At 45.5% G+C, this 1,153,433-nt stretch overlaps 2 protein-coding genes across 2 annotated transcripts; one reads left to right on the top strand and one right to left on the bottom strand.

Annotated features, from left to right (window-relative positions):
* Positions 1-473,864: 473,864 nt before the first annotated feature.
* On the bottom strand, positions 473,865-1,080,023 carry KIFBP (kinesin family binding protein). The gene is made up of 7 exons (XM_086922159.1): positions 1,079,564-1,080,023; positions 849,626-849,724; positions 849,056-849,135; positions 783,654-783,837; positions 657,957-658,050; positions 544,913-545,016; positions 473,865-475,055 (listed from the first exon to the last, which is right to left on the bottom strand). The coding sequence occupies exons 1-7, from the start codon at positions 1,079,942-1,079,944 to the stop codon at positions 474,183-474,185; spliced, it is 1,815 nt and encodes a 604-aa protein (XP_086778285.1). The 5' UTR covers positions 1,079,945-1,080,023; the 3' UTR covers positions 473,865-474,182.
* On the top strand, positions 536,594-537,820 carry LOC147711443 (uncharacterized). Its single transcript, XM_086923838.1, has one exon. The coding sequence runs from the start codon at positions 536,594-536,596 to the stop codon at positions 537,818-537,820; it is 1,227 nt and encodes a 408-aa protein (XP_086779964.1).
* Positions 1,080,024-1,153,433: the final 73,410 nt, after the last annotated feature.

The following is a 1,153,433-nucleotide window of genomic DNA, read 5'->3' as shown; positions in this document are numbered from 1 at the left end:
TATATAGTTCGGATTTTTTCTCTATGGAACTTTTGAAAATTCTATGCCTAATAACTTTGGCGTTTGTGGACGGAATTGGCTGAAATGTTCAGGAAAATGGCACATTTTGTTTCTGAGCAGCTCCTGGAAATTTGGGGGGGGTTCGTCAAGGGGGGGCCGAGAAAAAAGGGGGGTCCCAAAACGCGTTTTTCCCATGTTAATTTCCATAGGGCGGTTGGCCTCACTTTTAGCCCGAACGGCTGAATGGATTTCCACGAAACTTGGCAAAATTGTAGAGACTGTTAGCCCGATGTGCCTTTGCTAGGTCTCAATATATGTGCTTCAGTGGATTTTGAGAAATGAACGTTTAAAACAAGATATATATCTGTAACAGCGCTCCGGGCTGCGCTCCGGTTCGCGTACTTTTCGCGTATCGGAACTTTGCGAAGCGAAGCTGATTGGCTCTCCGGTGTCTGTCAACATTTTAAACAGTCCGGAGCGGCCGCCATCTTGTCTCTCGGTAGGATCGAGAGACAAGAGGAGACCAAAACAAAGGGGGAAATGAAGGAAAGAGGGCAAGGTAGACCCCTTCTGACCCCATAGGATTGATGAGGGGGATATTATAAAGCCACGCGGGGCCAAAAAAAAAAAAAAAAAATCCGATTTTTTCGCCGTAGAGACGCGTCTTGGTACGCGAACTGGGCAGCTAACCGGGCAGCTAACCGGGAAGCTAACCGGCAGTGTAACGGGAGTCTGAGGAGTAGCTGATTGGCTGTCAACATTGTAAACAGTCCGGAGCGGCCGCCATCTTGTCTCTCGGTAGGATCGAGAGACAAGAGGTGGAAAAAAAAAAGGTGTAAATGAATGAAAGGGGTAAGGCAGACCCCTCCTGAACCCCTAGGATTGATGAGGGGGCTATTAAAGTTCCCTGCGGGGCATAAGAAAAATAAAATTGCGATTTTCCGCGGTAAAGGTGCTTCCTGGTACGTTAACCGGGCAGCTAACCGGCAGCGTAACGGGAGTCCGACATATTGTGTTTTTTGAACGTTTGTGATATGTGCACGTGTGGATTTTGTCTAATTAAGGTTAAAAGAAAATATATATATCTTTAAGCGTGTTCTGGCGCGCTTACGTTTTGGGTTTGGTTTGCGCTGCAGAGACGATACGTCACGGTTATGCGATGCATCATGAGGCGTCTCACGGGCTACGTGATACGTCACTTAATAAAGAATATATTTTACAGCTATAGATATTAGCTTTTAAAAAACCAATGAAATTCACAGAAAAAACCATAGGTTATAGACCATATATAGTTAGGAATTTGCATTTACAAAACCTTGAAAATTCACTGAAAAAACCATAGGTTATAGACCATATATAGTTAGGGATTAGCATTTAAAAAACCTTATTTTATTTGCACAAAACCATTGAAATTCCATATATAGTTAGTTCTCCCTAGGCACTTCCTGGTATCTTCATGCGTGAGTATTTTGAACACAGGTTGTCCTTTTACTGGTGTCAGCTGCAGAAGATCTCAGAAAACAATGATGTGCTTGCCACCAAATAACACATCATACTCAGTTTTAAGAACTTCTTGCATTCTCAAATGCACAAAGGCAAGCATGACATTGGAAATGCTAAGAAGTTTCATTTTCCTCAAGACTCTTGAAACTTCACAACAAGCATCCCCAGATAACTTGTGGTATTGTAATTTGTTGTCATGCTCCACTGGCAGCATCAGTAGACGATGCAAAGTAATACCTTTAATGTTATGTGCTGCCAGTCCAGTAGGAGCGGTAACAACACAAGACAGCGATGACTCAGTCCTTTCCTGCAAATAACAAGAAATTGCTTTAATAAGGAAACTTTTTCCAGTTCCCGCTTCTCCACTCACGTACAGTCGGACAGGCTTCAATGACGTACATGTTTACAACAAGGGGTGGTGAGGGACAGAGTCTCTGAATTAAGCAGAAAGCTCTCACCCAGTCAAGAGATCAGGGCTAGATCCAACACCGTTTTTTAGCTCACTGCACCATCCCAGTTTCAGAACCTGGCTGTATGCAAATTAGTCTGTTCCTGTCCCAGTGCATGATGGGAACAGGGCAAACCAAACTACAAAAGCCAATTCTTACACTGGGAAGGAAACAAGCTCCCGGGGACCGGTTTCTGGCATTACAGCCGTCTTCGGCCCGGTTTGCTTGAATCCTGATGGTGCAATGAGCAAGGGTCTCACATCTGAGAATACCCTTCCACGCTTAGGGTGGACAAAAATATTTACAACAAGGGGTGGTGAGGGACAGAGTCTCTGAATTAAGCAGAAAGCTCTCACCCAGTCAAGAGATCAGGGCTAGATCCAACACCATTTTTTAGCTCACTGCACCATCCCAGTTTCAGAACCTGGCTGTATGCAAATTAGTCTGTTCCTGTCCCAGTGCATGATGGGAACAGGGCAAACCAAACTACAAAAGCCAATTCTTACACTGGGAAGGAAACAAGCTCCCGGGGACCGGTTTCTGGCATTACAGCCGTCTTCGGCCCGGTTTGCTTGAATCCTGATGGTGCAATGAGCAAGGGTCTCACATCTGAGAATACCCTTCCACGCTTAGGGTGGACAAAAATATTTACAACAAGGGGTGGTGAGGGACAGAGTCTCTGAATTAAGCAGAAAGCATTCACCCAGTCAAGAGATCAGGGCTAGATCCAACACCGTTTTTTAGCTCACTGCACCATCCCAGTTTCAGAACCTGGCTGTATGCAAATTAGTCTGTTCCTGTCCCAGTGCATGATGGGAACAGGGCAAACCAAACTACAAAAGCAAATTCTTACACTGGGAAGGAAACAAGCTCCCGTGGACCGGTTTCTGGCATTACAGCCGTCTTCGGCCCGGTTTGCTTGAATCCTGATGGTGCAATGAGCAAGGGTCTCACATCTGAGAATACCCTTCCACGCTTAGGGTGGACAAAAATATTTACAACAAGGGGTGGTGAGGGACAGAGTCTCTGAATTAAGCAGAAAGCTCTCACCCAGTCAAGAGATCAGGGCTAGATCCAACACCGTTTTTTAGCTCACTGCACCATCCCAGTTTCAGAACCTGGCTGTATGCAAATTAGTCTGTTCCTGTCCCAGTGCATGATGGGAACAGGGCAAACCAAACTACAAAAGCCAATTCTTACACTGGGAAGGAAACAAGCTCCCGGGGACCGGTTTCTGGCACTGGGCCAGGGACAGACTGATTTGCATATAGCCAGGTTCTGAGCTGGGATGGGGCAGTGAGATAAATAACGGTGATGGATCAAGCCCTGATCTTTGGACTGGGTAAGAGTGGTCTGTTTAACTCAGACACTCTGTTCATCACCACCCCCTTTTCTAAATCGTTTTGGCCACTATAGGTGTGGCAGGGTATACTCAGACATGAGTCCCTTTCTCACTGCTCCATCAGGATTCAAGCAAGCCGGGCCGAAGAAGGCTGAAATGCCAGAAACCGGTCCCCGGTAGCTTGTCTCCTTTCTGGTGAAGAATTGGCTTGGTAGTTTAGTCTGCCCTGTTCCCATGATGCACTGGGCCAGGGACAGACTGATTTGCATATAGCCAGGTTCTGAGCTGGGATGGGGCAGTGAGATAAATAACGGTGATGGATCAAGCTCTGATCTTTGAACTGGGTAAGAGTGGTCTGTTTAACTCAGACACTCTGTTCATCACCACCCCCTTTTCTAAATCGTTTTTGGCCACTATAGGTGTGGCAGGGTATACTCAGACATGAGTCCCTTTCTCACTGCTCCATCAGGATTCAAGCAAGCCGGGCCGAAGAAGGCTGAAATGCCAGAAACCGGTCCCCGGTAGCTTGTCTCCTTTCTGGTGAAGAATTGGCTTGGTAGTTTAGTCTGCCCTGTTCCCATGATGCACTGGGCCAGGGACAGACTGATTTGCATATAGCCAGGTTCTGAGCTGGGATGGGGCAGTGAGATAAATAACGGTGATGGATCAAGCCCTGATCTTTGGACTGGGTAAGAGTGGTCTGTTTAACTCAGACACTCTGTTCATCACCACCCCCTTTTCTAAATCGTTTTTGGCCACTATAGGTGTGGCAGGGTATACTCAGACATGAGTCCCTTTCTCACTGCTCCATCAGGATTCAAGCAAGCCGGGCCGAAGAAGGCTGAAATGCCAGAAACCGGTCCCCGGTAGCTTGTCTCCTTTCTGGTGAAGAATTGGCTTGGTAGTTTAGTCTGCCCTGTTCCCATGATGCACTGGGCCAGGGACAGACTGATTTGCATATAGCCAGGTTCTGAGCTGGGATGGGGCAGTGAGATAAATAACGGTGATGGATCAAGCCCTGATCTTTGGACTGGGTAAGAGTGGTCTGTTAAACTCAGACACTCTGTTCATCACCACCCCCTTTTCTAAATCGTTTTTGGCCACTATAGGTGTGGCAGGGTATACTCAGACATGAGTCCCTTTCTCACTGCTCCATCAGGATTCAAGCAAGCCGGGCCGAAGAAGGCTGAAATGCCAGAAACCGGTCCCCGGTAGCTTGTCTCCTTTCTGGTGAAGAATTGGCTTGGTAGTTTAGTCTGCCCTGTTCCCATGATGCACTGGGCCAGGGACAGACTGATTTGCATATAGCCAGGTTCTGAGCTGGGATGGGGCAGTGAGATAAATAACGGTGATGGATCAAGCCCTGATCTTTGGACTGGGTAAGAGTGGTCTGTTTAACTCAGACACTCTGTTCATCACCACCCCCTTTTCTAAATCGTCAATGACGTACATGAGCACTCTTTCTTCTCATGACTTAATCCATGATCAATTTGCTTGGTAACTTCATCATATATTTTCCTCTGCTCAACGTTGAGTTGTTTTTCCAAGTCTTCTAAGTTAACCGCATCCTCCTGAGCATGTGCCATGGCTCTTTCCACTTCATTCATAGCAGTGGCAGCTTCATTTTTGATAATAGGTCCTCCTAGTGGATCCTGACTCAATGAAACAGAACTCTGACTGTCCTGAGAACTGTCTCTGGCAATCTCGGCTGCAATCGTTGCTTCCTGCTCAATTTCCAAAGTCAACATTTCTTGATATTTGGGAAAAGCAGGACATTCTATGGTCTCCTTAGCAGCAGTGAAAGAGTCTTCGTAACAGAGGAAATCTCCAAGCAGTTCCTCTTCTGCACGCCAAGGCTTGAAAAGTTGCAATAGTGCTAAATAGAAAAACTCCTTTTTTTCTGGAGATTCGCCACTCAATTTTCGATGGTTTACTAATTGGCATTTTCTTTGCTTGACCAGACATCCCTCACTTCCAATTACAGCATACACTCCTTTCTCAATATCTTCTCTGATGTTCCTCTTGAATATATAATTTTGTAGAACCTGATATAGACAAACATTCTCAAGGTGACTGCTTCAATTTGGATAATATGTATCCAACATGTTGGTCTTCAAAATGTCGATACTGTTTGGTTCCTTTTCTGCCAAATACTCAATTTCCCGGACAGGTTTTAGAACTCGATTTCGCGTTGCAGCAAGACCAAGACTCGCCCAAACGATACTCCTGGATTTGGCATAGAGACTTGCTGAAGACAACCGGTCAGAACATTCGTAAGCTCCGATTTCTCGATGCGACAACATCTTCAGACTGAAACTGTACAGCTTCTTGCTGAGGCTCTTTTCATGGGAAATGTCCTCCCACATATCCTTCAATTCTGTCTTTTCTTTTTTGGTGATGTAAGATGTCACATACCGAGCCACAGCCATACAGTTGTCAGCCACAAACTGTATATCCATGTTAGCATTTGAGAATACGATAAATTAGGAACAGGTTGAATTATGGACTTAGACTGACATTAGACAACAGAAAATGTATCTTAACCAAAATTTGGGTACAAAAATATTCGTTCTTTATTAAATCATGATAAGTTTTAAAAAGAGTTACAATGATCTTTGGGTATATGTGAAGAACTTTCTACATATATTGCATACTGTAAATTCCAATTTATGGATTTTTAAAGTGCATTACAGTAAATATTTAAAACATGGCTATAGGTTACAGTGTACTGTACACTGTAACCTATAGCCATGTTTTAAATATTTACTGTAATGCAATATATGTAGAAAGTTCTTCACATATACCCAAAGATCATTGTAACTCTTTTTAAAACTTATCATGATTTAATAAAGAACGAATATTTTTGTACCCAAATTTTGGTTAAGATACATTTTCTGTTGTCTAATGTCAGTCTAAGTCCATAATTCAACCTGTTCCTAATTTATCGTATTCTCAATTGTTTGATTTATCCCGAATTAGGAACTCTAGTCGGGGATACCCTCTTTTTGTACACACATTATCCATGTTAGCATTCCACATGGACAAAATCACTGGGTTGTAGTCGTTGATGTACTTGGACTCTTCGTTCCTTTTCAAATTGTATGTATTTTTGGGTGATTTCCTCGTCACATTATGTCGCAGAGAAGACATCAAACTGTTCACTCTTCCTTTAGAAATCACCGGTCGTGGAAAGTTGAAACGACATTTGGAAAGGGGCGACCATTCGGTCCCCCCGAACGTATGGTGGAGTACCACGATCCCCCCGGGAAGCAGCCATCTTGGGCGGGAGGCGAGTCTCGGCTGGCATGCCCGAAGCGGCGTAGCCGGGGCGCGCCTTTTCCCGCCCTGGAGTGGGTTGTCCTAGACACCGACGCGGCTGGCCACGCCCTCGGAGGCAGGCGGGGGCGGGTTTACGCCCGCCCGAAGACGGATAAAAGGAGCAACAAGCCAAGAAAGCATCCTCTTGTTCCTGTGCTCTGAAGCTGCACCTCCCCGCTGCACGTGAGCTCGAGACGGAACGAAGAGCCAATTTTGAGCGTTGTAATTTTGTTCTTGTTCTTTCAGATATCTTCGTTGGAGAATGCCGGGCAAGAAGGTCGGAAAGCGGGTCGGGACCGATCAGATGCTCCGCATGCTCATAAAGGAGGTAGCCGATCTGAAGAAGCAGATGGCGGTAAAGAACGGGGAGGGAGGACCGAAGCGAATCGTCGGACCAGCATTGCCGGGAGTAGTCCCTAGCGGGAGAGGCAAGAGGTCCAAGAGGGGGGCACCTGGGGGGGAGGCCCCGGTTCCCGATACACCGATAGAGGAGCCAACCCCGGTTCCGAAGGAGGTCTCCCCCGTGAACGGGGAAGATATGCCTCCCGAGTTGGCGGCACAACTGGCAGCGTGGTTGGGAAAAGAGAGTGAGGGTACCACGGCTGACGACGCCAGGGCAGTAATGAGACAACTGCGGGAATCTAGAGAGGCCGCGAAGGCACCATCTTCTGTTCCCCCACAGGTTCAGGTGGGTGAGACCGCAGCGGGCACGAGTTCGGCAGCAATTACAGCACCGAGTTCAGGTAAGCGGCTACTGCCGATTGCGGGGGAGGGGTCTGTACCCTCACGAAGGGAGAAAGTGGCCCAGCATGTTCCACTTGAAATTAAGGAAAAGATTTGGGCCAATAAGTATGTGAATATATTTTCTTTGCTTACTGACCATTACGAGATGGAGCATGTGAAGGGCCAAATAGAGCTTATGCATCCGAGTGTTTGGCGCGCAAAAATGGCCGCCTTTAAGGTAGACGAAAACATAGGTACTTGGGGCAGAGCGTGGGGCATTTTTACCTCCATTATGGGTGAGCGAAGGCCTGAGTTGTTGACGGAGTTGCCTATTTACCAGGCACGTATCATGGAGTATTCTCTAGCGTACGAGGGCAATCAGTGGTTTTGTTATGACAATATTTTTCGGAAGGCTAAGGAGCACGACCCAGCGCTAACATGGGATTGTTATGACTCCATTTCTTGGCAAAAAATGGAGAATTCAGGCATGTTAAAAGTACCATTGTCAGGGAGTAACGGGGGTGAGTCTTCCCGCCAATCCTCTGGGACGCCCTTTCGGACGGGGGCAGGTAACGGGCACCACTCGAAGTCGAGTGGCAACACAGGTAAAAGGGGGATTTGTTGGAATTTTAACAGGGGAAAATGTACGAGGCCCCAGGGGTCATGCAAGTTTAGACATGAATGTGGGGGGTGTGGACAGTCTTCCCATCCTGAGACCATGTGCAGAGCCAAAACGGGTGATAACGGTGATGGGGGAAGCGCCAAACAGGTCTAAAATAGTCCGAGGGGCGCCTTTACCTACCCCGATTGATACCATGGCAATGATTCCTTGGCTCAACGAATACCCGGATCATGTCTCCGCTGGGGTGTTGCGAGACGGGTTTTCATATGGTTTCCGCATTCCAGTGGGGGACTTTCGGGGTGAAGCAAGTTGTAAGAACCAACTGTCGGTCCTGCAGCATACGACGGTGGTACAGGTAAAGATTGGGAAAGAGGTGACTCGAGGGCGTGTTGCCGGTCCATTCGATTTTCCACCGGTTGCTAACTTTGTTTGTTCCCCATTAGGGGTGGTCCCCAAGAAGGACCCGGGTGAGTTTAGGCTAATACATAACTTGTCAGCCCCACGAGGTCTTTCCGTGAATGATGCGATAGACCCGGAAGTGTGTTCGGTGCGGTACGCATCTTTCGATGAGGCCGTCGCCATGTTGAATCGCCTGGGGCCCGGGGCGCTGATGGCAAAATCAGACATCGAGTCAGCGTTCCGGTTGCTCCCGGTACACCCAGACAATCAGCGTCTTCTTGGTTTCATGTTTCAGGGTCGCTATTACATGGATAGATGTATGCCAATGGGTTGCTCTATATCTTGTGCTTATTTTGAGAAGTTCAGCTGTTTTCTACAATGGGTATTCACGAGAAAGACGGGTTTTCACCATGTTATGCATTATCTCGATGACTTTCTGGTCCTGGGGGCAGCCGGAGATCCGGAATGTGGACATGCTTTACAGGAATTTTGTGTTCTAATGAATCATTTTGGTGTGCCATTGGCACCAGGTAAGACTGTGGGTCCCTCGACTTCACTCGAGTTTCTGGGGATCGAGCTCGACTCGGTAGAAGGTTGTTTTCGGTTGCCCAAAGAAAAAGTGTTGAAATTCAGGGCATCACTTCAAACTTGTATTCGAGAGTCTAAGGTAAACCTGCATCAATTACAACAAACGGTGGGCCAGTTGAATTTTGCCCTCAGAGTAATACCAATGGCCCGCCCCTTTTCCCGCTCGATCGCACAAGCCATGGTCGGCCTTAAGGAGGGACATCACCGCACAAGGCTTTCGGCAGAGATTCGCCAGGACATGCGCATTTGGTTGGCGTTCCTGGCGGATTTCAATGGTCGAATTGTCTGGAACAAGCCGGCGGTGTCCTCCGAGGAGTTGGGGCTGTGGACAGATTCGGCGGGGAGTATAGGTTTTGGCGCCATATTCGGTACGCAATGGTCGGCTCAGATATGGCCGTCATGGTGGCACGAGTGCGGGCTGACGAGTAACATTGCCTTCCTCGAGCTCTTCCCTATTTTGGTGGCCCTGAAAACATGGCCTGAGGGGTTCCGAGATCACTCTGTGGTATTCTGGTCTGATAACATGACCGTGGTTGAGTGTATCAATAGTCAGGCAGCACGTTGTAAATGGATTCTGAGACTGCTTAAAGAAATTGTATTGTTGTGTATGCAGTTGAATGTGCTCTTTCGGGCGCGACATGTCCCGGGGGTGCTGAACCAAGCGGCTGATGCGCTTTCTCGTTTCCGTATGCAGGCCTTCTGGGGTTTTCTGCCCACAGCGGACCCGGTGGCGGCACCCTTTCCCGAAGCTCTCTGGTCTCTCGGTGCCCCGAACTACAAAACCTCGTGGGAGAGAGTTTAGCACCCAGGACAAGGAAGGCATATGAAGGGGCGTTTCGTTCCTATTTGTCCTTTTTGGGTTCAGCTAGGTGGGAGCTTTGGGGCCAGGAAGAACTTGTCGTAAAATTTTTGCTGTCTTTACATCGGGCAGGCAAATCAGTAGCTACGGCCCAGAGGCATCGGGCCGCCATTTCCTTTATGGCAAGGGCTCATGGGATCCAGGACCCGACAGCGTCTTTCGTAGTACAGAAAGCGCTACGTGGGTGGCAACGCCTGGAGGGTCGCAGAGTAGATGAGAGACACCCGATAGGTCTGGATAGATTGGCCCTGTTATTTTCTGTACTCCCTGCGACATGTTCATCCCAGCATGAAACAGTGTTATTTCGAGCCGCTTTTGCGCTAGCATTCCATGGGGCTATGCGGGTAAGCGAACTGGTGGCGAAGAACAAGCAGGATACGGTGGGGGGACTGTGCCGTGAGCACATCCAGGTTAAGGGGGAGACGATGACTGTCTCGTTTGTCAGTTCCAAGACCGATCAGGGTGCGATTCGGGACTGCATAGTCATACATAGGATTCCCGGGTCTCCCATGTGCCCTGTTGTTTGTGTAGAGGAATATTTGGCACAGAGGGTGGCATCATGGGGGGGGACCTTGTTGAGACACGCTGACGCCACCCCACTGACGAGGTTTCAGTTCCAGCGGGTGCTTGCGATGTCAATTTCTGCCGCAGGCTTGAATCCCGGCGAGTTCGGGACCCATTCCTTTCGGATAGGGGCTGCTACTGAGGCTACAGCCAGGGGTCTGAGTGTGGAAAAAGTAAAACGTTTGGGGCGTTGGTCCTCGAATTGTTACAAAAGGTATGTGCGGTTGCACATGTTGTGAAGCTGTAATGATGTACTCACGCTTCTTGTTTTTGTTTGGTTTACAGTTTCGCAAGCCTACGAGGCGGGGCAGACTGTGCAGTCGACCCGACACCGGGGAACCAGCGGTCAGACATCACCGGCTGCGGAAAGAGAGGTGTGGGTCGTGGGCCACTCATACGTGAGGCGTGCCGCGGACGTATTCAAAGCAGGTGACATGATTCACATGGCTGGGGAATACGGGTACAGGGTGACCTTCTACGGAAGGGGCGGGCTCTGTATTGACCAGTTTCATTCCTTTTTCGAGGGTTTGTTAGGGCGGACAAGGTCACCGCCGTCTATAATCATAGTCCATCTTGGGGGCAACGATTTGGTGGCCACTGGTAGACGACTTCTTCTCGAGGCAATACTTTCCACAGTAAGTTGGTTGGCGAGAAGAGTTCCAGGGTGCACAATTGCATGGTCCCATATGATTCCACGAAAAGTGTGGCGGGGGCTAATTCGGTTTCTGCTCTGAATCACTCAGTGAAGAAAGTAAATAATAAATTGGGTAGATTGTTTCGTTCAAGTACACTGCATTCTATTCCGCATGGTTGTATCAAGGGGGACAGTATGTACCTGGGAGATGGGGTCCACTTGTCCCGGGTGGGGAATGAGTTACTCATAGGAGACCTCATAGCTTGGCTAAAGAGTTTAATACATGACCTTTAGGCAGGAGTTGTGGGGGGTCCGGATAGCCGGTCAGCTATCCGGCCTGTGGCGGTAAGGTCATGATCGGTGAGCAGTAATCATGCTTGTAATAGTTATGATTGTTTTGTAATTTAGTAATTTAGGTAAATTGTCGTATTTATTTTGGTCGGGCGGTAAGGTCATGATCGGTGAGCAGTAATTGGAAGATCCCTATGGGGGGGCGTCACCCATTACGGATGGGAGCGCTCGGGGGAGGTGGCCATTGGCCCCTCAACGGGGAGGCGGTCCCTTCTAAGGATAGGCCGCCGGAAGGAAAGGAAAGGTGGTCAAGGCCCCTTCCTGGATAGGAGGGGCTACGGGCCCTCCTGGGGAATTTCCCGGGGCCAGGACATCTGCGACGGCAGATGGGGTAAGTTGTGTGGGGTTCGGGAGGGGGTTTACGCTACCTTTTAGACACCTCACACGAGTCCTCGGACGACCGTTAAATGGCGTCGAGTTCATTGGGGCCCCCGTCAAGTACAAGGGAAATTGGTAGATGCACTTGAGGTACGCCTCTGTGCGGTCGCTCCCCTCACAAGTGAGGGAGGTATTTCTGGTTTAGGGATCTGACACCGGTTACGACCTTGCCGTTGGCCCTTAACGTTAGGATGTACAATTTCAAGTCAAATGTTTTGTAGGATGTTAGTTCGGCTAGGAGAACCTTTGTATTAGAGATCTGTTAAGGTTAGCCAAACATCGTAATGTGGAAATGAAATTGTACATAATATGAAACTGTTATTTTAATGTTTTGATTTTGTTTCATATTTTAATAAATACGGCCGGGAGGGTCACTCCCTCCCGCCTTCCAAAAGTTCAGAACCATTTCCGGTTTCCCATCCTTGGGGATTGTGTTGAGAGGGGGTGGCGGGTATCTCAGCCATATGGAAAGGGGCGACCATTCGGTCCCCCCGAACGTATGGTGGAGTACCACGATCCCCCCGGGAAGCAGCCATCTTGGGCGGGAGGCGAGTCTCGGCTGGTATGCCCGAAGCGGCGTAGCCGGGGCGCGCCTTTTCCCGCCCTGGAGTGGGTTGTCCTAGACACTGACGCGGCTGGCCACGCCCTCGGAGGCAGGCGGGGGCGGGTTTACGCCCGCCCGAAGACGGATAAAAGGAGCAACAAGCCAAGAAAGCATCCTCTTGTTCCTGTGCTCTGAAGCTGCACCTCCCCGCTGCACGTGAGCTCGAGACGGAACGAAGAGCCAATTTTGACCCACCCACCAGCCCCTGAGGACAGCAAGTTGTTTTGAATAAAGTTTTGATGTGGTAACTCTATTTCTTACAGGTTGTGATGATTGTCGTGATATTTTGAGTATGCAATAAAGAATGATCATTTTCAGTATGTTTTTTCAAATAAAGTAATTCTGCACTAAGTGTTGAGCAGTAATCATGCTTGTAATAGTTATGATTGTTTTGTAATTTAGTAATTTAGGTAAATTGTCGTATTTATTTTGGTCGGGCGGTAAGGTCATGATCGGTGAGCAGTAATTGGAAGATCCCTATGGGGGGGCGTCACCCATTACGGATGGGAGCGCTCGGGGGAGGTGGCCATTGGCCCCTCAACGGGGAGGCGGTCCCTTCTAAGGATAGGCCGCCGGAAGGAAAGGAAAGGTGGTCAAGGCCCCTTCCTGGATAGGAGGGGCTACGGGCCCTCCTGGGGAATTTCCCGGGGCCAGGACATCTGCGACGGCAGATGGGGTAAGTTGTGTGGGGTTCGGGAGGGGGTTTACGCTACCTTTTAGACACCTCACACGAGTCCTCGGACGACCGTTAAATGGCGTCGAGTTCATTGGGGCCCCCGTCAAGTACAAGGGAAATTGGTAGATGCACTTGAGGTACGCCTCTGTGCGGTCGCTCCCCTCACAAGTGAGGGGGGGTATTTCTGGTTTAGGGATCTGACACCGGTTACGACCTTGCCATTGGCCCTTAACGTTAGGATGTACAATTTCAAGTCAAATGTTTTGTAGGATGTTAGTTCGGCTAGGAGAACCTTTGTATTAGAGATCTGTTAAGGTTAGCCAAACATCGTAATGTGGAAATGAAATTGTACATAATATGAAACTGTTATTTTAATGTTTTGATTTTGTTTCATATTTTAATAAATACGGCCGGGAGGGTCACTCCCTCCCGCCTTCTAAAAGTTTAGAACCGTTTCCGGTTTCCCATCCTTGGGGATTGTGTTGAGAGGGGGTGGCGGGTATCTCAGCCATATGGTGTAGAACTTGTCCTTGTTTCTGAATTTACGATGACAGTACTTTCCACAACGATGGCTTTGGAAACGTAGAACTTGTTCTCTTAGGCTTTTCTTCTCCGTTGCGTTTGGAACAGCACACTTAGAATACTGTTCTATGAAATTCATCACTAAGTCATCCGGATCTGTTCCAAATTTAGGTGCATCCTTGATCCACAGCAACATATGTATATGAGGAGCACCTCTTGCTTGGTACTCCTTTCTCCAGAAGAAATCCAACACCTCTCCAAGAGGTGGATTCTTCTTATTTGTGATGAAAGACATCATAGCTTCAAATCTATGATTGAAGTACCTGCATACATTCACTGGATCCAAAGAACACAGTTCTCCAGGTGTCTTGAATTCAATGTTTTCAATATTTCCATTTGCCTCTCGTAGAAATTCAAGTAAGTCTTCCCAGCCATACTCGGCACAGCTCAGAGTGAGGAACCATGTTGGAGTTCCTAAGTTCCTCAGCATACATTTTAAATCACCATGACGACGGTACCAGTACTCATTAGTACCACGCTGACACGCCATGAGATTAATTAGGTGAGAATCCAAAATACTGTCTTGGACATTGACTTTATGCATAAAGTCACTTGCCGAGATGTTTCGCATCTGTATACCACTTTTTAAGATGTGGTTCACTGCATATGACAGTCCAGACAGATCGCTTTCAAACAGGAGATGAAACAAATAGGGAATGCATTGACGAAACCTAGGATCTTCTGCATACAATCGTAAAGTCCGGTATTCAGACGCAGGAATTTGATGAGGTCGCTCATCATATCTTCCTCCTTGACCTGTTGGAAATAGCTGTGGGAAACACCGAGCTTCCAAACTTTCCTCCCAAACACTAATGGGACTCCCTTTGGCTTGTTTCATTTGAAACAACTCAATAGCATTCCCCATGACTTCCTTGGAATGCAAAGGATGAACACTATAATGTTCATATATTTCTTCACTTTTAGAGGCCTCTACTTTCTCAATTTGGCCAGCACACAAATCGCTATCCTCTTCATCACTTACTTCCTCTTCTGCAACATATACATTCTTATAGTACTTATTATTTTTCTTCAAATACAATGTTGCCTTTTTGACTTTCCTAACATCCACTAAATCTTGCCATATTTTCTTATTCTTTGTCAGAACCCCATTAACCAAGATAACGAGAGGTTCCTCTTCCACTTTTTCTACTCCAATTGTGTTAATGTTTTTGTTCAAATCTAGAGGCAAATAAACAACTCTTCCCTTTAATCCTCTGTAAATCTGATGGAGGCAACTTCCCTGTCTTTGGCTCCATTCTTACAATAGCCTGAAAGGGATGGATACTTTGAATCAAAATAGATTCATAAGTATTTAAATCCTTCAATTCAGAAGGAATCTCAACCAATTCCAGATTATTGTGAACCGCCCTAGCAGGCATCTGGTTTTGGTTTAATTTGTTACAACAATAAGTACACACACGTTGATCCGATCCCAAATCAAAATAATTTTCTACCATCAAGTATGTGGCAAAATCCTTCCATTCACTATTATTTTCCCTTTCATTTTTTGCATATAAATCCACTAACTTAATCTGATTCTTGTAATAAGTGCGTCGACAACACACACAAGTGAAATTAGGCCTCTCACTTGATTTCATCTGAAACGTGGCAATTTCCTTCTGAAATTTATCTGTACTGGAAACCTGTACATTATCTTCAACATTACCCTCTACTTCTGGGTCAATTTGAACATTCTCATCTTTACTTCCAAAGTAACAAAACTCAATTTCTTCACAAATATTCTTGACATCTATTTCAGAACCATGCAAAAGAGCAGCACATAATTGTTTAAGCTTAATTGCTGGACTCTTAGCATGATACAACATTCTCACTAATTTCCTCACTTTATTATGATGCACTGCTAGCATCCTGAAATGATGAAAAACACTCTGGCATACTCTCCTGGAAAGACAAGCCAGTGAATGACCACGCAAACCTGTCATTTGTCTCACTCTGCAAGGATCTAATTCTTGCAACAACTTCATTTTCTGCTTCAAACTTTTCTTATTAAATGTCCGTACAAAATCACAAAGCAAATTGATGGAATCCTGTCGCACACTGCAAATAGAACTACACTTCCAAATGTACACAGGACCCTTAGGACGTCTTCCTAAAACCTCATTACCTAACACCTCGTCTGTCTCTGTTGTCACAAGTTTTTCTTTTTCAACTGGACAACCATCCTTCACTTCATAAGCTCGACCACTGGTGTCAACTGCAAACACCAAATCATTATCCTGAAAATAACTCTCCTCATTAAAAAATGCCTCACAACTTGAACTATGCATCCATTCTCCGGAAAAAACTTCACAAAAGTTACTACGATTTACTACTCTCTTCCGTCTACTATTTGATTTGAAATCAGAAATTACCTTGTTTAGTTTCCTAATTCTATTGATTACCAAAATAAATAACTTTCGCTTAATTTCGAAAGCATGATCAATAATTTTCTCTACATTTTTCTTCTTCTTATAAAATGCCACTTTCTGTTGGCCTTTCTTAATATTTTTTAATAAATTAACTATTATCCTGTTGCGGAACATTCGTTTTTGAATGTCCCTCAACTGTTGTTTCCTTCTACCATCATGCACAGAGTTATCTCTTGCTCTAGCAGTAACATTTTTGATTGGTCTTTCCTTTCCATTTAAATTGCTTCTCTTTTTCTGGACTGAAACATTTTTTGTTGAAATACTTTTTTTACTACAAATATTTCTTATGAATGATTTCGTGCTCTTACCCGGAGCTTTCTTGGTGACTTCACAAGTTTTTTGGGGAGAGGACTGCTGCAATAATAGATGATCCTGATGTCTTTGACGTTTTCTAGCCTTTCTAATTCGATTCTTAGTTGGCATTTTTCAAATTTTGAAATGATCTGCAGTTGAATCTGTGGAAAAATATAATAAAAAATGTTATTAACCACTATTACCAAACAGTAAATGAATAACAGTCATCAAAAACTTAACACCCTACTTATTATTTAACATAGCAAATCTTTTGCACCACCACTGCGTCACAAAAGTGACGCACAGTGGTACAAAACAGGCATACACCTATCATAAATCTCTCCCTAACATTTTAAATGATTGATTCAGGATGACGATAAGGTGTGGCCTATCTAAAGGTTTGTTTGGGCCCAGATCTTTGGACTGGGGTGAATGTGTGTCATTGATCCACATTCGGTCCATCGCCTGTTTTGTTTGTTTGAGGTGAGGCCAACACACGGTTGCAGATGAGATTTTCACTTGTTGAAGAAAACAAAGGAGATAATACATGTGAAGGCCTACCAATGAAGTAAGTCATGTCCACTTCACTCTTGAACAAAGGGCAGACCTCTTTTGAATCTGTGGTCAGACCTAAACTTCATCTGCACAATGTCATTCATAAACTTAGGAAACACTAGTGATGTAATTGAAAAATGTGGAGTTTCTTTTCCTCATTTCAGAATTACATCACCTGTGTTTCCTCATTGACTTAAAATGGCCTTAATACACATGAAAGCGTTTTTTTGATTGCCCTTGCACCATTTGTGGGTCATTTTTAACATGGCTATGTAACTCCCATAATCAAAATCTAAATTTGCCAAGCACAGGTGGGAGCATATTTACAAGAAACTTGCCCCATGCAGAAAGCTCTTCAATTTAAATGAGAAAAATAACATCATAGACACTCAAATGCCTTATAAATATGCCCCAAACAACCTATGAAGCTCTAGCAGTACATATCAAGAAATGTAATTGATTTAAAAAAACGTTTTTAAACACAACATATAAATCAATTGTATACCTACATTCAAGAGGAAATGACTTAAAATGTCCTTGAGACACATGAAAGCGCTTTTTTGAATGCCCTTGCACCATTTTTGGGACATTTTTAACATGGCTATGTAACTCCCATAATCAAAATCTAAATTTGCCAAGCACAGGTGGGAGCGTATTTACAAGAAACTTGCCCCATGAAGAACGCTTTCCATTTAAAAAGGGAAAAATAACATCATAGACACTCAAATGCCTTATAAATATGGCCCAAACAACCTATGAAGCTCTAGCAGTACATATCCAGAAATGTAATTGATTTCAAAAAATCGTTTTTAAACACAACATATAAATCAATTGTATACCTACATTCAAGAGGAAATGACTAAAAATGTCCTTGAAACACATGAAAGCGTTTTTTTGAATGCCCTTGCACCATTTTTGGGACATTTTTAACATGGCTATGTAACTCCCATAATCAAAATCTAAATTTGCCAAGCACAGGTGGGAGCGTATTTACAAGAAACTTGCCCCATGAAGAACGCTTTCCATTTAAAAAGGGAAAAATAACATCATAGACACTCAAATGCCTTATAAATATGGCCCAAACAACCTATGAAGCTCTAGCAGTACATATCCAGAAACGTAATTGATTTCAAAAAATCGTTTTTAAACACAACATATAAATCAATTGTATACCTACATTCAAGATGAAATGACTGAAAATGTCCTTGAGACACATGAAAGCGTTTTTTTGCATGCCCTTGCACCATTTTTGGGACATTTTTAACATGGCTATGTAACTCCCATAATCAAAATCTAAATTTGCCAAGCACAGGTGGGAGCGTATTTACAAGAAACTTGCCCCATGAAGAACGCTTTCCATTTAAAAAGGGAAAAATAACATCATAGACACTCAAATGCCTTATAAATATGGCCCAAACAACCTATGAAGCTCTAGCAGTACATATCCAGAAAAGTAATTGATTTCAAAAAATGTTTTTGAACACAACATATAAATCAATTGTATACCTACATTCAAGATGAAATGACTGAAAATGTCCTTGAGACACATGAAAGCATTTTTTTGAATGCCCTTGCACCATTTTTGGGACATTTTTAGCATGCTTATGTAACTCCCATAATCAAAATCTAAATTTGCCAAGCACAGGTGGGAGCGTATTTACAAGAAACTTGCCCCATGAAGAACGCTTTCCATTTAAAAAGGGAAAAATAACATCATAGACACTCAAATGCCTTATAAATATGACCCAAACAACCTATGAAGCTCTAGCAGTACATATCCAGAAATGTAATTGATTTCAAAAAATCGTTTTTAAACACAGCATATAAATCAATTGTATACCTACATTCAAGAGGAAATGACTAAAAATGTCCTTAAGACACATGAAAGCGTTTTTTTGAATGCCCTTGCACGATTTTTGGGACATTTTTAACATGGCTATGTAACTCCCATAATCAAAATCTAAATTTACCAAGCACAGGTGGGAGCGTATTTACAAGAAACTAGCCCCATGAAGAAAGCTCTTCAATTAAAATGGGAACAATAACATCAGAGACACTCAAATGCCTTATAAATATGGCCCAAACAACCTATGAAACTCTAGCAGAACATATCCAGAAATGTAATTGTTTTCAAAAATCGTTTTTAAACACAACATATCTGTTTCAGCTTACATGAGAGACCATGGAATGGGCTCCATGTACAACAATAACTTGTGTTACTGCATGCCAGAATGCTGAACCGAATATGCAATTACAATTTCTCAAAGAAACAAAATCTATTTGTATATCACTTGAGACAAAGCCACATTTTAAAAACACAGCTTTCTTCATCATTTTCTCCTTAAATCATACTATTCTCTATCTAAATTAAATAAATCTTTTCTCACCTTAGCAAATACTTTTTGAGTTTCAAAACAGTCTCAGAAATACTCCAAATTGTCTTCAGCAGAACAAAGAGGATGCACTCCAGAGGCTGCAGCTATAGAAAGCACAGAAATGCTGATATTCATTACACATATCTCTCATATTAGCCAATCATAACTCTTCCCTCACTTTTTTCAAATCAAAACCCTTCCCCCCTCTGCCCTCTCTGCCTTTTTTGCTTAGCAACCACCTCCTGAAAGACCTCTCATGTTTGCAAGTTCACACAACAATGTTTCAATTGAACTCTGAACTCTCAGTGCACCTGCGTATCCAGTGCAATCTTTCATTAAATGTTTTTTCCTTGACCATTCAAATTACATCTTTCAAAGAACACATCCATGCACCCTAACTTTCTGTTTTCAGAAATGGAAATACACCAATCACTGCTAATGAATCATTAGCACTGGAAATCCACAGTTTTTTTTCTTCACAAACTCCTACTGTTTCAACTGCCCTTTCATTACCACACTTCATCTGACTGCAGCCCAACCTTCTCTCACCATGTTTAATGTCTGGATTGTTGGACATAGTTACATCTACTGGGCTCAAAGGTTTGCTGAGAACAGAAATTTACCTAACCTCAATTTACAAGATGTGGAAATTAAGTGGTTGGGCCAAAGAGGATTAAAATGTCACCAATTGATACCATTGGTGAAAACCTTTATGCATTTGCCAAAACCTGACCTGTTAATTGTGCACTGTGGAGGTAATGATTTAGGCACTTTGACTGGGGTAGGTCTGGAAATGCTTTTAAAGGACACCTTTGAGCAATTAATGGCACTTTTTCCTCCAACTGCCTTGGTATATTCCAATATATGCCAAAGACAGAAATGGAGGTGGTCCAACCAATTTTGTCCACAAATTGAGAAGTCGAGGAAGCATGTAAACAAATCTGTTTCAGCTTACATGAGAGACCATGGAATGGGCTCCATGTACAACAATAACTTGCGTTACTACATGCAAGATATCTACAGAGGAGATGGAGTTCACTTCTCAGATGAGGGCAACAGAATTTTCATTTTGAATTTAAGACTGTGCATTGGTACCTACTTATAAGTACCAAAATGTACCATAAACCCAAAATCTCTTCTCAGAGCTACCCTACATCTGATCACTCACAATTATTATTTTACTCTAACTTTTTTCTCTAAATTTCAACAAACTACGCTCCCCGGAGCGCTACCCGGTACGCGAACCGGAAGCTAACTGCGCAAAATTTCTAAAAAAAATGTTTTTTTCCCGCACATATGGGCCTCCTCAGCCACCCTCAGAAAACCTAGGGGGTCAAGATACTTGTACCGTGCCCCCTTCTACCCATTCTGAACATTATTTGCCCTCCATCTTGTATCTTAATTCGACCGAAACACAAAATGGTGGATTCCCGTAACGCTGCTGGTTCGCGAACCGGACCGCTTCCCGGGAAGCGGTCCAAAAAAAAAGGTGGGAAAGTAATTTACAAAAAAACGACTAGAGACACTCTCACCAAATATAGATTAGCTCATACTACATAACAATCCCTTTCATTTTCACAAATTTGATTGAAATTCCATTTAGCCATTAAGCCTGTAGACCTCTCTAAGTACCGTGAGGTAAATTACTTCACAAAACACATCTGAAGTGTTGGAATTGACAACCAATGAAAATGTTACTTTCATTTTCTACTTTTATTACCTGACATTTGATTGGTTATATACCTGAATATATATAAAGGAAGAGAAGAAAACACAGCCATTTTGACTGCTACTTCTTGTTGTACATTACATTTGAATAGTTACTAAACACTTCAACTTGTTTGTGAAGGTAAGTTGTTATTTTTAAAACTGAAGTATATTGTGCACTATAACTTAATATGGTAAACTTTTTCTGATAGTTATATACTATCCCTCTGTAGTAGTTATAGATTTAGATAGACTTCTCTGTTATAGTCATGGATGGAGTTAGGCTTCTCTTGGTTAAATCACATACACTTTTTTATAGTCCTACTTCCACTCTGATACTATACACTGCCAAAAGATAAATTCACTGATAAAAACTGCCTATCTAAAATTAATCCCAACAGTGCCCTATCTCTACTAATATATATTTTTTTAATCCAAATTTCAGGCAAAATGGAAGGCGAGCAGCAAGTTCAATTTAAAATTGTACTGCAAGAGAGCAGCCAAGGAAACATTGATGAAAATCAAAATGAATTTATGGATGAAAGTAGGGACCAGGAACTACTGCAATGTGTGGAAGCAGTGGATAACCTGCTTAAAAATGAGGACATTTTACACCCTCATAGACTACAAAATATATTCAATGACAATTATGAAATTTCTGACAATGAAATGTTAGAAAGTTTAATAAATTATGAAACACAATCAAAATAAAAAAAAATGCTTAAAAAATAAAGAAAATAAAAAAAAACAACAAACAATTAACATACAGTATTTGAAAAGTCTATCATTCTTTTTTCCTTATAGTACGCTGCCCAGAATGCTTTCCGGTTCGCGGACTGGGCGCTCACCACGCAAAAACTGGGCCCTTTTAAAACCTCCACATAAAACCTAGGGGGTCAATGAGGATCTACTATGCCCCCATATGGTAATTTCCCCCTTAGTTTTGGCCTCCTCTTGTCTCTCGATCCTACCGAGAGACAAGATGGCGGCCGCTCCGGACTGTTTAGAATGTTGACAGACACCAGAGAGCCAATCAGCTTCGCATCGCAAAGTTCCGTTACGCGAAAAGTACGCGAACCGGAGCGCTACCCGGAGCGCTGTTACAGATATATATCTTTTTTTGAACGTTAATTTCTCAAAATCCACTGGAGCACATATATTGAGACCTAGCAAAGGCACATCGGGCTAACAGTCCCTACAATTTTGCCAAGTTTCGTGCAAATCCATTCAGCCGTTCGGGCTAAAAGTGAGGCCAACCGCCCTATGGAAATTAACATGGGAAAACGCGTTTTGGGACCCCCCTTTTTTCTCGGCCCCCCCTTGACGAACCCCCCCCCAAAGTTTCAGGGGCTGCTCAGAAACAAGATGTGCCATTTTCCTGAAAATTTCAGCCGATTCCGTCCACAAACGCCAAAGTTATTAGACATAGAATTTTCAAAAGTCCCATAGAGCAAAAATCCTAACTATATATACCTACTGGCGACCGCCAGTAGGTAATATATATATGTATATATATATTCACTGAAAAAACCATAGGTTATAAACCATATATAGTTAGGGAATAGCATTTTCAAAACCTTATTTTACTCGCATAAAACCATTGAAATTCCATATATAGTTAGATGCGCTAACTATATATCGCGCACCCGCAATCCACTGCTGATGATGTCACATATTACATCATTCATGATATGGCCAGTGACATCACTGATGACATCACTGATGACATCATCCAGTGAATGTACGCTTCTGTAGAGTTTAAATATGTCTTACATATTGAAGAATGAGTGGATGTATAAGTGTCTGGATGAAGGATTTAGTAGGTGCATGACTGACTGTATGAGAGAGTGATTAAATGTGTCTCACTGAGAGCATGGGTTAGTGACTAAACTGTCCTAATTTGTGCATCATTATGTCTGTTGTTCTGTAAACTGCTGCATGTGTTGATCAGTAGCTATATGAGTAACTATATGGATTATTGATTGGTTGCCCAAGTATTTGTATGGGAGACTGAGTATGTGTGTGAGTGGCTAGGAGGTGTGTGACTCTGTGCATAGATGTGTGAACAGCTGATTCACTAGATGTATGGGTTCAAAACTGCATGTGGAAACAGCTGTATGGGTGGTTGACTGTGTGCATGAGTGTATTGGTGAGTGATTGGATATCTCAATGCTACATGTCAAAGTAAGTACATATGTAAAACACAGTACATGCGAGAGTTGATATATATAAATTACTGTGTTTAAGAGCCAGTGAATGTGTGAGTGGCTGCATGGATCATTGAAAACTTGTATCAGTGATTGTATAAGAGAGTAAATATGTGTTAGAATATGTTTCAATAAGTAAGGTGTGTATAACTGTATAGTTGAGGAATTGGAGGTGTGATTGATTCTTTGCATGACTGTCTAGGTGTATGAGTAACTCCATGGATGAGTGACAATCTGTGAGTGTCTGTTTTCACTGAGTGTATCTAAGGATATATCAGAGTCTGTAGAGGTTCATCGTATTAACACATAAATGATGTCATCTGTGATGTTGTCAGTGATGTCATTTGATTTGTCATCAGTGATGTCATCAGTGATGTCATTTGAGATGTCATCAGTGATGTCATTTGAGTTGTTATCAGTGATGTCATCAGTGATGTCACTGACCATGTCATGAAGGATGTAATATGTGACATCATCAGCAGTGGATTGCGGGTGCGCGATATATAGTTAGCGCATCTAACTATATATGGAATTTCAATGGTTTTATGCGAGTAAAATAAGGTTTTGAAAATGCTATTCCCTAACTATATATGGTTTATAACCTATGGTTTTTTCAGTGAATTTTTAAGGTTTTGTAAATGCTAATTCCTAACTATATATTCTCTATAACCTATGGTTTTTTCATTGAATTTCAATGGTTTTTTGAAAGCTAATATCTGTAGCTGTAAAATGTATTCTTTTTTAAATCTTAAAATATATTTTACATGTTTTTAATAAATTTTTTAAAAAAATATTTTTTTGTTCCGCTCCCAGTCCGCGAACCGGTAAACGTTCTTTTAGCGTAACTGTTACGTTAGAATGACGTTTTGCGTTGTCGCGTAATACGTCATCGGACGTGCCAAGTTAGCGGACCCGGAAGCGGACCGGAAAGCGGCGCAAAGCGCGAAACGTAAACACAGCAGGTCATGTGACTCGGTAATAACACTTTTCATTGGTTCATTTCACTTTTGGTTTCCTAATGATGTAATACTAGGTCATGTGATCTAAAATTAACACTTTTCATTGGTTTAGAACTTTGGCTTTTCCCAAATGATGAAAACCCCTCCTTCTTTCCTCAATCTGACTTTCATCTTGGTGAGAGAAAGACCTTTTTACATTCCAGAGAAATGGCTTCAGTTGTTGCTTCTGGTAGTGTTCCCCCACCACCACCTCCACCTCCTCATGGAAAGAAAGGACCACCTACTCAACCAATCTTTCAAGACGAGGAAGATCAGGAAGAGGAGGAAGAGCCTGAATATTTGCCAGAGGAGCCCAGGAGGTACAACAGGAAGGAAAATTTCATCTGGCAATTTTTTAAATTTCCACCAGGGCATAAGAAAGTGAACGCCAGATATGTCTTTTGCCGTATCTGTGATGATCGCCTTTCAAGGGGGACGGACAAAAAATATAGTTATGGGAATTTTACTATGCACAGGCACATGAGTAGGTGGCACCCAAATAATTATAGTGCTGCTCAGCTTCGGGACGAACAACAGAATTCCCCAGCAATAGCCAGAAGATCGGTCGTGCCAGAAGTTTCGGGACCAGAAGCAAGGGAGTTGATCCCGAATATTCAAATGGACATGGGGGACGTGAAACAAGTTTGTGTGAGGTGCAATCAAATATTATGCTACCGCGAAAGTAGCATAACTTTTATAATAAGAGCAATCAAAAATCATGTATGTCCAAAACGCCCCCAAAAATAAATTCTTCTTTTTTTTGTTGCTCCTGTTGAGCCCTCTTCGATGAATCATTTTTGTTTCCCCCCTCCCCCCAAAAAATAAAAAAAATACAAAATGTTCAGAAAAAAACAAAAAAATATAAAAAATGTTCAGAAAACTAATAAAAAAAATTTAAAACAACAAAAACAAAAAAAAAGTTCTTTTCAGAACTACCTCCCCATTATAAAAAAAAATTGGTAGAATTCTTTGAACTCTGCCAAGCTCTATTTCTTTTAGTTCGCTCCCAGTTCGCACTCCGGTACGCGAACCAGGAGCGAACCAAAAAATTTTTTTTTAAAAAAGAACAGTAAGTATAAGGAAAGGAAACAGACAGTTATGTTACAAAAAAGACAGCTATAGGGAGTAAAGAAAAGATACTGTTACCCGCAATTCACTTCTGATCATGTCATATATTACATAATTTTTGACATGGTCAGTGACATCATCAGCAGTGGATTGCGAGTAACAGTATCTTTTGTTTACTTCCTATACCTGTCTTTCTTGTAACATAAATGTCTTTTCCTATCCTTATACTTACTGTTCTTGTTTTAAAAATGTTTGGAGATCATTCAGAAACAGTAACATTAATAGAGACAGAATTAGTGAATAATAATGAAGAAGTATGAGAAGAGAGGGAGTGAGAAAAATACTGGAAGGAGTAGAATAATTAAGTAATAGAGAAAGGAATGAGAGAAGTAGCAAACACAGGAAAGTAAAGATTAAAGAAATGAAGCAGTAGAACTAATAGATGTTAAATGTGATAGATTAAATGATTGATTGAGGGTGACGATAAGGTGTGTCCTCTCTAAAAGTTTGTTAAAGGTGAACCGTACTCAGGGTTGCATATCAAATTCATGCTTGTTGAAGAATACAGAGGAGATAATAGATGTGAAGACCTACCATTGTAGTAAAACATGCCCACTTATTACATCATTCATAACATAGTCAGTGACATCATCAGCAGTGGAATGCGGGTTAAAAAAGTAGAAAACATTTACCTTATAATTCTTGTTAACTTTTAAAGAAAATTTTTCATACATTCAATCTGTAAAAGAGAGAACAAACATTTCCAAAAATATTAAAACATGTATTTAAAAATTAGAAAAAAGAAGGGAAAAGGTTCAAGAAGAAACAGTTTTTAAACAACTTTGACACTTACAGAAGCCTCTACTTCTCTACGACCCGTACACAATCCTAAAGATATTTATTTTAAACAAACAGTATCTTCATGCTGATGAAATGAGGCCTATTTTGAAACATGATGCTTCTTTTGCATTGCTTATGTCTCACAATAGTGATGCAATAGCAGCGCAAAAAAGAAGTAAAGCCATCATAAAATTGTGTCTAACATTTTAAATGATTGTTTCAGGATGCAAATAAGATGTGTGCTTTCAAGAGCTTTCTTTGAGGTGAGGCCTATTTCTTTTTTTAAAAAAAAAACAGTACCCAGAAGTACAGCATTGTAAGCATTAAAATTGACACTTACAGAAGACTCAGTTTCTCCATATCTACCTCACATTTCTAAATGTATATCATAAGTACAAAAAGCAGAACATTAATTATACATGTTAAATGGTTTATTTTTGCTGTTCTCAGAATGTATCAAATTTCACTTAAATCAGTGACTTGAAGGTATTCATCATGTAACAGCGGGGAAAAAAAAACACGATCAAAATGATTGTGTTTAAAAAACCCATACAACCTAAGAAATCTGAATTCAAAACTCCTTAAAATTAACTTACTTTCCATGACGTCGAAGGATCTCCTATGAACAGCGTCCACTCTGTTGTGCTATAAATATTTTCAGCCCGCCACTTTCTGAAAGAAAACCTCCATCATTTCGAAAAATATGTTACATACAAGAAAAGACTTCTCACATTCTATCACATGTTTCCACTAGGCCAAATCATGTTGCAGCGATTCGCAACTCTTGTAATTCTTCCAATCAAATCCCGTCATTTTCTATTTTCGCATCTTTCAAAAAGAAAACAGTTGAGATTATTTTCACAATCCTGGACTACTAATATCTTACTCTTCTTTGTCACTCATGTTCTCCTTTTCCACTGATACTGCTTACTATGAAGCAGACTTACTTGCATCAGGTTTATATAGTTGGATTTTTAAATTGACATTATAATTAAAAGTTTTGGACCAATAATCTAGACAGCATTGCAGACTTACATTCACTCTACTTGATGAACAATTTCCAATTCCTCACAGGAAATCCCAAAATTCTTTCTTTAAAATGTTGGTTTTAAAAACACCAGGTAAGAATTTTTAAGGTCAAACAGCAATTTTTTTTTGAAAGTTACAACGGAATCATTGCAGAATGACCAGCCGTTTCGAGACTTTAAATAAGCTGTATAATGTCCTGATGTTGTTGAAGGACCATCGTGATAGATAATTGCTACAGTTACAAAAGTCCTCCCTGATATTGACAGCTGAGAAGCCACAAAATTTTTTATTAAAGTTGACAATTTTGATCCATCAGGCCTACATCATTGGATCATTAAAATGACATACTGGCCATATCTACGTATAAATAATGTTGACATCATATCACATTTACATTGGCTACACTCCATGTTGTGATCCGCTGCATTTACTAGCTTATTAAAGGACACTGATTTACTGTCTGGCAAAGTTAAATATATAAATCTTTCTGAGTCTACACTAGTAGTACTTGATACCATACAGTTCTCGCAGTCATGCTGCCATTGATAAGAAAGCCCAAACAGGTGATCTACATCTACACCCTCATCTTGCAATACATCAAGCATATACATTAAAAACTCCTGACAATCTTGCTGATTATTTTCAGAGAAGTCTGTTTGACCTGAACATTCATCTAACAGATAACGAACTTCAGACACACTTTCTACTTTTGTTCGATCAGTGCTACATTTCTCGAAAACAGAATTCAACAAACAGCATAAAATTTGTTCTGAATTCAACAGAATCTGTTCTTTTAAACTCTCTAGTGAAAAGAGAACATTAACCACTACATTTGCATAGCAGTTGACACCAGAACTGTTTTCAAATTGAAAACCGACAACATCTTCAACAGAATCCACTTTATTTCTGCTAACAATTTTTGGTTCATTGACTTTTGGTCTTTTTGCTACAACCTCCCTACTATTACTGATATTTCTACGTTTCCGGCCTACCACACGTTTCTCAAACAAAGGATATTGAGGCAAATGTGGCGCATACTCTCTTCTTAACCTATTGTATTCCTTAACACAATCTAGATCCGCACAAATGTTTGTGACATCACAGTCAATCAAGTACAATCCCGATAAAGTTCTAACTCGTGACAATGCCACATATGCCATACCCTCCTTGAACACAGAACTGCCAATATTCACCAATGCACTGTCTACACTTAAACCTTGCGATTTATGGATTGTCACCGCATATGCCAAGCAAACAGGAAACTGTTTACGGCGAACATATAAGTCTTTAACAAGCAAAAACCTAGCAGAACAACGACCAATTAGCTGTACTTCCTCAATGCCATCAAATTTAATTTTTAAAAATTCTATTCCATCTCTATTTCTGTATTTCTCAAAATCAACAACATTACCCATTGATCCATTTACCAGACCTCTTTCAACATGTAAATTCCTTCTCAAAATGATTCGGCAATTTAAGCACACATTCAGAGTCTTTTCAAAACCCGCAGTTTTAGATATAGTCTTCTCTAATGAATCCAATTTTGATTTCAAATTCTCTGACAAAATAATTGTTGATCCCATATGCTCTATTTTGTCGATAGCTTCAAGTTTCACAATCTCTTGCTTTTCTAAATTCAACATTTTGTTGTTGAAGATGGCACATTCTGCAAGAGTTGGCATCAAACATATCCCGGATTTCTTCTCAGTAATTTTCTGAAAAATATTCTCAGGCACAATCTCTTGTTTGGGATATAAATTTGACAGTAATCGTGCATTTAAAGCTTCTTTCCCATGCTCGGTCACTTTTCCAATTCTAATATCTTGTAGAATATTCTTGTAATCTTCATCCTTTGCCTGACGCATATTTTCATGCAGTTCAGCATAATTGAAGTTTAACCATATATTGACGTTGCCAATGCTCCCTAGGCACTTCCTGGTATCTTCATGCGTGAGTATTTTGAACACAGGTTGACCTTTTACTGGTGTCAGCTGCAGAAGATCTCCGAAAACAATGATGTGTTTGCCACCAAATAACACATCATATTCAGTTTTAAGTACTTCTTGCATTCTCAAATGCACAAAGGCAAGCATGACATTGGAAACCATGCTTACTTCGTCAATGATAAGTAGTTTCATTTTCCTCAAGACTCTTGAAACTTCACAGCAAGCATCCCCAGATAACTTGTGGTATTGTAATTTGTTGTCATGCTCCACTGGCAGCATCAGTAGACGATGCAAAGTAATACCTTTAATGTTATGTGCTGCCAGTCCAGTAGGAGCGGTGACAACACAAGACAGCGATGACTCAGTCCTTTCCTGCAAATAACAAGAAATTGCTTTAATGAGGAAACTTTTTCCAGTTCCCGCTTCTCCACTCACGTACAGTCAGAGAGGCTTCAACGATGTACATGAGCACTCTTTCTTCTCATGACTTAATCCGTGCTCAATTTGCTTGGTAACTTCATCATATATTTTCCTCTGCTCAACGTTGAGTTGTTTTTCCAAGTCTTCTAAGTTAACTGAATCCTCCTGAGCATGTGCCATGGCTCTTTCCACTTCATTCATAGCAGTGGCAGCTTCATTTTCGATAATAGGTCCTCCAAGTGGATCTTGACTCAATGAAACAGAACTCTGACTGTCCTGAGAACTGTCTCTGGCAATCTCGGCTGCAATCGTTGCTTCCTGCTCAATTTCCAAAGTTAGCATTTCTTGATATTTGGGAAAAGCAGGACATTCTATGGTCTCCTTAGCAGCAGTGAAAGAGTCTTCGTAACAGAGGAAATCTCCAAGCAGTTCCTCTTCTGCACGCCAAGGCTTGAAAAGTTGCAAAAGTGCTAAATAGAAAAACTCCTTTTTTTCTGGAGATTCACCACTCAATTTTCGATGGTTTACTAATTGGCATTTTCTTTGCTTGACCAGGCATCCCTCACTTCCAATTACAGCATACACTCCTTTCTCAATATCTTCTTTGATGTTCCTCTTGAATATATAATTTTGGAGAACCTCATATAGACAAACATTCTCAAGGTGACTGCTTCGATTTGGATAATATGTATCCAACATGTTGGTCTTCAAAATGTCGGTACTGTTTGGTTCCTTTTCTGCCAAATACTCAATTTCCCGGACAGGTTTTAGAACTCGATTTCGCGTTGCAGCAAGACCAAGACTCGCCCAAACGATACTCCTGGATTTGGCATAGAGACTTGCTGAAGACAATCGATCAGAACATTCGTAAGCTCCGATTTCTCGATGCGACAACATCTTCAGACTGAAACTGTACAACTTCTTGCTGAGGCTCTTTTCATGGGAAATGTCCTCCCACATATCCTTCAGTTCTGTCTTTTCTTTTTTGGTGATGTAAGATGTCACATACCGAGCCACAGCCATACAGTTGTCAGCCACAAACTGTATATCCATGTTAGCATTCCACATGGACAAAATCACTGGGTTGTAGTCATTGATGTACTTGGACTCTTCGTTCCTTTTCAAATTGTATGTATTCTTGGGTGATTTCCTCGTCACATTATGTCGCAGCGAAGACATCAAACTGTTCACTCTACCTTTAGAAATCACCGGTCGTGGAAAGTTGAAACGACATTTGGTGTAGAACTTGTCCTTGTTTCTGAATTTACGACGACAGTACTTTCCACAACGATGGCTTTGGAAACGTAGAACTTGTTCTCTTAGGCTTTTCTTCTCCGTTGCGTTTGGAACAGCACACGTAGAATACTGTTCTATGAAATTCATCACTAAGTCATCCGGATCTGTTCCAAATTTAGGTGCATCCTTGATCCACAACAACATATGAATATGAGGAGCACCACTTGCTTGGTACTCCTTTCTCCAGAAGAAATCCAACACCTCTCCAAGAGGTGGATTCTTCTTATTTGTGATGAAAGACATCATAGCTTCAAATCTATGATTGAAGTACCTGCATACATTCACTGGATCCAAAGAACACAGTTCTCCAGGTGTCTTGAATTCAATGTTTTCAATATTTCCATTTGCCTCTCGTAGAAATTCAAGTAAGTCTTCCCAGCCATACTCGGCACAGCTCAGAGTGAGGAACCATGTCGGAGTTCCTAAGTTCCTCAGCATACATTTTAAATCACCATGACGACGGTACCAGTACTCATTAGTACCACGCTGACACGCCATGAGATTAATTAAGTGAGAATCCAAAATACTGTCTTGGACATTGATTTTATGCATAAAATCACTTGCCGAGATGTTTCGCATCTGTATATCACTTTTTAAAATGTGGTTCACTGCATATGACAGTCCAGACAGATCGCTTTCAAACAGGAGATGAAACAAATAGGGAATGCATTGACGAAACCTAGGATCTTCTGCATACAATCGTAAAGTCCGGTATTCAGACGCAGGAATTTGATGAGGTCGCTCATCATATCTTCCTCCTTGACCTGTGGGAAATAGCTGTGGGAAACACCGAGCTTCCAAACTTTCCTCCCAAACACTAATGGGACTCCCTTTGGCTTGTTTCATTTGAAACAACTCAATAGCATTCCCCATGACTTCCTTGGAATGCAAAGGATGAACACTATAATGTTCATATATTTCTTCACTATTAGACACCTCTACTTTCTCAATTTGGCCAGCACACAAAACGCTATCCTCTTCATCACTTACTTCCTCTTCTGCAACATATACATTCTTATAGTACTTATTATTTTTCTTCAAATACAAAGTTGCATTTTTCACTTTCCTAACATCCACTAAATCTTGCCATATTTTCTTATTCTTTGTGGGAACCCCATTAACCAAGAAAACCAGAGGTTCCTCTTCCACTTTCTCAACTCCAATTGTGTTAATGTTTTTGTTCAAATCTAGAGGCAAATAAACAACTCTTCCCTTTAATCCTCTCTGTAAATTATTTGGAGGCAACTTCCCTGTCTTTGGCTCCATTCTTACAATAGCCTGAAAGGGATGGATACTTTGAATCAAAATAGATTCATAAGTATTTAAATCCTTCAATTCTGAAGGAATCTCAACCAATTCCAGATTATTATGAACTGCCCTAGCAGACATCTGGTTTTGATTTAATTTATGGAGAAAATTACAAAAAACAATTTGATGGACAGAATGTAGATCAATGTCTTACATTCACCCCAGTACAAGGATCTGGGCCTAAATCCATCGTTTTTTGCACTCCACACCACCCTGGGTCAGATAATGGCTTTATGCAAATCAGCTCTGACCCTGTGCCCCATGGGAACAGTCCAGTCCGAACTACAACAGCCATATCTTTCCCAGACCGGAATCAAGCATCCGAGGACCGGACCGGTTTCGAGGTAACACCTCTCATCAGCCCGGCTAGCTTGACTCCAGTGGTGTTGAGGCTCTGGGACCCACGTCTGAGCTACCCCAGTACACTCGGGGAGAAAATTACAAAAAACAATTTGATGGACAGAATGTAGATCAATGTCTTACATTCACCCCAGTACAAGGATCTGGGCCTAAATCCATCGTTTTTTGCACTCCACACCACCCTGGGTCGATAATGGCTTTATGCAAATCAGCTCTGACCCTGTGCCCCATGGGAACAGTCCAGTCCGAACTACAACAGCCATATCTTTCCCAGACCGGAATCAAGCATCCGAGGACCGGACCGGTTTCGAGGTAACACCTCTCATCAGCCCTTCTAGCTTGACTCCAGTGGTGTGGAGGCTCTGGGACCCACGTCTGAGCTACCCCAGTACACTCAGGGAGAAAATTACAAAAAACAATTTGATGGACAGAATGTAGATCAATGTCTTACATTCACCCCAGTACAAGGATCTGGGCCTAAATCCATCGTTTTTTGCACTCCACACCACCCTGGGTCAGATAATGGCTTTATGCAAATCAGCTCTGACCCTGTGCCCCATGGGAACAGTCCAGTCCGAACTACAACAGCCATATCTTTCCCAGACCGGAATCAAGCATCCGAGGACCGGACCGGTTTCGAGGTAACACCTCTCATCAGCCCGGCTAGCTTGACTCCAGTGGTGTGGAGGCTCTGGGACCCACGTCTGAGCTACCCCAGTACACTCAGGGAGAAAATTACAAAAAACAATTTGATGGACAGAATGTAGATCAATGTCTTACATTCACCCCAGTACAAGGATCTGGGCCTAAATCCATCGTTTTTTGCACTCCACACCACCCTGGGTCAGATAATGGCTTTATGCAAATCAGCTCTGACCCTGTGCCCCATGGGAACAGTCCAGTCCGAACTACAACAGCCATATCTTTCCCAGACCGGAATCAAGCATCCGAGGACCGGACCGGTTTCGAGGTAACACCTCTCATCAGCCCGGCTAGCTTGACTCCAGTGGTGTGGAGGCTCTGGGACCCACGTCTGAGCTACCCCAGTACACTCAGGGAGAAAATTACAAAAAACAATTTGATGGACAGAATGTAGATCAATGTCTTACATTCACCCCAGTACAAGGATCTGGGCCTAAATCCATCGTTTTTTGCACTCCACACCACCCTGGGTCAGATAATGGCTTTATGCAAATCAGCTCTGACCCTGTGCCCCATGGGAACAGTCCAGTCCGAACTACAACAGCCATATCTTTCCCAGACCGGAATCAAGCATCCGAGGACCGGACCGGTTTCGAGGTAACACCTCTCATCAGCCCGGCTAGCTTGACTCCAGTGGTGTGGAGGCTCTGGGACCCACGTCTGAGCTACCCCAGTACACTCAGGGAGAAAATTACAAAAAACTATTTGATGGACAGAATGTAGATCAATGTCTTACATTCACCCCAGTACAAGGATCTGGGCCTAAATCCATCGTTTTTTGCACTCCACACCACCCTGGGTCAGATAATGGCTTTATGCAAATCAGCTCTGACCCTGTGCCCCATGGGAACAGTCCAGTCCGAACTACAACAGCCATATCTTTCCCAGACCGGAATCAAGCATCCGAGGACCGGACCGGTTTCGAGGTAACACCTCTCATCAGCCCGGCTAGCTTGACTCCAGTGGTGTGGAGGCTCTGGGACCCACGTCTGAGCTACCCCAGTACACTCAGGGAGAAAATTACAAAAAACAATTTGATGGACAGAATGTAGATCAATGTCTTACATTCACCCCAGTACAAGGATCTGGGCCTAAATCCATCGTTTTTTGCACTCCACACCACCCTGGGTCAGATAATGGCTTTATGCAAATCAGCTCTGACCCTGTGCCCCATGGGAACAGTCCAGTCCGAACTACAACAGCCATATCTTTCCCAGACCGGAATCAAGCATCCGAGGACCGGACCGGTTTCGAGGTAACACCTCTCATCAGCCCGGCTAGCTTGACTCCAGTGGTGTGGAGGCTCTGGGACCCACGTCTGAGCTACCCCAGTACACTCAGGGAGAAAATTACAAAAAACAATTTGATGGACAGAATGTAGATCAATGTCTTACATTCACCCCAGTACAAGGATCTGGGCCTAAATCCATCGTTTTTTGCACTCCACACCACCCTGGGTCAGATAATGGCTTTATGCAAATCAGCTCTGACCCTGTGCCCCATGGGAACAGTCCAGTCCAAACTACAACAGCCATATCTTTCCCAGACCGGAATCAAGCATCCGAGGACCGGACCGGTTTCGAGGTAACACCTCTCATCAGCCCGGCTAGCTTGACTCCAGTGGTGTGGAGGCTCTGGGACCCACGTCTGAGCTACCCCAGTACACTCAGGGAGAAAATTACAAAAAACAATTTGATGGACAGAATGTAGATCAATGTCTTACATTCACCCCAGTACAAGGATCTGGGCCTAAATCCATCGTTTTTTGCACTCCACACCACCCTGGGTCAGATAATGGCTTTATGCAAATCAGCTCTGACCCTGTGCCCCATGGGAACAGTCCAGTCCGAACTACAACAGCCATATCTTTCCCAGACCGGAATCAAGCATCCGAGGACCGGACCGGTTTCGAGGTAACACCTCTCATCAGCCCGGCTAGCTTGACTCCAGTGGTGTGGAGGCTCTGGGACCCACGTCTGAGCTACCCCAGTACACTCAGGGAGAAAATTACAAAAAACAATTTGATGGACAGAATGTAGATCAATGTCTTACATTCACCCCAGTACAAGGATCTGGGCCTAAATCCATCGTTTTTTGCACTCCACACCACCCTGGGTCAGATAATGGCTTTATGCAAATCAGCTCTGACCCTGTGCCCCATGGGAACAGTCCAGTCCGAACTACAACAGCCATATCTTTCCCAGACCGGAATCAAGCATCCGAGGACCGGACCGGTTTCGAGGTAACACCTCTCATCAGCCCGGCTAGCTTGACTCCAGTGGTGTGGAGGCTCTGGGACCCACGTCTGAGCTACCCCAGTACACTCAGGGAGAAAATTACAAAAAACAATTTGATGGACAGAATGTAGATCAATGTCTTACATTCACCCCAGTACAAGGATCTGGGCCTAAATCCATCGTTTTTTGCACTCCACAACACCCTGGGTCAGATAATGGCTTTATGCAAATCAGCTCTGACCCTGTGCCCCATGGGAACAGTCCAGTCCGAACTTTGATTTAATTTATTACAACAATAAGTACACACACGTTGGTCCACTCCCAAATCAAAACAATTTTCTACCATCAAGTATGTGGCAAAATCCTTCCATTCACTATTATTTTCCCTTTCAGTTTTTGCATATAAATCCACTAACTTAGTCTGATTCTTATAATAAGTGCGTCGACAACATACACAAGTGAAATTAGGCCTCTCACTTGATTTCATCAGAAACGTGGCAATTTCCTTCTGAAAATTATCTGAACTAGAAACCTGTATATTATCTTCAACATAACCCTCTACTTCTGGGTCAATTTGAACATTCTCATCTCTACTACCAAAGTAACAAAACTCAATTTCTTCACAAATATTCTTCACATCTATTTCAGAACCATGCAAAAGAGCAGCACATAATTGTTTAAGCATAATTGCTGGACTCTTAGCATAATACAACATTCTCACTAATTTTCTCACTTTATTATGATGCACTGCTAGCATCCTGAAATGATGAAAAACACTCTGGCATACTCTCCTAGAAAGACAAGCCAGTGAATGACCACGCAAACCTGTCATTTGTCTCACTCTGCAAGGATCTAAATCTTGCAACAACTTTATTTTCTGCTTCAAACTTTTCTTATTAAATGTCCGTATAAAATCACAAAGCAAATTGATGGAAACCTGTCGCACACTGCAAATAGAACTACACTTCCAAATGTACACAGGACCCTTAGGACGTCTTCCTAAAACCTCATCACTTAGCGTCTCTTCTGTCTCTGTTGTCACAAGTTGTTCTTTTTCAACTGGACAACCATCCTTCACTTCATAAGCTCGACCACTGGTGTCAACTGCAAACACCAAATCATTATCCTGAAAATAACTCTCCTCATTAAAAAATGCCTCACAACTTGAACTATGCATCCATTCTCCGGAAAAAACTTCACAAAAGTTAGTACGATTTACTACTCTCTTCCATCTACTTTTTGTTTTGAAATCAGAAATTACCTTGCTTAGTTTCCTAATTCTATTGATTACCAAAATAAACAACTTTCGCTTAATTTCAAAAGCATGATCAATAATTTTCTCTACATTTTTCTTCTTCTTATAAAATGCCGCTTTCTGTTGGCCTTTTTTTTAAATATTTTTCAATAAATTAACTATTATCCTGTTACGGAACATTCGATTTCGAATGTCCCTAAACTGTTGTTTCCTTCTACTATCATGCACAGAGTTATCTCTTCCTCTACCAGTAACATTTTTGATGGGTCTTTCCTTTCCATTTAAATTGCTTTTCTTTTTCTGGACTGAAACATTTTTTGTTGAAATACTTTTTTTACTAAAAATATTTCTTAAGAATGATTTTGTGCTCTTACCCGGACCTTTCTTGGTGTTTTGAAAAGTATTTGGGGAAGAGGACTGCTGCAATAAAACATCATCCTGCTGTCTTTGACGTTTTCTAGCCTTTCTAATACGATTTTTCGTTGGCATTTTTCAAATTAAAAAAAAGATCTGCAGTTGAATCTGTGGAAAAATATAATAAAAAATGTTATTAACCACTATTACCAAACAGTCATAACAGTCATCTAAAACTTAATGCCCTACTTATTATTTAACATAGCAAATCTTTTGCACCAGCACTGCATCACAAAAATGACACTCAATGGTACAAAACAGGCATAGAACAATCATAAATCACTCCCTAATATTTTAAATGATTAATTCAGGATGACGATAAGATGTGGCCTATCTAAAGGTTTGTTTAGGCCCAGATCTTTGGACTGGGGTGAATGTGTGTCATTGATCCACATTCGGTCCATCACCTGTTTTGTTTATTTGAGGTGAGGCCAACACATGGTTGCAGATAAGATTTTCACTGAAGAAAACAAAGGAGAAAATACATGTGAAGGCCTACCAATGAAGTAAGTCATTATTTGAAAACCATTACATTTCTGGATATGTACTGCTAGTGCTTCATAGGTTGTTTTGGGTCATATTTATAAGGCATTTGAGTGTCTATTATGCTATTTTACGTTCTTCATGGTGCAAATTTCTTGTAAATACGCTCCCACCTGCGGTTGGCAAATTTAGATTTTGATTATGGGAGTTACATAGGCATGTTAATAATTTCCCAAAAATGGTGTATGACCCCAAACAACCTATGAAGCTCTAGTAGTACATATTCAGAAATGTAATTGATTTCAAAATTCGTTTTTAAACACAGCATATAAATCAATTGTATACCTGCATTCATGAAGAAATGACTGAAAATGTCCTTGAGACACATGAAAGTGTTTTCTGGAATGCCCTAGCACCATTTTTGGGACATTATTAACATGGCTATGTAACTCCCATAATCAAAATCTAAATTTGCCAAGCGCAAGTGGGAGCGTATTTACAAGACACTTGCCCCATGAGGAACGCTTTCCATTTAAAAAGGAAAACATAACATCAAAGACACTAAAATGCCTTATAAATATGACCCCAAACAACCTATGAAGCTCTAACAGTACATATCCAGAAATGTAATTGATTTCAAAAATCGTTTTTAAACACAGCATATAAATCAATTGTATACCTGTATTCAAGAGGAAATAACTGAAAATGTCCTTGAGACACATGAAAGCGTTTTCTTGAATGCCCTAGCACCATTGTTTGGACATTATTAACATGGCTATATAACTCCCATAATCAAAATCTAAATTTGCCAAGCGCAAGTGGGAGCGTATTTACAAGACACTTGCAAACACAACAAGTGATGGACAGAATGTGGATCAATGTCACACACTCACCCCAGTCCAAGGATCTGGCCCTAAATCCATCGTTATTTTCCACTCCACACCACCCTGGGTCACATTCGGTCCATCACCTGTTTTGTTTACAAGACACTTGCCCCATGAGCAACACTTTCCATTTAAAAAGGGAAAAATAACATCAAAGACACTCAAATGCCTTATAAATATGACCCCAAACAACCTATGAAGCTCTAGTAGTACATATTCAGAAATGTAATTGATTTCAAAATTCGTTTTTAAACACAGCATATAAATCAATTGTATACCTGTATTCAAGAGGAAAGGACTGAAAATTTCCTAGAGACACAGGAAAGCGTTTTCTTGAATGCCCTACCACCATTGTTTGGACATTATTAACATGGCTATGTAACTCCCATAATCAAAATCTAAATTTGCAAAGCACAAGTGGGAGCGTATTTACAAGACACTTGCCCCATGAGGAACACTTTCCATTTAAAAAGGAAAACATAACATCAAAGACACTCAAATGCCTTATAAATATGGCCCAAAACAACCTATGAAGCTCTAGCAGTACATATCCAGAAATGTAATTGATTTCTAAAATCGTTTTTAAAAACAACATATCTGTTTCAGCTTACATAAGAGACCATGGAATGGGATCCATGTACCACAATAACTTGTGTTACTGCATGCCAGAATGCTACACCGAATATGCAATTACAATTTCTCAAATAAACTAATTCTATTTGTATATCACTAGAGACAAAACCACATTTTAAAAACACAGCTTTCTTCATCATTTTCTCCTTAAATCATACTATTCTCTATCTAAATTAAATAAATCTTTTCTCACCTTAGCAAATATTTTTTGAGTTTTGAAAACAGTCTCAGAAATACACCAAATTGTCTTCAGCAGAAGAAAAAGGATGCACTCCAGAGGCTGCAGCTATTGAAAGCACAGAAATACAGATATTCATTTCACATATCTCTCATATTAGCCAATCATAACTCTTCCCTCACTTTTTTCAAATCAAAACCCTTCCCCCCTCTGCCCTCTCTGCCTTTTTTCCATAGCAACCACCTCCTGGAAGACCTCTCATGTTTGCAAATTCACACAACAATGTTTCAATTGAACTCTGAACTCTCAGTGCACCTGCGTATCCAGTGCAATCTTTCATTAAATGTTTCTTCCTTGACCATTCAAATTACATCTTTCAAAGAACACATCCATGCACCCTAACTTTCTGTTTTCAGAAATGGAAATGCACCAATCACTGCTAATGATTCATTAGCATTGGAAAACCACAGTTTTTTTTCTTTACAAACTCCTACTGTTTCAACTGCCCTTTCATTACCACACTTCATCTGACTGCAGAACAACCTTCTCCCACCATGTTTAAGGTCTGGATTGTTGGACATAGTTACATCCACTGGGCTCAAAGGTATGCTGAGAACAGAAATTTACCTAACCTCAATTTACAGGATGTGGAAATTAAGTGGTTGGGCCAAAGAGGATTAAAATGTTACCAATTGATACCATTGGTGAAAACCTTTATGCATTTGCCAAAACCTGACCTGTTAATAGTGCACTGTGGAGGTAATGATTTGGGCACTTTGACAGGGGTAGGTCTGGAAATGCTTTTAAAGGACACCTTTGAGCAATTAATGGCACTTTTTCCTCAAACTACCTTGGTATATTCCAATATATGCCAAAGACAGAAATGGAGGTGGTCCAACCAATTTTCTCCACAAATTGAGAAAGCGAGGAAGCATGTAAACAAATCTGTTTCAGCTTTCATGAGAGACCATGGAATGGGCTCTCTGTACAACAATAACTTGCGTTACTACATGCAAGATATCTACAGAGGAGATGGAGTTCACTTCTCAGATGAGGGCAACAGAATTTTCATTCTGAATTTAAGACTGTGCATTGGTACCTACTTATAAGTACCTAAATGTACCATAAACCCAAAAGCTCTTCTCAGAGCTACCCTTCATCTGATCACACACTTTTATTATTTTTTTTCTAACTTTTTTCTGTAATTTTCAACAAACTACGCTCAAAGAGCGCTATCCGGTACGCGAACTGGAAGCTAACCGCGCAAAATTTAAAAAAAAAGTTTTTTCTTCGCACATATAGTCCTCCTCAGCCACCCTCAGAAAACGTAGGGGGGCAAAATACTTGTACCATGCCCCATTCTACCCATTCAGAACATTATTTACCCTCCATTTTATACCTTGATTCGACCGAAACACAAAATGGTGGACTCCCGTTACGCTCCTAGTTCGCGGACTGGACCGCTTTCCGGGAAGCGGTCCAAAAAAAAGGTGGGAAAGTAATTTACAGAAAAACGACTAGAGACACTCTCACCAAATATAGATTAGCTCATACTACATAACAATCCCTTTCATTCTCACAAATTTGATTGAAATTTCATTTAGCCATTTAGCCTGTAGACCTCTCCAAGTACCGTGAGGTAAATTACTTCACAAAACACATCTGAAGTGTTGGAATTGACAACCAATGAAAATGTTACTTTCATTTTCTACTTTTATTACCTGACATTTGATTGGTTATATACCTGAATATATATAAAGGAAGAGAAGAAAACACAGCCATTTTGACTACTACTTCTTGTTGTACATCACATTTCAATAGCTTCCAAAAACTTCAACTTCTTTGTGAAGGTAAGTTATAATTTTTAAAAATGAAATATATTGTGCACTATAACTTAATATAGTAGACTTTTTCTGCTAGATATACACTATCCCTCTGTAGTAGTAATGTATTTAGATAGACTTCTCTGTTATAGTTATGAATGGAGTTAGGCTTGTCTTGGTTAAATCACATACACTTTTTTATAGTCCTATTTCCACTCTGATACTATACACTGCCAAAAGATAAATTCACTGATAAAAACTGCCTATCTAAAATTAATCCCAACAGTGCCCTATCTCTACTAATATATATTTTTTTAATCCAAATTTCAGGCAAAATGGAATGCGAAAACCAAGTTTCTTTTGAAATGGACCTGCAAGAGAGCAGCCAAGAATTGATTGAACAAATTGACATGGAATTTATGGATGAAAGCTTGGATAATGAACTGCTGCAATGTGTCCAAGCAGTAGATGCCCTCCTTGAAAATGAGGACATTTTACAACCTCACAGATTGCAAACAATATTTCAAGAAAATAATGACATTTCAGACACTGAAATGTTAGAAAGTTTAATAAATTATGAAAAACAATCCAAATAAAAAAAAACTTTAAAAATAAAGAAAATAAAAAAAAAAAAAAAAAACAACAAACAATTAACATACAGTCTTTGAAAAGTGTATCATTCTATTATCCTTATAGTACGCTGCCCAGAACGCTTTCCGGTTCGCGTACTAGGCGCTCATTGCGCAAAAAAAAAAAAAAAAAATTTTTTTGACCCTGCTGGGCCCTTTAAAACCTCCACATAAAACCTAGGGGGTCAACGAGGATCTACTATGCCCCCTTATGGTAATTTCCCCCTTTGTTTTGGCCTCCTCTTGTCTCTCGATCCTACCGAAAGACAAGATGGCAGCCGCTCCGGACTGTTTAGAATGTTGACAGACACCGGAGAACCAATCAGCTTCGCATCGCAAAGTTCCGATACGCGATAAGTACGCGAACCAGATCGCTGCCCGGAGCGCTGTTACAGATATATATCTTACTTTGAACGTTAATTTCTCAAAATCCACTGAAGCACATATATTGAGACCTAGCAAAGGCACATCGGGCTAACAGTCCCTACAATTTTGCCAAGTTTCGTGTAAATCCATTCAGCCGTTCGAGCTAAAAGTGAGTCCAACCGCCCTATGGAAATTAACATGGGAAAAACGTGTTTTGGGACCCCCCTTTTATCTCAGCCCCCCCCCTTGCCGAACACCCCCCAAATTTTCAGGGGCTGCTCAGAAACAAAATGTGCCATTTTCCAGAAAATTTCAGCCGATTCCGTCCACAAACGCCAAAGTTATTAGACATAGAATTTTCAGAAATCCCATAGGGAAAAAATCCTAACTATATATACCTACTGGCGACCGCCAGTAGGTAATATATATATATATATATATATATATATATATATATATATTCACAGAAAAAACCATAGGTTATAGTCCATATATAGTTAGGAATTTGCATTTACAAAACCTTGAAAATTCAATGAAAAAACCATTGGTTTTAGGTCATATATAGTTAGGGATTTGCATTTAGAAAACCTTATTCTACTCGCATAAAACCATTGAAATTCCATATATAGTTAGATGCGCTAACTATATATCGCGCACCCGCAATCCACTGCTGATGATGTCACATATTACATCATTCATGACATGGTTAGTGACATCACTGATGACATCACTGATGACATCTCAAATGACATCACTGATGACATCACTGATTACAACATCCAGTGACTGTATGTTTCTGTAAAGTTAAAATATGTTTTACATATTGAAGAATGAGTGGATATATAAGTGTCTGGATGAAGGATTTACTAGGTGCATGACTGACTGATTGAGTGAGTGATTAAATGTGTCTCACTGAGTGCATGGGTTAGTGACTAAACTGTTTTAATTTGTGCATCATTATATCTGTTGTTCTACAAACTGCTGCATATGTTGATCAGTAGCTATATGAGTAACTGTATGGGTTATTGATTGGTTGTCCAAGTATTTGTATGGGAAACTGAGTGTGTGTGTATGGGTGGCTGGGAGGTATGTGACTCTGTACATAGATGTGTGAGTAGTTGATTCACTATATGTATAGATTCAAAAGTGCATGTGGAAACAACTGTATGGGCGGTTGACTGTGCATGAGTGTATTAGTGAGTAAATGGATATCTCAGTGCTACATGTCAAATTAAGTACATATGTAAAACACAGTACATGTGAGAGTTGACATCTATAAATAACTGTGCATAAGAGCCAGTGAATGTGTGAGTGGCTGTATGGATCATTGTGAACATGTATCAGAGATTGTATAAGAGAGTAAAGTAAATATGTGTTAGTATATGTTTGAATAAGTAAGGTGTGTATAACTGTATAGTTGAGAAAATGGAGGTGTGATTGATTTTTGGCATAACTGACTAGGTGTGTGAGTAACTCCATGGATGAGTGACTGTCTGTTTACACTGATTGTATCTAAGGTTATATTAGAGTCTGAAGAGGTTCATGGTATTATCACATGAATGATATCATCAGTGATGTGATCAGTCATGTCAAATGAGATGTTATCAGTGATGTCATCAGTGATGTCATCAGTGATGTCATTTGAGATGTCATCAGTGATGTCATCAGTGATGTCACTAACCATGTCATGAATGATGTAATATGTGACATCATCAGCAGTGGATTGCGGGTGCGCGATATATAGTTAGCGCATCTAACTATATATGGCATTTCAATGGTTTTATGCGAGTAAAATAAGGTTTTCTAAATGCAAATCCCTAACTATATATGACCTAAAACCAATGGTTTTTTCATTGAATTTTCAAGGTTTTGTAAATGCAAATTCCTAACTATATATGGACTATAACCTATGGTTTTTTCTGTGAATTTCAATGGTTTTTTAATAGCAAATATCAAAAGCTGTCAAATGTCAAGTACGTGATAGGTAAAAACGTTTTCGTGTTTATGCACGCTGATGTGCTTTGAACGCTGCCCCCCCCCACTCCCCTCTTTTCTCTTAGTAGTACTCTCTCTTTGCAGATAGTGAACGGTAGTTAACGCAGACCTTTACCCCTGTTGTAATCCGTCGTACCTGCTTGTCTCTCCATTTGATTGATTATTATCCAAGCATTTACTGTTTTACAATTGGTTCTCTTTGGATCATTATCTATTTACAAACAAGCACAAAGTCGCAATACTCTGTTTAGTCTTTGCAGATAGTGAAAAATCGTGAAAAAAAATAAAAGTAATCGAGCAAAATCAGTAGACCACTAATTCGATCTCTTTTTGACCTCGGTAAAATACAAACATTAGGAATAACCCTTCATGAGAAATACGAAAATAGTGAAATGAACTGAGCTCCACACCATGAGGGCTGCAAAACAGCTCGACTCCGCCACCCACACCGCCCAAAATAACGACAAACCCTATGCAAATATTATAAATATACACAACACACCAGCAAAGAAACAGAGTAAAACATTTTATTAAATAACTATTTACATAACTATTTTATACTTTTTATTGCCCGATCCGGCTAGCTCAATCGATCGAGCATGAAACTCATGCACTGATAACAAGCGTTGAGAGTTTGTAGAATGATGGCTTCAGATTTTCCACATACGGTGTAGTGGCGCGAACTGGCAGGGGGCGTTTGGATTCTACCCCTTCTCCAAATAAGATTTTCATACGTGAATGTTCGTTCATGCTTTTTGTCCCTGAGTTGCTTCCATGTCACTGCCTTACATAAATGGCATAAGTCCTGTTTGTTGAGTGCCATACTTCAGAGTTCTAAGAGGCTCTTGTAACACTGTTTAAACCTTATTTGCACCTGCTGCAGCTTCACTATTCAAAGTAAGTGGAGTCCATTTGTGGACCTGACTGCATTAGAAAACAATGTGATACGGTGCCTCCCTAAACCGCTTGACGGAGGCCCCCGAGGGGCGGTGAGATGGCGCGGACTGAGAGGGGGCGCTTGGCTCCTGCCCCCTCCCCAAGTCGTGTTGCCCTGGTGAGGCCTGAGATCGCCCCCGGCATAGGCGGCTGGCTCCCGGGGTCCGGCGGAATTTTTTCCCTTTTGAAGAATCTTCCATTCTGGACCTTGTCCCACAATCCGTTTGACCTGAAGACACGCTGTCGTGGGACGCCCCTTTACCGTTTTAGTTGCCATTCCGCCCGCTTTTGGTACTCTGTGCCTCTTCCGCCATTCAGCTGTTTACCGCCCGCTCTTGCGACTACAACGTCTCGCTCACCATGTAGTTGAGTTGCTCCCACTCTTAAGATTTAACCGAACTTTTTGGACTGCTGAAAGCGGTTGTATTCCGACCGCTGGTTGGTGGAGACATTTTGACTATATTCTGGACCTGCATTGTCGCGTAATGCGTCATATGACGCGACGCGTTAGCGCACCCGGAAGTGCTCCGCTGCGCAAGTTCAGCTTCCCGGAAACGATCCAGAGCGCGCCGCGCAGCGCGTAACGTAAGCATAACAGGTCATGTGACTTGTTAATAAAACTTTTCATTGGTTCATTTTACTTTTCTTTTCCTAATTATGTAAGACTAGGTCATGTGACCTAAAAATAACACTTTTCATTGGATTAAAACATTTTTTTTCCCAAACGATGAAAGCCCCACCTTGTTTCTGGATGTTTCAGACTGAAGCTGGCGTCACCATGAGAGCACCACCATCTCGTAGCTCCGTCGTGGCCATTCCGCAAGCAATCATGGCAGCCGCTCCCCACCGGAAGCCTGCGGGAGTCGATGGCCCCCAAAACTTTTGTACAATCTTCAAGGCTGAGGGGACGCTTTCGAGAATGGAACCCAAGCCCTGGCAGACAAGCGTCCGAGTTCCAAGGTGTCCCAGGGCCATTTTACTGGACCAGGCCCAAATCCGAAGAGCCGACCGCCATTTTAAGAGTCCTGTGGAAGCCGTTATCGCTGCACCGCAAGAGTGGGAGCAACTCAACTACATGGTGAGCGAGACGCTGTAGCCGTAAGAGCGGGCGCTAAACAGCTGAATGGCGGAAAAGGCACAGTGTAGCAAAAGCGGGCGGAATGGCGACTGAAACGATAAAGGGGCGCCCCACTACAGCAGACAAGCCTCCGCCATGTGCTTCAAAACTGCATATGTATCTCGTGATATCAAGGTTGGGCAACCAGTACACAACAAGCAGTTACGAGTCCCATTTACACCGGCGCCATTTTGGGCACAGCCGGGCAGGTCCAGGATCTACTGAAGCATAACAAATGAGGCTGACGTCTCTGAAGCAGTTGACGAACAGCAGGACATAGCAAATAAACATGAACTCTCTAAAGCTGTTAACTCACTGCAGAACAAAACAAGTGAACCTGAAACCTCTGGAATAATTGTCGCTGAAAAGAACAACACACAAAACTCTGTAGAGCCTGAAGAAAAAAAAACAGAAGGGCACTGTAGTTTCAGACACACTTAACACTAATGACTAAACAAAGATATCGTCTGTTTATGAAGCAGTTATCATCTTGACAGAATTGACAAAGAAGTGTACAGACACCAATGCTATTAAGAAACACAAGGAAATCCTAACGCATCAGCATTCTCTGAAGAGGTTGACACAGATAACATCTTAAGGAACAAAGAAAGACCTGTTTACTCTTGACACCCCAGGTGCTGTGTATGTTGCACTATAGTGCTGCATCGAGAAAACGGACAACCCTATTGATGTGGATTTTTCATTATTGCTTATTGTAAAGAAATGGCGACTCCCCCCTTTAGCAGATTAGCTAAATGTTTGCGTTATTTAGGCATAAAAGTTATATTATTGTTGTTGTTGTTATCGTTATAGTTCTGGTTAATTTCAAAAAATGGTTAAATATATTTACAGTTTTTGTTGCGTTCGTTATATTTAAATGTTAATAAAGTTTTAAAATCTAACTTTGTTGGAGTGCTATATATGTTTAAAAAATCGGGTGAATGGGGCCTTGAATCGGGTTATTGTCATGTGTGGGCTTTGCAAGTGTACTGCTACAAGATCGGACATTTCAAACTCAAATGCACGTTCTTTTTCTTACCTTTCCGAAGCATGGAGCGCAATAGCAGGCAGAGAAAGGGTGATGCACGTGTTGAACACTGCCTGGCCTGCAAATTGCTGGCAGTGCCCCCCCGCCCGCTCCTGAAAGAGGGCACGCACACACACCGCCGCCCCGAGTACTTCACAAATCTTTAAAAGACCATGCGCTTGTTCATGAGGCTTAAATGGTTTATCACCCCTTCTAGAACCCCTGCATCGACCCTCTGACGTTTCCTGGAAGAATTAGCACGTAACACAATACCAAGCCCTGTCAGCTGAAACCCCCGAGAAATCATGGGGCATATTATCAAGGGGGTTTATTTCCGCTTTTTTGGCTTTAAAAGCCAAAAAAAAAGAGATAAAATTATCTCCCTATTACCAAGCTGTCGCTAACACCAGTTAGTGACAGCTAAAAGGAGATAGCGACCATCTTGGGCCCCGCTTTGCATATCAGTGATATTTATCACTAATGACATGCAAAGTGGGCGTGCCAAGATTTTAGCGACTGGAAACAGTCCCTAACCATCGCTATCTCTTATTACCAACTTTTGGAGATATTCGCGCTAAGCGCGAATATCTCCAAAACCTAACACCTGCCCTGAGCAGTTTTAGCCATGTTATCCAATGGGAGGTGGATAACATGGCTAAAAGCATTTGCTGGATAATGCATGAATATCGCTGACTTTTCAACGATATTCATGCATTGCGGCCGTTTTTTATCGCATTTGCGATAAACCTTGCTAATAAAGGTTTATGTGCGATAAAATTCGCCGAAGTGCGGCGATAATTTTTGTCTCTAAACAAGTTAGAGACAAAAATTACCGCTAGTTGTTGGTAATATGCCCCCGGGTTTTTCCTTGCAGGAATCGGGAAGCGAAAGACTAGCACTGAAATCAGTAGTCTCACGCCTGAATCGGGAGGGTTGGCATGTCTGCATACTCTACAGCTGGAGCCATAAACTACATCCGCAGGGCTAGGTGATAGCCTAGGTCCGGCCTGGACAATCGGACACAGAGGAAGAGGAGTGTCAGAGGGTGCGGTAGTGAATAGGGTGAAAGGGAGGTGTCGGGCGGGAGCAGCGCAGATGGGGGGAAGTATATGTCCCATGCATGAGAGAGAGAGCGGGGGTGACCAGTGCGTGGGGGAGATGCTTGCGAGGGTGGGGAGCCATGCTGAGGATCGGCGGCGTGCAGAGAGTGGCCCTGGTCAAGGCATCTAAAATGGCTGCCGTGCACGACAAAATTGTGGCATTGGACAAAAACGCAAGATGGCGCAGACAATGTTTATCAATAAGGATTCATTTATAACAAAATATTTACTCGCAGTGACAAAATGGTGGTCAACACTTCCTGATTTCCATCGAATCGAACGTTAACAAACGTCACGCAGCAAAAAAAAAAAAAAAAAGCTCATGCACAGAGCAGTTTTTAGCCATGTTATCCAATGGAAGGTGGATAACATGGCTAAGAGCATTTGCTGGATAATGCATGAATATCGCTGACTTTTCAGCGATATTCATGCATTGTGGCCGATGTGCGGCGATAATTTTTGTCTCTAAACAATTATAACGAAGCACAAAATGGCGAATTCCCGTTTCGCTACCAGTTTGCGGCCCAGTTCGCGGCCCGTGAAGCGCTTCTACCGTGAAAAATCATTTTTTTTATTTTCCCCACGGGACCCTTTAATAATCCCAACAACATTCCTAGGGGGTCAAGAGGGGTATACCTTGCCCCCTTTCAATGAATTCCCCCTTCGTTTTTCACCTCTTCTTCTCTCTCGATCCTACCGAGAGATAAGATGGCGGCCGCTCCGGACTGTTTAGAATGTTGACAGACACCGGAGAGCCAATCAGCTTTCTGCGCGCAAAGTTCCGTTTCGCGAAAAGTAAGCGGACCGGATCGCTGCCCGGAGCGCTGTTACAGATATATATCTTGTTTTGAACGTTAATTTCTCAAAAACTACTGGAGCACATATATTGAGACCTAGCAAAGGCACATCGGGCTAACAGTCCCTACAATTTTGCCAAGTTTCGTGCAAATCCATTCAGCCGTTCGAGCTAAAAGTGAGTCCAACCGCCCTATGGAAAAATGAATGGGAAAAACGCGTTTTGGGACCCCCCTTTTTTCTCAGCCCCCCCTTGACGAAACCCCACCAAATTTTCAGGGGCTGCTCAGAAACAAAATGTGCCATTTTCCTGAAAGTTTCAGCCGATTCCGTCCTCAAACGCCAAAGTTATTAGACATAGAATTTTCAAAAGTTCCATAGAGAAAAAATCCTAACTATATATACCTACTGGCGACCGCCAGTAGGTAATATATATATATATATATATATATTCACTGAAAAAACCATAGGTTATAGACCATATATAGTTAGGAATTTGCATTTACAAAACCTTATTTTACTCGCATAAAACCATTGAAATTCCATATATAGTTAGTTGCGCTAACTATATATCGCGCACCCGCAATCCACTGCTGATGATGTCACATATTACATCATTCATGACATGGTCAGTGACATCACTGATGACATCACTGATGACATCTCAAATGACATCACTGATGACAACATCCAGTGACTGTATGTTTCTGTGAAGTTAAAATATGTCTTACATATTGAAGAATGAGTGGATGTATAAGTGTCTGGATGAAGGATTTAGTAGGTGCATGACTGACTGTATGAGTGAGTGATTAAATGTGTCTCACTGAGTGCATGGGTTAGTGACTAAACTGTCTTAATTTGTGCATCATTATGTCTGTTGTTCTGTAAACTGTTGCATGTGTTGATAAGTAGCTATATGAGTAACTATATGGGTTATTGATTGGTTACCTTAGTATTTGTATGGGAGACTGAGTGTGTGTGTGGGTGGCTGGGAGGTGTATGACTCTGTGCATAGATGTGTGAGCAGTTGATTCACTAGAGGTATGGTTTCAAAAGTGCATGTGGTAACAGCTGTATGGGCGGTTGACTGTGTGCATGAGTGTATTGGTGAGTGAATGGATATCTCAGTGCTACATGTCAAAGTAAGTACATATGTAAAACACAGTACATGTGAGAGTTGACATATATAAATAACTGTGCATAAGAGCCAGTGAATGTGTGAGTGGCTGTATGGATCATTGTGAACTTGTATCAGGGATTGTATAAGAGAGTAAATATGTGTTAGTATATGTTTGAATAAGTAAAGTTTGTATAACTGTATAGTTGAGGAAATGGAGGTGTGATTGATTCTTTGCATGACTGACTAGGTGTGTGAGTAACTCCATGGATGAGTGACAGTCTGTGAGTGTCTGTTTACACTGATTGTATCTAAGGTTATATTAGAGTCTGAAGAGGTTCATCGTATTATCACATGAATGATATCATCAGTGATGTGATCAGTAATGTCAAATGAGATGTCATCAGTGATGTCATCAGTGATGTCATTTGAGATGTCATCAGTGATGTCATTTGAGATGTCATCAGTGATGTCATCAGTGATGTCACTGACCATGTCATGAATGATGTAATATGTGACATCATCAGCAGTGGATTGCGGGTGCGCGATATATAGTTAGCGCAACTAACTATATATGGAATTTCAATGGTTTTATGCGAGTAAAATAAGGTTTTGTAAATGCAAATTCCTAACTATATATGGTCTATAACCTATGGTTTTTTCATTGAATATCAATGGTTTTTTAAATGCAAATTTCTAACTATATATGGTCTATAACCTATGGTTTTTTCAGTGAATTTCATTGGTTTTTTAAAAGCTAACATCTGTAGCTGTAAAATGTATTATTCTTTAAATCCCAAAATATATATAGATATTTATTGATAATTTTTTTTAAATATTTTTTTCTTCGCTTCTAGTTCGCGAACCGGGAAGCTTTCCGTTAGCTCATCTTGATGCTGCGATCTAGTACGCGAACCGGTCAACGTTACGTTAGCGGAACAGTGACGCGCCGCGGAAGCGCGATGTATCACGTTATCGCGTAATGCGTCTAATGACGCGTCGCGTTAGCGCTCCCGGAAGTGCTCCGGACAGCGAACCGGAAGCGATCTGGGACGCGGCGCGCGCCGCGTAACGTAAGCGGAACAGGTCATGTGACTTGTTTATCAAACTTCTCATTGGTTCATTTCACTTTTGGTTTCCAAATGATGTATGACTAGGTCATGTGACCTAAAAATAACACTTTTCATTGGCTCAGAACTTTTGTTTTCCCCAAATCAAGTAAACTCCTCCTTATTTCCTCACTCTGACTTTCATCTTGGTGAGAGAAAGACCATTATTCAGAAGTTCCACAATGGCTTCCATTCTTGCTGCAGCTGGTGCACCCCCACCACCACCTCCACCTCCCCATAAGAAGAGAGGACCACCCAGTCAAATTATGACTAACAGAGAGGAGGAAGATGAGGAAGAAGAAGAAGAGGAGAGAGAGGGACTACAATTTGTTGATGAGTTGCCCCGGGTTTCTAAACGAAAAACCAGTTTCATCTGGCAGTTTTTCACCATCCCTCCTGGAACCAAGAAAGTGAATGCAAAATATGCCACCTGCCTCATCTGTGACTACAGATTATCGAGAGGCACAGAAAAGAAGTACAGTATGGGGAACTATACAATGCATCGTCACATGAGCAGGTGGCATCCCTTGAACTACAGCCGGGCTGAGTTGAGGGATCTTGAAGACAATCCGACGGCAACTCCTGTGGCAAGATCTACATCCACATTGTCTTTGACGGGAAGAGAGGCACAAGAGACTGTGCCAAACATCCAACCTAACTTCCAGCACATGAAGTTGTCTTGTATTTACTGTGGTGCTATGCTGTCATATGGCAACATGAGTGTCAACCTCATGAACATTGCATATGAAAATCATAAGTGCCCTAATGCACCCAAAAAGTAATTTTCTTTTTTTTTGCTCCAGTTGAGCCGTTTTGAAAGCCTGTTTTTTGTTGTCTCCCCTCCATAAAAAACACAAAAAAAACATAAAACAGTTCTAAAAATACAAAAAAATCAAAAAATGTTCAAAAAATAAAAAAAAAATATAAAACAACAAAAACAAAAAAAAACAGTTCTTTTCAGAACTACCTCCCCTTTCAAACAAAATTGCTAGAATGTTTATCACTCTGGCAAGCTCTATTTCTTTTGGTTCGCTTCAAGTTCGCTGACCGGTTCGCGAACTTTAAGCGAACTAAAAAAATATTTTTTTAAAAAAAAGAAGAGTTAGTATAAGGGAAGTAAACAGAGAATAATGTAAAAAGAAAGACAGCTAGAGAGAGTAAATGAGAGATACTGTCAATGACATCATCAGCAGTGCATTGCGGGTAAAAAGAGTGGAAAACATTTACCTTATAATTCTTGTTACCTTTTTTAAATATTTTTTCATACTTTCAATCTGTAAAACAAAGAACAAACATTTCAAAAAATATTAAAACATGTATTTAAAAATTAGAAAAGACAAGGGAAAAGGTTCAAAAACAAACAGTTTTTCAACAACTTTGACATTTACAGAAGTCTCTGCTTCTCTACGTCCCCTACACAATCCTAAAGATTTATATTCGAAAGAAACTGTATCTTGATATTGCTGAACTGAGGCCTATTTTGGAACATGATGTTTTTCTTGCACTGCTAATGTCTCACAATAGTGATGCAATAGCAGCGCAAAAAAGATGTAAAGTCATAATAAAATTGTGTCTAACATTGTAAATGATTGTTTTAGGATGCAAATAAGATGTGTGCTTTCAAGAGCTTTCTTTGAGGTGAGGCCTCTTTTTTTTATAAAAAAAAAACACTACCCAGAAGTACAGCACTCTAAGCATTAAAATTGATATTTACAGAACTCACCTTACCCATATGTACCACACATTTCTAAATGTATATCATAAGGACAAAAAGCATAACATTAATTATACATGTTAAATGGTTTATTTTTGCTGTTCTCAGAATGTATCAAATTTCACTTAAATCAGTGACTTGAAGGTATTCATCATGTAACAGCGGGAAAAAAAAAACACAATCAAAATGACTGTGTTTAAAAAACCCATACAACCTAAGAAATCTGATTTCAAAACTTCTTAAAATTAACTTACTTTCAATGACGTCGAAGGATCTCCTATAAACAGCATCCACTCTGTTGTGCTTTAAATATTTTCAGCCCGCCACTTTCTGAAAGAAAACCTCCATCGATACGTGAAATATGTTACATAGAAAAAAAACTTCTCTCATTATATCACATGTTTCCACTAGGCCAAATCATGTTGCCGCGATTCGCAAATCTTGTAATTCTTCCAATCAAATCCCGACATTTTCTATTTTCGCAACTTTCAAAAATAAAATATTTGAGATTATTTTCACAATCCTGGACTACTAATATCTTACTCTTCTTTGTCAGTCATGTTCTCCTTTTCCTATGACACTGATACTGCTTACTATGAAGCAGACTTACTTGCATTAGGTTTATATAGTTGAATTTTTAATCGAGACAGCATTGCAGACTTACATTCCCTCTACTTAAAATTTTGGTTTTAAAAACACCAGGTAAGAATTTTTAAGGTCAAACGGCAATTTTTTTTTGAACGTTACAACAGAATCATTACAGAATGACCAGCCGTTTCCAGACTTTAAGTAAGCTGTATAATGTCCTGATGTTGTTGATGGACCATCGTGATAGATAATTGCTACAGTAACAAAAGTCCTCCCTGATATTGACAGCTGAGAAGCCACAAAATTTTTTATTAAAGTTGACAATTTTGTTCCATCAGGCCTACATCGTTGCATCATTAAAATGACATACTGGCCATATCTACGTATAAATAATGTTGACATCATATCACATTTACATTGGCTACACTCCATGTTGTGATCCGCTGCATTTACTAGCTTATTAAAGGAGACTGATTTACTGTCTGGCAAAGTTAAATATATAAATCTTTCTGAGTCTACACTAGTAGTACTTGATACCATACAGTTCTCGCAGTCATGCTGCCATTGATAAGAAAGCCCAAACAGGTGATCTACATCTACACCCTCAACTTGCAATATATCAAGCATATACATTAAAAACTCCTGACAATCTTGCTGATTATTTTCAGAGAAGTCTGTTTGACCTGAACATTCATCTAACAGATAACGAACTTCAGACACACTTTCTACTTTTGTTCGATCAGTGCTACATTTCTCGAAAACAGAATTCAACAAACAGCATAAAATTTGTTCAGAATTCAACAGAATCTGTTCTTTTAAACTCTCTAGTGAAAAGAGAACATTAACCACTACATTTGCATAGCAGTTGACACCAGAACTGTTTTCAAATTGAAAACCGACAACATCTTCAACAGAATCCACTTTCTTTCTGCTAACAATTTTCGGTTCATTGACTTTTAGTCTTTTTGCAACAACCTCCCTACTATTACTGCTATTTCTACGTTTGCGGCCTACCACACGTTTCTCAAACAAAGGATATTGAGGCAAATGTGGCGCATACTCTCTTCTTAACCTATTGTATTCCTTAACACAATCTAGATCCGCACAAATGTTTGTGACATCACAGTCAATCAAGTACAATCCCGATAAAGTTCTAACTCGTGACAATGCCACATATGCCATACCCTCCTTGAACACAGAACTGCCAATATTCACCAATGCACAGTCTACACTTAAACCTTGCGATTTATGGATTGTCACCGCATATGCCAAGCAAACAGGAAACTGTTTACGGCGAACATATAAATCTTTAACAAGCAAAAACCTAGCAGAACAACGACCAATTTGCTGTACTTCCTCAATGCCATCAAATTTAATTTTTAAAAATTCTATTCCATCTCTATTTCTGTATTTCTCAAAATCAACAACATTACCCATTGATCCATTTACCAGACCTCTTTCTACATGTAAATTCCTTCTCAAAATAATTCGGCAATTTAAACACACATTCAAAGTCTTTTCAAAACCCGCTGTTTTAGATATAGTCTTCTCTAATGAATCCAATTTTGATTTCAAATTGTCTGACAAAATAATTGTTGATCCCATATGCTCTAATTTGTCGATAGCTTCAAGTTTCACAATCTCTTGCTTTTCTAAATTCAACATTTTGTTGTTGAAGATGGCACATTCTGCAAGAGTTGGCATGAGACATATCCCGGATTTCTTCTCAGTAATTTTCTGAAAAATATTCTCAGGCACAATATCTTGTTTGGGATACAAATTTGACAGTAACCGTGCATTTAAAGCTTCTTTCCCATGCTCGGTCACTTTTCCAATTCTAATATCTTGTAGAATATTCTTGTAATCTTCATCCTTTGCCTGACGCATATTTTGATGCAGTTCTGCATAATTGAAGTTTAACCATATATTGACGTTGCCAATGCTCCCTAGGCACTTCCTGGTATCTTCATGCGTGAGTATTTTGAACACAGGTTGACCTTTTACTGGTGTCAGCTGTAGAAGATCTCCGAAAACAATAATGTGTTTCCCACCAAATAAGACATCATATTCAGTTTTAAGTACTTCTTGCATTCTCAAATGCACAAAGGCAAGCATGACATTGGAAACCATGCTTACTTCGTCAATGATAAGTAGTTTCATTTTCCTCAAAACTCTTGAAACTTCACAGCAAGCATCTCCAGATAACTTGTTGTATTGTAATTTGTTGTCATGCTCCACCGGCAGCATCAATAGACGATGCAAAGTAATACCTTTAATATTATGTGCTGCCAGTCCAGTAGGAGCGGTGACAACACAAGACAGCGATGACTCAGTCCTTTCCTGCAAATAACAAGAGATTGCTTTAATGAGGAAACTTTTTCCAGTTCCCGCTTCTCCACTCACGTACAGTCGGACAGGCTTCAACGACGTACACGAGCACTCTTTCTTCTCATGACTTAATCCGTGCTCAATTTCCTTGGTAACTTCATCATATATTTTCCTCTGCTCAACGTTGAGTTGTTTTTCCAAGTCTTGTAAGTTAACTGAATCCTCCTGAGCATGTGCCATGGCTCTTTCTACTTCATTCATAGCAGTGGCAGCTTCATTTTCGATAATAGGTCCTCCAAGTGGATCTTGACTCAATGAAACAGAACTCTGACTGTCCTGAGAACTGTCTCTGGCAATCTCGGCTGCAATCGTTGCTTCCTGCTCAATTTCCAAAGTTAGCATTTCTTGATATTTAGAAAAAGCAGGACATTCTATGGACTCCTTGGCTGCATTGAAAGAGTCTTCGTAACAGAGGAAATCTCCAAGCAGTTCCTCTTCTGCACGCCAAGGCTTGAAAAGTTGCAAAAGTGCTAAATAGAAAAACTCCTTTTTTTCTGGAGATTCGCCACTTAATTTTCGATGGTTTACTAATTGGCATTTTCTTTGCTTGACCAGGCATCCCTCACTTCCAATTACAGCATACACTCCTTTCTCAATATCTTCTTTGATGTTCCTCTTGAATATATAATTTTGGAGAACCTCATATAGACAAATATTCTCAAGGTGACTGCTTCGATTTGGATAATATGTATCCAACATGTTGGTCTTCAAAATGTCGGTACTGTTTGGTTCCTTTTCTGCCAAATACTCAATTTCCCGAACAGGTTTTAGAACTCGATTTCGCGTTGCAGCAAGACCAAGACTCGCCCAAACGAGACTCCTGGATTTGGCATAGAGACTTGCTGAAGACAATCGATCAGAACATTCGTAAGCTCCGATTTCTCGATGCGACAACATCTTCAGACTGAAACTGTACAACTTCTTGCTGAGGCTCTTTTCATGGGAAATGTCCTCCCACATATCCTTCAGTTCGGTCTTTTCTTTTTTGGTGATGTAAGATGTCACATACCGAGCCACAGCCATACAGTTGTCAGCCACAAACTGTATATCCATGTTGGCATTCCACATGGACAAAATCACTGGGTTGTAGTCATTGATGTACTTGGACTCTTCGTTCCTTTTCAAATTGTATGTATTCTTGGGTGATTTCCTCGTCACATTATGTCGCAGCGAAGACATCAAACTGTTCACTCTTCCTTTAGAAATCACCGGTCGTGGAAAGTTGAAACGACATTTGGTGTAGAACTTGTCCTTGTTTCTGAATTTACGACGACAGTACTTTCCACAACGATGGCTTTGGAAACGTAGAACTTGTTCTCTTAGACTTTTCTTCTCCGTTGCGTTTGGAACAGCACACGTAGAATACTGTTCGATGAAATTCATCACTAAGTCATCCGGATCTGTTCCAAATTTAGGTGCATCCTTGATCCACAGCAACATATGTATATGAGGGGCACCTCTTGCTTGGTACTCCTTTCTCCAGAAGAAATCCAACACCTCTCCAAGAGGTGGATTCTTTTTATTTGTGATGAAAGACATCATAGCTTCAAATCTATGATTGAAGTACCTGCATACATTCACAGGATCCAAAGAACACAGTTCTCCAGGTGTCTTGAATTCAATGTTTTCAATATTTCCATTTGCCTCTCGTAGAAATTCAAGTAAGTCATCCCAGCCATACTCGGCACAGCTCAGAGTGAGGAACCATGTCGGAGTTCCTAAGTTCCTCAGCATACATTTTAAGTCACCATGACGACGGTACCAGTACTCATTAGTACCACGCTGACACGCCATGAGATTAATTAAGTGAGAATCCAAAATACTGTCTTGGACATTGACTTTATGCATAAAGTCACTTGCCGAGATGTTTCGCATCTGTATACCACTTTTTAAGATGTGGTTCACTGCATATGACAGTCCAGACAGATCGCTTTCAAACAGGAGATGAAACAAATAGGGAATGCATTGCCGAAACCTAGGATCTTCTGCATACAATCGTAAAGTCCGGTATTCAGACGCAGGAATTTCACGAGGTCGCTCATCATATCTTCCTCCTTGACCTGTGGGAAATAGCTGTGGGAAACACCGAGCTTCCAAACTTTCCTCCCAAACACTAATGGGACTCCCTTTGGCTTGTTTCATTTGAAACAACTCAATAGCATTCCCCATCACTTCCTTGGAATGCAAAGGATGAACACTATAATGTTCATATATTTCTTCACTTTTAGAGGCCTCTACTTTCTCAATTTGGCCAGCACACAAATCGCTATCCTCTTCATCACTTACTTCCTCTTCTGCAACATATACATTCTTATAGTACTTATTATTTTTCTTCAAATACACTGTTGCCTTTTTGACTTTCCTAACATCCACTAAATCTTGCCATATTTTCTTATTCTTTGTCGGAACCCCATTAACCAAGATAACCAGAGGTTCCTCTTCCACTTTTTCTATTCCAATTGTGTTAATGTTTTTGTTCAAATCTAGAGGCAAATAAACAACTCTTCCCTTTAATCCTCTCTGTAAATCTGCTGGAGGCAATTTCCCTGTCTTTGGCTCCATTCTTACAATAGCCTGAAAGGGATGGATACTTTGAATCAAAATAGATTCATAAGTATTTAAATCCTTCAATTCAGAAGGAATCTCAACCAATTCCAGATTATTATGAACTGCCCTAGCAGGCATCTGGTTTTGGTTTAATTTATTACAACAATAAGTACACACACGTTGATCCGATCCCAAATCAAAATAATTTTCTACCATCAAGTATGTGGCTAAATCCTTCCATTCACTATTATTTTCCCTTTCACTTTTTGCATATAAATCCACTACCTTAGTCTGATTCTTATAATAAGTGCGTCGACAACATACACAAGTGAAATTAGGCCTCTCACTTGATTTCATCTGAAACGTGGCAATTTCCTTCTGAAAATTATCTGTACTGGAAACCTGTACATTATCTTCCACATTACCCTCTACTTCAGGGTCAATTTGAACATTCTCATCTTTACTACCAAAGTAACAAAACTCAATTTCTTCACAAAGATTCTTCACATCTATTTCAGAACCATGCAAAAGAGCAGCACATAACTGTTTAAGCATAATTGCTGGACTCTTAGCATAATACAACATTCTCACTAATTTTCTCACTTTATTATGATGCACTGCTAGCATCCTGAAATGATGAAAAACACTCTGGCATACTCTCCTGGAAAGACAAGCCAGTGAATGACCACGCAAACCTGTCATTTGTCTCACTCTGCAAGGATCTAAATCTTGCAACAACTTCATTTTCTGCTTCAAACTTTTCTTATTAAATGTCCGTATAAAATCACATAGCAAATTGATGGAAACCTGTCGCACACTGCAAATAGAACTACACTTCCAAATGTACACAGGACCCTTAGGACGTCTTCCTAAAACCTCATCACTTAGCGCCTCTTCTGTCTCTGTTGTCACAAGTTGTTCTTTTTCAACTGGACAACCATCCTTCACTTCATAAGCTCGACCACTGATGTCAACTGCATGCACCAAATCATTATCCTGAAAATAAGTCTCCTCATTAAAAAATGCCTCAGAACTTGAACTATGCATCCATTCTCCAGAAAAAACTTCACAAAAGTTAGTACGATTTACTACTCTCTTCCATCTACTTTTTGTTTTGAAATCAGAAATTACCTTGCTTAGTTTCCTAATTCTATTGATTACCAAAATAAACAACTTTCGCTTGATTTCAAAAGCATGATCAATAATTTTCTCTACATTTTTCTTCTTCCTATAAAATGCCGCTTTCTGTTGGCCTTTCTTTTTAATATTTTTCAATAAATTAACTAATATCCTATTACGGAACATTCGTTGTCGAATGTCCCTAAACTGTTGTTTCCTTCTACTATCATGCACAGAGTTATCTCTTCCTCTACCAGTAACATTTGTGATGGGTCTCTCCTTTCCATTTAAATTACTTCTCTTTTTGTTAAGAGACACATTTTTTTGAGCAAAATTTTTTTTACTACAAATATTTCTTAAGAATGATTTCGTGCTCTTACCCGGACCTTTCTTGGTGTTTTGACAAGTATTTGGGGAAGAGGACTGCTGCAATAAAACATCATCCTGCTGTCTTTGACGTTTTCTAGCCTTTCGTATTCGACTTCTGGAAGGCATTTTCCAAACTATGAAAGAATCTGCAGTTGAATCTGTGAAAAAATATAATATAAAATGTTATTAACCACTATTACCAAACAGTAAATAAATAACAGTCATCTAAAACTTAATGCTGTACTAATTATTTAACATAGCAAATATTTTCCACCAGCACTGCATCACAAAAATGACACTCAATGGTACAAAACAGGCATACAACACTCATAAATCACTCCCTAATATTTTAAATCATTAATTCAGGATGACGATAAGATGTAGCCTATCTAAAGGTTTGTTTAGGCCCAGATCTTTGGACTGGGGTGAATGTGTGTCATTGATCCACATTCAGTCCATCACCTGTTTTGTTTATTTGAGGTGAGGCCAACACATGGTTGCAGATAAGATTTTCACTGAAAAAAAACCAAGGTAAAAAAACATGTGAAGGCCTACCAATGAAGTAAATCATTAAATGAAAACCAATACATTTCTGGAAATATGCACTACTAGTGCTTCATAAGATGTTTTGGATCATATTTATAAGTTATTTGAGTATCTAGTATTCTATTTTACATTCTTCATGGTGCAAATTTATTGTAAATACGCTCCCACCTGCGGTTGGCAAATTTAGATTTTGATTATGGGAGTTAGATAGGCATGTTAATAATTTCCCAAAAATGGTATATAACCCCAAACAACCTTTGAAGCAAATGCTCTTAGCCATGTTATCCACCTCCCATTGGATAACATGGCTAAGAAGTGCTTGCAAATGTGATAAAAAAAGGCCTGCAATGCATGAATAACGCAGAAAAATCAGCGATATTCATGCATTTTCCAACAAATGCTCTTAGCCATGTTATCCACTTCCTATTAAATAACATGGCTAAGAACTGCTCAGGGCACCATGAGGAACGCTTTCCATTTAAAAAGGGAAAAATAACATCAAAGACACTAAAATGCCTTCTAAATATGAACCCAAACAACCTATGAAGCAATGTGAAAAAAAACTGCCGCAATGCATGAATATAGCAGAAAAATCAGCGATATTCATGCATTTTCCAGCAAATGCTCTTAGCCATGTTATCCACTTCCAATTAAATAACATGGCTAAGAACTGCTCAGGGCCCCATGAGGAACGCTTTCCATTTAAAAAGGGAAAAATAACATCAAAGACACTAAAATGCCTTCTAAATATGAACCCAAACAACCTATGAAGCAATGTGAAAAAAACGGCCACAATGCATGAATATAGCAGAAAAATCAGCGATATTCATGCATTTTCCAGCAAATGCTCTTAGCCATGTGATCCACTTCCTATTAAATAACATGGCTAAGAACTGCTCAGGGCCCCATGAGGAACGCTTTCCATTTAAAAAGGGAAAAATAACATCAAAGACACTAAAATGCCTTCTAAATATGAACCCAAACAACCTATGAAGCAATGTGAAAAAAAACGGCCACAATGCATGAATATAGCAGAAAAATCAGCGATATTCATGCATTTCCCAGCAAATGCTCTTAGCCATGTTATCCACTTCCTATTAAATAACATGGCTAAGAACTGCTCAGGGCCCCATGAGGAACGCTTTCCATTTAAAAAGGGAAAAATAACTTCAAAGACACTAAAATGCCTTCTAAATATGACCCCAAACAACCTATGAAGCTCTAACAGTACATATCCTGAAATTTAATTCATTTCAAAATTCGTTTTTAAACACAGCATATAAATCAATTGTATACCTGCATTCATGAAGAAATGACTAAAAATGTCCTTGAGACACATGAAAGTGTTTTCTGGAATGCCCTAGCACCATTTTTGGGACACTATTAACATGGCTAGGTAACTCCCATAATCAAAATCTAAATTTGCCAAGCACAAGTGGGAGCGTATTTACAAGACACTTGTCCCATGAGGAACACTTTACATTTTAAAAGGCGAACACAACATCTTAGACACTCAAATACCTTATAAATATGGCCCAAAACAACCTATGAAGCTCTAGCAGTACATATCTAGAAATGTAATTGATTTCTTAAATCGTTTTTAAAAGCAACATATCTGTTTCAGCTTACATAACAGACCATGAAATGGCCTCCATGTATTACAATATCTTGTGTAACTGCATGCCAGAATGTTACACCAAATATGCAATTATAATTTCTCTTTGAAACTAATTCTATTAGTATATCACTAGAGACAAAACCACATTTTAAAAACACAGCTTTCTTCATCATTTTCTCCTTAAATCATACTATTCTCTATCTAAATTAAATAAATCTTTTCTCACCTTAGCAAATATTTTTTGAGTTTTGAAAACAGTCTCAGAAATACACCAAATTGTCTTCAGCAGAAGAAAAAGGATGCACTCCAAAGGCTGCAGCTATTGAAAGCACAGAAATACAGATATTCTTTTCACATATCTCTCATATTAGCCAATCATACCTCTTCCCTCACTTTTTTCAAATCAAAACCCTTCCCCCCTCTGCCCTGTCTGCCTTGTTTCCATAGCAACCACCTCCTGGAAGACCTCTCATGTTTGCAAATTCACACAACAATGTTTCAATTGAACTCTGAACTCTCAGTGCACCTGCGTATCCAGTGCAATCTTTCATTAAATGTTTCTTCCTTGACCATTCAAATTACATCTTTCAAAGAACACATCCATGCACCCTAACTTTCTGTTTTCAGAAATGGAAATGCACCAATCACTGCTAATGAATCATTAGCATTGTAAATCCACAGTTTTTTTTCTTTAGAAACTCCTACTGTTTCAACTGCCCTTTCATTACCACACTTCATCTGACTGCAGAACAACCTTCTTCCACCATGTTTAACGTCTGGATTGTTGGACATAGTTACATCCACTGGGCTCAAAGGTATGCTGAGAGCAGAAATTTACACAACCTCAATTTACAAGATGTGGAAATTAAGTGGTTGGGCCAAAGAGGATTAAAATGTCACCAATTGATACCATTGGTGAAAACCTTTATGCATTTGCCAAAACCTGACCTGTTAATAGTGCACTGTGGAGGTAATGATTTGGGCACTTTGACAGGGGTAGGTCTGGAAATGCTTTTAAAGGACACCTTGGAGCAATTAATGGCACTTTTTCCTCAAACTGCCTTGGTATATTCCAATATATGCCAAAGACAGAAATGGAGGTGGTCCAACCAATTTTGTCCACAAATTGAGAAAGCGAGGAAGCATGTAAACAAATCTGTTTCAGCTTACATGAGAGACCATGGAATGGGCTCTCTGTACAACAATAACTTGCGTTACTACATGCAAGATATCTACAGAGGAGATGGAGTTCACTTCTCAGATGAGGGCAACAGAATTTTCATTCTGAATTTAAGACTGTGCATTGGTACCTACTTATAAGTACCTAAATGTACCATAAACCCAAAAGCTCTTCTCAGAGCTACCCTACATCTGATCACTCACAATTATTATTTTTCTCTAACTTTTTTCACTAATTTTCCACAAAATTCGCTCCCCGGAGCGCTACCCGGTTCGCTAACCGAAAGCTAACCTCGCGGAATTTTTAAAAAAAAAAAATTTTTTCCGCACATATAAGCCTCCTCAGCCACGCTCAGAAAACCTAGGGGGTCAAGATAAGTCTACCATAACCCCTTCTACCCATTCTAAACATTATTTGCCCTCCATCTTGTATCTTAATGCGAACGAAACACAAAATGGTGGACTCCCGTGACGCTTAAGGTTCGCTAACCGGGCAGCTTCCCGGAAAGCGGTCCTAAAAAAAGGCGGGAAAGTAATTTACAGAATAACGACTAGAAACACTCTCACCAAATATAGATTAGCTCATACTACATAACAATCCCTTCCATTCTCACAAATTTCATTGAAATTCCATTTAGCCATTTAGCCTGTAGACCTCTCCAAGTACCGTGAGGTAAATTACTTCACAAAACACATCTGAATTGTTGGAATTGACAACCAATGAAAATGTTACTTTCATTTTCTACTTTTATTACCTGACATTTAATTGGTTATATACCTGTATATATATAAAGGGAGAGAAGGAAACACAGCCATTTTGACTACTACTTCTTGTTGTACCTCCTATTTCAAAAGCTTCAAAAAACTTCAACTTCTTTGTGAAGGTAAGTTATAATTTAATATATTGTGCACTATGACTTAATATAGTAGACTTTTTCTGCTACATATACACTATCCCTCTGTAGTAGTAATGTATTTAGATAGACTTCTCTGTTATAGTTATCAATGGAGTAAGGCTTGTCTTGGTTAAATCACATACACTTTTTTTTAGTCCTATTTCCACTCTCATACTATACACTGCCAAAAGATAAATTCACTGATAAAAACTGCCTATCTAAAATTAATCCCAACAGTGCCCTATCTCTACTAATATATATTTTTTTAATCCAAATTTCAGGCAAAATGGAAGGCGAGCAGCAAGTTTCATTTTCGATTGAACTGAAGGAGAGCAGCCAAGACAAACTTGATGACTTTATGGATGACAGTAGAGACCACGAACTTCTACAATGTGTTGAAGCAGTAGACAACTTGCTTCAAAATGAAAAACAATTACACCCTATAATAAATTATGACATTTCTGACAATGAAATGTTAGAAAATTTAATAAAGTATGAAACACAATCATAATAAAAAAAATAAATAAATAAAGAAAACAAAAAAAAACAAGAAAAACAACAAACAATTAACATACAGTATTAGAAAAGTCTTTCATTCTTTTATCCATAAAGTTCGCTGCCCAGAAAGCTATCCGGTTCGCGAACTTGGCGCTTACCACGCAAAAAAAAATTTTTTTTTTTGGACCCTCCTAGGCCCTTTTAAAACCTCCACATAAAACCTAGGGGGTCAACGAGGATCTACTATGCCCCCTTATGGTAATTTCCCCCTTTGTTTTGGCCTCCTCTTGTCTCTCGATCCTACCGAGAGACAAGATGGCGGCCGCTCCGGACTGTTTAGAATGTTGACAGACACCGGAGGGCCAATCAGCTTCTCATCGCAAAGTTCCGTTACGCGAAAGGTTCGCTAACCGGATAGCTGCCCGGAGCGCTGTTACAGATATATATCTTGATTTAAACGTTAATTTCTCAAAATCCACTGAAGCACATATATTGAGACCTAGCAAAGGCACATCAGGCTAACAGTCCCTACAATTTTGCCAAGTTTCGTGAAAATCCATTCAGCCGTTCGGGCTAAAAGTGAGTCCAACCGCCCTATGGAAATTAACATGGGAAAAAGGCGTTTTGGGACCCCCCTTTTTTCTCGGCCCCCCCTCCACAAAACCCCCCCAAATTTTCAAGGTCTGCTCAGAAACAAAATGTGCCATTTTCCTGAAAATTTCAGCCAATTCCGTCCACGAACGCAAAAGTTATTAGGCATAGAATTTTCAGAAATCCCATAGGGAAAAAATCCTAACTATATATACCTACTGGCGACCGCCAGTAGGTAATATATATATATATATATATATATATATATATATATATATATTCAATGAAAAAACCATAGGTTATAGACCATATATAGTTAGGAATTTGCATTTACAAAACCTTATTTTACTCGCATAAAACCATTGAAATTCCATATATAGTTAGTTGCGCTAACTATATATCGCGCACCCGCAATCCACTGCTGATGATGTCACATATTACATCATTCATGACATGGTCAGTGACATCACTGATGACATCACTGATGACATCTCAAATGACATCACTGATGACAACATCCAGTGACTGTATGTTTCTGTGAAGTTAAAATATGTCTTACATATTGAAGAATGAGTGGATGTATAAGTGTCTGGATGAAGGATTTAGTAGGTGCATGACTGACTGTATGAGTGAGTGATTAAATGTGTCTCACTGAGTGCATGGGTTAGTGACTAAACTGTCTTAATTTGTGCATCATTATGTCTGTTGTTCTGTAAACTGTTGCATGTGTTGATAAGTAGCTATATGAGTAACTATATGGGTTATTGATTGGTTACCTTAGTATTTGTATGGGAGACTGAGTGTGTGTGTGGGTGGCTGGGAGGTGTATGACTCTGTGCATAGATGTGTGAGCAGTTGATTCACTAGAGGTATGGTTTCAAAAGTGCATGTGGTAACAGCTGTATGGGCGGTTGACTGTGTGCATGAGTGTATTGGTGAGTGAATGGATATCTCAGTGCTACATGTCAAAGTAAGTACATATGTAAAACACAGTACATGTGAGAGTTGACATATATAAATAACTGTGCATAAGAGCCAGTGAATGTGTGAGTGGCTGTATGGATCATTGTGAACTTGTATCAGGGATTGTATAAGAGAGTAAATATGTGTTAGTATATGTTTGAATAAGTAAAGTTTGTATAACTGTATAGTTGAGGAAATGGAGGTGTGATTGATTCTTTGCATGACTGACTAGGTGTGTGAGTAACTCCATGGATGAGTGACAGTCTGTGAGTGTCTGTTTACACTGATTGTATCTAAGGTTATATTAGAGTCTGAAGAGGTTCATCGTATTATCACATGAATGATATCATCAGTGATGTGATCAGTAATGTCAAATGAGATGTCATCAGTGATGTCATCAGTGATGTCATTTGAGATGTCATCAGTGATGTCATTTGAGATGTCATCAGTGATGTCATCAGTGATGTCACTGACCATGTCATGAATGATGTAATATGTGACATCATCAGCAGTGGATTGCGGGTGCGCGATATATAGTTAGCGCAACTAACTATATATGGAATTTCAATGGTTTTATGCGAGTAAAATAAGGTTTTGTAAATGCAAATTCCTAACTATATATGGTCTATAACCTATGGTTTTTTCATTGAATATCAATGGTTTTTTAAATGCAAATTTCTAACTATATATGGTCTATAACCTATGGTTTTTTCAGTGAATTTCATTGGTTTTTTAAAAGCTAACATCTGTAGCTGTAAAATGTATTATTCTTTAAATCCCAAAATATATATAGATATTTATTGATAATTTTTTTTAAATATTTTTTTCTTCGCTTCTAGTTCGCGAACCGGGAAGCTTTCCGTTAGCTCATCTTGATGCCGCGATCTAGTACGCGAACCGGTCAACGTTACGTTAGCGGAACAGTGACGCGCCGCGGAAGCGCGATGTATCACGTTATCGCGTAATGCGTCTAATGACGCGTCGCGTTAGCGCTCCCGGAAGTGCTCCGGACAGCGAACCGGAAGCGATCTGGGACGCGGCGCGCGCCGCGTAACGTAAGCGGAACAGGTCATGTGACTTGTTTATCAAACTTCTCATTGGTTCATTTCACTTTTGGTTTCCAAATGATGTATGACTAGGTCATGTGACCTAAAAATAACACTTTTCATTGGCTCAGAACTTTTGTTTTCCCCAAATCAAGTAAACTCCTCCTTATTTCCTCACTCTGACTTTCATCTTGGTGAGAGAAAGACCATTATTCAGAAGTTCCACAATGGCTTCCATTCTTGCTGCAGCTGGTGCACCCCCACCACCACCTCCACCTCCCCATAAGAAGAGAGGACCACCCAGTCAAATTATGACTAACAGAGAGGAGGAAGATGAGGAAGAAGAAGAAGAGGAGAGAGAGGGACAACAATTTGTTGATGAGTTGCCCCGGGTTTCTAAACGAAAAACCAGTTTCATCTGGCAGTTTTTCACCATCCCTCCTGGAACCAAGAAAGTGAATGCAAAATATGCCACCTGCCTCATCTGTGACTACAGATTATCGAGAGGCACAGAAAAGAAGTACAGTATGGGGAACTATACAATGCATCGTCACATGAGCAGGTGGCATCCCTTGAACTACAGCCGGGCTGAGTTGAGGGATCTTGAAGACAATCCGACGGCAACTCCTGTGGCAAGATCTACATCCACATTGTCTTTGACGGGAAGAGAGGCACAAGAGACTGTGCCAAACATCCAACCTAACTTCCAGCACATGAAGTTGTCTTGTATTTACTGTGGTGCTATGCTGTCATATGGCAACATGAGTGTCAACCTCATGAACATTGCATATGAAAATCATAAGTGCCCTAATGCACCCAAAAAGTAATTTTCTTTTTTTTTGCTCCAGTTGAGCCGTTTTGAAAGCCTGTTTTTTGTTGTCTCCCCTCCATAAAAAACACAAAAAAAACATAAAACAGTTCTAAAAATACAAAAAAATCAAAAAATGTTCAAAAAATAAAAAAAAAATATAAAACAACAAAAACAAAAAAAAACAGTTCTTTTCAGAACTACCTCCCCTTTCAAACAAAATTGCTAGAATGTTTATCACTCTGGCAAGCTCTATTTCTTTTGGTTCGCTTCAAGTTCGCTGACCGGTTCGCGAACTTTAAGCGAACTAAAAAAATATTTTTTTTTAAAAAAGAAGAGTTAGTATAAGGGAAGTAAACAGAGAATAATGTAAAAAGAAAGACAGCTAGAGAGAGTAAATGAGAGATACTGTCAATGACATCATCAGCAGTGCATTGCGGGTAAAAAGAGTGGAAAACATTTACCTTATAATTCTTGTTACCTTTTTTAAATATTTTTTCATACTTTCAATCTGTAAAACAAAGAACAAACATTTCAAAAAATATTAAAACATGTATTTAAAAATTAGAAAAGACAAGGGAAAAGGTTCAAAAACAAACAGTTTTTCAACAACTTTGACATTTACAGAAGTCTCTGCTTCTCTACGTCCCCTACACAATCCTAAAGATTTATATTCGAAAGAAACTGTATCTTGATATTGCTGAACTGAGGCCTATTTTGGAACATGATGTTTTTCTTGCACTGCTAATGTCTCACAATAGTGATGCAATAGCAGCGCAAAAAAGATGTAAAGTCATAATAAAATTGTGTCTAACATTGTAAATGATTGTTTTAGGATGCAAATAAGATGTGTGCTTTCAAGAGCTTTCTTTGAGGTGAGGCCTCTTTTTTTTATAAAAAAAAAACACTACCCAGAAGTACAGCACTCTAAGCATTAAAATTGATATTTACAGAACTCACCTTACCCATATGTACCACACATTTCTAAATGTATATCATAAGGACAAAAAGCATAACATTAATTATACATGTTAAATGGTTTATTTTTGCTGTTCTCAGAATGTATCAAATTTCACTTAAATCAGTGACTTGAAGGTATTCATCATGTAACAGCGGGAAAAAAAAAACACAATCAAAATGACTGTGTTTAAAAAACCCATACAACCTAAGAAATCTGATTTCAAAACTTCTTAAAATTAACTTACTTTCAATGACGTCGAAGGATCTCCTATAAACAGCATCCACTCTGTTGTGCTTTAAATATTTTCAGCCCGCCACTTTCTGAAAGAAAACCTCCATCGATACGTGAAATATGTTACATAGAAAAAAAACTTCTCTCATTATATCACATGTTTCCACTAGGCCAAATCATGTTGCCGCGATTCGCAAATCTTGTAATTCTTCCAATCAAATCCCGACATTTTCTATTTTCGCAACTTTCAAAAATAAAATATTTGAGATTATTTTCACAATCCTGGACTACTAATATCTTACTCTTCTTTGTCAGTCATGTTCTCCTTTTCCTATGACACTGATACTGCTTACTATGAAGCAGACTTACTTGCATTAGGTTTATATAGTTGAATTTTTAATCGAGACAGCATTGCAGACTTACATTCCCTCTACTTAAAATTTTGGTTTTAAAAACACCAGGTAAGAATTTTTAAGGTCAAACGGCAATTTTTTTTTGAACGTTACAACAGAATCATTACAGAATGACCAGCCGTTTCCAGACTTTAAGTAAGCTGTATAATGTCCTGATGTTGTTGATGGACCATCGTGATAGATAATTGCTACAGTAACAAAAGTCCTCCCTGATATTGACAGCTGAGAAGCCACAAAATTTTTTATTAAAGTTGACAATTTTGTTCCATCAGGCCTACATCGTTGCATCATTAAAATGACATACTGGCCATATCTACGTATAAATAATGTTGACATCATATCACATTTACATTGGCTACACTCCATGTTGTGATCCGCTGCATTTACTAGCTTATTAAAGGAGACTGATTTACTGTCTGGCAAAGTTAAATATATAAATCTTTCTGAGTCTACACTAGTAGTACTTGATACCATACAGTTCTCGCAGTCATGCTGCCATTGATAAGAAAGCCCAAACAGGTGATCTACATCTACACCCTCAACTTGCAATATATCAAGCATATACATTAAAAACTCCTGACAATCTTGCTGATTATTTTCAGAGAAGTCTGTTTGACCTGAACATTCATCTAACAGATAACGAACTTCAGACACACTTTCTACTTTTGTTCGATCAGTGCTACATTTCTCGAAAACAGAATTCAACAAACAGCATAAAATTTGTTCAGAATTCAACAGAATCTGTTCTTTTAAACTCTCTAGTGAAAAGAGAACATTAACCACTACATTTGCATAGCAGTTGACACCAGAACTGTTTTCAAATTGAAAACCGACAACATCTTCAACAGAATCCACTTTCTTTCTGCTAACAATTTTCGGTTCATTGACTTTTAGTCTTTTTGCAACAACCTCCCTACTATTACTGCTATTTCTACGTTTGCGGCCTACCACACGTTTCTCAAACAAAGGATATTGAGGCAAATGTGGCGCATACTCTCTTCTTAACCTATTGTATTCCTTAACACAATCTAGATCCGCACAAATGTTTGTGACATCACAGTCAATCAAGTACAATCCCGATAAAGTTCTAACTCGTGACAATGCCACATATGCCATACCCTCCTTGAACACAGAACTGCCAATATTCACCAATGCACAGTCTACACTTAAACCTTGCGATTTATGGATTGTCACCGCATATGCCAAGCAAACAGGAAACTGTTTACGGCGAACATATAAATCTTTAACAAGCAAAAACCTAGCAGAACAACGACCAATTTGCTGTACTTCCTCAATGCCATCAAATTTAATTTTTAAAAATTCTATTCCATCTCTATTTCTGTATTTCTCAAAATCAACAACATTACCCATTGATCCATTTACCAGACCTCTTTCTACATGTAAATTCCTTCTCAAAATAATTCGGCAATTTAAACACACATTCAAAGTCTTTTCAAAACCCGCTGTTTTAGATATAGTCTTCTCTAATGAATCCAATTTTGATTTCAAATTGTCTGACAAAATAATTGTTGATCCCATATGCTCTAATTTGTCGATAGCTTCAAGTTTCACAATCTCTTGCTTTTCTAAATTCAACATTTTGTTGTTGAAGATGGCACATTCTGCAAGAGTTGGCATGAGACATATCCCGGATTTCTTCTCAGTAATTTTCTGAAAAATATTCTCAGGCACAATATCTTGTTTGGGATACAAATTTGACAGTAACCGTGCATTTAAAGCTTCTTTCCCATGCTCGGTCACTTTTCCAATTCTAATATCTTGTAGAATATTCTTGTAATCTTCATCCTTTGCCTGACGCATATTTTGATGCAGTTCTGCATAATTGAAGTTTAACCATATATTGACGTTGCCAATGCTCCCTAGGCACTTCCTGGTATCTTCATGCGTGAGTATTTTGAACACAGGTTGACCTTTTACTGGTGTCAGCTGTAGAAGATCTCCGAAAACAATAATGTGTTTCCCACCAAATAAGACATCATATTCAGTTTTAAGTACTTCTTGCATTCTCAAATGCACAAAGGCAAGCATGACATTGGAAACCATGCTTACTTCGTCAATGATAAGTAGTTTCATTTTCCTCAAAACTCTTGAAACTTCACAGCAAGCATCTCCAGATAACTTGTTGTATTGTAATTTGTTGTCATGCTCCACCGGCAGCATCAATAGACGATGCAAAGTAATACCTTTAATATTATGTGCTGCCAGTCCAGTAGGAGCGGTGACAACACAAGACAGCGATGACTCAGTCCTTTCCTGCAAATAACAAGAGATTGCTTTAATGAGGAAACTTTTTCCAGTTCCCGCTTCTCCACTCACGTACAGTCGGACAGGCTTCAACGACGTACACGAGCACTCTTTCTTCTCATGACTTAATCCGTGCTCAATTTCCTTGGTAACTTCATCATATATTTTCCTCTGCTCAACGTTGAGTTGTTTTTCCAAGTCTTGTAAGTTAACTGAATCCTCCTGAGCATGTGCCATGGCTCTTTCTACTTCATTCATAGCAGTGGCAGCTTCATTTTCGATAATAGGTCCTCCAAGTGGATCTTGACTCAATGAAACAGAACTCTGACTGTCCTGAGAACTGTCTCTGGCAATCTCGGCTGCAATCGTTGCTTCCTGCTCAATTTCCAAAGTTAGCATTTCTTGATATTTAGAAAAAGCAGGACATTCTATGGACTCCTTGGCTGCATTGAAAGAGTCTTCGTAACAGAGGAAATCTCCAAGCAGTTCCTCTTCTGCACGCCAAGGCTTGAAAAGTTGCAAAAGTGCTAAATAGAAAAACTCCTTTTTTTCTGGAGATTCGCCACTTAATTTTCGATGGTTTACTAATTGGCATTTTCTTTGCTTGACCAGGCATCCCTCACTTCCAATTACAGCATACACTCCTTTCTCAATATCTTCTTTGATGTTCCTCTTGAATATATAATTTTGGAGAACCTCATATAGACAAATATTCTCAAGGTGACTGCTTCGATTTGGATAATATGTATCCAACATGTTGGTCTTCAAAATGTCGGTACTGTTTGGTTCCTTTTCTGCCAAATACTCAATTTCCCGAACAGGTTTTAGAACTCGATTTCGCGTTGCAGCAAGACCAAGACTCGCCCAAACGAGACTCCTGGATTTGGCATAGAGACTTGCTGAAGACAATCGATCAGAACATTCGTAAGCTCCGATTTCTCGATGCGACAACATCTTCAGACTGAAACTGTACAACTTCTTGCTGAGGCTCTTTTCATGGGAAATGTCCTCCCACATATCCTTCAGTTCGGTCTTTTCTTTTTTGGTGATGTAAGATGTCACATACCGAGCCACAGCCATACAGTTGTCAGCCACAAACTGTATATCCATGTTGGCATTCCACATGGACAAAATCACTGGGTTGTAGTCATTGATGTACTTGGACTCTTCGTTCCTTTTCAAATTGTATGTATTCTTGGGTGATTTCCTCGTCACATTATGTCGCAGCGAAGACATCAAACTGTTCACTCTTCCTTTAGAAATCACCGGTCGTGGAAAGTTGAAACGACATTTGGTGTAGAACTTGTCCTTGTTTCTGAATTTACGACGACAGTACTTTCCACAACGATGGCTTTGGAAACGTAGAACTTGTTCTCTTAGACTTTTCTTCTCCGTTGCGTTTGGAACAGCACACGTAGAATACTGTTCGATGAAATTCATCACTAAGTCATCCGGATCTGTTCCAAATTTAGGTGCATCCTTGATCCACAGCAACATATGTATATGAGGGGCACCTCTTGCTTGGTACTCCTTTCTCCAGAAGAAATCCAACACCTCTCCAAGAGGTGGATTCTTTTTATTTGTGATGAAAGACATCATAGCTTCAAATCTATGATTGAAGTACCTGCATACATTCACAGGATCCAAAGAACACAGTTCTCCAGGTGTCTTGAATTCAATGTTTTCAATATTTCCATTTGCCTCTCGTAGAAATTCAAGTAAGTCATCCCAGCCATACTCGGCACAGCTCAGAGTGAGGAACCATGTCGGAGTTCCTAAGTTCCTCAGCATACATTTTAAGTCACCATGACGACGGTACCAGTACTCATTAGTACCACGCTGACACGCCATGAGATTAATTAAGTGAGAATCCAAAATACTGTCTTGGACATTGACTTTATGCATAAAGTCACTTGCCGAGATGTTTCGCATCTGTATACCACTTTTTAAGATGTGGTTCACTGCATATGACAGTCCAGACAGATCGCTTTCAAACAGGAGATGAAACAAATAGGGAATGCATTGCCGAAACCTAGGATCTTCTGCATACAATCGTAAAGTCCGGTATTCAGACGCAGGAATTTCACGAGGTCGCTCATCATATCTTCCTCCTTGACCTGTGGGAAATAGCTGTGGGAAACACCGAGCTTCCAAACTTTCCTCCCAAACACTAATGGGACTCCCTTTGGCTTGTTTCATTTGAAACAACTCAATAGCATTCCCCATCACTTCCTTGGAATGCAAAGGATGAACACTATAATGTTCATATATTTCTTCACTTTTAGAGGCCTCTACTTTCTCAATTTGGCCAGCACACAAATCGCTATCCTCTTCATCACTTACTTCCTCTTCTGCAACATATACATTCTTATAGTACTTATTATTTTTCTTCAAATACACTGTTGCCTTTTTGACTTTCCTAACATCCACTAAATCTTGCCATATTTTCTTATTCTTTGTCGGAACCCCATTAACCAAGATAACCAGAGGTTCCTCTTCCACTTTTTCTATTCCAATTGTGTTAATGTTTTTGTTCAAATCTAGAGGCAAATAAACAACTCTTCCCTTTAATCCTCTCTGTAAATCTGCTGGAGGCAATTTCCCTGTCTTTGGCTCCATTCTTACAATAGCCTGAAAGGGATGGATACTTTGAATCAAAATAGATTCATAAGTATTTAAATCCTTCAATTCAGAAGGAATCTCAACCAATTCCAGATTATTATGAACTGCCCTAGCAGGCATCTGGTTTTGGTTTAATTTATTACAACAATAAGTACACACACGTTGATCCGATCCCAAATCAAAATAATTTTCTACCATCAAGTATGTGGCTAAATCCTTCCATTCACTATTATTTTCCCTTTCACTTTTTGCATATAAATCCACTACCTTAGTCTGATTCTTATAATAAGTGCGTCGACAACATACACAAGTGAAATTAGGCCTCTCACTTGATTTCATCTGAAACGTGGCAATTTCCTTCTGAAAATTATCTGTACTGGAAACCTGTACATTATCTTCCACATTACCCTCTACTTCAGGGTCAATTTGAACATTCTCATCTTTACTACCAAAGTAACAAAACTCAATTTCTTCACAAAGATTCTTCACATCTATTTCAGAACCATGCAAAAGAGCAGCACATAACTGTTTAAGCATAATTGCTGGACTCTTAGCATAATACAACATTCTCACTAATTTTCTCACTTTATTATGATGCACTGCTAGCATCCTGAAATGATGAAAAACACTCTGGCATACTCTCCTGGAAAGACAAGCCAGTGAATGACCACGCAAACCTGTCATTTGTCTCACTCTGCAAGGATCTAAATCTTGCAACAACTTCATTTTCTGCTTCAAACTTTTCTTATTAAATGTCCGTATAAAATCACATAGCAAATTGATGGAAACCTGTCGCACACTGCAAATAGAACTACACTTCCAAATGTACACAGGACCCTTAGGACGTCTTCCTAAAACCTCATCACTTAGCGCCTCTTCTGTCTCTGTTGTCACAAGTTGTTCTTTTTCAACTGGACAACCATCCTTCACTTCATAAGCTCGACCACTGATGTCAACTGCATGCACCAAATCATTATCCTGAAAATAAGTCTCCTCATTAAAAAATGCCTCAGAACTTGAACTATGCATCCATTCTCCAGAAAAAACTTCACAAAAGTTAGTACGATTTACTACTCTCTTCCATCTACTTTTTGTTTTGAAATCAGAAATTACCTTGCTTAGTTTCCTAATTCTATTGATTACCAAAATAAACAACTTTCGCTTGATTTCAAAAGCATGATCAATAATTTTCTCTACATTTTTCTTCTTCCTATAAAATGCCGCTTTCTGTTGGCCTTTCTTTTTAATATTTTTCAATAAATTAACTAATATCCTATTACGGAACATTCGTTGTCGAATGTCCCTAAACTGTTGTTTCCTTCTACTATCATGCACAGAGTTATCTCTTCCTCTACCAGTAACATTTGTGATGGGTCTCTCCTTTCCATTTAAATTACTTCTCTTTTTGTTAAGAGACACATTTTTTTGAGCAAAATTTTTTTTACTACAAATATTTCTTAAGAATGATTTCGTGCTCTTACCCGGACCTTTCTTGGTGTTTTGACAAGTATTTGGGGAAGAGGACTGCTGCAATAAAACATCATCCTGCTGTCTTTGACGTTTTCTAGCCTTTCGTATTCGACTTCTGGAAGGCATTTTCCAAACTATGAAAGAATCTGCAGTTGAATCTGTGAAAAAATATAATATAAAATGTTATTAACCACTATTACCAAACAGTAAATAAATAACAGTCATCTAAAACTTAATGCTGTACTAATTATTTAACATAGCAAATATTTTCCACCAGCACTGCATCACAAAAATGACACTCAATGGTACAAAACAGGCATACAACACTCATAAATCACTCCCTAATATTTTAAATCATTAATTCAGGATGACGATAAGATGTAGCCTATCTAAAGGTTTGTTTAGGCCCAGATCTTTGGACTGGGGTGAATGTGTGTCATTGATCCACATTCAGTCCATCACCTGTTTTGTTTATTTGAGGTGAGGCCAACACATGGTTGCAGATAAGATTTTCACTGAAAAAAAACCAAGGTAAAAAAACATGTGAAGGCCTACCAATGAAGTAAATCATTAAATGAAAACCAATACATTTCTGGAAATATGCACTACTAGTGCTTCATAAGATGTTTTGGATCATATTTATAAGTTATTTGAGTATCTAGTATGCTATTTTACATTCTTCATGGTGCAAATTTATTGTAAATACGCTCCCACCTGCGGTTGGCAAATTTAGATTTTGATTATGGGAGTTAGATAGGCATGTTAATAATTTCCCAAAAATGGTATATAACCCCAAACAACCTTTGAAGCAAATGCTCTTAGCCATGTTATCCACCTCCCATTGGATAACATGGCTAAGAAGTGCTTGCAAATGTGATAAAAAAAGGCCTGCAATGCATGAATAACGCAGAAAAATCAGCGATATTCATGCATTTTCCAACAAATGCTCTTAGCCATGTTATCCACTTCCTATTAAATAACATGGCTAAGAACTGCTCAGGGCACCATGAGGAACGCTTTCCATTTAAAAAGGGAAAAATAACATCAAAGACACTAAAATGCCTTCTAAATATGAACCCAAACAACCTATGAAGCAATGTGAAAAAAAACTGCCGCAATGCATGAATATAGCAGAAAAATCAGCGATATTCATGCATTTTCCAGCAAATGCTCTTAGCCATGTTATCCACTTCCAATTAAATAACATGGCTAAGAACTGCTCAGGGCCCCATGAGGAACGCTTTCCATTTAAAAAGGGAAAAATAACATCAAAGACACTAAAATGCCTTCTAAATATGAACCCAAACAACCTATGAAGCAATGTGAAAAAAACGGCCACAATGCATGAATATAGCAGAAAAATCAGCGATATTCATGCATTTTCCAGCAAATGCTCTTAGCCATGTGATCCACTTCCTATTAAATAACATGGCTAAGAACTGCTCAGGGCCCCATGAGGAACGCTTTCCATTTAAAAAGGGAAAAATAACATCAAAGACACTAAAATGCCTTCTAAATATGAACCCAAACAACCTATGAAGCAATGTGAAAAAAAACGGCCACAATGCATGAATATAGCAGAAAAATCAGCGATATTCATGCATTTCCCAGCAAATGCTCTTAGCCATGTTATCCACTTCCTATTAAATAACATGGCTAAGAACTGCTCAGGGCCCCATGAGGAACGCTTTCCATTTAAAAAGGGAAAAATAACTTCAAAGACACTAAAATGCCTTCTAAATATGACCCCAAACAACCTATGAAGCTCTAACAGTACATATCCTGAAATTTAATTCATTTCAAAATTCGTTTTTAAACACAGCATATAAATCAATTGTATACCTGCATTCATGAAGAAATGACTAAAAATGTCCTTGAGACACATGAAAGTGTTTTCTGGAATGCCCTAGCACCATTTTTGGGACACTATTAACATGGCTAGGTAACTCCCATAATCAAAATCTAAATTTGCCAAGCACAAGTGGGAGCGTATTTACAAGACACTTGTCCCATGAGGAACACTTTACATTTTAAAAGGCGAACACAACATCTTAGACACTCAAATACCTTATAAATATGGCCCAAAACAACCTATGAAGCTCTAGCAGTACATATCTAGAAATGTAATTGATTTCTTAAATCGTTTTTAAAAGCAACATATCTGTTTCAGCTTACATAACAGACCATGAAATGGCCTCCATGTATTACAATATCTTGTGTAACTGCATGCCAGAATGTTACACCAAATATGCAATTATAATTTCTCTTTGAAACTAATTCTATTAGTATATCACTAGAGACAAAACCACATTTTAAAAACACAGCTTTCTTCATCATTTTCTCCTTAAATCATACTATTCTCTATCTAAATTAAATAAATCTTTTCTCACCTTAGCAAATATTTTTTGAGTTTTGAAAACAGTCTCAGAAATACACCAAATTGTCTTCAGCAGAAGAAAAAGGATGCACTCCAAAGGCTGCAGCTATTGAAAGCACAGAAATACAGATATTCTTTTCACATATCTCTCATATTAGCCAATCATACCTCTTCCCTCACTTTTTTCAAATCAAAACCCTTCCCCCCTCTGCCCTGTCTGCCTTGTTTCCATAGCAACCACCTCCTGGAAGACCTCTCATGTTTGCAAATTCACACAACAATGTTTCAATTGAACTCTGAACTCTCAGTGCACCTGCGTATCCAGTGCAATCTTTCATTAAATGTTTCTTCCTTGACCATTCAAATTACATCTTTCAAAGAACACATCCATGCACCCTAACTTTCTGTTTTCAGAAATGGAAATGCACCAATCACTGCTAATGAATCATTAGCATTGTAAATCCACAGTTTTTTTTCTTTAGAAACTCCTACTGTTTCAACTGCCCTTTCATTACCACACTTCATCTGACTGCAGAACAACCTTCTTCCACCATGTTTAACGTCTGGATTGTTGGACATAGTTACATCCACTGGGCTCAAAGGTATGCTGAGAGCAGAAATTTACACAACCTCAATTTACAAGATGTGGAAATTAAGTGGTTGGGCCAAAGAGGATTAAAATGTCACCAATTGATACCATTGGTGAAAACCTTTATGCATTTGCCAAAACCTGACCTGTTAATAGTGCACTGTGGAGGTAATGATTTGGGCACTTTGACAGGGGTAGGTCTGGAAATGCTTTTAAAGGACACCTTGGAGCAATTAATGGCACTTTTTCCTCAAACTGCCTTGGTATATTCCAATATATGCCAAAGACAGAAATGGAGGTGGTCCAACCAATTTTGTCCACAAATTGAGAAAGCGAGGAAGCATGTAAACAAATCTGTTTCAGCTTACATGAGAGACCATGGAATGGGCTCTCTGTACAACAATAACTTGCGTTACTACATGCAAGATATCTACAGAGGAGATGGAGTTCACTTCTCAGATGAGGGCAACAGAATTTTCATTCTGAATTTAAGACTGTGCATTGGTACCTACTTATAAGTACCTAAATGTACCATAAACCCAAAAGCTCTTCTCAGAGCTACCCTACATCTGATCACTCACAATTATTATTTTTCTCTAACTTTTTTCACTAATTTTCCACAAAATTCGCTCCCCGGAGCGCTACCCGGTTCGCTAACCGAAAGCTAACCTCGCGGAATTTTTTTTAAAAAAAAATTTTTTCCGCACATATAAGCCTCCTCAGCCACGCTCAGAAAACCTAGGGGGTCAAGATAAGTCTACCATAACCCCTTCTACCCATTCTAAACATTATTTGCCCTCCATCTTGTATCTTAATGCGAACGAAACACAAAATGGTGGACTCCCGTGACGCTTAAGGTTCGCTAACCGGGCAGCTTCCCGGAAAGCGGTCCTAAAAAAAGGCGGGAAAGTAATTTACAGAATAACGACTAGAAACACTCTCACCAAATATAGATTAGCTCATACTACATAACAATCCCTTCCATTCTCACAAATTTCATTGAAATTCCATTTAGCCATTTAGCCTGTAGACCTCTCCAAGTACCGTGAGGTAAATTACTTCACAAAACACATCTGAATTGTTGGAATTGACAACCAATGAAAATGTTACTTTCATTTTCTACTTTTATTACCTGGCATTTAATTGGTTATATACCTGTATATATATAAAGGGAGAGAAGGAAACACAGCCATTTTGACTACTACTTCTTGTTGTACCTCCTATTTCAAAAGCTTCAAAAAACTTCAACTTCTTTGTGAAGGTAAGTTATAATTTAATATATTGTGCACTATGACTTAATATAGTAGACTTTTTCTGCTACATATACACTATCCCTCTGTAGTAGTAATGTATTTAGATAGACTTCTCTGTTATAGTTATCAATGGAGTAAGGCTTGTCTTGGTTAAATCACATACACTTTTTTTTAGTCCTATTTCCACTCTCATACTATACACTGCCAAAAGATAAATTCACTGATAAAAACTGCCTATCTAAAATTAATCCCAACAGTGCCCTATCTCTACTAATATATATTTTTTTAATCCAAATTTCAGGCAAAATTGAAGGCGAGCAGCAAGTTTCATTTTCGATTGAACTGAAGGAGAGCAGCCAAGACAAACTTGATGACTTTATGGATGACAGTAGAGACCACGAACTTCTACAATGTGTTGAAGCAGTAGACAACTTGCTTCAAAATGAAAAACAATTACACCCTATAATAAATTATGACATTTCTGACAATGAAATGTTAGAAAATTTAATAAAGTATGAAACACAATCATAATAAAAAAAATAAATAAATAAAGAAAACAAAAAAAAACAAGAAAAACAACAAACAATTAACATACAGTATTAGAAAAGTCTTTCATTCTTTTATCCATAAAGTTCGCTGCCCAGAAAGCTATCCGGTTCGCGAACTTGGCGCTTACCACGCAAAAAAAAATTTTTTTTTTTGGACCCTCCTAGGCCCTTTTAAAACCTCCACATAAAACCTAGGGGGTCAACGAGGATCTACTATGCCCCCTTATGGTAATTTCCCCCTTTGTTTTGGCCTCCTCTTGTCTCTCGATCCTACCGAGAGACAAGATGGCGGCCGCTCCGGACTGTTTAGAATGTTGACAGACACCGGAGGGCCAATCAGCTTCTCATCGCAAAGTTCCGTTACGCGAAAGGTTCGCTAACCGGATAGCTGCCCGGAGCGCTGTTACAGATATATATCTTGATTTAAACGTTAATTTCTCAAAATCCACTGAAGCACATATATTGAGACCTAGCAAAGGCACATCAGGCTAACAGTCCCTACAATTTTGCCAAGTTTCGTGAAAATCCATTCAGCCGTTCGGGCTAAAAGTGAGTCCAACCGCCCTATGGAAATTAACATGGGAAAAAGGCGTTTTGGGACCCCCCTTTTTTCTCGGCCCCCCCTCCACAAAACCCCCCCAAATTTTCAAGGTCTGCTCAGAAACAAAATGTGCCATTTTCCTGAAAATTTCAGCCAATTCCGTCCACGAACGCAAAAGTTATTAGGCATAGAATTTTCAGAAATCCCATAGGGAAAAAATCCTAACTATATATACCTACTGGCGACCGCCAGTAGGTAATATATATATATATATGTTATGTAGTATGAGCTAATCTATATTTGGTGAGAGTGTCTCTAGTCGTTTTTCTGTAAATTACTTTCCCGCCTTTTTTTAGGACCGCTTTCCGGGAAGTGGCCCGGTTAGCGAACCTTAAGCGTCACGGGAGTCCACCATTTTGTGTTTCGGTCGCATTAAGATACAAGATGGAGGGCAAATAATGTTTAGAATGGGTAGAAGGGGTCATGGTAGACTTATCTTGACCCCCTAGGTTTTCTGAGCGTGGCTGAGGAGGCTTATATGTGCGGGAAAAAAAACTTTTTTTAAAAAAATTCCGCGAGGTTAGCTTTCGGTTAGCGAACCGGGTAGCGCTCCGGGGAGCGAATTTTGTGGAAAATTAGTGAAAAAAGTTAGAGAAAAATAATAATTGTGAGTGATCAGATGTAGGGTAGCTCTGAGAAGAGCTTTTGGGTTTATGGTACATTTAGGTACTTATAAGTAGGTACCAATGCACAGTCTTAAATTCAGAATGAAAATTCTGTTGCCCTCATCTGAGAAGTGAACTCCATCTCCTCTGTAGATATCTTGCATGTAGTAACGCAAGTTATTGTTGTACAGAGAGCCCATTCCATGGTCTCTCATGTAAGCTGAAACAGATTTGTTTACATGCTTCCTCGCTTTCTCAATTTGTGGACAAAATTGGTTGGACCACCTCCATTTCTGTCTTTGGCATATATTGGAATATACCAAGGCAGTTTGAGGAAAAAGTGCCATTAATTGCTCAAAGGTGTCCTTTAAAAGCATTTCCAGACCTACCCCTGTCAAAGTGCCCAAATCATTACCTCCACAGTGCACTATTAACAGGTCAGGTTTTGGCAAATGCATAAAGGTTTTCACCAATGGTATCAATTGGTGACATTTTAATCCTCTTTGGCCCAACCACTTAATTTCCACATCTTGTAAATTGAGGTTGTGTAAATTTCTGCTCTCAGCATACCTTTGAGCCCAGTGGATGTAACTATGTCCAACAATCCAGACGTTAAACATGGTGGAAGAAGGTTGTTCTGCAGTCAGATGAAGTGTGGTAATGAAAGGGCAGTTGAAACAGTAGGAGTTTCTAAAGAAAAAAAACTGTGGATTTACAATGCTAATGATTCATTAGCAGTGATTGGTGCATTTCCATTTCTGAAAACAGAAAGTTAGGGTGCATGGATGTGTTCTTTGAAAGATGTAATTTGAATGGTCAAGGAAGAAACATTTAATGAAAGATTGCACTGGATACGCAGGTGCACTGAGAGTTCAGAGTTCAATTGAAACATTGTTGTGTGAATTTGCAAACATGAGAGGTCTTCCAGGAGGTGGTTGCTATGGAAACAAGGCAGACAGGGCAGAGGGGGGAAGGGTTTTGATTTGAAAAAAGTGAGGGAAGAGGTATGATTGGCTAATATGAGAGATATGTGAAAAGAATATCTGTATTTCTGTGCTTTCAATAGCTGCAGCCTTTGGAGTGCATCCTTTTTCTTCTGCTGAAGACAATTTGGTGTATTTCTTAGACTGTTTTCAAAACTCAAAAAATATTTGCTAAGGTGAGAAAAGATTTATTTAATTTAGATAGAGAATAGTATGATTTAAGGAGAAAATGATGAAGAAAGCTGTGTTTTTAAAATGTGGTTTTGTCTCTAGTGATATACTAATAGAATTAGTTTCATAGAGAAATTGTAATTGCATATTTGGTGTAACATTCTGGCATGCAGTAACACAAGTTATTGTGGTACATGGAGCCCATTTTATGGTCTGTTATGTAAGCTGAAACAGAGATGTTGCTTTTAAAAACGATTTAAGAAATCAATTTCATTTCTGGATATGTACTGCTAGAGCTTCATAGGTTGTTTTGAGCCATATTTATAAGGTATTTGAGTGTCTAAGATGTTATGTTTTCCTTTTAAAATGTAAAGTGTTCCTCATGGGGCAAGTGTCTTGTAAATACGCTCCCACTTGTGCTTGGCAAATTTAGATTTTGATTATGGGAGTTACCTAGCCATGTTAATAGTGTCCCAAAAATGGTGCTAGTGAATTGCAGAAAACACTTTCATGTGTCTCAAGGACATTTTTAGTCATTTCTTCATGAATGCAGGTATACAATTGATTTATATGCTGTGTTTAAAAACGAATTTTGAAATCAATTACATTTCAGGATATGTACTGTTAGAGCTTCATAGGTTGTTTGGGGTCATATTTAGAAGGCATTTTAGTGTCTTTGATGTTATTTTTCCCTTTTTAAATGGAAAGCGTTCCTCATGGGGCCCTGAGCAGTTCTTAGCCATGTTATTTAATAGGAAGTGGATAACATGGCTAAGAGCATTTGCTGGAAAGTGCATGAATATTGCTGACTTTTCTGCGATGTTATTTTTCCCTTTTTAAATGGAAAGTGTTCCTCATGGGGCAAGTGTCTTGTAAATACGCTCCCACTTGCGCTTGGCAAATTTAGATTTTGATTATGGGAGTTACGTAGCCATGTTAATAGTGTCCCAAAAATGGTGCTAGGGCATTCCAGAAAACACTTTCATGTGTCTCAAGGACATTTTTAGTCATTTCTCCATGAATGCAGGTATACAATTGATTTATATGCTGTGTTTAAAAACGAATTTTGAAATCAATTACATTTCAGGATATGTACTGTTAGAGCTTCATAGGTTGTTTGGGGTCATATTTAGAAGGCATTTTAGTGTCTTTGATGTTATTTTTCCCTTTTTAAATGGAAAGCGTTCCTCATGGGGCCCTGAGCAGTTCTTAGCCATGTTATTTAATAGAAAGTGGATAACATGGCTAAGAGCATTTGCTGGAAAGTGCATGAATATTGCTGACTTTTCTGCGATGTTATTTTTCCCTTTTTAAATGGAAAGTGTTCCTCTTGGGGCAAGTGTCTTGTAAATACGCTCCCACTTGCGCTTGGCAAATTTAGATTTTGATTATGGGAGTTACGTAGCCATGTTAATAGTGTCCCAAAAATGGTGCTAGGGCATTCCAGAAAACACTTTCATGTGTCTCAAGGACATTTTTAGTCATTTCTCCATGAATGCAGGTATACAATTGATTTATATGCTGTGTTTAAAAACGAATTTTGAAATCAATTACATTTCAGGATATGTACTGTTAGAGCTTCTTAGGTTGTTTGGGGTCATATTTAGAAGGCATTTTAGTGTCTTTGATGTTATTTTCCCTTTTTAAATGGAAAGCGTTCCTCATGGGGCCCTGAGCAGTTCTTAGCCATGTTATTTAATAGGAAGTGGATAACATGGCTAAGAGCATGTGCTGGAAAATGCATGAATATCGCTGACTTTTCTGCGATATTCATGCATTGCGGCCGTTTTTTTTCACATTTGCAAGCACTTCTTAGCCATGTTATCCAATGGGAGGTGGATAACATAGCTAAGAGCATTTGCTTCAAAGGTTGTTTGGGGTTATACACCATTTTTGGGAAATTAGTAACATGCCTATCTAACTCCCATAATCAAAATCTAAATTTGCCAACCGCAGGTGGGAGCATATTTACAATAAATTTGCACCAGGAAGAACGTAAAATAGCATACTAGATACTCAAATGCCTTATAAATATGACCCAAAACATCTTATGAAGCACTAGTAGTGCATATTTCCAGAAATGTATTGGTTTTCATTTAATGATTTACTTCATTGGTAGGCCTTCACATGTTTTTTTATTTTGATATTTTTCAGTGAAAATCTTATCTGCAACCATGTGTTGGCCTCACCTCAAATAAACAAAACAGGTGATGGACTGAATGTGGATCAATGACACACATTTACCCCAGTCTAAAGATCAGGGCCTAAACAAATCTTTAGATAGGCTACATCTTATCGTCATCCTGAATTAATGATTTAAAATATTAGGGAGTGATTTATGAGTGTTGTATGCCTTTTTTGTACCATTGAGTGTCATTTTTGTGATGCAGTGCTGGTGGAAAACATTTGCTATGTTAAATAATTAGTACGGCATTAAGTTTTAGATGACTGTTATTTATTTACTGTTTGGTAATAGTGGTTAATAACATTTTATATTATATTTTTCCACAGATTCAACTGCAGATTCTTTCATAGTTTGGAAAATGCCTTCCAAAAGTCGAATACGAAAGGCTAGAAAACGTCAAAGACAGCAGGATGATGTTTTATTGCAGCAGTCCTCTTCCCCAAATACTTGTCAAAACACCAAGAAAGGTCCGGGTAAGAGCACGAAATCATTCTTAAGAAATATTTGTAGTAAAAAAAGTTTTGCTCAAAAAAATGTTTCAGTTCACAAAAAGAAAAGTAATTTAAATGGAAAGGAGAGACCCATCACAAATGTTACTGGTAGAGGAAGAGATAACTCTGTGCATGATAGTAGAAGGAAACAACAGTTTAGGGACATTCGAAATCGAATGTTCCGTAATAGGATATTAGTTAATTTATTGAAAAGTATTAAAAAGAAAGGCCAACAGAAAGCGGCATTTTATAAGAAGAAGAAAAATGTAGAGAAAATTATTGATCATGCTTTTGAAATTAAGCGAAAGTTGTTTATTTTGGTAATCAATAGAATTAGGAAACTAAGCAAGGTAATTTCTGATTTCAAAACAAAAAGTAGATGGAAGAGAGTAGTAAATCGTACTAACTTTTGTGAAGTTTTTTCCGGAGAATGGATGCATAGTTCAAGTTCTGAGGCATTTTTTAATGAGGAGACTTATTTTCAGGATAATGATTTGGTGCATGCAGTTGACATCAGTGGTCGAGCTTATGAAGTGAAGGATGGTTGTCCAGTTGAAAAAGAACAACTTGTGACAACAGAGACAGAAGAGGCGCTAAGTGATGAGGTTTTAGGAAGACGTCCTAAGGGTCCTGTGTACATTTGGAAGTGTAGTTCTATTTGCAGTGTGCGACAGGTTTCCATCAATTTGCTTTGTGATTTTATACGGACATTTAATAAGAAAAGTTTGAAGCAGAAAATGAAGTTGTTGCAAGATTTAGATCCTTGCAGAGTGAGACAAATGACAGGTTTGCGTGGTCATTCACTGGCTTGTCTTTCCAGGAGAGTATGCCAGAGTGTTTTTCATCATTTCAGGATGCTAGCAGTGCATCATAATAAAGTGAGAAAATTAGTGAGAATGTTGTATTATGCTAAGAGTCCAGCAATTATGCTTAAACAATTATGTGCTGCTCTTTTGCATGGTTCTGAAATAGATGTGAAGAATATTTGTGAAGAAATTGAGTTTTGTTACTTTGGTAGTAAAGATGAGAATGTTCAAATTGACCCTGAAGTAGAGGGTAATGTGGAAGATAATGTACAGGTTTCCAGTACAGATAATTTTCAGAAGGAAATTGCCACGTTTCAGATGAAATCAAGTGAGAGGCCTAATTTCACTTGTGTATGTTGTCGACGCACTTATTATAAGAATCAGACTAAGGTAGTGGATTTATATGCAAAAAGTGAAAGGGAAAATAATAGTGAATGGAAGGATTTTGCCACATACTTGATGGTAGAAAATTATTTTGATTTGGGATCGGATCAACGTGTGTGTACTTATTGTTGTAATAAATTAAACCAAAACCAGATGCCTGCTAGGGCAGTTCATAATAATCTGGAATTGGTTGAGATTCCTTCTGAATTGAAGGATTTAAATACTTATGAATCTATTTTGATTCAAAGTATCCATCCCTTTCAGGCTATTGTAAGAATGGAGCCAAAGACAGGGAAGTTGCCTCCAGCAGATTTACAGAGAGGATTAAAGGGAAGAGTTGTTTATTTGCCTCTAGATTTGAAGAAAAACATTAACACAATTGGAATAGAAAAAGTGGAAGAGGAACCTCTGGTTATCTTGGTTAATGGGGTTCCGACAAAGAATAAGAAAATATGGCAAGATTTAGTGGATGTTAGGAAAGTCAAAAAGGCAACAGTGTATTTGAAGAAAAATAATAAGTACTATAAGAATGTATATGTTGCAGAAGAGGAAGTAAGTGATGAAGAGGATAGCGATTTGTGTGCTGGCCAAATTGAGAAAGTAGAGGCCTCTAAAAGTGAAGAAATATATGAACATTATAGTGTTCATCCTTTGCATTCCAAGGAAGTCATGGGGAATGCTATTGAGTTGTTTCAAATGAAACAAGCCAAAGGGAGTCCCATTAGTGTTTGGGAGGAAAGTTTGGAAGCTCGGTGTTTCCCACAGCTATTTCCCACAGGTCAAGGAGGAAGATATGATGAGCGACCTCATCAAATTCCTGCGTCTGAATACCGGACTTTACGATTGTATGCAGCAGATCCTAGGTTTCGGCAATGCATTCCCTATTTGTTTCATCTCCTGTTTGAAAGCGATCTGTCTGGACTGTCATATGCAGTGAACCACATCTTAAAAAGTGGTATACAGATGCGAAACATCTCGGCAAGTGACTTTATGCATAAAGTCAATGTCCAAGACAGTATTTTGGATTCTCACTTAATTAATCTCATGGCGTGTCAGCGTGGTACTAATGAGTACTGGTACCGTCGTCATGGTGATTTAAAATGTATGCTGAGGAACTTAGGAACTCCAACATGGTTCCTCACTCTGAGCTGTGCCGAGTATGGCTGGGAAGACTTACTTGAATTTCTACGAGAGGCAAATGGAAATATTGAAAACATTGAATTCAAGACACCTGGAGAACTGTGTTCTTTGGATCCAGTGAATGTATGCAGGTACTTCAATCATAGATTTGAAGCTATGATGTCTTTCATCACAAATAAAAAGAATCCACCTCTTGGAGAGGTGTTGGATTTCTTCTGGAGAAAGGAGTACCAAGCAAGAGGTGCTCCTCATATACATATGTTGTTGTGGATCAAGGATGCACCTAAATTTGGAACAGATCCGGATGACTTAGTGATGAATTTCATCGAACAGTATTCTACGTGTGCTGTTCCAAAAGCAACGGAGAAGAAAAGTCTAAGAGAACAAGTTCTACGTTTCCAAAGCCATCGTTGTGAAAAGTACTGTCGTCGTAAATTCAGAAACAAGGACAAGTTCTACACCAAATGTCGTTTCAACTTTCCACGACCGGTGATTTCTAAAGGAAGAGTGAACAGTTTGATGTCTTCGCTGCAACATAATGTGACGGGGAAATCACCCAAGAATACATACAATTTGAAAAGGAACGAAGAGTCCAAGTACATCAATGACTACAACCCAGTGATTTTGTCCATGTGGAATGCTAACATGGATATACAGTTTGTGGCTGACAACTGTATGGCTGTGGCTCGGTATGTGACATCTTACATCACCAAAAAAGAAAAGACCGAACTGAAGGATATGTGGGAGGACATTTCTCATGAAAAGAGCCTCAGCAAGAAGTTGTACAGTTTCAGTCTGAAGATGTTGTCGCATCGAGAAATCGGAGCTTACGAATGTTCTGACCGGTTGTCTTCAGCAAGTCTCTATGCCAAATCCAGGAGTCTCGTTTGGGCGAGTCTTGGTCTTGCTGCAACGCGAAATCGAGTTCTAAAACCTGTCCGGGAAATTGAGTATTTGGCAGAAAAGGAACCAAACAGTACCGACATTTTGAAGACCAACATGTTGGATACATATTATCCAAATCGAAGCAGTCACCTTGAGAATGTTTGTCTATATGAGGTTCTCCAAAATTATATATTCAAGAGGAACATCAAAGAAGATATTGAGAAAGGAGTGTATGCTGTAATTGGAAGTGAGGGATGCCTGGTCAAGCAAAGAAAATGCCAATTAGTAAACCATCGAAAATTGAGTGGTGAATCTCCAGAAAAAAAGGAGTTTTTTTATTTAGCACTTTTGCAACTTTTCAAGCCTTGGCGTGCAGAAGAGGAACTGCTTGGAGATTTCCTCTGTTACGAAGACTCTTTCAATGCAGCCAAGGAGTCCATAGAATGTCCTGCTTTTTCTAAATATCAAGAAATGCTAACTTTGGAAATTGAGCAGGAAGCAACGATTGCAGCCGAGATTGCCAGAGACAGTTCTCAGGACAGTCAGAGTTCTGTTTCATTGAGTCAAGATCCACTTGGAGGACCTATTATCGAAAATGAAGCTGCCACTGCTATGAATGAAGTGGAAAGAGCCATGGCACATGCTCAGGAGGATTCAGTTAACTTAGAAGACTTGGAAAAACAACTCAACGTTGAGCAGAGGAAAATATATGATGAAGTTACCACGGAAATTGAGCACGGATTAAGTCATGAGAAGAACAAGTGCTCATGTACATCGTTGAAGCCTGTCCGACTGTACGTGAGTGGAGAAGCGGGAACTGGAAAAAGTTTCCTCATTAAAGCAATCTCTTGTTATTTGCAGGAAAGGACTGAGTCATCGCTGTCTTGTGTTGTCACCGCTCCTACTGGACTGGCAGCACATAACATTAAAGGTATTACTTTGCATCGTCTACTGATGCTGCCGGTGGAGCATGACAACAAATTACAATACAACAAGTTATCTGGAGATGCTTGCTGTGAAGTTTCAAGAGTCTTGAGGAAAATGAAACTACTTATCATTGACGAAGTAAGCATGGTTTCCAATGTCATGCTTGCCTTTGTGCATTTGAGAATGCAAGAAGTACTTAAAACTGAATATGATGTGTTATTTGGTGGGAAACACATCATTGTTTTCGGAGATCTTCTGCAGCTGACACCAGTAAAAGGTCAACCTGTGTTCAAAATACTCACGCATGAAGATACCAGGAAGTGCCTAGGGAGCATTGGCAACGTCAATATATGGTTAAACTTCAATTATGCAGAACTGCATCAAAATATGCGTCAGGCAAAGGATGAAGATTACAAGAATATTCTACAAGATATTAGAATTGGAAAAGTGACCGAGCATGGGAAAGAAGCTTTAAATGCACGATTACTGTCAAATTTATATCCCAAACAAGAGATTGTGCCTGAGAATATTTTTCAGAAAATTACTGAGAAGAAATCCGGGATATGTCTCATGCCAACTCTTGCAGAATGTGCCATCTTCAACAACAAAATGTTGAATTTAGAAAAGCAAGAGATTGTGAAACTTGAAGCTATCGACAAATTAGAGCATATGGGATCAACAATTATTTTGTCAGACAATTTGAAATCAAAATTGGATTCATTAGAGAAGACTATATCTAAAACAGCGGGTTTTGAAAAGACTTTGAATGTGTGTTTAAATTGCCGAATTATTTTGAGAAGGAATTTACATGTAGAAAGAGGTCTGGTAAATGGATCAATGGGTAATGTTGTTGATTTTGAGAAATACAGAAATAGAGATGGAATAGAATTTTTAAGAATTAAATTTGATGGCATTGAGGAAGTACAGCAAATTGGTCGTTGTTCTGCTAGGTTTTTGCTTGTTAAAGATTTATATGTTCGTCGTAAACAGTTTCCTGTTTGCTTGGCATATGCGGTGACAATCCATAAATCGCAAGGTTTAAGTGTAGACTGTGCATTGGTGAATATTGGCAGTTCTGTGTTCAAGGAGGGTATGGCATATGTGGCATTGTCACGAGTTAGAACTTTATCGGGATTGTACTTGATTGACTGTGATGTCACAAACATTTGTGCGGATCTAGATTGTGTTAAGGAATACAATAGGTTAAGAAGAGAGTATGCGCCACATTTGCCTCAATATCCTTTGTTTGAGAAACGTGTGGTAGGCCGCAAACGTAGAAATAGCAGTAATAGTAGGGAGGTTGTTGCAAAAAGACTAAAAGTCAATGAACCGAAAATTGTTAGCAGAAAGAAAGTGGATTCTGTTGAAGATGTTGTTGGTTTTCAATTTGAAAACAGTTCTGGTGTCAACTGCTATGCAAATGTAGTGGTTAATGTTCTCTTTTCACTAGAGAGTTTAAAAGAACAGATTCTGTTGAATTCTGAACAAATTTTATGCTGTTTGTTGAATTCTGTTTTCGAGAAATGTAGCACTGATCGAACAAAAGTAGAAAGTGTGTCTGAAGTTCGTTATCTGTTAGATGAATGTTCAGGTCAAACAGACTTCTCTGAAAATAATCAGCAAGATTGTCAGGAGTTTTTAATGTATATGCTTGATATATTGCAAGTTGAGGGTGTAGATGTAGATTACCTGTTTGGGCTTTCTTATCAATGGCAGCATGACTGCGAGAACTGTATGGTATCAAGTACTACTAGTGTAGACTCAGAAAGATTTATATATTTAACTTTGCCAGACAGTAAATCAGTCTCCTTTAATAAGCTAGTAAATGCAGCGGATCACAACATGGAGTGTAGCCAATGTAAATGTGATATGATGTCAACATTATTTATACGTAGATATGGCCAGTATGTCATTTTAATGATCCAACGTTGTAGGCCTGATGGATCAAAATTGTCAACTTTAATAAAAAATTTTGTGGCTTCTCAGCTGTCAATATCAGGGAGGACTTTTGTTACTGTAGCAATTATCTATCACGATGGTCCATCAACAACATCAGGACATTATACAGCTTACTTAAAGTCTGGAAACGGCTGGTCATTCTGTAATGATTCCGTTGTAACGTTCAAAAAAAAATTGCCGTTTGACCTTAAAAATTCTTACCTGGTGTTTTTAAAACCAAAATTTTAAGTAGAGGGAATGTAAGTCTGCAATGCTGTCTAGATTAAAAATCCAACTATATAAACCTAATGCAAGTAAGTCTGCTTCATAGTAAGCAGTATCAGTGTCATAGGAAAAGGAGAACATGAGTGACAAAGAAGAGTAAGTTATTAGTAGTCCAGGATTGTGAAAATAATCTCAAATATTTTATTTTTGAAAGTTGCGAAAATAGAAAATGTCGGGATTTGATTGGAAGAATAACAAGACTTGCGAATCGCGGCAACATGATTTGGCCTAGTGGAAACATGTGATATAATGAGAGAAGTCTTTTTTTCTATGTAACATATTTTACGTATCGATGGAGGTTTTCTTTCAGAAAGTGGCGGGGTGAAAATATTTGTAGCACAACAGAGTGGATGCTGTTCATAGGAGATCGTTTGACGTCATTGAAAGTAAGTTAATTTTAAGGAGTTTTGAAATCAGATTTCGAAGGTTGTATGGGTTTTTTAAACACAGTCATTTTGATTGTGTTTTTTTTTCCCCGCTGTTACATGATGAATACCTTCAAGTCACTGATTTAAGTGAAATTTGATACATTCTGAGAACAGCAAAAAGAAACCATTTAACATGTATAATTAATGTTATGCTTTTTGTCCTTATGATATACATTTAGAAATGTGAGGTACATATGGGTAAGCTGAGTTCTGTAAATATCAATTTTAATGCTTTCAGTGCTGTACTTCTGGGTAGTGTTTTTTTTAAAAAAAGAAAAGAGGCCTCACCTCAAAGAAAGCTCTTGAAAGCACACATCTTATTTGCATCCTAAATCAAGCATTTACAATGTTAGACACAATTTTATGATGGCTTTACATCTTTTTTGCGCTGCTATTGCATCACTATTGTGAGACATTAGCAGTGCAAGAAAAACATCATGTTCCAAAATAGGCCTCAGTTCATCAACATCAAGATACAGTTTCTTTAGAATATATATCTTTAGGATTGTGTAGGGGACGTAGAGAAGCAGAGACTTCTGTAAATGTCAAAGTTGTTGAAAAACTGTTTGTTTTTGAACCTTTTCCCTTGTCTTTTCTAATTTTTAAATACATGTTTTAATATTTTTGGAAATGTTTGTTCTTTTTTTTACAGATTGAAAGTATGAAAAAATATTTAAAAAAAGGTAACAAGAATTATAAGGTAAATGTTTTCTACTCTTTTTACCCGCAATGCACTGCTGATGATGTCATTGACAGTATCTCTCATTTACTCTCTATAGCTGTCTTTCTTTTTACATTATTCTCTGTTTACTTCCCTTATACTAACTCTTCTTTTTTTTAAAAAAATATTTTTTTAGTTCGCTTAAAGTTCGCGAACCGGTCAGCGAACTTGAAGCGAACCAAAAGAAATAGAGCTTGCCAGAGTGATAAACATTCTAGCAATTTTGATTGAAAGGGGAGGTAGTTCTGAAAAGAACTGTTTTTTTTTGTTTTTGTTGTTTTATTTATTTATTTTTTTTTTTTGAACATTTTTTGATTTTTTTGTATTTTTAGAACTGTTTTATGTTTTTTTTGTGTTTTTTATGGAGGGGAGACAACAAAAAACAGGCATTGAAAACGGCTCAACTGGAGCAAAAAAAAAAATTACTTCTTGGGTGCATTAGGGCATTTATGATTTTCGTACGCCATGTTCATCAGGTTGACGCTCATGTTGCCATATGACAGCATAGCACCACAGTATATACAACTTAACTTCATATGCTGGAAGTTGGGTTGAATGTTTGGCACAGTTTCTTGTGCCTCTCTTCCCGTCAATGACATTGTGGAGGTCGATCTGGCCACAGGAGTTGACGTGGGATTGTCTTGAAGATCCCTTAACTCAGCCCGGCTGTAGTTTAAGGGATGCCACCTGCTCATGTGTCGATGCATCGTATAGTTGCCCATACTGTATTTCTTATCTGTGCCTCTCGACAATCTGTAATCACAGATGAGGCAGGTGGCATATTTAGCATTCACCTTCTTTGATCCAGGAGGGATGGAGAAAAACTGCCAGATGAAACTGGTTTTTCGCTTTGAAACCCGGGGCAACTCTTTGACAAATTGTTGTTCCTCTCTGTCCTCTTCTTCTTCTTCCTCCTCTTCCTCCTCTCTGTTACTGATGAATTGACTAGGTGGTCCTCTCTTCTTATGAGGAGGTGGAGGTGGTGGTGGGGTTCCACCAGCTGCAGCAAGTACAGAAGCCATTGTTCAGTTCTAGCAAAATGGTCTTTCTCTCACCAAGATGAAAGTCAGAGTGAGGAAATAAGGAGGGGTTTACATGATTTGGGGAAAGCAAAAGTTCTGAACCAATGAAAAGTGTTATTTTTAGGTCACATGACCTAGTCATACATCATTTGGAAACCAAAAGTGAAATGAACCAATGAAAAGTTTGATAAACAAGTCACATGACCTGTTCCGCTTACGTTACGCGGCGCGCGCCGCGTCCCAGATCGCTTCCGGTTCGCGGTCCCGAGCACTTCCGGGAGCGCTAACGCGGCGCGTCATTAGACGCATTACGCGATAACGTGATACGTCGCGCTTCCGCGACGCGTCACAGTTCCGCTAACGTAACGTTGACCGGTTCGCGGACTAGATCGCGGCATCAAGATGAGCTAACGGAAAGCTTCCCGGTTCGCGAACTAGAAGCGAAGAAAAAAAATATAAAAAAAAAAATTATCAATAAACATCTAAAATATATTTTGGGATTTAAAGAAGAATACATTTTACAGCTACAGATGTTAGCTTTTAAAAAACCAATGAAATTCACAGAAAAAACCATAGGTTATAGACCATATATAGTTAGAAATTTGCATTTAAAAAACCATTGAAATTCAATGAAAAAACCATAGGTTATAGACCATATATAGTTAGGGATTTGCATTTACAAAACCTTATTTTACTCGCATAAAACCATTGAAATTCCATATATAGTTAGTTGCGCTAACTATATATCGCGCACCCGCAATCCACTGCTGATGATGTCACATATTACATCATTCATGACATGGTCAGTGACATCACTGATGACATCACTGATGACAACTCAAATGACGTCACTGACGACATCACAGATGACATCATTCATGTGTTAATACGATGAACCTCTACAGACTCTGATATAACCTTAGATACACTCAGTGAAAACAGACACTCACAGATTGTCACTCATCCATGGAGTTACTCATACACCTAGACAGTCATGCAAAGAATCAATCACACCTCCAATTCCTCAACTATACAGTTATACACACCTTACTTATTCAAACATATACTAACACATATTTACTCTCTTATACAATCCCTGATACAAGTTCACAATGATCAATACAGCCACTCACACATTCACTGGCTCTTATGCACAGTTATTTATATATGTCAACTCTCACATGTACTGTGTTTTAAATATGTACTTACTTTGACATGTAGCACTGAGATATCCATTCACTCACCAATACACTCATTCACACAGTCAACCACCCATACAGCTGTTTCCACATGCACTTTTGAACCCATACATCTAGTGAATCAACTGCTCACACATCTATGCACAGAGTCACACACCTCCCAGCCACCCACACACACACACTCAGTCTCCCATACAAATACTTGGGCAACCAATCAATAACCCATATAGTTACTCATATAGCTACTGATCAACACATGCAGCAGTTTACAGAACAACAGATATAATGATGCAGAAATTAAGACAGTTTAGTCACTAACCCATGCACTCAGTGAGACACATTTAATCACTCTCTCATACAGTCAGTCATGCACCTACTAAATCCTTCATCCAGACACTAATACATCCACTCATTCTTCAATATGTAAGACATATTTTAACTTTACAGAAACATACAGTCACTGGATGATGTCATCAGTGATGTCATCAGTGATGTCACTGACCATGTCATGAATGATGTAATATGTGACATCATCAGCAGTGGATTGCGGGTGCGCGATATATAGTTAGCGCAACTAACTATATATGGAATTTCAATGGTTTTATGCGAGTAAAATAAGGTTTTGTAAATGCAAATCCCTAACTATATATGGTCTATAACCTATGGTTTTTTCATTGAATATATATATATATATATATTACCTACTGGCGGTCGCCAGTAGGTAGTTATAGTTAGGATTTTTTTCAATGTTAAATCTCAAAATTCTGTTTGGAATAACTTTGGCACCGGTTGACGAATCTGCCTGAAAATTTCATGAAAATGGCCTCGTCGAGCTCCAGTCCTTCCCGGAAAGTTTGGGGGGGATACAATAAGCGGGGGCCGAGATAAAAGGGGGGTCCCAAAATGCGTTTTCCCCATGTTAATTTCCATAGGGCGGTCGATTTCACTTTTAGCCCGAACGGCTGAATGGATTTACACCAAACTTGGCAAAATTGTAGGGACTGGTAGCCCGATGTGCCTTTGCTATGTCTCAAGATATGTGCTCCAGTGGATTTTGAGTAATTTAGGTTCAAAAAAATATATATATCTATAGCAGCGCACCGGTGCGCGCACCGGAGTGCGCTCCAGGCGCGACACGCGAGGTGCGCATGGAAAGCTGATTGGCTCTCGGGTGTCTGTAAACATTCCAAACAGTCCAGAGCGGTCGCCATCTTGTGTCTCGGTAAAATCGAGACATAAGAGGTGGCTAAAACAAAGTGGGAACTGACCATAAGGCGTCAGGGATAGACCCCTTTGACCCCCTAGGTTTGATGTGGGGGCTATAAAAGGGCCCCGCGGGGCATTTAAAATATATATTTTTTTTGTTTTGCGCGGGGGAAGCGCTCGGTGCGCGCACCAGGTAGCGCACCGGGGAGCGTAAAATGAGGGAAAAAGATGACAGAGTTTTAAAAAAATGAAGTTTTTATTTAGAAATTGGAGGTAGTTCTTAAAAGAACTTTTTTTTTCTTCTTTTTGTTGTTTTATATTTTTTTGTGTTTTTGGAACTTTTTGAACTTTTTTTGGCTTTTCAAAACAGTTTTATATTTTTTTTGTATTTTTTAGGGGGAGAAACAAAAAAAGGGAATTGAAACTGGCTCAACTGGAGCAAAAAAACAAAAAAAACAAAAAATTATTTCTTTTTGGGGCACTTGTTATTATCACCTGCAAGGACGATGAGCTTAATACTTTGTTCCCCATAGGAGATAAGCTTGCCACAAGCAGTACAAGTAATTTTAAAATCAGCAAATCTCGGCTGAATGCAAGGCATCACCTCAGATGTTTCTGGTTGCGAGGAAGTGGGTTGGTTTCTTTGGGAGGGGGTCCTTGATGACTGGGGAAGGTTACTGGCCAGTTCCCGGAACTCTGCACGAGAGTAGTTGTTTGGATGTTTTCTTGTCATGTGCCGAATCATGGTATAGTTACCAAAAGAATATTTCTTGTTTGGGTTGCCCCGTGAAAGTTCATCATTGCAGATGAGGCAAGTCACCTTGGGAGCATTCACCTTTTTTTTCCCCTCTGGAATTGAAAAAAACTGCCAAACAATGTGTGGTTTGGGTTTGTAAGGTGTATTTTCTTCTGGCAGCCATCTTCTTCTCCCCTCCTCCTCTTCCTCTTCCTCCTCCTCCTGTTCTTGACCACCAATATAATTTGGAGCTGGTCCTCTTGGTGGTGGTGGTGGTGGTGGTGGGGCAGATGCACCAGCTGATGCTACTACTGAAGCCATTATTTGGAGCAAAAAAGTAGAGAGAGCAACAAACAGGTCTTCCTCAGTCAAAGGACAAAGTCAGAATAAGGAAAAAAGGTGGGGTCTTTCATCATTTAGAAAAAAAAACTGTCCTGAACCAATGAGAAGTGTTATTTTCAGGTCACAAGACCAGGGGCTTCATCATTATGAAACTAAAACTGTTATGAACCAATGAAAAGTGTTATTTTCTGCTCACATGACCCGACGCGCTTACGCTACGCGCACGGGGGCGCGCAGCGTAAGCGCGTCGGAAGTTTACGTTTTGCGATCGTATTCGCTCGAGTACTTCCGGGTGCGCTTACGCCGTGCGTATCACGCGGTCGCGGCTACGCGATACGTCACGATCATGTTTTCGTTTGCGATATTGGCGCTCACGAGACGCTCCCCGGAGCGCGCCCGGGGGCGCTTTTCAGAAATACGCTTTTCGGGGCGCACTCCGGGGCGCGCTCTGGGAGCGCTCCCCCCAAAAATTAAAAAAAAAAAAATGGGATAATTGTAGAGACAGGTAGCCCTATTCTGAAGTGGTTTGTAAAAAAATTAACTTTATAAAAATATGTATTGTGCTACATTGGGCTTAATATATGTTAGAGCCAAAATGTAGCCCAAATGTAGCCCAAAGTAGCCCAATGTAGCCCAAAGATGGCCACCAGAGATCAAAAATTGTAAATGTAGCCCAAAATTCAACTAGATGTAGCCCAACTGTAGCCCAATGACAGAATGTACCAGAGTGTTAAAAAGAACAACTAGAGTGCTAACAGTCTTATTTATAAAGTGAAACTTATAGTAAGGAATTAGCATTAAAAAAACCTTTGAAATTCACTGAAAAAAACCATAGGTTTCACACCAGTTATAGTTAGGAATTAGCATGTAAAAAACCTATTAAATTCACTGAAAAAACCATAGGTTTCACACCAGTTATAGTTAGCTGGAAATTTTACTGATATAAAACCATTGAAATTCCCACGTTATAGTTAGTCGGACTCACTATAACTTGCGCGTGCAATGCACTGCTGATGACATCACATATTACATCACTCATGACATGGTCAGTGACATCACTCATGACATCACTGATGACACCATCCAGTGAATATGTGTCTTTCTGAAAAATAAATATTAGTGAGTTATGTTTAAATATTTAAATACATATATTAGTGTTTCACTTTGTGTATAAGTGGCTACATGTGTTGATAAGTAGCTACATGCGTATGTATATGGGTTATTTGATATTTTTAGTAGTATCAGTATGAGTGTCTATGTGGTTTGGTGGAGGTATTACTTAGCACATAGATGCATGAGTGACTGACTCTTTGTTTGTATGTGTTTTGAAGACAGCATATGTACAGGACTGTATGGGTGGATGAGTGTCTATATGTGTTTGTTAGTGAGTGAATGACTGTCTCACTAGTGTCTTTATCAGTAACTACATATGTTTTAATCTAGTATATATGAATATTGATGTATATAAGTGAGTATATGTGAGAGTAAGAGATTGTAAGATTTCCTGTTTAAATAAGTATGTGTTTCTATAAGTGATTGTTTAAGAGAATAAATATGTGTAATTTTCAGTAGAAGTAAGGTGGAAGTGTGTGTATAACTCTATATTCAAATAAATGGTTGTTCAATAGTTTATTTGCACGTGTGAATATGTGTGTGAGTAACTTTTGGATGAATGTCGGTGTGTAACAGGATGTATAGGTGTATCTCTTCATATGATGAGTGAGTATATGTATGAGTGACTATATAGAACTGTTGGTGAATGAGTGGATGTGTATATAGATAGTGGAAGTACAGAATTGCTTGTTGTAACTGATATAGGTATGTCCATTTTTTAAAAATTTCAGTTTCTATTTTTGAATATGTGTCTCAAGGGTTACTTTACACTGAGAGGAGGTCTGTGACTGTGTCACAAGGATGGTGTCATCAGTGATGTCATGAGTGATGTCACTGACCATGTCATGAGTGATGTAATATGTGATGTCATCAGCAGTGCATTGCACGCGCAAGTTATAGTGAGTCCGACTAACTATAATGTGGGAATTTCAATGGTTTTATATCAGTAACATTTCCAGCTAACTATAACTGGTGTGAAACCTATGGTTTTTTCAGTGAATTTAATAGGTTTTTTAAATGCTAATTCCTAACTATAACTGGTGTGAAACCTATGGTTTTTTTCAGTGAATATATATATATATATATATATTCACTGAAAAAACCATAGGTTATAGACCATATATAGTTAGGGATTTGCATTTACAAAACCTTATTTTACTCGCATAAAACCATTGAAATTCCATATATAGTTAGTTGCGCTAACTATATATCGCGCACCCGCAATCCACTGCTGATGATGTCACATATTACATCATTCATGACATGGTCAGTGACATCACTGATGACATCACTGATGACATCTCAAATGACATCACTGATGACATCACTGATGACATCTCAAATGACATCACTGATGACATCACTGATGACATCTCATTTGACATTACTGATCACATCACTGATGATATCATTCATATGATAATACGATGAACCTCTTCAGACTTTAATATAACCTTAGATACAATCAGTGTAAACAGACACTCACAGACTGTCACTCATCCATGGAGTTACTCACACACCTAGTCAGTCATGCAAAGAATCAATCGCACCTCCATTTCCTCAACTATACAGTTATACAAACTTTACTTATTCAAACATATACTAACACATATTTACTCTCTTATACAATCCCTGATACAAGTTTACAATGATCCATACAGCCACTCACACATTCACTGGCTCTTATGCACAGTTATTTATATATGTCAACTCTCACATGTACTGTGTTTTACATATGTACTTACTTTGACATGTAGCACTGAGATATCCATTCACTCACCAATACACTCATGCACACAGTCAACCGCCCATACAGCTGTTTCCACATGCACTTTTGAAACCATACACCTAGGGAATCAACTGCTCACACATCTATGCACAGAGTCATACACCTCCCAGCCACCCACACACACACTCAGTCTCCCATACAAATACCTGGGCTACCAATCAATAACCCATATAGTTACTCATATAGCTACTTATCAACACATGCAGCAGTTTACAGAACAACAGACATAATAATGCACAAATTAAGACAGTTTAGTCACTAACCCATGCACTCAGTGAGACATATTTAATCACTCACTCATACAGTCAGTCATGCACCTACTAAATCCTTCATCCAGACACTTATACATCCACTCATTCTTCAATATGTAAGACATATTTACACTTTACAGAAACATACAGTCACTGGATGTTGTCATCAGTGATGTCATCAGTGATGTCACTGACCATGTCATGAATGATGTAATATGTGACATCATCAGCAGTGGATTGCGGGTGCGCGATATATAGTTAGCGCAACTAACTATATATGGAATTTCAATGGTTTTATGCGAGTAAAATAAGGTTTTGTAAATGCAAATCCCTAACTATATATGGTCTATAACCTATGGTTTTTTCAGTGAATTTTCAAGGTTTTGTAAATGCAAATTCCTAACTATATATGGTCTATAACCTATGGTTTTTTCTGTGAATTTCATTGGTTTTTTAAAAGCTAACATCTGTAACTGTAAAATGTATTCTTCTTTAAATCTTAAAATATATTTTAGATGTTTATTAATAATTTTTTTTTAATATTTTTTTTCTTCGCTTCCAGTTCGCGAACCGGGAAGCTTTCCGTTAGCTCATCTTGATGCCGCGATCTAGTACGCGAACCGGTAAACGTTACGTTAGCGGAACTGTGATGCGTCGCGGAAGCGCAACGTATCACGTTGTCGCGTAATGCGTCTAATGACGCGCCGCGTTAGCGCTCCCGGAAGTGCTCCGGACCGCGAACCGGAAGCGATCCAAGACGCGGCGCGCATCGCGTAACGTAAGCGGAACAGGTCATGTGACTTGTTTATCAAAGTTTTCATTGGTTCATTTCACTTTTGGTTTCCAAATGATGTATGACTAGGTCATGTGACCTAAAAATAACACTTTTCATTGGTTCAGAACTTTTGCTTTTCCCAAATCATGTAAACCCCTCCTTCTTTCCTCACTCTGACTTTCATCTTGGTGAGAGAAAGACCATTTTCCTGGAGTTCAGCAATGGCTTCTATACTTGCTGCAGCTGGTGCACCCCCACCACCACCTCCACCTCCTCATAAGAAGAGAGGACCTCCAAGTCAATTTATCTCCAACAGAGAGGAGGAAGAGGAGGAAGAAGAAGAAGAGGATAGAGATCAACCAGAATTTATCCCGGAGTTGCCCCGTGTTTCTAAGAGGAAAACAAGTTTCATCTGGCAGTTTTTTTCCATCCCTCCAGGGGACAAGAAGGTCAATGCTAAATATGCCACCTGCCTCATCTGTAAATACAGATTGTCTAGAGGCACAGAGCAAAAATATAGTATGGACAACTATACTATGCATCGCCATATGGCCAGGTGGCATCCCTTAAACTACAGCCGGGCAGAGTTGAGGGACCTACAAGATAATCCCCCGACAACTCCTGTGCCCAGATCTACGTCAACAATGTCTTTGACAGGAAGAGAGGCACAGGAAACTGTGCCAAACATTCAGCCAAACTTTAAACATATGAAGTTTACCTGTATATATTGTGGTGCTATGCTCTCGTATGGGAACATGAGCGTGAACTTGATCAATATGGTGTTCGAAAACCATAAGTGCCCTAACGCACCCAAGCAGTAATTTTTTTTTTGCTCCTGTTGAGCCCTTTTCAATACCTGTTTTTTTGTTGTTTCCCCTCCATAAAAAATACAAAAAAAACATAAAACTGTTCTAAAAATACAAAAAAATCAAAAAATGTTCAGAAAAAAAAAATAAAATAAAACAACAAAAACAAAAAAAAAAGTTCTTTTCAGAACTACCTCCCCTTTCAAATAAAATTGCTAGAATGTTTATCACTCTGGCAAGCTCTATTTCTTTTGGTTCGCTTCAAGTTCGCTGACCGGTTCGCGAACTTGAAGCGAACCAAAAAAATATTTTTAAAAAAAAAAGAAGAGTTAGTATAAGGGAAGTAAACAGAGAATAATGTAAAAAGAAAGACAGCTATAGAGAGTAAATCAGAGATAGTGTCAGTGACATCATCAGCAGTGCATTGCGGGTAAAAAGAGTAGAAAACATTTACCTTATAATTCTTGTTACCTTTTTAAAATATTTTTTCATACTTTCAATCTGTAAAAGAGAGAACAAACATTTCCAAAAATATTAAAACATGTATTTAAAAATTAGAAAAGACAAGGGAAAAGGTTCAAGAACAAACAGTTTTTCAACAACTTTGACATTTACAGAAGCCTCTGCTTCTCTACGTCCCCTACACAATCCTAAACATATATATTTTAAACAAACTGTATCTTGATGTTGATGAACTGAGGCCTATTTTGGAACATGGTGCTTCTTTTGCACTGCTAATGTCTCACAATAGTGATGCAATAGCAGCGCAAAAAAGATGTAAAGCCATCATAAAATTGAGTCTAACATTTTAAATGATTGTTTCAGGATGCAAATAAGATGTGTGCTTTCAAGAGCTTTCTTTGAGGTGAGGCCTATTCATTTTTTTTAAAAAAAAACAGTACCCAGAAGTACAGCTCTGTAAGCATTAACATTGACACTTACAGAAGACTCAGTTTCTCCATATCTACCTCCATTTCTAAATGTATATCATAAGTACAAACAGAAGAACATTAATTATACATGTTATATGGTTTATTTTTGCTGTTCTCAGAATGTATCAAATTTCACTTAAATCAGTGACTTGAAGGTATTCATCATGTAACAGCGGGGAAAAAAAAACACAATCAAAATGATTGTGTTTAAAAAACCCATTCAACATAAGAAATCTGAATTCAAAACTCCTTAAAATTCACTTACTTTCAATGACGTCGAAGGATGTCCTATGAACAGCGTCCACTGTGTTGTGCTATAAATATTGTAAGCCCGCCACTTTCTGAAAGAAAACCTCCAACGATTCGAAAAATATGTTACATACAAGAAAAGACTTCTCACATTCTACCACATGTTTCCACTTGGCCAAATCATGTTGCAGCTATTCACAAGTCTTGTAATTCTTCCAATCAAATCCCGTCATTTTCTATTTTCGCAACTTTCAAAAAGAAAACATTTAAGATAATTTTCACAATCCTGGACTACTAATATCTTACCCTTCTTTGTCACTCATGTTCTCCTTTTCCTATGACACTGATGCTGCTTACTATGAAGCAGACTTACTTGCATCAGGTTTATATAGTCGGATTTTACAAAATGACATTATAATTAAAAGTTTTGGACCAATAATCTAGACAGCATTGCAGACTTACATTCCCTCAACTTCATGAACATTTTGCAATTCTTCACAGGAAATCCCGAGATTCTTTCTTTAAAATTTTGGTTTTAAAAACACCAGGTAAGAATTTTTAAGGTCAAACGGCAATTTTTTTTTTAAAGTTACAACGGAATCATTGCAGAATGACCAGCCGTTTCGAGACTTTAAATAAGCTGTATAATGTCCTGAAGTTGTTGAAGGACCATCGTGATAGATAATTGCTACAGTTACAAAAGTCCTTCCTGATATTGAAAGCTGAGAAGCCACAAATTTTTTTATTAAAGTTGACAATTTTGATCCATCAGGCCTACATCGTTGCATCATTAAAATGACATACTGTCCATATCTACGTATAAGTAATGTTGACATCATTTCAGATTTACATTGGCTACACTCCATGTTGTGATCCGCTGCATTTACTAGCTTATTAAAGGAGACTGATTTACTGTCTGGCAAAGTTAAATATATAAATCTTTCTGAGTCTACACTACTAGTACTTGATACCCTACAATTCTCACAGTCATGCTGCCATTGATAAGAAAGCCCAAACAGGTGATCTACATCTACACCCTCATCTTGCAATATATCAAGCATATACATTAAAAACTCCTGACAATCTTGCTGATTATTTTCAGAGAAGTCTGTTTGACCTGAACATTCATCTAACAGATAACGAACTTCAGACACACTTTCTACTTTTGTTCGATCAGTGCTACATTTTACGAAAACAGAATTCAACAAACAGCATAAAATTTGTTCTGAATTCAACAGAATCTGTTCTTTTAAACTCTCTAGTGAAAAGAGAACATTAACCACTACATTTGCATAGAAGTTGACACCAGAACTGTTTTCAAATTGAAAACCGACAACATCTTCAACAGAATCCACTTTCTTTCTGCTAACAATTTTCGGGTCATTGACTTTTAGTCTTTTTGCAACAACCTCCCTACTATTACTGCTATTTCTACGTTTCCGGCCTACCACACGTTTCTCAAACAAAGGATATTGAGGCAAATGTGGCGCATACTCTCTTCTTAACCTATTGTATTCCTTAACACAATCTAGATCCGCACAAATGTTTGTGACATCACAGTCAATCAAGTACAATCCCGATAAAGTTCTAACTCGTGACAATGCCACATATGCCATACCCTCCTTGAACACAGAACTGCCAATATTCACCAATGCACAATCTACACTTAAACCTTGCGATTTATGGATTGTCACCGCATATGCCAAGCAAACAGGAAACTGTTTACGGCGAACATATAAGTCTTTAACAAGCAAAAACCTAGCAGAACAACGACCAATTTGCTGTACTTCCTCAATGCCATCAAATTTAATTCTTAAAAATTCTACTCCATCTCTATTTCTGTATTTCTCAAAATCAACAACATTACCCATTGATCCATTTACCAGACCTCTTTCTACATGTAAATTCCTTCTCAAAATGATTCGGCAATTTAAACACACATTCAAAGTCTTTTCAAAACCCGCTGTTTTAGATATAGTCTTCTCTAATGAATCCAATTTTGATTTCAAATTGTCTGACAAAATAATTGTTGATCCCATATGCTCTAATTTGTCGATAGCTTCAAGTTTCACAATCTCTTGCTTTTCTAAATTCAACATTTTGTTGTTGAAGATGGCACATTCTGCAAGAGTTGGCATGAGACATATCCCGGATTTCTTCTCAGTAATTTTCTGAAAAATATTCTCAGGCACAATCTCTTGTTTGGGATATAAATTTGACAGTAATCGTGCATTTAAAGCTTCTTTCCCATGCTCGGTCACTTTTCCAATTCTAATATCTTGTAGAATATTCTTGTAATCTTCATCCTTTGCCTGACGCATATTTTGATGCAGTTCAGCATAATTGAAGTTTAACCATATATTGACGTTGCCAATGCTCCCTAGGCACTTCCTGGTATCTTCATGCGTGAGTATTTTGAACACAGGTTGACCTTTTACTGGTGTCAGCTGCAGAAGATCTCCGAAAACAATGATGTGTTTCCCACCAAATAACACATCATATTCAGTTTTAAGTACTTCTTGCATTCTCAAATGCACAAAGGCAAGCATGACATTGGAAACCATGCTTACTTCGTCAATGATAAGTAGTTTCATTTTCCTCAAGACTCTTGAAACTTCACAGCAAGCATCTCCAGATAACTTGTTGTATTGTAATTTGTTGTCATGCTCCACCGGCAGCATCAGTAGACGATGCAAAGTAATACCTTTAATGTTATGTGCTGCCAGTCCAGTAGGAGCGGTGACAACACAAGACAGCGATGACTCAGTCCTTTCCTGCAAATAACAAGAGATTGCTTTAATGAGGAAACTTTTTCCAGTTCCCGCTTCTCCACTCACGTACAGTCGGACAGGCTTCAACGATGTACATGAGCACTTGTTCTTCTCATGACTTAATCCGTGCTCAATTTCCTTGGTAACTTCATCATATATTTTCCTCTGCTCAACGTTGAGTTGTTTTTCCAAGTCTTCTAAGTTAACTGAATCCTCCTGAGCATGTGCCATGGCTCTTTCTACTTCATTCATAGCAGTGGCAGCTTCATTTTCGATAATAGGTCCTCCAAGTGGATCTTGACTCAATGAAACAGAACTCTGACTGTCCTGAGAACTGTCTCTGGCAATCTCGGCTGCAATCGTTGCTTCCTGCTCAATTTCCAAAGTTAGCATTTCTTGATATTTAGAAAAAGCAGGACATTCTATGGACTCCTTGGCTGCATTGAAAGAGTCTTCGTAACAGAGGAAATCTCCAAGCAGTTCCTCTTCTGCACGCCAAGGCTTGAAAAGTTGCAAAAGTGCTAAATAAAAAAACTCCTTTTTTTCTGGAGATTCACCACTCAATTTTCGATGGTTTACTAATTGGCATTTTCTTTGCTTGACCAGGCATCCCTCACTTCCAATTACAGCATACACTCCTTTCTCAATATCTTCTTTGATGTTCCTCTTGAATATATAATTTTGGAGAACCTCATATAGACAAACATTCTCAAGGTGACTGCTTCGATTTGGATAATATGTATCCAACATGTTGGTCTTCAAAATGTCGGTACTGTTTGGTTCCTTTTCTGCCAAATACTCAATTTCCCGGACAGGTTTTAGAACTCGATTTCGTGTTGCAGCAAGACCAAGACTCGCCCAAACGAGACTCCTGGATTTGTCATAGAGACTTGCTGAAGACAAACGATCAGAACATTCGTAAGCTCCGATTTCTCGATGCGACAACATCTTCAGACTGAAACTGTACAACTTCTTGCTGAGGCTCTTTTCATGGGAAATGTCCTCCCACATATCCTTTAGTTCGGTCTTTTCTTTTTTGGTGATGTAAGATGTCACATACCGAGCCACAGCCATACAGTTGTCAGCCACAAACTGTATATCCATGTTAGCATTCCACATGGACAAAATCACTGGGTTGTAGTCATTGATGTACTTGGACTCTTCGTTCCTTTTCAAATTGTATGTATTCTTGGGTGATTTCCTCGTCACATTATGTCGCAGCGAAGACATCAAACTGTTCACTCTTCCTTTAGAAATCACCGGTCGTGGAAAGTTGAAACGACATTTGGTGTAGAACTTGTCCTTGTTTCTGAATTTACGACGACAGTACTTTCCACAACGATGGCTTTGGAAACGTAGAACTTGTTCTCTTAGACTTTTTTTCTCCGTTGCGTTTGGAACAGCACACGTAGAATACTGTTCTATGAAATTCATCACTAAGTCATCCGGATCTGTTCCAAATTTAGGTGCATCCTTGATCCACAACAACATATGTATATGAGGGGCACCCCTTGCTTGGTACTCCTTTCTCCAGAAGAAATCCAACACCTCTCCAAGAGGTGGATTCTTTTTATTTGTGATGAAAGACATCATAGCTTCAAATCTATGATTGAAGTACCTGCATACATTCACTGGATCCAAAGAACACAGTTCTCCAGGTGTCTTGAATTCAATGTTTTCAATATTTCCATTTGCCTCTCGTAGAAATTCAAGTAAGTCTTCCCAGCCATACTCGGCACAGCTCAGAGTGAGGAACCATGTTGGAGTTCCTAAGTTCCGCAGCATACATTTTAAATCACCATGACGACGGTACCAGTACTCATTAGTACCACGCTGACACGCCATGAGATTAATTAAGTGAGAATCCAAAATACTGTCTTGGACATTGACTTTATGCATAAAGTCACTTGCCGAGATGTTTTGCATCTGTATACCACTTTTTAAAATGTGGTTCACTGCATATGACAGTCCTGACAGATCGCTTTCAAACAAGAGATGAAACAAATAGGGAATGCATTGCCGAAACCTAGGATCTTCTGCATACAATCGTAAAGTCCGGTATTCAGACGCAGGAATTTGATGAGGTCGCTCATCATATCTTCCTCCTTGACCTGTGGGAAATAGCTGTGGGAAACACCGAGCTTCCAAACTTTCCTCCCAAACACTAATGGGACTCCCTTTGGCTTGTTTCATTTGAAACAACTCAATAGCATTCCCCATGACTTCCTTGGAATGCAAAGGATGAACACTATAATGTTCATATATTTCTTCACTTTTAGAGGCCTCTACTTTCTCAATTTGGCCAGCACACAAATCGCTATCCTCTTCATCACTTACTTCCTCTTCTGCAACATATACATTCTTATAGTACTTATTATTTTTCTTCAAATACACTGTTGCCTTTTTGACTTTCCTAACATCCACTAAATCTTGCCATATTTTCTTATTCTTTGTCGGAACCCCATTAACCAAGATAACCAGAGGTTCCTCTTCCACTTTTTCTACTCCAATTGTGTTAATGTTTTTGTTCAAATCTAGAGGCAAATAAACAACTCTTCCCTTTAATCCTCTCTGTAAATCTGCTGGAGGCAACTTCCCTGTCTTTGGCTCCATTCTTACAATAGCCTGAAAGGGATGGATACTTTGAATCAAAATAGATTCATAAGTATTTAAATCCTTCAATTCTGAAGGAATCTCAACCAATTCCAGATTATTATGAACCGCCCTAGCAGGCATCTGGTTTTGGTTTAATTTGTTACAACAATAAGTACACACACGTTGGTCCACTCCCAAATCAAAACAATTTTCTACCATCAAGTATGTGGCAAAATCCTTCCATTCACTATTATTTTCCCTTTCACTTTTTGCATATAAATCCACTAACTTAGTCTGATTCTTATAATAAGTGCGTCGACAACATACACAAGTGAAATTAGGCCTCTCACTTGATTTCATCTGAAACGTGGCAATTTCCTTCTGAAAATAATCTGTACTGGAAACCTGTACATTATCTTCAACATTACCCTCTACTTCAAGGTCAATTTGAACATTCTCATCTTTACTACCAAAGTAACAAAACTCAATTTCTTCACAAATATTCTTCACATCTATTTCACAACCATGCAAAAGAGCAGCACATAATTGTTTAAGCATAATTGCTGGACTCTTAGCATAATACAACATTCTCACTAATTTTCTCACTTTATTATGATGCACTGCTAGCATCCTGAAATGATGAAAAACACTCTGGCATACTCTCCTGGAAAGACAAGCCAGTGAATGACCACGCAAACCTGTCATTTGTCTCACTCTGCAAGGATCTAAATCTTGCAACAACTTCATTTTCTGCTTCAAACTTTTCTTATTAAATGTCCGTATAAAATCACAAAGCAAATTGATGGAAACCTGTCGCACACTGCAAATAGAACTACACTTCCAAATGTACACAGGACCCTTAGGACGTCTTCCTAAAACCTCATCACTTAGCGCCTCTTCTGTCTCTGTTGTCACAAGTTGTTCTTTTTCAACTGGACAACCATCCTTCACTTCATAAGCTCGACCACTGGTGTCAACTGCAAAAACCAAATCATTATCCTGAAAATAACTCTCTTCATTAAAAAATGCCTCACAACTTGAACTATGCATCCATTCTCCGAAAAAAACTTCACAAAAGTTAGTACGATTTACTACTCTCTTCCATCTACTTTTTGTTTTGAAATCAGAAATTACCTTGCTTAGTTTCCTAATTCTATTGATTACCAAAATAAACAACTTTCGCTTAATTTCAAAAGCATGATCAATAATTTTCTCTACATTTTTCTTCTTCTTATAAAATGCCGCTTTCTGTTGGCCTTTCTTTTTAATATTTTTCAATAAATTAACTAATATCCTATTACGGAACATTCGATTTCGAATGTCCCTAAACTGTTGTTTCCTTCTACTATCATGCACAGAGTTATCTCTTCCTCTACCAGTAACATTTGTGATGGGTCTCTCCTTTCCATTTAAATTACTTTTCTTTTGGAAAGGGGCGACCACTCGGTCCCCCCGAACGTATGGCAGAGTGCCTCGATCCCCCCGGGAAGCCATTTTGGGCGGGAGGCGCGTCTCGGCTGGTATGCCCGAAGCGGCGTAGCCGGGGCGCGCTTTTTCCCGCCCTAGAGTGGGCTGGCCTAGACACCGACGCGGCCGGCCACGCCCTCGGGGCAGGCAGGGGCGGGTTTACGCCCGCCCTGAAGATGGATAAAAAGGGACGCAAGACCAGAAGACATCCTCTTGTTCCTGTGCTCTGAAGCTGCACCTCCTCGCCGCACGTGAGCTCGAGACGGAACGAAGAGCCAATTTTGAGCGTTTTAATCGTTCTTGTTTGTTTTGCAGTTACTTTGTTGGAGAATGCCGAAGAAGGTGGGAAAGCGCATGACTACCGACCAGATGCTGCGTGTTCTCATGAAGGAGATGTCCGAGCTAAAGAAGAGGGTGGACAAGAATGAGGAAAGGGGTCCAAAACGTCCTTTGGCGGGAGCAGCCCCGGGAGGGAAAAACAAGAGGCCCAGGAGGGGGGCAGCGGGTGAAGACATCCCGGGTCCCAGTGCCCCGCTCGAGGCTCCAACTCCCGTGCCGGAGGAGGGGAATCCGATTCCCGTTGTGGTCACCCCCGTGTCCGAGGATGATATGCCGCCCGAGCTGGCAGCACAGTTGACAGCGTGGTTGGGTAAAGGTAACGAGGGCGCCACGGCTGTCGATGCGCAGGCGCTGATAAAGCAATTGCGTGAGAAACGGGAAGCAGCCAAGGTGCCCGTGCCGGCTGCAGTAGGGGACAAGACACCAGGGACGATTGCGACCACAGAGGCAGCGTCAGGTGCAGGTAAGCGGCCATTGCCGATCGCGAGGGATGAGTCAACACCCTCTCGGAGAGAAAAGTTGGGGCAACATGTTCCTTTGGCAATTAAGGAAAAGATTTGGGCGGGGGAGTATGTGAACATTTTTTCATTGCTTGTCGATCATTATGAGGTAGAGCATGTAAAGAGTCAGAAGGATCTCATGCATCCGAGTGTTTGGCGCGCAAAAATGGCCGCCTTTAAAGTGAATGAGAATATCGGCAATTGGGGCAATGCTTGGGGAATCTTTACATCAATCTTGGGGGAACGTAGACCTGAGTTGCTTTCCGAGTTCCCAATCTATCAATCACGAATCATGGGGTACTCGACATCGCACCAGGGTAATCATTGGTTCTGTTACGATAATCTGTTCAGAAAGGAAAAGGAGCATAATAAAAGTTTAACCTGGGATTGTTATGATGCCTTGACTTGGGATAAGATGAGGGAGTCAGGAATGTTGAAAATGCCGTTGGTGGGAAGTAATGTTGGCGAATCCTCCCGGCAATATGCGGGGACGCCCTTTCGATCAGGTACGGGTGCCGACGATCACTCGAAACCTACCGGCAATACCGGAAAAAGGGGTTTCTGCTTTAATTACAACAGAGGTAAATGTACGAGACCCCAGGGATCGTGTAAATTCAAACATGAATGTAGTGGTTGTGGGTCGTCCCATCCTGAGGCCTCGTGCAGAGCCAGAACGGGTGATAACGGGGGGAGAGGAGGTGCCAAACAGGTCTAATATAGTCCGAGGGGCGCCTTTACCCACTCCGATTGATACCCTGGCGATGATTCCTTGGCTCAGTGACTACCCGGATCGTTCTTCTGCTGGGGTGCTGCGGAACGGTTTTTCGTATGGTTTCCGCATCCCGGTAGGGGACTTTCAGGGTGTGGATAAGTGTAAAAACCAACTTTCCGTCCTGCAGCATACGACCGTAGTACAGGATAAGATCCGGAAAGAGGTGACTCGAGGTCGGGTCGCCGGCCCGTTTAGTGTACCCCCGGTCCAGAATTTTGTTTGTTCTCCCTTAGGGGTAGTCCCCAAGAAAGACCCCGGTGAGTTCCGACTGATTCATAATTTATCAGCTCCACGAGGTCTTTCCGTAAATGAGGCAATCGATCCAGAAGTGTGTTCGGTGCGGTACGCATCCTTCGATGAGGCCGTAGCCATTTTGAATCGCCTGGGGCCCGGGGCGCTGATGGCGAAGTCAGATATCGAGTCAGCGTTCCGATTGCTCCCGGTACACCCAGACGACCAGCGTCTCCTAGGATTCATGTTTCAGGGTTGTTATTACATGGATAGGTGTATGCCAATGGGGTGCTCTATATCCTGTGCTTATTTCGAGAAATTCAGTAGTTTTCTACAATGGGTCTTCACAAAGAAAACGGGTTTCCAAGATGTAATGCACTACCTTGATGATTTTCTGTTTCTTGGGGCAGCCGGGGGTCTTGAATGTGGCCGGGCCTTGGCCGAATTTCGTGTGTTGATGAAACAGTTTGGTGTGCCATTGGCGCCGGGAAAAACAGTGGGTCCTACGACTTGCCTCGAGTTTCTGGGGATCGAGTTGGACTCCATTGAGGGGTGTTTCCGTTTGCCAGCTGAGAAAGTGTTGAAGTTCAGGGCTGCGCTGCAAATGTGTATAAATGCATCAAAAGTTACGCTGCAACAATTACAGCAGGTGGTGGGACAGTTGAATTTTGCCTTGAGGGTAATACCAATGGCCCGCCCCTTTTCCCGTTCAATTGCCCAAGCGATGGTCGGCCTTAAAGAGGGCCATCATCGCACGAGACTTTCGGCCGAGATCCGCCAGGACATGCGTATTTGGTTAGCATTTTTGGCGGATTTCAATGGTAGAATCGTCTGGAATGAACCAGCCGTGTCTTCTGAAGAGCTGGGGCTATGGACAGATTCGGCAGGAAGCATAGGTTTTGGCGCCATCTTCGGCACGAAATGGTCGGCACAAAGATGGCCGACATGGTGGCATGAGAATGGTCTGACGAGTAATATTGCTTTCCTGGAACTGTTTCCCATCTTGGTGGCCTTGAGAACATGGCCCGATGGGTTCAAAGATCACTCTGTCGTATTTTGGTCTGACAATATGACCGTGGTCGAGTGCATCAATAGTCAGGCAGCACGTTGTAAACTGATTTTAAGACTGCTTAAGGAAATTGTTTTACTGTGTATGCAATTGAACGTGCTATTCAGAGCAAAACATGTTCCAGGGGTGATGAATCAGGCGGCTGACGCACTGTCTCGTTTTCAAATGCAGGCTTTTTCGGGTTTCCTCCCCTCAGCGGACCCAGAGCCGGCACCCTTTCCCGAAGCTCTCTGGTCTCTCGGTGCCCCGAACTTCGTCACCTCGTGGGAGAGAGTCTAGCACCAAGGACGAGGAAGGCATACGAAGGGGCGTTTCGGGCCTATTTAGCCTTTTTGGGGAGTGATAGAGAGCGACTTTGGGGTCACGAGGAATGGGTAGTGAATTTCCTGATGTCCTTACGTAGGGCTGGGAAATCGGTGGCTACGGCCCAGAGGCATCGTGCTGCCATTTCCTTTGTTGCCAGAGCACACGCTATTCAGGACCCAACAGCGTCTTTCGTTGTACAGAAAGCGCTGCGTGGGTGGCAACGCCTTGAGGGTCGCAGAGTAGATGAAAGGCGCCCGATAGGTTTGGATAGATTGTCCCAGTTGTTGGCCACACTCCCGGCCACATGTTCATCTCAGTTTGAGGCGGTGCTGTTCCGAGCCGCTTTTACGCTAGCATTTCACGGAGCAATGCGGGTAAGCGAACTGGTTGCAAGGAACAAACTGGATGTGGCGGGGGGTTTGTGCCAAGAACACGTTCAGATCAGGGGAGAAACAATGACTGTCTCCTTTGTAAAGTCCAAGACTGACCAGGATGGGATGGGTGACTGCGTCATCATACGCAGGATTCCTGGGTCCTCCATATGTCCGGTAAAGTGTTTAGAGGATTACCTAGCACGAAGGGTGGCATCATGGGGGGGGACTTTGTTAAGACACGCTGACGCCACCCCACTGACGAAATTTCAGTTTCAGCGGGTGCTTGCGATGTCAATTGCCGCTGCGGGCTTGAACCCGGGCGAATTTGGGACCCAATCCTTTCGGATAGGGGCTGCTACGGAAGCTACAGCCAGGGGTCTTAATGTTGAGCAAGTAAAACGAGTGGGGCGTTGGTCCTCCAATTGTTATAAAAGATACGTGCGGTTGCACATGTTGTGAAGCTGTAATAATGTACTCACGCTTCTTGTTTTTGTTTGGTTTTCAGTTACGCAAGCCTACGAGGCGGGCGGACTATGCAGTCGACCCTACACCGGGCCAGCGGTCAGACATCACCGGCTGTGAAAAAGGAGGTGTGGGTCGTGGGCCACTCATACGTGAGGCGTGCCGCAGACGTATTCAAAGCAGGTGACATGATTCACGTAGCTGGGGAATACGGGTACAGGATGTCCTTCTACGGAAGGGGCGGTCTCTGTATTGACCAGTTTCAAACATTTTTTGAGGGTTTGTTAGGGCGGACAAGGTCACCGCCGTCTATAGTTATAGTACATGTTGGGGGCAATGATTTGGTCACCATCGGTAGACGACTACTCCTGGAGGCAATGCTTTCCACTGTAAGTTGGTTGGCGAGGAGAGTTCCGGGGTGCACGATTGCATGGTCCCATTTGATTCCACGAAAGGTGTGGCGAGGGGCTATCTCTATTCCTGCTTTGAACCATTCTGTTAGAAAGCTTAACAATAAAGTGAGTAGGTTGTTCCGTTCCAGGACATTGCATTCTATTTCTCATAGCTGTATTAATGATGACAGTATGTATTTGGGGGATGGTGTGCATTTGTCTTGGGTGGGGAATGAGTTACTCTTAGGAGACTTCTTAGCATGGTTAAAATCGTTGAAACATGACCTTTAGGTAGGAGTTTTGTGGGGGGTCCGGATAGCCGGTCAACTATCCGGCCCGTGGCGGTAAGGTCATGATCGGTGAGCACTAATTGGAAGATCCCTATGAGTGGGCGTCACCCAACACGGATGGGAGCGCTCGGGGGAGGTGGCCTTTGGCCCCTCAACGGGGAGGCGGTCCCTTCTAAGGATGGGTCGCCGAAAGAAGAGGAAAGGCGGTCAAGGCCCCTTCCTGTGTAGGAGGGGTTACAGCCCCCTCCTGGGGAATTTCCCGGGGCCAGTGACATCTGCGACGGCAGATGCGGTAAGTTGTGTGGGGTTGGGGGGAGGTCTACGATACCTTCTAGATACCTCACACGAGTCTTCGAACGACCTTTAACTGGCGTCGAGATGATAAGTGCCCCCGTCAAGTCAAGGGAAATTGGTAGTAGTTGCACTTGAGTACGCCTCAGTGCTGTCGCCCCTCCCAAGTGGGGGGGGTATGTCTGGTTAGGGATCTTGACACCGGTTACGACCTTGCCGTTGGCCCTTAAACGTTAGGATGTACAATTTCAATATTTCAAGTAAATGTTTTTGTAGGATGTTAGTTCGGCTAGGAGAACCTCTGTATTAGAGAATCTGTTAAGGTTAGCCAAACATCGCAATGTGGTATGAAATTGTACATTAATGTTTAAATGTTTTAATTTTTTGTTTTAATAAATACGGCCGGGAGGGTCACTCCCTCCCACTTCCAAAAACTTCAAGAACTGTTTCCGGTTTCCCTCCTTTGGGGATTGTGTTGAGAGGGGGTGGCGGGTATCTCAGCCATATGGAAAGGGGCGACCACTCGGTCCCCCCGAACGTATGGCAGAGTGCCTCGATCCCCCCGGGAAGCCATTTTGGGCGGGAGGCGCGTCTCGGCTGGTATGCCCGAAGCGGCGTAGCCGGGGCGCGCTTTTTCCCGCCCTAGAGTGGGCTGGCCTAGACACCGACGCGGCCGGCCACGCCCTCGGGGCAGGCAGGGGCGGGTTTACGCCCGCCCTGAAGATGGATAAAAAGGGACGCAAGACCAGAAGACATCCTCTTGTTCCTGTGCTCTGAAGCTGCACCTCCTCGCCGCACGTGAGCTCGAGACGGAACGAAGAGCCAATTTTGACCCACCCACCAGCCCCTGAGGACAGCCAGTTGTTTTAATAAAGTTGATCAATTTTTCTATTTCGTTGACAGGTTGTTTTAGTGTTATATTGATATTGAATGTGTAATAAGGATTGGTCTAATTTTACAAGTTTGTGATTAAAGAACTTCGGATTTAAGGTCCATTTATGAACAGGTTTTTTCGGTCATAGTGGCCAATGTAGTTTCGTTTGGTTAGCATTTGTCGTATTTATTTTGGTCGGGCGGTAAGGTCATGATCGGTGAGCACTAATTGGAAGATCCCTATGAGTGGGCGTCACCCAACACGGATGGGAGCGCTCGGGGGAGGTGGCCTTTGGCCCCTCAACGGGGAGGCGGTCCCTTCTAAGGATGGGTCGCCGAAAGAAGAGGAAAGGCGGTCAAGGCCCCTTCCTGTGTAGGAGGGGTTACAGCCCCCTCCTGGGGAATTTCCCGGGGCCAGTGACATCTGCGACGGCAGATGCGGTAAGTTGTGTGGGGTTGGGGGGAGGTCTACGATACCTTCTAGATACCCCACACGAGTCTTCGAACGACCTTTAACTGGCGTCGAGATGATAAGTGCCCCCGTCAAGTCAAGGGAAATTGGTAGTAGTTGCACTTGAGTACGCCTCAGTGCTGTCGCCCCTCCCAAGTGGGGGGGGTATGTCTGGTTAGGGATCTTGACACCGGTTACGACCTTGCCGTTGGCCCTTAAACGTTAGGATGTACAATTTCAATATTTCAAGTAAATGTTTTTGTAGGATGTTAGTTCGGCTAGGAGAACCTCTGTATTAGAGAATCTGTTAAGGTTAGCCAAACATCGCAATGTGGTATGAAATTGTACATTAATGTTTAAATGTTTTAATTTTTTGTTTTAATAAATACGGCCGGGAGGGTCACTCCCTCCCACTTCCAAAAACTTCAAGAACTGTTTCCGGTTTCCCTCCTTTGGGGATTGTGTTGAGAGGGGGTGGCGGGTATCTCAGCCATATTGTGGACTGAAACATTTTTTTGAGCAAAACTTTTTTTACTACAAATATTTCTTAAGAATGATTTCGTACTCTTACCCGGACCTTACTTGGTGTTTTGACAAGTATTTGGGGAAGAGGACTGCTGCAATAAAACATCATCCTGCTGTCTTTGACGTTTTCTAGCCTTTCTTATTCTACTTTTTGTAGGCATTTTCCAAACTATGAAAGAATCTCCAGTTGAATCTGTGGAAAAATATAATATAAAATGTTATTAACCACTATTACCAAACAGTAAATAAATAACAGTCATCTAAAACTTAATGCCCTACTAATTATTTAACATAGCAAATGTTTTCCACCAGCACTGCATCACAAAAATGACACTCAATGGTACAAAACAGGCATACAACAATCATAAATCACTCCCTAATATTTTAAATGATTAATTCAGGATGACGATAAGATGTAGCCTATCTAAAGATTTGTTTAGGCCCAGATCTTTAGACTGGGGTGAATGTGTGTCATTGATCCACATTCAGTCCATCACCTGTTTTGTTTATTTGAGGTGAGGCCAACACATGGTTGCAGATAAGATTTTCACTGTAAAAAACCAAGGTAAAAAAACATGTGAAGGCCTACCAATGAAGTAAATCATTAAATGAAAACCAATACATTTCTGGAAATATGCACTGCTAAAGCTTCATAAGATGTTTTGGGTCATATTTATAAGGCATTTGAGTGTCTATTATGCTATTTTACGTTCTTCATGGTGCAAATTTATTGTAAATACGCTCCCACCTGCGGTTGGCAAATTTAGATTTTGATTATGGGAGTTACATAGGCATGTTAATAATTTCCCAAAAATGGTGTATGACCCCAAACAACCTTTGAAGCAAATGCTCTTAGCCATGTTATCCACCTCCCATTGGATAACATGGCTAAGAAGTGCTTGCAAATGGGAAAAAAAACGGCCGCAATGCATGAATATCGCAGAAAAGTCAGCGATATTCATGCATTTTCCAGCAAATGCTCTTAGCCATGTTATCCACTTCCTATTAAATAACATGGCTAAGAACTGCTCAGGGCCCCATGAGGAACGCTTTCCATTTAAAAAGGGAAAAATAACATCAAAGACACTAAAATGCCTTCTAAATATGAACCCAAACAACCTATGAAGCTCTAACAGTACATATCCTGAAATTTAATTGATTTCAAAATTCGTTTTTAAACACAGCATATAAATCAATTGTATACCTGCATTCATGAAGAAATGACTAAAAATGTCCTTGAGACACATGAAAGTGTTTTCTGGAATGCCCTAGCACCATTTTTGGGACACTATTAACATGGCTAGGTAACTCCCATAATCAAAATCTAAATTTGCCAAGCGCAAGTGGGAGCGTATTTACAAGACACTTGCCCCAAGAGGAACGCTTTCCATTTAAAAAGGTAAACATAACATCAAAGACACTAAAATGCCTTCTAAATATGACCCCAAACAACTTATGAAGCTCTAAAAGTACATATCAAGAAATGTAATTGTTTATCACAAATGCGATTAAAAACGGCCGCAATGCATGAATATCGCTGAAAAGTCAACGATATTCATGCATTATCCAGCAAATGCTCTTAGCCATGTTATCCACCTCCCATTGGATAACATGGCTAAGAACTGCTCGCAAATGCGAAAAAAAACGGCCGCAATGCATGAATATCGCAGAAAAGTCAGCGATATTCATGCATTTTCCAGCAAATGCTCTTAGCCATGTTATCCACCTCCCATTGGATAACATGGCTAAGAACTGCTTGCAAATGCGAAAAAAAACGGCCGCAATGCATGAATATCGCAGAAAAGTCAGCGATATTCATGCATTTTCCAGCAAATGCTCTTAGCCATGTTATCCACTTCCTATTAAATAACATGGCTAAGAACTGCTCATGGCCCCATGAGGAACGCTTTCCATTTAAAAAGGGAAAAATAACATCAAAGACACTAAAATGCCTTCTAAATATGACCCCAAACAACCTATGAAGCTCTAACAGTACATATCCAGAAATTTAATTGATTTCAAAATTCGTTTTTAAACACAGCATATCAATCAATTGTATACCTGCATTCATGAAAAAATGACTAAAAATGTCCTTGAGACACATGAAAGTGTTTTCTGGAATGTCCTAGCACCATTTTTGGGACACTATTAACATGGCTAGGTAACTCCCATAATCAAAATCTAAATTTGCCAAGCGCAAGTGGGAGCGTATTTACAAGACACTTGCCCCATGAGGAACGCTTTCCATTTAAAAAGGTAAACATAACATCAAAGACACTGAAATGCCTTCTAAATATGACCCCAAACAACCTATGAAGCTCTAACAGTACATATCAAGAAATGTAATTGTTTATCACAAATGCGATTAAAAACGGCCGCAATGCATGAATATCACTGAAAAGTCAACGATATTCATGCATTATCCAGCAAATGCTCTTAGCCATGTAATCCACCTCCCATTGGATAACATGGCTAAGAACTGCTCGCAAATGCGAAAAAAAACGGCCGCAATGCATGAATATCGCAGAAAAGTCAGCGATATTCATGCATTTTCCAGCAAATGCTCTTAGCCATGTTATCCACTTCCCATTAAATAACATGGCTAAGAACTGCTCAGGGCCCCATGAGGAACACTTTCCATTTTAAAAGGAAAACATAACATCAAAGACACTCAAATGCCTTATAAATATGGCTCAAAACAACCTATGAAGCTCTAGCAGTACATATCCAGAAATGTAATTGATTTCTTAAATCGTTTTTAAAAACAACATATCTGTTTCAGCTTACATAACAGACCATGGAATGGGCTCCATGTACCACAATAACTTGTGTTACTGCATGCCAGAATGCTACACCGAATATGCAATTACAATTTCTCAAAGAAACTAATTCTATTAGTATATCACTAGAGACAAAACCACATTTTAAAAACACAGCTTTCTTCATCATTTTCTCCTTAAATCATACTATTCTCTATCTAAATTAAATAAATCTTTTCTCACCTTAGCAAATATTTTTTGAGTTTTGAAAACAGTCTCAGAAATACACCAAATTGTCTTCAGCAGAAGAAAAAGGATGCACTCCAAAGGCTGCAGCTATTGAAAGCACAGAAATACAGATATTCATTTCACATATCTCTCATATTAGCCAATCATACCTCTTCCCTCACTTTTTTCAAATCAAAACCCTTCCCCCCTCTGCCCTCTCTGCCTTGTTTCCATAGCAACCACCTCCTGGAAGACCTCTCATGTTTGCAAACTCACAACAACAATGTTTCAATTGAACTCTGAACTCTCAGTGCACCTGCGTATCCAGTGCAATCTTTCATTAAATGTTTCTTCCTTGACCATTCAAATTACATGTTTCAAAGAACACATCCATGCACCCTAACTTTCTGTTTTCAGAAATGGAAATGCACCAATCACTGCTAATGAATCATTAGCATTGGAAATCCACAGTTTTTTTTCTTTAGAAACTCCTACTGTTTCAACTGCCCTTTCATTACCACACTTCATCTGACTGCAGAACAACCTTCTCCCACCATGTTTAAGGTCTGGATTGTTGGACATAGTTACATCCACTGGGCTCAAAGGTATGCTGAGAACAGAAATTTACCTAACCTCAATTTACAAGATGTGGAAATTAAGTGGTTGGGCCAAAGAGGATTAAAATGTCACCAATTGATACCATTGGTGAAAACCTTTATGCATTTGCCAAAACCTGACCTGTTAATAGTGCACTGTGGAGGTAATGATTTGGGCACTTTGACAGGGGTAGGTCTGGAAATGCTTTTAAAGGACACCTTTGAGCAATTAATGGCACTTTTTCCTCAAACTGCCTTGGTATATTCCAATATATGCCAAAGACAGAAATGGAGGTGGTCCAACCAATTTTGTCCAAAAATTGAGAAAGCGAGGAAGCATGTAAACAAATCTGTTTCAGCTTACATGAGAGACCATGGAATGGGCTCTCTGTACAACAATAACTTGCGTTACTACATGCAAGATATCTACAGAGGAGATGGAGTTCACTTCTCAGATGAGGGCAACAGAATTTTCATTCTGAATTTAAGACTGTGCATTGGTACCTACTTATAAGTACCTAAATGTACCATAAACCCATATGGCTGAGATACCCGCCACCCCCTCTCAACACAATCCCCAAAGGAGGGAAACCGGAAACAGCTCTTAAAGTTTTTGGAAGAGGGAGGGAGTGACCCTCCCGTCCGTATTTATTAAAACAAAATTAAAACATTAAACAGTTCATATTAATGTACAATTTCATTACCACATTGCGATGTTTGGCTAACCTTAACAGATTCTCTAATACAGAGGTTCTCCTAGCCGAACTAACATCCTACAAAACATTTTTTTGAAATATTGAAATTGTACATCCTAACGTTTAAGGGCCAACGGCAAGGTCGTAACCGGTGTCAAGATCCCTAACCAGAAATACCCCCCCCACTTGGGAGGGGCGACAGCACTGAGGCGTACCTCAAGTGCAAACTACCAATTTCCCTTGACTTGACGGGGGCACCAATAAACTCGACGCCAGTTAAAGGTCGTTCGAGGACTCGTGTGAGGTTATCTAGAAGGTATCGTAGACCTCCCCCCAAACCCCACACAACTTACCACATCTGCCGTCGCAGACGTTACTGGCCCCGGGAAATTCCCCAGGAGGGGGCTGTAACCCCTCCTACACAGGAAGGGGCCTTGACCGCCTTTCCTTTTCTTTCGGCGACCCATCCTTAGAAGGGACCGCCTCCCCGTTGAGGGGCCAAAGGCCACCTCTCCCGAGCGCTCCCATCCGTGTTGGGTGACGCCCACTCATAGGGATCTTCCAATTAGTGCTCACCGATCATGACCTTACCGCCCGACCAAATTAAATACGACAATTCTAACTAAATTACTAAATGACTCAACTACTTGAAAGACAGTAACAACAACCACTTTATTAAAACATGCTTACTGATGAACACTAAAGCAGGATTACTTTATTTGTAAAACGTACCACAAATTGACCATTCTTTATTGCATATTCAACGTTATCACGATACTAATCACACCTGTAAACAAAGAATTAGAGTTACCACCTCAAACTTTATTCAAAACAACTTGCTGTCCTCAGGGGCTGGTGGGTGGGTCAAAATTGGCTCTTTGTTCCGTCTCGAGCTCTCGTACAGCGAGGAGGTGCAGCTTCAGAGCACAGGAACAAGAGGATGCCTTCAGGTCTTGCGTCCCTTTTTATCCGTCTTCAGGGCGGGCGTAAACCCGCCCCTGCCTGCCCCGAGGGCGTGGCCAGCCGCGTCAGTGTCTAGGCCAGCCCACTCTAGGGCGGGAAAAAGCGCGCCCCGGCTACGCCGCTTCGGGCATACCAGCCGAGACGCGCCTCCCGCCCAAAATGGCTTCCCGGGGGGATCGAGGTACTCTGCCATACGTTCGGGGGGACCGAGTGGTCGCCCCTTTCCATATGGCTGAGATACCCGCCACCCCCTCTCAACACAATCCCCAAAGGAGGGAAACCGGAAACAGCTCTTAAAGTTTTTGGAAGAGGGAGGGAGTGACCCTCCCGGCCGTATTTATTAAAACAAAATTAAAACATTAAACAGTTCATATTAATGTACAATTTCATTACCACATTGCGATGTTTGGCTAACCTTAACAGATTCTCTAATACAGAGGTTCTCCTAGCCGAACTAACATCCTACAAAACATTTTCTTGAAATATTGAAATTGTACATCCTAACGTTTAAGGGCCAACGGCAAGGTCGTAACCGGTGTCAAGATCCCTAACCAGAAATACCCCCCCCACTTGGGAGGGGCGACAGCACTGAGGCGTACCTCAAGTGCAAACTACCAATTTCCCTTGACTTGACGGGGGCACCAATAAACTCGACGCCAGTTAAAGGTCGTTCGAGGACTCGTGTGAGGTTATCTAGAAGGTATCGTAGACCTCCCCCCAAACCCCGCACAACTTACCACATCTGCCGTCGCAGACGTTACTGGCCCCGGGAAATTCCCCAGGAGGGGGCTGTAACCCCTCCTACACAGGAAGGGGCCTTGACCGCCTTTCCTTTTCTTTCGGCGACCCATCCTTAGAAGGGACCGCCTCCCCGTTGAGGGGCCAAAGGCCACCTCTCCCGAGCGCTCCCATCCGTGTTGGGTGACGCCCACTCATAGGGATCTTCCAATTAGTGCTCACCGATCATGACCTTACCGCCACAGGCCGGATAGTTGACCGGCTATCCGGACCCCCCCACCAAGCTCCTACCTAAAGGTCATGTTGTAACGTTTTTAACCATGCTAAGAAGTCTCCTATGAGTAACTCATTCCCCACCCGAGACAAATGCACACCATCCCCCAAATACATACTGTCATCATTAATACAGCCATGCGAAATAGAATGCAATGTCCTGGAACGGAACAACCTACTCACTTTGTTATTAAGTTTTCTAACAGAATGATTCAAAGCGGAAATAGAAATAGCCCCCCGCCACACCTTTCGTGGGATCATATGGGACCACGCAATTGTGCACCCCGGAACTCTCCTCGCCAACCAACTTACAGTGGAAAGCATTGCCTCCAGGAGAAGTCGTCTACCGGTGGTGACCAAATCATTGCCCCCTAAATGCACTATAACTATAGCCGGCGGTGACCTCGTCCGCCCTAACAGACCCTCGAAAAATGACTGAAACTGGTCAATACAGAGACCGCCTCTTCCGTGGAAGGACACCCTGTACCCGTATTCCCCAGCTACGTGAATCATATCACCTGCTTTGAATACGTCCGCGGCACGCCTCACGTATGAGTGGCCCACGACCCACACCTGCTTTTTCACAGCCGGTGATGTCTGACCGCTGGCCCGGTGTTGGGTCGACTGCATAGTCCGCCCCGCCTCGTAGGCTTGCGTAACAGAAAACCAAACAAACAAGAAGCGTGAGTACATTATTACAGCTTCACAACATGTGCAACCGCACGTATCTTTTATAACAATTGGAGGACCAACGCCCCACTCGTTTCACTTGTTCAACATTAAGACCCCTGGCTGTAGCTTCCGTAGCAGCCCCTATCCGAAAGGAATGGGTCCCAAATTCGCCCGGGTTCAAGCCTGCAGCGGCAATTGACATCGCAAGCACCCGCTGAAACTGAAATTTCGTCAGTGGGGTGGCGTCTGCGTGTCTTAACAAAGTCCCCCCCCATGATGCCACCCTTCGTGCTAGGTAATCTTCTAAACACTTTACCGGACACATGGAGGACCCGGGAATCCTGCGTATGATTACGCAGTCAACCATCCCATCTTGATCAGTCTTGGACCTTACAAAGGAGACTGTCATTGTTTCTCCCCTGATCTGAACGTGTTCCTGGCACAAACCCCCTGCCACATCCAGTTTGTTCCTTGCAACTAGTTCGCTTACCCGCATCGCCCCGTGAAATGCTAGCGAAAAAGCGGCTCGGAACAGCACCGCCTCAAACTGAGATGAACATGTGGCCGGGAGTGTGGCCAACAACTGGGACAATCTATCCAAACCTATCGGGCGCCTTTCATCTAATCTGCGACCCTCAAGGCGTTGCCACCCACGCAGCGCTTTCTGTACAACGAAAGACGCTGTCGGGTCCTGGATAGCGTGTGCTCTGGCAACAAAGGAAATGGCAGCACGATGCCTCTGGGCCGTAGCCACCGATTTCCCAGCCCTACGTAATGACATCAGAAAATTCACTACCCATTCCTCGTGACCCCAAAGCCGCTCTCTATCAGTCCCCAAAAAGGCTAAATAGGACCGAAACGCCCCTTCGTATGCCTTCCTCGTCCTTGGTGCTAGACTCTCTCCCACGAGGTGACGAAGTTCGGGGCACCGAGAGACCAGAGAGCTTCGGGAAAGGGTGCCGGCTCTGGGTCCGCTGAGGGAAGGAAACCCGAGAAAGCCTGCATTTGAAAACGAGACAGTGCATCAGCCGCCTGATTCATTACCCCTGGGACATGTTTTGCTCTGAATAGCACATTCAGTTGCATACACAGTAAAACAATTTCTTTGAGCAGTCTTAAAATCAGTTTACAACGTGCTGCCTGACTATTGATGCACTCAACCACGGTCATATTGTCAGACCAAAATATGACAGAGTGATCTTTGAACCCTTCGGGCCAGGTTCTCAAGGCCACCAAAATGGGAAAAAGTTCCAGGAAAGCAATATTAGTTGTCCGACCACTGTCATGCCACCATGTCGGCCATCTCTGTGCCGACCATTTTGTGCCAAAGATGGCACCAAAACCCATGCTTCCTGCTGAATCTGTCCACAGCCCCAGCTCGTCAGAGGACACGGCTGGTTTGTTCCAGACCACTCGACCATTAAAATCCGCCAGAAATGCTAACCAAATACGCATGTCCTGGCGGACCTCAGCCGATAGTCTCGTGTGATGATGGCCCTCCTTTAGGCCGCCCATAGCTTGGGAAATTGACCGGGAAAAGGGGCGGGCCATTGGTATCACCCTCAGGGCAAAATTCAACTGTCCCACCAACTGCTGTAGTTGATGCAGCGTCACTTTAGATGCATTTATACATACTTGCAGAGTTGCCCTGAACTTCCCAACTTTGTCAGCTGGCAATCGAAAACAACCCTCACTGGAATCTAACTCGATCCCCAGAAACTCAAGGCAAGTCGCAGGACCCACCGTCTTACCTGGTGCCAATGGCACACCAAACTGTTTCATTAACACACAAAATTCGGCCAAGGCCTGGCCACATTCGAGATCCCCGGCTGCCCCAAGGAACAAAAAATCATCAAGGTAATGCATTACATGTTGGAAACCCGTCTTCTGTGTGAAGACCCATTGTAGGAAACTACTAAATTTCTCGAAATAGGCACAAGATATAGAGCACCCCATCGGCATACACCTATCCATGTAATAACAACCCTGAAACATGAATCCAAGGAGACGCTGGTCGTCTGGGTGTACCGGGAGCAGTCGGAACGCTGATTCGATATCTGATTTCGCCATCAGCGCCCCGGGCCCCAGGCGATTCAAAATGGCTACGGCCCCATCGAAGGATGCGTACCGCACCGAACACACTTCTGGATCTATTGCATCGTTTACAGAAAGACCACGTGGAGCTGATAAATTATGAATCAGTCGGAACTCGCCTGGATCCTTCTTGGGGACCACCCCTAAAGGGGAACAAACAAAATTCTGGACCGGGGGTACACTAAACGGGCCGGCGACCCGACCTCGAGTCACCTCTTTCCGGATCTTATCCTGTACTACGGTCGTATGCTGCAGGACGGAAAGTTGATTTTTACACTTTTCCACACCCTGAAAGTCCCCTACCGGGATGCGGAAACCATAGGAAAAACCGTTCCGCAGCACCCCAGCAGAAGTACGATCCGGGTATTCACTGAGCCAGGGAATCATCGCCAAGGTATCAATCGGGGTAGGTAAAGGCGCCCCTCGGACTATATTAGACCTGTTTGGCGCCTCCTCTCCCCCCATTATCACCCGTTTTGGCTCTGCACGTGGACTCAGGATGGGACGACCCGCATCCACTACACTCATGTTTAAATTTACACGATCCCTGTGGCCTAGTACATTTACCTCTGTTGAAATTAAAGCAGAACCCCCTTTTTCCTGCATTGCCGGCAGGTCTCGAGTGATCTTCGGTACCCGTACCTGAACGAAAGGGCGTCCCCCCATAATGGCGGGAGGATTCGCCAACATTACTTCCTACCAATGGCATTTTCAACATACCCGTCTCCTTCATTTTATCCCATGTCAAAGAATCGTAACAATCCCAGGTTAAGCTTTTGTTATGCTCCTTCGCCTTTCTAAACAGATTATCGTAGCAGAACCAATGGTTACCCTGGTGTGATGTCGAGTACCCCATGATTCTCGACTGATAGGTTGGCAACTCGGAAAGCAACTCAGGCCTACGTTCCCCTAAGATCGACGTAAAAATTCCCCATGCCTTGCCCCAATTGCCAATATTCTCGTTCACTTTAAAGGCGGCCATTTTTGCGCGCCAAACACTCGGGTGCATGAGATCCTTCTGACCCTTAACATGCTCCACCTCATAATGATCAACAAGCAACGAGAAGATGTTCACATATTCCCCTGCCCAAATTTTTTCCTTAATCGTCAAAGGAACATGTTGACCCAATCTTTCTCTACGAGAGGGTGCTGACTCATCCCTCGCAATCGGCAATGGCCGCTTACCTGCACCGGACGCTGCCTCTGCGGTCGCACCCGTCCCTGGTGTCCTGTCCACTACTGCAGCCGGCACGGACACCTTGGCTGCCTCCCGTTTCTCCCGCAGTTGCTTCATCAGCGCCTGCGCGTCGACAGCCGTGGCGCCCTCGTTACCTTTACCCAACCACGCTGCCAATTGTGCTGCCAGCTCGGGCGGCATATCGTCCTCGGACACGGGGGTGACCACAACGGGTATCGGATTCCCCTCCTCCGGCACGGGAGTTGGTGCCTCGAGCGGGGCACTGGGACCCGGGATGTCTTCTCCCGCTGCTCCCCTCCTGGGCCTCTTGTTTTTCCCTCCCGGGGCTGCTCCCGCCAAAGGACGTTTTGGTCCCCCTTCCTCGTTCTTATCCACCCGCTTCTTTAGTTCGGACATCTCCTTCATGAGAACACGCAGCATCTGTTCAGTAGTCATGCGTTTTCCCGCCTTCTTCGGCATTCTCCAACAGAGTAACTGTAAAACAAACAAGAACGATTAAAACGCTCAAAATTGGCTCTTTGTTCCGTCTCGAGCTCTCGTACAGCGAGGAGGTGCAGCTTCAGAGCACAGGAACAAGAGGATGCCTTCAGGTCTTGCGTCCCTTTTTATCTGTCTTCAGGGCGGGCGTAAACCCGCTCCTGCCTGCCCCGAGGGCGTGGCCAGCCGCGTCAGTGTCTAGGCCAGCCCACTCTAGGGCGGGAAAAAGCGCGCCCCGGCTACGCCGCTTCGGGCATACCAGCCGAGACGCGCCTCCCGCCCAAAATGGCTTCCCGGGGGGATCGAGGTACTCTGCCATACGTTCGGGGGGACCGAGTGGTCGCCCCTTTCCAAAAGCTCTTCTCAGAGCTACCCTACATCTGATCACTCACAATTATTATTTTTCTCTAACTTTTTTCACTAATTTTCCACAAAATTCGCTCCCCGGAGCGCTACCCGGTTCGCTAACCGAAAGCTAACCTCGCGGATTTTTAAAAAAAATGTTTTTTTTCCGCACATATAAGCCTCCTCAGCCACGCTCAGAAAACCTAGGGGGTCAAGATAAGTCTACCATGACCCCTTCTACCCATTCTAAACATTATTTGCCCTCCATCTTGTATCTTAATGCGACCGAAACACAAAATGGTGGACTCCCGTGACGCTTAAGGTTCGCTAACCGGGCCGCTTTCCGGAAAGCGGTCCTAAAAAAAGGTGGGAAAGTAATTTACAGAAAAACGACTAGAGACACTCTCACCAAATATAGATTAGCTCATACTACATAACAATCCCTTTCATTTTCACAAATTTGATTGAAATTCCATTTAGCCATTAAGCCTGTAGACCTCTCTAAGTACCGTGAGGTAAATTACTTCACAAAACACATCTGAAGTGTTGGAATTGACAACCAATGAAAATGTTACTTTCATTTTCAATTTTTTTTTCCTGACATTTGATTGGTTATGTACCTGAATATATATAAAGGAAGAGAAGGAAACACAGCCATTTTGACTACTACTTCCTGAACTACATTTCAAGAGCCTTTTCACCTCCCTGAAAATTAAATTGATAATTTGTAAGTGGCACTTTAAATTAATTTGTAAAAACGTTTTTGATAATTATTTACTGTCCCCCTGCTATAGTTATAGATACAGATAGACTCCTCTGTTATATTTATTGATTGACTTACACTTCTCTGCTATAATTATGAATTAACTTACTTTAAGTTCACTGTTAAAAAAACAGAACTACCTGTCTGAACTTAAACCCAACAGTGCCCTAACTCTTCTAATTTAATTATTTTTTTTATGCAATTTAAAGCAAAAAAATGGAAGGGGAGCAAGAAAAAAGTAATGTTTCCTTCGAGATTACATCCGAAGACATTGTAAATGAAGAAAATGTGGATGAAGATTTTATGGATCAATCTTTTGACGAACAATTTATTCAAACCTTACAAGAGACAGAAACATCCATGTTCGACGAGATACCAGATGATATAATGCTGGAAGTTTTAATGAACTATGAAAATAATAAATAATTTTTTTTTTAAATCAAAATAAATAAATAAATAAAAAAACGAACAAAAACAACAAATAATTAACATACAGTATTACAAAAGTCTATCATTCTTTTATCCTTAAAGTTCGCTGCCCAGAGCGCTTTCCGGTTCGCGAACTTGGCGCTTACCACGCAAAAAAAATATTTTTTTTTTGGGACCCTCCTAGGCCCTTTTAAAACCTCCACATAAAACCTAGGGGGTCAACGAGGATCTACTATGCCCCCTTATGGTAATTTCCCCCTTTGTTTTGGCCTCCTCTTGTCTCTCGATCCTACCGAGAGACAAGATGGCGGCCGCTCCGGACTGTTTAGAATGTTGACAGACACCGAAGAGCCAATCAGCTTCGCATCGCAAAGTTCCGATACGCGAAAGGTTCGCTAAACGGATCGCTGCCCGGAGCGCTGTTACAGATATATATCTTGATTTAAACGTTAATTTCTCAAAATCCACTGAAGCACATATATTGAGACCTAGCAAAGGCACATCGGGCTAACAGTCCCTACAATTTTGCCAAGTTTCGTGCAAATCCATTCAGCCGTTCGGGCTAAAAGTGAGTCCAACCGCCCTATGGAAATTAACATGGAAAAAACGCGTTTTGGGACCCCCCTTTTTTCTCGGCCCCCCCTCCACAAAACCCCCCCAAATTTTCAAGTGCTGCACAGAAACAAAATGTGCCATTTTCCTGAAAATTTCAGCCAATTCCGTCCACAAACGCCAAAGTTATTAGGCATAGAATTTTCAGAAATCCCATAGGGAAAAAATCCTAACTATATATACCTACTGGCGACCGCCAGTAGGTAATATATATATATATATATATATATTACCTACTGGCGGTCGCCAGTAGGTAGTTATAGTTAGGATTTTTTTCAATGTTAAATCTCAAAATTCTATTTGGAATAACTTTGGCACCGGTTGACGAATCTGCCTGAAAATTTCCTGAAAATGGCCTCGTCGAGCTCGGGTCCTTCCTTGAAAGTTTGAGGGGGATACGTCAAGCGGGGGCCGAGATAAAAGGGGGGTCCCAAAACGCGTTTTCCCCATGTAAATTTCCATAGGGCGGTCGATTTCACTTTTAGCCCGAACGGCTGAATGGATTTCCAGCAAACTTGGCAAAATTGAAGGGACTGGTAGCCCGATGTGCCTTTGCTATGTCTCAAGATATGTGCTGCAGTGGATTTTGAGTAATTTAGGTTCAAAAAAATATATATATCTATAGGCGCTCTCCGGTGCGCGCACCGGAGTGCGCTCCAGGCGCGACACGCGACTTGCGCGCAGGAAGCTGATTGGCTCTTGGGTGTCTGTAAACATTCTAAACAGTCTGGAGCGGCCGCCATCTTGTGTCTCGGTAAAATCGAGACACAAGGGGTTTGAAAAAAAAAGGGGCAAATGACCATAAGGGGGAAGAGTAGACCCCCTCTGACCCCCTAGGTTTGATGTAGGGGCTAAAATAGGGTCCTGCAGGGCATTACATTTTTTATTTTTTTTTTCGTTTTGCGCGGGGGAAGCGCATGGTACGCGCACCGGCGAAGCACGGGGAAAATCCAGGACCATATTTATGAAGGCCTTGCGCTGCTAGTTTTGCGCCTCCTGTGCGTCAATTTTTGTGACGCACCAGCGGTGTAAAAAAATGCGCATTGTTATGCAATATTTAAAAAGTGACGCATCTATCTAGATGCGTCACTTTTTAAATATAGTGCAACGAGGCACATTTTTTAACACTGCTGTTGTGATGCGTCACTTTTCTGTGCGCACTCCTTATGACATTCCAGATGTGTCATATTTAATGTATGACGAATCATGTTGCAAGGAGTTACAGATACATCAGTATTTCTGACATATCTGTAAACATAAAAGTGATGCGAGGCAGGTGCAAGATTTTGACGCAACAGCATCCTAAAAGTGACGCAGAGAAATCTTATAGATTTCAGTACGTCGTTATTACCAAGCTTTTTGCGGGGGAATGCCCCCTTTGCATACATTATACCTGACGCAGATATAATGTGGCGCAGAGTTTTAAAAAGTGACCCATGTACCTAGATGCGTCACTTTTTAAAAATAGCGTCAGGTATAATGCATGCAGAGGGGGTGTTCTCCCGCAAAAAGCTTTGTAATAGCGATGCAGTGAAATCTTTGAGATTTCACTGCGTCACTTTTAGGATGCTGTTGCGTCAAAATCTTGTGCCTGCTTTACAGCAGGTGTTAGACTGACGCAAGCCCTTTCACATGGTGCTTTTTCCATGTGAAAGGACACATTACTGGAGTTGCGTCACTTTTGTGACGCACTCCAGCAATGCGTTACTTGGAATGTCATAAGGAGTGCGCACAGAAAAGTGACGCATCGCACCAGTGGTGTAAAAAAATGTGCCTCGTTGCGTTATATTTAAAAAGTGACGTATCTAGGTAGATGGGTCACTTTTTAAAATCAAGCGCCACATTATATCTGCGTGAGGTATAATGCATGCAGAGGGGGTGTTCCCCCGCAAAAAGCTTTGTAATAGCGACGCAGTGAAATGTTTGAGATTTCACTGCGTCACTTTTAGGATGCTGTTGCATCCTTTAAATATAGTGCAACGAGGCACATTTTATTACACTGCTGGTGTGATGCGTCACTTTTCTGTGCGCACTCCTTATGACATTCCAGATGTGTCATATTTAATGTATGACGAATCATGTTGCAAGGAGTTACAGATACGTCAGTATTTCTCACATATCTGTAAACATGAAAGTGACGCGAGGCAGGCGCAAGATTTTGACGCAACAGCATCCTAAAAGTGACGCAGAGAAATCTCATAGATTTCAGTACGTCGTTATTACCAAGCTTTTTGCGAGGGATTGCCCCCTCTGCATACATTATACCTGATGCAGATATAATGTGGCGCAGAGTTTTAAAAAGTGACCCATGTACCTAGATGCGTCACTTTTTAAAAATAGTGTCAGGTATAATGCATGCAGAGGGGGTGTTCCCCTGCAAAAAGCTTGGTAATAATGACGCAGTGCATCTTTTTTAGGATGCTGTTGCGCCAAAATCTTGCGCCTGCTTCACAGCAAACCTTTCACATGGTGCTTTTTCCATGTGAAAGGACACATTACTGGAGTTGCGTCACTTTTGTGACGCACTCCAGCAATGCGTTACTTTTGTGTTTACAGATATGTCAGAAATACTGACATATCTGTAACTCCTTGCGAATTGATTAGTCGTATATTAAATATGACATATCTGGAATGTCATAAGGAGTGCGTCCAGAAAAGTGACGCATCGCTGTTTTCACGTAGCGATGCGTCACTTTTCAGAAATGAGGCCTCCAGTTTATTCACTGTGTCATAACTTTCTTTTCTAACACTCACCTTCTTTCATTCCTCCTACTTCACTTCCTTTCACCTCTCATACCTTTCTGTTCTTTCTTACTCATTCTCCTTTCAATTATCAATGCACTATATTTCACTTACTCTTCATTTTTTTAAGAATATAGCTCTTTGATGAGAATTGGAGGTAGTTCTGAAAAGAACTTTTGGTTTTCTTCTTTTAACTGAACAGGAACAAAAACAGGGAATGGAAACTGCTCAACAGGAGCAAAAAGAAAAGAAAAAAATTAGGGGTGGGAAGGGCAGCGATGGTTCTCCAATGTTCGAACCATGAGCAGGACACTTTGTTCCCCATAGGTGAGGAGTTGATTGCAGTATCTGCATTTGACGACCCCATGGTTAAATGCAGGTTGTATGTTTGCCACCTGCTCCTGCGATTGTTCTCTCCCAGAAGAAGTTGCTCCTCCTGTTGATGTAGAGGCCCCATCTCTGGGAACCTCTTGTGCCAGAGCCCTGACACTTTCCCGGGCAAAATTCTGGGGGTGCCTCCTCTCCACATGGCGAATCATGGTGAAGTTGCCAAAAGAGTATTTTTTGGGGGGGTTACCCCGTGACAGGACCTGTTTGCAGATCCTGCACTCTACTTTTGGTGCATTCACCTTTTTCTGGTCTGCTGGAAACTTAAAAAATTTCCAGATGAAATGTTCTTTGACCTTCGGCTGAGGAGGCTCTTCATCAATGAAATCATTGGAGTCATCTTCACTGCTGGATGGTCTGGCAGCCATGATTAATCAAGAAATATGGAACAGCAAAAAAGGCAGGTCTTTCAGTCACAAAAGTGAAAGAAGAAGTGAAGGAAATGGGTGGGGATTTCATTCATTGTAAAAAAAAACTGTTAGGAACCAATGAAAAGTGTTATTTTAGGGTCACATGACCCGACGCGTTTACGCTGCGCGCTTCGGAGCACTTCCGGTGCGTTTACGCAGCGCGATCGTAGGCGCTTCCGGGGCGCAAACGTGGCGCGATCGTAGGCGCTTTTGCGTGCGTTTATGCGCCGCGAACGTAGGCGCTTCCGAGGGCACTTACGTTGCGCGCCGAAGTGACGTCATCAAACTTTTACAGAAATGCATAATCATTTTCCTTATTAAAAAAAACTAATTTTATTTGTATGGTACGAAATGTTTTGCATTATTATTAACTTTTCATTCATATTTTTTTTCACGAACGACAGTTGCGCTCTGGGTGCGCTTTCAGATGAGCTCACGGAAAAGCTTACCGGAGAGCTTAGCTGAAAGCTTCCCGGAGCGCGCACCCAGAGCGCAAAAGAAAAAAATTATATAAAAAAAACATGAATACTTTAAAAAAAACAGCAAATTGTAAAAAAAAAAAAAAAGGTTAGAAACTCGATATTCAAAGGAATTAGCATTTAAAAAACCTATGAAATTCACTGAAAAAACCATAGGTTTCACACCAGTTATAGTTAGGAATTAGCATTTAAAAAACCTATGAAATTCACTGAAAAAACCATAGGTTTCACACCAGTTATAGTTAGGAATTAGCATTTAAAAAACCTATTAAATTCACTGAAAAAACCATAGGTTTCACACCAGTTATAGTTAGCTGGAAATTTTACTGATATAAAACCATTGAAATTCCCACGTTATAGTTAGATGGACTCACTATAACTTGCGCGTGCAATGCACTGCTGATGATGTCTTAATATGCCAGTTAACCAATCAATTTTTAAAAACCATCCATTTAGACACTTATTTAAACATTTATTCTTCCATCAACTTTTACATATACATATATAAAATATATTTATTTTTCAGAAAGACACACATTCACTGGATGGTGTCATCAGTGATGTCATGAGTGATGTCACTGACCATGTCATGAGTGATGTAATATGTGACATCATCAGCAGTGCATTGCACGCGCAAGTTATAGTGAGTCCATCTAACTATAACGTGGGAATTTCAATGGTTTTATATCAGTAAAATTTCCAGCTAACTATAACTGGTGTGAAACCTATGGTTTTTTCAGTGAATTTAATAGGTTTTTTAAATGCTAATTCCTAACTATAACTGGTGTGAAACCTATGGTTTTTTCAGTGAATATATATATATATATTACCTACTGGCTATCGCCAGTAGGTATATATAGTTAGGATTTATTCCCTATGGGATTTTTGAAAATTCTATGTCTAATAACTTTGGCGTTTGTGGACGGAATCGGCTGAAATTTTCAGGAAAATGGCACATTTTGTTTCTGAGCAGCCCTTGAAAATTTGGGGGGGTTTCATCAAGGGGGGGCCGAGAAAAAAGGGGGGTCCCAAAACGCGTTTTTCCCATGTTAATTTCCATAGGGCGGTTGGACTCACTTTTAGCTCGAACGGCTGAATGGATTTGCACGAAACTTGGCAAAATTGTAGGGACTGTTAGCCCGATGTGCCTTTGCTAGGTCTCAATATATGTGCTCCAGTAGTTTTTGAGAAATTAACGTTCAAAACAAGATATATATCTGTAACAGCGCTCCAGGCTGCGCACCGGTTCGCTTACTTTTCGCGAAACGGAACTTTGCATGCAGAAAGCTGATTGGCTCTCCGGTGTCTGTCAACATTCTAAACAGTCCGGAGCGGCCGCCATCTTATCTCTCGGTAGGATCGAGAGAGAAGAAGAGGTGAAAAACGAAGGGGGAATTTAATGAAAGGGGGCAAGGTATACCCCTCTTGACCCCCTAGGAATGTTGTTGGGGTTATTAAAGGGTCCCGTGGGGAAAATAAAAAAAAAATGATTTTTCACGGTAGAAGCGCTTCACGGGCCGCGAACTGGGCCGCAAACTGGTAGCGAAACGGGAATTCGCCATTTTGTGCTTCGTTAATTAAATTACTAGGTATAAGGGGGTGCGGGAGACGTATCCTAATCCCCTATGTTTCCTGAGGGTGGCTGAGGGGGCTCATATATGTTGATACATCTCTTCCAGCGGCTGTGCGTGAGCTTTTTTTTTTTTTGCTGCGTGACAGTCCGGAGCGGCCGCCATCTTATCTCTCGGTAGGATCGAGAGAGAAGAAGAGGTGAAAAACGAAGGGGGAATTTAATGAAAGGGGGCAAGGTATACCCCTCTTGACCCCCTAGGAATGTTGTTGGGGTTATTAAAGGGTCCCGTGGGGAAAATAAAAAAAAAATGATTTTTCACGGTAGAAGCGCTTCACGGGCCGCGAACTGGGCCGCAAACTGGTAGAGAAACGGGAATTCGCCATTTTGTGCTTCGTTAATTAAATTACTAGGTATAAGGGGGTGCGGGAGACGTATCCTAATCCCCTATGTTTCCTGAGGGTGGCTGAGGAGGCTCATATATGTTGATACATCTCTTCCAGCGGCTGCGCCATCTTGCCTTTTTTCCAATGCCACAATTATGTCGTGCACGGCAGCCATTTTAGATGCCAGGCTGGTCCCAGGCTATCACCTACCCCTGCGGATGTAGTTTATGGCCCCAGCTGTAGAGAATCCAGACATGCCAACCCTCCCGATTCAGGCGTGAGACTACTGATTTTAGTGCTAGTCTCCCGCCTCCCGATTTCTGCAAGCAAAAACCCGGGGGCATATTACGAACAACTAGCGATAATTTTTGTCTCTAACTTGTTTAGAGACAAAAATTATCGCCGCACATCGGCGATTTTTATCGCAGATAAACCTTGCTATTATCGCAGAAAAGTCAGCGATATTCATGTATTATCGAGCAAATGCTCTTAGCCATGTTATCCACCTCCCATTGGATAACATGGCTAAGAACTGCTCAGGGCAGGTGTTAGCTTTTGGAGATATTCGCGCTTAGCGCGAATATCTCCAAAAGTTGGTAATAGGAGATAGCGATGTTAGGGACTGTTTCCAGTCGCTAACATCTTGGCACGCCCACTTTGCATGTCATTCGTGATAAGTATCACTGACATGCAAAGCGGGGCCCAAGATGGTCGCTATCTCCTTTTAGCTGTCACTAACTGGTGTTAGCGACAGCTTGGTAATAGGGAGATAATTTTATCTCCGCTTTCATGGCTTTTAAAGCCAAAAAAGCGGCGATAAACCCCCTTGATAATATGCCCCACGATTCCTCGGGGGTTTCAGCTGACAGGGCTTGGTATTGTGTTACGTGGTAATTTTTCCAGGAAACGTCAGAGGTTCGATGCAGGGGTTCTAGAAGAGGTGATAAACCATTTAAGCCTCATGAACAAGCGCATGGTCTTTTAAAGATTTGTGAAGTACTCGGGGCGGCGGTGTGTGTGTGCTCTCTTTCAGGAGCGGGCGGGGGGGCACTGCCAGCAACTTGCCAGGTCAGGTAGTGTTCAACACGTGCATCACCCTTTCTCTGCCTGCTATTGCGCTCCATGCTTCGGAAAGGTAAGAAAAAGAATGTGCATTTGAGTTTGAAATGTCCGATCCTGCAGCAGCACACTTCCAAAGCCCACACATGACAATAACCCGATTCAAGGCCCCATTCACCCGTTTTAAAAAAATATATATAACACTCCAACAAAGTAAGATTATAAAACTTTATTAACTTTTAAATATAATGAACGGAACAAAAACTGTAAAAACATTTAAACATTTTTCACCCAAAAAAGCAACAATGGTCAGAAGCTGTTTTTTGTGCGAATAGTCCCAAGGCAGCACAACGTGCTGAGTTCTGGACGGCACCCAGGTGATGTCGCCTGGGTGCCGCACTGGTTTTGGGATCCTACAATGCTGCTCCGAAAATTGGCGTGGGGCGTCCCGGGTGGTGCGGGGGGAGGCCTCGTCAGTAGCGGTCTGTTGTGCGAATAGTCCCAAGGCAGCAGAACGCGCTGAGATGTTGATGGCACCCAGGTGATGTCCAGTAAACTGCCGCACTGGTTTTGGTATCCTACAATGCTGCTCCGAAAATTGGCGTGGGGCGGCCCGGGGGGGGGGGCGTGGGGGAGGCGGCGTGAACGGGCCTCCCCAGGTGGCGGCCATCCAGCTGAGTTGCGCCCGCTCTTGCGGCTACAGCGTCTCGCTCACCATGTTGTTGAGTTGCTCCCACTCTTGCAGTGCAGCGATAGGCGGCTGCCACATGACTCTTAAAATGGCGGACGGCTCTTCGGTTTTGGGCCTGGTCCACTTAAATGGCCCTGGGACACCTTGGAACTCGGACGCTTGCCTGCTAGGGCTTGGGCTCCATTCTCGAAAAGCGTCCCCTCAGCCGTGAAGATTCTACAAAAGTCTTGGGGGCCCCCGACTCCCGCAGGCTTCCGGTGGGGAGCGGCTGCCATGATTGCTCGCGGAATGACCACGACGGAGCCACGAGATGGTGGTGCTCTCATGCTGACGCCAGCTTCAGTCTGAATGATCCAGAAACAAGGTGGGGCTTTCATCGTTTGGGAAAAAAAAATGTTCTAAAACAATGAAAAGTGTTATTTTTAGGTCATATGACCAAGCCTTCCATCTTTAGGAAACCAAAAGTAAAATGAACCAATGAAAAGTTTTATAAACAAGTCACATGACCTGTTATGCGGCATAGGGCTACAAAAAGCGTAGAAAATCCGTTGGCACGTGAGGCGGCGTCAGTAGCGGACCGATGTGCGAATAGGCCGAAGGCAGCACAACGCGTCGAGATCCGGATGGCACCGAGGTGGTGTCCAGCAAATTGCCGCACTGGTGTGGCCATCCTACAATGCTGCGCCAAAAGACGGCGTGTCCAGCTGAGTTGCGGTCACTCTTGCGGTACAGTGACTCGAACGCGCCGAGATCCGGATGGCACCGAGGTGGTGTCCAGCAAGTTGCCGCACTGGTGTGGCCATCCTACAATGCTGCGCCGAAAGACGGCGTGTCCAGCTGAGTTCCGGTCACTCTTGCGGTACAGTGAGTCGAACGCGCCGAGATCCGGATGGCACCGAGGTTGTGTCCAGCAAGTTGCCGCACTGGTGTGGCCATGCTACAATGCTGCGCCGAAAGTCGGCGTGGGGTGCCCCGTTGGCTTATGAGGTGATGTCAGTAGTGGACCGATGTGTGAATAGGTCGGAACCAGCACAAGGCGCCAAGATCCGAATGGCAAGTCCTGGATGTTGAGTGCCATAGTTGAGAGTTCTGAGCAGTGCTTGTAAGACTGTCTGAAGCTTATTTGCACCTGCTGCAGCTTCACTATTGCCCTGGTGTGGCCAAAGGTCGCACATAACATAGGCGGCCGGCTCCCGAGGTCCGGCGGAACTTTTTTCCTTTTCCTTTCTGCTTCTTTTCCTACAATCCGTTTCATCTGAAGACACGACCAGGTCCCTGAATGTGTGCAGGGGGACGCTATTGATTGAATGAAAATGGCGGCTTGACACAAAGCTGACTCAAGCGTTGCTGTTGATGCTATACAGACAAAAATTGGTTTTCAGTTTGTACATTCTTCAGGATTTTTTTTCCATCCAAGTCTGATTGAGAGTTTGTAGAAAAATGGCTTCAGATTTTCCACATACTACTCTTCAACATTCTTCCTAAATGTAACAATGTGAAACTCACTAGGAGAACGGCTGTTTCTGTTTCCTTTCAAAATGCTGCCAACAATATTTTCTGAATGGAAGACACCATCTTGTAGCATAAAGGGCCGAAAGGGGTTCTGGTCTGGCCGATGGTTGGTGGAGACATTTTGACTATATCTTGGACCTGCCCGGACTCGCCCAAAATGGCGCCGGTATAAATGGGACTCGTAACTCATTGTTGTGTACTAGTTGAACAACCTTGATATCATGAGATATGAATGCAGTTTTGATGCTCATGGCGGGCGGGGACGAGAATTGATTGAATATTTCGACATCCCTATTGATATTAAGTTCTGATGTGTTATTGATTACTGTACTATTGAAAGTTCGAATTAACGTCCCCCATGGTACTTGCACGCAAATGTATATCTAGATAACTTTTTTGTAAGTGGCCCTGTCGTATTTTAATTACAAAATGTACGTCCACCGATTCCGCAACTGTTAGACACCTTAGTTCTTGCAACCTAATGGCCCGCTCGTTACGTTCCTCTACAATGTAAATGTCTCCTCATCATATACGATTCCAGTTTGCTCCGTGGCCGGCCCACGTGGTTATAGGCCCGTATTTGTATACTGACATTTTCACAATAAAGGTTTTTAAAACAAAACATGGTAGTAGTATTTACATTGGTAAAGTTTTTACTTTTAGTCACTGTTTTCGAATCAGTAAAAGGCAAGTGAAATAAAGTAGTCCAATTACATGACGGATAAAAGGTATAATATGTAGGAACGCAGTAAAGATAAATGGTCAAGGGCAGTTGTGTTTTTCACTCCTGCAACATAAAGTGATCGATAAGAATCTGATATTCAGGCGTTTCAGCGACTAAGACAGCAGGCCGAGCCTCTTTTGCTTAACGGCTCCGTCATGGGACGAAGAAACGCCCTTTTTCTCGAAAAAGGAATATATTTTACTTGCAGGACAGTTGTAAATTTTCCGGGAAAGTACATTAGCCTGGAATATTATAACCTATATGTTTAAAAAAAATAATGTTCGAAAACAATAAAAAGCGTAATTTTTAGGTCATATGACCAAGCTTTTCATCATTAAAATAACAAAAGTAAAATGAACCAATGAAAAGTTTTATTAACAAGTCACATGACCTGTTATGCTTACGTTGCGCGCTGCGCGCCGCGCCCCGGATCACATCCCGGTGCGCTAACGTGGCGTGTCATATAACGCATTACGCGACAACGTACGTCAAGAATATAGTCAAAATGTCTCCACCAACCAGCGTTCGGAACACAACCCCTTTCAGCAGTCCAAAAAGTTCTGTTAAATGACAACAGAGGGGACAGGCAACAAGAACCATCAGTCAAAGAGGGGAGGGCAAGTTCTTCTCTTCCGGGTCATGTTGGGGCGCTACCGTAACTGATCGAATTGGTAGTCTACAGTGTTTCTGGATGTTTCAGACTAAAGCTGGCGTCAGCATGAGAGCACTACCATCTCGTAGCTCCGTCGTGGCCATTCCACGAGCAGACATGGCAGCCGCTCCCCACCAGAAGCCTGCGGGAGTCGGGGGCCCCCAAGACTTTTGTAGAATCTTCACGGCTGAGGGGACGCTTTCGAGAATGGGACCCAAGCCCTATCAGGGAAGCGTCCGAGTTCCAAGGTGTCCCAGGGCCATTTTAGTGGTCCAGGCCCAAAACCGAAGAGCCGGCCGCCATTTTGAGAGTACTGTGGCAGCCGCCTATCGCTGCACCGCAAGAGCGGGAGCAACTTAACTACATGGTGAGCGAGACGCTGTAGTAGCAAGAGCGGGCGGTAAACAGCTGAATGGCGGAAGATGCACAGTGTAGCAAAAGCGGGCGGAATGGCAACTAAAACGGTAAAGGGGCGCCCCACTACAGCGTGTCTTCAGGTGAAACGGATTGTGGGACAAAGTCCAGAATAGAAGAGTCATCAAAAGGCAAAAAGTTCCGCCGGACCCCGGGAGCCGGCCGCCTATGTCGGGGGCGATCTCAGGCTACACCAGTGCTATAAGACTTGGGGAGGGGGTCGGAGCCAAGCGTCTTCTCCCAGTCCGTGCCATCACACCGTCCCTCGGGGGCCTCCGTCAAGCGGTTTAGGGAGGTACCATATAACATTGTTTTCAAATGCAGTCAGGTCCACAAACGACCCTCACTTACTTTGAGAATAGTGAAGCTGCAGTAGGTGGAAATAAGCTTCAGACAGTCTTATAAGCACTGCTTTTGTAAACATTTTTTGTTTTTTTGGTATTTTTGCACAGTTTTATATATTTTTTTTGTTTTTGATGGAGGGGAAACAACAAAGCACAGGCATTGAAAAAGGCTCAAACTCAGAACTCTGAACTATGGCACCCAACATCCAGGACTTGCCATCCGGATCTTGGCGCCTTGTGCTGCTTTCGACCTATTCACACATCGGTCCACTACTGACATCATCTTATAAACCAACGTTATGTAAATAGTTATTTAATAAAATGTTTTACCCTGTTTCTTTGCTGGTGTGTTGTCTATATTTTTAATATTTGCATAGGGTTTGTCGTTATTTTGGGCGGGATGGGTGATGGAGCCGAGCTGTCTTGCAGCCCTCATGGTGTGGAGCTCAGTTCATCTCACTATTTTCGTATTTCTCATGAAGGGTTGTTTATAATATTTCTATTTTAGCGAGGTCAAAAAAAGATCCAATTAGTGGCGTACTGATTTTGCTCGATTACTTTTATTTTTTTACACGATTTTTCCCGATCTGCAAAGACTAAACAGAGTATTGCGACTTTGTGCTTGTTTGTAAATAGAGAATGAACCAAAGAGAATCAATTGTAAAACAGTAAATGCTTGGATAATAATCAATCAAATGGAGAGACAAGCAGGCAGGACGGATTACAACAGGGGTAAAGGCCTGCGTTAACTACTCTTCAGTATCTGCAAGGAGAGAGTACTACTAAGAGAAAAGAGGGGAGGGGGGCAGCGTTCAAAGCACATCAGCGTGCATAAACACGAAAAAGTTTTTATCTATCACGTACTTGACATTTTAAAGCTTTTCATATTTGCTATTAAAAAACCATTGAAATTCACTGAAAAAACCATAGGTTATAGTCGATATATAGTTAGGAATTTGCATTTACAAAACCTTGAAAATTCAATGAAAAAACCATTGGTTTTAGGCCATATATAGTTAGGGATTTGCATTTACAAAACCTTATTTTACTCGCATAAAACCATTGAAATTCCATATATAGTTAGATGCGCTAACTATATATCGCGCACCCGCAATCCACTGCTGATGATGTCACATATTACATCATTCATGACATGGTCAGTGACATCACTGATGACAACTCAAATGACATCACTGATGACATCTCATTTGACATCACTGATCACATCACTGATGACATCAGTCATGTGATAATACAATGAACCTCTTCAGACTCTAATATAATCTTACATACACTCAGTATAAACAGACACTCACAGACTGTCACTCATCCATGGAGTTACTCACACACCTAGTCAGTCATGGAAAGAATCAATCACACCTCCATTTCCTCAACTATACAGTTATACACACCTTACTTATTGAAACATATTCTAACACATATTTACTCTCTTATACAATCCCTGATACAAGCTCACAGTGATCCATACAGCCACTCACACATTCACTGGCTCTTATCCACAGTTATTTATATATGTCAACTCTCAGATGTATTGTGTTTTACATACGTATTTACTTGCACATGTAGCACTGAGATATCCATTCACTCACCAAGACACCCATGCACAGTCAACCGCCCATATAGCTGTTTCCACATGCACTCTTGAACTCATACACCTAGTGAATCAACTGCTTACACATCTATGCACAGATTGACACACCTCCCAGCCACCCACACACATACTCAGTCTCCCATACAAATACTTGAGCAACCAATCAATAACCCATATAGTTATTCATATAGCTACTGATCAACACATGCTGTAGCTTACACAACAACAGACATGCTGATACACAAATTAAGACAGTTTAGTCACTAACCCATGCACTCAGTGAGACACATTTAATCACTCTTTCATACAGTCAGTCATGCACCTACTAAATTCTTCATCCAGACACTTATACATCCACTCATTCTTCAATATGTGAAACATATTTAAACTTTACAGAAACATAGTCACTGGATGTTGTCATCAGTGATGTCATCAGTAATGTCACTGACCATGTCATGAATGATGTAATATGTGACATCATCAGCAGTGGATTGCGGGTGCGCGATATATAGTTAGCGCATCTAACTATATATGGAATTTCAATGGTTTTATGCGAGTAAAATAAGGTTTTGTAAATGCAAATCCCTAACTATATATGGCCTAAAACCAATGGTTTTTTCATTGATATATATATATATATATTCCCACGTTATAGTTAGATGGACTCACTATAACTTGCGTGTGCAATGCACTGCTGATGACGTCACATATTACATCACTCATGACATGGTCAGTGACATCACTCATGACATCACTGATGACACCATCCAGTGAATGTGTGTCTTTCTGAAAAATAAATATATTTTATATATGTATATGTAAAAGTTGATGGAAGAATAAATGTTTAAATAAGTGTCTAAATGGATGGTTTTTAAAAAAAAATTGATTGGTTAACTGGCTTATTAAGTGTATGTTAGTGAATACATATATTAGTGAGTAATGTTTAAATATTTAAATATATGTATTAGTGTTTCACTTTGTTTATAAGTGGCTGCATGGGTTGGTGAGTAGCTACATGTGTAGGTATATGGGTTATTAGATTTTTTTTAGTATCAGTATGAGTGTTTGTATGGTTTGGTGGGGGTATTACTTATCACATAGATGCATGAATGACTGACTCTCTCTTTGTATGTGTTTTGAAGACAGCATATGTGCAGGACTGTATGGGTGGATGAGTGTGTATATGTGTGTGTTACTGCGTGAATGACTGTCTCACTAGTGTCTTTATCAGTAACTACATATGTTTTAATCTAGTATATGTGAATATTGATGTATATAAGTGAGTATATGTGAGAGTAAGAGATTGTAAGAGTTCCTGTTTAAATAAGTATGTGTTTCTATAAGTGATTGTTTAAGAGAGTAAGTATGTGTAAGTTTCCTTAGAAGTAAGGTGGTAGTGTGTGTTTAGATGTATATGCAAATAAATGGATGTTCAATAGTTTACTTGCATGTGTGAGTATGTGTGAGAGTAACTTTTGGATGACTGTTGGTGTGTAACAGGATGTATAGGTGTATCACTACATATGATGAGTGAGTATATGTATGAGTGACTATATAGAACTGTTGGTGAATGAGTGGATGTGTATATAGATGGTGGAATTATTGAATTGGTTGTTGTAACTTTTATGTGTATCTCCATTTTTTGAAAATGTTAATTTCTATTTTTGAATATGTGTTTCATGGGTTACATTACACTGAAAGGAGGTCTGTCACTCTGTCTCAAGGATGATGTCATCAGTGATGTCATGAGTGATGTCACTGACCATGTCATGAGTGATGTAATATGTGACGTCATCAGCAGTGCATTGCAAGCGCAAGTTATAGTGAGTCCATCTAACTATAACGTGGGAATTTCAATGGTTTTATATCAGTAAAATTTCCAGCTAACTATAACTGGTGTTAAACCTATGGTTTTTTCAGTGAATTTGATAGGTTTTTTAAATGCTAATTCCTAACTATAACTGGTGTGAAACCTATGGTTTTTTCATTGAATTTCATAGGGTTTTAAAATGCTAATTCCTTTGTATATCGAGTTTCTAACCTTTTTTTTTTTTTACAATTTGCTGTTTTTTTTAAAGTATTCATTTTTTTTATATAATTTTTTTCTTTTGCGCTCTGGGTGCGCGCTCCGGGAAGCTTTCAGCTAAGCTCTCCGGTAAGCTTTTCCGTGAGCTCATCTGAAAGCGCACCCAGAGCGCTACTGTCGTTCGTGAAAAAAAATATGAATGAAAAGTTAATAATAATGCAAAACATTTCGTACCATACAAATAAAATTAGTTTTTTTTAATAAGGAAAATGATTATGCATTTCTGTAAAAGTTTGATGACGTCACTTCGGCGTGCAACGTAAGTGCCCTCGGAAGCGCCTACGTTCGCGGCGCGTAAACGCACGCAAAAGCGCCTACGATCGCGCCACGTTTGCGCCCCGGAAGCGCCTACGATCGCGCTGCGTAAACGCACCGGAAGTGCTCCGGAGCGTGCAGCGTAAACGCGTCGGGTCATGTGACCCTAAAATAACACTTTTCATTGGTTGCTAACAGTTTTTTTTTACAATGAATGAAATCCCCACCCATTTCCTTCACTTCTTCTTTCACTTTTGTGACTGAAAGACCTGCCTTTTTGCTCTTGCATATTTCTTGGATAATCATGGCTGCCAGACCATCCAGCAGTGAAGATGAGCCTGAATTCATTGATGAAGAGCCTCCTCAGCCGAAGGTCAAAGAGCATTTCATCTGGAAATTTTTTAAGTTTCCAGCAGACCAGAAAAAGGTGAATGCACCAAAAGTGGAGTGCAGGCTCTGCAAACAGGTCCTGTCACGGGGTAACCCCCCAAAAAAGTACTCTTTTGGCAACTTTACCATGATTCGACATGTGGAGAGGAGGCACCCCCAGAATTTTGCCCGGGAAAGTGTCAGGGCTCTGGCACAAGAGGTTCCCAGAGATGGGGCCTCTACATCAACCGGAGGAGCAACTTCTTCTGGGAGAGAGCAATCGCAGGAGCAGGTGCCAAACATACAACCTGCATTTAACCATGGGGTCGTGAAATGCAGATACTGCAATCAACTCCTCACCTATGGGGAGCAAAGTGTCCTGCTCATGGTTCGAGCATTGGAGAACCATCGCTGCCCTTCCCACCCCTAATTTTTTTCTTTTCTTTTTGCTCCTGTTGAGCAGTTTCCATTCCCTGTTTTTGTTCCTGTTCAGTTAAAAGAAGAAAACCAAAAGTTCTTTTCAGAACTACCTCCAATTCTCATCAAAGAGCTATATTCTTAAAAAAATGAAGAGTAAGTGAAATATAGTGCATTGATAATTGAAAGGAGAATGAGTAAGAAAGAACAGAAAGGTATGAGAGGTGAAAGGAAGTGAAGTAGGAGGAATGAAAGAAGGTGAGTGTTAGAAAAGAAAGTTATGACACAGTGAATAAACTGGAGGCCTCATTTCTGAAAAGTGACGCATCGCTACGTGAAAACAGCGATGCGTCACTTTTGTGGACGCACTCCTTATGACATTCCAGATATGTCATATTTAATATATGACTAATCAATTCGCAAGGAGTTACAGATATGTCAGTATTTCTGACGTATCTGTAAACACAAAAGTAACGCATTGCTGGAGTGCGTCACAAAAGTGACGCAACTCCAGTAATGTGTCCTTTCACATGGAAAAAGCACCATGTGAAAGGTTTGCTGTGAAGCAGGCGCAAGATTTTGACGCAACAGCATCCTAAAAGTGACGCACTGCATCATTATTACCAAGCTTTTTGCAGGGGAACACCCCCTCTGCATGCATTATACCCGACGCTATTTTTAAAAAGTGACGCATCTAGATACATGGGTCACTTTTTAAAACTCTGCGCCACATTATATCTGCATCAGGTATAATGTATGCAGAGGGGGCAATCCCTCGCAAAAAGCTTGGTAATAACGACGTACTGAAATCTATGAGATTTCTCTGCGTCACTTTTAGGATGCTGTTGCGTCTAAATCTTGCACCTGCCTCGCGTCACTTTCATGTTTACAGATATGTCAGAAATACTGACGTATCTGTAACTCCTTGCAACATGATTCGTCATACATTAAATATGACACATCTGGAATGTCATAAGGAGTGCGCACAGAAAAGTGACGCATCACACCAGCAGTGTAATAAAATGTGCCTCGTTGCACTATATTTAAAGGACGCAACAGCATCCTAAAAGTGACGCAGTGAAATCTCAAAGATTTCACTGCGTCGCTATTACAAAGCTTTTTGCGGGGGAACACCCCCTCTGCATGCATTATACCTCACGCAGATATAATGTGGCGCTTGATTTTAAAAAGTGACCCATCTACCTAGATACGTCACTTTTTAAATATAACGCAACGAGGCGCATTTCTTTACACCACTGGTGCAATGCGTCACTTTTCTGTGCGCACTCCTTATGACATTCCAAGTAACGCATTGCTGGAGTGCGTCACAAAAGTGACGCAACTCCAGTAATGTGTCCTTTCACATGGAAAAAGCACCATGTGAAAGGTCTTGCGTCAGTCTAACACCTGCTGTAAAGCAGGCGCAAGATTTTGACGCAACAGCATCCTAAAAGTGACGCGGTGAAATCTCAAAGATTTCACTGCGTCGCTATTACAAAGCTTTTTGCGGGAGAACACCCCCTCTGCATGCATTATACCAGACGCTATATTTAATAAGTGACGCATCTAGGTACATGGGTCACTTTTTAAAACTCTGCGCCACATTATATCTGCGTCAGGTATAATGTATGCAGAGGGGGCATTCCCCCGCAAAAAGCTTGGTAATAACGACGTACTGAAATCTATGAGATTTCTCTGCGTCACTTTTAGGATGCTGTTGCGTCAAAATCTTGCGCCTGCCTCGCGTCACTTTTATGTTTACAGATATGTCAGAAATACTGATGTATCTGTAACTCCTTGCAACATGATTCGTCATACATTAAATATGACACATCTGGAATGTCATAAGGAGTGCGCACAGAAAAGTGACGCATCGCACCAGCAGTGTAAAAAAATGTGCCTCGTTGCACTATATTTAAAAAGTGACGCATCTAGATAGATGCGTCACTTTTTAAATATTGCGTAACAATGCGCATTTTTTTACACCGCTGGTGCGTCACAAAAATTGACGCACAGGCGGCGCAAAACTGGCAGCGCAAGGCCTTCATAAATATGGTCCTGGATTTTCCCCGTGCTTCGCCGGTGCGCGTACCATGCACTTCCCCCGCGCAAAACGAAAAAAAAAAAAAAAAATGTAATGCCCCGCAGGACCCTATTTTAGCCCCCACATCAAACCTAGGGGGTCAGAGGGGGTCTACTCTTCCCCCTTATGGTCATTTGCCGCTTTTTTTTTCAAACCCCTTGTGTCTCGATTTTACCGAGACACAAGATGGCGGCCGCTCCAGACTGTTTAGAATGTTTACAGACACCCAAGAGCCAATCAGCTTCCTGCGCGCAAGTCGCGTGTCGCGCCTGGAGCCTATAGATATATATATTTTTTTGAACCTAAATTACTCAAAATCCACTGCAGCACATATCTTGAGACATAGCAAAGGCACATCGGGCTACCAGTCCCTTCAATTTTGCCAAGTTTGCTGGAAATCCATTCAGCCGTTCGGGCTAAAAGTGAAATCGACCGCCCTATGGAAATTTACATGGGGAAAACGCGTTTTGGGACCCCCTTTTATCTCGGCCCCCGCTTGACGTATCCCCCCCAAACTTTCAAGGAAGGACCGGAGCTCGACGAGGCCATTTTCAGGAAATTTTCAGGCAGATTCGTCAACCGGTGCCAAAGTTATTCCAAATAGAATTTTGAGATTTAACATTGAAAAAAATCCTAACTATAACTACCTACGGGCGACCGCCAGTAGGTAATATATATATATATATATATTCAATGAAAAAACCATAGGTTATAGACCATATATAGTTAGGGATTTGCATTTACAAAACCTTATTTTACTCGCATAAAACCATTGAAATTCCATATATAGTTAGTTGCGCTAACTATATATCGCGCACCCGCAATCCACTGCTGATGATGTCACATATTACATCATTCATGACATGGTCAGTGACATCACTGATGACATCACTGATGACATCTCAAATGACATCACTGTTGACAACTCAAATGGCATCACTGACAACATCACTGATGACATCATTCATGTGATAATACGATGAACCTCTTCAGACTCTAATATAACTTTAGGTGCACTCAGTGTAAACAGACACTCACAGACTGTCACTCATCCATGGAGTTACTCACACACCTAGTCAGTCAAGCAAAGAATCAATCACACCTCCATTTCCTCAACTATACAGTTATACACATCTTACTTATTCAAACATATACTAACACATATTTACTCTTTTATAAAATCCTTGATTGAAGTTCACAATGATCCATACAGCCACTCACACATTCACTGGCTCTTATGCACAGTTATTTATATATGTCAACTCTCACATGCACTGTGTTTTACATATGTACTTACTTTCACATGTAGCACTGAGATATCCATTCACTCACCAATACACTCATGCACACAGTCAACCGCCCATACAGCTGTTTCCACATGCACTTTTGAAACCATACATCTAGTGAATCAACTGCTCACACATCTATGCACAGAGTCATACACCTCCCAGCCACCCACACACACACTCAGTCTCCCATACAAATACCTGGGCTACCAATCAATAACCCATATAGTTACTCATATAGCTACTTATCAACACATGCAGCAGTTTACAGAACAACAGACATAATAATGCACAAATTAAGACAGTTTAGTCACTAACCCATGCACTCAGTGAGACATATTTAATCACTCACTCATACAGTCAGTCATGCACCTACTAAATCCTTCATCCAAACACTTATACATCCACTCATTCTTCAATATGTAAGACATATTTTAAGTTTACAGAAACATACAGTCACTGGATAATGTCATCAGTGATGTCATCAGTGATGTCACTGACCATGTCATGAATGATGTAATATGTGACATCATCAGCAGTGGATTGCGGGTGCGCGATATATAGTTAGCGCAACTAACTATATATGGAATTTCAATGGTTTTATGCGAGTAAAATAAGGTTTTGTAAATGCAAATCCCTAACTATATATGGTCTATAACCTATGGTTTTTTCATTGAATTTCAATGGTTTTTTAAAAGCTAACATCTGTAGCTGTAAAATGTATTCTTCTTTAAATCCCAAAATATATTTCAGATGTTTATTGATAATTATTTTTTTAATATTTTTTTTCTTCGCTTCTAGTTCGCGAACCGGGAAGCTTTCCGTTAGCTCATCTTGATGCCGCGATCTAGTCCGCGAACCGGTCAACGTTACGTTAGCGGAACTGTGACGCGTCGCGGAAGCGCGACGTATCACGTTATCGCGTAATGCGTCTAATGACGCGCCGCGTTAGCGCTCCCGGAAGTGCTCGGGACCGCGAACCGGAAGCGATCTGGGACGCGGCGCGCGCCGCGTAACGTAAGCGGAACAGGTCATGTGACTTGTTTATCAAACTTTTCATTGGTTCATTTCACTTTTGGTTTCCAAATGATGTATGACTAGGTCATGTGACCTAAAAATAACACTTTTCATTGGTTCAGAACTTTTGCTTTCCCCTAATCATGTAAACCCCTCCTTATTTCCTCACTCTGACTTTCATCTTGGTGAGAGAAAGACCATTTTGCTAGAACTGAACAATGGCTTCTGTACTTGCTGCAGCTGGTGGAACCCCACCACCACCTCCACCTCCTCATAAGAAGAGAGGACCACCTAGTCAATTCATCAGTAACAGAGAGGAGGAAGAGGAGGAAGAAGAAGAAGAGGACAGAGAGGAACAACAATTTGTCGAAGAGTTGCCCCGGGTTTCAAAGCGAAAAACCAGTTTCATCTGGCAGTTTTTCTCCATCCCTCCTGGATCAAAGAAGGTGAATGCTAAATATGCCACCTGCCTCATCTGTGATTACAGATTGTCGAGAGGCACAGATAAGAAATACAGTATGGGCAACTATACGATGCATCGACACATGAGCAGGTGGCATCCCTTAAACTACAGCCGGGCTGAGTTAAGGGATCTTCAAGACAATCCCACGTCAACTCCTGTGGCCAGATCGACCTCCACAATGTCATTGACGGGAAGAGAGGCACAAGAAACTGTGCCAAACATTCAACCCAACTTCCAGCATATGAAGTTAAGTTGTATATACTGTGGTGCTATGCTGTCATATGGCAACATGAGCGTCAACCTGATGAACATGGCGTACGAAAATCATAAATGCCCTAATGCACCCAAGAAATAAATTTTTTTTTTGCTCCAGTTGAGCCGTTTTCAATGCCTGTTTTTTGTTGTCTCCCCTCCATAAAAAACACAAAAAAAACATAAAACAGTTCTAAAAATACAAAAAAAATCAAAAAATGTTCAAAAAAAACAAAAAAAAAAAAAAACAACAAAAACAAAAAAAAACAGTTCTTTTCAGAACTACCTCCCCTTTCAATCAAAATTGCTAGAATGTTTATCACTCTGGCAAGCTCTATTTCTTTTGGTTCGCTTCAAGTTCGCTGACCGGTTCGCGAACTTTAAGCGAACTAAAAAAATATTTTTTTAAAAAAAAGAAGAGTTAGTATAAGGGAAGTAAACAGAGAATAATGTAAAAAGAAAGACAGCTATAGAGAGTAAATGAGAGATACTGTCAATGACATCATCAGCAGTGCATTGCGGGTAAAAAGAGTAGAAAGCATTTACCTTATAATTCTTGTTACCTTTTTTTAAATATTTTTTCATACTTTCAATCTGTAAAAAAAAGAACAAACATTTCCAAAAATATTAAAACATGTATTTAAAAATTAGAAAAGACAAGGGAAAAGGTTCAAAAACAAACAGTTTTTCAACAACTTTGACATTTACAGAAGTCTCTGCTTCTCTACGTCCCCTACACAATCCTAAAGATATATATTCTAAAGAAACTGTATCTTGATGTTGATGAACTGAGCCCTATTTTGGAACATGATGTTTTTCTTGCACTGCTAATGTCTCACAATAGTGATGCAATAGCAGCGCAAAAAAGATGTAAAGCCATCATAAAATTGTGTCTAACATTGTAAATGCTTGATTTAGGATGCAAATAAGATGTGTGCTTTCAAGAGCTTTCTTTGAGGTGAGGCCTCTTTTCTTTTTTTTAAAAAAACACTACCCAGAAGTACAGCACTGAAAGCATTAAAATTGATATTTACAGAACTCAGCTTACCCATATGTACCTCACATTTCTAAATGTATATCATAAGGACAAAAAGCATAACATTAATTATACATGTTAAATGGTTTCTTTTTGCTGTTCTCAGAATGTATCACATTTCACTTAAATCAGTGACTTGAAGGTATTCATCATGCAACAGCGGGGAAAAAAAAACACAATCAAAATGATTGTGTTTAAAAAACCCATACAACCTTCGAAATCTGATTTCAAAACTCCTTAAAATTAACTTACTTTCAATGACGTCGAACGATCTCCTATGAACAGCATCCACTCTGTTGTGCTACAAATATTTTCACCCCGCCACTTTCTGAAAGAAAACCTCCATCGATACGTAAAATATGTTACATAGAAAAAAAGACTTCTCTCATTATATCACATGTTTCCACTAGGCCAAATCATGTTGCCGCGATTCGCAAGTCTTGTTATTCTTCCAATCAAATCCCGACATTTTCTATTTTCGCAACTTTCAAAAATAAAATATTTGAGATTATTTTCACAATCCTGGACTACTAATAACTTACTCTTCTTTGTCACTCATGTTCTCCTTTTCCTATGACACTGATACTGCTTACTATGAAGCAGACTTACTTGCATTAGGTTTATATAGTTGGATTTTTAATCTAGACAGCATTGCAGACTTACATTCCCTCTACTTAAAATTTTGGTTTTAAAAACACCAGGTAAGAATTTTTAAGGTCAAACGGCAATTTTTTTTTGAACGTTACAACGGAATCATTACAGAATGACCAGCCGTTTCCAGACTTTAAGTAAGCTGTATAATGTCCTGATGTTGTTGATGGACCATCGTGATAGATAATTGCTACAGTAACAAAAGTCCTCCCTGATATTGACAGCTGAGAAGCCACAAAATTTTTTATTAAAGTTGACAATTTTGATCCATCAGGCCTACAACGTTGGATCATTAAAATGACATACTGGCCATATCTACGTATAAATAATGTTGACATCATATCACATTTACATTGGCTACACTCCATGTTGTGATCCGCTGCATTTACTAGCTTATTAAAGGAGACTGATTTACTGTCTGGCAAAGTTAAATATATAAATCTTTCTGAGTCTACACTAGTAGTACTTGATACCATACAGTTCTCGCAGTCATGCTGCCATTGATAAGAAAGCCCAAACAGGTAATCTACATCTACACCCTCAACTTGCAATATATCAAGCATATACATTAAAAACTCCTGACAATCTTGCTGATTATTTTCAGAGAAGTCTGTTTGACCTGAACATTCATCTAACAGATAACGAACTTCAGACACACTTTCTACTTTTGTTCGATCAGTGCTACATTTCTCGAAAACAGAATTCAACAAACAGCATAAAATTTGTTCAGAATTCAACAGAATCTGTTCTTTTAAACTCTCTAGTGAAAAGAGAACATTAACCACTACATTTGCATAGCAGTTGACACCAGAACTGTTTTCAAATTGAAAACCGACAACATCTTCAACAGAATCCACTTTCTTTCTGCTAACAATTTTCGGTTCATTGACTTTTAGTCTTTTTGCAACAACCTCCCTACTATTACTGCTATTTCTACGTTTGCGGCCTACCACACGTTTCTCAAACAAAGGATATTGAGGCAAATGTGGCGCATACTCTCTTCTTAACCTATTATATTCCTTAACACAATCTAGATCCGCACAAATGTTTGTGACATCACAGTCAATCAAGTACAATCCCGATAAAGTTCTAACTCGTGACAATGCCACATATGCCATACCCTCCTTGAACACAGAACTGCCAATATTCACCAATGCACAGTCTACACTTAAACCTTGCGATTTATGGATTGTCACCGCATATGCCAAGCAAACAGGAAACTGTTTACGGCGAACATATAAATCTTTAACAAGCAAAAACCTAGCAGAACAACGACCAATTTGCTGTACTTCCTCAATGCCATCAAATTTAATTCTTAAAAATTCTATTCCATCTCTATTTCTGTATTTCTCAAAATCAACAACATTACCCATTGATCCATTTACCAGACCTCTTTCTACATGTAAATTCCTTCTCAAAATAATTCGGCAATTTAAACACACATTCAAAGTCTTTTCAAAACCCGCTGTTTTAGATATAGTCTTCTCTAATGAATCCAATTTTGATTTCAAATTGTCTGACAAAATAATTGTTGATCCCATATGCTCTAATTTGTCGATAGCTTCAAGTTTCACAATCTCTTGCTTTTCTAAATTCAACATTTTGTTGTTGAAGATGGCACATTCTGCAAGAGTTGGCATGAGACATATCCCGGATTTCTTCTCAGTAATTTTCTGAAAAATATTCTCAGGCACAATCTCTTGTTTGGGATATAAATTTGACAGTAATCGTGCATTTAAAGCTTCTTTCCCATGCTCGGTCACTTTTCCAATTCTAATATCTTGTAGAATATTCTTGTAATCTTCATCCTTTGCCTGACGCATATTTTGATGCAGTTCTGCATAATTGAAGTTTAACCATATATTGACGTTGCCAATGCTCCCTAGGCACTTCCTGGTATCTTCATGCGTGAGTATTTTGAACACAGGTTGACCTTTTACTGGTGTCAGCTGCAGAAGATCTCCGAAAACAATGATGTGTTTCCCACCAAATAACACATCATATTCAGTTTTAAGTACTTCTTGCATTCTCAAATGCACAAAGGCAAGCATGACATTGGAAACCATGCTTACTTCGTCAATGATAAGTAGTTTCATTTTCCTCAAGACTCTTGAAACTTCACAGCAAGCATCTCCAGATAACTTGTTGTATTGTAATTTGTTGTCATGCTCCACCGGCAGCATCAGTAGACGATGCAAAGTAATACCTTTAATGTTATGTGCTGCCAGTCCAGTAGGAGCGGTGACAACACAAGACAGCGATGACTCAGTCCTTTCCTGCAAATAACAAGAGATTGCTTTAATGAGGAAACTTTTTCCAGTTCCCGCTTCTCCACTCACGTACAGTCGGACAGGCTTCAACGATGTACATGAGCACTTGTTCTTCTCATGACTTAATCCGTGCTCAATTTCCATGGTAACTTCATCATATATTTTCCTCTGCTCAACGTTGAGTTGTTTTTCCAAGTCTTCTAAGTTAACTGAATCCTCCTGAGCATGTGCCATGGCTCTTTCCACTTCATTCATAGCAGTGGCAGCTTCATTTTCGATAATAGGTCCTCCAAGTGGATCTTGACTCAATGAAACAGAACTCTGACTGTCCTGAGAACTGTCTCTGGCAATCTCGGCTGCAATCGTTGCTTCCTGCTCAATTTCCAAAGTTAGCATTTCTTGATATTTAGAAAAAGCAGGACATTCTATGGACTCCTTGGCTGCATTGAAAGAGTCTTCGTAACAGAGGAAATCTCCAAGCAGTTCCTCTTCTGCACGCCAAGGCTTGAAAAGTTGCAAAAGTGCTAAATAAAAAAACTCCTTTTTTTCTGGAGATTCACCACTCAATTTTCGATGGTTTACTAATTGGCATTTTCTTTGCTTGACCAGGCATCCCTCACTTCCAATTACAGTATACACTCCTTTCTCAATATCTTCTTTGATGTTCCTCTTGAATATATAATTTTGGAGAACCTCATATAGACAAACATTCTCAAGGTGACTGCTTCGATTTGGATAATATGTATCCAACATGTTGGTCTTCAAAATGTCGGTACTGTTTGGTTCCTTTTCTGCCAAATACTCAATTTCCCGGACAGGTTTTAGAACTCGATTTCGCGTTGCAGCAAGACCAAGACTCGCCCAAACGAGACTCCTGGATTTGGCATAGAGACTTGCTGAAGACAACCGGTCAGAACATTCGTAAGCTCCGATTTCTCGATGCGACAACATCTTCAGACTGAAACTGTACAACTTCTTGCTGAGGCTCTTTTCATGAGAAATGTCCTCCCACATATCCTTCAGTTCGGTCTTTTCTTTTTTGGTGATGTAAGATGTCACATACCGAGCCACAGCCATACAGTTGTCAGCCACAAACTGTATATCCATGTTAGCATTCCACATGGACAAAATCACTGGGTTGTAGTCATTGATGTACTTGGACTCTTAGTTCCTTTTCAAATTGTATGTATTCTTGGGTGATTTCCTCGTCACATTATGTCGCAGCGAAGACATCAAACTGTTCACTCTTCCTTTAGAAATCACCGGTCGTGGAAAGTTGAAACGACATTTGGTGTAGAACTTGTCCTTGTTTCTGAATTTACGACGACAGTACTTTCCACAACGATGGCTTTGGAAACGTAGAACTTGTTCTCTTAGACTTTTCTTCTCCGTTGCGTTTGGAACAGCACACGTAGAATACTGTTCGATGAAATTCATCACTAAGTCATCCGGATCTGTTCCAAATTTAGGTGCATCCTTGATCCACAACAACATATGTATATGAGGAGCACCTCTTGCTTGGTACTCCTTTCTCCAGAAGAAATCCAACACCTCTCCAAGAGGTGGATTCTTTTTATTTGTGATGAAAGACATCATAGCTTCAAATCTATGATTGAAGTACCTGCATACATTCACTGGATCCAAAGAACACAGTTCTCCAGGTGTCTTGAATTCAATGTTTTCAATATTTCCATTTGCCTCTCGTAGAAATTCAAGTAAGTCTTCCCAGCCATACTCGGCACAGCTCAGAGTGAGGAACCATGTTGGAGTTCCTAAGTTCCTCAGCATACATTTTAAATCACCATGACGACGGTACCAGTACTCATTAGTACCACGCTGACACGCCATGAGATTAATTAAGTGAGAATCCAAAATACTGTCTTGGACATTGACTTTATGCATAAAGTCACTTGCCGAGATGTTTCGCATCTGTATACCACTTTTTAAGATGTGGTTCACTGCATATGACAGTCCAGACAGATCGCTTTCAAACAGGAGATGAAACAAATAGGGAATGCATTGCCGAAACCTAGGATCTGCTGCATACAATCGTAAAGTCCGGTATTCAGACGCAGGAATTTGATGAGGTCGCTCATCATATCTTCCTCCTTGACCTGTGGGAAATAGCTGTGGGAAACACCGAGCTTCCAAACTTTCCTCCCAAACACTAATGGGACTCCCTTTGGCTTGTTTCATTTGAAACAACTCAATAGCATTCCCCATGACTTCCTTGGAATGCAAAGGATGAACACTATAATGTTCATATATTTCTTCACTTTTAGAGGCCTCTACTTTCTCAATTTGGCCAGCACACAAATCACTATCCTCTTCATCACTTACTTCCTCTTCTGCAACATATACATTCTTATAGTACTTATTATTTTTCTTCAAATACACTGTTGCCTTTTTGACTTTCCTAACATCCACTAAATCTTGCCATATTTTCTTATTCTTTGTCGGAACCCCATTAACCAAGATAACCAGAGGTTCCTCTTCCACTTTTTCTATTCCAATTGTGTTAATGTTTTTCTTCAAATCTAGAGGCAAATAAACAACTCTTCCCTTTAATCCTCTCTGTAAATCTGCTGGAGGCAACTTCCCTGTCTTTGGCTCCATTCTTACAATAGCCTGAAAGGGATGGATACTTTGAATCAAAATAGATTCATAAGTATTTAAATCCTTCAATTCAGAAGGAATCTCAACCAATTCCAGATTATTATGAACTGCCCTAGCAGGCATCTGGTTTTGGTTTAATTTATTACAACAATAAGTACACACACGTTGATCCGATCCCAAATCAAAATAATTTTCTACCATCAAGTATGTGGCAAAATCCTTCCATTCACTATTATTTTCCCTTTCACTTTTTGCATATAAATCCACTACCTTAGTCTGATTCTTATAATAAGTGCGTCTACAACATACACAAGTGAAATTAGGCCTCTCACTTGATTTCATCTGAAACGTGGCAATTTCCTTCTGAAAATTATCTGTACTGGAAACCTGTACATTATCTTCCACATTACCCTCTACTTCAGGGTCAATTTGAACATTCTCATCTTTACTACCAAAGTAACAAAACTCAATTTCTTCACAAATATTCTTCACATCTATTTCAGAACCATGCAAAAGAGCAGCACATAATTGTTTAAGCATAATTGCTGGAGTCTTAGCATAATACAACATTCTCACTAATTTTCTCACTTTATTATGATGCACTGCTAGCATCCTGAAATGATGAAAAACACTCTGGCATACTCTCCTGGAAAGACAAGCCAGTGAATGACCACGCAAACCTGTCATTTGTCTCACTCTGCAAGGATCTAAATCTTGCAACAACTTCATTTTCTGCTTCAAACTTTTCTTATTAAATGTCCGTATAAAATCACAAAGCAAATTGATGGAAACTTGTCGCACACTGCAAATAGAACTACACTTCCAAATGTACACAGGACCCTTAGGACGTCTTCCTAAAACCTCATCACTTAGCGCCTCTTCTGTCTCTGTTGTCACAAGTTGTTCTTTTTCAACTGGACAACCATCCTTCACTTCATAAGCTCGACCACTGATGTCAACTGCATGCACCAAATCATTATCCTGAAAATAAGTCTCCTCATTAAAAAATGCCTCAGAACTTGAACTATGCATCCATTCTCCGGAAAAAACTTCACAAAAGTTAGTACGATTTACTACTCTCTTCCATCTACTTTTTGTTTTGAAATCAGAAATTACCTTGCTTAGTTTCCTAATTCTATTGATTACCAAAATAAACAACTTTCGCTTAATTTCAAAAGCATGATCAATAATTTTCTCTACATTTTTCTTCTTCTTATAAAATGCCGCTTTCTGTTGGCCTTTCTTTTTAATACTTTTCAATAAATTAACTAATATCCTATTACGGAACATTCAATTTCGAATGTCCCTAAACTGTTGTTTCCTTCTACTATCATGCACAGAGTTATCTCTTCCTCTACCAGTAACATTTGTGATGGGTCTCTCCTTTCCATTTAAATTACTTTTCTTTTTGTGAACTGAAACATTTTTTTGAGCAAAACTTTTTTTACTACAAATATTTCTTAAGAATGATTTCGTGCTCTTACCCGGACCTTTCTTGGTGTTTTGACAAGTATTTGGGGAAGAGGACTGCTGCAATAAAACATCATCCTGCTGTCTTTGACGTTTTCTAGCCTTTCGTATTCGACTTTTGGAAGGCATTTTCCAAACTATGAAAGAATCTGCAGTTGAATCTGTGGAAAAATATAATATAAAATGTTATTAACCACTATTACCAAACAGTAAATAAATAACAGTCATCTAAAACTTAATGCCGTACTAATTATTTAACATAGCAAATGTTTTCCACCAGCACTGCATCACAAAAATGACACTCAATGGTACAAAAAAGGCATACAACACTCATAAATCACTCCCTAATATTTTAAATCATTAATTCAGGCTGACGATAAGATGTAGCCTATCTAAAGATTTGTTTAGGCCCTGATCTTTAGACTGGGGTAAATGTGTGTCATTGATCCACATTCAGTCCATCACCTGTTTTTTTTATTTGAGGTGAGGCCAACACATGGTTGCAGATAAGATTTTCACTGAAAAATATCAAAATAAAAAAACATGTGAAGGCCTACCAATGAAGTAAATCATTAAATGAAAACCAATACATTTCTGGAAATATGCACTACTAGTGCTTCATAAGATGTTTTGGGTCATATTAATAAGGCATTTGAGTATCTAGTATGCTATTTTACGTTCTTCCTGGTGCAAATTTATTGTAAATATGCTCCCACCTGCGGTTGGCAAATTTAGATTTTGATTATGGGAGTTAGATAGGCATGTTACTAATTTCCCAAAAATGGTGTATAACCCCAAACAACCTTTGAAGCAAATGCTCTTAGCCATGTTATCCACCTCCCATTGGATAACATGGCTAAGAAGTGCTTGCAAATGTGAAAAAAAACGGCCGCAATGCATGAATATCGCAGAAAAGTCAGCGATATTCATGCATTTTCCAGCACATGCTCTTAGCCATGTTATCCACTTCCTATTAAATAACATGGCTAAGAACTGCTCAGGGCCCCATGAGGAACGCTTTCCATTTAAAAAGGGAAAAATAACATCAAAGACACTAAAATGCCTTCTAAATATGACCCCAAACAACCTAAGAAGCTCTAACAGTACATATCCTGAAATGTAATTGATTTCAAAATTCGTTTTTAAACACAGCATATAAATCAATTGTATACCTGCATTCATGGAGAAATGACTAAAAATGTCCTTGAGACACATGAAAGTGTTTTCTGGAATGCCCTAGCACCATTTTTGGGACACTATTAACATGGCTACGTAACTCCCATAATCAAAATCTAAATTTGCCAAGCGCAAGTGGGAGCGTATTTACAAGACACTTGCCCCAAGAGGAACACTTTCCATTTAAAAAGGGAAAAATAACATCGCAGAAAAGTCAGCAATATTCATGCACTTTCCAGCAAATGCTCTTAGCCATGTTATCCACTTTCTATTAAATAACATGGCTAAGAACTGCTCAGGGCCCCATGAGGAACGCTTTCCATTTAAAAAGGGAAAAATAACATCAAAGACACTAAAATGCCTTCTAAATATGACCCCAAACAACCTATGAAGCTCTAACAGTGCATATCCTGAAATGTAATTGATTTCAAAATTCGTTTTTAAACACAGCATATAAATCAATTGTATACCTGCATTCATGGAGAAATGACTAAAAATGTCCTTGAGACACATGAAAGTGTTTTCTGGAATGCCCTAGCACCATTTTTGGGACACTATTAACATGGCTACGTAACTCCCATAATCAAAATCTAAATTTGCCAAGCGCAAGTGGGAGCGTATTTACAAGACACTTGCCCCATGAGGAACACTTTCCATTTAAAAAGGGAAAAATAACATCGCAGAAAAGTCAGCAATATTCATGCACTTTCCAGCAAATGCTCTTAGCCATGTTATCCACTTCCTATTAAATAACATGGCTAAGAACTGCTCAGGGCCCCATGAGGAACGCTTTCCATTTAAAAAGGGAAAAATAACATCAAAGACACTAAAATGCCTTCTAAATATGACCCCAAACAACCTATGAAGCTCTAACAGTACATATCCTGAAATGTAATTGATTTCAAAATTCGTTTTTAAACACAGCATATAAATCAATTGTATACCTGCATTCATGAAGAAATGACTAAAAATGTCCTTGAGACACATGAAAGTGTTTTCTGCAATTCACTAGCACCATTTTTGGGACACTATTAACATGGCTAGGTAACTCCCATAATCAAAATCTAAATTTGCCAAGCACAAGTGGGAGCGTATTTACAAGACACTTGCCCCATGAGGAACACTTTACATTTTAAAAGGAAAACATAACATCTTAGACACTCAAATACCTTATAAATATGGCTCAAAACAACCTATGAAGCTCTAGCAGTACATATCCAGAAATGAAATTGATTTCTTAAATCATTTTTAAAAGCAACATCTCTGTTTCAGCTTACATAACAGACCATAAAATGGGCTCCATGTACCACAATAACTTGTGTTACTGCATGCCAGAATGTTACACCAAATATGCAATTACAATTTCTCTATGAAACTAATTCTATTAGTATATCACTAGAGACAAAACCACATTTTAAAAACACAGCTTTCTTCATCATTTTCTCCTTAAATCATACTATTCTCTATCTAAATTAAATAAATCTTTTCTCACCTTAGCAAATATTTTTTGAGTTTTGAAAACAGTCTAAGAAATACACCAAATTGTCTTCAGCAGAAGAAAAAGGATGCACTCCAAAGGCTGCAGCTATTGAAAGCACAGAAATACAGATATTCTTTTCACATATCTCTCATATTAGCCAATCATACCTCTTCCCTCACTTTTTTCAAATCAAAACCCTTCCCCCCTCTGCCCTGTCTGCCTTGTTTCCATAGCAACCACCTCCTGGAAGACCTCTCATGTTTGCAAATTCACACAACAATGTTTCAATTGAACTCTGAACTCTCAGTGCACCTGCGTATCCAGTGCAATCTTTCATTAAATGTTTCTTCCTTGACCATTCAAATTACATCTTTCAAAGAACACATCCATGCACCCTAACTTTCTGTTTTCAGAAATGGAAATGCACCAATCACTGCTAATGAATCATTAGCATTGTAAATCCACAGTTTTTTTTCTTTAGAAACTCCTACTGTTTCAACTGCCCTTTCATTACCACACTTCATCTGACTGCAGAACAACCTTCTTCCACCATGTTTAACGTCTGGATTGTTGGACATAGTTACATCCACTGGGCTCAAAGGTATGCTGAGAGCAGAAATTTACACAACCTCAATTTACAAGATGTGGAAATTAAGTGGTTGGGCCAAAGAGGATTAAAATGTCACCAATTGATACCATTGGTGAAAACCTTTATGCATTTGCCAAAACCTGACCTGTTAATAGTGCACTGTGGAGGTAATGATTTGGGCACTTTGACAGGGGTAGGTCTGGAAATGCTTTTAAAGGACACCTTTGAGCAATTAATGGCACTTTTTCCTCAAACTGCCTTGGTATATTCCAATATATGCCAAAGACAGAAATGGAGGTGGTCCAACCAATTTTGTCCACAAATTGAGAAAGCGAGGAAGCATGTAAACAAATCTGTTTCAGCTTACATGAGAGACCATGGAATGGGCTCTCTGTACAACAATAACTTGCGTTACTACATGCAAGATATCTACAGAGGAGATGGAGTTCACTTCTCAGATGAGGGCAACAGAATTTTCATTCTGAATTTAAGACTGTGCATTGGTACCTACTTATAAGTACCTAAATGTACCATAAACCCAAAAGCTCTTCTCAGAGCTACCCTACATCTGATCACTCACAATTATTATTTTTCTCTAACTTTTTTCACTAATTTTCCACAAAATTCGCTCCCCGGAGCGCTACCCGGTTCGCTAACCGAAAGCTAACCTCGCGGAATTTTTTAAAAAAAAGTTTTTTTTCCCGCACATATAAGCCTCCTCAGCCACGCTCAGAAAACCTAGGGGGTCAAGATAAGTCTACCATGACCCCTTCTACCCATTCTAAACATTATTTGCCCTCCATCTTGTATCTTAATGCGACCGAAACACAAAATGGTGGACTCCCGTGACGCTTAAGGTTCGCTAACCGGGCCACTTCCCGGAAAGCGGTCCTAAAAAAAGGCGGGAAAGTAATTTACAGAAAAACGACTAGAGACACTCTCACCAAATATAGATTAGCTCATACTACATAACAATCCCTTCCATTCTCACAAATTTCATTGAAATTCCATTTAGCCATTTAGCCTGTAGACCTCTCCAAATACCGTGAGGTAAATTACTTCACAAAACACATCTGAATTGTTGGAATTGACAACCAATGAAAATGTTACTTTCCTTTTCTACTTTTATTACCTGACATTTGATTGGTTATATACCTGTATATATATAAAGGGAGAGAAGGAAACACAGCCATTTTGACTACTACTTGTTGTTGTATATATCATTTAGAATATCACTAATAACATCAACTTGTTTCTAAAGGTAAGTTGTTATTTTTAAAACTGAAGTATATTGTGCACTATAAGTAAATATGGTAAACTTTTTCAGATAGTTATATACTATCCCTCTGTAAGAGTTAGACATTGAGAAAGGCTTCTTTATTATAATTATGGACTGATTTAGGTTTCTGTGGTATAATTATGAATTTACTTAGGCTTCTTCACAGGCACTTTTTAATAGTACTACTTCACGCCTGAAACCATACAGTGCCCATAGATTACTTCTCTGTTATAAACTCACAAGTGCCTGTCTGAACTTAAACCCAACAGTGCCCTATCTCTACTGATATATTTATTTTTTATGCAAATTACAGCAATAAAATGGAAGGTGAGCAGAATGTTTCCTTCGAAATTGTTCTGGAGACCAACACAGAAAAAGTTATTGCGGACAATGATGACTCAGATTTCATGGATGAATCACGGGACCATGAATTAGTTCAATGTGTAGAATCAGTGGATCATTTACTTCATTATGATGACGGTCAAATGTTTGAACTTATGTTCACTGAACAAGAACACATATCAGACAGTGAAATGCTAGACGTTGTATTAAATTTCGAAAAACAATCCGAAAAATAAAATTGTATGTAATATTAAAAAATTGTTTGAGTCTTTAATCATTTTTATATGTAATTCATAAACTAGTTAAATGTTAGAAATGTTATTAAATTTTGAAACACAATCACAACAATAAAAAATTGCTTAAAAAATAAAAAAATTAAAAAATAATCAACAAAACCAACAAATAATTAACATACAGTATTAGAAAAGTCTTTCATTCTTTTATCCATAAAGTTCGCTGCCCAGAACGCTTTCCGGTTCGCGAACTTGGCGCTTACCACGCAAAAAAAAATTTTTTTTTTTTTTTTTGGACCCTCCTAGGCCCTTTTAAAACCTCCACATAAAACCTAGGGGGTCAACGAGGATCTACTATGCCCCCTTATGGTAATTTCCCCCTTTGTTTTGGCCTCCTCTTGTCTCTCGATCCTACCGAGAGACAAGATGGCGGCCGCTCCGGACTGTTTAGAATGTTGACAGACACCGGAGGGCCAATCAGCTTCGCATCGCAAAGTTCCGATACGCGAAAGGTTCGCTAACCGGATCGCTGCCCGGAGCGCTGTTACAGATATATATCTTGATTTAAACGTTAATTTCTCAAAATCCACTGAAGCACATATATTGAGACCTAGCAAAGGCACATCGGGCTAACAGTCCCTACAATTTTGCCAAGTTTCGTGAAAATCCATTCAGCCGTTCGGGCTAAAAGTGAGTCCAACCGCCCTATGGAAATTAACATGGGAAAAAGGCGTTTTGGGACCCCCCTTTTTTCTCGGCCCCCCCTCCACAAAACCCCCCCAAATTTTCAAGGGCTGCTCAGAAACAAAATGTGCCATTTTCCTGAAAATTTCAGCCAATTCCGTCCACAAACGCAAAAGTTATTAGGCATAGAATTTTCAGAAATCCCATAGGGAAAAAATCCTAACTATATATACCTACTGGCGACCGCCAGTAGGTAATATATATATATATATATTCATTGAAAAAACCATAGGTTATAGACCATATATAGTTAGGGATTAGCATTTACAAAACCTTATTTTACTCACATAAAACCATTGAAATTTCATATATAGTTAGTTGCGCTAACTATATATCGCGCACCCGCAATCCACTGCTGATGATGTCACATATTACATCATTCATTACATGGTCAGTGACATCACTGATGACATCACTGATGACATCTCAAATGACATCACTGATGACATCACTGATGACATCTCAAATGACATCACTGATGACATCTCAAATGACATCACTGATGACATCTCATTTGATATTACTGATCACATCACTGATGATATCATTCATGTGATAATACGATGAACCTGTTCAGACTCTAATATAACCTTAGATACAATCAGTGTAAACAGACACTCACAGACTGTCACTCATCCATGGAGTTACTCACACACCTAGTCAGTCATGCAAAGAATCAATCACACCTCCATTTCCTCAACTATACAGTTATACACACCTTACTTATTCAAACATATACTAACACACATTTACTCTCTTATACAATCCCTGATACAAGTTCACAATGATCCATACAGCCACTCACAAATTCACTGGCTCTAATGCACAGTTATTTATATATGTCAACTCTCACATGTAAAGTGTTTTACATATGTACTTACTTTGCACTGAGATATCCATTCACTCACCAATACACTCATGCACACAGTCAACCGCCCATACAGCTGTTTCCACATGCACTTTTGAACCTATACATCTAGTGAATCAACTGCTCACACATCTATGCACAGAGTCATACACCTCCCAGCCACACACACACACTCAGTCTCCCATACAAATACTTGGGCAACCAATCAATAACCCATATAGTTACTCATATAGCTACTGATCAACACATGCAGCAGTTTACAGAACAACAGATATAATGATGCAGAAATTAAGACAGTTTACTCACTAACCCATGCACTCAGTGAGACACATTTAATCACTCTCTCATACAGTCAGTCATGCACCTACTAAATCCTTCATCCAGACACTTATACATCCACTCATTCTTCAATATGTAAGACATATTTTAACTTTACAGAAACATACAGTCACTGGATGATGTCATCAGTGATGTCATCAGTGATGTCACTGACCATGTCATGAATGATGTAATATGTGACATCATCAGCAGTGGATTGCGGGTGCGCGATATATAGTTAGCGCAACTAACTATATATGAAATTTCAATGGTTTTATGCAAGTAAAATAAGGTTTTGTAAATGCTAATCCCTAACTATATATGGTCTATAACCTATGGTTTTTTCAATGAATTTTCAAGGTTTTGTAAATGCAAATTCCTAACTATATATGGTCTATAACCTATGGTTTTTTCTGTGAATTTCATTGGTTTTTTAAAAGCTAACATCTGTAGCTGTAAAATGTATTCTTCTTTAAATCCCAAAATATATTTTAGATGTTTATTGATAATTTTTTTTTAAATATTTTTTTTCTTCGCTTCCGGTAAGCGAACCGGGAAGCTTTCTGTTAGCTCATCTTGATGCCGCGACCTAGTCCGCGAACCGGTAAACGTTTCGTTAGCGCAACTGTGACGCGTCGCGGAAGCGCGACGTATCATTGTCGCGTAATGCGTCTTATGACGCGCCGCGTTAGCGCTCCCTTGAAGTGTTCCGGACCGCGAACCGGAAACGATCCGGGACGCGGCGCGCACCGCGTAACGTAAGCGGAACAGGTCATGTGACTTGTTTATCAAACTTTTCATTGGTTCATTTCACTTTTGGTTTCCAAATGATGTATGACTAGGTCATGTGACCTAAAAATAACACTTTTCATTGGTTCAGAACTTTTGCTTTTCCCAAATCATGAAAACCCCTCCTTCTTTCCTCACTCTGACTTTCATCTTGGTGAGAGAAAGACCATTTTCCAGTATTTCAGCAATGGCTTCTATCCTTGCTTCAGCTGGTGGACCCCCACCACCACCTCAACCTCCTCATGAGAAGAGAGGACCATCATCTCAATTCATCTCTAACAGAGAGGAGGAAGAGGAGGACCTAGAAGAAGAGGACACAGATGAACCACAGTTTATACAGGAGTTGCCCCGTGTTTCCCGAAGGAAAACAAGTTTCATATGGCAGTTTTTTTCAATCCCTAAAGGGGAGAAGAAGGTCAATGCGAAGTATGCCACCTGCCTCATTTGCAAATACAGATTATCTAGAGGCACTGATAAAAAGTATAGTATGGGCAACTATACTATGCATCGCCATATGGCCAGGTGGCATCCATTAAACTACAGCCGGGCAGAGTTAAGGGACCTGCAAGATAATCCCCCGACAACTCCTGTGGCCAGGTCAACGTCAACTATCTCTTTGACAGGAAGAGAGGCAAAGGAAACTGTGCCAAACATACAGCAAAACTTCAAACACATGAAGTTTACCTGCATATATTGTGGTGCTCTGCTCTCATGTGGGAACATGAGTGTGAAATTAATCAACATTGTGTACGAAAACCACAATTGCCCTAACCCACGCAAACAGTATTTTTTTTTTTGCTCCTGTTGAGCCCTTTTCAATGCCTGTTTTTTGTTGTTTCCCCTCCATGAAAAACATAAAAAAAACATAAAACTGTTCTAAAAATACAAAAAAAACAAAAAATGTTCAGAAAAAAAAATGAATAAATAAAACAACAAAAACATTAAAAAAAAGTTCTTTTCAGAACTACCTCCCCTTTCAAATAAAATTTCTAGAATGTTTAGCACTCTGGCAAGCTCTATTTCTTTTGGTTCGCTTTCCGGTTCGCTGCCCGGTTCGCGAACTTGAAGCGAACCAAAAAAATATTTTTTTAAAAAAAAGAAGAGTTAGTATAAGGGAAGTAAACAGAGAGTAATGTTAAAAGAAAGACAGCTATAGGGAGTAAACCAGAGATACTGTTTAATAGATCTATTTATTAATTCAGGATGACGATAAGGTGTGATCTCTCCTGAGGTTTGTTTAAGGTGAGACTTACTCAGGGTTACAGATCAATTTTACACTTGTTGAAGAATACAGAGCAGATAATGCATGTGAAGGCCTACCAATGAAGTAAGTCATGTCCTCTTATTACATCATTCATGACATGGTCAGTGACATCATCAGCAGTGCATTGCGGGTAAAAAGAGTAGAAAACATTTACCTTATAATTCTTGTTAACTTTTTAAAATATTTTTTCATACTTTCAATCTGCGGTTGGCAAATTTAGATTTTGATTATGCCCTTACACCATTTTTGGGACATTATTAACATGCCTATGTAACTCCCATAATCAAAATCTAAATTTGCCAACCGCAAGTTGGAGCGTATTTACAAGAAACTTGCACCATGAAGAACGCTTTCCATTTAAAAAGGAAAAATAACATCATAGACACTCATATGCCTTATAAATATGACCCAAAACAACCTATGAAGCTCTAGCAGTACATATCCAGAAATGTAATTGATTTCAAAAAATCGTTTTTAAACCCAGCATATAAATCAATTGTATACCTGCATTCAAGAGGAAATGACTGAAAATGTCCTTGAGACACATGAAAGCGTTTTCTGGAATGCCCTAGCACCATTTTTTGGACATTATTAACATGGCTATGTAACTCCCATAATCAAAATCTAAATTTGCCAAGCACAGGTGGGAGCGTATTTACAAGAAACTTGCACCATGAGGAACGCTTTCCATTTAAAAAGGAAAAATAACATCATAGACACTCATATGTCTTATAAATATGACCCAAAACAACCTATGAAGCTCTAGCAGTACATATCCAGAAATGTAATTGATTTCAAAAAATCGTTTTTAAACACAGCATATAAATCAATTGTATACCTGCATTCAAGAGGAAATGACTGAAAATGTCCTTGAGACACATGAAAGCGTTTTCTGGAATGCCCTAGCACCATTTTTTGGACATTATTAACATGGCTATGTAACTCCCATAATCAAAATCTAAATTTGCCAAGCACAGGTGGGAGCGTATTTACAAGACACTTGCCCCATGAGGAATGCTTTCCATTTAAAAAGGAAAAAATAACATCAAAGACACTCAAATGCCTTATAAATATGACCCAAAACAACCTATGAAGCTCTAGCAGTACATATCCAGAAATGTAATTGATTTCAAAAATCGTTTTTAAAAACAACATATCTGTTTCAGCTTACATAAGAGACCATGGAATGGGCTCCATGTACAACAATAACTTGTGTTACTGCATGCCAGAATGCTACACCGAATATGCAATTACAATTTCTCAAAGAAACAAAATCTATTTGTATATCACTAGAGACAAAGCCACATTTTAAAAACACAGCTTTCTTCATCATTTTCTCCTTAAATCACACTATTCTCTATCTAAATTAAATAAATCTTTTCTCACCTTAGCAAATACTTTTTGAGTTTTGAAAACAGTCTCAGAAATACACCAAATTGTCTTCAGCAGAAGAAAAAGGATGCACTCCAGAGGCTGCAGCTATTGAAAGCACAGAAATACAGATATTCATTTCACATATCTCTCATATTAGCCAATCAGAACTCTTCCCTCACTTTTTTCAAATCAAAACCCTTCCCCCCTCTGCCCTCTCTGCCTTTTTTCCATAGCAACCACCTCCTGGAAGACCTCTCATGTTTGCAAATTCACACAACAATGTTTCAATTGAACTCTGAACTCTCAGTGCACCTGCGTATCCAGTGCAATCTTTCATTAAATGTTTCTTCCTTGACCATTCAAATTACATCTTTCAAAGAACACATCCATGCACCCTAACTTTCTGTTTTCAGAAATGGAAATGCACCAATCACTGCTAATGAATCATTAGCATTGGAAATCCACAGTTTTTTTTCTTTACAAACTCCTACTTTTTCAACTGCCCTTTCATTACCACACTTCATCTGACTGCAGCACAACCTTCTCCCACCATGTTTAATGTCTGGATTGTTGGACATAGTTACATCCACTGGGCTCAAAGGTATGCTGAGAACAGAAATTTACCTAACCTCAATTTACAAGTTGTGGAAATTAAGTGGTTGGGCCAAAGAGGATTAAATTGTCACCAATTGATACCATTGGTGAAAACCTTTATGCATTTGCCAAAACCTGACCTGTTAATTGTGCACTGTGGAGGTAATGATTTGGGCACTTTGACTGGGGTAGGTCTGGAAATGCTTTTAAAGGACACCTTTGAGCAATTAATGGCACTTTTTCCTCAAACTGCCTTGGTATATTCCAATATATGCCAAAGACAGAAATGGAGGTGGTCCAACCAATTTTGTCCACAAATTGAGAAAGCGAGGAAGCATGTAAACAAATCTGTTTCAGCTTTCATGAGAGACCATAGAATGGGCTCCTTGTACAACAATAACTTGCGTTACTACATGCAAGATATCTACAGAGGAGATGGAGTTCACTTCTCAGATGAGGGCAACAGAATTTTCATTCTGAATTTAAGACTGTGCATTGGTACCTACTTATAAGTACCTAAATGTACCATAAACCCAAAAGCTCTTCTCAGAGCTACCCTTCATCTGATCACTCACAATTATTATTTTTTTCTAACTTTTTTCACTAATTTTCCACAAAATACGCTCCCCGGGGCGCTACCCGGTTCGCTAACCGAAAGCTAACCTCGCAGAATTTTTTTTAAAAATGTTTTTTTTCCGCACATATAAGCCTCCTCAGCCACCCTCAGTAAACCTAGGGGGTCAAGATAAGTCTACCATGACCCCTTCTACCCATTCTAAACATTATTTACCCTCCATCTTGTATCTTAATGCGACCGAAACACAAAATGGTGGACTCCTGTGACGCTTAAGGTTCGCTAACCGAGCCGCTTTCCGGGAAGCGGTCCTAAAAAAAGGTGGGAAAGTAATTTACAGAAAAACGACTAGAGACACTCTCACCAAATATAGATTAGCTCATACTACATAACAATCCCTTTCATTTTCACAAATTTGATTGAAATTTCATTTAGCCATTTAGCCTGTAGACCTCTCTAAGTACCGTGAGGTAAATTACTTCACAAAACACATCTGAAGTGTTGGAATTGACAACCAATGAAAATGTTACTTTCATTTTCTACTTTTATTACCTGACATTTGATTGGTTATATACCTGAATATATATAAAGGAAGAGAAGGAAACACAGCCATTTTGACTGCTACTTCGTGAAGTGCACAACAAAAAATCAACTGATAACTTCAACTAATATTTAAAAGGTAAGATATTATTTATAAAACTTAAGTATGTTCTGTACTCAAACCTAATTAGAAAAACATTTTCTGAGAATTATATTCTATCACTCTGTAATACTTCTAGAAAAAAATAGACTACTCTGTTTTAGTTATGGCAGAGCCATTCCAAGAATTTGCAAGACCATAGGCTAAAAAGGAACGTGCGCGAAGCCCCCTCCAATTGACATAAGTGGCCCCTTGCAAGGAGACCATTCACAGGCACTGAGGGGGCCCCATTGTCCAGCATTTTGACACCCCCACAGTTTTAACTTTAAATCCACACGCATATCTCACACCTTCATAGGTGTGAGAATTGATTGTGGTCTAAAAGTTAAAACTGTGGGGGCGCAAAAATGCTGGACAATGGGCCCCCAGTGCCTGTGAATGGTCTCCTTGCAATTGAGGGAGCGTCTCCTTCTCCCTCCCCTATACCTCCTGACACCATCCATGGGAGGCCCAAGGAGGGGGCCCCCTGCAATAGACCTTAATTGCAGGCGACACCTTTCTTTGTGAAAAAAACACTATATAAATAACCAAACTGCCAATCTGTACTGAAACCCAACAATGCCCTTTCTGTACTGATATATTTTTTAAAAATTCATTTTTCAGAATTGAAAATGGAAGAACAACAAAACAACATGAAAACTGAAACAGAAGAAAAAATTGAGACACAAGATTACATGGATTTCTACGACGACACAATAAATAATGAACTTGTGCAATGCGTAGATGCAGTTCATTTTCTACTAAAAAATGAAGAAACAAATGATCACGATTTTTTAGATTTTCTTTTAAATTTTGAAAAACAAAATGAAAAATAAATTTTAATTTCTTAATTCAAAAATTGTTTGACACATTATTTATTTTTATATGTTTATTGAATGTTAAAAATTTAATGAATTATGACAATCAAAATAAAAAATAAAAATTTAAAATAAAGAAAACAAAAAAAAACAACAAAAACAACAAATAATTAACATACAGTATTAGAAAAGTCTATCATTCTTTTATCCTTATAGTACGCTGCCCAGAACGCTTTCCAGTTCGCGAACTTGGCGCTTACCACGCAAAAAAAAAAAAAAAATTTATTTTTTGACCCTCCTGGGCCCTTTTAAAACCTCCACATAAAACCTAGGGGGTCAACGAGGATCTACTATGCCCCCTTATGGTAATTTCCCCCTTTGTTTTGGCCTCCTCTTGTCTCTCGATCCTACCAAGAGACAAGATGGCGGCCGCTCCGGACTGTTTAGAATGTTGACAGACACCGGAGAGCCAATCAGCTTCGCATCGCAAAGTTCCGATACGCGAAAAGTTCGCGAACCGGAGCGCAGCCCGGAGCGCTGTTACAGATATATATCTTGTTTTAAACTTTAATTTCTCAAAATCCACTGAAGCACATATATTGAGACCTAGCAAAGGCACATCAGACTAACAGTCCCTACAATTTTGCCAAGTTTGGTGGAAATCCATTCAGCCGTTCGGGCTAAAAGTGAGGCCAACCGCCCTATGGAAATTAACATGGGAAAAACGCGTTTTGGGACCCCCCTTTTATCTCAGCCCCCCCTTGCCGAACACCCCCCAAATTTCCAGGAGCTGCTGAGAAACAAAATGTGCCATTTTCCAGAAAATTTCAGCCAATTCCGTCCACAAACGCCAAAGTTATTAGACAAAGAATTTTCGGAAATCCCATAGGGAAAAAATCCTAACTATATATACCTACTGGCGACCGCCAGTAGGTAATATATATATTTATATATATTCACTGAAAAAACCATAGGTTATAGACCATATATAGTTAGGAATTAGCATTTACAAAACCATATTTTACTCACACAAAACCATTGAAATTTCATATATAGTTAGTTGCCCAAACTATATATCGCGCACCCGCAATCCACTGCTGATGATGTCACATATTACATCATTCATGACATGGTCAGTGACATCACTGATGACATCACTGATGACATCTCAAATGACATCACTGATGACATCATTCATGTGATAAAACGATGAACCTCTTCAGACTAATATAACCTTAGATACACTCAGTGTAAACAGACACTCACAGATTGTCACTCATCCATGGAGTTACTCATGCACCTACTCAGTCATGCAAAGAATCAATCACACCTCCATTTCCTCAACTATACAGTTATACACACCTTACTAATTCAAACATATTCTAACATATTTTTACTCTCTTATACAATCACTGATACAAGTTTTCAATGATCCATGCAGCCACTCACATATTCACTGGCTCTTCTACACAGTTATTTATATATGTCTACTCTCACATGTACTGTGTTTTACATATGTACTTACTTTGACATGTAGCAATGAGATATCCATTCACTCAGCAATACACTCATGCACACAGTCAACTGCCCATGCAGCTGTTTCCACATGCACTTTTGAACCCATACATATAGTGAATCAACTGCTCACACATCTATGCACAGAGTCATACACCTTCCATCAACTCACACACATACTCAGTCTCCCATACAAATACTTGGACAAACAATCAATAACCCATATAGTTACTCATATAGCTACTGATCAACACATGCAGCAGTATACAGAACAACAGATATAATGATGCACAAAATAAGACAGTTTAGTCACTAACCCATGCACTCAGTGACACACATTTAAGCACTCTCTCATACAGTCAGTTATGCACCTATTAAATCCTTCATCCAGACACTTAAACATCCACTCATTCTTCAATATGTAAGACAGATTTTTACTTTACTGCAACATACAGTCACTGGATGATGTCATCAGTGATGTCATCAGTGATGTCATTTGAGATGTCATCAGTGATGTCATCAGTGATGTCACTGACCATGTCATGAATGATGTAATATGTGACATCATCAGCAGTGGATTGCGGGTGCGCGATATATAGTTAGGGCAACTAACTATATATGAAATTTCAATGGTTTTGTGTGAGTAAAATATGGTTTTGTAAATGCTAATTCCTAACTATATATGGTCTATAACCTATGGTTTTTTCAGTGAATTTCAATGGTTTTTTAATAGCAAATATCAAAAGCTGTAAAATGTATTTTTATTCTAATTCAAAAATATATTTAAAATTTTTGTAATTTAATGTTTTTATTTATATATATTTTTAATTATTTATTTTTGTTTCGCTGCCGGTTCGCGAACCGGGAAGCTTTCCGTGAGCTCAATTTAATGCCGCGACCCGGTCCGCTAACCGGTAAACGTTCCGTTTGCGCAACTGCCGCATTAGAAATCAACATCGTGACGCAGCGCGACATATCACGTTGTCGCGTAATGCGTCTTATGACGCGCCGCGTTAGCGCTCCCGGAAGTGCTCCGGACCGCGAACCGGAAGCGATCCGGGGCGCGGCGCGCAGCGCGTAACATGAGCAGAACAGGTCATGTGACTTGTTCATAAAACTTTTCATTGGTTCATTTCACTTTTTGTTTCCTAATGATGTAAGACTAGGTCATGTGACCTAAAAATAACACTTTTCATTGGTTTAGAACTATTTTTTTCCCCAAATGATGAAAGCCCCCACCTTTTTTCTCACTCTGACTTTCAACTTTGAGAAAGGAAGACCTATTTTGCTCCGTGAAAAAAATGGCTTCAGTAGTAGCTTCAGCTGCTGGACCCCCACCACCACCACCACCACCTCCTCATAAGAAGAGTGGACCACCTCCACAGTTCCTTGGAAACCCAGAGGAGGAAGAGGATCCAGAAGAGGAAGAGGAAGAAGAGGCACCACGATTTTTGAAAGAGTTACCCCGGGTATCTCATTACAAAAATAGTTTTATCTGGCAATTTTTTCTATTCCAGCTGGAGAGAAAAAAGTTAATGCACGCTATGTTACGTGCCTTATATGCCAAGATGAATTATCCAGGGGCACTGAAAAAAAGTACAGTTATGGAAACCACACGATGCACCGACATATGCAGAGGTGGCATCCACTAAATTATAGCCGGGCAGAGATGCGTGACCTGCAAGAGAACCCACCAACTTCTGTGGCCAGGACACCTGCTGATATTTCTCTGACGGTTGCAGAGGCACGCAAAACAGTGCCAAATATTCAAAAAAATGTTGTTCATATGAAGCTTACTTGTTTATATTGTGGCACTTTAATTTCATGTGCTAATATGAGTGTGAAATTAATTAATTTAGCATTTGAGAAACACCGATGCTCTAAACGCCCCAAGCAATAATTTTTTTTTTTGCTCCTGTTGAGCCCTTTTCAATGCCTCTTTTTGTTCTTTCCCTTTCAAAAAAAACAAAAAAAACAAAATTGTTCAAAAAATACAAAAAAACAAATAATGTTCAAAAAAGAAAAAAAATATATAAAACAACAAAAACATTAAAAAAAGTTCTTTTCAGAACTACCTCCCCTTTATACAAAAATTGCTAGAAAGTGTAACACTCTGGCAAGCTGGTTATTTTTAGTTCGCTTTCCGGTTCGTTCGCCGGTACGCGAACCGGGAGCTAACCCCAAATGTTTTTAAAAAAAAATAAAGGAGTAAGTACAAGGGAAGTAAACAGAGAGTAATGTTAAAAGCAAGACAGCTATAGGGACTAAACCAGAGATGGTGTTTAATAGATTTATTTACCGAAGAAAAGATGGAAGAGGATATAATTGTGGAAAACAAAATAGATAAGGAAGTGAAAGAATCAAGCATTGAAAATGCAATAGGTCTCACAATAGAAGAGTTTGTTCTTTTGGTTTTGCAAATGGATGAGTGGCGTTGTGTGGATGAGTGGCATTGCGTGGATAATTGGCGTTGTGTGGATCATTGGTGTTGCGTGGATGAGTGGCGTTGCGTGGATTAGTGGCATTGCGTGGATGAGTGGCGTTGCGTGGATTAGTGGCATTGCGTGGATGAATTGCGTGTGTGAACGGCGTAGTGTGTGTGAGTGACGTTGTGTGTGTGAGTGGCGTTGTGTGTGTGAGTGGCGTTGTGTGTGTGAGTGGCGTTGCTTGTGTGAATGGCGTTGCGTGTGTAAGTGGCGTTGCGTGTGTGAGTGGCGTTACTGTGGGGGGGGAGGAGAAATGCACACGGCGGACAGGGGAGGGGACGGAGCGGGGACAGCAGAATGAGGATGTAAAGCAGCCGGGGCGTTTGTAGTGAAGCTAAACTTCACTTCAAAGGTGTGGGAGGAGTACGCCTGAGGAAACAGACGGCGATTTGGTAATGTGCACACGCATTTTAGGTCAATGCACTTGCGTATTGAACTAAAAGCCACGGGCACAGCTCCAAATTTGCACATTTAGTTAATCTTTGTTTAAAGCTCTATAGTCTGAAGCCCTTATAGTAGGTAAATGTGATAGAAATGTAACGAAAAGAGTAGAAAACATTTACCTTATAATTCTTGTTAACTTATTCAATTTTTTTTCATACTTTCAATCTGTGAAAGAGAGAACAAACATTTCAAAAATATTAAAACATGTATTTAAAAATTAGAAAAGACAAGGGAAAAGGTTCAAGAACAAACAGTTTTTCAACAACTTTGACATTTACAGAAGCCTCTGCTTCTCTACGTCCCCTACACAGTCCTAAAGATATATATTTTAAACTAACAGTATCTTGATGCTGATGAAGTGAGGCCTATTTTGGAACATGGTGCATCTTTTGCACTGCTGATGTCTCACAACAGTGATGCAATGGCAGCGCAAAAGAGATGTAAAGCCATCATAAAATTGTCTCTAACATTTTAAATGATTGTTTCAGGATGCAAATAAGATGTGTCCTTTCCAGAGGTTTGTTTGAGGTGAGGCCTATTCAGGTTTAAAAAAAAACAGTACCCAGAAGTGCAGCACTGTATGCATTAACTTTGACACTTACAGAAGCCTCAGTTTCTCCATGTCTACCTCACATTTCTAAATGTATATCATAAGTACAAAAAGTAGAGAATTAATTATACATGTTAAATGGTTTATTTTTGCTGTTCTCAGAATGTATCAAATTTCACTAAAATCAGTGACTTGAAGGTATTCATCATGTAACAGCGGGGAAAAAAAAACACAATCAAAATGATTGTGTTTAAAAAACCCATACAACATAAGAAATCAGAATTCAAAACTCCTTAAATTTTTAACTTACTTTCCATGACGTCGAAGGATGTCCTATGAACAGCTTACACTCTGTTGGGCTATTAATATTTTCAGCCCGCCACTTTCTGAAAGAAAACCTCCATCGTTTTGAAAAATATGTTACATACGATAAAACACTTCTCACATTCTACCACATGTTTCCACATGGCCAAATCATGTTAGAGCGATTTACAACTCTTGGAATTCTTGTAAGCAAATCCCGTCATTTTCTATTTTCGCAACTTTCAGAAAGAAAATATTTAAGATTACTTTCACAATCCTGGACTACTAATATCTTACCCTTCTTGCTCACTCATGTTCTACTTTTCCTATGACACTGATACTGCTTACTATGAAGCAGACTTACTTGCATCAGGTTTATATAGTTGGATTTTAAAAATGACATTATAATCAAAAGTTTTGACCAATAATCTAGACAGCATTGCAGACTTACATTCCCTCTACTCCATGAACCTCTTGAAATTCCTCAGAGCACATCCCGAGATTCTTTCCTTAAAATTTTGGTTTTAAAAACACCAGGTAAGAATTTTTAAGGTCATACGGCAATTTTTTTTTGAAAGTTATAACAGAATCGTTGCAGAATGACCAGCCGTTTCTAGACTTTAAATAAGCTGTGTAATGTCCTGATGTTGTTGAAGGACCGTCATGATAGATAATTGCTGCAGTTACAAAAGTCCTTCCTGATATTGACAACTGCGAAGCAACAACATTTTTTATTAAAGTTGTCAATTTTGTTCCATCAGGCCTACATCGTTGGAACATTAAAATGACATACTGGCCATATCTTCGTATAAATAATGTTGACATTATTTCAAATTTACATTGGCTACACTCCATGTTGTGATCAGCTGCTTTTACTAGCTTATTAAAGGAGACTGATTTACTGTCTGGCAAAGTTAAATATATAAATCTTTCTGAGTCTACACTAGTAGTACTTGATACCCTACAGTTCTCGCAGTCATGCTGCCATTGATAAGAAAGCCCAAACAGGTGATCTACATCTACACCCTCATCTTGCAATACATCAAGCATATACATTAAAAACTCCTGACAATCCTGCTGAATATTTTCAGAGAATTCTGTTTGACCTGAACATTCGTCTAACAGATAACGAACTTCAGACACACTTTCTACTTTTGTTCTATCAGTGCTACATTTCTCTAACACAGAATTCAACAAACAGCATAAACTTTGTTCCGAATTGATCACAATCTGTTCTTTTAAAGTCTCTAGTGAAAAGACAACATTAACAACTACATTAGCATAGCAGTTGACACCAGAACTGTTTTCAAATTTGTTAGACCTGACATCATTGGCTTGAGTCTCTCCTCCATTTTTCTGTTTGCCTCTACTGTGTTACGATGTTTTGCTGGTATATGCTTTGGGCGCCGTGTCACTGCTGATCAGTGCCATAGCGCAAGTGCTCCCTCTGTTAAAATGATGTATCTATTGTATCCATGTTTGGCTTATTTGGTTTACTGTCAGTCCCTAGTCTAGTGCACCAGGAGTGCCAGGGCTTGTAAATACAAATGCCGTCCGTGGGCTTGCAGCACGTGTTGTGCCACCCACAGGAGCGGCCTTGTAAAAGAATGTCTACGGGTCGGTCATTGCGAGACCCACGAGCAGTCCTGCACTGTCACGTGGGCTGCGCAGGTATACCTACTTGCCAGCCCCTCCAACCTTCCCTTAACTCCATGTTAGTCACCCCTATGGTAGGCCCATGGGCAGGGTGCATTGTAAGTATAAGGTAGGACAAGCCTGACCAAGTTGGCATGTCCTGATAGTGAAGTGCCGCCATCTTAGGGCTTCACTATTGCGAGGTAGCCTGCTCTCCGTTGGATAGAATGGGCCGCCGGGATTATTAACGCTATAATCCTAGCTGGCTCGGGGAGCATGGTGCAATGTCGAGTTTGGTATCCCTGAACTCGGGGTTTAATTACGCATCCGTTGGTGTGGATGGTTTTTGGACTCTGGGTTCGAAAATAGCACTTTTAGAAAGTGTCTATTTTCTTGTCTAACCATATCTGGTCTCTGCTGGTCTTACGTGTGTGTGACAGGAGCTGGGTGGCTCCAAGAGGTCTGGATGAGTCAGTGTGGGATGAGTGGGACATTACGTTGAGAGTAGGAGGAGAGTAGTTGTTGATAGCCTGCCTTGCCTGATACAATGCTGGCTCCACCTCCTGCCGAGCGACTGATGGCTCTGTACCTGCCATGGACGATCCTAGCCCCACCTCCTGCCAGGAGGGCGATAGCTCTGCTCCTGCCAGTGTCAATGCTGGCTCCACCTCCTGCGGGGCGTCTGAGGACCCGGCCCGGCTCAATGAATAGGCCAGGTGCTACTGCCTAGCTCCACCCACCACAGACCCAGGATGTTGGGAAATCCCCGGCATAGACAAAGGGATCAAAGACGAAAAGGGGTATAAGAGGAGGACCCCTGAACTAGGAAATCAGATCACTTCTGACAAGGAACCCTGTAACCAATGACAAGAAGCCTGCTGATCTAAAGGACTGCTTACCCCTTCTGCCAGTGTGCTGTTGTTGGGGAAATCCTGCAGTGCTTCTTTATTTTTGCCAAGGAACCAGGAGAGAGGAACTGTGTGTGTACTCTCACGCTTGCTAAGAAAATCTCCAAGGACTGGAAGAGTGCCAGTCTCCTGCCGAAGTCACAGGGCTAAAGGACTTCACCTGCTACAAAGTGCTATCTGCTGGAAGTGTGAATCCAGCATCTCTGAAAGAACCAGCAACCACGACGATCGGACACTGGGCCCAACCGACGCCAGCAGCAACGCCAGTGAGTAGGAGTACGGCTCTAACTCCAGAGGACCTCGTGTCTGCCCCGCTGCTGATCGCATCAACCGTGTGCCCTTCGACGCCGTGAGCGCTGCTCACTCTGTGCAACTGCATCATCGACAACGCCTGCTGAGGCCTGATCGACACCGGAGACGCGACGCCGGATTGCTCGACGCCGCTGATCATCGTGTGCGTCATTTTCCTAAGGTACTGTGTTGTTGGGGGTCCGTGTGACTCCAGGCCCGACGTAGCGCTCCTCGCGGGCGACGCCGAACCTGTGGATTATCTCTGCCCAGCGTTGTGTAGCTCCCGTGTGAGTTACCCTGTTGCTAAAGAACTGTGTTTCCAAGAAGATTTGCTTGATATAAAAGACTCTTATGCTAAAGAAGAAACTACCTTTGAACTATCCTTTTTCCTTCCTAAACGTATTTATTCCGATTGTGTACAGTTTTGCCGTTATTTTGGTCTTGTGCTAAGCCTTATATAAAAATACTTATTTTTATAATACTACGGTGTCGTGTCCATTTGTAGTGTATACACTGTATTACTGTATGTGGTCATAATTGCTTAACACACAGCCTCTGAGATAAGCCTGTTCTGCTCTGCCAAGCTACCAAGGGGGTGAGCAGGGGTTATCGAAGGGTGTGATCCCCTTGCCCTGACTAGAAAAGGAGTGTCCCTATTTGTCAGAAGTGTATACCTCTGCCAACTAGAGACAGCCGGTTCTAACATTGGATGCAGCGGTGAGGATTTGGACCTTGCATTTATGACCCATGTACAGTGATTAGTGTGCGCTACGTAGTGAAAGCAGACCATAACGCAGTCACAATCTGATTCGGAAGGATCCTATTTTTGTTCTCCGCTTTCCTGAAACTTGATTTTCTGAACACTGCCAGTTTAACCATGAGTGACAACGGAGTCACTGCCCCTGCTATCGTTGTTGTGGAAGAGTTCGAGAGGAGTAAGCTAAAGAAATACAAGAAAGATGAGCTGAAACACTTTTGCAACCAGTTTGAAGTTCCTACCACCGACCTCTCGAGAAAAGATGATTTTTATAAAGCATTGCAGGCCTGGTGGGAGTCCAGAAATCCCTCTGATGTGGTGGTGGTACCCACAGAGGAAGGGGATGAGGAGGTGCCAGTGAATGGACCTGTGCCCTCTCCCGGAAGCAGTGTTTCCTCCAAAGGTCTTTCCCCTGAAGAAAGAGAAGAAAGGGCGAAAGAGCGAGCTTACATGGAGATGGCAAGGCTAAAGATAAATGGGCAGTTGGAGTTAGAAAATGCAAGAGGTAGAAGGGAAGCTGATTTAGAGATCAAAAAGTTGGAGTTTGAACGAGAGAAGTTAGCTTTGGAGCGTGAAGCCAGGTTGAGGGAACTGGATATCCAAGCTAAAAAGTTAGAGTTGAATCCCTCTGGTGGCAGCATTCCATCCGAGCCTGCAGAAAGTAAGTTTTACTTCCCGAAAGATGTGATCAAAGATTACAATAAGAATGAAGATATTGGTCAATGGTTTAAAGCATATGAGTTAGCATTGTTGGCCCACCAGGTCCCTGAGAAGAATTGGGGAGCGGGGTTGTGGGGTCGCTTTGTGAATGAGGGAAGAGATACCCTGTTAGACATGCCTGTTGCGGATAGGATGTCGTATGCTCATATGAAAGATGCTTTAATGTTGCGATATGGTTTAACCCCCGAGCAGTACAGACAAGCTTTTAGAGAATGTAAGAAGTTGCCTGGTACGACGTGGGTTGAATATGTGTCTTATTTTTGCAGAGCCATGGATGGTTGGGTAAAGGGCAGCAAAGTGGAAAGTTATGAAGCTCTCTATGATTTGTTTGCGTGGGAGCACTTGTCTAATAACTCTTTTTCAGAGCTGCGCCAGCACCTGATTGATAGCAAGATATCTAACCCTAGAAAACTTGCTGAGGAGGCGGACCGCTGGGTCAGTACCAGGGTCCACAAGGGTCCAGTGGGAGACTCAGCCAAAGGTGGGCAGGGTCCCCAGCAGAAGAGTGGGGGGGACAAGGGTAAACAGAAGGAGTCTCAGAAAGGGCCCCAAAGTAATCCCCAAGGGAACCAAGGGAAGGGTTCCCAGCCTCCCCATGAGAAGAAGTCAGGGGCCCGACGGGTAAACCTGTTCATAGGGGCCCCCTAACCTGCTACGGTTGTGGGCAGGTGGGACACCGGTTTTATGACCCCCAGTGTCCCAAGAAGGATTCGAATGCACCGCCGCGTGCACCCCCTCGTCAGTTGGCAAGTGTAGCCTTGGGAGGGGAGGAGATGGTTGTCCATGGTGGGAGGGGTCCCGCAGAAATGTCCCTGGTCTCGCTAGGAGACATGCAAATGGTCCCTCCACCCCCTCTGCCTAGTAACACTAGTAAATATAGGCAGTGGGTGACCATTAATGGCCATAGAGTGGAAGCCCTCAGAGACACCGGAGCGAGTGTGACAGCTATCAAGTGTCACTTGGTGTCCAGAGAGCAGGTGGTTCCCCACGCATTCTACCCCGTGATAGCTGCCGATAGCTCCCAGAAAGAGTGTGAGGTGGCTCAGGTTTCCTTTGAATGGGGGGGAGTTTCAGGTACTCTTCAAGTTGCTGTGAGGCCCGCCATGCCTGTCGACTGTCTCCTGGGCAATGATTTGGAAGACTCCCCTTGGGCTAAGGTGGAGAGAGCGGCGCACTTGAAAATGTTGGGTGTGCCAGAGTGGGTGTGTGCAACCACTCGATCCATGACAGCAAGTAAGGGTGTTGATGGGGTCCCGGAGCCTGAAAGTACGGCCAAGGACCCAGCTGTGAAGAGAAGAGGCAGGAGGCGCGGGAAACCGGCCCCCGTTGTTCCCGTGGTCCAGAAGGAGGTAGACCCGGAGGGGGATGCCCTGGAGCCCACCGGGGAACAAATTGCCGAACTGGGAGATCTGCCCGAGCTGACCCACTGGCAGCAGGATGGTGGTCCCTCCAGGGAGGAATTCTGTGCGGAACAGAAAGAGTGCCCTTCTCTTGTGGGCATGAGGCAGCAGGCCTCAGCCCAATCCTCAGGTGATCAGTCAGGGTCACATTTTGTGTACTGGGAGAACGACCTCCTGTATAGCGAGCCTAAGGCTGCTGAGCCTGGGTCAGCCCGTGTGCTGGTGGTACCCCAGCGCTTCAGAGCCTTCCTACTGGGTTTGGCTCATGACGTACCGTTAGCTGGACATCTGGGGCAGGACAAGACCTATGACAGGCTTGTCACCCATTTTTATTGGCCTCAGATGCGTAGGGATGTAGACATCCATTGCAAGACTTGTCGCACTTGCCAGGCAAGTGGGAAAAGCAGAAGGAAGCAGAAGGCTCCCCTCCAACCTTTTCCGGTAGTCAGCACCCCCTTTGACCGGGTGGGTATTGACATTGTTGGGCCCCTGGACCCCAAGACAGCCCTGGGCAACAGGTTCATCCTGGTCTTGGTGGACCATGCCACAAGGTACCCGGAAGCCATCCCTCTCAGGACAGTGACGGCCCCCGTGGTGGGACGGGCACTGATGGTTGTTTTCTCCCGGATGGGGTTCCCCAGAGAGGTGGTGTCCGACCGAGGCACCAACTTCATTTTGAACTATATGAAGTCTCTGTGGAAGGAGTGTGGGGTAACCTACAAGTTCACCACTCCTTACCACCCTCAAGGAAATGGGCTGGTTGAGAGATTCAACCGGACCCTGAAAGGCATGATTATGGGTCTTGAAGAACCAATGAGGCGGAAATGGGACGTCCTCTTGCCATGCCTGTTGTTTGCTTACCGTGAGGTGCCGCAGAAGGCTCTAGGGTTCAGCCCCTTTGAGCTCTTATACGGTCACCCGGTAAGAGGACCTTTGAGTCTGGTCAAGGAAGGCTGGGAGCAATCTCCCAGGAAACCTCCCCAGGATGTATACAGCTACATGCTGGCCTTTCGGAACCAGACTAGGCGCTTCAGAGAACTTGCTCAGGCAAATCTGGAGGCCAGCCAGGAGGAGATGAAGCGATGGTACGACCGGAATGCCACTCTGGTAGAGCTTCAGCCTGGTCAGGAAGTGTGGGTCATGTCCCATGTGGAACCTTGTGCGCTCAAGGACAGGTGGACTGGACCGTTTAAGGTTGTGGAGAAGAAGAGCGATGTCACCTACTTGGTGGACTTGAAATCTCCCAGGAACCCCTTGCGGGTCCTGCATGTCAACCGTTTGAAGCCCCACTTAGAAAGGTCCGAAGTGGGCATGCTCTTAGCTACAGATGATGGAACGGAGGAGGAGAGTGAGCCTCTTCCTGACCTCCTGTATGCTAAAGAGCAAGACGGGTCAGTGGATGGTGTGGTCCTCTCTGACACACTGACCCTTGAGCAGAAACAGGATTGTCGCCACCTGTTGGGACAATTCCTGGATCTGTTTTCCTTGGTTCCGGGTGTCACGCATTGGTGTGTCCATGACGTTGACACCGGAGACAGCCCTCCTGTGAAGCACAAGGCTTACAGGGTGACTGACAAGGTCCGAGCGTACATTAAGGAGGAGGTCTCCAAAATGTTCGCGTTGGGGGTGATTGAGTCCTCTAGCAGTCCTTGGGCCAGCCCAGTGGTCTTGGTCCCGAAGGCTGCAGCGCCTGGTGCTTCACCAGAACTCCGGTTCTGCGTGGACTACCGAGGGCTCAATTCAGTCACGAAGACTGACGCTCACCCCATCCCCAGAGCTGATGAGCTCATCGATCGGTTGGGGGCTGCCCGGTACCTTAGTACGTTTGACTTAACGTCTGGGTACTGGCAGATCGCCTTGACTGATGGGGCAAAAGAGAGGTCAGCATTCTCCACACCAGATGGGCTATACCAGTTCCGGGTGATGCCCTTTGGGATGAAGAATGCCCCTGCCACCTTCCAGAGGTTGGTCAACCAGGTCTTGGCTGGACTGGAGGAATTCAGCGCCGCCTACCTGGACGACATCGCAGTGTTCAGTGCCAGCTGGGAGGAACACTTGCGCCACCTCCAGGAAGTGTTGTTGGCCCTGCGCGGAGCAGGCCTCACAATCAAGGCCAGTAAGTGCCAGATTGGGCAGGGTTCTGTGGTGTACTTGGGGCACCAAGTAGGGAGCGGTAAGGTGGCCCCCCTGCAACCCAAGATTGATACCATCCTGGCTTGGGCACCGCCCAAAACCCAAACACAGGTGAGAGCCTTCTTAGGACTCACGGGTTATTACAGGAGGTTTGTCAAGGATTACGGTAACATTGTGCACCCCTTGACTTCGCTGACTTCCAGGAAGCAGCCACGAAACGTGATCTGGACTGATGCCTGTCAAACGGCCTTTGACACCCTGAAAACTGCAATGTGCACAGCACCTATACTCCAAGCACCCGACTTTTCGAAAGAATTCATTGTTCAGACTGACGCTTCAGAGCATGGCGTGGGGGCTGTTCTAGCTCAGGTGAATGAAGAGGGCCGAGACTTGCCTGTAGCCTTCATCAGTAGGAGGTTACTTCCCAGGGAAACGAGGTGGAGTGCGATAGAGAGAGAAGCATTTGCTGTGGTCTGGGCGCTGAAGAAGCTAAGACCCTACCTGTTTGGGACTCACTTCCGGGTTCAGACAGACCACAGGCCCCTCAGATGGTTAATGCAAATGAGGGGTGAGAATCCAAAACTGTTGAGGTGGTCCATTGCTCTACAGGGGATGGACTTTACGGTGGAACACCGCCCTGGTACAGATCACGCCAATGCTGATGGTCTGTCCAGATTTTTCCGCCTTAGTGATGAGGACTCCCTAGGTTAAGGGTAGTTCTCCCCACATTTCAGCTGGAGGGGACACGTGTTAGACCTGACATCATTGGCTTGAGTCTCTCCTCCATTTTTCTGTTTGCCTCTACTGTGTTACAATGTTTTGCTGGTATATGCTTTGGGCGCCGTGTCACTGCTGATCAGTGCCATAGCGCAAGTGCTCCCTCTGTTAAAATGATGTATCTATTGTATCCATGTTTGGCTTATTTGGTTTACTGTCAGTCCCTAGTCTAGTGCACCAGGAGTGCCAGGGCTTGTAAATACAAATGCCGTTCGTGGGCTTGCAGCACGTGTTGTGCCACCCACAGGAGCGGCCTTGTAAAAGAATGTCTACGGGTCGGTCATTGCGAGACCCACGTGCAGTCCTGCACTGTCACGTGGGCTGCGCAGGTATACCTACTTGCCAGCCCCTCCATCCTTCCCTTAACTCCATGTTAGTCACCCCTATGGTAGGCCCATGGGCAGGGTGCATTGTAAGTATAAGGTAGGACAAGCCTGACCAAGTTGGCATGTCCTGATAGTGAAGTGCCGCCATCTTAGGGCTTCACTATTGCGAGGTAGCCTGCTCTCCGTTGGATAGAATGGGCCGCCGGGATTATTAACGCTATAATCCTAGCTGGCTCGGGGAGCATGGTGCAATGTCGAGTTTGGTATCCCTGAACTCGGGGTTTAATTACGCATCCGTTGGTGTGGATGGTTTTTGGACTCTGGGTTCGAAAATAGCACTTTTAGAAAGTGTCTATTTTCTTGTCTAACCATATCTGGTCTCTGCTGGTCTTACGTGTGTGTGACAGGAGCTGGGTGGCTCCAAGAGGTCTGGATGAGTCAGTGTGGGATGAGTGGGACATTACGTTGAGAGTAGGAGGAGAGTAGTTGTTGATAGCCTGCCTTGCCTGATACAATGCTGGCTCCACCTCCTGCCGAGCGACTGATGGCTCTGTACCTGCCATGGACGATCCTAGCCCCACCTCCTGCCAGGAGGGCGATAGCTCTGCTCCTGCCAGTGTCAATGCTGGCTCCACCTCCTGCGGGGCGTCTGAGGACCCGGCCCGGCTCAATGAATAGGCCAGGTGCTACTGCCTAGCTCCACCCACCACAGACCCAGGATGTTGGGAAATCCCCGGCATAGACAAAGGGATCAAAGACGAAAAGGGGTATAAGAGGAGGACCCCTGAACTAGGAAATCAGATCACTTCTGACAAGGAACCCTGTAACCAAGGACAAGAAGCCTGCTGATCTAAAGGACTGCTTACCCCTTCTGCCAGTGTGCTGTTGTTGGGGGAATCCTGCAGTGCTTCTTTATTTTTGCCAAGGAACCAGGAGAGAGGAACTGTGTGTGTACTCTCACGCTTGCTAAGAAAATCTCCAAGGACTGGAAGAGTGCCAGTCTCCTGCCGAAGTCACAGGGCTAAAGGACTTCACCTGCTACAAAGTGCTATCTGCTGGAAGTGTGAATCCAGCATCTCTGAAAGAACCAGCAACCACGACGATCGGACGCTGGGCCCAACCGACGCCAGCAGCAACGCCAGTGAGTAGGAGTACGGCTCTAACTCCAGAGGACCTCGTGTCTGCCCCGCTGCTGATCGCATCAACCGTGTGCCCTTCGACGCCGTGAGCGCTGCTCACTCTGTGCAACTGCATCATCGACAACGCCTGCTGAGGCCTGATCGACACCGGAGACGCGACGCCGGATTGCTCGACGCCGCTGATCATCGTGTGCGTCATTTTCCTAAGGTACTGTGTTGTTGGGGGTCCGTGTGACTCCAGGCCCGACGTAGCGCTCCTCGCGGGCGACGCCAAACCTGTGGATTATCTCTGCCCAGCGTTGTGTAGCTCCCGTGTGAGTTACCCTGTTGCTAAAGAACTGTGTTTCCAAGAAGAAGATTTGCTTGATATAAAAGACTCTTATGCTAAAGAAGAAACTACCTTTGAACTATCCTTTTTCCTTCCTAAACGTATTTATTCCGATTGTGTACAGTTTTGCCGTTATTTTGGTCTTGTGCTAAGCCTTATATAAAAATACTTATTTTTATAATACTACGGTGTCGTGTCCATTTGTAGTGTATTCACTGTATTACTGTATGTGGTCATAATTGCTTAACACACAGCCTCTGAGATAAGCCTGTTCTGCTCTGCCAAGCTACCAAGGGGGTGAGCAGGGGTTATCGAAGGGTGTGATCCCCTTGCCCTGACTAGAAAAGGAGTGTCCCTATTTGTCAGAAGTGTATACCTCTGCCAACTAGAGACAGCCGGTTCTAACAAAATTGAAAACCGACAACATCTTCAACAGAATCCATTTTCTTTCTGCTTACAATTTTCGGTTCATCGACTTTTGGGCTTTTTGCTACAACCTCCCTACTATTACTGATATTTCTTCGTTTCCGGCCTACCACACGTTTCTCAAACAAAGGATATTGAGGCAAATGTGGCGCATACTCTCTTCTTAACCTATTGTATTCCTTAACACAATCTAGATCCGCACAAATGTTTGTGACATCACAGTCAATCAAGTACAATCCCGATAAAGTTCTAACTCGTGACAATGCCACATATGCCATACCCTCCTTGAACACAGAACTGCCAATATTCACCAATGCACTATCTACACTTAAACCTTGCGATTTATGGATTGTCACCGCATATGCCAAGCAAACAGGAAACTGCTTACGGCGAAAATATAAGTCTTTAACAAGCAAAAACCTAGCAGAACAACGACCAATTAGCTGTACTTCCTCAATGCCATCAAATTTAATTTTTAAAAATTCAATTCCATCTCTACTTCTGTATTTCTCAAAATCAACAACATTACCCATTGATCCATTTACCAGACCTCTTTCAACATGTAAATTCCTTCTCAAAATGATTCGGCAATTTAAACACACATTCAAAGTCTTTTCAAAACCCGCAGTTTTAGATATAGTCTTCTCTAATGAATCCAATTTTGATTTCAAATTCTCAGACAAAATAATTGTTGATCCCATATGCTCTATTCTGTCAATAGCTTCCAGTTTCACAATCTCTTGCTTTTGTAAATGCAACATTTTGTTGTTGAAGATGGCACATTCTGCAAGAGTTGGCATCAAACATATTCCGGATTTCTTCTCAGTAATTTTCTGAAAAATATTCTCAGGCACAACGTCTTGTTCTGGATATAAATTTGACAGTAATCGTGCATGTAAAGCTTCTTTCCCATGCTCGGTCACTTTTCCAATTCTAACATCTTGATGAATATTCTTGTAATCATCATCCTTCGCCTGACGCATATTTTCATGCAGTTCAGCATAATTGAAGTTTAACCATATATTGACGTTGCCAATGCTCCCTAGGCACTTCCTGGTATCTTCATGCGTGAGCATTTTGAACACAGGTTGTCCTTTCACTGGTGTCAGCTGCAGAAGATCTCCGAAAACAATGATGTGTTTGCCACCAAATAACACATCATACTCAGTTTTAAGAACTTCTTGCATTCTCAAATGCACAAAGGCAAGCATGACATTGGAAACCATGCTTACTTCGTCAATGATAAGAAGTTTCATTTTCCTCAAGACTCTTGAAACTTCACAACAAGCATCTCCAGATAACTTGTGGTATTGTAATTTGTTGTCATGCTCCACTGGCAGCATCAGTAGACGATGCAAAGTAATACCTTTAATGTTATGTGCTGCCAGTCCAGTTGGAGCGGTAACAACACAAGACAGCGATGACTCAGTCCTTTCCTGCAAATAACAAGAAATTGCTTTAATGAGGAAACTTTTTCCAGTTCCCGCTTCTCCACTCACGTACAGTCGGACAGGCTTCAACGACGTACATGAGCACTCTTTCTTCTCATGACTTAATCCATGATCAATTTGCTTGGTAACTTCGTCATATATTTTCCTCTGCTCAACGTTGAGTTGTATTTCCAAATCTTCTAAGTTAACCGCATCCTCCTGAGCATGTGCCATGGCTCTTTCCACTTCATTCATAGCAGTGGCAGCTTCATTTTCGATAACAGGTCCTCCTAGTGGATCCTGACTCATTGAAACAGAACTCTGACTGTCCTGAGAACTGTCTCTGGCAATCTCGGCTGCAATCGTTGCTTCCTGCTCAATTTCCAAAGTCAACATTTCTTGATATTTGGGAAAAGCAGGACATTCTATGGTCTCCTTGGCGGCAGTGAAAGAGTCTTCGTAACAGAGGAAATCTCCAAGCAGTTCCTCTTCTGCACGCCAAGGCTTGAAAGTTGCAAAAGTGCTAAATAGAAAAACTCCTTTTTTTCTGGAGATTCGCCACTCAATTTTCGATGGTTTACCAAGTGCCATTTTCTTTGCTTCACCAGACATCCCTCACTTCCAATTACAGCATACACTCCTTTCTCAATATCTTCTTTGATGTTCCTCTTGAATATGTAATTTTGTAGAACCTCATACAAACAAACATTCTCAAGGTGACTGCTTCGATTTGGATAATATGTATCCAACATGTTGGTCTTCAAAATGTCGGTACTGTTTGGCTCCTTTTCCGCCAAATACTCGATTTCCCACACAGGTTTCAGAACTCGATTATGCGTTGCAGCAAGACCAAGACTCGCCCAAACGATACTCCTGGATTTGGCATAAAGACTTGCTGAAGACAACCGGTCAGAACATTCGTAAGCTCCGATTTCTCGATTCGACAACATCTTCAGACTGAAACTGTACAACTTCTTGCTGAGGCTCTTTTCATGGGAAATGTCCTCCCACATATCCTTCAATTCTGTCTTTTCTTTTTTGGTGATGTAAGATGTCACATACCGAGCCACAGCCATACAGTTGTCAGCCACAAACTGTATATCCATGTTAGCATTCCACATGGACAAAATCACTGGGTTGTAGTTGTTGATGTACTTGGACTCTTCGTTCCTTTTCAAATTGTATGTATTTTTGGGTGATTTCCTCGTCACATTATGTCGCAGAGAAGACATCAAACTGTTCACTCTTCCTTTAGAAATCACCGGTCGTGGAAAGTTGAAACGACATTTGGTGTAGAACTTGTCCTTGTTTCTGAATTTACGACGACAGTACTTTCCACAACGATGGCTTTGGAAACGTAGAACTTGTTCTCTTAGGCTTTTCTTCTCCGTTGCGTTTGGAACAGCACACGTAGAATACTGTTCTATGAAACTCATCACTAAGTCATCCGGATCTGTTCCAAATTTAGGTGCATCCTTGATCCACAGCAGCATATGTATATGAGGAGCACCTCTTGCTTGGTACTCCTTTCTCCAGAAGAAATCCAACACCTCTCCAAGAGGTGGATTCTTCTTATTCATGATGAAAGACATCATAGCTTCAAATCTATGATTGAAGTACCTACATACATTCACTGGATCCAAAGAACACAGTTCTCCGGGTGTCTTGAATTCAATGTTTTCAATGTTTCCATTTGCCTCTCTTAGAAATTCAAGTAAGTCTTCCCAGCCATACTCGGCACAGCTCAGAGTGAGGAACCATGTCGGAGTTCCTAAGTTCCTCAGCATACATTTTAAATCACCATGACGTCGGTGCCAGTACTCATTAGTACCACGCTGACACGCCATGAGATTAATTAGGTGAGAATCCAAAATACTGTCTTGGACATTGACTTTATGTATAAAGTCACTTGCCGAGATGTTTCGCATCTGTATACCACTTTTCAAGATGTGGTTCACTGCATATGACAGTCCAGACAGATCGCTTTCAAACAGGAGATGAAACAAATAGGGAATGCATTGACAAAACCTAGGATCTTCTGCATACAATCGTAAAGTCCGGTATTCAGAAGCAGGAATTTGATGAGGTCGTTCATCATATCTTCCTCCTTGACCTGTTGGCAATAGCTGTGGGAAACACCAAGCTTCCAAACTTTCCTCCCAAACACTAATGGGACTCCCTTTTGCTTGTTTCATTTGAAACAACTCAATAGCATTCCCCATGACTTCCTTGGAATGCAAAGGATGAACACTATAATGTTCATATATTTCTTCACTTTTAGAGGCTTCTACTTTCTCAATTTGGCCAGCACACAAATCGCTATCCTCTCCATCACTTACTTCCTCTTCTGCAACATATACATTCTTATAGTACTTATTATTTTTCTTCAAAAACAATGTTGCCTTTTTGACTTTCCTAACATCCACTAAATCTTGCCATATTTTCTTATTCTTTGTCGGAACCCCATTAACCAAGATAACCAGAGGTTCCTCTTCCACTTTTTCTACTCCAATTGTGTTAATGTTTTTGTTCAAATCTAGAGGCAAATAAACAACTCTTCCCTTTAATCCTCTCTGTAAATCTGATGGAGGCAACTTCCCTGTCTTTGGCTCCATTCTTACAATAGCCTGAAAGGGATGGATACTTTGAATCAAAATAGATTCATAAGTATTTAAATCCTTCAATTCAGAAGGAATCTCAACCTATTCCAGATTATTATGAACCGCCCTAGCAGGCATCTGGTTTTGGTTTAATTTGTTACAACAATAAGTACACACACGTTGATCCGATCCCAAATCAAAATAATTTTCTACCATCAAGTATGTGGCAAAATCCTTCCATTCACTATTATTTTCCCTTCCACTTTTTGCATATAAATCCACTAACTTAATCTGATTCTTGTAATAAGTGTGTCGACAACACACACAAGTGAAATTAGGCCTCTCACTTGATTTCATCTGAAACGTGGCAATTTCCTTCTGAAATTTATCTGTACTGGAAACTTGTACATTATCTTCAACATTACCCTCTACTTCTGGGTCAATTTGAACATTCTCATCTTTACTTCCAAAGTAACAAAACTCAATTTCTTCACAAATATTCTTGACATCTATTTCAGAACCATGCAAAAGAGCAGCACATAATTGTTTAAGCATAATTGCTGGACTCTTAGCATGATACATCATTCTCACTATTTTCCTCACTTTATTATGGTGCACTGCTAGCATCCTGAAATGATGAAAAACACTCTGGCATACTCTCCTGGAAAGACAAGCCAGTGAATGACCACGCACACCTGTCATTTGTCTCACTCTGCAAGGATCTAATTCTTGCAACAACTTCATTTTCTGCTTCAAACTTTTCTTATTAAATGTCCGTACAAAATCACAAAGCAAATTGATGGAATCCTGTCGCACACTGCAAATAGAACTACACTTCCAAATGTACACAGGACCCTTAGGACGTCTTCCTAAAACCTCATTACCTAACATCTCGTCTGTCTCTGTTGTCACAAGTTTTTCTTTTTCAACTGGACAACCATCCTTCACTTCATAAGCTCGACCACTGGTGTCAACTGCAAACACCAAATCATTATCCTGAAAATAACTCTCCTCATTAAAAAATGCCTCACAACTTGAACTATGCATCCATTCTCCGGAAAAAACTTCACAAAAGTTACTACGATTTACTACTCTCTTCCATCTACTATTTGATTTGAAATCAGAAATTACCTTGTTTAGTTTCCTAATTCTATTGATTACCAAAATAAATAACTTTCGCTTAATTTCGAAAGCATGATCAATAATTTTCTCTACATTTTTCTTCTTCTTATAAAATGCCACTTTCTGTTGGCCTTTCTTAATATTTTTTAATAAATTAACTATTATCCTGTTGCAGAACATTCGTTTTCGAATGTCCCTAAACTGTTGTTTCCTTCTACTATCATGCACAGAGTTATCTCTTGCTCTAGCAGTAACATTTTTGATTGGTCTTTCCTTTCCATTTAAATTGCTTCTCTTTTTCTGGACTGAAACACTTTTTGTTGAAATACTTTTTTTACTACAAATATTTCTTATGAATGATTTTGTGCTCTTACCCGGAGCTTTCTTGGTGATTTCACAAGTTTTTTGGGGAGAGGACTGCTGCATTAATAGATGATCCTGCTGTCTTTGACGTTTTCTAGCCTTTCTAATTCAATTCTTAGTTGGCATTTTTCAAATTTTGAAATGATCTGCAGTTGAATCTGTGGAAAAATATAATAAAAAATTTTATTAACCACTATTACCAAACAGTAAATGAATAACAGTCATCAAAAACTTAACACCCTACTTATTATTTAACATAGCAAATCTTTTTCACCACCACTGCGTCACAAAAGTGACGCACAGTGGTACAAAACAGGCATACACCTATCATAAATCTCTCCCTAACATTTTAAATGATTGATATAGGATGACGATAAGGTGTGGCCTATCTAGAGGTTTGTTTGGGCCCAGATCTTTGGACTGGGGTGAATGTGTGTCATTGATCCACATTCGGTCCATCACCTGTTCTGTTTGTTTGAGGTGAGACCAACACACGGTTGCAGATGAGATTTTCGCTTGTTGAAGAAAACAAAGGAGATAATACATGTGAAGGCCTACCAATGAAGTAAGTCATGTCCACTTCACTCTTGAACAAAGGGCAGACCTCTTTTGAATCTGTGGTCAGACCTAAACTTCATCTGCACAATGTCATTCATAAACTTAGGAAACACTAGTGATGTAATTGAAAAATGTGGAGTTTCTTTTCCTCATTTCAGAATTACATCACCTGTGTTTCCTCATTGACTTAAAATGTCCTTAATATACATGAAAGCGTTTTTTTGATTGCCCTTGCACCATTTTTGGGTCATTTTTAACATGGCTATGTAACTCCCATAATCAAAATCTAAATTTGCCATGCACAGGTGGGAGCATATTTACAAGAAACTTGCCCCATGCAGAAATCTCTTCAATTTAAATGGGAAAAATAACATCATAGACACTCAAATGCCTTTTAAATATGCTCCAAACAACCTATGAAGTTCTAGCAGTACATATCCAGAAATGTAATTGATTTCAAAAAAAGTTTTTGAACACAACATATAAATCAATTGTATACCTACATTCAAGATGAAATGACTGAAAATGTCCTTGAGACACATGAAAGCGTTTTTTTGAATGCCCTTGCACCATTTTTGGGACATTTTTAGCATGGCTATGTAACTCCCATAATCAAAATCTAAATTTGCCAAGCACAGGTGGGAGCGTATTTACAAGAAACTTGCCCCATGAAGAACGCTTTCCATTTAAAAAGGGAAAAATAACATCATAGACACTCAAATGCCTTATAAATATGGCCCAAACAACCTATGAAGCTCTAGCAGTACATATCCAGAAATGTAATTGATTTCAAAAAATCGTTTTTAAACACAACATATAAATCAATTGTATACCTACATTCAAGAGGAAATGACTAAAAATGTCCTTGAGACACATGAAAGCGTTTTTTTGAATGCCCTTGCACCATTTTTGGGACATTTTTAACATGGCTATGTAACTCCCATAATCAAAATCTAAATTTGCCAAGCACAGGTGGGAGCGTATTTACAAGAAACTTGCCCCATGAAGAACGCTTTCCATTTAAAAAGGGAAAAATAACATCATAGACACTCAAATGCCTTATAAATATGGCCCAAACAACCTATGAAGCTCTAGCAGTACATATCCAGAAATGTAATTGATTTCAAAAAATCGTTTTTAAACACAACATATAAATCAATTGTATACCTACATTCAAGATGAAATGACTGAAAATGTCCTTGAGACACATGAAAGCGTTTTTTTGAATGCCCTTGCACCATTTTTGGGACATTTTTAACATGGCTATGTAACTCCCATAATCAAAATCTAAATTTGCCAAGCACAGGTGGGAGCGTATTTACAAGAAACTTGCCCCATGAAGAACGCTTTCCATTTAAAAAGGGAAAAATAACATCATAGACACTCACATGCCTTATAAATATGGCCCAAACAACCTATGAAGCTCTAGCAGTACATATCCAGAAATGTAATTGATTTCAAAAAAGTTTTTGAACACAACATATAAATCAATTGTATACCTACATTCAAGATGAAATGACTGAAAATGTCCTTGAGACACATGAAAGCTTTTTTTTTAATGCCCTTGCACCATTTTTGGGAAATTTTTAACATGGCTATGTAACTCCCATAATCAAAATCTAAATTTGCCAAGCACAGGTGGGAGCGTATTTACAAGAAACTTGCCCCATGAAGAACGCTTTCCATTTAAAAAGGGAAAAATAACATCATAGACACTCAAATGCCTTATAAATATGGCCCAAACAACCTATGAAGCTCTAGCAGTACATATCCAGAAATGTAATTGATTTCAAAAAATCGTTTTTAAACGCAACATATAAATCAATTGTATACCTACATTCAGTTGGAAATGACTGTAAATGTCCTTAAGACACATGAAAGCGTTTTTTTGATTGCCCTTGCACCATTTTTGGGACATTTTTAACATGGCTATGTAACTCCCATAATCAAAATCTAAATTTGCCAAGCACAGGTGGGAGCGTATTTACAAGAAACTTGCCCCATGAAGAACGCTTTCCATTTAAAAAGGGAAAAATAACATCATAGACACTCAAATGCCTTATAAATATGACCCAAACAACCTATGAAGCTCTAGCAGTACATATCCAGAAATGTAATTGATTTCAAAAAATCGTTTTTAAACACAGCATATAAATCAATTGTATACCTACATTCAAGAGGAAATGACTAAAAATGTCCTTAAGACACATGAAAGCGTTTTTTTGAATGCCCTTGCACCATTTTTAGGACATTTTTAACATGGCTATGTAACTCCCATAATCAAAATCTAAATTTACCAAGCACAGGTGGGAGCGTATTTACAAGAAACTAGCCCCATGAAGAAAGCTCTTCAATTAAAATGGGAACAATAACATCAGAGACACTCAAATGCCTTATAAATATGGCCCAAACAACCTATGAAACTCCAGCAGAACATATCCAGAAATGTAATTGTTTTCAAAAATCGTTTTTAAACACAACATATCTGTTTCAGCTTACATGAGAGACCATGGAATGGGCTCCATGTACAACAATAACTTGTGTTACTGCATGCCAGAATGCTAAACCGAATATGCAATTACAATTTCTCAAAGAAACAAAATCTATTTGTATATCACTTGAGACAAAGCCACATTTTAAAAACACAGCTTTCTTCATCATTTTCTCCTTAAATCATACTATTCTCTATCTAAATTAAATAAATATTTTCTCACCTTAGCAAATACTTTTTGAGTTTCAAAACTGTCTCAGAAATACTCCAAATTGTCTTCAGCAGAACAAAGAGGATGCACTCCAGCGGCTGCAGCTATAGAAAGCACAGAAATGCTGATATTCATTACACATATCTCTCATATTAGCCAATCATAACTCTTCCCTCACTTTTTTCAAATCAAAACCCTTCCCCCCTCTGCCCTCTCTGCCTTTTTTGCTTAGCAACCACCTCCTGAAAGACCTCTCATGTTTGCAAGTTCACACAACAATGTTTCAATTGAACTCTGAACTCTCAGTGCACCTGCGTATCCAGTGCAATCTTTCATTAAATGTTTTTTCCTTGACCATTCAAATTACATCTTTCAAAGAACACATCCATGCACCCTAACTTTCTGTTTTCAGAAATGGAAATGCACCAATCACTGCTAATGAATCATTAGCACTGGAAATCCACAGTTTTTTTTCTTTACAAACTCCTACTGTTTCAACTGCCCTTTCATTACCACACTTCATCTGACTGCAGCCCAACCTTCTCTCACCATGTTTAATGTCTGGATTGTTGGACATAGTTACATCTACTGGGCTCAAAGGTATGCTGAGAACAGAAATTTACCTAACCTCAATTTACAAGATGTGGAAATGAAGTGGTTGGGCCAAAGAGGATTAAAATGTCACCAATTGATACCATTGGTGAAAACCTTTATGCATTTGCCAAAACCTGACCTGTTAATTGTGCACTGTGGAGGTAATGATTTAGGCACTTTGACTGGGGTAGGTCTGGAAATGCTTTTAAAGGACACCTTTGAGCAATTAATGGCACTTTTTCCTCAAACTGCCTTGGTATATTCCAATATATGCCAAAGACAGAAATGGAGGGGGTCCAACCAATTTTGTCCACAAATTGAGAAGTCGAGGAAGCATGTAAACAAATCTGTTTCAGCTTACATGAGAGACCATGGAATGGGCTCCATGTACAACAATAACGTGCGTTACTACATGCAAGATATCTACAGAGGAGATGGAGTTCACTTCTCAGATGAGGGCAACAGAATTTTCATTTTGAATTTAAGACTGTGCATTGGTACCTACTTATAAGTACCAAAATGTACCATAAACCCAAAAGCTCTTCTCAGAGCTACCCTACATCTGATCACTCACAATTATTATTTTACTGTAACTTTTTTCTCTAAATTTCAACAAACTACGCTCCCCGGAGCGCTACCCGGTACGCGAACCGGAAGCTAACTGCGCAAAATTTCTAAAAAAAATGTTTTTTTCCCGCACATATGGGCCTCCTCAGCCACCCTCAGAAAACCTAGGGGGTCAAGATACTTGTACCGTGCCCCCTTCTACCCATTCTGAACATTATTTGCCCTCCATCTTGTATCTTAATTCGACCGAAACACAAAATGGTGGATTCCCGTAACGCTGCTGGTTCGCGAACCGGACCGCTTCCCGGGAAGCGGTCCAAAAAAAAAGGTGGGAAAGTAATTTACAGAAAAACGACTAGAGACACTCTCACCAAATATAGATTAGCTCATACTACATAACAATCCCTTTCATTTTCACAAATTTGATTGAAATTCCATTTAGCCATTAAGCCTATAGACCTCTCTAAATACCGTGAGGTAAATTACTTCACAAAACACATCTGAAGTGTTGGAATTGACAACTAATGAAAATGTTACTTTCATTTTCTACTTTTATTACCTGACATTTGGTTAAATCACATACACTTTTTTATAGTCCTACTTCCACTCTGATACTATACACTGCCAAAAGATAAATTCACTGATAAAAACTGCCTATCTAAAATTAATCCCAACAGTGCCCTATCTCTACTAATATATATTTTTTTAATCCAAATTTCAGGCAAAATGGAAGACGAGCAGCAAGTTCAATTTAAAATTGTACTGCAAGAGAGCAGCCAAGGAAACATTGATGAAAATCAAAATGAATTTATGGATGAAAGTAGGGACCAGGAACTACTGCAATGTGTGGAAGCAGTGGATAACCTGCTTAAAAATGAGGACATTTTACACCCTCATAGACTACAAAATATATTCAATGACAATTATGAAATTTCTGACAATGAAATGTTAGAAAGTTTAATAAATTATGAAACACAATCAAAATAAAAAAAAATGCTTAAAAAATAAAGAAAATAAAAAAAAATCAACAAAAACAACAAACAATTAACATACAGTATTTGAAAAGTCTATCATTCTTTTTTCCTTATAGTACGCTGCCCAGAACGCTTTCCGGTTCGCGGACTGGGCACTCACCACGCAAAAAAAAAAAAACATTTTTTTTTTTGCCCTGCTGGGCCCTTTTAAAACCTCCACATAAAACCTAGTGGGTCAACGAGGATCTACTATGCCCCCTTATGGTAATTTCCCCTTTTGTTTTGGCCTCCTCTTGTCTCTCGATCCTACCGAGAGACAAGATGGCGGCCGCTCCGGACTGTTTAGAATGTTGACAGACACCAGAGAGCCAATCAGCTTCGCATCGCAAAGTTCCGTTACGCGAAAAGTACGTGAACCGGAGCGCTACCCGGAGTGCTGTTACAGATATATATCTTTTTTTGAACGTTAATTTCTCAAAATCCACTGGAGCACATATATTGAGACCTAGCAAAGGCACATCGGGCTAACAGTCCCTACAATTTTGCCAAGTTTCGTGCAAATCCATTCAGCCGTTCGGGCTAAAAGTGAGGCCAACCGCCCTATGGAAATTAACATGGGAAAAATGCGTTTTGGGACCCCCCTTTTTTCTCGGCCCCCCCTTCACGAACCCCCCCCCCCCCAAATTTTCAGGGGCTGCTCAGAAACATAATGTGCCATTTTCCTGAAAATTTCAGCCGATTCCGTCCACAAACGCCAAAGATATTAGACATAGAATTTTCAAAAGTCCCATAGAGAAAAAATCCTAACTATATATACCTACTGGCGACCGCCAGTAGGTAATATATATATATTACCTACTGGCTATCGCCAGTAGGTATATATAGTTAGGATTAATTCTCTATGGAACTTTTGAAAATTCTATGTCTAATAACTTTGGCGTTTGTGGACGGAATCGGCTGAAATTTTCAGGAAAATGGCACATTTTGTTTCTGAGCAGCCCTTGAAAATTTTGGGGGGTTTTGTCAAGGGGGGGCCGAGAAAAAAGGGGGGTCCCAAAACGCGTTTTTCCCTTGTTAATTTCCATAGGGCGGTTGGCCTCACTTTTAGCTCGAACGGCTGAATGGATTTGCACGAAACTTGGCAAAATTGTAGGGACTGTTAGCCCGATGTGCCTTTGCTAGGTCTCAATATATGTGCTCCAGTAGTTTTTGAGAAATTAACGTTCAAAACAAGATATATATCTGTAACAGCGCTCCGGGCTGCGCTCCGGTTCGCTTACTTTTCGCGAAACGGAACTTTGCGCGCAGAAAGCCGATTGGCTCTCCGGTGTCTGTCAACATTCTAAACAGTCCGGAGCGGCCGCCATCTTATCTCTCGGTAGGATCGAGAGAGAAGAAGAGGTGAAAAACGAAGGGGGAATTTAATGAAAGGGGGCAAGGTATACCTCTCTTGACCCTCTAGGAATGATGTTGGGGTTATTAAAGGGTCTCGTGGGGAAAATAAAAAAATATATATTTTTCACGGTAGAAGCGCTTCCCGGACCGCGAACTGGGCCGCAAACTGGTAGCGAAACCGGAATTCGCCATTTTGTGTTTCGTTTTAATTAAATTACTAGGTATAAGGGGGTGTGGGAGACGTATCCTGACCCCTTATGTTTTCTGAGGGTGGCTGAGGAGGCTCATATATGTAGATACATGTCTTCCAGCGGCTGTGCGTGAGCTTTTTTTTTTTTTGCTGCGTGACGTCTGTTAACGTTCGATTTGATGGAAATCAGGAAGTGTTGACCACCATTTTGTCACTGCGAGTAAATATTTTGTTATAAATGAATCCTTATTGATAAACATTGTCTGCGCCATCTTGCCTTTTTGTCCAATGCCACAATTTTGTCGTGCACGGCAGCCATTTTAGATGCCTTGACCAGACCCACTCTCTGCACGCCGTCGATTCTCAGCACGGCTCCCCACCCTCGCAAGCATCTCCCCCACGCACTGGTCACCCCCGCTCTCTCTCTCATGCATCGGCCATATACTTCCCCCCCATCTGCGCTGCTCTTCCCTGAGAATCACACTCTGTGCTCGCCCGACACCTCCCTTTCACCCTATTCACTACCGCACCCTCCGACACTCCTCTTCCTCTGTGTCCGATTGTCCAGGCCGGACCCAGGCTATCACCTAGCCCTGCGGATGTAGTTTATGGCCCCAGCTGTAGAGAATCCAGACATGCCAACCCTCCCGATTGAGGCGTGAGACTACTGATTTCAGTGCTAGTCTTCCGCCTCCCGATTCCTGCAAGGAAAAATCCGGGGGCATATTACCAACAACTAGCGATAATTTTTGTCTCTAACTTGTTTAGAGACAAAAATTATCGCCGCACATCGGCGAATTTTATCGCAGATAAACCTTGCTATTAGCAAGGTTTATCGCAAATGCGATAAAAAACGGCCGCAATGCATGAATATCGCTGAAAAGTCAGCGATATTCATGCATTATCCAGCAAATGCTCTTAGCCATGTTATCCACCTTCCATTGGATAACATGGCTAAAAACTGCTCAGGGCAGGTGTTAGCGATAATTTTTGTCTCTAACTTGTTTAGAGACAAGAATTATCGCCGCACATCGGCGAATTTTATCGCAGATAAACCTTGCTATTAGCAAGGTTTATCGCAAATGCGATAAAAAACGGCCGCAATGCATGAATATCGCTGAAAAGTCAGCGATATTCATGCATTATCCAGCAAATGCTCTTAGCCATGTTATCCACCTTCCATTGGATAACATAGCTAAAAACTGCTCAGGGCAGGTGTTAGCTTTTGGAGATATTCGCGCTTAGCGCGAATATCTCCAAAGTTGGTAATAGGAGATAGCGATGGTTAGGGACTGTTTCCAGTCGCTAACATCTTGGCACGCCCACTTTGCATGTCATTAGTGATAAATATCACTGACATGCAAAGCGGGGCCCAAGATGGTCGCTATCTCCTTTTAGCTGTCACTAACTGGTGTTAGCGACAGCTTGGTAATAGGGAGATAATTTTATCTCCTTTTTTTTGGCTTTTAAAGCCAAAAAAGCGGAAATAAACCCCCTTGATAATATGCCCCGCGATTCCTCGGGGGTTTCAGCTGACAGGGCTTGGTATTGTGTTACGTGCTAATTCTTCCAGGAAACGTCAGAGGGTCGATGCAGGGGTTCTAGAAGGGGTGATAAACCATTTAAGCCTCATGAACAAGCGCATGGTCTTTTAAAGATTTGTGAAGTGCTCGGGGCGGCGGTGTGTGTGTGCCCTCTTTCAGGAGCGGGCGGGGGGGCACTGCCAGCAACTTGCCAGGCCAGGTAGTGTTCAACACGTGCATCACCCTTTCTCTGCCTCCTATTGCGCTCCATGCTTCGGAAAGGTAAGAAAAAGAACGTGCATTTGAGTTTGAAATGTCCGATCCTGTAGCAGTACACTTGCAAAGCCCACACATGACAATAACCTGATTCAAGGCCCCATTCACCCGATTTTTTAAAAATATATAGCACTCCAACAAAGTAGGATTATAAAACGTTATTAACTTTTAAATATAACGAACGCAACAAAAACTGTAAATATATTTAAACATTTTTTTAAATTAACCAGAACTATAACGATAACAACAACAACAACAATAATATAACTTTTATGCCTAAATTACGCAAACATTTAGCTAATCTGCTAAAGGGGGGAGTCGCCATTTCTTTACAATAATCAATAATGAAAAATCAACATCAATAGGGTTGTCCGTATTCCCGATGCAGCACTATAGTGCAACATACACAGCACCTGGGGTGTCAAGAGTGAACAGGTCCTAGCTGCTTAACCAATGACTGACAAATGCGTTAGGGATTTCCTTGTGTTTCTTAATAGCATTGGTGTCTGCACACTTCTTTGTCAATTCTGTGAACATGATAACTGCTTCATAGACAGACGATATCTTTGTTAAGTCATTAGTGTTAAGTGTGTCTAAAACTACAGTGCCCTTCTGTTTTTCTTTCTTCAGGCTCTACAGAGTTTTGTGTGTTGTTCTTTTGAGCGACAATTATTCCAGAGACTTCATGTTTATTTGCTATGTCCTGCTGTTCGTCAACTGCTTCAGAGACGTCAGCCTCATTTGTTATGTTTGACTAGATCCTGGACCTGCCCGGCCGCGCCCAAAATGGCGCCGGTGTAAATGGGACTCGTAACTGCTTGTTGTGTACTGGTTGCCCAACCTTGATATCACGAGATACGTATGCAGTTTTGAAGCACATGGCGGAGGCTCGTCTGCTGTAGTGGGGCGCCCCTTATCGTTTCAGTCGCCATTCCGTCCGCTTTTGCTACACTGTGCCTTTTCCGCCATTCAGCTGTTTACCGCCCGCTCTTACGGCTACAGCGTCTCGCTCACGATGTAGTTGAGTTGCTCCCACTCTTGCGGTGCAGCGATAGGCGGCTGCCACAGGACTCTTAAAATGGCGGCCGGCTCTTCGGATTTGGGCCTGGTCCAGTAAAATGGCCCTGGGACACCTTGGAACTCGGACGCTTGTCTGCCAGGGCTTGGGTTCCATTCTCGAAAGCGTCCCCTCAGCCTTGAAGATTGTACAAAAGTCTTGGGGGCCCTCGACTCCCGCAGGCTTCCGGTGGGGAGCGGCTGCCATGATTGCTTGCGGAATGGCCACGACGGAGCTACGAGATGGTGGTGCTCTCATGGTGACGCCAGCTTCAGTCTGAAACATCCAGAAACAAGGTGGGGCTTTCATCGTTTGGGAAAAAAAATGTTTTAATCCAATGAAAAGTGTTATTTTTAGGTCACATGACCTAGTCTTACATCATTAGGAAATCAAAAGTAAAATGAACCAATGAAAAGTTTTATTAACAAGTCACATGACCTGTTATGCTTACGTTACGCGCTGCGCGGCGCGCTCTGGATCGTTTCCGGGAAGCTGCGCCTTGCGCACCGGAGCACTTCCGGGTGCGCTAACGCGGCGCGTCATATGACGCATTACGCGACAACGCAGGTCCAGAATATAGTCAAAATGTCACCACCAACCAGCGGTCGGAATACAACCGCTTTCAGCAGTCCAAAAAGTTCGGTTAAATCTTAAGAGCGGGAGCAACTCAACTACATGGTGAGCAAGACGCTGTAGTCGCAAGAGCGGGCGGTAAACAGCTGAATGGTGGAAGAGGCACAGAGTACCAAAAGCGGGCGGAATGGCAACTAAAACGGTAAAGGGGCGCCCCACTACAGCGTGTCTTCAGGTCAAACGGATTGTGGGACAAGGTCCAGAATGAAAGAGTCATCAAAAGGGAAAAAATTCCGCCGGACCCCGGGAGCCGGCCGCCTATGTCGGGGGCGATCTCAGGCCACATCAGGGCAACACGACTTGGGGAGGGGGCAGGAGCCAAGCGCCCCCTCTCAGTCCGCGCCATCTCACCTCCCCTCGGGGGCCTCCGTCAAGCGGTTTAGGGAGGCACCGTATCACATTGTTTTCCAATGCAGTCAGGTCCACAAACGGACCCTACTTACTTTGAATAGTGAAGCTGCAGCAGGTGCAAATAAGGTTTAAACAGTGTTACAAGCGCTGCTTAGAACTCTGAAGTATGGCACTCAACATCCAGGACTTATGCCATTTGTGTAAGGCAGTGACATCGAAGCAACTCAGGGACAAAAAGCATGAACGAACATTCACGTATGAAAATCTTATTTGGGGAAGGGGCAGGATCCAAACGCCCCCTCCCAGTTCGCGCCACTACACCGTATGTGGAAAATCTGAAGCCATCGTTCTACAAACTCTCAACGCTTGCTATCAGTGCATGAGTTTCATGCTCGATCGATTGAGCTAGCCGGATCGGGCAATAAAAAGTATAAAATAGTTATGTAAATAGTTATTTAATAAAATGTTTTACCCTGTTTCTTTGCTGGTGTGTTGTCTATATTTATAATATTTGCATAGGGTTTGTCGTTATTTTGGGCGGGGTGGGTGGCGGAGTCGAGCTGTCTTGCAGCCCTCATGGTGTGGAGCTCAGTTCATTTCACTATTTTCGTATTTCTCATGAAGGGTTGTTCCTAATGTTTGTATTTTATCGAGGTAAAAAAGAGATCGAATTAGTGGTCTACTGATTTTGCTCGATTACTTTTATTTTTTTACACGATTTTTCACTATCTGCAAAGACTAAACAGAGTATTGCGACTTTGTGCTTGTTTGTAAATAGAGAATGATCCAAAGAGAACCAATTTTAAAACAGTAAATGCTTGGATAACAATCAATCAAATGGAGAGACAAGCAGGTACGACGGATTACAACGGGGGTAAAGGTCTGCGTTAACTACCGTTCACTATCTGCAAAGAGAGAGTACTACTAAGAGAAAAGAGGAGAGGGGGGGGGGCAGCGTTCAAAGCACATCAGCGTGCATAAACACGAAAACGTTTTTACCTATCACGTACTTGACATTTGACAGCTTTTGATATTTGCTATTAAAAAACCATTGAAATTCACAGAAAAAAAACATAGGTTATAGTCCATATATAGTTAGGAATTTGCATTTACAAAACCTTGAAAATTCAATGAAAAAACCATTGGTTATAGAACATATATAGTTAGGAATTTGCATTTACAAAACCTTATTTTACTCGCATAAAACCATTGAAATTCCATATATAGTTAGATGCGCTAACTATATATCGCGCACACGCAATCCACTGCTGATGATGTCACATATTACATCATTCATGACATGGTCAGTGACATCACTGATGACATCACTGATAACAACTCAAATGACATCACTGATGACATCTCAAATGACATCACTGATGACATCACTGATGACAACTCAAATGACATCACTGACAACATCACAGATGACATCATTCATGTGTTAATACGATGAACCTCTACAGACTCTGATATATCTGTAGCATCCTCTCTGATTCACACTGTATGATGTCATGTATTCCATTTGGTTACCATAGCTACTAGAATGTATCTTTACAAGCTGTGGGCTGTTTTACTTTGAGCTTGGATGAGATTTGGATGTGTCTCCTTTATCTCCAATAAAACCTGAGCTTCTTCTCAATTCAATCCTGTGTCAGCTGCATCTTTATCAACAACCAGGATCTTACATCCATTTTTTGGACAACTAGCAATTTCATCACTCAAATCTCTTACCCATGTTGGTTCTAACAAAGTGCAAGGGGACCTACCCCTAAAAAGAACAAAGGGCGATTTGCCAGTTGAAGAGTGAGGAGTGAATCTATAATTTTCAACCCTTTTAAGAACTTGTTCTTTCCAATTGAGGCCCACCCCTTTAGCCCAGGAGATGGTTTCTTTGAGTACTTTGTTAAATCTCTCCACGACACCATTTGTTTCTGGGTGGTAAAGAGCACATTTTTTATGGACTATACCACATCTGAGTAAGAAAGACTCCATTTCCCTGGAAACTAATTGAACCCCATTATCAGTGAGTAACGAATGTGGGAATCCTTCCCTGGCAAAGAGAGATTCTAAGAATCTTATAACACTGCTAGTCTCAATGTTTGAAGTGAGGTGTATTTCAGGCCATCTGGAAAATAAATCCATTAATACAAAAATGAAAGTTTGCTGCCCATCAGTGTAAATGGGACCAAGGATATCAAATGAGACCTCTTTCCACGGCCCACACGGGAGATCTCTAATAATCATGGGTTGTACTCTTACAACTTTGGATTTATCACTCAAGTTACAAACCACACAATCCCTGATAATACGTTCAATGTGCAAGTTCATGCCTGGCCACCAGTAGGATGAGCGAACTCTTTCCTTAGTTTTTGTCATGCCAGAGTGTGACTCATGAGCCAGATCAATGATGTTTTTGCGTAATTCAGAGGGAGGAACCAATCTAGTCCCACGAACCAACAAATCATTACAAACAGCCAATTCGTCTTTCACCCCCCAGAATTTTGCACACTCAGCACATCCCTGTCTCTTGGAATGCCAACCCTTCTCTAAGAGAGACATCACCTCAGAGAGAACGGGATCAGATGATAATTTAGAACGCCACTCAGATTCATCAATGACTTCAACAGATACTGGGCAAACTTGATATTTATCTTCCTCACAGTCATCATCTAAAGGTACGTCCTTTGAAATGTCAACCAACCTTGACAAGGTATCAGCCACACAATTCTGAACACCTGGTATGTATTTTATAGTAAAATCAAATTCTTGAAGTGCAATAACCCATCTGGTTATTCTACTGGACACTAAATCAATGCCTTTTTTTGAGAAAATCTCGCACAGAGGCTTGTGATCAGTCTTGATTATGAACTTACTTCCCCACAAAAATTTCTTGAATTTTTTGACAGACCAATATACAGCCAGAGCCTCTCGTTCAATAACGGAATAACGAGTTTCAGGGTCCTTAAGACCACGTGAGGCAAACATAATGGTATCTAAGACTCCGTCATTCTCTTGTTGAAGAACAGAACCAAGTCCTTTGAGACTGGCATCGGTAGTAAGAATAGAAATCTTTTGAGGGTCAAAGCTTCGAAGGTTAGGAGCTTTCTCAAGACCCTTCTTTAACATCTGAAATTCAGACTCACAAGTGTCATCCCAAATGAATTCAGACCCCTTTTTTAACAAACTTCTCAGGCCTACACACTGACTGGCAAAATCTTTAACAAACTTATTGTAATATTCTACCATACCAAAGAACTTCATCAATTCTTCTCTGGAGGAAGGGGGGGCATCTTAACAATTGTATCCACTAAGTTGGCCTTAGGGGCAATACCATCTTTTGAAATTGTGTGACCTAAATAATGAATTGATGAGACACCAAAATGACACTTCTCAATCTTGATGGTGAGGTTGGCTCTTTCAAGTCTACTGAGTACATCAAACAGGACAGATTCATGCTCAACATCATTCCTGCCAAATACAAGAATGTCATCCTGGTAAACACATACTTTATCACAACCTTTGAGAACTTTCTCCATAATGCGCTGGAATACAGACGCCGCTGAAACAAGGCCAAAGGGCATTCTGACAAATCTAAAAGTCCCAAAGGGAGTGATAAAAGATGTAAGATTCCTTGAAGACTCTTCTAACTCAATCTGATGGTAAGCAGAGGCTAAATCTAAGGTGCTAAATACTTTTGCATTGTTCACTTTAGTCAAAAGATCAGAGATGTTAGGAAGAGGGTATCTGTCACTGATAACACACTTATTCAATTGCCTCAAATCAATGCATAGACGCAAAGAACCATTGGGTTTGCGTGCGGCCACCACGGGCGCAATCCAATCAGTCCCTGTAACTTCCTCAATGATCCCACCCAACTTTAATTTATCCAATTCACTAATCATCTCATCTCTGAGGGAAATGGGAACAGGTCTAGGCTTGCAAGCATAGGGTTGAGACCCAGGCCTTAATGGAATTTCAAGCTTGAAGTTTTTGAGGCACCCTAATTCATCTCTAAACACTTTAGGAAATTGCATCTTGATGCGTGACAATAACTCAACATTAGAATCAACTTGGACTGAGTTGACAAGCTCTTTAAGTATTATTGGATTGGGACCACTGGGATCCAACATTATGTGAAGATCACCCTGGTGGAACCAACTGATTATACTATCACCCTTCTGAGAAACATAGATTTTGCCAACAGTATAACGACTTTTATACTCAATACGTCCTGTAAAGCATCCCATAAGAGGAATAAGTTTACCTCCATAAAGCTAACGGACGAATGTCAGCTCTAGCTAATTGAGTCTTTTTGGATAACTTACCCAAATAAAAACTTCTAGAAATAATAGTTATTTTGGCACCAGAGTCAAAAAGAACATCCGTTGACTCACCCTCAATTTCAATGGTGTCAATAGGACAGTTTCTTTGATCAGCTGTGGATGTGACTTGAACAATAACTTGTCCACAGACAAAATCTTCTTCTAGACATTCATCTTCAACAAATTTTACAGAAGTGGAAGGGGTTTTACTTTTGCATAACATTGAAAAATGACCCTTCTTTTTGCATTTTGAACAAACAGCATTAAAAGCAGGACATATCGTGTCATTCGCATAATGACCAATTTTGTCGCACCTGAAACATTTGGGTACAAAAGGTTTCTTTTTAGAATTTGAAGGGATGGTAGACCCAGAAGGTTTTTGTGAGTCAGGTACAGTTTTCTTAATAACGTGAACAGAGGGTTGTTTGTCTTTATTCAAGGTGTCAACACACTTTAGAGAATGTTCAACTCTTTTGGCTAGTTGTAGAACCTCATCTAAAGATGGTTCATCTTTTAACCAAAGTTCATCTCGAACCTTTTCAATATTACAACCAACCATGAACTGATCTCTAATTTTTTCCTCAATTGAAGTGTCAAATTTACAAGAGGAAGCTAATTTTCTTAACTGCGTGACATACCCCTCAATAGTTTCCCCTTCATTTTGTAACCTTTTAGCAAATTGATATCTTTCCAAGATTGTACTAACCTTGGGTAAGTAGTGATTATCTAACTTCTTCATGCAAATTTCAAATTCGTTCAGATTTCTTTCCTCCTCAGCAGTAAGTTCAGCTAAATGGTCAAATACATCTTGGCCCTCTGACCCAAGACAATGAAGTAGGAGAGAAGTCTTGCGTTCAGCGCTCAGACTAACCTCACAAACTTTAGCATAACGTTCGAATACCTTTTTCCATTTTTGCCACTTAATAGGAGGGTCCCCAGGAGATGACAGAAAAAATGGGGCTGCAGTGACATTTTGCATGGTTATTAATTAGAAGAGGAATTAACCCAACTAAAGTGTTGGATGAGTAAAAGAGCCTAGAAAAACATTCACTTTTGTCTTACATGTAGATTAATAATGAAATAACAGGAAACAATCATATAGTTAACAATAAGTGACCAACTTGTGAGGTGTTGTCCAGGAAGATGTTCTACAACGTGCTTCTGAGAAGGAGGTATTCCGAAGAATGAGGAGTTGACAAAATAAAAAAAAAATATAAGAATTAGTAAAGAAATAATAACTTCAAACATCCACCAGGTGCTGCTGTTGCACAATAAATTCAAGATTAACTGCACACAAGCAGTGAAATACCAAGGGTAATTCTGACCCAAATAACTTTAAGCAACAGGACTCACACGACGATGTCTGAGGAAAAGTAGAAAGGCAGACTGAAGCTAAGATGGCTGTGCGGCGCTTCTACGTTACACGCAACGGGCTCACAGAAGGATCAAAAGACATTGAAAGAATGTTAAACAGCTTGAGGATTGTACTTCCGTCAGGGATTCCAAATGGTGACAAGCGGAACTTCAAGTGATGACAAGCAGGAAAGCACGTGAACTGAGAGAATGGTGAGTGATTGTTAACTCGCGCAAATGCTCACGAGCTATGTTTATTTTTAAAAACAGTAGCTGCAGACACTGTGCTTCCAGGCTCTCGTGTTGTTTACTTAAGATTTCTGACAGAAAACGTTACACAGAGCCACGAACTTGATCTGCAAGAGATGCTTATCTTGACAATAAAGAAGCACATCAGTTTCACGTCTTTTCAAAATGAAATTAGATGCAGACAGCCACTTTGCTTCGATAAAATCAGTGAGCTGCAGCCAATGAAAATATACTTGTTTCTACACTTGGCTAATGAACCCCTTTGAAACTTCAGCTTCAATTGAATGAAAATACAGTTCATTTGGCGTCAACACGAGTCAAAAATGAAGCACCTTTGCCACAATGTTTGATAGGAGTTAAAAAGGCCAAGTTAGTTTAGAAGCTTAACGAAAGTCACATTAAGAGGACAGTTCCAACACAGTAGGAAGAGTTTCAAACAGCTGCTGCGAAGGTCAGAGTGTCTTCTTCGTGAATTAAAGTCAAAATAAAAGATTGAGTAACTTATAAAAGCAGCGGTAGGTGCAATCAAAGTAGTGTAAAAAGTACAGTTTAAAGAATCACCCGCTGATGTGTTGTTATATGTCAAAAAGACACAAAGTTCAATTAAAAGGTTGATAAATTTATATTGAAAACAGCCGCTGGTGCAATCAAAGCACAATTAATATTAACAGCCGCTGAGGCAATCATAGGCACATAATAAAGAGGAAATGGTACCTTGAAATTGAAGAAAAGTATTTTGTTGAGATAGTTGAGTCTCCCTTTTCTTCAGCTGCCGACTACGCCAATGTAAGATCCTGGTTGTTGATAAAGATGCAGCTGACACAGGATTGAATTGAGAAGAAGCTCAGGTTTTATTGGAGATAAAGGAGACACATCCAAATCTCATCCAAGCTCAAAGTAAAACAGCCCACAGCTTGTAAAGATACATTCTAGTAGCTATGGTAACCAAATGGAATACATGACATCATACAGTGTGAATCAGAGAGGATGCTACACAATCCTTAGATACACTCAATGAAAACAGACACTCACAGATTGTCACTCATCCATGGAGTTACTCATACACCTAGACAGTCATGCAAAGAATCAATCACACCTCCAATTCCTCAACTATACAGTTATACACACCTTACTTATTGAAACATATTCTAACACATATTTACTCTCTTATATAATCCCTAATAAAAGTTCACAATGATCCATACAGCCACTCACACATTCACTGGCTCTAATGCACAGTTATTTATATATGTTAACTCTCACATGTACTGTGTTTTACATATGTACTTACTTTGACATGTAGCACTGAGATATCCATCCACTCACCAATACACTCATGCACACAGTCAACCGCCCATACAGCTGTTTCCACATGCACTTTTGAAACCATACATCTAGTGAATCAACTGCTCACACATCTATGCACAGAGTCACACACCTCCCAGCCACTCACACATATACTCAGTGTCCCATACAAATACTTGAGCAACCAATCAATAACCCATATAGTTATTCATATAGCTACTGATCAACACATGCAGCAGTTTACAGAACAACAGATATAATGATGCACAAACTAATATAGTTTATTCACTAACCCATGCACTCAGTGAGACACATTTAATCACTCCCTCATACAATCAGTCATGCACCTACTAAATCCTTCATCCAGACATTTATACATCCACTCATTCTTCAATATGTAAGACATATTTTAACTTTACAGAAACATACAGTCACTGGATGTTGTGATCAGTGATGTCATCAGTGATGTCACTGACCATGTCATGAATGATGTAATATGTGACATCATCAGCAGTGGATTGCGGGTGCGCGATATATAGTTAGCGCATCTAACTATATATGGAATTTCAATGGTTTTATGCGAGTAAAATAAGGTTTTGTAAATGCAAATTCCTAACTATATATGTTCTATAACCAATGGTTTTTTCATTGAATATATATATATATATATTACCTACTGGCGGTCGCCAGTAGGTATATATAGTTAGGATTTTTTCCCTATGGGATTTCTGAAAATTCTATGTCTAATAACTTTGGCGTTTGTGGATGGAATTGGCTGAAATTTTCTGGAAAATGGCACATTTTGTTTCTGAGCAGCTCCTGGAAATTTGGGGGGTGTTCGGCAAGGGGGGGCTGAGATAAAAGGGGGGTCCCAAAACGCGTTTTTCCCATGTTAATTTCCATAGGGTGGTTGGCCTCACTTTTAGCCCGAACGGCTGAATGGATTTCCACCAAACTTGGCAAAATTGTAGGGACTGTTAGCCTGATGTGCCTTTGCTAGGTCTCAATATATGTGCTTCAGTGGATTTTGAGAAATTAACGTTTAAAACAAGATATATATCTGTAACAGCGCTCCGGGCTGCGCTCCGGTTCGCGAACTTTTCGCGTATCGGAACTTTGCGAAGCGAAGCTGATTGGCTCTCCGGTGTCTGTCAACATTCTAAACAGTCCGGAGCGGCCGCCATCTTGTCTCTCGGTAGGATCGAGAGACAAGAGGAGGCCAAAACAAAGGGGGAAATTACCATAAGGGGGCATAGTAGATCCTCGTTGACCCCCTAGGTTTTATGTGGAGGTTTTAAAAGGGCCCAGGAGGGTCAAAAAAAAAATTTTTTTTTTTTTTGCGTGGTAAGCGCCAAGTTCGCGAACCGGAAAGCGTTCTGGGCAGCGTACTATAAGGATAAAAGAATGATAGACTTTTCTAATACTGTATGTTAATTATTTGTTGTTTTTGTTGTTTTTTTTTTGTTTTCTTTATTTCAAATTTTTTTTTTTTGATTGTGTGTCATAATTCATTAAACTTTTAACATTCAATAAACATATAAAAATAAATAATGTGTCAAACAATTTTTGAATTAAGAAATTAAAATTTATTTTTCATTTTGTTTTTCAAAATTTAAAAGAAAATCTAAAAAATCGTGATCATTTTTTTCTTCATTTTTTAGTAGAAAATCTACTGCATCTACGCATTGCACAAGTTCATTATTTATTGTGTCGTCGTAGAAATCCATGTCATCTTGTGTCTCAATTTTTTCTTCTGTTTCAGTTTTCATGTTGTTTTGTTGTTCTTCCATTTTCAATTCTGAAAAATGAATTTTTAAAAAATATATCAGTACAGAAAGGGCATTTTTGGGTTTCAGTACAGATTGGCAGTTTGGTTATTTATATAGTGTTTTTTTCACAAAGAAAGGTGTCGCCTGCAATTAAGGTGTATTGCAGGGGGCCCCCTCCTTGGGCCTCCCATGGATGGTGTCAGGAGGTATAGGGGAGGGAGAAGGAGACGCTCTCTTAATTGCAAGGAGACCATTCACAGGCACTGAGGGGGCCCGTTGTCCAGCATTTTTGCGCCCCCACAGTTTTAACTTTTAGACCACAATCAATTCTCACACCTATGAAGGTGTGAGATATGCGTGTGGATTTAAAGTTAAAACTGTGGGGGCGTCAAAATGCTGGACAATGGGGCCCCCTCAGTGCCTGTGAATGGTCTCCTTGCAAGGGGCCACTTATGTAAATTGGAGGGGGCTTCGCGCACGTTCCTTTTTAGCCTATGGTCTTGCAAATTCTTGGAATGGCTCTGCCATAACTAAAACAGAGTAGTCTATTTTTTTCTATAAGTATTACAGAGTGATAGAATATAATTCTCAGAAAATGTTTTTCTAATTAGGTTTCAGTACAGAACATACTTAAGTTTTATAAATAATATCTTACCTTTTAAATATAAGTTGAAGTTATCAGTTGATTTTTTGTTGTGCACTTCACGAAGTAGCAGTCAAAATGGCTGTGTTTCCTTCTCTTCCTTTATATATATTCAGGTATATAACCAATCAAATGTCAGGTAATAAAAGTAGAAAATGAAAGTAACATTTTCATTGGTTGTCAATTCCAACACTTCAGATGTGTTTTGTGAAGTAATTTACCTCACGGTACTTAGAGAGGTCTACAGGCTAAATGGCTAAATGAAATTTCAATCAAATTTGTGAAAATGAAAGGGATTGTTATGTAGTATGAGCTAATCTATATTTGGTGAGAGTGTATCTAGTCGTTTTTCTGTAAATTACTTTCCCACCTTTTTTTAGGACCGCTTCCCGGAAAGCGGCTCGGTTAGCGAACCTTAAGCGTCACGGGAGTCCACCATTTTGTGTTTCGGTCGCATTAAGATACAAGATGGAGGGCAAATAATGTTCAGAATGGGTAGAAAGGGTCATGGTAGACTTATCTTGACCCCCTAGGTTTTCTGAGGGTGGCTGAGGAGGCTTATATGTGCGGAAAAAAAACATTTTTAAAAAAAATTCCGCGAGGTTAGCTTTCGGTTAGCGAACCGGGTAGCGCTCCGGGAAGCGTATTTTGTGGAAAATTAGTGAAAAAAGTTAGAAAAAAATAATAATTGTGAGTGATCAGATGAAGGGTAGCTCTGAGAAGAGCTTTTGGGTTTATGGTACATTTAGGTACTTATAAGTAGGTACCAATGCACAGTCTTAAATTCAGAATGAAAATTCTGTTGCCCTCATCTGAGAAGTGAACTCCATCTCCTCTGTAGATATCTTGCATGCAGTAACGCAAATTATTGTTGTACATGGAGCCCATTCCATGGTCTCTCATGTAAGCTGAAACAGATTTGTTTACATGCTTCCTCGACTTCTCAATTTGTGGACAAAATTGGTTGGACCACCTCCATTTCTGTCTTTGGCATATATTGGAATATACCAAGGCAGTTTGAGGGAAAAGTGCCATTAAATGCTCAAAGGTGTCCTTTAAAAGCATTTCCAGACCTACCCCGGTCAAAGTGCCCAAATCATTACCTCCACAGTGCACAATTAACAGGTCAGGTTTTGGCAAATGCATAAAGGTTTTCACCAATGGTATCAATTGGTGACATTTTAATCCTCTTTGGCCCAACCAGGTTTTAAAGTCTTTATTTCGATTAAAAAAATCATAAAAGACAAATAATAACATACATTGATTGACGATGAGTTCATTAACAATAAGAATAAAAAAAAGCATTAAACAATGTGAAGATAGTCCTGAAGCAAGTAAGTTTTCCATAAAGGGAAAGAGGATTACAAATATATTCCAATCAATAAAATATGATAAAACGAAAGTATTCAGTAACAGGAGCGGATGGGCAAACTTACAAAAAAAAAAAGAGGATGCATGAACCATCAGTGTGTTAAAAGAATCCAAGTTGGACTATTGTTTTGCCCTGAGTATCCAGGCCCAGCCCAGGTATTTGGCCATGCACACTGTAATGATTTCTAGTGTGTTAGTTTTTAATACATGAATGGCCTCTTCAGATTTTCTAATGGGCAGGCGCTGAAACAATGGTTTTAGCCATTTAGCCCTAGGTGCATGGTATCTAGGACAAGCAAACAGAAAATGACCCACTGTTTCCTTATGTCCTGGACACCATTTACAATGATCCGTGGTACTTGATGGCCAATTTTTAGTAAACGTGTTCAGTGGCAGTGAGCCCACCCGGAACTGATGAAAGAGTTTCCTGTCTAAGGATTTGGAAATCGTATCCCAATATTGTTCGCGGGATGGGTCCACCTTAAAGGAAAGGAACCTACCCGTGAGGTTGGTAGAACTGGAGGCATTGATTCTAGTCAGACGGAGCGTAGACCAATACAATTTTTTTAGTGCCAATTTGGAAGGGAAGGTACTGGTGGCAGGGGATATCCATAGCTGATCTAAGCCCATATCCATTAGGATGGATTTTACCATTTGGAACCAGGGGATTTTCTCCGATCCCCTGATTGACCTAACTTCTGCTACCCCGTTTGCAAATAATGTAAGCTCGGGGGAGGTCCATAGGCGCCTCCAGAAGGCAACCAGTCTAAATCTGGCCATCTCATTAATCGGAGGGCATCCTAAGTCCAGACAGAGGGGAATGGAGGGGGACGACTGTGGCAAGCCTACCAGATTACGGAGGAATTTACACTGTATTTTAAACAGACCCGTAAGATCCATATGGCCCCACAGGTCTGCACCATATAGGATCGCAGGATTGATTTTTGCATCGTAGATTTTAAGAGCTGGGGTAACCCGCTTGGTGATAGATTTTCTTTGCTCACTAAGGAGGCAGCCAGTAAGTCGAGCAAGCTTAAGGTGTTGAGCATCAACTTGGGCTTTCCATTTCAGGCGACTATCTAGCGTGACCCCCAGATAAATCATGTTCTCCACTTGATCCAATTCGATTCCACCCATACTAACTGAGCTCCGGACAGGGCGGTTCTTAGTTAACACCATAAATTTGGATTTTCCCACGTTCACCTTAAGGTTGCTGATGGCACAGAACTCCTCAAAGCGGTCCAAGGCCCGCTGTAATCCGCTGCGTGTTCTGGAGAGGAGTAAGGTGTCATCAGCAAAGATGAGCATTGGGAAACGCTGTCCTGCCAACATAGGAGCATCTGTCGGGGTCGATTCAAAACATTTGACCACTTGGTCGATGAACAATAAGAAAAGGGTGAGTGCCAGTACATACCCCTGGCGAACACCTCGGGTGACAGGGAAAGGTTCTGTCACTTGGCCCTGTCCTCCCCATCTTACCCTCGCAAAATTCTCCTCATGCAATTTGACTATTAGATCGAGCAGTTCTACAGGCATTCCTAAATTCCTCAAGACTCCCCACAGTTTGTCCCTCGGGACTAGATCGAAGGCGGACTTCAGATCAATGAACGCTGCGAAGATGGTACCGCCGCCAAGCTGCACCACCTTCCAGTAGATCAGACAAAATCTGAACACCTGGTCGATGGTGCTAGTTCCTGATCTGAAGCCCGCCTGCATAGGAGATAGAATGTCCTCCATTTCGATCCAGCCTTGGACCCTGCCCAAGACCATGCGGGCGATGAGTTTTTGCATGGAGTCAATAAGACTAATCAGGCGGTAGTTTCCTGGGTCAGACCTATTGCCCTTTTTATAGATCGGTAAGATCTCCGCCCCCTTCCAAGATTTGGGTATTCTTGCACCTGCAGCTATGGAGTTTGCCACCTTGATAATATATGGTATCCACATGGCGGGGTTTGCTTTAAATAGATCGGCCGATACTTCTTGGACGACAGATCTTCTCACCATTGCCGGGGGATTTCGCTGTTCATCGCGAAGCTGGGCAGCACTATAATTGTTTGGGTGCCACCTACTCATATGCCTGTGCATCGTGTAATTTTCGAAGCTATATTTCTTGTCAGTCCCCCTTGAAAGTCGATCGTCGCAAATACGGCAAAAAACATATCTGGCATTGACTTTTTTTTGCCCTGCTGGAAATTAAAAAAAATTGCCAGATGTAATTTTCTTTTCTGTTGTACCTCCTGGGCTCCTCAGGCAAAAACTCAGGCTCTTCCTCCTCTTCCTCCTCTTCTTGATCTTCCTCTTCTTTAAAGATTGCTTGAGCAGGTGGTCCTCTCTTCCCATGAGGAGGTGGAGGTGGTGGTGGGGGAAAACTAGCTGAAGCAACTATTGAAGCCATTTCTCAACAATGTTGGTTGGTTCGCTCCTGGTTCGCGTACCGGAGTGCGAACTTGGAGCGAACTAAAAGAAATAGAGGTTGGCAGAGTTTCAAAAATTCTATCAATTTTTTTTATAATGGGGAGGTAGTTCTGAAAAGAACTTTTTTTTGGTTTTTGTTGTTTTAAATTTTTTTTATTATTTTTCTGAACATTTTTTATATGTTTTTTTTATATTTTTTTGTTTTTTCTGAACATTTTGTTTTTTCTGAACATTTTGTAATTTTTTTGTTTTTTGGGGGGGAGGGGGGAAACAAAAATGATTCATTGAAAAGGGCTCAACAGGAGCAACGAAAAAAAGAAGAATTTATTTTTTGGGGCGTTTCGGGCAAACATGATTATTGATAGCTTTCACTATAAGAGTAATGCTACTTTCTCGGTAGCATATTAATTGGTTGCACTGCACGCACACTTGCTTTACTTCCCCCATGTCCATTTGAATGTTCGGGACCACCTCCCTCGCCTCTGGTCCCGATACTTCTTGGACGACAGATCTTCTCACCATTGCCGGGGGATTTCGCTGTTCATCGCGAAGCTGGGCAGCACTATAATTGTTTGGGTGCCACCTACTCATATGCCTGTGCATCGTGTAATTTCCGAAGCTATATTTCTTGTCAGTCCCCCTTGAAAGTCGATCGTCGCAAATACGGCAAAAAACATATCTGGCATTGACTTTTTTTTGCCCTGCTGGAAATTAAAAAAAATTGCCAGATGTAATTTTCTTTTCTGTTGTACCTCCTGGGCTCCTCAGGCAAAAACTCAGGCTCTTCCTCCTCTTCCTCCTCTTCTTGATCTTCCTCTTCTTTAAAGATTGCTTGAGCAGGTGGTCCTCTCTTCCCATGAGGAGGTGGAGGTGGTGGTGGGGGAAAACTAGCTGAAGCAACTATTGAAGCCATTTCTCAACAATGTAAAAGGGTCTTTCTCTCACCAAGATGAAAGTCAGAGTGAGGAAAGAAGGAGGGGTTTTCATCATTTGGGAAAAGCAAAAGTTCTAAACCAATGAAAAGTGTTAATTTTAGATCACATGACCTAGTATTACATCATTAGGAAACCAAAAGTGAAATGAACCAATGAAAAGTGTTATTACCGAGTCACATGACCTGCTGTGTTTACGTTTCGCGCTTTGCTCCGCTTTCCGGTCCGCTTCCGGGTCCGCTAACTTGGCGCGTCCAATGACGTATTACGCGGCAACGCAAAACGTCATGCTAACGTAACAGTTACGCTAAAGGAACGTTTACCGGTTCGCGGACCGAGCCGCGGCTTTAAATTGAGCTAACGGGAAGCAGACCGGTTCGCGGACTGGGAGCGAAACATAAAAAAAATTTTTTTAAAAAATTGTTTAAAAAACATATGAAATATATTTTAAGATTTAAAAAAGAATACATTTTACAGCTACAGATATTAGCTTTTAAAAAACCATTAAAATTCAATGAAAAAACCATAGGTTAAAGACCATATATAGTTAGGAATTTGCATTTACAAAACCTTGAAAATTCACTGAAAAAACCATAGGTTATAGACCATATATAGTTAGGGATTAGCATTTACAAAACCTTATTTTATTCGCACAAAACCATTGAAATTCCATATATAGTTAGTTGCACTAACTATATATCGCGCACCCGCAATCCACTGCTGATGATGTCACATATTACATCATTCATGACATGGTCAGTGACATCACTGATGACATCACTGATGACATCTCAAATGACATCACTGATGACAACATCCAGTGACTGTATGTTTCTGTAAAGTTAAAATATGTCTTACATATTGAAGAATGAGTGGATGTATAAGTGTCTGGATGAAGGATTTAGTAGGTGCATGACTGACTGTATGAGTGAGTGATTAAATGTGTCTCACTGAGTGCATGGGTTAGTGACTAAACTATCTTAATTAGTGCATCATTATATCTGTTGTTCTATGAACTGCTGCATGTGTTGATCAGTAGCTATACGAGTAACTGTATGGGTTATTGATTGGTTGTCCAAGTATTTGTATGGGAGAGTGAGTGTGTGTGTGGGGGTGGCTGGGAGGTGTGTGACTCTGTGCATACATGTGTGAACAGTTTATTCACTAGATCTATGGGTTCAAAACTGCATGTGGAAACAGCTGTATGGGTGGTTGACTGTGTACGAGTGTATTGGTGAGTGAATGGATATCTCAGTGCTACATGTCAAAGTAAGTACATATGTAAAACACAGTACATGTGAGAGTTGACATATATAAATAACTGTGCATAAGAGCCAGTGAATGTGTGAGTGGCTGTATGGATCATTGTGAACTTGTATCAGGGATTGTATAAGAGAGTAAATATGTGTTAGTATATGTTTGAATAAGTAAGGTGTGTATAACTGTATAGTTGAGGAAATGGAGGTGTGATTGATTCTTTGCATGACTGACTAGGTGTGTGAGTAACTCCATGGATGAGTGACAGTCTGTGAGTGTCTGTTTACACTGAGTGTATCTAAGGTTATATTAGAGTCTGAAGAGGTTCATCGTATTATCACATAAATGATATCATCAGTGATGTGATCAGTAATGTCAAATGAGATGTCATCAGTGATGTCATCAGTGATGTCATTTGAGATGTCATCAGTGATATCATCAGTGATGTCACTGACCATGTCATGAATGATGACATCATCAGCAGTGGATTGCGGGTGCGCGATATATAGTTAGTGCAACTAACTATATATGGAATTTCAATGGTTTTGTGCGAATAAAATAAGGTTTTGTAAATGCTAATCCCTAACTATATATGGTCTATAACCTATGGTTTTTTCAGTGAATTTTCAAGGTTTTGTAAATGCAAATTCCTAACTATATATGGTCTTTAACCTATGGTTTTTTCATTGAATATATATATATATATATATATATATATTACTACTGGCGGTCGCCAGTAGGTATATATAGTTAGGATTTTTTCCCTATGGGATTTTTGAAAATTCTATGTCTAATAACTTTGGCGTTTGTGGACGGAATTGGCTGAAATTTTCAGGAAAATGGAACATTTTGTTTCTGAGCAGCCCCTGGAAATTTGGGGGGGGGGTCGTCAAGGGGGGTCCGAGAAAAAAGGGGGGTCCCAAAATGCGTTTTTTTCCATTCATTTTTCCATAGGGCGGTTGGCCTCACTTTTAGCTCGAACGGCTGAATGGATTTGCACGAAACTTGGCAAAATTGTAGGGACTGTTAGCCCGATGTGCCTTTGCTAGGTCTCAATATATGTGCTCCAGTGGATTTTGATAAATTAACGTTCAAAGTAAGATATATATATCTGTAACAGCGCTCCGGGTAGCGCTCCGGTTCGCGTACTTTTCGCGTAACGGAACTTTGCGATGCGAAGCTGATTGGCTCTCCTGTGTCTGTCAACATTCTAAACAGTCAGGAGCGGCCGCCATCTTGTCTCTCGGTAGGATCGAGAGACAAGAGGAGGCCAAAACAAAGGGGGAAATTACCATAAGGGGGCATAGTAGATCCTCGTTGACCCCCTAGGTTTTATGTGGAGGTTTTAAAAGGTCCCAGCAGGGCAAAAAAAAAATTTTTTTTTTTTTTTGCGTGGTGAGCGCCTAGTACGCGAACCGGAAAGCGTTCTGGGCAGCGTACTATAAGGATAAAAGAATGATAGACTTTTCTAATACTGTATGTTAATTGTTTGTTGTTTTTGTTGTTTTTTTTGTTTTCTTTATTTTTAAAGTATTTTTTATATTTTGATTGTGTTTCATAATTCATTAAACTTTCTAACATTTCATTGTCAGAAATTTCAAAATTAAATATAGGGTGTAACATGTCCTCATTTTTAAGCAGGTTATCCACTGCTTCAACACATTGTAGTAGTTCCTGGTCTCTACTTTGATCCATAAAATCATCAATTTTTCCTTGGCTGCTCTCTTCCAGTACAATTGTAAATTGAACTTGCTGCTCGCCTTCCATTTTGCCTGAAATTTGGATTAAAAATATATATATTAGTAGAGATAGGGCACTGTTGGGATTAATTTTAGATAGGCAGTTTTTATCAGTGAATTTATCTTTTGGCAGTGTATAGTATCAGAGTGGAAATAGGACTATAAAAAAGTGTATGTGATTTAATCAAGACAAGCCTAACTCCATTCATAACTATAACAGAGAAGTCTATCTAAATCCATAACTACTACAGAGGGATAGTATATATCTATCAGAAAAAGTCTACCATATTAAGTTATAGTGCACAATATACTTCAGTTTTAAAAATAACAACTTACCTTCACAAACAAGTTGAAGTGTTTGGTAGCTATTCAAATGTGATGTACAACAAGAAGTAGCAGTCAAAATGGCTGTGTTTTCTTCTCTTCCTTTATATATATTCAGGTATATAACAATCAAATGTCAGGTAATATAAGTAGAAAATGAAAGTAACATTTTCATTGGTTGTCAATTCCAACACTTCAGGTGTGTTTTGTGAATTAATTTACCTCACGGTATTTAGAGAGGTCTACAGGCTTAATGGCTAAATGGAATTTCAATCAAATTTGTGTAAATGAAAGGGATTGTTATGTAGTATGAGCTAATCTATATTTGGTGAGAGTGTCTCCAGTCGTTTTTCTGTGAATTACTTTCCCACCTTTTTTTTTGGACCGCTTCCTGGGAAGCGGTCCGGTCCGCGAACTAGGAGCGTAACGGGAGTCCACCATTTTGTGTTTCGGTCGAATTAAGATATAAAATGGAGGGCAAATAATGTTCAGAATGGGTAGAAGGGGGCACGGTACAAGTATTTTGACCCCTAGGTTTTCTGAGGGTGGCTGAGGAGGACCATATGTGCGGGGAAAAAACATTTTTTTTTTAAATTTTGCGCGGTTAGCTTCCAGTTCGCGTACCGGGTAGCGCTCTTTGAGCGTAGTTTGTTGAAAATTACAGAAAAAATTAGAGAAAAATAATAATTGTGAGTGATCAGATGTAGGGTAGCTCTGAGAAGAGCTTTTGGGTTTATGGTACAATTTGGTACTTATAAGTAGGTACCAATGCACAGTCTTAAATTCAAAATGAAAATTCTGTTGCCCTCATCTGAGAAGTGAACTCCATCTCCTCTGTAGATGTCTTGCATGTAGTAACGCAAGTTATTGTTGTACAAGGAGCCCATTCCATGGTCTCTCATGTAAGCTGAAACAGATTTGTTTACATGCTTCCTCGCTTTCTCAATTTGTGGACAAAATTGGTTGGACCACCTCCATTTCTGTCTTTGGCATATATTGGAATATACCAAGGCAGTTGGAGGAAAAAGTGCCATTAATTGCTCAAAGGTGTCCTTTAAAAGCATTTCCAGACCTACCCCAGTCAAAGTGCCCAAATCATTACCTCCACAGTGCACTATTAACAGGTCAGGTTTTGGTAAATGCATAAAGGTTTTCACCCATGGTATCAATTGGTGACATTTTAATCCTCTTTGGCCCAACCACTTAATTTCCACATCTTGTAAATTGAGGTTAGGTAAATTTCTGTTCTCAGCATACCTTTGAGCCCAGTAGATGTAACTATGTCCAACAATCCAGACATTAAACATGGTGAGAGAAGGTTGGGCTGCAGTCAGATGAAGTGTGGTAATGAAAGGGCAGTTGAAACAGTAGGAGTTTGTAAAGAAAAAAACTGTGGATTTCCAGTCCTAATGATTCATTAGCAGTGATTGGTGTATTTTCATTTCTGAAAACAGAAAGTTAGGGTGCATGGATGTGTTCTTTGAAAGATGTAATTTGAATGGTCAAGGAAGAAACATTTAATGAAAGATTGCACTGGATACGCAGGTGCACTGAGAGTTCAAAGTTCAATTGAAACATTGTTGTGTGAATTTGCAAACATGAGAGGTCTTTCAGGAGGTGGTTGCTAAGCAAAAAAGGCAGAGAGGGCAGAGGGGGGAAGGGTTTTGATTTGAAAAAAGTGAGGGAAGAGTTATGATTGGCTAATATGAGAGATATGTGTAATGAATATCTGTATTTCTGTGCTTTCAATAGCTGCAGCCTCTGGAGTGCATCCTCTTTGTTCTGCTGAAGACAATTTGGAGTATTTCTGAGACTGTTTTGAAACTCAAAAAGTATTTGCTAAGGTGAGAAAAGATTTATTTAATTTAGATAGAGAATAGTATGATTTAAGGAGAAAATGATGAAGAAAGCTGTGTTTTTAAAAAGTGGCTTTGTCTCAAGTGATATACAAATAGATTTTGTTTTTTTGGAGAAATTGTAATTGCATATTCGGTGTAGCATTCTGGCATGCAGTAACACAAGTTATTGTTGTACATGGAGCCCATTCCATGGTCTCTCATGTAAGCTGAAACTGATATGTTGTTTTTAAAAACGATTTTTGAAAACAATTACATTTCAGGATATGTACTGCTAGAGCTTCATAGGTTGTTTGGGTCATATTTATAAGGCATTTGAGTGTCTATGATGTTATTTTTCCCTTTTTAAATGGAAAGCGTTCTTCATGGGGCAAGTTTCTTGTAAATACGCTCCCACCTGTGCTTGGCAAATTTAGATTTTGATTATGGGAGTTACATAGCCATGTTAATAATGTCCCAAAAATGGTGCAAGGGCATTCAATAAAACGCTTTCATGTGTCTCAAGGACATTTTCAGTCATTTCCTCTTGAATGCAGGTATACAATTGATTTAAATGCTGTGTTTAAAAACGATTTTTTGAAATCAATTACATTTCTGGATATGTACTGCTAGAGCTTCATAGGTTGTTTTGGGTCATATTTATAAGGCATTTGAGTGTCTATGATGTTATTTTTCCCTTTTTAAATGGAAAGCGTTCCTCATGGGGCAAGTTTCTTGTAAATACGCCACCACCTGTGGTTGGCAAATTTGATTTTGATTATGGGAGTTACATAGCCATGTTAATAATGTCCCAAAAATGGTGCAAGGGCATTCAAAAAAACGCTTTCATGTGTCTCAAGGACATTTTCAGTCATTTCCTCTTGAATATAGGTATACAATTGATTTATTTGCTGAGTTTAAAAACGATTTTTTGAAATCAATTACATTTCTGGATATGTACTGCTAGAGCTTCATTGGTTGTTTTGGGTCATATTTATAAGGCATTTGAGTGTCTATGATGTTATTTTTCCCTTTTTAAATGGAAAGCGTTGTTCATGGGGCAAGTTTCTTGTAAATACGCTCCCACCTGTGCTTGGCAAATTTAGATTTTGATTATGGGAGTTACATAGTCACGTTAAAAATGTCCCAAAAATGGTTCCAGGGCATTCAAAAAAACGCTTTCATGTGTCTTAAGGACATTTACAGTCATTTCCAACTGAATGTAGGTATACAATTGATTTATATGTTGTGTTTAAAAACGATTTTTGAAATCAATTACATTTCTGGATATGTACTGCTAGAGCTTCATAGGTTGTTTGGGCCATATTTATAAGGCATTTGAGTGTCTATGATGTTATTTTTCCCTTTTTAAATGGAAAGCGTTCTTCATGGGGCAAGTTTCTTGTAAATACGCTCCCACCTGTGCTTGGCAAATTTAGATTTTGATTATGGGAGTAACATAGCCATGTTCAAAATGACCCAAAAATGGTGCAAGGGCAATCTAAAAAAACGCTTTCATGTGTCTTAAGGACATTTTAAGTCAATGAGGAAACACAGGTGATGTAATTCTGAAATGAGGAAAAGAAACTCCACATTTTTCAATTACATCACTAGTGTTTTCTAAGTTTATGAATGACATTGTGCAGATGAAGTTTAGGTGTGACCACAGATTCAAAAGAGATCTGCCCTTTGTTCAAGAGTGAAGTGGACATGACTTACTTCATTGGTAGGCCTTCACATGTATTATCTCTTTTGTTTTCTTCAACAAGTGAAAATCTCATCTGCAACCATGTGTTGGCCTCACCTCAAACAAACAAAACAGGTGATGGACCGAATGTGGATCAATGACACACATTCACCCCAGTCCAAAGATCTGGGCCCAAACAAACCTCTAGATAGGCCACACCTTATCGTTAACCTGAATCAATCATTTAAAATGTTAGGGAGAGATTTATGATTGTTGTATGCCTGTTTTGTACCACTGTGCGTCACTTTTGTGACGCAGTGCTGGTGCAAAAGATTTGCTATGTTAAATAATAAGTAGGGTGTTAAGTTTTTGATGACTGTTATTCATTTACTGTTTGGTAATAGTGGTTAATAACATTTTTTATTATATTTTTCCACAGATTCAACTGCAGATTATTATTTGAAAAATGCCAACTAAGAATCGAATTAGAAAGGCTAGAAAACGTCAAAGACAGCAAGATCATCTATTATTGCAGCAGTCCTCTCCCCAAAATACTTGTGAAATCCCCAAGAAAGCTCCGGGTAAGAGCACGAAATCATTCTTAAGAAATATTTGTAGTAAAAAAAGTATTTCTCCCAAAAATGTTTCAGTCCAGAAAAAGAAAAGCAATTTAAATGGAAAGGAAAGACCAATCAAAAATGTTACTGGTAGAGCAAGAGATAACTCTGTGCATGATAGTAGAAGGAAACAACGGTTTAGGGACATTCGAAAACGAATGTTCCGCAACAGGATAATAGCTAATTTATTAAAAAATATTAAGAAAGGCCAACAGAAAGTGGCATTTTATAAGAAGAAGAAAAATGTAGAGAAAATTATTGATCATGCTTTTGAAATTAAGCGAAAGTTGTTTATTTCGGTAATCAATAGAATTAGGACACTAAGCAAGGTAATTTCTGATTTCAAATCAAATAGTAGATGGAAGAGAGTAGTAAATCGTAGTAACTTTTGTGAAGTTTTTTCCGGAGAATGGATGCATAGTTCAAGTTGTGAGGCATTTTTTAATGAGGAGAGTTATTTTCAGGATAATGATTTGGTGTTTGCAGTTGACACCAGTGGTCGAGCTTATGAAGTGAAGGATGGTTGTCCAGTTGAAAAAGAAAAACTTGTGACAACAGAGACAGACAAGGTGTTAGGTAATGAGGTTTTAGGAAGACGTCCTAAGGGTCCTGTGTACATTTGGAAGTGTAGTTCTATTTGCAGTGTGCGACAGGTTTCCATCAATTTGCTTTGTGATTTTATACGGACATTTAATAAGAAAAGTTTGAAGCAGAAAATGAAGTTGTTGCAAGATTTAGATCCTTGCAGAGTGAGACAAATGACAGGTTTGCGTGGTCATTCACTGGCTTGTCTTTCCAGGAGAGTATGCCAGAGTGTTTTTCATCATTTCAGGATGCTAGCAGTGCATCATAATAAAGTGAGAAAATTAGTGAGAATGTTGTATTATGCTAAGAGTCCAGCAATTATGCTTAAACAATTATGTGCTGCTCTTTTGCATGGTTCTGAAATAGATGTCAAGAATATTTGTGAAGAAATTGAGTTTTGTTACTTTGGTAGTAAAGATGAGAATGTTCAAATTGACCCAGAAGTAGAAGGTAATGTTGAAGATAATGTACAGGTTTCTAGTACAGATAAATTTCAGAAGGAAATTGCCACGTTTCAGATGAAATCAAGTGAGAGGCCTAATTTCACTTGTGTGTGTTGTCGACGCACTTATTATAAGAATCAGACTAAGTTAGTGGATTTATATGCAAAAAGTGAAAGGGAAAATAATAGTGAATGGAAGGATTTCGCCACATACTTGATGGTAGAAAATTGTTTTGATTTGGGATCGGATCAACGTGTGTGTACTTATTGTTGTAACAAATTAAACCAAAACCAGATGCCTGCTAGGGCGGTTCATAATAATCTTGAATTGGTTGAGGTTCCTTCTGAATTGAAGGATTTAAATACTTATGAATCTATTTTGATTCAAAGTATCCATCCCTTTCAGGCTATTGTAAGAATGGAGCCAAAGACAGGGAAGTTGCCTCCAGCAGATTTACAGAGAGGATTAAAGGGAAGAGTTGTTTATTTGCCTCTAGATTTGAACAAAAACATTAACACAATTGGAGTAGAAAAAGTGGAGAGGAACCTCTGGTTATCTTGGTTAATGGGGTTCCGACAAAGAATAAGAAAATATGGCAAGATTTAGTGGATGTTAGGAAAGTCAAAAAGGCAACATTGTATTTGAAGAAAAATAATAAGTACTATATAAATGTATATGTTGCAGAAGAGGAAGTAAGTGATGAAGAGGATAGCGATTTGTGTGCTGGCCAAATTGAGAAAGTAGAGGCCTCTAAAAATGAAGAAATATATGAACATTATAGTGTTCATCCTTTGCATTCCAAGGAAGTCATGGGGAATGCAATTGAGTTGTTTCAAATGAAACAAGCCAAAGGGAGTCCCATTAGTGTTTGGGAGGAAAGTTTGGAAGCTCGGTGTTTCCCACAGCTATTTCCCACAGGTCGAGGAGGAAGATATGATGAGCGACCTCATCAAATTCCTGCGTCTGAATACCGGACTTTACGATTGTATGCAGAAGATCCTAGGTTTCGTCAATGTATTCCCTATTTGTTTCATCTCCTGTTTGAAAGCGATCTGTCTGGACTGTCATATGCAGTGAACCACATCTTAAAAAGTGGTATACAGATGCGAAACATCTCGGCAAGTGACTTTATGCATAAAGTCAATGTCCAAGACAGTATTTTGGATTCTCCCCTAATTAATCTCATGGCGTGTCAGCGTGGTACTAATGAGTACTGGTACCGTCGTCATGGTGATTTAAAATGTATGCTGAGGAACTTAGGAACTCCAACATGGTTCCTTACTCTGAGCTGTGCCGAGTATGGCTGGGAAGACTTACTTGAATTTCTACGAGAGGCAAATGGAAATATTGAAAACATTGAATTCAAGACACCTGGAGAACTGTGTTCTTTGGATCCAGTGAATGTATGCAGGTACTTCAATCATAGATTTGAAGCTATGATGTCTTTCATCACAAATAAGAAGAATCCACCTCTTGGAGAGGTGTTGGATTTCTTCTGGAGAAAGGAGTACCAAGCAAGAGGTGCTCCTCATATACATATGTTGTTGTGGATCAAGGATGCACCTAAATTTGGAACAGATCCGGATGACTTAGTGATGAATTTCATAGAACAGTATTCTACGTGTGCTGTTCCAAACGCAACGGAGAAGAAAAGCCTAAGAGAACAAGTTCTACGTTTCCAAAGCCATCGTTGTGGAAAGTACTGTCGTCGTAAATTCAGAAACAAGGACAAGTTCTACACCAAATGTCGTTTCAACTTTCCACGACCGGTGATTTCTAAAGGAAGAGTGAACAGTTTGATGTCTTCGCTGCGTCATAATGTGACGAGGAAATCACCCAAAAATACATACAATTTGAAAAGGAACGAAGAGTCCAAGTACATTAACGACTACAACCCAGTGATTTTGTCCATGTGGAATGCTAACATGGATATACAGTTTGTGGCTGACAACTGTATGGCTGTGGCTCGGTATGTGACATCTTACATCACCAAAAAAGAAAAGACAGAATTGAAGGATATGTGGGAGGACATTTCCCATGAAAAGAGCCTCAGCAAGAAGTTGTACAGTTTCAGTCTGAAGATGTTGTCGCATTGAGAAATCGGAGCTTATGAATGTTGTGACCGGTTGTCTTCAGCAAGTCTCTATGCCAAATCCAGGAGTATCGTTTGGGCGAGTCTTGGTCTTGCTGCAACGCGAAATCGAGTTCTAAAACCTGTCCGGGAAATTGAGTATTTGGCAGAAAAGGAACCAAACAGTACCGACATTTTGAAGACCAACATGTTGGATACATATTATCCAAATCAAAGCAGTCACCTTGAGAATGTTTGTCTATATGAGGTTCTACAACATTATATATTCAAGAGGAACATCAAAGAAGATATTGAGAAAGGAGTGTATGCTGTAATTGGAAGTGAGGGATGTCTGGTCAAGCAAAGAAAATGCCAATTAGTAAACCATCGAAAATTGAGTGGCGAATCTCCAGAAAAAAAGGAGTTTTTCTATTTAGCACTTTTGCAACGTTTCAAGCCTTGGCGTGCAGAAGAGGAACTGCTTGGAGATTTCATCTGTTACGAAGACTCTTTCACTGCTGCTAAGGAGACCATAGAATGTCCTGCTTTTCCCAAATATCAAGAAATGTTGACTTTGGAAATTGAGCAGGAAGCAACGATTGCAGCCGAGATTGCCAGAGACAGTTCTCAGGACAGTCAGAGTTCTGTTTCATTGAGTCAGGATCCACTAGGAGGACCTATTATCGAAAATGAAGCTGCCACTGCTATGAATGAAGTGGAAAGAGCCATGGCACATGCTCAGGAGGATGCAGTTAACTTAGAAGACTTGGAAAAACAACTGAACGTTGAGCAGAGGAAAATATATGATGAAGTTACCAAGCAAATTGAGCATGGATTAAGTCATGAGAAGAAAGACTGCTCATGTACATCGTTGAAGCCTGTCCGACTGTACGTGAGTGGAGAAGCGGGAACTGGAAAAAGTTTCCTCATTAAAGCAATTTCTTGTTATTTGCAGGAAAGGACTGAGACATTGTTGTCTTGTGTTGTTACCGCTCCTACTGGATTGGCAGCACATAACATTAAAGGTATTACTTTGCATCGTCTACTGATGCTGCCAGTGGAGCATGACAACAAATTACAATACCACAAGTTATCTGGGGATGCTTGTTGTGAAGTTTCAAGAGTCTTGAGGAAAATGAAACTTCTTATCATTGACAAAGTAAGCATGGTTTCCAATGTCATGCTTGCCTTTGTGCATTTGAGAATGCAAGAAGTTCTTAAATCTGAATATGATGTGTTATTTGGTGGCAAACACATCATTGTTTTTGGAGATCTTCTGCAGCTGACACCAGTAAAAGGACAACCTGTGTTCAAAATACTCACGCATGAAGATACCAGGAAGTGCCTAGGGAGCATTGGCAACATCAATATATGGTTAAATTTCAATTATGCTGAACTGCATGAAAATATGCGTCAGGCGAAGGATGAAGATTACAAGAATATTCTACAAGATATTAGAATTGGAAAAGTGACCGAGCATGGGAAAGAAGCTTTAAATGCACGATTACTGTCAAATTTATATCCCGAACAAGACATTGTGCCTGAGAATATTTTTCAGAAAATTACTGAGAAGAAATCCGGAATATGTTTGATGCCAACTCTTGCAGAATGTGCCATCTTCAACAACAAAATGTTGAATTTAGAAAAGCAAGAGATTGTGAAACTTGAAGCTATTGACAGAATAGAGCATATGGGATCAACAATTATTTTGTCTGAGAATTTGAAATCAAAATTGGATTCATTAGAGAAGACTATATCTAAAACAGCGGGTTTTGAAAAGACTTTGAATGTGTGTTTAAATTGCCGAATCATTTTGAGAAGGAATTTACATGTTGAAAGAGGTCTGGTAAATGGATCAATGGGTAATGTTGTTGATTTTGAGAAATACAGAAGTAGAGATGGTATTGAATTTTTAAAAATTAAATTTGATGGCATTGAGGAAGTACAGCTAATTGGTCGTTGTTCTGCTAGGTTTTTGCTTGTTAAAGATTTATATGTTCGCCGTAAACAGTTTCCTGTTTGCTTGGCCTATGCGGTAACAATCCATAAATCGCAAGGTTTAAGTGTAGATACTGCATTGGTGAATATTGGCAGTTCTGTGTTCAAGGAGGGTATGGCATATGTGGCATTGTCACGAGTTAGAACTTTATCGGGATTGTACCTGATTGACTGTGATGTCACAAACATTTGTGCGGATCTAGATTGTGTTAAGGAATACAATAGGTTAAGAAAAGAGTATGCGCCACATTTGCCTCAATATCCTTTGTTTGAGAAACGTGTGGTAGGCCGGAAACGAAGAAATATCAGTAATAGTAGGGAGGTTGTAGCAAAAAGCCCAAAAGTCGATGAACCGAAAATTGTAAGCAGAAAGAAAGTGGATTCTGTTGAAGATGTTGTCGGTTTTCAATTTGAAAACAGTTCTGGTGTCAACTGCTATGCAAATGTAGTGGTTAATGTTCTCTTTTCACTAGAGACTTTAAAAGAACAGATTGTGTTCAATTCGGAACAAAGTTTATGCTGCTTGTTGAATTCTGTGTTAGAGAAATGTAGCACTGATCGAACAAAAGTAGAAAGTGTGTCTGAAGTTCGTTATCTGTTAGATGAATGTTTAGGTCAAACAGACTTCTCTGAAAATAATCAGCAGGATTGTCAGGAGTTTTTAATGTATATGCTTGATGTATTGCAAGATGAGGGTGTAGATGTAGATCACCTGTTTGGGCTTTCTTATCAATGGCAGCATGACTGCGAGAACTGTATGGTATCAAGTACTACTAGTGTAGACTCAGAAAGATTTATATATTTAACTTTGCCAGACAGTAAATCAGTCTCCTTTAATAAGCTAGTAAATGCAGCGGATCACAACATGGTGTAGCCAATGTAAATCTGAAATGATGTCAACATTATTTATACGAAGATATGGCCAGTATGTCATTTTAATGATCTAACGATGTAGGCCTGATGGATCAAAATTGTCAACTTTAATAAAAAAATGTGTTGCTTCTCAGCTGTCAATATCAGGAAGGACTTTTGTAACTGTAGCAATTATCTATCACGATGGTCCTTCAACAACGTCAGGACATTACACAGCTTATTTAAAGTCTCGAAACGGCTGGTCATTCTGCAACGATTCTGTTGTAACTTTAAAAAAAAAATTGCCGTTTGACCTTAAAAATTCTTACCTGGTGTTTTTAAAACCAAAATTTTAAGGAAAGAATCTCGGGATTTCCTCTGAGGAATTGCAAAAGGTTCATGAAGTAGAGGGAATGTAAGTCTGCAATGCTATCTAGATTATTGGTCCAAAACTTTTAATTATAATGTCAATTTAAAAATCCAACTATATAAACCTGATGCAAGTAAGTCTGCTTCATAGTAAGCAGTATCAGTGTCATAGGAAAAGGAGAACATGAGTGAGAAAGAAGGGTAAGATATTAGTAGTCCAGGATTGTGAAAGTAATCTTAAATGTTTTCTTTTTGAAAGTTGCGAAAATAGAAAATGACGGGATTTCATTAGAAGAATTACAAGAGTTGAAAAACGCTGCAACATGATTTGGCCAAGTGGAAACATGTGGTAGAATGTGAGAAGTCTTTTATTGTATGTAACATATTTTTCAAAACGATGGAGGTTTTCTTTCAGAAAGTGGCGGGCTGAAAATATTTATAGCACAACAGAGTGGACGCTGTTCATAGGACATCCTTCGACGTTATGGAAAGTAAGTTAATTTTAAGGAGTTTTGAATTCAGATTTCTTAGGTTGTATGGGTTTTTTAAACACAATCATTTTGATTGTGTTTTTTTTCCCCGCTGTTACATGATGAATACCTTCAAGTCACTGATTTAAGTGAAATTTGATACATTCTGAGAACAGCAAAAATAAACCATTTAACATGTATAATTAATGTTCTGCTTTTTGTACTTATGATATACATTTAGAAATGTGAGGTAGATATGGAGAAACTGAGGCTTCTGTAAGTGTCAAAGTTAATGCTTACAGTGCTGCACTTCTGGGTACTGTTTTTTTTTAAAACTGAATAGGCCTCACCTTAAAGAAACCTCTTGAAACATCCTGAAACAATCATTTAAAATGTTAGACACAATTTTATGATGGCTTTACATCTTTTTTGCGCTGCTATTGCATCACTATTGTGAGACATCAGCAGTGCAAAAGATGCACCATGTTCCAAAATAGGCCTCACTTCATCAGCATCAAGATACTGTTTGTTTAAAATATATATCTTTAGGATTGTGTAGGGGACGTAGAGCAGCAGAGGCTTCTGTAAATGTCAAAGTTGTTGAAAAACTGTTTCTTCTTGAACCTTTTCCCTTGTCTTTTCACATTTTTAAATACATGTTTTAATATTTTTGAAATGTTTCTTCTCTTTTACAGATTGAAAGTATGAAAAAATATTTGAAAAAGTTAACAAGAATTATAAGGTAAATATTTTCTACTCTTTTTACCCGCAAATCCACTGCTGATGATGTCACTGACTATGTCATGAATGATGTAATAAGTGGACATGACTTACTTCATTGGTAGGCCTTCACATGTATTAATGCATACACTGCTGCACTTCTGCGTACTGTTTCATATGCTGGACTACATCTGCACTATGAGATACCTAAGCAAAGGCAACACAGGTGATGTGATTGTGAAATGAGCAAAAGAAACTCCACGTTTTTCAATTACATTACTTGTGTTTTCTAAGTTTACGAATGACATTGTGCAGATGAACTTTAGGTCTGTCTATGGACACAGAAGAGGTCTGGCCGTTGTTCAAGAGTGAAGTGGACATGTTTTACTTCAATGGTAGGCCTTCACATGTATTATCTCCTCTGTATTCTTCAACAAGCATAAATTTGATATGCAACCCTGAGTAGGCCTCTAAACAAACTTTTGGAGAGGACACACCTTATCGTCATCTTGAATCAATCATTTAATCTATCACATTTAACATCTATTAGTTCTACTGCTTCATTTCTTTAATCCTTACTTTCCTGCGTTTGCTACTTCCCTCATTCCTTTCTGTATTACTTAATTATTCTACTCCTTCCAGTATTTTTCTCAGTCCCTCTCTTCTCATACTTCTTCATTCTTATTCACTCATTCTGCCTCTATTAATGTTACTGTTTCTGAATGATCTCCCAAAAATTTTTAAAACAAGAACAGTAAGTATAAGGATAGAAAACAGACATTTATGTTACAAGAAAGACAGCTATAGGAAGTAAACAAAACATACTGTTACTCGCAATCCACTGCTGATGATGTCACTGACCATGTCAAAAATGATGTAATATGTGACATGATCAGAAGTGGATTGCGGGTAAAAGTATCTTTTCTTTACTCCCTATAGCTGTCTTTCTTCTAACATAACTGTCTGTTTCCTTCCCTTATACTTACTGTTCTTTTTTAAAAAAAAAATTTTGGGTTCGCTCCTGGTTCGCGTACCGGAGTGCGAACTGGGAGCGAACTAAAAGAAATAGAGGTTGGCAGAGTTTCAAAAATTCTATCAATTTTTTTTATAATGGGGAGGTAGTTCTGAAAAGAACTTTTTTTTTGGTTTTTGTTGTTTTAAATTTTTTTTATTATTTTTCTGAACATTTTTTATATTTTTTTTGTTTTTTCTGAACATTTTGTAATTTTTTTGTTTTTTGGGGGGAGGGGGTAAACAAAAATGATTAATTGAAAAGGGCTCAACAGGAGCAACGAAAAAAAGAAGAATTTTTTTTTTGGGGCGTTTCGGGCAAACATGATTATTGATAGCTTTCACTATAAGAGTAATGCTACTTTCTCGGTAGCATATTAATTGGTTGCACCGCACGCACACTTGCTTTACTTCCCCCATGTCCATTTGAATGTTCGGGACCACCTCCCTCGCCTCTGGTCCCGATACTTCTTGGACGACAGATCTTCTCACCATTGCCGGGGGATTTTGCTGTTCATCGCGAAGCTGGGCAGCACTATAATTGTTTGGGTGCCACCTACTCATATGCCTGTGCATCGTGTAATTTCCGAAGCTATATTTCTTGTCAGTCCCCCTTGAAAGTCGATCGTCGCAAATACGGCAAAAAACATATCTGGCATTGACTTTTTTTTGCCCTGCTGGAAATTTAAAAAATTGCCAGATGTAATTTTCTTTTCTGTTGTACCTCCTGGGCTCCTCAGGCAAAAACTCAGGCTCTTCCTCCTCTTCCTCCTCTTCTTGATCTTCCTCTTCTTGAAAGATTGCTTGAGCAGGTGGTCCTCTCTTCCCATGAGGAGGTGGAGGTGGTGGTGGGGGAACACTAGCTGAAGCAACTATTGAAGCCATTTCTCAACAATTTAAAAGGGTCTTTCTCTCACCAAGATGAAAGTCAGAGTGAGGAAAGAAGGAGGGGTTTTCATCATTTGGGAAAAGCAAAATTTCTAAACCAATGAAAAGTGTTAATTTTAGATCACATGACCTAGTATTACATCATTAGGAAACCAAAAGTGAAATGAACCAATGAAAAGTGTTATTACCGAGTCACATGACCTGCTGTGTTTACGTTTCGCGCTTTGCTCCGCTTTCCGGTCCGCTTCCGGGTCCGCTAACTTGGCGCGTCCAATGACGTATTACGCGACAACGCAAAACGTCATGCTAACGTAACAGTTACGCTAAAGGAACGTTTACCGGTTCGCGGACCGAGCCGCGGCTTTAAATTGAGCTAACGGGAAGCAGACCGGTTCGCGGACTGGGAGCGAAACATAAATTTTTTTTTTTTTTTTAAATTGTTTAAAAAACATATGAAATATATTTTGAGATTTAAAAAAGAATACATTTTACAGCTACAGATATTAGCTTTTAAAAAACCATTGAAATTCAATGAAAAAACCATAGGTTAAAGACCATATATAGTTAGGAATTTGCATTTACAAAACCTTGAAAATTCACTGAAAAAACCATAGGTTATAGACCATATATAGTTAGGGATTAGCATTTACAAAACCTTATTTTATTCGCACAAAACCATTGAAATTCCATATATAGTTAGTTGCACTAACTATATATCGCGCACCCGCAATCCACTGCTGATGATGTCACATATTACATCATTCATGACATGGTCAGTGACATCACTGATGACATCACTGATGACATCTCAAATGACATCACTGATGACATCACTGATGACAACATCCAGTGACTGTATGTTTCTGTAAAGTTAAAATATGTCTTACATATTGAAGAATGAGTGGATGTATAAGTGTCTGGATGAAGGATTTAGTAGGTGCATGACTGACTGTATGAGTGAGTGATTAAATGTGTCTCACTGAGTGCATGGGTTAGTGACTAAACTATCTTAATTAGTGCATCATTATATCTGTTGTTCTATGAACTGCTGCATGTGTTGATCAGTAGCTATATGAGTAACTGTATGGGTTATTGATTGGTTGTCCAAGTATTTGTATGGTAGAGTGAGTGTGTGTGTGGGGGTGGCTGGGAGGTGTGTGACTCTGTGCATACATGTGTGAACAGTTTATTCACTAGATCTATGGGTTCAAAACTGCATGTGGAAACAGCTGTATGGGTGGTTGACTGTGTACGAGTGTATTGGTGAGTGAATGGATATCTCAGTGCTACATGTCAAAGTAAGTACATATGTAAAACACAGAGCCAGTGAATGTGTGAGTGGCTGTATGGATCATTGTGAACTTGTATCAGGGATTGTATAAGAGAGTAAATATGTGTTAGTATATGTTTGAATAAGTAAGGTGTGTATAACTGTATAGTTGAGGAAATGGAGGTGTGATTGATTCTTTGCATGACTGACTAGGGGATTCGTCAAGCGGGGGCCGAGATAAAAGGGGGGTCCCAAAACGCGTTTTCCCCATGTTAATTTCCATAGGGCGGTCGATTTCACTTTTAGCCCGAACGGCCGAATGGATTTCCACAAAACTTGGCAAAATTGTAGGGACTGGTAGCCCGATGTGCCTTTGCTATGTCTCAAGATATGTGCTCCAGTGGATTTTGAGTAATTAAGGTTCAAAAAAATATATATATCTATAGCCGGGCTCCGGTACGTGCACCGGTACGCGCACCGGGCGCGTCATGCGAGGTGCGCACGGAAAGCTGATTGGCTCTCGGGTGTCTGTAAACATTCGAAACAGTCTGGAGCGGCCGCCATCTTGTGTCTCGGTAGGATCGAGACACGAGAGGTGGCCAAAACAAAGAGGGAAATTACCATAAGGGGGCAGAGTAGACCCCTCCCTTGACCCCCTAGGTTTGATGTGGGGGCTATAAAAGGGCCCCGCGGGGCATTTAAAATATTTTTTTTTTTCGTTTTGCGCGGGGGAAGCGCCCGGTACGCGCACCGGGGAGTGGCCCGGGGAGCGTACTATAAGGGAAAAAGATGACAGAGTTTATAAAAAAAGAAGCCTTTATTCAGAAATTGGAGGTAGTTCTAAAAAGAACTTTTTTTTTCTTCTTTTTGTTGTTTTATATTTTTTTGTGTTTTTTGAACATTTTGTACTTTTTTTGGCTTTTCAAAACAGTTTTATATTTTTTTTGTATTTTTTTAGGGGGAGAAACAAAAAAAGGGAATTGAAACTGGCTCAACTGGAGCAAAAAAACAAAAAACCCAAAAAATTACTTCTTTTTGGGGCACTTGTGATTATCACCTGCAAGGACGATGAGCTTTACGCTTTTTTCACCATAGGCGATAAGCTTGCCACATGCAGAACAAGTGATTTTAAAATCAGCAAATCTTGGCTGAATACAAGGCATCATCTCTGATGTTTCTGGTCCCGAAGAAGTGGGTTGGTTTCTTTGGGAGGTGGTCCTTGACGACTGGGGGAGGTTACTGGCCAGTTCCCTGAACTCTGCACGAGAGTAGTTGTTTGGGTGCTTTCGGGTCATATGACGAATCATGGTATAGTTACCAAATGAATATTTTTTGTTTGGGTTGCCCCGTGAAAGTTCTTCATTGCAGATTATGCAAGTTATCTTGGCCGCATTCACTTTTTTCTTGCCCTCTGGGATTGAAAAAAACTCCCATACAATGTGTGGCTTGGGTTTGTATGGGGTATTTTCTTCAGGCAGCCATCTTCTCCTCCCCTCCTCCTCTTCCTCTTCCTCCTCCTCCTCTTCTTGACCACCAATATAATCTGGAGCTGGTCCTGTTGGTGGTGGTGGTGGTGGTGGTGGTGGGGCAGATGCACCAGCTGCTGCTGCTACTGAAGCCATTATTAAGATCAAAAAGGTACAGAGATGTACAAACAGGTCTTCCTCAGTCAAAGGACAAAGTCAGAATAAGGAAAAAAGGTGGGGTCTTTCATCATTTGGAAAAAAAACTGTCCTGAACCAATGAGAAGTGTTATTTTCAGGTCACAAGACCAGGGGCTTCATCATTATGAAACTAAAACTGTTATGAACCAATGAAAAGTGTTATTTTCAGGTCACATGACCCAACGCGCTTACGCTACGCGCCCCCGGGCGCGCCCGGGGGTGCTCCGGGTCGCGTAGCGTAAGCGCGTCAGATGTTTACGTTGCGCGATCATATTCGCTCGAGTACTTCCGGGTGCGCTTACGCCGTGCGTATCACGCGGACGCGGCTACGCGATACGTCATGATCATGTTTTCGTTCGCGATATTGGCGCTTACGGGACGCTCCCCGGAGCGCGCCCGGGGGCGCTTTATAAAAGTACGCTTTTCGGGGCGCTCCCCGGGAAGCGCACCGGGAGCGCCCCAAAGCAAAAAATAAAAAAAAAGAATTGGGAAAAATTGTAGGGACTGGTAGCCCTATTCTTAAGTGGTTTTTACGAAAATTAACTTTGATAAAATATATATTGTGCTACATTGGGCTATATATATGCCAAAATGTAGCCCAAATGTAGCCCAATGTAGCCCAATGTAGCCCAAAGATGGCCACCAGAGACCAAAAAATCCAAATGTAGCCCAAATATCAGCTAGATGTAGCCCAACTGTAGCCCAATGACAGAATGTCCAGAGTGTTCTAAAGAACAACTAGAGTGCTAACAGTCTTACATATAAACTGAGACTTATAGTTAGGAATTAGCATTTAAAAAACCTATGAAATTCACTGAAAAAACCATAGGTTTCACACCAGTTATAGTTAGGAATTAGCATTTAAAAAACCTATTAAATTCACTAAAAAAACCATAGGTTTCACATCAGTTATAGTTAGCTGCAAATTTTACTGACATAAAACCAATGAAATTCCACGTTAGTTAGTTGGACTCACTATAACTTGCGCGCCTGCAATGCACTGCTGATGACGTCACATATTACATCACTCATGACATGGTCAGTGACATCACTCATGACATCACTGATGACACCATCCTTGTGACAGACTGATAGACCTCCTTTCAGTGTAATGTAACCATTGAAACACATATTCAAACAATAGAAACTAACATTTTCAAAAAAAATGGAGATACCCATACCAGTTACAAAAACCAATTCAGTAATTCCACCATCTATATACACATCCACTCATACACCAACAGTTTTATATAGTCACTCATACATATTCTCACTCATCATATATAGTGATACACATATACATCCTGTTACACACCGACAGTCTTACAAAAGTTACTCACACACATACTCACACATGCAAATAAACTATTGAACATCCATTTATTTGCATATACAGCTATACATACATTAGCACATTACTTCTAAGGAAACTTACACATACTTACTCTCTTAAACAATCACTTATAGAAACACATACTTATTTAAAAAGGAACTCTTTCAATCTCTCACTCTCACATATACTGACTTATATACATCAATGCTCATATATACAAGATTAAAACATATGTAGTTACTCATAAAGACACTAGTGAGACAGGCATTCACTCATTAACACACACATATACACACTCATCCACCCATACAGTCCTGCACATATGCTGTCTTCAAAACACATACAAACAGTGAGTCAGTCACCAACCCATGCAGCCACTTATACACAAAGTGAAACACTGATACATATATTTAAAAATATAAAAATTACTCGTTAATATATGTATTCATTAAGATACACTTAAAAAGGCAGTTAACCAATCAATTCTTTAAAAAAAAACATCCATTTACACACTTATTTAACCATTTATTCTTCCATCGTCCTTTACAAATACAAATATAAAACATATTTATTTTTCATAAAGACACACATTCACTGGATGGTGTCATGAGTGATGTCATGAGTGATGTCACTGACCATGTCATGAGTGATGTAATATGTGACGTCATCAGCAGTGCATTGCAGGCGCGCAAGTTATAGTGAGTCCAACTAACTATAACGTGGAATTTCATTGGTTTTATGTCAGTAAAATTTCCAGCTAACTATAACTGATGTGAAACCTATGTTTTTTTTAGTGAATTTAATAGGTTTTTTAAATGCTAATTCCTAACTATAACTGGTGTGAAACCTATGTTTTTTTCAGTGAATATATATATATATATATATATATATTCACTGAAAAAACCATAGGTTTCACACCAGTTATAGTTAGCTGGAAATTTTACTGATATAAAACCATTGAAATTCCCACGTTATAGTTAGATGGACTCACTATAACTTGCGCGTGCAATGCACTGCTGATGACGTCACATATTACATCACTCATGACAGGGTCAGTGACATCACTCATGACATCACTGATGACACCATCCAGTGAATGTGTGTCTTTCTGAAAAATAAATATATTTTATATATGTATATGTAAAAGTTGATGGAAGAATAAATGTTTAAATAAGTGTCTAAATGGATGGTTTTTAAAAATTGATTGGTTAACTGGCTTATTAAGACATCATCAGCAGTGCATTGCACGCGCAAGTTATAGTGAGTCCATCTAACTATAACGTGGGAATTTCAATGGTTTTATATCAGTAAAATTTCCAGCTAACTATAACTGGTGTGAAACCTATGGTTTTTTTAGTGAATTTAATAGGTTTTTTAAATGCTAATTCCTAACTATAACTGGTGTGAAACCTATGGTTTTTTCAAAGAATTTCATAGGTTTTTTAAATGCTAATTCCTTTGTATATCGAGTTTCTAACCTTTTTTTTTTTTTTACAATTTGCTGTTTTTTTTAAAGTATTCATTTTTTTTTATATAATTTTTTTCTTTTGCGCTCTGGGTGCGCGCTCCGGGAAGCTTTCAGATAAGCTCTCCGGTAAGCTTTTCCGTGAGCTCATCTGAAAGCGCACCCAGAGCGCAACTGTCGTTCGTGAAAAAAAATATGAATGAAAAGTTAATAATAATGCAAAACATTTCGTACCATACAAATAAAATTAGTTTTTTTTAATAAGGAAAATGATTATGCATTTCTGTAAAAGTTTGATGACGTCACTTCGGCGCGCAACGTAAGTGCCCTCGGAAGCGCCTACGTTCGCGGTGCATAAACGCACGCAAAAGCGCCTACGATCGCGCCACGTTTGCGCCCCGGAAGCGCCTACGATCGCGCTGCGTAAACGCACCGGAAGTGCTCCGGAGCGCGCAGCGTAAACGCGTCGGGTCATGTGACCCTAAAATAACACTTTTCATTGGTTGCTAACAGTTTTTTTTTACAATGAATGAAATCCCCACCCATTTCCTTCACTTCTTCTTTCACTTTTGTGACTGAAAGACCTGCCTTTTTGCTCTTGCATATTTCTTGGATAATCATGGCTGCCAGACCATCCAGCAGTGAAGATGAGCCTGAATTCATTGATGAAGAGCCTCCTCAGCCGAAGGTCAAAAAGCATTTCATCTGGAAATTTTTTAAGTTTCCAGCAGACCAGAAAAAGGTGAATGCACCAAAAGTAGAGTGCAGGATCTGCAAACAGGTCCTGTCATGGGGTAACCCCCCAAAAAAGTACTCTTTTGGCAACTTCACCATGATTCGCCATGTGGAGAGGAGGCACCCCCAGAATTTTGCCCGGGAAAGTGTCAGGGCTCTGGCACAAGAGGTTCCCAGAGATGGGGCCTCTACATCAACCGGAGGAGCAACTTCTTCTGGGAGAGAGCAATCGCAGGAGCAGGTGGCAAACATACAACCTGCATTTAACCATGGGGTCGTCAAATGCAGATACTGCAATCAACTCCTCACCTATGGGGAGCAAAGTGTCCTGCTCATGGTTCGAGCATTGGAGAACCATCGCTGCCCTTCCCACCCCTAATTTTTTTGTTTTCTTTTTGCTCCTGTTGAGCAGTTTCCATTCCCTGTTTTTGTTCCTGTTCAGTTAAAAGAAGAAAACCAAAAGTTCTTTTCAGAACTACCTCCAATTCTCATCAAAGAGCTATATTCTTAAAAAAATGAAGAGTAAGTGAAATATAGTGCATTGATAATTGAAAGGAGAATGAGTAAGAAAGAACAGAAAGGTATGAGAGGTGAAAGGAAGTGAAGTAGGAGGAATGAAAGAAGGTGAGTGTTAGAAAAGAAAGTTATGACACAGTGAATAAACTGGAGGCCTCATTTCTGAAAAGTGACGCATCGCTACGTGAAAACAGCAATGCGTCACTTTTGTGGACGCACTCCTTATGACATTCCAGATATGTCATATTTAATATATGACTAATCAATTCGCAAGGAGTTACAGATATGTCAGTATTTCTGACGTATCTGTAAACACAAAAGTAACGCATTGCTGGAGTGCGTCACAAAAGTGACGCAACTCCAGTAATGTGTCCTTTCACATGGAAAAAGCACCATGTGAAAGGTTTGCTGTGAAGCAGGCGCAAGATTTTGGCGCAACAGCATCCTAAAAGTGACGCACTGCGTCATTATTACCAAGCTTTTTGCAGGGGAACACCCCCTCTGCATGCATTATACCTGACACTATTTTTAAAAAGTGACGCATCTAGGTACATGGGTCACTTTTTAAAACTCTGCGCCACATTATATCTGCATCAGGTATAATGTATGCAGAGGGGGCATTCCCCCGCAAAAAGCTTGGTAATAACGACATACTGAAATCTATGAGATTTCTCTGCGTCACTTTTAGGATGCTGTTGCGTCAAAATCTTGCACCTGCCTCGCGTCACTTTCATGTTTACAGATATGTCAGAAATACTGACGTATCTGTAACTCCTTGCAACATGATTCGTCATACATTAAATATGACACATCTGGAATGTCATAAGGAGTGCACACAGAAAAGTGACGCATCACACCAGCAGTGTAATAAAATGTGCCTCGTTGCACTATATTTAAAGGACGCAACAGCATCCTAAAAGTGACGCAGTGAAATCTCAAACATTTCACTGCGTCGCTATTACAAAGCTTTTTGCGGGGGAACACCCCCTCTGCATGCATTATACCTCACGCAGATATAATGTGGCGCTTGATTTTAAAAAGTGACCCATCTACCTAGATACGTCACTTTTTAAATATAACGCAACGAGGCACATTTTTTTACACCACTGGTGCGATGCGTCACTTTTCTGTGCGCACTCCTTATGACATTCCAAGTAACGCATTGCTGGAGTGCGTCACAAAAGTGACGCAACTCCAGTAATGTGTCCTTTCACATGGAAAAAGCACCATGTGAAAGGTCTTGCGTCAGTCTAACACCTGCTGTAAAGCAGGCGCAAGATTTTGACACAACAGCATCCTAAAAGTGACGCAGTGAAATCTCAAAGATTTCACTGCGTCGCTATTACAAAGCTTTTTGCGGGAGAACACCCCCTCTGCATGCATTATACCTGACGCTATTTTTAAAAAGTGACGCATCTAGGTACATGGGTCACTTTTTAAAACTCTGCGCCACATTATATCTGCGTCAGGTATAATGTATGCAGAGGGGGCATTCCCCCGCAAAAAGCTTGGTAATAACGACGTACTGAAATCTATAAGATTTCTCTGCGTCACTTTTAGGATGCTGTTGCGTCAAAATCTTGCACCTGCCTCGCGTCACTTTTATGTTTACAGATATGTCAGAAATACTGATGTATCTGTAACTCCTTGCAACATGATTCGTCATACATTAAATATGACACATCTGGAATGTCATAAGGAGTGCGCACAGAAAAGTGACGCATCACACCAGCAGTGTAAAAAAAGTGCCTCGTTGCACTATATTTAAAAAGTGACGCATCTAGATAGATGCGTCACTTTTTAAATATTGCATAACAATGCGCATTTTTTTACACCGCTGGTGCGTCACAAAAATTGACGCACAGGAGGCGCAAAACTGGCAGCGCAAGGCCTTCATAAATATGGTCCTGGATTTTCCCCGTGCTTCGCCGGTGCGCGTACCATGCGCTTCCCCCGCGCAAAACGAAAAAAAAAATAAAAAATGTAATGCCCCGCAGGACCCTATTTTAGCCCCTACATCAAACCTAGGGGGTCAGAGGGGGTCTACTCTTCCCCCTTATGGTCATTTGCCCCTTTTTTTTTCAAACCCCTTGTGTCTCGATTTTACCGAGACACAAGATGGCGGCCGCTCCAGACTGTTTAGAATGTTTACAGACACCCAAGAGCCAATCAGCTTCCTGCGCGCAAGTCGCGTGTCGCACCTGGAGCGCACTCCGGTGCGCGCACCGGAGAGCGCCTATAGATATACATATTTTTTGGCACCTAAATTACTCAAAATCCACTGCAGCACATATCTTGAGACATAGCAAAGGCACATCGGGCTACCAGTCCCTTCAATTTTGCCAAGTTTGGTGGAAATCCATTCAGCCGTTCGGGCTAAAAGTAAAATCGACCGCCCTATGGAAATTTACATGGGGAAAACGCGTTTTGGGACCCCCCTTTTATCTCGGCCCCCGCTTGACGTATTCCTCCCAAACTTTCAAGGAAGGACCGGAGCTCGACGAGGCCATTTTCAGGAAATTTTCAGGCAGATTCGTCAACCGGTGCCAAAGTTATTCCAAATAGAATTTTGAGATTTAACATTGAAAAAAATCCTAACTATAACTACCTACTGGCGACCGCCAGTAGGTAATATATATATATATATATATATATTACCTACTGGCGGTCGCCAGTAGGTATATATAGTTAGGATTTTTTCCCTATGGGATTTCTGAAAATTCTATGCCTAATAACTTTGGCGTTTGTGGACGGAATTGGCTGACATTTTCAGGAAAATGGCACATTTTGTTTCTGAGCAGCCCTTGAAAATTTGGGGGGGTTTTGTGGAGGGGGGGCCGAGAAAAAAGGGGGTCCCAAAACGCGTTTTTTCCATGTTAATTTCCATAGGGCGGTTGGACTCACTTTTAGCCCGAACGGCTGAATGGATTTGCACGAAACTTGGCAAAATTGTAGGGACTGTTAGCCCGATGTGCCTTTGCTAGGTCTCAATATATGTGCTTCAGTGGATTTTGAGAAATTAACGTTTAAATCAAGATATATATCTGTAACAGCGCTCCGGGCAGCGATCCGGTTAGCGAACCTTTCGCGTATCGGAACTTTGCGATGCGAAGCTGATTGGCCCTCCGGTGTCTGTCAACATTCTAAACAGTCCGGAGCGGCCGCCATCTTGTCTCTCGGTAGGATCGAGAGACAAGAGGAGGCCAAAACAAAGGGGGAAATTACCATAAGGGGGCATAGTAGATCCTCGTTGACCCCCTAGGTTTTATGTGGAGGTTTTAAAAGGGCCTAGGAGGGTCCAAAAAAAAATATATTTTTTTTGCGTGGTAAGCGCCAAGTTCGCGAACCGGAAAGCGTTCTGGGCAGCGAACTTTAAGGATAAAAGAATGATAGACTTTTCTAATACTGTATGTTAATTATTTGTTGTTTTTGTTCGTTTTTTTATTTATTTATTTATTTTGATTTAAAAAAAAATTATTTATTATTTTCATAGTTCATTAAAACTTCCAGCATTATATCATCTGGTATCTCGTCAAACATGGATGTTTCTGTCTCTTGTAAGGTTTGAATAAATTGTTCGTCAAAAGATTGATCCATAAAATCTTCATCCACATTTTCTTCAGTTACAATGTCTTCGGATGTAATCTCGAAGGAAACATTAGTTTTTTCTTGCTCCCCTTCCATTTTTTTGCTGTAAATTGCATAAAAAAAATAATTAAATTAGAAGAGTTAGGGCACTGTTGGGTTTAAGTTCAGACAGGTAGTTCTGTTTTTTTAACAGTGAACTTAAAGTAAGTAAATTCATAATTATAGCAGAGAAGTGTAAGTCAATCAATAAATATAACAGAGGAGTCTATCTGTATCTATAACTATAGCAGGGGGACAGTAAATAATTATCAAAAACGTTTTTACAAATTAATTTAAAGTGCCACTTACAAATTATCAATTTAATTTTCAGGGAGGTGAAAAGGCTCTTGAAATGTAGTTCAGGAAGTAGTAGTCAAAATGGCTGTGTTTCCTTCTCTTCCTTTATATATATTCAGGTACATAACCAATCAAATGTCAGGAAAAAAAAATTGAAAATGAAAGTAACATTTTCATTGGTTGTCAATTCCAACACTTCCGATGTGTTTTGTGAAGTAATTTACCTCACGGTACTTAGAGAGGTCTACAGGCTTAATGGCTAAATGGAATTTCAATCAAATTTGTGAAAATGAAAGGGATTGTTATGTAGTATGAGCTAATCTATATTTGGTGAGAGTGTCTCTAGTCGTTTTTCTGTAAATTACTTTCCCACCTTTTTTTAGGACCGCTTTCCGGAAAGCGGCCCGGTTAGCGAACCTTAAGCGTCACGGGAGTCCACCATTTTGTGTTTCGGTCGCATTAAGATACAAGATGGAGGGCAAATAATGTTTAGAATGGGTAGAAGGGGTCATGGTAGACTTATCTTGACCCCCTAGGTTTTCTGAGGGTGGCTGAGGAGGCTTATATGTGCGGAAAAAAAACATTTTTTTAAAAAATCCGCGAGGTTAGCTTTCGGTTAGCGAACCGGGTAGCGCTCCGGGGAGCGTATTTTGTGGAAAATTAGTGAAAAAAGTTAGAGAAAAATAATAATTGTGAGTGATCAGATGTAGGGTAGCTCTGAGAAGAGCTTTTGGGTTTATGGTACATTTAGGTACTTATAGTATAAATTTGCAAAGCACAAGTGGGAGCGTATTTACAAGACACGTCATTGAAAGTAAGTTAATTTTAAGGAGTTTTGAATTCAGATTTCTTATGTTGAATGGGTTTTTTAAACACAATCATTTTGATTGTGTTTTTTTTCCCCGCTGTTACATGATGAATACCTTCAAGTCACTGATTTAAGTGAAATTTGATACATTCTGAGAACAGCAAAAATAAACCATTTAACATGTATAATTAATGTTCTGCTTTTTGTACTTATGATATACATTTAGAAATGTGAGGTAGATATGGAGAAACAGAGTCTTCTGTAAGTGTCAATGTTAATGCTTACAGAGCTGTACTTCTGGGTACTGTTTTGTTTTAAAAAAAATGAATAGGCCTCACCTCAAAGAAAGCTCTTGAAAGCACACATCTTATTTGCATCCTGAAACAATCATTTAAAATGTTAGACTCAATTTTATGATGGCTTTACATCTTTTTTGCGCTGCTATTGCATCACTATTGTGAGACATTAGCAGTGCAAAAGAAGCACCATGTTCCAAAATAGGCCTCAGTTCATCAACATCAAGATACAGTTTGTTTAAAATATATATGTTTAGGATTGTGTAGGGGACGTAGAGAAGCAGAGGCTTCTGTAAATGTCAAAGTTGTTGAAAAACTGTTTGTTCTTGAACCTTTTCCCTTGTCTTTTCTAATTTTTAAATACATGTTTTAATATTTTTGGAAATGTTTGTTCTCTCTTTTACAGATTGAAAGTATGAAAAAATATTTTAAAAAGGTAACAAGAATTATAAGGTAAATGTTTTCTACTCTTTTTACCCGCAATGCACTGCTGATGATGGCACTGACCATGTCATGAATGATGTAATAAGAGGACATGACTTACTTCATTGGTAGGCCTTCACATGCATTATCTGCTCTGTATTCTTCAACAAGTGTAAAATTGATCTGTAACCCTGAGTAGGTCTCACCTTAAACAAACCTCAGGACAGATCACACCTTATCGTCATCCTGAATTAATAAATAGATCTATTAAACAGTATCTCTGGTTTACTCCCTATAGCTGTCTTTCTTTTAACATTACTCTCTGTTTACTTCCCTTATACTAACTCTTCTTTTTTTTAAAAAAATATTTTTTTGGTTCGCTTCAAGTTCGCGAACCAGGCAGCGAACGGGAAAGCGAACCAAAAGAAATAGAGCTTGCCAGAGTGATAAACATTCTAGCAATTTTATTTGAAAGGGGAGGTAGTTCTGAAAAGAACTTTTTTTTTTGTTTTTGTTGTTTTATTTTATTTTATTTTTTTCTGAACATTTTTTGATTTTTTTGTATTTTTAGAACAGTTTTATGTTTTTTTTGTGTTTTTTATGGAGGGGAAACAACAAAAAAACAGGCATTGAAAAGGGCTCAACAGGAGCAAAAAAAAATTACTGCTTGGGTGCGTTAGGGCACTTATGGTTTTCGAACACCATATTGATCAAGTTCACGCTCATGTTCCCATACGAGAGCATAGCACCACAATATATACAGGTAAACTTCAGATGTTTAAAGTTTGGCTGAATGTTTGGCACAGTTTCCTGTGCCTCTCTTCCTGTCAAAGATATTGTTGACGTAGATCTGGCCACAGGAGTTGTCAGGGGATTATCTTGTAGGTCCCTTAACTCTGCCCGGCTGTAGTTTAAGGGATGCCACCTGGCCATATGGCGATGCATAGTATAGTTGCCTATACTATATTTTTTCTCTGTGCCTCTAGACAATCTGTATTTACAGATGAGGCAGGTGGCATATTTAGCATTGACCTTCTTGTCCCCTGGAGGGATGGAAAAAAACTGCCATATGAAACTTGTTTTCCTTTTAGAAACACGGGGCAACTCCGGGATAAATTCTGGTTGATCTCTATCCTCTTCTTCTTCTTCCTCCTCTTCCTCCTCTCTGTTGGAGATAAATTGACTTGGTGGTCCTCTCTTCTTATGAGGAGGTGGAGGTGGTGGTGGGGGTGCACCAGCTGCAGCAAGTATAGAAGCCATTGCTGAACTCCAGGAAAATGGTCTTTCTCTCACCAAGATGAAAGTCAGAGTGAGGAAAGAAGGAGGGGTTTACATGATTTGGGAAAAGCAAAAGTTCTGAACCAATGAAAAGTGTTATTTTTAGGTCACATGACCTAGTCATACATCATTTGGAAACCAAAAGTGAAATGAACCAATGAAAACTTTGATAAACAAGTCACATGACCTGTTCCGCTTACGTTACGCGGTGCGCGCCGCGCCTCGGATAGCTTCCGGTTCGCGGTCCGGAGCACTTCCGGGAGCGCTAACGCGGCGCGTCATTAGACGCATTACACGACAACGTGATACGTCGCGCTTCCGCGACGCGTCACAGTTCCGTAACGTTTACCGGTTCGCGGACTAGGTCGCGGCATCAAGATGAGCTAACGGAAAGCTTCCCGGTTCGCGAACTGGAAGCGAAGAAAAAAAATATTTAAAAAAAAATTATTAATAAACATCTAAAATATATTTTAAGATTTAAAGAAGAATACATTTTACAGTTACAGATGTTAGCTTTTAAAAAACCAATGAAATTCACAGAAAAAACCATAGGTTATAGACCATATATAGTTAGGAATTTGCATTTACAAAACCTTGAAAATTCACTGAAAAAACCATAGGTTATAGACCATATATAGTTAGGGATTTGCATTTACAAAAACTTATTTTACTCGCATAAAACCATTGAAATTCCATATATAGTTAGTTGCGCTAACTATATATCGCGCACCCGCAATCCACTGCTGATGATGTCACATATTACATCATTCATGACATGGTCAGTGACATCACTGATGACATCACTGATGACATCTCAAATGACATCACTGATGACATCTCAAATGACATCACTGATGACATCACTGATGACATCTCATTTGACATTACTGATCACATCACTGATGATATCATTCATGTGATAATACGATGAACCTCTTCAGACTCTAATATAACCTTAGATACAATCAGTGTAAACAGACACTCACAGACTGTCACTCATCCATGGAGTTACTCACACACCTAGTCAGTCATGCAAAGAATCAATCACACCTCCATTTTCTCAACTATACAGTTATACACACCTTACGTATTCAAACATATACTAACACATATTTACTCTCTTATACAATCCCTGATACAAGTTCACAATGATCCATACAGCCACTCACACATTCACTGGCTCTTATGCACAGTTATTTATATATGTCAACTCTCACTTGTACTGTGTTTTACATATGTACTTACTTTGACATGTAGCACTGAGATATCCATTCACTCACCAATACACTCATGCACACAGCCAACCGCCCATACAGCTGTTTCCACATGCACTTTTGAAACCATACATCTAGTGAATCAACTGCTCACACATCTATGCACAGAGTCATACACCTCCCAGCCACCCACACACACACTCAGTCTCCCATACAAATACCTGGGCTACCAATCAATAACCCATATAGTTACTCATATAGCTACTTATCAACACATGCAGCAGTTTACAGAACAACAGACATAATAATGCACAAATTAAGACAGTTTAGTCACTAACCCATGCACTCAGTGAGACATATTTAATCACTCACTCATACAGTCAGTCATGCACCTACTAAATCCTTCATCCAGACACTTATACATCCACTCATTCTTCAATATGTAAGACATATTTACACTTTACAGAAACATACAGTCACTGGATGTTGTCATCAGTGATGTCATCAGTGATGTCACTGACCATGTCATGAATGATGTAATATGTGACATCATCAGCAGTGGATTGCGGGTGCGCGATATATAGTTAGCGCAACTAACTATATATGGAATTTCAATGGTTTTATGCGAGTAAAATAAGGTTTTGTAAATGCAAATCCCTAACTATATATGGTCTATAACCTATGGTTTTTTCAGTGAATATATATATATATTACCTACTGGCGGTCGCCAGTAGGTATATATAGTTAGGATTTTTTCCCTATGGGATTTCTGAAAATTCTATGTCTAATAACTTTGGCGTTTGTGGATGGAATTGGCTGAAATGTTCTGGAAAATGGCACATTTTGTTTCTGAGCAGCTCCTGGAAATTTGGGGGGTGTTCGGCAAGGGGGGGCTGAGATAAAAGGGGGGTCCCAAAACGCGTTTTTCCCATGTTAATTTCCATAGGGCGGTTGGCCTCACTTTTAGCCCGAACGGCTGAATGGATTTCCACCAAACTTGGCAAAATTGTAGGGACTGTTAGCCTGATGTGCCTTTGCTAGGTCTCAATATATGTGCTTCAGTGGATTTTGAGAAATTAACGTTTAAAACAAGATATATATCTGTAACAGCGCTCCGGGCTGCGCTCCGGTTCGCGAACTTTTCGCGTATCGGAACTTTGCGAAGCGAAGCTGATTGGCTCTCCGGTGTCTGTCAACATTCTAAACAGTCCGGAGCGGCCGCCATCTTGTCTCTCGGTAGGATCGAGAGACAAGAGGAGGCCAAAACAAAGGGGGAAATTACCATAAGGGGGCATAGTAGATCCTCGTTGACCCCCTAGGTTTTATGTGGAGGTTTTAAAAGGGCCCAGGAGGGTAAAAAAAAAAATTTTTTTTTTTTTTTTGCGTGGTAAGCGCCAAGTTCGCGAACCGGAAAGCGTTCTGGGCAGCATACTATAAGGATAAAAGAATGATAGACTTTTCTAATACTGTATGTTAATTATTTGTTGTTTTTGTTGTTTTTTTTTGTTTTCTTTATTTTAAATTTTTATTTTTTATTTTGATTGTGTGTCATAATTCATTAAACTTTTAACATTCAATAAACATATAAAAATAAATAATGTGTCAAACAATTTTTGAATTAAGAAATTAAAATTTATTTTTCATTTTGTTTTTCAAAATTTAAAAGAAAATCTAAAAAATCGTGATCATTTTTTTCTTCATTTTTTAGTAGAAAATCTACTGCATCTACGCATTGCACAAGTTCATTATTTATTGTGTCGTCGTAGAAATCCATGTCATCTTGTGTCTCAATTTTTTCTTCTGTTTCAGTTTTCATGTTGTTTTGTTGTTCTTACATTTTCAATTCTGAAAAATGAATTTTTAAAAAATATATCAGTACAGAAAGGGCATTGTTGGGTTTCAGTACAGATTGGCAGTTTGGTTATTTATATAGTGTTTTTTTCACAAAGAAAGGTGTCGCCTGCAATTAAGGTCTATTGCAGGGGGCCCCCTCCTTGGGCCTCCCATGGATGGTGTCAGGAGGTATAGGGGAGGGAGAAGGAGACGCTCTCCCAATTGCAAGGAGACCATTCACAGGCACTGAGGGGGCCCATTGTCCAGCATTTTTGCGCCCCCCCAGTTTTAACTTTTAGACCACAATCAATTCTCACACCTATGAAGGTGTGAGATATGCGTGTGGATTTAAAGTTAAAACTGTGGGGGCGTCAAAATGCTAGACAATGGGGCCCCCTCAGTGCCTGTGAATGGTCTCCTTGCAAGGGGCCACTTATGTAAATTGGAGGGGGCTTCGCGCACGTTCCTTTTTAGCCTATGGTCTTGCAAATTCTTGGAATGGCTCTGCCATAACTAAAACAGAGTAGTCTATTTTTTTCTATAAGTATTACAGAGTGATAGAATATAATTCTCAGAAAATGTTTTTCTAATTAGGTTTCAGTACAGAACATACTTAAGTTTTATAAATAATATCTTACCTTTTAAATATAAGTTGAAGTTATCAGTTGATTTTTTGTTGTGCACTTCACGAAGTAGCAGTCAAAATGGCTGTGTTTCCTTCTCTTCCTTTATATATATTCAGGTATATAACCAATCAAATGTCAGGTAATAAAAGTAGAAAATGAAAGTAACATTTTCATTGGTTAGCAATTCCAACACTTCAGATGTGTTTTGTGAAGTAATTTACCTCACGGTACTTAGAGAGGTCTACAGGCTAAATGGCTAAATGAAATTTCAATCAAATTTGTGAAAATGAAAGGGATTGTTCTGTAGTATGAGCTAATCTATATTTGGTGAGAGTGTCTCTAGTCGTTTTTCTGTAAATTACTTTCCCACCTTTTTTCAGGACCGCTTCCCGGAAAGCGGCTCGGTTAGCGAACCTTAAGCGTCACGGGAGTCCACCATTTTGTGTTTCGGTCGCATTAAGATACGAGATGGAGGGCAAATAATGTTTAGAATGGGAAGAAAGGGTCATGGTAGACTTATCTTGACCCCCTAGGTTTTCTGAGGGTGGCTGAGGAGGCTTATATGTGCGGAAAAAAAACATTTTTAAAAAAAATTCCACGAGGTTAGCTTTCGGTTAGCGAACCGGGTAGCGCTCCGGGAAGCGTATTTTGTGGAAAATTAGTGAAAAAAGTTAGAAAAAAATTATAATTGTGAGTGATCAGATGAAGGGTAGCTCTGAGAAGAGCTTTTGGGTTTATGGTACATTTAGGTACTTATAAGTAGGTACCAATGCACAGTCTTAAATTCAGAATGAAAATTCTGTTGCCCTCATCTGAGAAGTGAACTCCATCTCCTCTGTAGATATCTTGCATGTAGTAACGCAAGTTATTGTTGTACAAGGAGCCCATTCCATGGTCTCTCATGAAAGCTGAAACAGATTTGTTTACATGCTTCCTCGCTTTCTCAATTTGTGGACAAAATTGGTTGGACCACCTCCATTTCTGTCTTTGGCATATATTGGAATATACCAAGGCAGTTTGAGGGAAAAGTGCCATTAATTGCTCAAAGGTGTCCTTTAAAAGCATTTCCAGACCTACCCCAGTCAAAGTGCCCAAATCATTACCTCCACAGTGCACAATTAACAGGTCAGGTTTTGGCAAATGCATAAAGGTTTTCACCAATGGTATCAATTGGTGACATTTTAATCCTCTTTGGCCCAACCACTTAATTTCCACATCTTGTAAATTGAGGTTAGGTAAATTTCTGTTCTCAGCATACCTTTGAGCCCAGTGGATGTAACTATGTCCAACAATCCAGACATTAAACATGGTGGGAGAAGGTTGTGCTGCAGTCAGATGAAGTGTGGTAATGAAAGGGCAGTTGAAACAGTAGGAGTTTGTAAAGAAAAAAAACTGTGGATTTCCAATGCTAATGATTCATTAGAAGTGATTGGTGCATTTCCATTTCTGAAAACAGAAAGTTAGGGTGCATGGATGTGTTCTTTGAAAGATGTAATTTGAATGGTCAAGGAAGAAACATTTAATGAAAGATTGCACTGGATACGCAGGTGCACTGAGAGTTCAGAGTTCAATTGAAACATTGTTGTGTGAATTTGCAAACATGAGAGGTCTTCCAGGAGGTGGTTGCTATGGAAAAAAGGCAGAGAGGGCAGAGGGGGGAAGGGTTTTGATTTGAAAAAAGTGAGGGAAGAGTTATGATTGGCTAATATGAGAGATATGTGAAATGAATATCTGTATTTCTGTGCTTTCAATAGCTGCAGCCTCTGGAGTGCATCCTTTTTCTTCTGCTGAAGACAATTTGGTGTATTTCTGAGACTGTTTTCAAAACTCAAAAAGTATTTGCTAAGGTGAGAAAAGATTTATTTAATTTAGATAGAGAATAGTATGATTTAAGGAGAAAATGATGAAGAAAGCTGTGTTTTTAAAATGTGGTTTTGTCTCTAGTGATATACAAATAGATTTTGTTTCTTTGAGAAATTGTAATTGCATATTCGGTGTAGCATTCTGGCATGCAGTAACACAAGTTATTGTTGTACATGGAGCCCATTCCATGGTCTCTTATGTAAGCTGAAACAGATATGTTGTTTTTAAAAACGATTTTTGAAATCAATTACATTTCTGGATATGTACTGCTAGAGCTTCATAGGTTGTTTTGGGTCATATTTATAAGGCATTTGAGTGTCTTTGATGTTATTTTTTCCTTTTTAAATGGAAAGCATTCCTCATGGAAAGGGGCGACCATTCGGTCCCCCCGAACGTATGGCAGAGTACCACGATCCCCCCGGGAAGCCATCTTGGGCGGGAGGAGAGTCTCGGCTGGTATGCCCGAAGCGGCGTAGCCGGGGCGCGCCTTTTCCCGCCCTAGAGTGGGTTGGCCTAGACACGGACGCGGCTGGCCACGCCCTTGGGCAGGCAGGGGCGGGTTTACGCCCGCCCTGAAGACGGATAAAAGGAGAAGTAAGACCAGAAGGCATCCTCTTGTTCCTGTGCTCTGAAGCTGCACCTCCTCGCTGCACGTGAGCTCGAGACGGAACGAAGAGCCAATTTTGAGCGTTGTAATCGTTCTTGTTTGTTTTTCAGATACTCTGTCGGAGAATGCCGAAGAAGGCGGGAAAGCGAATGACTACCGACCAGATGCTGCGTGTTCTCATGAAAGAGGTGACCGACCTGAAGAGGCGAATGGATAAAGACGAGGAAGGGGGGCCGAAACGTCCTTTGGCGGGAGCAGCCCCGGGATGAAAAGGCAAGAGGCCCAGGAGGGGAGCAGCTGGGGGAGACATCCCGGGTCCCAGTACCCCGCTCGAAGCACCCACTCCCGTGCCGGAAGAAGGGAACCCGATTCCCGTAGTGGTCACTCCCGTGTCCGGGGAAGATATGCCACCCGAACTGGCAGCACAATTAGCAGCGTGGTTGGGTAAAGGTAGCGAGGGCGCCACGGCTGCCGACGCGCAGGTCTTGATGAAGCAACTGCGTGAAACTCGGGAAGCAGCGAAGGTATCCACGCCGGCTGCGGCAGTAGAGAAGTCACAGGGGACTGGTTCAGTCGCAGAGACAGCGTCCGGTTCAGGTAAGCGGCCATTGCCGATTGCGAGGGATGAGTCAGCACCCTCTCGAAGGGAAAAGTTGGGTCAGCATGTCCCTGTAGCTATTAAAGAAAAGATATGGGCAGGGGAGTATGTAAACATCTTCTCGTTGCTTACTGATCATTATGAGATGGAGCATGTTAAGGGCCAGAAAGACCTCATGCATCCGGGTGTTTGGCGCGCAAAGATGGCCGCCTTTAAGGTAAATGAAAACATTGGCAATTGGGGCAAAGCGTGGGGGATATTTACATCGATCTTGGGGGAACGAAGGCCCGAATTGCTACCCGAATTGCCGATTTATCAGTCACGGATCATGGGGTACTCTGTATCACACGAGGGTAATCATTGGTTCTGCTATGATAATCTGTTCAGAAAGGCAAAAGAACACGATAAGAATTTAACTTGGGATTGTTATGATTCTGTGTCCTGGTCCAAAATGGAGGATACTGGTATGTTGAAATTGCCATTGGTAGGGAGTAGCGTTGGCGAACCCTCCCGCCAATATGCGGGGACGCCCTTTCAATCAGGTACGGGTACCGACAGTCACTCGAGGCCTACCGGCAATACAGGTAAAAGGGGGGTCTGTTGGAACTTTAACAGGGGTAAATGTACTAGGCCCCAGGGGTCGTGCAAATTTAGACACGAATGTAGTGGGTGTGGGCAATCATCCCATCCTGAGTCCACGTGCAGAGCCAAAACGGGTGATAACGGGGGTAGAGGAAGCGCCAAACAGGTCTAACATAGTCCGAGGGGCGCCTTTACCTACCCCGATTGATACCTTGGCAATTATTCCCTGGCTCAGCGAATACCCGGATCGTACTTCCGCTGGGGTGTTACGAAACGGTTTTTCATATGGTTTCCGCATCCCAGTGGGGGACTTTCAAGGAATAGAGAAATGTAAAAATCAGATATCGGTCTTGCAGCATACGACCGTGGTACAGGAAAAGATCCGGAAGGAGGTTACTCGAGGTAGAGTCGCCGGTCCGTTTAGTGTACCCCCGGTGGCTAACTTTGTTTGTTCTCCTTTAGGGGTGGTCCCCAAGAAGGACCCGGGGGAGTTTCGGCTGATACATAATTTATCAGCCCCACGTGGTGCTTCCGTAAACGAAGCGATAGACCCGGAAGTGTGTTCGGTGCGGTACGCATCCTTCGATGAGGCCGTAGCCATTTTGAATCGCCTGGGGCCCGGTGCGCTGATGGCAAAATCTGATATCGAGTCAGCGTTCCGGTTGCTCCCGGTACACCCAGACGATCAGCGTCTCCTAGGTTTCATGTTTCAGGGTCATTATTACATGGATAGGTGTATGCCGATGGGGTGCTCTATATCTTGTGCCTATTTCGAGAAATTCAGTAGTTTCCTACAATGGGTCTTCACAAAGAAGACGGGTTTCCAACATGTGATGCATTATCTTGATGATTTTTTGTTCCTGGGGGCAGCCGGGGATCCGGAATGTGCGCAGGCTTTGGCTGCATTTTGTGTCTTAATGAATCAGTTTGGCGTGCCATTGGCACCAGGTAAGACTGTTGGTCCTTCGACCTGCCTCGAGTTTCTGGGGATCGAGTTGGACTCCGGAGAAGGTTGTTTCTGTTTACCAGGTGACAAAGTGTTAAGGTTCAGGTCATCCCTGCAAATGTGTATAAGTGAATCTAAGGTTAAGCTGCATCAATTACAGCAGTTAGTGGGACAGTTGAATTTTGCCCTGAGAGTTATACCAATGGCCCGTCCCTTTTCCCGCTCGATCGCTCAAGCCATGGTCGGCCTGAAGGAGGGCCATCATCGCACAAGGCTCTCGGCAGAGGTCCGCCAGGACATGCGCATTTGGTTGGCATTTCTGGCGGATTTCAATGGTCGAGTCGTCTGGAGCAAACCGGCCGTGTCCTCTGAGGAGCTGGGGCTGTGGACAGATTCGGCAGGGAGCATAGGTTTTGGTGCCATTTTTGGCACTCGATGGTCTGCACAAAAATGGCCGGCATGGTGGCATGACAGTGGACTGACAAGTAACATTGCTTTCCTGGAACTTTTCCCCATTTTGGTGGCCCTGAGAACATGGCCCGAAGGGTTCAGAGATCACTCTGTGGTATTCTGGTCTGACAATATGACCGTGGTTGAGTGTATCAATAGCCAGGCAGCACGATGCAAATGGATTTTGAGGCTGCTCAAGGAAATCGTATTACTGTGTATGCAATTGAATGTGCTATTCAAGGCAAGACATGTCCCTGGGGTAATGAACCAGGCGGCTGATGCCCTTTCTCGTTTTCGTATGCAGGCTTTCTGGGGTTTTCTTCCCACAGCGGACCCGGAGCCGGCACCCTTTCCCGAAGCTCTCTGGTCTCTCGGTGCCCCGAACTTCGTAACCTCGTGGGAGAGAGTTTAGCACCCAGGACAAGGAAGGCATATGAAGGGGCGTTCCGGTCCTATTTTGCCTTCTTGGGGACTGCTAGAGAGGAGCTTTGGGGTCAGGAGGAATGGGTAGTGAACTTTCTGATGTCTTTACATCTGGCTGGGAAATCGGTGGCCACGGCCCAGAGGCATCGGGCTGCCATTTCCTTTGTTGCTAGGGCTCATGGGATCCAGGACCCGACAGCGTCTTTCGTTGTACAAAAAGCGCTACGTGGGTGGCAACGCCTTGAGGGTCGCAGAGTAGATGAAAGGCGCCCGATAGGTTTGGATAGGTTGGCCCAGTTATTATCCAGACTCCCTGCAACTTGTTCATCTCAGTTTGAGACAGTGTTATTCCGAGCCGCTTTTACGCTGGCATTTCATGGGGCTATGCGGGTAAGCGAATTAGTGGCAAGGAACAAGCAGGATGTGACGGGAGGGCTGTGCGCAGAGCACGTACAGATCAGAGGGGAGACAATGACTGTCTCGTTTGTGAGGTCCAAGACCGATCAGAGTGGGATGGGTGACTGCATAATCATACGCAGGATTCCCGGGTCCTCCATGTGCCCGGTGAAGTGTTTAGAGGATTATTTAACACGAAGGGTGGCATCATGGGGGGGGACCTTGTTGAGACACGCTGACGCCACCCCACTGACAAGGTTTCAGTTTCAGCGGGTGCTTGCGATGTCGATTACAGCTGCGGGCTTGAACCCGGGCGAGTTTGGGACCCATTCCTTTCGGATAGGGGCTGCTACAGAGGCTACAGCCAGGGGTCTGAATGTGGAACAAGTTAAACGGGTGGGGCGTTGGTCCTCCAATTGTTATAAGAGGTATGTGCGTTTGCACATGTTGTGAAGCTGTAATGATGTACTCACGCTTCTTGTTTGTTTGGTTTTCAGTTACGCAAGCCTACGAGGCGGGGCGGACTATGCAGTCGACCCAACACCGGGCCAGCGGTCAGACATCACCGGCTGTGAAAAGGGAGGTGTGGGTCGTGGGCCACTCATACGTGAGGCGTGCCGCGGACGTATTCAAGACAGGTGACATGATTCACGTGGCTGGGGAATACGGGTACAGTGTGTCCTTCTACGGAAGGGGCGGTCTCTGTATTGACCAGTTTCAATCGTTTTTCGAGGGTTTGCTAGGGCGGATGAGGTCACCGCCGTCTGTAGTCATAGTACATCTTGGGGGCAATGATTTGGTCACCACTGGTAGACGACTTCTCCTTGAGGCAATGCTTTCCACTGTAAGTTGGTTAGCAAGGAGAGTTCCAGGGTGCACGATTGCGTGGTCCCATATGATCCCACGAAAAGTGTGGCGGGGGGCTTTTTCTGTTTCAGCTTTGAATCATTCTGTAGGGAAAATTAATAACAAAGTGAGTAGGTTGTTCCGTTCCAGTACACTGCATTCTATTTCGCATGGTTGTATTAATGGGGACAGTATGTATTTGAGGGATGGTGTGCATTTGTCTCGGGTGGGGAATGAGTTACTCATAGGAGACATCATAGCTTGGCTAAAGACGTTAAAACATGACCTTTAGGTAGAAGTGTTGTGGGGGGTCCGGATAGCCGGTCAACTATCCGGTCCTGTGGCGGTAAGGTCATGATCGGTGAGCACTAATTGGAAGATCCCTATGAGTGGGCGTCACCCATTACGGATGGGAGCGCGCGGGGGAGGTGGCCATTGGCCCCTCAATGGGGAGGCGGTCCCTTCTAAGGATGGGTCGCCGAAAGGAAAGGAAAGGCGGTCAAGACCCCTTCCTGGGTAGGAGGGGTTACAGCCCCCTCCTGGGGAATTTCCCGGGGCCAGGACGTCTGCGACGGCAGATGTGGTAAGTTGTGTGGGGTTTGGGGGGGGGGTCTACGCTACCTTCTAGATACCTCACACGAGTCCTCGTACGACCTTTAAGTGGCGTCGAGTTTTATGGGGGCCCCCGTCAAGTCAAGGGAAATTGGTAAGTTGCACTTGAGGTACGCCTCTGTGCCGCCCCTCACAAGTGAGGGGGATATTTCTGGGTTAGGGATCTTGACACCGGTTACGACCTTGCCGTTGGCCCTTAAACGTTAGGATGTACAATTTCAAAATTTCAAGTAAATGTTTTGTAGGATGTTAGTTCGGCTAGGAGGACCTTTGTATTAGAGAATATGTTAAGGTTAGCCAAACATCGCAATGTGGTTATGAAATTGTACATAATATGAAACTGTTAATTTTGTTTTAATTTTGTTTCATATTTTAATAAATACGGCCGGGAGGGTCACTCCCTCCCGTCTTCCAAAACCTTCAGAATTGTTTCCGGTTTCCCATCCTTGGGGATTTGTGTTGAGAGGGGGTGGCGGGTATCTCAGCCATATGGAAAGGGGCGACCATTCGGTCCCCCCGAACGTATGGCAGAGTACCACGATCCCCCCGGGAAGCCATCTTGGGCGGGAGGCGAGTCTCGGCTGGTATGCCCGAAGCGGCGTAGCCGGGGCGCGCCTTTTCCCGCCCTAGAGTGGGTTGGCCTCGACACGGACGCGGCTGGCCACGCCCTTGGGCAGGCAGGGGCGGGTTTACGCCCGCCCTGAAGACGGATAAAAGGAGAAGTAAGACCAGAAGGCATCCTCTTGTTCCTGTGCTCTGAAGCTGCACCTCCTCGCTGCACGTGAGCTCGAGACGGAACGAAGAGCCAATTTTGACCCACCCACCAGCCCCTGAAGACAGCGATTGGTTTTGAATAAAGTTTGATGTTAATTCTGATTTTTTCGTTTGCAGGTTGTCGTATTATCGTGATGACTTTGAGTATGCAATAAAGAATGGTCGATTGGTGTTATGTTTCGCAAATAAAGTAATTCTGCTTTAGTGTCCCTGAGTAAGCATGCATTTAATAAAGTTGTTGTTGCTACTGTCTTTTAGAATTAGTCATTTGTAATTTAGTTAGCATTGTCGTATTTATTTTGGTCGGGCGGTAAGGTCATGATCGGTGAGCACTAATTGGAAGATCCCTATGAGTGGGCGTCACCCATTACGGATGGGAGCGCGCGGGGGAGGTGGCCATTGGCCCCTCAACGGGGAGGCGGTCCCTTCTAAGGATGGGTCGCCGAAAGGAAAGGAAAGGCGGTCAAGACCCCTTCCTGGGTAGGAGGGGTTACAGCCCCCTCCTGGGGAATTTCCCGGGGCCAGGACGTCTGCGACGGCAGATGTGGTAAGTTGTGTGGGGTTTGGGGGGGGGTCTACGCTACCTTCTAGATACCTCACACGAGTCCTCGTACGACCTTTAAGTGGCGTCGAGTTTTATGGGGGCCCCCGTCAAGTCAAGGGAAATTGGTAAGTTGCACTTGAGGTACGCCTCTGTGCCGCCCCTCACAAGTGAGGGGGATATTTCTGGGTTAGGGATCTTGACACCGGTTACGACCTTGCCGTTGGCCCTTAAACGTTAGGATGTACAATTTCAAAATTTCAAGTAAATGTTTTGTAGGATGTTAGTTCGGCTAGGAGGACCTTTGTATTAGAGAATATGTTAAGGTTAGCCAAACATCGCAATGTGGTTATGAAATTGTACATAATATGAAACTGTTAATTTTGTTTTAATTTTGTTTCATATTTTAATAAATAAGGCCGGGAGGGTCACTCCCTCCCGTCTTCCAAAAACTTCAGAATTGTTTCCGGTTTCCCATCCTTGGGGATTTGTGTTGAGAGGGGGTGGCGGGTATCTCAGCCATATGGGGCAAGTGTCTTGTAAATACGCTCCCACCTGTGCTTGGCAAATTTAGATTTTGATTATGGGAGTTACATAGCCATGTTAATAATGTCCAAAAAATGGTGTTAGGGCATTCCAGAAAACGCTTTCATGTGTCTCAAGGACATTTTCAGTCATTTCCTCTTGAATGCAGGTATACAATTGATTTATATGCTGTGTTTAAAAATGATTTTTTGAAATCAATTACATTTCTGGATATGTACTGCTAGAGCTTCATAGGTTGTTTTGGGTCATATTTATAAGACATATGAGTGTCTATGATGTTATTTTTCCTTTTTAAATGGAAAGCGTTCTTCATGGTGCAAGTTTCTTGTAAATACGCTCCCACCTGTGCTTGGCAAATTTAGATTTTGATTATGGGAGTTACATAGCCATGTTAATAATGTCCAAAAAATGGTGCTAGGGCATTCCAGAAAACGCTTTCATGTGTCTCAAGGACATTTTCAGTCATTTCCTCTTGAATGCAGGTATACAATTGATTTATATGCTGTGTTTAAAAACGATTTTTTGAAATCAATTACATTTCTGGATATGTACTGCTAGAGCTTCATAGGTTGTTTTGGGTCATATTTATAAGGCATATGAGTGTCTATGATGTTATTTTTCCTTTTTAAATGGAAAGCGTTCTTCATGGTGACAAGTCAAGTCAAGTCATAGGATTTGTATAGCGCACTACATACCCAGAGGGTTTCAAGGCGCTTAGGAAGGGGAGGATGATTACTTGTCAAATATCCTCGTTTTAAGTTGCTTTCTGAACGCTAGGTGGTTCTGGGTAAGGCGAAGGTAAGCGGGGAGTGAGTTCCATGTTTTAGCAGCCAGGTATGAAAAGGATCTGCCTCCCATGGTGGTCTTGTTGATGCGAGGTACAATGGCGAGGGCTTGGTTGGAAGAACGTAGTTGGCGGGAGGGGGTGTAGAAGGACAGTCGTGAGTTGAGGCAGTCTGGTCCGATGTCGTAGAGTGATTTGTGTGCGTGGGAAAGCAGTCGGAAAGTGATCCTCTTATTGACGGGTAGCCAGTGGAGGTCTTTAAGGTGACCAGAGATGTGTTCGTTGCGTGGGAGGTCTAATATGAGCCTGGCTGAGGCGTTTTGGATTCGTTGGAGTTTCTTCTGGAGTTTTGCGGTAGTACCCGCGTAGAGGGTGTTTCCGTAGTCCAGTCGGCTCGTGACCAGAGCGTGGGTGACTGTTTTCCTTGTATCGGAGGGGATCCAGCGAAATGTTTTTCTGAGCATGCGAAGAATGTTGAAGCAGGAAGAGGATACGGCGCTGACTTGTCTGTTCATTGAGAGTGAAGAATCCAGGATGACGCCTAGGTTCCGTGCGTGGTCTGTTGGGATGGGTGCTTTTCCGAGGGCTTCCGGCCACCAGGAGTCGTCCCATGCAGAGGGGGATGTACCTAAGATGAGGACTTCTGTTTTGTCTGAGTTCAGTTTCAGACGGCTTTGTTTCATCCATTCGGCAACTTCTTTCATTCCTTCGTGTAGGTTAGTTTTGGCGGTGCTGGGGTCATTGGTGAGAGAGAGGATCAGTTGAGTGTCGTCCGCGTAAGAGATGATGTTGAGGTTGTGTTGGCGTGCGATGGCCGCGAGGGGGCTCATATATACGTTGAAGAGGGTGGGACTGAGTGAGGATCCTTGTGGTACGCCGCAGATGACTTCAGAGGCCTCGGACTTGAATGGAGGAAGGCGGACTCTCTGGGTTCTTCCGGTGAGGAACGAGGTGATCCATTCAAGTGCTTTTCCTTGGATTCCGATGTTATAGAGGCGTTGTAGGAGGGTGCTGTGGCAGACTGTGTCAAAGGCTGCGGAGAGGTCGAGGAGGATGAGGGCGACTGTGTCTCCATTGTCTAGTAGCGTTCGAATGTCGTCTGTTGCTGCGATGAGGGCGGTCTCAGTGCTGTGTTTTGCTCGGAAGCCAGATTGTGAGGGGTCGAGGGATTTGTTGGCTTCGAGGAAGGTGGCGAGCTGGTTGTTGACAGCTTTCTCGATGACTTTGGCCGGGAATGGGAGAAGCGAGATGGGGCGGTAATTTTTGAGTTCGGTGGGGTCCGCTGTTGGTTTTTTCAGAAGGGCGGTGAGTTCAGCGTGTTTCCAGTCTTCCGGGAAGGTGGCGGAGTTGAAGGAGCAGTTGATGACGTCTCTGAGGTGCGGAGCTATGACGGAGTCTGCTTTGTTGAAGATGTGGTGAGGGCATGGGTCTGTGGGGGATCCTGAGTGGATTGAATTCATCAGGCGGATGGTGTCCTCAGTGGAGATTGGGTTCCAGTCGTTGAGAATGTTCACGGGGGGAATATGATCAGCAAATGGTAGGGTGGGTTGATTTCCGGGTTGGTTGTCAAAGCTGTTGTGGATGTCTGCAATCTTGTTGTGGAAAAATGATGCTAGGGAGTCGCAGAGGGTTTGAGAGGGGGTGATGTTGTTGGAGTTGGCCGAGGGATTGGAAAATTCCTTGACGATGTTGAAAAGTTCCTTGCTGTTGTGGGCGTTGTTGTCAAGTCGATCCTTGAATGCTGTTTTCTTGGCTTTTCGGATCAGTTGGTGGTGAGTGCGGGTGGCGTTTTTGAAGGCGACCTTGGTGCTGGTGGTTGGGTCTTTTTTCCAGGCCTTTTCAAGGGAGCGGCAGAGTTTCTTGGACTTCTTGAGATCATCGTTGAACCATGAGGCCTTCTTGCTGCCAGGTTTGCTTTGCCGTTTTTTCAGTGGTGCTAAGGTGTCGGCGGTGTTGGATAGCCATAGGGTGAGGTTAACGGCGGCTTCGTTGGCGTTAGAAGAGGGGGCTGGGGAGTTTTGAAGGAGCGATGCGGAGATTTGGTCCGTGGTGATTTTGTTCCAGTTTCTTTGCAGGGTAGGTTGGAGGTGGATGTTGGGTTTTGGTTTGTTGTAGGTGAAGTGAATGCAGCTGTGGTCAGTCCAGAGGAGGTCCGTGGTGTTTCTTGTAAATACGCTCCCACTTGCGGTTGGCAAATTTAGATTTTGATTATGGGAGTTACATAGCCATGTTAATAATGTCAAAAAAATTGTGTTAGGGCATTCCAAAAAACGCTTTCATGTGTCTCAAGGACATTTTCAGTCATTTCCTCTTGAATGTAGGTATACAATTGATTTATATGCTGTGTTTAAAAACGATTTTTTGAAATCAATTACATTTCTGGATATGTCCTGCTAGAGCTTCATAGGTTGTTTTGGGTCATATTTATAAGGCATTTGAGTGTCTATTATGTTATTTTACCCTTTTTAAATGGAAAGCGTACCTCATGGGGCAAGTTTCTTGTAAATACGCTCCCACTTGCGGTTGGCAAATTTAGATTTTGATTATGGGAGTTACATAGGCATGTTAATAATGTCCCAAAAATGGTGTAAGGGCATAATCAAAATCTAAATTTGCCAACCGCAGGTGGGAGCGTATTTACAAGAAACTTGCCCCATGAGGTACGCTTTCCATTTAAAAAGGGTAAAATAACATAATAGACACTCAAATGCCTTATAAATATGACCCAAAACAACCTATGAAGCTCTAGCAGTACATATCCAGAAATGTAATTGATTTCAAATAATCGTTTTTAAACACAGCATATAAATCAATTGTATACCTGCATTCAAGAGGAAATGACTGAAAATGTCCTTGAGACACATGAAAGCGTTTTTTGGAATGCCCTAACACCATTGTTTGGACATTATTAACATGGCTATGTAACTCCCATAATCAAAATCTAAATTTGCCAAACGCAAGTGGGAGCGTATTTACAAGAAACTTGCACCATGAAGAACGCTTTCCATTTAAAAAGGAAAAATAACATCATAGACACTCATATGCCTTACAAATATGACCCTAACAACCTATGAAGCTCTAGCAGTACATATCCAGAAATGTAATTGATTTCAAAAAATCGTTTTTAAACACAGCATATAAATCAATTGTATACCTGCATTCAAGAGGAAATGACTGAAAATGTCCTTGAGACACATGAAAGCGTTTTCTGGAATGCCCTAGCACCATTGTTTGGACATTATTAACATGGCTATGTAACTCCCATAATCAAAATCTAAATTTGCCAAGCGCAAGTGGGAGCGTATTTACAAGAAACTTGCACCATGAAGAACGCTTTCCATTTAAAAAGGAAAAATAACATCATAGACACTCATATGCCTTATAAATATGACCCAAAACAACCTATGAAGCTCTAGCAGTACATATCCAGAAATGTAATTGATTTCAAATAATGACTTACTTCATTGGTAGGCCTTCACATGTATTATCTCCTTTGTTTTCTTCAGTGAAAATCTTATCTGCAACCATGTGTTGGCCTCACCTCAAACAAACAAAACAGGTGATGGACCGAATGTGGATCAATGACACACATTCACCCCAGTCCAAAGATCTGGGCCTAAACAAACCTTTAGATAGGCCACACCTTATCGTCATCCTGAATTAATCATTTAAAATATTAGGGAGAGATTTATGATTGTTGTATGCCTGTTTTGTACCACTGTGTGTCATTTTTGTGATGCAGTGCTGGTGCAAAAGATTTGCTATGTTAAATAATAAGTAGGGCATTACGTTTTTGATGACTGTTATTCATTTACTGTTTGGTAATAGTGGTTAATAACATTTTTTATTATATTTTTCCACAGATTCAACTGCAGATCTTTTCTTAATTTGAAAAATGCCAACGAAAAATCGAATTAGAAAGGCTAGAAAACGTCAAAGACAGCAGGATGATCTTTTATTGCAGCAGTCCTCTTCCCCAAATACTTTTCAAAACACCAAGAAAGCTCCAGGTAAGAGCACAAAATCATTCTTAAGAAATATTTTTAGTAAAAAAAGTATTTATCCAAAAAATGTTTCAGTTCAGAAAAAGAAAAGCAATTTAAATGGAAAGGAAAGACCCATCAAAAATGTTACTGGTAGAGGAAGAGATAACTCTGTGCATGATAGTAGAAGGAAACAACAGTTTAGGGACATTCGAAAACGAATGTTCCGTAACAGGATAATAGTTAATTTATTAAAAAATATTAAGAAAGGTCAACAGAAAGTGGCATTTTATAAGAAGAAGAAAAATGTAGAGAAAATTATTGATCATGCTTTTGAAATTAAGCGAAAGTTGTTTATTTTGGTAATCAATAGAATTAGGAAACTAAGCAAGGTAATTTCTGATTTCAAAACAAAAAGTAGATGGAAGAGAGTAGTAAATCGTAGTAACTTTTGTGAAGTTTTTTCCGGAGAATGGATGCATAGTTCAAGTTGTGAGGCATTTTTTAATGAGGTGTCAGAATCCATGCACCTCGCCAAAGGCTATCTGTGAGGAAGAATCCATGCTGGAAAACATCTTTGCGCTTACTACTAAGGTCCTGCAGCGTCCCGCCATGTTGCAAGAGTAGCGCTCAGTTCCATCGAGTGAAACCTCCTTCAGCGGACTAGTTGCTGAGAGCAGTGGCGCGCATTGTCGCCAATGCGCATGCGCGAACCTCGCGCTGCGCACTTCAACCGACTTTTATCCCTGACAGGAGCTTCCTCGGCTCGCTGTCATCTTCCTGAGGAAATCTTTGACGTATTTCTTTTGAGAACTTTTCCCCTTGCCTCGTCACAGTAATTACGAGTCTCAAGGTTCTGTTGACACTCGGTTTGAGTGTTTCGTTGTCCATGTTCTTCGAGAAAGTTACCTGAATCCTGACAGAATAAAGACGCTACCACAGGGCGAGAGTAGCGGAGCTGAGTCTTCAGAGCGTCTTCTGTGAAGAGAAGACCTCGTATTCCAAGTAAGAGTGTGGTTCTTGCGCCTCAGTCTCCAGGCAATGACTGAGGTGATGTTATCTTCAAGCTAACTGTGTTTGGAGCAAGAGGATCCTTGAGCCTGAGAGATTAGCGCTTCAGAGTACAGAGAGTATTGTTTAAATTCAAGACTTCTGAGAGTGCTTATTAACAGACTGTGATTTTCCTGCAACCTTCTTCATGAAAGCATCAAGACTGAATATTTGCTACACACCTTGAACTATATTGGTGGTCAGTCCTTCTGCAGTTTTCCCAATTGGTCATCAGCCTGTTCTTGCAGTGAATCAGATATTCAGTACCTGTCAAACATTCATAGGGAGGAGCTAGCTTCTAATTAAACACTGGTAAGAATTAGTTTGGGTTTAGCAGAATAGATAATAAGATGTAACACTTCATGGTGAGTCAGAAATTTAATAAGTGCTTTACCTTACAGCGCAGACCAGACCAGACCAGGTTGGAAGCCAGTGTCCGAAGCGTGTCTCTCTTGTTTGTCATCCACTTCCCCTTTCCCCCACGGGGTTAATTCTGTGGACAGCGAGATTCTCAGTAGTCCCTGAGTTATCCCTGGGGTGGATTTGGGGTAAGAGCATCTGTTCCTGAGGGGGCCGAACCAGTGTATCCTTTGAACGTGACAGATTGAAGTGCCTGCCTCTTTATTGAGGAATCAGGCCCCCTCCTGAGCAGAAGATGGTGGAGAGCATAGACTTGAAAGCCTTAACGGCTGTTTTGAGCGGTATGCAGGAACAGTTGAATAATACAGTAGAAGAAAATAAAGCCCTGAGAGAGGAGATTAGGAGGTCGAGGCAGGAGTTCACCCAAACTAAGCAAAGGTTAGACGATTTAGAAGCGGCTGGGTCCTTATTTCAAGGTAGTCTCCCTACATCTCAACCCTCAACCTCAGCGGGTGTCTCCACCCAGGTGATTCACTCCATCTCCCCCGTAATTCCGTTAGCCTCTCCTGAGAGATATGGAGGTGACCCTTTGAAGGCGCAAATTTTTCTGACACAGTGTTCCTTACACTTTCTGTGTCGTCCGGTAATTTTTACAGACGACCAAGCTAAGGTGGCTTTCATTTTGTCGTACCTGACTGGAGATGCAGCCGCATGGTCCATGTCCTTGGTCACCAGGAAGGACCCTGTGTTGACTAATTATGACAACTTCAAGTTAGAATTTGAAAGAATATTTGACCGAAGGTCAGCATCACAAGCTACAGACAATGAGTTAATGGACCTTAAACAAGGAAGTAAAGACTTGGTAGGGTATTTGGCAAGCTTCAATAAGTTAGTGGTGGAAACTAATTGGCCAGAGGCGAAACGAGCAGCGATCTTTTACAGAGGCCTGCGAGATGAACTTAAAGATGCTTTGGCTCAAATCCCTCAAAGACCTACAGAAGTTTCTGAACTAATAGATCTGGTGTTGCAGTTAGACCATCGGCTGAGTGAGCGGAGGAATGAGAAGAAGAAAGACTTTCGTTTCGTGCCGCCATGATTTGATAGAGCTAAGGTTGAGTCTCCAAAAAATTCAGAAGCAGCCTCCTCAGAAGAACCTATGCAGATAGGCTCGGTGCGCGGACCACTTTCTAAAGAAGAAAAAGAGCGAAGAAGAAGTTCCCAGTTATGTCTATATTGTGGAAGCGCTGGTCATTTTGTTAAGGAATGTTCCAAGAGACCAAAGACCGCCTCGCCAGTAAAAGATCGGCTTCGCCTGTAGACAGAGTCGCACAGGTGGAAGCGTTTTCAAAGACGACTCCTGACAAACAACACATTATGAACACCTTACAGTCTGCAGCTCCTCACCTGACAGCTGTTTTTGTGGTCAAATTTCGTAATCATGAGTTACATGAAGTTTCCGTGATGATTGATTCCGGGGCCACAGGGAATTTTTGTGACCTAAAATATGCCAGGCAAAATGGAATCCGATCAGTCCAAAAACTTGTACCGGAAGCAGTTCGAGCAGTTGATGGAACCAACCTGTCATCAGGTCCGATAACTCATGAAACGGAAATGGTGTTGCTAACTGGTTTGAATGGGCACTCGGAGTGGATGTCGTTCAACTTAATCGACGCGCCCCAGTTCCAATTGATTCTTGGTTTACCTTGGTTAACAGAACACAACCCGAGAATAGATTGGAGTAAAAGGACCATTGAAATGAACTCTTCTTATTGTTGCGAAAATTGTTTCCAGGTTCCAGAATCTAAGGAAGAGCCCACTCCAGTTAAGCTTTTAGCCTTTGGTCATCCCACACAAATCTGTGCCTTGGAGGTTAAAGAAATTCCAGAGCAATATCAGGATTTGGCATTGGTATTTGATAAGAGAGGTGCGGATCAGTTACCCCCCCATCGCCCATATGATTGTAAAATTGAAATTGAGCCCGGAGCAATTCTACCTTGCAGTCGAATATACGCTCTCACAGAAAAAGAAAATCGGTATCTCAAGGAATATCTGGATAAGCATTTGACAAATGGATTTATTCGCCCATCTCAGTCCCCGGTGTCATCTCCTTTGTTTTTCATCCCAAAACGTGATGGGGATCTTCGGGCTTGCATCGACTATAGAGCAGTAAACCAAGTAACAGTGAAGAACGGCTATCCTCTTCCGTTAATCTCAGTGTTGCTTGATCAAGTAAAAGATGCCAAGATCTATACCAAGTTGGATCTCCGAGGGGCGTATCATTTAATTCGAGTGGCTCCTGGAGATGAATGGAAAACGGCGTTTAGAACACGATATGGGTTATTTGAGTATTGTGTAATGCCCTATGGACTCTGCAACGCTCCCGCTGCTTTTCAACATTTTGTAAATGACGTGTTAGGAGAATTTTTGGACAGGGTCGCAGTGGTCTACATAGACGATATACTCATTTTTTCAAAGAGTGAAGAAGAGCACATCCCTCATGTGAGAGCGATTTTAACGAAGTTATTGGAAAATCGTCTTTATGTGAAGCTGGAGAAATGTGCGTTTCATGTAACTCGTGTGGAGTTTTTGGGGTTTGTACTGTCTCCTGATGGTGTGAGTATGGATTCCACAAAAGTCAAGGCGGTACAGGAGTGGCCCTCTCCGAAGTCAGTCAAGGAGGTTCAGAGTTTTTTGGGATTTTCCAATTTTTATCGAAGATTTATCCCAGATTTCTCTCAAAAGGTGATTCCAATAACTCGTTTGCTGAAGAAGGGAGTCAAGTTCATTTGGAGCACCGAAGCTGAGCAAGCCTTCCAGTTCCTAAAAGATTCCTTCACAAGAGCACCAATTCTGTTGCATCCCAGAATGGAAGACCCCTTTTTTGTGGAAGCAGATGCTTCTGATGGAGCTATAGGAGGGATCTTGTCGCAAAGACATCCGACTTCAGGACAGCTGCATCCAGTGGCTTATTATTCCAGAAAATTAAGTCCTCCAGAGTGCAACTATTCAATTGCGGATAAGGAACTGCTCGCGGTCAAGAATGCTTTTGAGGAATGGCGTCATTATTTAATGGGAGCCAGGCACAAGATAACAGTCTTTACGGACCACAGAAACCTCCAGTTTTTAAAATCTGCTCGTACCCTCACGGCGCGGCAGTTACGTTGGTCCTTATTTTTTGCTGATTTTGATTTCATCATTACCTTCAGACCAGGAAAGAGTAACGCTAAAGCTGACGCACTATCTCGGATAGAGTCCGGATCTTCAGATGCAGAGAAAGAACCTCAAAATATCATTCCAGAAGAAAAAATCGTGTTGGCTGTAGATTCTTCAAAATTGGTTGTCCAGTTGCAGAAATCTATGACTGAGCAAGAGATGAAGAATTGGTCCGAGCAAGCGGAGGGCCGAGAAGTGAAGAATGGAGTTCCTTACCAAGATCATCGCATTTTCCTTCCAACACCTGCACTTCAAGAAAAGGCCATGGAATCGTGTCATGATAATCTGTTAGCAGGGCATAAAGGAATTCAGAAAACTACCGAATTGGTGGAAAGAAATTTTTGGTGGCCGGACATGAGATCTCAGGTACGACAATTTGTGACCACTTGTGAGAGGTGTCTGAGGGGGAAGTCCGAGAGAAGGCCTCCGCAGGGAAAGTTAAGACCCTTACCTGTTCCGCCTCATCCTTGGCACACTGTGTCCATGGATTTGATAGTGGAACTGCCTTTAAGTCAGGGGTATACCACAGTTTTAGTGTTTGTAGACGTTTTTTCCAAGATGGCACACTTTATTCCCTTGAAGAAAATTCCAGATGCTCCTCTTCTAGCTCAGCTTTTTGTCCAGCATGTAGTGCGCCTTCATGGCATCCCTAAAGTACTAATTTCGGATAGAGGAACCCAATTTGTTTCACATTTTTGGAGAGCCTTCTCAGCTAAGTTGGGAATTGACTCTCGCTTCTCCACAAGTTACCACCCAGAAACTGATGGCCAAACGGAAAGAGTGAACCAGGAGCTTGAGCAGTACCTGCGTTTATACCTTTTGGACCAAAAATTAGATTGGTCAGAATTGGTATGGGCAGCAGAGTTTGCTTATAACAATGCGGTTCACTCTTCCACTGGTTATTCACCCTTCTTTGTAAATTATGGTAGGCATCCTGCCTTCATTGTAGAAAAAGAGGAAAGCCCAGTTCCTGCAGTAGAACAGAAGGTTAGTGAGATGCAAAAATCTCTCATTCAAGTCAAAAAGAATTTAGAAAAGGCCAAAGAATCTTATAAAAGACATGCAGATAAAAAAAGAAGAGAGAACCCAGTGTTTCAGGCAGGGGATAGAGTGTGGCTATCCACTAAGAATTTGAGGCTAAAAATCAATCGAAAATTTCAGCCCCGATTTTTAGGCCCATTCAAAGTGGAAAAAATGCTTAATCCAGTCACAGTGAAAGTTCAGTTACCCTCATATCTCAAGGTTCATCCCGCTTTCCATGTGTCCCTGTTAAAGAAAAGTCCACCCAAGTTGAGAGAGCGTTTAGTACCAAAACCAATTCAGATAGACACACACGAAGAGTTTGAGGTACACAAAATCCTAGATTCCAAACTGAAGAGAGGTATCTTGTACTATCTGATTGACTGGAAGAATTTTGGCCCTGAGGAAAGATCGTGGGAGCCCTCTGACAACGTTCATGCTCCCAGACTTCTTCGAGAGTTTCACAAGGCCAATCCTTCCAAACCCAAAGGAGAAGGAGCATTCTTGGTGGGAGGTACTGTCAGAATCCATGCACCTCGCCAAAGGCTATCTGTGAGGAAGAATCCATGCTGGAAAACATCTTTGCGCTTACTACTAAGGTCCTGCAGCGTCCCGCCATGTTGCAAGAGTAGCGCTCAGTTCCATCGAGTGAAACCTCCTTCAGCGGACTAGTTGCTGAGAGCAGTGGCGCGCATTGTCGCCAATGCGCATGCGCGAACCTCGCGCTGCGCACTTCAACCGACTTTTATCCCTGACAGGAGCTTCCTCGGCTCGCTGTCATCTTCCTGAGGAAATCTTTGACGTATTTCTTTTGAGAACTTTTCCCCTTGCCTCGTCACAGTAATTACGAGTCTCAAGGTTCTGTTGACACTCGGTTTGAGTGTTTCGTTGTCCATGTTCTTCGAGAAAGTTACCTGAATCCTGACAGAATAAAGACGCTACCACAGGGCGAGAGTAGCGGAGCTGAGTCTTCAGAGCGTCTTCTGTGAAGAGAAGACCTCGTATTCCAAGTAAGAGTGTGGTTCTTGCGCCTCAGTCTCCAGGCAATGACTGAGGTGATGTTATCTTCAAGCTAACTGTGTTTGGAGCAAGAGGATCCTTGAGCCTGAGAGATTAGCGCTTCAGAGTACAGAGAGTATTGTTTAAATTCAAGACTTCTGAGAGTGCTTATTAACAGACTGTGATTTTCCTGCAACCTTCTTCATGAAAGCATCAAGACTGAATATTTGCTACACACCTTGAACTATATTGGTGGTCAGTCCTTCTGCAGTTTTCCCAATTGGTCATCAGCCTGTTCTTGCAGTGAATCAGATATTCAGTACCTGTCAAACATTCATAGGGAGGAGCTAGCTTCTAATTAAACACTGGTAAGAATTAGTTTGGGTTTAGCAGAATAGATAATAAGATGTAACACTTCATGGTGAGTCAGAAATTTAATAAGTGTTTTACCTTACAGCGCAGACCAGACCAGACCAGGTTGGAAGCCAGTGTCCGAAGCGTGTCTCTCTTGTTTGTCATCCACTTCCCCTTTCCCCCACGGGGTTAATTCTGTGGACAGCGAGATTCTCAGTAGTCCCTGAGTTATCCCTGGGGTGGATTTGGGGTAAGAGCATCTGTTCCTGAGGGGGCCGAACCAGTGTATCCTTTGAACGTGACATGAGGAGAGTTATTTTCAGGATAATGATTTGGTGTTTGCAGTTGACACCAGTGGTCGAGCTTATGAAGTGAAGGATGGTTGTCCAGTTGAAAAAGAAAAACTTGTGACAACAGAGACAGAAGAGGCGCTAAGTGATGAGGTTTTAGGAAGACGTCCTAAGGGTCCTGTGTACATTTGGAAGTGTAGTTCTATTTGCAGTGTGCGACAGGTTTCCATCAATTTGCTTTGTGATTTTATACGGACATTTAATAAGAAAAGTTTGAAGCAGAAAATGAAGTTGTTGCAAGATTTAGATCCTTGCAGAGTGAGACAAATGACAGGTTTGCGTGGTCATTCACTGGCTTGTCTTTCCAGTAGAGTATGCCAGAGTGTTTTTCATCATTTCAGGATGCTAGCAGTGCATCATAATAAAGTGAGAAAATTAGTGAGAATGTTGTATTATGCTAAGAGTCCAGCAATTATGCTTAAACAATTATGTGCTGCTCTTTTGCATGGTTCTGAAATAGATGTGAAGAATATTTGTGAAGAAATTGAGTTTTGTTACTTTGGTAGTAAAGATGAGAATGTTCAAATTGACCCAGAAGTAGAGGGTAATGTTGAAGATAATGTACATGTTTCCAGTACAGATAATTTTCAGAAGGAAATTGCCACGTTTCAGATGAAATCAAGTGAGAGGCCTAATTTCACTTGTGTATGTTGTCGACGCACTTATTATAAGAATCAGACTAAGTTAGTGGATTTATATGCAAAAAGTGAAAGGGAAAATAATAGTGAATGGAAGGATTTTGCCACATACTTGATGGTAGAAAATTATTTTGATTTGGGATCGGATCAACGTGTGTGTACTTATTGTTGTAATAAATTAAACCAAAACCAGATGCCTGCTAGGGCAGTTCATAATAATCTGGAATTGGTTGAGATTCCTTCTGAATTGAAGGATTTAAATACTTATGAATCTATTTTGATTCAAAGTATCCATCCCTTTCAGGCTATTGTAAGAATGGAGCCAAAGACAGGGAAGTTGCCTCCAGCAGATTTACAGAGAGGATTAAAGGGAAGAGTTGTTTATTTGCATCTAGATTTGAACAAAAACATTAACACAATTGGAGTAGAAAAAGTGGAAGAGGAACCTCTGGTTATCTTGGTTAATGGGGTTCCGACAAAGAATAAGAAAATATGTCAAGTCAAGTCAAGTCAAAGAATTTATATAGCGCACTACGTACCCGGAGGGTTTCAAGGCGCTTAGGAAGGGGGAGGAGGATTACTTGTCAAATATCCACGTTTTAAGTTGCTTTCTGAATGCTAGGTGGTTCTGGGTAAGGCGAAGGTTAGTGGGGAGTGAGTTCCATGTTTTAGCAGCCAGGTATGAAAAGGATCTGCCTCCCATGGTGGTCTTGTTGATGCGAGGTACAGTGGCGAGGGCTTGGCTGGAAGAACGTAGTTGGCGGGAGGGGGTGTAGAAGGACAGTCGTGAGTTGAGGCATTCTGGACCGATGTCGTAGAGTGATTTGTGTGCGTGGGTAAGCAGTCGGAAAGTGATCCTCTTATTGACGGGTAGCCAGTGGAGGTCTTTAAGGTGACCAGAGATGTGTTTGTTGCGTGGGATGTCTAATATGAGTCTTGCTGACGCGTTTTGGATTCGTTGGAGTTTCTTCTGGAGTTTTGCGGTGGTACCTGCGTAGAGGGTGTTTCCGTAGTCGAGTCGGCTCGTGACCAGAGCGTGGGTGACTGTTTTCCTAGTTTCGGTGGGGATCCAGCGAAATGTTTTTCTGAGCATGCGAAGAATGTTGAAGCAGGAGGAGGATACGGCGCTGACTTGTCTGTTCATTGAGAGTGAAGAATCCAGGATGACGCCTAGGTTCCGTGCGTGGTCTGTCGGGATGGGTGCTTTTCCGAGGGCTTCCGGCCACCAGGAGTCATCCCATGCAGAGGGGGATGTACCTAAGATGAGGACTTCTGTTTTGTCTGAGTTCAGTTTCAGACGGCTTTGTTTCATCCATTCGGCAACTTCTTTCATTTCTTCGTGTAGGTTAGTTTTGGCGGTGCTGGGGTCATTGGTGAGGGAAAGGATCAGTTGAGTGTCATCCGCGTACGAGATGATGTTGAGGTTGTGTTGGCGTGCTATGGCCGCGAGGGGGCTCATGTATACGTTGAAGAGGGTGGGACTGAGTGAGGATCCTTGTGGTACGCCGCAGATGACTTCAGAGGCCTCGGACTTGAATGGTGGAAGGCGGACTCTCTGGGTTCTTCCGGTGAGGAACGAGGTGATCCATTCAAGTGCTTTTCCTTGGATTCCGATGTTATTGAGGCGTTGTAAAAGGGTGCTGTGGCAGACTGTGTCGAATGCTGCAGAGAGGTCGAGGAGGATGAGGGCGACTGTGTCTCCGTTGTCCAGTAGAGTTCGAATGTCGTCCGTTGCTGCGATGAGGGCGGTCTCAGTGCTGTGTTCTGCTCGGAAGCCAGATTGTGAGGGGTCGAGGGATTTGTTGGTTTCGAGGAAGGCGGCGAGCTGGTTGTTGACAGCTTTTTCGTTGACTTTGGCCGTGAATGGAAGAAGCGAGATGGGGCGGTAATTTTTGAGTTCGGTGGGGTCCGCTGTGGGTTTTTTCAGAAGGGCGGTGAGTTCAGCGTGTTTCCAGTCTTCTGGGAAGGTGGCGGAGTTGAAGGAGCAGTTGATGACGTCTCGGAGGTGCGGTGCTATGACGGAGTCTGCTTTGTTGAAGATGTAGTGAGGACATGGGTCTGTGGGGGATCCTGAGTGGATGGAATTCATCAAGCGGATGGTGTCCTCAGTGGAGATTGGGTTCCAGTCGTTAAGGGTGTTCACGGGGGGAAGATGATCAGCAAGTGGTTGGGTGGGTTGGTTTCCGGGTTGGTTGTCAAAGCTGTTGTGGATGTCTGCAATCTTGTTGTGGAAAAATGAGGCTAGGGAGTCGCAGAGGGTTTGAGAGGGGGTGATGTCGTTGGAGTTGGCCGAGGGATTGGAAAATTCCTTGACGATGTTGAAAAGTTCCTTGCTGTTGTGAGCGTTGTCGTCAAGTCGATCCTTGAATGCTGTTTTCTTGGCTTTTCGGATTAGTTGGTGGTGAGTGCGGGTGGCGTTTTTGAAGGCGTCCTTGGTGCTGGTGGTTGGGTCTTTTTTCCAGGCCTTTTCAAGGGAGCGGCAGAGTTTCTTGGACTTCTTGAGATCATCGTTGAACCATGAGGCCTTCTTGCTGCCAGGTTTGTTTTGACGTTTTTTCAGTGGTGCCAAGGTGTCAGCGGTGTTGGATAGCCATAGGGTGAGGTTGGCGGCGGCTTCGTTAGCGTTAGAAGAGAGGGCTGGGGTGTTTAGAAGGAGCGATGCGGAGATTTGGTCCGTGGTGATTTTGTTCCAGTTCCTTTGCAGGGTGGGTTGGAGGTGGATGTTGGGTTTTGGTTTGTTGTAGGTGAAGTGAACGCAGCTGTGGTCAGTCCAGAGGAGGTCCGTGGTGTGGCTGAAGGAGACGTGGTTGCTGGAGGTGAAGATGGGGTCGAGTGTGTGACCTGCGATGTGGGTGGGGGAAGTGACTAGTTGTTTAAGTCCGAGGTTGGCGAGGTTGTCCACGAGGGTGGCGGTGTTGCGGTCGTTGATCTTTTCAAGGTGAAAGTTGAGGTCTCCCAGAAGGATGTAGTCTTTGGAGGGGAGCGCGTGTGGGGTGATGAAGTCCGTGATGTCTTCACTGAATTTTGCGCGGGGTCCTGGTGGTCTGTAGAGGAGGGTGCCTCTGAGTGTGGTTTTGGGGTCGATGTGGATCTGGAAGTGAAGGTGTTCGGAGTTGGCGAGGTTGGCGTCAGAGCTGGTTGAGATGCGGATTGATTTCTTATGGACGATAGCGATTCCTCCTCCTGTGTGGCTGGTACGGTCTTTGCGAGTGATCTTATAGTCTTCCGGGATGGCAATGGTGATGTCTGGTGCGGAGGAAGCATTCATCCATGTTTCCGTAAGGAAGGCGATGTCCGGAGAAGTGGTGTCTAGTAGATTCCATAGGTCAATGGCGTGCCTGTGGACTGATCGGGTGTTGAGAAGGATGCATTGTAGGTGGTTGGGGTCGGGAATCTTTGGTGTGGTCGTACCGGAGATGTTGTCGGTGCCGCTGAATTTGCAGGAGAAGCAGGAGAAAGGTCCATGGGTGCGACCAGGAGCGGCTTGGACGCAGTTGGGGGCGCGACCGGGGTTAAGGGCTAGGAGGGTGGCGGCATCGTAGGTAATGCGGGAGGGCTGGGCAGCGCGAGGGGCAGGGGGTCTGGCGCTGGGCGCGGTCCAGGCGCGGACGGGCGTAGACGGGCTTACCTTTGGCTCACCTTCGGCGTGTCCGTAGCGCGTGGACGCTGCGCGTGGAGGCATTGGCCATAAATGGATGGTGGAAGGGGCGGAGCGTGGGAGGGTCAGCAGTGAGGTGGGGTCTAGGTGCAGGGAGGGTCTGGGACGGGCCAAGGGGTCAGAGCAAAATGGCTGCAGGGTAAACAAATGTGCGTAGGTCAATTATCTCGAGCGCTGCAAACCTCGGTGTGCACCGCAGTGAAAGCGCTAGTGGTGAAAGTGAATGCCAAGTAGCGTTATCGAGCGCTGCCCCTAGAGTTACAGATTTCCAAAGTGAGTTGTTATTACACGAGCGCTGCACAGGCTTAACAGGACAACACAATGCTAATGATGTTACACGAGTGCTAAACAAAGCTAAGCATATACAGACAATGCTAATGATGTTACACGAGCGCTACACAAGGCAGATGAAATAAATTAAACAGTGCACGAGCGCTACACAAGGCAGATGAAATAAATTAAACAGTGCACGAGCGCTACACAAGGCAGATGAAATAAATTAAACAGTGCACGAGCGCTACACAAGGCAGATGAAAGAAATTAAACTGTGCGGCAGGTTAATTACCAACAGGAGAGGGAGGTGAGGGGAGCAGCCGTTTCTGCGCAGAGCAGGATGGCTACAGCTCTCCACGAGGGCAAGCGTAGGCTCTACCTCTGTGGGTGGGAGGGTCAGCAGTGAGGCGGGGTCTAGGTGCAGGGAGGGTCTGGGACGGGCCAAGGGGTCAGAGCAAAATGGCTGCAGGGTAAACAAATGTGCGTAGGTCAATTATCTCGAGCGCTGCAAACCTCGGTGTGCACCGCAGTGAAAGCGCTAGTGGTGAAAGTGAATGCCAAGTAGCGTTATCGAGCGCTGCCCCTAGAGTTACAGATTTCCAAAGTGAGTTGTTATTACACGAGCGCTGCACAGGCTTAACAGGACAACACAATGCTAATGATGTTACACGAGCGCTAAACAAAGCTAAGCATATACAGACAATGCTAATGATGTTACACGAGCGCTACACAAGGCAGATGAAATAAATTAAACAGTGCACGAGCGCTACACAAGGCAGATGAAATAAATTAAACAGTGCACGAGCGCTACACAAGGCAGATGAAATAAATTAAACAGTGCACGAGCGCTACACAAGGCAGATGAAAGAAATTAAACTGTGCGGCAGGTTAATTACCAACAGGAGAGGGAGGTGAGGGGAGCAGCCGTTTCTGCGCAGAGCAGGATGGCTACAGCTCTCCACGAGGGCAAGCGTAGGCTCTACCTCTGTGGGTGGGAGGGTCAGCAGTGAGGCGGGGTCTAGGTGCAGGGAGGGTCTGGGACGGGCCAAGGGGTCAGAGCAAAATGGCTGCAGGGTAAACAAATGTGCGTAGGTCAATTATCTCGAGCGCTGCAAACCTCGGTGTGCACCGCAGTGAAAGCGCTAGTGGTGAAAGTGAATGCCAAGTAGCGTTATCGAGCGCTGCCCCTAGAGTTACAGATTTCCAAAGTGAGTTGTTATTACACGAGCGCTGCACAGGCTTAACAGGACAACACAATGCTAATGATGTTACACGAGCGCTAAACAAAGCTAAGCATATACAGACAATGCTAATGATGTTACACGAGCGCTACACAAGGCAGATGAAATAAATTAAACAGTGCACGAGCGCTACACAAGGCAGATGAAATAAATTAAACAGTGCACGAGCGCTACACAAGGCAGATGAAATAAATTAAACAGTGCACGAGCGCTACACAAGGCAGATGAAAGAAATTAAACTGTGCGGCAGGTTAATTACCAACAGGAGAGGGAGGTGAGGGGAGCAGCCGTTTCTGCGCAGAGCAGGATGGCTACAGCTCTCCACGAGGGCAAGCGTAGGCTCTACCTCTGTGGGTGGGAGGGTCAGCAGTGAGGCGGGGTCTAGGTGCAGGGAGGGTCTGGGACGGGCCAAGGGGTCAGAGCAAAATGGCTGCAGGGTAAACAAATGTGCGTAGGTCAATTATCTCGAGCGCTGCAAACCTCGGTGTGCACCGCAGTGAAAGCGCTAGTGGTGAAAGTGAATGCCAAGTAGCGTTATCGAGCGCTGCCCCTAGAGTTACAGATTTCCAAAGTGAGTTGTTATTACACGAGCGCTGCACAGGCTTAACAGGACAACACAATGCTAATGATGTTACACGAGCGCTAAACAAAGCTAAGCATATACAGACAATGCTAATGATGTTACACGAGCGCTACACAAGGCAGATGAAATAAATTAAACAGTGCACGAGCGCTACACAAGGCAGATGAAATAAATTAAACAGTGCACGAGCGCTACACAAGGCAGATGAAATAAATTAAACAGTGCACGAGCGCTACACAAGGCAGATGAAAGAAATTAAACTGTGCGGCAGGTTAATTACCAACAGGAGAGGGAGGTGAGGGGAGCAGCCGTTTCTGCGCAGAGCAGGATGGCTACAGCTCTCCACGAGGGCAAGCGTAGGCTCTACCTCTGTGGGTGGGAGGGTCAGCAGTGAGGCGGGGTCTAGGTGCAGGGAGGGTCTGGGACGGGCCAAGGGGTCAGAGCAAAATGGCTGCAGGGTAAACAAATGTGCGTAGGTCAATTATCTCGAGCGCTGCAAACCTCGGTGTGCACCGCAGTGAAAGCGCTAGTGGTGAAAGTGAATGCCAAGTAGCGTTATCGAGCGCTGCCCCTAGAGTTACAGATTTCCAAAGTGAGTTGTTATTACACGAGCGCTGCACAGGCTTAACAGGACAACACAATGCTAATGATGTTACACGAGCGCTAAACAAAGCTAAGCATATACAGACAATGCTAATGATGTTACACGAGCGCTACACAAGGCAGATGAAATAAATTAAACAGTGCACGAGCGCTACACAAGGCAGATGAAATAAATTAAACAGTGCACGAGCGCTACACAAGGCAGATGAAATAAATTAAACAGTGCACGACCGCTACACAAGGCAGATGAAAGAAATTAATTTAGTGGATGTTAGGAAAGTCAAAAAGGCAACATTGTATTTGAAGAATAAGTACTATAAGAATGTATATGTTGCAGAAGAGGAAGTAAGTGATGAAGAGGATAGCGATTTGTGTGCTGGCCAAATTGAGAAAGTAGAGGCCTCTAAAAGTGAAGAAATATATGAACATTATAGTGTTCATCCTTTGCATTCCAAGGAAGTCATGGGGAATGCTATTGAGTTGTTTCAAATGAAACAAGCCAAAGGGAGTCCCATTAGTGTTTGGGAGGAAAGTTTGGAAGCTCGGTGTTTCCCACAGCTATTTCCCACAGGTCGAGGAGGAAGATATGATGAGCGACCTCATCAAATTCCTGCGTCTGAATACTGGACTTTACGATTGTATGCAGAAGATCCTAGGTTTCGTCAATGCATTCCCTATTTGTTTCATCTCCTGTTTGAAAGCGATCTGTCTGGACTGTCATATGCAGTGAACCACATCTTAAAAAGTGGTATACAGATGCGAAACATCTCGGCAAGTGATTTTATGCATAAAGTCAATGTCCAAGACAGTATTTTGGATTCTCACTTAATTAATCTCATGGCGTGTCAGCGTGGTACTAATGAGTACTGGTACCGTCGTCATGGTGATTTAAAATGTATGCTGAGGAACTTAGGAACTCCGACATGGTTCCTCACTCTGAGCTGTGCCGAGTATGGCTGGGAAGACTTACTTGAATTTCTACGAGAGGCAAATGGAAATATTGAAAGCATTGAATTCAAGACACCTGGAGAACTGTGTTCTTTGGATCCAGTGAATGTATGCAGGTACTTCAATCATAGATTTGAAGCTATGATGTCTTTCATCACAAATAAGAAGAATCCACCTCTTGGAGAGGTGTTGGATTTCTTCTGGAGAAAGGAGTACCAAGCAAGAGGTGCTCCTCATATACATATGTTGTTGTGGATCAAGGATGCACCTAAATTTGGAACAGATCCGGATGACTTAGTGATGAATTTTATAGAACAGTATTCTACGTGTGCTGTTCCAAACGCAACGGAGAAGAAAAGCCTAAGAGAACAAGTTCTACGTTTCCAAAGCCATCGTTGTGGAAAGTACTGTCGTCGTAAATTCAGAAACAAGGACAAGTTCTACACCAAATGTCGTTTCAACTTTCCACGACCGGTGATTTCTAAAGGAAGAGTGAACAGTTTGATGTCTTCACTGCGACATAATGTGACGAGGAAATCACCCAAAAATACATACAATTTGAAAAGGAACGAAGAGTCCAAGTACATCAACGACTACAACCCAGTGATTTTGTCCATGTGGAATGCTAACATGGATATACAGTTTGTGGCTGACAACTGTATGGCTGTGGCTCGGTATGTGACATCTTACATCACCAAAAAAGAAAAGACAGAACTGAAGGATATGTGGGAGGACATTTCCCATGAAAAGAGCCTCAGCAAGAAGTTGTACAGTTTCAGTCTGAAGATGTTGTCGCATCGAGAAATCGGAGCTTACGAATGTTCTGATCGATTGTCTTCAGCAAGTCTCTATGCCAAATCCAGGAGTATCGTTTGGGCGAGTCTTGGTCTTGCTGCAACGCGAAATCGAGTTCTAAAACCTGTCCGGAAAATTGAGTATTTGGCAGAAAAGGAACCAAACAGTACCGACATTTTGAAGACCAACATGTTGGATACATATTATCCAAATCGAAGCAGTCACCTTGAGAATGTTTGTCTATATGAGGTTCTACTAAATGATATATTCAAGAGGAACATCAAAGAAGATATTGAGAAAGGAGTGTATGCTGTAATTGGAAGTGAGGGATGCCTGGTCAAGCAAAGAAAATGCCAATTAGTAAACCATCGAAAATTGAGTGGCGAATCTCCAGAAAAAAAGGAGTTTTTCTATTTAGCACTTTTGCAACTTTTCAAGCCTTGGCGTGCAGAAGAGGAACTGCTTGGAGATTTCCTCTGTTACGAAGACTCTTTCGCTGCTGCTAAGGAGACCATAGAATGTCCTGCTTTTCCCAAATATGAAGAAATGCTAACTTTGGAAATTGAGCAGGAAGCAACGATTGCAGCCGAGATTGCCAGAGACAGTTCTCAGGACAGTCAGAATTCTGTTTCATTGAGTCAAGATCCACTTGGAGGACCTATTATCGAAAATGAAGCTGCCACTGCTATGAATGAAGTGGAAAGAGCCATGGCACATGCTCAGGAGGATTCAGTTAACTTAGAAGACTTGGAAAAACAACTCAACGTTGAGCAGAGGAAAATATATGATGAAGTTACCGAGCAAATTGAGCATGGATTAAGTAATGAGAAGAAAGAGTGCTCATGTACATCGTTGAAGCCTGTCCGACTGTACGTGAGTGGAGAAGCGGGAACTGGAAAAAGTTTCCTCATTAAAGCAATTTCTTGTTATTTGCAGGAAAGGACTGAGTCATCGCTGTCTTGTGTTGTCACCGCTCCTACTGGACTGGCAGCACATAACATTAAAGGTATTACTTTGCATCGTCTACTGATGCTGCCAGTGGAGCATGACAACAAATTACAATACCACAAGTTATCTGGGGATGCTTGCTGTGAAGTTTCAAGAGTCTTGAGGAAAATGAAACTACTTATCATTGACGAAGTAAGCATGGTTTCCAATGTCATGCTTGCCTTTGTGCATTTGAGAATGCAAGAAGTACTTAAAACTGAATTTGATGTGTTATTTGGTGGCAAACACATCATTGTTTTCGGAGATCTTCTGCAGCTGACACCAGTAAAAGATCAACCTGTGTTCAAAATACTCACGCATGAAGATACCAGGAAGTGCCTAGGGAGCATTGGCAACGTCAATATATGGTTAAACTTCAATTATGCTGAACTGCATGAAAATATGCGTCAGGCGAAGGATGAAGATTACAAGAATATTCTACAAGATATTAGAATTGGAAAAGTGACCGAGCATGGAAAAGAAGCTTTAAATGCACGATTACTTTCAAATTTATATCCCGAACAAGAGATTGTGCCTGAGAATATTTTTCAGAAAATTACTGAGAAGAAATCCGGAATATGTTTGATGCCAACTCTTGCAGAATGTGCCATCTTCAACAACAAAATGTTGAATTTAGAAAAGCAAGAGATTGTGAAACTTGGAGCTATTGACAAAATAGAGCATATGGGATCAACAATTATTTTGTCAGAGAATTTGAAATCAAAATTGGATTCATTAGAGAAGACTATATCTAAAACAGCGGGTTTTGAAAAGACTTTGAATGTGTGTTTAAATTGCCGAATCATTTTGAGAAGGAATTTACATGTTGAAAGAGGTCTGGTAAATGGATCAATGGGTAATGTTGTTGATTTTGAGAAATACAGAAATAGAGATGGAATAGAATTTTTAAAAATTAAATTTGATGGCATTGAGGAAGTACAGCTAATTGGTCGTTGTTCTGCTAGGTTTTTGCTTGTTAAAGACTTATGTGTTCGCCGTAAACAGTTTCCTGTTTGCTTGGCATATGCGGTGACAATCCATAAATCGCAAGGTTTAAGTGTAGACAGTGCATTGGTGAATATTGGCAGTTCTATGTTCAAGGAGGGTATGGCATATGTGGCATTGTCACGAGTTAGAACTTTATCGGGATTGTACTTGATTGACTGTGATGTCACAAACATTTGTGCGGATCTAGATTGTGTGAAGGAATACAATAGGTTAAGAAGAGAGTATGCGCCACATTTGCCTCAATATCCTTTGTTTGAGAAATGTGTGGTAGGCCGGAAACGTAGTAATAGTAGGGAGGTTGTAGCAAAAAGACCAAAAGTCAATGAACCGAAAATTGTTAGCAGAAAGAAAGTGGATTCTGTTGAAGATGTTGTCGGTTTTCAATTTGAAAACAGTTCTGGTGTCAACTGCTATGCAAATGTAGTGGTTAATGTTCTCTTTTCACTAGAGAGTTTAAAAGAACAGATTCTGTTGAATTCAGAACAAATTTTATGCTGTTTGTTGAATTCTGTTTTCGAGAAATGTAGCACTGATCGAATAAAAGTAGAAAGTGTGTCTGAAGTTCGTTATCTGTTAGATGAATGTTCAGGTCAAACAGACTTCTCTGAAAATAATCAGCAAGATTGTCAAGAGTTTTTAATGTATATGCTTGATGTATTGCAAGATGAGGGTGTAGATGTAGATCACCTGTTTGGGCTTTCTTATCAATGGCAGCATGACTGCGAGAACTGTATGGTATCAAGTACTACTAGTGTAGACTCAGAAAGATTTATATATTTAACTTTGCCAGACAGTAAATCAGTCTCCTTTAATAAGCTAGTAAATGCAGCGGATCACAACATGGAGTGTAGCCAATGTAAATCTGAAATGATGTCAACATTATTTATACGTAGATATGGCCAGTATGTCATTTTAATGATCCAACGATGTAGGCCTGATGGATCAAAATTGTCAACTTTAATAAAAAAATTTGTGGCTTCTCAGCTGTCAATATCAGGAAGGACTTTTGTAACTGTAGCAATTATCTATCACGATGGTCCTTCAACAACATCAGGACATTATACAGCTTATTTAAAGTCTCGAAACGGCTGGTCATTCTGCAAGGATTCCGTTGTAACTTTAAAAAAAAAAATTGCCGTTTGACCTTAAAAATTCTTATCTGGTGACCAAAATTTTAAAGAAAGAATCTCGGGATTTCCTGTGAGGAATTGCAAAAGGTTCATCAAGTAGAGGGAATGTAAGTCTGCAATGCTGTCTAGATTATTGGTCAAAAACTTTTAATTATAATGTCAATTTAAAAATCCAACTATATAAACCTGATGCAAGTAAGTCTGCTTCATAGTAAGCAGTATCAGTGTCATAGGAAAAGGAGAACATGAGTGACAAAGAAGGGTAAGATATTAGTAGTCCAGGATTGTGAAAATAATCTTAAATGTTTTCTTTTTGAAAGTTGCGAAAATAGAAAATGACTGGATTTGATTGGAAGAATTACAAGAGTTGTGAATCGCTGCAACATGATTTGGCCTAGTGGAAACATGTGGTAGAATGTGAGAAGTCTTTTCTTGTATGTAACATATTTTTCAAAACTATGGAGGTTTTCTTTCAGAAAGTGGCGGGCTGAAAATATTTATAGCACAACAGAGTGGACGCTGTTCATAGGACATCCTTCGACGTCATTGAAAGTAAGTTAATTTTAAGGAGTTTTGAATTCAGATTTCTTAGGTTGTATGGGTTTTTTAAACACAATCATTTTGATTATGTTTTTTTTTCCCCGCTGTTACATGATGAATACCTTCAAGTCACTGATTTAAGTGAAATTTGATACATTCTGAGAACAGCAAAAATAAACCATTTAACATGTATAATTAATGTTCTGCTTTTTGTACTTATGATATACATTTAGAAATGTGAGGTAGATATGGAGAAACTGAGTCTTCTGTAAGTGTCAATTTTAATGCTTACAGTGCTGTACTTCTGGGTACTGTTTTTTTTAAAAAAAGGAATAGGCCTCACCTCAAAGAAAGCTCTTGAAAGCACACATCTTATTTGCATCCTGAAACAATCATTTAAAATGTTAGACACAATTTTATGATGGCTTTACATCTTTTTGCGCTGCTATTGCATCACTATTGTGAGACATCAGCAGTGCAAAAGAAGCACCATGTTCCAAAATAGGCCTCAGTTCATCAGCATGAAGATACTGTTTGTTTAAAATATATATCTTTAGGATTGTGTAGGGGACGTAGAGAAGCAGAGGCTTCTGTAAATGTCAAAGTTGTTGAAAAACTGTTTCTTCTTGAACCTTTTCCCTTTCCTTTTCTAATTTTTAAATACATGTTTTAATATTTTTGGAAATGTTTGTTCTCTCTTTTACAGATTGAAAGTATGAAAAAATATTTTAAAAAGTTAAGAAGAATTATAAGGTAAATGTTTTCTACTCTTTTTACCCGCAATGCACTGCTGATGATGTCACTGACCATGTCATGAATGATGTAATAAGAGGACATGACTTACTTCATTGGTAGGCCTTCACATGCATTATCTGCTCTGTATTCTTCAACAAGTGTAAAATTGATCTGTAACCCTGAGTAAGTCTCACCTTAAACAAACCTCAGGAGAGATCACACCTTATCGTCATCCTGAATTAATAAATAGATCTATTAAACAGTATCTCTGGTTTACTCCCTATAGCTGTCTTTCTTTTAACATTACTCTCTGTTTACTTCCCTTATACTAACTCTTCTTTTTTTTTAAAAAATATTTTTTTGGTTCGCTTCAAGTTCGCGAACCGGGCAGCGAACCGGAAAGCGAACCAAAAGAAATAGAGCTTGCCAGAGTGCTAAACATTCTAGCAATTTTATTTGAAAGGGGAGGTAGTTCTGAAAGATCTTTTTTTTATGTTTTTGTTGTTTTATTTATTTATTTATTTTTTCTGAACATTTTTTGTTTTTTTTGTATTTTTAGAACAGTTTTATGTTTTTTTTGTGTTTTTCATGGAGGGGAAACAACAAAAAACAGGCATTGAAAAGGGCTCAACAGGAGCAAAAAAAAAATTACTGTTTGGGTGGGTTAGGGCAATTGTGGTTTTCGTACGCAATGTTGATTAATTTCACACTCATGTTCCCACATGAGAGCAGAGCACCACAATATATGCAGGTAAACTTCATGCGTTTGAAGTTTTGCTGTATGTTTGGCACAGTTTCCTGTGCCTCTCTTCCTGTCAAAGAGATAGGTGATGTTGACCTGGCCACAGGAGTTGTCGGGGGATTATCTTGCAGGTCCCTTAACTCTGCCCGGCTGTAGTTTAATGGATGCCACCTGGCCATATGGCGATGCATAGTATAGTTGCCCATACTATACTTTTTATCAGTGCCTCTAGATAATCTGTATTTGCAAATGAGGCAGGTGGCATACTTCGCATTGACCTTCTTCTCCCCTTTAGGGATTGAAAAAAATTGCCATATGAAACTTGTTTTCCTTCGGGAAACACGGGGCAACTCCTGTATAAACTGTGGTTCAGCTGTGTCCTCTTCTTCTAGGTCCTCCTCTTCCTCCTCTCTGTTGGAGATGAATTGAGATGATGGTCCTCTCTTCTCATGAGGAGGTTGAGGTGGTGGTGGGGGTCCACCAGCTGAAGCAAGGATAGAAGCCATTGCTGAAATACTGGAAAATGGTCTTTCTCTCACCAAGATGAAAGTCAGAGTGAGGAAAGAAGGAGGGGTTTTCATGATTTGGGAAAAGCAAAAGTTCTGAACCAATGAAAAGTGTTATTTTTAGGTCACATGACCTAGTCATACATCATTTGGAAACCAAAAGTGAAATGAACCAATGAAAAGTTTGATAAACAAGTCACATGACCTGTTCCGCTTACGTTACGCGGTGCGCGCCGCGTCCCGGATCGTTTCCGGTTCGCGGTCCGGAGCACTTCCGGGAGCGCTAACGCGGCGCGTCATAAGACGCATTACGCAACAATGATACGTCGCGCTTCCGCGACGCGTCACAGTTGCGCTAACGAAACGTTTACCGGTTCGCGGACTAGGTCGCGGCATCAAGATGAGCTAACGGAAAGCTTCCCGGTTCGCTTACCGGAAGCGAAGAAAAAAATATTAAAAAAAAAATTATCAATAAACATCTAAAATATATTTTGGGATTTAAAGAAGAATACATTTTACAGCTACAGATGTTAGCTTTTAAAAAACCAATGAAATTCACAGAAAAAACCATAGGTTATAGACCATATATAGTTAGGAATTTGCATTTACAAAACCTTGAAAATTCACTGAAAAAACCATAGGTTATAGACCATATATAGTTAGGGATTAGCATTTACAAAACCTTATTTTACTCGCATAAAACCATTGAAATTTCATATATAGTTAGTTGCGCTAACTATATATCGCGCACCCGCAATCCACTGCTGATGATGTCACATATTACATCATTCATGACATGGTCAGTGACATCACTGATGACATCACTGATGACATCTCAAATGACATCACTGATGACATCACTGATGACATTATCCAGTGACTGTATGTTTCTGTAAAGTTAAAATATGTCTTACATATTGAAGAATGAGTGGATGTATAAGTGTCTGGATGAAGGATTTAGTAGGTGCATGACTGACTGTATGAGTGAGTGATTAAATGTGTCTCACTGAGTGCATGAGTTAGTGACTAAACTGTCTTAATTTGTGCATCATTATGTCTGTTGTTCTGTAAACTGCTGCATGTGTTGATCAGTAGCTATATGAGTAACTATATGGGTTATTGATTGGTTGCCCAAGTATTTGTATGGGACACTGAGTGTGTGTGTGGGGGTGGCTGGGAGGTGTATGACTCTGTGCATAGATGTGTGAGCAGTGGATTCACTAGATGTATGGGTTCAAAAGAGCATGTGGAAACAGCTGTATGGGCGGTTGACTGTGTGCATGAGTCTATTGGTGAGTGAATGGATATCTTAGTGCTACATGTCAAAGTAAGTACATATGTAAAACACAGTACATGTGAGAGTTGACATATATAAATAACTGTGCATGAGAGCCAGTGAATGTGTGAGTGGCTGTATGGTTCATTGTGAACTTGTATCAAGGATTGTATAAGAGAGTAAATGTGTGTTAGTATATGTTTGAATAAGTAAGGTGTGTATAACTGTATAGTTGAGGAAATGGAGGTGTGATTGATTCTTTGCATGACTGACTAGGTGTGTGAGTAACTCCATGGATGAGTGACAGTCTGTGAGTGTCTGTTTACACTGATTGTATCTAAGGTTATATTAGAGTCTGAAGAGGTTCATCGTATTATCACATGAATGATATCATCAGTGATGTGATCAGTAATATCAAATGAGATGTCATCAGTGATGTCATTTGAGATGTCATCAGTGATGTCATTTGAGATGTCATCAGTGATGTCATCAGTGATGTCATTTGAGATGTCATCAGTGATGTCATCAGTGATGTCACTGACCATGTCATGAATGATGTAATATGTGACATCATCAGCAGTGGATTGCGGGTGCGCGATATATAGTTAGCGCAACTAACTATATATGAAATTTCAATGGTTTTATGCGAGTAAAATAAGGTTTTGTAAATGCTAATCCCTAACTATATATGGTCTATAACCTATGGTTTTTTCAGTGAATTATATATATATATTCACTGAAAAAACCATTGGTTATAGACCATATATAGTTAGGGATGAGCATTTACAAAACCTTAATTTACTCGCACAAAACCATTGAAATTCGCATATATAGTTAGTTGCACTAACTATATATCGCGCACCCGCAATCCACTGCTGATGATGTCACATATTACATCATTCATGACATGGTCAGTGACATCACTAAATCACTAAATCCTTCATCCAGACACTTATACATCCACTCATTCTTCAATATGTAAGACATATTTTAACTTTACAGAAACATACAGTCACTGGATGTTGTCATCAGTGATGTCATCAGTGATGTCATTTGAGATGTCATCAGTGATGTCATCAGTGATGTCACTGACCATGTCATGAATGATGTAATATGTGACATCATCAGCAGTGGATTGCGGGTGCGCGATATATAGTTATTGCAACTAACTATATATGCGAATTTCTATGGTTTTGTGCGAGTAAATTAAGGTTTTGTAAATGCTAATCCCTAACTATATATGGTCTATAACCAATGGTTTTTCAGTGAATTTTCAAGGTTTTGTAAATGCTAATTCCTAACTATATATGGTCTATAACCTATGGTTTTTTCAGTGAATTTCAATGGTTTTTTATTAGCAAATATCAAAAGCTGTAAAATGTCAAGTACGTGGTAGGTAAAAACATTTTCGTGTCTATGCACGCTGATGTGCTTTGAACGCTGCCCCCCCCCTTTTTTTCTTTTAGGAGTATTCTCTCTTTGCAGATAGTGAAGGGTAGGTAACGCAGGCCTTTGCCCCCGTTGTAATCCATCGTGCCTGCTTCTCTCTCCATTTGATTGATTGTTATCCAAGCATTTACTGTTTTAGAATTGGTTCTCTTTGGTTCATTCTCTAATAACAAACAAGCACAGAGTCGCAATACTCTGTTTAGTCTTTGTAGATAGTGAAAAATCGTTTAAAAAAACAAAAGGAATCGAGCAAAATCAGTAGGCCACTAATGGGATCTCTTTTTGACCTCGCTAAAATAGAAACATTATGAACAACCCCTCATGAGAAATACGAAACTAGTGGGATGAACTGTGCTCGACGCCATGATGGCTGCAAGACAACTCGGCTCCGCCACCCACCCCGTCCAAATTCGATCAGTTCCGGTGGAGCCCCAACGTGAACAGGTAGAGAAGAACTTGCCCTCCCCTCTTTGACTGAAGGTTCTTGTTGCCTGTCCCTTCTGTTGTCATTTAACAGAACTTTTTGGACTACTGAAAGGGGTTGTGTTCCGACCGCTGGTTGGTGGAGACATTTTGACTATATTCTGGACCTGCGTTGTCGCGTAATGCGTCATATGACGTGCCGCGTTAGCGCACCCGGAAGTACTCCGGTGCGCGAGGCGCAGCTTCCCGGAAGCGATCCAGAGCGCGGCGCGCAGCGCGTAACCTAAGCATAACAGGTCATGTGACTTGTTAATAAAACTTTTCATTGGTTCATTTTACTTTTGTTATTCTAATGATGAAAGGCTTGGTCATATGACCTAAAAATAACGCTTTTCATTGCTTTCGAACATTTTTTTTTCTTAAACATATATGTTATAATGTTCCAGGCTAATGTATTTTCCCGGAAAATTTACAACTGTCCTGCAAGTAAAATATATTCCTTTTTCGAGAAAAAGGGCGTTTCTTCGTCCCATGAGGGAGCCGTTGAGCAAAAGAGGCTCGGCCTGCTGTCTTAGTCGCTGATAGGCCTGAATATCAGATTCTTATCGATCACTTTATGTTGCAGGAGTAGAAAACACAACAGCCCTTGACCATTTATCTTTACTGCGTTCCTGCGTATTATACCTTTTATCCGTCATGTAATTGGACTGCTTTATTTCACTTGCCTTTTACTGATTCGAAAACAGTGGCTATTATTCAAAACTTTACCAATGTAAGTACTACTACCATGTTTTGTTTTAAAAACCTTTATTGTGAAAATGTCAGTATACAAATACGGGCCTATAACCACGTGGGCCGGCCACGGAGCAAACTGGAATCGTATATAATGAGGGGATATTTACACTGTAGAACAACGTAACGGGCGACCCATTAGGTTGCAAGAACTAAGGTGTCTAACATTTGAGGAATCGGTGGACGTACATTTTATAATTGAAGTACGATAGGGCCAGTTACAATAAAATTATCTAGATATACATTTGCGGGCAAATACCATGGGTGACGTTAATTCGAACTTTCAATGGTACAGTAATCAATAACACATCAGAACTTAATATTAATAGGGATGTCCAAATGTTCAATCAATTCTCGTCCCCGCCCGCCATGTGCTTCAAAACTGCATACTCGTGATATCAAGGTTGGGCAACCAGTACACAACAAGGAGGTACGAGTTCTATTTATACCGGCGCCATTTTGGGCGAGGCAGGGCAGGTCCAGGATATAGTCAAAATGTCTCCACCAACCAGCGGTCGGACCAGAACCCCTTTCGGCAGTCCAAAAAGGTTCCGTTAAATGACAACAGAAGAGATAGGCAACAAGAACAATCAGTCAAAAGAGGGGACGCTTTCGTGAATGGGGCCCATGCCCTAGCAGGCAAGCGCCCGAGTTCCAAGGTGTCCCAGAGCCATTTTAGTGGACCAGGCCCAAATCCAAAGAGCTGGCCGCCATTTTGAGAGTCTTGTTGCAGCCGGCTATCACTGCACCACAAGAATAGCCGCAATTCAGCTAGATGGCGGGTGAGTCACTGTACCGCAAAAGCGGGCGGAACTCAGCTGAAAGGCGAGTGAAACGCTAAGAAGCACCCCACTGCAGATGAGGTACCTCCACCTGGGGAGGAGGGAGAGGCCCGTTTGCGCTGCCTCCCCCCCCCAGCCCCCCCGGGTACCCCACGCCGTCTTTCGGTGCAGCATTGTAGGATGGCCACACCAGTGAAACTTGCTGGACACCACCTCGGTGCCATCCGGATCTCGGCGCGTTTGAGTCACTGTACCGCAAGAGCGGGCGCAACTCAGCTGGATGGCGGGCAGACGCTGTACCGCAAGAGCGGGCGGAACTCAGCTGGATGGCGGGTGAGTCACTGTACCGCAAGAGCGGGCGGAACTCAGCTGGAAGGCGAGTGAAACGCTACGAGGCGCCCCACTGCAGATGAGGTGCCTTCACCTGGGGAGGCGGAAGAGGTCAGTTTACGCCGCCTCTCCCCCCCCGGGCACCCCACGCCGTCTTTCGGCGCAGCATTGTAGGATGGCCACACCAGTGAAACTTGCTGGACACCACCTCGGTGCCATCCGGATCTCGGCGCGTTGTGCTGCCTTCGGCCTACTGTAGCAGAAAGAGTGACCGCAACTCAGCTGGACACGCCGTCTTTCGGCGCAGCATTGTAGGATGGCCATACCAGTGCAGCAACTTGCTGGACACCACCTCGGTGCCATCCGGATCTCGGCGCGTTGTGCTGCCTTCGGCCTACTGTAGCATCAAGAGTGACCGCAACTCAGCTGGACACGCCGTCTTTCGGCGCAGCATTGTAGGATGGCCATACCAGTGCAGCAACTTGCTGGACACCACCTCGATGCCATCCGGATCTCGGCGCGTTGTGCTGCCTTCGGCCTACTGTAGCAGCAAGTGCGGGCGCAACTCTGCTGGACGGCGTGTGAAACGCTAAGGGGCGCCGCACTGCAGATGAGGTGCCTCCACCTGGGGAGGCGGAAGAGGGCCGTTCGCGCCGCCTCCCCCGGGCACCCCACGCCGTCTTTCGGCGCAGCATTGTAGGATGGCCACACCAGTGCAACTTGCTGGACACCACCTCGTTGCCATCCGGATCTCGGCGCGTTGTGCTGCCTTCGGCCTATTCGCACATCGGTCCGTTACTGACGCCGCCTCATGGGTCAACGGATTTTGTACGCTTTTTATAGCCCTAAGCCGCATAACAGGTCATGTGACTTGTTTATAAAACTTTTCATTGGTTCATTTTACTTTTGGTTTCCTAATGATGGAAGGCTTGATCATATGACCTAAAAATAACACTTTTCATTGGATTAAAACATTTTTTTTTCACAAACGATGAAAGACCCACCTTTTTTTTTCTCACTCGGCAATCAAAAAAGGTTCCGTTAGATGACAACAGAGGGGACAGGCAACAAGAACCATCACTCAAAAAAGGGGAGGGCAAGTTCTTCCCTACCGGGTCACGTTGGGGCTCCACCGGAACTCATCGAATTGATAGTCTACAGTGTTTCTGGATGTTTCAGACTGAAGCTGGCGTCAGCATGAGAGCACCACCATCTCGTAGCTCCGTCGTGGCCATTCCGCAAGCAATCATGGCAGCCGCTCCCCACCGGAAGCCTGCGGGAGTCGGGGGCCCCCAAGACTTTTGTAGAATCTTCAAGGCTGAGGGGACGCTTTCGAGAATGGGGCCCAAGCCCTAGCAGGCAAATGTCCGAGTTCCAAGGTGTCCCAGGGCCATTTTAGTGGACCAGGCCCAAATCCGAAGAGCCGGCCGCCATTTTAAGAGTCCTGTAGCAGCCGCCTATCGCTGCACCGCAAGAGTGTGCGCAATTCAACTAGATGGTGAGCGAGACGCTGTAACCGCAAGAGTGGGCGATAAACAGCTGAATGGCGGATGAGGCACAGTGCAGCAAAAGCGGGTGGAAAACCGCTGAATAGCAAGTGGAACGGTAAAGGGGCGCCCCACTACAGCAGACGAGCCTCCACCTGGGGAGGCTCATTCACGCTGCCTCCCCCCTCTCCCCCCCCCCGGGGCGCCCCACGCCGTTTTTCGGAGCAGCATTGTAGGATGCCAAAACCAGTGCGGCAAGTGAAGGACATCACCTGGGTGCCGTCCAGATCTCAGCGCGTTGTGCTGCCTTCGGACTATTCGCACAACAGACCGCTACTGACGAGGCACAGTGCAGCAAAAGCGGGCGGAAAACCACTGAATGGCAAGTGAAACGCTAAAGGGGCGCCCCACTACAGCAAACGAGCCTCCACCTGGGGAGGCCCGTTCACGCCGCCTCCCCCCCCCCGCCCCCCGGGGCGCCCCACGCCGTTTTTCAGAGCAGCATTGTACGATGCCAAAACCAGTGCGGCAAGTGAAGGACATCACCTGGGTGCCAACCAGATCTCAGCGCGTTGTGCTGCCTTCGGACTATTCGCACAACAGACCGCTACTGACCATTGTTGCTTCTGTTTAAATTTATTTTTTTTACGTGTTTACTGTTTATGGTGCGTTGTATATATTTATAAGTTATTAAAGTGTTATAATCCTACTACTTTGTTGGAGTGCTATATATTTTTAATGTGACACATAATTGTGAAGACTTTGATGTACAAAAAGGCATCCCTGGAATCTTCCGCTTCAGGCTCGGTCCCACACACCCTTACAGTGAGAATCCCCTCCCCAATCACAATACAGGATCGTTATCAGATAGTAGGAACGCGTGTGGAGTGACGGATCACATCGGATGGGGGCCTTGATCTACTGTAACTCCTCTGAAGAGAGGTGATTCTTTACAGTTGGGGCCATAAACTACATCCGCACGGCTAGGTGACAGCCTGGGACTGGCCTGGACAATCAGACACAGAGGAAGAAGAGTGTCTGAGGGTGCGGTAGTGAATAGGGTGAAAGGGAGGTGTCGGGCGGGCACAGGGTGTGATTCTCAGGGAAGAGCAGCGCAGATGGGGGAGGTTTATGGTCAATGCATAAGACAGAAAGCGGGGGGGACCAGTGCATGGGGGAGATGCTTGCGAGGGTGGGGAGCCATGCTGAGGATCGGCAGCGTGCAGAGAGTGGGTCTGGTCAAGGCATCTAAAATGGCTGCCGCGCACGACAAAAGTGTGGCATTGGAAAAAAAGCAAGATGGCGCAGACAATGTTTATGAATACGAATTAATTTATAAGAATTATTTTTAACAATATATTTCCTCGCAGTATCAAAATGGCGGTCAACACTTCCTGATTTCCTTCGAATCGAACGTTAACAGACGCCACGATCGGCGGCGTGTAGAGAGTGGGTCTGGTCAAGGCATCTAAAATGGCTGCTGTGCACGACAAAAGTGTGCCATTGGAAAAAAAGCAAGATGGCGCAGACATTGTTTTTCAATACGGATTAATTTATAACAATTATTTTTAACAATATATTTACTCGCAGTGTCAAAATGGCGGTCAACACTTCCTGATTTCCTTCAAATCGAACGTTAACAGACGTCACGCAGCAAAAAAAAAAAAAAAAAACGCTCACGCGCAGCCGCTGGAAGACATGTATCAACATATATGAGCATCCTCAGCCACCCTCAGAAAACATAGGGGGTCAGGATACGTCTCCCGTACCCCCTTATACCCATTTCTTACATTGTTTTTGTTATGTTATGTTAATGTTAATGTTATGGTAATTTGTATAGCGCACGGCTGCCCCAGCCAAGGGGCGTCCCGGCGCTGCGAGCAGACAGTTTACAGAGAGATAAAGGCGCAGAAAGTGAAACAGTTATTGAAAGAGATGAGTTTTGACCGCCTTTCTAAAGGCTAAGAGGTCCTGTATCCCACGGATAGCTTCGGGCAGACTATTCCATAACTTGGCAGCCAGGAAGCTGAAGGAACGGCCGCCTACTCTGGCCAGTCTAGTGCGGGGGATGATCGCAAGATGTTGCCCCTCTGAGCGAAGCGATCTTCTAGGAATGTACTCTGACAAGAGCGGGCGCAACATTGGGGGAGAGGCAGTTTTAAGGATTTTGAAGGCTAAGCACAGTGCCTTAAACTGGATCCTTTTGCCCACCGGGAGCCAATGCAGTTTTTTCAAGGCTCCAGATACCGAGGAATGGCGAGGGAGACCTACCAGAGCCCTGGCTGCCGCATTCTGGACTCCATCTTGTAATTTAATTAAAACAAAACACAAAATGGCGAATTCCCGTTTCGCGTCCCGATTCGCTACCCGGTTCGCGAACCGGAAAGCGCTTCTACCGCAAAAAAATCCATTTTTTTTATTTGCCCCACCGGACCCTTTAATAACCCCAACATCATTCCTAGGGGGTCAAGAAGGGTCTACCTTGCCCCCTTTCATTAAATTCCCCCTTCGTTTTTCTCCTCTTCTTGTCTCTCGATCCTACCGAGAGACAAGATGGCGGCCGCTACGGACTGTTTAGAATGTTGACAGACACCGGAGAGCCAATCAGCTTCGCTTCGCAAAGCTCCGTTACGCGAAAAGTTCGCGAACCGGAGCGCTATCCGGGACGCTGTCACAGATATATCTGTTTTTTTAAACGTCAATTTCTCAAAATCCACTGGAGCACATATATTGAGACCCAGCAAAGGCACATCGGGCTAACAGTCCCTACAATTTTGCCAAGTTTCGTGCAAATCCATTCAGCCGTTCGAGCTAAAAGTGAGGCCAAACGCCCTATGGAAAACTCAATGTTAAAAACGTGTTTTGGGACCCCCCTTTTTTCTCGGCCCCCCCTTGACGGAACCCCCCCCCCCCAATTTTAAGGGGCTGCTCAGAAACAAAATGTGCCATTTTCCTGAAAATTTCAGCCGATTCCGTCCACAAACGCCAAAGTTATTAGACATAGAATTTCCAAAAGTTCCATAGAGAAAAAATCCTAACTATATATACCTACTGGCGACCGCCAGTAGGTAATATATATATATATATTCAATGAAAAAACCATTGGTTATAGAACATATATAGTTAGGAATTTGCATTTACAAAACCTTATTTTACTCGCATAAAACCATTGAAATTCCATATATAGTTAGATGCGCTAACTATATATCGCGCACCCGCAATCCACTGCTGATGATGTCACATATTACATCATTCATGACATGGTTAGTGACATCACTGATGACATCACTGATGACATCTCAAATGACATCACTGATGACATCACTGATGACAACATCCAGTGACTGTATGTTTCTGTAAAGTTAAAATGTCTTACATATTGAAGAATGAGTGGATGTATAAGTGTCTGGATGAAGGATTTAGTAGGTGCATGACTGACTGTATGAGTGAGTGATTAAATGTGTCTCACTGAGTGCATGGGTTAGTGACTAAACTGTTTTAATTTGTGCATCATTATATCTGTTGTTCTACAAACTGCTGCATATGTTGATCAGTAGCTATATGAGTAACTGTATGGGTTATTCATTGGTTGTCCAAGTATTTGTATGGGAAACTGAGTGTGTGTGTATGGGTGGCTGGGAGGTGTGTGACTCTGTACATAGATGTGTGAGTAGTTGATTCACTATATGTATGGATTCAAAAGTGTATGTGGAAACAGCTGTATGGGCGGTTGACTGTGCATGAGTGTATTAGTGAGTGAATGGATATCTCAGTGCTACATGTCAAAGTAAGTACATATGTAAAACACAGTACATGTGAGAGTTGACATCTATAAATAACTGTGCATAAGAGCCAGTGAATGTGTGAGTGGCTGTATGGATCATTGTGAACATGTATCAGGGATTGTATAAGAGAGTAAAGTAAATATGTGTTAGTATATGTTTGAATAAGTAAGGTGTGTATAACTGTATAGTTGAGAAAATGGAGGTGTGATTGATTTTTGGCATAACTGACTAGGTGTGTGAGTAACTCCATGGATGAGTGACAGTCTGTGACTGTCTGTTTACACTGATTGTATCTAAGGTTATATTAGAGTCTGAAGAGGTTCATGGTATTATCACATGAATGATATCATCAGTGATGTGATCAGTCATGTCAAATGAGATGTTATCAGTGATTTTATCAGTGATGTCATTTGAGATGTCATCAGTGATGTCATCAGTGATGTCACTAACCATGTCATGAATGATGTAATATGTGACATCATCAGCAGTGGATTGCGGGTGCGCGATATATAGTTAGCGCATCTAACTATATATGGAATTTCAATGGTTTTATGCGAGTAAAATAAGGTTTTGTAAATGCAAATTCCTAACTATATATGTTCTATAACCAATGGTTTTTTCATTGAATTTTCAAGGTTTTGTAAATGCAAATTCCTAACTATATATGGACTATAACCTATGTTTTTTTCTGTGAATTTCATTGTTTTTTTAAAAGCTAACATCTGTAGCTGTAAAATGTATTCTTCTTTAAAACCCAAAATATATTTTAGATGTTTATTGATAATTTTTTTTAAAATATTTTTTTTCTTCGCTTCCGGTAAGCGAACCGGGAAGCTTTCCGTTAGCTCATCTTGATGCCGCGATCTAGTACGCGAACCGGTAAACGTTTCGTTAGCGGAACTGTGACGCGTCGCGGAAGCGCAACGTATCACGTTGTCGCGTAATGCGTCTTATGATGCGCCGCGTTAGCGCTCCCGAAAGTGCTCCGGACCGCGAACCGGAAGCGATGGGGGACGCGGCGCGCACCGCGTAACGTAAGCGGAACAGGTCATGTGACTTGTTTATCAAACTTTTCATTGGTTCATTTCACTTTTGGTTTCCAAATGATGTATGACTAGGTCATGTGACCTAAAAATAACACTTTTCATTGGTTCAGAACTTTTGCTTTTCCCAAATCATGTAAACCCCTCCTTCTTTCCTCACTCTGACTTTCATCTTGGTGAGAGAAAGACCATTTTCCAATTTGATTGCAATGGCTTCTATCCTTGCTTCAGCTGGTGGACCCCCACCACCACCTCAACCTCCTCATGACAAGAGAGGACCACCATCACAATTCATTTCCAACATAGAGGAGGAAGAGGAGGACTTAGAAGAAGAGGACACTGATGAACCTGAATTTATTCAGGAGTTGCCCCGTGTTTCCCGAAGGAAAACAAGTTTTATATGGCAGTTTTTCTCAATTCCTCGAGGGGAGAAGAAGGTTAATGCCAAATATGCCACCTGCCTAATCTGCAAATACAGATTATCTCGAGGCACAGACAAAAAGTATAGTATGGGCAACTATACTATGCATCGCCATATGGTCAGGTGGCATCCATTAAATTACAGCCGGGCAGAGTTAAGGGACCTTCAAGATAATCCCCCGACAACTCCTGTGGCCGGATCAACATCAAGTATATCTTTGACTGCAAGAGAGGCACAGGAAACTGTGCCAAACATACAGCCAAACTTCAAGCACATGAAGTTTACGTGCATACATTGTGGTGCTATGCTCTCATGTGGCAACATGAGCGTGAACTTAATCAACTTGGTGTTTGAAAACCATAACTGCCCTAACCCACCCAAGCAGTAATTTTTTTTTTGCTCCTGTTGAGCCCTTTTCAATGCCTGTTTTTTTGTTGTTTCCCCTCCATGAAAAACACAAAAAAAACATAAAACTGTTCTAAAAATACAAAAAAACCAAAAAATGTTCAGAAAAAAAATAAATAAATAAAACAACAAAAACATTAAAAAAAAGTTCTTTTCAGAACTACCTCCCCTTTCAAATAAAATTGCTAGAATGTTTAGCACTCTGGCAAGCTCTATTTCTTTTGGTTCGCTTTCCAGTTCGCTGCCCGGTTCGCGAACTTGAAGCGAACCAAAAAAATATTTTTTTTTAAAAAAGAAGAGTTAGTATAAGGGAAGTAAACAGAGAGTAATGTAAAAAGAAAGACAGCTATAGGGAGTAAACCAGAGATACTGATAATAGATCTATTTATTAATTCAGGATGACGATAAGGTGTGATGTCTCCTGAGGTTTGTTTAAGGTGAGACCTACTCAGGGTTACAGATCAATTTTACACTTGTTGAAGAATACAGAGCAGATAAAGCATGTGAAGGCCTACCAATGAAGTAAGTCATGTCCTCTTATTACATCATTCATGACATGGTCAGTGACATCATCAGCAGTGCATAGCGGGTAAAAAGAGTAGAAAACATTTACCTTATAATTCTTGTTACCTTTTTTAAATATTTTTTCATACTTTCAATCTGTAAAAGAGAGAACAAACATTTCCAAAAATATTACAACATGTATTTAAAAATTAGAAAAGAAAAGGGAAAAGGTTCAAGAAGAAACAGTTTTTCAACAACTTTGACATTTACAGAAGCCTCTGCTTCTCTACGTCCCCTACACAATCCTAAAGATATATATTTTAAACAAACAGTATCTTCATGCTGATGAACTGAGACCTATTTTGGAACATGGTACTTCTTTTGCACTGCTGATGTCTCACAATAGTGATGCAATAGCAGCGCAAAAAAGATGTAAAGCCATCATAAAATTGTGTCTAATATTTTAAATGATTGTTTCAGGATGCAAATAAGATGTGTGCTTTCAAGAGCTTTCTTTGAGGTGAGGCCTATTCCTTTTTTTAAAAAAAACAGTACCCAGAAGTACAGCACTGTAAGCATTAAAATTGACACTTACAGAAGACTCAGTTTCTCCATATCTACCTCACATTTCTAAATGTATATCATAAGTACAAAAAGCAGAACATTAATTATACATGTTAAATGGTTTATTTTTGCTGTTCTCAGAATGTATCAAATTTCACTTAAATCAGTGACTTGAAGGTATTCATCATGTAACAGCGGGGAAAAAAAAAACACAATCAAAATGATTGTGTTTAAAAAACCCATACAACCTAAGAAATCTGAATTCAAAACTCCTTAAAATTAACTTACTTTCAATGACGTCGAAGGATCTCCTATGAACAGCGTCCACTCTGTTGTGCTATAAATATTTTCAGCCCGCCACTTTCTGAAAGAAAACCTCCATCGATTCGAAAAATATGTTACATACAAGAAAAGACTTCTCTCATTCTATCACATGTTTCCACTAGGCCAAATCATGTTGCCGCGATTCGCAACTCTTGTAATTCTTCCAATCAAATCCCGACATTTTCTATTTTCGCAACTTTCAAAAAGAATACATTTAAGATTATTTTCACAATCCTGGACTACTAATATCTTACCCTTCTTTGTCACTCATGTTCTCCTTTTCCTATGACACTGATACTGCTTACTATGAAGCAGACTTACTTGCATCAGGTTTATATAGTTGGATTTTTAAATTGACATTATAATTAAAAGTTTTGGACCAATAATCTAGACAGCATTGCAGACTTACATTCCCTCTACTTGATGAACCTTTTGCAATTCTTCACAGGAAATCCCGAGATTCTTTCTTTAAAATTTTGGTTTTAAAAACACCAGGTAAGAATTTTTAAGGTCAAACAGCAATTTTTTTTTGAAAGTTACAACGGAATCATTGCAGAATGACCAGCCGTTTCGAGACTTTAAATAAGCTGTATAATGTCCTGATGTTGTTGAAGGACCATCGTGATAGATAATTGCTACAGTTACAAAAGTCCTTCCTGATATTGACAGCTGAGAAGCCACAAATTTTTTTATTAAAGTTGACAATTTTGATCCATCAGGCCTACATCGTTGGATCATTAAAATGACATACTGGCCATATCTACGTATAAATAATGTTGACATCATATCAGATTTACATTGGCTACACTCCATGTTGTGATCCGCTGCATTTACTAGCTTATTAAAGGACACTGATTTACTATCTGGCAAAGTTAAATATATAAATCTTTCTGAGTCTACACTAGTAGTACTTGATACCATACAGTTCTCGCACTCATGCTGCCATTGATAAGAAAGCCCAAACAGGTGATCTACATCTACACCCTCATCTTGCAATACATCAAGCATATACATTAAAAACTCCTGACAATCTTGCTGATTATTTTCAGAGAAGTCTGTTTGACCTGAACATTCATCTAACAGATAACGAACTTCAGACACACTTTCTACTTTTGTTCGATCAGTGCTACATTTCTCGAAAACAGAATTCAATAAACAGCATAAAATTTGTTCTGAATTCAACAGAATCTGTTCTTTTAAACTCTCTAGTGAAAAGAGAACATTAACCATTACATTTGCATAGCAGTTGACACCAGAACTGTTTTCAAATTGAAAACCGACAACATCTTCAACAGAATCCACTTTCTTTCTGCTAACAATTTTCGGTTCATCGACTTTTGGTCTTTTTGCTACAACCTTCCTACTATTACTGATATTTCTACGTTTCCGGCCTACCACACATTTCTCAAACAAAGGATATTGAGGCAAATGTGGCGCATACTCTCTTCTTAACCTATTGTATTCCTTAACACAATCTAGATCCGCACAAATGTTTGTGACATCACAGTCAATCAAGTACAATCCCGATAAAGTTCTAACTTGTGACAATGCCACATATGCCATACCCTCCTTGAACACAGAACTGCCAATATTCACCAATGCACTGTCTACACTTAAACCTTGCGATTTATGGATTGTCACCGCATATGCCAAGCAAACAGGAAACTGTTTACGGCGAACATATAAGTCTTTAACAAGCAAAAACCTAGCAGAACAACGACCAATTAGCTGTACTTCCTCAATGCCATCAAATTTAATTTTTAAAAATTCAATTCCATCTCTATTTCTGTACTTCTCAAAATCAACAACATTACCCATTGATCCATTTACCAGACCTCTTTCAACATGTAAATTCCTTCTCAAAATGATTCGGCAATTTAAACACACATTCAAAGTCTTTTCAAAACCCGCTGTTTTAGATATAGTCTTCTCTAATGAATCCAATTTTGATTTCAAATTCTCTGACAAAATAATTGTTGATCCCATATGCTCTATTTTGTCAATAGCTTCAAGTTTCACAATCTCTTGCTTTTCTAAATTCAACATTTTGTTGTTGAAGATGGCACATTCTGCAAGAGTTGGCATCAAACATATTCCGGATTTCTTCTCAGTAATTTTCTGAAAAATATTCTCAGCCACAATCTCTTGTTCGGGATATAAATTTGAAAGTAATCGTGCATTTAAAGCTTCTTTTCCATGCTCGGTCACTTTTCCAATTCTAATATCTTGTAGAATATTCTTGTAATCTTCATCTTTTGCCTGACGCATATTTTCATGCAGTTCAGCATAATTGAAGTTTAACCATATATTGACGTTGCCAATGCTCCCTAGGCACTTCCTGGTATCTTCATGCGTGAGTATTTTGAACACAGGTTGTCCTTTTACTGGTGTCAGCTGCAGAAGATCTCCAAAAACAATGATGTGTTTGCCACCAAATAACACATCATATTCAGTTTTAAGTACTTCTTGCATTCTCAAATGCACAAAGGCAAGCATGACATTGGAAACCATGCTTACTTCGTCAATGATAAGTAGTTTCATTTTCCTCAAGACTCTTGAAACTTCACAGCAAGCATCCCCAGATAACTTGTGGTATTGTAATTTGTTGTCATGCTCCAACGGCAGCATCAGTAGACGATGCAAAGTAATACCTTTAATGTTATGTGCTGCAAGTCCAGTAGGAGTGTTGTAAATTAGCATAAATGGGTTAGCGTTAGCAGAAGCCATTTCGCATTTAGAAGTTATCTTACCCGTTTTTTAGAAGCCATTTTAGTTTCTGGAGGCCATCTTGGCTACCATGTGCTGCCATGTGCTCACTTTGTGCATTGTCCTACCTTCCTTTTAACTGCACTTGAAGTCTGCCTAGTAACAAGATATATTTAGCCTCCTCCACTTCCACGCATGCTCAGAAATGCCTGGTAGAGTTTGCATCTGTTACTGATTAAGTTTTACATAGGAATGTGTTCACTACGTTCTGAAACTGTTAGCTCCTCCCACTTGGTTCCACATGTCCTTATTAGGTATTCCTTGTGTGCTCACAGGAACACAAGACTGCCCCCTTTTGTGTATGCTTACTGTGTAAGTCTGAAATGTATATAAGGCATCAGCCTTCTGACTTCCTCAGACTGCCTCATTCATTTGCCATGGCCTTTGGACGACGCAGCCTCACTTCATGTAATAAACTGTCCTTTGATATTTCAGAGTTCTGTGCCAGCCTCTTATTGCTTTTAAAGGACTCCAAGGTTTTTGAATTCCACAATTGGCGACGCACGAAGGGACTCATCAGAGAGGTGACAATCTGGAGGAGTGATCAACTTGCCAGGAGGCAGAAAACTGCTGAGCAGCATGGGACTGGGTTCTGCAAGAAGGTAGCTGTGCACGGCGCGCCTCTGGTGATTCCTTGTGTCTGCAGCTCGTGTGTGTTTTCTGCCTCTCCTGATCTTTGGTCCCCCCAGGGATGTCACCCTCCTGACTGAGAACACTTTTGGCGTGAGTATTAAAATGTAACATAAAAAGATAGACTGTTAGATAAGACCTGGCAGTTAGAACTTGGACAGCTTATGTTTGGTAAAAGTAATTTTGCGGCGCCTGTTCTAAGTTTTGAATGCCTTTGTAACGCTTACTGTGGCATATTTTGAATTTGAGATAGACTTGTCTACTTTGGTTGTTTGATCTTCGAAGAATTTGATGTGATTTGATTTGATATGTATGTGTTGCAACTCATATAGGCAGGTAATGCGAGGATATTTCCTCCTTCTTTGATAGTAGTGTATACTCTGCACTATTTTTTGGCATGCCTGTTGTCCTTGGTTAAGCTCACATGTTAAAATGTGTTGCTTTTGTGAACGGTACCATAATGTGATTTGAAGTAAATGAGCCGGCTTCCCTTAGAAGGGATACCTACATAGGTTTAGGTGTGAAAACATATTTCTTCCTTGGTGATATTGTATCTTCAGGGAATTAAAATATGGCCATTATACATGTAAAGATCTTTTGTTCTGCGCACTTTTATAAATGGGGGAATGCAGAGCGATTTTTGGTGCTCTGCCAGTCAGAAAACTTGTGAATTGAAACATCATTGCCAAACATTCCTTGTAAATATGACGTACAACTAGCATTTACAAATTGGTTTGGTTTACGATTTGTTTGTGGCTTGTTTTTTGTTTCAGTCCTATGTATTGGTCTGTGGGTTCAATGTGTGTTTAAATGTGGGGTGTCTGTTCTTGTTAGTGTAATTTCTGCTTGTGAATAGCGTTGGCGCGAATTTATGAAAAAAACATGCTTTAAGCGCTGTATTGTGTGTCCTGCATGTTTGAAAATGTTTCTGTTTCTGTGTGAAATGAGCTCAATGTGTGATTGTGGATTTCTTGATGTTTTTCAGTCTGTTAAGAAAAATGTTGGATTAATTGATATTAGGTGAAAATTAAATAAGAATGCAGTAATTTGCCATGTTACCTGCAAAAATCGCTATATGTTGCTTTTTAAATTATAGACTAAACAAAGGCACATATGTGCAAACTGTTGAAATGCTTAAATTAGATAAAGTTAAAATTTACATTCACTAGGAACATGAAAAGGCCTCAAAAATTAAATTGTGTGTTCTGTAGGGAAAAACGAATTTGTAGCCCTCCTTTGCTTACATGCATTTTCATACATGTAAAATGTTAAAGTTTCAGCTAACAGTGAATTTTTGCTACGTTTAAATGTATTTCGTGTCACACACTTTTCTAAAAAAATGTCTGTTTCCTGAAAGCTCCAGGGTCAGCTCCGTGCCGGCCATTTCCTGCCTTCCTGCCTTGAGAACGGCAGATGGTGTTTTTTTACAGGCCATAAAACATTGGAATGTTGATTCAGCCAGAGATTAGAAGGTAGTTTAACACGGGCTGAATTTAGCAACTCAGAATAAGTGTTTTAAAGGGTTACAAAAGTAAGTTGCATTATTTTGTATTACAGGAAGGCATTTCAATTGGGGTTTTTGATCATTTCCTAAAACGAGTAAAATAAGTAAAAAGAAATAGGGGTATATTTCTGGGTTTGTGGCTCAAATGTTCTCTTTTAAATTCTGGCGCGAAAATATGTCTTGTTCTAACTTAGGCTTTTTGCACATAGGCTCATACATGATTACATCTACACTGTTAGGTAAAAGATGCAGTTTGGTTTTTAAATGCGGTTTTAGTAATTCAGAATGGGTTTGAAAAAAATAAACAATAAATAAATTATTAAACATGAAAAAATTATTTGAAAAAAAATATGTGTTTTTCAAAATCGTTTTTAGATATTTAGAAAGCTTAATACTCATACTATGACCTCCTAAAATTAAAACTTGATTAAATTATTGTGTGACTGACTAATTAGGATATTTGCATGTTAGGGTTTTACTTGACGCAGGCGTAAAGGCTCATTTTTCTAAGGCATTACATGCCTATGCCTCATGTTTGCTCCTTGCAACATGTAAAGCACATTCTAAGGATGATTAATATGTAATGCAAGTGTAGGATTTTCAATTTTAAGTGCCCCAAACTCAAAAGTCGAAAATAGGTTAAACTGGACCTTTTAAAAAGCATTCTAGTCATTTACCATAGCCTTGCAGTGTTTCTGGCTTTCAGAGAATGCATGTTTGTATCTATTACAAAACGTGTGGGTTGTTATTATTTGAGGTTGTTCTTCATAGCTCAGTGAGCTACTGTGCCCGGTGTAGAGGTTTATGTTTAATATCAGGATTGATAATTCAAATTTCGGCAGGGCCTACTCTGTCTTTTATCTTTGTGGAGCTGATAACTGAGTGTAATTGTATAGGCTAGTAGCAAACATTTAAGATAATGCTGGTATGCTATGTTGTTATGTTCTGCAAATTGTTCACAGTAAATGTTTTACTAAATGCATTTTATTCCTGAAAGAAGTCATTTATATAACATGTGTTTTTCAACAGGGTTGATCTTGTAGCTTAGAATGAGTGGGGAATGGTTTCTGGTCTTGTAAGTTGAAGGGAGGAAATAGGATATAGGGCCCACACGGTAGGCCTGGCAGAATATGGCCTTAAGGTCAGTGAGAAGGGGGTTTAGGAGTAAGTAAGTGAACAGATGGAGCAAGGACTGCTTGGTGAAAAAGCTTCTCTGATTAGCAGAATTTCAAGCTTGCACATTAGATGGGTTACATGAAGGTTTTTGTTTTTGAGTAGTGCATTCTTGACCAGCCCTAAAGAAAGACAAAAAAAGCAGGCCCTCAGGGGCTTTGGAGAGGGGGGACCATGTGGGGCTCGCAGGCTCCCAGGGCTGTGAAGGGGCGCAGGCTCCAAGGGCCATGAGGGGCCGCAGGCTCTCAGGGCCTTGAGGGCAGGGGGTCTGAAGGGGCCACATGGAAAGGCTGGTGCAAGGAATGCAGTGTGTCTGTGAAAAAGTTTTACAGTCCTTATGAAAGTGGGTTAGCATGTTTTAAAAGAGGGATGGTTGGTTAACAGTTGAGATTTACTCTGTTATGCGCTGTGTTAGTAGTATGTTGAAAAGAGATGGGTTTATTATGACTTCTTTGAAATGAAATGTTTGTGTGTTTTTTTCATGATTTTGCATTTTTCCCTTATGAATGGTTCTTGCTCATCCTATGGGTCACAAACAGCACTGTAAGTTGTATTTGCCAGTTTTGATAACCAGCAACTGGTGATAACCTGGCAAAAAGCGGGGTGTGAGTAAAATGAAAGCGTAATTTTGATGTAATTTTTGATTTTGACAAATTAAGCTGGCCTGGATTCTGGGTTTTGGGTTGCATGCATGCACGTGTTTCTGCTTGATTACAAGTACTATTGTGCTTTGTTTATGCTTTTTGTGCTTACTATATATGCATGTATATTTGATGATAGCGTAATGACATGTTGTTTTGTTTTATTAGCTGCTTTTTGATATTATTGCAAGTTTGCCTGTGTTGTGAAGAGACATGTATGACGGTATGTGTCGCTTTACACCACGTGGTTAATATTCTTGTTTATACTAAATTTCACAGATATGATATTTGCATACTGTGATCATAAAATACATTCGCCTCACCAGTGGATGTTAAAATTTGGACATAATAGTATTGAAGTAAAATAAAAGAGATATACAGGAAGCCACAATACAGATACTGCCCTTTCTCCCTTAAGGAACAGGCAGGCCTAGATTTATATATATATCCTTGATTGGACCTAAGGATGCAATTATAGATTTGTGGCTCTTGTTAAAAGGTGACCTAACTTTTTCATTTTTTCTACATTTTTCATTTTTTCCCTTGAAGGAGGAACAGGACCATTAACCGACATTACTGTCTATGGTGGAGCGCTTCTCCCCAGATGTTGCATTGTGTCCAGACTGCAGAGATGTAATATGAACAACAACATTATGCATAATTCCCTTTAGTATGACCTGACCAGACTGTTTCTTTCTCTTTAGACTTTTTCTTTAGGCCTATATTTTTGATGCTTTCCAGTCTGACTGTCAGCTTAGTGATAGACTGGTTAACTGATTTAATAATATAATAAGGAAAGTTTCTCATCTCAATAGAAGACACTGTATGTTCATTCTTGAATGTGGGAAAAATGTAATGCCCATTCTAATTAGGTTCTCAGTTCTTTTAGCTGCTGTTTTAATGTTTGATGGACCACATGTGTTCTAATAATGGAAACATTAGGAGTTTGTACTCTTGTTTTTCTCTGTTTTCGCTTTTTTGATAAAGTAGCCATTGTATGAATGCCCCTGATCATCTGTTATGTAAATTCGTTTTTGAAATGTTTTAGGTGAGGGATTTAGGAACACTCAGATTTTCTCATTTAGGAAAATGTTTACCCATTAGATGATGCCCCTATATGTAAGGACTTCCACTCAGATAAAATGTTTATGCAATTGCCTACCCCTAGATGATAGAAGACATGCTCTCATATGGAAACACAATTGAAGAGGCTAGAGTCATTGTTTTGCCTTCTATGAGAATGATAGTGTATTTTAGATTATGATAGTCTCATGGTGTATGACCCCTCTCTTGAACATTGTAGGGTAACTGATTGCAATCCCCTTGTTAAATATTGAATTGTTTTTTGTACAACAATTGAAGGAAACTAACAATTGTGTCATATCTTCTATATTGATAGGTTCTGCAGGATTCTCCAGAGTCAAAGGGAGAGTGACACCTGCAGAACGAATGACAAAGATGAATTCGAATTCCTATCCTTGACAGCCATAGATAAAAGCAGGAAGTTTTGGTTTATAGTCCCAGCACCCAGTAAGGAATTTGCACGCCATCAATGGTATACCCTAGTTCTTTGTTCACTCTACTGCCCAGCGTTCCACGACAGAAGAAAAGGAGTCCCTTTGGTTTTGCAACAGAATTTGAATTGAAAACAAAAGCAAAAAGGTACCTGTTATGTACTGGCAACCTCTGGCAGTGTACAGCCCCCTGAGTCCTTGGCCTAAGTTTTGGCCTGAGCCCCTTGAGCCCTTTTCTCCGAGTCTTTGCCTGAGTTTTGGCAACATCGTTCCCTTTTCCCCTTTTGCCTACCGGAAGAGCAGTGAAATGGAGAATTTGAGATTGGCGAGAGGCACTATCTTATGGTGCCCATGAACGAGCAGCTTGAGCGTCCTCTGACACCGAACAAGGAGTGTTGGAGTTTGAAAGTGCTGCTGATTTGTTGAAGGAGTTTTCTTGACAGTGCTTGGATCTGCACGAGATGCTTCGTGCCCTTGATCACGAAGAGCACGTCATTTGTAGTGTCTGCCGTAGTGTCTGCCGCAGATGAGAGACACTGGTGCACTGCCCTTTTGAACTTGAGACTTTTGATGAGTGTTTGCCAAAAAGGGCACTCCAACGGATGCTGAGATACATTTCTATGGAAGGCCTGAAAAGATGAGGCCCTTGCAGCGATGGATGAAGAGATTCGATGAGCAAAAAAAGTCTGCCAGAGAGACTTGGAATTGGACTCTGGGCATAAGTCGTGGTTATAGAAGTAATTCCTGAAAAGTAAAGACACTGGGTGTTGTGGAATAAATTTTTTATTGTTTTGCCTGCAGTATTTTAGAGTAGTATTCTTTTTAGCACAGGTAGAATAGAAGTTCATTCTCTGTGGAAAAGTGTTCTTATCCCATTTGAGAGCATTGAAGGATTGCATTGCCACCATTTTACATGAGTATATAGTGTTTTATGAAAGATTTTAGGATTTGCTATTGCTTAGGGTTGTGAAAATGCTAATTTTCTCTGTAATAGTGGTCATTATTTCTTCCTACTGTTTGTATGTATGCTTATGACCTAATGTCCCGTTCTTTAGTGTTCCTGGTCATCCCCTTGCTGAAATGTTTAGAATGGAAATGGTTATCTAGCAATGAATTAGAAAATTGACGAAATTATGTTCAAATTAATGAGCACCTGTTTTCCATGTTCCTACTGAGTAATACGAATGTCTTCAGCAAACGCTAAAAGGGCCATCTGTTGTAAATTAGCATAAATGGGTTAGCGTTAGCAGAAGCCATTTCGCATTTAGAAGTTATCTTACCCGTTTTTTAGAAGCCATTTTAGTTTCTGGAGGCCATCTTGGCTACCATGTGCTGCCATGTGCTCACTTTGTGCATTGTCCTACCTTCCTTTTAACTGCACTTGAAGTCTGCCTAGTAACAAGATATATTTAGCCTCCTCCACTTCCACGCATGCTCAGAAATGCCTGGTAGAGTTTGCATCTGTTACTGATTAAGTTTTACATAGGAATGTGTTCACTACGTTCTGAAACTGTTAGCTCCTCCCACTTGGTTCCACATGTCCTTATTAGGTATTCCTTGTGTGCTCACAGGAACACAAGACTGCCCCCTTTTGTGTATGCTTACTGTGTAAGTCTGAAATGTATATAAGGCATCAGCCTTCTGACTTCCTCAGACTGCCTCATTCATTTGCCATGGCCTTTGGACGACGCAGCCTCACTTCATGTAATAAACTGTCCTTTGATATTTCAGAGTTCTGTGCCAGCCTCTTATTGCTTTTAAAGGACTCCAAGGTTTTTGAATTCCACAGGAGCGGTGACAACACAAGACAGCGATGACTCAGTCCTTTCCTGCAGATAGCATGAAATTGCTTTAATGAGGAAACTTTTTCCAGTTCCCGCTTCTCCACTCACATACAGTCGGACAGGCTTCAACGATGTACATGAGCACTCTTTCTTCTCATGACTTACTCCATGCTCAATTTGCTTGGTAACTTCATCATATATTTTCCTCTGCTCAACGTTGAGTTGTTTTTCCAAGTCTTCTAAGTTAACTGAATCCTCCTGAGCATGTGCCATGGCTCTTTCCACTTCATTCATAGCAGTGGCAGCTTCATTTTCGATAATAGGTCCTCCAAGTGGATCTTGACTCAATGAAACAGAACTCTGACTGTCCTGAGAACTGTCTCTGGCAATCTCGGCTGCAATCGTTGCTTCCTGCTCAATTTCCAAAGTTAGCATTTATTGATATTTGGGAAAAGCAGGACATTCTATGGTCTCCTTAGCAGCAGTGAAAGAGTCTTCGTAACAGAGGAAATCTCCAAGCAGTTCCTCTTCTGCACGCCAAGGCTTGAAAAGTTGCAAAAGTGCTAAATAGAAAAACTCCTTTTTTTCTGGAGATTCGCCACTCAATTTTCGATGGTTTACTAATTGGAATTTTCTTTGCTTGACCAGGCATCCCTCACTTCCAATTACAGCATACACTCCTTTCTCAATATCTTCTTTGATGTTCCTCTTGAATATATAATTTTGTAGAACCTCATATAGACAAACATTCTCAAGGTGACTGCTTCGATTTGGATAATATGTATCCAACATGTTGGTCTTCAAAATATCGGTACTGTTTGGTTCCTTTTCTGCCAAATATTCAATTTCCCGGACAGGTTTTAGAACTCGATTTCGTGTTGCAGCAAGACCAAGACTCGCCCAAACAATACTCCTGGATTTGGCATAGAGACTTGCTGAAGACAATCGATCTGAACATTCGTAAGCTCCGATTTCTCGATGCGACAACATCTTCAGACTGAAACTGTACAACTTCTTGCTGAGGCTCTTTTCATGGGAAATGTCCTCCCACATATCCTTGAGTTCTGTCTTTTCTTTTTTGGTAATGTAAGATGTCACATACCGAGCCACAGCCACACAGTTGTCACCCACAAACTGTATATCCATGTTAGCATTCCACATGGACAAAATCACTGGGTTGTAGTCGTTGATGTACTTGGACTCTTCGTTCCTTTTCAAATTGTATGTATTTTTGGGTGATTTCCTCGTCACATTATGTCGCAGTGAAGACATCAAACTGTTCACTCTTCCTTTAGAAATCACCGGTCGTGGAAAGTTGAAACGACATTTGGTGTAGAACTTGTCCTTGTTTCTGAATTTACGACGACAGTACTTTCCACAACGATGGCTTTGGAAACGTAGAACTTGTTCTCTTAGGCTTTTCTTCTCCGTTGCATTTGGAACAGCACACGTAGAATACTGTTCTATGAAATTCATCACTAAGTCATCCGAATCTGTTCCAAATTTAGGTGCATCCTTGATCCACAACAACATATGTATATGAGGAGCACCTCTTGCTTGGTACTCCTTTCTCCAGAAGAAATCCAACACCTCTCCAAGAGGTGGATTCTTCTTATTTGTGATGAAAGGCATCATAGCTTCAAATCTATGATTGAAGTACCTGCATACATTCACAGGATCCAAAGAACACAGTTCTCCAGGTGTCTTGAATTCAATGTTTTCAATATTTCCATTTGCCTCTCGTAGAAATTGAAGTAAGTCTTCCCAGCCATACTCGGCACAGCTCAGAGTGAGGAACCATGTCGGAGTTCCTAAGTTCCTCAGCATACATTTTAAATCACCATGACGACAGTACCAGTACTCATTAGTACCACGCTGACACGCCATGAGATTAATTAAGTGAGAATCCAAAATACTGTCTTGGACATTGACTTTATGCATAAAGTCCCTTGCCGAAATATTTCGCATCTGTATACCACTTTTTAAGATGTGGTTCACTGCATATGACAGTCCAGACAGATCGCTTTCAAACAGAAGATGAAACAAATAGGGAATACATTGACGAAACCTAGGATCTTCTGCATACAATCGTAAAGTCCGGTATTCAGACGCAGGAATTTGATGAGATCGCTCATCATATCTTCCTCCTCGACCTGTGGGAAATAGCTGTGGGAAACACTGAGCTTCCAAACTTTCCTCCCAAACACTAATGGGACTCCCTTTGGCTTGTTTCATTTGAAACAACTCAATAGCATTCCCCATGACTTCCTTGGAATGCAAAGGATGAACACTATAATGTTCATATATTTCTTCACTTTTAGAGGCCTCTACTTTCTCAATTTGGCCAGCACACAAATCGCTATCCTCTTCATCACTTACTTCCTCTTCTGCAACATATACATTCTTATAGTACTTATTATTTTTCTTCAAATACAATGTTGCCTTTTTGACTTTCCTAACATCCACTAAATCTTGCCATATTTTCTTATTCTTTGTCGGAACACCATTAACCAAGATAACCAGAGGTTCCTCTTCCACTTTTTCTACTCCAATTGTGTTAATGTTTTTATTCAAATCTAGAGGCAAATAAACAACTCTTCCCTTTAATCCTCTCTGTAAATCTGCTGGAGGCAACTTCCCTGTCTTTGGCTCCATTCTTACAATAGCCTGAAAGGGATGGATACTTTGAATCAAAATAGATTCATAAGTATTTAAATCCTTCAATTCAGAAGGAATCTCAACCAATTCCAGATTATTATGAACTGCCCTAGCAGGCATCTGGTTTTGGTTTAATTTATTACAACAATAAGTACACACACGTTGATCCGATCCCAAATCAAAATAATTTTCTACCATCAAGTATGTGGCAAAATCCTTCCATTCACTATTATTTTCCCTTTCACTTTTTGCATATAAATCCACTACCTTAGTCTGATTCTTATAATAAGTGCGTCGACAACATACACAAGTGAAATTAGGCCTCTCACTTGATTTGATCTGAAACGTGGCAATTTCCTTCTGAAAATTATCTGTACTGGAAACCTGTACATTATCTTCAACATTACCCTCTACTTCAGGGTCAATTTGAACATTCTCATCTTTACTACTAAAGTAACAAAACTCAATTTCTTCACAAATATTCTTCACATCTATTTCAGAACCATGCAAAAGAGCAGCACATAATTGTTTAAGCATAATTGCTGGACTCTTAGCATAATACAACATTCTCACTAATTTTCTCACTTTATTTATCAAGCGATGCCCCTAACTAAAGCATACCCAATGACAAAGATAGGCCATGCAAGAGGAATTTTATATGCTATCCTGCGGTAAATGGTATGATCTTCGATAGTGACTTTGTACAATGTATTACTGAGCTGCTTTACTCATTTGATCGCATTTATTTTAGCAACATTAAGATTATGTGTAACAATGTAAAAAATCAAAACCGCCACTCTACTTTAAACTTTGAAGAAATCCTCACACGACACTCGAAGCTCAGCACATAAATAAAAGGATCAATCACTGACCTAATTATCACTAAGTAAAGTACAGTACACTCCACTGACCCATAACCAGCAGGCTTGTCTGACCATCGTCTTCTTACATTTCACCTCAACCTCCACTCTCCTCCTCTTGCCACGTGGCCCATGTATACCGAAAACTTACAAATACATCTAAACAATATCAACTCTGCAACCTTCAAAGAGATGCTAATCTCAACAGATGCTTCTAATGCAGATGCTAAATATCCTTCAAATTTAGCTCAAGAGCATAACCATAACACAATGGACATCCATTATCATATAGTACCACTTGGGAAAAAAAACAAAACCAGAAAGAAATACCCTCTTAGCACACCTGGCAGATTAACTCTCAAAGATTAATAGTCAAAATTAATACACATGGAGGAAACACAGCAATGAAACCAACCTTAAACTTTCAGAACTGCTATAAGCTCCTATAAAAAAGGATGCATTATACAGCTCAACAAACCTTTTACACTAGCAAACTGAATATCATCCTAAGGAACAGTAACTATCCTAAGGCAACAGTCCTCCCAGTCTGCCTATCAACCGGACATATCTGAGTGTGAGGAATCTGCTAGCATCGACCTAAATAAGATCACTAATCATAAGTAAGAAATCTAAACTCTCCTCTCCCACCACGGTCAAGCTAGCATAAACATTTGTCCCAAAAAAACGACACTCTTTATAACACGTCTCATAATTTTTGAAAAAATAATCTGAAACCACGTCATCACATACTACAGATGACCGCATTCTTGCTATCAAGGTCAAACACACTGACCCATTAATATGCTAAAAAAAAAACCAATACTTCCCACTAAACTAGCTAATTACCAGTGGCGGCTCATCTGCTATGGCGGAGCAACTTCGCCTCCCAACTTCCCTAGGCTATTTCTGCCCTCTCACCCACTGAGCTGTTTAACCTTTGAAGGCCTACACTTAAAAAACAGGAAATCAGAAATAAGATTTTAGTTTGCATTTCGGAAGTCTGCAGTGTGGCTCTAAAACAGTATACCATCAGCCATCCCTGGCTTTTCAGCCAACAGCATGTTTCATGTAATTAAACTCCTTTTATAAAGTGTACTGCTGTCTAAAATGTGTTCAGGCGCTCATGAAGCAGAGGTAAGCACAGACATTACTGCAAAGAGAGCCACTTTTTAAAGCTTTCCTGAAAGATGAAAGTTGATCAAAGGTTTTCTGCTGAATTGGCAGTAAATTGCAGAATTTGTCCACCACAACAGAAAAAAAGCATCCACCTAATCTAGTCCGACAGAACATAAAAACCACGGGGCGTGGCTTGGCGCCCAATGGATATGCCGGTTTGGTGCATTCTTGACATTCTAATTCAAAGCTGTGAGTCTGTTGCGGTCCCGGTCAAACGGTGGCCGCCCTTTTGTTTTCTTTAGAGCGCGGCAATGCTTTCCTCACCAAATACCTCTCTGCCTGATTTTTCACGTTTGGAGTGACTTTCTTATTTCATGAAACCCCTTTCTATGAAGGGCAGTATATTTTGTGGCATTATGGTGGCTTTTGGTGCCAAATTCACTTATTGCAGTCTTTTTATTGCCATCACATTTTAAAATAACGGCAGCCATTTCAGGAGCACAGCTTCACCTCAGAGGTTTCTTCCAAGAATAATACCATGGTACTACCTTAGTATTGCAGCATTTTGTCTATGGACTGTCAAAGACTGATTGCATTCATTTTTATCATTGTGTTGTATCACATCTGTCATTGCAATCTTGATTGTGTTACACAGTGAATATTTTTCTTTGCGTTTTTGGCTCTTCATTTTGGGACTTTCTTTGGGTTAACTGGCCTGCTTTACAGACGGCTTTTTCAAGTGACTTGCTTTTTCACAAGCTCATCTGCCACATTTATATTGAACTTTCTTTCACGAGCCCTTTCTCTCAAGGCTTTTATTGTATGCTATTTTTTCAACCTTACAACGCCTGACGCTCTGTAAATTTTATGGGCAGAATAAAATCATCTTTTCCCTCTCCTACTAAGCCAAAACGCTTTCTTATTAAAAATTCAAAGTTTTTTTCAGAATTTTCCAAACTTGAAAGTTCTCTCACTTTGTCATTGCAAAGCTTGGACACTATAATGGAATCCTCTCAAGCCACTTCTGGGAAATCTAACACCAAACGCTTAAAGAAGAACCCTCCTTCGCCTCCTAAATCATCGTCATTAGCCTCCATGGACCTTATACTAGAAGAGATTAGAGCCCTCAGACCTTTTATGGAGGAGACCAATGCCAAATTGCAAGTTTTAACTGACAATTGGTCCCAACTTGAGACTAGAGTTTCTTCCGTTGAGCAAAATGTTACCTCCTTTAAGGAAACTTACACCCAGGTCTCCACTCTTCATTCGCAAGCTGCAGTGCTCCAACAACAAGTCGAGGGTTTGGAAAACCGCAACAGACGGAATAATCTACGTATCTATGATTTGGCAGAGGGGAGTGAGGGGTCTGACCCGCTTATTTTCTTCAATTCATTTCTTCCAAAGATTCTTCATATGCCAGAAGGAACGATTCTTAAAATCCAACGAGCGCACAGGCTTGGCCGTCTACCTTTTCAAGCATCGTCATCACAAAGGCCCACAGGAGTCATATCGTATTTTTTAGAATACACAGTCTGTTTGAAGGTACTGGCGGCAGTCAGTAGTCAGTATAGCTTTATTCGATTTTGGTTTAAAAATCATAAAAGCGTACAGTTAAAATCAGTTATAGGTAAAAACATACATACAATAACACATAATATCTGCAAGTTAAAAACTTTTGCCCAACCTGTGGGGATAAATATCTTAATTATAGCGTACTTTTCACAGGTTAAGCTTAAATCAAACAGCAATTAATAGGGGTTCCAATACTTAGGACTATAAAACAATGATTCCTGTCGGGTATAGGTGGGAAAGCTACGGCCGCTCGATACATGGAGTTGTCTGCCTGTTAACATGTTGCACCCTACCTTTAGACTAGATGTGGGGATGCACGGCATTCTAGGGTAAAAATCATGCAAATCCCAGACGGAGATTGGGCCGTTTCCCACTTGGGGTGCACAGGTACGCAGATACGGGACAATGTGTCTCTGCCTAAATCTAACGAGTACTAGGTCACCAGCAATATCTTTTGGGAGGGAACCCAGCCAACCCACCCTTCTAACACTCATTATTGTACCCTCGAGGTTAGGGGGCAGGGGTCTGTTTTTTGTCAGCCAAAATTTAGCCTTGTTCAGCAGGTCATGTTGTCTCTCGGTTTTCCCAGGTGTAAGTGCTGGTACTCCCGCGAGGACACACACAAAAGGAGCTGCCTCCGGTGGGAGTTGGATAGGAGTAACTTTATTATACTGTGCTCTAGGAGCAGTAAGCTGCGGCAAAACAGGTTTAAAAGAAGTTTTGCGAGCTATTGGGGCTGGTGCGTTAGGGACTATTGATTGGGTTGGAGCACTTTTGTCTTGCGTAATTGGCTTGGGGTCTTTGGGAGTAGAAGGTGGGTGGGAACAATTAGGTGTTATAAAGCATTTATTGGCTAGCAAGTTAGACTTGATGGTTTCCTCCATTCCAGTCAGCCTGTCTCCTAGTGTGTTTATTTTTTCTATTAGTGGTGATATAATAGAGCTGACCAGTTGTTTAATAAGGTATAATAGATCCAGCTGTGTAGGAGATGCAAGAACGACTAATTTCTCGACAGCCTCAGGAGTCGTGGAAGAATTACTGACTGGAACTGTGGGGCTTAAGCACAATTTTTGGAGTTTTGATTGTTTCCCAATGTAATTAACCCCACTACGTTTCCTATTAGCAGATGAGAACTGGGGAAATGCAATCTTTTGGGTGTTTTCAATGTTGGCTTTTTTGGATGATGGGAGGGGTTGCAGGGGGCTATCAGTATTGGGTAATACACAGAAGCTTTCGGCAGGAAGCGGTGATTCCACTAAGACATGTTTAGTTTTACACAGGGTGTTTAAGTCATCTAACCACGAAAAAGCTTGCTCTGTGTCTACTGTTTGTGAGGGCAAATGCTTGGTCCGTCTACTATGTGTGGGCTGGGGAGAAACGCCTTTATCGACTTCTCTAGCAATGGACAATGTTGTACTATTTATATTATCCCACTTGCGAGTCATAGTGTGGTTTGGGTGTAACAGAATAGTTATCGACAAATCATAAAGTTCGGAAGAGAAAGGCAAAGTCAATAAGTGGAAAACCAAAAGGAAGCAAGTGTCTTTCTTTACCTCCTCTTAACAGAGATCCAAGGGGGGTAGCCCCGTCCCGTCCTCCTCGGGCCACAGAGGGCCCGCCCTTTGCCCGGGCTTAGCCCGCGCGCGGTCCCGCGACGCAGGGGGGTCAACTTTCTTTTATGCACCTCCGGGCGCAAAAGTATGTGGTGGTAGGCGGCGTCCCAAACCAGCAAGGGATTCTGGATGCTGTGGTTTCCCCTCTCCCTGCACGGCGGCCGCGATGACACCAGCGGCAGCGAGGGAGAGAAGTGAACAGAGAAAAGCGGCGTCTGCGGGACCCCTGTCAGGTGAGAAATATGCCCCCAAAAGTGCTGCAAGCCCCCCTGGCGGCAGTAAGATCCTCTCCAAAGATCACATGGTCAGGGGCAACCCTGTTTTTCGCTCAGGATTACGCCAAAGCTACTGCTAACCGATGAAAGGCCTTTTTAAATATGAGAGTGGATCTCAGCTTTTTAGGATCCAGATATGGTCTTTTTCATCCCTGCTTGTTCAAAATTACCTACAACAACAAAACTACTACATATGAAGATCCACTCCATCTGCAAAGTTTTATAAACTCATGCACAGTATCTACCATGGACTCTTCTAGATCTTCTTCCTCGTTTCAAGTTTGAACTTTGGATACTAGTATTTATCAAAATGTTGCTTACATTTCTTATTCTTTTTTTTCCTCTTTTCAACTGTTTGAAAGTTCACCTCCTTTAATGCATTATGGTTTGTATGATATGCTCACAGTTTTTGTTTTTCATAATTGGCGATTGTCATTTCTAGTTTTGTTCTATTTGTAGTTACCATTTGTTCTAGTTTAATTTCCTAACCTATTCTCACCTTCTTCGTCCTCACAGGTCTCTTATTCCATTCCTGTGATGTCTCCCTGGTCTCCGTCTAGACGGTCTCGGATGTGTTGTCTATCCTATGTGGTTCCACCCCTTCCCCGTCTCTTCATGTTTTCCTTCTCGTTTAGGTATGTCACTTTTGCATATTTCCTGTTTTTCATTTTTGAAGATATGTTCCCTTTACTCTTGTTTCCTCTTCCTTTACTGATGTTTTTCCTGTTTTCTTCTCCTGTACGTACTCTTTTTTCTTCCTCTTTGTGTGTCATTGACATCCTTTCTCTCTTTGTTTCTCTTCAATTTCTCACTGACATCATTATTTCTTCATTCTTAGTATTCATTCTCTTTTACTCTTATTATTATGCTTCTTTTCGTGCTCTGCTTTTTCCAGCAGTTTTTGTTATGTTCTTGATTTCCTTCACCTTTCATAACCTATGGTGTTGTTAAAGTTAGTTTCTTGGAATGTTAGAGGTCTCAATTCTCCCATAAAATGACAGAGTATTAACTCATTTGGCTAAATTAAATGCTGACATAGTATTCTTGAAAGGGACTCATCTCACAGAAGCAGAATCATAAAATTAAGGAAAGGTTGGGTAGGGAAATTATTTTCTTCCAGTGTAGATGGTAAACGTAATGGAGTTCTGATGTTGTGTCGTAAATCCCTTACTTTTTCGTTTATTTCACAGGACTCTGATACAGATGGTCGTTGGCTTAACGTTAAATTGATGTTTAAGGATGTTCCAGTCTCTTTTTTTTAATGTGTATGCTCCAACAGGCGGTGACGCCTCTTTTTGGCGCATAGTGGCCAAACAGATTACTCTTCATATGGAAGATAATTTTATTTTAGCAGGAGATTGTAACCAGGTCTTTGATCCTTTTATAGATCGGAACTCTAAAGTATAATTTATTCCTAATAAAACACATAAATCCTTTACTCACACGATCACACAACATAAACTTGTGGATGCCTGGAGATTATGCAACCCTTCTACGAGGGAATACACGTTTTATTCCCCGGTGCACCATTCTCAATTGCGACTTGATTATTATTATTTTTTTTTTGTTCAAATCTGTTTTTATTGTGAACACAGCGATAAGCCTACAACCTCATGCTGAGGCCGGCCGCGCATATACGAACTCGTGGGCTCATACCAACTGGGGCGGGTAAGAAGCGTTAACACAGCGCCTTGCCTACAACCCCTCGAGGGGGGCCGGCCGCGTGGCTTAAGGGTGGAGGACGCAGAGGTTGGCCTCGCGCGGGTGCTGTGTTGCTACGCGAGGGAGGCGCATAGTGAATAGCTGACTGTAATGTCACAGAAATTTAAGGCCCAACAGGGCACAACTGGCCCATAGTGAGGCGAGAGCCAGGGTGGCAAGTAGGAAAAGAGAAAGAATCAGAGAGTAGCTAGTCAGAGAGGAAAGGGGGGCAGGGAGAAGGTGCGGCAGCTTCGTGTGTCCGGTCAGGGGGCAGAGTGTGAGAGGACTTGCGTGGTTGCAACAGCGCCTGCGGCGAGAGCGGTAATCAGGGGCAAAGTCTGGCGGGATCCGCTGGGATGAGGGCATCTTCAAAAAGGTGTAGAGCACGGAGCCTGGGAGGCATGTGTCGCGCGTAACTGACTGAGCATAGGTGGCGCACAAGGGGTTCCCACACTGCTTTGAAGCGCGTGTCTCTCGCTTGTATCCGCGCCGTAAGCATTTCCATAGCCAGGACCTGCCAGAGGCGCACAAACCAGGAAGCTATCGGCGGTGCTTCAGCCCGCTTCCAGTACAAAGCGATGAGTTGCTTAGCTTCGCCTAGCATTTGGAGCGTGAGGATCCAGTCGCTGCGCGTGAGGGCCCTAAGCGCGGGGGTCGGACGCCAAGCAATAACGTGCACACCTCCTCAGGTAGGGGAAAGCCCAGCACCCTTTTGATGTGGCTTAGTACCTCCTTCCAGAAGACAGCTAGGTTAGGGCACGTCCACCATATATGCACAAAGTCACCAGTCGCAGTTCCACATCTCCAGCACAGCGGCGAGGTGTTAGGGAACATCTTGCTAAGTCGCAGCGGGGTATAGTACCATTGGGTGAGCAACTTGTAAGCATTTTCCCTCTGAGGGATGCTGCGGTAGATTTTGGGGATATCGTTCCACAGCTGTTCCATTGGGAGGGCTCTATGTCGACGCCTGCTGTCATCTGCCACTGCCTCTGGTAGGGATGTGTAGGCGGCGAGGTAGGGTGCTGCAGTATGCGATATATTTGAGAGATAAGCCTCTTCAGTCCCCCTAGGGAGCGTGCTAGTTTCTCAAAGGGTGTGTAGGCCCTGGTGGCCGCCTGGTACATGTCGTCACCCATAGTCCAGTGGTGCAGCTGGGCGTATTGTAGGCCGGCGGTCGAAGGTATTCCGAATTCTTCCCTGCAGTCCTTCCACGTTTTGGGCGAGCCTCCAATGAAGAGGTCTCCTATGACCCTACAGTCTCCGTGCGTCCAGCTCTCGAATGCTCGAGTCCGGGCGGCTGGAGGAAAGTGCGGGTTTCCAGCGATTGGGGTGTGTGGGGATGGGAACGTAGTTAGGCCTTTGGACACCGCTATCCTGTCCCAGATATCCAGGACCGTTTTTGTCGGGACCGCCATGTACGCACTCCTGGAGCGCACCACTCGCGGGAGCCAGGGTAGATCCCATATAGTACGCCCTGTGACCGCCCGGTCCATGTGGAACCAGTGCTTGTCGCTTTCACGTGCACCCCATTCCACCACGAACCGGAGGTGTGCCGCCCAGTAGTAGTGTAGTAAGTTCGGGCAGGCGAGGCCGCCTCTGTCTCTCGGCTCCATAAGGACCTTCTGGGAGAACCGGGGGCGTTTTCCACCCCAGATAAAAGACGTGAGGTCGCGTTGGAGACTCTTAATGCAGTGGAGTGGGCTCGGGGTGGGAAGACATTGAAAGACAAAGAATTCTGGGGAGAATCGACATTTTAACTGCATTAAGGCGCCCCAGCCACGAGACCATCAAGGGTTTCCACTTTCGCAGGTCTGCCAGGACCTCTTTGCGGCATTCCGTCCAGTTCACCGAGGACCAAGATTCTAAATGGGGCGTCAAATCAAGGCCCAAGTACTTGATGTGGTTCTCCGCCCATTGGTAGGGCACAGCCTCCTTTAGGAACGGGATCTCTTCCTCAGGTATGGTGAGGTTGAGCGCCCAGGATTTGGTGTGGTTTATTTTAAGGCCGGACGCCCTCTCGTACAGGCAAAGCACCTCGTGAACCGCTGGGAGGGAGTCGCGGGGGCGCGTAAGAGTGAGGATCAGGTCGTCTGCAAATAGCGCCACCTTGTCTCGTCCTCCATGGGGTATTCCGTGGATGTTAGGAGCACGCCTTATCAGCGCCGCCAGTGGCTTCACCGCGAGAGCGAACTAGAGTGGCGAGAGCGGGCACCCCTGCCTCGTGCCCCTGTGGATCGAGAGCGGCGGTGTAAGTTGGCCATTGACCCTGATTCTGGCTTGTGGCCCAAGATAAGGGGCCATGATCCTAGCGATCATTTTGGGACCGATACCGACTTTCTGGAGAACCTTCCTCAGGAAGGCCCAGTCAACCCGATCGAAGGCCTTCTCCTCGTCGAGCGAGAGAAGACAAGCCGGGATGTCCCAGTGCCGCACCTTGTCTACTAGATGTGCCAACCTGCGCACATTGTCAGCCCCCTGACGGTCCCGAATGAACCCCACCTGGTCCGGATTTACCAGTCCTGGCATATAGGGGTCGAGTCGTTTGGCCAGCATCTTGGTATATATCTTTGGGTCGGTATTCAGGAGGGCGATAGGGCGGTAGGAAGCACATAGGTTGGGGTCTTTCCCTGGCTTAGGTATCAAGGCGATTTCCGCCAGACCTATATCGGGAGACGGGCCAGAGGTGTCAGAGAAGGAGCGGTACAGCCTCAATAGGTACGGGCGAAGCTGGGTCAGGAATACGCGGTAGAAGGTCAGCGGTAGGCCATCCAGTCCAGGCGTTTTCCCGGTGGGGAGGTCTTTGACAGCCGCAGAGATCTCCTCCTCCTGTATGGGTTCTTCCAGCTCCGCAGCACAGGCCGGTGGCAGCGGGGTCCCTTCATAGTCAGCAAGGACGGCCGCTCGCGCCTCCGCCATTGTAGCGTCCTCCGCATATAGGGAGGAATAATAAGCAACAAAGGCCTCCTGCTTGGCTCTTTCAGTAGTGGCACAGGTGCCGTCCTGCCGTCGTACATTGGCTATATGAGCTCTAGCCGTTCGTGCCCGCAGTCTACCAGCTAGAAGGCGCCCTACCTTGTCCCCGCCCTCGTAATATTGTTGTTTAAGTGCCAGCAGGGAGCGCTCCGCCTTGTTGGTGCGCAGTGTTTGGAGTTGCCCCCTAAGGTTGGCGAGGGTTCTCCTAGATGCCTGCGAGGGACAGTCTCTGTCCTGGGTCTCCGCCTGTTTGATCTCGCTTGTTAAGTCATTCTCCAATTTAAACACCTCCCGTCTTCTTGCTACCGCCAGGGAGGTAATATGGCCTCTAATGGTGGCCTTAAAGGCATCCCAGACTGTCGGGAAGGGCGTGTCCGAGTTGTCATTAACGGCGAAGTACGAGTCTATGGCTTCCCGGATGCTGGCAACATCCTCCGGGTCTCGAAGGATGCTCGGAGGGAGGGTCCATCTCCGCTCCCGAGGGGCGCGGGCCAGCGGGTCTTGTAGCAGAAGTTCCACATGCGCATGATCCGACAGCGAGATATCTGAGATGGTGGCCTTCAGCGTATCTCGAGTCAGCTCAAGGGAAGTGAAGAGATAGTCAATACAGGAGTACGTCCTGTGAGAGTGTGAGTAAAAGGAATAATCCCGGGTTCCCGGGTTGTGGTAGCGCCACACATCCACAAATCCTAGGTCCGTGATCTGTGCCCTAAGAGCAGAGGACATCGCGCCCGCGCCATTAAACGCAGCCCCCGCACGGTAGGCATGAGCGGATTTTGCGGATTGGCAATCCGCGAATTTGCGGATTTGCAAACTCGCAATCCGCAAAATCCGCGAATTCCCGCGAATTTGCGGATTTTTTTTTTTTGTGTGTTCGCCCGTGTTTCTGCCAGTTCGCGAGGGTTTTTACAATTTCGCAATTTGCGAACTTACCTGTCGGGTCGCAAGTTTTGCGAACTTGTTGTTTCTACGTGTCCAACCTGTTTGGGACACTCTTCTTCATCACTGCCACTCTCTGTCACCACTGCCACTCTCTGACTACTCATGCCACCCTCTGGCCCACCCATGCCACCCTCTGTTTCATCACCACACCCTCTGGTTGTCCAGTGTACATTATTTTTGGCAAAGCAAAGCACACCTTCCCTGCCTCAAGTGACCTGAATTAATTTGGGGCTGATTAATGTGTCACAGAATATTTTTTTAGCTGGCACCTGCTTCCTTAGTGCACCCTGATTAGTGATCTTTTGCACTTGCTAAGTGCTTTCATTGTTGCAAAATTAGTTACAACACCTGCCCTGCCCCAACTGACAATAATGAATTAGGGGCTGATTAATGGATTTTAACTTCCAGCCTGGCTCCTGCTTGTCTCCCTTAGCTGTAATTCAGGACCTTTGTGGCATATGTGTAACTATTCTGAGGTTCAGAGCAGGGTCACATAATAGTTGCAACTGGCAACTGAACTCTGGAGGGGCCCCTCAGGAAGCACTACAGGAAATGGCTACTAATGATGTGCCTGAACTTTTGAACCTGGTAAGTAGTTACTTTCAGTTTTGCTTAGATCGTATTTCTGCAATTTCGCACTTATTCGCGGGGCGCGAACTCACGCGAACAGTGCGAGCAGTGCGAGCAAAATCCGCTGCTCGCGGATTTGCGGATTTTTCAGGAAATTCGCAAATCTCGCGGATTGCGGATTTCCCGAAAATCCGCAAAATCCGCGAGCGGAACGGATTTTCCGCCCATGCCTACCGCACGGTCCAGCTCTGGATTCCACACGAGATTGAAGTCCCCTCCCAGTATCGTATGCGGGTCGCCAGGTCTAAACTGGTCTCGCAGAAGCGCTTGGAGGTATTTATCCTGCGACTGGTTGGGTGCATATACACAACCCAGGGTGAACTGTGTGCCCCCCAGCTGTACCGTGGCCCGGAGGAAACGCCCGTCAGTACTCTTGTAGGGTTTAGTGGGTCCCCGCCTAAAGCCAGCTCTACATAAGATAGCCACCCCCGCCGTTTTAGTGTCAGATGACGCCCAGAATTGCGTGGGGTACCTAGGGTGCGCCATGCGCCTAGTGTCCCCCCGCATAAGGTGTGTCTCCTGGAGGAGGATGATGTCGGGGGAGTGGTGTAAAAGATAGCGCCATACCTGATTCCGCTTATTGGGGGAGTTAAGTCCTTTGACATTGAGCGACAGGATCTTTAGGGGAGCGGGAATAGTCGCCGTCATCGCACTAAGGGAGTCGAGGCCGCTCTATCACCCATTGCTCACCTCCCCCAGCAGACAGGGCAGTGCCCTCCTCGCTCCACCCCCATTGCGCCAGCATCCGTGGCGTCCGCCAGGCCACCACACTACATGAATGGAAAATTTGCCAGAAGAGAGGATAGCGCAGGCGAAAAGTAGGAAAAATAGAAAAAGTAGGAAAATGGAGAGTATGTGGAGAGAGTGTAACCACAACAGGCCAACAGGGCCACAATACAATGTCCCAGGTACCGGGCATCCTCTTCCCGAGGGTTCGGATGAACACAGGAATGTCACTTCCTATGGGACAAAGTGGAGGGGTGGTTGTCTGAAGGTTAGAGTCCTGATTGTCCTGCTGCCCGTCTGCCCCGCTGTCTCGAGCAAGTTCGGGGGCAGCTAGAACCGAAACCTTCTAAAGGTAGATGTGTCTTATCAAGAGGTTCAAATGGACAGCAAGACTCGATAGGGAGGGTCTGGGCACCGAAGAAGAGGGACGTCACAGTCTGCTCCCTCAGATCCACTAGGGGGGGGGAGGAGGCGCCCGCGAAGAACTATTGGGGTCTCCACCATCACTGGCGGCAGGGCAAGTCTATTTTTAGTGTCTGGATAGCCCCGGTCAACTGTAGGACAGTTCCAACCTCCGGAGCATGTGCCTTTCCTGCGTAGAGAGCGAGTGGAGTCAGAGGAGCCACCGGGGTACACAGATCAGTGCACTGCTTTGGATGGGGGGGGGGTCTGTTGCCGTGTGAGGTGGAGAGGACCGTTACCTAGAGGAGTGCCGGCCATGTCTTTGCCAATCAGTGGCCATCTGGAGTCGGGGGTCGGTCCTCTCCTTCAGTCTCAGAGGCGAGGGGCTGGGAGGCCTGCTCTTCGTGGTCGCCCTCAAGGGAGCGAATGTGCGCTATAATGTCCTGCTTGGCCTGAGAGGTGGAGCAGCTATCCACTGGGGGGGTTCGGCGATGACGGCGTACCGTGGACCAGTCCGGGCGGGGAGGGGCCTTCTCCTGGCGTTGAGAGCGGGAGGGGCTGTGCTCTGGTGACTCCGACATGCCAAGCAGTTGGGCCGCTTCGCGATAGGACCGGATGGCCCTGCGTTTATCCTCCCACCGAAAGATGAGGGCGAAGGGGTGTTCCCACTGGTAGGAAATGTTGAGGGCCCGCAGTTTCTCAGTGACCGGACGGAAGACTTTCCTCCTGTGGAGCGTGTTGGGGGCCAGATCTTGGAAGATCTGGATCTTGTGCCCTCCGTAGCGCAGGTCCGTTTTGTCCCTCGCCGCCTTCAGTATGGCCTCCTCCGTAAAGTAGTGCAGTCTGGTGACGATGTCAGGTAGGAGGCCCGTCTTGTTTCCAGACCCAAAGACTCGGTGGGCACGGTCCAGGAACGGTGGGGAGGCGTCGTCTTTGCCCCACACCTCGTGCAGGAGTTGGGCCACATAGGCCATGGCGTCAGTCCCCTCTTCTCCGAGTGGCACTCCCCGTATCCGGAGGTTATTGCGGCGTCCCCTATTTTCAAGGTCCTCCTGCTTGACCTGGAGCTCGATGTTCTGTTCCTCCAGGGCCGCCACTCTCTGCCATAGCTGCTCCAGGTCTTCCGTGCGGGTGTCAACTATTTTCTCGAGGCCATCGACCCGATCGCCCAGGTCAGTTACCTCCTTACGCAGCTCCTTGACACACGAGTGGACCTCCGATCGCAGGGATCCAATTTCGGATTTCAGTTCAGTCATGAAGGAGGACATAAAAGCCTGGGTCACCGGGGGGGAGTCGGCGGGCGGCCGCGGCGGTCCTCCAGATGAAGACGGTGTGCCCGCTTTGCCCCACATAGTGGCCACCGACGTGCCCTTGGTCATCGCCACCAGTGGGTCCGTCTTACCCCCTCTGCCACGGGTCATCGTCCGCTCCAGGTGCAGGGCACCGTCCCCTAGTGCGCCGCTCTCAACCGCGGGTGCGGGTCACTGCAGTCGCTACAGCAGCGTGGGATTGGGTGATCTGCCACCAGCGGCCTCCCGCCCACACCAGCAGTGTTTCTAGTGAGGGTCCCCTTAGTCCGGTGCGTGGGGTGCAGGCTGCGTCCCCTGGGGTCGTGAGGGTGCCTCAGCGCGAGTCCGTCGTGAGTGAAGGGCTCCTCTCCCAATCAGAGGCGCTATACTGGCCCCCCAGGCTTGAATTGAGGGCACCCCCGTGGGCGCGCAAGGGGCCCCCCAACCGCCAGTGGCCTGTGTCTCCCCAGCGGCGGGAAACCGTGCTCCAGCCCCCCGAGCAGTTAGTGGAGGTGGAGGGGTACTCACTCGCCGCCGGGCAGTCCCTCCGTCTGATTCCAGGGGGGGGGGAGAAGCACACAGTCCGTCTCTGTGGCCCCCAGGCGATGTCAACCACTGCAGGGCGAGGATCCAGCACAGGGCCGCAGGCGCGGGCGTCAGATGCATGTTGCAGGCAAGGGCAGGGCCAGCGCAGGTCCCTTCAGGCCGTAGCGCCCAGCTGTGGCAGCCCGTCCGAGTTCAGAGTCTCCCCACCAGGCAGCCGCCACTCCCCAGGACCCCAGCAGTCAGGTAGGTCAGGGCCCGGGGCCGATGGCGCCAAGCGGCCGGGTAGAAAATGGCGGGCAGAAGCAAGAATCCACACAGGCAAGGGGGAGGGTGCCCCAACCGGTCCCACCGCTTCTTGGCTGTCCACTCAGTTGCAGCGGGGGACAGCGTGGGCGGGCAAAGTCTCCTCCACCGCGTCCGGGTATGCTTCTGCGGGTGGCCGACGAGGGGGCAAGACGGCGGTCAGCACCGCCGTGAGGCCCACCCGCAGCAGGACATGGCTGTCTGCAGACGGGGGAGGGAGGCACAGGGAGGGCAGCTCACCAGAGTTGTCTCGTGGCGATCCGGGGATTCGAAGCTGGGCCTCGCAGAAGTAGGTCCGCCGGCAGCTTCACTAGGCTTGGCCGTCAGACTCCGCCGAAGCCGGGGCCTCTCCTGGTGGTAGCACCCGGGCGTCCTCAGCGCCTCCGTGCAGGGAAGTCTCCGCGCCGACAGCCGTGTTCTCTCCGCCCGGTGGACCCCCCGCCAGCAATCCGTCCCCGGGGGGGTCCGTGGCAGGCGGTTCACAGGCAACTTCTGCTACTTCTTCCGACGCGGGGATCGGCCTCGGGAGGAGCAGGGCCGGGCGTCTTGGCGGCAGACCCGTCAGCAAGATGGCGACCAGAAGTCGGCCGCGGAGGTCTCAGAGCTCCGGTCGCCCTCAGCGGGATCCCCCACGTCTAGGATTCTCTCCGGGGGTTTCGGTGCAGACAGGGCTTGCCTCGTATGGGGGGGCCCCCAGAAATAGCCCCCGAACTTCGCGTAGTCAGGCTTATGACACAGCGGGGCGACGGAGCTCGCTCAGGACGCGTCTGCTCACATCGCTGTCTCGGCCACGCCCCCTTGATTATTTTTTTATTTCACATAATATATCACAAGCACTCACACATGCGGAAATAGGTCCTATTTTATTGTCTGGCCATGCTCCTGTTGTGATCGATGTAGACATTTTACCCAAATCTGGTGCCCCCAGAAGGTGGCGTTTTAATAATGCATTACTTTCAGATCCAAAATTCTCTTCCTCTTTTAAAAATTTTTTTAATGAATACTTTCTCCCGAACTGTCTGACTCACTACCTTTTTTAACTATTTGGGATGCTTTTAAAACTTCTGCCAGTGATTTTATTACTTCTTATGTTTCAGGGAAACGTGCCATTGCTCGCAATCGCACCCGTTCTTTGATTCAAGAAATTAAGAGACTGGAGCATTCCTTTTATACATCTAACTGTAGTGATGTTCTGAACAATCTTATTAATGCAAAACTACAGTTTAATAAGGAATCAACAGATAACGCCTCATTATATTTATTGAAATCTAGTGCAAAATGTTATGGCGGTGGGAATAAAGCGGGGAAACTCTTAGCAAATTATTTAAAAACAAAATAGAACAAAGTGAATATTGATGCTATTTTGGATGATGATTCTACTTTGAAATTTAAGGACTTGGACATTTTAGATGAGTTTGCTTTGTTTTATAGAAAACTTTATTAGTCTGAAACAGATTCCACAGACTACTCACTTTCACAGTTCTTTTCATCCATTCACCTACCCCAACGACCTTTTGCTGATTTCTCACTTCTGGAATCCCCGTTAATGCAGCCAGAACTTTTAATTGCACTCCAGCATTTGAAAAAAGACAAAGCTCCTGGTCCAGATGGGTTTACTGTTGAGTTTTTTCTTCATTTTTCAAATGTATTAATGCCCACTTACACCTTTGACTTGAGTCTTTTTAGTCCTCGGGAAAGTCTGACGGTACTTTCTCTGATGCCCATATATGTGTGATCCCTAAGCATGGGAAAGATCCGAAGTACTGGAAGAATTTTAGACCCATCTCACTTGTTAACATCGACTATAAGATTTTTTCCAAATTATTAGCCCTGCGTTTAGATTCCTATCTTCCTAAGATATTAGGCAAGGAACAGTCTGGCTTTGTGAAAGGTTGTGTTATTCAAGACAATATCACACTTTTCTTTAATATCCTATCCAAGGCATCGCATTTTAAAAATCCCCTAGCGGCAATAGCACTCGATGCTGAAAAAGCATTTGATAGGGTAGAATGGCGTTATTTATTTTACACCCTTAAATGGTTTGGATTTAGTCCTAATTTCATTTCCTTAGTTTCTCTGCTGTATTCAAGCCGCGTGCTGCTGTCTGTGCTAATGTGTTAGTATCCTTCTTTGACCTTGGTAGAGGAGTCCGTCAGGGTTGCCCTTTATCCCCTTTTCTTTTTAATCTAGCCCTTGAACCCTTTCTCTCAAGAATTTGTCAAAATGCACACATCCAAGGTTTTCAAACCTCCACAACTAATGTCAAACTTGCAGCATATGCTGATGACATTTTGCTCTTTATTTCTAATCCCTCTGAGTCAAGAGACATACAGGACTCAGTAGCAGAAGTGGCCCGATGTAAGGCTAAAGTAAATTACCACTGGAGTAAGGAGGCGGCAAAAACTTATACCATTAAGCGCCAGTTCTTATATGAGTACGGGGAGGCAAGTGGCAGGTGCCTGGCCCAGAGAATGAGAACTAGGGAAGTTGTGCAACGGATTAAATGTATAAAAAACGTGGCTGGGCAAACAGTAGAAACCGAGATGGAAATCGTAGAAGTCTTTAGACAATTTTATACTCGGTTATACGCCAGAGAAGAGTATGATAGTAGTAAAGCCGCAGATCTACTAGGACAGTTCTCTGTGCAAAATCTGGACAGGGAGATAGTAGCTAAATTAGAGGCTCCAATAGTGATGTCTGAACTTGAAACAGCAATTAATGCACTTCCAGTAGGTAAGGCAGCGGGACCTGACAAGCTTCCGTTAGAGATTTATAAAACATTTTTTCCAATCTTGAAACATGATATGCTTGCCACATTTCGATCTGCGCAGGTAGGAAAGTACCCTAAAACGTGGGATGAGGCCAGCATAGTGGTCTTTAGAAAGAAGGGGAAACCCGTAGATCAACCATCCTCATACCGGCCTATCTCGCTGTTGAACACCGACGGGAAAATTTATTCGAAAATATTGGCGACAAGGCTTTCAGATGTGATATCTTCCTTGGTCTCTGAATATCAGCACGGGTTCATTCCCAAACGCGGCACAACCGACCATGTTAACCGAGTTATTTCCTTGATAGACCATGCAAACGGCTTGGGAGTTCCGTTGAGCCTTATATTGTTGGATGCAGAGAAGGCTTTCGACCAAGTGTCGTGGGCCTTCTTATGGGACCTGATGCAAGCTCGAGAGTTTGGACCAAAATACATAAAATCAATACAGACGCTATACCAACAACCTAGCGCGCGGATCTTTGTAATGGGGCTGCAATCTGCAATAGTCCCAATTCAAAGGGGAACAAGGCAAGGATGCCCATGTTCCCCGCTGTTATTCGCCCTTTACATAGATCCGTTCTTAAAAATGATGGAGCAGAGCCCTCGGATACCTCCAGTCAGGATACAACAACAACAGTATCGGACACTAGCGTATGCCGATGACGTGGCCGTGCTCTCTCCAAGGCCGGCTATGGCAATGCCCGAGATTGAACATCTGGCAGTGTTATATGGCTCAGTATCCGGGTATAAATTAAACACTGCTAAAACCCAGATATTATGTGTAAACATTAAGTCTTTTACAGATACCCGGGTTTTAACAGAGGTGACATATCTAGGGGTGCAGATCAAGGCCTCGCCTGCGGCCACGGTAGAATCTAATTGGCAGAAACTACTCAGTGGGATCCGTAAACAACTGGATCAATTTGAATGCCTTCACTTAACGCTCGTAGGCAGGTGCAACACTTTAAAAATGATGGTATTACCTAAGATTCTGTACTTCTATCAATGTATGCCATTAGAGATCCCCCTGGTACATATCACACAACTTCAGGCGATCTGTATGAAATTTTTATGGGCCCAGGGAAAGGAGCGCCGAGCAAAAAAAATATATGGTATTGCCAAGGGCTGTCGGAGGTTGGTCGGTGCCTGACTTTCTTTTATATTACTATGCCTGCATGCTTTCTCGTATGAATATCCTGCTTACAGGGACAGGACCTAAGGAGCGAGCACTGCAGCCATCAATATATGGCCTGTTAATGGGCTCGGAAGCTAGGAATCGTCTGTTTCTTAATACAGATTGGAACTATTACAAACACACTATTATAAACACACTAGATTTAAGGTGTTAGCCGCTGCCTTTAAAGTCTGGAAGGCAATAAAAAATGTCTATAAAATTGAAAAGATCTCCTTATATACTCCATTGACCGCCCCGATCCTTCATCCCAGTATATGCTGGGACAGGACAGTGGTGAGTTGGCGTACAAAAGGCTTAATCACAGTTGGGGATTTATATACAGGGGACAGCTTAAAGTCTTTTAGTCAGTTAAAGGAGCAATTTCAACTCCCAACCACACATTTTTTTAAATATTTGCAAATCCGTGAGTACCTAATGAAAACTAATATAAGCATGGTACTTAACCCTCTTATTGAGGCTAATAAGAAAGGTGCACGGATTGGAGTGCTCTATAATTTAATGATAGAGGCTATGCCTAACGACTTAGAGGCACAAGTGAGCAAATGGGAGAGCAGGTTGGGAAGTCAAGCAATTCCGTTTGAGAGGTCAATTGAACTAGCTGGACGAATACTTATGTCTGCTAACCTTGTAACGCAACATTATAAAACTTTGTTTTATCTGTATCGTACCCCAGACAAAATTTCAAAGTGGGGTGGAGATCCAGAAGGAAAATGTTTCAGATGCGGCGCCCATCAGGCGGATGTAATGCATATCTTTGGCACGTGTGTAAAACTAGGGGAGTTGTTTAGACATGTAAATAAGTTCCTATCCGAGATTTTGAGTACGCCTTTTCAGCTGTCATTAATGCAGATTCTGTTGGGTTTAGACACGGGGGGCCCGACCTAGGTCCACGGATAACACTGGCTATTTGATATTCATGGCAATGGTGGTTTTAAGACTCTGCATTGCCTCTTGTTGGTTACAAACTGACCCACCCTCATTTGAGGCATGGCGAACTCGATTTTTATTTACTTATAATATGGAATATAATTTGTTTGCTATTAAGGGAAAGCGGAAAAAGGCACTGGGGCAGCAAATATGGGGACCGGTCCGAGTATATATGCAGGCAGAAGACTGATAAAATCCCAACATTCTCTGTATCTTGCTTTGCACCCACAATTGTTTTACTCAGCGGACTGTTATTAAATGCTGGAGTACCTGCTCTACTTTATAAGAAACAAAACATCAGATTTATTGAAAGCCTGTTTTGCTGTCGATTAACGCCTAGACGTGGTTTATGTACATGCCTTTTTCTTCTTTTATCTTTACTGTTTCTTCTTTGTTCTTCCTTTTGAAAAGAATATTTAGTATACTGCTTTTGTAACTCCACAACAGTGTTATGAGCTATATGCTGTATTTGTATTTGTGATCTCTACCTTAAAATAAAAAAAAATAAACAATAAAAGACACAGTACTGTTGGGCTTAAACAATTGTATCCAAAAACGTACGGAGCTCACTAATAAATGGCATCCTCTTTATTTATATTGGTGGGGTCGCCTGGATACTATTAAGATGATACTCTCCCCCATAGTTTTATATACCATTTCCAACATTCCAGTTCCCATATCTACTAAATTATTTAAATCCATTAATTCAGTGTTATCCTCCTTTTTATGGAACAAGAAAAAATCACGTATGTCCCTCTCAAAGTTATCACGTCCTAAAAAAGAAGGTGGAGTTAATTTCCCGAATTTTATTGATTATCATAAAGCCTTTCTTTTGCGACAGGCTTCATATTGGTTGCTTGACTCTGTGGAGGACTGTCCTCTTTGGACGTCAGTGGAGCTTTCGTTCCTTTTCCCCTTCAAGAATACCTCTCCCTCTCCGCAAACCTAAAAAACTTTATACTCCATTAATAAAGTTTACCTCAAAAGTATTAAACCCTGTATTTCCTCTAATTTATGATACTCCAGAATCCTTTATGAATTCGCCCATATGGCACAATAAAAAGTTGTTAAAACGTAATATACCTTTTTATTGGAATTAATGGAGACAATGTGGCAGATTTTGGATACATCAGCTGTTTTCAAATAAAGAATTCCTCCCGTTTTCCTCGCGCAAACAGTTATATGCTTTACCCAACTCCTTCCTTTCCAAATAACAGCTTCTACGTAAAGCTGTTCTTGATGTTTACACATCATTACCCAATAACATTGTGGCCGATCCGTCTACTTATATACATAAAGACCTCTCTGACCTTTTACATACCCAACCCAAGGCATCTAAATTATACCTTTTCCTGCAAAATACCACCACTTTGAGACAGAAAACGAATATTGAACTGGCATGGGAAAAAGATTTCAATACAGAATGGTCTCTTATTTTTTGGAATAATTTATGGACTAAACTACGCAAATCCTCCAGATCAGCTAGTTTAACGCAAACACTATTTTATACATATAATAGATTCTTTTTATCTCCACAGTTTCTACACAAACGATTCCCTACTGCTTCAGATATATGCTGGACATGCTCTTCCCCAAATGCAGATCTATTTCATCTTTTATTCTCCTGTACCCCAGTATATAACTTTTGGAAGCAGATCTGGCTTAATTTCATTTTTGGCACGCACCTCCCGTTCTCTGTAACACACATCTTCTTAGACAGCCTTTCTTCAGTTTGGAATAACAATGCAACTCATTTTAAAATAATCGATTTATTAATAGCTTTTGCCTTCCAACAAATAACAAGGAATTGGAAAAACTTCACGTACATCTCATACAAAGCCTGGTGGTATGATGTTTGCCACAATCATAGACTGGACACATTATCCAATATACCTTCACTCATTGCTCTTAAAAGACTTCAGTTGTGGTCACCAGTTACGACATTTTTTGATCGCAGTGCCAGGAAACACTCTTTGCGGAAACCCTCTCAACAAAAAGTGCTCAAACCTCCGTAATTTCTCTGACCTCCTCCTCTTTTTTCTTTTTTACGATTCATTTATTATAATTTAATGTAGATATTATGACTCCTTGTTCTTATTTCAATGTGCTTGCTGGAATACAATTGTTTTGTTTTATCTGCTGCTTAATGTTGGATGCTTAATTGCTTTTACTGTTCAATGACACACCTGTATGTTTAAATACAATTCTTTTTGCACCTTTAGAACATAGGAATCACCAAAGGATATGTCAGAAGATCCCAAATAATGAGAACGGACAATATGGAAAACTTTTATCCGTTAAAAACCTCAAACCACAATTATGAAATTCATGAAAGACCTTGCAAAGGGTGTTAAAAGTAATTTTTTCGATACTGGCAATTTGTGATAGGTATTTAGGGCACGCGAGGCAGAGGAACCACAGAGCAACTGTAGAGCCAGCCTTGGAGCTGCAGTCCGGATTTGTAGTAGCTGGTTCATTATGCCCATGGACGATCATAGAAACAGAGTTGTAATAATCCAGTTGGTTCAGAATTGTGACTCCTGCGCAACGCAAATTCACTCTGCTGCCACTCCGGGGGCCTGCTCTTCAAGGGGGAAGTGCTGTCTGCTAGCCCCAACGTATCACCACCACCAGCCGCGGGACTGCTCCAGCGTGGAGGAGGGAGCCGCTGTGTTTGACACCGCCATCACTTGTATTGTTGGGGACTGCAAGTCCCAGAAAACCCTGCAGCCAATCTATGCCTTTTAAGGCGTGCAGCACTTTCGCTGTGCGGGACGCAAATTCACTCTGCTGCCACCCGGGGTGCCTGCTCTTCAAGGGCAAAGTGCTGTCTGCTCGCCCCAACGTATCACCACCACCAGCCGCAGGACTGCTACAGCGAGGAGGGAGCCACCGCGGGTAATACCGCCATCCCTTGTATCGTTGGGGACTGCAAGGCCCAGAAACCCAAGTGGCCAATCTCGCCTCCTGCAGGGCTCATGGCAGTAAGTGGTCTGAACCTTAGATGATGAAACTATTGCAGACTATGGAGATGTGCCTCTGAGCAGGTTTGGACAAGGATAGAAAATAGGCCCAAGGACCAAAATAAAAGTGGCCCCCATTAGCGACCAAGATAGCTAAAAAAAAATGCCCACATTTACAAATCAAGCCACTTTTAAACTTGTGAATACACGTTGGAATGGTATTTTGCAATGTATGAGAGTCTGCAGGCAATGCTTGCTGTAATATTAGGAATATCAACAGTAAAAACTACTGGCCCACCTGACTATAAAAGCAGCTCAGAAACTCCTAAAAAATGGTGCACATACTGATTTGTCTGACCAGCCCACTGGACACTGCCTGGATGCACTGTAGGCCAGTCCGATCGTGCCTCCGAGGTAAGGACTGGCTGTGCCGAAAGGAGCCCTTGCTCCCTCCTCTCCACCAATGCCACAGTGCAACCAAGATGGTAGAACTGGGCTATTGAACTCTAGACTGACATGTTGGATGAATAGGGAAGTGAAGTGCGAAGTACAACCAGAGCCACATCATGTCATTTTGAATACCCTTAGGGCAGGGTCACAGTAGGGAGTGAAGGAGGGTTGCAACAGACTGATAGCCAGAATGTTGGCATGAACCTGTAGAGCACAGCTTTCCAAACTTTTTATGTTGGTGACACACCTTTTAGACAATCACCATCTTGTGACACGGCAATGCGAGCGAGCAAAGCCCGAACCACCTAAGGAGGGCTCGCGAAAATTTTGACAAAAATTGTGGGCAAATGGTGCATTTTCAAGCAAATTTGAGAAAGCAGGAAGGTTAATAAAGCAATTGTGAATCTGTTTTAACAAAGACAGTGACTGGCAAAACTGGGTGTAAGCAAGGTTAGGTTTGTGCCTGAAACAAGAATATAATGATGCACACATTGACACATGCCCCAGTCATTTATGGCACAAAAAGGGCGGGTGCAAATTTCAAAATTCTCTTCTTTCACTTTGCTTTTCCAAATTGCTCTTTTGTCATGTTGTGATGTTGTTTATTAATTTATTACTCTACTTTTCTCATTCTTTTGGGGATTTTTATTGTGTTGCATTTTGATTTTATTCTTGTTTTGGTACTGCTTAATTACACTGCCCTAAATTAAACCTGTCTGCTCTGTGCCATTGAGGCAGGTTCATGTTTTGACTTTGAGGGTTCACCCTCACAAGAGTTATGATTATTCCTTGAGGTTGCTAGTCACTCACCCAAAATAATCAATTTTTTGCTATAGGTATATATGCACACATACATGCAAAATAAAATGTGAACATTTTAAGCCTATACATATATTTACATTTGAAGATTTATATGTGGCTCTAATGTGCAACCCCCTCCTAAAATTTATATCTAGAGACGCCTCTGATAAATACCGATAAAATGAGCATAAATAAATATGCGTAAACATGTGGGAATGTTGACAACCTCTCAACCAGGAGACCTATTTTAATACATTGCAGGCCTTTTGTCTGTGCCTGAGTCTTAGAGCCTTAAGATGCTGTTGTGTGCGGTTTGTTCAACTGCTTCAGAAGAAAACCCAATTTCGCTAAGTAAACAAACAAAGGTGCACTGCTTGCACCAGTGGACACTCAGCAGAACAGGCGCCTGTCCTGTGTTATACAACCCCAGCGTCACATTCTGGGGCCCCATGCTGGCATCCTATTTCCCAAGTGCTTCACTTTTACACGAGTCACCCTCCTTTAAGGGGCTGCATTCCTTGTTTGTGATCGTGTTTATCAGAAATGAAAACCTGCTTTCTTGCTCAGAGTCAGATCCATTGATCCGGTCGCACTGGCCCTTTTAAAGTACAGAAATGTGGTTTTGAGACAGTTTAGTGTTTACATTTAATAAGTAATACCATTAATAACCTGTTCTATGTGTCACTCGTTCCCTAAGTTGTACTCTTTCGTATTACCGTGAATACTAGCCTTTATGATTACTCATCTTATTGGTACTCGTATTAAATGTGCCTCAAAGGATGATGAGCGAAGTCAGCCCTGCTATCATTCGAACCCGTGATTTACCGGTCCATGCAGATTTCTGCAGCGGGCCCACTGAGTTGTCTCGCTGGCACCAAGACAAAGCCTAGCACATATCGGGAAGAAACAGATTTGAGGGTTACCTTCAGCTCAGACGCCTGCAATTAAAAGGCGCATAAATCAAGAGGAAAACAAACTACACCTGGGACATTGGCGCCATATTAGTTCAGGCCAGGATACAATTTAATGCCAACAGTTTTTAAATTTCGAAATTCTGGGAAGGGAAGGGGACAGCAGAGACGGCTCCTTGGACTGCAGATACGACGTTCAACGCGCGTCGCAAAGGGTAATGAGGCCACGCCCACCTAACACCTCTCCTTCCTCCACGTACTGCGCCACTGAATGCAAACTCCAAGAGGGCGTTCGTCCTAATCTGCCAGCGACGTAATCGTCGCGCGACACACCCACATTTGGGAGGCGACACAGTACCGTGTCGCCCCACAGAGTTTGGAAAGCTCTGCTGTAGAGGGTCTACATTTCCTGCACTGTGAAGGTTTTGCTACTGGGGTAAGAACAGAATCAAGAGCAGTGCTTCAGATCTGTGGTGTATTGAAAGACCTGGGACAGGGATGGATACATATTTCAAGTGCATGCTCAGGTTTCCTGGGAGACACTAATAATTTGGAGTCCTGGCTTTGCCCCGATGGACAACCATTATCTAAAGGTGAGTCTCTGAGCTTGTTAAACAAGGAGCACTCTGAGCTTGTTAAAGAAGGAGCTCACAAATCTTTAGTCTACAGATTGTGGCTAAAATAATGCAATCTAGGCAATGGAATGCGAGATTGAGGAATTATGGGGTATGTTGTTAGTGAAGCACAATATGCATAAGACGTGGAGTGAGAAGATACTCTGGAGCACTACACCAAAGTCTTCCATGGGAAGATGAGTTGATATCAAGAAGTGGAAAGGATGCACTTTGATAAGTACGCAATCACAACATAAGGCCCTTGCAAAGATAGAGCGGTCTACAAGTACATACAGTGTGCCTTCCTTCCTTCTGAAGACGATGCTGACAGTCCCTACTGGCATTATGTCTGTGAGAAGTTGGCCTGGCATATGCTGTCCACTATTCTAGAGGAAACCTTGCACCAGTCCAAACGACCCTTATTGATGGTAGGTTTAAAGACAACCTATATAGAAAGATATCCTAGTGGTAGCTGTGGAGAGCAGCCTTCAGGCTAAGTCTTGAAGGAATGTAAAGCAGCTTGTTTTACCAGTCTATAATCTCGTGAATGACCAAATGAAAGAAGAACCACACCAGGTATATATATAAAATATATGTATTTAATCTAAACACATCCCTCTAGTCTCTTTACAAGGCTAGAGGCAAAAGTACATACAGTTAACTTATTTAGCACACAGTAAATTAGCACAATATATGATTAGCCCTGGGGGCGTTACAAACTATATAATAAGAAAGTGGTATAAGAACCATGATGGACATAGAGACAAGGCCTAGGGCCTGTAGAACCGCTGGGGCAACCAGGAACCACCCAAGGTAGTGACCCAGGAGACCCACGGGGGAGGAACGGCAATAATCTATAAATCCAATATCAAGCTTTACATCAATGACTCCAATTTAGAACGCTGGGGTGAAATGTGTATTGTCTCCTTGACTAAAGGAAACCAAGAGTCATGGAAAGTGGCCCTCATTTATAGACCCCCAGGCGCCAAAACTCACTTTGTGGAGAAGCTCGTCGAATGTATGTAAATGTAAATGTATGTAAATGTATAGGCATTTATATAGCGCACTACTTACCCGGAGGGTCCCAAGGCGCTTCGACCGCTGCGAAACCCTTCCTGGCTTCCCTGAGAGATGGTCCCTTAATGGGTATCTCCAGGGTGAGACCAGGCATCCCCGGCGGTCTGGTGGGGCCGTTAGTGAAGATGAGGCAAGCTAATGCCCAGAGTTGCCGAGTGTGATCACTGATCAGAGTGGGCACCCAGGCGAGAGAATTATCGAGTCCGCTGACCCTGGTCCAGAAACCTGCCGCGCCGGGAATCGAACCCTGGTCCCGGGCCGTCCTCTGCTCTCGGGTCTGCCGCCTCTAACCAGTGAGCCACACTACTTCAGTCGAAGCTATAGCGCCCTACGCTCTAGCAACAGAGAATTTTCTACTACTAGGAGACATAAATTATCATCTGGACCAAACTCATGACCCCCGTACTGTTGATCTCACTACGAGTTTTGACACCCTACAGCTAAGCATACTCCCGACAGGCCCAACTCATATAGCAGGACATGCATTAGACCTTATATGCACGAATTCCCCTAAAGTCAAAATTATACAGATTTATTCAGTCCTGTGGACTGACCATTATGTTATAAAATTTAACTTCACGTGCCCTCAGTTCGAATCCCAGAAAACCACTCGAGTAAAACTGAGCAGACCATGGAACAAAATCACCTCAGAAACTTTTGCTGCGCATTTTTCCCCTCCAGCCATCACCGACAAAACTGACCCTAACACAGCTGCCAGGGAGCTGGAATCTGCAATAGTTCTGGCATTAGATTGCAGTGCCCCAGCTCGAGTGTCAAGACCTCCTAAGAAAAACTCACCTTGGTTTACGCCAGACCTGGAACAAATTAAACACGCAGTCAGAGTAGTTGAAAGGAAATGGCGCCAAACTAAAGATTTGAATGACAGGGATCAATATAAAACTGCACACAGACAATATATGAAAGGAATCGCTGAGGCGAAGAAGGCATATCTTGGTAATAGGATATCTCTGGCGTCGAACTCACAGAGAGAGCCATATAGTAGAGTGAAAAACTTCACCAACCCCCCGGCCAGCCAGCAGCCACTCAATGAATCTAAAGAATGGGTAGATTCTGTGACAGCATATTTCCACGATAAAATTAACGAAATCCATAAAAGTTTTCCTCAGTCACCTCCCACTTGTCAGGCAGTAGTCTCGCCCACCAACAAATGCAGGGACCCCAACAATTCTATTCCCACACTAAGGGAATTCCCATCATTCACTGAAGCACAGGTTGAGGCAATCTTACTCCAAATGAAGTCTGGGGCCCCTGGAGACCCTGCCTCTCCCCAAATCAAAAATAGCTCCTGCTCTGATCCCTGCCTTAACGAAAACTTTAAATCAGTCCCTACTTCACTCTTCTGTCCCATCACATTGGAAGGAGCCAGGACCAATTTTTTAAAAACCTTCTGCCGATCCTAAATTACTTCCTAATTATCGGCCCATTTCACTCCTTCCCCTGTTTGGGAAGATTATGGAATCCCTAATAAATAAACACCTCAAATCACATCTGGAGACAAACAAGCTCCTTGACCCTTCACAATCAGATTTTAGGGCATTCCATAGCACCGAAACTACCCTACTTGAAGTTGTGGACAACATAAGATTGACACTAGACTACAACCAGTCAGCCATACTGGTCTTGCTAACCTGTCTGCGGCCTTCGACACCATCTCGCATCTCATTCTTTTAGAATGTCTTGCTGAGATTGGTGTCGAAGGCTCCGCACAATGCTGGTTAAAAAGCTATCTGACAAACAGACGGTCCAAGGTCCAAGTTGGTGCCCATTCCTCCAACTTCTATGACAACGATAAGGGCGTCCCACAGGGGTCCATACGGAGCCCTACGCTCTTTAATCTGTATGTGTCCCCTCTCGCTAAGGTCATTTGAGCACGTGGTTTTGGGACCGTGTCCTACGCGGACGACACCCAAATATTGATCACAATTAATCAGAACCCGGACGTAACTAAACTGAGATTTAAAAACTGCATGGTAGACATTCATGACTGGATGACCAGGAACTTTTTAATGATGAACGCAGGAAAGACGGAGGTTCTGCTGTTTGGAAAGGCAGATAAAATCTGGTCCGATGACTGGTGGCCAGCCTCCCTTGGCCCATGCCCCACGCCCAAATCCTCAGTGAGGAATCTCGGGGTAATAATCGACAATAAACTGTCCATGTCTGAACATATTAGCAAAGTAGTAGGCACCGGCTATGGCCTCATGCGTAGTCTGACGAAAATCTTTAAATGGCTCCCCCTCTCAGCTCGTATGCCTTTAGTACAGGGACTTATTGTTAGTAGGATTGACTATGGGAACGCACTCTTGGCTTCAACAAATACCACCCTGTTGGCCCGCCTGCAGGTCTTACAAAATACCGCTGCCAGACTGGTGCTTGACCTTCCCTCCCGCACCCCTTCATTACCTTGCTTAAAAACCTTGCACTGGCTCCCAATACAAAAACGTATTAAATTCAAACTATGCTGCCTTGTCCATAAATGGGCATGGCCCGGCATACCTAGAACAAAAGCTTAAGGTCTACCACCCGGTGAGAACACTTAGATCATCCACCAAGTTTCTCCTCAATGTCCCCAGGGTACGTACTGCCAGAAACGGTGACAGGGCCTTAAGTAAAACAGCTCCCGAAGCCTGGAACTCCCTTACCCTCCAGATTAGGACGGAACCCGACTACCTGAGATTCCGCAGACAGCTAAAAACATGGCTCTTTTAGACCTGTCTCTGCCTTGCTTGGGTTTCTGATAGGAGTTTTCTGCAAGCGCTCTGAGACCTTCGGGTGATTTATACGCTATACAAATGAAATAAAGTAAAGATGCGTGCAGTGTCTAAACACAGCAGCGAATCACCATTGACTTCTATGGAGAAAGTTGCGATTAGAATTTTAAAGATTAGAGACACTTAGGAGTGAACTTGGAGCAAACCCCTTTAGAATTAGACAGTTTGAGAGTCAACATCCACGGGAGCACCAGAGTACTCGAGTTACCTCACCCAGGGAAGCCGGGTGTATAGGTGTCTTTTCGTGTCGGGTTTCGTGGTATTTTTCTATGGCGAGCTGAGGAAAAGTGCTGCAGACGTCCAAGTGGAAAGTGTCCGGATGGATCCAAGGGTGGATCAGAGATGTGAAGAACCTGAAAGCAGAGGGGACAGAATCTGGGTCACTAGCCAGTGACTAGGAAGGGGAAGAGCAGATGCCCTCCGATGTCGGGTGTTTTCAGGTGCAGAAGGTGAAGCTTGACTCTTCAGCCACGAGGACCAGGAGGCGTGGACGACAACCAGGAGCAGGATTCGAGCTGTCCCACGAAGGATGTAGAGTGCTGCGGTGTTGGTATCCAGATTGGACCCAACAAGCCTTGGCAACAGCAACCCACGCAGAAAGCAAAGATTGGCTTTGGAGCAGACCAGCAAGGTCTGAGGGACTCACCCTTTGGAGGGGAGTCAGGGCACATCTGGAGCAACTAGGAAAGCCCAAGAAACAGAAGAGTTTACTTTGTGGGGACCCACCAGCCGACGGACCAGAGATCACAAAGGGGCCTCGAAAAGAAATGCTAGAAGCGGGCTCACGGAACACTCGTGGAGTGAAGGCCCAAAATCTACGGTGCAGATTTTTCTCGGGGCTTGGACTACAACTAGCCCAATGCACAACTTCGGGAAAGCTCGGAAAGTCGATGCACTTGCAAATGTGCACGGTGTCCAGGGGTTCTGCGTCCAAGTCACTCATGAGGGCTGCGGGTCTCAGCTTTGCTGTGATCTCATGTCGGCCTCGGAGAAGTCTGGAAGTCTGGGTCATGTGTCGCAAATCCTTTGGGATCCGGTGGGAGCCTTGGAAATGCAGACCGGCAAGATGCTTCTTTGGTGCCTGTTTGAACAGGGGAGTCACTCCTTGACCCCAAGGGAGATTCTTCAGTTTTCTAGTTGAAATAGAATGTCGAAGTTCCAGGATATATGTTGCAGAGTTTCATCTAGGTATAATCTAAAGTCTTAAGGACTGGGTTCCGATAGTTATACTAAGTTTAGGGGTTGGACTTACTCTAGGGTCCCACCTATGGGAGGACCCAAGGTGGGGATGGTTATACCTCTTCCCCTTTGTCAAGTTTCACGCCAGAGCAGAGGCTGAGTGCCCCTGCAACCGGTTTGAACTGTGGTATGCACAGGGACACCAAGTGTGCTCCCAGCACTGTCTGAAAAGCATTCACTGAATGCACCCACCCAGCCCCAATACACTAAAGCCTGTCTGGGGAGGAGATTACACCTCCCTGTGACAGAAAACCTATTGTCCAGGCCTCCCCTGCTGGAGTTTCGTCCAGCAGCAGGAGGTCAGACTTGCGTCTGTGGATGCAGCATCTATTTTGTGATGCTGGAGCTCTTGTAAACTATTACCGGTCAGGTAAGTGGGTACATGTCTTCTCCCTCTAGAAGGGTGGAATTCTACCCCCGCCACCAGGATTGGCGGGGGGGGGGGGGGTGGTAGGATTCCAAAGTGTTTGACATCAAACACAACATGTTTTGATGCAGCCAGTCCAAAGTTAGCATTTACCGCGAGGTTATAATGCACATAAGAGTATATGTTAAGGCTGTATCACAGAACAGCCTCAGAGAATAGATTTTGAAAGCTGTAGAGGGGCCTGCTCATGGATGGGCACCCTCTCACACAAAACCAAGCACTCTGCCTTCAGGATTGTTAAGGCCTGTCATAGGAGTGAAATATAGGTTTATGTGTGTCTGTCATTAAAGGTAGATAAAGGTAACCTTTATCTTAGTAAGGGGTGCAAGCACCACCTTATCCAACCTGCAGTAGCAGACATGTGGTGCCATTTTGGAAGCCTTCCCAGGTGTGGCATAATACATGCTTCAGCCCCTCGTAGGCTGCTGGGGTACCTATAACCTTGGTACCTAAGGTACCATATACTAGGGACTCACAAGGGTAACCAATCTGGAGTGTACCTAAAGTACATACAATTTATTTGTATTTCTTTTTATTTTATTTTAAAGGTTTTATATAGCGCTGGCTGGACCCAAGAGTATCAGAGCGCTTTACAAGATACATATTAGATACATTTAAAAAATAGCAATTGAGTACTTGGAATAATAAAATGGACAATTTGCACATGTGGCGCAGAATTTGGAAGGTGCAAAATATGGAAGATCAAGGATTAAAACAGCAGATCGAAGATAGAAGAGAGGGAGTGATGGGATGGGTAGAACAGTATAAGGCGGAGAGGGAGTGGAAGATTAGTGTCAGAGTAAAATTAAGAGCCCCAGTATTTGTTAAGAAGGAGCAGCTTCAGCTCTTTCTCGAATCAGGGGTAGGAGGGGTTTCAGCGTAGCTCTTTAGGGAGAGCATGCCAGACGTAAATGTGTAAATGTGTTGTATTTGTATAGCGCGAACAGTAACCCGTAAGCATCCCGGCGCTTGTACTCCTACCACAAGGGAACCCCTCCTGGCTTTTCCTTGTGAGGTGTCCACTCCTGGGCATCCCATGGTGAAACCAGGCATCCCTTGTGTATCGGGGGCCGTTGTGGAGACTAAGCAAGCTATTGCCCAGAGTTGCAGCGTGGGGCCCATGCTTAGATTCGGCACTGAGGCGAGAATATCCGGTCAGAGGAATTTAAGCCCGATCTCACTGAAGCGGGAATCGAACCCTGGTCCCTGGCCAGCGCTCTGCATCAAGGTCTGCCGCTCTAACCATTGAGTGGATAAGAACAGTTCCCAACAGGTATTATGCAGAGACAGTTTTAAAGACGTATGCAATAAGCATTACAAAGAAAGGAAAAGCCAAGGAGTCAAAAAGTTTTTTCATAGAAAGTGGTATTATTTTCATAGGTAGTTGAGGGTCAATACAGTTAAAGCAGCACTGTACAGAGTGGATCGTGTGACAACCCGGTGACACTTGGTGCAGGTGCTATATACAATCAGTGACAAGTGAGTGTGCAAGTGTTTAAAAACAACAGCAGTGGTGACGCATTGAACAGGATTCACAACATCAAATAATGGCCCCGGTAGAGACAAGTAATCATTACTCGAAACAAAATTATTATGATGGGAGCACAAGACGTGAAATGCGTCGTGAAATTCCAGCTGTCTAGTCGACGGCGTTTCGATCCCAGTTGTTTGGGATCCTCATCAGGACGGGGTTGTCGATGAGAACAGTGCTGTGGGTATAAAGGGAAGTTTGAGCGCGTGGTCAGGGGAGGGAGAACGCGCAGGGAAAGGAGTGCACGAGTGTAAAGTTCGGTCTGATTTGCGAACTAAGACGTGTTTTGAAGTGGGGGGTGAGGGGCCGGATCGGGACAGAGGTTTAGTGACTTAGGGGGTGTCTAGGGAGTGGTAAACTACGGGGTTAACTATCCGTTTATCACTGGTTAAGCCATGGTCGCTGCAGGCGGATGGCTGTAAAACTTACATTCTAGCTTTCCTAGGATGGCATGGTCCAAATCCTGGTTAAAAACTCGATCGTTCAAGGTTACTAAGAGTTAAAATAATTAGGCAGAGTTTTAGAAAAAAGACTACCTACAATAGTAACGACCAGTAGCCCTGGTGGAAGTAATTACCTGGATGATTCTTCCGTCTGGGCAGCGAGCGGTGTTGGCGAGTCCTGTATGGGCCAAGGGTAGAAAGGGAGGGAATTAATTTAGCGTATTGCCCAAGGTGGCAACAATTAGTCAGTTAGACTTCTGGGTTTACGAGCGTGCTCAAGGTATGCTCCAGATTGTCCATTACCTGACTGAATCAGGGAGGTTGGCCGTAACCGGGGTCTGCTGTCACAGCGGGTTGCAGGCAGTGAATGCACTAGCTATCCGCGGTTGTAATCCTGCTTAAGAAGTCAGGAAGTGAGCGGCCAATGGGGTAGAGTCACGTGACTCCCAGGGGCGGGGCAGGGGAGTGTCCCGGCAGGACATTGGCTGTACCGGGGCCGAGTTCTTGGCAGGAGTGAAGGAGGACTCTGGGTAGTTTACTCGGTTACCTAGGTGATGCTCGAGCGGAATGAGTAAGCAGTTTCCTGGAGCGAGCGCGCACGATGCGGTGGGAGGGCCGGAACGGTCCAACCACGTTCAGGCATTTGACGTAGTTGGGACTGGTTCTCGCTGTGATCAATAAGGATGGTGCTTTGTGATACATTTGTGACAACATACAGTATATATACGTTTGTATTGAGCATCTAAGGATAAAGGTATCTCATCAAAATATTTCAACAAGTCATTTCAGCAGCACATATGTTGACATCGTTACGGAAGTACTTCAGAAGAGAGGAACGGACATACAGTTAGAGACAGAGGTAAGAGGGATTAGATGGAGATGGTATTTGTCCATTCATCAAGGGTATTTAGCCCTCGGTTTACTGAGTCCACTCTAGCTATCCATTTGCATTCCGCTCTGTTAAGAAGGATAGCCATGTTACCGCCACTGATAGGCAAAGTAGGTTTTTCAATGACTAACCATTTTAGGTCGGTGTCTGTATGTGACTTCTCCAGGAAGTGCTGGACCAAAGGAGCTGTAAGAACTTTACAGTTGATTCTACTTTTGTGTTGAATTATCCTTTGCTTGACCATTTGTGTGGTCTGGCCAATATAGATTAGTTCACAAGGGCAACGGATGGCATATATGACGTTTTGAGTCTTACAGTTCGAATGGTGAGTGAGTTGGTGGGTCTGTCCATTATATACAAATTCCTTAGTGTTATAGGTGAGTTCACAGACGCTGCATGATTGGCATTTGAAGTGTCCGATCACTGGTGGCATTCCCCAGGCTGCAGTAATGCTGTGTTTGTCCGTGGAGGTAGTGGGCCTTGTAATGGCACGGACCAGGTGGTTCGCGATGTTATTACCTCTCTGGTATGAGAATAGGGGTGGTTCATGGAATTGTTCATCAAACCTCAGTATTGTCCAATTTTTCTTGATTATCTTTGCAACTCTGTTGCTGTCCGGGCTGAAGACAGATACAAACGGGATTCTGTTCATGGGTTTGCGGTTTTGGTTTGGGACCAGTAGATTCTCGCGATGGTTGCACCATGCGCGTTTTTTGGCTTGGTTGATTAGGCGATGTGGATACCCCCTGTTGATGAGTTTAGTGGCCAAGATGTCTGCTTCTCTGAAGTAATCTTTGCGCCATTTACAATTGCGCCGGATTCGGAGGAATTGGCCAAACGGGAGACCATCTCTTAGGCCTCTTGGGTGGTTGCTCGAGTAATGTAGCAGGGTATTGCGTTCTGTAGGTTTTCGGAAGAGTGAGGTTCCCAGTTTTCCTTCTTCCGCGTGTATGAACACATCAAGAAATGGAAGGTCATTTGTTTTGGTCTCACTGGTGAATTTGAGGTGTTCTTGTGATGAATTCAGCCAGGTCATGAAAGGTTGCAAAGAGTCAGCAGTTCCATTCCAAATCAATAGAATGTCGTCAATGTAACGACGCCACAAATGGATTTGAGGTTGATATGGGTTAATGGGGTTTAGAATCAATGTTTTCTCTAGGTTGTGGACATACAGAATGGCAAAGTTCGGGGCAAAGCATGCGCCCATAGATACTCCCTTGATTTGGAGGTAGTATGTGTTCTTGTATAAGAAATAGTTATTTTGTAGTGCCACTCTCAACAGGTTCATGATGAATTCCGTAGGAATTTTAGCTGGTTGGGGTCTAGAGTTTAATAGATTCTTGATTACCTCTAGACCTTCCTCATGAGGAATATTCGTATAAAGGGACTCGATGTCCAGACTCGCCATGGTTTGGGCATCTAGTTCAAAGGGCTTGTCCTCTATGGTATTGATGAGGTCCATTGTGTCTCGTATGTAAGTGTCCGTAATCGGTACAAATTCCTTGATCACAGCATCCAGATACTTGCCAAGGGGTTCCAAGATAGAACCACAACCTGATACGATGGGGCGTCCAGGTGGGTTGTTGGCGTCCTTGTGGATCTTAGGGAGGACGTAAAGGACCGGTGTTCGAGGGTGGGGGTTGTTCAGGAATTCAAATTCCTTTTTGGTGATAATGTTCATATCTTTGGCTGAAGTGGTGATGTCAAGGATCTTTTGTCTGATATCTGCCAAAGGGTCTTTGGAGAGAGCCCGATAATGTTCACGGTTGGTAAGCTCTAACCATTGAGCCACACTTCTCCACAGACAGAGGCTGCATTTCCAGAGAATGAACAAGATTGTGTAGTTTTCTTTTTTAGTAGAGGGGGACAAGGTAAGAGTGTTAGTGCTTCGCAGTGGTCTGGTGCAGCCCGCTTTGTGGAGTTTATCGGAGAGGTAGGATGGGGAATTTTGATGGAGGGCTTTATGGGTAATGCAAGCAGTTTTATAGGTGGTTCTGCCTTCAATCGGGAGCCATTTGAGCTCCTTGAGAATGGAGGAGATGTGGTCAAATCGTTTGCAACCAGCGATAAGTCTGGCAGCAAGGTTGAGAACGGATTTGATGGGGGTAAGGTGTATTTTAGGGGTTCCTGCAAGAGTGGCATTACCATAGTCGATTTTAGATAGTACCAATGATTGCACTACCGTTTTAAAGTCATCGGTTGGGATGAAGGGTTTGATTTTTTTGAGGTGCTGCAGTATGAAGAGCGCACCTTTGGTTGAGTTTTTTATGTGGGGGGTGAGACTGAGGTTCTGATCAATGCTGATGCAGAGGAATTTGACAGAGTTAGAGACGGAGAGAGAGCAATTGAGGGCTTTGATGTCAGAGATCCAGTGAAGAATGGGGAGTGGGTTGCTTTTGGGAGAGAAAATAATGATTTCAGTTTTTTTAGGGTTAAGTTTGAGTTGGTTTTGATGGAACCATAGTTGGATCTTAGTCAGGGTATCATTGAGATGAAAGATGTCAGCATGGGATTTGATCCTATAGTAAAGTTGGGTGTCGTCGGCATAGAGGTGGTAACGATTTTCGATTGTTTGAGGATGAGGGTGGGGGTTCCATGAAGAGATTGAATAGGGTGGGAGAGATGGGTGCCCATGGTGACAGGAAAAGGTTTGGAGAGGCAATTGCTGATTTTAATTTGTTGAGTTCAATGTTGAAAGAAGGAAGTGAACCGATTAGGAACAGTTCCGTCAAAGCCAAAACGGTCTTTGAGTGTGTTGAGTAGGGCAGCATGGTTTACAGTATCAAAGGCAGCGGAGAGATCAAGAAGAATGCGAAGGGAGGCTTCACCTTTGTCTAGGGAACGATGGATGTCGTCAGTGATGTTGAGCATGGCTGTTTCAGTGCTACAGCCCTTTCGGAAACCTGATTGAGAGGCATCTAAGAGGTTGAATGTGTTGATGTGATTATCCAGCTGGCGAAGGGCGCATTTTTCCAGGGCCTTGGATAAAAATGGAATGTTAGAGATAGGGCGTAGGTTATTTAAGTCGTTAGGATCGGCTGATGCGTTTTTGATAATGGGGGTAATTTGACCTAGTTGGAGGAATGCAGGACCCGAACCGTCTGCTAGGGAGGAGTTGATGATGGAGGTCCAATATGGGGCAATGATGTGTTTTAGATCTTGAACAAGATGGGCTGGGATAGGATCTCTGGTATGAGATGAAAGTTTTAACTTGGAGATGATGCTAAGGATATCACTTTCAGAAATAAGACTGAAGTTAACCCAGGAAGCATTGTTCTTTGGCTGGGTGACAGTCCGGTGGGGTACCATTGGGATGACAGCGGTAGTGGGTTGAGCAGCATCCGTGGGGGAGGGTGGAATAGTAGGAGATGCGTGGAGAAAGTTAGGGAGCAGAGGAAGGTGATGTGGGGGGAGTGGGGCAGCGAAGGATAGGTCAATCTTGGTGATTTTGTCTAAGAAGAAGCTGGCTATTTCCCCACATCTTTCAACTGAGGCCGAAGATTGGGGGGGGGGGGGCTGAAGTAGTTTGGTTTTTAACAAAGTTAAATAGTTCTCCGGTCGATTTTTTGCCTGGTCAAGTTGAGAGCGGAAGAAGGTTGCTTTTTCGTTATAGATATGTTTTTTGTAGCTGGCCCTAGTGGCTCTGAGGAGGGTAAGATTAGCGGAGGAGGGCTGTTGCCTCCAAGTGCATTCGGACTGTCTGAGCGCTCGTCTTTCATTGTTACGGTCGGCGTTGAACCAGGATTTGGATGGTTCTCTTTTTTATAGTTTGAGTTTGGCTGGAGCGATTTGGTCCAGGACCTTTGTGATGGCATTGTTGTAATGTTCCGCAAGGTCATTAGTGCTGAGGGGGAGAGGAGTAAGTCGTAGGTGGGCTTTAATTTTATTCGCCAGCTCACCCGGGAGGATGAGGTGAAGGTTTCTGGTTAGTTTCATTTGTTTAGTTGTATTGGAAAGGGGGGGGACATGGAGTTGTTGATCGCGAAGAGGATGAGGTGGTGATCAGACCAGTCAATGGGGATAATGTTGGAGAGAACAGCCGGGTCTTTGCTGGTGATAACCGCATCAAGGGTGGCACCTTTGTTGTGTGTTGAGGAATTGCAAAGTTGCTTCAGGTTGCTGATATCAAGTAGGTCATTAATAAGGTTGAACGCGGGGTCATCAGTTTTATTCCAGTGGAGGTTGAAGTCCCCCAGGAAGAGGTAACAAGAGTTGGTGACAGCTGATTGGATAAGAAGATCGGATAATTCTTCAACAAACGAGAGAGCTTCACCAGGAGGGTGGTAAATATTATGCAATCGAACCGGTGGGGAGCCCTGAATAGTGAGATCAGCACTCAGATATTCAAAAGTAGATATGTCTGGGTGCGGGAGATGTGGGAGTAGAAATTCATCTTTATAAATTATGGCGAGGCCCCGCCAATTTTGGTAGGTCTATCTTTTCTGAGGATGGAGTAACCTGGGGCGCGAGAAGGTCTAGGATAGAGGTGGAGTGGTCATTGAGCCATGTTTCCGTCAGAAATGCGATGTCGATGCATTCACTGAGTAATGTCTCTGTGATTTCTGTAGCATGGCAGGAAGCTGAGCGGCAGTTAGCCAGCATGCAGTTGAGAGGTTTGGAGTCAGTCATTTTAATGGGAGAACAGGAGTGGATGGTGGTGAGTTGTTGAGGAGGTCTGGGCGAAGCAGGGGAAGGCAGGATCCTACTTGTTCCAAGGATCCCTGGGATAGACTAATGAGAGAGAGAGAATTAGTAGTCAGTGTGGAGATGCAGTGGTTAGAATTGAGGTCAGGAAGGACAGGGGGGGGAAGATGGTTCAGTAAAAGGGGTGGTGCGCTATGGCGTTTACGACAGGTTGATTCGGATGAGGAGTTTTTGAAAGGAGGGGTGGCCTCACATAAGAGGGGAGCAGGGTTCATTGGCATGAAGTCCTGGGGGTAGGTGTGGCAGGAGGGGTTTATTGAGGCAACATCAGTTACCTGGTGGGGAGTTTAACGGCAGTTGGTCAACATGCTGTTAAGGGGTTTGGGGTCAGTTGTTTTTGAGGGGGAACAGGGATGGATCGTGGTAAGTTGTTGCGGAGGTCTGGGCAAAGCATTGGAGGACGGGGTCTTGCTTGTTCCAAGGATCACAGGGATAAATGAATGAGTATGGAGAGACTTTGCGGTCAGCGTGGAGTCGAGGAGGTTAAACTTGGGGCCCGGAAGAACAGGGGAGGGGAGGTGGTTCGAGAAGAGAGGTGGTGTGCTAGAGCCATTACTGCTGGGCGGAACGGGAGAGGAGATTACAGTAGGGGGAGTAGCCCCATGAATGTGAGGTGCAGGGTTCAAAGGTACGGTGTCCTGAGGATAGGTGTGACTGGAGAGAATCTTTGTGGCGTGGGATATAAAATCATTTTTATAGGTGGAGAGTTCTGACACGAAGGTTGAGAGGTGGAGTTCAATATTTAGGAGAGATTGAGTAAGAAGAGTGATGGGGAGGGAGGAGAGGAGATTAAGTGGGGGTAGAGAATGGATCCGGTTGGTCAACAATGGAGGATTGGGATATGTGATCGGTGGGAAACCAGGTGGAGGGGAGAGAGGGGTCTTAAGGTTGCAAGGAGGAAGTGGTATGGAAGGGTGTGAGGCGGAAGTCCCAGGAGTCAATTGGGAGAAAAGAGAGGAGAGGGGGCGTGAGGGGGGTGTTGGGGTCTGTTAGCTAGCGAACCAGTGGATTGGGTGACGGAAGAAAGGATTGGGGTTATTACAGGAGAAGTTAATGGAGGTGTTGGGGGGTCATGGGAGTGAGTTAGATGACTAAGTGGGTGTGTTAAGGTGACAATGGGAGAAATAGAAGGACTGTTGAGAGGTACGGTGGAAGGGGTCAATTGTGCAGGTGTTTGGGAGTTATGGGGCAAGAGGGCCGGCTGAGGGAGTGTTTTGGAGGCCGGGGTGGTTGTAGGAAGAACAGGAGGTGGGGAGGAAGATTATGTGGCTGTGGGAGTAAATATCTGAGAGACAGGAGTTTCAGAGTCTATTATTGAGTCCGGGACTAGCTGGGTAGGGGTCAAGGAACGAGGGGTCACTTGCCATTGGGGGGAGAGAGGTTAGCCGACGAAGAAGATGGTAGGTTAAGGAATAATGAGCTGAAGTGGTGTTCAAAAATGGTGAGGTGGTTTTCAGAAGCTTGAATGAGGATATTTCCTGATTTGAAAATAGAGATGTTGATTTCACCAGGGAAAGAGGGTGAAGGAGTGGTGGAAAGTTTCAGACTATAAGGGATTTTCCAGGAGTTTGAGATTGGAAGGTGGCGGAGAAAGGTACTTTTCCATTTAGAGGGGCATTTGGTGTAGAAGATGTAGTTAGTTTTAATGATGGAGATTAGGCTAAGATAGTTGTACACAACTAGGGTTTCTTGATGGCAGATAAGAAGTTTGTGCTTGAATTTTTTGTTGCCATTTTTGGAAAGGTACGAGGGGTAAAAGATAGACCAAGAGTTGGATCCATGTTTAGTGATGGGGGAGTCCTGTGACAGGTGGCTAAGGTTGAGGGGTGGTATGATGAGACAGTGTAAGAGGGCAAGGGGTGAGGGGGGACTGTGGGGTGATGGATAGGGGCAGAGCTCAGTGAGAGTGGAGAGTATAGGAGAAGGGGGTATGAGGGACGTTAGAGTGGAGGTAATATTATCAGGGGGTGTTGTGGGCCGTGGGAAAGCCGGTGTAGAGTAAGTTTTATCGGGGGAGGAGTGGACCATAAAGAGTCGAGGGTCGTGTGGGAAGTGTTTTAAGGGAGGGAGGATGGGGAGATTAAAGGGGGAGAGGTGGTGGGCAGCTTTAGAGTCGTGATAGGTTGGAGAATGGGATAAGTACTAGGGGGGTGGTAGAGGTAGAAAGAGAACTGTGAGCAGTAGTGATAAACAAGTCAGAGAGGGGCATGGAGATGAAGACAAGGGTGCATCAGTGTGAGTTATTCAAAGGATAAGCAAGGAAACGTTGATAAAAATAAAATGTAAAGTTAGAATTGTAAACATTGGAGATAGATGAAGTGGGGGAGTCTGTAGATAGTACACATAGAGCACAAGATTAGTATCAAAATATGAGAACAGGACTAGGATTGAACCAATTCTGGTTACTCCAAGACCCAAAAATAAAATAGAATGAATAGCATTATTTACATAGCGTTTCGGGCAGCATAAACAATCCAGGGAGAAACCAGGAAAATTAAATTAAAATATAACATTTAAAAAGGTAGTTTATAATGAGTGCCAATATCAAAATACTAGAAACAGAGTGAGGTAAACCAATTAAGATTGCACCTAGATAAAGTAATAAATAAAATGAAAAAGTAACACAATTCCCATTACGTTTCGGGCAGCATTACCAGTCCTGGGATAGCGATGTTGTGATGGGGGGGAATGGTCTGAGCGTAATATAGCGTCACTCCAATTGGAGTGAGGATGGATCTGAGGATATAGCAGGAGAAGCAAAATGGAGTGATCCCTACTTATCAGCAGTAAGCTGGAGACGATTAGTGTGTCATTAGGTCATCTCCTTTGATGACATTTGAAAGACTTTGGTCCAGGTAGCCGTCTGATCCTTTAGAGATGATCATTTAGAGAGGAAGCAGCTAGACTGGGGTCCTGAGTAGCAGGGCCCCAGCCAGACTAAAGTCGAAAAACAGTGAAACACCAGTAAAAAGTGGGGGTAACCATAGTAAGTAGATCATATTCTACTACAATGTCTACCATACTGGATAGCCTTTTGGAAGGATCAACTAGTTGGGGAAGTAAGTGAATGGGTAGAGCCTTTGGCTGGCAACAAGGGCTCCAGAAACGGGTGGGTCTAATTTCATACCAGTGATGAAGTGTCGAGAGCTGAGTTTGTGTTGCAGTACCCCACACTATTTAGCCTGGTGTTTGGTCCAACTTTAAATTAGGTGTACTGGGTCCCTGCTATCGATGTTCCCAGTACCAGTGTTGTTCCCCTAAACCTTTACCACAATTGCACAACTTCAGCAACCCATGTATGTCCCTAGTAAAAGGTACCCATGGTACCTAGGGCATCGGGACTGAAGAGGCACCACTAGGGCTGCAGCACAAAGTGTGCCACCCAAGGGAACCCTCACCAAGACCATGTAAACGGCCATTGCAGGGTCAATGTCTGTTGTGTATCGTTTTAGATTATGAATGAATTTCCCAATTCATGCCCTTATATAGGTACAATTCGCGTTGTCCGTATATAGGCACTGAAATCCAGACCTTATTTAGGCATAGCCCATGCTACCCAAATACAGGCATGGCTACTTCCATCTGTTCATCAACGTCACAACGATTTCTTGGAAAACCAGACTCTTAAGCAGTTAGGGAAATTCTCCTGCTTGAATATTGATTTCTCTAAGAACTCATTTATTATGCATGAACAACTATTCCTTAGGGGTTCATTCATGACGTTCATATGCCTGACTTTACGTCAAAGCTGGCATTCCTAGACACCTTCAAGGTAAAAATATACCTTCACTTGCTATAGCCAAGAACGGTGCAGTTGATGTAACTGGCCTCCGGTTGATTCATATGGGACTCTCAGTGGATGGTCTTTGTAGGCGCGGATGTGGAGGACTGGCCACATTCATGCACACTCTCTGGGAATGCCACGCCATAGCCTCTTACTGGAGGCGTGTCCATGCGGTGATGAGGGAAGTGACTGGTGTGGATTTGCCGGCGGAGGCCCGGCGTTGTCTGCTGAATGTGTGGGGCCCCACGGATTACAATAACGCACAAACCCAATGGGTCACCCTGGGTAATATGGTGGTGAAGCGTGCCATCGCTCAGAAGTGGGGCGCCTCGTCGCCCCCCTCTGTGGAACTGTGGAAGACCAACATGGATTGGTGTATGGTTCGTGAGAAAACGGTGTACGTGGCCAGGGGCAAGCCCAAGAAGTGGAGTACGATCTGGGGGGCCTGGAATGAATATAGGGGTGATATCTGTCTACCTCCCGACACTGCCCCATTGGACATACGACTTTCCCCCTAGCCCTTATTTCTAACCTACTAGTCATTTTATTGCCATCCTGGTTTTCTTTCCCCCCGTTGTCATTCAACTTGTACTGCTTAGTTACACCTTGTGGGCGTACGGCCCTGCCCTCTCCTGCGTTGGGTATTGTCGCATTTATGTACTTCTTCCTTGCCTTTTCACACTTTGGTGTTTCTTTAGACTCGTTACCTCATAGGTTTATCGTTATCATAACATAAAACTAAACCTGATACGATTTTATAACATGTACTGTGTACACTACATATCCTTCTTCCAAGAATGCTGCCTAGCCTCCGGGATGTAAGGCTAAATAGCTGTGTGCCTTGATTTTTCAATGAAGGTTTTCCAAAAAAAACAACAACAAAAAAACGGTGCAGTTCGACTACTGACTTGCACGACGCAGCTCGCTACAGCAAGTGCCGAAGGAAGCCAACTCTCCAGCTAACGCACTGAAGAGAAGCGGTCATCCTCCAGACGAGATTCCAGCTCCAGTGTTTTGACTCCCCTTGCGGGGTGTTGGGAAATCGAGTCTCGTGAAAGAGATACCATCCTCTCTCATTCTGAGGTATGGAGCTGATTAGAACCTAGAGAAAACTTTGGCAATTCTTGGCAAAACTAAACTTAGCTATAGACAGCATCTACTTCTTCCCTCGTACTAGACCTAGGTTAGGTACACTGGGGTAGGCGTATGTTAGAAGCACCAGTTAAGTATTTTAGCCTGTGTTATTTATGTATGTAGTTTTATATGTCATAGCACACAGACAATGATATTACAGTATTATTTCATATTACTGTTTACGCTGTACGCATTATACTTTGCATTCTGTCTAATGATTATAGCAGCTCACCTCTCTTGCATGAGAAAGACTTCAATTTTTGCCCTTTCATTGAAAAAGCCATTCTCATTATTTCTCTGCATTTCTGTAGAAACGAAGCATGCACGACTGACTGAGTGAAATAGTTATCTATTGTTTCCACGACTCTGAAGATATTTGTTCCAGTCCGAGGGAAACAAAAGTTGTCATGTTTATGCGGTTGTCAGAAACAAATCCCTTTTTGTGTATTTGAGAAAGTTTCTAGTGACCTCTGAGTTAGTCGGCACACTTAATTAAGCTTAATATACTCGATAGAGACATGTCCTATGTCAAATCTATAGTGTACATTATTCCAATGCGCAGAGCCTATTGGGAATATAGGAACTACACTACATTGCGCCCAACGGTTTGGTTAGGCACTAATTTAACGCTAGATACAGGAGTAACTCAGTCGTGCTTTTCTCAGAGACCCCTTTTCCCGTAATACTCCAATAGACGTCTGGAGTGGGTGAAAAGATAATATCCGCCATAGCTGAGTAAGACAAAAAAACTATGTATTAGTTTTTGGTTCGTTAAACGTTGAAGGATAAAGTGTTCCAAAAATATTGTGCACCTTATCTTTGTTTCCATGAAACTTGCTCTGCAATTTTTTCATTAACCAAAAATGTCCCTAACCAGGGGATAACAACACAGGAAACGGTGGAGCTGTGGCTTTTGACTTTACAGGTTTCCAAGAAACAGACGAGGATGCTATAGCCATTCCTCTAAATTTAAGGAAAGCCATCACTATAAAACTTAAACAACATGGCCTAACATCAAGAGGTGGTAGGGGATTTTTTGTGATAGAGGCGCACGAATATCACCAGACAGGGGTATTATATTCATGGATAGTCTTCCCTGAAGCAAATCCAGTAACACGTGTTTCACTTCTACAAAGAAGATGAACCATCAACGGAATATATTCCTTTAGAGGATATTGAAATTCCACTCCCATACCAAGAGCATGAGTTCTGGTTTAATGGCCCCCTAAAACATTTAAATCACATTACCAGGCTCGGTCCACTAGGTAGACCAGGAGCAACATGGCTGGCTTTAGCCAGCTACACACCTGATCCTGACATTGAAGCAAAGTCATTCGAAGAATTACTTAATCAATTAAAACAATTAATAGAATTACACAGTTAAACCACAACTGTCTGAAAGTCCTGAAAAGGCCTTTACTAAAAGCACTCCTACTCCTTCTAAAAAGAAGTGGGAAAATAGCAAACAAACTTCGAAAGAGAAGCGTTCTCAGTCCCGAGGTAGGTCTCCTCAAAAGGAGCCCTCTGAAAGGAGGTACAACCTCAGGAACAGGGCTAATTTGAGAAAACCTGATAGATATCAAGACACTGATACACGTTCCTCTCGTACCTTTCAGACTTCATCACAGAAATCCGAAAGAAGAGGACGGTCAGAAAACAAGAACGAACGCGTGAAGTCCAAAGACGATCAACAAGTTCAGAAAAGTAAGAAACCTCAATATACCAAAAAGAAGGTAGCAGGTCTAAAGATCAGAGATGGATCTTGAAGACACAACTCAAGAACGGAGAATAAGTGCAGACAATGTTGGACAGTGCAGCAGAAATCACCACAGCTCGCCAGAACCTGAAGGGACTTCTGGAGACAGTGGACTTGAATGAGGATATTTAAGTTGAAACTGCTGACACCAGGGTTAGCTCTCCGCAAAGGTTATATGAAATAACACTCCGGATGGCGGGAGACATACCAAGAAAAGTGAAAGCACTCTTTTGGGAGCGACTTTCTAGGGGTTATGACATTCTTCTAGCTGAAAAAGACTGACCACCACAATTTGTCAGGGAGTGCCCACATGGCGAGGACATCATTATGCCAGCCTTCTCTAACCATATTCCAATTCATTTAAAATATACTTATGACAGGAAATGGGCAGTCGCCCAAGCTCCTGCATTATTCAAAAATTATGTAGGATGGGATGAGGATTCTCCTCACCATAAAATCCAGTTGAAAAGTCAACCAACTGCACAAAGGCAGTATCCTATTAAGCAAGAAGCTAAAAAACAGGCCAGGGAGATCTTAGATTAACTTAAATACCAAGGGGTGATTGAAACATGCACCTCCTAAATGAACAATCCTTTGTTTCCTGTCGCAAAACCAGACAATACATATCGTCTCGTTTTTGATTACAGAGATTTAAATTCTTGTTGCAAAATATTTGCAGTACAAAATGCACATAATACATCATTAATGAATAACATTGTACGTAAAAAGTACAAAACCACATTAGATATTTCTAATGGTTTCTTCTCTCAAAACATTGGACCAGAAAGCAGGTATCTGACCGCTTTCTCAATTATGGGGACACAGCATCACTTCTGTCATCTCCCTCAGGGATTCAAGAATAGTCCTGGGTTATTTTCAGCAAAGGTAACAGAGTTACTACAAACGTATGATGACGAAGCATTGTCATATGTCGATGACATCTATCTGACAGACGAGGACTTGGACAGGCACTTGACCAGGGTGAACATCATTATACTGGGCTTCACCTCTGAAGGGTACAAATTCAATTTTAAGAAATCGAGAATTGCCCATCTCAACGTCCTTTTTCTAGGAAATGAGTTATTAAGTGAAGGCAAAAGCCTGGCAGACAACGTTTTAGAAAAGTGTGCGCTGCTCCAACCTCCAAAAACGCTGAAAAACATACAATCAATTCTAGGTTTCCTGAACTTCAGAAGAAATTACATTCTAAATTACGCAGAAAGGGTTAAACCTCTCTACGAATTAATCAAACCTGATTTCAAAACAGTTAATTGGACACAAAAACACATAAATTTTGCATTCACTCCAAACAGACATGTTAGCAACTAAACATTTGCAAACGCGCGTAAATGTATGCAACTTAGCGATCCGAATCATTCCAGGACAAGGCGGATTCACGTACTTAACGTTTAATGAAGGTGAAAAAGTACCAATAGCTTACAAATCACATTTGTACACACAAGCAGAAATGAAATTCACATCTACAGAAAAAATTCTGACAGCTGTTCAAACTGCTGTAGCAAAAGAAAGCCATTGCACAGGTTAAACGCATTATGGTCGTTACACCTGTACCTGCCTTAGAGGCAGTGACAAAAGCGAGCATTCCGAATGCTAAAGCTATACATCCAAGATGGTTTAATTCTCTTGCTGCAACTGATGTTGAATACGTTTTTGATCCTTATTTGAAAACACAAGCATTTCTACAATACGAACAAGAATGTTCTCTGCCTACTGAAATTCTCCCTCTTGACCAGCATGAATGTATTATTTACACTGACGGATCTGCTCAACCCGCTACGGGGGGTAAGCAGGCTTATAGTGCGGCATGCGCGATCGTTATAGGTCGTATGCAAGATGAAAAATTCCGAGCAATGGTCACTAAAACTCAATCTCAAGGAGATTGTACAGCTCAGTGAGCTGAACTACAAGCATTCAAGATAGCGCTTGAAAATACGGACAGCGAATTCCCCACACTCATAGTGTGCGATTCGTATTATTGTGTTCAATCTTACAATGAATACTTGCAAAACTGGATTCAAAACGGTTACAAAGATGCCAAAGGTGGCACAATCAAGCATAAAGTGCTTTGGGAACAAGCAGTTCAGTTACGACAAGAACTACAAAATACTCATGTGATACATACGCTGAGTCACCAACGGCAGCTGTGAAAACGGCTTCCGTAGCTGCAATCACTTGTTCAAAAACGAAAATAAGCGCATAAGCACACATTTTAAGAGCGCATTGTAGTGAACACGGATTTGGTAACACAATGACTTTGCATGATCAGTAATTAGTCTACCAATACCGCAATCATCATGGTTTGGACACTTTTTGCATGCAACACGTTTGTGGAGAAAGAGAGAGTTGACACTGCCATTTACTAAGGGGCCTGTAAAGCATTGAAAAAACAAAATCTATTGCAGGGCTAGAGGGATATTTATAGACCAGCCTAAGTATTATCCCCCATAGGAATCAACAAACAACTACAAACTTAGGGGTCTTATTAGGGATTCAACCATAATCCTCTGCTCGTCAACACCTTATCAATAGTACAAGGGTATGAACAAAATGATATTAACAAACCAGATCACAAGATGTGAAGAACCAGTAACGTGAGTCACCCCTGGTGTAGGATTCCCATCAACAGTCTTGTAATGATCTGTCCGTCGGTATCTCAGGCCTTGACTGAGTCAGTCCCCCTGACTCAGTCAAGGCCTGAGATACCGACGGACAGAGCGGGGTCTCATATATCCTGAGCCAGGTCCAGGAAGAGGTGAGGTCCACTCCCCGGACACACTGGTACATATTCAACCAGGTGCCGAAGAGAGGAGTTGAAACAGTCGAAGGAACATTATATCCTTTACTGATTTTTCACTTGTGTGTTTTTTACATTTATTTTTCACACTTTAATCACAACCAATGCAGTAGTATTATCATAGAACAGAGACCCTGACGAAAGCCGAAGGAGTCATCCCTTAGTGGCTGAAACATGTTGGTCTCCTCGCAGCTATTTGCTTGGACTGCGATGACGATATTATACTGTTCTTGTTTTTAGTAAGGAAGGGGCCAGCAATTATTAAAGGTTTCTGGGTTGAGTTCCCTATCCTTTTTTAAGACTACCACTTATGTTTTATTTTTTACACTGCACTTCCCATCACATCAACATCATGTGGCAGTACCGAGTGATTGTGGGTCGCTACCCCGTATCTGGTTATCGGGCCATGCCGGTCTCAATGATCTAGAGACACAATACCCGATAAGGACTACCAAATGATAATATTGATCATTACAAGACTGTTGATGGGAATCCTACACCAGGGGTGACTCACGTTACTGGTTCTTCACATCTTGTGATCTGGTTTGTTAATATCATTTTGTTCATACCCTTGTACTATTGATAAGGTGTTGACGAGCAGAGGATTACGGTTGAATCCCTAATAAGACCCCTAAGTTTGTAGTTGTTTGCCTGTAAAGCATTGCCATTTTTTAAGTTGCCACAAAATCGATTTTGAAATAGTAGTCAAGTACTACTTTATGTGTCTCCCCTCACCTTAACCCATGTATGTCTTTCTGTCAATGTCTGTATTATTTTTTGCAGGTACATTGAGACCTGAAAGAGAAGAAACAGGTTGATAATTTCCCTTTTTCTCACACTTGTTTGCAATAATATTGTAGACTAGCACCACTCTCACATATCACGTTTGGTCTTGAAGAAAGCCCACAAGTCCGAATACCGGCAGATGGGGCTGAAACATGTCGGCCATTTTTTATTTCACTAATTGCTAGCGCGTTCTGAATTCTTAACATTTTCAAAGAACGCACTTCTTTAGCATTCCTCAAAAGGGGCTACCCGAATCCAGACCTAATAAAGTCAAGCATCTGGCTGTACGGGTATTTTAAACTGAACACTCTGGGGAGTGTTCAGTTTAAAATACCCGTACTGCCAGATGCCAGATGCTTCGGACCATTACCTGATCCCCTTCACTTGGACGGTCCTTAAATCTCCTCCACCTGCACAAGCCCATCCCGCTAAGCGTAGGAATTGGTCTAAACTGCCGTTGGAGGTCGACCCTGGTGAACACCAGACCTCCAGACCTCCTGACAATCTAGATCCTACCTCAGCCAATGAGGATTTCAACTGCTGGATCTCCAATTCCTTAGACATGGTACTTCCCCATAGCACCTTGGATCCTAAGCGAAGTGCCAAGTCGACCCCCTGGTACTCCCCTGCACTTCGTGAACTAAAAACCAAGTGCAAACGTCTTGAACGGAAATGGAGATTAGATTTCTCCCGTGTTAGCAAAAGCAACTACAGACTCATGCTGAGAGCGTATAAAAAGGAGATCAAAACGGCCCAATCGTCCTTCTTCGCTGAAAAAATGAACACAGCGGCATCTAAACCTAAAGAAATCTACAGGATAGCAAAAACCCTGCTAGAGCGCCCAGAGCAGTCTTTAGACTCGGGTACGGCACAGGGCCGTTGCAATGATTTAGCAGAGTTTGTTTCGGAAAAAATTCTAATAATTTATTCTGCCTTCCCGTCCCCTTCCCCCACTGTCCAACTCCCAACTACCTTGACCTCTGTCTCTCATCATACGGTCCCTCTACAAGCCTTCCCGCCACTCAATCCCAGCCTCTTAAACTCCATAATACCTCAGGTCAAATCAGGCTCGCCCAAGGACCCAGCTACCCCATGCTCATTGCAAAAGGTCAACAATATCATTTTCCCCCCAGTGCTTAACCTACTGAACTCCTTGCTAGGCTCAGGTGTGGTTCCATCACCCTGGAAACGTGCGATGGTTAGGGCCCTTTTAAAAAAAACAAATCTTGACCAGTCCGAGCTAAAAAACTATAGGCCCATCTTTTTGCTCCCTTGGATGAGCAAAGTATTGGAAAAATACGCTAATGCCACTTTGGTAGATTTCATCGAATCCAACCATCTTCTCTATGTTTCCCAAACTGGCTTTCGTCCCAGGCACGGAACAGAAACCGCGCTACTGGCAGTGACGGAGGAGGCACAAAATATCTTTGTAGGAGGGTGGACACCTGACTATGGGTACCCCAGATTTTTTGCCTTGTGTTTAGCTGGTTTTCGACTTAGTTGGCCAGGTTCCCTGCTAATCAGGGCCCCAGGCTATCTGCTCTCTCCTTAAAATGGACTCCATGCAACCTAGCTGCATAACCAATCTGGTACTGGACACCTTATCAGCCCCTGTACAGTGCACTATAGGTGCCCAGGGCATAGGTGCATCCAAGGCCTACCAGGAACTGCAGCATATCTTTTGCCAACCCTGGCTGGACCTTAAATTGACACAACTGGCTGATCACTCAGCTGGGGCAAGGTGGTGAAATCACCCCTTGCTTAGATATAGTATACCTATATCTAAACCTATATCTGGACACATATATACCTATAAATCACTCCTATGGCAGGCCTTATCAATCCTGGAGGCAGAGTGATTGGTTTTATGTGAGATGGTGCTCTAGCATGAGCTGAGCCTGTCTGCAGCGGTCGGGACCAACTCCCTTAGCTGTTCCGGGATAATGCCATACCATATACTCTTAAGTGCATTATAATCCATCGCAGTTATGTGCTAACTTTGGTTTGGCTTTATCAAAACATGTCGTGTAAGGTGTCATACGATTTGGAATACTACCCCCTCGCCAGTCCTGGCGACAGGGGTAGCATCCCACCCTTCTAGAGGGAAAAGACATGTTACTTTACTAAAACGCGGTTAATCCTAACCAGAGCCTCAGCATCACAAAATGGATGCTGCTGCCACCGACACGAGTCTGACCTCCCGCTGCTGACCGAAACTTGGCAGAGGAGGCCTGGACAAAGGGTTTCCTGTCGCAGGGAGGTGCTACACCTCCCCAGACAGGAGATAGTGTATTGGGGCAAGGAGGGCTGAAAGAAACTAGACACTGCCTGGGGAGCACAAGGCTTCCCCTTGCATAATCCGGTCAAACCGGTTCTGGGGCTCGCCAGCCCCAGTGCGACCCTGGACAAAGGGAAAGGGGTGTACCCACCCCCTTCCTGGGTCCCACCCATAGGAGGGACCTAGCAGGTAATCCAGCCCACTAGTTTGGAATAAATGTGGGAGCAGTGCCAGTGCACATCAGATTATCCTGACTGAAACTTATGAAACAAAACTCTGGACCCTTCGACATCCTACTCAACGTAGAAGACTGAAGAATCTCCCTTGTGGTCAAGGAGTGACCACCCTGTGCAAACAGGCACCATCCAGCGCCTCACCGTTTGATTTGTTGCAGTTCCCGCCGGAACTCGAGCGACAGAGATCGACAAGACCCAGCTATCCTGCCTTCCAACAGCCCGATACACAGTCCCAGCGAATATGAGACCCGTGGAGGCGACCTGAAGCGTGGGGCGGGCCATCTTGGAAAAACCACAAAGTGCTGACCGTGCAGCTCCAGAGGCTCCCTCGACGCTGTGCATTGGGTTTGAGAAGCCCCAGCCCTGAGCAGCTTTTGCATCAAAGCTACCCCCTCCACACTCTCCGAGTGCTGCGTGGGGCCCTTCTGCATTTTGCTGCTCAACGCGTTGGTCTGGTCGCTTGCCCGTTGGCTAGCGGCCCCAGTACAGACGAACCTTTGAATTTGCTCTGCCAGTCCGGTTGCTCTGGACTGGCCCTCGCTCCCCTGAAAGGGAGCACCCGCTCTGACCTTCCTGGTCCGAGTAAGAAGCGATCTTCGAATCCTGCGTGGGTTGCGCTTGCCAATGTTTGTTTGCTCCAATCCGGAAGCCGACACCGCCAACAGCGAGAGCCTTCATGGGACAGCTCGTGATCCACTCCTGGAGATTCTCGGTGCCCCAGAGTCCACGTGGCAGCGGAGACAAGCTTCTCGACAACCACCTGATTGCGCCCGCCATTGCCTGGTTCCTTCCTGGTTCCACCCTGGTCACTGCTGAGTGACCCAGACTCTGTCCCCTCTGCTTTCAGGTACCCTTCAGCTTCGATCCACCCTTGGATCACACCAGACACTTCTCTTCTGGCCGTCTGCAGCATCATCATCTCCAGGCTCCATAGATCCACGCGACGAAAGCAGACACGACTTTGCACCTGTGCACCCGCTTCCTGTGGGTGAGGTAACTCTTGAACGCCGGTGCTCCTGTAATGGTATACACCTCTAGTGTCTAGGTCTAAAGTTTTGTCCTTCTAGGTCAGTCGGAAGACTCTTAAAACAGTAACTCGATAACTTTTATGCACCATTGACTTTGCATTGGTGCATGTGTGTGCTTTCAGCGCTGCACCCGAATCCCGCGGGCTTTTCCCGACTTCCGCATTGCTAGTCCAGATTGCTCCCAGCAATTCCCCAGGCCCTAGGCCTGACCACTGTTCGATTAGTGATACTTATACCACTTTTTTAACATATGGTTTGAGTGGCCCCTGGGCCTCGTCCATAATTGTGCAACATTTGTATGTTTAACTGTGCTTTTGTTTAAACGCTTGTGCTTCTAGACTCATAAAGAGTACAGAGGATTATTCTAGTAATAAATACATATATTTTTATATTATATAACTTGTGTGGTGTCCTTTCATTTGATATTACAGGATTGTGATTGGTAAAACAGCTGGCTTCACATGCCCTCTTGAGTTAAGCCTTTAAGGCTGCTTAGCCCATGCTACCCTTAGGATAGCTTGTCTATAAGGTTGACTTACAACCATCACCATAAGGGATTGTTTGGACTGATACAAGGTGCCCCCAGAATTGGAGACATCATATATCAGGCCAACTTCTCACAATCTTAGACCAGGGAGGATCAGCGGCCATAATCCTCCTGGACCTCAGTGCCGCTTTCGACACTGTCAACCACAGCACACTCCTTTTACGGCTTTCTGATATCGGGATTGCGGGCACGGCCATTTCTTGGCTTGAATCGTTTCTCACGGACCGATCCTTTCAGGTGTTTGAGGGCTCTTCCATCTCCCCTAGCAAATCTCTTCCTTGCGGTGTCCCTCAGGGCTCATCTTTGAGCCCCACATTGTTTAATGTCTACATGGGGCCACTAGCTATGGTTGCTCGTCCATTTGGTATCAAAATCATAACATACGTGGACGACAACCAGCTGGTGGTCTCCCTCAACCAATTTGACACAAGCCCGGACAATCTTAGGACCTGCTTGGAAGAAGTCTCAAACTGGATAACACAATCACACCTGAAACTGAACGGTGACAAAACCGAGCTAATATTTTTAGGTAATCCCTCCCCATTGGCTCTTAGCTCGCTCTGGCCCCCTTCTTTGGGTGCGCCTCCCTTACCTAGGGAAAAAATCAAGAGTCTGGGCATATGGCTCTATGAAACTCTCAGCTTTAAGGCCCAAGTCACCAAACTTTCGGCAACCTGCTTCGGCCTTCTTAGGCTAATCCGGAAGATCCTTCCCCTACTACCCTTTGAAGCAAGGAAAATAATGGTTCAGGGTCTAATCCTATCCAGACGGGACTTTGGAAATGCCCTGTACCTAGGTGCCCCCCAACTCACCCTTAACATTCTCCAGGTAGCGCAGAGCGCCGCACCCGGGACTCTTCTTCAGATTCCCGGCGCTTTTCAACAAAGGCCGGTCTGCGTACTTTACACTGGCTACCAGTAAGGCGCAGAATCGAGTTCAAGGCCCTCTGCCTTTCCCACCAAGCCTACTGGAAAACTGGTACTCTTATAAACCATCCTCTGATTACCCCTCATAACCCGGCAAGACATCTCAGGTCATCTTTCTCTTCATTGGCCACAGTCCCCAGGATTAAAAAATCCAGAAGTGGAGGCCGTTCTTTTTCTTATAATGCCCCCAAACTTTGGAACACCTTCCCCTCAATCTACGTTCAGAATCCAATCTACTCCGTTTCCGTAAACAGTTAAAAACCTTACTATTCTCCCACCCTGACTAATCTTCCTTGCATTCAGCTTGCAGAGTCTGTAGCGCTGGGACGCCTTAGGGCAGAGGTCTTCAAACTTTTGGATGCCGAGACCCACCCAGTCAAAATTTTCAGGCGTAAGGACCCCCCCCCCACCCCCACCGGATAGGCAATTCTAAACCTATAGGCAGAGCTACTAGAATTATGAGGCAGGTGAGGACCAAATTAGGCGGCAGGTTCGACTAAATTGTATGGTAAGAAAAAATAAAATAATGCTATGTGATGCCCCATATTTTGGGATAGTATTGCTTCATTATTTTGAAATTTTTACACACAGTAACACTGAGGAAAGATTTTATCTCATCACTACCAGTTCATAATGAAAATACAACAATAAACAACAGAAAGATGTCTAGTCAACCTTTTTGAAGGGCCTTCCACTCCACAGGAATAAGTGCTGCCACATTAGAAGCTCACCTGGCACTGGCCGGGAGCAGCAATGGTCCATTAAAACCCTGGCAGCATTATGCAAAGTTAAGCAGTTTACCCATGCCACTTTCCTCTCACCCCCTCCCTTCCATCCCTCTCTCCTCTTCCAACCCTTGATCCCTCTCTCACTTTGCAAGCCATTTTCTTTCACCCCTTTTTACAACTTATGAACTCTCCCCATTCAACCTCTCACTTCATGTTTAATCACCTCTTGCCATTCGGTCTTTTCACTGCCTTCCTCTCAAATTTATCTCATGGCCTCTCTAGACACATCACCTCTCTCTACCCTCAGCACCTCCCATTCACCTCAAGTCTCTTCCTTCAAATTTCTGTCTATTTGTATCTTACACCTCTCCATTCCACCATTCATCTTTCACATCTCTTCTTTGTTCTTCCAAACCTTCTTGAACCAACGTCCCTCTCCTCTATTACCTCAGCACCCACCTCAGTACTCCCTCTCTTCCCTCATCCCTCACCCACGTCGTACCAAATTCTCTTTTTATGTCACAGGTCATCACTAAGCTATCTTCTCCCACCGTTTAACAGTATCCCTCCTCTGTGCAATCACCTTTCGCTAACACTCACTTCTCCTCTTGCGTTTCTGCACTTCTTCAGCACTTCACATTTCTACTCATCCCTGACCTTTTAAATCTAATTCTCTCGCTCCCATGCTGTCCTCTCTCATCCCATCTACTCTCACCCTCTCCTCTCTTCTCACTGGGCATACCTGTATGCTCCTCTCGGCCTGTGCCAATCTTCGTATTGTTCCATAATTCAGAAAAACATGAATAGTCGGCCTCACTGTTTTGGTGCAGCTGCACAGTTATAGAATTTTCACCCACCTTTGCTTCGCTCCACCATTAATCTGTTATCCTTTAGGAAGCTATAAAAAAAACCTGGCCCTATACCCTGTAGGTTACCCCATTTGGCTGGTTCTCCTTCCCCTTCTGTGTGTTTCTTATTTGCCAATTCAGCGATCAGATAGTTATTAGCCCCAGGACACCTTTTTGGAAATAATAATAATAGACAGAAGTGTGACCTGGAATTTGGGACCCACTTTCTATCACTCCACGACCCCCTGGGGGTCGGGCCCCACAGTTTGAAGACCCCTGCCTTAGGGTAACCATCGCACTTTATAAATCTTCATTTCATTCAACACTTTCCACATCACTGGGTCACTACTGTTTTTAACCATGGGTAAGATCCTCCTGGTGGAGGCTGCATACCGAAAATCAACCCTATGATTATGCACACACATGTATGAAACGCGGAGAATCAAGATATACCGCGACCACGAGTTCCCAACACATGCATGAGGGTTTTTTATTGGAGACACTTCGCTTACTTCTTGCATACCCTGGTTCATGCAGGACAAGTGATCCTTCCCCATTGATTAGTTGCATCGAATATAGGAAACTGAAGGATCAGTATTTCCTTCTCCCTCCTTTGATTAGTAGATGTTAAGCAGCGCACAGCTGTGGGAGTATAACAAGAGACAGATTCTATCGACAATCCATCTAGTATAGAATCCAGTGCCTTGGTAGGGACCAACCATGGCGGAAAACTTCGTATTAAGTTATACGACCGAAGAAATCGATGCAATACTGGCAAGACCCCTACGGTTTCTGGAGAGTGACCTCACTCAGACTCTAGCAAACACCACCGACTGGGACGAGCTCACTGAAATAAAAAAAGAACAAGTAAGAACTGCTGTTCATGGGATTGTCATGACAGAATATTTGAGAGTCAATGCGGCTCCCAGAGGCCTCTGGGTGACTAATGCCCCCCGCATTTTTCTCAAAGACTTGGCGTTCAGAAAGGATCGGTCTGCCATTTTGTGGAAGTGCACAAGGGACTACCTAGTCCTAATTATTAAGACTGCAACCAGACTTACAGATGAGCTCACTGTTAAAATTGAAATTCTAGAAACAAAACTTAATAACACAGTCAATGTTATGATTTACAAAAAGAGGCTGGAAGAAATAAATAAGGAAATGGACGATACCCAAGAATATCTCACGCAAACGAAGCTGCAGAAATTGGCGAAGGAACTTAAAATATTCTCTTTGGAATGGGTACACCCTTATAGTAATAAGGATTACAAATTCAACGACAATGCCTCAAAATATGGCTCAACCACTGTTAAAATCTAGTTTGCAGCGTCAACATTATCGGCGCCATCTTGTCCCTTTTTAGGCCCATTCGTGCGCGTAAGCGGCAGCCATATTGAATGCCATGGCCTCTCTGCCCACCGCCGATAGCCAACGCATCTCTCTCTCTCTCTCTCTCTCTCTCTCTCTCTCCTGACCTCGCAGGCATCCCCCGCGCGCTGACAGCCCCCGCTCTCACATGCTAGGGCCATAAACCCCTCTTCAGCGCAACCCTGCCTCGGAACCCTATCCTGTTCCCAGCTCACCACCTCCCTCCATTCCTTTCATGATCCTGTGTCCTTTGATAAAACCCCCCCTCCTTTTTCCTCTGTGCCCGATTGTCCTGCTCGTTCCCAGGCCGCCACCTGGCCCTGCGGATGCTGTTGATTGCCCCATACAGTAGGAAGCTTCCCCCATCAAAGGATCCCCGAGCTGATCAAAGCCCCCACCCCATGAGATCCGATCGACCACATGCATTCCGGGAATCGGCGGAATGCCCAGCTGCGCGACAATCGTCACCTGTTGTGACCGGGGTGGGGACTTCTACTGTAAATGTGTGTGGGAACGGGCTGGAAGCGGGGATTCCGAGGATGCCTTTCCGTACTTCAAAGTATTTACAAGAATGTGCCACATGCAATAAACTGTAATAAAGACCATAAACCTGTGTATAAGAGGCCAGGCCTCAGAGATGCGGTTAGAGCACCTCGAGAAGATACCCTGTTGTCTGAGTTGACGTGTTCTGCTCCGTCGGAATAAAACTTCTGTTTCCTGCCTTCCAGTCTCCAGCGCCTGCCTCTTTGTTTGATAACTTGAGTGGTATTAGAGGCGGTTAGCGCTGGGAAACTCTGAAAAAGGTGTTTGATCAACTTCGGCCCTACCTTTTTCCACAATTGGCGTACCAAACGTGGGGCCCATCAGGGACTCGTGGATCCAGTGGGAGAGGTCCTGACGACAGAGTGAACGACTGCAACGATCGGGAGAGCTCCTGTCCGATAGACCCTCGTCTGACAGCCGATCATCCGAACTTCACTGGTTCCGAACAGACCTCTCTCTACGGTCCTGACTGGGAACCATCAGGAGTGCCGCGACAGTCACGAAGAATAGAGGACGATCGGGCGCTGGATTCGAAAGACAAGAAACTGTCCATGCGGTCCGGGTAAGGTCGTGTAACACGACAAATTGCGAAATGATTGTTTGATTGTTTGAAAAATACTAGTATTACTCTTTGAATTGTTGGTTCTTTTTGGAGATTCGCTGTCTGCAAACGGAGAATAGATTCTCTCTTCCTTTGCAGGTAGTGAAGGGTAGGTAACGCAGACTTTTGTCCCCGTTGTAACCCGTCGTGCCTATCTTTCTCCCCCACTGATTGATTGTTTGCCCGAACATTGTTGTTCGCCGATTGGTTCTTTCTGGAGATTCTCTGTCTGCAAACAGGGAAGAACAGGTTCCCTCTTTGCAGGTAGTGAAAGAGTAGGTAACGCAGACTTTTGTCCCCGTTGTAACCCGTCGTGCCTACTTATTCTCCCCATTGATTGTTTGATTGACCGAACATTGACTGTTCGATATTGGTTCTTTTGAGGTATTCTCTGGCTGCAAATAACGAAGAATAGAAATATTCTGTCTAGTCTTTGCACGCAGTGATAAGATAGGTAGTGCAGACTTTTGTCCCCGTTGTAATCCGTCATGCCAATCTTCTCCCCACTGATTGATAGTTGGTTCAGCCCGGACCACTTATTAGAGATGAACCATCCGGCTCCACTGGAAGGCACCCCTAATAAGGACATGTTCATGAAGCATGGATTGATCGCCATAGCCTATAGCAAATTCTGTCTAGTCTTTGCACGCAGTGATAAGATAGGTAGTGCAGACTTTTGTCCCCGTTGTAATCCGTCATGCCAATCTTCTCCCCACTGATTGATAGTTGGTTCAGCCCGGACCACTTATTAGAGATGAACCATCCGGCTCCACTGGAAGGCACCCCTAATAAGGACATGTTCATGAAGCATGGATTGATCGCCATAGCCTATAGCAAATTATGGCATAAATATACAAAAAAGGATCAGAAAAGTCAGTGGCCACTGATAGGATCCTTCGATGAGGATAAAATAAGTGCACTGGAAACAGCCCTTGGGAACAATAAGACAACGCCCACTATGCTTGATAGTCTCAGCATGTGGCGCAAAGAAACAGGACAACGTTAAAAGAGAAATGAAATTAGGTTATAGAAAGAACTACGAAAGGCAGCCCACCTAGCTGCTAGGAAATTAGAAGAAGAGATTAAGGAGAGAGAAGAAGCCAAACGAAAGCAAGAGTCAGAGACATCAAGTCAGTGTCCGGTTAGAACACCCTCTACACTCTACCCTGAATTACCCTCGAAACAGCGAGCCAATGATGATCTTTTGTTAGGTCCTCCGATCATCTACATGCCCCCTCCATATGCCCCTTCCCAACCTTTAGCACAGTACCCACTACCCCCAAGCACAGGCGAAAGTAGTACCAGAGCTTCGGTCCCCATGGCCTCTGCGCCGGCCGAACCCCTTGTACTAGATACAGCACAGGCGACAATGCCAGATGATCCTGAGGCCCGAAAGACCGATTCTGCAAGAACGAACAGGTTAAGCAAAGATGAGCGAGCGGGGATTGACAAGATAGTAAGGACACTGGTAGAAAGAAAGGAGAGTGAGGCGCACATCACGGATATGTTCAACTCATATACTGGGAGCCACCGACGGCACTTTGTCGTGCGATTATGCTACCATGCCCTAAATGCTTATGAGGATCGATATCGAGACAAAGGTCCCGAGAGCCTAACGACTCTGTATAGAAAGGTTGATATCGGAGATGAGGGCGAGTGTGACGTGGCGGACCTCCTTATGCGCACGCTTGAGGTTTTCCGCCACCTCACCGAACAAGAGTCGGAAGCCAAACCTACGACAGCTGTAGCGACCGAACCACGAACTGAACAAGCTAGCACCATGATGCCAATAAGAGAGGCTGCCCCCTACTGGGTTCCCCCACGAGGTCTAGGAACACACGATGACGTCAACCACCAAGACGCAAGAGGGAGGGTAGTGTACAACTGGGTCTACCAGCCATGGGATCGGCAAGATATTCTGACGTTCCGGAAATCTCTGCCCAATTTACGTAAAAACCCCACTGCCTTCTACACTGAATTAGGTACAGCCCTAGGTTCAACGATTATGACCCTGGCTGACATCGATTTGTTTTTCGGGTTATGTCTGCCAGCTGATGTGTGGAAGCAAATCCGGAAAGCCGACCACCTTGAGCTGTTTGGACATACCTGGTCACAACTTGATGGCATAGATAGGCAACGAGAACCTGGACAGAAGCCTTTGAAATCCATTTTAGAACTCCCAGACAAAATTGTGCAGAAACTAAAAACCCTGATCCCAGAGAAGAAAGTGGACTGGTCGATAGTAACGGCCTGTCGTCAGAAACCCCAGGAAGACGTATCGGAATACGTCTCCCGGTTTGAAACGGTGTTCTCCGATTACAGCGGCCAGGACATGACCACTGCAACCGGACACCATCTGTTTGTCCAGAATTATGTAAAAGGTCTGTCGCAGGAGGTCTCTCAGAAACTGCAGGCCAGCGAGAGTAGTTGGGCAGCCTCCAAACCTGCGGCTATCCTCCAGATGGCCCAATATTACGAGCACCAGAAAAATGAAAACGATAGAGTGACAAAGAAAAAGAAGAAAGACTTAAAAGAGAGGGTGATGATTGCACAGTTACAAGGGGCGACTATAGGACGAGAACAATACAAAGGGAACTACCAGACAAATGCCCCTAGGAACGCACCCCCTAAGGACCGTACCCCGACACCCCATGTTAGACGTAGAGACATTAGCGAGGACCAGTGTGCATTCTGCAAGGGATTGGGCCATTGGAAATCCCAGTGTCCGGTTCTGTTGGAGATGAACAGGAATAGGGACCCCAAAGACGTAGCGGGTGGACCGAGAAATAGAGGACAGCAACGTGGGTCCACAAATGATACAAATAACGACAGACCAAGCAGACCGAATACATTTGACCGTCCCCGACAGAACCAGTACCAGCAGTCTGACTGCGACGATGCCCGTGACTTCGCATAGGACTGCCTAGGGCAAGGGAGGGATCCAGTCGAGCTCTATGTTGACCAGCAAGGTCCTTATGTCACCGCTAAGGTCCTAGGTACGAAGTCTCCATTTCTGGTAGACACTGGCGCGACACGTAGTGCGTTATCTAAACAACTGATTCCATGGGCACCCTTGTCTGGCTCGCTTGTAACATCCATAGGTTTCAATGGAACGCCCTCCACTAACCCTTTGTCCACACCAATCTCCTTTGACCTAGAGAACAACACCACTGACACAACGTTTTTGCTTTCCTCCAATATCCCTGCCGCCATTATGGGACTTGACTTGCTAAAACATTTCCAAGCCACCATTAGATGTTCACAAGACGGAGTTCGAGTCTTTCTGTATGACAACCCGGTTCTACTCCGACATTGCCCTTCCCGACGCATGTTTTCCATCACTGACACTGACTCATCCCTACTTGACGCTCTGCCTCCGTATCTGTGGGCCAAGACTGATTCGGACGTAGGACGCATGATGATTGACCCAGTGCACATAACTGTTCGACAGGACGCAATACTCCCGAAACTTCCACAATATCGGATATCGCCCGAGGGCGAGAAGGCATTGGCAAAGATTATTCAGTCCCTGATAGACGCAGGAGTGGTAGAGGAAGTGGTTAGCAATGTTTGCAACAGCCCTATCTTACCCATCATAAAGAAACAAGGAGAGGGAGATGAGAAAGCGTACCGATTCATCATCGACCTTCGAGAGGTCAACAAAGTAGTTGTACCCCAGTACCCCGTGGTCTCGGACATCACCACTATTCTGACTTTGATTCCTTCTACTGCCACCACCTTCACTGTCATTGACCTAAAAAATGCTTTCTTCTCTATCCCCATCCATCCAGACAGCCGATACCTCTTTGGCTTCACCCTAAAAGCCCGCTCATATAGATTCTGTCGAGCACCCCAAGGCTACACAGAAAGCCCCAGCATCTACAGTCAGGCCCTCAAGAGACAACTGGACGAAGTCCAGTTACCCGATGGAGTGGTATTGATACAATACGTCGATGACATCCTTTTGGCGGCCGATACCACTCCACTTGCAGTTACAGCCACCATCCAACTCCTGCACTTTCTTGCGGAAAATGGCCACAAGGTCTCCAAAAAGAAGCTGCAATTCTGCCAACCCCAGGTCACTTACCTAGGCCACCTTCTGTCCAAAGACGGAAGGAAACTTACTCCTGACCGAATCCAGACCATTCTGGAGACCCCTGTCCCTAAGACTCAGAAACAAGTCCGCTCCCTACTAGGCCTCACTTCCTTCTGCCGACAGTGGTTACCGAATTTCAGCCTCATCGTGAAACCGCTGCTTTCTCTGCTGGCTAAAGATGTTCCCTTCCCACTCCCTTGGCCCCCTGATTGCCAATCCTCCTTCATAGAACTACGGAATTCCCTTTGTTCAGCCCCTGTTCTAGGAACCCCCGATTACACGAAGCCCTTCTCCCTCTACACTCACGAAAGGGAGGGATGTGCTTTGTCTGTCTTGACCCAGTCCATTGGCCCAAAGCAACGACCATGCGCTTACTTCTCTGCCACTCTTGACCCCGTAGCCAGAGCCTTGCCTGCCTGCCTTCGAGCTGTAGCTGCTGCTGCTATCTCTATCCGACAGAGTGAGGGGATCGTGCTCTCGAATTCCCTCACGGTGTTAGTACCCCATGCGGTTGACACCCTCCTGAACCAGACTAAGACGCAACACCTGACGAGTGCACGACTGACTGGATACGAATTGACTCTGCTTGCACCCCACATCACCCTGAAAAGATGCACCACACTGAACCCAGCAACCATGTTGCCCCTGCCAGAGAACGATCCCAATGTGTCCCCCGTACATGACTGTGTGACCCTCACGGACGAACAGACCAGGAGTAGGGTTGACCTCAGAGACACGGCTTTTCCTGACCCTGACGTAGAGCTGTGGGTGGACGGCTCTTGCATCAAACTCCCCGATGGCACCACCTCAGCTGCTTATGCAGTCACCACAGCCCGAACTGTAGTAGAGACAGCCCGCATCACGCAAAGATCTGCACAGGCAGCAGAACTAATTGCCCTCACACGAGCATGTATCCTGGCAGCAGGAACCACAGCAAACATTTACACCGACAGCCAGTATGCCTTCGGGGTGGTTCACCATTTTGGGCTCCTTTGGAAGGAGAGGGGATTGTTGACCTCACATGGCACCCCCATCTTGCACGGAGATCTAGTCTCTGCTCTGACAGAAGCAGTCCTCCTCCCCAAGCGGTTAGCAGTGATAAAATGTCAGGCCCACAAGAAGATAACAGATCTCATTGGACAAGGAAACGCACTAGCTGACACCACTGCCCGAACCACAGCTGAGAATAGGACGACCACACACATGTACGTGACTAGGTCACAGACGGAGAAATGGAAGGACGCTAGAGAACACATTAGGGACATACAGATGGCCTGCTCTCCCCAAGAACTGACTGAGTGGGCACGAGTGGGACTGAGAGATGATGAAGGCTGCTGGCTGACGAAAGACACAAACAAATGGCTGTTACCCAACTCCTACTTGATCTCCATCCTGACTATGGCACACTCTCCCGCGCACATAGGTTCTGCTCCCATGATCGAGCTCATCACCCGAGTCTGGCATAATGACAAGATTCCCCACTCTGCTAGACGCCTGGTCCAGCAGTGTTTAATCTGTTTACAACACAACCCGGGGAAAGGAGCTGTTGTCCCTCGGGGAGGGTTCGGGGTCCGCGACCATCCCTTTGAAGTCCTACAAATGGACTACATTCAACTAGAACGTTGCCTGGGTTTGAAATACGTCCTTGTTGTCGTGTGCGCCTTCAGCAAATGGGTGGAAGCCTACCCCACACGCCACAACACTGCTATGACCACTGCCAAAGTACTGTTAAAAGAGTTTTTCCCTCGATATGGCCTTTGTTGGATTTTATGGAGCGACAACGGCCCCCACTTCATAGCTGAAGTCATCCAACTTATCCTAAGAGGGTTGGGTGTAAAACAGAAATTTCACGCAGTCTTCCACCCCCAATCTGCAGGTCTGGTCGAGCGGCACAACGCCACTCTCAAACTGAAAATCTCTAAGATTGTTGCCTCCACCGGACTGAAGTGGCCTGATGCCCTCCCACTGGCATTGCTATCAATGCGTTCCACCCCCACCAAGCACCACTTGACCCCCTACGAAGTTGTATTTGGGCGGCCCATGAGCATTTGGACCGCGCCTAGGCCAACTTCGTTCCATGACGTCCCAGACGTCCTAATGTCCGATTATCTGTACAACCTAACTAAAACCTTGACTGTCATTCATCAGCAGGTGCTGCAAGCCATCCCAGACGCTTCCAGGGGCCCAGGACACGACATCCACCCGGGGGATCACGTCTTGATCCGCAACTTTCAGCGTGCCAGAAGCTTGGAACCCCGGTGGACGGGCCCCTGGCAAGTCCTGATCACTACACGGACGGCCCTTCGAGTGGAGGGCAAGCGTCATTGGGTGCATGCGCACCATTGCAAACGAGTCCCACCAACCCTGACGACGGAAGAAGACATCGCAACACAAGAAGAGCTCCTGACAAAAGACAGACCATCCTTGAGCTGCTACACCGGCACAGAGACACTCGAACTAGCAAAGTTTCCCGATCCCACCGTGCCGTCCAGAGAAGGGTAAAACCTGCGTAAAAAGGGAGGAGCTTCGGCAAAGCAGACCACTGACTAAGTCAAATCTCAGAGCGGTAGCCTAACACACTCAAGGTTACCAGGAGAGAAGTCAGACGAAGTTGGTGGTTCTGTCCGCTACCGAGCACTCTGAAGATGATGGAAGCGCCCGATTCCCCAATGATGGAAGCCACCGGATATCCGAAGATCATCTACCGAAACCCAAAGACTGACAAGCTGCTCAGCTCAAAGACTATAGCCATTTTATTACCCTTCTCTTTTGCCTCCTCCTCATGACAACCTTCTGGATCATCGAAGAAAGCACACCCGCTCACAAAGCATTGCTCCCCACTGAGCAACCGACAACCACCAAAGAACACTTCCTGATCGCCCTTTCACCACAGCTCCGAGAAAGGCGCAGGGAGTTCTGGAACAATTCCTTCGTGCAACTGCTGCACCAACACAACCTTGCCACTAATGCCACTAACTGCTGGATCTGTGGGTTGCTACCCCACGCCACTGGACATTCAATACCCTTCATCCCTTCACCATTCTCAATTCACGGCTCCTGCCTTGCTTGGCTGATCCTCTTGCAAGAAAGCTATAGGGATAATGCCACCTCCAGCAAAACTATGACGCATTTCTTTCATGAGGTCTGGCAGAACAAAACGAAGACACACTTCTGCCCACAGACCTCCAACGACTCTATCCACATGGACATCCCTGTCAAAGAACGAATTGAAATGCAGGTGTTTAACAATCCGACCAGACCCACCTTCTCCTACCTCCGGAAACGAGCAGCTGCCACCCTGACTGTGGCCCTATCCGTCATCAACGTCACAGGCCTTATGTGCATTGAAGGGCTTGGGACACAGCTGGTAGGCCGCAGCGCCTGCCACATCACCAGAACTTTGGACTCCGCCGATCCACCCTCTTTTGTTTCCTCTCTGAATATGTACTTTGTTTGTGGCACGAAGGCCTACACCTGGTTCCCCAAAGGATGGGGGGGGGGGCACCTGTTTTATCTCCTTCATCCTTCCTCCGACTTATGTGGCTCCAACGAATCACCATAGACAAAAACGAGCCATGGACATTGAGCAAGCCGACTCCACCGGAGCACAGTTCCTCGATGCAATGAAGGGACTTGTTCCACTCTGGGGCCCGATGGCGAACAGCCGTGCCATCCGACATTTGACCCAGGCAGTCGAGACAACGATGAACATCACAGCTGGCATCCTTGCAAACAATACAGCCGAGCTTCAAGCGGTCCGCCTGGTGGCTCTCCAGAACCGCCTTGTTCTAGATGTGGTTCTAGCGGATCGTGGAGGAGCATGCCGCATCATTGGGTCCAGTTGCTGCACATATATACCGGACAATTCACCCTCAGTGTACAAAGCCATCGAACATCTCCACAGACTCTCCTCAGAAGTTCACCAGGAGCAGGAAGAATGGTCGCTCGGTGGATGGTTCTGGAGTACTGTTAAGAACTGGGGGTGGAGATTGTTTATGATTATCCTGATTCCTGTCGTTGTAATATGTGGGTTCTGCTTAGGAATCCAATGCCTGCCGCCTCTGTGTTCACTATGTGCAAATTGTATCTGCCCTAAGACTGTGGACTTTGAAAAAGAACGCATGAGAGCAATGTATGATGTTGAGGTTGGGAATCTGATGAAGATAGACATCGATTAGACAAGCTGGCTAGATATGTTGAAAAGGGAGGACTGTTAAAATCTAGTTTGCAGCGTCAACATTATCGGCGCCATCTTGTCCCTTTTTAGGCCCATTCGTGCGCGTAAGCGGCAGCCATATTGAATGCCATGGCCTCTCTGCCCACCGCCGATAGCCAGAGCGTCTCTCTCTCTCTCTCTCCTGACCTCGCAGGCATCCCCCGCGCGCTGACAGCCCCCGCTCACACATGCTAGGGCCATAAACCCCTCTTCAGCGCAACCCTGCCTCGGAACCCCATCCTGTTCCCAGCTCAACACCTCCCTCCATTCCTTTCATGATCCTGTGTCCTTTGATAAACCCCCCCCCTTTTTCCTCTGTGCCCGATTGTCCTGCTCGTTCCCAGGCCGCCACCTGTCCCTGCGGATGCTGTTTATTGCCCCCATACAGTAGGAAGCTTCCCCCATCAAAGGATCCCCGAGCTGATCAAAGCCCCCACCCCATGAGATCCGATCGACCACATGCATTCCGGGAATCGGCGGAATGCCCAGCTGCGCGACAATCGTCACCTGTTGTGACCGGGGTGGGGACTTCTACTGTAAATGTGTGTGGGAACGGTCTGGAAGCGGGGATTCCGAGGATGCCTTTCCGTACTTCAAAGTATTTACAAGAATGTGTTACATGCAATAAACTGCAATAAAGACCATAACCTGTGTATAAGAGGCCAGGCCTCAGAGATGCGGTTAGAGCACATCGAGAAGATATCCTGTTGTCTGAGTTGACGTGTTCTGCTCCGTCGGAATAAAACTTCTGTTTCCTGCCTTCCAGTCTCCAGCGCCTGCCTCTTTGTTTGATAACTTGAGTGGTATTAGAGGCGGTTAGCGCCGGGCAACTCTGAAAAAGGTATTTGATCAACTTCGGCCCTACCTTTTTCCACACCAGCGGATCCTCAGGAGATGGATCAGACCAAAGTGTGGATGAGTTCCCCAGTTACAACAGAGGAAAACCCCAGAATAGGAGAGGCAACCGCAGAGGACGGAACTCAAGGCGACCCCCATTCTTTCAGATGCATAACCCAGGGATGCCCTTCCAACCTTTTAATCCCCAATTTCAAGGCTGGATGAATCCGTTCTTCCAAGGCCCCCCACCAATGAGCCAACAAATGCCCCATCAACAGGGCCAAAACTTTCAACAAAGGGTTCCTTTTTTAGGGAATGGCCAAGCACAACAACGATCGAGGAAACAAGGAGTGACTTGGTCCGACCAAACCCGCAGGTTCAGACAAGGAGCGTAACAAAAGCCAAGACAGGACCAGGTACAACACCTTCATCGTGAACTTGACTGATAAGGTTTTGACTAGTGACTAGTGAACAAGAGAGCATCCTAAACAAGGGGCTAGGATATGTGCCGACCCCTAACACCGATATTTTCAAGACAAAATGTGAACTGGCAGAGTTCTGTCGAAAATTAAAGCTAAAAGCCTTCATCAAAGATCAACCAACTAATACTACTGATGGCGACACATCCCTGAGATACAAATCCACTTTTTGCCCGTTGAATTCTCAGATCCCAATTGAAATCGTTACCTTCGAGCAAGCCATCATGAGAGAAGTGGATGAACTTGCTCTGAACCCACATAGACCATTCCACAATGTGACAAGGGCTGAACAGACAGCACTAAATGAATTTAAAAATGATGGCTAAATCGTCATAAAGCCAGCCGATAAAGGCGGAGGAGTGGTCCTACTCTCAGCAGCTGGTTATGACAAACAATGTCTGGACCTATTGTCTGATAAAAAATTCTATAAAGTACTAACAACAGATCCAACAACCAGGTTACAAACAACCATAAGGATGATGATTGAAGAAGCAGAAGTTAACAACTGGATATCCAAAAAAAGAGGCAGAATTCTTGGAAACCAGAGCCCCAAGGATTCCCTATTTCTACTCTTTACCCAAGACTCATAAAGCGCAAATGCCACCCTCAGGACGACCAATAGTTTCTGGAATTGGATCAGTCCTCGAGCCTCTCTCCCAATTCGCGGATCACTATCTGAAACCATTGGTACAGCGAACACCAACGTACTTAAAAGACCCTAGGGACCTTTTGAACTTGCTAAAGGACGTGGAGTATTCACCAGATACCATGCTGCTGGTGGGGCTTGATGTGGAAAGCCTTTACACAAGCTTAGCCCAGCAAAAAACTTTGGATACCCTGGAGACCATTGTCTTCAACACAGACTGGCCACATAAGACACCCAGACATTTCCTATTGGAATGCTGTCATCTCGCCCTTACCGAAAATTAATTTCAGTACAATGAGACTCTGTACTTACAATGCCACAGAACATCGATGGGTAGTACCTTTGCCCCAAGTGTGGCAGGGCTATATGTGAGCACTTTTGAAGAGGCACACATCCACACTGAAGCCAACCCCTACTTTCGTCATATACAGCTTTGGAAGCGGTATATAGACTATATTCTGTTAATTTGGAGTAAGAATGAAGAAAGCCTAAAGGACTTCCATACTTGGATTAATACGAGGGACGACTGCCTGAAATTTACCTACAGTGCTGACAAACATAGCTTGGATTTCTTGGATATTACCATCTATGCAGAGACAGGATCCCTTCTTTTAAAAGCTTTCACCCCCGTCCTTTAAGGGAGAACTTCCCTTATAGCTGGTTCCTTAGGCTACGAAGGAACTGTAGCAAGACCACTGAATACAGAGCACAAGCTGAAGACCTTTGCCAAAAGCTGGAAGACCGTGATTACCCCAGACGAGTGATCAACAAGTGTAAAACATCTGATAAGACAGAACCAGAAGGATTGACGACGTGTGTCACAACTTACAGCCCAGTGACTGATAAAGTCAAGAAGATCGTCAATAAAAATTGGAGGATCCTGACGTCAGGGACACTCACATGGCCAAAGCCCAGGTTCGCTAACAAACGAAGCCGCAATCTAAAGGATATTCTTGTCCACACAAGACCACCACCCCCGATACAGCGAGAAAGAACAAACCTATGGGGAAACGCCCCCGTCACGGGCCACTATCCATGTGGTTCATGCTCGGTCTGCTGTCTGACCCAGCCAACAAAAGAGCTACAACTTCTCCCAAACTTCAAATGGAAGATATTGAAACATACAAACTGCAACACTAGTCATGTGGTGTACATGATAACTTTCTCCTGTCAGATGAGATACATCGGAATGACATGCAGAAAAGTAAAGCAAAGGATTGGAGAGCACCAAAGCAACGTAAAATGCAAGAGAAGCACCACGAAGATGGCCAATCATTATCTGGAGAAAGGCCACACAGTGGAAGAACTCAACTGGGTTGTTTTGGAAACTTTAGAGAACAAGGACAGAAATGCCGAAAAGATCCTTTTTGAAAAGGAACAACGCTGGATCCATCGTCTGGGCACTGATTCCAGAGGCCTAAACGATAACATTCCTTGGCTGAGCCTGTTAAAATAAAAACCTCCACCGTCTCAACGGTGCCAATACAATCATATGTACAACAGAGCTCTAGACCATCAACTCAGGCATCTGTATTATCCCAATTATCTAGCACTGCCCGGGCACCTAGTTTATCTTATAGCTGACATCAGAGCCCATTCAAAAATGACTATTATGGTCTTATCACCACTAACAGATGAGAGACAGTGTATAACGCTGGTCACTATTACATAGAGGATCTTCCAGCAACCTGTTTGACAGCATATAATGGATGTGTCTCTATATGAGACCCTACCGCTTATTACAAAGCAGGCTATTTAACATTTTATTTAACACGCTCGGTGCATTACACCAAATTAAACAACTTGGTAATGCTTATCAACTCACCACTTGAATTATGTTGCTAACAAGACACCTTTCAATGCATGATGAAATCGGGGTTCCGAAAATAGACTCCCATAATTTGGCCGAGTCAGTTTTTCACTATTTTTCTAGTGTTCACAAATTGTGCACATATACCAGAATACTGAACTCTACTATTAGAATTCTCCTTATTAAATCCTTTTAAATATTATCAATTCTGCCTGCAGACTAGCGCATAGCACGATAGCCTTTTTTCACTTTCCATCACAACAGAGTTGCAAAAGGAAACCCGGGAGCGCTTCTCAGCTACTTCCCGTCATTTGACCGAGTCTTTTTATCACTATTTTTCTAGTATTCACAAATTATGTGCATACATCAGAATACTAAACTCTACTGTGAGAATTCTTCTTATTAAAGCCTTTTAAATATTACCAATCCTGCCTGTAGACTACCACATAGCACGATAGTCTCTTTTTACTTTCCATCGCAACTGAGTTGCAAAAGGAAACCCGGTAGCGCTTCTCAGCTACTTCCGGGTTACAATCCGCAGCCTCAGCGTAATGTGAAGCCCGAGGAATGGAGCATAAGGTAGACAGGGGAGATCTTGACTGCATGACTAAACTGCAAGTATTTAAAAACCGATAACTAAAGTCTTTAACTCTTCCCTGGGTCTAGCCTCCTCGATGCCTTTGAAATACCCGAAGGAGGTGTGATTTTTACGCACTCCAGGTATGTGCAGATCCGAATACCAAACAGCGTGACTTGTGACCCACACCCTTAGTAGCAATGTATGATCTATGAGCACGCACGCTAAAGACGGCGTTTTTAAGGTTGTATGCGCATAAGCACACATTTTAAGAGCGCATTGTAGTGAACACGGATTTGGTAACACGATGACTTTGCATGATCAGTAATTAGTCTACCAGTACCCTAATCATCATGGTTTGGACCCTTTTTGCATGCAACACGTTTGTGGAGAAAGAGAGAGATGACACTGCCATTTACTAAGGGGCCTGTCTCAAGTATTGCCATTTTTTAAGTTGCCACAAAATCGATTTTGAAATTGTAGTCAAGTACTACTTTCTGTGTCTCCCCTCACCTTAACCCATGTATGTCTTTCTGTCAATGTCTGTATTATTTGTTGCAGGTACATTGAGACCTGAAAGAGAAGAAACAGGTTGATAATTTCCCTTTTTCTCAGACTTGTTTGCAATATTTATTTATTTATAATATTTATTATAGACTAGCACCACTCTCACATATCACGTTTGGTCCTGAAGAAAGCCCATAAGTCCGAATACCCGCAGATGGGGCTGAAACATGTCGGCCATTTTTTATTTCACTAATTGCTAGCGCGTTCTGAATTCTTAATATGTTCAAAGAATGCACTTCTTTAGCATTCCCCAAAAGGGGCTACCCGAATCCAGACCTAATAAAGTCAAGCATCTGGCTGTACGGGTATTTTAAACTGAACACTGTCCACATCACTGGGTCACTACTGTTTTTAACTATGGGTAAGAACCTCCTGGTGGAGGCTGCATACCGAAAATCAACCCTATGAATATGCACACACGTGTATGAAGCGCGGAGAATCAAGATATACCGCGACCACGACTTCCCAACACGTGCATGAGGGTTTTTTATTGGAGACACTTCGCTTACTTCTTGCATACCCTGGTTCATGCAGGACAAGTGATCCTTCCCCATTGATTAGTTGCAAAAACGAAAATAGACAGTGAAATAATGCTGGCGTCAACGCTTCAAGCAAAGATAGTGGTAAAACATTACCTAAAGGGTTTCCACTTAAATACTCATATGTAACTGATTCGAACCGTTTGTTCAAATCCCTGGAGTGGGGATAGATAATTACAAACATGGAACATAGATTAGGACTTATCCTAGCAGCACATGAAGGGTTAGCCTCTGCACATACAGGTGTTTCCGCCACAGTATCGTTATAAAAACAGAGATACTGGTGGCCACGCATGAGGAAACAAACCAGGAACTATGTTCTGGAATGTGAAATATGCCAAAAGATGAAAGTCTCTACTGTGAAACGTCCTGCGCAGATGCCCCTGTTAATTTCAGATAAACCATTAGCTTGCATTTACCTGGACTACTGCGGTCCCTTACAAAGGGATGGCAACTATAAATATATCATGGTAGCAGTGGATTCATGTTCTAGGTTCATTTGGATGTGGCCTCAGCGCTCGGCTGATGCTCGAACAATTATAAAAGATTTGCAAGTCTTTATTGGCACATACGCAGTTGGCTCGCTACGTTCTGACTAGGGTCCTGCATTTAGCTCTCGAGCTTACAAGGAGGCCATGGTCAGCTTGGGCGTTGCATTGCGGCATTCTGGTCCATTCCATCCTGAGTGAAATTCGGTTGTGGAGAGAAAAAAACGGGACATAAAGCAATCTATAACAGCAAGGGTATTAGGTTCGGGTGATGGTTGGGTCAAACATCTAATATGTGTCCAAATTAGTCTAAATAACTTGCCAAGAAGTTCTCTAGGGGGTATCACTTCATATGAAGTCCTTTTTGGAAGTAGAATGCTAGTCGCAGACCTGGATTGTCAGACATCAGTGGTGAACTCAAAAAGACTTTGATAACAAAGATCGTTTGGCTGTTTTACAGTACTTAAATGAATTAAGAACGAAACAAAGCAATGTGTTCCTGAAGCCAACCACCACTGAGGAAAAACCGATCGTCCCAGCAAGGCCTGTCTGGATACCAAAGCTTGGTGATCTAGTCAGAGAAAAGAACGCGGACAAGAAGGAATTTGGGCCTTCTTACAGACAACCAGCACCTGTCCTAGCAATCCACGGATCAAGAACAGTTTTACTACTGCCCCTTGCTGGAAAGAAGGAGAACAGGTTCGAGAGCATCGACCTGGTCAAACTACATTATGATGCTAAGAAGTAGGCCAAGTGGACTCTGCCAATGTAGCAGACACCCTGCTCTAGCTACAATCCAAGAGGTTCAAACTGAGAGACTCATAATCATTGAGGAAATTGCAGTGTGACAAAAGGACTAAGCAACAGTGCTATGGAACTTGTGCCTCTTGAAACCGAAATAACAGTTAGTGAAGAAACACCTGTCTACCAAGATGTAACAAGTGATCAAGTGGTTCCAGCGATTTCAACGGATCCTGATGCAATCCCAACAATTGACAGAACTGCCTCGGGCTATTTCATTAACTTTGATACGTTTTCTGAGGATCCCAGCGAACCGGAAACAACACCAGCAAAAAAGAACTTTCAAAGAACAAGCAACAGACCTTTTTCATCATCTGGAAAAGACTTATCTGGTTTCACCATGGATTGAACTTTGGATTGTGTTGGGTGTATTTTTTCTTCTACTTTGGTTGATTCTGGTGATAACTTTGGGAATGCTAATAAATGGAAGATATGTCAAAATGGACACAGCAAGTAGGAACATCAACTTACTCCTCAAGCCACACAAATCATCCCATCGTGAACAAAGAGACTTGTCAGCAGTAAACATCACAGCCGTTCCTATACCTGGGGGTATAGCTTGGGACAAAACGGCTTAGGACATCTTTGGCCCGTCTGAGCTGTTGAAGATTCCGCACTTAATCAAGATTTCATTAAGTGACTTTGTTTCATCTAGTACCCTTTTTGATGATTGGGACTTTGAGACTGTTAATAATATGTCAGACTTAGAAATGGCTGCAGTATTCACAAACCATGAATATTTAGAAGGTTCCTGAGACTATGAACAGATGTATTGTTATAATCATTATGGTCACAATTTCTTGCACAAATCAACAATGCCTAGAAATGTATTACTGAATAGCCAATGGGAACATTGTCATACGCCACCAAAGGGTAGCTCAAAAACATTTGCCATGAAACTTCCGTACTTTTCAGGATTCAATGTATCCAATCCAGAATTGTTTTAATTTAAACATGTAAACAAAACAGGAATGAAAAGTATGTTTACCAATACAAAACAGATTTATTCTGCAGCCTTTTATGCCCAACTGTCTAGACAGGGTTACGACTTTCGAAAAGACAACATTGAGACAAAAACTGTCTGGGGTACTAAAGAATGGCAAGTACATCGAATAGAAGCTTTATTTAGAGCCTGCATCATCCCTGAGCAAATTATGTTTTTGAATAACACTGTCCAACAGACTTCTTGGCTTGGTTTAGCCAAGATCAAAGACCTTAACAATTCGTCTATACCTACACCTACACCTGATAGCAAAAACACTTCAGAAGGGGAGGTCAACAGACATACTATTTTGCATCAAAACAATAGCAGCTCCAGATTGGAATAATCTGGCCCACAGACACAAACAGCTGTTAAGATAGGTTCCTGAACAAAACACAGAGTTTCAAATTCAATAGGCCAGACCCAAGATATGTTCAAAGACAGCATCCAGGAATTATAACAACATATAGTGTAGGGAAGCTTTGCCTTGATTGACTACAAAGATCTACACTTAAGGATGTAAAGCAACACTTATCTTTAATTAAAGATGGCGCTGATCTTAGAGAATTCTTGCTGGGATCAAGAACACCGCATCATAAACCTTTTATATATGCCGGTATATATGCTGCTTATAATGAAGTATGGAAGATTACGCAAGCAGAGACTGCAGAACAAATACGAGAAAGTGATCGTATTCATTTAGAGAAATCTCTCTGTAGTTGACAATGGGTTAACAACTGTCATCCAGGATATATTCACTCAGTCGCAATTCCGTTCTATCATGCTATTAGGCTGGACGTTGCAAAACCTTCGTTCAGGCTATGTGCTTTGGCGTTTAATCAATACTACGTCACGGTTTTCAGAATTTAATCTCACTGATACACAGATCAAATTGGCACAAAGGGGAGCAGACTATACAGTGCTGAGCATTGAAAAACTGGAAAGATTGCCATTTACGGTAGCAGAAAAGTCAGCTACTGAATGGGTTATACATGGAAAATCACTCTGCCGGTTACAATTTTACATTTTCAGTTTTGCCTAAAACACATAACAGCAGGCACATATGAAAGGTTGGGTAAAGAATACATCAAGACATCCTGGGAATTACTGTACATACATCGATATTGGAGTGGGGGGCTTGAAGTGTTTCTTAGCTGTAAAAACTGTGAAAACGCACTAAGCGGTTCTCTCTTTTGTCAGGGTATAGACTTACACGGGGCCTGCGATTGTTCCTCTAACAAGTTATCCTGCCACCTGCAAGGTTCACCAGCTGCAGTGATTGATCAAATTTTTGGACAACTCTCGAATGGGAGCTACCTCATGTTGAATGATCACAGCTGCTGTGGCATGTTGCCAGGTATACCATATCTAGTAACTGTGTCAGCCAGGGTCACTTGCTGTATGCAAGTATTGTTTCCTAAAACCAAGACAGACAGGGAGTCGCCTTTATGGCCTTCACTGGACTTCTCTTCTATACAAATTGATACTCTAACCAGAATGAAAGCCATTCTTTTGCAAAAAACTGTGCCACTGACCAGGGCCAAAGAAACCTATGATTTACAATCCGCAAGGTCTTCTGCTGAGGCACATGCCCTTTTACCAACAAATTGCCCTATACATTTCTCAGAAATGTTAAGTCGCATCTTAAACATGTCTGATACATGTCTGATACAAGCGGTACTGTACATGTATTTAAGAACATATTTTCTTGACTGTTAGCACCTTTTTTAGAAGTCCTAGGAATCATTCCAAACTTTGTGCACTCTGAGTTTGGCGGATTGCTTCTCATTTTGGGTCTCGCTGCAGGAATACTATTTTTGCTCCTACTGCTGCGATATGGTAAGCCAAATCACAAGCGACACCCAGTTCACCATGGAGAACACTCTACTGGCGATGAAGTGTTGTGAGTGCATCGTCCAAATTTTGGGACTACCTCATAAGACAATTAAATACCACATGGTTTCTGTCATTCAGACCAATATATCAAGATTGCATCTTACCTGTTCTGCGCTGCCTGCTATGCGTAGAAGAATGCGTGTTAGACACATGTCTCACACTCCCATCAGTCATGCCAACGGATGTTGATACTTTGCTTGAACCAGTAACGGCCCATGCACTGTAATGTCCCCAGCGGTTACCAATTCTGATGATGGCATTCATTGAGATCTCACAGTAGCAAATTGCACCTGCTGAGGTACGAAAAAACAGGCCCACAGGTACCATCCGATTCGAACATTGCTAATGCGACCAATGCTGACGGCGATGCTTCACATCTATGTGCGGTTGATCTTCTAAACAAGGTAATCCAACTTTCTCCTACAATGGTAGATGACTTTTTGTCTACAGATTTAGAAGTTATTTTGTTTTCTCCAAACCCTGACACTGACTTTTGAAAGTGGCACACAGAGTTCGGAGAGACTCTGAATTTGACCTTCATTTTTTTCAAACAACGAACTAACTTGGGAACTCTTTTTCCTACGATTATTTTTTTTTCCAATTTGTATTTTTTATGTTTTGGCACAAGTAATATGCTTAAAGTAGAACTATTCTTATAGAACAAGATTTCATTGAAAATCTTCCAGGGACAATATTTGTCCTTGTCCAAATACAAACAATTTTATGTAATCTACCATGAAATGGTTTCGGCCTTTTTTTCTTCTTTATTTACAAGCCATTTCATAAATGTATATTTTCATGATTTATTCAGTTGGCATTCAATGTGAACATATATGCTTAGAATGAAACATTGCTTTAAATGCATACAAGCACCAATGCTTGTTTGAGTACAACCAGTACCAATCAATTTTTATGTATTTTGGGTGAGTTTTAAACAATTTATGTATAGATATGTTTTAGATATGTGTACCATGTTTAGATTCTAGTAATGTCGTACATAAGAAAGTGCAGTTGGTGTTGTGTATCATTTTAGATCCGGGAAGAATTTCCCGATTCATGCCTTTATATAGGTACAATTTGCGTTTCCCTTATATAGGCATAGAAATCCAGACCTTATTTAGGCATAGCCCATGCTACCCAAACACAGGCATGGCTACTTCCATCCGTTCATCAATGTCACAACGATTTCTTGGAAAACCAGACTCTTAGGCCGTTAGGGAAATCCCCCTGCTTGAATAAGGATTTCTCCAAAAACTCATTTATTATGCATGAACAACTATTCCTTAGGGGTTCATTCATGCCTTTCATATGCCAGACTTTACGCAAAAGCTTGCATTCCTAAACACCTTCAAGGTAAAAATGTACCCTTCACTTGCTATAGCCAAGCACGGTGTGGTTCGTTGCAGTCCTACTACCGACTTGCAAAACGCAACTCGCTACAGCAAGTGCCGAAGGAAGCCAACCCTCCAGCTGACGCACTGAACAGAAGCTGTCATCCTCCAGACGAGATTCCACCTCCAGGGTTTCTGACTTCCCTTGGGAAATCGAGTCCCGTGAAAGAGATACAAAGCCCTCTCATTCTAAGGTATGGAGCAGATTAGAACCTAGAGAAAACTTTGGCAATTCTTGGCAAAACTAAACTTAGCTAAAGACTGTAAGAGAGTAGGGTCTGCTTTCTATGGTCACCCCCACTTTTTGCTGTGATACTCTGGTTTTTCAACTTTAGTGTGACTGTGGGCCTGCTAATCAGACCCACAGCCCAGCTGTTCTCTCTCTAAATTGATACCATGTACTTTAGGTACATACCTAATTTGGAACTGGGTCACCTTTGTGAGCCCCTGTATAGTGTACTATAGGTACCCAGGGCCTAGGTGCATCCAAGGTCTACCAGGGGCTGCAGCATGAATTATGCCACCCCTGGCTGGCCATCCAAACTGACACCACAGGCTGCTCACTCAGCTTGGGCAAGGTGGTGTAATCACCCCTTGCTTAGATATAGTATTCCTATATCTACCCTTATATATAGACACATATATACCTATAAGTCACTCCTATGGCAGGCCTTGACAATCCTGAAGGCAGAGTGCTTGGTTTTATGTGAGATGGTGCTCTAGCATGAGCTGTGCCCGTCTGCAGCTTTCGGAACCATGTCCTTATAGCTGTTCTATGATATAGCCATACCATATACTCTTAAGTGCATTATAATCCTCGTGGTTAATGCTAACTTTGGTTTGGCTTTATCAAAACATGTTGTGTAAGGTGTCAAACACTTTGGAATACTACCCCCCCCCCCGCCAGTCCTGGTGGCGGGGGTAGCATTCCACCCTTCTAGAGGGAGAAGATATGTAGTTACTGCTTTACCCGGTTAAAGTTAAACAGAGCCTCAGCATCACAAAATGGATGCTGCTGCCACAGACACAAGTCTGACCTCCTGCAGCTGGACGAAACTCCGGCAAGGGAGGCCTGGACAATTGGTTTCCTGTAGAGGGGAGTGCTGGCACCTCTCCAGACAGACTGTAGTGGATTGGGGGAGGGTGGGTTCAATGGAAAGATGCTTTTCCAGACACTGCCTGGGGCACACAAGGTGCTCCAAGCATAGCCCGGTTCAAACCAGTTGCTGGGGCACTCCTGCCCCAGCTCTGGCACGAAATTGGACAAGGAGAAAAGGGTGTAACCACCTCCTTCTCAGGTTCCACCCATAGGAGGGACCTAGCAGGTAATCCAGCCCCTTAGTTGCTGCGGCGTCAAGAAGGAGGTCGCACTCAGAGTGCTCCAGACCCCCTCCGTCATCCGCCGCCTAATAACCGCCAACAGCCCGTGATTCATCCCTCCCCCTGCGGACACTGTTCCCTGTGATGTCCGCGGCCCTCCGGTGTCCTTGAGGGGCCACATCGGCTCTTCCATCTCCTTCCAAAGCCCTTCATAGCCCACAGCCCGAGGCCGGGTCGTTCGTGCCCTGCGGCCCGGGGCTCTCCTCTCCTGTGGCTGTGACGGGGGACGGCAGGCAGGCGAGGCTGGTCTTTTGCCTCGGGAGCGCGAATTGCCTGCCGGAGCCGAGGGCCCGAAATGAGTGACAGCGCCGAGACCCCGGGTGCATTGAGCCGCGCACAAGGGGCTGCCGGACTGCAGCGCCGCCCGGAGCTGTTCCCAGAGTGGCTGGTGCTGGGACGGCGTTGACCGGTCCCGGCGGGACGCTGAAGGTGCGGAGCGAGAGCGACCATTCTTGTTTTGGTGTCGCGCCTTCGTGGGGGTGTTGGTCCACGGAGCGGACCAGACGGTGAGGAGCACCTGAAGGGGGAGGTGCGGCCGGGGCCCTGCTGTCAACCCTGAGGCCTGAGATTCGCCTGGATTGCCCCGCACGCCCCTCGTGGGAGAGGCCCCCCGAGCCCCTGGACCGCCCGGTAAGTCGTCATCTTACCCGCTAGACCTGGGGGTCCCACAGGGGTCATCGCTGAGTCCCACCCTTTTTAATCTTTATGTGAGACCGCTGGCTGCGGTCGTCAAAAGTGGGGCCTGACGATGGTATCTTATGCAGATGACACGCAGCTGGTGGTCACACTGAGTGGGGACTCAGATTTGGAGGCTCCCAGGTTCCGCAAGGGCTTACGGGCAGTGGCTAACTGGATGAACTCCAACTGTCTCCAGTTAAACACCAAGAAGACTGAGATTATGGTAGTCGGTAAACAGATGGCACTGTGGGCTGACAAGTGGTGGCCTTCTGAATTGGGTGTGACTCCTTCTCCAGCATCAGAGATAAAAAATTTGGGGGTCTGGCTTGATCCATCCCTCAGTTTCATCTGTCATACCAAGAAGGTGGCGGCTTCTTGCTATGGCATTATTAGAGGACTCAGATCCATCCTCAAATTCTTTGATGCGCCCACAAGACAACTGGTGGTTCAAGCATCAGTGTTGTCGCGGTTGGACTATGCCAGTTCACTACTGGTGGGGATTAATCAATCAGAACTTTCCCGGCTGCAGCGAGTCCAAAATGCTGCTGCTCGAGTGGTGACAGGTTTGCCTAGGCGGTGTTCGGTGTCTAAATCCTTGCGCTCCCTCCATTGGCTTCCGGTGCACCAGAGGATTAAATTCAAGGTCCTTTGCTTTGCATTTAAAATTCTCAAGGGCACAACCACACAAATCTTAGAGAATCTGTTGACACCTTATGTTCCCTCGCGTACTCTCAGATCTCTGGGTCTGAACTTAGCAGTGGTCCAGCGTTTTAAACTGAGCAGAGTTGGTGGCCGCTCTTTTCGAGTCCTGGCGGCAAGTTGGTGGAACTCCCTTCCTCTGCAAATCCGGGCCATTGATGAGCTCCTTCAGTTCAGACGGGCCATTAAGACCTTTTTATTTGTTTAGCCTCTATGCTGTGTTTCGTCTCCCTTCTGTTCCTCTTTAGTGCTGTGTTGTGTTTGCCTTATCAAAGCGCCAGGACGCCCCTTTGCTGGGGCAGCTGTGCGCGGTATAAAAATAAATAACATAAAATAACATAACATCTGGTATCGCCTTGGAAGAGGGGCTCGCCGAGAAGGGCTGTGGACTGCCAGGGGGCCCGCAGGCGCCGGCCCCCGAGAACTTCCTCCCCCCGAGCAGTGAGACCTGCCCCCCCCCCCGCTGGACTGGCAGAGCGGAGGCCCAGGGGCCGGTGTTTCCCCGGGGGGAGGGAGATGGGCCTGGTTCGCCCGGAGGTCCTGCGGCTGGACTGGAGTGCTGCGGGTCTGGTCTGGCGGCCTGCACCGCGGCGTGGCCTTCCCTTGAGACCCGCTGGTCTGGACGCCCATCATCCCCGTGTGGATCACCATGCAGCAGCCTAGCCGGGGGTAAGTCGGCCATCTTCTCAGGTGGGTTTCCTCCCCTCTCGCCCTCCCCCCTCCTGGAGCTGGGATTAGGGGTCCTTGGGGTTGACAGGTCTGAGCGTAGGTGCGAAACTCGGCCACTGTATCGGGTGGCGGGGACGCTGCCGGGAAGCCCTTCTATTTCTTCCCGAACACGTGCTGATTGAGCTGCCCGGGATTATGGGGAAGCCCCGCGCCCTCCCGGCCCCTCAAACCAAACGACGATGGATCAGTTCGCAAAGTCAGACCGGGGCCCCGGCGGTGGACGACCGGCCGGCTCTGGCCTAGCCGGGGGAGATCTCTCGGCTATCAGCTCATCCCAGGCATCTGTGGAGAACGAGATAGGAGAGGTGCGGGTAGACGTGGCCTTAATCCGCCAGGACCTTCGCAAGGCCACAGAACGCATCACAGAGGTGGAGTCTTGTGTGTCCACGGTGGAAGACTACGTAAACGCCCTCAAGTCTCAGGTGGCCCATCTCCAATCGCAGTCCTCGGAGCTACACTGCAAAGCCGAGGATGCCGAAAACAGGGCGCGTCGTAACAACCTGCGCCTCTTGGGCTTCCCCGAGGGAGTTGAGAAAGATCATGCGGCCACCTTTATGGAGACCTGGATCCGCTCCTGGATGCCTAAGGAGAAACTGTCCCTCTGGTTCGCGATCGAGCGGGCTCACCACTCACTTGCCCCCAAGCCGCCGCCGGGTGCCCCTGCTAGCCCTGTTATCCTTCGGGTCCTCAATTTTCATGACAGGGATGCCGTCCTGGGTGCGGCTAGGGATGTGGGGCCACTCCACTACCAAGACTCTAAAATATTGGTGTTTCCGGACTACTCCAGGGAGGTCCAGGCACAACGTCGCTCCTACGACTAAGTTAAACAAAAACTCAGAGTGATGGGTCTGCGCTATGGGCTCCTCTTCCGGGCCCGCCTCAAGGTGATCTTGCAAAATAAGACCTTTTTCTTCGATTCCCCCCAGGCAGCATGGACCTGGCTCACGGAGGAGCGGCCACTCATGTCGGGTGTCCCCCTCTCCCCTGCTCGGGTGGCCCCGGGACGAAAGAGTCTGCCCGCGCCAAAGCCCCGACGATGCCGGACTGGATCCCGGAGGAGAGGCGGTCGTCGAGGTGGGGGCTCCCGGTCGCTGGAGGCGCGGTCCCAACACTCGCCGACTCAGACCCGGGGGCAAGGACCCGATCCCCCACTGCTGGCTTCCTCCTCGATCGACACAGGGGACTTATGTGGCCCCGTCGGGACTGATTGAGGGAAACCCTGTGAACCTGCTGTGCACCTATGTCCCCCTAGCGCTCTTGGCTCCCACTCTTCGGCTGGCCGGTCTTTAGTGTTTTTAGCAGGGATCTGCACCAGCTCAGATGGTTTGAAAATGAATGGCAAACTTTATGACCTGTCGGTGACTAAGCATAACCAGCTTAATGAGTTTGTGGAGAGTCATTTCAACGATGCGGGTCGCCTGTCAAAAATTATATTTGGAAGAAAAAAAAGAAAGAAAAAAAAAAAACAATGCTTTCAGACTAAACATTTGTTAATAATTGCCGTTTTTCATATTTGGTTGGTCATTAGCAAGGTGCTGTACTGTAACAAAGGCTTTCTGTCCCGATTCAAAATGGTGGCCGCTTTTTAGCCTACACTGACGTCGTGTGATGGTGATCACGTGACGCAGCAGGATCACCTGACCGGCAATAAACTCACGGCCAGGAGACACCACAAACACGGAAGGAGACCGAGTGCTCCGTGAGGCCTCGACGGGTAAGGAGCCGGGGGGTTCCGTTTGTTGTTTGTTTGGTGTTCACGGTCACGTTGGGCACTGCATAGTCCCTCTGTGTCAAGATCGTACGACAGAACAGAAGGGATTGATACAGTAAAGGGGGGTACATCTGGGACAGGTAGTGCGAGGACGACATTGTTTTAGTTTTTTTATTTATTTTTATTTTTTAATCTTTATTTTTAATTTTGCATAAAGAACAAAGAGACAAAGGAAAAAAAAAAACAACAACACATCAGGTGTATACTGAAACTGTTCCCTGTCGAAGGAATACAATGCGCCAGCAATAAAATTGAGAAACATAAGGGGATACGCAGCATTGATATGACTGCACGATTCAAACTTGCGATCAAATATATGAGCAGAGTGATGTGACACGTAAGCTACAACCAAAGGACAATGACACATAAAATGTGTGAGATACATAGGACAATACACCAGTAGCAACTCCTAAAACACACACCCGCAGCCCAGGGGCCAGGTGGACGAATGACAAACCTCATTATGCAATGCAATGCGTGTGGATACCTGTGGCTATCCCACTCCGGAGGGAGTGATGCCGGAATGCAATGGTGAGTCACCTACGGACTTGCATCGCGATATGTACTCCCTGTACGGCCCCCAAATGTCAACTGGTCTGGACGCGGTGGGGAGTAAAGTGCTAAATTCTTCGCAATTCACATTTCAAAACGCCATTCTGTTTAACCAGGAGCGGAGCGTAGTAGCCCGTTTACTACCCCACACCAATGCTATCTCCCGTTTAGCCAGGAGGAAGCCTAACGCCGCTAGCCGGCGAACCTTCTTCGGGAAATTAAGCACGTAACCCAAAAGGGCAATCTCTGGTATAGGGGAAAGGGCCATGGATAGTATGTCTCCCAAAGTGGAGTGGACGTCCAGCCAATATTGGTGTATTTTAGGGCATGTCCAGGTTAAGTGTGCAAAATCAGCGAATGGGGCAAGACACTTAAGGCAGTGATGTGGCCTAGAGTTGTCAATGCGATGTGTGCGGGCCGGTGTGATATACAGCCGGCGAAGGAACTTGAAATGAAGCAGCTTGTGACGACTATTCAAGGAAATGTCAGTCGTGACGCTACAGCAGAAAGTCCACTGATCGTTGGAAATGGGTCCACCCAGGTCTCCCTCCCAGGCAGCTCGTAATCTGGAGTCATCTACGGGCTTGAGTGTGCTACATTGTTTATACAGCTTGGAAATTAAATGGGCGTTGTTGGGACTCTGTATCACCAGGGAGAGGGGAGCGAATTCCGTTGGTTCCAACGGAAAAGAGGAGAACTCTGCGCGCAAGGCCGAGCGTATTCGGGCCACGTTGAAGGCATCCATGAAAGAGTGGTAGCTGAACCGGACCTCATCTGTTGATGAGAAAACGTGTCCATCCGGAAACAAATCGCCTATGGTGTTTAAATTGAATTTCGCCAGGGTGCGCTGTATCACCGTTTCCCCGGTGATGGGGAAGAGTGCAGAATTGGGCATGGGCAAAGCTGGAGAGTATAAAATATCCACGCCCAACAGCCTACGTAATTTAACCCAGCCCAGCAGGTGGTAGAAACCGTTTGGATGTCCCGGGTATCACGTGGAAAGCCGGAAGGAAGGATCGTGAGAAGCTGTCTCGGGAGGACCAGGTCTGCTTCTGGTCTTAAATATGGAATGCGTGCATCCGGGTGGAACCAGGCATATGCGTAACAACACTGGGCGATTAAATAATATAAATACACTGGACCCACCTACAATTGACGGGGGCAGGCCATGGGGGTAGACTGTTGGTATGTTTTCTGATGTCTTGTTTATACTGACCATTTACTGTGTAAGTACCACTACCTCTTCGCTGCTACCAGGTGTGTCTTTTTGATGGAGCTGTTATGTTTCAATAAAAAGAATTAAAAAAAAATGTAATTTAAAAATAATATAAATACAGATCCGGAACGCCTAGCCCGCCCCTCTCGGGTGGCAGTGTCAGGACCCTCCAGCACACTCAAGGGGTTTTATTACCCCAGACCAAGCGAATCAGCGCTGAGCGAAGGCGGGTGAAAAGAGCTGTAGTTAAAGGGATGGGTATGTTATTAAAAAGATACAAAAATCGGGGTAGAACAACCATTTTGATAATTGCGATTCTGCCCGCCATGGATAGGGGCAAGCACAACCAACTGGAAACCTGTGTCTCAAGGGCATCAATTGCAGTGCCATAATTAAGACGAATGATCAGGGCAGGGTCAAGGTGAATATGCACCCCCAAGTACTTAACAGAGTCCGAGCACCATTCCAAAGCGAACTCAAAGGACCATTGTACGGTGCAGGTGGTGAGAGGAAATATTACTGACTTGTGCCAGTTAATATGCAGCCCCGAAAACCTACCGAACCTTATAATTTCACGAATCAGTGGAGATAAATTGTCCCGGGGAAGGCGAACATACAATCCCATGTCGTCCGCGTACATGGAGAGCAATAGCGGCCCAGTGCGAAACTGAAGGCCTTGTTGCAGATGGTTTTCTTGAAACTGGCGTGCTAAAGGGTCCATAGTCAAAATGAAAAGGAGAGGAGATAACGGACACCCCTGTCTTGTGCCTCGCGACAGGGGAAATGGGTTACATAGGGTACCATTAAGGCGCAACCGGGCCGTAGGTTTATTGTATAAAAGTGAAACCGTGTCAATGAAGCATTTAGGCATGCCCATCCGGCGCATCACGGAAAGAAAAAAAGGCCACTCAAGGGAGTCAAAGGCCTTCTCGGCATCCAGTAAAATGGCGGCCGCTGGCGTGGAGGGGTCAACGCGCTGCAGGACAGTGAACAACATGCGGAAATTAAGTGAGGTGGATCTATCCGGAACATAACCCGACTGCATCGGGGAGATTATGGACTCCATCAACAGGGAACGCCTAATAGCGATAACTTTGGCCAGGATCTTATAGTCTAAGTTTAACAGAGAAAGTGGGCGGTATGAGCCACACTGCATAGGGTCTTTCCCGGGTTTAGGCAATAGGCTTCTCGCAATGTCGGAGGGAGGTTCCCGGCCTCCACGGCCTCTGCATATACCTCTACCAACCGAGGAACTAGCAGGTCTTTATAAGTTTTATAGAAATCCGCCGAAAAGCCGTCAAGCCCTGGGGCGGAGGAGGCGCGGAGAGCATCAATCGCCTCAACTATACTGTCGGATGTAATAGGGGTTAAAAGGAATTCCTGCATGTAGCGTTCCAAATAGACCAATGCAACTTCCGATAAGTATTCCTTCCGGCCTCCGCCGTCCCCGGAAAGGTGAAAAGTGTACAGATCTTTGTAATAGGTAAGAAACTGATCACAGATTGCAAAGGTGGAATGGGCGGGGGAGTCGTCAGGTCCGGTCATAGTAATGATGTATGTGGGACTTCTGGGAGGGTGCAACGTGTTTGCCAACAAACGGCCTGGGCGTTCGCCCTCACCGTACTGTCGTGCCACACAATGTTTGTTTAGGAACAACAGTTCCCTCTCAGCCTCCTCGCGGAACTCAACACAGAGCTCCAATCGGTGGGTGGTAAGGGAGTCCGAAGGAGATGTAAGCAAGTCTCGGTCCGTCGCCGCGATCTCCCTCTCAATCCGGTTCAGGGTGGAGCGGAGATCACGCAGAACCCCCGTGTGTTTCAAGATACAAACCCCCTGATATATGCCTTGAAGCCCTCCCATAGTACTGCCTCGGTGTCGATGGATCCAGTGTTGAGGTCAAAATAGTCTTCTATGGCGCTCCTAACGTCTTCGGTGAAGACAGAGTCTAGTAAGGCCCGCACTGGGAAGCGCCACTGTCGTTCAAAAGGTCCCTCTCGGGGAACCAGTAGCGTAAGGATGACCGGAGAGTGATCGGAAAGAGTGCGTGGAAGGGTCTGGACTGTCCCCAACCAGCCCGCCACCTCCGGGGAGACCAGCCAGTAATCTATCCTGGTCCAGGTGTTGTGGAAACCCGAATAATGAGTGATGGTGGGGCATTGTGTATTTAAATGGGCTTCAACGTCCATCAGGGAATAGTGCGTACAGATCTCGGGAGTGAGGCTGGGCGTCAGGAGTGGAAGCAGTACTGTCTCTGTTGTGATTGAGTAGGAGATTAAAGTCACCGCCAAGAATCAATAACCCCGTGTCCACTGCAAGGAGTTGTGTGAGCAAATCGTGGAAGAATGAGGGAGAATCACTATTTGGACCATATATGCATTCAAAGGAGACCCTATGTCCCATTAGTGATCCCGTGACTATCAAAAAACGGCCCTCAGGGTCTCGGAGTGTGGAGTAGTGCGCAAACTGCGTCCTTTTGTGTATGAAAATAGAAACGCCTCTGGAATAGGAATTATAGGTGGAGAAAAACCTGTGCGGCCCCCAAGAGGCGGCCAACGTGGTGGCGGCGGGGCTGGCCAGGTGGGTCTCCTGCATGAACAGGACGTCAGCGTGGTGACGTGTAACGTAATTCAGGATCTGCCTACGTTTCCTGTTATTGTCCAACCCACGCACATTCCAAGTCATTAGCGAAAGCCCGGACGGGCCGGGCACATTTGGCTGTACCATCTAGATAATAATGACAAATGTATATCAGTGTAAACAAGCATCACATCAAACAAATAAAGTTTCATCTCTTGCAATCTGAACCACACTTCAGTGAAAAAAACAACCCCCCCCACAACCCCTCACCCACCCTCTCATGAACCAATAAGAGGAATATCCCAACTAGCAACCCCAAAAAGTAAACCATGGAGGTGTTCACCATGGGGCATGGCAACGCCATGCCAGACGGGCGGACCAGCAGAAAAAAAACTGGGTAAACAGTAATCGACCATGAATGTGAAGGTACCACAGATCAACAATTGGCACATCATTAGCAAATCAGGGGAGTCAACCATCCCCCGTGGGGGAAAAAAGATCCACACTGGATTGCGATGCCTGTTGCAAGGAAGAGTTGGAAGGAGAACCATGAGGCGACCCTCCAGGATTGTTTTTAAAGTCCCGGAAATATTCCTGAGCTGCATTCACCGTGTCAAAGATCCTAGGCCTGCCGTTGATGTCGACTCTGAGACGCGCCGGATTAAGCATGCCATAGCGGCGGCCCAAATTTCGTAGCATGGCCTTGACACTTTGATATTTGCGTAGAGCCTCCTGCACCACAGCCGTGAAATCAGGGAAGAATGAGAGTCTACTGCCCTGCCATTGGATTTCCCCGTTCTCACGAGCCGCCGGGAGGGCTGTGTCACGATCTCTAAAGTTCATAAGTCTGGCAATGATTGGTCGGGAAGGCAGGCCCGGTCTGGGCCTCGGTCCCAAGGATCGGTGTGCACGCTCCACTGTAAAGCCCTGGGTGAAGGATTCGCTGCCAAACAATTCTGAAAGGAGTTGCTCTACAAATGCGTCTAATCTGCCAGTGGCTGTCGTCTCTGGAATACTGAGAATGCGAATGTTGTTGCGGCTCCCCCTGGCTTCCAAATCCTCGTTCTTAATTGCCACCTCTTTAAGAATCTTTTAAGGGTGGTAGAGGCACCATCGTCAAGGTCAGACACCCTTGATTCCACCACATCCAATCTACGGTCGTGCCCTTGGACCTTTGCGTTCATGTCCGCAAGTTGTTTGTCCAGGGCGACAAATCTAGAGTCCAGAGCTTTAAAGCCAGCCCTCATTTCGGCGAGCATGGCGGCGGTGAGAGACTCCGAATCTGCCATGGTAGGTGGAGGTTCGGCGTCTGTCTCGGGGCAGGCCGCGGTATCGGAAGCGGCCCGAGAGGCTTTTTGAATTGGATCTTAGGCTGCCGGGGGTCCGTCTTGACCATTGTGGTGAGATAGTGATGTCCGTAATGAAGACGCTCAGCCTCCAGAGACTCCAATGAAACCCCCAGGAAGTCCCAGACCATAAGTGCCCGGAGGGCCACAAAGGAGAGGTCCCGGAAGGATGGCAACCCTCTAATGCTGTGCGGATCGTGTGCCACCGTCGGACAGTGGCGGCCTAACACCTCCAATTGGGCCGCAATGGCAGCAGGTAGGCCGTTGGTCTTCCCAAGTCGAGTTGGGGGCACCACCGCCAGGCTGGAATGGCGTAAGGACCGGACCACAAAAAATAGCAGCCCCCCACGCAGCTGGGCAGCACGGGTCCCAGGACTCAGGCGACTCCCAGAAGGGCCCCGACCAGGAGGGTATGGGGAAAAAAAGGTCCCCCAATAACCATTCGGCCCAGGAGCACCTCCCAGGTGCCAAGGTGCAGTGCTTCCCAACACCTACCGCCGCCAAACCCCTACCCATCCACACCTCCACCCCGACCCCGGAACTCAACCCCCGCGAACAGGCACCGAAGCCGGCCAATCCACCAACTTTAGGCCCCGGCTTTAGGTAGCTCAGTAGGCCCGAAGGCCGGAAAGTCCGCAACTGCTGCGGGGGCCGGGCAGGGGAGAAGCGGGCAACGAGCGGGCCACGGGAGTCGGACCCCGGGCAGATGGGAGTGGGGAAGGAGCGCAGGAAAGCGGCGGCAAGGGGCGCGAGCTCACCTTCTCTCCGGCAGCACCGGCGCGGCAGGTGCCAGGCCCGGGCCGGGCCCTGATGAGATCTGGCAGCTGCGGCGGCCAGGGACAGTTCGGGTCACAATGGAGGCATCAGCAGGGTCCAGCGGTCTGTGGGAGCTGGATTTTGACCTTGTGGGGGCCCTCACATCGCAGGATCAGGCTGGTATCGGCGCCCGGCCGGCGGAGCTCTACGCGTGTGCGGCCATCTTAGCCGCCTCCGTAGCCACGCCCCCGACATTGTTATAGTTGGTAACATGCAGCATTGAATGGGAACCAAGTTATTTCCTTTGTGTTCAAGGCGGTTGGTTTGTTGTGGCAGTCAATGAGGACAGTTCAAGCAAACTTTACAAGCTGGGTACCAACCAGGGCAGATTTTCACAGATTGACCCTGATTTGGAAAAAGTCGATATTTAAGTTGTTGGGTCACACGCATCAATATGTATTGTTTGACTGCACAACAATTTTTTGAATTTTTTGAATTTCTTGAATTTTCAGATTGATAAGACTACTGTTGGGTCTATCCCACAGAGGACTCACTTTGGGAGTTGTTTTAGAGACAAAACTGTGTACCCCTGCAGCTGGTATGAGAGACTTTTGCTGACAGAGGGTAACTACAAAGTTTTTAATGTGTTTAGAATGTCTGGAGCTGTAGAGGTGCAATACGGGTGCATCTAATGTGTTTTGGGGTGGTTTTCCTTTTTTACCCCCATTCTCTATTTGGCAGTAAAAAAAGAAAAGAAATAAGTGTCCAACAGAGGTGCTGTGACAGAGAGTCTGGCCCTGAAGAATTTTCCGCGAGTTCACAGGCAAAGAAACATTTTGACAGTGGATGTGGGTATGCGATATTAGCTACCTTTCTCCCCCTTTTTTAATTCGACATAACACATCTAGGATAAAAGAATAAAGGTTTGAGAGAAGTGTGTGTGTCGATTTTAATCACTTTCTGTTAGTAGTAAGTGAGGCTGTTGCTCACTACTCTGCACCTATTCACTTCTAATTTTGTGTTTTGGACACATTTTCTTTCTTTTGTAATTATGTTTTTGGGACGAAATGACAGCCGATGATGAGAAAAGGGGCCTAACCTGGTGAGTACCTACCAGTTACCCCGTTGGTGGTGCGCCCGTGAGGTGTTATTTCGTCTTACACACATTTTTCTATATATTAGTGATTTGACACGTGGATATTAGGAAGTATGTTTTTATATTCTTCTTCCTTTTTACTGCCAGTTGAGAATTGAGAGAGGCTTTGTAGCCGTTCTGGAGTGGGGTGGAACGTGAGCTTACGCATATTCTGGGGTGGGAGGTTCCCCACGACCCGAGGCACCTGCTGCTGGGGCTTAGATGGTTCTAGGGCTGATAAGCGCTTCCTGGGGACGGCCCTGGCGGTGGCGAAGTGGGACATAGCAGCCACGTGGTCCCAGGCTGCGGCCCCGACGCTGCGAAAATGGAGGAGGGGTGTGGACTGGTGTGGGGTGCAGAAGGAGTCCCTCTTCGAAGCCCGGGGACGCCCGGAAATGTTCAGCAGGGTGTGGGGTAAATGGTTCAGTCTGTTGACTTTATGAGGGTCCGAGCCCCATTATCCATGTACGTAATATGGAAGCTACTGTACCCACTCATGAGGGTATTACTATGTCAGTGTTGTCGCTGAGGTGGGAAGGGTTGTTTTTTCTTCTCAATACTATACGGTGATTTGCTACCAATGAACCTGTTTGTTTCAGAAATTTCAATAAAAATTGATTATCAAAAAAAAATCCAGCCCTATAGTTTAGTATAAAGATAGGAGCTGTGTCTAGAGACATTAGATTATCCTGGAAAGAAACTCTGAAACGAAACTCTTGGACCTTCGATGTTCCACATTGACTGGAAGACTGAAGACATCACACTTGTGGTCAAGGAGTGACCACCCTGTGCAAACAGGCCCCACCAGTAACTTGCCGGTTTGCTTTGTCGACGCTTTGGCCGGAACCCGAAGACTAAGCAACCAGGAACTGGACTTCCAGACTTCTCCGACTCCAAACCACAGCCAGAGCAAAACTGAGACCCGTGGCAGGCACAAGAGACGTGGGATCGGACATCCTGGACTACTTGCTTTTTGCTAGCCGTGCAGCTTCAGAGGTACCCTCGAAGTTGTGCATTGGGGTTTGAGAAGCCCCAGACCCGAGCAGCATTTGCACCGAAGCTCAGCCCTCCACACTCCACGAATGCCGCGTGGGGCCCGCTCCTGCATTTCAGCTCGACGCGTCTTCCCGGTTGCTAGCCTGTTGGCTAGTGACCCCAACAAAGATGAATCTTTGAAACAACAATGCTTGCCTGGTTGCTCCAGTCTTGTGCCAGATTCCCTGTGAAGGAGAAGCGCCCCAGACCTTGCTGGTCTGAACAAAAGCCCATCTTCACTTCCTGCGTGGGTTGCGGTTACCAAGGCTTGTTAGGTCCAATCCGGATAACAACACCATAGTCCCTTAGATCCTTTGTGGGACAGCTCGTATCCAGCACCTGGTCATCGTTGACGCCTCCTGGTCCACGTGGCTGCAGAGACAAGCTTCACCTCTTCACCCGATTGCATCTCGACATCGCCTGGTTCCTTCTTGGTTCTTCCTGGTCACTGGCTAGTGACCCAGACTCTGTCCCCTCTGCTTTCAGGTTGTTCTCGACTCCGATCCACCCGGACACTTTCCTCCTTGTCGCCTGCAGCACTTTCTTGCAGCTCTCCATAGGATTCAGCGACAAAACCCGACACGAAAGAACACCCATGCACCCAGCTTCCCTGGGTGAGGTAACTCGAGTACTCCGGTGCTCCCGTGGGTATTAACTATCCAAGTGTCCTAGTTTAACAGGGTTTTCCCGTAGTCCATCCGGAAGTGTCCGCAAACTACTACTTTGTAACTTTTACGTTCCCATTCTAACTCTATGGTAACTCGCATGTGTGTTTAGACACAGCACACGCATCCTGTGGGACTCCTACTTCCTAACCTTTAGTTTTCCAGTGTAGCCCCAGCGATTCCCTAGGCCCTAAGCCTATTCACCTTTCGTAAAGTGGTTCTTATACCACTTACTTAGTATATGGTTCGTGAGGCCCCTAGGGTAGAATTGTATTTGTGCAACTTATAGTATGCTTAATGAGTAACTTGTAACGTATATCAAACTCTGACCTCACAAAGAGTGCAGAGGGGTTGTGTTAGTAATAAATACATATATATTTGATATATACCTAGTGTGGTGTCCTTTCATTTGATATTTCAGGGATTATTATTGGTAAAACAGCTGGCTTCACATGCTCTCTGAAGTTTTAGCCTAAGACTGCTTTGTCCATGCTACCACTAGGATAGCTGGCCCGTAGCAGTAAGGAGAGAGAAGGACATTACAGTAAATTAAAAAGCCATGTCTTGAGCATCCTCCGGAATAGTGGTTCTGAGTTGGCCTTGCAGAGTTGCTCAGGCATGGAGTTCCGTAGGGTGGCGGTCAAAAACTAGAAGGAGAGGCAGCCAATCCTGGCTCTAGTGAAGCGTGAGATGGACAAGAATCCCTGGTTACTTGATCTCAATGTTCTGTGTTGGGTGTATTTGGGTAGACTTGTTTTAAGATAATTTGGGCCTGTATCATTTATAGCACTGAAGGCCAATACCAGGGCCTTAACTGGGTCCTTTTCCTAACCGGTAGCCAATGAAGGCTACGAAGGTGGGGGGAGATGTGGTGACGGAAGGGTACGTTTCTGATAAGCCTGGCTGCCCCATTCTGGATCACTTGCAACTTTCTCATGAGGTATTCGGGCAAACCCAGGTATAGTCGATTTGGGAGGTTATAAGTGCATGCACCACCGTTTTCCTGCATCCCATCGGAAGGAGATGAAGAAATCGCCTCAGAGTTTTCAATTTCCAGAAGCATGACGACGTAACCTGGCTTATCTGTGTCTTTCCTGACAGAGTGGAGTCAAATTTAACTCCTACGTTTTTTGCCATCTGAGCAGGTATAGGAGGAGGGTTAAGTTCAGAAGGCCACCAGAGGGCGGATGTCAGGGGTGAGGGCTGATTAAAAAACAAGACTTCCGTTTTTTCTGTATTTAATCGGAGACAGGTGTCTGTCATCCATAGCGTTATATTGACCATACATTGCCTGAAATTAGAGAAGGCCTCTTCTGACTGGTCCTTAAAGGAAAAAACAAGCGGAGTGTCGTCTGCATAAGACAGCGTCTTTATTTATTGGTTTTCAATGACAGCAGCAAGTGGGGTAAGGTAGATATTGAAAAGTGCTGGGCTGAGGGCCGAGCCCTGTGAAACTCAACAGTTGAGAGGACGTGCAGTAGAGGTATGGGGTCGAAGGCATATTTTCTGAGAGCGGCCATCTAAAAAGGAGCGGAACCAGGTAAGGACAGTATCTGTAATGCCTATTTGTACAAGCCTGTCAAGGAGAATCGAGTGCGAGACAGTATCAAAAGCCACGGAGAGGTCCAGCATCACCAGCATGGAGTCAGAGCCCTGATCTAGGGTCTCCCGAATAGTCTCCACGGCTTCCAATAATACTGTCTCAGTACTATAACCAGACCTAAATCCGGACTGGGGATCGTGTAATAGGTCATTAGATTCTAGATATACAGATAACTGCTTCTGTACTTCCTTCTCAAGTATCTTAGCCGGTGCCGGTAATAAGGAAATAGGTCTGTAGTTGTTTAGTATATTGGGATCTGCATCAGCTTTTTTCAAAATGGGCTGAACCAGTGCAGTTTTCCAGGCAGATGGATAGCTCCCTGTAGTTAGTGAGGGGTTCCAAATATAATTGAGTGGAAGATTCAAAAGAGGGGAGAGAAGAGCGAAGAACTTAGCAGGGCATGGGTCAATAGGAGATCCCGAGCTGACTTTCCTAAGTTTTTTTAAGGAATCTTCCTCACTTAGCGACATGGAGCACATTTCTACTGTTTACAGTAGAAATTTGCTCCATGTCGCTAAGTTTTAGGTTTTATGTGGGAGGGCAGGAGGGTCATCACAGGTATTTTTTTTTAAAGCTGTATATATTGCATGGATTTTATCCTGATAAAAACAAGAGAGTTATTCACACAGAGAGCCAGTGAGATAGTGACATCCTACCACTAGGATAGCTGGTCTATAAGGTTGACTTTACAACCATCACCATAAGGGTTGTTTGGACTGATACAGGGTGCAATATACTTTAAGTAGAACTACTCTTATAGAACAAGATTTCATTGAAAATCTTCCAGGGACAATATTTGTCCTTGTCCATATACAAACAATTTTATGTAATCTACCATGAAATGATTTCGGCCTTTTTTTCTTCTTTATTTACGAGCGATTTCATAAATGTATATTTTCATGATTCATTCAGTTAGCATTCAATGTGAACATATATGCTTAGAATGAAACATTGCTTTAAATGCATACAAGCACCAATGCTTGTTTGTGTACAGCCTGTACCAATCCATTTTTATGTATTTTGGGTGAGTTTTAAACACTTCATGTATAGATATGTTTTAGATATGTGTACCATGTTTAGATTCTAGTAATGTCGTACATAAGAAAGTGGAGTGGGTGTTGTGTATCATTTTAGATACCGAATGAATTTCCCGATTCATGCCTTTATATAGGTACAATTTGCGTTGCCCTTATATTGGCATTGCAATCCAGACCTTATTTAGGCATAGTCCATGCTACCCAAATACAGGCATGGCTACTTCCATTTCTTCAGCAACGTCACAACGATTTCTTGGAAAACCAGACTCTTAAGCCGTTAGGGAAATCCCCCTGCTTGAATATTGATTTCTCCAAGAACTCATTTATTATGCATGAACAACTATTCCTTAGGGGTTCATTCATGACGTTCATATGCCAGACTTTACGTCAAAGCTGGCATTCCTAAACACCTTTAAGGGAAAAATATACCTTCACTTGCTATAGCCAAGCACGGTGTGGTTCGTTGCAGTTCGACTACCTACTGGCACAACGTAGCTCGCTACAGCAAGTGCCAAAGGAAGCTAACCCTCCAGCTGACACTGAACAGAAGCTGTCATCCTCCAGACGAGATTCCACCTCCAGTGTTTCTGACTCCCCTTGCGGGGTGTTGGGAAATCGAGTCTCGTGAAAGAGATACCAACCCCTCTCATTCTAAGGTATGGAGCGGATTAGAACCTAGAGAAAACTTTGGCAATTCTTGGCAAAACTAAACTTAGCTAAAGACAGCACCTACTTCTTCCCTTGTACTAGACCTAGGTTAGGTACACTGGGGTAGGCATATTTTAGAAGCACCAGTTGAGTATTTTAGCCTGTGTTATTTATGTATGTAGTTTTATATGTCATATCACACAGACAATGTTATTACAGTATTATTTTATATTACTGTTTACGCTGTACGCCTTATACTTTGCATTCTGTCTAACGATTGTAGCAGTTCATATCTCTTGCATGAGAAATAAGACTGTTCGATAAACCCCTTTTTATTGAAAACGCCCATCTCACTATTTCTCTGCAACTCTGTAGAAACGAAGCATGCACGATTGACTGAGTGAAATAGTTATCTATTGTTTCCACGACTCTGAAGATATTTGTTCCAGTCCTAGGGAAACAAAAGTTGTCATGTTTATGCGGTTGTCAGAAACTAATCCCTTCTTGTATATTCGAGAAAGTTTCTAGTAACCTCTGAGTTAGTCAGCACACTTAATTAAGTTTAATATACTCGAAAGAGACATACTGACCTCAGTCCTATGTCAAATCTAGTGTATATTATTCCAATGCACAGAGCCTATTGGGAATATAGGAACTACACTACATGTCTTGGTGCAGAGAAAACAGAAGAGTCAACATAGTATGCATCACTGTGTGCCATGCCCAAAGACACTGCACGAGGCTCTCTCTTGTGGGAAAAGTTCTCAGGTAATTGCAGGGATAGACTCCTTACCTTGAATGAGACAGATGCTGAGTCTTATGACCTCATGGAGGGTACACTGATTGAGGGCTTTGGACTCCCCGCTGAATAATATAGAATCAAAATTAGGGAGCCTCGAAAAACCCAGACTCAGTCTTGAGCTGATTTTGTTGACTTTTCAGTGAAAACACTGGGTGGATGGTTAAATGCTAACAAGGCACATAACTGTGACGGGCTTTACAATTTGATCAAGAAAGAACATTTGTTAAGTAATTGTGTACCGGAGAAGTTGCATCAATACTTAGTGGACTTGGGGTCAGTCCCTCCCTCTTGGCCCATATGAAAGAATGGGATGGTATTCCTTGATTGTGAATCTTAATTTGCGATTCGCAATCAAGGAATATTAAGGAATCGCCAACATTTTTGCGATTCTTACCTACATTCAATTTTGCAAGTCCTTAATAGCGATTCGGTAAAAATCGCTATTAAGGACTCGCAAAATTGAATTTACCTACATCTGGCCCCTAATCGCTTAGCTCCAACAAGACAGGGCACGTTGCCAAGGACCCTTGTTGCCTTAAAAACAAAACCCCTAGTGTAACTCCAAGGGTTGCCAGTGCAGCCTTTGAGGGCGATACCTCAGATGAGGAAGTTCTCTTAGTCTATAACTGGAAGGTGGGTCCAAAAGGTGAGTTGCAGATTCCAGAGGGGAGTAGATAATTTCACCATATACTGGTGAATGGAATCCCAGCCACCGCCCTCGGAGAGGTCTGTGCCAGTCACACTGTTATGCATGACAGGCTGATCCTTTCAAACAAGTATGTCCCAGTTGAGACATAAAGAGTAAGGGTTATCTCAGGAGAGGTTAGTATTAGACCTGTGGCTATAGTACTTCTAGAAAAAGCTGGGTCCCTTATTTGGAGAAGAGTGGTAGTCAGTAAAGACCTCCCCCTTGACTGTGTCCTTGGAAATGACTAAGCCTAGGCGGAGTCTGCGGCGTTCTGCTATGTGGAACTCTGCAAAGTGCAAAAAAAACCTCTGCCGCACTACGCGGAGCTCCGCAGGCAGCGGAGTGTGTGGGATAAATGCTGTTCGCTGTGACTTTCATTGCCAGGTGCTTGTCTGCACTGTGCAATCATCACGAACGGCACCATGGACAGCGCATGCTGGCGCGGCTTCCTTTCTGTCGCTCAGGTAGCTTTTTACTCGAATGGCAGCTTTCTCAATGCGAGCGGACAGTTTCTCAACGAGAGCCATCGCGAGCATACGCAACCACTCGCAATGAGAAATCTGCCCGCCTGCGTTGAGAAATCTCGCCTGCTCGCCAACTTCATGTTGATGATCGCAAAAGTGAAAAAATCTCGCTGGGAGGTGAATTTCATCCCTCGTCAACTTGACGTTAACGATCGTGAGCGAGGGAAAAAACTCTGCATGCGCCACGTAATGGGGAGTGTGGAAATCTCTGCAAACTCTGCAAGCAGAGCAGAGTTCACCGTCCAGACTTCGAAATGACCACCCAGAAGTTGGTTGAGCCAAATTGAGGAACTGGCCCAGTGCCAGACCTCACCCAATGATTCTTGGAAGCGCGTGTGGGATGGGTGCTAAACTTGCAGCTGGTGCAACTGAGCCCCAAAAGAAAAAAAACAAGAAATATGGAGGGCACCTTTCAGACAAAGTTCTGGTGAGCAAAGGAGATTCTAACCTAGTAGAGGAAAATTCCAAAATTGAGACTGGTGAAGCGATACCTGACTCACAAAGAGTCTTGACTAGTAAAGCCGCTGTTGAGCTTGTGGCGATTGCTCCCCAGCTGACAGAAGAGGGTGGAAGAAGGGTGTTTACTACAGGAGTAGTAACCTCCCCCCACTCTAAAGCAACAGACAGGCAACCTGAACGCCAAAAGCCCTGTAAGTTAACTCCTTCACCTGTCAATGAAGAGCTAAAGGAAGATTCTGGGCACTAACAGCTGTAAGTGGCTTCTACTGGGTGTTAGCCTTTATAGCTGCACTGTTCTTGGCATGGCGGTCTGACCCTATGCCAAATAGTAAGTTAGGCCCCCTGACCCTGTTGGTCATGGTGGGGTTACTCAATCTGTGGGTAAACTCTTTGGGTAAGCTGGGTGTTGCCCTGGTTAAGTTACGAAAAGCAAGGGTAGACACCTCTGATCCCAAAACAAAATTAATGGGTGGGGACACTAAAGAAGTAGACAAAGGACATTTTAAATTAGTCCTGAAACTGTTCAGGTAGGTCAGCTCACCAGAGGGAATGACCTAGACCGGATGATGTAAGGCATAGGAGGCCCTTGAACAATCCAGCCGGCTTCCCTACTTTCCCTTGTCTGACAGACTAGGATGACTCTCCCAGGTTTTGTGGAGTCTCCTGGCCTGTGTGCTGGAGGGGGCTTGTGTGGAAAGCTGAGTTGGTGTTGCAGTACCCCTCCACACACACTTTTTGCTAGGTGTTTGGTGCACCTTTGATGTGTACTGGGTCCAAGCTAACTAGGTTCCCAGTGCCAGTGTTTGTTCCCTAAACCTGTATCACAATTGGCACAACTTCAGCATCCACCTGTAAGTGCCTAGTAAATGGTAGCCCTGGTACCAAGGGAATTGGGACTGAAGAGGGTCTAAGGTGGTAGCACACATTGTGACACACTAGGCACCGCTCACCAAAACCATGCAAATGTATAGTTTACCTGTCAGTGTAGTTTTGCAGCTTGAAGAATTTTCTTGGTTCACATGATGTGCATCATTCTGCTATCTAGTGGATGGACTCGGAAGTGTTGCAAAATGTGTCCTTTGTTTTCTTTCTGGTTGGTGAGGGTCAACGTACCTCCATTTGGTGTCCCCTTGTGGTGTTGCCATGCTTCATCTGGTAGCTCCCACCTATGGTCGCCATCTGCAGATTACTTTTTTCCCTCTTTCATCCTCATTGGTGAAGCTTGTAAAACAAGAAAATTCTTCAAGCTGCAAAACTACACCGACAGGTAAGAAACTATATGTTTTGCAGCATGAATCTTTTCTGGATTCACATGGTATACATTGATTTTGCAGTTGTTTGTTACTACAGTGGCGGCTGGATTGAAGATGAGCGTTGATTTGAGAATAGATGCTGTAGGACATTTTGTCCGACTGGAGCTTCCTTGTTCATTTGAATATTCACACCGTAGTGTTTTGTGAATGTGTGCACTGAAGACCATGTTACTGCCATGCAAATGTCTTGAAGTGGTGTGCTTGCTAGAAAGGCAATAGTTGCTCCTCTCTTCCTTGCAGAATGTGACCCTGGAGCCCTCTGTAATGTTTCTCCTTCATTTTTGTGGCAAAATTGTATTGTTTTTGCTATCCATCTTACAGTAGTGTTCTTAGTCACTGGCCTCCCTTGAAAACGGTTTGCAAATGATATAAAGAGCTGTTTTGTTTTCCTGTTCTCCTTTGTTCTTTCAATATAATGCATTACTGCCCTTCTGGAGTCTAGGTTGTGTAATGTTGTTTCACCAGGAGTCTTTGGTTTCTGGAAGAAACTCAGCATCTGTATAGTTTGATTTAAATGGAACTGTGAGATCACCTTGGCATAAATTATGGATCCATTCCTATGACAATTCTGTTTTATGTATTTGGAATAAGGTTCCTGTAACGTTTGTGCCTGCAACTAACTAACTCTGCATAGGGATGTTATATCAAGAAGGCTGTTTTTAGTGTGAACATTTGAAATATAGCCTTGTGTAATATTCAAATGGTGCCTTCATCAGTTGACAGCACCACATTTAAATTCCAAGTGGGTGCAGGTACCTTCTTTGTGGGTGTAATTCTTTTTGCTCCCTCCAGGAACTGTTTGACCACAGGTGAAGTGAAGAAGCTTCTTCCTTTGTGGCCCCTTGTATATGCTACTATTTCTGCTAGGTGAACTTAGACTGATGCATAGGTTAGCTTACAATCCAGTAAATGTGCTAAGTACCTTTCCACCGTTTTATTAGTTGTGTTCTTTTTGAGTAGCCCTTACTTAAGACACCCGAGTGAATATAGTTTCCATTTTGCCACATAACACTTCCTAGTCTTTGGCCTTCTTGCCTCTCTTAGCGTTTGGACACCTAAAGCTACTGAAAAACACAAGTCTTTAGGAGCCATGCTGCCAGGCTTAAGGACTCTGATTTTGGGTGAAGTACCCTTCCTTCCTGCATTGTTAACAAGTCTTGCCTTTTTTGGCAATTTGTGAATTCTCCCATGAGATAACTCCATTATTTCACAGAACCAGGTTTGTCTTGCTCATATTGGAGCAATTAGAAACAACTTCATGCTGCTGGTTTTACATTTGATGATCACCTTGTGAAGAAGTAGTATTGGGGTAAAAGCGTATGCAAATATCCATGGCCAGTTTATCCATAGCGAATTCCCTTTGGACTGACAAACCTTAGGAATTGTTTGTGTTTTGCATTCATGGGGATGTGCAAATAGGCGTCTTTAAGTCTGTTGTAGCCATGTCGTCTCCTTTCTGCAGTTGTGGCATTTCCTCTTGCGGGTTGTCATTTTGAACCTTTGAGTTTTGTTAATTTGTTCAGAAACCTTAGATCCAAGATAAGGCGTAGTTTCTCATCTATCTTTGGAATTAGGAAATATGTTGAGTAATTTCTTTTGTTTCTTTCCTCGTTTGGCACTAACTCTATTGCTTCTTTTGTCAACATTTCTTCTACCTCTGAGTAGATGTGTTTTTCTTCTGAATATGCCCTCTTCCTTGGACCTTTGTTTGGAGGGGTTTTAATTAATTCTAGGCATTATCTCGGCTGTGGTCTTCAAATGCTTGGGCACAGAGGCTCCTTTGGAGGACTTTGAGTCTGCTTTTCAAGACTTGTCTAGCTTCTTAGAGGATGACAGCTCTTACCTCTCTAGAAGACTTCTTTTCGACCTTCACTACTTAGACGTCAGTCTCGGTCTCTCCTTCTGGACCTTCTGTGACATTATTCTCTTTCTCTCTTGAGAGGTCAAGATCCTGTAGCGATGGTGCTGTATTTTGGCTGTGCATGCTGTAGCTGGCTCTTCACTGCTTCTCTCTTACCCTAAGAGTTTTTGGGGTAAACGCAATGCACGCGTTACAGTCCTCACTTTTGTGATCTATCATCAGGCAGAGGTTGCAGACTGGATGTTGGTCCTTTTGGGTGAACTTGTGATGCCATTTTTTGCAGCAGTTGAACAGTGTTTTTTACCGTCGCCATACACAGAGAGCCCCCTGCACGTGCATTGTTCTCTGGTCGTTGATGAGGTAGTTACTTCCCTTTTCGAAGCTCTTCAGTACCTCTATCTGATGTATGTTTGATTTTTTCCTGTTTTGCGATGGTTTTTTGCTGATTTTTTTCCTCCAAAACTTGGAGCTTCTTCCATATCGACCCAGACCTAACGGTGGAAAAAAGAAATAGAAGCTGGCAACCAAAGGTAGCAGTTTATGGAGGAAGCACAACAACATCTCAAGAGGACACAAAATGGAGGTACGCCGACACCCACCAAGAAATAAAAAAATGACAAGGTTTCAATTCCGGACCCAACCACTAGATATCGGAATAATGCACAGCATGTGAATCCAGAAAAGATTCATGCTGCAAAACGGTCCTTGCAGGCTGCATGTCTTGGTGCAGAGAAAACTTTGTCTCGACATGGCACACATCCCTGTGTGCCATACCCACAGACACTGCATGAGGTATAGGTAAGTCACACCTACTGCAGGCCTTATTGCCCTAAGGCAGGGTGCACTATACCATGTGAGGTCATATCTAATTGAGCAGATATGACCCTACAATATCGAAGTCCATTCCTGGATATTGCAAGTGTGCAGGGAGCCATAGAGAGTACATTGCGGTACAAAAGGGGGTGGTGATGGACGGAGCATCTGAACCAATCAAACACTCACACCCAGTCAACAGATCTGGGTTTAATCCATCACCGTTCTTTAGCCCACTCTGCCACCCCAGTTCAGACATGGCCATATGCAAATCAGTCTGACCCGGTGCCTCTTGGGAACAGTCCAGCCCGAACTGCCAAGCCATGCCTTCCCTGGACCGGAGACAAGCTTCCGAGGACCAGTTTCTGGCATTTCAGCCGTCTTCAGCCCGGCTTGCTTGAATCCAGCGGCAAAGCGAGCAAGGGACTCACGTCTGAGCATACCCTGCCAACTTATGGCGAACAAAGTACATGGGCTGGACACCTGTCATTAGGAGTACTCCAGCACCATGATGGCTTCACTGTACCCAGGGATGTTTGGTACCAAACATATCGTGATAATAAACATGTGGACTCACGTCTGAGCATATCCTGCCAACTTATGGCGAACAAAGCGGTACAAAAGGGGGTGGTGATGGACGGAGCATCTGAACCAATCAAACACTCACACCCAGTCAACAGATCTGGGTTTAATCCATCACCGTTCTTTAGCCCACTCTGCCACCCCAGTTCAGACATGGCCATATGCAAATCAGTCTGACCCTGTGGCTCATGGGAACAGTCCAACCCGAACTGCCAAGCCATGCCTTCCCTGGACCGGAAACAAGCTTCCGAGGACAGGTTTCTGGCATTTCAGCCGTCTTCAGCCCGGCTTGCTGGAATCCAGTGGCAAAGTGAGCATGGAGATGGGGATAGGCTCATGAGAAGGTTGGAAGTCCACTGGTGGATGAGAAACTCCACTGATAGTCTTAATAGTAACTAGCTGCCGTTTGTGGTTTTACAACGGCTTATTAAAGGAAAGTGAATAAAGATTATCTTTCTACCAGAATAAAAATGATCAACCTAATGTTTTCATCATGAACTGCAGCAAAGCAAAAGTACTTGAGGGTACGGGTGGTATCATCCTACTATATTTACGTCTTAACTGTTGTCTTCTTGGTCCTCTTTTTGGTGAGGCAAAAACATGTACATCTCTGCAAAACATAATACATGTTAATGAGACACTAGGACAAGCCAGTTTCTTCTTGGCCTCCCAAGCCATCAGCTCTTGGTCTACCACTGATGGGTCTATGGAAATAGGCACCTTGCCCTGGTCTAGTTCAGACAGGACTATAGTCCTGGAGATTTCCCTGCATTATAAAGGGCGAGTCTTTAAGAGCTGTATACTTGCGATCCAAGCCTTACGACAGATTTTGATCTAAATAAACTGTTACATCCTTCATTCACTTGTATATGTTTATTTCTGTACCTTTAAATTAAGTTGTATTTCTTTGTATGCTTTGAGTTCCATTTAGAACTCAAAGTAGCCGCTAGGCAATAGGGTCAGTGGCCTCTTCCTGCCTGCATAGTAGCTGCTTTCATCTGTTGCTGTGCCGCTTCTAATAAATCATCTGGATATCATCTAACTGTTCCAGTGTCCTTTCTAACAAAATTTGGCGACAAGGGAGAAGAACGAGTTAAGCGGCACAGGTGTGGAGTTTGTTTATTTTTTTAAATAATATTTCTACATTGCTGGGACCACAGCAAGCAGTAAAACGGACTGCAGCATTGTTTTCAAGAACATTGAAGACTCCGTGGACCGAAGTTCCCGTTAATTTTACTCCAACCAACAGTGAATGGCAAATTTTAATACATTTTGATGGAAACAGGATTGTGTTTACTTTCAAGTCATCCTCACCGGCAGCTGGAGCGAGATGAGTAGCGAGCGCATTCCTGTCTAAGCAGCTGTTCCAGCGTGACGAGTTGTGAGCGCATTCTTCACTGCCAGAAGTCGGAGCGAGCTTGGAGTTCTTTGGTGTATGACGTAGGAGCAAGGAGCAACGCGAGTTCTGGGCTACGCGAGACTTCATTAATCTCTGCATCATCACGTTGCGACTTAAGGTGACAGCCATTTTGTTTTGTTGATCCGGTTTCCATGGTTACAATTACCGATCGGAAGTGTTTATTTACATGTTGTTACGGGTTCGGGATAAATAGGCAACACGTGAATCTTAGTCTTCTCAGGTTTTATTTTTACATATAGGGAATCTGAACTCTTCTTTCTATTGTACACAGTTCCTCGCGGTGATCGACTCCTCGCCGCTTTCCTGATACCAGATCCTGCAGACTCCGCTCGGTGACCTCTATCGGGTTTCCGTCGGGGTAGGGGCTCGTCGCGTTCCGTCTTGTCACTCGGTGTAAACAGAAGGAGATAACAGTGTATGAGTTCGTTGTTCGTGTGGTCTAAGACCTTCAGGGAAAGGGAGTGAGGATCCAAACAACCCGTGAAACACAGCTATAACTAAATGCCGACGTGAGGGTTCAGTGCTCAGGGTAAGGGGTGGGGAAAAAGGATCAGGAGTTTACTCGGTTTGTTCACTAAACAGTCCCTTACGACTGACCCAGCCCTTGATTTTGTCCCGTACCTGTGTGAGCCATACACCTCCCTCGGGTGTATGGCTGGGCAGCTCGTGGTGTCGGAGGCCTCCTGCCTTCTCCTTAAACCCGTCTGATGCTCTGTCCGTCGGTCTCCTCTCCTCAAACTCCGCCAAACACTTCGCTGCTCCGCTTCCTCCTTCCTCTTCGCTCCGCTCTCTCGCTCGCTCCCTCCGCCGGGTGAATAAACAGACCACTGATTCGTCGTCTTTGGTATAAGACGTCTCTGCGTCTTGTGGTGACTCCTCCCATCCGTAGTTCCAGTCAGAATTAAAGGGCCATTGTCCTGATTGTATGTCCAAATCCGTCTCGATGTTCTGTGGAGGGTACAATGAACGAGAGGTAGTAGTAGACATCTGGTTATGAGAATCATGTCCACCTCCCTGTAATTGGGCAGGCCCCACGCCGTTACATACCTCCCCCTCCGGACACTCACGATCGGTGAGTGGGTGACGGGACAGAAAGTCAGCACCTACGTTATCAGTGCCTTTTCTATAATGAATAGAGAAGACATAAGGCTGCAACGACAGGAACCATCGTAGAACTCTAGCATTATTAGCCTTATTGCGGGCCATCCAAAGCAGTGGAGCATGATCAGTAAACAGGTCAAATCGACGTCCCTCGAGGTAATATGCCAATTTGTCAACAGCCCATTTATTTGTGAGGCATTCCTTTTCAATCGTGGCATATTTTAATTCGCGAGGGAACAACTTTCTGCTGACATACAAGATTGGATGATCATGACCATCGGAGCCCATTTGAGACAGAACGGCCCCAATGCCATAATCCGATGCATCAGTATGCAAAGAAAAAGGGCGAGAAAAATCGGGTGATGAGAGCACTGGAGTCGAGGTAATGATAGACTTCAGTATCCTAAAGGCCTCCTGCATTTGTACTGTAGGGCGTACAGGCGTAGAAGCTTTCCCTGTGACTCTCAGCGCATCTGTAAGGGGGGCGGCTATGTTGGCAAACTGCGGGATAAACCGACGATAATAGCCGACAAGTCCCAAAAAAGATCTCAATTCTTTCCGATTCGAGGGAAATGGCGTGTCGGCAATTGCCCTAACCTTTTCAATTTGAGGTTCAATCAACCCGTTTTCCAGAAAATAGCCAAGGTATTTAACCTTTTGAAACGCCATCTTACATTTCTTAGCGTTGACAGTAAGTCCTGCGTTTTGGAGGGCCAACAGCACCTTGCTCAGGTGCCCGAGATGCGTCTGCCAATCTGGACTGTAGATCACAATGTCGTCCAGATAGGCGGACGTGAAGTCGGACAACCCCGCTAAAACAGTGTTCATTAGACGTTGGAACGTCGCTGGCGCCCCATGAAGCCCAAACGGAAGGACTGTGAACTCAAAATGTCCCTCATCTGTTGAAAAGGCAGTTTTTTTGGCATCTTCGGGCCGCAGTGGCACTTGCCAATAACCCTTAGTCAAATCGAGGGTAGAGATGTATTTCGAGTTGCCCAGTTTCTCAATTAATTCATCCACTCTAGGGATGGGATAAGCATCAAAGAGCGAAATGTCATTTAAAGCACGAAAGTCCATACAAAACCTCCTGCTGCCGTCAGGTTTAGGTACCATGACAATGGGACTGGACCAATCACTTTTAGAAGGCCGTATAACCCCCAGGCGCAGCATCTCATCAACTTCCGTTTTGATAGCCGCTCTCCTGGCCTCAGGGACCCGGTACGGTCTAATCCTAACTTTCCTGTCAGGGGGAGTCACGATACAATGTTCCGCTAGGGACGTACGCCCTGGGCGATTGGAAAAAACGGCACCATAAGTTTTTAGAGTGTTTTTCAGTTCCAATTTTTGATGTCCAGTCAGTTCGTCGTTTTGTACAAGTTGTTCACAAGTAGATAAATCATTCTTGGAGACCTCAGTCATATGAATTTCAGCTGGGAGGGGACTCAACCACTTTTTCAAAAGGTTGATGTGGTAGGACTGTTGTTTATGTGGACTGATCTGTAATTTATAGCTAGTACTACCAATTACACCGACCACTTTATATGGACCCATCCATTCTGCCTTAAATTTATGAGAGGAGGAAGGCAGCAGAACCAAGGCCCAATCATTGACTTGTAGCCGCCTCCACTTCTTACCCCGGTCATAAGCAATTTTTTGCTTATGTTGGCTAGTCTCCAGGAGGGCCCATGCTAAATCCCTCAATTTTCCAATTTTGGATTTTATACTTCTAGCGTAGTCAAGGGTTGTCGATGTTTCTTCCGATGTCTCATTAACCCATGCATCCCTAGTCATTTCCAAGAGAGAGCGGGGTTGCTGCCCGTACAACAGTTCAAAGGCCAACACGCCCATGCTACTCTGTTTTTGAGCCCTTACTGCGTACAAGGCTAGTGGTAACATTTTGTCCCAATCGGCCCGCTAACCTCCATCATTTTGCGGAGAGTGGATTTCAATGTGCAGTTGTAACGCTCCACCAGACCGTCCGTCTGAGGATGATAAGGAATATGCTACTTACCAGTATGCATCTGTTCTTGGCATAGAGGGCTGTAGAGTGGTACATTATGAATAGATCGCCATCTGGTGTTGGGCTCGGATGATTGCACTTTGTTTTTCTCTTGGAGAGTCTTTTGTATCTTGGTGACTCCTCCCTTGGTTGGTAGTGCGCATGGGCCTCTGCTCCATCCTTAGATTGTTTTGCTATAGTAGGGTTAGATGGAGTAGTGTAGTAGAATACAGATAAGAGTGCCCATGTAAGTGTATCTAAATAAGATAATGTTGGAACAGACACAGGTTTCCGGGGAGGCTGGGAGGGCATGTACCACTCTGCAGCCCTCTATGCCAAGAACAGATGCATACTGGTAAGTAGCATATTCCGTTCGAGGCATATGGGCTGCAGATGGTACATTATGAATAGACTATACAGCAGTTCTCTCCCTAGCGGTGGTCGCCCGTGTCTGTTGCAACTGTCTGAAACAATGTTTTTAATACTGCTTGTCCCACTCTGGCTTGTTGTGTTGTGTGCACATCTACACAATAGTGTTTTGTGAAGGTGTGCGGTGTAACCCAGGTAGCTGCTTTGCATATGTCATCTAGTGGAATGTTTCCCAAAAATGCCATAGATGCTCCTAGTTTACGTGTAGAGTGAGCTCTAGGAGGAACAGTTAATGTTCTCTTTGCCTTTAAGTAGCATATTTGAATGCATTTTACAATCCATCTGGCAATGCCCGCTTTGGAGATGGGATTGCCTTTATGTGTAGGAGAAAACGCAACAAATAGCTGTTTTGTCTTTCTGAAAGTTTGTGTTCTTTCTATATAGTACAATATGGCCCTTCTAACATCCAATGTATGTAGGGCTCTTTCTGCTACTGTTTGTGGTTTTGGAAAGAAAACCGGTAATTCCACTGACTGATTGATGTGGAAGGCTGAAATAACCTTCGGTAAGAATTTTGGGTTTGTTCTAAGAACCACTTTATTTTGGTGTAGCTGCATAAATGGTTCTTGAATCGTAAAAGCCTGCAGTTCACTTACTCTTCTAAGTGACGTGATAGCTATGAGGAAGGCCACCTTCCATGTGAGGAATTGTATTTCACACCTATGCATAGGTTCAAAGGGTGGCCCCATTAGTCTGGTAAGCACTATGTTGAGATTCCAGACTGGGGAAGGTGGTCTTCTTGGTGGAATGACTCTTGAGTCCTTCCATGAAAGCTTTAATTGCTGGTACTTTAAACAGTGAAAGATGTTGTCTGTTTTGTAGGTACGCCGCTATGGCTGCGAGATGAACTCTGATAGAGGTATATGCTAGGTTACATTGCTGTAAGTGTAGTAAATAGCAAATGATTTGTTTAGTGGATGCGTCCAGAGGGTTGATGTGCTTACTGTTACAGTGTATAGCAAACCTCTTCCATTTTGCTGCATAGCATGCTCTGGTGGTAGGACGTCTTGCTTGTTTAATGATTTCCATGCATTCTGGTGGTAAATCTAAATACCCAAACTCTAGGACTTCAGGAGCCAGATCGCTAGGTTCAGTTGTTTGGGATCTGGGTGCATTATTTCTCCATGGTTCTGTGTAAGATGCATGGGTAATAATCTTAGCTTTTGATGTGGTACTTGTGAGAGTTGTAGCAGCGTGGTGAACCACGGCTGTCTTGCCCACGTGGGTGCCACTAGTATCATTGTCATTGAGTGTTGCTGCAGTTTCCGAACCAGTAACGGAATTAGTGGTAGAGGAGGGAATGCGTAAGCAAATTTGTTGGACCAATTTATCCACAGTGCATTGCCCTGGGACCGGTGGTGTGGGTACCTGGATGCGAAGTTTTTGCATTTTGCGTTCTGATGATTGGCAAACAGATCTATCTCTGGTTGCCCCCATTTTTGGAAGAATGGCTGCAGTATTTGGTCGTGCAGCTCCCATTCGTGTACTTGTTCTGACTGTCTGCTTAGGATGTCTGCTATCTGATTTTGAACTCCTGGTAGGTGTTCCGCTAACAGGTAGATCTTTTGAGGAATGGCCCATCTCCATATGTCCTGTGCTAGTCTGGACAGTTGGAGAGAGTGTGTCCCCCCCTGTTTTTGAATATAATACATTGCAGTCATGTTGTCTGTTCTGATCAGGACTGCTTTGCTTGTTATTTGCATTTGGAAAGCTTTTAGTGCTAGAAATATTGCTAATAGTTCTAGGTAGTTGATGTGCAGTTTCTTTTGTTGCACACTCCACTTCCCCTGCACTGTGTATCTGTCCATGTGCGCTCCCCATCCGGAGAGCGATGCGTCCGCTGTTATTATCACTTGTGGAATTGGCTCTAGGAACGACCGTCCCTTGGAAATGTTTTCTGTGTTCCACCACTTCAGAGAGCGATACGTCCGGTCGTTTACCAACACCAGATCTGTAATCTGACCTTGAGCCTGATTCCACTGTGTCGCTAGACACTCTTGTAGTGGGCGCATTTGTAGTCTGGCATGTGGTATTAGCAGTATGCAGGAGGACATCATGCCTAATAGTTGTATAAACACTCGTGCTGGTAGTGAGTGTTGTGGTTGAAATCTTTGTATTAACCCGACCATTGTCTGTACTCTGATTGGGTTGGGGTATGCTATTGCCTTTTCTGTGTCTACTGTAGCCCCCAGGTATTGCTGAATCTGGTTTGGTTGCAGGTGTGATTTTTTGTAGTTCACCGTGAACCCTAGGTGGTGCAGCAATTGAATTGTCTTCTGTGTGTTGTGAAGACATTCTTCTTTTGACTTGGCCTTTATTAGCCAGTCGTCCAAGTATGGGAAGACATGTATTTGTTGTCTTCTTAGGTGTGCTGCCACCACAGCTAGGCATTTTGTGAAAACTCTTGGTGCTGTTGTGACACCGAAGGGAAGGACTTTGAACTGATAGTGTTGTCCTTCTAACACAAACCTTAGGTATTTCCTGTGGGCTTTGTGAATTGGGATATGAAAGTAAGCGTCTTTTAGATCCAGTGTAGAAAGAAAGTCCCCTTTCTTCAGTAAAGGGAGTACTTGTTGGAGCGTGACCATGTGGAAATGCTCCGAATTTATGTAAGCATTGAGAGGTCTGAGGTCTAATATTGGTCTTATGGACCCGTCCTTTTTGGGGATCAGGAAGTATAGAGAGTATACTCCTGTTCCTTGTTGATCCTTTGGAACCTTCTCTATTGCATGCTTTTGTAGAAGTGCTAGAACTTCTTCTCTTAACAATGTCAGATGATCTTGACTCATTGGGCGCTGTTTGGGGGGGATGTTTGGTGGGGTAGCTGTGAGTTCTAGGCAATAACCATGTTGGATAATTTGTCTCACCCACTTGTCTGATGTGATGTTCTCCCAGACAGGTAGGAACTGTGATAGACGTCCCCCGACCGGTGTTATGTGGTCTGGGGGGAGTTCTATGAAGTCACTGTTTTGGTGTTGAGGCGTTGCGGTTGTTATTATTTCCGCGGCCTCTACCCTTATTGTTGTTACCTCTGTAACTGCCTCTTGAATTACCTCTGGGTGATGTTGGTGTGAAAGAGGTGGATTGCTGATTCGTTCCTGTATTCTTCGAGCCCCCTCTATAGGTGGATCTACGAAAGGAACCTCTGTGTGTTGGCTGTTGCAATGCTCCCATTGACTTAGCCGTTTCTGTATCTTTCTTCATTTTTTCTAAGGTCTCGTCTGTGCTTGAGCCAAACAGTGTCTTCTGATCAAATGGTTTGTTCAGTAGGGCTGTTTGTACTTCTTGTTTGAATCCTGAGATTCTAAGCCATGCATGCCTTCTTAGCATGACACTGGTGTTAATAGATCTTGCTGCAGTGTCTGCTGCGTCTAATGCACACTTAATGGAAGTATTGGTTATTATTTTACCTTCCTGTATTAATTGATCTGCCTTCTTCTGATGTTCTTTTGGGAGATGTGTGAGAAGTTTTTCTAACTCATCATAATGTGCCCTGTCGTAACGTGCGAGTAGTGCTTGTGTATTGGCTATACGCCAGCTATTCGCTGCCTGTGATGCTACTCTTTTGCCTGATGCATCTATTAACTTTGATTCTTTATCTGGTGGAGGAGCCTCTCCTGTAGATAATGAATTTGCTCTTTTACGAGCGTTTGAGACCACCAGCGAGTCTAGAGGTACATGCCCCTTAATAAATATTGGGTCCTTTGGAGCCGCTTTGTATTTTTTATCAATTCTTGGGTTTAACACCCTGGCTCTTACTGGGTTTTCGAATATTTCCTCTGTGTGACTAAGAAGACCCTTCAACATAGGAAGAGTACCTGATGTTCTCTGTGCATTAGGTAGAGTCTCTAACAAGAAATCCTCTATTTGAGGTTCTGTATGCATATCTAGTTTGTGATATTTTGCTGCCCTATTAATGAGCTGCACAAAACCTGTGTTATCATCAGGTGGTGAAGGCTTTGAGGGATATAGCTCTGGGTCGTTGTCCTCATCTGACCCTACATCATAATTTTCCCATGGGTCCTCCTCATCTGGGATAGTTTCGTCATCCTCTTGAGGTTCTCCCTCCCCTAGATCACTGTCTACATCTGACTGAGGTGTAGCTGGTCTTGGTGTGGAGGGTGTAGGAATATTTGGCCTATTGTGAGGAATAGGAGAAGAGGGTGTGACTCTAGGTCGAGGAGAAGCAGGAGGAGTTATATTTGTCCCCATTGTTCTCTTTTTTGAAGGAAGAGGTTTATCTTCTGACTGTTCACTCTTTCTCTTCTTCGTGACCACTTTCCCAGTTTGTGGATCAATAAACAAGATCTTTTGTTTGGGATCTTTCTGTTGCTCCTGAATCGGTACCGAAGATCCTGGTTCCGAGAGCTGTTTTTGTTTTCGATCGTCAGATCTTGTTGTTTTCGACACCGAATGTCTGCTCGATTCCGACTTTCTGGGTATCGAGTGTCTTTTGGGCGATAAATCATGTTTATGTTTCGACATGGAATGTTTCGATACCGAGCTTTCCCTTGTTTGTTGCCTCGGTGCCGAAGTCGATGTCGCCCTTTTCTCGGATCCGACATGGTGGGAGTCCGAGTGTTTCGGTTTCAGTTTCGGTTTCGTTGCCGGGCCCGAGGGCGGGGCGTCGGAAACTTTTTTCTGCGGTTTGACCGGGCCCGAGGGCGGGGTCGTTACCGCAAGGGGTCGGTTTTTCGGTAAGGGGACGTCGTCACTCACGGTTTGTTGCTCGATGAGTTCTTCGACCTCCGACTGGTCCCCTTCCGACCCCGACTGGTCCTCTTCTTCCTCGATTTGCTCGTCTCCGAACAGCTCCGGGATCGCCTCCGCCTGCATTCTGGAAACCTCGTGTGTTCGAGCTCGACGATTTCTAATCGTTAGCTTGGAGGAGAATGCTGCACAGGCTTCGCAGTCCCTGGATTCGTGTTCAGGCGATAGACAGAGGTTGCACACCTCGTGTAGGTCCTTGTGTGGGAACTTAGCACCACACGTTGGACATTTTTTGAATGGAGTCCTTTCCATGGACTCCGGGCTTGACTGCGTCGAGAAAGGCCTCCTGTTCTTCGACGTAGATCCAAGTTTTTCTCTTCGATTTTGAATTTGCAACGCGTCGGAATGGAAATGAACGCGTTCGATAACAATACCGTCGAATTGGAAAGGTAATACGCACCGATAAATCACTTTCTTCTGAAGTTGATCTGGAGCGTCTCGATCCTCATCCGAACCCGATGGCGGAAAAAAACAATCTAAGGATGGAGCCGAGGCCCATGCGCACTACCAACCAAGGGAGGAGTCACCAAGATACAAAAGACTCTCCAAGAGAAAAACAAAGTGCAATCATCCGAGCCCAACACCAGATGGCGATCTATTCATAATGTACCATCTGCAGCCCATATGCCTCGAACACAGAGGTACGGATCTGGTGGATGTCCAACGTGCTACATATCTCCTTCATTAATTTAGAAATGAATGGAGTACCTTGGTCCGTCAAAATTTCTTTAGGAAAACCAACCCTGCTGAAAAGTTCGATCATTCTGTCACCGATTTGTTTGGAATTGGCAGCAGATAAAGGAAATGCCTCCGGGAATCTCGTGGCATAGTCGACCATGACTAATATGTGTTGAAACCCTTCTTAGTTTTAGGTAACGGTCCAATAAGGTCCATGCCAACTCTCTCAAACGGCTTTCCAATAATGGGCAACGGCTGAAGAGGGACAGCCGAGGGTTTGACCATATTCATTTTCTGGCATATCTCGCACTTGCTACAGTACGATTCCGTGTCCTTATAAATCCCAGGCCCAAAAAAATGTCTGAGGATACCCTGAGTGGTTTTTTCGGCGCCGGCATGGCCGGCAACTAGATGGCTATGTCCAAAAAAAAGAACTTGCTCTCTAAAAGACACGGGGACCAGGAGTTGAGCAGGATCACCCTGTTTCCCCATTCTATATAGCAGTCCATCTTGAATCACGAACGCTGGATAAACCATGGCATCGTCATTTCTTTGTTGGGCCTGTTCCCATGCATTGAAGAGGGTGGAGTCACTGATTTGTGCAAATTTAAAGTTCCTATCAAGAACCCATGGATCAGGTGAAAGAACAGCGTGTACAGGCTTGCCTTGCAGGTCTGTGGACCCAAAACCTTTAGATCCCCGATCAGTGTCATCCAACTCATCCAATTCACACAATGCGGTTGAAGTTATACTCTCGCATATGAGTTGCGCCACTCGGTCTCCTTTCCGGACAAGAAATGAGTCAGACCCAAAATTAAACAATAGGAACACTATATTTCCTCTGTAGTCCTCATCAATAACACCGGCGCCAACATCTATGAAGTGTTTAGCAGCTAAGCCGGAACGGGGAGCAATCCTGCCATAACAACCCGGCGGGACTGCTATTTGAAGGTCTGTTTTGATCAACGCCTTTCCCTGACCCGGTATGACATACTCATATGCGCTGTATAGATCATATCCAGCTGCTTTGGCGGAACCCTTGGTGGGCGATGTAGCATGTTTTGTTAACTTTACAAAGTTAAGGCTGACTTCTCGCGGCTGTACATTTGACGCTCTACCCTCCATCTTTGCATGACTTTTTCCCACAAGTTCCTCCTTGTTACCAGGTTCTAGAGTCTTTTTAAACATATTCAAGAAGTCTGGGTTATCAGTTCCAATGATTAGGTCTTCAGGTAAGCGGACATTACTCCCACCCTTACCGTGTGTGAAGTTCCTACTGTGGGTTCGATCACAATGTTTGCTGTTGGGTAGGGTCTAATATCTCCGTGCACACATTTAATATTAACAGTACCCCCGGAAATATATTGTTTTGCAGTTACATATGGTGATTGTATCACAGACTGGCGACAGCCGGAATCTAATAAAGCCAGTAAGGAGTGCCCATTGACTTTTACACTTACTCGGAAGGAACCGCCCATTTCCGCGGAGTAGAGGACAGATTTGGGGAGGTACCCAAACTCCATGGGTTCCTCTTCGGGTCTTTTCTTTGGACACAAACGAGCAATGTGGCCCAATTGCCCACAATCAAAGCACTGTGGTCCGGACATTCCACTACTCTCCGTCCTCCAAGTACGGGGCCGTGCATGTTCTTTTCCTCTAGAAAAATTTCTTTCAGGTCGCATTATCATTTTCTTTTCTCTTTCTATATCAAATGGAGGGTTTTTCGGTTGTGCACGAGAAAATGAGGAGGCCATTTCAACTGCTTGAGCGGTTGTTAAATTATGATGCTGTCGAAACCATTTTTGTGTGGCATAGGGGAGTGCTTCAAGAAACTGCTCCGAGTATATGCGATCAAGTATCTCTTCTTTACTGCTAGTCGTTGGTGTCAGCCATTTGTCTGCAGCCATTTTTAATCTTACGAACAGGTTTTTGGGGCTTTCCCCAAGTGTGCCTCTCTCTTTGCGAAACCGTAATCGATAAGCCTCAGGATCCAGTCCCAAATGTTCTAGTATAATTCTTTTTATTTCGGCATACGTATTATCTCCGTTAGGATTTGCCACTTGATAGGCGGCCTGGGCTTCTCCTCCTAATAACGGGGCTAGAAAGAAAGGCCACTTGCTTACAGGCCAGCCACAGGCTCTGGCTGCCCTTTCGAAATTTAGCAAAAATGAATCAGGATCTTCTCCAGTCCTATATTTCTGTAGGGACACGGCTGGTGTCCCATGTGACATGGTTCTCTCAGTTGCTCCTCCCCTAGCAACGGGGTCAACCCATGGTTGTTCGGTTTTATCTTAAAATGCCTTCTTTATCACTTCTCTATCTGCCTGGGCGGACACCAAATGTTGCTCCAATACCCACTCGATTCGTTCCTGTCCTTTTACGAGTTGTTCTACAACAGTTTCCATCTTTTCTCCAAAGACAGTGCCTATGCCCGCATTCTCCCCCACTGTTACGGGTTCGGGATAAATAGGCAACACGTGAATCTTAGTATTCTTAGGTTTTATTTTTACATATAGGGAATCTGAACTCTTCTTTCTATTGTACACAGTTCCTCGCGGTGATCGACTCCTCGCCGCTTTCCTGATACCGGATTCTGCAGACTCCGTTCGGCGACCTCTATCGGGTTTCCGTCGGGGTAGGGGCTCGTCGGGTTCCGTCTTGTCACTCGGTGTAAACAGAAGGAGATAACAGTGTATGAGTTCGTTGTTCGTGTGGTCTAAGACCTTCAGGGAAAGGGAGTGAGGATCCAAACAACCCGTGACACACAGCTATAACTAAATGCCGACGTGAGGGTTCAGTGCACAGGGTAAGGGGTGGGGAAAAAGGATCAGGAGTTTACTCTGTTTGTTCACTAAACAGTCCCTTACGACTGACCCAGCCCTTGATTTTGTCCCGTACCTGTGTGAGCCATACACCTCCCTCGGGTGTATGGCTGGACGGCTCGTGGTATCGGTGGCCTCCTGGCTTCTCCTTAAACCCGTCTGATGCTCCGTCCGTCGGTCTTCTCTCCTCAAACTCCGCCAAACACTTTGCTGCTCCGCTTCCTCCTTCCTCTTTGCTCCGCTCTCTCGCTCGCTCCCTCCGGGTGAATAAACACACCGCTGATTCGTCGTCTTTGGTATAAGACGTCTCTGCGTCTTGTGGTGACTCCTCCCATCCGTAGTTCCAGTCAGAATTAAAGGGCCATTGTCCTGATTGTATGTCCAAATCCGTCTCGATGTTCTGTGGAGGGTACAATGAACGAGAGGTAGTAGTAGACATCTGGTTATGTGAATCATGTCCACCTCCCTGTAATTGGGCAGGCCCCACGCCGTTACACATGTGTATAAAAGAAAGAAGATTTAAGAAGAAATCTGCAGTATCGAGACAATTTTCATTTTTATTGTGGTGCATTTTTATTTTTGTTGTGGTGCAATACTTGAAGTGACATTCCGATTTTTGAGGAACAATATTTTAGCTTGGAATCGTTTTTTTTAATCTTGGTTGTTTGCTCCATTACATCGTTTTTTTTTATCATAATTGTTTCAGCAATATCCATTTTGGGAATGTTTTATTTTATCTTCAAATATTTTCATTAGTAGACATTACAGCAAGAAAAACAATCCACATTATCATACAGGAAGTTGCTAAAAGGAGACACTTGGATATTTGAGCACCACATTATATTTATTTATGACTTTACGTTGAACATCAGCTTTCCTTTTAGTATTTTGCTGTTTGTCAGCTTTTTGTCACGTTTAAGAAATGCAATTTGACTCACCAGAAAAATTCCTACAAAATAAAACCTACCAATTCCATGGACATGATGGAAGGAGGAATTCTTCAATTACATGAAGGCTATTGACGGTGAACGTATGGGTGCCGAGAGGAAGAAAAGTATCCTGTTACATTGCTTGGGGTCAGAGGGACAGATGGTTTTTAGGGCTTTACCACCTATTCCACCTGCGGAAGGTGAGGGTAAAGGTTCTAACGTTTATAAACAAGCTTTACTTAGAATAGAGAAGAGATTCAAACCTGTTTCCAACATTGCTTTAAACAGGTACAAGTTGGGGGCGTGGCCAAGATGGCGACCGGAGCAGACGCGAGTCAGTGAAGCTCCCGGCCCAGGCCCCGTTAGTGACCCACATCTAGCCTCAAATCCTCTCCCCTGTAGCTGAATCCCGCCGCCCGAAGCCCGAAGATAACGGTGCCTACCCCAATAGGGCTTGAGAACTGGCGACGGAGCCCAGGTACCACTGCCTCCCCAGAGCCCCTTACCTGAATTGGCGCCGACGGAGATCGGCCTCCACGCTTCCCCGAGGTGGGGACCAGACCTACGAAGACACAAGGACCGGTAGAGAGAGCACAGCGGGCACTGCAGTGGGCGACATCGGCAACCCAGCGACCCGGCAGCCAGAAGTGAGCGGTGGAGTGCGGCTCCGGCCGTGACAGAGGCAGACGCCGGGGACGTCAAAATCGAGGTTCCGGCTTCCGGGCCTACCTCCGGAGCAGAGCAGCCGGAGACGCGGCGGCGAAGCGCGGAGCCACGGTGAAGCCGGCGAAGGGCCTCCTGGACCGGGGGAGACAAGCGACCGCTCCGGCCTCCAGACGCTGGCTGACGCACGGAGCGGAATGAAGAGGTGAGAAGGGGGCCCTAGCGACATCCGCAGTCGAGACCTGGTGGCGGACCCCGCTAAAGAGGGCGTCAAATAAAGAGTGAGGTGAGGTGACCGTGGGCCTCCGGCACGGGCTGCTGAGCCAGCCCCGACACTCGGACACTGCCGGTACCCGCTGGGGGCCAAACACTGAGCCGGAGGCCAGCTGCGAAGCACTGGGGAGCTGCGTCGCCCAAGGATAGGTGACCGGGAGGGAAGAGGAAGCCCGAGAGCTTTAGCCCGCAGCTGCAAGGCCTACCTGGACCCCACCGGAGGTAGTTGGAGTGCACCCACGGGGACTCGGGAGCTGAGAGACGGAAGCCATCAGTGGACGGCAGCAGAGCAACGTGGTCCCAGGGGGGTCGGAAGAGCGGGAATTCTTGGTGATCCAGTCCCACACAGTGTGGGGGCCCACACTGTCCCCTGGAAGCGCGGACATACAGCCACTCCACTGAGCAAGACCGTGCGCTCACGCCATGGCGGGGAACAGGAGACAGGGCGGCCGCACTATACCGGAGATGTTAGCAAAGGGGCCCAGCAAAGGGGAGAAGAGTCCATCAGGAACAACGCTGGCCAAGGCCTCGATCGAGCGGGTAGGCGAGGGCGCCCCGATCACCAAGGCCTTTATGGAATCCCTCTTTCAATCACTGCGAGATTACATCCAGACCCTCCGGCAGGACATGGCAAGCGAGCATCGGGAACTGCGGAGCGACGTGGACGGCCTGGGAGAAAGAGTAGCGGCGGTCGAAGACGGGGAGCAGTCGCGAGGTGAGGAGGTGGAGCATCTACAACAGGAGGTGCTGCGACTGCAGGAGCAACAACTAGACTTGCAGGCCCACGCGGAGGACCTTGAAAACCGCTCTCGAAGGAATAATATAAGGGTCTGAGGCGTGCCATCTAAAGCGGAAGAGAACAATGTCACTGCCTACCTACAGGGCCTCTTTAGGGACATACTGGGAGAGAGCGCAGACTTTGCAGTTCGCATTGACAGAGCACATAGGGTGGGCCCTGTGCGCCGACAGACTGCTCCACCTCCAGATATACTAGCGTTCGTCCCCGACTTCCTGCTGAGGGAACGCATCATGCAGGAAGCATGCCGGAAACAACCGCTTCGCTACCAAGGGCACACAGTGGCGCTATTTCACGACCTTTCGACGATCACCTTGCAGAAACTAAGATCATTCAAGGTGGCTACAACCTTCTTGAAAGAAAAAGGAATCCAATACTCTTGGGGCCACCCCTTCCGCCTTGTCTTCAGGTGGAATGGAGTCCTACAACAACTACGCTCCCTGGAGGACACTTGCACACTCTTGGGAATTGACCTAGCGGACGATTCTGCAAGCAACTCGGGCGTAGACGACCCATCACAGAAGAGGCCCTCCCGATCAGCAGGAGAAGACTGGCAGCGCGTACACCGACGGAGGTCGCCTAAAGCTGCCCACAAGCCAGACCCAGCCTTGGTAGCACGAGAGCGGGAAGCTGCCATCCAGGAAGTCTCCAAGGATACTGCAGCCTCGGACCACAAATTCTCCCTGAACTAGATGCAAAGGGGGGGGGATTTTCCTTTCTTTAGCCTTCTTCTCTAGCAGGTCTGTGGGGGGCTGCAAAGGTCGCCAGTGCCACATTTCCCAATACTGAACTGACCTATGGGCCTCCACGTACTTGTGACCAGTCCAGGACAATATTGTTCTTTGCGGAATTGCTAGTTGGGGTTAGGGAGGGAACCGGGTGGGAGTTGGGGAGGGGTTGGGGGGGGAGTCCAGAGCTCAATTCTTGCACACGCACATTGGTCACACCTCGACACTGCACGGAACTTGCTGACTGGAGAGGATCCTTTTCACGCATTGCCATGGGTCGCTTACCAGATGTTATAACCTCATTCCACTACCTCACACACCAAGATGCCCAACACCTTTAAAGTAGTGACCCTAAGCGTGAGGGGGCTTAACAATCCGGTTAAAAGACGGGCAATCCTTTCCTCTCTGGAAAGTACACAGGCGGATATTTGCCTCCTCCAGGAGACGCACCTACTGGCCCGAGACTGTCACAGGCTCCGCTCGCGAGCATTCCCGGGACAATATTTCTCCTGCGGACCACCAAAACTGCCGGGGTAGCACTTCTAGTAGCGAGACACTTCAAGGGGGAAGTCCTCCACAAAATAGCAGAGCTACGGGGCAGGCTCCTGGCGTACAGCGTGGTCTTGGGGGGAGTGACCTTCACAATAGGCTCTTTGTATAGCCCCAACAAAGGCCAGGAGAAATTCCTACACAATGCTCTCACAGAAATAGCAGCGACTTCGGACAGACATATTATAATAGGCGGGGATTTGAATGTCGTGTTTGACGCAACCCTCGATCGGTCTTCTCCACGCACCTACCACGCTAGAAACCTCTCTACCGCATGCACTGACCGGCTACGGGACCTTGACTTACATGATCTTTGGCGGCAGCGACACCCCGGGGAAAGAGCATACTTACTACTCCGCGGCACACAAAACGTATGCACGCATAGATCACTTCCTAGTGACGAGTCCGGTGAGTTCTCTCACCTCATCGGTAGATATGGGAGTCATACCACTGTCAGATCACACCCCGCTGTCTCTCCCATCTCCTAGAGTGTGGCGACTCCATGACACGCTTTTGCACAGACGGGATGTGGCGAAACAGGTTCAAGAAGCCATACAGGACTTCCTACAGCACAATGTGAACTCGGACACCACGCTGGCAACCCAATAGGCCGCCTTGAAGGCAGTCCTCTGGGGGGTATTCATTGCAATCTGCTCGGCCGACAACCGAATGCGAAAAGAAAAAAGAGAGGAACTCACTATGAAGGTGCAGGAACTCGAACGCATGCACCAGCGGACGGGGGCCCGAGAGTCTGGAAACAGCTCAAGGTAGCACGGGGTCACCTTGCGGCTCTCGATACGGACCGGGCAGAATACGCGGCATTGATGTTGAAGCACGCCTATTACGCCGGCGGGGATCGTGTAGGCGGTTATTGGCTAATCGGCTCAGACTAGCCAGGCAACATCAGAAAGTGAAGGAAATCGTGCGCACTGACGGGTCTACCGTGTTTGAAGATGCGCAAATAGCAGAGACGTTCCGAAACTTTTATGCTGACCTCTACGAGGGCATGCCTCCATATGTCACTGCCGCAGCACAGTACCTGGACTCGGTTACCCTCCCATTTCTGGCACCGGAACAGTCGGAATGGCTAGAAAGGGACATCCGCATTGAGGAGGTGATCGCTGCCATCGCACGTCTCAAGGTGGGGAAGGCACCTGGGTCAGACGGCTGCTACTCCTCCTTTTACAAGACCTTCTGCACCACCCTAGTGCTGTTGCTCACCCGCCTATTTAATTTGTTCGCGGATCCAGGAGCTATCCCACTGGATCTCCTACGTGCCTCCATCTCGGTCATCCCAAAACCAGGGAAGGACAGAACCAAATGCGGGGCATATTGGCTAATCTCCCTCCTTAATGTTGACCTCAAACTATACACCAGCATACTCGTGACGCGTCTAGCTGCCCATCTGTCAGGCTTAGTAGACCCCGATCAAGCGGGCTTTGTCCCTGACCGACAGACAGTTGACAACACAAAGAGAGTAGTTCACCTGATTGAAAAAGCCTCCCGAATACCTGGGGAATACATGATACTGGCGGTCGACGCTGATAAAGCGTTTGACCATGTTCACTGGCCCTACCTGGAAATGGTACTGGCCAAGTTCGGGATAGGGGAGAAATGTTGAACCCTAATCTTCAACTGCTACAGTGCGCCCTCTGCAGTAGTGAGAGTTAATGGCTACACATCAACCGCGTTTCCCATCGAGAGAGGGACGAGGCAGGGGTGCCCATTGTCACCACTCCTCTTCGCCCTATACATGGAACCCCTCGCTTATCGGATCCGGCAACGTCAGGATGCTCTTGGTATCAAATTCGGTTAAGATCTCCATACCATTAGTCTCTATGCGGATGATGTCCTGCTTACCCTGGACCATCCCCGTTCGGCGCTGCCAGCGTGCGTTGATGAGCTTGAGGCGTTTGCTACAGTGTCCGGATTCAAGATGAACACTGACAAATCTATAGCATTAGACCTGTCCCTTACAGCCCCGACACAAGCTTATCTACAGACCCTTCTCCCCGTTCAATGGGCTACAGATACAGTTCCATACCTGGGAATTCAGCTCGCCCCGACCCTGACCAGTATGGTCACGGCCAACTACGCTACTCTGCGCACCCACATCCGAGGAGAGGTGGATCGGTGGAGACATCTTCCCCTATCTTGGCTAGGTCGCATTGCAGCAGTCAAGATGACCGTCCTGCCGCAAATCCTATACCTCTTTCGTGCCCTGCCCTGCCACTTCGGCCTCCAGCTGGTTGGATACGACAAACCCAATCGGACCTAGCCCAATTTATTTGGCAAGGTCGGAAGCCCAGGTTGAAGAGGACACTTGCCACCCTGGCTCCAGAGGAAGGAGGTTTGGGCGTTTCTGACCTGTATAAATACTACCAGGCAGCGCAGTTGCGCTATTTGGTGGAGTGGTGCAAGTGGGAGTCCGACAAACACTGGCTCTTTCAGGATCAGGCGGTAGCGAGGCGCCCGTTGCAGGAGGTACCCTTTCTACCACGAGCTTATAGGCCGACCAACCTCTATGCGTCCTCTGTAACTCGGGTTCCCTTAGAGGTCTGGGATGCGACTAACACGCTTTACGGCTTGACTACATTCCCCTCTCCACTCACGCCCCTGGTGGATAACCCAGACTTCACCCCAGGATTGGCTAAATGGGTTTTTGCACACTGGAGGCCGGCAGGTTGCCGCTTCCTGTATCACATATACAGCCGGGAGGGGGTGCTTCCTTTCCAGCTCTTCAGGCAGGAATATAACTTCCCCGAAACAGAGCGTATGAGATATTTGCAGGTGCGTCACTGGGCGTTGCAACCGCAAGTTTGAGAATCGGCTGATAGGAAATTCACTCCGTATGAACGTTGGCTTTTCTCACGCACATCCAACTCCAAACTCATTTCAGACCTTTATAAACTGATCCAGACGCCAACCACACACATCTACAATCCGGTCAGGGTACGATGGGAAAAAGAACTAGGTAGATCCCTGAGTCACAAGGAATGGGGAAACATTGTACATAGGGCTAGGCACTCAGCATACCACATGGGACTTACTGAGACGCTCACAAAAATATCTATGTACTGGTACTACACCCCCGAGAGGCTATCTGAAATGGATCCTTCAAAGGATAAGCGCTGCTGGAGGGGTTGTGGGCATATGGGAACCTTGGTACACATCTTGTGGGAATGCCCGCTCATCCAATCATACTGGACACACATCTTAGATAAAGTAGATGCACATTTCCAGACAGAGATACCTTGCTTCCCTGCTTATATTCTGCTGGGCCTTCCCAATGCATTAACCTACCCACTGCGCTCTCATAGGGGCCGTCAAATGGCCATAGCCCTTGGATCTGCCCTGCAGAACATCCTTACACACTGGCATACCGCCAGTGTCCCTACCACCACAGGCTGGCTCCACAGGATGTGGTATGTGTTAGGTATGGAGAAGCTATCTCTCACGGCAGCGGGGAAGGGGGACCAATTTGAGGAACTCTGGCAGCCTTTTAGAGCCATACTGCTGACCGAATTCACGGAGATAACCTCTCCTAGATATCTCAGATTGCAGCGCCTGACGGCACCCATAGCTGCAAACCCTTAGGGTACTCGAGGCGAGTAACGCTCAGAACTGGAACGAACGAGCTGTAGGGAGACCGTTGGGAGCTCTGGACTGGGTGGGGGGGGGGAGGAGGATTGGTTTGGAGGGGGGGGGTAGGGCTAAGGGCGAGGGGACGTTTTTCTTGGATTTTTCTAGTTCTGATATCTCCTTGGTTCGGTGCATTTTCACTCCCGACAGGTTGGACATTGCTGTTATTGCCAGTATTGCTTTGAACTTCATGCCTCTGCTGAGAATTAATACATGTACCTGGTATAACCATAATACTTATTGTACTGCATTGCACTGTCCTCCAATAATAAAAACATTTAAACCTAAACAGGTACAAGTTTTATACAGGTGCACACCATGACATGGAATCATTCAATGATTTTATTACCGCTTTAGGTCCTTATCTATACATTGCAATTTTGGAAGTATGTGTGATGAAATGTTGAGAGACCAAATCATTGTTCATGTTAAGAATAAGAAAACGCTGGAACGTTTGTGGGAGTTGGGGGATCCCAAATTGTCTGAAGCCATCGCCATAGCTAAATCATTAGAGCAATCTGAAAATGGATGCTAACAGTTAAGAAACATAATGAGCATAAATCTGACTCGGTTGATGAAGTCTGTTTGGTTAAACATACAGATGGTCAAGTTGCTGATAATTCAAATTTTTCTCAGAGTTCTTCTAGATTTAATAATTTGGGGCACTTTAAAAAATTTGACAAATCTATTATATGTTTTAAATATGGTAGTAGGGGACATGTGGCTTCATATGCTGGATGTCCTGCAATAAATAAAGAGTGCAGGATGTGTGGAAGATTAGGACATTTTTCTACAGTTTGTAGAGATGTCAGGAAATGTGTTAAAAATCCCAGAAGCAAAATAACTTATGTTACTGAAGAGACACCCAAGGTATGCAAATGTACTTGTGTTAGTGGAACTGTGTGTAATGAGGAAAAGAAAGGATTTGTTGTTTTTCTTAGTGAAGGTATTTCTAGCCTCAATGACTCTGTTGAAGATATTTCCATTAAAAAAACCCACATGTGAGATGTTTGTGTTGGGGCTTAAACTTGATCTCATGGCGGATTTGGGTTTGCCTTGGACAATAATTTCTAAAGATTATTTTGATGAGCGTCTAGGATCTGTTTTTGATTTGGTTGATATTTTACCATCTGATGTATGTCCTCTGAGTTTTAATGGTTCAAAAATTGACATGTTAGGATTTTTCCCGGTTGACCATACCTTCAGATCTAGGTGTGTTAAAGTAAAACCATATGTACCAGTTAAGGGTGTAAATGTCATAGGTTGGAAAGACCAGTGGAAATGTGGGATTATACTTAATCCTCATGCTAAAGATCCAGTTTTGTTAGATGAAACAGTTGTTTTTGAAAATATTTCTTCCATTATATCTGAAAAGAATACTGATCTTATCAAATCTGAATTCAAAGATGTTTTTTCAGATAAGTTGGGCAGGATTCAGAATTTTCCCCATAAAATAAAGCTAAAATTGGGCACTGTTCCAGTCAAACAGAAGTTAAGGGGGGGTACCGAATAACGTTAGAGAAGAACTCATAAATTATTTGGATGAGTTAGTTTTAGAGGGGATCATTGAACCCATAGATTCTGCCGAGTGGGTTTCTCCCATTGTTTTGGTGAGGAAACCGGATAAAAGTTTGAGAATGTGTGTCGACCTCAGGGCCTTAAATTCTGCCATTATTGTGGACTGTCACCCTCTTCCTAACATAAATGAAGTAGTTTCTATGTTGGAAGGAGCTAAAGTTTTTTCCACCCTCGAACTTAGAGCTGCCTATCACCAGATTCCCCTGACTGATGATTCTAAATGTCTCACAGCATTGATCACTCCTTAAGGCTTGTATAAATATACAAGAATACTGTTTGGTTTAGCATCAGCAGCCTCTGTTTTTCAAAGGGTGATGTTTAATATTTTCAGGGATGCTGACCAATTCGTCAAGTGTTTTCAGGATGACATTCTGATTTATTCATGTACCACTGAGGAACATCTATTACATTTGCGCTGTGTTTATGAGAAGTTGAGGAAAAGTGGTTTGACTTTAAAGTCAAATAAGTGTAAACTGTCGAAAGCACTACAGGATATGGAAGAGGTGGGCGGACTATCGTGGCTTGGAGTTGGATCCGCCACCTGAGGACAATGCTATCCAGTCCCCTTGACAGCTCAACAGCCAAGACTGTGATACAGACACTCTGGCGCATTTGGCAGGCGCTATACTTACCAAACAGGATACAGGCGGAGCAGGCAGCGGCTTGTGCGGGGGGAGGGGGGTTGTGGGTGGACGGGGGGGGGGGGGGCGGGGGTGGTACCTCAGTTTCACTGTTTTTCCTTCACTTGTATGATTGCCCTTGACAGAAACTGCATACATTTTGTGATTGATAACTTGATTCTGGTGATTGTCTCTGGATGTCAGAGCATTACATAATATGTTTACTATGCAATCAATAAAATCTGTTTTAAAAAAAAAAAAATAAGTGTAAACTGTTTCAAAACTCCGTTAAATACCTTGGTCACACATTATCCGGTGATGGTGTGGTACCAAAGAAGTCCAATGTAGAAGGTATTAGTGATGCTCCCCCTCCCTGCAATAAATAACAGTTACTTTCATTCGCAGGTATGTGAGAGTTTTATAGTAAATTTGTTAACAATTTTGCAGCCAAAATGGAACCTCTTAGGAAACGTCTCAGACACGGAAATTCTTTTGAATGGGGAAAAGAACAACAGTCTGCTTTTGAGCATATTAAATCAGAGATTTTACATGCTCTCATACTTAAGCCTTTCTATTTAAATAAGACATGTATCATTACTGTTGATGCAAGCATGTTTGGCATTGGTTCAGTTTTATCTCAGACATCTGGTCAAGAAGAATGGAATGTGTGCTTTGCATCACGAACTTTAAATGAAAGCGAACGCAGATATGCTGTTATAGGCAAAGAACTATTGGCCTGTGTTTGGGCGATTGAACATTTCAGAAACTACATTTGGGGCAGTAGATTTGTTTTGAGAACGGATCACAAACCGATAGTTAACATTCTTTCTCCAGGAGGGGGTTGGAATTCGACTGCACGTATTGCCAGACTGACGTCTAGATTACAGGAGTATTGTTTTACGCCTGAATTTGTCCCAGGAAAAAAACATGTTGTTGCTGATTTCATGTCTCGCCTTCCTTGTCAAACCTCTTTCAACAACATTTCCGATGATACTGATGTGGTCACTTGTTTACAAGATGTCTTATTAGGTACGTTTGAGGATATTTCTGAAGAGTCTTGGACTCTTGCAGATCTTTCTTTGCAGACCATTAAAAAATATATTTTGGAGAGTTGGCCTGACAAGAAGAATTTAACAGAAAACTTTATGCCTATGTTTAAGGTTTATAATGAATTGGAATTAGAAATTAATTTGATTTTCAAATCTGGAAAATGTGTACCACCGTTTGCTATGAAAAGTGTCATTTTGGAACTTGCTCATAAGACGCATCCGGGAATGTCTGCAATGAAGCACTTAATAAGGAATTATTTTTGGTGGCAGGATTAGATCGGATGGTTGATCGCAAAGTAAGAGAGTGTGAGGTTTGTATGGGTAGTGAGAAAATGTTAAAAGTGAATGTTCCTCCATTGAAGAATACACCCTGGCCCAGTGATCCCTGGAAAAAAATTGCATTCGATATTTCAGGTCCATTTATGTGTCTTCCCAATGATTTTCGTTATGCCTTTGTTCTTATTGATTACCATTCTAAATGGCCTGAGGTCAAATTTGTTTCTTTTGCTTCTACCAATATGGTTATTGAATTTTTTAAAGAAGTGTTTTCAAGAGAAGGTTGTCCTTCGACACTTGACACCGACAATTGGGTTCAGTTGACCTCATTACAAATGGAGGATTTTCTTAAACGACAAAACATTGTACATCATACTGTTTCTGTCTATGAACCCCCCAAAAATGGTTTAGTAGAACGCTTCAACAGGGTTTTGAAAGGGTTTGTATCTGATGTTGTCAAGTCTGTGTGCAACTGGAAGAATCTATTGCGAGAAAAGCTTTGGCTTTATCGCATAACCCCACACTCAACTTCTGAGGTTAGTCCCTTTCGCCTTCTTAAAGGGCGAAACCCTGCTTCTAATATCTGTCCTTGGTGGTTCAGGGACAAATGTACAAATAATTCCTTTTCAAAGGAGCTTGTTAAGGATGTTTCCCATAGAGTTAAATCTAAACAAGCTAAAACAAAAGAGTGGTATGATAATAGATGGAATGCTAAAGCTCCTAATTTGTCTGTGGGTGATTGGGTTAGGATTAGAAGGCCAGGTTTCCTAACCAAATGTTCAGATAAATTTGGTAAACCTATGAAACTTGTTAAAGTTTTTAGTAACAGTGTCATCACTCAAGATGGTAAGTTGTGGAGCATCAAAAGGGTTGCTAAATGTCCTGATGTTCATAATACCAGGCTTCCTGATCCACAACGACAAAGTATGGAATCTATTGCATCTAGGTTTAAGTCATTTTCCCGACCCAAATGTGCTCCCAGAAAATGTGCTATGTTTCATAACCATCTTTATTTCCACAGCATTTCATGCTTATGTATTGATATGTTCACTTTGTTTTTTTCTTGATGAAAGGAGATGTGTTACATCCTTCATTCACTTGTATATGTTTATTTCTGTACCTTTAAATTAAGTTGTATTTCTTTCTGTGCTTTGAGTTCCATTTAGAACTCAAATTAGCTGCTAGGCAATAGGGTCAGTTGCCTGTTCCTGCCTGCATAGTAGCTGCTTTCATCTGTTGCTGTGCCGCTTCTAATAAACCATCTGGATATCATCTAACTGTTCCAGTGTCCTTTCTAACATAAACCTATTCCAGGACAGGACCATTTTCTCCATAACGTACAGCTTCATGCCAAGGAAAAGTTAGCTGGCCTGAGGATGAGCTAATTGTTTGAAGAGGCCAATAGGCAGGTCAGAAAGTGTCAAGTTCAGATGTCGCAAAGTACTGGATACAAAACACACTGCAGAATCTTGCAGAATGAATATGTTTTATATTAATTACTATCTGAGGATTAATAACTCTGAACATTTCTATTTGCAGTGGGTCACTTCTGAGGTGGAGGAATTGGTATTGATGTTTGCGTGAAAGCGCTTCCTGAGGAGGTCAACACTGGGCCTTAAATTGCCATGCGGAGATTTAACAAAAGGCACCAAGGCACGAAGGTAGCATCACCTTGTATACTTCAGAAGAAAAATTTCATGTGTGATTTATAGCAGGGCTTCTGACAAGGTTTTGCCCTTATCACAAAGGATTTTAAAGGGGGCTTTCGTCATTATTTTCAATTCAACACAAATAGTCAATCCCTCCTGTGGTTTAAGAATGTCTTATCTAACAGATCAGCACAGGTTTTTCTTGAACCTTTTATCTAACAAGAAATCCGTATTGGCTGGGGATCCTCAAGGGTCAATGCTCTTATCATTACTGTATACCTTCTCTATGATCCCTCTTGCAATCCTTATTCAGTCCGTTGGCTTACCTGTACTAATGCATGCAGACGACATGCAGATTATTTCACAAAGGTGATATAGTTCCTGTGCAAAAGACAACTGTCATGCTCAATTGATTTGAAAACGTGAACACTTGGATGCATAGAAACAAATTCAAATTAAGCCACAGTAATAGGGAAATATTGTAATTTTTGAATTTGTAGAGCACACCTGTCTGAAATAACTCAAATACGAGTTTAGATTTCTAATATTTTATGGACGTGTGATCCACAACCTGGCAGCGTTCACCAAGAAAGCTCACTCCCCCTTCTAGCTTTCGGGAACCTTGGAACAATCACCTTTCCCAATACCGCCAATCTCAAAAATCTGCTGGGAGCATACCAATTGAAGGCAGCCCTAAGATAGTATGAGCGCTGCAGATGCAGAGCATACAATACCAGACCAGGCACAGGACTTTAAAAGTCACCCACTTCCTCACTGGCAGCCAGTTGAGAGTCCTCAAGCCCTCCCTTACTAAGATGTGTTTAGGTAGACCCAGGAACAACTGAGCAGCTGCATTTTGAATGAGCTAAAGTTTGTTCACAGAATACTGGTTGGCATTTAGATACAGGGCGTTACATTAGTCAAGGCGAGAAGTGATGAGAACAATGACCACTGATACCCTTAGCTCCCTAGGAAGAAGGGGAAGAAGTTTCCTAAATATCTTAATCCAAAAACAAGAGTTCACAGTTCTATTGACTTTGGAGACAAATATCAGCACATTGTCAAAGATCACCCCCACAGTTTTTGCAGTGGCCCCTGGGATGGAGAGCGTACAGCTGGTTAACAGCCACCAACGATCAGTCTGATCGAGTTTTTTGCCCCAAAAACCCCGATCCGTCTTTTCCCCACTCATCTCAGCCAATTCTCCCTCATCCAAATACTCACTTTGGCCATACAGACCTGAATCTGTCTGCCACCTCTTCCCAATCTTTGGAGATGATCATTTGGGTGTCATCTTCATTGGATGACACCTGGAACCGAAGGAACGTACCAGTTTCACCAGAGGGGTGACCTACAGGTTACATAAGGTAGGACTGAGGGAAGAACCCTGAAGAATTCCAAAGGGAAGATGAAAAGGTTTAGCCCCAAAATACCTGCAGCTGACTAGAAAGGACCTATTTGTAAGAAAAGACTCCGGCAGGTCTAAGGCAACATCCCTCAGCCCTGCCTGTTGCAGCCTTTGCACCAACAGAGATGGAGAAATGGTATCAAAGGCTGTGGACAGTTCGAACAGGCCTCACCACCCTGATCCACTTGATGGCAAATCGAATCAGACGCACTCAGTAGAGCAGATTAAAGTGCTTTGGTTCCTCCTAAACCCTTTTTGAGAAGGGTCCAGCAGTTTGAGGTCAATAAAGAACTGCACTAATTCCAGGTTGATTTTTGCTGGGGCAGGCAGCAGGGAAATCAGTTGAAGATTTTTTTAAATCTCCCGGATCTCGATTCAGCTTTTTCTCAAGGGGGATGACAATCGCCTACTTCCAGTACTGAGGGTACACTCCAGAACCGGAGATTAGACTTTCTCCAAGTATTCTGTAATTAAATCTGGTGCCAACTGACGTAATCTAGAGGGAGCAAAGGTCAACCGGCAATCCAGAGGTGGTTTGCCCGAAGAGGATTTTAATTTTAGTTAAAGGCAAGGGAGATAACCTGGCTAAGCAGCTATTGGGAAACTGTCAAGCGATACAGCATCAGGCCTATGCTTGGGCTCCTGAAAATCTTCATGATTTTGTCTCTCAAGCTTCCGGCCACTTTATTGCAAAACTCTTGGGAATTCTCCAAGGCCTGTTGGGTCAGGGGAGAAATGAGATTGCTAACCGTCTTCAACAATTCCTTAGGGGTATTAATAGCCAAACGTATATTCTGAGAAATAAAAAGACGATTTGGCTTAATTAATTGCGCTTGTATATTTTCGAATGAACTCCATGTTTGTTCTTCTCTTTCAAATTAGGAGGCACATCTGAAAACCACGGGGCTGAGGTTTTCCTTCTACCATTAGATTTAGTTCTAACAGTAGTAAGTTCCTCAATAGCTGACAATAACCAACTATTAAGTCTCTGCCAGAGATACCATGCTACCTGCATCACTTCCCTGAAAGGGCTTCAGCTAATTCCTTTCCTGAGATTTTCCACTCTCTGACCCAATGTAAATTGCCTTGTGTCTTCTTCTCCGCCATCTCCCAGTGCACTCTGAACTTCACCATGTGGTGATCAGACCAGCTTAAAGGAAGAATGTTTTCCACTGCCAGGGGATCTTGGTTGTTAAAGATCCCATCCAGCATGTGACCATCTACTGGGTGCTGGAATTAACCAGTTGAGAAAACCAAAGCTGTTCATAAGAACCAAGGATGCCATGATTTCCTTATCGCCTTTCTCTTCCAAATGGAGATTAAAATCTCCTAAAACAGTAAAATTATTACAGGAGATGAAGGGTTCGAGCACCTGGTTCCAGTTCAGGATGAACTGCCTTTTTTGGACCAGGAGGGCGATAGACCAGCAGCCCTGCCAGAGTTTGTCTGAGATTGGTTTTAATTTTGAAATTGCCCACCTCACATCCCTCAATTTCAGAGGTATGAACTTGCTCTAGGGAACAATTCAGCCGGTCTCTAAAAATTATGGCCAGTCTCCCACCTCTTCGGGAGCTCCTGTCTAGCCTTGCACTAGCATACCCCAGGGGAGTAGCTACCTCTAAGTCAGGACCTGCGTCTTCCTTTGCCCAGGTCTTTGTAATGAACAAACAATCTAAATGACCCGTGCCAAACAGCTCATTAATTGTTGTGGAGTGTTTTATCAAGGAGCAGGCATTAACCAAGATACAGTGAAATGTTCTCTTCCCAACCATGTCTCTTCTATTCTATTTTCCCCTTCTACTGGGAGTTGATTCAGTGGTAATCTCCAGGCTCCTCATAGACCAATTACAGTGAGAGCGCACCATGGCCCAGCACTCCTGAGTACCACCATATCACATCCTTCCCTTTAACTTCCTACTCACTATTTAGTAGAGCCAGCCTTGAATAGGTCAGACATTCTTTACCTGGGCCCAAACAGGTTGCATCCCTGGCCCCTGGAGCCGTCCAGACATGGACAGGTGCAGACGGGCTGGCCTTAGGCATGCCTTTGGCATCCCAGTGATGCATCCACACATCGGCACGCTTAAAGCCAGAGGCAATGCACATGTGACTACGCTACAGCAACTAACATGGCCACTAAACGGGAGGAAACCAGGGTCTCACAAATTCTTACAAGCTGTGCATCTTTTAAGGTTTATGTGATGTGGCATTTGTCTTTTTGGCCACTTAGTCTTGGAAATAAAACAACTTCTGTGCAACATGAAAACAATCTTGGTGTTAAGTTTGATGCCAATTTTACGTTAAAAACAGATGATTAGTTCTGCAGTAAGTCTGTTCATGTACTAATTACGTGCATGGAAACACACTTTTCACCTTTTCACATAAATATCAAATATTGAGAGATTTTATTCCAGCTAGACTGGACTACTGTAATACAATGTATAAAGATTCTCCTGACCAGATGCTGAACAAATTTGCTAAATATAGCAGCCAGGGTGGTCTTCAGTCCACTGGCTCCCAGTCAAGCAGAGAATTTTCTTCAAATCCAAGAGTGTTGCCCATAGGACCGTATTCATGCAGCAACTCAATCCATTATCTCATGAATTTGTGCTCCATATGCCCAGCTTGATCAGAAAATGCTTTTCTGGGATTGATGCCTGAGTTTCGGTGGCCCTCCATTAGGGGACAGCATTCTCAGTAACAGGTACTAAGAAATGGAATACACTATCACTATCAATTTGTTTACAAGATACCTTGATACTCTTTAGGGAATTCCTAAAAACAAGCCTTGTTTAGGTCTCGCCTACGCAGCGCGCATGCGCTGCATAGGAAAGAGACCTCTTGACATCGCTTCACCTTTCCAGGCAAAAACGTGCACGCATTGCATTGCTTTCAATGCAAGGTGTGCACGTTTTGGCGATTTCTTTGCGGGAGCGCACTGCACCATACGGTGGCGCCATATGGTTGCACGCTCCCGCAAGGGAATCGCGCAGGCCCCCTCCCCTGCTGCAGCGCGAGGCGGGCGCTTGTGCTGGTTTCTGCAATCCCTTTCCGGGCCTTTTGGCTTCTCTCTTTATAGAGAATCCCTATCACTTTTTTGTATTCTCCCATACGATTTACTCAGTTTTCACCTGTGCTAGCGTAACCACGCCCCCTTTGTCCATCAGATTTTTCGGCGAGTGGCTCTGTATTTAAACCTCGCCCCCGCCCCTGATTGCCCAACTGATCGGCACACGACCGGCCCGTATTACAGTGGTCTGCTGTCTGCAGATAGGTAAGCTTCTTGGAATCTCTGTAATTGTAACCTCCCTTTTCTTGATGCGGCACTCTTCCTTTATTTACTGCATCTCATTAAACTTTATCATTGACAGAACATCGTCCTCTCGACTTTACTTCTTGATACGGCCCTTCTACTGCTCGGAGGTTCGATCGATCCGGCATTGGACCGGCCTTCAACATATCGGTCCGTTTTTCCACAGGTGAGCCTTCTGACCTTAGGGATCTTAGTTATGTTTCCCCCGTGCTGCGCTGCTGCACCTTTACTGCTTACCACACGTGGAGGGAGAAGCTCTGATTTCACATATAACAAGAGCTCTTTTTTTTCTTATATTTTTACATGGACACTTCGTGACACTGGAGCTTTCTAGAGGTTTCACGTGCATCGTACCTAGTTCTCCAGTATCGCTGTTAATTGCTTCATTTTGTCATTCTTTTTACCCATCTAACATTACCTGCATATTGCGTTTAGACGGCATCTGCACGTATATTTAGGCTAATGGTCTCTGAAATAAACCCTTTCACAGTCTAGGTCGCTCCTTGTGACATTTATTACAAGTCGTTCTCTGCCCGTCTAGTTTGGATGAGTATCCTATTCCATTAAATATAGTGTGTAATATTGTAGGTACACGACCCTGTTCCCCAGAAATGATTCTACGTTGTTTTGACGTCACACAAACGTGTCACAGTGCGGGCAGTGGAAGTCATTTTGTATCTGAGAGAAATATTTATTTTTTATTCTGGTCACTAGTATGGAGCCGTCAATGCCAAGGTAAGTGCATCAGTTCTTATTACTTACCTTTGACATGTAAGCTGGCAGCATGCGTGTCGCATTGGGGGCAGTGGGAAGGGGCTGCAGTGACGAATCAACGTGAACTGGTTGGCGTATGATAAAATTCTTCTGAAAGGCAATTTACCTCCCCTGTGAAAGGCCCCCTTTCTTTCTTCACAGTGTTGCTCAAGGTTCGTCTTACTAAGAGTACAGTTAAGTCTCGGCGCGTTGGCTACAAAAGAACAGGAGTGTAGAATAGGTTGTTTAGCTTAAATTAAAAAGACGACTTGAGATGTTAGCATTTGTCTGTTGTCATTTGATTCTGAAAGGAGCCGTGGCACTTTGTGGATACCAACCAGGGTTACAATTTGCTTTCTCTGTAAAAGAATTATATCTGGAGCTTGGTTGCATGCATTCATTTCACCCTAGGACAGTGTAACTGATCGGACCAGCGAACAGAAATGAAGACATTTCGGCCCCCTCTGAGGCTACAGCAGTGAGTAGAAAGCTGTGTGCGAGGCAGTGGAGGGTCTCACAGGTAACAGGGGACCTGACAACAGAGTCTGAGCTCCACAGAAAGTTGATATGATAAAAGGGAACAACCTGCAGTTGCAAAGGGGAAATTTAAATGATTCAGAGCTACAATATTTAGGCATACATTTGAGTACATTGGGACTGATTCACAAACATTTGTGTATGAGTAAGTGCAGGGACATCTTAGGGATTTTTGGGACCCTGGGCCGAACGTATATTGGGGGACCCGGTTCGGAAAAAGGTTTCAATTTATGATACAGTTTCAACTCTTTCCTGACCTTTTTGACCAGGTCATTGACAGAGCACAGACACACATTTAAATTCTAAATTTGTTTACATCTAATATTAAGGGGTAGTGATGTGTGCTTTTCAATACTATAACACAGCAGCAGCTCATTAATATTGCTACAAATAATCTCTGTGACACCTTCCCATATCCAAGGTACTGTTTTGATCTGAAACTTTTTAAATGTATTTTGTTTGAAACAAATACAGCATTTCTCAGCAAAATGTCCGTAATAGACTCTCACATATCATCCGTATTACAAATAAATTAAAGAAGAATTCAAGGTTACCAGGGCAAGAGTCTCTGTAGAAAAGCCATAGCCCACATTGACCATGCCTTCAAACGTCTCTGCAAACTTACTTTCCAGAAGTAGTCCTGGCTTACTCATGGATTTTAGGAGTAAGACTGGGTTACTCCTAGCTTACTCCTAGAATTCAGACTTACTACTGGAGTACTTTACAACAAAATATTTGTGTCCACAAACATGAACACGGAGCAGAGATAAGGTAGAACAGTCAATGGAATGAAAATCACCCACCGATGTTGAGTGACGTTCCTTCCATGTGCTGGTAATCTCTGGTCCTCCTTGTCCAGTTCTCACATTTTCTGAAAACATCAAATGCACCACCACCGCGACAGGAGGTTGTAGAACTCTTTAGTTTTGTTAGGAATGAGGCTAACTAGCATATTTGAGGCATCATAGGGAATCATGTCACATGACTTTTGGCTACGATGACATCACATGAAGTGACAATGTGAAAGAAAAATATGCCCCAATACATTTACAAAGGAGTAAATAACATCACATTGTGTTGACGTGATAAGATAAGCAAAAAACACAGTTGATGGACAGAATGTAGAACAATGTCATACATTCACCCCAGTACAAGGATCTGGGCCTAAATCCATCGTTTTTCTGCACTCTACACCACCCTGAGTTAGACACTGGCTATATGCAAATCAGCTCTGACCCTGTGCCCCATGGGAACAGTCCAGTCCGAACTACCAAGCCATGTCTTTCCCAGACCGGAATCAAGCATCGAAGGACCGGTTTCTGGCTATCAGCCTTCATTCAGCCTGGATAGCTTGACTCCAGTGGTGTGGAGAGCCTGGGACTCACGAAAGACATGGCTTGGTAGTTCGGACTGGACTGTTCCCATGAGGCACAGGGTCAGAGCTGATTTGCATATAGCCAGTGTCTAACCCAGGGTGGTGTGGAGTGCAAAAAACACGATGGATTTAGGCCCAGATCTTTATACTGGGGTGAATGTATAACATTGTTCTACATTCTGTCCATCAACTGTGTTTTTTGCAATTTTCACGCCGAGTGTGCTGGGTATACTCAGACGTGAGTCCCAGGCTCTCCACACCACTGGAGTCAAGCTATCCAGGCTGAAGAAGGCTGATAGCCAGAAACCGGTCCTTGGATGCTTGATTCCGGTCTGGGGAAGACATGGCTTGGTAGTTCGGACTGGACTGTTCCCATGAGGCACAGGGTCAGAGCTGATTTGCATATAGCCAGTGTCTAACCCAGGGTGGTGTGGAGTGCAAAAAAACGATGGATTTAGGCCCAGATCTTTGTACTGGGGTGAATGTATAACATTGTTCTACATTCTGTCCATCAACTGTGTTTTTTGCAATTTTCACCCCGAGTGTGCTGGTATACTCAGACATGAGTCCCAGGCTCTCCACACCACTGGAGTCAAGCTATCCAGGCTGAAGAAGGCTGATAGCCAGAAACCAGTCCTTGGATGCTTGATTCCGGTCGGGGAAAGACATGGCTTGGTAGTTCGGACTGGACTGTTCCCATGAGGCACAGGGTCAGAGCTGATTTGCATATAGCCAGTGTCTAACCCAGGGTGGTGTGGAGTGCAAAAAAACGATGGATTTAGGCCCAGATCTTTGTACTGGGGTGAATGTATAACATTGTTCTACATTCTGTCCATCAACTGTGTTTTTTGCAATTTTCACCCCGAGTGTGCTGGGTATACTCAGACGTGAGTCCCAGGCTCTCCACACCACTGGAGTCAAGCTATCCAGGCTGAAGAAGGCTGATAGCCAGAAACCGGTCCTTGGATGCTTGATTCCGGTCTGAGAAAGACATGGCTTGGTAGTTCGGACTGGACTGTTCCCATGAGGCAAAGGGTCAGAGCTGATTTGCATATAGCCAGTGTCTAACCCAGGGTGGCGTGGAGTGCAAAAAAACGATAGATTTAGGCCCAGATCTTTGTACTGGGGTGAATGTATAACATTGTTCTACATTCTGTCCATCAACTGTGTTTTTTGCAATTTTCACCCCGAGTGTGCTGGGTATACTCAGACGTGAGTCCCAGGCTCTCCACACCACTGGAGTCAAGCTATCCAGGCTGAAGAAGGCTGATAGCCAGAAACCGGTCCTTGGATGCTTGATTCCGGTCTGAGAAAGACATGGCTTGGTAGTTCGGACTGGACTGTTCCCATGAGGCACAGGGTCAGAGCTGATTTGCATATAGCCAGTGTCTAACCCAGGGTGGTGTGGAGTGCAAAAAAACGATGGATTTAGGCCCAGATCTTTGTACTGGGGTGAATGTATAACATTGTTCTACATTCTGTCCATCAAGTGTGTTTTTTGCAATTTTCAGCCCGAGTGTGCTGGGTATACTCAGACGTGAGTCCCAGGCTCTCCACACCATTGGAGTCAAGCTATCCAGGCTGTAGAAGGCTGATAGCCAGAAACCGGTCCTTGGATGCTTGATTCCGGTCTGGGAAAGACATGGCTTGGTAGTTCGGACTGGACTGTTCCCATGAGGCACAGGGTCAGAGCTGATTTGCATATAGCCAGTGTCTAACCCAGGGTGGTGTGGAGTGCAAAAAAACGATGGATTTAGGCCCAGATCTTTGTACTGGGGTGAATGTATAACATTGTTCTACATTCTGTCCATCAACTGTGTTTTTTGCAATTTTCACCCGAGTGTGCTGGGTATACTCAGACGTGAGTCCCAGGCTCTCCACACCACTGGAGTCAAGCTATCCAGGCTGAAGAAGGCTGATAGCCAGAAACCGGTCCTTGGATGCTTGATTCCGGTCTGAGAAAGACATGGCTTGGTAGTTCGGACTGGACTGTTCCCATGAGGCACAGGGTCAGAACTGATTTGCATATAGCCAGTGTCTAACCCAGGGTGGTGTGGAGTGCAAAAAAACGATGGATTTAGGCCCAGATCTTTGTACTGGGGTGAATGTATAACATTGTTCTACATTCTGTCCATCAACTGTGTTTTTTGCAATTTTCAGCCCGAGTGTGCTGGGTATACTCAGACGTGAGTCCCAGGCTCTCCACACCATTGGAGTCAAGCTATCCAGGCTGTAGAAGGCTGATAGCCAGAAACCGGTCCTTGGATGCTTGATTCCGGTCTGGGAAAGACATGGCTTGGTAGTTCGGACTGGACTGTTCCCATGAGGCACAGGGTCAGAGCTGATTTGCATATAGCCAGTGTCTAACCCAGGGTAGTGTGGAGTGCAAAAAAACGATGGATTTAGGCCCAGATCTTTGTACTGGGGTGAATGTATAACATTGTTCTACATTCTGTCCATCAACTGTGTTTTTTGCAATTTTCACCCCGAGTGTGCTGGGTATACTCAGACGTGAGTCCCAGGCTCTCCACACCACTGGAGTCAAGCTATCCAGGCTGAAGAAGGCTGATAGCCAGAAACTGGTCCTTGGATGCTTGATTCCGGTCTGGGAAAGACATGGCTTGGTAGTTCGGACTGGACTGTTCCCATGAGGCACAGGGTCAGAGCTGATTTTCATATAGCCAGTGTCTAACCCAGGGTGGTGTGGAGTGCAAAAAAACTATGGATTTAGGCCCAGATCTTTGTACTGGGGTGAATGTATAACATTGTTCTACATTCTGTCCATCAACTGTGTTTTTGTGATAAGATAAGCAGCATTCCTGATGAAATATATAGCCTCCATATCTCAGGAGCAGAGTCATTCTTTAGACTTCTGCTAACACATGAAATGGTCTTCATTAGCCTCCCCACCATTGTAGCAAAAGAGATTTGTATGCATCACTGCCTGTCAGCAGCTGCACCACATACAGATGGATAAGAACAAAAGTTACTTATCTGTAAACTGTGGTTCTCCAGTATTGGTGTCTTTCATAGATTCACATGCTTGAATATTCCCCGTCGTCGAAGTGGGAGTCCCACGGTACATAAATAGCAGTAATATATATGCATGTATACATGAGAAATATCATAAATAAAATATACATACATATCATGCAATAGAAATGTAAACTTGAAAAAGTACCATAGAACAGAATAGGCCCATTGAAAAGCCCAAGGGAGAATTCACTTTAGTAACATATTAGAGTCATTATGTGTTGGTCCACATTCCAGCCAATCAGGCTGTAGCCTCCTCTAGAACCTTCTCCTCAGAAGCCCCAGTCCTCAGATTTTCGTAGCACAAGTAAGTACAAATGCTTGAGGAGAAGAGAGCCTCTGAGGGGAGGATGGGAGGGTCGCATGTGAATCTATGAAAGACACCAATACTGGAGAACCACAGTTTACAGGTAAGTAACTTTTGTTTTTCTCCAGTATTAGGGGTGTCTTTCATAGATTCACATGCTTGAATAAGAATAGAAAGCAGTAAATCATACATTAGTCATAAAGGAATATAACAATTAAGTCTTGGCAAAATATATCACTTAATAAGCAATTTTAAAACCAAAACATGACAACCTTTATGACTGGAGGCGGGTAGCAACAGAGGCTCACCTTTATCGTAAAAGATTCCGCAGCACCGCTTGACCTACTGCCGCATCCGCGGCATCTGTTGATTGCAGGCAGTAGTGCTTCGTAAAAGTATGGCTGCTAGACCAAGTAGCAGCTCTGCAGATGTGTCTCAGAGGTACCCCCGCAAAGAGGGCAGAAGTCGACACAGCTCTCGTGGAATGAGCTCGAGCCGGAGCAGGAAGGGGCTTGCCAGCCCGTTGATGACAGTAGGATATGGCAGACGATATCCATCTGGTGATAGTCTGTTTGGTTACAGATTGTCCTTTGCACACTGGGCCATATGCTACAAATAATTGATCAGTCTTTCTAAATGTAGCTGTGCGTTGAATGTAAAATTTGAGGCAGCGCTTCACATCCAGAGTGTGCAAAGAGCGTTCCGCTGCAGATTGAGGTGCAGGGAAGAAAGTCTTAAGGACAATTGGTTCATTGAGATGGAAGTCACTGGGAACCTTAGGAATAAAACTGGGATTTGTTCTCAAAGTAACAGCCTCGTTGGAGAACTGTAGAAACGGTGGCTGTATAGTAAAGGCTTGGATGTCGCTGACGCGCCTGGATGAGGTCAGAGCAAGCAAAAGAGCCACTTTCCAAGTGAGGAATTTTAGATTGGAAGAATGGATGGGCTCGAATGGAGGCAAAAGTAGTTGAGACAAAACTAAGTTCAGTCGCCAAGAAGGTGGGGGCCGACGGATTGGTGGGAACATCCGAAAAAGGCCCTTGAAGAATTGTCTGATTATCCTGGAAGAGTACAAAGATGTTACGCCATCATGGCGAAAACGAGAAATTGCAGCTAGAAAAACCTTTAGAGTGGAGTGTGATAGTCCTGATCTTGCTAGTGACAAAAAGAACGGCAAGATTTGTTCTGGCTGAGCACACATGGGATCCAGGGTTTTAGTGGAACACCAAGCACAGAAACGCTTCCACTTCAACTGGTAAGTTTTGATGGTAGATGGGGCGCGAGCACTTGCTAGCACCGCCCTACAATCCTTGTCGATATTCATGTGTGCAAATTCATTGTACTCAGGTTCCAAGCATGAAGTTGGAGATATGCTGGGTCCAGATGGCATATTTGACCTTGTTGCATCGTGAGAAGATGTGGCAGAGGATGCAATTGTATCGGATGTGTCAGAGAGAACAGAAGAAGATCTGAGAACCAAGGACATCTCGGCCATTTGGGTGCGATCAGGATTATTCGACACGGTTGGAATCTCATTCTGTGTAACAGACGAGGAATGAGCGGCAGTGGAGGGAATGCATAGATGAAGTCGTTCGACCAGTCTATTGAAAAGGCATTCCCGCTCGACTCCTTGTGTGGATGCCGGCTCGCAAACCTTTGACACTTCCTGTTGAGAACAGTTGCAAAGAGATCCAACTGTGGTCGGCCCCACTGTCGGAAGATGAAATCCAACGTTGGTTGGTTGAGTTCCCATTCGTGGTTGTCCGAGAGAGCTCTACTGAGCGAGTCCGCCAGCACATTGGCCACGCCTGGTACATGGACAGCTTGGAGATGTATTTGCTGTTGGATGGCCCAATCCCATATTTCCTGTGCCAGTTGTGACAGCACGAGAGACCTTGTGCCGCCCTGTTTGTTGATGTAGTGCATCCTGGTGGTGTTGTCCGTTTTCACCAGCAATGTTTGTCCCTGCACTACTCTCCGAAAGGACTTCAAGGCCAAGAAAATCGCCAGTAGTTTTAAGCGATTTATGTGACAAGTGCGCTGAAACGCCGCCCATTTTCCCTTCACGGACATGCCGTCGAGATGTGCCCCCCAACCTTCCAGGGAAGCGTCTGTCGTTAGTGTAAGTGTTGGTGGTTCGTCTTTGAATGAAAGACCTGTTGCTATGTTTGGAGGATGAGCCCACCACTCCAAAGCTTTTTGAATGCGGGGCGTTAGATGGATCTTGTCTTCGAACGACCCCGATACCTGCTTCCACTGGCTGTCTAGTTCTTCTTGTAGGACTCTCATGTGCAATCTGCAGTTGGGAATCAGTTGAATGCACGAAGAAGCCATGCCGAGGAATGATTTGTACATCCGGACAGAAACGTACTGTCTTGACTGCAGGAACTGTACTTTCTGTAACATTCGGCCCTGTCTCTCCTGTGAAACGAACACTTGCCCTAGCCGAGAATCGAGCGAGGCTCCTAGAAAATCTCGCTGTTGAGATGGTTGAAAGTGTGACTTTAGGCAATTGAGGGGAGAAGCCCAACGTTTCGAACAGGGATATGCAGACTTGTGTGTGCTGTTCCGTTAATTGAAAAGTCCTGGCCTTTATCAGGCAGTCGTCCAGATACGGATAGAACTGGATGCCCTGTAAACGCAGGTAGGCAGCCACCGGGGCTAGAATCTTGGTAAATACCCTCGGTGCTGATCGAAGGTCGAATGGTAGGACCTTGAATTGATAATGAAATTGGCCGACTGTAAAACGGAGATATTTCCTGTGCCTGGGATGAATAGGCACATGGAAATATGCATCTTGAAGGTCTATTGTTGAAAAGCACTCTCCTGGAATGAGGAAATTCAAGATTTGAAGTAGGGTTAGCATCTGAAAAGTCTTTGATGCAATGAACTTGTTTAGAGCTCTCAAATCTAGGATGGGGCGCCACTCTCCTGATTTTTTCTTCACTAGAAAGAAACGGGAGTAAAACCCCTTGCCACGTTGACCTTGTGGTACCAATTCTATGGCTCCTTTCCTGATCATAAGCTGCACCTGGGCCAACAGTTCCTTGAAATGGGGAGAAGGTGGACCTGAAGGTGGACGAGTGGGGGGAAATTCCGTAAATTCCAGGGTATGTCCTTTTAAAACAACGTCCAAGACCTATTGGTCGTTGGTACTGTGCGACCAATTGCAGAAGAACTTCGAGATTCGACCTCCAAGATGCACAGTTGTCTCACTGTTTTTTGTTGGTGTTCGCACCACCTCTGTAATTGGACTTATGCTGGTAAGGTCTGGAGGTGGATGAACGACCTTGGGACTGATAGGATCCCCTTTGTCTGTTATCATTGTAGTTGTATGCTCGATATTGGCCTGTTCCACGAAAAGTAGAGGTTCCTCCTCCTCTACCGCGTGCTCCACGAAATGGCCTTTTTCGATATTGAAGAGTTGTCAAGGACTTTGCTGTATCTGTGTCCTTCTTTATAAGTTCTGAAGCATCATCAACATGCTTACCAAATAAAGATTCACAGTCGTAAGGTAAATCTAACACTCTGGACTGGACCTCTGGACGGAAGGTGGTTGATTTCAGCCAGCCTTGACGGCGCAAGACTGCAGCACCCGCTAGTTGTCGGAAACCAGTGGAGGATATATCGACGGCACAGTCGATTATTTCTGCTGACATTTTTTCTCCTTCGAGAATGATGGCCTGCGCTTCATCCCGGATGGAGTCGGGCATTTGAGGGATCAGACCAGCGATCTCAGACCACATTTCACGGTCGTAGCGACCTAGAATGGCTAAGGCGTTGGATGCTCTCACAGTTGTCGCTGCCATAGTGGTAAATTTCTTTCCAATTGAGTCTAATTTACGGCCATCCTGATCAGGCGGAGATGTCAGGGGTATATCCGGATTCCGAGATCTTTTTTGTGCTACCTGAGTGATAACAGAATCTGCCTTAGGTTGTGAAACCAAACAGGCCGGAGAAGTAGGTGGCGCTTTATATTTTTTGTCCAATCTAGGTAGAACGGCTGGTATGGAATTAGGACGTTCCATCAACTTTAGACCTTCTTCCCATATGTGGTCTATGATAGGGATGGTATGCGTTTGCCGTTGAGGTAAGTCCTTAAAATCATACAAAAAACATTCCGTTTGTTGTGCCTCGATTGTTAAGTGGAACCTTTTCGCAGCACGAACCATAAGGTTATGGAAACTCGCGATATCCACTGGCGGCAAAGCTCTTGGTGATGCCGGTGGAGTAGAGGGTGTCTGTGCCCTATAATTGTCCCATTCCTGCATGTCATCATCAGTGTCATTATCCCCAGTGTTATAAGGAGTTTGATTCTCATTATCAGTATCAGGACAAGCACCCAAAGGAGACGTAGGCGCGACAGGCGCCGGAGCTTGAGGCCTAGGTGCTGGAGACTGAGGTCGAGGTGCTGGAGACGGAGGTCGAGGAGCTGGAGACTGAGACTGGTGTACTTGAGGTGCCGGAGAAGGAGGCACCGACGGTGGAAACATACGATTGTAGTCGTCCAGCATATGTTGCAGGTTTTGCACCAATGACAGAGGAATTTGCGTAACCTGTTCGTAAGTAGTTGGTTGTGATCTATCGTTTGGAAAAAGTACAGTCCCATCTTCGACGTTATTATCCACATCCTCATCCTCGTCACTGTAGTCTTGACATTTAATGTGTAATTCAGAAGGACTGGATGCTGGTTCATAAGTTTGATCCATTTCAGAATCATTTCCGGACTCCTCTTCTCCAGACTGAAACAATTTTTCCGGAGGCTGAGATCCACTCCTTACTGGACTTAACTGTATGAGTGGTACAGTCTTGAGAGATGAGGCAGTAACCACTTTGAAGGTGGTAGTAGTCTGTAGGGGTTGGTGCGCCATCAACGAGCCCGTCGACGAAATTTCCAAAGTCTTAGCACCCCCTGGTTGTTTTTGCGTCGTCGCCGCAGAAACTGGCGTAGGAATTAGCAGCTTACTCTTGGTCGACAAAGATTTTTTGGGTCGTCGACGAGGCCGTCGACGAGGTTGCATTCTTCGCCGTCGATGATGAGGCTTTCGACGATGAGATAGTAGCCGTCGATGGAACAGTCGTCGACGGGGTGGTCACCGTCGACGGAGACGTTATCGTCGACGGGGCAGTCGTCGACGAGGAAGATCCGGTCGTCGGAACAGGCGTCGACGACGATGGCTTGTTCTTCGTCGACGGAGGAACCGTCGACGGAAGGCGCGTCGACGATGATTTCTTCGTCGACGGTTTGATCGACGAGATCATAATAATAGACGAGATGGGTCTCACCTCTTGGCTGCTCGTCGACGAGATGGTCGTCGTCGTTGCAGAGCTGGTTGACAGGGAAGAAGTAGTCGTCGACGTTGAAACTGCCAAAACGGACTTTGTAGTCGCTGAAGACGTCGACGGACGCGTCGACGAGCTCGTCGACGAGCCAATGCCCATTTTTGAAGAGGAGGGCATAGTCTTGGGTCTAGACGCCAGAGAGCCAGGTCCCGTAGGCGCGCCCTGAAGCAAGTCTTGTGGGGAGACATCCTTGAAAGAACCCAACATTTTACTCTTTTTAAGAAAAGGAGAGGGAACTTCAGTCTCAGACCCACGCTTCTGAGAGGATTTTGAAAATCCAGATGACATACTCTCAGCATCGGAAACCACATTCTCAGATGTTTTCAACTTCTGTAGCCACAGAAGGAGATGGGCCTCTCTATCCCTCAATGTTTTAGGGGGAAAAGTGCGACAGAACTTGCAGGTAGAGGCAATGTGGTCCGGGTAAAGACAGTAAATACACTTACTGTGTGGGTCATCATGAAAAAGGCGCAATTTACCACAGGATGGACAAGCCTTTAACAAAGTTTTCTTAGTAGAAGACATTTCTGAAGAAAAACAGCTAGAAACTGGAAAAAACTGAGCAGAGCTCAGGGAGACTCCCTTCACACGGCGTGCGGTAGAAAATCTGAGGACTGGGGATTCTGAGGAGAAGGTTCTAGAGGAGGCTACAGCCTGATTGGCTGGAATGTGGACCAACACATAATGACTCTAATATGTTACTAAAGTGAATTCTCCCTTGGGCTTTTCAATGGGCCTATTCTGTTCTATGGTACTTTTTCAAGTTTACATTTCTATTGCATTATATGTATGTATATTTTATTTATGATATTTCTCATGTATACATGCATATATATTACTGCTATTTATGTACCGTGGGACTCCCACTTCGACGACGGGGAATATTCAAGCATGTGAATCTATGAAAGACACCCCTAATACTGGAGAATATCTACATACAGTTATATCTGGGTGTCAGGTTGGTACTCTCTTCGCTATGTGCGAGAATCAGCTTTCTGTGAAAGTTCAACACAACCCCGGATTGGTGTGATTCTCACACTAGCAGATGCATGACTTTTTTTATGTGTGCAGCCAACACTGCCTTCTCAATATGGATAGTTCTGGAAAGCCTACTTTCACCATGTCTGAAATTCTGTTTTGATCACTCCTTACCTGCTGGAGGTTCACTTCTCGGCTGATGGAAAGGACATTGCAGACTCGAAGGTTTTGCATCATAACAGTATAGTTGCATAGGTCCTTTCTGCCGATGTGCAAACTCCTCACGCTTTTGTTTTCTTCAAGTAAATTTTTGACCTTTTCTGAGGATGCCGACTTGTGTTCTCGGTGTTCACCATGTTGAAACTCCATTTAATTTTCCTTATCTGCCACAGATGATGTGCAAAACAGGGATGTTTAACGGAAGAATTGGAATAGTTGCAAGGCATTGATAAGATGAGAATTAAGGAAGCAATGAGAGCAATTTAAACAAGCAGTGGCATAGCCATAGCCAATATGTCTCGCCTTTGGGACCTTAGAAGTATTTAGATATGCAGCACAATATCCTTGGTGCAACAACATTAACTGTTGCATGGTTAAACACTTATAAGGAACGAAAGGCGAGACATATTGGCTATGCCAATGCTTGTTATTAAATGATTTGCCCTCAACTTGTTCAGTTGACTGTGGTCTATAGGAGGTCTATTGCCAAGACACAGTCAGGAGATTGCACTTTATAAATGTATAAAAAAATAAAGAGGCAGTCGAAGATTGTAGGCAATTTTCTCAACAGAGATGAAGAAACATGCAAAGATGACTGGCCTGAAATCCTATTTTTTTAAATTTCTTAGAACAAGGCTTGCTAGCCTCTGCTGCTTTGATTGAAGGAATGAAGGTCTGTCCCCAAGAAAGAGTAGCCTTAAATAAGCTTCTATAGTTAGAATCCCATAAGGGGCCGTTTGCAATTTGACCATCTATGATAATAACAGGTGAAGAATGACCCAGTATTGGATGCTCTGTAGATCTGTGTTGCTCTCCAGGATCGACAGCTTGAGTTCTGTATGAACTGTCAGAAATGCTATCACCAAAACATTTGGTATTTGTCAAAAAGGTGCAGGTCATTAGTGACGGCTGCAAAAAAGTAGAAAACCTGAAGAGTGTTCCGGTATTAACAGTGAAATCTTTGTGCTCACACTAGCCATCTCCATTACTGGAAAAAATATTTTTGGTTAGGGAAATAGGCAATTTTGATAGATTTGGCCTGATTATGCATCAGTACAGAGAGGGGAGTTATTCTCCATTTCGCAGTGCAATATTGTGCATGGCATGAAAAATGTATTTGAGGGAGGAAAAGTATGTTCTAGATATTAGAAAACAGAGTGGGAAATACGACCAATAAAATCATGCTATAATGGGATTGGTGAGGTCAAGAAGAACATTTTCAAACTCTACCACCAAGCTGAAAACAGAAAACTGGATGAAAGCAGGTAGTAATGCACCACTAAAGTGAAAGTCTGAGCATGCAAAAGATTTGTGCTTGCATAGGCCTGTCTACGATTATTAAAGAAAAGTGTTTTGAAAAGCAATCCCGGCCATGCTGTTATCAGCATATTTGCTCCATAAGGTGAGTAGGAGAAACAACAAGCAACAAAGACACAAATACTATAGTAAAGCAAGTAGATGAGCTTTCTTTACTGTACATCAGACTTCTCCAAAGAGTACCTTATGAGCTACTGGTAGCTCTCATCCCACCCATCAGTAGCTCTCCTGTGTCCATGGAACATTTTGCTATGTTGATTTAACTTATGTGTGACAAATTTGAGTATTCCAAGAAGAAAATGTGTATATTTTCATAACTCAGAAGCTAGCGGTTTTAGAAAAATTCTCGAATTTCCCAAATATATTTAAAACTGATTTTTGAGTCATAAATCATGTGGGGAACCTCATTACCAATATGATTACTTCTGTGCAAGGGGCACTGCAGCTGTGGATGGCATGTATTACCTACATATAGGCTTTTCAAATTAGCAAAGCCTTTTTAGGTCGAGCCTGGCGGCAGCGCACATGCACTGCTCACTCTGCGAGGCATGCTGTATTAGTGTATGTATTGAAGCGTCTCCCACTCTCCATGATTTGTCATTGGCTTTGTGTCGTCGTCCTTCGTAATGGTGGCTTCTGATTTGTAAATGGGCTTGTTAGTCCCGCCTTGGTACCTCTTGGTCTCCATTTGTTACGGTCCATAACGACTGGACCTTTAACTTGACTTGTTACATGGCCTGCTTTATCTAGGGGGTGAAAGTAGAGCTACATTGGTTCTGTCGGAGAGACAACAATTACATTGCTGATAAAGACTAATCTTATTGCGATTACTTTATAAACTTCTCTGCGTAACCAATATGTACACATGGTCTAAATCACAGCGAGCGACAACATGAATAATGGAAGACCACAATACAACAATAAACTCCAAATTGCTTGCAAAATAATTATTATTTGTTTTTTTCGAGTTTTCTCAAACCATTTCTAAAAACACATTTTTCAAGGGCTGTCAAAGTGAGGTGCAATTGCAAAGCGATCAGTGTTTTAAAGTGACAGCAACAAAGACAATATCTCCGGTTGTGGCAGAGTCGCTCAATGCTATACACCAAGAGATTTGTTAATGCTGAACCATGTGTTAGCGTCGACGTTTCGACCCTTATGATGCATTTGTATGGTATCAAACAAAAGGAGGGACTCAGGGGCAAGTTAACGAAGTCCAACGAACATGCCCCAACAAGGCTGTGTAAAACGAGAGTACGAAGTTCCTCTATGATTCAAGATAAAGCAGGAGAGATACTGTAGAGCAGAGTGAGTCACTTAAGACCACTTATGTGTGTGAGAAGTTGGCCTGGTATATGATGTACACTATTCTAGTGGGCACCCTGCACCAGTCCAAACGACCCTTATGGTGATGATTGTAAAGTCAACCTTATAGACCAGCTATCCTAGTGGTAGCATGGACAAAGCAGTCTTAGGCTAAAACTTCAGAGAGCATGTAGAGCCAGCTGTTTTACCAATTACAATCCCTTTAATACCAAATGAAAGGACACCACACAAGGCATATATAAAATATATATGTATTTATTACTAACACAACCCCTCTGAACTCTTTATGAGGTCAGAGATCGAGATACAGCACAAGTTACTCAATAAGCATACTTTAAGTTGCTCAAATACAATTCTGCCCTAGGGGACTCACGAACCATATACTAAGTAAGTGGTATAAGAACCACTTCAGGAAAGGTGAATAGGCCTAGGGTCTAGGGAATCGCTGGGGCTACACTGAACAACCAAGGGATTGGAAGTAGGAGGCCCACGGGGGACGTGTGCAGTGTCTAAACACACGCGAGTTACCATAGAGTTATAATGGGAACGTAAAAGTTACAAAGTAGTAGATTTTGAACACTTCTGGATGGACTTAGGTAAAACCTTTTTAAACTAGGACACTTGGATAGTTAACACCCACGGGAGCACCGGAGTACTCGAGTTACCTCACCCAGGAAAGCTGGGTGCATAGGTGTTCTTTCGTGTCGGGTTTCGTCGCTGTTTCCTATGGAGAGCTGCAAGAAAGTGTTGCAGGCGACCAGAAGAAAAGTGTCCGGGTGGATCCAAGGGAGGATCGGAGTCGTGAAGAACCTGAAAGCAGAGGGGACAGAGTCTGGGTCACTAGCCAGTGACCAAGAAGGAACCAGGCGATGTCGAGGTGCAAACAGGTGAAGAGGTGAAGCTTGTCTCTGCAACCACGAGGACCAGGAGGCGTCGACGACGACCAGGAGCTGGATTCGAGCTGCCCCACGAAGGATCTTGTTGACTGCGGTGTCGGTATCCGGATTGGACGCAACAAGCCTTGGCAAACCCAATCCACGCAGGATGGAAGATTGGCTTCAGGTCAGACCAGCAAGGTCTGGGGAGCTTCTCCTTCGCAGGGAAGCTGGAGCAAGCCCGGAGCAACCAGGCAAGCGGTGTAGTTTCACAAAGAAGTCTTCGGAGGGCTAGCCAACGGGCTAGCAACTGGGAAGACACGCCGAGCTGAAATGCAGGCGCAGGCCCCACGCGGCACTTGTGGAGTTCTGAGCTTCGGTGCATATGCTGCTCGGGTCTGGGGCTTCTCAAACCCCAATGCACAACTTCAAGGGTACCTCAGAAGCTGCACGGTTAGCAAAGAGCAGGTAGTCCAGGGTGTTCGGTTCCACGTCTCTCGTGTCCGCCACGGGTCTCAGCTTTGCTGTGGGTGTGGATCGGAATCAGAGAAGTCTGGAAGTCCAGTTCCTGAGTCACTGAGTCTTCGGGTTCCGGCTGGAGCGTTGACAAAGCAAACCAGCAAGTTACTGGTGGTGCCTGTTTGCACAGGGTGGTCACTCCTTGACCACAAGGGAGATGTCTTCAGTCTTCCAGTCGATATGGAACGTGGAACGTCCAAGAATTTCGTTTCAGAGTTTTTTTCCAGGATAATCTAATGTTTCTAGACACAGATCCTATCTTTATACTAAACTAAGGGGCTGAATTACCTGCTAGGTCCCTCCTATGGGTGGAACCTGGGAAGGGGGTGGTTACACCCCTTTCCCTTTATTCAGTTTCGCGCCAGAGCTGGGGCTGGAGTGCCCCAGCAACTGGTTCGAACCGGGCTATGCATGGAGCACCTTGTGTGCCCCAGGCAGTGTCTGGAAAAGCATCTTTCCATTGAATCCACCCTGCCCCAATACACTACAGGCTGTCTGGGGAGGTGCTAGCACCTCCCTCGACAGGAAACCTATTGTCCAGGCCTCCCTTGCCGGAGTTTCGTCCAGCGTCAGGAGGTCAGACTTGTGTCTGTGGCAGCAGCATCCATTTTGTGATGCTGAGGCTCAGTTTAACTTTAACCGGGTAAAGCAGTAACTACATGTCTTCTCCCTCTAGAAGGGTGGAATGCTACCCCCGCTGCCAGGACTGGGGGGTAGTATTCCAAAGTGTTTGACACCTTACACTTCATGTTTAGATAAAGCCAAACCAAAGTTAGCATTAACCGCTAGGATTATAATGCACTTAAGAGTATATGGTATTCCTATATCATAGAACAGCTATAAGGACATGGTTCCGAAAGCTGCATTAGGGCTCAGCTCATGCTAGAGCACCCTTTCACATAAAACCAAGCACTCTGCCTTCAGGATTGTCAAGGCCTGCCATAGGAATGACTTATAGGTATATATGTGTCTATATATAAGGTTAGATATAGGTATACTATATCTAAGCAAGGGGTGATTACACCACCTTGCCCAAGATGAGTGATCAGTCTGTGGTGTCAGGTTGGATGGTCAGCCAGGGGTTGCATAACACATGCTGCAGCCTCTGGTAGGCCTTGGATGCACCTATGCCCTGGGCACCTATGGTACACTATACAGGGGCAAGGCAAGATGGGGTGATGTGTCACCCCAACCGGACACACAGCATGAATTAAGCATGACTGATGCCAAAATGAACCCTTTTCATCATTTTTATTCACATTTCTTCCAATTTTATCGTTTTCATCATAAGTTCTTATTGTCACAAGAGAGACAACTTATGTTCTTTTAATCCTTATCAACTGCAGACATGCCAATCCTGGCCTTATGCTGTAGCGCGGTACATAAGTAATCCTCATTCATTGATCCACATAACCCAATGCATTTCGGGCCTATTCCTGGCCCTTCGTCAGGGGTACTCTACAATTAAAAAACATTGTTGTCAAAACGTGCATGTGAATTATTACAACGCACCAATCATTACATTGAGTTGTGCTGTTTTTACCTTGCATAAATTAACGTTTTTCCCACTAAACAGTAACACTAATGCTACCCCTAAGCTGATGCCCAAAACCAACTCTCAACTTCCCACATTGTAAACCCTTCATTTTAAGCCCTGAAACTTTCATCCCAGTAAATTAACGTGACGCCCCTTCACAAACGATTTATAGCCCAATAACTAAGTCACCCCGGACCTTTACCTTCTACATCAGCTTCCATGAACGCTTCACGATTGAAGATACAAGCCTCCACGTACTACAAACTTTCCTAAATCTGTGCTTTTAACACCTCGGTTCTGTATCTGCCCTCCTCCTTTTCGAAACCACCTCCATTAACTCTTTGTCTCCCTCTTCCATGCTGCGCTAGGCAGTCACCCTTCCTTTCATGTACTTCAAAACACATTAGTTATTCATTTAAAAAGACGAAGTCTTTTCTCACTGGTAACCTCCCCTTCATCTTACCCTGGTGACCTTGTTACGTTCTAAATAAGCCCACTCTTCTGAATACGACGTTCATGCTGTTTGCCAAAAAAACAAATCTACTACATGTCCCAAAAACCACTGCTTTCGTCAATGTAAATTGTGACACTGCTTTATCTACCGAGATGTATAAGTAACACTTCCTCCCTCACTACGCATCAAACCTGACTTCCCCGCCCACCCTAAGATGACCTTCAACGTTAATTATATACAGTCCAATATTTCATGTTTATGCCAGCAGTTATACAAATTCATTGCACGAGAACATGCTTAATATCGAACCCGTCATAAATTCAGACACATTCAGCCTTGTTTAACAACTGTCGCGTTTAAAAACTGCAAAGTTCAAAGGAACACTGTTTGAGAAAAAGTTCTTTTTCTGGTCTCTCGTGACAACATCAAGTCCATTTTCTTCTTCACTGTAAATCATGGGTGCAACTCGTCGCTGGGCAGATAGTAATACTTGCAAAAAAGAGGAGTTTGACAGCGTGCACACCTTTATTTTCTTTTTATCCTGAACTCTTGTTCCATCTTGAATTTGATTGCGTGTGAGCCCGGGAGACGTGGTCTGCCCTAATCCACGTAGATAATTAAACAAGTCAAGATGGGGTGATGTGTCACCCCAACCGGACGCACAGCATGAATTAAGCATGACTCTGGTGCAAAATGAACCCTTTTCATCATTTTTATTCACATTTCTTCCAATTTTATCGTTTTCATCATAAGTTCTTGTTTTCACAAGAGAGACAACTTATGTTCTTTTAATCCTTATCAACTGCAGACATGCCAATCCTGGCCTTATGCTGTAGCACGGTACATATGTAATCCTCATTCATTGATCCACATAACCCAATGCATTTCAGGCCTATTCCTGGCCCTTCGTCAGGGGTACTCTACAATTAAAGAACATTGTTGTCAAAACGTGCATGTGAATTATTACAACGCACTAATGATTACATTGAGTTGTGCTGTTTTTACCTTGCATAAATTAACGTTTTTCCCACTAAACAGTAACACTAATGCTACCCCTAAGCTGATGCCCAAAACCTCTTTATTGGGGACCTTTTGTTCCTACCGGTGGGTGCGGTGGGGGTAAGGGGACTAGTCTGTGTAGATGTGAGGGGTTGTGAATCTAAATTAGGTGAGTTAGTCCTAACAACTGACCTAGTTGACTAGTGACAATGTATCTATCGGCGGCAGGGTAGGTCGTACGCTAGACGCGTTTTTCGCTGGACCCAATCGGTGTCCTTTTCAACCGCTGACTACTGTTGCAAGTAGTTACTTGACGACAGTATAGGTTATTAACGAGAGAACGTGGTATGTAGAATTCACTTACCCTTTTGGTGTAGATAGCGTTACTTTGATCCTGAGGAAGTGCCCTGATCTAATTGACACTGATGGCACGAAACATGTTGATCACCCGAGAGCTGGGCACATACAACTAGATACATTGTCACTAGTCCTTTGCCCCTCTTGCTCTTTTAAATTAGGCAGTTTACCTTCTTAATAAACTGTTTGTTAAGACTAACTGACCTAATTTAGATTCACAACCCCTCACATCTACACACACTAGGCCCCTCACCCCCACCGCACCCACCGGCAAGAACAAAAGATCCCCGATAAAGAGCCTCGGTCTGGGTGCCCGTCGGGTATTGCAGCGCCGACCTGACCAGGGGCAGGCTCATATGATGAAGCATGACCCCTAGCTTGCTGGCTGTATGAGAGCCCTAGTTCCAACAAGGGGAATTCCCCCCTTTTTGCATACACATAAGTGGTCTTAAGTGACCCACTCTGCTCTACATATCTCCCCTGCTTTATCTTGAATCATAGAGTAACTTCCTACTCTCGCTGCACACAGTGTTTGTATGGTGCCACAGCGGGTCTTCTTCAGGATCAAAAGGACAGCCCAGCAAGTGGGAGGTATCCCAAGGCGTCCCTCGCTGAGTGGAGGCTGCCAGAAAGATCTGCACTTGTCAGGAAGGCTCAGGTAAGCCGAATCTCTTGAGATGAGGTTAAAAGAATAATTTGACTTAAAGTGACACAGCAATGTTTTACCCTATGTCGAGTATGTAGGGAATCGATGAAACTGGAGTTAATTCAAAGAACATCCAGGAAAAACGTCCGTGGGTGTCTGCGCTTCTCAGTCAGCAGTCCTGAAACCTTATCTAGGGGGCATGGCTACTTTTGTTATTGGTTGGCACTGATGGGGACAATGGGAGATACTTTTTGGGGAATGTGCATAATGATTGCAGCACCCGCTTTAGGGACACTGCGATCATTTTCAATGTTAATTTTCTTCATTTTTCATGTTGAGCGCGGTGTCCACTTCAGGGACACCATGCTCTGTTTATTAATTTTTTTTTACTTTAAAACGGAGCCCGGCACCGCTTTGAGGACAACGCGCTCGGTTTCTTTCTTTTTTAACTTTAACACTCAGCGCTCAGTGTTAAAGTAAAAAAAAATTAAAAGAAACCAAGCGCATTGTCCTTGAAGCGGCGCTGTGCTCAGTTTTAAAGTAAAACAAACCTTTGCAATGCAAAAGATCTCGCATTTACGCGAGTTTAAGCTATTGGCATTGTCATTTACAACTTGCGTAAATGTGAGACCTATTGCATTGCAAATGTTTGTTTACATTACTGTTGGCAACCCTCCTGATGCACTGAGGTGATAACTGCTGGTAATCTTGGATATGGTGGCTGTAGGAAAGTGCCCTTTTTGTATGGTCACCACCCACTTTTTCCTCCTATTCTGATGGTAATAACTCTGAAAGAGCACTTGTAGCCTGCTGCTCAGGCCCCAGTGCCAGTTGTCAGTGCTCTCTCCCTAAAATGAATACATGTGATTAGCAACCCCAATTGGCAAGGACTTTAACCCCCTTATACATCTTTAGTATATAGTACCAGTGCTTAACAGGGCATGGATTTTAAAGGGGTCACTAGGGCCTGAAGCACCATTTCTTCCGCCCTGAGTGATCCAAGTAAATAAATGACAGCAGTGCGGCAAAGTCAATGCACTATTTTTATTATATGCAAGTCACCCCTAAGGAAAGCCTCCTGAACACCAGGTGCATTATATTAAAGGTGTGGACATGAAAGTGCAAGCTTATATGTCCCTATAGTAGACTTTACCATTAAGCAATATTGTAAGTGATTAGTGATCCATAGGATAACATGGCCTGGCACCGGGAAACTTGAGGTCGCCAGCTCCATTATGTTACTGCCATAATATGTTATATTTGTTATCAAACAACACGTCTTACCACCTCGTGTTGAGGTCAATGTGACATGCACCCAGGTGGCTACATTAGAGGTTGCCCACCTGGTTGCTCCAGCCTTCCCTGTGCTCTGGTTCCCAGCCTGCAGCTGCTGCTGCCAAGACAGGAATCTGACCCCTCCCTGCCAGGAGGTGTGAGCTCCGAAAGTTAGAAAATATGGCCTGGGAAGGGAAAGAGGGAACTTCCCTCCCTGAAGGCATGGCTAGTGAAGTGGAACATGAAGGTGGTGACCTTCAAAGCCTACACCACCTGGGATATGCAACCAGGCTGCCTCCTAAAGGAGGAAACAGCCTTCCCTCTGCCCCTGGCACATTTACACCTGGGCAAGTGGGAAGTTAGGAATTCAGGAGGGTTGCATGACGGAACACATTTGCTGCAATGCATGCCTTTACAACACATGTTACAATGAAAATGCTTTTACCACGCATAACCTTTACCACGCATTTTTAGAACTAGTATGTCTTTACCATGCATGTCTTTACAACAAAGTTCATTGTAATGGCATGTATGTTAAAAGCCTAAGCGTGGTAAAGGTTTTCCTTGACCCCTGCCCTCAGCCCTCAAACTGGTCCATGCGCCCCCACACCTCCCCAAACCCTATCCCTTTTATCAAATACCCAACCCCTGCCCTTAGTCCTAAAACTAGACACTAGCGTGAACCCCCCCAGCCCCCAGTTGTTTTTAAATGTACCCGCCCCCGGCCTGGAGACCTAAAAGTAGAATACAGCACAACAACCCAAACCTCCTTGCCCAGCCCTTGTTAAATTAACCCGGCCCCTGCCCTGAGGCCTAAAACCGTACCCCAGGGCGACCTCCCCCAGGCCCTAAATAAGAACCCACCCCCTATCTAAAGTCCTAATCTGTCCTCACCCCTGCCCTGAAACCTAAAGGTAGACCCGCACCATTGCCCAGCCCTTGTTAAATGTACCCGACCCCTGCTCTAAAGCCGAACTCCTGTGCGACCTCCACCTGGCACGAATCTGTAAATAAACCCCCGTCTGAAGCCCTAATCCGTATCCCCCTTCCCTCCCCCTGCCCCGCCCCAAGCCCAATCCCCCTTACCTTAACTGGACGATAGGCAACTCTTCTGAGGCATGGCACAGGCCTTCAAGAGGAAGCAGAAGGGTTTCTCCGTATCCTCTAATGACGGCGATAGCCTTTAAGAATATCTGACTACCAGATTATCCAGATGAACCAAAAAGCACAAGCTACGGAGTGCCTCCCGGATGAACTTATAAAAGCAATTATGCAATCGTGATCCCTGCGTCTCATTTGCTTGTCAGATTAAGAATATGTGAGAGGACTTTTTATCGTTTCCCAAATTTTTATATTTTGAATCAGTGCATTTTATGCAATGGTCTTTATTTCTGAGCATATAATAAATGAACTTACTTAACCACACCGGCACCTTTACCACCCATATGACCTTACCACCAGTACCACTCATATATCTTTACCATGCATACCTTTACAATGTTTATTCTTTCTAAAGACTAACATGGTAAAGACATATGCGCTGTCAAAAATTGCGTAGTGAAGACTATTCGTTGTAAAGGTGCACGCGTGGTAAAGGCTAGGCGTGGGAACAGCCGCGTTGTAATGTCTGTTTTCCATTCAGGACGTATACACCCAGAGAAGGCTAGCCTTACCTCTTGGGTGGGCTGCCTTGGCTGTTCTGCTTAGAAAGGTTTGTGTCATTTTAAAACGGGGCAGAATAAAGGGTTCAGGGTAGAAAAGGTGACTCACAGGCCCAGATGTGGTCACCTCAGGGGTGGATTAACCGCTGGGGCTAGCAGTCCATTGGCCACTTGTACCCACACCCCTTAACGCCCATAAATATAGGATTTAAGGGCTACCCCTGGCACCAGAGCCGCAGTTCTGATCGGATTCGCAACAAAGGACACAGAAGAGACAGGAGTCTGCAACAACAGGAGCTGCACAAACCAAAGGCATGATACTCTGCTCTTGTGGAAACCTTCCTAAAGCTGCACGATGGCTCGCCCCTGACCGAAGAACGGTTCCCCCATGAAAAGTGACCACTTTGAGAGGCAAAGGCAAAAAGGCAACTCCAGACTCCTCTGGACTAGTGCCACCAGTCCCCTGCACACCGCAGGTAAAAACAACGTACCACAACCAAATAATTACTGGCCATCGGGCTCTTTGAGGGATCGCCCAAAATTAAATGGTCCAGTGGATTGTGGGGAACATAGTCCTGACTTGTAGCAAGTTTCAAGCAGCTACCTGTACACTTCAGATGTCGAAATAACCTTCTACTGAGCTTACGGTGGCCAGTCCACCAATCAACACCTTTACACGACCCTGTAACTCGAAGGGGAACACCGTAACACCTTCATCCGACCTCACCAGTGACTTTTTTCACCCATTTCCTCACTAGCACCATGTAAGTTGTAAAACCAGCTCCACTACAGCTCCCACTTCAGCACCAATGACAGCCAGGACTGACTGTCGGGACTTGGTACTGGGACCCAGCATCACTTTTACCCTCCTTGGGTTCCATGCAACTCGACTTGCATGTGACCAATTGTCACTAGTGCTTTTTCCCATTGACCGCAATTACAAAGATTTGCAGTATTGTGTCACACTGATTTAATGTTGCTTCTAAAATGTATAACTCCAGTTATACTTATCAGATTGACTTCGTTTTTGGTGTCTAAAGTTATATACAAATCCACTTTATTTTTATGAATTGGTGTTGTATTTCTCTCAAGTCATGTCAATTACTTATTGTCCATGTTGTTACTCTGAAATGCTTAACACATGTTCCTCTAGTAAAGCCTGACTGCTTTTTGCCACTCTACCAGGACTGAGTCAAGGATTTAGTATTGTGAATACAAGTACCATCTTTGGGGTATTGGGAGAGTATTGCATAGTGAAGCCTAGCCAGTATCAGTACATAATACTCCCCCTTCATACAGTGGTCACTAATGTAAACTTGCCTGATGTGGTTACTATTACAACACTAATAATATCAGTAGTACACAATGCTTTTCATTAAAAATAAGTAGTCCTTATTACACAAAAGGTTGGAGATCACTGCTCTACATAAATGTAACAACGCTAATTGAGGAATATACCTCCTTCAATTTAGAACAAAACGAACTAAAAACTTGCCTGTTTCCAAAGTAAATCGTCTTTGGCCGATGTCTCCCGTGGACTAGTGCCTTGACACCTTAGGCCTTAGGGTACCTGTTTGCGCTCAATAAATCCGTATACCATAAAAAACTGAAAAATGAGTCCTTCAATTATAACAAAAAGCGTGCAAAAAAGAAAACAAAGCTGATATACTTGATTAGGATTATTTTAGTCAAGAGCAGTTACCAAGAAGCACGCAGCTAGCATGATTACAATGACTGGACGATACCGAAATAAATAACAGATGGGGGCTAGTCATTTTGAAACAGCTACGTTACATTATAAATTAAAAAGGCTGTGTCCAACATTTTTAGTGAAGTTACACTGATTCAGACATATTGTGGCACGCAGCTCCCATCTTTTTAGAAGAAAAGAAAGCCAGACACAAATATGAATAGCACTTTTTAAGATAATCACTTTAATATTACTCATTGCTATTCATGATAAATATTGAAATGGTGAGATAAGTTAATGGAAAGATGCTATTTTTGCCCTCAATCGCTCCATTTGTGTCGGAAGGAGACCAGCCATTTCCTTACTAAGTTCTAATTCAGTTTCTACAACCTTGATAGCATCTTCGCTTTTCTCACAATAGTTTAGAAGAAATGAGTAATATTCCAACGAAGTCTGCATATTTTCAAGCTGCTTCTTCCCATCTGTGGTTATAAGCTTGCCATAAAGTCGTGCAATATGAAACTTTGCCACTAATGCTGGGCGTACAACATCTTCCTCAAGAATTTCAGGAAACTTCTTATCTGGACTCTTTAATGAGTCTAAAAACATTTCATAGTACTTAATTGCTGACAGTGCAAGTGTGTTAATTTTTTTGATTGTGTGACAATCAAGCTCATCCAGCCTGTTGCCAATAGCTATTTTCAAATCCATCATTTCATAATATGTATCAGCCAATTCAAACTGAAGTTGTCTGCAAATCAACAAGTAGTACTGCGGGTTTATCTCTTTACACAGAGGTTCCAGCATATCAATTCTACGCTTATGCATTTTACAACGCCTCTCATAATCCTCTTCAAAAAAAGCAAGTACCTTAAAAAGAGCACTATGGTCTTGAAGAATTTCGATATGGTCAGTTGCATGGCCATCCAACTGAAAATACTGTTTGGCTTCATTAACATTATACTGTCCCACCAAAAAAAGTACTCTTGCTTCTTCAAAATCCAATGGGTATCTACATGGCACTTTCTCTTCTATTGTCAAAACGGAGTCATACATTTCACTTGATTCAAACAACACTGCCTTTTTTCTTTCCCCTTCATCCTCTTCTTTTATCCTTCGTGCTTTCAGATCGCATTGTCTATCTGCATCAAGTTCACCAATGTTATCCTACAACGATAAAACATAATTGACTTTCAAATTTGTATCTTTACTTCGTTACCATAAACGTCTTTCAGATTGTACATCAAAGGAAAAAATTACTAATATTAGTGGAGTGCTTGTTTTATTTGTGTCACAAGGACAGAAATAAATTGCGTCATAAACAAACTATTCTTACGATGTAAAATTAGCAGGTAAAAGGTGTACATACATTAAATAAAAATTAACCTTGTAACTGATAATATGCTTAAGTGCATAAATGAGAACTATGCTGATGGATAAATAACATCTCCTACCATGTTGAGCTTATTAAAAAAAAGTTACTTACCTTCAGAAGGAGTATATTACTTACTCTGAAAGCATCTATTCCTAGGTGTAGTGCTTCAGATTCACATGCTGTGCACACTCCTTCCATCTAGTGTTGGGCCCAGACTTTGCACGTTGTTTTTTCCTCGAGAAAGTCTTTTACTGTTGACGTCACACGTTGTCTCTCCTCTTCCTCGAGGTAGTGTGCATGTTCAACGGCTCCTTTGTTAGATCATATTTTTTTCTCTGCCATGCGGGGAGAGAAGATATAGTATGCAGGTTAGTGTTTTCTGTTGAACATGCTTCAATTTTGTGTATAGTTCACACCATCTTTTACCTGCCGGGGAGGGTGCATGTGAATCTGCAGCACTACACACTACGATTAGATACAGAGTACGTAAAAGGCTCCATTCTCTTTGTAATTTTTCTGAACCCGACACCCGTATACACGCAGCGGGGTACACTTATTCCCAAATCTTTACATTGAAATGATGGGCTACATGAAGCCTTGTTGATGCTACCTGTTCATATAGATACAGCACTAACTTCAGATACACCACATGCCCTTTGCTGATTAAAATAATTTATCAAAACTGTCAACACAATAAACGACATCAGTTAAAGACTCTGCTTGAGCCCTGAAGAAGTCCTAAGAGGGATGTTTCATCTCTCTTAGGACTTCTTCAGGGCTCAAGCAGGTGAGCAATTTTGTCGTGTCTTTTAAGAACACACATTTTGGAATAAAACAGACCACGTTTTCTACAATCAAAAAAGCCATTGTTTTATCTTTTCATTGGGAAGCTATTTGTCTTATATTTTGTTCTGCCTTTGAAATATGATGCAACATTGCTGTTACAAGATAGATTGCTCGTGTTTCTCAGGTGCAGGGTCAATTTTGAGCCAATGCTCCATTCTTAGCATGTGTTGGCTACAGATACACATGCTATGCAAAGACTGTAAAGCAGTTGTCCTCTTGTAGTGGCTTAAGGTGTTAGTGGTGTATTTGATTGAAATAATGTGTGTAGAACTGTTTGTCCCGCTAGAGATTGTTGTCTGGCGTGCAGATCCACCCAGTAGTGTTTTGTGAACATGTGTGGTTTGTCCAGGTAGCCTCTTTAGAAATGTGTTTGCCAACTGGATATTTCCTAATAAGGACATTGATACTCCCTTTTTAGGTCGAGCCTGGAATTAGCATCCGAAGGATGCGTCCAGGTGGAGACTTATAGCTAGCTGACTTGGGGAATGAAGGACAAGAAAGTGCTACGCGCTTCTCTTCGGCTGGATAGTGCCACGCGCTTTTTCCTTCAGTTTCCTTCAGTATGTTTCTTTGTCTGTGTGAGCGTGCCTTCGGTTTCGTTCTCAGAGCGCGATCGCTTTCGCTCATTGCTTTCCCGCGCCGCGCCGTGCACATCCCTCCGATTTCTTCACGTTGCCACACATGCGCGCGCATATACAAACACAGCCAGACAGACACTCGCTCACACACACCCCCTCCCCCCCCACCACAGTCATCGGCCTCTTTTAAACACACGCATACACACACGCATACACACAGACTCCAAGACACACGCACGCACGCTCACACACATACACAGCCCCCCGCCGCCGCATGCGCGCACACACACGCCCCCCCGCCCTTGCAGCTAAGCAACAAGGCGAAGCCCCACTCACCGGCTTCCTTGGTGTGGCGGCTCTCCTCTAATCGGCAGCTGCAGGGCTCCTCTATGCCGGTTACCACGCTCCGGTGCTCAAAACAGCCGCGGCTCTTCCGTGGGAGGCGGGGTAGGCTCCCGCCCTCCTACTTCCGGTTTCCGGTTGTCCCGCCCGGCCTGCCTGACTTCCTGGTCGCAGGCCGGCGGCGATGTTCGGTTTGTCCAATTTCTTGTTTGTTAAGGACCTACCACTGTGCACCAACACATATTGCTGCGTTTTTAGTAACTTTTGGGCATTTACCCTACAAACCAAATGTTTTTGTTAAAATCTTCATATTATGCAGCATGTGATGGATTATGAAGATTATCAGAAATTGATCCAGGCTTGAGATAAATTCATACTAAAGGTACTGCTGGTATTTATATCACGGAGTACTATTTTTCAAAGAACACAGTCTCCATAATGCAGAGTATAGCAGTTTGCTACATAATGAGTTCCGTCCGCCCACGCTTCATTACCCCAGACTAGTACAGGAAAACGTTGTGTATTTTAACGATCCTTATTTTTCTGATGTTCTTTCCAGCGTTCTGGACCCGTCGTCATACGCCCGTCTGCCCCTCCCTCTGTGCACTAGCGCCGCTAAGGAAGGGGCGCGTTCGGTTCGCACCTGCCTTTGTGGGCGAATAATGCCCGCGCTCTGCTCGGTCAATTCGGCGCTCCGTTTGATAAATGCTTCCTGGCCTCGGCGCGGCTGACACCTCGGCTGGCCGTGTCCTTTTCCACTCATTCACGGCATGTGTGAGGTTTGCCCATGTGCGAGCCTCGTTTTCCTCAAAGGATTTGACGTTCACACCCAGTTTCGGTCTGTTCGAGTAAGTGGATTCCAGTATATATAAAAAAAAACAAATACAGTCCAGTGTTTAGAAAACAACACAATCTGCGCTAGTTTGTCGACCTCGTTTTTGGCCACGCACACTATTTGAACAATAACTGCCCCCGACAACACACAAAGAAACGTGTGGATAAGACTTCTCCGGAACAGCTCCACTCTTATGCTCTTCTTGCAATGTGATTGGGGGAAGCAGGCAAGAGTCTGAGCAGTTGGTAATCCATAGGAAGGTTATGTTTTTGCAGGAGCACGATTCAGTAGGTTGTGAGGATGGGAAAAGGTTAAGGCTTTCCAATGTGGAGGGTGTATGTCCCCTCTGGATAAACGACATGCAGGTTACAATTTATTTTCCATCAAAGCCAAGTGGTCTTTCATCCTTCCTATGTCGCTAATTTGAGTAGCTATGGTCTAGTGATTTTAACATATGTTCTTATCAGCACTTAGAAACAGTGACATGGTGTGCTACATAAAAGACAATTATTATTAGAGTTGGTATGCATGATTTATACTGTAACGCAATACAAAGTCAATAGGCCAGTCCTTGATAGTCCTACCTTTTTTTTTAAATCTATTTTTACAAACATATTCAATTGGCATTAAAAATGTAAAAGTAATAAAAAGTAAAAATACTACCATATAAAGGTGGCAAATATGTTTGCCGAAAAAGAAAGTCAGCTGTTTGGAATAATTTACCTACCGATCTGCGCAAAGAATCCAACTTGCTGCCTTTTCGGAAAAAATTGAAAACAGTGCTTTTTCAGCAAGCATGGGGTGTGCTGTAGTTTTTGACGATCGGCTGTAGAATTTGGTTGGTACATACCTGGAAAAGCGCTTAGAGACCCCGGGGTGATTACACGCTATATAAATCAAATAAATAAATAAATAAAAGTGAACTGTAGGAAGAAGGGATTTAAAAATTTGAAATAAAAGTAGAAATGGGCCCATCAACCCTGGAAAGAAGTGGACTACATTGTCCGCACATGTGCTAGAGCAAAATGCTGTCACAATGAAGAGAGCAAATGGCTGAAGTGGGCTGACACGTCACCATATGCGGTAGGTTGTGGTGGGCAGAAGCAAAATGTGATGGCACATGGACTGACCAATTAACAAATAGGGCTGGCCGAAAGTCGCTCTATGTATACATAAATGTTGTATTTTTTTCACATTTTTTTTTTAACCATGAGGAGCGCTAGACTGTTAATACTATTTCTAACTAGACCCAAAACAAACAAGCATTTGCAATGCAATAGGTCTCGCATTTACACAAGTTTCAGCTATTGGCATTGTAAATGACAATGCCTTTTATTTATGTTTTTAAAACGAAAACAAAAATAAAAGGCCTTGTTATTTCCAACGTAAATAGCTCAAACTCGCGTAAATGCAAGACCTATTGCATTGGAAATGCTTGTGTTTTTTTGGTTTTTGAGCTCTGTGCGGTCTGGCTCTGAACTATCTGCAATGTGTTTTGAAGCACTACTCTGTGATGCCTGTACTGAGGGTTGCTGCATAGTTCTGGTATATACACATCAAGTAGGTGAGGATTAGTGTGCAAGGGTTTTGGTTGTGCAGTTGTATTGATTTTATGTGTGTGTTGTCTTCAACACTTCGTCTTCACACCTCTTAGATCCTTTATTCTCTTCTGTCATAGCTCCTCACACACACTGCACCCTCACACACACTGCACACACTGCACCCTTGCACACACTGCACCCTTGCACACACTGCACCCTCACACACACTGCACCCACACACACTGCACCCACACACACACTGCCTACATTGCACCCTCACACACTGCACCCTCGCACACACTGCACCCTCACACACACTGCACCCTCACACACACTGCACACACTGCACCCTCACACACTGCACACACTGCACCATCACACACACTGCACCCTCACACACACTGCACCCTCACACACACTGCGCACCCTCACACACACTGCGCACCCTCACACACACTGCGCACTCACACACACTGCGCACTCACACACACTGCGCACCCTCACACACACTGCGCACCCTCACACACACTGCGCACCCTCACACACACTGCGCACCCTCACACACCCTCACACCCTGCGCACCCTCACACCCTGCGCACCCTCACACCCTGCGCACCCTCACACCCTGCGCACCCTCACACCCTGCGCACCCTCACACCCTGCGCACCCTCACACACTCTGCACCCTCACACACTCTGCACCCTCACACACTCTGCACCCTCACACACTCTGCACCCTCACACACTCTGCACCCTCACACACTCTGCAATGGAACATACACTCCAAATACCACTCAATGCCACATAACACTCTATATATCTGTCGCCCTCCCTCTATCTATCACCCTCACTCTATCTATCTATCGCATCACCATAGCATCACTCAGCTCCACCACAGCATCACTCAGGGGCACCACAACATCACTATGCGCTACCACAGCATCACTGAACGCCACAGCATCACTCGTCGCCACCACAATATCAGTCAGCGCCACCACAGCATCAATCTGTGCAACCATTCAACAACAACTGGTTCTTTTGTGTAGTGTTGTCCACTTTTGGGTCAAAAGCTTTGGAACCTCTCACATTCACACTTGATTATAAGTTTTTCACTTGTATAATATAACACACATGCAAGACACATACTTAGGTGCACTGAACAAGGTATTAGCTGCCGGATTCACAAGCTACATTTTGAGGGAGTTTACATTTTTTAATTAAGTTTACTACTTTTCAGTATTCACAAACTACACTTTTGCAGTAACTTACCCTTTTAGGTTGAGCCTAGCAGCAGCACGCATGCACTGCTTGTTATAGATTGCCTTTGTGTCTGATTTGGAAAGGGTAAAAAATGATGCAGTACACATCTGTGTATCCTCTTACATTAGTTGTACTTTCAGGTACCCTTTCCGGTGCACATGTTGCTAAAGATCTTTTAGCAGCACTACACCTAGAGAGTCAGAAAACTTTGGCCTACCCAGCAGTGGAGACATGTTAAGGCATGGGCAAAGAGCCTTTCAGGAGGCCTCCTTATAAAGCTTGCTCTATTCTGCAGCTGAGTATTGCCCTGATTAACTTGACTAATTCGTTTTTTAAACAGATTGTTTTAAATACTGTTTTTCCTTTTTAATGTGGGTGATATCTGAGAGTCTATAATGGACATTTTGGAGAGACATGCTGTTTTTATATTTCATGTAACTTCTATAAAAAAGTTTCTTTTAGACCAAAATGGTACCTCTCAAACATCACAGAGATTATTTGCATCAATATTACTATGCTGCTGCTGCGTTAAATGTTGGAAATATGAGTCATAATCCTTCAATATTAGATGTAAACACATTTAAAATTTGGACGAATGTTCCCTGATCACATCACTTGCCTTCCCTGAGGCCTGCACTACTGGGCATTCATTGTCCACAAAAAATGCATTTGCCAAAGGTTTGAAGCACTGGACTAATATCAGCTGGCTATTTAATATGAATTAGCCAAAGGCATGTGGTAGTCTGCAAATATCACAACTTGCCGCATATAATATACCAACCAAACAGAAGCCTGCACAAGTGGATATTTCTGGCTCGGGCATGTGACATTTGCAGACCTCTAGTATATGCACTGTAATGCTTAAGGCAAAAACATAAATAAAAGGCATTGCCATTTACAATGCCAATAGCTCTAACTTTAATAATGCGAGACCTATTGCATTGCAAATGCTTGTTCTTTCAGAGTGTGACCTTGGAGCAGTGGGCAAGACTATTTTTGCTTTTATTTGGCAAATTTGGATGTATTTAACAATCCACCTCGTGATTCCTGCTTATGAAATGGCATTACCCTTTCGCAACTCCTGCCTTCGAAATGGCATTACCCTTCCTTGAGCTACAAATAGTTGGGTTTTTCGAAAGGTTTTGGTTCTTTCCACATAGTACATGAAGGCCCTTTTAACAAAGTGTATGCAGTGCCTTTTCTGCTACCATCTCTAGTTTCAGGAAGAAAATCGGTAAATCTATATTTGAAAAGGTGAGATTACGTTTGGCAGAAACCTTGGGTTAGTGTGTAGTCGAACTTCGACTTGGAAAATCAGGAAGTAAGGCTACTCTATAGTTAGTGTATGAATTTCACTAACTCTCCTTAGCGATGTCATTTCACAAAAAAGAAAACAGCAGAAATGCCACTTTCCAGATGCACAGCTACCCCCTTCGTCTGTCGGAAATATTTCTCTGGAATTTGGTATGCTGTAGTGCTCTCCAAGCAATAAACCTCCCTCTGCCAGTAGGAGGCTAAATCAACTCTCAAGATGGAAAGACGTCCCACTTGAGGTTTATATACACGATAAACAAATGCAGAGGCACCAAAAGAAGTCCACATCTGTATAACTGGCTTGAGCCACCCAAATATGCAAAAAAGGAAGTCCATAAGACGGTCTCTATTTTCCTTTGTATGCCCTTTATTTCATATCTTCCAAGATTTCCATAACATCCGAAACAGGCAGCCAACACGTGTTTTGTCCAAAAGGACTTTCTCAAGGCTGCAAATAATATTAGAGCTACAAATAAAACAGTGGATAATATAGCAATATCCACAGTGGAGAAGTGTGGCTCACTGGTTAGAGGAGGCAGACCTGGAAGCAGAGGTCAGCCCGGGACCAGGGTTCAATTCCCGGCTCGGCGGGGTCTTGAGTCCCAAAAATGTCCATGGACTCGACAATTCTCGCTCCGGTGCCTACTCGTTTCACGGGTTCACACTCTGCGACTCTGGGCAATAGCTTGCTTAATCTCCACAACGGCCCCTCGCGGCGGGATGCCTGGCTTTCACCTTGCGGATACCCTGCCGGGGTTATCTCACAGGGGAATACCAGGACGGGTTCCCTAAGCAAGCGCTTAGAAACCGCTCGGTGATTTGCGCTATATAAATTCCTGTACATTTACATTTACATAAATACAACTTAAAAATAAAATAAAAAAGCAATATGTGACGTTGGTGACAGTACAAAAGTTAGACTTGCAACCATTTGCTCCCAAGAATGAAAGAAGAAGAAAAAACACCACAGGCTTGCGCCGTGAGGAAACCATTCAGAACCAAGAGGTATGTTGCAAAAACAGATAAAACAGGTACTAATACCCTTGTTCTAAATCTGTCCATATCCAAATAAAAAATACATACACAATATATCTACCCCAAGAGCTGGTGGTTCCCATTCTCACATTCGAAGAGCGGGAATGAAAAAACGTACAAGAATCATCATAATAGTAAGCCCTCCTCCAGTGACATGGCAAAAACTATTTTTGTGACACCACAAAATAGAGAAGATAGAATCCACCACCAAGATAGTGATTGGAATAGAGATCAAACTGGTATAACACCCAACTAACCGTATAAATGGGAACACATCTTACCTAATCAACAATAGTAGAACATTTTGTGCTTCAAAGTTCTCTAAACGTACAGCACCCGTATTGAGGGTGTGACACCTAATGAATATAAAGACCAAAAAAACAACTAGGTATCATGAAGAATAAGAAAGATAGTACTGGATATGATCTCCCCACAATATATACAGCCCCTGATCCTATAGGTCTGGCTGATGCGAACCACTGCAGCACAAAAAAACTAGCAAAAATAGGTATTCCTAGACTTATTTGTAAAATTACTTATCTCCTCTAAATGTTGGTATAAGTCGAACTTCGTCTTGGAAAATCAGGAAGTAACGTTCCTCTATAGTTAACGCATGAATTTCACTAACTCTCCTTAGCGATGTATTCCACTACTTCAGTGCCTGATGGACCCTGGGTGTAAGCAACACTAGATCCTCCACGTTGCACCCTGCTTGTGAACACTGGGATTCTAGACACTCCTGTAAAATCGTATATGTATACACGAAAAACTTAGGGGTCTAGAGGCTAAACCAGAAGAGTGTTTGCTAATGTAAAACCTATGTCTAATTAGTACTATAGGAATACAAAGAGTAACAGACCAAATCGCCAATAAATGAAACACCTGTAACCGTGAGTCACCCCAGTTGTTTTGGATTCCCATCAAAGTCTTACAAGATCAATATTATCATTTGGTAATCCCTGGCGGGTATTGTGTCTCCTGACCATTGAGATCACATGCATACCCTCTCGGATGGTTCGGGGTAGCGACCACAATCACACAGGTATCACAAATGCTGTTGATTCAGTGGGAAAAGTGCAGTGCAAAAAGAAAGAGTGGTGATTTAAAATAGGATAGGGAACTAACAGAAAAACCTTTAATAGGCGTTGGCCCCTTCCTGATTAAAAACAAGAACAGACTGGCAAAATTATCGCATTGATAACAAATATCTGCGAGGAGACACAATACCCGCCAGGGATTACCAAATGATAATATTGATCTTGTAAGACTTTGATGGGAATCCAAAACAACTGGGGTGACTCACGGTTACAGGTGTTTCATTTATTGGCGATTTGGTCTGTTACTCTTTGTATTCCTATAGTACTAATTAGACATAGGTTTTACATTAGCAAACACTCTTCTGGTTTAGCCTCTAGACCCCTAAGTTTTTCGTGTATAAGTTAGTCCTTTGGGGGACAATACTTAGGCATTGGTCTTTAAACGTCCCTCTAGCCCTCCCCTACTGTTTGTTTTGTCGAAATCGTATATGTAGCCTTACATGTGGAACTATTGCTATGCAATATGCCATCATTCCCAAGAGACCCATTACCATCCTAACTGGCAGGCAACAATGTGGCTGAAAAGGAACCAATTGGTTCTGGCGATTGAGAACCCTCTGCGGATTGGGGTAAGCCATTACTGTGACCAAATTGACTCTGGCTCCAGATAAGGCTGAATTTGGTGCGGCAGTAAAGGGAATTTTGTTGAATTTGTTGTGAATCTTAATTTGTGTAATTTCTTTTTTCAGTCAGTCATTAAGTCTTTATTGCAAGTCTTCATCATAAAAGACAGTGTATAACCAAATTGATATGAATTTCATCCAGATTAAAAAACACCATTTTCTAAACTCTAAAACTTATCACTATATTCCATCAATATCAATTAATATATAAATACATAACAATTTACATTTTAAAACCAATTCTAAAAAGGTTTAAATATGTAAACAAGCAAAGAGACTTAATACATGTATTAATTTTTTTTAAAAGGGTGAGTACGCTCCAAACATAGGGTAATTACCAACTCCAACCCCTACTTTCGGTAGCCGCAGCTTGAATCTTTACATAGCTACTTTGCCCCCCTTCTTTATTACGAAGAACCCACGCTCAGCTCAAAAACTTTGCTACTCCAATTACAACAGAGTTGGAGGTATCGAATTTCAGTATTCTCCTTGCGACTATTGCTGATCTAGTTCCCATAAGCAAGCATACTGGTTTCCGCCAGATACGCCTTGGTTGTTGATAAACAGGGCATACAAATAGAAAATGATCAATATTTTCAGTGTGATCTAAGCAAAATGCATACTTGTCACTACCAGCAGAGTTCCATTTACTAGTTAGCCATCGTAGGGGTAATGTACCTGCTCTAAACTGGTGGTAAAGTTAACGATCAAGTTGCTTCGTAATAAGGTCCCAGTAGCCTTCCAGGAGGGGTTCATCCTGGGTGTCAAGAAAGACCCTTGACAATGACCTGCTGATTTGGGAGGAGAATCTCTTAACTTTGATCAACTCCCAGTACGCAGCTCTATAGAATCTTTTTGATGGAAACTCCGCTGTGTCTGGATGATCCCAAAGATCCCTCATCCCCATATCAGTCAGCAGGGACTTCATTTCAGACAACCATGGGATCTTATATGATCAACTTAAGCCCCTCACTTCCAACAAGGCTTTGGCATACAGGAAGAGCTCTGGAGTAATCCAGAGACGCCTCCAGAATGCCAACGGTCTAAAGCGTGCAACATCTTCAAGAGCCTGGCAACCGAGATCTAGAAGCAGGGGAATTTGCGGAGATGATTGGGGCAAGCCTACTATTAAAATCATAAATTTATTCTGGGCTGCAGATAGTGGAGATAAGTTACTAAAGCCCCATATTTCAGCACTATACAAAATAGCAGGCAAGATTTTGGTTGTATATATTTCAACAATAGGGGCAATGGGCTTGGTTAAGGACAAGCTCCGCTCTTTAATCAGGGCACCGGCTAACTGGGCATGTTTCAGTGCTAGCATTTCAACTTGGGGCATCCAACACAATTTATCACTGAATGTTACCCACAAGTAGGTAAAAACATCTGTTTGCTCCAATGGATCACCATCCATATAAACACGTGCTTTAACTGGCTTCGACCCATGGAGCGTCATAAACTTGGTTTTCCCTACCTTGACCATCAGCTCATGTTCGCTACAAAACACCTCAAAACGAGACCGTGCCACCTGCTGTCCCTGTCTCGTTTTGGATATAAGCAGGGTGTCATCCGCGAACATGAGCAGGGGCACTTTCAAGCCAGCTAATATTGGTGTGTCAGTTGGGTAATTCACAAAGTCCTGGACCACCCCACTTATAAAGAAAGAAAACAGGGTGGGGGCCAGCACACACCCCTGTCTAACGCCGTTACACACCTCAAATCTTTCTGTAACCTCACCTGGTATGCCCCAAGGAACCTGTGCATAAGTATGTTTGTGGAGTTTAACCAAAATAGCAACCAACTCTTTGGGCATCCCCAATTCCAATAATACTTTCTACAATTTTGCCCTTGGCACAAGATCAAAAGCGGATTTTAAATCCACAAAAAGCATGCCCCCACCTAGAGTCACCTCCTTCCAGTACATTAGTACAAATCTGAAGGCCTGGTCCAGAGTTCCTATATGTGACCGAAACCCTGCCTGTAAAGGTGTGAAGATATCAGCTTCGGTCATCCATCCCTGTATCCTCCCTAGCACTAATCTCGCTACAATCTTCTGAACAGTATCAATTAGACTGATGGGTCTATAATTGGCTGGAGCAGAGCGATCTCCCTTCTTGTAAATCAGTAAAATCTCTGCTCCAAACCAGGATGCTGGGACTGGGGCTCCACTAGCTATGGCATTTGTTAATAGCTTTTTATATAGGACCCATAGATCTTGGTCATGCTTAAACAGATCTGCAGGGATGCAGTCTGGCCCCGATGCTCTGCCACTCGGGATTACTTTCAACACAAACTCCACCTCTATGTGTGAACTTCAGTGGGTCATCAAAAAGGATAGACGGGACAGCTTCAGCATTACTATGTGCTGCCTTGAACTGTGCTTCAAAAAATGACACCCATTGCTGGTGTTCACCATGATTGCTCGCGGTCTGGGATTGCAAGCAGTTCCCCCATGTTAGTAGGTGCCAGAATTGAGTCATATTTCTCCCATTACAGGCTTGTAACAAATCCTTCCATCGATCTTCATCCCAATCTTTCTTAGCTTGTCTCTGTGAGGCTTTATAATTAACCCTACACTGTTTATTGTGATCCTGGGACCTTGATTTAATAGCTTCCACCAAGGCTTTATGGGCCTGTCTACAGGTATTATTACACCACGAACTTGGCTTCAGCAGTTTGATCTTTTTGCAAGGGTTTTCTTTAATAAAAATCTTTTTTAGACCCTTGCAAAATTCGCTGTGGATACCTAATAGGTTGACATTGAGCGTCTCCTGTGACTCCCAAACACAAAGCTTCAACAACGAACTTGAAACCATATTCCTAATCTGTGCACAGTTCCTCTCGTTATTAACTACCCTAGGCCACTGTACCCTTCTTTTGTCATTGGTAATAGTTACCATATCCAGATCAATAACACCTTCCCTCTGAATGTTGCTACAAAAGCTACTATCAATAATTGTTAAAACCAGAGGGTTGTGGTTGCTTTCTGGCCTACTCTGAACCTCCATGTCTAAAACTGTCAGCCTCAGCTCCACATTAACAAGTATTTAGTCTATGTGACTATCAGATCTACCATTATGAAACGTCATTGCACCCTGCCTATCAAACTGCGTCCTACCGTTGACCACCCTCAAACCCATTTCCAGGCACAAACCCTTCAATTGGAGGGCGGCCTCAGACCATTTTCTTATGGGTTGCAGGTCCAGGTGAGGGACACACCACAATGCATTCACATCTTCACTGAGCCTACCATCTTCAAAGTCCAGGGGTTCGAACAAGTATTAAAATCACCAGCAATGATCTGGTTACTAGTTTTTACCTCTTGAGACAGGTGACTTTCCAGGATTGTGATAACTTTAGAACTCCTACCACCCGGTTGGCCCCTCGAGTATACGTTTTATATGATTACATCGAGGCCCTTTGGTGAGCTAACCCGGATGGCCATAATAACCGGGCGGTCAATGATACCTCGTCCACCTTTATCCCCTCGAGTTGCCGTACCCAACAAGTCAATCCGCCAACTAGTCTACCCCTCGGTCCCTTGGACGCTGCTTTAAAGAAGTTTAAATAACCCACATGAAAAGCTCCTTCTACAGACCATGTCTCTTGGAAAGCCCATACATCCATGCTCTCTATGTATGTTGACCAATCTGTGGACAATAGTTTTGATTCTAATCCAGCTATGTTCCAAGATGATAGAGCTATAGATGGTCTCATGTAGCTAGAGCCTACATTCACAATGCTGGTCACACACTCCTTTGTATTCACAACAGTTGTTAGGGGCTGACCTAAACTAATGGTTCTCAAAGGAGGGAGGACCTCTAAATCGGCAGGATTATCCCTCCGTTCAGAACCCCTATGGGTATTACCTGCACTGACAATCAATGTAACCCGTGGGAAAACACTCCCACTTCCCAACTTATTACAGGTGCAAGGTGTTTTGTTCCTGTCAACCATCTTTTTGACCCCTTGCCCTACATCCCACTGTATGGTGTCACACCCACTCAGTCAATCAATGTCTTCTAGCGTTGATAGTAACTCGAAACGGTTACTGGTCTGAATGGGGTAATCAACCAAGTTGTGAGCCATATGGGGAACCCCTGCTTCCTTATTTCTTGGCATCTTCCATCGGTTGTAAAAAAAACCCTAGTGGGAGTAGTCTAATTTCTTCAGCAGCAGGGGGATAATGGCCAGCCGTCTCTAAAATATATTGAACCAAAGAGGGTGACTGTGAGAAGTTGGCCTGATACATGATGTCTCCAATTCTGGGGGCACCTTGTATCAGTCCAAACAATCCCTTATGGTGATGGTTGTAAGTCAACCTTATAGACAAGCTATCCTAAGGGTAGCATGGACTAAGCAGCCTTAAAGGCTTAACTCAAGAGGTCGTGTTAAGCAAGCTGTTTTACCAATCACAATCCTGTAATATCAAATGAAAGGACACCACACAAGTTATATATTATAAAAATATATGTATTTATTACTAGAATAATCCTCTGTACTCTTTATGAGTGCAGAGGCACAAGCGTTTAAACAAAAGCACAGTTAAACATATAAAAGTTGCACAATTATGGATGAGGCCGGGGGGCCACGCAAACCATATATTAAGAAAGTGGTATAAGAGATACCATCGGACAGTGGTTAGGCCTAGGGCCTAGGGAATCGCTGGGAGCAGTCGGGACTAGCAATGCTGAAGTCTGGAAAAGCCCGCGGGATTCGGGTGCAGCGCTAAAAGCACACACATGCACCAATGCAATGTCAATGATGCGTAAAAGTTATAAAGTTACTGCAAAAGGAGACTTCCGCTTAACCTAGAAGGATGAAACTTTAGACACATATACTAGCGATGTGTACCAGTACAGGAGCACCGGCGTTGCTGAGTTACCTCACCCACAGGAAGCGGGTGCACAGGTGCGAAGTAGTGTCGGGTTTCGTCACGCAGGTTGATGGTGCCTGAGGATGAAGATGCTGCAGGCGTCGTGAAGAAAAGTGTCCGGTGTGATCCTAGGGTGGATCAAAGATATAGATGATCTGAAAGCAGAGGGGACAGAGTCAGGGCCACTCAGCAGTGACCAGGCTGGAACCAGGAAGGAACCAGGCAATGTCGGGCGCTTTCAGGTCGATGACGGGAAGCTTGTCTCCGCTGCCACGTAGACTCTGGGGCACCGAGGGTGTCCAGGAGTGGATCACGAGCTGTCCCACGAAGGCTCTCGCTGTCGGCGGTGTCGGCTTCCTGATTGGAGAAAACAACTCTTGGCAAACGCAACCCACGCAGGATTCGAAGATCGCTTAACATTCGGACCAGGAGGGTCAGAGCGGGTGCTCCTTTTCAGGGGAGCGAGGGCAAGTCTGGAGCAACCAGACTCACGAGTCAGATTTCAAAGTTCGTCGGTACAGGGGCCACAAGCCAACGGGCAAGTGACCGGACCAACGCGTTGAGCCAAAAGATGCAGAAGGGCCCCACGCAGCACTCGGTGAGTGTAGAGGGGTGAGCTTCGGTGCAAGAGAGGCTCAGGACTGGGGCTTCTCAAACCCCAATGCACAGCTTCGAGGGGGCCTCGGATGCTGCACGGTCAGAGCCTCGTGGTCTTTCCAAGATGGCGGGCCCCACGCTTCAGTTCGCCTCCACGGGTCTCAGCTCTGCAGGGACTGTGGATCGGGCTGTTAGAAGGCAGGCACGCTGGGTCTTGTCGATCTCTGTCGCTCGAGTTCCGGCGGGAACTGCAACAAAGCAAACGTCGAGGTGCTGGATGGTGCCTGTTTGCACAGGGTGGTCACTCCTTGACCACAAGGGAGATTCTTCAGTCTTCTACATCGAGTAGGATGTCGAAGGGTCCAGAGTTTCTTTTCATAAGTTTCAGTCAGGATAATCTGAGTGCGTTGGCACTGCTCCCATTCTTATACCAATCTAGGGGGCTGGATTACCTGCTAGGTCCCTCCTATAGGTGGGACCCAGGAAGGTGGTGGTTACACCCCTTTCCCTTTGTCCAGGGTCGCACTGGGACTGGGGCTGGTGTGCCCCAGAACCCGGTTTGACCGGATTATGCAAGGGGAAGCCTTGTGCGCCCCAGGCACTGTCTAGTTTCTTTCAGCTCTACCTGCCCCAATACACTATCTCCTGTCTGGGTTGGTGTAGCACCTCTGTAACCCTTTGTCCAGGGCTCCTCTGCCAAGTTTCGGTCAGCTGAGTTAACAAATTTAATTCAAACTTATTTATCACTTAGTAACAAAAAAGACTTGCTATGATTTAAACATGACAGTCTATGATCACGTTTGTTTCAAATTTATTTTCAAACGTTTTTTGAACTTTTTTTCTTATTTTCAAACAATGCTTTTTTGTGTGCATACCAGAAATATATACAAATTGTACAACAACATACACATTATATACATATATTTACAATACAAAAATTATTGACTCAACCGCACTCACCACTCTCATTCCTCATACATACCATTTATACAGAACAACTTTGACAAAAATAACATTACAAATAACAAATACCACTGAGGTAAAAGTCCGTGTCAAAATAATGTAAAACTGTGTTCTACATAACCAGAAATTCATGCAAGCATTACTCATCACAAAAACTTAATCAATGTTGGTGGAGATCTACTTTTTCTTATTTACAATTTTTTATATATATATGACACTGGACCATCAAGGTCGACGCGTTTCGAACCCCCTAAGTGTAGGTGTTCTCCTCAGGACCAAAGCACGATCTCTACAAAACAAAAACCGGTGAAACCAAATTAGCCTAACTGTGCTAAAGTAAAAACCACTATGGAGGAACCACTGGTAAATGAGCCACCACCTACCTTAGGTATCCTGCGTGTGGGAACAAAATCCAGTGTGAATCTAACTGTAAACAAACAAACAAATAGACAGGTATTACATATATGACAGTCGGTTAGTTTGTCCTGAACCTAGGCTAAGTACGGAGCCCGCTCACCTTATGTCTTTGTAAAAGGTTCTTAAGCCTAGAAGGAGAAAAACAACGAGAGTGGCTATCACTGATTTGTTAAACAGAAAAAACTTCTAGCTCAGAAGCAGGTCGACCGGAGAGCCGCTAACCTAATATTTCGTCTCGCTAGGCAATCGCGAGTTCAGGTCGAGTTTGTATCTGTTCACGACGCCGAAGTCTGTAATAAAATAAACGTCTTGGATGTAAACAGAGTCTTCGCGCTAATGAAAAATAGTAGCGTATCGGTCTGGAACAAAGTTCATAGTCCTGCTTACTTGTGTCTCTAGTTTTTTGCCGTGTAGTGCGTCATCACTGGGGCCATAATCTCGCTGCTAACGTTTCTATGCCGAGATGTCGATTATAAAGGCGGCGCTGCGGGTTCTTTAGAACACAATCACCTTGTCAACAAAACTCACTGGTGCGGGGGCAGGAATGTCTTAAAGCGGTATTTACTTGAAAATGAGTTGTAGAGCAAACCTGATTATATAATGGTTACAGAACTCATTGCACTGCATTGTGGTCACTGAAGTCTCTTCCAGTTAGCAAAATCGCTCCTGACCCTCTGCAAAGGGGGAAGAAGGTTTCGGCATACCTTGCTGCGGGGTCCAGAGAGATGAAAATTCCCAAATATTTGAACCCATCCGTATTGATTTGTATGGGACAGTCCCGAGGGGGGATCGGAGGGTCACCCTTCAACAAAAACAATAGGGACTCCCCCCATTAATGGAGAGTACCGAATTTCTGCCAAAAGATGCCAAGACATAAAAAACAACAATAAGGGACTTCCGGGGCGAGGTCAGATAAAGCAGAATATCATCTGCGTAAAAGGATATTTGATCCTCCCATTCCGAGGATTATCGCAAACCCTGAATAGATGGTTCTCATCGCAGCCAGGCCGCTAGCGGTTCCAGGGCCAGCGCAAAAAGGAGGGGGGACAGGGTGCATCCCTGCCGGGTGCCCCGACCGGGCAGAAATAGCGCCAAAACCCTGTTTACAACTATTTGGGCCATCGGTTTAGAGTACAGCAGACGCACCCAGCTAATAAATTTGGGGCCGAACCCGAACTTAGTTAGAACCGCCCACAAATAGGACCATTCGATGGTATCGAAGGCCATGGTTGCATCAAGTGAAGCAATTACGGCAGGTTCACTCAATGTATGGGCTGTAGCGATTACCCTATATAGCCTGCGCAAATTTAGGGCCATAATTCTGTGGGGCATAAAGCCCGACTGATCAGAGTGAATCAGGCTGCTCACCACTTTTACCAGTCTGTTCGACAAAAGCTTAGCCAAAATCTTCGGTTCGGCATTAAGTAAGGAAATAGGCCTGTATGAGGAACAATTAGTTTTGACATTACCCTCTTTATGAATAACCACCACCAACGCCATCCTTTGGTCCCAGGAAAGATCCCGCTATCCCGTGACTCAACATACATGTCTTTCAAGTAGGGAGCTATCTTATCCGGCCTGAGCTTGTAGAGTTCAATTGGGAGCCAGTTTGGGCCCTGCGCCTTCCCGGAATTCAGGGAACGAATTGCTTGGGCAATCTCTTCTGAGGTTAGAGCACTATCCATGAAGTCCCGAACCTCTGAGGACAGACACAAGAGCTGAATATCCCAGAGTAACAGATGAGAGTCATCCTCCGACCGAGCAGAGACCGCAGTATAAACTGTCTGAAAATGGGCTGCGAACCTGTCAACTATAGCCTGTGGGTGGGGGGCGCTAGAGGGCGCACGGCAAGATGGCCACACCAATGTGAGGCTCTGCTTGACCAGGCATTCATCTGCCAAATATCCGCTGCATCTGACATTGCAACGACCTGCCATCGACCGGCATCTGAAACGGACGACTTTGGGAACAATCGACGAGGTTGTGGTGCGCTGAAGTGTCCTCCTTCCTGCCCTATCCGGACTGTGTCCGACATTGCTTGGGCCGCATCGCATGGCGACTGCCGGAGCTTAACCTAACCTGCTGCCAGTTGTGGGGACATTAACCTACAACCTACCGGTATCCTGTGTGGGGAACCGGGATGTGACGCTGGCGGTGGAGAGACAGAACGCTGCGGAGCCTCCCTGTCAAGTGCTGGCAGCGGTCCCGGGCGCCCTGCTGGTGAGATTGCGGTGGCGGTAACCGCCCGGGGATCCTGGCTGGTGATACGGCCTCATCAAACCTGTGTGAGCGATTGTGGGACCTACATGGCATGGCGACTGCCGAATCGTGCAAAATCCTGCTGGCCCCTGCTGTGATATTGCTGCATTGAGCACTTCCTTTTCCTGTGCCGAGTGGCGGGCTGCAGCACCGGCGGCGGGGGATGGGCAGCTGCGGAGAGTCGCTGTCGGGCGCCCTGCTGGTTCAACCACTGCGCGCCTAGCGCTGGAGTGCGGCTCTGTGGACTTTCCGGGCGCCCTACCTGACTGACCTGGCCGTCAGAATGAGCAGAGGCTGCGGCTGCGGCTCTGGGTGATTGTCTGCACTGGTGCAGTGAGTGGGGATGGGGTCGGGTGCGGCCTATGGCCGTGGAGGCAGACTAGGCCTAGCTCCGGATCGCGCCCTGCGGGCTGTGGCGGGTGCGGGCGGGAACCCGGGGCTGGGCTGTGTGCCTGAGGCGATGGGGCCCTGTGGTGGTGTGGGGAGCAGGGGCGGTCATCTGTTTTGGGCCCTTGAGCGACAGGACACGGCGGTGGAGTAGAGGCGCCTGCTGGACTGAGCTGGGGTTTCTCCTGCCCTCTGAGGCGACATCGTGGCCCTGTTTCAGGACAAGTGAACGCTTGGCACTGGCTTGGAGTGGGGGGCCTTGGCGCATGCACTACATTGACGGGTCTAGACTGGGGGAGCCTAAGGGATCCTGACAGAAACATTACATATAGCCAGGAGCAGTAGTGTGGACAGTGGTGGCTGATCAGAGTGCCTAGTGCAGTTTTTGGCTCCTGCTTCTTGGCTTATAGTTACTTTGCAAATTACGTAGCCTCTCTCGAACTAGTGCAGGCCTCTGAACATGGGGAGGACAGACGGATCGCAGCCGCGATTGACATTTGAATCGCGTAAGCCAGCTAAGCCCGCGCAAACTGAGGCCACCGACTCTGAGGCTGACTCGCAGGCTGGCACACCCCCCACGCTAGAGTCCACATTGATGGCAATGCAGCGCACACTGCAATCGATTGAGGGTACAATGGAGGCGGTTAATGACTGCCTGGATCACATGTTGTCGCAGCTTGAGAGCCAGTCAGCGCACGTTGGAGAGGTGGAGCAGAGAGTTTCGGCTGCTGAGGACGGCCTAAGCACAGTGACAGACAAAACCCTCAATATGGAAAAGGTACTGGCCTTAATACAAGCCAAAAATGAGGATTTGGAGGCGCGCTCTAGGCGCAATACCCTCTACATCACAGGCCTGCCGGAATCTGCAAATGTTGGCAAGATGGAGGTGTATGTCGAACGCCTAATATCTGAAATCTTTGGGGTGGAGCAGCTGTCCAAAATGTTCATTGTGGAACGGGCGCATCGCTCCCTGGCTGCTAGACCTGTCCTGGGGGCTCCCCGGCGCCCAATAATTGCCCGTGTCTTAAATTACAGAGACAGGGATACCATCCTCCGCTTGCCCAGAGAAAAGGGCACCATAGTACACCAGGGTAACACGCTGGCCTTCTTCCCTGACTTTACGGTGGCAGTTCAGGCTGCCCGGCGGGAGTTTGGGGCAGTAAAGCAGTTCCTGAGAAATGAAAGAGTGCCTTATGCCATGCGATATCCGGCCCGGCTTCGGGTAGGGACGATTGAGGACAACAAAATCTTTTCATCGCCGAAGGCGGCCATGGTGTATGCAAAACAACAAACGGCGGCGGAGAGAATCTGAGGCCAATTTGGAGGAAGCAGACTGAAGGGGGCATGTAGTCAACTGGTACACCAGTTGGCAGTCCAACAATAGACAGATTGCTAGTAACTCACCTGTGCATTAGTATTTGTAAGGTTACTGTTTGAATACTGTATGCCCACCTAATGAGTGACTGTTCCATTCCTTAATGTGTAGGCTAAAGTGAACATGCTTTGGAGGTATGAGATGCGCTGACAGCCTCTTCCGTAGGAGGTGGCTGCGAAAAACTGATGCAGTTATCCAGGTAGTGGATATGATGAAGCGGTTTGTTGGCCTTTTCACATAGTTTTCATATGTTTGTTCTTTGCTAGCGCTGCTTGCTCGTGGATGACTGCCTGAGTGATGGTCTGCCTCTCTTATTGTCGGGATGGCTGTTCAAATGATTCATCTGAGGAGGTAGACAGCTATTTGAAATGTGGGGCACTGGTGGGGACGATCACTGCTGCTCGGGGCTCCCACTAGGGATGGGCATAGCTAATCAATCAGTCCATGTGCTTGGTTCGCTGATCCATCCCTGGGGTGTCTCCGTACTCTTTCTGGGCTGATGTCCGGAATCACTACGGATGGTGGTCACTCCTTGAAACGTTCCAGATGGCGATGACTGTATATTTTCTATGTGATGCATACTGAGATGCTTTGTTATTTATGCCTGGTCACCTCCTGCGTCTGCGGGAGTGTCTTGCCTCTACGCCCCGCATATGGGAGTACCCCATCAATGGTTCGTTCTTCAAGGGGGGAGTTGGGGGGGGGGGGGTTGGGGATCTGTGGAATCTTTGGCAAGTTCTGGGTGCTGAAGTGGGAGGGGGGATGGGAGAGTTGAGCTTGCTCTGTTTGAAGTTACGGGAATGGTGGGAGGGTGGGAAGATAGTTCCCTGGTTGTTTCCTGAATACAGCTGTGGACTATGTGTTTGCAGGTTTCGCCACTGGATTCTAAAGGTACAATATTGGAACATTGGTTACAGGCTTCTTGTGCATGAATTTAATGGGTGACAAAGGTACCATAACTTGGCTCACCTGGAATGTTAGGGGATTGAATAGCCCCAAAAAAACTAGACAGGTCCTGACATATTTGACTAGACATAATGTTCAGATTGCCTTCCTGCAGGAGACGCACCTTATGAGACACACCGCGGCTTCTGTGGCAAGGCACTGGGCAGGAGTACGCATAGCTGTAACTTACTCTTCCTATGCCAGGGGGGTCATGATACTGATAAGGAAAAATATCCCATTTTTGAGTACGCACGAGGAAATAGATAGCGAAGGCAGATACATTATATCGCAGGGGAAATTGTGTGGTACACTAGTCGGGATGCTAAATATATACGGACCAAATGTGGACGATCCTGAGTTTTATAAGGGTTTATGGACAAGATATATGCCCTCCCAGAGGCTGCCATTATATGTGGCGGGGACCTAAACGTAGTGTTGGACCGTGAAGTAGATAGGAAGACTCCAAGCTCCGGGCATATCAGGAGGGCGGCTCTGGCGGTGAGTGAAGGTATTGATGATTTGGGTTTGGTAGATGTGTGGCGAATGCGGCATCCTAGTGTACGGGAGGGAACGTGTTACACGTATGCTCTTGATACTTGGTCCCGCTTGGACTACTGGTTGGGGACGCGTGATGTGAATGCATGGGTGACTAAGGCCATACACCTGCCCCAAACACTGTCAGACCATGCACCAGTCTTGATGATCACGGCGCTGCCAGTTTATGCCCCTGCGCCATTTGCGTAGAAATTACAACCCTCAGCTCTATTAGATCTGGTCTTCCGTGAGGGTATACGAGAGGCCATAGAGAGTTATTTTGCGGTAAATGTTGGTTCGGTTGAGGACATGGGCACTGTCTGGGAGGCGTTTAAAGTGACTATCGGGGGGGCTTGTATAGGCCTCCAAGCAGGGGTGCTCAAGTCCCTACGGGACTCTATGAGCCGGCTGGAGCGCAGACTAACTGGGTTGGAGCGTCAGTATGAGGAAGCGTCGGTAGAGGCTCTCTTTGCAAATATAAGAACAAAAGTGAAATAATACAATGATTTGGCTGAACAGGAAGTGAAGCATTTGTCAAAACGCCGCAAGGCCAGATACTAGGGTGAGGGCGGACGGCCCGGGCGGGCACTGGCAGAACAACTTAGAGAACCCTGGGCTAAGTATTGTGGGGTGCAGGAGATTACAGAGGATGACAGGACTGTGACAGACACTGCAGGCATACTGGAGCACTTTGTACAATATTATAAAACGATGTATGGACATAAGCAGACGGCCAATGAGGAGGACATAGCGCAATACTTGGACGATGTGGCCTTAGTCTGGTTATCAAAGGGACAGCAGGATTTTTTAATGCACCACTTGACGGCAAATGAGATTAGGGAGGCAATCGCCGCACTGCCAAATGGGAAGGCCGCAGGTACCCCTGCTGAATTTTGTAAAGAGTACGCGGACCTGCTGCTGCCTCACCTGGCAGCTATGTACATGGAAGCCTTTGACCAGCAGAAGTTGCCTGCTACGTTACGCGAGGCGCTGATCGTTGTGCTACCGAAGCCGGGTAAGCAGCTAGATAAGTGCGAATCATACCGTCCGTTGTCCCTTATGAACACGGATGTTAAGATACTCGCTAAGGTGCTAGCCACGCGCTTGCGCCTGCTGCTGCAGGTTATGGTCCTACCGGACCAATCAGGGTTTATCCCTTCGCGCTCTACGGTCCACAATCTGAGAGCTTTATTTGCGACTCTACATTTGCTTAAACCTGAACTGCCGGCAGCGGCAGTCCTACTGGACGCTGCTAAAGCTTTCGACACGATTGCATGGAGATATATGTTTGCAGTGCTCCACCTTACGAGGGTACCATTTTTCTTTATGAACTGGATTAAACTACTCTACACGGACCCCGTGGCCCGAGTGCAGGTTAATGGAAATATTTCGGAGGCTTTTCCAGTCCAAAGTGTGTATACTGAGACAAAGACATGCACATTTGGCGCTTCGGTTTTTTTAACGACCATTGGCAGTATCGATGTACGCCGATGATATGGTCTTATATGTGCGAGAGCCGGAACGCTATTTGGAGGGTGTCATCAGGGAATATGTCCGGTTTGAGTGGTTCTCGGGGTTGGCAATTAACTGGGCCAAGTCAGTCATTCTACCCCTTACACAAAGCACTGCAACGTTTGTATTGAATTTTACCCTAGAGAGGGTAACAGACCCAGTCTGGTATCTCGGCATATGCGTACACAGGGACCCGCAGGAGGTCATTAGGGCAAAATATGGGGTTGCAGTGTCGAAACTTGAGGACCAGGTGTCTCGTGGATACGGCTGCCTCTCTCCTTTGCGGATAGAGTAGCACTGATCAAAATGGTGGTGCTGCCAAAGTTTTTATATCTCTGTCAACATTCCGATTCCTCTGACGAGCCATTTTTTTACCACGCTGAGTTCCTTATTCATCATGCTTGCATGGGGGGGGGGGGGTAAGAAGCCTCGCATTGGATGGGAAACTCTGACTAAACCGTATGCGCTGGGTGGCTTCTCAATACCGGATATGCGCCTATACTACTTGTGTGCGCAGGCACACTTCGCCTCGTATTGGCAGTCGGCGCCACCGTTCACACCGCATGTGGCGGTCGAGGAAGGCGCAGTGCACCCCTAACCCCTTAAAGCCATGGTAGTTAATCCCCATTCGGTGTATGAAAAAGGTGGGATGGACACAGTGCAGTGCACAGCCCGAGCGTGGGTGGAGTTGGGTAGGAGAGCGGAGCGGCTACCATTGTATGCTGCCGCAATGCCCTTGTTGCATCATGCTAGTATCTTGGTGACAAGCGAGGCTGGGGCACTTCAGGTTTTACACACCGCTGGGTTGCACAACATGGGAGAAGTCTTTATACACAATCACTTTCTTGCGTTGCAGGACTTCCTAAAGAACTCGGGGAATGTAGCCATGGCCACGTTCATTTATGCCAGACTCCGGGCAGCACTGTGGGATTTGTATCCGTCCTTTCCGGATGAGCCGCCCTCTTTGAGTGCCTTGCAGCTTCTGTACACAGCCACTAATAGAACTAAGCTAGTATCCAGGTTATATGAGGCCTCACAAATAGACGAGGGCATTGCAGAATCACGCTCCAGAGATAGGTGGGACAGTAGCCTTGCGCAGCAACTCACAGAGGATGAGTGGGAGGAAAGTTGTAAGATGACGGGGAGTTTTGCTATTAATGGCAATTTCAAGCTTATACATTATAAATATCTTCATCAAACTTACTACACCCCTGCACAGTTATACAGGTACGGGCTACGAGACTCTCAAAGCTGTGTGCGCTGTGGTTCAGATGAGGCTGACTTTATTCACCTGGCATGGGGCCACTACTCGTTGGGGGCATCTTGAAGGGGATCCTTACCTGCAGGGTCCCGTGGACATCTCCTGACCCACACGCTTTCCCCCGCCGCCGCAGCTGACATCGCGGCCGCCGAGGGGGGAGAGCGACCGGGACTACAAATCCCAGCGTCCCCTCACTGCCTACGGGGGCGCTGACCTGCCGCATCATACAGCTGCGCCCGGAGGCACATAAGAACCAGCCGCCCCTCCTGCCTCGCGGGACTCGCGCGGGCTGAGCCCGGGCAGAGGGCGGCCGTCTGTGGCCGTCCGGGGCAGGAAGAGGCAGGGCAGGGCCACACCTCTAACATCTGCTACTACAAATGGGTAAGAGAAAGAAAACATTGACTATGGAGGAGGGTGGAAAAAACACTAAAGTACCAAGACACTCTAACTCTATTATGACCTACCTCTCCTCTGCTGTGGGGGCCCTAACAAAGGAGATTGCTAATGCTGAGCATGAACTGGGCCTCATCTTCCTCCCCCCTTAATACTGTACCATCCCAACCCCTGGAGGACGATGCTTTAGGCTCGACTAACATACCCGCACTTCCCCTGGAACCTGTTGTGATCATAGTAAATCCCCCCCTTCCGGGCCAAATGAGTAAGGATATCACCCCTGCCTTGCCTTCAAACCCCTTAAGACTGAACCCCCAGATGGGACCTCAACCAGCTAGGCGGAAGAAGGGGAAAAGCGCCAACACGACGATCACCTCTAGTGAACAAGCGGACCTTTTAGGAGATAAACTTGAGGAACTCTTTGTGGCCAGGATTGAACCTCTACTCGTGGGAATTGCTAAAGACATTGTGGACACTTTAAACACCTGCCTGGAAGGCCTTTTAAAGAAATGCTCCCTCATAGATAGACTTGTTAACTCCTTACCCCCCAATATTGCTTTACCTAGTAAGGGCTCGATTGGGGATGGTGCAGGGAGCTTGGAATCAGCGGGACACATGATCATCCATGCAAGGAGGGTGGGCTGGATCGGTAAACAACCGAAAACTACGCACAGGGATTGCGTGGTAATAAACTTCTGCAGGGCCGACTTAGCCGATAGGCTGTTTTGGGACGGCTTGGTGATCTCTAGTAGGGACCACCTGAGACCCGTTCCCTTGGGTTTTTTCTATCAACCCCCAGCCCGCACCAAACACACAACCAACTACCAAGCAAGATGGCAGGGCTTTAGGGTATCATCAGGGTGGAGCAATGTTCAAGACAGCACAAAGACAATTCTTTATGGACCCTAGTGCCCCGCTGACAACCTGCCCCCAACCTCCACAGGGTTTAGTAGAGGGTGGCGGGTTGGCTATGAGTAACCATTATGCCCCCCTGTCCGGCTTGGACGACACAGATTGACTACTAAACACAGCAACAACATCGATTGAGGGGAGTAGCAAGCCAAATGGGGCTGCAGCATGTAAAATCCTCAGTTGGAATGTCGCAGGAATTAGATCTAAAATTAGCGACAATGATTGGGTTAGATTTGTCTCTGAACACAAAGTTATTGCCCTACAGTAAACCTGGGATACCTCATCCTGCTTTTGGTTGGATGGGTTTGCAGGTTTCGCTGTAGCCGCAACCCCCAGTAATGCAGGCAGAGCTAGGGGAGGCCTTCTGACTCTATTCTCACTGGACCTTAAAGGGCCTTTAAGGCAGATTGAATATGATTCCCCGAATTTTTTAATTGTCGAAAGGGAAATTAGTCCCTCTAAGAGTACCTTGTTTATACATTTTTATAATTCAGGTTACAGGGATTGTTGTGGTGATAACATTGTCGCCCTCAATTCCTTCTTAAATTCAGTCAGTCACAATACTCACACAAATTATGAATACGTGCTCATGGGCGATTTTAATATCCATCCTTGTGAATCTGGGTGTGGCTTAACTGATTCTAGGGTGACCACGGGACCGGAGGGGCCCCACTTTGAGCATACCAAATCAGGTGAAGAACTGGAAGAACTTTTGGCCAACTTTAACCTTTCTGAACCCACGAACACGGAAGGGGAGTCCAGAACACCTACCTTTAAGGGGTCAGTTCCAGGTACAATAATTGACTATATATTTGTGACCCCAGCTATCCTTAACCGGGCCATTTCTTACTGCACAGTCCCTTCTCTCCTTAGTGACCACAATCCCGTTCTCCTGGAGGTGGCGTGGGGGGATTCTATGGGCCCGACGCTGGGGCAAGCCATTACAGGGCCTGCTCTACGCACAATAGACCAGGGAAGAAGGCTTAAGTGGGCAAATGTGGTCCCTAACAATTTTTATGCTGACATTTGCCTGCAAATTGAGGACCAGGTCATGATCTGTCAGAACCCAGTTTCTCAATGAGATGAGATGGACGCCTTCGAAACCATATGTAGTAAAATCTCTTCTAACCGCACGGTTAAACTGAGGAAGGGGGGAAATAAACACTGCTGATGGTTTGATGCCCCATGTTCAAAAGCCCATAAATCTTTAAAAATGGCGCTTAAAGCTAACCCAAGGGTCAGGACAGACATCGCAATCCTAAGAAAAGAATACAAACGAGCCATCAAGGTCAGGCAGGATAAAATAAAAAATGAGGCTTGGGAGAACCTACTCTCTATTGATATCTTGCGGGACAGTAGGCAATTCTGGGCCGTAATTAACCAGCCTTTCTTCTCTGACTCGCCTAACCTAGACACGGACTGTGTCATCCCGGATGATAAGTGGTTGGCACATTTTAGTTCAGTCTATGGAGATAATGGAACGGCTACCCAGCCACTTAACATGACTGTCCCCGAGGCCATCCCCATGCGCTTTAACAGGGTTGAGGTTGAGAAAGCTATTCTGGCCACCACTAGGAACAAAGCCCCTGGGCCAGACGGGGTGCTGGCAGATTTTTACATACACTCTCCAGAGCTATGGGCAGGCATCCTATCTAATGTATTTACAGCTGCTAACAGCAACCCTCTTCCAACCACATGGGCAACTTCCACTATAGTTCCCATATTTAAGAAGGGGCAACGGGATGACCCAGGGTGGTACAGGCCTATATCCCTTTTGGATTCTGCAATCAAGATCCTAGGCAGAGTCCTTTTGGCCAGGTTAAGGGATAGTCTGGAGAGCTGTGGGGGTTTGGCCGATATCCAATACGGTTTCAGAGAGAAGAGAGGCAGGATTGAGCAGTGCTCTAATCTACACCTGCTGATCTCAAAGTACACGGTGGCCAAGGAGGGGTCTCTGTACCTAGCGTTCATGGACCTCTCCTCGGCTTTCGACCTGGTGAATAGGTCCACGCTCTGGGAGATTCTCCTGGGGATTGGGATTGATGAGGCACTGGTTAGGTTTATGGCTTCACTCCATCAAGAGCTTATTGCAGTGGTGCGGGTCACAAAAGAAGGTAGATGCACGTCCCGTTTTAACTCTATGCGAGGGGTCAGGCAGGGCTGCATACTGGCCCCCCCTGCTTTTTACAATCTATATCAACGGCCTAGGTACCCATCTAGATGGAGCGGCCAGAGACGTTCCGCGTGTAGGAGAAGTTAAGATCCACCGCTCTCCTATACGCGGACAACGCGGTGCTGATAGCTCGCACCGGCGGCGTCTGTCTCCAACAGCTCCTGGACGCATTTGGTACCCTTATGGACCAACTAGACTTGAAGGTCAACTTAAACAAGTCACACACCATGGTTGTTGGTCCCCAGAAGAAAAGGGCCCTGGTAAAAACCTTCAGATGTAAGGGAGAAGTTGTGTCTAGTGTTTCCGTTTTTCCCTACCTGGGGGTGCTTTTCGACAAGGGTACCTGGGGCCCGCAGGTAAGGGCCAAAAGCCTGGCGGTGACCAGGACATCAACGGCCCTTTTGGGCTTTGCTAAAAGGTTGGGTCATAGACCGATGGAAGCCCTCCTAAAGGTTTACAATAGCAAATGTTTTTCTGTGGCACTGTATGGCGCACCTTTATGGGGTTATGTATGCTTGGAAAATATCCAAAAGGCGGAAAATAGATTTTTATGCTCCCTCTTGTCCGTACCCCAGTCGACACCAACCTTTTCCATACACGCAGAAGTGGGCCTGGATTGTGTTTACGACAGGTTAAATTTGGCGCCCTTAATTTATTGGCTTAAGACATGGCTAAACACAGAATTAACTCTTAACCATTTGATAATGAAGGAAGTCATGTCTTTGGATCATAGCAGTAGAATCCCGTGGATGGCCTACCTGAAGAAGTCCTTTATAGATCTGGGCCGCCCGGAACTCTTTACAGACCCCTCTGGCATAACAAATCAAGATGTAGACATCATTAAAAAACAATTTATGCTAAGGGCAAGAATGTGCCGAGAGGAAAGGGAACTGCTAAAGCCTACAGTAAGACGACACTATTTGTTAGTAAACTCCATTGCACTAGAACCCGATTTATGTTTTGTCACCAAGCCATTTCACAGGTTCCTTTTAACCATATTTAGATTTAATCTTATTCATTTTTATTTGGGAAGTTTCAACACTTGGGTGAAACCAGAGTCAGCACCGCCCTGTACTTGTGATAATTTTTCTGTACAAGACACCATGCACTTTATTATGTTTTGTGATTTCTTTTCTGATCAGAGGAAAAAAATATTTGTTACCTGTTCTAAGGAAAGCTGGTTTCTCCCAGGTGAGACAGCCATGTTTTATCTTCAATCATTGAGTAACATTCGCATCACATTCTGTATGGCTAATTTTTTAGTGGCGGCGGCTATATCAAGATCACGCAAGACACTATAAAACTTCCCCGCATGAATTGTCTTTTATACTCTTTTTAATCTTGTTTTAACTGATATACTTCGCCACATGAATTCGATTGATATGAAATTGTTTAATTGTGTTTTACTTGTACATAAATGTTTTTTATGCTCTTGGTATGATTTTTAACTAAATCGAATAAAGATTCTTTGACTGACTGACTGACACCTGGCATGGGCCTGCAGCAGCGTACAGGCCTTCTGGATGGATGTGACGGAGGTACTGTCAGCCATGACTGGTGTTACAATTGTGTGTGATCCTAAGGTGTGTCTGTTGGGGATAGTTTCCAAAATCCCGGCGGGAGTGCGCAAATCGGTGGTGCTCTCTTTGCAGTTAGCCAAGCGTAGGGTGGCTACATAATGGGGTGGTCGACTGGCTCCAAAGTTGAAGCAATGGCTGCAGGAGCTGGCATATTGCCTTGATCGATTGGTTTGTTATTCTGAGGGGTTGCCTTCTGCTTCTCGCCCAAGGGACATCTGGGGGCCCTATACGGCATACATGCTGGCAAGGTCGGACACGGCCTAAATGCATGATGATAGATGAAGAACTCTTTGCATGCTGCATTGGATATCCAGCGATTGCCATGTAATATAATGTAACAACATTAATCCTGCTTGTATAGAATGAATTAGTATTGTGAAATTAACCCTACCTGCTATATGTACCTATGATGAAATCCGTGATTGTTTTATGTAACTGTACCTTCATGATTGACTAGTTTATTATCTGCGAATGGAATGTACGTACAAGTCCTAGCTGTACTGTACTTTGTTTTGTTTTTTTCTGTCAAAACGATAAATAAACAAACAAAAAAAAAAACTATAGCCTGTGGGTCTGTAAGCAAAGTTCCCTCCTCCGTGAGGAGTTCAGGGACAAGGCGGCTGGCCCAGTCCTTTTTGTCTAAACACGCAATGAGTTTCCCCGCTTTATCACCCAGGTCATAAAGCCTGCCCTGCTGTTCCCTGCTTAGAGTCTTGGCCCTATCTGTTGCCAGCGATTTGTAGTCATGCTGCTTAAGGCTCAGGAGATGCAGTAGGCCTATGTCACTCCTAGTTCCAATTCCCCTTCAAGTAAACCAATCTCAGTCTCCAGATCTACCAACACTGTGTTCCTTTCTTTCTTTGAGCCTGCTATGATGCGAGGGCCTGGCCCCTGATAACTGTCTTAAAGGCCTTCCACTGGGACACCGAGGAGGAGACCGACCCCTCATTTATGAGGAAGTAGTCGTCCAATGCTTTAATGAGGTCCTTACAAATGTTGGGGTTGCGCAAGTACCAAGGATTAATGGGGGCTACTTTGCCGGCCGTTCCCCGAGTAATAGTCATATGGACCCACAGCGGAGAAATGCCCCTAGCCAGGTGTGTGACCTCAGTTATGTAAGATGCTTGTGAGGCAGGGACTAAACAGTAATCGAGTCTGGAAAGGCTATTGTGTGCCCCCGAGTGAAATGTGTATTGCTTTTGATAAGGGTGTAGTAGTCTCCAGCTATTGACCAGTTCCAATTCCTCCATATAATCCGGCAACCACCGCATAGCTCCCCCCATGTTCCGCGAGGGATGTCTGTCAAGCACTCCAGAGACGACTGCATTAAAATCGCCCCCCAGTATCAGGAGGCCCTTCCGGGAGATTAAGCAAAAGCCGCCCCAAGTCTGCAAATGTGGTGCCCTGCAGCCCCGGTGGAACACAGACAGGAACACAGGAGGGTGATGTTATGTCCTTCCCATGTGCCCGTGACCCCAACATATCTACCCCTGTCACCCTCCCACACGGAAGCGATTACCAATGGGAACGCCCTGCGCATCAATATGCCCACTCCTCTGGAGCCTGATGTGAAACCTGAATGTGCCACTAGCTTATACCTCATTCTATGCAGACCTTTGCATGAGTTCCCCACAAGATGCGTTTCCTGGGGCATAGCCACGTCTGGCGATTGCCTCTTGAGGTACTGAAGGACCACCCCACGCTTAATCTTGTCCCCCAACCCATTTACGTTCCAGCTCAAAAGCTTAATTTCCCTACCCCCCATCATTTACATAGAAAATTCAACAATACTCTGTACGCTGCTAACAATCAAGTGCAATGTGCTGACAAGTTTAACAAACCACCTAACAGGGAATGTGTTGATGCCATTAACAAACTACCAAACAGGTGAAACTAACTGTCCTCCCCAACTCCCCCCCCACCCCGCTGCCCGGCCCACTAGGCTTAGAACTGCCCATTAAAAACTGCAGAGTGCCTGTAGCCCTAAACATTCAAAAGAAAGAATAAAAAAGGAACTTAGGGGGATAGAGTCCAGGATCCCGGGCCAGCACCCAAACGTTCATAGTATTTAGTCCGAAGAAACAACTATTATGCAGTTACCAAACCCCACACCCCACCGATCAAATCAAGGATATGTCACACTCCCTCCTCCCCACATACCACCCCCCCCCCACCTCCCCTTGCATTACCAACATCTTAACTGGCCGCTTATTCAGAAGGCTGAGCGTCCGCACCACCATCCTCTCCCCTGTCCGCCGAGGCCTGAGAACCCCGATATTCAGCCAATCCATCACCGCCTCTGGCTGATCAAAAAACCCGGCCCCAGCCTCAACTCTAAGATGGGCAGGAACAGCATCGAGTACTTCATGCCTCTCTCCCGTAGGTCTTGCTTTACCGAAAGAAAGGATTTCCTCTGCTTTTGTACTCTTTGCGTGAAGTCAGGGAAGAAAGAGATGGCCGCGTTCTCTAACCTGAGGGGGGCACTGGCCCTCGAGCTATGAAGTATAGCATCTCTGTCACGATAATTAAGGACTCGGGCCAACATGGGCCGCGGGGGAGCGCCCGGTCTAGGACGGCCGCCCGGGACCCTGTGCGCCCGTTCGATGACAAAAAACTTACTAAGGCCCTTCGGTTCCAGATGCATGAGGATAAGATCCTCCCCAAAGAGGTCAGAGGCTTGACCCTCTGTCTTCTCAGGCACACACAAAATGCGTAGATTATTACGGCAAATGCGGCCCTCATAATCATCCAGTTTGAGGCCGAAGGCCACATGGGAGTCACGCAACTCTCTGACTTCCGCTTGCAACTGAGAGACATCTTCCACCAAACTGAAAGCTGTGAGCTCAACGTGCTTCACCTTTTCGTTTAGTTTCCCTATGTCTGCACGGATCAAGTTTATGTCTATGGCCATGGAGTCCTTCTTGTGTTCCAGCCAAGTTTTAACCCCAGTGTTCGGGTCCATAACATCTTTCAGAGAGAGCTCAGGTCCCTCCCCAGGCAGAGCCCCTTTCATAGAGTCTTCATAAAGCCTTCCCTTTTGTGTGTCCTTAGTGACTGTGTATCTATCCAATTTATTGGCTTGGACTGATTTCGGACCCTTGGCCCCGGTGCCTTTCACACGCTCCATTTCACAAACAGCGATAGTCCGTTGGGGGCGAGCCGCCAGAGACAGCCGATCAAGACGTAAAACACTCAATTCAAATCACAGGCCCCCTGCACACTGCTGCACCAAGGGCAATCACCTCAATCAGTCAAAGATTCAGTCCTCCAAGAAGCACAATCCAGGTACCCCGGATCAGGGATATAGCAGCCCGCTGCAATTCGCCACTTCGGGGGGTCACCACTTACGTAGCCTCAACCGCCACCAGAGACTGCTCTGCTGCATCACCGCACCCTCTCACTGCTCCGAAGCCTGGACCCACCAGCTTCCGCATCCAAAGAAGCAACAGCGCACTCCAGTTGAATGTAACACCTGCTCACTGTGCCTACCTCCAGGACCAGAGAATGGAACGTTGTAAGGCTTGTGTGTTTCCGCCAAAGAAACACACAAAGTGGTATAGTCTTAGGGTTTCCAATGGACCAACCCTCGAGTGTGCAGATTACTTCAACCCGAAGAGGCCTCCCCCACACTGTGCAGGCAACAGCACCCTTCCTTCACACTCCACAGACCACCTATACTCTAGTTGGCAAGACTCACTCTCCGAGTCTATCAGAATCGCCGAGGGCCCAGCAGGGAGGGGCGGAAACACCACCAATGCAGCGGGCAGAGGCTCTCAGGGCCAGTGTTGTACCTTGTGTCCCCAATGGCAGACAAGACTTACTCGCAACACAGAGTGGGACCCGCACTGTGGGCTCCGCAGGCACTCCCGAAGGCAGGTAAGAGTTGGGGCTCCGCAAAGTAACCAGGTAGAGCCCCCAGGGGACAGGCTGTCCACCCAGCACACACACAGACGGGCGAGCCTCCGCCTCCGAATCTTCATCAGCCCACAAACCCTAAGCAACTTTCTCCTGGGGCCAGTAGGGGGGGACAGGGGGGAAGGAAGGAGACAGTTTGTCCGTGGGGCACCTGACGCCCTCCGGGCCCGGCAGCTGTTCAAATGTGCAGCGTCCGCTGCAGCTGCGACCGCCGCAGCAACACTGCCGCCGCCGCCCCTTTCACCGCCGGAACCCTTGTTACCTCGGAGCGATGCGCCACACCGTCCTGCAGCGGGATGAGCTCCGCAGCAAATCGGCCCCATCTGCGGCAGGGGCTCCTCCCTCCAGCCGACCGGAAGTCACTGCTCGCCGGCCGACACGGACACTGTGGGCCCCGGCTTCAAGGCCTAGGCGCAGCCCACCTCACGCCGCGGCCAAACCCACGTAAATTCAGCCTCAAAGACTCCGGGGCACGAGGTGCAGCCTCCGCCGCTCCACAGGCACCAGGGGCTGTGCTTCGGGGTTCAGGATGGTAATGCAGGATAGATGTTTGGGCTAAAGAAGACCGAAGCTCAGGCTCTAAGCGGCCATCCTGGAACGCCCCCCCCCCAATAAGCCTAATTGATTCAGTTCAAATGGTGGTAGCCCGCCTTGTCCTGCCAAAGGCTCAAGAGTGGATTGATGCTAAGGACATTTTAACCCCAATTCAGGCGTGTTTTTAAGCGCACATTAGTACCATAGACCAGGTCTTTCGATGTAATTTGTCAAAAATCTACTTGGCCAATGGACAAAATTTTACAGAAATCTACTTGTCCTGGGAAGATATCTGCTTGCCCCACTTATTCCATAAATCACTAAGGTGGGTCTGCACGGCGAGAACCTGCACTGTAATCAGTGTAACATACTGTGCAACATTATTTCAAGCGCAAGTCCAACTATGCAGTGCATGGTCATGCATCCTTAAATGCAACTGTTGTACAGTATGTGCGTGGATGTGTCAGTGTGCACTGCACCCAATTATCAACCAGTATGCATGTGGAAAAATTTCAATTGTAGAGAAAGAGTACCTAAAGACAGTCTATGCCAAAATACTTCAAGAAATGTAGTCAATTACTAGTCTGCGCTCTGTGTCGGAATATGAACCTGTAGGACAGACGGGTGTTCGCCATCCTAGGGCCAACTCATAGCTGTCCAGCTTTAAAAATCCTCACATGTGAACATGATCTGATAAATGTGTGGATGGGAATAACTGCACTTTTTGGCAGAGCTTATGAACGATTCATGGGGCAGCCAAAATTGCGTGGCAGAGGTGCTGTGGTTCACTGAGGCAGTATCCACAAGTACAAATACACAAGAGGCAGTAATGGTCAGTTAAACCAATCTCTCCATTTACATTCCTGGGCAGGTGAGGTGTGATTATATATACTATTGTGCACTCACTGCTAAATCTCCACATTCTTCTCCCACACAAGGAGCATTTGCAGCATAGGCAGTAACAACAGGGTTCTCTTGTGCACAGTAATGGCACCAGAAGAGTGAGCTCCCCAAACATGAATAGGTGCAGCTCCGCAATAGATGTGCAAGTTTGTCTCACTCAGATTTATGAAGTAGTCACTTTTTTCTTTAAAATCAGAGTTCTCTGCAACTTGTTTCTCTCCTTCCAATGTCCCCAACCCCCCACTGCCCACCCAGATTTGCAATGTTATCTTCCGGGAAAATCCTGCACTTCTGTTGCCGGATGCCGACATAGGAGTATTGGAAAGCCTGGTGAAAGATAAGGTTTTAACGTTGCAGCAACATGTGCAATCAGTGTGTTTTTTTCAGAAGCTGAGCGTTCTGAGGGTCTATGGTATGATAGGTGGATATTTCGAAATGGGCACATGCATAAAGAAGGCACAAAGTCAGGCACACAGGAAAAACCACTCCTGGTCAAATCATGTAGAGAAAGAAAAACAAGACTTTATGTCTACAAAGGACGAATGATCACAGGTGGCAGTGTCACTTTTCCTTGGATCTGGTATGGGCTCATTTTTACTGCTGATGTAACTGTGCTACAAAAATGCAGCAATACAGTGGTTGCATAAAATAAAGGTGGGAATTTTGTACAATTTCACGCAGCTGTCAAAACGTGATTGTGAGACCTATAAATGTACATTCTGATAATTTCTGCTTCAAATTGAATTCGGTTCTGTAATGTTTGCCATTTTTAATCGTTGCAAATGACTTGGTCCCCCACTGATGGCAGGACCTGTATACGTGCGTGATTTATAACAGCCATTCTAATAATGAGATTCTATAGAGGAGACGTTTTCCTCATGATTTGCCACATAATGATGCTGCCTAAACTGCATATTTTAACAAAAATGTTGATTCTAGCTCAACCAGATCAAAAGTTTCTAAAAAGAGGGTAACTCATACTGCCACACAGTGAAAAGCCCATCACAAGTAGTGACTGCTCATTTTTTCAATGCTATTGCTGTATTTGGGTGTTAATCTGAAAGTAATAAGGCAAAACATTTATACTGACAGGGTTAAAGTTTACTAATGTAACAAAAAATGAAGTAATACGATAAAGAAAAATGTGTTGCCTTCTGCTACATAATTCTAACTTTTTGTGGCCACATAATTTAGTCAACCCTGCTGTATAATTTAGACCTTCACTGCTGCTTCATTACAGCGCCTCTGCTTATTTAGCACAAACTGCCAGAGCACTTTGCAGGGTGAGGATGGTTTACAGTAGATACACGAGACGAGAAATGCAACCAAATAGAGGTACAGGCTAACAGGAATGAGCCCAAAATGTGGAGAATGACCGGCTTCTTGCCAGATTAAGCATGTAAAATTGACACTGATGTGAGGCTTTTCCTCTGCTGCAGTGGCAAGATTAGAACATTAAGTGGGGGCACTGATTACGCGAGAAGCAGTGGAGGGAAGGTGGAGGTAATAAGGAAAAGGCAAGAAAGTCTGTGGGGGATGGTATTAGGAACGGAGACCTCAGGCAAATATGTGGATATTATGAGGTTTCGGACGCCAAGAGTGGCCCACGTTTCAGTGTGCTGTGTGAATACTTTCTGCCTGCTTCATTATGTGCCGTTTCTTTTATTCAAATTTAGCTTTACTGTTTAACCCCAGGAAAAAGATGCAGTTTAAAAAATATTTCTATTTACAGCGCACGCATAAACTTGCAAAGCTGCCTTTTCTGTAAGACTGCCAGGTGTTAAAGTTTGCTTCGTGTCCCCGAATGCGGCCTCCTCCATTAAAACAGACTGACAAAGTAAAGGTCAATGTCTCTAAATAGAGACTCCATTAGTTGCGTTTTCACTCCTTAACAACGCTGCACTGGTGGCATTGTTACACTGCAATAGGCGCCTAATTGATCAGCCTATAGCAGTGGAGAAGTTCCCGCCTTACTGTAAATTAACATGCCACACATTTGTCCCTGCCCCCACGCCCTCTGATACTAGAACATTTCATGCAGCATCACAGCTAAGATACTTTTCCTAAGGCTCTGACCGCTGTAAAACCCATTATCATATTGACTCGCCTGTTGGTGAAGTTTTCACTGTGTCAGAGATGATAACTTGCCGCTCCCGATTCCAGGAAGTGCCCCGCAGCGCACCAAAGATGAGGACTTCCCTGGACGGATCCCAATGGACTGGGCGGTCGGGTGGTGCAGCAATCCGTGACAGAGAGATCACAAGGCCACCCGGGCCACAGCGCTGGGACCCAGACAGCCGCAAAAGTGTTTCCTGCCTCGGAGCCCGCCCTTGCTCTTCAGCAGCTGGGCTCCAAGAGCAGGTGGGCTGCACCAGTGATGAACTCACGCTAGAACACTGACGTCTAGCATAAAACTCCCCCAGCCAATCACTGGATAGATAGAGCCCAATCATGGGCTTCCAGCCAGTCAAAGGCCTCCAAAGGTTTTCCGACAGCTTTTCAATTGCACGTGAGCCCCAGAGTGCCGACAGCTAATTTCTTTTTTGTGATTTAATGTCTACTTGTCCGTCGGACAAAATAGACAATAAATCTTCTTGCCTTTCATATAATTCTAGTTGGTTCGGGCGTCGGGCGATACGATTCCCCCACCCCTTTATATTGGCAGACAGTAATTCTTGGCAAGGGCAGCATGTATGCTGCGTTTGTTGATCTCAAGTCTGCCTTCGACCTGGTCTCACGTAACAAACTTTGGGTGGTTCTACAGGAGCTGGGGATGCCTATGTATCTGCTTTCTCTCAATGCCCGTCTCCATGAGAAAAGGTTTGCACACAAACGATGGGATGCACAGAGAAAGATAACAGACCCATTTCCTGTAGAGATGGTAGTATGCCAAGAGTGCACAATGGCACCCACATTATTTTCCCTTTTTATTAATGGAGCTTCCAAATGTTTTACTATGATCCCTACTGACGCACCGGTTTTAGCAGGTATAAAGATCCCAATTTTAATGCTTGCCAACGACACGCTAATTATTGCAAAAACTCCTAGTGGTTTACAGCGTGCAATGACCCGTTTAGAAGATGCCTGTGCTTTACGAGGTATAAAAATCAATGCAGCAAAAACAAAGTTTATGACATTTAATCAGCATAGGATATTTAGGGGTAGAATTATTTTTGATGGGGCCCATTTACAACAGGGAGATGCCTTTACATACCTAGGTTTTATCCGGCAGAAGGAAACGAAATGGAAGCCATTGACATTATGACACTGAAACATCATCAATTAGCAGGTGTTTTAACTAATGAATTTAAAACATCTCTGCCCAAACCAGTCAATCCGGTGTTGCAGATTTATAATATGAAAGTAGTGAACTCGGTCTTCATGGGGCAGAACGATGGGGTTTTGAGAATCTCACACAGCTAGCCACCATGGAAAATAAATTCCTTCGAGCTATTACCAGCCTACCACAAAGTACCCCTATGTTGCCCGTGCTGAATGTTCTAGGTAGGAAAGCACTGGTAGACCTTGTAAGTCTAAGCCCCATTTTATTCTGACATAGAATCTGGTGCACCCTGGAACTGGCCAGCTGTGCCAATGGATTTAGGGACATTATTAAGGCGGATCATTTCCATAAAATCAGTTGGTTATGAGACTTCAGAGCGGCACTTGACAGTGTGGGTTTGTCAGGCCCGGACTGGCCGTTGAGGGCACCGGGCAATTCCCCGGTGCGCCGCATGGTTGGGGGCCGGTTTTGGGCTCCTGGGGCCGTTTTTGTTACAGGGCCGTTATGCTGCCAAAACGGCCCTGTAACAAAAACGGCCGAAAACCGGCCCTGTCACAGAGCGCGGTCGCACCTCTCCCCCTCCCCTCTCCTCCCGGAGGGGGTGAAGGGGGCCGGCCGAGCACTCTGCCAGGGCCGGTTCTGGTTCCCAGTCCGGCCCTGGGGTTTGTCGGATTTGTGTGAGTTCCCACAGAGCATCCAGTTTCCCTAAAAAAAAATTGGGAACTCGGTACACAAAATAACATTAGAAAAAGTAACTGGACAACACTAATGGGGAATTTCTATCTTGGCAGAGTCTCAAACAGTACTGGGATTTAATTTTAAAACCATTTGATTGTAAACTGTATTTTCAATTCAGAGTGGGCTGCCTTCCATTAACCCCTTCGATGCTGGTGACAAAGCCAGCTCGTCATGGGCGTTACCTGGGCTGCGCGCATGACGAGCTGGCTTTGTCACGTAACGCGGGTTTTTTTAATTGTCAGCGTGCAGCGGGAAAACCCGCAGCGCGCATGCGGTTAAAGTTTTTTACAGGTAAATGGGCCACATCAGGTGAAAACAAATGCCCTATCTGTATGGACCAGAAAGTAACATACTCCCATGCATTGTTTGCCCCGCCTATGCTGGCCCTCGCAAAGCATGGCTTGTTAACATTGTAGAAACTTGGGTACTAGACAAAGTAGTGTCGCCCTGAAATCCATCACCTCGGATGGCCAAGTTCTTGAGGTGGAAGTGGACTTTAAGATCTTTATTTTTGATCACGAACAACTGACCTTGGAACTTTGTATTAAAGAACTAAATGTGCTGGCTACTTACCTATAAATACCCATTCTGCTGTTTTTACCTTATGAGCTTGTTATATATTTTTTAATGTACTAGGTTAAACTGATGTTTCCAAAGATTATTAAATCATGTTTTTTAATTCATTGCTTCATTCTTTTTATTAGTATTTTATGGACCACGCTTTTATGACATGTTTTGTCGAATAAGGCTTATTTGTTGATTGATTGCCTGTCTACCCTCTGCAACTAAATCTTCCCCTTTCTTTTTATATTACTCAGAAAAATGATGTAAGAGTTCTCACATTGTTTCCCATCTAGCTCTGTTGCAATGCAGTAGGAGGCCCACCAAGTTTGCAATCCGCCAATGGCTGGCATGACCTGTAGCAACCCTTTTGCCTGCAACTTCAATGTGCGTACTTTCCTTATCAGGAGGTGGATCATCCCCAGTGCTTTTTGATGCAACTCTTTTGTGTGCTGTAGTAGCCACTAAGGAGCCGGCAGTAGGGTGACCTCTGATGTAGAGAGGATCTGAGGGTGAAGGTCTGTATTTCCTCTCGATTCTGGGTGTGAGTACCCTTGATTTTATTGGGTCTTTGAAATTTTCCTTTAAAACTTTAATCATTGAGCCTATCATTGTTAGGTCCTGCACTGTGCGCTCGGCCAGGAAATCTGTTCCCTCTTTTGTACTGTGCAGTGGTAACGTATGATACTCTTCTGCCCGCTGTATTACACTGTGATATGAAGAGGTGTCATCTGGTAGAGATGTCTTGGCTGGGATAGGTGGTTCTATATCCATGTCTGGAAGGACCACCTCATAGCAGTCATCCCATGGGTTTGGGTTTTGTGGTGTTTCTCCCTGTGAATCTGAGTAGTAAGTCTCATGGTCAGTGCTGTCTATACTTTCTCCGCTCTTTGAGGGGGCGATAGTGAGCTAGTGCATGGTGACACTGGGCAGCTTTGTAACACGGGGCTTGTGGCTCTATGTTGTGTTGCCACTCACTTTGGCAACAACTGTGTAATACCCAAGTTTTGGCTTTGTCGCTTGGACGTTTTTTCTTGCCTGCTGTCTTTAACTGCCTGACGGCGTTTCGACATGCAGTCTTGAAGGTCTTTAAAGACACTGCCTTCATCTGCTGGAACTATGGGCTTACGTGTTTTTTTTCACCTGTTTTTCAGTCACTGTTTATGCTGCAGAGAAAGGTGCCTTTATTTTTAGCATTCTAGGAGCAGAGGTTGTCTTCGGCGTCGAGGAGTGACCATGCTCTTTCCCCTTTGTCAAAGTTGAGGACTATTTCGGCTCCGTATGGCTCGACATTGGTCACCTGTGTGGCTCCAAATGTTTGTCCGGCGCCGAAGCGTTGCGTGGAGGTTTTGCTGGCGCCTAGTGCTTTATTTGTAAAAGCTTAAGTGCCAGGACCCTTCTAGGAGGGCCACAGCAGCCTGCCGCACCCATTCTCTGTCAGTGCTGCCAATGGCAGTACTAACATAACACTTAACCATTTCACTCCTACAAGTGTGACAATTCAGCCTATTTCAGGCCACACAAAGCTATAATATTGGCATGAGAGGCTGATATCACTCAGCTTTAATGTATATTGTCTCAATAAACACGGTTGTTGTGCTCATCCCAAAATTAAGAAGACAGTGCCATTATGTGGTGGACTGTTACTAGAGCTGGTGCGGACAATGAAGTGTTGGTGCTGAGCACTGGAAACCACCAGCATAAATTAAGCACTGCTGGCGCCTTTGTATGTGCCACGGTCGATGGTTGTTTCGGCATTGATATCGACCTAGTGTTGGCTCCATTCTTCTCCTTTTCCTAGATATCAGATTGGGATTGAGAATGTTCTCATCCTGTATCGGCTAGCTCTTGGTGTCGGCCAGAGGGTTGTGGCTTACCTTGGCATGTTGGTGGAGGATTATGTTATGTCTTTTTCGTGTGGGGTGGGTCAATTGTACTCAAGGCTTGCGGGTTGTCTTCATCCTGGGCCCCACACCTGACAATGGAGCCTCATGCATAGTGTACTGGACCTGCACATCAGACTCCTCTCCCTCACTGAACTCTGAGGCAATGTAGTGAGGGCTGACAATGATGTAGCCCTCTCCAGCTGTGACGGCTGTGTCTAGCTAGCCCTTAATGGTTTAGAGCTGGTGGGCTTCTTCTGGGCGAAAGCTCAACCTCCGCTGTCATCTCCAGGGTATGGGCCAATTTTTGGTCCTGTCTGCTTCTAAAGGAATATTTTATATTTGAATAGGGTGCGCACGGCGCAGTCTTGGTCTTTATGGTCCGCTCGGCAGACAGAGGTTGTCTCATCGTCTGTGTGGGAGTAAGCATATTTTGCTCTGCACCGTAGGGCACTTAAAAAAAAAAAGCCTGACCTTTTTACCCTCCAGTACACGGAAACAAACATTAAGGTCATGGTGTTGAAGTTGGGTGAAATCTTATGTTTAGTTACAATCTTGGATGGTTCAAACAGTGGAGGGAGCCGTGTGCATGTTGTTGAGTTGCGATTTGTGTTCATAAGCTGCAAGGGCTTTGAAGCAGCACAGAACTCGACGCTGTCCTTCTAAAACGATCGAACAAACGAGCCATTAGGGGGGACGTGGCCAGGGAGGCGACCATGATTGCCGCCTCTGCTTGAAGCTCCGCCGAACGGGCGGCCGTTTTCAGCGCTATTCATGTAAATCCACGGTGTTGAGGAGACCACAACACACCATCCTGCAGCTAATCCTGTCCCACGTCGGCGTGTGGAATTTCAGCTTCCACAGCCAAAGAAAACTGAAGATTAGGCGGAGGGGAACGCGGGCCCGGTGCTCTCGCTAAAGGCCTCCCTAACTGCGCCCGGCTGGTAAGTGGACGTCGTGCTGGCTGTGCGCCTGTCGCCTTCTGCCCCCATCGCCGCGGCGTTCGGCGCGCTCTGCCCTGTGCCCCTGGCCCGACCCCCGCCCTCTTTTGCCCGGCTCCGCGGCGTTGTCGATTCGGGTCCCGGGGACGTGCAGTCAGCCCTCGGGCCTTGGTCGGCGCGGCGGGCTGGGACCTTGAGTGACGGCTGATTCCGACAGTGCTCGGGCGCGGGGCTGGGCGGGCACTGCGCTACGGGGGTGGCCTGGGGGTGATTTTGAGCGCTGCGGCTGCCGGCGCTCCGCTGCCTGCGGGGCGGCCCCGCCTTGATGCCGGCCCGACCCTGACTGAGGCGACTGCGGCCCGTGACCCGGGGACGTGACGGCTTGCTACACTTCACATCCCAGCGCTGTGACCTCACCTAACACGGCCCCTGAGACATCGCATTCCGCCTGCTGTATTGTTTATCAGCGCCATTCTTGCGAACCTGGGCCTGCTTTCTTGTCCCACACGGCAGTTTGTGCTGGCTGCTCCCTCACGTCATAGGGGAGATTCAGACCGGGAATCCTACTTATCAACCCCGAGGAGGGAACCAGTGACCACCCTGTTGTCACCACATGGGGTCCGAGCTCCTTCACTGCTGCCTGTCACTATCTCCCATTGGCGGCGCTTGCCCTGACTGTGGGCGACGTGCCTCCGGTTTGCCTCTTCCCCCATTCGTGCTCCTGACTCACCTGTCTGCTACGGCTCGGCCTCGGTTCACCATTCACCTGCCAGCCGCCACCATGGGGAAAAGGGATCCTAACCAGCGCAAACTTAGTTTCGACAAGGCGTCTCTTCTCTCTGCAGACCCCCCCCCAGGACTCCTCGGGCGCGGCAGAGGTGACGGGTCGTGGCGACACTACCTCCCTGGTCACGGCCATGTTGACGGAAATGAGGGCGAGCTTCAAGGCACTGGACAGCCGTTTTGACAGCCTCGAGCAGAAAATGGCAGACATGGGCTCCAAGATACAGGCCCACGACCGGCGGTTAGATGTGGCGGAATCTAGGATCTCGGACGCCGAGGACGGCGGATCCAAGGCACTGAAGAGACTGGAACGAGTTGAAAAAAAATCCTCACGGAGGTGGCGGTGAAGAACGAAGACCTCGAGGCGCGTGGTCGATGAAACAACATACGTATTCTTGGCGTGGCGGAGACGACATCTACAGGACGGATAGATATATCCGTCGAAAAGCTACTGATCGGCATGTTCAGTAGGGAGGTGTTTATACAGGCGTTCGTGGTGGAGCGTGCTCATAGGTCCCTTGGCCCACGTCCCCGTCCCGGCCAGCCTCCTCGCCCCATTATCGCCCGCATCATAAACTCCAGAGACCGTGATTCTGCTCTCAGGGTGGCTCGTGAGAAGGGAACAGTGACCTGGCAGGGAAACAACTTGTCTTTCTTCCCGGACTTCACTTTTATGGTCCAAGAGGTGCGCAGGAAATATAACGGTGTGAAGGCAACACTTCGGAACTTGGGTCTAACATACAGTATGCTTTATCCAGCCCGCCTTAAAGTTGACATCAATGGCAGATTCTACATCTTTGAATCACCCACCGAGGCTCAGGAATTCTGCCAGCAGTACAAACGGGAGGGGACCGGCGCTGCTGCTGAAACTGCTTCTGGCTCCCGTTCTCCAACTCATGCAGCCTCACAAGACAGCATTGAGCTTTTCACAGAATCTGGCACTGGCTGACCTTCCATCAATGTGTGTTCTATGGGTCCTCTCTGATAGCTGCCGGATTATGCATCTTTTTTTAACTTCATGTGTCATATTTGACAATTTGCCCGTTCGGCGCGGCGTTGCTCCACCCCCATGGCGAATGCCGCTGTAGTTCTGTTCTGTGGGGTTCTTATGTTTATGCAATTTCTTAGTGCTACTGTGTTGCAACTGATTCCCATTGCCTGTACATGATTACAAAAACCTGGGGTTTGCTTCTACGGGGTTGCTACGAGGCTGGGTGGGGGGAGGAGGGGAGGGTTTTTTTTGGTCACTAGTCACACTACTGTTCACAGATCGCATTGTGCGTTTAGGTATCACACAGCCTGCTCTTTGACAATGGAAGGACATGGTTCCACAGATGGCCAGTTTAGGTCTCCAGAGTGGCCCTCGGGGCTGTCCTTGATGTCCTGGAACGTTAGGGGCCTTAACGATACCCTGAAGCACATACAGGTCTTCAACTATATCTCTAGGCATGGAGTGGATGTTGCATTCCTGCAGGAAACGCATTTATCCTCTTCGGACTCACAGTCTCTTGCAAGGAACTGGGGACCGCATCGGTATTTCTCGAATTACAGCAGGTACTCCAGAGGGGTTGCCATTGTTATTCACAAGAGAGTTCCATTTGCCTTGTCCTATTCTATTGTTGATGGTGAAGGCCGATTCGAAAACAAGTTACTTACCTGTAACTTTAGTTCCCCAGTATTGGTAACTTTCATAGATTCCCATGCTTTGTATCATTCCCCGTCGTCGGAATGGGAGTCTCGGTAACAAAAATACCATAGCTGTAGGTACAAAAGACAATGGAAAAAGGCTTAGGCCTCATTACCTTTTGTAGCATATCACCCTCTTTGTGTAAAAGAGACCAAACTTTGGCCTCAGCCAATCAGAAGTGCCTCACCACTTAGAACCTTCCTGAAGGAACCTCAGAGCCTCAGATTTTCGTAGCCGTTGTGTACTGAGACACCATCTGTGCTGTAGGCTGAGCTTTCCCCGGGGAGGTGGGTGGGCGCATGGGAATCTATGAAAGTTACCAATACTGGGGAACTAAAGTTACAGGTAAGTAACTTGTTTTCTTACCCCAGTATTGGAACTTTCATAGATTCCCATGCTTTGTATCAGAGTAGTAAGCAGTTAGCAAGATAATCACACTTTGTATTGTAAATAATAGCAATAGAGAATATGACATTAGATACAAAATGTGAAAAAATGGAAGGTGGGAAGAAAGGAAAGCTCACCACTAGTGGAAGAGGTTCCTCAGGACAGCCTGTCCTACTGCTGCATCCTCCTGTTGCAGAGATTCCAAGCAGTAGTGCTTGGTAAAGGTGTGGACGCTGCTCCAGGTTGCAGCTCTGCAGATATCCTTAATTTGCACCCCTGCGAAGAGTGCTGTGGAGGAAGCCACAGATCTTGTGGAATGCGCTCGTATCTTTCCAGTCAGAGGTTTACCAGCAGTCCTGTGACAATGTAATATAGCGCTTGTGATCCACCTTGAAACACCCTGTTTGGATAGTGGAAGGCCTTTACTCGGACCCCCGAAGGCCACAAACAGTTGAGTAGATTTTCGAAAAACCTTAGTACGCTGTAAGTAAAACTTCAAGCATCGTTGCACATCCAACAAATGCAATGCTTTTTCCGCTGGTGTGGAAGGCTGAGGAAAAAATGTTTTCAGAATGACCGGTTCATTCAAATGGAAATCCGAGGGAACCTTTGGCATGAACCTAGGGTTAGTCCTCATGAGGACAGTGTTCCTCTTGAATTGAAGGAAAGGTTCTTGAATGGTCAAGGCCTGTAACTCCCCTACACGCCGAGCCGACGTGAGAGCGAGGAGAAGAGCCAATTTCCACGAAAGGAATTTGATGTCAGAACGATGGACTGGTTCATAAGGGTCCTTCATGAGCTGAGAAAGGACCAGATTCAAATGCCATGTTTGAGGAGGCGGTCTCACCGGTGGATAGACCCTGAACAGGCCCTTAAGAAATTGTTTGATTATTCTCAAAGACCATAATGAAGGCCCAGATTCTGTTCTTCTGAATCGTGACAAAGCAGCCAAATGGACCTTAATTGATGAATGGGCTAGACCAGACTTGGCCAAGGACAGTAGGTAAGGGAGGACCTGATGAGGTTTGGAATTGAATGGATCAATGTGTTGCTGTCGACACCAACAACAGAATCTTTTCCACTTAAGGCGGTAAGTTTTGTTAGTTGAAGGGGCCCTTGCTTGGGACAAAACTTCTCTAACCTCGTTTGATAATGGCAGGTTCATAAATTCCCGCTGCTCAGGAGCCATGCAGTCAAGTGTAACGACTGAGGGTCTGGATGCAAAATCGGTCCTTCGGACATCGTGAGAAGATCCGGCAGAATTTGGAGAGGCAAAGGAGGAGCAATCGACAACAGATGGAGCTCCGTGAACCAGAACTGCCTCGGATAAGCCGGGGCTATCAGGATCATCCTGCACGGTTCCACCTTGAATTTCCTGATTAGTCGTGGTATCAGAGGAATGGGAGGAAAAGCGTAGACAAATGTCTTCTACCAGGGTATCGAAAGGGCATTTCCCAGAGAATTTGGATGAGGAAGCCTGCTTGCGTAAGACCGGCATTTCTTGTTGGTCGGGGTGGCGAACAGGTCGATGTCCGGCCTTCCCCACCGGCTGAAGATTTGTTCTAAGACGTCCTGATTCAACTCCCATTCGTGGCTGACCGAGGATGACCTGCTCAGTCTGTCGGCGTTTTCGTTGAGGACGCCCGGCAAGTGTTCTGCCATCAGGGACATTTTGTGTCGGATCGCCCATTCCCAAACCTGCTGGGCCTCTTGTGACAATGGGCGCGATCTGGTTCCTCCTTCCTTGTTCACATAGTGCATGGCCGTGGTGTTGTCCGTCCTGATAAGCACTTGTGAACCTGCCAGGCGAGGAAGAAACGCTTGCAGAGCCAGACGTATCGCCCTGAGTTCTAACAGGTTGATGTGGAGGCATTTTTCCTGGGGTGACCAATGACCACTGACATGAAGGTCCTGTAGTACTGCTCCCCAACCTTCCAACGACGCGTCCGTCGTTATCACTTGTGGAGACGGGTCGCTTGCGAAGGATAGGCCTTGGGACAAGTTGTCTAGGTCTGTCCACCATAGAGCCGCATTCTTCATCTCCGGAGTGATAACCACTCTGTCGTCGAAGGAACCGTGGATTTGCCGCCATTGATTGTCCAGTTGTTCCTGCAAGGGACGCATCCTCAGTCTGCAATGTGGGATCAGTGGAATACACGATGATATTACTCCCAGCAGAGACTTGTAGCGGCGAAGTGAAAGAGACTTTTTTGTTTGTAAGTCTTGGGCCATCGTCTGTAATTTGTGCCTCCTTTCCAGAGTAGGAAATGCTCGTGAAAGCCTTGAGTCCAAGATGGCTCCCAGAAACCGGGCTCTTCTGGACGGGATCTGGCAAGATTTCTCGTCGTTTAGAGTGAGACCCAGGTTTTGGAATAAATTGGTACATGCTTGAACCGCCTGTAGCGCTGCCTCTCTGGACGGAGCTTTCAATAACCAGTCGTCCAGATAGGGGAAGACTTGAAACTTGTGCCTCCGCAGGAAAGCTGCTACTGGAGCCAGCACCTTTGTGAATATTCTTGGGGCTGAGCGGAGTCCAAAGGGTAAAACCCTGAATTGGTAATGGCTCTTGGCTACTGTGAATCGCAGAAACCTTCTGTGTGCTGGGTGAATCGGAACATGAAAATAGGCATCTTCGAGATCAAGTGTGGCCATGTAATCCCCCGGGTTGATCAGCTTCAAGATGTCCTGGAGGGACACCATCCTGAAGGACAGAGAAATGAGATAGGTGTTTAGCCCCCTGAGGTCTAAAATGGGGCGCCACTTGTCGAGCGTTTTCTTCACCAGGAAGAACCTGGAATAAAATCCCTGGTTTCTTTGGTTCGATGGGACTGGCTCTATCGCCCCTTTTCGGAGCATTTGTTGAACTTCGAGCCGAAGAAGACGCTGGTGTTTTGAAGGAGTGGCTGCCGGGGGCTTGGGTGGCGGAACTTGAGTGAACTCTAAGGTATGCCCTTTCCGAATGATGTTGAGCACCCAACGGTCCGATGTTATTAGGGACCAGTTGTGAAGGTATTTGTTGACCCTGCCTCCAACTGATGACTTCCTGGAGGAGGGTCCAGTAGGAAGAGCCAGGAGGCCGCTATTGGCGCTTGGACGAATCTCGTCCTCGCGCACCTTGCTTTCCTTTACCGTAAGGCCTGGAGTAGTTGGTAGACTGGCCCTGCCGCTGTTGGTAAGATTGGCGGTGCTGCTGGGAACTGGATCCTGTGTTGGAATAACGCTGTTGCTGGAAGGATCCTCTATAAGTACCACCCCTGCCTCTGGAGCCCTTGAAGGGGGACTTCCTGAACTGAAGTGTTCCTAAAGACCTAGCGGTCTCTGTGTCTTTTTTAATATCTTGCAGGGTGTCGTCAATGAGTTTGCCGAACAGAGCTTCTCCATCAAAGGGGAGATCCAATACTTTATTCTGGACCTCTGGTCGGAACCAAGTAGCTTTAAGCCACCCTTGGCGACGGAGCACTGCTGCTCCAGCCAGTGAACGAAATGCCGTAGTCGCAATATCCATTGCACAATCGATGATTTCCATCGACGTCGCTTCTCCCTCCTGCAAAACTTTCTTTGCCTCCAACATAGATTCAGGAGGCAGCTGGTCAAGGTACGGGGAGACATCGCACCAGAGCTGACGTCGTACCTACCCAGGATGGCTAAGGCATTAGCTGCTCGCACCAGCAAACTTGCCATCGCTGAGAATCTTTTCCCCACGTTATCTAACCTCCGTCCTTCCTTGTCCGGAGGAGTTGTCAGCGGTGCTGAAGGGTTGCGCGTTTTCCTCTGTGCTGCCTGCGAGATCACAGAGTCTGGTCTTGGATGACCTGTCAAGGCCGCTGGGGCATCATCAGTCGCTTTGTACTTTTTTTCAAGACGCGGTAGCACCGGCACCACCGTCGCCGGGTGTGTCATGGTCTTTATGCCCTCTTTCCATAGGTGATCCACGATTGGAATAGACCTGGCAGTTTTTCGAAAGGGTTCCTTAAAGTCATATAAGAAACAATCTGTGGTGACTTTAGGCATTGCTAATTTAAATCTTGCCGCCGCTCTCTCCATTAGCTGATGGAAACCTCCAATATCCGCTGGCGGGGAGTCCGCCGGGTCCGGATTTGGTGATGCGGGATTGTCAATAACGTACTCATCATATTCCGTGTCGGGATTAGAGACGTGATCCGACTGCTGATCCTCATCCGAGGATTCATCAACATCATGTGATCTTGGTAACCCAGAGGAATCCTGAGGGACGGCTGCTTGAGGCTGCGGAGAGGTTGGAGCCGAGAGAGTAGGTGGCACCAATGACGCCTGAACCCTTGAAGGTGTAGCAGGCGTTGACGTATTTGGCAAAGGTCTACTGGCCTTAGACTTATAGTCCTGTAGCATCCTATGTAGATCCTGTAGGAAAGATGTTGGCACTGAAACCATTTCCTGGTCAGATTGCTGCTGTTGCTGTTGACTATGACCATGTTCCTCGTGGGTGTATTCTCCCTCTGAGTCAGTGTCCTGGCATTTGACAAATAGTTGCAAAGGACTATTGGCATAGCTATATGCATCTTGGTCATCTTCCTCTGATTGTCCCTCTTGCAGGAGCATTGTTGGTAGCAGAGGGGACACTGTCCTTGGAGAGGTCATCTCCGGTGTGATCCGCGTCACAGAAATGGTGATACGCTTTTCTGTGGACAAGATCGTGGGTTCCGTAGTCGACGGTTGTATATACGCCGTCGAGATAGGGGTCGTGGACGTCGTCGACGACGAAACTGTCGACACACCAGCCGTCGTCATAGTCACCGTAGTAGTCGTCGACGCCCTCGTCGACGAGACCGCCGTCGTCGACATCGTCGACATCACCGTCGACGGGACTCTCGTCGTCGACACCGTTGTCATCGTCGTCGACGGGGCTTTCGTCGTTGACGGGGCCTTCGTCGTCGACTGAGTCTTCGACGTCGACGGGGCCTTCGTCGTCGACTGGACTTTGGGCGTCGACGGGGCTTTCGCCGTCGACGGCTCCTTCGTCGACACCTGTGAAGCTGGTACCTTCGTCGTCGGCGCCTTTAGTTTCTCCGTCAACGGTGAGGACTCCGCCGTCGACGGTCTCGACGTCGACGAACCTCCAGTCGACGGTGCCTTCGATGTTCTAGTCGACGGGCCTCTCGCTGTCGACGTGTTCGTCGTCGAGGACCTAGAAGTCCTCTCAGAAGACTGGCCTGAAGGTGTTTTGAAGGCTGTGGAAGTCTTCGCACCTGTAGACTGCGTAGAAGGTCCATCTCTCCTTTACACTTCAGTGAGGAGATTTGTTGGGACCTGGGCTCTCAGACTCACTGGGGGTCTTTTTTGAGGCCTTAGAAGATCGTCCCACAGAAGAAGAAGGGGAACCCCTACCCCTTTTCACTGACCTTCTAGTAGAAGCCATCGATCCAGCATCTTCACTGTCACTGGAGACAGTATCCTTCCTTGATTTAAGCCTTTGCAGCCATGTCAGGAGCCTACCCTCACGGTCCCGGAGGGTCTTGGCAGAAAAAGAGCGACAGATTGCACAGGCAGCCACCTGGTGGTCAGGATAGAGGCAATAAATGCAGTCCTTATGCTTATCCTCCACAAAAAGCCTTTTCTTGCCACAGGAGGAACAAGGCTTGAAAAGTGCTTTTTTCGTCTCAATTTCCGACATCCTGTCAGGCAGCAACAATCCTGAAGAATATCTGAAAGATCCTGATGAAAATCCTGTAGAAAAAACCTGAAGAAATCCTTTAGAAGAGTAGAAGTTGAGCAGAGCTCAAAGGAGACTCCCTAGCACAACGTGCGGTAGAAAATCTGAGGCTCTGAGGTTCCTTCAGGAAGGTTCTAAGTGGTGAGGCACTTCTGATTGGCTGAGGCCAAAGTTTGGTCTCTTTTACACAAAGAGGGTGATATGCTACAAAAGGTAATGAGGCCTAAGCCTTTTTCCATTGTCTTTTGTACCTACAGCTATGGTATTTTTGTTACCGAGACTCCCATTCCGACGACGGGGGATGATACAAAGCATGGGAATCTATGAAAGTTCCAATACTGGGGTAACTGATTGTTTCGGGTTCCCTGAAGGGCCACAGGGTCACCTTCATGGGAATTTATGGTCCCAACGTCGACACCCCCTCCTTTTTTCAAGAACTCCAGTTGAAACTCCTAACCGTGGATCCTGGCCTGCTAATTATGGGTGGTGACTTTAACCTTTTATTGAACCCCCCTAGGGACAGTACCTCCTCTTCCCCTGACATGAAGGCTCAATCACGTCCCATTTTACTGGGTCTCTGCAAACATTTCTCCCTTATAGACATTGAGGCACGACTACACGCACATACCCCAGGGTATACACACCACTCCGGATTCCACTACACATGGACGAGAATCGACTACTGGCTCATTTCACCTGGGGTTGCGGGGTGGGTCAAGAGCCTCCTCACCCTTCCAAGCACACTCTCAGATCATTCTCCTATGATACTGCAACTGGGGATTCCTCGGTTGGGAGGTTATGAGAGACAGTGGCGGTTCCCCGGGAGGGCTTTGACTGACCTGGTGTTCACGGAAACGATCCGGCAGGCCGTAGAAGACTATTCCGATCTGAACGCGGGATCTGTTGAGACCTGGGCATCTTTATGGGAAGGGTTTAAGGCGACAATCTGCGGTGTCTGTATCGCGACGCATGTGGGGACTTTGAGGGACATCAGATCCACTCTTACCTGTATTGAAAATTACATTGTGACCTTGGATGCCTTATTGTTACATAATCCTTCCGCAAACAATGAGGCAAAGAGACTGTCACTGATGAATGAATTCCGTGAGGAAGCTGATAGGGAACTAAAATATCTTTCTAAACAGTACACGGCGAGGCAATACGGGTAGGGAGATAGACCCGGTAAATTGCTAGCGCAGCTGCTCAGACCCCCACACCAGTCACCATATATCACGGAAATCGCGGACCACAATGGGGACCTACTCCACGCCAGAGATATGAGACACGTTTCTGTCCTACTACAAAACCCTATACAAATCCACCTTGTCGGGGGTTTGGAGGAACAGGGCATGTACTTGAATGAGATTGCGATGGTATATCTCGAAAAGCATATGCAGGAATTCTTGGCAATGCCTATCACACCTGGCAGCATTAATGAGGCCATTGACGCATTGAGGGGCTCCTCAGCTCCTTGACTAGATGGCTTCTCGGCTGATTTCTATAAGGCTTATAAAGAAGAACTTGTTCCCCGATTGGTGGAGGTATATGCAGAGGCACTCGAACAGGGACATCTGCCCCCCACGCTCAGAGAAGCAGTCATTATTCTCCTCCCCAAACGGGAAAGGACCCCACCTCATGCAGTTTATATAGACCCTTGTCTCTGTTGAACCTTGACTACAAGATCTTGGCTAAACTTCTTGCTATCCGACTCTCTCTCCTAATGGAATATATAATATCACCGGCTCAGTCTGGGTTTGTCCCACATCGCTCCACATCCCTGAATTTAGGGACCCTGTTCTCGGTCCTGCACAGGGTTGATCCTGCCACCCCGGCGGCAGCTATTTTGCTGGATGCCGAGAAGGCCTTTGATTCATTGGAGTGGCCCTTTTTCCTATCCATCATGAGGCGCATGGGCATGTCGGAATGCTTTGTGTCCACAGTTGCTTTATTGTACACCCTCCCCCCACAGCTAGACTTCGACTGAATGGCACCATAACGGAACAATTCTCCTTATCACGCGACAGGGTTGCCCGTTGTCCCCGTTACTTTTCATACTGGCAATGGACCCTCTGGTCCGTCACTTCCAAGAAAAGCACTTGTTTCGTGGCCTGCAGTTTCGCACTGGCCCACTCCTGATGGCGTTGTACGCAGATGACACGATTCTCTATGTTAGGATGCCCCACGTCAATCTGGAGCCTCTCCTCTTAGAGATTACCCGATTTAGTGTTTTTTCAGGACTCCGCATCAACTGGCACAAGTTCCTCATTTTTCCTCTCACCCCTAGTACCACCAAATGGGACTGCCCGTTCCCACTGGAATGGTGCAGCGAATCGGTCAAATACCTGGGAATACATGTGCACCTCGACACTGTGGCCATCGTCAGGCTAAATTACGGCACAGCGTTGGATTTCCTCGAGGGTCAGATCGACCGCTGGATACGCCTTCCGTTATCCATGGCTGGTAGGATTGCCATTATCAAAATTATCGTGCTCCCCCGGTTTTGTACCTTTTTCTCAATATTCCGATCCCCCTTACTAAGATATTCTTCTCCCAGCTACGTTCCCTGCTCTTGCGGTTAGTTTGGGGAGACAAGAACCCACGTATTTCCTGGAAGGTGCTTACACTCCCATATGAAAAAGGTGGTCTTGGTGTTCCCGACTTCTATTTGTATTTTCTGGTAGCGCAGGGTTCCTTTGCGTACTCTTGGTTCCACCCTGACGGCCGTATACCATATTTAATACCTGAGGCCGACCTGACACTGCCGACTCCACTACCCACGGTCCTGCCCAAAGGGATTCTCCTGGGACCCCCAAGACATACAAACAGTCTCATCCACTTGCTGGGCGTGGGACACGATGTGGAGACTACTAGGACTAACAGTATTGTATTCCCCTTCTCTACCCCTCCCTAATGCGCACTGGCTCCCTATAACTGGGGAAACTGTGGTCAAACAGACACTATGCAAATTCAACATCGGCACTATTGGTGACCTCTTCCCTGATGGTCATGCCTTTTCCATGACGGATGATCTCCGCTTCACAGATCGCACCTTCATGGACTCCTTTGTACTGACCAGATTGTTATCCATGATGTGCGCTGCGTTTCCCACATTCCCCCTTGCCCCAGACGAGGCCCTTCTTCTATCCCGTATAATACAACACCCACAGGGCACGCATCTAGTGGCCAGGTTATACAGACTATGCAGCGCTGCCCTTCCTACACTGGATGTCGGGGTGCGCACAGCGTGGGAGGAGGATCTGGGTAAACCCATAGCAGACTACCAGTGGGCCTACTGCTGTAGAGCTACACGAGAAGTTTCGATAAATAGCAGACACAAACTCATTCATTTTAAATTCCTCCGCAGGTTGTATCACACTCCTGCATTGGCCCACAGGATTGACCCGGACCGATCGCACTGATGCCCTAGGTGCAAAGCCCCCCACGCTGACTTTGCCCACCTTGCTTGGACCTGCCCCTCGCTTGGCGAATACTGGTCTCAAATTCATCTCACATTCCGTCAAATACTCGGGGTCCGCCTGATTCCCCCACCCGAAATAGCACTATTGGGTTACGTTTTGAATTTCCCGCGTTCTATCCGTAAACTTGCTGCATTGGGTTTTCTGCTTGCTAAGAGAGAAATCGCTTTGCGTTGGTGTGCCAGGCGACGCCCTAGCCTGAACTCCTGCCTACGCAGTATGGCCTGCTGTAACATCAGTAGCGTGGAGTATTCGACTATGGTCCCTGCCCCTTCACGCCCTTAAGACATCTGGGGGCCTTATCGCACTTACATTGACAAGATCACAGCTGAGCGCCAGTCCCAACTGGAGAGTCAGGTGGTTCCAACGGGAGTGGGGTGAGTGATGTCCCATGCCTTCCCTGACTTATGGATGCTGTCATTCTGCTGTGGGACCTAGGGGCATCCCCCTTGATACTGTGTGATTGCATGGCTGGAATGTAAACTTGTTCGCCCCCATTTCTCCAGCTCCATTTGTGATCCGATTCAGTCTCTGCTCCTCCCTGACACCTGCCTGCTTCCTTGATATGCAGAGTTCCTTTTCTGCCATGTCACCTTGCGCTCCCCATGACTAAGAAGTCTTCTGATGGCTCTATACTGTGTGCCTTGTTAATTACATGCTGTACTGGAAATGTCTTGCTGTGTGACTCAGATTGCGAATGTGAATCATTACATGGTTTGCTTACTGTTATTTGGAAAATGACAAATAAAGTTTTCAAAAAACAAAAAAAACGAGCCATTGAACATGCGCATTACAAAGAGGAAGAGGAGACACAACACAACACAACGTCAACAGTAAAAGACCTCTTAGAGAAAAGTAACTTGCAAAGTCCAGGCCGAACACTAGATGGCAGGAGTGTGCATAGCATATGTATCTGCAGCCAACACATGCTACAAATACAATTTCTGGTGGATACATTCTCTTTTTCTAGATTTCTTGTCTTATTAAATTATACTCCATCCAGGTTTCAGATTGGTTCAGAAACAGTTTTGCACAGCAATGCAGTGGCACCCCACAGACCAGGCTATGGCTCCATTGCTGGGGGGATGTCGCCTGATTATATTACGCGGCAATCTATGTGAGGATTGTTAGAATCTGGGCCTCTAGTTGGCAGAGGTATGCACCCTCTCCAAGTAGGGACCACAATCCTAGCCAGGGGAAGCTAGATGCACACTAAAATATAACCTGGGCTCAGAGCAGTCAGGCTTATCTAAAGAGGCATTGTGGAAAGTATCTGTGCAACCCACACCCACACAAACAGTAACACAATGAAAACACCACAAAAACACCTACACAGTTTTAGAAAAAGAGAATCATTTTATGAGTAAATCAAGACCAAAATGAAAAAAATCCAAAAAGTAGAACTGGAGTTAGGAATTTTTAAAGAATACATCAAAAGGTAGTGCTTAGAAGTAAATAACGCTTAGGGATTACTTAAGGTTCTGCTGGACCAGGGCAAACCCAAAGTTTAGACCAACTGCCATTGAGGGCAGGTTGGCTACAGGACTCACGCAGGTCCCACTGAGAAAGTACCTTTGAGGGAGCAAAGCATCAACATCATAGTCTTGAAGCCTCCGTTCCGATCCGCGCAAGCGATGAAGAACCCCTTTACGATGCAGGCACTACATCATCATCGAGCCGCACTTGTCCGTTGCCACAGAGTCATGCACTCCGTCAGCATCGAAGGGCAATACGTCAGTTCCGATCAGAGCAGGTGATGAAGAACTCCCTTTAAGATGCAGACACTACATCGTCTTCGAGCCACCCTGGCCGTTGTCGTCAAGCTGTGCAGTCTGTCGAAGCGTTGTTGTCTATTGGCTCCTAGGTCAGAACCGAAGGGCAATGAGTAGGTTTTGCTTAGTGCAAAGTCATCACTGCATCAATTTTGATGATCCTGGGCAGCAGAAATCGCCTTTTAAGGGCCCAGGGCAGGATTGGCACCACTTGGCAGGGCAGGACTCACAGATGACAGAGTCCAGGTGCTGTTTGCAGAACTGAAGGAAGTCTTTAGTGGCCCCGACACTTCAGAACAGTGGGCTAGCCAGCAAGCCCTTGGAGTCACTCTGGCTTCAAGTGAGAAGGGTCCAGTCCTTGTCCTCAGCACGGCAGAGAACAGCAGGCAGCGGGGCAGCTCAGCAAAGTAGAAAGTGGTTCATTCAGAGAAGCAGGCAGGCATAGTGTCAATCTTTGGGGCACACGTAATTGCAGGAAAGGGTTTGGCCCTAGGCGACTGGAGAGGGCCATATAATTAACAAGAAAGGAGTTGTCCAAGCCATCACATTCAGATGTTGTTAAAGCATTTTAATTGAATTTATGATCTTTAGTCTGTTAAATTGCTTTAACACCATCTGAATAAGATGGCTTGGACAACTCCTTTTCTTGTTAATCTTTGGAATACATCAGTCTTTACTCTTGGCAGAGTTCTTCACAGGTCCAGTAGTCAACTGTCTTAGTAGGATCAGAGCCCCAGTACGTTTACCCAAATAGTTTTTTGAAGTGGGACTGACTTCAAAGCAGTCCCTTGAAGTGCAATAGCTCCCCTTCGAACCAAGCCCTGTCTGCCAGGGTATCTGTGGGTGGTAATCAGCCCTTTGTGTGGGGAACACAACACTGCCTATCCAGGTGTAAGCATCAGCTCCCCCCCTTCTTCCTGCCAGGAAAAGCTATCCGAATGTAGATGAATGCAGAGGAATTCTCTGTCACACCCACCCTTCCTGTGTTTTTGTCTGTCTAGAGCAAATACACAAAGTGTAGCTGTCACCTAGCCCAGACAGACATGTATTAGAAACAGGCTGCAGGCACACTGTGCAGTAAGAGCAGAGAAATGTCCACTTTCCAAAAATGGCATTTCCAAAATAGTAATGTTTAATCCTACTTTAGGAGTAAAGTAAAGGCACTGGCTCATCAGGGAAGCTGGAGAGCGATCAAGAATCGGCAAAAAGTTTGTATCAGCAAAAATATTGCTACCAAAGATAAGTAGCGTTTTCTTCTCAGAGTACATTTTCCACAGATTCCTCATCCTAAGAATTTGTCCCTTAGCAAAAATCAATAGGGCGGTAGGACCGAGTAGTGTAGATTACCAAGGAAATAATGCAACACAGCATGGGTAAAGTAAGCGTCACTGCTTGCCTAAAACCTTAGGCAATAATGTTTTGCCAAAGTATGCAAGGATGACGAAATAGCTGAACAATAAATGTGAGCAACAAAGACGCCTCTGAAATAGCCATAGAAACAAATAATCATCGGCTGAGTGGAATGGGCATGAATGTTCTACTTTCATGGCCAGGGCATAGCAGCTCCTGCTACAGAGGATGACCCAACGTGAAACAGAGCATTTGTCAAATTATTCACCCTTTTGTATCTACAAGACAAAGTACAAAAAAGCAGGTCATCAACCCTATCCTGTCACGTGTCGTACTACAACACCACTTCCCTGGGATCCAGGGTATGGAGATGTTCCTTTTCTTAGTTTGGATGCGGAGAAGGAAAGAAAGGTGGAAGAATGATAGACTTGGTCATGTGAAAGACCGAAACCACCTAGGCCAATAAGGCTGGGAAGATGCAAAGGACCCTATTATCCAAATTGAAAAGTGAAGTGAGGACAAACCTAAAGGGTCTGAAGTTCCTAAACTACTGCGAGCAAAGGAGAGAATATGGCCTAACGGCTAGGGCAGTCGACCTCAGAGCTGGGGAACCTTGTTCGAGTCTCAGCAGGGACGCTCAACATTTTGTGATTCTGGGCAAATCACTTAATCTCTTCGTGCATAACAAAAATGAATGTGTCCGTCTGTAAAGTAACGAGTGCTCATGTAAAGCTCTCTGAAACCTTCGGGTCTAGTTCACTCTATACAAACTCCCCCCGAACAAAATGTTTCTCAGTGCTAGCAACTGAATTGGGCAACTGAGCAAAGACTCCAGTGGCGAACAGAACATGATTCAAATCCAACTGGAGAATAATAAATAGAGTGCGAAGTAACAGGTAAAACAAACCTTTTCAGAAAATGCATCACTATTGGTGAATTAAACAGGGAAAGATGATCAGAAAGATCAAAATGCAGACAATACTGCCAGGCAACCCTTAACTGTAACCACCACCAGACACTATACTTGAAGAAAAATAGGCCCCCCGAAGTAGAAGGACGAGAAGCAAAAATCTGAAAATAAAAGGTTTGTGGGTCTACTTTCTCCTAGGGACACAAATGCACTGAAGAAGTGTGAAAAGATACCTAAATAAATACAATTATGTATTATTATACTTGAGATTTATGATAGAATATTTTTGAAGAAAACGTACATGTTTAGGGTAGTGCACTCTTTCTGGTAGATACTGAATTTAACTGCAGATTCCCTACCTTTTGCATATTCCCTATGAGCAAATTGGATTCAGAAAACATACAGCAGTGCTCCGACATGCTGGGAGGTGGTGCCAGCATGTATTGCACCACCCCTGGGGGATGACATCAGTATCTTATCTCCTTTCCTTTCCACACCTTCAGATGCTGTGTAGAGCAATTGATAGTCACCCTCAGGCTCTTTGGGGTTGCTTCTTGGGCAGGGCACTTTCCATTTAATCTTCACAATGTCCTCTTTTACAATACTTTAACCTTGAAAGCCTGACCCAGAGCTGATGTCTAACCAAAGGTCTTTTATGATAAATAAGTCAAAACTAAATGGTCCATTCGGGTCAAGACGATGGACTCTACTCCACTTTTGGGGGATGCAGTGGCACACAAAGAAAGCGGCAAAGTGATTGACTGGCCAACACTGAAGGGTGTCATAACTTTTGAAAGGAAGGAAGTCCTGGTTCTCAGGACCAACTTATTTGGAAAAAAGGGGGCATAAGGAGTATAGACTGACATCATCTGCAATTCGCTCAGGTGGTGCAATGACATAATGGCAATGAAGAACACCGTTTTTAGTGTTAAGAGTCTTGAACATTAACTGTGCTTACGGGAGAAGGATGTGCACATTGTAGGAAAGTACCTTTTGAATACTCACCCCCCCCCACACTTTTTGCTCCAATGTTGATGTTTATAACTCTGTTGCCCAGGCCCCAGTGCTCTCTCCCTAAAACTTCTGTGTAAATTGGTACCCCCAATTGACAAGGAATTTACACCCCCTTATGAGTCCCTAATATATGGTACCAGTGGTACCCAGGGCATGATTGGTAAAGGAATCCCTGGGGCTTGCAGAACTGTTTGTGCTACCCTGAATGACCTGAGTAAACTACTGACAGCGGGCCTGCTATTGTAGACTGCAGGTACAGTTTCAACTGCTCCATTTTGAATTTGCCCACACCATATGTGGCAAAATCTATGCACTGCTTTTAATATATGCCAGTCACCCCTAAGGAAGGTCTCCTAAAGCACAGAAAGCAGGGTCCTTTATACTAAAGGTGTGGACTTGTAAGTGCAGGCGTATATGTCCCTATAGTGGCCTTTACCATCCCGGGCAAACCCGAGGTTGGCAGCTCCATTATGGTACTACCTTAAATGATAAGGCTTCTCACCCCAGACACACATCTTGTGCCGAGGGTGATGCACATTCACCCAGGTGGCTGCCTTAGAGGTTGCCCACCTGGTTGCCTCAGCTTACCTGGCGTCTGGCTGGCAGCCCTTGCCTGACCTTTCCAAGACAGGATTGTGACCTCCTGCCAGGCAGTAAGATCCCTACCAGGAGTCCGGAACAAAGGCCTGAGGAGGAAGGAGGTCGCACCTCCTCCCTCACAGGAAGGCTAGTGAAGTGGCACATCAAGGCCGTGAGCGTTAACGGCTACACCTCATTTGGTCTGCATCAGAGCGGACTCCCAAAACAGGAAACAGCCCTCCTCCTGTCCCAGGCACATTTGCACCCGGGCAGGAAGGAAATTAGGTATGCAAAAGGTGTACTCCCTCAGAAAGCAACTCACACTTCTAGGGTGTGCTGCCTGGTCTGTACATCTAAGGAAGCTTTCTACCATTTTTAGAAATGGTAGAATAGTGGATTTCTGGGAAGAAAGGTGACCTACACCCCCATTTGTGGTCACCACTGGGTTAGATTAGCTGCACAGGCAAGCAGTCCATTGGCCACTTATACCCACATCCCTAATGTCCCTTAATCCAGGATTTGAGGACTACCCCTGACACCAAAACCTCAACAGGCCAGGCAAAATTAAACGGACGCTCTTTCAGCCTGCTCCCTGCCCGCACTGACTTTTTGCATGATAGCCAGGGTGGGACTTCGTCTCCCAGCAGCAAGGTGGCAATGTGATTATCATGAACAAAGAAGACTATATGAATGAAATTGCCCGGCAACTATCCGATTCCACTTGTTACACCAGACTTAGTTACAACCCCATAGAGGCTCTTACATCTCATATAAATATGAGACTTGTTGAATGGCGAGAGACAGGCTTGCTAAGTGTAGAGGAGTGTAAATACCTCACAGTAACGGCCCCATCTTTTCCTTGTATTTACATACTCCCTAAAATTCATAAGGGAGGCCCCTTTCCACCAGGCCGCCCCATTATCTCTGGGGTTAATTCGCCCACGGAAAAACTGTCAGAGTATGTGGATACCTTCATCCAGCCCATGGTACAAAATCTCCCGGCCTACTTGAGGGACACCAAAGATATACTTGGTAAACTGGAGGGTTTCACTTGGACAGACACACTTCATTTCGTTACCCTCGATGTAGTTGGGCTTTACACCTGTATAAAGAAGGAATTTGGGATAAGGGCCCTGGAAACCTTTTTGGAAAAAAGATCAGCAGACCATCTGTCACATAATGGTGTCCTTCTTGAAATGACGGAAATTATACTGTCAAAAAACTTTTTCTTGCACGACTCGACATGGTACCACCAAACGCAAGGTTCTGCGATGGGTTCCAAATTTGCTCCCGCTTACGCCGGCATCTTCATGGGCTGGTTTGAGCGGGAGCATGCATGGGGTCGCCACGCAGCCAAATGGATGAACAACATAATCTTCTGGGGTAGGTACATCGATGATGTGATAGTGATCTGGGATGGACCTACCCCGGATCTGTTGGATTATTTTGGTTACCTTAATGATAATCCGTTCAATGTCCGCTTCACGATGACACACAATCAGGGTGCCATTGACTTTCTCGATGTCAAACTCTTTATAGAGGATAACAAGATCCACAGCTGCACTCATCGCAAGGCGACTGCCTGCAATAGTATTTTACACTATGAGAGCGCACATCCCCGACATGTACTCGAGAACATCCCCTATGGGGAAATGATCCGGATGCGCCGCAATTGCAGCACGGAGGATACTTTCCTACACAATATTCAAGAAACGGAAAAACGGTTCCTGGAGAGGGGCTATCCCAGGAACACCTTGAAAAAGGCCAACAAAAAAGCCCTAAACATACCAAGACAAAGTACCCTAGCACCAAAAACTAGACTAACAGATACTAGCAGACCCCTTTCATTCAATACACAGTATTCTGATCAAAGTAGCAAAGTCTTTAACATCTTAAGAAAACATTGGCACTATATTGCAGACATACCGAGTCTACAGGATTCGATCACCAGGACACCCAAAATATGCTACAGGAGAGGAAAAAACCTCCGTAACATACTCTGCCCAAGCTATATAGAATCCAACAGACGGACCAACTGGCTCACACCCACCACTAAAGGTTTCTACACATGCAGTGACTGCAACATGTGTGCACTAGGGAGAAACAGAACCAAGGAATTCTGTTTCAATACCAAGAAAACCTATACAATAGATCACTTGATTAACTGCAACACCAAATATGTCATCTATATCTTGGGGTGTGATTGCAACAAAATTTATGTTGGCAGCACCAAGAGAGCCCTAAAGATCCGTATCCAGGAACATGTCCGTGCAAGACGGAATGGGGACATGAGACACCCTATGACCTTCCATATGCAGGAATGCCATAAAGACACACACAACATGTGGTTTATGGGCATTGACCATCAACCTATCCACCCAAGAGGAGGAGATAGGGAACTTGCACTAAGACAACGGGAGGCGGGTTGGATATGTAGACTACGATGCATAGAACTCGGTCACAATACGGAGGATGAGCTACATTATTTCCTTGATTAGCCCGCTGAATCAGATCCCTTTTTCTGCCCCCAAAATGTTTACTGTGCAGCCTAAGTCTCTACTCTCGTGTCAAGTAATGAAGGATGACTTCACAGGAAGGTTAGTCTGCAAAGTATTATGTACACATCACAATAAGTGTACAAGCTGACACCCCCTTGTTTCAGAATACCTGGTTAAATCATAATTTTACTATGGCATATTTATACCATGCCACCATTAAACATGTGCAGGCAACTGCTCTTGTCATATGTTGGCATACTACAACTTTGTTAATCTCTTCCTCCCTGTATAGTTCTCTTCATTCTTTCCCTCTTATGTTTATAATGATGCTTATAATAACGTCATGCACAAAGCAAACTTGTAAATAGCCCTTTCCCTTTGGAATGATGTGGCATCCTGTTCCCCTCTCATGCTCATCATGTTTGTTACTCCATAAGCCTGTAAATCATTTTTTTATATCCTCTTTTGGCTGCTTCTTAGCACATTATAACTTCATATTGATTGTCTCTCTGCACCTTGCTGTCCTTCTTTCCTTTCCTCTTCACCTGATATAGGCTCCAAATGATCTGGGTTGAATGGCAGCAAATAGGTATGTTATGGTTTACACCTGGGTATGTGAACAATTCTTGACATAATTTTATCCTTTTTCCATGCCTTCAGCCTCATGATCACAGGCTGAAGACACGGACTTGGGCAGACACCCACTTATCCGACCCACAGATACGCGTTCTTGACGATTCCTTGATTTGGCAACTCTAAAATACATTAGAAGGGCTTGACTCAATACACTTCATCTTTCCCATAGGGAACTACATCAACCTCGACACCTGTTTCCATAATAAATTCCCCACTTAACATTACATACAGGGACATAGGCTAAGATGGCCGCCGAACTCTCCCTGGTTTTCCATTTACCACATATTGTAAACCCTACCTTATTTCGACATGCCTCTCTTACTATTAAAACCCTTCAAGAGATATCTTTTACGTTTTCCTACTCAGTTCCATACAGCAGTACATTGTTACGGCTTCTAAGCTCTCGATCCCATTTCATCCCGGTTTTTTAACATGGATGCCGTTTTACTTCCATTGCCGTTCACAATTTCGCATGGCAGTTCATTTGGGATAACATGGGAATTTCGGGCGCCAGGAGCGGCGGGTATCCCCCAACACGGGTGCCAGGGGAAGAGGTTGTGCATGCAAGCCAGTGTCTTTGTAGACACTACAACATGGCCGCCGCCTCTCCCTATGTAGCAATCACGCATTACCTGCACTCAGCGCTTTCGATTTTTGGCGCATTATTGACAGGTGCAGGTTTTCGAACTTAATTAACTTTAGTATAAAAGGACAAGCCGTGTTCACAACGCTCGAACACATCGACTTTGCGGGTGTTTCGGCGGGACGAGGGCCTTGTGGATGGGCACCGGCGGTTTTAATACGAACGGTAAGAGTGGCTGCAAAATCCTGCACACTTGTGGGATCCATGTTCTTTCCCATTGACTCTGTTAGCATTCTCTAAAATAGTGGTCCCAGACCAATTGCCTTTTGCACCAATTTGACATTAGGTAATTTATCTCCCCTAGACCAAGGGAACTTCTGCTAAAATGTAATGTTCCTTTGGTTGGAGCCTTCTTCAAGTCGCTATTTGTTTTTATTATTACGCTATATATACCTCATCACCAGTGATTTTAAAACTGTTTACATTAATGGATAACGCTATGGGGCAGTCTATATATTTGTTGCCCCACATCCCTATAAATAGACAGAGGGGTCTTTATTGTGCTATTGCCTCTAAAACTGTACACAATTTTTAGATATATTTATGGAAATTTAACATTTAAATATTGATCCATGATCCTAACAATTCGTGCCACACTAATAGACAGCACCCTATCCATTTGCTTCCCACTTGGCAGGCCTACTGGAATACAGTGCCCACACCCTCCTCCCTGGGACAGATAGGACCACTTGTCCTCTGCAATTCCTACAAATAACTCAGGTAAACATCTTGATGAATAAGTTATTTCTCTCCTCACCCTCAGTTTAAGATATTCCACCCACCAATTACAAAGCCCTTATATAGGCGATTATCCTGTTTTCCTTTATATGTCTTTCAGAATATGAAATGAGTCATATACACATTAAGGTTGCGAGACCGACCCCTCTTATTGTATAGGAATCCTGCAAAGCTTTGTCCTCACCACTCAAAAATAATTTTACAGTAAGTAGATTGACGTCATTGGTCTTTAGTCTTAATTTTAGGGTACCCCCCCCCACCCGCCTTTTGTAATATTCCACCCCAAGTCAGAAAAGCACTGCTAGCTTCTCCGTCAACTTAACAGTTATAGAATCTGAGCCTGGTTTTTTTTTTTTTCTTTTCTTTTTCCTGCATTCCTGGAGGTTCAACCCTGACTGTTCCATACTGGAAGGAAATACATATTCCGGCTTGCACATTAGGACTACTGAGTCTGGGAAGGCGCCCTTTGGACTCTTTCCTTTACATTCGCTCAAAAAGCGACGTACCAAGACTATATAAGGTAACTTAATATTTGGTTCATGCAACAAAGGGATTCCAAGTTAGCGGCCCCCTCATCCATGGGCTCAGACAGATCCTATGTGTCCCACCCGCCCTCTCTTAATATGGCTAAGTCTGATCCAGACGCCAGAAATAATAAACCTTGAACATACCACTAGTCCATCCTCAATCCTGGTCTCTCTCGTGATGTGCTCCTACCTCCCTTCTCTTTTCCTTTTCTTTTTCTCGTACCTCTGTTTGCCTTGTAAATCTTTTGTACAAATATTGGCTTAGTAGATACTATATGTCTTTTGTACATGTTCACCAACTGCCCAAGGAATCTTTCCTTCCAACTGTAAATAGCCCAAGGAATCTTTCCTTTCAACTGTAAATAATGTATATATACCTGTACATATCCCTTCATATACATATAGGCCCCTGTCTATAGATTTTTTGTGGGCTTATACTCTTAATTATGTATGCACAAGCTCCATGTCTATCTTTTAGTGTTTTTAAACTGTTTGTAATTGTACATGATGTTCTAATATGTGTTGACTTTTGTATATATAAATTGATGGAATGCATATGTTTTTACCGACAGCCCTGAAGAAGTCCCAGCTTGGGACGAAACGCGTCGGCTGTATGTTTCACTGAAAATTGAAAATAAAGATTACCAGAAGATTACCAACATCTTTTTGAGAAATCATTCTTTCTTGTGCTAAATACCATTTGCACTTATTTTTTGTCCTTTGTGGTGCACCTTTGCGGTTGTTTTAAATGTGAGAAGTTGGCCTGGTATATGATGCTCACTAGTTCTAGTGATCACCTTGTACTATGCCAAGCAACCCTTATGATGATTGGTTGTACGTCAACCTTATAGACCAGCTATCCTAGTAGCGTGGACAAAGCAGTCTTAGGCTAAACTCTGTAAAGGTATGTGAAGCAAGCTGTTTTACCATACACAATCCCCTTGAATACCAAATGAAAGGACACCACACAGATATATATTGAAAATATATATATATGTATTTACTACAAATCCCCTATACTCTTTATGAGCACAGAAGCAAATGCGTTAAAACAAAACACAGTTTAAATACACAAAAGTTGCACAATATGGATGAGCCCTAGGGGCCACCTAAACCATATACTAAAATAGCGGTATAAGAACCACCTAGCTGAAAGGAAGTAGGCCTAGGGCCTTGGGAATCGCTGGAGCTGTTCCGGACTAACAGTGAAGAAGTCGGGTAAGGCCCGCGGGACTTGGGTGCAGCGCTTAAAGTGCACGCATACACCAATGCAATGTCAATGGTGCGTAAAAGTTACAAAGTTAGTGTTTAAGGAACCTTCCGAGTGACCTATAAGGATAAAACTTAAGACCTAGACACTAGAGGTGTATACGAGTGGAGGAACACCGGCGTTGCTGAGTTACCTCACCCACAGGAAGCGGGTGCACAGGTGAAAAGTAGTGTCGGGTTTCGTCACGCAGGTCGATGGTGCCTGAAGATGAAGATGCTGCAGGCGGGTCGTCGAGGAGAGTTCCGGTGGATCCAAGGGTGGATCTGAAGTGGTGAAGACCTGAAAGCAGAGGGGACAATGTTCAAAGTCACTAGCCAGTGACTACCATGGAACCAGGATGGAACCAGGCGATGTCGGGTGCAAACAGGCGATGAGGTGCAGCTTGACTCCTCAGCCACGTGGACACGAAGAGGTCGAGGACGTCCAGGAGTCGATCACGAGCTGTCCCACGAAGGCTCTAGCTGATGGCGGTGTCGGCAACTTGATTGGAGCAAACAGGCCTTGGCTAATGCAAGCCACGCAGGAAGTGAAGAAAGCTTATCACTCGGACCAGCAAGGTCAGAGCGGGTGCTCCTTTTTACAGGAGCGAGGGCAAGTCTGAAGCAACCAGACCCGCAGTGTTGATTTCGTCACCAAGATGGCCGCTAGCCACGTGGCAAGTGACCAGAATGGCACGTCGAGTGGCAAGATGCAAAAGGGCCCCACGCAGATCGTGGAGATGCTGGGGGGCTGATCTTCGGTGCAAATGCTGCTCGGTGGTGGGGCTTCTCAAACCCCAAAGCACAGCGTCGAAGGTGCCTCGGGTGCTGCGCAGTCAGCTTCTCGGGGGTCTTTTGAGATGTCCGGTCCCACGTCTCTCGGTGCCTCCCCGGATTTCCTCTTTGCAGGGACTGTGGATCGGGCTCTGAGATGTCTGGGAGCCTGGGTCTCGTCGGGCTCTGGGCTCGGGCTCCGGCAGGAGGTGGCGGCAAAGCAGACGTCGAGTTGCTGGATGGTGCCTGTGTTCACAGGGTGGCCACTCCTAGGCCACAAGGGAGATACTCTTCAGTCTTCTGTGCAGCAGAATGTCGAAGTCCAGTCTTCTTCTTTGTTTCAAGTTGATTTCAGGATGATCTGAGGTGCTATGGCACTGCTCCCACTCTTATTCCCAATCTGATGGGTGGATCACCTGCTAGGTCCCTCCTCTGGGTGGGACCAGGAAGGGGGGCGGTTACACCCCCTTTCCTTTGTCCAGCTCCGCACCAGGACTGGGGCTGGAAAGCCCCAGCACCGGTTTGGACTGGCTTATGCACGGGGACACCTTATGTGCCCCAGGCATGTCTCAATCTATTCAGCCCTGTCCTACCCAATACACAAAATCCTGTCTGGGGTGGTGCTCGCACCTCCCAAGGCAGGAAACCCTTTGTCCAAGCCTCCCTCGCTGGAAGGACTCCCAGCAGCAGGAGGTCAGACTTGTGTCTGTGGTGGCAGCATCCATTTTGTGATGCTGAGGCTCGAGTTTAACTTTAACCGGGGTTCAGGTTATGTACATGTCGTGTCCCTCTAGAAGGGTGGAATGCTATCCCCGTCGACAGGACTGTCGAGGGGATAGTATTCCAAATCGTATGACACCTTACTCGACATGTTTTGATAAAGCCAAACCAAAGTTAGCATATAACCGCGAGGATTATAATTCACTTAAGAGTATATGATATGGCAATATCCCGGAACAGCTAAGGGAGTTGTTCCCTACAGCTGCAGACGGGCTCAGCTCGTGCCAGAGCGTCATCTCACATGAAACCTGCCCCCAGGATTGCGGAGGCCTTCCATGGGAGTGGCTTATAGGTTAACATGTGTTCAGTTAGGGTTAGATATAGGGATACTATATCTAAGTAAGAGGTGATTACACCAACTTACCCCAGCTGAGTGATCAGCCAGTTGTGTCAAATATGGAGGCCAGGCCAGGGGTGGCACAATACATGCTGCAGCCCCTGGTAGGCCTTGGATACACCTATGCCCTGGGTACCTGGAGTACACTGTTACAGGGGCCTATAAGGTGAACCAGTTCCAATTGTGTATGCACCTAAGGTACATGGAGTCCATTTTAAGGAGAGAGCAATTAGCCTGGGGCCCTGAACAGTAGGATCCCAGGCCAACTATGTCAAAAACCAACTAAACACCAGGCAAAAAAGTTTGGGGGTAACCATAGTCAGATATCCACCTTCCTACAATGCCTTGGTGCTATACAGAGACTGTCCAGAGCTCCCCTGGCATCTTGTTCTCCAGCTGTAAACAAAAGCACAGCTCCAGATGGGTTGTATGATGGAACCACAAAACAACGCCAACCTACCCTACAGCGCACAAAACAACCCTCACCCACCCCGAAGCCCACCAAGCAACCTCGACACTCCACCAGCCCACAAAACAACCCGACCCAGCCCACCAAACAAATCTGACCCCCCCAGCCCGCAAAAGTACCCCGAACCAGCCCCACAATGCAGCCTGAAGCTACACTGCACCTTGCCTTAACCACGCACAAGCGTGGTTAAGGCATATGCTTGGTTAAGGGAAGCGCGGTTAAGCTTGCGGAGTCTGAACACCCTTGGTTTAGAATGCAGTGTTCTGATTGTTCCCTATCCCAATTGCATTCTAAGACTTTGATTCCAGTTCCAAACCCCAGAAGTTCAGGTCACATGTGAACTGCGTTGCCATCTTGGCCCTCCCCACTGCACGCCAGCTTGGTTAAGGGCAAGACTTTCAACCTTATCATATTACCCGGAAAGCACACACAGAATTTTAGACACAATGCTCTCTCTGCCATTGATTAGCAGCCTCCTTCCATCAACGTGGCCTCGAATTCAAAACTGCTGTGGTGCTCCAAAGATTGCTGGGATCTTAAGAGTTCAGTAAGCTCTGCCTCCAGAACGTATGCTTTTAATTAACACTGAGATGTACCTGTTCCTGTATTACTATATTTGCTGTTTAAAGACAAACAGATACATACATAAAGCCAGTAAGCGTACAAGTCAAACATGCATAAGTGCTCAACATTCAAACTGGGGAAAGTAGAATAGTATTTTTTTTAAATTCAGTAATATTTAGGAGAACATTCTTTATGAATCTGTACACCTAGAGATCAAAAAGGAACAGGGTCTACTGAAAAATTGGCCATCATAAAGTCATGTACGAATTACTATGCTTCTTAACTGTACAATCATAGTAATCAACTTCATGAAAGTGCTTTAACAGGTTTAATCCAATGAGTCATTACCTTATAAAAAAAAAGTAATAATAAATACCTCAAGCTTTTTCATAGCATCCTGTAAGAGATTCAAACAGTACTTAATCCAACATCGAGCGATTTCAGCTTTCCTTCGCCCAAGAATTTCCAGGTGTTTTTGTTCTGCATCAATCAAAAAAACAAAAACAAATGAAAGATTAAAACAATTATAAATGAAACCTCGATCACAAAAAGAATATTCTGCCAGTGCTCACCACCATGCTCTCTCTTATTTTAATTACATTTTTGAGATAGCCGAACGGGAAAACAAGTTCAAATTCTACAAACACTTCAAACACATAATTTTACTGTTAACAATTTGTATCTTATATTGAATACTTTCAAAAGATACACGGACTAAAAGTATGGGCAACCAAAGCAGGTATTCTAAAGAGAGTTTCATTGCACCAGATGATGAACACGTTGCTTACCTTAGGTAAGGAATATGCTACTTACCAGTATGCATCTGTTCTTGGCATAGAGGGCTGCAGAGTGGTACATTATGAATAGATCGCCATCTGGTGTTGGGCTCGGATGATTGCACTTGGAGGGTCTTTTGTAGATTGGTGACTCCTCCTTTGGTTGCTAGTGCGCATGGGCATCGGCTCCATCCTTAGATTGTTTTGCCATAGTAGGGTTAGATGGAGTAGTATGATAGTATACAGATAGAAATGCCCATGTAAGTGTATCTAAATAAGATATTGTTGGAACAGACACAGGTTTCCGGGGAGGCTGGGAGGCCATGTACCACTCTGCAGCCCTCTATGTGAAGGACTGGGTTCTTTAAGACCCAGCGGTGCCAGGGGACAACACCTGAAACCTTCGTGGGTAACCTGCTCCGGCGTACGAATGACAGAGACACGGGACACTTCCTTCGGCGTCAAAGATTCAAGGTTTATTTACTGCAGGGAAACACAGAGATCACGGAAGTACAACGAGTGTAGTTCAGGAAGACTGCTTCAATTTGGTTCTGTGGATCGCTCCTTTTATACACGATTTTCCCATAAGTTTACATAGCAGACAAAGGTTTACAACCCGGTTCCCACAATTATCCCCGAGAGGGGTCGCTTTGGTCACTTTGATACTCATCAGGTCCGGAACATAAGTGCGGAAACATTTGGCAGTTCCCAACTGTAAAAACCCATCTTCCCACCATTAGTACATTCCATTCAGCAGTAAAACAGATCGAAATAGGAACAGGGGCAGGTGTAGAGGAAGATGAAAAACAGTGGGGAGATTGGAAAGGGTGTAAAAGGGGAGGTATCGGGAAACACGAGCTACAGACATCAAAGGGACGTGCCTAATGAGATGCACGGCTGAGACAATAACCGGCACGGCGAGATGAGCCTCGAGCGGGGCCATCTGCCTTACAGTATCATCCCCCTCATCATAAAGACACTTACAAAGGACATGTGTCTTCCGCAAATATCTTGGGAGTCCCAGGTCGCGAAGCGGACAACGTCCGTTCGCTGGCTACTTGAGGGCAAGAGACAAAATGGATGCCGTATCTAAGATGGAACCCGTGGGTACAGATGAAAAACCCACGTAGCAAACGAACGGTTTAAGTTAGCACAGCGAAACTGCGCACACTTGCTAAACTCGTCATTTGCGGTTCGTAGATACCAGACTCGACCATATTCGTGCGAGTCGAAAACACCACTTACAATTGTCACGGAACCTCAGACGCTCCTTTTGCCCTCATGTAGGCAAGCACTAGTCGGAATCATACTCGATATTCATCAGACCATCTAGATGTTGCTGCAACATAGCTCTGTCCAACCGAGTTCCAGTAACAGGCGGCTGTCTCATACACGTTGTAGCGCAGAGGCCACATAAGGCAGGACCGCACTGCACACAAAGGCAACACGTGAACAGGAACGCCACAACGACTCCGATGATCATCAGAATCTTCCAACCCCAGGTCGACATCAGGCCCCAAAACCACCCAAGTAGCGTCCAATCCCCTACATCCACGTGTATGGATTCGGAGATCTTATGCAACTTCGAGATGGCTTGATAAACAGTCGGAGCGTTATCAGGAATGAAAATACAGCAGCTCGAATGGATCACCTTACATACCCCACCACGATCTGCTAAGATTACGTCTAAAACCATTCGGTTTTGTAACGTCATAAGTCTATCCGCCTGAAGTTCTGTGGTGATATTACCAAGGGCACTGGCAGTAATATTAGCTGTCGATTCTACCACTCGAGTCAACTGTCTCAGGTTCCTACTATTAACCATAGGTCCCCAAAACGGGAGGAAACCCTTGAAAAAGTCTCCTGCCTCTTGACCGGCAGTATCCTCTTCGCTAATTACGCCTCTCACAACTCTAGTCTTGTGATAATCTGCATCTACAGTGAACGTCGGAGGCAACAAGTTTGCGATAAAACATGAGCCCATGAAGTCAGAGGGCAACCATGCATACGCACGATCATGACAGATAAAGTATGTACCCTTGGCAGCCAGAAACACAGGGGACGAGACCATCGGCAGAATGTAATTTTCAGTGCAAGCACTCTCTCCAAGTCGGGCTTTCGATCTTCGGCCACGACCTATTAGACAAAAATTACCAATGTGGGGTACGACCCATATCGGAGGCGAGCTTTTAAGTTGCTTTTCACCAGTGAACACACTATACTCGCCTCTACTCAGGACCCTGTAGGCTTGTACCTCTTCTTCTGGAATAAGCGAGGGATCATAGATATCGCTATCTAAGTCTTCAATCGCTATAGACAAAGGTTTTTGATACGAGCTAGGACCAGAGTAGGGGGAGCGTGGTTCTCGAATGGGGTGGAAGCCTAGTGCGCTTCGAAACATTGTTTGAAATGCTCGAGCAGACCCTTGGGAACTATACGGTAACACCAGATATGGAATTCCCTTATCCGTAGTGTGTGGCATCAACCCACACACCCAACAATTAGTAGTGTTAACCACTAACTGATGCTGATGAAGGAGCTGAATAAAGGAATTATTGCGGAATTCTGCACGTCTAGCCTGCTCGTGTTCAGGTAAGATATGAAAAGAATGAGAAGCAGTGGAGGTGAGTTTAGGGTCAGGGTTAGGAGTAGGTATGGCAGAAGGTAAGAAGTAAGACATCGTGTAATACACCCCACCCGCCAATAATGCAGAAACAGTCAAAAGCAATACAAATATTTGGAACATAAAACATTTGGTACAACTAAGTTGTTGCAACTTGAACCTTTACGCCTGAGCTCCTTCCAAGTCCATCAGCTTCGAAAATGCCATCCCCTACGACCGTCCGCAACGTTTCTTGACGCACTTCGTTCTGTGTAGCAGTAGTCAATCCCTAGGAGTTCCCAGGAACCGACGGTCTTTAACCTAGTGTCAAGACCTACTAACCAGAAGGAAGTACACGCGCGCCCCTATGGCCTTTATTCACAATTATGTGTATGCAAAGTGTCTCTCAGCTGTGGAAGCAAAAATATGAGGAACGAAACTCAATATATATATACAAAAATAATTACAATGATACGAGTGTTCAAACTGATCGTGGAAAACGGGATAATGCAATTGTCAAGGGACAAAACAGGATCTTTTATTAGTCTTTGGTGCTGGATCGCAAAAAGTATCGGGTTTTCCCAGGACGTGTCTGCTCGTCGAACAAAGGATCCGTTGAAGAGACAGCGTTCTGTTGATCAGTTGAATGTTCTGGTCTTGAGTCTTTTGATGATAAATGTTTAACAGTGTCTTTCTGCTGCACTGAGGATTCTCCGACAGGTTGTGCGTCGCTGAAAGGTACAAACGCCGGCAATCCTTCGGTTTCAGTTGATGCAATGCCTCTCCTCACCCACGAGTCTGCCGGCAACGGAATAGGGACTTTTTTGGTATGGGTGGCATGCACCCAGTTTTTCCGCCCCTCTAGACGAACAGCAGTTCTCGTGGCAAGGAGGACCTGGTAGGGTCCAGTGTATCTTGGCTCCAAATTCTTCTTGCGCGAAAAATTGCGCGTCACCACCCAGTCTCCAGGCTGGAGCTGGTGGCCTGGACCCTCCTTCTGCGTCGGCAATGCTTCGTAAACCTGTTGGTGAATTAACCTCAGTTTAGCAGTCAAGTCATGAAGATAATCGATCAACATTGGATACTCAAGATCACAGAACACACCCGGTCTAGGGACCCCCCAAACATTTGCAGGACGACCGAACACTATTTCATAGGGACTGAGCCCTACTCGGGAGTGTACAGTTGCCCTTGTTGACAATAATGCTAAGGGTAAAGCGTCAGGCCACGAAAGACCAGTCGTAGCCTGAATCTTTGCTAACTTTAGTTTAAGGGTGCCGTTATACCCTTCAACCAAACCAGCTGACTGGGGATGATTGGCGCTATGGAACTTCTGATTAATTCCAAGGCCCTTACACACACTCTTCATCACACTCCCCACAAACTCACTTCCGTTATCGGACCACACAACTCTAGGCATTCCGTACCGAGGAAAGTATTCCTTCAGTAGGATTTTCGCAGTTGACAAAGCAGTGTTATCTTTGAGGGGATAGGCCTCGATCCATCGGGAGAATGCGCAAACCACAACTAAAACGTATTTCAGGTTATTACATCGCTCCATATGGATGAAGTCTAATTGGATCACCTCAAAGGGACATGAAGGGGGAGCAAAACTACCAGGAGGAGTTGGGGTTCCCTTACCATGATTGTACAACATACATACCATACAATTCTTAACCAAGCGTTCAGCACATTTCGTGATACCATCATTCTTCCACACAGGAGACAACAACTTACAAATACCTTTCGCGCTAATATGTGCTAACCCATGTGCCATTGTCACAACAGCCAGCACATATGCATCAGGCAACATCCATCTTTTCTGATCCGATAAGTCAATCCAACAACCATTCGCATCCAATTTTCCCGTACTTTCTTTCCACTTCGTCTTTTCAGTCTCGGTGGCCTCATTCTGAATTGCTTTCACACTCTCGATAGTGTCCTCACACATACTCGATTCTGTAGGCCACCTAACCGAACTCGTCACATACATTCGAGTACTAAGGTTCCGGGCAGTCTCCTTAGCAGTCTCATCCGCAAACGCATTACCACGACCAACATTGTCCGTCACCTTACGATGCGCACTACATTTAACAATCGCTACTTGCTTAGGCAACGTAAGTGCATCCAAAAGATCATTCACAAGCTGGCCATGCTGAATCTTCGTACCATGCGATGTCAGAAAACCTCTCTCTCTCCACAATCGTCCAAAACTATGTGCGACGCCAAAAGCATATTGGCTGTCGGTAAACACATTCACACGTTTCCCTTTCGCTAACACACACGCTCTAGTGAGAGCGATCAATTCTGCAGCTTGGGCAGAATTCTGATTTAATCTTGCAGTCTCAACAACAGTATTCAATGTTACAACGGCATATGCAGTAGTCACATCACCATTCGGCAATTTAAAACATGAACCATCCACATACAGCGTTCCATCTGGGTCTTCCAAAGGAGTGTTTTTAAGATCCACTCGACCTTTTGTTTCCTCTTCTGTTCTCAAATAACAGTTGTGTTCTGTTATTTCATCTGACTCTGAACTAATTGGTAACAAAGTCGCCGGATTCAGAACATTGCAACGTTTTATCTGAATGTGGCTTGCCAACAGCGTCAATTCGTACCCAGACAACCTTGCACTCGTCAAATGCTGAGTTTTCGTACGATTTAAAAGAGTGTCGACAGCATGCGGAACCATCACCGTAAGCATATTATCCATGACCAATCCTGCTGATTGTCGGATGGACACCGCAGCTGCCGCTGTTGCTCTCAAACAACTCGGCAATGCCCTAGCTACCGGGTCCAAGGTCGAGGAAAAATATGCACATGGACGTTGCTTACCACCAAAAGGTTGCGTTAAGACACTCAACGCACAACCTTCCCTCTCGTGAACATATAATGTGAACGGCTTGCTATAGTCAGGGGTACCTAACACAGGAGCCGAACACAACGAATCACGTAATTCAGAAAAACTTTTCTGACATTCTTCGGTCCATGGTAAAGGAGTTGAAACATCCTTGCACGTAAGAGCTACCAATGGTTTCGCTAGCAATGAAAAATTTGGAATCCATTGTCTGCAGTACGACGTGATACCTAGAAAGGCACGCACATCTCTTTGGGTTGTTGGCACAGCCATTCGCGCAATTGCTGCAATTCTCTCTGGGGTCAACCGCCTTCCCTCCTTTGACAATAAGTGACCTAGATAGGTTACTTCTTGACAACAATATTGGAGTTTAGAAGGTGACACCTTGTGATTTAACTCGCAGAGATGTTGCAGCAGCGATACCGTAGCAATTTTGCAAATGTCCTGAGTATCTGCAGCTACCAATAAGTCGTCGACATATTGGATTAAGTCCGCACCAGCCGGCAACCTAAACGCATCCAGTTGACCCTTCAAGGCTTGACTGTAAATCGATGGGCTTTCACAGTAGCCCTGAGCAGCGCGTTTGAAACGGAAGCTGCGTCCACCAAGAGAGAAACCTAAAAGGTCTCTGCTCTCTTCTGCAATGGGAATGCTGAAGAACGCATTCTTCAAATCAATCACCGAAAACCAAGATGCAGAAGCTGGAATCAGAGTCAGTAGTGCCGTGATGTCAGGCACAACGGGGAACTGAGGAATCACAATTTTATTCACCTCCCGTAAATCGATAACAAAACGATAAACAGGTGGTTTCGAAGGATCAGTACGTTTTAGAATGGGCAGTACAGGGCTGTTGCACACGTTTCCCCGTGTTTCCTCAATAACGTCTTTCTCGAACAAATCATAGATGATCGCTAACAATGCTCGTTCACCATCAAGAGAAATACGATACTGGGGAATACGTGGCAACCGCACATTAGATTTCAACTGAACAACATAAGGGGAGATGTCAAGCAGGCCCACGTCGTTGGGACCTGTTGCCCACAAAGATGCAGGAAGAGAACTCAATTCCGGTGGAAGCTTATCGAGAGACAAGTACATAGGAGAAACAACCCTCTCTCCCAACGTAAGCTTTACACCCGCAGGGGAACAATACAAAGTTGCATATAAACGTTTAAGCAAATCCAGACCCAAAAGATTTTCACCACAGCCCGTGGTCAAAATCAACGGAGCTTCTAGCTCACGAGGCCCAATTGTAAGGGGCAGAGGGCGCAAAACTGGGTTGCTAACGGGGGCGCCAGAGAATCCAACGGAAACATTTGTTAAGCCAGACAAAGGTGCGCCAGGGAGTTTCGAATGCTTTATGGAACTTTTCGCTGCACCAGTGTCCAACAGAAAAGGCTCGACGACGCCCGATGTAGCAACCGCGACGTAAGGCCCTCTCTGATCAACCGGAACTGATACCACTCCCTCTCCTTGTCTATGGCTGTCCTAGTAATTACTGTCGTCAGTTTCCTGATCGACGTAATAATCATCTACATTGTACTGCGCAGATCGTCCTTGCGATGATCCACGTTGATCAAAACAATTATCGGAATTCGATGAGTTATCTGAACGGTCATTCTGAGCACCACGACCTCTACCACGCGACGTTTGCTGTGAACCACCACGACCTCCTCTAGATGAATTACCACTATTACGGTCGTTTAGAACAGGACAATTGAATTTGATATGACCCTCCTGTCTACAATAGGCACATTGATTGTACCCCAATGAAGATCTTTGGGAAGAGGAGTCATTACGAGTTTGTGATCGGTTCGATTGCGGCTGCGATCTATTTTGTTGCGAAGCATTCTGATTCGAACGCTGAGGATAGGCCTGCTGTAACAACACTTTAGTTTTGAGTTCTTTCGTCTTTTTATCAGCACGGTCGTTCTCTTCTTTCTCTCTATTCTCATAATATTGTGCTGTGGCCAATATCTGAGCTGAGGTAGAAACGGCCCACGCACTCTCTGAATTTTTTAATTTATTGCTCAAATCAGGCAACAAATTAGAAACAAATTTGTCCACGAACAACCGCTGACCACCCTCAGTGCTCATATCCTGACCACTGTGATCGATGAATGCCTCCTCAAATCTCGTAAAGAAGTCGGAGACACTCTCGTCCTTCTTCTGTCTACAAGCTGACAATTTGTCCCAATTCACCCTCATAGCTGGCATAAGAGTTTTCATGAGCGTTATTATTCTTTGAGGAAGAGCAGCAATCAACTGCTCGGGTTTAGCACCACCAGTTTGCAAACCATCCGCCGCTACAATGGCAGCCCAATCACCACCTAATTCGTTTGGATGATTCTCCTGACGAATCTTAGCCCATACCGGTTGAGGTACAACATTGCCGAACAGCATGTCGATATCGGCAAGATTCATTATCGTAGCGTCTACGAGCTGCGATAATTCTTTATAATACCCTGCAGGATTTTTGCGAGGGTCAGGCAAAGATTGCTTCACCTGTAAAACTTCTGATCGTTTCCATGGGAGATGTATCCACACTCTCTGGAAGTATGGTAGAATAATGGGATTAGCAAACTTCTTATCCACGGCCTTGTACTCTCCCGTTTGGACTATGGCAATGCCCTATACCTAGGGGCCCCCAAAAAAGTTCTAGCTAAACTCCAAACGGCCCAGAATGCGGCAGCCCGCATTCTCACAGGTACCCATCGCCGCTGCTCTGCCAAACCATCTTTGCAGGCCCTCCATTGGCTCCCCATCCAAGAGAGAATTCAATTCAAGGCTCTCTGTACAACCCACAAGATTATGCACGGAAAGGCCCCTCCCATACTTCAAAATCTTATTTCACCCCATACCACCCCTAGAACTCTCCGCTCCTCCAACTGTAATCTAGCCTCAATCCCCAGGATCAGAAAGGCCCGCTCAGGCGGCCGACTGTTCTCCCTCAACACTGCCAAACTCTGGAACTCGCTCCCCCCTAACCTTAGAGCCCAACCTAACCTCCTCATATTCCGTAGAGCACTCAAAACATGGCTGTTCCCATAAAAAACATCTCTCACTTGGTTCTCGTCTGTTAGCGCTGGGACGCCTATGGGCAGCCATGCGCTCTACAAATCTGTAAAATAAAATAAATAAATAAATAAATAAATTGGGATCGCCTGGCATCCACACTGGTGGAACTTCCCGCATAGGAAATTGACCAGACTCATCTGGCTGTCTTTCAACATCCTCAACAAACAAGGCTTGAGGTATAGGAGTGGGACGAAAAGATAGCAACCGTTCAACCGCACGTCGAACGTTGGTATCCACTATCAGTCCATTCGAGAATTGAAGCTGCAAATCAGACAAAGCGGTCAGCACCTCGTCAGGTGCGTCGGCCGATATCTGATCACGAAGAACCTTACACATTTCTTCGAACACTAATCTTTGTGTTGGTATATTGAATTGACAAAACGTATCGAGTACAATACGTGGTGGATTTCTAAGGGGGTGCGTCATCCAACCCATCGCCATATTATATAGCGAAGCGCGTTCCCTGTTACCTGGAAGCTGACTACGTCTCTGAGGACCATCTGAACCAGCGGACCCAAGAACAGGTCCGAGAGAGTGAAAGAAACTAGTCGCAAGAGGAGAAGTACGGCTACGAGTAGAGGGAGAAGCATAGGACACAGGACTAACAAGTGAAGGAGTAGAGACAGAAGCAACAGCAGGAGTTAACAGAGCAGGAGCAGTAGCGGGAGCAGGAGTATGTGGAAGCGGAGGAGCAGTAGGGATAGCAATAGGCAAGGGAGCGGGAACAATCGGAAGAACGGATGCAGGTTGAGGAGCAGGTACAGGAACAGGCACAGGGGGAGCCACAGGAACTGTGGTACCCTGCACGTACGGAGGTGGGGACTTCATAAGATAAGACATTAAGGGATCCTCAACTGCGTCTTCCTTCTTTTCCGACTCAGTAGGCAAAGCAGGATAGCATTTATCTATAGTCATACGCTGTAATCTATCAAACACTTCCTTTTCCTTAACCTCCTTATCACGCTGAAATTGCTCTGCTTTCTTTACAATGGTAGCAACACCATCTCTCTGATTTCGTTTAGTCTGTCTGATCTCTTTCTGTCGGGCTTCTTTACGCCACAACCGAAAGGCATCAAACATGGCCGGCCTTGACTTTTTCTCAAACAATTTAGCCTCTAGGTTATCTAAGATCGGGGTCTCAAAGCTACCATGAGGTGGCCAACTAAGGACACCGTCCTTCTTGGTATAGCGAATCCAATAATCATTAAAAGTAATCGGGCCTAGCCCATGTTTACTGTACAGTTCATAAGTCGGAGTTCCAACCGGAGGTATCGGACACGAGTCCTCCAGTCGGGAATCCGCACCACAACGTCTGAAACAACTAAACAAAGTACTGCGACTAGGCATATTGCACACTAGCCGAGTTTCACAAACTTCAAGGGTTACGGGATTTACCAAGTCCCAGCAAAGAGCAAAAACCCTCGGTTTTTGGCGGCTGCAGTCGTCAAACAACACAACAAAGTACCAAGAACTACAAATGCAATGGAACCATGCAACCACTAAGCAACCACAACCAAGAACTCTGGGAGCGACCCACAAATACTTAACTCAAAGATCAATGGCGTCACCAGGAAGGCCCGTCAATCGTCTCGCTCTACCAAGGTCTACGCCAGGCGCCAAAACAGGTCTACAGTCAGGGCAGCAGTCCGTCGCAGCCGTCAGGAGGCGGGAATCTTCGCGGGAAAAGTCTTCGGGCCACTTGTTTCGACAACAGGATCGACGAAGCGGAGTGCACCTTCCCTCGGAGATTTCACACGAAGTTCCTCACGATCGTCGGGCTTGGACCGGTACCACTGATGCAGCCCCACGTTGGGCGCCAACTGAAGGACTGGGTTCTTTAAGACCCAGCGGTGCCAGGGGACAACACCTGAAACCTTCGTGGGTAACCTGCTCCGGCGTACGAATGACAGAGACACGGGGCACTTCCTTCGGCGTCAAAGATTCAAGGTTTATTTACTGCAGGGAAACACAGAGATCACGGAAGTACAACGAGTGTAGTTCAGGAAGACTGCTTCAATTTGGTTCTGTGGATCGCTCCTTTTATACACGATTTTCCCATAAGTTTACATAGCAGACAAAGGTTTACAACCCGGTTCCCACAATTATCCCCGAGAGGGGTCGCTTTGGTCACTTTGATACTCATCAGGTCCGGAACATAAGTGCGGAAACATTTGGCAGTTCCCAACTGTAAAAACCCATCTTCCCACCATTAGTACATTCCATTCAGCAGTAAAACAGATCGAAATAGGAACAGGGGCAGGTGTAGAGGAAGATGAAAAACAGTGGGGAGATTGGAAAGGGTGTAAAAGGGGAGGTATCGGGAAACACGAGCTACAGGCATCAAAGGGACGTGCCTAATGAGATGCACGGCTGAGACAATAACCGGCACGGCGAGATGAGCCTCGAGCGGGGCCATCTGCCTTACAGTATCATCCCCCTCATCATAAAGACACTTACAAAGGACATGTGTCTTCCGCAAATATCTTGGGAGTCCCAGGTCGCGAAGCGGACAACGTCCGTTCGCTGGCTACTTGAGGGCAAGAGACAAAATGGATGCTGTATCTAAGATGGAACCCGTGGGTACAGATGAAAAACCCACGTAGCAAACAAACGGTTTAAGTTAGCACAGCGAAACTGCGCACACTTGCTAAACTCGTCATTTGCGGTTCGTAGATACCAGACTCGACCATATTCGTGCGAGTCGAAAACACCACTTACAATTGTCACGGAACCTCATATGCCAAGAACAGATGCATACTGGTAAGTAGCATATTCCGTTCGAGGCATATGGGCTGCAGATGGTACATTATGAATAGACTATACAGCAGTTCTCTCCCTGGGTGGTTGCCCGTGTCTGTTACAACAGTCTGAAATAAAGTTTTTAATACAGCTTGTCCCACTCTAGCTTGTTGTGTTGTGTGCACATCTACACAATAGTGCTTTGTGAAGGTATGCGGTGTAACCCAGGTAGCTGCTTTGCATATGTCATCTAGTGGAATGTTTCTCAAGAATTCCATAGATGCTCCTAGCTTACGTGTAGAGTGAGCTCTAGGAGGAACAGTTAATGTCCTCTTTGCTTTTAAGTAGCATATTTGTATACATTTTACAATCCATCTGGCAATGCCTGCTTTTGAGATGGGATTGCCCTTATGCGTAGGAGAAAACACTACAAATAGCTGTTTTGTCTTTCTGAAAGTTTGTGTTCTTTCTATATAATACAATAATGCCCTTCTGACATCTAATGTATGTAGGGCCCTTTCCGCTACCGTCTGTGGTTTTGGAAAGAAGACCGGTAGTTCCACGGACTGATTGATGTGGAATGCTGAAATTACTTTAGGTAAGAATTTTGGGTTTGTTCTAAGAACCACCTTGTTTTGTTGTAACTGCATGAATGGTTCTTGAATTGTAAACGCTTGTAACTCACTTACTCTTCTGAGTGAAGTGATAGCTATGGGGAAGGCCACCTTCCATGTGAGGAATTGTATTTCACACCTGTGCATAGGTTCAAAGGGTGGTCCCATTAGTCTGGTAAGTACTATGTTGAGATTCCAGACTGGGGAAGGTGGCAGTCTTGGTGGAATGACTCTTTTGAGTCCTTCCATGAAAGCTTTAATTGCTGGTACTTTAAACAGGGAAAGATGTTGCCTGTTTTGTAGGTACGCCGCTATAGATGCGAGATGAAGTCTGATAGAGGTATGTGCTAAGTTACATTGCTGCAAGTGTAGTAAATAGCAAATAATCTGTTTAGTGGATGCGTCCAGAGGGTTGATGTGATTACTGTTACAGTGTACAGCAAACCTTTTCCATTTTGCTGCATAGCATGCTCTGGTGGTAGGACGTCTTGCTTGTTTAATGATTTCCATACATTCTGGAGGTAAATCTAAATATCCAAACTCTATGACCTCAGGAGCCAGATCGCGAGGTTCAATTGTTTGGGATCTGGGTGCATTATTTCTCCATGGTTCTGTGTAAGGTGCATGGGTAATAATCTTAGCTTATGATGTGGCACCTGTGAGAGTTGTAGTAGCGTGGTGTACCACGGCTGTCTTGCCCACATGGGTGCTACTAGTATCATTGTCATTGAGTGCTGTTGCAGTTTCCGAACCACTAACGGAATTAGTGGGAGAGGGGGAAAAGCGTAAGCAAATTTGTTGGACCAATTTATCCATAGTGCATTTCCCTGGGACTGGTGGTGTGGGTACCTGGATGCGAAGTTTTGGCATTTTGCGTTCTGATGATTGGCAAACAGATCTATCTCTGGTTGCCCCCATCTTTGGAAGAATGGCTGCAGTATTTGGTCGTGCAGCTCCCATTCGTGTACTTGTTCTGACTCTCTGCTTAGGATCTCTGCTATCTGATTTTGAACTCCTGGTAGGTGTTCTGCTAACAGATAGATCTTTTGAGGAATGGCCCATCTCCAAATGTCCTGTGCTAGTCTGGATAGTTGGAGAGAGTGTCCCCCCCCCTGTTTTTGAATATAATACATTGCAGTCATGTTGTCTGTTCTGATCAGGACTGCCTTGTTGGTTATTTGCATTTGGAAAGCTTTTAGTGCTAGAAATACTGCTAGTAGTTCTAAGTAGTTGATGTGCAGTTTCTTTTGCTGCACACTCCATTTCCCCTGCACTGTGTATTTGTCCACGTGCGCTCCCCATCCGAAGAGCGATGCGTCCGCTGTCAGTATCACTTGTGGAATCGGTTCTAGGAACGACCGTCCTTTGGAAATGTTTGTTGTGTTCCACCACTTCACAGAGCGATGCGTACGGTCGTCCACCAACACCAGATCTGTAATCTGACCTTGAGCCTGATTCCACTGTGTCGCTAGACACTCCTGTAGTGGACGCATTTGTAGTCTGGCAGTATGCAGGAGGACATCATGCCTAACAGTTGCATAAACACTCGTGCTGGTAGTGAGTGTTGTGGTTGAAATTTTTGGTTGAAATTTTTGTATCAACTTGACCATTGTCTGTATCCTGATTAGATTGGGGTATGCTTTGGCTCTTTCTGTGTCTATAGTAGCCCCCAGGTATTGTTGAATCTTGTTTGGTTGTAGGTGTGATTTTTTGTAGTTCACCGTAAACCCTAGGTGGTGCAGCAATTGAATGGTCTTCTGTGTGTTGTGAAGGCATTCTTCTTGTGACTTGGCCTTTATTAGCCAATCGTCCAAGTAAGGGAAGACATGTATTTGTTGTCTTCTTAGGTGTGCTGCCACCACAGCTAGGCATTTTGTGAACACTCTTGGTGCCGTTGTGACCCCGAACGGAAGGACTTTGAATTGATAATGTTGTCCTTCCACTATAAACCTTAGGTATTTCCTGTGGGCTTTGTGAATTGGGATGTGAAAGTAAGCGTCTTTTAGATCCAGTGTAGAAAGAAAGTCCCCTTTCTTCAGTAAAGGAAGTACTTGTTGGAGCGTGACCATGTGGAAATGTTCCGAATTTATGTATGCATTGAGAGGTCTGAGGTCCAAGATTGGTCTTAGAGACCCGTCTTTTTGGGGGATTAGGAATATATAGAGAGTATACTCCTGTCCCTTGTTGATATTTTGGAACCTTCTCTATGGCATGCTTTTGTAGCAGTGATAGTACTTCTTCTTTTAACAATGTCAGATGGTCTTGACTCATTGGACGCTGTTTGGGGGGGGATGTTTGGTGGGGTAGCTGTGAGTTCTATGCAATAACCATGTTGGATAATTTGTCTCACCCACTTGTCTGATGTGATGTTTTCCCAGACAGGTAGGAACTGTGCTAGACGTCCCCCGACCGGTGTTATGTGGTCTGGGGGAAGCTGTATTAAGTCACTGTTTTGGTGTTGGGGAGTTGCGGTTGTTATTATTTCCGCGACCTCTACCCTTGTTGTTACCTCTGTAACTGCCTCTTGAATTACCTCTGGGTGACGTTGGCGTAAAAGAGGTGGATTGCTGACTTGTTCCTGTACTTTTTGAGCCCCCTCTATAGGTGGATCTACGAAAGGAACCCCTTTGTGTTGGCTGTTGTAATGCTCCCATTGACTTAGCCGTTTCTGTGTCCTTTTTCATCTTTTCTAAGGTCTCGTCTGTGCTTGAGCCGAAAAGTGTGTTGTGATCAAAGGGTTGGTTCAATAAGGATGTTTGTACTTCTTGTTTGAACCCTGAGACCCTAAGCCATGCAGGTCTCCTTAACATGATACTGGTGTTGATGGATCTTGCTGCAGTGTCTGCCGCATCCAGGGCGCACTTAATGGAAGTGTTAGTTATTATCTTTCCTTCCTGTATTAGCTGATCTGCTCTCTTCCGATTTTCTTTAGGAAGAAGTGTGATGAGTTTTTCTAACTCATCATAATGTGCCCTGTCATAACGTGCAAGTAGCGCTTGTGTGTTGGCTATACGCCAGCTATTTGCCGCCTGTGATGCTACTCTCTTGCCTGATGCATCTATTAATTTTGACTCCTTATCAGGTGGAGGGGCTTCTCCCGTAGATAATGAGTTCGCTCTTTTGCGAGCGTTTGAAACTACAAGCGAGTCCAGAGGTACCTGCCCCTTGATAAATATTGGGTCCTTTGGAGCTGCCTTATATTTTTTATCAATTCTTGGGTTTAACACCCTAGCCCTCGCTGGGTCTTTGAATATGTCTGCTGCGTGACTGAGAAGACCCTTCAGCATAGGTAGAGTACCTGATGTTCTTTGTGCAGTAGGTAATGTCTATAATAGAAAATCCTCTACCTGAGGTTCTGTATGTAGATCTACCTTGTGATAGTTTGCTGCCCTATTAATGAGCTGTACAAACCCTGTGTTATCATCAGGTGGTGAAGGCTTTGAGGGATATAACTCTGGGTCGTTGTCATCATCTGACCCGGCGTCATAATTTTCCCATGGGTCATCCTCATCTGGGATAGTGTCATCGTCCCCATGAGGTTCTCCCTCCCCTGTATCACTGTCTACATCTGAATGAGGTGTAGATGGTCTTGGTGTAGAAGGTGGAGGAATATTTGGCATAGTGTGAGGAATAGGAGAAGAGGGTGTGACTTTGGGTCGAGGAGAAGTAGGAGGAGTTGTATTTGTCCCCATTGTTCTCTTCTTAGAAGGAAGAGGTTTGTCTTCAAACTGTTCATTCTTCCTCTTCTTCGTCACTACTTTGCCAGTTTGTGGATCGATAAACAAAATCTTTTGTTTCGGATCTGTTTGCTGCTCCTGTATCGGTACCGAAGCTTTTGGTTCCGAAAGGTGCCTTTGCTTTCGATCGTCAATGTTCGGTGTTTTCGGCACCGAGGATTTGTTCGATTCCGATTTTTTCGGTGTCGAGTGAGTCTTCGACGTTGAAGCATGTTTCGGTTTCGACATGGAATGCTTCGATGCCGAGCTTTCTCTTGCATGAAGCTTCGGTGTCGAAGTGGATGTCGACCGTTTCTCGGATCCGACATGGTGGGAGACCGAGTTTCGGTTTCAGTTTCGTTGCCGGGCCCGAAGGCGGGGCGTCGGAAACTTTTTTCTGCGGTTTGACTGGGCTCGAAGGCGGGGTCGTTACCCCACGGGGTCGTTTTTTTGGTAAGGGGACGTCGTCACTCACGGTTTGTTGCACGTCTAGTTCCTCGACATCCGACTCGCCCCCTTCCGACCCCGACTGTTCTTCATGATCCTCTTCTTCATCGAGGTGCTGGTCCTCGAACAGCTCCGGGATCGCCTCCGACTGCATTCTGGAAACCTCGTGTCTTCGAGCTCGACGATTTCTAATCGTCGACTTGGAGGAGAATACTGCGCAGGCCTCGCAGTCCCTGGATTCGTGTTCAGGCGATAGGCAGAGGTTGCACACCTCGTGTAGGTCCTTGTGTGGTAACTTTGCACCACACGTTGGACATTTCTTAAATGGAGTCCTTTCCATGGACTCCGGGCTTGACCACGTCGAAAAAGGCCTCCTGTTCGTCGACGTAGATCAAAGTTTTTCTTTGATGTTGGAGTCGAAACGCGTCGGAATGGAAATGAAATCGCGTTCGATAACAATACCGTCGAATTGGAAAGGGAATACGCGCCGAAAAATCACTTCTTTCCGAAGTCGATCTGGAGCGCTTCAATCCTCATCCGAACCCGATGGCGGAAAAAAACAATTTAAGGATGGAGCCGATGCCCATGCGCACTAGCAACCAAAGGAGGAGTCACCAATCTACAAAAGACTCTCCAAGAGAAAAACAAAGTGGAATCATCCGAGCCCAACACCAGATGGCGATCTATTCATAATGTACCATCTGCAGCCCATATGCCTCGAACATACATTTCTGGTGGATGCTCTATCTAGTACAGATTCCTCACCTTGTGAATAACCCCATGGTGTCAGACTGGATCTGTAAACTTTCAGAGCAGGCAGTTCTGCACATCTGGGTGGTGTTGAGCAGCTCTGCACTGACATAGTTGCTCTCAGACAGCCGCCTTGAAGGCAGTGGGAGATGCGGCAGGGTAGAAATCAATGGAATAACATTAACCTGCGGGACAATTTGTAGTACCCATTTGTCTGTTATGATGGCCTTCGAACCTTTGAGGAAATATCTTATTCTGCCTCCAAAAGAGTATCTGTCTGCCAACAAAGTCACAATAAAGAAGTTTTGCGGTTGTAGTTACTGGAGGGACGGGGGACGGAGCCACATGTTGTCCCTGCTGTCCTGGTGTCTTAGAGCCACAGTTTCTACTGGGAAAAATCTGTAAAAGCCTGTTGTGCTGGAGGAGCAATCTGGCGTTGACGGATGGGAAAACCTCTACTGCAGGAACGGAGGGGGTAAAACTGCCTCGGAGCAGAAAGACCCAAGGAACGTGCGGTGGCTCAGCTATCCTTAAAATTATCTAAGACAGAGTCTGCTTTGCCATAAAAAAGTGAGAATCATCAAAGCACAAATCCATTAAAGATTTCGGACATCCCCAGCGAAGCATGTAGACCTCATTCAGTCATGTGCTGGAGGGATACACTGGTACCCGTGGCCCAATTAGTCACGTCCAGTTTGGAGCGCAACACGACTTTGGCTGCATCGCGGCCGCCCTGAATCACCCGAGTAATGGACATCTAAACGTCGTGCGGAAGCAGCCTGTAAGACTTGAGGCACTGTATTCCAAAGGGCATGAAAGTGACGGCAAAGGAGACACGTAGCATGTACAGATCTCAGAGCAAGGGACAAGGGTCGTAGATGAGGGAATTCTCTTACCAAAAGTCTTTATCCTTTTAGACTCGCAATCAGAAAGAGTGGTAAGTAAAGAATTTGTGTTGACCCTGCTGGTTGACACCTGTACCACCAGTTTTTACGGGGTTGAATTTTGTTTTGGAAGGCAGGATCGCTAGGTGCAGGGCAATGGGAACAGGCAAACTGTACATTAACAGGCGGCCCTGACAGGACTTAGATCTGGTGTCCAAAAGGCTGTCGTCAGTAAGTGCCTCATTAAATGGTAAAAGCGGCTGAGTGGTGGCATGGTCAGGTTGTATAACTTGTCAATACATTTTTTTTCAGTTCCATGGTTGGAATTTGCAGATCTAGCATTTTAGTGATCCCATGCTTCACTATAACCAAAGAGGTGCTTTCATCTGTTGCAAGACCCAGGGATGACAAAAGCCAATATCAGGGGAAGTGTCAGGACCACAGGCATCCTGAAGCTCTTGATAGCAGTTGTCCCCATCATATTGGGATGTAACGATCCCTTTCATCATGGTAATTGCCAAAATCCGTGCCAAATGGATTATGTGAAGTTTGGCCCCTAGCACATGGTAAAAACAAGGACTCCTACTCAGAAGGGTTGCCAACAGGTTGCCTTCCAGTCAGTGCTGGAAATCTGTCGAGGTCATGGTAGATTCAGTTCAAAGTCTGATAACGCAATAGGCTCCTGTGAGAAGTTGGCCTGATATATGATGCCTCCAATTCTGGGTTCACCTTGTATCAGTCCAAACAATCACTTATGGTGATGGTTGTAAGTCAACCTTATAGACAAGCTATCCTAAGGGTAGCATGGACTAAGCAGCCTTAAAAGCTTAACTCAAGAGGTCGTGTTAAGCAAGCTGTTTTATCAATCACAATCCTGTAATATCAAATGAAAGGACACCACACAAGTTATATATTATAAAAATATATGTATTTATTACTAGAATAATCCTCTATACTCTTTATGAGTCTAGAAGCGCAAGCGTTTAAACAAAAGCACAGTTAAACATATAAAAGTTGCACAATTATGGATGAGGCCCAGGGGCCATTCAAACCATATATAAAAAAAGTGGTATAAGTATCACTAATCGAACAGTGGTCATGCCTAGGGCCTGGGGAATCGCTGGGAGCAATCGGGACTAGCAATGCTGAAGTCGGGAAAAACCCGCTGGATTCGGGTGCAGCGCTGAAAGCACACACATGCACCAATGCAAAGTCAATGGTGCGTAAAAGTTATCGAGTTACTGTTTTAAGAGTCTTCCGACTGACCTAGAAGGACAAAACTTTAGACTTCGACACTAGAGGTGTATACCATTACAGGAGCACCGGCGTTCAAGAGTTACCTCACCCACGGGAAGCGGGTGCACAGGTGCAAAGTTGTGTCGGCTTTCGTCGTGTAGATCTATGGAGCCTGTAGATGATGATGCTGCAGGCGGCCAGAAGAGAAGTGTCTGGTGCGATCCAAGGGTGGATCGAAGCTGAAGGGTACCTGAAAGCAGAGGGTACAGAGTCTGGGTCACTCAGCAGTGACCAGGGTGGAACCAGGAAGGAACCAGGCAATGTCGGGCGCAATCAGGTGGTTGTCGAGAAGCTTGTCTCTGCTGCCACGTGGACTCTGGGGAACCGGGGATGTCCAGGAGTGGTTCACGAGCTGTCCCACGAAGGCTCTTGCTGTCGGCGGTGTCGGCTTCCGGATTGGAGCAAACAAACCTTGGCAAGCGCAACCCACGCAGGATTCGAAGATCGCTTCTTACTCGGACCAGGAAGGTCAGAGCGGTTGCTCCTTTTCAAAGGAGCGAGGGCCAGTCCAGAGCAACCGGACTGGCAGAGCAAATTCAAAGGTTCGTCGGTACTGGGGCCGCTAGCCAATAGGCAAGCAACCGGACCAACGCGTTGAGCAGCAAAATGCAGAAGGGCCCCACGCAGCACTCGGAGAGTGTGGAAGGGGTAGCTTTGGTGCAAAAGCTGCTCAGGGCTGGGGCTTCTCAAACCCCAATGCACAGCGTCGAGGGAGCCTCGGGAGCTGCATGGTCAGCACTTCGTGGTTTTTCCAAGATGGCCGGCCTCACGCTTTAGGTCGCCTCCACAAGTCTCAGATTCGCTGGGACTGTGGATCGGGCTGTTGGAAGGCAGGATAGCTGGGTCTTGTCGATCTCGGTCGCTCGAGTTCCGGCGGAAACTGCAACAAAGCAAATGGTGAGGCGCTGGATGGTGCCTGTTTGCACAGGGTGGTCACTCCTTGACCACAAGGGAGATTCTTCAGTCTTCTACGTCGAGTAGGATGTCGAAGGGTCCAGAGTTTCGTTTCATAAGTTTCAGTCAGGATAATCCGATGTGCGCTGGCACTGCTTCCACATTTATTCCAAACTAGTGGGCTGGATTACCTGCTAGGTCCCTCCTATGGGTGGGACCCAGGAAGGGGGTGGTTACACCCCTTTCCCTTTGTCCAGGGTTGCGCTGGGACTGGGGCTGGCGAGCCCCAGAACCGGTTTGACCGGATTATGCAAGGGGAAGCCTTGTGCTCCCAGGCAGTGTCTAGTTTCTTTCAGCCCTCCTTGCCCCAATACACTATCTCCTGTCTGGGGAGGTGTAGCACCTCCCTGCGACAGGAAACCCTTTGTCCAGGCCTCCTCTGCCAAGTTTCGGTCAGCAGCAGGAGGTCAGACTCGTGTCGGTGGCAGCAGCATCCGTTTTGTGATGCTGAGGCTCTGGTTAGGATTAACCTCGTTTTAGTAAAGTAACATGTCAACTCCCTCTAGAAGGGTTGAATGCTACCCCGTCGCCAGGACTGGCGAGGGGGTAGTATTCCAAATCGTATGACACCTTACACGACATGTTTTGATAAAGCCAAACCAAAGTTAGCACATAACCGTAATGGATTATAATGCACTTAAGAGTATATGGTATGGCATTATCCCGGAACAGCTAAGGGAGTTGGTCCCAACAGCTGCAGACAGGCTCAGCTCATGCTAGAGCACCATCTCACATAAAACCAAGCACTCTGCCTCCAGGATTGTTAAGGCCTGCCATAGGAGTGACTTATAGGTATCTATGTGTCCAGATATAGGTTTAGATATAGGTATACTATATCTAAGCAAGGGGTGATTACACCACCTTGCCCCAGCTGAGTGATCAGCCAGTTGTGTCAATTTAAGGACCAGCCAGGGGTGGCAAAAGATATGCTGCAGCCCCTGGTAGGCCTTGGATGCACCTATGCCCTGGGCACCTATAGTGCACTGTACAGGGGCTGATAAGGTGTCCAGTACCAGATTGGTTATGTACCTATAGTACATGTCTGTGAATTTAGAGCGAGTACAGCAGGCTGTGGGTCTGATTAGCAGGCCCAAAGCCACATTAGGTCGAAAACCAGTGAAGCAAAAAGCAAAAATTGGGGTGACCATAGTATAGCAAACCCTACTCTCCTACAGCTCCATATCATGGCCTGATGTCTATGCGAGTGGGATTGGTGCCATAAATAGCGCAGGAGTCGAGGTAGGCACTAGAGTCAGTGTTAACCCTCTTACGGGTCAAAACAGCATATAGAGCGCTGAAGGGAGGCCCCAGAAGAACTCTGAGGCCCGAAGGTTCACTAGAAGGAACCGGTAAGATGCCAAAAATATGCAGCATGTCCTCCCAAAAAGCTCCCATTACCTGCAATGTTGCCAACAGCCCTGAAAACCTAGAGTGAGTTGAAAACAGACTCAGAATATGCTCCAATGGAGATCAGGAGCAAGATACCACAGGTAGTTCTTACCATATTAACTTTCCATAGCAAAATGGGGGGCACTGGCATAGTGGAAATTATTTCTGGTATTAGGGCACCCATCTTAAAATGCTAGTGCTGCCATATGGACGTTAATCCTTGACACCGGGAGCACCTGTGATAAAATGCTGGTGCTGCCACACTAGAGGCAAACCTTGGATTATGATAAATTCTTGGCAAGACACAGGCACTAGCATACTGGAGGCAATTGTTGGTGCTGGGGGTACAACAGTGTTATACTGGGGAACAGGGAGCGGCAGACAGCTGTTTCAAATTGGTGGCCCTGACATACTGTGGTTTTAGGGGGTGATGGTCGCCTTGCACACTGGATAACATCTGGTAAAAAAGTTTGGTCAAAGACTAGGGAGTAGCCCAGATACATGTCTGAAGTAGAGTAACCAACTGACGTGTGCAAATTCAGGGTGGTTAGTGTAGAAATTCAGGACAGACGGTCAAAATTCAGGACAGAGGGTAAAAATTCAGGACAAAAAATCAGGACAGGAAGTCAAAATTCAGGACAAAACTTCGGGACAAAGGGTATGTTTTACAGACACATCAGAGGAAGTTGTGCGATAGTTTAAAAATATGTAAATAGACATCCACTTAAGTACAAGTCAAAATACGTTTTATATTAGGTTGAGGCAATCGTTTTTCGGTATGCGTGCAGCTTGGAGCAAAGGTGCAGGTCTTTTTGTAGTATTTCATATGATAATAATCTATTTATATGGTTACTGCACTGGGTTGTCCAGTCTGATATTTTTCTTACAACTCATTTTCCTGAGCAGGCATGTTAGGTGAGAGAAGTGGCCAGGAAGACTATTAATAGCATCTCATATCTGAATTCCATTGTGAGATGTAAAGCAGAACGCATAGGGTAACTTAAAGCAGGATTGCTGTGATTAACCCACTACAGGGAACAGATTATGGTGTTTCAGCAAGTGGAACTTAAAATATGGAATCTGACTTTGCTTATGGGGACTTAGCAGAAAGTTGCACAAGCTGACGGAAGCCACAAAGGTGCTTTTCCCTGCAGCTTTCTTAGAGAAGGCACTGTTGATACACAAAGAACTCTGCAGTTAGTAGTTTTATCAGGAAAATGGCGTGCCAGTGGGAAATGTACAACCACTTTAAAGTAAAATCTACTGATTGCAAATGACAGTGTGCTACCACTTCATGCTTTAGTTATGTATTTATTAAAAGTGATAGGTTTTAAACCTGATTTAAACCTGATTTGAGAAACATGCCTGGCTTCACCCTGGTGAAAATGCTGTTAATGAACTAAGAGGAAAGTCGGGGGTCATCTGTATCCTATATGTGGCTAGATATATATTATACATGGAGCAAAGGTTTAGTCTATTAAATCAAACAAGAGAGTAGCAGACATTTTTAACTTGCATATTTGAAGGTGCTCTCATAAGAGATAATGAAGAAAATGACAGCTCAGTGAATTAAAATACTTGCCCAGGATCACATCATTTGAAACGAGTTTATGGGTCATGAGCATTACAATTAAGTTGAGGGAGGTATTTAAGTCACTAGACCTGCATGTGTAGTAACATTTTAATGATTTTTCGAGGTCTGAAAGATCATCAATATAATCATTTATAATGCAATATGTACAATTTACACGAGTGCAGGGAGTCACCACTATGCATCAAATGAAATCTTAAATTTTTACAGGCAGCTGAGCCAATTGCTCTAAATGCCCTGTTCAGTAGGTTACAGTCATATTGGGAGTTACATCCTAAGCCACGAGCAAGCCGAGGTTCTAAGAAATTTTGAAAAAGTTAGGAGCGAGCAAATGGCGCATTTTAAACATATTGTTCACATACATTTGCTCAGAAGTCACTGGGGTGCCAAATCAAAGCCTAGTGCAGGGAATGGACCAAATTATTTTTAAAACTGTGCACTGGGTGCCCTTGTATGTCAACAGTTACCGCCAAATGCTAGGCAGTATTTGTGCATGGCCGCATCCGATATTCTGCTGTGTTCACTTAGGCCGTGAACAATGGGTGACTGATATGTCAACAATTATCAACAGTATGGCAGGGCCAATGTTAGACCTTTTATCCTTAGGGTGGTCTTCCACCAAAGTTTTTGCCTGCTTATGTTCTCTTTTTGCGGATTCTTCTTGTTGGACTTAAGACTAAGCACTTTATCACTGCTGACCAGTGCTAAAGTGCAGGTGCTTCTCCCATAAACATGGTGACAATGGTGTATACCTCATTGGCATTTTTAGTTTACCTGTAAGTCCCTTGAACAGTGGAGTACCATATAACCAGGGCCTGTATATTCCATACTCCTAGTGGGCCTGCAGCACTGATCGTTCCACCTACACAAGTAGCCCCCAAGTCTAAGGCCTGTAACTGTAGAGCCGTTGAGTGCGGTTTTACTACCACTTTTACTTAGCATTCAAAACCCTTTTCCAATACTTCAACTGCCCTTTTATTACACACAAGTCACCCCTAACGTAGCCAGGAGGTAGGCCATAGGGCAGGGTGTTGTGTAAGCAAAAGGTAAGACTTGTACTTTTAGGTTTTGCATGTCCTGGTAGTGACAAACCGCTAAATTAATTTTTCACTGCTTTGAGGCCTACTCCTCTCATAGGTTAACATTTGCAATTCCTTAATACTCTTAAATTGTAATTCCAGATTAGAAAGGAGTATTTGTGTCATGTTTTATATCTTTTGAATGGTAATGATAAATCCTCTACTGGTAAAGTTGGATATAACATTGCTATGTTGGGAATGCAGATTTTGGAAAGAGTATATTTATTACATTATCAAATCACAGTTTCAACTCCATAACCCTATGAACCAGGGAAATTATATGCAAATAATTAACTGAGGTTCACTCAGGAGCACATCTAACTTATATAGTCATGCTATATAAATATATATTTATATATAAAACTGAAAATAAAAAACAAATTAAGATAAGCCTAACCAACGTGATAATGGTCCCTTAAACAATAATAAAACCAACACAAATAGTGATAATAAAATTGTTCATTCAATTCCACAAAACAGCAACTAAACAAATAAAAAATAATAATTAGAGTACAAGGCAAATAAACTATACTATAAAGAATAATAGGCTGTCAGTATTTAGCAAAAAAACTCTTAAGACTTGGTTCAAATACAGATTAGATTCTATATAGATACACAACCAAACAAACATTAGGCCTTTCACAGTAGTCCATATTATGTAAATACAAGTCGACGTTTCAGCCCAAAGCTAGACCTGGCCAGGGCTATCCTTAGGATAAAGTGTCAACCAAATTTTGGTGGGGAAACAATGAAAAAGCTATTTAAAAGTTGTCAGATGCACCGAAAGTTGTGAGTGAGAGGAGTCTTAAAACACCATCACCAAGTGCACAGGCTTATTTTGAGAAAAGAAGTAAATTAAATTAGTAAAAATAAATAAAAATTATAAAAATTAGTATAAACATGACGGCATGATCACTGTCCACAGCATGGTCCTGCACAGATGTGAATGCTTTTTCCATAAGTCACAAGCCAAACGAGGAGAAGATTCACCACGTAGCAAGCAGTCAATTAAGTCAGGATGGAAAACTTACAATGTACTAGCAAAACTGAAGGACAATCTCGACAATGAGTGATTATAACGGTACACCAAGGAACCAATCCAACTAAGTACCACCTGGTCAAAAACATAATCTGGATTAGAACGGATAATGGTTATTAAGTATTCGTGACTAAGTTTATATAAACGTATAATCCAACAGCAGCTGAGGACAGATACTTAAAGGGGACCGGAAGACTCGACCACATAAGTCTCTAAATCCGAGAAAGGGGAGAACCCCAAGCCTGCCAAGGATCACGCATCAGACGCGACTCTACCGCATTTCTGTGTGGTGTTCCCGCATCACTGCACTGAAATGCATTGTCACACATTTTTGCCACTGACCGTACTCTGCTGACAGCGCTGAAACTGGCTGCCCAGTACGCCAGGTGCTAGCTAACGCGCGCTGGCGCCACCTGTGTGCACCCTAGGCTGCAGTAGACTTTACTTGCCAGCAGCAGCAGCTCAACAGTTAAAGATCTGCTCTCAGACTGTAATGCTACAATGTTCCAATACCTGCCTTGCTGCCTGTGAAATCCCCGACCACTGCTGCGCCAGCTGTGCGGCTAGTGTCAGTCACATTGAGCCACTCTGACTGCAGCCCAATTAATACAGAGACCCAGCGAGGCCTGCCGGTTGTAGCGGCTGCAGTGGTAGTGAGCACTTCTGGCATCGCAGTAATCATATTTTTTTTAAATGTGATCAACGACATACACACGATTGGCAGTGAACCCGACCTAACCCCAAGCACAGGTACAGCACGGTGACTGCAAGATCCCAGAACAAACTCGGCCGCAGAATTTTCATGCCGCTGGAGTGGTTGTGGTCACGAGAAGGCCGGGCCCGTACCAGATTGCAGCCACTGAAGCTCACCTCTCAAAGTAAGTAGAACGAGCTATTCTCAATTCTAAAATATGGTTTCAAATATATTATCATGTGGGTTATCTTAGCTGTAATCGCAGGGCAAGCAGGCAAAGTCTTTGTGTGATTACTTCATTTTCAGCTGCAACATTTTCTGTACCATGCTGGTGGCTGCGGGGCTGGGCTGGTACTTGCGCGCCAACCGGGATGACTGCTGCGCTCTGGGGGAATGATTTAGGGTCGAGTCGTTTTTTAAATAAAGATTGACACGGCGTGCACCTTGGTTGTGACCTATGTATGTTTTGTGCATCAGCCTGAGGCTTCAATGCTCTGCTGCCCAGTTGGATAGTCAGCAGACTGTTGACTGTTTAATTTAAATTACTTCCGCACCTGACGCAGAAGATCCATGTTGTTGGGGCCTCAAATCCTGTTTTGACCAGATCCCACATGGGACAGAGTGACCTGCAGTGCACATATGCACTGCATCTGATAGATTGCCACGGCTGGCTAAAGCAGGGTCTGTTACTTGATTGTATGCCGGCAAGCTCTGCTTGGGCACACCTGTCCGGTCACGCTGTGACCGGGTGCCCGAATTGTCTTTAAAAGACAGCATTGCGCTACTGCATTCTGCTCTGCACCAGAGACCATGACGATTTAAGGCACAAGCACGACAAGAGTTATAAAAAAATGTCTTTGTAAAGTGTAAATATTTTATATTAACTTCCTGTCTTTACTTTATTTATGAGCCAGTTATCATTAACTTCGCAGCTCCATAACACTGCAAAGGGCTTATCGGATTTTTTTTAACGGCCAGGACAATAAAATACTGGTCATGCCAGTAAAAAAGAGCCTGGTGGTAACCCTGAAAGTAAGTGACTGGTACAGTAGGATCTACATGTGATCTGCTGCAGAAGAGAGCAATAGCGAAGACAGTAATCCTTGTTATTGGCACACTGAGCAGCATTTACTGCTGTTTTTGGGTCAGTCCAGGCCTGGTTGTATCTTTTTGTTATTATGGTGGGGAGAAGGGTTTACATTACTCAGGTGACATTTGTGTCAGAGAGTGGCTCTCTGTGTCACATGACACCAAGTACTATATATAATGTGACCTATCCATAGCTGCTTACTGTTGTGTGTTTCATGCAAATTTTAACACTGTGAATCCTGACTTGTTAATCTTAAATACTTTGAAATCTGAGATTAATATTTTTCTCCTTTTCTATAATAATGCATGGGCATACAAACCCCAGAATACAAAGAACACCTAGGTATAAAAAGCAGACGTTTTGTGATCAATAGGAAACTTTAATTTCAGGTGCTCTGCAGCAGTTTAAAGATCTTTTTAGAGTTTCTCACAACTCAAAAGAGTATAATTTCAATCAATCATATAATTTGTAAAGTGCACTACTCTCTAGTGAGGGTCTCAAGGTGCTGGGGTGGGGAATGTTGCTACTGTTCAAAAAGCCAGTCCTTGAGGAGTTTTCTGAAGGTCAGCAGGTCTTAGGTCTGCCGTAGGTGGATGGGGAGAGTGTTCCAGGCCTTGGGGGCGAGGTGGGAGAACTCTTCGGAAGCGGGGACTGTGGTGAGGTCGGCGGAGCGGGGCTGGCGGGTGGGGGTGTAGAAGCTGAGTCGACTGTTGAGGTACGTTGGTCTGGTATTGTGGAGTGCCTTGTGTGCGTGGGTGAGGAGCTTGAAGATTATCCTCTTGTTGACCGGGAGACAGTGCAGGTCTCTCAGGTGGGGTGTGATGGGCTGCAGCGAGGGATGTCGAGGATCAGGCGTGCAGAGGCGTTCTGGATGCGTTGGAGCCGTCTCAGGAGTTTGGCCGAGGCTTCTGCGGAGAGGGCGTTTCCGTAGTCCAACCTGCTGCTGACGAGGGCCTGGGTGACCGTTCTTCTAGTTTCTGGGGGGATCCACTTGTAGATCCTGCGGAGCATGCGGAGGGTTTTCAAGCAGGAGGAGGAGACGGCGTTGACCTGTTTAGTCATGGAGTGAGTGGAGTCGAGGATGACCCCTAGGTTGCGTGCATGGTCGGTGGGTGTTGGAGCGGTTCCCAGTGCGGTCGTCCACCAGGATCGTCCCAGGTCGAAGGGGTGGATCCGAGGATGAGGACCTCCGTCTTGTCCAAGTTCAGCTTCAGTCGGCTGTTCCTCATCCATTCAGCGATGGCCTTCATTCCTTCGTGAAGGTTGGTTTTGGCGGTCCTTGGTGAGGGAGAGGATCAGCTGGGTGTCATCGGCGTAGAAGATGATGTGGAAGTTGTGCCGACGGGCGACGTGGGCAAGCGGTGACATGTAGATGTTAAACAGAGTTGGGCTGAGGGATGAGCCCGGGGTACGCCGCAGATGATCTCGGTTGCTTTGGAGCGGAAGGGGGGAAGGCGGACGCTCGGTGTTCTGCTGGAGAGGAAGGAGGTGGTCCAATCCAGGGCCTTCTCTTGGATCCTGGCGTTGTGTCGGTGTGTTCGTAGTGTGTGGTGGCAGACCGTGTTTAAGGCGGCTGACAGGTCCAGGAGGATGAGGGCCGCTGCTTCTCCGCTCTCCAGCAGGGACTGAATGTTATCGGTGGCGGCGATGACGGCAGTCTTGGTGCTGTGGTTGCTGCGGGACCAGGACTGGGAAGGGTCCAGCATGTTGTTCTCCTCGAGGTAGCGGGTCAGTTGTTCGTTGACGGTCTTCTCGATGACTTTTGCCGGGAACGGGAGCAAGGAGATGGGCCGGACGTTCTTGAGGCCCTTGGTGTCAGCCTTGGGTTTCTTGAGTAAGGCATTGATCTCAGCGTGCTTCCAGCTCTCTGGGAAGGTGGCTGTCTTGAAGGAGGTGTTGATGACTTTCCGGAGATGGGGGGCGATGGATGTGCTGGCTTTGTTGAAGATGTGGTGTGGGCATGGGTCTGACAGAGATCCGGAGTGGATGGTGTTCATGATCTTGGTGGTGTCGTCGTCGTTGATGTTGGTCCAGGAGAGCAGGTGGTTGGTGTGGATGGTGGTCGTGGGGCGGAGGTCTGAGTGGTTGTCGGGACGGTCATGGCTTTGAAGCTGTCGTGGATGTCAGCGATCTTGCGGTGGAAGAAGGTGGCCAGCGAGTCGCACAGGTCTTGCGAGAATGGGACGTTGTTGGTGTTGGAGCTGGGGTTGAAGAGTCCCTTCACGATGTTTTAGAGCTCTTTGCTGTTGTGCGCGTTGTTGTCTAGGCGGTCTTTGAAGGAGGGCCTTTGGGTGGATCTGATGAGGTGATGGTGTCTGCGGGTGGCGTTTTTGTGGGCTGCGTGGCTATCTGGTGTTCGTTCACGGAGCCAGATATTCTCCAGCTTTCGGGGCAAGGGTGTTGGCGCAGTCATTTTTCCACTGTCTGAGGTTGCGGACGGCGGTGTCGGAGTCGGTGGGGTCGGCGGGTGGGCTGTGGGTGAAGGTGGTGGTTAACTAGTCTTCGGTGACTTTGCTCCAGCAACGGCGAGGCATCTGTTGGGTGAGGTGGTGGGTTTCTTGAAGGTGAAGTGTATGCAGCGATGGTCGGTCCAGTGGCGTTCGGTGGTGTTGTTGAAGGAGACGTGGGGGATTGCGAAGAAGATGGGGGTCAAGCGTGTGTCCGGCGGAGTGAGTGGGTGCTGTGATGAGTTGTCTGAGCCCGAGGTTGGCTAGATTGTCAATCAGGGTGGTGGAGTTGTTGTCGTTGTTGTTCTCGAGGTGGAAGTTCAGGTCCCTGAGGAGGATGTAGTCCATGGAGGCGAGGCGTGTGTGCTGACGAAGTCGGAGATGGAGTCCCTGAACTGTGGTCGGGGTCCGTGGGGTCTGTAGATGAGGGTTCCTCTGAGGGTGGTGTTGGGGTCGGTGTGGATCTAGAAGTGCAGGTGTTCGGCGGTGCTGAGGGTGTCGTTGGTGTTGGTCGAGACTCAGAGTGTTCCTGTGGACTATGGTGATTCCTCCTTCTGCTCCGTTGGTGCAATCCCTGCGGGTGATCTTGTAGCCTTCCAGGACGGCTATGGCTATGTTGGGTGCCGAGGTGGGGTTCAGCCAGGTCTCCGTCAGGAAGGCGACTTCTGGGGAGGTTGAGTCAAGTAGGTCCAGGAGTTCAACGGCGTGTTTGCGGGCGGAGCGCATGTTGAGAAGGATGTGGTTGGGTTCTTGCCTGGTCGGCGGCATGGTGGGGCAGATACTTGTGAAGCTGCAGTTCCGGCAGGTGAAAGCTCCGTGGGTGCGCTTCGGGGCGGCCAGGAAACGGATGTGTGATCGTCCGGTGTTGAGTGCGTGGAGGGTTCTGGCACGTAGCGGTGTCGGGCGTCGTGGCGTTCGCGGGGTCCAGGGGTCCTGGCACTGGGCGCGGACAGGCGCAGATGGGCTTGCCTTAGGCGCAGCCGATGCGCGGCCTCCATATGAGGGAATATGGGAGGGAGGAGCAGCTGGGAGGCGGGAGGAGTATGGGATTGCAGGGGCGGCGGGAAAAACGGGTGGGGGCCAAGGCAAGTCAAGTCAAGTCAAAATTTGTATAGCGCACTACTCACCCAGAGGGTCTCAAGGCGCTTGAGGGAGGGGGTTCGCTATTTATCAAACATCCATGTTTTGAGTTGTTTTTATGAAGGAGAGGTGGTTCTGTGTAAGGCGGAGGTGGGTGGGAAGAGAATTCCAGGTTTTGGCTGCTAAGTAGGAGAATGATCTTCCTCCCATGGTGGCTCTTCGGATTCGTGGGTTCGCGGCGAGGGCTTGATTGGATGATCGTAGATGGCGGGTGGGGGTGTAGAAGGTCAGGCGCGTGTTGAGGTAACTGGGTCCTAGATCGTAGAGGGCCTTGTGTGCGTGGGTGAGGAGATGGAACTTGATTCTCTTGTTGACGGGGAGCCAGTGAAGGTCTCTCAGGTGACCGGAAATGTGGTTGTGGCGTGGTATGTCTAGGATGAGTCGGGCGGAGGCGTTCTGAATGCGTTGGAGTTTTTTCTGTAGTTTGGCTGTGGTTCCGGCATAGAGGGTATTTCAGTAGTCCAGTCGGCTTGTGACAAGTGCGTGGGTGACCATCTTTCTTGTTTCGGTGGGGATCCATCGGAAGATCTTTCGGAGCATGCATAAGATGTTAAAACAGGAGGGCGAGACGGCGTTGACTTGTCTGGTCATTGAGAGGGAGGAGTCTAGTATGAATCCTAGGTTGCGAGCATGGTCCGTAGGTTTGGGCGCGCTGCCTAAGGCCGGAGGCCACCATGAGTCGTCCCATGAGGAAGGGGATGATCCAAGGATGAGGACTTCCGTCTTGTCTGAATTCAGTTTTAGGCGGCTGTTCTGCATACACTCGGCTACGTCTTTCATCCCTTCGTGTAGGTTGGTTTTGGCGGTGTTTGGGTCTTTGGTGAGGGAGAGGATCAGCTTTGTGTCGTCAATGTAGGAGATGATGTTAAGGTTGTGCTGGCGTGCAATGGATGCGAGGGGGCTCATGTAGACGTTGAAAAAGGTGGGCTGAGGGATGATCCTTGTGGTACTCCACAGATGACTTCGGAGGCCTCTGACCTGAAGGGGGGGAGGCGGGCTCTCTGGGTTCTTCCGGCGAGGAACGAGATGATCCAGTCCAATGCTTTTTCTTGTATCCCAACGTTGCGGAGCCGTTGCACGAGGGTGCTATGGCAGACCGTGTCAAACGCTGCTGAGAGGTCCAGGAGGATGAGGGCAGCTGTTTCCCCGTTGTCGAGTAGTGTTCGGATGTCGTCTGTGGCTGCGATGAGGGCGGTCTCGGTGCTGTGTTTTGCACAGAAGCCGGATTGTGTGGGGTCGAGGGAGCCGTTAGACTCGAGGAAGGCTGGTTGTTGACAGTCTTCTCTATGACTTTGGTTGGGAATGGGAGGAGCGAGATGGGGCGGTAGTTCTTAAGTTCGGTGGGGTCTGCTGTAGGTTTCTTCAGGAGGGCACTGAGTTCGGCATGTTTCCAGCTTTCTGGGAAGGTAGCAGTGTTGAAGGAGCAGTTGATGATGTCCCGGAGTTGGGGTGCGATGACGGAGACTGCCTTGTTGAAGATGTGGTGGGGGCATGGATCGGTTGGTGATCCGGAGTGGATGGAATTCATCAAGCGGATGGTGTCTTCGGTGCTAATTGGGGTCCAGGCGCAAAGGGTGGTGGTGGGGGGCATCAGTTCGGTGGTGAGGGGAGTGGATTGTTCGCCGAAGCTGTTATGTATGTCAACGATCTTGCTGTGGAAGAACGAGGCTAGAGAGTCGCAGAGTTCTTGAGAGGGGGTGATGTCGTTGGTGCCGGCGCTGGGGTTGGTAAGCTCTTTGACGATGCTGAAGAGTTCCTTGCTGTTGTGGGCGTTGTTGTCGAGTCAATCCTTGAATGCTGATTTCTTGGTGGATCAGATCAGCTGGTGGTGTTTGCGGGTGGCGTCCTTGAGGGGCGGTCATGTTGTCTGTGGTTGGGTTTTTTCGCCAGGCTTTCTCGAGGGTGCAGCAGTTTTTTTTGGAGTTTTTGAGGTCGTCATTGAACCAGGTGGCTTTTTTGTTTTCTGGCTTGTCGTGGTGGTTTTTCACGGGTGCTAATTCATCAGCGCAGCTGGTGATCCATTGTGCGAGATTGATAGCTGCATGGTTTGGATCCGATGATCTGGTGGGAGGGATTTCGTTTAGCGCTGTGGTGAGCTGGTCGGTGGTAATTTTGTTCCAGTTTCTGCGGGGGACTTGTTGTGGGTGGTGGTGTGTCGTGGTTTTTCTGAAGTTGAAGTGGACGCAGCCGTGGTCCGTCCAGTGGAGTCCTGTAGCGTGATTAAAAGAGATGTGCTTGCTGGAGGAGAAAATTGCGTAGAGCGTGTGTCCGGCGCAATGGGTGGAGGTGTTTACCAGTTGTTTGAGTCAGAGATTGGGGAGGTTGTCCAGTAGGGTGGTGGTGTTGCTATCGTTGTTCTTTTCCATTTGGAAGTTGAGGTCCCCTAGGAGAATGTAGTCCTCGGAGGAGAGGGCATGTGGGCTGATAAAGTCGCTGAATTGTGTGCGGGGTCCTGGGGTCTGTAGACGAGGGCGCCTCTAAGTGTAGTCTTGGGGTCGGTATGAATCTGGAAGTGGAGATGTTCGGCGGCTGTGAAGGTGTTGTCAGCGCTGGTCGTGATGCGGATGGAGTTCTTGTGGACGATGGCGATGCCTCCTCCTGTTTGGTTGATGCGGTCCCTTCGGATGATCTTGTAACCGTCCGGGATGGCTATGGCGATGTCGGGCGCTGATGAGGCGTTCATCCAGGTTTCCGTGAGAAAGGCGACGTCTTGAGTTGCGGTGTCAAGTAGGTTCCATAGTTCAATGGCGTGTCTGTGGACAGAGCGGGTGTTGAGCAGGATGCACTTCAGGTGGTTGTTGTTTGCGATCTGTTTGGCGTTATTGGTTGTAGTATGGGACCTGATGCAGCTGAACTTGCAGGATTGGCCAGGATGGGTGCGTCCTGGGGCGGCTTGATGGCAGTCTGGGAGTCGGCCGGTGTTGACTGCAGTGAGGGTTGCAGCGTCGTACGTAAGGCGGGTGGGGTGGTTTTTGCGGGGGCCAGGGGGTCTGGCTCTGGGCGCGGGCCAGGCGTGGACGGGCGTTGACGGGCTTACCTTTGGCGCGCCTTCGGCACGCATAGGGCGCGTCCGCTGCGCGTGGACGCTGCGCGCAGGTGCATCTGTCATAAGTGGAGAGTGGGAGGGGGCGGAGCGAGGGAGGAGCAGCTGGGAGGCGGGAGCGGGGTGGAGAGTGGGGAGGGGATCGATTCTAGGTGCTGTAGGGAGCGAGGGTGGGGCCGCGGGGAGCAGCGGCTGGGAGCGGGGAGGGGAGACGGCCTGGGACAACAAAATGGCACCAAACAACAACAAGGTGATGCAGGGCGAGATCGGGCCACAGAAACTAATTCAGGCAGCAAATGCGATCAGCAGCAAATACGCGCTGCACAGGCTGGCACACAGATCAATTTTAGCAGCAGATGCTATCAGCAGCAAATACGCGATGCACAGGCTGGCACACAAATTAATTTAGCAGCAAATACGATACCACTGGCGAGATCGGGGGCACAGTCAGGCACAGAGTGTGGAAGCGCTACAAGGATGGCCAGGAGCGGGTGGAGCGACCGCGGGAGAACTTGGCACAGGAAGGAAAAACTTTTTTAGGCAAGAAAACAAGTACAGGCACAGAGGAATAAAAACAAATCTGGAAAGAAAGCAAGTACGGGCACAGGGGAATAAAAACAAGTCTGGGCAAGAAAGCAAGTTAGGCACAGGGGAATAAAAACAAGTCTGGGCAAGAAAGCAAATACAGGCACAGGGGAATAAAAACAAGTCTGGGCAAGAAAGCAAGTTAGGGACAGGGAAAAAATACAAGATTAGGCAAAAAAAATGCAGGCAGAGCCTCGCAGCAGCGTGGGGAGCGACCTGCCTGCGAGCAAGTAATATTTATCCGTTCCCATGGACCTCAATGCTTGGTTTTGCTTGCGAGAAATGGTCACTCATAATCATTGAAGTGTCACCCTTAATTGCACTTAAATTAAAAAAAAATTGCACATAGTAGTCTGAAACCTTGGCAGCTATGGAATCCAATATGCTTTAACAGTGTCTAGAGCATGGGTACTCATACTTCCTTGGCGGCCCGCGGACCTTGCAGACATCGTACCTGTGTTAAAAGAGTGTCAGCAAACACTGCAGGTTACAGCAGCGCGGACTCTGAGAGACTCTGCTCTATGGGGGCCGGGCGAGTCCAGTGATTGTCAGAGTGGAGATGCAGGGCACTAAGAAGAAATTAAATACAATAAAGCTTTATTAGTATGTAAATGGTCTTTTAAAGACCTGTGAAGTACTCTGGTGCGCCTGTGTGTGTGCGCGCCAGGGAAGCTGTCTCAGCCCCGGCTGAAACACGCGGGGTGAGGTGACAGAGGGTGGCAGAAGGAGGGAGAGGGAGACAGAGGGAGCGGGAGGGAGGGAGAGACAGAGAGGAAGGGAGGGAGAGGGAGGAAGGCAGAGGGAGGGAGACAGGGAGGAAGACAGGTAGGGAGATACAGAGAGGGAGATGCAGGGAGGGAGATACAGGGAGGGAGGGAGAGAGGGAGGGAGGCAGAGAGGGAGGGAGACAGAGATGGAGGGAGACAGAGAGGGAGGGAGACAGAGAGGGAGGGAGACAGAGAGGGAGGGAGACAGAGAGGGAGGGAGACAGAGGGAGGGAGACAGAGGGACGGAAGAGAGAGGGACGGAAGAGAGAGGGACGGAAGAGAGAGGGACAGAAGAGGGAGTGTTGGAGACAAAGGGTCGGAGAGAGACGGAGGGAGACAGAGGGAGGGAGACAGAGGGAGGGAGACAGAGGGAGGGAGACAGAGGGAGGCAGACAGAGGGAGGGAGACAGAGGGAGGGAGACAGAGGGAGGGAGACAGAGGGAGACAGAGAGAGAGAGAGAGGGTGACAGAGGTAGGAGGGCGACAGAGGTAGGAGGGCGACAGAGGGAGGAGGGCGACAGAGGGAGGAGGGCAACAGAGGGAGGAGGGCAACAGAGGGAGGAGGGCAACAGAGGGAGGAGGGCGACAGAGGGACGGAAGAGAGAGGGACGGAGACAGAGGGACGGAGACAGAGGTACAGAGACAGAGGGACGGAAGAGGGAGTGTTGGAGACAGAGGGAGGGAGACGAAGGGAGACAGAGGGAGGGAGACAGAGAGAGGGAGACAGAGAGGGAGGAGGGAGACAGAGAGGGGAGGCAACAGAGGGAGGAGTGTGACAGAGGGAGGAGTGTGACAGAGGGAGGAGGGCGACAGAGGGAGGAGGGCGACAGAGGGAGGAGGGCGACAGAGGGAGGAGGGCGACAGAGGGAGGAGGGCGACAGAGGGAGGGAGACAGAGGGAGAGAGAGCGGGGAGAGAGACAGAGTTAGAGAGAGAGACAGACAGAGAGAGAGACAGAGGGAGGGGGAGAGAGGGAGGGGGAGAGCGAGAGAGAGGAGAGGGAAAGATGGAGCCAGAGTGAGTAAAACAGAGGGAGAGAGCGAGATAGAGAGAGAGAGAGATGTGGGTATGCCCGGTCTGGTGGCTCAGTGGAGACAGAGGGAGGGAGACAGAGGGAGGGAGAGAGAGGGAGTCAGAGGGAGGGAAACAGAGGGAGGGAGACAGAGGGAAATAGACCGAGGGAGACAGAGCATGGGAGAGAGACAGAGAGAGAGAGAGGGAGGGAGAGAGAGGGAGAGAGAGAGAGACAGACAGAGGGAGAGAGCGAGAAAGAGAGGGAAAGATGTGTGTATGTTGGGTCTGGTGGCTCAGTGGACGATGGCGTCTGCTGCAGAGACCTGTGTTCAACCTCATGGTCACAATTCTTTTTTGCTTTAGCCCTGCCCCCTCCCACTCTGACCCCGCCCCCACTGGTGCGGCCCTCGGCCACAAACCACACTGTAAATTTGGCCCGAGAGAAAGTTTGTGAGTACCCATGACTCTAGAACTTCCACTAAGCCACTTGCATCATGCAAAACATATGCATCCAATCTGAGCACAGTTTGAAATAAGAGGTTACTCCGGTCAGTAACCCTGTATAACAAAACAGCATAGAGAGACATAACTAGCATAAATGACATCAACCCGCAAGGGCCTTTACTTACTATTGAGGGCCAATGAGGACACCAATAACTGAAGGCAGTGGGAGATGGGGTCTGTTTAAACAGAAAAATCCTCCAAATTTGCTAAATAGCAGCGTGTCGAGAAACGAACACAGCACCTAAAAGGACCAGAGCTGGCACAAACTGGAACGGAAGACACTGAGTTCAATTGCCGCTATACTAGCGGACGTTAGTGACGTAAGAGGGTGGGGATAGTTTACCCAATTACACTAGCAGCAAGCTTGAACCTGAGGTACCGTGCATACAAACTGGAATGTGGCTACACTAATGGACATCCGATATAGTGATAGACTGTCCTTTCACGAAGCAGCAAACACGACAACCACGTTTGTGCAACAAGGTTAAGAATTATGGTAAATGCAGTCCTACTGCTGTGTGATTTTTTAATGACACAGCAAATGCTGGAACGAAACCTGCTTAGTTAAATGTATGAAATTACACCAAAGAAGTGCTGTAGATAATCAAAATATAAGCTGGATGCCAGGAACCAAAGCCCTTCATATATAGCTATGACATCTTGACCAGCTGCCGACTGAGAAGTTGGCCTGGTATTTGATGTCCACTATTCTAGTGGGCAGCTTGCACCAGTCCAAACGACCCTTATTGATGGTGGTTGTAAAGTCAAAATTATAGAAAGCTATCTTGGTGGTAGCTGTGGAGAGCAGCCTTCAGGCTAAGACTTAGAGGCAAGTTGAGCAAGTTGTTTTACCAGTCTATAATCTCTTGAATGATCAAATGAAAGTACACCACACAAGGAATATATCAAATATATATGTATTTATTCTAAACACAACCCCTCTGGTCTCTGTATGAGGCTAGAGGTAAAAGTACAACACAAGGAACTTAATTAGCATACGATAAGTTGCACAGTATACTTTTTGCCCTAGGGGCCTCACAAACCATATACTAAAATAGTGGTATAAGAACCACGTGAGGGATAGAAGCTAGGCCTAGGGCCTGTAGAACCGCTGGGGCAAACAGGAACCACCCAAGGTAGGGACGCAGGAGGCCAACGGGGATGCATGCAGTGTCTAAACACAGCCGCGGATCACCATTGACTTCTGATGGAAAACGAACAAGTTACAAATATACAGTTTAAGGACACTTAGAGGTGAGCTGCAAGGGAACCCTGTTAGACTTAGACCCTTAGAGAGTCAAGACCCAATGGAGGACCGGAGGACTTGTGTTACCTCACCCAGGGAAGCCGGGTGCATAGGTGGTTTTTGGTGTCTGGTTTCCTCGTCGATTCCTATGGAGAGCTGCAAAGAAGTGCTGCAGGCGACCAGAGGAAAAGTGTCCGGGTGGATCGGAGATCTGAAGAACCTGAAAGCAGAGCGGACAGCTTCTGGGTCACTAGCCAGTAACCAGGCTGGCAACAGAAAGATGCCAAGCGATGTCGGGTGCTTTAAGGTGAAAGAGGTGAAGCTTGACTCTCCAGCCACGAGGTCCAGGAGGCATCAACAATGACCAGGAGCTGGATTCAAGCTGTCCCACGAATAATGTCGAGCGCTGCAGCGTTGGAATTCGGATTGGACCCACTAAGCCTTGGCAACAGCAACCCAGACAAGGTGACAAGATTGGCTTCTGAGCAGACCAGCAAGGTCTGAGGGACTCCTCCTTTGGAGGGGAGTCAGAGCATGTCTGGAGAACCAGGAAAGCTCACAAAGTAAAGGATTGTCCTTCATGGGGACCCACTAGGGAACGGACTAGGGATCGCGAAGGAGCCTCGAGCTGAAATGCACCAAGCGGGCCCACGGGACACTCATGGAGTGTAGGCCTCTGATCTTCAGTGGAAAAGGTGCTCGGGCAGGGGCTTCAAGTACCCCAATGCACAACTTCGGGAAACTTTGGGAAGTAGGTGCAGTTGTAAAAATGCAGGATGTCCAGGAGTTCCAGTCCCCACGTCTCTCGTGCTGGCTACGGGTCTCAGCTTTGCTGGGAGCTCGGGTCAGCTTCAGAGATGTCTGGAAGTCCGTGTCCTGTGTCGCAGATTCTTCGGGATCCGGTGGGAGCCTCAAAAATGCAGACCGGCAAAGATGCTTTTGGTACCTGTTTGAACAGGGTGGTCACTCCTAGACCACAAGGGAGATTTATTCCGTTTTCCAGTCGATATGGAATGTCGAAGGTCCAAGAGTTCGGTTTCAGAGTTTCGTCCAGGGTAATCTAAAGTCCTAGTGACTGGGTTCCTAGTCTTATAGTAAGTTTAGGGGATGGACTAACTCTATGGCCCCAACTATGGGAGGGCCAGCAGAGGGGGTGGTTACACGCCTTCGTCCAGTTTCGCGCCAGAGCGGGGGCAGCCCACCCCTGCAACCGGTTTGGACTAGGGTATGCACAGGGACACCTTGTGTGCCCCAGGCACTGTCTGAAAAGCATTCACAGAATGCAACCCACCCTGCCCCAATACACTAAAGCCTGCCTGAGGAGGTGCTGGCACCTCCCTGGACAGGAAACCTATTGTCCTTGCCTCCCCTGCCGGAGTTTCGTCCAGCAGCAGGTCAGACTTGTGTCTGTGGCAGCAGCATCCATTTTGTGATGCTGAGGCTTGTTTAAACTGTAAACGGGTGCATCAGTGTGTACATGTCTTCTCCCTCTAGAAGGGTGGAATGCTACCCCCGCCGCCAGAACTGGCAGGGGGGGGGGGTAGTATTCCAACGTGTTTGACACCAAACACAACATGTTTTGATACAGCCAAACCAAAGACAGCATTGACCGCGAGGATTATAATGCACTTAAGAGTATATGGTATGGCTATATGACAGAACAGCCATAAGGAGTGGACTCCGAAACCTGCAGAGGGGCTCAGCTCATGCTAGGTGACCCTCTCACACAAAATCAAAGCACTCTGCCTTCAGGATTGTCAAGGCCTGCCATAGGAGAGACTTATAGGTTCATATGTGTCTGTTTGTTTTAAAGGGTAGATATAGGTATACTATAAGTAAGGGGTGCTTACACCACCTTACCCAGGCTGCAAGTGCAGACCTGTGGTGCAATTATGGAAGGCTTCCATGGGGTGGCATAATGCATGCTTCAGCCCCCTGGTAGTCCTCTGGGGTACCTATGCCCTTGTTACCTAAGGTACCATATACTAGAGACTCATAAGGATAGCCCAGTAACCAATTTGGTATGTACCTAAAGTACATGGTATCAATTTAGAGAGAGAACAGCTAGGCTAGGCCTCTGATCAGCAGGGCCCTAGCCAGACTAAAGTCGATAAACCAGTTAAACACAGCAAACAGTGGGGGTAACCATTGGAAGCAGATCCTAATCTCCTACACAACCCTCCCCCCACCCCCAACCGCAGGGGCATTAAACTATCCTTCACCAGTTGAGTCTTCATTTTCTAAGTGGAAATATCTGGAGAGTCCATCTGCATTGGCATGGTTACTCCCAGGTCTATGTTCCACTGTATAGTCCATCCCCTGTAGGGAAACGGACCACCTCAAATGTTTGGGGTTTTCACCCGTCATCTGTTTTAGCCATAAGAGGGGCTTATGGTCTGTCTGAACTGTGAAGTGAGTGCCAAACAAGTATGGCCTCAGCTTCTTCAGAGCCCAAACCACAGCAAAGGCCTCCCTCTCAATAGCTGACCAACATTTCTCTCTAGGGGTCAGCCTTCTGATAATAAAAGCTACTGGCTGGTCCTGACCTTCATCATTCAATTGTGACAGCATAGCCCCTATCCCCAACTCAAATGCATCTGTTCGGACAATGAATTCTTTGCACATGGCCTGCTTCAGGTCGTCAAATGCCTTTTGACAGCTGACTGTCCACTGAACTTTCTTAGGCATTCTTTTAGAAGTTATGTCATTCAGGGGTGTCACAATGGTACCATACCCCTTGACACATCTCCTATAGTACCCAGTCAGGCCCAAGAAAGCTCTGACCCGAGTCTGGGTGGTTGGAGCAACCCAGTCCATTATGGTTTGGATTTTGCTCTGCAATGATTGAACCTGGCCTCCACCTATATGGTGGCCCCGGTGCACAACCTGACTCTGCCCTATCCGGCGCTTAGTAGCCTTGATAGTTCGGCCTGCTTTCTGCAGGGACTAAAAAATATTTTTCAGGTGGATCAGGTGATCTTCCCAGGCGGAGCTAAAGACAGCAATATTATCAAGATAGGCTGCACAATAGTCTTCCAGGCCTGTGAGAACTTTATTCACCAACCTTTGAAATGTGGCAGGTGCATTTTTCAGACCAAAGGCCATTACCACAAACTGATAATGTCCACTAGGGGTTGAAAATACTGTTTTTGGCTTTGCATCATCAGCTAGTTTGATCTGCCTGCAGCCAGCTGTCAGATCAAATGTACTCAGAAACTTGGCTGAGGCCAAAGTATCTATGAGCTCATCTGCTCTGGGTATTGGATGGGCATCTGTCTTAGTGACAGCATTGAGACCTCTGTAGTCAACACAAAACCTCATCTCTCTCTTACCACCCTGGGTGTGAGGTTTGGGTACTAGGACTACTGGACTAGCCCAAGGGCTATCTGAAGGTTCAATCACTCCAAATTCCAACATTGTCTGGATTTCAGTCCTGATACAGTCCCTGACATGATTAGGTTGCCTGAAAATCTTATTTTCAACAGGCAGACTGTCCCCAGTGTCCACTTAGAGTGCACCAGGTAGTCTGACTTGGAGTCCGGGAAAACATATGTCTGTACTGTTGTAGAACTTGTCTACAATCAGTCTGCTGCTGATCAGTGAGGCTGCCTGCCAAGGCCACTCCATCTACGGATCCATCATCAGGGTTCTGAGAGAGCAGGTCTGGGAGAGGGTCACTCTCTTCCTCCTGTCCTTCATCAGTAGCCATGAGCAAGTCGATGTCTGCCCTGTCAACATATGGTTTCAGTCTGTTGACATGAAGCACCCTATGGGGGCTCCTAGGAGTTCCAAGATCTACTAAATAGTTAACCTCTCCCTTCTGTTCTACAATAGTGTGGGGTCCACTCTTGGAGAGCTGCTGGGACCAACACCCGACCTTTCTGTCCCGGCTAGTAAACAGTTACAGCCTTTTAGTCATGCCAGGCTTTCTGTAATTCCTGGCTAGCCTCAAGGTTTATAGTTGCCTTTTTCATGTACTCAGCCATCATGGAGCGGAGACCAAGTACATAGTCCACAATATCCTGTTTAGGGGGTTTGAGAGGTAACTCTCATCCCTCCTTCGCCAGACAAAGTGGTCCTCTGACAGGGTGCCCAAACAGAAGTTCAAATGGGCTATAGTCAACCCACTTCTGAGGAACCTCCCTCTATTCAAACAAAAGGCAGGGTAGCAGGATATCCCATCTCCGCCTGAGCTTTTCTGGGAGACCATTAATCATACCCTTTAAGATCTTGTTGAACCTTTCAAATAGACCATTGCATTGTGGGTGATAGGGTGTGGTGAACTTATAGTTCACTACACACTCCTTCCACATTGTAGTCAAGTAGCTAGACATGACGTTGGCACCTCTGTCTGATACTACCTCCTTAGGGAAGCCCACTCTTGATAAAACTCCCAGGAGAGCTCTTGCCTTGACAGGTGCTGTAGTGGTCGTATGGTGGTGGCATGATCCACTACCCCCAGGATAAACCTGTGCCCAGATGCTGTCTGAGGATCCATAAGTCCAACAATATCAATCCCCACTCTTTCAAAAGGAAGATCCACCACCAGTAGTGGTATCAGGGGGCCTTTGTAGTGCCACCTGCTTTGCCACTGGCTTGGCAGGTTACAAAGGAGCAACACAACTCATTGGTGTCTTTTGACATGTGAGGCCAGTGAAAGTGAGGGACAATTCTGTCCCAACTCTTGTTCTGGCCAAGATGTCCTGCTAAGGGAATATCGTGGGCTAGTGTCAATAGGAAGCCCCTGAATACCAAAGGTGTGACCAACCTCCTGGGAGCACAAGGCTTGGGGTCTGTACTCTCTGAATACAGGAGTCCATCATCCCAGTAGATCTTGTGGGTGTGAGAAGTTGGCCTGGCATATAATGTCCACTATTCTAGTGGGCACCTTGCACCAGTCCAAACAACCATTATGGTGATGGTTGTAAAGTCAACCTTATAGACCAGCTAACCTAGTGGTAGCATTGACAAAGCAGTCTTAGGCTAAAACTTCAGAGAGCATTTGAAGCCAGCTGTTTTACCAATAATAGTCCCTTGAATATCAAATGAAAGGACACCACACAAGGTATAAATCAAATATATATGTATTTATTACTAACACAACCCCTCTGCACTCTTTATGAGGTTAGAGTTCGAGATAAAGCACAAGTTACTCAATAAGTATACTATAAGTTGCACAAATACAATCTAGGGGCCTCACGAACCATATACTAAGTAAGTGGTATTAGAACCACTTCAGGAACGGTGAATAGTCCTAGGGCTACACTGGACAACCAAAGGTTAGGAAGTAGGAGTCCCACAGGATGCGTGTGCAGTGTCTAAACACACACGCGAGTTACCATAGAGTTTCAATGGGAACGTAAAAGTTACAAATTAGTAGATTTCGAACACTTCCGGGTGGACTACGGGAAAACTCTGTTAAACTAGGACACTTGGATAGTTATTACCCCTCCTGTGCTTGGAACTCTCAGCTGTAGTACGACAGGGGAATGGTCCGACAGTGTACGTGGGAGATAGTTCACTTCGCTGACCCATAGCACCACCCCTGCCGAAAGGCACCAGTAACCCAACTGAGTCCATGTGTTGTACGGTACAGAGTAGTGTGCGATATCTAACAGCGCCGTCATTGCCCTCAGCTTTGTATCTGCCGTGGTTGCAGTGCTGTCACGCATCGGATCTAGTAGTTGGTTAAAATCCCCACCCTGGCAGATTTGGTCTGCCCCCCATTTGCTCAATGTGCCAGGGGAATGGAACCAAAGAAATCAGGGTCATTGATATTTGGTGCTTAAATGTTTGCAAACAATATGGAGTGTTTGAGCAAACATCCCTTGACCAGTAGAGATCGCCCCCCAGTATCACGATACACCTCTACCTCCCTGAACAGCACCCGTCTATGTATCAATATCACCACACCCTTTGCATACGAGCTATATCCAGCAAAATACTTACCAATTAATTGCCAGTGGAGACTTCGCTGACTGCGCCAGGTGAGTTTCTTGTATAAATGCAATGTCCACCTGGTGGTGTTGCATATAGTCGGTTACTTGCTTACATTTGCGGGTATTATTAAGGCCCCTTACATTCCAAGACATCAACACAACATTAGCCAACGGGTGTACCTTGTTAACCATAACCTGTATCTTTGTTATTAAATGTGCCGGAATCGAAATAACTATTTCTGCACTGTACTTGAACAACTCGACTAAGCCATATTGCCAATTGTTGATTTAATCTCAACCCCCCCCCCCCCAACCAGCCCCCACCCACCCACCTCCCATACCAAACTTCAGGGAAAAGTCCCATCCCCCAACAGCTACATTTAAATGTAAATGAAAACAATCTTTTGCACTGCAATAGGTCTCACATTGCGAGATTTTGAGCTATTGGCTTTGTAAATGACAATGCCTTTTATTTTTGCTTTCGTTTTTAAAACATAAATAAAACACATTGTCATTAACAATGCCAATAGCATTAGCGAGAGTTTAAGCTACTGGCATTGTAAATGACAATGCCTTTTATTTATTTGTTTTGATAATGAACACATAAATAAAAGGTATCATTATTTACAATGGCAATAGCTGAACGCCTTGATCATTATTTGAATGTCCGTCAGAAACACAGAACAACCTCGACCCTCAATGTATTAGCCCTGCTCAGACCCAGGCTCACATGGCCCTATCAGATGCGCTGTACATTCTATTAATAACTTAAGACAGAGGGCTGGAGTGACAGACGGATGGAAGCTGCGTGCACGACGCGCATCACTGTTTTGTAACGCTTTCATTGCTAGACAAATTATGTTGTCATGTCATTATATGAATGTGTCCTTGTGTCATGAAACTGGTGCTCATGTAAAGCGCTCTGATACCCGATATCTCGGATCCAGCGGCGGCTGGGGACATTTGAATGTGGTGCGGCGTAAAATTATCGCGGCACTGCACTGCTCGCTCGCCTAAACAACCTAGGGGGGAGGGGTTTCTCCCCTGAGAATTTTTTGAAAAAATAGTGGATAAATAGAGCATTTTCAAGCAAATATGAGGAAGGTTAATAATGCAATACACCCAGCAATGCCCCAGCCTCCTCCTAATGACCCCTATTACCCTCCCATCTCTCTCCTTTGCTTCTCTCCACCTCTCTTAAGGACCGGAAGAGTAGCAGCACTTTGATCAGGTCCTCTGGAATTCTGCAAAAGGAAGTACCAAAATATGCAGCAGGGTTGACTACATTTCACAGTGTAATGCAGGGTAGTATTATTTCATTATTATGTCATTTTTTGCACATGTTAACACTATGTGAAGGGCCTTCCACTGTGCAGCAACATATTACTGCTTTTTTAGTAACATTTGATAAATTTTCTGATGGCTTTTGTTAAAATCTTCAATTTAGGCTGTAGATGATGGATTATATAGCTAAGGTACCAAATCCATAATTATGCCTAAAACGCAGCAGCATGAAATAAATCCTGTGGCCCTGGCTATAACACTGGTACCCCAAAGTGGGGGGAGGGTGTTCAATTAGGTTCCTACTATTTATATAAGAGTTCTGCCTTTTGCAAGTACCTCGGGAGAATGAGAGTAGGAAGAACACTGACAGCACGTGTTACCAGTGCTTGTCGTCCCATAATAGGCACTTGCACTGCTCCTTCATATTCTGTATCTGTGTTTTATTAGCGAAACTTGGCAAGTCTTTTTTACTCAAGAGTCAAAACTTTGCTATTGTCAGAATTACGTTGCTTAATATAGGGCCTTTATGCATGGCTGCAGACAGGCCTATGAACAGTCACAGCTGTGCATGGCTCCAGCAGAGAGGCTACGGAAAGCATGCGGGGCTGTGCAGGCAAGGTGTGGCGGTGGAAAAGGCTGTGCAGACTATAGAAGTGCATGGGCCGTGCAGGTGAGGCCACGGAGGGTGCACGGTGTAGTATGCAGACAGGTGTACGGAGGTCTACAGCCATGGATATGCAGTGTATGGGGTTGGATGGGGACGTGCAGACACAGTATGAAGGTGGGAGGGGCTCTGACTGTAGGAAAGTGCACAAGGCTGTGCAGGCACGGTATGATGGTGCAAGGGGATGTGTGCAGATAGAGTAAAGTATGAAGGTGCAGGGCTGTGCAGGCAGGGTCTGATGGCGCACAGGTTTATGCAAGCAGGGTATGAAGGTGCACAGCGCTTTGAAGGCAGTGTTGTGCAAGGTACACGAGGCTGTGCAGTTAGTATATGAAGGCGAAAGGGGTGTGAAAGCGGGGGTGCACCATGTATGAAGGTTCACGGAGCTGTGCAGGCATAGCTATGGACAGGGGGTTGCAGGGCTATGTACAGGGGGAGGGGATTGGATGCATTTCCGCAGAGTATTGAATCTTTTTTTTAAATCTGCTTTCTGCTCCGTCAGTCTTTAATGGAAGCAGTTGTAGCGTGCAATACAATGGCTGGGTTTTGAGTTGTGGGAAAGTATTAATGTCTGCACGTGTCAGGGATGAATGTTGTCTCCTCCTTAAGAGTGACTCTGCCATGTCTCAGATGAAATCCCACTGCAAAAACAGCAGCAAGGAGGGTCGGTTTCACACATAAATTGTCTCCTCTTAGTTAAGCGCTTGTCACCTCATTCTTTTTCATTTGGAATCCAAGGACAGAGATCGTGTTCCAAGATTCATCTGTGATCGAAACATCAAAATACTCGTCATTTTCCGCCTGCAGCACCCTCGAGTGATTATAAATCTGCTCTGACATACACCCACGCTATATGAAGGAAACTGAATTTAAAAAGTGCATAGCAGCAACCCTGTTTGAAATGGTAATATTTAACTAAGTAGTATCCATCATGGACTCTGATTAGACGTGTGCAAGTTAGCGAGGCGGACTGACTTGCAAAATTAGTTTCATTAAGCGCACAAGCTTGATAAAAGTAGTATCTTACAAGTTTAAAAAAAAATAAAAAGCTCAGTGCCGTTTGTATCAACCATAATGGTTTGCTGCTGCGCAAAGGACTGCACAAGGGAGGTGTCAGTCTTACAGGGCCGGACTTGGAACTTCAAGTAACCCTAGGCAAAAATAAAAATTAATCCCCCCTGGGATTCCTCCCCTCACAGCACTTCTCTAAATCCTACGAGTCCAACTCCAAGCATTCCATTTACATACAGTAATACTATTTCGGAAAATTTCTCAAATCATTAATATTTGGCTGTCATACAGCTGAATACTGCAATAGGCTACTGAAAGGTGACCAGTTAACCCTTCGGAAAGAGTCTACCATTGCACAGAGCCACCAGTGGTAATTCAATGTTTTAGAAACTTTGGATTCATTGCGGCTAGAAGCATTTTTCGAAATCGGTAAAATGTGCACCAGATAGATTATATGCAATTGTATTCCGATAGCACAATTATTTGCGTGCCTCCAGTTAATTACCAGTCTTTAACATTATTTAACCAAAATCTTCCCGGCTTTAAAATTCTTCAGTGTTGTCTTTCGTCACATTAGATGTTATCACGAGCGGCGTGCCACCTGCACTTTGAACGCCTTTCTATGAGACAAACCGCCCTATGTCACAGTGAAAAGTTACAATAATTCACAACCGAAGCGCTGCAACGGTCCTGATAACAGTTTTCCACCAAAAGAAAAACGAATGTTTGATTAGCACCGCTCCGATAAGCTCCTCTAGAAGAGAACATACTGAGGTAAGAATCAAATCTTAAACTCTACTATATAATGCAGATTGCAGAGACGTTGTTAAGGCATGGCAAAATGGGCTCAGGGCCAGGGCCCCAGCGTTAAGGGTGTCCCCAAGCATGTCAGGCAAGTGTCGCTGGAGAGGGCCTGGCTGTGTTTTGGAATTAATTAGAACAAGCATTTACAATGCATTTTGCCTTTGTCAAAGTTAGAGCTATTGGCATTGCTCTTGACATTATTTTTATTTATGTTTTTTTTAACATAAATAAATGGCATTGTCATTTACAATGCAGCTAGCTTTATCTCTCGCAAATGACACACACAAACACACAGAGCCCCCCCACACACACAGAGCCCCCCACACACACAGCCACACAAAGCCCCCCCCACACACAGCCACACAAAGCTTCCTACACACACAGCCACACAAAGCTTCCCACACACACAGCCACACAAAGCTTCCCACACACACAGCCACACAGAGCCCTCCACACACACCCACACAGCACAAGCAGGCAACAGAGGCACACGGAGGCACAAGCAGGCAACAGGGGCACACGGAGGCACAAGCAGGCAACTGGGGCACACGGAGGCACAAGGAGGCAACAGGGGCACACGGAGGCACAAGCAGGCAACAGGGGCACGAAAACGGAGGCACAAGCAGGCAACAGGGGCACATGGAGGCACAAGCAGGCAACAGGGGCACACAGAGACACAAGCAGGCAACAGGGGCACACAGAGGCACAAGCAGGCAACAGGGGCACACGGAGGCACAAGCAGGCAACAGGGGCACACGGAGGCACAAGCAGGCAACAGGGGCACACGGAGGTACAAGCAGGCAACAGGGGCACACGGAGGCACACGCAGGCAACAGGGGCACACGATTACTGGTGGCTGACATTATTTCATGAAGTCGACCCATCACTTGTTTTGCTTTCCTTAAACAGAACAGGGTAGGAATCGAGTTCCTGCACATTAAAATGCATATGGAGTATTCCAAGCTAGCAGAGAAATGGGGTGGACAGTGATATTATTCTGTGTCTTCTACCGTCAACAGAGGGGTGGCTATCTATTTGTTCTAGAAGTGATAAACATGGACCAGGAAGATTACTTCTGATAGAGGTTTCATAAGCAAGAGCCCTATGAAACGGACAAGCAATGGTAACTGTGTAATGACGGGTAAAATGGATATCCTCAATGAACAGGGACAGAGCACATATTTTCGAATGTAGTTGGCTGACTTGATGGATAGCGTAGATATGATGGATGACTGGAGAGAACTGCATTGCACTGAAAGGGCTTATTCCTTTACCCTCTCCACCTACCCCCTACCCCTTCCCATGGCTCAATAAAAGAAAAGAAACGAGAAAAAAAGCTAAACCTAGCATCTTCTTTCAGCCAGTGGGGCTCTCCTGCAACTCCGGCAGCCAAGGCAGCGGTAGGGGGGCGGGAACGGGAGCCGAGGCAGCGGTAGGGGGGCGGGAACGGGGCCGGGGAGACACAGAGAGCGAGGCAGCGGTAGGGGGGCGGGAACGGGAGCAGAGGCAGCGGTAGGGGGGCGGGAACGGGGCCGGGGAGACACAGAGAGCGAGGCAGCGGTAGGGGGGCGGGAACGGGAGCCGAGGCAGCGGTAGGGGGGCGGGAACGAAGCCGGGGAGACACGGAGAGCGAGGCAGCGGTAGGGGGGCGGGAACGGGAGCCGAGGCAGCGGTAGGGGGGCGGGAACGGGGCCGGGGAGACACAGAGAGCGAGGCAGCGGTAGGGGGGCGGGAACGGGAGCCGAGGCAGTGGTAGGGGGGCGGGAACGGGGCCGGGGAGACACGGAGAGCGAGGCAGCGGTAGGGGGGCGGGAACGGGGTCCGGAGACACGGAGAGCGGGAGAGGGGGTGGGAACGGGCAAAAAAAAAAAAAGCACAAAAAAAAAGCAAGCACTCACCTGGACTTCTTCCGGGTGCCTTCAATGCCGGACCAGATTCGGGGGCGTTCCCGAGAACAGGCTTTCGGCTGACGTAGCCAAAAGCCAAAAATTCTCGGGAACGCCCCCGAATCTGGTCCGAGATTGACGGACAGAGCCTTCTCCCAATGGCTAGCCTCCATTTATGGAGCTAGCCAATGGGAGACTGGGGCGGATACCCGACTGCACACACAACTCATAAGGTTTTTTGGAGCATGCGCACTACGTGCGCATCGCCAGTCAAAACCTAATAAATGAGAAGCAGGCCTCAGTTCGGGCCCGCCGTGGAAGCCTTGCCAGGGCCGGGCAGGAAGACGGGAGTGGAATGGTCTTAAGTGCCAAAGAACCAGCAGTGTCCAGTTACTCCTCCATCCCATCCTGCGCATTTTGTCATTTTTCTGTTTCTCTAAATGAAGGCCCGGTGTTGGCAATACATATTTTTGCAGGCAGTGGAAGGGGGGGGGGGCAGGGGGGGGGGGGGGCGCGGGGGAGGAAGGAGGGAGAAAAATTGTACCAGAGGAAAAAAATCATTCCACGTTCTCTGCCTCTAATGAGTTTGTCTCCTACCTGAGCCCGCCACCGCCTTAAACGGCGCGCAGCAAAACGAGCACGTTATAAAAAATTACGCGGCAAAGTCATAAAGCAGTTACATGAATAACATTTGCAGGTGCCTTAACATGATATGCAAGTATGCAACCAGTCGTGGCTCGTGGGGGGTGGGGCTCGGAGGAATTAAAATAAAATCAATCCTACCTACCAGTTCCGTGCCGCCTCAGGTCCGTTCTGGCGCGGTCACCTACACTGAAACAGCCCATCACTGATGGCAAGACCCCTCTCAGCCAATCCTGGAGCTGGAGCAGCGCCAGGATTGACTTGGAGCAGGGTTACGCTCCGCCCACGAGCCCAAGGTTTGACTCTTTGCTCAACCTTCGCTTTCCTAATGGGCATGCGCCAGCCTGAGCAGGCACCAGTGCGCATGACTGGGCACAGGACAACAATTCACCGACCTTGCCCACTCATGGGCACTTGTGCTGCTGCCCCTGGTCTGACAATCATGTCAATCAACATGAAGGGGGTGGGCGTTCCGACGCCATGCTGACTGACATGATTGTCATTTCTCCCTCTGTCTCTCTGAACTTAAGTAAACTAAGAGTTTACTTAAGTTCAGAGACACTGAGGGGGCTGTTGGCGGTGGGGCAACGCCCCAACGCCCCTAATGGACGCACCGCTACTGCTCGGGTCTGGTTCGCGCTATATAAAACTCTACAAAAAGAAAAAACTGAAAATAAACTGGGCATGCGCATTACAATAAAGATAGTAAATACAGAAGTATTTTAAACATTACAAAATGAGTGCACTCAGTATACAAGCTATAGTGTGTGTGCGACACCCACCTGCCCCGCACCCTGCCTTTGTCCCACCTCTCTGGAGCAGCACAGGGCGGAGCGCTGTGTCCCTCCCCGGAGCACGGGAGAGCAGCCGCAGCATACCCTGGAGAGCTGAACCAGGGGACGCCCGGGGGGGGGGGGGCTGGAGGCCAGGGTGCTGGGTGAGTGACAGGGGCTGGGGGGCATGTGCGGCATGGGGTGCAGATAATAGAGGGTCAATGCTAGGTGAGGGCTGTAGAAGAGTAGGGTCTGCTATCCTATGGTCACCCCAAATTTTTGCTTTTTGCTTCACTGGTTTATGACTTAATGTGGCTGTGGGCCTGCTAATCAGACCCACAGCCTGCTGTTCTCTCTCTAAATTGATGCCAATGCACTCTAGGTGCATTACGAATTGGAACTGGTTCACCTTATAGGCCCCTGTAACAGTGTACCCCAGGTACCCAGGGCATAGGTGTATCCAAGGCCTACCAGGGGCTGCAGCATGTATTGTGCCACCCCTGGCCTGGCCTCCATATTTGACACAACTGGCTGATCACTCAGCTGGGGTAAGTTGGCGTAATAACCTCTTACTTAGATATAGTATCCCTATATCTAACCCTAACTGGACACATGTTAACCTATAAGCCACTCCTATGGAAGGACTCTGCAATCCTGGAGGCGAAGTGCTTCGTTTCATGTGAGATGGTGCTCTAGCATGAGCTGAGCCTGTCTGCAGCTGTCAGGAACAACTTCCTTAGCTGTTCCGGGATATTGCCATACCATATACTCTTAAGTGCATTATAATCCTCGCGGTTATTTGCTAACTTTGGTTTGGCTTTATCAAAACATGTCGAGTAAGGTGTCATACGATTTGGAATACTATCCCCTCAACAGCTCTGTCGACGGGGATAGTATTCCACCCTTATAGAGAGACACGGCATGTACATAACCTGAACCCCGGTTAATGTTAAACTCGAGCCTCAGCATCACAAAATGGATGCTGCCACCACAGACACAAGTCTGACCTCCTGCTGCTGGGAGTCCTTCGAGCGAGGGAGGCTTGGACAAAGGGTTTCTTGCCTTTGGAGGTGCGAGCAGCACCCCAGACAGGATTTTGTGTATTGGGTAGGACAGGGCTGAATAGATTGAGACATGCCTGGGGCACACAAGGTGTCCCCGTGCATAAGCCAGTCCAAACCGGTGCTGGGGCTTTCCAGCCCCAGTCCTGGCATGGAGCTGGACAAAGGAAAGGGGGTGTAACTGCCCCCCTTCCTGGTCCCACCCAGAGGAGGGACCTAGCAGGTGATCCACCCCTAAGATTGGGAATAAGAGTGGGGGCAGTGCCATAGCACCTCAGATCATCCTGAAATCGACTTGAAACTAAGAAGACGCCTGGACTACGACATTCTGCTACACAGAAGACTGAAGAGCATCTCCCTTGTGGCCAAGGAGTGGCCACCCTGTGAACACAGGCACCATCCAGCAACTCGACGTCTGCTTTGCCGCCGCCTCCTGCCGGAGCCCGAGCCCAGAGCCCGACGAGACCCAGACTCCCAGACATCTCAGAGCCCGATCCACAGTCCCTGAAAAGAAGAGACCCGTGGAAGCACCGAGAGACGTGGGACCGGCCATCTTGAAAGGCCCCCGATAAGCTGACTGCGCAGCACCCGAGGCACCCTCGATGCTGTGCTTTGGGGTTTGAGAAGCCCCACCACCGAGCAGCATTTGCACCGAAGATCAGCCCCCCAGCATCTCCACGATCTGCGTGGGGCCCTTTTGCACTTTGCCACTCGACGCGCAATCCGGTCACTTGCCACGTGGCTAGTGGCCATCTTGGCGACAAAACCTACAATCAACACTGCGGGTCTGGTTTCTTCAGACTTGCCCTCGCTCCTGTAAAAAGGAGCACCCGCTCTGACCTTGCTGGTCCGAGTGATAAGCCTTTTTTGATTCCTGCGTGGCTTGCATTAGCCAAGGCCTGTTTGCTCTGATCAAGTTGCCGACACCGCCATCAGCTAGAGCCTTCGTGGGACAGCTCGTGACCGACGCCTGGACGTCCTCGACCTCTTCGTGTCCACGTGGCTGCAGAGAGAAGCTACACCTCATCACCTGTTTGCACCCGACATCGCCTGGTTCCATGGTAGTCACTGGCTAGTGACTTTGAACATTGTCCCCTCTGCTTTCAGGTCTTCACCACTTCATATCCATCCTTGGGTCCACTGGAACGCTTCACATTGAGCCGCCTGCAGCATCTTCAGCTCCAAGCACCATCGACCTGCATGACGAAACCCGACACTACTTCGCACATGTGCACCCGCTTCCTGTGGGTGAGGTAACTCAGCAACGCCGGTGTTCCCACACTGGTACACACCTCTAGTGTCTGTGTCTAAAGTGTCACTCCTCTAGGTCACTCGGAAGGTTCCTTAATAACTAACTTTGTAACTTTTATGCACCATTGACTTAACATTGGTATACGCGTGCACTTTCCGCACTGCACCCGAGTTCCGCGGGCCTTTCCCGACTTCACCACTGTTAGTCCCGAACAGCTCCAGCGATTCCCCAGGCCCTAGGCCTACTTCCTTTCAGCTAGGTGGTTCTTATACCACTATTTTAGTATATGGTTTAGGTGGCCCCTATGTGGAAAATTAATACGGTTTGGTGAACATTATCTGCGCCATCTTCCCTTTGCCCCGATGCCACACTCTTTGTCGCACACACCCACCACTTTAGCTGCCTTGATCAGAACCACCCTCTGCACACCCCTGACCCCCAGTACGGCTCTTCACCCTCACAAGCACCCCCACGCACTGATCACTCCCGCTCTCACATGCCTTGCGCGTAAGCGGCAGCCATTTTGAGCACCATGGCCCCTCTGCCCCTCGCTGTTAGCCAGCGCGTCTCTCACTCTCTCTTAGCCCCGCAGGCATCCCCCGCATGCTGACAACCCCCTCGCTCTCATATGCCTCGGGTCATAAACCCCTCTTCAGCGCAGCTCTGCCTCGGAATCCCATCCTGTTCCCAGCGCGACACCTCCTTCCATCCCTTTCATGGTCCCGGGTCCTTTGATACAAACCCCCTTTTCCTGTGTGCCCGTTTGTCTCCCTTGTTCCCAGGCCGCCACCTGGCCCTGCGGATACTGTTTATCACACCCCCGTACAGTAGGAAGCTTCCCCCATTAAAAGACCCTCGATCTGATCAAAGCTCCCACCCTATGAGATCCGATCAAACTCCACGCATTCCGTGAATCGGCGGAATGCCCAGCTGCGCGATAATCATCACCTGTTGTGACCGGGGCGGGGACTTCAACTGTAAATGTGTGGGAACGGGCTTGAAGCGGGGATTCCTAGGATGCCTTTCCGTACATCAAAGTACTGACAAGTATATGTTTCATGTAATAAAGCAATAAACCTGTGTATAAGAGGCCAGGCCTCAGAGATGCTGTTAGAGCACCTCGTGACGATACTTGCTGTCCGAATTGATGTGTTCTCCTCCGGAGAGAATAAACCCTCGTTTCCTGCCTTTCAGTCTCCAGCGCCTGCTTCTTCATTGATTAATATTTTGTGGGTAATAGAGGCGACACCGCCGGGCAACACAAAAGGGTCTTTGGTCACTGGTTGTCTAGCCACCCTTTTACAAATTGGCGCCCAACGTGGGGCCCATCAGCGACTCGTGGATCCAGTGGGAGAGGTCCTGACGACAGAGTGAACGACTGCAACGATCAGGAGGTACCCTGTCCGATAGACCCTCGTCTGACAGCCGATCATCCGAACTTCACTGGTTCCGAACAGACCTCTCTCGAGTGATCTACGGTCCTGACTGGGAACCATCAGGAGTGCCGCAAGAATTACGAAGAAAAGAGGACGATCGGGCGCTGGATTCGGAAGACAAGAAACTGTCCATGCGGTCCGGGTGAGGTCGTGTAGACACGACGAATTAAGAAATTGTTTGATTGATTGAAAAAAATACTAGTATTACTCTTTGTTGATTTCTTTGGAGTTTCGCTGTCGGCAAACGGAGAAACAACCGGCTCTCCCTTTGCAAACAGTGAAGGATAGGTAACGCACCCGTCGTACCTATCTTTCTCCCCCACTGATTAATTGCCCCCCCCCCATTGATTAACTGTTACGGATTATTTTCTGGAGATTCTCTGTCTGCAAACAGGAAATAATAGGTTCCCTCTTTGCAGATAGTGAAAGGGTAGGTGACGCAGACCTTTTTGCGGGCCTACTTATTCTCCCCATTGACCATTTTTGATTGATATTGGTTCTTGAGGTATTCACTGCCTGCAAACAACGTAGAATAGAAATATTCTGTCTAGTCTTTGCACACAGTGATAAGATAGGTAGTGCTGACTATTGTCCCCATTGTGACCCGTCATGCCTGTCTTCTCCCCACTGATTGGTAGCTGGTTCAGCCCGGACCGTTTATTAGAGGTGGACCATCTAGCTCCGCTGGAAGGCACCCCTAATAAAGAAATGTTCACAAAGTATGGATTCATAACCATAGCCTATAGTAAGCTATGGCACAAGTATACCAAAGCAAATCAAGAGAAACAGTGGCCACTGGTAGGATCCTTCGATCTTGACAAAATAGAAACGTTAGAAATAGCCCTTCGTAGTAGCAAGACAACGCCTATTATGCTCGACAGTCTCGGTATGTGGCGCAAAGAAGCAATGCAACGAAAGGAAAGAGACGAAGTCAGAGTAGGTAAAGAAACGCGACAGGCGACCTTCCAAGCGTCTGGTAGGCAAAAGGAAGGGGCGGCGACGACACAGTTCCAAGGATTAGACACAAAAAGGGAACAGTGTAAAGGGACGTACCGACAGGACAACCCCGAGACACAACGACCCGAAAGTAACCCCCCCACACTACGCGCAGGACGAACAGACTTAAGGCAAAACCAATGTGCTTTTTGTAAAAGACTCGGGCACTGGAAAGCCCAATGCCCGACTCTACGGAACATAGGTAAGAGCGGAGGGCCGACAGAAATAACAGGCCGGCAGAAAGGGAAAAGGCGCGAGACAAAGACGAATCAGACTAACACGGACAGGACGGATAGAACCACCACGTTTGATTATGCCCGATAGCACAGATTTCGTCAGACCGATTTCGACTACATGTTTGAGTTCTGGGACTGATTACTCTCTGCTGTTAAAAAGGGTTCCAAAGACAACCGGTAACCAAAGACCCTTTTATGTTGCCCGGCGGTATCGCCTCTATGACCCACCAATATTAATCAATGAAGAAGCAGGCGCTGGAGACTGGAAGGCGGGAAACGAGGATTTTATTCTCTCCGGAGGAGAACACATCAATTCAGACAGCAAGTATCGTCACGAGGTGCTCTAACCACATCTCTGAGGCCGGGCCTCTTATACTAGAGTTTACGACCTTCATTGCACATAACACATTCTCGTAATATTTTAATACTTGAAAGAACATCCTCGGAATCTCCCCTCCAGACCCGTTCCCACATACATTTACAGTTGGATTCCCCACCCCGGTCACAACAGGTGATGGTGGTCGCACAGCAGGGCATTCCGCCGATTCACGGAATGCGTGGGGTTGATCGGATCTCATGGAGTGGGGGCTTTGATCGGTTCGGGGGTCTTTTGATGGGGAGGGGAAGCTTCCTACTGTACGGGGTAATAAACAGTATCCGCAGGGTCAGGTGGCAGCCTGGGAACGAGGAAGACAAACGGGGACACAGGGAAAGGGGGTTTGCATCAAAAGGGTTTGAGGCCATGAAAGGAATGAAGGGAGGTGTCGCGCTGGGAACAGGATGGGGTTCCGTGGTGAAGCTGCGCTGGAGAGGGGTTTATGACCCAAGGCATGAGAGAGCGGGGGGGTTGTCAGCGTGTGGGGGAATGCTTGCGAGGTTAAGAGAGAGAGAGACGCGCTGGCTATTAGTGAGGGGCAGGGAGGCCATGGTGCTCAAAATGGCTGCCGCTTACGCGCACGAATGGGCCTGGAAAGGGGGCAAGATGGCGCCGATAATGTTGACGTTTTGCAGTCTAATCTTTAACAGTCCTCCCTTTTCAACATATCTTAGCCAACTTGCTTACTCAATGTCAATCTTCATCAAATTCCTAACCTCGGCATCATATATTGCTCTCATACGTTCGTTTTCAAAGTCCACAGTCTTAGGGCAAATACAATTTGCACATAATGAACACAGAGGTGGCAGACATTGAATTCCTAAGCATAGACCGCATATCACAACTACAGGAATCAGGATAATGGTGAACAGTCTCCAACCCCAATTCTTAGCGGTGTTCCAGAACCAACCACCAAGCGACCATTCTTCTTGTTCCTGGTGTACTTCTGAAGAGAGTCTGTGGAGATGTTCGATGGCTTTGTACACTGAGGGTGAGTTGTCCGGTATGTATGTACAGCAGCTGGACCCAATGATGCGGCATGCTCCACCACGGTCCGCAAGAACCACATCCAGGACAAGGCGGTTCTGGAGAGCCACCAAGCGGACCGCTTGAAGTTCAGCGGTGTTGTTAGCAAGGATACCAGCCGTGATGTTCATTGTTGTCTCAACTGCTTGAGTCAGATGTCGGATGGCACGGCTGTTTGCCATCGGGCCCCAGAGGGGGACCAGTCCTTTCATAGCATCGATGAATTGCGCTCCTGTTGAATCGGCTTGTTCGATGTCCTTGGCTCGTTTTTGTCTGTGATGATTTGCTGGTGCCACATATGTCGGAGGAAGAATGAAGGAAATGAAACAAGTGCCCCCCCAGCCTTTGGGGAGCCAGGTGTAAGCCTTTGTGCCGCAGACGAAATACGTGTTTGGAGATGCCACAAAGGAAGGCGGGTCGATGGAGTCCAGAGTTCTGGAAAACCGGCAGGCACTGTGGCCTACCAGCTGAGTCCCAAGCCCTTCCATGCACATGTGGCCAGTGACGTTGATGACTGACAGGGCCACAGTCAGAGTGGCAGCCGTTCGTTTTCGCAGGTAGGAGAAGGTGGTTCTGGTTGGATTATTGAACACTTGCATTTCAACTTGTTCTTTAGCAGGGATGTCCAAGTGGATGGTGTTGTTGTTGGTCTGCGGGCAGAAGTGTGTCTTTGTTCTGTTCCGCCAGACCCCGTGGTAGAAATGCGTTACCGTTTTGCTGGAGGTGGCATTGTCCTTAAAGCTTTCTTGCAGAAGCATCAGCCAGGCAAGACAGGAACCGTGAACTGAGAAAGGTGAAGGGATGAATGGTATCGAGTGTCCAGTGGCGTGGGGTAGCAACCCACAGATCCAACAGTTGGTAGCATTGGTGGCAAGGTTGTGCTGGTGAAGTAGTTGTACGAAGGAGTTATTCCAAAATTCCTTTCGCCTCTCTCTGAGTTGGGGAGAGAGCGAGATCAGATAATGTTCCTTCATGGTGGTAGGCTGGACAGTGGTCAGGAATGTTTCGTGAGCAGGTGCATTTTCTTCCACAATCCAGAGTGTGGTCATGAGGAGAAAGCAGAAGAGGATTGTGATGAAGAGCGCAATAGTCTTTGGGCTATGGAGTCTGTCTGCTTTTGGGTTCCTGCGGTGGGTATTTCCTGTTTCCTTCATCATCTTCTTATTTGGCGCTTCCATCATCTTCTTATCTGGCGCTTCCATCATCTTCAAGGGGCTCGGTAGCGGGCAGAACCACAGACTTTGCTTTGCTTCTCTCCGGGTAACCCTCGGTAGTGTTTAGGTCACCGTTCTGAGATTTAACTCAGTCTGTGGTCTACTTAGCCGTAACTCCCTCCTTTCGACGCAGGAAATACCCTTCTCTTGATGGCACTGTGGGATCAGAGAATTTTGAAAGTTCAAGTGTTTCGGTATCGGGATAGCAGGATAGTGACGGTCGGTCCTTGTTCAGGAGCTCTTCTTGACTGTTGATGGTTTCGGTCGAGGTCAGGGTCGAGGAGATCTTCTTGCAGTGGTGTGCATGCAGCCAGTTGCGTTTTCCCTCCACCCGGAGTGCTGTTCGGGTGGTGATGAGGACTTGCCAGGGGCCCGTCCACCGGGGTTCCAGACTCTTGGCACGCTGGAAGTTCCGGATCAGGACGAAGTCCCCAGGTTGGATGGTGTGTCCGGGACCCCTGGAAGCGTCAGGGATGGCATGCAGCACCTGTTGATGGATAACAGACAGTGTTTTAGTCAACTGGCATAAGTAATCAGACATTAGGACGTCCGGGACGTCATGAATGGAAGTTGGTTTCGGCGCAGACCAAACATTCATAGGCCGGCCGAACACAACCTCGTATGGTGTCAAGTGGTGTTTGGTGGGGGTGGAACGCATTGAGAGCAATGCCAGGGGGAGTGCGTCTGGCCATTTCAGTCCTGTGGTAGCTACTATTTTGGCCAATTTTAGTTTCAGTGTGGCGTTATGTCGTTCAACTAGTCCAGCAGATTGGGGGTGGAAGACTGCGTGGAACTTTTGTTTTACACCCAACCCCTTCAAAACGAGTTGGATAACTTCGGCTACGAAGTGGGGGCCATTGTCGCTCCACAAAATTCGACAAAGGCCGTAACGGGGGAAAAACTCCTTTAACAGTACCTTTGCTGTGGCCATAGCAGTGTTGTCACGGGTTGGATATGCTTCCACCCATTTGCTAAATGCGCATACCACCACAAGTACATATTTCAGGCCTTGACATCTGTCTAGTTGGATGTAGTCCATCTGCAGGACTTCAAACGGGTGATTTGGGACCCCAAACCCTCCCCGGGGTACTACAGTTCCTTTCCCGGGATTGTGTTGCAGGCATATCAAACACTGTTGGACCAAGCGTTTGGCGGACTCTGTGATCTTATCATTGTGCCAAACTCTGGAGACAAGTTCAATCATGGGGGCTGATCCTATGTGGGCAGGGGAGTGCGCCATAGTCAGTATGGGAATCAGATACGAGTCAGGTAGCAACCATTTGTCTGTGTCTTTTGTCCGCCAGCAGCCTTCGTCATCTTTTAATCCCACCCGTGTCCATTCAGTCAGTTCGTGTTGTGTGCTAGCCATTTGAATGTCTCTGATAGTGTCCCTAGCGTCAGTCCATTTTTCTGCTTGTGACCTGGTCACGTACATGCGTGTTGTCGTCCTATTTTCAGCTGTCGCTCGGGCAGTGAGGTCGGCTAGTGCATTTCCCTGTCCAATAATGTCTGTCACCTTTTTGTGTGCCTGGCATTTGATGACTGCAAGCTTTTCGGGGAGAAGGACGGCTTCGATCAAGGCGGAGACTAGGTCCCCGTGCAAGATGGGGGTGCCGTGTGAGGTCAAGAATCCCCTCTCCCTCCAAAGGAGCCCGAAATGGTGAACCACCCCGAAGGCATACTGGCTGTCGGTGTAAATGTTTGCTGTGGTACCTGCTGCTAGAATACAGGCTCGTGTCAGGGCAATCAGTTCCGCTGCCTGGGCAGATCGTTGCGTTATGCGGGCTATCTCGACTACAGTTCGAGCCGTGGTGACTGCATAGGCGGCCGAAGTGGTGCCATCGGGGAGCTTGATGCAAGAACCGTCCACCCACAGCTCTCCGTCGGGGTCGGGGAAAGCCGTGTCTCTGAGGTCAACCCTACTTCTGGTCTGTTCGTCTGTGAGGGTCACACAGTCGTGTACAGGGTGCGCATTGGGATCGTTTTCTGGTAAGGGCAGCAGGGTTGCTGGGTTCAGTGTGGTGCATCTCTTCAGTGTGATGTGGGGTGCGAGCAGAGTCAGTTCGTACCCTGTCAGTCGTGCACTTGTCAGGTGTTGCGTTTTGGTTTGGTTTAGGAGGGTGTCAACTGCATGGGGTACCAGTACTGTGAGGGAATTCGAGAGCACGATCCCCTCACTCTGTCGGATAGAGATCGCGGCAGCAGCTACGGCTCGAAGGCAAGCAGGCAGGGCTCTGGCTACGGGGTCAAGAGTGGCTGAGAAGTAAGCGCATGGTCGTTGCTTTGGGCCAATGGACTGGGTCAGGACAGATAAAGCGCACCCCTCCCTCTCATGGGTGTAAAGGGAGAAGGGTTTTGTGTAATCGGGGGTACCCAACACAGGGGCTGAGCAGAGGGCATCTCGTAGTTGCACGAAAGAAGCCTGACACTCAGGGGTCCAAGGGAGTGGGAGAGGGACGTCCTTTGCTAACAATGAAAGCAGTGGTTTTACTACGAGGCTAAAGTTGGGCAGCCACTGTCGGCAGAAGGAGGTGAGGCCTAGTAGGGAGCGGACCTGTTTCTGGGTCTTAGGGACGGGGGTGTCGAGAATGGTTTGGATCCGGTCAGGAGTCAGTTTCCTTCCGTCTTTGGACAAAAGGTGGCCTAGGTAAGTGACCTGGGGTTGGCAGAATTGCAACTTCTTCTTAGAGACCTTGTGGCCATTTCCTGCAAGGAAATGCAGGAGTTGAATGGTGGCTGTGACAGCTAGTGGAGTGGTGTCGGCTGCCAAGAGGATGTCGTCGACATATTGTACTAATACCACTCCATCGGGTAACTGGACTTGATCCAGTTGTCTCTTGAGGGCCTGGCTGTAGATGCTAGGGCTTTCTGTGTAGCCCTGGGGTGCTCGGCAGAACCTATATGAGCGGGCTTTTAGGGTGAAGCCGAAGAGATATCGGCTGTCTGGGTGGATGGGGATAGAAAAGAATGCATTTTTGAGGTCAATGACAGTGAAGGTGGTGGCAGTGGAGGGAATCAAAGTCAGGATGGTGGTAATGTCTGAGACCACAGGGTACTGGGGTACCACCACTTTGTTGATCTCTCGAAGGTCAATGATGAAGCGGTATGCTTTCTCATCTCCTTCTCCCTGTTTCTTAATGATGGGCAAGATTGGGCTGTTGCAAATGTTGCTAACTACTTCCTCTACCACTCCTGCGTCTATCAGTGATTGGATGATTTCTACCAATGCCTTCTCGCCCTCGGGTGATATTCGATATTGTGGAAGTTTTGGGAGTGTTGCATCTGGTCGAACAGTGATGTGTACTGGGTCGATCATCATGCGCCCTACATCCGAATCCGTTTTGGCCCACAGATACGGAGGCAGAGTGTCGAGCAGGGAAGTGTCGGCGTCGGTGATGGAAAACATGTGTCTGGGGGGGCACTGTCTAAGCAGAACAGGATTGTCGTAAAGAAAAACTCGGACTCCATCTTGAGAACATCTAATCGTTGCTCGGAAGTGTTTCAATAGGTCGAGTCCCATAATTGCGTCAGGGCTATTGGAGGAGAGTAAAAACGTGGTGTCAGTGGTGTTGTTTTCTAAGTCAAAGAGGATTGGGGCGGACAAAGGGTTAGTGGAGGGCGTCCCATCGAAACCTGTCGATGTTATTAGTAAGCCAGACAAGGGTGCCCTTGGAATCAGTCGTTTAGATAATGCACTACGTGTTGCGCCAGTGTCTACCAGGAATGGTGACTTTGTACCCAAGACCTTAGCAGTGACATAAGGGCCTTGCTGGTCAACATGGAGCTCGACTGGATCCCTCCCTTGCCCTAGGCAGTCCTATGCAAAGTCATGAACGTCATCGTAGTCAGATTGCTGGCATTGGTTTTGTCGGGGTCGATCAAATGTGTTCGGTCTACTGGATCTATCATTAGTTGCGTTGTTTGGGGGCCCTCGCTGTGGTCCCCTATTTCTTGGTTCGTTTGCTGAATCTCTAGGATCCCTATTTCTGGTAAGTTCCAGAAGAACCGGGCACTGTGATTTCCAGTGGCCCGATCCTTTACAGAAGGCACACTGGTCTTCCCTAATGTCTGTACGTCCAATGTGGGGAGTTGAAGCACGGTCTTTGGGAGGTGCCGTTTTAGGGACGTTCATCTGATGGTTTCCCCGGTATTGGTCTCGTCCCAGAGAAACCCCTTGCAGTTGTGCTATCATCACCCTCTCCTTTAATTCTTTCTTCTTTCTCTCTGTAGTTCTGTCGTTTTCGTTTTTCTGATGTTCATAATATTGGGCCATCTGAAGGATAGCCGTAGGTTTGGAGGCTGCCCAACTACTTTCACTGGCCTGCAGTTTCTGCGAGACCTCAGGTGATAAGCCCTTAACGTAATTCTGGACAAACAGATGGTGTCCGGTTGCAGTGGTCAGGTCCTGGCCGCTGTAATCGGAGAACACCGTTTCAAACCGGGAGAAGTATTCCGATACATCTTCCTGGGGTTTCTGGCGACAAGCCGTTACTATCGACCAGTCCACTTTCTTTTCTGGGATCATGGTTTTTAATTTCTGCACAATTTTATCCGGGAGGTCCAAAATGGCTTTTAAAGGCTTTTGTCCGGGTTCTCGTTGTCTATCTATGCCATCAAGTTGTGACCAGTTATGTCCGAACAGCTCAGTGTGGTCGACTTTCCGGATTTGCTTCCACACATCAGCTGGCAGACATAACCCGAAAAACAAGTCGATGTCGGCTAGAGTCATAATCGTCGATCCTAGGGCCGTACCCAACTCAGTATAGAAGGCGGTGGGGTTTTTACGTAGGTCTGGCAGAGATTTCCGGAAGGTCAGAATCTCTTGCCGGTCCCATGGTTGATAGACCCAATTGTACACTACCCTTCCCTTTGCGTCTTTGTTGTTTGCATCATCGTGAGTCCCTTCACCTCGTGGAGGAACCCAGTAAGGGGCAGCCTCTCGTATCGGCATCATAGTGTTAGGTCGTTCAGTTTGTGGGTTGATTGCTACGGAGGTAGTGGATTCGGTTTTTGGCTTTTGTTCAGTGAGGTGGCGGAAAACCTCAAGCGTACGCGTAAGGAGGTCCGTCACATCACTCTCACTCTCATCCCCGATATCAACCTTCCGGTACAGAGTCGTTAGGCTCTGTGGACCTTTTTCTTGATATCGGTCCTCGTATGCGTTTAAGACGTGGTAACACAGTTGTACAGTAAAGTGTCGTCTGTGACTCCCAGTATAAGAATTAAACACATCCATGACGGATTCTTCATCCTCCCTCTTCTCTACCAGTATCTTCGCTATCTTATCGACCCCTGCTCGTTCATGTTTGCTTAGTCTATATGCTCTAACAGGACCAACCCTTCGGGCTTCTGGGTCGCCCGGCGTTGTCGTTTGCGTAACATCTAATACGAGGAGTTCAGCCGGCACGGAGGCCATGGGGGCTGAAGCCGCGGGGCTGCTCTCGCTGGTACCTGGGGATAGTGGGTGTTGGGCTGAGGGTTGGGAAGGGGCATATGGAGGGGGCATGTGGATGATCGGAGGACCTAGCAGCAGATCATCGTTGGTTCGCTGTTTCGAGTGCAAATCAGGGTAGAGCGTGGAGGGAGTTCTAACCAGGCACTGGCTTGATGTTTCTATTTCTAGCTTCTGTTTGGTATCCTCTCTTTCTTTTATCTCTTTCTCTAATTTCTGGGCTGCTAGGTGGGCTGCTTTCCGCAGCTCTTTTCCCAACCTACTCTCAGTTCTCTTTTTGCGTTGTTCGGCTTCTTTTCGCCACATGCCGAAGCTGTCAAGCATAGTGGACGTCGTCTTGTTTTTACCAAGAGCTGTTTCTAGTGTGATTATTCTGTCGTCTTCGAAGGATCCTATCAGTGGCCACTGACTTTCTCGATCCTTTTTCGTGTATTTATGCCACAGTTGGCTATAGGCTATAGCGACTAATCCATGCTTTGTGAACATGTCCTTATTAGGGGTGCCTTCCAGCGGAGCCGGATGGTTCATCTCTAATAAGCGGTCCGGGTTAAACAGGCTACTGACCAGTGGGGAGAAGACAGGCATGACGGATCACAATGGGATAATAATCAGCACTACCTATCTTATCACTGCGCGCAAAGACTAGACAGAATATTTCTATTCTACGTTGTTTGCACGTAGTGAATACCTCATGAACCAATTCTGAGCAATCAATCAACGTTAGGTCAAAAATAAAAAATCAATATGGTCAATGGGGAGAATAAGTAGGCTCGCAAAGGTTCGCGTCACCTACCCTTTCACTATCTGTAAAGAGGGGACCTAATCTTCCCTGTTTTCAGACAGAGAATCTCCAGAAAACAATCTATAACAGTTAATCAATGGGGCGAAGGGGCAATTGTTCAGTGGGGGAGAAAAATAGGTCCGACGGGTGCGTACCTATCCTTCGCTGTTTATAAAGGGAGAGCCTGTTGTTTCTCCGTTTGTAGACAGTGAATCTCCAATAAATTAACAAAGAGTAATACTAGTATTTTCACAACAATTATCAATTTCTTTCAATTATCTATCACTTTCGCAATTCGTCGTGTTTACACGACCTTACCCGGACCGCATGGACAGTTTCTCGTCTTCCGAATCCAGCGCCCGATCGTCCTCTTCTCTTCGTACTTCTCGTGGCACTCCTGATGGTTCCCAGTCAGGACCGCAGATCACTCGAGAGAGGTCTGTTCGGAACCAGTGAAGTTCGGATGATCGGCTGTCAGACGAGGGTCTATCGGACAGGGTACCTTCCGATCGTTGCAGTCGTTCACTCTGTCGTCAGGACCTCTCCCACTGGATCCACGAGTCGCTGATGGGCCCCACGTTTGGGACGCCAATTGTTAAAAAGGGTTCCAAAGACAACCGGTAACCAAAGACCCTTTTATGTTGCCCGGCGGTATCGCCTCTATGACCCACCAATATTAATCAATGAAGAAGCAGGCGCTGGAGACTGGAAGGCGGGAAACGAGGATTTTATTCTCTCCGGAGGAGAACACATCAATTCAGACAGCAAGTATCGTCACGAGGTGCTCTAACCACATCTCTGAGGCCGGGCCTCTTATACTAGAGTTTACGACCTTTATTGCACATAACACATTCTCGTAATATTTTAATACTTGAAAGAACATCCTCGGAATCTCCCCTCCAGACCCGTTCCCACATACATTTACAGTTGGATTCCCCACCCCGGTCACAACAGGTGATGGTGGTCGCACAGCAGGGCATTCCGCCGATTCACGGAATGCGTGGGGTTGATCGGATCTCATGGAGTGGGGGCTTTGATCGGTTCGGGGGTCTTTTGATGGGGAGGGGAAGCTTCCTACTGTACGGGGTAATAAACAGTATCCGCAGGGTCAGGTGGCAGCCTGGGAACGAGGAAGACAAACGGGGACACAGGGAAAGGGGGTTTGCATCAAAAGGGTTTGAGGCCATGAAAGGAATGAAGGGAGGTGTCGCGCTGGGAACAGGATGGGGTTCCGTGGTGAAGCTGCGCTGGAGAGGGGTTTATGACCCAAGGCATGAGAGAGCGGGGGGGTTGTCAGCGTGTGGGGGAATGCTTGCGAGGTTAAGAGAGAGAGAGACGCGCTGGCTATTAGTGAGGGGCAGGGAGGCCATGGTGCTCAAAATGGCTGCCGCTTACGCGCACGAATGGGCCTGGAAAGGGGGCAAGATGGCGCCGATAATGTTGACGTTTTGCAGTCTAATCTTTAACACTGCCCCCCACCCCCCCACTCTGAAAAACAAAAGCAATTACAGGCCTGCGTAGACAATGCCCCGTTAGAAAAAGGACTCAAGGAAGCCAAGTCTCTGTTATATAATTTAAGATTTAATTACGGTAAAGATAACACACGACCAACGATAAATAGAAAAACTAGTAAAACATTCTTTAAAGTAAAACTGTACTAATAGGAGCAATACAAAACATATTACGCTCACTCCGGAAGTTCCCAAAATGTAACAGGTCAACGGTCCCGCCCATCCGGAAGGTGAAACACACAGCACGTGTGGGGCGGGGCCTGCCGACAGCCATAGACCAAAGAGGTCGCCGGTGAGAATGTACAGGAGGCTCCACGGGCCCGGCATGAAATGGTCTTCCCATCCTCTCCTTCCTGGGGCGGCGTCCCCCGGGCCACGAGTAGGGAGGGGACGGATGCAGATGACCCCCTCCCTCGTATCTCCTGGTCCGGCCATCGCAAATTCCTCCGCTGAACTGGTGCAGGGTGGGCTGGGAGGGAGAGGCGGCGCGAACGAGCCTCTCCCACCTCCACAGGTAGGAGGTTTCCCAGCCCCGGCCCGGCGCCGAAATCCTCCAGCCGGGCAACGGATATACCTGCGCAGCACAGAACATACAATGTCCGACGGGCATACTTGCACAGCACCGGACATACAATGGTCCTCCAGAGTACTCGCAGAGTCAGGGGTGTATGGTGGTCATCATGTACACCCCTGATTCGAAGGAACGGCGTGGGGTGCACTGGGCGAGGGAGGCGGCGCGAACGAGCCTCCCTCACCTCCCCAGGTAGAGGCGCCACAGCTGCATCCTAGCTCCCCGAGCCAATGTCCTGCTCCAACGGCACGGTGTTTCATTTTTTTCGCCCCAAAGAAGTCTCTACCACTCTTGAAGACACGACGAAGGGCGGCTGCTGCAGGGTCTCAAAATGGCGTCTGGGCGCCCTGGAAGGCGGGTCTAGGCCGCTGGAGTAACTTTGTCTGGTATTGCAACTCGGGCGCTTGCCTGCCTGGGCACGAGCCCCCACCTCCGACAACATCCCCACAGCTTTGAAGATTCTACCAGAGTCCTAGGAGCCCTCGGCCCCTACAGGCTTCCGGTGGGGAACAACTGCCTTGATCACTAATGAAATGACCACGACATAGCCACAAGATGGTGGTGCTCTCGTGTCAGCACCAGCTTCAGTCTGAATCATCCAAAAATATTGTGGGCTAACGAATTCGAGTAAGTTCCGGCTGAACCTCAACGTGACCCGGTAGGGAAGATTCTACCTCCCTCCCCTTTTGATGGACGGTCCACATTACCAGCCCCTCTGTTAGCACAGGTTTTTGAACTGCCGAAAGGGACTCTGGTGCAACCAACCCGGCATCGCCCAAAATGGCGCCGGTATCAATAGGAACTTACGAACACCGCGTGGTGTTCTTTAGCTAACAAGACTTGATGTCCTGAGATATGTATGTGAACCTTTGTACACTTGACGAAAAAGGGAGGAGGGTTCACTTGGCAAACATTTGAAAGGATCCCGTTAAAATGTTGATTTCAATGTACGATTTATTATGATATTTATTGTAACCGATACATAACGTAGCTTATGACGCACGCCCACGGTATACATCTAGGAAATGTGATTGCAATTAGTCTGACTGTGTTTCAAATTTATGAAATAAATACCCTCTGATCCCTCAATTATTAATAGACATTTTTTTCTTGCAAATAACTAAGTAGACGTTTTTCAATGTTTTTAAAATGCTGCAAAATAGCCCCCCTACTGTATGTGCTTCAGCCATCGCCGTGTCCGGCCAAATACGATTGCACTCACATATTTACTTACTGAACGATTATGCAAATAAAGGTTTTCCAGACTGTGAACAGGTATTGCATACTTTTGTAAATGTGGGAAATGGCGGGAGGGCTATTCTGTGCGCAACCGTTTTGCTCTCTTTTTAAGGTTATTAGAGAATGGTTGTTTGGCCCCGGATTGATGATCCAATCTAAGGTATGATACGCTGCCTCCAAATATGCGACTAGGCTCAGGAACTAACGCATGAAGAAGGACCTCGACTTCTGAGAACGGGTAAAGTGAAGCGGTGTGATAAAGGTATGATGCTCGAAGGTACTAAGGGACAGGGTTGGCCGAAGAACTGATATGCCTTAGAACATCACAGCGTTGGGAATGATTTAAGGATCCCGATAGCTAGATACATTTTTATTTATTTATTTTATTTGTTTACATTTGTAATGCGCACAGCTACCCAACAAAGGGTTTCCCGGCGCGGCAGATCCCAATAGCAATGCGGTTACAGAAAACTAGATGTTAAAGAGCCATGTTTTTAAGGCTTTTCTGAATTTGATGTAATTCGACTCAGACCGCAATGTATGTGGCATTGAATTCCAGAGCGAAGGTCCTAGGAATGAGAAGGACTTGCCACCCATGCGTGACAGCCTGGTCCTTGGAATTTCAAAATGATTTGCCGTGGAAGACCGAAGAGATCTGGAAGGACGGTAGGGGCGCACCAGGTTTTGCAGATATTTAGGAGCGGTGTTGGTGGAAATCCTGTGCATAAAACATAGAGATTTGAATTTAACTCGGTTTTCAATTTTTAGCCAGTGTAACTTCCTGATGTATTTAGTGGTTGGAGTAGAGATGGGAATTTTACAGAGTAGTCTGGCTGCTGCATTTTGCACTGATTGCAACCTGCGGACAGTAGCTTTGTTCGCCCCCAGGTACAAAACGTTGCCATAATCTAGCCTAGATGTTATTAGGGCATTGACAACTGTGTTCTTGGTGTTTTCAGGCAGCATCCAACAGATCTTTTTTAGCCATTTTAATATGGCAAAGCAGGTGGCTGAAGTCTTTACCGCTTGCTGATGTAAACTGAGTGAGTCGTCAATGATGACGCCCAGGTTGCGAGCATGAGTAACCGGGGTAGGGGGGGTGCCCATTTCAGTTGGCCAATGTTGGGGTCCCCAAAGTTCTTTATTTTTGCCCAACACGATTAACTCGGTTTTTTCGCCGTTAAGTTTTAGGAAGTTTTTTTGCATCCAGTCGGCGATTTTACAGAGTCCGAGTTGTAGGGTGGAGGAATTATCAGAATCTGCAGCTGATAAAGAAAAAAGCAGCTGGGAATCATCAGCGTAGGAAAACATTAAAAGCCCTGTTTCCTCCACTATTTTGGCCAGGGGGCTCATATACACGTTGAAAAGCAACGGGCTAAGAATACATCTACAAACCAGATACCTCGCGCTAGGCGCCTCTGATTTTTTTTTTTAGCGTTTCCCTACACACGATCTATAATGCCACCCTTGGACCCCCCCCCCCATGAACAACCTATCACACTGCCCGCCCCCCTTGACTTCAGAAACCAAGACCCTAGGGATTATATCCCGAGGAGATAAGACGAGTATGTGGTAAGTAAAGAACTTTCGCGCCCGTACATTTGATATGCTCGAATGTTGTTCCCCCTCCCTTTTCTTCCTTTTTCTCCCTCTACAGGTTACATTGGAATCACGACTAGGGTATAGTAATGATCTGGAGCCACGCCATGTCCGATACATGAAGCGGACCTACACTGCAAGATGGCACCTAAAGACACCCAACTCAATGCATGTCCTTATGTACCCGGCCTAATGCTCTTCTGTCCCAAACTGCATGCTTTCTACGTTCTAGCACAGACCCGAAATGTCTCATGTTGGGTAATGCACTGAATAGCCTAAATAGTACACGGCCACTCTCCATGACACACGTGTACTATTTAGCCTATTGTTGATCTCTCTCTCTCTCTCTATCTGTCTCTCTCTCTCTCTCTCCTCCACACTTTCACTCTTCCTAGCGACTGGCACCTAATTGGCGAACCACTACCCCTGGTGCACCACCTAATTGGCTCCAAATACCACAAGTATTTGCACAAATTTGTCTTAAATAAAAATTACATCGATACCACGTTACTACCTCTCCTTTTCTGCTAAATATTGATGAAACCTAGATTGGCCGAAAGGAAAGGGACAGGTAAAACGACTAAGGTTCCCTAATCTGACCCATTTTTAAGGGAACTACTTGTCAGTGGCATCCACGATAAAAAATGTTTCTGGTAAACGCGACCTTCCCCGTCCCGAAATTATTCCAATACCCAAACAGTAAAAGTGATCAAGACATCCCCGTTTTCCCAGAATGCCCCCAGTTTTGTATCAGCTGCCCTGGACGAGAGTTTGAAAAATATCCCTTGCCCCAGTTCGCTATATTCCTAGTTGTTTTCCATTAGACCTCGCTCACCCCAAGGATGAGTTGAATAGTCATCGCAAGCCCCGAGTTTTTTGATAAAGTAGCCAGGTTGTAAGAAACTATGTAGAATTTAGAATAATGTTTGCGAAGTTAGAATTAAGTCAAAAATGAAAGGACTTGTTGCAAGTAAACCCTGTTGAAAGTAAACTGTTTAGCCGAAAGATAGGATGCATTGATATAATGAAAAATCGTTTAGCCTATGTTCATTCCTCAGAAAGATACCTATCAGACCATGGTGAATAGCACGTTGCACTTTTTCGTAAAATACAAAGCCCTGAAGAACGGCATAAGCTTCGTAGGACTCGTACTAGGAAAGTGGGTCTCTGCCAGAAGAATTGACGTGACTGTGATAAAATGCAATGAATAAGTATCAGACTTCGTTCCACGACAATGAATGTAGTACCAACAAAAACGCCAAAGAAATAGTAACGAAGGAAAGCTGTAGGGAACCCAGCAAACCTATCATCAATTATTTATACGTTGGCTGCAAAACCTCAATGTAACGGATGCTTACCCAGTTGCTTAGTGTTGGGAGAGAAATAGATTTATGTGATTACCTTCCTCTGCAAAATCTCTAAAGACTGTCTTTTCAAACTCATTTAAGGGTACCACTGTCGGAGGAGAAAGAGACCGGATGTGGGAGCACGCGGCCTGACTGCAGATCGTGGAACATCAGCGACATTGGCCAAGGCGAGACCGCAGCAGTAAGGAGTCGCAGGACGAGGCACTGTTTCTGACAGAATGAAAGGAAAGGGCTGACCTGAGGCCCCTGCTTTATGATCGACATGTGCCGAAAAGTCCCCGCTCTCTGAACCTGGTTATGGACCCGCCTGTCTAAAATTTTCCGTCCCCCTGGTCTGTTCCCGATCTGGCCCTGCTCCATCCCCTCCTCCTCCGACCTACCATAAGGACTACTCACACACCCCCTCCCTCCACCTGAACTTTCAAAATCCTCTAAATCCTACTGTACCATCCAGAGAAGGGTATTTCCTGCGTCAAAAGGGAGGGAGCTCCGACTAAGTAGACCACGAACTGTGTTAAATCTCAGAACGGTGACCTAAACACCACCAAGGGTCGCCCCAAAGAGAAGCTAAACGAAGTCTGTGGTTCTGCCCGCTACCGAGCACCTTGAAGATGATGGAAGCAACAGGAAATACCCACTACAGAGACCCAAGGACAGACAGACTCCACAACTCAAAGACAATTGCACTCTTCATCACAATCCTTTTCTGTCTCCCTCTAATGACCACACTCTGGATTATGAAAGAAAATGCACCTGCTCCAAAACCGTAACGTATTTCTCCCACGAGGTCTGGCGAAACAAAACAAAGACACACTCCTGCCCGCAGACCTCCAACGGCTCAACCCACATGGACATTCCTACTAAAGAACGAATTGTAATGCAGGTGCTCAACAGTGCCAACAGAAGACGACAAAGAATGCTGAGAACTCACTAATAATGGTCCACGACCATAAGACACTGGAAACCCTGATTATCGTTTTTACTATGTCTCATTTCTCTCCCAACCACCATTGAATTGACTATGCTCCAACCGAGTACAAAAAGAACTTACTTACGTGGTAACCTATCAGTTCCTATTCCAAATGACTATAAGCATCTATGATCTGTACCCAACGCTCTCACTACATAATTTTTGTCTGATATTACATTACTATGACTTTCCTGCAACAAGCTTAACGATGAGCCCGCCCACTAAGATGAAAAGATTTTAAAAATGTGATGTTTATGTACAGTTCCTTCACCTGGGTTATCACTTCCTTACTTATGACCACCACAGTAGACATAGATAGGAAATAGGCCGGCAAGATGTCTTAGAAATGTTAAAGGGAGGACTGGGAAAATTAATACGGTATGGTGAACATTATCTGCGCCATCTTCCCTTTGCCCCGATGCCACACTCTTTGTCGCACACACCCACCACTTTAGCTGCCTTGATCAGAACCACCCTCTGCACACCCCTGACCCCCAGTACGGCTCTTCACCCTCACAAGCACCCCCACGCACTGATCACTCCCGCTCTCACATGCCTTGCGCGTAAGCGGCAGCCATTTTGAGCACCATGGCCCCTCTGCCCCTCGCTGTTAGCCAGCGCGTCTCTCACTCTCTCTTAGCCCCGCAGGCATCCCCCGCATGCTGACAACCCCCTCGCTCTCATATGCCTCGGCTCATAAACCCCTCTTCAGCGCAGCTCTGCCTCGGAATCCCATCCTGTTCCCAGCGCGACACCTCCTTCCATCCCTTTCATGGTCCCGGGTCCTTTGATACAAACCCCCTTTTCCTGTGTGCCCGTTTGTCTCCCTTGTTCCCAGGCCGCCACCTGGCCCTGCGGATACTGTTTATCACACCCCTGTACAGTAGGAAGCTTCCCCCATTAAAGGACCCTCGATCTGATCAAAGCTCCTACCCTATGAGATCCGATCAAACTCCACGCATTCCGTGAATCGGCGGAATGCCCAGCTGCGCGATAATCATCACCTGTTGTGACCGGGGCGGGGACTTCAATTGTAAATGTGTGGGAACGGGCTTGAAGCGGGGATTCCTAGGATGCCTTTCCGTACATCAAAGTACTGACAAGTATATGTTTCATGTAATAAAGCAATAAACCTGTGTATAAGAGGCCAGGCCTCAGAGATGCGGTTAGAGCACCTCGTGACGATACTTGCTGTCCGAATTGATGTGTTCTCCTCCGGAGAGAATAAACCCTCGTTTCCTGCCTTTCAGTCTCCAGCGCCTGCTTCTTCATTGATTAATATTTTGTGGGTAATAGAGGCGACACCGCCGGGCAACACAAAAGGGTCTTTGGTCACTGGTTGTCTAGCCACCCTTTTACACCTAGGGCTCATCCATATTGTGCAACTTTTGTGTATTTAAACTGTGTTTTGTTTTAACGCATTTGCTTCTGTGCTCATAAAGAGTATAGGGGATTTTGTAGTAAATAAATATATATATATTTTCAATATATATCTGTGTGGTGTCCTTTCATTTGGTATTCAAGGGGATTGTGTATGGTAAAACAGCTTGCTTCACATGCCTTTACAAAGTTTAGCCTAAGACTGCTTTGTCCACGCTACTAGGATAGCTGGTCTATAAGGTTGACTTACAACCAATCATCATAAGGGTTGCTTGGCATGGTACAAGGTGATCACTAGAATTAGTGAGCATCACATACCAGGCCAACTTCTCACAGTGACTTTGAACATTGTCCCCTCTGCTTTCAGGTCTTCCCCACTTCAGATCCACCCTTGGATGCACCGGAACTCTCCTTGACGACCCGCCTGCAGCATCTTCATCTTCAGGCACCATCGACCTGCGTGACGAAACCCGACACTACTTCGCTCCTGTGCACGCGCTTCCTGTAGGTGAGGTAACTCAGCAACGCCGGTGTTCCTACACTGGTACACACCTCTAGTGTCTAGGTATAAAGTTTTGTCCTTCTAGGTCACTCGGAAGGTTCCTTAAACAGTAACTTTATAACTTTTACGCACCATTGGCATTGCATTGGTGCATGCGTGTGCTTTAAGCGCTGCACCCGAGTACCGCGGGCCTTTCCCGACTTCTTCACTGTTAGTCCCGAACAGCTCCAGCGATTCCCCAGGCCCTAGGCCTACTTCCTTTCAGCTAAGTGGTTCTTATACCACTATTTTAGTATATGGTTTAGGTGGCCCCTAGGGCTCATCCATATTGTGCAGCTTTTGTATATTTAAACTGTGTTTTGTTTTAACGCATTTGCTTCTGTGCTCATAAAGAGTATAGGGGATATTTGTAGTAAATAAATATATATATATATATATATTTTCAATATATATCTGTGTGGTGTCCTTTCATTTGGTAGTCAAGGGGATTGTGTATGGTAAAACAGCTTGCTTCACATGCCTTTACAGAGTTTAGCCTAAGACTGCTTTGTCCACGCTACTAGGATAGCTGGTCTATAAGGTTGACTTACAACCAATCATCATAAGGGTTGCTTGGCATGGTACAAGGTGATCACTAGAACTAGTGAGCATCATATACCAGGTCAACTTCTCACAAGGGCAATGCAACAGGAGGGGGCTAGCAGGATGCAAGAGTACTGGAGCAATGCAAGGGTGTGCTGAGACCCTGACATTGAATGCAGGGGCAATAGGAGGGATGCACAGATGGGTGATGCAGGGACCCCCGGGCAATACCACGGGGCAGGGAGGGGGGGCTTGTCTTTTGCAGATGGACACTGGGGAGGTCCGGGCTGTGTGTAGGCTTCTAGGGCACTGCCGAAGAGGTAATAAAGGAGGTGTGGGAAATGCCATGGGACAATGCTGAGGAGTCGGGGCAACGGACATGACCTGGGTGGTACAGAGGAGCAGGCAGTGAAGAGTTTGAGGCAATGCACGGGGTCAGGGCACCCAGGGCCATAGGCTAAGCGCTATACAACGTGGCATTAGAGTGGGTTTGGGGTACTGCAGAAGCTCGTGCTAGTGACAATGTGACTGCTGCCCCCTCCCACGTGTCATTCTGTAAATACCACTGTTATATATATGTTATATATTTATATATATATATATATATATATATGTGTGTGTGTTTATACATGAAGTTGACGACCCCCTCCGCCCAGCCACCTACAGCTGAGGTAACTGGCTTGTCGTTGCATGCGTACTAACAAAACTGTTGTGCAGCAGCGCGCATCAAGGTGCTATGATTGATTGTAAGTAAACATACAGAAGTAGGGAGAGGGAGCGTGTACCAGTGCTGACTGTGTCTGAGTGAATATGATACAGGGTGTTTTGGGAATTCATTCAAGGTGATTGTTGGTGGGGCTGGGGAGCTACTGTAAGGGAGGTCCTCTTTGGGTCTCATGTACGGTCTAGGGGCGGTTATGCATGGTGTCCAACCGGGTCTGTAAGCGCCAGGGCATTTTGTTTGGATGCAGGGTATCTGGACTATTAACGCAGGGTGTCCGGACTATTAACGCAGGGTGTCTGGGAAAGGCCTTTGCGGGGGATTAAACAGCTCACACAAACCGTCTGAGGGCACCAGGATATGGTATCTGCTGTTGTCGGTGCAGGGAGCTGGACTGTTAATGGAAGGGGTCTGGGGAAGGCCTGTGCGGAGGAAGTGCCAGCTTTGCAGGGTGTATGGGGGCGCCAGGATATGTTATCTGCGGTTGTCAGTGCAGGGCGCCTGGTCTGTTAATGCAGGGCAAATGGGCTGTTATGCAGGGTTTCCGGACTGTTAATGCAGGGTGTCTGGGCTGTTAATGCAGGGTGTCTGGGCTGTTAATGCAGGGTGGCTGGGCTGTTAATGCAGGATGTCTGGACTATTATTACAGGTTGTCAGTCTGGACTATTAATACAGGGTGTCAGTCTGGACTGTTAATGCAGGGTGTCTCGTGGAGGCTCGTCCAAGGGGACGGGCTGTTTGGGGGGTCTGTGTCATGCTATGCTGGGCAAATTTTTTTTACTGTTGGTTCCCTGGTATTAAAACAAGCATTGCCTGCAGCAAGTTCAAACACATTCACTCTTCCATACCTTGCAAGGTCAGAAATGCCCAGCTTGTTAACTTGGGGCACCTTTTTTTTGCCATCTGATTGGCCAATTAGAAGCCCTTTTATTCTGGAGTGGGGCCTGTTTTCTGACCCTGGCCTGCAGCCCTTCATCCTTTTGGGACGGCAATCCGACAGGATCCTTTGCTTCACGGCTTGTTTAGATTAGAAACAGATGGCCCCTATAAAGATAAGGAATTGCTTCACAACAGCACGGCTTGTTTAGATTAGAAACAGATGGTCCCTGTAGGAAGGTGGCTACCTGACTATGGTTACCCCAGATTTTTTGCCTTGTGTTTAGCTGGTTTTCAACTTAGTTGGCCTGGCCTGGCTCCCTGCTAATCAGGGCCCCAGGCTATCTGCTCTCTCTGTAAAATGGATTCCATGTACACTAGGTGCATAACTAAATTGGCTTGGGTCACCTTACCAGCCCCTGTACAGTGCACTATAGGTGCCCAGGGCATAGGTGCATCCAAGGCCTACCAGGGGCTGCAGCATATCTCTTGCCACCCCTGGCTGGCTATCCAAAATTGACACAACTGGCTGATCACTCAGCTGGGGCAAGGTGGTGTAATCACCCCTTGCTTAGATATAGTATGCCTATATCTAAACCTATCTGGACACATATAAACCTATAAGTCACTTCTATGGCAGACCTTAACAATCCTGGAGGCAGAGTGCTTGGTTTTATGTGAGATGGTGCTCTAGCATGAGCTGAGCCTGTCTGCAGCTGTCGGGACCAATTCCCTAAGCTGTTCCGGGATAATGCCATACCATATACTATTAAGTGCATTATAATCCTTGCGGCTATATGTTAACTTTAGTTTGGCTTTATCAAAACATGTCTTGTAAGGTGTCATACGATTTGGAATACTAGCCCCTCGACAGTCCTGTCGACGTGGATAGCATTCCACCCCTCTAGAGGGAGACGACATGTTACTTTGCTAAAACACGGTTGATTTTAAAAGGAGCCTCAGCACCACAAAATGGATGCTTCTGCCACAGACACGGGTCTGATCTCCTGCTGCTGACTGAAACTCAGCCAAGGAGGCCTGGACAAAGGGTTTCCTGTCACAGGGAGGTGTCACACCACCCCAGACAGGAGATAGTGGATTGTAGCAGGGAGGTTTGAAAGAAACCAGACAGTGCCTGGGGAGCCCAAGGCTTCCCCTTGCATAATCTGGTCAAACCGGTTCTGGGGCACACCAGCCCCAGTCCCAGCGCGACCTGGACAAAGGGAAAGGGGTGTAACCAACCCCTTCCTGGGTCCCACCCATAAGAGGGGACCTAGCAGGTAATCCAGCCCCCTAGATTGGTATAAGAATGGGAGCAGTGCCAAAGCACTCAGATTATCCTGACTGAAACTTATGAAACGAAACTCTGGACCCTTCGACATCCTACTCGACGTAGAAGACTGAAGAATCTCCCTTGTGGTCAAGGAGTCTCCCTTGTGGTCAAGGAGTGACCACCCTGTGCAAAAAGGCACCATCCAGCACCTCGACGTTTGCTTTGTTGCAGTTCCCACCGGAACTCGAGCGACAGAGATCGACAAGACCAAGCGTGCCTGCCTTCTAACAGCCCGATCCACAGTCCCCGCAGAGCTGAGACCCGTGGAGGCGACCAGAAGCGTGGGGCCCGCCATCTTGGAAAGACCACAAGACGCTGACCGTGCAGCCCACAAGTGACCCTCGAAGCTGTGCATTGGGGTAAGATAAGCCCCAGCCCTGAGCCTCTCTTGCACCGAAGCTCACCCCTCTATACTCACCAAGTGCTGCATGGGGCCCTTCTGCTTCTTTTGGCTCAAGGCGTCGGCCCGGTCACTTGCCCGTTGGCTTGTGGCCCCTGTGCCGACGAACCTTGAAAACTGACTTGTGTATCTGGTTGCTCCAGACTTGCACTCGCTCCTCTGAAAAGGAGCACCCGCTCTGACCCTCCTGGCCCGAGTATTAAGCAATCTTTGAGTCCTGCGTGGGTTGCGCTTGCCAAGGGTTGTTTGCTCCAATCCGGAAGCCGACACCGCCGACAGCAAGAGCCTTCGTGGGACAGCTCGTGATCCACTCCTGGACATCCTCAGTACCCCAGAGTCCACGTGGCAGCGGAGAGAAGCTTCCCGACAGTGACCTGAAAGCGCCCGACATTGCCTGGTTCCATCTGGTTCCACCCTGGTCACTGCTGTGTGACCCAGACTCTGTCCCCTCTGCTTTCAGATCATCTTTATCTTCGATCCACCCTTGGATCACACCGGACACTTCTCGTCTCGACGCCTGCAGCATCTTCAGCTCCAGGACCCATCAACCAGCGTGACAAAACCCAACACTACTTCGCACCTGTGCACCTATTTCCTGTGGGTGAGGTAACTCAGCAACGCCGGTGTTCCTACACTGGTACACACCTCTAGTGTATGTGTCTAAAGTTTCATCCTGCTAGGTTAAGCGGAAGTCTCCTTTAACTGTAACTTTATAACTTTTACGCACCATTGACTTTACATTGGTGCATGCCTGTGCTTTAAGCGCTGCACCCGAATCCCGCGGGCTTTTCCCGACTTCAGCATTGCTAGTCCCGACTGCTCCCAGCGATTCCCTAGGCCCTAGGCCTAACCACTGTTTGATTGGTATCTCTTATACCACTTTTTTAATATATGGTTTGCGTGGCCCCTGGGCCTCATCCATAATTGTGCAACTTTGTATGTTTAACTGTGCTTTTGTTTAAACGCTTGTGCCTCTGCACTCATAAGGAGTACAAAGGAGTATTCTAGTAATAAATACATATATTTTTATAAGATATACTTGTGTGGTGTCCTTTCATTTGATATTACAGGATTGTGATTGGTAAAACAGCTTGCTTAACACGACCTCTAGAGTTAAGCCTTTAAGGCTGCTTAGTCCATGCTACCATTAGGATAGCTTGTCTATAAGGTTGACTTACAACCAGACACCATAAGGGATTGTTTGGACTGATACAAGGTGGTTCCAGAATTGGAAACATCATATATCAGGCCAACTTCTCACACCCGGTTAAAGGTAAACAGAGCCCCAGCATCACAAAATGGATGCTGCTGCCACAGACACAAGTCTGACCTCCTGCTGCTGGACGAAACTCCGGCAGGGGAGGCCTGGACAATAGGCTTCCTGTCAAGGCAAGTGCCAGCACCTCCCCAGACAGGCTGATGTGTATTGGGGCAGGGAGGGCTGCATCAGCAGATGCTTTTTGAGACACTGCCTGGGGCATATAAGGTGCTCCATGCATAGCCCGGTTCAAACCAGTTGCTGGGGCACTCCATCCCCAGCTCTGGTGCGAAATTGGACAAAGGGAAAGGGGTGTAACCACCCCCTTCCCAGGTCCACCCATAGGAGGACCTAGGCAGGTAATACAGCCCCGTAGCTTAGTATAAGTATAGGAGCTGTGTCCCCAGGACTTTAGATTATCCTGGAAAGAAACTTTGATACAAAACTCTTGGACCTTCGACATTCTATTCTGACTAGAAGAGGGAAGACATCTCCCTTGTGGTCAAGAAGTGACCACCCTGTGCAAACAGGCACCACCAGTAATTTGCCAGTCTGCTTTGTCGACTCTTCCGCCGGAACCCGATGACTCAGCGACACAGGAACTGGACTCTCAGACTTCTCTAACTCCGACCCACATCCACAGCAAAGCTGAGACCCGTGGCGGACACTAGAGACTTCGGACCGCACACCCTGGACATCCTGCATTTTGCTAACTGCTCGACTACCGAGGTACCCTCGCAGTTGTGCATTGGGGAACGAAAAGCCCCAGACCCGAGCACCATTTGCACCGAAGCTCATCCCTCCACACTCCACGAGTGCAGCGTGGGGCCTGCTCTTGCATTTCAGCTCGACGTGTCTTCCCTGTTCCTTGCCCGTTGGCTAGTGAGCCCCCTGAAGACTTTTCTTTTGAACTAAACTGCTTTCCTGGTTGCTCCAGGCTTGCTCCAGCTTCCGTTCAAAGGAGAAGCGTCACAGACCTTGCTGGTCTGCAACAGAGCCAATCTCGACATCCTGCGTGGGTTGCGGTTACCAAAGCTTGTTGGGTCCAATCCGATACCGACACCGCAGTCAACTAGATCCATCGTGGGACAGCTCGAATCCAGCGCCTGGTCATCGTCGATGCCTCCTGGACCTCGTGGCTGAAGAGACAAACTCACCTTCTTCACCTTCAAGCATGCAACATCGCCTGGTTCCTTCCTGGTCACTGGCTAGTGACCCAGACTCTGTCCCCTCTGCTTTCAGGTTCTTCAGATCTTCGATCCACCCTTAGATCCACCTGGACACTTTTCCTCTGGTTGCCTGCAGCACTTCTTCGCAAATCTCCGTAGAAAACGACAACGAAACCAGACACGAAAACCGACACGAAAAGACACCTATGCACCCGGCTTCCCTGAGTGAGGTAACACGAGTACTCCAGTGCTCCCGTGGGTCTTGACTCACGAAGTGTCCTAGTTTAAAAGGTTTCTATACTAGTCCATCCGGAAGTGTCCTTAAACAGTAACTTTGTAACTTCTTCGTTTCCCATTATAAGTCAATGGTAACTCGCGACTGTGTTTAGACACTGCACGCTTCTCCTGTGGGCTTCCTACTTCCTAACCTTTGGTTGTTTAGTGTAGTCCCAGCTATTCTACAGGACCTAGGCCTGCTGTCTAACTCTCAAATGGTTCTTATACCACTTCCATAGTATATGGTTTGTGAGGCCCCTAGGGCATAACTGTATTTGTGCAACTTATCCTATGCTAATTGAGTAACTTGTGATGTACTTTGACCTCTGATCTCATAAAGAGTGCAGAGGGGTTGTATTAGAAATAAATACATATATATTTGATATATACCTTGTGTGGTGTCCTTTCATTTGGTATTCAAGGGATTATAATTGTTAAAACAGCTTGCTTCACATGCTCCCTGAAGTCTGACTGCTGGTCCATGCTACCACTAGGATAGCTTGTCTGCAAGGTTGACTATACAACCACCATCAATAAGGGTTGATTAGACTGGTGCAAGTTGCCCACTAGAATGGTGGACATCATATGCCAGGCTAACTTCTCACATCTATCACACCTACATTTTTCACTTTGGAGACTGGGATTGGTGCTGTTCCCAGATCATCTGTTACCGAACGAAATCACCTCAGTTTTCCTGGAATTGAGCTGAAGATAGTGCAAGCTCATCCATGAGCGGACTGCTGTCATACACTCCCTAAATCTTTGTACTGGAGCTTGGGTATTTTTACTGATGGATACAACAATTTAGGTATCCTATGAGGCATATTTGGACGTCCCCTTGCCATGCCTTCTTTTTGCTTACTGTTAGGTGCCACAAAAGTCCCTAGGGTTCAGCCCCTTTGAACTGTTGTATGGATACCCGGTAAGAGGACCTTTGAGTCTGAAGGCCGGGAGCAATCTCCCAGGAAACCTCCCCAGGATGTATACAGTTACATGCTGTCCTTCAGGAACCAGGCTGTCCTTCAGGAATTCAGACATCTCGCTCAGGCAAATCTGGAAGCCAGCCAGAAGGATATCAAACAGTGGTACGATCAGAATGCCACCTTGATTGAACTTCAGCCTGGACAGAAAAATTTGGGTCATGGCCCCTATAGAGCCTTGTGCGCTCCAGGACAGGTGGACCGGACCATTTGAGGTGATGGAGCGCAAGAGTGATGTCACCTATTTGGTGAACTTGCGGTCTCAAAGGAACCCTTTGTGGGTCCTGCATGTTAACTGCCTGAAGCCCCACTTAGAAAGGTCCGAAGTAGGCATTCTCCTAGCGACAGATGATGGAATGGAGGAGGAGACAGAGCCTCTTCCTGACCTCCTGTCTGCAACAGAGCAAGATAGGTCAGTGGATGGTGTCAGCCTCTCTGCCATACTGACCTCTGAACAGCAGCAAGATTGTCGCCAACTGTTGGGGCAATTCTCTGATAAGTTTTCCTTGATTCCTGGTGTCACTGAGTGGTGCGTCCATGATGCAGACACTGCGGACAGTCCTCCTGTGAAGCACAAGGCTTACAGTGTGACTGACACGGTCAGAGCTTACATCAAGGAGGAAGTCTCTAAGATGTTTGCCTTAGGGGTGATTGAGTCCTCCAACAGTCCATGGGCCAGCCCAGTGGTCTCACGCTTCCGGTCGCCTCCACGGGTCTCAGCTCTGCAGGGACTGTGGATCGGGCTGTTGGAAGACAGGCACGCTTGGTCCTGTCGAACTCTGTTGCGGTGCTGGATGGTGCCTGTTTGCACAGGGTGGTCACTCCTTGACCACAAGGGAGATTCTTCAGTCTTCTACCTCGAGTAGTATGTCGAAGGGTCCAGAGTTTCGTCTCATAAGTTTCAGTCAGGATAATCAGAGTGTGTTGGCACTGCTCCCATTCTTATACTAATCTAGGGGGCTATATTACCTGCTAGGTCCCCTCTTATGGGTGGGACCCAGGAAAGGGGTGGTTACACCCCTTTCCCCTTGTCCAGGGTCGCGCTTGGACTGGGGCTGGTGTGCCCCAGAACCGGTTTGACCGGATTATGCAAGGGGAAGCCTTGTGCTCCCCAGGCAGTGTCTGGTTTCTTTCAAACCTCCCTGCTACAATCCACTATCTCCTGTCTGGGGTGGTGTGACACCTCCCCGCGACAGGAAAGCCTTTGTCCTGGCTTCCTCGGCTGAGTTTCGGTCAGCAGCAGGCGGTCAGACTTGTGTCTGTGGCAGAAGCGTCCATTTTGTGATGCTGAGGTTCTTTTAAAATCAACCGCGTTTTAGCAAAGTAACATGTCTTCTCCCTCTAAAGGGGTGGAATGCTATCCCCGTCGACAGGACTGTCGAGGGGATAGTATTCCAAATCGTATGACACCTTACACGACATGTTTTGATAAAGCCAAACCAAAGTTAACATATAACTGCGAGGATTATAATGCACTTAATAGTATATGGTATGGCAATATCCCGGAACAGCTTAGGGAGTTGTTCCCGACAGCTGCAGACAGGCTCAGCTCATGCTCGAGCACCATCTCACGTTAAACCACGCACTCTGCCGTCAGGATTGATAAGGCCTTCCATAGGAGTGACTCACAGGTTTATATGTGTCCAGATATAGGTTTAGATATAGGTATACTATATCTAAGCAAGAGGTGATTACACCAACTTGCCCCAGCTGAGTGATCAGCCAGTTGTGTCAATTTTGAATAGCCAGCCAGGGGTGGTAAAAGATATGCTGCAGCCCCTGGTAGGCCTTGGGTGCACCTACGCCCTGGGCACCTATAGTGCACCGAATGCCTCAACACACGTCTTTCCTTCTACACCCCCCCCTCGCCAGCTTCGATCTTCCAACCAAGCCCTTGCTACCATTCCTCGCATCAATAAATCCACCATGGGTGGTAGATCCTTCTCCTACCTCGCAGCTAAAACCTGGAACTCACTCCCCACCCACCTACGTCTCACACAGAACCACCTAGCATTCAGAAAGCAACTTAACACCTGGATATTCGACAAGTAACTCCCTTCCCCTCCTCAAGCGCCTTGAGACCCTCTGGGTATGTAGCGCGCTATATAAATCTCTCTGACTTGACTTGACTTGACAGGGGCTGATAAGGTGACCCAAGCCAATTCACTCATGCACCTAGGGTACATGGAATCCATTTTACAGAGAGAGCAGATAGCCTGGGGCCCTGATTAGCAGGGAGCCAGGCCAACTAAGTCGAAAACCAGCTAAACACAAGGCAAAAAATCCGGGGTAACCATAGTCAGGTATCACCTTCCTACACCGGGTAAAGCAGTAACATACATGTCTTTTCCCTCTAGAAGGGTGGAATGCTACCCCCACCGCCAGAATTGGCGGGGGTAGTATTCCAAAGTGTTTAACACCTTACATAACATGTTTTTATAAAGCCAAAGCAAAGTTAGAATTAACTGCGAGGATTATAATGCACTTAAGAGTATATGGTATGGCTATATCATAGAACAGCTATAGGAGATAGTTCCGAAAGCTGTAGAGGGGCTCAGCTCATGCTAGGGCACCCTCTCACATAAAACCAAGCACTCCGCCTACAGGATTGTCAAGGCCTGCCATAGGAGTGACTTATAGGTAAATATGTGTCTATATATATATATAAGGGTAGATATAGGTATACTATATCTAAGCAAGGGGTGATTACACCACCTTGCCCAAGCTGAGTGATCAGCCTGTGGTGTTAGTTTGGATGGCCAGCCAGGGGTGGCATAATACATGCTGCAGCCCCTGGTAGGCCTTGGATGCACCTATGCCCTGGGTACCTAGGGTACACTATACAGGGGCTCACAAAGGTGACCCAATTCCCAATTAGGTATGTACCTAAAGTACATGGTATCAATTTAGAGAGAGAACAGCTGGGCTGTGGGTCTGATTAGCAGGCCCACAGCCACACTAAAGTCGAAAAACCAGAAAATCACAGCAAAAAGTGGGGGTGACCATAGGAAGCAGACCCTACTCTCCTACAATAGACCAAAAACTGTACCTTGAAGCTCAAGTCAAGACAGTTACAACATCCAGTTTCTTCATCCTTAAAGCAATCAAGAAAATCCTAACTATGATTCCAACAGAAAGCAAGACATCTGTAGTCACATCCTTAATACTGTCCAAACTCGATTACTGTAATGGACTATATCTTGGTATAGTGTGAGAAAAGTTATACAATTGATATCACAACTAGGGAGAACAAACAGTATGTAAAGCACAACAAATAATTAAAAAGTACAAACTTGGTATACCCATAAACCAAGTAAGAAGGCCCCAGATGATCCAAAATGCGGCTGCAAGAATCCTCCTGGGGATTCCCAAATTTCAGTCTGTGGGCATACACCTCCAGAGTTTCCACTGGCTGCCAGTTCAAAGTTGTATCAAATTCAAAACCTTGTGCATTACATACAAGGCACTTCATGGGACCGGTCCTCAGTTCCTGAGGTGGTCCCTCCATTGGTACTCGCCAAACAGATGCCTCAGATCTCAAGGGGCAAAAGTGATCCGCACTCAAAGAGCCTTTAAATCAAACTGGGGGGAGGGAGCAGAAGCTTTGCAGTATAATTTTGGGGTGCTGCAAACAGATCTATGTGAGGGACAACCCAAGCTTGGAAGTCTGGGAGGAGAACTTGAGGGTGAAGTTGCCATTTGTGTATTTGATACCTCTGCCTGCTGAGGAGGTCCGCAATCACTCCTGGGAGGTGTTCCGCAAGGAGATAGATATTGTGGTGAAGGCCCACCTCCAGATGTTTTGGGCTAATTGTGACAGCTGGAGAGTGTGTGTCCCCCCCCCCCCCCCGTTTTTGTATGTAATACATAGCTGTCATGTTGTTGGTTGCGAACCAAGACAGCTTTGCCAGACCGGTGATCTTGAAATGCTTTGAGAGCTAGACAGATTGCCATCAGCTCTAAATGATTGATTTGGAACATCCATTGCTTTTGGCTCCACAGACCTTGCACTGTGTGTTGCTGAAGATGAGCTCCTCAGCCAGTAAGGGACGCGTCCGCTGTTAATACGGTCTGTGGAACCAGGTCTATGAAAGGCCGTCCTTTTGACAATTTTTGTGTGTTGATTGGCTTGAAACTGGAGAACTAATGCCTGAATGTTTTGAATTATTGCTGCATTGGAAAACGCCAGAGCCCTTTGAGTATCTAAAGTGGCTCCTAGGTAGTTCTGAGCTTTGGCTGGTTGAAGATGTGATTTTAACACAGTGACTGTAAAATCCAGTTGGTGAAGTAACCGAATGGTTGTGGAAGTAGGCTTGAGGGTAAACAACGTTTACCACGAAGTTTTTAGCACGCGGTACCTTTACCACGCGGCCGTTACAACGCAAGTCGTTACCACGCCTTGCGCTGGAGGGCGCTGTGGGATAAGGTATTTTATAAATTTATATTCCAACACCTTCCCTACTGTTACGGGGACTGGTGTTGGAATATAAAATTATAAAAACCCTAAATCCGCGCCCTCCAACGCAAGTCGTGGTAACGACTTGCATTGTAGCGGCCGGGTGGTAAAGGTACGCGTTGTTACAACCTGCGTTGTAACAACGTACATCCATGCTTGAGCCATTGTTGGTACGTGCTGGCTTTGATGAACCAGTCGTCTAGGTATGGGAAGACATGGATGTTTATCTTCATTAAATGATGAGCAGCTACTACCTCCAGACACTTTGTGAAGACTCTGGGGCAGTAGTGACTCCGAAAGGGAGTACCTTGCATTTGTAATGTTGACTTGCTACCAAAAACCTGAGAAATGTGCGGTGAGCTGAGTGGATTGGAATATGAAAGTAGGCGTCCTTTTAATCTAGAGTAGACAGAGAGTCGCTCTTTAGCAAAAGAGGTAGTACCTGTTGAAGTTTTACCATGTGAAAATGGTCTGACGGTCTGTAAAAATGTGGTTCTCTGAGATCTAATATCGGCCGGAGAGGGCCGTCCTTTTTGGGAATTAGGATGTAAAAGGAGTACACTCCCGACCCTTGATGTTGTGGTGGTACGGGCTCTATGGCTCCTTTTAGTAGAAGAGACTGTACCTCTTGTTTAAGGGGGGTGTAGGTGATCTGGTGAAAGTTTGTGTGACTTTGGGAGAATGTTTGGAGGAGTGCTGATGAAATCCAGGCACTAACCAGAACGGATAATCTGTAGAACTCACTTGTCTGTTATGGACTGCCACTTTGGTAGGAATTGTGACACTCTTCCCCAGACAGGTGTTAAGTGGTCGGGGAAAGTATGGACAAGTCACTGTTTTGTATTGGAGGAGGGGGAGTGCGTGCATTAGAACCTCTACCTCTGCCTTTGCTGTTGTTTCCTCTGTAACCCCCTCTGAAGTAATGCTTAGAGCCAGAGGGTTGATTATTGCTCTTATAGGTGAATGCAGTTTCCGAGGAAGTCTTTTTGGACCTTGCTCTATAGAAGGAGCGCTGAAAGGAACCACAGCCTTGTGTGGATTGAAGTGCTCATATTGATTTGGGCACTTCAGTGCCTTTCTTCATCTTTTCCAGTGAAGAATCTACCACTGGGCCAAAGAGGTGTTGTTTATGAAAGGGTGTGTTTAATATGGAGGTCTGAACCTCCGGTTTGAACCCAGATATACATACCCAGGCGTGTCACCTTAAAAGGACACTAGTGTTTACCACTCGGCAGATGTGTCAGCAGCATCTGGGGAACAACTGATTTGATTGTTGGAAATAAATTGTCCCCCACCTGTACCAAGTCTTGTGCTTTATAACTAGGGCTCCCGGTTTTATGGTATTTATTTTTTTGCCATTTCCGTCTGTATTTATCCATATTTATTTTTTGAGCATTTTTTCTGTATTTATCCACATTTATTTTTGCCACAAGCAAAAGACAACGCTACAGCTAGTATTTTTTTATTTAAATTGACAATGAACTCCTGCCCCCGGTTGTTATTGGTCAACACAATACATTCATCTGAAAAGTTTGCCATTGTAGTACAAGCACATGTGCATTTCAAGAGCAACTGCTTGTACACGGAGAGCAGAGGGAACAAATTAAAAATGGCAACACAACACACACTGATAACAAATTAAAAGGACACCACAAGCCCCCCCTCACACCAAGTGACATTAGCCCGGGAAGTACTTGTTGCAATGATTGAGAGACAACATCTTATGGTCACCAGCCACCCTGTGTTGTTTTCCCCTAGTGATGCAGCGCTGCTTCTGCCTCCCCCGTGTTGCTCCCCTGCCCTCCTGTTGTTTAATTCCCTCTGTAATTGCTTCCTCCCTGGACTCTTGCGCTACTTTTTCCCCTCCTTTGGTCCTGCGTTGGCATATGTGGCATGGTGCTACCGGACTGTGGGAGCCATGCTGTTGCATGGCAGAGGTGTCTGTAGAGAGCCTGCTATGGCAGCTTAGTAGAAGTGCGGGGGCTGTATAAAATGTGGAAGATTGTGCTGTGGAATTGTGCAGGTGTATGCACTGTGTATGTTTACTTTCTGTTACTCAGGCCTGCAGTGGAGGAGTTGAGTTGACCTGGCACGGTGCAGCCTTCGTGGTGGTCCTCTGCGGCGGGTCCAGGAATGCTGCCTGTGGGACCCGGCAATGCTGGATGCATGCCAAGCAAATCGTACAAAGGTTTAAGATCGAGACTTTAACTCATACCAACCCAGCGCCGGGGGCTCAGAGCAAGAGTGCTCTGAGAACTGACCGTTGGTTTTAGGAGCCATAAAGTCCTTGGCTGGAGCAATGCTGGCTCGCAGTAACTCCACAGGCAGGCTACAAACTGGTGCCAACACACAGGCAATCTAAAGGCTGAGATGGTAAAATAAACAGCGCAATGGACTAACGTGCCTGGTGCGGCCGCAAGCTCAAACACCTAAGGGGCAAGCTCGGCGTTTCATCTTGCAGAGGCCAATAAAACGAGTACCAGTCATGTTTTGAACAGTAGTTCTTTACCAGTTTGGTAACTCAAGGAATTATCTCGCTTCTAGAGACCGAGGCAACAGAAGCCTGGTAGGGAGAGTGCGTAGGAGTGTGTCTCGCATGCTGTTGTACCCGGGTCGGAGCATAAGGGTTTAATGAACTGAGCTGGCATTCCTCGCCTACCAAGACTCCTGGCTAAACTTTTAGCCCCCAAGATGAGGGGGGCGGAGGTTTGAGGAAGCGAGCAGCGGATCCGTAGCAGCCACGTAGGAAGTTCGCAACACTGACTGTCCCGCTTTATCACGGACCTCCTTCATCTAAATTAGATCGCCAAAGCAGATGAAATCAGCAGTCTTACAAACGCCTCTGTGCAACTTCATTACCCGCAACTAACAATTTCGTCGTAACACACTTGCCTGGCGAGTAGGAATGGCAGCGGCCTGAGCTAAAGCTGATGGTGGCACGCCCACACAGTGATGCTTGGACCAGACCAGGATTGGTTGAAGAGGACGGTTGTCACTGAAAGACCCTAAGCCCATAGGTCCACACGAGGGCACTAAAAGACCCTGATTGGAAGGAATTTCCTGGAAGTAGGGGTGTGGCAAGGAAACTCTGCACTGGAGCTCAGCAGCAGTAGCGGCAACATTTACTTGTATTTTGACGTTTATAAATATAAATACAGACAAAGGAAATATCGATTTCCGTCTGTATTTATATGTAAAAATCCGTAAATACGGAAAACCGGGAGCCCTATTTATAATTATGTTCTTAGGGCACGGTCGTATCTGGCTAATAGCGCTTGTGTATTAGATATGTGCCAGAAATTCGGTGCTTGTGAGGCCACTCTTTTCCCTGAAGCATTGAGAAGCTTTGATTCTTTATTGGGGGTGGAGCATCCCCTTTAGTTTGGGAGATTGCCCTTTTGTACGCATTTGAAAGTACCAATGAGTCTAAAGGGAACTGTCCTTATGTATACTGGGTCAGATGGTGCAGGCTTATACTTTTTATCCACCCCAGGGGTAAGGATACGTACCCTAACAGGATTGTTAAATATGTCATCATCTACATGCCTGATCATCCCTTCCAGCATGGGTACCGTATGTTTCGACCTTTGCGTACTATTGAGTGTTTCAAAAAGGAAAACCTCTTCAAGGGATTCTTTGTTGAGCTGCACCCCATGGTAATTGGCAGCCCTGCCTAGCAGTTCTATATAGCCTACACTGTCATCTGGCGGAGAGGGCTTGGTAGGGTATAAGGCAGAATCATTGTTTGTGGGCGAGTCAGTGTTATAGTAGTCCTTCTCATCTATAGGTCCTGGATGATTATCATCATTACAGTCCCCATCATCCTGATTGTCAGGTGAATGTGGTGGTGAGTGCTCAGGTGAAGTTGGCACATGTAGAGACTGAGGAGAAGGTGGTGCTGGAAGAGGAGGAGGATGGGAAGGGTTAGTTCTTAAAAGGAATGTGATATTCCTCTTCAGTATCAGTCCTTCTCTTTAGAGTAACTTTGATGGTAATATGTCCAGTTTTAGGATGGATATCAGTTTCTGTTTCGGGTCCGGTATATCGACCGGATCGTTGAAGCATTGTTTTTAGGTGATTTCGGTGCATCAGCCTGTTTCGGTGCCGAACTTTTCTGCACAGACGGCTTCAGGCCTAGTGTCTTAGGATTTGAAGTGATTTTCGGTGCCAAGTGATGAGGTTCGGAGCCGGGTTTGGACTTCGATCCCGTAGGCTTTGGGTCAGTGCCCGATTTGGAATGGGGCTTTTCGGTGCCAGAAGGCTTTTTGGTAAGCTTCGGTGCCAAGCCTGAAGGAGGGGTGGCGGAAGCTTGGTCTCAGTGCCGACAGTGGTTTGAGGGCGCAGGTTTGTCCGGAACCTTCTTTTTAGGTTGACATGGTAGTTGGGACGATATAGGGAATGTACTTACAGTACGTTGTCCATGCCAGTTGTCTTCATCCTGGTCGGAGCCGCTCCTCGGAAAGGGAGATCTGTTCCTGTTCCTCCTAGACTCCGATAGCGTCGCCGGGTTCATCAGATTCAGGTCCAAAGAGGTATGGAATGAAGCCTGTGCGTTGGCCATGCATGCCGCGTCGTCTAGCTTGACAGTCGCAAAGACTCTTCTTGGAGCGGAAAGCTTGGAACACATCGCAGTCCTGCTCAATGTGTTCTGGTGACAAGCACAGGTTGCACACTTCGTGTGAGCCGGTGTGCGGGTATTTTGCGTGGCACAGAGGACAGAATTTATAGGGAGTTTTTCCACCGACTGAGAGTCGAACAGGGGGCTAGGCCCGACGGCCCACCACGAGCTCTCCAATCGAAATAGGGTTTTTGTCAATAAACACAATATGCGGAGAATGGAATACGCGATCGGAAACAATACCGTCAAGGGTGAGTGTTCTACGCACAGAGGGAAACTGAAGGATTGGCGTCGAACCAGAGCGCATCCATTAACATCCAACCCGATGACGGAAAAAACAATCTGAAAATGGAGTCGATGACCATGCTCACTGGATCAACAACAGAATATCGAGGAGCAGAATATCGAGGAGCAAAATATCGACCTGGTAAAATATCGATGGCAAAATATAGAATGCCAGAATATCGAATTCCTGTCTACAAACAGGTAAGTACAAAAATATCGAATCCAAAATATAGTTGTAAATAATATAGTTTGTGAATATATCAAATGTTTTAAATGTCTTAAAAGTAATGTAAACTAATAAAATAATTAATATAATTAAGTAAAACATACTTAAAAATACTTAAATAGCCTTAAAATTAATAAATAATTAATGTAATAAAAAACATGCATTTTTATTTTTCTAATACATATATATTAACTTAATAATATTAAAAAACATTAAATAATTTTAGCGTAGGATAGCGAGAGGGTAAAATTTACTATTCCCACTCCAGTGAGTGCAACAGTAGGGTAAGCGTTGGATAGGGGGAGGGTCAACATGACTATTCCCAATCCAGAGTGTGCAACAGTAGGGAAAGTGTTGGATAGCTTAGGGGTAAAAAATACTATTCCCACTCCAGTGAGTGCAACAGTAGGGAAAGTGATTTATTTAAATACAAATAAAATTATCAATACCAATAAAAAAATAATTAAAACTAATTACCCACTACAAAATAATAATTAATTATAAATACCAATAAACAGTATTTATTAATAATTAATTACCTATTAATTAACAAATTTATTTTCAATACAAAAAACTAATAAGTATTAAAAAACAATGAAATAATTCACAGTAAATTGATTATCAATACACAAAAATAATTGCAATAATTCATAAATTACAAAAAAATAACTTCCCACCCTATTCCCCTATAAACCCACAACCCCTCCGAATATTTAATTAATACAATTAAAATAATTATCAATTAATCAATAAAAATTGATTGCCAATTAATACAAATCAATTACCAATTAATACAAAATAATCACAAATATTTAATTTACAATAAATTAATTAGCAATACCAATAAATAAAAATAAATAATTACTTAATTACAATTAAATTACTTCCCACCCTATTCCCCTATAAACCCACAACCCGCTACAGAACTAAAACACAAAATTAAATTAAAAATAATAAATAAGTCCTAAAAAATTATATTTAATTTACTATAAATAAATTACTTCCCACCCTATTACCCTATAAACAAACAACCCGCTACGGAATTAAATTACGCAAAAATGAAATAACAAAATTCACTACTTTAAAAAAATTCAAACATACATTACAAAAATATTACATACTTTTAACACATATACTAACACTTAAAACACTATAAAACAATTCGATATTTCTAACTATATTATGACTGTCGATATTATTAACTTTTATATTATGAAAATCATCGATATTTCTTACCTGAATTTTAATATTCTGTACCACTATATTTTTGCAAGTCGATATTCTGCCCATTCTATATAAAAAACTCAATATTCTCTCCAGTCAATATATTTTTTTCAATATTGTGTCAAGTCACCATGCTCACTATCACCAAAAGGAGGTGTCACCTACCTTGTGACTAGGAAGACTTCTTCGAAGAAAAACAAACTGCAAACATTCGGGCCCAACACTAGATGGCGATCTGTGCAGAGCATGTGATCTACAGCTCACATGCCTCGAGCATGAGAATTATGAACATGCTCTATCCTACGAATTAGGCATAAAGCTGGCATTTACAAACTTCATATTACGAGTGCAACACAAATGAGACAGAATTGTTATTTATCTCTATTTTTTACTTTTTCATTATTTTGATGTTCAGTGTATATCATATGATTGGGTAATCATCATGAGCATTAATTAACTTGGCTACAATCTAGAGTTACTTTCAAACTATACCAGATTATGGTATAATTGTCGAACTTCAAAATGGCCAGCACAGTATTTGCATACATGTAAGACATGCTTGTCTTTTGTTTATTTTAATGATTTCACGTGTTATAAGATATGGTTAAATACAAACAGCCACCCATTCATGAGCAAGGAATCCGGAACGACAAAACACATTAAGGGTTATCATCCATCGGCTGGACTTGTATAAGTTCTTCAAAGCAACAAACCGTTTATTGCACACTGCTGTGTGTGCGCTTTTGTTCTTTGCAATAAGTTGAATCAGAGGAGTGCTTTGGAGATATATATATTCAAGTCCAAGTTTTCAAGTTTCAAAGCTTTATACTCATTAAACATGAAGTGCTGTCGGAAACATATTTAAAATATACGATCGCATTAGAAATGAAAACCTGTTACAAAAAGTGAATAAAACATCATCTAAAAACATTCTGCTTTCTTTGGACACAATTCATTAAGATAAAGTGCGGGTGCGTATAATCCAAGCCCAGCCCAAATATTTGGCTAGTGCAATGGCGAGGCATGGGGAACAATTTGTTCTTAAGATTCTAAGGGCTTCTTGGTGTATTCTAGTCCCTAGATTTCTACATACAGGTTTTAACCATCTTTGCCTTGGAGCCACATAAAGGGGGCAGGCAAACAGAAAATGTGGAATGTCCTCAACAAGATCCTTGCAGTGAGCACAGGTGTTAACATTACCCGGAGACCATTTTGATGTAAATACATTGAGCGGTAGACAGTCCACCCTGAACTGAAAATACAACTTTCTGTCCAATGGTTTAGTGATCAAGTCCCAGTAATGTTCACAGGTTGGAACTAATTTATGTTCCAAATACTGATATGTTAACACCGAAGACTGGTTAGATGACAAAGTCGAGCTGTATATCATATCCCAGTACATTTTCTTTAACAAGTCCTTGGAAGGAAAAGCTGCAGGGTCAGTAATAGTCCATAAGTGATCAAGATGCAGCTTGTTTAATAGATTCCTGATTTCTTTTAACCACGTAATCTTATGGAACCGATCAGAGTTGACAATGTCCGTCAGTGCAGCAGCGTAGTGGCCCAGTTCAGGCGTAGTCCTTATGCGCCTCCAAAATAATAGTGGGCGCAGCCGGGCCTGGTCCTTGATTTTTTTCCTCCCTAAATCATAGAGGAGAGGAATGGATGGAGTGTTCTGTGGAACGCCAATCAGCCTACGTAGAAATTTATTCTCTGCAACTGTCAACTCATTGATGTTGGCGAACCCCCCATAGTTCTGCTCCATAAAGACATGCACCAAGAACTTTCATGCTATAAATCTCCATAACAGGTTGAATAGGTTTTGTCAATGAAGATTTATGCTTCAGAGCAATGGCCCCCGACAACTGATGGAACTTTAGGACCGTGGAAATAATATGCGATTTCCACTGCATGTTCCCCTGCAGGTTGATACCCACATATGTGAAGGCATCCACCTCTTCTAGAGCTGCCCCATTAAAGTACATAGCCCCCTTAAACGATTTAGCAGGGTTCATATTCATGAACTTGGTTTTTACAGTATTTATTTCCAAGCCCCGAATCCTACAAAAGTCCCCAAAGGCATTAATTGTCTTTTGTAGCCCACTAGGCGTTCGCGATATCAGCAGGGTATCATCCGCGAACATGAGTACCGGGACCCGCACCCCATCTAGGATAGGGGCATCGGTTGGTGATTTCCTAAGATGGTCCACTAGTCCATTAATATAAAGAGAGAATAAGGTGGGGGTCAGGACACATCCCTGTCTCACCCCACGCTCTACGGGGAAGGAATCAGTGACTTCGCCCTGTGTCCCCCATCTAATCTTGGCGTAGTTGCCCTCATGCAAACGCACTAGTAGTGACAACAGTTCAGGGATAATTCCAAGTTCACTTAGCACATTCCATAGTTTTTGCCTAGGAACTAAATCAAATGCCTGTTTTTAAGTCTACAAAGACAGCAAACAGTGGGCCATCTGCTAGGGTGACATTTTTCCAATACAGGGTTAGAAAGTGGAAAACCTGATCAATAGAGCTGGTTAGGGGGCGAAAACCAGCTTGGTATGGCGAGAGGACTCTATTTTCATCTATCCAGTCTTGCATTTTATTTTGAATCATTCTACCCATCAGTTTTTGCGCTGCGTCGATAAGGCTGATGGGTCTGTAATTAGATGGTAGGGCCTTATCTCCCTTTTTATAGACTGGAATGATCTCTGTGCCTTTCCACGAGGCCGGTATTGCTTCTCCTTGTGCTATAGAGTTTGCGAGCCAGGCAAAGTACAGGCACCAATTGTCCCGGTCCGATAAAAATACGTCGGCCGGTATGCCATCAATGCCCGGCGCCCTCCCTCTTGTCACCCCTCCAGTGCTACACTTACATCATTTTTTGTGAATACGTCCTCTTTATAAAATACTATGGGCGGCGTGGGTTGGCACTCCATGGGCATTGTACAGGAATATTGCGGCTTAAAGAAGTCAACCCAGCATACTTTTGCCACGTGGTTTTTTGGGCATTCAGCTGTTCCGCCCCTATCCCATTTTATGATTGCCCAAAATTCTTTTTGTTGTTTGGCTGCACAAGCATTCTTTAATTCCTGCCACTGGCTTTCATCCCATGATCGTTTTGCCCTAGTCTGGGCTTTTCTATACTCGTCCCTAGCCTTCAGGACTTCTCCTCTATTTTTGCTTCTTAGTACCACGCTTAGGTTCTGTCTCGTCTTTCTGCAGGCTTGGTCTTACCATCCTGCCGTTTTCAAAGGATACACACCCTTTTTCTGCTTGGCTTCCTTTAAGAAGAACCCCTGAATCTTTAAGAAGAATTTGGGATGTGCCTCTTCAATTAATTTATAGAAATCAGTATCTTTGCATCGGTCCTGCAGTCCACTGACTTCATTTGCCACCACCTCTTTTAAATCATGCAGTTTTTTAGGCCTATCTAGCAGTACAGCCCACTTTATATGGCGTAAGTTGTTAGTGGAGATTAGGTCTAGGGTCAGGAAACCCATCCCCAAGCCTGGCACTGTTATCCCATGATCTAGTTGGAAGAGCAAACACAACGGGTTATGGTCACTCTCCACTCTAGGGGTGACCCTCATGTCCCTAACCCTGTTCCAGGCTCTGACATCTACAAGGATGTAATCAATCCTGCTACTTGCCCTGAGGTTGTCAAAAGTAGGAGCACCATGTAGATCAGAAAGAGTGTGTCCATTTGCAGCCCTCAATCCCCTGGCTAAGCACATACTCTTCAATTGAACGGCTGCCTCAGACCACTTCTTTATCGGAGGTAAGTCTAGCTGCGGTTTTCCCCATTTGGCATCCTCTTCTCGGGATAGTTCACTATCTTCAGGACCCAAAGGTTCAAATGTGGTATTCACATCACCCCCCACCATGATTGTAATGTGCTGTGGCAGGGCTTCCATGTTGTTATCTAGTACTGTTACCACATCAGAACCTTTACCCCCAGGAACTCCCCTAGCATAAATATTAAAAAGGGCCATCTCATATCCATCCCCCCAAGTAATCACAATTGCCAGTATGTTGCAGTTATTCACGGGCCTTACTCTTATGGTGCATTGCAGAGTTTGCCGTACCCATATAATTAGGCCCCCTGAAGGGCGCCCCTTGGGGTTCTTTTTTGTGGGAATAAAGAAGTTTAGAAATCCTTGTCGATGAACAGGGAGCACTGCCCAGGTTTCCTGTAACATGATTATATCATGGAGCTGAATGAACTCCCCCCATTCTGGGGACTCTAATTTGCTCAAAATTCCCGCCAGGTTCCATGATAGAAGTTGGAGACCCTCATTAGCTAAGGCAACCCTCTCTTCTGATGAGAACAAATTTTGACTACAAAGAGGATTTTGTGAATTAAGTGGAGGACTACACGCCCTACGATCCTTGGAACCGCTGGCAGCAGAGGCTGGGTACCTAGCTGGGCCATGCACCACCATACCCCGAGAGTGTTTACTCCCTTCTGCTGATTTGGTGGCAAGTAGGGGGATAAATTTGGGTACTCTCCTCTCTGCAATGACAGTTTCTTCAGAAGGAATGTTGGCTGCGCGGTCCTTCAAGGCACTCTCCTTCTCATGCAGTCAATCACACTCGTTTAGGCCTGATAGAGCTGAGAATCTGTTCTCCAAGGGCATACCCCAGCTACTTTTGGCGTCAGAGGGCTTTCCTCTCCGTACCACCGTGTTCCATTTCGTTCTAAGCACAGAAGGATTAAGCTTATTCCCTGTCCTTGCATAAAAGAAGTCCAAAGTCAGTGGGACTATCTCTGTGGATGTACGCTGTGGGGGATATATATTAGCAAGGACATTTGGCAACACCTCTGGATCGGTGAAGTGCAAAATCACACAGTCCCCTCTAAATTTTTTGTTACTTCCCCCGATCCACTCTACTCTTCTAGCTTTTACCACCTCTTGGGCCAGTTGATCCATACCCCCCGGGGAAAAGGCCATATTACGCGAAAGCCAGTACAATGATTTATTAATCAGGGAAGATGAATTCTCTATGTGCCCAGGTTTCAAATGAGGGACATTGGCTAGGACCAGTACAAGTGGCGATGCCTCAACGATCAATTCTACTGGGCCCTTTTCTATATTACCCTCTTCGGATCTGTTCCTTCTCCCCAACCCTTCAGAAGCCCAGCTTTCACCCAGTCCTCCCGGGTCCCCCCCTCCAAGAGCATTACCCAGCGTAGAAGTGAGGGGGATGTTAACCAAGGGTTCTAGCCTGTGTGGTGTCTGAGTTTCTTTCGACTCAACTCTCAGGATCTCCTGTCTAGGAGGATTTTCCTTTTCCTGAGTAGCTTTTTCCAGGAGCCCCCCTAGTCTAGTTACCTCTTCGGTTAGATAGTCAATTTTAGTCTGGAGGGGTTTAGTTATATTCTTAATTTTGGTTTCTAGGGCGCTTACCAGACTCTTGAATTGATCCTCGTCCAGTGTTACCTTCCCTTCAATACTACCCCTTTCATCTTCACTACTCTTTTTACCTGGGGAGGTGTCAAGACGTTTTTTGCCTGAGCGGAGCCCACCCCTCTTTGGCAGATTGTTGTCTCCCCCCTTAGTGCCTCTAGGGGCTGGTACCGGTACTGGGGGCTCGTCTTCTAGTAGTATGATTTCTTCATCTGGTATAGCATCAGCATCTACCTCAGCTAGGACCGCGACTAGCTGTGTTAAAGAGCTATTCTCCTGGGATGGCTGGTGGAGTGCCTCACTACTAGTGTTAAGGTCAGGTGTAACAAGGGGCATAATTTCTAATGATGGTGTTTGGGGGCTTAAACTCAGACCCAGGGAAGATCTCCTATCGTGATTTATTTTTGCGACAACTTGGACGAGATAATTGTCAATAGTATTGACAGTTTGGGGTGTTATAGGTTTTGACATTTTCGACAGATGTGTCTCTATGTTACTTAAGTTATAACCCTTGAATGTATCAGTAAGGATGACTCTTTGTCCAATGTTAGACAGGTATTACGTGACAATGCTTAATAGAAATGGAAATGGAGACTCACAAGTGAAGAGTTGAGCAGAGTCCCTGGCCCAGTCCAGTGCCGGCCAGTCCCGGACTGTCACAGACTGTCCCGCCCTTGTCCCGGGCTTAGCCCGGGCGCTCCCGCGCGCGACTCGCGGGGCGAGAGGGCGGACTGTCCTTAAGTGGCGCCTCCGGGCGCTCTCTGCGCGTCACGAGCGCGCCGCCCCAGAGGCTGCTGGGGGATGTGGTCCTGCGGGGCTGGGAATCTCCCGGCGCTCCCGCTCTGCAATTGGTGAATGAAGCAGCCGCCGCCGTATGCCTCGCGGCTCCGCCGACCCCACAAGTTAGGTCAGGTTCAGGGCTAGGTCAGGGCTATGTCCTCCTGTATGGTGGCAGGCAAAGTAGAAAATGAGTTCTTCACACCCTAGACAAGTAGCTATATCAGATGTCCTTATGCCGATAGGAGCAACAAGAATGAATTAGTTGTTATAAGTTGCTGTTTCGCTAAACTTTTGAAGTTTTAGAGGTTTTAAATTTCTTGCTGCCTGCTTGTTGCTTAGAATGGATATATAGCAGCATATAACAGTTTACAGTTTATGATAATATATAGCAGCACCGAGAAACAGTCAGATAAAGAAATCAGCAGTAACAGCAAATCATTATTTGAGACTTATTGCAGCTACTTAATGCCACTAGAGAGGTCTGAACCGATATTCCATCCATATGACATCAATGCAAGAAGTAATAGCAGTCCTGCTCAAGTAGCAATACCGCCTGAGTCTTTATATCAATGTATCCCAGCTTCTCACTCTTGCCCTTCATTCAGCTGCTTCCATTTCTGCCGGCGAAAAGGCTCTCCGCACACCCCACTGCAGCCCTGCAGCTCTAAGAGGCAGATTCCAGCAAACCAGTGCCTTCAAACCAGCGTCTTCAGCGTTTCCAAACCTTCGCACACCTCCGCTCCCTCTGCCTTCTGCCTCCGCCTCCGCCTCTGCCGGTATGATATTCTCAGCGGCTTTCACTCTTGCCGCTCTCTACGGTTCCTGTGGTTTCCACCCCGCCTCTCACCAACACACCGCAGCTCTCCACGGCGGTCGCCAGGAAGTAGTTATAGTTAGGACCTATTTTCCATAGGAAATCCGCAACATTCAATCTGGAATAACTTTGGCGCCGGTTGGCCAATTTTCGCGAACTTTTCAAAACTAGTAGGGCGCTCCGGTCCGCTCCTATCCTGAAAGTCTCAGGGTGATTTGTGAAGCGGGGGCCGAGAAAAAAGGCGGGTCCCAAAAAGTGTTTTCCCTATGCAGTTTTCCTTAGGAACCGTTCCTCGCGGCTGCAGTCCGAACTGCTGAATGGAATTACACCAAATTTGGCAAAGAGGTAGTACTTGGTTCAGACTTGTGCCTTTTGCTTAAATGGTGTAAATCCGTTCAGTAGTTCCTAAGGAAAATACAATTAAAAGTACCTATATATCTATTGCCGTGCAGGATCCACGCACCCTACCGAGCACGAGCTGCATGCTAATTGGCTGTCAACACTCCAAATCAGGAAGTGTTGGCAGCCATCTTGTGCCTCGGTATAACCGAGGCATAAGAAACCTAATAAAAAAATGCGCAAAACGCAAAAAGGGGGCAGAGTATTAACACCCTGACCCCCTAGGCCTGCTCAAGTGGTCCCACAAGGTCCCCCAATGCCCAAAAAAGTATTTATTTTTTCAAAATCAGCAAAATCCGCGCAGGATGCGCGGATCCTGCCGATAAAAAAAAAAACGAAGCGCGGACTCCCGCTCTTCTTAGGTAATTTGCCCCCCCAGCCCCGGGGACCGCCACCCCAGGGCATTTTTTAATTATGTGCGGGGTTATCACAGGGCCCCCAAGCCCGGGGCACCGCCGCCCGGGGCTTTAAAAAAAGAATGGCGGGGTCACTGCCCTCCCGCAGCCCCAGGGACCGCCACCCCGGGGCTTTTTAAAAAAAATAATATTTTGGGGCTCAAGCCGCCCCCACGCCCCGGGGACCACCACCTCCCTGGGGCTCTAAATATGTAAATTGGGGGGGTCCGTGATGGACCCCCCCAGCCCGGGGACCAGCACCCCCCCGGGGCTTTGAAAAAGGTGGGAGGGGGCCCCGAGGGCCCTGGGGACCGCCACCCCCCAGGGCCGGCTCCTGCAGTATCCCGGGGAGCCCACCCCCGGGACACTGTACTTTGCTATGGCAGGGCGGGAGCCGCGAGGCTCCCGCCCTGCCATAGCAAACTTGGTTTGCATTTTGAAAGAGAGAGCAAGGAAACCTGCTCTCTCTTTCTAAATGCAAACCAAATTGTTTTTCCACATGGGGAGCAGCATGTTCGCTGCTCCCCATGTAGAAAAGCAATGCCGGGGATTATGGACCCCCCCACGGTCTCAAACAAGAGGCCAGGCCCCAGTGGATGGGGTCCCTGGGGCCATATGTGGCCAGGGAGGGGGGCAATGTAGCCCCCCTTCTCAAAGTAAAATTGTTTTATTTTTTATTAAAAAAAGGGCCGGCCCCGGGGGATGGGGTCCCCGGGCCGATTAAGGCCTTGGAATGGGGGGCCACGTGACACTCTTCCAAATTTATTTATTTTTTAAATTAAAAAAGGGGTCAGGCCCTGGGGGATGGGATACCCAGGGCCAAAAAATAGGAAAAGAAGGGGGGGGGGGGCACAGAGCCCCCCTTCTTAAAAAATTTGAAAAAAAAGAATTGCATCGCGCTTAGGCCCCCCCCTCGCTGCAGCACTATGCAGAGATGTCATTAGTGATGTCACTGACCATGTCATGAACGAATATGCTACTTACCAGTATGCATCTGTTCTTGGCATGTAAGGCGGCTGACATTCATATCTGTGCATAGATCGCCGCCTAGTGTTGGGTCCGGATGATTGCACATTGTTGTCCTGGAAGAGTCTTCGAAGTATCAAGAGATAGGTGGCTCCTCCCCTGGACTACAGTGCGCATGGGCATCCTCTCCATCCTCAGATTGTTTTTCGCCATTGTGGCAGAGATGGAGTGTAATACAGTGAGTGATGTCCATGCTGGATAATAATTCTGAATGCTACAGCTGCTACAGGCGCCGGGGAGGAGGGTGGGCGATATGAATGTCAGCAGCCCTACATGCCAAGAACAGATGCATACTGGTAAGTGGCATATTCGGTTCGAGGCATGTGGGCTGCTGAATTCATATCTGTGCATAGATTACATAGCAGTCCCTCCTGTTAGCGGCGGCTGCCCGTGCCAGCTGCAGCAGTCTGAAAAAGAGTTTTTAGAACAGCCTGTCCTACAGCTGCCTGCTGTTTAGAATGCACATCTATGCAGTAGTGTTTCGTAAATGTATGTGTGGTGGACCAAGTGGCTGCCTTACATATCTCTTCTAAAGAAATATTCCCCAGGAAAGCCATGGACGCTCCTAACTTATGTGTGGAGTGTGCTCGTGGAATGGTTAGTGTGCGTTTAGCCTTAGCATAGCAAATCTGTATACATTTAACGATCCACCGGGCTATCCCTGCTTTGGAAATGGGGTTGCCTTTGTGTTGTGGAGAAAAGGCAACAAAAAGCTGTTTTGTTTTTCTGAAATCCTTTGTTCTGTCTATATAGTACAAAAGAGTCCTTTTGACATCTAACGTGTGTAGGAATCTTCCTGCAACATTTTCCGGATTAGGAAAGAAAACTGGCAGTTCTATGGTCTGGTTCATGTGGAACTGCAAAATCACTTTAGGCATAAACTAGCAGCCCGCCCCAGCGTTGCCTGGGGGCAATGAGGCTTCAGGGCCAACCGCCCGCCCAGGCCCCCGCCCCCCCGACATTGTCCGTGCATGCCCATGCACGGACACGGACCAGGCCCTCCTCCCGCCCCGGCTTCCTCCCGCCCGACTCACTCCCGCCCCCTCCCGGCCCGACTCACTCCGGCCCCCCTCCTGCCCTGACTCACTCGCGCTCCGACATTTTCCTTTACTGCTGCCTCTTCCAGCTAATAGCACTGCGAAGGTCCTTCTTGCCTCCCCCTACATCACACAGTCTCGCACTGAACTTTCCCTTTCCTTACCTGTGCCGCCGCTCCTCACTGCACAGCCGCTCGTCACTGCACCGCCGCTCCTTCTTCGTCGTCATCACGCACGTCGCGTCGCGGCCAGCGCTAGGTCCCGGCCGGTGCTACTTTCAGGGGACTACTTTGTTTTCAAACTTAATTTTTTGTATTTACTTTTTTTTAAATTTATATAGCCTAAGTCCATCTACACACCCTGACATTTTCATAGATGTATCGGGTGTGTAGATTGGCGCTGTGGTTCCCGAGTTTACCTGGCCAAAAGGTGCAAGTTCTCTCTTTATAATAGTAGTATAGATGTAGGGTTGGTGCGTAATACCACCCTATTTGCGTGGACCTGGATGAATGGCTCTTGAATGGTTAGTTCCTGGAGTTCACTAACTCTCCTCAATGAGGTAATGGCCACTTGGAAAGCAACTTTCCAAGTCAGAAATTGAATCTCACAAGAGCGTAGAGGTTCAAAAGGTGGTCCCATCAATCTAGTGAGGACCACATTCAGGTTCAAGACTGGTGACATGGGAGTCTGGGAGGGATCACTCTTTTAAGTCCTTCCAGAAAAGCTTTAATGGCAGGCACTCTGAATAATGAGAGGTGCTGCCTGTTCTGAAGATAGGCTGCTATGGCGGATAAATGTATGCGAATGGAACTGTACGCTAGATTACATCTGTATAAATGCAACAAATAACAGATGATGTTTTGAATAAATGCATCCAGTGGGTTAATGTCATTGTTGGTACAATATATGACAAACCTTTTCCATTTAGCCGCATAGCATGCTCTGGTTGTGGGCCGCCTTGCCTCCTTGATGATATTCATACATTCTGGCGGCAAGTTGAGGTAGCCAAATTCTAGGACTTCAGGAGCCAGATCGCCAGGTTGAGCTGTTGCGGTTCCGGATGCTGAATGTCTCCATGGCTCTGCGTCAAAAGCCTGGGTGTGAGGCGCAGCCGTTGATACGGTACCACGGATAGTTCTAGAAACGTGGTGTACCATGGTTGGCGTGCCCACATTGGAGCAACCAGGATGAGGGTCATCGAGTGTTGCCGTAATTTGCGTGCCACCAGCGGTATCAAAGGTGCTGGGGGAAAAGCATACGCAAATTTGCCTGACCAGTTCATCCATATCGCATTGCCCTGCGACTGTGGGTGTGGAAACCTGCTTGCGAAGCTTTGGCATTTTGCGTTTTCCCTTGTGGCAAACAGGTCTATCTGTGGATGACCCCACTGCTGGAAGTACGGTTGGAGTACTGATGGATGTATCTCCCACTCGTGCATCTGGTGGCTGTGTCTGCGGAGCAGATCCGCCATCTGGTTGTCTTTGCCCGGGAGGTGTTCCGCCATGAGGAATATGTTCCTCTGAATGGCCCAGTTCCACATGCTCTGAGCCAGATGAGACAACTGTGGAGAGTGCTTTCCTCCCTGCTTCTGTATGTAGTACATGGCAGTCATGTTGTCCGTTCGGATCAACACGACCTTGTTGCACAAGTGTACCTTGAAAGTTTTCATCGCCATGAAGATTGCCATCCGTTCCAGAAGGTTGATGTGCATCTTCTTTTGCTGTGCTGTCCATAGTCCCTGCACTGTGTAGTGGAGTACATGAGCTCCCCATCCCTGGAGAGACGCGTCCGCCGTCAGTACAATTTGTGGAACAGGCTCTTGGAACGGTTGGCCCTTGCAAAGGTTTCGTGGGTTTCACCAATGCAGAGAGTTGAATGCCCGACCGCTCACCAACACTAGGTCCTTTAACTGTCCTTGAGCCTGATTCCACTGACGTGCTAAGCACTCCTGAAGCGGACGCATATGTAGTCTCGCGTGCAGGACTATGAAAATGCAGGAGGCCATCATGCCTATCAACTGCATGAACACTTTCGCTGGAAGCGGGCGTTGAGGTCTGAATTTCTGTATCAGCAATTGCATGCTGTTTATTCTCACTGAATTTGGCTGTGCTTTGGCTGCCAGAGTGTCTATTGTCGCACCCAGGTACTGTCGCACATGGGCGGGCTGAAGGTGTGACTTCGGGTAATTCAGTGAGAATCCCAGACTGTGAAGAAGATGAATGGTGTGGGACATGTGGCTGGCACACTGCTGGGCCGACTTTGCTTGAATAAGCCAGTCGTCCAGATAAGGGTAGACATGTATATGCTGTCTCCTGAGGTGTGCTGCTACTGTTGCCAGGCACTTTGTGAACACCCTGGGTGCTGTCGTTACTCCGAAAGGGAGGACTTTGAACTGATAATGTTGATGTTGAATAGTGAACCTGAGATACGGTCTGTGTGATGGGTGTATGGGTATATGGAAATACGCATCTTTTAGATCCAGCATTGCGAGGAAGTCTCCCTGACTGAGTAACGGCAGAACCTGTTGCAAGGTGAGAATATGAAAATGCTCTGACAGAATGTAACTGTATAGAGGCCTGAGGTCCAGTATAGGTCTGATCGACCCATCCTTTTTGGGTATTAGAAAGTAGAGAGAGTACACCCCTGACCCTTGGTCTTCTACAGGCACGAGCTCTATGGCCCCTTTTTGCAGCATGCTGACGACCTCCTGCTGCAATAAGTGTAAGTGCTCTGCGGACATAGGACGGTGTCTTGGTGGGGTGTTGGATGGAGTGGACGTTAATTCCAGACAATACCCGTACTGTACAATGTCTCTCACCCATCTGTCTGTGGTGATAGATTTCCAGACTGGCAGGAACTGTTGTAGTCCCCCCCCGACAGGTGTTATATGGTCGGGGGGCAGTGACAGGGTGTCACTGTTTGGTATTGGCAGAGGATCTGGAACTGTTGTTTCCTCTGCCTCTGCCCTTGATGTTGTTTCCCCGATATCCACCACGGTTGTTCTTACTGTAGGTGGATTGTGTACCTCCCTTATTGTATTGTGTTTGTTGCGTTGACTAGCCTCTTGAGGGGCCTCTAGTACTGGAGCGACGAAAGGAGCCACCCCGAAACTGCTGTGACTGCAGAGCCCCCATAGACTTTGCAGTCTATGTGTCCTTTTTAAGTTTCTCAAGGGTGGTGTCAACCTCAGGTCCGAATAAGAAGTCTGGGTTAACTGGCTGATTGAGGATAGAAGTTTGAATTTCAGGTTTGAATCCTGAAATCCTCAACCAGGCGTGTCGTCTTAGCATAACACTAGTGTTGATGGCCCTGGCTGCAGTGTCAGCTGCGTCTAGAGCGCACTTGATAGAAGCATTGGTTATGAGTTTCCCCTCCTGGATGAGTAGCTCAGCCCCTTCCTTGTACTGATCAGTAGATGTTGTAATAGTGTCTCAAGGGTATCATAATGTGCCCTGTCGTATCTGGCCAAGAGTGCCTGAGTGTTGGCAATGCGCCAGATGTTAGCCGCCTGCGCAGCTACTCTTTTCCCTGAAGTTTCCATAACCTTCGACTCTTTGTCAGGAGAAGGAGCATCACCTGTAGTCTGGGAGTTCGCTCTCTTACGTGCATTAGAAACAACCAATGAATCCAATGGCAACTGTCCCTTTATATAAGGAGGGTCCACAGGGGCCGGCCGATATTTCTTCTCAATCCTTGGGTTTAACACCCTGGCCCTAGTGGTATCTTTAAAAATGTCAGCAGCATGCTTGAGGACCCCTTTGAGCATGGGTAGGGTTTTGACTGCCCTTTCCGAAGTTGAAAAAGCGTCGACCAGAAAGTCTTCGTCCACAGGGTCAGCATGTAGCTCGACGTCATGATTACTGGCTGCCCTCTCAATAAGGGCGTTAAAAGCAGTTGTGTTCTCAGTAGGAGACGTTTTCACACAGTACACATGAGTGTCCGGGCCAGTTTGTGGATCCCTTGAATCGGCAGGGTCCGTCCATTGTTGGTCTTGATCATCAGGATCAGTGTCCACATGATAGAGGACATCCTCATTGTCATTATCCCCTGTCTCAACATCTGAGTATGTTGGGGAAAAATGTTGAGGTTCCTGTCCATAGTGATGGAGGGGTTCCACAAGAGCTGGAGAAGTTGTAGAAAGTCTCTTTTTCTTTAAGGGTATCTTATATGATTCCATGGGAGTTTCCAGCATTAACCTTCGTTTGTATATGGACAGTGTCCCAGTCGATGAATTGTCTCGGCTCTTGGTCTTCAGGCTCTTCCGTAGCCTCCATTTCCGTCAACACATGTGTTGCGGCCCGATAGATTTTTTCGGCTCGAACATCTTCGGACGCACCGAGGGTGGTAACCCAAACTTGATAGGTGTCGACGCGGTCTGAACTTGTCCGACCAGCTTCGGTGTCAGGGCCTTCTTCGGTCCGACCGATGTACCCTTCTCCTTGATGCGTTGGAGCGACTCCGACACTTCTTTGGCTATGAATGGACTGGGTCTCGTCGACTCGACAGGGTCCTTGGAGCCAGTCTTCGACTTGTCCGTAGGCCTCGACCGAGGATCGATCCCGTCTTTTGGTTCGGGCCTTTTGTGCAAATCAACACCCTTCGGCGTCGGCTTCGATGGCTCGACGGCCTTGACCTTGGTCTTCGGCGCCCCAACCATTGGCTCGACGACCTTATTGAGTTTTCCGGCATCGACGGCCATTTTACCTTTCTTCGGCCTCGAGGGGTTTGAGGCCTTGGAGCCGACGAGAGGCACAAGCACTTTCGGTTTCGGTTTCTGCAAAGATGCTGTCGGTTTCGATTTCTTTGTGTCGACCGATGGCCTTTTCGAAACCGCAGGCTCTTTAGAAATGTTCGAAGCAGGGCCTTTATGCGGGGCTGTAGAACGAGATTGTGGATCTTGGGTAAGGCCTAGTGGCGATCCCTCGACCTGAGCCTTATTGAGTGCGTCATCTTCGGCCTCTGTGTGGCCGGGTTGGCCTAGCTCTTTGCCCGAGCGATCTTCTACGGCCCCAAGGGCCTCCACGTCGTCTCCTACCTTATCAACGACGTTCTCGTCTTCGTCTTGTACCTCCTCACCTTCGGCGTCATACTCGGAGTCATGGCCCGAAGCCGGATCGGAGCAGTGTTCCTGATACTCCAGATCAACGACCTCCTCGTCTTCGGTCCGAAGATGTTCACGGGAACAGGCGCGGACTTCTTCGACTCCAGTCAAGCCGCGCGTCGAATCTTGAGGGTTTTCTTCGACCTGAACCGGGCACAGGCCATTGATGCATTATGTGACATCATCAGCAGTGGAATGCAGGCGCGCGAGTTATACTTAGTACAACTAACTATAACGGAGGAATTTCATTGGTTTTGTACGAGTGAAATATCCAGCTAACTAGAACACCCCTAAAACCTATGATTTTTTCAGTGAATTTCTAAGGTTTTTAAATGCTAATTCCTAACTATAACTTGCCTGAAACCTATGGTTGTTTCAGTGAATTTCAAAGGTTTTTTAAATGCTAATTCCTAACTATAACATGTCTGAAACCTATGTTTTTTTCAGTGACTTTCAAAGGTTTTGTAAATGCCAATTTTTAAATGTATTAATTGTTACTTTTATTTTTTTATACTGATTTTCTAATTTTTTTTAAACAATTTGTAGATATTTTATCTTTTAAATTACATTATAATTACATTATACATTACTAAATATACTTTCTCAGAATGAATTACTTTAGTTTAAATACTTTGCAAATAGGCAATAGAGTTTTAAGAACAGTAATTACAGTTGTTACAATGGGCAACACAATTTCAAACACAATGCAACATTGAGCTGAATGGGGATTTCTAGTTAAATGCAATTAGTTTCTTTATGGATTACTTTTCTAACCACAGGACTGGATCCTAGATTCAGTCCTGGGACATCTCCTGTAAACAGTTGATTAAAAGCGTTTTGGTAACAGTAGTGATTTTTAAGGCATATTATTGTATTTTAAAAGTTGACACAGAGAAACGTTTTCACATAGAATCACCAATGTTATCCTATGGGAGGAAATTCACTTAGCAAGTAAGTAGTGTGATCGTTACTTTTTCTTTCTCAGTGGTGGATCCTGGATCCAGCAGTGGTGCATCACCTGTAAACAGTTGAAAGAATGAGTTTAAGTCATACAGGCGATTTTTAAGGAATATTTGTAGTTTGTGAAAATAGACACTTAGAAACTTTTCTGGGGAAAACCAGACAATGGATTCCTATGGAAGGAAATACAAGTTACTTGTAAGTATGGTTAGAATTACTTTTCAGGGTCAGTGCTGGGCTAAAAGATGCAGCACTGAGTTATCTCCTGATAACAGGTGAGTAAATCGGAATTCGTTGTTCGAATGATTTTAAGTGAATATTTAAAAGTTCCAAAACTCCACACTTAGAAGAATTACCAAGTGAAACCAGTCAATGTTAGCCTATGGAAGGAAATTCAAGTTACTGGTAAGCATGGTTAGAATTACTTTTCAGGATCCGTACTGGGCTCAAAGATGCAGCACGGAGGTTTCTCCTGATAACAGGTGAGTAAATCGGAATTAGTTGTTCGGCTGATTTTAGGTGAATATTCTAAAGTTCCAAAACTCCACACTTCGATGAATTTCCAAGTGACACCACTCAATGTTACCCTATGGAAGGAAATTCACTTAGTAGGTAAGTAGTGTTATCGTTACTTTTTCTTACTCAGTGGGGTATCCTGGATCCAGCACTGGTGCATCTCCTGTAAACAGTTGAAAGAATGCGTTTAAGTCATACAGGCGATTTTTTAGGAATATTTGTAGTTTGTGAAAATTGACACTTCGGAACTTTTCTGCTGAAAACCAGAACATGGATTCCTATGGAAGGAAATACAAGTTACTGGTAAGTATGGTTAGAATTACTTTTCAGGGTTAGTGCTGGGCTAAAAGAAGCAGCACTGAGGTCACTACTGATAACAGGGGAGTAAATCGGAATTCATAGTTCGGCTGATTTTAGAGGAATATTTGTACGTTTTAAAAATCAACACTTAGAAACTTTTCTGCTGAAAACCACACAATGGATTCCTATGGAAGGAAATACAAGTTACTGTAAGTACGCTTAGAATTACTTTTCAGGGTCAGTGCTGGGCTAAAAGATGCCGCACTGGGTTCTCTCCTGATAACAGGTGAGTAAATAAGAATTCGTAGTTTCGCTGATTTTAGAGGAATATTTGTACAATGGTGAAGGAAGGGACGAGGCCTGAGGTGACGTGTGAAAACGCGCCCTGTGGCGCGTTTTAAGTTGCGTGAAGAAGTGCCCTTGAATCCTGAGGTCCCCTGGTGGCCAGCTAGCCCACCAGGTACCTCCAGTATGCGCCAGGAGGATGCGTTGCAGAGAGGTGTTCAGAGGCCACGCCCCTTTTTACCACACTCTGCAACGCAGCTCCGTGGCACTTACTGGAGGTAGCTGGTGGGCTAGTTGGCCCCCAGGGACCCTCAGTATTGACAAGGATTTTTTTCCCCAACTTAAACCGCGCCACAAGGCATGTTTGCACACATGTGAACTCAGGCCCCGCCCCCTCCCTTCACCACTGTGCAAACACGCCCCGTGGCGTGTATTAAGTTGGGGTATTAACTCTCCTTGAAGACTGAGGGTCCCTGGGGTGCAACTAGCACACCAGTTACCTCCAGTAAGCACCACAGAGCTGCGTTGCAGAAAGGTGTAAAAAGGGGCGTGGTCTCAGAACACCACTCTGCAACGCAGCTCCCTGGGCATACTGAAGGTACCTGGTGCACTAGTTGGCCCCTAGGGGACCTCTGGATTAAAGAGGAATTAATTCCCCAACTTAAAACGCCCCACAGAATGGGTTTGCACACATATCACCTTAGGCCCCGCCCCCTACCTTCACCACTGTGCAAACGGGCCCCGTGGCACGTTTTAAGTTGGGGGATTAAGTCCCCTTGAATCCTGAGGTCCCCTCGCAGCCAACTAGTCCACCAGGTACCTCCAGCAAGCGGCACAGAGCTGCGTTGCAGAGAGTTATAAAAAGGGCGTGGCCTCAGAAAACCTCTCTGCAACGGAGCTCCCTGAGGTATACTGGAGGTACCTGGTGGGCTAGTTGGCCCCCAGGGACCCCCAGTATTCAAGGGGAGTTTGTTCCCCCTCTGCAAACGCGCCACAGGGGCGTTTGCAGAGTGGTGCAAGGAGGGGGCAGGGCCTAGGGCCCATAGCATCTTCACCACTGTGCAAACGTGTCCCGTGGTGCATTTCAAGTTGGGGGATTAAGACCCCTTGAATCCTGAGGTCCCCTGGCGGCCAACTAGCCCACCAGGTACCTCCATTATGTGCCAGGGAGCAGCGTTGCAGAGAGGTGTTCTGAGGCCACGCCCCTTTTTACACCTCTCTGCAATGCAGCTCTGTGGCGCTAACTGGAGGTACCTGGTGGGCTAGTTGGCCGCCAGGGGACCTCAGGATTCAAGGTGACTTAATCCCCCAACTTGAATTGCGCCACGGGGCGCGTTTGCACAGTGGTGAAGGTAAGGGGTGGGGCCTGAGGTGATCTGTCTGCAAACACGCCCTGTGGCACGTATTGAGTTGGGGAATTAATTCATCTTCAATCCAGAGGTCCCCTGGGGGCCAACTAGCCCACCAGGTACCTCCAGTATGCGCCAGGGAGCTGCGTTGCAGAGAGGTGTTCAGAGGCCACGCCCCTTTTTACAACACTCTGCAACACAGCTCCTTGGCGCTTAGTGGAGGTACCTGGTGGGCTAGTTGGCCCCCAGGGGACCTCTGAATTCAAGAGGAATTAATTTCCCAACTTAAAATGCGCCACAGGGCTCAACACAAACCTGATTGGTACACATATGCACCTGATGGGGGGAAAATAAACAATTTAACAATAGAGTTGGTGCCCATGAGCATTGCCAACTATGGGACATCATGCAGGCTATCTCCACTGGTAAAGGAGTAGCTTTGAAGAAGGTTTGACTATAAGCGTCCCTTCCGCTACCTGAGCTCATAGGCCAAATTGTGGCCAAATACATATCTAAAAGAAACACTACTGATTGGGTATTATATTGGGTATATATTTATTACTACACATTAAGGATACTCACATGAGTCGTTCACCAATAGGAGTGGGACTAGGGATCATATGGTAGTCCTGACGAAAAGCCTTGGGGTAATGGCTTGAAACATGTAGACCTTTGAAATAGATACACATACAAGTATGTCTTTCAATTCCTCTTTTAACCAAACTAGCAAGAGGCCAGAAGAAATCCTATTTTCGTATTTAGCTAGGTTTTTTTATCTCTAGTTTTTCATTAGAAAGCTCCCACCTCTTCATAGTATATGATCAAAAGTGCTCCTGCGTATTGGCCGGTTGCAGCACGCCTGTCCAGCAGCGGGACAGGAAGAACCCTATGACAAAGCATGCCGCCAAGGGACATCTTGGTGGGTGATGGTTATTTAAAGAAAACTTTCTGTTGTCTATCTAAAAGAAAGAGTGACATGATAGTCCAAACAACATGGACGGACGGACTCTCTTTGATAGTCAGACTAAGGGTAGAGTCACTATACCTCGTGACTCAAATTACGTCTTCAAAGAAAACATTTTGCAAACGTCTGAACCCAACACTAGGTGGCAGGAGCATGCAGAGCCTGTGTATTTACCGTTACTTATGCTACAAACATTCAGTTAACATTTGCACCAAATAACACAATCGAATATGAAAGTAAGTTATGCGGGCTAAGATATTCTGAAAACTCCAAGTACTTAGAAAAGATAATTAGCAGTACCAGCCATTAGGACCAGTTATTAAAGAAACGTTGTTCTAGCGCAAATAGTGACAAGTATCTCAATTTTAAACCTCTTAATGAATCATCCATGGATGACCTGTGATAAAATACAAGTACCGGTTCAAAAAGGGTTCTGAAAAACCTGTTAAGTGTATCAGCATCTTTATCAAAATCATGTAAATCAAAGAGCCAAAGTATCTACAAAAAAAACTCCAAGCATCATTATTGCCTCAATAGTTCGAAAACATCTAAAAAATAACACTACTTATTTATTCGTTCCAAAATCAATACTTAACATCTCCCAAAGTGTTTGTTCCCAAATTATATTAAAACAAGGACAGCCTGAAAATGGTAAATAGTTTGGGCTCAATGATAGAGAGTGTAATGGTCAAAGGGGTGTGTATAGAGGCTAAGGATGCATATTAGGAGTTGGGGTTGATGAGAATTAAAGGTATTGCACTTCATGGTTAGAAGTTTAAGGTATATGGGTTAATAGTATGGGTTGGGACACCAAATTGCCTTAGATACACAACGTAAGAAGGTTCCTCATGCAAATGAACTGGAGGTGCAACAGAAATGAGGGTCAATTCACATTATTGGGAATACCCAGTGATGTAGATATCTCACTGGCTAACCTTATACTGCGCATGCTGGGTAGGATATTCACAAAAATAGATATAGTGAACGTATGGGAGTTCCAGAAGAGTGCACAAAAAACAGGAGTGGCAAGCTGGAATGGACCTAAATACTAACCAGTCGGCTTCCCCGCTCTTGAGTCTAATATCAGAATGTATTTGATGGGTGGAGAGCATTGAAGAGGTACTATTGGGGGCGGGAATTAAGGGTGGAAAACGTCCTAGGTACAGAGGAGTGTTCCCAGCCCCTTAGGCAATTCATTCCACCCCTTCTGGTATTAGGCACGACATCAAATGAGTGCAAAGGCTGGCTTAAAAGTACAAGTATAATGTACCTGTGCTACAAGATTAGCAATAGAGTACCCTACACATTTTAAACAGTTCAGTTCTGCTATAGTTTCACTTTCTTGTTATTTAGTTGAAAAAACGTACCTTCTTCCACAGATTCCGCAGGCACTCTATGGTCAGCCTGAAGTAAAACAACATTAGCAGCTGCTAAGCAATGTCTCGATTCCATGTACATTTGCTAGTAAAAAAAAAAGATTTTTTTTTCATTTATAAAATGCTGCCTACACAATCCAATGCAGATCAGAAGCACATCAACACAACATCTGAAAAACATGACAGTTGAAATATGCTAAAAAAACACAAGCAGAGCTAAAGGACGTTTTGAATTTAGGGAATGCGTTTCATAATAGTTGAGTAACTTTGTTGGTCTTCAGCTGCCCTACAGAGAAACTCCCCTAATTAAGTAATCTCATGGAGTACCAAAAAATGGAAGTTTGAGATAGTGTTCATTGGGCAAACAAGATAGCATTAGAAAAGTGAAGCAGGACCCTAAAAGAACTTTATTATGAACAGGAGTCAGAAAATGGTGTTTGTGTTTTAACAAAATAATTTGAAAGGCAAGCACAGCAAAAACAGTGTAGTAGATACATTTGATAGAGAGACAGACTTTTGGTCGTGTCCTTAAGGAAGCCCAAACATTGCTAATTTGTGAGCAATGAATCCATAAAGCTTACAGCATAGTATGACAGCAAAGTAAAACTAGAGAACAGGCAAGGGTGATTAATGAACTGTACTGGTCCTTATGACAGGCAAAAGTTTCCACACAAGCACACGCTTCCTAAACAGAAAACATCATAAACCATTAAAATAAAATGTCAATGGATCAACAGAGTAACCAGATCACAAACACTACATTGGTTTTCAAGTACAAGTGGTAGTCATTTCACTTACAGACTACCAACGGGAACAATAGATTACCAACCATTATAACCAGAATACAAATGGGACAATGTAACCATCCATGCAATAAAATCTGATCAACAATAGAGCCAAGAAATCGCAAACCAAGAAAAACACATGAAAATAAAAGGTTGATAGGAGCAGATTCAAAGGTCACTCTATCTATACTACACTGTACTTTTTTGTTTTAATTAACATCTCACATTTTGTATTTTATAACCATTTTAATTTCTAGCACAACTCAGACATAGAGACACAAACAGTTTGACTATTATCCCTGGCCCGATACAATCCCCAAATGCCACATGTTGGTCTTGGCTCTCTACAGATTCATCCCGAAAACTCTTGGACTTCACCCTTCCTATTTTAGGAATTTCATTTTGTTGACATTAGGACTCTATTCACATTACCACTGCTAACCAGTGCTTGTGCTCAATACTCTAAACATGGAACAATTGGCTAACACCCACTTATAAGTACCTAGTAAAGTGGTATAACATGTACCATGGACTGTAAAACAAATGCTACTAGTGGGCCTGCAACACTTATTGTGCCACCCACTCAAGTAGCCCCTTAAAACATGTCTCAGGCTAATGTTCAGGTTCTATGGATGGCTCCAGCACGCCCTAGCACTTGCAGCAGCAAATCCCTCTGGTACATACACCAGAGGGATTTCCTTTTTTTAATCCCTCAGCAACCCACCGCATTTTTAATTTTTTTAAATGATGATCAGCGCGTTTGGCTTGCTGACATCATTACAAGTGAAAGTGAAATGAGCTGATCCGCACAAATCAAACCAGGGTCAATGAGAGTTGCTCTGTGAAACTCCCACTGATCTTGGTTTAATGTGTGCCTGTCGTGGGCACTATGCCCAGCCACACATGTGGTGTAGGGTAGTAATTTTCATCTGGACAAGAGGAGGAATGCTGGGTGGTACAAATATAGATTCCTGATGATTCTGGAAATATACATCACAGAAATATAAGGAAAATGTGCAATTTTAGGAAATGTTTAAGGCTTCCATGTCACTGTGGGTAAAGAAAATCTTGTGAGATCTATGCCAGGCACATCACCACTGACCCCCTGATTGTTCAGTTTTCAGAAATGTCTGGGTTTAGTAGGTTTCTCTGGGTGGCCTTCGATTTTGACCCCAAAAAAAGAAAGTTGCTACCCCAACTGCCAAATCCGATACATTTTTTGACAGGAAATGTTGATGTTTGCACATTGTATTTAGGGGATTTTCCTGTTGTGGGCCCTGAGACAACCCACACAAGTGAGGTACCATTATTATTGGGAGACATGTGGGAATAAAGAATAGAATTTGAGCCTTCCAAATGTAACCCAGTGTGTAAGAAAGAAAACTTTTGAAAAAAGCCACCTGACTCACATGCTAGTATGGGTACCCACAAATTCAGAGATGTACAAATAACCACTGCTCCTAAACTCTGTTGCAAAGAGAAAACAACTGTGTCATCCAAAGATTTTGTCATTTGGTTCCTCCCAAGATTATCTTGGCGATGATTCAGTCCATGCAAAAGTGTTTCAAAATTACATTATTATGAACGTTATAGCAAACACGCATTTTGCCCTGTAAAGGCATGCAAGCCTAGGGCTTTTTCAAGGCTATATGAAACCAAAAAAACAAATGAAACCATTTTGACTTAAATATATTATTAAAGATGGAGGTGTGATGATACTAATGAAAGTGGGACCAGGGAAGGGGGTGGTTACACCCCTTTCCCTTTGTCCAGTTTCGCGCCAGAGCTGGGGCGCCCCAGCAACTGGTTTGAACCGGGCTGTGCATGGGACACCTTGTGTGCCCCAGGTGGTGTCTCATTTCATTCAGACCTCCCTACGCCAAAAATACACTATGGCCTGTCTGGGGTCGTGCTAGAACCTCCCAAAGACAGGAAACCTATTGTCCAAGCCTCCCTCGCTGGAAGGACTCCCAGCAGCAGGAGGTCAGACTTGTGTCTATGGCAGCAGCATCCATTTTGTGATGCTGAGGCTCTGGTTAACTTTAACCGGGATTAACCGGACAAACATGTCTTCTCCCTCTAGAAGGGTGGAATACTACTGCCGTCGCCAGAACTGGCGAGGGGTTAGTATTCCAAAGCGTATGACACCTTACACAACATGTTTTGATAAATCCAAACCAAAGTTAGCATTTAACCGCGAGGATTATAATGCACTTAAGAGTATATGGTATGGCTATATCATAGAACAGCTATAAGGACATGGTTCCGAAAGCTGCAGACAGGCTCATCTCATGCTAGAGCACCATCTCACATAAAACCAAGCGCACTGCCCTCAGGATTGTTAAGGCCTGCCATAGGAGTGACTCATAGGTGCATATGTGTCTATATATAAGGTTAGATATAGGAATACTATACCTAAGCAAGGGGTGATTACACGACCTTGCCCCAACTGAGTGATCAGCCAGTTGTGTCAATGTGGATAGTCAGCCAGGGGTTGCATAATACATGCTGCAACCCCTGGTAGGCCTTGGATGCAGAGAGAGCAGATACCCTGGGGCCCTGATTAGCAGGATCCCAGGCCAACTAAGTCGAAAACCAGCTAAACACTAAGCAAAAAGTTGGGGGTAACCATAATCAGGTATCCACCTTCCTACAAAAGGATCACTGTGTGACTGTCATTCAAAGGAATTTCTTATTCCAGCGTGAAAAAGGGATGTTGAAAAAAGACTTCATGAAAAAGGGGAAAAAGAACGCCCCATGCTTAGGATCAGAGAAAATGAAATTGCGGTTTTATAATAGATAAGGAATACTTGTGATATAAAGGAGCTGCCACTGTGTGTTTTTTAAACTGTACATTAATAGGCACTAGCAAAAAGTAAGTATTCTCAAAACTGATTTTTACCTGGGTTCCCCACAGATAGATAGAATGACAAGTAAGGTATCTGTAATCACAGTTTTCTTAAGTAAGGCTTCCTGAAAAAGAAAGAGGGGATGACAACTGTGAGGTCACAGTTGTATGTCCCAAATGGGAAAGAGCAATTAAGGCCACATTACTTTGCCTCCTATCTGGTTATTTTCTCTAAGAATAATTGAGATATTTCCAAAGTTCTGAGTTATGCCCAACATGATCTGTGCAGGTTTAAGATCAATTTGAGCATCATAAGCGCTGATTTTAGCTTAACGGCATTCTGGACATTTAAATGATGACGGTGTTTGTATCCAGAATGTATGCAATTGATTTGGTGCGTATTGAAAGCCCTAGTTCAAAATAGGTCATTAGTACCATATTGGAGCAACAGGACTTCCTGGTAATTGTGTATCGAGTGTATAGTGTATGTATATCACTGAAAAAAACATAGGCTTCAGGGACGTTATAGTTAGTTGGACATTTCGCACGTACAAAACCAGAGAAATTCGGTCGTTATAGCTAGTAGACCTAACCATAACTAGCGCCCCCGCAATGCACTGCTGATGACGTCACATATTGCATCATTCATGACATGTCAGTGACATCACTGATGACATCCCAAATGACATCACTGATGACATCTCAAATGACCTCACTGATGACATCATCCTCGTGAAAATCTGATGCACCTCCTCACCCCCAAATATAACCTTTGATACACCGACTCTAAAACCCAGAATACCATTTTCGAAACCAGAGACACACCAATACCAGTTAATACATACCCACTAACTGATTGCTAGGACTACACACACATCCACTCATTCACCCATACAGTCACTCATACTGTAGTGTAGTGCCAAAAAGTACCCTGTCATGCAGGACCTAGGACGATTATGTATAACACATACTGTGGATCTGGTGGCAGACTGACTCTGTGTACACCCCCGCCCCATATATTAGCCTATGGCTCGCATTAGCTAGCTCGCAGTGCCACTAGAATCTCCTGTTATCAGAGAGATTAGTTTGTGCAACTTTAGAACACAATAACCTCTGACTCGTGGAAACAATATATTACTTTTCACCCAGTCACTCATGCTTGCTTGTTTTTACTCTCAGAGAGATACAGAGAAGAAACAGTTGAACGTGTTTACAATAAGAATTTATTGTACAGTAGTTCTTCTCATGTAGAATAAGTGCTCTGTTACGACTGTAACACAGTAACAGAGATATAGAGCCAGTGAATACAAAGAAATAGTATTGTTGTGCCATTTTGCAATGGTCACGAACCTATACATGTAAATAGAATGCATTTATAAAATAAAGAGCGTACTCCTAAGATGCCTGTCCAGTCGTACCTAAGTGTACCTAGCATGTTAATAGGTGCGAAAGAGCTAATGAGCCTAATAGCCTAGAATCTAAGAGCCAAGAATCCCGCTAGGATTTAGTCTAACCCCCATACCTGAATAGTGAGAGTGTGGGACTCGGTCCTGGTCTCGCGTTGGACACCCCGCAAGGGATGGTTAGACAACTGTCAGCTGGAGTGATGTCATGCGGGAGCCGCAGTGTCTCTGGTCAGTGTGTCGGCCTTGAAGTCTCGGGTCCCTCCTGCTTACTGATAGCAAGAGGTGCTGTATTAATACAGTCTATGTGCATGTGTTACCCATTCTTCAGTATGGGGATGACATTTGGGAATTAAACCTTGTGCGTCGATGGGAGAGGTGAAGTGTACCTCCTGGAGAGTGTACTCATTAATTATTCATATGTGCTAAGGATGACGTTTTAGTATTGATCGGGCGGAACCCACCCTTGCCATGAACTAGGTGAAAGGTTATATATTTTAACATTTGTAAAGCGCGAAACGAAGGCCCGTGGGCATCTCGGCGCTAAGTAACTGCAATGTTTAGCCAACAAGGGGACTGGGAGATCATTGATTAAAAAGCCAGGTTTTGAGGTTTTTTCGGAAAGACCAGAGGGACGTGCTGGTCTTGATCGAATGAGGCAGTGTGTTCCATAATTTTGGAGCAGCCACAAGGAATCTTCTGTCACCCCAGTTGACAGATTTAGTTCGGGGGATCACCAGGTCCAGGGAGCTGGAAGAGCGCAGTGCTCTAGATGGACAGTAGGGGGTAAGGTTCTGAGTGAAGAACGCTGGGACAGCGTTGTGTAAAGCCTTGTATACCAGGCACAAGGTTTTGAACTTAATCCTCTTCCTCACCGGAAGCCAATGAAGTTGTTTCATGGTGGGTCAAACCGGATGGAATTTGGGGATTCGCCCTAGGAGCCTGGCGGCCGCGTTCTGTATGGACTGCATTTTTGTTAACACTCTCTCCTGGGCCCCTAGAAACAAAGCGTTACAATAGTCTAGGGTGGAGAGCACCAGGGAGCTTACCAGCGTTTTCGCCATGTTTTCAGGTAAAAAGGGCAGAATTTTTTTGATGAGCCTAAGTTTATGAAAGGCTGAAGAGGATATCTGATTGGCATGTGGTAGGAAGTTCAGACGGTTGTCAAACATGACTCCCAGGTTCCTCACTTTGTCAACCGGGACTGGGGGCTGGCCCATGGATGACGGCCACCAAAGGAGGGACCACTCCGGAGAGAGATTGCCGAAGATTACAACCTCCGATTTGTCGGAGTTTAGCTTCAGACAATTGTGTGACATCCAGTTCCCGATAGCCAACATGCCCTGGTTGAACATGTTGGCTTTCTGAAGCCCGTCGTTTTTGACAGCAAGGACCAGTTGAGTGTCATCACCATATGAAGTGAGGCTCATCCCGTGTGCCCTGATGACATTGGCAAGGTCCGACACATAAATGTTAAATAGTGTCGGACTAAGGGATGAGCCTTGGGGAACTCCACACGGTAGTGACAGAGGGGAGGATTCAAAAGGTCCCACAGTGACGACCTGGGTCCTGTTGGCCAGGAAGGAGGCAAGAAGATTTTTGGCGTTACCTTGGATGCCTATGCTCTCGACACGGTTGACCAAGGTGGAATGGTCGACCGTGTCAAAGGCCGCCGACAGGTCTAGTAATATCAGGACGGCGGTGCCTCCCGCATCCCGGATAGATCTAATGTCGTTCGCCGCTTTGACCAAGGCCGTCTCGGTTCCGTGGAAGCGACGGAAGCCAAACTGTGATTCATCTAGGCATTTGTTATCCTCGATGAAGGAGGAGAGTTGGGCATTCATAATTTTTTCCACTATTTTTGCTAATAGTGGGAGACTGGCGATGGGGCGGTAGCTTTTGAGTTCTTCGTTATTAAGGGTGGGTTTTTTGAGCAACGGTTTTATTAGGGTTTTCTTTAGTGTCTCGGGATAGATGCCAGTGCTAAACATGGAGTTGCAGATATTGGTTATAGAGGGTAAGACTGCATCCATGATAGGTCTCAAGACCTTCAAGGGACAAGGGTCGAGGGCCGATCCCGATTTGATGGTGGATATCGTTTTTAGCACCTGCGGACACGTGACCTCGCTGAACTGCGAGAGAATGGGTCCTTCAGGTTGAATTGATGGCCTGTGGAAGAGAGTAACGTTATTGGCGAAAACCCTGTAAATGTCATCAACTTTGCTGAAGAAGAACTTTGATAAAGCGTCGCAAAGGGTTTGGGACGGGGGAGGTGTGAGATCCACAGAGAAACCCGCCAATTGTTTGGTGGTCTCATATAGGCATTTATTGGAGTTTTGTGCGGTTTCAATTTTATTGCAATAATACTTTTTTTTTGCGTCCAAGATAAGATGTTTGTATTTTGCTACCGACTCTTTATATAGGAGTTTGGCTTCAGGTGTGTAGTCCTTCCGCCAGTGTCTCTCTCTATTTCGGCACTGTTGTTTTTGGGTACGCAGTTCCTCTGAGTACCACGGGGCCGAGGGGGTAGATCTACTGCGTGACCGTTGTTTAACTGGGACCAGATCTTTTGCTGCTGAGCTCACCCAGTTGTAAAATTGGGACGTGGCGTTATTAGGGTCCGGAGATAACGTAGGGAGGGTATCATTAAGCAAGGTTTCCAGCCTGCGTACATCTAAGTCATCCCATGCCAAGTAGGGGAGACAGGGATTAGGGTGGGGTTTGTCGACCAGGGGGTCGCCCACTGGAAGTGAAGCCAGGATGAGATGGTGATCCGACCAAATTAAAGGGAGTATTTCTGTAAGTTTGAGGCCCGAGGCATTAGAAAAAATGCCGTCTAGTGTGTGACCTCCTTCATGCGTAGGGGAATGAACCAAAGGGGATAGACCAAAAGTGGACATGTCAGCTAAAAGCGTGGCTGTGTCGGGATTGTCGGGCACATCAAAATGAAAATTAAAATCACCTAGAATGGTGAAGGAGTTCTCCAGCGCGGATGTTTCCAGAAAGGATCTGTGAGCCCCCAGGAAGTCACACCTTTATGGTTTAGTCCATAAAAGGCTGCAGACCTTATAAGGAGTTATGTCCATACAAGGCAGTCTTTCCTTATTTGGTGTTATATCCTTATAAGGCTTGTTCATATGAAATGACGGGAGCTGATGCACGGAAAGTGTACGATGTTCCCTGGACCTATATTAGGGTACCGATATCTAATATAACACCCACTCCACCTAATACTTAAGAATAATAATACACATTCTCGAAATGCACATTGAGAACAGTGTCAGTGCATAAAATTATCAAGCAGTCATTTAAAATGTTTAAAAACGTTAACATTTTCATTTAAAAACATTTTAAAAAACGAGGAAAAAGTTGCTTTGGTAGTGTTTGATATTGTGGCAAATCACAGTTTTAAATGAGTTCGATCATACAAGTTGAACTAATGTAAGCGTACTTAGAAGGCCATGCACTGAGATTCAAAGTGTCAATTTGGAAAAAAATTATTTCGAGAGTAAACAAAGGGAAAGGAAAAGTTCCATATTTGTTTCCAGCACATGGTGAGCCAGATTCAGATTAAATGTCCTGGCTGGGAGACATAACATTGTCACTGCCTGCTGTAGTAGGGGACAAACACTGTAGTACCTCGCATAGCACGTGAAGTGTACATAGATGTAACTCCTTGTTGCTGGCAGCTTGCATGTGGGCTTCTGCTGCTGAATTTGAAACCTCGGTGTCAATGTTGGAGCTGAAATTTATTTCAGTCGAAAAAGGCGCCTGCGGTTTCTCAAGGAAGGCATGCGTCAAGATGATAATATGCTGGGGACAGAGTCGAGCATGGGACTGCAGTGGTTCCAGCCTGGAGTCTAAGTCCGCTGGCGTCTCCATCAGAGGTGTCAGACAGATGTCCAACTTGCATTTGCTTCAGCAGAACAGGCATCGGAAAACAGGTATGACGCAGTCCTCAAAGACTGGTCTGATGGATAGGAATCAAGAAGCACGTAGTTCCCGTAGGCAAGGTGCACCCAGATGCTGTGGCCTTTGTTTTAGAAATTACTTCCAGCGTTTTTTTGCTTTAATAAGGATGGGTATGCGACCTGAGAGTATATTTAAATCCCTTTTATCACCCAGGGGATTGGTACTGACCTCCAACTTATTGCTTGCTGTTTGTTTCTAATTCTGGTATTTTGTTTCTTGACCTTGGTAACTACACATTATTTTTTCTTTACCTATAATCTTGTCTTTACTTGGGTGAGTGGGTCTGTTGGAAATGTGTCTCTGATGACTCTCCCTATGAGTCTTGGATAAATGGCGATCTTGTGCACCCTGTTGTTTCAGATGTGTTTTGTTTAAGCACTCTATTCCAGTTTTGATATTATGTATATAGCTGAATTGTTGTTTTCCTGGAGCCTATCAAGGAGCTTTTGTTGATTTGATCGAAATTCATTGTGTGTTAGTATGAATAATTACTCTGAAATGTGTGTTCCTTCCTTCCACATCTGCAGGTGCTTTGTCCCACCCCTTATTGTACATCTCCACCCTGATGAAGGTGTAGCCCCGGCTGGGGCAACACACTGAAACACGCGTTGGCGTTATTCGTGCGGGGGCAACTGGATTGTATCTACCCCTACCCCCCTGATGATTTGCTTTCTCTCTGTCATCTGACCATCTTGTGGCTGTTATGCACAATTTTTAATATTAATTTTGTTGTGAATTGTGTGAATGATGTGCGAGTCATTATGATGAATATTGGGAATGTATGATGGTATGAATGTGATGTATGAATTAGGTGTGTGGGACTGGAATTATTGATTTTTGTCTTATCAAACTATGATGTGTCTTGACAATGATTCTGTGTATTTATAAATTGATGAAATGTTTGTTTAAAAATAAATAAAACTATTATAAATTTTGTAAAATTTGATGTGATCATTCATCTTTGCCCTTGATCTTCTTCGGAGATAGTTGATTAATCTTAGGACCCTTTTCTAGGGCCTTACTTGAAAGTACGGAGCAGGTATCTTCTTGTTTTTGGTGTTCTTTATTTCCCCTGCATACCTACCTCTATTGTGTCAGGGGTCCCCCTTCGTATTAGTATTAGCACCGAGATGCTGTACCATGCGCTCACGGTAATATCTCTCCAGGAGAGCTTTTACAATCACGCTGGTGGATGGTCCGTCCATTGCGAAGCAGCTAAACGACAATCAGGATTCCAGCTACAGCGAGCAGGATCAGAGGTAGACCCCCGAAAATACTTCTAAACATGGACTGTTTGGACAGTGCTAAGGAATCCGGACCCTATGGTCTTAAATAGGTGTATTAGTGCCTGTATCTGTTGAGGTCCTTGCAATTTGCAGTTTAAAGGTTTCTCGAGCGGAGGCTAACGGCACGGTTTGCTGTAAAAACATGGCTTTCATTCTGCTCAAAGCATCAAACTACATCAACGAAACATTCAGCGAAGGCCATACTAGCGCCTCCCTGGCTGTATTTGCTGGATGAAACAATACCTGCATACAGCAAGTAACCCTGGTGTTCACAGTGACCAGATATGTAATGCCTGGAAGCATGCAATAACAACCTTGATCGCCCAGCTTCAAGTAACTCTCATTCAAAAGTAGCTCAAATGCTGGCGTGCCACCGGAATCAAGCTATCCTGGCTGAAGAGGGGTGAAACCCCGAAACCAGTCCTAGGATGCTTGTTTCCAGTCCAGGGAGGACCTGGCTTAGCAGTTCGGGCTGGACTGTTCCCATGAGGCACAGGATCAAGACTGATTTGCATATGGTCTAAGCTGGGGTGGCATGGTGAGCAAAAGAATTATGGATTTAACCCAGATGTCTTGACTGGGGGTGAATGTTTTGATTTGTTCTGCATTCCGTCAATCAATTGTGTGTCTTTGGCGTTATCACGGCAGCTGGCATTCCTTTCATATGGCAAGACAGATTCGAAACTGAACCATTGCAGGCTCCGTGTAAAACAATGTCTTGGCAGAAACACTTCTCGATCCCCACTCCGGCATCAAAATTAATATGGTAAATCCCAAGATTTCTTAAAGTAAAGCTAAGTGCTGTTTTACCACTGTAAGTGTTGAGGTTTCTAGCCAATATAGGCACAACTTCCCAACACTATAGGATGTCACTACTCCTGGATGTTCTCTCTGTACATATCGTGGGTCTGGCCTATGTAAACTAAGACCCTCGGTGATGTGCAGGAACAGTTTATGACGTGTTTGTGTCTAAGGGCCAAACCACCCACTCCTTCCAATTGGGGTCTGATCAATTGTATGTTAGTAGTAGATAACAGCACAAGTTGTCATAGTCTGAGGAACCCTCCAACATATCAGTATTAGAAAATGTAGCAGTTTTTTCCAGATCTGATAACATGTTATTAACTGTTTCAGTGTCCCAATCATCAGAAAATGTACTGGGAGTAATGAAATCACTTTATGAGATTTTAAATGCATGACTCATTTTTAAAAGTTCAGTCAGTCTCCCTATACCTTGCAGAATAGGCAGTTCCTGGTCCCGTCGGGGGTCTTTAAAAGGATATCCCAGTCAGCGCGTACCCTGCTCTGGGATGGGGAAATCCTCGGATAGTGCTACGTATGCTCACATAAGGGGTGTATGATGGGGGGTGGCACTCCCAGACTTGCAGCTCTATTATTGGACCTCCCAGTTGCAGGTGGTTAACGACTGGTTGTACTCAGACAGATCAGAGGGTTGACCGGCTGGTGATGCCGAGTGGGAGCTGAAAATCATTGTTATATGCCCGCAGGCTCCGAGCGGACTGGCCCTCGCACACCGGAGTGGTGGTGCACTGCTGGAGGGAGGTGAATACATTTCTGGGGTGGTCCGGATCCTTGACGGGTTGCACCCCCTATGGCATGGTTAGCAACTGGCAGAGTTGTCATGATCGGTGGAAACTAATAGGTATAGAATACCATTGAGGACGTGTGGAAGGGGGACGCCCCTCGCTCGTTCAAGTATCTAAAAAAAGAATTTGACATGCACGAGTCGCAGCGGTATCACTATTTGCGCCTCACGCATGCCCTGCGCTCACAGATTAAGAGAGGCAGTTCCATCTCAGAATATTCTCCCCTGGAGGATCGCCTACTTCACGATCCCATCCTGGAGAAGCCTACTTTGACGATATATCGAAAGCTCATAAACAACATGCCGGATCCTTTAGGGCCGCTGAGAACGCACTGGGAGCACGACTTGGGCGCATTAGCAGAAGAGGACTGGCAAGATGCATTGCAGAGCCCTCGGGATATTGCGATTCGAGTCCAGTTCTGTTTAGTGCAGCTCAAGATATTGTACCGCATGTATTACCCTCGCACCCACTTGTACTCATGGGGTAGGTGTCAGTCGGCCCTCTGCGCGAGGAGTTGCCAGGAAGAAGGCTCCTTTTTTCACATCTTGTGGGAGTGCCCAGAGATCGTGCCCTTCTGGACCAAGGTCACAGACACGATGGCCGAGGTAGTGGGCTCGCCAGTACCGAGGGAGCCCAGATAGTTGCTTCTAATTATCAAGGGGGCCACGGATTGGACCAAGTATTGGGAGCTCTGAATTGCGATGGCAGCTGGGGTCGCAAACAGAAATATTTCCAGTGCCTGGAGGGCGCGGGCTCCTCTGCAGTGGGAGCAGTGGGGCGGGATCTCGACTGGTGCCAGAGGGCGGAGGAAACCATCTACAAAAGCAGGAGGAGCAATAAAAAAATGGAAGAGGATCTGGGGGCCGTGGCGGAAATACAGAGACATGGATGGTGGGCCAGGGGGGGTTTTAATCGGAAGGTCTGGCCCGGGGTACATGCTGGCCTTGCTGTGTGTTGTATACTGATGATCTATTGTATGTTATTAGACCATTGCACTGTAAACTTGTCTGATATGAGCATGGTTAATAAAAAAGATTTTCACAAAAATGTTTGGTCAGTCTGAATATGTTAAAATCAACTTTGTCCCATCCTATACCAGGAGGTATAGGAACAGCTGTGATCTTCACTGGTGACAAGTCTCTTTGTTCATGATGTGACGATGTGTGTGGCTTCAGGAGGAAGTTGACCTTTCGGGCTGTGGAATCTTGTTGAAGATAATGTCCATTCATAAGCTTGCTAAAAGTCAATACTAAACGTAGCCATAAAAGAGAAACATTATCCCAGAATTTATCTAGAGTTCAATCGAAGGTGATACCAGGTATGTCTTTTGAAGAAAGAGAAGAAAGTTCTTGGATTCTTGCTTGAATGGTGTTTTGGCTGGTGTCGTTACCGGCTCGCTTGGATCCAGTGAAAACATATCAAAGTTAATGAAATAGCTAGCTGCTGTTCGATCAATTGTAGGAATTGCATCGGGATTGGTTGAAATTTTATTATCCTCTCGACGAGGCAAGTTGACGAAGACGTCTGCATTTGGTCAATTGCAACCTGTGAATAATTCTGATTTTCGTTTTGAATTTGAATGTTCGGTTCAAGTGGAACAAGTTCCATAGCATTGTTGCTCGTTCCTTCATTCCTTACAGGTGGCTCTTCAAACGTGATGAGTCTTTCTGTTTGAACTTCTTGGATTGTAGCTAGAAGAGGACGTCTGCTACATTGGAGTCCACTAGGCCTACTGCTTAGTATCGGCCACATAGTGTGTTTTGAGTAAGTCGATTGAGACTAATCTTTTCTCCTTTTTTCCGGCGAGAGGCAGGAGCAGCACAGTTCTGGTTTCATGTACTGCAAGGACTGGTACAGGTTTTCTGTAAGAAGGTCCAAATTCCTTTTTGTCCGCTATTTTCTCGCTGACCAGATCCCCGACTTTTGGGATCCAGACAGGTCTTGCCGTGACTACCTTGACCTCTTCAGTGCCGATCTGTTTTAGATGGACATTGCTTTGTTTTGTCCTAAATTCATTTAGATCCTGTAAAACAGTGAAACGATCATTGATATCAAATGGTTTTTCATCCGCCAATGCGCCTTCACAATCAAGATCAGCTACCCATATTTGTGTCACAAAGAGGACCTCATATGGAGTGACACCTCCTAGTGAGTTTCTTGGCTGGTTGTTTAATGCCAGCTGGACCCCATAAAGGTGTATGAACCAAGTACCACCCTTGCCTAAAACCCTAGCTGTTAACGACTACTTTAAGGCACATATTTTTTTCCCCACAACATAATTTCCCTCAGGATGATACAGAGATGAGAACTGCAATGCTACGCCCATTCCTTTCATGGCCTCTTTGTAAGCCCGAGAACTAAATGCAGGGCCGTGGTCAGAGTATAACGTGCAAATTGCGTATGTACCAATAAAGACTCGCAAATCTTTTATAACAGTTCGAGCGTCAGCAGAACGCTGAAGCCATAACAATAGGAATCTTGAGCAGGAATCCACTGTCACCATGCTATATCTATAAACCCTGTCCGGTTGTAAGGGGCAGCAGTGGTCCAAGTACACAAATGCGGGAGGTTTGTCTGACTTCAGTAATGGCATCTGTGCTCTGTGCCGGGCGTGCAACGGTGGAGCCATTCATCTGTTGCCTTTCAAGACTTAGGGCTAGGTGTAGGTAATTGTAAATTACCGATTCGAAAATACCGAATTTTACCAATTCTGTATTTTTGAATCGGTAATTGCAATGTAGATAATAATTCGGAAAAAAATACCGAATCTGTAAGATTCGGTATTTACCGAATCGGTATTTACCGATTCGGTATTTGCCATTCATTCCTATTGGCCTGGAGGCCCATAGGAATGAATGTCAATTACCAAATCGGTAATTACCGATTCAGTAAAATTGTGAAAAAGTCCAGGGTGGCAGGGTGTCACTTTGACACCCTGTTGCACCCCTGTTTAGTGCTTGTGTGTACATGTGACACACATAATATCTGTCACATGGCACAGGTGTAAATGCACATATTTGCATTTACATAGGAATTCGTTATTTATCACCAACTAATAGCTGGTGGTAAATAACGAATCCTTTAAGCACAGAAGCACTGTTTGAAGTGCTTCCTACATTTCATTTACTGATTCAGTAAATACCGAATCGGTAAATGATGATTCGGTAAATACCGATTAGTTCTTTACCGAATCGGTAAATATGCCCCCTACATAGGAAAAGTCTACCGACCGGTAATAGGCCACCTAGATCTGGCCCATAGTCTTTAGTGTGCTTAGATAACCCTGGCAACCAATAGCGCTGTTTCAGTAAATAAATAGTCGCTGTAAAGCCTGTGTGCACAGACCCCAAACTCTTGTGTGCAGCTAATATTAAACCTTGCCTACAATCCATATTTGGTATTACTCTATCCTCCACTCCAGGAATCTGAGCATATGGAATGTTTGGTGCATCTAACTTGGAGTATTTGAGTGGACATCTTTTAGGTACTGCTGTGCTGCCTTTGTGTGATGCGATGACAGCTATCATATTTCTGTCTATTCTAGTCTTTGAACGAGTCAGCGCAGACAAAGAAGCTGTGCAAACAGCCCCCTTTGGGGTTCATCAGCCAATTAATTCCCTTCAACATGCACAACATCACGCCATGACTCAGTGTGTGGATCACGTGGGTCCTCTGTAGCTCGGATTTCAATTCCGCTACCTTTCCCCATAGCATTTTATGCTTTATTTGTGCCACCTTTTGAATCTTTAAACCCGTTTTGCTCCCAATGTTGTAAGTACTCATTGTACGACTGTACACAGTAAAAGGAAACCCACACGATTAGTGTGGGTAATTCTCGATCCGTATTTACGAGTGCTAGTATCAGCGCTTTTAATTCTGCTAACTGAGCCGTGCCGTCTCCTAGAGATTGCGTCTTTGTGCAACTAGGATGGAACTTGCCATCATGCATGCGACCTTTTACGATTGCATACGCTGAAAAAATATTGTTGCTTACTCCCTTTGGCCGGTTGCACAGATCCGTCAGTGTATATTATATATGCATACTGTTGAAGAGTCAAGATTTCATTTGGTAGAGGATATTCTTGTCCATATTGCAGGAATGCCTGTGTTTTAAAACTGGAATCAAATATGTATTTAATGTCTGCTGCAGTTAGCCCATTGTATCCACCTGGGATGTAACACTTTCGCATTTGTGATGCTGGCTTTTGTAACAGCTTCTAAAGCTGGTACTGGAGTTACAGCAATAATGTGTTTCCCCTGAGCCAGTGCTCTTTCTCTTGCTACCGCAGTATGAACAGCTGTCAGAATTTTTTCTGGTGAAGTGAAATGCATTTCTGCTTTTGTGTATAGGTGTGATTTGCATAAGATTGGTACAGTTTCTCCTTCATTAAAAGTTAAATAAGAATACTCGCATTGACCCACAATTATGCGTATCACCAAGTGGTGTATGTTTATGCCTGTTTGGAAGCAATCATGTCTTCCTGGAGTAAACAAAGAATATTAGAATGTTCTTGTGTCCAATGTTTGACCGAAAAGTCAGGTTTTATTAATTCATAGAAAGGTTTTACCCTTTGTGCGTAATCTAAAATGTACGTCATGCCGAAATTTAGGAATCCCAATATTGATTGTAATTTTTTTTAAGATTTTAGAGGCTGGAACAGTGAACACTTTTCTAAAAAGTTAGCTGCCAAACTTTTGCCTTCACTTGACAGCTTATATCTTAAAAATAAGACATTGAGGTGGGCGATTTTTGACTTTTTAAAGTTGAACTTTAAACCCTCTGCGGCAAATCCCATAATAATGGTGCTTACCCTGGTCAAGTGCCTCTCTAATTCGTCGTCTGATATCCACATAGGACAACGCTTCATCAAATTTGTGAAGTAACTCTGTTACTCTTGCTGAAAATACACCTGGGATGTTTTTGTAACCTTGTGCCAAACTGCAAAATTATCGCTGGGACCCCAATGCACTGAAGGGTGGGGGTCAAATACCTGCTTTCAGATGCTATATTTTGGAAGAAAAATCCATTTGAGATATCAAGAGTGGTTTTGTATTTTTTGCGCACAATGTTATTCATTAATGCGGCAATATGTGTATTTTGGACAGCAAATGTCTTTGTGCATGAGTTTAGAAGTCTGTAATCTAAAACTAGACTATATGTATTGTCCGGTTTAGCAACAGGAAATAAAGGACTGTTCATTGGAGAGTTAAATTTTTCAATGACCCCCTGTTATTCAAGTTGATCTAAGATCTACCTGACCAGTTTTTTAGCTTCTTGCTTTATAGGATATTGCCTCTGAGCATTAGGTGAAACTTTTAACAGGATCACGTGGTAGGTTGAGTTCTCATCCCATACTGCATGATTTTTGTACAGTGCTGGAGCTTGGGCTACTGCCCACTCCTGCGCATAAGCATGTTTTAAGCTAACGGGAACATAGTTGGAAAATGCAGGAAAAACTATACGTTCTCCCCAGAGGCACTCCATAACGAATGCAGGCGGCTAATCTTGTTCTGCTAACAGGATGTCATAACCAATCTTGTTCTGCTAACAGGATGTCATAACCAGATGATAAGTTCGTCCAAAAAAGAGCTTTCACTTTCCTGGGCTTGTCCCCCTCCAGCCGGAGTGTTACTTCATATAACCTATGTTGGACGCTCACCCTGGTGTCTGGTGTTTCCACTGTGATGTAGTCATTCAACTCCGCTGTCACCAGAAATTCCTTCAGGTTCAGGCGAGCTATTGTTACTTCTGCCGCATTGTCTAGCATCGTCAGAGCCCAATTCTCGTTCACATGTTGTGTCCTCAGAATTCTGGGCATGTTTGATTTTCAGAACAGCAACTTTCTTTTTCTAAAATTGTGGTTTTGGATTTTCCTTAACTTCTTTTTTAGAAGTAAAGTCTTGAGCGCACTGCTTGTCTCTAGACAGTGTGCGCTCCTCTCTATTTTCTGACTGTCCTTCCCTTTTGGAGCTTTTCTTCGAGCCCTGAAAGGAACTAGAGGAACGTGTATCAGTATCCTGATACCCTAATATTATCCGTATTCCTGAGGTTATACCTCTTTTCAGATGGCTCCTGTAGAGGAGACCTACCTTGGGACTGAGATCTCTTGTCTTTAGAGTTTTCTTTTTTATTATCCCACTTCTTTTTAGAAGAAATAGGTGCTTGTTTAAAATTATCCTTCTCAGGACTGCTCTGTAGTTGAGGTTTCAAAGCTTTTCCCCCCAAACTATCCCTGCCTAATTCTGCATATGCAGTGTCAATTGTTTTGGGTAGTTCAGCCTACTGATCTACTGGTGAGAACTCCCTTAGGCGTTGGCAGATTGCCACTGATGATGCTTCCCCTTTAATATTAGCTAGTATTATGGCTGATACCTGGTTGTAGTTATTTAATAAATTCATCCCTAAGATTTGGGCAGTTTCTGCTCCATAGTCGTTTTGGATTTGTCTTAATACATCTGGTACTACTGCTAATGAAGGAATACCATGTGTTCTGGTACATATGACAGCAAAGACTGCACCCCAAGAGGTGCAATCCTCTAACTGTGGTGTAATCCCCATTTCTCCAGTATTAGGGGTGTCTTTCATAGATTCACATGCTTGAATATTCCCCGTCGTCGAAGTGGGAGTCCCACGGTAAATAAAATAGCAATAATGCTAATATATATATATATATGTAATATCATAATACATAATAAAACAGATAAAATATACACTGAAAAACCTCAACAATGGTTCCTACATAGGAAAGCATTAGAGAGAGAAAACTCATTTGCAACATATCAGTGTCATTATGTTAGTCCAAACTGCAGCCAATCAGGCTCAAGCACCCTCTAGAACCTTCTCCTCAGAAGCTCAAGCCCTCAGATTTTCTACCGCACGTCGTGTGAAGGGAGTCTCCCTGAGCTCTGCTCAGTTTTCTTCATATCTACTCTTCTACTCAGTGTTTTCTCAAGATGTCAAGTAAGAAGTCTTTATTTAGACCTTGCTCTTCCTGTGGGAAACTGCATTTATTTGAGAAGGACCCCCACCAAAAGTGTATTTACTGCTTATATCCAGAACACAAGGTGGCCGACTGTAAGTTCTGTAGAACTTTCCCTGCTAAAACCCTCAGAGACAGGGAGGGTCGTCTTTTGTTATGGCTGAAGCGCCTTCAGGATAAGGACGCAGTTTTGTCAGACGCAGAAATTTCCAGTCAGGTCCTTCTACTGTGGCCTCCAAGCGTGGCAGTGTTCAGGAGTTACCATCTCCTTTTCTAAAGAAGAAAAAGCTGGCCTTGACTGTAGCTCCAGTAAAACCTACTGCTACTATGACTGCTGTGTCTACGCCCACGAGACCTGGCTCTCAGGCGTCATTTCCAGCCTCTATAAGTGTTGTTACACTTATGACAGCGCGGTCGTCGACGGGCTCGTCGACGACCATTCCATCGACGAGATTGGCTGCTGTGGCTTCGTCGACGACTACTGTCACAACGACGTCGGCGTCGTCGACGAGGTTATCGTCGACGGCTTTCACGACTACGAAAGCTTCTACCTCTTCAGTCTCGTCGACGATTCCTATTATATCGTCGACGAAGAAGCCAACGTCGACGAAGAAGTCATCGTCGACGATTCCGTCGACGTCGAAGATCCAGTCGACTGCAAAGTTCCCGTCGACGTCGAAGACTCCGTCGACGTCGAAGACTCCGTCGACGGCGAAGACACCGTCGACGACGAAGACCCCATCGACGTCGAAGACCCCGTCGACCAGCTCGTTGACTACAGCTTCGTCGACGGCGAAGATATCATCCAAGGATTCGACGACGATCCCGTCGACGAAATCACCGTCGACGGTTGTATCAAAGCATTCGACGTCGACGAATTCATCCAAGACATCACCGTCTCCGACGACTGTTTCTAAATCATCGTCGTCGACGGCTGCTCCAGTTCAAATATCTACGTCAACGGCTGTGTCGACGACAGCTTTACCTTTACCGTCAGGGACACAGCAAGAGGACGCAGCATCCACTTCAGGATCACTGTACTTCGCCAATATGCCCTTAGTGCCTTTGGACATTTCAGCCCCTACAGTCATTACGAAGTCTTCTGTCAGCAATGTTGAGGATTCTGCTCTCCAATTGCCAACTCCTACTCTTCAGCCACCTTCTCCATTGTTCGTAACAGACCATGAAACGGAATCCGTTGCGGACGACACTGTTTATGGTGATGCTCAAAGTCCATCGGACTTGATTATCAAGTGTCAGGACACTAGTTCTGAAGAGGACGAGGATGAGGCTGTAGACCAACAAGAAGAACAATATGTGCAGGTTCCTATGGCGACTTTTCCAGTATCGCTATTTTCCAACCTCCAACATATGTTGGATGATTACAATAAGAGATTTCTTCCTACCCCCCAGGGTACTCCGGGACATGTTGCCTCTGAGACCACAATATCTTTTCAGCCTCAGCAAACTCCTCCTAGGCAGGCTACTCCATCAGAAGAGCCACGTCCAGCTATCCCCACTGATTCACAACGAGATGTGGATGATGAGTCGGAACCGGAAATAGAGGAAGGGGAAGTTAATCAAGATACAGATGATGAACAGGATCCAGATATGGCAGAATTCGATGACTATCGAATACAGACACCCTCGCAACAACAGGGCGATTCCAGTGATTCACCTCCGGTTGACATCGCTAGCTTCCATAAATTGATGGATAAAGCGACAGACCGCTTCAAATTACCTAGAGTGCAGCGAGAGGAAGACTGCTTTCTTTATGATTTTAAGAACCAGCCTTATAAGCAGGTCCATACCATACCAATTATCGCGTTTGTTTGGAAGGAGGGAATGAAGATCATGCAGGCTCCTAACTCCTTGCCTGCTCAAATACCTCGATTGGAAAAGAAATATAAGGCCCCAGCGGGCTCGCCTGCCTGTTTGCTCTCGCATCCTAAGCCAGATTCCGTAGTGACTCAGGCAGCGCAGCGTCGGGCGCGCAACCCGGCAGCTCCTATCACTTCCCCTCCTGATAGAGAGGGTCGACGTTTGGATGCAATTGGGAAAAAGTTTTCGTCCATGGCATCTACTTCAGCCCGTGCCGCTAATGCTTTGGCCATTTTAGGTCGTTTCGACCGACAAATGTGGTCAGACATTTCCGCGCTGATTGCGTTAATTCCGGAAACATCCAGAGCGGAAGCGCACCAGATCCTTCAAGATGGGCAAAGGGCTTCAGGGGAAATAATTGACTGTGCTGTGGACGTTGCGGGTATAGCCTTCCGTATCCTTGCCAGTGCTGCGGCGCTCCGACGCCAGGGTTGGCTGAAATGCACGTCGTTCCGACAAGAGGTCCAGTCAAAAATACTTGACATGCCGTATGACGGAGAGTCTTTGTTTGGTTCTCACATCAATGAGTCGTTGGAGTCCATAAAGAAAGATACCGACACGGCAAAGTCGCTTGGGTCCTTACAGTTCAAGAAGAAGCCTTTTCGCGGAGCGCGTGGACGGGGCACCTCGTCCAATTTTTCACGAGGAGGACAATCACAGTACCGCCAGTACAATCAGGGGAACCAGCGTTACTCAAACCAGCAATCTTCTCGTCAGCAACACTCCAAGCCCTATAGAGGAAAGTCTAACTATAGAGGATCCAACAACAATAACAAACGTCAATGACTTTCAAGTTCAGCAGAAAGTTGGAGGGCGAATCTCGCAGTTTTACTCCCAGTGGTCTCTGATAACATCAGACCAATGGGTTTTGGACATTGTGCGCAAGGGTCATGCCTTGGAGTTCACAGAGATTCCTCCACATTCTCCGCCTTCGGGCCCGCCACCTCCCCATCTAGAGGAACTGCAACATCAAGTTCTCCTTTTATTAACAAAGGGAGCAGTCGAAGTGGTTCCTGTCTCTCAGCGAGGGAAAGGTTTCTACTCAAGGTTTTTCCTCATTCTAAAAAGACGGGGGAGTGGCGATTCATTATGGACTTGAGAGCTCTCAATCTATTCCTCAAACAACAATCTTTCCGCATGTTGACGTTATCGGAAGTCTTACGACTTCTTTGCAGCGGAGATTTCTTAACGACAATAGACCTGCAAGACGCCTATTTTCATGTGCCAATTATCCATCAACATCGGCAATACTTGAGGTTCAAGGTGGGTCACGTTCACTATCAGTTCAGAGTCCTACCTTTTGGCCTCCGATCAGCTCCTCGTGTTTTCACGCAGGTTCTGGCTCCGGTCATGGCTCATCTGCGTCTTCAGGGGGTTCAGATATTTCCTTACCTGGACGATTGTCTTCTAAAGTCCCAATCCTCGCTACAGTTGGCTCACGACACACGTTTATGCCAGCACCTGTTCAAGTCTCTAGGGTTGACCATCAATGTGGAGAAGTCACACTTCACACCTCTACGGAAAAGGAACTTCCTCGGAGCAATCCTAGACACAGACTTGTCAAAAGCCTTCGTCTCCTGGCGCTGTTCGATGAAGATAGTTCATCTGGTCTCAATCATCAGGTCAAAGCAGTCAGTTTCTGTGTGAATGTTAAAATCGTTTCTGGGGATGGCATCATCTTGTATTGCACTGATCCCAAATTGCAGGTTACGTACCCGTCCTGTACAGGAGGAATTGGACCTGCAATGGCGGCAAGTGTCGGGGTTGTTCAACGATCAGGTGACGGTCACACCCCGCATGAGGACCAGTCTGCTCTGGTGGGAACAACCAGCCAATCTAGACGAAGGGATTTCTTTCCTTGCCCAGTCTCCGGATCCGACATTGACCACGGATGCGTCCATGGAAGGTTGGGGTGCTCATCTCCTGGACCTTTCCATCAAGGGCAAATGGACGACGATTCAGCGAACCTGGCACATCAATCGGCTGGAGTTGATGGCAATCTTCCTAGCGCTCAAAGCATTCTTGCCCGTAGTGCAGGGGGAGTCGGTGCTGGTTCAAACAGACAACACCACCAGCATGCACTACATGAATAAAGAGGGCGGCACAAGATCTCAGCCACTGTCTCGTCTAGCTCAAAGAATTTGGGAATGGGCACTTCGTCACCTTTCTTTGACGGCAGTCCATCTGCCGGGGGTATCCAACATACTGGCAGATTCCCTGAGCAGGTCCGCGTCATCCACTCACGAATGGGAGTTGCATCAACCAACTCTAGACCTGGTGTTCCGCCGATGGGGTCATCCCAGGATAGACCTCTTTGCAACCCCAGTGAATCGGAAGTGCCAATCTTTCGCAAGTTGGCATCCTCATCCAGAGTCCAGCGGAAATGCCCTACTCATGGATTGGAGCGGACTGTTTGCTTATCCATTTCCACCGATCCCGTTGGTGCCAAGAACGTTGTGGAAGATGCGCAGGCAACCCTGCCGCTTGATTCTGATCGCCCCACGTTGACCCAGACAGGCTTGGTTTTCGGAACTCCTTCTACTGTCACAATGCACGCCCATTCATCTGCATCCACGTTCGGACCTCCTGACGATGGACGACGGTCAAATTTGCCATCCAGACCCATCGACGCTTCAATTGTCGGCATGGAACCTGAGTACGTTGAATTTGCCTCCTTAAGTATGCCCCAAGAATGTAGAGACATTCTAGCGTCTGCTAGAGCTCCATCAACCATCAAAACATATAAGCTAAAGTGGAAGCGTTTCTGTCATTGGTGCGCTGCATCCAATGTTCATCCAATTGACTCCACTCCGGAGCAACTTTTGCCTTTCTTTCTGAGCCTCGCTCAGTCTGGTCTCTCTCATGCCACCTTGAGAGTTTTTCTGGCGGCTATCTCACGCTACCGCCATGATGGCTCAACGTCTCTCTGTTCTTCCAGAATCATCCGACAGTTCTTTAAAGGACTTTTCAGGAAGTTTCCTCCGATAAGGCGCCCTCCTCCGGCATGGCACCTCAACGTGGTATTGTCACAACTTATGAAGCCTCCATTTGAACCAATTCACCGAGCACACATTAAGTATCTTACCTGGAAGGTTGCTTTACTTTTGGCTTTAACATCGTCTCGTCGTGTAAGTGACCTTCACGCTTTCACGATCAAGCCTCCGTATTTACAGTTTAAGCCCGATGGAGTGTCACTTCGTACCAATCCTTCGTTTTTGCCGAAAGTACCTACTGACTTCCATTTGAACGAACCTGTCTTCTTAAAAACTTTTTTCCCGTATCCTAAATCTCCGGCAGAACAACGACTACATTCTTTAGACATCAAGCGTTGTCTAAAATTCTACATTTCAAGGACCACCCCTTTTCGTAAATCCGATCAGCTATTTATAGCATATGGACAGCTGCGGAAGGGGCATTCAGTGACTAAACAAACAGTTGCAAGATGGCTCTCTTCAGCCATATCCTTTTGTCACCAGCAGGCTGGCAGGCCTTTACAACGTCCAGTGAAGGCACATTCAACGAGAGCGATGGCGTCATCCACCACGTTGTTTGCGGGGGTGCCTCTACACCAGATTTGTCCGGCAGCGACATGGTCCAGCAGGCACACCTTTACCAGACATTATTGTTTGGAAGCTATCAACGAAGCGGATACCGCAGTGGGGCAAGCAGTGCTTCGTCATCTTTTCAAATAAGGTGAGCCTCTGTTCCCTCCTCCATTTCTTTTGAGATTGCTAATGCTTTTAAGCTATATGTTGTTCTTTTCAAGTGTTAAGAATATATTGCAATCTCAGCTTCTAAGGAGGTTACTGCTATCTATTCTATTCAAGCATGTGAATCTATGAAAGACACCCCTAATACTGGAGAAGAACAATTGTTACTTACCTGTAAAACAGGTGGTTCTCCAGTATTGGTGTCTTTCATAGATTCACATGCGACCCTCCCTCCTCCTCTCAGAGGCTCTTTTTTCTCCTCATACGCTTTTATTACTTGTGCTACGAAAATCTGAGGGCTTGAGCTTCTGAGGAGAAGTTTCTAGAGGGTGCTTGAGCCTGATTGGTTTCAGTTTGGACGAACATAATGACACTGATATGTTGCAAATGAGTTTTCTCTCTCTAATGCATTCCTATGTAGGAACCATTGTTGAGGTTTTTCAGTGTATATTTTATCTGTTTTATTATGTATTATGATATTACATATATATATATATATATATATTAGCATTATTGCTATTTTATTTACCGTGGGACTCCCACTTCGACGACGGGGAATATTCAAGCATGTGAATCTATGAAAGACACTAATACTGGAGAACCACCTGTTTACAGGTAAGTAACAATTGTTCATGCAAACATTGTTAACATTCTGTGTTTTTCAAATGGTGTTGTATTTGGAAATACTGCTTCTAAATGGGTTATCTTTTGAGCTACCCAGAAAGGAATTTGTTCACGTTTTGTGGGCACTTTGCCCATTACCGCGTGTAATGTTTGTGGAGCAATTTTAGTACCTGAGCTTTGTGTAGGAGCTGAAGTAGTTGTGATTACTGTAGGTTGGATCGCTAGTGTCCTTAAGACAAAATGTGTCATGTTTCTGTAGAGTTTTATCAACTCTTTGAGTTGAACAAATAGTTCTTCACCTGGCATTGTGTCAATGTCTGGATGTGGTGTATAGGTCGCTAATATCGGCCATGTTGCTCCTGGAATCCCTAAAGGACCCAGCCTTGCTCTTGTTTTTATGTGGGGTAGGGCGCCATAAAACCAGAAAATATGTTCCTGGAAAGTAAGTTGAATCTCAATCTCCTCAAAAGGAGTGTAGACCGCTTGAATGTCATCATGTATGTAATGATGAAAAGTTTTTGTTACAGAATCGGCTGCTGGGAATTTAACCCATGAGTTGCATACCTCGGTTTTGAAATCTTTGTGTGCTCTATCACGAATATTACTACACCTTCTCTGGGTTGTAACACATGTTTGAGTAGTTTGACTGTATGGGTTTGTCTTACTTTGGGTGCAATATGTATTGCATCTGTATCTATCTCACCAGACCTATTAAGTCCTTTGGCTAGATGGTTTAAACCTTCCTCTTGTTCAGCCATTGTGTTTTTAAAAAGCAGGCAAACTTTTCATTTTTTTATGAAGGGTTTTATGCACAATTTTGGGAATATTTCATTTCAAGCTTTATTAACCAACAGCCAATACATAGGATATCTCGCCTACTCAGCTGTGGCAGAGTTTTTTCCCACCTACTCCAGACGTCTCTGGGTTTTGTAAGTTGGGTGTCTGAGAATAAACACGATTGAGCTACGCAGATTCTACTGTGGAGTATGTGTGCCATGTATTTACCACGTTGGGCATACCATGTTTGACACGTTGTGTGCCATTAGACCACGTTGGGCGCCACGTAGTGTAGTTCCAAAAAGTACCCTGTCATGCAGGACCAACTACGTTTAAGGATAACATATACTGTGGGTCTGGTGGCAGACTGACTCTATGTACACCTGTTATGGCAGAGTTTTTGGCCTTATTTAGCAGTGATATAGATCATTAGTCTTGCTCGCATCTAGTATAGGTATTCTTAGCCTGTGTTGGCCCTTTTAAGCCCTTTTTTCCAGACCTAGAAGAGGATAGCTGCTTAATATGCCTTTATTCTTGACTTTAACCTGTCTATTGCCTATTGGCTTTGACATATTAGACACTTTGGTATGGTTTATGTAGGTATTCTGACAGAGCTGAGGAGCATTTCACCCCTTTCAGGCCTACAGGCCTAGAGCTAGAGGGACTCCAGCTTGATGAAGCTGAGAGGCTTTTTAGGGTAAAGGCAATGTTTATAGTTAAGGCTGTTGTGTGCTAGAGGAAATCCAGTTAGGACTGCTTCTTATCCGAGAAATGTGTTTTTCTCTTGGGCCCAGACGTAACATGCAGAGGCGCACTGCGGTTGCGTGGAAGCCTGGGAGCTGGCACAGGAATTCGGTAGGAGACAGCCCTCCGGTGGAAATTTCCATGAGGGGAGAGGAATCCATATTAGTGAGCTACAGGAGAGGAGGAGTGTTCAGTTCAGTTTGGAGGTCAGTCCAGCGTGGTGTGCAGTTCAGCGTGGTGCTCAGAACAGCTTGGAGCACAGAACTGCTGGGAGCTCAGAACAGCTTGGAGCTCAGAACAGCTTGCAGAGAGAGAGAGGATGTCTGCTGGAGCTGCAGAATAGAGTGCAGTTCTTGAATGGAGAAAGAAGGCAGACGATTGCTGAAGATGAGGAGAGAGAAAGCAGTGCAGAGAGCATCAAAGAAGGCTGTCAGCTGGAGCAACTGAACCAGAGGCGTGGTGATGTGGTGAAGGAGGGAGAGACAGAGAGAGCCCTAATCCCACCAGAGGCAGAGAGAGAGCCCTAATCCCACCAGAGGCAGAGAGAGAAATCTTCCTTCTAATAGGTGAGGTAGTCTGAATTAGTTACACTTACACTTTATGTCTAATCTTTTCCCTTTCAGCGGAGTGTTCCTGTTATGTTTAATCCTTCTCTTTCAAGCGGTGTGTTCTACCTATAGTCTTTGTCAGATCTGTGTAAAGGTTTATATTGTACTAATAATAAATGACCCCATTAATTAGTGAATTAGTGTGCATGAGTTCTTTTATGATAAAGTTATCCTGGCTTCAAGCCAGTTGCTGTTGAGCCACTGATGGATCAAAAAGGGGGGTAGGAGCGCTTAAATCAAGAAATAACTCAGTCACATAGTGTGTATATCTTTATCCCCATACAGTGAGGGTAATCACTCCTGGTAGTTATTACTGTTTGAACAGATGCTACCCCTGATCAGGTAAGTAATAGTGAGGGAGAGAGGAGACTTGCAACCAAGGGACTAAGTTAGTACACCATCCCATAATATTATTGTAGTAGCAGACCCTTAGTGAAGAGACTTCCCAATATATATATATATGTATAGGTGTTCATAGGAATGTGGTCGTCGTTGATATGCGGCGTTAGTGAGAGCACTGAGTATGAGATCAGTGTGTATACCCACTGGATTGTGGCTTGAATAAGTGAGAACACTAGGAGGTTGAACTAGTGTGTAGTTTCGCAGGATTGCGAACAGTTTGGAAAAGGGAGCATTGGGTTCTGCAGGCCCGTAGGTAGACGCACCGGATTGTGTGTCATATCTGCCCTAGGGTAGAACGGTCTGGGTCAGGGTGGCCGCGAGACCAACTGATGTGAATAAGTGTGGTGTAGGGTATGGATATCCCTAGTAATCAGTGAGTATTCTTAGTATCCCTATAGATTTAGTGGTGTTTTTAATAATATAAGCTTGTATATTGCGAGTTCCTCATCCTCAGGTAGGTACCAGGTGCCTGGATAGGTGGTCCTGAGGAGGGAAGGTGAGTACGTTCTGGCTGGGTTGGAGGGGCCCCTGGGGGCTGATCCCACCTACTCAGAAAATCCAGCCATTACAACACCCCTGCCGCATATATTAGCCTATGGTTCGCATTAGCTAGCTCTCAGTGCCACTAGAATCTCCTGTTACCAGAGAGATTAGTTTGTGCAACTTTAGAACACAATAACCTCATACTCAGGGAAACAATATATTACTTTTCACCCAGTCACTTGTGCTTGCTTGTTTTTACTCTCAGAAAGCTAGAGAGAAGAAACAGTTGAACGGGTTTACAATAAGAATTTATTGTACAGTAGTTCTTCTCATGTAGAATAAGTGCGCTGTTACGACTGTAACACAGTAACAGAGATATAGAGCCAGTAGTACAGTGAATAAGAAGAAATAGTATTGTTCTACCCTTTTGCAATGGTCATGAACCTATGCATGTTTATAGAATGCATTTATAAAATAAAGTGCGTACTCCTAAGATGCCTGTCTAGTCGTACCAAAGTGTACCTAGCATGTGAGTAGGTGAGAAAGAGCTAATGAGCCTAATAGCCTAGAATCTAAGAGCCAAGAATCCCGCTAGGATTTAGTCCAACCCACATACCTGAATAGTGAGAGTGTGGGACTCCGTCCTGGTCTAAAGTTGGCCATCCCACAAAGGATGGTTAGACCACTGTCAGCTGGAGCGATGTCATGCCGGAGCCGCAGCGTTTATGGTCAGTGTGTCGGCCATCAAGTCGCAGGACCCTCCTGCTTACTGATAGCAAGAGGTGCTGTTTTAATACAGTCTATGTGCGTGTGTTACCCCTTGTTCAGGATGAGGATGACGTTTGGGGATTAAACCTTGTTCGTCAATGGGAGAGGTGAAGTGTACCTCCTGGAGAGTGTACTCATTAATTATTCATATGTGCTATGGATGACATCTTAGCAGTATCGATCGGGCAGGACCCATCCTCGTCATGAACTAGGTGAAAGGTTTAGTCCATAAAAGGCTGCAGACCTTAGAAGGTGTTATGTCCATACAAGGCAGTCTTTCCTTATTTGGAGTTATGTCCTTTTAAGGCTCGTTCATATGAAATGACGGGAGCTGATGTAGGGAAAGTGTACGATGTTCCCTGGACCTATATTAGAGTACCAATATTGAATATAACAATACATGCAGTCACTCATCGGTACAACACCATCATATGCACTCATACACCTATAAAGACACTCACATACCACCAGTCACCCAGAGTTACTCACACACCTAGTCAGTCATGCAAAGAATCAAACAGACTTCCATTTACTCACCTATAAAGTTATACACACACCACCTCACTTATTCATACAGATACTAACACATATTTACTCATTTATACAATCACTGGTACAAGTACACACTCATCCATACAGCCACTCTCAAAATCATTTACTCTCACATATAGTCATTTATATACTCGAACTCTCAATTACAATGCCTTTTACATATGAAGTTACTTGGACATGTACCACTGAGACATCCATCCACTCACCATTACACCCATACACACACTCACCCACCCATACAGCTGTTTCCCCATGTACTCTTGAACCCATACACCCAGTGAATCAACCACTCACATATCTATGCACAAAGTCACACACCTCCCACCCATCCACACAGACACTCAGGCACCGATACAGATACTTAGATAACCAATCAATATATACATACTCATGTAGCTACTGACAGACCAATACTGACATTTACACAGTTTAGTCACTAACTCACTTCTACAGTCAGTCACACACCTACTAAATCATCTATTCAGGCACTTATACACCCAGTCATTCTTCAATACACCTTGGGGTGTGTGTGTGTGTGTGTGTGTGTGTGGGTGTGTGTGTGTGTGTGTGTGTATATATATATATATATATATATATATATATATATATATATATATATATATGCTGTAAAAAATCTAGAATGTCCCTACCACATGTATCTAATGGAAAGCTACTCTAGTTCAGAGGAATCTATACTTCCAAGTTTGAGATAGTATTAAACTATCTTCTTAAGGGTAACCAACCAACCACTAGTGTTATGAGCGCACTAAAATACAGGAAAAATGGAAATACCATATCTTACTATTTACTATCTTAGTTATCAAATTGTCACACAATGCACAAAACACAAGGTATACAGTTAGGCAGCAAGTTTTTCACTATGAGGAATTATTGAAGAAGAATTTTTAAAAAATTGTAAAAAAACATTTATATTTATTCGGCCTCACACAAATATATTTGTACACAATTAAAAATACATACATATATCAGTTTGTAAATACGTAGTAATACAAGATTTAAAAAACATTTTATACATCCATGTTTTAAAATTGTTCAAGAGAACAAGTGTCAACGCAGCGTTTAGGTGAAGATAATGAACACCTTCTTCAGGACTGTTTCTCTGTTTAAAGAGACACATAATTACTATACACAGCATGAGACAACCACAATTTTTTACAATGCATATTTTGATAAAGCCACACCAAAGTTAGCATTATCCACGAGGATTATAATGCACTTAAGAGTATATGGTATGGCAATATCATAGAACAGCTATAAGGACAAGGTTCCGAAAGCTGCAGACCGGCTCAGCTCCTGCTAGAGCACCATCTCACATAAAACTAAGCACTCTGCCTTCAGGATTGTCAAGGCCTGCCATAGGAGTGACTTATAGGTATATATGTGTCTATATATAAGGGTGTGAAGCCTTAGGCTATTTACACATTAGGAGTGAAGCCTTAGAATATTGCAGACTAGGGAACCTTAACCAACCATTGTGTGCAACTATAATTTAACTATTTTGTTGTCCTTTATAGGTATGGAGGATATTGATCAATACCTTCATTTTGTTGTCCAAAAATATGTTATTGACACTTCCATCCAGAAAGCTGAGCAATCGAGCAAAGAAGTCTTTAGGATACTTCAGTCCTTTTTCAAACCAAGAGTTATCGAGACAGAAGTTACCCCGTCAGTGGCACTTTGTGAAGATATCTCGGATTTCTTTGATAAGAAAATTAAAAAAGTGTATGACACCTTTTCAGACCCTGTGGCAACAGTTAGGTCGGACTCGGTTGAGGCCAGTGCGCTCGCTCAGTCCTTAGCACAGTTTCGTCCTATTTCACAAAAAGAGGCACTGGAAGAAATAAAAAAAAATGCAAATCAGGTGCCCCGGATGACCCTTCACCTCCCAAATTATGGAATGTGATGTCATGTTCTCTAGCAAAAACACTCTCACACATCTGGAACACTTCTATTTCTTCAGGGGTGTTTCCCGACTGCTGGAAACATGCCACACTACTCCCCTTGAAAAAAAAAACCTAACGGAGTCTCAGAGGACCTTAGTACTCTTAGGCCTATCTCTCTACTAGCAGCGCCAGGAAAAATGCTTGAGAAATTGGTATAACAGCAACTGAATTGTTTTGTCGAAAATTACGCCATTTTGCATGAAACTCAATCCGGTTTTAGATCGGGTTTCAGCACCGAGACCGCCCTCATTCAGGTGGTAGAGTCGATCCGATGGTCTTTAGATTCAGGGGCATCAGCAATGCTGGTGCTCCTGGATCTATCTGCTGCATTTGATACTGTCGACCATGTCAGACTTTTTTTTATTTTTTTAAACTTTAGTTTGCAAATTTTCAGAAAAACAAAGCAGAGCACATACACCAGTAAATGTATATAGCAGGTATATATCAATAATGGCGGTACTTTACATTCTCCGTCCGAGAAAACATAGCTGTTCATCCCGGGCATAACACAATGTGATAATCAAAAACATCTTGTACGTAGGGGTCATCCCCTTAAAGTGTTCAGATCACATGGATTATCCAGCATATGGATAATTGTCTGAATTAAATTGTTCCAAGCATGCAAGAATATGAGTACAAATGTACTATCCTACTCAGCCTATCCCCGCTGGCTCCATACCCTGGCTTCGTTGTGTAGCAGAAGATTGCTGCTGCGAGGCCAGATAATTACGGAGAGGCCCCCAAACATCTTTAGGTCTGGAGGATGTAGGACAGGTGGTAGCATATGTATCGCTGTGCGTTGTACAAGTTGTCATACTTCGTACCCATCCCATCGCCGTTGGCACTTTGATACCACCCCAGCATATCGCAACCTCTCGTTTGGCTAGTAGCAAAGCAATAGCAGCAAATCTGCGGACTTTCACCGGGATTTGCACTGTATACCCCAACAACGCAATTTCTGGGATCGGCTGAAACAGGGTTTGGATCATTACACTGAGGAGCTGGTGCACTTCTTCCCAGGACTCGTGGACAGCTCCATGCCAAATGTGCAAAGCTTGCCTGTGGTGCTTGGCAACGTCGACATGTGTGTGGTCTGGAGGGGTCTATCCTATGCGTTCTGGCGGGTGTAGCGTATAACCTACGGAGAAATTTAAATTTTAGGAGTCGATATTTACAGTTTAATGACACCATCCCTGTGACCCTGCAGCATGCCACCCACTGTTCATCTGTGATTGATATGCCTAAATCCGACTCCCATGCGGAGCATATTTTCGAGTCGTCTACTGGTATCTCCTCGGAGTAGGCCTTGTAAAGTTGTGATGTAAGGTGTAGCCCTTTGTCGCTGGTTATTACCAATGTTAGTGGGGGGAAGGAGGGCGGCTGCAACGGGTAGTCAGGGAACTTGGCACGGAGTGCTGCGCGTAACCTGGCCAATATAAACTTGTCCATGAACGAGGCCTCTGAAAGTGGGGGTGTTTCTTCCGGGACAAAGATATGACCATCAGGGAAGAGGTCTCCTATTGTATGGAAATTGAATTTTGCGCAGGTCTGTTGAACTATTCTCTCAGAAGTAATGGGTATGTAGGGGGGTTCAATATGGGAAATGAGGAGGAGTACAGAGCGCTCCCCTGTGCAAATTTATTTAGTTTCTGCCACGCCCAACTGGTAGTATAAACAGGTTGTATGAGTTTTGGATCACGGGGATTCCCGAGGGATCACCGAGGCCAATGCGCCAGGGAAAACAATGTCTGATTCGGGGCGGAGATAAGTAATTCTAGCATCTGGATGGTACCACGAGTGTGCGAAGCTGGCTTGCTTGGCAAAATAGTATAGACGGAGATCAGGTACAGCATACCCGCCCCTTTCGTATGGAAGAGTCATGACCTGCCACCGCACTCTGGGCGTCCTGTCACCCCAAACTAATTTCATCAGCAAGGACCGTAATGTGCAAATTAATTTAGCAGTTAGGGGGATTGGGATATTCTGAAATAGATACAATAATCTAGGAAGGACTATCATTTTTATTAGGGCTACGCGGTTTGCCATAGAGAGTGGAATTTTAAGCCAGGATGCAACGCGCGTCTCCAGTTGGGAGATCGCCACTCCGTAGTTCCGGCGCACAGTCTGTTCCACATCACGATGAACGTGGATTACCAAATATTTCACAGAATCGGTACACCAGTCCAATGGGAACTTCATGGTCCACTGATTCATTCCCTCAGTGAGCGGGAAGATAATTGATTTACCCCAATTAATTTTCAGGCCAGAAAAATTGCCAAATCTTAGGATCTCCCCGAGTAGTGGATCTAGGTTAGTCTGGGGTTCTTAGACATCAAAATTGTGTTGTCTGCATACAGGGAAACTAGTAAAGGGCCTGTCCCGAGCACCAATCCTCTTTAGAGGTGTTTGTCTTGGAAATGTCTAATCAACGGGTCCATTGCCAATATAAATAATAAAGGGGAGAGGGGGCAGCCCTGGCGCGTCCCGCGTGATAGAGCAAAGGGAGCAGACAGGGTCCCATTTAACCGCAGTCTGGCTGTGGGTCGTGTGTAGAGTAACGCTGTGGTGGCGATAAATCCCTGGGGCATACCCATACGCTGCATCACGGAGAAGAAAAAGGGCCATTCTAGGGGCATATGGTGGTCAAAGCATCTGGGCTAAGACTCTGCCAGGCCGCTCCCCCTCTCCATATACTCTGGCCTTATGGTATTTACCCAAATACAAAATCTCCCTGTCGGCCGTCTCCCTGTATTGCAGGAGGAGGGCTGCTCTCTTGGTTTCATACCCAGGGTCGGGCGTTGCCTGATGTGCAGTGTCCAATATGGTCAGGTCTGACTCCATTCGGGACAAGGAGATCCGTTGATCCCTAAGTGTCCCAGTGCTCTGTGAAATGCATATGCCTCTCAAGTATGCTTTGAAGCCCTCTCACAGCACTGCCTCCGAGTCTACTGACCCGGTGTTGATATCAAAATAAGTTTCAATGGCGATATGTAGTGCTTCTCTAAAGTGCTCGTCTGTTAGTGCTCGTGACGGAAATCTCCATTGTCTCTCGTACCCTTCAGGGCAGGGGACGCACAATCTTAACAGCACAGGAGAGTGGTTGGAGTAAGACCTGGGCAACTTGTGTATGTTATGAAACCAACTGGAGAATTCGGGAGTGGCCAGCCAGTAGTCGAGTTGGGTCCAGGTGTTACTAGCGCCTGTGTAGTGTGTATGTGTAACGTGGTTTGGATCTTGAGTGCACCCCATGTCCAGTAATGAGAGGCGGTCACACAGGGAGTGCAGGGCTTTGCGTGCTCTAGGCTTCGGATCAGGAGCCGTGGAGGTGCTGTCGAGGTGTAGGTCAAAGGTAACATTAAAATCCCCTCCAATCAACAGGGGGATGGGGCCCAATTACAGTAATTTTGCGTACAAGTCATGGAAAAAATCTGGGGAGTCAGTGTTGGGGCCATAGAGGCATCCTAATGCAATCTTGTAATAAAAAAGGGTGCCCACCACAATAACAAATCTACCGGAGTCGTCGTGTAGGACTGAGTGCCATTTGAAGGGCAGTCGCTTGTGAATTAAAATAGCTGTGCCTCTGGCTTTATTACTATAGTTAGTGAAATAGCAGTTTGGGACCCAGGCAGCCGCAAACCGAGAACGATCTCCCAGCGGGAGGTGGGTTTCTTGCAACAACGCTATGTCTACTGCATGTCGATTTAAATAATGTAGAACCTGTTTCCTCTTCCGAGTGTTGTTTAAGCCACTGACATTCCATGTGGCCAGGGTAAGAGGAGATGGACCAGTCGTGTGCCCTACGTTTGCCATGGCTGCGGGATAAACTCAATAATGAAGTGTCTAGGCTCGTACTCTGCTAACAAATCTATAATCATAACAATTCCGAATTGTGTGCAATGCAATTTAAACAGTTCCCATCCCACCACCCCCCACCCAGCCTTCCCGACTGTCCAGTGAGGCAACATCCTATTGCTCAAAACAGCCCACAGAACCCAATAACATACTATTGTTACATCAAATCTAAATTTTAGGGGTACAAACCATATAATAACCATAGTTCAACGGTGTACATCAATTAGGGGGGCATTTGCCATCCAGAGTGCAGTAACCAATAAGTATATAATGACAACATATTAAGAAATGCTATAGAGGACACATTCGGTGGCCAAATCAAAAAGGATATTATTTCATCCAGGGTCAGACGTGGAGAATAAGTCTGCACTAGCTTCAGATCCGCTCAGTAGGGGAGAGGAGGAGACACCGCCCGGAGAGCCCTTGTTGTTTTGCTTGTAGATGTGACAGAAGTCCTGCACCTCCGATGGGTTTTCAAATATTCGGGGGCGTCCATTAATGTCTACACGTAGTCTGGCGGGGTACAGCATCCCATATTTCAGTCCCAGGTTCCGTAGAGTGGCCTTGACACCCTGGAACTTTCTCCGGGCATCCTGCACCATAGTGGTGAAATCAGGGTATATGGACAGTTTAGAGCCTTGCCAGGTAAGTTCACCTTTCTCTCTGGCCATCCATAGCGTGGTGTCTCTGTCCCGGAAGTTCATTATCCGGGCGATGATGGGTCTGGGGGGAAGGCCAGGGTTAGGTCTCGGGCCTAGTGTCCTGTGGGCATGCTCCACCACAAAACCTAGGGTGAACGCCACCTTGCCAAAGAGATCCACCAGTATGGCCTCTACCAGGTTGTCCATGCGGCCAGACGCTGTAGATTCCGGCACGCCCACAAGGCAGATGTTATTGCGGCAGCTTCCGGCTTCTAAATCCTCGTTCTTTATTGCCACTTCTTTTAGGATCTTTTCCATTCTGTCTATTCTCTTTAGGGATTGCGCCATGCCGTCTTCTAGGTCCGATGTTCGCGATTCTACCACGTCCAGGTGGCGGTCATGGACCTGGTTCTTGGCCCCTAGATCAGCGATATGTTTGTCCAGAGCATCGAATCGGACATCCAATGCTTTAAATCCTGCCCGCATTTCCAGCAGTAAGGGCTCCAACTGTCCCGGTTCGTCCGCGGAGGTGGATTGGTGTTGGCCGCCTGTCGCCATAGTGTTGGGTGGGCCCTTGCACGTGTCGGTTGGTTTGTCGAAGGAGAGCTGGCTTTGCTTTAAATCTCTGCGGCCCATGCCGCAATAGCCTGCCAAATAAGGCGGGGGCTCAGGCTTTAGATGTACAAACTCCAGCCAGGTGTTTCCTCGGAATCACAAATCAAGGCGTCCACTCAGCTAATGATGCGCTCCACGTGTGAAAGTTCTAGCTAGTGTTCAGCGGAGGTTTGAGCAGGGCCCTTTCCGGTTAGTTTCGCCATGGGCCGGTTATATGCCATTACCGCATTGCGCCACCAGGTAGGAAGGGGGAGCCGCCCCGATCCGCTGTCCTTGAGCAATGGGGCCTATGCAGCGTATAAAGTACAGCTGAGGTAAATATGGCGTGGTGGGGCCAGAGCACCGCAGTACAGAAAAGAGATGGTGATTGGGAGGCCAGGGGTGGGGATTTCACAGTCCCCGTATAGTGCGGTGATATCTCTTGGTAATAGTTATAAGGTGTCTCTCACTTCCGCACCCCTCCAGCGGCAGTGTCAACAGGCCGCGATATGACCCGTGCGGCTGCTCTCTTTCGGCCGACAAGGGGAAACTCAGTCTGCCAGTGTATGGGCCTGTGTGCCAGCCCCGTCCCCACGCACACCGTGTCTGCAGTCAAAAAGGAGGGAGGGGGGGCCTCAGGGGCGGCAGCCGGAGCTGTTATATGGGACCGAGCTCCCTGGTCACCCCTCGTCTGCCCGCAATGCCGTCAGATCAGGGGGGGGCACTAAGAGGCCCGATAGCGTGATGCAGGATGGTGAGGGGGGGAAAGCATCCCCCGTCTGCGCTGCGTGGAACGTGGCAGGGACACCAGCAGGAAAGCTTGTCACTCACCGCACCAGGCTGCAGCTGTAACGCCGCCAGGTCCGTCGCCGGTCCGCTCGCGCCTCTGCTCCAGCCGCGCCGTCCGATTGGGAAGAACCCGGGGGGGCCCGCTCAACCGCCCGTCGCCCTCGGCCGCCGCAGGCTGTGGGGAAATCCGGCCCCAGCTGGCACCGCTCTATCCCTCCTGTCCGCCGCAAAGTCAGTGTTCAGTGGCGGCCGCCGGGAGTCATCGCCGGGCCGCCATCTTGGATCTTCCCGGCCGCTCCGCTCACCGGCTATTTCAGGAGTTCTCAGCGCAGGCGGAGGGAATCCTAGAAGCAGGGGGCTTTTCCACATATCCTGGTGGTCCGACCCCACGACGGATCAAATTGGGGCCACCAGTGTGTCCGACAGCATCGAATGGGTCACATTACCCTTGGGAGCTTCAGCGTAGCACGGCCATTTCGGTCGCCGGCTTATCCACGCCCCGACCATGTCAGACTTTTGCAGAGACTGGAGGGTGCTGGCCTGAAAGACAAAGCGATGGCCTGGCTACATTCTTACTTAGCGGCCGCTCCGAGAAAGTTGCCTTAGGCCCTTTCTACTCTAAACCCAAACGCCTCTGGTGTGGAGTCCCGCAGGGATCAGCGCTTAGTCCCTTACTTTTTAATGTCTATTTAGCTCCACTTCTTACTCTGATTGCCAAATGGGGGTGTGGGCTGGGCTTGTGGATCAGGGGTGATAGATATACCAGGTTGCGGGTCAGGAACGAGAGTGACACCGGGTCGTGGGGGCAAAGATGGTTTTATTGGTATCACACGTTTCGATTTTAACATCAAAGTTCTCCTGGTTCTAAATGTTAGTCTTTCCTTGGCAAACTGACTGGGATCCGTTTTGGCGTTCGGGTATTTTTCCTCTTGGCTTTCAGGTTGTAGTTTTTCACATCAGGGTCTGGTCATTAAGGCGACTCCCTTGGCTCCGGTTTCCCATGCAAAAGAAGACCAACAGAGAGGGTGCCGTTAGTTCCACTGTCTACTGGGAAAGTTGCACCTTGGGACCGGGTGTAGTGAGACTGGGGGGGAATCACCGGTGACAACGTATATCTAACTTAAGTCAGTGATGTGGGTCGAGTTTACAGACAGTGAGGGTTAAACGCGGGGTAACGGAAACGAGAGGTTGGGGAGACGAGGGAGAACAAACACTGGGCTTTTTACACTTTTTACACACGCTTGCTTCCCACCCAAGCCGCCATACGCCGCCGTACCTGGGATAGCCAGGCTCCTCCCCCGGGAGAGTGGCACGGCGGCTCACGGGGTCGTTGGCCTCCTGGCTCTCCGTGGGACTCTTCTCCGCCTCCTCTGGGATGTTCTTCGGGTTCTCCTCGTACTCCTTCGCTGCTGCAATCTCCAGCCGCCTGCTCTCCAACACCGCTCCTCGCCTTCTCCTCCGGGGTGATGTCACACGCCACGAACATCACTTCCTGGGGTTTATCCAATCCGGCATTGCTGACGCGTACAGAAGGAGTGTCCTCCTCCTCCGTGAACGCCCAATTAAAGGCGCCGTGTTCCTCCTCTTCGAGTCCGTCCCGACCTGAATCCCAGGAGTCCGTCTGCAATGAAGGAGGCATTACGGTGTCATTTCCGGGTGTCCACCACTCCTCGTATTCACTCAGCCTCACCCCGTTACAGGGGGGTCAAAGCGATTTCATACGCAGCCGACACTCAGTTTGTCTTTCCCTACTCTGAATTGTCTGTGGAAGCATTTAGCAAGTTTAAAGGTTGCCTTCGCGACATTGCTATATGGATGAATACCAACAAATTAAAATTGAACGCAGGCAAGACTGAGGTGGTCTTCTTTGGTAGAGGCCTTCGGCCCCCGCCGGATCTGTGGTGGCTGTCGGAAATGGGTCCTCCGCCTCTTCCCAGTAGTAGTGCTAAAAACCTGGGTGTGAGATGGGATGATAGCCTTTCTTTTTCTGCCCACGTCCAGCAGGTATCAGCGGGGTGCCTAAACAAAGTTAGGAATCTCCTAAATGTTCTTGATCTGCTGCCGGAAGACTGCCGCAAAGTTGTAGTCCATGCCACACGAACAGCCTATATCTTGGCTTACCAAAATATCTGATCCAGCGATTACAGACCGTGCAGAATGCGGCTGCGAGGCTGATCAAACATATTCCTTTCAGACATCATGTCTCTCCACATCTGCGCGGTCTGCACTGGTTGCAGGATCGAATTTAAGGCTCTGACCCTAGCTTTCAGGACGCTACAGGGTAGCTGTCCTAATTACCTCAAATTGAGACTTCCCCGATACCAGCAGGCAAGGTCTCTTCGCTCTAATTCATTGAACCTGTTACATGCTCCACGAGCCTTGAAGGCTCGACTCGGGGGTAGGACCTTTTCCGTTAGGACGGTAAAACTGTGGAATGATTTACCGCTCTCTATTCGATCTGCAACTTCAGAGACTTGTTTTAGAAAGCTACTAAAGACGTGGCTTTTTGCTCAAAAAATCTAAATCACTTTTTTCCCCCTCTTACATCTAGCTACTCAATTAGCGCCGGGACACCTCCATGTGAAGTAGCTGTTCGCGCTTTAGAAAATTCAGTATTATTATTATTATTATTAAAAGTCAAGCAATTAGGACAAGTGAAACATATTAAACCAATTTGAGCAATGAGGAACGATGAGTTACTATGAGTGATATGGGAAACAATGAATGAGGAACAATATTGTAGGAGGAACAATGAGTTACTATGAATTATAACGATGAGTTAAATGAGCAACTGCTGGAATTAGAATTACAATTAGCTGAAGAACAGATATCTTGTTGTGGGGTAGAGAGGGATCTCCCAATGGCTAGACTCTACGGTCTATTGTATTGAACAGTTGGAATTAACATAGAAATAATGCCTCCTGCATCTATAACCTGAGATATATGGTCCCCTTAGGTGCCATAAGGGCATAGCTCCTTCCAGGGGAGGACCCCATCAGATACTGGTCGCCTGCATGGAAATTATCTATGATGCTGTTTGTGACATACTGTTGATATACTGTACTTAGCTGTGATGCTGTCTGTAACATATTTTCGATTTACTGTTTTCATCACAAGTATAGTTGCTACTTTCGTGTAAAAATACTTCCTGCCAGGATTCTATATCCAATGAAGTATACATGTCTTGCAGGGAATCTATTCTTCACATAAAATGTTTCTACTTAGTAGAACAGAGACTGTTAATATAGAACAATGCCCTTGTCTATGAATAACCGGCAACTACTGTTACTGTATAACTTGCTGTCAAAATATTCAATTTAAAAAAGAACATTGTTTATTATAATAAATTCCTTTATTCGGTTTTTAGCAATGCAAAACCATAAAAGTCATCACAAAGTACATACATGTTCATATGTGGGATAAAAACAAATTATCAATTATAGGACATAAATATGACCAAAATCCTGTATTTTCTTAAAAAAGGAATAAATCGTTGCATTTCAATCAGGTTTTTTTAAAGATTATTCCTATATCTCATAATACACTTTAAAAAGTTAAGTATGTGATGGCAGGTACGTTCAGAGTCTAACATCTGCAGGGCTAACATGGCGGGCCGACACTGTCTGAAACCCCAGCATTTTAGTAACGGAAATAGCCAGATCTTTCTGTGAGTGTGGAAATATTTACAGAAGAGTATTGTGTGAATACATGACTGAGAGGACGTATCGTCACATGGGCAGAGGGCCAAGTTTGTGTCCCAAATGTTCTTTTCTGGAAAGGCCACAAGTCTATGAAAAAGATTCAATCTAAACCTTGTCAGGAGCATCTTGTTGTATGTGGTAAATTCTAATGTGAGGTAGAGCTGGATTTGCGGGGTATGCTGTATCATGTTTGCATGGATCACAGATTGTTTGGTCGATAGCAGGGTCAGCCTGAGAGACTCCAGATGGCTCAGCGCTATTTGTTTTAGGTCTTTCTTTGTAATTTCAGTTAGTTTTTCTGGGGTGAAATAGTACTTTTCTAGACCCAAGTCGGAAAAAAAGTGTCTGACGTAGGTGAGCCATGCTATTTTATGTACCCGATCCAGTGCCATGGAATCCTGTAAAATGTCTTTAGTCAGTGAGTTTTTATCCGACAGCCAGATACGTCTCCAGAGTAGCAGTGGTTGAATCTTTATCAAGTCTTCTATATATGGGATTCCCAGTTCCACATGACACGCGTAGATGGAAGAGCATTTTGGGGTGGATAAAAGGAATCTCATGAATGAATTCTCTGCTATTTGTAGTGAACCAGTGTCTGTGTGTCCCCATACCCCAGCCCCATAAAGAGCGATTGCTTGGCATTTTGCTGCATAGATTTTTAGGAGTTCAGCTGGTGGTCTCTTTCCGAGTCGCTGTGAGAAGTTCATCAATGCTACAATTGCTCTTTTGAACAGATGTCTCCTGGAATCAACGGCGGCCCTCCAGTTTAGTCTTTCATCGATCATAATGCCCAGATAAGGGTACTGGGGGGTCCTCTCGAGTTTTTGGTCATTTAGATAGATATTCTTTGTGGGTTTTCGGCCTCCGCCCGCTACCATGACGAATGCTTTTTTTACATTTATGTGTAGATCTAAGGCACTCATGAAGTCAGCATACTTGGATAGGGATTTCTGGAGCTCAATTGGGGTGCATGCTAAAATTACTGCGTCATCCGCATAGAGCAGTGCGGGGATCAGGCGATGTTTCAGTCTGGGGAGGTCCTGCCCCCCCCTCAGCATCATCTCCTCCAATCCGTTGGTATACAGGGAGAAGAGGAAGGGGGCTAGGACACATCCCTGCCTTACTCCTCGTTCTACTCTGAATGGCGCGGTGAGCTCTCCTTTTGTTCCATACCGCACTCTTGCAGAGGCTTCAGCGTATAGCTCTCTTAGGAGATCCAAGAGGGGGGGATCCACCCCTATGGTCCCTAAAAGGGTCCAAAGCTTCGCGTGAGATACGCAGTCAAACGCGGAGGACAAATCCACGTATACCATGTACATTGTCCCTGGCTTTGCGTGGATATATTTGGACACAATCATGCTTAAGTTGAGGGCCTGTTCAACAGTTCCGAAGCCTTCCCTAAATCCAAATTGCAGGTCCGATAGAATGTTTTTATCATCTGTCCATTGCTGTAGTTGTTCTAAAACTACTCTGCCGATTACTTTGCCCAGATGATCTAAAAGGGAAATGGGACGGTAACATTTTACGTCCTGGCGATCCCCTTTTTTGAAGATTGGTACCATGATAGAATTTGACCATGACTCCATTAGTCCCAGTTTTGCAGCTGCGGTACATACTCGTGTGAGTATGGGGGCCCAAAGATCGGGGAGATGTTTAAACAGATCTACTGGGACCCCATCGGGTCCGGGTGCTTTACCACCCTTACTCATTTGCAGTGCCTGTTCGATGTCTTGTAGGTCGAATTCTATTGATATTGGAAACACTACTGGGGGAAGAAGATGGTGGGATTCTTCTATTGGAGATGTTAGTTTAAAGATTTTAGAGAAATGATTTACCCAGGTTTCCTCGTCAATAGCGACATCGATCTGGGGTGTGTTGGAATCAGATAACAGGGGGGACTTCACTATTCGCCAAAAGGACTGACTATTTTTCGTGAGTGCACTTTTATGGAGATCGTTCCATAAAGCTAATTTCAACTCTTTTTTCCTCATCTTTCCGGCCTTGTTGTACTCTAGCCTGAGGTGTTGTATCTGTTGCTGATCTCTAATTGGTTTCCCAAGCGCCTTTCTTAGGTTGGTTTGCGCCTTGGTACAATCGTGGTTGAACCACCCTGTTAAACTCAAGTTATTTTGTTTAGGGGTTCTGGACAGCAATACTTTTACTTGGTCTAGTATTAGCTTAAAATTTTCCAGGACTGTACCATCGTCTACTGATGGATCTAGACATTTTATTATGTTGATGTAGACAGTCTTTACTAATGTGCTAGTCAGTTTGTTGGGATCCACTTTTTCCCATTTTAAAGTGTATCCGTTTCTTTTGCCCAGTTCAAGCCTATTTTGAGATAAAGTATTTGCTATTGTTGTTATATGGGATACTGAGTGATTCAACTGGAAGTCCAGCCTGAGAGCGGAATGATCGCTTAGGGTGTTTTCCATCAGTTTAAAATCCCTACTTAAGTGTCTCAGTCCGTCTGTCAAGAGAATATAAATCGACAGTGGTCTCAGGCCCCCTCCCTCGATATGTGGGTTCTAGTGAATTCTTAGTTGGGTCTATTGGATTTACTATTGTTAGTTTCAAGTCTGAAAGAAGGTTATTCATGGCTAACCCCGTTCGTAGATGGGGGAAATGTGTAAGAGGATTCTCATCTTCGTCCACTATTCCGCAGCTCTGGTTGCCCGATGACGGGCAGGGGTGTAGATTAAAATCCCCTCCCCATAGTATGTGGGCATTGCCCTTTTTTCCGTGCAGTTGTCTAAAATGTACAATTTTTTCTTGAATAGTTAGAAGAGTATTAAGAAAATGATCATCCTCTAAGTTGTTATAGAAGTTTATTAAGATAATGATATATTTTTTCCCTACCATAAGGCAAAGCAGTTGGAAGTTTGTAAGAGATTCTGCATCTAGTACCTTTAGATCTGTTATTGTATTAGTTATGTAAGTTACCAGGCCCCCTCTGGGTCTACCTGCGTTACTTGGGAGGGCTGGGGAAAAGTATGTTTTATAGCCCACGAGATGTAGGGCCTTCGTGGCCCATGTCTCTTGTAGACATATTATCTTGCCTTCTTCAAGAAAGTGGGCGGCAGAGCCGTCCTCTATTTTCAGTCGGAGGCCTGCAATGTTCCAGAAGATGACAGAGAGCCATAGTATATTTTTTTGTGGGTCTTCCGTCTTATTCCCTGGAGGGTCTGGGACTGAGACTGGCACAGTCTGTACGGGGGTTAGGATTTCGACTAATGGTCATTTCTAGGCTGCTGAACCGATTCATGGTCGGTATACCCGGCCAATTTTCCCAGTGTGGAGCCTCCCTGTAAGTAGATATGTATGGTCGATAACGAGACCCGCCCCAATGTTCCCAATCTCTGCCTCTATTCCGTGGTCCCACGGTCTGCCAAGGGCCCTCATAGTGTTGGTGATTTGGGTCTGCTGACCACCAAGAATTATCGTAATCGCTATATCGTTGGGGCATTTTAGGCCCGGCGAAGTCTAGTTCCCAAGGTTGTGGGACTGCTTTACGCCAGGTGTTATCAAATTCTTGGAAGTAGTTATTATGATATCTTTTTGGATAAAAGAAGGAAAGAGACTTTGTGTCAATCCCACCACTTATATTATGGTGTTCCCAAGAGCAAATATACTCGACTACACTTGGGTCCTCGAAGGTGATCACAATACAATCTCCCTGTATGGTTTTTTTCCTATGTCCTACCCAAGGGGTCCTACATACTGATGTTATCCTACTTGACCAGTTTGGGGGAATGGGTCGGTTTGTGTTCAACCAATGTTGAACCTTATTTTTTAAAGACCAATTCGGTTCTGCCCCCTCCCCCGTTAGTTCTGGTACCCCAGTCATCACTACCACGTATGGGCATGCCTCGGGTGGCATGTTTAGAGGGAACCTGCTGTCGATAGTCCCTCTCATGCCTCCTTTATTTGCTGGAGGGTTTGTTTTTTTGGGAGCAGGAGTTTTTGGGGCTGGTGTTTTTACAACTGGCGTGTTTAATGTAGGTATTTTTGGGGCCGTGTTAATCTGAGGTGTAGCAGTTGGGACTTTAGGGGGGGGTTTCGGTACTGTGGGAGCCTTTACTGCTGTGGGGGCCTTTGCTGCAATTTGTTGTTTAGGGGACGGGCCGACTAAAGTTGTAGATTTCTTTTGTGCAAGTGATGCGACCGGGTTGTTTATCCCCGTTTTTTGCGGGCCCTGGATAGTTTTTGGCTTTGGGTAACTAGCAATTTTAGTCAGTTGTGTCTCGATGTTAAGCAATCTGGTTTCTATCGGACGGAAGAAGGAATTTAGAAGGGAAGCTATTTTGTTTACCAACCCCGATGTATCCTGTTCTTTATCGGCTATCATAAAGACAGGAGATTCTGGGGTGATGGTGTCTGGGATATTCTGTGGTGGATGATGTATTGTCACAAGGTGGTTACCGGCATCAGCTATTTGGTGGGGTGGACCTACCGGATTTGAGGTTACGATTAAATCTGTTTGATCGACCACATCCTTGGTTACAGTTTTATCTACCTTTTCCTTCTCTTTCCTTTTCTTGATGGCTCCCTCCCTCTTGCTTGTCTTACTTCCTCAGGGGTGTGGTCAGGGAAGATTTCAGGCGTTTTTTCTAGCTCAGAGTCTTGGATTGTTACAGAGAGTTGGGAGGCTGAAAGGTCTACAACATTTGGGAGACTGAGCCTATTATTGCCTAGTGAAGATTGAGGTAGAGTACTCTGTGTTTCTGGGGTTCTTGCTACCGCTAGTGGACCCATTGACGATCGCCTTGCAATAGCAAGATCAGTAGAGACTCTACCCTCAATCAGGCTAATGCTTTGATCAATGAATGTGTTTGCTTTAGTAATAAAGTCATCCATTGGTCCTAGAAGCTGTTCTCCAACCCCGGCTTTTTTTAGTTTTTTTTAGTTTGCTACCCCTTGTGTTCATTTTCAGAGAATAAGGTATACTAGAGCTAAGTGTATTGTAGAAAAAAATAATCTGATTCGGGGCGGTGAGTTTGATGGGTACCTGCAATGATAGTCCGTTAATGCAGAGCTTAGAACAAGGGCCCGGTCCGGTCTCTCACGCTCTCGAACGGCCTCAAACGGCCCGCTCTTTGCCCGGTCTTCGCCCCGAGCTCCGCCCCGCGCGTGTCCCGCGTCGCGATGAGGGTTGTATCAATTAAATACGTGTAGGCAGTGGGTGTGTCCGTGGGCGTGGCCGCCGGGGGAAGAGGAACCAGCTGGGCTACGTGAGGAATGCTGGTCCTCGCAGTCCCCCGGTCGGTGCCCTCGCTGAAGATCTTGCCTCTAGCCTCGACCCTGGGGACTCAAGCTGGGAACGTTAGCAAGTCCTGCCGATTGCAGCACGCGCTCACACCAGCGAGTCCGCGTCGGTGGGGAGGCTGTGGCCAGAGGTGGACGAGTTGGCAAATAGCGGTACTTTTCTCCTTCAACTGACAAAGCAGCAAACTGCAGGTTAGGCTGTGTGAGCGGCACCCGCGAAGCGGGTGTCGCGAAAGGTTAAATCCAAGTAGGCAGTGGGCGTGTCCGTGGGCGTGGCCGCTGGGGGAAGAGGAACCAGCTGGGCTACGTGAGGAATGCTGGTCCTCGCAGTCCCCCGGTCGGTGCCCTCGCTGAAGATCTTGCCTCTAGCCTCGACCCTGGGGACTCAAGCTGGGAGCGTTAGCAAGTCCTGCCGATTGCAGGACGCGCTCACACCAGCGAGTCCGCGTCGGTGGGGAGGCTGTGGCCAGAGGTGGATGAGTTGGCAAATAGCGGTACTTTTCTCCTTCAACTGACAAAGCAGCAAACTGCAGGTTAGGCTGTGTGAGCGGCACCCGCGAAGCGGGTGTCGCGAAAGGTTAAATCCAAGTAGGCAGTGGGCGTGTCCGTGGGCGTGGCCGCCGGGGGAAGAGGAACCAGCTGGGCTACGTGAGGAATGCTGGTCCTCGCAGTCCCCCGGTCGGTGCCCTCGATGAAGATCTTGCCTCTAGCCTCGACCCTGGGGACTCAAGCTGGGAGCGTTAGCAAGTCCTGCCGATTGCAGGACGCGCTCACACCAGCGAGTCCGCGTCGGTGGGGAGGCTGTGGCCAGAGGTGGACGAGTTGGCAAATAGCGGTACTTTTCTCCTTCAACAGACAAAGCAGTAAACATTGTTTATTATCTATCTATCTATGCTTTAATTCAATATTATTTTAGCTTTGACCAACTTTGTGAATTTCTTCTGTAATCTATCTTTCTACCGAAGAAGGGGGTCTTTTCTGTAAGAGAGTTTAACACTGAGCTTCCATAGTTAAGCAGTGGTGGGAGGAGGCTGGAGACATCTTTCCATCAGTGTGCATGCGTTGAGTTTGTGCCTGCACCTTTATGGATAAGTGCATTCAATTGTAAGACTCAATCCTGTGGGTGGCTAGTCTGTACCCTAACAGGGATGGTCTGTGCCTCAGAGAAGTTTTATGCAGGTTAGGGTTGTAATTGGCTTTTACATTGGGGTACCCTTTGCTTCCGTTTGATAAGCTATGCCTAAAATGGGTAGTCTGACCTTTGAGGGTTTGTCTGGCCCAAGAGGGATAGTCAAGCCTGAGAGGGGGAGTCTGGACTAAGAAGGGTACTCTGGCCTAAAATGAGTAGTCTGGTCTAAGATGAGTAGTCTAGTCTAGTCTAGACAGGTAATATGACGTAAGAGCTGTTCTCAGGGGAATAATCTGCCTAAAAGAGGGGAGAGGATGTAGCCTTACGGCTAGAGCGGTCGACCTCAAAGCTGGGGAACCGCATTCTAGTCCCGGCAATGGCGCTCAACATCCTGTGATTCTGGGCAAATCATATAATCTCCCCGTGCCTAACCAAAAAAAAATGTAAACTGGTGCTCATGTAAAGCTCTTTGATACCAGATTCCTCGGGTCTAGTTTGCGCTATATGAAACTTCACAAAAAAGAAAAAACTAAAATAATAAAACACGTAGTCTGACCTAAGAGGGGAAGTCTGGCCTATGGTGGGTACTCTGGATTAAGACAGGTAGCCTAACCTAAGCTGGGTAGCCTGGCCTTAGAGACGAAGCCTCACTGCATCAGTGTTTTGCTCTCAGGAGTAGTGACTGTATATAAGTGTGATGTATTTCATCAGACGTCCTCGAAGGCCTGACAAAAACACCCCCATTGTACTTAGGGTTGGTGAAGATTAGTGAAGAGATCAGGAGTAGGAGAGTGACACTTGTGCAAAGCAATGAGGACGTTTCTAACTGAGTAGAGAGTAGTAAATAGTGACTGCTCTTCTGTGCTCACCTCCAGTGCTTTCTCCACTTTGCATAACAATTTTCTACAAGTGATACAAGTTCCACGCTGTGCTATACGACTCCTACATCAGTGTCAGTCATTGCCAGGCGCAGTCAAGAACATCGCTTACCCCTTTTTGGTAATGAAAGGAGATGCACTATGCAAAACTTTAAACACAAAAAGCACTCCACCATTTCCCCCAAACTGGGGTAGATCTATTTATGATGACCCTGTCTAAAGTTTGGAAGCAAACATACGCAGATGCCTGCCGGAGGCTGATATGTGGATAGGTAGACTGAAATAAGCAGAAACCGCAAACAAGCATTTGCAATGCGATAGGTCTCGCATTACTGAAAGTTTGAGCTATCAGCGTTGTATTATTATTTGCATCACCAAAAGGTCAAACTTTCAGTAATGCGATACCTATTGGATTGCAAATACTTGTTTACCGGGAGACGGAGAGGGGGAGGAGCAGCGACAGAGCACGGAGCCCCAAACGACGCTCGCCCAAAATAATTGCCACTTAAACAAGGGAGCAACAGTTGAAAGAAACATCAGCCAGGGCCCGCGAGGGAAGAGATGAAAAGGGGAGCCGAAAAGCCTGCATATGTGCTTAACCCCTAACCGAAACTGAAACCGAAACTGAAACCAGGCACGACTACACAACAAAGATACGCCACCATTTTAGAACTTAAACCCACGACCAGCGAGAGGAGCTGCGTCAGCTGCACCACACAGACGACGAGAGGAGACAGCTGCATAAAATGATCCGCATGGCGCCTAAGAGCCTCCAGACCCCTGCCAGAAGCGGCACTCCCAGGGACGATCACACGAGAACCGGGAGATGTAGAGAGACAGGAGTGGGGCGGGGAAAAAGCCCGGTGACACTAAGAACCAAAACAAAACTGGAAGCAGAACAACAGAGCGCCGCCATTTTAGAACTGCGATCAAACAAAACCGCGCACGGAGAAGGGAGAGGGCACTAGAACAGCACGCAGACTGTGCAGGCCCTCAGCTCCCTAGTACTAGAAGCACCACCTACATTGCCCCATTACCCCACGTCTGCAGCAGCCCCCGCAATTCTGGGCCAGTAAAGAGGGCCAGTGCGGAGGGCCCTCGGGGCACACACACCCCTCCGCCAACCAAAGCAGCGGTCCGTGAAAAAAACAAAAAACTGTTCCAGACAGCAGCCCTGCAGCTACATTCGAATGAAAGAAACTATGCCACAGACTCTCCTGGACTTCTTTACTTTTTCTTTTGTCCTGGCCGCCATTTCGCTGCTTCTCTCGGCCGCTTTAGTCTGGACCCCGACCCGCCATCTTGCCCATTCTCTAGTCCTTCAACCCTTTTCCCTCGTTTCCCCCCTTGATGATCCTCAAATGTTTCTTCCCTTTTGATTTGCCTTTTCTCCATACCTGTGTATCCCTCCCACCCTCCCTTGGTGCTGTGACTGCATCCCCCCTCTGACCCCACTTAATGGAACTCTGCTTTTCTGTATATAGAGATAACTCTAATCACTAGTATATGCAGTAGACCTTTGTACTCTCTACCATTCCTATGTGACTCTTAGTATATCCATTCGTATCCCTTCCCTCTGTATATAGAGATAACTCAAATCACTAGTATATGCAGTAGACCCTTGTACTGTTTTCCATTCCTATGTGACTATTAAAGTATATCCATTTATATCTCTTCCTTGAGTGACTTTACTATTTGTACATTTGCATTTTTTTTTCTGTTTGTATCTCGTTCTTGTGTGACTTTACATCTTGTACATTTTCAATTGTTTCTGTTTGTATCTTTTTTGTAACGCATGTAATCCTTAGTTCTCATGTTTTGCAACTGGTTCTTATGTAAAGCGCTCTGGCACCTTCGGATAAAATTTGCGCTATATAAAACTGCATTAAATAAATACCTGTAGGATCCCATTACGTTCTTCAGCAGGCCAGTTGCCTGTAGAAAAGGGCCTAAATGTTCCTCCTCCAGATAACAGCATGGTTATCTGGTATTGTTTAATTGTTTTCCGGTGCGCGCCGAAGTATTTTCAATTCAGGGAGGTGACTTCAGAAAAATACCTAAATGTTTCCCCTTTAGAAACAACGATGTGAATAATTCCATGCCTCTATGCCGACTCAATCAGGAGCTCTCCGGCCAAGAGCCCGAGCGTTTCACAGGTCGTTACAAGACCATTTAAATGTTAATTAGGCCTTGCAGTTGTTTCACCCCTTCTAAGAGCCCCTGCAGCCCCACGCTGCCTACTAATGAAAGGTTCAGCCCCCCCGAAACTTTTTCTTAGCCCCCGAAATGTGGCTCTAGTTGCGCCTCTGAGGCAAGGTAAGAATAACCTGACCCCCCAGATATACACAGATCCTCTATTAGGGCCTAGCCAAATGTGCAGAGCTGTCCTCAGGGTGGGAAACACCAATGACATCGATGGAAATAAATAGCACCGCGACGTTTACATCGCATTGTCGTTGCCATCGCAGCATTTTGCTGCGATGGCTACAACGGAATGATGGCATTAACATGGCATGCAATTACAACGCATGCGATGTTAAAATGCCATTACTCCGCATAATTCGGAACGTTTTAATGTAAACGGAAACGGAAGACTAAAGGTAAAATGGGAAATGACCTTCAGAAAAAGATTAAAGGTAAAATGGGAAATGACCCTCAGAATGGATACAACGGAAGCGGAAACGGAAACGAAAGATGACACGTAAAATGGGAAATGAACTTTAAAATGTAAAATGGGAACGGAAGATTAAACTTTAAATGGGAAATGACCTTCATAATGGATACAAAGGAAACGGAAGATGAAACGTAAAATGGGAAATGAACGTTATAATGTAAAATTGGAAATAAACTTTATAATGAATTAAGCTTTTGAAAATTAGAAAAAAAAATTATAAAGAATTAAGCTTTTGCAAAAATGCGGACAGAATAAATAAGATCTTTTACGAAAAAAGGACTAACAAATATAGCTTACAATGGCCGCCTCGACAGTGAGAGGGTGTGGCCTAGCGGGTAGGTGTGCCGACTTAGGTGTGGTCAACAAGGGTTCGAGCCTCCTATCAACTCGGCGAAATGAAATTGCCAGCGCTAAATTACATTCTTATTACTGTATTACTGGATGCATGCATGGAGGCCTGTAAGGATGGATGCATGGATGGATGGATGCATGCATGGCGGAAAGATGGAAACACGGGTTTATGCATGGGTGGATGGATGCATGGGTGGGTGTATGGATGGGTGCATGGATGGATGGATGTGCATGGGTGGGTGATGGGTGGATGGGTGGATGCATGGATCGGTGGATGGGTGGATGCATGGATCGGTGGATCGGTGGATGGATGGATGCGTGGGTGGATGGATGGATGCATGGATGGGTGGGTGGATGGATGGATGGGTGTGCATGGATGGGTGGATGGATGCATGGATGGGTGTATGGATGCGCAGCAAAATGCTGCAATGGCAACGACAATGCGATGTAAACGTCGCGGTGCAATAGCACCGCAATGTATTTCCATCGATGTCATTGGTGTTTCCCGTCTGCCACATCTCAAACCGCATCAATACATACATGGGGGCTAGTGTCAGCTTTCTTCAGCCATTCGTGTATTTTCTCTAGCCACCCATCCTCCACTGCCTCAGTGGAATGTTGATTACAATTGGTGTCAGTTCTCTGGGGCATTCCCAGGTCACCGGTCTGCTGTATTTTAGTGGCATGGGATGTATTATGTCATGTTGTTGGGGCCTGTTTTTGCCTTGTGACGCTTTGCTTGAGCTGTGTGCGAGCCATTCCATCACTCATTATTGGTGGACTCAGTACTGCATGCTGAAGAGATTCAAACAACATATATCTAGGCACACCAGGGAGATTCCCTTGCAAACAAGGGCAGCCATGTGAAATGTGCATCGACCCTGCTGGTTTACATGGGTGGGTCTTCTGCAGCTTATTTTTATGGCAGAATTTTTTTCCAGTGATGTCAGTTTTGAGTAGCAGCCCCATCACTCTTACAGGTAAAAAGGCTATTTTGGTGGATGTGCTTGAAATATCTCTTGCTTTATTTTAAGACCATTGATCTCGTTGCTCCAGGAGGGGGCGGCAAAGGCATAAGCATGAGCACATCCATGCTGTATGGGGAGCACTCAAACAGGGGAACTATAATTTTGCCTTCATTCTGTATTGGGGCTAGACAATCTCGCTCCAGAAAGTGGTGGGGGTTACAAAGCCAAAACCAGAGCTTTTTCTAGGGTTATTGCGGAGCAATCTAGCAGGGAAATGCTATTTTGCTTTAAGTGTTGAATATGTGCCTGCCCTTCACCAAGAATGCTTGGCCTGCTTAATGCAGCAGGGAGGTGCACAAATGCTGCAACGTAGATTTTTTCATGCTACTAAGCTAGAAACAATTCGAAGATGCCTTCTCAATGCATGAGACGCTTGTCTCCCTCGCTTGAGGGGGAGGGTTAGAAAGGGAGAAACATGGACGTTTTAAATATTGTATTGCAAATACTCTAACGGGGAAATGCTATTTTACTGGGAGTGCTTTTAAGTGTCTGTTGTTCATAAAAGATGCTTGGCAGCCTCGCTTTAGGAGGGAGGCTCATAAAGGCCAAGACCAAAAGAATAAAAAATGTTATGTAGCGTGGGGAGCACTCTGACAGTGGAAATGCATTTTTGCTAAGAGTGGTTGGAATTGTCACTGCAGTTCGTGTGAGATAACACTGAAGGACCATAAAGGCTGAAGCCTGGACTTTCCAGATTAAGCAGAGCCCGCTGACAGGATCATGGCTGGACTGCTCATTGATTCACTGGGCATTTCCCTTGTGGGCTGGGGGCACTGGAGGCTGGTTTTTAGAGCAGGAGGCCACTGCTGTAGCCTTCGTTACTTTTATCCAGCTTACTCTGGTATTTACAACAGGTACTTTAAGAGTAGGGGGATCTTAAGGCGAGAGCGAGGAAAGAAAGGAATTAAAAACAAGCATTTACAATGCAATGGTTTTGCCTTTGTTAAAGTTAGAGCTATTGGCATTGCTCTTGACATTATTTTTATTTATGTTTTTTTTAAACATAAATAAATGGCATTGTCATTTACAATAGCAGGGCAGGGCCCAGGGAAGGGGGGGCGAGGAGAAACGAAGGAGAGCTGCGGGCTCAGGGAAGGGGGGGCGAGGAGAGACGAAGGAGAGCTGCGGGCTCTTGTTGTAATGCTTGCATGGATGAGTTGGTGGATGCATGGATGGGTGGATGGATAGATGCATGAATGGGTGGATGGATAGATGCATATATACAGCCAATCCCTGTCAGTACACCTTCTTTAACTTAGACACAATGGGGTGTTAAAAGCAGGTTTTGTGTTGTTCATATAGGTCCAAAAGACAAAGAAAAAGATATCCCTCCGCCCCCTCCTTTTTGCATCGCAAGACCGCTTAAATTAAGGTATGGGCTGTTCTTAAAGCTACGGAAGAATTTCCGTAAGATCTTGTCAAATTTTTGAACTATGATTAGTAAATACGAAAACCTTTGATCTCAATCCCTAGATTGTTTTTGTGCAAAAGCGTTCCCAGATGAGACCCGCAGACAAGATTTGGGTCCATTGTTAGAAGCCAAGTAAGCTCAACCACGTAGGAAGATACAGGTACTTCCATCATTTTTATACAAACGGTATAGTTACAAATAAACAAAAATGAGGCAACTGGTTGTATTAAAACTTTGTTTTTCTACATCCCATTAGACAAATAACTGAGCCCTGATGATGGTTTGGACATTAATGGTCCGAACTTGAAACGCGTCGGCAACCCCTGCAAGAGCTAATCACAACATCCAGTTGGTTCTAGAATAAAATCGATATATGCGTGTTTCGCTCTTGTAATGAATTGGCTCTTTTCGTGACAATAATTTTGATTGTGAAATTAATTAATGTATCACAGATATTGTTATATTGTGATGTAGATCGTTTGTTGGATGTAATGTTGATGTTTCTTTTCGAATATTTTTGCAAAGTATTTTTGTGTCAAGTATTATTGAATAAGATTGTTAATTGTCTTTTGTATTGTGTATCCTCTTTTTGCCATTTTTTGAAAAGTTGTTTTGTATAAAGAAAAAAGTAAAAAGTATAAATAAATATACCGGACCAGATTTAATTAATTTGTTTATTTGGTCTACACCTAAAACTATTGAGAAAGGGGGCAATTTTCTTGGTGCTACGATAATCGTAAACCAGCACAGGCTGGTAAAGGCCACTGACGGTGGGGTGCAATCTTCGGGTGCTGGCCACTCGCTTGAAAAAATTCAACAAGTGTGGTGCCCCTCCAGTGTGCAGCAGCGGTAGGTGGGTGTGTGCACTTACTGGGGTTGGTGGGGGGCTTGTCCCCATTGGCCTCACTCTCCGCAGCCGTCTCCGGGAAGGTCTCCTCGCTGCCCGTCTGCTTGTCGGCTGGGCGAGAGCATGTGGCTGTAAAGGTGGTGCAGTCCCCGCGGCGGGCGCCTTGCAGCGGCTCGGGGTCAGGCGAACCCTCGGTGCTTCAGGGATCACGGACGGCTTCACATGGCCTCTGCGAGCGATGGGCCAATCCCAGCGCGGCCCTGAGGCGAGCCCCCGATGACGTCAGAGCTCCTTGACCAATCGGAGCGCGGCTCCCTCGTGCCAGCAGCCTATCAGAGCACGGCTCCTGCGTGCCAGCCACCAATCAGCTAGCTGCCCCTTCGGTTTGGTCTCCGTGGCTCTGGAGATGCAGGCGGCGATTTCTAGGGCAGTCTCAGGCTCCGGGCCGCGGCGGTGGAACACAGCAGGGTTACCTCACGGCAGGGACGCTCACAGCCAGGAGTTTTTAGGCCACAAAAGCGGGGGCTAAGGAGAACGATCTCGGCCTCGGTAACTCCTAAGCACTCACCTGGGCTTCTTTCGGGAGCCGTCAATGCCGGCCCAGATTCGGGGGCGTTCCAGAGAACAGGCTTTCGGCTGACGTAGCCAAAAGCGAAAAATTCTCGGGAACGCCCCCGAATCTGGTCCGGCATTGATGGACAGAGCCGTCTCCCAATGGCTAGCCTCCATTTATGGAGCTAGCCAATGGGAGCAGGGGGCGAGTCCCTGTTCCCCACTGTAAAACATAAGGTTTTTCCTAGCGCACTTGCTAGGCAAAACCTAAAAAACGAAAACAGTTACAAACCTTGGGCATTACACAAGGAACAAACATTGGGAACGGAAAAAGGACTCAAGTGGCAATGGAGCGATGTTAAGATGCCATTAAAATGCCAGCACACACACTTACTGATTTGAAGGTCTGTCCACGGGGGTCACGACACAGCCACAAATGGCTGCAGATGCGGTGGGAAATACAATATATACCCCCACCCATCACAAACCCATTGGCCGCAATTTCTTTTACTGTGTGGCCTCAAACGTCGCGTTGTCATGTCGCGCGATGTTAAATCGGCGATGTGACACGCGCTCCAATGAAATTACCGCATTTGCGGCGCAACTACTTGCGATGCCATAATGCCCGGTGAAACGGCCGATGCAATGTAATGCCCGCGATGTGAAGTGCCGCGAGGACATTAACATCGACGGATCGTCATACAACCCCTCAGGGTAAATATTCAGATCCCCTACCAGTGTGAAATTGGCAGATCTGAGAATGAGGGGCGAGCAGATCAAGGAGCGCCGTACACCAATTGCCAGTGTATCCCGGCGGAACGTCGATTATTGCACCAAAGAGTGTGAAGTTAGGTGCGAGTTCCAATGGGAAGGATAGTGCTTCACAAGCACGTATCAGCACATCTTGTATAATGCATTAATATGGATTTTTAAACACAATTGCGCCACCATGTAGGAGTCTCTCCCTTCTCACCATGGAATCGATTTGGGGTAACAAGGCAATTACATCTGGAATGGAAGCCTCATGAAGTCAGTTTTCCATTATGAATATGGTATCTGGTGAATAATCCACTAAGAAATTTGCAGAAAAAGTGTTGGTGTCTGGGTAAAGAGAATACAGTAATACTGTAAAAGTGAAACTTACTTTCATTCCTATTTAATAAAGTGGTAGCTGCACCGCCCCCGGTGGAAGCCGTGCTAATTGCTTTTCCATTGGCAGTTTGCTATGGGTTTTTATGTAAATGTCATGAAAAATTGCAGTGCGTGCAGGCATATAGGCTGTTGGACGGGTCAAGAGATGCTGGACACATCTCTGGGCAGGAGGGGCTCAGTACTCAGTTCGGATTAAAAAAAAGCAATGTGTTTGGCCCAGAACGGGCAGGGTTCCTGGCCCTTGGTCCTGTTTGGGCGCACCCACTGCGTGCATATGTACCATCCCTAAATAGGGGTGTGCAGCTTAAACACTAGATAATCAGATAGTGCGTGACACACCACAATGTCCGCTATGCAAATGATACGAGTAGACCTGGCCCCAAACTATCAGAGGGGATTATCATCCCTGTATGTGGGAACAGGGCACAGCCCATTCAGGTGTCAGTGTCCCCCCCCCCCCCCCCCACCCCCCTCCTGCCCAGAAATGCCAGCAGAATACAGGTGAATATTCAGATACACCACTTGACATCCCTATGTTTGTGGCTCTCTAGAGGTAATGCACAAGGTGCACAAGGTGTAGCTGTCTCCTACCCCAGACTTGTATTAGAGACAGGCTGCAGGCACACAGCAGTAGGAGCAGAGAAATGTCCACTTTCTAAAAGTGCATTTCTAAAACAGTAAAGTTAAATCGATCTTTACCAGTAAAGAGGATTTATCATTAGCATTCCAAAGATCTAAAACCTGATGCAGCTACTTCTTTCTAATCTGGAATTTCAGCTTGAAAGTGTATTACGGAATTTCCAATGTTAACCTATGAGAGAGGTAGGCCTCACAGTAGTGAAAAACTAATTTAGGTGTATTTTACTACCATGACATGCAACATGCAACATTTAAAAGCATGTCTTACCTTTTAGTTACACAGCACCCTGCCCTATTTATTTCCTAGGTTCCTACCTTAGGGGTGACTTATGTGCAATAAGGGAGGTTTAGGCCTGGGCAAACGTTTTTAAATGCCAAGTCGCAGTATACCGCACACATAGGCTCTGCTTTGGCAGGCCTGAGACCGGTTTAAAAAGTTACTTTTGTTGGTGGCACAATCAGTGCTGCAGGCCCAATAGTAGCATTCAATTAACAGGCCCTGGGCATATGGTATGCCACTCTAAAAGGGATTTACAAGTAAATTAAATGTACCAGTTGTGCATATAATAAAAACTCCTAGGCAATGTCAATAAAGCAAATATACACCGTAACTATAACATTAAGAAAACCAAGGAAGAAGATACTCTTTTCCGATGGCATCACTGACAGCCATCCTTAGCCTGGTCCTACCTGGATCCTCCTTTTATCAGATAAGTTCTTTCTGTAGTAGGGGATCTCTGTGTATAGTCATAATTAGTCCCGCCCATGTGCGAGGACCCCAGGGCAATCAAAAATAATTCTCTTGAGCTGTCTTCTGTGTAGTCCTGCATAGACACATGAGAAAATTAAAGACAAATAATGCAGCCAATACCTACAAGGCTACACTATCCAGTACTTCAACTATGTATGTATGTATGTGTCTTGTAAAGCGCACTGCTGCCCTGAGGCGTCGTGGCGCTGTAAACCGCTGGGGAACCCATCCTGGCTATCCCTGTGAGATGGTCCCTACTGGGTATCTCCAAGGTAAAACCAAGCATCCCCGGCGAATGTGGGGGGCCGCTGTAGAGATGAGGCAAGCTAATGCCCAGAGTTGCTGAGTGTGATCCCTGGTTAGAGTAGGCACCGAGGCGAGAATTATCGAGTCCGCTGACCCTGGTCCACGACCCTGCCGCATCGGGAATTGAACCCTGGTACCGGGCCATTCTCTGCTTCCGGGCCTGCCGCCTCGAACCAGTGAGCCACACCACTCCACTAGAAATGCAAAGGATATTCCACCAATATCACATTTAACCCAAACTGCTAAGTTTCACCCAAAGAGAAACTTCCCCTTCACAAACTCCTTGGAATGATAGAGAGGAAGGGATGGACAAACAAGCCACCATTGGCTGCCATTATGTGTCTGGAAAAGGGATACAGTGCCTTTAAGGAACTCTCCAGAGACCCTCTGGATCCCAGAATGCACAGCCAAAGTCCTTTTACTTTCAGTTCTTTTTTCCGGCTCCTGGACGAGGTCGAGGACTTCATCGACGACGAGACACCATCGACGTCGAGAAGAGTCCAAGAGGCACTGGCGCTCGCCGTCGAGGCAACACCGCCGTTCGTCGTCTAGGTCGACTCAACGTTCGACGTCGAGGAGAAGATGGTCGACGTCGAGGGACGTATCGACGTCGAGACGTTCAACGTCGAAAAAGAGATCGACGTCGAGGAAGGAGAAATCAACGTCGAGGGGGAGATCAAGGGCCAGGACTGTATCCCATGCCTCAGTGGTCAGCCTGTCTTCTGCATCCACTGGCCCACGGTCGAGGCAGCGCCGGCGCTAGTCTGAGAAGAGGTCGGCCTCGAGAACATCCTCGTCAAGGCCTGCGCAGAAGAAGAAGAGGAGAGTGGTTAGGTCTCCGGACTCTGCATATTCTCAGACCTATTCGCCTTCTAGGCCCAGGATGCCTACACCTCCTCCATTGCCGAAGGAGACTCCTCCTCGTCCTCCTCGTCCTCCTCGTCCTCCTCCTCCTCCTCCTCATCGTCCTCATCTTCCTCTACCGCGGCCTCCTCCACGTCTCTTTCTCTGCTGCGCTTTCCGTCGCCTCCTAAGGGGCTGCCACAGCCTAGGATTCCGGTTCTGCCTCCGCAGCTTCCGCCTCCTGTATGGCCAGTGGATCGCCCGAGGCCTAGGAGGTCTAGGTCACGGTCCAGTCGGAGACACCGATCAAGGAGTGACCGTCTATCTTCGACACGGTCCCGACATCGTCACCGGAGGGACAGTTCAAGGTCCCGTCGTACGGACTCTTCCAGTGCCTGGGGATATTCGCCCACCCTATCGGATTCCCACCATACGAGAGTGTCACCGGTGGAGGACATCGTATCGTTTCAGGAGGTGTTATTGAGAGGGACAGCGAAGCTGGGGATTACTCGAACGGTACCCACACCTTCTACATCAGTGATCTTCGAGACCTTGCACAAGCGGCAGTTGTCTCGACCCTTGTTGCCCTTGGTGCCAGGGCTGGAGGAACCGGCTATGGAGCTCTTCCTGACTCCGGCTTCAACGAAATCCGCTCCGTCCCGGCTGCAGAAAAAGTACAGGCCCCCAGACTCCGATCCAGCGTTCCTTAGATCAGACCCGGTGCCGGATTCAGTAATCGTCACTGCTGCCAGGAAGCAGCATGCTACTGCCCAGTCTTCTACGGTGCCTCCAGATAAGGAGAGCCGTCAGATGGATTCAGCGGGAAGAAAAGTCTGCGGTACGGCTGCTACTTCCATGAAAGCTGCTAGCGCTGCGGCTCTCTTGGGTCGGTACAACCGGTCTTTGTGGGAGTCCCTGCAGCAGTTTCTGAAGCACCTTCCTAGGAACAAGAGGGAGGACTTCCAGGAAATCATCAATGAGGGCATGATGGTATCCAATCAGGTGATCAGCTCGGCTGCAGATTCCTCTCTCTTGGCGGCTTATGGATACTGCCACGGGATTAACCTGAGGTGCCATGCCTGGTTGCGCCTGACATCGCTGAAACCAGAGGCGCAGCGGAGAGTCGCCAACTTGCCGTTCTCTGGGTCGACGCTCTTTGGAAAGCATGCGGATGAGGAGATGGCCCGCATGAAGGCAGAGGCAGAAACCCTGACGGCCGTCAGGTTAGAAAAGCCGAAAGAGCAGAGGAAGACCTTCCGTCTCTTCCAGAGACGTTTTGGTGCCCAGGTAAGAGGGCAAGTTCGTCAAGCTGGCCAGCAGCAACAACAGCAGCAGCAGTACCAGCGGTGGCCATTCCAGAAGCGCCAGAGGGGCAGAGGCGGCCAGCAGTCCTCATCGACGCCCAAGGGCCCGGTTGGGTCTAGGCCCTGAGGTGTTACTTCCTTCTCGTCTGTTACCCGCTCCGGTGGGGGGAAGCATACAACATTTCTTAGCAGAGTGGAGAAAAATTATTCAGGACAAGTGGGTAGTGAATATTGTTTGCAATGTATACAGATTTCGTTTCGTCAGCCCTCCTCCAGCGATTCCACCGGTTTGCTCGCAGTTCCAGCTGCTCGAGCTCCAAGCGACACTGTGCAATAGATCAGAGCAAGCCTAGACTCTTAAAACTTAAGGTAAGACACGTAACAGAATTAGTTTTTTGCTACCTTGTCTCTTTACACATCAGGAGTGAAGCTATATATATGGGTAGATATAGGAATACTATATCTAAGCAAGGGGTGATTACACCACCTAGCCCAAGTTGAGTGATCAGCCTTGCGTGTCAGTTTGGATGGCCAGCCACTATACCTTCCCACCCAGTCCGTGGATGTAAAGGTGTCATGCCTCATGCCTGCTGGAAGCCATTTGTATCTTTTGACATGCGGAATGCACAAGGTCCGCACCTGGTTCTGGATATAACCCAGCTCGCATAAGTCATGCTGGAGGAGGGCTCTAGCGGGTCTCCTCATGTCCCCCGCTTCCAGTACCTCACCTCCCACATGCCCGACTCTCTTGGGAACTCACTCAGGAAGTTATGCATTATAGTGTCCCAGTTAGCTGGAATAGGGATTTTGCAGAGGTAGAGAGTTTCCGTTCTATGTAGGGTAATACTTTCAGCCTTAGCACACATCAGGAGTGAGCATTTTCAGGCTAGTGAAGGAGGAGGTTCAGGAGACATCCACCACCTCGTGATTAAGCATTTAGGCACCAGTAAACCCAAGTCCAGGAAACCTGGTTGCCCTCAGTCACTTACTCCTAGGAAAAAGGTGTAATATGCTTTTCTCCCATGTGTGGGTCATGGTGATTCCAGTGACAGGGGCGTAATACAGGCCCCCCGCATCCACCGTGGTGCGGGGGGTCCCCGGCTGCAGGGTGCCCCCTCAGACCAGTACTCTGGCCTGAGAGCTCCAGATTAAATCCGGAGCAGGGGCCCCTCCGTGTACCTTGCCGGGGGGCCCCCTAAACTTTCGTTACGCCACTGGTCGTCCTGTGGCATATTTCTCTGCTACTTTGAATTCAGTAGTTGCAGCGTTGCCAGGTTGTTTAAAAAGCAGTGTCTGCTACTTGTGTGAGTCTGGAGCAGAGTGTATTGATTGTGATGTGACGTCCAGTGAGAGTGTATGTGCCACATTCTGTTGAAATTCTATTAACACGTATCAGGACCCAACATATGACAAGTAGTCGTTTGACTGGATAAGAAAGAGCGATCTTGGGGGCTGGAAATGTGACAGTAACACGATGTACAACATTGAACCAAGTGACATTGTTGCCAAGTTCAAGTTGTGAAGAAGTAAAAGACGAAGCAGATTATGACTGTTTGGATGTGACAGTGTTGTGCAAGAAACCAAGGCCTGAAATAAAAGATGTACCGTTGTCAGAATCAGATTGCGTTCGGTTTGTGGATGGTTCCTGTTTGAGAGACTAAAGAGGTGTTCTGCCTGCTGCATATGCTGTATGTATAGTGGAAATGGTTCTACATCTTCTATAAGACGGATAAATTCGGCTCAAGTTTCTGAATTGGGCGCTTTGACCAGGGCCTGTATGATTGGCAAAATCTTGAGAATAACCATATTTACAGATAGTCAATATGGTTTTGGGGTGGTGCATGATTTTGGCCAATTGTGGATACAACTGGGATTTCTGGCTTTTCAGGATCACTGATAAGAAATAGTAAATATGAAAAGGATTTGCTGAATGCACTACAATTGCCCAAAGAGATTGCAGTGGTCAAATGTCCAGCACATAAATCCGGAAATGATTATGTAACTATAACTGAAAAAGATATTCTGACCAAGTGGCTTGTTTCTGTGCACACAATTCAGTTTCAATTAACAAAGGATCAGAAAAGAAAAATACAGATTGCCATTTGATGTTCTCTTTAGTTGAAACATGGGGTGAAGTTAGACAGTTACAGGAAGAAGCCAGTGAAGAAGACAAAGAACTTTAGATCAAAACACGTTGCAAAAAGAGGCCTGAAGATGAAATATGGGTGTATACAGATGACAGAGTAGTGATGCCAGATTGTTTACTGTTGCAGATGGCTAGGGTTTACCATGGAATTACACATGTAGGGAGAGGTGCTATGATTAGACTTTTCAAACAGTCAAGGTATAACCCCAAATTTGGGATCATTGCAGAGAGTGCTAAAGATGTATAACATGCCAGCAGCAGAATCCATGGAGGAAAACAGTTGTTAGTTGGGGCAGAACTGGAAAGGCGTCTGGACCTTTCACGAGGTCGCATGCCGATTTTATTGAGCTCCCTCCTTGTAATGGACTAAAATATATGTTGGTTGTTGTTTGTGTTTTCGCGTTGGGTAAAAGCATATCCAACAAGAAGGAGCGATAGTTAAACAGTTGCTAAACTGCTTTTGAAAGAGATCATTCCTAGATTTAGATTTCCAGCCTCTTTAAAAACAGATAGAGGTACTCATTTTATTAATGAAATAATTTGGATGATTTGCGCAGCATTACAAATTGAGGAAAAGCTGCATTGTGGTCGAGCAAATTAATGGCACTATTAAATATAGACTGTCTAAGGGATGTGCATCCACAACACTGAAATGACCAGATGCTTTACCCCTGGTATTGATGAGTTTAAGAAGCATTCCTGATAAAAAAAGACTGGATTAACCCCACACCAAGTGATAATGAGGAAAGCAATGAGACAGCGGATTGTACCAGCAAATAAACTAATTAATATTACTGATGATCTAGTGCTTGATTATTGCAAAGGATTGGCTGATGTGGTGCGTTCTGTGTCTCATTAGGTTGGAGAGATTGCAACCACAACACAGCAGGAGCGAGCACATGATTTAAGTCCAGGTGAGTGGATCCTGGTGACAAAACTTGTGAGAAAGTAGTGTTTGGAACCTAGATGGCATGGGCCTGATCAGATCATACTGGTAACGACAACAGCAGTAAATTGTGGTGGCTTGCCGAATTGGATACATGCAAGTCATACGAGAAGAGTCCCAAGTCCACTTGAAAGATGAGAAGAAGCAGAACAGCGACTGGTGGCGAGACAAGATGAGCCAGAAGTTGTAGAATGTGAAGCCACAAAGTTGGAAGCTGCAGATTCTGAAAGTGTGGAACACGTGCTAGGACAGGACAAAAGTCAAATAAAGTGGGCACCAGTTACTGGGTCTCGTAAGACTGCTATTGAAAGTGACAATGGAGAAGTGTTGAATGGAAATCAAGCGCAAGTACGACAACAAGAAAAAAAACTGAGTAAGAGAACTTGAGATCTTTACAACGAAGCAGAAGAAGCGGTACAAGCTAAAAGAGCGAGAAAAGGAGAAGTGTGGCCAGAAGGAGCTAAAAGACTGAAATACATTCTGAAACAGAAATCACCTGAAACAATAACAGAAGTATCAGATCAGGTTGAACCAAGTGAATCAGAAGAAGAAACTGTTAGAAAGACAAGAACAATAAGGGTTCCACATAAAAAAATATACAGCTCCGTTATGGACATATATATAGTACTAGAAGTTGAAGATTCAGATCAGATCAAACAAGACATTGGTACAAAGCAAAGTGAAGGAGACCGTTTTGAACCACCTTAAAAGAACTGTAAATTAAGGTACAGAAAACAAAAAACTGAAAATTCATTGAAAAGAATCGTGGAAAATAATTGAACCAAGAAAACTGAAGTAGATCTAAAAAAAGAGAAAAAGAAGGGGTAGAGAAGAACGTCAAAGTGTGGAGTGGTACACTACCTTAGATATTTAGAAAAAAAGACATTTTTTGGGGATAAAATCGTTTTTTATTTTTCTTTTTTTTAGATTTATTATACATTTTTCATTAGCAATGGCAGAAAAAGCAGAGTCTGGAAATAAAAATCGTAGTTTTAAACGTAGATGTATTAGAGCTTGCCTTTTTAGTATTCTACTACTAATGGCGTTGTGGTTAATACTAATTGTTATCGTGCATGTCTTAATGTAACTAATCATCAGAATAATACTAACACTAATGGTGTGATGAGTGAAAAAGTAGATACTAAAAATCTTTAAGAAGTTACGTATACTAATATAGTGATGGAAGATGACAGTATCTATCATCATGATAAATCATTTAATATTTTTTTGCTAATTTGTTTTCCAAAATTATTTTATGAGTATGTGGATTGTTGTGTGCATGTAATTACCGTCGTCTGTTTCTGAGGGGGTGACTTACCATCACCTACCTTTACATATTGTCTGCCTTGTAGTGTACTAACTAGTCTCTTATGAGACAGGGAGATTGCAATATTTCTATTGGAATCCAGATTTAGTGTTTTCAGAAATTGCTATAAGAAAGAACATGGATAAGATAAATAGTGCTAGAAATGCAGAATACATAGGAGAATGTTTTCATACAACACAGACACTTGACACAGTATATGCCCATAGACACAATCTTACATGTAGCTTACGGTTTGAAGACAAAATGTATTAACATGGTAAAAGATAGAAGACAGGAGTTTCAAAGAAATGCTGCTGAGCAAAAGACTCATGTACCTCCATGGGCTTTCAGAGAGGGTGATTATAAGAAAGGCAAGACTCATGCTGCAATGTTTCTAGATTGGTGTCATAGAGGGAAGCTTTGCTGGCCTAGACAAAAAACTGATAACAATAATTATTTCATTGGTTCTAGTGAATGTGATCATACCTATCTAATCACAGGAGGATGGGGAATAAAAGGATGAACTGATCCTGTTTTTCAAGAATGTATTATGTGTGTGGTAAGAATGCCTATTATAGGTTGCCTGCACATTGGTATGGATGTTATCTTGGTATAGTCATTCCAAAAAATACCATGTTGATCAGAATCATAGAATCAATGAAGTAAAGAATGGACTAATATGCAATAAGAGCAAGTTTTTCAGAAATAGTAGGAGACATTTTTGGAGCACTGGTACCTTCAGTTGGAGTTATTCTGAATACACACATAATTAGAAAATTGTCCACAGTTGTTGATCATTTATCAACAGACACTGCTGGAGGATTATTAATGGTTGATACTTAAATGGTTGCAAATAGGTCTATGGTTTTGCAAAATAAGTCTTGCCCTTGATGTAATTTTGGCTAAAGAGGGTGGAGTCTGCAATATGTTGAAAATACAACAATGTTGAACTTATATACGTGACAAGAGTAAGAGTCTTGAAGGGTATATTAAGAATATTACAGATCTTCATCAAGTTTTGTCTGAATTGAAGGTTGATGGTGCTTGGGAGAAACTTGGTAAGAGTTTTTCCTCAGTGGGTAATTGGTTTTCTATCTTTGTAATAGTATTTTGGGAAGAATATTAATACCTATTGTTGCCGTGGCTACAATAATACTAATGATTTTTCTGATCTATAAATGTTGTAAAAGATACGTCAGATGATAAACATAGAACAAGGAAAATAAAGAGAGAAGAAATAGAATTAGAAGATATGAAAGAGAATTATTAAGAAGTCATGAAGGAATTAGATGGGATAGTGATTAAACGTGAGAGGACATCTGCCTTCTCAAGAATAACAGTCTGTATTGGTGGGTATTTTGGTGATGGCTTAAAATGCCATCAAAGGGGGGAGTGATAGAGAAGGGTTTTCGTGAAAATAAAGCCTGCTTGGATTGAACCCTCAGTAACATTTATTAACTGTGTGCAGTGAAAAATAAACGAGAGAAGCTTAACATGGGAAAAATGATTTTGCGCAAGCGCCAACTAAACTACTGAAGTAGGCCGCAAAAGTGCTTTTGATTAATGAAAACAAAGGACTAAGGCTGCTATAGTGCACATTATTAATAAAAGCTGTAATGTAAACATTAACATGAGTTGTGAGGAGATAAATACAGCATTTGGGATGGTGCGAAGAGCAATGCCTTTTAAAAATGAAAAATGTTTGTGTTTTGTTCATTGTAGAAACAAGCATGGGTTTCGTTCTGCATGACAGATAAAGGGTTAAAGTCAGCTGCGTTGAAAATCAATCCTAGAAAAAATGAAAATGTGAGCAAGAGGGAAAAAGAACCTGACTTTGTCCTTCGAATCCAAGGTGCTTGCCAAGATCCGAATGAAAAGAACAAAAGTTATGAACGTGGAGGGAAGCTTCCTCTGCAGAGAGGCGCTCAGCGGGAAAGTTATACAAAGTAATAGATAAATTCCTGAGAAGAGGAAACAAATGATAGAGACTTGAATTTTATTTCCTGGGGAGAAAAGTTGATGTCAGATGGATGACTAAAACAAATAAGTCTTTAAAACCTATGTGTGTGTAGAGAGTGGTGTGACAGTACAGCCCCTTCCTTAACCAATCAAATGTGAAGCGGGACCTAAGTTAGATACTTCTGTGGGTTGGTCTTTGGAGTTTTAGGGTATAATTGAGGTGCCCGGAGGGAGGGTTTTTTGACAGACATCGCTGCTGACTGTTTGGGTGAGATTGTTGCATATCATCGGTTTGCTGTTCTTTCTGCGTTTCCTGACTTAGTCTTCGACTCTTCAAATCTTCTTGAGGGGCCCTTGCTGCTTCCCTTGCCAGGGAATATGGTTTCCTAATTGGGTTAGTATAGCCCGATATGCAAATGGTTTTTTGTCTCTGAATCTTTTGTCTCTTTTCCTATTCACTCCTTAAAGCATTGCCTGTGATTATGAATTTGAAGTTTGCTCTACTGATGTTGTTTGGTTTGAGACAGTCTATGCTTTAGTGCTGTATTTTGGTACTTAACGAGCAATTGTGAGAAGTTGGCCTGATATGTGATGTTTCCAATTCTGGAACCACCTTGTATCAGTCCAAACAATCCCTTATGGTGTCTGGTTGTAAGTCAACCTTATTAGACAAGCTATCCTAGTGGTAGCATAGGTCGTGTTAAGCGAGCTGTTTTACCAATCACAATAATTCAATACCAAATGAAAGGACACCACACAAGTATATATTATAAAAATATATGTATTTATTACTAAAATAATCCCCAGTACTCTTTATGAGCAAAGGGGCACAAGCGTTAAAACAAAAGCACAGTTAAACACATAAAAGTTGCACAATTATGGATGAGGGCGGGTGGCCACTCAAACCATACATTAAGAAAGTGGTATAAGAGATACCAATCGAACAGTGGTTAGGCCTAGGGCCTAGGGAATCGCTGGGAGCTGTCGGGACTAGCAATGCTGAAGTCGGGAAAAGCCCGCGGATTCGGGTGCAGCGCTTAAAGAACACGCATGCACCAATGCAAAGTCAATGGTGCGTAAAAGATATAAAGTTACTGTTTAAGGAGACTTCCGCTTAACCTAGAAGGACGAAACTTAAGACACATACACTAGAGGTGTGTACCAGTGTGGGAACACCGGCGTTGTTGAGTTACCTCACCCACAGGAAGCGGATGCATAGGGTCGAAGTTGTGTCGGGTTTCGTCACGCAGGTTGTTGGTGCTTGAAGCTGAAGATGCTGCAGGCGATGTGAAGGAGAAGTGTCCGGTGTGATCCAAGGGTGGATCAGAGTCGTAAAGTACCTGAAAGCAGAGGGGACAGAGTCTGGGTCACTCAACAGTGACCAGGGTGGAACCAGGACAGAACCAGGCAATGTCGGGCGCAATCAGGTGGTTGTCGAGGAGCTTCTCTCCGCTGCATGTGGGCTCTAGGTCATCTGCGATGTCCAGGAGCGGGTCACGAGCTGTCCCACGAAGGCTCTCACCGTCGGCGCTGTCGGCTTCAAGATCGGAGCAAACAACACTTGGCAAGAGCAATCCACGCAGGACTGGAAGATTGCTTCTCAATCGGACCAGGAGGGTCAGAGCGGGTGCTCCTTTTCAGAGGAGCGGGTGCAAGTCTGGAGCAACCAGAATCACAAGTCGGATTTCAAGTTTCGTCGGCACAGGGGCCACAAGCCAACGGGCAAGTGACCGGGCCAACGCGTTGAGCCAAAAGAAGCAGAAGGGCCCCACGCAGCACTCGGTGAGTGTAGAGGGGTGAGCTTCGGTGCAAAAGTGGCTCAGGGCTGGGGCTTCTCAAACCCCGGTGTACAGCTTCGAGGGTCACTCGTGGGCTGCACGGTCAGCGTCTCGTGGTCTTTTCAAGATGACGGGCCCCACGCTTCCGGTCGCCTCCACGGGCCTCAGCTCTGCAGGGACTGTGGATCAGGCTGGTAGAAGGCAGGCAAGCTTGATCTTGTCGATCTCTGTCGCTCGAATTCCGGCGGGAACTGCAACAAAGCAGACGTCGAGGTGCTGGATGGTGCCTGTTTGAACAGGGTGGTCACTCCTTGACCACAAGGGAGATTCTTCAGTCTTCTATGTCGAGTAGGATGTCGAAGGGTCCAGAGTTTCGTTTCAAATGTTTCATCAGGATAATCTGAGTGCGTTGGCACTGCTCCCATTCTTATACCAATCTAGGGGGCTGGATTACCTGCTAGGTCCCCTCCTATGGGTGGGACCCAGGAAGGGGGTGGATACACCCCTTTCCCTTTGTCCAGGCCGCGGTGGGACTGGGGCTGGTGTGCCCCAGAACCGGTTTGGCCGGATTATGCAAGGGGAAGCCTTGTGCTCCCCAGGCAGTGTCTGGTTTCTTTCAAACCTCCCTGCTACAATCCACTATCTCCTGTCTGGGGTGGTGTGACACCTCCCTGTGACAGGAAATCCTTTGTCCAGGCCTCCTTGGCTGAGATTTGGTCAGCTGCAGGAGGTCAGACTTGTGTCTGTGGCAGAAGCATCCATTTTGTGGATCTGAGGCTCTTTTTAAAATCAACCGCGTTTTAGCAAAGTAACATGTTGTCTCCCTCTAGAGGGGTGGAATGCTACCCCCGTCGCCAGGACTGGCGAGGAGGTAGTATTCCAAATCGTATGACACCTTACACGATGTGAGAAGTTGGCCTGATATATGATGTTTCCAATTCTGGAACCACCTTGTATCAGTCCAAACAATCCCTTATGGTGTCTGGTTGAAAGTCAACCTTATAGACAAGCTATCCTAGGGGTAGCATGGATTAAGCAGCCTGTAAGGCTAAACTCAAGAGGTCGTGTTAAGCGAGCTGTTTTACCAATCACAATCCTGTAATATCAAATGAAAGGACACCACACAAGTATATATTATAAAAATATATGTGTTTATTACTAAAATAATCCCCAGTACTCTTTATGAGCAAAGGGGCACAAGCGTTAAATCAAAAGCACAGTATAACATATGAAAGTTGCACAATTATGGATGAGGGCGGGTGGCCACTCAAACCATATATTAAGAAAGTGGTATAAGAGATAACAATCGAACAGTGGTTAGGCCTAGCGAATCGCTGGGAGCAGTCCGAACAAGCAATGCTGAAGTCGGGAAAAGCCCGCGAGATTCGGGTGCAGCGCTTAAAGCACACGCATGCACCAATGCAAAGTCAATGGTGCGTAAAAGTTAGACAAATAGAGTTTAAGGATACTTCCGCTAAACCTAGAAGGACAAAACTTTAGACACAGACCCTAGAGGTGTGTACCAGTGTGGGAACACCGGCATTGCTGAGTTACCTCACCCACAGGAAGCGGGTGCACAGGGTCGAAGTGGCGTCGGGTTTCGTCACGCAGGTTGTAGTTGCTTGAAGCTGAAGATGCTGCAGGTGATGTGAAGGAGAAGTGTCCGGTGTGATCCAAGGGTGGGTCAGAGTAGTAAAGTACCTGAAAGCAGAGGGGACAGAGTCTGGGTCACTCAGCAGTGACCAGGGTGGAACCAGGAAGGAACCAGGCAATGTCGGGCGCAATCAGGTGGTTGTCGAGGAGCTTCTCTACGCTGCCACGTGGGCTCTGGGGCATCTGCGACGTCCAGGAGCGGGTCACGAGCTGTCCCACGCAGGCTCTCACCGTCGGCGCGGTCGGCTTCAAGATCAGAGCAAACAACACTTGGCAAGAGCAATTCACGCGGGATTGGAAGTTTGCTTCTCACTCGGACCAGGAGGGTCAGAGCGGGTGCTCCTTTTCAGAGGAGCAGGTGCAAGTCTGGAGCAACCAGAATCACAAGTCGTATTTAGGTTTTCGTCGGCACAGGGGCCACAAGCCAGCTGGCAAGTGACCGGGCCAACGCGTTGAGCCAAAGTAAGCAGAAGGGCCCCACGCAGCACTCGTCAAGTGTGGAGGGGTGAGCTTCGGTGCAAGAGTGGCTCAGGGTTGGGGCTTCTCAAACCCCGGTGTACAGCTTCGAGGGTCACTCGTGGGCTGCACAGTCAGCGTCTTGTGGTCTTTTCAAGATGGCGTGCCCCACGCTTCCGGTCGCCTCCACGGGTCTCAGCTCTGCAGGGACTGTGGATCGGGCTGTAAGAAGGCAGGAAAGCTTGATCTCGTCGATCTCTGTCGCTCGAGTTCCAGCGGGAACTGCAACAAAGCAGACGTCGAGGTGCTGGATGGTGCCTGTTTGCACAGGGTGGTCACTCCTTGACCACAAGGGAGATTCTTCAGTCTTCTACGTTGAGTAGGATGTCGAAGGGTCCAGAGTTTCGTTTCAAATGTTTCATCAGGATAATCTGAGTGCGTTGTCACTGCTCCCATTCTTATACCAATCTAGTGGGCTGGATTACCTGCTAGGTCCTCTCCTATGGGTGGGACCCAGGAAGGGGGTGGATACACCCCTCTCCCTTTGATCCAGGCCACGCTGGGACAGGGGCTGGTGTGCCCCAGAACCGGTTTGGCCGGATTATGCAATGGGCAGCCTTGTGCTCCCCAGGCAGTGTCTGGTTTCTTTCAAACCTCCCTGCTACAATCCACTATCTCCTGTCTGGGGTGGTGTGACACCTCCCTGCGACAGGAAAGCCTTTGTCCAGGCCTCCTCTGCTGAGTTTCAGTCAGCAGCAGGAGGTCAGACTTGTGTCTGTGGCAGAAGCATCCTTTTTGTGGATCTGAGGATCTTTTAAAAATCAACCGCGTTTCAGTAAAGTAACATGTCTTCTCCCTCTAGAGGGGTGGAATGCTATCCCCGTCGACAGAACTGTCGAGGGGATAGTATTCCAAATCGTATGACACCTTACACGACATGTTTTGATAAAGCCAAACCAAAGTTCCTATATAACCGCGAGGATTATAAGTAGGGCTCCCGGTTGTCCGTATTTACGGATTTTTACATATAAATACAGACGGAAACGTTTTTTTCCTTTTTCTGTATTTATATGTAAAAGCGGAAAAATACGAGTAAACGAGTACATTTTGCCGCGCTGCTGCCTTTGTTCGGAGTTCCCGTGTCCTGCTCAGACTGGGGATTCCTTCCAGTGACGTACTGTGGACCTATTGGCTCAGGGTCTTCAAGTGACCCTGAGCCAATCCCGGTTGTTTACAAACAAGCATCACAGTGTGGGCGCGCTAATACCTCCAGCCCTGCCCCGGTAACGTTTGTCCTATATTTTGGGAGCTCACCTGTGTGTTTTTCCTACTTCCTGCACTACGGACCACCAGGTTAGAAGATGCCTCCAGGGATCCAGGACTCCGCCGCCGTTAGCCTGTGCCAGCTCCTTCTTATGTATGTAGACAGATCGATACCCTTAAAAGCCGCTCCTGCCTCTCTCTGCCCCTCTGCAGCCTCAGGCTCCTGCCCTCCCGCTCCCACCCACGCAGCACCAGCTGTTCGCATCCCCGGTGTTCATTTTTGGTTTTTCTTGTGTTTACATTTTGAATCTTAAAAGAGAGGACCCCAGCTGACTTTGTTACTTTTTCTAAGATTCAAAATGCAATCACAAGAAAAACGAAAATGAACACCGGGGATGCAAACAACTGGTGCTGCGTACGTGGGGTGGGAGGGAGGGCAGGAGCCCGAGGCTGCAAAGGGACAGAGAGAGGCAATTAGAGAGGCCAGTGATTAAGCCCCCGATTTTGGTACAGTCACAGTAGCAGGCTTGTGCGCTTCACTTTCGCGACATCTAGTAAAGGCTTTTCTTTGTAGTTCCATCTATTGCCTTCCGAAGTGTCATTTCTAATGGTCATACAATTTGAGCACACCTTCATGTGGCAAAATGGTAGATTGGCAGATGTACATTGAACTAATTTCCACAGTAATCATGTCGGACTCGTTATTGTGGGCGAGGGAATACTACCAGCATACTGCTGCAATGTCGGTAACTGGGAATGAAGCTAAAAATTTAGCCGGAGCATGGTATGTTCGGGAGGTGGCGACAGCAGGCTGAAGCAACTGAGAGAGGAATACGTAACATGTGTGCTTGTTGAGTTGAAGTCGCTAAGTTTGGATGGGCATGAACTGTGGTCAGGTGTGTTAGCAGGGTGGGTAGGTGTGGGAGAGGGAGTGGGCCCCTCCAGGAGCTCTCACTGTAATCCAGCTCCTGGATTGCGGGAATTAGCGGGTCAAGCCAGGTTCACAGGTGGGGAGTTCTCACCTGCATGCCAGGCGATGTGCAAGTGGGCGGCCTGCATAGTTCATGAGGAGAGGTCATCGTTTCCTACCCCTTTGAGGAATTGCGTGAGAAGAGTAGCCCACTGGCTAGGAGTAAGTCACTTGTGTATGTGTCTGACCTCCTTATAGCAGAGGACCTCTTTATCTGCTCCCCCCCCCCCCACCTGTTCATCGCACAATTTCAAGCTGCTACTGGTGGAGCCGTCCGAGATTGCCATTAGAGTGTGAGCAAGTGTGTAGGTGCAGCAGAGCACCAGGGCCACAAGCTGGCACACACTTATGTTGTTTCCTCTACTTAAAGATACCCAAGGCACACCCTTACCATGTGTGGATGTCAGGTACTGCTTCTGGTAGAAGAGACAAGTTAAATTAAAACCGCGACAGGGACAGTTAATAAAGCGGATTAGTGTGAGACTAATTAGGAACACTGACACTGGAACCATCAAACTAAGTGATGTTAATGAGCTGGCGTGCATTGTCAATTTAAATAAATGCGGAAAAATACTAGCTGTAGTGGCGTCTTTTGCGTGTGGCAAAAATAAATGTGGATAAATACAGAAAAAATGTCCAAAAAATAAATATGGATAAATACAGACGGAAATGGTCAAAAAATAAATACCATAAAACCGGGAGCCCTAATCATAAGGCACTTAATAGTATATGGTATGGGATTATCCCGGATCAGCTTAGGGAGTTGTTCCCGACAGCTGCAGACAGGCTCAGCTCATGCCAGAGCACCATCTCACATTAAACCACGCACTCTGCCTCCAGGATTGATAAGGCCTTCCATAGGAGTGGCTCACAGGTTTATATGTGTCCAGATATAGGTTTAGATATAGGTATACTATATCTAAGCAAGGGGTGATTACACCCACTTGCCCTAGCTGAGTGATCAGCCAGTTGTGTCAATTTAAGAACCAGCTAGGGGTGGAAAAAGCTATGCTTCAGCCCCTGGTAGGCCTTGGTGGCACCTATGCCCTGAGCACCTATAGTGCATGGTACAGGGACTGACAAGGAGTCCATTTCCAATTGGGTTATGTACCTATAGTACATGTATGTGAATTTACAGAGAGAACAGCAGGCTGGGGGTCTGATTAGCATGCCCACAGCAAGACGAAAACCTGTGAAGCAAAAAGCAAAAATTGGGGTGACCATAGGATAGCAGACCCTACTCTCCTACACACAACATGTTTTGATAAAGCCAAACCATAGTTAACATATAACCGCGAGGATTATAATGCACTTAATAGTATATGGTATAGCATTATCCCGGAACAGCTTAGGGAATTGGTCCCGACAGCTGCAGACAGGCTCAGCTCGTGCTAGAGCACCATCTCACATAAAACCAAGCACTCTGCCTCCAGGATTCTTAAGGCCTGCCATAGGAGTGACTTATAGGTATATATGTGTCCAGTCAGGTTTAGATATAGGCATACTATATCTAAGCAAGGGGTGATTACACCCCCTTGCCCCAGCTGAGTGATCAGCCAGTTGTGTCAATTTTAGATAGCCAGCCAGGGGTGGCAAGAGATATGCTGCAGCCCCTGGTAGGCCTTGGATGCACCTATGCCCTGGGCACCTATAGTGCTCTGTACATGGGCTGATAAGGTGACCCAAGCCAATCTAGTTATGCACCTAGGGTACATGGAATGCATTTTACAGAGAGAGCAGATAGCCTGAGGTCCTGATTAGCAGGGAACCAGGCCAACTAAGTCGAAAACGAGCTAAACACTAGGCAAAAAATCTGGGGTAACCATAGTCAGGTAGCCACCTTCCTACACAACCCCCCCCCCCCCCAATGAAAGGAGATAAGGCTATCCTTGTCCAGGTAAGCCTATATTGCCTGAGTGGCCATATAAGGAAGTACCTGCACTAGCATGGGTACCCCCTGTCTCATGGTCCACTAAGCAGTCCCTCACCCTCGGGGTATTAGAGGGTCTCCATCATAGGGAATCACTACCTTGGGTGTGTTTATGCAAGGAAAAAGGCTTGTTTTGATATGGAGTATTGAAGTGAGGCTCCACTAATTTAGGGCTCAGCTTCCTCCAATTATCTTCCACCATGTGCGCCTTTCTTTCTTCAACTGAGTTGCACTGTGCTCTCAGGGTCAACCTCTGGCTACCTAAAGCTAGAGGCTGGGTCCCTTGTTTTGGCTTACTTAAGGGACAGTTCAGGTTTGGGCCCTTTGGGTCCCAGGTGTGGCTGTGCCCAACAGAATCCATCTGTGGGAGGTCCCTAACTACTTTTAAGGGGGCTCCCTCAGGAGTTTTTAAAGTTTTCACATTACTAGGGCTACTAGTTCCGGTGCCCCTAATCTGCTGATGGGGGTGCTTTATTTGACAGGGGGCCCTCTGGGTCTCAATATCCTTCTTGTCCACTGCAGCCCTGGGCTGACTAAGGTTACCTGCTCCAGACTGGGTCCCACCTGAGAAGGGTCCATTGCCATCAGAGGCTATGTCAGGCCAGGCCTAACAACCTCTGGGGCAGTTCCTTCATCAGTGGTAAGATCAGTTCCCTGAGGAGGCTGATCCTGTCCTAATGTCTGGTGAGGGGGAGATTTCTCTTCCTCCTCCATGCTCTCAGTTTGGGTGGAGTGATCCATCATTTCAGGCTTCACAACACACATATCTGTTTGAGTTTTGGGCCGTGGCCATCATAGCCCCACCAACCTTTTCAGGAGGAGACTCAGTTTGGGTATCTGCTGTTATCATAACAGCTTTGCTATTCTGTTTAGGAAGAGCTTCTGCTAAAGATGGGGCTGAGTCTTGCACAGCCCTACCAACCTTTTCAGGAAGGACATCTTGAATTGGGGGTGCAGCCATGACAGCCCCACTAACCTTTCCAGTGACATTTACCATTTTAGAATGGATTTCCTGTTCAACCTCAGCCCAGGCTGAGATTTCCAAATCATTTCCTAGTAGGCAATCTACAGGCAAGTTTGGTGACACTGCCACTCTATTTGGGCCAGTGACACCTCCCCAGCTGAGACTTACTACTGCCATGGGATGATTGGTTTGTATTCCATCAATGTTTGTCACCTGGTATGTGGCATCAGGTAAAAGTTGCTTAGAGGGGACTATGCAGTCAGCCACCATGGTGATGCTAGCCCCTGTGTCTCTAAAGGCTTCAACTTTCAAACCATTGATGATGGGTTCCTGTCTATATTTGCTCATAGTATTTGGGCAATCAGAGAAGTTGGCAAACCCCATGCCAGTATCATAGACAAGATCATTTGGTGATGGGGACCTGGATAGGCCAGGGTCCACCTGTGCTCCAAAAGTAATCCCACCCAGATTCCTGGGTGTGCTCCCACTTCCTGGGGGATTACTGCTGACAGTAACAGGACGTGCTGGAGCTGGCTTTGGAGGTATATTTTCTTTATTGCCATTCTTTGGACAACAGCTGTCTGATTTCCAATGGCCAGTCTGTTTACAGACATGACAGTATGGCTTTTTCTGGGTAGATGAAGTGTCTTGGGACCCACCCCCATCCTTGGAGTTTTGGGGCCCTGGGGAAGTCTTTTCTTTACTTTTATCCCCACCCTTATCTTGAGGCTTGGTAGACTCCTTCCTCTGGTTATTGTCCTGATTCTTAGGCCTAATCCTGGTTCTGACCCATTTATCTGCCCTCTTTCCCAATTCTTGGGGAGAGGTCAAATCTGAGTCCACCAGGTGCTGGTGTAAGAGCTGGTTCTGACAATTACTTAGGATCTGCTCCCTCATAATCAAATTCTACAATCCTGTGAAGTCATTTACTTTGCTGCCATGTAGCCAACCCTCCAGAGCCTTAGTAGCACGATCTACAAAATCAGTCCAGTCCTGTGTCTGTGTCTTCTGGGTGTCTCTGAACTTCAACCTGTACTGTTCAGTCGTTAAGCCAAACCCATCTATTAGAGAACTCTTCAGTACTTTGTAGTTTTTAGCATCCTCATGTCTGACAGTGAGGAGCTTATCCCTCCCTTTCTCAGAAAAGGAGTACCTTAAGATTGCCGCCCACTGTTCCTCAGGAACCTGCTGTACCATGCAGGCTCTCTCAAGAGCAGTTACCCACTTGTGGATGTCATCCCCTTCTGTGTAGGTGGGCACAATCTTTGTCAGGTTTTTAGTATTATAGGACCTGTGTTTCTCTCTAGGAATATTGTTGCTGCCACCAGTGGCATCTAAGCCACACATTTTCTGTTCCCTTGCTAAAGCAAGTTTAGCTTGGGCCAGGGCTAACTTCCCTCTCTATCTGGAGTTCTACAGCTCTCATCCTGGCCTTATGTTGTCTTCTCTGGGGGGAAGTCATTCCCCTTCGAGAGTTTCTTGAGACACTAGAAATGTGAGAATCCACTGAGGGAGATCTCACCCTTCTATTGCCTGGAACAGTTCTGCTTTGTACTCTGGGGAGGTGCTGGCCCTCTTCATTTCCAAGTAGGTCCAAGTTGGTTTGGCTAAGCCTCCCCACATGTACCTGGATATCCCCTTGATCTTGATCTGAATCTTCATCATTATCTGGTTCAGGGTCCACCTCACTCTCTGGGGTGCTATTCTCAATCTCTTGGGGTTTCACTCTCTAGGATGGCTATCAGGATAGGAATGGTAGGGTTGTGACCCTTTTTCAGCCCCCTTACAGTACACAAGGTACTCAGGTCTCTGTGGCTGAGGGTGTCATATCTGGAAGTTGCCTTGGTAAGGTCAACTGTCACAGGCTGAGAGCCAGAGGCTACACCTGTGTCAGACATGACTGCTAGTGAGGTACAAGTGGTGCACTTACCTACACTAAGTGTTTTCCTACTGTACCTTGCTAGTGAGTTGTAGGCAGGGTGTGCTACTCCCTTTAATCTACAACTACTAAGTTCAGTAGAACTTAAATATGCTAAGCTTTTGTTTTATATGTACCTAAGGTACTTGATGTGATCTTTCAATTTGATAAAAAGATTGCAATGGTAAAAACAACAGCAAGCTCAAATCGCACTGCTGCACACCAATGTGAGAAGTTGGCCTGATATGTGATGTTTCCAATTCTGGAACCACCTTGTATGAGTCCAAACAATCCTTATGGTGTCTGGTTGCAAGTCAACCTTATTAGACAAGCTATCCTAGTGGTAGCATGGACTAAGCAGCCTTAAAGGCTAAACTCAAGAGGTCGTGTTAAGCGAGCTGTTTTACCAATCACAATACTTCAATACCAAATGAAAGGACACCACACAAGTATATATTATAAAAATATATGTATTTATTACTAAAATAATCCCCAGTACTCTTTATAAGCAAAGGGGCACAAGCGTTAAAACAAAAGCACAGTTAAACACATAAAAGTTGCACAATTATGGATGAGGGCTGGTGGCCACTCAAACCATACATTAAGAAAGTGGTATAAGAGATACCAATCGAACAGTGGTTAGGCCTAGGGCCTAGGGAATCGCTGGGAGCAGTCGGGACTAGCAATGCTTTAGTCGGGAAAAGCCCGCGGGATTCGGGTGCAGCGCTTAAAGCACACGCATGCACCAATGCAAAGTCAATGGTGCGTAAAAGTTATAAAGTTACTGTTTAAGGAGACTTCCGCTTAACCTAGAAGGACGAAACTTAAGACACACACACTAGAGGTGTGTACCAGTGTGGGAACACCGGCGTTGTTGAGTTACCTCACCCACAGGAAGCGGGTGCATAGGGTTGAAGTTGTGTCGCGTTTCGTCACGCAAGTTGTTGGTGCTTGAAGCTGAAGATGCTGCAGGCGATGTGAAGGAGAAGTGTCCGGTGTGATCCAAGGGTGGATCAGAGTCGTAAAGTACCTGAAAGCAGAGGGGACAGAGTCTGGGTCACTCAACAGTGACCAGGGTGGAACCAGGCAATGTCGGGCGCAATCAGGTGGTTGTCGAGGAGCTTCTCTCCATTGCCACGTGGGCTCTAGAGCATCTGCGACGTCCAGGAGCGGGTCACGAGTTGTTCCACGAAGGCTCTCACCGTCGGCGCTGTCGGCTTCAAGATCGGAGCAAACAACACTTGGCAAGAGCAATCCACGCAGGACTGGAAGATTGCTTCTCACTCGGACCAGGAGGGTCAGAGCGGGTGCTCCTTTTCAGAGGAGCGGGTGCAAGTCTGGAGCAACCAGAATCACAAAAGAAGCAGAAGGGCCCCACGCAGCACTCGGTGAGTGTAGAGGGGTGAGCTTCGGTGCAAAAGTGGCTCAGGGCTGGGGCTTCTCAAACTCCGGTGTACAGCTTCGAGGGTCACTCGTGGGCTGCACGGTCAGCGTCTTGTGGTCTTTTCAAGATGGCGGGCCCCACGCTTACGGTCGCCTCCACGGGTCTCAGCTCTGCAGGGACTGTGGATCGGGCTGGTAGAAGGCAGGCAAGCTTGATCTTGTCGATCTCTGTCGCTCGAGTTCCGTGGCAACTGCAACAAAGCAGACATTGAGGTGCTGGATGGTGCCTGTTTGCACAGGGTGGTCACTCCTTGACCACAAGGGAGATTCTTCAGTCTTCTACGTCGAGTAGGATGTCAAAGGGTCCAGAGTTTCGTTTCAAATTTTTCATCAGGATAATCTGAGTGCGTTGGCACTGCTCCCATTCTTATACCAATCTAGGGGGCTGGATTACCTGCTAGGTCCCCTCCTATGGGTGGGACCCAGGTAGGGGGTGGATACACCCCTTTCCCTTTGTCCAGGCCGCGCTGGGACTGGGGCTGGTGTGCCCCAGAACCGGTTTGGCCAGATTATGCAAGGGGAAGCCTTGTGCTCCCCAGGCAGTGTCTGGTTTCTTTCAAACATCCCTGCTACAATCCACTATCTCCTGTCTGGGGTGGTGTGACACCTCCCTGTGACAGGAAATCCTTTGTCCAGGCCTCCTTGGCTGAGTTTCGGTCAGCTGCAGGAGGTCAGACTTGTGTCTGTGGCAGAAGCATCCATTTTGTGGATCTGAGGCTCTTTTTAAAATCAACCGCGTTTTAGCAAAGTAACATGTTGTCTCCCTCTAGAGGGGTGGAATGCTACCCCCATCGCCAGGACTGGCGAGGGGGTAGTATTCCAAATCGTATGACACCTTACACAACATGTTTTGATAAAGCCAAACCAAAGTTAACATATAACCGCGAGGATTATAATGCACTTAATAGTATATGGTATGGCATTATCCCGGAACAGCTTAGGGAATTGGTCCCGACAGCTGCAGACAGGCTCAGCTCGTGCTAGAGCACCAGCTCACATAAAACCAAGCACTCTGCCTCCAGGATTTTTAAGTCCTGCCATAGGAGTGACTTATAGGTATATATGTGTCCAGTCAAGTTTAGATATAGGCATACTATATCTAAGCAAGGGGTGATTACACCCCCTTGCCCCAGCTGAGTGATCAGCCAGTTGTGTCAATTTTAGATAGCCAGCCAGGGGTGGCAAAAGTTATGCTGCAGCCCTTGGTATGCCTTGGATGCACCTATGCCCTGGGCACCTATAGTGCTCTGTAAAGGGGCTGATAAGGTGCCCCAAGCCAATCTAGTTATGCACCTAGGGTACATGGAATCCATTTTACAGAGAGAGCAGATAGCCTGGGGCCCTGATTAGCAGGGAACCAGGCCAACTAAGTCGAAAACCAGCTAAACACTAGGCAAAAAATCTGGGGTAACCATAGTCAGGTAGACACCTTCCTACAGCAATACTTTACATTATTTAGATAAAAAATTATAAATATACAAATGAGTGTCTTTATTAGAGTAAGTTTCATTCATGAGTTTGATTTGACTACATGATTAACAATATAAAGTTTGCATCACCATATTTGGTAATTTAGGAAGAGCATAATAATGGAGATTGGTAAATTAGTATACTGTTTAGAATTACACTAATCCAAGTGCAAAAGAGCTTCTTGGGTAATGGAAATTGGGCCTTGACTTTGGGAAATTATATGTTCCTGAGTGCTGGATCAGTAGCCAAGTATTATCCGATTCCACTTCAACTCCGGTTGTGGTATTGAAAATTTCGGACTCGTATCATAAACATCGGCGTATCATGACGAATTTGGTACTAGCAGACTGGTATTGACTTAAATACTATGTATAAGCATTTTCGTCATGTTCGAGTGACGAAGTCACCCTGAAATCGAAGTTTTCGTCCTGAAACCTCGGGTTCCATTTTGTGAACAGCAGCCATTTTGTCGTTGCCCTCACATAGCCAAATAACTAAGGCCGTGTTTTGTCTCGTTCCAGTTGCCTCCCACCTACACGGCCGCGGCAGATTACCATAGGACAAGGAAAGTTAGAGGTGTCATCAGTAAAGAAGACACTACAGAGCAAGAATTCAGAGATTTTGTAAAGGGTTTTCTGCCGTTTTGGGGGCCTATGGTGAACAGCAGGAACATAAGGCAATTGACAAGGGTGGTTGAGTCCACGGTAATTGAAACTGCCGGTGCCCTTAGTAATTTGACTGCTGAGCTCCAGTCGGATCGCCTTATGACTCTTCAGAACAGGGTCGCGTTAGATGTCATACTTGCAGACCGAGGTGGGGTATGTAAGGTGATCCAATCGAGTTGCTGCATTTTCATCCCAGACAACGCTCCGACAGTATACCAGGCCATCTCCAAACTGCATAAGATCTCTGAATCCATTCACGTGGATGAAGGAGACTGGTCCTTGATGGGGTGGTTCTGGGAACTGATATCTGCCTGGGGATGGAAGATTCTGATAGTCATTGGGATGATCTTCGCCATTCTTTTCCTGTTCTTTCTGTGTGTACAGTGTGCTCCTGCAATATGTGGCCTCTGTGCCACATCATGTGTAAGGAAACCTGTATCAAGAAACAAACTGAATAAAAGGATGATGCTACAGCAACATCTCAATGACTTTATGAATATAGACCTGGACTCAGATTAGCGCGAGTATAGGTTATTGCCTATGTAAGGGCAAAAGGAGGGTCTGTGGTACTGAAAATGTTGGGCTCGTATCATAAACATTGACGTATCATGACGAATTTGGTACTAGCAGACCGTTAATGACTTAAATACTATGTATAAGCATTTTCGTCATGTTCGAGTGGCGAAGTCACCCTGAAATCGGAGTTTTCGTCCTGAAACCTCGGGTTCCATTTTGTGAACAGCAGCCATTTTGTTGTTGCCTCACATAGCCAAATAACTAAGGCCGAATTCGATCTGAAGGACACGTACACCTTTGCTGACTCCTCTGTGACCTGGGCAAGCTGACTTCACTGCCCGAAGCCAAAACCTGTTCGGCCAGCTCCTCTCCTTGTGGCCGAAAAAGATTAGTATCAGGGCGCAACATGTCGTAAACCCTTCATCGCACACAAACTATGCCTAATCTCACACACACCTGTCCCTGTTTCTTCTTTATGACCTGCTTTACGAGGAGTAGGTGCCCGTTTTTATTGGGGGTCCGTCGATATCTGATGGAAGTTCTGGGCCTTGCCGGGTAATTTATTATGGACTGGACAAACTGAAATGTGGGCTTGTCATCATGACTCTGCTTTTTCTTTGTAGTGAAAATATGTGTATGGTCAACTGTAAATTAAGGAATGTTTGCCTGAAGCATATTATTTTGTATAAAAAGAGAAGGCTGGCTTTGTAAATTTGAGCAGTCTCCTGAGAACATACATGCTGTTGTACTTCTAGGATACCTGTTACTGGCTGCAGCCAATAAATACGATCTTTGACTTCACCAAGAAGACTGTGTTTCTGTAGTCTGAAACAGGAAGGACTCGAAGTCTCTGGGTGTTCTCCCTGGCACCGCTGGGTTCTTAAAAACCCGGTACTTCAGTTGGCGCCCTCGTGGGGCGGTATCAGCGGTACCGGTCCAAGCCAGAGGTTCGTGAGGAGCTTCGTGTGAAAATTCTGGAGGAAGGCCAGCCACTTCATCAACCCCTGTATGTCGATGTGGTCCGAAAGTCTTTGCTGCGAGGTTCCCCGCGTCCCGACGGCTACGAAGGACTGCTGCCCTGACTATCGCCCTGTTTTGGACCCTTGATGATTGGTAGAGCGAAACGTTAGACGAGTCTTCTGGTGACGTCATCGATACCTCAGTTAAGTATGAGTGGAGCGTCTCTCAGTCCTTAGTTTGGTTCTTAGTTTGGTATCCCTTTGGGATCGCTTTGATTTGGAACTTGCAAGCGCCAAAGCAGAAGGACTCGTGTATTCACGAGGCTATCGTATTCGATAATCCTTTGAAGTTTGAAGCAAGACTAGAGAGCGAAGATGCCTGGTCTTAGCAGACTTGGAAATTTGTTTTGTCTTAGTTATAATAGGGACTCCCGGTTGGAGGACTCGTGTCCGGTTCCTCCGATTGGAACTCCAACATATGAGCTCTATGTGAAGCATGGCGTAGACCCTATCACATATAACGAAATATGGATCCGATACACCAGAAAGGATGGTGTTTCAAAATGGCCCCAATATGGTAGTTTTGACACAGAGATTTTGGATAATCTAGAGGTTAAACTTTTAAGAAGAAAGCCCGGCCGGCAATGTTTGACTCTTTCTGCTTATGGCGTAAGGAAGCCAAACAGAAGGAAATTAAATTAGCTAAGAAAAATAAGAGAGAAAGGGGTATCTCGATAATGCAAGCTGCTACCCAATTTAAGGATAATGAAGAAGAACAGGCAAGTGAGCAGTTGTACAGGCAACGTAAAATGGCGATTGATAAATGTTATCCAGTTTTGCCGCCTCTTCAGCAAGATGCAGCAAAAGAACTTGAAAAAGATCCTTTAATGTCACACTTGTTGAGCTCCCCACCCCCTTATGCACAAAATGCTACGGCACCCCCGCCATTAGTTGTGGCCATACAACCTCAGATTGTTGTGCCACCTGTGATTCCTCCACAACCAGCTCCTCTTCCATTGGTTGCCGTTCCTTTGGCGCAGCCTCCTCAGGGGCCGCCAACTTTGCCTTTGCCTGCTACTTTACGTCTGTTCTTAATGCTCCTCCTGCTCCGACTCTGGATTCTTCTCCGTCTTCCCTTATTCTTTCTTCTTCCCCTTCTACCAGACAGCGAATGACTGCTGCCTTTTCTGGTTTCTTTTCTCCTTGGTTGGGACAATTGGGTATGTCCCCTGCTACAGAACGTAGACAGTCACGCAGTCAATTTCCTGATTCTAGAGAGAAGGAGATATTGGATCGTTTGGCGCATAAATTGGTTACAGACCCGGTGCGATATGAGCTAGATTCTATTATGGATGTCTTCCATCAGTGGGAAGAATCGAAACAGAGATACGTTTTTGAGAAAATGTGTGTTTTCCTTTGCGAAGAATTGGAGGAAGAAAATTCGGAACGCAATATGTCTGAGTTGTATCGTGTACGGTTCGAGTTCGCAAAAGGCACAATTATAGGTTCTGATGTTAAGAAAGCAGTTGCGACATTATTATCGTTTAGGAGTGAGAGTATTTCTCAGTCGTTGTTTGAACCCGATTTTTCTGTTGAGAAGAAGGCAAGGCAATATCCAATGAGAGAAGTTCCTCCGGTGTGGAAAGAAGAGGTGCCTGCTGGTGCAGGTAATAATCCGCCACTTGTACAGGCTCATTTTCAGCGCGTCTGGGTGCATGTCCCATGGAAGCGCGCTGAAGTTTTAGCTATCAAGCAGTCTTTACCTGATCCACGCAAAAATCCAGCAGGGTACTATAAAGAACTGACTCAGACTGTGGGTTCGTGTATTATGAATTTGGCGGACATTGACATGTTGTTTGGTAATGTTGTTCCACAACGTATTTGGAGTAAGATTCGTCATACGGATCATGTGGCTGAATTGGGTGATACATGGGTTAATCTTAGAGACGCCGACAATAGACAAGTAGGAGGTGCTAAGCCTGAGGATCTGATTACTGAACTCCCTGATAAGATTATTACGTATATGAAGACTTTAAAGCCCGAACTGCGTGTTCATTGGGACAAGTTGTCTGCGTGCAAACAAAAGAAAGATGAGACTGTGTCTGACTTTTTCACGCGGTTTGAAGAGACCTTCGTCGATCATAGTGGTCAGGATATGTCTACGGAGGGTGGCCAGAGATTGTTTGTTGACAAATTTGTGCATAATTTGCTTCCTGAACTGTGTAATAAGTTGAAGGATTCAGAGAGTGCTTGGGCTGTTTCCACGTCAGCACAGATTTTAGCTACGGCCCAGTACTATGAAAATAGGCGCAAAGATGAGTTAGAGAAAGCGGATAAAAAGACTAAGGAATTAAAGACTAAAGTTCTTTAACAGCAAGCTTATCCACCATGTACTAATAATAAGAATGATTATTAGGGAGGAGGAGCTTCGCCGGCGACCAAGATGGCCGCGTGAGCTCGGAGCTCCGAAGACCTCCCGATCCTCCGCAATAATCCTGCTACCCATCCTGTCCCACGATTGTGGGAATCGACTGCTAAGCCGGTCCTGATGCGGCACCCGCTTTCGGAATGAAAATCTGACATTCCTGGACTCAGTTAGCTCGACGGACCCCGGAGGCTCCGCCCGCGTCATTGGCGACCGTAGAGGGGTACAGCGGTGTCTTCACATGGTGCCTTCCTGCCTGCGCTTCGTCCCCCCGATGAGTGCCTCTGATATTTGAGCGCCTTGCTGCACGGCCTCAACACCGGACCTTGGCAACACCATTGCGTGCATTGTGCGTATTACACGAGGCTTCTTCGCCCCTGTTGACCACCCGGCCCGTGAGTGCCAACATGGCGGGCAGAGGTGACCCGGACAAAGGCAAGTCTCAGCGGGTCAACAGAAAACCATCCCAGTCCCAATCCACCATTCCGGAGCGATTTTCCCAGTTTAAGGGATCACCGGGACTGTCGGGCCGCACTAAAGACTCGAGAAGGGATGAATCACCGGACGACTCTGAAATAACACCTCGGGACGTCATGGGTGCGATAACGGGGGTGAAGACGGAGATGCACACTCTCCGCGAGGAACTGTCCAGCAAGGTTGACTCCCTGAAGATTGAGTTAAACCTCATCAGGACCGACCTCGGGAAAACTAATGACCGGGTGAAATCGTTGGATCTCAAGACTTCTAGCCTGGTCACTGATGTGTCCGATATCCAGACAGAGGTGCGTGACCTGAGGATGGCGAATGGATTGCTGGCGCGCCGACTGGACGAGTTCGAAGGTCGCGCGCGGCGCCAAAACGTCCGCATCACCGGGGTACCGGAGAAGGCCGAAGAGGACTCGACTGAACTTTTTGTGGAGGACCTGGTGGTTAAGAACTTGGCGCCGGGGGGCCTGAGTAAGTTCTTTTCGGTGGAAAGGGCCCACAGGGTACCGGGTGGGCCGCCGAAGTCGGGCGCCTCCCCTCGCCCTATCATCGCAAGGCTCTTCAACTATAGGGACAGAGACGCTATCCTGCAGGCGTCGAGGACCGCGGGCCCTCTACGCTTCCAGAACTCTGATGTGAACTTCTTCCCGGATTTCACTCAGGCTGTCCAGAAAAAGCGCCAGAGCTTTGCGGGGGTGAAACGGAGACTGAGGGAGATGGGCCTGCGTTACTCCATGCTTTATCCTGCCAAACTCCGCATCGAGCGTGACCACCGGACCTTGTTTTTTGACTTCCCGGATGAGGTGGGACACTGGCTTGATACCCTGCCCCAGGAACGACATGAACCGGCTGACCAGACGGAGGAGACCACCGGAGGCGTGGAAGCACAGGAATAATTGTTTAGTCACTTGACTTTCTGAGAGCTGGGTTGCCGTAAGGGGCATCGACTTCAGACATTGCTGCTATTGGTTTGACTCGTTTTGTAAATAATATGGGGGATGACGGGGGGGATGGGATGCCTCCTTTCTCCTCTGTGGGCTTCTTGTAGATTAGTTAAGGGGCGACAGGCACACTGCTAGTTGGGGTGGCTTATAGTCTAATGCAGAGTCTAATGCAGGGGTGCAGGGTGGTGGGTAGTTGGGGTGTGTTTTTTCAACTTCTTTCCTTGTTTTACTCTTTGTTCTGGCTGAGGATCTATTGGACTGACATGTTATCGTTGTGGGCGCCATTGCGGGTGGGGGGGGAGGGGCGGAACGTCCTTGATGATGGGGGGTAAATCTCTTAACTTGTTGAGCTGGAATGTGAACGGGTTGGGGGACCGCATTAAAAGGGGTGTCGTGTTGCAGATGCTCAAGCGCTGTTCGCCGGATGTGGTTTTTCTGCAAGAGACCCATCTAGTGGGTCACGCCTGTAAAGCATTGAATAGACGTGGATTCAAAATGGTGGCACATTCGGGGTTATCCTCGGGATCCAGAGGGGTGGGTATCATGGTGCGCATGTCCCTCCCGTTGGAGGTGGAGTCTGTGCTTGCTGATGAGAGGGGCAGGTATGTGGCTGTGGTGGGCAAATGGGAGGGCCGCACGCTAGTTTTGGTTTCGGTTTATGTTCCCCCGGGGCTGCAGGAGACTACTTTCAGGGATCTGGGTGGCGCCATTTTAGGTCTCCCCGAGGGATTGTTGCTCGTGGGTGGTGACTTCAACTCCGTAGTCTCGGGAGACTTGGACCGCTTCCCATCCAGAGACCTGCCTCCTTCTCAGTCCTGGCTACCTGATTTTCTGAGTTCCATGGGGATGGTTGATTGCTGGCGATTGTTACACCCCACCCAGCGGCAGTACACTTTCCTCTCGGGTGCCCACGGTAGCCTTTCTAGAATAGATTACGTCCTCACCCCGGCTGCCCAGGCGCAGTCTGTGTCCACCGCGCGTCTCTTGGCTAGGGGCATTTCGGATCATTCCCCAGTTTGGGTCTCTTTTGACTTCCAGATACCCGCGTCCTCGCGGGTGGCTCCCATTAACCCATGGTACTTCCGCGACCCGAAGACCAGGGCGCTCCTGGCTATAGCTATGGATCGGTACTTTGCCGAGAATACTGGCTCTGTTGACTCCGCCGTCTCCCTTTGGGAGGCCTTTAAAACCGTGCTTCGTGGCGAGGCCTTCTCCCTGATTGCGGAGGCCCGCCGTCGGCGGGATGAGGATGTGGTGCGGCTGGAGTCTGATCTCGCTGACTTAAACTCCCGACTGGCGCTGGGCCCATCTCCCGAACTACTTCACGCTCTCTCCCTCAAACAGTCCGAACTCCGGGCGACTGCCACTGACGCGGCGAAAGCCTTGAGCAGGGAGCAACAGGGCAGGATATATGACTCGGGAGACAAGGCGGGCAAGCTCTTGGCGTGGCTGGATAGACGGGAGCTCGCGTCCCGGGTGGTCCCAGAGTTGGTGGGTGCGGACGGCCTGTCCCTGACGGACCCGGCGGCTATAGTTGGGTCCTTCGCAGAATATTTTGAAGGGGTCTATACCTCCGCGAATCCCCTCCCGGAGTCTGTTTCGGCTTCCCTTCTGGAAGACATTGAACTTCCCTGCCTCTCAGATCTCGAGCGAGACGACATGGATCGGGACCTGACCGTTGATGAGGTGGCCTTGCGATCCGGTCGTTGCGCTCTGGCAAAGCGCCGGGACCCAACGGCATCCCGGTTGAGCTTTATAAACTCAAGGCTGACACACTTGCCACACCCTTGTTGAATATGTTCCTTGAAGCCCGCGAGGCAGGAGAACTCCCCCTCGACCAACGACTCGCCACCATTGTGGTGATACACAAGGAGGGGAAACCGCGTGATCTATGCCGGTCCTACCGACCCATCTCACTTTTGAACGCCGAACCCAAGATTCTGGCCAAACTGTTGGCTAACCGGCTAGTGGGAGTGATCTCGGACCTGGTTCACCCGGACCAGTCTGGCTTCATACCGCACCGGAATACGGCGCTCAACTTGAGACGGCTTCACGCGGTCATGGCACGTGCTCATCTACTTAGTGAACCCGCAGTTCTCGCCTCACTTGACGCCACTATGGCCTTCGACTCGCTGGAGTGGAACTACCTATGGGCAGTCCTGGCCAAGTTGGGGTTTGGACCCGCTTACATCGGCTGGGTCCGGCTACTGTATTCTGCTCCGCTGGCTAATGTGGCTGTTAATGGTCGGTTGTCGGCCTCCTTTGCGTTGCACAGGGGCACTAGACAAGGTTGCCCGCTCTCGCCGCTCCTGTTCACCCTGGCGCTTGAGCCTCTGGCGGCTTGGATCAGGACGCACCCCGATGTCTCCGGGATAACGTGGTCCCCAGGTTTCGAGGACCGGGTGTCGCTTTACGCGGACGACATCCTTTTGTATCTTACCTCTCCCTGCCGCTCGCTCATTGTAGTTTTTGACCTGTTGGGGACCTTTGGGGCCCACTCGGGCCTGGTGATCAACTGGTCTAAGTCCTCTTTGTACACGTTGTGTGGAGACACTCCGCGCCTCCCCCGTGGGTGCTCAATACAGATAGCCCAGCAGGGCTTTCGGTACTTGGGCATTTACGTGTCGCGGGACTCCCGAGCCCGATATTTGTACAATCTACTTCCACCACTGGTGCGGTTGCGCCGGGACGTCGAGGGTTGGAAGAAGCTACTGATCTCCCTGATGGGCAGAGATGCGTTGTTCAAAATGATGGCGCTGCCTCGCTTCCTTTACGCTCTGCAGAATACCCAGGATCCCGTGCCAGCTAAATACTTCGGGGAGATCGAATCCTTGCAGCGAGCGTTGTTGTGGGATGGTAGACCACGAATCTCGTTGGTCAAGCTGACCATACCATGCTATGATGGGGGTATCGCCCTGCCTGATGTGCAACGCTACTACTGGGCGTCCCAGCTCGCGGCAATCAACCATGGCCTCTACGGCCCGGCGACCAACCCGGGCTACGCCATGGATCGGTGGCTCGTGGGAGACGGGAACTATTATAGAGCATTATACTCCAGGTCTCTGGATCGGAAGCTGACGGGCCCCACTAAGACGATGGTGCATATATGGCGCGCAGTCACTGACACCTTGGGCTGGAAAGATAGGGTTACCATGGCCACCCCACTGTATGACTCAGACATACTGGGAAAGCTGTGGCATACTAAGGGCTTCGACAGATGGGACACCATTGGGATATCTAAGGTTGGGGACATGGTGGCAAGGGGAAGGATCAAGTCGTTTGAGGTGCTACAGTCTGAGTTCCAACTGGCGGCGACGGAATATTTCCGACACGCCCAGCTTAGCCATGCCCTCTCCCCCCACATATCGGAAGGGGAGGCGATCCCCGAATCATCACCCCTGGAGGATCGGGTGCTGGACGGTCACATGCCGGACAGCGCTATCTCCCTAACGTACAAGAAGCTTATTAATGTGAGAGTTGATTTGCTTGAGCGATTGAGAGAGCACTGGGTGAATGATGGCATAGAGGTGGACGACGAGGAGTGGCAGTCGGCGGTCTCCTCCCCCAGAGAGGTGGCCATATCGGCACGGCTCCGCCTTGTTCAGTTGAAGATATTGCACAGGGTGTATGTCACCGGCCCCAGACTTATACATATGGGGCTCTCAACGGACGGTCTGTGCCGGCGGGGATGTGGTATGCTTGCGACCTTCATGCACATCGTATGGGAAGGTCCTGGAGTTGCCCGGTATTGGACACGTGTGCATGAGGTGATGAAAGATGTGACTGGTGTGGCCCTACCGGCTGAGGCCGGGCGATGCCTCCTCAATATTTGGGGCCCGAATGATTACAGCGTTGCCCAGACCCGCTGGGTCACCTTGGGCAACATGGTGGCCAAGAGAGACATCGCCCAGAAATGGGGTGCGCCTGCTCCTCCCTCGCTCAGCTTATGGGAAACCAATATGGACTGGTGCATGCTGCGTGAGAAGACGGTGTATGTGGCCAGGGGCAAACCTAGAATGTGGAGGTCTGTGTGGGGTGCTTGGAACTCCTATAGAGGCGATATTTGCGACCCCCCTGTGGAGATAGACTCCGATGTCCAGCTTTCCCCGTAGTGCCCCTTACCCGTGGTTCCAGATAGGATATCCTGGTGTGCTACTTCCCACATGCCTTACTGTTGTCATTATTATTGTGTGCTGTCTTGGGTGTGCGGCCCTCGACCCCCTCCCGCTACACAAGTCCGCTGTTTCTGTACCGTCCTCAGCCTACCTTCTTCCTCTTTAACTTCCTTTCGTGCTTAATGCACACTTCTTTCTCTTAGCCTTTGAGGCCTTCTTATTCCTTGGTTTATTTATTCCTAAGTTCAACATTATTTGAAAATTAAACCTGATTGCTTCTGCATATAGTATTGTACACAAACTTACCTGCTACCTCGATGCTGCCTGGCCTCCGGGATGTATGGCTGAATAGCGGTGTACTTTTTCTACAAATAAAGGTTTTCCAAAAAAAAAAAAAAAAAAAAAAAAGAATGATTATTAGCAACCTCATCAATATTTGAGAAACTCGCAAAGAAACGAGTCTTCTCAACAACGTTTACCGTATGGACCCAATCAGTGTGCATATTGCAAAGAGGCGGGTCATTTCAAGAGTAGTTGTCCGGTTTTGTTACAGCGTACGAATGGTGCTTCTGGTGCAAGAGGGCGAGGGGTTCAACAAGCTCCTAGAGGTAGGGGACGTGGAAATTTCCCCCAGAACGCTCGTTCCTTTCCGCCTCAGAATTAGATGAATAGTTTTGACCAGTAGAATAACGAGTTTGCCAAGACAGCTCAGTACTACGCTGATGACTACTATGCAGAAACTGAGAATATGGAAGGTGATGATTGCTAGGACAGCCATGGACAGAGAGAGGGAGTTGTTTCAGTTCCAGTAGATCAGAGTGGACCTTATGTTGAGGTGGTTACATCAGGTGTGTCAGAGCCTTTTCTGTTGGATACTGGTGCTACAAAGAGTTCTATTATGCACTCAAAACTCCCTGGCGCACCTTTGTCTGGCGAAATGAACGTTTCAGTAGGTTTTTCTGGCACCCCGGTTAGGAACCAGATTTCTAGTCCTATGTCCCTTTCTGTTGGACCTTGTGAATTCGAAGCACCCCTTATTCTTACAACAGGTTGTGGTGAAAACTTGTTGGGATTGGATCTATTGAAAAGATTATATGCAACTTTGTACTGTTCTCCTTCGGGAGTACAACTCACACTGGGTAAGAAAGTGGTTTCTCCAATGTATTTGTCGAAGGATAAAATCCTGACAGAATTGTCTTCTCTTCCGGATATTCTTTGGGCTACTGGTCCTAATGATGTGGGTCTCTTGGAAATAGCACCATATGGTGTAACATTGAAAGCCAATGTGAGAATACCACGTATTCCCCAATATAAGATCTCTAGTGAAGGTGAAAAGGCGTTGTTAGCGATCATTTACGATCTGATTGAAAAAGATGTAATTGAAGAGACAAGAGGCAACGTATATAATAGTCCTGTTCTGCCTGTTTTGAAGCGTACTGACCCTTCTCAGCCACCTGTTTACAGGTTTGTGATTGATCTTAGGGAGGTCAACAAAATAGTTGTGCCACAGTTTCCAGTTGTCCCTGATATCACTGCCCTATTGACCATGATTCCAGCTTCAGCCACTTGGTTCTCAGTGATTGACTTAAAGAATGCTTTCTTCAGCATTCCGATTGCCGAGGAGAGCAGAGATATTTTTGGCTTCAGTTTGGGAGGCCGAAGTTTCCGCTTCAAACGCGCTTCTCAGGGCTACTGTGAAAGTCCATCAATATACAGTCAAGCTTTAAAGATACAGCTTGATACGATTGTTTAACCTGACGGCGCTACCCTTGTTCAGTACGTTGATGATTTGCTAATCGCTGCAGATACTGAGGAGATTTGTAAAGAGGCCACATTGTCGTTGTTGCGTCATTTGTGTGATCTGCACCACAAAGTCTCTCTTTCAAAATTGCAATATTGCCGACAAGAAGTGACCTATTTAGGTCATCTCTTATCGAAGGAGGGAAGGAAACTGACCCCAGAAAGAATTCAGGCAATTGCAAAATTGAGTGTCAAAAAGGACACAGAGAGAAGTGCGTGCTTTCTTGGGCATTACATCATATTGCAGACAATGGATACCGAATTTTTCCTTATTGGCCAAACCTTTGGTGGCATTAACTTGTGAAGATACACCGAATCCCATTGCATGGTCTGAAGAGTGTCAGAAAAGTTTTTCCGAATTAAGTGATGCATTGTGTTCGGCTCCTGTGTTGGGTACCCCCGACTACAGTAAGCCCTTTACATTGTATGTCCATACGAAAGAAGGGTGTGCATTGTCAGTTCTGACACAGTCTTTTGGAGACAAACAGCGTCCATGCGCGTATTTTTCGGCGACTTTAGACCCGGTGGCTAAGGCGTTGCCGAGTTGCTTGAGAGCCACTGCGGCAGAAGCTGTTTCTATCCGACAGTCTGCTGGGTTGGTGATGAATAACATGTTAATTGTAATGGTCCCACATGCAGTAGATATTCTGTTAAACAGAACAAAGACACAGCACTTAACTAGTGCTCGATTGTCAGGCTATGAGCGGACACTGTTAGCGAGTCATGTGCACATAAAGAGGTGCACAGCGCTGAATCCAGCCACGTTATTGCCAATTTCAGTAGGGACAGATGAGGCCGAAGAGCATGATTGCTGTCTTAGGACAGAAGAAGAAACGAAAGGGAGAATTGATCTTAGGGACACCCCTCTTCCAGAATGTGATGGTACTTTGTGGGTTGATGGTTCGTGTTTCAAGTTACCGAATGATGATACGACTGCAGCATATGCTGTGACGACTTTGCATACGATTGTTGAAGCTGCACGTATCCCACACAATTCAGCGCAAGCAGCAGAGTTGATTGCACTTACAAGAGCGTGTGTGTTGGCGAAAGGAAAACGAGTGAATGTGTACACGGACAGCCAGTATGTATTTGGTGTGGCTCACAGTTTTGGACGATTGTGGAAAGAACGTGGGTTCCTGACTTCGCATGGTGCTAAGATCCAGCATGGTCAGTTGGTGAATGAGCTTCTCGAGTCGCTGACCTTGCCGTTACAAGTTGCGATTGTGAAATGCAGTGCGCACAAAAAGGTTACTGATGATGTTGGTCGCGGAAATGCGTTTGCGGATGAAGTTGCGAAAGAAACTGCAAGGAATGTAATGAGTCGAATGTATGTTGAAGGCCCTGCAAGATGGGTTGGTGACGTTGGTATGTGTGAAGATACGATTGAGAGCGTGAAATCCATTCAAGCTGAAGCCACAGAGAAAGAATTGAATGAATGGAGAGAAAGTAAGGGTAAATTGGATGCAAATGGTTGTTGGGTTGAATTGTCAGAGCATCAGCGATGGTTGTTACCCGATGCGTATGTGCTTGCAGTGGTGACAATGGCTCATGGAATGGCCCATATTAGTGTGAAAGGGATTTGTAAGTTGTTAGCTCCAGTATGGCAAAATACTGGAATTCCTAAGTGTGCAGAGAATGTGGTCAAGAATTGTATGGTGTGTCTGAAATACAATCCTGGTAGGGGAACCCCAACTCCAGCTGGTCATTTTGCGACTCCAACGTATCCGTTCGAGGTTTTGCAGCTAGATTTCATCCATATGGAAAGGTGCAACAATTTGAAATACGTACTCGTTGTTGTTTGTGCCTTTTCAAGATGGGTAGAGGCATATCCTTTAAAGGATAATACTGCCTTATCCACAACTAAAGCCCTTGTCAAAGAATTCTTCCCCAGATTTGGAATCCAAAGAATGGTTTGGAGTGATAATGGGAGTGAATTTGTGGGTCGAGTAATGAAGAAAGTGTGTGAAGGGCTAGGCATACAGCAAAAGTTCCACGCTGCAAATCACCCCCAATCAGCTGGACTAGTAGAGTGTTATAATGGCACCTTGAAGCTTAAACTGGCCAAGATTCAAGCGAGCACTGGTCTTAAATGGCCTGACGCCCTGCCCTTGGCACTCCTATCAACGAGAATGACTATTCACTCTAGAGTGGGACTTAGTCCTTATAAAATCGTGTTCGGCCGCCCGGCCAACATATGGGGAGTGCCAAGGCCAACTAGGTTTAGCGAGATTGAATACCCTGTACTGCTTCATTATCTGTATGAATTGACGGCTAAATTGCGTGCTTTACACCAACAGGTCCACAACACTCTACCTCAGGCCTCTGAAGCTCCAGGACATCCGATCGATCCTGGATCCTGGGTGCTGATTAAGAATTTTCAGCGAACAAAGAATGACCAGCCCCGGTGGACCGGCCCTCATCTAGTCCTTCTCTCAACAAGATCAGCTGTTCGAGTAGAAAGAAAGAAACACTGGATCCACCGCATTCATTGTAAGAGGGTCCCACTGCCTCTCCCGTACGACCGGTGGGTCCAGGAGGGGATCGCTGACTCTGAAACTGAGACTGTGCCTCGACTCCTACCTTTTAGTGATGCACGTGTAAAAGGAACAATTTCTGAACAGGAAAGCAATGATATTGTGCAAGAGGCCGTGCCCCCGTCAATACGATTAAACACTACCGAGCCTGAACTCTTGTTCCAAGACCACACAGCACCTGGAAGAGACCGTTACAATTTGAGGCCGAGACCTAGGACTATGGACAAATAAAATATTTCTTTTTACTTTTTGATTGTGCAGCTCTCTCGTCTAAGAAACTTGCTCATTGTTGTTTTTTCGAACCGCCATCCGGTTCTGCTGCTAGGGTCGCGGTTGCCCAAGTCTTTGGAGTGCAGCTGGAGACGATTAGGTCAACAGTTCTGGTTGGTTTAAGGGAGTTGCCCTGGACTGACAGAAGCACTCTTTAGCAGAAACACCCTACCACCACGGGCAGCAAATTAGAGAGGATGGAGTTTTCTAAGATGGAGAGACCTGCCAAACGAATGAACTTTAAAGACAAAATGTGTAAATTGTTGACGAAGAAAAGATCGTTGATATTTTGTATTTTCATGTTACTTGATGTGATGGCGTTTTTAGTAAGATATGTTTTATTCACTTTTCAAGTGACATTTGCACCCACTACACAGCCCATACCTCCTCCTACTGTTTCCTCGCACTCTTTTCACCCTCTGCCTGAGCATGAGTCCGCTAGAAGATTAGAGTTTATTAATAACTCTTTCATTCAGCTTTTACACCAACACCAATTAGTAGTAAATACGACTAAATGCTGGGTGTGTGGTCTTATGCCGCATACGACAGATAAGGGTATCCCATACTTGGTCTTACCATTTAGCTACAATGGTTCTTTGTGGGCGTTTCAGACGATGTTCATATTTGCCATCGAACCATATTCCCCACGTTCCACGAAAAGTAACTCAATCAACAAAGCATTGGTAGTAGGAATTGCAAATATGAGCAGAACAATTAACTCGTACAGAACGATTCCTAAAGATGAGTTGCAAGCTTATGTTAAATGGAATATAACAAAATATGGAGTTGCTTTGAGTGAGAACCAGCGAGCAAAGAGATAATCCTCGATTTGGATTGTACCCCATCAGGGTCACCTGTGTCTGCAAGGTAATGGCAAAAATCCCAGAGCTCAGTTGGGGAAGAGCGTCTGGACTGAAACTTATGTTTTTGCATCTCGAAATTCCCCTTCGTTCTTAGCAGCTAAGGCAGAGGTCTTCAAACTTTTTGATGCCGAGACCCCCTTGTAAAACCTTTTTAGGCGTAAGGTCCCCCTTCCGACAAAAGATTCTAGAAACTAGTACTCCTCATCATAAACGACTATCGACAACCATAAATGCGCCTGTTAGACCTCATCACATCCATCCATCCATCATTCATCCACCCACACTTCCACACATCCATCCATCCTTCATCCATCCACCCTTTCATCCTTCCATCCATACATCCATCCTTTACCTATCCACCCGCCCATCCACACACCCACCTTTTCACACATCCATCCATCCATCCATCATTCATCCATGCAACCTTTTATCCATCCATACATCCATCATCCATCCACCCTTTCATCCTTCCATCCATACATCCATCCTTTACCTATCCACCCGTCCATCCATCCATCATTCTTCCACCCACCTTTTCACACATCCATCCATCATTCATCCATGCACCCATACATCCATCCTTCATCCACCCACCCTTTCATCCTTCCATCCATACATCCATCCATCCTTCATCCATCCACCCTTTCATTATTCCATCCATATATCCATCCACCCTTTCATCCATACATCCATCCTTCATCCACCCACCCTTTCATCCATCCATCCACCCACCCATCCTTCATCCACCACCTTTTCACACATCCATCCATCCATCATTCATCCATGCAACCTTTTATCCATCCATACAGCCATCATCCATCCACCCTTTCATCCTTCCATCCATACATCCATCCTTTACCTATCCACCCGTCCATCCATCCACCCATCATTCTTCCACCCACCTTTTCACACATCCATCCATCATTCATCCATGCAACCTTTTATCCATCCATACATCCATCCTTCATCCATCCATCCATCCACACTTTCATCCTTCCATCCTTCCATCCATCCTTCATCCATCCATCCACCCTTACATCCATCCATTCACCCATCACTCATCCACCCACCTTTTCACAAATCCATCCATCATTCATCCATGCAACCTTTTATCCATCCATACATCCATCCCTCATCCATCTACCCTTTCATCCTTCCATCCACCCTTTCATCCATCCATCCTCCATCCACCCACCTTTTCACACATCCATCCATCCTTCATCCATCCATCCACCCTTTCTTCTTTACATCCATCCACTCATCATTCATCCACCCACCTTTTCACACATCCGTCCACCCTTTCATCCTTCCATCCGTCCATCCATACAGCCATCCACCCTTTCATCCATCCATCCATACATCCTTCATCCGTCCACCCTTTCATCCATCCATCCACCCATCATTCATTCACCCACCTTGTATGTGCCTCTCTCATGGGGGGTCAGTATCTCTCTGCTTCGTCTTCCTCTCTCATGGGAGGGCATCTCTGTGCCTCCCTGCTTAGGGGGGGGGGGGGGGGGGGGGGGAGGGCAGCCGGCTGTGAAAACATCTCACCATGAAGAACAGACTCTCAGCCACATTTCTCCTGCACAGGCGCCAGGTATGAGGGCTTGTGGGGCTTGAACCAATGATATGATTGTAATGTCCTTCTGCTGTCCTGCTGCTGTTTACTGTGTATTTGTAAAGCGCTCCGATACGTACGGGTTAAACTAGAGCTATATAAAACGTTAAAAGTAAAAATAAACCCACAGCTAAGTCCATCGAACTCAAAGGGCTACAGCCTCCTCCCCCCCCTCCCCCCCACCCCCCACCACCCCAGCTCGTGTATGTCAGCCTGGCTGAAACAGCTTGGACACACAGAAAGGCACACCAGAGTACTATCACAGGTCTTTAAAAGACCTTTACTTGTTAACGAGGCTTTGATGTTTGTCACACCTCGGTGTGAATTAGGCGGCCTCCGCCTTGAGCACCCTCGATCAGCCCGACGCCAGGAACTGCAATCTGGCAGAATCTGCGACCCCCTTCCCAGGACTCCACGACCCCCCTGGGGGTCGCGCCCCACAGATTGAAGACCTCTGAGCTAAGGGTACTTATTTCATCTGCCATGATAGGGCCTATACATGGTTGCCCCCTGACTTCTCGGGCACATGTTTTGTCTCGTTCCTGTTGCCTCCCACCTACACGGCCGCGGCAGATTACCATAGGACAAGGAAAGTTAGAGGTGTCATCAGTAAAGAAGACACAACAGGGCACGAATTTGGAGAATTTGTATAGGGTTTTCTGCCATTTTGGGGGCCTATGGTGAACAGCAGGAACATAAGGCAATTGACAAGGGTGGTTGAGTCCACGGTAATTGAAACTGCCGGTGCCCTTAGTAATTTGACTGCTGAGCTCCAGTCGGATCGCCTTATGACTCTTCAGAACAGGGTCGCGTTAGATGTCATACTTGCAGACCGAGGGGGGGTATGTAAGGTGATCCAATCGAGTTGCTGCATTTTCATCCCAGAAAATGCTCCGACAATATACCAGGCCATCTCCAAACTGCATAAGATCTCTGAATCCATGCACGTGGATGAAGGAGACTGGTCCTTGATGGGGTGGTTCTGGGAACTGATATCTGCCTGGGGATGGAAGATTCTGATAGTCATTGGGATGATCTTAGCCATTCTTTTCCTGTTCTGTCTGTGTGTACAGTGTGCTCCTGCAATATGTGGCCTCTGTGCCACATCATGTGTAAGGAAACCTGTATCAAGAAACGAACTAAGTAAAAGGATGATGCTACAGCAACATCTCAATGACTTTATGAATATAGACCTGGACTCAGATTAGCGTGAGTATAGGTTATTGGCTATGTAAGGGCAAAAGGAGGGTCTGTGGTACTGAAAATTTTGGGCTCGTATCATAAACATCGTCGTATCATGACGAATTTGGTACTAGCAGACCGTTAATGACTTAAATACTATGTATAAGCATTTTCGTCATGTTCGAGTGACGAAGTCACCCTGAAATCGAAGTTTTCGTCCTGAAACCTCGGGTTCCATTTTGTGAACAGCAGCCATTTTGTCGTTGCCCTCACATAGCCAAATAACTAAGGCCAATTCGATATGAAGGACACGTACACCTTTGCTGACTCCTCTGTGACCTGGGCAAGCTGACTTCACTGCCCGAAGCCAAAACCTGTTCGGCCAGCTCCTCTCCTTGTGGCCGAAGGAGATTAGTATCAGGGCGCAACATGTCGTAAACCCTTCATCGCACACAAACTATGCCTAATCTCACACACACCTGTCCCTGTTTCTTCTTTATGACCTGCTTTACGAGGAGGAGGTGCCCGTTTTTATTGGGGGTCCGTCGATATCTGATGGAAGTTCTGGGCCTTGCCGGGTAATTTATTATGGACTGGACAAACTGAAATGTGGGCTTGTCATCATGACTCTGCTTTTTCTTTGTAGTGAAAATATGTGTATGGTCAACTGTAAAATAAGGAATGTTTGCCTGAAGCATATTATTTTGTATAAAAAGAGAAGGCTGGCTTTGTAAATTTGAGCAGTCTCCTGAGAACATACATGCTGTTGTACTTCTAGGATACCTGTTACTGGCTGCAGCCAATAAATACGATCTTTGACTTCACCAAGAAGACTCTGTGTTTCTGTAGTCTGAAACAGGAAGGACTCGAAGTCTCTGGGTGTTCTCCCTGGCACCGCTGGGTTCTTAAAAACCCGGTACTTCACTGTGCCTCTGGCGTTACCGCAGTGGGATGGGGCAGAGCTCCGCCTGGCAAACGTAACTCATTTCTGAACAAAGCATGTCAGCTTCCTGGCAGCTCCAGCGCAGCTGGCTAGCTTCATGCGGAAAAATAGCCCTTTCATATCAGGGCATGGCAGCTGCAACCTTCTGCAAGGAAACCTAACCACACCTTACCTTGGGGCCAACTAAACTGACTAGGTCTCACTGCATTCCCCACCCTGAACAACCCATTTCACCAGCGAGTTCAAAGAGAGCGCAGTGCCCAGCTTTGCTCTTGTCCATCCCGAACAACCCCTTCCAAGAGCGTGTTGAAATAGATAACTGTCGCTCTCCCACCTAGCTGACAAGCATTTGCAATTCAATAAGTCTCAACTTACTAAAAGTTTCAGCTATTCCGTTGCAAATGATGTTTGTTAGATTCTGTTTTGTTAAAAAATATCCCAGCAGTAGCGTAAGTAATGAAAGAAAATCCACAAAGCAAGAAAAAGGTGAAGACCACAGGCTGTTACTAGGTGTCTTTGTGGAGTTTTAAAGGGACCTCTATTAGCCATAAAGGGTACTGCACCCTTACTTATTCCACTGCTGGGACATTTTTAAACAAAAAAGCAATCAGTCGCACATTAGTTTGAGTTAGAGCTATTGGCATTGTAAATAGCAATGTCTTTTGCCAATATGTTATGGGGTGTATGTATGTGTTGTGCAGTGGAATTATGTGGGTTGTATTGGATTAGGTAGTTGTGTAATTGTGTGGCATGGAAATGTGAGGTGTGGATAGGATTTGTGTTGTGGAATTATGTGGCATGGTGTACAGTGTTAGTATGTGGATAGCAAATATGTGGCATTTAGTGTAATGGAATCATGTGGAGTGGAATTCTGTGTTATGAGTGTAATTATGTGGAATGGTATTTTGTGTTGTGGAGTGGTATGTAGTGGAGTTTAATTGTGTGGTGAATTTTGTGGCATGGTGTGGAACTGTGTGGTAAGGATTGGATTTGTGTGGTGGACTGTATATATGTGGTGTGTGGTGCAACTGTGTTGAGTTGTAGTGGAATGGTGTTGTGGAGTGGAATAATGTGGTTTGGTGTTGAACTATGTGGTGTATGTTGGAAAAGTGTAGAGATGAATTGTGTGGTGTGGAACTATGTGGATAGTGTTGCATTTCTGTGATGAAAAAGACCAAATGGTTAGGAGCTAAGCTCCAGATCTGTGTGTTTGAGTATTAAAAATAAGAGTTAGATGTACTGTTTTTTTTTTTGTTTTTTTTTTGTCCTCATATTTGCCACCAGAATATATTTGCTCTAGATGGGTCTCACTGTTGCCTCTTATACTGTTGTTTTTCGAGTCCGCCATGGAGACAGTATCATAGCATACAGGGATGTCCCAGAGGTAGGCTGCTTTCCTTATCCTACTCCTCCAGGCCTATATTAGGCACCCTAGGCCTGGTGGAGGACAGGACCGACACAACCTCTGGCATAATCACAGGACCGTTCACCTATTAATCCAGACCACCAATTTAGACCAAACGTTCTCAGTGTTCTCTTTTCGGCCAGCCAAATCCATTTTACAGACTTCCATTATATACTTCAGGCATTCTGCAAAACTAGGAGGAGACACTGACTTCCACTCCATACAAATTTGTCTCCTAGCAATAATTATTATATAAAAAATAAACTGTGAGTCCAGACTATTGATATCATAATCTTTCGATAAACCAAAAAAAACAAGTCTACGGGAACAAATAATAGTTGTTGAGAGTACATCACCCAAAAAATCCATTACCGCTTTCCAGTAGTCTTGAATGACTGGACATTCTAAAAAGATATGAATATCGTCAGCTGCATTATGTTTACATCGGGGACAATAATAGTTGTTTCGTGTGATCTTATGTAGTTTGGCCGGAGTCCAATATACTCTATAAGTCGTAAATAGATGGTTACGTCTTAAATTTGCTGGTTTAATTAGCCTCAGTGACAAAAAAAAGGAATCTAGCCATACTTTATTAACTTCATCAGGGATGTCAGATATACAATGTCCCCATAAATTTATAACCTCTGAATTCGTTTTGCTCTCCTCTTCTTTGATCAACAGTTTGTACCAAAATGAAAGTTCTTTTACCCATTTCCCCCTCCTTCCAATAGAGTCAAGAATATCTGTGTCTTTCTCTTTTTGCATATTTTGACTGGACCACCAGGAAGATAGTTGATAAATTTGAACCTAGTCAACCTCCCATCAGTAAGTTGTGCTAAAAAGTTCCAGTTCACCAGGCCCGAATCCCCCCAGAGATCTCCCCATGTTTTTAACCCAGCAGTTCTCAAAGGTTGTGACAGTTGATCTTGGAGGCATAAAGGTGTACCAGGAGAGTCCCATATTGGGGTGTGTGTATGGTAATATGGGATATCAAATATCTTCCTGATGAACCCCCAATTTTTTAATGCGGTCAATAAGATTTTAAGGCAAATTTTTTAAAAAAATTTCTGGTCTCCGAATTTAAACAAAAAATAATCATGGTCATAAGGTAAGTCAATTAATAAGGCTTGAAACAAGCGGCCCTGTGATGATGCATCTAACTTATTTGCAAGAAGCCTAAAATTTCTAAAATGAAATGCATGACAATATGACAGAAGATCTGGGAGGGCTAGCCCTCCTATACTTAAACCCCTCCTCAGTTTCTTCCATGCAATTCTTGTAGATTTACATGCCCATATAAATGATCCAATTTTACCCTGTAAGGTATTAATGTCTTTCAGTGAGAATGATAAGGGGATACAAATGAATAGGAAAGTAAATTTTGGAAGAATAGTCATTTTAATGAGGTTGACTCGACCGTATATATTCAGGGGCAGGTTTCCCGATCTTATTAGTGTTTTATTAATATCTTTAACCACCATATTCCAACTGAGTGATGTAATATCTTTTAATGATTGGGTTAAGTAGATTCCCAGGTACCTCATTTTCTGTTTTGCGCCTGATATAAGTGTGTTGTTATTCCATCCCATGATCTCCGTTTTCTCCTTATTTATCTGGTAACCTGACAGTTTCCCAAATTCTTCCGATAAGTAAAATAACCTCGGTATTGCTACTGAGTGGTCAGAAGTATATAAAAGAAGATCATCCGCGTACAACGCCACCTTCAGGGGCAGGTTTCCGAGCAAAAAAGGTTGAATAATATTGTCCTCTCTAATCCCACAAACAAAAGGCTCCATATAAACATCAAACAAAAGAGGGGATAAGGGACAGCCCTGTCTAGTACCTCGGGATATATGGAACCACTCAGATAGAATTCCATTGACTAAAACCTTTGCCTTTGGGTTATAGTATAAAGATCTAACCGCCTTTATAAAGATTTGAGGGAACCCAAATGCCGCCATTGAGGCCCATAGGTACTTCCAATTGACCTGATCAAAGGCCTTAGCTGCATCTATGGCGACCAGGGCCAGTGGAAGATTTTTAACATTAGCGTAGTCTATAGCTCCTATTGCTTGAAATGTTAATTCATTTAACTGTCTCCCTGGGATAAAGCCTCTCTGATCAGGATGGATTATAGATTTAATAACCTTCGATAGTCTAGTGGCTAAGATACCAGAGTAAATCTTCATGTCTGTGTTCAGCAAAGAAATGGGTCTATAAGACTCTATTCTATTAACATCTTTATTTGGTTTTGGTATAAGCGTTATAATGGCTTCTCCCCATGAGGGAGGTGTTGAGAAACCTTGAATCAGTAAAAGGTTGAAAAGTTCCTTTAATGGAGATATTAATTGATCTTTGTTATCCAAATAGATCTCCACTGGCAACCCATCTGAGCCTGCTGCTTTCCCTCTTTTCATTTTCTTCAATTGACCCAGGATTTCCCCTTCTGTTATCTCCCTTTCCAGGTATACCTTATCCGTTTCGGGTATTTGCGGCAGATGTTTTGTTATCAGCCAGGATTCTAAATCCTCCCCCTTAGGATCTTTATCCTCAGTATAGAGACTTCTCATAAAAGACCTTGCTTCTTCTCTGATTTCTATGTCTGTTTCCAACAATTCTCCTGTCTGTCTTTGTAATAGAGTATTAAAGGGGGTTTTTACCCAGTTAAAGTTAAGGGGACCTGGGTGAATAGGCGTATAAAGCGAAGGGGTCCCAGTAACAGAGAGACATTAACCAAATAATTAGAAATAAATCAAATCAACAAAGCTTTGGTCCACATTGTTTTAATTCACAATGGGACATTATACTGAACATACACATATTACACAATAATCAAGCATTGGTTAAATACAGTGCCCCAGAGAGTAAAGGCGGGGAGGGGAATGTGATAGTGACGGGAGTCAGTGAGGAAAGAAGAAAAGATTCTTAGGTGACGGTACAATCAACACTAGAAGCTTGTTTCGCACAGTTACAAATTCTGTACCAAAAATAGGACCAATAGGTTCAAATATAGTATTTTAGACAAATATCATACTCCAAAAGTTCAGCGAATGACAACAATAGGGTTTGGAGTTGATAATGAAAGGCTGTCAGATGTCGACGTTTCGACCCTTGTGGGCGCAGATATTGTTATAATCTTGCAGTAGGGTCTTCATCAGGACTGGAGGGTTGGGGACACGTAATCACACACGATGGTTACACAGGACCCGATTGTGCGTGAGTTCAAGGTCGATTAGAATGAAGATATCAAAATGTAGCCCAAACAATGTTCAAAGTAATTCCACGGGTCTGAGGGGGTCCGTTAGGATCATCGACATTATCAGGGTGAAGCAGCGTAAACACGTCCGACAGAGATCGTGCTTCGAGCAGTTGGGCGGCAATGCTGCAAAAGCTGCGTCGTTCACGGAGCTAATCCGGCTCGGGTCTGGTCTCGCAGTCGCAATCTGCGACTGCGAGACCAGACCCGAGCCGGATTAGCTCCGTGAACGACGCAGCTTTTGCAGCATTGCCGCCCAACTGCTCGAAGCACGATCTCTGTCGGACGTGTTTACGCTGCTTCACCCTGATAATGTCGATGATCCTAACGGACCCCCTCAGACCCGTGGAATTACTTTGAACATTGTTTGGGCTACATTTTGATATCTTCATTCTAATCGACCTTGAACTCACGCACAATCGGGTCCTGTGTAACCATCGTGTGTGATTACGTGTCCCCAACCCTCCAGTCCTGATGAAGACCCTACTGCAAGATTATAACAATATCTGCGCCCACAAGGGTCGAAACGTCGACATCTGACAGCCTTTCATTATCAACTCCAAACCCTATTGTTGTCATTCGCTGAACTTTTGGAGTATGATATTTGTCTAAAATACTATATTTGAACCTATTGGTCCTATTTTTGGTACAGAATTTGTAACTGTGCGAAACAAGCTTCTAGTGTTGATTGTACCGTCACCTAAGAATCTTTTCTTCTTTCCTCACTGACTCCCGTCACTATCACATTCCCCTCCCCGCCTTTACTCTCTGGGGCACTGTATTTAACCAATGCTTGATTATTGTGTAATATGTGTATGTTCAGTATAATGTCCCATTGTGAATTAAAACAATGTGGACCAAAGCTTTGTTGATTTGATTTATTTCTAATTATTTGGTTAATGTCTCTCTGTTACTGGGACCCCTTCGCTTTATATGTCTTTGTAATAGGGCTTTGACGTTATTTCTAGTTCTCTCTTCTCTGGCTTTCCAAGCTAAGAGGGCTCCACATTTTTCTCCGTACTCAAATTTTTAAATTTTTTTTAGATGTACTGGTGTTGTAAATGTAAATATCTTACTTACTACATGTGGTGTGTAGTGGAATTATGTGGGTGAGATTAGAATGGTTAGTTGTGGCATTTTTGTGTGGCATGGATTTGTGTAGTGGAATTATGTGGCATGGTGTGCAGTTGTATTACGTGAATAGTAATTTGGTGTTTATTGTATTTGGAATGTTGTGGTTTATTATGTAGTGGAGTTTAATTATGTGGTGTGTGTGAGAAGTTGGCCTGGTATATGGTGTTCACTATTCTAGTGAGCACCTTGCACCAGTCCAAACAACCCTTATGGTGATGGTTGTAAAGTCAACCTTATAGACGAGCTATCCTAGGGGTAGCATGGACAAAGCAGTCTTAGGCTAAACTCAAGAGGGTATGTGAAGCCAGCTGTTTTACCATAAGCAATCCCTTTAATACCAAATGAAAGGACACCACATAGGATATATATTCAAAATATATATGTATTTATTTCTAAACAAACCCCTGAACTCTTTATGAGCACAGAAGCACAAGTGCAAAACAAGTAACTTAATAGAATAGACAAAAGTTGCACAATTTTGGATAGGGCGGGGTGGCCCGTCAAACAATATATTAAAAAAGTGGTATAAGTACCAGGTCACGAACAATGGTAAGGCCTAGGGCCTTGGGAATCGCTGGGGCTACACTGATCTAACAATGGTTAGGGAGCAGGAGGCCCACGGGATGTGTGTGCAGTGTCTAAAAGCACACGAGTGTACACATTGAAGTCAATGGGTGCGTAAAAATTATAAAGTTAAAGATTTAGGAACCTTCCGAATGGAATAGAACTTAACCACTTGAAACTAGGACACTAGGGATGTAAACCTCTACAGGAGCACAGTAGTACTCGCGTTACCTAACCCACAGGAAGAGGGTGCATAGGTCCAAAAGTGTGTCGGGTTTCGTCGTGGAGATCTATGGAGCCTTGGAGTAAAGATGCTGCAGGCGGCCAGAAGAGAAGAGTCCGGGTGGATCCAAGGGTGGATCGAAGATGTAGAGGACCTGAAAGCAGAGGGGGACAGAGTCTGGGTCACTAGCTAGTGACCAGGGCGGAACCAGGATGGAACCAGGCGATGTCGGGATGCAATCAGGTGCTGATGGGAAGCTTGTCTCTGCAGCCACGTGGTCCATGAGTCATCGACGACAACCAGGATGGAGTCACGAGCTGTCCCACGAAGGCTCTCGCTGTCGGCGGTGTCGGCTTCAAGATTGGAGGCAACAAGCCTTGGCAAAGGCAACCCACGCAGGATACGATGTCGGCTTCTTACTCGGACCAGTAAGGTCTGAGGGGCTGCTTCTTTTGAGGGAAGCAAGGGCCAGTCTGGAGCAACCAGACCAGCGGTGTAGTTTCAAAGAATCATCACCAAGATGGCCACTAGCCAACGGGCAAGTGACCGGGAAGGCGCGTCGAGCAGGAAAATGCAAAAGGGCCCCACGCAGAACTCGTGGAGTGTGCAGGGCTGATCTTCGGTGCAGATGCTGCTCGGGCTGGGGCTTCTCAATCCCCAATGCACAGCTTCGAGGGGGCCTCGTGGGCTGCGCAGTTAGCAGGTCATAGACTTTTCAAGATGGCCGGTCCCACTTCTCACATCGCCTCCACGGGTCTCAGCTTTGCAGGGACTGTGGATCGGGCTGTTGGATGTCTGGGAATCCGGTTCTTGTCAGGCTCTGGGCTCGGGCTCCAGCGGCGGCAAAGCAAGTCGTCGATCGCTGGATGGTGCCTGCTTGTGCAGGGTGGTCACTCCTTGACCACAAGGGAGATTCTTCTGTCGTCTTCTTCCAAAGTAGAGTGAAGTTTCAGTCAGGATATTCTGAAGTCGCTAGACTCAGCTCCTACCTATATACCAAATCCTAGGGGCTGGATTACCTGCTAGGTCCCTCCTATGGGTGGGACCAGGGAAGGGGGTGGTTACACCCCTCTCCCTTTGTCCAGTTTCGCGCCAGAGCTGGGGCAGGGAAGCCCCAGCACCGGTTTGAACTGGACTATGCATGGGACACCTTGTGTGCCCCAGGCAGTGTCTCAATCCTTTGAGCCCTCCCTGTCCCAATACACAAAGTCCTGTCTGGGGTGGTGCTAGCACCTCCCAAGGCAGGAAACCTATTGTCCAAGCCTCCCTCGCTGGAAGGACCCCCAGCACCAGGAGGTCAAACTTGTGTCTGTGGCAGCAGCATCCATTTTGTGATGTTGAGGCTCGGGTTAACTTTAACCGGGAATAGTAGGAACAACATGTCTTCTCCCTCTAGAAGGGTGGAATGCTACCCCCGTCGCCAGAACTGGCGAGGGGGTAGTATTCCGAATCGTATGACACCTTACTCGACATGTTTCAATAAAGCTAAACTAGAGTTAGCATTTAACCGCGAGGTACATAATGCACTGGAGTATATGGTATGGCAATATCCTAGAACAGCTATAAGGACATGGTTCCGAAAGCTACAGACAGGCTCAGCTCATGCGAGAGCATCATCTCACATAAAACCAAGCACTCTGCCTCCATGATTGTTAAGGCCTGCCATAGGAGTGACTTATAGGTGTATATGTGTCTAGATATAGGGTTAGATATACTATATCTAAAGCAAAGGGTGACTACACCACCTTGCCCCAGCTGAGTGATCAGCCAGTTGTGTCAATTTGGGCGGCCAGCCAGGGGTGGCATAATACATGCTGCAGCCCCTGGTAGGCCTTGGATGCACCTATGCCCTGGGTACCTATAGTACACTGTACAGGGGCTCATAGGTTACCCAGTATCCAATTGGAGATGTACCTATGGTACATGGAGTCCATTTTAAAGAGAGAGCAGATAGCCTGGGGCCCTGAATAGCAGGAACCCAGGCCAACTAAGTCGAAAACCAGCTAAACACTAGGCAAAAATCTGGAGTAACCATAGTCAGGTATCCACCTTCCTACAGTGTGCAGTTGAATTTTGTGGTATGATGAATTCTGTGTTCTAAATTCAATATATGTGGTGTGTAGTGGAATTGTGCTGTGGAGTGGAATAAAGTGGTTTAGTGTTGAATTATGTAGCTTGGAATGGATTTGTGTGGAGTTGAATAGCGTGGCATGGAATAAGGTGGTGTTGAGGGAAAATATGTTGAATGGAATTATGTGGCCTGGTGTGGAGTGTATTCATGTGGATCATTGTGTGTCAGAGTGGACATATGTGGGGTGTATTTATGTGGTATTGAGTAGCACGCAATTAGGTGGAGTTGAATTATGTGGTGTTAAGTGGTATTATGTGGATTGTAATTATGTTGTATGGTGTGGCATTGTTTTGATTTATGTGGCACTGAATGCTTGTTGTCTTTCTACAGCAGTGCTGAGTACATATAAAAAAGCCTTCCTTTAAAAACGGTCAAAAAAATCACACAAAAGCTTCAGAAAAACACTGTTAACATTCATACAATTTCTAGAAAGAAAGCTGTCCTGTGTTTAGTTCCGGAGTGAGCACAATTTTCTTTTCATTCCAGTAAAGGAGGAGTCCTTTTGTAGAAACTTGTGGGTTATAATTGTTTGCTTAAAGCAAATAGCTCAGATGTATTGGTTACATCTAATATGCCCTGTTTACAGGTCCTGAGTTCCCTTGGATTTTGAATTATATTTTAGACACTTTAGAAAATAAAAAGATTAAAAAAGGAAAAGTTTTACAAAAACAGAACACTATTCTATTTAAATAAAAAAAGAATTTAAAGTATCACAAATATTTTTTATGATAGGCTAGTAGTGTTGGGATTATTGTGTAATTGTTTCTTAAAAAAGAAAAAGAAAAGGATGATTTTGACAAATTTCATGATGTATCATATTATAGTAACAGAAAAGCAGCACATGTTTCTTGAAAACAGACATAGCCTTTGATTGCTGATCCTTATCTTATCAGGCTGTCTCCTTCCTGGAGCACCCATAAAAAAGCTTGTGAGTAGCATCGTGAGCAAAAATAACAAAAGACTGGCTTTCACAGAGCAGTGACATTGGCATTTTTTAAAGCTCTGTGTTCTAGCAACTGAAATGGGTGTTCCGTGGGCTGGTATTTTGTGATTCCTCTCGAGGTCCCTTCGTGATCCCTGGTCTGTCGACCTGTGGGTCTCTGTGAAGGTAACTTTGACTTTCCGTGGGCTTTCCTGGTTGCTCCAGACGTGCCAGACTTGCCATAGCTTGTGGAGTCCTCAGGACCTTGCTGGTCCTCACCGAAGCAACTTGTTCTTTCACTGCATGGGTTGCAGTTGCCAAGGCTTGTTGATCTCCAATCCGGACACCGAACTCCCCCCCCCCCCCCCCCCTTCCCCCCAGCACTCGACATCCTCCGTTGGACAGCTCACCTGCGGACTTTGGTCGTCGTCGTCTCCTGGTCCAAAGGGCTTCACCTCTTCGCATCTCTTCGCACCTGAAACACCCGACATCGGTGGGCATTTATCGACTGAGCCCCTGGTCACTGACACGTGACCCAGACTCTGTCCCCTCTGCTTTCAGGTTCTTCACAGCTCTTACCAGGCTTGGATCACACTGGGCACTTTTCCTCTTCACAGCAGCAGCACTTTTGCAGCATCACGGCATTGAAAACGACGAAGATTCCCGACACCATTTGACACCTATGCACCTGGCTTCCCTGGGTTAGGTAACACGAGTACTCTGGTGCTCACATGGGTGCTGGCCTTAGAACCTTCTAAGTTTGAAAGGGGTTGCTCAAAGTCCTCTCCTAAGTGTCCTTAAACTTTAAAATTCCAACCGCAACTTCCCCATAGGATTGTACGTAGCTCACGGCTGTGTTCTCACACTGCACGTGTCCCCCTTGGGACCCCTGTCTCACTACCTTGTGTGGTTCCTTGGGGTCACAGCGATTCTACGTGCTCTAGGCACTGTGTCTAGTCAAGTCGTGGTTGTTACACCACTTTCTTAGTATATGGTTCGGTCTCCCCCTGGAGCCCGCTGTGTATTGTGCTTTTTACTATTGTTCTACTACTGTATTATTGTGTGCCTTGTTCTCTAATCTCATGAAGAGGTTAGTAGAGAGTATTTAGTAATAAATACATATATTTTATATATACCTTGTGTGGTTCTCCTTTCATTTAGTCATTCAAGAGGTTATAATCTGGTAAACCAAGCTGGTTTACATTCCTTCAAGACTTAGCCTGAAGGCTGCTTTCCATAGCTACCACTAGGATAGCTTTCAATAAAGGTTGTCTTTAACCTAATCATCAATAAGGGTTGGACTTGTAAAAGGTGCCCACTATAACTAGTGGACAGCATATACCAGGCCAACTTCTCACAACTGTGGTGGCCCTCTTAGAAAGGGTCTTGTATGGTTTGATTGTGCTAATGGGCAAAAAACACAAGAGGATGTTGTTCCCTATACTGGTAAATGACCAGGCCTAGGTAAGTGTGAGCTGCGTGTGGTCCCTAATCCTGCAGTGCACCCCGTTAAGGAACACAGGTTGTAAATGTCAGTAATAATGTATATGGAAATGTTGGAATTCCTTCAGTGAGCCGACACTCATGACGTGCTGTCATTCATTAGACAGTGAAGATGTTGTTTTGGCCTGCTTAAAACTCTTATAAGATGTTTTCCCCTGCTTCCTCAAGCAGCGAGGAGAAGTCACCTGTGCGCTGATTTTGTCAAGGCTTGACTATGCCAATGCCCTGTATGCTGGTGTTCCTGGGTACCTGATGAAAAAATGCAAGTGGTTCCGAATTCAGCAGCCAGACTTCTTCTGGGCATTCCGGCTAGAAACAATGTCCGCCAACAGCGACCCTCTTTTCACTGGCTCCCCATGTTGGAGAGAGTTAAATTTAAATCCTTGACTTTGGCCCACCGTGCCCTACATGGCTGTGGCCCTCTTTACCTACAGAGGCGTTTCTCTTTTTATGTGGCCCACCGTGCCCTACATGGCTGTGGCCCTCTTTACCTACAGAGGCGTTTCTCTTTTTATGTTCCTGCACGTTCTCTGCAGTCCTAGACCCTTTGCTATGCTCAGATCCCTCGTTATAAGTTTCAGAGAATAGGGGGCAGCTCCTTCACGCTGTGAAGTGCAATCAGACAGAATTGTGCACATTCCCAAGAATGTAGGCAAGGAATTTAAAAAGATTGACGACAAAGGTGGTTTATGGGCTATGAGGCAGGTATACACATGAATGAGCTCCCTGAAAAGCATTGTGTGTGGGGGGGGGGGGGGGTGGGGGGGGGATGTGGCATAATTTCTAAGAAAAGGGGAGGCACACTGTTGGCTTTAGATAAGGGTTACAACCTCACCTATACTGACATGAAGGAGAGGCCCTTCTCACTAGGTATGTTCTCACTCCTGATGAATACCGGGATCAGTTTAGGTCTAGTAAGAAAAAGGATTTCCCAACATGGATGGAATGTGTGGATTCTTTCTGTAGTGCACTGGATGGTTTGGTAATGTAACAGATTTTCAGGGACTGTACAATTTTATTGTGTGGGATTACTTGTCTAGTCCATGTTTTGTAGAGCTGTGCCAGCACTCAACTGATAGTAAGCTGACTGACCCTAGGAAGCTTGCAATGGAGGCGAACCGCTGGGTGAGTACCAGGGTCCATAAGAAGATGTATGGGGGAAGACTTTGCCAAAGGTTGGCAGGGTCCCCAGCAGAAGAGTGGGGGGGGGGTTCAAGGATAAAGCACAGGAGTTCTCTAAAGGGCCCCAAACTAATACCCAGGGTAAAGGTTCCCATCCCCTAGGAGATAAGAAAAAAGGGTTCTCTTCCGGAAAGCCTGCAGAGATCGGCCCTCGCAAGTGCTATGCCTGTGAGCAGATGGGTCACTTGAAGGGGGAACCCAACTGTCACTAGAGGACAGTGAGATGGGCCCGGGAAACCAGGTGCCTGCTAACCCTAAGAAATACAGCGACTGGATGATCATCAATAGGAGAAAGGTAGAGGCTCTCAGAGTTACTGGAGCCAGTGTGACCTCAGTCCGGTGTCACCTGGTCTCTGAGGAGCAAGTGGTCCCGGGGCATTCCACCAAGTAATTGCTGTGAACAACTCAGAGCGCCAGTGTATGGTGGCGCAAGTTCCCTTTCAATGGGGGTGGGGCAAGGGGGTCTGAGGTTCCTTGAGGGTGGTTGTGAGCCCTACCATCCCTGTAGATTGTTTGCTAGGTAACGACCTGGAGTAGTCCTTGTGGAAGAATGTTGAGATCATGTCTCACTTGGAGATGCTTGGGTTGCCAGAATGGGCATGCGTGACCACTCGGTCATTGGCAGCCGGTAAGGGTGATCAGAAGGACCTGAAGCCTGAAACAGTGGCCTAGGTTCCCGTCAAGAGAAAAGGCAAGGGGCGTGGGAAGGTGGAAGGCGTGATCCTTTCCCATACTCTGACCACAGAGCAGAAGTGTGACGTCACCAATTGGTGGGGCAGTTCGCCACGCTGTTCACCCTAACCCCAGGTGTTACTCACTGGTGTGCCCATGACTTGGACACTGGTTACAGCACTCCTGTGAAACAATATTTACAGGTTGGCTGACTGGGTTAGAACCAGTTTCAAAGTTCAAAGAGGAGGTCTAAGAATTTGGCGTTAGGGGTGATCGAGCCCTCCAGCAGTCCTTGGGCCAGCCCAGGAGTCTTGGTCCCAAAAGCTGCTGCACCCGGTGCCACCCCAGAACTGCGTTTTTTGTGGACTACCGTGGGCTCAAAGAAGTCACCAGGATTGACGTGCACCTCATCCCCATAGCTGATGAGCTCATTGATCAGTTGGGAGCTGTTCCTCAGCATGTTAAATATGAAGTCTGGGTCCTGGCAGATTGCCTTAATCGAGGGGGCCAAAGAGAGGTAAACATTTTCAACCCCAGAGGGGAACTACCGGTTTCAGGTAATGCCCTTTGGGTTGAAGAATGCCCCTGCCACGTTTCAGAGGTTAGTCAACCAGGTGTTGGCTGGGCTGGAGGATTTCAGTGCCGCCTACCTGGACGACACTCCAGCTGGGAAGAGTACTTGCAGCACCCTCTGGGAAGTTATTTTTTTTTAAACTTTTTATTTTTGAACACTCTCATAGTATACAGCCACTACAATCAGTGAACAATGATCAGACAAGTAGTTAGCACCGTGGTTTTCAATCCCGTCAATACAGAAGGGCACTATCAGGATGACCAGTGGCCGAGTTACTCCTCTAGCCCCCCACCCTCCTCCCTGTACTTTCGCCACTGTCCCCAGATCTTTTTCCACTTCTTCAGGCATCCCCTGCTCTTATAGATGTTCTCCTCAGCCCGCTGGCACTAGTCCAGGTCTCTTCTCCAATGTTCCCATGACGGGGGTGTCTGAGATCCCCACCCCCTGGAACGATGAGGGCCTAGACCGGCCTGTAGTCTTCCTTAGAAGGAAACTACTCCCAAGGGAACAGAGGTGGAGTGCCATGGAAAGAGAAGCTTTTGGTGTGGTCTGGGAACCGAAGAAGCTTAGACCCTACCTGTTTGGGACTCACTTCCGAGTTCAGAAACACCACAGACTCTTCAGATGGCTGATGCAAAAAAGGGGTGAGAACCCAAAACTGTTGAGGTGGTCCATCTCCCTACAGGGCATGGACTTTACAGTGGAACACGGCCCTGGTACAGAACACGCAAACGCAGATGGTCTGTCCAGGTTCTTCTGCCTTAGTGAAGAGAACTTCAAGGAGGTTGGGTAGTTAAAGGTTCTTGTCAAAGGAAAATTCTTCCTGTTTACTGATTTAGAGGAGGCTCAAACTCTTCTCAACGAGATTTCGGCAAGGGCTTAGCTCTGAAGATGAGGGAGAAAAGTATGGGGAAATGGAAGGAAACAAAAATACAGAAGGAATCTGATTTACAACTGGAAAATTGCCACATTAGGTTTGAAAAAAAAGGGGGAAAAAAAGGGAAGGGAAGGAGAAAAAAAAAGAAAAAATAAATGAATGAAAAATAATAAAAAAGAGGAATAAGAGAGGTGGGCGCACTGGGTTACTGAGTCACACCAGGGTGTAAGAAGAAGACACCCGAAGAAGAAGCTGAGGGAGGGATGGGGGCAGCGTGCCTTGGAAGGGGGATCCCGCATCCTTGGGGGTGGTTAGGGTGGGGGGGGGCGAAAGCAGCAAAAAAATACAAGTACAGTAGGGTTGTTATTTTGATCTTCAATTTTGGCTGGTACAGATTATGTATAAATATCCTTAAACGTAGTGACGAGACTCGATTCATTTAAAATCCTGTCCATTAATGCGAATGGGTTACTTAATTAACAGAAATATGGCTCGCTGTTGAAATGGACAATAGCCCTAAATCCCCAGGTGGTCTTCCTACAGGAAACACACCTGAAGACCAATTCTCCAAAGCTGTTTCTGCCTAGATATTTCTCGTATGGGTTTTTTTCCTCAGCGGGGGTCGCCCAGAGGGGAGTTGCTATCTATCTCGCAAGGAGTCTTCCTTGGGAAGTTATGCAGGTGCGAAGCGACTCTAAAGGCAGATGGCTCTGGGTGGTAGTAAAACTGTTGGGGAAAGTATTACATTTTGTAAATTACTATGGTCCAATATTTGATGATATTTCGTCCCTGACGGAAATTAGTGAAATCTTGAGGGGCACTCCAGGACAAATTGTAATAGGAGGCGACTAATTATATCCAAGATTTAAAAAGGGACACCTCTAACAAGAATAAGAAGCAACTTAAACCAAAGACAAAAGGGGTCCTGGAAGCTCTTATGACAGAATACCAACTACGGGATTCCTGGCGCTCCCTAAATCCCAATACAGAGTCTTATACTTGTTATTCTAATAGATTTCACACTGCCCCTAGAATAGATTTCTTTTTAACTTCTAGGTCACTTCAAATTGTTAATGCATGGATAGGTTGCAACCCCATTTCAGACCATGGGAGGATTGAAGTTAAACTGATGATAGAAGGTACAAAAAGGGAACGCCCCAGGTGGCAGATGGATCGCACCCTTTTACAGAATTTGGAGTGGATGGAGGGTTTTAAAGAATGGATAAAACAATTGTTTTTAGTAAATAAAGATTCAGCGGAGCCTTTCCCTATATGGGGAGCATTTAAAGCAGCAGCCACGGGGCAAATGATAGCATTTTCCAGAAATAAGGCAAAAGTTTGTAAGGAACAAATAGCTGCCCTTCAGAGAGCTACTGAGAAAGAATATGCACTAAAGCTCAACCGAATGCCTAATAAATGGGAAGAAGCGAAAGCATCGCTTAGAGATTTCTTCACCCTTGAAGAGATAAATAGCTCGAAGGCCTTTCAGCAAAGGCTTTATGAGGAGAGCCAATTGATGGGAAAGCTCCTGGCTAATTCAATTAGAAAAAAACAAGAATCTTCCATCATTGTAAAAATGTTAGATCCTCGGGGTGGAATAGAGACTCGGAGCGAGGAAATTGCGAAAGTGTTCCTTGATCATTATGAGAGAATTTACTCCACAGATATTCAGGTGGAGGGAACACTGATCAAGGAATATTTCGAAAACTTAGATATTCCCAAAATTTCCGATTTTAGGAGGAATCAATTAAGCAGTGAAATAAGCATATTGGAAATACAAAATAGTATAAAAGCAACAGCAGGAGCTAAAGTATCAGGCATGGACGGGTTCCCGATTGAATTTTATAAGGTATTTTTAAAGGAACTGGTGGATCCATTGAAAAATGTATTTAACTATATCAGAATAGGCGGCAAGGTTCCCTCTGAGTTTAAAGAATCTACTATTATCAGCTTTGTTAAGAAAGACAAGAATCCAGAGGAGGTAAATTCTTATAGACCAATTAGTCTACTGAATTCGGACTATAAGGTTTTTATGAAGATTTGGGCCCTAAGATTTGTGTCTGCAGCACAGGAAGTAATCCATCAAGATCAGACAGGGTTTATAGCTGGTAGATCCATGGCAGCGAACACAGAATATTTGATACAAGCCTTAGATTTTTTTAATATTAATTCAACTTCTGCATGTATCTTAATGATTGATGCAGAAAAGGCATTTGATTTAGTTAACTGGTCAGCGTTATTTTTTTCTTTGGGTTGTTTTGGATTCCCGGCCCCGATTATTAGTATGCTACAGAACATTTATGAAGGGGCATCAGCTCAGGTTATAGTCAACACCAGGCAAGCAGGGAAGATTGAAATAAATCGAGGAACTAGGCAAGGTTGCCCTCTATCTCCCCTGCTTTTTACCGTTTTTATTGAACCATTGGTTATAAAAATAAGGAATAATGATGCAATAATAACCCCTATCGGCGGAATGTCAAAGTTAAAATTGTTTGCCGACGATATTGTTCTGTATTTAGCTTCTGAAAAAGAAAATATTTTACATCTTATGAAAGATTTTAAGGAATACGAGAAGATTGGGGGTTATAAGATCAATGAGAAAAAAACGGAAGTTCTTATTTTAAATTCTAATTTAGATTTTCTTCCACCACATCTTCAGTCTCAAGCAGAAAAACGGGATCCAATAAGATATTTAGGAATTTATGTGACTAGGGACTATCAAGATCTTTTTAGGTTGAATTATATTAAGATGAAAAACAAAATAAAGAACATGCTGGAACAATGGGATGCATTGCCCCTGACTTTGATTGGTAGAGTTGCACTGATAAAGATGAATATACTCCCCTTGGTTTTATTTCTTTTTAGTAATATTCCAATAAAAGTTAATATGGCCTTTTTTAATGAACTTGAATCTATAATGAGAAAATTTATCTGGAATAAAAAAGGCCTCAAGAGTTAAGCTCTCGGTGGTACAACTTTCTTTAAATCAAGGTGGGCTGGCTCTCCCCCATTTTAAAACATACTATGAAGCAGCTCTTTTCGCATCTAAAGTCAAAGAATCAAATGTACCAATGTCCTCCTACTGTCTTGTTCAATAAAAAAAAAATTAAAAAAAAAGGTTGGGTAGTTCTCCCAACTTTCAGCTGGAGGGAACATGTGTTAGACCTGGCACCTCTTGTAGTGGATCCCCTGTCTTTTTGCATTTGGACCTCCTGGTTTTGACACTGTTTTTGCTGGTTTAGTACCTCTGCGCACTTTCTCACTGCTGTTCAGTGTTAAAGTGCAAGTGCTCCTATTGTAAATTGCATTATGGATTAGTGTTTCCCCGATTGGCATATTTGATTTACTGGTAAGTCCCAAGTAAAGTGCACAGAGTGCCAGTGCCTGTAAATCAAATGCTGCTAGTGGGCCTGTAGCACTGATTGTGCCACTCACATGAGCAGCCATTCAAAGGGTTCTCAGACCTGCCACTACTGTGTCTGCGTGCAGTTTTTACTGCCATATTGACTTGGCAAGTGCACCCACTAGCCAAGCCCTAACCTTCCCTTTTATTACATGCAAGTCCCCCCTAATGTAGGCCCAAGGTAAGTTGTGCCACCCATATGAGCATCTATTCCAAGGGTTTTCAGACCTGCCACAGCAGTGTTTGTGCGCAGTTTTTACTGCCATGTCGACTTGGCATGTGCACCCACTAGTCACGCCCTAACCTTCCCTTTTATTACATGCGAGTCCCCCCTAAAGTAGGCCCAAGGTACCCCTATGGGCAGGGTGCAGTGTATGTGAAAGGTAGGACATGTCCTGGTGTGTGTCACATGTCCTGATAGTGAACTACAGGGTAATTCGTTTTTCACTGTTGAAAGGCTATCTGTCCCATAGGATAGAATGGAGAATACCTGGTAAGATTTCATGAGTATGTCTTCCCATTGGGACAAGATAGAGAAGGAAAATTGTACTTACTCAGTAAGCATATGTTCTTGGCATGTAGAGCTGTAGATCACATGTTTTGCATACTCCTGCCATCTAGTGTTGGGTCCGGATGTTTGCAAGTTGTTTTTATTCAAAGAAGTCTTTCCAGTCATGAGGTAAGGTGACGACTCCTTTCAGTGTTAGTGTGCATGGCCATTGACTCCATTGTTCGATTGTTTCCTGCAGAGGGTGAGAATGGAGTTTGCGAGTGTAGAATAGAGATGTTCATGTGTATGAATGTAAATCGAGAACTAAAACAATTACAGGAGACGGGGGAGGCGTGTGGGCGCATGTGAGTCTACAGCTCTACATGCCAAGAACAGATGCTTACTGGGTAAGTAACCTTTTCCGTTCAGCATGTGAGCTGTAGATCGCATGCTTGCATAGAGTATATAGCAGTATACTCTCAAAGCGGTGGTTAACCTATAGTGGTTGTAGTTGTTTGAAACAGTGTTGTAAGTATTGCTTGACCTACATTTGCTTGTTGTCTCGCAAACACATCTACACAAAAGTGTTTGGTGAATGTGAGCGGTGTTGACCATGTTGCTGCCTTACAGATGTAGGCTAGGGGAATATTCCACCACAGCCTTTGTACTGCGAGATGTTAGAGATGGGCATCCCAACCGGTTAAAGATGTGTCTGCTGTCAGTAGTCTGTGGAATCTGTTCTATGAAAGGCCCCCATTTTGATACGTTTTGAGGGTTCCACCACTGCAGAGAGCGATGGGTGAAGCGGTCTACCAACACTAGATCGGTTAATTGACCATGTGACTGATTACACTGACGTGCTAGACAAACCTGCAGAGGATGCATGTGCATCCTTGTGTGATGTACGATTACAATGCAGGATGCCATCATTCCCAGCAGTTGCATAAAAACTCTGGCTAGTAATGTTTGATTGGGTTGAAATTGCAGTATTATGGACTGAATATTGCGAATCAGGGCTAGATTGGGAGAGGCTAGAGCTTTGAGAGTGTAAAGGGAATCTCCTAGATAAGACTGCACTTGCGCAGGGCACAGATGAGATTTTTGTGCATGGATTGTGAAACCTAACTGATGAAGTAGTGTACTGTTGCCTGAGTGTGCACTATACAGTTCTGGTAAGTGCCCACTTTGATAAGCCAGTCGTCTAGATAGGGGAAGACATGGATACACAGTCTCCTGAGCTGAGCTGCTACTACTGCCAGACATTTGGCGAACATTCTGGGGGATGTAGTGACGCCAAATGGAAGTACCTTGAACTGGTAATGTTTACCTGCTATCACAAATCTGAGGTATTTGCGATGAGATGGATGAACTGTAATGTGAAAGTAGGCGTCTTTTAGATCTCGAGTAGATAAAGTTGCCTTGCTGTAAAAGAAGAAGTACCTGTTGAAGAACCACCATGTGAAAGTGCTCTGACAGTGTGTATTTGTTTAACTCTCTGAGATCTGGAATAGGTCTTAATGAGCCGTCCTTTTTGGGAATTAAAAAGTAAAGGGAATAAACCCTGACCCTTGGTACTGAAGTGAGACTGGTTCTATGGCCCCTTTGAGTAATAGAGATTGCACTTCTTGTTGAAGCAAGTTCTGGTGGTCGGTTGACAATCAGTGATATTGAAGTGGAATGTTTGGAGGGTTGTTGGTAAGCTCCAGGCAAAAACCATGTTGGATAATTCCAATCACCCATTTGTCAGATTGAAATAAATCGTGTGCTTTGGCCTTATTCACATTTGGGAGAAATTTTAGTAAATGCTCTATTTCGTCCCAGTGTGCCCTATCATATCTTGCTAGGAGACCTTGGGTGTTAGCAATATGCCAGTGATTAGATGCTTGCGCAACTACAGGTTTGCCAGAAGCATCAATCAGTTTTGACTCTCTTTATCTGGAGGAGGAGCCTCTCCAGACACTTGAGAATTGGCCCGCTTTCAAGCATTGGATACTACTACAGAGTGAAGACCCTTAGTAAAAATAGGGTCTGTTGGGGAAGGTGTGTATTTCTTATCTACTCTAGGAGTGAGGATCCTAGCACGTAAAGGATTGTTAAAGATGTTGTCTGTGTGCCTTAATATACCCTTAAGCATAGGCAGTGACTGACTGGACTTATGTGTTCCTAGGGTTTCAAGAAGAAAATCTTCATCTAAGGAATCTTTATGGAGCTCCACCCCATGCCACTGTGCAGCTCTAGCAATGAGCTCCTGATATGACAGATTGTCATCAGGTGGAGATGGTCTGGCAGGGTAAAGATCCGGGTCTGTATCCTGTGGAGGATCAATGGTATAATCAGTCAAAAAATCTATTGGCGTGTGTCATCATCATCATCATCATCATCAGTATCATCATCAGTATCATCTCCATCAGGCTGAGGTAGTGTAGACTGACAAGGTGTAATATGTAAAGGATCAAGTTGTGGTGGAGAGGGAGGAGGAAGAGAAGGAATTGTGTGGAAAGGACTAGTACCTGAATCTTTCTTATTCAATGGAATTTTATAAGAGCTGTCGTTATCCAGAGGCTTGAGTTTGGTTGGGGGTTTAGTGTGAATATGTCTAGTATCAGGATCAATATTGAGTTGTTTCTGTTTCTGATCCGATTTAGGTGGTACAACGTCCATGTTTGGATCCGGTTGTGGTACGGGCAGCTCTTTAATTTTCGTCGCCAAACTAGAATGTCTTTTCAGTGCTGAATACTTCAGCTCCAATACATTTTTTTAGGTTTTGGTGTCAAAGGTTTTGCCTCAGAGCCCATTTTTGGCTCAGGAGTGGGTTTTGGCAGACTCTGTCCCAAGCCGGAAGGTGGAGCATTCGAAACCTCTTCTCTGTGCCAACCTTGGGCTGAAGGCAGAGATGGTGCCGAAGCCTTAGATTTTCTAGGGAACGGTGGTGTGGGGGAAGGGGTCATCTGTCTTCGCGTCCCCTTGTCCCTGCAGCACATCCTCATCCTCAAGGACACTCTGTAACTCTGTTTCGGAGTCCGACGCTGCTAAAGCCTGTTGTTCTTCGGCCGCTGAGACCTCCTCTTGTTCGGAGTTTTCCCCGAAGAGATTCGGTGTGTCATCTGACTGCTGCCACAGCATCTATCGACGTCGAGACACACAATCACGGAGAGTTTTCTTCAATCTGAAAGATCGGCACGCTTCGCAGTCCAGTTATTTGTGCACTGGGACAAGCACAAGTTACACACCCGAAGCAAGTCCTTACGCGGATACTTCACGTGGCACAGGGGGCAGAATTGGAGTAGAGTCCATTCCATCGAAAAGGAGCTGTACCAACGTGGATAGGCCGGAAGGCCGCCTGCGAAATTCCAATTGAAATGGAGATTTCTTGATGGGCAAGTTGAACCGCGGAGAAAAGGAAACGCGTTCAAAAACAATACCAACGAGGGTAGAGTGGATTGTGCACCCAGGGGAACCCGAGGACCGATTCAGAAGCAGAGCGCAGCAATACACATCCAAACCGGATGGCGGAAAAAAACAACACAATGGAGTTGATGCCCATGCGCACTACCACCGAAAGGAAGACTTCTTCGAAGAAAAACAACTTGTAAATATCCGGACCTAACACTAGATGGCTGGAGTATGCAAAGCATGTGATCTACAGCTTTCATGCTTCGAACAGAGTTTAGTATGTCTGAACCTTAGAATGAAGAAATGCTTCTTTTAGTAAAGATGATTTTTTGTTCTGTGTTTGAAAATACCACTTTTAGGAAGTAGGTATTTTCTAGATTAGCCATCCTATGTGCCTCTGCTGGGTTGTGGATTGACGGTCTGGCTTTGGAGTGGCTGGGGATGTGCATTCTATTCATTCCAACCAGGGGTTGGGGGTTGTTCAAGGTGTGTCCTGCCTTTCCTAGATGAGTCAGGGCGGGGCTGAATAGAGCTGGGCTTCATTTAGTGTAGTGGGAGGAGATTTCCTTGCACCTGAATGAGTGTGATCTGCCTTGGACAATGCTGTCTCCACCTCCTGCTGGGAAGGTGAGCCATAGAGGACCAAACTAATTTGGACTAAACACAGACACTCTCTGCCCAAGAAAACAAAGAGAAATGCTGTATACATATTGGGTCCCAGAAGAAGAGCTGGAAGAACTGTCAGGAGGAGTACTGCCACTTTGCTGTGTTGTTGCTTGGCTGGGTAGGCCTGCAGTTGCCACTTCTGCCTTGAGCAGTGAAAGGACTAGACTAAACTTTCTTTAGTTGTTGCAGAGTATCTCCAAAGGCTTAAAATAGAGCTTGCCTCCGGTTCACAAAGTCTCAGGGACAGCCAAGATTTCACTTACCTCTGGGTACCGCCTCTGGAACCGTGGGATACAGTTGCCATAGAGGGGAAGCATTCGACACAGTCACCGACACCCCTGCGGACTACAGGTACTGAAGGCACTGCAGAGGGCATGCCACACTTTGAACAGCAATTATGGTCTCACCGAGGACCACCGCCACCGAGGCCCTGCTTGCACCGCGACCTGTGGGCACTGGACTCCACACCACCTCGCTTCATGCCACCGCCCTTGTCTCATCGATGATGTCGCTGCCCGCAGACCACAAAACTTGTGACTGCACAGTGGTTTGGGAGACCTGCTCATAAGTCACACGATGCACTGCCCACCCTACACAGCTGTCTTGGACGACCGACACCAGATTCCATCAAACTGGCACTGTTGCTTGCACCGAGACCTGTCAGCACAGCCATGAGCTCCGCCTCACTCCGCACCACAGCCCTGGTCTTACGGACGCCACTGGACGACCTTTACCGAGCCATTGCCTGCACGCGACTTAAGGGCACTGCACACCACATTGCTATGCTTTACATCGCAACCTCGACGGTTGCCACGACCGGCCCGCTCAGACGCAGTCATTCGGAACTAAAGGTACTGTTTACGAGTCTGTTGACACTAAACGCCGGTCCACACCAATGCAATCGGACAGTACTGGTGGATTCTGTTTTCAGCACCGCTGTAGCCCCGGATGGAGCCACCAACTTCAAGGAACTGCATTTTTAATTCATACTTGCAAAATTCCTATTTCTGATTACTGTATGTTGATTTTTTTATCGTTTTGGTCTTGTTTGCACAGATAAATATTGGTTATTTTTCTAAAACGGGTGTGGTGTCCTTTTGTAGTGTTTTCACTATATTGCTGTTGGTTATGTGCAAATGCTTTACACACTGCCTCCGAGATAAGCCTGACTGCTTGTGCCAAGCTACCAAGGAGGTGAGCAGGGGTTTATTTTAGGAGTGTATCCCCTTTATCCTGACTAGATGGAAGTGCCCCTATTTGGACAAAGATGCAAACCATTTCCAACTAGAGACCCCATTTCTAACACATGAAATGTAATTATATGTCCCTAGCACAGTGGTACTACAAGTACCCAGGGCCTATCAATTAAGTGCTACTAGTGGACCTACAGCACTTAATATGCTGCCCACTTAAGTAGCCCTTTACAATATGTCTTATGTCTGCCACTGCAGCTGTGAATGCAGGTTAAAACTACTAATTCTTCCTGGCAAAATAAACTTTTTGTCAGGCCCAAACGTCCCTTTTTAATAAATATAAATCACCCCTAAGTTAGGCCGTAAACATCCTATAGGGCGGAGTGCAATGTATTTAAAACGTTGGACATGTATTTTTACATGGCTTGGTAGTGGAAAACTCTCAAATTATTGTTTTCACTACTGTGAGGCCTACCTCTCTCATACAATAACATTGGGTTACCTTATTTGATTTAATAAGTGATAACGTTTGATTGGGAGCAGGTAGAAATATCATGTTTGGTCTAAAAAGACATGAAATTTAAAATCTTCCTAATGGGTAAAGTCGGATTCAAGTCACAATTCTGAAAATGACACGTTTCAAAAATTGGCATTTCTTGTCCTAAACATTTGATGGCTGAAGCCTGTGTCACATGCCTGATTAGCATGGCATTTGGCCTTTGCGGATTCCTCCCAGACAGTGAGGTAAAGGGGGGACTAGGTTTTGAGTGGATGGGCCATCCTGCTAGGACATGTGGCGCTGAGCTATTCCCTGTACCACATGTATTTCAAAGGAGCGGTCTACACACACAACTTAAACAACAGTCCTTGTTACCCTATATCTCTAAGAGCCTGGGCAGGTGAGAAAGAACCAGATGTGGGGGGGCCAGGGTGGGATGGAGGGATAATTCTAAAAGTTTCTCCCATTTCACTTGTGAAGGTGCCACTTTTGAAGTGCCCACTACTCCTCTGTCCTGTCCTTTGTCCAGGATGCAGTCTGTCATATCAGGAGTGACCCCAAACATGAAAACACCACACACAAGCCATGGGCGTGATTAGAGGATCACATCTGGATGCCTGCTTCACCGATATATGCCTATCAAAGGGTTACCAAGGCTCCCAGCCTATTCATTAAGATTCCCTTATTAGCACTCCATCTGGTTCCCGAAACGTGTCTAGGCCCACAAACCAGTGACCTTTTCAGAATCAAAGAACCCTTTTAAAGTGAAAGGCAAGAGCTTGGCTCGTCATTCCTACTCACAAATGCAGGCAGTCCACAGATATGTCTGGCATGGCTCCTCCACATACATTTTCCACAGCACTGGGCTTTCAATGTGGAACTTGCAGGCCTCCATGTACTGTCCTATAGACAGGCACTCGTACATTACAACACACACAATGACACACCTGCTGCATACCACTACATACTAAAATGATGTAGGGTTAGGAGAAGTTAGGTACACAGCAGCAGAAGTTTACACAAGTGGGCTGTTCACTTTACTGATCATGGTTACAAATATAAAATAACATGCTGCCAACACTGCACTCGTGCTACTGAACTATGGGTAAGAACAGTAGCCCTGTACCACTACCAGGTTAATGCTTTGCATGTACTTCCCACTCTAAAAAGACAGCAATCTGTGAGACAGGCCCAAGCCATGGTGCACATGAATGATTCTCGTTAGCTCATGAAGAAAATTGATACCAAGGTTCCAAGTATTGACACAGCTGGAGCACTCACAGCAAAGGTGCAATACCCTTACCATGTAGGAGACTTTCATGTCCCAACAGATAACATCCATATTCTGCTTAGCGGCACAGTGTTCAACTACAATGGTAGAAGAGTGAGAGGAAATTGTCATAGTGCATGTAGCTCCAAAAGCGTGTCCTGACCCAGACCAATTAAGCATCTCCGAGTAGAGGAGCTCTTGGGTCCAATACCAGGGACAGAAAAAGAAGAAAACTGCTGAAAATGGCAAAATCTGAAATACTGAGTTTTATCAGACATCTTCACCTTACAGTACACTACATTTGAATGTCTTTAAGGTAAGAAAAACAGAAAATATTTTCCTGCTCTGGTCCAACATCCCTGCATAACCTGGCATAACATTTTCAAGAGTGTGTATTTACTGGCATCATAAACCCAAAGCCTTTAAAGCACAATATCAGATAATATACACAAAGGGTTGTCGGCTGAATGGCTGTGTCATCTTGCCTAACATCTCTTAATTACCAACTTTTGCTGCCGGACCCTGTGGGTTGTAGGCTATGTGCTGTGTAAATGTGCAAACAAACTGTCTTGAGCAATAAAGGTCTTTAAAAATAAAAAATATTTTTTTTTTTTTAAAAAACAGATAATATACACAAAACTCAAGAGGGTAATTCTGACAGAACTGCAGGTTAACAGAAACTAGTAAACATAGCTAGATTTTCACCTTAGGAAGATAATACTGTGAAAGTGTCGCAGCATTGATTGCCCATTCCAGTGGATTATAGGTGGTGAATTCCAATTGGCGCTGAAGAGTGGTGTGACAGTACTGAGCTGACTTCTCGTTCAACTCCAAGTGTTTGTATACTTGGGCTAAATAATAAAGAGTATGGGTGTGGACCCGCTCAAACCTGCAAAGGAAGGATTTAAAATTTGCATTAGTATAACCAATAAGCATTGATCCGACAATCAAGCTTGATATATATGGTAACAGTTGATTACATTTGCTTTTGTATGATTCTGAATGGTAAAAGATGCTGTGCATTCGCTAGGGGATGACATTTGCTAATGACCTGAAGGTAACATTTTTTATCATTTTTACAAAAACAAAGCAATATCCAATGAAGTAGTGGCAGACTGGTCAGTAAATCATTTTTAGGTTTTGCCTAGCCAATGCGTACGAAGTACGCATGCGCTAGGAAAAACCTAATGAGTATAGTATGGGGCTTGGAATCCGCCCTGTCTTCCATTGGCTAGCTCCATAAATGGAGGCTAGCCATTGGAAGACACGTTTGTCCGTCAATGCAGGACCAGATTCGGGGGCGTTCCCGAGAATTTTTGGCTTTTGGCGACGTCAGCCGAAAGCCTGTTCTCGGGAACGCCCCCGAATCTGGTCCGGCATTGGAAACACCGGAAGAAGATGTTCGGCCCGCCACCTGGTTGTGGGCGGGGCCGGGAGGACGTGGTTTCCGCTTCCCCCTTCCTTGGGGAAGCCATTGCCTGCCTTGCCGGTCTCCCGTGTTGTGAGGGAGACCGGAGATGCTGCCCGCAGCGAGAAGCCGGCCCGAAGGAAGCAGCCGTGTGCCTCCAGCCAGGGCCGCGCTGGGATTGGCCCAGCCGGCCGAGCCTCCGCCACGTCATCCGGAGGAGGAGTGGAGAGCAGGAAGCAGCCTGCGTCTGTCCCGAGGCTCCCGAGCGAAGGAGGAGCCCCGGGGAAAGAGCAAGTCCCGCATTTTCCTAACATTGGACTGTCCTTTCAAAGGCTTACAGAAGAGCTTGTGTGGCTTGGAATGTCTTGTTCGGAGACCAGCCTCTTTCCCTCCCATCGGGCATCTTCTGATGGAATGTGCAAACCTGCATCTCTGTGTTCTTCTCTTGGGGAGTGGTGGGCATTCCTTTCTGCAGGGTTTCAACTCATACTTGGTTGCAGGAGATATTCAAACTCGTAACACCTTTTATGAAGAAGCCAATGATGGTCATGTCTTGTAGGAACAGATTTGTAAACTCTTCCCTTCATTCTGGGTATTACCAGACTCTCAATTCTTGCATATTTTACTTAGAATAGTTCTGATAGCACTTAGGTATTTGATCCGCGGAGTAATGGCTGTAGGCGAGGGACCGTTAAGCAGAAAGAGAAGCAGTCATGGTGGTGATCTGATCGAAACATTTCAGAATGATCTGTCCGACTTCAAGCAATGATGAGCTTTTCTGAAGACCTTAATGACGAGAAAATGTGTTAAAAGATGTGGAACTGATTCTGTCCTAACTCTGCTGACATTTGTTTCAACTAGTCGTTAAGCATGCATAGGCCACACCATTGTTTCTTAATGACACCCAGGTCGTAGCATGTATGGAACCTACATATATGCTTCTGGAGAGCCTATTTTCAGTGGTGGCATGATTGTTTTGTGATGTACCATTGGTAGAAGAGTAATGGGGTTCATGGATTTGTGAATAGAACATGAAAGCTCTGTGCCAGACAAAACGTTTTTGGGAAAAAAATTATGCTCAGGTCAATAAAGGCTTTACATGTTAAACCGTGTATGTCTTAAAGCTCTATTTTCTGGGTGGGAGAGTTGGGTGTGAGCTGGAAGACAGAAAAATGTACACAAAGCAGAGATGACATGACCTCTGTACCACAGAGGTGTTTGGAATCTGGATGCAGCGTTCAGCTCTTTCCACAACTGCATCATCTGTGACTACACAAATTGACATCCAACCGGGACAGCTTGATTATGGTTGAAGGCTGCCATAATGTGAGGTATGAGAACAGATTGCACAGCGTGAAAAGATTTTTTTTTTTAAACTGGACACAGCTGTTCACTACGGACTGTCAATGAGTCTTGACTAGTACTCAACCCTCTGGTCTTCACATGAGTTGTGCCAGGGGTCATTGCCCAAGAAAAGTCATTCCAAAGAAGGATTCTGGAAAATAGTTGGCTCTGCTGTGAGGCTCTCCCTTTCAGATAGATTGGATTTAAGGGATTCGATAACCATAAATGACCTACCGGCCATCATACAGGGTGAAACTTTTGCTGAGTTTGTAGAGGATGTAGGGGTGGATGGACACAAGACACAACAGCACTAAGAGTGACCGGTCCTCCTCAAATGTTTTAGAAGACAGACAGGCCTTGGATTTTGCCGTACTCTAGCAAACTGAAATGATACCCCATGGGTGGCATTGTACGCCGTGCTCTGCGCAACATCTGACTTAGGAGCATCGCACAGCGTCACCTTGCACCACAGACTTCTTGTTTCACCCTCTTATTCCCTTCTGTAACCACCTTCGCGGACTCCCAAGAGGAGCCTTGAGGCGGCTGGAGTGCCTTGCAAAATCATGAGTTCATGTGGTACCATAATGATGCATCTTTGTCTTTCCCCTCTATATTCTGCCTGTAAGCCCCCTTGTATGCGGGTGCCTACTGCGTCAGCCAACAAGGGCTGCCCATCGATTAACATGAGCGCATTTTGCCATTTGTTGAGAGGAAATTGCATATTTTGGATTTCTCTGTGCTTGTCTGGTATGGTGAGGGTTGCCTTACGGTTTCCAGCCTCCTTGCGCAATTTAATGAGCGCCAGTCAAGGGCTATTCTTTGGTGTGGAGGCGCAGGATGCCCCGGGGCCCCCTCCCCTAAACCTGGATGCAGCTGCTGAGAGGAAGGAGCCCAGACCAGCCATTCCAGGTTTAATGGCGTTTTTTTAAGCGGGGAAGTGAAGGTTAGCCGTCGCTGTGAGGCTATGTCCCTGAATTGAGGTGACTTGCTACATAATTGCTGGGATCCTGGCGGGGCCTCCGCTGCTGGTTATATGCCCTCAAAACTGCATAAAATGTCTGGTGGGGCGGGCCGCCTTACTGAACAGGAGGCAAGTGGGCGTAGCAAGTGCCCTCTCCTCCACGACGCCTATCATAATACGCATTTGTAAAGCGCACGTGCGTTTCTTGATACTGTATACAACTTTTTTTTCTTCAAACTCCGTGGTACCTTTTCCCGTTTTCCGACCTCCGGAAAATGAACAGGTAAGTGGGTCGTGGCATGAAACGAAAGCCTGTCCGTCGATGCATTAGGTCACTGAGCCATCAGACCTGTGTCACTCCAGGTGGCTCTTGGCAGGTTGGAGCAACTTATCCAATTGTGTATTTTCGCTTTCCTTCGCCCTAAATCAGAGAGGTCTTTCACCCGCAGGGCTGAGGAGGACGGAGCCGGTGTAAACTGCACTGCCTGCCGACTTTCTCCTTCAGTGTGGGCTTAGAGAAGAGCTGCGCTGCTCATAATGTCCTGCATTGCGGGAAATACCAGATCCATTTAAGACACGTGATAGCCGAGCAGAAGGAGTTATTGGTCGCCCTCTGGATAGTTGTTGTTTTAAAGTTGTTACTACGTCTGCATTTTTTTTACCCACTCTGCTTAACCTGCGGGTTTTGTTTGTCGACGAAGTACCAATGGATGGAAAAGTTACTTTGCATTTTGCAGCCGACGACACTTATAGGTGCTGCTCATTTTCATACGGCCCTTGGCACAGAGACTACATGGTCTGAAGTTTTACCCCGCCTCTGTCTCGGCCGCCCAGCGCCCGCGGTTCCGGCCCACATTGCTGTGCACTTCCTTTCGTGATTCCGGCCGCTTAACTCGCGTCTCTCTCCAAGGAATACTGTCTCTACACTTTGTTTTCTCTCCCTCTACCTTTATATTGCGACCACACAAACGTAACTTTAATTATAGATTGGACCATGAATACAGTTTTCTTCGCCCTTCCAAACCTTGGGTGCGCCATTTTGTGTAAAAGCCTTTGAATCCCTGCTTCACACCGCGTTCTCACTCCGCATTGCACGCGCACCCCACGCGCCTTTTAATTAGGAGGCATCTTGATTTTCAGGGCCGGTTACTCACCGCCTCGGAGCTCGTATGTCGGTGACTTGTGCTCATGTATCTGATTACTCACGCGCGAGTCAGCCTGTACTCACTTCCTGCCCTTATTGTCTTCAGAGTGTAATGAGCTTCAGGATCTTAATGCGGAGCCCCCAACACTGAAACAATAATATATACGCACAAAGGTAAAATATCTTCTTTGATGCCAGGCCAACGCTAACCCCCCCCTCCTCCCCCAGGCCCTCTATGCGTCCTGGGGAGGGAGAGAGAGAGAGAGAGAGAGAGAGAGAGGTCTCGCACTATAATGGTTACTTTTAACAAATTGTGTGTTTTCAGTGCTTGTGGACGCATAAAGGGGCATCTGTGTTCAGGTATCACAAAGGTGCCAGGTGCCATGTGATGAGTCTGCAATTTACCATTTTTTTACCTGATGGTGGTCTTTCCTTTACGTAATGGACAGGGTTAAAGTTGTATGGGATTTTATTTTATTTTTAGCTCTGGGTATTTGTAATACTTTTTTCTGTCTACATCTAAGTACTTGACCGGATAGGGGAGAGTGTAGAAGGTGTGTGTGGGTGTGTGTGTAGAGGGGTCATGAGGGGGGGAATATTTATTTACAGTGTGTGTTTTAATTATTAAAACATCCCAATCTATAGAAATGTAATTAAACACGTAAATGGGTTCCCAGTGTGAGGTGGAAAATAGATTAAATGGACTGTCTTACCGCTTTTGAAAAAGATTGTGACCCTGCCCTGTGGAACGGAACATACACATCTAAACCTTATAGGGAAACGTCATGAATAGCGGAATAAAGGTGTGGGACGGACTCCCAACAGCAGACTTTTAGCTGAGTAGGACGCAGCTTACGGTTAATGTCAGTCTCTCATTTATGGTTTGTGGGGTCAACAGGCTTTTCAGTGGCATCCCTTTGCTGGTCTTCATGTACCAGGAAGTGTCTGAGATGGGGTCGTGGCCTCACCTGCATTGTGTTCAGCTGAAGTGAAGCGGCTATTAGTGGCTCCTAAGTGCTTCGTAAAGGTGACTCACTCTAATGTCATACACACCTGCTCTCCTGACCCCGAGTTTGTACGATAAGTGGTGCGTGACGAGGACGTGCCTCAGTCAGTGACTCGGAACCCAGGGGCTGATGTACAGCGCCAACCTGGACCGAAAAGAGACTGAGCAGGACTGGGTTTAGAGGAAATATTAGTCCTCTGTGATAGACTGATTAGCGGCTTTTCAGTGACTTTCCAGCACCCGTTTTTTAGGTTTTGCCTAGCCAATGCGTACGAAGTACGCATGCGCTAGGAAAAACCTAATGAGTATAGTATGGGGCTTGGAATCCGCCCCCGTCTTCCATTGGCTAGCTCCATAAATGGAGGCTAGCCATTGGAAGACACGTTTGTCCGTCAATGCAGGACCAGATTCGGGGGCGTTCCCGAGAATTTTTGGCTTTTGGCGACGTCAGCCGAAAGCCTGTTCTCAGGAACGCCCCCGAATCTGGTCCGGCATTGGAAACACCGGAAGAAGATGTCCGGCCCGCCGCCTGGTTGTGGGCGGGGCCGGGAGGACGTGGTTTCCGCTTCCCCCTTCCTTGGGGAAGCCATTGCCTGCCTTGCCGGTCTCCCGCGTTGTGAGGGAGACCGGAGATGCTGCCCACAGCGAGAAGCCGGCCCGAAGGAAGCAGCCGTGTGCCTCCAGCCAGGGCCGCGCTGGGATTGGCCCAGCCGGCCGAGGCTCCGCCACGTCATCCGGAGGAGGAGTGGAGAGCAGGAAGCAGCCTGCGTCTGTCCCGAGGCTCCCGAGCGAAGGAGGAGCCCCGGGGAAAGAGCAAGTCCCGCCGCGGCCCCGGAGAGTCCCGAGGAGCGGAAGCTCTCCTTCTCCAGCAGCCGCCAGACCAGGTGAGTGGGGCAAACGTGCTCACTGTCGGCACTGTGCAGTACCGCCCTCAGAAGCGGAGGACGAGACGTGGTGCTGCTCACCACCTGCAAGCACGGCAAGGACTGGCAGCGCCACAAGAATGCGCGTTGCGACCGCGACAACGCAGAGTACGAGAAGTAAGTGGCCCCCTCAGGCTCTGGTGGGGAACCCATTGGGGGGTGACTGGGTTGAGCATCGCTTTGGTGCAGTGTGTTGGGATGGTTTTAACAGTGTGTTCATTTGCACTTTTACCTTTGCACACTTCACTGTTTTGATTTGCAAGAGACGGCCACGAAAGGGCCATTCTGCCTGCCTTCTCTTTTTGATCAGGGTGTCTTTCATACGAGAAGCTGAACTACACTTCATGGCTCAGGACCGTGATAGTGCTTGAGTTGTTTAAGATGCCAGCAAAAAGGGACAGATCTGCCTTTGTCTTGTGTACAATTAATATTTTTAGGTTGGAAAATCACTGTTTGAATTCACTGGGAAAGCGACATCTACCTATCTTGTATGTAAAGTTTCTTCTATTGGCTCAATAGGCTGGGGAAGTATTGTGTCCACGAAACATCACGTGCATTTTTTACTGCGATAGTGGGCTGCGCAGCTTTCTTTTGATGCATATGAACACTGCACCCTCCTTGCGTTCTCTAATAAAGTTTTGCCTGGGAGAATCGCCCATGTGTTTTTACGCGAGGCAGTGAACATAGCACCCACTCTTATTCTTGCCATACAGGCGACCATTCTAACTAGTGTGCTTCGGGATTTCACCTTCCCACGCGTGGAGGGCATCTAATCCTTCGCCCATGCATTCCGTGGTGGTAGTGCATGCTCACAGAACACCCTCTGTATTGTCCGTAGTACAAGAATTCTTTGACGGTGCATTTGTGGCTCATCTGTATTACATGGAGTTTCCTGACCTTGTGCTGTGGTGTCGTTTGTCAGCAGAACGCTTTCTGTCATAAGGCTTCTGCAGAGCTCAGTTTGCCACCCCTGTATTCTGTGGTGCAGCGTCACATGAGTAGATCACCCCCTGGAATATGCATTGACTATTCCTGTCGATCCAAGGGCAGGTTGTGTTTTTTTCCGAGGGCTGGCTCTGATTTGGGTGACAATGTGTCGTGCACACAGAGCAGCCCACCTTGTATCTTGTTTTTTAGTGCAATAGTTGATCAGATGCCCCTACCTCCCTTTCTCTGCCAGCTGGCATTGTATGTGGGTAGCACAGTCCTTCTATGTGGTGGTGCACTGAACACCCTCTGTGCTTTTGGCAGTGGTGCTCCTTTCAGGTTGTTGGCAGTGCAATAGCGAGTGCACCATTTTCACTTTCTTGGACCACAGGCTGTCTGTATTTTACTCGGTGTGTTACAACTATGTTAACTGGGGCATGCAGGTTCTCACCTTGCTTTATCAGAGTGGATCTCTGTTTCCTAAGAGTTTCAGTCTTGTAACTAGACTCGACCGCTTTCCATTTACGGATAATGCGTGGTGAGGGTGTCCCCATCGTTTGAGGGGTGGGGTTATACAAGGCTAGGACAGCCCTTTCTCTGCTTGGGCGGCTGGGCTGGCAGCAGACCGATCGGCTCATTGCCCAGTTCATTGGCTGTGCATGTTATGCAGCGGGGGTTGGTTACTGACACTGAAGGGCCCCCTCAGCTACACCGCAGCCCGTAGTTATTCAGTTGAGATTTGGGAGACATTTGTTATCGTCTCTGGGTTACAGCGGTAAAGCGCACCTCCTTCAGCTTTGAGAAGTTGTAGTGCAGTATGTGTAAATAGCAGTTCTCTCTTTCCATGCGCTGCCGCAGGTAGTCAAGCAGCCCCCCTTCGGTTGTTGGTGGTTGCACATTATGTGGGTAGGCAGCAGCCCCGCCCCCCGTCCGACCCCTCTGAAAGCAGTGGATCTTCTATAGCGAGTAAAGCTGCCCCCACCCCCTCAATGAGTGGTTGTGGTGCAGTGTGTGTCCAGCAGCAGGTCTCTGCACGGGGTATTGTTGCTGCAAGGAGTAAAGTAGCCATCGCCTGACCGTGGGTGATTGGGGTCCAGGTAGCAGGTCTCTCAGGATGGGGTGTTGCCGCTTCGGGTACGAAAGTAGCCCCACATACACTAGTGTTTGTGGTGTAGTATGTGTCCAGACAACACGTCTCTGTGCATGGGTTGTTGCAGCTTCAAGGAGTAAAGCCGTCCATGGCTGACTGTGTCAGAGCGCTTTACATAAGAACCAGTTGCCAAACCTAAGGACTTTGATTTACATGCGTTAAGTAAAAGATACAAACAGGAAAACAATTGAAATGTACTAGATGTAGTCACACAAAGAAGAGACTTGATTCTCGTTATATTTCTATATACATATGGAAGGGATATGAATAGATGTACTGCAAGAGTCACATAGGAATGTTAGAGTAGAAAGGTCTACTGCATATACTAGTGAATAAAGTAATCTCTATATACAGAAAAAATGAGTTATATTTTGAGGGGTCGGAGTGGGACACAGTGTGTGGATGGATGCATGATGGATGGATGGATGTATGCATGATGGATGGATGGATGTATGCATGATGCATGGATGTATGGGTGGATGCATGGATAGGTTGTTGGTTGGTGGATTGCATAAATTGTTGAGGAATTGGCTGTATATATGCATCTATCCATCCTCCCATCCATGCATCTATCCATACACCCATCCATGCATCCACCAACTCATCAATGCAAGCATTACAACAAGAGCCTGCAGCTCTCCTTCGTCTCTCCTCCCCCCCCCTTCCCTGAGCCCGCATCTCTCCTTCGTCTCTCCTCGCCCCCCTTCCCTGTGCCCTGCCCTGCTATTGTAAATGACAATGCCATTTATTTATGTTAAAAAAAACATAAATAAAAAAAATGTCAAGAGCAATGCCAATAGCTCTAACTTTAACAAAGGCAAAACCATTGCATTGTAAATGCTTGTTGAATTTCCCCCCTCCAGACTGGTATAAACAGGAGATGCTTTAAGAACTAGACCGACTGCTATGATCTAAATATTAAAGTGGTTTTGGACCCCTTCCACTGGCAGGCTTCTGGAAACTGAAATGCTTGCTCCAGTGACTTAATGCAGCACCATAGATTGCTTTTCCAGACCACAAGGTAAAACAGTGCTACAACACATGCACTTGTGCACTGGGATTTTCCAATGCAGGTTCTCTGTAGAGGAAACCTGGAGCACGAGGGCTGATATGCATCTGAGTGTAAAAGAATGTAAAAATGACAATGCACTATAAAGAAAGAAAATGGATACTGAGCAGCTAGTGCTCTTTATGGTAATTGGTGTATGCATCCACAGCCTGCAAAATGTATTGTAGCTGAGGCCCCGGAGCGTAAACAAGGAGAGAAGGGAGAGCGTAGAGGTATTGGTTCATAATATGCTACAAAAGATCTTCTAATGAAATGGGGCTTTACACGTCAAGACAATTTGTTTTCTAGCATGATAATGGTGCTATACCCAACTTCAATATAAAACCTGGCATGATGGTCCTTATGTACAATACAGCTCCAACTGTAATGGTGTTTTACATACCACAGAAGAACTTATTTACTTGTAACTAAACTTATCCAGTGTTGGAACCTTTCATATATTCACATGCTTGAATCATTCTCAGTCATCATGCTAGGAAATCCTGGTAATCTTAAATAGAAGTAAACAGTGATTAATTGGCCATATGTCTCAACAACATTGTTTAGTACAACATCCACCTCATTTGAAACAACTGGAACTTCAGCCAGTGACGTGGAAGGTGCCAGCTCTCCTACACCTCCTAAAGCACATCATGACTCAGAATTCATAGCACAAGTGTGAGAAGAGTGTATAATAAATAAGCCTCTTACTGCGGAGGAGGTATGGTTGCATGTGAATATATGAAAGATATGTAAACCTATTATGTGTAAAGGGGCTGAGGGAGGTTTATAGACCAGCCTAGGTTACAGACCCCAATACTAAAGTATACTACAGGAAAACGTAGGGGTCTTGGTTAGGAGGAAAGGATCAACCTCTTATTTGGGGGTAACGATATCTATCCAGTCTATCGAGTACCAAGTACCATTGCTATAAAGTTAAGCATTCAACCAATGAAAACAGACAAACAGTGATTCCTTTGTGATACAGGTATCCTCATATGGTAGTTTGTATTTTAGGTGGAAGACAGTTTTGGATTGACACAGTGAAAATTCCGGTCACATATATCCTTTTTGCATTATTTTATTATTATTCTTTGTAGGAAAATCACATCCCTCTTTACACATGCAGTAGCATTAATCAATTGAAGAACAGAGGCCCTGAAGAAAGCCTAGGGTCTTGCCCTGAAGGCTGAAACAGGTTGGCCCCTATGCAGTTATTTGTTTAAAACTGTCTTTAAATGCACTGTTCCTGTTTTTAATTAGGAAGAGGCCAATTCTTATTAAAGTTTCTCTTATTGTCCTCTATCCTATTTTAAATTCACCACTTTAACACTTTTTGGTTTGTTGCACTGCACTTGTTCCCATCATATATCATACATTAGTCTCTACATGGTCTCGGAGTGATAGTGGGTCCTAACCCAACTTCGACCGTGGGTATGGTAGAAACGTCTCAATGATCTAGAGACACACCATCCACGAGGGATGACCAAATGATAGTATTGATCACAACAAGACTTTGATGGGAATTCAATACGAATTTATCGGTTTCACCCACAATCACTGTTGGTCTGTGTTCATTGGTTGAATGCTTAACTTTATAGCAATGGTACTTGGTACTCGATAGACTGGATAGATATCGTTGCCCCCAAATAAGAGGTTGATCCTTTCCTCCAAACCAAGACCCCTAGGTTTTCTTGTAGTATAATATAATATATGAAAGATACCAACGCTGGAGAAAAGGAGTTAGTTAAGTAACTAACTGCTCCAGCTTTGGATCTTTCATATATTCACATGCATGATCAGATAGAAGTACATGGCAATTATAAATATAAGAAAGCGGGAAGCATGCTCACCCTTAATGAAACAGATTATTAAGGACAGCCTGCTGCACTGCGGAGTCTGCTTTTGCGTTCACATCAAGGCAGTAGTACTTAGTTAACATCAGTGCTTAATTTGTGCTGGTGCTTAGCACCGGCACTTAATTACCAGGGTCGGGTCTACGTGCATTGCAGCACGTCATTGACTTTCTTTGATAATAATTTACCTCACTTCTAGTACTGTACTTGGCTGAGTGTGTCACAGTGTTACTGTTATTTTATGGAACTCATCCGCAGTATCTGCTGCTCAGCTCGTCCGTCTCATTCTCATCAATCCACAGTCAGTCAGTGCAATCTCTATGTTCCGAGGCCGCGCTGCCCTTTTTTTCAGTGTTCCCGGCTGGTGAGGCGGGACACTGATTTGGACTGGATTTTGGGTTCTTCTGCGGGGTTGGGCGGCAGCAGGCAGCGTGAGCGTGCGCAGATTTCCGATTGTGCATTGCCACGCCCTACCATACCCGTGCACGGGCCAGTCGCACCCCACCACCGAGTCAACATGACTGGTCAAACTTCAATCAATGGCCGTTCAACTTCAACTTAAGGCCCCAGCAACTAGGTGCGACGACCGACAACAACGTTGGTTGAGGATCGCAGGCAGCATTAGTAGTGTGGCCATACTACAGCAACAGGCAACAGCTGCAGCACCAGGTGAGGCAGGCATTGCAGGCCCGCCTGGCCCAGTGAGCCCTAATTTTTCAGCTAACACACGCACCGCAGTGCACTGTCTGCACTCAGCAGTCCTTGCTGTCCACGTTCTTCTGGCTTTGTTGTATTTTCGAACACTGACTGACGAACCACCCGGCCCCCTCCCCTCTATCCCCGACGTTCCCTTGACCCATGATGACTGATGATAATCTTGAGCTGGACAAACCTCTCCAGCGCTCCAGTTATACTGAGCACTTAATTGTCTGTCTTGTTTTCCCTGCAATGTCACCTTAGGGCCAACAACATCACAGTGCTAATTTCCTCTCAGATAAAAAAAATAATAATTTGGTTTTAATATTTTCATGTAATCTTTTTGTCGATCCACTCAAAAGACATAATTGCAGTTTTCCCCATTGACAGAAAACACGAAGTGACATACAAACCTATTGTGGATAATGGCGTGATTATAATGAGAACCCGATTTTCAATCTAGAAGCCATTCAGCAAGACTGTTATTACCTTCTAAGTCACTGCTTAATATTGTGTTGCTTTTTTTTTTGTTTCTCGTGTCTTCCATGCCCCTGCTCTCGCTACCTCCTCTCCCCTTGCTGTGTCCTCCCCCACCACTAGCTGCTTTGAAAACACTTTTAAGATGGCCTTTTTTGAATGTACACTGTTTGTGTGTAGGCTGACCCATGGTCTATCAACTTAGGAACGGCTCTCTTGAGTTCGGCGGCTCCCAGATCCCAGCAGTGAGACGGAGAACACCGGTAGGTGTGGCTCATTCTTGCCTGCAGGCAGGGGCGGCTCTAGGCTCATGGCGGCCCTGGGCAGGGAGCGTAGGTAGGGGGACCCGGAAGAGGGGGTCCGGGGGGGGGGGGGGGGGGGGGGGTGGAGCGCGGAGGCCAGTGAAGGGGGGGGTGGAGGGGGGGGGGGCAGGGTGCTTGGAAGTGGATCAGAGCCAGAGGCCACCATATCCATGCCAGGGGCCGCCACGCAAATATATATCCATCCTGAGAGGATTATTATATTAAGGATATATATTGAACTGGCGGACCCTGGGGTTTGGTGGCCCTGTGCAGGTGCACAGCTTGCACATGCCTAAGGCCGCCCCTGCTGCAGGGGCCGTGCTGCCACTTGTGTATGACCGAGTTTGGACCAATGGTGAGCTGGTGGGGCTTGATGGGTTGGAGATCCCTGCCATATACGCAATTCAGAGGCCCTAACTCTGAGCAGCGCACAGGACCTTAACCCCTACATTGCGGTGGGGGAGAGACTTTGTCGACGTCCTGGGGTTATAGCTAGCTGTTCATGACACCAAGCCACTTGTCCGACACCCTGAGCAGAGTGGTCCGTAAAGGGAAAATGCGATACACTGGTCGAGCTGATTCTCACCTTATTGTGAACCGGGCATGAGCATAATGACAACGTCCAGGCCGAAGAAAGGCTCCTATCAAGGACCTCCTTGCTAAAGGTGCTACGAAGCGGTCTTGAGCGGCCTCGGGATCGGCCTCTGTGAGAAGTTGGCCTGGTATATGATGTTCACTATTCTAGTGAACACCTTGCACCAGTCCAAACAACCCTTATGGTGATGGTTGTAAAGTCAACCTTATAGACCAGCAATCCTAGAGGTAGCGTGGACAGAACAGTCGTAGGCTAAAAGACTCTTGAGGGCGTGTAAAGCCAGCTATTTTACCATATGTAACCCCTTGAATACCAGATGAAAGGACACCACACAGGATATATATAAAATATATATGTATTTATTTACTAACACACTCCTCTGAACTCTTTATGAGGTCAGAGGCAAAAGCACATAACAAGTTACACTTAGAAATACTTTAAATAGCACAATTTACAGTTAGGCCCTAGGGGCGCGTAAAACCATATACTAAGTAAGTGGTATAAGAACCACGACTTGGGAAAGGAAGAGGCCTAGGGCACCGCTGGGGCTACACTATCTGACCCTTAGGTTAGGAGTAGGAGGCCCACAGGTGGCGCGTGCAGAGTCCGTACTCTCACGCGAGAGTCAATAGAAAGTCAATAGGAACGTAAAAGGTAAGTATATGAAGATTTAGGACACTTCCGGTCTAGCTAGAAGGATACAACTAAAAACCTAGACACTTGGATAGTCAATACCCTTGAGAGCAACGAAGTACTCGCGTTATCTCACCCACAGGAAGCGGGTGCATAGGTGTGAAGATGTGTCGGGTTTCGCCGTTGCCGTCTATGGAGCCTGTGAAGAAAGATGCTGCAGGCGACCAGGAGGAAGATGTCTGGGTGGATCGGAGTTGAAGAAGTCCTGAAAGCAGAGGGGACAGAGTCTAGGTCACTAGCCAGTGACCGGGTGGAACCAGGAAGGAACCAGACATCGTCGAGGAGCAATCAGGTGCTGGGGTGAAGCTTGTAGTTGCAGCCACGTTGCGGACCAGGAGGCGTCGAGGACGACCAGGTGCTGGAGAGGAGCTGTCCCACGAAGGATCTCGCAGACGGAGGGGTCGGCTTCAAGATCAAAGCCAACAAGCCTAAGCAAAGGCAACCCACACAGGATACACAAGGAGCTTCTGGTGCAGACCAGGAGGGTCTGAGGTACTTCACCTTTGCAGGGAAGCAAGGGCCAGTCTGGAGCAACCAGACCAGTGATGGAGTCGTCGCCAGGGTCTACTAGCCAATGGGCCAGCAACCAGACAACGCGTGGAGCAGAACACCAGCAGAAGGGCCCCACGCAGATCTCGTGGAGTGTGGAGGGCTGGTCTTCGGTGCAGGTGGAGCTCGGTGTCTGGGTGTCTCAGTCCCCAGGGCACACCTTCGAGGAGGCCTCAGGAGCTGCGCTGTTAGCAAGTCGCAGACTTTCCAAGTTACCTGCTTCCACGGGTCCAGACGCCTTCCACGGGGCTCAGCTGTGCTGGAGTCGTGCAGTGGGGTCAGAGGGATCCAGGAGGAGAGGTCTTGTCAGGCTCTGTGCTCGGGTTCCGGCGGGAACGGGGACAAAGCAAGCCGTTGAGTTGCTGGATGGTGCCTGGTTTCCCAGGGTGGTCACTCCTTGGCCACAAGGGAGATTCTTCAGTCTTCAGCTTGGATGAATGTCGAAGGGTCCAGAGTTTCGTCTTCAGTCGATTCCAGGATTAATCTTATTTCTCCTGGGTCAGCTCCTACCTTTATACAACTAAAGGGGGCTGGTTTGCTCACTAGGTCTAAGGGTGGGACCAGGAAGGGGGGTGGTTACACCCTCTTTCCTTTGTCCAGTTTCGCGCCAGAGCTGGGGCTGGAGTGCCCCAGCAACCGGTTTGAACTGGGGTATGCATGAAGCACCTAGTGTGCCTCAGGCAGTGTCTCAATCTATTCAGCCCTCCCTGTCCCAATACACAGCCTCCTGTCTGGGGTGGTGCTCCCACCTCCCCAAGCAGGAAACCTATTGTCCAAACCTCAGTGACTGGAAGGACTCCCAGCAGCAGGAGGTCAGACTTGTGTCTGTGGCAGCAGCATCAATTTTGTGATGCTGGGGCTCTTTAACCGGGATAGTCAGAACTAACATGTCTTCTCCCTCTAGATGGGTGGAATGCTACCCCCGTCGCCAGAATTGGCGAGGGGGTAGTATTCCAAAGTGTATGACACCTTACACAACATGTTTTGATAAAGCCAAACCAAAGTTCGCATTTAACCGCGAGGTTCATAATGCACTTAAGAGTATATGGTATGGCAGTATCATAGAACAGCTATAAGGACATGGTTCCGAAAGCTGCAGACAGGCTCAGCTCATGCTAGAGCACCATCTCACACATAACCAAGCACTCTGCCTCCAGGATTGTTAAGGCCTGCCATAGGAGTGACTTATAGGTTATTATGTGTCTATATGTAAGTAGGTACAGGAATACTACACCTAAGCAAAGGGTGGTTACACGACCTTGCCCCAGCTGAGTGATCAGCCAGTTGTGTCTATTTGAGTGGCCAGCCAGGGGTGGCATAATACATGCTGCAGCCCCTGGTAGGCCTTGGTTACACCTATGCCCTGAGTACCTATGGAACACTTCTACAGGGGCTGACAAGGTGAACCAATTCCCAATTGTGAATGTACCTAGAGTACATTGTGAATTTAGAGAGAGTGCATCTGGGCTGTGGGTCTGATTAGCAGGCCCACAGCCACATCATAGTCGAAAACCATTAATGCAAAAGCAAAAAGTGGGGGTGACCATAGGAAGCAGACCCTACTCTCCTACAGCCTCTCCGAGCCACGCCGACCTTTTGGAGAAGAAGTCTGAAGGTGCACCTGTCACGCGTGGCTTTATGTAGGTCTTATTTAGCTCACTGCACGATGACATAGTGGCCCTGAAGACAGAGGTATCGAGGAAGGTGAAGGAGCTGCGCCACAACATGAGTGAGCTAGAACTAAGTGTGGACTCATTTGAGCGATCCGGGGATTCTCTTGAAGAAAAGCTGGAGGAATACTGTAGGGAGCTTCTAGAGCTCAAGGATCGGAACCCAGATCTCAATTACCAATTGGAAGACAATCTCATAAATCTCATAGATCTAACAGCTGCATTAAGGGCGTTCCATTGCAAGGGGACGCAGGCTGCCTGGAGGATTATGTCCTGCGACTGTTCTGTCAGATTGTCCCGGAGTTGGCATAAAAAGCCCTCCCGCTGGTTCGCACGCATCGAGCTGGCCACCCTTAGCGTCGCCTGGTTCTCCACAGGACATCCTTACAATGCTTTCACGACTACAGGTAAAAACCTCATAATGGCAACAACCAGGACCAGTCTCTCATCTCCTTTGAAGGTAAAATCCAGCTATTCCAGAACATATCCATTATCACCCTACAACGAAGGCGATCAATGATGTCCATTACAGATTTTTTTGGCAAGACCTGGGTGTGAGATACAAATGGGGACACCCCTTCTGGCTCTTTTTTGTTTGAAATGGACAGACTCACACGGTCTGCACTACTCCGAAGCAGCAGAGATACTGAGACTAGATATGAAGCAAGAGTACTCATAGCAACAGGCGGGTTCCTAGTCGGCATCGCAGGAGTCCGGTCGTAGACAGCAGTTCAGGAATAGGTCGCAAACACAAGTGAGCAAATCGACCAAATCGGAAAGCTTCAAGGAGCGGTCCGCAGTGCTACAACACATTAAGGATCATAGGCAGTCCCCAGAACGTACAAATGAATAATGGGCACGGAGTTGTGACTGTCAGCTAAGATATGGCACCCACAAATTGAAATTTTATGTGACCTCTTGACCATTTAATTTGGGAAAACAGTGCTGCCCCGCTGGCACTGTTGGGCGGGTACCGGGGTGCGTACCCCTGGGTCTGTGCTTTGACTATTTTATAAAAGCAGGCAGCGACGGATCCAACTCCCTCCCCCCTCCTTCCGTAACTCCGCAGACGACTGGAGAGGGTTGCCGATGACACGGACTCCTCTCACGGAACGAACTGCAAGTTTTGCACCTTTTGGTGCCGATATTTATTTTGTTTTTATGTTTGCATTGTTAATATATGTTACCATGCACACTTGTTTGCCACACTGTCAGGCCCCAATGCAGCAGTTAGGTAAGAAATTACCACCCGTCATAGCAGGGTCTCATTAGCAGCCACTGTTTTTGATATGGTATGGTGAAAATACTCACTCTGAATGTAAGGGGATTGAACTCACCCACTAAAAGACAAGCATTGCTATCTCAACTCAGGGTGGCGCCTGATATTTGCCTCTTGCAGGAAACCCACTTCCTTAAAACAATTGGGGTAGTATGTGATCCAAATGGTTCGATAGACCGTATTGGTCAGCCCGGACCAGGGAAGAAAGCAGGAGTTACTATATTAATAGCCACACACTTTCAAGCAAGGCTAGGTCTTTCAGACTCAATCTAAAATTACAGGCCCTATGCTCATTGCGTAGATCCTTTCACACCTATACATTCACTGTAGCTTGCCGTTAGGCCCCGAATGACCACCAGGAACCCTTTTTAACCCCTTGCATGCTGATGACGACCCCCAGCCGTCATGCAATACAGTGCTGGTGTGCTGATGACGGCTGGGGGGCAGTCATGACCACACCCGCGCTGAAATCTGCAGCACAGGAGCAGAATCGGCCCAGAATGGAAGGGGTTAAAGCAAGCCATTGGCACCATATTGACAACACCTGATGAAAGTATAGTGATAGGTGGCGATTTTAACCTGGTGTAAGATGCCACCTTGGATCGATCTCCTCAGCGGGCGGGGTTTACAGGGTCAACCTCCCCACAGGGCGCTCACTGGTTGTCAGTGCAGGTTTAGTGAACGTCTGCAGGAAAATGCACCCCACATAGTCATACTCCTTCTCTGCTAGACATCAGTCCTACGCTAGACTTTACCTTTTTCTGGTATCTGCATCATTAATTCCATGGGTGGCACAAGCAGAAATTGATGTGGCCTCCATCTCCGACCATGCCCCCATTCATCTTACACTGAATTTACCCTCGCACAATATGCGGGTTATAATGCGGTGCCTTAACCCGAAATTGCTATCCCACAAAATAGCTGTCAAGGAAGTAGAAAAAGTAATTATAGACTATTTGGAGGTGAATGACAATTCACATACAAAAATAGAGATAATTTGGGACGCTCTTAAAGCAGTGGTGCGTGGGGTATACCTTGCACTTGCTGCTTGTTTAATAAGGAGCGTAAGGTGAAGCGAGCAGAGATGGAGATGTCAGTAAGGGACTATGAGGCAGGACATAGGAGGACAGGCTCTCACCTTGTTGGGAGACAGCTTACTATAACTAGAAAGCAACTGAAGGCTTTGAATATGGATGTTGCAGAACATGCTCTGCTCCACACAAGACAGAAGTATTATGCTGGAGGTAATAAGGCTTGAAAACTGTTGGCCCATAGGTTGCGAGCTTAAACTAACTACCGCCACATACGTAGATTGATGGCCACGATTGGCAACTCAAAACACATGATGAGGATATAGCTGCTGAATATTGTCTTTATTTCGATCGATTATATGGGAGAGATCAACTCTCAAAGGAAGATGGCCTTGCCTATGTAAAACAGACACCGCTGACCACTCTCCTGGACCATATAGCAGCACCCCTAGAAGTCGATGTACAGAGCCTGAGGTCATGGAAACAATTGGGAGGCTCAAGTTGGAGAAAGCACCTGGGCAGGAAGGGTACATAGCAGCCTTTTACAAACGATATGTTGCTTTAGTATCCCCCATATTGGTTAGGCTTCACAACTCTTTCAGTGCCTCGGGAATGCTGGCAGAATCTATGCGCACTGCTATTATATTTGTCTTGCCGAAGTCGGGTAAATACCCCAGCTGTAAATGTAAATGTAAATTGATACTTGTATAGCGCACTACTCACCCGCAAGGGCCTCAAGGCGCTTGTACGAATACCGCTGTGGAACCCATCCTGGCTTTCCCTGTGAGGCGTCCACTCCTGGGCACCCCAAGGTGGAGGCCAGGCATCCTTAGCGTTGTGGGGGCCGTTGTGGAGATTAAGCAAGCTATTGTTCAGAGTTGCAGAGTAGGACTCCATGATTGGAATAGGCACCGAGGCGAGAATTATCAGGTCCGTGGAATTTTGAGCCCAAGACCCGCCGAGGCGGGGAATTGAACCCTGGTCCCGGGCCAGACCTCTGCATCAGGGTCTGCCACTCTAACCATTGAGCTACACTTCTCCATCTTACAGTCCCACTTCGCTACTTATTGTTGATACTAAGATCTTTACCGGCATACTGGCACACAGATTGGGACAGCATCTTCCTGGGTTGGTGGAACCAGATCAGTCCGGGTTCGTGCGGGGCCACCCATGTGGGGATAACACAAAGCGTCTCTTGCACTTGATTGACAAAACTCAGAGCTTAGACACCAACCCTACTTCTGTCAATAGACACAGAAAAGGCATTTGACAGAGTACACTGGCCAGTTCTGCAGGGGGTGCTAGAGGCTTTTGCCCTGGGTCTTCGCTTTAGGAGTTGGATCTGGGCCAGTTACGAGAATCCAATGGCACTGGCCTGCGTCAACAACTCTGTATCTCCCCACTAACCTATTCTCAGGGGAACGCAACAGAGGTGGGGAACATCCTTTACAAAGCAACTTTTACCACGCAGTGCTGTTACAACGCAGATTTTACTACGCATACCATTACAACGCATTACACTGGGGGCGCTCTAGGATAAGGAATACATTTAATTTACTATCCAACACCTTCCCTAGTGTCCACGGGGACTGGAGTTGGAATAGTAAATTAAACTATTCACTATCCAGCACCCCAAAGTGTAATGCGTTGTAATGGTATGCGTAGTAAAACCTGCGTTGTAACAGCATGCGTGGTAAAAGCATGCGTTGTAACGTCATACATCCACGTTTTCAGCGCTACTGTTCGCGCTATACATGGAACCGCTGTCAAAGCGTATCCGTAGGAATCCCGTCATTGAAGGAGTCTGGATGGGGGGGCAGTCCCACAAGGTGGTCTTGTATGCAGACAATGTATTGTTGACTATCACTAAACCTAGACAGTCTCTGCTTCCATTACTAGAGGAATTCACTGCATTTGGGGAAGTCTTGAGTTTCAAAGTAAACAATACCAAATCTCAAGCACTAAACATTACCATTCCACATAGCGAGCAGGAACAGCTAGCATCTCTTAAATACCCTTTACTTGGGCTACATGAGGGATTCCCTATCAGGGTATACAAATCCTGCCAACAATAGATACATCAATATCATATAATTACTCTTAATTCTGGAGATCTGTGCATTCACTTATTCAATCTTGGGATGAGGGAACCATCTCTTGGTTGGGGTGCAAGCAGCAGTACGATGACTCTCCGGCCCAAGATTTTATATCTCTTGAAGGTCACGCCATTACAAACACCCATTTCTGTGATTAAGAAATTACAATCTGCTATTGAGTTATTCATCTGGGGCGGTAAACGTGCCAGGATGGCTCAGGAGCGAGCCTACCTTCCAGTGGTCAAGAGAGGATTGGGTATACCTTATTTAACTAGATATTATCAAGCGGCACAGCTGCGTTTCCTGGTAAAGTGGCAACGCTCACTCACCGAGAAGCATTGGTGTTTCTTGGACCAGGTGGTGGCAGGAATACACATATGGAAAATACAGTGGCTCTCACATAGACTTCGCCCTCCGAGGGTATATATTTCCCCTGTTCCGAGTCACGATCTCCGCCTGGGATAAGACTTGCTCCTCCAAACAAATCTCCACTTCGGTTTCTCCTCTCACTCCAATCCTGGGTAACTGATTTCCCGCAGGCCCTAAACGACTGGGCATATGTTAGATGGCAAAAGGCCAATTGCAAACACATTGGCGACCTACTTGATGAGCACGGCTTGTTGGAGCTTCCAGAGATGCAACGGGATTTCGGTCTCCCAGGCTCTGAGCACTGGGATTATATAGCAGTACGACACTGGGTAACATCACCATCAGTAAGAAATGTGCCTTTTTAGGAGCATACCGGTGCAGGGGTCACCCTCATCTTTGTCCACAGGTCCTTCAGACCAACAAAATAGAGATTGACACTGAAGCTGAAATTCAAAATACCAAGTTTATTCACTCATGAGTGAGACCACGTCCATGCAACACCCTCAAGTGTTGCAGGAGGTAGTGACTTGAATACACAGACTATGGGCCTTTTATACTGAGTGTGTTGCTGAGTAAGCATGTAGACTCAAATAGAAGGTACAGGCATACACAGAAATAGTTACAGCCAGACATGGGCAGATGAGTAATCACTTAGTCAGCAAAGTGAGAGGGGGAACAGAACTGCTTATTGCAGCACTAAGAGATTGACAGTTGAGTCTGAGACCAGGTGTTCTGGCAGCTACAAACTCTTTAGCATGCATATTGCCTTTAGCTGAGTCAGGAAGTCAACTAAAATAGACAGCTCAGATAGGAAAAAAGATGAGCAGCAGAGGATGGAAGAATTACATTTCTGACAAAACGGATGCCACAAACAAGATTGTTTCGGCTAATTGTTAACAGATTGACTGCGATTTCCACAGACTGACCTTTTAGCATATGCTTTTGAGGGAGTACGGAAAACATTGTGCACATCTATCTGCATTAATTTAGTAATTTCCTGGTCCATTGCCAAGTGAGCATTAACTTTCTTAGCATTTTGTTTAGTCGGTATACATGAGGTACAGGTAGAAATACAAAGGGAACAAAACATCTGTATGGTCGACTACAGAGACTTCAATTGCACGTTTTCCCCTACTTCCAGTATAATGATTGAACAATTACAAATCTTGATGGTAGGTTGGGGGAGCTAAAAACACAGGTGGGCGAAGGATGACTATGTAACAGGTACCAGACCAGCCTGGACGTAGGAAGTAGTAAGCCTTAGTTCCACATAAATAAGTGGGACGTAATGCAAGGAAGCTATTTTAGCCTTTCGTAGACAGCTGCCACACTGCAGTACAGTTACTGTGGCCCACTGGCACATTGCCTGTTCTTTGTACACAAAGGGGCACAGTGGTCATGGCAACAGAGATAACAAGGGGTCCATTTCCTTTAGCCAACCTAGAATTTGAATACACATAGTTTGATGCTACACTTCTTTTACTATATTCTTTAATTTCTAAAGCAGTCCCCTTTGCTTGTGGGTCTCCATCTTCATTGGGGTAACAGATTTTGTTCATTAGAGGAATGTAGAAATTTGACCCAAGCTGGGCACGAGCCATTGTGAGAGAATGGCAACGGTGACAACGGGATTCCTTTTATGTTCTGATGAGGAAGAATCTTGCCACAAACCCAACAGTTAGTAGCATTGCTTAGCTGGTGTGTCCGATGCAACATTTGAAGACATTAATTATTACTCAGATTTTGCCGATATCCCCGTTCATGTTGCAGCAAATCAAAATGATGATGCTCTTTTGTAGCAAGTGATGTAATAGTAATGTTAGGTATGGAGGCTCCAGGCATTACTTCCTCCACTACCCACATTACAGTAGCGATGATGGCAACAGTCAAAGTTAGACCAAGAATGCAGATTGTACAGCTGTTTCATATTGTCGCAGCTTTCTCCTTATTCTTAGGGAAGCTCATTTTCATCGGCAAACAACAAAACAGATGGTGCCCTAAGGTCCTGGGCAGGCGTTGGTTTCTTCACTAACACGGAGACAAGTAGTCACTAAAAGGCTACCCCCCTTTGAAGTCAGTCTTTAACCACCCAGGACAGTGGCTCAAACAGTCTTTTTCAACGATGGAGTGTCTTTCTTCCTGGGTCGCAGCTGATATTGAGATGTACCAGGAATCGTGTGGTCCAGTAAGACTTTTTTTAAATACATTTTTTAAATAAATTTTACTAAACAACCGACAGCAGGGTACAAGTGATGCAGTCATAAGGTACATTAAATTACATTATCATTATTATTATTATTATTATTATTATTATTATTGCATTTATTGAGCGCACAGCTACCCGGAGGTTTCCCGGCGCTTGCCTTGGGAACCCGTCCTGGCTTTTCCCTGTGAGATAGCCCCTACAGGGCATCCCCAAGGTGAAAGCCAGGCATCCCGCCGCAGGGGGGCCGTTGTAGAGATTAAGCAAGCTTAATGCCCAGAGTTGCAGAGTGAGAACCCATGATTAGAGCAGGCACCGAAGCGAGAATTATCGAGTCCGTGGACATTTGAGCTCAAGACCCTGCCATTGTGCAAGGATGCATACGATTGAAGATTTACGACCCATGAAACGTAAGTCAACAATAGAGCTGCATAGTATATATTGGGCGTTCAATGACAATTGAGGAAACAGGGTACATTGCTCAGTAAATGTTGGCAAATGGAACAAGACAGGGCTGTGTCTCCCACCCCTGAAACCACAAGAATGGCAAGATTATCTCTGGACCACATGCCCCGCGCGCAGGTTTAGGAATCAACAGTGAGAGGATGCTCTAGCAAATAGGACTGTAGCGGTCCCCATATATCCCGGGGTCAGGAAGAGCAAGGTAATAAATCAGCATACGTGCAAAGTTGGTCCTGCCAGAGGATCATATATCCCAACCATTCCTTGAATTTTGGCGCGCGGCCACGGCCCCACCTGCAGCACAGACGCCGCGTCGCCAGAACCAGGCTGAAGGAAACAAACTGTCTGTATGTGGTAGGGATAAGCGCAGTGTAGCCCAGGAGGCCAGTGAGTGGAGATCTAGGGAGGAGTGCAGTAGTCATGGAATCAAGAGCATCAAATACCAGCTGAAAGTAGTCATATACCCCAGGGCACGCCCAGGCAAGGTGAAGGAAATCTGCCTGTCCCGCCTGGCACCTAGCACAGCTGTCAGAGTCGCGCAGCACGTACCTGTGTAGCCGCACAGGAGTGTGGTAATAGTGTTGAAGATAACGGTAATGGATAATGCGTAACCTGCTGTTCGATGAGATACCCTCCATCTGTTGACAGCAATATGTCCAGTGCTCATCAGTGAGCTCTTGACTCAGATCTATTCCCCACTTAGCGCGGGAAGTACAAGGCGAATAGTCATGATCGGTGTACAGGGAGTGGTTGAATACAGACACCAGGTGGCTAGCACTCTCCGCTTGAAGCACCCGATGCAGAGGCGACAGGGCGGGAGGTTCTGAGGGGAACGTGGCATGGCACGCTCGTATCCCATGCCTCAGGCGGGCATACAGAAACGTGTCCATTGTAGAGGGTGTAGGGTCATGACATAACTGCTGGAGAGTGCGAAATTTACCTTTATCAAAGAGATCACCCCAGGTGTGCATATTCTGTGCACGTGTCATGTTTTTAAAAATGCCTTCTTGCAGCAATGCCACATCAGGGGATAAGTCAAAGGAAGTAGAGGAGAGTAAAGGTAGGGTGCAGACGTAGGAGCTGGAATACGAGCCCAGGCTGCGTTTGTGCAGTCAATTGAGGTCGGCTCCTTCTCGCGAGGTACCACACTAGATAGTAGAACATCATTCAATGGGATGGGATCTGACAACCAATGCTCAGCGGCTACGTGAGAGGTGTAACAGGGGGGTGGAACCAATAATGAGCAAAATGTGCCAGTGCACTGACGTAATACAACTCAAAGTTTGGAATATCCAGGCCTCCCTGCTTGTATGGTCGTAAAACCGTGTCCCATTGGATACAGGGTTGTTTGCCCCCCCACATTAGTCTAGTCAGTTCCGACCGAAGGGAACAGAAGAAGTGGCGCCAAGGGTTATAAGGGATATTAACCCCTTCGATGCTCATGACGAGCTCAGCTCGTCATGAGGCACGGTTGAGCTGTGCTGATGACGAGCTGAGCTCGTCATGAATAAAGGGAATCATCAATAGTCAGCACAGGAGGGGAAAAACCATAGCAGCCAAGAGGTTAAGGAGTAGATAGAGGAATTTCGGTAATATAAGCATTTTAATAAGGGAAATACGACCCACCATAGTTAGGGGTAACGCTACCCAGCGGGTGATACGGCTAGCAATGTGTTCAATGGCGCATCCATAATTGAGGCGCATGAGTTCCTCGTGATTTGGCGTGATTTTGATCCCGAGATATTTGACCTTGTCTTCGCACCACACTATTGGGTAGTCCATCTCCAAAGGAACAGCAGAACTAGTCATGGGAAAATTTGCGATTTGGACCAATTTATGTTAACGCCTGAAAGGCCACCATATCATTCAAATTCACACAGAAGAGGATTCAAATTCTGGCTAGGGTCTTTTACATAAAGGGTGACATCATCTGCATATAGGGATATGAGGAGGGGGCGCAACAGGCAACGAAGAGCTACATGTTGGTAGTGCAGTCTAATTCTCTATGCCAGTGGCTCCATAATGAGGGTAAAAAGGAGGGGGGAGAGGGGACATCCCTGGCGGGTGCCGAAGGATAAGGTGAAAGATGGTGAAGCTTGCCCATTAATCAGTACTCTCGCTGTTGGCGATGTGTACAGCAGGCGAATCCAGGAGAGGAAACCAACGGGTAGTCCTATACATTGAAGCACAGCGAATAAATAATCCCATTCTACAGAATCAAAGGCCTTGGAGGCGTCCAAAAAAACTGCCACCTGTGCCAGCTTGGGATCAACTGTCTGCAAAATGGAAAAAAAGGTGCGGAGATTGTGTGACGTCGCCCTGCCTGGTATAAAACCAGACTGGTCGGGAATGACCAATTTGTCTAGCAGGAGACACAGTCGGTTCGCCAAAAGCTTATCAAGAATTTTGGTGTCAGTATTCAACAAAGATAGCGGTCTGTATGTCTCACACAGGTCAGGGGGTTTACCTGGCTTTAGCAATGAGGTGATTAGGGCTTCCCTCATGGAAGGATGTGGCTCTCTTGAGCTTCAAGGAAGTCTTCCTTCAACACAGGGAGTAGCTGTTCGATGAATAATTTATTAAAAATCTACAGGGAGGCCGTCAGAGCCCGGGGCTCTGCCCGACCTCATCTGCATAATAGCCTTTCTGAGCTAGTCATCCTCAAAAGGCGCGGCCAGAAACTCACGTTGTGTGCCCCTCAGCCATCCCAAATAAATGTCACCGATTAGAGGTGTGAAGTCTGGAGGGGAAGTACAGTGCGTTTTATATAAATCCTTGTAGAACGAGGTGAATGTGTGCAAAATGTCGCGGTTATCCCTATGCTGTACGCCGTCCTCGTCAACCACTTCCAGCACAAAGTTGGAGAAGCAGGCTATCTAATCTCTGTAGCTAAAGCCCAACCAGGTCGCACCCCCTCCCTGTATCGGCGAGCTGTGAAGTATTTGCCTTGGAATTTCACTTCTCGGTCCGCGATGGTAACATAGTCAGTCATTTTTTCTCAAAGCAGTGCTCTACAATTTCCAGATCCCTCCCTCCACATGTCAGACTTCAGCTGCCGTATCTTGACCTCAAGGTGATGCAAGTTACGTCTAATGTCCCCGAGGACACCGCAGCCCTTGGATATGCCTATGCCTCGGACGGTAACTTTAAAAGTCTACCATAGTGTGGATAGAAGGTCTACAGAGCCCTTATTCCTGTCAAAGAAATCCTTGATTTCTTCCCTAAGTTTAGCCTGGAAGACTGCATTTAAAAGGGACTCTGGGAGGAGACGCCAGAAGCGAGGGGTGGGCACAGCACGTGGGGTGGGGGCTATCTCACGGCACACTGGAGCGTGGTCAGAGTATGTACGGGCAAGGTGAGTCACAGATTGGATCCACGGCGCTGTAACCTGGGAGCAAAGCCAGTAGTCAAGGCGAGACAACGTGGTGTGACCAGAAGTGTAGTATGTGCCCTCCCTCCTAGCGGGATGTGTATACCTCCAGCCATCGACTAGCCAGTGCTCTTACAGTAGCCCTAAAAGCGTATCTATCCCGTGCCCTGGTGTAATGGTGAGGCTGAGGGTTGGAGCGGTCCGCAGCTGGGTGCAATGTCACATGTGTAGAACCTGTATCTAATATGCAGCCCCAGGAGGAGGAGAAATATTGTGGGTCGTCCTGGTTAGGGCCATAGCTACACACCAGGGCAACTGAGTGTGTGCATAGAGTATCCCACACTATACAACTGTGGCCAGAGTTGTCGCAGTATGTGCCTCCCAGTATAAGCGGTGTATTCTTTTTAATCAGAATGACAGTATCCCTAGAATAGGTAGAGTAGAAGGAGAAGGCGTGGACCGAGGCCCATCTGGAGCCAAAAATTGGGGCTGAACAGGGATCTACATGGGTCTCCTGAAGCAGTGCAATATACACCTGGTGCCGGTCTAAATATGCCAAAATCTGCCTCCGTTTACGGGGGTCATAAAGACCTCTAACATTCCATGTAAGCAATTTTATGCCTGGGGTCTTAGGGTGTGTCGCCCGTACCGAATTTGCCAACTTGCCATATCGACTGACTCTGGGACTGACTTTGGGATCCACCTGTTTGTACGCCATCTAGCCGCTGGAGTATCCTGCCTGCCTCCCGCCGCCCACTCGCTACTTACATCCTCCGAGTGTTGCCGCAGAGCAGAGAGCGGGACAGGGAACTGCAAATCCCATCAGCCCATGCGGGCTGCGACACAGGAAACCGCGCCAGGAGGCGCATAAAAACAGTGTCAGCCCCTTGCTGAGGGGGGAAATTTTGCCGTACCGAATTTGCCAACTTGCCATATCGAGTGACTCTGGGACTGACTTTGGGATCCACCTGTTTGTACGCCATCTAGGCCCCTGGAGTATCCTGCCTGCCTCCCGCCGCCCACTCGCTACTTACATCCTCCGAGTGTTGCCGCTGAGCGGAGAGCGGGACAGGGAACTGCAAATCCCATCAGCCCATGCGGGCTGCGACACAGGAAACCGCGCCAGGAGGCGCATAAAAACAGCGTCAGCCCCGCCTTGCGGGACGCGAGCGGGACGCCGGGCGAAGGGGGCCGGTCGAGGCTGGGCTGAGCCACCCCCTTTTGATTTATTGTCCCATTTGCTCCAACCTGTGGCCTGCATATTTGTAAATATTGCTTTTTTAATTATTATACATTCGTATATCGTATTATCTTTATTCTTATATTTTTGATGCAATCACTGTTACATGTATTTTTTAGTGTAATAATATAGTGAATATTACTCTCTGTGCTATCTTTCTAAATAAATTTAGATCTATTGTTAAAAGACATGGGGAAAAATACCCCCACACACACAATTGGGAAAACAAAAGCTGTTGCTAACCCCCTACCTACTTTGACAACAATAGATCGAATGCTGCAGCAGACGATTGGGGTGGTCGCCTCTGCTATTGAAAGCACAGAAAGACGCCTTTCTCTCACACCCGGTTTCCTTCCCCCTTTAGCTAATACAAATATGTCCATGTTAACTACTAACACCCAGGATTCCGTACTAGCCCCTTCATTTGTTGCTCTGCCTAGAAGAAATAGTATAACACCAATAAATGAGAGGTCTCTCAGGGATCACATGGATGTAACTGAATTAATGCCCCTAACTGCACGGTTATCTGTGACTCCCTCTGTATGTCCCAGCAATCAGATTAATGATCCCACTCCTCCAATTGAGGACGGCTCAGACAAAGAGGGACAAGATATCCTAGGGAGCCCAATTCCTATTTTAAATATTAGTGATAGCCCCTGTGTGAGAACTAGAGGGCAGAAGGCTAGATCTAAGCAAAAACATACTGCCAGAGAAAGGCAATCCAGCAAAACAAATAAAACTAGTAAAAGGAATACCAAATCTAAAGAGAACAAAGTCTCGGAAAATCGAAATGGGAGTAGAGGGAGCGAGGAGAATGATCAGTTAGAGACTGTCCCTCTCCCAATTACTAATAGGGACCTAAAAGATGATTCATATTGGGAAAGAATGGAAACCCTTTTAATGACTTTTTTAGAACTGATTACTTTAAAGGTCAAAAATATAGAATTAAGACTAACATCAAGGGTAAGCTTGACAAGCAGCTGACTTCAAGTGAGGCTAAGTCTTTACCTTACACTAGTGCTACATGTTCTAAAAACGGCTCATTAGCTTCTGCTAAAGTGTCAGTTCCACCCAAAGTGGCAGTTCCTGTTAAAACACCAGCTCCAACCAAAGCACCAGCTAAATCCAAACATTTTAATCCAAAGCTTACTGATCAGCCTGATCACAGTAGCCTAAGAGGAGACACTGTAACTCATGATAAGGGGTCCGTTGACTCACTTTCTGTAGCCCCGAATGTGCCCTCGTTTGTACCATCTCAACAAAATAGAACATCAGAGGATCAATTCAAGGAAGGAGTACCACCGAACCTCTTTAATTTAAATCTCCAGCCAGAAGCAACACCATATACTGTGGTCCTGGCAAATGTACCTCCACTTCCCCCTAATACTGTTGAAAATTGGTCAACCCTGAGAAATAAATCTCTCTACTTTTTGTCATCTGGGGTAGGACTTAAAAATCATCTTTTCTCGGAGTTTAAAATGGCTAGACGAGCAAGATGGGTAGGCACATCGACTAAAACGTTGAGGGGTGATTGTGTAGTTTTATCATTTCGGTCCCCTCAACTGGTCAATACAGTGATGGAAAGAGTGGCCATGGGGATTTATGATCCACATCTTGTTAACATTCTCCCCCTTGGCTACTTTTAATCTCCGTTAAACAAAGGAGAGAGTAAGGGAATTAATTCACAAAAGTGAACAGAGAGTACTCCTGGTCCCCTGGGTACCAGTAATAAACAAAACAAGAAAGGAGTACCATCAGAGATAGCTTGGATAAAGCGGTCTGAATGGAATGAATGAGACAAAGAAGAGAGTCCTTCCTTTTTTAAGAAGCCCCTCACTCACCGACCTAGTCGGTGACATGCTTCATCATCGGGGTCCACCCTGATAGCCGAGTGCCATCAAGGTGTGCTGCGACACCTGGACTAGTGTGTCCTGACCACCCATTTTCCTTCTGGTCCTGACGAAAACCCGGTACCTTCCATCCTACGGGTTGAAACATGTAGACCTCACACATAAGTGATACACACGGTCATAACACCTAAACGTATCCACACACTTAATTTTAATATTGTCCAGTTCCTTGAGAATACATTTTTCCACACAAGTATACCAGGACAATTTTTAACACTTTTTTTCACTTCACACACAAAATACCCGCTCCACTGTAGTCCAGGTGTCGCAGCACACCTTGATGGCACTCGGCTGTCAGGGTGGACCCCGATGATGAAGCATGTCACCGACTAGGTCGGTGAGTGAGGGGTTTCTTAAAAAAGGAAGGACTCTCTTCTTTTTCTCATTCATTCCATTCAGACCGCTTTATCCAAGCTATCTCTGATGGTACTCCTTTCTTGTTTTACTTTTAATCTCCTCCTCGACCAATTAGACTCATTGGCCCCGTCCGTTACCCGACCATGAACTCGGAAGAACCATGGGTCAGAAGATATGGAATTCCTACATTTAACTACTATGACACTCTTAGTGGTTTGGAAAATACTGACTGACTTAGGTTGACTACTAACCCCACTGCACCAGGTTTAGATAAAGTTTCTCATCTTGATTTTTGTATGAGGGAATATGTAGTTGCATCTAGGGAGAGAATACCACCAGCAGTGCGAACCATATGTGAGGATGTGGAGCTTGGGGGGGGGGAGGTGTTCTGACAGTAGAAGAGGACAAGGGGCGGGCGGCGACCAACTGGCCCCCTCCTCACACATTAACCTCACCCCGAAGTCACCTGCAGTCCTGTCTATCCCCCCGAAAAGTCCATCGGTCCTTAAAATGTCATCATGGAACATAGCTGGCATTAGATCCAAAATTGAAAACCCTATTTGGAGGGATTTTATTCAATCCCAAGACCTGCTTTGTTTTCAAGGATACATGGAGCCTTGAACCAGTGCACTTGAATAGCTATATAACTTTTTGTACTTCAGCTGTAGCCGTTCCTCATGGGAGACCTAAGGGTTGCTTGAGTATCTACTTATCAAACAAATTAGCTTAAGAAAATTACTGAACCTGTTAAAGATATCTACTTTCAAATTTTGGTTCTTGGTTTGGCTTGTGACACCCCAATTGCTATTGTCAATATATATATAATAATATTCCATGTGATGGTGTTACGAATGTCTTAAGGAAACTGACTAAAGCTTTGTTTATACAGGAAAAAAATTTTAAGCAGAAATTGATGCTAATCATATTGGGGGATTTCAATTGTAATTTGTGTGAACTAACTAAGGACAATAGGTGCGGCACAGCACAGGATGATGGTGAGGGACGTTTCCATTTTAAACATAAATCTCTAGGGGAATAATTTAATATCTTGCTAGCTAATTTCGATCTAGGGTTTGCAAATGAAATGTGTATCTCTGCCCCTACAGTAGCCCCAACATTTAATGGTAGAGGTTGCTCTACAACCATAAACTATATCACTATTTCTAATAACTGTGGGAACAGAATCCATTCTTTTAACGTTCCTGATATAGCGTTGAGCGACCACTTCCCGCTCTGCGTGTCTATCCTGCTGCCTACTGTATCAACATTAGTTAGCGATGGAGAATGTAACAGCTTAGACGCTGACTTAGCAATTGGTAAAACTAATGGATATACATTAAAATGGGCTATGATAAACGAGGCAGATAATTAAAACAGTGGTTGAAAAATGCTTTTTAGAAATAAATACGTGTCTAGAGATAGATTCACCACCCGAAATTTGTCTTGCATCCTTTTCTGTAATATCGAACGAAATTAAAAACTCCCTCACTAGGCAATTTAAGAACCGGAAAAAGGAGGGAGGCTGGTTTGAATCCAGATGTACTAAGGCCTATGCAGCCCTAAAAAAGGCATTGCATAACAAACCTAGATCTGCTGAGGAAATCCGCAGATCTAGGAAAGATTACAAGATGGCAATTAAAGATAGGAAAAATACTCTGAGGTCCGAAGCTTGGGAGGCTCTTCATTCAGCCTCCATAACAAATGATAGTGCAAGCTTCTGGAAAATTGTGAGAACTCCCTTTCTTAGTGAAGAGGCTAGTCTGAAAATAGACATTGCAATATGCGACTCAGATTGGGTCAGACACTTTTCAAGAGTTTATGAAGGAGAAGAACAAGTGGGGTCCTTGATCTCCACTTATGATCATCCTCCTAGCAGTAACTTGTATTTTACTCTCGTGGAGGTTGAAAAGGCCCTGAGTAGAAGCAAGGGCGCTAAGGCGCCTGGCCCAGAGGGGGTTCCCATAGATATATTTAAGAGCACTTCCTCTCTGTGGGCGCCCCTTCTGGTCCAGGTGCTTAACGCTAGCTGCGTTGCTGAATTCCTGCCCACTTGGGTGGAATCTGTTATCGTTCCGATTTATGAGAAGGGAAATAGACAGGACCCAGCCTGTTACAGGCCTATCTCCCTACTGGATTCCTTCACTAAGATAGCGGGCAGAGTTATTCTGGACCGGCTTCTGGAATGAGCAGAGGAAAAATCTGTTCTGTCTGATCTTCGGTACGGCTTTCGTTCCGGTCTGGGGACAGTAGAGCAGGGTTTGAATTTGGTTATGCTGGTCGGGAAATATACAAGGGCAAAACAGGGCAACTTGTTTTTAGCCTCTGTAGATCTCTCGGCCGCCTTTGATTGTGTGGTACATTCTAAACTGTGGTTTATATTCGAACAACTTGGAGTTGAATCTAACATTATTTATTATCTTAAAACGTTTTTATAGCAACACGTCGGCCCGCGTTCGTTTTGGCCTAAATGGAGAGTGCACAGACAAAATACCAATCAGGAGCGGGGTCAGGCAGGGTTGTGTCCTGGCCCCCTTCCTTTTTAATTTGTATATAAATGGATTGGAAGACGTCTTGTGCAAAGATAGCCTGGATCCCCCATTTGTAGGTGGCCGCCCAATACCAGAACTTTTGTACGCTGACGATGCTGTACTTATGTCACGTACTCAAGTGGGCTTACAGCGGGTGGTTGACAGCTTTTCCCGCTTTATGAATGAGTTGGGCCTGAAAGTCAATACATCAAAGACTTTCACTATGTATTGTGGTAGGCAAAATAAATCTAAGAGGCCAATCTTTATAGCGGGACAGAAGCTAGAATTTGCCAAGCATTTTTCGTATCTTGGGATACTTTTTGCCCAAAATGAGACGTGGTCCCAAGCTGTTTCTGTTAAAAAGCTTGAGCTTTTTAGATCGACCGCTGCTCTTAAAATTTTCTCAAGTAAATTAGGGACTAGACCCCTTGTAGAATTGATTCAAATCTATAAAGCCAAATGTGTAGCTGGTGCTACCTATGGTAGTGGGGTTTGGGGTTTTGCAAACCCCGCGCCTATACAGGTTCCTGAAAACTCCTTTTTAAAATATATTTTGGCACTCCCCAAAAGCTCTCTAATTTTAATTGTCACTCAGAATTAGGCCTTTGTTACATCACAGACCTGATTAAAATAGAGCCAGTGCTGTTATGGCACAGACTCTGGACCCAAGAAGCGAAACACTTAAACAGAGCTGTCCTGACAGACATTTTGAAATTTGGGGGTGCTACTAAAATACCATGGGTAAAGTATGTTTTTATTTTTTTAAAAGACATCGGGAGAGAAGAATATTTCAGAAATCTCACGAAAAGATTTGAAGGAGTGTCTAGCCCTTTTGGATTCCCATAGGACTGATGCGGAGGTCTTAAAACCTTCTGTTCAGCAGCATCAATTGGTTTTAGCAACTTTTAAGATTCAGCCCTACTTAATCTATGTAACTAATAATTATGAGCGCCTCCTACTTTCACGCTTTAGATTTAACATTTTCCACAGATTGGTTAGTTTCCCAATGATTAATAATTGGACGCACGATCTACCTCTTTGCCCTTGCGATAATATCTCACCCCAGAGTACCATCCATGTATTCCTATTTTGTAAACTGTATGATGAAATGAGGAAAAATGTTTTATTGCCTTTTTTAAGAGAATTAGGACTTTGTCATTGCCGTGCGGCGATGATTAGTATCCAAGCCCTAGACAGTCATGTATCTGTAGCAACAACAATTTTGTATTTAAAAAATGTGATGATCATTAGGAAACGTATGGTCATATAATCTGCACTTTATAATTGTAATTGTTTCTCCCCCTTGTATCTGTGTTATATGAATCCAATGAATTCCTGTATTTTTATATACTGTACCCTCTTTTTTAACATTGTAACTATGAAATTTTATCTGTACTTTTATGATTGCACCAAAACAGTCGACTAAAGATATTTTGAATTGAGTGTCGCCATAAGAAAGGGAGAAGTAAGGCACTGTCACATAGGCAATCATAAAGCAGTATGGTGTGTACCAGTGTATTGAACAGCCTAACAAGATACATGTAAAATATGCATGACAGTGCGGTGAACAAAAAAAAAACTCCCCATCAATCTCCATCCCCAAACCACCCCCACCCAGCCCACCCAACCGCAAAGAGCATCTGTGCAGGAGCAATGGAGAACAATCATCATCATTTGGAGCCCAACCCACCCAAGACACCACCCCAATCGTGCCGGTATACCACCTCCAACCCAAAGAAACCCAGAACAACAGAAAAATAACAGTGTCCCAAAAAAAAGGCGCAAGGCCATTGAATAGCAGTATAAAAAATCAAAAAGACAAACATGCAGTTGGGAGCTCCCATAAGGGGGGGGCCAGGTGGGCACGAACCACCTCCCATATCCAGCAGTGCTATGTCATACACCCAAAGAGGAAGAGGAGAACCAAGTCCTCTCACCAGAGGGGAGAATAGGGGCGTGGGGGGGGGGCGGTGAAATAGTAAGTGTACCTGTCCAATGTTCAGAGGTTTGGCAGCGACACATATACCAATGAACGTCACAACAATCAGATCCCCCCATAGCACTTATCTGAATAGGAACCATTGCCAAAATGCAGTAGATCGACAAGCATAACATGCGTGGTGGCCAGATGTAGGTGAACGAGAGTTCGACATGTGCCTCGTAGGATCAAAGCACAAGATTAGGGACGTCAGGTGGCTGGGAGACCTCCAGCCTGGAGGGAATTCAATTGCCGGTAGGCGAGGAAGGTCCAGAGCCCTGGTTGCGCCGAGGTGAACCTCGCATCAGCTTCTTCAAGAAGTCTTTAGCTTGCTGTGGAGTTGCACAAATAGTGTGTTTACCGTTGTGGAAGACCCAGAGTTTTGCAGGGTATAGGAGTGCATAGTCTATGTTAGCCTTCCGGAGTTTTTGCTTCGCAGGTAGAAATTTCCGACGCGCCTCCTGTACCGCGAGGGTGAAATCTGGATAAATTGAAAAGGCATTGCCGTCGAATTGCAGAGGTTTCGTTTCGCGAGCTTTCTGTATTGCCACATCACGGTCTCTAAAGTTCAATAGCCAAAGGTTGCCTGGGGGTGGGCGCGGTCCCAGGGATCGGTGGGTGCGCTCAAAAACCAGGTGGGGTGAAAAGGAGTGGCGCCAAAGCAGCATTTAAGGAGACGTTCAACATAGTCTTCTAGACGGCCTGTGTTGGTTGACTCGGGTATACCAACTAGGCGGATGTTATTGAGTCGTCCGTGCGCCTCGATGTCCTCGTTCTTGGCCGCGATAAGTTGCAGCAACGTATCCATGGTCATAACGCGGTCTCGAAGTTGAGACGTGGTGTCTTCTGTCTCAGAGATGCGACGCTCGGCCTCTTTAAGACTTTGTGAACAAGAAAATCAAGGCGAATATTCATTGAGTCCATTTTGCCAGACAAGTCTGTCAGGCTGTTCTGCACCGCTAGGAATAGTGTCTTGACTTCGTCGCCGGAGGATTGCGAGGCAGGCGGACCAGACTTAGAGAACTCTTGGGTAGAATATTTTTCCCAGATTTCTGGTAAAGAGGGTAAAACCGTTATAATCTCAAAAGAGCCATCATCATCGGATATCCCTACTCCCTTTGTGCCGATCGATAATCACTTCACTCATGATGAAGTTTTGATGGCCATAAATGAGAGCAAAGGTAGAAAGGCCCCGGGTCCTGATGGGACCCCAATAGACCTGTATAAATTTACGATGGATGTCTGGTCTCTATTGTTAACCCGAGTGCTCGCAGCTTGTTGTGCCGAGGGTTTTATCAAAACATGGTCGGAGTCCGTAAATATACCAATTTTTAAAAAAGGGGATGGGGAAAACCCCGCTTGTTACCGGCCTATATCCCTCCTAGACTCCTTCAAGAAAGTTGCAGGAAGGGCCATTCTCAATAGACTCCAACAGTGGGCCGAAGACAATAACATCCTAATGTCCGGTCCAATACGTTTTCAGGAAGGGTAGGGGAAAGGTTGAACAGGTTTCAAATTTTTCTTTAATATAGGGGAAATATACTCGAGCAAAGGAGGGGAAATTATTTGTGGTTTTTGTTGATCTTACCACAGCTTTCGATTGTGTTGTCCACAGCAGGTTAAGGCAAATTTTAGAGGGCCTGAAGGTTGAGTCCTCCCTGGTGTTATTCTTAAGGCGATTATATGCAAGAGCCACAGCCAGGGTGAGGTATGGTCTAAGGGGGGAATGTTCCAAGTCGTGCCGCGTGGAGAGGGGTGTTAGACAAGGTTGTGTACTGGTCCCGTTCCTCTTCTCATTATACACCAACGCTCTGGAGGAGGAACTGGTGGCCAGGCCGAGAGATTCTCCACAAGTCAATAACAGATTGTCTCCCTTCTCTACGCGGATGACGCGGTTTTGATGTCAAGAACCCAACTTGGCTTACAAAGGACCCTTACCAATTACATTGATTGTATGGTAACAGGAGTTTGAAGCTTAACGTTAAGAAGACCTTTGCAATATCCTGTGGGAAGGGAAGGAACAAACAGTGTAGTCTATTAGTAGAAAATGGTAACATTGAATCTACAAAAAATTTCTCCTGTCTGGGTATCCTGTTGGAGGACACAGGGTCTTGGAGATCTGCGTCCGCCTCCCCGTTCCGTTCCGAAGCCTCCGAGATTATCTGTGGCGTACCCCAAGGATCCTCCCTCAGCCCGACACTGTTCAACATTTACATGGCCCCGCTTGCACATGTTGCCCACCATCACGACCTCAACATAATCTCCTAAGCCGACGACACTCAACTGATACTCTCCCTCACCAAGGACCCCATCACTGCCAAAGCCAACCTCCATGAAGGAATGAAGGCCGTCGCCGACTGGATGAAGATCAACCGTCTGAAGCTGAACTCGGACAAGACGGAGGTCCTCATCCTTGGCTCCAACCCGTCAGCCTGGGACGACTCCTGGTGACCAACAACACTGGGGGCAGCCCCGACCCCCACCAACCATGCACGCAACCTGGGAATCATCCTCGACTCAACGCTCTTAATGACCAAGCAAGTCAACGCCGTTTCCTCCTGCTTCAACACCCTCCACAAGCTCCGCAAGACCTACTGATGGATCCCGACAGATACAAGAAAGACAGTCACCCAGGCCCTCGTCAGCAGCAGACTCGACTACGGAAACTCCCTCTACGCGGGAGCCCCGACCAAGCTCATTAATCGACTACAACGCATCCAAAACGCCTCAGCTCGACTTATCCTTGATGTACCACGACACGGCCACATCAACCCCCACCTGAGAAACCTGCACTGGCTCCCCGTCAACAAGAGGATATCCTTCAAGCTCCTCAACCACGCACACAAGGCACTCCACAAGACCGGCCCAGCCTACCTCAACAGGCAGCTCTCCTTCTACACCCCCAACCGTCAGCTACTGTAGTGTAGTTCCTATATTCCCAATAGGCTCTGCGCATTGGAATAATATATCCTGTAGCTTAGACGTAGGACTGAGGTCTACTAGGTCTCTACCGGTTATATTAGACTTAATTGTGAATGCCAGCTAGCTCAGAGGTCACTAGAAACTTTCTCGAATAAACAAGAAGGGATTCGTTTCTGACAACCACCTAAAACATGACAACTTTGTTTCCCAAGAATAAGAAACCAAATCTCTAGAGTCACGGAAACAATAGATAACTATTTCACTCAGTCAATCGTGCATGCTTAGTTTCACCAGAGGTGCAAGAGGAATAGAGAGACGGGCGTTTTCATTAAAAGGGTATTTATTGAACAGTCTTCTTTCTCAAGCATTGAAAATGAACTGCTACAGTAGTATAGCTTACTATGAAGTACAATGCATATAACACAAAACAGTATTATAAAGTAGTACTGTAAAAGGATGATGTGGTTTCTAAGCCATAAAGTGCATACAATGTATAAAATACATAAAATACATACAATGATAAAAGGATGACTAAAATACTCAACTGGTGCTTCTAAATATGCCTACCCCGGTGTACCTAACTTAGGTCTAGTACGAGGGAGGAAGTATAAGAGGAGTAGCTTAAGTTTTAGGAGTTCTCTGCCAGGAATCTGATTCCAATAATTCTCTAAGAGGTCTAATCAGCTCTGTACCTTTGGCTCTAGAATGAAGGTGGTCTTGTATCTCGTTCTTGGGACTCGATTTCCCAGATACCCGCAAGGGTAGCCTGGAAGCACTGGAGCTGGATTTCTCAGCAGGAAAAATGACAGTCTTGCAGTGCGTCTGCTGGAGGGTCGGCTTCCTTCGGCACTTGCTGCTGCAGGGCGTCGGGCAAGTAGATAAGTCGATCTGCTCCAAACCACTGTGTGTTTGTTTAGGCAAATCAAGGCATATTTATACTTTGAAGGTGCCGAGTTTGACGCATGTTTGGACTTAATAACGTCACTCAAAGGCTCATTTCTTGGAAAACGCCAGGAGTTCTAGGAGAACTTAATATTCAAGCAGGGGGAAGTCCCGAGCTGCTGAAGGCGGGTTTTTCCAAGAAAACGTTGTTAATTCTTGGAGCTTAGTGGAAGTATCCATGCCGTATTTGGGCTGTATGGTTTAGGCCAAATATGGTAATGATTTCTATGCCTATATAAGGAAATGATAAAATATACCTATATAAGGGCATGAATCGGGAAATTTATACTAGGGTCCGAGATTCATTTACAACACCCACTCCACGGATATTAAGTTCAATAAAGCTAACCTAGCAAGCACTGAACATATCTAAAGATAGTGTTTACAATCCCACCCCAATACAAAGAATGCATTTGAGCTGGGTATGCAGAAAAAATATTTTTAGCATTTTCTACAGTACACAATATACTTAAGGGAAAAATTTCTAAGCATACAGTCTTTAGTCTAATTTATGCAATTTGAAAAGAATCATGAGATTACATTTATGATAACGTCTCTTAAATACAGAAGAAAAGTCGAGATCATTTCATAACATAACATGTCATAGCAATCTTACTATTAATAGGGACGAGGCCAAATAGTTCTTTTAGTCAGTCTTCAAAAAATGACTTGTTCTCTAGGAATAGTTCTACTTTAAGCAGATTAGTCTGTGCCAAAAAGTTCAATGTTTTGGAAAGAGAGAAAAAATTCAATTGGTTGTGAAAATAGAGTTCCAAATGTTAGAAGTCATTGTTTTGAAAAACGAAGGCCGAATTTCAGAGTTCAGAGAACACTGTGGGCATGACTCAAAAGTTATTCTCGGTGTCAGGAGAAAACATCAAGTCGTCTAGGCTGGCAAAGAAATCGTCTACCACAGTAGGTGAAAGTGGAACCACTTGATCTAGCAGATCAAATGTGCATAGATGAGAAGCATTGCCGTCAGCGCATGTTCCCGCGTTAGCAATGGTCATATCAGATGGTACCTGTATTCCTGGTGTTTCTCGTACCTCACCCTCAGAGACTTACTGGTGAGATCTCAATGAATGCCGTCATCAGGATCTGTAGCCGTTGGGGGCAACACAATGCATGAGCCATTACAGGACCTAGCATGCGTCGACATGCGATGGCAGGACAAATGTCTAACAAGCATTCCTCTCCGCAAAGCAGGCATCGTAGAACAGGTAAGATGCAATCTTGCCAGATTGGTCTGAACAAGAGAAGCCATGTCGTATTCAAAACTCTTAAACGAGCCAAGCTGATAATTTGTTATTCTCTCATGATACCTCTGGGCACGGACCTTTTGCTCCATGAGGTTCTGGGTATCGCCGGTTACTGAACTTGCCATATCATATATTAAAATAGTATTCCTGCTAGGAGTCCCAAGGCGGGAGGCAGGCCGCTGACCACAGAGTGCACGAAATTTGGGAAAATGCCGAGGACTGCTTCAGTCCCGAAAAAATCGTCTTAAATACATGTGCGACGTCACTGGTATCAGACATGTTTAAGATTTGACTTAACATTTCTGTGAAATGTACAGGGCAGTTTGTTGATAATAATGCATGTATCTCTGCAGATGTCCTTGCAACTTGCAGATCATACGTTTCTTTTGATGATGTCAATGGCACAGATTTTTGCAAAAGAATAGACTTTAGACTGCTTAAAGTATCAATTCCTATAGAAGAGATATTCAGTGAAGGCCATATTGCCGTCTGACTGTCTGAGTTGCGAGTTGGATACAATACTTGCATACCACAAGTGACCATGGATGTGAGAAGTTGGCCTGATATATGATGTCTCCAATTCTGGGGGCACCTTGTATCAGTCCAAACAATGCCTTATGGTGTTTGGTTGTAAGTAAACGAATAGTTTCTTACCTGTCGGTGTAGTTCTGCAGCTTGAAGATCCTTCTGGAATCACTATGCTGTGCATTATTCCGCGGTCTAGTGGTTTGGTCCGGAATCGTAGTCTTTTCTTTGTTTTTTTTTTTTTTTTCGTAGCCCAGGTGGGCGTCGACGTCCCACCTTTTGGTGTCCGTCCTGTGACGTCGGCATGCTTCCTGCGGAAGCTCCCACCCTTGGGCGCCATCTTCAGATTCTTTTTGCCGCCGTTGGCTCTGGATCGTTCCCTTGTGGGCGTCGGCGTCACACCTCCTCGGGTGCATTTCCGGTGACGTCGGCATGCTTCCTGCGGAAGCTCCCACCCTTGGGCGCCATCTTCGGATTCTTTTTTCTTTCCCGTTTGTGTTCTGTTTCCGAATTGTATGGCAATGTTCTTTATCTTTTCTCTTTAGCGCTGTTTTCCTTGAAGTTCTATGACTTTTTTTTTTGTTTTTTTTTTATTACCACCTCTTTTCTCCAGCCTCAGCTTTCTGGCGGAGGTGGGTGGTTTCGCTAGTGAATCCAGAAAGATCTTCAAACTGCAAAACTACACCGACAGGTAAGAAACTATTCGTTTTGCAGTGTGAATCTTTCTGGATTCACTATGCTGTGCATAGACTTCGTAGCAGTTTGTTGTTATTGTGGCGGCTGGGTGGAAGATGAGCTTGTGTTCTTGAATATGTGCTGAAGCACTTTCTGTCCCACTTGTGCTTCCTTGTTCATTTATATGTCCACACAGTAGTGTTTTGTGAACGGGTGCACAGAGCCCATGTTGCCGCCAGGCATATGTCCTGAATGGGAGTGTTTGCCAAGAAGGCTATTGTAGCTCCCTTCTTTCTTGTTGAATGGACCCTTGGCCCCTCTAGTAGTTCTTGTCCAGCTTGTTTGTGGCAGAATTGTATAGTTTGCGTGATCCATCGTGCAATTGTTCCTTTAGTAACAGCTTTTCCCATGAAACTTTCAGCAAAGGAGACAAAAAACTGTTTTGTTTTCCTGTGATCTTTAGCTCTCTCTATGTAATGCATGACTGCACGTCTCGCATCCAGAGTGTGCAGTGCCCTTTCTGCTTTTGTTGTTGGTTTCTGAAAGAAACTTGGTATTTGAATCGTCTGGTTGATGTGAAACTTGGACACCACCTTTGGCATAAAGTGTGGGTCCGTTCTCATCACCACCCTGTCGTTGTGAATTTGTATGTAGGGTTCCTGTAGTGTTAACGCCTACAGCTCGCTTACTCTGCGTAGCGAGGTGATTGCCACTAGGAAAGCTGTTTTTAACGTTAGCATCTGTAGTGAGGCTTTATGCATCGGTTCAAAAGGTGCTTTCATGAGTTCTGTCAGTACTATATTGAGGTTCCATGCCGATGGTGGTAACCTTTTAGGAGGTGCTATTCTTTTTGCACCTTCCAGGAATCTTTTTACAATTATAGAAGTAAAGAAGCTTTTGCCTGTTTCCCCTCTAGTGTAGGCGACAATGGCTGCTAGGTGTACCCTTAGCGATGGTGAGCTCAGGTTAGTCTCGAGCAGGTGTGTGAGGTACTTAAGGACTGTAGAGTCTCTTGTCATCTTGATGTGCAGACCCTCCTTTTTGCACCATAATGTGAACCTCTTCCATTTGGCCACGTAGCACTTACGTGTGCTTGGTCTTCTTGCCTCTCGAAGTACCCTCAGGGTGCTCTCAGGTAGCTTTAGGTGTGCGAACTCTATGTCCTCAGGAGCCAGGCTGCTAGGCTGAGACTTTCTGGCTCTGGATGCAACACCTGTCGAACAGTCTCTTTGTTTCTTGTGCATTCAGCTCCCATTCGTGCGAGGCCGATGTCTGTCTGCTGAGCCAGTCTGCTTCCACGTTTTCTTTTCCTGGCAGATGTATCACCAGTAGATCTATTTTCAATGGTATTGCCCATTTCCATATTTGTTGCGCTAGCTCTGACAGCGTTGCAGATTGTGTTCCTTCCTGTTTGTTTATGTAGAACATCGCTGTTGTGTTGTCCGTCTGGATCAGCACTGTTTGATTGTACAACTTCGTCTGGAGAGCTTTCATAGCTAGGAGAACGGTCTTTAGTTCTAGGTAATTGATGTGTTTCACAGCATCTGCTTGTGTCCACAAGCCCCTCACGCATAGTTTTTCCATGTGTGCTCCCCATCCCTTTTGGGATGCGTCCGTGGTGATGGTCACTGTTGGTGTTGGTGGTGTTAGAAGTTTTCCTTTTGTTATGTTTTCTTGTTCCACCATGATATCTCCTCTTGCACTGCGTGCGTTACAACCACTAGTTCCTCCCAACACCCCGTCGCTTGTGACCATTGGTCCTGCAGCCACTCCGGGAGTGGTCTCATGTGTAGTCGGACATTTGGTATTATGTGGATGCATGAGACCATCATGCCCATCATCTTGCTCACCGCCCTCACTGTCAGAGCTTGCTCCTTCTGGTAGAGGCGCGCCTCCTTCAACAGTGCAGTCGTTCTCTTCTCGCTGGGGAACACCTTTCCCTGAATGGTGTTGATTTGTGCCCCCAGAAATATTTTGAGCTGTTGTGGGTTTATGGATGATTTCTTCCAGTGAATGGAGAAACCTAGGGCGATTAGTGTGTCTGTCACTCTCTGAGCGTGCTGTTTGCACATATTGTATGACTTTGCCTTTATGAGCCAATCGTCTAGGTAAGGGTATACGTGTATCCCCTGCCTCCTTAAGTGGGCTGCGACTGCTGCCAGACACTTTGTGAACACCCTTGGTGCTGATTTTAGTCCAAAGGCCAATGCTGTGAATTGGTAGTGGTCTGAGTGGATTGTAAATCGTAGCAGATGCTTGTGCGTCTGTTCATTGGGATGTGTAGGTAGGCATCCTTTAGGTCTATGGTGACCATGAAGTCACCTGTTTGAATCTGTGGGAGTACTTCTTGCAGGGATGTCATTTTGAATTTCTGTGTCTTTATGAATTTGTTGAGGAACCTTAGGTCCAGGATGGGTCTCATTGTTTCGTCTACTTTGGGTACTAGGAAGTACGTAGAGTACACCCCCTTGTTCCTTTTCCTGGGAGGTACAGGCTCGATAGCCTCCTTTCGTAGCAGATCCTCTGCTTCCTTCTGAAGAAGCTCTAGTTCCTTTTTTGCTAGTGCTCTTTTCTTTGGTCTTCTGCTTGGTGGTGTTTTTTCTAACTCTATGCAGTACCCGTACTGTATTGTGTTGATGATCCATTTGTCCTTTGTAATGTTTCTCCACTCCTGGAGGAAGAGTTTTAATCTTCCTCCCACTGGTGTTATGTGCTCGTGGTGTTTTGGTGCGTGAGACTCCAGTTTTTTGCTTTTGTGCTCCACCCTTGGAGTTTTTTGTAGGGTGTGCACTGTCAATGAGGCAGAGTCCCTTAGAGGTGGTTTGCTGTCCACCCCTCCTGATGTTTCCACGTCCGCCCGCTCTCCCGCGAAAGGACTAGCCCCTATGTTGGTATTGCCATTGCTGTTTTTGATGGCCATGTTGTGTATGGGTGTCGCTTTGGTGGGAATGTTGGAAGGACTGATGCGACGTTCCCGGCTGATTCCCACCTCTCCCGTGTGGTCTCCTTGACGGGGTCCCTCTCTTCGCTCCCCTGAATTGCAAGGCCCCCATGGATCTTGCGGTGTCATTATCCTTTTTGAGCTGTGAGAGCTTGTCGTCCACTATTGCACCGAACAGTGTCTCACCGTTGAACGGAGTGTTCAGGATGTTGTGTTGCACCTCCGGTTTAAAGCCTGATATTCTAGGCCAGGCTTGTCTTCTTTCTGTGATGCCCAGCATCATAAGCCTGCTGGCCGTGTCTGCCCCGTCCAGTGCTGTTTTTAGGCAAGAGTTTGCCAAGTTCTTGCCTTCCTCTACCAGGTGCGAAGCCCTTTGTTGGTGCTCCTGAGGTAGGTGTTTCACCAACTGGCCCAGTTCCTCCATGATCTGGTAATGGTGTCTGTTGAGTAGTGCATTGGAATTAGCCATGCGCCAGTGCATAGCGGCATTCCTTTCAATCTTCCTTCCTGTTAGGTCAATCCTTCTGCTCTCTTTATCAGGGGGTGGACCCGAAGTAGTTGGCACATTAGCCCTTCTTCTTGCTGTTGCCGTGATGATAGAGTCAGCAGCGACCGTGCCCTGTATGTAGGCTGGGTCCTTTGAGGAGTGCTTGTATTTTTTCTCCGTCCTTGGGGTGACGGGTTTACAAGTAGCAGGCTCCTTGAATGCCTCTCTTCCTTGCCCTTTGATGCTTTCAAGCATTGACAGGTACTGGCTCCTGGTGTGCATTGGAGGTAGTGTTTCTACTAGGAAATCCCCTTTCGGCACCTCCTCTTCGAGCTTGACCCTGAACGCTGTTGCAGCGTTCTTGATGCATTCATTATAGAGCCCAATGTCATCCGGTGGCGAGGGCCTTGCTGGATATGTGTCCACTCCCTCTTCTGGACTTTCGAAGTCGACGTCCTGCCACTCGGCCTCCTGTGTATCCGAGTATGTTGATTCTTGGTACACCGTCTGTTCGTCCTCTCTCTCCTCCTCGTAATAGGCATTATCATCTTCCTGAAATGCCAGATCTTCCAAGGTCTCCGACGCTTGTTCTACTTCGAAATCTTCCTCTTCATCCTCGACCACATGTACTTCTGGTGACTTTGGCCTCGAGGGAATTGTGTAAGATTTCATTTTCTCTTCGAAATCTTTTTTTCGCTGCAGGATGTTCTCCATCTCTGCTTCGAGTCTCCTCTTCTTTTTTTTCCATCTCCGCCGCCTGTTCGGCGTCGAGTGGTTGTGCCGGTCTCTTTGGCGCGCTAGCTGGCGCTGAGATGGATTTCGGCGTCGAGATTGTTTTCGGTGGCGACGCTGTTTTCGGCGTCGAGGCTGGTCTTGCGTCTTTCGCCGTCGACTTCGAAGATGTTTTCGTAGTCGGGCGCTCCTTTTCTTGGAGGCTTTTCGACGACTTTGGCTGGTCGCCCTCCTTCGGCGCCAGGGAGTCCTTCTGAGAGGATCCGCTGGGCCTGGATGCTGCTGCAGACGCCGAAGTTCTCGGCATCAGCACTTTCGGGGGCTTGGCCTCGTTTTTTCGAGAGTCTTGTGTGGACTGTCGAGAGTCTTTCGGGCCTTTTTGGGTCGTCGATTCTCCTACCTTATCAGTAGTCTTCTTATTATCGGTCTCTACAACCGTGTAGCCGATGTCTTCTTCGGCGACGTAATCCTCCTCGTCGGTCGAGAGTCCCAGGTCTCGAAGGGACGGAGGTTGGCTCTTGCCCTGCATGGTGAAGTTTGCGATCCTTTGCCTCTCTCTCACTCGAAGGGTCTTTGGGGTGAATGCGGAGCAGGCATTGCAATCTCTGCTTTCGTGGTCGACCGGCAGGCAGAGGTTACAGACTGGGTGTTGGTCCTTCTGCGCGTACTTATGATGGCAGTTTCGGCAGAATTTGAATGGTGTGTTGTCCATGTCCTGCGTTCTGGGTGTCCCCTGATTGCGCATTCTCCTCTGGACGTCGAGGAATCTCGAAAAATTTCGCCTTCTTCGTCGTCCTTTCGATGGTGTAGTCTTCCTTCGTCTTTTCCAACGTTTTTTCTCTCCAAACTCGAGTCTTGCTTCTTCTTTTCTCCAAATCTCTGGAGCCCTCTCGGGAACGATCCAGAGCCAACGGCGGTAAAAAGAATCTGAAGATGGCGCCCAAGGGTGGGAGCTTCCGCAGGAAACATGCTGACGTCACAGGACGGACACCAAAAGGTGGGACGTCGACGCCCACCTGGGCTACGAAAAAAAAAAAAAAAACAAAGAAAAGACTACGATTCCAGACCCAACCACTAGACCGTGGAATAATGCACAGCATAGTGAATCCAGAAAGATTCACGCTGCAAAACCATATAGACAAGCTATCCTAAGGGTTGCATGGACTAAGCAGCCTTAAAGGCTTAACTCAAGAGGTCGTGTTAAGCAAGCTGTTTTACCAATCACAATCCTGTAATATCAAATGAAAGGACACCACACAAGTTATATATTATAAAAATATATGTATTTATTACTAGAATAATCCTCTGTACTCTTTATGAGTGCAGAGGCACAAGCGTTTAAACAAAATCACAGTTAAACATATAAAAGTTGCACAATTATGGATGAGGCCGGGGGGCCACGCAAACCATATATTAAAAAAGTGGTATAAGTATCACTAATCGAACAGTGGTCAGGCCTAGGGCCTGGAGAATCCCTGGGAGCAGTCAGGACTAGCAATGCTGAAGTCGGGAAAAGCCCACGGGATTCGGGTGCAGCGCTTAAAGCACACACATGCACCAATGCAAAGTGAATGGTGCGTAAAAGTTTCGAGTTACTGTTTTAAGAGTCTTCCGACTGACCTAGAAGGACAAAACTTTAGACTTAGACACTAGAGGTGTATACCAGTACAGGAGCACCGGCGTTCATGAGTTAACTCACCCACAGGAAGCGGATGCACAGGTGCAAAGTAGTGTCTGCTTTCGTCGTGTAAATCTATGGAGCCTGGAGATGAAGATGCTGCAGGCGGTCAGAAGAGAAGTGTCCGGTGCGATCCAAGGGTGGATCGAAGATGTAGATGACCTGAAAGCAGAGGGGACAGAGTCAGGGTCACTCAGCAGTGACCAGGGTGGAACCAGGGAGGAACCAGGCAATGTCGGGCGCAATCAGGTCGATGTCGTGAAGCTTGTCTCCGCTGCCACGTGGACTCTGGGGCACCGAGGATGTCCAGGAGTGGATCACGAGCTGTCCCACGAAGGCTCTCGCTGTCGGCGGTGTCGGCTTCCGGATTGGAGCAAACAACCCTTGGCTAGCGCAACCCACGCAGGACTCGAAGATCGCTTCGGGTCAGAGCGGGTGCTCCTTTTCAGGGGAGAAAGGCAAGTCTGGAGCAACCAGACTCACGAGTCAGATTCAAAGGTTCGTCGGTACTGGGGTCGCTAGCCAACGGGCAAGCGATTGGACCAACGCGTTGAGACAAAAGATGCAGAAGGGCCCCACGCAGCACTCGGTGAGTGTAGAGGGGTGAGCTTCGGTGCAAAAGTGGCTCAGGGCTGGGGCTTCTCAACCCCCAATGCACAGCTTCGAGGGAGCCTCGGAAGCTGCACGGTCAGCGCCTCATGGTCTTTCCAAGATGGCCGGCCCCACGCTTCAGGTCGCCTCAACGGGTCTCAGCTCTGCAGGGACTGTGGATAGGGCTGTTAGAAGGCAGGCACGCTGGGTCTTGTCGATCTCTGTCCCTCGAGTTCCGGCGGGAACTGCAACAAAGCAAACGTCGAGCTGCTGGATGGTGCCTGTTTGCACAGGGTGGTCACTCCTTGACCACAAGGGAGATTCTTCAGTCTTCTACGTCGAGTAGGATGTCGAAGGGTCCAAAGTTTCGTTTCATAAGTTTCAGTTAGGATAATCTGATGTGCGTTGGCACGGCTCCCACTCTTATACCAATCTAGTGGGCTGGATTACCTGCTAGGTCCCTCCTATGGGTGGGACCCAGGAAGGGGGTGGTTACACCCCTTTCCCTTTGTCCAGGGTCGCGCTGGGACTGGGGCTGGTGTGCCCCAGAACCGGTTTGACCGGATTATGCAAGGGGAAGCCTTGTGCGCCCCAGGCAGTGTCTAGTTTCTTTCAGCCCTCCCTGCCCCAATACAATATCTCCTGTCTGGGGAGGTGTAGCACCTCTCTGCGACAGGAAACCCTTTGTCCAGGTTTCGGTCAGCAGCAGGAGGTCAGACTTGTGTCGGTGGCAGCAGCATCCATTTTGTGATGCTGAGGCTCTGGTTAGGATTAACCGCGTTTTAGTAAAGTAACATGTCTTCTCCCTCTAGAGGGGTGGAATGCTATCCCAGTCACCAGGACTGGCGAGGGGATAGTATTCCAAATCGTATGACACCTTACACGACATGGTTTGATAAAGCCAAACCTAAGTTAGCACATAACCGCGATGGATTATAATGCACTTAAGAGTATATGGTATGGCATTATCCCGGAACAGCTTAGGGAATTGGTCCCGACAGCTGCAGACAGACTCAGCTCATGCAAGGGCACCATCTCACATAAAACCATGCACTCTGCCTCCAGGATTGTTAAGGCCTGCCATAGGAGTGACTTATAAGCATATATGTGTCCAGATATAGGTTTAGATATAGGTATACTATATCTAAGCAAGGGGTGATTACACCACCTTGCCCCAGCTGAGTGATCAGCCAGTTGTGTCGATTTAAGTACCAGCCAGGGGTGGCAAAAGATATGCTGCAGCCCCTGGTATGCCTTGTTGGCACCTATGCCCTGAGCACCTATAGTGCATGGTACAGGGGCTGACAAGGTGTCCAGTTCCAATTGGGTTATGTACCTATAGTGCATGTATGTGAATTTAGAGAGAGAACAGCGCGCTGTGGGTCTGATTAGCAGGCCCACAGCCACATTAAGTTGAAAACCAGTGAAGCAAAAAGCAAAAATTTGTGGTGACCATAGGATAGCAGACCCTACTCTCCTACAATGGACAACACACTAACCAGATAAACTCTTCCTGATACCATTCCACAGCAGCTGTGATCATTCAACATAACGTAACTGCCATTGGATAGCTGTCTGAAAACGGGTTCTATCAGTGTGGAGGGAGTACCGTGCAGGTGGCATGAAAGGTTATTTGCAGAACCATCGCAGGCTCCGTGTAAATTAATACCCTGGCACAGAAGTGTACCACTTATTGAATTTTTACAATTTTTCCCACTAAGGAATACTTCTTTCCCCTTATTCCAACATTTGTGTGTATATGGTAAAGTCCATGTTGACTTAATGTATTCTTTACCCAACCTTTCATATAGGCTTTCTGGTATATGCTGTAGACAATACTGAAATTGGAAAATCGTCACTGGAATCATGATGGTGCCATGAATTATCCATTCTATTACAGGATTCTCAGAAACTGTCAATGGTAATCTTTCTAGTTTTTCAATGCTCAGCACCGTATAGTCTGTTCCTCTTTGTGCCAAAGAGATTTGTTTATCTGTAAGGTTAAACCCAGTAAACAATACCGTTGTATTGGTAAGCCTCCATGGCACGTAGCCTGAATGCAGATTTTGTAATGTTCAGCCTAGCTGCATTATAGAACGTAATTAAGACTGGCCATGTTGTAACATTAGCAAGTCTTGTTCCATTATGTCAATTGCAGAGGATACAATGCTGTTCAATGAATATATTCTGGAGGACAGAGTAGTTAACCCATTGTCCACTACAGAGAGAGCTTTCTCCAAGTTAATACAATCAATTTCTTGTATTCTTTCTGCAGTTTCCAATTGTGTTATTTTCCAAGCCTCGTTGTACGCAGCATATATACCGGTGTATATGAAACGTTTTTACCGTGGTTTGCGAGGTCCCAATAAGAAATCTTGCAAATCATTGCTTTCTTTAAGTAAAGTCAAGTGTTGTTTCATTTCTGGAAGTGTAGAAGTTTTCAGCCATTCAAGGCATAGTTTCCCTACACTATATGTTGTTACTATCCCTGGATGTTGTCTCTGGGAGTATCTTGGATCTGGGCTGTTAAGAATTAAACCCTATGCTTTGTTCAGGAACCTATCTTGACAGTTATTGGTGTCTGTGGGCAAGATTAACCATTTTTTCCAATCAGGACTAGTTCTGTTCAATTTGAAAACATATTGTACGTCTATCTCCCCTTCAGTCGTTTTGTTATTTTCAGGTATGGGCTTTGGTATAGACGGTTTATTTAAATCTTTTATTTTTGCTATGCCAAGACAAGAGGTTTGTTGCACAGTGTCATTTAAAAACATTATTTGTTCAGGTATAATGCAGGCTCTGAATAAAGCTTCCAAACCTTGCACCTGCCATTCTTTTGTGCCCCAGACAGTTGTTGTCTCAATGTTGTCTTTCCAGAAGTCGTAACCCAATGTGGACAACTTAGCATAAAAGTTTGCAGAATAAATTTGTTTGGCATTGGTCAACATTGTTTTCAATCCTGTCTTATTTACATTTTCGAAATAAAACGTTTCTGGATCTGTAACATTAAACCCTGAGAAGCAAGGAAACTTTTCATAAAATGTTTTAGAGCTGCCTTTTTTTGGTGTTGGACAATGTTGCCATTGATTATACATAAAAACATTTCTAGGGCTTGCAGATTTGTGCAAATAGTGATGACCAAAATGGTTAAAACAATACATTTGTTCATAGCCTGATGACCCTTCTAAATAGTCATGTTCAGTATATTTCGCAGACATTTCTAACTGATTATTAATTGTCTCAAAGTCCCAATCATCAGAAAATGTGCTGGGTATTACAAAGTCATTCAAAGAAACCTTGAACTGATGTGGAATCTTCAGCATCTCTACCGGGCCACAGATATCATAATCAGTTCTATCCCATGCTATACCGCCTGGTATAGGGATGGCTGTGATGTTTACTGATGACAGTTCTCTTTTTATAACATGGGATGATTTGTGCGGTTTTAGGACCAAGTTGATTTTCTGATTTGGTGTGTCCATTGTACTGTATTTTCCATCTATCATTTGTCCCAGGCTTAAAACCAATATTAGCCAGAGCAGGAGGAAAAATGCACCAAAACCAATCCAAAATTCAGTCCATGGTGAAACCAGATATATTTTTTCAAGTTCATGAAAAAGTTCTGTCGTTTTGTCTTTGAGAGTTTTCTTTGTTGTTGTATCTTCAGGTTCACTTGGATCCTCAGAAAAGGTATCAAAGTTGATGAAATATCCAGATGCAGTTCTGTCAATTGTTTGAATGGCATCTGAGTTTGTTGAAATCGCTGGAACGGATTTCTCCTTTGTCATGTTAGCTTATTCAGGTGCTACATCATTGTAGACTGGTGTTTCTGGTCAAACAGATATTTGAGTCTCAAGAGGCACGAGTTCCATTTCTTTATTGCATAGTCCTTCTTTTCTTACTGCCGGTTTATCAAAAGTGATAAGTCTTTCAGTTTGAACCTCTTGGATTGTAGCAAGATTTGTCTGTCTGCTACATCTTGGGAGTCCACTTGGCCTACTACTTATTATTGGCCACATGTTGTGGTTTTACCAGGTCGATGGACACGACTATGTTCTCCTTTTTACCAGCAAGGGGCGGTAGTACTACTGATCTCGTTCCTTGGATTGCTAAGACAGGTACTGCTTTTCTGTAAGAAGGCCCAAATTCCTTCTTCACCGCTATCTTTTCCCTGACTAGATCCCCAATTTTTGGAATCCAGACAAGTCTTGCTGGGACAGCTGGTTTATCTTTAGTGGCTGTTGGCTTTTGTGTTGTGTTACTCAGACTTCTTCTTGTTTCATTTAAGTCCTGTAAGACAGCCAAACGATCTTTGATATCAAAGGGTTTCTGTTTTACCACTGAAGTCTGACAATCGAGATCCTCGATCATCATTCTAGTACTAAATAGTAGCTTATAAAGAGTTATTCCCCCAGAGAATTTCTTGGCCGACTGTTAAGGCTACGTTGGACACTTATTAGATGTTTGACCCACCCATCACCTGAACCTAATACCTTTGCTGTTATGGATTGCTTTATGTCACTTTTTTCTTTCCACTACCGCTTTACCCTCAGGATGGAAGGGACTAGAATACCGCAATGCAACGCCCAAACTAACCATGGCCTCCTTGTAAGCTCGAGAGCTAAACGCAGGACCCTGATCAGAATGTAGCGTGCCTATTGCGTATGTGCAGCTAAAGACTCGGAAATCCTTTATAACACTTCTGGAGTCAGCCGAGCGCTGGGGCCATAGCCAAATAAATCTCGTGCAGGAATCCACTGCGACCATGATATATTTATAGTTGCCATCCTGTGTTAAGGGACCAGAGTGGTCCAGATAAACACACGCTAGTGGTTTATCTGAAATCAGAAGGGGCGTTTGTGCAGGACGTTGCACTGTAGAAACTTTCATTTTCTGGCAGATTTCACATTCCAGTACATAGTCTCTAGTTTGTTTCCTCATGCATGGCCACCAGTATCTCCGTTTAAATAATGATACTGTAGCAGAAACGTGGAAGGGTATACTCAGATGTGAGTCCCTTGCTCATTGCACCATCAGGATTCAAGCAAGCCGGGCCGAAGACGGCTGAAATGCCAGAAACCGGTCCCCGGTAGCTTGTTTCCTTCCCAGTGGAAGAATTGGCTTTTGTAGTTTGGTTTGCCCTGTTCCCATCATGCACTGGGACAGGAACAGACTAATTTGCATACAGCCAGGTTCTGAAACTGGGATGGTGCAGTGAGCTAAAAAACAGTGTTGGATCTAGCCCTGATCTCTTGACTGGGTGAGAGTATTCTGCTTAATTCAGAGACTCTGTCCCTCACCACCCCTTGTTGTAAATATTTTTGTCCACCCTAAGCGTGGAAGGGTATACTCAGATGTGAGTCCCTTGCTCATTGCACCATCAGGATTCAAGCAAGCCGGGCCGAAGACGGCTGAAATGCCAGAAACCGGTCCCCGGTAGCTTGTTTCCTTCCCAGTGTAAGAATTGGCTTTTGTAGTTTGGTTTGCCCTGTTCCCATCATGCACTAGGACAGGAACAGACTAATTTGCATACAGCCAGGTTCTGAAACTGGGATGGTGCAGTGAGCTAAAAAACGGTGTTGGATCTAGCCCTGATCTCTTGACTGGGTGAGAGTATTCTGCTTAATTCAGAGACTCTGTCCCTCACCACCCCTTGTTGTAAATATTTTTGTCCACCCTAAGCGTGGAAGGGTATACTCAGATGTGAGTCCCTTGCTCATTGCACCATCAGGATTCAAGCAAGCCGGGCCGAAGACGGCTGATATGCCAGAAACCGGTCCCCGGTAGCTTGTTTCCTTCCCAGTGTAAGAATTGGCTTTTGTAGTTTGGTTTGCCCTGTTCCCATCATGCACTGGGACAGGAACAGACTAATTTGCATACAGCCAGGTTCTGAAACTGGGATGGTGCAGTGAGCTAAAAAACGGTGTTGGATCTAGCCCTGATCTCTTGACTGGGTGAGAGTATTCTGCTTAATTCAGAGACTCTGTCCCTCACCACCCCTTGTTGTAAATATTTTTGTCCACCCTAAGCGTGGAAGGGTATACTCAGATGTGAGTCCCTTGCTCATTGCACCATCAGGATTCAAGCAAGCCGGGCCGAAGACGGCTGAAATGCCAGAAACCGGTCCCCGGTAGCTTGTTTCCTTCCCAGTGTAAGAATTGGCTTTTGTAGTTTGGTTTGCCCTGTTCCCATCATGCACTGGGACAGGAACAGACTAATTTGCATACAGCCAGGTTCTGAAACTGGGACGGTGCAGTGAGCTAAAAAACGGTGTTGGATCTAGCCCTGATCTCTTGACTGGGTGAGAGTATTCTGCTTAATTCAGAGACTCTGTCCCTCACCACCCCTTGTTGTAAATATGTAGGAGAAACACCAGCGTGTGCAGAAGCAAGCCCTTCATGTGCTGCAACGATTAGTCCTAACCTGTGTTCCATGTTTGGTATTGCCCTATCCCCCACTCCAGGGATTCGAGCAAAAGGAACATTGTTTGCATCAGTTATATATGAGTACTTTACTGGAAAGCCTTTCGGGAGTGTCTTACCACTCTCTTTGATTGAAGCAGTGACAGCTTGCATTATTTCGCTATCTATTTTTGTTTTTGACCGGGTGATAGCAGCTACAGAAGCCGTTTGCACAGCTGCCTTTGCGGCTTCATCAGCCAATGAATTCCCTGCAACGTGAACGCCATCACGCTGATGACTCGGTGTATGCATCAGTCTTTTGTAGTTCTTTCTGTAAAAGAACTACTTGTTCCCAAAGCAACTTATGCTTGATTGTGCAACCTTAAGCGTCTTTGAATCCGTTTTTAACCAAGTTCTGCAGATACTCATTGTAAGATTGGACGCAGTAATACGAATCGCACACTATAAGTGTGGGGAATTCGCGATCGGTATTTTCAAGCGCCATCTTGAAAGCCTGTAGTTCAGCTCGCTGAGCTGTACAGTCTCTGAGTGATTGAGTTTTTGTGACCATAGGTCTAAATTTGCCTTCGCGCCAGCGACCTTTAACAATCGCGCACGCAGCACTATAGGCTTGTTTACCCCCAATTGCGACATGTGCTGATCCATGTGTATATATTATATAGCCATAATGTTCAAGAGGAAGAATTTCGATCAGCAGAGGACATTCGTGTTCATATTGGAGAAATTCTTGTGTCTTTAGACTAGGGTAAAAAAAGTATTCAACGTCTGTTGCAGCAAGAGAGTTAACCCATTGTATCCATCTCGGATGTAGAGCTTTCGAATTAGGAATGCTTGCTCTTGAAACTGCCTCTAAGGCAGGTACAGGTGTAACGATCATTATGCGTTTACCCTGCGCGAGAGCTCTCTCTTTTGCTACAGCAGTTTGAACCGCTGTCAGAATTTTCTCTGTAGAAGTGAACTTCATTTCTGCTTGTGTGTTCAAGTGTGATTTGTAAGCTATTCGTAACGTTTCTCCTTCATTAAAGGTTAGGTACGTAAATTTGCATCTTCCTGGGATGATTCGGATTACAAGGTTGCGCACGTTTTCGCGTGTGTCTAGTTTAGTTTTTGCTAACATGTCTGTTTGGACTGAACGCAAAATTTCTGTGTGTGTTTGAGCCCAATGTGTTGGTTTAAAATCAGGTTTGATTAATCTGTAGAGAGGTTTAACCCTCTCTGCGTAATTCAGAATGTAAGTTCTTCCAAAATTCAGGAAACCTAGAATTGACTAAGTTTTTCAGCATCTTTGGAGGTTGGAGCAGCGCACATTTCGCTAGAAAGTTTGCTGCTAGGCTTTTGCCTTCACTTGACAACTTATATCCCAAGAATATGACATTCAAGTGGGAAATTCTTGATTTCTTAAAATTGAATTTATAACCTTCAGATGCAAACCAAAGTATTATAGGGTTCCCTCTTTTCAAGTGTATGTCCAAGTCGTCATCTGTAAGATAGAGGTCATCGACATAAAATAATGCCTCATCATCGTACGTTTGTAGTAACTCTGTTACCCTGGCTGAAAATAACCCTGGACTATTCTTGAATCCTGACCTGTTTTTTAGCTTCTTGCTTAACTGGATACTGCCTCTGTGCAGTGGGCTGGTTTTTTAACTGGATTTTATGGTGAGGAGAATCCTCATCCCATCCTGCATGACTTTTATATAATGCTGGAGCTTGGGCTACTGCCCATTTTCTGGCATATGTATATTTTTTATTAATTGGAATGTGATTAGAGAAGGCTGGCATAATTATCTCTTCGCCATGTGGGCACTCCCTGACAAATTCAGGTGGCCAGTCTTGTTCAGCTAGAAAAATGGCATAGCCCTTAGAGAGCTTCTCCCAAAAGAGTGATCTTATTTTTCTAGTTATGTCCCCCTCCATCCGGAGTGTTACTTCATATAACTTATGGGGTACACTAACCCTGGTGTCTGTAGTTTCAACCTGAATGCATTCATTCAAGTCCATTGTCTCCAGATGACCCTTCAAGATCTTGCGGACTATGGTTCCTTCTGCTGCGCTGTCTAGCATTGTCTGAGCCCACTCCCCGTTCTTGAGTTGTGTCCTCAAGATACTCGGCATGTCTGATTTTTATGCTTGCTACCTTCTTTTTGGACTGAGCTTTTTTACTTTGGTGAACGGGTTCCTTGTCTTTGGACTGGACGCGTTCTTCCTTGTGTTCTGACCATCCTCTTCTTTCCGATTTCTGCGAGGAAGTCTGAAAAGATCGAGAGGGACGTGTATCATTATCTTGATATCTATTAGGTTTTTTCAAATTATCCCTATTCCTAAGATTATATCTCTTTTCAGAGGGCTCCCTTTGGGGAGACTTGTCTCTCGGGTGGGGAGACCTTCCTCTGGGTTGAGAATATTTTTCTCTAGGAAGAGTTTGTTTATTACTATCCCACTTCTTCTTTGGAGTATTGAGATTATTCTTAATAAATATTTTTTCAGGATTTTCAGTTAGTTGGGGCTTCAATTGTTTTCCACCCAAACTATCTCTACCTAATTCTTCATATGATTTTTCAATAATTCTAGCAAGTTCATATGGTTGGTCTGCTATATCTGTTTCTTTTAACTTCTGGCGGATTGCCACGGATGCTGCTTCACCTCAAATGTTAGCTAATAATATAGCTGAGACCTGTTTGAAATCTTTCAGTAATTTTATACCTAGATTTAAGGCTTGTTCTGGGCCATATTCATTCTGAATTTGTCTCAGAATGTCTGGTATTACCGCCATGGACGGTACACCATGTGTTTTTGTGTAGATTGAAGCAAAGACTGTACCCCAAGTGTCACAGTCCTCCACATGCGGTGCAATCCCCATTGGTAAACAGATTGTCAGAATTCTGTGTTTTTCATGAGGTGTACTATCGGGAAATACTGCCTCTATTTGAGTAATTTTTTGTGCTAGCCAAAACGGAATTTGTTCCCTTTTGGTAGGTAACTTGCCAATGACTGACTGTATAGTCTGTGGTGTAATTTTGTTTGTGTTCCCCTGGTACGGGGTGTGTTGCGGAATTCTTATTGCTGGTTGGACTGTCAATTGTCAAATGAACCAATTGTCTATATGCTTTTGTTAATTGTTTTAGCTGAGCTAAAAGTTCTCTATCTGACATTTCTTCAATGTCAGGATGTGGTGTATAGCTGGCTAGAATTGGCCATGTAGCTCCTGGTCTACCTAGTGGACCGAGTCTGGTAATGGGATTTTAATGTTTTAGGGTGCCATTAAACCAGAGCTGATGCTCTTGGTAAGTTAGTGGAATTTCAACGCCCTCAAAAGGAACGTCTTCCGCTGGAGGTTCCTCTTCTTTGTAGTAGTGGAACTCCCATGTTACAGGATTTGCTTGTGGAAAAGTAATCCATGAAATAGAATTCCTCTGTCTGCCGATATTCATGAACCTCTATCACAAATATAACTTTACCACCTCTCGATGATACTCCATTTTCTATAAGTTTTATAGTTATGGTTTTCCTAACATTTGCCGGGATGTTTATAGCATCCAGGCTACTTTCATTAAACCCAGTAACGTCTATACCTGGTTGGTGCGCATTTACTGCAGCTCCACCGGTTGCGTTGTTTTCGCCGTTTTCCGACATTGTTTAATGAAAGTTTGCAGAACAAGTTTCATGGAAACAAAGATTAGGTGCACAATATTTTGGAACACTGTATCCTTCAACGTTGAATAAACCAAAAACTAATACATAGGATTCTCGTCCTACTAAGTTTTGGCGGATATTATGCCCCTTCACCCACTCCAGACGTCTATTGGAGTTTTTACGGGAAAGAGGGGTCTGTGTGAAAAGCACGACTGAGTTACTCTAGTATTTAGCGTTAAATTATCGCCTTACCAAACGTTGGGCGCCATGTAGTGTAGTTCCTATATTCCCAATAGGCTCTGCGCATTGGAATAATATATCCTGTAGCTTAGACGTAGGACTGAGGTCTACTAGGTCTCTACCGGTTATATTAGACTTAATTGTGAGTGCCAGCTAGCTCAGAGGTCACTAGAAACTTTCTCGAATAAACAAGAAGGGATTAGTTGCTGACAACCACCTAAAACATGACAACTTTGTTTCCCAAGAATAAGAAATCAAATCTCTAGAGTCGCGGAAACAATAGATAAATATTTCACTCAGTCAATCGTGCATGTTTAGTTTCACCAGAGGTACAAGAGGAATAGAGAGACTGGCGTTTTCAATAAAAGGGTATTTATTGAACAGTCTTCTTTCTCAAGCATTGAAAATGAACTGCTACAATAGTAAAGCTTACTATGAAGTACAATGCATATAATACGAACAGTATTATAAAGTAGTACTGTAAAAGCATGATATGGTTTCTAAGTCATAAAGTGCATAAAATTTATAAAATACATAAAATACATACAATGATAAAAGGATGACTAAAATACTCAACTTGTGCTTCTAAATACGCCTACCCCGGTGTACCTAACCTAGGTCTAGTACGACGGTGGAAGTATAAAAGGAGTAGCTTAAGTTTTAGGAGTTCTCTGCCAGGAATCGGATTCCAATAATTCTCTAAGAGGTCTAATCAGCTCTGTACCTTTGGCTCTAGAATGAAGGAGCTCTTGTATCTCGTTCTCGGGACTCGATTTCCCAGATACCCGCAAGGGTAGCCTGGAAACACTGGATCTGGATTTCTCGGCAGGAGAAATGACAGTCTCGCAGTGTGTCTGCTGGAGGGTCGGCTTCCTTCGGCACTTGCTGCTGCAGGTCGTCGGGCAAGTAGATAGTCGATCTACTCCAAACCATTGTGTGTTTGTTTAGGCAAATCAAGGCATATTTATACTTTGAAGGTGCCGAGTTTGACGCATGTTTGGACTTAATAACGTCACTCAAAGGCTCATTTCTTGGAATACGCCGGGAGTTCTAGGAGAACTTAATATTCAAGCAGGGGGAAGTCCCGAGCTGCTGAAGGCGGGTTTTTCCAAGAAAACGTTGTTAATTCTTGGAGCTTAGTGGAAGTATCCATGCCGTATTTGGGCTGTATGGTTTAGGCCAAATATGGTAATGATTTCTATGCCTATATAAGGAAATGATAAAATATACCTATATAAGGGCATGAATCTGGAAATTTATACTAGGGTCCGAGTTTCATTTACAACACTACGCTACGCCGACCTTTCACTTGCCACCGTCCCGCGCATCGGAAGAACAACCACCGGCGGGAGATCCTTCTCCCACCTCGCTGCCAAGACATGGAACACCCTCCCACTGAACCTACGACAGGCCCAAGACCTTCTGACCTTCAAGAGGACACTAAAGACCTGGTTGTTCGATCAGTAGTGGCCCCCACCTCCCCTCCCCCCCATCGCCTTGAGACCCTCGAGGGTATGTAGTGAACTTAACAAATGACTGATTGATTGATTGATTGCGATTAAGAATAGGACCCTCCTTTTTAAGAGATCGGCTGTGATGTTATTCGCGAAGAAAATGGGCAGAAGGCCCCCAAGGATCCTATTAAAATCTACCACGCTAAATGTTTAAGCATAGCTACTTGTGGGGCAGGAATCTGTGGGTTTAATGACGTTTCCTCTTTACAAGTAATAGAAAATGCTTTTTTAAGATTTATATTAGCTGTCCCTCAAAGCTCGTTGGTTTTTAATTGTCACAGCGAACTGGGGATATCCCATATTGCCGATGTGATTAAAATACAGTCCATGTTACTTTGCCATAGAGTATGGAAGTAGCCTTATTTAGGGTTAAATAGAGACATCAGAAAAGACTCCTTGGGATTAGAACATTCAGTAAAAAAATTCCTGGTTGAACTATATTGCGATCTAATGATCTAGGTAGATCTGATTTTTTTACTAACCCGCATTCAATGTGCTCATTATCTAGAAAAGTGCTTACAGCTCTTTGTCTAAATCACTTTGAGTCTCTAAGAATTGGGCTGGAATTTAACAAAGGTACAGTGCTTCGCCACCAAATGACATTGGCCTGTAGCTCTATTCAGCCATACATAGTGTGGTGCCTAGGTGGTTATGACAGATGCATCCTGACCAGGTTCAGGTTCCACTGTTTTCATCGCCTAGTATCTTTTCCAGCAGCAAATGGTTGGTCCAGGCAGCTCTGTCCATGTCCCTGCGATAATCTATCTCCTCAAACCACAATGCGTGTGATTCTTTTTTGTGAATGTTATGCTAATGAACGTGCAAGATGGATTATCCCTTTTTTAAAGCAAGGAGCATGGCACTGCAATCTGGGGCACAGGTAGGCTGCAACTCACAAGATGGAGGAGAATAATTTGGGGTGCACCCAGCAAGGCCTTAAGGGGCCTGGGCAGGTGTGAGTGGAGGACTCGGACTTGTCTGGTAGCTGAATAGCCAATGGTCTGTTGGCCTGGGATGGGGGCTGGGCAGCTGCTTCTCCTGTTAAGAATCTCCTAGGAGACAGACAGGCTCAATCCACATTTTGGACTTCAGCAGGTAAGGTCCTCACTAACTTGAAATCTAACAATACTGTTTGAATAAAACTTTACTCCCCCTGCTGGCCAAAAAACGAAGTGCACAGGCCCTAGTAAAACACAGTTTAAACAGCTCATAGAACCACCCTCTGATGTAGAAAAATCCTAGTTGCTGGGGGGGAGGGGGCTGGTTGGGGGAAGGCAGGGGGGATGGTTTCACTGGCTTTTGAAAACAAAGTGGTGGCTGGAAGTGGACTGTTTTAAGATACAGGTCTTAGCACAGAGCAAAGGGGAAATATGTAGGGAAAACAGAATTGTCACCAAGGAATGAGCGTGACAAACTACAGAGGTTGGACTGCAAATCCCACAATTCAACACAATAAATGGAGGCAATCATGGGCAGGGAAAACCACAAATTTAAAACACAACACAGGTGATAAAATATGCAATTACAGGCAGGCTAAAACTACAATTGTTTACTGTAACAACCACAGGCATAGACAGTAAACACAGAAAGTGAAAATCGTTTTTAAACAACTTGTGGCCTTGGGAAGAGACAGCACTAGTCGGTCTCCTTACCACTTCCTGGACTCTGCTCACTGCAATCTGGGGCACAGGTAGGCTGCAACTCACAAGATGGAGGAGAATGATTTGGGGTGCACCCAGCAAGGCCATAAGGGGCCTGGGCAGGTGTGAGAGGAGGGCTCAGACTTGCCTGGTAGCTGAATAGCCAATGGTCTGCTGGCCTTGGCGTGGGGGCTGGGCAGCTGCTTCTCCTGTTCAGAATCTCCTAGGAGACAGACCGGCTCAATCCACACTTTGGACTTCAGCAGGTAAGGGCCTCCCTAACTTGCAATCTAACAATACTGTTTGAATAAAACTTTACTCACCCTGCTGCTGGCCAAAAAACGAAGTGCACAGGCCCTAGTAAAACACAGTTTAAACAGCTCACAGAAGCACCCTCTGATGTAGAAAAAATCCCTGTTGCTGGGGGGAGGGGGAGGCAGGGGGGCTGGTTTCACTGGCTTGTGATCACAAAATGGTGGCTGGGAGTGCACTGTGTTAACATACAGGTCTTAGCACAGAGCAAAGGAGAAAGGAATGAGAGGGACAAACTACAGAGGTTGCACTGCAAATCCCACAACTCAACACATTAAATGGAGGCAATCATGGGCAGGGAAAACCACAAATCTAAAACACAACAGGTGATAAAATATGCAATTACAGGCAGGCTAAAACTACATTTTTTTACTGTAACAACCACAGGCATAGACAGTAAACACAAAGTGAATATCGTTTTATAAACAACTTTTTGTCTTGGATAGAGACAGCCCTAGTCTGTCTCCTTACCACTACATGGACTCTGCTCACTACAGTCTGGGGCACAGGTAGGCTGCATCTCACAAGATGGAGGAGAATGATTTGGGGTGCACCCAGCAAGGCCTTAAGGGGCCTGGGCAGGTGTGAGAGGAGGGCTCAGACTTGCCTGGTAGCTGAATAGCCAATGGTCTGCTGGCATGGTGGTGGGGGCTGGGCAGCTGCTTCTCCTGTTCAGAATCTCCTAGGAGACAGACAGGCTCAATCCACACTTTGGACTTCGACAGGTAAGGGCCTCACTAACTTGAAATCTAACAATGATGTTTGAATAAAACTTTACTCCCACTGCTGGCCAAAAAACGAAGTGCACAGGCCCTGGTAAAACACAGTTTAAACAGCTCCCAGAAGCACCCTCTGATGTAGAAAAAAATCCTGTTGCTGGGGGGGGGGGGGGGGGGGGGGGATGCTGGTTTCACTGGCTTGTGAACACAAAATGGTGCCTGGGAGTGCACTGTTAACATACAGGTCTTAGCACAGAGCAAAGGAGAAATTGGGAGGGAAAACAGAATTGTCGCCAAGGAATAAGAGGGACAAACTACAGAGGTTGGACTGCAAATCCCACAATTCAACACACTAAATGCACGCAATCATGGGCAGGGAAAACCACAAATTTAAAGCACAACACAGGTGATAAAATATGCATTTACAGGCAGGCTAAAACTACCATTTTTCACTGTAACAACCACATGCATAGACAGTAAACACAGAAAGTGAAAATCGTTTTTTAATTAAACAACTTTTTGTCTTGGGAAGAGACAGCACTAGTCTGTCTCCTTACCACTTTCTGGACTCTGCTCACTGCAATCTGGGGCACAGGTAGGCTGCAACTCACAAGATGGAGGAGAATGATTTGGGGTGCACCCAGCAAGGTCTTAAGGGGCCTGGGCAGGTGTGAGAGGAGGGCTCAGACTTGCCTGGTAGCTGAATAGCCAATGGTCTGCTGGCCTGGGATGGGGGCTGGGCAGTCTAGAAAAGTATGGTGTGTCCAAGGCCAGGCCCGGGCGGATCGAAACAGCTTGCAAATATCAGCGACCTACACTGGATGGCAGGATATGCTAAGCATATGTATCTACGGCCAACACATGCTATGAATATGTGGATTCTGGCATGGCATTGGTGCTTTACACATTGGGCAGTACAGATGCTGCCATGACCAATTCTTCAGATGTCCAGAAAATAGTTTGACAGGGCAGTGCTCTTTTACAAACAAAGCCAAAGTAGAAACTGCAATGACCATATTTGCTTTCAGAAGTTAGACACATCAAGGATGTGTGTAACCTTGTGGATAGCATGCACAGATGAGGCTTAGGCCTATATCACATGCAACCACCCTCAACAACATCTCTAATTCTGAGAAGTCAATTGGCACAGTGAGCAGTCCTTGACTGAATGAGCAGCATTAGCCTTTTTGAAAACACCACAATCTGAAGATTATGCATGGTTGTATATGAGCAGCTCTCCTGGTAGGCTTGTCTACTTACTAAGCATTATAAGCAGCACATACATGCTGTTGGACTCTTAGGTACGCCGTAAAAATAAATGGCCATTTTACCCTAGTACACAAATTAAAACTGTTTTTATTATTTTTGAATAAGATTCTATAAAACCGTTTACTCGGTGCGGATCACTGCATTAGATAGGCACTACATAAATGTGTGCCTTCGTCAATCTAGTTTTGTTTATCTGCTGCAAAATTTCTTTATAGGTATGTACTTTATTTTTGCTTTGGAGACATAACTTTTGTACGGGTAATACATTTGTTTCTCCTGAAGCCTGGGACCCATGGAGTGGCATTGAGGACAGGAAGTTTTAATGTTGCCTGTTCACAAGAGCAGCTCACATTCTTTTTGGCCTCCTGCAGCTACATTCAGCTGCTCAACACATAAATGAGACTAATTGGAAATCCTGACAATGCTATACCATATCTGACAAAATGTTGAAAAATAAAAAATAATAAAGACGTCAGGCTGGGGATATGCATTAAATATAAACTAATTTCTTTTGTCTGTTTTTGTTTCCGTGGCTATGGGTTTATTCCAGTGTGGAATAGTAATCATGCCAAATCCCTATAATCCATGGTGGAGAGAGGAATTGGGTTTCTGAGTTCAAACTTTTAAACCACCATGACATTTTCAATTATTGAAGTAAAGCAAGTATACAAGTCAGATTGCCTTCATTTTTGGTCAGGCACACACTGAGCCAACAATGGTTCTCAACCGCAACTTTTATTAAATGTAGGTATTTCTCAGCTGGATGAAGAGTTTTTCTTGAATAAATAAAGACCCTAGGTTTTCTCTGTACTGAACTTTGTTTTCTTTTTATTGACGCATACCTTTACATACTTGCAGTCTCCATCTCTAGGATATGGTACGCTAGATGTCTGTACAGATACCCTTCTATCGCCAAATAAAAGAAGGCATGAGACAGAAAAGAAAGAAAAAACTGGTGGCCAGTAGAATGAATAAATCTGGAAGTCTTCCCTTTTAACCCAGCACTGTTGCTAAAGGGCTACTTGAAAACCATGTTCCCTATCCTGTCTCCGGATTCGTTTTTAAACACTGATCACAAAGGGACCCCTCATAAAGGCATTTCCGGAGGGAAGAAACCAACTTCTGTATTCTCATCAGGAACATGCAGAAGTCTGGTACAAAAGCCAGGATTACATTTCATCCGGTTCATTCTCTGGCTGCATAAACACTTTCAGTAAGAGGAGCCCTAGCAGAAACCCATTCTTCCTGTGATCATCATGGGTCTTGGGACGAATTGCAGGTGCATCATCTCAACTGCTGGCCAGGTTGTACCTGAGTCACATTAGGTACACCTGACAAACGTGGTTGGAAGTCAACAATATTTAGAGGTGGCAATGATAAATGAGGTAGCAGAGTACAGGCTTTCACAAAAGTAGCTGAAGTACCGTTGTTTGTGTGAAATGAGAAGACTTTGGCACCTTTCTGCACTATACTTCTGACTACGTTCATACTCTCTGCGATTAGGGTCAGGGGCAGAGATGGGAACACTCGCAGCTGGTGAGTATGTGATTAGGTTACATGCAGAGGGATGGTACACACATAGTTAAAGGAGCAGTCAAATAGGGAGTCTTTGCGGACGGAATCACACAACGCACAACTGAGAAGCAAAAAGGGAGTCCACTAGGGGGTTATGCATTTTTTCTCTCCTATTCAAGGGCATCCTCAAGGGGAGCCATTAGAGTTCATGGTTCCGCAGTGGCCTTGGTTGGTAAACACAACTGATGCATGTGGTCATTTTTAATGACTTTGGGCCTTATTTTAGCGGATATCCAGTCTTCCTTATCTGAAGAGCTGAAAGCTATAATGCACTTGTAATATAGGGAACGGGCTATCTGTCATGTTTGTGATAGACTATCCCGTCCACAAACATCTACGAAATGCATTTCGTCACCACAATCCCTTTCTTCTCTAACAAATTAGCCCTGCTTTAGAAATCTAGAGCTGGCTCTAGCCCTACCTTAAAACAAAAAAAGGAAATCAGTGACAGAAAACCACCTTTTGAATCGTTCTTGTTCGGTAAATCGCTCTTCTTCTCCCATAAAGTGTTCATGCAGCTCTAGCGGAGGTCTTCCAATCTAAGTAAAATAAGCGAGAACACAATTTAAAAAATCTGCATGCACTTTCACAAAGTGAATATAGTCCGCTAATTGCACTTTAATCTAGAGCCTACGTTAAATAAGAATCTTCAGATAAAAGGATTCAAAGTTAATTTGTACTTAATTTGTACTTGAAATTAACACATTATGTTAATTAATATACAAACCACACACTATTTCCTTTAAAAACGCATAAAGAGGTATGGAATTATACTACAAATATTACACATGCGTATCAAGTTTTGCTTCATTTGAGGAGTAGATATTAGATAGGAAATAGACAACTTAACAACTTTAAAAAAGGCATACATTAAAATCATCATGTTTTCGGAAGAAGCAAACGAGTAAAAACTGTTCTAGACAGTTTTCACTACACTTAATTTGTGAAATGAGATGTAACAGAACTTGTTCTTAGGACAAAGACAATCTGAATTGCATAAAAATGGCAATGCAGTAAAACGATAAATACCTGTTTCATATATTTAATGTACAGGATCTCGGCAGATTCCAAGTAAGTTTGAGCAACTTGAATTTCGCCTCTTCCTGCCCATAAAATGCCTAGATTATTCTAAAATTAAAAGACAGAAGAGTTAGGAGGAAAAAACACTCGTGTTCACACAACACATAGATAGTTACTCAGCGGATCTAAGCTAGGTTAGAGAAAGGTAACGACGTTTTAAAACAGGCATAATAATGTTCACATACCTTACATGTGACAAATTTACTAGTTTCAGTTTCAGTTTGTAACGTCTTTATTTCGAAGTTTTTCTTCATAAAAGACAAGCATTATAAAATACATACGCACACAATAAATATATACAAATTTTATACAAACAGTTAATATCATCATAGATCTAATTTTAAAAAATCAATTAAATTGCATAGAAAGACGTTAATATCAGAATTATACAGGTATAAAAAGACATTGCAGCATATTTAACATTCAGCTATTGGCTCTTCATATACACCTTGCTCTGATTAACCAGGCCCATCCAAGAAATTTTGCCACTCCTATAGACAGCCATTCGGCTGTATTATATCTCAGTATTGACATTGCTTCACTGCTCACCCTGGTATTTAGTCTTTTACATATAGGTTTTAGCCATTTATGGCGCGGTTCACAGTAAGCTGGGCATACAAACAGGAAGTGCCCTAGGGATTCCTTTTGCTCATGACACCAAGGGCAGAACAAGGACTGTTGATTTTGCCATTTATTAGTGAATTCTCTTAGTGGCAAAGTTCCTACACGGAACTGATGATATAGTTTCCTATCGGAACTTTTAAGAATGGTGTCCCAATAGGTCTCTGTATATGGGACTACTTTATGGATCAAAAACATGCTAGTCAGGTTTGATTTCTCAGAAAGCGTAACATGTTCTTCTTTAACTAAGGACCAGAAAAGAAGTTTAAAGTCTTTTTTGACGGGAAGATGTGATTACCCGGCTCAGTCCAAAGCGAATGGAGACCCATTCTAAATAGGGTATTCTTAATAGATTTAAACCAGGGTATATCCCCCGCCCCTTGTTGCGCTCTTACATCCTGTATTTCATTGGCAAACATGATTAATTCTGGGGTAGACCAGATACGTCTCCATAACGCAACCATCCTATATTGGGCATGATGTTTAATAGTATGAAAGCCCATATCTAACATAAGTGGTAGAGATGGTGTCGATGGTGGGAGACTCACTAGACTGCGAAAAAATTTGTTCTGGATTTTATCCAAAGCAGCCAGATCCACATTCCCCCAGAGATCAGCCCCATAAAGTATGGCGGTACTAATTTTGGGGCTATAGATTTTAAGCGCTGGTAGAACTCTTTTAGTCAGAGAGCAACGTTGTTCTTTCACAAGGCACCCCGATAATCGTGCAAATTTTAGACTAAGGGCCTCAATTTGTTCTTTCCAGCGTAACCTATAATCAATAACAACTCCTAAATAGGTCATAACCTCTACTTGTTCTAAGCTAGTCCCATTCATCGTTACATGGCCCCTCAGGGGTTTATTCTTTGTCAGGACCATAAACTTAGTCTTAGAAACATTAATTTCGAGGTCGTTTTGGCTGCAAAAGTCCGCAAACTTATTTATAGCTAACTGAAGACCCATCTGTGTTTTTGCTAAAATTAGGGTGTCATCAGCAAAAATTAAAAGGGGGAATTTGGTCCCACCCAGTGTTGGTGCATCTGTCAGAGTTGCTAAGAGGAACTGAACCACCTGGTTGATAAAAAGTATGAATAGGGTGGGGGCCAGGACACAGCCCTGCCTCACTCCACGGGTCACAGGAATAAAATTGGTCACCTGTCCCTGGCGACCCCACCTTACTCTGGCGAAATTTTCCTCATGCAACCTGATTGTGAACTCAAGAAGGGCGATGGTACACCCATTCTCCTTAGGGCTGCCCACAACTTTACTCTGGGGACCAAATCAAACGCAGATTTGAGATCCACAAATGCTGCGTATATTGTACCTCCTCTTAGAAACACAGTCTTCCAGTAAATCATAGCAAATCTGAGTACTTGGTCAACTGTGCTTATATTAGCCCTGAAGCCAGCCTGCAGTGGGGACAGGATGTTTTCTTCTGTCATCCAAATCTGGATTCTACCCAACAGCATTCTGGCAATTACCTTCTGCAGGGCATCGATAAGACTGAGGGGGCGATAATTTCCCGCATCAGTCCTATCCCCTTTTTTATACACAGGTAGGATCTCCGCCCCTCTCCAAGAGTCAGGAATTCTGACACCTCTAGCTATAGCATTTGCTAAGTTGGCTATGTATGGGACCCAATTATCTTGATCAAACTTAAAAAGATCCGCTGGAACACAGTCCATTCCAGGAGCTTTCCCATTCTGAACTAGTTTTAAAGCTTTTACAGCCTCCAGTTCCGTGAAGACTATCTGATCATGTGAGGGGACTGCAGTCAGAGCACTGATAGTCTCTCCTAGATTACGGGCGATCAGATCTGTATTACTGAACTGCGCCGAGAAATGCTTAACCAATGTCTCGGCTGGGACATAATTAACTGGAGTTTGCTGGTCCCCTGTCCCTCCCCATTTCACTACTTCCCAGAATGTTTGCTGGTTGGTGGAAATACTGGCCTTATACAGATCTAGCCAACGTTGCTCGTCCCAGTTTATCTTCGCCTGCTTAAGCACCTTCTTATAGTTTGCCCTTTCTAGCTTAATGTCTATAGCTGACCTAGTTTTAATAGCAGCTACCAAGGAGCTATGGGCAAGACGACAAGTCTTACCATACCATTTGGCTCCTAATTGAACCGAGCCGGTTTTCCTTCTTTTAGCTGGTTTAATAAAAAAAGTTTTGATTTGGTTAAAAAGGGACTCATGAATCACCGCAATTTGATCCAGTGTACTAGCATCATCTAATATGGGCACCATCAATTTGGTTGCTTCTAATACCACTTGTGAAACCTTATCTATAATGGTTGGATCTTCCAGAAACCTGGCCCAACGCACCCTTCTACAATCGTTCGTAAGAACAGCCTCAGCAGTAATTAAGTTTGTTGCACTAGTTCTCTGTAAGTCACAGTATATTGATAAGTTTATTACTAGGGGATTATGATCACTTTCTGACCTTGTAACTATTTCCATATCCTCAAGTAAACTCCAGTACTCCATCCTAATTAAGAAGTTATCTATACGGCTCGAGTTATGGGCGTTATTGAAAGTAGCATTTCCCATCAGGTCAGATTTTGTCCTCCCATTCGCTGCTCGTAGATTCCATTCAAGACATAGACCTAGCCATTGCATAACGGCCTCTGTTACTTTTTTGACAGGTGGAATGGTTAGGTGGGGAATGTTCCAGATCTGATCGACTTCACCATAACACCCCTTATCCAGATTGGGGACAGGTTCAAATGAATAATTAAAGTCCCCAGCCACCAATACACATTCGTCCCTATCAATAGTATTCAGTAGGGAATCTAAATCCTCAGCCGTTTTTGAAGACTTCCCACCTGGTCGCCCCCTGGCATATATATTAATCAGGAAGAGATCTTGGCTAGTTTTACTACTCAATTTTAAAGCTAGAATATCATTGCTCGATATCGGTAGGTCAGAGATTTTAAAACCTAAAGATTGTCTGATCCAGATAACAAGTTCCCAGAGGGACGACCTTTTATACCTTTACTGGCTGGTTTAAAATAATTCAAATAACCAACCCGATAAATAGCATCAATAGACCAACTTTCTTGTAGTATGATTAATATCATGAAGTTCCACAAAAGACCCCCAGTCAGCTTCTGCCAGTTTCCCCTTCAACCCAGCAATATTCCAGGATAATATCTTACGGGTAGGTACAGTTGACTTATGCGGTATATCAACAGAAGTAACATTCCCCCCACTGGTCTCAAGTGTGAGAGTATGGCTTAATGTTTCCCCCCTTCCTATCCTTCCCTGGGGGAATTTTCCAAACTCTGTCTCGGACATATCCACTATAATTGCAGTATTAGTTAATGAACAGTTTCCTGTATCTCTAAACAACCTTGGGTCCAAGGGACCATTGTTAAGTCAGTCCACCCCATCCAATCCCGATAGTGGGGCAAACCGGTTCAAGAGATGGGGCTGAAACATTGGATAGATTGGTGTTTCATGGTGAGATCTATCTCTAGGTCTATACCATCGGAAGTGGGGGTGCGGTGTTTGGGCTCTGTGAGGATTTAGTGTGGGGTAGAAATAATACAGGGATAGAGTTTGAACATCCCCCAATCTACCATATCTAGGCTCCCTGCTGATGTAATCAGCTACCCAGGGCTCCCTGAAGCTGATTACTACAAAATCCCCCTCAAGATCTTTTTTACTGTATCCTACCCAGTCCACCCTCCTAACATTAAGGATCTCTATGTTTGAGTTAGGAGGGAGTGGGCGGTTTTTATTTAGCCAAAATATTACCTTATTATATAGATCTTTGTGTGTTTCACTCTTACTATCCTCTAAGGGGGCCACTCCTGTTAAAATGATGGTATAAGGAAGTGACTCAGGGGGGAGGTTCACACATTGTTTCCTGGGTACAGGTTTGATCCTGGACCGTATACTTTGGTCAAAATGGCTGGTAGGATTAGATGGTTTTCTAGATGGGGGCTGTGGATTTGAAACAGTGGCAACCGTTTGCTGAGATATACTCTCGGTTGTCTGTTTTTTCTTTATAACAGGAGCGGGTTTATGCTGAGGAACTTTTGTGGTGGGGGGTCCCGCTTTTGCTCTAGTACCCCCATCCCTGGAAATCACTGGGTTGTTCTTGGGAAGTGTCAAATCTGTACCTTTAGAAGCTAGAGATGTGTGGATTCTATTTGTTGCTGCTATGCTCTCTTTTACTAGTGTATCCAAAGAATCCATCTTGGTGTTTAATAGTCTAGTCCGTTCAAATAACGGTAAGAGTAAGGATTTAATCAGTAGCTCTATCTTGGCTAGGAGTATACTTTCTACAATATTTACTGTGACATTATGTTCCTCAGGAGGAACCACTGCTGTGGAGGTGGTTTTCTGTGTGGGGGATATGTAGGTAGCTCCCTGACCCTTGTTGTGTCCCTCTGTGTCGGTTGAATCTACCCTTTTCCGTTTACCAGGATTTTAAGTGGGCGAGCACTGAGAAGTAGTAGATAAATTTACCCGCTCGGTACTTTGGGTGAGATTAGGGGAATCTGAAAGACCGGTGTCATCACGGGATAAGTCATGGTAGATAGTGCTACTATCCACTATAGTGTCGTGGGCAGTAACAAGTACACTATCTGTACCAATCCCCTCTAGATCCAGAGTTTGGCTAGCAGATGCAGTGGCTACCGTTAAGTCCACATTAATATTATGAGTAACATTATTCAATTGGGAAAGTGGGACAGGGGAGACAGCCTCATTAATTTTTCCAAGTGAAGAACGCTTGCCCGTGATTATATCTAATGAAAGGCGTTTTTCAACAAGAGCTATTTCCTTCTCCAAAATACAGGTTGTACGTTTGAAAAACTGATCAATAGTACCTGTGAAGGTACCATTGGAGGTGGAAACCTGGACTTGCCTTTCCCTACCTGACCGAAGGGGCATTTTAAAACCAGGCACTTAGTAGCCTTCCAAGTCCCACAGAATACAAAACAATCAATGCGATGACCCAAAAAAGACAATGTTTTACCAGCAATATAGCAACATCAGTGACCTAGTAATACACTAATTCAACACAATCATAAGGGTACCAGATTATGGGGCAATAACGGTGTCAGGAGGGTGGCCCAACCCGACCCTTGCCGGCCCCGGACGGCCACAGACGGCCACAGACGGCCACAGACGGCCACAGACGGCCACAGACGGCCACAGACGGCCACAGACGGCCACAGACGGCCACAGACGGTCCCGTCCTTGTCCCGGGCTTCTCCCTGGCCGCTCCCGCGCAGCGGGACTAGTCCAATGTACTTATAGGAACTGAGTGAGGGGGAGGAGCCTGCAGGGAGAGCTGCCCAGGTGTGAACGATGAGGGCGGGCGGGCGCTCCTGGGACTGGAAGTCCTGCGCCTCCGATCGCTCGCAGCCCCGCAGGCCCAGATGACGTTAACCCCTCCGGTAATAAACAGCACACAAACAGCTGCCCACACGACGTGGGACCCGCAGAGCGGGTACCGCGAGTAGCTGGTGAAGGCAGAGGGAAGCCAAGAGAAATCAGCGACTGCCGAGAAGTTGCTGCCGGTGAGACGTGCCACAAGTGGCATTCTAATAAGCTACATGACTGCTCAAAAAAAGTGCTTGATGATCTTCAGCTTTAAGAAGGATAGGTACACAAATTTATCGAGATACTCTGGAAGCACATCAAGTTTAATATGAATACATGTGCATGTTCTTAAAACAGGTATTGCTAATAGTAATTCATAAATAGAAAGGTGCATGCCAGTCATTTAGGTCGGAGTTTACAAGAAGGAACATTGAAGACCACAAGGTAAGTTAGTTACTATTTGTTCATTACAAGACAGCTTAATATTCCACTTTTGAGCAGTGATATAAAAACAACAAGCATTGGTGTGGTCGCGTGGTTATACAGAACAGTGCGCCAGGAATAATTATATAGGGGTTTTAATGGCCAAATCAAAAGAAAGACGTGGAAGTGAAACAAAAGTCCAGCAAAGACAATAAATCAAATAAACTGGAGGACTCCTTGTCCTCCGTCTCAGTCTCTAGACTTCTGGGTCAGTCTCTCCCTCCCGTTCTCTTGATAGGAGACGTCCTCGTGTTCGGTTCTTCCAGCCCACTGGATGTAGGGAGAGGGGTCAGTAGACAGGGCCCTCGGAAGAAAAGACAGACAGGGATCACGTATGAAAGGGTTGAGGCAGTCAGTGTACCGTCACCTGGGGTCGGATGGTGTAGGGTTGAAAGGGGCTGTGTTGTACAAGGTTTCTGGGGAAATACGTGGAAGTGAATACGGACTTTGGTGAACATGAACATACAGCAGGGCACAAGTCCTAAAAAAAGAAGTGGGGGTATGCTGACGTCACAACAGGAAGTGACGTCACAAAAGGTGGTTTGCACTCAGTTGCAGTTGCACCCAGAAAGAGACTTCAGGTGTCCATGTTTTCTTCAGAATATAACAGTTGTAAAGCGAACAAGACATTGGGGCTAGCTTAGGCGCTAGAGGGGTTGTGGTAAATAAAACAGAGGCGAAACACTCTGCAAAATGAGTTGGTTTTGCAGAAGAAAAAAAACCCTTCTTACAAAAAGTTATTTTGTTCTTGAAAGAATTGCTTCAAACTTTGTAACTGTGCGAATCGGACGTTGTCACCTACTTGAATCTTTCTGGTTTGGTGAAGCCTTTCCTGAGGTGGGGTCTGATCTGAAATTGGGGGGGGGGGGGGGGGGGGGGGGGGGGGGGGGGGGGGGTTGAAACACAACAGACCGGACCCTGGGAGGTGACGTGGCACGGCCCGCGGTGTTATGGTTTTAGCCCTCGTGATCCGAGTGAACTGTGGCAAACAGCGTGTCACATGGTAAAGTACACACAGGTACACATAGACCGCAAGAGAGACAGGAACTCCTCACGGGTCTGCAAAAATAAACAGAATCAGACACGCGCGCGCCCGGGTATGCAGACACACAGAGCAGAATGAGACCTGCACACACAGAAACACACAAGGATGAATACACACACACAGGGCACAATTTTGTTTGGCAGAGGGGACGGCGTCCACCAGGTAAAATAAGTGGGGGGACGCCGTCCACCCGCGTGGTATCCCGACTCGAGCCCCGACATACAGGTGCCCTTCACTGCACCAACCTCCACCAGCCTGTGGAAAAATAAGTAAAGAAAGGCGCTTGCCTGTGGCCACGACCCTCCAGGGTCCTGGCAGAGGAAAGCCACACCGCCCTCCTCCTCTTCAGGCCAGCTTGACTCTGGGACCTTGCCTCTAGGCGGTTCTTCGGTAGGGCGTCTTCTTCCTGGATTCCTTTTACTAGCGCTTGTCTCTCTCTCCGCAGCTCCAGCTCTTCGGGCCTCTCCCTCTGGAGCACCAGCTCCTCTGGGTTCTCTCTGTGCAGCAGCAGCAGCGCACTGACCGGCTCTATGTCGTCCTCTTCTCCTCCCTCTCGCCCTTCCTCTTCTTGAGCCGGCGTTCCCCTGCATATCGGGGGTGGACCACCGACCTCCTTTTCCTAGTGCCAGATCACGGGTGCCATATTTGAATTCCCGGCCACAGGAGGCGCCGGATTACAAGTGGCATAGCCATTAGGTCTCGCCTTTGGGACCTTATAAGTGTTTAGGTAGAGCTATTGGCTCTGCCAATGTTTTAAAGCTACGTTGTAGAGCATTGTGACTGCTGTGCAGCATGTTGTAAAGTTACAATAAAAAAGTGTCATAGCATTTTGGTTCCTTATATATAACCAAGAAGACATTATGTACAATTGAATAACTATTGAAAAAAGAATTAACATTAAAGAAATGGTCTTCTAGTTTTTTGTCTTGCAATTGTGGCAGCTTCTTTCTGCCTGTTTTATAGCTTGTTTGTTATAGCTTTTTTGTTTGTTAGGGTGGAGGGGACAAAATACGGGAGGTTGGTGGTCAGGAAACAGTACCTGAATTTCAACAAGAGTAGTGGACAGACACTTGGGGAGAAACAGATGCCTGATCCTAAGGGCAGACTCAAGTGGTGCTCAGTGATGCAGATGTGGTGCTGTGCTGAGGTGGTGCTGAAGTAGTGCTGTGCTGAAGTGGTGCTGCGTTGGTGCTGAATTGCTGCTGAGATGGGGCTGTGTTGATGCTGAATTGGTGCTGCACTAGTGGTGATGCTATGCAGATACTGAGATGGTGCTGTGCTGAGGTGATGCTGAAGTAGTGCTGCGCTGAAGCTGAATTGGTGCTGCACTGGTAGTGATGTTGTGGAGCTGCTTAGATGGTGCTGAAGTAGTGCTGCGCTGATGCTGAATTGCTGCTGAGGTGGGGCTGTGTTGATAATGAATTGGTGCTGCACTGGTGGTGATGCTGTGCAGATGCTGAGATGGTGCTGTTCGGATTTTGAGGTGGTGCTGCACTGATGCTGAAGTGGTGTTGCACTGCCTACTTGTAGGATATATTGTTACTTAACCTCACATTACAAGCCACTTTTGGAGAGGTAACTCGTAATTAAAACTTTGTGGTTAAGGTCGTTTCCCATTTAAGGTTTAGACATTTGAGCTACTGAAAACAAAAAGGTTATAGGATGAAACCCATTAGAGAACCAAACAGTGGAATTTGAACCTTTCGAAGGGTGGACAGCTTTTTTTTTTTTTTTTTTTAAATATAGACAAATAATGCATTATGCAAATATACCTTGAAACATAATGAGCCCATTTTGGAAAATTAATCATAGGCAAAATTAGAGGATCTATAATTTTTCGAGGAAAAATCACTTCAGTGTCACGAGGCACTTATTGTGCTTTGCCCAGCAGTCTCCGGTTTCAGAAAACTAAGCATACGAGTGTTTTAATAAGACTGACTATGCAGGCAGTTACACACCTGGGAAGGCAGGCCTGTGTCTCCTCATACATTATCAGCAAGCAGGACAGACTGCTTACCTGAAAGGAGGGGGCAACGAAGAAGTGCGAGGAGGGGGCAACGAGGAAGTGCTAAAAGTGTGGGAGGGGCAGACTGTAGTAAGAAGAGGGGAGGGAGAGAAGCAAAGAAGGGCGAGCAACAGAGGCAAGGAGACATGAGGGAGAGAGACTGGTGGGTGGAGATAAGCAAGCAGAGAGAGTACCGAAACAAGAACAGATGAGCGATACGATATAATTAGGAAAAAAGGTTAAGCAAAAAGGTAGTGTGAGAGAGGAATACATAAAAGAAGAGGAATACCGGTTGGGAGGTAGAGAGAGAAATAGTCAGAGTATAGAAAGACCGGAAGAAAGAGTTACCCTTGGTTTGACAATGGATTGTTGCAGAGAGAGCGACGGGAGGAGAAGGGGTCAGCAGAGAATGGAGGAACGTCAGAGGTGGGTGGCACATAGAGGAAGCTATGAGGTAGGAGACCGGCACAGTGAGGGAGAGAGAGAGAGGGGACAGAGATTGGCAGTTTTCTGCAAGACCAAAGGAAATAAGAAGAGAGAAAGAAGACATTAAACCATTAAGCAGCAAGGCTGACAGGCTTACAGGAGAGGGGCTAGGTAAATATACAGAAAGGGGTGGCATGAAGGAAGATGCATGAGCAGATAGGCAGGGAGGAAGCCATGCAAACCTAGATTGAGAGAAAGCCTGGGAGGCAGGGGAGGAAAGGAAGGACAGATGGGGAGGTGGGCCACAACAGTCATAGGAAAGCAAGGCACAGATTAAAGGAGAGGCGTGAGGGACGCTCTCAAGCAGTTTCGGGGTAGGGGGTTAGATAAAGCGGGGTAGTAGGTTAGATAAAGCGAGAGAGTGAGCCAGCAGAGAAGAGGAGAAAGGGAAGGGCAGGTGTAGTGTGTTTCTTTTATTTCCGTTCCTTGTTATGCCCTTTCTAGCCTTCACAAGGAACGGGAAGAACGTTTAGAATGTATTTGGTTGAAATGTTATGCATGCGACTGTCAGTTTACAGTTAGGATTTGTTTAATGCATTGTATTGTTAATGACGGTTAGTGGACTTACTGGGGTCAGATTAAGCTTGGATCTACTCCTGAAGGCTGCTTCGTCTTCGTCTGGTCATCTTATGAATACATTTTTTAGGTCTCGCCTGCCATTGCGCTTGCGCATTCGAGCTGGCGAGAGATTTAGGGGCTTAACCAGAGTTTAACCAAGTTGCGATTTGATGCAGTGCACGTCAACACAAGCACGCGCATTCTCGCCACATACACTTTTTTCAAGCTGTTTCATTGGCTCTCCACTTAAAGTCCTCCCACCCTCTCCCTGTCTAGCTTGCGCTTCACTTTGATCACACCCCCTTTCACTTTTTTAACGTTCTTTCATTAACTTGTCATTTAAAGTCCTCCCACCCTCTGCCTTTCTATCTCGCGCCTCAAGCTGATCACACCCCATTGCTCTCCAGCACGCTATCACGCATCACACAGGCACCACACTCATTCTACAGCCTGTCTCCCATTGGCTCTCCACTTAGGGCACGCTCTTTTCAGCTGACTCGCACGCCTCACCCATCACACAGCCACTACTCATTGGCTCTCAACTTAAAGTCCTCCCACCCTCTCCCTGTCCAGCTCGCGCTTCACTTTGATCAAACCCTCTTGCATTTTTTTTACGCGCCTCAAGCTGGTCACACCCCCTTGCTCTCCAGCACGTCATCATGCATCCTACAGCCACCACAGTCATTCCACAGCCTCTCTCCCATTGGCTCTCCACTTAGTCCACGCTCTTTTCAAATGACTAGCGCGCCTCGCGGTGATCACTCCCCCTTTCTCTCCGGCACGCTATCATGCATCCCACAGCCACCCAACTCCTTCTCTCTAGCAGCCTCTCTCCCATTCGTTCTTTCTGCACGCTGCCCTCTCGCTCATACCGCCCCCTCCCTCACACAGACTATACTTTCATTGGGTGTTTACTTCGTGCACGCTGACAACATGAAGCTCGCATCCATGATGACTGGCACGCCTCGTGCTGATCACCCCCCTTGCACTCCAGCACACCATCATGCATCCTACAGCCACCACATGCATCCTACAGCCACCACATTCAATCCACAGTCTCTCTCCCATTGGCTCTCCACTTAGTCCAAGCTCTTTTCAAATGACTCGCGCACCTCGCGGTTATCACTCCCCCTTTCTCTCCAGCACGCTAATAACTTTTCTACTGAATTAAAATGACGGATTTTTTAAATTTTTCGTTGTACAAAAAACTTGCAGGTTAAATGTTTTAACTTGGATTTCCATCTTAAAAAAAAGTTAGATTTCAAAGTACACAAAACACACAGCCTCTCTAACAACCAACTGACTAATTCCTTCATCCCCTCATTTCTTCTCTACCGCGTGCCCCGCTCTGCTATTTCATTAACATAAACACTAAGGTCACAGACTTTAAGACTTTGGGGAAGGCAACTCTAAGAGAATAGTGAAGTGATTCAAGCACCGTCGTCAAGATTCTAATCTGATGTCGGACAGCATCTGTGAAATGCTAATTTGAACTGCAGGATGCGAAGCTCTTGTGAGCGGCTAAAAAAAAACAACATACGCATGCGCGTTTGTTCATCGCGCTCTAAAAAGGCGGACAACTGCAGAAATTCACTTGTCACAAAATAACATGCACTGCCAATGGTATTCGTTTTTTTTAGTAAATACAAATACATTTGTTGGGATATTTGACATTGTGCACACAGAGCTTCAACTCAACTTTAATTAGTTGCGTTTTCGTTGTGATGAATACTTTTATTTTACAAACACAAAGGCCACATCTAAGCTCCCATTCAACTTCCTAATCAGACCACTCCCTGGATCTCTAGCGTGCCTATAGCTCTCCATATGTTTATAAAATACAGAACCCACAGATTTGCATGTCACATGTGATAAAATATGTATTTCTTACAGAAACTACTATGTTGTAGAAAAAAATTATATGTGGGGAAATTTTTTTTTTTTTACACTTAGTGTACACATAACGCTGCCATTAAGCAAATGTTATCACCACTATACTTCTACAGCAAACAATGTGTCCCAAGAAAAAAAAAGAAGAAGTGCTTCTTCAACACATGCTTTTTCTTTTTATTTGCAATTACGGTTACGTTACGAAAAAAATATCGTTTTCGGCTACATAAAAAATGTTTTTCTTATACTACGAGGTCTACTCACACCCACCCTTCCCTCTCCAAAACACACACGTTTATGTTAAAAAATGCACTTTCAGCATACAGACTTTACATTAACATTACAGGACATTCTTTACATGGTTAAAATAATGACAAAATACATTACACCCCTCACTCCTTTTCTACTGCGCACCCCGCTCTACAATTCCATTAACATAAACACTCAGGACGCAGACTTTAAGACTTTGTGAAACTAAACTCAAACAGGATACTGGAGTGCTTTAGGCACCGTTGTAAAGATTCTTATCTGTTGTCGAGCAGCATCTGTGAAATGCTAATTTAAACAGCAGGATGCAAAGCTCTTGTGATCTCTACAAAAAAAAAAAACCTCCAAAATAAAACTGCCCGACAACACAAATTACACTGTCACAAAATAACATCCACTGCAAAATGTTTTTTAAAAACTTGAGCAAATACAAAATCATTTCTTTCAAAACTTGACACTCTGCACCCAGATCTTCACATTAAATGTAATTACTTCGCTTTTGTTCAGATGAATAAGTTTTATTTTATACCAACACAAAGGGCACATCTTATCTCACATTCCGCTGGGTAATGAGACCACCCCATCTCTATGTAGCGCGCGCATACCTCTCCATACGTTTTTAATTTATAACACTCAGCCCCCAGAATTGCATGTCAAATGCTAACAATATTTTTTCGGTACTAACATTACTATTTTACACGGAAACATTATATGTTACTAAGAAGAAAAAATTAAGCATTGGCTTACACATCACATTCTCATAAAGTCAAAACTTCAAACACTATACATCAACAGCAAAGAATATGCCTAAATACAAACTGTGCATAATAAAGGGCCAGGAAGACACAGCCACAGACATTTGTGCACACATTTACAACTGCCACACAATACATGCTGTTCCTGCACATTTACATACTAGGTGTCGTAATTGGCATGGCCGCGTTAGCGATTAGCTGAAACTACACATTGTCCTCTTTAACTTGGCTGAATACGAGAACGCCATTTTGAATACTGCAGCGGCCATCTTAGATCATAAGCGGCCTCGTGGCCGGCGTGCCCTTTAGTCCATTGTCCGTTTCACTGACCACTTCAGTCTGCCCAGCAACAGGCTATTTTTAGTACTGGTCAAGCTTGCACATGCGCAGTCCCAATTGACCAGTAAGCCTTTAGGAATGTGCGCCAAACTGACCAGCGGAGTTGTGCCCCCTCCAATGAGCTGGTGGTGTTCCAAAACATGACCATATATGTCTCTAAAATGTGTTCTCACTTGTGCCGCCTATCTTTTATTGCCCCAAACTGTATATAAATCGGGGTCACACCGGTGTTCGGTGTGATACCTCTTGCATTACCGAAGGGTGCTGTTTGAGTGTACCACCACCCCATGGGGTCTTAATAAACTTGTTCTTTGCCTTTTACAGTTTCCGTGCCAACAGTTCTTGAGTGTAAGTGGGTTATCTTCGGAGCATGTAGGCCTTGGGAACCCTGATTACTTCAAATTGGCGACAACGAAGGGACTCATCGGCGACTCGGATGCCCGAAGGAGAGGTCGTGACGAAGGCTTGGAAACTCGCCATGGATGCGCGCTGCCACGAGTGACCCGAGTCTTGGCTGCCACGGTGTTTCTTCCTTTCCTTCCGATCTGACCTTCCAGGTGGCGCCGGTCTACGACTGAGTTTTCGAGTGTCTGCGTTGCTGAGAAAGTGCAGTTTGGCTGATTTGGCTTACAAGACCTTGGCAGTTGGAATCTGGACATTTGAGAATTTGGGTAAGATTTGTGTTCGGTAAGGTAGTCTTTGGACGCTTACTGAAGTTCTATGATTTGTGATCGGTAAGGTAGTCTTCGGACGCTTGCCGAAGTCCTACGATCTACGTTTTGATTTGAGTTAGCTAACATTGTGATTTTGTGATCTTTGAACTTATATGTGTAGTGCACTTCACATAGGCAGGCATGTAGAGATGTTTCTCTAACTTTGTTTTTTCCTCTGAGCGGCACAGTTTTGTGAAGTACTGTAAGTGCCATTTTGTACGGTGTCACGCTTTCGTGATACTTTTTGAACATGCCTGTTTTCAGCACACTCCGAGGGATGTGCTGTCTTGGAGAGGGTACCACAATTAGGTTAGCGGAAGCACAGCCGGCTCCCCCAGAGGGAACACCAAATCGTGAGATGTATATCAAACTAGGCCTTCCCCCTATTATGTACAGCAAATTATGGCATAAGTATACAAAGGCCGATCCCGAATTACAATGGCCTCTACATGGGTCGTTCGATTTACGAAAAGTACAGTTTGTGGAACAATGTTTGTTCCAACGCAGGTCTAGACAAAACATGTTTGACTGTGTGCGAATGTGGGAGAAAGCGGTGCGCGAGCGAATGAAGCGTGAAGTTGCCTTGGCGGACAAAGAGCAGCGCAAGGCTGCTCGGGATAAGGCTTTACAGCTTGAGGAAAAGGAGGCTCAGGAGAAGAGAGAGAGGGAGGAACGGGGAACGTAAATTGCAAACGACTGGTCAATTTCCTATTCGCCGACCGCTTTATCCTGTCCTTAATAATGAAATTGATGATTTTTCATTGCTAGATCGGTCACCGCCTCCGTACGTTTCGCCGACGGCACCAGCTGCAGATTCGGAGGACGATGGACAGGATAAGTCGGAACAGAAGGGGGTATCTGCTCTCAGGTTTACTGCGGAGAGGTCCGCACATTTACGTAGTTGGGCTCGTAAAGTGAATAAGAAGTGCGTCTCTCAGGACCAGTTGCTTGCGGAGAAAAGGGCGTGGTCGGATCTTGAATTAATGTATTTTTTATCTAGTTTGGCAGATGAAGTTGTTGCTGCGTATCGTGAACTTTCTGTCACGTTAGAACCTAAATCGTTGTCAGTGTATCGTGAGAATTTGCTTCAAGGTGTATTTGATCTTGCAGATGTTGACGACCTATTCACGCAACTGATCCAGCTGCGAGACGAAACGACGAAATTGCGGGAGGAGCGGAAAAGGAGGCAAAAGGAGTCCGAATTGGAGAATAACGGGCAGGCTAAGGAGTGTTCTCTCCGTGGTTCAGATAAGAGTTCTGTGTTGCATGTTATGCCTATGCGTGAAGCTGCGCCCTTGTATGTTCCACCTAAAGGGGAAGGTACAGATGATGATAAATTATCAAAAGATGCGAAAGGGTATTTTGTATATAACTGGGTATACACGCCTTGGAATAGAGCAGATGTTATGGCATTGAAAAATTCTTTACCTGATCTTCGGAAAAATCCGGCGGCATTTTATGAAGGGGTGGAAGGGGCTATTTCGTCTTGTGTGATGACTCTTGGGGATATAGATTTGTTCTTTGGGCTAATTTTACCACCTGATATGTGGAGGCAAATTCGTAAAAATAATGATGAAACAATATTGGGGGGCACATGGAAGGAAATAAATGCTGCTGATTTAGATAGGGAACCGGCATGTAAGCCTTGTCAGTTAATTCTAGATCTTCCGGCGGCTATCCTGAATAAATTAAAGACGCTTGTCCCCTCTAAAAAGATTGATTGGACCATGCTAACGTCGTGCAAGCAAAAATCAGATGAAACGGTCTCAGATTTCTTTACACGTTTTGAGGAGGCGTTCCATGATTACAGTGGTCAATCTTTAACAGATGATACGGGTCGGCATCTGTTTGTAGATAAGTATGTGGCTAATCTCCTACCGGAGATTGCAAAACGATTGAAGTCGAGTGAAAGTTCCTGGGCCACGGCGACCCCTGCGTCCTTGTTAACTATGGCTCAGTATTATGAGCGGCAGGAATTGGAGGCTAAAGAAAGTGTTGAGAAAAAGGCGAAGGAATTGAAAACGAAGGTGATGTTGGCGCAGGTTCGGGGAACACAGGGTAGAGGGAATGATAGAGGTAGACGGGGTGGAGGAAATACGTTGTATGGTCGTACGGACATTGCGGAGGATCAGTGCGCCTATTGTAAGGAGTTTGGGCATTGGGCCGAAGATTGTCCGGTACTTCGTGAGCAGCGTAGTCAGCGTGGTCGAGGAGGTGGAAGGTCGAGAGGAGGTTATACGGGAGCAAGAGGTAGCGGAAGTGATCGTGGAAGGGTTGAGGAGAGGGGCCGTGGCCAGGATGAACGAAATACGTTTGATAGGCGGAATCAATATCAGATTTCGGAGGGAGAGAATGTGGAACACCAGGATTATGTGCATGCATAGGACTGCGTAGGATGGGGTAAGGAATCAGTTGAAGTGCCAGTAGATCAGCAGGGTCCATATGTAACAGCGGGTATTCTGGGTTCTACTGATCAATTTCTTGTCGACACAGGGCCTACACGTAGCGCTTTGTCGAAAAACTTGGTTCCGAGGGCTCCCCTGTCTGGCGAAATGATTACATGTGTAGGGTTTGATGGCACACCCTCCCCCAGCCCATTGTCCAAGCCCCTTGCACTATGTCTTGACAAATACTTTAGCTTTGGTCAATTCTTGTTATCACCCCATACACCAGACAATATCCTGGGTATTGACTTGCTTAAATATTTTCGAGCAACGATACGTTGTGCCCCTGAGGGAGTGCGGGTTATCCTGAATGACAATTATCCTGACCCCGATAGGTTTTACGCCATCCTAGATGTTCCAGCTTTGGCCTCTCCACCGCATACGTTATGGGCGACCTCAGATACGGATGTGGGAGAGATGCGTATTCCACCGATACACATTACTGTTAAGGAGGGGGCCCCTCTACCACGAGTGCCACAATATAAGATCTCGAGAGAAGGTGAAATTGCATTGACACGTATTGTTCAGGATTTGATTTCTGCAGGGGTTGTGGAGGAGGTCCGTTATAATGTTTGCAACAGTCCTATTCTTCCGATCCTTAAGAGAGACACTGACGGCAAAATCTATCGCTTTATTATTGATCTGCGAGAGATCAACAAAATTGTCATTCCCCAATACCCGGTGGTGTCCGATATTACGACCTTGCTTACCTTGGTTCCACCAACGGCCACCACGTTTAGCGTCATTGATTTAAAGAATGCGTTCTTTTCCATCCCTGTTCATCCTGATAGCAGATACCTGTTTGGCTTTACGCTAAATAATAAATCGTATAGATTTTGTCGTGTTCCCCAAGGTTATACTGAAAGCCCTAGCATCTACAGCCAGGCTTTGAAAAGGCAGCTGGATTCTTTTAAATTGCAGTCTGGCGTTGCTCTCATCCAGTACGTGGATGACCTTCTGCTTGCTGCTGACTCTTATGCACAATGTGAACAAAGTACACTTGCGTTGCTTTCCTTTTTGGCACAGAACAATCATAAGGTCTCGAAGAAAAAGCTTCAATATTGTAGACCCCAGGTGACCTACCTCGGTCATCTGTTGTCTAAGGAGGGGCGTGCATTAACATCTGATCGAATTCAAGCAATTTTAGACACACCAGTTCCCCGCACGCAGAGAGATGTACGTGCCTTCATAGGGTTGACGTCTTTTTGTAGACAATGGATCATGGGGTTTTCACATATCATAAAACCTTTGTTAGCGCTACTGTCCAAAGCTACACCAATGCCTCTTGAGTGGACAGATGAATGTCAGAAGGCTTTTGAACAGTTGAGGCAGGCCCTTTGTTCCGCACCCGTGTTAGGCACACCAGACTACACGAAACTTTTCACATTGTACGTGCACGAGAATGATGGGTGCGCGTTGTCAGTGTTGGTGCAATTACACGGGGATAAGCAGAGACCATGTGCATGCTTCTCTGACATTCTGGATCCTGTAGCACGAGGGTTGCCTGGGTGTTTTCGAGCGGTAGCAGCAACAGCAGTGGCCATACGACAGAGTGAGGGAATAGTGTTATCCCACAAACTGTTGGTGTTAGTTCCTCACGCAGTAGATGCCCTGCTAAACCAAACAAAGACCCAATACCTTACGAGTGCACGGCTAACGGGATATGAGCTGACACTTTTGGCGCCACATATTACACTGAAAAGATGTGCTACTTTGAACCCTGCTACTTTATTGCCCTATCCGGCCGAGGAGGGTCAGGAAGAAAAACATCATGATTGTGTTTTCCTGACCGAGGAACAGACAAAGGGTCGTGTCGATTTACAGGATGTCCCACTTCCAGATGTGGATGGGGAACTGTGGGTTGATGGATCGTGTGTAAGGCTGCCAGATGGTACGACTTCCGCAGCCTATGCGATCACGACACTTAAGACAGTGGTAGAGACAGCTAGGATACCACAAAAATCGGCTCAGGCAGCAGAGCTGATAGCCTTAACAAGAGCCTGCGAATTGAGTACTGGTCTATGTGTGAACATATACACGGACAGCCGGTATGCCTTCGGAGTGGCACATGACTTCGGGCTACTCTGGAGAGAACGTGGGTTTTTGACATCACATGGAGAGCACATTATGCACGGAGAGCTAGTGCGTGATCTCCTAAATGCGCTGCTTGGCCCAAAGAAAGTAGCGATAGTGAAGTGCAGTGCCCACAAAAAGATCACGGATAAAGTGGGCCAAGGAAATGCCTTTGCAGACAGCATAGCAAGACAAACGGCTATGTCCCGAACTAGCTCCCCCATGTACGTGATACAATCGCAGGCTGAGCGATGGAGTGATGCTAGAGCAGAAATATTGGATATTCAAAAGTCAGCCACTGAATCTGAACTTGCGGCATGGGCAGCAGATGGGGTACTAGATGATGAGGGTTGTTGGAGAAGCAAAGACATGGAGAAGTGGAAATTGCCTGCGGCCTACTTGCAGGCGATGGTCCAGATGACACATGGACTGGCGCATGTCGGAGCTCTTGCAATCACTCGGCTCTTAACACGAGTTTGGGAACATCCTGAGATTGCTAACACTGCGAAGAGCGTAGTGCAGACCTGCCTGGTTTGCTTACAGCACAATCCTGGAAAGGGGACCCATACTCCGAAAGGAGGGTTCGTTCCACCTTCTGCACCATTTGAGGTACTCCAAATGGATTACATCCAACTCGAGCGCTGCAACAACCTGAAGTACGTCTTAGTGGTGGTATGTGCTTTTAGCAAATGGGTTGAGGCCTTCCCCACGAAACATAATACGGCTTTGACAACAGCTAAGGTGTTGCTTAAGGAATTCTTTCCTCGCTTTGGAGTTTGTAAATTTCTGTGGAGCGATAATGGGCCTCATTTTGTTGGAAAGATTGTGGAATATGTACTGAAGGGGTTAGGGATTCAGCAGAAGTTCCACGCTGTATTCCACCCTCAGTCAGCAGGTCTGGTCGAGCGGTACAATGCCACGTTGAAGCTTAAACTGGCCAAAATTGTGGCGTCTACATCGTTGAAGTGGCCAGATGCTTTGCCGCTAGCACTACTCTCTCTTAGATCAGTACCCCATTCACGAACTGGCCTTACGCCCTATGAGGTGGTGTTTGGGCGCCGCATGAATATCTGGGGGGTGCCTAAGCCGCGACTAATACATGATGTGCCTTGTGTTATGATGAACGACTATTTGGCACGATTAACAAGTGATTTACTCTCTATTCATCAACAGGTTCGAGAAGCGCTCCCTGACAACTCTACTGGAGAGGGCCATGATCTCCGCCCTGGTGACCACGTGATGATTCGGTCGTTTGAGAGAGCAAGCAGTCTGGAGCCCAGGTGGAAGGGCCCCAAGCAGGTCCTCCTTGCAACCCGAACCGCTGTACGAGTGACCAACAGGAAGCGGTGGGTGCATTCGACACACTCATGCATGTCTCTCCGGATCTGGTGACTCCTGCTGTGCTGACCGACTACAAAGAGATCTTGGATGGGGGGCGTGGCTAGCAGCCGATGATGGCGGCAGCAACCTAGAGAGGCTCCCGTAGCAAGGCGGCTTCCCGCAACAATCCGCATGCCAATCCGCGCACTACTCAGTCCGAAGAGGGTGTACCGGGTGCGGTGACCGAGCGGCACCGGCGCAGAAAATTTGGGAGTGCCTGGACCCCGATTTCGGGGCGAAACTTCATCTCCGTCCCTTGGGCGAGACGGGCCTGGTGACACGAGGCGAGCATCGGTGTCAAGTGAATCCTGAGGCCGGGCGGAAGTTCATCCTCCCCGGCGCAACCATCCGGAAGTAGCCGACGACGCCATCGCCCGACACCTTTGGCTGGCGATCCTTCCCAACCGGCTGCTCTACCCCTCCCGTGGAATACACGGTGACGCTGGGCATCTGTGCCCCTTGGCTGCGCTCAACGCGGACCGGAGGTCCTGCACGGCACCTGACGCCATTTTGCTGAACTGGCCGAGGCCGCCAAAGCTCCGCGGCGGCCGGCGACACTTGCATAGTACCAGCGGACGTTGGCACCCCACCAGTACTGAACCCCCCCCTGCATTCCTTTTTTCCCCCCCGTGGACAGCGACGGACCTCCGGCCCGTTCCAGCTTGGACTTCGTCTCACTGGACAGCAATGGCGGGGAAGGGACAGCGGCAGAATGCTGCTCAAGCGAAGCTCGGGAAATATGCCTATGAGGGCCAGTCGGCCACGCAATCTGAGCAGCGCAAATCATTGGGGAAGGGTTCTGACAATGACGGCGCAAAAAAGGCCACGCTGGACGACGTGCTACGGACACTGGAGCAGGTGCAGGCCACGGTGGGTTCGACCGCGGCGGAGGTTACCCTGATCAGAGCCGACCTCCAGAAAATGAGCGAAAGGGTGAAGCAGGTGGAGGTAGTGACCAAATCTTTGATAGAAGACGTTTCGGACCTGCAGGTGGCAATGGAGAGGCTGCAGGCGGACAATAAACTTTTGAAAAGTAAGCTGGACGACCAGGAGGGGCTTTCCAGACGCAACAACGTCCGTATTTTGGGGGTCCCGGAGTCTGAAACAAAGGGGGCCATAGACTTATATGTTGAAGACCTTATAAAGACCAAACTGGCCCCGAAGGGACTATCAAACTTCTTCACAGTGGAACGGGCCCATCGGGTCCCGGGCGGGACGCCCACCCCGGGTGCAGCTCCGCGCCCCATCCTGGCGAGACTCTTCAACTTTCGAGACCGCGATGCAGTCCTCCAGGCCGCTAGGGTGGCACCGCCCATCCAAATCCAGAATTCGAGGATTTCATTTTTCCCCGACTACACGGCGGAGGTCACCCGCAAGAGGAGGACTTTCCTCGAAGTTAAAAAGTCGCTTCGCGACCAAGAACTGCCGTACTCCATGCTGTTTCCGGCCCGGCTACGAGTGGTAGCGGATAAGAAGGTCTGGTTTTTCGATTCAGCAGAGAATGCCAGGGAATGGCTGGATGGCTGGCACACAGTGGACCGCACCTCTAACCGTCGACGCAACAGATCGGGGGGGACGAGCCGGCGGGGCTCCCGCTCCCCATCCAGGAACAGCGAGAATGGATCACCACCACAAGACCAATTGGGAGCGGCTGGCGGCAAATGAAGATACCACAAGGGACTATCGAGTTACTCCTGAACTCTACTCCCGCTGATTCTCTACTGAGCCGTTAATGGACACTGGCCCAGACGCCCGAGGGCTGCAAAGGGACCGCCTGCTTTGGGGGACACTCTCCCCCGACGTGCAAGTACTCTGTTTCAGCTATGGGTTAAGCGCTCTGCTAAGTTGGGGTGGCGGGCAGTTTTGAGTCCGTTTGGCAGGGAGGCAGGGTGGGGGGTGTTGGGGGGGGGACTTGTTTGGTTTTATGGGAAATTCATGCTATCGTCTGAACAATGTAGATTGTACTGTGCTGTTTACTGGAACGATGTTGGGAGGGTGGGCCATGTGCTGCGGGTTCAGGCCCCTGAGTTTCGAGGGTGGTGGGTGAGCGGCGTAACGTGATGCAGGCGGGTGAGACACGACTGGGCGGCTCCTCCCTCAAGCTTCTGGCATGGAACGTGCGTGGATTGGGTGATAAAGTGAAGCGAGGCCTTGTTCTGTCCGAGGTCAAGCGACATAAACCTGACCTCATACTCCTTCAAGAGACCCATCTAATGGGTACTGCCACCAAGGCCCTGGACAGGCGGGGGTACTCAATGTTGGCCCACTCCGAATTCTCCACTGGGTCCCGGGGCACGGGTATCCTGCTTAGAAAATCCTCAACTTTTATCACCATTTGCACAAAAACCGACTCACAGGGCTGTTTTGCGGCAGTGAGTGGTCAATGGGAGGGGCGCCCCCTGACAATAGTATCAGTGTACATCCCGCCGTCCTTACACTCTGTGATGCTGCCTGCCCTGCGCGATTTCCTACTGTCCCTCCCCGAGGGTGACACCTTGTTGGGCGGGGACTTTAATTCCCCTGCCGACCCACTACTCGACAGGTTCCCCGCACCCGCTCTCCCCGGAGGTCCCTCCAGATTCCAAAGGTTCCTTGAGGCGTTGGGGCTGGTGGACATATGGCGGCACGTCCACCCTACATTACGACAGTACACCTTCCATTCCACCGTCCACAATAGCCTGTCCCGCATTGACTACTTTCTGGCGCTTGGGGATGGTTTGCAGCGCGTAGAGGAGGTGCTCATTCACCCAAGGGGCATTTCGGATCACTCCCCACTGACTCTCACCATTACTTCACAAACACGCTCACGCCACCGCGTCTTCCCGATGCATGCCTCATATCTTAAGGTGCCGAAGGTCCGGAAAGCACTGCAGACCGCCACAACACATTACTTTGTGGAGAACGAGCCTACCGCAGCCTCGGCTGAGGTGCTATGGGAGGCCTATAAGACTGTCCTGAGGGGGCAAGCCATTAGCTCCATAACCTCGTATAGGCGAGAACAGGCGGCGGACCACTCGGCGCTCGAGATACGACTGCGCGACGCAACCGCAGCCCATGAAACGGACCCCACTGACGACACACTGCATGCGCTCACGCTGGCCCAGCGTCTCTATACAGACCATGCTCGACACATTGCCCAAGGTCACATCACTGACACACAAAACCGAGTGTATGATTTGGGGGACAAAGCAGGGAAAATGCTGGCCTGGCTAGACAAAAGAGGCGGGAGTGCCAAGGGGATCCAACAGGTCAGGGATGTCCTGGGGAACATTCACACGGACCCAGCTCGGATAGTAGAAGAGCTGGCTGCCCACTTCGAGAAAGTCTACACCCCGGAGCGGGACGTCACGGCCATTGCGGCCCAAAGCGCACTGTATGATCTACCCATCCCGGCGCTGTTGCCCGAGGCGGCGGCTGAGCTTGAGACGCCTTTCACTGCTGACGAACTGCGGATCGCCATTGGGGCCCTGCATACGGGCAAGGCGCTCGGACCAAACGGCATTCCAATTGAATGGTTCCAAGACCGCACTGCTGTTATTAGCCCATACCTGCTTCGAATGTATGAGGAGTGCCGTACGGCGGGGGTACTCCCGTTAGACCAACGTACGGCCACGATAGTGGCTATCCCTAAGCCTGGCAAACCTCCGGAGGACTGCTCCTCATACCGCCCTATATCCTTACTCAACGCAGAAAGTAAAATCCTGGCGAAACTGCTGGCAAATCGTCTCCTGCCCCACCTCTCTGATCTAATTCACCCAGACCAGTCCGGGTTCATGCCCCACAGGAACACCTCACTCAATCTACGACGGGTGCATGGGGTGTTGGCCAAAACGGATGAACTCGACGAACCAGCGGCCATCTTGGCCCTAGATGCCAAGATGGCCTTTGACATGGTTGAATGGGCTTATCTCTTCGAGGTTCTCCAGTACATGGGTTTCGGCCCGGTTTTCATATCCTGGATTAAACTGCTGTACACTATGCCGGTAGCGCATGTGGTGGCGAATGGCCACATTTCGCGCTCCTTTCCGCTCAAACGCGGCACTCGGCAGGGCTGCCCTCTTTCCCCCCTATTATTTGCACTGTCGCTAGAGCCCTTGGCAATCCGCATTAGGACCACCCCCTTGCTCAAGGGGATTCAATGGAGGGAGGGCTGGGAGGACCGCATTTCGCTCTACGCGGACGATATGCTTGTATACCTGACGGACCCTGACCATGGCATCCCGGCTCTTTTAAGTATCTGCAATGCCCATGGGGAGGTGTCGGGCTACACAATTAATTGGACTAAATCTGAATTATACACCCTGGCGGGCGGCCCACCCGCGGTTGGCTCTGACTGCCCCTTGCGATTGGCCGGCACGTCCTTTAAATATCTTGGTGTTCATGTTACGAGTGACCCGACGGAGTTTGAAAAGTTGAACTTGGAGCCACCGCTGGACCGCCTCAGGCGAGATGCGAGCTTCTGGGCAGGATTACCGCTAACGATGCTGGGAAAAGCAGCCCTCTTTAAGATGAAATCCCTGCCCCGCTTTCTGTATATTCTGGACAACACCCCCTTTGCAGTGCCCCCCAGGTACTTCAAAAGGGTGGCGGCAGTGGTCACTAGTCTACTATGGCACAATCGCCCGGCACGGATAGCTCACGCCAAGCTCTGTAAAGGTTGGTACGAGGGTGGCATCGCACTCCCTAACCTTCAACTTTATTATTGGGCGGCTCAGCTTAGACCGATTAATCAATGGCTGCATGCATCACAATCGGACCCTGCATTCCAGGCGGATCGGGCCCAGCTAGGGGCGGGTACCCTGCTGGCCCCGCTCTATGACAAGCGTAAACTCAGGTTGTTGAGGGGGCCCACTAAGATCACAGTTTCCGTCTGGCACGCAGCCACCGCTGCGCTAGGCTGGAAAGATACTATCACTAAGCTCACCCCGCTTTGGGATTCACGTGCTCTGGGCAACCTTCGGACCAGCAAGGGGTTCTCCCGCTGGGATGACATAGGCATCTCAACAGTGGGAGACATGTGGGACCATGGGGCTGTCATCACGTTCGACCGCCTGAGGGAACTCTACGAAATGGGACCACATGAAACCTATCGGTATGTTCAAGTGCGTCATGCTCTGCTGGCGGTTATTCCGGTGGGGTCAACTCTCCCAGAGTCGTCCCCGCTAGAGGATCGCCTCCTAACTGACTATATGGTGGAGAAGGCCACCTCCCTTACCTACCGGAAACTCCTGAATAATTCCCCAGACCCGCTAGTGCCTCTCAAGGGAAAATGGGAGCAGGACGTGGGGGAGATGGATGAACACGAATGGAACGAGGCACTGGCATCCCCTAAAGAGGCGGGCATATCCTCTAGAATGAGACTCATCCAACTCAAGGTTCTGCACAGGACATACTACACCAGGACATTGCTTCATCACATACAGCGAGCCCCTGACCCCTTCTGCTTGCGCGGCTGCGGGGAGGAGGGCACACTACTCCATACACTCTGGGACTGCTCCCTCATACAAACATATTGGTGTCAGGTCATGCGCACCGTCTCACAAGTCCTAGAGGTCTCCGTGCTTCCAGAACCACGTCGCTGTCTTCTTAATGTGTGGGAACCAACTGACCTGTCCCGACATGGTCGCCTCTGGGTGACGATTGGTATGATGATGGCGAAGAGGGACATCGCGCAGCGCTGGGGGGTGGCAGATCTGCCGAAGGCCTCCCAATGGTGTGTGAATATGGATAGGACCATGGTCACGGAGCGGGCGGTGTATTTATCCAGGGGGTGCCCGGCCAAGTGGAACAAAGTTTGGTCCCCGTGGAATGTTTACCGGGGTGAGATTTGTGAGCCACTCCCTGAAGGGGACACACTGGAGTCGGATGAGGACGAGTGAATGAGAGGGGAGGGCATGATGGTGGGAGGAGGGGCTGCACTGGGTGGGGGCGATATAACGAAATGGGGCAATTGGTACGGTATTTACCAAAATGTGAAAAGCGCAATTTGAATGGACTCAGAGGCACATTTCCACCTGAATGGCATTCAGTTTCCTGTGTCGATGGCAACGTGATTTCCCGAAGTTTGAATGTTTTTCTTTTTTAGGTATTAAACAAAAAACGAAAACCTCATAATTTGGCAAGGACCATTCGCAACTCCTTCTTCACAATTTCCTTTTTGGTGCTTTATCCTCAAGTCCTCACGACAGCATGTACTGTGTTACTGCATATTTATTGCTTATACGCTATGTTAGCGGCCGGCCCGGTTGGGTTGTAGGCGACGTGCTGTGTACTAATCTGTGAAGACTCAATAAAGGTTTTCAAAAAAAAAAAAAAAAAAAAAAAGAGATCTTGGATAAAGAAAAGAGCCCAGCTGTGACGTCGGCCGAAGTAGAGGGAGCCTTCCCGGACCACGCTGTTGCCGGACGAGAGCACTACAACTTGCGCCCTCGATAAGAAGATTTTTGTTTTTATGACTGGTTGGTTACCGCTCCAAGTTTGTGAAACGGAAACCGGGAATTCCAAGGGGGGGGGATCAGTTCTGCCAGTGTAGCGACACCCGTCTTGGCCCGGAGAAGAAAACAACGGCTACCTCGGAGTTCAGCACCGTATTTTTCTTTTTTAGGTATACACGCACGTGTATCTGAGACTTTGTGAACAATTTGTGCTATTTGAGATTTTGCACGAACATTTCTGAACTATGGCATCAACAACATCACGAGATAAAAAAGTATTGGGTGCCTTTCTTTTTGTCCTAACTATTGTGGTGATAGCTGTTATAGCCTGGGTAGTTGAACTTGTGGTGCCTGTACGTGAACATTTGCTGCCGACTACCCCGGCTCCGTCTGAACATTTTCATTTTACATTACCCTTTCATGAAGAACGTCATAGGCAAACGTATCTAAATAACAGCTTTATTCAGATTCTTCACCACACACATAACATGACCAATACCTCAAACTGTTGGGTGTGTGGGATGTTGCCAGGGCACCAAAAGAGAGGGGGCACCCCACTTATTCCACTCCCGTTTTCACATAATGGATCATGCAACGCCTGGTACACCCTCCTCTTTACTTTGAGATGGCCCACCAAAGGGGGGGTGCTTTTCCGTTTGAATAAAGTATGTTCCCATGACAAGGATGGGTTTCCACGGGCTGAGGGTACCCGATTTGAATGGGAAGAGTACAGGCCCGATAACGTGTCTGCCCCACGTGTGTACAGCAACCAGAGGAATATTAATGTATCCAGTGCACATGTCATTAATGTCATTGCCACAAAAGCCGATTTATGTATCAGAAATAAGGGTTCGATTGCAGTGGGGAAAAGCGAATGTAATACTACTCTCACTTTTGATAGCCCGAATGGCATCTCATTTGTTGCATCACGGAATACGTATTTTATTTGTGGAACGAAGGGTTACCATCAGCTTCCATTGGGGTGGTTGGGCACATGCTATGTATCGTTTGTACTACCTCCTGTATTCATTGCCCCACCAATGTATCACAATGATTACACGTTATACCATGATTTCGTCTTGAATAGGGTTAAGCGAACTGTTGTTCTGGATGACATCGACCAGACCGACACTGCTTTGCAACAGTATGTGGACTTTAATTTGGGACTATTCTCCTTTGTGGGGGCTGCACTGAACAGCCGGAAAATAAGACGACTGACACGTGTTGTTGAGGCTGTAGCGAATGACACTGCCATTGCCCTGGGAAACATTACCGAGGAACTACAGATTTCTAGGATTGTTACGCTTCAAAACAGGATGGTGTTGGACATAGTTTTGGCTGATCGTGGGGGGGCATGTAGAATTATCGGAAGCAGCTGTTGTGTACATATTCCAGACAATTCTCCATCTGTTTATGATGCGATATCTAAGCTCCATAAGATCGCAGCTGAGATACATCCGGACAATGGAACTTGGACACTTTCAGGATGGTTCTGGTCCATGCTTGCTACTTGGGGCTGGAAACTGTTGACAATTCTATGTATAATTGTGGGAGCAATGTTTTTTATGTGCCTATGTATTCAATGTGGCCCAGCCTTATGTTCTATGTGCCTATCAGTTTGCATACCATCACGACGAGCTCTTGCCCATGACAAAGTGATGCTTCATAAAGAGGTAACTCAAATAATGTTAATTGACATCGAGGACGAACATCCTGATTATGTTCATTATGAGGTAGATTCAGCTAAACGCTAAAAGGGTCGTCTGTCGTAATTGGCATGGCCGCGTTAGCGATTAGCTGAAACTACACATTGTCCTCTTTAACTTGGCTGAATACGAGAACGCCATTTTGAATACTGCAGCGGCCATCTTAGATCATAAGCGGCCTCGTGGCCGGCGTGCCCTTTAGTCCATTGTCCGTTTCACTGACCACTTCAGTCTGCCCAGCAACAGGCTATTTTTAGTACTGGTCAAGCTTGCACATGCGCAGTCCCAATTGACCAGTAAGCCTTTAGGAATGTGCGCCAAACTGACCAGCGGAGTTGTGCCCCCTCCAATGAGCTGGCGGTGTTCCAAAACATGACCATATATGTCTCTAAAATGTGTTCTCACTTGTGCCGCCTATCTTTTATTGCCCCAAACTGTATATAAATCGGGGTCACACCGGTGTTCGGTGTGATACCTCTTGCATTACCGAAGGGTGCTGTTTGAGTGTACCACCACCCCATGGGGTCTTAATAAACTTGTTCTTTGCCTTTTACAGTTTCCGTGCCAACAGTTCTTGAGTGTAAGTGGGTTATCTTCGGAGCATGTAGGCCTTGGGAACCCTGATTACTTCATAGGCACACACAACACCAGCTGCTATTACATGCTTCCAGAAGGCACACACCAACAGCCGTTACTGCATAACTCCAACACCTACACACACAGCAGCAACACCCATTGCATGCTTTTACACTAGACACACACACAAGGACATAATTGCACGCATCCGCAATTATGACGAATAAAAAAGTAACATCTCATTTACATTAGCCATACACACATCATTCAACAGTGCATCATTTTGGCCCAGGGAGACACAGCCACAGACATTTGTGCACACATTTACAACAGCCACACATAATACATGCTGTTCCTGCACATTTACACACCAGGCACACACAACAACAGCTGTTACTGCTGTGGAGAAGTGTGGCTCAGGGGTTAGAGGCGGCAGACCCGGAATCTGAGATCGGCCCTGGACCAGGGTTCAATTCCCCGCCTCAGCGGGTCTTGGGCTCAAAAAATTCCACGGACTCGATAATTCTCGCTCCGGTGCCTTCTCGACTCACGGGTTCACACTCTGCGACTCTGGGCAATAGCTTGCTTAATCTCCACAACGGCCCCTCGCGGTGGGATGCCTGGCTTTTACCTTGTGGATACCCTGCCGGGGTTATCTCACAGGGGAATACCAGGACGGGTTCTCTAAGCAAGCGCCGGGAAACCCACTGCGGGTAGCTGTGCGCTATATAAGCTCAAATACATTTACATTTACATTTACTACATCCTTCCAAAAGGCACACACCAACAGCCGTTACTGCATAACTCCAACACGTACACACACAGCAGCACAGCACACCCATTGCATGCTTTTACACTAGACACAAACACAACAAGGACATCATTGCACGCAACCGCATCTGCGTGCAATTTTCAGAAAGGATTCGACTTTTTGCAGGAATCTAAAAACAGTTCTAAAATAATGATGAAGATTGTTATTACATTAAACAGAATATTTTGCTGTGTAAGCTGGAAGACACATTTCAAGAAATTACTTTAACACAGAAAAAAAGGCTCTACTTTTTCCTTTTCAATTTTTTTTTCTAAGCGAACTCCTAGGTGCAATTAAGGGAGTTGGCCAGGAAAGTCTACAGTCGCGCCACTGCCGAACTCCATCTACATACACATTCAAATTTTCACACTTGGAAGTCAGACACATTCTCTTGGGGGACTAATCCTTCGGGCAAGGGAATGAGATTCACCTTTCATCCTTTGTTCACTATTAAACACCTTGCATGTCTTTTTTTCAACGTTTGCCACTATTTAAGCAGGGAGAAGACTCACTTTAAAACATAGTGCTTTTTTGGTGCGGGGAGACAACATTAAGCTACGGAACGACGCTGTATTAACTGCTACCAACAACAAGATCCTGCAAGACTACGCTACACATTGTTAAAAAGTAAGTGCATGTCAGTTTCATCCTATAAGATTTAGTTACTTCATAGACTTTTCAGGAATTATTTAATTCTAAATTCAATCACCATTACGACTTTTAAAAATTGGAGGGTGGATTGCTCTTTTGCAATCTCTTAAAAAACATTGAAAAGCACAACGTTGTTTTGGACTGTGTAGAATTTTACGTTAAAAGTCAGTGAAATGTACTTATTATAATTGCAATTTTTTTTATAGGATCATCGTACACATTCTGTATTTGAATTAAGGGAAACTCCTATTCGCCGCACAAGAATATATCATGTAAGTACATGCTAAAGCTCAAATTGGAATTATTAATATAAAGTGTACTTTGCGGGGGGGACAAACATTTGTCTCTTGCTAGACAGTCTCTAGTTACTCAGCCAATGCTTAATGATAAGTCACACGCAGCTCGCATCACTTGCAAAAAATTCACTGACCCTTTTGCAGCCAATTTCACGCTTTATTTAACAATGCTACACTGCCTCTCAGTCACCCAAACCTGTTACGAACTAACACACACACAGCTAACAAAACGTTACATATCACCCGTTACTGTAGATCATTACACATTCTCACGCTGATACACAGTTTTTATTTTCGTCTCAAATTATCACTTATAACGCACACTCATATCATACCACTACGCCACTCCTCACTGGCCATTTCTATCCAAAAATTAAAACAGAAACCGCGTTTTACACACACAGCGTTTCGTACGTCCTCTGTTATTAATTTTTCACGCACACACATCTACCTCCATATAGTACAGTTAACGCGAAAAACATTCATACACACCTAAAGGGACAGATCAGTAAACACGATTTGCCTGCTCAACAGTGCACACAGGCTCAGCTTACACTGAAAACACTAATTACACAGACACTATACCATTCGGCAGCATACTAACACAAACACCTCTCCAGCACGCGCGCCTAGCTCTAAAATTCCATGAACATAAACACATAGCACACAGACTTTTCATATCTTCAAACGCACACTCCGCTCATACCAGTACGCCACACCTGTATGAACATTTCATTCACAACTTCAAAACACAACCTGCCTTTGCGACACACAGCCTCAGCTTACACTTAATAGACGATTTACACAGCCTCACTCCAATTCCAAAGCATACTTTTTGTCACTTTCGGGTTACTACACAGGGTCACGATCAAACAAAAATAGTACGTCATAACACACACACACACAGCTAACCACAACTCACATAGCACCCTTTAATTTATCTCATTACATATTGACACCCTGCTGCACAGTTTCTATTTTCAACTCAGATGATCCCTTCTAACGCACACTCAGATTACAGAACTTCAACACACCTGCCATTCACAATATCTGCCTTTGACAAACACAGCCTTCCGTATGTCTTCTAGTATTATTTAAAACGCACACACATCATACTCCCCACACTAACATTTCCGCAGAAAGCATTAATTGCCAACTTCGCAGCAGATCAGTAAACACGATTCGGCTGCTCCACAGTGCCCACACCCTCACCTTACACTTACACCATTCACACAATCTCCCAGTAGCTCATTACACATTCTCACGCAGATCCACAGTTTTTATTTTCGTCTCAAATTATCACTTATAACGCACACTCATATCATACCACTACGCCACACCTCACTGACCAATTCGATCAAACATTTAAAACAGAAACAGTGTTTTACACACACTGCCTTTCGTACGTCCTCTGTTATTAATTTTTCACACACATACATCTACCTACACATAGTACAGTTAACGCAAAACACATGAGTTCACACCTACGGGACGGATCAGTAAACACTCCCTTACTCACACACTCTCTTACTCACACACTCTCTTATTCACACACTCCCTTACTCCCTTACTCTCACACTCCCTTACTCTCACACTCCCTTACTCTCACACTCCCTTACTCTCACACTCCCTTACTCACACACTCCCTTACTCACACACTCCCTTACTCACACACTCCCTTACTCACACACTCCCTTACTCACACACTCCCTTACTCACACTCTCTTACTCAAACTCTTTCTTACACACAATCTCTCTCACACATACACACACACACACACTCTCTTCCACAAAAACACTCACTTCCACACACACACTATTCAACAGAAACACTTTAACACACAAACACACTGCCTTTCAAACACACTCTGACACACTCTAACTCAGAACATCACACTGTACTTACACAACAAAAACTACAATTCAAATTACTAATGATTTGATTTTGTTTTTTCTTAAAAAAGGTAACAGCACCACCAGAGGAAACAATCGACGTTGAAATTTATGGAGTAGAAAAGACCAAAGGAGAAACAAGTATTATAACAATAAGAGTTACAAACACAGACATTTACCAGTCGATGGGCATAGAAAATAACATACTCATTCAATTGTTTATGTTGAATGAAGAGGAAGATAACATTGGAAATGCACTTCTACATTTATGCCTCAAACTTGTGAAGTTGTTTTTTGTAATGGAAAAATAATTAAAATTGTAAAAGAGAAAGCCGAAGAAGACATATGTTCTGACTAAGACTTTACTGTTCACATGCTAAAACATTTTGTACAAAGTTAAATAAAAAAAATTATCGTGTGTAAAAAATAATAAATGTGTGAAATAAAAAAAAAACTTGTATAGTGACTTTGTTTTGTGTGAGAGGAAATACAAGTACAACAAAACTCAACAAATACATTTAAGTCACACCACTCAACAGCACAACATTATCAATAAACACTACATTACATACACTAAGCACCAACACACCATCACTCTGAACAATTCCAGTGTCACTCAACAACACCACAACATCACTCTGCAACACCACAAACAACACTCTGCACCAATACAACGCCACTCAGTACCACACCAACAATGATCGACACACAGCCATCACTCAACACAACACCAACATCAACAAGCACCAACACACACCACAACATTACGCTGCACCACCACATTATCACTCAGCAACAACACATTTACACTATGCACCAACACAACAAAACTATGAACAAAAACAGTAACAAATAGCACAACAGCGTACAACAGCACCACTACAAAAGTATGTGCAACAAAACACTGCTAATTTGTCCTGCTGTGCTGCTGAGTGATGCTGCTCTGCTGCTAAATGATGCTGTGGTGATGATCAATGATGTTGTTGTGGTGCAAACTGTTCCTGTTGTACTGCTGAATGATGCTGTAGTGATGCTAATTAATCCTATGATGTTACTGAGTGATGCTAGTGTGTTGATGAGTGTTGCTCTGGTGCCAGTGAGTGATGCTAGATATGTTGCTGAGTAATGCTAGTGTTGCGCTAAGTGATGCTGTTGTTGCACTAGTACTGTGGTGGGCCTAGGAACACCACCACAGTACTAGTGCTAGTAGAGTACAACAGCACAGCATCACTAAACATCACCATAGCACCACTCAGCACCACAACAGCAACACTCAGCACCAACACAGCAACACTCCTCAGCACAACATAATCACTAAACAACACCACATTATCAATAAGCACCAACACACCATCACTCTGCGCCATTCCGGTAGCAGTCAACAACACAACATCAATCTGCAACACCACAAACAACACTCTGCACTAATACAACACCACTCAGTAGCACCACAGCACTACCACACCAACAATGATCGACACACAGCCATCACTCAACACAACACCAACATCAACAAGCACCAACACACACCACAACAACATTTCTCTGCACCACCACATTATCACTCAGCACCAACACATTTACACTTTGCACCAACACAACTAAAGTATGAACAATCGCAGGAACAAACAGCACGACTGATTCAAACATGCACCACTACAAAAATAAGTGCAAGAAAACAATGCTAAGTTGTACTATTGTGATGCTGCTCTGCTGCTAAATAATGCTGTAGTGATGTTCAATGATGGTGTTGTAGTGCTGAATGATGCTATGGTGATGCTACGTGATCCTATAGTGTTAGTGAGTGATGTTAGTGTGTTGATGAGAGTTGCTCTGGTGGCGGTGAGTGATGCTACATATGTTGCTGACTAATGCTAGTGCTGTGCGGAGTAATGCTGTTGTTGCACTTATGCTGTGGTGTGGCAAAGTACACCACCACAGTCACAAGGTACAAAAGAACAGCATCACTCACCATCAACATAGCACCACTCAGCAACACAACAGCAGGACTCAGCATCACTCATCAACACAACATTATCACTAAACAACACCACAGTATTACTAACCACCAACACACCATCACTCTGAACCATTCCAGTATCACTCAACACCACAACATCACTCTGCAACACCACAAACAACACTCTGCACAAATACAACACCACTCAGTACCAACACAGCACTAACACACCAACAATTTTTAACACAACAGCATCCCTCAACCCCACACCAGCATCAACAAGCACCACCACACTCCACTACAACATTACTCTGCACCACCACATTAGCACTCAGCACCAACATATTAACACTATGCACCAACACAATATAAAATTCTACAATCACAGTAACAAACAGCACAACAGCGTCAAACAGCACCACTACAAAAGTATGTACAACAAAACAATGCTACGTTGTGCTGCTGAGTGATGCTGCTCAGCTGCTAAATGATCCTGTAGTGATGGTGTTGTGTTGATAAGTGTTCCTGTTGTAGTACAGAATAATGCTGTGGTGATGCTAAATGATCCTATGGTGTTAGTAAGTGATGCTACTGTGTTGATTAAAGTTGCTCTGTTGCCAGTGAGTGATGCTAGATATGTTGGTAAGTAATGCTAGAGTTGTGCTGAGTGATGCTAGTGTTGCAATGGTGCTGTAGTGGGGCTCCCTTACTCACACTCCCTTACTCACACTCCCTTACTCGCACTACCTAACACACGTTCCCTTACACACGCTCCCTAACACACACTCCCTTACTCAACACTTCTTTACTCAACGCTCCTTTACTCAACGCTCCTTTACTCACGCTCCCTTACTCACACTCCCTTACTCACACTCCCTTACTCACACTCCCTTACTCACACTCCCTTACTCACACTCCCTTACTCACACTCCCTTACTCACACTCCCTTACTCACACTCCCTAACACCCAATCCCTTACTCACACTCCTTTACTCACACTAACTTACTCACACTAACTTACTCACACTAACTTACTCACACTAACTTACTCACACGAAATTACCCACACTCCCTTGCTGTAGTGGGGCTAAGTACACCACCACAGTACCAGGGTACAACAGCTCAGCATCACCATAGCAACACTCAGCACCGCAACTGCAGCACTCTGAACCAACACAGCACCACTCTTCAGCACAACATTATCACTAAACAACACCACATTATCACTAAACAACACACCATCACTCTGCAACATTACAGTATCGAAGTTGTGTTGTTGTGCTGCACTGACAGAATAACCCTACAAAAAAAAAATATGCAACACCACTGCAATAACAAAAACCAACATCTAATAACTAGAAAACATATACTGTTTCTGACAATAAATTATTAAATAAACATTCGGAAATAAGAAATTAAGAAAGACACTGAATAAATAAATACAGTACAATAAACACATTTTCATTCACATTAATGTCGAAACTATCAAAACATGTAGGGAAAACATCACATAGAATAAATACATTGCTTTATATTAATTCAAAGCTACTTTGATACATCTAATAAATTAAATACATTAGATTCCAAAAGTACATTACAATATATTTCATCAAAAACGCTTTAATACATAACAGAAAATATTTAACAAAGATGCAAATAAAAAAAATTCAGTGCATAAGCTAAATCGAAGAGCGACACCATTGATCAAAGGTACATCCCAAACAATACTAAAAATATTTGCAAAATACTCATAATGTGTAAATTTAAACATTGCACATTTAATATAAAGAAAATATAAACATCAAGACACTAAGTACACATACTATAACCTAAGAACATAGGCGAAAGAAAATACAGTCTCAATACACACATGTATGGAAAACAGAATCAATAATCCATAAAGAATTAAAGTACAATAATTGGAATATTTACATCTACAACTACGTAAAAACTAAACACCGTTCGCTCGCAAATATTCGCCAACATCGCGACAATTACACGTAAACGCACATCGAACACAACGCTACGTCACTAAACCGAACGATCTCTTTGCCGAAAAATTAGGTCACAAAGTAAAGTAAACAAAAGTTAGTAAACAATTTATATACATTGATACTTTTATATATAGTACATCCAATCTATACAAAATTAATCAAATACATAAGTACCCGAAAAATAAACATGTCGCTACTTTATAACGTAACCAACCATTAAGAAACTGATAATAAATTTACATTAAATAAAAAGACTATCAATAACCCATTCAAGAAATGTAGTAAATACATTTAAAAGTTACAACTACCTGTCAAACGACGCTGCAACAAGACCGGAATAACAACACGCCTTTCCCACGCGAAGAATAGCGAAGATCTGGAAATTACCTGCTGACGCACGTCAAACACAACGCTACGTTACTAAACGTAGCGCTGCCATTGGCTAGAAATTACGTCACGCCCTAAACAGATTGAAAGTTACGGAAAAAAACTAGAACGCTAACCATAAAAACGTCACAAACTTAAAAGGAAAACATAGCGTCCAAAATGTTTCGAACACAAACAATACATACGCAGAATACATAAAAATAGAAATTATATCATACACTTCAATAAAAACAATAACAACAAACATACACACGTGTAGAGGCAACGTGTACAATGCAGATTTAAGATTCAAAGATTGTACATAAATTAAAAAAGATGACAAAAGTGAAAAATCTCAAAGACAGATGGCGTAGTGTTCAAAATGCTTTTATTCCGATTTTGAACCAATACACACTCCAACGTGTACATTGTAAGAAAAAACAATATTACCCTTTTTAACACTACGACATCTCTCTTACAAAATAATCACTCTTGCCATCTACTGTTAATTTATGTACTGCATTTGAAACTTACATCAGCATAGTACACGTTACCTCTCAACATATGTGTAACACACCAATAATAAACATCACAACAGCTACACACACCAAGAACAGAACATGACTCAGCACAATATACACATTCTGCACCACTCATCACCACCCAAAAAATAATAAACAACACCACACCAGCACTCTGCACCACCACGCAACACCACAGCATTACTCACAAAACAACAAAACATAAGTTAACACAACAAGGTAAATAGTAGCCAACACACCGGCAACACTCAAATCCAACACTGCATCAATCATCGCAACATCATAATCACTACACCCAACACCAGCTTCACTGTGGTACACACCAGCATTAATGAGAGCAGCATCACCATCACTTACAACCACTCTAAACCAACACAGCAACACCAAAGCATCAGACAAAAAAACACCAACGTCACTACGCACCACTCCAACATCACTCATAGGCAACACAGCAACACTCAACAACACTACACCATCTCTCAGCAAAAACGACAAAATTTAATGAAAAAAAAACATTTCAAACAGTAGAGGAATAAACAAATAAAATTTATACTGAAATAAAACAATTCTGAAATAAGTAATATCACAAACATTACATATTAACACAAAATAAGGGCCAATTTACAAGCACTAGAATAATAGGATTACACCACATTTAAATAAATAATAAACAAAACAATGTATTCATGTAATGATGGACTAAATAACACGCCAAAAATAACACCTACACAATAAGATCTTACTAACAAATAAAAAACTCTTGTAAATTATAATTAAAAGACCATTCCTGTACATACGCCAAAAAACCAAATCAATTTACACCAAAAAAATACACTTGGAAAAAGGGACTGAAGTAATACATTCATGTTATGAAAAATACAAGACCAATACTGTACATACGATACCTGAAATAATAACCCAACACCTACTAAATACATACCGATTCTATTGAAGCATGACAATACTTTAATACATTACATTATTCATAATTAACAACTCGGAAACAAAGGAAAATACTATTTGCAAAAACAAAAAAAGTACACAAAATCAATAAATGCATACAATACACACATTGACTATACCTTAAAATCAATATATTGCTATACATTGCATAAAATTACATTAAAACATTTCCCATTCACAATTTAGAAAGTTCAATAGATATTTAATAATAAACTAAGTACATACGATAACGTAAAAAAAGTTGCGATACACAAAAGTCTAAAATTAATATTAAACAGTAAAAATTATTCAAATAAATCTCTACATAATCAATAATACATTCACATAATACATTAAATAGTAGTAAAAAAAAAAATTACCTGTCAAACGACACCGGAAGAAGACAGGAACAACAACACGCCTTTCCCCCACGAAAGTTCCCGAACATCTGGGAATTTCCCAATTAACGCATGTCAACCGCAACGCTACGTCACCAAACGTAGCGCTGCAATTGGCTAAGGATTACGTCATACATCAAACACATTCAGAATACACAAAAAGACTAGAACGCTAAACACTTCACGTAAAAGAAACACATAGCGGCCGCCATTTTTATTTCAATAAAACCTTCTACACAACGTTAAAACACAAAACATTAAACACATAACACATACTTAAAAATAAATACATACAAGGACGTTAGAATAAAAAACATACATGTAACACACTAACACTCACACATCAAATCTGACAATTACTATAAAACATCAAACACAAAGCATAACGCCACAACATATAATACACTACATAACAAACATATATACAAAACCATTAATACACACCATCACAAGAACACAACAACTCAACTATGCAAAACTCAAACAACACTCAGCACCAACACATCAACATGTCAGCAACAGGACAGCACCACTCACAAATAATCCAGCATTACTCCCCATCAAAAACACATAATGTCAGCACAACGACACCAACACTCAGTTACAACACAAAAAGACTCAGCAAAAAACATGCATCATTTAACAAAACACCAACATCACTGTACAACACCACAGCAACCCTCAGCACCAGCCCAGCATCAATCTGCAACATACCAGCATTACTTAGCGCAACACCAGCAACACTCAGCACCAACACAACATCATTCAGTACCATATGACAGAAAAAAAAATGGGAAACGCAAAACACCCGAAACAATCAACAAAACGACATTAACTATATCAATCACAACATTTACAATACAAAATAAAAGGAAACACCTCAACATGACCACAACATCAGTCAGAAAAAAAAAAATTAAATTAAAAAAAAAAACTTACTAGAACTCAAACTCATTCTTCTACTATACCACCCTCACTGTACAGACATCAATCTACCACTCAACCACGCTCACTCTTCTGCTTGCACGCCCTCACTCTACCTCAATTCACTCAATTGCCCTCACTGTATCTAACATCACTCTACAACTCAACAGCTCTTCCTATAACACTCTATCACCCTCACTCTACCACAATAACTCTAACACTATAACGCTCACACTGTACAACCCTCACGCTAAAAATAAACCTCCCTTACGTCCTCAATATACTACACTCACTGTACCTCCAACACTCTACCAAACTCACTTTAACACTCTACCTCCCGCACGCAATCACTCTACAACACACACTATACATCTCTACCACCCTCACGCAATCACTCTAATACTAACACTCCACCACTCTAACGCACTCACTCTACCACCCTCATGCCCTTCACTCTACCATCCTCACTATAACACTCTACCTCACACACTCTACCACTATGCCACCCTCAATCTAGCACTCTACCACCCGCACTCTACCAATCTACTACTATCTCTCTATCACCCTCACTCTACCACTCTACCACCCTCACCCTAACACTACAACACTGTTAAAGATTAGACTGCAAACGTCAACATTATCGGCGCCATCTTGCCCCCTTTTCAAGCCCATTCGTGCGCGTAAGCGGCAGCCATTTTGAGCACCATGGCCTCCCTGTCCCTCGCTGATAGCCAGCGCGTCTCTCTCTCTCTTAACCTCGCAAGCATCCCCCCCCCCGCACACTGGCAACCCCCGCTCTCTCATGCCTTGGGTCATAAACCCCTCTTCAGCGCAGCTTCACCACGGAATCCCATCCTGTTCCCAGCGCGACACCTCCCCTCATTCCTTTCATGGCCTCAAAATCCTTTTGATGCAAACCCCCTTTTCCTGTGTCCCCGTTTGTCCTCCTTGTTCCCAGGCCGCCACCTGACCCTGCGGATGCTGTTTATTACCCCATACAGTAGGAAGCTTCCCTTCCCCATCAAGAGACCCTCGAGCCGATCAAAGCCCCCACCCTATGAGATCCGATCAAACTCATGCATTCCGTGAATCGGCGGAATGCCCCGCTGTGCGACAACCATCACCTGTTGTGACCGGGGTGGGGAATCCAACTGTAAATGTATGTGGGAACGAGTCCGAAGGGGAGATTCCGAGGATGTTCTTTCAAGTACCAAAGTGTTACGAGAATGTGTTATGTGCAATAAAGATCATAAACCCTAGTATAAGAGGCCAGGCCTCAGAGATGTGGTTAGAGCACCTCGTGACGATACTTGCTGTCTGAATTGATGTGTTCTCCTCCGGAGAGAATAAAATCCTCGTTTCCTGCCTTCCAGTCTCCAGCGCCTGCTTCTTCATTGATTAACATTGGTGGGTCATAGAGGCGATACCGCCGGGCAACAAAAAGGGTCTTTGGTTACTGGTTGTCTTTGGAACCCCTTTTTAACAATTGGCGTCCCAAACGTGGGGCCCATCAGCGACTCGTGGATCCAGTGGGAGAGGTCCTAACGACAGAGTGAACGACTGCAACGATCGGAAGGTACCCTGTCCGATAGACCCTCGTCTGACAGCCGATCATCCGAACTTCACTGGTTCCGAACAGACCTCTCCCGAGTGATCTGCGGTCCTGACTGGGAACCATCAGGAGTGCCACGAGAAGTACGAAGAGAAGAGGACGATCGGGCGCTGGATTCGGAAGACAAGAAACTGTCCATGCGGTCCGGGTAAGGTCGTGTAAACACGACAAATTGCGAAAGTGATTGATAATTGAAAGTGATTGATAATTGATGAGAAAATACTAGTATTACTTTTTGTTAATTTATTTGGAGATTCACTGTCTGCAAACGGAGAAACAACAGGCTCTCCCTTTTTAAACAGCGAAGGATAGGTACGCACCCGTCGGACCTATCTTTCTCCCCCATTGAACAATTGCCCCCTCCCCCCATTGATTAACTGTTATAGATTGTTTTCTGGAGATTCTCTGTCTGCAAACAGGGAAGAATAGGTCCCCTCTTTGCAGATAGTGAAAGGGTAGGTGACGCGAACCTTTGCGAGCCTACTTATTCTCCCCATTGACCATATTGATTTTTTATTTTTGACCTAACATTGATTGCTCAAGATTGGTTCATGAGGTATTCACTACGTGCAAACAACGTAGAATAGAAATATTCTGTCTAGTCTTTGCGCGCAGTGATAAGATAGGTAGTGCTGACTATTATCCCCATTGTGATCCGTCATGCCTGTCTTCTCCCCACTGGTTAGTAGCCTGTTTAACCCGGACCGCTTATTAGAGATGAACCATCCGGCTCCGCTGGAGGGCACCCCTAATAAGGACATGTTCACGAAGCATGGATTAGTCGCTATAGCCTATAGCCAGCTGTGGCATAAATATACGAAAAAGGATCGAGAAAGTCAGTGGCCACTGATAGGATCCTTCGAAAACGATAGAATAATCGCACTAGAAACAGCCCTTGGTAAAAACAAGACGACGCCCACTATGCTTGACAGCTTCGGCATGTGGCGAAAAGAAGCCGAACAACGCAAAAAGAGAACTGAGAGTAGGTTGGGAAAAGAGCTGCGGAAAGCAGCCCACCTAGCGGCCCAGAAACTAGAGAAAGAGATAAAAGAAAGAGAGGATACCAAACAGAAGCTAGAAATAGAAACATCAAGCCAGTGTCTGGTTAGAACACCCTCCACGCTCTACCCTGAATTACACTCGAAACAGCGAACCAACGATGATCTGCTGCTAGGTCCTCCGATCATCCACATGCCCCCTCCATATGCCCCTTCCCAACCCTTAGCACAGCACCCACTATCCCCAGGTACAAGCGAGAGTAGCACCACGGCTTCAGCCCCCATGGCCTCCGTGCCGGCTGAACTCCTTGTATCGGATGCTACACAAACTACAACGCTGGGCGACCCAGAAGCCCGAAGGGTTGGTCCTGCTAGAACATATAGACTAAGCAAACATGAACGAGCAGGGGTCGACAAGATAGCAAAGATACTGGTAGAGAAGAGGGAAGATGAAGAGTCCATCACGGATGTGTTTAATTCTTATACAGGGAGTCACAGACGACACTTTACTGTACAACTGTGTTACCACGTCTTAAACGCATACGAGGACCGATATCAAGAAAAAGGTCCCCAGAGCCTAACGACTCTGTACCGGAAGGTCGATATCGGGGATGAGAGTGAGAGTGACGTGACGGACCTCCTTGCGCGTACGCTTGAGGTTTTCCGCCACCTCACTGAACAAAAGCCAAAAATCGAATCCACTACATCCGTAGCAACCGACCCACAAACTGAACGACCTAACACCATGATGCCGATACGAGAGGCTGCCCCTTACTGGGTTCCTCCACGAGGTGAAGGGACTCACGATGACGCAAACAACAAAGATGCAAAGGGAAGGGTAGTGTACAATTGGGTCTACCAACCATGGGACCGGCAAGAGATTCTGACCTTCCGGAAATCTCTGCCTGACCTACGTAAAAACCCCACTGCCTTCTATACTGAGTTGGGTACGGCCCTAGGATCGACGATTATGACTCTAGCTGACATCGACTTGTTTTTCGGGTTATGTCTACCAGCTGATGTGTGGAAGCAAATCCGGAAAGTCGACCACTCTGAGCTGTTTGGACATAACTGGTCACAACTTGATGGCATAGACAGACAACGAGAACCCGGACAAAAGCCTTTGAAAGCCATTTTAGACCTCCCGGATAAAATCGTGCAGAAATTAAAAACCCTGATCCCAGAAAAGAAAGTGGACTGGTCGATAGTAACGGCTTGTCGCCAGAAACCTCAGGAGGATGTATCGGAATACTTCTCCCGGTTTGAAACGGTGTTCTCCGATTACAGTGGCCAGGACCTGACCACTGCAACCGGACACCATCTGTTCGTCCAGAATTACGTTAAGGGCTTATCACCGGAGGTCTCGCAGAAACTACAGGCCAGCGAAAGTAGTTGGGCAGCCTCCAAACCCACGGCTATCCTCCAGATGGCCCAATATTATGAACATCAGAAAAACGAAAACGATAGAACAACAGAGAGAAAGAAGAAAGAATTAAAGGAGAGGGTGATGATGGCTCAACTGCAAGGGGTGACTCTGGGACGAGACCAATACCGGGGAAACCATCAGATGAACGTCCCTAAAGCGGCACCTCCCAAAGACCGTACTTCAACTCCCCACATTGGACGTACAGACATTAGAGAGGACCAGTGTGCCTTCTGTAAAGGATCGGGCCACTGGAAATCTCAGTGCCCAGTTCTTTTGGAACTCACCAGAAATAGAGATCCTAGAGATTCAGCAAACGAACCAAGAAATAGGGGACCACAGCGAGGGCCCCCAAACAACGCGACTAATGATAGATCAAGTAGGCCAAACACATTTGATCGACCCCGACAGAACCAATGCCAGCAATCTGACTACGATGATGTTCATGACTTTGCATAGGACTGCCTAGGGCAAGGGAGGGATCCAGTCGAGCTCCATGTTGACCAGCAAGGCCCTTATGTCACTGCTAAGGTCTTGGGTACAAAGTCACCATTCCTGGTAGACACTGGCGCAACACGTAGTGCATTATCTAAACGACTGATTCCAAGGGCACCCTTGTCTGGCTCACTAATAACATCGACAGGTTTCGATGGGACGCCCTCCACTAACCCTTTGTCCGCCCCAATCCTCTTTGACTTAGAAAACAACACCACTGACACTACGTTTTTGCTTTCCTCCAATAGCCCTGATGCAATTATGGGACTCGACTTATTGAAACACTTCCGAGCAACGATTAGATGTTCCCAAGATGGAGTCCGAGTTTTCCTTTACGACAATCCTGTTCTGCTTAGACATTGCCCCCCCAGACACATGTTTTCCATCACCGACGCTGACACTTCCCTGCTTGACACTCTGCCTCCGTATCTGTGGGCCAAAACGGATTCGGATGTAGGGCGCATGATGATTGACCCAGTGCACATCACTGTTCGACCAGATGCAACACTCCCAAAACTTCCACAATATCGGATATCGCCCGAGGGCGAGAAGGCATTGGTAGAAATCATCCAATCACTGATAGACGCAGGAGTGGTAGAGGAAGTAGTTAGCAACGTTTGCAACAGCCCAATCTTGCCCATCATTAAGAAACAGGGAGAAGGAGACGAGAAAGCATACCGCTTCATCATTGACCTTCGAGAGATCAACAAAGTGGTGGTACCCCAGTACCCTGTGGTCTCGGACATTACCACCATCCTGACTTTGATTCCCTCCACTGCCACCACCTTCACTGTCATTGACCTCAAAAACGCATTCTTTTCCATCCCCATCCACCCAGACAGCCGATATCTCTTCGGTTTCACCCTAAAAGCCCGCTCATATAGGTTCTGCCGAGCACCCCAGGGCTACACAGAAAGCCCTAGCATCTACAGCCAGGCCCTCAAGAGACAACTGGATCAAGTCCAGTTACCCGATGGAGTGGTGTTAGTACAATATGTCGATGACATCCTCTTGGCAGCCGACACCACTCCACTAGCTGTCACAGCCACCATTCAACTCCTGCATTTCCTTGCAGAAAATGGCCACAAGGTCTCTAAGAAGAAGTTGCAATTCTGCCAACCCCAGGTCACTTACCTAGGCCACCTTTTGTCCAAAGACGGAAGGAAATTGACTCCTGACCGGATCCAAACCATTCTCGACACCCCCGTCCCTAAGACCCAGAAACAGGTCCGCTCTCTACTAGGCCTCACCTCCTTCTGCCGACAGTGGTTACCCAACTTTAGCCTTGTAGTAAAACCACTGCTTTCATTGTTAGCAAAGGACATCCCTCTCCCACTCCCTTGGACCCCTGAGTGTCAGGCTTCTTTCATGCAACTACGAGATGCCCTCTGCTCGGCCCCTGTGTTGGGTACCCCCGATTACACAAAGCCCTTCTCCCTTTACACCCATGAAAGGGAAGGGTGTGCTTTATCTGTCCTGACCCAGTCCATCGGCTCAAAGCAACGACCATGCGCTTACTTCTCAGCCACTCTTGACCCTGTAGCCAGAGCCCTGCCTGCTTGCCTTCGAGCCGTAGCTGCTGCTGCGATCTCTATCCGACAGAGTGAGGGGATCGTGCTCTCGAATTCCCTCACAGTACTGGTACCCCATGCAGTTGACACCCTCCTAAACCAAACCAAAACGCAACACCTGACGAGTGCACGACTGACAGGATACGAACTGACTCTGCTCGCACCCCACATCACTCTGAAGAGATGCACCACACTGAACCCAGCAACCCTGCTGCCCTTACCAGAAAACGATCCCAATGCGCACCCTGTACACGACTGTGTGACCCTCACAGACGAACAGACCAGAAGTAGGGTTGACCTCAGAGACACGGCCTTTCCCAACCCCGACGGAGAGCTGTGGGTGGACGGTTCTTGCATCAAACTCCCCGATGGCACCACTTCAGCTGCCTATGCAGTCACCACGGCTCGAACTGTAGTCGAGACAGCCCGCATAACGCAACGATCTGCCCAGGCAGCGGAACTGATTGCCCTGACACGAGCCTGTATTCTAGCAGCAGGAACCACAGCAAACATTTACACCGACAGCCAGTATGCCTTTGGGGTGGTTCACCATTTTGGGCTCCTTTGGAGGGAGAGGGGATTCTTGACCTCACACGGCACCCCCATTTTGCACGGGGATCTAGTCTCCGCCTTGATCGAAGCCGTCCTTCTCCCCAAAAAGCTTGCAGTCATCAAATGTCAGGCACACAAAAAGGTGACAGACATTATTGGACAGGGGAATGCACTAGCCGACATCACTGCCCGAACGACAGCTGAAAATAGGACGACAACACGCATGTACGTGACCAGGTCACAAGCAGAAAAATGGTCTGACGCTAGGGACACTATTAGAGACATTCAAATGGCTAGCACACAACACGAACTGACTGAATGGACACGGGTGGGATTGAAAGATGAAGAAGGCTGCTGGCGGACAAAAGACACAAACAAATGGTTGTTACCTGACTCATATCTGATTCCCATACTGACTATGGCACATTCCCCTGCCCACATAGGATCAGCCCCCATGATTGAACTTGTCTCCAGAGTTTGGCACAATGATAAGATCACAGAGTCCGCCAAACGCCTGGTCCAACAATGTTTGATATGCCTGCAACACAATCCCGGGAAAGGAACTGTAGTACCCCGGGGAGGGTTTGGGGTCCCGAATCACCCGTTTGAAGTCCTGCAGATGGACTACATCCAACTAGACAGATGTCAAGGCCTGAAATATGTACTTGTGGTGGTATGCGCATTTAGCAAATGGGTGGAAGCATACCCAACCCGTGACAACACTGCTATGGCCACAGCAAAAGTACTGTTAAAGGAGTTTTTCCCCCGTTACGGCCTTTGTCGAATTTTGTGGAGCGACAATGGCCCCCACTTCGTAGCCGAAGTTATCCAACTCATTTTGAAGGGGTTGGGTGTAAAACAAAAGTTCCACGCAGTCTTCCACCCCCAATCTGCTGGACTAGTTGAACGACATAACGCTACACTGAAACTAAAATTGGCCAAAATAGTAGCTACCACAGGACTGAAATGGCCAGACGCACTCCCCCTGGCATTGCTTTCAATGCGTTCCACCCCCACCAAACACCACTTGACACCATACGAGGTTGTATTCGGCCGGCCTATGAATGTCTGGTCGGCACCGAAACCAACTTCCATTCATGACGTCCCGGACGTCCTAATGTCTGATTACTTATGTCAGTTGACTAAAACACTGTCTGTTATCCATCAACAGGTGCTGCATGCCATCCCTGACACTTCCCGGGGTCCCGGACACACCATCCAGCCTGGGGATTTCGTCCTGATCCGGAACTTCCAGCGTGCCAAGAGTCTGGAACCCCGGTGGACGGGCCCCTGGCAAGTCCTCATCACCACCCGAACAGCACTTCGGGTGGAGGGAAAACGCAACTGGCTGCATGCACACCACTGCAAGAAGATCTCCTCGACCTTGACCTCGACCGAAAACATCGACAATCAAGAAGAGCTCCTGAACAAGGACCGACCGTCACTATCCTGCTATCCTGATACCGAAACACTTGAACTTTCAAAATTCTCTGATCCCACAGTGCCATCGAAAGAAGGGTATTTCCTGCGTCGAAAGGAGGGAGCCTCGGCTAAGTAGACCACGGACTGAGTTAAATCTCAGAACGGCGACCTAAACACTACCAAGGGTTACCCGGAGAGAAGCGAAACAAAGTCTGTGGTTCTGCCCGCTACCGAGCACCTTGAAGATGATGGAAGCGCCAGATAAGAAGATGATGGAAGCGCCAAATAAGAAGATGATGAAGGCAACAGGAAATACCCACCGCAGAAACCCAAAAGCAGACAGACTCCATAGCCCAAAGACTATTGCACTCTTCATCACAATCCTTTTCTGCTTTCTCCTCATGACCACACTCTGGATTGTGGAAGAAAATGCACCTGCTCACGAAACATTCCTGACCACTGTCCAGCCTACCACCATGAAGGAACATTATCTGATTTCGCTCTCTCCCCAACTCAGAGAGAGGCGAAAGGAATTTTGGAATAACTCCTTCGTACAACTACTTCACCAGCACAACCTTGCCACAAATGCCACCAACTGTTGGATCTGTGGGTTGCTACCCCACGCCACTGGACACTCGATACCATTCATCCCTTCACCTTTCTCAGTTCACGGCTCCTGTCTTGCTTGGCTGATGCTTCTGCAAGAAAGCTTTAAGGACAATGCCACCTCCAGCAAAATCGTAACGCATTTCTACCACGGGGTCTGGCGGAACAGAACAAAGACACACTTCTGCCCGCAGACCACCGACAACACAATCCACTTGGACATTCCTGCTAAAGAACAAGTTGAAATGCAAGTGTTCAATAATCCAACCAGAACCACCTTCTCCTACCTGCGAAAACGAACGGCTGCCACTCTGACTGTGGCCCTGTCAGTCATCAACGTCACCGGCCACATGTGCTTGGAAGGGCTTGGGACTCAACTGGTAGGCCACAGTGCTTGCCGATTTTCCAGAACTCTGGACTCCACCGACCCTCCTTCCTTTGTGGCATCTCCAAACACGTATTTCGTCTGCGGCACGAAGGCTTACACCTGGCTCCCCAAAGGCTGGGGAGGCACTTGTTTCATTTCCTTCATCCTTCCTCCGACTTATGTGGCACCGGCAAATCACCACAGACAAAAACGAGCCAAGGACATTGAACAAGCCGACTCAACAGGAGCACAGTTCATCGATGCCATGAAAGGACTTGTCCCCCTCTGGGGCCCGATGGCAAACAGCCGTGCCATCCGACATCTGACTCAAGCAGTTGAGACAACAATGAACATCACGGCTGGTATCCTTGCTAACAACACCGCTGAACTTCAAGCGGTCCGCTTGGTGGCCCTCCAGAACCGCCTTGTCCTAGATGTGGTTCTTGCGGATCGTGGTGGGGCATGCCGCATTATTGGGTCCAGCTGCTGTACGTACATACCGGACAACTCACCCTCAGTGTACAAGGCCATCGAACATCTTCATAGACTCTCTTCAGAAGTCCACCAAGAACAAGAAGAATGGTCGCTGGGTGGGTGGTTCTGGAGCACCGTTAAGAACTGGGGCTGGAGACTATTCACCATTATCCTGATTCCTGTGGTTGTAATATGCGGTTTATGCTTAGGAATTCAATGTCTACCACCTCTGTGTTCATTATGCGTAAATTGTATTTGCCCTAAGACCGTGGACTTTGGAAACGAGCATATGAGAGCAATATATGATGCCGAGGTTAGGAATTTGATGAAGATTGACATTGAGTAAGCAAGCTGGCTAAGATATGTTGAAAAGGGAGGACTGTTAAAGATTAGACTGCAAACGTCAACATTATCGGCGCCATCTTGCCCCCTTTTCAAGCCCATTCGTGCGCGTAAGCGGCAGCCATTTTGAGCACCATGGCCTCCCTGTCCCTCGCTGATAGCCAGCGCGTCTCTCTCTCTCTTAACCTCGCAAGCATCCCCCCCCCCCCGCACACTGGCAACCCCCGCTCTCTCATGCCTTGGGTCATAAACCCCTCTTCAGCGCAGCTTCACCACGGAATCCCATCCTGTTCCCAGCGCGACACCTCCCCTCATTCCTTTCATGGCCTCAAAATCCTTTTGATGCAAACCCCCTTTTCCTGTGTCCCCGTTTGTCCTCCTTGTTCCCAGGCCGCCACCTGACCCTGCGGATGCTGTTTATTACCCCATACAGTAGGAAGCTTCCCCTCCCCATCAAGAGACCCTCGAGCCGATCAAAGCCCCCACCCTATGAGATCCGATCAAACTCATGCATTCCGTGAATCGGCGGAATGCCCCGCTGTGCGACAACCATCACCTGTTGTGACCGGGGTGGGGAATCCAACTGTAAATGTATGTGGGAACAAGTCCGAAGGGGAGATTCCGAGGATGTTCTTTCAAGTACCAAAGTGTTACGAGAATGTGTTATGTGCAATAAAGATCATAAACCCTAGTATAAGAGGCCAGGCCTCAGAGATGTGGTTAGAGCACCTCGTGACGATACTTGCTGTCTGAATTGATGTGTTCTCCTCCGGAGAGAATAAAATCCTCGTTTCCTGCCTTCCAGTCTCCAGCGCCTGCTTCTTCATTGATTAACATTGGTGGGTCATAGAGGCGATACCGCCGGGCAACAAAAAGGGTCTTTGGTTACTGGTTGTCTTTGGAACCCCTTTTTAACAACACCCTCACTCTCACACACTCAATCAACAACTCTACCAACCTCACACTAACACTCAACCCCCCTCACTCAACAACCCACAATAAACTACCCTAACTCAACAACAATCACTCTATCCCCCTCATTCTAGCACAGTCACTCTAACACCCTCACTAACTCTAATGCAATCACTCACTATAACGCCCTCTCTCACTCTACAACTCTCACTCACTCTACCAACATCAATCACTCAATCTCAATGACTCACTCGATCGCCCTCCCTCACTCAATCGATCTTCATCACTCTACCACCCTACATCACTCTACCATCCTCAAACACTCTATCGCCCTTCCATCACTAACACCCTCCCTCACTATATCGCCCTGTCTCACTCTATCGCCCTCAAACAATCTGTCGCACAACATTACTCTAACAACATCCATCACTCTACCACCCTCCCTCACTCAATCGCCCTCTCTCTATCACCCTCCCTCTATCGCTCTCCCTCTAACGTCCTCCCTCTAACGTCCTCCCTCTATCTAATATACTACCTATATCTATCTAGCAAACTCACTCTAAGTAGTGCCACAACATAGCATCACTCAGGGGCACCACACATCACTATGCGCAACAACTTTGATCTTCACTGCGCAATTTCTGTAATTTCATTGGCGAACAATGCCGGAGTTACCGTTGTGCAATGCGTGTTCCGCAATCTTCACTGCGCAGTTGTTTGTCATTTTCTGTGGCAAACATTACCGGAGTCTATACGTTTGCCTCACAGTTAACCTCCGATGCTCCTTGCAATTAGCCAAACCTCCAGTTAACTCATTGGTGGTGAGTTCCATTCTACTCTCTCGACAGAAAGGTGAGACTTTGCCTTTTGAACTAAACTCTTTGCTGATTCACACAGCATTATTGTGTGTGTGACTCTACCTTTTATTGAGTTCACTTTTCTCAAATTACCAGCTCTTTTTAGTTATTTTAAATAACATATTTGTCATTTTAAAATAATTTTATTTTATTATTCCACAGTAATTATTATACATACTTGTTATTATTTCATTAATTACATTGTTTTGTTAATAATTACCAAACCTATGTAAAAGTATTTCAGAATTCCATTATGTCTGTCCCGCTTACTAACATTACAGTAAATTAACCAAACAAGTTTTTATGTATTCCTGGTGTTCCGCCTGTTTCCTGGATACAATGGAAGGAATATTTTATTAATTACCTTTTTACTATTGACCATGCCAACAAATTGTCTAATGAAAGAAAAAAGGTTTATTGATACATAGTTTAGGTCCGGAAGGGTTAAGAACAAATTAAACAAGGACTCTGCTGGTGGTGATGATAATGTGTTTAATCAAGCTATTAAGCATTTAGATAATTATTTTTCTCCCAAAGTATGTATTGGTGTCACACGTTTTACATTTTTTCAGAGGAAACAACTTAAAAGTGAGTCTACCGATGATTAAGCCATGGCCCTTCAAAAACTTGCCATTTATTGTAGATTTGGTGTAATTGAAGAAGAATTAATAAGGGAGCAAATTGTGATGCATTCTTATGATTTGTCTATTCAAGATAGATTTTGGGTAAATGGTGATAATCTCCTTAAGGATGTTCTTGCAGTTTGATAAATGCGCAGATGGAGACGCTGCTCTGTCACATGGAACTCCTTGCTTACAGATGTTGTCTTGTACCGTGGAGTGACATACTGAGTCCACCGACCTGTGTACTTTTGTCTACTAGTGATGCTTATGTGGGGGGAGGGGGGCTTTGTGTTTTGTATTTTCTGAAAATATGAAAAATAAAGGTTTTTAAAAAAAAAGATTTTTTTTAAAAGATGTTCTTGCAGTAGCACGTAAAGGTGAACTGTCTGGAAGGTGTGCTAAGGCACTCAAAAGTCCTGAAGTTTCACAACAAGAAAAACTTGGAAGAGAAACTGTGGCCCGAGTATTATCTAACAAACCCAAAATTAATCCTGCTAATAGAGTTAGAAGAAAAAAATAGAGTAATTCTAATAAAAGAGTTACGTTGTTACAGATGCGACAGTAAAAACTATCTTGCAAATGACAAAAAGTGTCCTGCAGTTAAGATTTGTTGTACATTTTGTGGAAAAGTAGGTCATTTCAACAGGTTATGTCATGAAAGGAAAGCAAGTAGGGTAAAATGTATTGAAGAAAGGGAGTTACATTCTAATAATGAAGATAGTGATGATGAGGCGTACGATGTTTCACAATCTGTAAAGTTGTTCTCAATATTTCCAGCAATAAGCAATCAAACAATCCTATGTTCTCAATGTTTATGTGTGGCGTTATTATTCATATTGCTGCAGATTGAGGGTCTCCCTTTACAATTATTAATGAGTCTGTATGGATTGAAAAATATATCAAAAAGATTGGTTCAGATTTGTTACTTCCCGATATCTCTACTGAGAGTTTTAATGGAGATCATATTGAGTTATTGGGTTTTAGAAAGCTTTTGTTCAGGTTCAAGCACAGAAGCACACTTTGTAAAATGTATGTATCAAAAAAGGGTCCATCAGTTCTTGTTTGGAAGGACAAATAGAAACGTAACATCATTTTAGACCCCAATGGTATTGAACAAGTTCTGATTTTGGATGAAGGTGATTCTTTAGGAAAACATTTATGAAAAGATTTTCCAAATGTCTTTTCAGGCGCATTAGGCAAACTAGATGGGTTTGAACATTGCATCCGTTTGAAACCAGATGCAGTTCCCAAAATTCACAAATTGAGAAATATTCCTTTTGCAGTTAAGGATGAAGTTGCAAACGAGTTAAACAGATTATCCAATGATGGTGTTATTGAGCCAATTGAGAGTTCTCAATAGATTTCTCCATTGGTCGCAGCTAGGAAGGCCAGTGGAAAAATAAGGCTTTGCACTGATTTGCGCCATTTAAATGCAAATATATTAATTGATCAGTTTCCGCTCCCTAAAATCAACGAGATGATTTCTAAAACTAAAGGTATGCAAGTTTTTTCAACCATAGACTTATCTCAAGCGTATCACCAAATTCCTCTGTCAGACACGAGCAAAGATGGATTAGTTCCATACTCTAAGAGCTGAATAATGCTGTAAGGACTCCCCTATATATTATAAAAAATTCATTAAAAACAGGGAAAAACAGACAGCAAAGTATGTTGCAAAATATGTTTGAAAACTGTTTTAATGCTTAGCACTTGGCACAATCCCTCAGAGAGAACTGAAAGCATTGACAGCTCACATGCTGCATTTTAGAACCTTAGCATAGAAAAGCTGAAAAGCGAACCCTTAGCAACATAGAAATAAACTGGCAACGTGCCTTTAAGGTAGCCATGACCCCTAGCTTCCCATTATGCCTCAGGGGTAACAGTTAGGTCAGTTTTTCTTTGCGGTGACTCAAAAGCCAGGGTACAAAGAGTTGACACTTTAAACTTTCCTTTTGCCTGAGGACACGGGAGGGTTGCTTATGACGATGAGGATACCCCTGGAAGAGAGCTAGGATTACAGGTAAGTAACTAATACTTCTCTTCCAGGGGATCCTCATCAATAGTCATAAGCACTAGAATAGAAAAGCAAGCCTCATCCCCTCCACCTGCGGGTGAAAAGGTAAAAAGAACTATCCATCAAGCTCAGATAACCAAACTTGAAAACACAGATATTTTATCATCTGAACAGATTTCTCAAGGAGGCTTGGCCTACTTGAGTATCCGCTCTGGGGTCGGATTCGAGACAATAATGCCTCGTGAAAGTGTGCACCGATCTACAGGTTGCTGCCTTGCAAATTTCCGCCATCGGCACGTCATGCAAGAAAGCTACTGTAGCCGCTTTCCCCCTAGTGTAATGTGCTTTAGGCGACAACAATAGAGGTTTGTTTGCCAACTGGTAGGCCAATCTAATACAGGACATTATCCATCATAAAAAGGACCGTTTGGAAGCTGGAAAGCCCATCCTCATGGCACCATAATTTAAAAACAATTGGTCTGATTTCCTTATAGCCTTTGTTCCCTCCAAATAGAACTTGAGCACTCTCTTAAGGTTTAGGGAGTGCAGTCACCTTTCTGCAGGAGTAGCAGGATTGGGAAAGAAGGAAGGGAGTGAAATTGTTTGGTTAACATGGAAATCAGACACAACCTTTGGCAAAAAGGAAGGATGAGTCCTTAACACCACCCTGTTGTGGTGAAACACAGTATATGGTTCCTTGGCACATAGCTCTTGAATCTCACTCACTCTGCGCGCTGCTGTTATTGCCACTAGAAAAGCAGTCTTCCATGTTAAGTGCTGCAGCGTGGCCTTATGAATGGGCTCAAAAGGAGGACCCATCAATTTAGAAAGAACTAGATTCAACTCCCAAGGAGGAAAAGGAGGTCGAACAGGGGGATACACCGTCTTCAAACCCTGTAGGAAATCCTTGACCAGTTGAAAAAAGGAAGGTTGGGGGACCGTCTGTAGGCCGTGATGGCAGGCTAGTGCAACCTGATCGATGAGTACTTCAAACCTGCCTTGGCTAAGTAAAGGAGGTAAGGCAGAATTACCTCTTCCTGCCACGTTGTAGGATTAAAATGATTATGTGCACACCACAAGTAGAATCTCTACCACTTAAAGGCGTACAACGCACTCGTGGATGGTCTCTTTGCCTCTTTCAGGATGTGCATACAGTCCTGAGGTAGGTTCAGGTGTCCATATTGCAGGACCTCAGGAGCCATAATGCCAAGTTCAGAGAGGGAAGGCTGGGATGGACAATTTTACCCGTCCATCTTGGTCAGAAGGTCCAATCAGTAAGGCAGCCTCTTGTGGGGGAGTACTGACATCTGTAGAAGGTCTGGATACCACCACTGGCGAGGCCAGTCCAGAGCTATCAAGATCATCGTCATGTTGGATCGGATGAGCTTGGACACCACCTTCGGGATGAGAGGCAGGGGAGGAAAGGCGTAAGCAAATGTTCATGACCAGTCCATCAAATGCGCATTCCCCTTTGTCCCTGGACTGTAGAACCTGGACGCGAAGGTGAGGCATTTTTTGTTTTGGTCGTCTGCAAACAAATCTATTGAAGGTCGACCCCACTGATGGAAAATGTCCGCCACCACCTCATCGTTTAGCACCCAGTCTTGCTGAACTTCGAAGTGCCGACTGAGTGCGTCAGCTCACAAGTTTTGCTCCCCTGGAAGGTGCACTGCTGTGATGGAGAGATCTCGGGCTAGAAGCCAGTGCCAAATCGCTTGTGCTTCCTGGGAGAGGGGGCGAGAGGGTGTACCACCCTGTTTGTTGAAATAATACATGGTGGTCGTATGGTCTGTTTGATTCAGAACTGATTTGGATTCGATCGAAGGCTGTATAGCTTTTAGAGCCAGGTGGACTGCTCGCAGCTCTAACATGTTTATATGATTGTCCTTGCTCCTTGTCGGACCACCGGTCCTGCATCTGTAGGCAATACATGTGTGCCCCCCATCCTTGTAGGGATGCATCCGTGATCAAAGATTGTGCCGGAACTGGTTGATGGAAGGGGACTCCCACCAAGAGGTTCTTCGGTCGAGTCAACCAAAGAATGGACGACTTTGCAGCTGGGAGCACAATCCGGTCTTCCCAGTTACCTGATGCTTGATCCCACTTGTCCTCCAGATCCTGTTGTAAAGGTCTCATTCTCAGCCTGGCGTTGGGAATGAGAAAGATGCAAGAAGCCATCGACCCTAGTAGAGATGCTACTTGCCGGACCGTTGGCTAAGCAGCCTGGAGGAGTGCATCGCATTTCTACTTCATTGATAAAAGTCTCTCCTCTGAAGGAAACGCTCTTCCTATGTTTGAATTCAGAGTGGAGCCCAAGTAATGGATCACCTGAGTAGGCCGGTGAACTAATTTGTCCATGTTCACATGAAGACATAACCAGTAAAGCAGCCTCAGACAAACTTGAAAGTTGTTCCTTACCGCTTGAGGAGATGGTCCTTTCAATAGCCAATCAATAAATCAATCAATCATATCATTTGTAAAGCGCACTACTCACCCGTGAGGGTCTCAAGGCGCTGGGGTGGGGAATGCTTCTACTGCTCCAAAAGCCAGGTCTCAAGGAGTTTTCTGAAGGTCAGCAGGTCTTGGGTCTTGGCGGTGAGGTGGGAGAATGATCTGCCGCCGGAGGTCGCTCTTCGGAAGCGGGGGACTGTGGCGAGAGTGAGGTCAGTGGAGCAGAGCGTACGAGTGGGGGTGTAGAAGCTGAGTCGTCTGTTGAGGTACGTTGGTCTGGTGTTGTTGAGTGCCTTGTGTGCGTGGGTGAGGAGCTTGATGGTTATCCTCTTGTTGACCGGGAGCCAGTGCAGGTCTCTCAAGTGGGGTGTGATGTGGCTGCGGCGAGGGATATCGAGGATCAGGCATGCAGAGGCGTTCTGGATGCGTTGGAGAAGTCTTAGGAGTTTGGCCGAGGCTCCTGCGTAGAGGGCGTTTCCGTAGTCCAACCTGCTGCTGACGAGGGCCTGGGTGACGGTCTTCTCGTTTCAGTGGGGATCCACTTGTAGATCCTGCGGAGCATGCAGAGGATGTTGAAGCAAGAGGAGGAGACAGCGTTGACCTGTTTAGTCATGGAGAGGGTAGAGTCTAGGATGACCCCTAGGTTGTGCGCGTGGTCGGTGGGTGTTGGAGCGGTTCCCAGTGCGGTCGGCCACCAGGAGTCGTCCCAGGCCGAAGGGGTGGATCCGAGGATGAGGACCTCCGTCTTGTCCGAGTTCAGCTTCAGTCGGCTGTTCCTCATCCATTCAGCGACGGCCTTCATTCCTTCATGAAGGTTGGTTTTGGCAGTGTGAGGGTCCTTGGTGAGGGAGAGGATCAGCTGGGTGTCATCGGCGTAGGAGATGATGTTGGGGTCGTGCCAACGGACGACGTTGGCGAGCGGTGCTATGTTGATCTTAAACAGAGTTGGGCCAAGGGATGAGCCCTGAGTTACACCGCAGATGATCTCGATGGCTTCGGAGCGGAGGCGGGGAAGGCAGATGCTCTGTGTTCTGCTGGAGAGGAAGGAGGTGGCCAGTCCAGGGCCTTCTCTTGGATCTCGGCGTTGTGGAGTCATGTTCGTAGTGTGTGGTAGCAGACTGTGTCGAAGGCGGCAGACAGGTCCAGGAGGATGAGGGCCACCATTTCTCCGTTGGCCAACAGGGACTTGATGTCATCGGTGGTGGCGATGAGGGCAGTCTGGGAGCTGTGGTTGCTGCGTAACCCGGACTGGGAAGGGTCCAGGATCTTGTTCTCCTCGAGGCAGCGGGTCAGTTGTTCGTTGACAGTCTTCTCGATGATCTCTGCCGGGAAAGAGAGCGGGGAGATGGGCCGCAAGTTCTTGAGGTCCTTGGGGTCCGCCTTGGGTTTCTTGAGTAAGGCATTGATCTCGGCGTGCTTCCAGCTCTCCGGGAAGGTTGCTGTCTCGAAGGAGGTGTTGATGACTTTCCGGAGATGGGGTGCAATGGCTGTGCTGGCTTTGTTGAAGATGTGGTGTGGGCATGGGTCTGACGGAGATCCGGAGTGGATGGTGCTATTGATCTTGATGGTGTCGTTTTTGATGTTGGTCCAGGAGAGCAGGTAGTTGGTGCAGATGGTGGTCGTGGGGGCGGAGGTCTCTGTGGTTGTCAGGGCGGTCATGGCGTTGAAGCTGTTGTGGATGTCTGCGATCTTGCGGTGGATGAAGGTGGCACAGGTCTGGCAAGGGTGTGACTTCGGTGTTGGAGCTGGGGTTGGAGGGTTCCATCACTATTTTGAAGAGTTCTTGCTGTTGGGCGCGTTGTTGTCCAGGCGATCTTTAAAGGAGGCTCTTCTGGCGGATTTGATGAGGTAATGGTGTCTGCGGGTGGCGTTCTTGTGGGCTGCGTGACTGTCCGGTGTCAGTTTACTGAGCCAGATCTTCTCCAGCTTTCAGCAGGTTTGCTTGGAGGCCCGGTGGTCTTCAGTAAACCAGCTGGCTTTCTTGTTGGTGTCACTATTGGAGGGTTTCTTGATCGGGGCGAGGGTGTTGGCGCAGTCGTTGATCCACTGTCTGAGGCTGAGGTTGCGGGTGGCGGTGTCTGGGTCAGAGGGGTCGACGGGTGGGCTCTGGGCGGGGGTGGTGGTTAGTCGGTCTTCTGTGACTTTGCTCCAGCAGCGGCGAGGCATCTCTGTTGGGTCCGGTGGTGTGTGGTGGGTTTCTTGAAGGTGAAGTGGATGCAGCGATGGTCCGTCCAGTGGACTTCGGTGGTGTGGTTGAAGGAGACATGGCGGCTTGCCAATCGTCTCAGTATGGGTAAACAAACAGACCCTTTCGATGCAGCGCTGCCGCTACCTCTGCCATGCACTTGGTTAAGACTCGTGGGGCGGTTTCAGCCCGAAGGGCAAGACTCTGAACTGGTAATGCTTGCTTCCGACCACAAAACGTAGGTACTTGCCACGAGGTGGAACGATTGGTATGTGGAAGTACGCATCTTGGAGATCCATCGAACACATCTAATCTCCTTTTCGTAGATGAGGACATATTTGATGAAGCGCCAACATGTGAAACCTCTCCTTCAAGATGACTTTGTTCAGCGATCGAAGGTCCAGACTAAGTCTGAATTTGTTCTCTTGATCTCTTTTCGGCACAAGGAAGTACCTGGAATATACTTCCTTCCCTCACTGAGCAGGAGGTACCTCTTCTATGGCCTTTTTTCGCAGAAGGGTTGCCACTTCCGGACGAAGCAAGTTTAGTTGGTGAGGATGAGATCTTTTTGGAGGAATGTCCTTTGGAGGCACACGTAAACGTGGTGCGTATCCATTGCGCAGTATACTGAGCACCCAGCGATATTTTGTTAAGTTGCACCACTCGCTCAGATGATTTAAAACACTTCCTCCTACTGGAGTGGGCAACGGTGCTAGAGGAATTTCTTGTTCATTGCTTCCCTGCTGATCTGGCTGTGTTGGAGGATTGCTGCTGGTGACCTCCTCTACCCCGGTTTGATTTTTGGCCTTGGAACTGTGATCTGCCTTTTTTCTTGCTTGGGACCACTGAGGGATTTGAACCCTCTGTTGGTAGCCCTTGCGCTGGTTGGGTCTGTATCAGCGTTTGAACTCTTTTTTCGTTTCCAATCCCACAGCCTTGAGAGTGTCGACCTCGGCTTTTATCCTTGCCACCTCCTCATCCATGTGGGAGCCAAACAGAGGAGCCAGAAAAAGGCAGATTAAGGATCCGCTGTTGTGCATCCGGTTTCAGCGCCGTTAACCTCAACCAGGTAGATCTTCTAGCACAAATCCCATGTGCATAGGAATGTGCACACAGCGTAGCACCATCCGCTGCTGTGCTAATCACTTGATTGGCTACGAGGGATCCTTCTTTGATAACTTCCTCCAAATCTTTGGTCCTCTTTTGGAAGCTTTTCTTTTAAGTGGGCCAAGGAGTCCCATAAGGCCCTGTCATAGCGGCCTAATAAAGCTGCTGCGCTAGACACCTTCAGAGATGATGCTGCAGATCTGCAATCCTCTCGTCCCCAGGAATCTGGGATCTATTTTCCTTGTTTGGTGGGACTGACGAAGATGCAGTCACTGCATGCGCTTTTCTTGCAGCCGCAATTATCACAGAGTCCGCAGGCGTATCTGATTTCAAGAAACGGGGGTCTTTCTCTGCTGGCTTGTATTTCTTTTGGATTCTAGCCGGCGTAGCTTTAGTTGAAGATGGAGTAAGAAAAATGTCGATCACCGGTTCCAAAAGACCAGAAACTAGAGGGAGCAAAGGTCGAGACGCTGATCTCTGATGGAGTGTCTCAAAAATAACCGTTGTAGCGACTTGAGGAGTCAACATCTCGATGTGTAGCTTTTGCGCTCCCCTCTGAAGAACATCATAATAAGTATTGATATCGTCGATCGGAGAGAACACTGATTAAGTGCTATCCGATAGAGTGGGAGAGTAGTTCCTCTTCAAGAACGAGTAGAGGAGAAAGACCATGTAGGGGATCTTCTCCTCTTGTGTCGAGAACCAGAAGGTTTGCGCTCCCGCGACCTGCCTGCGCGGTCCCTATGTCTAGCCGATGGAGACTTATCCACCTCTTGTACCAATCTTTGTAGAGGTGATCTGTGGAGCGGACTGGGATACTCCTCCTCTCGCCTTGCTGCTCCTGTAGGGTTTTTACTCCAGTGATGGACTGGAAGAAACCATCTCAGAGACAAATGAACAGAAGGGGAAGCACCCCTGCTTTGCGAAGGAAACCTTTGTTGCAACATGTCCGAATGGCGATCCGGAGATGTAGATAGTGAATGCTCTGGTGAATGATGCCTCGAGTGAGAGGACGAGTGCTGTGATGCCGACTGTCACCAACTCTACAGAGCCATTTCCAGACCTCACTGATGCATGCCTCGATGTTGAGCGCATGAAGTGCTCCAACGGAGCATCCCTTGACACCGAATGTGATCTCCTTCTCGACGTCTACCTACGGTCAGCTGCTAGATTTGATCTCGACGTCGGTTGATTCAGGGTCATCGACGTTGATCCTCTATTCTTTGGCGTTGATCGCCTTGCTGACGACGTCGAAGTCCCTCTGCGCCTCGACACCGTTCATGGCCGACGGATTCTTTCTCTGTCTTTCAAAGTTCTTTTTGATAAAGATTACCAATGAGGGCAAGTCTTGGGGACATGATCCTTAGGGAGACAAAGTATACAGACTGCATGAGAGTCTGATCTGGCCTCCTTTTTTCCCCAAGAAGGGCAGGGGTCAAAAAGAGATGCAATTTTTGAGTGGAAAAAAGGCTAAAGTCTGTCAAAAAAAGACAGCACCTTACTTCAACGTCTAACATCTTTAGAAGTAAGAAGAGATTTTCCAAAAAACTGGAGATTATTTCTGTCAAAAAAGTCAGAAAAGGCAGAGCTGTGTAACCAGGGTCCTGACTGAAGGAGCCGGAAAGAACAACTGACCTAATTGTCACCCCTGAGGCATGATGGGAACCGAAGGATCATGGCTGCCTTAAAGGCACTGTGCCAGTTTATTTCTATGTTGCTAAGGGTTATCTTTTCAGCTATTCTATGCTATGTTTCTACAATGCAGCCTGTGAGCTGTCAATGCTTTCAGTCCTCTCTGAGGGACTGTGCTAAGTGCTAAGCATTAAAACAGTTTTCAAACATACTTTGCTGTCTGTTTTTCCCTGTTTTTAAGAAATTGTTTATAATATACAGGGGAGCTCTTACAGCATCATTCAGCTCTTAGTGTATGGAAGGATGCATTTGGGCGGGAATATTCTAGTGCTTATGACTATTGATGAGGATCCCCTGGAAGAGAACTCACTGCATTTGTATCTCATATTGGTTGTTTTAGATACACTAGGATGCCATTTGGCCTGGCTTCAGCAGCCGCTGTATTCCAGCTCCTTTTGCACAACATCTGTGGTCATTTGGATTACGTCCTTATATTTCAGGATGATATTCTGGTTATGGGGAAGGACAACTCTGATCACAAAGCTAAACTGGTCCAAGTACTTTCTTTGTTAAACAAATTTGGGTTAACTGTAGAGTTTTCTAAGTGTAAATTTGCTGCTACTATTCTGAATTATTTGGGACACGAAATTAGCGCAGTGGGCATTCGACCCAAGGCCAAGTTAGTTTTGTCTATAACAGATGCTCCAAACCCAAAAAGCAAAGATGATGTAAAATCTATTCTAAAAACAACAGGTGATGGACCGAATGTGGATCAATGTCACACATTCAACCCAGTCCAAAGATCTGGGCCAAAATCCATCGTTTTTTTGCACTCCACACCACCCTGGGAACAGTCCAGTCCGAACTACAAAAGCCATGTCCTTCCCAGAACGGAATCAAGCATCCGAGGACCGGACCGGTTTCGAGGTAACACCTCTCATCAGCCCGGCTAGCTTGACTCCAAGTGGTGTGGAGTGCCTGGGACCCACGTCTGGGCATCCCCAGCGCACTTATGGGTGCGCTGGGTCCGGTCCTCGGATGCTTGATTCCGTTCTGGGAAGGACATGGCTTTTGTAGTTCGGACTGGACTGTTCCCATGGGGCACAGGGTCAGAGCTGATTTGCATATCGCCATTGTCTAACCCAGGGTGGTGTGGAGTGCAAAAAAACGATGGATTTGGGCCCAGATCTTTGGACTGGGTTGAATGTGTGACATTGATCCACATTCGGTCCATCACCTGTTTTGTTTGTAAAATCTATTCTAGGCATGGTAGAGTTCTTTTCTAAATTCATAAAAAACATCTCAAGTAGAACGTTTCATATCAGACAACTCCTTAAAGTGAAAGTAGAATATTTGTGGTCCAGTTCTTGCTAAAAATAGTTTGATGACATAAAAAATGCTATTGCATTCGCTCCTGCTCTCCAAGGTTTTGATCCTTGCGGGAAAAATATCATAACTATGGATGCCAGTGCCACCGGCATTGGTGCCGTCCTTTTACAATTGGATGAGAATGGACAAGAGTACATTGTAGCTTATGCATCAAGGTCTTTGTCCCCTGCTGAATGCAGATATGCAGTTATTGAACGTGAAGCACTTGCCTGTGCCTGGTCTTTAGAACGTTTGTGTGGGGTTAAGGAAATGATTATCAAGTGTGATCATAAATCTCTTGTAAAAGTATTATCCAATGTTGGTATGATTAATGTTACAGCTAGGTTAGCGAAAATTTCAATGAGACTTTTAGACTATATTTACAAAGTGGTTTACATTCCTGGTAAGGACAATGCATTCGCTGATTTTCTGTCAAGGTTTTCTTCACAGTTGGTTGAAAATCAGGATGACTTTATGGAGGATGTTCAGGTTGCATGGTTATGGGACCGTGGTGTAGAATCTATTCAAAAATTAGAATGGACAGAGGCTTTAGATAAAGATGATCATTTAAAGAAAGTTTTGGAATTTGTTAATTCAGGTTGACCACGTAAAATAGAGCTTTTTGGAAATTGGGAACAAATTAGCTTATATTGATGGTTATCTTATTAGAGGAGATAGGTTAGTTGGACCGTTTAGCCTCAGAAGTAAGATCATAGCTTTGTGTCACGATGGTCATCTTGGAATTTATAAAACTAAATCCATCATAAAGAGCAGATTCTGGTGGCGTGGATTGGACATCGAGGTGGAGAGAGCTGTAAGAGATTGTGGCTTGTGTGCTTCAGCTGATAACTCTCTTAAAACCTTAAGGCCACCTATGAGTGATTTTATGTGTCCTGAGTTTCCTTGGGAGAATGTTGCAGTAGACATTATGGATCCTGTAGGTAGTTCTGGTAAATATGTTGTTTCCATGATGGATGTGTTTTCAAAGGGGCCTATAAATAAAATCATCAAAGAGCTTAGATACTAACACTATTATAAAAAAATGTGATGAAGTGTTTCTCAGTGACGGTACTCCTTTATTCATTAGTGATAATGGAGTACAGTTTACTTCTGAAACCATGACTCATTATTTGTTTAAATGTGTTATTACTCATAAAACCACCTCATTATACAATCCGAGTGGAAATGGATTAATTGAAAGATACAAGAGAGTTTTGAAAGGATCTATTCAATTAGCTTTTAAAAACAATGTTCCCTGGGAGACCAAAGTATTCAAAACCCTCTGGTCTTATAGGGTTTCTGTTTCAGATTCTACAATATTTTCTCCTTTTGAACTTATGAGGGGAAGGAAACCTAGAGCTAAATGGTTTCAAGGTTGGATTAAAGGTTTTGGAGATGTTAGTTGTTCCTCTGCTGAGGTCATGGAAAATGTGTATGCTAAGCATGAGGAATACAAAAAATTGAATGATAAAAAACAATACTCATGATGTAGGTTTGTCCATTGGGCAATGGGTTAGGATTAAAAAACCTGAATTCATTTCCAAAAATAAAAGCACATTTTATGATCCACAACGTATTGTTCAACTTAAAAAAAATGCTGTCATTTTGGACGATGGAAAATGCTGGAATCTTAAAAGAGTAGCAGGGTGTAAACAACCTATTAGTAATGCTCCTGGTAACTCTGTTCTAGCTGATTCTCAACTAGGTATGGAGTTTTCTATGAAGGATTCCCAAAAGAAAGTTATCTATGATTCTCAACAGAGTTCAGATGGCACCAATGAAGTCATCAGCGATACGAATACTCTTGGAAAAAGGGTCATCAAGCCTCCACTTGCTTTGAAGGACTATATTTGTAATTAATTGTATTTTTATTTTGTTTTTACGAAAGGGGGGAATGTGTAGTGTGTTTCTTTTATTTCCGTTCCTCGTGAAGCCCTTCCTAGCCTTCACGAGGAATGGGAAGAATGTTTACAATGTATTTGGTTGAAGTGTTATTCATGCGACTGTCAGTTTACAGCTAGGATTTGTTTAATGCATTGTATTGTGAATGACGGTTAGTGGACTTAGTGGGGTCAGATTAAGCTTGGATCTACTCCTGAAGGCTGCTTCGTCTTCGTCTGGTCATCTTATGAATAAATCTTAATTTTTCTTCAACTTAACGTGTCAGTCTTCACTACACATTTGTCTTCACTACAGCAGGCTCGTGGGAGGCAGACTGAGAACACCAATAGGCATAGATGCAATAGACAGGGACAGAGCGAAGTGCGCACAGAAAGTGAGAGGGTTTGGTTAAAGGCATTTTATACAAGGGCAGAGAGAAACAGTTAAAGTTAAAGAGGCACATGCTGATAGCGAGGGGTCTATAGACAGGCAGAGTGCGAACAGGCAAGAACAGACAGGAACAGAGGGAAAGAGATACAGACATATAGAATGGCAGTAAATTGAGAGAGGTTTTGATGGGGAGACGGCGCAGAAGAGGGACGCTTGTGGACAGAAGTCTGCTGTTTAAGCCATCCACCTAATCACTGTTAGAACTACTGAAATATGTTCACTGCACATAAACAGCCAACAAAAAACATTAAAATCTCAGAATTAAGATCACTGTGTTAACATTATAGTTGCTAAAAATGGGAATTAGGATGATACGTCCCAAAAAATGGTTTGTGGACACATCCACTGCCTCTTTAATCACATAGTGTTTTCCCACTGTTAGAACTCCCAATCACTTTAAAAATAGCACATGCATGTGCACAAAACAAATACAGAACTATATCAAAGTAGGAAAAACGAAAAATAATCAACCAATAAAAGTGTCATATACATCCATTCAGACGTGAACTTTCACTTTGTATAATGATAAAACCTCATACAGATATTTAAACATTGCCCTACTCCCCACTGTCCAAGTTAGACAGTATCTAAAGAACACCTTTAGTCTTTCTTCAAGGGACTGGTAAGGGTGTGCAGTGTTGGCCAAGGCCTTATGGAGGATGGTGTAGAGGTTAAGTTTACTTTATGTGGCCTAGCATCCTTACAGAATTCCCTAGTATAGTCTCAAGCTTATGGAACATCCCAGTGTGTTTCTTGAGAGAATTCCAATTTTAATTGAATCAAATGTCAAAGGAAGAAAATAAAACAATATCTTCCTAATAGTGGTCTGACTCAATAGTTATCCACAGACCACAGTCCAATCCAAAGTCCCAAACCGTTGGATCGACGGTAGCTGGTTAATAATACACTCATAATTTATAATGGATTTATAAGAGTTGGCTTGACGAAGCGCACTGGTGACTTCATCCTGTGAGAAACACGTGTTGGTATATAACGCTCAGACTAAGGGTACTGTGTACTCTGCTTTGGATTGGATGACATTATATTAACAATAAAAAAACATAGGTAATAACAAATCTGATCGTATTCTGTATCTATTAATTTGGAATTATAGATAATGAAAACAATTAAATACTCCAAACGTGGAATTGGTGTACAAGAACATCCATCTTAAAGGTGTGCTGTGCTAATTTCCAAGAGACCGGATTTGTGAACTACCACCTCAGTACAGAAAGCATTTGCAATTATTATACACTTTACACAGCAGAACTACTCTGCTCTTATGATGCATTTGTAAAACGTGCCACACTTCACGAAACAGAAATTCATTTACAACGCGTTTAAAGACAGGACTTTAAAGCACTGTGTTAGGAATTCAAGTGGCAATACTATTATGAAGAAATGGGTTGTTTACTCACATAATCCTAAAAGGAAAGATGCCTGGTTGCAGAACTCAGGAACTAAACAGTTGTGAATTACCGCCTACATGATTAGTAATTGCAGAGAGAATGCAAGAGGCAGTGTGCTTCAGTCGCTTGCAGTTGGGCTGCTTGGTGGTCTCTTTATAAACCCGGGAGTTATGGAGCAAGGTTTCATACGCAAGAAACTTACTTGAATTCAATCCTCTCGAAATAACATGTAATAAGTTAACCAACATGTTTTGTGATTACTAATAATTGCACCACACAACATTTCTGTATCTAGGGGAAGCTTTTAAATGTGCTTTACTAGCGCGGGAACTCTTCTGCGAATGCGTCTACTGCATCTACATAGTATGACGTTCTTTGCTTTTATTGGGAATTATTTGCAGCTGCGCAGTAGTGCCTAAAATGGCCGCTTTGAACCTCACATGCTAATGCATATGACTCTGCTTGAACTAAACCTTGAGTGTTTTGCTAATCTACTAATGCAATTGTTAAAATAAAGTAAGGGGAATAGAGTAGAATTAAGTGGTATACAGTGCATTCATTTATTTTCGTATTCTAATATGTCCTTCTTTGATTTTGCTATTAGCTGGTATTTAGGCCTGAAGGGCGACTGGTATCGGCATCTTGAAATCTGAATACGCATGTGCTGGGAACACTGCAGGACCTCAAAGAATGAAATTGAAGGGCTGCCAATTCCCATCTTACCAGCAGTGTGCCAGAGAACTTTACCTCTTGACCTGAAGAGAGGAAGAGGATTAAAATAAAATTTTATACATTGCACATTAAATAATGTGAATGTTGCTGGGAGGAATAAAAGCTTGCGAAAATAAACTTAAGGGTGGGAACTTAGAAATTAAACTAAAAGATGACTTAATATTAGTATGGGGTGATGACCTCTCCCCGTCCCACTGATCAAACGAATTCAGGGAATACACGAATATTGAAACATTGGGGGTGGTACATACCCTGGAAAATGGTATAAATATGGTAGGTTTTGTCAGTTAGATTGTCCAACTTGTCACAGGCCTGTCACTGACCCAACGTATGCTGAAGGAGATTGTAGATGTCGCGGAGCTCAGAGGGCTGGTCAAGCACTCTAAAAGAAGATTCAGGAGATTGCTGAAGGAGAAGACTCTGTCCATCTAAAAAGGGAATGAGAGTAGCACCAGAGAGGGGTGTAACGCTGGTCTTGCACTTAGACGAGGTTACCTGTCTTGTCCTGCACTGGCCCTGACCTGTTGGCTCCTGTCTGGCAGGAAGCCCTTTCTTCCAGCCCTTGTTCAGGGGTTGGTCCTCGCACCATTCTAGGTAAATATAACTCTGTGTGGCATGTCTTTGTACCGTTTCCCTTTCTCACCCTTCCCAGGGACCAATGTCTAGAAATTTCACTAAGTCTCTAAAGATTCGTATTTTGATAATTATTTTTCTCCTTGAGAAGTTGGTGACTGATGTATGTTGGTATTTGACTCACAAAATATTGCATTGAAAAAGTTTTGAAAACGCTCCGAGTCTGCGGTCATTTACAAGTAACAAGATAAATGTTATTTTATGCCTAATATTCTAACCACCTGATTCATCGACCAGAGGAAATATAGATAGTTAGAGAAAAGGGTGTACAGGTAAAGTATATTTTCAAGGGACACTAAGTCCGGAATATCAGAGGTGGTAGTTACCAGCTTATTGTATGAATATTTATGGGGCCAGGTGAGTATAGTGTATAGAAATAAAACGAGCTGGTAAACTCATGCCATCAGTATTAGTTCTTGGTAGCAGAATGATGGTTAGGGTTTAGTTAAGATAGGTAGCTAATTAGTCATGGTTTTATATTGATTTATGTTTTAACCAAAACCTGTTTTTATTGTTTCATATTGTCCAGAATTCCCAGAGGATATTGAATAGCAATACATTTTTTTTTAACCCAAACTGCGTCTCACAAGATGAACAAAGGGATGGCCTAGTAATTAATTTAGATACAGCGTATCACCGTAGTTCCTCCCAGGCTGTTAGTGAGGTTAAAGACGCTCTAACAAAGGGTATATTCTCAAAAGCACGAGGTCCGGACGGGGTGCCCCTGGACTTATTTAAAAGCAACCACAAACTATGGGCTCCATTATTGGTTAATGTTTTTAAAGCTGTAATAGTGGGACAGATCCCCTCATCATGGAAAGAGGCTGTAGTGGTGCCGATCTACAAAAAAGGTAATAGAAACTATTCAGCATGCTACAGGCCCATATCCCTAACTGATGAGACTTGTAAAGTCTTGGGGAGGGTAATTCTAGCATGCTTGGAAACGTGGGCTAATAACTCTGGTGTCTCATATTCAACACTCAATATGGTTTCAGAATGGGCATGGGAACAAACGAACAGTGCCTTTACCTGTCCCTGATCATGGGTAAGTACATGAAGGCGAGGAGAGGGTCAATCCACCTTGCCTTTATGGACTTATCCAGCGCATTTGATACAGTGAATAGGGGGAAGTTATGAAATTTAATGGAAAAATTGGGCTGCGAGGAGCCCCTTATAACCCTGCTGCGGAGGGTGCATGCCTCTGCTACTGTTTCTATCCGTTATGCTCCCACGGTGAGAACACCAGTTTAATTGTTTAAACGGAGGGGGTTCGTCAAGGGTGCATCTTGGCTCCTTTTGTATTCCTTTTATATACAAATGGTCTGTAGGCTTTTCTTTTGGAGCAACAACAAGATTTTCCCAGCATAGGAGGTAAATCAGTACCCCTGCTGTCATAAGCAGACAGCACTGTCCTGATGGCCTTGACGGCCAATAGCCTTCAAAAAGCCTTGAATGCCTTTACTAACTTTATGTTGGCACTAGACTTGAAAGTAAATTTGAGTAAATCTTTTATTAAGGTGTGTGGTCCTAAACAAACGAAAACAAAGACATTTGTGGTGAAGGACAAGATAATAGACAAGGTGCCCAGTTTTACTTATTTAGGGAATGTTTTTAATGACAAATTAAATTGGGAGCAACTGATTGCGGCCAGAGTCCAACAGACTAGCAGAACAGTGGAGGGACTGTTCCGCTTTGCTTGTAAGCTAAGACATAAGCCAGTAGCGGAGATGATAACCCTAAACAAATCTTAATGCTTATCAGTAGCCACTTTCGAAGCAGGTGTATGGGGACATCTCAAAAGCAATCAGCTACAAATCCTGGAAAATACATTTTTAAAAAGATTACTAATGATCCCTGTTAGTTCCTCCAATGTTATTAGTCACCTATAAGTGGGGTTGGACTTTGTAGGGGAGAGAATAAATATTGCACCGTTGATCCTCTGTGGAAAAGTGTGGACATCAGAGGACTTATCATTTTCAAGGGGTGTTTTCAGAGACTGCATGTCCCTCGAAAAAGCCCTAGCCATTCCCAGGCTCAGATATGTCAAAGAAAGTCTTTACAAGATGGGGTTAGGGCATTACTATAATAATCCCGACTGCATTCAACCTAATATGAAATTGATGATAAAAAATGCCTACTAAGCTGAATTAAGTATGTCTAGTCGGGATTGCGAAACTTAACTGTGTAGGTGGACGCCCAAACCATCTGCAATTTTATCTGTCCATCACTCTCCAAGTTCATCCACCTTTCCTTATGACCAGATTTCAACTCTGCACATTGCACTTTCTTGTGGCTTTCCCCAAACAGTTGAGTTGGTATGAGAGACTAACTCCCTGTCCGTGCAACAATTTAGCCCAACAAAGCACGATCACTTTGTATTGTTCTGCAATCTCTACAAAGATACAAGGACACGTTTCATCAAACCTGATTTGCGTGATATTAGACCCTGTTGCTATCAGGAGAGTTTTAATTTCTTACGCTCTTGATCTATTGCTACTATCTTTATTACCATGCTTAACTTTACTCAAACAGCCTTATCAATTAGGAAACGGTATGAATCGTAATATGAAATTAAGTTTTTAAATGATTTTATAGCATTATCTATTTAATATTCATGTGTGGAACACTAGAATGATGAATTAATTTTTATTAATGATGACACTTATACAGAGGGAGTTAGAATGATGTTGGAGGATGATATATGTGTTGAAATCTTACATTTTTAAAGCTTGATTATGTATTTTGTGACAGTCTTTTTCTAAAGGTTTTCTTTTAGGAACTATACTATGTATACATGTAAACTTTTATGATTCTTAAGAATCGAATAAAGTTATTTTGACTGACTGAATAGTGGGTGGTAAATGGAAGCCACACAGCAGTGAAGTTACAGGCCTGGATGAAGTGTGGAAAGTTAGGTTCAGCTTGAAGCAATAGGTAGGGATACATTTTCTCGTGTAAAAGTGAGAGTGATTGATAGCAAAGGAGTTCGCTGGTGAAACTTTGGTCTTATATCACCTAGAAAGGGTAAGTCTAAAGAAGTAACAGGTTCTTTTATGCTTGCGTGAAGAGTAAGCGGAAGAGGCTTTACTCAGTGTGTGAAGGGTAAACTGAAAGGTTTTACTCGGAGTGAAAAGAATGACTTTTCTTTGAATTTAGTCAATCAGGCACAGTAGCGAATGTTTTTATGTTGTTAATTAATGAAATGTGTAATTAAAATTGAAAGAAATTGAGTTGTCGTATTACCTTGCAAAGGAGGGGCCTGTCGAGGGTGCTGCACTCACGTCACTGAGAGCCATGCTGGGATTGGTTAAGACAGCGGGTGTGTAGCTGAGGTAATTTGGTAAAGGAGGGGGTGAGTACAGAGAGTGAAAAAATTACATCACAGGGAAGCCGCGCAAGCATTAGATAAAGTGGTCTTGTAAAATAAATGTAGATTCGATCATTAAAATAAGAGACACACCAGTATTGGAAAAATATTTCAGAGAGGTAAACAATTGATTAAATTGCAAAAATAGAACTTTCAGTGCTAATAGATAGTGGTGATTATATGTGGAACTTCGATCCAACTATAATAGGGTCCTGTCCAGATAGAAGATTTATAGGTTTTGCTCACGAGCAGTAATTTAGAGGGAAACCAAACATCATGTACGGAGAAAAGAGAAAAATGTCATTTATGCAGAAAATTAAGAATTATTTCAAAAAGGATAAACCCATTAAGAAGGAGAGGGAATTATTATTCCTCTCCTGAAAACACCTACATCATATATGAGGATAGAAAGAGGCTACCACACTTGTGTATGGTTAGAAAATTGGATAGAGTGTACAAAAGATGATGGAATATTAGCATTCCCAAAGTACGGAACATTTAATGGTAGAATTTTGCATAATTTGCTAACTTGCATGAATGAATTAGAACCTAGACCTAGATTAAAACAGTATGAAGGTTTAGAAGAGTGGAAAACAGAGGCTTTTTACCGAGACAGATCTCGGTGTGGTAGGAACTTAAGTAAATTTTATTCAAGATTCCCCCGAGAAACCAGAGATAAGCAGATGAAACAATGGAGACAGTCTATGATAGTGGAAGGATTATATCCTGTATTTACCACAGATGAACCGACAGGAAGTAAATGTACAGAGAAAATGAAACATTTAGGGACTGGAAATGGGGATTTTGAAGACTATTCTCTTGAAGACCTTTTAATGGAAAATCTGCCAACTTATCAGGAAGAGACAAACATGTTGTAATTGAATCTAGGACCCTAGTGTAATTTTCCCGATTCATGCCCTTATATAGGTATACTTTATCATATCCTTATATAGGCATAGAAATCATACAGCCCAAATACGGCATGGCTACTTCCACTAAGTTCCGAGAATCAACAACAATTTCTTGGAAAAACCTGCCTTCAGCAGCTAGGGACTTCCCCCTGCTTGAATATCAAGTTCTCCAAGAACTCCTGGCGTTTTCCAAGAATTTAGACTTTGAGTGACGTTATTAAGTCCAAACATGCGTCAAACTCAGCACCTTCAAAGTATAAATATGCCTAGGTTTGCCCAGACAAACACACGGTGGTTTGAAGCAGATCGACTATCTACTTGCCTGACGCCTTGCAGCAGGAAGTGCCGAAGGAAGACGACCCTCCAACTGACGCACTGAGAGAGACGCTGTCTTTTCTCTTGCCGAGAAATCCATCTCCAGTGTTTCCGGCTTACCCTTGCAGGTAACTGGGAAATCGAGTCCTGAGAGAGACATACAAGACCTCCTTTATTCTAAAACCAAGGAACGGAGCGGATTAGACCTCTTAGAGAATTCTTGGAATAAATTCCTGGCAGAGAACTACTAAACTTAGGCTACTCCTCACTTACTTCTTCCCTCGTACTAGACTTAGGTTAGGTACACTGGGGTAGGCATATTTTAGAAGCACCAGTTGAGTACTTTTTGTCATTATTTATTAGTGTATGTATTTTATACATTTTATGCACTTTATGGCTTAGAAACCATATCATGCTTTTACAGTACTACTTTATAATACTGTTTGTATTATATGCCTTGTACTTTATAACCTGTATAACGATTGTAGCAGTTCATTTCTAATGATTGAGAAAGAAGACTCTTCAATAAATACTTTTATTGAAAACGCCCGTCTCTCTATTTCTCTGCATCTCTGGTGAAACGAAGCAGGCACGATTGACTGAGTAAAATAGTTATCTATTGTTTCCGCGACTCTAGAGATTTGATTTCTTATTCTTGGGAAACAAAGTTGTCATGTTTATGCGGTTGTCAGAAACTAATCCCTTCTTGTTTATTCGAGAAAGTTTCTAGTGACCTCTGAGCTAGCTGGCACTCACTATTAAGTTTAATATATTCGGTAGAGACCTAGTCGACCTCAGTCCTACGTCTAACCTACAGTATAGATTATTCCAATGCGCAGAGCCTATTGGGAATATAGGAACTACACTACATGGCGCCCAACGTTTGTAAGGCGATCATTTAACGCTAGATACTAGAGTAACTCAGTCGTGCTTTTCACACAGAGCCCTTTTTCCCGTAAAATACTCCAATAGACGTCTGGAGTGGGTAAAAGGATAATATCCGCCAGAACTGAGTAGGACAAAAAATGCTATGTACTATTTTTTGGTTTATTCAATGTTGAAGGATAGTGTTCCAAAATATTGTGCACCTAATCTTTGTTTCCTTGAAACTTTTTATTTCTGCAAAAACTTTGTCGACAAAATGTCAGAGAGTGACGACGAAAGGGAGAGAGCTAGAATAGCAGCTCAAGCAGTCTTAGAAGACACAAATCTCCAACAAAATGACGCAGATGCAACAATCATCTCGGTAAATGTAAGAAAAACCATAACTATAAACCCTATAGAAAATGGGGTATCATCAAGAGGTGGTAAAGTAATCTTTGTTATAGAGGCACAAGAATATCGGCAGACAGAGGTATTTTATTAATGGATTCTATTTCCTGCAGCAAATGCAGTAACACACGAGTTCCACTACTACAAATTAGAGGAACCTCCAGCGGAATATATTCCTTTTGAGGACGTTGAAATTCCATTAACTTACCAGGAGCATCAGCTCTGGTTTAAAGGCGCCCTACAACATCAAAATCACATTACCAGGCTCGGTCCACTAGGTAGACAGGAGCAACATGGCCGATACTAGCCAGCTACAAACCACATCCTGACATTAACGGAATGACAGGTCCAGAACTGTTAGCTCAGCTGAAACAGTTAATTAAAATACACAGACAATTGGTACAATATGTCATGCGGACTTTAACGGTCCAACCAGCTATAAAAATTCCTCAGCACACCCCTCACCAGGGGAACACAAATAAAATAACACCACAGACTATTTAATCAGTCATTGGTAAATTACCCGCAAAGAGGGAACACATTCCGTTCTGGTTAGCTCAAAAAATTACTCAGATAGAGGCAGTATTTCCTGATAGTACACCTCATGAGAAACACAGAATTCTGACAATCTGTTTACCAATGGGTATAGCGCCACATGTGGAGGACTGTGACACTTGGGGTACAGTCTTTGCTTCGATCTACACAAAAACACATGGTGTACCGTCTATGGCGGTAATACCAGACGTTCTGAGGCAGATTCAGAATGAATACGGTCCAGAACCGGCCTTCAATCTAGGTATGAAATTACTGAAAGATTTCAAACAGGTCTCAGCTATATTATTAGCTAACATTAAAGGTGAAGCAGCATCCGTGGCAATCCGCCAAAAGTTAAAAGAAACAGATATAACAGATCAACCATATGAACTTGCTAGAATTATTGAAAAATCTTATGAAGAATTAGGAAGAGATAGTTTGGGTGGGAAACCAGTAAAACCTGAATTAACAGAAAATCCTGAAAAGGTGTTTATTAAAAATATTCTCACTACTCTTAAAAAGAAGTGGGAAAAGACTAAACAGACTCTTCCTAGAGAGAAACGTTCTCAGTCCAGAGGAAGATCTCCCCAAAGGGGAGGTAGGTCTCCCCCAACGGGAGCCCTCTGAAAAAGGTATAACCTTAGGAATAAGGATAATTTGAAAAAACCTGGAAGATATCTAGATAATGATACACGTCCCTCTCGATCTTTTCAGACTTCCTTGCAGAAATCGGAAAGAAGAGGACGGTCAGAACACATGGAAGAATGCGTCAAGTCCAAAGACAAAGAACCCGTTCACCAAAGTAAAGTAAAAAAACTCAATTTTCTATAAAGAAGGTAGCAAGCATAAAAATCAGATATGCCGAGGATCTTGAGGACACAACTCAAGAACAGGGAGTGGGCTCAAACAATGCTAGACAGCGCAGCAGAAGCCACCATAGTTCGCAGGATCCTGAAGGATCATCTGGAGACAGTGGACTTGAATGAATGCATTCAGGTTGAAACTGCCGACACCAGGGTTAGTGTACCCCACAAGTTATATGAAGTAACACTCTGGATGGAGGGGGACATAACTAGAAAAATATGAGCACTCTTTTGGGAGAAGCTCCCTAAGGGTTATGACATTCTTCTAGCTGAACAAGACTGGCCACCTGAATTTGTCAGGGCGTGGCCCATGGCGAAGAGATAATGATGCCAGCCTACTCAAATCATATTGCAATTCACATAAAATACACATATGCCAGAAAGTGGGCTGAGGCCGAAGCTCCAGCATTATATAAAAATCATGTAGGATGGGAGGAGTATTCTCCTCACCATAAAATCCAGTTAAAAAAATCAACCTGCTGCACAAAGGCAGTACCCAGTTAAGCAAGAAGCTAAAAACAAGTCAGGGAGATTTTAAATTAACATGAATACCAAGGGGTGATTGCAACATGCACCTCGTCAATGAACAATCCTTTGTTTCCTGTGTCCAAAACGGACAATTCATATTGTCTAGTATTGGATTACAGACACTTAAACTCCTGTAGCAAAACATTTGCAGTACAAAATGCACATAGTGCAGCACTGATGAATATTGTGCGCAAAAAATATAAAACCACATTAGATATTTCAAATGGGTTTTTCTGTCAAAACATTGCACCTGAAAGCAGGCACCTGACCGCTTTGTCAATTATAGGGACACAGCAACAATTTTCCCGTCTACCCCAAGGATTCAAGAATAGTCCAGGGTTATTTTCAGCCAGGGTAACAGAGTTACTACAAACGTACGATGATGAGGCATTATCTTATGTCGATGACATCTATCTTACAGATGACGACTTGGACATACACTTGAAAAGAGGGAACCCTATAATACTTTGGTTTGCATCTGAAGGGTATAAATTCAATTTTAAGAAATCACAAATTGCCCACCTCAACGTCCAATTTCTAGGATACGAGTTATCAAGTGAAGGCAAAAGCCTGGCAAAACACTTTCTAGAGAAATGTGTGCTGCTCCATGCTCCAAAAACGCTGAAAACCTTGCAGTCCATTCTAGGTTTCCTGAATTTTGGAAGAACTTACGTTTCTAAATTACGCAGAAAGGGTTAAACCTCTCTACGAACTGATCAAACCTGATTTCAAACCAACTAATTGGACTCAAACACACACAGAAATTCTGCATTCAGTCTGTAGTGTAGTTCCTAGTTTCCCACTAGGCCCTGCGCATTGGAATAACATAAACAGTAGTATCGACGTGGAACTGCTTATATTCCAGGCCTCCACTGACTATGCTAAACTTAATTGGGTTGTGTTACCAACTAGCTCAGAGGTCACTGGAAACTTTCTTCTCTGCATAGGAAGTGATCAGCTTCCTTGGCACAGACAAGAAGGGATTCAGTTTTCCAACAACCGTGCAACATGACAACTTTGCTCCTCAGATCAAGAGTCGATCTCTAGGGTCGTGTGAAACAATAGACATGTATTTCACTCAGTCAGTCTAGTGCAGTTTACTTTCACGAGATGTAGAGAATAGAGAGACGGGCGTTTGTCAATAAAGGGTTAACATTTATTGAACAGTCTTTCTTCTCGTACAAGAGAAATGTATTGCCACAATTGCAATAATTATTATAAAAAGTACGTACAGTAAGATAAGTATTGCGAAATAGAACTGTAAAAGCATTGATATGGTTTCTTAGCCATACAATGGTTTAAAAGTAATAAAACATATATACAGTCATATATACATTAGGCTAACATACTCAACTGGTGCTTCTAACTAAGCCTACCCCAGTGTGCCTGACCTAAGCCTAACACGTGAAAGGGGAGTAAGTAAGTAGCTTTAAGTTAAGTTGGTTTTGCCAAGGTTTGTTTCAAGAATTCTCGTCTAAGGGTTTAGTCAACACCATACCTCTGAATAGAATGATGGAGGATTGGTATCTCCTTCAGGGGTCTCTCTCGATATCCCAGTCACCCGCGAGGGTAAACCGGAAGCGCCGGGACTGGATTTCTCTGCACGAGAAATGCAGCGGCTTCTCTTCAGCGCGTCGAGGAAGGAGGGGGGACAGCGTCCGCGGGCAGCTGGAATCTGCTGGATGTCTTCGCAGAGGACGGCTGTTCAGCTCCTTAAGCGTACTGCACCATAGTTCGCGCTGTAGCGGCGATAATGGTAATCAGCAGCTTCACCACCACAGGATAGCAGGCTGCAGCGACAGAGTGCTAGATTTACCAACACGGGGTCATGCAGGCAGCCAGCATCAGCAACAGTAGCTTGCAGCTCACATTGCTTAAGGCAACGTTGGTAATATTTATACCTGACAGGTGCCGGGTTTGACGCAAGTTTGCTGGACATAAGATGTCAATTAAAGATGTCACTAGGAAGTGACAGTTATCAGTTGCTCATTAGAGTTCCATTACTAATCAAAACATAGCAAGCGGGGATTTCCAGGTTTGCTAAGTTTTTATCTTGTTGAAGAACTCAGAGTGTTATCTAGGAATATCAGATAGTGACTGCTGCTCTGTCATTGCACTAATTGGTCGCAAAGGAAGTAGCAGAGAGTCATGCTGGAATGTGGCTCTGTTCGTGTGAGGCCAGAGATGACTTTTCAGAAAATCGTACTTGAACGGTTATGCCAATATAGGGAATAAATGGATTTATAGCCGAATAGGGGCATAAGGTCACAGTATCGATCAGGAACCTAGATAAGCACGCAACACCCACTCCACGTTTTCATGTCCATCAAAATTACTAAAACTAAGCAATAAGATGCATGTGTAACATTGCCCACCCCAAAATACATAAATGCATTCGAAATAGGCGTACTTGTAATACATGGAATTTAGGTACTGTACGTTTTTTAAAAGCATATTAATCATTCAAAAAATTATTGCATATGAAGTCAATGAACGATTATGCAAAAGGAATTACACATGAAGTATCTCTGACAGAAGAAAGGCGAGATAAATCATCACATAAAAATGCATTGTAATAACATGTGTGCTAGAGGCTGGTGTTATGTTGTTATGTCTCTAGATGTGTTTAGAAATAGAAGTGTGAAGCTTCTGTTCTCTAAGAATAGTTTTTACGTTAAGCAAAGAATTGTTCGTGCCAAAAAAGGGTCAATATTAAAAAAAATGTCCAATTCAAAGAAAATAGATTTCCAAAGCTCCTGGCAGTTTTTGTTGATCAAAACTGAAGGCCGAATTCAGAGTTCATGGGAACGCTGTGTGTCGGAAAGCTTCTCAAAAGTTATTGTTTCTCTGTGGGTGAGAACATCGTATCAGACAGGCTCTCAAAGAATTGGTCTACAAATTCAGGTGATAGTTCAACCAAATTAGATAGCGCTGTAACTTGGCAGGTGTGAGAATGATTGCTGTCATCGAAGGCAGGACCAGCAATGCTCACAGAACGTTGTACCTGGATGATGTTGCTTTTGTCACTCGCTCCACTGTTACCACTTGGCTGTAGTACAGGAGTCTCCACGAATGCAGTCATCAGGATTGGTAGCTGCTGGGGACAACACAATGCGTGAGCCGTTATTGGACTGAGCAAAGTATCGACGTCCATTGGTACTGCTGATGGAAGTGAAAGACAGATGTCCAACACGCATTCATCGCCGCAAAGCATACACCGTAGCACAGGTAAAATGCAATTTTGCCATATCGGTCTGAATGAAAGGAACCAGGTCATGTTTAGATCTCTCAGCCTGGCCAATCCGAGGACGTTAGTTATCCTGTCCCTGTAGCGCATTGCTAGGATTGTTTCTTCCATTCCCATGGGAGCTATGTCTGAGCCGAGGCTTGCCATAACGTAGCAGGAGGGTCAATAATAGAATCCCTGCGACGAGTCCCAAAAATAGTGGTATGCCGCCAAAAATGGAGTGTACAAAATTAGGAAAGATTCCCAAAATTGCCTGGAAGGGTGTTAGCAGTCCCGTAAAGACTGTCTTAAATATGCCTGGGATGCTTGTTGCACTAGACATGTTAAGGAGTTGGCTGAACATTTCTACGAAATGCACGGGGCAATTTGTTGATAAAAGGTCATGGACTTCAGTAGCCGTCCTTGCGACTAGAAGATCATACGTCTCTTTAGATGACGTTATAGGCACTGTTGTCTGTAAAAGTACAGATTTCATTTTGCTTAATGTATCAATTTGTATAGAATAGAGATTCAGACGAGGCCAGAGGGGAGTCACTATGTCTGGAGGCCCACTCGGAAACAATGCTTGCATACAGCATTTGACCATGGATGTTACTTCTACTCGATAACTTTTCCCTGGCACGAGGCCACATCTGTGATCCGTTCTAAGAATGTAACTCTTGTTCGAAAGTTGCATAAAGAAGGGCTCTATCTGAGTTGCAGGTGTGACTAGCTGGTGGCATGAAAGGTTGTTTGAATTTCCATCACATGCTCCGTGTAAATTAATACCCTGACACAAAAGTATACCGCTTAGTGAATGTTTACAATTTTCACCACTAAGAAATACATTTTTGTCACTGTCACTATAGCAAGAATGAGTGTATGGTAATTTCCATTCGGATTTTACATATCCTTTACCCAATTGTTCATACTGGCCAGCAGGTATGTACTCAAGGCACTTTTTAAATCGGAAAGTTGTTATCGGAATTGTGATAATTCCGTGTATTATCCATTCAATGACAGGACTCTCTGACATTGTCAATGGTAATCTCTCGAGTTTTTCGATGCTCAGGATTGTATAGTCTGCTCCTTTCTGTGCCAAACTGATCTGTTTATCAGTAAGGTTAAAACTGGAAAATAATGACGTTGTGTTGATTAAACGCCAAGGCACATAGCCTGAACGAAGATTTTGCAGCGTCCAACCTAATTCTATAATAGAGCGTAATTGAGACTGGCCATGTTGTAACATTAGCAAATCTCTGTCTATCACATCAAAGGCAGAGGATACAATATTGTCCAAAGAATATATTCTGGAAGACAGAGTCGTTAACCCATTGTCTACTACAGAAAGTGATTTCTCCAAATTAATACGATCAATTTCTCGTATTTTTTCAGCAGTTTCAATTTGCTTTACTTTCCAAGCCTCGTTATAAGCAGCATAGATACTGGTCGCTATGAAACGCTTTTGACGCTGTTTGCGTGGTCCAAGAATGAAATCGCGCAAATCAGCAGCATCTTTTAGCAAATCAGCAGCATCTTTTAGTCAGCCAGTGTGGACGAGGTTAGCCATTCAAGGCAGAGTTTCCCTACACTGTATGTTGTTATAATCCCTGGATGTTGTCTCTGGGAATATCTAGGGTCTAATCTGGTCATTTTTAACCCCTGTGTTTTATTCAGGAATCTATCTTGACAGCTATTTGTGTCTGTAGGCCAGATTAACCACTTTTTCCAATCAGGATGTGTTCTGTTGAAATGTAAAATTTGTGACACGTCTAACTCAATATCTGTGGCTGTATTCTCAGGTATTGGCTTCGAAATAGACGGTGTTTTAAGGTCTTTGATCTTAGCTAGGCCAAGACAGGATGTTTGGTGTACAGTGTCATTTAAAAATAACATTTGTTCTGGTATCATGCAGGTTCTAAATAGTGCTTCTATGCCTTGCACCTGCCAATCTTTTGTACCCCAAATTGTTTTCGTTTCAATATTATTTTTCCAATAATCAAAACCAAATGTCATCATTTTGTCATAAAATGCTTCTGAATATATCAATTTAGAATTTGTCAGCATTGTTTTCATACCTGTTTTATCTAACAGTCTGTAATAAAACGTTTCTGCATCACTGGTGTTAAACCCTGAGAAGTATTTGAATTTCTCAAAAAATGCTTTAGAACTGCTTTTAGGTGGTGTAGCACAATGTTCCCATTGATTATACATAAAAACATTTCTAGGCTGTGCAGATTTATGCAAGTAATGATCCCCATAGTGGGTGTAACAGAATAACTGCTCATAACTAGATGAACCTTGTAAATAATCATGATCTGTGAATCTAGCTGACATTACTAAATCAGACATCATGTCATTAATACTGTTAAAGTCCCAATCATCAGAGAATGTACTAGGTGTCACAAAGTCACTTAAGGAAACCTTTAGTTGATGAGGATACTTCAGGATTTCGACCGGACCATATATCTCATAGTCTGTTTTCTCCCATACTACCCCACCAGGTATTGGAATTGCTGTGACATTTACTGTTGACAGTTCTCTTTTCTTCACGTGGGATGATCTGTGTGGTTTCAGGACTAGGTTGATGTTCTGACTTGCTGTGTCCATTGTAATATATTTTCCTTCAATGAATTTTCCCAAACACAGTACCATGATGAGCCAAAGCAGGAGGAAAAATACACCTAGACCAAACCAGAACTCTAGCCAAGGGGAAACAAGGTAGATTTCCTTCAGTTGATGAAAGAGTTCCGTTGCTTTTTCTTTAAAAGACTTTTTTGTTTCTGGCATCACTTCGGGGTCATTTAAATCTTCAGAGAAGTTGTCGAAGTTGATGAAATAACCAGAGGCAGTTCTGTCAATTGATGGGATTGTTCTTTCAATCTGTCTCTCGGTAGCACTTTCTGATGCCACATCATTGTAGACTGGTGTTGTTTCTTGACGAACTGTTTCAATCTGTGTTTCAAGAGGCACGAGTTCCATGGCATTATTGCATAGTCCTTCATTGTGCACTGCAGGCTGATCGAATGTGATGAGTCTTTCAGTTTGAACCTCTTGGATTGTTGCAAGTTTGGGTATTCTGTTGTTTCTTGGGAGTCCACTGGGCCTACTGTTGATTATAGGCCACATGCTTGTGGTTTTACCAGATCGATAGACACGACTCTGTTCTCCTTTTTACCAGCAAGGGGCGGTAGCACAACTGATCTTGTTCCGGTGACTTCTAAGACAGGTACTGCTTTTCTGTAAGAAGGCCCAAATTCCTTCTTAACCGCGATCTTTTCTCTGACTAGATCCCCAATCTTTGGAATCCAGACAGGCCTTGCTGGGGCTGTTGCGGGTGGTGCCTCGTCAGTGGTACTTGGCTGTTGCTTTAACTTTATGTTGCTTAATGATTTTCTTGTTTCATTCAGTTCCTGTAAAACAGCCAAACGGTCTTTTACATCAAACTGCGTTGTTTCTTCTTGTACCACTGACATCTGACTATCGAGGTCCTGAACGCTCATTCTAATTCCGAACAATAGTTCGTATGGGCTGAAACCTTTTAGAGAATTTCTTGGCATGTTGTTAAGACTAGTCTGGACACTTATTAAATGTTTGACCCACCCAGCGCCTGAACCTAATACCTTCGCTGTTATAGATTGCTTTATGTCACAGTTTTTTCTTTCTACCACACTATTCCCTTCGGGGTGCGACGGACAAGAATACCGCAACCCAATTCCCATGCTGGCCATGGCCTCCCTATAAGCTCGAGAGCTGAAAGCAGGACCCTGGTCAGAATGGAACGTGGTAATTGCGTATGTGCCGATAAAGACTCGCAAATCTTTTATAACCGTTCTAGCGTCAGCCGAGCGCTGGGGACCTCATTTTTTAAGTGCTTTTCGTCTTAACTGTTAATAGGACGCAGGATGGGGTGTAGGCAGCGTTACGCTCTTTCTGATGGGTAGCCGGTAGCAAGGTTCGCTACTGCGATCCCTATTGCAGTTTTCACAGTTGTTTGCATATATTTGGTGTTCTACACTCATTCCCGGCCACCAGAATACTGATTGTAATTCAGTCAGTGATTCCTTGATCTCTCTGTGCCTTAGACCCAAACCCATGTGTGCGTCTGCTATTAAAAATATTCTCCTGTTCGTGTTTGGAATTACTCTGTCCCCCACTCCAGGGATTCGAGCAAAAGGAACGGAGTTTGCATCGATTATGTATGCATAATTGAGTGGATAGTTTACGGGTAGTGCTGCACAGTCGCCTTTTACGGTCGTTTTTACTGCCAGCATGGTTTCCCCGTCTATGTATTTATCTGTACGCTTTTTTGTGGCTACGGAAGCCGGGTTAGTTGCTTCCGCTTTGGCTGTATTAGCCAATGAATTCCCTGCAACGTGAACGCCATCACGCTGAAGACTCTGTGCGTGAATCACGTGAGTCTTTTGTAGTTCTTTGTGTAAAAGAGCTACCTCGTTCCAGAGCTTTTTATGCTTTATTGTGGCACCTGTGTCATCTTTGTAGTCGTTTTCGATCCAACTCTGCAGTTTATTGTTGTAAGAGTTGACGCAAAAATGAGAATCGCACACTATAAGTGTGGGGAATTCGCGTTCTGCATTTTCGAGCGCCATCTTTAAAGATCTGATTTCAGTTCTTTGAGCCGAACAGTACTTTACTGATTCAGTTTTTGTTATTTTCGGTTTGATTTTACCGCACAGCCAACAACATTTAATAATCGCACATGCTGCATCGTAGGATTTTCTCTCTACGTTGAAATGCTGTACAAAGCTATCTGTATAGATTATACAGGCATATTGTGGGAGAGGCAGAATTTCGATTGGCAGAGGATATTCTTCTTCATATTCTAAATCATTCAGTTCTTCAAATTGCGGGGCAAAATAGTATTTCACATCTTCCGCTCCTAGAGAATCTATGTACTGTATCCATTTCGGATCCAGTGACACTGTAGGCAGGTTTACCAGGCTGAATAGCGCCTCGAAGGCGGATTCCGCTGTAAGGATATTAATCCATTTGCCGTGTGCTAGTTCTCTTTCATTTGCTAATGCGATTTGCACTGCGTTCACAGTTCTTTCTGTGTGACTGAATGTTTTTTCTGCTTGTGTGTACAAGTGAGATTTAATTGAAATTGGTACCTTTTCTCCCTCATTAGAGGTTAGGTACGTGAATCCGCATCTTCCTGGGATGACTCGGATTACAAGATCGATCGTTTTGTCACGTGTATCTAATTTTGTTTTTGCTAACATGTCTGTTTGCAGTGATCTCAAAATTTCTGTGTGTTTTTGAGTCCAATTGATTTGTTTTAAATCTGGTTTTATTAGTTCGTAGAGAGGTTTAACCCTTTCTGGGTAATTTAGTATGTAAGTTCTTCCGAAGTTCAGAAAACCTAGCATTGATTGTAAATTCTTCAGCGTTTTTGGAGCTTGGAGTACAGCGCACTTCTCTAAGAAGTTGTCCGCTAGGCTTTTCCCTTCACTTGATAATTCGTACCCTAAAAATAGTACTGTCAGATGGGCAATTCGGGACTTTTTAAAGTTGAATTTGTAACCCTCTGCTGCGAACCCAAGTATAATGGTGTTCACTCTTTTCAAGTGAGTATCCAAGTCGTCGTCTGTGAGATAAATATCATCTACGTAAGATAATGCTTCATCATCATAGATTTGAAGTAACTCTGTTACCCTAGCTGAGAATAGTCCTGGGCTGTTCTTGAACCCCTGTGGGAGACGACAGAATTTTTCTGCGACCCAAATGCGGAGAAAGCGGTCAAATATCTGCTTTCTGGTGCAATGTTTTGACAAAAGAAGCCATTAGAAATGTCTAATGTCGTTTTATATTTTTTCCTAACTATGTTATTCATTAGGGCTGCACTATGCGAGTTTTGTACTGCAAAAGTTTTGCAACACGTATTAAGATGTCTGTAGTCCAAAACTAGACGATATGAATTGTCTGGCTTGGAGACAGGAAACAAAGGATTGTTCATTTGAGAGGTGCATGTTTCAATCACCCCCTGGTACTCAAGTTGATCTAAGATCTCCCTGACTTGTTTTTTAGCTTCTTGCTTTATGGGATACTGCCGTTGGGCAGTTGGTTCACTTTTTAATTGGATTTTGTGAGGCGGTGAATCCTCATCCCATCCTACATGATTTTTATATAATGCAGGTGCCTGGGCTACTGCCCATTTCCTTGCATATGTATATTTTTGGTGAATCGGAATGTGATTCGAGAAGGCAGGCATAATCACTTCTTCGCCACGAGGGCACTCCCTGACAAACTCTGGGGGCCAATCTTTTTCAGCTAACAGAATATCATAGCCTTTTGAGAGCTTATTCCAAAATAGACCCTTAATTTTCCTAGTCTTACCACCCTCTATACGCAATGTTATTTCGTATATTTTATGGGGCTCGCTAAGTCTGGCGTCGGCAGTTTCAACTTGAATGTATTCATTCGTGTCCACTGTCTCCAGATGACTCATCAAGATCTTGTGCGCTATACTGATTTCTGCTGCACTGTCCAACATTGTCAATGCCCACTCCCCGTTTTTCAACTGTGTCCTCAGTATTCTCGGCATGGTTGATTACTCTAATACTGGCTACCTTCTTTTTCTGAAATTGAGATTTCTTATTTTGAGCAGGTTCCTTGTCTTTGGACTTGGTGTGCTCTCCTGGGTCTGACCGTCCTCTTCTTTCCGAATTCTGTGGAAGAGATCGAGAGGGACGTGTATCAATACTTTGATATCTATCAGTTTTTTTCAGATTATCCCTATTTCTAAGGTTATATCTTTTCTTAGAGGGCTCCCTCTGGGGAGACTGGCGTTCTCGAGTCGGAGTTCTTTCCCTCCGTCGAGGAGACCTTCCTCTGGACTGGAAAACTTTTTCCTTGGGAGTGGATTGTTTATTTCCATCCCAGCTCTTTTTAGGAGTGTTTAAATTATTTTTAATAAATAATTTTTCAGGATTTTCGAGCAGTTGGGGCTTAACTGGTTTTCCACCCAAGCTGTCTCTACCTAATTCTTCATAGCACTTTTCTATGATTTTTGCAAGCTCAACAGGATCTTTTATATCTGTTTCCCTCAACTTCTGGCGGATCGCCACAGATGCTGCTTCTCCCTTTACGTTGGCTAATAATATAGCCGTGACCTGCTTGAAGTCTTTCAGTAATTTCATACCTAGATTTAAAGCGGGCTCTGGACCGAATTCATTTTGAATCTGTTTTAGCGCTTCTGGTATTACCGCCATAGACGGAACACCGTGTGTTTTTGTGTAAATGGAAGCAAAGACTGTACCCCAAGTGTCGCAGTCCTCCACGTGTGGTGCGATTCCCATAGGAAGGCAGATGGTCAAGATTCTGTGTTTCTCAATAGGGGTAGTATCAGGAAATACTGCCTCTATTTGAGTGATTTTCTGGGCTAACCAGAAAGGAATTTGTTCCCGTTTTGCGGGTGTTTTACCAAGACATGACTGTATGTTCTGTGGTGTAATTTTATTTGTGTTCCCCTGGTGAGGGGTCAGCTGGTGTGAATTAACAGCTGGCTGGACTGTTGCAGTCCGCATTACATATTGGACTAATTGCCTATGTATTTTTATTAATGTGTTTAGCTGTGCTAGCAGCTCTTCTCTAGACATTCTTGCAATGTCAGGATGTGGTGTGTAGCTGGCTAAAACCGGCCACGTGGCTCCTGGTCTACCTAGTGGACCGAGCCTAGTTATTTGATCAGTGTGTTTTAGGGCGCCATTAAACCAGAGCAGGTGCTCTTGAAATTTAAGTGGGATTTCAATCTCCTCGAAAGGAGCGTACTCTCCCGGAGGTTCCTCTATTTTGTAATAGTGAAACTCTTTTGTTCTAGCGTTTACCGCTGGAAAGTTTATCCATGAATAGAATACCTCTGTCTGCCGATACTCGTGAGCCTCTATCACGAAAATTACTGTACCACCTTGTGGTGTCAGTCCGTTCTCTATAAGTTTTAAAGTTATAGATCTTCTTAAGTGGACCGGGATGATAATAGCATCCGGGTCTGTGTATTCAGGACCTTGCTGAGTCGCATCTGCTGCGCCCCCAGTGGTTCCGTTATTTTCTACTGACATTGTATAAATGCAGGTTTTGCAGAGTAGGTCTCCAAGGAGACAAAGATTAGGTGCACAATATTTTGGAACACTGTATCCTTCAACGTTGAATAAACCAGAGCTTTACATAGGAATCTCTTCCTACTAAGGTCGGGCGGATTTTAACCTTTCACCCACTCCAGACGTCTATTGGAGTATTTACGGGAGAAAGGGGTGTGAAATATGCACGACTGAGTTACTCTACAAGTCTTGCGTTAGTTTATCGCCTTACCAAACGTTTGGGCGCCATGTAGTGTAGTTCCTAGTTTCCCACTAGGCCCTGCGCATTGGAATAACATAAACAGTAGTATCGACGTGGAACTGCTTATATTCCAGGCCTCCACTGACTATGCTAAACTTAATTGGGTTGTGTTACCAACTAGCTCAGAGGTCACTGGAAACTTTCTTCTCTGCATAGGAAGTGATCAGCTTCCTTGACACAGACAAGAAGGGATTCAGTTTTCCAACAACCGTGCAACATGACAACTTTGCTCCTCAGATCAAGAGTCGATCTCTAGGGTCGTGTGAAACAATAGACATGTATTTCACTCAGTCAGTCTAGTGCAGTTTACTTTCACGAGATGTAGAGAATAGAGAGACGGGCGTTTGTCAATAAAGGGTTAACATTTATTGAACAGTCTTTCTTCTCGTACAAGAGAAATGTATTGCCACAATTGCAATAATTGTTATTATAAAAAGTACGTACAGTAAGATAAGTATTGCGAAATAGAACTGTAAAAGCATTGATATGGTTTCTTAGCCATACAATGGTTTAAAAGTAATAAAACATATATACAGTCATATATACATTAGGCTAACATACTCAACTGGTGCTTCTAACTAAGCCTACCCCAGTGTGCCTGACCTAAGCCTAACACGTGAAAGGGGAGTAAGTAAGTAGCTTTAAGTTAAGTTGGTTTTGCCAAGGTTTGTTTCAAGAATTCTCGTCTAAGGGTTTAGTCAACACCATACCTCTGAATAGAATGATGGAGGATTGGTATCTCCTTCAGGGGTCTCTCTCGATATCCCAGTCACCCGCGAGGGTAAACCGGAAGCGCCGGGACTGGATTTCTCTGCACGAGAAATGCAGCGGCTTCTCTTCAGCGCGTCGAGGAAGGAGGGGGGACAGCGTCCGCGGGCAGCTGGAATCTGCTGGATGTCTTCGCAGAGGACGGCTGTTCAGCTCCTTAAGCGTACTGCACCATAGTTCGCGCTGTAGCGGCGATAATGGTAATCAGCAGCTTCACCACCACAGGATAGCAGGCTGCAGCGACAGAGTGCTAGATTTACCAACACGGGGTCATGCAGGCAGCCAGCATCAGCAACAGTAGCTTGCAGCTCACATTGCTTAAGGCAACGTTGGTAATATTTATACCTGACAGGTGCCGGGTTTGACGCAAGTTTGCTGGACATAAGACGTCAATTAAAGATGTCACTAGGAAGTGACAGTTATCAGTTGCTCATTAGAGTTCCATTACTAATCAAAACATAGCAAGCGGGGATTTCCAGGTTTGCTAAGTTTTTATCTTGTTGAAGAACTCGGAGTGTTATCTAGGAATATCAGATAGTGACTGCTGCTCTGTCATTGCACTAATTGGTCGCAAAGGAAGTAGCAGAGAGTCATGCTGGAATGTGGCTCTGTTCGTGTGAGGCCAGAGATGACTTTTCAGAAAATCGTACTTGAACGGTTATGCCAATATAGGGAATAAATGGATTTATAGCCGAATAGGGGCATAAGGTCACAGTATCGATCAGGAACCTAGATAAGCACGCAACAAGTCCAAACAGACATGTTAGCAAAAATACAGTTACAGACACGCGAAAACGTGCGCAATCTTGTGATCCGAATCATCACAGGGAGATGCGGATTCACGTACCTGACCTTTAATGAAGGAGAAACTGTACCAATAGCATACAAATCACACTTGTACACACAAGCTGAAATGAAGTTCACTTCTACTGAGAAAATTCTGACAGCGGTTCAAACTGCAGTAGCAAAAGAGAGAGCTCTCGCGCAGGGTAAACGCATAATGATCGTTACACCTGTACCTGACTTAGAGGCAGTGACAAAAGCAAGCATTCCAAATGCAAAAAAATTATATCCAAGATGGATACAATGGGTTAACTCACTTGCTGCAACAGACGTTGAATACGCTTTGAATACGCTTTTGACCCCAGCTTGAAAACACAAGAATTTCTCCAATACGAACACGAATGTCCTCTGCCGACCGAAATTCTGCCTCTTGAACATTATGACTGTATAATATATACAGACGGATCAGCACAGCCCGCAATTATGGGTAAACAAGCCTATAGTGCTGCGTGCGCGATTGTTAAAGGTCGCTGGCGCGAAGGCAAATTCAGACCTATGGTCACTAAAACTCAATCACTTGGAGACTGCACAGCTCAGCAAGCTGAACTACAGGCTTTCAAGATGGCGCTTGAAAATACCGATCGCAAATTCCCCACACTAATAGTGTGCGATTCGTATTTCTGCGTTGAATCTTACAACGAAAATTTGCAGAACTGGGTTAAAAACGGGTTCAAAAATTCAAAAGGTGGCACGATTAAGCATAAAACGCTTTGGGAACATGTAGTTTTTTTACAAAAAGAACTACAAAGACTCACGTGATACATACACCGAGTCATCAGCGTGATGGCGTTCAGGTTGCAGGGAATTCATTGGCTGATGAAGCCGCGAAGGCAGTTGTGCATACGGCTTCCGTAGCTACAATCGCTCGCTCAAAAAGAGTAATAGATGGTGAAACGCTATTAGCAGTAAAAGCCTCAATGGATGGCAATCATGCAGCGTTACCTCTAAACTATCCACTCACTTATACATACATAATTGATGCAAACTCCGTTCCTTTTGCTCGAATCCCTGGAGTGGGGGATAGAGTAATTCCAAACAGGAAGCGGAGAGCTTACTTGGTTCAAGAAGGCGAAGCACATATGGGAGAGGGTCTGACACATCAAGGGATCTTGAAATCTCTTAAAGTTAGAAGAGATGTACTGGTGGCCAGGAATGAGCATTCAAGTGTACGAATTTGGAATCAACTGTGATACCTGTTACAGATATCATAGCTTTGACAACTACCAGGTACCTGACTACAGTGTAGCCAGCCCAGTTCAGATGCCTTTGTTAGACAGCATTCGGCTATCTACACGCAGACGTCCCTACAGACAGATGCGATCCCACAACTACTAGGACAAGATTTATTTGGTTATGGCCCCAGCGCTCAGCTGACGCCAGAACTGTTATAAAGGATTTGCGAGTCATTATCGGAACATACGCAATAGGTACGCTACATTCTGACCAGGGTCCTGCGTTTAGCTCTCGAGCTTACAAGGAGGCTATGGTTAGCTTGGGCGTTGCATTGCGGTATTCTAGTCCCTTCCATCCTGAGGGTAACAGCTCAAGTATTAGGTTCGGGTGATGGGTGGGTCAAACATTTAATAAGTGTCCAACGTAGTCTTAACAATCTGCCAAGAAATTCTCTGGGGGGAATCACTCCTTATGAATTACTGTTTGGTACTAGAATGATAATCGAAGACCTTGATTGTCAAACTTCAGTGGTGGAACAAAAACCCTTTGATGTCAAAGATCGTTTGGCTGTTTTACAGGACTTAAATGAAACAAGAAGAAGTCTGAGTAACACAACACAAAAGCCAACAGCCACTGAAGAAAAACCACTTGTCCCAACAAGACCTGTCTGGATTCCAAAGATTGGGGATCTAGTCAGGGAAAAGACAGCGGTGAAGAAGGAATTTGGGCCTTCCTACGGAAAAGCAGTACCTGTCTTAGCAATCCAAGGAACAAGATCAGTAGTACTACCGCCCCTTGCTGGTAAAAAGGAGAACCGAATCGTGTCCATCAACCTGGTCAAACCACAACATGTGGCCAATAATAAGTAGTAGGCCCAGTGGACTCCCAAGATGTAGCAGAAGACCAACTCTTGCTACTATCCAAGAGGTTCGGACTGAAAGACTTATCGCGTTTGATAAACCTGCAGTAAGTAAATGTAAATGTAAATGTACAGGAATTTATATAGCGCAAATCACTGAGCGGTTTCTAAGCGCTTGCTTAGGGAACCCGTCCTGGTATTCCCCTGTGAGATAACCCCGGCAGGGTATCCGCAAGGTGAAAGCCAGGCATCCCGCCGCGAGGGGCCGTTGTGGAGATTAAGCAAGCTATTGCCCAGAGTCGCAGAGTGTGAACCCGTGAATCGAGTAGGCACCGGAGTGAGAATTGTCGAGTCCATGGACATTTTTAGGACTCAAGACCCCGCCGAGCCGGGAATTGAACCCTGGTCCCGGGCTGACCTCTGCTTCCAGGTCTGCCTCCTCTAACCAGTGAGCCACACTTCTCCACTAAGTAAGAAAAGAAGGACTATGCAACAAAGCCATGGAACTCATGCCACTTGAGACCCAAATAACAGTTGGTCATGAAACACCTGTCTACAATGATGTAGCCTCTGACTATACCACTATGACAAAGGAAAAAGCAACTCCAAAGATTATTAAAATTCCTGATGCAATTCCAACAATTCACAGAACTGCCTCTGGCTATTTCATCAATTTTGATACATTTTCTGAGGATCCTAGTGAACCCGAAGAAACGCCAGCAAATAAAACTCTCAAAGAAAAAACAACAGAACTCTTTCATCAACTTGAGAAAATATATCTGGTTTCACCATGGATTGAATTTTGGATTGGTTTAGGTGTATTTTTTCTCCTGCTATGGCTGATTTTAGTTTTAAGCTTGGGGCAAACGATAGATGGAAAATACAGTACAATGGACACAGCAAGTCAGAAAATCAACTTGGTCCTAAAACCTCACAAATCATCCCATCGTGAAAAGAGACACCTGTCATCAGTAAACATCGCAGCCGTTCCTATACCTGGTGGTATAGCATGGGATAGAAGGGATTATGACATCTATGGCCCGGTGAAGCTGCTGAAGATTCCACACCAGTTTAAGGTTTCTTTAAGTGACTTTGTATCACCCAGCACATTTTCTAATGATTGGGACTTTGAGACTATTAATAATGTGATGTCAGATTTAAAAATGTCTGCAAAATTTACTGAACATGACTATTTAGAAGGGTCATCAGATTATGAACAAATGTATTGTTTTAATCATTATGGTCACCATTATTTGCACAAATCTGCAAGTCCTAGGAATGTTTTTACATATAATCAAAGGGATCATTGTCCCACGCCACCAAAAGGCAGCTCAAAAACATTTCATGAAAAGTTTTCATACTTCTCAGGGTTTAATGTTACAAATCCAGAAACGTTTTATTTAAAAAATGTAAATAAGACAGGAATGAAAACAATGTTGACCAACACTAAACAAATCTATTCTGCAAGCTTTTATGCTCAGCTGTCTACGTTAGGTTTCGACTTTTGGAAAGACAACATTGAGACAAAAACTATCTGGGGCACGAAAGACTGGCAGGTACAAGGTTTAGAAGCCTTGTTCAGAGCCTGCATTATACCAGAACAAATAATGTTTTTAAATGACACTGTTCAACAGACTTCTTGTCTTGGCCTGGCTAAGATAAAAGATTTAAATAAACCGTCTATACCTAAACCCACTTCTGAGAGTAATGACACTACAGAAAAGGAGGTAGACATACCATATATTTTAACACAAAACAGAACTAATCCGGATTGGATAAAATTGTTAATCTGGCCCACAGACGCCAATAATTGTCATGATAGATTTCTGAACAAAACACAGGGGTTAAAACTGAACAGGCCAGTTCCAAGATACTCCCAGAGACAACATCCAGGGATAGTAACAACATACAGTGTAGGAAAACTATGCCTTGAGTGGCTAAAGACATACACACTTCCGGAAATCAAACAACACTTATCTTTACTTAAATAAAGCGATGATTTGCGAGATTTCTTAATAGGGCCTCGCAAACCACGGCAAAAATGTTTCATACACGCCGGTATATACGCTGCGTACAAAGAAGCTTGGAAAATAACGCAAATGGAAACTGCAGAAAGAATACGAGAAATTGATCGTATTAATTTAGAGAAAGCTCTCTCTGTAGTGGACAATGGGTTAACGACTCTGTCCTCCAGGATATATTCATTGGACAGCATTGTATCCTCTGCAATTGATATAATGGAACAGGACTTGCTAATGTTACAACATGGCCAGTCTCAATTACGTTCTATAATGCAGTTAGGGTGGACGTTGCAAAATCTTCGTTCAGGCTACGTGCCATGGCGTCTAATCAACACAGCGTCATTGTTTGCTGTATTTAACCTTACAGATTAACAAATCTCTTTGGCACAAAGAGGAGCAGACTATACGGCGCTGAACATTGAAAAACTGGAAAGATTGCCATTGACAGTTTCTGAGAAACCTGTCATTGAATGGATAAATCATGGCACCATCATCATACCAGTGACGATTTTCCAATTTCAGTATTGTGTACAGCGTATGCCAGCAGGCCTGTATGAAAGGTTGGGTAAAGAATACATTAAGTCAACATGGACTTTACCTTACACACACAAATGTTGGAACAAGGGAAAAGAGGTATTCCTTAGTGGTAAAAATTGTAAGAACTCACTAAGTGGTACACTTTTGTGCAAAGGTATTAATTTACACTGAACCTGCAACGGTTCTGCAAATAACCTCTCTTGCCACCTGCACGGTACTCCCTCCACTGTGATAGAACCCATTTTCAGGCAGCTATCCAATGGCAGTTACGTTATGTTGAATGATCACTGCTGCTGTGGCATAATTCCAGGAAAACTTTATCTTGTTAGTGTGTCGTCCATGGTCACTTGTTGTATGCAAGTATTGTATCCAACACGCAAGACAGACAGTGGGACGGCATTATGGCCTTCACTGAATATCTCTTCTATACGAATTAATACTTTAAGCAGAATAACACCCTTTCATTGGCAAAAATCTGTGCCACTGACCTCGTCTAGAGAAACGTATGATCTACAAGTTGCGAGGACATCTGCAGAGATACATGCATTATTATCAACAAACTGCCCAGTACATTTCGCAGAAATGTTAAGTCAAATCTTAAACATTTCTGATACCAGTGGCATTGCACATGTATTTAAGACGATTTTTTCGGGACTGTTAACAACACCATTTGAAGCAGTCCTCAGCATTTTTCCAAATTTCGTGCACTCTGTGTTCGGTGGTCTGCCTCTCATCTTGGGACTCGTAGCAGGAATTCTATTTTTATTCCTTCTGCTCCGACATGGCAAGTCCGGCAACCAACGATACCCAGACCAACATGGAAGGGGCCCTCCTTGCCATGAGGTATCGTGAGAGGATTACACAGATTCTTGGCTTGGCTCGTTTAAGAGATCTGAACACAACCTGGTTTCTATCGTTCAGACCAATCTGGCAAGATTGCATCTTACCTGTTCTACGATGCCTGCTTTGCGGAGAAGAATGCGTGTTGGACATTTGTCTTACACTTCCATCAGTCCTGCCATCGGATGTCGACGCCTTGCTAGGTCTGGTAACGACTCATGCATTGTGTTGCCCCCAACGGCTACCAATCCTGATGACGGCATTCATTGAGGTCTCACCAATAAGTCTAACTGAGAGTGAGATACGAGGATCAACAGGCACACAGGTACTATCTGATATGAACACTGCTAATGCGGCACCTGGCGCTGACGGCAATGCTTCTCATCTGTGCACATTTGATCTGCTTGATCAAGTAGTTCCACTTTCACCTACTGTGGTAGACGATTTCTTTGTCAGCCTAGACGATTTGATGTTTTCTCCTGACACCGAGAATAACTTTTGATTAATGCACACAGCGTTCCCAGAACTCTGAATTTCGGCCTTCAAATTTTGAAAACAAAGACTTCTAACTTTGGAAGTCTATTTTTTTTTCCACAACTAAGTGAATTTTTCTCTTGAAATCATTTGAACTTTTGGCACAGACTAATCTGCTTAAAGTAGAACTATTTTTAGAGAACAAGAATTTTTTTTCCTTTTTGAACACTGCTTAGAGTAAATATTTGGCCTTGTCCTCATATAACAATTGCCATAAAATGTTATGTTATGAAATGGTCTCGACCTTTCTTTCTGTATTTAAGAGCCATTTTCATAAATATAAATTCATGATTTATTTGGTTTGCATATTTAGATACCATACTATATACTTAGAATGTCATCACTTCCTTAAAATGCGTACTGTGGAAATGCTGAATATTTTTTTTTCCCTCATGTACAACCATTTCAAGTGCATTTTATGTATTTTGGGGTGGGATTGTAAACACTAGCTTTAGATATGTTCAGTGCTTATTAGGTTAGCTTTATTGAACTTAAGATCGTGGAGTGGGTGTTGTAAATGAATCTAGGACCCTAGTGTAATTTTCCCGATTCATGCCCTTATATAGGTATAGTTAATCATATCCTTATATAGGCATAGAAATCACTACCATATTTGGCCTAAGCCATACAGCCCCAATAAGGCATGGCTACTTCCAATAAGTTCTGAGAATCAACAACAATTTCTTGGAAAACCCTGCCTTCAGCAGCAAGGGACTTCCCCCTGCTTGAATATTAAGTTCTCCAAGAACTCCTGGCGTTTTACAAGAATTTAGCCTTTGAGTGACAATATTAAGTCCAAACATGCGTCAAACTCCGCACCTTCAAAGTATAAATATCGCTAGGTTTGCTCAGACAAACACATGGTGGTTTGGAGCAGATCGACTATCTACTTGCCCGACGCCCTGCAGCAGCAAGTGCTGAAGGAAGCCGACCCTCCAACTGACGCACAGAGAGATGCTGTCTTTTCTCTTGCCAAGAAATTAAGCTCCAGTGTTTCAGGCTTACCCTTGCGGGTATCTGGGAAATCGAGTCCTGAGAGAAATATACAAGACTTCTTTCACTCTAAAACCAAGGTACGGAGCTGTTACCTCTTAGAGAATTATTGAAATAGATTCCTGGCAGAGAACTACTAAACTTAGGCTACTCCTCACTGACTTCTTCCCTCGTACTAGACTTAGGTTAGGTACACCGGGGTAGGCGTATTTTATAAGCACCAGTTGAGTACTTTTAGTCATTATTTATTACTGTATGTATTTTATACATTTTATGCACTTTATGGCTTAGAAACCATATCATGCTTTTACAGTACTACTTTATAATACTGTTTGTATTATATGCCTTGTACTTTATAACCTGTATAACGATTGTAGCAGTTCATTTCTAATGATTGAGAAAGAAGACTGTTCAATAAATACTTTTATTGAAAACGCCTGTCTCTCTATTTCTCTGCATCTCTGGTGAAACGAAGCATGCACGATTGACTGAGTAAAATAGTTATCTATTGTTTCCACGACTCTAGATATTTGATTTCTTATTCTTGGGAAACAAAGTTGTCATGTTTATGCGGTTGTCAGAAACGAATCTCTTCTTGTTTATTCGAGAAAGTTTCTAGTAACCTCTGAGCTAGCTGGCACTCACTATTAAGTTTAATATATTCGGTAGAGACCTAGTCGACCTCAGTCCTACGTCTAAACTACAGTATATATTATTCCAATGCGTAGAGCCTTTTGGGAATATAGGAACTACACTACAACCCCTAGTGCCCAGTTTTTAAATACTCCCTTGGTTCTGCAGATTGTACATGAAGCCACTATAGAAAAGGTGTTACAGGAAAAAGAAAGAGAAGCAATAAATAAAAATAGAAGCGAATTAATTCATAGAATAACCCAATTAAATACAAGTCCTGAAGCACTAACGATCCCAGTGACTATAGGTCCTGTTGTTCCCTTGCATGTAGATAAGCAAACCAGTCCTAAAACTCCCGTTCTGACTACACCAATCAATCAACCCAGAAAAGAAAAAAATAATAATAGATGATCAAGCGAGTGTGAGTCAGTAATTTCCCTAATGGATTTGCCTATTAGATAGTTAATAAATGATTCATTCAGAAAAGTTACCCTTGGATGCTCAAGAGAGGTACAGATTGAAATATCCACAGGGACAAAGAGTGCCACTGTAGTAACCCCAGAAGAAATTCAAAGGTGGACACGAGAAATAGAGAAGTCAAAATCACAGCCAAAGGTGTTAGACATCTTTAAATTAAGGGTAGAATTGGAAGAAATGATAGCTGGGAATGTAGGGCTAGAGAGATTAAATTCCTTCAGCGAAGAGGTGTTGTTATTCATATGCAGAAGCATCACTTGAAATACAAAAACATTCCATGAAAAATTAATGAATTTGGCCTCAGAAACGGGATTTGACATAGGTAAATCTTAAGTGTTGCAGAAACCATATAGGGCAGAATTTTCAGACAAAGATTTAGAGAACATGAATGTGTGAGGAAGAAAATTGCAGATAAAAGAATTATTGGCATTGTTTCAAAAAATGAGGAGACTTCAATAGATGGAAACTTAGATGGACAAAGCAAAAGGAAGAAGCACAGGCGAATCGAACAACATCTAAATATGTAGTGAAAGAAACAGAAAAGTTTGAAAGGTTGTGTCCAATGAGAGAAGTTCCAGGAGGAGCTTATGTACACGTCCCATGGTCCCGACAGGCAATATTATCATTTACAAATAATTTCCCAAAGCTTAGAGAAAAAACAGTAGAATTGTATAGGCAAGTTGAAAGGTTTGTGAAGGTTTCAAAAGTGCTGCTAAAAGGTCTAGATGGTTTGTTTGACATAGTTGTTCCTGCTGACTTATGGACAGAATGTAAAATGTCAGTAGATTGGCCTAACAATGAGTATCCAAGAGATGCAAAAACAGGAGCCCGTCAGACGAGGTAATGAAAAAATATGATCAGGTAATAACTTATTTGAAGGGAAAGGTTGCCCCAAAAGAAACAGATTGGATAAAAATAGACAGACCAACCCAAGAAAAGGATGAATCTGTACATGCATATTATGAGCGCCTTTTGCAGGTATTCAAACAGTACAGTGGGTTGTAAAACATTGATAATAAATACATGACACACTTTGTATATCGCTTTGTGACTGGATGAAGGACAGATATAACCCAAATGATTAAAGAACATAAGTTGTGTTGGCAATCAAAGCCTATTGATGAAATCCTCAAGTATGCAAAATACTGTGGGGATAAAAAATTGATAATAGACTAAAGAAATTGGAAGAGAAAGTAATGTGGGCCCAAGTAAAATTAGCAGAACAACAAGAACTCCAGCTAAGTAATCAGGCAAATAATCAAGGAAAAGGAGAAGGACAAGGTGAATGAAGTTAGTGGGGGCAAAGAAAAAGTTTCCCTGTCACGGGTGCGGGAAATTGGGGCATTGGAAACACGAGTATAAACGTATATGGAATAAAAATGTCCAAAATAAAATTTTTAATCCACAGATGCAGAATTAGGTGTTAATGAGGCAACAGGTAATACAGAGTCAATTGCCACCTGCCCCTATGCCAGATTTTGTGAGTCAAGCCAAGTACAGTGTGGACATCGGATTCCGGGACAGAAGTGGTAAGAAACATTCTGTAACCCAACAGTTTCTTTTACAGGACAAATTTTTTGCCGAATAGACTTAATGCGCGTGCCCGGGGGGGGGGGGAGAGGAATGCTTACTTGGCGCATCCTTGCCGGTAAACCAGTCAGGCCCGTACATAGAAGGTAAAGTTGAGGGAAATTACATCACCTTTTTATTTGACAGTGGTGCTACCCGTTCTACTGTGAGAACAGCAGACCTCCCAAACCAACCCATCTCGGGAGAAGCGATCCAAGTAGTGGGTGTTTCTAATAAATAGATTAGGACCCCTATCACAGAACCAATGGAGGTATGTATTGACAACTTTAAAGAAATGCACAAGTTCGTAGTCTGACTCGAGCCCTGTGAACCGGTTAGGAAGGGAATTTTTGTGCAAAATGAACTGCACAATATATTGCTCACAGGAGGGTGTTGGAAATCAGATTTCTGATGAAGACGGAGTTTACAAAATCATGTTAGCCAGACAGGGAGCTATAGTTAAAAAGATGACACCAGATGAGTTACCAGAAGAGGTCCAAATTACAATAAATCCTGATGTGTGGGATTTTACTGGAAAATAAGTAGGATTAATGGCAAATGTAGACCCAGTAAAAGTGACTGTAAAAGAAGGTGCAGTTTACCCAAATACCTGACAATACAAGATGAGCCCAGAATTAAAAGCAGGTGATGCAGTCGAAATTGAATGTTTGGTCAAACAATGCATATTGAAAGAAGTCATGAGTTGTCTCTGTAATTCACCTATTATTGGCATAAAGAAACCAAAGGGAAAATATAGAGTGGTTCAAGATTTGCGCAAAATAAATAAAATAGTTGTACCATGTTGCCCAATAGTACCGATTCCAGAAGTGATCCTATATCAGATACCATGGAGTGCAGGATAGTTCACTCTAATTGATCTATGTCATGCCTTTTTCTCCATTCCTTTGCATCCAGTTTTTATTTTCGTTCAAATTTGACGAGCATGTTTACGTTTGGAATCGTGTTCCACAAAAGGTACACAGAAAGTCCATCAATCTTTAATCAGATTTTTTAAAAGTGTCTCGAATCTTTGGTGTTGCCCAGACAGTCCAGTCCATCTTGGTGCATGCAGTACATTGACGACTTGCTAGTTGCTTCAAAAATCCGAGATGATTGTGTCATTGATTCAATTGCACTGCTGAATCACCTGGCTGAAGGTGGACATTAGGTGTCACCTGAGAAATTACAATTCTGTACCACGTCGGTCAAATATTTGGGACACCAAATAGAAAGAGGAGTCAGAAAAGTGACTTCAGAAAGAATCAAAATAATCAGAAATATGAAATTACCCCAAACCCAGAAAGAAATCAGGATGTTTCTCGGATTTATAGGGTATTGCAGGCAGTGGATTGCAGGATTTGCAGTACTTGCTAAACCATTGATACAAATGACAAAGAAAAGAGCAAAAGATGCAGTAGATTGGGATGATGAAAGCATGTCAGCCTTTTGTGAAATTACGCAACTGTCTGTGCGAAGCACCTGCGTTAGGAATGCCAAATTACGGGGCGTGGTTTGGACACCGAGAGGAATGGCGGCTCTTTGATTTCCTCCTACCGTGGTGCGTTTTTAATCACGGATTTGGAACACATATGAACATTCCGATGCCACAACAAATGCAAGCACTGGTGATCGGAAGGTGAAGAGACTGCAAGGTGTGATTGTTCATGTTCGTAGGAGGCAGAGAGAAGAAGTTACGGCTAAATTTCCCCAAATGTTCCAGTGCCTGAGAAACGAGAGTGCGACCAAAATGGCTGCCCTGGCCGCATACTGACGGCGCTGTGACTGATCTACCCGTGCGCTGAGCTAGCGCGATCTGTATCCCGTGGTCGATAGTCGGAAAAGCGTGAACTACTGTGGCTGCTTGTGAGTACTACCTGCCCTTAATAGCGCCAGTAGAGCTAGAACGGGCTGAGCTCGGGTTCAACTCAGCGACCACCATTATGGCGAGCGTATTATCTCCTGTTCAGATCTCGGCTCCATAAGCTGTTCGCAACCTTAACCTGGACGATATTATGTGATGCAGATACTACACTGCACATTCATTCATCGTTCATCGGCCAGCTAAGCCAAATAGAGGCGAGAATAGATGCGTAAGCCTGTATGCACAGTGCTTCCATCGGATATTGTCCTACTCAACATGGCGGACTGATTTCTACCTTGCCGTGAACGGCCCGTGTAATCCCGTATAATCCCCGCAGATTCGAGGCAACACTGCGACACTGAGTCCTATCCACAACAAATGCGGCGGAATTGCTGATTGATGTAATTAGCTGCGGTGTGACTCTAGCTTCATCACTCATCACTAGGGCCTGTATAATACCGGTCGTAGGTCGCTGATTACAAGCATCCTACACCAACATGGCGACGCCGCTTTTCCGAGCTGAGTTACCGCAGCGCGATACACGTGGCTGAGCGAAGGTCTGGATGGCGTGAGGAGTGACTCTGAACGTTTCAATGAGGGCCCTATGTCTTTATGAAAAAAGAGGTGGAACACACATGAGTATTGATGAGAGGGCTCTGTAACATATGATGATACTCGGCACTCAGCCCTCTGCAGCAGAATGTTATGTAGTACCATGTCTATGTACTAGTTGTGGTTGCCCGTGTTAAAAGTCACACTGCTACCAGAACTGGAGCTGTTGTCTACTGGGTGCTCGAGCGTGTGACACGATCGATCCACTGGGGTGGCGCACCATATGCAGACTACTCCAACGAGCAGGAGATAAGGTCCACGATTGTCTCACTCTGTCCTTCATTCTCTGCAATACTGTGAGGTGCTGGTCTATAATCTGTGATCTTGCGACTGATTCAATACATCCCGCTTGGTTCTACTCAGTGCCTGGGGTTGGCGCGCTCAGGATACAATGACCATGGACAGCAAGGAGATAGCTAAGAACCTGAAAAGGCTCAAATCAGATCACTCAAATCCAAACTCGCCTGTCAAAGGGAAAAAAGACAACGCTGATGCGATGGAAATTATACTAAACAGGCTCGACGAGGTTAGGGACCTGGCTAAATCAACTAAGGAAGAGGTGGTGGCAATCAGACAAGACATTTGTGACACCAATGCAAGGTTGGACGAAACGGAGTCTAGAATCAGCAGATTGGAAGATGCGGAAGTCAAGACTTGTAGTGCTCTCAAGCGCCTGACCATAGCTTCGGACCAAGTCACAAGAAAGCAGACTGAATTGGAAGACCGAAATAGAAGGGGGAACCTTCGCATCTTTGGTATTCCGGAGGAATCCGAAGAGTCGCTGGGTTCCTGTGTGCTGTTTCTGGAGTCATGGTTCACCCAAGCTACCAGCATGACCTTCCATCAACCTTTGGAATTTGACAGGGCGCATAGAGTGCCCGCGAGGATCTCCAAAAACCAGAAAGGCCCTAGGCCTATTGTTTGCAAGCCACTACGCTATCAGCACGTGGAACAAATCCTTAATTTTGTCCGGATGCATAACCACATTCTATGGAAGAATGCCAAAATATATATATCGCAGGATTACTGCAAGGAAACTGTGGATGTACGGAAGGCATTCCTGGCGCTTCGCCCTCAACTGAAGTCCATGGGCTACCAGTATGGCTTTGTAGGTCCGGCGAAATATAGAGTGGTCATCCAAGGCTATACACACATCTTCTCGGACCCTATGAAACTCAAAAGAATGCTGGATGGACCCGAAGATCTGGTCATGGACACTCACAACTCGGACAGCATGACGGCCTCGTCATCCGGCATCAAATGAGTATCCTTTTCTTTCATACCAGCTGTATGGCTTTCTCTCTATGTCAGATGGCTGAGCTATATACCGGGTCCTATGGTCACTGTGTAGCTCCCGGATTTTGACTGACCAATTGTAGGTACGAGTTCGCCTCCCTCTGTCAAGTTGACATTCCAAATAGGCTACCAAGACTTATCCATGTTGTTCCTATGCTCGTCACATGGTCCGATGGCTCCATTATGCCACGCTGGTCTGTTATAGTGTTGCACTAACCGCTTGAGTTGTTGCTTCTGTTGATGTTTGGTGCTGTTACCACAACTAGAGTAGACTAATTGCCTATCCAGGGCTGTGTTATGTTCTAGAGTCGAATTCTTAGTTGTCACCCATACCAAGACCTACGTCTCAATCATACTGCTATCTGTCATTAGTAGTAGTAACAGTTGGGTTTTTGATATATAGATCAGGCTAATATAGATTATCCTTGCCTGCATTGGGGGATAACCCTACATGGATATGCAATTGTCTAATTTACGAATCTCAGTATTCATAAATTGTTAGACTCAGCAATAGTCTGTTAGTTCGCTGAAATAGTTCAAACTTTTTCACTAAAGTTGTGATCCACGGAGAGGATTTGTTGCGGTTTCGCTCCAGTCACCATGTCTACTATTCACTGGTGAGGAGGGGTGGGTGGGGGGATGAGGGGTTTGGGGGTGGGTATGTGTGTTATTTGTATTATGTTCCCTTTCACTTCATTTTGTATTTCATGTGCTTGTACGGATAATAATGTACAGTTATACCTCGACTCGACCATCACTGGTGTTGCCTACCGTCTAGGTTGGTCTGTCACGGTACTTAGCAAGATATTTAGACCTATGTAATGGCACAGAACAAATTTACTATACCATTGAGTGTGGCCTCTATAGATAAACTGAAAATGTTGTCCCTGAATGTAAAAGGCCTTAACCAACCTGTTAAGAGACAAAAGATACTAGATTATGTGCACAGACAACGGGGGGATATTGTCCTGTTACAGGAGACCAAAATAGATGCCAAACAGTTTTACCATCTAAGGAATAAATTTTACACTGAGGTAGTGGGAGCTGAAGCGACGGGGAAAAAGAATGGTGTATTGTTAATAGCGAAAAAAATCGAAGGTTGAAATCTTATCATCAGAGGCAGATGTAATTGGCAGGTGGGTCACAGCCAAACTAAGCAGAGACAACACGGAATTCTACATCACCAATATATACGCCCCTAACACCACAGACCTTAAATTCTGGGAAGGCCTAAGTAAACAATTTGAGTCCATTCCTGACTCGGCCTCACACATACTGGCCGGGGATTTCAATCTTCCCATGGATGCCACCCTAGACAGGGATTCACGTTGCCCCTTCAGACCGAATAAATCACACAAAGCATTGCTCAATCTTTGTAAACGCTTTAATCTTGTAGACGCATGGAGACTACAAAACCCCACGGAAAGGGACTATACATTTTATTCCGCTCCACATGACTCTTACTCCCGAAATTGATTACATTCTTATATCACAGAATGGGGTAACAAGGATAGACGACACATCTATAGAGCCGAGAGTTATGTCTGATCACTCATGCATTTCTCTATCCATCACCAACGTAAAGCCCTCGTCTCGTCAAACGTCGTGGCGTCTGAATGACGAAATACTGGACAAAGAGCAACATAGGTCTACTATTGACTCCGCTATTTGCTCATACTTACAACACAACAAGAGGGGTGACACTTCTGACCTAGTAAGGTGGGAGGCCCTGAAGAGTACCGTTAGGAGGGTTTGTATTAAAATTCGTTCAGCAATGAATAAAGACCATAATCGTAAATTGGAAGACTTAGAGAGTGAAATAGTGGCCCTATGAAAGCAAACACCAGAGAGATAGGGACGATACGACCATGAACACACTGGCCAATAAAAAATATGAATACAACACAATAGTGAGTGAGAGGGCAGGGGTATGGCTAGATAAGAGGAAGAAGTTCAAACTCTGTGAATCTAATAAAGCGGGAAAGAGCTTGGCCTCTTACTTAAAATTCAAGGTTCAGAGAAATACCATTAATGTCATCAAAGATGTCTCAGGGGTCCCTCACTCAGAACCGGACAAAATAGCGGAGGTTTTTAAGGACTTTTACGAAACCCTATACGCCAAAAATAAATCAGTGGAAGAAGACAAGATACAGAATTATTTAAATGAATGCGATCTACCAAGACTATCAACAGATGAACAGCTAAGCCTTAATGCTCCAATCACGGCCATAGAAATAGAACAGGCAATTAAGTCACTAAAGAGCGGGAAAGCCCCAGGCCCTGATGGGTTTACAGCTAAATTTTATAAATCCTTCCCATCTCTACTAGTGGAACCCCTACTGAACCTATTCCGGGAAATAAACGAGTCAGGCAAAGTTAAGGGCACCCTGTCTGAGGCTATAATTGCAGTACTCCCTAAGGAGGGAAAAGATCCCTCTCTCCTGAAAAATTACAGGCCCATTTCCCTCATTAATCTTGACTGCAAGATTTTGGCAGTGATCCTCTCGGTTCGCCTTCAGAGAGTACTTCCCCAATTGATCCACCCCTCTCAAGCTGGATTCCTGAAGAACAGATTGTCTAGCGACAACACCAGAATACTAGTGCACGTCCTGGAGAAGGCAAAACTCCTAGATACGCCCACGGCAGCAATAACATTAGATGCCGAAAAAGCTTTCGACAAGGTCGATTGGTCCTTCCTGAAGGCGGTCCTACACAAATTCAACTTGGGTGAAACATTTACAAAGCTAATGATGTCCCTATATTTCTGTCCCTCTGCAAAAGTAAGGGCGGGTGGCTCCTTTTCCTCCTCTTTAAATCTTCAACAGGGAACAAGACAAGGATGCCCCCTATCGCCCTCTTTGTTTCTTCTGGCCATAGAACCATTCCTGTGCCACATAAGAAACAATGACGCGATCGCTGGTATTCCTTTTGAGGGCTGTACAGTTAAACTCACTGCGTATGCAGATGATGTACTGATTGTGTCAGAAAAAGCTGGGGATGCCATCCCTGCACTCATGGCTACCATTGCCGAGTTCTCCCGTGTTTCAGGATACAAGTTGAACAAGGATAAGACGGAGGTAAAACTCCTAAATAATACAGGCAGTAGAGATATTCTTGGGGATTCTGGCCTAACCTGGCAACCACACTGTTTTAAATACTTGGGTCTAGACTTTGATAAGGATTTGATTTCCACTCTGAGAGTAAATGAAGACATAACCTTGAAAAAGATCTCCGCTTTACTTGATGGGTGGTCACCCAAGTTCCTCTCTTGGTGGGGCAGGGCAGAAACCCTTAAAATTATGTCTACTCCGCTAGTGAATTATCTGGCCAGTATGCTCCCCATGACATTCTCGGATGACTTTATCACTAAAGTAGATAAGCTGTTTGGTGGGTTCCTGTGGCGGGGTAAGAAAGCCAGAATATCACTGAAAAAGCTACAACTAGCAAAAGACAAAGGCGGCCTGGGTCTTCCCTCGTTCAGGAACTACCAAACAGCATTCCTCTGCAAACAAGGAGCACAGTGGTTAACAAACTCTCCAACCTATGTTCCTCTGTGGGTACAAATTGAGAAATCACTTATTGGCCACGCACCTCTACCAGCCCTGCTTACCATGGACCTGTCCCATCTCCCTCACTCTAAATATATTATGCTCAATACCAGGAGGGCCCTGTTAAGACTCGACCAGACACATAGAACTGACCTGGTAATTAAAAAATCTACTTTTATGGCCTTATGGAGAAACCCCTACTTTAAGTACGATGGCAAAACCCTCTACTGGGACTCGTGGTCCAGGAAAGGCATTAATTTAGTGGGAGACCTCTATGACGGCACACTACCAATCCCGTTCTCGAACTTACAGGCAACATACGACCTCTACAATTTTTCGAAATTGAAGACCATCATATCAGCTTGTAGCTTCACACCTCACGTGCCTTGGTTAGCGACCCATTTGCCACGCCTCTTGTCCGCAGGACACTTCGTCTCTAGAGTATATAAGATGCTACTCCCATTGCCCAAGAAAACACACAGGCGGGTTGAATTCAAGTGGGAAGCTGAACCCAACTCCACTGGGATAGAGTTTGACTGGGATGTGATACATAGAACTGCTCTATCTAATAAGGTGTCGCCCATTCTCTTTCAAACTAAATATATGTTATTAAATAGGGCGTTCTGGCCTCCAGATAGACTTTTTAAGTGTCACCTGAGGGATACGCCCATGTGTTGGATTTGCCAATCAGGTACTGGCGACCTCGCCCATATGCTCTTCCACTGCCCTTCTTTGCAAACCTACTGGGGAAAAATCTTCAGTTGCATCCAATATACGTTCAACCTGAAGCCCGCCAGGGATTTTGTATATATTATACTGGGAGTCCTTGATCCAAACTTGTCAAGTACACATGATCGCCAGCTACTAGACCTGATGTTAACACTTGCCTGTAAGGTAATCTAGTGCAATTAGAGAAATACGTCCGAGGTGAATTTCAAAATTTGGCAGGAATGGCTTTCATTCGTGAGAGGGGATGACAATTCGGCTTTACAATCGGCTATGTGGCGCCCTTCCAATAAGAAACGCTGGAATTCGCTTGACATGTCTTTTTTCCACTTTGATCCACCATGATGTGTTTACTATACTGTCTACCCTGGTTACTGCGCAGTCCGATGCCGGACCTTATGGATGGTAGATTGACTTGTAGTGTAACTGTATATTTCATTGATTACGTGTATATGGTTCCTTTTTGTGTGATATTCATGATGTAGCTCTGTCTGCAGACGACAATTGCAAGCACTGTATGATTTGATTTTCTTTTAGGTTTAAGTATTGTACTCAAGCAACACAATTGCTCTCATTTGTATACTGGAGGACTTCTGTTTGTCATGTCTTCTTTTCTCATTAATAAAAACGATTTGAAATAAAAAAAAGGAATGCCAAATTACTCCAAAGAGTTTGCATTATTCTGTGATGCCAGAGACAATTGTGCTCTCTCAGTCCTAACACAGCCACATGGCCTAATGCGATGTCCTGTGGCTTATTTCTCTGCCACTTTGGACCCAGTGGCATCTGCATTACCTGGGAGCCTAGAATCTGTAGCTACACCTTGCATGAGTTTGGAACAAAGTGAATCCATTGTAATGGGACACCCCGTAACAGTGTATGTCCCACATGCAGTTGTGATTCTGTTAACACGGACTCATACCCAATATCTTACTCCCAGTCGACTGACTAAGTGTGAGCGAGTTATACTAGGTGCAGAAAATGTAACAAGAGCCAGATGTACTATTTTAAACCCAGCAACCCTGTTGCCTGATTCGCCCTCTGAAGGAGTAAAAGATGAGGTTTAACATGAATGCCTTGATGTTACTGAGCTAAGTACCAAACCACGCCCAGATATACAGGAAGAACCTTTAAAGGATGCAGAACATGAGCGGTTTGTAGATGGCTCCTGCATGCGTCATGAGGAAGGAGGATTGAGTGCTGCTTATACTGTGTGCACATTGGCTGGAATAGTCGAAGCATCCTATTTACCAGGAGTCAAGTCTGCACAAATAGCCGAATTGGTAGCTTTAATTAAAGCTTGCAAAATTGAGAAAAATTGGAATGTAACCATTTACACTGACAGCCAGTTTGGTTACGGGTTGTGCACAACTTTGGCTAGCTCTGGATGCAAAGGGATTTCATCATGACTTCTTCAGGAACCCCTATTAAAAATTGGCATTTTGTAAAAGAATTGATTGAAGCAAATCAATTGCCAAAAGAAGTGGACGTGGTCAAGTGTGCTGCTCACCAATCTGGAAAAGATAAAGTGACAGCTGGTAATCGTTATGTTGACCAAGTGGCCCAACATTGTGCAAAGTTCAAAATAGCAGTAAACCAGAAAATTGATGGATGTGGAATCAGCTGCCAACTTATGCTACTTGGGGGCATAGGAACAGGGGCGGAAGTAAGAGAATTACAAAATGAAGCAGAAACAAAAGAGAAAGAGGAGTGGGAGTGGGAGAAAATAGGTTGTCAGAGAAGAACTGATGATGGTGTAATAATTTACTTAGGTGAGAGACCTGTGTTACCAGACTGTATGCTTGCACCAATGGCTAGAATGTATCATAGAGATACGCACATAGACAGAGATGCAATGATTCGACTTTTCTAACAAGATTGGTTCAATGTAAGGTTTGGGAATATCGCAAAGAGGCTTTGCCAGAGATGCTTAATTTGTCACCAAATGAACCTAGATAGAAAAACTGTAGTTTGTCCAGGAAAAAATTGAGAAAGCTGTGGGTCCATTCATAAGACTTCAAATTTATTTCATTCAGTTACCTGTTTGTTGAGGCTTAAAATATGTCATTGTCATTGTTTATTTTCCAAGTGGGTGGAGGCATACCCGACCAGAAGAAATGACAGTTTAACTGTGGCTAAACTCTTATTGAGAGAACTCATTCCTAGATACGGTTTTCCAGTAACAATTGAGTCAGACCGAGGGTCTCATTTTAATAATGAAATAATTAGATTTATTTGTGAAGCATTTAAAATTGAGCAAAAGTTGCACTGTGCATACCACCCAAAGGCTTCTGGAGTGGTAGAACAATTGAATGGCACAATCAAGTCAAGACTGGGAAAGGTGTGTGCATCCATCCCACTGGAGGGGCCTGATGCTTTGTGATGGGAGTCAGAAGCATTCCAGACAAAAATACAGGCTGGAGTCCCCATGAGATACTCATGGGAAGGGCAATGAGGCAAGCATGTATACAAGTACATAAGCTGTTGAATATAACTGATGATTTGGTATTGGAATGTTGCAAAGAGTTGGCTGACCAAGTGCGTTCTATCTCTCACCAGGTTGGGGAAGACGCAGTTACCAGGCAGCCAAACCATGCACATGATCTGAACCCAGGTGATTGGGTAGTAGTGAAAGAGCACACTCGAGAATCTTGCATAGCAAGATAGCCACATCAGATTATATAGGTTACGACAACAGCTGTAAAATGTGCAGGATTGTCTAATTGGATACATGCCAGCCACACAAAGAGGATACCAGCACCTGATGAAAATGAATCACAACAAGTGAAGGGGCTGACAGTTGTATAGCTGAAGAACCACAGGCAATACATTCTGATGTAGCTGATTAAGAACAACCTAGCACTAGTCAGGATGACTGGATCGCAGTAGTGGATATACCTGAAATCGTCGTAAGAACCAGAAGTCAAACTCATTTAGAAAGTCAGAGTGATAGTGAAGATGAGACAGGAATAGAAGAAGACACTCAGATCACAGAAATTAAAGCAAACAGCAAACCTGAGCATCGACCAGAATCTCAACCTCATCCCCCACATTAATAATGCTGCCAAAAGTGCTCTTTTCACCCTTCTCCACCTCAAAAAAATCAAACCTTTCATTCCAGCTGATGATTTCAAAATCGTTGTCCAATCCCTAGTCCTCTCCAGGATTGACTATGCTAACGCCACCATTGCCGGCACGCCTAAAACCCATCTTGCACCGATTAAATCTGTCCTCAATCTAGCTGCCTGACTTATCTCTGACTGTAAAAGATTTGACCACATATCGCCTGTCCTCAAAAATCTTAATTGGCTCCCAATTGAAGGAAGATCCTCTTACAAGACTGCCTGTATCACCCACAAAGCTCTTCATCAAAACACCCCGCCTACCTTGCAACCAAATTAAAAAAAGTAGGCTGCACCAGGTCCCTGAGAAGCACCGACTCCCTTCTCCTGATCCCACCCAGACTTAATTGTCAAAAAACTCAATCCCGTGCATTCTCTGGTAATGCTCCTACCATTTGGAACTCACTCCCCAAAAACCTTCGCTGCAACCCCTCCTACTCTCTTTTAAAAAAAGAACTCAAACTACTTCTCCACAACAAATATTGGGGTACCTAGCATGTCCACTCTCTCTACTCTTATACCCTCCCCCCACCTTGTCTGAATTCAACATCTTCTCCCTTGTTAACTGTTTCGCCTATTTTTAATTTGTACCTGTCTATATATACTTTTTGCAATACTGTATCCCGTTGCTAAGTCCGCATATATTGCTATTTTATCTTATTGTGTCTAACTCTGTTGTAAAGCGCTCTGATACTCCAGGGTCCAGCAGTGCTATATAAAACCCTTGAAATAAATAAATAAATAAAATAATAAATTTGTGAGTCTGAGGAAGAACAAATAGGAACTAGAGAAAACGCCCAGGCAAAAAACAATCAAGAAATTAGAAAACCTGAGCAGGACCAGTTAGGTAAAGAGAAACAAGTTCAGGAAGAAGGGAAACAAAGTCAAATCAAAAGAACTCCTGAACAGGGTCAGAGTAGTGTAGTAGACCGCATCCAGGCAGAAACGGCAAAGTTAATAAGCCCTGGTCAAGGTCAGATAGAGAGGAATTCTGAAGACGGAAATAACCAATTTTGTGCCACAAATCAACGAAAACAAAAGAGCATTTGAGAAAGTGAAAGCGCAGTGCGAGCTAAAAGACTCAGAAAAGGTGATACTTGGCCTAGTATTATTAAAAGACTGAAATATCCATTAAAACAATAAATGAAGAACCAGATCAAGTAGATGAAATAACAAGTCAATCTGGACCGTCCATAGAAAAACCTAAAAGAAGAAGTCCACGTTTGAAAAGGCGGACATATGTAATTCTTGAAGACTTTGAGAATCTAGAAATAAGTGGAGACAGTGATGATGAATTGAATGCTGATCGAATTGACGAAGAAGTGAGACCAATTTGAAATAATTGAAATGTTATAGTTTGTATTCTGTACAAAAGTTACAAAGAGGGGAATACGTCTCCTTAGTCAGAAATGGCTGATAATAGAGCTAATGGAAAACCGAAATAAAATTGTATAAAGACATGTTGTAGAATATGCATATGTAGTATACTCATAGTGCTTATAGCATGGCTAGGACTGACAATAGCCATGCCTTATCTAATGACTGCAAAGAAACAGAATGACACTGGTACACATGAAAAGGTAGCTAACCTTAAGCAAGATAGAGTAGAATTAGAAGCACCAGATGAGACAGATTTACATCACAGTATAAATAGAAATGAGACAGATCTAAATGTTTTTGCTAATCTGTTAGTACATTATGTAGTAACCATGGAAGTTAGTGATTGTTATGTTTTTATGAAATTACCGACATCAGTAGCAGAAGGAGTGACATATCATTTACCATTGACATATGGTATTTAATGTAGTATACTAGCTAGTTTATTTAATAGAACTGGAAAGTTACAATACTATTATTCTAACATAGGTGTGATTTTTTTGAAATTCCACTCCATTGAAATATGAATCCTTTCCTTAGCAGTAGAGATTCACAATTCATGGGTGAATATTTTCTAACAATGAAAACTATAGATATAGGTGAAGCACACAAAGATAATCTAACATGGAAGTTACACAAAGAAGAAAATATATTTTTGAATTTAGTAGAGAATAGGAGACAGGATTCCCATAGAAGGGACACTGAACCGAAAACCTCAGATACCTAAATGGGCTGAGAGGGAAGATTTTAATGCAACTGGCAAGACTCATGCTACTATGTCCTTGGACCTTGAAAAGAAAGGGAAAATCTGTCTCCATAGATTAAAAACAGAGTATAACAATGTATTCATTAATTCCAGTGAATGTGATACACAACTTCCTAATAATTGGGGGTTGGGGACTAAAAAGGGGGAACTGATCCAGTATATCCTGAAGTTTATTATATTTGTGGAAATAATGCTTATTTTAAGCTGCCTGATCAATGATATCGGAGTTGCTATTTCGGAATAGTATTCCCAAAGGTATATTATGTAAAAAGAATCACTGGAAACAATTAAGAAAATAATGGACTAACACGAAAGAAAAAAGCTAGTTTTTCTGAAATCGTAGGAGATATATTTAGTGCATTGATACCTTCAGTGAGAGTAATTCTGAATACACAAAGAATTAGTAAACTATCTACAGTGGTTGAGCGCTTATCGACTGATACTACTGGAGATTTCTTATTGATCAATACCGAATTAGTAGCGATAAGATCTATGGTTTTGCAAAATCGACTTGCTCTTGACATATTATTGGCAAAAGAGGGCGGAGTCTGTAAAATGTTGAAGGTGCAACATTGTTGCACCTAAATACCTGATAAAAGTATTAAAATTGGGAAATATGTCAGGAATATTACGAATTTGGAAGAAGAATTGAAACCACAGGAGGTAGATCGTGCTTGGGAGAGGCTAATGGACGGTCTCTCTTCTGTAGGTAGTTGGTTTTCTAGTGTTGGAAGGAATATTTTAGGTTGAATACTGTTGCCAATAATGGGAATAACACTATTAGTATTAGTGATAATGATTTAGTGCAAATGCTGCAGGAATAGAAAATGGTATGCAGTGAATGAAAACGTAAGGAACAGAAATTTGTTGAAATTCAACTTGAAGAACTGAAAGGGGAAATTTGTAAAAGAATGAAAGGTTTCCCAAAAAAGGGAATAGGGAAATACTAAAATAATAGAAGAAATTGAATTCGGAAACTGCTAAAGTTGGCATCTGGTTTAGTAATTAGTGATGGCATAAAATGTCATCAAAGAGAGGACTGATGGAGCACGGTTTCATACATAAAGAAACTTGCTTGAATTCAATCCTCTCTAAATAACATATAATAAGTTAACCAACATGTTTTGTGATTACTAATAATTGGACCACACATCATTTCTGTATCTAGGCGAAGCTTTTAATGTGCTTTAATAATGAGTAATCGGAGTGTATTAAAATGGTTGCTGAAAGCGCAGGAACTCTTCTGAGCATGAGTCTACTGCATCTACGTAGTATGACGTTATATGCGTTTGGTGGGAATTCTTTGCAGCTGCGCAGTAGTGCCTAAAATGCCCGCTTTGAACCTCACATGCTAATGCATATGCCTCTGCTTGAACTAAACCTTGAGTGTTTTGCTAATCTGCTAATGCAATAGTTAAAATAAAGTAATGGGAATAGAGTAGAAATAAGTGGTATACAGTGCATTCATTTATTTTCATATTCTAATATGTCCTTCTTTGATTTTGCTATAAGCTCGTATTTGGGCCTGAAGGGTGACTTGTATCTCCATCTTGAAATCTGAATGTGCATGTGCTGGGAACACTGCAGGACCTCAAACAATGACATTGAAGGGCTGCCAATTCCCATCGTACCAGCAGTGTGCCTGAGAACTTTACCTCTTGACCCGAAGAGAGCAAGAAGATTGAAATAAAATGTTATACATTGTATATTAAATAATGTGAATGTTGCTGGGAGGAATAAAAGTATGAGAAAATAAATTTACGGGTGGGAACTTAGAAATGAAACTAAAAGAGGACTTCATATTAGTATGGTGTGATGACCTCTCCCGGTCCCACTGAACAATCAAATGCAGGCAATACACGGATATTGACAACATTGGGGAGTGGTACATACCCTGGAAAATGGTATAAATAAGGTAGGTTTAGTCAGTAAGATTGTCCGACTTGTCACAGACCTGCCACTGACCCAACGTATGCTGAAGGAGATTGTGGATGTCGCGGAGCTCAGAGGGCTGGCCGAGCACTCTGAATGAAGATTCGGGAGATTGCTGAAGGAGAAGCCTCTGTCCATCTAAAAAGGGAATGAGAGTAGCACCAGAGAGGGGTGTAACGCAGGTGTTGCACTTAGAAGAGGTTCCCTGTTCTGTCCTGACCCGTTGGCTTCTGTCTAGTCTGGAGCCTTTTCTTTCCAGCCCTTGCCCAGGGGTTGGTCCTTACACTATTCTAGGTAAATAGAACTCTGTGTGGTATCTCTTTGTACGGTTTCCCTTCCTCACCCTTCCCAGGTACCAATGTCTAGAAATTTCACTAAGTCTCTAAAGATTCTTATTTTCATCATTATTTTTCTCCTTGAGAAGTTGGTGACTGATGTATGTTGGTATTTGACTGACAAAATATTGCATAGATAAAGTTTTGAAAACGCTCCAGAGACTGTGGTCATTTAGAGTAACAAGATAAATGTTATTTATTTATATATATTTTTTAATTCAAAAAAACCTTTATTGAAAAAGATCAAAGCAGACACAGTACATCGTGCAATAGTGCAGTGCAATACACAAAATAAAAAAGCAGGGCAGGCGTTCAATTAGACATTGATATCATTTGTCAACACAGTGAATGAACAAGGGGAGAATATCACAGCTCCATCACAACAAGGTCCCTCCCAATGGATAAATACAAGGCGAGCCTCATCAGCAATAAAGGGCTAGGGAGAAAGGGGCGGAGGAGCACACTGCAGGGGGGGGAGGCAGTCACTGACCAGCACCGGCGGCCGCCGCGGACTCAGGGCCCGCGGGGAGCGCGGGAGAGGCAGCGCCACCAGGGGGAAAGCGAGAAAGGAGATAGGCAATCAGGGGGCCCCAAATGTCAGCAGGTCGGGACCTAGCAGGCATCAAATCCCAAAACTCCGAAAGGAGAGTCTGACACCGGGAGGCATCCTCCAGGCAACTCTCGACCTTGGGGGCCGGCTTACGCTCCCAACGCATGGCTACCCTACGCCTAGCAAGGACCAGCAGCATCGCGATCAGGCGACGGGAAGCGTCAGACAGAACCTAACAAACCCTAGGAGGCACAAAGGGGGTTCGGGTTGCACTGTCGCGCCGGTAATGTCAGAGATAGCAGAGCACACAGACTTCCAAAACTCCGAAACGTAGGGCAGAGCCAAGACAGATGAGCAAAATTAACCGCAGGGACGGCGCAACGCACACAATAATCTCCGGGAGTGAGCCCAAGCCTGTGAAGTTGCACCGGGGTACGGTAAAGCCTATGCAGATACTTAAAATGGATCAGACGAAGCCGGTAATTTGGTGACAGCTTCTTCGTCTGAATACAACAGTATAGCCAGTCAGCTGGCGAGATGTTGGCGCCAAGATCAGCGCCCCACGCCTCTTGAGCACGGTCAGGGGAGATGGGGATGGGCACCAGAGTGAGGGCATATAGTTTACTGACTAATTTGTGCGGGTACGAGGAAGTATAAATGAGATCCAGAGCAGGCATATTGGGTGGGGGTTGAGGAAAAGTGGAATGCAGCTTCCGGCACGTGGCACGCAGCTGGTAGAACAGGAGCGTGTCCTGTGGCCCCGATGCGTCAGGGAGCGAAAAAAAAGGCATTCCCCGGATAAGGGTCTGCCACCGTCGTCAGACCTAAGCGCGCCGCACTTCTGGACATGCTGGAGGCCTGAAGGGAAGGACAATCTGGGTGGTTAACTATGGGCACAGAGTTGGCGGAGAGCAAGGGGATGTCAGACAGCCGACGCAGGCCAGACCAGGCCCATCGCAGCATCCCGACCGTGTCGACCTCAGCCCGGGGACGCACCGCAGGCGCAAACAGAGCTGTGGAAAGAGGCTACGGAGAAGCTATGTCAGTATCAACGGCGACGTGAGGCTGATAGGGAGAGGGGTGGATCCAAAAATGCAGTAAACTGGCCTGAGCGCACAGGGCATACAGCTTGAAGTCAGGCGCACCCATTCCGCCAGCAGACATGGGTAAAATGAGAATATCGTAAGCTACTCTTGGTTGTTTACCAACCCAGACTAGAGAGATAATTACTGAGCGTAGTTTGCGGAAAAAATTAGCGGTGAGGGGTATGGGAATGTTCAAAAACAATTAGAGGAATTTTGGAAGTACCACCATTTTGGCGAGGCGATGAGACCGGCCAAAGACAGCGGGAGCCGACTCCATGATGGGATCTTGGACTCCAGCCAATCCACCGCGCAACCGAAGTTTGATCTAGATAAATGTTATTTTATGCCTATTATTCTAATCACTTGATTTATCAACCAGTGGAATTATAGATAGTAACAGAAAAGGGTGTACAGGTAAGGAAAATGCTACTTACCAGTATGCATCTGTTCTTGGCCTGTAGGGCTGCAGAACCACACACTATTGCATAGATCACCATCTATTGGTGGGCCCGGATGATTACACTTTGTTTTTGTCTTGGAAGAGTCCTTGTCTGTTGGATGACTCCTCCTGTAGATCGTAGTGCGCATGGGCATCGACTCCATCTTCAGATTGTTTTCGCCATTGGGCAAATGATGGAGTTGTACGAGTATAGATAAGGATGTCCATGTATTGTGTATCTAATTAAGATATTACTGAAACAGATATAGGTAGCCGGGGAGGCGGGTTGGCGTGTGTGGTTCTGCAGCCCTACATGCCAAGAACAGATGCATACTGGTAAGTAGCATTTTCCGTCCGAGGCATATGGGCTGCAGACCACACACTATTCCATAGATTGCACAGCAGTTTTCTCCCTTAGTGGCGATCACCCGTATCTGTTGCAGTAGTTTGAAATAATGTTTTGAGTACAGCCTGGCCCACATTAGCTTGTTGTTTTGTCTGCACATCTGCACAATAGTGTTTTGTAAATGTGTGTGGTGTAGACCATGTAGCTGCTTTACATATATCATCTAATGATATATTTCCTAGAAATGCCATAGATGCCCCTAACTTACGGGTAGAATGAGCCCTAAGGGGAATGGATAGAGTGAGTTTTGCTTTCTGGTAACAGATTTGAATACACTTAACAATCCACCTTGCAATGACTGATTTTGAGATAGGATTGCCTGTGTGAGGAGGAGAAAAAGACACAAACAGTTGTTTTGTTTTACGAAACGGGTTTGTCCTATCAATGAAGTAGAGGAGTGCTCTTTTTACATCTAATGTGTGTAGAGCTCTTTCTGCAACTGTCTGTGGTTGGTAAAAGAATACTGGCAACTCAATAGATTGGTTGAGGTGGAATGGTGAAATGACTTTTGGCAGAAATTTCGGGTTTGTCTTAAGAACCACTTTGTTGTGACGTAGTTGTATAAATGGTTCTTGAATTGTTAATGCTTGAATCTCACTTACTCCTCTGAGTGAGTAATAGCAACTAGAAATGCAACTTTCCATGTAAGGAACTGTAACTCACACTTATGTAATGGTTCAAACGGAGGACCTATAAGTCTAGTGAGAACAATATTTAAATTCCATACCGGAGAGGGTGGTATTCTGGGAGGAATTATTCTTTTTAATCCTTCCATAAACGCTTTGATAGCAGGTACTCTAAACAATGACAAATGTTGTCTGTTTTGAAGATAAGCTGCTATAGCAGCAAGATGTAACCTGATTGAGGAGTACGCTAAATTACATCTTTGTAGATGGAGTAGGTAGCATATGATGTTTTGTATAGAAACATCTAATGGGTTAATGCTGTTACTTGTGCAATACACAACAAACCTTTTCCACTTGGCTGCGTAGCATGCTCTAGTGGTGGGGCGCCTTGCTTCTTTTATAACATTCATGCAATCAGGAGGAAGATTGAGGTATACGAATTCTAAGACCTCAGGAGCCAAATCGCTAGATTGAGCTGCATTGGGTCTGGATGCATGATCTCTCCATGGTTCTGTGTTAGTAGATGTGGAGAGAGTTTTAATTTTTGATGTGGTACTACTGATAGCTCTAGTAGTGTGGTGTACCACGGTTGTCTTGCCCACGTTGGTGCTATGAGAATCAATGTGAGGGAATGTTGCTATAGCTTGCGTACCACTAATGGAATTATCGGGAGAGGTGGAAAAGCGTACGCAAATTTGTTTGACTAGCTCATCCATACTGCATTGCCTTAGGACAATGGGTGTGGGTATCTGGCGGCGAAGCTTGGGCATTTGGTGTTGCGGTGTGTGGCAAACAGATCTATCTCTGGCTGTCCCCACTTGTGAAAGAATGGTTGAAGAACCTGCGGATGAAGTTCCCAGTCGTGTATCTGTTGTTCTTAACAGATCTGCAACTTGATTGTGAACTCCTGGTAGATGTTCTGCTAACAGAAAAATATTTTGAGGAATGGCCCACCTCCATATGCTCTGCGCCAGCCGGGAGAGCTGTACGGAGTGTGTTCCTCCTTGTTTTTGGATGTAATACATAGCCGTCATAATGTCTGTACGGACTAGTACAGTCTTTGTTGATAGGTACTTTTGAAATGATTTTAGGGCTAGGAAAATCGCTAACAACTCCAGATGATTTATGTGGAGTAACTTTTGTTGCGGTGTCCATGTACCTTGTACTGTGTGTTTGTCTAAATGCGCTCCCCATCCCGTGAGAGATGTGTCTGTGGTTAGCACCACCTGCGGAACAGGCTCTATGAACGGCAGGCCCTTTGAAAGGTTTTTGGTGTTCCACCATTGCAGAGAGCGATATGTCCTGTCGTCTACCATTACCAGATCTGTTATTTGTTGTTGGGCCTGATTCCACTGACTTGCCAAGCGCTCTTGTATGGGGCGCATTTGTAGTCTTGCGTATGCTACTATGAAAATGCAAGATGCCATCATTCCTATTAATTGCATGAACACTCGAGCTGGTAGTGAGTGTTGTGGCTGGAATTTTTGTATAAGAGCTTGCATACTTTGTATCCTTGTGCCATTGGGGTATGCAATTGCTTTGGAGGTATCTATTGTGGCACCTAGATACTGTTGAGATAGGGATGGTTGGAGGTGTGACTTCTTCTGATTTACTGTGAACCCCAGCTTGTGCAACAGACATATAGTCTGATGCGTGTGCTGTACACATTGGTGGTATGACTTGGATTTTATTAACCAGTCGTCTAGGTATGGGAAGACATGAATGTTGCCCCTTCTCAAGTGTGCTGCTACTACTGCTAGACACTTTGTAAACACTCAAGGTGCCGTAGTTACTCCGAAAGGGAGTACTTTGAATTGGTAGTATTGACCTTCTAGTACAAATTGAAGGTACTTTCTGTGAGACTGATGGACAGGAATGGGAAAGTAAGCGTACTTGAGATCTAATGTGGCAAGGAAGTCGCCTTGTTTTAGCAACTGTATAACTTGTTGTAATGTGACCATATGGAAATGGTCGGATTGTATAAACAGGTTCAGGGGTCTTAGATCTAGTATAGGTCTGAGGGACCCATCCTTTTTGGGTATGAGAAAGTATAGGGAGTAAACTCCTGTGTTTTGATGGTGTTTTGGGACAGGTTCTATTGTATTCTTTTGTAAAAGAGATGCCACCTCTTGTCTTAGAAGTATGAGATGTTCCACAGACATGGGACGTTCTCTGGGTGGTATTCTTGGAGGAGTGGAAGTGAACTCTAAGCAATAACCTGACTGAATTATTTGTGTTACCCACGTGTCTGTGGTGATGGAGTTCCAGACAGGTAGGAACTGTTGTAATCTCCCCCTGACAGGAGTCGGATGGTCTGGGGGATGGAAGGGAAGTCACTGTTTGGGAGTAGAGGCATTGCGGTTGTTGTTGTTGCCTCTGCCTCTACCCTTACTGTTGTTACCTCTATATACTCCTCTGTAATAACCTCTTCTGGGTGAGGTTTGGGTGGGCGCTTTATAAGAAGAGGAGGGGTTGTCAGTTTGAAAACCCATGGAGGCGCCTCTATATGAGGAGCGACGAAAGGACTCTCTGTGGCTTTGCATTTGTAAAGCTCCCATGGATTTTGCTGTATCTGTATCTTTTTTCATCTTCTCTAGTGCGCTATCAACTGTTGGACCAAAGAGATGTTGCTGGTCAAAGGGTTGATTTAAAGTACTGGCTTTTACTTCTGGTTTAAACCCAGAGATGCATAGGCATGCACGTCTACGCAACAGTAGTCCCATATTTATTGCTCTAGAGGCTGTGTCTGCAGTGTCTAATGCACAGCGTATTCAGGTGTTTGTAATAACCTTGCCTTCTTGTATTAGATCAGAAGCTCTGGTTTTGTATTGCTCTGGTAAATGTTGTATGAGTGATTCTAACTCATCATAATAAACTATCACATCTCGCTAACAAGGCTTGAGTGTAAGCAATCCTCCAGACATTGGCTGCTTGTGAGATAGTGCGTTTCCCTGAAGCATCTAAAAGCTTAGACTCTTTATCAGGGGTGGAGCATCCCCTGTTGTCTGCGAGTTAGCTCCCTTTCTCGCATTTGATACTACCAATGAGTCTAATGGCAGCTGACCTTTAATGTATGCTGGGTCAGTTGGAGCCGCTTTATATTTCTTTTCCAGTCTGGGGTGAATTACCCTGGGTCTTTGAAAACCTCTAGTGCATGTCTCACCACTCCACTAAGTATTGGTAATGTGGTCGGGGTTTTATGTGACAATAGTAGTGAATCCATTAGGAAATCTTCTTCCACTGGATCTGTGTGTAAGTCTATCCCATGAAATGTAGCTGCTCTATGAATGAGCTGTGTGAACCCAATAGTATCATCTGGGGAAGATGGTCTAGAAGGATATATGTCATCTTGTGGCAGATCTGGTGCATCCGGTGCATTATAATCTCCCCATGGATCATCTGATGGCTCAAGAATATTGTCTGGGTCATCTGTGTCATCTACATGATGCTCACTTTCTACCTCCTGTGAATAATTGTCAGCATCATCATCCTGTGGTATAATGCTATGTGTGCTGGATGGTGAGTGTACTGGAGAAATATCTGCTGGTATTTCTATTAATGGTGAAAAAATTCTTATGGGGGAAGTTTGAGCATGCTTTTTGAGAGGAATTGGAGGTGGTTTAGGATATTCCATGTTCCTCTTTTCATGCACTGTAATACCATGTCCAGTCTTTGGGTAAATACGCAGAGTCTTTTGCTTTGGGTCTGGTTGGAAAAGCTCTTCTGGTGAAGAAATCTTTTTCAGTGCCGATTTATCTTGTTTGGGACCGAAATTCTTAAGTTTTACAATGTCTATTGTCTTTGGAGCGGATTTTTGTTTCGGTTCCGAAGACTTTGTCTTTGTCGGATCTGCGCTCTTTGGATCCGAAATCTTTGCTCCCGAAATACGTTTAGAATGATCGATCTTCGGAGTCGAAGTACGTTTCGATGCCCGAGTGGTCTTCGGTTTGGCAGACTTGGGAACGTCTTTCGGTGCAGAGCTTGTTTTCGGCTCGACCGGTTTCGGCGCCGATGGCTTCGGTGCCTAGGTTAATTTTGGTTTGAGGACCTTTTGCTTGTCGGGACCGACAGACTGACTCAATCCCGAGTCACCTGGAGGCTTTTTTGGATTCTTCGTTGCCGAACCAGAAGGCGGGGCGTTGGAAGGTTTTGTTCGGTGTGCACCTGGACCCGGATGTGGAGGAAGAGGTGGAACCGAAGCCTGTTCCGGTATGGGGAGGTGAACAGGGTCGACGCTCGTACTCACGACCTGTTGACCAGCTGGAAGAAGATCGTCGTCTTACGATCAGTCCTCGGCTCCGGAAGCTGAATCCTCTGCTTCGGAAACAATGTCGTCCTGGTGCTGTTTTTCGGACTCTACTTCGATCGGAGCCCCGTCTATGATGAGGTCTGGTGTCGATGAAGATGACTGCGCCATGACTCTTCGAGCTCGACGGTCCCTGATGGTCTTCTTGGACCAGAACGAAGCGCAGGCCTCACAGTCTTGACTCTTGTGCTCTGGAGACAAGCAGAGATTGCAAACCTCATGAAGATCAGTGTGAGGGAATTTGTATCCACACTGAGGGCACTTCTTGAAGGTTGTTCTTTCCATGAGCCAAAAGCCCAATGGCGCAGTTGGGCCCGACGGCCCCGACGAACGCTATAATCAAGAAGTGCAAGCCTTTCCTCGACGCGGGTAACCAGAATTGCTGTAGAAGACAATACCGATGGTATGATGAAGTTCTGGAAGTCGAAAGGAGATTGGGAACGGGACCGAACGATAAACACATCCAAGCCCGATGGCGGAAAAAAACAATCTGAAGATTCAGTCGATGCACATGTGCACTACGATCTACAGGAGGAGTCATCCAACAGACAAAGACTCTTCCAAGACAAAAACAAATTGTAATCATCCAGCCCACCGTGTGTATATCATAGCATAATTAATTTAAACAAAAGGGAAGGGTAACTGCATAAAGGAACCACGAATACAATTAAGTACAAAAAAACTATTTCATTTAATAAATGTTCATATTAAAACAAATTATACATCAATGTCATTATTACATAATATTCAATAAAAAAACTCAATGAGAAACAAGAATTAACAAATTATACAAAAAATAACAAGAAATTAATCATATATTAAAAGGACCATAGAGTGGCAATGCTTTCCGACACGCGTTTCGGCGTTTCAGAGACACCTTCTTCAGGAGCCACAAATTCTATCTGAAATATACAGTTAAAACATAATCAATTTCATAAATTAAAATCATTTTTTATCAACAAGGACTGCATATTATAAGCGATATAATTATAATAATTATATACACAACATCACTAATTTAGGACGATTAAAAACACCATTAATCAACCAATACAAAATTGATTCCTAAATCGTACACCTTCCCTATTTGCTATGGCAATATAATTATTGCCAAACAAAGTACAGATCTAATATATATATATTTGAGCAGTTGTATGCTAACTAAGCTACGGTCACCTGGAGAACCATTTGGGAACTCATTAACCCCAAGCCAGTGGCATCTTTTCATATATAACCAGGATTGGAAATAGAGATAACCAACTATTGATTAATAGTCTCAATAATATAGCCTAGAATTTCCTTGTTACTTACCAACAACATTGTGTTTTAATGATTTAGATAACTGCCCCCGCATTGTATTGCAGTATTGCACTCCAACAAGGGTGTTTGATATAGAATGTTTATCCGTTTTTCTACAGTCAATAAAAGACACATTCCTTGCATCTTTGAAGTAAGGACTGATTAAGAAACCCGAGGGAACATGAGTTTGCTATAAGACATTGTTGCGTGCTTATCTAGGTTCCTGATCGATACTGTGACCTTATGCCCCTATTCGGCTATAAATCCATTTATTCCCTATATTGGCATAACCGTTCAAGTGCGATTTTCTGAAAAGTCATCTCTGGCCTCACACGAACAGAGCCACATTCCAGCATGACTCTCTGCTACTTCCTTTGCGACCAATTAGTGCAATGACAGAGCAGCAGTCACTATCTGATATTCCTAGATAACACTCCGAGTTCTTCAACAAGATAAAAACTTAGCAAACCTGGAAATCCCTGCTTGCTATGTTTTGATTAGTAATGGAACTCTAATGAGCAACTGATAACTGTCACTTCCTAGTGACATCTTTAATTGACGTCTTATGTCCAGCAAACTTGCGTCAAACCCGGCACCTGTCAGGTATAAATATTACCAACGTTGCCTTAAGCAATGAGAGAGATACGAGCTGCGAGTTCGTTGCCTGTTGCTGATGCCAGCTGCCTGCATGACCCTGTGTTGGTAAAAACTAGCACTCTGTCGCTGCAGCCTGCTATCCTGTGGTGGTGAAGCTGCTGATTACCATTATCGCCGCTAAAGCGCGACCTATGGTGCAGTACGCTTAAGGAGCTGAACAGCCGTCCTCTGCGAAGACATCCAGCCGATTCCAGCTGCCCGCGGACGCTGTCACCCCTCCTTCCTCGACGCGCTGAGAGAAGCCGCTGCATTTCTCGTGCAGAGAAATCCAGTCCCGGCGCTTCCGGTTTACCCTCGCGGGTGACTGGGATATCGAGAGAGACCCCTGAAGGAGATACCAATCCTCCATCATTCTATTCAGAGGTATGGTGTTGACTAAACCCTTAGATGAGAATTCTTGAAACAAACCTTGGCAAAACCAACTTAACTTAAGCTACTTACTTACTCCCCCTTTCACGTGTTAGGCTTAGGTCAGGCACACTGGGGTAGGCTTAGTTAGAAGCACCAGTCGAGTATGTTAGCCTAATGTATATATGACTGTATATATGTTTTATTACTTTTAAACCATTGTATGGCTAAGAAACCATATCAATGCTTTTACAGTTCTATTTCACAATATTTATCTTACTGTACGTACTTTTTATAATAACAGTTATTGCAATTGTGGCAATACATTTCTCTTGTATGAGAAGAAAGACTGTTCAATAAATATCAACCCTTTATTGACAAACGCCCGTCTCTCTATTCTCTACATACTGTGAAAGTAAACTGCACTAGACTGACTGAGTGAAATCTGTGTCTATTGTTTCACACGACCCTAGAGATCGACTCTTGATCTGAGGAGCAAAGTTGTCATGTTGCACGGTTGTTGGAAAACTGAATCCCTTCTTGTCTGTGCCAAGGAAGCTGATCACTTCCTATGCAGAGAAGAAAGTTTCCAGTGACCTCTGAGCTAGTTGGTAACACAACCCAATTAAGTTTAGCATAGTCAGTGGAGGCCTGGAATATAAGCAGTTCCACGTCGATACTACTGTTTATGTTATTCCAATGCGCAGGGCCTAGTGGGAAACTAGGAACTACACTACATGGCGGCCAACGTTTGGTAAGGCGATAAACTAACGCAAGACTTATAGAGTAACTCAGTCGTGCATATTTCACACCCCTTTCTCCCGTAAATACTCCAATAGACGTCTGGAGTGGGTGAAAGGTTAAAATCCGCCCGACCTTAGTAGGAAGAGATTCCTATGTAAAGCTCTGGTTTATTCAACGTTGAAGGATACAGTGTTCCAAAATATTGTGCACCTAATCTTTGTCTCCTTGGAGACCTACTCTGCAAAAACTGCATTTATACAATGTCAGTAGAAAATAACGGAACCAATGGGGCCGCAGTAGATGCGACTCAGCAAGGTCCCGAATACACAGACCCGGGTGCTATTATCATCCCGGTCCAGTTAAGAAGATCTATAACTTTAAAACTCATAGAACACGGACTGACACCTCAAGGTGGTACAGTGATTTTCGTGATAGAGGCTCACGAGTATCGGCAGACAGAGGTATTCTGTTCATGGATAAACTTTCCAGCGGTAAACGCTATAACACAGGAGTTTCACTATTACAAAATAGAGGAACCTCCGGGAGAGTACGCTCCTTTCGAGGAGATTGAAATCCCACTTAAATTTCAAGAGCACCTGCTCTGGTTTAATGGCGCCCTAAAACACACTGATCAAATAACTAGGCTCGGTCCACTAGGTAGACCAGGAGCCACGTGGCCGGTTCTAGCCAGCTACACACCACATCCTGACATTGCAAGAATGTCTAGAGAAGAGCTGTTAGCACAGCTAAACACATTAATAAAAATACATAGGCAATTAGTCCAATATGTAATGCGGACTGCAACAGTCCAGCCAGCTGTTAATACACCACAGCTGACCCCTCATCAGGGGAACACAAATAAAATTACACCACAGAACATACAGTCATGTCTTGGTAAAACACCCGTAAAACGGGAACAAATTCCTTTCTGGTTAGCCCAGAAAATCACTCAAATAGAGGCAGTATTTCCTGATACTACCCCTATTGAGAAACACAGAATCTTGACCATCTGCCTTCCTATGGGAATCGCACCACACGTGGAGGACTGTGACACTTGGGGTACAGTCTTTGCTTCCATTTACACAAAAACACACGGTGTTCCGTCTATGGCGGTAATACCAGAAGTGCTAAAACAGATTCAAAATGAATTCGGTCCAGAGCCCGCTTTAAATCTAGGTATGAAATTACTGAAAGACTTCAAGCAGGTCACGGCTATATTATTAGCCAACGTAAAGGGAGAAGCAGCATCTTTGGCGATCCGCCAGAAGTTGAGGGAAACAGATATAAAAGATCCTGTTGAGCTTGCAAAAATCATAGAAAAGTGCTATGAAGAATTAGGTAGAGACAGCTTGGGTGGGAAACCAGTTAAGCCCCAACTGCTCGAAAATCCAGAAAAATTATTTATTAAAAATAATTTAAACACTCCTAAAAAGAGCTGGGATGGAAATAAACAATCCACTCCCAAGGAAAAAGTTTTCCAGTCCAGAGGAAGGTCTCCTCGACGGAGGGAAAGAACTCCGACTCGAGAACGCCAGTCTCCCCAACGGGAGCCCTCTGAGAAAAGATATAACCTTAGAAATAGGGATAATCTGAAAAAACCTGATAGATATCAAAGTATTGATACACGTCCCTCTCGATCTCTTCCACAGAATTCGGAAAGAAGAGGACGGTCAGACCCAGGAGAGCACACCAAGTCCAAAGACAAGGAACCTGCTCAAAATAAGAAATCTCAATTTCAGAAAAAGAAGGTAGCCAGTATTAGAGTAATCAACCATGCCGAGAATACTGAGGACACAGTTGAAAAACGGGGAGTGGGCATTGACAATGTTGGACAGTGCAGCAGAAATCAGTATAGCGCGCAAGATCTTGATGAGTCATCTGGAGACAGTGGACACGAATGAATACATTCAGGTTGAAACTGCCGACGCCAGACTTAGCGAGCCCCATAAAATATACGAAATAACATTGCGTATAGAGGGTGATAAGACTAGGAAAATTAAGGGTCTATTTTGGGATAAGCTCTCAAAAGGCTATGATATTCTGTTAGCTGAAAAAGATTGGCCCCCAGAGTTTGTCAGGGAGTGCCCTCGTGGCGAAGAAGTGATTATGCCTGCCTTCTCGAATAACATACCGATTCACAAAAAATACACATATGCAAGGAAATGGGCAGTAGCCCAGGCACCTGCATTGTATAAAAATCATGTAGGATGGGATGAGGATTCACCGCCTCACAAAATCCAATTAAAAAGTGAACCAACTGCCCAACGGCAGTATCCCATAAAGCAAGAAGCTAAAAAACAAGTCAGGGAGATCTTAGATCAACTTGAGTACCAGGGGGTGATTGAAACATGCACCTCTCAAATGAACAATCCTTTGTTTCCTGTCTCCAAGCCAGACAATTCATATCGTCTAGTTTTGGACTACAGACACCTTAATACGTGTTGCAAAACTTTTGCAGTACAAAACTCGCATAGTGCAGCCCTAATGAATAACATAGTTAGGAAAAAATACAAAACAACATTAGACATTTCTAATGGTTTCTTTTGTCAAAACATTGCACCAGAAAGCAGATACTTGACCGCTTTCTCCGCATTTGGATCGCAGAAAAAATTCTGTCGACTCCCACAGGGGTTCAAGAACAGCCCAGGACTATTCTCAGCTAGGGTAACAGAGTTACTACAAATCTATGATGATGAAGCATTGTCTTGCGTAGATGATATTTATCTCACAGACGACGACTTGGATACTCACTTGAAAAGAGTGAACACCATTATACTTGGGTTCGCAGCAGAGGGTTACAAATTCAACTTTAAAAAGTCCCGAATTGCCCATCTGACAGTACTGTTCTTAGGGTACGACTTATCAAGTGAAGGGAAAAGCCTAGCGGACAACTTCTTAGAGAAGTGCGCTGTACTCCAAGCTCCAAAAACGCTGAAGAATTTACAATCAATACTAGGTTTTCTGACTTTCGGAAGAACTTACATACTAAATTACGCAGAGAGGGTTGAAACCTCTCTACGAACTAATAAAACCTGATTTAAAACAAATCAATTGGACTCAAAAACACACAGAAATTTTGAGATCACTGCAAACAGACATGTTAGCAAAAACAAAATTAGATACACGTGACAACACACGTGATCTTGTAATCCGAGTCATCCCAGGAAGATGCGGATTCACATACCTAACCTCTAATGAGGGAGAAAAGGTACCAATTTCAATTAAATCTCACTTGTACACACAAGCAGAAAAAACATTCAGTCACACAGAAAGAACTGTGAACGCAGTGCAAATCGCATTAGCAAATGAACGAGAACTAGCACACGGCAAACGGATTAATATCCTTACAGCAGAATCCGCCTTCGAAGCGCTATTCAGCCCAGTAAACCTGCCAACAGTGTCACTGGATCCGAAATGGATACAGTGTATAGATTCTCTAGGAGCGGAAGACGTGAAATACTATTTTGCTCCGCAATTTGAAGAACTGAATGATTTAGAATATGAAGAAGAATATCCTCTGCCAATCGAAATCCTGCCTCTCCCACAATATGCCTGTATAATCTATACAGATAGCTTTGTACAGCATTTCAACGTAGAGAGAAAATCCTACGATGCAGCATGTGCGATCATTAAATGTCGTTGGCTGTGCGGTAAAATCAAACCGAAAATAACAAAAACTGAATCAGTAAAGTACTGTTCGGCTCAAAGAACTGAAATCAGATGTTTAAAGATGGCGCTCGAAAATGCAGAACGCGAATTCCCCACACTTATCGTGTGCGATTCTCATTTTTGCGTCAACTCTTACAACAATAAACTGCAGAGTTGGATCGAAAACGACTACAAAGATGACACAGCTGCCACAATAAAGCATAAATTGCTCTGGAACGAGGTAGCTCTTTTACACAAAGAACTACAAAAGACTCACGTGATTCACGCACAGAGTCTTCAACGTGATGGCGTTCACGCTGCAGGGAATTCATTGGCTAATACAGCCACCGCGGAAGCAACTAACCCGGCTTCCGTAGCCACAAAAAAGCGTACAGATAAATACATAGACGGGGAAACCATGCTGGCAGTAAAAACGACCGTAAAAGGCGACTGTGCAGCACTACCCGTAAACTATCCACTCAATTATGCATACATAATCGATGCAAACTCCGTTCCTTTTGCTCGAATCCCTGGAGTGGGGGACAGAGTAATTCCAAACAGGAGCCGGAGGGGCTTCCTATTACTGGAAGCGCACATGGGGTTGGGTCTGAGACACCAAACAATCAAAGCCTCTCTGAAAGAATTGCAATCAGAGTACTGGTGGCCAGGAATGAGTATAGATATTCAATGTTTTGCTCAAAATTGTGAAAACTGCAACAGAGATCGCAGAAATGAACAGGCCAGGGTAGTTTCAGGATCCCTTCTAGACAGCATAAGGCGGTCTATCTGCGCAATCAAAGAAGAGAAGCGCGTCCCAGTGTACACCGTTAAGACGAAAAGCACTTAAAAAATGAGGTCCCCAGCGCTCGGCTGACGCTAGAACGGTTATAAAAGATTTGCGAGTCTTTATCGGCACATACGCAATTACCACGTTCCATTCTGACCAGGGTCCTGCTTTCAGCTCTCGAGCCTATAAGGAGGCCATGGCCAGCATGGGAATTGGGTTGCGGTATTCTTGTCCGTCGCACCCCGAAGGGAATAGTGTGGTAGAAAGAAAAAACCGTGACATAAAGCAATCTATAACAGCGAAGGTATTAGGTTCAGGCGCTGGGTGGGCCAAACATTTAATAAGTGTCCAGACTAGTCTTAACAACATGCCAAGAAATTCTCTAAAAGGTTTCAGCCCATACGAACTATTGTTCGGAATTAGAATGAACGTTCAGGACCTCGATAGTCAGATGTCAGTGGTACAAGAAGAAAAAACGCAGTTTGATGTAAAAGACCGTTTGGCTGTTTTACAGGAACTGAATGAAACAAGAAAATCATTAAGCAACATAAAGTTAAAGCAACAGCCAAGTACCACTGACGAGGCACCACCCGCAACAGCCCCAGCAAGGCCTGTCTGGATTCCAAAGATTGGGGATCTAGTCAGAGAAAAGATCGCGGTTAAGAAGGAATTTGGGCCTTCTTACAGAAAAGCAGTACCTGTCTTGGCAGTCAACGGAACAAGATCAGTTGTGCTACCGCCCCTTGCTGGTAAAAAGGAGAACAGAATCGTGTCCATCGATCTGGTAAAACCACAAGCATGTGGCCTATAATCAACAGTAGGCCCAGTGGACTCCCAAGAAACAACAGAATACCCAAACTTGCAACAATCCAAGAGGTTCAAACTGAAAGACTAATCATATTCGATCAGCCTGCAGTGCACAATGAAGGACTATGCAATAATGCCATGGAACTCGTGCCTCTTGAAACACAGATTGAAATAGTTCGTCAAGAAACAACACCAGTCTACAATGATGTGGCATCAGAAAGTGCTACCGAGAGACCGATTGAAAGAACAATCCCATCAATTGACAGAACTGCCTCTGGTTATTTCATCAACTTCGACAACTTCTCTGAAGATTTAAACGACCCCGAAGTGGATGCCAGAAACAAAAAAGTATTCTAAAGAAAATACAACAGGACTCCTTCAACAAATTAAAGAACTATATCTGGATTCACCGTTGATTGAGCATTGGATTATCTCAGGGGTATTCATACTCCTACTATGCCTAATTTTAGTTTTAATTTTAGGGAAGTTCATTACAATTGAATGGACACAGCAAGTCAGAACATCAACCTAGTCCTGAAACCACACAGATCATCCCACGTGAAGAAAAGAGAACTGTCAACAGTAAATGTCACAGCAATTCCAATACCTGGTGGGGTAGTATGGGAGAAAACAGACTATGAGATCTATGGTCCGGTCGAAATCCTGAAGTATCCTCATCAACTAAAGGTTTCCTTAAGTGACTTTGTGACACCAAGTACATTCTCTGATGATTGGGACTTTAACAGTATTAATGACATGATGTCTGATTTAGTAATGTCAGCTAGATTCACAGATCATGATTATTTACAAGGTTCATCTAGTTATGAGCAGTTATTCTGTTATACCCACTATGGGGATCATTACTTGCATAAATCTGCACAGCCTAGAAATGTTTTTATGTATAATCAATTGGAACATTGTGCTACACCACCTAAAAGCAGTTCTAAAGCATTTTTTGAGAAATTCAAATACTTCTCAGGGTTTAACACAAGTAATGCAGAAACGTTTTATTACAAACTGTTAGATAAAACAGGAATGAAAACAATGCTGACAAATTCTAAATTGATATATTCAGAAGCATTTTATGACAAAATTATGACATTTGGTTTTGATTATTGGAAAAATAATATTGAAACGAAAACAATTTGGGGTACAAAAGATTGGCAGGTGCAAGGCATAGAAGCACTATTTAGAACCTGCATGATACCAGAACAAATGTTATTTTTAAATGACACTGTACACCAAACATCTTGTCTTGGCCTAGCCAAGAACAAAGAAATGAAAACACCGTCTATACCAAAGCCAATACCTGAAAATGCAACAGCTGATATTGAGTTAGACGTGTCACAAATTTTACATTTCAACAGAACACATCCTGATTGGAAAAAGTGGTTAATCTGGCCTACAGACACAAATAGCTGTCAAGATAGATTCCTGAATAAAACACAGGGTTTAAAAATGACCAGATTAGACTCAAGATATTCCCAGAGACAACATCCAGGGATTATAACAACATACAGTGTAGGGAAACTCTGCCTAGAATGGCTAACTACATCCACACTGGCTGAAATTAAGCAACACTTGTCTTTATTAAAAGATGGTGCTGATTTGCGCGATTTCATTCTTGGACCACGCAAACAGCGTCAAAAGCGTTTCATAGCGACCAGTATCTATGCTGCTTACAACGAGGCTTGGAAAGTAAAGCAAATTGAAACTGCTGAAAAAATACGAGAAATTGATCGTATTAATTTGGAGAAATCACTTTCTGTAGTAGACAATGGGTTAATGACTCTGTCTTCCAGAATATATTCGTTGGACAATATTGTAACCTCTGCCTTTGATGTGATAGACAGAGATTTGCTAATGTTACAACATGGCCAGTCTCAATTGCGCTCTATTATAGAATTAGGCTGGATGCTGCAAAATCTTCGTTCAGGCTATGTGCCTTGGCGTTTAATCAACACAACGTCATTGTTTTCCAGTTTTAACCTTACTGATAAACAGATCAGTTTGGCACAGAAAGGAGCAGACTATACAATCCTGAGCATCGAAAAACTCGAGAGATTACCATTGACAATGTCAGAGAGTCCTGTCATTGAATGGATAATACACGGAATTATCACAATTCCGATAACAACTTTCCGATTTCATAAATGCCTTGAGTACATACCTGCTGGCCAGTATGAACAATTGGGTAAGGGATATGTAAAATCCGAATGGAAATTACCATACACTCATTCTTGCTATAGTGACAGCGACAAAAATGTATTTCTTAGTGGTAATAACTGTAAACATTCACTAAGCGGTATACTTTTGTGTCAGGGTATTAATTTACACGGAGCATGTGATGGAAATTCAAACAACCTTTCATGCCACCAGCTAGTCACACCTGCAACTCAGATAGAGCCCTTCTTTATGCAACTCGCAAACGGGAGTTACATTCTTAGAACGGATCACAGGTGTTGTGGCCTCGCGCCCGGAATAAGTTATCTAGTACAAGTAACGTCCATGGTCAAATGTTGTATGCAAGCATTGTTTCCGAGCGGGCCTCCAGACATAGTGACTCCCCTCTGGCCTCGTCTGAATCTCTATTCTATACGAATTGATACATTAAGCAAAATGAAATCTGTGCTTTTACAGACAACAGTGCCTATAATGTCATCTAAAGAGACGTATGATCTTCTAGTCGCAAGGACGGCTACTGAAGTCCATGACCTTTTATCAACAAATTGCCCCATGCATTTCGTAGAAATGTTCAGCCAACTCCTTAACATGTCTAGTGCAACAAGCATCCCAGGCATATTTAAGACAGTCTTTACGGGACTGCTAACACCCTTCCAGGCAATTTTGGGAATCTTTCCTAATTTTGTGCACTCCATTTTTGGCGGCATTCCACTATTTTTGGGACTCGTTGCAGGGATTCTATTTTTGACCCTTCTGCTACGTTATGGCAAGCCTCGGCTCAGACATAGCTCCCATGGGAATGGAAGAGACAATCCTAGCAATGCGCTACAGGGACAGGATAACTAACGTCCTCGGATTGGCCAGGCTGAGAGATCTAAACATGACCTGGTTCCTTTCATTCAGACCGATATGGCAAAATTGCATTTTACCTGTGCTACGGTGTATGCTTTGCGGCGATGAATGCGTGTTGGACATCTGTCTTTCACTTCCATCAGCAGTACCAATGGACGTCGATACTTTGCTCAGTCCAATAACGGCTCACGCATTGTGTTGTCCCCAGCGGCTACCAATCCTGATGACGGCATTTGTGGAGACTCCTGTACTACAGCCAAGTGGTAACAGTGGAGCGAGTGACAAAAGCAACATCATCCAGGTACAACGTTCTGTGAGCATTGCTGGTCCTGCCTTCGATGACAGCAATCATTCTCACACCTGCCAAGTTACAGCGCTATCTAATTTGGTTGAACTATCACCTGATTTTGTAGACCAATTCTTTGCGAGCCTGTCTGATACGATGTTCTCACCCACAGAGAAACAATAACTTTTGAGAAGCTTTCCGACACACAGCGTTCCCATGAACTCTGAATTCGGCCTTCAGTTTTGATCAACAAAAACTGCCAGGAGCTTTGGAAAATCTATTTTCTTTGAATTGGACAATTTTTTAATATTGACCCTTTTTGGCACGAACAATTCTTTGCTTAACGTAAAAACTATTCTTAGAGAACAGAAGCTTCACACTTCTATTTCTAAACACATCTAGAGACATAACAACATAACACCAGCCTCTAGCACACATGTTATTACAATGCATTTTTATGTGATGATTTATCTCGCCTTTCTTCTGTCAGAGATACTTCATGTGTAATTCCTTTTGCATAATCGTTCATTGACTTCATATGCAATAATTTTTTGAATGATTACTATGCTTTAAAAAAACGTACAGTACCTAAATTCCATGTATTACAAGTACGCCTATTTCGAATACATTTATGTATTTTGGGGTGGGCAATGTTACACATACATCTAATTGCTTTAGTTTTAGTAATTTTGATGGACATGAAAACGTGGAGTGGGTGTTGCGTGCTTATCTAGGTTCCTGATCGATACTGTGACCTTATGCCCCTATTCGGCTATAAATCCATTTATTCCCTATATTGGCATAACCGTTCAAGTGCGATTTTCTGAAAAGTCATCTCTGGCCTCACACGAACAGAGCCACATTCCAGCATGACTCTCTGCTACTTCCTTTGCGACCAATTAGTGCAATGACAGAGCAGCAGTCACTATCTGATATTCCTAGATAACACTCCGAGTTCTTCAACAAGATAAAAACTTAGCAAACCTGGAAATCCCCGCTTGCTATGTTTTGATTAGTAATGGAACTCTAATGAGCAACTGATAACTGTCACTTCCTAGTGACATCTTTAATTGACGTCTTATGTCCAGCAAACTTGCGTCAAACCCGGCACCTGTCAGGTATAAATATTACCAACGTTGCCTTAAGCAATGAGAGAGATACGAGCTGCGAGTTCGTTGCCTGTTGCTGATGCCAGCTGCCTGCATGACCCTGTGTTGGTAAAAACTAGCACTCTGTCGCTGCAGCCTGCTATCCTGTGGTGGTGAAGCTGCTGATTACCATTATCGCCGCTAAAGCGCGACCTATGGTGCAGTACGCTTAAGGAGCTGAACAGCCGTCCTCTGCGAAGACATCCAGCCGATTCCAGCTGCCCGCGGACGCTGTCACCCCTCCTTCCTCGACGCGCTGAGAGAAGCCGCTGCATTTCTCGTGCAGAGAAATCCAGTCCCGGCGCTTCCGGTTTACCCTCGCGGGTGACTGGGATATCGAGAGAGACCCCTGAAGGAGATACCAATCCTCCATCATTCTATTCAGAGGTATGGTGTTGACTAAACCCTTAGACGAGAATTCTTGAAACAAACCTTGGCAAAACCAACTTAACTTAAGCTACTTACTTACTCCCCCTTTCACGTGTTAGGCTTAGGTCAGGCACACTGGGGTAGGCTTAGTTAGAAGCACCAGTCGAGTATGTTAGCCTAATGTATATATGACTGTATATATGTTTTATTACTTTTAAACCATTGTATGGCTAAGAAACCATATCAATGCTTTTACAGTTCTATTTCACAATACTTATCTTACTGTACGTACTTTTTATAATAACAGTTATTGCAATTGTGGCAATACATTTCTCTTGTATGAGAAGAAAGACTGTTCAATAAATATCAACCCTTTATTGACAAACGCCCGTCTCTCTATTCTCTACATACTGTGAAAGTAAACTGCACTAGACTGACTGAGTGAAATCTGTGTCTATTGTTTCACACGACCCTAGAGATCGACTCTTGATCTGAGGAGCAAAGTTGTCATGTTGCACGGTTGTTGGAAAACTGAATCCCTTCTTGTCTGTGCCAAGGAAGCTGATCACTTCCTATGCAGAGAAGAAAGTTTCCAGTGACCTCTGAGCTAGTTGGTAACACAACCCAATTAAGTTTAGCATAGTCAGTGGAGGCCTGGAATATAAGCAGTTCCACGTTGATACTACTGTTTATGTTATTCCAATGCGCAGGGCCTAGTGGGAAACTAGGAACTACACTACAACATGTTTTAGAAATTCCTATAGTAAGTACAATCAGTTTACATTATACTACTATTGATACATTTTGAATTATTTAGACCATATCCATGACTTTTAATTTGAGCTATCAGTAATCATTAACTGATCAGTTGGTTGTCCCATGATTATTTCACCGCTGGCTTGGGGTTAATGAGTTCCCAAATGGGTCTCCAGGTGACCGTAGCTTAGTTAGCTTACAGTTATCTGTATCTGTAATCTTAGTTATCTGTGTAATGGTGTTTTTAATCGTCCTAAATTAGTGATGTTGTGTATATAATAATTATAATTATATCGCTTAAAATATGCAGTCCTTGTTGATAAAAAATTATTTTAATTTATGAAATTGATTATGTTTTAAATGTATATTTCAGATAGAATTTGTGGCTCCTGAAGAAGGCGTCTCTGAAACGCTAAAACGCTCGTCGGATCTCGGCCTTACTTTCATTCCCTACTTTGAGACACGTGGTCTCAGCCACAATTCTGGCTAGGCTGGACTACGGGAACTCCCTATACATAGGTTTGCCCCAGCGGCTGCTGGACAAACTGCAGGGGGTTATGAATGATGCAGCTAGGCTGATCTATAAAAAACCCAGGACTGCTCATTCTTCTCCCCTGATGCAGGAGTTACATTGGCTCCCAATTCGTCAGAGGATTGTCTTTAAAGGACTGTGTATCGTCCACAAGGCTCTGTATGGCAAAGCACCAAAATATTTGAAATCCCGACTATCCCCCTATACACCGGGTAGGACTTTGCGCTCGTCGGACGCTACTCCTTTGTCCCAATCCCGCTTCAAATTGACCACGGTGGGGGGTCGTGCGTTCTCCAACACGCTCCCAGCCTTATGGAACAAACTGTCTCCAGAACTCAGGAAGGAAAGTAATTTACTATCCTTCAGAAAAAAACTAAAAACTGTATTGTTTAAACAAGCTAGGAGCAGACCCTAGGTGCACAGGTGGGATCAAGTGAATGCAATACCTCACTATGTAAATCTGGACAAATAGCGCTTAGAGACCCCAGTGGTTATACCGCGCCATATAATTTAAATAAATAAATGCATTGCCACTCTATGGTCCTTTTAATATATGATTAATTTCTTGTTATTTTTTTAATAATTTGTTAATTCTTGTTTCTCATTGAGTTTTTTTATTGAATTTTATGTAATAATGACATTGATGTATAATTTGTTTTAATATGAACATTTATTAAATGAAATAGTTTTTTTGTACTTAATTGTATTCGTGGTTCCTTTATGCAGTTACCCTTCCCTTTTGTTTCAATTAATTATGCTATGATATACACACAGTTTATTTCCCTGTCTTAAGTTATCACTACCTCTGAACAGGGGGTCCTTGTTATTTACATTATAAATCATCCAGCCCACCACCAGATGGTGATCTATGCAATAGTGTGTGGTCTGCAGCCCATATGCCTCGAATAGTATATTTTCAAGGTACACTAAGTCCGGAATATCAGTAGTGGTAGAGTTACCAGCTTATTGTAAGACTGTTTATGGGCCCAGTTGAGTATGGTGTATAGAAGCAAAATGAGCTGGTAAACTCATGCCATCAGGCGGACACCGAAGGACCGGGAAGCCAACATGGCTAAGTAATCACGCGTCCGCCTTCCTATCACCGGTGGCTGCACTACTGAGGCTATAGTGTTTACCATCCAACTTAAATAAAACATCCTCAATCTGAACTTCAATACTGCTTCCTACTTCATTGCATAATGCCTCTAGCCACGTTCGTCCAGGGTGGCAACCGGATGAATGTGTAAGCTGCAGGCGAGGCAGATGTATAAAACAACTAACACACGACTTCAGGAAAAAGGAAGAAAAAAAGCGCACAACCTTCACAAAATGAGACAAAACAAGATAAGGATAGGCTTTACAACATTCAGCTGGGAGCAGGTGCGTTATGTGTGCAAAGTCTAACGAGATGTGGCAAATGAAAAAGAATAGTACCCTGAAACATACATATGCAAAAACAACAGTTGATGGACAGAATGCAGAACAATGTCATACATTCACCCCAGTACAGAGATCTGGGCCTAAATCCATCATTTTTTTGCTCACCATGCCATTCCAGTTTGAACCCAGCCATATGCAAATCAGTCTTGACCTGTGCCTCATGGGAACAGTCCTGCCCGAACTGCCAAGCCAGGTCCTCCATGGACTGGAAACAAGCATCCTAGGACCGGTTTCGGGGTTTCACCCCTCTTCAGCCAGGATAGCTTGATTCCAGTGGCATGGAGAAGCCGGGACCCATGTCTGGGCATACCCGTCCCACTCGGGGTGACAAATGCAAAAATAACAGTTGATGGACAGAATGCAGAACAATGTCATACACTTACTCCAGTAGAGCGATCTGGGCCTAAATCCATTGTTTGTTTGCTCACCATGCCATTCCAGTTTGAACCCAGCCATATGCAAATCAGTCTTGACCCTGTGCGTCATGGGAACAGTCCAGGGTCAGACTGATTTGCATACGGCCATGTCTGAACAGGGGTGGCAGAGTGAGCTAACGAATGATGATGGATTAAACCCAGATCAGTTGACTGGGGTGAGTGCTTGCAATGTTCAACACTCCGTCCATCATCCCCTTTGGTTTTGCTTTGTTCGCCCTAAGTTGGCAGGGTATGCCCAGACTTGGGTACCTTGCTCACTTTGCCACTGGATTCAAGCTAGCCTGGCTGATGACGGCTGATTAGTCAGAAACCGGTCCCAAGAAGACATTGCTTGGCAGTTCGGGTTGGACTGTTCCTATGAGGCACAGGGTCAGACTAATTTGCATATGGCCATGTCTGAATTGGGGTGGCGGAGTGAGCTAAAGAATGATGATGGATTATAACCAGATCAGTTGACTGGGGGTGAGTGCTTGCATTGTTCAACACTCCGTCCATCATCCCCTTTGGTTTTGCTCTGAAACATACATATGCAAAAACCACAGTTGATGGACAGAATGCAGAACAATGTCATACATTCACCCCAGTACAGAGATCTGGGCCTAAATCCATCGTTTTTTTGCACTCCACACCACCCCAGTTCAGACATGGCCATATGCAAATCAGTCTGACCCTGTGCCTCATGGGAACAGTCTAGCCCGAACTGCCAAGCCATGCCTTCCCTGGACCGGAAACAAGCTTCCGAGGACCGGTTTCTGGCATTGCAAAAAAACAATGAATTTGTTGGAATACATTTTGACTTGGGGCATGTGCCACTGTCAACAGCAGCTCCTTGGGTAATGTCCAGTTCTCTAAGTATCGTATCAATGTCATATCCATGTTCCTCACTGATAGATAAAAGACAGCATTTGCTAACAGATATCCCAGGCTTGAAGGATAGTTTGAACACTAGGCCTTCTATTACATACAGAAGGGGTATAACGTTGCAGAGCCAGTTATGTCCAAGCTATGTAAAAGCTTCACAGAATAGGGGGACTTGGATGCCATTACCAAAAGGATTCCTTACATGCGGGACCTGTAATGTGTGCCCAATGGGTAAGAATAAAATTAAGTCCTTCAGTTACAACAATGGGAGTAGGCATTTTATCAACCAATTTAACAATTGCAACACCACACATGTAGTGTATGTCCTGGGCTGCCAATGTGATAATATCTATGTTGGCAGCACCATCCGCCCCTTAAATTGCGTATTCAGGAGCATCGTAGGGCCATTATCGGCAGGGATTCCAGGTACCCCATTACAGAACATTTTAATGAGGTACACCCTAATGATGATCGCTTTCCGGTTCCATGCAATAGAAAATGTACAACCCAACAAACGGGGTGGGAACAGAGAACTATCACTGAGAAGATCAGAAGCAAAATGGATATGCCGTTTACAATCTTTACAATTTGGACACAATACAGACAGTGAGATGCACTATTTCTTATGAGATTTTGAGTGTTGAAACATATGCACATCAAACTGTTTAGATGGAAATGTGCTGCTAAACATACACTCAGTCAAAAAATCAGAAAAAGACAAAAAAGGTCTTAGTGTTCTAGATGAGCTATTTTGATTTGGGTTGTATATTGTTGCTGAGGATCAATAATAGGGTTAGGACAATTTGTTGATTTTTTTGTTGTAACTCATTGGTAAACATACTGGATCAGATGCTGAGGAATGTGGGAGTGATGCCTGTGAATTCATATTCCCCCAGTACTGCATTTGTCACAATTTTGGATGATGTTGAGCACTAATGGGCTCTTGCTCAAACCTATGACATGTTGGGATTGTAATTAATAAGCCACAATAGGACGCTTGACGCTTATGGTATAGGATTCCCAGATCAAACAGAGATGTTTATAAATACACCTACATATATATCTTTTATTCTTTAGATTTATTTTTACTTTTACTTCTTTTTTGGTGGTCTATATTTCTCCTTTAATTCTTCTTCTTCTATTAGCTTTTTCTACTTTATCTTTTTATTACAATTAATTTATTTATATCGTTTTAGATGGATTAAGGATACATTAGAGTATTATGGCTTTCTTAATATAAAGAAAACACACTCCTTGTTATATGGTTTCTTACCATCTGTACAATAACTAGTGGCCTTTGCTCTGAAGGAGACATGACTGATTTTGACATGCTAGAATTCATTTATATGCATATCTAAATCCATACCAACATGGCAGGCGCACCGTTATATGATTTAATACAAGGATAGCGCTATCATCCTATACCTCCCCTTGTTTTATAATAGATTTAGGTTGGGGAACGGTCTAGTGTAACTTTGATCACTTCTACTATGAACCCATTTATAATTCAGTGGATGGCGTCACAAAGACTATTGGATTGTTCAACTTGCGAGAATATTCGATATCATATACTCGCTTTTTAAAACTATTGGCGTCCGACTCAAATTCATTGCGGTTTATTTATGATTTATATTTAACTGTGGTTAAAGATCCTCTGGATATTAAATCGGGCGTCTATAATATATTTATTGGCGTCCATTGGGCTTTTTGTACCTTCTAAGATGGCACCCACCGTGGCGAAAGCTCCATTAGCCTAGCATTCCTTGATTTTTGGTGAGTGCGGGCGCGCCTGTGACGTCTTTGTTATGTGCTTTAAAAACTGACCGGGAACAGTAGCACTTCTGCCGGGTTCCACGATATATGGTCCATGATGCGGTGATTCTGCGTGCTGAAGGGGTAAGTTATATGGTTTTGGGCGAAGGGATTACAAGCCGCATCCTCTTAACGGTATTCGTTTTTAGGCACATGGGTCTTTTGGTCTTGGTTTTGCAATTTGGGAACCTTCGTGACGCTGTTTTTCTTGTTTGGGTCGTTTTAATTTTAATTTAACTGACCCTTACTACTCTTATAGAATATAGATCTTAACATGTAAGGTTTTACTTATAGGGAATAATTCACCCCCCCCCCTTCCCCTTCGTTTCCCCGGTCCCACGTTATTTATTGGAATGTGTGGCTCTTTTTCTTTAAATGTATGTGAGTTTTCTTGCTCTACAAATGATTATCTGTCTAATTATGTAGCTTCCCGGTTCGTTGTTGTGTATAATAACATGGGGATCGTTTCCTTTGCCTTACATACACACATTTGTATAAAACGCCCAAATATCTTGACACAAGTTATCGTCTGTTATTTATTCTTTCTACTGTTTGTGTTTATCCTTTTATATATCGTTTCTTGTTTTTCCTAAATTTGTCATATGGTTATATATTTTCTAGAAATTGTTACTGATTTGGATTTACTATGATCGTCTCCACCTACTGATATAAGGACCCACAGCCTATTTCCCTCTGTGAGTATGTAGGTTTGGACTGTTATCATACCAACTTGGACATAACCATTACCCAATAATTAATGGAAGGGCTGGGTTTTCACATTGCCTTTTAGGCGAGAGTGTCCCATTCATGGATACTCTATTCATAATAAATAATTTACGTAGTGTATTCGATGTTTATTTTGACTGGATATTTGTGATAACAATGTTTTCGCTATTCAGATAATTTTACACTGGATACTTGACCCGAAATATATATTTCCACTTTCTAGGTGGTGCACTTTATCATAAATTACTTTAAATTTGCATGAAAAAATTTGTGTTTCTTGAAGTCCGCTGTGATCGGCTCCAAACCCGGGTTAGAGGAGACACATCTACAGGACTGTGGAAAGAATTTAGGTATTAGTTTGTTAGTTGTTCTATTAATATTTTGCATGGGCGCAACTGGCCAAAAAAATAATATCGTTTCTGTATATTTACTGATTTATTTAAATGATTTAACCTTGTGAATATCTTGTCTTTGACCTATTTCGTTCAACTCTCATTGCATCTCTTATTTGGTCTATATGGCCTCCCCCCTTTTCCTTCAATATTGGAATACAGGCCCTCCTAGATTGGTGTCTCATTGAAATTGAAATTGAAAGGTTCTTGTATAGCGCATGGCTACTCGAAAGCATCCCAGCGCTTGATGTTGAACAGAAGGGATAAACAAGGATCTGAGATGTGGAGGCTAACTCAGCTGTATCTTGGGAAACAGTGCTGTTTTAAGTTGTTTTCGAAATGCCAGCAGGCTGGGTTCTAGGCGAAGTGAAAGCGGGAGAGCATTCCACAGCCTTGCTGCATTTCGCGAGAAAAGACGGTCCCCAGATCGGGCTCTGTTGGTCCTGGGTATTGTAAGGAGATTTTGCTGTTTAGAACGGAGAGCCCTAGATGGACTGTATGGTCTGACCATATCATTCAGAATGGGGGGGCCATTCCCATAGAGAGTTTTATGGACCAGACAGAGGGTTTTGAAATGAATCCTCTCTTTTATTGGGAGCCAATGCAGGGTCCTTAGTGAGGGTGCTGCTGAGGTACGATGGCTGGTACCAGTGAGTAGCCTTGCTGCGGAGTTTTGGGCCATCTGAAGTTGTCGGATGACTGAAGTGGGGGCTCCTAGGTAAAGTGCATTCCCATAGTCCAGCCTTGATAAAATAAGGGACTGGACTATGGTTTTCTTAGCAGTTTCGGGTAGCTGGGGGAGGATTTTGCGGATGGTTTTCATTAAACCGAAGCAAGTAGCCACTGTCTTTCTTGCTTGGGTTTTGAAGGACAGCTCCGTGTCGAGCCAGAACCCGAGGCTTTTTATCTCAGCTTTTGGGGTAGGCCCGGGTCCCATGCACGGAGGCCACATAGAGAGGGTGTTAAAGGTGGCCTTCCTTCCGAGCAGCATCAGCTCGGTTTTTCCTCCGTTTAATTTCAGATGGGATGCATCCATCCACTCTGCGACCGCACCCAGGCAGTTGCAAAGATTGTTCGGGGGGAGTCTGCCTGGTTAAGGGAAACTACTAGCTGGGTGTCATCAGCGTAGCTTACCAGTTGGATTCCGAAAGGGGCCACTATCTCTGCCAAAGGTGCCATGTACACATTAAACAGTGTGGGGCTAAGGGAGAAGCCCTGTGGTACCCCACACTGTAATGGCACTGGAAGGGAGCAGTTCGTGTCTGAGAAGACCTTAAAGAATCTATTGCTAAGAAAGGATTCAAGCCACTCAAGGGCCTTACCTGTGACTCCAATTCTCTCTAGACGGGCTAGGAGGACGCGGTGGTTAACCGCGTCAAAGGCGGCGCTGAGGTCCAGGAGGATAATGGCCGCGCTGCCACCTGCGTCCAGAATCCTGGATACCTCGACCACCCTCAACAAAGCTGTTTCAGTTCCCTGTCCCTTTCGGAAGCCTGTTTGGGTGGGGTGTAGCAGGTTATAGGACTCCAAATAGGATGCCAGTTGTTTATTCACCCACTTTTCAGCAAGCTTACTAATTCCAGGGAGAAGGGAGATGGGGCGGTAGTTGGAAAAGTCTTCAGGGTTGAGATTTGGCTTTTTCAACAGGGCCTTTACCATTGCTAGCTTCCAGTCTTGGGGCACTGTGCCAGACTCCAGGGAAGTGTTGACAAGGTCAATGATATTTTTGCTAACATGGGGGAGGGCTAATTTCAGGATGGACATGGGGACGGGATCAAGGGGAGAACCGCTTTTTATGGAGTTGAAAAGGGAAGGGAAAAGGTCGTCACTGAGCGGATGGAAGGATGCAAGGTGAGGTAAGGTAGAATTAATGTCATCCTTCGGAGGAGGGTTGGATTCAGCTGCTGGGAGTGGAGGGAGAGAAAGAAGAATCTTTTCAATTTTCGTGGCAAAGAAGTTTGCTAGTTCGTTGCAACGAGCACCAGATTCTTCAGATGAAAGCTCGGCTGAGGGGGGGGTCGGGGCCTTTGTCAAGGTTTTTACTATTCTGAACATTTCTCTGGGAGCGTTAGTGGATTTTTCGATTTTTTCGCCATAAAAGGTGGATTTGGCTACATTAAGTGCAGTTTTATATTTCTTGATTGTAAGTTTGTATTTAATTTTCTTCTCCTCGTCGAAATGTTTTCGCCATTGTCTTTCCTCTCGTTTGCATTCCTGTTTAAGGGACCTTAGGTCTGAGTTGAACCAAGGCTGTTTATTCGGACTTTTTTTTCTTTGAGATAAATTTTTTGGGGAGCACACTGTCTAGTGATTGTTCTATCCACTGGTTATAACCCATCTGCATATTGCAGGGTCTGAAAGGTATGATGGCTCATCTTATAGGCACAGTTTACAAGGATTACTGCTCTCTGATAAAGGGGCTGATATGGACATAGGGGAATAGGTCAGGAATGACATTTACTATTTTGCAGTTCATTTTGTGACAAGTTATGTCTTAAATGCATTTTACAGAGTTACATATATCACTTTTATCCCTTATACATAGGATATATATAGTTATTCTATTGTACAGAATTATACCTGGTCTTCTGATCGACAGTTATTACATCGTTGTTGTCATATCTATTCTCTAACTCTACACAGCCTTTTTTTGAAACGCTTGTTTGGGTACAAGTTTCTAAGACTATCATACGAACAAATTGGGACTAATATGTCCATGTCAAACACTCTGGGACAAGTCTAGGAACCCATTTAATGATCGTTTTTTGGTGAGAGAACATTGTTATCCTAATTTTTCTGGTTTATGATGTTGCTTTTGAGGAGTCCCTTACTTTATTCTCTATTTTTCTCTTTTTTCTTTTTTCTGCGTTTTTGTTTACCCCGGGGCTCCTCACAATTATTGTTCAAATGGTATACCTTTTTGAGTGGTTCTGTTTCTTCTTTTCCATCTCCCATTTTCTTTTCTTTTGTTTTTGCACTGAGGATAATTGGTTGTTATGCATCATGAGGCAATAGGATTTTTTGCCATCATACCTTTCAGACCCTGCAATATGCAGATGGGTTATATGCTCCCTAAAGAAATCGCTAACAGTAACCCTATGGGAACATCTTCTAAAAACAATGCTTTTAGGATGACTATAGGTTAGGTACCAGTGCCATTTCCTGTTTATATAAAGAATATCTATATTTGTCTGATACATATGTATTTTTTACATGTTGTACTTTTTATATATAGGTTTGTTATAATGTTTATATATATGTATATATATGTCACAACAAGTTATTTCCAAGTTATCACCAACAAGGAAAACTCCGCACACCACCTCAATGTTGGTAAGTTCAATTTATTTTCCTGTAGGCTCTCTCCCACCTACGCGTTTCGGACTCTACAAGTCCCTGGTCGCGGTGTACAAACAATTGTCCTTTCTTTGTTTTGCACATTTATACTGACATCCTCACTTGGCATGTTACGGTGCATTGTGGGGGCAGCAGGCAAATGCAGTTTCATGATGTTTTACAGCTTTGTCGCTGTGTTGCTGGATTGCGAGCATCTCACTATGCATTATATTAATTACGGGTTGGAGTATTTGGTTACCACGTATATGTAAGGCTTGATTGGCACATTGAGTATGTGTTTAGAAGTTATTAATTTGTCATTCACATTTAGTAATGGAATAAGCGATCTGCCCACATATTGATGACTGATAGTCATGGATTTCTGTGATGGCTGAGTGCCATATGTTAATTTAATGCATCCATGTGGTGCTTGCATGTCAGCAACTCTTTGACAAAATTAACAAAATTAATCTGCTATCACTTTACACTGTTTTTTTAAAATGTAATTCGAATGTTAAATATTACATTTGCTCTCTTTAAATTTTACATTATTTCACTTGATTTCCATTGCCCAGCTTGTCATAAGTTCGATTGTTCTCTCCTCTATTTTGTACAATTCATATTCATAGGTGTACATACATCTCATCGTCCCCATTAAGGCCTTTAGGGTGTCTCGTATTAAATCTAATGATCAGCTTTGATTCAAGGCGTCGCAATTTCATAGTTCGATCACCACCTCGTTCACTCTCATTGATCACTGCTATGCCTGCATATCTGATGTTCTTCCACGATTTGTCGGGATGTGTCTTTAAGTGTTTAGCTATGTCATAACTATAGTCATCGTTGGTGATTGATCGAATATGTTCGAGAATTCTCTTTTTCAAAGCACAGGTTGTTGAGCCAATGTATTTTTTGCCACAGAAGCACTGTAATTGATAGACGACAAATTGTGACTCACAGGTGATTCGATTTTTAATCTCAAATTTCCGTCCTTTGGGATCAGTCAAGTTTTTCATGTTTTGTCAAAAAAAAAAAATATGTATATATATGTAGTTATTTATATGTTGTCTTATGTTACAGCCCTGAGGAAGTTCCTTGCGTTGGCTGTTGTCAAGCTTTTACACTAAGAAGAATAAAGATTTTGTTTCACAAAAAGTGACCAAGTTGTGACTTCATCCCAGGTGCTGTCTCCACGTTTTCGTTGCATTAAGATCTTTCACGGCAGTTCTTATGCATGCACTACACTGGTTAAAGTGGGTACAGTAGATAATGCTTTGGGTGCCTGAAATTGTGGTCTGAAGGGTACATTTTTCCACATGTGGTGGAGCTGCTCAGTGCTCCAACATTACTTGGAGAGGGTGCTATCTTGCCATAATAATGTTGTGGTGAGTGATTTTTGTCTGTCAGCTAAGTGGTGCCTTCTGAATGTCTTGGCTGAAGCTGACCTCAATCGTATGGACCGTCTTTGGCTCACATTGGGACTGAAGGTGGCCAAGCAAAATGTAGTTGCATGTTTAGCTCTGAATTAAACCCCAGTTTGAGGGACTAGAAGAGAGACATGGATTGGTGCATGTTGGCTGAGAGGGTGGTCTATGTGGGGAGGGGTTATCCAAATAAATGAACTAAATATGGGGGAAATGGAAAGCCTATAGTGGGGAGCTGTGTGAAACTCTGGTGGATACTAATTATGAGGTCTTGAAATGCTGAAGGTAGAGATGTTACTATTGCTCTGTGTATTGTTGGTGCAATGATCCAATGTCACTCTGTCACTATCATGATGGGACTTTGTCGGTGGATGAGGCTGTTTTTATATTTCAATCAGAGATGTTTGCTGTCACCGCAGTTTTCTTTGCTTCATCTTTTAATAAAAAGAATGAACACAAAAAAAAGTATTCTTGTAGAATGAAAGATCCCCTCCACTCTCAAGCACCTTAGCCACATCCAGTACTTGCCATCTCATATCGTTGGACATGTGTTGCCCATCAGTGTAGTGTGATACCAGGGGGAGCAGTGGTTACTCCACAACAATTCCTGCTTTGATGTTGTCCAATTTGTGTAGGGACGCCTCGGACTGGTGCTTTACGGAAACAACAACCTGCCTTTTTGCTAGAGTCGGCAAATTCGTTCATCAAACAAGAATCGCTCTTGACCCCCTGCTACCGGTCGCAGATCCTGGGGCGTCCACTTCCCAGTAACTAAATCAGCTGGCGCTCTAGGCCTGGTGGAAGTCATCTAACTTAGGTTGCCACAGTGTGGTTAAATAGACTATAAATGAAAGCGGGTCTACGTAGGTGGCTTAACTACATTTGGCAACAATGACTGATGAATTCTATGTAAAAAGGGATTTCTACAGGACAAGGTAATAAATTGGTATGTTCAGGAGGGTCTTCATAATTTTCACCTATTGTAACATAGTCTCTCCCAGGAGTATACTGCTCAAAACTGCGCCCATGCAGGTATGGTGCACTCTATTTTATTTAATGTTTTTACTGTAAAGATTTTTTTTGTCCTCATCCCACCAATAAGCTTCTGCAGATCTTAATAAGTTGTCTTTCTCCAACTGGGCGCCCTACGACTTACTGCACTTGCTTAGGTCAACCTGGCCGGCCTCGTTTGATGAAGGCTTGGTGTAATCATAAGAGGATGGGGAAAACCAGCAAAGAGTTATATTAATCTCAAGTCACGCCCCCCCCCTCATAAGGGGCTGCCAGACGTTTATAGAACTATCCCCAGTCCTATCCGGTTCTAGGCAGGCCATAGCAAATGAGGCTTTAAGCCAATCTTTTCTTTTCGGGAGTTGGGGGATCTTTCCACTTCAAACATATTTCTCTCCAAGCGAGCAACACCAAGTATAACAACAACCTGCTAAGAATCTGTGATAGGTTTGAGGTAGATAATCCATCATTCCCAAAAAACACTAATGAGGAGTTAACCTCGATGTTTACTTTGAAAATGTCACAGAGAGAACCTCCCAACCCCTTCCTGAAAGATCTTAGTTCGAGACACTCGTGAAAAATATGTATGTCGTTGGTAGTCATACATCTGGGGCATTTGGGAATAAGCACTGGGGCAAACTTGGCTATCTTAGCAGGGAATTGGTGACGAAAAAGTGTGTCTTTTTTAAACCGGCTGGTTTGATGAATTTATAAAGTAATTTCAGAGAGGGCTCAAGTAGGTCTACAATGTTCAGCTCAAAGGGGGATTGGTTCCAGACTGCAATTTGTGGTGTAAGTACAATGTCTTCTGCATCTATGAACTTCTTATACCAAGTTGAGATTTCTTTCTTATTTGGCTGTACTGATTGAAAAAGAATCTCTATGTCCCAATCTCCACTTAAGTCCCTGTTTTCTGCTTTGAACCAAGATTTAAGTTGTAAATACTTAAACTTAGAAAAAGCAGGGCCTATCTTAGCTCTTAATAGCTCCTAAGGGTGAATTCCTTGAGCATTTTCCAAATCAGACCAGATGGTTATGCCAGCTCTCCTGATTGGTACCACCAAACCATCTTAAAGACAGAGTGGAGTCCCAGGAGAGTCCCATATAGGGGCAAATTCTGAGTAATATCCGATTCCCCAGCAACTTCTCACTTTATACCAGGTTTCCAGGGAAGCCCTGAGAACCTTCAGACGCACTCGTTTAAAGTACCTCGGGCCCCGAACTTATATAGAAAACCTTCTCCGCCTCCTCCCCTCTCCATCGTAGCCATCTTGCTCAATAACCTTCCCCATGATGTCTCCGCTGGTAAGGAGAGTAGCATCCGAACACCTTTGAGTTGGAATGCAACAGAATACCATCTGATGTCTGGGAGAGACAACCCCCCCTTAGTAAGCCTACACCTCAACTTTTTCCATGATAGCCTTACTCCTTTTTCTCCGCAAATAAAGCTCCCTATCTTGCTTTGGACCTTACAGATACCCATATTGGGGAAAACCAAGGGAACTGCATTAAACAGATAAGGCAGCTTGGGGAGGATAACCATCTTTACCAGGTTAACCTTCCTTTAGATAGTCAGGGGAAGATTCCGCCATCTGGTGAAGAGGTGATCAATTTCCTTAAGGATTTTATTCAAATTATTCTGGAGGATTTTATCGAGTTTGACAATATATATACCCAGGTATTTTAACTGTCTACTAGTGGGGCCCTCCCATTGATTGATGTTCCAGCACATCACAAATCAGTTTTCGAAGAATTTGCTAAATAGCCATAGGTAATTCCAAATTCCTCCAAAAGGGCTTCAACCCCCAGAATAGTCTCCCCGGGATTACTGGTGTATAATATTATGTCATCTAGTTTACAATGATAATGCTGAGATTTAAAGGGGTAAATTAAGTCATCCAGTCTAATGGCCAGTGGCTCTATATAGATATTAAACAACAGGGGTGAAAATAGGACAGCCCTGTCTTGATCCCCTCTGAATGTTAAAACTGGAGGTAAGCATAACATTCAGTAGGATCTTTGCAGAGGCTCCCTGATAACATTTCCTCAAAGTCAGAATAAAGATGAGACCAAAGCCCATTGCCCTTAAAACCTCCCAAAGATACACCCAGCAGACCCTATCAAATGCCTTGGCCGCGTCTAAGGCAACTACTGCCAAAGGATCTGATCTTACTACGGCCAAGTCACAGTTGCCTATCAACAATTGTGTAAGCTCCTGACTATATCTCCTGGTTACAAAGCCCTTCTGATCGATATTAACCAGGTTGGGGACCAGTTTGGCAAATCTCTCTGCCAGAATACCCATAAAGATCTTATAATAGGCATTCAGCAGGGAGATCGGACGATAAGAGACCGCTTTAAGGGGATCCTTTCTGGGTTTTAATATCAGTACGATGGTTTCTTCCTTCCATGAACAGGGGACCTGACCCGTAGAGCTGTATACTGAATTTAACAAGGTACCCAGTACCGGAGTTAAATCCTCAGATAGGAGTTTGTAGACTTAATTTGGCAGTGCATCAATCCCTGATGCTTTATTGTTTTTAGAAGTCTTTATTTGATTTTTTATCTCTTCTAAAGTTATAGGGGCGTCAAAGTGGTCACGACTGGCTTCAGTTAATGTTGACAACGATTTACCCCTCAACCAAGTTTGTATTTGATCTGGGGAGGGGGCTAAATTCTCATTATAGAGGTCCGAAAAAAGGGAGAGGAGGCAGGTCTGCATGTCCTCTACCCTACTAGATTTTTCCCCATTGTTATTTATTATAAGCTCATTGATGTTATTTTTGGAGGGGCCGGCTCTTGCCTTTCAGGCCAATAGAGCACCAGCTTACTCTCCGTACTCAAAATTTTGCATGCTCTTAATGAGCCATTGTGCACTGCACTTCTGGTCCAGATTACCCCTGTATTCCTGCCTCACTCCCTCTAGATCTCCCTTAACTTGTACCAACCTTCTTGGGCTCCCATGGCTAAGTTGGTTCCTCTCCGCTTCTAATTGCGCGATTCTACCCTCGATGATATGTAGCTCCCGGACCTCAGTCTGATTCTTGGAGGATATAAGGCCATGGAGTCTCCCCCTCAGGTTGGCCTTAAAAGCGTCCATGGTCGCAGAGCCAATGTTAAATAAAAAATATTCTTGGGAGGATGATTTAACAGCTCGAATAATTTTGGGGTCTAGCACCAATGCTCTGTTAAGCTTCCATCTAGTTTGTAATGTATTGCTCTTCCCAAGCATGGTCTGGCATGCATGCCTGGAGCATGTTACGAGAGATGACTTGGTAATACAGAGACCCCAGTCAGAGTATCTAGGACATGCCTATTGGTTAAAATATAATCCAGGATTAATGGTGATTTTTATTTACTATAAAACGTGATTCCCTCCAAATATCTACCAGGTCCAAGTCATGTATTAGATTTTCCATTGCTTGTCGGATTCGAGGGGCCCCTTTATAATGGCTCTTGTTTGACCTATCTTTTGAGGGTCTAGGAGGACATTAAAATCTCCACCTATGATCAAGGGGGGAATTACCACAATTAGTTTAGATTGCAACTTGCAAATATAGGTTGGATCTTCAACATTAGGTCCATAGAAGGATGCGCAAGCTAATTCAGTCCCTCCAAGATCGAGAGGAGCCACTATCCATCTGCCTGTCTGACCGGTCTGCACAAGAAATAGAACAAGAAACCCCTTGTTTAATCAAAATCGCGACAACCTTACTACTAATCTTTTATTGAGAGGAGCAATGGCTTTTAATCCAGGGAATTCTAGAGAAGATCAGGTGGCATTCTGCAGAGCTCAAATGTGTCTCTTGCAAGAGACAAACCTGAGCTGGGAAAAGCTCTAAGTACTTCAGAATCAACCTTTGTCTACGTGGGGATCTTATCTCGTTTACGTTCCGGGAGACAAAGTTGACCTTAGTATCTCTTGTAGAAATTCCTGCCATCAGCTTGCAAATCCTTGGCCCTGGCTAAACAGATATTTCCTAAAATTCAGATGAAACAAGGTATATATATATTTTTTTATCTACTGCTCCCCACCCTGTGCACCCCACCCTCCCTCCCCCCCCCACCCTGTCACCCCTTCCCCCATTAGGAACCCTCCCTTCCAATAGGCTAAGCCTATTCGATCACTGCTCCCTCGGGTTTCTTAAAAATACCAAAATACATATTAATGAGTGATTCTGGGACCTGATGCAGAGAAGCATCCATAAGTTCAACACCCTCTACCCTCCTTCTCCATCTTGACTTTAACAATAAAGGCATCAACCTCCTCACCCGTACGGAACTGGTGCATGTGATTGTTCCACATGACACGCAATGACGCAGGGAACCTCACTGAGCCTTGGCTCCCAAACTTTTTAACTCCTCGAGTCTCTTCCCCAACTCCCATTACCTTGTTGCCGTGATATGTGAAATATCAGATCTTCTAGAAAAGGAGAAGGGGGTTTGACCCATAGATGTAGAGGTAATGGTGCCTTCCTTGAAAGCAGAAGATAAAATGTGCTCCTTAAAGGCGTACGACAAAAAGTTAACTTTGCCTGCCAGGGTTCCTCTTAAAAGGATCGCGATGTACCCTTTGAATCTCGCACACTAGATCTATTCTGGGAGAGTTTTTTAAGACTGTTCCTTGTAATAAAGTAATCACAAACCCCTTCATATCTGACCCCTCAAGATCTTAAGGGATGTTCAGGAGCCTTAAATTATTCTTCCTTGAACGGTTTTCTAAACGGTCAAGGTCGTCTTTCAATTCCTTATTTTGGGCTGATAACTTTGCCAAATCCATGGAAGTGGTAAGTATGGATTCCTTAAGTTTAGGGATCTCCGTCTCTATTGCATCTGTCCTCATAGTGACTTCTTCTAGTTTGAGCCAGTACTTCACAGGACGATTGAATAGCAGCATGGTTTGCTTCCGACACAGGAAATCTACTGGCCACCTCAGCCTGGTTTGCCTCGGACACTGTAAACCTGCGTGTCATCTCGTCTTTCATGGCAAGTAGTATATCTGCCAAAGAGAGTGATGTGGAATTGGAGGCCACATAGTGGTCAGTTGTAGAATTGCTTATATCGATATGGCTGTTAACGACTTCCCGCTAATCTTCCTGGGTGTCTGGTAATTCCATGGGGGAGTATCTGTTAGAAAGACACACAGCAGGGTGAACAGCAGTTGCAATTGCAGATGCAGTTATTACAAGTGCCCGTGGGGTATCGGAACTCACAACTGAATTACTGAGAGGAAAGAATAAATGTAACCCCTCCGAATTGCTCTGTGGGATGGTAGATATGTTTCCTGAAGCTAGGCTAATTTTGTCTAGAGGGTTACTTATGCCACCTTCTTGGAGACCTTTTAAACTATGCGCCACCTCTGCGGGCTATCCTGCACAACATTCTTTGTAGGCTCACTGGCAGTTGCGGTGGAGGTAGACTTTACTTTACGGTAAGATTTCAGAGATTTCGTTATTTTCACTTTTAATAATGACGGTTTGTTACCCATGCTTTTTCCCTTCCCCTCTCCTGCCTCTCTTACCTTGATATTTACAACAAGGGGTGGTGAGGGACAGAGTCTCTGAATTAAGCAGAAAGCTCTCACCCAGTCAAGAGATCAGGGCTAGATCCAACACCGTTTTTTAGCTCACTGCACCATCCCAGTTTCAGAACCTGGCTGTATGCAAATTAGTCTGTTCCTGTCCCAGTGCATGATGGGAACAGGGCAAACCAAACTACAAAAGCCAATTCTTACACTGGGAAGGAAACAAGCTCCCGGGGACCGGTTTCTGGCATTACAGCCGTCTTCGGCCCGGTTTGCTTGAATCCTGATGGTGCAATGAGCAAGGGTCTCACATCTGAGAATACCCTTCCACGCTTAGGGTGGACAAAAATATTTACAACAAGGGGTGGTGAGGGACAGAGTCTCTGAATTAAGCAGAAAGCTCTCACCCAGTCAAGAGATCAGGGCTAGATCCAACACCGTTTTTTAGCTCACTGCACCATCCCAGTTTCAGAACCTGGCTGTATGCAAATTAGTCTGTTCCTGTCCCAGTGCATGATGGGAACAGGGCAAACCAAACTACAAAAGCCAATTCTTACACTGGGAAGGAAACAAGCTCCCGGGGACCGGTTTCTGGCATTACAGCCGTCTTCGGCCCGGTTTGCTTGAATCCTGATGGTGCAATGAGCAAGGGTCTCACATCTGAGAATACCCTTCCACGCTTAGGGTGGACAAAAATATTTACAACAAGGGGTGGTGAGGGACAGAGTCTCTGAATTAAGCAGAAAGCTCTCACCCAGTCAAGAGATCAGGGCTAGATCCAACACCGTTTTTTAGCTCACTGCACCATCCCAGTTTCAGAACCTGGCTGTATGCAAATTAGTCTGTTCCTGTCCCAGTGCATGATGGGAACAGGGCAAACCAAACTACAAAAGCCAATTCTTACACTGGGAAGGAAACAAGCTCCCGGGGACCGGTTTCTGGCATTACAGCCGTCTTCGGCCCGGTTTGCTTGAATTGATGGATCAAGCCCTGATCTTTGGACTGGGTAAAAGTGGTCTGCTCAATTCAGACACTCTGTTCATCACCACCCCCTTTTCTGAATCGTTTTTGGCCACTATAGGTGTGGCAGGGTATACTCAGACATGAGTCCCTTTCTCACTGCTCCATCAGGATTCAAGCAAGCCGGGCCGAAGACGGCTGAAATGCCAGAAACCGGTCCCCGGTAGCTTGTCTCCTTTCTGGTGAAGAATTGGCTTGGTAGTTTAGTCTGCCCTGTTCCCATGATGCACTGGGCCAGGGACAGACTGATTTGCATATAGCCAGGTTCTGAGCTGGGATGGGGCAGTGAGATAAATAACGGTGATGGATCAAGCCCTGATCTTTGGACTGGGTAAGAGTGGTCTGCTCAATTCAGACACTCTGTTCATCACCACCCCCTTTTCTGAATCTCTTACCTTGATGACAATTCCGGGATCCGATGTGTCTTCTTTCAGTTAACGCTGTTTAACTGGCGGCATAACTTTAGAGATAGAGAGGGAGACTCGGGGGGGGGAATAGGTTGAGTGATATCAATGTTGAGTGAAGAGTGGGCTGCTCTAGCTCGCAGTGTGTATCTGCCGATTATATGCGGTGTAATGCCCACTTTTGTTGCGTCACGAGTTTCCATACAGTAAGGGAGTGCCTCCTCCACCCCTGAGTGCCTAATAGCCACAAATGCAATGCCCTCCTATAATAAGAGGAAGAAATGCTGCCAGTAGAGCTATCGATGGAACACTCCGGGAGTAAAAGAGGCCCCTTCTCCCCTTTACAGTACCTGACCTTGGCCTTAAAACCTTCGTTGGAGGGAGTTGTTGCAAGGATCCTTCTCATACACAGAACAGTGCACAGAGACCTAGGACATCAGTGAATTGTGGTGTACCAGAAACTCACCTCAGTACCTAAAAAAACCCCAACCAGCTAGCATCAGTGTCGCTTTAGCTCTTTGTCCAATAGCAAAGTAACCAATGATTAGACAACCTAGAAAATGCGACTTAGGACCATCTCAGGAATGGTGGGAAGTGAGAACACTCTTTTGTTATACTCTCATAGCAGTCCACAACAGGAGTAAATTAGAGACACGGGTAAGGTTAAAATATTTATTTTAACAACGTAATTGCATGTGCAGTATCTTAACCAACATAAGCAGACATATGATCAAAAATAATATGGTCAGCATTGCTACAATTCCATAAAATACAAAAGGAGAAATCATATTACAATGATGGTGAAAACAGGTCTTATAGCGCCTAGTTTTAACACCCTCCCAATATAGGAACTATGTATTATAAACTAAAGAAGATCTCTTAGGTTTGTTTGGGGGACCCCATTACCTTTTCGCTCAGTTAGAGTAAATTACATCTGGATCAGCATAAACTCTCTGCACCCCGGAAACGGAAATCTTCCAAGTGTGTGAAATCATGGCAAGTGTGGAATAATAAAGGTGCCAGAATCTTACTTGGCTCACAGCTGCCAAAATATTGTGTCTAGAAAGTGTTACTCGAACATGTCGAAAAACAGCTAACAAGTTTTGATAACCTTGACTGCTTCAGCACTCACTGTTCAGACTAGGGGCACGATGTAAGTCTAGAGATGTCGAAAACAAATCTTTTCTCATGTGTAGACCTTTGTGAAGGCTAACTTACAAAAACAGCTATGCAGTGTCGTGTGCAAAGGCAGCAAAAGGTAAAATGGCGTTTAAACTTCTAATAAGCCATGCTAACCTAACATGCACGCAAAGCGGGCCTTAGGCCATACTACACCCTCCCTTGTCGGGGAACGCACAATAAAGGGGGCAAGATTGATACAATTCAGAGTTCAAGTTCAAATGAGACAGAACCAAGTTCAGGAATTTCGCCCAACTTGAGAATTGGGAGTAGAAATCCCAATTAAAAAGTAACCAAGACAGTGAAAACAATCACGGTGGCCATGTTGTGAAAAAAATACCTCAAAAATTAAGAAAAACATTAAGGTATTAGAGGGAAAAAAAAGAAATTCCGAGTTCAGTACGTGTCTATGAAGCAGAAAAATTCAAACTTCAATCCAACAGCGTATAAGCACCATACATTGCAACGGTCTCCAATAGGAAGTCGTTGTCATCATCCATAAACTTTTCAGCCATTCAATTAAGTAACGGAAATGAACATACATGTTCTTCCATTGCTGGAGCCTCTAGCACCATCAGAGGACAACTCTGGCTTACTTCAAGATAACTGCACGCCAGAAAGTCATTGGCCGCAGTCCATATGTTCCAATTGCCTAGAACCCCATGATCCGCTGCACAGGCCATAATCCCGAAACTAGAACAATCTATTTCATGAGCAACCAAGGGACTCATTAGTAGATTAAAATCCAGGTCAGGAGACGTGTTGCAGAGACACAAATCCAGGGCCCATTCAAATTCACAATCCAGGCAATGGAAAACAGGCTGCACGCAAGTGAAGAATGAGAACCGGAAGGTTAAACCATACGCCAGAGGCAGTGATCCATAGTATTCTAGCATCTGGTTACGAAGCTGGAGCAGCTTGGGCAGATCGTCGTGGGGCGTAGACTGTGCATCCATTTTGGAGTAAACAAATTAACAGCAGTATGCCCGCTTCCAAAGCGCGAATTAACAGGAAACCGCCAAAGACACTCGAAAAAATTGAATGAAAAAATGCAGGAATCACACCAAATATAGTTTGGAATTAGGTCACAAGGCCAGAACTTCCTACTTTAAAAAAGTGTGCTTGGCCCGTGGTCGACGAGGCATTAAAGATTGTGTGAATCAAAGCACAGAAATGCTGGGGCATATCTGTATTTAATAAGGCATTCACCTCATTACGAGTATTTGCAACGTGAAGGACGAATGTCTCACACGCAGATATAAGGGGGACTTCCTTCTGAGACAAAAGAGCTCTTATTCGACTCATCTTGTGGAACTCTGCTTTCAAGGTCGGGATAGAAGACCAGATGGAAACATCGAGCCTCCCATGTGGAGGAGGAAACAAGACATTCTTACAGCAAACTACACACTGGGAAACTGTAACGATATAAGGAATACCGGCAAGCATACCACAGCAATCTTCATTATTCAATAACAAATAACTACCGTGTGCAATCAACGTGAAAGTCGGTGTAATAGCCGGGGTGGGAGTGCCGTTCAAAACACAGGCAAGGTTCAGTGCAAGTACATTACAAGAACCGTGCAATTGCAGATTTCTACAGACTAAAGAATGATCTGGTGTGGTTGTGCAATCTTCACCTTTCAAATAAACTTTCTTTCCGTCCCTCAAGCACCTATGTGTAAATGGGAGATTCCAAACTTCATGAAGATAAGCACTACCTAAAGGTTCAAATCTACCTATGGCATAGTGTTTTATGCATGACTCCAATTTAAACAGGGGGGGAAGGTAGAGTTATTAACCCATGGATGAGCCAAACTGCTGAATTCGACTTGGCCACTGAAAATGGTAACGGTTCCAGTTTTTCAATATGCAACAGGGAAAACGCGGCATCCTTCCTGGACATAAATTGTTGTTTAACAGTCAAATTAAAAGGTAAAAATAACAAAATTGTGTTCATGTAATCCGAAGGCACCTTTCCATTTTTCAACGTTTGAAGAGTCCAAGCAAACTGCGTAACAGAACACAATTGATTCTGCCCATGGTACAGTACTGTAACGTATTCTTGCACAATATCAACCACAGATGAAACAATATTGTCTAATGTGTAAATACTGGAAGAAAGGGTGTTAATGCTATTATCTACATCAGCAAGCACTTTTTCGGTCGAGGACCGGAAATGCTGGCTTGCCAGCTTCCGGGAGGAGATCGTATGTTTGTTAGTAGGGATTTGGAACCCTCCTCCCTCGCCCGTCTCTCCTCCATTGGCTGGCTTCCTAAATGGAGGCCAGCCATTGGAGGAGAGAGCTGCCCCTCCGAATAGGCTCCGTCTTTTTCGGATTCGGGGCGTGATTTTTTGCATTCTTTAGCCCTGTGACGTTGTCTGTCACTCAGGGCGCAAAAAACACGCCCCCGAATCTGAAAATGGCGGCGCTTTTCTTTAGGTCATTTCTCAACAACAGCCGCCCCAAGAAGTCACAGCCTCCTCCACCTGGCAGTCTCTGTGTGCACATTTTCGAGAGAGAATCGAATCGGCATTTCTAAACACTGCTTTCTACGCATGACCGTATTTTCTCAGGTGGCCTCCACTTACCGGAGCTTTGTTCGTCACAACCACGGGGCCGCCCTGCTACCCTAGCATTCACCACTGGGTGGCTAGAAATTCAGAGCTACTACCTGGCCGGTATTTGCAAAGTAACGAGAATACTTTCGATTTGACGCGCCTTTTCACTCAGCCATTCCAGAATAGCAAATGCTACCTACAAACCGTGCCAATGGTAGGGGGGGGGGGTGCTTTGTGCTGCTATAGATGTCTGGCCATATACTGTCTTCCTGGCACTGGACGCTGTGATGTCCTATTCTACCACCGTACCATGCCCCTGTGCGTGCTATCAGAGCTGTTTGGGAAAGATGTGCCAATGCAACTTCTCCCTTGTGGGGTGCTTAGATTATTCCTATCTCAAGACAGTGTTTACCTTTATTGTTTACATTTGTGAGTGGGGTTGGTCTTAAAATGGCACGCATTTGGTGTGAACTATTGTCTTCCTTAGATAAGCAACCTTACTCTGTGTTATTTATATTATGCAATCCCAGCTATAAATCAGCGGAACGCTCTATAACAGAAAGGTCACAAAGGGAGGGCTCACGAGACATGCTTTCAATGCAGATGAGCAACACATTCTACCGATTGCTTTCATAGGCCTAATAAAAATGCCCTGGCTGCTTGAAGTAGTTGCTCTCTGTCGGCACACGCAGTTTCTACAGAATCCACCAGGGGGAGCAAATGCACAGCAATCCGAGCTGTGGGGACTGACTGCAGGTCACTGGGAGCCAGGACAGCGCCTGGCTTTCGTCTTCTAGCAGGTATGCCGCACCGCAGGATATACCCACCGCCCGAACTCATCATTTCAGCTCCTGTACTGATTTACAAACATAGCTCGCGAGATGTGGCCAAAAATGAAACTGCTGCAACCTGCTGGCGCTTCGGCTTGTTTAGTATCAAATGAACGGCCACGTGTTACGAGTCAACGGGAACATGAAGCAGGCTTCCCATAAATCTCCACTCGCCTTGCCGAGCGGCCACAGTGAAACCGCCTCGTTCGAGTGCTGGGCTGGGTTTAACATTGGGCACACATGGTGACAGTGCACATTGCGCTCTTCTCCGGATGTTGTGCGCACGCACTTTTCATATCCAAATGTCAGTTGTGAGCTCAAGTAAACCGCAGAGCGTCCATTGAAGCATACCAAAAAAGCCCAACTGCCATTAATTTCACACAGAAATGATTTTCTAATCCTATCAGTGACTCCTATAAGATACTCTCAATGTAACACTGTGTAACCCAGTGGTCGAAGTGCATTAATGCAAAGCACCTGGACAGCGCGGTGGGTGAATGCACCTGCTCAGTAACTGTGAAGGTCCAAATCCCAGCACTTAAGTGCATGTGTCTGGAGGAGAGGTACCTGTTCTACGAGTTGATGGTGCAACAACCCTCCTCTTTCGCCTTTTCTTCGTGGGGGGGGGGGGGGGGGGTTGCCTGAGAGCACACCAGGGAGTCAGTCAGCACAGAGGCTCATTAGTGCAACAGGTTAATTATACAGTCCCCAGCTGCACCAACGGACTTCGGGAACCACACCTCCCACACAGTTCCGGTACTGGTTCACTACCTCCTAAGTGTCAGTTGTTGCTCGACACCACTGCTGAGCAGAGATGCATAAACATAAGCCACTGGGTGGTGCACCCACGAAAGATCTAATATTCCTTTTGTATGTTAGTTATTTACTTTATTGCAAGTATTAGATTTTCTTCAATCACAGCACAGGTTGCAGCCAACGCGTTTCGCTCAGTTAAACTGAACTTTCTCCTTTTCTCGCAGTTTTGTAAACTATAGGGAAAACTGGTGATTTTAAATAAATAAAGTCGCTTCGCCGTGCGGGCTTGCGAGGTGGGAGGGGTCTGACAGTGCAGTTGATGTTAAATTAATAAAGGTGCTTCGACGTACTGTGTTGGGAGACGGGAAAGATCTGAAATTGCTGGTTATGATACATCAATAAAGGCGCTTCACCATGCTTTCGGGAGCCAGGAAGGGTCTGAAAGCGCTGTGTCATTAAATAAATAAAGGCGCATTGCCGTATTGTGTTGGGAGGCGGGAGGGTCTAAAAACGCTGGTGATACTCATTAACTAAAGGGGCTTTAACGTGCTGTGTTGGGAGTGGTCTGAAATCACCAGTGATGTTAAATAAATAAAGGCGCATTGCCGTATTGTGTTGGGAGGCGGGAGGGGTCTAAAAACGCTGGTGATATTCATTAACTAAAGGGGCTTTAATGTGCTGTGTTGGGAGTGGTCTGAAATCACCAGTGATGTTAAATAAATAAAGGTGCTTTGACATGCTGAGTTTGGAGGTGGGAGGGGTATGAAAGCGCTGGTGATAATAATTAAATAAAGGCGCTTCGCCATGCTGAGTTGGGAGGGGTCCGAAAGCGCTATAATAGTATCTTCAAGAGATGCGTCAGGTGAGAAGGGCATGAAGGGTACAATGAGGATGGGAAAGGAGTAAGTAGAGGGTGAGAGACATTGGGCACCGAATCACTCACCACGTAGGCGGCTCCGCCCTCCCAGTTATGGGTCTTGGACTCTTGGACTCTGGGATGGAGAAGTGCATGTCCCCTGTTCTGCTGCTTTCCAGGCACGGCACGCACACCCTGTAATTGCACAGCATATGGCACGGGGAGAGTGTTGTGCATGCGGGTATTGTGGCTTAATAGCTAGGCACCCTTAAATCCAGGATGGAGACAGCACTCACAGCATAACCAGGGGCACGACCTTCTGTTTAAAAGCAAAACGAGCATGGGTGCTAGTGTTAAAAGTGCGCGCCCGTTATGAAAACTGAAAGCCTGCATTTGAAAAGCAGGAGGCAGAAGTCAATTTACAAATTCCCCGTCCTTTGTTCCCCAAAAAACAGGTTTTAGAAGACATCTGTCGAGTTTTCTTATAATTTTGCCTGATTGAAATGGCAAGTTTCCTCACGTGCTAGTGCTTTCTTGAGGTTTCTTACAGGGTGATTTCCACAGGACTGTGGGGTCTTTACTCACGCTGACCTCAGTAGGGACTCTCTCCACACACTGTCAGCCAGGGGGCTCCCCACTAAAACACAGTGTGAGCGGACAAAGTGTGGTCAGGACATGGCTTAATACTATGCACTAATGGTGGGTGTGCTTCAAAAGTGCACTCACTCACCCCTCACATACACTCTGTTACCAACACACAGTCAGCAAGGGGGCTTCAGAAGTGCACTCACTCGTTGCTTGTGTGCGTGAGCTCCTCAACCCCTCCCCCCTCGTTGCTTGTGTGTGCGTGAGCCCCTCCCCCCTTTTGTGCATGAGCTCCTCACCCCCCTCCCCTCCTCGTTGCTTGTGTGCATGAGCTCCTCACCCCCTCCCCCCTCGTTGCTTGTGTGCGTAAGCTCCTCACCGCCCTCCGCCCTCGTGGCTTCTGCGTGCGTGAGCTCCTCACCCCCCTCGTGGCTTCTGCGTGCGTGAGCTCCTACACCCCCCCTCGTTGCTTGTGTGTGCGTGAGCTCCTCACCCCCCCCCCCTCATTGCCTTTTCCTTTTGATAAGGTGGTGTAATGATAGTTAGTGCTTGTGCTGCGTTACCACCCCTGGCTGTGCTTGCTCCCCTGCCCCTGGCTGTGCTTGCTCCCCTGCCCCCTGGCTGTGCTTGCTCCCCTGCCCCCTGGCTGTGCTTGCTCCCCTGGCTGTGCTTGCTCCCCTGCCCCCTGGCTGTGCTTGCTCCCTTGCCCCCTGGCTGTGCTTGCTCCCCTGCCCCCTGGCTGTGCTTGCTCCCCTGCCCCCTGGCTGTGCTTGCACCCCTGCCCCCTGGCTGTGCTTGCTCCCTTGCCCCCTGGCTGTGCTTGCTCCCCTGCCCCCTGGCTGTGCTTGCTCCCCTGCCCCCTGGCTGTGCTTCCTCTCCTGTGTGTGTTTGGGGCTCTGGGTGTGTATGTGGGGCTCTGGGTGTGTGTGGGGGGCTCTGGGTGTGTGTGTGGGGCTCTGGGTGTGTGTGTGGGGCTCTGGGTGTGTGTGTGGGGCTCTGGGTGTGGGTGTGGGGCTCTGGGTGTGGGGCTCTGGGTGTGGGGCTCTGGGTGTGTGTGGCTGTGTGTGTGCGTCTGTGGCTCTGTGTGTGTGGCTCTGTGTGTGTGTGTGTGTGTGTGTGTGTGGCTCTGTGTGGATAGCTTTTTTTGTAGGTGGCTCTATGTGTGGGTGGCTCTGTCTGTGTGAGGGTAGCTCTGTGTAGGGGGCTCTATGTGAATGGCTGTGAGTGGCTCTGTGTGGGTGGCTCTGTATGTGTGTGTGGGTCGCTTTGTGTGTGTGGCTCTGTGTGGGTGTAAATGCAATAGGTCATGCATTTGCGAGCGATTAAGCTATTGGCATTGTAAATGACAATGCCATTTATTTAACGATTAAGCTATTGGCAATGTAAATGACAATGCCACATATTTATGATTTAAAAAAAATGTCATGAGCAATGCCAATAGCTCTACCTTTAATGATGCCGAGACCATTGCATTGTAAATGCTTGTTTAAAATTGGCCTGATCTATAGCTCTGAGCCTAGAAGCAGCTTCAATCTGGGACAGTTTCCAAAACCTCGTTGTAAGCAGCATATATCCATCTTTTTGATCTGCTTGCTTCAGGACCTTTAACACAATCATTTAAGTCAACGGCGTCAGTGATTTTGGATAAATGCAGCTTAACAGATGCCAAGGTTGAATGTCACAGCCAACTCTGGCACAATTTGCCGACAGAATAGGTGGTGACTGAATGTTGAGTCTGAAAACCGGGATCTACTCTAACCTCTGTATAGCCAGGGGTTAGACCCGGAAAACGGTGCTAGCAGGAATTTGCACTTTTTTGCCATAGCAACCAACCTTCGGGATTAATGCCAGAAACATTAAGAGGAATTTCTCAACAGGGCTTGTAAATCACGTAGGGAAGTATTGGTGTAATTATTCCAATGGGGAAATTCACCCAAATCAGGAAATGAAGGAGCATTTAATGTTTTAGAAGTAGCCAATCCAAAGCAGGTGGTTTGTTAAATAGTAGCATTCAGAAACAACATATGGTTCGGGATGAGACATGCATGATGCAAAGCCTAAGTGCCTTGCACTTGCCAATTTTTAAAACCCCAAACAGATTTAAGATCAATAGTATCTTTCCACAGTTCATAGCCCCCAACAGCCACTGTTCAATAAAAAAATTTGAATACAACAATTTTGTGTGAGTAAGTCTAACCTTGGAGGAGGACTTCTCATTCATCTTAAAATAAAATGCATTAGGGTTTGATTGATTAAAATCAGTAAAATAAGAACTTTTTCAAAAGCGTTTTTGAGCTGCCTTCCACAGGTGCAGAACAGTGTTCCCATTGTGTGTAGTTAACCACATTTCTAAATAAATTTGTTTTATGCAGAAAGAGATGGTAACGGTACAAATCACCATAGTTTGCAGAGTCTAAATATAATTCTTCAGCATCGAAGGCAGCATAATATTTCAAATCATAAAATAAAGCCTCTACGGCCTTGACGTCTCAATCATCAGAGCGAATATTTTGTTTAACCACATGCCCCATAGAAACACTGAGTACATTGGGAACATTAATAACCTCTGTGGGCCCATGAATCTGGAACTTTACAGAATCCCATACAATCCCATCTAAAACGGACCAAGCAGTTATATTCTCAAATGTCTGGCCCCTCTTCATTCTGGGTGAAGAGGAGTGGGGACCCAAAGTTCCATCAATTAGTCTAATTGAAGTTCTTTTTTTTGAACGTAGTGTCCATTTATAAAATGAAAAAAATACACCAGAAATCCGATGGACATGAATAAAACAATTGAAAAAAGCACCAGCCAAATGTAAGTCCAAGGAGGAATCAAAAAAAATGTTTGTTAAACAAGGTAGCAAAAATCGAAACTTTTGAAGGGGAATTTGATGTGGTAGAGCCAGTGTCAAATGAAAAACGTGATTGATTAGCCACACGGGTCTCGAAATCAGGCATAGACATGTCAGTGGGGTAAGTATATTCAGTATCATCAAGAGGATCACCAGCAGGTAGATTCAATAAAGGATTCACAACTGCTTGATCTCATTGGCAACATCAGACCCGATGGCAGGATCTTGGACTAAAACAGAGTGTCGCACCATTGCGGGACAAGAAACCGCAGGTGTCATACTATAAAGAATCGGCCACCCTGTGTAGTTTGACATGGTCATCGGAGATGTACCTGTTCCCCTTTCGCCCAGGAAGAGGAGGCAAAATGACTGTTCTTGTACCCTGCACGCCAAGCACAGGAACTGGAGCTCGATAGGAGGGACCAAATTCCTTCTTGTTCTCAATCTTCTCTCAGACCAGGTCTCCAACTCGGGGTAGCCAGCCGACTTCCGAAATCTGCAACACAGCATCATATGTGGAGGGCAAGTGTTCCTTTGCAAGACTGCCTCTAGTCTTATGTAGGTTCTGTAAAACATTAGAATGTTCATCTACGTCAAAGGATGCGGCCGCCGCTGCCATATCTAGACCATTAAGGTCCGGGACAAACATTTTGATGCCAAAGAACATTTCGTATGGGGTCTGCACACCCAGAGACCTTCTAGGGAGAGTATTTAGTGCACGCTGTACGCTATTGAGGTGGGTAAGCCAGTCTCGGCCAGTACCCATTACCTTCGCTGTCAAGGATTGCTTTAAGTCACGGTTCATTCGCTCCACAACACTATTACCCTCAGGCCTCTATGGAGACTAAAATTTGACTTGGACTCCCAATGAACGCATGGCATCCTTGTATGCCTTAGAGGTAAAAGCAAGACCCTGGTCAGAATGGAAGGTACCACACGCAAAAATTCCCACAAAGACACGCAAATCCCTTACGACAGTTCTGGAATCAGCACTCATTTGAGGCCACAACCACACAAAGCGTGTGCAAGAGTTAACTGCTACCAAGATGTACTTATACGCAGTATCAAAGCAGAAGTGATCGCAGTGATCTAAATAAACGCACGCAAGTGGCTTGTTAGATATGTAGAACTGAGTTTGGGGCGGACGTGCAGCAGTAGAAGGTTTAATTTGCTGACAAATGCCACATTGAAGGACACAATCACACGTTTGTTTGTACAAATCCCGCCACCAATACCGTTGCTGGAGAAGAGATACAGTAGCTGACACGCTGGCATGCGATGAGGCTATCCCAGCGTGGGCTGCTGTAATCAAAGTCTGCCTGCGGTCCACGTTGGGTATCAACCTGTCACCAATGTCGTTAATTCTCACATAAGGAACTTTATCAGGACTTAAATGATAAGAGAATTTAGAAGGGAAACCTCTAGGGTAATTACCTCCCTTCTCTGTTGTGGCAATAGCTGCCAAGATCTCCTCATAAATCTTACATTTGGAACGTGTAACCGCTGCTACTGCATATGTCGCAACTAATGTTTTAGCGGCTTCATCCGCGAGACAATTGCCAACAGCGTGAACTCCGACACGCGGTTGACCCAGAGTATGAATTACAATCACGAGTGGTAGCCGTTCTTTAAGCTCAGCCACTTGAACCCAGATCATTTTATGTTTTATTGTGAGACCTTTGGAGTCCAAAAGGGTAGATTGTCATTGTAAGATTGAACACAGTAGTAAGAGTCACTTACAATAAGAGTAGTCACACTGGGATCGGCGTACTCCAATGCAAGCATCAGAGCACGAAGTTCTGCCAATTGGGCGGTACAGTCCCCTAATGTCTGTGTATGCACGACATCGGACTTGAATTCACCATCCACCATAGTACCAACCACAATTGCACAGGCCGAAGAATATGCATGCGGAAATCCTCAAGTGGGCGCATAGTCAGAGGAGCAGGATGAACAAATTCATACTGCAAGAACTCCTGAGTCTGCAGAGAGGAATCAAAAACGAATGTGACATCTGGGGATGTCAAGGACATGGCCCATTGTATCCACCGCTGGTGGGAAGCTTTTGAATTTGGTACAGTGGCTTTCGTCACTGCCTCCAAGGCAGGATACGGAGAAACAACCAAAATGCGTTTTCCCTGTGACAGTGCCCGTTCCTTAGGAATCGCCATCTGCACTGCTGTCAAAACTTTTTCCAGAGTGGAAAACCGCAACTCAGCCGAAGTGTACGAGTGTGACTTGCAAGCGATAGGACTGTGTTACCCTCATTAAAAGTGAGGTACGTGAAACCCACCGCCCCTGGTACGATTCTTATCACCAGGTTGGTGTGGTTATCACGAGTCTACAAGAATTTAGATTCTAGAAGATCAGCCTGCAAAGATTGCAAGATGGCTGAATGTGCAGGCAGCCAGCATGATTTGGATAAAGAAGGTTGTATCAAGGCATAAAGAGGCTTGATACGCTGGGCATATTCGGGAATGTAGGTACGCCCAAAATTTAAAAAGCCCAGTAAAGATTGTAGTTTCTTCAGTGTTGTGGGAGCTTGCAAAAGAGCGCATTTCTCCAAGAAGTGAGGAGCTAATCCTCGACCTTCATTGTTAAGCTCATAACCCAGGAACAACACTGTGTACTCTGCAATATGTGACTTCGCAAAGTTAAATTTATAGCCAAAATCCGCAAAACTGCAAATTATGCGGTCTACACGGCACAGATGCGGCCATAATTTGTCGTCTGTGAGATAGATGTTATCCACATACGAACATGCATCTGCGTCGAGTCCCTCAGGAGAGAGACCATGCGGGCGGCAAAGACGCCTGGACTGTTCTTATAGCCCATAGCCAAACGGCAAAATTGGCGTTGTTTGCCACCACTGGTAAAAGCTGTCCATTGACTACTTAGAGGGGACAGATTATGGGCAAATCGAACCTTTTACGTGAACTGTGAGTATTCTGCACCGCACAAGTCCGACAATGGGAGTTTAAGTGATGGTAATCCAATACCAAATGGTATGAACCATCCGGATTGGTCACAGTAAAGAGAGGGTTATTCATCGGAGACACAGACGGTTCATTCACACCTTGAAATTCCAATTGTTCAAGGATTTCCGCAACGAAAGCTTTCGCTTCTCGCCGCATGGGGTATTAGGGTTGAGGCTGTGGCATAGACCGCAATGGAATCTCATGTCGAGGGGAAAATGTATCCCACCCACAGTGAGTAAGGCACAACGCCGGCGCAAGCGCCTTAGCCCAATCTTCTGCAAAATGCAGAGCCTGCTCCTTCAGCACTGCGTGTGCGAAAGCAGGGAGATCACCTCCTCCCCATGCGGAGTAGCTAAAACAAAGGGTGGGGGCAGTCGACCTCTGCCAACAAAATATCATAGGCAGTAGTAGATTTTTCAAAAATACCCCTTTTTATTGTACGTGCTCGGTCACCTTCAATTAGAAGGACAATTTCATAAAGTCTTTCAGGGAGAGCCACCCTAGAGTCAGCCATCTCTACTACAACAAAGGTGTCAGTCGCGGTCACCTTCAGTAGTGGACCCAGCGCCTCTCGAAATATGGTAATCTCCGCCGCGCAGTTCAGTAATGTCAGCGCCCATGTCAGATTCCGAAGCAGCGTACTCACTATCTGTGGCATATCTCGCTGAAACTGGGGCCTTTGACGCGGTGACTCGTCCTGCTTGCCTTTTCCGTCAGCCTTGCGAGGCTGTTCACAGCTTTGTTGGGCACCACGTCTTCTGCCGCCGCCTCCTCCACTGATGGGTGAAACCGATGCTTCCTGCAAAGAGCGAGGAGAACGTTGTTCAGGAACCTGAAATCCATCAGGTGATTTAATCGTAGCGCGGTCGGGCAACTCATATGTAGGCTCAGCAGAGGCAGGTGAAGCAGGACGGGACCCCTGTTTCTGCTGCTCTTTCCCCTGTTTTTTGTTCTTACTCCAATTCTGTTTTGGAACTTTCTGGCGGTCATCTTTATCAGATGACGCCTGCTGAGTTTGCTGCTGCGTATGTTTCTTAGCAAAAGTCATAATACCCAAACTATTACGGCAAACGGTCTTATAAGCCTCCGTAATAATTCTCGGTAACTGACAAGGTTTCTCGGTTTCGGGAATATCGCGCAAAGCATTATACACCTGGAAACTTACCGCATCTCCCTTGACATTAGCAAGGACGAGATCGCGAACCAAGTCAAACGCTCCCACGAGTCGCATTCCCAAATCCACAGCCGCCTCCGGTCCATGTTGATCCTGAACAAGCTTAATGACGGAGGGTAATACAGTCATCAACGGGGTGCCAAAGCACCTTGTATAGACTGCTGCAAAAATCACACCCCTAGTGGTACAGTCATTTACGTCCAGCACTAAGTCTTTCTGCAAACTAATGGTCAGGATCCTGGGTTTCTCCACAGGAGTGTTATTCAGGAATACTGCCTCCATTTGGCCAAATTTTTCGGCAAGCCAAAAAGGCATTTCATCCTTATCTTGGGGACGCTTGCCCATAACCGCATTAACCATAACAGGACTAAGCTTAAGTCCGTTAGGCCCAACTGGCTAGGCTGCACCACCCGGGTCCCCACCCGGGAGGTTGCGGGCAATGTATTGAACCAGACCCCTTATTACTGACACTGCAGAGGCATAAGGGGTCTTAACTCAGGAGATGTCAACCGTCATCAGTGAATTGTGGTGTACCAATAACTCACCCCAGTACCTAGAAAACCCCCAACCAGCTAGCATCAGTGTCACATTAGCTCTTCGTCCTATAGCAAAGTAACCAATGATTAGACAACCTAGAACATGCGACTTAGGACCATCTCAGGAATTGTGGGAAGTGAGAACACTCTTTTGTTATACTCTCATACCAGTCCACAACAGGAGTAAATTAGAGACACAGGTAAGGTTAAAATATTTATTTTAACGACGTGATCTCATGTGCAGTATCTTAGCCAACATAAGCAGACATACGATTTAAAATAATATGGTCAGCAGTGTTACAATTCCATAAAATTCAAAAGGAGAAATCATATTACAATGATGGTGAAAGCAGGTCTTATAGCACCTAGTTTTAACACCCTCTCTGTATAGGACTGTGTTATAAACTAAAGAAGGTCTCTTAGGCCTGCGTGGGGGACCCCATTACCTTTTCGCTCAGTAAGAGTAAATTACATCTGGATCAGCATAAGCTCTCTGCATCCCTAGAAACGTAAATCTTCCAAGTGTGTGAAATCATGGCAAGTGTGGAATAATAAAGGCGCCAGAATCTTACTTGGCTCACAGCTGCCAAAATGTTGTGTCTAGAAAGCATTACTCAAACATGTCGAAAACAGCTAACATGTTTTGATAACCTTGGCAGCTTCAGCACTCACTGTTCAGACTAGGGGCACGATGTAAGTCTAGAGATGTCGAAAACAAACCTTTTCTCATGTGTAGACCGTCGTGAAGGCTAACTTACAAAAACACCTATGCATTGTAGTTTGCAAAGGCAGCAAAAGGTAAAATGGTGTTTAAACTTCTAATAGGCCATGCTAACATAACATACTACAGAGTAAGAGCCCAACACCCCACCTGTGAGCCTACAACCGGGTGGGCTGCCAACTGCAGCCCTAAATCACCCCTGTGGTCGACTCTAATACGGGAGCTCGAGTAGGTGCCAGCGCAAACGCTGGTGCTGTCTCTGCCTCCTGCAAACAGGAGCAGGAAGCGGGCGTAACGACGTCTCCTCTCCCATGCAGCCTTTCTCCACCCCAGTGCCAAATTCCAACCCCCGCTGGGCCACTGCGAAGATCCGGAGCCGCAGGCGCTCACTCTCCGGAGTCAGCCAGGGAAATCTCGCAGCACAACACCATAAGTAAGGGGGAAAGGGTATTTTTTTAAACTTTGAAGATATCAGGCCTCCGACATCAGGCCCAAACAAAGAAACCGAGGGAGCGTGACTGCTGCCGTTTAGCTAGAGGCCGCCATGTTCCACCTCTGACCCCGACAAAGATTTTAAGTAATCATACGGTTAATAAAGAATTCATACATTCAATTTGTGCCTTTACCTGCTGGGTTGTTTGTCAAATATAGATCGGAGGGCAGGGACACCATGTACAATAGACCACGTTAGCAGTATTACAATTCGAAAACCTTTTAAGTTCCTAAGTGATAGCGTCATGGTAAACAAGCATTTGCAATGCAATAGGTCTCGCATTTGAGAGAGTTTAAGGTATTGGCATTGTAAATGACAATGCCTTTCATTTAGGTTTTAAAAACCAACACATAATTAAAAGGCATTGCCATTTACAACTCCAATAGCTCAAACTCTCACAACTGCAAGACCTATTGCATTGCTACATATTTCTCCGTAACAGAGTTCAGGCTTGAGTATGTTATTTTATATTCTTTGCATTCTTGGACTTGTGGATCTTTATTTCCAATGATGGTTGCCAGCCTAAAAATCCCTGAATGCAAAAAGATAAATGGTCAAGGTGAACTAATCCTGTTTGACACTTGAGGCTCATGAGATCTCTAGGGAGTAGTTTGAAGAACAGTCAAACGGGCTAATAGATCAAATCTGATCATAGGTAGGGAGGTGGGTGAGTAGACATTGAAAGAAAGGCTGGAGTGTATTCCTGTTCTAGATGAAAGGATGTTTTGAGAATAGAGTAGGACAAAATGCAAGAAAGAAATCAACATATGGGCGAGATAACCCAAAATGTGTGTGGTAAGATGTGGGTTAGCCAGTAAGTGCAAGAAAGGAATTTGGCAAACTGGCCACTGTCTGAACTGTTAAATACAATATTCAGGGTTTAGTGGCCTCTGGGCCCCGGTGCCACTGCACCGGCTGCACCAATGGAAGCCTCTTACCTGTGCAAGGAAGGAATTGGGCAAACATGCCTCTGTCTGAACTGTAAAATACAACAATAATCAGAGCTTCGGGGCCTCTGGAGCCCGGTGCCACTGTCTAGTTTGAGAAAGGTCTATAACTAGTATACATAACATAGAAACAAATAGTGCTATTAGAACCCACTATATATAAATGATCATGGACCACTTTTGTTGTACTTTTATTCAAAATGTATTATCTTTGTTTGATTTTGTAAAGGGTATATACTTTTTGTTTAAAAATTGAGTTATTTATATATATAAAGGGTAACTGATCAAAAATAGTTTATCATTAAAGGTGCAAAACATACATATGACAAGACATAAAATTAAACATAAGGAAGATGAATGAACATGATGTAGGCAAAGCGGTAGATACACTGTGCCTGCTGCACCAATGGAAGTTCTCCCCTGTGCAAGGAAGGAATTGGACCCACTGGCTGCTGTTTGAACTGTGAAATACAGCAATAATCAGAGTTCAGGGGTCTCTAGGCCCTGGTGCCACTGCACCTGGTGCACCATTACAAGCAACGCCAGTGGATACGAAAGCTAAAAAGTATGGGAGAAAGCAAAAGCCAAATACGAAGTTTGTGAAATGGAAGAGCCAGGAGAGGTTACTTGGGTGATCGGCTCATGCTGCAGGGAAAGAAGGATGCAGCACAGCAGAAGGGCACAGCCTGCGGTTTTCGCGGTCTGAGGTCAGGGTTAATTTGAAGTATTTAAACGTTCAAGAACTGGTGCCCCTGTAGCATACTGAATAACCATTTGGAGATGGCCCTGAACAAAAGAGACTTTCCAAGATACTGAGTGCAATTATAAATCAGAAGCTCTTTATGACCTTATGGAAACATCGCGATAGGCAAAAAATATATAATGACAAATTACTGATTCCTGGTTATGACGTCAGTGCAGGCCAGCTGAGTGCCTGCTCCCGCTCCTGAAGGCCTCATCTCTGTGAAAGAACCTGCTGCAAAGGAGTGCATGGACATCAGAACAAACGTGCATGAAACGTACCTTCACCACGTCCTCGTTGATCCGCTTGGGATCCCTGTCCACCAGGTCGATCTCCTTGGTGTGCAGGACCCGGATGATCTTCTCCTCATAGAAGCTCTGCACTTCCGACACGTCTCCTCCTCGTCCAGGCCCAAGGTGCGGGTAAGGCTGGCGGCGGGTCCCGGGCAGGTGGCGCACGAGGTGGACGGGCGGTGAGTGTGCACGAGGTGGATAGGCGGTGAGTGTGCACGAGGTGGATGTGCGGTGAGTGCACACCAGGTGGATGGCTGGTGAGTGCCCCCGAGCTGGACGGGCGGTGGGTGCACGCTCGGGGTCCCGGGACGGTGTGAGCTGCTCTCCGGCTGCCGACCCCACCCTGCGTGACACACAACAGCTGCCTCACATACCTTCACCAGGGCCCGCTGTCAGAGCTGTCTGCGTCCCACTCCCGAGCTAAAAACAATGGTTGTGACCGCGAGCCTTAGGAGACGTGCTGTGAAAGTGAAAGTGTGGGAGATCGCGAGAAGAGACGTGCGCGTTCACATCGCGTGTCTCCTAAAGCGCGCACGTTCATAGCCATTGACTGCAATGGGTTTATTAAGCTCGTGCACCTCTCCTGCCCCACTTCGCTACCTACATGGCGACAATAAGTCTCGCTGGCGACAATAAGTCTCGCTGGCGACAATAAGTCTCGCTGGCGACAGCGCTTCGACGCCAGCGAGACCTAAAAATTGCTGATCGCACTGTTGATGGAAGACCGAAAAGAAACGGTCTAAAAACATGCTGTAGAATATGCACATGTAGTATAGTGATAGTACTCATAGTATGGTTAGGACTGACATTAGCTATTCCCTATCTGATGAGTAGAAATATGCAGAATGACAATAACATAGATGAGAAGATAAATACACCTGAAAAGTTAAAAATACATACAAGAGGAGTTAGTCCTAAACAGCAAAAGGTAGATTTAGAAGCATCAGATGAGGAAGGATTATACTATAGTAGAGTTAAGAACAGGACTCATTTAAACGTGTTTGCTAACCTGTTAGTACACTATGTAGAAGCAATGGAAATAAGTGATTGTTATGTTTGTATGAAATTATCTACATCTGTAGCCGAGGGTGTTACTTACCACCATTTACCACTGACTTATGGTATTTCATGTAGTATTTTAGCTAGTTTATTCTATAAGAAAGGACCTTTACACTATTACTATTCTAACTCAGATGTGATATTTTCTGAACTTCCTATACGTAGTAACCTGAATCCTGTACTGTGAGAAGTTGGCCTGATATATGATGTCTCCAATTCTGGGGGCACCTTGTATCAGTCCAATCAACCCTTATGGTGTCTGGTTGTAAGTCAACCTTATAGACAAGCTATCCTAATGGTAGCATGGACTAAGCAGCCTTAAAGGCTTAACTCAAGAGGTCGTGTTAAGCGAGCTGTTTTACCAATCACAATCCTGTAATACCAAATGAAAGGAAACCACCCAAGTTATATATTATACAAATATATGTATTTATTACTAGAATAATCCTCTGTATTCTTTATGAGTGCAGAGGCACAAGCGTTAAAACAAAAGCACACTTAAACATATGAAAGTTGCACAATTATGGATGAGGCCCAGGGGCCACGCAAACCATATATTAAAAAAGTGGTATAAGAGATACCAATCAAACAGTGGTTAGGCCTAGGGCCTAGGGAATCGCTGGGAGCAGTCAGGACTAGCAATGCTGAAGTCGGGAAAAGCCCGCAGGATTCGGGTGCAGCGCTTAAAGCACACACATGCACCAATGCAATGTCAATGGTGCGTAAAAGTTATAAAGTTGCAGTTAAAGGAGACTTCCCTTAACCTAGCAGGATGAAACTTTAGACACATACACTAGAGGTGTGTACCAGTGTAGGAACACCGGCGTTGCTGAGTGTAACGGGGTGTACCTGAGGAACTCGGTATGTGACATGTCCTCACAGCGTGAATGTACACTACACCCGCGAGACGATCGGCAGACTGGGGGGGAAGAATGACATGACACTTTTACCACCCCCTTCTCTCTCTTCCTTCACCGCAGGACGTTGGAGCAAGCGATACAGATCAGGAAGACGTGGAATGGCCCTTTAAATCGTGGGAAGAAGCGGAGTGGGAGGAGCCGACCTATTACGGATTCCCGTCAAAAGGTGAGCCATCAGAAACCCTGGTGTGCTTGTTCACCCGGAGGTCGGAGGAGAGGAGTGTGCGGTGTGCGGAGTTTCGAGAGGCGAAGACGGAGCCAGGACGGACGGAGGACGAGAGGAGTGGAACATCGGAGGAAGGATCGAGGAGTATCGCAGGAGGAGCAGAGAGCGGAAGGAGGGGGAACATCGGAGGAAGGGCCGCGCAGAAGTGTAGGAGAAGGAGGTCGGCGAGTGTCATCGGACGCCATTGGAGCCGGTGAGACGAGGCACCTGACAGAAGCAGAGTCGGCACCTGCAACGGACGGAGGAAAGCCAGGAGGCCACCGTTCCTGTGAGCCGCCCAGCCACTCACCCAGGGGAGGTGCGTGGCTCAGTCAGGTGCGTGACCGGTTACGGGGCTGGGTAGGGGGTAGAAGTACACTAGGTACACCCACACGGGACGTCTGATCTCCCGGTACCCTTTCCCTGTGCACGTATACCCCCCCCCCCCCCTCACGATAGTGCACTGTTGTTAGAAGAGCACCGGTGAAACTTCCCTCACTCCCTTCCCTTTACTGGCATATGGGGACAGAAGTCTCACACTATCCTTCTTTTCTCTTTGCTTTGCTGGAGAGCTACTCTCTATGCCGTGACGGACTCCGAAGAGGAGGAACCACCCCCCAGAGGTCCGGAAGGGTTCCGTAAGAAAGAGAGGGTCCGCCATAGGAGGAGAAGCCGAAGCCGGTCCCCCCGGAGGCCCCCACATGCAAGAAAGAGTTGTACTGACCAGTTATTAGCTGCAATAAAACCTCACTTAACTCGAGCACGGTTGTTGCCTATAACTACTGCGCCGCTACCCGCCCAAAGCGTAACACTGAGTTACCTCACCCACAGGAAGCGGGTGCACAGGTGCGAAGTAGTGTCGGGTTTTGCCACGCTGGTTAATGGTGCTTGGAGCTGAAGATGCTGCAGGCGTCGAGACGAGAAGTGTCCGGTGTGATCCAAGGGTGGATCGAAGATAAAGATGATCTGAAAGCAGAGGGGACAGAGTCTGGGTCACTCAGCAGTGACCAGGGTGGAACCAGGAAGGAACAAGGCAATGTAGGGCGCTTTCAAGTCGCTGTCATGAAGCTTCTCTCCGCTGCCACGTGGACTCTGGGGCACCGAGGATGTCCAGGAGTGGATCACGAGCTGTCCCACGAAGGCTCTCGCTGTCGGCGGTGTCAGCTTCCGGATTGGAGCAAACAACCCTTGGCAAGCGCAACCCATGCAGGACTCGAAGATGGCTTAATACTCGGACCAGGAGTCAGAGCGGGTGCTCCTTTTCAGAGGAGCGAGTGCAAGTCTGGAGCAACCAGATTCACAAGTTAGGTTTCAAGGTTCGTCAGCACAGGGGCCACTAGCCAACGGGCAAGTGACCGGGCCAACGCGTTGAGCCAAAAGATGCAGAAGGGCCCCACGCAGCACTCGGTGAGTGTAGAGGGGTGAGCTTCTGTGCAAGAGAGGCTCAGGGCTGGGGCTTCTCAAACCCCAATGCACAGCTTCGAGGGTCACTCGTGGGCTGCACGGTCAGCGTCTCGTGGTCTTTCCAAGATGGCGGGCCCCACGCTTCCGGTCACCTCCACGGGTCTCAGCTCTGCAGGGACTGTGGATTGGGCTGTTAGAAGGCAGGCACGCTTGGTCTTGTCGAACTCTGCCGCTCGAGTTCCGGCAGGAACTGCAACAAAGCAAACGTCAAGGTGCTGGATGGTGGCTGTCTGCACAGGGTGGTCACTCCTTGACCACAAGGGAGATTCTTCAGTCTTCTACATCGAGTAGGATGTCGAAGGGTCCAGAGTTTCGTTTCATAAGTTTCAGTCAGGATAATCTGAGTGCGTTGGCACTGCTCCCATTCTTATACCAATCTAGGGGGCTGGATTACCTGCTAGGTCCCTCCTATGGGTGGGACCCAGGAAGGGGGTGGTTACAACCCTTTACCTTTGTCCAGGGTCGCGCTGGGACTGGGGCTGGTGTGCCCCAGAACCAGTTTGACCGGATTATGCAAGAGGAAGCCTTGTGCTCCCCAGGCACTGTCTGGTTTCTTTCAAACCTCCCTGCTACAATCCACTATCTCCTGTCTGGGGTGGTGTGACACCTCCCCGCGACAGGAAAGCCTTTGTCCAGGCCTCCTCTGCTGAGTTTCGGTCAGCAGCAGGAGGTCAGACTCGTGTCTGTGGAAGAAGCGTCCATTTTGTGATGCTGAGGCTCTTTTAAAAATCAACAGCGTTTCAGTAAAGTAACATGTCTTTTCCCTCTAGAGGGGTGGGATGCTATCCCCGTTGACAGGACTGTCGAGGGGATAGTATTCCAAATCGTATGACACCTTACACAACATGTTTTGATAAAGCCAAACCAAAGTTAACATATAACCGCGATGGATTATAATGCACTTAATAGTATATGGTATGGCATTATCCCAGAACAGCTTAGGGAGTTGTTCCCGACAGCTGCAGACAGGCTCAGCTCATGCTAGAGCACCATCTCACATAAAACCAAGCACTCTGCCTCCAGGATTGTTAAGGCCTGCCATAGGAGTGACTTATAGGTACATATGTGTCCAGATATAGGTTTAGATATAGGTATACTATATCCAAGCAAGAGGTGATTACAACAACTTGCCCCAGCTGAGTGATCAGCGAGTTGTGTCAATTTAAGAACCAGCCAGGGGTGGCAAATGAAATGAAATGAAAAGCAACTTTAATGCGCAACTAAAACCCGAAGGCATCAAGGCGCCTAACAGACAAAAAGTCATCAAAAAAGGCAGAGACAAAAACTACAAGTAGGCTTTGACAAAAAGACGAGTCTTCAGAGCTTTTCTAAAGGCTTGCAGAGTGGGCAGAGACTTAATTTCCTCCGGTAGGGTGTTCCACCATTTAGGCGCAAGACTCGAAAAAGCTCTGCCACCCCACTTAGCTCTCCGAAAGCGGGGAGCACATAGCAGAGATTTCTTGGCAGAGCGTAAATTTCTAGAAGGGCTATAAGGGACCAAAAGGTCAGCATTCCTCCCGACCTATTTCTCGCCAAGGCTCCATATGTCAAGCAGAGAATTGTAAAAAGATTCCTATCCTCCATCGGAAGCCAATGAAGGAGTTTCCTGGCAGCAGTGGCTGATGAACGTCTGGGCAAGTCTAACACAAACCTCGCAGCGGCGTTCTGAACCATTTGTAACCGCTGCAGCAGGCCCTTATTGATCCCTGCATACAGCGCATTACAATAGTCCAATCTCGACCCTATCAGGGCTACCACGACTTGTTTTCTCGCTTGCGGGGACAGGTAATGTTTGATCTTCCTTAGAATGTGAATAACAGCCCAGCAGGTGGCAATTGTTCTGTTAACCAGCTGCCACATACTCAGCAAAGGGTCAATCAGGACTCCCAAATTCTTACCTAGGCCCGTGGGTGCTGGGCAGGCTCCCAACGAGGTGGGCCACCATTCCGCCGACCATATCTCCTCCTTTCCTCCGAACACCAGAATCTCCGTCTTCTCGCAGTTAAGCCTCAATGAGTTGTTAATCATCCATTGGGCGTCTGCCTCCATACATGATCTAAAATTGGAGGCAGTCAGAGTGACAGACTGGGCGAGAGACACCAGAATCTGCGTGTCGTCGGCATAGGAGAATACCTCCATTCTAAAAGATCTAATAAGCCTGGCCAGTGGGGTTACATAGATGTTAAATAGGGTCGGACTTAATGCCGACCCCTGAGGAACCCCACAGTGCACAGGAAGGGATGGAGATAGAAACTCTCCCAGCTTAACTCTCTGTTCTCTCCGATCAAGAAAGGAGGTCAGTAGGCTAAGTGCAGACCCCTCCACCCCTATCTCCCTCAGTCGAGATGTTAATACCGAGGGAGAGAGGGTGTCAAACGCAGCTGTGAGATCCAGGAGGACCAGCAAGGTAGTCTGACCCCTATCCACCCTAGTGGGAATGTTGTCAAGCACAATGGTGAAGGCAGACTCCGTACTGTGCCCCCTCCTGAAACCATGCTGCGAATGATCAAAAAGATCGGAGTTTTCCAGGAAGGCTGAAAGATGCTGGTTCAGATGTATTTCCAGCATCTTCGCAGGGGCTGGGAGCAGGGAAATGGGGCGGAAATTTTTTAGTACCCCAGTGTGCAGCGTAGGTTTTTTCAGCAGTGGTTTCACTACTGCCCTCTTCCACTGCGATGGAAAGATACCGTCCCTCAAGGCCTTGTTCATGATCTCCAAAAGTGGCGGCAGCAGAGTCTCCTTACACTGCTTTAGGAGCTTAAGGGGGCAGGGGTCTAACGGGGAGCCCGACTTGATCCTGCTGAGCAGACCCTCTAAGTCAGATAGGGAAAGGGGAGGAAAACTACACAGACTAGCATGTGGAGAAACCTCAGCCACCAATGCGGGGGGAGAGAAGGAAGGGGGAGAGATGGATAATGAGGTCTTCTGCAGCTCTAACGCAGTGTGGATGTCACCGATTTTTTATTGAAAAAATTGGGCAATGTCGTTGCAGAGCTGTTGGGATCCAATGACGGGGTCAGGCATCTGCAGGGAGGTGAGAGAATCCATGATTTTAAAAAGCTCTTTCGGGGAGGACAGGGAGGTGGTACGAATTGTAAAATACTCCTGCTTGGTTCTGATAACCTCAGCCTTGTACCTCCTCAATATTGTTTTATGAGCTACTTTATCCTTAAGGTCCCAGGAAGCCCGCCAGAGGCGTTCCTGTCTCCTGACTCCCTGCCTAAGAAGCCTTAACGGCTCGGAGAACCATGGGGCCGACGGCCTTTTCCTAGCGCAATAATGCAGGGAGGCCGGGGCCAGCTCTTCTATTGCTATTATGGCAGCGGTATCAAGTTGTTGTACTGCTGTGCCTACATCTTCCTCCCTTTAAGTGGCGTCACTAGGGATCCTCAGGGCAAGTGAATCATTAGAAATATTTTTAAAATTTCTCAGAGAAACCATTGTACTCCCAACCTTTGCCTTACTATTCATGGAAGTAAAGGCCAGTTCTATCGGGACCGCAAAATGATCGGACCACGAGAGAGGAAGAGGGTCATTGACAGTCAACCTCCCGTCATTCGAAAAGATCCCATCAAGCGTATGACCCGCCTGGTGAGTAGCCCCCTTTACTCGCTGTTGTAACCCACAAGCAGATAAGGCCTCCAGGAGGTAGAGGGTTTCCGTGGACTCCAGATTCTCCAAATGGAAGTTCAGATCCCCCAGAATCGTTAGGTGCTGACAGCCAAACTAGGGTTCTAAAATGCCGAGCAGATTTTGTCCAAAGTCTTTTCTGGACCCCGGAGGTCTATAGATGAGGATGCCCGTAAATTGAATCACATAGGGACCATTTAAAGAGAAATGAAGGGCCTGAAAGGCATCCTGAGGGTCAGTTATAGTGGTGGTGTGACATACAAGACCCTCCTTAAACAAAATGCCTAACCCTCCCCCTATCTGTCCTACTCTATCCTGCCTAACCAGTGTATAACCTTCTGGGACAGCTTCCACCAGATCAGGGCCCGAGGAATCTTTGGCCCAGGTTTCGGTAACAAAAACCAAAGAGGGTTTTCTATCTAGGACAAAATCCTTAAAAGCAATATTATGTTTTATGATTGATTGTGCGTTTAAAAGCTATGCTGCAGCCCCTGGTAGGCCTTGGATGCACCTATGCCCTTGGCACCTATAGTGCACTATATAGGGGCTGACAAGGTGTCCAGTACCAATTAGGTTATGCACCTAGGGTGCATGGAGTCCATTTTACGGAGAGAGCAGATAGCCTGGGGCCCTGATTAGCAGGGAACCAGGCCAACTAAGTCGAAAACCAGCTAAACACAAGGCAAAAAATCTGGGTTAACCATAGTCAGGAGTCCACCTTCCTACATGTACATACTAAGAGTGACATTACACGTTATATGGGTGAATATTTTCTAGCAATGGGTACAATAGATATAGCTGAAGCACACAAGAATAATCTAACATGCATATTACATGAAAAGGAGAAAATATTTTTAAATTTAGTTGAGAAAAGGAGAGAGGATTTAAAAAGAGAGGCCAAAGAACAGAAAAATAAAGTTCCTAAATGGGCTGAAAATATAGGGTTTACCTTAAATGGCAAGACTCACGCTGCTACATCGCTGGATTTTGAAAAGAAAGGGAAACTCTGTCTCCATAAGGAAAGAACAAGTTATTATAACAATATATTCATTGGTTCCAGTGAATGTGATCACAATTATAAGGTAATTGGGGGTTGGGGTTTCAAAGATGGAACTGAACCTGTATTTCCTGGAATTTATTATATATGTGGAAACAGGGCATATTACAAACTGCCAGATCATTGGTATGGGAGTTGCTATTTTGGTATAGTATTCCCAAAGGTATATCATGTAAACAAAATCACTGGAAGCAATGAAGAAAATGGACTAATACGTAATAAAAGAGCTAGTTTTTCTGAAATAGTAGGTGATCTATTTATTGCATTGATACCTTCAGTGGGAGTGGTTCTGAATACTCAAAGAATTTGCAAATTATCAACAGTGGTGGATCGCTTATTGACTGACACTGCTGGAGGATTTTTGATGATCAATACCGAATTGGTTGCCATCAGATGGATGGATTTACAAAATAGACTTGCTCTTGATACATTATTAGCAAAATAGAGCAGAGTCTGTAGAATGTTGAGGGTGCAACATTGTTGCACTTACATACCTGACAAAAGTGTTGAAATCAAAAGGTTTGTAAAGAATATTACACATTTGAAAAGAGAACTCAAACCACTGGAGGTTGACAGTGCATGGAAGAGACTAACAGATGGTCTCTCCTCTATCGGTAGTTTGATTTCTAATGTAGGAAAAATTATTGTAGGTACAATACTGATGCCAATATCGGGAGTTGTTTTACTGATTTTAGCAATAATAATTTGGTGTAAATGCTGCAGAAACAAAAAGACATACAGTAAATAAGAAAGGAAAGAAAAGACATTTTGAAGAAACAGAACTTGAAGAGTTGAATGGAAAGGTGTACAAGAAAGTGAAAAACTTTCACATGAATAATGAAAAGAAACCAAAGTTGTTTTTTTTTAAAACCATTTTTATTTGCATTTTTTCATAACTAAACATTACAGTCATGTCAGTAGTAAAGCCCACATTTTTCCCCCCTACTCCCGCCTCCCCCGTGTCATTTCCCAATTTGATGTAGATAATTTCCGAATTAAAAGAACCACAAGGCTAACACTCCTCTGTGTCATCAACAGTCTAATTGTCATACAATCCCTCTGTAGCCCACTGTGTGCCACCCGCCTTGCTCCATTACAGCACCACATCCAGGCCGTGGTAATTTCTCCATTTCCCCCAGACTTTGCGGAACTTCCTAGGGCATCCCCGTGCTTTATATGTGACTCTCTCAGCCGCCATATATAAGTCTAGTCCTCTCCTCCACTCTTCTAGCGACGGTATCTCCGGTGCCCCCCAGTGTTTCGCTATGTCCCTTTTGGCCACTACCAAGGCCAGCACCAGAAAGGCAAACAGAGGACGTGTCAAATCTACATCATTCGTCATGCCTAGTAGGGCCAGCTTAGGGTCAATTTGAATTTGGCTCTCCAAGACCGCAGTTAGTTCCGTAAAAATGTCTGACCAGTATCCCGGTATTTTAGTGCATGACCACAGAACATGGAAGAAGTCCCCCCTGGGGTCCTGGCATCTTAAGCACCTTGCATCATCTACCTTCCCCATTTTCTGGAGCCGCACCGTATCAAAATAGGTTCTATGCAGAACATTAAATTGGATTAGGCGGAGTCGGGATTTAACGGCCACCTCTCTAGGATGTGTTAACACTAGTTCCCAGTAAATGTCCTCCATGTCACCCACGTCCGTCTCCCACTGCTGCCTAAGCTTGGCCAAATCACCTAACATGTTATTCGTGAGGGTTTTATACGTTAGAGAGACCACCTTCTGCTGAATGTGCTCCTGCAGGAGCCTGCCTTCGAGTGGGGCAAAGTCTACCAGCTCTGCGGTGTTGATATTTTGGGCACCCCAGGCATGTTTGAGTCTGGTGAACTTGTATCTCTGTGTGGGGTGTAGTCCGAATTCTGAGGTCAGTGTTGCAAACGACTTCAGTTGTCCTTTGGCAACTATATCTCTTAGGGTAGAAATTCCTATGTCATCCCATCGTCTATATCCTGTTAGTTTGTGTAGTTCCGTCAGCCACGTGCAGTGCCAGATTGGCGTCTGTCTCGAGGGCTTCCTATCCCATGCCGTGCGTTTCATTGCAGCGTTCCAAGCATTTAAGGTAATTTCGGTTGCCGGTAGGAGACGTCTCCGGCCAGTCCCCCCATACAGGTAAGAAAGTATGTGTCTGGGTGCCAACTTGTGGCGCTTTAACGCATAGGAGGGATGGTCGGCCTGTGTATGCAATCAGTCATTGATCGGGGCCAAGTGTTCCGCCCAGTAATAAGCCTCTAAATTCGGGAGCGAGATCCCCCCGCTGTATTGGTGTCTTTGTAGCGTGGTCAGTGCCACTCTAGGCCGTTTGCCCAGCCATATGAAGGCCCGTAGGTCCGCATGTATTTTGGAAAAGACTTTTGGGGGGAGCGGATAGTACTCATTTTGTAAGGCGTACAAGTACTTGGGGAGGATAATCATCTTGTACATTGCCGCGCGGCCCAGAAGAGTGAGCGGGAGCAGTCGCCAGCGGTCCATATCTACTATGGAGTTCACCATGATGCGTTCTATGTTTCGTTGATACGCAATGTTTCTATCGAGGGTGAGATATACCCCGAGGTATTGAAAGCCCTCTGTTGTCGTCAATAACCTTCTTGGAAGGTCCGGCCATGCTTCCCGCCCGAGGGGTCGTACAGAACCGACTTGTGCCAATTTATTCGGTATCCAGCAGAACCACCGTATTGCTCTAGTTCATGGAACAGCTCTGGGATCGACGTCTCCGGCGATGTGACATACAGAAGAACGTCATCCGCGTAAAGCGAAATTTTTTCCTCAGTCATGTCTCCCTCACTCATTCTAAATCCCCTAATGCCTGTGTTTTGGCGAATCCTAGTTGCCAGGATCTCAATAGTTAGGGCAAATAAAAGTGGGGATAGCGGGCATCCTTGCCTGGTTCCTCTTCGCACCCGGAACTCACGTGACAAGACACCATTCACCCTCACCCTGGCACTCGGCTCGGTGTACAGCAGCCGCACCCACTGCTGGAACTTCGGCCCGAAACCGAATTTCTGTAGGACTCCTTCAAGGAACGGCCAATGAACTGCATCAAAGGCTTTTTCCGCATCGAGGGACAGGAACCAGTGTGGGTCCTCTCTGTCCCAGACCTCTTGCAGCCAGTTGTGAGTGCGCCGGAGGTTCATTTTGGTGGCCCTGTCCAGTATGAATCCCGTCTGGTCGAGATGTATCAGCTGCGATATCACCGAGCGGAGCCGCATCGCCAGGATAGTGGCCAGTAGTTTAGTTTCCGTATTCAATAACGAGATGGGGCGGTAGGACGCACAGTCCTCCTGTGGTTTACCCTCCTTATGGATTGGGATAATGGTCGCCAGGGCCAGGTCAGGAGAGAGCCTCCCTTCCTGCAGGGCACCCTCATACAGCCCCTTCAGGTGTTTCGCCAATAGGTCCGCTGTACGTTTAAAGAATTCCGCTGGGAAGCCGTTGGGTCACGGCGTTTTTTCCGGTCGTAGTCTGGCCAGGGCCTCAGAGATGTCCTCTAGGGTAATATCAGAGTCCATAGTTTTAGCGTCATCAGCGGACAGGGTCGGGAGTTCGATTTGGTCTATATAGCGTACTGCCTCTTCACATGTCCCTAAATTCCTAGCTTCATAAAAACTTTCATAGTGGTCTGCAAACGCCTCTGCTATGCGTGCATCCGATCTGAGAACCGCTCCCCAAGGATCCCTAATCTACTCCACCCACCTCTCCGCTCGCTCCTTTTTGCTAAGCCATGCCAATGGCTTACCTGATTTGTCCCCTACATCATACAGGCGATGTAGGGTGGCTAAGGCTTGGATTTTCGCCTCTCCCGTCACTAGTTCCCGATACTGCGACTGCCTATCCGTGAGTCTCCTAAGTGCTACTGGGTCTCTCGAGGTCTGGTATTCCCTTTCCAAGGTTAGTATGTCCTGTTCTATTAGTTTAGCGTCAGAGTGGAGCTTTCTTCGTTCCTCCGCCAGTCTACTTTTCGCCCTATCTCTCATAACTGCCTTTAATGCCTCCCAAAATATCACTTTCGAGGCCACCGAGTCCTCGTTTTCGGCAATATAAACTTTTACATCCGCTCTCAGGCCCCGCAGGACGGTTGGGTTCTGCAGATCCCAGGCAGTCAGTCGCAACAGTTGTGTTTCACCTTGGCGTTTCACCACCTGTCTGATCAGCAATGGTGAGTGGTCCGATACGCCTCTTGCTTTATATTCTGCTACGTCCTGTACTGTCAGGTGTTGTCTGGACATAAAAATATAATCCAGTCTCGAGAAGACCTTATGGGCGCCCGAGAAGTACAAATAAACCCTCGTTTCCGGATGTAGCCACCTCCAGACGTCAGTAGGACCCAGGTTGACCGACCACTGGGACAAGGGGGTCTGGGTCCCTTCTCTCTGTGGCGCGCCTGTTCTGTCCTGCGTGACATTCAAAACGTCATTAAAGTCTCCCCTGACAATCTGTATAGTGTCAGCCGTTTCTAACAGTATATCCGCTACCTTTTTTAATGTGGGTGCTTGGAGTTTCGGGGGAGCATAGACCGAAATTATGGTGTAGGCATGTCTGTTCCACATCCCCTTGATACCCACATATGTTCCCTGGGGGTCTGTCCACGTCTGGGTTATAGTAAAAGGAGTGGCCTTTTTTAGAATGATGGCAACTCCTCTAGAGTCTGTCGTGTATCCCGCATGCGCTAGGAGCTTAAAGCGGCCTCTGGCTAGGAAGGCTCATTTGGTACCTTTAAGATGAGTTTCTTGTAACAATGTGATGTACGGGCCTACACGTTTCAGGTAGGAGTTGACCAGCCCTCTCTTGATCCTGCTACCCAGGCCATTGACATTCCAGGACAGGACGCTAAGCCCTCTCCCGCCTTCCCCATGTGTCTCGAGGTCACCTAACATGGTTTGGGTCTTGTGTAGTCAGGTAGGCAGTCCCCAGGTATGAGGCAGCCCGTGGAGTCATATATTGTGTACTGCTGCATTCTTGGGCAAATCTAGAGTTGTGAGGATGATTTCTAGTGCGAAGGTGTGGCATGAAGCACCGAAATACATAACTGCATTCAACCAACTTTTCCCCCCTCCCCCCCAACCAAAATCCCCCCAACAAAACAGTTTCAACATTCCCCTCTCCTCCCTCCCCCTCCCCACCTTCCCTCGTCCATCTCATCTGTGCAACCATTGACCAATAGGACTTTCAGGTGTTAAAGGTCTGTCGCCCACCCACTGAATCCCAAGTTAAACTACTTCCAGGGTTCGAACGTGAGCCCCTGTAAGGTTGATCCTTTTGTGAGTGCCCTGTATACTGTGGCCCGTCGTGCCGGTGTCGTGCAGGGCAGTAGGATCACCAACAAAACCCCATTAACATTGATATGAGTCAGTAAAAAAGGAAAAGTGTTTGTAACTTGCGCGTCTCCAGCAGCGGTGTGCTGCTGTCACGGATGGCAGTTCCAATCTTCCTCATGAGTGGGAGTCTTGTGTTTCAGTATCATGTTCGTCTGTTCCGCCAGTAGCCCCCTGTTCCATCTCTCGGATTACCTCGACCAGGGGGTGTGGCGAGCGATCTGTAGAGTCTTCCACATCTGACATATGTTCATTTTCCAAGTTTTCCGCCTCGGCTCCATGAAGGTGGGCCAGACAGCCGAATCTGGACCCCTGGTCCGACAGATCATTTGTAGGCGCATCTCGGCCTCCTGTCTCCCGGTCCGCCGCGTGATGATCCGGATAGGGTGATGAGTGCGAGCCTCGTCTCATTCTCGGGATTTGGGACCTTTGTGTCTTAGGTGAATTCCTCCGGAAGGTTGCCGCCGCCATTTCTGTTCAGATTCTTCAGCTTTCCTCCTCGGCCTCTCGGAGCAGGGGGCGCTCCTCTAGCCACTGCCAGGCCTCCTCTGGTCGTTAAAGAAGTGGGACTTGCCTTTGAACATTACTTTCAGTTTCGCCGGGAAGAGCAGCATGTACGATATATGTAGGTCTCGAAGTTTCGCTTTGACCGAGTCGTAGGATCGCCTCTGCTTCTGGACATCCTGGCTGTAGTCCGGGAAAATCATGATGGTTGTGTTCTCCATTCTAAGTTCTCCTTTTCTTCTGGCTTCCCGGAGGATAAGGTCTCTGTCCGCATAGTTAAGGAAGCACGCGATTATAGGCCGTGGTCGTGCTCCTTCCGGCGGTTTCACCAACAGGGCCCTGTGCGCTCTTTCAATAACGAAACAATTTGAGAACTGGGCCTGCGGGAAAGCCGTTCTTAGCCAGTTCTGCAGGAAGGCCGCTACATCAGTCTTTTCAATGCCCTCCCTAAAGCCTACGAAGCAGAGGTTGTTGCGCCTCGCCCTGTTTTCGGCATTGTCCACCTTCCACAACAGTTGTCTGTGGGATGCCTGCAGCTCCGCCATTTCCTTACGGAGGGTGGTAATAGAGTCCTCCGTTTCACCAATTCTGGTCTCCGCCATCGTCACCCTCTCATTCAGATTCCGGAAGTCTTGGCGCAATAAAAGGACCTCAGAACCCACCTCACCTATTTTAGTCTCTAGCGCCGCTCTAGAGTCCTGTATATCTGTCCTGGAGGCCTGGATCGCCTCCAGAAGCATGGCTGTGTGTGTTCCCGGCAGTCCCTGGGTCGTCTCCCTATGTGCCCTCGTCGTGGTGTAGCTCTCAATGGTTTCCTGCCTAGCCGGCCTCGCAGACGGGTCTCTCTTCCCCATTTTGTTTCTTGGTCTTGGCCAAAGTCTCTTGGGGTTGCCAAACACGCCGGGGGGGGGGGGGGGAGGGTGGGGGGTCGCCTCGTCCACTCCTATCCCGGCAACCCCGTGGGCGATAAGCTGGCCAAGCGGCGGGGACAGGCACGGTCTCCGCTGTCAACCACTGTTCTCCGTCGCACTTATATTACATCTGCCCCCTCAGTCTGTGGCTCCCGTGTGCAATGGGCCACCTCTTCTTCGGTTAATGGTGTCGGGCGGCCCCCAGTAGGTTCAGTGGAGTGAGTTCGGGGAGCGTGATCCCCATGCAGTATTGGTGGGTCTCCAGGAGAGCCGGGAGGGGCACTGCACGGACAATCGTGTATGTCCCGCAACTCGGGCCCCCCTAGCAATGGCGCAGTGTGTCTTTTTCCAGGGTCCCCGCACAGTGGGCAGCGCCGCAGGCCAGATCCCTCCGGGGCGACGGTCCGGAGCACCTCGAGTGATGGGGCCGCCCACACTGCGCAGCACGGCCCCCCTGTCCACTCATATACTGCCTGCAGGTCTTTTCCAGCGGGGCCCCCAGCCCCCAGCCAATTCTGCACTCGTTGGAGGGGGGGGGGGGGTGGGGGGGCGATGGAAGGGCAGGCGCTCACTAACCGGCGGCCACCTTTCAGCCGGGACCCCCTCTTCAGGATAGTGTGCAGCAGCGCGGGTAGGCCAGGCACTCGGCTCAGTGGGGGATCCTCCTCAGAATCTCCCGGGCCATTGCGCCTCTTATCTTCCCTGGGATCGGGGGGTTTCGCACCCTGCTCCGCAGTGGCTCCTCCCGCAGACCATACGCTGCCGCCTCAGGCCCCTCACCCAGCGTCAGGCCCGCCGGGCGTCTCCTCCGGACGCCGCGAGCACCAGCCCCCGCCGCCCCTCAGACAGGTGCTCACCGGGGACAGGGGTGCGGCGCAGGGCATCCGATTCCTCCTTAACCGGCTGCACCTCCCCTCCGGTCCCGATGTCGGAGGAGCACCGCAGGCAACAGTCCTCGAGGCCGGGGCGGAGTCAGAGCCGGGCCGATGAAGTTCGCCCGGTCGCCATCTTGGGGAAGCTATCTCGCTCCGGCGTTCTTCCCTCCTCGGCCGATTACCGCCTGTAATCGCTCGAAAATGTTCAGAGTGGCGGCAGCAGAGGAGTCGGAGCTAGCCCAGACTACAATTTTGAGTTATTTAAGAAGATTTGGCAGGATACGATCGTCTGATTAATACAGCACACCGGGAGCCGAGCCGAGGCACGTCCTACTCCTCCATGCTGCTGGCCACGCCCCCACCAAACAGAAAGTTTGAAGAAATTGAGTTGGGAGAGTTGTGAAAGTTGGCATCTGTTTCAATAAATTGTGATGATATAAAATATAATCAAAGAGGATATTGATGGAGCAAGGATTCGCACGTAAAGCGACTTGTTCGTATTCAGCCCTCTCGAAATAACGTATATCTACTAAGTAACATGTTTCGTCTTATTAATATAGCACCACACAACATTTCTAGTATCTAGGGGAAGCTCGCCTATGTTCTTTTACTAATCATAATTCGCTTGCACTAAAATGGCCGCTACTACACAGGATTTTGCATTGCGCATGCGTCTGTCACCCTCACCTGACAGGACTTATTTCTCGGGTTGGAGGGAAACTTTTGCTTATGCGCACTAGAACTAAGATGGCTGCTCTGTGTCTTAACGTGCAAGAAGCTTGCATCGCTGCTTCTGCTAAGCTGTTCGTTCTGCCTAATCCCTAATGCAATAGTTAAAATAATTTAACGGGAATAGAGTAGAGATAAGTGGTATACAGTGCATTCATTTATTTCTGTGTTCAAAAACTGTTTCTCTTCTATTTTGCATGTATCATATTTTGGGCTTGGGATGTGCTGTGAACTCCATTTCGAAACCCACACCGCGCATGAGTAAAGACTCCAAGAACGCTCAAGTCATTGTCATTGAATCCAAGCCAAGTTCTGACTTGCTAGAAGATGTGCCTGTGAACTCGACCTGATGACCCTGCAAGAGGAAACTGGACTGTACAATTTAGAATGCATTGTATTTTTTATTGATACATTCACTGCTGGGTGGAATAAAGATGCATGGGAAAATAATTTGATGGGAGGAAACATAATTTTGAATAATGAATCAAGTTACCTAATAATTGGTATGGTGTGATGACCTCTCCTCGTCTTTTGCCCAATCAAATTGCGGGAATACACGAATTCGCAACATTGGGAGGTGGTACACTGCCCTGGAAAATGGTATAACTAAGGTAGGCTCAGTTAGTTAGATTGTCCGACTTGTCCGAATAGCTGACCTGTCACTGACCCAACACACTCAATAGGTGATCGAGAGCAGAGGTGCTGGCGGAGAACTCTGTCAGAAGATTCGATAACCCAATCGGGGTATAAAGGGAGAAGAATTTCGCTAACCCAGTCGGGGTCCAACTGTTAGCCGCAGGCAGAGAGGGAGAAAAGTGAGACGCTGGTGTTACACTAAGCTGAGGGTACCTGGTTCAGTCTGCATCCATCGCAATTTGGCTTTCACCTGTCCTGATCTGCATCTGAGCTGTCTACTGACACCTGAACCAATCGGGAGTCCTGTTCTTTATCCAAGCCCGTGGCCAGGGTTGGTCGTCATACAATTCTAGGTAACTATACTTACATGTGGGTTTGTCATTGTATGTTTTTCCTTTTTCTACCCTTCCTATGTTTTCAAATGCTTAATGACAGTTCTTCTCAAAATATTGCACATTTCGCTTAATCATTGTTTTCCTAACTGAACAAGCTATTGCTAAGTGATATGGATTCTGACATTTAATAATTTTCATTGATAAAAGGCTAAAACTTTTTCAGAGTCTATGGTCATTTGTATATAGGAAATGTTAATCGCTATATATTATTCTAACACCTTTGATCCCTTAGTGTGAGAAAGTGGCTCTATATATGCTGAACTATAATGAAGTACAGTGTGTATAGAGTCCACAAACCCCAAAGGTATAACCGAGGTTAAAGTCAGGACTGACCTTACTCTCAAAAGTGGTAGCTTGGCCGAGCAGTAAGGCAGTACCAGAGGGCAGTGCAAAGCATTTGTTGTACACACTCAGTCAGCAAAGGATTTCACAAACTCAAAGAATGAACTCCAGGCCAATTGTTTTTATATCAAAAGATATAGTTGTTTTATTTTTAGAACCAACAGGCATAAAAATATACTTTGCTAGATATGAGTACTCATGTAATTACTTTTCAAGGAAGCAATAAAGTTTGTGAACACAATAGATAGAGGGGTTGCAGTAGGCAACACCAGTCTAAACACACTTTAGCATTGAGCTCAATGGATTGTCATCATAAAAGTACAGTTGATTATAGTACAGATTACTTTAGTAGTTTCAGGACTAGATCCTAGATTCAGTCCTGGGGTCTAAGCTGAAACCAGATTAGCAAAAACGTTTTAGTTACTGTAGTGAATTTTCATGAATATAAAGCTGTTTTAAAAGTTCACACTTAGAATCTTTTCAATGAAAATCTGACAATGTCATTCAATGGGAGAAAATTCAGGTTGCAGGTAAAGTACGATCGCGTTACTTTTGTAATCCAGTACTGGGCTCCTAGGGCCAGCACTGGGGTCTTAACTTAAAACAGGTAGGTAATTGCCTTTCAGTATTTCGTATGATTTTTAAAGAATATTTCAAGTTTTCAAAAGTAGACACAGAAGAAATTTCATAGAAAAGCAGACAATGGGTTCCTATGGAGAAATTACAGATTACTAGTCAACTCAGAAAGGAACAGTACTGGCTTCTCCCCTGCTCAACAGGCGAGTACTTCGGAATTCGGCTGATTTTATATGAATATTTTCAGTTTCCAAAACTTCACATTTAGAACATTTTCGAGTCAAAATAGGTCAATGTTGTCCAATGGCAGGTAAGTGAGTTACCGGTTTCCGGGTGAGTACTTGGCTGGTGAAGTTAAGGTTCTGGGCATAGACTCAGGGGTCCCCCAGGGTCAGGTAAGTACAGTTGGTTCAGCCCCAGCAGCACAGGGGCGGCCGGGTGCAGAGATAGTTAGGCCCAATGATATCCAATGAGGGAAAAGGGGCCTTTGGTGGTGACTGCTGGCTAGTAGGCCACGCGGCTGTGGGAGCTGGGCTCCTGGTTCCTTGCTCAGGGAAAAGAGGGAAGTAGGATAGGACAACGGTGGCACAGCCAGAAGCACTCGGGCGGCTGGGTGCAGGTTGCTTTTGAGCCGTCGGGCGCTCAGTGTTATCCAATGGGAAAGGTCAAAAAGGAACACAGGCTGCAGGCTCGGGGATGGAGACTCTCCAGGGGCGACCAACACCTCAAGAGGTAAGTTGGGATCTTGGAGCACAGGTGGGTACCCCAAAGGGAGGCGCAGAGGGCTGTAGGGCGCCAGGTGCAAGGGTGTCTTTGGGTGTCGGAAAAGCTTACCCTCAGCGGGTCGCGGTTGGGGTGGCCCCTGGTTCGGAGTCTGCAGGCGTCGTCTGGTTCATCGAGGAGGGTCTTTGAGCACTGGACTTTGGGTCCCAGTTGCCGGGGAGACGTCCACGTGGTCTTGGTTCGGTTGGGTTCGGCGGGTGCAGAGTGGGTTGGTCCGGAGCTTCCTGGCTGGCACCAGGGGGGTTGTTGCAGCAGAGCCTCTGCTGATGGGAGTCCCAAGCTTTAGGAATGTCCAGGCAGGTAGGTCCTCTGGGTGTCCCAAGATTGCTGTCCGCAGGAATCGCCGGGACTAGGCAGGAGCAGGTTTCAGGTCGACAGGCCCGTAGGGCTGGGGAGAAGTCAGTTATTGTCGTCCTGTTAGCAGCTGCACGGCGGGTCTTCTTCCTCTTAATCTTCTTTCTTCTTTTTTCTTTCGGGATCTAAGGAAGGAAGGTTCAGGGAGCCCCTAAATACTGAATTAAGGGGCGTTACAGGTAGGGCAAGGACAGGGACCGATGGCTCCCTGTCCTGGATTGAGTACACCCCCTAGCCTGCTCCTCTCCTGTGGGAGGGGGCAGGAGCTTAGCTGTGATTGGGCAGAGCTCCCCATATTCAAGATGGCCGGAGCCCGGGGTCGTGCTTCACCTCTCCTCCCCCACCTGAGGGGTGGGGTTGGCACAGGCTGGCACACCCCCCTTCCTGACGTAGGTTTTCCCGCCAGTCTTCCTGCCAGAGTGGGGGTTAGAACTGGTTGGGGCCAGTTGCTGGGTACAGCAAATGGTTTGGAGAAGCTCACAGAGGCGGCATGCCTTTGAAGCTTTCCCCTGCCCATTCTGGGGGAGGAGACCTAGCACCTCGCCCAGGATGTGCATTGCTGCTGGCCCAGGAGAGCGGGGGCTCTCCACCCAGGGGTCCAGCAACATGTCTGCTGTGTGGCAGCCTCTGCAGCCACTCAGCCCAGACGTGGATTGTAGGTTAGGTTTTCAGGGGGCATCTCCAAGATGCCCTCTGGTGCATTTTACATTAAATCTCACACTGGCATCAGTGCGGGTTTAATGTGCTGAGAAGTTTGTTACCAAACTTGTCAGTCTTCAGTGTAGCCATTATGGTGCTGTGGTTTTCGTAATCGATTTACAAAAGGGGGTGGTGATGAACAGAGTGTCTGAATTGAGCAGACCACTCTTACCCAGTCCAAAGATCAGGGCTTGATCCATCACCGTTATTTATCTCACTGCCCCATCCCAGCTCAGAACCTGGCTATATGCAAATCAGTCTGTCCCTGGCCCAGTGCATCATGGGAACAGGGCAGACTAAACTACCAAGCCAATTCTTTACCAGAAAGGAGACAAGCTACCGGGGACCGGTTTCTGGCATTTCAGCCTCTTCGGCCCGGCTTGCTTGAATCCTGATGGAGCAGTGAGAAAGGGACTCATGTCTGAGTATACCCTGCCACACCTATAGTGGCCAAAATCGATTTACAAAAGGGGGTGGTGATGAACAGAGTGTCTGAATTGAGCAGACCACTCTTACCCAGTCCAAAGATCAGGGCTTGATCCATCACCGTTATTTATCTCACTGCCCCATCCCAGCTCAGAACCTGGCTATATGCAAATCAGTCTGTCCCTGGCCCAGTGCATCATGGGAACAGGGCAGACTAAACTACCAAGCCAATTCTTTACCAGAAAGGAGACAAGCTACCGGGGACCGGTTTCTGGCATTTCAGCCTCTTCGGCCCGGCTTGCTTGAATCCTGATGGAGCAGTGAGAAAGGGACTCATGTCTGAGTATACCCTGCCACACCTATAGTGGCCAAAATCGATTTACAAAAGGGGGTGGTGATGAACAGAGTGTCTGAATTGAGCAGACCACTCTTACCCAGTCCAAAGATCAGGGCTTGATCCATCACCGTTATTTATCTCACTGCCCCATCCCAGCTCAGAACCTGGCTATATGCAAATCAGTCTGTCCCTGGCCCAGTGCATCATGGGAACAGGGCAGACTAAACTACCAAGCCAATTCTTTACCAGAAAGGAGACAAGCTACCGGGGACCGGTTTCTGGCATTTCAGCCTCTTCGGCCCGGCTTGCTTGAATCCTGATGGAGCAGTGAGAAAGGGATTCATGTCTGAGTATACCCTGCCACACCTATAGTGGCCAAAATCGATTTACAAAAGGGGGTGGTGATGAACAGAGTGTTTGAATTGAGCAGACCACTCTTACCCAGTCCAAAGATCAGGGCTTGATCCATCACCGTTATTTATCTCACTGCCCCATCCCAGCTCAGAACCTGGCTATATGCAAATCAGTCTGTCCCTGGCCCAGTGCATCATGGGAACAGGGCAGACTAAACTACCAAGCCAATTCTTTACCAGAAAGGAGACAAGCTACCGGGGACCGGTTTCTGGCATTTCAGCCTCTTCGGCCCGGCTTGCTTGAATCCTGATGGAGCAGTGAGAAAGGGACTCATGTCTGAGTATACCCTGCCACACCTATAGTGGCCAAAATCGATTTACAAAAGGGGGTGGTGATGAACAGAGTGTCTGAATTGAGCAGACCACTCTTACCCAGTCCAAAGATCAGGGCTTGATCCATCACCGTTATTTATCTCACTGCCCCATCCCAGCTCAGAACCTGGCTATATGCAAATCAGTCTGTCCCTGGCCCAGTGCATCATGGGAACAGGGCAGACTAAACTACCAAGCCAATTCTTTACCAGAAAGGAGACAAGCTACCGGGGACCGGTTTCTGGCATTTCAGCCTCTTCGGCCCGGCTTGCTTGAATCCTGATGGAGCAGTGAGAAAGGGACTCATGTCTGAGTATACCCTGCCACACCTATAGTGGCCAAAATCGATTTACAAAAGGGGGTGGTGATGAACAGAGTGTCTGAATTGAGCAGACCACTCTTACCCAGTCCAAAGATCAGGGCTTGATCCATCACCGTTATTTATCTCACTGCCCCATCCCAGCTCAGAACCTGGCTATATGCAAATCAGTCTGTCCCTGGCCCAGTGCATCATGGGAACAGGGCAGACTAAACTACCAAGCCAATTCTTTACCAGAAAGGAGACAAGCTACCGGGGACCGGTTTCTGGCATTTCAGCCTCTTCGGCCCGGCTTGCTTGAATCCTGATGGAGCAGTGAGAAAGGGACTCATGTCTGAGTATACCCTGCCACACCTATAGTGGCCAAAATCGATTTACAAAAGGGGGTGGTGATGAACAGAGTGTCTGAATTGAGCAGACCACTCTTACCCAGTCCAAAGATCAGGGCTTGATCCATCACCGTTATTTATCTCACTGCCCCATCCCAGCTCAGAACCTGGCTATATGCAAATCAGTCTGTCCCTGGCCCAGTGCATCATGGGAACAGGGCAGACTAAACTACCAAGCCAATTCTTTACCAGAAAGGAGACAAGCTACCGGGGACCGGTTTCTGGCATTTCAGCCTCTTCGGCCCGGCTTGCTTGAATCCTGATGGAGCAGTGAGAAAGGGACTCATGTCTGAGTATACCCTGCCACACCTATAGTGGCCAAAATCGATTTACAAAAGGGGGTGGTGATGAACAGAGTGTCTGAATTGAGCAGACCACTCTTACCCAGTCCAAAGATCAGGGCTTGATCCATCACCGTTATTTATCTCACTGCCCCATCCCAGCTCAGAACCTGGCTATATGCAAATCAGTCTGTCCCTGGCCCAGTGCATCATGGGAACAGGGCAGACTAAACTACCAAGCCAATTCTTTACCAGAAAGGAGACAAGCTACCGGGGACCGGTTTCTGGCATTTCAGCCTCTTCGGCCCGGCTTGCTTGAATCCTGATGGAGCAGTGAGAAAGGGACTCATGTCTGAGTATACCCTGCCACACCTATAGTGGCCAAAATCGATTTACAAAAGGGGGTGGTGATGAACAGAGTGTCTGAATTGAGCAGACCACTCTTACCCAGTCCAAAGATCAGGGCTTGATCCATCACCGTTATTTATCTCACTGCCCCATCCCAGCTCAGAACCTGGCTATATGCAAATCAGTCTGTCCCTGGCCCAGTGCATCATGGGAACAGGGCAGACTAAACTACCAAGCCAATTCTTTACCAGAAAGGAGACAAGCTACCGGGGACCGGTTTCTGGCATTTCAGCCTCTTCGGCCCGGCTTGCTTGAATCCTGATGGAGCAGTGAGAAAGGGACTCATGTCTGAGTATACCCTGCCACACCTATAGTGGCCAAAATCGATTTACAAAAGGGGGTGGTGATGAACAGAGTGTCTGAATTGAGCAGACCACTCTTACCCAGTCCAAAGATCAGGGCTTGATCCATCACCGTTATTTATCTCACTGCCCCATCCCAGCTCAGAACCTGGCTATATGCAGTATTCTGTTTAATTCAGAGACTCTGTCCCTCACCACCCCTTGTTGTAAATATTTTTGTCCACCCTAAGCGTGGAAGGGTATACTCAGATGTGAGTCCCTTGCTCATTGCACCATCAGGATTCAAGCAAGCCGGGCCGAAGACGGCTGAAATGCCAGAAACCGGTCCCCGGTAGCTTGTTTCCTTCCCAGTGTAAGAATTGGCTTTTGTAGTTTGGTCTGCCCTGTTCCCATCATGCACTGGGACAGGAACAGACTAATTTGCATACAGCCAGGTTCTGAAACTGGGATGGTGCAGTGAGCTAAAAAACGGTGTTGGATCTAGCCCTGATCTTTTGACTGGGTGAGAGTATTCTGTTTAATTCAGAGACTCTGTCCCTCACCACCCCTTGTTGTAAATATTTTTGTCCACCCTAAGCGTGGAAGGGTATACTCAGATGTGAGTCCCTTGCTCATTGCACCATCAGGATTCAAGCAAGCCGGGCCGAAGACGGCTGAAATGCCAGAAACCGGTCCCCGGTAGCTTGTTTCCTTCCCAGTGTAAGAATTGGCTTTTGTAGTTTGGTCTGCCCTGTTCCCATCATGCACTGGGACAGGAACAGACTAATTTGCATACAGCCAGGTTCTGAAACTGGGATGGTGCAGTGAGCTAAAAAACGGTGTTGGATCTAGCCCTGATCTTTTGACTGGGTGAGAGTATTCTGTTTAATTCAGAGACTCTGTCCCTCACCACCCCTTGTTGTAAATATTTTTGTCCACCCTAAGCGTGGAAGGGTATACTCAGATGTGAGTCCCTTGCTCATTGCACCATCAGGATTCAAGCAAGCCGGGCCGAAGACGGCTGAAATGCCAGAAACCGGTCCCCGGTAGCTTGTTTCCTTCCCAGTGTAAGAATTGGCTTTTGTAGTTTGGTCTGCCCTGTTCCCATCATGCACTGGGACAGGAACAGACTAATTTGCATACAGCCAGGTTCTGAAACTGGGATGGTGCAGTGAGCTAAAAAACGGTGTTGGATCTAGCCCTGATCTTTTGACTGGGTGAGAGTATTCTGTTTAATTCAGAGACTCTGTCCCTCACCACCCCTTGTTGTAAATATTTTTGTCCACCCTAAGCGTGGAAGGGTATACTCAGATGTGAGTCCCTTGCTCATTGCACCATCAGGATTCAAGCAAGCCGGGCCAAAGACGGCTGAAATGCCAGAAACCGGTCCCCGGTAGCTTGTTTCCTTCCCAGTGTAAGAATTGGCTTTTGTAGTTTGGTCTGCCCTGTTCCCATCATGCACTGGGACAGGAACAGACTAATTTGCATACAGCCAGGTTCTGAAACTGGGATGGTGCAGTGAGCTAAAAAACGGTGTTGGATCTAGCCCTGATCTTTTGACTGGGTGAGAGTATTCTGTTTAATTCAGAGACTCTGTCCCTCACCACCCCTTGTTGTAAATATTTTTGTCCACCCTAAGCGTGGAAGGGTATACTCAGATGTGAGTCCCTTGCTCATTGCACCATCAGGATTCAAGCAAGCCGGGCCGAAGACGGCTGAAATGCCAGAAACCGGTCCCCGGTAGCTTGTTTCCTTCCCAGTGTAAGAATTGGCTTTTGTAGTTTGGTCTGCCCTGTTCCCATCATGCACTGGGACAGGAACAGACTAATTTGCATACAGCCAGGTTCTGAAACTGGGATGGTGCAGTGAGCTAAAAAACGGTGTTGGATCTAGCCCTGATCTTTTGACTGGGTGAGAGTATTCTGTTTAATTCAGAGACTCTGTCCCTCACCACCCCTTGTTGTAAATATTTTTGTCCACCCTAAGCGTGGAAGGGTATACTCAGATGTGAGTCCCTTGCTCATTGCACCATCAGGATTCAAGCAAGCCGGGCCGAAGACGGCTGAAATGCCAGAAACCGGTCCCCGGTAGCTTGTTTCCTTCCCAGTGTAAGAATTGGCTTTTGTAGTTTGGTCTGCCCTGTTCCCATCATGCACTGGGACAGGAACAGACTAATTTGCATACAGCCAGGTTCTGAAACTGGGATGGTGCAGTGAGCTAAAAAACGGTGTTGGATCTAGCCCTGATCTTTTGACTGGGTGAGAGTATTCTGTTTAATTCAGAGACTCTGTCCCTCACCACCCCTTGTTGTAAATATTTTTGTCCACCCTAAGCGTGGAAGGGTATACTCAGATGTGAGTCCCTTGCTCATTGCACCATCAGGATTCAAGCAAGCCGGGCCGAAGACGGCTGAAATGCCAGAAACCGGTCCCCGGTAGCTTGTTTCCTTCCCAGTGTAAGAATTGGCTTTTGTAGTTTGGTCTGCCCTGTTCCCATCATGCACTGGGACAGGAACAGACTAATTTGCATACAGCCAGGTTCTGAAACTGGGATGGTGCAGTGAGCTAAAAAACGGTGTTGGATCTAGCCCTGATCTTTTGACTGGGTGAGAGTATTCTGTTTAATTCAGAGACTCTGTCCCTCACCACCCCTTGTTGTAAATATTTTTGTCCACCCTAAGCGTGGAAGGGTATACTCAGATGTGAGTCCCTTGCTCATTGCACCATCAGGATTCAAGCAAGCCGGGCCGAAGACGGCTGAAATGCCAGAAACCGGTCCCCGGTAGCTTGTTTCCTTCCCAGTGTAAGAATTGGCTTTTGTAGTTTGGTCTGCCCTGTTCCCATCATGCACTGGGACAGGAACAGACTAATTTGCATACAGCCAGGTTCTGAAACTGGGATGGTGCAGTGAGCTAAAAAACGGTGTTGGATCTAGCCCTGATCTTTTGACTGGGTGAGAGTATTCTGTTTAATTCAGAGACTCTGTCCCTCACCACCCCTTGTTGTAAATATTTTTGTCCACCCTAAGCGTGGAAGGGTATACTCAGATGTGAGTCCCTTGCTCATTGCACCATCAGGATTCAAGCAAGCCGGGCCGAAGACGGCTGAAATGCCAGAAACCGGTCCCCGGTAGCTTGTTTCCTTCCCAGTGTAAGAATTGGCTTTTGTAGTTTGGTCTGCCCTGTTCCCATCATGCACTGGGACAGGAACAGACTAATTTGCATACAGCCAGGTTCTGAAACTGGGATGGTGCAGTGAGCTAAAAAACGGTGTTGGATCTAGCCCTGATCTTTTGACTGGGTGAGAGTATTCTGTTTAATTCAGAGACTCTGTCCCTCACCACCCCTTGTTGTAAATATTTTTGTCCACCCTAAGCGTGGAAGGGTATACTCAGATGTGAGTCCCTTGCTCATTGCACCATCAGGATTCAAGCAAGCCGGGCCGAAGACGGCTGAAATGCCAGAAACCGGTCCCCGGTAGCTTGTTTCCTTCCCAGTGTAAGAATTGGCTTTTGTAGTTTGGTCTGCCCTGTTCCCATCATGCACTGGGACAGGAACAGACTAATTTGCATACAGCCAGGTTCTGAAACTGGGATGGTGCAGTGAGCTAAAAAACGGTGTTGGATCTAGCCCTGATCTTTTGACTGGGTGAGAGTATTCTGTTTAATTCAGAGACTCTGTCCCTCACCACCCCTTGTTGTAAATATTTTTGTCCACCCTAAGCGTGGAAGGGTATACTCAGATGTGAGTCCCTTGCTCATTGCACCATCAGGATTCAAGCAAGCCGGGCCAAAGACGGCTGAAATGCCAGAAACCGGTCCCCGGTAGCTTGTTTCCTTCCCAGTGTAAGAATTGGCTTTTGTAGTTTGGTCTGCCCTGTTCCCATCATGCACTGGGACAGGAACAGACTAATTTGCATACAGCCAGGTTCTGAAACTGGGATGGTGCAGTGAGCTAAAAAACGGTGTTGGATCTAGCCCTGATCTTTTGACTGGGTGAGAGTATTCTGTTTAATTCAGAGACTCTGTCCCTCACCACCCCTTGTTGTAAATATTTTTGTCCACCCTAAGCGTGGAAGGGTATACTCAGATGTGAGTCCCTTGCTCATTGCACCATCAGGATTCAAGCAAGCCGGGCCGAAGACGGCTGAAATGCCAGAAACCGGTCCCCGGTAGCTTGTTTCCTTCCCAGTGTAAGAATTGGCTTTTGTAGTTTGGTCTGCCCTGTTCCCATCATGCACTGGGACAGGAACAGACTAATTTGCATACAGCCAGGTTCTGAAACTGGGATGGTGCAGTGAGCTAAAAAACGGTGTTGGATCTAGCCCTGATCTTTTGACTGGGTGAGAGTATTCTGTTTAATTCAGAGACTCTGTCCCTCACCACCCCTTGTTGTAAATATTTTTGTCCACCCTAAGCGTGGAAGGGTATACTCAGATGTGAGTCCCTTGCTCATTGCACCATCAGGATTCAAGCAAGCCGGGCCGAAGACGGCTGAAATGCCAGAAACCGGTCCCCGGTAGCTTGTTTCCTTCCCAGTGTAAGAATTGGCTTTTGTAGTTTGGTCTGCCCTGTTCCCATCATGCACTGGGACAGGAACAGACTAATTTGCATACAGCCAGGTTCTGAAACTGGGATGGTGCAGTGAGCTAAAAAACGGTGTTGGATCTAGCCCTGATCTTTTGACTGGGTGAGAGTATTCTGTTTAATTCAGAGACTCTGTCCCTCACCACCCCTTGTTGTAAATATTTTTGTCCACCCTAAGCGTGGAAGGGTATACTCAGATGTGAGTCCCTTGCTCATTGCACCATCAGGATTCAAGCAAGCCGGGCCGAAGACGGCTGAAATGCCAGAAACCGGTCCCCGGTAGCTTGTTTCCTTCCCAGTGTAAGAATTGGCTTTTGTAGTTTGGTCTGCCCTGTTCCCATCATGCACTGGGACAGGAACAGACTAATTTGCATACAGCCAGGTTCTGAAACTGGGATGGTGCAGTGAGCTAAAAAACGGTGTTGGATCTAGCCCTGATCTTTTGACTGGGTGAGAGTATTCTGTTTAATTCAGAGACTCTGTCCCTCACCACCCCTTGTTGTAAATATTTTTGTCCACCCTAAGCGTGGAAGGGTATACTCAGATGTGAGTCCCTTGCTCATTGCACCATCAGGATTCAAGCAAGCCGGGCCGAAGACGGCTGAAATGCCAGAAACCGGTCCCCGGTAGCTTGTTTCCTTCCCAGTGTAAGAATTGGCTTTTGTAGTTTGGTCTGCCCTGTTCCCATCATGCACTGGGACAGGAACAGACTAATTTGCATACAGCCAGGTTCTGAAACTGGGATGGTGCAGTGAGCTAAAAAACGGTGTTGGATCTAGCCCTGATCTTTTGACTGGGTGAGAGTATTCTGTTTAATTCAGAGACTCTGTCCCTCACCACCCCTTGTTGTAAATATTTTTGTCCACCCTAAGCGTGGAAGGGTATACTCAGATGTGAGTCCCTTGCTCATTGCACCATCAGGATTCAAGCAAGCCGGGCCGAAGACGGCTGAAATGCCAGAAACCGGTCCCCGGTAGCTTGTTTCCTTCCCAGTGTAAGAATTGGCTTTTGTAGTTTGGTCTGCCCTGTTCCCATCATGCACTGGGACAGGAACAGACTAATTTGCATACAGCCAGGTTCTGAAACTGGGATGGTGCAGTGAGCTAAAAAACGGTGTTGGATCTAGCCCTGATCTTTTGACTGGGTGAGAGTATTCTGTTTAATTCAGAGACTCTGTCCCTCACCACCCCTTGTTGTAAATATTTTTGTCCACCCTAAGCGTGGAAGGGTATACTCAGATGTGAGTCCCTTGCTCATTGCACCATCAGGATTCAAGCAAGCCGGGCCGAAGACGGCTGAAATGCCAGAAACCGGTCCCCGGTAGCTTGTTTCCTTCCCAGTGTAAGAATTGGCTTTTGTAGTTTGGTCTGCCCTGTTCCCATCATGCACTGGGACAGGAACAGACTAATTTGCATACAGCCAGGTTCTGAAACTGGGATGGTGCAGTGAGCTAAAAAACGGTGTTGGATCTAGCCCTGATCTTTTGACTGGGTGAGAGTATTCTGTTTAATTCAGAGACTCTGTCCCTCACCACCCCTTGTTGTAAATATTTTTGTCCACCCTAAGCGTGGAAGGGTATACTCAGATGTGAGTCCCTTGCTCATTGCACCATCAGGATTCAAGCAAGCCGGGCCGAAGACGGCTGAAATGCCAGAAACCGGTCCCCGGTAGCTTGTTTCCTTCCCAGTGTAAGAATTGGCTTTTGTAGTTTGGTCTGCCCTGTTCCCATCATGCACTGGGACAGGAACAGACTAATTTGCATACAGCCAGGTTCTGAAACTGGGATGGTGCAGTGAGCTAAAAAACGGTGTTGGATCTAGCCCTGATCTTTTGACTGGGTGAGAGTATTCTGTTTAATTCAGAGACTCTGTCCCTCACCACCCCTTGTTGTAAATATTTTTGTCCACCCTAAGCGTGGAAGGGTATACTCAGATGTGAGTCCCTTGCTCATTGCACCATCAGGATTCAAGCAAGCCGGGCCGAAGACGGCTGAAATGCCAGAAACCGGTCCCCGGTAGCTTGTTTCCTTCCCAGTGTAAGAATTGGCTTTTGTAGTTTGGTCTGCCCTGTTCCCATCATGCACTGGGACAGGAACAGACTAATTTGCATACAGCCAGGTTCTGAAACTGGGATGGTGCAGTGAGCTAAAAAACGGTGTTGGATCTAGCCCTGATCTTTTGACTGGGTGAGAGTATTCTGTTTAATTCAGAGACTCTGTCCCTCACCACCCCTGGTTGTAAATATTTTTGTCCACCCTAAGCGTGGAAGGGTATACTCAGATGTGAGTCCCTTGCTCATTGCACCATCAGGATTCAAGCAAGCCGGGCCGAAGACGGCTGAAATGCCAGAAACCGGTCCCCGGTAGCTTGTTTCCTTCCCAGTGTAAGAATTGGCTTTTGTAGTTTGGTCTGCCCTGTTCCCATCATGCACTGGGACAGGAACAGACTAATTTGCATACAGCCAGGTTCTGAAACTGGGATGGTGCAGTGAGCTAAAAAACGGTGTTGGATCTAGCCCTGATCTTTTGACTGGGTGAGAGTATTTTGTTTAATTCAGAGACTCTGTCCCTCACCACCCCTTGTTGTAAATATTTTTGTCCACCCTAAGCGTGGAAGGGTATACTCAGATGTGAGTCCCTTGCTCATTGCACCATCAGGATTCAAGCAAGCCGGGCCGAAGACGGCTGAAATGCCAGAAACCGGTCCCCGGTAGCTTGTTTCCTTCCCAGTGTAAGAATTGGCTTTTGTAGTTTGGTCTGCCCTGTTCCCATCATGCACTGGGACAGGAACAGACTAATTTGCATACAGCCAGGTTCTGAAACTGGGATGGTGCAGTGAGCTAAAAAACGGTGTTGGATCTAGCCCTGATCTTTTGACTGGGTGAGAGTATTCTGTTTAATTCAGAGACTCTGTCCCTCACCACCCCTTGTTGTAAATATTTTTGTCCACCCTAAGCGTGGAAGGGTATACTCAGATGTGAGTCCCTTGCTCATTGCACCATCAGGATTCAAGCAAGCCGGGCCGAAGACGGCTGAAATGCCAGAAACCGGTCCCCGGTAGCTTGTTTCCTTCCCAGTGTAAGAATTGGCTTTTGTAGTTTGGTCTGCCCTGTTCCCATCATGCACTGGGACAGGAACAGACTAATTTGCATACAGCCAGGTTCTGAAACTGGGATGGTGCAGTGAGCTAAAAAACGGTGTTGGATCTAGCCCTGATCTTTTGACTGGGTGAGAGTATTCTGTTTAATTCAGAGACTCTGTCCCTCACCACCCCTTGTTGTAAATATTTTTGTCCACCCTAAGCGTGGAAGGGTATACTCAGATGTGAGTCCCTTGCTCATTGCACCATCAGGATTCAAGCAAGCCGGGCCGAAGACGGCTGAAATGCCAGAAACCGGTCCCCGGTAGCTTGTTTCCTTCCCAGTGTAAGAATTGGCTTTTGTAGTTTGGTCTGCCCTGTTCCCATCATGCACTGGGACAGGAACAGACTAATTTGCATACAGCCAGGTTCTGAAACTGGGATGGTGCAGTGAGCTAAAAAACGGTGTTGGATCTAGCCCTGATCTTTTGACTGGGTGAGAGTATTCTGTTTAATTCAGAGACTCTGTCCCTCACCACCCCTTGTTGTAAATATTTTTGTCCACCCTAAGCGTGGAAGGGTATACTCAGATGTGAGTCCCTTGCTCATTGCACCATCAGGATTCAAGCAAGCCGGGCCGAAGACGGCTGAAATGCCAGAAACCGGTCCCCGGTAGCTTGTTTCCTTCCCAGTGTAAGAATTGGCTTTTGTAGTTTGGTCTGCCCTGTTCCCATCATGCACTGGGACAGGAACAGACTAATTTGCATACAGCCAGGTTCTGAAACTGGGATGGTGCAGTGAGCTAAAAAACGGTGTTGGATCTAGCCCTGATCTTTTGACTGGGTGAGAGTATTCTGTTTAATTCAGAGACTCTGTCCCTCACCACCCCTTGTTGTAAATATTTTTGTCCACCCTAAGCGTGGAAGGGTATACTCAGATGTGAGTCCCTTGCTCATTGCACCATCAGGATTCAAGCAAGCCGGGCCGAAGACGGCTGAAATGCCAGAAACCGGTCCCCGGTAGCTTGTTTCCTTCCCAGTGTAAGAATTGGCTTTTGTAGTTTGGTCTGCCCTGTTCCCATCATGCACTGGGACAGGAACAGACTAATTTGCATACAGCCAGGTTCTGAAACTGGGATGGTGCAGTGAGCTAAAAAACGGTGTTGGATCTAGCCCTGATCTTTTGACTGGGTGAGAGTATTCTGTTTAATTCAGAGACTCTGTCCCTCACCACCCCTTGTTGTAAATATTTTTGTCCACCCTAAGCGTGGAAGGGTATACTCAGATGTGAGTCCCTTGCTCATTGCACCATCAGGATTCAAGCAAGCCGGGCCGAAGACGGCTGAAATGCCAGAAACCGGTCCCCGGTAGCTTGTTTCCTTCCCAGTGTAAGAATTGGCTTTTGTAGTTTGGTCTGCCCTGTTCCCATCATGCACTGGGACAGGAACAGACTAATTTGCATACAGCCAGGTTCTGAAACTGGGATGGTGCAGTGAGCTAAAAAACGGTGTTGGATCTAGCCCTGATCTTTTGACTGGGTGAGAGTATTCTGTTTAATTCAGAGACTCTGTCCCTCACCACCCCTTGTTGTAAATATTTTTGTCCACCCTAAGCGTGGAAGGGTATACTCAGATGTGAGTCCCTTGCTCATTGCACCATCAGGATTCAAGCAAGCCGGGCCGAAGACGGCTGAAATGCCAGAAACCGGTCCCCGGTAGCTTGTTTCCTTCCCAGTGTAAGAATTGGCTTTTGTAGTTTGGTCTGCCCTGTTCCCATCATGCACTGGGACAGGAACAGACTAATTTGCATACAGCCAGGTTCTGAAACTGGGATGGTGCAGTGAGCTAAAAAACGGTGTTGGATCTAGCCCTGATCTTTTGACTGGGTGAGAGTATTCTGTTTAATTCAGAGACTCTGTCCCTCACCACCCCTTGTTGTAAATATTTTTGTCCACCCTAAGCGTGGAAGGGTATACTCAGATGTGAGTCCCTTGCTCATTGCACCATCAGGATTCAAGCAAGCCGGGCCGAAGACGGCTGAAATGCCAGAAACCGGTCCCCGGTAGCTTGTTTCCTTCCCAGTGTAAGAATTGGCTTTTGTAGTTTGGTCTGCCCTGTTCCCATCATGCACTGGGACAGGAACAGACTAATTTGCATACAGCCAGGTTCTGAAACTGGGATGGTGCAGTGAGCTAAAAAACGGTGTTGGATCTAGCCCTGATCTTTTGACTGGGTGAGAGTATTCTGTTTAATTCAGAGACTCTGTCCCTCACCACCCCTTGTTGTAAATATTTTTGTCCACCCTAAGCGTGGAAGGGTATACTCAGATGTGAGTCCCTTGCTCATTGCACCATCAGGATTCAAGCAAGCCGGGCCGAAGACGGCTGAAATGCCAGAAACCGGTCCCCGGTAGCTTGTTTCCTTCCCAGTGTAAGAATTGGCTTTTGTAGTTTGGTCTGCCCTGTTCCCATCATGCACTGGGACAGGAACAGACTAATTTGCATACAGCCAGGTTCTGAAACTGGGATGGTGCAGTGAGCTAAAAAACGGTGTTGGATCTAGCCCTGATCTTTTGACTGGGTGAGAGTATTCTGTTTAATTCAGAGACTCTGTCCCTCACCACCCCTTGTTGTAAATATTTTTGTCCACCCTAAGCGTGGAAGGGTATACTCAGATGTGAGTCCCTTGCTCATTGCACCATCAGGATTCAAGCAAGCCGGGCCGAAGACGGCTGAAATGCCAGAAACCGGTCCCCGGTAGCTTGTTTCCTTCCCAGTGTAAGAATTGGCTTTTGTAGTTTGGTCTGCCCTGTTCCCATCATGCACTGGGACAGGAACAGACTAATTTGCATACAGCCAGGTTCTGAAACTGGGATGGTGCAGTGAGCTAAAAAACGGTGTTGGATCTAGCCCTGATCTTTTGACTGGGTGAGAGTATTCTGTTTAATTCAGAGACTCTGTCCCTCACCACCCCTTGTTGTAAATATTTTTGTCCACCCTAAGCGTGGAAGGGTATACTCAGATGTGAGTCCCTTGCTCATTGCACCATCAGGATTCAAGCAAGCCGGGCCGAAGACGGCTGAAATGCCAGAAACCGGTCCCCGGTAGCTTGTTTCCTTCCCAGTGTAAGAATTGGCTTTTGTAGTTTGGTCTGCCCTGTTCCCATCATGCACTGGGACAGGAACAGACTAATTTGCATACAGCCAGGTTCTGAAACTGGGATGGTGCAGTGAGCTAAAAAACGGTGTTGGATCTAGCCCTGATCTTTTGACTGGGTGAGAGTATTCTGTTTAATTCAGAGACTCTGTCCCTCACCACCCCTTGTTGTAAATAGTGGTTTTCGTAATGACACCCTCCCAGCACCATCAGGGGTGTGGAATTTTATAAAATATCTTCTTGTCCGAAGGACAAAATGTTTCAGAAATCTACTTGTCCTTTAAAAAAAATCTACTTGTCCCATTTGGTAGCAAACAATGAGGTTTCAATTCATGACCGTATTCTCATATAAGAGTTTGGATAGCAACCTTTCTGATTATGTCAGGGCTCATTTTACTATATTATTAGAGACAGCGGTCCCGGTCATGGGAAATATAAGAACATATCCATAAAACTGCAATCAGCGTTTGGTGTACTATTGTCCCAATGGAACTGATTACATTTATTGAATATTCAGTCTCTGTTTGAGTGAGCTCTGCTCAAGGTCATGGTAAGCCTCTGAATATATCAGCACTTTCATTATATTGAAGTTTACTGCCCTTATTGTATCAATGCTCTCTTTCTAGTCTGAGGAAGAGACTTGTGGACTACCCTGACAATTATATTTGTAAACATTCACTCATTTTCACAAAATGTTACTGTAAATAAACTTAGATTCTACTTCCAGTCCAGTGCCTCAGTTACCAACTGAGGATCAAGGAGACTGCCCCTGTCTGACACTATTCACATTGTAATTTGTGGACAGTTCCCTTCATCTCACTCTAGCTTGGTTCCCTGGTTTGCTAGAAATGTGATCATTTGCCAAGCACTATATCCAATATATAGACTTTCATAGATTGGCAAGAATTTGTAGGCAATCTAGTTAGAGTCAAAATGTAAGCTATCAATACATGTAAGTTTGGCTTAGACACACAAAGATTGTGTTTGTACCTATAAAAGTATTCACTAGCAAAAAGAGTTGTTTTTTCCAGACCTAGATTGCGGTGCAAATGTGTGCATGCGTGCAACATACATTGTTTAACGACACAATAAACTCCTCTCTAACCCCCTCTGCACCCTGAAAAAGGTAATACATTATATGTTTGTAAAGAGTGTGTTTACGAACATGGAACTGTTGTAGGTTTCCAGGCCAACTTAGGTAAACGCTTATGAATTTCGGAAAGTCTTAATTCTGCACCAATGCAATTTAATAGATCTTTAATGCAAATTTGTTACATTCTGTTATGAGTGGGGGGGCCTAATTATTTTTCTTTAAGTAGTTTTACTTTGATTTGCCTTTATTTTGTTATTAAAATATTGACATGCACCAAAGGTGATGTATTAAATGATTCCTTAGTGCAATGGTAGTTAATGTTTTCAAACTCTGCATTGTAGCTTTCTGCACACTACAACCATTTTTAAGTTGCAACTATTTTGCTCTCTTCGTCGCTTTTTCAAGGAGCACATTGTTTGGGGTACATTGGTGATTTTATTTTGAAAACAGACACTCTTGCTTCCATTTTTCTTTATACACTTGCACATAATAAAGGAGCCTTCTGGAAGCTATACACAGCCACAACTTGTAAATGTATCAGACCATGAACAACTGCTTTTATTGGATCCCCTATCAGTAATGCAAGCTGAAATTCCTGCTGACTGTGTTTGAATGTATCTGACTTGAATTCTCTGCTCGACTGAACTTTAATGCACTTGACCCATGAACATGATACACAATTTTGTTTAAACATTAGCACCCCGACAAGCCGAATAAACTGTGGGCGATCATACCCCTAGCAAACAAATGCAAATGTGTCACTATATTATTTCCCTGAGAAACTACCAATTTGTTTCAGAGGCAATGGGGGGATTTGAGGAAACCAGCAAGTAAAAATGCATCAGTTAGAAAAACCCCGAAGACGGGCCATTTAACAAACTATTAAGGTACTATGGTTACAGCAGGCACTGACTTGTCATTAAAGATGTTAAGAAGAAAGGTCATGCCTTTCACAGCAATTTACTTAGTTGCCTCTTCCAAGTCATACCATGCAGATTTCATGCACAGTAAAGCTCAAACTCCACACAGCTAGTGTTCTGCATAGCTCCTGCACAACCCACGCGCATCGCAAACCTCATCTCTAGAGCAACTTATATCCTCTATAGTGCATCTCATACACTTTACACCTTCTACTTAACAATTCACTCATGCACTATCCCTCCCCTTACATGAATCATGCACAGCACTGTTCATAACTATTATACAGCTCATGTCCTGCGCAGGTCACTGTAAAGATCATACGCAGTGTAGCTCGGGTACCATGTGGATCTCATGTAAGACATAGTTGAGCCTTGCATTACCATTGTTCCTAGCATCTTCAGTATAGTGCACAAATCAAGCTTTGCACAGGCCACGCTTGCACAGCTTATTCCATTTGCACAGGTAGTATCCTCTATGTGATGAGTGATACGAAGGTGGGGTTCTTATGAAAAGAAAAGATTATGGTGTGTGATTTACAGTCGTACTCTTCTGCTAAGTAAAGGGAAAAGCCCTTTGATGGTTTTATTTAAGGGAGTAGCCAGAAAGTTAAAATACCCCCCACTTTGAACAATACTCTGACAGCACCAAACAAGTGATGCAAGTGAGCTCAAACCTCCCTAAAATTCCTTTTTAGTCACTTCCATCCAAGCATCTGTCCATTATTCTTTCATGCTACATCTATCTGCTCATGTCCATTTCACATTTCCATTCTGTCATTCATTCACTCTTCCCCATTCCATCCATCCGTTGGCCATTCAATACATCTACCCATCTGTTCACCCATCCACAATCTATGCATGCATCCATCCACCCATGCATCCATCATTTGACTTACCCATCAATCAATAACTCCTTTCAGCCATCAATTTTTCCTTTTGCCATTCATTTATTCATCCATCCATCCGCTCAGATTTTCATTTACTTTGTCAACCTTTCATCCACCCAGCTACACATTCTCTCACATACACAGAGCCACCCATTCTCTTACCTATCCATCTTTTCACCCACTCATCCACCCGTCCCCAATTATCCATCCATCCTTTCACACACCCATCCACCCTTTCACCCACCCATATCCACCCTTTCACCCACCCATCCACCCTTTCACCCACCCATCCACTCATCCATACTTTCACCCAATCATCCATCCATCCTTTCACCCAATCATACATACATCCTTTCACCCAGTCATCCATCCTTTTACCCAATCATCCATCCATCCTTTTACCCACTCGTCCATCCATCCTTTCATCCACCCATACATTCACCCACTCATCTATCCTTTGCCCCTCTTCCATCCTTCACTCCCTTTTCTAGCAACCCATCTTCTATTTTCTTTTAGTCAATCATCTCTTATCTGCCAAGTTGTAGATGAGAGGCCCATAAAAAACTCACTGCTGCTGTAGGCAGGGGTTCACTATAGCCCAGGTTTTATTGGTGGGGGTCCCTTAGTCAGTAGATTTAGCTTTAGAACCTCACGAGCTTTCAATTCACTAAAACTTTAAAAGTGTTGTCAAAATCCTATAAAATAATGAGCCCATGCTCACAAACACACACATAAATAGGTTTAGTGTGGTATTTTATCAGAGCTCAGTCCACTAGGTAAGAGAGGCAGCAAAAGCGTGGTAAAAATATAAATATAAATGCTTAAGTCGCATTTGTAAAGATGAATTTTCCATAAACTTAATGTTCTAATATTGGGCGAGGCCCCGCATCAAAAAGTGGATTTTGACAACACTTTTTTGACGTGGGGCTGGGCACAATATTTTGTCTACCGTCAAAGTTTTTGGAAAATTCAACTTTACAAATGCAACTTTATCATTTATCTTTTACTACGCTTTTGCTGCCTTTTACCTAGTGGGCTGAGATCTGACAATAGCTCCGATGATCACATTAATAGCAACAGTGGGAGGGGGTTTGGGGGGAGAGCATCCGCGATCTCGGCTGCTGGTGGTGATGGGCCGCATGCTTTACACCAAGGACAATGACCTCTGAAGGAAGGGGCCACCGAGGCAGGCTTTGGGGAGCGCAGAGACTCGGAAACACAGGATTATTGTGAAAGGCAGTACTTGCACATTCTGCTAGCAAGCAACGGTGACGGGCCTAAATGCTTTCAGAGTGCAGTTGTGTGTGGCAGCCTTCATGCTAAATGAAACCGTAAGCAGAGTTTTTTTTTTCTTTCCAAAAGCGTAAGTCAGGCCGGCCCTGCAACCTTCAAAGAGATGTCAGTTTCCTTGCGCTGTGCTCAGAAAGGATGGAAGCATTTCTGGGCATTGTCAGTGAAGCAAAGGACTATTACGTCGTAGAAAGTTATCCCAATACACTCGGCACTCAATTGGAAGCAGCTTAGCAGGATTTTGAGAGTTCTGTTCTGGGAAAGGTTTCTGCTGCAGGAAGTTGAGCCTACTTGTCCGAGGGACAATAAAAACATAAAGACTTGATGTCCCTGGCAGCAAACAATATGTCCTGGGCGTCGGGCGATATGAATTCCCCACCCCTGACCATATACTCTTAATGGCATTACTGCACTTACAGTGCCCAGGAATGGCCCTGGGTACTGTAGGGGCACAGAGCTCATGCACCTGTGCCCACACCACTGGCATAGGGCACCCAGCTAGTGGGGTGACTGATGTATGCCAGGGCAGTGGGTTTGTGGGCATGGCACACAGGGATGTGTGCCATGTCGACTCTTTGTTTTATTCTGTACTTAGGCACTCACCCTGCAAAGGCAGTGTGCTGTTACCAAGGTTACAGGGCCCATAAGGGTGGCACAATAAGTGCTGCAGCCCTTAGGGGTCTTCTCAGGTCACCATGCCCTGGGTCCCTAGGGTACCATTTACAAGGGCTGACAAGTGGCCAGAGATGCCAATTGGGTTTTGTTTCAACACAGTTTCTAGGGAAGGAACACAGGCCCTGGGTACCTGGTTGGCAGGAGCCCAGGGCACACTCAGTCAAAGCACATCAGCAGTCAGAAAAAAAGTGGGGGCATACCAAGGCAAGAAAGATGGCACTTTCTCACACTTAGGTCTTTAGGTACCAGCATAGGGATTGGTAAGTCAATGGTATACGACGTAATTGGCGATCCCCCAAAGGCCCCCCGATTGTGGCATGGGTGGGAGCAGTACTCAAAAGGGCTGCGGCAGAGGAAGACACATTGCGCGAGCAAGAGGTAAAAGGGATACACAAGATTCCCATGGAATGGGCGCTGTTACTGCACCAATTCAAACAGTCTCCGCCCCTTGATAACCCAGACCACTACACACAAGTACCTAGGGCCTCACAATCACCAGACCAGCCCACAAATACACACCCCAGTTCTCCTCCCGTGGCGTCCACGCAGAGCCAATAACACATAGTGCCATACACCATGTCACATTTGAATGCCAGATACGAGACCACGTCAGACTGTGGATCCCCTGTTCTGCCTAGTGGGACATAGCTGCAGCGACCAATGTGTATACAATGCCCTGATCCTTCATATGACAACAGTACCCAGAATTCCATAAACACACCCAGTTTCGTACCCCAGTTTTACATGGCAGTCATCCAACTTGGCACCCCACTGTTGCCCGAAAAATGGACTAAGTTTTTAAATATATCAATATATTTAATATATGAAAATATAATATATAAAAAAGGTCTTTTTTAAAATTTTTATTGAGAATTCATGAGGCATAATGAGAAAACAATATACATGATTTAAATGAAAGAGACAAGATACAATATAAACAATCCGCCTAAATTAACAATACAGAGGTAATACACAGATCGATTATCGGATTACATAGCTTAGTATCTAATAATCAAATAGTTAATGTTATTAATATGAATATTATAAATATTAAGCCGGCTGCCACAAACAAAAAGGAGATGAGAAAAAAAAAAAAAGAGAATGACAGTTAAGAACATTACCATAGTTCTGAGGACCCAATGAGCTTACTACAATCTGCTAGCCCGCTAGGCAGCCACTGGTGCCCAGATCTTCATCCCCACTTCTCTTAATTTTTTACCCTCGAGTTCATACAGAGCCGCCTCCACATTATGTATTCCTAATAGTCTGGACATCCACATTTGGAAGGTTGGGGCCTCAGTGTCTTTCCAGGCTGCTGAAATTAATATTCTAAGTACAGTACTCCTCCTTAAGAAACCATCAGCAGACCCCACCGACCTCAAGAACTACCTCCATATCTCGCTCCTCCCTTTTCCTGCCAAAGTCATCAAGAAGACCGTCAACAGACAGCTTGCCGCCTTCCTCGAGAAGAACGGATCCCTCGACCACTCGCAGTCCGGCTTCCGAGCCAACCACAGCACCGAGACCGCCCTCATCGCAGCCACTGACGACATCCGAGCCCTGCTCAACAACGGGGAAAAAGCTGCCCTCATCCTCCGGGATCCTACGCAGCGTTCGATACTGTCTGCCACCGCACCCTAGTGCAGCGCCTCAGCAACATCGGAATTCAAGAGAAGGCACTAGAGTGGATCATCTCGTTCCTCGCCGGAAGAACCCAGAGAGTCCGCCTCCCCCCGTTCAGATCCAAGGCCACAAAGTCATCTGCGGCGTACCACAAGGATCATCACTCAGCCCCACCCTCTTCAACGTCTACACGAGCCCCCTCGCAGCCATCGCACGCCAACACAACCTCAACATCATCTCCTACGCTGACGACACCCAGCTGATCCTCTCCCTCACCAACGACCCAGCCACCGCCAGAACCAACCTACACGAAGGGATGAAAGACGTAGCCGAGTGGATGATGAACAGCTGCCTGAGGCTGAACTCAGACAAGACGGAAGTCCTCATCCTTGGATCATCACCCTCTGCCTGGGAAGACTCCTGGTGGCCCCCTGCCCTGGGCAACGCACCCAAACCAACGGACCACGCACGCAACCTGGGCTTCATCCTGGACTCCTCCCTCTCGATGACCAGACAGTCAACGCCGTCTCATCATCGCATGCTCCGAAAGATCTTCCGATGGATCCCCACCGAAACCAGGAAGACGGTCTCCCAGGCACTCGTCACCAGCCGACTGGACTACGGAAACACCCTCTACACCGGAACCATAGCCAAACTACAGAAAAGACTCCAACGCATCCAGAACGCCTCCGCACGACTCATCCTGGACATCCCCAGACACAGCCACATCTCCGGACACCTGAGAGACCTGCACTGGCTCCCCGTCAGGAAGAGAATCACGTTCCGACTCTCACCCACGCACACAAGACCCTCCACGACCTGGGCCCCAGGTACCTCAACAACCGCCTGACCTTCTACACTCCCACCCACCAGCTACGATCAAACAGCCACGCCCTCGCCGCCGTTCCACGCATCCGAAGAGCCACCATGGGAGGAAGATCCTTCTCCTACCTGGCTGCCAAGACTTGGAACTCCCTCCCAATCCTTCTCCGTCAGACCCAAGACCACCTCTCCTTCAGGAAGCAACTCAAGACCTGGCTGTTCGAGCAGTAGGGGACCCCCCCTCCCCCCAAGCGCCTTGAGACCCTCCGGGTGAGTAGCGCGCTATACAAATATCCTGTTTGATTGATTGAGTTGCATAGATAAAGACTAAAGCTTCAGTCTCAAAATTTAATTTCAATTTGCTTTCGCATCCTATGATCATGAGTGTTGGAGACAAAGTTATCTTAGCATCCAGCAACCCCGCCCAGAATGCTTCAATCTCGGTTTTAATTGATCCAAGTTTCTCGCACTGATAAAACATATGGATAATATCAGCCGGACCTTTACAGCATCTGGGACAGTTGCTGTTCTCCCTCTTACCCCAATCATAGAGCTTGGAGGGGGTATAATACAAGTTAAATAATGTTTTGAAGTGCTGAGCTCTTAAATTGGAGGAGCATAGGAATCTTCCATCCATTATAAGGGCTCTGTCCAAGTCAATGTCCGGATCCTCCAATTTTGAAGCCCAGCTGCCTCAGTTTTGCCCATATCGTCCTGGGATTCCTCCACAAACAGCCTGTACACTCCGTTGATTCCAGGTTCACCCCCTTGAGATAATCCAGTATGTTACACCTCTCCCTTAAGACGATACGAGGCCTTGTTGATCTGATTGTACTGACCACCTGAGCATATTTGTAATCTTGGTTACCCTGGAGGGAGTGCCTTTGTCTCAGGTCTTCCAGAGTTCTACACTCATCCCTGACCATAACTTGCCTCAGTGTCAGGATACCCTGTCGCTCCCAGTGTCTCCAAGACCCATCATTACTTAGATTAAGAAAGAGGCCAGAGTTCCAAAGTGGGGTGTGGTGGTGATTATATTTAGAGATTGCCAGAGTTTTCTGAGCTGCTGCCCAGACCCCCCATATCCCTTCAAGTGTCATGTATCTCGATTTATTGTAATAGCTTCTTTCTGTTCTCCTTAATAATACCCCGGTAGCCTCACTGCCAAGCAGCAGTTCAAAAATAGATGGGATAACATCTTGTCTGCTCGGGGAGTTTACACTATTTCCCACGGGATCGAATAATATAGCCATCTGCGTAAGAAGACAAGACCAGTGATAGTATCTGAGGTTTGGCAGTCACAAGCCCCCCCTTTCCTGAGGCAAAGACATATTTCATGGATCTTCTAACCTTTCCATATTGCCACAAGAAATTCATAAAGATGGATTCTATTTCTTTAATAATTTTCGCCTCTATTTTAAAGGGGATCGACCGGAATTTATATAATACCTTGGGGAACATAGTCATTTTGATGACATTGGCACGACATATTATTGAAAGTTGTAATGTATCCATTCTTTTCAGTTTCTCCCTCATAGATTTCATAAGAGGGATGAAATCATCTCTGATTATCAACTCCGGAATCAACGAATCTGGAGACTGATTTAATTATATTCTTGGAGCAGAGCACCTGTGTCTTACCCACATTTAAGCGATAGCCTGATTGTCCACCAAAATTGCTCGTAGTGCCCACCACTTCACGCATAGCCACGTCGGGATCGGTGGGAATGACATGATCCTCCAAGCTCTTGTGGATCTTTGGTGTCATTTGTATAGTGGGGCTTTTTAGATCTTCTTTTAACAGGTATTTCCTCGTTCTCTCGTCAATTATTCCATCCCCATGGGCTTTCTCCACTATGTCAGCTAGTGTTTCTTTGAACTGGGTAGTTGGATTGTTGGCCAGCCTCATGTATGTTTGGTCATCATTGATATGATCCAAGATCTTTTTTTGATACATCTCAGTGTCTACAATCACAAGGGCGCCCCCTTTGTCAGCTTTTATGCATTTGATGTTGTTGTTATTAGCTATTTTTCTCAGTGTGTCGAAATCTTTTTGAGTGACATTCCTTTTATAGTTTTTTTTTGTAGTTCAATTTTATCAAATCCTGTCTCACCAAATTTTCGAAAAGGTCAATGCACTTATGACTGGTGGGTGCTTGGTATGAACTATATGGTCGCAAACCTTTCAATTGGTCGGGTTTCTGTGGAGTAGCAGGTAACACCTTGTCAAAAAAATATCTTAGCCTAAGCTTGCGTGTACATTTAAAAGTACTGACTTCGGGCGGCGTGGCCAAGATAGAGGAGTAGGAGGACGTGCGCTCCGGAGCTCCTGTTCCCCGCCAAGGCCCCAAGCCTTATCTTCAGCTAATTTCTCCCCCCCGGAGCCACAAAGTATAGCTGTGATTGCGGGTGAAGCGTTGCTTTTGTTCGAACTGGAAGAGCCCCGCAGTACACGTCTCTGCGGAAGCCGGAGGGCTTGGCGTCTGACCGGCACCGACGAGAGCCGGGGCGACTCCTCGCCCTCGCAGAGGGGGTGACCGGCGGAGCTGAGGAGAATCGAGGGATCGACCGCCTGGGGTAGACAGCGCAGGTCAGCGCCGGCGGGTTGAGGGACCAGCTACAGATTCCCGGTGCCGGGCGATTCCCGTGAAACTCCTACCCCGCCCCCCGAAGGACAAGATGGCGGCGAGCGGAGCCGGTGCTCTCACCCGGCTTGGCGGAGGGTGCCTTCACTGGTGACCAAGGAGCGGAGTGGAGCTGCTGATCCCCGGCGACAGGTCAGAACATTGAGCGGAGGAGAGGGAGGAGAGCCCGAAGCTGAGGGTCCGGCTGCCGGAGTCTAGAGTCTGCTTCGCTCTGGGAAGCTGGGCTGGCCGGACTCGGAACTACGCGAGCGCCCGGCTTGGGGGCCTACTACGGACCTAGCTGGCGACTGGAAGCGGTGGACCAAGGCGACGCGGACCACCAACGCACCGGTAGGAACCGGGGGTATCTCTGGGCCGATCGAGAGGCAGTGCCCGCTGCCCCTTGCACCAGCCACATCTAGCACGGCCTCTTCAGCGGGGCACCGGAAGACCAGGCCGCGAGCAAGTCAGACCGGGGCCAGAAGTAGAGTGGAGGACGCCCCCCAGCCGCTACCCTCCCTACCACGAGCACATCGGAGCGGTAGCAGAGGGAGAATCACGCTGCCCAGTGCTGCGGCCCTCACTTCTGCGCACTTGCAGGGGGTACATGCCTCTGGCCGGAACAGAGGACCGACTGGAGACCCACGGAGGAATCGGCGCGGAGCGCAGCGGGGTGGCCCACTGGGGGAATCCCCGCCGGGACCCTAGGACTCCGCCAAGGACCTGACCTAGGAGCCGGATCTGCATCAGGGGCTTTGCACTACTAGCCGCCCTAGGGGTGCTGAGCTTGGAGCCGGTGCTACACAGGGGACGGGGAGCCCCAGCCTAGGGCTGTGGAGCGGTGAACGAGCGGACCCATCAGCGGCCTCTGGGGGTAACACGGACCAGCTTTCACCCCGGACCGGCGGCAGGAACCGGAAGAGGCGCCGATCAAGGGGACCCCAGGCGGCGCGAGACGCGCGAATCTGTGGTGGGCCTGCACCATGGCCGGTCAGAGGGGCGGTAAACGCACCGGTGGAACATTGCCAGAGATGCTCAGCAGATCTCAAAGTAAAGGTGACAAAGCACCCTCCTCACCAGGAGCAGCCGGAAGCTCACACTCTGGTGCTGCGGCTGAGCCCCCGGTCACCAGATCGTTTCTTGAATCTCTCTTTGGCACGCTGAGGGAGGACTTCCAAGCCCTGAAACAGGAAGTTGCAGGTGAGGTGCGGGAAATACGCAGGGAAGTGGACGGCCTGGGAGAGCGAGTGGCCACAGTGGAGAGCTCCACACAACGACAGGACGAGGAAATCACTTTTCTGCAGCAGGAGGTGCTGACTCTCAGGGAACAACAACTAGACCTCCAATTGCATAACGAGGACTTAGAAAACAGGTCACGAAGGAACAACATAAGGGTCCGGGGAGTGCCATCCTTGGAGGAGAACCCGGACATAGTCAAGTATCTACAGGAACTCTTTCGAGCTGTTCTAGGGGAAGGGGCTGATTTTCCCATCAGGATTGACAGAGCTCACAGGGTGGGGCCTCCCAGACGGGCGAATGGCCCCCCACCAGACATTTTGGCATTCCTCCCAGACTTCCCGCTGAAGGAAAGGATAATGTCGGAGGCACGGAAAGAGCGTTCCTTCACCTTTCGAGGGCACCCTGTGGCGCTGTACCAGGACCTCTCCACAATCACGCTCCAAAAGCGTAAGGCATTTAAGATAGTGACTGACTTCCTCAGGCAGCATGAAACGCCCTACTCGTGGGGTCACCCCTTCCGTATTATCTTTAAGTGGCATGGGGAGACACACCAGTTGCGATCCCTGCAGGATACCTGCGAAGTATTGGGCATCACCACGGAGGAGGAGGATTCAACCACGCCGCGGAGAAGACGTGCGACTGATGGAGGATGGCAAAGAGTTGCCTGGAGAAGGACTCATGGGGTGTCTCGTAGGCCAGGGTCACCTACCATCCGGGCCGGAATGGAGAACGCAGTCCGAACAGCTTCCGAGGAGTTGGGTAGTGCAGAGGAAGTGGCCTTAACCGCTTAAAAGTGCTCCGGGGGGAGCTCGTCTTGGCATCACTGCTGCTGCTGGCTTGGGGAGGGGGGGAGGGAGCGACGGCGCTGGCACGGGTGGCTGGACGTCCACTAAGGTAACACACCACGGGCTGGTCCGCTCAGGCCTGCCCGGGACTGCTTTCAGTAATTGTTGGGGAGTTTCGAGGGGGGGGGGGGAGGGAGACGGGGGCCTGTGTTGAGAGAATGGAAGGGGGGGGGGGGGAGTGTTGGGGTGTTGGGAAGGGGAGTGTTAGGGGGGGGGAGGGTTGGGGTTACCCTGTCCAGGGCATTCGGAGCTTTCGCTCATGACTATCTCAGCAAACGAGCTAACTTGACTATCATCTGGTTACCACTCATCACAGGTGTCACGCATGAGACAGATAACCCTGACACACTATGGCGGAATTGAAGGTGGTGACCCTGAATGTCAAGGGGTTAAATAATCCAACAAAGAGGAGAGCAATACTGTCTCTGTTAGAAGGCTCGCAAGCCGACATTTGTCTGCTTCAAGAAACCCACCTACTAGCTGGTGACTGTCATAGACTACGGTCCCGCCACTTCCCTACACAGTTCTTTTCATCTAACACGACCAAAACAGCTGGGGTGGCTATCCTTTTGTCCAAATCTTTTAAAGAGGAAGTGTTGCACAAATATGCGGAGCAGAGAGGCAGACTGCTGGCCTACCGACTTAAATTGGGCACACTGCTGTTCACGGTGGGGACGATCTATGGCCCGAATGAGCAGCAGGATAGATTCTTACGCACAGCACTGGAGGACGTTACAGCGTCACCTGATAGGCACATAATACTGGGGGGGGACATTAACGTGGTCTTTGACTCCTCCGCAGACAGATCTGCGCAGAGACACCCGCAAACTGGGGAGCTGTCACACGCACTGAAAACTCAGTTAACTGACTTGGACATGCACGACCTGTGGCGAGGGCTTCACCCGCAGGATACAGATTTCTCTTATTACTCGCATGCACACAAGACATACGCCAGACTGGACCACTTACTGGTCTCCAGACCGGTTCGGGACATGGCCACAGCATCGGAAATAGGGGTCATCTCTCTATCGGACCACGCGCCGGTCTCGGGTACCTTTCTTCTCCCATTGCATGGTGCGTGGCGTGGTGTCTGGCGGCTGCGGGACACACTCTTGCATAAAAAAACGGTGGTACAGCGTATAACTGACTCGATTAAAGACTTCCAGCTGCATAACTCTAACTCCGACACCCTGTTGTCGACTCAATGGTGCGCTCTTAAGGCAGTGTTACGGGGAGAATTCATAGCGATTTCGGCGGCAGACAATAGGGATAGGAAACTAAAGCGGGAAGAGCTCACGCAGAAGGTCAAGGAATTGGAACAGGTCCACCGCCGCACTGGGGCTCCCAGGGTATGGAAGCAGCTAAAAGCGGCCAGGAAACTCCTGTCATCATTAGACTTAGACAGGGCTGAGTATGCCGCGTTGCGTTTAAGGCATGCCTATTACACAGGGGGGGATTGATGTGGCCGCCTACTGGCAGCCAAACTGAGAGCGGTACATCAGAGTCGCCAGGTGAAAGAAATAGAGGGGGAAGCGGGGCGACGGCTTACGGATGACGCTGATATAGCTGAGACCTTCCGCCGGTTCTATGCTGACCTATATGCGGCGGAGGATGCGCAGATGGAGGACCCGGAGGGTTACTTAGACTCAGTGCCTCTCTCGTCCCTGACCCCGGATCAAGCAGTCTACTTGGAGAGGGAGATAAGGATTGAGGAGGTAGTTGCAGCAATTTCCCGACTCAAGCGTGGAAAAGCCCCAGGCCCGGATGGTTACACCACTCTTTTCTACAGAACGTTTAGCTCGGAGCTGGCGCCGATTTTGACTAGGCTGTTTAACTCCTTCTACGATCCCGGGGCTATCCCTCCCGACCTCTTGCAGGCGACGGTGTCGGTAATACCCAAGCCAGGGAAGGACAGGACCCAGTGCGGCTCTTATAGACCAATCTCCCTCCTGAACGTGGATCTGAAGATTTACACAGGGATCCTGGCATCGAGACGGTACCTCCCTGGCTTAATTGAGCCAGACCAATCTGGCTTTGTGCCGGGGAGACAGACCGTGGACAATACGAAAAGAATAGTGCACGTTTTGGAAAAAGCCTCACGCATTCCGGGGGAGAGGATGTTGCTGTCGGTCGATGCTGAGAAAGCGCTTGACCGAGTGCATTGGCCCTATCTTGAACGAGTGATGGCACGGTTGGGAATGGGCGAGAAATTTCGGCGAATGGTGTTCAACTGCTATAGATTCCCATCGGCGGTGGTGCGGGTGAATGGCTGCGGGTCGCAGCGGTTTAATATTGAACGTGGTACAAGACAGGGGTGCCCCCTCTCTCCTCTCCTCTTCGCGCTCTACATGGAGCCCTTTGCTCAACGGGTACGACAGAACCCTGAGGTGACTGGAGTGCGGATGGGAGGTTACACCCACACAATCAGCCTCTACGCGGACGATGTCATTTTCACGCTGGAGAACCCTAGGCGAGCCTTGCCCGCAAGTTTGGCGGAACTCAAGGCCTTTGAGGGGGTAGCAGGATTTCGAATGAACGTGGCGAAATCCACAGCCCTAGATATCTCCCTAGCACCCACAACAAGACGCGACTTACAAGGGCTTTTCCCTCTCCGGTGGTCGCGAGAACAGGTGCAATACTTGGGGATTGCCCACGTTGCAAGGGATGGTCTCCGTCAACTATGAGGGGATGAGTAAGAAGGTTAAGGAAGAAATGGGGAGGTGGAACAAAGGGACAATCTCCTGGCTTGGCAGGGTTGCAGCTGTTAAAATGACAATCTTACCCCAAATTCTATACTTATTCCGAGCACTGCCCTTACAGCCCCCGAGGGGATGGATTCAGCGGATGCAAACTGAAGTGTCCCGCTTTGTGTGGCAGGGTCGCAAACCCCGTATGCGCCGTGCCCTTACGACTCTGGCGCCGGAATCGGGGGGACTCGGGGTCCTAGACCTGCGCAAATATTTCCAGGCGTCCCAATTGAGGTATTTGGTAGAATGGAGTAGGTGGGAGTCGGACAAACACTGGCTCTTCCAAGATCAAGCTGTAGCCGGGCGCCTCTTACAAGAAATACCATTTCTCCGCCGGCCGCACCGCCCCCCCGAATCTCTACGCCTCCTACATAACGAGGGTCCCGCTGAGAGTGTGGGACGCTACTAATCGAACATTTGATCTCACCACTTTCCCATCTCCATTCACGCCTATTGTAGACAATCCAGACTTCACACCGGGGACGGAAACTGGGGCCTTCTCACACTGGAGAGTACAGGGCTGCAGAGCTCTTTTTCACATGTACACGGAAGAAGGGATTATTCCATTTCAGAGCTTTAAAGACACTTATCAGATGGGTGAAACCGACCGCATGAGATACTGGCAGGTCCGACACTGGGCTCTACAGCCACAGGTTAGGGAAACGGCAGACAGGAAACTGTCACCGTATGAACGGTGGCTAGTGACACGCACCTCAGACACAAAACTCATAACCGACCTCTATAAGATGCTACAGCCCCCGCCCTCCCATCTCTATATTCCTGGGAGGGAACGCTGGAACAAAGAATTAGGGAGAACACTTAGTAACAAGGAATGGGAACAAATCTCGTACCGGGCGCGTCATTCAGCTTACCATGTAGGCCTCACTGAAACCTTCACCAAGGTCTCCACTTATTGGTACCATACCCCGGAACGCTTACACGAAATGAACCGACTCCTAGACGACAGATGCTGGCGCAATTGTGGGCAGGTGGGCACATTAACACATGTTCTGTGGGACTGTCCGTTAATACAGGCATACTGGTCAGGGGTGGTCGATGAGATAGATAAGTGCTTTGGGATTGAACTGCCCCGTTTTCCAGCGTATGTTCTGCTAGGTCTCCCCAATGGCTTAATGTACCCGCTAAAATCTCGAAGGGGGAGGCAGATTGCAATCATGCTGGGTTCAGCTGTTCAGAATATCCTGATACACTGGCGCACGCCAACCACTCCCTCACTTACAGGTTGGCTACACAGGCTGTGGCATGTTCTGGGAATGGAAAAGCTCTCACTCACACTGGCGGGGGAAGTGGATAGCTTCGAGGAATTATGGCAACCTTTTCATGCACTACTAGCCACGGAATTCAAAGAAATTACATGCCCACGATACTTGAGACTCATGAGGCTGACACCACCATTGTAGCGCCCTATCCGATTGGGGGGGATCTGAGTGTGCCTGCGGGGGACGGGGGAGAGGGAGTGGAGGACCAAGATGATACAGAGATTTGATACTACACAGCACTGGACGGGGTGGGGAGGGGGAAGGGGGAAGTTGTTGGGGAACTGTTTATTCCAGAAGGGTACAGACCAGTTAGGGAGCAGCACTTTGGACTCTCTTGCACATCTCCACACATGGAGTTGGATACTAGAGCAGCCTTCCGGGGCTGGGACATTCGAACTTTGTTCTTGGGACGCCCCCTGGCGTGAGCACTGACTCTTTGTATGGTTGTTTTCCTTGCTGCTGTACCTTTCTAATAAAATACTTTAAACCTAAAAGTACTGACTTCCAGTTCTAATTGGTTGGTTCCAGTGGTGGGGATAAATGAAGTGCCTCGAGACAATAGTTTCATTTCTTGTGGTTTTAGGTTGGTTTTAGAAATGTTGATCACTAAGGGTTTTTCTTCTTGTCTTTCTTCGGTACTGTACTCCTGGTACTGGGGTGACCTTTTTCTTTTTCCGTTTCCAATGCCCCTCCGGGGTCGTCTCTCTCTCCTTGGCCTTGGCCTAAAAAAGGCACCGGTGTCATTGTGCTACTTGTTTGTGGAGTAGATTGTTCTGTGTCTGTAAGATTTTGGGTAGGAGGGATCACTCTTTTTGTTGGTCTATTCGACATGTCGCTGCCGGATGAAGATGTGTCCGTTTGTTGGTTAAAGGGTTTATTCCTTCTTCGTAACCTATTGTCTGATGGATCTCATGATCTTTACACTCTACCAGAGTTATTTTGAATATGACAATGCAAGTTATCTACAACTATCCGGCACTTCAATGGGGAATTGTGCTGCACCCATGTACGCTAACATATTTATGGGACAATATGGGGAAATGAATAACTATGACAACCCGAACTGGATTAACAACTTGAAATTATATGTACGTTATATTGATGACGTATTCATAGTTTGGACGAACACCAAAGAAAAACAAGCATTGGAAATGCAATAGGTCTCGCACCATTAGAGTTAGTGCTTTTAGAATTGTTTATGGGTTTTTTTTGTAAATGTTTAGCATTTTTGTTTCCTGTAGCCAATGCTAAAGAATTACAAATAAAAAAGCCATAAACATTTCTTAAAGCTCTAACTGAAATGGTCTGAGACCTATTGCACTGTGTGAGGGTGAGGGGTTGAGGGTGAGTGAGGGTGAGGGTGGGTGAGGGTGGGTGAGTGAGGGTGAGGGGTTGAGGGTGAGTGAGGGTGAGTGAGGGTGAGTGAGGGTGAGGGGTTGAGGGTGAGTGAGAGTGAGGGTGAGTGAGGGCGAGGGTGAGTGAGGGTGAGGGGTTGAGGTTGAGGGTGAGGTGTTGAGGGTGAGTGAGGGTGAGGGTGAGTGAGGTGTTGAGGGTGAGTGAGGGTGAGGGTGAGTTAGGGTGAGGGGTTGAGGGTGAGTGAGAGTAGTTGAGGCTGAGTGAGGGTGAGTGAGAGTGAGGGTGAGTGAGGGGTTGAGGGTGAAGGTTTGAGGGTGTGGGTGAGGGGTTGAGGGTGAGTGAGGGTGAGGGGTTGAGGGAGGGTGAGTGTGGGTGAGGGTGAGTGAGGGTGAGGGCGAGGGTGAGTGAGGGTGAGGAGTTGAGGGTGAGTGAGGGTGAGGGTGAGTGAGTGTGAGGGGTTGAGGGTGAGTGAGGGTGAGGGTGAGTGAGGGTGAGGCTTAGGTGTTGAGGGTGAGTGAGGGTGAGTGAGAGGTTGAGGGTGAAGGGTTGCCAATAGGTCTCGCAGTAGGAAAGTTGGAGCTATTACAATTGCAAATAGCAATGCCTTTTATTTTTGTTTTAATTTTAAAAACATAAAGGGCTTTGTCATTTACAAAACCAATAGCTCCAACTTTCCTACTGCGAGACCTATTGGCAACACCAGTGCAACACACGCTCTTGCGTACATGCAGGCACACCACCCAAGAGCATCTGACATCTCTGAGAAAATATGTAAGTACATTCATATTCTGTTCACAGTATGTTATGGTCAGGCATGTCTGAGGACATCTTAGGGCCAGGCATATGAAAGAACATGCATATGTTAAGGTCATGCATACATCTGAGAGGGTTCAGAATAAAAGACAACCTGTCTTCACGATCTTGGGACATCTACTGGGCACGTGACCTTTCTCATCGCCTCAACCCTCTGCATAGGGGCTAAATACAAACATCTAAGAATTAAGCAAGTGCAGGTCATGTTCATATGGTGCATAAAAGGGATGTCACATGGAGTGTGGCCTTAAGGCTGTGAAGTAACTGCTCTCATAGAACCAACATGTGTGCACAAAAAATAATGGGCGTTTTCAGGGTGTGGCAGAGGGGTCCCTCGAGGGCATTGTTCTAGGACCTCATACTTTCCACTATTTAATTAAAAATGTAGGATCTCGAATTCACACGCACACAAATTAACACATTCCACTTGCAGGGTGTTGAATTTGTGATAACTTAGGGATTGTGAGCGCATCCTGAGATGTATGACTTTTGCTTGAAATAAGATTACACACTGTCCTATTTTCACACAATGGTAGGCACTGGCTTTGGTTTGCTTCACTTTGATGAATGCCGATCTGAACGCAGTGATACAGAGCGAGTTGCCCAGGATCACACAACTGAGGCAGTTCCTCAGAAGACTGCCTCTGCAGCAAACCCCCTGACCGACACAGCTAAAACCCTGGTATGAAGCAACGTTGTCAGACACTTGCAAATACCGAGATATACCCAATAAGATTAAATTCAAGTAAAACAGAGGATGACCTTGTGGGTTGAGAAGGCCACCTTAAATGTACATTGTATTAGAGGAAAGAAAAATCCGTATATATGTGTTGTGGCCTCTAACCATTATCGAAAATGTGTCTAAGAACAGGTCCGTGTTAAGCGGAATTAATTAAATGGCAGCAGACCTTCGGTGGGCAGTGTCCTTGTTTGTGCAGGAATCCCGTAGGTAAAAAGTACAGACCAAAATCAAATGTCAAAATGCCTCAGGGGTGCGGGTTGCAAGAACCGGTCACAATAATCAACATAGCTGTTAGCTGCAGAGGTCTATGTTAATCTGATACAGCGAGCTCCCGCCGAGTCTAACGGCTTGAAAAAACAATTAAAAAAGCTCGAGGCTGCCTGAAAAAAGGAATCACGCTAAATGTGACAAGCGTTTGGGACAACATTAAATTCGAAACACACCAGTGCTCGATATAATTGCCAAAAAGAATGGTCGGAGTCTCTTACCGCATGTCTTGCCAGAGTTCAACCGAAGGAGGACAGCCGGCAGAGGTGGAGCAGTTGTTTACTTGAAGGGAATCCCTACGCCGGAAGCGTGAACACTGGTTTGTCTGCATGATGTCGCCGGAGAGTAGGGAGTTTGGAGAAATTACTGTGAGGGGCTGAATTTAGGAAACAAGGACGTGTCTGCAAACCACTGTGCTTTGGAAATAGTTAAGAATTGTAAATAGTGAGCACACATAATTGTGATTACCCATTGCCAACGAGTGCACATCAAAATAGCAACTTGACATTTTTAGATAATTGCAAAAACCTACAGCTGTTAATAAAAAGATTATGATATTCCTGGCACAATTCAGTGGTTTGAAAAAGTCATTGAAAATGTAAAAAAAAATTCGACACGGCGGGCAGGGGAGGGGGCGGAGCGGGGAGAGGGAACAGACGGAGGGAAGGCCAGATAAGGGGAGGGGGGAGGAGAAATGCGACACAGCGGGCAGGGGAGGGGGCGGAGCGGGGAGAGGGAACAGACGAAGGGAAGACAGATAAGGGGAGGGGGGAGGAGAAATGCGACACGGCGGGCAGGGGAGGGGGCGAGGGGGGAGGAGAAATGCGACGTGCGGATGAGGGAACTGATGTGCACGCGCTTTTAAGCTCAATGCGCATGCGCATTGAGCTTAAAAGTCACGGGCACTGCAAGGAATCGCCACGATTCCTTGCAAGTTGGACAAAGAGTGGATAGGCCCCCATAGTCTCGCTTGCTCGATGCGCATGCGCATCGACAGGCGAGACCTAACTACAAGAATCACTCAAATCATTGAATGAGACCAACGATCGTATACAATTCACTTGGGAAATCGATGTCAACACCATTACTTTCCTTGATGTCAAAATTACCCTTACAGCATCTGGCTTTGAAACTGATTTATACCGGAAAAAGACAGACAGGAACAATACCCTGCACTACAGCAGTTTCCACCAATTATCACTGAAAAATCATCTACCATTTTCCCAAATGATGCGAGTTAAAAGAATAGTATCAAATGACACACTAACTCAGGACCGACTAGAGGAAATGGGTAAGAGATTCTTAGACAGAGGATACCCGAGCTGTCTAATTGAACAAGCCAAAACACGAACATCTTTGATCCAGAGAGAACAACTTCTTGCTAGAACACACAAACCTAAAGAACAAATAATGGTCCTGGTATCAAAATTCTCCACTATGAGTGCGACGTACAAGAAAATCATTTTAAAATACTGGCCGATATTAAGCACAGAACCTGACTTTGGCAATATGTTCGAGAATCCTCCGATATTTGCACACACCAGGAATGCTAACATCAAAGAAATACTAAACAAAAATACCCCAAAATCACAACAAACAAAGGGCACAAAACCCTGCCTGAACTGCAATAATTGTCATAACATCATCAGCGGCAATACAGTGACCCACCCAACGAAAGGTTATAATATCAAGTTGCAAGTAAACACCACATGTGATATGATTTTGGAAACTGTTAAAAAGAGAGAAAGCATGGACAATAACAAGTACTTATTACAGCGAGAGATGGCATGGATTTTTAAATTACAGACTATGAAGCCGTTTGGATTAAATGACTGCCTTGAATTTGCATGCTTCATTTGAAGATACCTCTAAGGGCTAAATGATGTCTGATACGAAGTCCCTCAAGTGTAATGGTTTTGCACTGGATACATATCCAGCATGATATATACAATGTGTTATTAAGTTGTTTGGATTATCTGTACATGATTTAGGTTATTCCGTTATTACCTAACCAAGTCACACATACACAGGTTTACGGAGTTTTCGTTTCCCCTTCAAACATGGCTGCCACACTTAGGGTTATACTTGTCCTTCTTTAATGACGATTACACACTAGTCACACACTAGACTAAGATGGCCGACGATAATAGGAAGTCCGCCTTTTATTTTCACAGTGTTGAACGCGCTCTTTATCAAATGCCAACACCCGCTCACTTACAGCACCGAATGAGACTGTTTCCCCTATCATGCCGCAGGCCGACACTTTTTTCGGTAAGTTACCATGCGGTTTCGCCGATCGAACCTGTACGAATTATCTTTTGAGCCCACACCAAAGGCGGACATTTACAATTTCTGTGTTTTCTTTGCAGAACACGCCTAAAGAAGATCGACCTATCGTAAGCTCTATACCCTCATTTAAGATACACCGATCCTTCTTTTATTGAGTAACCCACTGGGAGACGACTATAAATTCAGTTTTATTACCGCGCATGCTGAGCACTTTTATCATGGCATAGATGTTGAACACCTGCGCTAACACGCATATATTTAGTAAATCGATCCCTGCATGTTGATACTAGATTCCTCAGCACCCCCATCACTCACCAATATACTCCTAACATTCCTAAGATCACATCAAGTTTTTGATATATGGTTCAACACATGGTTTTCTGTGTACTTTTGGTTGACTGTGATTTAAATGCTTTCCTGTATTTAAACAATGTTTCCTTAGACGACTGACTAATGTATTGTATATTATGATGGCTTAGCCATGTGGCTTACAGTTATATTTTTCATTTTAGAGCTCCCAGATGAAGGGCAAACAAGCCCGAAATGCATTGGAGCATAATGGAACAGCCATAAGTTCGATATGAGTGGAATTAACTCCATGGATAAATGATGATAAATTTATTAATGAACTTTAAGAAATAAATCCTAATTTTGATGAAATCAACAAGGAGTCTTGATTTACAAGAACACAAAGGTGTGCCCAAGATCAGGGATGCTATGATCAATCTGATGGTAACACTTTCTTGTTACATTTAAAACTGACGTGTTAAGGACGGACACGCCACCTGAAGGAGCACCCAACCTAAAAAACTGTTTAAGCAACTTGAAATAGTCCGATAAAAACAACAAGGGTGTGCACCATCTTATCAATAATTTTGTGTCTAAGTAGCACTGTACCATATAATAATGGAGAGTATTGCAATACAATGTGCGATATCCAAGTGTACTCTGTCATTGTCACCTTTAAATCCCAATAAAAATATGCTCAGATTGCGATAATTATCGCAAAGCGCGCTTAGCGCGTTTTTTATTATCGCCTGGCTATCGCTGGATTTCATCCCAGTGGTAGCGCAGTTTTAACAACGCTTTGCTCCAAGGCGACATGAAATCCAGCCATAGCCGTGAGAACAAGCTTTATCGTGAGAGAACAAGTAATAATTTTCCTGCATACTGAGAACCTTGCTAATAGGCAGGTTTTGACTTAGCCTTGCAATCCACCTCCCATATAAAAGATGGCTAAATCGCATTTTTAGCTGGAGTTAAAAACCTGCCATAAAGGGGGCTTAGTGTGGCTTTCATTCTCGCATCACGAATCCGGTGCAGCCCTGTTAATATCTCAAAGCTGTATTAGTGAGTGCTTGTCATGGAGTTGTATGAAGGAACGCCCACTTTGCATGTCATTAGCGATAAATATCGCTGACATGCAAAGTGTCAAAAAAACGGCTGCTAACTCAAGGTAACAAGCGCTGATGCTTGTTAACGAGTCCTTGTTAATAGTGCGATGGAAAAATCACAATTTTTCAGCGATGTGCTTATAAAGCGGCAATACTTCTCTTGATAATATGCCCCACAGTTTTTTGATCCCACTTAAAGCCCTGCCTTCATTGTTTAACATAGAGAGAGCATTACAGGAGTGACTGGGATATTCTAACGACCACTAGCTTTTCCACCGCCTCCGTAATGTTTAATACTCAGAATTAAAACGTTTTAAATATTATTTACAACAAAATTATTGTGGTTACTCATTTATCTTCAACATCTAAAAACCATTGAAAGAAGAAAAAAACTCTGGCTGGTTTTACATGTAGGTAAAGTTGTTGCTTTAGAAGAGGATGCAATAACAGAAAGCTCAGCGAGGAAATAAAATACCAGCCGGGTGGCACGCTATGTCATTCACACAAGAAACCAAACCCTTAATTGCATAGGCCACGCCCCTTTCAAAGGCCCCCACTTTTAGCATTTCACTTAAAGCCCTCCTACCCTTATTAAATGTAGATGTGTCCAGCCTCCTCACCTGGGCTTGCACATAAGCCGATACACACTCCTGACTCAGTCGGTATGGTTCCAACAGTCGCAAACTGTTTACCAAGTGCTCCTCACCAGCTGACAATTCCTCAGTCTCAGTGTGATTAACCCCTAGCTGCAGTTCTATCACAGCAAGCCGTATAATCAAAATTCCGGCGGAGGAGTCTACAGGATCAGGGCCGTTCGCCTGTTCTTCCCTGCCCACATCCAGCTGCCCCATATGCCCCTTGATCTCGTTGAGCAACTCTCGGGCGCTATATTTAGAACGGTAAGGATCGGTGTCGGGGTCCTTTTTCGACTCCTCTTCGGACAGAAGCAGGGAGCGTTGATATTTATCACGTAGGTTTTTTATTAGACTGCCAGATTCCATCTTCAATCTCTTCTTGTGTTTGGGACCCGACAACAACAGCCTTTCATTCGTCACTGCTGGCAAATAAGTAGAAGATGGACTAAAAGGGGAAGAGTCACTGCTCCAATGTAAACATAGAAGAGGGATGAAAAACGAAAGCATCCTTCCAAACGTACTGCTGGTTTTGCAGCAGCCATCTCAATGTTAGCCTGCACATAACTCCACCGAGTGGGGAAATCCAACAAATAGTTCTTTATATGAACGCACGTTACCGGGGTATGTTGTTCACAATTTGTTTCCTTCTCTGTTGTACATCTTTCGTGAGACCACCCACACGTAACATGGCCGACGATTTTCAATAGAACGGCTATGAATACTGCCTCTTGTAACCGGTTTTCATGCGCACTCTAGATCGAAATGCTTCTGCTACCTGTTACACGGAAGACCTTACTGCCCCAACTCTATTCTGCGTTGGATTTCGTTTTTGTGTTCGGCTTCTTTTGATTAATCTTCCATGCAGGGCTTTAAGTGGGCCGGGTCTCACCGGTGCTGAGCACCGGCAATCTTTTTAGGTCTCGCTGTAGCCAATGTGCTTGCGCATTGCTTCTGCGAGAAATTATGTAGGGGCTACAGGAAAGCCTAACAAGAGCATACATGCCAACATTTTAGGACAGGGACGTGGGAGATAAAAAAAAAAAAATCGGGAGAATTAAAATTCCCCATTGACTTCTATTGTAGAAAATACAATTTCAGGCGGGAGACAGCTAAAATAAAGCCATTTTTGGCTTGAAAAATCGGTAGTCTCCCGCCTGAATCGGGTCTCTTGGCATGTATGCAAGAGGGCTTTGGAATGCGGATTATGGCCAGTGCATGTGAGGCATTCAAGCGCAAAGCTGGCTTCTGGACTGCTTTCGCCAGCGCGCACTCAGCCTCAATTCCTTCTCCCAATCTTACTTTCGTTATCGCTCACACCCCATATGCTCGTTCCCTCCCACCCTTCCTTTGATGCCAGAGGGCTTTGGAATGCGGATTATTACCAGTGCATGTGCCACACCATTTGCTCCCCCACCCCCCCTCCCCACATCAGACTTCAAAGGCTGCTGCTTCCCCGCCCCCCCATCAGACTTGAAAGGAATGCACTCCCCGCTATCTTGTTCTTTTAGCCCTACACTCGCCATGCATAAGCTAAAGCTCACCAGTGGGCCTTTTGCCCCTCACTAAAAGATCCTCTCCTCACGTCTCTTTCTCGCTCTCGCACCCACCCTCTTTCCGTTACTCCTTGCTCTCTTTATCTCCATTCCTCCCCTGTAGTTCTCTCTCATTCCCTTGCGCTCTATCTCACTCTCCCCGTAACATCCCTCTCGCTAACCTACTTTCCCTTGCAATGCGGAATATTGAAAAATATAAGCAGTGTTTTTAACTAAAAAAATTTCTCTTTCTACGTGCGCACCACTCCTGTGTTATTTTTTTTTCTCCTCCTACCATTCTCTCTACGTCTCTTTCTCACTCTCACACCCACGCTCTTTCTGTTACTCCTTGCTCTCCCTCCAACTCCACCCTCCAACTCCACCCCCCAACTCCACCCTCCAACTCCACCATTCAACTCTACCCTTCAACTACACCCTCCAACTACACCCTCCACCCTCCAACTCCACCCTCCGCCCTCCAACTCCACCCTCCAACTACACCCTCCAAATCCAACTCCACCCTCCACCCTCCAACTCCACCCTCCAACTCCACCATCCAACTCCACCCTCCAACTCCACCCTCAAACTCCACCTTCCAACTCCACACTCCAAATCCTCCCTCCAACTCCACCCTCCAACTCCAACTCCACCCTCCAACTCAACCCTCCAACTCCAACTCCACCCTCCAACTCCACCCTCCAACTCCACCCTCCAACTCCACCCTTCAACTCCACCCTTCAACTACACCCTCCAACTACACCCTCCACCCTCCAACTCCACCCTCCGCCCTCCAACTCTACCCGCCAACTCCACCCTCCAAATCCAACTCCACCCTCCAACTCCACCCTCCAACTCCTCCATCCAACTCCACCCTCAAACTCCACCTTCCAACTCCACACTCCAAATCCACCATCCAACTCCACACTCCAAATACACCCTCCAACTCCACCCTCCAACTCCAACTCCACCCTCCAACTCCAACTCCACCCTCCAACTCCAACTCCACCCTCCAATTCCACCCTCCAACTCCACCCTTCAACTCCACCCTCCAACTCCACCCTCCAACTCTAATTCCACTCTCCACCCTCCAACTCCATCCTCCAACTCCACCCTCCAAATCCACCCTTCAACTCCAAATCCACACTCCAACTCCACCCTCCAACTCCACCCTCCAACTCCACCCTCCAACTCCACTCTCCACCCTCCAACTCCACCCTCCGACTCTACCCTCAAACTCCACGCTCCAACTCCAATTCCACCCTCCAACTCCACCTCCACCCTCCACCTCCACCCTCCAACTCCACCCTCCAACTCCACCCTCCAACTCCAGCCTCCAACTCAAACTCCTCCCTCCAACTCCATCCTCCAACTCCACCCTCCAACTCCACCCTCCAACTCCACCCTCCAACTGCACCCTCCAACACCACCCTCCAACACCGCCCTCCAACTCCAACTCCACCCTCCAACTCCACCCTCCAGCCTCCAACTCCACCCTCCAACTCCACCCTCCAACTCCACCCTCTAACTCCAACTACACCCTCCAACTCCACCCTCCAACTCCAACTCCACCCTCCAACTCCAACTCCACCCTCCAACTCCACCCTCCAACTCCACCCTCCAACTCCACGCTCCAACTCCACGCTCCAACTCCACACTCCAACTCCACACTCCAACTCCACCCTCCAACTCCACCCTCCCACGCCACCCTCCAACTCCACCCTCCAACTCCACCCTCCAACTCCACCCTCCAACTCCACCCTCCAACTCCAACTCGGCCCTCCAACTACACCTGCACCCTCCAACTCCAGCCTCCACCCTCCAACTCCACCCTCCGACTCTACCCTTCGACTCTACCCTCCAACTCTACCCTCCAACTCCACCCTCCAACTCCACCCTCCAACTCCACCCTCCCACGCCACCCTCCAACTCCACCCTCCAACTCCACCCTTCAACTCCAACTCCACCCTCCAACTCCAACTCCATCCTCCAACTCCACCCTCCAACTCCACCCTCCAACTGCACCCTCCAACACCACCCTCTAACACCACCCTCCAACTCCACCCTCCAACTCCAACTCCACCCTCCAACTCAAACCTCCACCCTCCAACTCCACCCTCCAACTCCACCCTCCAACTCCAACTCCACCCTCCAACTCCACCCTCCAACTCCAACTCCACCCTCCAACTCCACCCTCCAACTCCACCCTCCAACTCCACCCTCCAACTCCACACTCAAACTCCACACTCCAACTCCACCCTCCAACTCCACCCTCCTGTGCCACCCTCCAACGCCACCCTCCAACGCCACCCTCCAACTCCACCCTCCCACGCCACCCTCCAACTCCACCCTCCAACTCCACCCTCCAAATCCAACTCCACCCTCCACATTCCAGCTCTGCCCTCCAACTACACCTGCACCTTCCAACTCCAACTTCACCCTCCAACTCCATCTCCACCCTCCAACTCCACGCTCCAACTCCACCCTCTGACTCTACCCTCCGACTCTACCCTCCAACTCCACCCTCCAACTCCAACTCCACCCTCCAACTCCACTCTCCAACTCCAACTCCACCCTCCAATTCCACCCTCCAACTCCACCCTTCAACTCCACCCTCCAACTCCACCCTCCAACTCTAATTCCACTCTCCACCCTCCAACTCCATCCTCTAACTCCACCCTCCAACTCCACCCTCCAACTCCACCCTTCAACTCCAAATCCACCCTCCAACTCCAACTCTACCCTCCAACTCCACCCTCCAACTCCACCCTCCAACTCCAACTCCACCCTCCAACTCCACCCTCCAACTCCAACTCCGCCCTCCAACTACCCCTGCACCCTCCAACTCAAACTTCACCCTCCAACTCCACTCTCCACCCTCCAACTCCACCCTCCAACTCCAACTCCACCCTCCAACTCCATCCTCCAACTCCAACCTCCAACTCCACCCTCCAACTGTACCCTTCACCACTCTCCAACACCACCCTCCAACTCCACCCTCCAACTCCAATTCCAACCTCCAACTCCACCCTCCACCCTCCAACTCCACCCTCCAACTCCACCCTCCAACTCCACCCTCCAACTCCACCCTCCAACTCCAACTCCACCCTCCAACTCCACCCTCCAACTCCACCCTCCAACTCCACCCTCCAACTCCACACTCGAACTCCACCCTCTAACTCCACCCTCCAACTCCACCCTCCAACTCCACCCTCCCACGCCGCCCTCGAACTCCATCCTCCAACTCCACCCTGCAACTCCACCCTCCAACTCCACCCTCCAACTCCACCTGCACCCTCCAACTCCAACTTCACCCTCCAACTCCAACTCCACCCTCCAACTCCACCCTCCACCCTCCAACTCCACCCTCCGACTCCACCCTCCGACTCTACCCTCCGACTCTACCCTCCAATTCTACTCCACCCTTGAACTCCAACTCCACCCTTGAACTACAATTCCACCCTCCAACTCCAACTCCACCCTCCAACTACACCCTCCAACTACACCCTCCAACTACACCTGCACCCTCCAACTCCAACTTCACCCTCCAACTCCAACTCCACCCTCCAACTCCACCCTCCACCCTCCAACTCCACCCTCCGACTCCACCCTCCGACTCTACCCTCCGACTCCACCCTCCAATTCTACCCTCCAACTCCACCCTCCAACTCCACCCTCCAACTCCACCCTCCCACACCACCCTCCAACTCCAGCCTCCAACTCCACCCTCCAACTCCACCCTATAACTCCATCCTCCAACTCCACCCTCCAACTCCACCCTACAACTCCACCCTCCAACTTCACCCTACAACTCCAACTCTACCCTCCAACTCCACCTTCACCCTCCAACTCCAACTTCACCCTCCAACTCCAACTCCGCCCTCAAACTCCAACCTCCACCCTCCAACTCCACCCTCCGACTCTACCCTCCAACTCCACGCTCCAACTCCACCTCCACCCTCCACTTCCACCCTCCAACTCCACCCTCCAACTCCACCTTTCAATTCCACCCTCCAACTCCAACTCCAACTCCACCCTCCAACTCCACCCTCCAACTCCAACTCCAACTCCACCCTCCAACTCCACCTTCCAACTGCACCCTCTAACTGCACCCTCCAACACCACCCTCGAACACCGCCCTCCAACTCCACCCTCCAACTCCAACTCCACCCTCCAACTCCAAATTCAACTCCGCCCTCCAACTCCACCCTCCAACTCCACCCTCCAACTCCACCCGCCAACTCCACCCGCCAACTACACCCTTCAACTACACCCTTCAACTACACCCTCCACCCTCCAACTCCACCCTTCGCCCTCCAACTCCACCCTCCAACTCCACCCTCCAAATCCAACTCCACCCTCCAACTCCACCCTCCAACTCCACCCTTCAACTCCACGCTCCAACTCCAACTCCACCCTCCAACTCCAACTCCGCCCTCCAACTACACCTGCACCCTCCAACTCCAACTTCACCCTCCAACTCCAACTCCACCCTCCAACTCCACCCTCCAACTCCACCCTCCGACTCTACCCTCCGACTCTACCCTCCAACTCTACCCACCAACTCCACCCTCCAACTCCACCCTCCAACTCCATCCTCCAACTCCCTCCTCCAACTCCACCCTCCAAATCCACCCTCCAACTCCACCCTCCAACTCCACCCTCCAACTCCAACTCCACCCTCCAACTCCACCCTCCAACTCAACCCTCCAACTCCACCCTCCAACTCCAACTCCACCCTCCAACTCCACCCTCCAACTCCACCCTCTAACTCCACCCTCCAACTCCACCCTTCAACTCCAACTCCACCGTCCAACTCCAACTCCAACTCCACCCTCCAACTCCCCCTCCAACTCCACCCTCCAACTCCACCCTCCAACTCCACCTTCCAACTCCAACTCCACCCTCCAACTCCACCCTCCAACTCTACCCTCTAACTCCACCCTCCAACTCCACCCTCAACTCCACCCTCCAACTCCAAACTTCAACTCCAACTCCACCGTCCAACTCCAACTCCAACTCCAACTCAACCCTCCAACTCCAGCTCCACCCTCCAACTCCCCCTTCACCCTCCAACTCCAACTTCACCCTCCAACTCCAACTCCACCCTCCACCCTCCAACTCCACCCTCCAACTCCACCCTCCGAGTCTACCCTCCAACTCCACGCTCCAACTCCACCTCCACCCTCCATCTCCACCCTCCAACTCCACCCTCCAACTCCACCCTCCAACTCCAACTCCACCCTCCACCCTCCAACTCCACCCTCCGAGTCTACCCTCCAACTCCACGCTCCAACTCCACCTCCACCCTCCATCTCCACCCTCCAACTCCACCCTCCAACTCCACCTTCCAACTCCACCCTCCAACTCCAACTCCACCCTCCAACTCCAACTCCACCCTCCAACTCCACCCTCCAACTCCACCCTCCAACACCACCCTCCAAAACCGCCCTCCAACTCCACCCTCCTACTCCAACTCCACCAACTCCACCCTCCACCCTTCTACTCCAACTCCATCCTCCAACTCCACCCTCCAACTCCACCATCCAACTCCACCCTCGACCTCCACCCTCCAACTCCAACTCCACCCACCAACTCCACCCTCCAACTCCACACTCCAACTCCACCCTCCAACTCCAAATCCACCCTCCAACTGAGGTAATGGAACATTTTAGGTAGTCAATATGTCCCCCACTCGCACCCTATCCATGCACCCATGTCCCATGTATGTTGTGTAATTCCCTTCCCGTGCCTGCCCTGAAGACGCATATGCATTTGCGTCCAACGTTAACATGTTAGTTATTCAGTTCTCCAAGAAAACCACGATAATCTGGCTTTTAGGCCTATGGTGCCAACGTCTTTACATGGTGCACTTTTAAATATCGCAAAGCACACGTTCTTCACGTTTTTCTGGCTCAGCCGAGCCAGGCCCTTAATTGAGGCTCCGAGTCTTTTCTGTCTTTGAAAAACTGCAGTTTGGGTATGCATCCCTGACCTCTACCTTACTTCCTGCCCAGGCGAGCGGTGCCCGGCTCGGCCTGGCCTGTCTGCCAAGATATATTGTGCCTACAGTTATCTGCTCAGCCTCCGCAAAAACACATTCCAGTCTAGTGAAATAGGTAAACATATTCCCGGCTACAGAGCAAAGGGCCCTGTCTTCCTGTCTCCTTGCAAGTAATTTACTGCACCCGTTGCCATAGTAGGCCCATGGCCCCCGTATATGTATGAAAAACCATATGCACGCACTAGCATTCAGTATTGAACGGCCTCTGCCCGAGAGACCTTATACTTCAGATAATACATCCTCTAAACACAAGATACCAGATATGCTATAGGTGCAGGTCGTTCTGGCATCCCAGACATCAAGACTCCTCTACTAGTGCTAAAAGTCAAGCCCCAGCTTTCCCCAGTTACACGTCAATATCACGTCATGCTCAGTTGCGTGCGCATCCAGAGTAAAGGTTTCTGCTGACCCTGCAAACTTTTCTCTATGCACCCACCCACCTATGACACTTCTGTGACGCTTCCAGTACACGCCTACGTGTACGCCCCTGTACACGCCTCCTGTTACGCACATGTGCTCTTATCTCTCTCTTCTCACTTGTTACGCCTACTGTATTCATTTTAACTGTACAGTTTTACTATATATAATGTGTGATGTTAATAAAATGTTGAATGTCCCTTCCTGAACCTTAGTGGTGATGGAACTCGATGTCCAGTATCTCGAGATGCTTAATTAAAGCCCGTATGACTCAGATACCACGGACTCTGCCTCTCATTTGATTGAGCTATCCTTATTGTCATTTAATGTATAGAAAAATAGTCTCGGTAATTTTATTTACCACACAACTCCACCCTCCAACTCCATCCTCCAACTCCACCCTCCAACTCCACCCTCCAACTCCACCCTCCAACTCCAACCTCCAACTCCACCCTCTAACTCAGCCCCCCAACTCCACCCTCCAGCTCCACCCTCCAACTCCACCCTTCAACTCCAACTCCACCGTCCAACTCCAACTCCAACTCCACCCTCCAAATCCACCCTCCAACTCCAACTCCACCCTCCAACTCCAACTCCACCCTTGAACTCCAACTCCACCCTTGAACTACAATTCTACCCTCCAACTCCACCCTCCAACTCCACCCTCCAACTACACCTGCACCCTCCAACTCCAACTTGACCCTCCAACTCTAACTCCACCCTCCAACTCCACCCTCCAGCCTCCAACTCCACCCTCCGACTCTACCCTCCAACTCCACCTCCACCCTCCATCTCCACCCTCCAACTCCACCCTCCAACTCCACCTTCCAACTCCACCCTCCAACTCCAACTCCACCCTCCAACTCCACCCTCCAACTCCACCCTCCAACTCCAACTCCACCCTCCAACTCCACCCTCCAACTGCACCCTCCAACACCACCTCCAACACCGTCCTCCAACTCCACGCTCCAACTCCAACTCCACCCTCTAACTCCACCCTCCACCCTCCTACTCCAACTCCATCCTCAAACTCCACCCTCCAACTCGACCATCCAACTCCACCCTCCAACTCCACCCACCAACTCCACCCACCAACTCCACACTCCAACTCCACCCTCCAACTCCACCCTCCAACTCCAAATCCACCCTCTAACTCCACCCTCCAACTCCATCCTCCAACTCCACCCTCCAACTCCACCCTCCAACTCCACCCTCCAACTCCACCCTCCAACTGCACCCTCCAACTGCACCCTCCAACACCACCCTCCAAAACCGCCCTCCAACTCCACCCTCCTACTCCAACTCCACCAACTCCACCCTCCACCCTTCTACTCCAACTCCATCCTCCAACTCCACCCTCCAACTCCACCATCCAACTCCACCCTCGACCTCCACCCTCCAACTCCACCCACCAACTCCACCCTCCAACTCCACACTCCAACTCCACCCTCCAACTCCAAATCCACCCTCCAACTGAGGTAATGGAACATTTTAGGTAGTCAATATGTCCCCCACTCGCACCCTATCCATGCACCCATGTCCCATGTATGTTGTGTAATTCCCTTCCCGTGCCTGCCCTGAAGACGCATATGCATTTGCGTCCAACGTTAACATGTTAGTTATTCAGTTCTCCAAGAAAACCACGATAATCTGGCTTTTAGGCCTATGGTGCCAACGTCTTTACATGGTGCACTTTTAAATATCGCAAAGCACACGTTCTTCACGTTTTTCTGGCTCAGCCGAGCCAGGCCCTTAATTGAGGCTCCGAGTCTTTTCTGTCTTTGAAAAACTGCAGTTTGGGTATGCATCCCTGACCTCTACCTTACTTCCTGCCCAGGCGAGCGGTGCCCGGCTCGGCCTGGCCTGTCTGCCAAGATATATTGTGCCTACAGTTATCTGCTCAGCCTCCGCAAAAACACATTCCAGTCTAGTGAAATAGGTAAACATATTCCCGGCTACAGAGCAAAGGGCCCTGTCTTCCTGTCTCCTTGCAAGTAATTTACTGCACCCGTTGCCATAGTAGGCCCATGGCCCCCGTATATGTATGAAAAACCATATGCACGCACTAGCATTCAGTATTGAACGGCCTCTGCCCGAGAGACCTTATACTTCAGATAATACATCCTCTAAACACAAGATACCAGATATGCTATAGGTGCAGGTCGTTCTGGCATCCCAGACATCAAGACTCCTCTACTAGTGCTAAAAGTCAAGCCCCAGCTTTCCCCAGTTACACATCAATATCACGTCATGCTCAGTTGCGTGCGCATCCAGAGTAAAGGTTTCTGCTGACCCTGCAAACTTTTCTCTATGCACCCACCCACCTATGACACTTCTGTGACGCTTCCAGTACACGCCTACGTGTACGCCCCTGTACACGCCTCCTGTTACGCACATGTGCTCTTATCTCTCTCTTCTCACTTGTTACGCCTACTGTATTCATTTTAACTGTACAGTTTTACTATATATAATGTGTGATGTTAATAAAATGTTGAATGTCCCTTCCTGAACCTTAGTGGTGATGGAACTCGATGTCCAGTATCTCGAGATGCTTAATTAAAGCCCGTATGACTCAGATACCACGGACTCTGCCTCTCATTTGATTGAGCTATCCTTATTGTCATTTAATGTATAGAAAAATAGTCTCGGTAATTTTATTTACCACACAACTCCACCCTCCAACTCCATCCTCCAACTCCACCCTCCAACTCCACCCTCCAACTCCACCCTCCAACTCCAACCTCCAACTCCACCCTCTAACTCAGCCCCCCAACTCCACCCTCCAGCTCCACCCTCCAACTCCACCCTTCAACTCCAACTCCACCGTCCAACTCCAACTCTAACTCCACCCTCCAAATCCACCCTCCAACTCCAACTCCACCCTCCAACTCCAACTCCACCCTTGAACTCCAACTCCACCCTTGAACTACAATTCTACCCTCCAACTCCACCCTCCAACTCCACCCTCCAACTACACCTGCACCCTCCAACTCCAACTTGACCCTCCAACTCTAACTCCACCCTCCAACTCCACCCTCCAGCCTCCAACTCCACCCTCCGACTCTACCCTCCAACTTCACCTCCACCCTCCATCTCCACCCTCCAACTCCACCCTCCAACTCCACCTTCCAACTCCACCCTCCAACTCTAACTCCACCCTCCAACTCCACCCTCCAACTCCACCCTCCAACTCCAACTCCACCCTCCAACTCCACCCTCCAACTGCACCCTCCAACACCACCTCCAACACCGTCCTCCAACTCCACGCTCCAACTCCAACTCCACCCTCTAACTCCACCCTCCACCCTCCTACTCCAACTCCATCCTCAAACTCCACCCTCCAACTCGACCATCCAACTCCACCCTCCAACTCCACCCTCCAACTCCAAATCCACCCTCTAACTCCACCCTCCAACTCCATCCTCCAACTCCACCCTCCAACTCCACCCTTCAACTCCAAATCCACCCTCCAACTCCACCCTCCAACTCCACCCTCCAACTCCTACTCCACCCTTGAAATCCAACTCCACCCTTGAACTCCAACTCCACCCTCCAACTCCAACTCCACCCTCCCACTCCACCCTCCAACTCCAATTCTACCCTCTAACTCTACCCCCCAACTCCACCCTCCAACTCCACCCTCCAACTCCACCCTTTAACTCCAACTCCACCATCCAACTCCAACTCCACCCTCCAAATCCACCCTCCAACTCCACCTTCCAACTCCAACTCCACCCTTGAACTCCGACTCCACCCCTGAACTACAATTCTACCCTCCAACTCCAACTCCACCCTCCAAGTCCACCCTCCAACTCCACCCTCCAACTACACCTGCACCCTCCAACTCCAACTTCACCCTCCAACTCCAACTCCACCCTCCAACTCCACCCTCCACCCTCCAACTCCACCCTCCGACTCTACCCTTCAACTCTACCCTCCAACTCCACCCTTCAACTCCACCCTCCCATGCCACCCTCCAACTCCACCCTCCAACTCCGCCCTCCAACTCCATCCTCCAACTCCATCCTCCAACTCCACACTCTAACTCCACCTTCCAACTCCACCCTCCAACTCCACCCTCCAACTCCAACTCCACCCTCCAACTCAACCTTCACCCTCAACCTCCAACTTCACCCTCCAACTCCACCCTCCGACTCTACCCTCCAACTCCATGCTCCAACTCCACCTCCACCCTCCACCTCCACCCTCCAACTCCACTCTCCAACTCCACCCTCCAACTCCACCTTTCAACTCCACCCTCCACCACATCACTCAGGGACACCACCACATCACTCGGGGACACCACCACATCACTCGGGTAACCCACCACATCACTCGGGGACACCACCACATCACTTGGGGACAACACCACATCACTCTGGAACACCACCACATCACTCATGGACACCACCACATCACTCGGGGACACCACCACATCACTCGGGTACACCACCACATCACCTCCAACTCCAACTCCACCCTCTAACTCCAACTCCACCCTCTAACTCCAACTCCACCCTCCAACTCCAACTCCACCCTCCAACTTCAACGCCACCCTCCAACTCCACCCTCCAACTCCAACTCCAACCTCCAACTCCACCCTCCACCCTCCAACTCCACCCTCAAACTCCATCCTCCAACTCCACCCTCCAACTCCAACTCCACCCTCCAACTCCACCCTCCAACTCCACCCTCCAACTCCACCCTCCAACTTCACACTCCAACTCCACCCTCTAACTCCACCCTCCCACGCCGCCCTCGAACTCCACCCTCCAACTCCATCCTCCAACTCCACCCTGCAACTCCACCCTCCAACTCCACCCTCCAACTCTACCCTCCAACCCCAACTCCACCCTCCAACTCCACCCTCCAACTCCAACTCCACCCTCCAACTACACCTGCACCCTCCAACTCCAACTCCACCCTCCAACTCCACCCTCCATCCTCCAACTCCACCCTCCGACTCTACCCTTTGACTCTACCCTCCAACTCTACCCTCCAACTCCACCCTCCAACTCCACCCTCCAACTCCACCCTCCCACGCCACCCTCCAACGCCACCCTCCAACTCCACCCTCCAACTCCACCCTTCAACTCCAACTCCACCCTCCAACTCCACCCTCCAACTCCACCCTCCAACTGCACCCTCCAACACTACCCTCCAACACTGCCCTCTAACTCCACCCTCCAACTCCAACTCAACCCTCCAACTCCACCCCCCACCCTCCAACTTCACCCTCCAACTCCACCCTCCAACTCCAACTCCACCCTCCAACTCCAACTCCACCCTCCAACTCCACCCTCCAACTCCACCCTCCAACTCCACACTACAACGCCACACTACAACTCCACCCTCCAATTCCACCCTCCAACTCCACCCTCCAACTCCACCCTCCCACACCACCCTCCAACCCCACCCTCCAACTCAACCCTCCAACTCCATCCTCCAACTCCACGCTCCAACTCCAACTCCACCCTCCAACTCCAACTCCACCCTCCAACTACACCTGCACCCTCCAACTCCAACTTCACCCTCCAACTCCAACTCCACCCTCCAACTCCACCCTCCAACTCCACCCTCCGACTCTACCCTCCGACTCTACCCTCCAACTCTACCCACCAACTCCACCCTCCAACTCCACCCTCCAACTCCACCCTCCCACTCCACCCTCCAACTCCACCCTCCAACTCCACCCTCCAACTCCATCCTCCAACTCCCTCCTCCAACTCCACCCTCTAACTCCACCCTCCAACTCCACCCTCCAACTACACCCTCCAACTCCACCCTCCAACTCAACCCTCCAACTCCACCCTCCAACTCCACCCTCCAACTCAACCCTCCAACTCAACCCTCCAACTCCACCCTCCAACTCCAACTCCACCCTCCAACTCCACCCTCCAACTCCACCCTCCAACTCCACCCTCCAACTCCACCTTCCAACTCCAACTCCACCCTCCAACTCCAACTCCACCCTCCAACTCCACCCTCCAACTCTACCCTCTAACTCCACCCTCCAACTCCACCCTCAACTCCACCCTCCAACTCCAAACTTCAACTCCAACTCCACCGTCCAACTCCAACTCCAACTCAAACCCTCCAACTCCAGCTCCATCCTCCAACTCCCCCTTCACCCTCCAACTCCAACTTCACCCTCCAACTCCAACTCCACCCTCCACCCTCCAACTCCACCCTCCAACTCCACCCTCCGAGTCTACCCTCCAACTCCACGCTCCAACTCCACCTCCACCCTCCATCTCCACCCTCCAACTCCACCCTCCAACTCCACCTTCCAACTCCACCCTCCAACTCCACCCTCCAACTCCAACTCCACCCTCCAACTCCACCCTCCAACTGCACCCTCCAACTGCACCCTCCAACACCACCCTCCAAAACCGCCCTCCAACTCCACACTCCTACTCCAACTCCACCCTCCACCCTTCTACTCCAACTCCATCCTCCAACTCCACCCTCCAACTCCACCATCCAACTCCACCCTCGACCTCCACCCTCCAACTCCAACTCCACCCACCAACTCCACCCTCCAACTCCACACTCCAACTCCACCCTCCAACTCCAAATCCACCCTCCAACTCCACCCTCCAACTCCATCCTCCAACTCCACCCTCCAACTCCACCCTCCAACTCCACCCTCCAACTCCAACCTCCAACTCCACCCTCTAACTCAGCCCCCCAACTCCACCCTCCAGCTCCACCCTCCAACTCCACCCTTCAACTCCAACTCCACCGTCCAACTCCAACTCCAACTCCACACTCAAAATCCACCCTCCAACTCCAACTCCACCCTCCAACTCCAACTCCACCCTTGAACTCCAACTCCACCCTTGAACTACAATTCTACCCTCCAACTCCACCCTCCAACTACACCTTCACCCTCCAACTCCAACTTGACCGTCCAACTCTAACTCCACCCTCTAACTCCACCCTCCAGCCTCTAACTCCACCCTCCAACTCTACCCTCCAACTCCACGCTCCAACTCCATCTCCACCCTCCATCTCCACCCTCCAACTCCACCCTCCAACTCCACCTTCCAACTCCACCATCCAACTCCAACTCCACCCTCCAACTCCACCCTCCAACTCCACCCTCCAACTCCAACTCCACCCTCCAACTCCACCCTCCAACTGCACCCTCCAACACCACCTCCAACACCGTCCTCCAACTCCACCCTCCAACTCCAACTCCACCCTCTAACTCCACCCTCCACCCTCCTACTCCAACTCCATCCTCCAACTCCACCCTCCAACTCGACCATCCAACTCCACACTCCAACTCCAACTCCACCCACCAACTCCACCCACCAACTCCACACTCCAACTCCACCCTCCAACTCCACCCTCCAACTCCAAATCCACCCTCTAACTCCACCCTCCAACTCCATCCTCCAACTCCACCCTCCAACTCCACCCTCCAACTCCACCCTTCAACTCCAAATCCACCCTCCAACTCCACCCTCCAACTCCACCCTCCAACTCCAACTCCACGCTTGAAATCCAACTCCACCCTCCCACTCCACCCTCCAACTCCAATTCTACCCTCTAACTCTACCCCCCAACTCCACCCTCCAACTCCACCCTCCAACTCAACCCTTTAACTCCAACTCCACCATCCAACTCCAACTCCACCCTCCAAATCCACCCTCCAACTCCATCTCCACCCTCCATCTCCACCCTCCAACTCCACCCTCCAACTCCACCTTCCAACTCCACCATCCAACTCCAACTCCACCCTCCAACTCCACCCTCCAACTCCACCCTCCAACTCCACCCTCCAACTCCAACTCCACCCTCCAACTCCACCCTCCAACTGCACCCTCCAACACCACCTCCAACACCGTCCTCCAACTCCACCCTCCAACTCCAACTCCACCCTCTAACTCCACCCTCCACCCTCCTACTCCAACTCCATCCTCCAACTCCACCCTCCAACTCGACCATCCAACTCCACACTCCAACTCCAACTCCACCCACCAACTCCACCCACCAACTCCACACTCCAACTCCACCCTCCAACTCCACCCTCCAACTCCAAATCCACCCTCTAACTCCACCCTCCAACTCCATCCTCCAACTCCACCCTCCAACTCCACCCTCCAACTCCACCCTTCAACTCCAAATCCACCCTCCAACTCCACCCTCCAACTCCACCCTCCAACTCCAACTCCACCCTTGAAATCCAACTCCACCCTCCCACTCCACCCTCCAACTCCAATTCTACCCTCTAACTCTACCCCCCAACTCCACCCTCAAACTCCATCCTCCAACTCCACCCTCCAACTCCAACTCCACCCTCCAACTCCACCCTCCAACTCCACCCTCCAACTCCACCCTCCAACTTCACACTCCAACTCCACCCTCTAACTCCACCCTCCCACGCCGCCCTCGAACTCCACCCTCCAACTCCATCCTCCAACTCCACCCTGCAACTCCACCCTCCAACTCCACCCTCCAACTCTACCCTCCAACCCCAACTCCACCCTCCAACTCCACCCTCCAACTCCAACTCCACCCTCCAACTACACCTGCACCCTCCAACTCCAACTTCACCCTCAAACTCTAACTCCACCCTCCAACTCCACCCTCCATCCTCCAACTCCACCCTCCGACTCTACCCTTTGACTCTACCCTCCAACTCTACCCTCCAACTCCACCCTCCAACTCCACCCTCCAACTCCACCCTCCCACGCCACCCTCCAACGCCACCCTCCAACTCCACCCTCCAACTCCACCCTTCAACTCCAACTCCACCCTCCAACTCCACCCTCCAACTCCACCCTCCAACTGCACCCTCCAACACTACCCTCCAACACTGCCCTCTAACTCCACCCTCCAACTCCAACTCAACCCTCCAACTCCAACTCCACCCTCCAACTCCACCCTCCAACTCCACCCTCCAACTCCACCCTCCAACTCCAACTCCACCCTCCAACTCCATCCTCCAACTCCACCCTCCAACTCCACACTACAACTCCACACTACAACTCCACCCTCCAATTCCACCCTCCAACTCCACCCTCCAACTCCACCCTCCCACACCACCCTCCAACCCCACCCTCCAACTCAACCCTCCAACTCCATCCTCCAACTCCACGCTCCAACTCCAACTCCACCCTCCAAACTCCAACTCCGCCCTCCAACTACACCTGCACCCTCCAACTCCAACTTCACCCTCCAACTCCAACTCCACCCTCCAACTCCACCCTCCAACTCCACCCTCCGACTCTACCCTCCGACTCTACCCTCCAACTCTACCCACCAACTCCACCCTCCAACTCCACCCTCCAACTCCACCCTCCCACTCCACCCTCCAACTCCACCCTCCAACTCCACCCTCCAACTCCATCCTCCAACTCCCTCCTCCAACTCCACCCTCTAACTCCACCCTCCAACTCCACCCTCCAACTACACCCTCCAACTCCAACTCCACCCTCCAACTCAACCCTCCAACTCAACCCTCCAACTCCACTCTCCAACTCCAACTCCACCCTCCAACTCCACCCTCCAACTCCACCCTCTAACTCCACCCTCCAACTCCACCCTTCAACTCCAACTCCACCGTCTAACTCCAACTCCAACTCCACCCTCCAACTCCCCCCTCCAACTCCACCCTCCAACTCCACCCTCCAACTCCACCTTCCAACTCCAACTCCACGCTCCAACTCCAACTCCACCCTCCAACTCCACCCTCCAACTCTACCCTCTAACTCCACCCTCCAACTCCACCCTCAACTCCACCCTCCAACTCCAAACTTCAACTCTAACTCCACCGTCCAACTCCAACTCCAACTCAAACCCTCCAACTCCAGCTCCATCCTCCAACTCCCCCTTCACCCTCCAACTCCAACTTCACCCTCCAACTCCAACTCCACCCTCCACCCTCCAACTCCACCCTCCAACTCCACCCTCCGAGTCTACCCTCCAACTCCACGCTCCAACTCCACCTCCACCCTCCATCTCCACCCTCCAACTCCACCCTCCAACTCCACCTTCCAACTCCACCCTCCAACTCCACCCTCCAACTCCAACTCCACCCTCCAACTCCACCCTCCAACTGCACCCTCCAACTGCACCCTCCAACACCACCCTCCAAAACCGCCCTCCAACTCCACCCTCCTACTCCAACTCCACCAACTCCACCCTCCACCCTTCTACTCCAACTCCATCCTCCAACTCCACCCTCCAACTCCACCATCCAACTCCACCCTCGACCTCCACCCTCCAACTCCAACTCCACCCACCAACTCCACCCTCCAACTCCACACTCCAACTCCACCCTCCAACTCCAAATCCACCCTCCAACTCCACCCTCCAACTCCATCCTCCAACTCCACCCTCCAACTCCACCCTCCAACTCCACCCTCCAACTCCAACCTCCAACTCCACCCTCTAACTCAGCCCCCCAACTCCACCCTCCAGCTCCACCCTCCAACTCCACCCTTCAACTCCAACTCCACCGTCCAACTCCAACTCCAACTCCACCCTCAAAATCCACCCTCCAACTCCAACTCCACCCTCCAACTCCAACTCCACCCTTGAACTCCAACTCCACCCTTGAACTACAATTCTACCCTCCAACTCCACCCTCCAACTACACCTTCACCCTCCAACTCCAACTTGACCGTCCAACTCTAACTCCACCCTCTAACTCCACCCTCCAGCCTCTAACTCCACCCTCCAACTCTACCCTCCAACTCCACGCTCCAACTCCATCTCCACCCTCCATCTCCACCCTCCAACTCCACCCTCCAACTCCACCTTCCAACTCCACCATCCAACTCCAACTCCACCCTCCAACTCCACCCTCCAACTCCACCCTCCAACTCCAACTCCACCCTCCAACTCCACCCTCCAACTGCACCCTCCAACACCACCTCCAACACCGTCCTCCAACTCCACCCTCCAACTCCAACTCCACCCTCTAACTCCACCCTCCACCCTCCTACTCCAACTCCATCCTCCAACTCCACCCTCCAACTCGACCATCCAACTCCACACTCCAACTCCAACTCCACCCACCAACTCCACCCACCAACTCCACACTCCAACTCCACCCTCCAACTCCACCCTCCAACTCCAAATCCACCCTCTAACTCCACCCTCCAACTCCATCCTCCAACTCCACCCTCCAACTCCACCCTCCAACTCCACCCTTCAACTCCAAATCCACCCTCCAACTCCACCCTCCAACTCCACCCTCCAACTCCAACTCCACCCTTGAAATCCAACTCCACCCTCCCACTCCACCCTCCAACTCCAATTCTACCCTCTAACTCTACCCCCCAACTCCACCCTCCAACTCCACCCTCCAACTCAACCCTTTAACTCCAACTCCACCATCCAACTCCAACTCCACCCTCCAAATCCACCCTCCAACTCCACCTTCCAACTCCAACTCCACCCTTGAACTCCGACTCCACCCTTGAACTACAATTCTACCCTTCAACTCCAACTCCACCCTCCAAGACCACCCTCCAACTCCACCCTCCAACTACACCTGCACCCTCCAACTCCAACTTCACCCTCCAACTCCAACTCCACCCTCCAACTCCACCCTCCACCCTCCACCCTCCAACTCCACCCTCCGACTCTACCCTTCAACTCTACCCTCCAACTCCACCCTTCAACTCCACCCTCCCATGCCACCCTCCAACTCCACCCTCCAACTCCGCCCTCCAACTCCATCCTCCAACTCCATCCTCCAACTCCACACTCTAACTCCACCCTCCAACTCCACCCTCCAACTCCACCCTCCAACTCCAACTCCACCCTCCAACTCCACCTTCACCCTCCAACTCCAACTTCACCCTCCAACTCCACCCTCCACCCTCCAACTCCACCCTCCGACTCTACCCTCCAACTTCATGCTTCAACTCCACCTCCACCCCCACCTCCAACCTCCAACTCCACCCTCCAACTCCACCTTTCAACTCCACCCTCCACCACATCACTCAGGGACACCACCACATCACTCGGGGACACCACCACATCACTCGGGTAACCCACCACATCACTCGGGGACACCACCACATCACTTGGGGACAACACCACATCACTCGGGAACACCACCACATCACTCATGGACACCACCACATCACTCAGGGACACCACCACATCACTTGGGTACACCACCACATGACCTCCAACTCCAACTCCACCCTCTAACTCCAACTCCACCCTCTAACTCCAACTCCACCCTCCAACTCCAACTCCACCCTCCAACTTCAACGCCACCCTCCAACTCCACCCTCCAACTCCAACTCCAACCACCAACTCCACCCTCCACCCTCCAACTCCACCCTCCAACTCCACCCTCCAACTCCAACTCCACCCTCCAACTCCACCCTCCAACTCCACACTCCAACTAAACCCTCTAACTCCACCCTCCAACTCCACCCTCCAACTCCTCCCTCCCACGCCGCCCTCGAACTCCACCCTCCAACTCCATCCTCCAACTCCACCCTGCAACTCCACTCTCCAACTCCACCCTCCAACTCTACCCTCCAACCCCAACTCCACCCTCCAACTCCACCCTCCAACTCCAACTCCACCCTCCAACTACACCTGCACCCTCCAACTCCAACTACACCCTATAACTCTAACTCCACCCTCCAACTCCACCCTCCATCCTCCAACTCCCCCCTCCGACTCTACCCTTTGACTCTACCCTCCAACTCTACCCTCCAACTCCACCCTCCAACTCCACCCTCCAACTCCACCCTCCCACGCCACCCTCCAACGCCACCCTCCAACTCCACCCTCCAACTCCACCCTTCAACTCCAACTCCACCCTCCAACTCCACCCTCCAACTCCACCCTCCAACTGCACCCTCCAACACCACCCTCCAACACTGCACTCTAACTCTACCCTTTAACTCAAACTCCACCCTCCAACTCCACCCTCCACCCTCCAACTTCACCCTCCAATTCCACCCTCCAACTCCAACTCCACCCTCCAACTCCAACTCCACCCTCCAACTCCAACTCCACCTTCCAACTCCACCCTCCAACTCCACCCTCCAACTCCACCCTCCAACTCCACCCTCCAACTCCACACTACAACTCCACCCTCCAACTCCACAATCCAACTCCACCCTACAACTCCACCCTCCCACACCACCCTCCAACCCCACCCTCCAACTCAACCCTCCAACTCCCTCCTCCAACTCCACCCTCAAACTCCACCCTCCAACTCCACGCTCCAACTCCAACTCTACCCTCCAACTCCAACTCTGCCCTCCAACTACACCTGCACCCTCCAACTCCAACTTCACCCTCCAACTCCAACTCCACCCTCTAACTCCACCCTCCAACTCCACCCTCCGACTCTACCCTCCGACTCTACCCTCCAACTCTACCCACCAACTCCACCCTCCAACTCCACCCTCCAACTCCACCCTCCCACTCCACCCTCCAACTCCACCCTCCAACTCCACCCTCCAACTCCATCCTCCAACTCCCTCCTCCAACTCCACCCTCCAACTCCACCCTCCAACTCCACCCTCCAACTCCAACTCCACCCTCCAACTCCACCCTCCAACTCAACCCTCCAACTCCAACTCTACCCTCCAACTCCACCCTCCAACTCCATAATCTAACTCCACCCTCCAACTCCACCCTTCAACTCCAACTCCACCATCCAACTCCAACTCCAACCCCACCCTCCAACTCCCTCCTCCAACTCCACCCTCCAACTCCACCCTCCAACTCCACCCTCCAACTCCAACTCCACCCTCCAACTCAACCCTCCAACTCCAACTCTACCCTCCAACTCCACCCTCCAACTCCAACTCCACCCTCCAACTACACCTGCACCCTCCAACTCCAACTACACCCTCAAACTCTAACTCCACCCTCCAACTCCACGCTCCATCCTCCAACTCCCCCCTCCGACTTTACCCTTTGACTCTACCCTCCAACTCTACCCTCCAACTCCACCCTCCAACTCCACCCTCCAACTCCACCCTCCCACGCCACCCTCCAACGCCACCCTCCAACTCCACCCTCCAACTCCACCCTTCAACTCCAACTCCACCCTCCAACTCCACCCTCCAACTCCACCCTCCAACTGCACCCTCCAACACCACCCTCCAACACTGCCCTCTAACTCTACCCTCCAACTCAAACTCCACCCTCCAACTCCACCCTCCACCCTCCAACTTCACCCTCCAACTCCACCCTCCAACTCCAACTCCACCCTCCAACTCCAACTCCACCCTCCAACTCCAACTCCACCTTCCAACTCCACCCTCCATCTCCACCCTCCAACTCCACCCTCCAACTCCACCCTCCAACTCCACACTACAACTCCACCCTCCAACTCCACCCTCCAACTCCACCCTCCAACTCCACCCTCCAACTCCACGCTCCAACTCCAACTCTACCCTCCAACTCCAACTCTGCCCTCCAACTACACCTGCACCCTCCAACTCCAACTTCACCCTCCAACTCCAACTCCATCCTCCAACTCCACCCTCCAACTCCACCCTCCGACTCTACACTCCGACTCTACCCTCCAACTCTACCCACCAACTCCACCCTCCAACTCCACCCTCCAACTCCACCCTCCAACTCGACCCTCCAACTCCACCCTCCAACTCCATCCTCCAACTCCCTCCTCCAACTCCACCCTCCAACTCCACCCTCCAACTCCACCCTCCAACTCCACCCTCCAACTCCAACTCCACCCTCCAACTCCACCCTCCAACTCAACCCTCCAACTCCAACTCTACCCTCCAACTCCACCCTCCAACTCCATAATCTAACTCCACCCTCCAACTCCACCCTTCAACTCCAACTCCACCGTCCAACTCCAACTCCAACTCCACCCTCCAACTCCCTCCTCCAACTCCACCCTCCAACTCCACCCTTCAACTCCACCCTCCAACTCCACCCTCCAACTCCACCCTCCAACTCCACCCTCCAACTCCAACTCCACCCTCCAACTCCACCCTCCAACTCAACCCTCCAACTCCAACTCTACCCTCCAACTCCACCCTCCAACTCCACCATCTAACTCCACCCTCCAACTCCACCCTCCAACTCCAACTCCACCCTCCAACCCCACCCTCCAACTCTACCCTCTAACTCCACCCTCCAACTCCACCCTCAACTCCACCCTCCAACTCCAAACTTCAACTCCAACTCCACCGTCCAACTCCAACTCCAACTCCACCCTCCAACTCCAGCTCCACCCTCCAACTCCCCCTTCACCCTCCAACTCCAACTTCACCCTCCAACTCCAACTCCACCCTCCAACTCCACCCTCCAACTCCACCCTCCGAGTCTACCCTCCAACTCCACGCTCCAACTCCACCTCCACCCTCCATCTCCACCCTCAAACTCCACCCTCCAACTCCACCTTCCAACTCCACCCTCCAACTCCACCCTCCAACTCCAACTCCACCCTCCAACTCCACCCTCCAACTGCACCCTCCAACACCACCCTCCAAAACCGCCCTCCAACTCCACCCTCCTACTCCAACTCCACCAACTCCACCCTCCACCCTTCTACTCCAACTCCATCCTCCAACTCCACCCTCCAACTCCACCATCCAACTCCACCCTCGACCTCCACCCTCCAACTCCAACTCCACCCACCAACTCCACCCTCCAACTCCACACTCCAACTCCACCCTCCAACTCCAAATCCACCCTCCAACTCCACCCTCCAACTCCATCCTCCAACTCCACCCTCCAACTCCACCCTCCAACTCCACCCTCCAACTCCAACCTCCAACTCCACCCTCTAACACAGCCCCCCAACTCCACCCTCGAGCTCCACCCTCCAACTCCACCGTCCAACTCCAACTCCAACTCCACCCTCCAAATCCACCCTCCAACTCCAACTCCAGCCTCCAACTCCAACTCCACCCTTGAACTCCAACTCCACCCTTGAACTACAATTCTACCCTCCAACTCCACCCCCCAACTACACCCTCCAACTACACCTGCACCCTCCAACTCTAACTTGACCCTCCAACTCTAACTCCACCCTCCAACTCCACCCTCCAGCCTCCAACTCCACCCTCCGACTCTACCCTCCAACTCCACGCTCCAACTCCACCTCCACCCTCCATCTCCACCCTCCAACTCCACCCTCCAACTCCACCTTCCAACTCCACCCTCCAACTCCAACTTCACCCTCCAACTCCACCCTCCAACTCCACCCTCCAACTCCAACTCCACCCTCCAACTCCACCCTCCAACTGCACCCTCTAACACCACCTTCAACACCGTCCTCCAACTCCACCCTCCAACTCCAACTCCACCCTCTAACTCCACCCTCCACCCTCCTACTCCAACTCCATCCTCCAACTCCACCCTCCAACTCGACCATCCAACTCCACCCTCCAACTCCAACTCCACCCATCAACTCCACCCACCAACTCCACACTCCAACTCCACCCTCCAACTCCACCCTCCAACTCCAAATCCACCCTCTAACTCCACCCTCCAACTCCATCCTCCAACTCCACCCTCCAACTCCACCCTTCAACTCCAAATCCACCCTCCAACTCCACCCTCCAACTCCAACTCCACCCTTGAAATCCAACTCCACCCTTGAACTCCAATTCCACCCTCCAACTCCAACTCCACCCTCCCACTCCACCCTCCAACTCCAATTCTACCCTCTAACTCTACCCCCCAACTCCACCCTCCAACTCCACCCTCCAACTCCACCCTTTAACTCCAACTCCACCATCCAACTCCAACTCCACCCTCCAAATCCACCCTCCAACTCCACCTTCCAACTCCAACTCCACCCTTGAACTCCGACTCCACACTTGAACTACAATTCTACCCTCCAACTCCAACTCCACCCTCCAAGTCCACCCTCCAACTCCACCCTCCAACTACACCTGCACCCTCCAACTCCAACTTCACCCTCCAACTCCAACTCCACCCTCCAACTCCACCCTCCACCCTCCAACTCCACCCTCCGACTCTACCCTTCAACTCTACCCTCCAACTCCACCCCCCCATGCCACCCTCCAACTCCACCCTCCAACTCCGCCCTCCAACTCCATCCTCCAACTCCATCCTCCAACTCCACACTCTAACTCCACCCTCCAACTCCACCCTCCAACTCCACCCTCCAACTCCAACTCCACCCTCCAACTCCCCCTTCACCCTCCAACTCCAACTTCACCCTCCAATTCCACCCTCCACCCTCCAACTCCACCCTCCGACTCTACCCTCCAACTCCATGCTCCAACTCCACCTCCACCCTCCACCTCCACCCTCCAACTCCACTCTCCAACTCCACCCTCCAACTCCACCTTTCAACTCCACCCTCCACCACATCACTCAGGGACACCACCACATCACTCGGGGACACCACCACATCACTCGGGTAACCCACCACATCACTCGGGGACACCACCACATCACTTGGGGACAACACCACATCACTCGGGAACACCACCACATCACTCATGGACACCACCACATCACTCGGGGACACCACCACATCACTCGGGTACACCACCACATCACCTCCAACTCCAACTCCACCCTCTAAATCCAACTCCACCCTCTAACTCCAACTCCACCCTCCAACTCCAACTCCACCCTCCAACTTCAACGCCACACTCCAACTCCACCCTCCAACTCCAACTCCAACCTCCAACTCCACCCTCTACCCTCCAACTCCACCCCCCAACTCCACCCTCCAACTCCACCCTCCAACTCCACCCTCCAACTCCAACTCCACCCTCCAACTCCACCCTCCAACTCCACCCTCCAACTCCACACTCCAACTCCACCCTCTAACTCCACCCTCCAACTCCACCCTCCAACTCCACCCTCCCACGCCGCCCTCGAACTCCACCCTCCAACTCCATCCTCCAACTCCACCCTGCAACTCCACCCTCCAACTCTACCCTCCAACCCCAACTCCTCCCTCCAACTCCACCCTCCAACTCCAACTCCACCCTCCAACTACACCTGCACCCTCCAACTCCAACTTCACCCTCAAACTCTAACTCCACCCTCCAACTCCACCCTCCATCCTCCAACTCCACCCTCCGACTCTACCCTTTGACTCTACCCTCCAACTCTACCCTCCAACTCCACCCTCCAACTCCACCCTCCAACTCCACCCTCCCACGCCACCCTCCAACGCCACCCCCCAACTCCACCCTCCAACTCCACCCTTCAACTCCAACTCCACCCTCCAACTCCACCCTCCAACTCCACCCTCCAACTGCACCCTCCAACACCACCCTCCAACACTGCCCTCTAACTCCACCCTCCAACTCAAACTCCACCCTCCAACTCCACCCTCCACCCTCCAACTACACCTGCACCCTCCAACTCTAACTTGACCCTCCAACTCTAACTCCACCCTCCAACTCCACCCTCCAGCCTCCAACTCCACCCTCCGACTCTACCCTCCAACTCCACGCTCCAACTCCACCTCCACCCTCCATCTCCACCCTCCAACTCCACCCTCCAACTCCACCTTCCAACTCCACCCTCCAACTCCAACTTCACCCTCCAACTCTAACCTCCAACTCCACCCTCCAACTCCAACTCCACCCTCCAACTCCACCCTCCAACTGCACCCTCTAACACCACCTTCAACACCGTCCTCCAACTCCACCCTCCAACTCCAACTCCACCCTCTAACTCCACCCTCCACCCTCCTACTCCAACTCCATCCTCCAACTCCACCCTCCAACTCGACCATCCAACTCCACCCTCCAACTCCAACTCCACCCATCAACTCCACCCACCAACTCCACACTCCAACTCCACCCTCCAACTCCACCCTCCAACTCCAAATCCACCCTCTAACTCCACCCTCCAACTCCATCCTCCAACTCCACCCTCCAACTCCACCCTTCAACTCCAAATCCACCCTCCAACTCCACCCTCCAACTCCAACTCCACCCTTGAAATCCAACTCCACCCTTGAACTCCAATTCCACCCTCCAACTCCAACTCCACCCTCCCACTCCACCCTCCAACTCCAATTCTACCCTCTAACTCTACCCCCCAACTCCACCCTCCAACTCCACCCTCCAACTCCACCCTTTAACTCCAACTCCACCATCCAACTCCAACTCCACCCTCCAAATCCACCCTCCAACTCCACCTTCCAACTCCAACTCCACCCTTGAACTCCGACTCCACACTTGAACTACAATTCTACCCTCCAACTCCAACTCCACCCTCCAAGTCCACCCTCCAACTCCACCCTCCAACTACACCTGCACCCTCCAACTCCAACTTCACCCTCCAACTCCAACTCCACCCTCCAACTCCACCCTCCACCCTCCAACTCCACCCTCCGACTCTACCCTTCAACTCTACCCTCCAACTCCACCCTCCCATGCCACCCTCCAACTCCACCCTCCAACTCCGCCCTCCAACTCCATCCTCCAACTCCATCCTCCAACTCCACACTCTAACTCCACCCTCCAACTCCACCCTCCAACTCCACCCTCCAACTCCAACTCCACCCTCCAACTCCACCTTCACCCTCCAACTCCAACTTCACCCTCCAACTCCACCCTCCACCCTCCAACTCCACCCTCCGACTCTACCCTCCAACTCCATGCTCCAACTCCACCTCCACCCTCCACCTCCACCCTCCAACTCCACTCTCCAACTCCACCCTCCAACTCCACCTTTCAACTCCACCCTCCACCACATCACTCAGGGACACCACCACATCACTCGGGGACACCACCACATCACTCGGGTAACCCACCACATCACTCGGGGACCCCACCACATCACTTGGGGACAACACCACATCACTCGGGAACACCACCACATCACTCATGGACACCACCACATCACTCGGGGACACCACCACATCACTCGGGTACACCACCACATCACCTCCAACTCCAACTCCACCCTCTAACTCCAACTCCACCCTCCAACTCCAACTCCACCCTCCAACTTCAACGCCACCCTCCAACTCCACCCTCCAACTCCAACTCCAACCTCCAACTCCACCCTCCACCCTCCAACTCCACCCCCCAACTCCACCCTCCAACTCCACCCTCCAACTCCACCCTCCAACTCCAACTCCACCCTCCAACTCCACCCTCCAACTCCACCCTCCAACTCCACCCTCCAACTCCACACTCCAACTCCACCCTCTAACTCCACCCTCCAACTCCACCCTCCAACTCCACCCTCCCACGCCGCCCTCGAACTCCACCCTCCAACTCCATCCTCCAACTCCACCCTGCAACTCCACTCTCCAACTCCACCCTCCAACTCTACCCTCCAACCCCAACTCCACCCTCCAACTCCACCCTCCAACTCCAACTCCACCCTCCAACTACACCTGCACCCTCCAACTCCAACTTCACCCTCAAACTCTAACTCCACCCTCCAACTCCACCCTCCATCCTCCAACTCCACCCTCCGACTCTACCCTTTGACTCTACCCTCCAACTCTACCCTCCAACTCCACCCTCCAACTCCACCCTCCAACTCCACCCTCCCACGCCACCCTCCAACGCTACCCTCCAACTCCACCCTCCAACTCCACCCTTCAACTCCAACTCCACCCTCCAACTCCACCCTCCAACTGCACCCTCCAACACCACCCTCCAACACTGCCCTCTAACTCCACCCTCCAACTCAAACTCCACCCTCCAACTCCACCCTCCACCCTCCAACTTCACCCTCCAACTCCACCCTCCAACTCCAACTCCACCCTCCAACTCCAACTCCACCCTCCAACTCCAACTCCACCCTCCAACTCCACCCTCCAACTCCACCCTCCAACTCCACCCTCCAACTCCACACTACAACTCTACACTACAACTCCACCCTCCAACTCCACCCTCCAACTCCACCCTACAACTCCACCCTCCCACACCACCCTCCAACCCCACCCTCCAACTCAACCCTCCAACTCCATCCTCCAACTCCACCCTCCAACTCCACCCTCCAACTCCACGCTCCAACTCCAACTCCACCCTCCAACTCCAACTCCGCCCTCCAACTACACCTGCACCCTCCAACTCCAACTTCACCCTCCAACTCCACCCTCCAACTCCACCCTCCAACTCCACCCTCCGACTCTACCCTCCGACTCTACCCTCCAACTCTACCCACCAACTCCACCCTCCAACTCCACCCTCCAACTCCACCCTCCCACTCCACCCTCCAACTCCACCCTCCAACTCCACCCTCCAACTCCATCCTCCAACTCCCTCCTCCAACTCCACCCTCCAACTCCACCCTCCAACTCCACCCTCCAACTCCACCCTCCAACTCCACCCTCCAACTCCAACTCCACCCTCCAACTCCACCCTCCAACTCAACCCTCCAACTCCAACTCTACCCTCCAACTCCACCCTCCAACTCCACCATCTAACTCCACCCTCCAACTCCACCCTTCAACTCCAACTCCACCGTCCAACTCCAACTCCAACTCCACCCTCCAACTCCCCCCTCCAACTCCACCCTCCAACTCCACCCTCCAACTCCACCTTCCAACTCCAACTCCACCCTCCAACTCCACCCTCCAACTCCAACTCCACCCTCCAACCCCACCCTCCAACTCTACCCTCTAACTCCACCCTCCAACTCCACCCTCAACTCCACCCTCCAACTCCAAACTTCAACTCCAACTCCACCGTCCAACTCCAACTCCACCCTCCAACTCCCCCTTCACCCTCCAACTCCAACTTCACCCTCCAACTCCAACTCCACCCTCCACCCTCCAACTCCACCCTCCAACTCCACCCTCCGAGTCTACCCTCCAACTCCACACTCCAACTCCACCTCCACCCTCCATCTCCACCCTCCAACTCCACCCTCCAACTCCACCTTCCAACTCCACCCTCCAACTCCACCCTCCAACTCCAACTCCACCCTCCAACTCCACCCTCCAACTGCACCCTCCAACTGCACCCTCCAACACCACCCTCCAAAACCGCCCTCCAACTCCACCCTCCTACTCCAACTCCACCAACTCCACCCTCCACCCTTCTACTCCAACTCCATCCTCCAACTCCACCCTCCAACTCCACCATCCAACTCCACCCTCGACCTCCACCCTCCAACTCCAACTCCACCCACCAACTCCACCCTCCAACTCCACACTCCAACTCCACCCTCCAACTCCAAATCCACCCTCCAACTCCACCCTCCAACTCCATCCTCCAACTCCACCCTCCAACTCCACCCTCCAACTCCACCCTCCAACTCCAACCTCCAACTCCACCCTCTAACACAGCCCCCCAACTCCACCCTCGAGCTCCACCCTCCAACTCCACCGTCCAACTCCAACTCCACCCTCCAAATCCACCCTCCAACTCCAGCCTCCAACTCCAACTCCACCCTTGAACTCTAACTCCACCCTTGAACTACAATTCTACCCTCCAACTCCACCCTCCAACTCCACCCTCCAACTACACCTGCACCCTCCAACTCTAACTTGACCCTCCAACTCTAACTCCACCCTCCAACTCCACCCTCCAGCCTCCAACTCCACCCTCCGACTCTACCCTCCAACTCCACGCTCCAACACCACCTCCACCCTCCATCTCCACCCTCCAACTCCACCCTCCAACTCCACCTTCCAACTCCACCCTCCAACTCCAACTCCACCCTCCAACTCCACCCTCCAACTCCACCCTCCAACTCCAACTCCATCCTCCAACTCCACCCTCCAACTGCACCCTCTAACACCACTTCCAACACCATCCTCCAACTCCACCCTCCAACTCCAACTCCACCCTCTAACTCCACCCTCCACCCTCCTACTCCAACTCCATCCTCCAACTCCACCCTCCAACTCGACCATCCAACTCCACCCTCCAACTCCAACTCCACCCACCAACTCCACCCACCAACTCCACACTCCAACTCCACCCTCCAACTCCACCCTCCAACTCCAAATCCACCCTCTAACTCTACCCTCCAACTCCATCCTCCAACTCCACCCTCCAACTCCACCCTTCAACTCCAAATCCACCCTCCGACTCTACCCTTCAACTCTACCCTCCAACTCCACCCTTCAACTCCACCCTCCCATGCCACCCTCCAACTCCACCCTCCAACTCCGCCCTCCAACTCCATCCTCCAACTCCATCCTCCAACTCCACACTCTAACTCCACCCTCCAACTCCACCCTCCAACTCCACCCTCCAACTCCATCCTCCAACTCCACACTCTAACTCCACCCTCCAACTCCACCCTCCAACTCCACCCTCCAACTCCAACTCCACCCTCCAACTCCACCTTCACCCTCCAACTCCAACTTCACCCTCCAACTCCACCCTCCACCCTCCAACCCCACCCTCCGACTCTACCCTCCAACTCCATGCTCCAACTCCACCTCCACCCTCCACCTCCACCCTCCAACTCCACTCTCCAACTCTACCCTCCAACTCCACCCTCCAACTCCACCCTCCAACTCCACCCTCCCACGCCACCCTCCAACGCCACCCTCCAACTCCACCCTCCAACTCCACCCTTCAACTCCAACTCCACCCTCCAACTCCACCCTCCAACTCCACCCTCCAACTGCACCCTCCAACACCACCCTCCAACACTGCCCTCTAACTCCACCCTCCAACTCAAACTCCACCCTCCAACTCCACCCTCCACCCTCCAACTTCACCCTCCAACTCCACCCTCCAACTCCAACTCCACCCTCCAACTCCAACTCCACCCTCCAACTCCAACTCCACCCTCCAACTCCACCCTCCAACTCCACCCTCCAACTCCACCCTCCAACTCCACACTACAACTCTACACTACAACTCCACCCTCCAACTCCACCCTCCAACTCCACCCTACAACTCCACCCTCCCACACCACCCTCCAACCCCACCCTCCAACTCAACCCTCCAACTCCATCCTCCAACTCCACCCTCCAACTCCACCCTCCAACTCCACGCTCCAACTCCAACTCCACCCTCCAACTCCAACTCCGCCCTCCAACTACACCTGCACCCTCCAACTCCAACTTCACCCTCCAACTCCACCCTCCAACTCCACCCTCCAACTCCACCCTCCGACTCTACCCTCCGACTCTACCCTCCAACTCTACCCACCAACTCCACCCTCCAACTCCACCCTCCAACTCCACCCTCCCACTCCACCCTCCAACTCCACCCTCCAACTCCACCCTCCAACTCCATCCTCCAACTCCCTCCTCCAACTCCACCCTCCAACTCCACCCTCCAACTCCACCCTCCAACTCCACCCTCCAACTCCACCCTCCAACTCCAACTCCACCCTCCAACTCCACCCTCCAACTCAACCCTCCAACTCCAACTCTACCCTCCAACTCCACCCTCCAACTCCACCATCTAACTCCACCCTCCAACTCCACCCTTCAACTCCAACTCCACCGTCCAACTCCAACTCCAACTCCACCCTCCAACTCCCCCCTCCAACTCCACCCTCCAACTCCACCCTCCAACTCCACCTTCCAACTCCAACTCCACCCTCCAACTCCACCCTCCAACTCCAACTCCACCCTCCAACCCCACCCTCCAACTCTACCCTCTAACTCCACCCTCCAACTCCACCCTCAACTCCACCCTCCAACTCCAAACTTCAACTCCAACTCCACCGTCCAACTCCAACTCCACCCTCCAACTCCCCCTTCACCCTCCAACTCCAACTTCACCCTCCAACTCCAACTCCACCCTCCACCCTCCAACTCCACCCTCCAACTCCACCCTCCGAGTCTACCCTCCAACTCCACACTCCAACTCCACCTCCACCCTCCATCTCCACCCTCCAACTCCACCCTCCAACTCCACCTTCCAACTCCACCCTCCAACTCCACCCTCCAACTCCAACTCCACCCTCCAACTCCACCCTCCAACTGCACCCTCCAACTGCACCCTCCAACACCACCCTCCAAAACCGCCCTCCAACTCCACCCTCCAACTCCAACTCCACCCTCCAACTCCACCCTCCAACTGCACCCTCCAACTGCACCCTCCAACACCACCCTCCAAAACCGCCCTCCAACTCCACCCTCCTACTCCAACTCCACCAACTCCACCCTCCACCCTTCTACTCCAACTCCATCCTCCAACTCCACCCTCCAACTCCACCATCCAACTCCACCCTCGACCTCCACCCTCCAACTCCAACTCCACCCACCAACTCCACCCTCCAACTCCACACTCCAACTCCACCCTCCAACTCCAAATCCACCCTCCAACTCCACCCTCCAACTCCATCCTCCAACTCCACCCTCCAACTCCACCCTCCAACTCCACCCTCCAACTCCAACCTCCAACTCCACCCTCTAACACAGCCCCCCAACTCCACCCTCGAGCTCCACCCTCCAACTCCACCGTCCAACTCCAACTCCAACTCCACCCTCCAAATCCACCCTCCAACTCCAGCCTCCAACTCCAACTCCACCCTTGAACTCTAACTCCACCCTTGAACTACAATTCTACCCTCCAACTCCACCCTCCAACTCCACCCTCCAACTACACCTGCACCCTCCAACTCTAACTTGACCCTCCAACTCTAACTCCACCCTCCAACTCCACCCTCCAGCCTCCAACTCCACCCTCCGACTCTACCCTCCAACTCCACGCTCCAACACCACCTCCACCCTCCATCTCCACCCTCCAACTCCACCCTCCAACTCCACCTTCCAACTCTACCCTCCAACTCCACCCTCCAACTCCACCCTCCAACTCCACCCTCCAACTCCAACTCCATCCTCCAACTCCACCCTCCAACTGCACCCTCTAACACCACCTCCAACACTATCCTCCAACTCCACCCTCCAACTCCAACTCCACCCTCTAACTCCACCCTCCACCCTCCTACTCCAACTCCATCCTCCAACTCCACCCTCCAACTCGACCATCCAACTCCACCCTCCAACTCCAACTCCACCCACCAACTCCACCCACCAACTCCACACTCCAACTCCACCCTCCAACTCCACCCTCCAACTCCAAATCCACCCTCTAACTCTACCCTCCAACTCCATCCTCCAACTCCACCCTCCAACTCCACCCTTCAACTCCAAATCCACCCTCCAACTCCACCCTCCGACTCCAACTCCACCCTTGAAATCCAACTCCACCCTTGAACTCCAATTCCACCCTCCAACTCCAACTCCACCCTCCCACTCCACCCTCAAACTCCAATTCTACCCTCTAACTCTACCCCCCAACTCCACCCTCCAACTCCACCCTCCAACTCCACCCTTTAACTCCAACTCCACCATCCAACTCCAACTCCACCCTCCAAATCCACCCTCCAACTCCACCTTCCAACTCCAACTCCACCCTTGAACTCCGACTCCACACTTGAACTACAATTCTACCCTCCAACTCCAACTCCACCCTCCAACTCCACCCTCCAACTCCACCCTCCAACTACACCTGCACCCTCCAACTCCAACTTCACCCTCCAACTCCAACTCCACCCTCCAACTCCACCCTCCACCCTCCAACTCCACCCTCCGACTCTACCCTTCAACTCTACCCTCCAACTCCACCCTTCAACTCCATCCTCCCATGCCACCCTCCAACTCCACCCTCCAACTCCGCCCTCCAACTCCATCCTCCAACTCCATCCTCCAACTCCACACTCTAACTCCACCCTCCAACTCCACCCTCCAACTCCACCCTCCAACTCCATCCTCCAACTCCACACTCTAACTCCACCCTCCAACTCCACCCTCCAACTCCACCCTCCAACTCCAACTCCACCCTCCAACTCCACCTTCACCCTCCAACTCCAACTTCACCCTCCAACTCCACCCTCCACCCTCCAACCCCACCCTCCGACTCTACCCTCCAACTCCATGCTCCAACTCCACCTCCACCCTCCACCTCCACCCTCCAACTCCACTCTCCAACTCCACCCTCCAACTCCACCTTTCAACTCCACCCTCCACCACATCACTCAGGGACACCACCACATCACTCGGGGACACCACCACATCACTCGGGTAACCCACCACATCCCTCGGGGACACCACCACATCACTTGGGGACAACACCACATCACTCGGGAACACCACCACATCACTCATGGACACCACCACATCACTCGGGGACACCACCACATCACTCGGGTACACCACCACATCACCTCCAACTCCAACTCCACCCTCTAACTCCAACTCCACCCTCTAACTCCAACTCTACCCTCCAACTCCAACTCCACCCTCCAATTTCAACGCCACCCTCCAACTCCACCCTCCAACTCCAACTCCAACCTCCAACTCCACCCTCCACCCTCCAACTCCACCCTCCAACTCCACCCTCCAACTCCAACTCCACCCTCCAACTCCACCCTCCAACTCCACCCTCCAACTCCACACTCCAAATCCACCCTCTAACTCCACCCTTGAACTCCGACTCCACACTTGAACTACAATTCTACCCTCCAACTCCAACTCCACCCTCCAACTCCACCCTCCAACTCCACCCTCCAACTACACCTGCACCCTCCAACTCCAACTTCACCCTCCAACTCCAACTCCACCCTCCAACTCCACCCTCCACCCTCCAACTCCACCCTCCGACTCTACCCTTCAACTCTACCCTCCAACTCCACCCTTCAACTCCATCCTCCCATGCCACCCTCCAACTCCACCCTCCAACTCCGCCCTCCAACTCCATCCTCCAACTCCATCCTCCAACTCCACACTCTAACTCCACCCTCCAACTCCACCCTCCAACTCCACCCTCCAACTCCATCCTCCAACTCCACACTCTAACTCCACCCTCCAACTCCACCCTCCAACTCCACCCTCCAACTCCAACTCCACCCTCCAACTCCACCTTCACCCTCCAACTCCAACTTCACCCTCCAACTCCACCCTCCACCCTCCAACCCCACCCTCCGACTCTACCCTCCAACTCCATGCTCCAACTCCACCTCCACCCTCCACCTCCACCCTCCAACTCCACTCTCCAACTCCACCCTCCAACTCCACCTTTCAACTCCACCCTCCACCACATCACTCAGGGACACCACCACATCACTCGGGGACACCACCACATCACTCGGGTAACCCACCACATCCCTCGGGGACACCACCACATCACTTGGGGACAACACCACATCACTCGGGAACACCACCACATCACTCATGGACACCACCACATCACTCGGGGACACCACCACATCACTCGGGTACACCACCACATCACCTCCAACTCCAACTCCACCCTCTAACTCCAACTCCACCCTCTAACTCCAACTCCACCCTCCAACTCCAACTCCACCCTCCAATTTCAACGCCACCCTCCAACTCCACCCTCCAACTCCAACTCCAACCTCCAACTCCACCCTCCACCCTCCAACTCCACCCTCCAACTCCACCCTCCAACTCCAACTCCACCCTCCAACTCCACCCTCCAACTCCACCCTCCAACTCCACACTCCAAATCCACCCTCTAACTCCACCCTCCAACTCCACCCTCCAACTCCACCCTCCCACGCTGCCCTCGAACTCCACCCTCCAACTCCACCCTGCAACTCCACCCTCCAACTCCACCCTCCAACTCTACCCTCCAACCCCAACTCCACCCTCCAACTCCACCCTCCAACTCCAACTCCACCCTCCAACTACACCTGCACCCTCCAACTCCAACTTCACCCTCAAACTCTAACTCCACCCTCCAACTCCACCCTCCATCCTCCAACTCCACCCTCCGACTCTACCCTTTGACTCTACCCTCCAACTCTACCCTCCAACTCCACCCTCCAACTCCACCCACCAACTCCACCCTTCCACGCCACCCTCCAACGCCACCCTCCAACTCCACCCTCCAACTCCACCCTTCAACTCCAACTCCACCCTCCAACGCCACCCTCCAACTCCACCCTCCAACTGCACCCTCCAACACCACCCTCCAACACTGCCCTCTAACTCCACCCTCCAACTCCAACTCCACCCTCCAACTCCACCCTCCACCCTCCAACTTCACCCTCCAACTCCACCCTCCAACTCCAACTCCACCCTCCAACTCCACCCTCCAACTCCAACTCCACCCTCCAACTCCACCCAACAACTCCACATTACAACTCCACACTACAACTCCACCCTCCAACTCCACCCTCCAACTCCACCCTACAACTCCACCCTCCCACACCACCCTCCAACCCCACCCTCCAACTCAACCCTCCAACTCCATCCTCCAACTCCACCCTCCAACTCCACCCTCCAACGCCACGCTCCAACTTCAACTCCACCCTCCAACTCCAACTCCGCCCTCCAACTACACCTGCACCCTCCAACTCCAACTTCACCCTCCAACTCCAACTCCACCCTCCAACTCCACCCTCCAACTCGACCCTCTGACTCTACCCTCCGACTCTACCCTCCAACTCTACCCACCAACTCCACCCTCCAACTCCACCCTCCAACTCCACCCTCCCAATCCACCCTCCAACTCCACCCTCCAACTCCACCCTCCAACTTCATCCTCCAACTCCCTTCTCCAACTCCACCCTCCAACTCCACCCTCCAACTCCACCCTCCAACTCCACCCTACAACTCCAACTCCACCCTCCAACTCCACCCTCCAATTCAACCCTCCAACTCCACCCTCCAACTCCAACTCTACCCTCCAACTCCACCCTCCAACTCCACCCTCTAACTCCACCCTCCAACTCCACCCTTCAACTCCAACTCCACCGTCCAACTCCAACTCCAACTCCAACTCCACCCTCCAACTCCCCCCTCCAATTCCACCCTCCAACTCCACCTTCCAACTCCAACTCCACCCTCCAACTCCACCCTCCAACTCCAACTCCACCCTCCAACTCCACCCTCCAACTCTACCCTCTAACTCCACCCTCCAACTCCACCCTCAACTCCACCCTTCAACTCCAAATTTCAACTCCAACTCCACCGTCCAACTCCAACTCCAACTCCAACTCCACCCTCCAACTCCAGCTCCACCCTCCAACTCCCCCTTCACCCTCCAACTCCAACTTCACCCTCCAACTCCAACTCCACCCTCCACCCTCCAACTCCAACTCCACCCTCCAACTCCACCCTCCGAGTCTACCCTCCAACTCCACGCTCCAACTCCACCTCCACCCTCCATCTCCACCCTCCAACTCCACCCTCCAACTCCACCTTCCAACTCCACCCTCCAACTCCAACTCCACCCTCCAACTCCACCCTCCAACTCCACCCTCCAACTCCAACTCTAACTCCACCCTCCAACTCCACCCTCCACCCTCCAACTCCACCCTCAACTCCACCCTTCAACTCCAAATTTCAACTCCAACTCCACCGTCCAACTCCAACTCCAACTCCAACTCCACCCTCCAACTCCAGCTCCACCCTCCAACTCCCCCTTCACCCTCCAACTCCAACTTCACCCTCCAACTCCAACTCCACCCTCCACCCTCCAACTCCAACTCCACCCTCCAACTCCACCCTCCGAGTCTACCCTCCAACTCCACGCTCCAACTCCACCTCCACCCTCCATCTCCACCCTCCAACTCCACCCTCCAACTCCACCTTCCAACTCCACCCTCCAACTCCAACTCCACCCTCCAACTCCACCCTCAAACTCCACCCTCCAACTCCAACTCTAACTCCACCCTCCAACTCCACCCTCCAGCCTCCAACTCCACCCTCCAACTCTACCCTCCAACTCCACACTCCAACTCCACCTCCACCCTCCATCTCCACCCTCCAACTCCACCCTCCAACTCCACCTTCCAACTCCACCCTCCAACTCCAACTCCACCCTCCAACTCCACCCTCCAACTCCACCCTCCAACTCCAACTCCACCCTCCAACTCCACCCTCCAACTCCACCCTCCAACTCCAACTCCACCCTCTAACTCCACCCTCCACCCTCCTACTCCAACTCCATCCTCCAACTCCACCCTCCAACTCGACCATCCAACTCCACCCTCCAACTCCAACTCCACCCACCAACTCCACCCACCAACTCCACACTCCAACTCCACCCTCCAACTCCACCCTCCAACTCCAAATCCACCCTCTAACTCCACCCTCCACCTCCACCCTCCAACTCCACCCTCCAACTCCACCTTCCAACTCCAACTCCACCCTTGAACTCCGACTCCACCCTTGAACTACAATTCTACCCTCCAACTCCAACTCCACCCTCCAAGTCCACCCTCCAACTCCACCCTCCAACTACACCTGCACCCTCCAACTCCAACTTCACCCTCCAACTCCAACTCCACCCTCCAACTCCACCCTCCACCCTCCAACTCCACCCTCCGACTCTACCCTTCAACTCTACCCTCCAACTCCACCCTTCAACTCCACCCTCCCATGCCACCCTCCAACTCCACCCTCCAACTCCGCCCTCCAACTCCATCCTCCAACTCCATCCTCCAACTCCACACTCTAACTCCACCCTCCAACTCCACCCTCCAACTCCACCCTCCAACTCCAACTCCACCCTCCAACTCCACCTTCACCCTCCAACTCCAACTTCACCCTCTAACTCCAACTCCACCCTCCAACTCCAACTCCACCCTCCAACTTCAACGCCACCCTCCAACTCCACCCTCCAACTCCAACTCCAACCTCCAACTCCACCCTCCACCCTCCAACTCCACCCTCCAACTCCACCCTCCAACTCCACCCTCCAACTCCAACTCCACCCTCCAACTCCACCCTCCAACTCCACCCTCCAACTCCACCCTCCAACTCCACACTCCAACTCCACCCTCTAACTCCACCCTCCAACTCCACCCTCCCACGCTGCCCTCAAACTCCACCCTCCAACTCCACCCTGCAACTCCACCCTCCAACTCCACCCTCCAACTCTACCCTCCAAACCCAACTCCACCCTCCAACTCCAACTCCACCCTCCAACTACACCTGCACCCTCCAACTCCAACTTCACCCTCAAACTCTAACTCCACCCTCCAACTCCACCCTCCATCCTCCAACTCCACCCTCCGACTCTACCCTTCAACTCTACCCTCCAACTCCACCCTTCAACTCCACCCTCCCATGCCACCCTCCAACTCCACCCTCCAACTCCGCCCTCCAACTCCATCCTCCAACTCCATCCTCCAACTCCACACTCTAACTCCACCCTCCAACTCCACCCTCCAACTCCACCCTCCAACTCCAACTCCACCCTCCAACTCCACCTTCACCCTCCAACTCCAACTTCACCCTCCAACTCCACCCTCCACCCTCCAACTCCACCCTCCGACTCTACCCTCCAACTCCATGCTCCAACTCCACCTCCACCCTCCACCTCCACCCTCCAACTCCACTCTCCAACTCCACCCTCCAACTCCACCTTTCAACTCCACCCTCCACCACATCACTCAGGGACACCACCACATCACTCGGGGACACCACCACATCACTCGGGTAACCCACCACATCACTCGGGGACACCACCACATCACTTGGGGACAACACCACATCACTCGGGAACACCACCACATCACTCATGGACACCACCACATCACTCGGGGACACCACCACATCACTCGGGTACACCACCACATCACCTCCAACTCCAACTCCACCCTCTAACTCCAACTCCACCCTCCAACTCCAACTCCACCCTCCAACTTCATACGCCACCCCCCAACTCCACCCTCCAACTCCAACTCCACCCTCCAACTCCACCCTCCACCCTCCAACTCCACCCTCCAACTCCACCCTCCAACTCCACCCTCCAACTCCACCCTCCAACTCCAACTCCACCCTCCAACTCCACCCTCCAACTCCACCCTCCAACTCCACCCTCCAACTCCACACTCCAACTCCACCCTCTAACTCCACCCTCCAAATCCACCCTCCAGCTCCACCCTCCCACGCCGCCCTCGAACTCCACCCTCCAACTCCATCCTCCAACTCCACCCTGCAACTCCACCCTGCAACTCCACCCTCCAACTCCACCCTCCAACTCTACCCTCCAACCCCAACTCCACCATCCAACTCCACCCTCCAACTCCAACTCCACCCTCCAACTACACCTGCACCCTCCAACTCCAACTTCACCCTCAAACTCTAACTCCACCCTCCAACTCCACCCTCCATCCTCCAACTCCACCCTTGAACTACAATTCTACCCTCCAACTCCAACTCCACCCTCCAAGTCCACCCTCCAACTCCACCCTCCAACTACACCTGCACCCTCCAACTCCAACTTCACCCTCCAACTCCAACTCCACCCTCCAACTCCACCCTCCACCCTCCAACTCCACCCTCCGACTCTACCCTTCAACTCTACCCTCCAACTCCACCCTTCAACTCCACCCTCCCATGCCACCCTCCAACTCCACCCTCCAACTCCGCCCTCCAACTCCATCCTCCAACTCCATCCTCCAACTCCACACTCTAACTCCACCCTCCAACTCCACCCTCCAACTCCACCCTCCAACTCCAACTCCACCCTCCAACTCCACCTTCACCCTCCAACTCCAACTTCACCCTCTAACTCCAACTCCACCCTCCAACTCCAACTCCACCCTCCAACTTCAACGCCACCCTCCAACTCCACCCTCCAACTCCAACTCCAACCTCCAACTCCACCCTCCACCCTCCACCCTCCAACTCCACCCTCCAACTCCACCCTCCAACTCCACCCTCCAACTCCAACTCCACCCTCCAACTCCACCCTCCAACTCCACCCTCCAACTCCACCCTCCAACTCCACACTCCAACTCCACCCTCTAACTCCACCCTCCAACTCCACCCTCCCACGCTGCCCTCAAACTCCACCCTCCAACTCCACCCTGCAACTCCACCCTCCAACTCCACCCTCCAACTCTACCCTCCAAACCCAACTCCACCCTCCAACTCCAACTCCACCCTCCAACTACACCTGCACCCTCCAACTCCAACTTCACCCTCAAACTCTAACTCCACCCTCCAACTCCACCCTCCATCCTCCAACTCCACCCTCCGACTCTACCCTTTGACTCTACCCTTTGACTCTACCCTCCAACTCCACCCTCCAACTCCACCCTCCAACTCCACCCTTCCACGCCACCCTCCAACGCCACCCTCCAACTCCACCCTCCAACTCCACCCTTCAACTCCAACTCCACCCTCCAACGCCATCCTCCAACTCCACCCTCCAACTGCACCCTCCAACACCACCCTCCAACACTGCCCTCTAACTCCACCCTCCAACTCCAACTCCACCCTCCAACTCCACCCTCCACCCTCCAACTTCACCCTCCAACTCCACCCTCCAACTCCAACTCCACCCTCCAACTCCACCCTCCAACTCCAACTCCACCCTCCAACTCCAACTCCACCCTCCAACTCCACCCTCCAACTCCACCCTCCAACTCCACCCAACAACTCCACACTACAACTCCACACTACAACTCCACCCTCCAACTCCACCCTCCAACTCCACCCTACAACTCCACCCTCCCACACCACCCTCCAACCCCACCCTCCAACTCAACCCTCCAACTCCATCCTCCAAATCCACCCTCCAACTCCACCCTCCAACGCCACGCTCCAACTTCAACTCCACCCTCCAACTCCAACTCCGCCCTCCAACTACACCTGCACCCTCCAACTCCAACTTCACCCTCCAACTCCAACTCCACCCTCCAACTCCACCCTCCAACTCGACCCTCTGACTCTACCCTCCGACTCTACCCTCCAACTCTACCCACCAACTCCACCCTCCAACTCCACCCTCCAACTCCACCCTCCCACTCCACCCTCCAACTCCACCCTCCAACTCCACCCTCCAACTCCATCCTCCAACTCCCTCCTCCAACTCCACCCTCCAACTCCACCCTCCAACTCCACCCTACAACTCCAACTCCACCCTCCAACTCCACCCTCCAATTCAACCCTCCAACTCCACCCTCCAACTCCAACTCTACCCTCCAACTCCACCCTCCAACTCCACCCTCTAACTCCACCCTCCAACTCCACCCTTCAACTCCAACTCCACCGTCCAACTCCAACTCCAACTCCAACTCCACCCTCCAACTCCCCCCTCCAATTCCACCCTCCAACTCCACCCTCCAACTCCACCTTCCAACTCCAACTCCACCCTCCAACTCCACCCTCCAACTCCAACTCCACCCTCCAACTCCACCCTCCAACTCTACCCTCTAACTCCACCCTCCAACTCCACCCTCAACTCCACCCTCCAACTCCAAATTTCAACTCCAACTCCACCGTCCAACTCCAACTCCAACTCCAACTCCACCCTCCAACTCCAGCTCCACCCTCCAACTCCCCCTTCACCCTCCAACTCCAACTTCAACCTCCAACTCCAACTCCACCCTCCACCCTCCAACTCCACCCTCCAACTCCACCCTCCGAGTCTACCCTCCAACTCCACGCTCCAACTCCACCTCCACCCTCCATCTCCACCCTCCAACTCCACCCTCCAACTCCACCTTCCAACTCCACCCTCCAACTCCACCCTCCAACTCCAACTCCACCCTCCAACTCCACCCTCCAACTGCACCCTCCAACTGCACCCTCCAACACCACCCTCCAAAACCGCCCTCTAACTCCACCCTCCTACTCCAACTCCACCAACTCCACCCTCCACCATTCTACTCCAACTCCATCCTCCAACTCCACCCTCCAACTCCACCATCCAACTCCACCCTCCAACTCCAACTCCACCCACCAACTCCACCCTCCAACTCCACACTCCAACTCCACCCTCCAACTCCAAATCCACCCTCTAACTCCACCCTCCAACTCCATCCTCCAACTCCACCCTCCACCTCCACCCTCCAACTCCAACCTCCAACTCCACCCTCTAACACAGCCCCCCAACTCCACCCTCCAGCTCCACCCTCCAACTCCACCCTTCAACTCCAACTCCACCGTCCAACTCCAACTCCAACTTGGAGTTCTGGACTTTTTGGTTCCGTCCAGAGGTGTCAGGGAACAACACCCAAAGACCCCGGAGTTCCACCTGCCTTGGTGCGCAAATGAACAGAAACACGGGCTTCTCGATGGTGGCGTCAAAGACCAAAGGTTTATTACTGCAGGGACACAGAAGTCATAGATACTACACACGGTCAGTACCCAGGAGCCTGTTCGATTTGTACATTGAGGGTTGCTCCTTATATACCAAAATTTATGCTCTAGGCAAATATTTCACATGTCGGTACACTCCCAAACCTTTGTGTCTCTAAACAATAAATATTTGGCGTTACACAGGAACTGTCGATAATATCTGATACCAAACATCACGAAGAGGGGTTCCCACCAGTCCATCACAATCCCTTGTCAATATTGTATTCAAGAGCCGGACCGCCTCATCGTAAAGTTCGTTACCTCCCCCTAATAAAGGCCCAGAAGGAAAGGAGCAGAGCCAGGTGCAGAAGATAGAAAAGCGGGATAAGAGATGTTTGTGGGTTGTAAATGGGCAAGGCTACCGGCTTCGGCCGCCTAATCATGATCAGGTACAATGGACAGGAAAACCAGTTCAGGTGGGCTGGCCTCGGGCAGAGGAGGCAGCCTTTGTCGAGTCATGCAGCTACAGCGTGATCTGGTTTAAGGTGTACGTGTCATGTAAGAGGTGAATCTCCGGCTAAGGCTACGTGTCTTTAATCAAAGTGAAGTGAATGAAATGATCAGAGGCTATTGCATATGTGAGGGCAAGGAAACACAAAATGGCGGCCACGATCTAAGATGGATGCCGTGTGTATATCAGAAATGTGTCAGTGGAAGGAGTGCTCTTGCTCGTAGCGTAGCGAAAACACTAGGATATACTAAATGGATCATTTGCGGTTCGCTGATACTAATGTTATGTATTTCCGACAAACTTGAAAACACGGGTTCAAGTCATCACGGAACCGTCACGGAACCTCAGACCCTCCTTTTGCCCTTACATAGGCAATTACTCAATCTATGTCTGAATCTAGTTCTATGCTCATCAGGTCAGTGACATGCTGTTGTATCATCATCCTTTCTCGTGCCTTTTCTCCAAATGCAGGTGGTTTCCTAAAACAGGTTGCAGCACAAAGACTACACAGAGCAGGACCACACTGGATAATCAGACAACATGAGAATAGGAATACTAAGATGACACCAATGACCATTAGAACCTTCCATCCCCACGCTGAGATCAGAGTCCAAACCCACTCCATAAAGGACCAGTTTCCCTCATCTACATGTATGGAGTCCGAAATCTTGTGCAACTTAGAGATCGCCTCGTAAACTGTTGGAGCATTATTAGGAATAAAGACACAGCAGCTCGATTGGATCATTCTGCATACCCCACCTCGATCTGCAAGTATAACATCTAGAACCATACGGTTCTGCAATGTCATGAGCCTATCCGCCTGAAGCTCAGCTGTCAGATTGCTAAGGGCACCAGCAGTTTCGGTAATAGTAGATTCAACTACCCGTGTTAGCTGACGTATGTTTCTACTATTGGCCATAGGCCCCCAGAACGGAAGGAAGCCTTTGAAGAAGTCTCCAGCTTCCTGACCAGCGGTATCTTTCTCACTAAAAACACCTCTAGCTACTCTTGTTCTGTAATAATCCGGTGAAGCAGTGTATGTTGGAGGCAACAATCGAGCAATATAGCATGAACCTGAGAAGTCAGCAGGCAACCATGTATAAGCTCTGTCTTGACAGATGAAGTAGGTACCCCTAGCAGTAAGGAAGGCAGGGGAAGAGTTAGCCGGAAACACATAAGTCTCTACGCACTCACTTCTCCCTAGCTGAGCTCTCGGATTTCTCCCATTACCTTGCAAACAGACCTGACCTCGGTGAGGTACGACCCAGATTGGAGTTGAGCTTTTACGCTTGCTTTCTCCTAAACTAAGGCGATACTCTGAAGTATTCCAACTTAAATATACTCGCAATTCGTCTCTAGGGTATGATGGAGTATTATTGACGTCCTTAACCATGTCAATAATTCCCTGGACTAAAGCTTTGTTGGCAGAGTTATATTTAGTGGAACGTGGTGGACGTGGAGGATAGGTTTCAAGGGCATAAGCAAAAATGGTTTGAAGGGCCTGAAATGATCCATTGTAGCTAAAAGGTAAAACCAGATAGGGAATACCTTTATCCATGGTGTGAGGTATTAAGCCACACACCCAGCAGTCTGTAGTGTTAACTACCAGTTGGTGTTGGTGTAAGAGCTGTACAAAAGTGTTGTTGATGAATTCTGAGCGTCGAGCTTGCTCATGTTCTGGAAATGAGTGAAAAGAGTGTATAGAAGAAACAGTAGAAATAGCAGGATCAAGGGGAGGTACTGTAGATACTGGCACAAAAATCAAGTTTATGCTAAAGACAATTCCACCCACCAATGTTGCTAAAACAATCAAAAATGTAATGGCACATTGCATCAAGAAACATTTGCTGTGAAGAATTCTATTAAGTCTGTTTCTGCGAACGTAAATCACATTCTTTCGTTGCAGCGCAGGAAGTTCCATCTTCTACAATCCGCTCGTGACCACTGATGATGTGTACGTAGATGAAAATGCCTCTGTCAGCCCTGGGAGTTCCCAAAACTAACAGAAAGATCGACCTTGTGTCAGACCCCTGCAAATTCAAACTAGGCACACAGCCACGACCCTACGGCTACCCAGACGGCAAGGCAATTTATTAAAAACAATAAACAATAGCAAACTTCCTGGCTGAAAAGCAAAAAGTTCAATGTATATGTGTATCCAAAGCACAATATGCAGTTGCCTGCTTTATTAGTTCGTTTTATAGCTTCTAAGATTGTATCTTTTCTTTGCTGGTACTGTTTGATCGGAAAATAGTGTATCACTAGCAGCTGTTGCAGAGTTTACGCTCGCAGATGGCAAAGTTTCTTTTGATGCTGGAGACAAATGTTCAATGTTCAAAACAGTCTTTTCAGGAGGAGAATCACGTTTCAAAGTGTCAGAAATCAAATTGGCATCGCTGAAAGGGACAAATTTTGGAGTTAATTCAGATTCGGAGGCACCAATTCCCTTCTTCACCCAGTCGTCGTAGGGCAGCGGCAGTGGAACACGCTTTACGTGAGAAGCGTGGATCCAGTTCTTCCGGCCAGCAACACGTACAGCTGTTCTCGTTGCCAGCAGGATCTGGAAGGGGCCGATGTAGCGAGGCTGAAGATTCTTTGTCCTCGCGAAGTTCCGGACCACTATGAAGTCACCCGGTTTCAGTTGATGCCCTGGACTCTCCGGAGGCTTTGGCAAAGCATCAAAAACCTGTTGATGAATAAGACTTAATTTAGCAGTCAAGTCGTAAAGATAGTCTATCAACATAGGATACTCAATGGAGCAAAATTGTTTAGGCCTTGGCACACCCCAGACATTTGCCGGGCGGCCAAAAACAATCTCATATGGAGAAAGCCCTATTCTAGAATGCACTGTTGCTCTCGTTGATAACAAGGCCAAAGGAAGTGCGTCTGGCCAAGCCAAACCTGTGGATGCTTGTATTTTGGCTATTTTAAGCTTGAGGGTGCCATTATAACCCTCCACTAGACCAGCTGACTGGGGATGGTTCGCACTATGAAATTTTTGTTTCAATCCTAGACCAGCACACACACTCTGCATAACTTTCCCTATAAACTCACTTCCGTTATCTGACCATACAATCCGTGGCATTCCAAATCTAGGGAAATATTCCTTGAGAAGAATTTTGGCAGTGGATAGAGCAGTATTGTCCTTTAGTGGGTATGCTTCTATCCACCTGGAAAAAGCACAAACCACCACTAAGACGTATTTTAAATTGTTGCAACGTTCCATGTGAATGAAGTCTAACTGTATTACTTCAAATGGACAGGAAGGAGGAGCGAAATGACCAGCTGGAGTTGGAGTTCCCTTGCCAGGATTATGCATCAAGCACACCATACAGTTTTTCACCACTCTCTCTGCACACTTACTGATTCCCTCATTCTTCCAAACCGGAGCTAACATCTTACATATCCCTTTAGAACTTATGTGCGCCACTCCATGCGCCATCGTCACTACTGCAAGCACATACGCATCAGGCAACATCCAACGCTGCTGTTCTGTCAAATCGATCCAACATCCATTCGAGTCCAATTTGCCCGTACTTTCTCTCCATACACGTTTCTCTTCCTCAGTCGCTTCTTTCTGAATCTCTTTCACACTTTCCATAGTGTCTTCACACATCCCAGACTCAGCAATCCATCTTGCAGACGTAGCAACATACATTCTACTCATCATGTCTCTAGCTGTCTGTTTAGCTGTTTCATCAGCAAAGGCATTTCCCCGACCAACATCATCCGTGATTGCTTTATGAGCACTGCACTTCACAATCGCAACTTCAGTCGGCAAGGTTAAAGATTCTAACAAGTCGTTAACTAGCTGACCATGTTGAATCTTAGTCCCATGGGACGTAATGAAACCTCTTTCTCTCCACAACCGGCCAAAACTATGGGCCACGCCAAATGCGTACTGACTATCTGTAAACACATTCACTCTCTTTCCCTCAGCTAAAACACACGCTCTCGTAAGAGCTATTAATTCTGCAGCTTGGGCAGAATTCTGACTCACTCTTGCAGTCTCCACAATCGTCTTCAAAGTCGTCACCGCGTAAGCAGCAGTCACATCACCATTCTCCAATTTAAAACATGACCCGTCCACATACAGCGTACCATCCGGGTCGGATAGAGGAGTATCTTTAAGGTCAATTCGTCCTTTTGTCTCTTCTTCCGTTTTAAAATAACAGTCATGTGGCTCGGAATCACTCGACTCTAGATCAGTCGGCAACAATGTTGCTGGATTCAATACATTGCATCTTTTGATCTGAATATGACTCGCTAATAACGTCAGCTCGTAACCAGATAATCTCGCACTAGTAAGGTGTTGTGTCTTCGTTCGGTTCATGAGTGTATCCACTGCATGAGGAACCATGACCACTAGCATATTGTTCATCACCAAACCAGCAGATTGTCGAATGGAAGCCGCAGCTGCCGCTGTAGCCCTCAAACAACTAGGCAATGCTCTAGCTACCGGATCTAATGTTGATGAGAAATACGCACAAGGGCGTTGTTTATCACCAAACTTCTGTGTCAGGACACTCAACGCGCAACCTTCTCTTTCGTGAACGTAGAGCGTGAATGGCTTACTGTAATCAGGTGTGCCCAATACAGGAGCTGAACACAATGCTTTTCGTAATTCAGTAAAACTCTCTTGACATTCATCAGACCATGGCACCGGACTCGGAACATTTTTCCCAGTCAAAGCTACCAGTGGCTTTGCCAAAAGTGAAAAATTTGGGATCCATTGCCTACAGTAGGAGGTAATACCTAGAAAGGCACGTACTTCCCTCTGTGTGCGTGGAACACTCATTTGCGTAATTGCTTTTATTCTTTCTGGGGTCAACTTCCTTCCCTCCTTTGACAAGAGATGACCTAGGTAGGTTACTTCTTGGCAGCAATATTGCATTTTGGAAGGTGACACCTTATGATTCAAATTAGACAAATGATGCAATAGTGAAATCGTAGCCGCTTTGCAAGTTTCCTTGTCATCGGCAGCCACCAAAAGATCGTCTACGTACTGTACTAGGGCAGAACCTGGAGGAAGGACAAAAGAATCTAACTGGCTTTTTAAAGCTTGACTGTAAATGGATGGACTTTCACAATAGCCTTGTGGAGCGCGTTTAAATCTGAAACTTCGACCTCCTAGACAGAAGCCAAAAATATCTCTGCTTTCCTCGGCTATCGGAATGCTGAAAAAGGCATTCTTCAAGTCGATGACTGAGAACCAATTGGCTGTAGCGGGAATCAATGTTAACAAGGCAGTAATGTCTGGCACTACAGGAAACTGCGGAATTACAATCTTATTAACTTCTCTAAGGTCTATGACAAACCTATAGACTGGAGGCTTTGTAGGATCTGTTCGTTTCAAGATCGGCAATACAGGACTATTACAAACATTTCCTCGCGTTTCTTCAACCACACCTTTCTTAATCAAATCTTGCACAATCAGTAAAAGTGCACGTTCTCCTTCACTCGATATTTTATATTGGGGAATTCTTGGAAATTTTACATTCGCTTTCAAAGTTACTACATATGGTGGAATTTCTAGTAGACCTACATCATTGGGACCAGTCGCCCAAAGAGAATCTGGGAGTGAACGTAGCTCCGGCGGGAGTGCGTCCATTGACAAGTACATCGGAGAGGTGAGTCTTTTACCCAAAGTAAGCTGTACTCCTTCCGGAGAACAGTACAATGTCGCATATAGTCGTTTTAACAAATCTAAACCAAGCAGATTTTCATTACAACCTGTAGTCAAAATCAGGGGTGCTTTCAATTGACACGGTCCAACAGAAATAGACAAAGGACCAGATATTGGGTTGTACACAGGGGCGCCTGAAAAACCTACGGAAACATTTGTTGAGCCAGACAAAGGTGCGCCAGGGAGTTTCGCATGCATGATAGAACTTTTCGCGGCACCAGTATCCAACAGAAACGGTTCGACTACACCTGATGTTGCTACTGCGACATAAGGCCCACTCTGATCCACTGGAACTGATACTACTCCCTCTCTCTGTCCATGGCTGTCCTAGTACCCATTTTGTTGAAAACCCTCTTCAACTTCACAATAATCCTCAACAAGATATTGCTGAGATCTATTCTGTTGAGCTGACTGTACATTTCGTTGATCAAAGTGATTAGAAGGACGATCATTCGTTTGCGGAGGCATAGCACCTCGTCCTCGTCCTCTAGAATTCTGTGCATAACCACCACGACCTCTCTGAGCTGTTGCCGCATTATTTTGCGCTAAAATTTGACAATCATTTTTATAGTGACCCTCTTTCTTACAGTACGCACACTGATTCCACTGGTATTGAGGCCTGGTCGAATTATAATCTGTCTTTTGATACGAATTCTGTTGCATATTAGCCTGATTCGTGCGAGGCGGATACGCCTGCTGTAAAAGAACTTTAGTCTTTAAATCTTTCGTTTTCTTCTCTGATTTCTCCTTTTCCTCTTTATCCCTATTTTCGTAGTACTGCGCAGTCGCAAGTATTTGCGCTGTCGTAGATACAGCCCACGCACTTTCTGAATCCTTCAATTTATTGCATAATTCAGGTAACAAATTATGCACAAATTTATCGACAAACAATCTCTGTCCTCCTTCAGTGCTCATATCCTGACCACTATGGTCTACAAAAGTCTCTTCGAACCTCGTGAAGAAGTCGGAGACACTTTCGTCTTTCTTCTGCTTGCATGCGGATAATTTATCCCAATTAACACGCAATGCAGGCATCAGAGTCTTCATTAAATCAATTATTCTACCTGGAAGATTAGCAATTAGGGGTTCGGGTTTTGCACCACCTGTTTGTTGAGCATCTGCTGCAGTGATAGCTGCCCAATCACCACCTAAGGCTGCTTGATGATCCTCTCTACGAATTTTAGCCCATACTGGTTGTGGAACTACATTACCAAACAACATATCAATGTCGGCTAAGTTCATTATACAAGCCTCAACTGTCTGTGTCAATTCCTTGTAATATCCGGCTGGATTCTTACGTGGATCTGGCAAGGCCTGTTTCACTGCTAACACTTCTGCTCGCTTCCATGGAATGTGTATCCACACCTGTTGGAACTGTGCTGGAGTGGCCACAATACCAGCAACCGCATCAGCTTGCACAGCTTCGCGCCAAATTGGAGGAACCTCCCTCATAGGATATTGGCGACTTAGCTTCATTTTACCTTTCTCTAAATCTCTCGGTGAACGAAGAGATGGATCATTCCTAAAACTTAAAATAAGTTCCATCGCTTCTTTTATATTATCACCCACTATCATTCCTGCAGCAAACTCTTTTTGAATTTTAATTAAATCCTCCAAGTCTGATTCAACATCATCTTCCTCTATTTCCTCACGTAACAACGAGCACATCTCATCAAAAACGTATCGTTGCGTTGGTTCTTTCCACTGCATAAATGTATCTAATACATCTCTCGTACTATATCTTCTACCCTTCGAAATCCATCTGAGAGCCGTGGAGTCTAAAACTCCCCGTTCTTCAGTACTTGGAAGCTGACTCCGTCTCTGAACAGAGTCAGGAGTAGGAGTCTTAATCAAGGTTTTATATATAGGAGACAGCATATTAGTAACAGAATCAGTGATTCTTCGACGAACAGAAAGTGGAGTTAGTACACTCGCAGACATAGAGAATGCAGTCGAGGTAGGAATAGGTGACGAAACAGTAGGAGTATCGAAGAAAATAGTTTGAGGATCAGTAGGTACAGTGGTAGGTATAGGAGCGGGCAGTGCGGGAAGAGGAGGAGCTGTAGGAACATTTACATTCACCACGGGAAGTATAGGAACTTGATTCTGAGGAACAGGAACACCAGGTTGTCCAGCAACCGGCAATTGAACATTCGGTACAAGTTGAGTCGCAGCACCTTGTGCGTACGGTGGAGGCGAACGTAACAGATAAGATAGCAGAGGATCGTTTTCGGAATCCTCCAGTATCTTAGCCATTTTCGATGGCAAGGCAGGATAGCACTTGTCAATCGCTAAGTTATGCTCTCTAATGGCTACATCTATGGCCTTCTCACACTCGTTAGCCTGCAACTGTTTAGTCGCTTGCTCTAGAGTTAACTCTTCTAGTTCTTTTTGTTCTTTCTTCAACCTTTTCATTTCTCTCTGTTTGGATTCTTTTCGCCAATAACGGAAAGAATCAAACATTGCCGGCCGGGCTTTCTTCCTAAACAATTTCGCTTCTAAATTATCAAGGATCTCGGGTTCAAAACTACCATGCAGTGGCCAACTAAGGACACCATCCTTCTTACAATAACGGACCCATATTTCATTATAAGTTATAGGACCCACACCATACTTACAATATAAATCATAAAGGGGAGTCCCAATCGGAGGAACCAGACAAGAATCCTCTAATTGTGAGTCACTGTTGCAACTAAAACAAGACAACATTTTCCGACTTACCATTTTCAGTCTGGAACACAAAACAAACAAAACACGAAAACAGATATGTGCACTCGAACCAAGAACTTAGGCCTACCAAAACCAAACTAATGTATCGATACCCAAACTGAACCAAATAGATTATCGTAACCAGAACAACTAGTGATAATCTTACGAAACTAAACCAAACCAAGAACCGATCAAGGATTTAACAATCCTCACAAAGTAACCAGCTAGCTATCACTAAATACTTAACTGAGGCACTGAAGACGTCACCAAGGAGAAACCCGTCACGTTTCGCTGTACTAAGGACTGCACCACTTCGGGTCCAAGACAGGGCGACGGTCAAGGCAACGGCCCACTGCAGCCGTCCTGAACGGGAACCCTCGTGGAAGAGAACTTCAGGGCCACTTTTGCGATATGCCGGGATCGATGAAGTGGGGCGCCTCCCTCAGGAATCTTCACACGAAGCTTCTCGAACTCTTCGGGCTTTTGGACCGGTACCGAATGACGTCGCCCCACGTTGGGCGCCAATTGGAGTTCTGGACTTTTTGGTTCCGTCCAGAGGTGTCAGGGAACAACACCCAAAGACCCCGGAGTTCCACCTGCCTTGGTGCGCAAATGAACAGAAACACGGGCTTCTCGATGGTGGCGTCAAAGACCAAAGGTTTATTACTGCAGGGACACAGAAGTCATAGATACTACACACGGTCAGTACCCAGGAGCCTGTTCGATTTGTACATTGAGGGTTGCTCCTTATATACCAAAATTTATGCTCTAGGCAAATATTTCACATGTCGGTACACTCCCAAACCTTTGTGTCTCTAAACAATAAATATTTGGCGTTACACAGGAACTGTCGATAATATCTGATACCAAACATCACGAAGAGGGGTTCCCACCAGTCCATCACAATCCCTTGTCAATATTGTATTCAAGAGCCGGACCGCCTCATCGTAAAGTTCGTTACCTCCCCCTAATAAAGGCCCAGAAGGAAAGGAGCAGAGCCAGGTGCAGAAGATAGAAAAGCGGGATAAGAGATGTTTGTGGGTTGTAAATGGGCAAGGCTACCGGCTTCGGCCGCCTAATCATGATCAGGTACAATGGACAGGAAAACCAGTTCAGGTGGGCTGGCCTCGGGCAGAGGAGGCAGCCTTTGTCGAGTCATGCAGCTACAGCGTGATCTGGTTTAAGGTGTACGTGTCATGTAAGAGGTGAATCTCCGGCTAAGGCTACGTGTCTTTAATCAAAGTGAAGTGAATGAAATGATCAGAGGCTATTGCATATGTGAGGGCAAGGAAACACAAAATGGCGGCCACGATCTAAGATGGATGCCGTGTGTATATCAGAAATGTGTCAGTGGAAGGAGTGCTCTTGCTCGTAGCGTAGCGAAAACACTAGGATATACTAAATGGATCATTTGCGGTTCGCTGATACTAATGTTATGTATTTCCGACAAACTTGAAAACACGGGTTCAAGTCATCACGGAACCGTCACGGAACCTCAAACTCCACCCTCCAAATCCACCCTCCAACTCCAACTCCACCCTCCAACTCCAACTCCACCCTTGAACTCCAACTCCACCCTTGAACTACAATTCTACCCTCCAACTCCACCCTCCAACTACACCTGCACCCTCCAACTCTAACTTGACCCTCCAACTCTAACTCCACCCTCCAACTCCACCCTCCAGCCTCCAACTCCACCCTCCGACTCTACCCTCCAACTCCACACTCCAACTCCACCTCTACCCTCCATCTCCACCCTCCAACTCCACCCTCCAACTCCACCTTCCAACTCCACCCTCCAACTCCAACTCCACCCTCCAACTCCACCCTCCAACTCCACCCTCCAACTCCAACTCCACCCTCCAACTCCACCCTCCAACTGCACCCTCCAACACCACCTCCAACACCGTCCTCCAACTCCACCCTCCAACTCCAACTCCACCCTCTAACTCCACCCTCCACCCTCCTACTCCAACTCCATCCTCCAACTCCACCCTCCAACTCGACCATCCAACTCCACCCTCCAACTCCAACTCCACCCACCAACTCCACCCACCAACTCCACACTCCAACTCCACCCTCCAACTCCACCCTCCAACTCCAAATCCACCCTCTAACTCCACCCTCCAACTCCATTCTCCAACTCCACCCTCCAACTCCACCCTTCAACTCTAAATCCACCCTCCACCTCCACCCTCCAACTCCACCCTCCAACTCCAACTCCACCCTTGAAATCCAACTCCACCCTTGAACTCCAACTCCACCCTCCAACTCCAACTCCACCCTCCCACTCCACCCTCCAACTCCAATTCTACCCTCTTACTCTACCCCCCAACTCCACCCTCCAACTCCACCCTCCAACTCCACCCTTTAACTCCAACTCCACCATCCAACTCCAACTCCACCCTCCAAATCCACCCTCCAACTCCACCTTCCAACTCCAACTCCACCCTTGAACTCTGACTCCACCCTTGAACTACAATTCTACCCTCCAACTCCAACTCCACCCTCCAAGTCCACCCTCCAACTCCACCCTCCAACTACACCTGCACCCTCCAACTCCAACTTCACGCTCCAACTCCAACTCCACCCTCCACCCTCCAACTCCACCCTCCGACTCTACCCTTCAACTCTACCCTCCAACTCCACCCTTCAACTCCACCCTCCCATGCCACCCTCCAACTCCACCCTCCAACTCCGCCCTCCAACTCCATCCTCCAACTCCATCCTCCAACTCCACACTCTAACTCCACCCTCCAACTCCACCCTCCAACTCCACCCTCCAACTCCAACTCCACCCTCCAACTCCACCTTCACCCTCCAACTCCAACTTCACCCTCCAACTCCACCCTCCACCCTCCAACTCCACCCTCCGACTCTACCCTCCAACTCCATGCTCCAACTCCACCTCCACCCTCCACCTCCACCCTCCAACTCCACTCTCCAACTCCACCCTCCAACTCCACCTTTCAACTCCACCCTCCACCACATCACTCAGGGACACCACCACATCACTCGGGGACACCACCACATCACTCGGGTAACCCACCACATCACTCGGGGACACCACCACATCACTTGGGGACAACACCACATCACTCGGGAACACCACCACATCACTCATGGACACCACCACATCACTCGGGGACACCACCACATCACTCGGGTACACCACCACATCACCTCCAACTCCAACTCCACCCTCTAACTCCAACTCCACCCTCCAACTCCAACTCCACCCTCCAACTTCATACGCCACCCCCCAACTCCACCCTCCAACTCCAACTCCACCCTCCACCCTCCAACTCCACCCTCCAACTCCACCCTCCAACTCCACCCTCCAACTCCACCCTCCAACTCCAACTCCACCCTCCAACTCCACCCTCCAACTCCACCCTCCAACTCCACCCTCCAACTCCACACTCCAACTCCACCCTCTAACTCCACCCTCCAAATCCACCCTCCAGCTCCACCCTCCCACGCCGCCCTCGAACTCCACCCTCCAACTCCATCCTCCAACTCCACCCTGCAACTCCACCCTCCAACTCCACCCTCCAACTCTACCCTCCAACCCCAACTCCACCATCCAACTCCACCCTCCAACTCCAACTCCACCCTCCAACTACACCTGCACCCTCCAACTCCAACTTCACCCTCAAACTCTAACTCCACCCTCCAACTCCACCCTCCATCCTCCAACTCCACCCTCTGACTCTACCCTTTGACTCTACCCTCCAACTCTACCCTCCAACTCCACCCTCCAACTCCACCCTCCAACTCCACCCTCCCACGCCACCCTCCAACGCCACCCTCCAACTCCACCCTCCAACTCCACCCTTCAACTCCAACTCCACCCTCCAACTTCACCCTCCAACTCCACCCTCCAACTGCACCCTCCAACACCACCCTCCAACACTGCCCTCTAACTCCACCCTCCAACTCAAACTCCACCCTCCAACTCCACCCTCCACCCTCCAACTTCACCCTCCAACTCCACCCTCCAACTCCAACTCCACCCTCCAACTCCACCCTCCAACTCCAACTCCACCCTCCAACTCCAACTCCACCCTCCAACTCCAACTCCAACCTCCATACCCAACCCTCCAACTCCACCCTCCAACTCCACCCTCCAACTCCACACTACAACTCCACCCTCCAACTCCACCCTACAACTCCACCCTCCCACACCACCCTCCAACCCCACCCTCCAACTCAACCCTCCAACTCCATCCTCCAATTCCACCCTCCAACTCCACACTCCAACTCCAACTCCACCCTCCAACTCCAACTCTGCCCTCCAACTACACCTGCACCCTCCAACTCCAACTTCACCCTCCAACTCCAACTCCACCCTCCAACTCCACCCTCCAACTCCACCCTCCGACTCTACCCTCCGATTCTACCCTCCAACTCTACCCACCAACTCCACCCTCCAACTCCACCCTCCAACTCCACCCTCCCACTCCACCCTCCAACTCCACCCTCCAACTCCACCCTCCAACTCCATCCTCCAACTCCCTCCTCCAACTCCACCCTCCAACTCCACCCTCGAACTCCACCCTCCAACTCCACCCTCCAACTCCAACTCCACCCTCCAACTCCACCCTCCAACTCAACCCTCCAACTCCACCCTCCAACTCCAACTCTACCCTCCAACTCCACCCTCCAACTCCACCCTCTAACTCCACCCTCCAACTCCACCCTTCAACTCCAACTCCACCGTCCAACTCCAACTCGAACTCCACCCTCCAACTCCCCCTTCCAACTCTACCCTCCAACTCCACCCTCCAACTCCACCTTCCAACTCCAACTCCACCCTCCAACTCCACCCTCCAACTCCAACTCCACCCTCCAACTCCACCCTCCAACTCTACCCTCTAACTCCACCCTCCAACTCCACCCTCAACTCCACCCTCCAACTCCAAACTTCAACTCCAACTCCACCGTCCAACTCCAACTCCAACTCCAACTCCACCCTCCAACTCCAGCTCCACCCTCCAACTCCCCCTTCACCCTTCAACTCCAACTTCACCCTCCAACTCCAACTCCACCCTCCACCCTCCAACTCCACCCTCCGAGTCTACCCTCCAACTCCACGCTCCAACTCCACCTCCACCCTCCATCTCCACCCTCCAACTCCACCCTCCAACTCCACCTTCAAACTCCACCCTCCAACTCCACCCTCCAACTCCAACTCCACCCTCCAACTCCACCCTCCAACTGCACCCTCCAACTGCACCCTCCAACACCACCCTCCAAAACCACCCTCCAACTCCACCCTCCTACTCCAACTCCACCAACTCCACCCTCCACCCTTCTACTCCAACTCCATCCTCCAACTCCACCCTCCAACTCCACCATCCAACTCCACCCTCGACCTCCACCCTCCAACTCCAACTCCACCCACCAACTCCACCCTCCAACTCCACACTCCAACTCCACCCTCCAACTCCAAATCCACCCTCCAACTCCACCCTCCAACTCCATCCTCCAACTCCACCCTCCAACTCAACCCTCCAACTCCACCCTCCAACTCCAACCTCCAACTCCACCCTCTAACACAGCCCCCCAACTCCACCCTCGTGCTCCACCCTCCAACTCCACCCTTCAACTCCAACTCCACCGTCCAACTCCAACTCCAACTCCACCCTCCAAATCCACCCTCCAACTCCAACTCCACCCTCCAACTCCAACTCCACCCTTGAACTCCAACTCCACCCTTGAACTACAATTCTACCCTCCAACTCCACCCTCCAACTACACCTGCACCCTCCAACTCTAACTTGACCCTCCAACTCTAACTCCACCCTCCAACTCCACCCTCCAGCCTCCAACTCCACCCTCCGACTCTACCCTCCAACTCCACGCTCCAACTCCACCTCCACCCTCCATCTCCACCCTCCAACTCCACCCTCCAACTCCACCTTCCAACTCCACCCTCAAACTCCAACTCCACCCTCCAACTCCACCCTCCAACTCCAACTCCACCCTCCAACTCCACCCTCCAACTGCACCCTCCAACACCACCTCCAACACCGTCCTCCAACTCCACCCTCCAACTCCAACTCCACCCTCTAACTCCACCCTCCACCCTCCTACTCCAACTCCATCCTCCAACTCCACCCTCCAACTCGACCATCCAACTCCACCCTCCAACTCCACCCACCAACTCCACCCACCAACTCCACACTCCAACTCCACCCTCCAACACCACCCTCCAACTCCAAATCCACCCTCTAACTCCACCCTCCAACTCCATCCTCCAACTCCACCCTCCAACTCCACCCTTCAACTCCAAATCCACCCTCCAACTCCACCCTCCAACTCTACCCTCCAACTCCAACTCCACCATTGAAATCCAACTCAACCCTTGAACTCCAATTCCACCCTCCAACTCCAACTCCACCCTCCCACTCCACCCTCCAACTCCAATTCTACCCTCTAACTCTACCCCCCAACTCCACCCTCCAACTCCACCCTCCAACTCCACCCTTTAACTCCAACTCCACCATCCAACTCCAACTCCACCCTCCAAATCCACCCTCCAACTCCACCTTCCAACTCCAACTCCACCCTTGAACTCCGACTCCACACTTGAACTACAATTCTACCCTCCAACTCCAACTCCACCCTCCAAGTCCACCCTCCAACTCCACCCTCCAACTACACCTGCACCCTCCAACTCCAACTTCACCCTCCAACTCCAACTCTACCCTCCAACTCCACCCTCCACCCTCCAACTCCACCCTCCGACTCTACCCTTCAACTCTACCCTCCAACTCCACCCTTCAACTCCACCCTCCCATGCCACCCTCCAACTCCACCCTCCAACTCCGCCCTCCAACTCCATCCTCCAACTCCATCCTCCAACTCCACACTCTAACTCCACCCTCCAACTCCACCCTCCAACTCCACCCTCCAACTCCAACTCCACCCTCCAACTCCACCTTCACCCTCCAACTCCAACTTCACCCTCCAACTCCACCCTCCACCCTCCAACTCCACCCTCCGACTCTACCCTCCAACTCCATGCTCCAACTCCACCTCCACCCTCCACCTCCACCCTCCAACTCCACTCTCCAAATCCACCCTGCAACTCCACCTTTCAACTCCACCCTCCACCACATCACTCAGGGACACCACCACATCACTCGGGGACACCACCACATCACTCGGGTAACCCACCACATCACTCGGGGACACCACCACATCACTTGGGGACAACACCACATCACTCGGGAACACCACCACATCACTCATGGACACCACCACATCACTCGGGGACACCACCACATCACTCGGGTACACCACCACATCACCTCCAACTCCAACTCCACCCTCTAACTCCAACTCCACCCTCTAACTCCAACTCCACCCTCCAACTCCAACTCCACCCTCCAACTTCAACGCCACCCTCCAACTCCACCCTCCAACTCCAACTCCACCCTCCAAATCCACCCTCCAACTCCAACTCCACCCTCCAACTCCAACTCCACCCTTGAACTACAACTCCACCCTTGAACTACAATTCTACCCTCCAACTCCACCCTCCAACTACACCTGCACCCTCCAACTCTAACTTGACCCTCCAACTCTAACTTGACCCTCCAACTCTAACTCCACCCTCTAACTCCAACTCCACCCTCTAACTCCAACTCCACCCTCTAACTCCAACTCCACCCTCTAACTCCAACTCCACCCTCCAACTCCAACTCCACCCTCCAACTTCAACGCCACCCTCCAACTCCACCCTCCAACTCCAACTCCACCCTCCAAATCCACCCTCCAACTCCAACTCCACCCTCCAACTCCAACTCCACCCTTGAACTACAACTCCACCCTTGAACTACAATTCTACCCTCCAACTCCACCCTCCAACTACACCTGCACCCTCCAACTCTAACTTGACCCTCCAACTCTAACTCCACCCTCCAACTCCACCCTCCAGCCTCCAACTCCACCCTCCGACTCTACCCTCCAACTCCACGCTCCAACTCCACCTCCACCCTCCATCTCCACCCTCCAACTCCACCCTCCAACTCCACCTTCCAACTCCACCCTCAAACTCCAACTCCACCCTCCAACTCCACCCTCCAACTCCAACTCCACCCTCCAACTGCACCCTCCAACACCACCTCCAACACCGTCCTCCAACTCCACCCTCCAACTCCAACTCCACCCTCTAACTCCACCCTCCACCCTCCTACTCCAACTCCATCCTCCAACTCCACCCTCCAACTCGACCATCCAACTCCACCCTCCAACTCCAACTCCACCCACCAACTCCACCCACCAACTCCACACTCCAACTCCACCCTCCAACTCCACCCTCCAACTCCAAATCCACCCTCTAACTCCACCTTCCAACTCCATCCTCCAACTCCACCCTCCAACTCCACCCTTCAACTCCAAATCCACCCTCCAACTCCACCCTCCAACTCTACCCTCCAACTCCAACTCCACCATTGAAATCCAACTCCACCCTTGAACTCCAATTCCACCCTCCAACTCCAACTCCACCCTCCCACTCCACCCTCCAACTCCAATTCTACCCTCTAACTCTACCCCCCAACTCCACCCTCCAACTCCACCCTCCAACTCCACCCTTTAACTCCAACTCCACCATCCAACTCCAACTCCACCCTCCAAATCCACCCTCCAACTCCACCTTCCAACTCCAACTCCACCCTTGAACTCCGACTCCACACTTGAACTACAATTCTACCCTCCAACTCCAACTCCACCCTCCAAGTCCACCCTCCAACTCCACCCTCCAACTACACCTGCACCCTCCAAATCCAACTTCACCCTCCAACTCCAACTCCACCCTCCAACTCCACCCTCCACCCTCCAACTCCACCCTCCGACTCTACCCTTCAACTCTACCCTCCAACTCCACCCTTCAACTCCACCCTCCCATGCCACCCTCCAACTCCACCCTCCAACTCCGCCCTCCAACTCCATCCTCCAACTCCATCCTCCAACTCCACACTCTAACTCCACCCTCCAACTCCACCCTCCAACTCCAACTCCACCCTCCAACTCCACCTTCACCCTCCAACTCCAACTTCACCCTCCAACTCCACCCTCCACCCTCCAACTCCAACCTCCGACTCTACCCTCCAACTCCATGCTCCAACTCCACCTCCACCCTCCACCCTCCAACTCCACTCTCCAACTCCACCCTGCAACTCCACCTTTCAACTCCACCCTCCACCACATCACTCAGGGACACCACCACATCACTCGGGGACACCACCACATCACTCGGGTAACCCACCACATCACTCGGGGACACCACCACATCACTTGGGGACAACACCACATCACTCGGGAACACCACCACATCACTCATGGACACCACCACATCACTCGGGGACACCACCACATCACTCGGGTACACCACCACATCACCTCCAACTCCAACTCCACCCTCTAACTCCAACTCCACCCTCTAACTCCAACTCCACCCTCCAACTCCAACTCCACCCTGCAACTCCACCCTCCAACTCTACCCTCCAACCCCAACTCCACCCTCCAACTCCACCCTCCAACTCCAACTCCACCCTACAACTACACCTGCACCCTCCAACTCCAACTTCACCCTCAAACTCTAACTCCACCCTCCAACTCCACCCTCCATCCTCCAACTCCACCCTCCGACTCTACCCTTTGACTCTACCCTCCAACTCTACCCTCCAACTCCAACCTCCAACTCCACCCTCTAACACAGCCCCCCAACTCCACCCTCGTGCTCCACCCTCCAACTCCACCCTTCAACTCCAACTCCACCGTCCAACTCCAACTCCAACTCCACCCTCCAAATCCACCCTCCAACTCCACCCTCCAACTCCAACTCCACCCTTGAACTCACACTCCACCCTTGAACTACAATTCTACCCTCCAACTCCACCCTCCAACTACACCTGCACCCTCCAACTCTAACTTGACCCTCCAACTCTAACTCCACCCTCCAACTCCACCCTCCAGCCTCCAACTCCACCCTCCGACTCTACCCTCCAACTCCACGCTCCAACTCCACCTCCACCCTCCATCTCCACCCTCCAACTCCACCCTCCAACTCCACCTTCCAACTCCACCCTCAAACTCCAACTCCACCCTCCAACTCCACCCTCCAACTCCAACTCCACCCTCCAACTCCACCCTCCAACTGCACCCTCCAACACCACCTCCAACACCGTCCTCCAACTCCACCCTCCAACTCCAACTCCACCCTCTAACTCCACCCTCCACCCTCCTACTCCAACTCCATCCTCCAACTCCACCCTCCAACTCGACCATCCAACTCCACCCTCCAACTCCACCCACCAACTCCACCCACCAACTCCACACTCCAACTCCACCCTCCAACTCCACCCTCCAACTCCAAATCCACCCTCTAACTCCACCCTCCAACTCCATCCTCCAACTCCACCCTCCAACTCCACCCTTCAACTCCAAATCCACCCTCCAACTCCACCCTCCAACTCTACCCTCCAACTCCAACTCCACCATTGAAATCCAACTCCACCCTTGAACTCCAATTCCACCCTCCAACTCCAACTCCACCCTCCCACTCCACCCTCCAACTCCAATTCTACCCTCTAACTCTACCCCCCAACTCCACCCTCCAACTCCACCCTCCAACTCCACCCTTTAACTCCAACTCCACCATCCAACTCCAACTCCACCCTCCAAATCCACCCTCCAACTCCACCTTCCAACTCCAACTCCACCCTTGAACTCCGACTCTACACTTGAACTACAATTCTACCCTCCAACTCCAACTCCACCCTCCAAGTCCACCCTCCAACTCCACCCTCCAACTACACCTGCACCCTCCAACTCCAACTTCACCCTCCAACTCCAACTCTACCCTCCAACTCCACCCTCCACCCTCCAACTCCACCCTCCGACTCTACCCTTCAACTCTACCCTCCAACTCCACCCTTCAACTCCACCCTCCCATGCCACCCTCCAACTCCACCCTCCAACTCCGCCCTCCGACTCCATCCTCCAACTCCATCCTCCAACTCCACACTCTAACTCCACCCTCCAACTCCACCCTCCAACTCCACCCTCCAACTCCAACTCCACCCTCCAACTCCACCTTCACCCTCCAACTCCAACTTCACCCTCCAACTCCACCCTCCACCCTCCAACTCCACCCTCCGACTCTACCCTCCAACTCCATGCTCCAACTCCACCTCCACCCTCCACCTCCACCCTCCAACTCCACTCTCCAACTCCACCCTGCAACTCCACCTTTCAACTCCACCCTCCACCACATCACTCAGGGACACCACCACATCACTCGGGGACACCACCACATCACTCGGGTAACCCACCACATCACTCGGGGACACCACCACATCACTTGGGGACAACACCACATCACTCGGGAACACCACCACATCACTCATGGACACCACCACATCACTCGGGGACACCACCACATCACTCGGGTACACCACCACATCACCTCCAACTCCAACTCCACCCTCTAACTCCAACTCCACCCTCTAACTCCAACTCCACCCTCCAACTCCAACTCCACCCTCCAAATCCACCCTCCAACTCCAACTCCACCCTCCAACTCCAACTCCACCCTTGAACTCCAACTCCACCCTTGAACTACAATTCTACCCTCCAACTCCACCCTCCAACTACACCTGCACCCTCCAACTCTAACTTGACCCTCCAACTCTAACTCCACCCTCCAACTCCACCCTCCAGCCTCCAACTCCACCCTCCGACTCTACCCTCCAACTCCACGCTCCAACTCCACCTCCACCCTCCATCTCCACCCTCCAACTCCACCCTCCAACTCCACCTTCCAACTCCACCCTCAAACTCCAACTCCACCCTCCAACTCCACCCTCCAACTCCAACTCCACCCTCCAACTGCACCCTCCAACACCACCTCCAACACCGTCCTCCAACTCCACCCTCCAACTCCAACTCCACCCTCTAACTCCACCCTCCACCCTCCTACTCCAACTCCATCCTCCAACTCCACCCTCCAACTCCACCCTCCCACTCCACCCTCCAACTCCACCCTCCAACTCCACCCTCCAACTCCATCCTCCAACTCCCTCCTCCAACTCCACCCTCCAACTCCACCCTCCAACTCCACCCTCCAACTCCACCCTCCAACTCTAACTCCACCCTCCAACTCCACCCTCCAACTCAACCCTCCAACTCCACCCTCCAACTCCAACTCTACCCTCCAACTCCACCCTCCAACTCCACCCTCTAACTCCACCCTCCAACTCCACCCTTCAACTCCAACTCCACCGTCCAACTCCAACTCGAACTCCACCCTCCAACTCCCCCCTCCAACTCCACCCTCCAACTCCACCCTCCAACTCCACCTTCCAACTCCAACTCCACCCTCCAACTCCACCCTCCAACTCCAACTCCACCCTCCAACTCCACCCTCCAACTCTACCCTCTAACTCCACCCTCCAACTCCACCCTCAACTCCACCCTCCAACTCCAAACTTCAACTCCAACTCCACCGTCCAACTCCAACTCCAACTCCAACTCCACCCTCCAACTCCAGCTCCACCCTCCAACTCCCCCTTCACCCTCCAACTCCAACTTCACCCTCCAACTCCAACTCCACCCTCCACCCTCCAACTCCACCCTCCAACTCCACCCTCCGAGTCTACCCTCCAACTCCACGCTCCAACTCCACCTCCACCCTCCATCTCCACCCTCCAACTCCACCCTCCAACTCCACCTTCAAACTCCACCCTCCAACTCCACCCTCCAACTCCAACTCCACCCTCCAACTCCACCCTCCAACTGCACCCTCCAACTGCACCCTCCAACACCACCCTCCAAAACCACCCTCCAACTCCACCCTCCTACTCCAACTCCACCAACTCCACCCTCCACCCTTCTACTCCAACTCCATCCTCCAACTCCACCCTCCAACTCCACCATCCAACTCCACCCTCGACCTCCACCCTCCAACTCCAACTCCACCCACCAACTCCACCCTCCAACTCCACACTCCAACTCCACCCTCCAACTCCAAATCCACCCTCCAACTCCACCCTCCAACTCCATCCTCCAACTCCACCCTCCAACTCCACCCTCCAACTCCACCCTCCAACTCCAACCTCCAACTCCACCCTCTAACACAGCCCCCCAACTCCACCCTCGTGCTCCACCCTCCAACTCCACCCTTCAACTCCAACTCCACCGTCCAACTCCAACTCCAACTCCACCCTCCAAATCCACCCTCCAACTCCAACTCCACCCTCCAGCCTCCAACTCCACCCTCCGACTCTACCCTCCAACTCCACGCTCCAACTCCACCTCCACCCTCCATCTCCACCCTCCAACTCCACCCTCCAACTCCACCTTCCAACTCCACCCTCAAACTCCAACTCCACCCTCCAACTCCACCCTCCAACTCCAACTCCACCCTCCAACTCCACCCTCCAACTGCACCCTCCAACACCACCTCCAACACCGTCCTCCAACTCCACCCTCCAACTCCAACTCCACCCTCTAACTCCACCCTCCACCCTCCTACTCCAACTCCATCCTCCAACTCCACCCTCCAACTCGACCATCCAACTCCACCCTCCAACTCCACCCACCAACTCCACCCACCAACTCCACACTCCAACTCCACCCTCCAACTCCACCCTCCAACTCCAAATCCACCCTCTAACTCCACCCTCCAACTCCATCCTCCAACTCCACCCTCCAACTCCACCCTTCAACTCCAAATCCACCCTCCAACTCCACCCTCCAACTCTACCCTCCAACTCCAACTCCACCATTAAAATCCAACTCCACCCTTGAACTCCAATTCCACCCTCCAACTCCAACTCCACCCTCCCACTCCACCCTCCAACTCCAATTCTACCCTCTAACTCTACCCCCCAACTCCACCCTCCAACTCCACCCTCCAACTCCACCCTTTAACTCCAACTCCACCATCCAACTCCAACTCCACCCTCCAAATCCACCCTCCAACTCCACCTTCCAACTCCAACTCCACCCTTGAACTCCGACTCCACACTTGAACTACAATTCTACCCTCCAACTCCAACTCCACCCTCCAAGTCCACCCTCCAACTCCACCCTCCAACTACACCTGCACCCTCCAACTCCAACTTCACCCTCCAACTCCAACTCCACCCTCCACCCTCCAACTCCACCCTCCGACTCTACCCTTCAACTCTACCCTCCAACTCCACCCTCCAACTCCACCCTCCAACTCTAACTCCACCCTCCAACTCCACCCTCCAACTCAACCCTCCAACTCCACCCTCCAACTCCAACTCTACCCTCCAACTCCACCCTCCAACTCCACCCTCTAACTCCACCCTCCAACTCCACCCTTCAACTCCAACTCCACCGTCCAACTCCAACTCGAACTCCACCCTCCAACTCCCCCCTCCAACTCCACCCTCCAACTCCACCCTCCAACTCCACCTTCCAACTCCAACTCCACCCTCCAACTCCACCCTCCAACTCCAACTCCACCCTCCAACTCCACCCTCCAACTCTACCCTCTAACTCCACCCTCCAACTCCACCCTCAACTCCACCCTCCAACTCCAAACTTCAACTCCAACTCCACCGTCCAACTCCAACTCCAACTCCAACTCCACCCTCCAACTCCAGCTCCACCCTCCAACTCCCCCTTCACCCTCCAACTCCAACTTCACCCTCCAACTCCAACTCCACCCTCCACCCTCCAACTCCACCCTCCAACTCCACCCTCCGAGTCTACCCTCCAACTCCACGCTCCAACTCCACCTCCACCCTCCATCTCCACCCTCCAACTCCACCCTCCAACTCCACCTTCAAACTCCACCCTCCAACTCCACCCTCCAACTCCAACTCCACCCTCCAACTCCACCCTCCAACTGCACCCTCCAACTGCACCCTCCAACACCACCCTCCAAAACCACCCTCCAACTCCACCCTCCTACTCCAACTCCACCAACTCCACCCTCCACCCTTCTACTCCAACTCCATCCTCCAACTCCACCCTCCAACTCCACCATCCAACTCCACCCTCGACCTCCACCCTCCAACTCCAACTCCACCCACCAACTCCACCCTCCAACTCCACACTCCAACTCCACCCTCCAACTCCAAATCCACCCTCCAACTCCACCCTCCAACTCCATCCTCCAACTCCACCCTCCAACTCCACCCTCCAACTCCACCCTCCAACTCCAACCTCCAACTCCACCCTCTAACACAGCCCCCCAACTCCACCCTCGTGCTCCACCCTCCAACTCCACCCTTCAACTCCAACTCCACCGTCCAACTCCAACTCCAACTCCACCCTCCAAATCCACCCTCCAACTCCAACTCCACCCTCCAGCCTCCAACTCCACCCTCCGACTCTACCCTCCAACTCCACGCTCCAACTCCACCTCCACCCTCCATCTCCACCCTCCAACTCCACCCTCCAACTCCACCTTCCAACTCCACCCTCAAACTCCAACTCCACCCTCCAACTCCACCCTCCAACTCCAACTCCACCCTCCAACTCCACCCTCCAACTGCACCCTCCAACACCACCTCCAACACCGTCCTCCAACTCCACCCTCCAACTCCAACTCCACCCTCTAACTCCACCCTCCACCCTCCTACTCCAACTCCATCCTCCAACTCCACCCTCCAACTCGACCATCCAACTCCACCCTCCAACTCCACCCACCAACTCCACCCACCAACTCCACACTCCAACTCCACCCTCCAACTCCACCCTCCAACTCCAAATCCACCCTCTAACTCCACCCTCCAACTCCATCCTCCAACTCCACCCTCCAACTCCACCCTTCAACTCCAAATCCACCCTCCAACTCCACCCTCCAACTCTACCCTCCAACTCCAACTCCACTATTAAAATCCAACTCCACCCTTGAACTCCAATTCCACCCTCCAACTCCAACTCCACCCTCCCACTCCACCCTCCAACTCCAATTCTACCCTCTAACTCTACCCCCCAACTCCACCCTCCAACTCCACCCTCCAACTCCACCCTTTAACTCCAACTCCACCATCCAACTCCAACTCCACCCTCCAAATCCACCCTCCAACTCCACCTTCCAACTCCAACTCCACCCTTGAACTCCGACTCCACACTTGAACTACAATTCTACCCTCCAACTCCAACTCCACCCTCCAAGTCCACCCTCCAACTCCACCCTCCAACTACACCTGCACCCTCCAACTCCAACTTCACCCTCCAACTCCAACTCCACCCTCCACCCTCCAACTCCACCCTCCGACTCTACCCTTCAACTCTACCCTCCAACTCCACCCTTCAACTCCACCCTCCCATGCCACCCTCCAACTCCACCCTCCAACTCTGCCCTCCAACTCCATCCTCCAACTCCATCCTCCAACTCCACACTCTAACTCCACCCTCCAACTCCACCCTCCAACTCCACCCTCCAACTCCAACTCCACCCTCCAACTCCACCTTCACCCTCCAACTCCAACTTCACCCTCCAACTCCACCCTCCACCCTCCAACTCCAACCTCCGACTCTACCCTCCAACTCCATGCTCCAACTCCACCTCCACCCTCCACCTCCACCCTCCAACTCCACTCTCCAACTCCACCCTGCAACTCCACCTTTCAACTCCACCCTCCACCACATCACTCAGGGACACCACCACATCACTCGGGGACACCACCACATCACTCGGGTAACCCACCACATCACTCGGGGACACCACCACATCACCTGGGGACAACACCACATCACTCGGGAACACCACCACATCACTCATGGACACCACCACATCACTCGGGGACACCACCACATCACTCGGGTACACCACCACATCACCTCCAACTCCAACTCCACCCTCTAACTCCAACTCCACCCTCTAACTCCAACTCCACCCTCCAACTCCAACTCCACCCTCCAACTTCAACGCCACCCTCCAACTCCACCCTCCAACTCCAACTCCAACCTCCAACTCCACCCTCCACCCTCCAACTCCACCCTCCAACTCCACCCTCCAACTCCACCCTCCAAATCCACCCTCCAACTCCACCCTCCAACTCCACCCTCCAACTCCTCACTCCAACTCCACCCTCTAACTCCACCCTCCAACTCCACCCTCCAACTCCACCCTCCCACGCCGCCCTCGAACTCCACCCTCCAACTCCATCCTCCAACTCCACCCTGCAACTCCACCCTGCAACTCCACCCTCCAACTCTACCCTCCAACCCCAACTCCACCCTCCAACTCCACCCTCCAACTCCAACTCCACCCTACAACTACACCTGCACCCTCCAACTCCAACTTCACCCTCAAACTCTAACTCCACCCTCCAACTCCACCCTCCATCCTCCAACTCCACCCTCCGACTCTACCCTTTGACTCTACCCTCCAACTCTACCCTCCAACTCCACCCTCCAACTCCACCCTCCAACTCCACCCTCCCACGCCACCCTCCAACGCCACCCTCCAACTCCACCCTCCAACTCCACCCTTCTACTCCAACTCCACCCTCCAACTCCACCCTCCAACTCCACCCTCCCACGCCGCTCTCGAACTCCACCCTCCAACTCCACACTACAACTCCACACTACAACTCCACCCTCCAACTCCACCCTCCAACTCCACCCTACAACTCCACCCTCCCACACCACCCTCCAACCCCACCCTCCAACTCAACCCTCCAACTCCATCCTCCAATTCCACCCTCCAACTCCACACTCCAACTCCAACTCCACCCTCCAACTCCAACTCTGCCCTCCAACTACACCTGCACCCTCCAACTCCAACTTCACCCTCCAACTCCAACTCCACCCTCCAACTCCACCCTCCAACTCCACCCTCCGACTCTACCCTCCGACTCTACCCTCCAACTCTACCCACCAACTCCACCCTCCAACTCCACCCTCCAACTCCACCCTCCCACTCCACCCTCCAACTCCACCCTCCAACTCCACCCTCCAACTCCATCCTCCAACTCCCTCCTCCAACTCCACCCTCCAACTCCACCCTCCAACTCTAACTCCACCCTCCAACTCCACCCTCCAACTCAACCCTCCAACTCCACCCTCCAACTCCAACTCTACCCTCCAACTCCACCCTCCAACTCCACCCTCTAACTCCACCCTCCAACTCCACCCTTCAACTCCAACTCCACCGTCCAACTCCAACTCGAACTCCACCCTCCAACTCCCCCCTCCAACTCCACCCTCCAACTCCACCCTCCAACTCCACCTTCCAACTCCAACTCCACCCTCCAACTCCACCCTCCAACTCCAACTCCACCCTCCAACTCCACCCTCCAACTCTACCCTCTAACTCCACCCTCCAACTCCACCCTCAACTCCACCCTTCAACTCCAAACTTCAACTCCAACTCCACCGTCCAACTCCAACTCCAACTCCAACTCCACCCTCCAACTCCAGCTCCACCCTCCAACTCCCCCTTCACCCTCCAACTCCAACTTCACCCTCCAACTCCAACTCCACCCTCCACCCTCCAACTCCACCCTCCAACTCCACCCTCCGAGTCTACCCTCCAACTCCACGCTCCAACTCCACCTCCACCCTCCATCTCCACCCTCCAACTCCACCCTCCAACTCCACCTTCAAACTCCACCCTCCAACTCCACCCTCCAACTCCAACTCCACCCTCCAACTCCACCCTCCAACTGCACCCTCCAACTGCACCCTCCAACACCACCCTCCAAAACCACCCTCCAACTCCACCCTCCTACTCCAACTCCACCAACTCCACCCTCCACCCTTCTACTCCAACTCCATCCTCCAACTCCACCCTCCAACTCCACCATCCAACTCCACCCTCGACCTCCACCCTCCAACTCCAACTCCACCCACCAACTCCACCCTCCAACTCCACACTCCAACTCCACCCTCCAACTCCAAATCCACCCTCCAACTCCACCCTCCAACTCCATCCTCCAACTCCACCCTCCAACTCCACCCTCCAACTCCACCCTCCAACTCCAACCTCCAACTCCACCCTCTAACACAGCCCCCCAACTCCACCCTCGTGCTCCACCCTCCAACTCCACCCTTCAACTCCAACTCCACCGTCCAACTCCAACTCCAACTCCACCCTCCAAATCCACCCTCCAACTCCAACTCCACCCTCCAGCCTCCAACTCCACCCTCCGACTCTACCCTCCAACTCCACGCTCCAACTCCACCTCCACCCTCCATCTCCACCCTCCAACTCCACCCTCAAACTCCACCTTCCAACTCCACCCTCAAACTCCAACTCCACCCTCCAACTCCACCCTCCAACTCCAACTCCACCCTCCAACTCCACCCTCCAACTGCACCCTCCAACACCACCTCCAACACCGTCCTCCAACTCCACCCTCCAACTCCAACTCCACCCTCTAACTCCACCCTCCACCCTCCTACTCCAACTCCATCCTCCAACTCCACCCTCCAACTCGACCATCCAACTCCACCCTCCAACTCCACCCACCAACTCCACCCACCAACTCCACACTCCAACTCCACCCTCCAACTCCACCCTCCAACTCCAAATCCACCCTCTAACTCCACCCTCCAACTCCATCCTCCAACTCCACCCTCCAACTCCACCCTTCAACTCCAAATCCACCCTCCAACTCCACCCTCCAACTCTACCCTCCAACTCCAACTCCACCATTGAAATCCAACTCCACCCTTGAACTCCAATTCCACCCTCCAACTCCAACTCCACCCTCCCACTCCACCCTCCAACTCCAATTCTACCCTCTAACTCTACCCCCCAACTCCACCCTCCAACTCCACCCTCCAACTCCACCCTTTAACTCCAACTCCACCATCCAACTCCAACTCCACCCTCCAAATCCACCCTCCAACTCCACCTTCCAACTCCAACTCCACCCTTGAACTCCGACTCCACACTTGAACTACAATTCTACCCTCCAACTCCAACTCCACCCTCCAAGTCCACCCTCCAACTACACCTGCACCCTCCAACTCCAACTTCACCCTCCAACTCCAACTCTACCCTCCAACTCCACCCTCCACCCTCCAACTCCACCCTCCGACTCTACCCTTCAAATCTACCCTTCAACTCCACCCTTCAACTCCACCCTCCCATGCCACCCTCCAACTCCACCCTCCAACTCCGCCCTCCAACTCCATCCTCCAACTCCATCCTCCAACTCCACACTCTAACTCCACCCTCCAACTCCACCCTCCAACTCCACCCTCCAACTCCAACTCCACCCTCCAACTCCACCTTCACCCTCCAACTCCAACTTCACCCTCCAACTCCACCCTCCACCCTCCAACTCCACCCTCCGACTCTACCCTCCAACTCCATGCTCCAACTCCACCTCCACCCTCCACCTCCACCCTCCACCTCCACTCTCCAACTCCACCCTGCAACTCCACCTTTCAACTCCACCCTCCACCACATCACTCAGGGACACCACCACATCACTCGGGGACACCACCACATCACTCGGGTAACCCACCACATCACTCGGGGACACCACCACATCACTTGGGGACAACACCACATCACTCGGGGACACCACCACATCACTCGGGTACACCACCACATCACCTCCAACTCCAACTCCACCCTCTAACTCCAACTCCACCCTCTAACTCCAACTCCACCCTCCAACTCCAACTCCACCCTCCAACTTCAACGCCACCCTCCAACTCCACCCTCCAACTCCAACTCCACCCTCCAAATCCACCCTCCAACTCCACCCTCCAACTCCAACTCCACCCTTGAACTCCAACTCCACCCTTGAACTACAATTCTACCCTCCAACTCCACCCTCCAACTACACCTGCACCCTCCAACTCTAACTTGACCCTCCAACTCTAACTCCACCCTCCAACTCCACCCTCCAGCCTCCAACTCCACCCTCCGACTCTACCCTCCAACTCCATGCTCCAACTCCACCTCCACCCTCCATCTCCACCCTCCAACTCCACCCTCCAACTCCACCTTCCAACTCCACCCTCAAACTCCAACTCCACCCTCCAA

This window comes from Lissotriton vulgaris, chromosome 5 (assembly GCF_964263255.1).
Source record: "Lissotriton vulgaris chromosome 5, aLisVul1.2, whole genome shotgun sequence".
In the NCBI taxonomy this organism is placed as follows: Eukaryota; Metazoa; Chordata; class Amphibia; order Caudata; family Salamandridae; genus Lissotriton; species Lissotriton vulgaris.
This window is presented reverse-complemented; position numbering and strand designations above follow the sequence as displayed.

Excerpts from the sequence above, each read along its gene's own strand:
- LOC147711443 (XM_086923838.1), top strand. The coding sequence starts at position 536,594 with ATGGGTTCCAAATTTGCTCCCGCTTACGCCGGCATCTTCATGGGCTGG.
- KIFBP (XM_086922159.1), bottom strand. The coding sequence starts at position 1,079,944 with ATGGAATCTGGCAGTCTAATAAAAAACCTACGTGATAAATATCAACGC. Across the intron at positions 783,838-849,055 it reads GAACAAGAACGATTCAAAAG|GTTTGAGCGGGTCCACACCC; the intron begins GTGGTTTTCTGT and ends CTTCCTTTGCAG. Across the intron at positions 545,017-657,956 it reads TGCGGAATCTGTGGAAGAAG|AACAAAAACACCTGGAAATT; the intron begins GTACGTTTTTTC and ends TGATTGATGCAG.